The following is a 967,732-nucleotide window of genomic DNA, read 5'->3' on the forward strand; positions in this document are numbered from 1 at the left end:
ACATTAGTTTTGCAAAAAAAGAGATCAGGACAATTTTTAATACAGCCTGCAGATACCAGAAATCAGGAACAATAACAGAAATTGCTGGGAATACTCAGCAGGTTTGGCAGCATGTGTGGAGAGAAAGCAGAGTTCATGTTTCAAATCCAGTGATCTTCCTTCAGAGGATTTTAATCTGCTTTGTTTACGCTGTCAGCAGGCAGTCACTCTGCTCTTGTGAGCATTCATTTGTTACAGAGATGTACTCTTTCAGAGGGTACTTCAAATCCACCAAGTACAAAAAAAATCTTATTCTTACTCTGCATGAATATTGAAAGTCTTCCAACTTCAGATGCTTCTGCTCTAGGTTCAATTAATTCTAAAGGGACCATCCTCTTTGTCGGGCTAAAAACGAACATCAATACATTGAACCCTGCTGTATTATTTCAGCATTCTTTTTCCTCACAACCATTCGCCACAACCAGTGACACAGTTACTGATTTTAATGAGCTTTATTAGTTTAACCAGATGAGTACACCCTCAAAACGAAAATCATTGGACGGACATAGTCTGTGATAACAAGCATGTTCTCTTAGATTGTGTGTTCGTGTGAACACGCAGTCTCCTTTGGAGAAATTGACTGATGAATGCCTGCTAGGTGTGGCGTTATCCAATTCTCAGCTCTTATTTCTATCACTCTTATCAGTTATTTAATTCTCTGCACTCAACAGAAGTTTGCTGAGGTGGTGTATCAGACAATATGGAACTTTTGCTTATAATGTCTTGTTTACACTGATGGATTATTAGTCTTGACTTCGCCACACCCCAGTCCTCTTGTAATGTATTTCAATTCAGTTCTTAAAGTAAGGTTGATGAGAGTCTTACATCATTTTTCTGGTTTTCTTAAACTGAATGCAGGTAGGATTTCTATGTTCTGAGGCAACCTACTGTGAATTTTCACTATGCTGATGCTACAACTTGTATTATCAGTGGCATCTAATTTCCTCTTTTTAATGCTGTAAAATTCACATAAACTGCTTTTATGCATGAGATTAGCATAGCCATTAGCCTCTACAAGCAAATGGGTTAATCACAAGGTTTAAAATAAAACGGGTAAATGGCTGTTAAAATAAATGAGTCAACAGCTGATTAAAATGAATGGGTTAAAACAGTGCACAAAGGAATTGTTTCGTGAACACATCATCCAGCATGCTGGAGGAAATTAAACCTTGAAATATCATTTAAACCACATTAAAACTGATTAATACACGATATTAAACGGTTCAGTTATCCATCAGCAAATGCTGTATGTTTAAGAAAAGACAGTTTTCAGGGCATTCCAAGGCAATAATGCACAAAAATGTTTCCTCCAAGCTCTTTCTCCCTCTTCCACAACCTCTATGCATTTGCATTACTGCTTGGAGCGCACAACAGATTGTGGTAACTTTATATAGTGCACAGGTATTTAGTGATTTATTACTGTTTACTGTTTTCTTGCCAGAGGGTACCCAGCAGACTGTGATAAATGTCAGCCTCCTGCCATTGACTAGTGATTTGAGAGTTAGTGGTATAGGAGATTATATTTTTCCCTCTTCTGATCGGAATGGGTTGTGATGGAAGGAGGCATTTGGCTCACTAAATTACTCCATGTAACAAACTCTTAGCTCCGTAGACACAACTAAACAACTATACAGAAGAATAACACATTGCCGCTGAATTATTCATGTCACACTCACGTCATTGAATGTGCAACAGCATGGCATTTAAGAGAAATAAGATTTTTATTCTTCATTCACGGGATGTGGGCACTGCTGACAAGGTCAGCATTTATTGTCCATCCTTAATTGCTCAGAGTCAACCACATTGCTGTGGGTCTGGAGGCACAGATCGGGTGGACTGGGTAAGAATGGTAGATTTCCATCCCTGAAGTTGATTAGTGAATTAAATGGACTTTTGCATCAGTGATTATTTGGTCACTATTAGGCCAGCTTTTTATTCTAGTCTTTTCGTGAATTCTGATCTCGCAATCTGCCAATCTGGGTAGGATTCAACCCATGTTCCTAGAATGTTAGCCTGAGGTTCTGGATTATAAATGCAATGATATTACCACTATACAGCCATTTCCCCTTACTTATTTAGCAGAAATCAAATACGGGCACATCTGAGCTATGGCATTCATCCATCTTAGGTCAAGTACAGCACAGAACAAAACCCTTAGGCTTAACAGTTGTAAACTCTCTTAACTCCTCTGGCAGCCTGTACTCCTCTATGATGAGCCACATGTTACGCTGGGCAATTCCATTGACTGAAAGTGTATCTGCTTTGGTGAAGCAACCAGTAATCGATTTTCGCCAACAGACAGCCAGCATCATTTCCAATTAACAGCGCTGTCTGAACCAGTGAACAGCGACTGAATTAAGTTGAACACTGATGCTTACAAGGAAGATTGTGCCAGCCCACAAGAGCTGCTCTGCAATGCTGCCTGCAAATTAAAGAAGGTTTTGCCAGATTGTGAGGAATAGATCCCATTTCCCTGTTGACTGTAATTTGTTTAGAATGATAAGTCCCTTGGGAAATTTAAGAATTACTTGATATTTCATTTCATCCCTCGATCTCTTGAGGTAAAAACACTGTTTTGACTAAAGGAAATTTTTAAAAAAACAATTTTTTGGTATCAATTACTTTACGTGAATAGAGAATTTGACGTATTTATTAACGTGATGTGAAAATGTTTCAAAGTCAATGCATTGTATTTTTCTTATGTAGAGTAACAAACTGTATGCTCCACTGTGAAAGTGCCTTGAGTGACTGAAGTTACATTATGGTTCAGAATAGAGATGCTCAAGGGTTTTATTAACATCACTGCAACCTCAAGATTGCGACATGCAATTGCCTTGGACCAGAATACACATTGTTTGTGAAAAAAACACAAACTGGTGTTCATACAGGTCTTGTGAAACAGCTCAAAGCTTTAGTGGAGTGAATTACATTAAAGAACTCTCATGTTGATCACTTCCTACACATGTGACCAAATTTGTTTTTGATGATGATGGTTCATGGATTCCGGGAACAATGAAAAAAAATCCTGCTGTTCCTCAATCAGCCTCACAGGACTTTTAAAATCTACCTGAGTTGGCAGACAACAGGCTCTCTTAAAAATGGCATATTTTATAATGCTTCACTGCTTCAATATTGCCTTGGAGTCTTGGTGTATTACGGGCCCTTGATACAGTGTTGACCAGCAAAAGCAGCCTTCCTTCAGACTGTGCCCCTAATGTGTACGAACATGGTACAAAGCACTTCATGATGAGGAAAGTGGCATCAAATATGGACCCAGGAGAGATTAACGTGGACAATGAGACATGGTAATAATTAATGTAGGAATTTGGAGAAAAATTTAGTTATTTGACTCCTTAAGCATGCTCCACCATTCAATAAGATCATTGCTAATATGTTTGCATTCCAAATTCTTCATTTCCATCTACCCCAAATAAACTTTGGTTCTCTTGCCAATCTGGAATCTATCTACCTAAACATATTCAATGATCCTGCCTCCACTGCCTTCTGAGGTACAGAATTTCAAAAAATCGTTTGAGAGAATATAAAACAACTTCATCTCTGCTCTAAAAGGTGATTTTCTAATTTTTAAACATTGGGCCCTGGTTCAAGACTTACCACAGGAGGAAGCATCCTTTCTCCTTGTCAAGACTGTTCAAGATCAAATGAATATCAATCAACTGCCACCTGCATCTTTTGAATTCTAGTAGAAGTGCACCCAGTCTGTCAACCCTTTTCTCAGAAGACAGCTTATCATTCTCGGTATTAATCCAGTAAACCTCTCAATGGGCTCCAATGCTTTTATATCCTTCCTTAAAGGAGACAAAAACTGCACAAAGTATTTGAATTGCGGTCTCACCAATACCCTGTATAACTGAAGGTTATTGTCCTCATTTTATGTTGTGTTCCTGTATAATAAAGGATAGCATTCAGTTGCTCTTCCTGTTCACTTTCTGTGCCTGCCATGTGAATGTTTTGGTGCTGACAAACTAAAACATCTAGATCTCTCTGTGCCTAATTAGCTACCCATTTTACACCCATGTGGAGGGCATTCCATCAACTTCTGATTTATGTTTTGTAGATGGGCAGGCTATTGAGGATCAGGAACTGAGTTGAGTGTTTTAGAATTCCCATTCTGTCATGATGGAATTGCACAGTAACGTATAAGTTGAAACATTGAGAAGGAACAGTGATGGGAAAGACCAACTAGAAAGGTTTTAGAGTGGCAAAACATTGAACTGAATAGGAGATCGTCGGAACTGCTGATGCTGGATAATCTGAGATAACAAGGTATAGGACTGGATGAACACAGCAGGCCAGGCAGCATTAGAGGAGCAGGAAAGCTGACGTTTCGGGTCTGGACCCTTCTTCAGAAGTTCTGAAGTATTCACTTCTGATGAAGGGTCCAGACCTGAAACATCAGCTTTCCTGCTCTTCTGATGCTGCTTGGCCTGCTGTGATCATCCAGCTCTACACCTTGTTATCATTGAACTGAATGGGCTTGGATTTCTGTCATGTCAGGAGAAAGAAGCAAGTGTTGACAATGAAGCAAGCAGTGGTAGTGGCAAAAAACCTGCCTGGGTTTGCGTAACAGTGGGTTTCAGTAATCAGGTAACTGGAGCAATGGCTCTGCTCTGCTGATGAAAACTATGGAAGATGGTTTTAATATGTTTTTATCTTCCTTTCTTTTTCGCTCACATTAATCAAATGTTCTTCTTCTCTTTGCAACTTACTGTGCCTGCCTGTCACCCAACTTAGTTCCTTCTCCATTGTTGCTGTTGTGTTAACAATTAATGATGAAGAGGATTACCTGTCGGTCCTGTCATTTGATAAGATCCCTGATATCTTGCTTTCAACTCAGATATTCCCTGAATTTGTGGCAGAGCAAGTCTCCAAATAGAAGGAGGTTAGGGAAATAGTCTAATTCACTGAGTACAAGATGATATGCTTGCTCCAGCACATTCTGCATCAGTATTTCAGTATGAATGGTCATATTTTGTTTCTTTCTGATTTCACTTTTAGGTTTTCGTGTTTCACAGTGCTCTTCGTACTGGAGAAAATTTGATGGCTTCTTAATCTTGTCTGCTTTTTATTCTTCATTTTTGCTGGTGACCCATGATGACTGCTTTGTATCACATGATTTCACAGGAAAGTGATACTGGGTTCATTTCAATCACAATTAGAGGAATAGTGCTAGGTTCCACACGTTTCACTTAGTTACACATTCTGTTTGAAATAGTTATATTCTAAATTGATTTTGCTTCTTCAGAAATGGCTAATTATTATGCTCCATGATACACTGAGGAGAATACCAAACAGTTACCTAGATCTAACACTCCCAGCTTCGTGTTCAACAGCTGGTGATCTACTTGTTTTTCTCACTTGTAACAATTGATACAATCAATGCAAATCCATTTCTGGAGTCTTGATTCTGATTCAACCATTCTCTCTCCCTTTCTGATGCCTTGAATTTGGTTGTGAGCTTCTCTTTCTGAGTCTTTCCATTGAGTCTTACCTGCGTGAGAGGATGGAATTCCTGATTAATTTCTTCAATTTGTGACAGCTTTTTTTCCACATCTTTGAACATTGCCAGCAGTTGTGAGGGTTATGAATGACATCAGCATGATCTAGTCACATTAGTTGACCTGTGTGTTGACCCACTATTTTCTTCTCTCTGATGTCCCTAGAAGAAGAAAGTGGGTTAAGTGAAAGAGGGTTAAGTGATCTTTTTTGATTATGACCATTAAGTTCCAAGGACTGCCAATGTGATCCTGTTTTTTTCTAGGAGGCTGCACAAATAAGAAGAAAAGGGTAACTCAAAAGCTAATTGCAGTGGGATGAAGTTAGCTAGCATTTACTGATTGGCAGCTCAGAACACAGTGTGAATTTGAATAAAGATGAAACAAGTAGTATTCCCTTTGACTGGAACAGTCTCCAGCTTGGCCATTTTTGAAAGATCAAGTCTTTGAAGCAGGCCTTTGAGAATAAAGTCTTGTCGGTGGAATCTCCCTAACCCACATAAAACTTTTAGAAGGCTGGGCAGTGAACAGAGGGGCAGTGTGGACTTGTTGGGCCAAATGGCCTGTTTGCAAACTGTACAGATTCTATGAGATGCTTCTATGAGAAACTGTCACGCATGCTGAAGGTTCAGATGTTGCAGGGCTGTGTCACAGGAAATGATGAAGGCCACTAAGAGTCAGATTGAGCAAATTGCTACATTCGTGAAAGTCACGGTAAAAATCAAGGCTATGATGAGCAAGAGAAAAACAAATCTTATGTCGCGGAAGTAGAGGTGGCTGTAGCACAGGCTTCCAACGAACAAATGAGGAGTCCATTAAAGCCCCCAAGAGATTTTTTTGGCCATTTCAAGATCTCAGATGGAGAAGAACCAATTCATTTGTGATATTTATTCGCAAGTCAGTAAAATGTTTGACCAACTTACTTCATCAGCTGTAGGAGCATTGTTGATGCAGTAAAGGGTGCAGGGGGCTAAGAAGAAGCTTTGCCCAACAACAGAACCAAAAACATGAGGCTGTGAGGCTGCATTGGGGAACAAGCATGCAGTGCCTGAAGTGGGAAAACAGGGTTGTGAGCACCGTTTAGCCATGTACGAAGAGAGAGTCGACCAAGACACTGCTGTTACCCACAGATGTGTGGAAGGCAGTGCTGGAGACCCTTTGCATGACTCAGGAAGCCAAATCTGCTACATACTGCAAATGGATCTGCAGCTGATCAGGTTGGGGGTTGGGGAGAAGCAAAATGCCATGGCATTGACAAGCACAATGACATTGAACTCCTCAGCCATCAGTGCCTTTTGAAAAACGTGTGGTACCTCTCAATGAGTGGTCCACATCTCAGATCACTAATGCCCTTTGCAGGAAAGCAAGACAGTTTGTCAAGGTCACCATGGATCCAGGCAGCCATTTGATATACTGCCATTGCTGGATTCCCTTCGGTACAAGGGATCTTGGACATCATGCATGAGGTACTCAGAGCTCCATGGTATTATACAGGCAGATCTTTCAGTCAGACTGAACAGAGCCCAGTTCGTCCCCTCCCCCCACTGCACCACACAACCAGCCCAGCTCTTCCCCTCCACTCACTGCATCCCAAAACCAGTCCAACCTGCCTCTGCCTCCCTAACCTGTTCTTCCTCTCACCCATCCCTTCCTCCCACCCCAAGCCGCACCCCCATCTACCTACTAAACTCATCCCACCTCCTTGACCTGTCCGTCTTCCCTGGACTGACCTATCCCCTCCCTACCTCCCCACCTATACTCTCTCCACGTATCTTCTTTTCTCTCCATCTTCGGTCCGCCTCCCCCTCTCTCCCTATTTATTCCAGTTCCCTCTCTCCATCCCCCTCTCTGATGAAGGGTCTAGGCCCGAAACATCAGCTTTTGTGCTCCTGAGATGCTGCTTGGCCTGCTGTGTTCATCCAGCCTCACATTTTATTATCTTGGATTCTCCAGCATCTGCAGTTCCCATTATCTCTATGCCTGATGAATAAGCCTAGTTTTGGAAGTACCAGTGACGGCAAAAGAGAGAGATGGGGAACAGGGAAACAGGGAAACAGGGAAAAGGAAATGAAGGAAGGCTTGAAAGTTGACAATGCACAAAGAAATGGTCACCTTCCAATGAGCAAATAAAATACAAGGGTAGGGTAAGGGCATGTAAATACACAGTGTACAGTGAACAAAACTGGATTTCGAAGTAGAAGTCACCTCAATGCCAGGATAGGATTGGATACTTCACATCCCAGATTATAAGGCTTCTAGCATAATCGGGGGTGGGGGGTGCTTCAAAAAAACACCGGACATATACTGTAATTGAAAGTGATTAACTTAGAGGTTAACAGAGGTTGGGCTGGTGAATAGGACAAGCTGTGCAGCTTTTTCAGGCGCTGGTACAGATACAATGGGTTGAATGGCTCTTGCTGTCTTGTAAGATTCCGTGATGCTATCCAGTTAGCTTTAAAAATACTTACATTTTGTACAACTCCCATGCTGTTGTGTTCCCTGCTTCACTCCCAGCAGCTGACTCTTGGGCGACTAGTAATTTCTCCTTGAAGACATGGGTTCAGTGTACAACCCTCAGACAGATTGTGCTACAATGTTGGCCAGGCATCCACTTGCACCATTTTTGACAAACATTTTGTCTTCTGAAGATTTGATTCCAAAGTAAGGCAGATTTTTCCAATGAAGCATGAATTTGAAAGAATGATAAAACTACGAAAAGGGCATGGAATATAGTTTCAGACTAGAGGTTAGAGCTGATGTGCAGCAAGTTAACTGCAGCAGGTTGATTTCGGGTAATGGCACACAGATTCCTGGGTGTTTGGAATTTTCATCGATCCACTTTGCTGCAAGTCACTCTCAAATTAATTTTGATTGGGCTGTGCATTTCTCTTGTATCGCGCAGGCAAAACTTAACCTCTCCAGCAACTCTTTAAAGAAAGGTGTTAAAGGTGCACAGGAAATAATGATACAATGAGATCTCAAGCGCCTTTTTATTTCAAACCAACTGTTGCTCTTTTTCATTTGGAACCTGCTTGCTTTCCCTGAGAGTATTTATTAAAAAGTCAAGCCGATCTGAAAGCAAATAAACAAAATGCAATAAAGAACTACAGGTACTGGAATTAAGAAACCAAAATTGAAGATGCTGTGAACACTGAACAGCCAGGACAGCTTTAGTAAAAAGACACATTAATTTCCCGGGTGTGAACCGGTTGCTAATACTGCAGAAGAATATCACTTGGCATGAAACAGTAAAAAAGGAAACACCCATGTTAATTCGTGCAGGGACAAGATGAACACACAGGGAACACGCAGCTGTTAGTGCAGGAATTTACTTTGTGCACTCACAGCTGTTCCTCAATGAATAGTTCTCTGGCCAGAGAATTACACATTTTTTGGGTACATGATCAACTCAAGAGCCTTGAGCACAAAAATTTTGGGTGATACTTGCAATGGCAGTTTAAAGAGTGCACTGCATTGTCCTCAGTCTTTTTCAGGCTTAAGACATTAAATCGCATCTGCTGTCTCAGTGGGACTTGAGCAACTCGATTTATGATTTTGAATAGCAACAAGATGCTAGCACAGGTTTTTAGCTAGTCATCATCCTTCAATCAACATTACTGAAAACTGATAATCTGGTCATCGTTATGACCCTAGCTGATTGTAAACTGGTAGTAGGAACTGTGGATGCTGGAGAATCTGAGGTAACAAGGTGTAGAGCTGGATGAACACAGCAGGCCAAGCAGCATCAGAGGAGCAGGAAAGCTGACATTTCGGGCCCAGAGCCTTCTTCAGAAATGGGGGAGCGGAAGGTTGTTCTGAAATAAATAGGGAGGGGGGTAAGCGGATAGAAGATGGATAGAGGAGAAAATAGGTGGAGAGGAGAAAGAGAGGTCAAAGAGGTGGGGATGGAGCCTGTAAAAGTGAGTGTAGGTGGGGAGGTAGGCAGGAGATAGGTCAGTCCAGGGAGGATGGGCAGGTCAAGGGGGTGGGATGAGCTTAGTAGGTAGGAGCTGGGATAGGGTTGAGGTGAGAGGTGCGGATAGATGGGAGAAAGGACAGGTTAGAGAGGCGGGTACGAGCTGGGCTGGTTTTGGAATGCGGTCAGGGGAGGGGAGATTTTGAAGCTTGTGAAGTCCACATTGATACCTTTGGGCTGCAGGTTTGCCTTGTGGAATATGAGTTGCTGTTCCTGCAACCTTCGGGTAACATCGTTGTGGCTCTGCAGGAGGCCCAGGATGGACATGTCGTCTGAGGAATGGGAGGGGGAGTTGAAGTGGTTTGCAACTGGGAGGTGCAGTTGTCTTGTTCAGGAAGCATCTAGGCCCGAAACATCAGCTTTCTCGCTCCTAAGATGCTGCTTGGCCAGCTGTGTTCATCCAGCTCGACACCTTGTTATCTCGTATTCTCCAGCATCTGCAGTTCCTATTATCTGTGGGAATTGGGATGATATTTTTGCAGGAAGGTGTGTGGGAGGAGGTGTATTCTGGGTAGCTGTGGGAGTCGGTGGGCTTAAAATGGATATCAGTTTCTAAGTGGTTGCCAGAGATGGAGTCAGAGAGGTCCAGAAAGGAGAGAGAGATATTGGAGATGGTCCAGGTGAACTTAAGGTTGGGGTGGAAGGTGTTGGTGAAGTGGATGAACTGTTCGAGCTCCTCATGGGTGCATGAGGTGGTGCCGTTACAGTCATCAATGTAACGGAAGAAGAGGTGGGGTTTAGGGCCAGTATAGGTACGGAAGAGGGATTGTTCCACGTAACCTATGAAGAGGCAGGCATAGCTTGGGCCCATGCAAGTACCCATGGCCACCCACTTTGTCTGTGGGAAAAAGTGGGCAAGACTTTAGAGTGTGACTTGGCTTGATGGATGATAAATTTCTTTTCATTTCCCATGAAGGTTAGTTACTGAACAGTAGGCAGTCAATGGACTTTTGATAAAATAACATGAAAGATTTTTACACAGAAAAAAATGATGTTTCAAGAAGGACTTGACACAGTCTCGTTGGAAATCTCAGAAAGGAACATTCCCTCAGCAACCTTCCAGACACTCGAACATCAGAAAGAATCATCCTATCTCCATTTTAAAGCTCCTTAATCAGCTTGCATGACCGCAATCTGTTTATTTTTGGAAAATTTCCACATTCACTCAGTCATGTTTTGTTTAGTTAATGTCTTTTTTTGAGACCTTTAAGTAAGTTGCAGGCTCAGTTCAAAGATGGCTCAGTTAAACCTGCATGTAACCACAACCACTAGTTCTGGAGTTTTCTTCTAAACCATTCAAGACTTTTGCCCAGCTTTCCCTGCTTTGGATATTGTTTTATTGACAATGCCTCTTCTGCCAGGGACATCTTCTCACTGACTGAAACGTTCATACTGTCTGGCTTCTCATGGGTGGCTCTGACTTGCTAGCTAAGAGTGTTTTTTTTAGCTCTAATGCACTGAACTACTCGCCTCAAGCTCTACTCTCAAGTTAAAACCCTCAATAAAATGCATGCATGGATAAATTGCAGACACCCCATCACCACTGACAAAACAAATCTAAAATGAAATAAAAAACGTCTCCGTTTTAACACAGACAATAGAGAAATATAAATCAAACTGAAAGCAATGTATCATTCTTTCGCCTTCAAACCTAAGCTCACTCTCATGATGGTAGAAGTCCTGTCTCTAGGAAAGTCTAGGCTCAAGAGCCAACTCTGTCAGATATGTCCAGCAGCATATCTGAACATTTTGATATGAAACACTTGTCAGGAAGCTATCAGCACCATGCCATTCCCAGAATCATCTTACATGCAAATATACCTAAGTACAACATCATTGGTAGAAAAATTGAAAAATAAAGAAATAAGTTAAAAAGTTCAATCCTCCAGTTTTTCCTAGTGTAACATAGAAAAATAAATAAATAAAGTTCGAAGTTAAATATTACAGTCCTTTTTTAATCCATGTTTCTGCAGTTGCTCTATGCTGGGTGTTCTCCGCAAGGGCTAGCTCTCCCCAGCACGGAGGCATGTTTTCACCCACACTGGGCTGAGCCTCACCTAGGCTTGCCAGCTAATGTGCTGCTGACCATTGCTTCCCTTGCTAGCTACATCACCACTGACCATCACTTTGCCACTGACTGCCATTGGGGCTTGCCACCTTCACTGCTGACACTCTGTCACTGACCACTATCTGGGCTTGTGATGGGCCCCAGCTGCTGACACACTTCATCACTGCCACTGCCTCCACGATTGAACTCTCTCTGAATGATACGTAAAAGAAAACATTAAATAATTAAAAAAGAGAAGTCAAATGAGAAAAGAAGAATAAAGAAAATGCGGACAGAATGGAAAAGACCCGAGCTCAAGAGTCTGGACACTGCCTACTCCGCTGCTGCCATCTTGAAGTTGATTGAGAGCAAGTAATGCTTTGTCTTCCAAGAACTTGGTCCTTTGCATGTAAATTTCTAATTAGCTGCATGGGTGATCACTGATGGTGCTAGTACTTTCAAAAAAGAGTCACGGCGATTTGGTGATAGATTCGGTGTTGTGTGTTGGCATTTCTGGATATAAATTTTAAAAAGCTGGATTCTTGTGGTATGTTGGTAGTGTTCCCACCTCTGGGCCAAGAGACCTAGGTTCAAGTCCCACCTGATTCAGAAATATGCCACGACATCTCTGAACAGTTTGATCAGAAGAGCTGTGTGTTTTTTTCTCCAGAAAGCAATATGTCCCAGTTTTTCTCTTAAATTAATTCACTCATGGGATGTGTTGTCACTGGCTGGGATAGATTGCATTGCCTGGCCCTCATTGCCTTTGAAAAACTGATGGTGAGCCACTGGAGTCTATTTAGTTTGGTTTCTGGATTACTCACAACAATACCACGAGATCATTACCTCTCTAGCTCTAGATGTTTGGCTAATGACTAAGCAGAATCCAAGGGGAGAGTTGGAAACTAATGTTGGTGCAAAATATAGATTTACAATAAAACTCCTGGAAATCTCTACAAGTCTTTTACTGCCTAATTCAAATATGGATACTGGTCTGTTAAGCAGAGACTAGGGAATAGTTAAATGTGAGAAGTGATATCTCCTTGAGTCAGCAAGAGAAAGAATGTATGAAATGTCAGAAATTTATAAAAAGCGTAGAGAGCATGCATAGATTCCAAGTGAGAGCACAGAAAAAAAGATAAGCTCCATAAGTCTGCAAGAAAGATAAAGAACAGACCTTTAGTTTTTCCTAATCGGGAAGTACCAGCAGAGTCATGCACTTTGCAAGCAGTTCTTGCCAAAGAGAAAAGTCAGAGCTATTAATCTCTAAGGTTATTAAAGTCAAAATTAAAGGCTGCCAAAGCTATCATTTTATTGGTTTCCTGTGAATTTACAGCACTTCAGGGTGGCTGCAAATAGGAGATCTGTTATATTAAGTTGATAACATTTCCTTTTTATTTGCCATTCGGGTCAAATTTTCCAAAAGTGCTTGTTACTACCACTTCTTCGGGATTGAACCCATCTTTATTTTCTTTTTTCCTTAACTCCTTCTTCATCGTCTTGGTGTAGAGGGTTCAGAAGTTCATCTTTTTCTCATCACAGATGTTGTCTGGCCTGCTGAATGTCCTCAGGATTATCTGTTTTTAATTGAGATCATTTCTGCCTTGCTCATTCCCTCCTAATGCCTAAGTATGCCTTGCCATGATCTCATTGGGCTGAATCTTACTTGTTTATTTTGCCCAAGTGTGAATTGTGTTGAGCTTTTTGAAGGGGTTCCTGCCTCAAAGCCAAATGAGATGTCTTAATGTATATGACCAAATGCGCCACACAATGACATATCCTCCCCCTCACATGTGACATCTTAGCGTGTACATTCCCAGAACTTGCCACTCAGTGAATATCCACCGAAAAATCAGCCACCCTTGCATCTGCAACATCTTCAAAAGCACACCTGGACAAGCACTGTCAGTCTGGAAATCCACTATACTTTTCCTGGCATTTACCCCAGACATGGCAGGCAGGCAGAAATTGTCTTCAGCCTTTGTGGGCGAAACTGCTGGTTCAGAGAGTGCACAGGCAGAATATTCCTTTGCCTCAGGCCATGGTACCAGATTATGTCAGCCTGGTCATGGTAACCACCAGGGTTGTTGTAGTCTCAGCCAACATTCCCTAGAATTTTCTAACCAGCTACGTGGGTTTCTGAGTCTTGTGCATGGTGGTAGCTTTTGGAAGCAGAGGTGTATGCACTGAGCAGTTTAGTTGAAATAATGGTCTCACTTATCCAGAGGAATGCCCAGCAGTGCAAGAAGAAAGCCAATGACCTTCAAAGCTACACCAGATAAAGTGCCGTCATCTTCTCTCTTGTACCTCACATTCATAGAACATGGAATAGTCCAGCACAGTATGCATTCTGTCTCTGTTACAGAAACCATCTGCTGCCAAGGCTTGTGTTCTAACACTCCCACTACTGCATGCAACATCTTCCGTCAGCTATCCGCATCCCCAACACCATTAACCCTGCATGTCATGTGTGCTGCATCTATGTTTGTGGAACTTCACCATCTGCTCCTGGGTGCAAGTCTCTGAGCACACCATTACAGTAATAGTTGCGGTATAGCCAAGGTGCAGCGTTGATGTGCAGAAACAACTTGTTAGTGGACTGGAGACTGGGCATGTATTACACAGATTGTTTGAGGTTGGCACATGTTTGATGCTTATGTCCATAACGTGGATATGTATGCCTGTGGAGTGCGCCCTGAGGTGCTGGTGCTTGGTGTCCAATCTGAAGGTTGCTTGGTGCGAGCAATGAAATGAAGCCTCCATGTACTCGTTGTTTCTTCCATGTTGAGATTTCTCAATGTCAAGTTTGTTCGGCATGTTCTATGATGTGTGAAGATGAGGCAGATTGAGCCATTATTAAGGTGTTAAACAAGTTATAATTCCCCTTAATTGGCAGCTTGCCATGGCTGAGTGAGAGACTCACCACACTGCTTTTGAAAAGCATGAAAGATGGATTTCAACTCTGATATGTGTGAGGTAATGTATTTCAGTAGGTCAAACAGTAAAACAAAATACAAAATAAATGGGAATATACTGGGAGGGTTAGGCGAAGTGAGAGATCTCAGTGTGCAAATGCACAGGTCCCTGTAACTAGCTGTACATGTAGATAAAACTGTAAAGAAGGGACGTGGAATACTGTCTTTCATTGGGAAAAATATAGTATACTAATGTAGACATGCACTGATGCAATTGTTTTTACATTGGTGAGGCCACAACTGGTGTATTGTGTGCAGTTCTGGCCACCACATTGCAGGAAGGATATAATCATTCTGGAGAGAATGCAGAGAAGATTTCTGGGAATGTTGCCAGGGCTTACGAATTGTAGCAACGAGGAGAAATTGGAGATATTAGCACCCTTTTCCTCGGGACAGAGAAAGCAGAAGGGTGACAGAATTGAGGTACATAAAATTGTGAGGGGAGGAGATGGAGTAAGCAGGAGGAATCTGGGCAGAGAGTTCAAAGCCAGGGGTCATAGATTCAAACTAAGTGGCAGAAGGATTAGAGGAGGTGTGAAGAAGAGTTTGTTGCCAGAGATGGGGGTGCAGGTGGAGGCGGAGTGGAGGACCTTAGACTCTTGTAAATCGTACGTGAATCTTCACCTCACGTGCTGTAAAGTGTAGGGCTGTAGGCTGTATACAGGAAGATGGCATCAGAAAGGGTAGCTGGATGTCTATGGGTTGGCATGCATAAGATGGTCTGAATGCCACCCCCCCAACCTTCTATGCCATATCATTTTTATAAAGCTGTGGAGCAGAAGGCTTCTTGTCCGATTCTGCCCCATATGCCACTATATCCCATGTCACTCGGACACCTATAAGATTGCCGACATTGTCTTCTTTTAGCTTCACTGTAAATAAGATCACTGCTTGGTGTTCCATTGAAGTTCATGCTTTTGGAGACTTCTAAAAGTGTCTCACCTTACCTCTAAGTTCTTACTTCCTAAACCTTGGAGGCTATAAATACCAAACTTACAGTCACTGAAATTTACCTTGTGATCTTTTTATTAATTTGTTTATTGCCTTGAAATGATTTAATGGTATTGGGTTCACCTTACACCGTAACATTATAGTATTTATTTCAAAAATGCTTGAAGTATTGTTTCATGCTTCTTTGCGCATGGCACTACTTCAGTATAAGGTGTTCAGTTCTACTTGGAGTAATCTCATCACAATCAACTACCAAACTCAGGTGACAAATGTGCAGCCTTAACTTGATTCAGCTCATAGCATCTCTAACTGTGTTTAAGTTCTATTTTCCAACACGAGCATAAATTGTCCTGATGCTATTTGCACTCAAGCCAGATTTCAACAGAGATAAGAACCACTCTTCATTTCTCAACCAACCAACACTACATAAACAGATTATTTGATATTTCTATCATTCCTAATTGTGTGTGCTTTGGACACTTTGATTTCATGTATTAAAAATACTTTACCCAAGCACTCTTGTCATGAGGTGGACAAAAGGACACAGAATTTGTTTCAAAAACAGAAATAGATGGAAAAGCTCAGCAGTTCTGGCAGCACCTGTGGCGAGAAATCAGAGTTAACGCTTTAGGTCCAGTGACTGTTCCTCAGAGCAGGATTTGTTTCCTGGTTCAACTCAGTTCAGATAAAAATTCCTCACTAAAAAACACCATGTGAGCACCTCCCAAATTCCTGCAACATTTACTCTTCATGTAGCTCTATCTGAGTGAGAGAGGATATTACCCACAATGATCTTAGTGTTTGAGCTGGACCTTCAAATCTCCTTCCTCTCTAACGTAGGGTCGACTCTCTTCCACAAAGGCTGATCGCACAAGTCAAGCAGATCTTCTCCTCATGAGTCTTGCAAAAATGGGTGGCTTCCAGGTATGTATTTCTTTTTATCTCCCTTGCCCTGGCCTTCCCAAATGTTCTGTTGCCTTTGAACAATGGCATCATGACTTGAGTTCTAAGCATCCAATAGGGTCGCACCAACACCTGTCACTGTTGTCATGCTGGGGAGATGTAAAGTGCAGAACCTCAGGCACTAGATGAAAGTTAACGTACCTGGTGTCTGATCGAAACTTCTCAAGTGCACAACCCTGTCGCTGGTTATAACTGGTTTCCCCTGATCTTGGTTTCCACTGTTCTCTTTAGCCAATTGCTGAAGGCTGCTGTGTAATTTATTTTGGCCAACTTTCTGTCAGGTCCAATTTCTCCGACTGTGGGTCAATTTAGAATGCCCAATGTTGGGCCTGTGTTCGCTTTGTCATGGTTGGCTCTAACTACAAACAAAGCCGTTCCCATGTAATTTGACATGACATCAGTTGCTGTATTTGAAAGTAACTTATTTCAAATGAAATATACACAGACTGCAAAGGACTGATATGAATTCATCTTTCTTGAACGACAGTGGGGTTAAGTTCAGTTGAAGTTCTCTTCTCTAGTTTGGTATGGATGTTAATCTATTAGGATGAATCAATTTCATATGAATATATTAATCTGTTTGCTATTAGTGTCAAACTGTGTAATTTCAGCCCCTTTGTATTTTGGAAGGAAGTTTAACGCATTGAGCCACAGAATCAATGTCCAACATTCAGAATGCAAGAACTCACAAATCTACAAGGCTTCAGGTCTTTGCCTTATTTCTTTGGGCAAATTTAAATTGCACTTCAGAAATGTAGCATGCTGCAATCATGTTAAAAAAAATCTTGCATAAAGGACCAATTTATACCTTTGGATTTCCTCATTGAATATGAGATGCTACAAACCTACTTTATTTAAGAAAAAATACGGCTTAGGAAATATTGTGACTGAAGAAAATTAATGAATGGGATGTCAAATTATTCCCAGTGTCCATCTCTTGCTCAAAAGAAATTGTGCGTTCCTGTAAAGTTTCATTTTTCTCAATTTGTTCTCGTACTGTTTTAACTGAAAACCTCATAATCAATCTGCATGTTATAAATATAATTAATTTTGTCTGATTGTGGTGCACCATAGCTTCCATAATTACACAACAGTGGATAAGATCACTTGGGAGAAGACATTTTTCCATTGTTTTTTGGTGATGATGAATTACTCGGCTGACTTAATATAGAGGCACAATCGTTACTACATATGGACCAGAAATTGTCTGATGTGAAAATCAGATATTTCTTCATCACTTACCCTAAACCTGATTCCGCATCCATTCTGAAATGTTTTCGTCTCTTGTGCAATTCTCTGTCAAATTCTTTTTTATGCACGCAAAATTACAAGGGACACATGTGGCAAGAAAGTTGTTTGCATTGATGGAAAGTGAAAGAATCAGAGGACACTTGACTGGCAAAAGAATTAATGACAACATGAGGAAGACATTTCTATGTAGCAAATGGTTAAGACCTAGAACATGAGTACAGTTGAGACAGAATCAATCCTGTGGCTTTCATGAGGAAACTGTGCATGTCGGAATCAAAATTTCTAATTCCAGGTTTGGTTTAGGATTAGTGGACTGAAAGTCAGTGAATGGTAAGTGTGTGCATCATTTGTTTTGTGTGTTGAATTTAGTCCAGAATACCATCCAGAATATTAGGGGGCATTAGAATAGTGGCACCAAACTTTAAAGTCTGTGTTGAGGCCTTATAGCCAAGCCTATCCAGTGGATTAGGATAAGGGAATTCCATTTGTACTTCTGCAATTAGGGATGCACCAAATGGATCAATCAAATTCAGTCCATTTGAGTTAGCTTTTGGGCATAAAGTGAGAGGACCACTTAAATTAGCTCAGGAGAAGTTGGTGACCCACAGTTCAGAGACCATGTGATGAAATAGAAACCAGACAAGGAATCAAAATTTTGCAATTTTGTTGGTGTTGGTGTTATTTCCTGTGGCAGGTGAACCTATAAAAGCAACATTTAGTGGGTCTTATCAAATCAAAAGGAAATTGAGTGAAGTGAATTATTTGATAGATTGCCAGAGAAAAGAATCTCATGTAAATATGCTCAAAGGGGTAAAAGAAGAATGTGTTACTTCTTGTAACACAGAATGAAGAAAAAGTTCAGATCATTCTGAATTGAACATTTCTCAAATTAAATTGGACAATGAGGAAGTTCTCAAAAATTGGGATAAATTACTGAGTTGCCTTCCTGAGGAAAATTGAAATGACCTGGAAGAGTTATCATAATCACATGGGGAGATATGTGTGAATAAGCTGTGAAGTGCAAATCTAATTATGCATGATGTTCGCTAAAGGAATTGTTGTTCCAATTAAGCAACAACCTTACAGACTTAACCCTCTAAAGTTACATAAGAATATAAGTATATAAGAACCAGGAGCAGGAATAAACCATCTGGCCCTTCAAGCCTGATCTGCCACTCAATGGCTGATCTTTTTATGGCCTTAGTTCTACTTACCCACCCTTTCACCATAACCCTTAGTTTCTTACTGTTCAAAAAACTATCTATCTATCTTAGCTTTAAAAACATCCAACGAGGAAGTCTCAAAGTTGGCACAGGTTTAAAAACAGATTGCATGTATCCTCGAAGATAACATGATTGAAGTAAGTTGCAATGACTAGCGCTCACCCAGAGTAGTAGTGCTAAAACCAGACAGTACCCAACAAATGTGTAAAGTCAATGCACTTAAAAAGTCTGATTCATATCCTATTCCTTGTTAAAATAACATAGATATTAACATAGAACATTACAGCACAGTACAGGCCCTTCGGCCCTTGATGTTGTGCCGACCTGTCATACCGATCTCAAGCCCATCTAACCTACTCTATTCCATGTACATCCATATGCTTGTCCAATGATGCCTTACATGTACCTAAAGTTGGCGAATCTACTACCATTGCAGGCAAAGCGTTCCATTCCCTTACTATTCTCTGAGTAAAGTGTTTGGAAGACTGTATTGAGAAGATGGGACAAGCAACTTACTTTTCAAAATTGGACTTCCTGAGAAGATACTAGCAGGTACCTTTATCTGAAAGAGCAATGACAATTTCAGCTTTTGTGACTCCGAATAGACCTGTATCGGTCTGAAGTCATGCTATTGGGTACAGAAAATGTGCTAGCCACATTTCAAAGACTAACCAATAAAATCATTTCCTGATTACCCAATTGTGTGGTGTATATTGATGACCTGGCAACTTTTAGTCACACAGGGAAGGAACATTTGCAGCATCTATCCAAATTGTTCGATCAACTTAGCAATAAACCTGGCTAAGAGTAGATTCACAAAAGCCTGGGTCATGTTCCGGGGTCATGTTAGTGGACATTGACAGATGACCCCATGAGATGTGAAAACAAAGGTTATTAAGAAGCTTCCTGTACCATTGACAAAGAAGGCAGCACTATGATTCCAGAGATTGAATAGCTTTTATCAGAAGTTCATGCTGAATATTAGCAGTGTGGTTGCTCTACTGACTGACTTACTGAAGAATTACAGAAAATTTCAGTGGACGGAGGAGTGTCAGAAGGCATCTGACAGCATGAAAGCAATATTAACCACTGCCTAGTGTTAGCCATACCTGATTACATAAAGCCATTCAGGGTGGCTATCGACGTGAATGATATGGGTGCCTGTGCTGTATTCTTCCAAGTAGATGTTGAGAAGATATAAAAACCTATTAGGCGTTTTTGCATAAAATTGAATATGTCATCAACTATGTATTCCATGATTGAGAATTGAGCTTGGCGTTGGTGTTACAACATTTCAATATTTATATTGCCAGTAATTTGTCTGAGGCAATTGAATGTATTGATCATAACCCCTTAAAGTTTTGGAGAATTTTAAAGACAAAAACTCCAGATGGAGCTTATTATACACATAGCAGGATGAGAGAATGTAATGGCCAACCTGTTGTCACGACTTTGATGAAGAAAGTTGGGGGCATTCAGTGGCACGAGTAAATGGACTGAAATAGAATGTAGTAGTCAATGTTTGCATGCTTAGATTCAATGTAATGTGTATATATATTGTATTCTAGCAATAGAGGAAGTCTAGGAGTTTTTAAAAATGAAGCCATCTTTGTATATTGTTTGTTCTTTTTTTTAAGTAGGCAGGTATTAAGAGGTATATTTTGTGCTGGTTTCTTTTTAAAGAGAGATTGAACAAGAGGTGCTGAACAATCTATGGTAACATGAACAGCTTGTGAGGCCTTGTGGGGAATTTTTTTTGTAAGTTGGATTAATAGAAGCTGCCTGGATGGGTGTGGCCAGCTCTCTCAGATCAGGATTTCCGTTTTTTTTTAGCTTTTAGGTTGAGTCGAAGCTGCTGGAGTCTTGAAGAAGTAGAAGCTATGTTCTAACCTCTCTTAGTTACAGCAAGAAGCTGGGGGTTTCTCTTCCTCCTGCGGTGTTGGATATGAGAAAATCTGTTTTCTTAATTTGCCTTTTTGCCCAAGTTTATGTTTCTGGACGTTCCTAATTAGAACAGTTAATAGTTCCTGCATCAATTAGCCTGTTAAGTTTTCCAATGGAGTTATCTTATTCTACATTCTTCTTTATTTTGTTGTATTTTAACTATAGTGTTTGAATAAACTCTATTTTAATTAACATTGAATCAAAATGTATCTAGAACACAGCACTTTACATTTGCCTTTAAAATAAGAAAATATTAGAATCGAGGCTACCTTATTAAAATATTTTGAAGGGGTCTGGTCTCGTCCATAACCAATTCTATTCCATAAAAGAGATGTGCTTTCTTTAATAGAAATGTGATTCATGATCAAGGATTTATTTAAGCAGGAGACATGACTGCTGAAATCATAAGTCATTGCATTGCATGAAGCAAAGACTGAGAGTCTAACTAAGCAGTTTCGCCTCATTTGGAGGCTGCTAATTACAGAGCAGATTTAAGGGACAGTTGGCAGTCACGTTTTATTCAACTTATCAGGTAGTTTCTGTTACGTTGCTGTACAAAGTGTGACGGTAAATCTCTGCTTTTGATCATGACCTGCCTGTGAAATGTCTTGGCAGAAGGCACCCCTCTGCATTTCAAGTTCACAGTGCATAGAAGATTACAATTCATTCACTTCTTCAAATGGGAAGCCGTTCTTGTGTAGGAAAATGTTAGCAAAAATATTGGTGTCATCTGTGATCCCTTCAGCAGAAGCATTGATTTCACCTTGTAATCCCAATGAAATGTCAAACTGAATTGCAATGGAATTTGATTGAATTTAAAAATTGGAATTCATCAACAAACAACTCTGAAGTGATAATGGTAAAGCATAGTTTGTTTGGATCAAATAAGATTGACTGTGTTCAATTATTTTAAATGAGGAGTGAGGATTCTTCATTTTCATTTCTAAGTTAACTATGCTGCATTGACTGTGCAGTGCATTAGGCTGTATTGAAGTCATGAAATATACTTAAAATTGAAGATTAGATTGCTTATCTCATTTCAATTTTGTTTGTGTCGTGAATGCTGTTTGTTCCGTCATACTTAGTAGTATGTAAGTTTTGAATCCAAGCATTTTGTGCATCAGGAGTAAATAACACCCTGTTGGAAATAATTAACCAACTTTTTCTGAAATAGTTTTAAATATATATCCTAATTACGGTAGCTATCTTATTATGCTGTTACTTACGATACACATGACATAGAACAATTGCAGAAATTCCCTTGCCATAGGTCCCCGCTGTTTTTATAATCACACCTCTGCCTGTTTACTCTAATTGCCTCTTTTTATGAGATTTTGTCTCATTTTTGAATTGGGAAAAATATATTGGCCTAGATTTAGTGGTTGGGAAAACACTTGAGGCTATCAGTGCTTGTTGTGGAGTAATAAACTGGACAATACCTTCTGAAGTATATATGTAGTGAACACCAAAGGTTGTCCTGTTTACTCTCATCCTTCACCAGCATTTCAAACTAGCACCTCATTCCTAGTTTTGATAGTGAAATACACGTAAAGGCGTAAAATTGCAAGACTGCTTGCTAAACCACCAGAACACTTGTGGGCTTGTCCACTGAAGTGTAAGTGAATTTAAATGATGTGCAAGGTCTTGGTTATCAGCAGGCAATCTCCTTGCCTCTCAACCTTTCCCCAAGTGTGACATTTCATTTTGATAGAATTTAATTCTTGTTGATATTTTAAAACATAAAATTCTTTTTAAACATTTTTCATTCTGTGTCTTTCACCTCTTTGTGTCCAGGGATTGCTCCATTGTTCCAGTGAAGCTGAAGGTCAGCAATTGCATATTTCGTTCAGCCTCTTTTCAACCGATCAGAATCCACAAGTTCAACAATTTCAGATCATAACCTCTAACTATATTTTTAAACAATGGATGCTGGCAGTATTTCAACTGTTTACATCCTGTCATTATCATGTTAATGTAGAAACAAAATACTGAGGATGCTGGAAATCTGAAACAAACACAGAGAATGCTGTTCAGCACATCCAATGCTCTGAAAACACCCATAGCATCTGTGGAGAGAGCAGTTTCAAGTTCAGTTTGACCTTTCTTCAGAACTGTCATTAAAGTATCACATTGGCATTTGTGGAGCCTGGATGTGTACCTCATGGAACTATTTTTTTTCCTTCATAAAAAACACAGGCCATTCAGCCCCTTGAGCTAACTCTGCAATTTATTGAGATCATAGCTGCCTGTCCCCTAACTCCATATGCTCGCCTTTGGTCCAAATCCATTTATACTTCTGCTTAAAAAAAGTTATGTCTCAGATTTGAAGAAGTCCTCAGACTGTTTCCATGACCGTATCTTTTGTTCTTATTCAACTCTTGCTTTTTCATCACTTCTGCCTTCGAATGTATCATAGCACCTCTGTTTAGTTCCTTCAGAATGCACACTGCACACTGTCACCTCCTTACTTTCTCTGACTTGTACATACTCAATACCTGTTACAACTGTAAGATGTTCCATTTCTGACAGGAGGTCACCGATCTGACAAGTACAGTGAAGTCTTTTTACCCCAGTCTCTGTCAGAATGGTGACACAGTTTGGAACCTGGCTTTGCAGAACAAGGGTGACAATTCCGATGGCCCTAATTGAGCTTGTGGAAGCCCTGACCAATGACGGATGGAGAGTAGGAAGGACAAGATCAGGGTTTCTAATTAAAGTGCCTGTGACATGGATCAGAGAAGCTCTTTGAGGATTGGATTTTTCAAGCTGCTGCAACCACAGGAATGGAGAGGAGACCAGGGAAGTTGCCCAAACTTGACCATGTATTGAGCAAGCAAGGATGGAAGTGGCTGCAGAAGTCAGCAGCGAAAACCTGGCTCTACCAACCTGGAGACATCATACCAAGACAAAAATAAATTTGATTCAAAAGTCAAATGAAGAAAAGTAATATTAATAGAAAGGAAAGAAGGATGTGGTGGGTCATGTGAGAGGGAGTGGGTGGATGGTAGCCTGAACACCTTCTACTCCGCTGCGTCTACTATCTTAGTTTATTTTAATATCTCACTTTTTTTCTTATTCTTGCAAGGAAGGGTTGTGAAACTGCAATTTTATCCCCCATCTGTTCTTTTATTACATTCCAATAGTTGAAACCTTCAGAAAATATCGTGAGATTTTTGGCTTTTGATGACTGAAGTCTTGCACTTTTTAAATAATATCTGCTCATGGCCAATTAAAGTGCAACAGTCTTGACTGTTGCAGAGAAGATTGTGGTGTCAGATAGCAGACTTATAATCTGCTGTCCAACCTCTTTCCCCTCACAAAGTTGATAAATCAAAATTCAAGACTCATCACAACGTTGGTCCTCATTTCCCCAGAACCTCAAAATGTTTTGGCTTCCTCACCTCCATCAATTTCACCTTCCCTCTTTCGAGGTGCGCTGCTCTCTGTAATTGATATAATTGATTTGGATGTGAATATAAGACAAATGGTTAGTAAGTTTGCAGATGACATCAAAACTGATGGTGTAGTGGACAGTGAAAAAGGTTATCTCAGAGTGTAACGGGACCTTGATAAGATGGGCCGGTGGGTCGAGGAGTGGGAGATTGAGTTTCATTCAGATAAATGTTGAATTTTGGTGAGGCAAATCAGGTCAGGGCTTATATACACTTAATAGTTGGGTCCTGAACAGTGCTGCTGAACAAAGAGACTTTGGCGTGTAGGTTCATAGTTCCTTGAAGGTGGAGTTCAAGGTAGATATGGTAATGAAGAAGGCATTTGCTACACTTGCCTTTATCAGTCAGTGCATTGAGTACGGGAGTTGGGATGTCATGTTGCAGCTCTACAGGACATTGGTTAGTCCACTTTTGGGACATTTCAAAGCAGAGAGACCAAAATAGAATGCAAATATATTAAACTTGAAAGGATGCAGGGAAGATTACAAGGATGTTGCTTGCATTGGAGGATTTGAGCTACAGGGAGAGACTGAATAGGCTGGGGCTATTTTCCCTGGAGCTTTGGAGCTGAGAGGTGACCTTATAGAGGTTTATAAAATCATAAGGGGCATGGATAGGGTGAAAAGCCATGATGTATTTTTCTTGTGTGGTAGAGTCCAAAACTACAGGGCATAGGTTTGCTGTGATAGGGGAAAGATTTAAAAGGAACTTAAGGGGCAACTTTTTCACACAGAGGGTGGTGCATGTCTGCAATGAGTTGCCACAGGAAGTTGTGGAGGCTGGAACAATTGCAACATTTAAAAGGCATATGGATAGGTACATGAATAGGAAGGGTTATAGGGATATAAGCCAAATGCTGGTAAATGGGACTAGATTAATTTAGAATATTTGGTTGGCGTTGACAAGTTGGATTGTTTCTGTGCTCTGCAATGCTTTGACTCTATAATAACCTTTGCAGCCTCAGGCTAATGGACTTCTTCATGACTTGCTTAATTTTGTCATTTTCAACCTGTGTTACATTGTGCAGTCATGTTATTTGCTTTGCTTTCTCAACTTTCACAACTTCTTTTGATTTAATATTCTATTGCATTGAAATCTTTAAAATCTCCCTTTGGAAAGAATTATTCCTGGTGAGGGTGTCAAACGTAACAGTTCTGTTATTTTTGAAATACACCATAACATCACAGGACAACGGTGGAGTAACTTCCCATATCATTCTGCAACTTTGCAATAGTTTTTTGTCCAATATTTCGAGGAACCATGTTGGTTGCCTCTCATAGTTCATTGCACTGCCACAGCTAATCAATCATTTAACATTCAGGGAGGTGATGATAGTCCAGAGGACCATGCTAATGCTCTAAAGGCATAGGTTGAAACCCCACCATGGCAGCTGGTGGAATTTCCATTCAGTTAATAAAATCCAGAATTGAAAGCCAGCACAAGACCACAAAAGTATACCTAATCGTCGTAAAAATCCACCTGGATCACAAATGACCATTAGGGAAGGTAATTAACATGCTGACCTCAACTGATCGGTATTATTTTTATTCATTAATGGGTGTTGCTGGCTAGGCAGCATTTAAGGATCATCCTTAATTGCCCAGAGGGCAGTTCAGAGTCAGCCGCTTTGCTGTGGGTCTGGGGTCACATGTAGGACAGACCAGGTAAGGATGGCAGTTTCCTTCCTTAAAGGACATTAGTGAACCAGGTGGGCTTTTCCAACAATCGACAACGGATTTGTGGTCATCTTTAGATTCTTAATTTCAGATATTTTACTGAATTCAAATTCTCCCCATGTTTCATTGCAGGTTTCGAACCGGGGTCCCTGGAACATTACTTGGGTCTCTGGATTATCAGTCCAGCAGTAATACCGTGAGGCCATTGCAGTGAATCAGAAGTCACACGTGAAGGGGAGGCAATGTGTTGACAATTATCTGCCTCTGAAATGGTTTGGTGAGCCACTCAAGTCACGGGCAATTAGGAATTCTAGCCTTGCCAACCAGGCTCGCATTCATCTTTGTAAGAAAATATCCTGCTATGCTCTTAGTCCAATGTAGCACCATTCCATATGTGGCCTGATTTGCTTTTCAGAGAAATTCTAGCACTGATTTTCACTGAAAGAGTAAAGAAAAAATACAGTGACAAGGAAAGCTGAAGCTAAGGTGTTTTGTTGACTGCCTGTTAACCCTTCTTCAGCTCGTTGGTTCCTGAGCTGCTCAATGCTGAAGCTGCAGAAACTAGGAATACATAACTATTGATTACGCTTCTCCAGCATACATTTCAAGCAAAAGATTGAATATCCTGTTTCTATTTTTTTTTCTATTTTGAGTGACAACTGTCTCTCATGAAAATTCCCGTCTTGGTTTTCAAAAATTGAGAGAAGTACTTTTTAAAAAACTCTTGAGGCACTAGTGCAGTTTATTTGTTGTTAACAGGCAAAAGGTACTAATTGGAGACAACAACTCAACAATTGAGCAAATTCTGAATGAACAACAACTGCACATGGACTTGAAATCTAAAATGAGAGCTATGACACCAATTGTTTCATTTGCTAAGATCAGTGAATGACTTTTATGCACATTAAGGAGGCAGTTTGCTTGGGAAACATAACTCAGGGGCTTAGTGGTTTCTCAACACCAATTTGCAATTGTTTTACATGCCTGCTGCAAATAATACTCAGCTTGCATTGCATGAGAAGTCAGACTGATGACAGTGATTTCAACAGTGAGAAACTTCAGCGACAAAGATAGATTGGAGAAACTGGGTCTTCTTGGAGAAGGAAGTTGTGAGAAGATTTGAGAGAGTTATTCAGCTTTGCTCTGAGTATCAGTCAGTAAAGCACATTGGTCATTTGGTGTTCTAATTGTGTTTTTATACTTTCATACATCTTGTGACAACTTGTGCAACAGAAGTTTTCTTTAGTAAATCAAAACACTCTCTTTTATTTTTGATCTAATTAACCAATTTAAATGTCATCCTAAAAATGAAATTAACAAAGTTGCAACCAACCAAGAGAGGGTTAAAAAGGAGGAAAGCCAATCACACCTCTTCACGTGAACATACCACACTTTAGTGTTTACTAAAGGACTGCAACATTGGCAAATACATTGTCTTTCAGAGAAAATGAACTGAGGTATTTTGCTCTCCAGGGTGAACACAAGATCTAATGCCACCATTCTGAACAAGAACTGCAGAATTTAGCCCAATATCCTAGCCCAGTGTTTATTCCTCAACCCATATCACAGAAAAAAAATCCTTTTTCATCACATTGTTGCTTGTGGGAGCTTGCAGTGGCTGTCATATTACCCACATAATAAGAGGGACCATATATCAGTTGCCTGGAAATTGTTTTGGACATCCCGAGGATGCAGAAGATGCAACTGAAGTTCAAATGTCTTTATTGATTGTGAAGAGAGACAACAAGAGAGTTGGGAAGGAGATAGAGTGAGAATGTTGGAGATAATGGGAACTGCAGATGCTGGAGAATCCAAGATAATAAAATGTGAGGCTGGATGAACACAGCAGGCCAAGCAGCATCTCAGGAGCACAAAAGCTGACGTTTCGGGCCTAGACCCTTCATCAGAGAGGGGGATGGGGTGAGGGTTCTGGAATAAATAGGGAGAGAGGGGGAGGCGGACCGAAGATGGAGAGAAAAGAAGATAGGTTTCCACCTAAAAGTAGTAATGTTTTGCTGCTTTCAAGCAGGACTTTGGTGAAGCCACAACTGGACTCCTGTTTTTTGCCTTAGTCTCCTTATTTTAAAAAAAAATGTAATTTCATTAGAAACTATTAAAAGAAGGATTACTTATAACGATGATGAAGAGTTTGTCTTATGAAGAAAGATTTAACAGTCTGGGCCTTGCCTCCTTGGAATTTGAAGAATGAAAGGTTATTTTGTTGAAACATGAGATCCTGCATTAAGTTGGATACCATGAGGGTGTATACTCTTGTGGCAGAGTTTAGAACTAGGATCAAAGTTTAAGATTACAAGGTCTGTCTATTAGTACTGAGATGAAAAGAATTATTTTCTCTCATTTTTCTCTCAGAGTGACATTAGTATGTAGAATTCCCTTCTCCAAAAGGTATTGGAGCTGGATCACTGAACCTATCCAAGACCAGATTAGAGTTTTGGTCTCCAAGGAAACCAAGTTTTTTAGGGGACAGACAGCAAAGTAGACTTGAGATCCCAGCCAGTGGAACAGATTTAAATTTCCAACAAATTGTCCTGCTTCTGAATGAATGACTGAATTAGGTTTATTGCCATCTGCACTCGAATGAGGGCAGTGAAAAGTTTGCAATGTCGCAGCTTGTGGTGCCATCTTAGGCAGAGGAGGTCTAGGTTCAGATACTCAAGTATTTGGTACAAAATCGAAAGAATAATAAAAGTTCAGCATAAGAATAAAAAGGAGAAAAGTTACTCAAATTTACAGTCCTTTCACTCAAGCCCATGTCAGCTCCTAAGCTTCAGACTGCATGAAGCCAAGTTTCCAGACCATTGTGGGCTTCAAAATTCGAGGCCTCACTTCCAGTCTGCAAGGGCCTCACCTCCTCGCTACGGCCTCCAGTCCTGGGCTGTCATCCCCTGAAGTGTTCTGAGGGACTTGATTGGTTCAGTATAAGTGCAAGTTTCTTTAAAAAAAAATTGAATTGACTTGAATAACTGATGTAAAGAAAAATAAAGGCCAAAATGCAAATCACACAAGACAGCTTAGAGAAACAGGAATTTTCCCATTCTTTTTGTCAAAAAGTCATTTTGGGGAGCTTCATGAAGGATGGCCTACCATAGTTTATGTCAACTTTTCTTCCAATAATTGTCTGCTGGTCATCTAATTCATGATACACTTTGTCTTTTTGGTGCCAGGTTCATGCAATTGTATCAAAAACAGAAGTTTCTGGAAAAACTCAGCAGGTCTGGCAGCATCTGTGAAGAAAGTATTAGAGTTAATGTTTTGGGTCCAGTACACTGAAGAAGGGTCACCAGACCCGAAATGTTAACTCTGATTTTTTCTTCACAGATGCTGCCAGACCTGTTGAGCTTTTCCAGCAACTTCTATTTTTGCTAGATAACAAAGTGTGGAGCTGGATGAAGACAGCAGACCAAGCAGCATCTCAGGAGCTCAAAAGCTGACGTTTCGGACCTAGACCCTTTATCAGAGAGGTGGGTCTAGGCCTGAAATGTCAGCTTTTGTGCTCCTGAGATGCTGCTTGGCCTGCTGTGTTCATCCAGCTCCACACTTTGTTATCTTGGATTCTCCAGCATGTGCAGTTCCCATTATCACTTCTATTTTTGCTCCTGATTTGCAGCATCCGCAATTCTTTCGGTTATTATCATGCAATTGTATTACGGGAGTTGACATACTTCTCATTGTTGGGCCGTTGCTGCTGATGCCATACTTAAATCCCAGTTCCGCAGAACTTCTGATACTGCAGGCAGGAGCTGGCCCTTATCTTCTAAACCTGCATGGCTTGAAATGGCACAGAAAGGGAAGTTGGCACCCTGTTTCTCCAGCAAGCATCTGGAAGTCCTAGTGAATGGCATGTTTGAAAAATATGGAGTGATCTTTACTGCAGACTGCCAAACAAGACACTATACGCAGGCTGTAGTGATTGGAACAAGGTCAGCCAGGTCAACCTCATAGAATTTGAGCTCCCTGCTTGGGGCTATTGACTTGCTCCAATCAGGGAGCGCCACCTGACAGACAGAAACATGATTGTCAGGAGTTCTGTTCATTCTAGGACCAGCTGTGTGCTACTAGGTCGGTGTCATGTATGATACAAATAAAGGGTGACTTGGTGACAGGACACCAGCATTTGTGGATTATTTTACAGGCAGCCCGAATGGAGATAGCTAACTGGGTCAGCATGGTCTCCAGGGTGAAAAGAAAGCCCAACAATCCCATAAGAAGTTTAAATGCCGTAAGGTTAATGACATTCTATGCTCCACTAGGCCAAGTGCCACCATTGACTCTAAACGGTAATCACAGGGTGATCTCTACTCACTCTAACTTTCCCACATCTGTCACCAAGGCTCATGGACTACTATTGTCCACTACTGCATGCGCCATATATTCCACTCAACAGCAATCAGTCGTCTCATCCTTTAAACCTACTAACCGTCCCTGCCCTCCCTGCTTCCCACTCACTCAGTGGGGACACTTCAGCACCTATCATACCCCTGCATCAGCATTAATGTCTCTTTGATTTGGTTGGTTTTATTTATTGTTGTTACGTATACTAAGTATAGTGAGAAGTTTTGTTTTGTGAACAGAACAGGCAGATCATAACATACAAGGACATAGGGTGTTTAGACAGAGTGAGGCTTACAAGGTTACGGTTAAACTTGAAGTTTACCACAAGCAAGGTCAACGTTATAGTTGAAACTTGAGAGGTGATTTAGCAGTCTAATAACAGCAGGGAAGAAGCTGTTCTTGAGGCTGTTGATTTGTGTGTTTAAGCTTCTGTATCTCCTGCCTGAAGGAAGAGGTTGGAAGAGATCATTGCTGGGTTGGTAAGGGTCTTTAATGATTTTGGCAGCCTTTCTGTTGCAATGAGAAGTGTAGATGGAGTCCAATGGATGAATGGTTGCCTTTCATGATTGCCTGCATTGTACACATAACTTCCTGTAGTTTCTTCTGGCCCTGGGCAGAGCAGTAGCCACACTAAGCCGGTATGCACTCAGACAGAATGCTTTCTCTGGTGCATCTGTAAATATTGATGAGGGTCTTGATGGACATTTTTCTTCTTTCATCTACTTCAATCATACGCAGTATCACCCTTTGTGTCAGTGTAAGAGAAACTGTCTCAGAACTGGGACAAGCATGCCAGTTCTGGCCTCAGAGTTTTAGAATAGGCTTATGACTCAGTGAGAGGAAAAATTGTTGGCGTTGGCTGGAGAAGTGGGTGACCGCACAGGTGAGGATTCCATGACATTGATGTGCAAAGTGAGTAAAGTGAGCTTTATTGTGCTGTACTGTTCACTCAATCATGTAAGTGCTCCCTTGCATTGAATGAACTTTGACCCCTTTTGCACAACTAATTTCCTCTCTTCTTTTGGATAAGCATTAATAAAACCCAGAAGGGTGTAATGAGGAGGAGGCCATTACTCTACCTCCTGGCTCAACCACCACCTCTGAAGATCAAGTCACTCAACCTGTGCAGGATGCACCAGCAAGCCTTTCACTTGCACTTTCCAATAGCCCAGAGGCTTTCACTTCTACTTCCCATGGATAGTGAATGTCTGGAATTCTCTCTCCTAGAGAATTGGGAAAGTTAAATCGCTTAAAACATTTCATGAGGATGTAAATCGGTTTTATTCAAGTATTAGGGAATTGAGAAAAATTATAAGCTGGCAAGAAAGAGGAGTTGAGGCCAATGGCAATTTAAGCGTAATTTTACACAATGGCTGGGCAGGCTTGAGAGGCAAAATGGCCTGCTTCTACCTCAATTTTTTATGTTGTTATGTCATTGACATGCATTTGATTGAAGAGTTAATGTGGCAGATATATAGAGAAGGGATTTACTGTGGAGGGTGAGCCCAGGACAGGGGGAATGACTTTCAATTGAGAGTAATGGTGTTCAGGAAGCATTTTTGCAAGGATAGACCACTTGTGAGTCTAAACAACAAAAGGCACATGTTTTAGGCACAAGAGGCATTTTATTGGTACAGATTACATTGACTGGTCAGGCATATTAGTATCAGGAGCCAGAGATGACAAGCCTGACTGCATCATGACCTCATGCTAGACTGCTTGATGTCAACACAGAGAATGTGTGACATCATCAGAATGCTGAGAGCTTAATGCAACTGCAGCAACAAATCTTTCAGAACCATTACCTTCTGCAACAAGTGCATAATTTAAATTAACGTGATAATATGGTAATTTTAAATCATATTTCGCTGGTTAGGTGTAACAAATATGGTGCAATGCATTCATACAACCTGGAAAGGCACCAGGTTCAGTCCCTGCTTACAATTCATCTCAGTATGGAGTTGCAAACACTTCTGTTGATGTCAAGGGCCTGAGGTGTAAGATAGAATAAACTAGATCAGATACCTTTCCCTAATTAATCATGGCTGTGTTAGTGTATTCTTTGGGTTTAGGTGCATTGGTCAAATATTAATGTTGCATTGAACTGTGAAACTGAGACATTTCCATGATATGTTGCCTTTAGAAAAGAAGTAAAAATAACAGAGGTTTAGTCCCATATATTTTCAGGAAATGTTCACGCTGTAATGTATATCACGTTGAAGCAATGCACCCCATTTCTCACAAATCTACTTTGAAGAAAGAGGCCGATGATCTTATACATGATGCAGATGAACCCTTTCCCCAGCATGTTCAATGTGAAGCTTTGGTGTGCAAATTAAACCGTGGTAATACACCTAAGAGTTTATCAGTTTTAGATCAACGGTCTGTGCACCAAGTTGGTGTTCTTTAGCCATAATCAGTATCTTGTGTAACAAGGAAAAATCTGTCACTGATACTCAGGAGAATGTCCCTTGGAATTTATGACTCCAAACCATTGCATTTTTATTGTAGAGAAAGAAATGGAGACTAGAGAATCCAGGGATATTGGTTTGGAAGACTGTTCACATTACAGAAGAGAAAGTGTTGGAGGCCTCAGAAAATATAAATGTGGATAAATCTCCTGGACCTATCCAGTGTATATCAGGACTTTGTGGGAAGTTAGGAACAAAATTGCAGGGCCCCTTGCAGAAATGTTTTCGTCATCTGTAATTATGGGTGAGGTGCCACGTGACTGGAAAACAGCTAATGTTGTACCTTTGTTTAAGAATGGGTTTAAGTAGAAATATGGGAACTATAGGGATGGGAGTCTGACTTTGGTGGTGGGTGAGTTCTTGGATGTGATTCTGAAAGACAGGATTTATATGCATTTGGAGACGTAAGGAATGATTAGGGATTGACAGCATGGCTTTGAGTGAAGGAAATCATGTCTGACAAACCTGCTCGAAATTTTGAGGGAGTCACCAAGAAGATTGATAAGGACAGACTGGCAGATGTTGATTACTTAGACTTCAGTGAAACCTTTGACAAGGTTCCGTATGGTAGACTGATTAGTAAAGTTAGATCACATGGGGTCCAGGGAGAGCTTGGATACAAAATTGGCTTAACAGGGAGAGATTGTGATCGTGGAATGTTGTTTTTTGAACTGGAAGCCTGTGACCAGCATTGTTCCACAACAGTCAGTGCTGGGTTCACTTTTGTTTGTCATTTCCATAAATGATTCAGATGAGAATATAGAAGGCATGGTTAGTAGGTTTGTGGATGACACCAAGCTTGGTGGTATGGTGGACAGTGAAGAAAGTTAACTAAGATTACAAAGAGATCTTGATCAATTGGATCAATGGACTCAAGAGTGCCAGTGGAGTTTGATAGTGTGAGGGTGTTGCATTTTTGTAAAAGAAACAAGGGCAGGACTTATACAATTAAAAATAGGGCCTTGTGTGGTGTTATTGAACAGAGAGACCTGAGGGGTTCAGGTAAGTAATTTGTTGAAATTTGTATGACATATAGATAGCTTGGTTAAGAAAGCATTTAACAAACTTGCCTTCATTACTTAGACCTTTGAGTAAAGGAGTTGGAACATCACCTTGATATTGTACATGATGTTGGTGAGGCCTCTTTTGAAGTACTGTTGTTCAGTTGTGGTTGCCCTGTTAGAGGAAGGATATTAAGTTGGAGGGTTTTCTGAAAAGATTGACCAGAATGTTGCTGGGAGTGGAGGAGTTGAGTTATAGAGAGAAGTTGGATAGGCTGGGACTTTTTTTCGCTGGAGCATAGGAAATTGAGAATTGATTTTTATAGGGGTATATAAAACCATGAGGGGTATAGATAGGGCTAATGGTAGGTGTCTTTTCTCTAAGATGGGGTATTTCAACACAATTCAAGTGTGTGGAGAAAGATTTTAAAAAATCGTGAGGGACAGTTTTTATATTACACGAGAGTGGCTCGTGTTTGAAATGAACTTCCAGAGGAACTGATGGTTGTTGGTACAGTTACAACATTTAAAAGACATTTAGATAAGTTTGTGAATAAGAAATGTATTGACCAAGCACAGGCAAGTGGGACTAGTTTAGTTTGGGATTATGGTCTGCATGGATTGGCTGGACCAAAGGGTTCATATCCATGCTCCATGATCTACAACTCTATAACACTCTAATGTAGAAAAATGAATAACATCACTAGCAAACTTCTGTGTTTTTCGGAAGATGTAACTTTTGCAAATTGTAACTATTTGCTCTGTTACACGAGGTTTTGGTGCAAAGAAGAGCTTTGTTCCTGCATTGACAGCCAAAAGTCACATAAAAAACAAGTAAGTGGCAGCACAGTTAGGCTAAATATCATCTTTTCATGATGTAGCTGCATTGTGTGAGAATTGATCCGTAAGGTAACTGATCCACAGACCTCATCTGATGTGTGTGTGTACACCAATGTTCAACCTTCATTTGACAACAATCAAGTCAGGGTTGAGAATGAAGTGGAGACATATTGATGAAAAAGACTTAATTTTTTTTGCAATGATTTGAAGACCCATTCAGAGCATCATTATATAATGAACCAACAATCCCAAAAATGTGTTGCTTCTTCATGTGCCACCAACTGCAGCCGACAGCTATTGAAAAACCATTGTAACTCTAGACATTAGGGATTCTTACCCTGAAATGGAAATGTGCCTGCTTCTTTCTTCAGAGTAGTTATCTAACTTCTTTAGCACTTTGAGAAATTTCTCAGTCTTTCAAACAAGCAGCATCTGTAATGTTTCACTGTTCATGTTATTGAAATGCTTTTGGTTCTTTGCTGCAATTTCTGCTTTTTAAAATGACTATTTACATAGTGAGTGTAGCTTAAGTGATTTTTTTAAAAAAATTCATTCACAGCATGACGGCGTTGCTGGCTGGGCAGCATTTATTGCCCATCAGGCAGTTAAGAGTCAACCACATTACTGTGGGTCTGGAGTCACATGTTGGCCAGACCAGGTAAGGATGGCAGTTTCCTTCCTAAAAGGATGTTAGTGAACCAGGTGGGTTTTTCCAACAATCAACAATGGATTCATGGTCATCATTAGACTCTTAATTCCTGACTTTTATTGAATTCAAATTCTACCTTCTGCTGTGGTGAGATTTGAACTCAGGTCCCTGGAATGTTATTTGGGTCTCTGGAGTAACAGTCTAATGATAACACCAATAGGCCATCACCTCCCCAATTAGGGGTTTTCCTGGTTTGTTGGACTCTCTATCTTGCCAGATAGGGAAATGATCTGTGTTTACTAAAGTTATTCAATCATTTGAGCTGTTCATGTGTGTAGTCAATCTCCTCCTCCACCTAGATGGGCAGTTCATTCACTTTTCTTTAATAATTTTATCAGTGATCAAATAAAAATGTAAAAGTTCAATAGAAACAGTTAAAAAATCAATCAAAAGAGTTCCAAAATTGGTTCTGTTTTCTGCACCTTGCAGGTTTTCATCTTTTATTTTCCAACCTGCATTTGTCTGTGCGAGTTATGGTGGGTATCTGCCAGAACTACTCCTTCTCTGATCTTAAATACTTTGCACTCATCAAGATGTAGGAATGCTGTTTCTGAATTGTTTCATGATCATAATCTCTTCTTGCATTCCCAAGATTTTTGTCCAGCTTTTGTAGTCTAAACCACTGATTGCATGGCATATCTTTTTTCACTTGCAAATTCTACAATATTTGGTTAGCTTGCTTTTTTGTAGCCTGAAATTTTAACTTAAAAGCTTCAGGGACAAGCTCAGAAGCACTGATTTTTGTCAGTTTCATAACCTGCATTATGCTTTTCTGAGAGACTGGTAGACATAGTTATTAGCTGTATATGTCAAAACATTTTGTAACATTAAGGTCCAAAAATCTTTTGGCCATTTCACCTGTCCAGCTACCTTCTCAAATCAAACAATACTTTTTGAATCCATGCCCAATATATTTATTAACCATTCATAGATTTTTAGTTAAATCAGTTCCCTCATTGGAACCAGAATCATTGACTGAGCTATGATCTCTTCTTTCCTTCTCTAGAGCATTCTGAGCTGCTCTATGGCTAATTCATGTTACCTGATTTTCCGGTCTCTTTGGAACTCAAGTTTTTTTTCTGAAAATTTCAACTTCCTCTGTTTTTCTTCTAACTCAAATCTTTTCTATTTTTCTCTTGAAGCTGTTCTTTTCCTTTCTCACTGCATCTTGTCTAATCCCAGGTATGAGTTTGAATTTTAGATCTCATTTCTCCCAATTCTCAATGTTATGTAGTCACTTGAAGCATCTCATTCTTACATGATCCTGCTTTTACCCCTACGTATAATTTATTTGCTGAATTTCTCAGTTTAGCTTTCATCTAAGATCTTAAGTCGTCTGCTGTTGTATCATTTACTTCCAGAAAACTCTTAGCAACATTCAAAACCAATCAAAACCTGCACAATAAAATTCCCAACATATTTACTTTATGCCCAGAAGTACTTCACAGCCATTGCTTGAACAAGAAGGATATCAAAGCCACCTTAAATCCAACGAATAAAAAAAACACGGATGAGCCCCCAGTTGTTGTGATTTCAACTGATATTACTATTGATCAAATCAGATGCCACACTGAAATCTGGCTTGATAGTTTAATTTGTTTTGGTTTTAACAGGTGGTCTCTCATACAATGTTGCAGATTTTGATAACTAGAATAGACCAAATTGTTTGCATCATGCACTTTTAACAATTTTGAAACACACAGGAGAAAGGTCATCCCACTAATCCCAAAAGATTCATTCACAGATCCCAAAAAGCCAGAGAAAAGTCCCTGTCTGTAACATCTCGATAAATTTCAGTGATAATTCAATTGCCGGTTCAGAAAATTGGGTAGCCTTTTCTTGGAGCTTTAATATGTCAGGATATAAATATTCTCTGCTTCACAAAGGGCTACAAACAGTTCATACAGAAATGTTGATAGGTTAGGTTAGTCGTTAAGAAGTTGGCATATGGAACATATGTGGGAAGAAGTAAAGTTATTCATTTTGGAAAAGAGAACAGAAGTGCATAATATTTTTTCAAATGGAAAAAAAAACTGCAGAAGGCTGCAACACAAGGGACTTGGGGAAAATAGTGCACAAAACACAAAGATAGCAGACAGGAGCAGCGGGTAATCAAGAGGCTAATGGAACATTGGCTCTTACTTCAAAGAGATTGGAGTGTGAAAGTTGGGAAGCCTTAACTGCAGCTGTGCAAGGCGCTGATGAGACCATATCTGGCATACTGTGAGCATGTCGCTCCTGTATTTATGGACAGATATCATTTCATTGGAGGCAGTTCAGAGAATGTTCACTCGGATGACCCGTGATGTGGAGGGACTGTCTATGAGCAAAGGCTAAACAGGTTGGGACTGAATTCACTGGAGTTGAGAAGAATAAGAGATGATTTCATTGAAACATATAGGATTCTTAAGGACCTTGGTCAGATAAATGCTGAAACGATGTTGCCCCTAATGGGAGAATCTACAACAAGAGGACCTCGTCTGAATAAGGGGGTGATGAGGAATTTCTTCTGTGAAAAGGTTGAGAGTCTTTTGGAATTCTTTGCCACAGAGAGCTGTGGGGAAAAAGTCCTCGGGTAATTTTAAGGCTGAGATAGATAGGCTTTTTCTTTTTGGAGAATCATGGGTTATGGGGAATAGGCAGGAAAGTGGATATGAGCAATGTCAGATCAGGCTCAGATCAGGCTGAATGGCCTACTCCTGTTTCTGTTTCATTTGGTCTATGGTCTTATTCAAGGAAATCAGTAGAATTGTTTAAGCTTAAAGAAGTTCCGGAATTTTCTAATAGAAACCTGTTCACATTGCTTGTTCAAAAACCCTCCTGTGTAAATGAAAATCCATTTGTTCTGAAAGTGGCACCCTCAAGTTGTTTTAAAAGAAATCACCATGGTTCCCAAAATGTTTACAAATGAACTGTTAAACACTTTTGATGCGCAGAAAAACACCATGTCACTAATTCAGAACTTAAATATGCAAACATAAATTACATTAAAAGGCTCTTAGTTTATATCACAGTGTGTTAACTGATTGTTGTAGCTGTTGACAGTTGTCCCTGGTCAGTCGATGAGTTTGATACACGCTAGTCAGCTGGTTGAACCTGGATTATAACACTGATGTTTAAAATGAAATCAGACTTCTTTCGGAGCCACCTTAAAGAGAGAAAAAAACTTTTGTTTTTGTGTAATTATTGTTGAAGTTTATTAATCCAGTTTTGAAGAGGTGAAGTGATGATGCACTGAAGTCTGGCTTATAGCTCTTTCCTGCAGTCTCCTGCATTTCATTTTATACCCATTTGCCTTTTCATTAGAATCAGTAGAAAAAGTAATTTAATCTCCCTGGACACCAAGCTCCTGCTTTGTACTTTGAAGGAAACTGCCTTCTATGAATAGGGCCAGATGATTATTTGTGTTCTTTCACAATGCAGAAAACACAGCGAACAAACAGTACGATCATAGCATAACAGCAGTTTCCCTTATTTGAATGCATAATTTATTCAGAAGAAAATTATCAGAAATATCAAGTCAAATTTCCAGCTCAATAGGCATTACCTGTTCAGCTGTGTGTTGCCCAATTAAATGAGGAACACCAGCCTGTATGCAGTAACTAATGAATAAAACAGAACACAATCCATTGACAGAACTGTGTGCCTGAAGCCTCTCAGGACAATTCATTTCAAAGCAATTAATGTTTTTCCTCTTCTTAGCTAATATTTTTTCACTGTATTAAATAAGATGGGGGTTGGGTAATGAAACATTAAGAGTTTTTTTTGATTAACTGACTATTACCAAAGCCAATGAGTTTTGAACAGCATGCTTTCTCCATCTAGAAAAGTTAGGTGAGGATTAATGTCACATAGACTCTGCGTCAAAGTATCTTATTACCTGAAGCAAAACAGTTTGAAATGCTCTTTTTGTCTTTTATCTTCCATGAGTAGGGGCATAAAAAGCTCTGTGCTGTCTTAAACTTGGTGTTATTTCCAGAACAAAATTTGTATACTCTCAATTCATTTGCAAGATGGAGCAATCCCTGAGGGCAGTTCACAGCCATCCACATTGCGATGGAACTGAAGCCACATGTAGGCCAGACCAGATAAGGATAGCAAATTTCCTTCTCTAAAAGGACATTCGTAAATCAAATGGGTTTTATGACAACGGCTAGGCTCTTATTCCAGATCTTTCTTAAATTCATATTTCGTCATCAACCGTGGTGAGATTTGAAGCCATATACCTGGAACATTAGCTTGGAGTTCTGGATTGCCAGTCAACTGACATTACTATGCCACTGCCCCTCTTGTACTGTAGAAGATGACTATGTGTCTTTGCCATCATCAAGACCAATTATTTTCACTATCATAATAGTACTTATCTCTTTTACTTTAATTTATGCCCGTCTTTGTGTCTTTTTTTTCTCTTTCATCACCTTTAACAACCACTTTGTCTTTTGCACTAGACCTCCCACCATCTCCTCTACCTCTATAAGAAGTAAAAAAAAACCTTCAGGTCTAAAACCTTTACGTTCTGAAGTAGAGTCATACTAGAGAATTCAAAAGATTAATTATTTTGCTCTCCCCACAGACCCTGGCCAAACTGCTGAGTTTCTCCAGCATTCTATGTGTTTGTTTCAGATTTCCAGTATCTGCAGTATTTTGCTTTTATTATAGCTTAGTGATTTGATGGCCTGTCTTTTGTAGGTGTTACATTTTGCAGCAATAATGCATTGGTTCAGTGTAGGGAGTGAGTGTTTTTGGTGATGGATGATGTACTGACTGAATGGACAGCTTTGTCCTGGTAATATCAAATTCCTTCAGTTTGTTTGGAACTGTGCTTGTCCAAATGAGCGAGTGGCGAAAGAGTATGAAGAAATATTTTTTAACTTTCTGCATGAAAAGCGTAGAAAGAATACTGATTGTGAGTTTTCACTGTAATATATGCTATTGAAAATGTGGGGTTCATAGACCAACAGGCTGTCTGAGCTTGACTTTTCTGAAGCAGTAAACTTCAAATTTATCAGGATGTCGTAGAATAATATTGTCAGTTCGATAACGGAATGTCAATCATTTCATTTGTGGCATTTCACAGGCTGAACAACTAGTTCTTGCAATTTTCATTTATGGAACATTAATTTGAAAGCTGCATCCAATTTGTTTGCCCAATGAGTAGCTCAAGAATGGTTCGATGGAGAAGCATTCTCAGGCTCAGTGATATCCTTCTCTAAACCTTATATTGGAGAGCTGCAGGTTTGGTGCAGCATTTGGTTGAAATGCTTGGCAGTTTTATAGTTTTAGCTTAAGGGGATTAAACATGTAAAGTTCATTGCTTTTGGCAGTTAACTGGCAATGATTTATGGTTGTGTGCGCCAAGACAGAATTATTTAGAACTGTGGTTTTGGCCTAGGTGTACAATTGGAACCAAATTTACGTCTGCAATTGGAACCTCTGACAATGCTGCTCTCTGTGATGGGTAATTTAGCAATTTAATGTTAACAAAAGAGCTCACACTATGAATCTCCAGAAAAATGAAGAATATAAAATATATTCATAATACTACTCCAAGATTATTCTGACCTCACATCTGCTCTCAGTCAGGAAGCAAGAAAGGTAAATTGAGTTCCCGTCGTCCTTATTTTATCAGAGTTCAGCCAGGTTTTATTTGAATACTTTTAAATGTCAGCCAAACCAGCTTTTTGTACTCCGCCTCCCTCCAGGAATATTTATGACAGGACAAAATTAGAAAAACAATTTTCTCTCTCTGCTTATATTTCTTTGCTCATTCTTAAGCTGAAGGATGTCACTCCACACAATAATTTCTGACCAAAATGTACTATTACAACTCTGTCTACAGAATACATTGCCCTTTGCTTGCTATGCAAATGAAATTTGGCATTATTATTTGTGGAGTTTGGTACTTGCTTACCAATTTTATATCATGTGCATCCTGTACTGTTTTGGACAAGCAGTATGGCCCTGCCTATGACACGGGGCTGCATCTCGCATTTTTTGACGAAATGCAAGTTGCACTGAGTTTTTTGAGGCCTTTTTGCCTTGTGTGCTTGCAAGATTTGTCACCAAATTCACCATTTTTGTTACCAGCTCCAGCCCCATTGCATCGCTGTCATTCAATTATAGCCCAATCTTAGTACCAGCATCTCTTCTAATTTCCTCACAGGCTGTGAGGCCTGTGCACAGTAGTAGCTTCCTAAACTTTGAGATTTCGCTGTTCAGCCCGATAAGTGTCAGTTTGACTTTTCCCTTTTGAGCAAATTCATGGAATAGTAGCCAGAAAGCCACTCTTTTTAATGCACATGCCAGGCCATGCACATATGGCCACATTCTCCCATCCTTGTTGCTCTTTAGCTACAGTTTACATGTCCTGAGCTACATCCCATCTTAAACACCCTATTTAAGTCATCATTACCCTGTCACCAATGTCCAATGGAGACCCACAACATGTCATTGTACAGGAATGGAACTTCACACGCAGGCAACAGTTAGATAATTGCAAAGATCCGCTTTTACTTACACCCAGCAAAAGTGAACAGAAAAAAACAACAGTGTAAGTTGCAGCTTTCCCCCTGTGAGGCCAATAAAATACTGACATTGTAACCAATGACTATTTTATATTCCATAATGGTCTGCTGAACCCAGCTGTCACCTGCTGAAACAAGGTGTCAATCAGGTCCTGTCTGGCTTTTGGCACTCAACACAGCAGAGCTCTGACGGACACAAGGAGAGCTTCATCTCCTTGATGCCTTTATCTGCTATCTTGGAAGACTATTTCTGTTCCCTCAGCTCATCAGCATCAATTGCATCTCCTCGTTGCCTGTTTCAAATACGTAGAGCATAGCTCACAAAGATGATGCAGCACACTCTGTCTGGTCTGTACAGGAATGTCCCTCAGGATTGTCTGACCTGCAGAATCATACTTCAAGACCCTTGTCATATGCTCTTCCATAGCCCAGATTGAGGCAGCATGGTATCTATGTTCTGGGTCAGTCAGAGTGTTGTGCAATTGTATGCCACAGTTGCAGTGGGTAGCCCTTGTCCCCCTGTAACAGCCATCATAAGGCCTCTGGATCCTCAAACACACCATGCAATAGGGCAAGATGTAGGAATCATAGCAGTTGCTACGGTAGAGGGCACATACCTCCATGAGGAGATCACCTGAACATTAATGGAATGGAACCTGCTCGTCAAGATGAATTCCTAATGTTGCGATGACTGTGATGGCATCCCGGCACCTGGGAGAAGCCAGCTATGTTGCCAACTCCTTCTGCCTGGGCTGCAGCACTAATCTTGTTATTGGGAAGTGAAATCAACTGGTGTGTTTTTGTGCAGATGACATCAGTCGCTGATGCATTTATGAGTGAAAATCTGAGCAATTCCACAATGATCACCAGTCTTCCCCTGAACCAGTAGACGCTCTCTTAGCTATCAAGAGAGCTTGACCTCCAAATCCTGCAGCCCTCAGGTCCTACTGTAGTGACTGGCATAGTTGTGTCACAGTGTCCTGAGACATCCAGGGCCTACATTGACATGGTGCCTTACTTGTCCTTGGGAAGTGTAATGGGTCCTGAACCGAAAGCTTTCATTATTCAGTCTTTACATGGTGGATAACATTTGTGGTTTGTGACTTTAAGACTTAAGGAGCACATAATCTAAGCTGAAGTGCCATGCATTGATAAGAAATTTCATCACTTTTGGGAAATGCAGTTTTTCAGCTGAGTCATTAAACCAAGGTTCTGTCTGTGGCAGGATGTACAAGATCCCTTGGCACTATTTTGAAGGAGAGACGCCATTGCATCTTCTAGCCAATATCTATCCTTCCACAAACAACTAGAAACAAATTATCTTATCATTATCATATGGCTGTTTGTGTGGAAATTGGCTGGTGTGTTCCCAACAAAACATGAATAGTTAGACTTCAAAAACATACTTTTAGCTGTAAAGTGCTGAGGGATATCCCAATCTCTTGGAATGTTCATATTTCTTCTTTTTCCAGTTGGTGCTGAGACACATTGGTACCAACTCATCCAACCCAACAATGTACCTAAGAAGGATTTCAGGTGAAGTGTATATGATAGCAAAGTCGAACTTTTTAGAATGTTTAATAGTGAGTAACATAGCCTTTGAGGTATTTTACATCCAAATGTGAATAGAGATTTGAAATAATTATGAATATGAATTGAAAATGTATTTGGTGGTTTGATATGCAAGCAACTATCTACATAATTGACATACTGAAGCTTGGCTATGTCACACCACAGTTCATAACCATTAAAACTGATGCAGTTAGAATCAGATATTTTTGACCAGGATATTAACGAATGAATGAATGAATGACATACTTGCAAAGAGCACTGTGATTAACACAGAATTGCATTTAGACACCGTTTCTGTCCAGTCTCTTTTGTGTCTAACACAGTAAATTGGTTTTGAAATGTCAGTGCAGATCTAAAGGATAAATGCTACACTCACAGTTGCAATCCCCATTCCTTGCTGCAGTCTACAGTGTAATGTTCACCTTTCACTGCTAGAGTCGTGAATTCAGGCACATGTTCAATGATGTTATGACACTTAAGATATCTCTCCAGAAGTAAGAGTTGCATTTATATAGTACTTTTTATTGCATCAAGAAATCCCAAAGAGCTTTACGCAAAAACTAATTTCTTTCAAGGGTAGTTGTTGCTCTAATACAGGAAGCCTGACAGCAAAATCATACACAAGCTCCCTCAAACAACAAACAAGACAATCTGAGGACATTTAAATTTAATTAAAACTCCATTCCTACACTGACTAGAATTTTCGGTGCCCAGAACAATGTGGTGAAGTCAATCTAGGGTGTAGGTGGAGTGGTATGCTGAAGGACATTTTATAGATCTTCCCAAGTACAATGGATCCACTTTCCAGTAATGCTGACTTACTGCAACTGAGCAAATACAAACATGAATCACACGTTGGCTTTTATGACTGCAGTCATTGACTGGTGTGCAAACTGTGTGATTCATGACAGATGCAATGTTGATCAGTCCAAATGGTCTGTCAAAATGACCAAGGCAAACTACCATATCTCCATGGATAAAGTCATTCAATAATCTTGAATTCATCAGTTTATTCTACCTCACCAGTCAATTTGAACCCAGAACTGTTTAAACTAAGCCAAACCACAACATATGTACTCTCAACGATGTCCACATGTTGACAAACTCAGCATTGGAAGACTGACATCCCCTGACTTTTGTGTGTGGGAAGTGGCCTTTTTCAGGTTTGAACTAGTAAAGAAATGAGATGCAGATCCATTACTTCAGCTTCAAGTTTCCAAAGAACATCACTGAGTGGTGTAGTATACCGATGTTGAGAGTGCTTCAGGCAGTGCTTCCAGCCTTCTGCCTGCAGTTATAGTAATTAGAAATCCTAATAAATGGATGTCAATGGTAGGTCTCATGCAAAGAGGTCCCTAAATAATATTCTCAACCTTGTTTTCACCTCAATTATAGAAGTGTGCCATCATTCCTTAGAAGGATGTGGCTGCTCATGGAACTATATTGCCGTACCTTCACTGTCACTGGGTCAAAATCCTGAAACTCCCTCCCTAACAGCAATGTGTGTATCCCAAAATCACATGGACTTTGGTGGTTCCAGAACATGGCTCACCACCACCTTAAGGGAAATTAAGGATGGGCAATAAATGCCAGTGACTTCCACATCCATGAACAAATTTAACAAAAAACTTATTCTATTTGATATAACAAGGTGTAGAGCTGGATGAACACAGTAGGCCAAGCAGCATCAGAGTAGCAGGAAGGCTTACATTTCAGGCTTCTGAAGAAGGGCCTCGACCTGAAACATCAGCCTTCCTGCTCCTCTGATGCTGGTTGGCCTGCTGTGTTCATCCAGCTCTGCACCTTGCTATTTCAGATTCTCCAGCATCAGTAGTTCCTGCTATCCCTTATTCTATTTGGTAGTTGGTTTCATATTCTTATCACTTTCTGGGTGAAGCGTTTGTCTGGAATTTTTTGATTGATATAATATTGACTTAAATTGGTGTTTACAGCCTGCCAGTTTTGTCTTGCCTTATGAGTGGAAATATTTCTTTCTCTGCCTACCCTAAACTGCAGTCCAGTTTATCTAGTTTGACTCCCAGTTTGTCATAACTCTGTAAACCTTTCTTTTCAAAATATTTATAAGAACAAGCAAATACTTCTTAATGTATAATTACAGAAATTCTCAGCAAAGATAAAAAATTTAACTGTTGTCATGAACTGCTTTGGAATGGAAGGACCGGCTGACCGCTACAAGATGAATGTGTTGAAAGTTTTCCTCAGGTTTTGAGAAGCAGTATACCTGTACTAAAGGCATTTCAATGGACATTGAGAGGCTCAGCCTGAAGGAATTGTCCAAAATTTAATTTGCACAGATTTCTGGCATACAAAATCTGAAACAGTCACATTTCCCCTTCAGCTATATGGAGTTGAAGAAAAATGGAATTGCATTTATGTAGAACAATTCATGGCCTCCAGATGTCTCTCAGCATTTTACAGTAAAGGAAGTAATTTTGGACTGCAGCCACTGCTTTTATTTAGGAATCGCATCAGCGAATTCAGAAATAGCAATTTGATAATAACCAAATGATCTGCTTTTTTGAATAAATATTGCCCAGAACACAAGGGGAAATTTACCTCGTGCTTAATATTGCTAAGGGATTTTGCATACAGGGGTACTGTTTTAATGCGTGCTCCGGCAATGCAATTGGCTGAAAAGCGATTGACGAATAGGGGAGCGCTGTTTCTCAAACGTGAACATTTGTTAGCTATAACGTGATTCCGTCGAGTAGGCATCTTGCTGTCAGGAGCACTTTGCTAATGATCCCTACAGTGTACTTGTAAAATGCTGCGATTCTGAGAGTCCCAGAGAAATTCTCCCTGTCAGCCTTCATTAAAACTGAAAAGTAAGAAGCCAGCAGGTTTGTTATCAGGAAAAGTAGGGTGTAGGGGAGAGTGAAAAACAGTAAAAACTTACCTTGAAAGCAAACACTGTGAGGCACAGGACCTGGGCAAAACAGGAGGCTCCTGCAGCTTATTTAAGTAATTAGTCAGATCATGGTTGACTTACGCTTCAACTTGATTTTCCTGCCTTTGCTTCATATCCCTTCATACCCTTGTAGTGTGAGAAGATCGCTGAAGGTGTATGTGTTGTTATGGCAACATACACATAAATATATGTCACCATTTGAAATTATGGATAGTGGTGGTAGAGTCTGCAATGTTCTTTTAGTCACGTGGCTGACCAGGAATCTCTCCCAACCTCCCAGTCTGCTACTTGCAGTGTTGGGAGAATTTGCCTATTGATACTCAATCTTTTTAGTCACATTCTGAATGCATCTTCCCTGGCCATTGAGTTCAGAGGCAGGACTTGAACCTAGATCTTCTTGCTTACAAAGGCTTACACCTTCCACAACCTCAGGATGTTACGAAGAGCTCAACGGCCGCTGAGGTATTTTTGAAGTGCAGTCATTGCAGAAAATACAGCAGCTAATTTTCACACAACACTGCCCCACAAGCAACAATGTGATAATGGCCAGCCCATCTGCGATTGTGTTGCTGATGTTGGGATAAGTTTTGACCAAGACACCGGAGAGTAACTGTCCTCCACTTTTTGGAAATAGTGAGGATATTTGTGTCAATCTGAGAAGGAGCTGCAAAGCCACTGTCACAATTGGATGAACCTGTATGAACAGCTGCTGACAGCCATGTTGTCCTTTGTGTAATGCTGTTTTGGTGGTCTGCCCCTAACCATGCATTTTCCATAGGCCCAGTTATTTATATTGTGTGATTTTCTATAACGCAGTAGTTGTACTGGAACACAAGTATCGCTTTATAGCAGAGCCCCCTGTATCTTCTCCAGCAGGACGATGGTGCCTTTTATTAATATGTCCTCTGACAAACAGCACAACAAACAGTGCTGTGCTCCCTCAGCTGTTTCCTCAAGCCTAGAAATGAAATTTGAATCTGGAAATCTGAGCCCTCAAGGCAAGAATACTACCAACTGAGCCAGGGCTGAGACTGATTATTGACTGTTTGTCCCCAATAGTGATTATTTCTGATGTTCTTCTACAGAATCCCACAACATTCATGGTCCCTATATTTCCCTGAAAGGAATGGGCTGTCTGATCATATTGTGGGACTGGTAACTGATTTCAGCCCAAGAAATGATGTGTGCAATCAATTGTCACATTCTGGATGTCACATAAAATCACTCATTCGCTCAGTCCCACTGTCTCAGCAATCAGACTCATGCCTTACTACATTACTGTAATGCAGGTACCTTTCTTTTAGAAACAGTGCAAATCAAAGCAAACTAAATAGTACTAATAATACAATGACTACAAAACAGAAGTGTTGCAAAGAAGGGAACGGGGGAAAAAATTGACTTGTTGAATCTGCTCCTAAAATCACAGTAATAACAATGCACGAGTGGGCCTTTTAGCCCACTGTGCTCAAATTGTGTTTCTGTGCACATATATCTTCATTTTCATGGACTTCACACTGCTGTTCGATATTTTCCAAAGTTTCTTGTTACTCTGTAAAAGTTAAGTGAAACCATAGTCCATCGTCTCTGGTGAACTTTGCATATAAGTACTGAAAAAGGAGTGAATTAGCTATTCATACTTCTGCAGGTTCCTGAAAACAACTGGTCAATTTATCCAAGATAATAAAGTGTGAAGCTGGATGAACACAGCAGGCCAAACAGCATCTCAGGAGCACAAAAGCTGACGTTTCGGGCCTAGACCCTTCATCAGAGAGGGGGATGGGGTGAGGGTTCTGGAATAAATAGGGAGAGAGGGGGAGGCGGACCGAAGATGGAGAGAAAAGAAGATAGGTGGAGAGGAGAGTATAGGTGGGGAGGTAGGGAGGGGATAGGTCAATCCAGGGAAGACGGACAGGTCAAGGAGGTGGGATGAGGTTAGTAGGTAGGAAATGGAGGTGCGGTTGGGGTGGGAGGAAGGGATGGATGAGAGGAAGAACAGGTTAGGGAGGCAGAGACAGGTTGGACTGGTTTTGGGATGCACTGGAGGGAGGGGAAGAGCTGGGCTGGTTTTGGGATGCAGTGGGGGAAGGGGAGATTTTGAAGCTGTTGAAGTCCACATTGATACCATTGGGCTGCAGGGTTCCCAAGCGGAATATGAGTTGCTGTTCCTGCAACCTTCGGGTGGCATCATTGTGGCACTGCAGGAGGCCCATGATGGACATGTCATCTAAAGAATAGGAAGGGGAGTTGAAATGGTTCACGGCTGGGAGGTGCAGTTGTTTATGGCGAACCGAGCGGAGGTGTTCTGCAAAGCGGTCCCCAAGCCTGCAGCCTAATGGTATCAATGTGGACTTCACCAGTTTCAAAATCTCCCCTTCCTCCACCGCATCCCTAAACCAGCCCAGTTCGTCCCCTCCCCCCACTGCACCACACAACCAGCCCAGCTCTTCCCCTCCACCCACTGCATCCCAAAACCAGTCCAACCTGTCTCTGCCTCCTTAACCTGTTCTTCCTCTCACCCATCCCTTCCTCCCACCCCAAGCCGCACCCCCATCTACCTACTAACCTCATCCCACCTCCTTGACCTGTCTGTCTTCCCTGGACTGACCTATCCCCTCCCTACCTCCCCACCTACACTCTCTCCACCTATCTTCTTTTCTCTCCATCTTTGGTCCGCCTCCCCCTCTCTCCCTATTTATTCCAGAACCCTCACCCCATCCCCCTTTCTGATGAAGGGTCTAGGCCCAAAACGTCAGCTTTTGTGCTCCTGAGATGCTGCTTGGCCTGCTGTGTTCATCCAGCCTCACATTTTATTATCTTGGATTCTCCAGCATCTGCAGTTCCCATTATCTCTGATACTATTTTAACCCCAAGCCTCCGCTTGGTTTCCCCAATGAGTTCTCTTACTTTTCCTTACACCTTTGTCAGTTTTTCATTTGAGTATTTCTCCAAATGTCTTTTCAAAGCGACTGTTGAATCTGTGCCCATTGCTTTTTGAGTCAGTACTTTCTAGATCATATTTCCTTCTGATGTCTGTCCTCTGGTACATTGACTCTTCTGACATTGGAACAGTTTTGTTCACTTGTTACATCAAAGCTGTTCATAACTTTGATCAGATCTTTTTGGAGAACAATCCCAGTTCTTGTAGTCTCTTCACATAACTGACATCTCTCATCCCTTCTTCTACTCTTGTAAAAAATCTGCACTGTAGCTAACACATTCACATTCAAACATTCATGACCTCTCCAAGAAAATGTGCAAGAGCAGAAGAGTGCTTAATAATTTGGGAAATACTTGTAAGGAAATCGTTTATCAAAAGCATAAAGGAAGAGAATAAATTGGATATCTCTTGATGAACTAGATCACACATAAAGACCTGATCAAGTGACCTTCTATTCTGTAATATTCTCTGATTTGCAGAGTTCTAAAGGTTCCCTTATTGTGATATCAAAATCTGAGTTGGAGTAGTTTCAATATGTCTTGAAGTGTCTGGCTGCAAAACACTCTAAATTCATTGTAAAACATTCCTCAGTGGGACCAGATTAATTTAAGATATCTGGTTGTCAAGGACGTGTTGGACCAAAGGGTCTGATTTGGTGCTGTACACCTCTGAGACTTTATGACTCAATGATAACATTACGCTCACTATCTTCTCCTCATAGAACCTCATGTTTGCATGTACATCATTTCCTTCCATGACATCAAATGGTGTTTCAGTTCATGCAGGATGGCATTTTACAACAAAATGATAGTGCTGTGTTTTCACCTGACTCTCCGCATTCATGGAATTATGCTCCACCATTTCCATGACCTCCAGAAGGATGCCATCACCAAACATGTTTTCCCCTTCACTTTATTGTCAACATTACATAGTGACACTTCCCTCCTTGACATCCTGGCCCACTCCTCCATCACTGCTATTACTTCCTCCCTCACCACTGCCAAAGGCCCAAAACACACCTTACAAGCGAAGCAGCATTTTACTTGTGCTTACTTCATTCTAATTTCTAATGTTCACTGCTCACATTGCAGTCTTCTTCACATTGGCGAGACCAAGCACAGACTGAGTGACTGCCTTGAGGAACACCTCCACTCTGTCCACAGTAGTGAACCCGGTCTTCAAGCTGCTTGCTATTTCAATAAACTACCTTACTCTCATTGTATCAGAGATAATTGGAACTGCAGATGCTGCAGAATCCGAGATAACAAAGTGTGGAGCTGGATGAACACAGCAGGCCAAGCAGCATCTCAGGACCACAAAAGCTGACGTTTCGGGCCTAAGTGTCCAGGCCCGAAACGCCAGCTTTTGTGCTCCTAAGATGCTGCTTGGCTGCTGTGTTCATCCAGCTCCACACTTTGTTACCTTATTCTCATTCTAATGTTTCAGCCCTGGCCCTAGTGCATGTTCCAAAGAAGCACAATGCAAGCTTGAGGAGAAAAGCCTAATTTTCCATTTCAGCATTTTACAATCTACAGGGCTCAATATTGAAATTTACAACCTCAGAGGCTGTCCTCAAGACATTGTTGTTGACGTTTTAAAAATATTCTTCCGAAGTGCACCCCTCCTGGTATGGCAAGGTGGAACAATGGTTAGCACGGCTGCCTCACAGCACCAGGAACCCAGTTTTGATTCCAGTCTTGGGTGACTGTACTGGGGCCACTGTTGTTTGTGATTTACATAAATGATCTAGAGGAAGGTATAGGTGGTCTGATCAGCAAGTTTGCAGATGACACGAAGATTGGTGGAGTGAAGGGGACTGTCAGAGATTACAGCAGAGTATAGTTTGGAGAGTTGGTCAGATAAATGGCAGATGGAATTCAATCTGGGTCAAATGCGAGGTGATGCATTTTGGAAGATCTAATTCAAGAGTGAACTATACGGTAAATGGAAAAGTCCTAGGGAAGATTGATGCTCAGAGAGATCTGGGTGTACAGGTCCTTTGAACCATGAAGGTAGCAACACAGGTCAATAGAGTGGTTAAGAAGGCACACAACATGCTTTCATGCATTGGATGAGGTATTGAGTACAAGAGTTGGCAGGTCAAGTTGCAGTTGTATAAGACTTTGGTTCGGCCACACTTAGAGTACTGTGTACAGTTCTGGTTGCCACATTACCAAATGGATGTGGATGCTTTGGAGGAGGTGCAGAGGAGGTTCACCAGGATGGTACCTGGTATGGAAGGCTCTAGCTGTGAAGAGAGGTTGAGTAGATGAGGATTATTTACATTAGAAAGATGGAGGTTCAGCAGGGACATGATTGAGGTTATAAAATCATGAGAGGTATAGACAGGATGGATAGCCAGAAGCTTTTTCCCCAGAGTGGGGGACTCAATACTATGGATCACAATTTCAAGATGAGAAAGGAAATGTTTAAAGGAGATATGCGTGGAAAGTTCTTTACGCAGAGGGTGGTAGGTGCCTGGAACATGTTGCCAGCAGCAGTGGTAGAAGCGGGCACAATAGCGTCACTTAAGATGTATCTAGACAGATACATGAATGGGCAGGGAGCAGAGGGATACAGATCCTTGGAAAATCAGCGACAGGTTAATATAGAGGATCTGGATCAGCACAGGCTTGGAGGGCCAAAGGGCCTGTACCTGTGCTGTAATTTTCTTTGTTCTTTGTGGATTTCACAAACCCTCAACTATTTCGTAGCAATCATCCAACCATTTGGAAATCTACAACTGCTGTGGTATTACTGTACTTTTTCAAAAATATGGAGCTTTGTGCCAATGTGTTGTTTCCAGGTATTATGGAAAAACTCCAGCAGCTCTCAATGGATAAAAAATGTCTCTATGTATCCTTTTGTCTTTGGAAAAAATGTTTTGAGGAGTATTAACATCCTTCTGCTCTCAGTAATATTGCAATTAACACTTGTATTGTTAATTTTGTAGTTGCATTCAGAATGTAAATACAACATTGAGACTTTGCCAGAAAGAAGTTGCCTCAGTATACAATTATTACAATTGTCAATTAACTTCTCCTAATAACTATTACAAGATCATATGTTTGGCTCATGCCTGGACCATACTAATAACTTCAACTTCTATCATGTATCAGGGGCTCCAGGTATTATATTAGCTTTCTTTGAGGAAATTTTGCCTGACAGCTCTTGTGGCAGCCTTATGAGTTCTGTTGTCTCCAGAGTAGGTGAAATTAAAATTGGACCTCTTTGATCCAAAGTCGCAAGTGTTTGAATGACAGCCCTTCTAGACACTGCTCGCATCTGTCTATATCGAAGTGCAATTTAAGACATGTATTGTGTCACACAACCAGTCCAAAAATGGACTTGCACCATGTAATTTATCAGAGGCCAATTCAAATTCATCTGCTTTGCAGGCAGGGCTATTAAACTTAAGAGCAGAGCAAATAAATTCTGAGCATTTGTACAATCCATTCCAATTCAGAAGATTGTAAATTCTGCTGTAATGTTAATTAACCGCTGTTATGCAACTGGTGTTTAAGTGATATCAGAAGAGGCAGTTTAACAGTTTGTCCTGGTGGAACAAAATTTTACAATTCCAGTACCCAGCCTCGGTAGGAAACACATTCCCATTGATCTTAGTCAGTCAAATAACCAGTATGGTTATTGAGGAGAAATGATAAAAAAATAACAGATTGTAATGTCACAGCATTGGGTAATGCAACTTCAGTCTGATTTTCTCAATACTGTTTACGGTCTTTGTAAAGTGTTTGTACTATTTATGGTCTTCCTTTGCAATAAAACTAACTCAATGTTATCAATATTTGGCATTCTCTTCTTGAGATTCAAATTCAAAATTGTTGAATGCTTGAAATTTCTGCTGTTTGAGAGGTCATTCACTTCATTTGCTGCTGTCAGCTCCACTGCTGGACCAATTTACATTGATCCCATTGCTTCAGCCTTAACCTGAGTGTGTAATGTATTTCTTCAGATTTTTCATTTCATTTTCAAAACTGTGATGGGTTTGATTTTAATAACCACTAGTGTTAATAATTTATTTTACAACTTCACCTGTTGTGTAGAAGAAAAATCTCAAGCTCCTCTTTGCACAGCTGTTATTTTCTAAACAGTGTCCCAGCCTGTGCAAGTAACCTTTCAATATTAGTCCTTTCAAACTCTTTAAACATTTTAATCACGCAAAGAACTGCAGATGCTAAAGATCTGAAACAGAAATCAAAAATCAAAACCAGATTCAAAACTTTCTTCCCAATAGTTGCTGAGTTTCAGCAGCAATTTCTGCATTTGTTTCAAAATTTGATTCATTTCCACTGCTTCCTTGTGAGAGTGTCAATTGCTTTTCCTGCCTCTGTGGTGCAGGCAGGACCAGAGAGAAGTGAAAATGTACAAGATATGTATCCCAGTAGAAGGACAGCAACTTCCTGTTGTAATAATTGAAGAGAAATTCTTGAAAACTGGGAGAGCAATTATAAAGTATAAGATTGTGGACAGGTGTGGATAGAAAAACTTGCAATGTAGAATGATGGTTTCTCTGTGTAAAACCATTGGATTGTTCAGTTGTGAAAGGAACCCTTGCTAATCAAGTTTGGATTCTCAATTTGGATTGATGTCCTGGAATTTTGCTTCTTTATCATTGTGAACTGGTGAGAGGATGGCTGCTTTGCAGCATTGGTAGCGTTCATGATCAGGCACTTTTATGTAATATATAGTAGGATAGGTTTGTCTTTCCTATTGTCAAGACATAAAGGCAATTGTGAATATCAGCTTCAAGTATGCTATATTATCCCTTGTAAGAGAAATTCCCACTGTGAAAGAAGGAAAATGAATATGCTTCATGATTAAACAAATACATTTCATAATTATCCAAATTCAGAATTCTCCCTCAAATGTCTTTGTGGTTGAACCTTTCAAATTTCGCACCTGCTTCCAGTTAGTCCTAAGGCTTTTGCTGTCATTTTACACTTGAAGTTGGGAATGGAAAGGCAAATTCAGCTCATTTAAATCCTTATGCAGAATGTTGCTGTCACTGTTGCTTAATTTTACACTTCATCTGTTTCTTTAAAACACTTCTTTTTTTGCATGAGGAAATAAAGAATGAAAAGCCCGAATGTATCAGAGTTGCTCTGGGAATAATTTCAGTAATGTTGTTGCATTGGAATTTGTGCAGATTTACAGATTCAGACATAATGGACAGGATTTTACAGGGGCCTGAATGATGTAGGCTTTTGCAAGAAATGTGGCAGAATTGTTCTAGAAGTCCAGTGAAACGTCTCTTGATGTCAGGAACAATTTGCAGCATCTCTATGTTCTGGATCTTCAAATAAGATTCTTGCAAGACAGCGGTGAGTTGTCTATTAATGGGGATTATAGTTTGTTGACAACCTTATTAACTGCATATTTTGTCTGATTAATATTAGTAGTCAGGGGTTTGGTCAATCTAGGGACTGTTGGTCAAAGTTGGTCAGAGGTCAGTGGTGGATACACTCCTGAGTGAATGTGCATTCATCAATAAGGAGGGTGCAAATGTGGGGGCTGTATGACCAATGGGTGGCTGATTGCCAAAAGGTGGGTTAGACAGTTAAGGCTTCGGGTGGGGATGAAAGCAATGGGATGTGTTGAGGCAGAGACACGATGGTGAGAGGTTGGGGGAGTTCAGATGAGCTGAGTTCCCTGTTATAATTTACTGTTCACTAGATGCTAACTTCAACTGCAAAATAGTTGGGACAACACCCAGGTTGGGTGGAGTCTCAGTTGGTTTGATGGGCGAAAGTATGAATTCCATATCTGCTTGCGCTTGCAAACTGCAGCTATATTTAATTTGTAATCAGTTCATCATCCATTTGCAATACATGTAGAGTGAACATGCTTAGGCTTTAACTGTTGGGCAAAGTTGATTTGCACTGTGTCATTCATCCTTACAGAATGAACATTGACATTCAATGCAGCAGAGGTAAGTGACAATTACTTAAAAAGGGGAATGCTGGTCAGAGACAACCCATCATTTGTGCAACATCAAAGGGTGCTGTGGAGTTGGAGATTATTGCTTCATTATCTGTCATCTAAGTTTTACAAAGCGCGGATAAGTTTCATGTTTTACATGGATCTGGGATAAGAAGTGGTTTGGAGTGCACCAGGCACTCCCTTGTTGATGTAACATGTTGTTTACTCACTTGGCACAGGACCTTCACCTTTGTAGCTGAAGCTGAAGCTGAATGGCAGAGATATGGCTCTCATTTATGAGGATGCTGTATATTTCACTGTATGGAGGAATATGTATCGCCCTTATATGTAGGGTATACCACCGCAGACTGTTCTAAAAGAAAAAAAAACTCTGCTTTTCCCCACATACATCTTTTCCAAAGTAATGCCCTCAGTCTCTGGTGGGATGTTAGTCTCTGTGACAAGGACATATGAGGGAGGACCAAAGCCAAAGGCAAGTCCAGGAACAGCAGTAAGCTATCATAGAGGTCAAGGAGCATCTGGCACAAGCAGATACCATAATCCCTCAAGATGCTTCAGTAAAGCATTTGATAAGGTTCCCCATGGTAGGCTCATTCAGAAGGTCAGGAGGAAAGGGATACAGGGGAACTTAGCTGTCTGGATACAGAATTGGCTGGCCAACAGAAGGCAGCGAGTGGTAGTAGAAGGAAAATATTCTGCCTGGAAGTCAGTGGTGAGTGGTGTTCCACAGGGCTCTGTCCTTGGGCCTCTACTGTTTGTAATTTTTATTAATGACTTGGATGAGGAGATTGAAGGATGGGTCAGCAAGTTTGCAGATGACACAAAGGTTGGAGGTGTCATTGACAGTATAGAGGGCTGTTGTAGGCTGCAGTGGGACATTGACAGGATGCAGAGATGGGCTGAGAGGTGGCAGATGGAGTTCAACCTGGGTAAATGTGAGGTGATGCATTTTGGAAGGTCGAATTTGAAAGCTGAGTACAGGATTAAGGATAGGATTCTTGGCAGTGTGGAGGAACAGAGGGATCTTGGTGCGCAGATACATAGATCCCTTAAAATGGCCACCCAAGTGGACAGGGTTGTTAAGAAAGCATATGGTGTTTTGGCTTTCATTAACAGGGGGATTGAGTTTAAGAGTCGTGAGATCTTGTTGCAGCTCTACAAAACTTTGGTTAGACCGCACTTGGAATACTGCGTCCAGTTCTGGTCGCCCTATTATAGGAAAGATGTGGATGCTTTGGAGAGGGTTCAGAGGAGGTTTACCAGGATGCTGCCTGGACTGGAGGGCTTATCTTATGAAGAGAGGTTGACTGAGCTCGGACTTTTTTCATTGGAGAAAAGGAGGAGGAGAGGAGACCTAATTGAGGTATACAAGATAATGAGAGGCATAGATAGAGTTGATAGCCAGAGACTATTTCCCAGGGCAGAAATGGCTAACACGAGGGGTCATAGTTTTAAGCTCGTTGGAGGAAAGTATAGAGGGGATGTCAGAGGCGGGTTCTTTACACAGAGAGTTGTGAGAGCATGGAATGCGTTGCCAGCAGCAGTTGTGGAAGCAAGGCCATTGGGGACATTTAAGAGTCTTCTGGACATGCATATGGTCACAGAAATGTGAGGGTGCATACATGAGGATCAATGGTCGGCACAACATCGTGGGCTGAAGGGCCTGTTCTGTGCTGTACTGTTCTATGTTCTATGTTCTATGCTCAGATCCACAGGAGGACTAGAGATTTTCTCCCCAACTCCATTTTCTCAGGATGAGCAAGGCCCATTGAGGATGCAGACTTCAGATGACCGTAGACACTGTGATGAAACTATACCATATGCTAAAGCAGGAGTTGATTGTTGCAGGACAATGGGAATGGGGGTGATCCTTTCCTGGGGCCTGTGAAGGTTACATCCATTTTGAACTTCATTGACCTTCAATATTTATTGCACACCCTAGTTGCCCTTGAGAAGGTGGTGGTGAGCTGCCTTTTTGAAATGTGGCACTCCACCTGCTGTGGGTTGACTCCTAATGCCATTAGGAAGGGAACTCCAGCATTTTGATCCAGCAACAGTGAAAGAACTGCAATATATTTCCAAGTCAGGATGGTGAGTGGCTTGGAGGGGAACTTGAAGGTGATGGCGTTCCCTTATGTCTGCTGCCCTTGACCTACTAAATGGAAGTTGTCGCGGGTTTGCAAGGTGCTGTCTGAGGATCTTTGGTGAATTTCTGCAGTGCATCCAGTAAATAATATACAATGCCACTGCTGAGTGTTTGTGGTGGAGGGAGTGGATGCTTGTGGGATGAAGTGCCAATCAAGCAGACTGCTTTCTCCTGCATGGTGTCAAGCTTCTTGAGTGTTGTTGGGGCTGCACTCATCCAGGCAAGTGGGGAGTATTCCATCACACTCCTGACTTGTGCCTTAGAGATAGTGGACAAGCTTCGGTGAGACAGGAAGTGAGTTTCTCACTGCAGTGTTGCTTACCCCTGACCTGCTCTTGTAGTCACTGTGTTCATGCGGTGAGTCCAGCTGAGTTTTTTGTCAGTGATAACCCCTCAGGATGTTAATAGAGAGGGATTCAGAGACGTTAACAACATTGAATATAGAGGGGTGGTGGTTAGATTGTCTCTTATTGGCGATAGTCATAGCATGGTATTTGTGTGGCGCGAATGTCACCTGCCACTTGTCAGCCCAAGCCTGGATATTGTCCACATCTTGTTGCATTTGAACATGGACTACATCAGTATCTGAGGAGTTGAGATTGGTGCTGAACATTGTGCAATCGTTGGTGAATGTCCCCACTTTTGACCTTATGATGGAGGGAAGGTCATTGATGAAGCGGCTGAAAATGGTTGGCCCTAGGACACTAACCTGAGATGTCCTTGAGGTGAGATTACTGACCGCTGACAAAGGCAACATTCGGAGGGATCAGCAGTTTAAAAATAACTGAACACAGCAATGGATAGTGCGGCATTGCATTTTGCTGTATATCTTTTGCAATAAAAAATTAAATAGATAAATGGATTTAGAAACACCTGGAGTGGTTCCTTTAAGTAATTGATCCTGAGGCTTCTTGTTCATTTTGCTAAAACTGTGTCAAAAGTATAATTTATCTTTAAAATTTAATTAAATTAATATGAAAAAGAAAGAACAGTGCAGCACAAGAGCAGGTGCTTTGGCCCACCAACTCTGCACCAATGTATGATGCTTTCTTAAATTAAAATACCTTTTGCCTTTACACTACCCATTTCCCTCTGTTCCCTGGCTCTACATATATCTGTCAAGATACTTTTTAAATGTTACTATTGCATCTGCCTCCACCACCTTTTCTGGAAGCATGTTCCAGGCACACTATGTGTGAAAAAAACCTACGTCTCATACCTCCTTTTAATTCTCTCCAATTTACCTTTAACGTAATTGACATCTCAACCCTGAGAAAAAGACTCTGATAATCCATTCTATCCATGTCTCTCAAAATTTTGTAAAATTCTATTAGGTCACCCCTTATCCATCTATGTTAGAGTCTCTCATCACAGTTAATACACTCCAAACCTGGCCACATCCTTGTAAACTGCCTTTGTACCCTTTCCTTCTTGTAGTGTGGTGATCAGAACTGTACATGTATTGTGGCCCCACAACCATTTTATGTAGCTGCAATGAGATTTGTCAACTTTTACATCTTTGCCCCAGCTGATGAAGACAAGCATGATATATGCCTTCTTGACCACATTAGACACTTGCGTTGTCGCAGGCAACTGTGGACCTGTACTCTGAAGTTTTTCTGTATGTTGATGCTATGCAGGTTTCAAAAATTTTTGTTTCCTTCCCTCCTGATGAGATCAACCAAGATGCATCACCTTACATTTGTCTGGATTAAACTCCATATGCCATTTCTCCACCCAGTTCTCTAGCCTATCTATTTCCTACTGTATCCTCTGGCAATCCTCCTCACAGCTCCCCCAGACTTTGCCTTGTCCAAAAACTGAGCAGTTAGGTCACCTACCTTCTCCTCAAATAATGTATATATATTACAAACAACACTACTGGTCACAGATGTAAATATGGAAAAACATCCTTCCACTGCTACTCCCTGGCTTCTACAACCAAGGTAGTTCTGTATCCATCTTACCTGCTCACCACAGATCCCATGGGACTTCATCTTTTGTATCAAACTGCCATGAGAGACCTTGCCAAAGACCTTGCTAAACATTTGTTTTCAGGAAATAGTTACTGCATGGAACACACTTCCAAGAGAAGTGAATTGATTTGAATTCCCTGAAAGGGAGTAGCTGGAATACCAGTGGTGGGAGAAAACCATTGAAAGTGAGAAGGTAATATATTTTCTTCATTCATGCATAGGATTTGGCCATCACTGGCAGTGTCAGCATTTGTTGTCCATCTCTAATAGTGCACTCCTGTGGGTCTGAAGTCACATGTAGGCCAGATCAGGTAGAACCATAAAGTCATACAGCACAGAAACTGACTCTTCAGTTCAACGAGTCAATGCCAACCATAATCCCAAACTAAACTAGTACCACCTTCCTGCACTTGGCCCTCCAAACATTTCTTATTCATGTACTTATCTAAATGTCTTTTAAAGATTGAAACTACCTGTAGCCACCACTCTCTCTGTAAAAGATTGCCTCCATGTCATTTTTAAATTTTTCTCCTCTCACCTTAAAAATATGCCCCCTAGTCTTGAAATACCCCCATCCTAGGAAAAAGACACCTTACTTATGACCCTCATGATTTTAGAAACTTCAATGAGATCAACCCTCAATGTCCTACACTCCAATGAACAAAGTCCCAACCTGTCCAGCCTCTCCTTATAACTCAAAAACCCTCCATTCCCAGCAGCATCCTGATTAATCTTTTTTTAAGTTAAGGATAGCAGATTTCCTTGCTGAAAGAATTTCAGCGAACCATATGGGCAATTGACAGTAGTTTCATGATCATCATTAGGACATAATTGTAATTCTCGGTTTTATTGAATCCAAATGTCACCATGTGCCATATCACCAGAGTATTAGTTTATAGGTTTGTATTCCTAGTATAGTGATATTACCATATCAGCACTGCGTCCTCTGGATAGAAGGGTTTAACTGCCTTCTTAAGATGTGGGAGAAGCAGTAGACTTAAGCAAGCAATGCTTCAAAATTAGATGTTCATGCAGCTTGTGCACTAATTGTGAATCTGGACAATAACTATTCATGATGACCTTTGAGAATATGATCATGAGCCTACATTTTGAACTCCTGCAGTCCAAGCGTTGAATATGCTTAAATGGTGTTGTTAGATACAATGTTCAAGGTTTTGACTAGGTGATGACCAAGGAACAGCAATTTATTTCTTAGTAGTAATGGCTTACAACGTGTGGGGAAATTTGGAGATGTTACTTTTCTCAAATTTGGCCTTCTAGGTGGATGTCAGATGCTTAGAAAATGCTGTCAATGAGTCCTGAGAGGTGCTACAGTACATCTTATAGCTGACACACATTGTAACACTACACACAGTGACAGCAAAGAGTTCATTTTGAAGGGAAAGGATTGGATGCAATCAAGCAGGCTGCTTTGTCCTGGATGACGATGAGTTTCTTGAGTGTTCTTAGGTGGTGGACTCCAGATAAACTAAGAGTGTTCCATTACGCTCCTAACTGGGGCCTTGTAGATGCCTTGCAGATTTTGCAGAGTTAGGAGGTGAGTTATTCATCACAGCATTCCCAACTTTGAAACTGCCTTTGTCGAAACAAGAGTCTTATGACTTGCCCAGTTCAGTTTCAGATCAGCAATATTTCCCAAGATGTTGTTAGTGTTGAACTCAGTATCAGGACTGTTCAATGTCAAGAGGAAGTGGTTAGATTCTCTCTTCTTTGAAATAATCGCTACTTGATATTTGTATGCTCAGAATGCTCCTCGCTACTTATCAACTCAAATTGAATGTTTGTACAATCATAGGCCATTTCATTTTCGAGGGACTTGCAAATAAGACTGAACATGCTGCAATCATCAGTGAAATTCCTATTTCTCACTCTGTGATTTCAGGAAGGTCATTGGTGAAGCAGCTGGAAATGGTTTCGCCAATTGGGCTCAGCCCTGATGAACCCCTGCAATGACATCCGGGAACTGTGCTGATTGGCCTTCAAGAACTGCGAATAGGTATGTCTCCAAGTAACAAGCAGTGTTTCACCACTTAACATTGACCGAAATTTAATGAGGGTTCTTTGATACCATACATATTCCAATGCTGCTTTGACGTCAATGGCAGTGTCTCATCTGTTCATCGGGAAGTCAGCTCTTTTTTCTTGATCAGGTCTTTGTTAAAGATATAAATATTACATCTTTGCGAAAATAAGAGAGATTTGCTTTGATGATTATTGGCTGATGTTGGAGCGTATGTAGTGAGGGGACAAGCTGGGCATAAAACGGAAAAAGTGGTGATGAAGTTAAGGTTTGGTACTCAGGAAAATGATGAAAACTGGAATTCAAGAAGGATCAGTTCTGGGATCACTGGTTTTCATAGTTTGCAGAAATCATTTGGTCTCTGGGATCAGATGAGCAAATTTTTGGATGATACCAAAGAAGAGGTATAGCTGCAGAAGAAAAATACAGCATATTACAAGTTGAATTAATAAAACTGTCAGAATCAATGCAGAATTGGGAAAATAATTGCAATAAGTGTGAGCTCATGCATTTTGATATGAGGAAGAAGGGCACATACTCCTTTGATAATGAGAATATAAATGGAAGAGAGGAACAAAGAAATCTGATGCATAAATCACTAAAAATAGAAATCTCAAATAATAGGGCTGTAAAAATGAAGTATAGGAGTTCTAGAGGCATAGAATTGAAAAGCAGATAAATTACCTTCAGCTTCTCTTGAACCTTGATGAGAATATAGTTGGTATCCTGGCCACACTTAAGTTCTCCATAAAAAGGTATTGAGGCATTAGAAAAGATACAACACATCTCACAAGGTTCATAGAATGCAAACTTGAAGTTTAAAAGGAAACGCTTAACAGTCTGCAGATCTTCTCTCTAAAAATGAGAAGACTAAGGGGCAACGAGCTTGAGTCCTTCCGATTATTTTAAAAAATATTTCTTCTTTTATGGAATCTGTACATCACCAACATTTATCGTCCACTCTGAATTCCCTTGAACTGAGTGGCTTGCTTAGCCATTTCAGACAGCAATTAAGAATCAACCACATTGCTGTGGATAGGCAGTGACGTGCAGACCACATCAGAACCGTAAAGTAATGTCCTTTCCTAAAGGACATAAGCGAACAAGATGGGTTTTTAGGACAATTGGTTATAGTTTCATGGTCACCATTAGTGAGAAAGTCTTTCAATCTCGTAATTTATTGCTTCAGTTTAAATTTCACCAGCTGCTGTGATGGAACTTCAATTCGTGTCCTCAAGTCATTAGCTGAGGGCTCAGGATTATGTTCCAGTGACATTACTGCTGCACCACATAATGCCAGCAGGCATAGTGAAAGTGTTTTGACTTGAAGGAAGACCAAAATATAGGGGTTATACATATATATAAGATTGGCACCAATAAATTCTGTGACAAGTTTATGAGAAACATCATGACCCAAAAGAAGTGTCGAGAGTGTGGAATTTACTATCATATGGAGTATGAAATACAATTAATAATTTTGAAGTGTTGACAGGATGCCAACTGAAAATATGAGGTTGGTTAGGAACAGAATTATTTGCTGGCAAGGTTAGATGAAGCCAGGCAGGAGCAGGCTTTTGTGGAGCATTAAACAACGCTGTGTGCTTCTTGTACCAAATAACTTGCTTCTGTGCTGTAGATTTGGTGTAACTACACTCGCTGTTCATGTATATGCCCTTTTGATGAAGGTGCCTTAATACCAATGATAAATAGAAAAGAGTTTTTAATGTTCCCACATTAATATGCATTGGAACAGTGAAATAGCTCCCCCAGGCAACCTTCTAGGATGCTTTAATCAATAACATTATTGGTGTTATAAATTTCAATATTGCCACTTTCTCGTTTTACCTAATAGGTTTACAGAATATCTGATATGTCGCAATATTGAGTGCCTGCTGTTCGGTGCCATCTTGAAGCGGTTTTACACAACATCATTGTGGCTCAGAGTCAGTCGTAGACTACCTGCTATATTCCTCACTGCAAAACTCCTTAATAACCTTATCCCTAAATTCCCAAACAAAAAACTCCTGCTAAATCACAACTTTTTCTTGGAACATCCCTCTAAGCCCATGAAAGGGAATGTTAAAATTATAGCCAATTCAGAAAGCAATTGTTTAAGACTGATACAAATTTTGAATTGTGCCAAAGTTTTCCCGTTGTTGCAACACCCGCTCCACCACCTAACCCAACCACACAAACACACACACACACACACATCTCTAACCCAAATGTGTTTCTTTGGTAAGGGTATCAAGGATATATGGATTAGTGCTGGGTAAATAGGGTTGAGATATAGATCATCTTGCAATCTAATTTGAATGATAATTAGGACATTTAAAGTTAAACTAAGCAAGCAAACTTTGAAAGGAAAGATGATCAACACTGGTAAATAATCAACATCATGTTACAGCTGTCAGCCAATACTGAGTGTTACTGGCATGGTTGCATCCCACTGCCTAGAAAATATGCTGGTGCTCTCTGCACAGCTTGACATTATTTGTGTATTACATAGTGATTAGCAAGATTCCAGTTTCAGTCCACAGCCTGAAGCAAAGCTCAATAATATTGAATGCTCAGAACCCTACCTTGAGCCTTGATGCATCCCCAAGTCTGACTGTAGCCCACCTCCCTGAATGACTTTGGTAGACAACCCTGAAAGATGAGTGACCAGACCCCTGACCCCAACTGCATAGGACCTCAAGCAAGTGAGGGATGATGCTTCATACAATAGTGAGCATACTGGAAAATGAGCCTTGGTGGGAGGTGGATCCAGGAGGAGAGTCAGAGTGCATGTTATGTCACAGAGAGAAGATGGTGACACTTGGCTTGGTAGAACAGTGAGGGGGCCTGATGACTTTGCAGCATTGCTAGGTCTTTCTCCAGACCATGGAGACTTTACTAATCCAGATGGTAACATTGGACCATGGTTTGGTTTCGTGGCCTGTTGTGTTAATCTTCATGAAGAGGTGCTTTCGTGCATCACCTCATCCACCAGGACCTCCAGATCCTTGTCTGCAAAGGAGCGTGTAAATTTCACCTTGAGTTCTATCTCCTAGCAAATATCTGTAACAATGAAGGAATAATCTGGAATGTGGCATTCGCCTGGGCGTGTGATGGCCTTTTAAGTTTGACACTGGTTCCAGGGATCTTGGAATATCCCAACAAGTGGTGAGAACCACTTACAGCAGGTGGGTGAATCAGAATGAGCAGGACGCCATAAAGATGTGCCATCTAGTTTGTTGGGATGATATACAAGAAAACATGCTTGCCCTCGTGAGGAGAAACCCTCCATAAATATTGACAAAAATGACACTTGATCAATTTCTGGGAAGATTCAGCTCAGTGTCTTTGGAGGAAACTGGATAAGAGAAAATTGGTGAATTAAGAGACTTAGGCTACTTCTGATGGTCCAATGTAAGAGGAAGATCGGTGGAAACCTAATACAGTGCCATCTTCATATGTAAAGATTCAGAGAGTGCTGATGGCAATTCACACCATTAGTGAACATCACTGTCGCTCCCAAAAGACCTATCATCATTGTGGCTTTTTTCAGTATTGCACAGGATGCAGGCATCTCCAGCAAGAGCAGTCTTTGTTGTCTGCCTCTGATTAGTGCCTTGCTTCACCATTTCAGAGGCTAGTTAAGCCAACCATGGTTCTATAGATTTGGAGTAGGCCCTCCTGGTAACTTATATCCCTACAGAGCTCTGTGAACCAGATTTTTTTTATATAAAAGTCAATTGTTAATGATTTCATAATCACTGCCATGGAGATTTACGCTCAATTCTAGATTTGTTAATTGAAGTAAAATTCTACCACCTGCCATAAATGGATTTGAACTCAAGAACATTAGCCTTAGTCTATGGATTGCTTATCCAGTGACATTACCACCATACCACTGTCTTTCCCTTGAGTGGAAAAGATTCCTTGGTATCCCAGAATTTCCCCTTTTTTGGTCAAGACAGATATGGGGTCATACATGTAGCAACTTGTCTTTTAGTTTACAATCATCACATTTCAATGTTTTACGTTTCATTGCAAAACATAAATCAATCTTAAAAGGAAGAAAACAAAAAGAAAACCTGTCATTTCCAATTGTGTATGTCTTGCCTGGAACAAAACTTACATGTTGCATTTGTAGTGATTGTAATAATGTTGCCAGGTGGGCAGTATAGAAAATGCATTCCCTGATCAGGGATGTTAATTTGGGTCAATCAGGGAGCCCTGGCTGACATAGAAACAAGAATGTTAGATAGTATAGGAAGTAACTTACTGCACATGCTGGAATCTGTACCGCAAACAAAAATTGCTGGAAATCACAGTGGGTCAGACAGCATCAGTGGAAAGAAAACAGGCTAGCACTGACTCTAAATGACTGCTCATCAGAGTGTCAGACATCTTGTTCACTCTGAGAGTTGTCCCTAAGGGAGCAGGATCAATGTCAAAGACTCTTCACATGTAAATAAACCGTGACTTGGTGATGGGATACAGGGCTCTGTTATTTCAGTAGTGTATGCTCTTGTGTTGATTTTGTGAGTTGATGAACATCTTTAATTCCCTTGATTTTCCCATTTACATCATTTGTTCACATATATTTGAGCATGAGCTTTGAGGCAGGATGTTTTGCCAGCAATTAAACATCATAGTAGTGATCCAGATGTTTTATTTTGCAGTGTCATGGTGGATCTGCCAGTATGCAAAAAAAATGATGGATGGGATATTCAGTAGGGTTGAATGGAAAAAAAATTCAGAAAGCTTTAGCTTTGGACATTGGACATAGAAGGGATGGTTAAAATTAGCTTTCTTTTGTTATAAAATGCTATCTTCGTAGAATAAAATCCCTACAGTGTGGAAACAGGCCCTTTCTCCCAAAAAGTCCACACTGACCCTTGGAGCATCCCACCTATTCCCATCCCTCTAATCTGTGCAGCCTGAACATGGTGGGCAATTTAACATGGCCAATCCACCTAACCTGCACATCTTTGGACTATGGGAGGAAACCAGACCATGTGGAGGAAACCCAAGCAGACATAGGGAGAATATGCAGATTTCACACAGACAGTCATACAAGGGTGAAATTGAACGTGGGTCCCTAGTGCTGTGACGTAGCGGTGCTAACCACTGAGCCACCATGCCATCCCTAAGAAGTTGTGTATTGCATCCGAGCCAGGTAGGATCTATTAACATCATAACAGCAATTCAGCCTTCATATCCCTGAAACAATTGCCAACTAATCTTGCACTGACTTTGGAAGAATCTTTAATCAAAATAACCAAATTTACTGAATTATTCGCAAACAAAGTTACAAAGAAGATGTTTTTCCAACACAGCATCTTTTCTCAATCAGTGAATCTGATTCTTAAGTCACCTGCATCAGTCTCTTCAGATTGTTCAAGAAGCCCTCCCCCACAGCCAATCATGTGGCACATTCCTACAGAACATCCTTTATGATGCTCAGAATCACCTTGATGGCATTGACTCACCAAAAAGCCCTTTATCTGAGTCTGTAGGATATGTTGATAGATGGTCAGGTTGGCTCTGGCAGAACCGAAGCATCTTTATAAAATTGCCCAATTCAAAATCTGTATCCTAACTTTGTCTTGAGCTTTTTGTTCTTTTTAACTGTGTGGCACACACACACACACACACACACACACACACACACACACACACACACACACACAGGCGCACACACAGGCGCACACACAGACGCACACACACACGCACACACACACAAAAACCCATTTTTGCTTTGGCTGTGTTTTTTGACATAGCTTCTGTACCTTAACTGTCTCTGCCTTTGTTATTGCTTCCAGATAATCAGAGTCATGTGAACCTTTATGTCTTATCAAGTAAGAAAGTTGCAATTGATTCCTTTCTGTGCAAGCTGTTTACGACCCCATTCAAACATTCTTATAATCAATTATACATTCCAGAGACATTTCAAAAAATTATAGACTTTCATTGCCATACCACCTCTTAGTCAACTGTCACTGCACTATTTGTCTCATACACGTAACTAATTTTCATGAAACAGTTTGACCCGGGCTTTGGTGGGAAAATGAATTGGGGAGAAAATCAGCCCTGACCATGGTGAATGACAGAGCAATGGTTGAAAGCCATTGTTGTTTCTCATGCTTAGACAGTGAGTGTCGCCTGGTCACTCATCCATTGAGTGCAATGTAGACAAATTCAATCCTGAAGAATATAGAAAGCATTATATTTCACAGAGATTATGAAAGAAGAGCCTTCAGGTACTGGATAATGAAGTATATTAGCTTTTTTTACCTCTGTGGCCTGAGTTCAAATAATTTCTTCTATCTGTTATCTGGAAGAGTTTTATGATAAAAAGATTTGAGCAGTCTCATTCCAGTTCCTAATGAACACTGATTTACCACCTGAAAGCTGTTCCCTACTTTGGCAGCGCTCTGATATCTCAGTTTGATATGGCTGTGTTGAACTCTCTGTTAATTTTCTGCCCTGTTGCTGTCAAGGGCTCAGGTAATTTCCAGATTAGCCCAATACTTACAAAGGCTCTTTTCAGTACAGCTATGGCTGCCAGATCCCGATGTGAATTGGCTCACCTTACATCATTCAGTGATCTTTGTACCCACCAATGTTGCCATTAACCTCTTGATTCCTTTGCTCGTTCACTCACATTCCCATTAAGCTCATTGATTAGCCTCCACCATCAGTGATTATTGCACTAGAGAATACAACTACTGCTTTTGTGAATTAAGGCTTTGTCATCCATAAACTCATGCATTAACAGAAAGTAATTAAAATGTTTCTGTTCTACCAACATCTTTTGATCATGCCAGATGTCTGAAATGGGAAGAGGTACTGCTTTTCACATACTGATAAACATAGGGTCCATAACAAAATAATACTAAGTCAACATTATCAAAAACTTAAGAAAACTCTTTTAGATTTCCATGACAAACTGCATAACAAACTCCTAATGACAAATAATACTGTTCACTTGGTGACAACTGATTCTAACTACTGTATGTCTTCCAAGCCATGATGCAGATTGTTTACTTCAGCTGTGGATTTTCCAAAAGATGACCTTGCTCCAGCTTTGACTTTATCCTGGCTTCGTGCCTGAACCATGTCAACCATTAGAAATACTCAGTGGTCTAAGGCCCATGAGGGCCTGACCTCTTCATTAGTAATTTGGTGGCACCATCTGATACCAAGCTTGTTTAGTTGCACTGTTAATCGAAGTTGGCAAGTGTGTGATTAATTTTACATGTTATGGGGTCTGCTGGTGATTATTTCTGTGTTTTCAAGAACACATCATCCAGTCAACCATTTGAAAATGTTTTCCTTTCTGTCTCTTGTTATGAGCTGTTACTCCTGCTTTTAGACAAATATTCTGTGCAAATTTCAAACTTACGTTCATCTCATTATTTCAACTGTGTGAAGTCCCTAAAGCACCTTAAATTTCACCAAGCAGTTACAAGCACTTTAACATCTTAGGTCCTTATTTTGTTCTCTTCACTAAATTAAGTAAGAAGTAAATCATAAGGAATAAGCAAACGTGAAGTTATAAGAAACAGTTGCCAATATTGAAACCTGATTTGAAGATTTGATATTTCTCTAAAAGTGTACCAGCAAACGTTATTGAAATTGAAAGAAGCAGCCCATTCTTATTTGTTAAGATTTGGTCAAAATAATTGACGACTATATGCGGTGCTCACCAGCACATTTAAATAAAGTGAGTGTTTCCCTCTGGGTTAAACTTGATGTTGATGCTTTGAACAAAGGAGAACATTTCAGAATACCTCTGAGCTTTTGAAAGGTTAATCTAAAGGGGAAAAATCCTAGTATCCATAATTCATGTTAGTGCATGCTGATGACTCTTCTCTCTTCGCCTATTGCTTTTCAAATCTTCCATTCAGAATAATGCAATTTATTTCTTGCTCCTACATAGCAGTTTTTGATTTCTTCGCCTCTTCTACCATCAGATATTCTTATTATGTGTGAGTTTCACTCTAGAATAAAGCCAGTGGAGACAGAAGTGCAGGGAGTATAGTATTTTTTTCCAAACATATATTCTTCTGATGTGGCATCACGCACGAAAAGTGCAGAATTGCATTTACTGCTCACTACAACAAAACATCCAATTTCCCGTTCCATCGCTATACCTTGCCAAACCCGCAAGCCCCATGTTACAAAATGAAGTGATGCTGAAATCTCGTGCTTCGTCAGGTACTAAAAGTATTCATAATAATAATTTATAAAGTATTTATAATTTTGAGAAGATTTGTAGCTCAGGTTGAGGTTCTGGATGCGAGTTTGTTCGCTGAGCTGGAAGGTTAGTTTTCAGACGTTTCGTCACCATTCTAGGTAACATCATCAGTGAGCCTCCGACGAAGCGCTGGTGTTATGTCCCGCTTTCTATTTATCTGGTTAGGTTTCCTTGGGCTGGTGATGTCATTTCCTGCGTTGGTGATGTCATTTCCTGTTCTTTTTCTCAGGGGATGGTAGATTGGCTCCAAATCAATGTGTTTGTTGATGGAGTTCCGGTTGGAATGCCAAGCTTCTAGGAATTCTCGTGCGTGTCTCTGTTTGGCTTGTCCTAGGATGGATGTGTTGTCCCAATCAAAGTGGTGTCCTTCCTTATCTGTATGTAAGGATACGAGTGATAGTGGGTCATGTCGTTTTGTGGCTAGTTGATGTTCATGTATCCTGGTGGCTAGCTTTCTGCCAGTTTGTCCAATGTAGTGTTTGTCACAGTTCTTGCAAGGTATTTTGTAGATGACGTTTGTTTTATTTGTTGTCTGTATAGGGTCTTTTAAGTTCATTAGCTGCTGTTTTAGTGTGTTGGTGGGTTTGTGGGCTGCCCTGATGCCAAGAGGTCCAAGTAGTCTGGCAGTCATTTCGGAAATGTCTTTGATGTAGGGGAGAGTGGTTATGGTTTCTGAGCCCATTTTGTCTGTTTATTTTCCGATATCAGGGTTCTTAGCAGAGGCAGTAATGCAGAGACTCAAACAAACAGCTCTGCCAATCATCCAACCCAAACTTTGGGTCCGCTACGTGGATGACACCTTTGTCATCACTAAACAAAACAAATTAGAGGAAACCTTCAAGACCATCAATAATACCCTTTACTGGCATAACATTCACAAAAGAGGAGGAAAATAACAACAAACTGCCATTCCTAGATGTCACAGTAGAGCGAACAGCCAATGGGGAACTTCAAACCAGCGTCTACAGGAAAACAACACACACGGACCAAATACTGAACTACAGGAGCAACCATCCCAACACCCACAAACGAAGCTGCATTAGAACATTATTCCAATGAGCCACCACACACTGCAGCACAGAGGAACTACGAAGAGCAGAAGAAAATCACCTATACAGCGTATTCAAAAAGAACGGGTACCCAATGAACACAGTCCGCCGATTTCTCAGCAATAAACCCAAACAAACAGACAAAACGGGCCCAGAAACCATAACCACTCTCTCCTACATCAAAGACATTTCCGAAATGACTGCCAGACTACTCGGACCTCTTGGCATCAGGGTAGCCCACAGACCCACCAACACACTAAAACAGCAGCTAATGAACTTAAAAGACCCTATACAGACAACAAATAAAACAAACGTCATCTACAAAATACCTTGCAAGAACTGTGACAAACACTACATTGGACAAACTGGCAGAAAGCTAGCCACAAGGACACATGAGCATCAACTAGCCACAAAACGACATGACCCACTATCACTCGTATCCTTACATACAGATGAGGAAGGACACCACTTTGATTGGGACAACACAGCCATCCTAGGACAAGCCAGAGACACGCACGAGAATTCCTAGAAGCATGGCATTCCAACTGGAACTCCATCAACAAACACATTAATTTGGAGCCAATCTACCATCCCCTGAGAAAAAGAACAGGAAATGACATCACCAACGCAGGAAATGACATCACCAACCCAAGGAAACCTAACCAGATAAATAGAAAGTGGGACATAACACCAGTGCTTTGTCGGAGGCTCACTGATGATGTTACCTAGAATGGTGACGAAACGTCTGAAAACGAACCTTCCAGCTCAGCAAGCAAACTCACATCCAGTATTTATAATTTACATTGGAGCAATCAAGCCCCCAAGCTTATCTTAGCTGGAACAAGGATTGAATCCTGCATTACTGATGTTACTCTGAACCTCAAACCAGTGATCGAGTGACCTTAGTTAATCAACTTCCCACAGTTATATTAAATTACAGTCAGACTATTTCCTATTTTCTGGAAGAGGAATACGTTGTTATTCTTCACGGTCAAAAGGATAGGCAGTCTTTTGTTCTCACCTTCTGCCAGATGTGATCAAGTTACTCATCATATATGGATACCTCTGAAGACACGGTTTGGTCAGAAGTACAATTTTGAGATGTTCCTTCATCACGCTTCCAAGGGAGCAAGTGGGTTTCAGGTGAACTCCAAAAAAAGCTATTTCTACATCTTCCACCCACAGAAAATAGGAAAGTTGGACAGACCTTCCTCATAGACTTCTTGTTCCCTGAATAATTCAAGTGCAAAAGCGCCCTTCATCATCTCATGTTTAATTATCCCCTGCAGGTGTCTGAGCAAAACAAACGGTTATCACGGGTCTTGTGACTTGTCGGAAGCCTTGTATAAAAAGAATCTCCAATATCCGGTGACCTTTGTACAAACTCTTTTAAAGAAACCACTCCAGTTATTTTCACAAACGTGAAATAATGCAAATTTTCTACAATCCTTTCAAACTTAAGTCCTAAAAAAATATAGAATATCAAGTGTCTTTATAACTATAAATAATATTTAAGCAATTAGTATTAGTGCAATGCAGTTATGCCTTCCTCGTGGCACAACTGTTCTCCAGCAGGGATTTTCAATGCATTTTGAACTCTGAAATATTAAGTATTGAGGTGCAGAAATTGCAATGTTTTTTCGATGTGAGGTTATATCAATACTCAAAGTTTTGCTACATGCTTCCTTCAGCAAACAGGAAGCTTCAGTTCAGAGTATCAAGGTTAGGATTCAGACATTGATATTGTGTTGGAAAATGTCCCTTGCCACAGAGGTACTCCTTTGACCCCTGGTCAGTGCATTATCTGATGTCAGATATTAGTGAACTGCTTTGATTTCAGTTCTTTCTTAGGCATTTATTTCAGGCCAGCTTGTGTTGCCATTGTTGATGAATCATCGCAATAGTTCTTTGGACATCCACAAAAACAAAATAATTTGTAATGCAATATCTGAGGGCCCAAAATTATTGAATGACTGATAAAAGGCCATATGAAGGTTACTTTTCCAATATTTGTTGATTTATTATGCTATATGCATATTAAACCATAATAATATTGTGACATTACTATTCTTATCCAAAATCAATACAATTCATCATAAGGGTAATGTATAATCTGCTGCAAAATGATGAATAGAAATATTGCATTCTGAATATGGGAGAGTTGCTACGAAAAATATCAATATTGGGCTAAATTTTACAAAAATCAGTGAAGTGGAAATTTTGGGGAGTTTCATGGGGATTTTTCTCCTTGAACCCTGGTGAGTTTTCCCAGCAGTTCTGTGCTGCCCACCTCATTGTGGATGCACGATGCCTTTGTGGAACTGCCCTCACACTATCTTGATGCTTCACCAGCAGCAGAAGTACTTGGCATTGCCAGGATTTATGCCTCTGACGCCATGTGTAAATTCCAGCTGTGCTCCAGCAAGCCAGCAAATGCCATTCACAGTGTGTTGCTGCACAATTCTCAAGATCATGACTGAGAAGGGGAAACCCCATTTTCCTGACAGAAACATGGAGGCTGCATTGGGTAGGGTCCACTTTGCTCAGGATTTTCCATGAGAGAGGACCATGGCACCAGCCCCTGCCAACTTGGTTCTAAGCTTCCACCTGATGCAGTGTGACATCCACAGTCTGGAGGAATGCTCAGCAATGCAGGAAGAAGGTTAATGACCTTCTGTACTTCACAAAGGTGGGTGCTCCCAGTCTCTCTCTGTTACTCATTGTAAACACAGCTCATGCTATTCCTGGACATGTGATATCCCAGAACAAAATCTGACCTGATATTTTGTTTTTGTTGAATTTAGTATGGCAGTCTTTCGCTGAACCCAAATTGCACAAAGTGCAGATTTGGATTTAACAATAAACAGAAATTTATTACATAAAATGAAAGAAAAATAAAATAGGCCAAGCTATCTAGTGGGAATACAATTTGAAGTATTTCCAAATCCAAGGCAAAACAAATCTCAACTATTCTCCACTCTACAGTTTGTCAAAATTGAGACAAATTTCTTCACTTTTAAATCTGATAGTTTGACTAAACTTCTCATTTCTGGCCCTGTGAGCTGTGAAGTCTTTTCCCTGGAAAATTCATACAGCTGAGAGTTTTGAATTTCTTCATCTTTGAATTATCTGCAGATTTTGAACCAAACATTTTCAGTAAGTATCATAAACTAAACTTCCTTTGGTAACTGAGATAACAACGTGTAGAGCTGGAGGAACACAGCAGGCCAAGCAGCATCAGAGAAGCAGGAAAGCTGACGTTTCGGGTCTGGACCTTTCTCTAACTGTTCTGAAAAGTCATGTTTTTCCTAGGAAAGATTGTTCTGGCATTTGGCATCGATCAGCTCTTCTTCAAACTGCCCAAAAGCTTTTCAGTCTCTACATTTTTCTAAGTTAAAAACCATCTTTGCTGAATCTAAATTCAGTACCTAGTTAGTATCTTGTAATGTTTGCTCTTTGTTAATCCCCAACAATATTAACAAACTTCCATTTATACCTCTGGAGGTTATTCCCTGGTTCTTGTTTGTTTAACTTGTGGCTCAAAGAAGACTGGAATTAATTTTAAACCATTCACAAAAGTAAAACGACACCGCTATGTCTCTAGCTCAAAATCCAAATTCAAAAGAAAAATTTAATTTTTTACATGATATTTATATGTTAATCACAATTGTAATCACATACCCAACACTCTAACCTTCCTACTGCACCCTACTTCCTGTCAAGGCTGTCATTATTACATGCACCATCTTCTTTCAGTTGTTGTTAAGCCCTCACTTCCAACACCCACATAGCATTAGCTCTGAATGCCTTCTGTGCTTCCTATCCACTCCCTAGGAACACCTCACCAATTCTCCCAAACCTGCCTCAGCAGTAACAGCTCTTTGTCTCAATCCAGGAGAAAAACAACCCACAATAGGGCAGAGAGCCAAAGCAGTTGGTGGAGTACCTGATGCTCATTTCATCACCCTCTTTGAGGAGAGTCCTTGCCTGATTGGAAGAGGATCATGACAACTCAAGTGATGATGCAAAGACCTCTATGTCTTGGCAATCGAGTAAGATTTTTGTCACATGCTGTGCTGCTCTCCCACTACTGCATAATGAATGTATTTTTAACACCCCTGAATTTCTACCCTATTCTGCAACTCATTCTCTCTCTAACCTCTTGCAATTGTCAACACAGTGTCCATGCTAAAAGAGATTAATCAGTCAGGATACCATCTCCCACTCCACCTCTGAAGAAGACACAGACCCTTCAGGGAAAGCACCAGCCAGCAGTCTCCTGCACCCTGCACCAGCTCAGACATTTACACCTTCAAGGAGCATCAGAGGTGCAGCACTCAAGGGCCCCAACCTGAAACGTCAACCTTTTTGTTCCTTTGATGCTGACTGGCCTGCTGTGTCCCCCCAGCTCCACACTATATTGTATCTGACTCCAGCATCTGTAGTTCTTGTTATCTCTGAGTGATTTACACCTGCATGGATGTTTTAGCTAGATTAGAGGCAGGTGGACATTCTAGTGAGTACATCACTAGCATGCAGCTGAACGAGGAAGAAATATTACAGATCACTGACACTCAGAGAACTCAGAAATAACGAGAACTGCAGATGCTGGAGAATCCAAGATAACCAAGTGTGGAGCTGGCCAAACAGCATCATAGGAGCCCAAAAGCTGACGTTTCGGGCCTAGACCCTTCATCAGAAATGGGGAGGGGAAGGGGGTCTGAAATGAATAGGGAGAGAGTTTGTCCCCTCCCCCACTGCATCCCAAAACCAGCCCAGCTCGTTCCCCCCCCCCCAACCTGTTCTTCCTCTCACCTATCCCCTCCTCCCACCTCAAGCCGCACCTCCATTTCCCACCTACTAACCTCATCCCACCTCCTTGACCTGTCCATCCTCCCCAGACTGACCTATCCTCTGCCCACCTATACTCTCCTCTCCACCTATACTCTCCTCTCCACCTATCTTCTCCTCTATCCACCTTCGGTCCACCTCCCCCGGTCTCCTTATTTATTCCAGAACTCTCTCCCCATTCCCCTCTCTGATGAAGGGCCTAGGCCCAAAATGTCAGTTTTTGTGCTCCTGAGATGCTGCTTGGCCTGCTGTGTTCATCCAGCTCCACACTTTGTTATCTTCACTCAGAGGACTTCCTACTCAGCCCCAGGCAGCTAATGCAGTGGTGTTAGTCATTAATGATTTTGGTCAAATGCACCAACTACAGAGACAGGAGAGGCAGGCATGTTTGTCAAAAACACTTGGGAAACTGGATTTAAGTTTGGAGGAGTGTACCAACAGCATCGGAATTGTAGTAACACGGTGTGAAGCTGGATGAACACAGCAGGCCAAGCAGCATCAGAGGAGCAGAAAAGCTTGACGTTTCGGGTCGGGACCTTCTTCACAAGCTTCAAAATGTAGGCAGCATTGCTTTTGATCCAATGATGTGGACATTGCATATTTGAATGAAGACCTCCAGAACTATGTGCTGGCTACAAAACCTTGGAACGTGATTGTGACTTTTAGAGCTACGGGTTTTTACAACTGACCTGAAATGACCTCTCCTTCAGAGCAGGGACAGGATTATTCTGTAATGCTCAATTATATGGCAAAGAATTTTTGTGGCCAGGATCAGAATGCTGTCTGACTTGGAGGAGAACTTGGAGGTGGTTGCAAGTTTGCACATGCTTTCATTATTCTTGTTGATTGTCAAGATCCTGGTTTTGGAGTTGATTGTTATTGGAGAAGCTCTGACAAATTGTAAATGTCACACACTGCAACAGCATTGCACTGGTAATAAAATGACTCAGTGTTTAAGATGATGCTTAATATGCTTTTCAAGCATTTTAATGGAGATTTAACCAAGTGAGGGGACAGGTAGCTTTTAAAATCTTGAGTGCACAAGTAATAAATTTCTATAAATCCATATAAAATCAATACTAAGCAGGCTGTAGTGTTTGGAACCAGGTGGAACTCATTGACTACAAGATCCTTGATTGGGATTTTTCACATGGTCAAATAAGGAGGCACTTGGTGACCAATATTAGTAAGGGATTTAGAATCTCCTCAGTCAGGGGACTGATTCTGAGCTGTCTAGTTGCAGCGAGTGTACTAAGCACAAGTAAGTAAAGTTGACTTGGTGATGGGATACCAGCCTCTGTGCAGTTATTTCACAGGCATTTCTTACATTTGGTTTGTAACTGTTGTTGGCTTCACTGCACATAATAGATGTCACTGAACATTGTAAACCTACACAAGCTCTGTCTCCACTTGTCTTTCTTGAAATAACAATAAGCTTGGTAGTACTCTCTAGTGAGCCCTGAGAATTGTTCTGGGTGACCAGTTGAAAACCTTGCAATAAGACCTGCCCTTATTGCCGGTCAGAGTTTAATGTTGTCTCTAAACCCTCTAGGACCCAATAGACCAAATGCTGGCAAATGGGACTAGTTAGGTTTGGGATGTCTAGTCATCATGGAAGAATTGAACCATGCTGTTAGACTCTATGATATGAAGAAAAAGCCAGAGAATGGGTCAAGCTGGGTTGCTGTTTGAAAGAGCTGGAACAGATTTGATGGGCTGAATGGTTTTCCTTCTGTGTTGCACTGTTTTATAATTCTAATAGACATGGAACTGTACAGACTATATTATAACTCCAATTCCAGCCTATCTTCCATGAACTTCACCATGAAAATTGGAAGTGATTCATACAGTTTTATAAATTAAGACAGTGGAACTCCCATGGTTTCTATCTTCCATCTGACACCAAAGATTAAATTTACAACAGTTTTCTCCACAAGTGTCCATTATTTTATTTTCTTTCTGCATTGTGGTCTCAGTAAATCTGGACCGCAGCCTCTGATAGATAGATCAAAGTGAAAGATAAAATGAGATTGATTGAAAACTGCAAGAGGTAATGGTTTTGTAATTGGCACACAGCAGTACCATCACAAAATTCACAGAAGTGCACAAAAGGCACAAAGATACTGGAAAATGCAGGAGGTCAAGAACCATCTGTGGAAGATGACAAAATGGCATTATGTTTATGCTACTGTTTTTACTTGTTTTTGGCTTTGTGTCTGATCTGATGTGCATTTCTTGGGTTTGTTTTTCCAATAAAATCATTAAAGTCAAAAATTAGAATTACTGGTTTGTTGAGATTAAATAACATTGTATAATTATATTGCTTGTTTGAGATTATGATGAAAACTGAACAACCAATCAACTGATGCTGCACTTTGTTTTCTCTCTCTCTTTCAATTTAACGTTTGACACTGAAGCTTGAGAAAATGATTTCTGTTGATGTTGCAGTGTTAACACTTTGATAAAGCCTGCAAAAGGCAATCTTCCATTGAAAGAGTTAATCTGTTAATAAAAGTACAAGTGGAATATGAGCTGTAAAGCTACCAGCGGTTTTCAAAGTGCAACTTTAACCATCAGACAGAAGGACTGCTGAATGTGAGCTTGAGGCAGCATTTGGCCATTCTGAAGATTTATTGTTTAGTTTCACACCTCATTGTTTTCAATGATAGCGTGCTTAAAGGTGTGATAGAATAAACGGCTTTATGGAACTAGAAATTGTGACTGGAATCACAGTGTTGTCCACACAAGGACAAGTCGAAAGTCTCCTCCTCCAGTAGTGAGAAGAAGGTCAGACTCAACAGAATGTTGAAAATATATATTTACATTTATTGTGCAGCTTTCAAGACCTTCAGCTTGCCACAGGGTATTTCACAACTCTTAAATAATTGTGAAACATCACCACTATTATCCACTAGAAAACCAGACTGTGCACAGTGATATCCCAGAAAATGGATGACTAATTAACTGATGCTTGTTAAGGGGTAAATGTCCTCTTCATGTCAAGTTATGTGACTTAAATTGATAAAGTTTATGAGCAAGAAAAATGAACAAGAAAACTGCAATATAGGACATGTTTCACGAACATCCTTCAGGAGAGGGACACGTCATTGTAATGGGTCCAGCTGACCTATGGTTCTAATGACATACAGCTGCATTGAAGCATCAAAGCTTTCAGATGTTGCGGTCCAACATCGTCTTCTCAGGAGGACCATGTTTGGGTAATAAAGGCAAGTTGATCACTGTCATCCACAATGTGAGGAAGAAACACTATCTTCCCAGCAAAAACCTAACACAATAGAAAGTTTTAGAAATTAGGCAATGCAAATAATGAGTACTTGTTTTGTCCATGTCATTTTCCCACCAGGAGGATAATTATACCATTAACACCCACTCCCTTAACATGCTTCAAGGTCTACCCCACCATAATAGTGTTGTGAAAAACTGTCTCTCTGATGCAGTGGTCTCTCCTCTTCCTGACCTGTCACAGATTCAAAGTGAGAGCTGACCAATTTGCATCTCTCCCTTAACAAGCAAGTTGTATGATGATGTCCAGCAACCTTTTGAATGGTTGGCTCTAGTTTGATAAACATATTCAGCCCTTCATACTTCTCTGCTCTCACTGCTCCCCCAAAACATTCCACATCCAGTCCAGTTTGTCTGGCCCTAAACCCTCAAACCTCTAAACCCTTCCTATTCATATACCTATCCAGATCCTTCCAGAATTTACCCGATTCTCCTTTGAAGATTAGTGTTTCCGTTTCCAGTATTCAGCCAGGCATTGCATTGCAACTCCACAGCATTCATTACAAACAATTGGTTTTTCTCTTGTTGCCTCAAATGCTTTTGCGCATCTCTTGAAATCTATGCTCTCTGTTTATTTGTATTCCAGCAATTGTAGATGGTTCCTCTTTTTTACACTAGAAAAATTCTTCATAATTTTAAAAGTCTCTCTCAACATTGTTTTCAACTTGCGCTGCTCTGAGGAGAACCTCTCTGGTCTGTCCATTTTTTCTGAATAGAATAACTGATACCCTTCACCCTTGGCATCCTTCTGCTTCACCTCTTCCGTATCCTCACCAGGCCTTCACCTCCTGCTCTCAAAGTATTCTGTTTTTGGGAAAATAAATATGCTGCATTAAATTCCTGAAAGTGCAAAAAAAGCACACATTATTGTAAAGTCCATAATCCAAATGATGTAAGTTTAGATCAGATGTGTGCAGCAAGATGAAGTCCACACTCATGTGAGTGAACATTGTACAAGTATTGACACAAGGTGGGAAGAGACAGGCTGGAGCTTCTACGGTAATTTGAAAGTAGCTGAAGTAAGTGTCGGAACCTTGCAGGATGCAATTGAAGAATTAAAAACAGGAAATAAGAAAAAGGCAGATAATTTCAACCAATATTTTGCATTTGTCTTCCCATTGGAGAACACTATAAACATTCCAAATAAAGAAAATAAGCTGATACAAAATTCCGCTAATACAAAAACAGGTGGTAGGACATTTTATGATGAGAATGTAAGGAACTTGCAAGAGTGCAGCGTTAAGTTGAGTGAGTGGACAAGGATTTGGCAGATGGAGAAGCAAAGTGTGAGGCCATATTTTGGTATGAAAAATCAAAAGGCAGACTGTTATTTAATTGGATAAAGACTCCAAAAGTAAATGCAGTACAGAAAGATTTGGGTGTTCCAGATAGCATGCAGGTGCAGGACGTAATTAATTAAAAGCAAATTTGAGTCTACATTGCCCAAAGCACTGCATCACATGTTTGGTACCTACTCATTTGTCACATGACACACTTGGTAACCTGCTTACCTGACACCCTACCCACCTGGCACACTAACCCTTTAGCCAAGTAACACCCTAACCCTGCAATTACATGCCTAATCTTTCTCAGCAGCTGTCAAAATGTATGGCGATGCTGCTGGACATTCAAATCTCAGAACATGGCAAAAGAGGGCATTGTTTCACCTCCTCCAGTTAGTCTACACCATCAGGAAACCATGTTAATTTGAACTATGCTCCATATGTCTGAAGGAGCCAGGTTCAGAATTTGTATCCTGAAATGCTGAACTCAGAATGAACTGAAAGAAACAAAACCAGAGTGACAATCCCACTGTCATTGCCACTTCTTGGACTATCTAGACCATTCATTCAGAATTAATCCAAGTTTTTAGTAAATAGAGGAAATACTTAGAAATGACATTGGTTGGCCAACTGTAATTTTTGAATTTGTGCAACCTGTGCTCCCCAGAGTTGTATGGTTTTTGTGACATCCTGTAGAACAGACGGTTACTGGTGCTATCAAATCCAGTCCACTGACGTTGACAGGATTTTGTTGTGTGCAAATTGGTGCTGGGTTTTCTATATTACAGCTGTGGTGTCCTTCATCCTATCTATTTTATGGGCTCTAAAATATTTTGGGATGCACTGAGGCTATCTAAGACATTGCATCTCATTGCAAACCTTTCTTTTTTCACTTACCTTAATCATTTGCATGAAGGAAGGTCATCTCTTTTCCTCGCATCTTTTAGTGCTGATCATGACATTATAACTACTTGTTGCCCCGAGTACTAATCATTACAGGCAGCTACGCTTGCTGCAAATCAGAAGTTCCAGAGTTCAAAGCCTCTTTCACATTCAGTAATCTTGGCTGACAATTCAGGGGACTGCAGCATATTTTTCAGGTGCCATTTTATTTTTGATGAGATGTCAAACCTAAGTGTTACTTACCAACACCTCAATTGCAAGAAGTGTATCTGGTGTCCTAACCAGTGTACATCCATGATGTAACACTGTCAAGTGGTATTCATGTTCTGTTTGCTGGCCTTTGCTAAGTGCAAATGTGCACTATCAGGTCTCCAGTCAGTTAAGTAACCACTAACATGCTTTATTAAACATAACACCATACACTAGGCAGGGTAAGAGAGGACATATCTTGAGACTTCACTCACTTGGGTTCCATTTCTGTCTTGTTGTGACACCGTGCGAGCATAGCATCTTATACACATACTCAATCACTATAATTCATATTAAGATATGGTTAACCCTTTTCACAAAATGATTTCCGACATGGTCAAGTGCAAAAAGTAATCAATTGATGAAATGCTATGGAACCAGTTGGATCCGCTCATGTGCTGTATGCATGCAAGTTATTGTTTCTTTTCATATTTAATCAAATACTTAATTTTAAATACTTGTTTTAGACCATGTCCCTTTAGCCTTCATTGTTGCAATAAATTCAGCTCTAAAATTGCAAGCTCTCATCACAATTAAATCCTTTACTCTCTAGTACAAGAATAAATGAATTTAAATTGTATCTCTTCTGTAATTCAGATATGTCTTTGTATTGAGAGTATTCAAAACTGACTGGATAATGCTGGTCACATCAACATCCCGGAGCACACAAAAGTTCTATTCTTGTCTTTTTTTTTATTGACACCTTCTGTTTAACATCTGCCGTCCTGGCTTGGAGCTTCACAATAACCTGGGCATTTGCAGCAAAAGTAAAGGGATGCAGGTGTTGAGAAGGAGAAAAACATGACTATATTAGATGGCTTGTAGTCATTGGTGCTCATCATTTTGAAAAAAAGCAGCTGGACGCAGAGGTGACAAGTACTTATCCACTCAAGAACTTGTGAAATGTGTACCAGGTAATAAGCATATGGTCACAAAAGGCACACAGTTATATGCTCGTACTCTTAAGTGTACAGAATTGTGTATAGATTGTCATTATGCACCAGCTGCAGTGATTCATTTGAAATGAATCTGTCACAAATTATGGAAGGTTCTATTTTTATTTCATGGACTTGCTTCACACAAGTTAAGTGTGGAGCCTTTGACTGCTTTTGGGAATATTTCAACATAGATAAATGTGAGGTATCAAATTTTTATAAAACAAATAACATGTTTGCGTTTTACTTGAAAAAATTAGATCAAAATGAAGTTCAAGAGCAAAGAGATCTGGGATGATATATGCACAAATGGCTGACAGTTGGATTACAGGTCACCAAGGCTACAGAAAGAGCAGACCAAGCAGCTGGCTTGATTTCCAGTGGGATCAAATTCAAAACCAAACTTGTATCAAACCCTGGTTAGAATATACTTGAAATGCCAGGTGCTCCTCTGTCACCATATCACATAAAGACCACACCTTGTTCCTGTTGTATTTTTGTTTATGGGCAGAAATGGAAAAAAATAGACTTTAAAACCATGATTGTGGAAGGTATTTCTGCACTTTAAAGCAAATGTTACTGAATGTGTGTGGTATGTACATGGATATTTTGCTCAAACAGTGGGGACAGCGTCTCCCAGTGGTCTGGCACCAGCAAAATATGATTTGGACACACCAAGTTGATGATTGGTGCAGTTGTGATTAATCATGGATGCACTAGATAATGGGCATGATGACAACTCTCTGATTGGTTCCAGTCGGTGTGAAGAAAACAGTGAGAAGCTTTAAGAGCTCTCGAAGGGAAGGGGGCGTCTCTCTTCCTCTGCAATTGAAATACCTAAAACCCGAAGATACCCACTTATTTTCTCCCAGTGGCTGCTGTAAGCTGTTGATGCCAAGAAACCTTGCAGTTCATTTATCATTTTCCCTGTGTCTTCTTTGAAGAAATGAAAGGGATCAGGGGATCAAAGAAAACAATGTCCTGGCAAGCAAAAAACATCTCATCAGCAAATACAGTAGACAAGTGCTATTGAATTTGGTTCCCACTTTTTCTCCCCTCTGCTCATCAAACCCATTTTATTATAGGCCTGTGTGAATTTGCATTGGTTTTTGAATAGTTTTAAGAGTGGATTAGAACTTGAATGAGTAGAACCATATGATATTAATTCTTCGCTGTTTCCTTGTCATTACAATTTACTAGGAAAAATATAGCTGGTTGTTATTTTCTGTTCATTTGATTCCAACAGACAAGTATATTTGGGAGTTTATGTGTTTTAATTAAGTCATTAACTTTTGTGGCTACCCCAGTAGTAGTGGGGCTTGAGAATCAGTACACTTTCCCAAGTGGTTCGTGACAGCTATTAAAAAGGAAATTTGGAGATAGGAAGAAGGCAGGGCATGTAGTTAGATGGAAAATCCTTTCAGAGGGTTGACACACTTTGAGGACTAAAAGGTGTTATGGTGTTAAGTAAAACTCTGATTTAGAAATCTGATCAGAACCAAATAACAGCTTTAAAAGAGAAGAAAGGATAACTTGCCAAGTGGCTGATTACAAGCGTCTTTGTGAAAATGAGCAATTACATTGAAAGTGCAGTGATATTTTGGCTTGTGACAAACCATAGGCAATTCCCATTTTCAGTCACTTTTACTGAATGAAGAAAGTCACTGAAAACTCGAAGGAGTTGTAACCTGAAGGCACACGTTATAAAGGTCTGCAGCAATGCTCAACATCCCAAGTTTCACGAAAATGTTGATAGTTTAATTTCTTCATAGCATTTTCCAGTAGTTCATAGAAAAACACAGAAACGTTGAAAATAGGTACGGGAGTAGGCCATTCGGCCCTTTGAGCCTGCATCATCATTCAATTGATCATGGCTGATCATGCAGTTTCAGGATCCCATTCGTGCTTTCATTCCACAGCTCTTGATCTCTTTCACTGCAAGGGCCACATCCAGTTCCCTCTTGAATATATCTAATGAACTGGCCCCAACATCTGAGTAAGTAAATTCTTCCTCATCTCAGCCCTGAATGGCTTATCCCCTATTCTTAGACTGTGGCCTCCAGTTCTGGACTTCCCCAACATTGGAAACATTCTTTCCGCACCTAGTCTGTCCAGTCCCATCAGGATTTTGCATGTTTCTATGAGATTCCCCCTTATTCTTCTAAATTCCAGTGAATACAAGCCCAGTCAATCCAATGTCTCTTCATATGTCATTCCTGTTTGCAATAGACAATAGTCTTGTGCTCAAAAATGGAAAGATTTTTAAAAATCCAAGATGGGTATCACTGATCACAGGTTCTCTTTTGAACATCAATGGGTCTTGCTCCCCCAATTGAACAGAAATGGGTAAGCTAGTTCAATATGCACTTGAATTTTATGCTTCCTGATGCCCAAGTCCTGGTGTTTTGTTGCCCACAAATTCTTTGAAAATGTCTACAAAATGGTGCCTAGGAATGGAAAGTTCAATGCTGGGGAGCCTGGCCACAAGACTCAAGTGAAACCTCCCAAAACCTGTCTCATGTTGTACCATTCCACTGGGGACAATGTACCCTTTTAATGTAGATGTGCTCCAAACCTAAATTCCTCAGATGAAGGATAATACAATGAGTCAATGGGCCATCCCGTGTCAAATGGACTAAAACAGATGCTTAGGCTTTGGAAGTAGCAGACATATTACCTCTGTGAGATCATTTTTTTCCTGCCCGATTTTAACCATTCTAATTGATCTCTTTTGTTTGAGCCTCATGTTCATCTTTAATTTGTACCTATTTATTTATTAAAATTGTCTCACTACTGAACAAATTTGTGCAAAATTTCTTTTTGCATAAAGTTAACACAATTTATTTAAAATACACTAGCATTTAAAGTGTGTTTGCCTTAAGGTTTCTGATCATACGCTGGAGACCTTTGTGTAATACCTGGTGAGATGGAGAAGTGTCATGGGTGCAGATTTGAGTTCAGTGCTGCAGCCATTTAGCATATGTAATATTCCACAATTAGCATGAGATATTCTTGTGGTGTTGCAGATTGATTTGACAATATGATGAATAAAGTCAGCTATGACAGGGCAAAATCAGAGGCCTTTGAAGCTCCCAGCAGGGTCAAACAGGGTTGCATCTGCAAGTGACGTTTTGTCACGTCTTCCCTTCCCTTGTTGTATGCCCTTAGATCATGTATGGTGATGTGCATTATACATAGAAGTAACAGAAAGGTGCTCAACCTGGCTTGCCTGACATCCATGACAGGATTTTGCCTGCAGCAGCAACTGGACATTTTATCTGTAGGATGCACACCAACAGCAGCACAGCACTCCATCAGAACTTGAAAACTATCTTAGCTTGGATGAAATGGGGTAATTTCAAGTGGTGACTTTTCTCACAGGTGAGCCAAATCTACAGAAGCCTACAAGTGAAATGCTGTAACCCCGTTATCCATGTTTTCCAACTAACTAGATTTAAAGAGGTACCAGTTGTTCCCCTCACCCATAATTGTGTAAGAGGGGTGGTAGGTGAACAAGTTACAATTTGTTAATTCAGATTTAGAGCATCTGTCAACTGAGCCAGACATTTCTCATGAAATATTATGTTAATATAGGTCAGTGAGGTAGGTTAGGGAGTAGTGTCCAAAAGCACGAAATAAGCTCAAAATTGAAATGTGAAAGCAAAAGGATTATGTAAAACCTGAACTTCATGGTACGGAAGGTCAGGCATACATGGGAGTTAGAAATGAGGATATTACTATTCTTGGAAATATCAATAAATGTCAACAAGAAACAGAAAGCCCAAACAAAATTTCCCGGAATGATGGTTACATTATATTAGAACTGTCAACATGATGTAATTGGTATTCAAGCTGTAATACACATCCAAGAGATTTGTGGTAAATAAACAGTATTATTGAACTTGCCTGTACCACACATTGATCATCAGTGATGGGAACTGTTGCTGCTGTACTACATCACATTACTGTCTTAAATTATTGCCTTCCTAATGTTAGCCTGGCACTTGGAGTTTGTTCCAGTTTTTTTCTGGCCATTTTTATTTTTCACCTTGTATAAACTCAGAAATTCTGTCCTGTATTGCGCCTTAACTCACTCATTGCTGATCCTTCCTTAAGTCACTTTTGTTTTGGTGCACTTCTTTCCAAGGTGTCCTGCAATTGAATGGTGATAAGGCTCACACAGTGTAAGGGCATGTTCAGCCTACCATAAGTGAGTGTCACAGTTGGGTATCACTTTGGCTGATCTGAACAGACTATTGCGTGTGATGATCTGAAGTATGATTATTAATGCAAGTCTCTCTTTCTGGTGATTGCCTGCACTCAGCAATTGGAGAACAGCACAAACAGGCCTCCCTTTGTGACAATTTACACATGGTTTCCAGTGAGTTGAGTCAGTGAACAGCAGCTGGTACTCTCATTGATTTCTTGCCTCCTTTTAGTTGCATGAGTCCAAATAGTTCATAGAAACAGGTGTAGGCCACTCAGCTCCATCAAACCTTCTTGGCCATTGAAAAAGATCATGCCTGATCCTTGTCTCGCCCCATTACTCTTAATTTCCATGTCAATAAAATTTCTGTCTAATTCACTGTTTAATATGCTCATAAACCCAGTCACCTCTGCTATGTGGAAGGGAATTCCAAAGAAGAGCAGTTTATACAATACCGTTCAATACAGCAGAGGAACAGGCCCTTCAGCCCACCAAGCCTGCATCGATTCCTAATCCTTACTTAGACCTACTACATATTGCCAATGTACAGTTTCTATTCCTCTATTCGCCTCCTGTTCATGTGTCAATCAAGATACGTCTTAAGCATTGCTTCCACCACCTCCACTAGCAGTAGGTTGCAGACATATATCATCCTCTGTGTGAAAGATTTTCCCCGCACTTCTCCCCTAAACCTTGCCTCTCTCACCTTGAACCTGTGCCCTCTTGTGGTTGACCTTTTCACCTTGAGAAAAATCCTCTGACTATCCACCCTACCCATGCTTTTCATAATTTTGTAAACCTCGATCAGTTCACCCCTCAGCCATCGTTTTCTAGTTTGATAGAAGAAGTTCTTAAATACTTAAACTGTGTTAAATGGGACCCTTTAACTTTAAACTGTGGCCTTAGTTCTAAATTCTCCCATGGGGAGCATCTACCCTTTCAAGCCCATTCGGAATTTTACATATTTGAACAAAATCACCTCTCATTTTCCTAAACTCCAGTCATAAAAGGTAAAGGTCCATATCTGTTTAACCTTGCCTCATGAAACAAACCAAATGGAGATCGATGAACACAAACTGGAATTGTGTCCTGTAAATCACTGTCAGGAAAGGATCAGACATTTAATCATTCAGCACTCCGTCCATGCTACACTTGAGCGTCTATTGGGTTTCATTCAAGTGCTTGAGTTGTGCTTGAATCAAAACATTCTGACTTAGAGGTGAGTTTTACTGTGAGCTGAGGAAAAGTATTGAATTGTGAAAAATTGTTTGATTGTTGACCAGTTCTTGCCGTTAAGTATCGAGACGATAGAGCAATTGGAGAAAAATGACATGGGCTGTTTTGGGTGAAAGTAGCTGGTGGAACTATCGGAATGGAGGCAGGGTACACAGAGATTTGGAGGTTCATCGAGAATGGGAAAACTGCCTAGAGAGAGCAGAAGGAATGTGATGGAATGGCTGGCAGAGTCTGGGAGTAGGCTTCCAGTTTTCCAGCATATCCATTTGCCTGAACTGAATGCTCGCCATATGTGGTGTTCTTTTGTGGCATGACTGCTCACAAGTTCTGTGGCAGTTGTTGTTGCCATTATGTCAATGGCTTCTACAAGCTCAATTGATACCATTCAGTCAAATGTCGAAATGTGAAATTGAGCCCATTCCCTAATTTCATTACATGATGCCAGCTTACCTGCGTCCTAACTTCATTTCTTCACCCAGTGTCCTTGCCATGCAAAATTCCATCACATATAGAATTTTCAGTTTACGCCCCGGGCTCAGCTTTTTGACAAAAAAGCAAGTTCCAGGTTTCCAGTCCATTTAGCATGTTCAGAATAATGGGTTAATGTCAGAAGTGTAGGTGATGGTGTCTCAGGGTCTTGTCTGATTTGTAGGTTGGGTTATGGATGCTGTGGTTGGTTGGCTCACCGAGCTGGTTCGTTAGTTCACAGACATTTCATGGGCAACATCATCAGTGCAGCCTTCAATGGAGTGCTGTAATGTTTTTCTGCCTAATATTTAGGGGCCCGTTGGATTTGATTACCTCATTTCCAGTTTTTCTTCACAGTGATGTATATATAGTGTCTAATTCTATGTGTTTATTGATGGCCTTCTTGGTGAACAAATATATTGGAGTCACATAATGGATAGAGAAGTCTGGGAGGCAGAATTTTGAGCTTGTTAGGAGACATAAGGCAGGATTTTCTTCTCCATAGAAGTGACAGAGACACCTTTATGACTTGCCACCATCAATTTACAATCACAAAAAGAACTGAACCTATCACCTGCCTTTCTGAAAGGTGAGTAAGTGTCTGCAGTCCTGCCTGCAAAAAACAATGCGTAACCTTACAGTAAAAGCAAAATACCACAGTTGATCAGATTTAAACATGGAGCAATCAGTCCAGCAAATAAAGTGCAGAACTGCGGATGCTGGAAATAACACAAAATGCTGGAGAAGCTCAACAGCTCTGAGAGGATGTGTGGAGAGAGAGAAAGTGTTAATTTTACAAACCTGGTATGACTCTTTTTGAGGATACCTCATTGCTGGTGCCAGTCTGCATGGCAGATAATGTCTACAACACTCCTGTTGGCTGGCAGCTTCAGGTGGGACATGTCATCTTGACTGTGGCACCTCTTCGGTTAAGTAGCCCGGCGGCCAGCACTTACAGGCTCGTTTGGCTCTTGAAGTGACAGGCTTTCTCACCAGTCAGGAAAGGCAACCGGGCGACTCACTTTTCGGCAAATCTGCTCCCATTATTGGTGTGTAAAGAAGAAAATCACAGCTGTAATGTACAAATAATTCTGTCTGTCATGATAATATGGAGCATAAATCCTCATTATAGCCGAATGCAACTTACAGAGGTTTAAGCTTGATTGGGTTTGGGAAAATACAAAGAGAATAGCCCTTCATAAAAGATTAAAACTGATACAGCCATGGAGATATCTCAAAATGAGTACATGAGGAAACCAGTGCCACCTCTTCCTCATTCTCTGTATTGATTTCCTGCTTGATTAACTAAAGCATCAGGTCATGCCCCTTGTCAGAGTGCCAGCCATCTGAGTTACAATGTTCCAAATGAAGCCCCCTTCCAGGGCTGAGTGCAAAACCCAAGGCCACCTGTCATTGCAGTACACAGAATGTGTGCACTACCAGAGGTGCCATCATTCAGGTATGAGTTAACACCTACTTGGGTAGGCCTATTTTTGATCAGAGCAGGCAATTATCCAGGTGCCCTAACCAAAATTTATCCTTTTATCAACATTTCTAAAATTCAAATTATCTGGTCATTCACACAAAGCTGTGCACAGATAGGCTGAGTGTATTGTTTCCAGTGGTATACTGCAATAGCTGAGCTGTTGTAATACTGCTGGCTCTGACATGACACATGTTCTTGATTCTTTGGATGGTATACACCAGACATTTGCTGTTTGATGCCACTTCTTTTTTGCTGGGCTACCACTCTTATTGGTTGGTGGCATCCCTCGTCCTTCATAAACTGAGAGTAAAGTCGTGTCTTTTTCTCAGGCATTTTAATGTTTTTCATTTACACTTATATATTAATAGGGTACCGAATACAGGTTTTGTGTGCCTTGGTCTTGCTCAATTATTATATTTCTCTCTGGTCTGTTGTTCTGCTTAGCCCTACTCATGTCATTAAAACATTTGTAGTTATGTCATCACTACTTGTATGGTCATAGCTCATTATACTATATTCTATGATGCAGAGGCATAAATGAAATTATATTTCAAGGATGGCTGCTGGCACTTTTAAGTGTGCCTACTCCATGCAATATATAACATTTGCCAGCTACCGGAGTGGTACACTGGGATCATGTGGAGCTGATACTGCATAATTGACCATTCAAAATCATTATCTGCTGAAAGCGTTCGAGTTCCAGTGGTAATGTCCCCACCTCTGAACTAGAGGTCCTGAATTTAAATCCCACCTGCTCCAGAGATATGGAGTAACATCCCTGAAAAGGCTCTGAAAAGTTTCTACCAAGCAATCCTTCAATGAGATCACAGTTTAGGCTTTAAGCATTGCCATAGATCTTCAGAGAGAAGAACTTTTCAAAGATGAATTTCCACACATTTTATCCACAACATGATCATTGACAAAAGTACTTGTTTGTCATGATCAAATTTGCTAGTTCACCTGTTAAGATTACTACGAGTGCAGTGTAAACTGCAGCAAATGTCTCACGATTGCCTTATCTTTGCATTATCCCATTGTATTCTCTAAATCAATTCAGGACAGTCAAAGGATAATGAAGAAGGCGGTTGGTACGCTTGCTTTTACTGGTCAGTGCATTGAGCACAGGAGATGGCAGGGTCATGTTGGAGCTGTACAGGATATTGGTGAGGCCGCTTTTGGAATACTGCATTCAATTCTGGTCGCCCTCCTATAGGAAGGTTGTTGTGAAACTTGAAAGGGTTCAGAAAAGATTTACAAGGATATTGCCGGGGTTGGAGTGTTTGAGCTGTAGGGAGAGGCTGAATAGGCTGGGGCTATTTTCCCTGGAATGTCGGAGGCTGAGGGGTGATCTTACAGAGGTTTTTCTAAATCATGAAGGGCGTGGATAAGCTAAATGGGTAAGGTCTTTTCATCAGGGTGGGGGATCCCAAAGCTAGAGGGCATAGATTTACAGTGAGAGGGGGAAGATATTAAAGGGACCTAAGGAGAACCGTTTTCAAGCAGAGGGTGGTGCGTGTATGGAATGTGCTGCCAAAGGAAATTTTGGAGGCTGGTGCGATTACAACATTTAAAAGACATCTGGATGGGTATATGAATGGGAAGGGTTGAGAGGGATATGGGCCAAATGTTGGCAAATGGGATGAGATTTATATAGGCTATCTGTTCAGCATGGATGAGTTGAACCAAAGGGTCTGTTTCCTTGCTGTGTATCTCTATGACTCTGTTGCCACGGGGAGATGTGTACTCTTGCCTGCTATAATCTTTAGATTCATTAGGCAGCAGACACTTAGGATTTCTCACAGACCATTGCTTCTCATTATCCCACAGTCTGCCCATAATCCAGAACCTGAGCTTGTTTGCTGCATAAGGCCGCCTGAGACTGCTTATTGTCTAGTTGAGATAGCTGCCACCAACCATTTCTCATGATCTTAGTATCAAGCAACTTTAAGAATGAAGTGGCACTTCATCATATTGTTTGTACAACTGGAGTTACTGAGATATTATTTCTGGTAATTTACTTCATTTTAACAGATCGTGATGCAACAACAATGATTTGCTGTTGTCAAATAGCAAATTTAACACAATGAAATGTCTCCAGGTGCTTTATGGGGGACAAGTAGATGTTAGATCAGATGACCAGAAGCTCACTCAAAGAGGTAGGACTTAAGCCATGGTTTAATGGAGAAAAGTGAGGTAGACAAGTTTATTCCAGGGTTTAATTGCTTAAGTGTCCAAAGATACAGAAACTGGCTGCAGCACAATAAAAATGAGAAAAGCCCAAGAAGCTAGAATTGGCTACATGGAACTATCTTGGAGGATTGTGGGCTGAAGAACATTACAAAGTTTAGGAAACACTGTTTTATTATGACAGGAGCTTTGACATGTACATTCTCATGTCTGTTAATAACAGGGATGGAGGGAGTGGGAATATGTTTGTTTCAGTGGCTGGTTATTTTAAGGCCATGAAGACAAATTAGCTTCAAAACACAGCATCCTAAAGTCAACAGGAGTCGATTGCCGATGACAGAGAAACTTTTTAAAATGGCAACTCCTGATTAATTCCAAGATGCAGGACAGAAAAAAAAACAGTAATACCTAACTAGATTTTATCTTCTAACATGCAAACTGAAATCCTTGTGAACTCAGTTCAAAAAAGAAAAGATAATAAGCTATCAGGTTGTTGCGGAAACCCAACTAGTTTACTCATTCCAGTATCATGCCTGTGTGACTCTCAACCTACACCAAAGTTATTGGCTCTTAACTTTCCATCTCACATCATCAAGAAAAACACAATTGTATACCCTTCTTAGTGCATATCTAATAAATTCCAGTCTTGCCAGCAAAATGCTAATTCTGAGAATTAATTTGGAAAAGTGGACATCTGCATCTTCAATTCAAGACTGATCTTCCTACATTCTACAAAAGGAATAGGAACTATGTTTCACCTTACCCCTCTCCCCACATACCAGTCCTTGGTGTCACACAGTCTGCTATTACACACAATCCATTGTTAGCCCCTAACAGTCCCCATTAATGGCTATTCACCCGCCTAGACAGATCATTGTCCAGTCCTTTGTCTGTCCAACTGGTCTTCTCTCTGTTTGGGATTTATCCCCAACTATTGTGCATGCTTTACCCATTCCTCCCCCACTCTATCTTCTGTATATCAACCAATGTTTTCCTAGCTACCATCAGCTCTGAGGATCTCTGGACCCCAAATAATAACTCTGATTTCTCTCCACAAATGCTGCCAGACCTGCTGAGTTTTTCCAGCAATTTCTATTCTTGTTTCTGATTTCGAGCATCCACTGTTCTTTTGGTTCTTATGCTTGTTATCTGGCATTGCTAAAAATGGTTCTCTTCCTTAGGTCGTTTTATTTCAAGCATTCAGCACCACATGTACACAATATCAATATAAACAGTTCCCAGACAGCAGGGCAGTTACATTTTTACCACCTGTGTGTGCAACTTTATTGCAAAATAATGTTCACCATTCCCACAGCTCAACCACTCCTGATATGAGCAGCAATGAAAGGTCTTTGTATGTATTTCTTAGGCACTGAGCATTCAAATGTCCTTTTCTTGTCCGCTTGTTCTGTTTCCATGCAATCCATTAGCACTTTCAAAAACTATTAGGAATGATTGTTTCTACACATCAGGACACAATTTGCTTGAAAGGTGGCATCATTAATGTATTTTTGAATGTTTTTAACATCACATTTCAGTTCATGTTAGCCAGGTCAAAGTTGTACCAATTAATTTTAATGTGGAGATGTAATTAACAAGTGTATAGAATGGAATGGATTTAATATTTTTCTATGCCCCAAAGGGAGAGAAGCTTATTTTATTGTCAGTTTGTTTGTTATTAAGTTGAAGTGAAAGTGGGTGGAGGTGTGAACAGCTGCAGCCTTTATCTGTTCAAAACAATTCATTTATGATTCGATGCTCAAGGCGCCAAGTACAAAGTTTTTGTGTGTTTGATATCTTAGTCAGGTGTTGCCTAACTGGTGAATGTGATGAAAAATCACTTTAAATGGCCATTTCCCTCCATCTTGCACCACCCGATTACAGAACAGACTATTTCTGTTCAAAAACATTTGGCTCCAAATGGTGTGAATTTGAAAACCGCGTCTCTTCCAATAAACACAAACCTTTGCAAGCTTCTTCTTTTATCTGAAGATGCACAGAAATTAGATGCACTACTCAGAGACCTCTGGAAAATATTGGCACCATTGAGGATACCCTCTGACCTGCCTAGAAACAGTATCATTGACTGTAGGGAAAATAGCAGTATCATTGCAACAATAAAATGACTATTTTTGAGTTGAAATAATGTGCTTCTGTTAAAGAATATAGTAATCGTTGAAGTGTATAGTAATCAAATGTCGTAAGGATAGAATTCTGACGGAACTGGAGTAACAGCAGAAATCCGCAGTAACTGGCCTTTTCATGGGGATTACAGAAAGTGGTTGAAGAGCTGTGTAAATGAACAAGAGTGGGATTTTTTTGAGTAATAGAAGCAGACAGAAGATGGAAGGCATTTTCAGGTCGTAATGTTTAAGTTGAAGTAAACCTTCATTTTTTTCTAGAAAGAGATGGACTGTGACACTACAGGTGCAAGTGCATTTTTTACATTTAGAAAATACGTTGTTGCATGTCATTCTGTGCATTGGTGTGCATTCAGTGCCGACACACATTGATGTGATGTTGCATGGAAATGACAAGCTGGTGGAATAGCCTTGCCATGCTATTTTATGTGCTCACTCCATCAATCACCGCAGGGTTCATTCACACTTTTCAAATCTTCCTCCGATACAGCTGTGCAGTATCTTTCTTTTTGTGAATGGATCATGCCATTTGAGGTTACCATGAAGGACTTTCCTTCTCAACTTCTCATGTTACCTGAGGCCCAGTGACCATCAGGTTAAACTGCCACCAGTCATCTCTCTCTAATGACAGAGTAGATCTGTAGTGTGGTGAGACTGTGATGACTTTACATTAATTTGAGATGTTAATTTACCTATTCAAATTGTCATTTTTAACTATGTTCAGGTGTAGTTCTTAAAGAAAAGCACAGTGGGAATTGAGGCAGATTCAAATATGACAACATGAGTTTGGAACAGAGGTGATTCAGCACCGTTATCTTAGAATTGAGAGCAAATACAAAGGAAGATAGTTGAGGCTGTTAGAGGTCAGTCATCTCAGTTCTGGGACAACTCTGCAGGAGTTCCTCAGGTGCTGTCTTCAGCCCAACTGTCTTCAGCTTCTTCATCAACAATCTTCTGTCCATCATAAGTCAAGACATGGGGATGATTACTGATGATTACAAGATGTTCAGTACCATCGTAAGCCCTCGGATACTGGAGCAGTCCATGTTTAAATTTAGCAAACCCTGGACAATGTCGAGGCTTGGGCTTGACAAATGGCAAGTAACATTCTCACCACGCAAAAGGCAGGCAATGACCATTTCCAACCAGAGGCAATCTTACCATTATCACTTAACATTCAACAGAATTATGGTCAGTGAATCCCAATTATGAACATCCTGGGGCTTTCTACTGATCAGAAATTGAACTGCACTGGCCATATAAATACTATGGCTACAAGAGACGGTTGGAGGCTAGCATCCCTCTGATAGGTGTTTTGCCTCCGAACCAAAACCTACCCACCATCAACACAGCACAAGTCAGGAGTGTGATGGAATACTCCCACTTGCCTGGATTAATGCAGCTCTAACAACACTCAAAAACCTTGACAGCATCCAGAACAAAGCAACTCGCTCCATTGGCAACACATCCTCAAATGTTCACTCCCTCCACCACTGACCAATTGCAGCGGCTAAGTGTATTTATAAACAAGATGTAGTGCAGTGGTTCATCAAGGCTGCTTAGGCAGCATCTTTCAAACCAATACCATTACCTTCTCAAAAGACAAGTGGCCAGCAGATACGTCTGACACATCTACATTCGGGGCAGCTCATTACCATCTTCTCAATGACATATACAATTAGGCAACAATTGCTGGCCAGCCAGCAAAGCCCATATCCACTGAGAATAATGGAAAAAAAAGTCATGATTCACCATTTAATGACATCATGGCTGGTCTGATTATAGTTGTAACCAATGTTCCTGCCTACCCCGATAACCGAGATTCCCTTTTGAATCAAAAATCTTACCTCTGCCTCAAAAGTGTTCAATGACCCTGTCTTCATTGCTGGCTGGACAAAGAGTTCCAAAGACCTACAGCACTCCGAGAGAAAGAAAATCCACCTCATCTACATCTTATTTGTAAACTGTGCCCCCTTGGTCGAATGTCTTCCACCCTGCAAGTTCCCTCAAATTACACATCTCCATAATATCATCACTCATTCTGCTCAACTGCAACAGGTGTAGGCCGTTCAATCTTTCTTCATAAGATCACGTTCCCATCTCAAATGTATCTTTCAGGTGATCCTTCTCTGAACTGCGGTTATTGCATTTAAATATTTCTCAAATAATGAGATGTGAAGAATAAGTTGTGATAATTGGAACGATAGTACAATTCTATAAACCTGCTATTTTTATTTCTTAGTTGTTACATTGTCAACATTTCTCTGCTTCGGTGGTCAAATTTATGCATGCATAATTTAACAGATTGTTGCCATTTTCATGTCAGTATATTGTAAATTTGCCTGTGGTAGAAGGCGTGATTCAGGAGCTTGCAGACAAAATGAAGATTTGTGTTTGATAGTGATGAAGAAGTGAGTTGGGTGGTGAGGTGGATAAAAAAGTGGCAGATGGAACTCTAGCTAAAGAAGTGTGAGTTAACATATTTGGGGTGGGCCAACAATAAACGGGACTTTGAAAACTGTGAAGGTACGAAGGAAACTTTGACTGTATGTTTACAGATCCCTGAAAGTAGCAGATTGGGTCAATAAGCACCTTGGATGCTTTGCTTGTTTCGTTGATGCCAAAAGTACACAAAATGGAAAGCTACGCTGGAACTAAGGAAACCATTCATTAGCCTGTGGTTAGAGAACGATATGCAGTCTAGCCACTACTTTGCAGGAAGGATGTGATCACAGTTTGGAGGGTACAATGAGATTTACAAAGATGTTCCCATGAAAAGAGAACTTTCTGCATTGGAAAAGATTGGGTAAATTGTGTTTAAAATTTTAGGAACAGAAAAGGCTGAGGGAAGATTTGATTCAAGTACACAAAATTCTCAGAGCAGAGATTAAGTGAATTGGATAGACTGATTAACATGAGTGGAGAGATCAATAACCACAGCATACATATTTAAAGTAATTGTTGGATGGGTTTGAGGGGAGTTAAGAGTAAATTTATTCTACCTAGAGGATAGTCTTCCTCATTGCCTCAAAGGGTTAGAGGTAGAAATGTGCATCACTTTTCAGGAGCACTTTGATGAAATTGAAGTAATGTGACCCACAAAGACCAAGAGCTGCAAGATAGTTGTTTCCCAGAGTGGGGGACTCAATTACTAGGGGTCATGAGTTCAAAGTGAGAGGAGGAAAGTTGAAGGGAGATATGCGTGGAAAGGTCTTTACACAGAGGGTGGTGGGTGCCTGGAACGCGTTGCCAGCGGAGGTGGTAGACGCAGGCATGTTAGCGTCTTTTAAGATATATTTGGACAGGTACATGGATGGGCAGGGAGCAAATGGACACAGACCGTTAGAAAATTGATGACAGGTTAGACAGAGGATCTTGATCGGCGTAGGCTTGGATGGCCGAAGGGTCTGTTCCTGTGTTGTAGGTTTCTTTGTTCTTTGTTTTTTGTATAGTACCCAATTAGAAATTTTTTTTTTCATTTGCTACGGATTCAGTGGTGCAAATGGCCTGCTTTTGGACGAAGATCTGTCCAGGCCCTTCCACAACAGAACTGTGCTCTCCCAGAACAGGCTATAATGCAACTAATCCATATGGCCTTTCTGAACAGTTCCCATGAAGATCAGTAAGTTTCCCATTTATGCCATACCCTGTTACTGCCCAACCCTGAGACATTGTCGGTAGTTGGTTTTACAGTCGAGTGTCTCATTAAGGCACTTCGCATTACAAATTAATGCAGATGTATAGAACTGGAGTTAAGGGTTCTTATGGGGCAGCGTTGGCAAGCCTAACTTTGAGCCAGGAGGCCTGGATTCAAGTCCCACCTACTCTGATTGTAAGCCATAACGTAACCGAGCAGGTTGATTAAAATGACAATAAACTGGAGCTGCTTGAAGCTCAACTCCAGGTTGGGGTCCTTTGTATAGGGATATCTGCTCACAGCTGATTACAGGATAGAATTAGGCCCAATTAATCATGCCTCTGTTTAAACTCTGCATGAGCATTCTCTTATCTTCCTTAACATGATCAGTAGATTGTTTGCATCCATTTCTGCCTTATTTAATTATCAAAATTCTCTTCAGGTCCCCCTGTGCCATTTGCCTCAGCCACTGTGTGTGGTTTCATACTTGATAGCCTACGTTGGATGTTTATGTTTCTCTTGAATTCCCCACTTGATGTATGAATGTAGGTTTTATATTTGTGACCTTCTCCACAAGTGTAAACATCCTCCTTTGAGGATATTAAAGATTGAATGGAACATTTGATTTGAAATATATGCTTTCTTTCCCCTGTCTTTCAGAACAGGACACTGTTCACTGGTCACAATAGCCATGAAATAGCTATGAAAAAATGTAGTATTTTGCCACTTGCGCACAATGCTGAAACAAAATAGAGCAGATTAACCTTTTGGAGTCCCAAAAGTCTTTTGCAGCTTTCAAATTTGTTAACTTGCAAGAAATGGTTTTCCTTTAATCAAAGCTGCTCCTTTTATTACACTGTAAGTTTCACTGAAATCTAATTGGCACTATTGTTGAAAATGTACTTGAGAAACTGATTGGTATCTTGAGTATATGAAGCACATACCAAATATTAACTGATTAATCGCCTTCAAGTGTTGAATGAATTTATGTATTTGTCGTGTGTTACCTTATGTGTGGAGAATAGTTACTTCTTGTTCTTTCTACTTCCAATTTATCATAAGCTACTTGAAATAATTTATCCTTGGGTATCGGAAGATAATTACCTACACCACATGGATTCTTACATTGTAGTTCCCTGACTCATTCCCAGAACAATAGCCTCTCAGGGTGAAATGATCAAACATAATGAGACAGAGTGCAAGCTTATCAATTACCTTAGAATAACCTGCAACATATTTCACTTGTGTTTCATTTTTGTCAGCTTATTATGTGATGTTATTGACGCATGAAAGTGCACTGCATGATTTTTTCAGATGAAAGCGCAATTAGACAAACTGAGTCCTGCATCGGGGAGTCATGACTGTGGAAATATTTCCTGGTGTACAGATGCAAATACCCCTGAAAGAAATGTGAGAAACATGCAAGGAGAAGACAAAGGCTAATGTTTGCAACTGACTTAAAGTGTAAAGGCCCCACTTTCTGCTCTATCTCCCATATAGTGACCATCTAAGGTCAGTTCTATGTTTTTAACTGTTATATTTTATTGTTGTTATTCATATTTGCGTGAAATAAACAGGCAAATGAGTCCTAGTTGATCATTAGAAAAGGGCACCATGTATGTGTTCGACATGTGATATTCAGTTCCAAAGATTTGATTAGAATTAAATAGAACCAAGCTAAATTTTTATCCAACATGTTAATAAATTCAAGACAGCATAGCTGAGGACTGTCCTGTCTAACACCCACACACTAAAATTCACATTCACCAGCAAGAAATAAGGATAGCTTCGACAAAACTCAAGAAGCCAGTCACCATGCAGTACAAAGCAGTTCACTTTATTGGCACCTGATTGGTGTTTGCTGTACATTCTCCCTGTATCTACATGGGTTTCCACTGGGTGCTCCGGTTTCCTCCCACAGTCCAAAGAAGTGCACACTAGGTGGATGAACCAGAGTAAATGCCAGATTACGTGGTTGGAGTGGGTCTGGGTGGGATGCTGTTTGGAGGATCAGTGCGGACTTGATGGGCCAAATGGTTTCTTTCTGCACTATAGGGATCCTGTGATCCATCACCAATGTTCAGTGGCAACCAGCATGTACCATCTACAAGACATGCTGGAGAAATTCACTGAGGTTCTTCAGCCAGCACCTTTCAAAAGCACAACTGTTACTGTCCAGAAGGACAAGGGTGGTGCCACCTGTTAGTTCCCTTCCAAGCCACTCACCATCCTGACTTGGAAATATTTCACCATTCCTCCACTGTTGCTGGGTCAAAATTCTGGTATTATGGGTCTGTATCCACCAAATGAACTGCCGTGATTCCAGAAGGTAGTTCACCAACCACCTTCATGCGGCCAACTTGGAATAGGCAATAATTGCTGGCCAGTCAGTGATGACCATATCCCATGAATTTAGAAAAGGAATGTTGTTTATCTATCTTGCTCTGTTACAATATGTTAACAACACTTGAAAATACGTCCCAAAATATCTCACTGTTCCATTTTCACATAAGATTGAACTCAAATCTGCTTAAGAGGAAATCACAACAGGTGACAAAACACTGGTCAGAGCAAGAGTTTAAGCAGTGTCTTAAAGAAGGTTAGAGTATTGGAAAACAAAACAGCTTGCAAAGAAAACTTTAGCATTTATAGAAGGTCTGTTGCCAACGGTTGGACAAATTTTTCATCAACATAGAATTCAAGAATTTAGGATTATTGGAGGCTGACAGACAAGTAGTTAAAACCACAAGCAAATCAACCATGATCCATGAAATGAGGAGCAGGTCAAAGAACTGAATGGACCAGTTCAGCTCCTGCTTCTGAATTTCTCATAACAGAGCTAAACTCAGAGATGGAGAAGAATCCAGAATTGCAGGAGTACAGACATCTCTGAATGTCCTAGTGCTGGAGGGTATTGCAGATGCAGTGAGGGTTGGGACCACGAAGGGACTTGAAAACTAGTTGACCAATGGATTACTTTTTAACGAGTAGGAGAGAGACAGCTTGTACATTTTTGGACCAGAGGCGGTGTTTGATAGTATTTTCTGACAAGTTGTATGCAAAATTGAAATGAAACGGCATGTAGAGTTAGTGGCAGCAATTTACAAATGTGGCTTTGGCTTGTCTTTCAGTCGCACTGTCAGCAGAAAGTCTGGCTTAGATTTGATGGCACTCAGCTCTGCAACTGCCTGCCTTGGGCTAAATGCCACTAATTCCATTACAGAGGAGCAAGACAGCACTGCCAAGCAATGTGATGATGAGATGAAATGCCTTTTCAAAAAGATACAAAAGCATTATAAAAGTTTGCAAATCCCTCAGGGTCCAACAATGCATTCAGCCAGTTATCATTTTTGCTTTTTATTCACTATATGGATAATTGGACAGTAATCATGAGAAGAAAAGGGTTGATTTTACAGAAAGGTAATTGTTTGTCACAAAATCAGACTGAGAGTAAAGAAAGGAACATTTGAAGGAAGTGAAAACTATGAATACTTAAATTGCTATAATTGTTTAAGCTCATGAGGAGCTGGGCTATCCATGTTCCTAATTTTATCTATCCTAAGTGTTGAGTCAGCTGGGATATTAGTAGGGGGACAACAGTTGGTATCAGTGCTCCAGCGTGCAGAAGGAAATTCTGAATTCCCCTTGTAGAATCATATCTGCAAGGTTTGCAGGGTGGGTGGGGAAAGAGGACTCAGCTCCATTAGTCTGATGTTTGTTGTGTGAGTTGGCATAATGCCAACAACATTGGGTGTGATCCCCATTTTGGCTAATGGAACCTGCCTCCTCTCTGACCGATGGTAACATCATACAGAACACATGGTTGGGCAACCTTTGAATGATCAAGGATGCTACCTAACAAAAGACTATGTAGAAAGAGAGAAGTTAAATTTCTGTGACACCTTTCATGACTGTCCAAAAACCAATAAAGTACTTTTACACCATAGTCACTGCTGTAATGCGACAGCCAATTTGCACCATGAGTTACCACAATCAGCATTTGGATATTGACAGGTGAATCTGATGTTGGTTGATGGATAAATATCAGCCCCAGCATATCACAGCCACGACCTCGACATCAAAGCATGAGGAGGAATTTTTTTGCACTCATTTGTGAGAGCAGATGGGGAAACACTTTCTCATCAGAACGATGGCACCTTCACCACTGTAGTAGCTCACTGCCTCTTGTACACATCTTCTTCCAGCACAGAAGAATCAGTGCTACCTACAGAGCTATGGCTTATATCTGCTGGAGTTTTGCATTAGCCAGAAATTACACAGAATGGAGAGTAGATCCGATCCACGAGAACATTGGAATACTGAAGACCAGGAGTGTCAAAGACTTAAGAACTTTGGGAACCGATGTAGGCCATGAAGATGATAGTGAATTGCAAAAACCAATATGGGTTGAACAGGATGCTGAGGTTGTGAATAGTCTCGCTCAGCAGGTCTGGCAGCATCTGTGAAGAGAAATCAGAATTAACATTTCGGGTCCGGTAACTTTTCCACATAACTAATGGTAGCTAGGAAAATGTCAGTTAATATACAAAAGATGTGGTTAGGTGCGGTTGGGAGGGGCAGGGTTGTGGTGGTGTCAGGAGTAAATGATAGGTGAGGATATAGCCCAAAAATAGAGAATAGTTGGACAGACAAAGGAGTGAATAATGAAATGGCTAGGAGGGTGAATAGCTGTTAATAGAAAATGTTAGTGGCTCATAATAGGTAGTGCGTAATGGCAGACTATGTTATCACATAAAAACCAGAAGAACTGAAGATGCTGTAAATCAGAAACAAAAAGAGAAATTGCTGGAAAAGCTCAGCAGGTCTGGCAGCATCTGTGAAGAGAAATCAGAATTTCCGGTCCGTGAGGAAGAAAGAATTCTGATTTCTCTTCACAGATGCTGCCAGATCTGCTGAGCTTTGCCAGCAACTTTTCTTTTTGTGTATGTAATCACATAGTCTACTATTACACACTAGCTATTGTTAGCCACCCTATCTTATGCATCTTAACCAACATTTTCCTTGCTACCATCCATTCTGAGGAAGGGTCTCTGCACCCGAAGAGTTAGCTCTGATTTTTCTTTACTGATGCTGCCAGACCTGCTGAGCTTTTCCAGCAACTTCTGTTTTTGTTTCTGATTCACAGCATCCCCAGTTCTTTCGGGTTTTATTGTGGATAGTCTAGATCAGTCTTAGATATCAGAATATGAAGGTGAAGCCCAGGTCAAAGATTAAAGTAGCTGGAAGTTTAACCTTCTGTCATTGTATATCATATGATGGAGTACAACTGCAAGAGGGCAATTATGCTTTATTATACTTAAAACATCTACCTCATTGTTTCTCTCATATATAAATGTTCTGCTGAAATTGACAATATACTTGATATCTGCAAGGAATATCAAGGACAGTTGAATACCTTTAGCTAATTCCGTTGGTTTCATTAGCATGGAGCTGTATGTGCTGTATCTGTTCCTTCTCTTCCAACCAACTGAAGCTGGTGAATCTGGCCCAAATTACTTAGATGGTACAACAAAAGGAGATTTAAGCTAGTAGAGGAGCAAAAGATAGTTAGGCCGATGGAAATACTGAAAAACAAGGAATGGAAACAGTGCTGGATATATTGACAGTAATATATGGAACAGGACCCAGCATAAGACTGCTAGGAATACTGTCACCCTTCATTGCAAGAGATTTTTGCACAAGCCATGTAAAAGTTACAGTTCTAAGTATGCCCATTAACAAACAATTAGCTACCTAAATTGCTGTTAAAGTTATACTTTGCATTTTAGTTCATTAATCATATACTGAGCTCAATAATTACGAAAGTGAAATTGTAGGACTAGTGTTCAAAATGGAAGAAATCTGAATAACCTTGAACTCTTGAACTTCCATTACACAATTGCAGATTTTGCAATTTTTTTCACTCTTCAAAAAGTGAGAAACATAAATTTCTTCCTGCCAATTCTTTCCCCTACTACCTTCAAAGAGGTTAAGCAAAAGCATCAGGATATCAAACAAGCAACATTATTAGTGGTAGTCAATCATAACTTGTTGCATCGATGTTAGTAGAAATAAGTATGGAAAGCTTCAGCAAGAAATTGATCACCTGTGCTTACTTTTCCCCCCACCTACAATTAAATTTAACAATTTTTCTATCCTTCTCTTAGTATCACCGCTTATTAACAGGTTTATTTTACATCACCTATTCTCACTTCCCCGATCGATTAAAAATTCCATACACCTTCTGAGCCTGCTGTTTTGATGTCAAAAACATAATGCCCCAATTTGCAGATTGAGAAGGCTATTCAAGTTTTAGTGGATGGAAAAAAATACAGAATAAATTACAGGAGAACATTAATAAAGTTGTGGAATGGACAACTAAGTGCATGAAAACATACAAAATAGGGATAGGTGTTGGCCATTCATCCATTCGAGCCTGATCCACCATTCAAATATGATCATGGCTGATTATCCATTCTAGTACCTTGTTCCCACTTTCGCCCATCCCCTTTGATCCCTTTAGTTGTAAGATCTATATCGAACTCCTTGAAACCATTCAATAATTTGGCCTGTACCACTTTCTGTGGCAGCAAATTCCACAGGCTCACCACTCAGTGTGAATTAATTTCCCCTCATCTAAAAATTACTCCCCCTATGCCCCTGGACTGTGGCCCCTGGTTCTAGACTCCCTGGTCATTGGGAACGTCCTTGCTTAGTTTATCTGGCTCACCTGGCAAGAATTTTTATATGTGTCATTCCTCTGAACTCTAGTGAAAATAGTCCTTCAAAACGCAGTGTCCCTTCACAAGTGCCCTTCCATCCCAGGAATCAGTCTGGTAAACCTTTTGTTGCAACCCCTCTATGCCAGAACATTCTTCGTCAGCTAAGGAAAGTAAAACTGAAACCAGTACTGCAAGATAATAAAATGTGAGGCTGGATGAACACAGCAGGCCAAGCAGCATCTCAGGAGCACAAAAGCTGACGTTTCGGGCCTAGACCCTTCATCAGAGCTTCATCAGAGTTTCCTCCTATAGTCCAAAAATGTGCAGGCTTAAGTAGCTTATCCATGGGATATGTAGGGTTACAGGTAGTGGAGTGGGTCTGGATGGGATACTCTTTGGAAGGTTGGTATGGACTGAATGAGCCAAATGTCATGCTTTGACACTGTGAGGATTCTATGATCTCTGCTCCTGCATTTGAATCCTTTTGCTGAGCATGCCAACACACCATTGGCTTGCTACACCTTTATGCTTCCTTTCAACGACTGGTGAAAAAGCGTCTGACCTCCCTCTTTCCAAATCAATCACCATTCAGATTAGGAAAGGGGGAGGTACATCCTTGCAGGCGGGTACAACCATTTATCTCTGGACCCCTGACACAGAATATTTATTTCTGACTATCCTTGTCAATTAGGTGAAACCACTGTAATTTCAATTCATCCGCAGATTTAGAGAAAAAAAACACAAATCAGTGACTGTTGAACTGTCCACCTGCAGGCATGTGGAAACTTGGATTAGCAATTACTCAGACCAGCAGCTCATTCCTGTCATTCTAGCAGAACTAAGTGCGCAGATCCCAAAAGCCATCATCATTTTGTGTGTGGCAATGACACCTGTTAGACTCTGGATGTTTGTGTTCGCTGTTACCCATCATCAGCAGTTGACCATTTGTGAGCAATTTTCAGGTAGTTTCTTGAGTTTGTTACAAAGCAGCAGAACAGTGACAATCAAGGATTATTCACCCATAACAGCGGACAAACAAGCTGTTGATCTGCAATGTGTTGATCTCATTAAAATTGTCAAAGCAGTGTTTTCTAACACTTTGACCTCTAGGCAGATTGTTACAAAACATCGTCTTCCTCCCCAGGTCCATTTTCTATCGGAGAAGGAAGTTCCTGATAAAGACTTTTGCATAATTTGCATTGATACGGGATAGTGTGGGAATCAGTAATTTTTTTGGTTCCATTTATACAAGGCTAGGTACTACTGTAACACAGTTTAATAAGGTCTCATGCTGCACAGGAAATACTAAAAGAAGTCAGTTTTACAGGGGACTAGAATTTCCAAAACATCTAACCTATAGGCAAGAACAAAAAAGTGGGCAGAATAAGTGAAGAAAAGGGAAAGGCGGTTATAGTTTGCAAAGCACGAACATAATGGTGGTGGTGAAAGGTAAGCATGGGTGATAATAGGACAAAATTTATTGCTTACTCTTTGTGCTGGTACAAATCATACTCCTGATCAGTTACATGATACAAATCAGCCTGGTCAAGCCCAATATAATCTTTCTTTGATGTAACTTTACATCACTTCATCTTTTCCAACACCACTGATGTTTCTATCATAGTCATTGTCCTTTTATAACTCATTCTGGCAAAATGTACTGTCTGCTGAACATCTCAAGGCTCTGCGCTTTTTACAATGAAAGCCACTACAAATATTGGCAGTATACCAGAGCTCACCTGAGGTTCCTATCGGTGGAGATTGATATCACTAAGCCATGCATGCACAGATAGCACTCAGCAGCCACTTTGAATGGCAGCTTGCATTGAGAACAGAAGCTACGTATTGTAGAAAAGGATACTGAGGCAGAAAAAAGGGGGCTGAGATGATTTGCAAAGATTATACCAATGGGTATACGTGTCAGGAAACAATTGAGAAACCGGGTCTCTTGGAGAAAGAAGGCTCAGGGTAACATGATTGAAATTGTGAAAGATTTTGATTATATGGAAAGAGAATATTTGGTCTTATGAGGAAAATCATAAATCAAGCCCTTCAAAATAAGTATTCACCAAGAAATCAGAAGAAGTGAATTCAGGAGAGACTGATTGATGCAAAGTGTTGTCAGAGTATGGAACTTGCTACCATTGAGAGCAGTCGAAATGAATTTCCTAAGGGTTCTCTTGACTGTCCAGTCTGACACTGGTACACTTAAGACAAGCTGGAACAAGCAACTGAAGGAGAAGGGAATAGATCCTCAGGATAGTAGATTTATTTGAGAAAAGGTGCAAAGAGGCTTGAATGGAGTGTAAACATGGGCATGAACTGGATGGGCCAAATGGCTTCTTTCTGTGCCCCACATCCCATGTAATCCTATCTAATCAATCCCAAAATGTCTCCATTTGTGAAATATGTGTATTAGTGACACATTTTAAGACCTTCTTGCCCGTTTGCATTTCCTGTTATTGTTTCCCTGCCCTGTTCTTCTTGGTCTACCTCCCTTACACCTCTAACCTGCTGACATCACTCACCAAGCAATGACTTTACAAAAGAACACGCTGGGAAATGGATACTTTATTTTGTGGAGGATCTGCAGAAATCCTGTAATTGTGTTCATGCTGTTCTGCCAGTGTTAGGCTTGACAGTCAAGAGAACTCTTGGGAAATTCAGAAGCTGTGTTTATTTATGAGTCGGACCAATAATCACTAAATTCATATATAATTCAGAAAAAAAAGAACTCTTAACATGTTTTATTTCAGAATAAACTTGCAATTAATGAAATTGTCTGAACTCTCAACATTTAAATACAATTGAGAACTTTTCCTGCTTTCTCTAATGGTGTAGTTATATATTTTGTTTTATTTGCAAAACCTAGCAATTGTGAAATCAGTCAGTTGACAGCTTTGCAACTCACATTAGGAGTACAGCACACCTTCAGAATCAAACATCAATTACTACAAAGTGGAGTTGCTCAAATTTATTTAAGTTTCTTTCATGTTACTCAAGCTCTTTAAAACTCTCTACCTTAGAAAGCTAGGGAAATGGACTCTTTGAATATATCTTAAGTAGAGATTGACACATTTCTGATCATTCATGATAGCAAGAGTCATCGGATAATGTGGTAAAAGGCATCAATGTGTTAGTATATCAATGAAGAATATTATGTTAAATTGCGGAGAATGCTTGATGGGCTGAATGGTCAATTCCTATTCTGATGTTATACTCACAAGGTTTTCTTCTTCCTTTCCAACTCATTAGGTTTCAGTGCAGGGTACCCAAGCTGGGGAGGAGGTAGGCCGCCCTTTAGTGGAATTTGTTGGCCTGAGAGTTTTTGTTGGGTTAACCCAGTACTGCCTGTGGCTGGAGGCCTTAGACATGCCGAGAGTTCCCTCCAGAGAGGCAGGTGTACCCTCCTCAGTTTGCACTCCAAAGGGATCGACAATGGCAGGCAGGGCAGTGGTAGAAGTCTCCCTCTTCTGGAATGTCCTGACATCTTGGCATACTGTATGTACTTCTTCCTCTGGTTGGGTGCTGACCGGCACCACCTATCTCCTTGTGAGGAAGGGGCACTTGGAATGTGGTCAATTTCCCTTATCCCCCATCACTTTTTCTTTGATTCTGAGCACACATACAAGAGTGACAGAGAACATGTCTCTGTGTATGTACAGCAGACACTGTGTGTTCTGGACCTGGTTCTCAATGGTAGCCACTAAGCTGGCCATGTAGACAGGCAGCCAGATGCAGAGACAGCACGGTACAAGAAGCTTTGTGGAAATCCTCCAATCTTTGAGTGGGTTTGCCCAGTGCCTCTGACAGATATGTCTGCTGCTTCTGTCTGCCTGTGTATTTGCATGAAGTACTGAATTGCCATCATCATGGCATTCCTGTTCAGACTGAGGACAGTACTCTGCATCCTAGCTGTCAGGGGCATTTCTTCACACTAGTTTCAGAATTTCCAGTTCACATGCTCCAGCTGCCTCTTCTTCACCATGGAGGTGCAATCCCTTTACATGTGTGTCCTATGTCAGGATGGTCTTAGGATTCCCCACTTCTTCCTGGAAAAATGCCTGAACTGTCCCCTTCTGCTGCTATCCTCCTCTGCCTAGCTGGGCTCGTCCTCACTTTGACCAACTTTTCCTTCAACTTATCTTAGTCCCTTCAGGTCAGAAGTGTAGACGTGCATACCAGATTGGGCCCCAGTTATACCTATCTCTTTGTGAGTTATGGAACATTCCTTTTTCCCAACCTATTTGGCTATCATTTGCAAGTTTTTCTCTGTTTATATCACTGGCATTATCGGTGTTGCTTCCCTTTCTCGCCTGGAATTGGAAATTTTGCTTCCAAATTGAACCCTGCTGTCACGTTCCCAGGACCATCCATAACTCCTCCCTTCCCTTTCTCAACAATCCTGTTTCTATTTATAGCGACATAGTGTCATACAGCATGGAAACAGATCCTTTGGTCTAATGCATCCTTGCTGACCCAGGTTTCCCAAACTAACCTAGTCCCATTTGCTTGCATTTGGTCCATTTCCCTCTCAGCATTTCTTACTCATGTACCTGTCCAAACATTGTTTAAATATTGCAACTGTACCTGCATCTATTACTTCCTCTCGCAGTTCATTCCACATATGATCCACACTCTGTGTGAAAAATCTGCTTCAACATTATGCCTTCTGGTTTTGCAGTCCCCTCCCTGAGGGAAAGGACCCTTGCTATTCATCTTATCCATGTCCCACATGATTTTATAAACCTTGATAAGGTAACTCCTCAACTTCCTGTGTTCCAGTGAAAAAAGTCTCAGCCTGTCCAGCCTGTCCTTATTACTCAAATTCTCCAGAAGGTGCAACACCTGATCATTTACTTCCTCCCTCATTACCATTCAAGGCTGCAAACACACTTTGTAGGTGAAGGAACAATTTACCTACATTACACTCAATCAAATCTGCTGTATTTGCTGCTCACAAAGTGCTCTACGATACACATAGGAGACAAAACACAGACTGGGTGACGGTTTTACAGAACACCTACTTTCTATAAGCAAAAAGACCCTGAGCTTCCTGTCACTTCAAAAATGTCTGCCACTTCAAGATGCCAACATGTTCCCTGGCCAACATCTCTGCCTCAGGCTAGCTGCAGTGCTCCAGTGAAGCTCAGCACATGCTGGAAGAACAGAGATAACAAGGTGTGGACCTGGATGAACACAGCAGGCCAAGCAGCATCTTAGGAGCAGGAAAGCTGACATTTCGGGCCAGAAGGGTCCAGGGCCAATACGTCAGCCTTCCTGCTCCTAAGATGCTGCTTGTCCTGCTGTGTTCATTCAGCTCCACACCTTGTTATTCTCGGATTCTCCACCATCTGTAGTTCCTATTATCTCTGGAAGAACAACACCTCATTTTCCACTTGGAGACCAGATTCCTATATTGAGTTAAATAATTTTAGGGCCTGAGTACCCTCTCCCTTGTCCTTACCCCAATCCTCACATACCAGATCCTATCCTCACATGAGCTGCCTCCACAAACAGCCCGTTGCCAATCATTAATGGTCCCCATTAGATGTGACTGATTCCCCCAGGCTGACCATAACCCATTCCTTTGTCTGGCCCCATTTTTCTCTCGCTTTGGTCTCCATTGTCACCTATCACTTACTCCTCGCCTCTTCCCCCACCCCATCTTCAGCATATTTACCAAACCTTTCCACACTAAAATCAGTTCTGAAGAAAGGTCAATGGACACAAAACATTAACTTTAATTTCTCACTAGTTTGCTGGGACGTGGTGGTTTCTGTATCACGACAGAAGGCAGTCAAGGACCTCACAATTAAGGACAAGGATCCCCTCTTCAAAAGGGGTGAAGAGCCAAATGTCAGGCTCTGTCTCCACCCTGTAGGTTGTTTTGACTTACAATCAGACAAAGGGAGGCATCGAGCAAGATGAAAGTGACTGATGTAGTGATTGGAATGCGGTCAGCCAGGTGCACCTCATACAGTATGAGTACCATGATTGACCCAGTTTAACAGCCCCAATCAGCGAGCCCTGGCTGACATGTAAAGAGGGTGAGTGTCAGAGATACTGACAATCTGGTGCCTGACTCTATGAAGCAGTTTTAAAGTTAAGGACTGTTCATGTGTAAATAAAGGGTGGCTGGGTGACAAAAAAACTGGAGTTATTTCAACTGGCATTGCCGTTAGTGCTAGTTCAAGTGGGGAAAGCTGCTCAGGTGTCCGAGTCCATGAGTAGGCAATGCAAAGGCCAGGCAGCATGAGTAGTGTGGAGAGATTGGGTGGTTGAGAGCAAGTGAGGGACCATGTCACATGCAATCGTGAGAACGATAGGTCATGCGCTTTGGTGGCAGGTGGATACATGAAAAGAGGTAGATAATGTATGAAGCAGCAGAGAAATGAAACAGTGGCATTTATCCTTGTGGAGTGGAGGCCATTGTCTGACTTACAACATTGCTCTAGATTATGGAAAGAGCACTCACCCAGATGGCAAATTTGGACCAAGCTGGCGGGTTTTTGTTTCTGAACATAGCATGTAAAGTTTTGCTGAGGCTCATAGAGGTAACACATGAAAAATCTTGCTCAGTCTCACAGAGAGAAACCTTCCACGAATCTTGCCAAAATTGGGACTAGTTCAGTTTGGGAAACTGGGTTGGCATAGAAAAATTGGATTGAAGGGTCTATTTCCATGCTCTATAACTCAATGAAACTGAGCTGATTTCCAATCGAACTCATCCCTATCATCCCCAGGCAACACCATAAAGGTTTTACCGAAGTTGACAGACCAGCAATATTCATCTTAATGACAAACATTTATGTTAGTTGTTTACTAGCCTGAGTGCTTGGCTATTTTGCCTTGTTCAGCATGGACCAACTCTCCATTGCCCTGAGCTTTAGTGTAAACTACTTCTAAATTCTTCATGAACATAAATTATTCAGAGCTTTTCTGTCTTTTTCAAACAGTTGGATTTAATTACTGAAATGTGTGGTGAAGAAATTAAGGAAAATATTTAAGAAAGGAAGAGGAAAATTAGAAGGGCAACTCTGGAGTTAACAGCCAAGCGTTAGACCTGCACCAATACCAGCAAAGTGTGTGTGCTGCACAGCTTATTGGACCAAGATCTGATTATGAGGATAACAGAAATAGCTCATTAGCTGATCAAGTATGAACACCGAGCTCAATGAATTGTTGAATTACATTTTTTGGGGCTGTTGTAGTGCAATGCTAATTTCTCCTGGGCCAGAAGACCTTGGTCCATGTCTCACCTGCTTTGAGATGTGTCATAACATCTTTGAACAACTGATTAAAAATACCTGCAATTATCTCACAAGACTGTCGGAAATTCCTCCATGTGTTAGTCCACTTATTTTAAACAGCTTAATTCCTTGCCTAAACTAGTTTCCAGGGAAATATCAGGTGAAGCCTCAGAGTAGAGTAGTTTCAGCACATGTATTTTGATTTATGTTCTTTTCCTATTAATTTGATAAATAAAATCAACCTCGACACATTTGGTTCCAGTAACCTCACTCTTTGTCACTATCATGGTGAGTATAAAAATACAGTAGCCTAATGTGACCCTTTCCAAAGGCATTGAATTTAATTGACATTATTTCAGCATTACAATACAGAGATAATGCTAGAAAGCTCACTGACCCCAATGCATGAGAACAGACGGAGATACTTGTTGCTTTGTGCTGAAATATCAGCCTGAATCACCCTGCAGACTTCAGGGTATTGATATGTCATAAAAGTCCCTAACTCATCGTGACAGTCAGCAAGATCTGCACTGTGTCCTACTAAGTAACATCCTTCTAATTGGCCACCTCTAGGTTCACGAGTCTATTGAAGATGGCAAGCATGCACACAGTAACGCAGTGTTACAAGCTTCAGAAGTCCCAGTAGGAGAGTTGGATAATGTTGAATCAGAACCCGACCATGGGAGTGTCACGCATGAGGGGGTAGGAGGACGGGAGGATGAAAATCAAAAATGCCAGAGCCTGGAACTTGGAACTTGGAGGCTCCACGGAGCTGAGGGAAAACCCACATAAAGAAATCATTTGGACTGTTGATGTGCCATTTTCCACGTGTTGCCTAATCATTGAGGTTTGCAGTTTCTGGTTCAATTGACCTCCAGGCTGACTCAGGGAGGTTATTTCCACTAAGCTGGTTGCTTCCATTCTTAACTGGGGCTATTGCACAGGAAGCAAGATACCGGTGAAATAAGGGAACAATCGAGAGACAAACTAACTCTGTGGTGTACTAGCATGGCAGCTGGTAGAGTTTAAATTCATTGAATATAACTGAAAGTTAGTAACCTTAATGATGTCGACTATGAAGTCATCAGTGAATGTTGTGAAAACCCATCTGGTTCATGAGTGTTGATCAGGAGGTAAAGAAAATCTACCACCTTGACTTGCCCAGAATTTGTGGCTCCAAATCCAAGGCAACATGGTTCACTTTGAATTGAGTTCCAAAATTGCTTGGCAAGCCACTCAGATCAAGAATAATTAGGGATGGACACCAAATGTTGACTTTGCCAGAGCCATGCATATGCCATTAAGGCCTAAAAATGTTTTTCCACAATTGGGATTCTAACCAGTCTAACGAATTAGCATCATTCCAGAGTGAATAACCAAATCTATTTGAAGCTCATACATGGTAAAGGCCCAGACATAACTCTTCACTATGTTTTTCTGGCACCTCTGCCTTCAATCCTCTGAGAAAACTTCCACCCAAAAACTTTACACTAGGGCTGGGTTGGCAGTGAAGGTGTTGCTACTGAACATCAATACTCCTGGCACGAACAGCCTGGAATGGAATGTAACGCCTGTAAGTGTGGTGCAGGCAAGTTCAACTGAGACATTCAAGAGGGTGTTGCATGATTATTTGGACAGAAATAGTGTGCAGGGATATAGTGAAAAGGCAGGAGATTGGCAACAGATCATTGAACCGGAACAGGCAGAATGGGTCGAATAGCCTCCTTGTGCACCATAACAGTTCTGTGATTTCTTAGGCATGGAGCAGTCAGCCAGAGTTCACACTGCTTGCACTATATGGAAAAACAACTTTTACTCTTCAGGGAGCAACTCTTACTATCAAGCATTTGAAGTTAGGTGGGATGCAGAAAAGGGCTCTGTTTCTCATACCAACAATGAAGTCCAGCTAAACGTTCAGGAGAAAAAAAACTTGTGCACAAGTTTGAACCAAACCAGCCAGGCTTTACATCTCCGTAAGAAGTTGCCAATTTTGTTCCAGCAAGATTGCCAACAGCAGCTTGCTTTTCATAAAGTGCCTTTAATGGAGCAAAACATCTCACAGGAACAGTTATTGAACACATTTTGACACTGAGCCGCACAGGGACATGTTAGGACAGAAGGCAGGAAGATTTGGTCAAAAAGATTGTTTTATAACATGCTTTAAATGAGAGAGAATAGAGATTTGGCAAAGATGTTAGGAGGTAGTTTATGGTCAGGGGAGCTGAAAGGATGTGTCACAGGCTAAGGAAATAAAATCAGAATATACCAGAGGGTAGAATTGGGTGAGCAGGGGCATTTTGGTGGGCTCTGGGGCTGGATGATTGCCTATTTTGTATTGTTACTGTGCCGATGAAGAGAAATCTGAGTTCACAGAGAAATTAACGACTATCAGACGGGGAAAAATTCCATCCCATTGGTCTAGGCTGCAAGAAACATTTCCGACTTCTGAAACGTCTGCATCTGGTCCACAACAGAAATATTGACCTGAGCTGACAACATATATCCAGACAAGAAGCTCATCCAGTTGGGTGTTTCTTTTGAACAAAACCAAAATGATTCTTGTACATCATCAGACCTCCATGATTATTGTTGCAATGTAACTCACTAAAGGAATCTGCAAGCACAAACCGAAGTTTAAATATTTAGTTTAATTTCATTTTTTCCCATTATTGTGATGGTTCATTGCTTTGATGTGGAGGTTTTCCAATGTAATTCAAAGATGAAAGGAATGCTCTATGGAACATAGAACATTACAGCACAGTACAGGCCCTTCGGCCTTTGTGCACTGTATTATAGAAGAAAAGGCATTGCTGATTTCATGGTGTAGAACCTCAAGCTGTATTGGATTATGTGACAGGATCTATGCTATGATCAGATTTTTAAATGACTATAATGCTCATAGCACAATGAAGTAACAGATGTGTGGATGTAAATAACTGACAGATCATTTATTGAACATTAACAAGATACTTTATTTTGCCATGAGGTTATTATTGATTCTTTCAAAGCCTGCATCAAACAGGTTGATGTTATCTCTCCCTCTATCTGCTAATGCAATAACAGTTCTGACTGGCTTACCATGTAAATAATCTAACAGATCAAGCAACACAGCTCAGCATTGAAGAGGAAGACCCCGCAGTTCAGTTTAATTAGGATTTTATTACCTGATGGAAAATAAATCCTGCTTTGTCCCTTGTTTCTAAAATCGACCAGCTGGACTGGTGTCCTGTCACTTGACCTGATTGTGTCAGTGGGTGAATGTTGTCAGCCATGAAAGGTTTCACAATGCTGAGCGAGCGTGAATCTATCACATCTAACATTTACTGGCATGTACTTCCACTCACCATTAGTCTGGAGTGACCCCAGGACCATGGAGATTGAAGATATTCGCCTAATGTCCCCCTATTCTGGCTTTTAAAGCACCGTACCAACTGACCCCACCCTCTCACCCTGCTCATTAGGACCTGTCAGCTTCTTGCCCTGAATTTTGGAACCTGTTCACCTGCGACCACTCAGGCTACACAGTCACAGATTTACCGTAATTTAGGCTCCTTTGGCTCGTTGTTGTCAACTGACTATAGTCCCAGCAGTGGCCACATCTCTTGAGGGTGGTGCTGCTGGGACCAGAGAGCTGTCAGCCATTAATTAATCCATTTGGTGGATGGAGGCAGTCCCACCTTGAGCAAGTTAATGCCCAACACCTTGGCCAAGCAGAGATGGGATCAGTGCCGATGCACATATGGGGATTCAACTATTGACCTTGAATAAAATTCGACCTGGAAGGTACAGTTGAAAAGTATTGCGCTGTTGAGGGCGTTGTCCTTCAGATGAGGTTTCAAAGGATCTGTCCTGGACTTCCCACGTAAACGAAACAGTCAAGAAGACTCAACAATGCCTCTTCTTCCTCAGGTGGCTCAGGAAATTTGGCATGTCCCTAACGGCCCTCACCAACCTGTACAGATGCACGATTGATTGCATACTGTCCAGGTGCATGGTAAGCTGCTCTCTGCCCAGGACAGTGAGAAACCACAGAAGGTTGTGTGCATAGCCCAGACCATCATGGAAGCCAAACTCCCATCCATTGACTCTATTTACATGGCTCACTGCTGCGGAAAGGTGGCCAACATCATCAAAGACCTATCGCACTCTGGTAATGAGCTCATACAACCTCTTCCATCGGGTAGAAGATACAGGAGTCTGAGTACACACACACACACAAACAGGTTCAGGAACAGCTGCTTTCCAGCCATTGTCAGACTGTTGAATGGGCTCCAGCTTTAAGTAATGTAACCTGTATGCCTCTCTGATCTGTACATCCTTTGCCACTGTTATCTGCCTGTACTGCTCGTAAACACAGCCTTTTACTGTATTTCGGTACACATGACAATAAAATCAAACGGGTTCCTACTACTTCATATATATATTACAAATCCTGTCATTGAATACAAGGTAGTGTTGAAAATTCTTGTCAACATGCGTAACAATCCAAAACATGTAGCTGGACTTCTACCTCATTTGTATTTACATTACTTTGCCGTTGTCATGTGGCTGCTGTATTTCCTCATACAACGGTGGCAACCTTTCAAAAATAATTAATTGGCTGTGATTTTGAGATATTCTGATGGAGTCCAAGATATATGACACTGCAAGGGTTTGTGAAGCTATCTCTCTTGGACAGTGATGTCATTCTTCCCTTTAATCATTTCCACCTCAGCCACAGTGTTCTTACAAAATGTTCACAAGTGCCATTTGATGTGGAATATGAACTCCACATATTGCTCTGTAAACCTTTTACTATGATATGCCAGAAAAAAAAATTTGTAATGCTTAGTTTGAACACATCACCTTCAAGTTGGTTTGGGAAATTAGTTCAGAGTCACAATACCAATAGTTTAATCTGGAGTTCATTACTCATAGTCGGGGTTGCAGAAACATTCCAATAAATTGTGTACCAGCAGAGCAGAAGCGCTGGTCTAGCATCCTATCACCTCACAGAATGGAAAGATAAGTTGCAGTACAAAATATGGATTGGTTCATGCATGAGAAATTTAGCTACCTCAATTTGGGAATAAAAAGCAGGATCATAAAAACGTATGCTGTCTGTTTTTTTAAACCTTCCCTTTCGTGTTCTCCAGTCCTGTATGTCCTCAGCCTTTCTATATCAGTAATTTTATCTTGTCTTAAAACCCTCTAGGATAGCTAGGTTGCTCCAATTCTGACTCATTTCAGATCCACAATTTTAATTGCTCCACCACTGGTTGCCTGGGTCTCATCGGGAATTAGCTTCCTAAATCTTTATACTTCTTCAATTTTCATTGTTTCTTTCAAACCCCTTCTGAAACTGCCTTCTTTGATCAATCTTTTGGCCGTTTGCCCAAATATTATACATTGCTCAGTGTCAAATTTTCTGTTTTAATACTCTTTTGTGAAATTGAGATGTTTTAGTACATCCAGAATGATGTATAAAAGCAAGTTGTTATTGTTTCCGCACAAAACAAAGTAAATTCAAAGCAACAGTTCACGAGACAAGAATATCACACAGAAGTACAAATACAAAAGACAGTATTTTGCAGATTGCTCTCTGTAGATGGGCTCTTTATGTTGACTTGGAGTCACTCTATTTTCCCATTGTCATATCCAGCAGGAAGGTCAGATTGGCATTTAATATCTGTGCACAATTGACAGAGAATTAAGATTCCTGTGCAGTACAGACTGGTCTGTGACATACACGGGTCTTCCATGACTTCAGCTTTATTTTTCCAGCTGCTTATCAAACAGTTGACATTTAACAACATGCTCCACTTGCACAACACAAGAAAAAATGATCACGTTCTCTGTATATTTACAGAGGAGTGTTCAATCCCTAGCAATACACCCTGTTGCCTCCATTAGATTCCAGTCTTAATATCTGAACTGGGGATTTCATTTTAACAAGCTGAGATAGGTACTTTAATGTACTCTTGATGCTGTTATATCATACATTGACTATCTCTGTGTGAGGAAAAGACAATTAGTGTAGTCTTGACAGTTCTATATGTGAACTTACTATCAGATGCACTGTATGCCTTGAATTGTCAGCCGTATGCAGCAACTGGGGTTAAGGGGTAATTGAGACTAGTCAATACCAGACAATGCATGAGTGCCAATTAATTTGTAAAATTTTCTTATGTTCCCCTCTCCTTTGCTTTAATCTCAGGTTCTGGCTGGAACATGGTTCAAAGTAACTCATGGTCCTCTGGTACCTCACCCAAATGTCCAAACGTCAGGCTTCATTAAACATAACTATGACTTGGTGAAAATTGACAGAGGATGCAAAGAGCAGATGTTGTATCTGGACCATGACAAATCCAGGTTCCAGTTCATGTGATTGGACATCATGATGACATAGCTCCTTTTGGATATGCTCAGCAGTTACACTCAGAGTAAAGCAATAATTCTTTTCCCTTGACAAAATATAGATAAGAGTTTGGCTTCATGTTGCGTCCAAAATGCGGCACCTCTGATAATGGAACATTTTATCGTGATCAGATTAGAACATCACCCCAGAATTTTGTGACCACAACTTTCTAGTCAGCAGCAAGAGGCCTACCTAGTGAGTTACAGTACGCAGACTAGATCTTTGGGGCAAATGGCAAATCAACAAACTGTACAAAAGATCAGCATTAGAGGATCAGAGTTTAGTAGAAGCTCAAGCTAATAAAAACGGAGGATTCAAAGAGATTCTAAACTGAGAACCGAAACTTTTTGTTGTTCAACGGTGCATTTTCCCTGATGTTGAGGTGCTGGTATTGGACTGGGGTGGACAAAGTCAGAAGTCACACGACACCAGGTTATAATCCAGGAGGTTTATTTGAAATCACAAACTTTTGAAGCATAGCCCCTTTGTCAGGTGAAGTGAGAGGGAAACACACAGACTCAGAATTTATAGGCAGAGAGATTGAGGGCAGAAAGATCAAAAGATCATACAAATGGTCTGAGTGGAGTGTTGAATAATAAGTCTCTGCAACTGATCCAAAGTGTCAGCAAGTTCCCACAAACACCGATCAGATTAATGTGCATGTGCTTTGTTTTAAAGTGCTCGAGGATTAATGTTGGCCAGGAGCCTGGTTGGTTATTAGGAGCAGAAACCTGACAAATTGATCTCACTAACCAAGCCAAAAAAAGCCATGTGTAACTCTTTTACTGTTCTCCTGCAAATTTTATTAATTACACTTATGTAGTGTAGACAGCTGCGATAATTATCTGTGGTCAAGTATTTACTGTGTTTCAGAGATCATGATCCTAGATGCAATCACGTTGCCAACAGTAAGAAATGTTATGCTGTGAAGAGCGTCATTAGACCTAAGATAAATGCACACCTTTATGTGATAAAATGTGTACAGTTGGCTGTGAAAAATTTTTGACGATTTTGTCATTCATCTCCCAGAACTGAGTTATTGAGATTACATGGTCATGGATGTCTGGTTAATCATATTATTTTAAATTATCTTTTCAAAACAGGAGCTGGTATCCTGTTTGACTCAACCACAACTTTTGCCCTTGAATGTTGTCTCATGCATTCACCTATTCCCTTTGTTTGAAGTTTTTCATATGGCACTGGATTACAGAATCCATAGGATTAAAATACTTTCTTTTGTTTTCAAACCACATTCAGGACCACACCCTGAACAAATGTAATTTCTTCACCATTTCTAATTTCCAATATCTATGCTTACTTCACTCCTTGACTGCAGTTAATGGTCACCCTAGGCACCTTGCTACTCATTCCAAAACAATCCTTCTTCAAGCTTTTCATCTCACTGCCTTCCTTGCCACAACCAAACTCTTTCACCCTCCCTTCCACTTCTTACATGAAAACTTTGAATGGCTCAAAGAAATCTAAGAAGAGAGATTGTTAGCCCCTTGAGCCAGTTCACCTTTTCTTTTAAGCACAGCATCAGTACCTCAAACCCATTGACCAGCCTTCACCCTACATCCCATTACATTATAATGCAAGAATGAATGGTTCCTGGAAAAAGTGGGATGAAAAAGAAAATCTGTTGTTGCTGTTATTCTTGTTGCCTTGCTCAGACAGTAGAAGTTGTAATCAAGCGTAGTGCCTTGTTGCTTGGCAACTCCTTCCCTGTTGCTTTGACAGATAGTCATAAACACTTGATTGCAAAGCTCTGGTTTTGAGTAATTGACTGCAACTCCTGTTAGTATCAAACTTATTCAACCTGATGCATGTCCAGAAGTGTTTAAACTATGGACCGTCAATTTTCAGCTTCCACCATCTGATTTCAATACCTTAGATTTTCAAGGACTAAAATGCTTTCAAATAAAGGGGGGACAAAAACATAAGTAGCTTAACATGGCTGCAGTGCTCACCCAAAATGTTTGAGCCAAGCTCATGAAATCAATGATAATGGGAACTGCAGATGCTGGAGAATCCAAGATAATAAAATGTGAGGCTGGATGAACACAGCAGGCCAAGCAGCATCTCAGGAGCACAAAAGCTGACGTTTCGGGCCTAGACCCTTCATCAGAGAGGGGGATGGGGTGAGGGTTCTGGAATAAATAGGGAGAGAGGGGGAGGCGGACCGAAGATGGAGAGAAAAGAAGATAGGTGGAGAGAGTATAGGTGGGGAGGTAGGGAAGGGATAGGTCAGTCCAGGGAAGACGGACAGGTCAAGGAGGTGGGATGAGGTTAGTAGGTAGATGGGGGTGCGGCTTGGGGTGGGAGGAAGGGATGGGTGAGAGGAAGAACAGGTTAGGGAGGCAGAGACAGGTTGGACTGGTTTTGGGATGCACTGGGTGGAGGGGAAGAGCTGGGCTGGTTGTGTGGTGCAGTCGGGGGAGGGGACGAACTGGGCTGGTTTAGGGATGCAGTTGGGGAAGGGGAGATTTTGAAACTGGTGAAGTCCACATTGATACCATTAGGCTGCAGGGTTCCCAGGCGGAATATGAGTTGCTGTTCCTGCAACCTACGGGTGGCATCATTGTGGCACTGCAGGAGGCCCATGATGGACATGTCATCTAAAGAATGGGAGGGGGAGTGGAAATGGTTTGCGACTGGGAGGTGCAGTTGTTTGTTGCGAACTGAGCAGAGGTGTTCTGCAAAGCGGTCTCCAAGCCTCCGCTTGGTTGCCCCAATGTAGAGGAAGCCGCACCGGGGACAGTGGATGCAGTATACCACATTGGCAGATGTGCAGGTGAACCTCTGCTTAATGTGGAATGTCATCTTGGGGCCTGGGATAGGGGTGAGGGAGGAGGTGTGGGGGCAAGTGTAGCATTTCCTGCGGTTGCAGGGGAAGGTGCCGGGTGTGGTGGGCTTGAAATGGACAACTGAAGGTTGGGTTGGAAGGTGTTGGTGCAGTGGTTTGGGGCCTGTGTAGGTGTGGAAGAGGGACTGTTCCAGTTCCGCACCTACACAGGCCCCAAACCCTACCTCTTCCTCCGGTACATTGATGACTGTATCGGCGCCGCCTCTTGCTCCCCAGAGGAGCTCGAACAGTTCATCCACTTCACCAACACCTTCCACCCCAACCTTCAGTTCACCTGGGCCATCTCCAGCACATCCCTCACCTTCCTGGACCTCTCAGTCTCCATCTCAGGCAACCAGCTTGTAACCGATGTCCATTTCAAGCCCACCGACTCCCACAGCTACCTAGAATACACCTCCTCCCACCCACCCTCCTGCAAAAATTCCATCCCCATTCCCAATTCCTCCACCTCCGCCGCATCTGCTCCCACGATAAGACATTCCACTCCCGCACATCCCAGATGTCCAAGTTCTTCAAGGACCGCAACTTTCCCCCCACAGTGATCGAGAACGCCCTTGACCGCGTCTCCCGTATTTCCCGCAACACATCCCTCACACCCCGCCCCCGCCACAACCGCCCAAAGAGGATCCCCCTTGTTCTCACACACCACCCCACCAACCTCCGGATACAACGCATCATCCTCCGACACTTCCGCCATCAACAATCCGACCCCACCACCCAAGACATTTTTCCATCCCCACCCCTGTCTGCTTTCCGGAGAGACCACTCTCTCCGCGACTCCCTTGTTTGCTCCACACTGCCCTCCAACCCCACCACACCCGGCACCTTCCCCTGCAACTGCAGGAAATGCTACACTTGCCCCCACACCTCCTCCCTCACCCCTATCCCAGGCCCCAAGATGACATTCCACATTAAGCAGAGGTTCACCTGCACATCTGCCAATGTGGTATACTGCATCCACTGTACCCGGTGTGGCTTCCTCTACATTGGGGCAACCAAGCGGAGGCTTGGAGACCGCTTTGCAGAACACCTCCGCTCAGTTCGCAACAAACAACTGCACCTCCCAGTCGCAAACCATTTCCACTCCCCCTCCCATTCTTTAGATGACATGTCCATTATGGGCCTCCTGCAGTGCCACAATGATGCCACCCGTAGGTTGCAGGAACAGCAGCTCATATTCCGCCTGGGAACCCTGCAGCCTAATGGTATCAATGTAGACTTCAGTTTCAAAATCTCCCCTTCCCCAACTGCATCCCTAAACCAGCCCAGTTCGTCCCCTCCCCCCACTGCACCACACAACCAGCCCAGCTCTTCCCCTCCACCCACTGCATCCCAAAACCAGTCCAACCTGTCTCTGCCTCCCTAACCTGTTCTTCCTCTCACCCATCTCTTCCTCCCAACCCAAGCCGCACCCCCATCTACCTACTAACCTCATCCCACCTCCTTGACCTGTCCGTCTTCCCTGGACTGACCTATCCCTTCCCTACCTCCCCACCTATACTCTCTCCACCTATCTTCTTTTCATCTTCGGTCCGCCTCCCCCTCTCTCCCTATTTATTCCAGAACCCTCACCCCATCCCCCTATCTGATGAAGGGTCTAGGCCCGAAACGTCAGCTTTTGTGCTCCTGAGATGCTGCTTGGCCTGCTGTGTTCATCCAGCCTCACATTTTATTATCATGAAATCAATGTTTGATTTGCATCTGCTAGAAGTTTCACTTTGTTCAATGAAAGTCACCTGCAGGTTATCCACTTTTGAAAGGAAATCTATGCCTGATTTGGGAATGCGAATGTGAATTGTATTTCAGGAATGCTACTCTTCGGCCCAGCAGAGAAGTAAAATGAATTTGTAACAGAAATGGAAGACACTGTCTCCCTCCCTGCCTGTTGCCTCAGCTCTTGATAAACGGTGCCTGGTGGTGAGGCAAATTGGAAAAACATCTTGGAACAGCGATGTTGAACCTTACACATTTTGCCACCGCTGACGATACAGGGAAACCATTAAACAACTGTGGCCTTTGGTTCAAATGTAAACCTCATGGACTCAAAAGACTTTTTTCTCAAATGTGCATTTTTAACTTTACCTTTGTAACAGTCTCACACTCCTTTTTAATTTTTATCTCTGTGTTAGAATATGTGTCATTATCACATTTTAATATTTTTTCAGAGTTCCTAATTAATGAATTTTTTTATTTATACTTGTGGGATGTGGATGTTGCTGGCTAGCCAGCATTCATTGCCCAGTTGCTGTTGAGAAGGTGGTGGTGAGCTGCCTTCTTGAACTGGTGCAGTACACTTGCTATAGGTAGATCCACAATGCCGTTCGGGGGATTTCCAGGATTTTGACCTAGTGACAGCAAAAGAATGGTGATATACTTCCAAGTGAGAATAGTGAGTTTCTTGGAAAGGAACTTTCAGGTGGCAGAGTACCCATACATTTGCTGACCTTGTCCTTCTACTTGTAAATAGTTATGATGGTGCTGTCTCAGGATCTTTAGTGAATTTCTGCAGTGCATCTTGTACACAGTGCACACTGCTGCTACTGTTGGTGCTGGTAGGAATGTATGCTTGCAGATGTGGTATCACTCAAGCGGGCTACTTTGGCCTGGATGGCGTCAAGGTTCTTCAGCGTTGTCAGAGCTGCATCCATCCAAGAAAGTGGAATTGTGATACGTATAAAATACAGTTTCATTTTTTGATGATGATGTAAAGCCAACAAGAGATACAATATCTTTCTCTGCTTCAATGGTTGAATTTTTTGCTGATGCTCAGTTTATTTGAAAAATAACTGATGGAGCAGTCAATCCCCATTTTGCCATCTTGTAGTAAACTAGTTGCCACATGCTTGCAGTGAAAGAAGTCCATCCAGTGTTACGCAAACTAATATTTCCTTGCTTCTCTCCGTCAGTGGAATGTGACAAATTTTTTTTAGCAAGTCATTTTTGTGAAAAATCATGCATGTCCAATTCATTGAATGCAACCCTCCTATGTTGTCATAGGATATGAATCCACTCTTGCTACTATTGTCCATCATGTTTTAGTTATCACGAAGGCTGAATAGGGTTGGGGATCTTTCCCTGGAGCATTGGAGGCTGATGGTTAACATAGAAACATTGAAAATAGGTGCAGGAGTAGGTCATTCTGCCCTTCAAGCCTCGCCACCGTTCAATTTGATTATGGTTAATCATGCAATCTCAGTATTCCATTCCCGTTCTCTTCCCATATCCTTTGATCTCTTTAATCACAAGGGCCACGTCCAGCTCTGTCTTGAATATATCTAATGAACTGGCCCCAACAGCTTCCTGTGGGAGAGAATTCCACAGATTCACAATTCTGAATGAAGAAATTGTTTTTCATTTTAGTCCTGAATGGTTTACCCCTTATTCTTAGACTGTGACCCCTAGCTCTGGAATTTTCCTACACTGGGAACATTATTCCCTCTTCTAGCCTGTCAGGTTTCATTAGGAGTATCTATGTTTCTTTGAGATTCCCCCTCACTCTTCTAAATTTCAGTGAATACAAGCCCAGTTGATCCAGTTTTCCCTCATATGTCAGTTCTGCTATCCCGGGAATCAGTGTGGTGAAACTTTGCTGGACTGCCTTAATAGCAATAATATTCTTCCTCAGACTAGGAGACCAAAATTACACACAATACTCAAGGTGTGGCCTCGCCAAAGCCCTGTGTAACTGCAGCAAGGCATCCTTACTCCTGTATTCAAATCCTCTCGCTATGAAGGCCAGCATGCCCTGAGTTTTCCTCACTGCCTGCTGCGCCTGAATACCAACATACAGCCAATGTTCCATCATGACACCCAGGTCTCATTGCACCTCAGCTTCTCCTTATTTGCCACCAGATAATAATCATGTAAAGGTTTATAAAATCATGAGAGGGATGGGTAGTGTAAATAGCCAAGGTCATTTTGCAGGGTGGGAGGGTCCACAGCTAGAGGGCAGAGGTTAAAGGTGAGAGGATAAAGATTTAAAGGGGACCTAAGGGGCAACTTTTCTCCACAGAGGGTGATGTATGTATGGATTGAGCTCCCAGAAGAATTGGTGGAAGCTAGTACAATTACAACATTTCACAAGCATCTGGATAGGTACACAAATAGGAAGGATTTAGAAGGATATGGACCAAATGCTGCCACATGAGTCTAGATCAGATTGGGATGTCTGGTCGGTGCAGACAAGTTGGACCAAGGGGTTTCTTTCTGTGCTGCATGACTCTATGACTCCATGAATTTAATCTCTTTCCTCACCTGAGTTAATCTCTCTAGATTGAGTTTATAAGGGTGCTCTGTTGGAAGTAATACATCATCCACATTGAATCATGAAGAGTCAAAACTATTTTTCCTGGCCTATTCCCACAAATTGATTCATAATTCTGTTAAAGCTTTTCTTAAGTTGCACAAATTGAATTATAATTGTATAATAGCCTTTCTCGATCACCTCGATCATTTTCAAGAAGATATAATATGATACTCTGTAATCTCATAAGCACCTCCATTGTTTTCCAATGTGATAGTTGGAGGATCAACTTTTCAATTTTCAATTTATGGTAACTCTCCAATTGTTCTGGTATTTCTAGTTGTACGACCGTCTGTAAGTACACTTTTCTCCTGTCTATCTGTCACTAAATCTTTCCAGCCTGTAAATATGAAGCAGCCCTTGATTTGTTTTTCTCCTGCCTAATTCATCTAACTAAATTTCTTTTTGATTTGATAAGGTCGAGTGAATTTTACTTTTAATGGTTCCCTAGAGGGAGGTAGCAATGCCAACATCTTATCTCCAGCAACAGAACTTCCAGCTTTGGCCATTAAATTTTCTCTAGTATTCATTATGTGAACTCTCTTCAAGTATGTTTTTGCCATCTCACAGGGTTTAGTAAGTTTCTGTCTGAAACTCAAATCATACGTTGCAAACATAGTCCCTGAACTTTGGATTGTCACATTCTCTTATCACATTAAGTGGTTTTCTCCATTGATGCCCCCGTAACAATTTAAAAGAACCAAATCTTGTGGACACATGAGGAGCATCCTTAATGGTGAATAACAACCAAGAAATTTCCTCAGTTTTACTCAAGTATATTAAATAATCCACCACTATGTTCCATTTCCAGAAAAAAGACTCAGCATTATTCTAAGTCCCTTCACCTGCTGTGCAGTAAACTTCAACACTAAACAGCTGTTTCATTTCCAGAACCACCGTGTATCTGTTATTTTAAAAAGAATGACACAGATCTCTCAATTATTACCCACCCCTAATGACCTTTGAGAAGAAGGTGGTGGTGAGTTGCCTTCTTGAATTTCTGCTTTCACTAGGCATAACTGCATCCACACGGGAACAGAGTTCCAGAGACTTTGACACAGCAGCCATTACGGAATGGTAAATTGTTTCTAAGTCAGATACAGTAGACGACCATCTTGTACCTTCTGACCTAAAGGGACCCTTGTAGGGCTGGCGTTCCCTTGCACTGCATTGACCTTGCTCTTCCATTTGTCGAGATCACAGATTTTATCTATGCTGCCATAAAGCTTTAATGATCGTTACAATGCATCTTGTAAATGGTATACGCAGTACCATCTATGTGCCGATGGTGCAGAGAGGGAATGTCCGAGCTTCTTGTTGATTCTGCGCTCATTCTGAGTTGCATGCTGCAGTTGGCTGATGGAATTTAGAGCATCAAGAAGCGAATTACTTATTCAAAACTCAACCTCTGACTTACTGTTCTGGCCATAATTTGTATGCAGCTGGTGCAGTTAAATTTTGTTGAAGGGAGCTCCCAAGATATTTATTGTGGTGTGACGATACTGTGGCTTTAAGGGGTATATTTTGTCCTGTTTTCTATGAAGATAGGTTGAGGCAGAGGTACTGAAAAATCTGCTCAAGTCAATAGACTAAACAGCTTGTGAAGCCTTGGCAAGTTTTTTGAATAGTTGGAACAATAGAAACAGCCTGAATGGGTGCAATGAAGCTCCTGCAGAACCAGGACTTTTTTTTAGTTTCAGCTTTCAGCAGATGTTTCTGGAGTCTTGAAGTTGGATGTGGAAACTCTTATTCTTCTCTCTGTTACAGCAAAATGCTGAGTTCTGTTTCTGCTGCTGGAAATGCATGTGAGACAATTGGTTTGATTGAATTTGTCTTTGCCCAGGGTGTGTTTATGAGATGTTACTATGTTGGAACAGTTAATTGGATGTAGTTTATATGTATGTGTATTATTTTGTTAAGTATTTTGTAAGAGTCACAGTTCAGCCAATTCTTTTCTTGTGTGTGGATTTTAACTGTCGTGTAAAAATAAATGGATCTTGCATAAAGTTTAATAGTTTGAACAACTGAATTGCATCCAGAACGCAAAACCTTCCCATCTGGACTATCTGCTGAATATATTTTAAGGGGGTTTGGTCTGGCCCATCTCAGTGGGAAAGACAGTGTGATAATGCTGATCAATGTCAGGGTTAATTTAGGACTCTTTTGTTGGAGGTGATCATTGTCAAATAACTGTGTTATGTGAATATTACTTATTGTTCATCAACCAAGTTCTGAATGTTGTTGTAGTCATGTGCAGTGCTTTATCATTAGCTTAATTGGCAATTCAAATGTGTGACCTGTTAGACATCACAGAGGCATGATTGTGAGGAAATCAAAGCTGGGACATGAATACCCATGGATATATGGCAGTGAAAAATTACAGGAAGCAGGGAAATGGTTATCAAGTAGCTCTCCAGTTTAAAGGGGGCATGAGTACTTAGTGAGAGATGTTATCAGCTCTCAAATTAAAGATATCGAATCGGTTTAGGTGGGACTAAGAAACAGCAAGTCGGAGAAAATTTTGATGGAAGCTGTTTATAGGCTCTGCAAACAACAGTGTTGATGCAAATCACAGTATGATTCAGGAAATTAAGAGGTGAATGTCATAAGTACATTTGAGAAACCATGGGAGGCTTCCAACTGCATCAGACTGGGTAAAACTAATTGTTATGAACATGGAGGAAAAATTATTGGAAGTATGTGAGATGGTTTTCGAGAACAGGGCATTGAGAAGCCAAGATTAAATTGGTAATTGAAGATTGAGTATCACATAATGAAACAGGCCTAATCAATAATCTTGATGTAAGGGAATTATTTCAGAAAAGAGGAATTGTGATTGAAATTGACACAGTTCAGTTAGAAACAAGGGTTGTAAATCTAAACAATACAAACCAAGAAACTATGAGGAGCAAGTTGGCTATGGTGGATAGGAAAACAATGTAAAAAGTATGATGGTGGACAGTCAATGATTAATATTTGAGGAATCATCACACGGTATAGGACAAAAATGTATTCCTTTAATGTAAAAAAAACCCAACTGGCTCATGAAATAAATCCAAGCTTAGATCAAAGAAAGAAGACTAAAATTGCTAAAAAAAAAAGGTGAGGATGTGAATTGGGAATATGTGAGAATTCAGCAAAGGAAAACCAAGAAAGTGATCAAGAAAGGGAAATGAAATATGACTTTAAGTGATGGGAACGTAAAAACAGATTTTAAAAGATTTTTTAGGAATGTGGAAAGGAAAGGCAAGCAAAACAACATATGGAGCCACTTAAGCAAAGTGAGGAGAATTTATACTGGGGAATAAGGAAATGACAGAGAAACACAAAGTTACTTTCTGTCAGTCTTCACAAAGGAAAATAGTGAAGAGGAAAAAGCCTCCTAGTGGACAATCCAGTCCCTAGTGTAAATGAGTATCTGCAAGATATTAACAGTACTTGAAGAGAAAGTGCAACTAAATTAATGGGATTCTAAATAAATAAATCTTGTGCACTTGATGATCTACACCCCAGAGCGTTGTAAGAAGTGGCAGTGTAGATAGTGGACATGTCAGTGGTCAGCTTGCAAAATTCTACAACTGTGGAATGCTCCCAGAAGTTTACAAGTTGGCAGATGTAACTCTTCTGTTTAAGACTGGAGTGGGGAGAGACGTTGGGCAATTACAAACCCGTCAGCCTATTCCCATGCAAAGGGAAAATGTCAGAATCTTTATTACAGAACAGAAAACACGACACTCAAAAATAATGAAAGAATGGGCAGAGTTAGCACAGATTCATGAAACGGGAGACCATGTTTGACAAGCCATGTTTTTATTTTGAGGATGCAATGAGCAGAAAAGATAAAGGAGAACTGGAGGATGTGATCTGTTTAAATTTTCACAGCTGCCTTGCACAGGAGGTTTGCAAAGAGATTCAGGACTGACGTGAGGAAGACTCAGAGGGCTTTGAAGGCTTAGCCATTGAATTTATTCAAGACCAAGATTGGTAGATTTCTACATTTTTAAAAACATTGAGATATGGTGATAGTGCAGGAAAATTATATTGGAATGGAAGATTTGCTGTCATCTCAATGAAGGTTAGAGCAGGCTCAAAAGTTGAATGTATCAGAGATAATGGGAACTGCAGATGCTGGAGAATCTGAGATAACAAAGTGTTGAGCTGGATGAACACAGCAGGTCAGGTAGCTTTTGTGCTCCTGAGATGCTGCCTGGCCTGCTGTGTTCATCCAGCTCAACGCTTTGTTATCTCAAAAGTCAAATGGCCTATCCCAGCTTCTGTTTTTCATGTGCTTACTGAAGGTGTTCCAAATTAATAGAGCACTTTGTAATAAATCAGTGAAGATCCCCACTTCTGACTTTATGATGGAGATGTCATTGATGAAAATAGTGTAAATGGGTTGGGCCTTCACCAATTGCCTGAAAAATTCGTGTGGTGACCCTGTGGGGCTGAACTGAATGGATTCAAATAACACCAACAGCATTCCTTTGTGCATTTTATGAAGCCAGCCAGTATAGAGTTTTGCTTTAGATTCCCATTTATTTTATTTGTAACAGTTGACAGCCCAAAATTACATGAAAGACAAAAACTGGTAGCAATTTTACAGCATTTCTGTGTTACTGTTTTTGAATCAATTGTGAAGTGATTTTTGCTTTGCAGTGATGCTAAATTGGCTGTTTAACTCTTGACGCTGAAAGGGAACAATGTGGGACCTGCTGATGAAGAACATCTTATTCTTTCATTTTGTTGCCTGTAGTTGAGTATGACTTAACCCAGTGACAAAACAAATTTTGAAAGTGCTCATGAATCAATTTCCCTTTTTACCCACTTTATAACTTCAGTTAGTTGCAAATCAACTCTCAAAGCTCTGCAAGCTTAATCTCAGAACGATGTTTGATGCTACTGCTAAGTGTCATGGATCCTAATCCTTTTCCCTTCATCCCTGCTGAGGGCCAGTCTTTGTGCCCCAACCCTATTATCATTCATGTTGAACCGTTCCTTACCTGAACACTCAACTCCTTCTTGGCAATTTATCAAATCCCACATTAATCCAATTTATCTGTACTGATGCAGTTGACGAATTTAATCTTTGCTTGGATGCTACATTTAGAACTATCTTACAGGACTTACTGACTTATTGCAAAAAGATTTTTGCACCCCTTATCCATGCTCTTAAAATCACAGCATGTCAAACCATACTAACTTTGCTTGACTGCTGAAATTGCTTCCAAAAGAGATTTCCTATCATTGCACAACATTACTCATGACCTGTATGGAATGTTGATTTCATCACAAAAAAAGCGCCAGGCCATGCATTGTCAATCAGCAATTCAGTTTTTCTGAATCCTCATCCAGGATATGTTGATGCAGAACTTATACGTGTAAACTGCCACAAATAATTTCTTTGATGTCATCTCACCTTGTTTTAGTTTTCAAACATGGGAGGACCACAGCCTATGGCTAACGCCTGAAAGATAAGTTAACCTGTGAATATTGGCTTAATGTTCATAAGGCAAGATAAGCTAACAGCGATGTAGATTTCTGTATCTGATACAAGAAACAAATCAGTAAATACAGTGGTTTCTGAACATAATTGGACTGAGTACTGGGGTGGATTAAATGAATTTTACAGTGTGCTGTCTCCAGTCATTTATTTCATTGACAGCAATACTATTACGAGACCATACAGTGCTCTGTTTTATCATTTCATGCCAAGGGCTACACTAATGCTATTACAGCTCAGGTGCATGAACACAGATTCAAAGCAAGCACTATAATAGGATTTTCTTGAAGAACTCTAGATGATGTATCTCTAAACAGTCAGGCACAACTGAATTGAAGGAGCCTGAACACAGCAACCTGAAAGAATTTTCAGCAAGGACCATTTTTACACCTCAGCTGATATGAATGACACACTTCAGAATCACAGATGAAATCAGATATGCCTGTAGTTAAAGAGCTTACAACTCATCCTGTGCTGCACTTGCTTCACAGATTTTACTTTTATAACAGGTACACCAATATTCCATCCAGTGTATTTCTTTGCATTCAGGAGAATCATGTAAATCACTCTCTCTCAACAGAGCATTTTCTAAGTTACACTTCACTGATTTGTTAAAAAAAATTGTGTATATTTCTCTTGGTTGAATTTCCTTTGACATCTTTGGACCTTTACCTCGAAGTGGGACAAATGAAATTCTCCCTGGTATCATGGCTAATATTTATCTCTCAACCAGTATAACTGAAACAGATTATTTCATCATTATCACATTGCTGTTTGAAGGCCAAATTTGGTTGCTGCCAACAGTGGTTGCCCTTCAATATACATTTTTTGATCTTGAAGCACTCAAGGCCCCCGAGATTCAAAATAAATGCAAGTCTTTTAAATGTTATTGCCTTCATTTCTTTCTTGTTTGGTTTCTTCGATTGTATTTATCACCTCACTTGCAGGCACTGACTCATGTTGAGCAGCAGTTTTATAGATGTTCTCAGACATGTTGTATCAGCATGGCTCGGGTGGTAGCCCTGTCATTTCCAAATCAGCAGGTTGCAGATTCAGAACTGCTGCAAGCTTTCAGCGTGTATCCTAGGCTACAGAACAGTAATGAAGTTCAGCTTACTGTTACAAGCCCCCTCTTTGTCATGGAAGCTAAACTGAAAGTTTGTAAAAGAACCTTGGTCAGAACATAGTAAGTAGAATTTATAGAGCGCTTTTTGTGACCTCAAGATGTTCTAAAGCTCTTTATAGCCACTGTCACTTGGGTAGTGCACAGAAGCCGAGCTCCACTATTCTCAGAATAATCACAAGTCTGAAACCATCTGGCTCATAGAACATAGAACATAGAACAATACAGTGCAGAACAGGCCCTTCGGCCCTCGATGTTGCACCGACCTGTGAACTAATCTTAGCTCCTCCCCCTACACTATCCCATCATTATCCATATGCCCCTAATGTGGCTGAGTTAACTACATTGGCAGGCAGGGCGTTCCATGCCCTTACCACTCTCTGAGTAAAGAACCTGCCTCTGATATCTGTCTTCAATCTATCACCCCTCAATTTGTAGCTATACCCCCTTGTACAAGCTTGACGTCAAGCTGCAGGCTCATAAGCTCACATTAAAAGGAAGCACTCAGCAAGTTTCAATACTTAACACAAAGTCAACTGTTTATTACAAATAAGTTGTCTTCAACCTGTGACTTATTAGGAAATATGATTTGTTCACTTATAACTCTGCAGTTTAATTCTATCCCTCCTGAAATTTACCTGTCTCAAACACAGGCACACAAAAATTAAGCATAGAAAGAAGAGGCAAAAAAAATCAGGGCAACACATTTTGATTGCACCAGCCTGAACCACAGGATTCTTTTCCTTCTGTTTCCTTCAAGCCTTTTTCGTATTTTTTTGTTGTTGGCACAGGGTTGTTTGCACATAAGTGCTCTCTTTCATTTATGCTGAGTCGTAAACGGCTCTTACTGGAGACATTCCTGTCCCTCCAAATGAGAGACAGACACATAGATTTTCTACTCCGTCTTTGTGCAGGCTAGGTGCAGAGCTCACTGGTTCCACACGGGCCATGGTCATCAGGTCAGGAGTCAATCAAACTATTGTCACCCAGCACTTGTTCCTGAATTCAGAACTCATCGTCTCCATTCTGTCTACTTCTGTTATCACTCGTCCAGGAAATGCAACTTTAGAGACAAACTGCAATGTGATCCAGTAAGCATGATTTTTTAAACAGCAGCATTCACTTCACACAGCAGCCTTCGTTGAAAGCAGTCCCTTCCTTTGTCCAAAAATAAGGACATTAAAAGTTGTAGACTCAAACCGAAGTACTTGTCAGGTTTAGCACCATTGTAGTGTGCCAAGCATTGTTGCCAACTTCTGCACAGCAAGATCCTAAAAACGTGAGTGAGGTAATTTACCAGATAATGGAGCTGACTTTGACTTAAGTAAAATGATGATCACAAGTTGGCAGACTGTTTTCTATCTGTTTTGATTCTTATCTCCAAAGTGAAACTGAACCCTTTTTTTGAGGTTTATGTTGTGATAGATGTTAACCAGCACAGTGGGATGCTCTGAGCCATATGCAAAAGCTATACTTAAGGCACTATATAAATGCAGGTCTTCATTTCTTTTATATGGAAGGTTGTACAAGGCTAACTTGCTCATTGTATCTAAACAATGACACACCGTGTTCCATAAAAGGGTGCTGACAACACAGCTGTTAATGATCTTTGGAGTGGGTATCAGTGCTTCATGAAGAGTTAGTTATACTACATACTGTACGTTTTAATCAGCACTGCAACAAGAAACCACTCACCTGCAATTATTTGACCTGTACAAGTCCGTAAATGGACTTGCATGTAAACTGTTGTGTACAATGGAGGTAGCCATCATCCCTACTTTTCCTTTGAAATCTGTGAAATCAGTCGGCTAAGCTATTGCTGTCACAACCTGTGTGTCCAGGCAACAGCCTGATGGATAAAGCTTGAGAGTCGGCTTTCCTGTTATACAAATGTTGACCAGTGGATCAAATTCTCTGCAAGGAATTAATTAGACTGGGTCAAGGCTAGATCTGTGAACTTGTATGTTTGTTCTTTCCACTTTCATGGAAGCTATCCAGCACTTTCATGATCACACCCATTCATCATGTTGAAAACACAGTCGGAGCTTAATTGTGAGTCCCCACTTGCTTGGATGAGTGCAGCTCCAGCAACACTCAAGAAGTTTGACACCATCCAGATCAAAACAGCCCACTTGTTTGGCACCATATCAACAAACATTCACTCCCTCCGTACCAATGTTCAGTAACAACAATGTATAACATCTAAAGATGACAGCAGAAGTTCACCAAGGTGCCTTAGATAGCACTAACAAAACACCACCTGCAAATTACCCTCATCATCAACTATCACCATCCTGACTTGGAAATACTTTGCTGTCCCTTCTGTGTCACTGGGCCAAAATCCTGATACTCCCTCCCTGACATCATGTGTGTCTACCTACAGAACACAGACTGCAGTACAGCAAGAAGGCAATTTTCTATCACCTTCTCAAGACCAATGAGGGATGGGCACGAACTGTTGGCCCAGCTAGTCATGCTGATATCCCATGAATAAAGAAAATAATAATATATGGCTCTACAAGGAATTGGTCAGACCTCATTTGGAGCACTGTTGTCAATCCTGGAAAGGGTGAAAAAAGATTTATAAAGACATTACTGAGACAGAAGGTTTGAGTTACAAGGAGAGGTAGAAAGGCTAAGACATTTTTCCCTTTAAGCATTGGAGGATGAGGGATGAACATTTGGAAGTATATAAGATCATAAGGGGCATAGATAAGGTGAATAGTCAAGGTCTTCTCCCCCAGGTAGGGGTTCTAAAAGTAGAAGGTATAGGTTGAAGGTGAGAGCGGAAAGATTTAAAAGGGACCTGAGGGGCAACTTTTTCACGTATGGAGCAGACTGCCAGAGGAAGTGGTAGAAACAGGTGCAAGAACAACATTTAAAAGACATTTGGACTGGTACATTGACAGGAAAGATTTAAAGTATATGGACCAAATGTAGGAAAATGGGGCTAGTTCAGTTTTGGAAATCTGGTTAGCATGGACAAGTTGGGTCAAAGGCCCTGTCTCCATGCCGTACAACTTTGAAATAAAACACATAATTGTCACAGCACAGCAAGTTTAATTATTTTGCCCATTTAATTAATTTCTAATCGCCAGGTGTTCCAAATGATTTCTCAAGGAAAGCTTGACACTGAACTACCAGAGCAGACACTCAGGAAGATGTCCAAAACCTTGGTCAAAAATGTCATACATGAGCCAAGCGAGGCCATGAGATTGGGAGGAAAGTTTAAGCTCTGGCAGATGAAGGGTTGACTGCCAAGAGTAGAATGATGTAACTTGAGGATGTGCAAGATGCCAGAATTAGCGTAACATGGACAACCCAAAGATTATAAACGCTGGAGGAGATAAAGAGATGGGGAATGGTGAGACTGTGGCATGATTTGAAAACAAAGACCTGTTATGAGCAGTCCTCCTGCAAGGTTCCAGATGGAATGTATTAAATCGTTAAGCTCCCAGGTGAGGAAGGATGAACTGGCTCCCCTTATTTATTTACTCACCCCTTGGCTGGTTACAGCAAGGTGAATTTATAAAACGACTCCTTCTCTTCACAACACCTTTCTTCCTGACCAAATGAACTTATATTTTAACAGGAGCCAGTTTAACCAGGCTTTCTTGAGTTAACAATAGAGTAAGTTTATGAGTTATTTAACCAGGGAGGAAATAATAATGCCACACACAGGTTAAGAATACGAAGTGAGTCCAAAATGACAGATTTAAAAGATTTACACAGATCGTTGTTCAAGAAAAGTAGATTGCGTCATGTTGCAACCATTGCGCTAGATGCAATCATGGTATAATGGTTCAGGTCGAACAATTGATTTTGAGATTCTTGGCTTTGCAGTTTGAACAGAATTATTTTGTCCTGTTTGTTTCGAGGGTGGCTGATCTACAGCACTCAGAAAGAAAGCCTTTTCCTTATCTACATGTCCTCAAACTGTGACCTTCAGAATGCACTGGTCTACACAAGATTATGTCAGGCCACTGAAACACACAGAACTAGGGTTTCGGTCAGTGTCAATATCTTTTTTGTCAACCTTTGCATGGGTAAAGCACAGACAAGCCTACAAAGCATGTCTTCATTAATTGATGGTGGGTAGTCACTTCTTCATTATCTCTTCCTTTTTAATCTCTGTGTTTGAGATTCCCCTGACTCTGTACCAGTGTGGCACTCCATGGGTCCACACAGGGCTCTCCCAGATAGTCATTGAATTGAATTCTGCGGTTACCTTTTGGCTGTAGCAGAATTCTTTAAAAAAACACACACGTTAGACTGAGAAATATCAGTACATCTGTAAATGCTTTGGGGGTAACTGATCTGCCATTGTGACACCAGGAACACAGGCCAACAAGAACAGGTGCAATGGAGAATGTCAGGACATGGCTGGCAGAGTTTTAATTGACCTCAGATGTAGAGAGATTGGATCACAGGAAGCTGGCACGGAATGGTTGAGTTATCAAGTCTAGAGCAAACGAAGACGTAGATGATGGCTTTACACACAGACACATTGAGGCAGGGTTGGACTAAGTCCAGCATTGCAAGATGAATGCACACATGAACTGATAGATTCCGGTGATTGATCAAAATTGGGCTTCAGCCTCAGCAGGTGCACACGTGCGGTTTATTTCCAGGATGGGAAATTGGAAGGAGCACAGACAAGTGCTGTGCAATATCGAATGTGGGAATGGCAATGAATCCTCTAGAATTGGGCAAGCTCTCCTGTTCTTGTCCACCAAGCAGAAAGTGCTTCTTTAGAAAAAAATATACAAACATTTACTTTTAGGGCAAGTGTGAGCACCACTGAAGAATTAATGAGTGGAGGCAGACCCAGTGCTCCCAGGACACCTGAAATGTAGCTCCCCCAAATGGTGCAATAGAACTGTTCCTTTCCAAGCTGAATACCATCATGACATTAAAGGATATTGCCTTCATTGTTGACGGGTCAAAATTCTGAAACACCCTCCCTGACTGCACTGTGTGCTTCTGAACACCCAAGGACTGCAACAGTGCACGAAGGCTGGCTTGCCATCTTTTCCATGGAAATTAAATATGCAGAATAAATACAGGCCTCCCAGCAATGTCCTCATCACGTGAACGAATAAATGTTTTTTTTTTATATGCTTCCTGCTGATTTTAACAACTTTAAAAGCCTTCACTGGGTCACATCAGTACAACTGGGTTCTAGGCTCAAGTCTCATGCCAGGACTTGATGGTGTGTTCAAAATGCAACAAACAGGTTGTAAATCTTTCTAAGAGTTTCCTGGTCAACTTCGTGAAGAGACCAGAAGAAGCAGCATTTGGCCATTTGGCCCATTGGGTCTGCTATACCACTCAATCATGGCTGATATGTTTCTCAACCCATTCTGCTTCCTTCTCCCCACAACCTCAATCCCCTTACCGATCAAGGATTTATCGATCTCTGTCTTAAATGCTCTCAATGGCTTGGCCTCCACAGCCCACTGTGACAATGAGTAACATAGATTCATCACCCTCTGGCCAAAGAATTCCCTCCTCATCTCTGTTCCAAAGAGTCGACCCTTCACTCTGAGGCTGTGCCCTCGGGTCCTAGTCTCATCTACAAATGGAAACATCTTCTCCCTGTCCACTCTATCTAGGCGTATTCACTAAGCTCAATATTCCACAAATTTCAATCAGACCCTCCCTCAATCTTCTTAACTACATTGAGCACAGACCCAGAGTCCTCAGCTGCTCCTCCAATGGCAAGCTGGTCATCCTTAGGATAATTCTTGTAAACCTCCTCTGGACCCTCAAAGGCCAGCAGATCCTTCCCTAGGTATGGGCCAAAACTGCTCACAATGTTCGAACACAAGTCTGACCGGAGCCTTATACAGCCTCAGCAGCACATCCCACTGTTGTATTCTAGTGTATTTCAAATACATCGGCTCAGCAAGTCAGACCTTACAGTCATAGAGTCATCGAGTAATATAGGACAGAAACAAACTGGCCCATGCTGTCCACCCTGCTAGTTTCAATTGCTCACATTTGGCCTGTATCCCTCTAAACCCTTCCAATCCACGTACCTACCCAAATGTTTTTTACATGTTGCTATTGTACCTGCCTCAACCACTTTCTCCAGTAGCTCATTCCACATTCACACGACTCTTACATGATGACAGGTCCTTTTGAAATCTATCCCCTCTCACTTTACACCCATGCCCTCTTTTTTTCAATTCTCCATCCCTGGGAAAAAAAGACTATATGCATTCATCCTATCTATGCCCCTCATGATTTTATACACCTCAGAAAGGTTAGCCCCCCATTCTTTTATGTTCCAAAGAATAAAGTCCTATCCTGGCCAACCTCTCCCTGTAACTAAGGCCGACTAGTCCTGCTAGCATCCTCGTAAATCCTCTTTGCACGTTTTCAAATTGAACTATGTCTTTGCTATAACAAGGTGACCAAAAGTGTGCACAATTCTCCAAGTGCAGCCTCACCGACAACTTATACAGCTGTAACATAACATCCCAAATTCTATATTTAATGCCTTGACCTCAGAAGGCCAGCATGCTTAATAGCATCTTCACCACCCTATCTACCTGTGACGCAACTTTCAACAAACTATGCCAACACCTCCTGTCTGGTAATCTGTAAGCAATCCAAAAGATCCCCACTTGTTTCCCTTAATTCCTTAGCATCCATGATTTTCTCTTTAGTAAACACTGAGGAGAAATATTCAGTAAAAATCTCCCCCGTCTCCTGTGGCTCCCCATGCTGATCTTTAAGGGGACCTATTCTCTCCCTAGCCACGCTCTTACTCTTAATATAGCTATAGAACCTCTTGGGATTATCTTTCACTTTATCTGCCAGATCCATCTCATATCCTTTTTTTGCTCTTCTGATTTCCCTCTTAAGTGTGCTCCCACACTTCTTAAAGTCATCTAAAGATTCATTTGAGCCCAATAGCTTAAACCTTCTTTTTCCTGACCAGATCCTCAATATCTCTCGTAAGCCTGCAATCCCTAATCCTGCAGCTTTTTCCTTCACCCTAACAGGGACATACTGTCCCTGGACTCTTGATATCACACTTTTAAAAGCCTCCCATTTGCCAGTCGTTCCTTTTCCTGCAAACAGACTCACCCATTCGACTGCTGCTAGATCCTGGCTCATGTTGCCAAAATTGGTCCTGTTTCAGTTCAGCACCTTAACCTATGGAATTGTCCGAGCTATTTCCGCAACTATGTTAAAACCAAAAGAGTCATGGTCACTGAACCCAGAGTTCTCTCTGACTGACACTTCAGTCACTTGCCTGAACTCATTTCCTAAGAAGAGGTCTGGCATTGCACCCTCCAGAATCGGGGCCTCTGCACATTGATTAAGAAACTTTTTGGATATATTTGACAAATTCCACAACGTCCGGGCCTTTTACACTCTGGGAGGCCCAGTCAATACAGGGGAAATTAAAATCTCCAACCAATACTCCTTTATTATTCCTACAGCTATCTGCAATCTCTCTACACATCTGCTCCTCTAGTACCCATTGGCTAGTTGGGGTTCTGTAACACGTAACACAAACCATCCCCTTTTTGTTTCTAAATTCTAACCATATGGCCTCATTTGATGATCCCTTAAGAATATCCTCTCTAAGCACTGTGTTGTTATGTTCTCCCTTATCAGAAGGAGTTCTCCCCCTCATCGCTTACTTGTACTTCGGTCATGGCTGTAGCTTTTGTATCCTGGAACATTTGATCTGCCAGTCCTGCCCTTCTCTCAGCCATGTTTCTGTTATTGCTATAATATCCCAGTCCCCAGAGCCAATCCATGCTCTGAGCTCATCTGCCTTACCAGTCAGGCTTCGTGCATTGAAAGAAATGCACTTTAAGCCAGAAATCTTTTCCCTCCCTTTACTCTCCCCTGGCTATCCTGAATAGTAAACTTGTTCTTGATGGCTAATGTATTTCCCCCTGACTTCTCAATAGCCCCTCTCTTATTCAGAGTCCCACCTCCCTGCCAAACTAGTTTAAACCCTCCTGGGTAAGAGCGACAAATATCCCCGGGAGGATATTGGACCCCCTCCTGTTCAAGGGCGACCCGTTCCTCTTGTACAGGTCGCATCTACCCAAGAAGAGATCCCAAACATCCAAGAACTGAAAACCCTGCATCCTACAACAGCTCCTCAGCCATGCATTCGTCTGGCCTGTCTTTCTATTTCTATCCTCACTGGGGCCTGGTACTGGGAGTAATCCGGAGATCACTACTCTTGAGGTCCGGCTTTTTAACTTCTTACCTAACTCTCTGTGCTCATTTCACAGGACCCCATCCATTTGTCTACTATGTCATTTGTACTGATGTGCACAATGACCTCTGGCTGCTCACTTTCCACCTTACTGCTCAGAGACATTCTTGAGCCTGGCACCCAAGAGGCAACACACCATCCTGGTGTCTCTTCTGTGGCCACAGAATCTTCTGTCTGTCCCCTTCACAACTGAGTGTCACTGTCTGATTGCACCTTTTTCCTTTCAACCTCAGAGCCGGTCACAGTGCCACTGACCTAACTACTGTTTGTAGCTCCTGCAAGGTCATCCCCCCAGCCCACCCCAATAGTATACAAAGCAGTATACCTATAATTGAGAGAAATGGCCACAGGGGAACCCTGCACTATCTGCCTTGCCCCCTTAGCTCTTCTGGCAGTCACCCAGCCAGCTGTAGCCTGCACCTTAGGAGTATCCTCACAAAATGAATGCTAACATTACATTTGCCTTCCTACCTGCTAATTGAACCTACTTGTTAACTTCAGAGAATCCTGAAATGGGCCCCCAAAAGATTATTGAAGCCTTTCCCCAGTTAGAATGTCATCTGCATCCCTAATCTTCCTACTAAAGAGCATAACCTCACACTTTCCCACACAGAGATAACAAAATGTAGAGCTGGATGAACACAGCACGTCAAGCAACATCAGAGGAGCAGGAAAGCTGATATTTTGGGGGTGTGGACCCTTCTTCCACACAGTTATCCATATGCCACTTCGTTGCTGACACTCTTAGTCCAAGTCCATCTGCAGCCTCCCCGATTTCTCAGCATTACCTGTCCCTCTGCTGATGTTTGTGTCATCTGAAAACTCAGCAAAAATTGCCCTCAATTCCTTCATCCAAATTAATAAGGTATCATTAATTGAGGTCTCAACACTGACCCATTGCAGATCTCAACTAGTCACTTACTGCCATCCTGGAAAAGATTCCTTTGTCCCTGCTGTCTGCCTTTTGCAAATCAGCCAAACCTCTTTCCATGCCTGTACCTTGCTGGGGGAAGGGCAGGGGATTGCGGTGAGCTGACAAACTCAACTGAGGAGCCAGCATCACCACAATGGGTTGAATTTGCCTCTTTCTACGCTCATCATCCCACAATTGAGTGGCTTTCAGTTTGGCTCTCTGAAGTCTCTGTTGTCTTGCTGAACGTGAATCTGCTGTCTGGTCCCGTCTCAGAACTTAGCTTTTGTATGTCTTCAACTTGCACATTCGGGCCCAGGGTTTCAGAATCAGGGTCGGTCATTTTAAATTTGAAGTTGTGGAAACTTATTCCCTCAAAAGCATGTGAGCCTTTGGAATTCCTGACTGGAGACAGCCTCATATGCTCAACCATTTGGTTACATCGAATTAAAGATGCACAGATTTTTGGCTAGTAAGGGACTTAGGGGTAGCATGTGCTAATAGGAGAGGCAAATGGAATGTGAGCCTTTATTTCAAATAAGGAAAATAAATAGAGGGAGGCCTTAATAAAAGCATGCAAGGTACTAGTCAGACCACAGTGGTTTACTGTGAGCAGTTTTAGAATATAGAACATAGAACAGTATAACACAGTACAGGCCCTTCGGCCCACTCTGTTGGACCGAACTTTTAACCTGCACCCCATCCTTATACTATTATCCATATGCCTATCTAATAGCTGCTTAAATGCCCCTAATGAGGCCGACTCCGCTACCCTCAGGCAATGCATTTCACATCCCGACCACTCTGAGTAAAGAACCTACCTCTGAAGACTCCCCTACATCGAGCTCCACTCACTTTAAAACTCTGCCCCCTTGTAAAAGCTACCTCCACCCGAGTCTACTCTATCTCTACCTCTGATCAGGTTTGGTCTCCTTATTTAAGGTACGATGTTCTGGCATTGGGGGGAGTCGTTAGGCTGACCCCCAGGTCGTGATTTGATTTATTGTCCCATGTATTTTGTTACAAACTATAGTGAAAACATGGTGTACAGTGTTGCCTCTGTCTGGCACACACAAACAAACCTCTACATGGAATGTAGTGGGAGATAAATAAAGAAAATGTGTTCAACTCTGCAGTCTTTCTTGTTCAGTGCTCCGCCATGGGCCTGGTGGCCGGGCAAGAGTCCCCTTCGCTGCACTGTTGTCCCTGAAATGCAAGTCCCCACTAACCTACACACTCAGCACAATGAGTCCTGGCTGGACCTCGCTGATGCAGATGCCACTGAAGTCACTGGTACCCGACCGGCCCAAACGCAACTCCGCCAACACCACAAGCCTGTTTCGGGTCCAACTCGTCAATACAACCACTGCTGGTGCTGCCGGGCCTCCTAGTGGGCTCGAACGTGCCTCCGGCTTCCTTGAATGTGCGCGGGACGCCGACGTTGCTGGGAACCCAAACTCACCCCCACCGCAGAAGCCATGAGTCGGCACTGTAGGACTGCCTGGTCGATGCAGATGCTGCCAGGAAAGTGGAGCCCCACCAACGCAAGTCGACTCTGGGCTCACTCGATTCTGCGCTGGGCTCAGTTGCTGCAGCTGCAATTGAGCTCTTCAACAAGAGGTACATAAAATAAGAGTGAAAAGGAGAGAAAAGAAAAGGCAAAGAAATTAAAGGAGAAGTGGATGGATAGACAAGCCATGGGGTCAGAATCCCTACTCCACCGTCATCTGTACAAAGAACCACATGGCTGCTGCTGCTCCCCTGAATCTCCTTCGAGGGATTTTCTTATGAGGAGAAAATGAGTAGGGGCCCACGCTTAGAGTTTAGAAAAATGACAGATGACCTAAGGGTCTTATTCTTAGGAGGCTTGGTCACGCTGATGCTTGGGAGGCTATTTCCACTTGTGGTAGTATCTTGGACTAGGTGGCCCAATCTCAGAGTAAGTGGTCACTTACAGAAGACAGCGATAGACTGCTTTGATTTATTTATTGTCACGTGCATTTTGTTAGAAAATATGGTGAAAAGTGTCGTGTGTATCACCGCTGTCTGGCCCCATCTTGAAACACTGAAAAATAAACCAAAAGATAGAATGTTAAGGCAGAAGAAAAAAGAAATAAAAAAAGTGATCAACTTTACAGTTCTTCTTGTTAAGTGCCCCCCCCCCCCCACCACCGGACTGGTACAAGACCCTTTGCGATGCCACCAATGGGATGAAATTCGCCACTCTTTGGCAGCATCCTTGTCTTTACTAATGTCTTTGCTATTATGAGTTCCTGTTGGACCTCGCCAATTGCAGACAACACTGATGCCATCGGGTACCGCACCATGCCAACCCCAACTCTGCCACCACCGTAAGTCTGCTTCAGGCCCATCTTGTCGATACAGCCGTCTCTGATTCCGCAAGGTCTTGGTACTTGGCCCAAACGCACCTCCATTGCCGCCTCAATGATTCTGTACCAGACGCAGACGCTACTGGGAACCCAGACTCTCTCCAACTCTGGTGCTACAAGTCCGTACTGCACCTACTAGCTGCTGCTGATGCTGTTGCCGTGACCGTAAGACATAGGAGCATAAATTAGGCCAATCGGTCCATTGAGTTTGCTGTGCCATTCAACCATGGCTGATACGTTCCTCAACTCCATTCTCCCGCTTTCTCCCCGTGACCCTTGATCCCCTTGATCATCAAGAACCTATCTATCTCAGTCCCAAAATGTACTCAATGACCTGGTCCCCACAGCCCCCTATGGCAGTGAATTCCATAGATTCATCACTCTCTGGCTGAAGAAGTTTCTCCTTGTCTCTGTTCTAAAAGGTCTTGCCTTTACTCTCAGGCTGTGCCCTTGGGTCCTAAAGTTTCCTACCAATGGATGCATCTTCCCAACATCCACTTTGTCCAGGCCATTCAGTATTCTGAAAGTTTCAATTAGATCCCCCCTCATCCTTCTAAACTCCAGTGAGTATAGTCCCAGAGTCTCCTGAGGCTGGGATTGAACCTGGTTCTTCAACAAGTGGTAAGTAAAAAAAAAGAGACAAAAAGAGAAAGAGAGAGTAAAAGGAATAAGAAACACTCAGAAGCCCTTAAAGGATCTTATTGGAAATGGTAAGGAAATGGGACTTTTTAAGAGGGCAGTAAATCTGTAGAATTCTTTCTCACAGAAGAGTGTTGAAACTGTGGCATTGCACATATTCACAGCTGAGAAACACGGATTTTGTTAATCAGTGAGGGAATCAAGTGCTAAGGGGAAAAGGCACCAAAGTAGAATTGAGGATTATTTAATCAGCCTGATCTCATGGAACAGCAGACTCGACAGGCCGAATGACCAGCTGTGCTCTTGCATTGCATGGTCCTCATGTAAGCTCAGCCACAATCATATCAAATGCCATCCTCTCTTCTTGCCTTTAATTGTACTAGATATATTGTAGTTGAAAGACTGGTTCATATTTGGGATGGAAGAAATGTTTGCAAAAGGATAGAATTTTGTTTGATTTTGTTGGCTTGGGAGTCTCGAAGGTGAGTTAAGAATGAGAAGCTATTTTGGTGCACTGAGACATTCATCTAATCATCTACTTTTCCCATTTTGGGAACTGCAGAAACTGAAAGCCATAGTTAAAAAGAATGATAACATTATTGTTTCATTTTATGAGTTAGGTTTTTTTTGTTTTTGCATAACCTCATCATTATCACTGCACAGTTGTTAAATTTTTGCTTGATGACATGAAGGAAAGGCATCCAACCATGGAATTAGATCCTCAAATAGCTCCCTCATCATCACTCTACCTATAATTACTCCAGACGTCTGTCACCCTTTGTGCAAAGGTGTTCCTACTGCATCTGCTTGCTTTTGTCAAAACTGGAGATATTGGAGCTTTTAAAACCATTCCTCCTTCCTGTTTTCTTCACACTATGAACTATATAGTTGATGTTTATTTGTACAGTTTAACTCAGATGTGGTGTTTAATCTGAGGATGTTCTGACTGAAATGGAAAAGAGCACCAGGGTCTGACTAATGGGATTATAAAATCAATGGGTTGTTTAAAAAAAAATCATTTAAAAATCGAACCAAAGTGGACCTTGTTTGATTTGAAAAGTTACTTTGTTTTTCTGACGGCTGTGCTCCCTGGGAGTTTTCTCCGAGAAATTCAGCATTAGTTAACACAAACGAGAGAAGGAAGTGAGTGTGCATGCTTCAATTTATTTGGTTCTTCCAGATCTGGCTGGAAGGATCTCATGATGGTTCACTGGCTCAGTGCTTGGCTCTGCTGCCTCACAGGACCAGGGACCCAGGTTCAATCCCATCCTCAGGAGACTGTCTGCGTGGAGATTGTACATTCTCCCCATGTCTGCATGGGTTTCCTCCGGGTGCTCCGGTTTCCTCCCACAGTCCAAAGACTGGTTGGTTGGATTGGTCATGAAAAATTGCCCATCGTTTCCAGGGATGTGTATGCTAGGTGGATTAGCCATTGGAAATGAAGAGTTACAGGGATATGGTCGTGGTGGGGGCGTGTTCTCAGTGGGATGCTATTCGGAGGGTATGAACTTGATGAGCTGAATGGCCTACTTCCACACTGCAGGAATTCTACAACTAATAATAGTCAATTTGAATCTCCAGTCTGCTTCTGAAAGAAAATGAGTTAAAGAATTTGTTAGTATCAGGTGAGAAGGAGGAATCAACTCCCCGCTTTTTCTAATCTCCCCTTGGGAGGTCGCAGCAAAGATATTTTTCTTGCTTTCTTGCAAGAAACACACACTTCAAATTAAAAGTTGTTTCACAGAAAACAAAGACCAATTACTGAGGATGTTTTGAATGAAAGTAAGATGAACGTTATTACCGAATATAATTGAGAAAAAATACAAAAGAGACAAACAGAAGAAAAGTAATAAAAATGCACAATGACCACAGGTAGTAGATTAGAAAGGGTGAGTAGCTGGTCCACACAGTAGAAAATAGATTACGCAGTTCAACAGTCCTTAGAGTTTTTGAGATGTAAGAGTTTAAACTTGATACCGCAATTGTTTAATGGTTGACTTGTATCCTTAACAGTCAAGAAATCTGTTGCATTTTTGGTGAATTCTTATTTTCTAGACTTGTTTTACCACTGGGTATTTAATCTGACATAATAAGAGAAGTAGACAGGAGACATACAGTTCCAATTCTTGTTGTCACAACTTCATTTTTCAGCATGTCTGCTCTGCTGTTCAATGCAGCTGTTGAAATGTAATCACAGTGTGTATTCTAGAGTATGGCTCTATTGTTTTTCTAAGCTGGCTAACTAGCAGGCAAGCCTTTCATCTCTCAACATCTGAAACCATCATTATGTACAAAATGGATAGGACGTGCATTTTTTCCCGGTTCAAGATGGCAGCAGTGTTGCAGTGTAAAGTGTGGTCTCCTGCCCAGACCATGCCCACAGTGTCTGCTTTTACTGTGTTTTTCCTCCTTTCACTGTTTTTTTCTTACTTTAACCTACTTAACTGGCGTGGAGAGCTCTGCAGCTTAAGTGCACCTGTTGAGAAGTTTTTTTTTTCCCTGGCAGAGGATGTCGAGATGCTCCCAGCAGCAGTGGTTGAAGAGGGAGGCGAGAGTGTGTGTTACAGGTGGTGGAGGAGGGAGGTGTGTTTGGGCCCAGTGCCTGGTAGCTTCAGTGGCAGCTGCATTGCCAAGATCCGCTCAGCGTGGACTTGTGGCAGCAGTAACATTAGCAGAGGCATTCTGGCACTCAAGAATGGTGACTCCAGCTGGTCGACTGTTTCCTGCTCGTGTTAATCTCTGAGCCAGGTGGAAGAGCCCAGATCCAGACACTTGGCTGAGCACTGAAGAAGGTCTATGATCTTCGACTTTGAACTTATTTCTTTATTTTTCTACTTTATAGCTAAGGTTTTTGTACCAAGGTACCTCTATACTCCAGGTGGCATCGGGAATGGCAACTTGGTAGACCTTTCGCTATGTTGTTGTACTCATGTACTTGTGCATACGTGACAATAAAATCTAAATCTAATTTTACTTGACGACATTTTAGTTACCTGATCCTTAGATTATAAAGTGCAATCTTAGTGCAAGATGGTTTTGTTTGTTTTACGTAAGTCACCCATTGCCTCAACCTATCAAGTTACCACTTTTAGCCATTGTAGATCCATGTTTCTCACATTTAAAAAGACTTCAGTCCATGAAAGGCCTTAAAAGTATAACAATCTGATGGTGGAAGTTGAAATTCAGTGGTTCACATTTATGATGACTGTAACACCGTTCATGCTGTCTGAGCTGAGTGTTGTGATGCTAGATCTTCACTATTCTGTATTTTTTACATCTTTCCATGTGGCTGGTGGACTGACACATTGTCCTTTGGCTCATTAATGCAATGCAGCAATGAAATATGGCACACTGATTGTAGATCCAATTCTTTTACATTTGATATCATAGCGAGGATGAGTAACAAGTTCCTGCAACGACAATTCAGAGAGTCACACAGTAAACTAAAACGGCAGGATTACTCCCTGTGCCACATACTACTGAAGCGAGCAACAGGACCAAAGTACAACTGAACACGTGGCTTAAGAGCTAGTGTAAGGCTTCAGATATGTGGATCAGGGAATGTGGGACCTGACCAGAAAGACTGCTTGCACCTAAACTGGAGGGGCACATACCTTGGCAAGGAGGTTTGACAGTGCCACTTTGGAGGGTTTAAACTAATATGGTGGGGAGTGGAAACTGGGTCAGCAGGTCAGTAAGTACAGACACTCGGGAAAAGCTTGAGACTGAGGCAAATATTGCCAAGACAAAGCAATCGGGCGAGGTTGCTGAGCTGAGTGAAACTGCAGGCTTGGATTGTATTTTCTTCAGTGCAAGAAGTATAACAAGTAAAGACAGATGAACTTGGAGCATGCAATTATGATGTTGTTGCTATCACAGAGACATGGTTCAAAGAGGCACAGGATGGGCAGAAGTTAATGTTCCATGATATCCAAGTTTTAGACGATACAGAGGAAGAAACAAAAGAGGTGGACGAGTTGCGTTACTGGTTAGGGAGCATATCACATCTGTTTCGATGGTGGACACCCTGGAGGGATCCTGCAGTGAGGTACAATGGGTAGAGCTCAGGAGCTGGAAGGTAGCAATCATAATTGGGATTGCACTACAGGCCTCCCAGCTACCAGCAAGAGAAAGTGGAAGAGATATGTCGTTGGATTCTGGAAAGTTGTGAAAATAACAAGGATTGTAGTGGTGTGTGATTTTAACTTCTCCCATATTGACTGGGACTCCCTTAATGCTGAGGGCTTAGATGGGGAGCAATTTGTTAGGTGTGTCCAGGAGAGTTTTTTGAAACAGTATGTGGACAGTCCAATGAGGGAGGCGGGGGGTGGGGGGTTGGTATTGGAAAATGACCCCAGCCAGGTGATCACAGTTTCAGTGGGGAACATTCTGGGGATAATGACCATAATTCCCTAAGTTTTCAGGTATTTATGGATTAGGACAAGAGTGGACCTTGGATGGAGATGTTAAATTGGGCAAAGGCCAACTATAACTGAATTAAGCAAGTGTTGGAGAATGTGGATGGGGATGAGCTGTTTGAGGGTAACATCTGACCTGTGGGAGCCTTTTAAAGATCAACTGATTTGAGAGCCCGACATGCTCATTTCTGTGCAAATGAAGGGCAGGAATGGCAGGTACTTGGAATCTTGGATGACTGGGGAAATGATCAGTTTCAACAAAAAAAAAGCATACCTCAGGTCCAGGCAACTAAAAAGCAAAGTCCTTCGAGAATTTACAGAAAGTGGGAAAGAGCTCAAATTGGAATTAGGCGGGCTAAAAGTGGTTAAGAAATATCCTTGGCCGGCAGGGCTAGGGAGAATTCTAAAGCATTTTTATACATATATTAGCAGTAAGAGGGTAGCTTGGGAAAGAGTCAATCCACTTGAGGATAAAGGAAGGAGATTATTTGTGGGGCTAGAGTAAATCAGTGAGATCCTTAATGAGTACTTTACGTCAGTATTCACCACAGAGAGGGATGCAAGGGATGTTGAGATTGGGGAAAGGTTCCTGAATACTTTTAGGCAGGTGAACGTAATGAAGGAGAAATTGTTGGGTTTCTTGAAATATATTAAGTTAGACATGTCACCAGGATCAGATGTGGTCTATCCTAGGATGTGGGAGGCAAGGGAGGAATAGTTGGGGCCTTAACAGATATCTTTGCCTCCTCTTTGGCCTCAGGGGAGGTTCCAGGAGACTGGGATGACCAAAGTTATTCCTTTGTCTAAGAAGGGAAACAGATAGAGTCACAGAGTAATACAGCATGGAAACAGGCCCTTCAGCCCAAATTGGCCCATGCCGACCATGGTGTCTACTCAGCTGCTTCCAATTGCTTGCATTTGGTCCATATCCCTCTCAATCTTTTCATTCCACATACCTACCCAAATGTTTTTTAGATGCTGCTATTGTACCTGCCTCAACCACTTTCTCCAGCAGCTCTTTCCATACATGCACGACTCTCTGCATGAAGAAGCTGTCCCTCAGGTCCTTCTTAAGTCCAGCCCCTCTACGTTAAACCTATGCCCTCAAGCTTTCAATTCCCCATCCCTGGGAAAAAGACTATATGTATTCATCCTATCTATGCCCCTCATGATTTTATACACCTCAATTAGGTCACCCCCCACCCAATTCTCTGACGTTCTCAGAAATAAAGTCTTATCCTGACCAACCTCTCCCTCAAACCCAGGGCTGAGTCCTGGCAACATCTTCGTAAATCTTCTTTGCACGCTTTCTACTATGTCTTTCCTACAACAGGCTTACCAAAACTGTACACAGTACTCCGAGTGCAGCCTCACCAATAACTTATCCAACTGTAACAATACATCCCAACTCCTATACTTAATGCATTGACCGATGAAGGCCAGCATGCTTAATGGATTTTTCATTCTGTCCACCTGTGACGCCGCTTTCAACGAACTATGTATTTGTATTCTTAGGTCCCTCCGTTCCACAACACTCCTCAAGACTTTATCATTTACTGTACAAGTCCTATGTTGATTTCACTTTCTAAAACGCAATATCTGACACTTATCTGTATTAAACTGCATTTGCTAGTCCTTAACCCACTTCCCCATCTGATCAAGATCGCTCTATAATTTTTGATAACCTTCTTTGCTATGAATGATGCTTCCTAATTTTATATCATCCGCAAACTTAGTAATCATGCCTTGTACCTTCACATCCAGATAATTTATGTAAATAACAAATAAAAATGGTCCCAGCACCGACCCCTGTGGCACACCACTCGTCACAGGCCTCCAGTCCAAGAAACAACTTTCAACCATCACCGTCTGCCTCCTACCATCGAGCCAATTTTGAACCCAATATTAGCTAGCTTTTCTTGGATCCTATGCGACCTAACTTTCATGACTAGCCTGCCATATGGGACCTTGCCAAAAGCTTGCTGAAGTCCCCATACACAACACCCATTACCCTACCCTCATCCATCCTCTTCATTACCTCTTCAAAAACTCTAAAAGATTTGTCAGTCATGACCTCCTGTTCACAAATCCATGCTGACTATCCCTCATCAGACCTTGACTATTAAAATGTTAGCTGATCCTGCTCCTCAGTATCTTCTCCAATAACTTGCCTACCACTGATGTCAAGCTTGCTAGCCTGTAGTTCCCTTCCTTGTCTTTGCTACCTATCTTCAACAACAGAACAACACTAGCCACCTTCCAGTCTTCTGGAACTTCAGCAGTGGTTAAAGATGAAGCAAATATCTTTGTAAGGGCTCGGCAATTTCTTCTGTAGCCTCCCACAACGTTGGAAGATGGACTGAATCAGGCCCAGGGGATTTATCCACCTTATTACGCTTTAAGGTTGCAAACACCTCCTCTCTGGTAATGTGTATGGGGTCCAAAACATCCCTACTTGTTTCCCTTAATTCCTTAGCATTCAAGATTCTCCTCAGTAAACACTGAGGAGAAATATTCATAAAAAATCTCCCCCATCGCTTGTGGGTCCACAAAAAGACAGTTGTGCTGATCTTTAAGAGGACTTATTCTCTCCCTAGCCATCCTCTTCACCTTAATAAAGCTACAAAATATCTTGGGGGATTATCTTTAATCTTATCTGCCAGATCTGTCTCACAACCACTTTGTGCTCTTCTGATTTTCCTCTTAAGTGTGCTGCCACACTTTTTATAGTCATCTAGGGATTCAAATGAGCCCATTAGCTTAAACCTAATGCATGTCTTCTTCTTTTTCCTGACCAGATCCTCAATATCTCTCATAAGCCTGCAATCCCTATACCTGCAGCTTTTCCCTTCACCCTAACAGGGACGTACTGTCCCTGGACTCTTGTTATCACACTTTTAAAAGCCTCCCATTTGCCAGTCGTTCCTTTTCCTGCAAACACTCACCCAATAGACCTCTGCTAGTTCTTGCCTAATGGTGCCAAAAGTGGCCCTGGTCCAGTTCAGCTCCTCAACATGGGGACTTCTTCTATCTTTTTTCCATAACTATATTAAAACTAAGAGAGTTATGGTCACTGGGCCCAAAGTGCTCTCCAAATGATAATTCAGTCACTTGGCCAACCTCTTGCATCCTCCTGAGGAGGGGCCTCTGCACATTGATTTAGGAAATGTTTCGGACACATTTGAGAAATTCCACCCCATCTGCGCCTTTTACACTCTGGGTGGCCCAGTCAGTGCAGGGGAAATTAAAATCTCCAAGCAATACTACTCTCTTATTCCTACAGCTATCTGCAATCTCTATACACATCTGCTCCTCTCATACCCACTGGCTATTTGGGGTCTATAACACAGTTCCAACAGAGTGACCATCCCCTTCTTGTTTGTCAGTTTAACCATGATAATAACCAGATAATCCAGGTAATTACAGGGCAATGACTCTGATGTCAGTGGTGGAGAAGTTGTTAGAGAAGATACTGAGAGGCAGGATCTATTCACATTTGGAAGTGAATGGGCTTGTTAGTAATCAGCAGCATGGGTTTGTCTGGGTATGTTCATGTCTCACCAACTAGATTGAGTTTTTTGAGGAGGTGCCAAGAATTATTGATGAGGGATGTGGATGCTGCCTGTGTGGACTTTAGTAACATGTTTAATTAGGCACCTTTTGGCAGGCTGGCACAAAAAATAGAGTCCCATTGAATCCAGGGTGAGCTTGCTAGATGGATATAAAACTGGCCTGACCAAAGATAACAGACAGTAGCAGTGGAAGGGTTCTTTTCCAAATCAAGATTGGTATCTAATGGTGTTCCAAGGGAATCAATCCTTTGTTATTTATATTATGTATACAAATGATCTGGAAATGTAGGTGGTCTGATAGATAAGTCTGCGGAGACACCAAAATTGACAGAGTTGCAGATACTGAAGAGGATTGTCAAAGGATGCTGTGGAATATCGACAGATTGCAAATTTGGGCAGAGAAATAGCAGATGGAATTTAATCTGGACAACTGCGAGATGATGCACTTTGGAAGATCAAATTCAGGTGCCGAGAAGTAATGACACACAGAGGGATCCGGGTGTACAGATCCACAGATCCCTCAAAATGGCAACACAGGTGGATAAGGTGGTCAGGAAGGCATACAGCACACTTGCGAGGCATCAGATGTAAAAGTAAGTGTAAAAGTTATGTCTCAGCAGTGTGAAACTTTAGCTAGGCCACACTTGATATTGGAATATTGTACGCAGTTCTGGTTGCCATACAACCTGAAGAACATGGTTGATTTGAAGAAGGTACAGAGAAAGTTTATCAGGATGTTGCCTGGTCTAGAGGATTTTAGTTATGAGGAGAGATTGTATAAACTTGGATTGTTTTCACTGGAAAAATGGAGGTTGTGAGCCGACCTGATAGAGGTTAACAAAATTATGAGAGGCACAGATGTGGTGGATAGACAGAGACGAAAAGTCAACTACAAAGGGGTAGAGGTTCAGGGTGAGAGGGGAAAGTTTAGGGGAGAAGCGAGAGGAAATTTTTTCACACAGAGTGTGATGGGTGCCTGGAATGCACTGCCATTGGAGCTGGTGGAAGCAGGCACCTTAGCAATGTTTAAAGTATATCTGGATGGACACCTGAAGTGGAGGCGAACAGAGGGATAGAAACTACATAGGGGCAATAAGTACTGGGTCTAAATTGGGATTAGGAATTGGCACAGGCTTGATGGGCTGAAGGGCCTGTTCCTGTACTGTATTGTATAAATAAAATGAGATTTTCTTTCTCCTTTTGGCAGATTATGTGCTGCTCCTGGAAAAATGATTGTCTTTCCTGTATGAAAGATAATGTTCCAAGTGACAAATAAAAAGAAGTTTTCACTAAAATGCAAATGATGTCCTTTCCACTTTGAGTGAAAAAAATGCAATTCCTTTGATTATTCCTGATTTAACGCACTAGAAAATTCACAAAAATTAAAAATTCTGCTTTTCTTGCAGGAGAACATACAGACAGACTGCGAGAAAATATTATCAACTGAGAAATCTCCTGAATTTCCAGTTATTTTTGCATCCTGTGTAGGTGATGTGATGTTCAGAATCTCTGCAATGAAAGGTGCAAGCCAAAATTCTAATTCACTTTCAATGTAAATGCTTATTTTCATGCATCAGATGCTTAAAATCAAACCTGTGTATTTTTAGAGGTGTTAATTTTTCTCCAAGTCTTTTGCATTGGCATATAATTTCATAGTACAATACGTCTTTAATTGTGTGAAAAGATTTCTCCACTGAGGTCTATAATCCCAGTTTCTCCCAGTCGCAACAAATTAACAAGAAAATCTAACATGGATACAAACTATTTGTGCTCAACTATAACCAATGAAATCTGTCTCATCCTTGCCGACTGAAATCTTTCCAGCTGTCTTGTAAACATATCAGGCTTTCTCTTAAACGCATCTATAATATTTACCTGTAGCACCAGCTGCATGAGTGACTTACGTGATTAGCTTTCTTTGGAACTGCTTGCTTTATTTCTTGTTGACTTTCTCATTCTAGTTTAGAGCTTTGCAGATACTTTCTCCACATCTGCTCTAAAGAAACTCTATATGATTTTCAAAACTTGTCTGAGTACCTGCACTTTTTCAAATATTTGAATCACCTCCCTTGAAAGGTCTTCTGGAATATGCTTCAATCATTTTTCTGTCATTCCATCTTAATTGTCATCTTGTTTCTTTCAGCCCCTTCCCTTTTGAATTTACTTCATCTTTTCTGCTTCTTCTCACAACTTCAAGAGGTTTGAAGGGTGGAAACCTCTCATGATAAAACACAAAATTTTTGCTTTTTACCTTGTCTTTCAGTGCACTGACAGTTCCTGATGAAGTCTTTATACATTTTTTGCATATTTTGTGATTTATCCTGCTTCTCTTTGGTCTCTGTGTGCCCTTTATTTTTAGATTGTCTTAACAGATTGCGGAACTCAACCAAGAATTGCTCATCCTTTCTGTGCAGTCAAATGTGCCTTTAATAAAATGCTGAGGTGACTCAAAAGTATTTAGAAACATCTCTATAGGGGGCTAGATGCTTCAAAAGAGAACTATAGCAATTATCTTAAAACAACACCAAACCACCTTTGAAATATGATCAATCTAACAGCACAATGTTAACCTTGATGATAAAATAATTACACAGATTTACAGCCTTAATGAGTTCACACCTAACGGGATGACTAATTGTTCCTTCCTTCCAAATGATCTTGCTTCTTCCTGGCATGAAGCAGAAACTGTAGACTCCCAGGTAATAGACAGGACCTTTCTGCTTCCCTCAGTTAATGGTTCATTCTTCAGCAATTCAGACCTTTGTGAAGCGGATGCTCCCGGATAATGTTACAAGCTTTTGTTTGATTGATGCTTTTGGCTTTCTAGTGGTGGTCAGACTGCTTTCCTAAATGATGGAGTAAGTTTAATTAAAATTTGCATAGTAACCTCTAGTAAGAAATTCTTTATTCGATTTCCTTGCTTCATTGACTGGCCTAATTTTATCACGGCTGAGACATGATAATTCTCTGGCTTATTTTGAGTTAACTGTCAAATGGAGCATTGATAGTTCTACTATTCAACAGTGAGCCTGGGCTTGGTGTGGTGGCAAATTATTCAAACCTGACTTATCATACCAAAGTTCGATTTTATCTTGACTTGATATCCATGCAATTAATAGCACATTTTGATCTTGTCCTTGATCTTGCTAGGACATAAAATGGTTTGGGAAAGACCATGTTACTGAATCAGATATCCACTTCTGTTTTTTGATCTGGCATCTGCTGCACCAAAATGCGAAAAAATATCTGAAAGTCATCTGTAATCAAGGTGTAGGGAAGCCCTCGCAAGACTGGAGATTCTTCCCTAACCTTAGTTGGGCCACAAAGGTCATGGTGATCCTTGATCACTCGCAGTGGTCAGGACATTTCCACACTCATGTCAAGGAGTGATATCTAGGAACTTCATCAAGCAAGCAGGAAGGAAGGCTTTTCTCAAGGACGTTTCAGCATCAGGACTTCCCAAAGCACTTGATGATGAATGAAATGCTTTTCAAACGTAGTGTGTGTTGCCATTAATACACAGCATGGTTCCATGAACAGTAACAGGGACTAGCTTCCCTGTTTTTAACTATATTATTTGAAGGATCTATATCAGATCGTCCAGAGCAGAGAACCAGCCTGTTCTTCATGTTGTGTCATACAGTCTTTTGCATCAATCTCTGTGGGCCAAGAGGGCCTCCATTCACCGCCAAATCAAATGAGCAGCATCACTGACAGATTAGCACTCATTCAGTTCTCTACCATCATGTCAGCTTTCACTTCCAAAGCCTGCAATACAGCATTCAAAAACCCTGGAGCCTATTTAATTCCACGTTGTTTCATTCTTCAGTTCCCCAGGTCAAATTCACATTCTGTTTCACTTATCTTTGATTCATTCATAGTATGTGAGCATTACTGGACAGGTGAGCATTCATTTCCTTGAAAAAGTTTTGAGGAGCTGTCTTCTTCAATGGTTATAGTCCATGTGATGTTGGTACATCCACAGTACTGTGTTAATTCTAGGATTTTGACCCAATGACAGTGATGGAACAACTCATACTGTCTGCACTAGCCACAATGCACATCTACTCTAAATGGTACAGGCTTGCAGTAAATGATACCATTTGGGTATGGACCTTGTTTCCTGCTGGTTCAAACAACAAATAACACACTCAGGGCGGCACGGTGGCTCAGTGGTTAGCACTGCAGCCTCACAGCACCAGGGACCTAGGTTTGATTCCAGCCTCGGGCGACTGTCTGTGTGGAGTTTGCACGTTCTCCCCGTGTCTGCGTGGGTCTCCTCCGGGTACTCCGGTTTCCTCCCACAGTCCAAAGATGTGCAAGCTAGGTGGATTGGCCATGCTAAATTGCCTGTAGTGCTCAGAGGTGTGTGAGTTATAGCGGGATGGGTCTGGGTGGGATTCTTCAAGGGGCGGTGTGGACTTGTTGGGCCAAAGGGCCTCTTTCCACACTGTAGGTAGTCTAATCAGTCTAATCAGAGCTGGGTGAATGAAAAACATCATGTCTTAGAGCAAGCAACACAAATTTAGCCCAAGGCCTTTGCTGCAATCAACATGCTTGACTAAATTGGGTTTTGCAAACTTCTCACCTTTCTCAAGGATAGTTCAATTTAGCCTCAACTAAACATGTGCATTTAAATATAGGTAAACATAAATCGAAAGAGGAACTACCTTCCATTCGACACATGCCCACTTAAAATAAATTCATCATGCTGAATTTTACCAGCCACAGGGTAAGCATCAATTGTGGGGATTTTCAGAGACAGTTTCTCTCCTTGAACTCCAGTGAATTATCCCCCACAATTTTCTTTTGCTGACCAAATTATGTATGTACCATAGCTCTGTCACACTGCTGTTCTGCTATTGGGCATGGACGTTCACCACTGCCAGGATCTTCTGAAATTTGCACTGTCAGCGCCATATTTAAAGCCCAGTTTGCACCAGATCAGTTGCTAACAGCCACAATTTGCTCTTCGTGGCAAATGTCATGGAGGTTAACAAAAAAGAACAGTTTCTGCGGGCACATAAATGGCAATAGAAGCTTGTGGAAGCATTGGAAATAGAAGCTTATATAATAAAAGTGTTGCTGCTTAATATAATCGCCTGTCTGATCAACTGTTATTGTATCTCCAAATACACAGGACACTGGTCCTTAACACCATACAAGATTAGAATCCAGTCTCAGGGAGTGCCACCCTTTCTCTCATGCACAGTGTGACATAACATCTTGTCATTATTCAACATTCGAATGTACTGGAAAACTTTCGAACAGCTGAAAAGGAAAATCAAACAAACTAAAACAAACACCAGAAATTTGTATTTGGTTATGAGAATAAACAGGGGATGCTTGCCTTTCAAGCAACATCAAATTTACAGTCAGTGAACGATTAATTAAGTTCTGTGTGTCTTATTGCACCCGATGTTGCACCACTCTGTCACCCTGAACATGATGTTCCTCCTGATCAATGTCCTCAGCTTCATCTCGGAAGGCTGCTGCCACCTTTCTACCTATTCTCGAGCACCCACCACATCCCATCCTTGCCTGCTCTGGTTGTGCATAGCACAGCATTCAAGGATCATTCAGCATTCTTTGTCTGACATGCACTGCACCTCTCATGCCCGACAGATCCAAACATCAGAACTTTATCTTCAGGAGGCTTATTAACTGATTAGTGATGACCCTAATGGAAGAATTGGCTGCATTTGTCTCTGCACTTGGATGGGCTTAATGGAGTCATCAGCCATGTTTGAAGAAGGTGGCCCTTGCCTCACCATAAACATCTTTGTAAAGTATCTTGCCATTGAAATGAAACAGGAACATGAGAATGCTCAATGATGTAGACATCACAATACCTTCTAGGGGTCTTGGCACAGACTCTCAAGGTATACACCAATGATCATAGACACTTCAACATTGATGGAACAGAACCCCTTTCTGTTGATGCAGTCTGTTACCTTGTGGTATGACATTCTCAGTGTAATGTGTTTAAAGTCTATAGCACCCTGCAACTGGGATGATCCAGCTATATTGGCAAGGCTTACTGCCTCACCCATAACACCAACCTCTTCATAGGCAATCAAGATGAAGCAGTATGACCTGTCACAAATTCCATCAGTATCTACCTTGATGAAATCAGAAAATTTAGGGTTGAGAGAACCCACACAGGAGGCAGCCAGTTACACCAGTATTGAATATGACTTTTACCTTGACAGACACCTGTATAGGAATGGCTACTCATCCTCCAGGTTGCAAGGTCCACTCCAGCAGATGATGCACATCTGTGATAGTGGTTCGTGGACATCCTCAATCTGTAGCAGCAGTTTACCTCCATTCATCTCAAGGAAATATGCACCTCCTTACCTCATCTGCATCCTGAGGAGACCCTCACCTGTGAAGTCTTCATATGGAGGCTGTTCAATACTGCTGGAATTTGCTGTTGGCCCTGGGCTTGTTGGCGAATTTGTTCCTCCTCAATCTCACTGCACCTTCATTGCACTGCAGACACAGTGATGATAACCCCTGCTGTGGCTAGGTCATTAGAAATGTTTCCCGCTTCCATAATTTTGCATGTTTATGACTTCTACTGTGTGTCACTTGAAGGATATCATATTTCTTACAAAAGGAGAATCTATGTTCAAGAGACAAAAAATATGCACAAAACCAATTTGGTTTGGTAGCACCCATTTTTCATTTCCATTGTGCAGTGATGGTATGGATAAGGATGGTAGGCAACAGAGGCTGTGATTTGTAGAATGAGTCACAGATTCAGCCTGTTAATCTAAGTGATGCCCACAAACTCTTCTCTTCATTGCATTCCCCCATCAGTTCCAAGCTTCCACATGATCCATCCAACTCGGGAGCAGCACCCCTCCTATCTGATTTGTGAAGCGTGGTTGTGTATTCTCTCAATGTCATAGTGACTCAGTTTCAAACATGTTTCTGACCCCTTGAAACGTTATTTGCCTCTCTGTACTGTTTTGAGGTTATCTTCTTTATGCCTTTTTGTTGTTCTCATCTTCTAGCTGACAGAGACACCCTCTTCAAGGGCATTTGTCGAAACCAGCCTCTGCATCCAAGGCTTTCAGAAATTTAATTCCCAATATCTAACAAATTTAAACTTCTGTTCTTGTATGAATGTGTCTAATATATAATTATAATTTTTTTTTAAAAAGCCTTGTGCCAGGTAGGTCAAATGTTCCCTTTCCATTTCATATTAAAATTGGAAATCTCAAATCAGATGGCTTTCATGTGAGCAGCCTTAACAGAGCCTTACTGTTCGCATTCTGGTTCCAACTTACTAAGACTCAGAAGCATTTTGTTGTCTGGCTGTGAAGGCCATGATTTGAGCTATATGAAATGCTATATCAGCTAAAATTTCCTTCGATTGTCTGTGCCAGTTAAGGAGAAAAGCCCTAATAGCTGTTTTGTCATATTCAGCCATGGGCAACTACAACAATTTTATTAATTGATTAGAAATATGACAAGAATCCTTTTTCTTCCCTGTCATGCTTGCATGAAATGGCTAATCTCATAACTGTTATTTCAAAGATTAATGTGCCTGTACAAAGTCAACATTCTTCTTTAGTGGTGCTATCTGTTTGTGTGTACAAGACAAACTTGAGTCTTTTTTTAATTAGAAGTGTATTTTGCGTACTTCTTCCTGACAAATGTCATTGATGATATTCATGTCCCTGGGGCTCTGAGAACATCACTGAGTTCATTCGTGGCCTTTTTCTGCTGGCGTTGATGTCTGATGTTACTCATGCTACTTCACAATCTCATTTTTATTGTAGTAATAAAAATAGTGTAAGCCACTTAGCAATAAAATTGTGTATCTACTGTTTGGTCCATGTTTCTTTACCATAATTCCTGATGCACCTGAATAGCAGCATATCTTGTTTGTTAGCAATGAGATAGTTTGTAGTGAATTAAAATCTGCTGGAGTTCTGCTAACTTGTACATTCTCAGATAGTTATTACTATTGCAATAAAACCATCTACTTCATTGATAATAGGAACTGCAGATGGCGGAGAATCCGAGATAACAAGGTGAGGAGCTGGATGAACACAGCAGGCCAAGCAGCATCTAAGGAGAGGGGGTGCTCCTAAGATGCTGCTTGGCCTGGGTGTTCATCTAGCTCCACACCTTGTTATGATCTACTTCATTGTTCCTTTTCATTATGTGGAATCATGGAATGGTACAGCTGGGCTTTGCCAGCTTTTTCCAAGACCACTCCACTTAGCTCTGACTCAGAAGCTCTTCTCTGTATCCCTTCACTACCTTCTCCGTTAAAAATGTTCTGATTCACTTTTGAACACCGGTGCTGAATCTCCAGCCACCACCAATGCTCATGCTACCTTTTGTTTGCGTAGCAGTCATTTACTGATATTTTACTCATGGATTGTGGATTAGGATTAGTCATTAAAAGTTTACTATGGTCAGAATTTGGAAAGACCTTAAAGTTAATCTTCTAATCAGTCATATTTTGCATGATCAAGGGAGACCAGGACGAAGTAAAGTGAACAGAATATGATAGCAAAAAAAGTCAGTGAGTTAAATAAGAGGGTAATGAGGGGAGACGCAATAGAAAATTAAAATAAAAACTTAAGGAGACGCAAGAGGGAATAATAATTAAGAATTTTATCTGGATAAGTGAAGGACAAAAACAAACAAAGTAACATACTCGCTGGTTATATGCCAATACATTTCTTGCTCCACTATTTCAATGTCAATTGTCTTTAACCAACAAATATCGAGAAATCTGTTTTTGCTTTCATGTTCTTACAGCTGATCCACATATGATGACCTGAAATCCAATGATTTAGATAAATTCTAATGCCAAATCACTTGTGTTGGGGTTGCCCTTCATGTTTTTTTTTTAGCAATGAAGCATCTGGCTTTGTAGCAAATGTAATACAGCGCAAGGGATTCAGATTCTTTCAGCAGACCGCTTTGGCAGAAACAACCTTGGACTGCTTTGGCGGTGGGAAAAGAACAAGGCAGATTAGTGCATCTCCTTTAAGCGTTCATGTGTTAAAAAAATTGAAATGAATGATTTATTGCACACTTGCTTGCTGCTTTGAAATCAAGACCATGAGATGATTCTTAAAACTGTGGAGATTTAATGAATGCTGGAGATCAGATAATTCTTTTCCCAAAATATTCACAATCACCACATATAGTAATCAGACAAAATTGCATTTTTCGACACACTTGGTCTGTGAACCTTAACATTCCTCACATCACTAAGTGTTTGTGCACAACTGTGATCTGTGAACAAATGTGCATGGCACCACACTACGCGGAAAGCATCCGAGCCTGGAGAATGTTCAAACAACTAATCCCTGGTCTCAGAGAACTGAGCCATGAGAAGAGGTTAGAAAAATTCAAGCTCTTGAAAGATGTTTAATACTAAGGCAGAGTTATTTTAAAAATCTGGAATCATTTAAGGAGTGGTTTGATTTTGTGACATCTGCAGCCTTCCTTAAGAAATTAGAGGTAGATGGTTTCAGTAGGTACCCTCATCCATATTATGTGCCTCCTCTGCCTCGCATGTGTTATTTCAGTTGGAAAATGTGCTGCTTCATGCTAATCTTTGACTTGACAGCATGTTTTATCAATGAGATCTGCTCTTCCTGAGACTATGTTTTACGGAAAGGTCATAGTCATAGGGTCATCCAGCACAGAAACAGACCCTTCAGTCCAACTCATCCACATCCCACAACCACTGACCCAACATCCTAATGTGACTAGTCCCATTTACCAGCATTTGGCCCATATCCCTCTAAACCCTTCCTATTCATTTATCTGGATAGCACTGTGAAGTTTATGTTCAGACTCTAAGAGATAACATTGCATTATATCCTGCTGCAGAATGCTACCATTAAAATGATACTTTTTCTGTCCTTCCATTGATGGAGTTCTGATACAGCAGGACATTTTCATTCATCATTATACTTGACGAATCTAATTTATATTGCAGTGGACTCCAGAATGTATTCGTTAAAATCTGGCTCCCCCAGTTACATTTCCATCTTTGACATAGATCTTAAATAATCATTGATGTGGTAAGAACAGAGAGCTCAAATTCTTCATACAGTGCTGCAATTGTTATCCATTTTAACTCAATGCAAAAGGGAAACGTAGTCAGGCTATTCTGATACTCTTACAGGTTAGGCACCACTTGATCTTAGACAAAACCATCAAATGTCAAAGGCCCATAGGTCTGTGTTGAGTTAGTTGCAAATGATCAGTATTCTGAGCTGGGAAGGCGCAACCTTCCTGCTCCTCTTGATCAGCAGCAAATAATTCCCTGTTGGAAGGTGTGGAGGTAAGATAATGCGGTCAGATGTGCTATTCCCCAGTGCCCAGCAGTTACAGTCAGAGCTGGAGTTCACGATTTGAATGTAATTGCCATTCATTTTGTGATTAGGTGCCAAGCAGCAGTCTATGCCGAGCCCCAGCAACAAGCAATGCCTCTGTGTGAAACAAAGTGGGCAAAAACAATTATTCTAACTTTCCTGTAAAGCCAACATTTTGCCTCAAAAATGTTGGGCGATTGAATATATCCGATTGAATGCAGAAATTCTCCATCAGCTGTTGAAAATGTATTGCTCAGCCATTAGCTCCAGAAAAAAATCGTATTTCATAAACTTGCTCCCTATCCAAAGGACCCTAGAGAGGTATTAAGTTCCATAATTGTGCAGTAGACACAAAGTGAATATGCTGCAGAAAGCTAGATCAAGTTGCTTGAACTTGAATTCTGGGAATAACGCTCGCCAAACTCTTATGTAACTCAATGGTCTCATCCACTCAAGCTTTGTTTGTGTTTTTTTCGGTTCGTGCTTTTTTTCTGATTTTAATTCAATGTTTCATTTCTTCTGTTTGTCTTTCTGATCTTGATTTGGCATTGAATTCCTTCACACTTAATTTCCTTACTCAGACACTGTGTTATTCATTTCAGTTTGACTGGTTCAGCATATGCAAAGTGTACAGCATCTTCTGCTCCTGATGTAGGGAAAAGATCTTGTCTATTCATCCTATTCACCCCCATCATGATTTTATAAACTTGTATGAGATCACTCCTCAGCCTCTAATACTGCAGGGAAAGTAATCCCAGTCTATTCAGCATCTCCCTGTAGCTCAAGTGCTGCAATTCTGAGAAAATCCTTTCAAATCTTTTCTGAACCCTTTCAAGTTTCACAGCATCCTTCCTATAGCAGGGAGACTAGAAGTGAACACAATGTTCCAAAAGTGACCTAACCAATGTCGTGTACAGCTGCAACAGGTCCTCTCAACTCCTATACTCAATATACTGGTAAGGCAAGCAGACCAAATGCCTTCTTCATTATTCTATCTACCTGGGACTCCACTTTCAAGGAACTATGAACCTGCAGTCTGAGGTCTCTTTGTTCAGTAATACTCGGGACCCTATCATCGCCAATAATAAATCAGGAAGTGTACATTGTCATAAATGTTGTGTGATTTGCAATGTAGGATTCTGCCATTACAGAGGAATTGTCTTCAACCTGTTGTACATCTTTGAGATCATATTGTCCATTTGTTGTAAGTAGCCACATGTTGAAGTTCACTAAATGCTCAAAAAACATCTGAATATTAAATCTCCAGTTCCCTTCAAGATCAGAAGGAACTAGCAGAAAATAATTTCCTTTCTTCTTCTTACACTGAAACTCACTTTAAATGTGACATAGAAATTAGCATGTTCAACTCAGTGTTATCCTTGAAAGAGTGACTGGCGTGACACAGATCCTTGAGAGACCGCTGATGATTGAGAGATGAAAATAAGTCAGTATTAGAAGGTTTTGATCATGTCAGTATTCACATCAGTAGGCCTTGTGCAGATGGAGTAAATGGTTGGATGCAGTTTAAATTACATCAAGCATGTGATACACCAGCATTTGTGTAAATGAGAACAGATCATAACCTACACTTCTAATCCAGGATGTGTAATCAGCCTAGGCTTGTATCGCCAGGTTCTGTTTTCACTTCATGCCCTGATACTAATGCAAAGTGACAGTTGATAATAAAGGACTGTCAATATTATATTGTGTCACCTAATGTGCAAGTATATTTGAGATATTGATATTTAGCACATGGTGCCATCCCTAATAACCACTGTAATTTCATATCTGCAAGCCAGGGGAAGCATTTGCATTGACAAAATGCAATTTCTTTCTCTCTCTGTTGCCAATAAGTCTGCATAAATTTGGGATAACAGTATTGGAGCTGAGCTGTTGAGAGAAATATTAGTGACTTATTAATCTTATTTTATGATGGCTTCATGATCCAGCACAATTTTATCTGGCCTGTGTGCCCTCTTTTATGCTGGTCTGATTAACGTATCTATTGTCCTTGATGTTTAGTTAATTCAATTTTGTTAACACTCCAAAAAAACTCAGACATGTTACTGTCCAGAATGCTGAAAATGTAATACAAGCTCTGCTTTTTTGTTGTTTTTTTTCCCTTTATGATTACAAGGCTGATGAGTTTAGAATTTTGACCATCCCCTTAAACTCAGTTACAGTTCACTCCAAGAAGTTTAGACTTAATCACAATCAAAGTCCTGCAGCAAGTTTAAAAAAAGAATGACTTGAGTTTTTATAGCCAGTTTTCATGACAGCGTAGCATTCCAGGGCACTTTGCAGGCCATGAAATGCTCCTGAAGTGCTATCACTGTTCTAATTCAGGGAGCTCCAGCAGCCAAACAATGCATAGTAAGCTCCCATGAATAGAAATGGAGAAGAAAAACTGCTTTAGTGACTTTCATTGAGGGAAACATATTGGCCAGGATGTGGTAGAGAACTTCATCGCTCCTTTACAGATTATTTTATACCCAGTTGAGAATACAGACAGGGCTTTGAGTGAAATGCCTCATCTAAAAACACAGCATCTCCAAAGGCATAAATAAACCCTCAGGACTATACATGTGTCAGTTTGGATGTCACAGTGAGGCCTCAAGAATGGGACTTGAATCCGCAAGCTTCCGACTCAAAAACACAAAGCTAACACACTAAGCCACAGCCAGGACAGTATTAATGTTTTAAGTTTCACACAGTTGTTTGCAGAGTCTGCATGTGCAGCCAAGTTTGGCCCAAATATAAATTCTATGGCACTTCTGTTTTCATGTATCACATTCAATTATATTCTTCCATCACATGTGCCTGTCTAAGATCAAGGAAGTTCACTGATATTTAATATCCATCACTGTTTACTTCAGAAAGCGCGTCTAGAGACATATTCTAAGACATAAACAGATTCTACCAAACAATCATTCAGCATATAAAGGTATTTGGAGGATTGGTCTTCACTTGCAATGCTTTGTATTGTTTTTCCTTTCACATCAGTTCATTGGACTTGCGCTATAAATACATCAGTTTATTAGGTCATTACTGATTTGCATTCTTTTGTTTTTTAACGTAAATGTAATCCACAAATTAAATTCAAAATGAGGTCTGAAGATGTTTTGCTTATGAACCACAAAAACAGATATACAAGATAATTCAAGTAAAATAAAACAAAAATAATGATCTAGTCGCTGTCTTGGAATAGTTACCAAAACATGAGCTGGCTTCCAAAGGCTTGTGTAGGTGTTAATAAAAGTATATCCAGTATGAATTAAACTGCAAAATCAACATTAACAGTGCTGGAGGAAATGTAGCAATCTTGTTGACCTTTGCAGCTCAGTGTTTGGATTTACTTTTTTTTTGTAAGAAAAGATATCCACATCATCAACAAACTAAAATTCAAAGAGGACCATTGACATCATGCACAGTTATATTTTGTATCAAGATCACAAGCCATGCATGTGAGATGGGAGATATCTAATGGCATACAATAAAGACAAAGTTCACGTACAGTAAGATGGATTCTCAAGTCAACTCAGTGGATTACTATTGAGCGAGAAGAAGAGTTGCTCATCACATTAGTGTTCCCCTTTATACCATGTTAAACTTTGAGATCTCAGACAAATGGCACGTATGAAGCAATTGATGGAGGCATGGATCAAGACATGGACTTTGTCATGTGCTCATGTGTCCTGTGCAGACCTGACACTATTGTTCTCAAATGTTGGGATATCTTGATAGCATATATTCTGCATATGCTTTAATCTGGCAGAGTTGTTTGTATCCCCGTCATGGAGTACAGTTTACAGGCCCTGATGCTCGCTTTCAAAATGTCTTTATGTTTAATTTGGGATATCATAAGGTCTGAGTTCCTGTGCAGTGTTGGCTGGAGAACATTGCTTACAAAATGCAGGGATTTTCCATACAGTCAGATGTTCCATCCAGTGAAGCTGAGCTATGTCTCAGAATAAAGATCATGTTCTACCAGACTGTGGGTCTCATGCCTCCTCTCTATGATGCCAAGGCGTGGACAGCCTGCTAATTTCACTTAAAACAATTCAGTGAATTTTACCTTATAAATTGGCAACATAAAATGAAAGGACAGTATCCCTCACATCCAAGTTTTTGCCAAGTGCAACATACTTTGTACCAAAAGCATGCATACATAGAATGCAGGGAACCCTTGCTGAATATTGTCCTATTTAGCATTGTTTTGTTTCAACAGCGCAGAGTTATTGGGACCTGATATCCTGCTGAATGTTACAAAATTCACTTCAATATTGTTGACTGTACCTGACTCCCAACACGACATGACCCCTCCCACTCTCCGAATTGCAGACTCTCCTTATGCTGTGATTTGCACCAGTCATCTCCCACCCACCAGCCCATCGACTATCCGCTGGAGCTGTTGTCCACTCCAGCTATCTGTCAACATTCTCTGGAAAGGCAGAAGTGCCCCTTGCCTCTGGATGCGACTGGACGCAACACCTCCTGGCTGGCAGTGGGTCCTCTGTCCTCCAGTTTCAGTGGCCAATGGTCTATGTAAATGGAAGAACACAGGGAGAGCCCAAACTTCACCCAGATCACAGTAGCCACCCCGCTCCACTACAAACTTCCCTTTGCCGAATCCATCTCCCCTTTCCTACACCAACCCATCGCTCACTTGCACTCTCCTCTCATTTCCCTTATGTGGAATTGATGAACATGTGGGCAGAATGAACAACTGTCTTTTCACAGAGGCTACCAGACAGCAGGAATCAGGCCTTACTGAGTATTTGATTCAGCAACAGAGAAAAAACTTGGCAAGCATTTTGAAATGACCAGTCCAAGCTCACAGCAGCTGTGCTGCTTCTCCGCTTGTGACTCCATCATGTTATCTTGTTGTCACACTTAGGATTGTGATCCACTGTTCAGGATGCCTTGATCTACATTATAGAAGATGCATAGAAATTACAGTGTTGCTTATTGAATTGGATTCTTTGTCACATGTACTCAAGTAAGTTTGGATGGCATGCTAGCTCAGTGGTTAGCACTACTGCCTCACAGTGCCAGGGACTTTGGTTCAATTCCACCCTCAGGCAACTGTCTGTGTGGAGTTTGCACATTCTCCCTGTGTCTACTTAAGTTTCCTCCAGGTGCTCTGGTTTCCTCCCACAGTCCAAAGATGTGCAGGCTATGTGGATTGGCCATGCTAAATTGCCCGTAGTGTTCAGGGATGTGTAGATTAGGTGGGTTGCAGGGGGATGGGTCTGGGTGGGATGTTCTGTGGGTCGGTGTGGACTTGTTGGCCCAAAGGGCCTGTTTCCACACTTTAGGGATTCTATGAAAGTACAGTGAAAAGTGTACAGTGTGCCGCTTCTAGTCCCTTCTTATGTACAAAGGTTCGAAAGTACAGCTTCTTCAGTTACACTTGTTAGAGAAATAAAAAGCTGAGCAGTGCAGGTTTTAGGAATAAATTATAAAATGGGAAAAGAAAAAAAAACTCAGGACAACAGTCTTCCAACCCAGTCCATGCTGGTACCTAGCCTTACATATGTGCTAGGCCTTGACTCCAGACTGTGTTGTACTTCACCTCAGGGTTCACAAAGCCTGGAGGTTGCTCTGGAATCACATCAAGACTGATATATCAAAGCCATAGACAGTGTATGTCATATGAGACATTATTTGCATTTCACATTTCATCAGCATGTTTTACAGGGAGACATAGGTGCTCTGTTTCCAAGGCAGACATCATAAACCAATGGTTTGAAATGGCATTTTGCAAAGGAAAGAGTTGAGCACAGTCAGAAGTTCATCACTATGGGATGCCAAATTTTGCATTTCAGGACAAACATTTTCCTATTTCGATGCCTCAAAACTCTTGCAACCCCTCAGTGAGAAGGAGAAGACCCTTACTTCTCAGAGCAGGTAGGTGGTGTTTGCTGGGAGGTTAGCCATTGCTTCTTGAAGCATACAACTCACTTGGAGATTCCATTCCCCACTTTGAGAAATGTTGATCTAAGATGGAGAAGCGGTTTTAAAAGCTGAAATACCATGCTTTGCCCATGATAGTATTCCAAATATTTACCAGCATTTAAATGAATGGCTGTCACTTCATCTTCAAGGGGATTTGAATAAAAATTTAAAAGATGAAAATGGAGGATTGGGGGTTTTGGACTAACTAGAGTGCTCTTGGAAAGAGCTGGCATCAGCTGTAGACGAGAATGGCCTCTTTCCTTGCTGTACTATTCTATTCCAATGATTCTACAAATTCAAGATATTTAGTGCTTCTGTCCTTTGATAAATTTACTGTTATCACTTGTCACTTGCATCTATGGCATACTATAATGGAGTTAGTCATGCTGCAAGACTAACAATTTGGAGGCTGAATTCTTGATTTGATGTCACAGGGTTCAAGTCCAAAGCTCATAAACAAAGGATTCAAATTCAATTCATTTCATAAATCTAGACTAAGAAGCTGAAGTCATGAACTATGAAATGACTGTATTGTTGTAAAAGCTCATCTGATCCATAAGTGTCTTTGAAGGAAGGAAGTCTGTTGTCTTCACCTGATCGAGCCACACAATGTAAGTTGACTCATAACTGCCCTTTAAAATGTTTGAACAAGCCATTCAATTGTATCCAAGAGGACAAATCAGCACCGACTAATCAAAAGTAATTAGAGAAGAGGAAAGCATGTCGGTGACATACAGCAAATGTATATTTAAAAATAGGGCTCTTGTTTAATTTCAAGTAACACTGTGAACTGAGCTTGGTACTTTAAGTTAATAATTGACCTATCTTGATCTGTTATCATGTTAATCAAGTTCTTTGCAGTTTGCAGGCTTCTCTGCGTCTTGTGCATACTTCATGCCTGTTATAGCATTGCTACTGTTCTGCACAACCATTTGTTTATCCATTTTTATTGTGGAAGAGTGTCCAGAACTACAAACATCACATTTATCTGGACCAGTGCACCCATCGTCTCTGGAGACTTGCAAGACGAGAGGTACTTCTTGCTCCTAGCGTATCACCTTGCCCATTGGAACACATGATAGGAACTTGGGCACATACTTCCATCCATTAAAGCATCAGTTTGGCTCAGTTGGTAGCGGTTATGCATGTAGTTGGTGTGTGTTGCCCCTTTAAGAGGGTGAGTCAATTGACCTGTAGGAGGAGCTCGGGGAGGCAGCCTAGAAACTAGTCTAGAGGACCCACAATAAAATATTCCCTATGCAAGCTTGCCCTCCATCTACTCTCTGATTGTCTGAACCATAAACATAATTACTGGTAACAAGAGTGGGATCCATCTCACAAACTACAAATACCTTTTTCCTTGCCAGGACGAAGAATGTCACCGGGACATGAAAAACAGTGCAGGGTTGTTGAGGTTATGACAAGGGAAGGCTTAAAGGAGTTCCCACCTTTTTTAGTGCAGCAAGGTGGCTCCGTGGTTAGCACTGCTGCCTCACAGCACCAGGGACCAGGATTCAATTCCAGCCTCGGGCAACTGTCTGTGTGGAGTTTGCACATTCTCCGTGTCTGCATGGGTTTCCTCCGGGTGCTCTGATTCCCTCCTACAGTCCAAAGATGTGCAAGCTTGGTGGATTGGCCATGCTAAATTGCCCGTAGTGTTCAGGGATCAGTAGCTTAGGTGGGTTATAAGGTGCGTGAGTTTGGGAGGGATGCTCCGAGGGTCATTGTGGACTTATAGGCCTAAAGGGCCTGTTTCCACTCTGTAGGGATTCTATGAATGTGAAGAGGTCATGAAGGGGACCTGGACTGAGATTGACAGCAGGGAGAATGATATGCGTCAGGGAGAGGGCGAAGAGTAATGGTAGTGATGCAATTCTGGCTGTGTTTGGCAGCTAAAGATGGGAACTTAGCCAAGTCATCACAGAGGGTGGTCATGAAGGGTCTTGGGCTACAGTCAACATGAGGGAAGAGTGGCACGTAAACACAGTTGGCGAGGGAGCAGCCAAAGTGGACAGTGTTCACCAAGGGGATTCGAGCTGTAATTGCTTACTTGACTCGAGTGGTGGGAAAACAAAATAGTGGGCCAATTTAGAGTTATGGGACTGTTTGATGAGAGACAAAAAGTTGGATTCTGTACACCAAACATTTTGAAACTTATGTAAAATGTCAATGAAGTGGCTGAATGGTACCCGTTTTCTTGAGCACCATTGACAACAAGATGTTTGCAATACTAAAGAGACAATTCAGAGGACAAGGCATAAAGTACATGCTGCCAGCCAGGGAGTAGATGGGGAGTCAGCTGCATCTGTAGGAGAAGCAGAAGGCTCAGAGTCAGCAGAGTTTTGGTTAAACATGCTATTGACGTGGGTGAAGCTGATCATTTCTGGATTCTTGCCAAATTGGAGGGTAAAGATGGATTTGGTATGGGTTCAGTACTGTCTCTGATTCCTGAATGAATACACAGGGAAAAGTTAAAAGCAGTACCATTGAAACCTGCCAGGATTATATGACAGACATACATGGAACAAGTGGTTCCATTGAAGGGCTATTTACTGGTAGAAGTATAGATAAGGGACCAGCATGCCGAATTCCCTCTGTACGTAGTGAAGGGTAACTATCTTGCATCATTCGGATGCTCCTGGTTACAGAAGTTGAAGTTAAATTGGGACATGGTTAATCAGCTGGCAGACTCAAAAATGAGTTCACAAGACATTTTGGATGGATATAAAATGTGTTTCAAGGGAATCCTGGTGAAAGTAAAGGAAATAAAGAAATTAAACTTAGGTTGGAGGGAAAGGCTTGTCCAAGGAGTCTGAAGGTGTGTCCAGTGCCATATGCTATGCAGCCTAAAGTTGAAGTGGAACTGGAATGGCTGGTGAACCTAGCAGCATTGGAACCAGGAGCAACTAGTGAATGGGCCACTTAAATCATTCCTGTTTTAAAAACAGATGGCACGATGAGGATTTGTGGTGACTTTGAAGTCATAGTCAAAACAGACCTGTGCGCAGATTAATATCACTTCTACTCATTGAAGATCTGTTCAATGGACTGTTGGGGGGAAAGAAATTCTCAAAAGTGGGTCTATCACAGGCAAACTTGCAGATTGGGGTCATGACAGAGTCTCAGCCATCACTGACGATAGTGACACACAAGGGATTGGTCCGCCACAAGAGATTTCCTTTTGGCATCATGTCAGTGCTAGTTCTATTCCAAAGGGCCATGAACCAAATCTTGAGTAGATTGCCAGGTGCCCATTGTTGATTTTGGTTGCTATGATATTTTGGTTGCTAGATCCTCCAAAGAGAAGCATTTGAAAAACATAGAAGAAACCATGGAAAGGGAAAGGAGCAGTTACCAGGGGAAGATATTTAACTGAGATAAAGGAAATTGTGATGCTATCAGACAGAAGTTGGGATGTACAGATTGGGAGCAACTGTTCCACAGAAAGGGCACAACAGACATGTGGACACTGTTTAAGGAGCAGTTGTTGCGAGTGATGCATAAATTTGTTCCTCTGAGACAGGTAAGAAGGGGTAAGATTAAAGAGCCTTGGATGACGGGAACAGCGGTGCTTCTCGTCAAAAAGAAAAAGGCAGCTTACGTAAGGTGGAGGAAGCAAGGGTCTAGCACAGCTTTAGAGGATTAGAGGCTTGCTCGGAAGAAGCTCAAAAGTGGACTGAGGAAGGCCAGGAGGGGGCACGAAAAAGGCTTGGCAGGAAGGATTAGGGAGAACCCGAAGGCATTTTACTCATACGTGAGGAATAAGAGAATGATCAAGGAGAAGGTACAGCTGATCAGGGATAGTGTAGGGAACTTGTGCGTGGAGTCTGAGCAGATAGGGGAAGCCCTAAATGAGTTTTCTGCTTTGGTTTTCACTAAGGAAAGGGACCTTGTTGTGAATGAGAACTTTGAGGAGCAGGAAAACAGGCTTGAACGGATCGAGATTGAGGAAGTTGATGTGCCGGAAACTTTAGCAAACATTAAGATTGATAAATCCCCAGGGCCAGACCAGATTTATCCTAGGTTGCTCCGGAAAGCGAGAAAGGAGGTTGCTAAGCCGCTGGCGAAGATCTTTGCTTCCTCACTCTCCACGGGAGTGGTACTGGAAGATTGGAGGGAAGCAAAAGTTGTTCCTCTTTTCAAGAAAGGGAATAGGGAAATCCTTGGAAATTACAGACCAGTCACTCTTACGTCTGTGGTCAGCAAGGTTTTGGAAAGAATTCTGAGGGAGAAGATTTATGACTATTTGGAAAAGCATAGCATGATTAAAGGGAGTCAGCATGGCTTTGTGAGGGGCAGGTCATGCCTCACAAACCTTATTGAGTTCTTTGAGGAGGTCACGAGACAGCTTGACGAGGGTCCAGCAGTGGATGTGGTGTACATGGACTTCAACAAGGCATTTGATAAGGTTCCCTATGGCAGGCTCATTCATAAAGTCAGGAGGCATGGGATACAGGGTGATTTGGCTGTCTGGATTCAGAATTGGTTGGCTGACAGGAGGCAGAGAGTGGTTGTAGATGGTAAGTATTCTACCTGGAGGTCAGTGCTGAGTGGTGTCCCGCAGGGCTCTGTTCTTGGGCCTCTGCTCTTTGTAGTTTTTAAAAATGACTTGGATGAGGAGGTTGAGGGGTGGGTTAGTTTGTTTGCTGATGACACAAAGGTTGGAGGTGCCGTTGATAGTATCGAGGGCGATTGCAGGCTTTAGCGAGACATTGACAGAATGCAGAGCTGGGCTGAGAAATGGCAGATGGAGTTCAACCTGGATAAATGCGAAGTGATGCATTTTGGAAGGTCGAACTTAAATGCTGAATATAAGATTAAAGGCAGGATTCTCGGCAGTGTGGAGGAACAGTGGGATCTTGGTGTTCAAGCGCATAGCTCCCTCAAAGTTGCCACCCAAGTGGATAAGGTTGTTAAGAAAGCATATGGTGTTTTGGTTTTCATTAACAGGGAAATCGAGTTTAAGAGCTGTGAGGGTATGCTGTAGCTCTACAAAACCCTGGTGAGACCACACTTGGAATATTGTGTCCAGTTCTGGTCGCCCTATTATAGGAAAGATGTGGAGGCTTTGGAGATGGTGCAAAGGAGGTTTACCAGAATGCTGCCTGGACTGGAGGGCTTGTCTTACGAGGAGAGGTTGACTGAGCTTGGACTTTTCTCTCTGGAGAGAAGGAGGAAGAGAGGTGACCTGATCGAGGTGTATAAGGTAATGAGAGGCATGGATAGAGTCAATAGCCCCAGGGCAGGATTGACTGCCACAAGGGGTCATAGTTTTAAGGTGTTAGGAGGAAGGTATAGAGGAGACATCAGAGGGAGGTTCTTCACCCAGAGATTGTGAGCGCATGGAATAGTTTACCAGTGGTAGTCGTGGAAGCAGAGTCATTAGTGACGTTTAAGCGACTGCTGGACATGCAGATGGACAGCAGGAAATTGAGGGGTATGTTTGTTAGGTTATTTTATTTTTGGATTAGGATTATTCCACGGCACAACATCGTGGGCCAAAGGGCCTGTACTGTGCTGTACTTTTCTATGTTCTATGTTCTATGTTCTATGTAAACCCTAAAAAGCTTGAAGGACAACAGCCTACAAGAAAAATGGGAGAAATGCAAATTATTTTGAAGATTACATAAAGTATCAGGGACATGCAATCAGTGGTGAAGGACTGCACAAGGTGCCCAAGAAGATGAAGGCCATCATGAAATCCCCTAGACCAGAGACTGTGTCTCAACTAAGATTGTTCTTGGGACTTGTAAATGAGTTTGGTATGTTCATGTCTGATCTGGCAACTGCGCTAAAACTCCTGCAACAATTATTGTGAAAAGGGTAGTCATGGAATGGACCCAGGAATGGAAGGCGGCTTACTGGGAGGTGAGCAAGCCCTAAAAAGTTTGGAAGTGTTGACACAAAGTTGCCACTGCAGTTCGCTTGTGATGCCTCACCCTATGGGGTCAGCACTGTACTGTCACACATCTTGCCGAACGGAGAGGAAGGGCCCATTGCGTTCGGATCATGGTCACTGACGAAGATGGAGGAGAGGTCTGTCCAAGTGGAAGAGGATAGATTGGACATCATGTTCGGTGTTGAGAAATTCACCCATTTCCTTTGTGCTGCTACAGACCACAAGCCACTAGCATCCGTTTCAACCTGTATACAGGAATGCCATCACTGACCGCAGCACTCCTCCAAAAATGGACACTGTCTCTGTCAGCCTGCTCATATTAAATCAGATACCAATGGTCGGAAAAGTGCAGCAATGCAGCTGCTTGGTCAAATTACCACTATCGGGAAATAAGGTTGTTCCTAACTGGAACCTGAAAATGATGTGCTTTTCCCAGGAACGCAAGGTGCCAGTACAAGTGAGCCAGGTGCAGAACACTCCATGGAATAACCTGATCTTGACTCTTACAACAGACTTGGTCTGCCCAAAATTATGGCACTCCCTGTCCAGGAGTTGGGAGTTGACGATATCAGACAGATATTTAATATGGGGAATAACAGTTGTTATTTGTCCCTCATTAAGAGGAAAGGTGCTGAATTAAGTGCACCAAGGACAGCCTGGTGTGGTGCAAATGAAAGAAGTAGGCAGAAAACTACTTTTGATCTCCAACGTGGACTCCCAGATTGAGGAGAAAGCAGGATCATAATCTGAGAAAGCTGGATCATGCAAATCCTGTGCAGTAGTATGGACAGTTCTGCCATTTTCGCACCCTCACCTATGTGAATGTCATCAATCACCGCGGCAGCAGATTCATGTTGATTTTGTGTGACCAGTAGAGGGATGCATGTTATTCGTGGTCCTGGTGGTGGTCAGGAAGTCAGTATCAGCAAAAGCAACAATAGATCAACCAGATGAAATAATTGCCAGGTTCAGGAGCCCTGAACAAGTCGTGAGTGACAACTGTCCACAGGTTGTGGCACAAGAATTTGAGGAGTACCTGGAAAATCATGGAATGAGACATCTGAGATTGGCTCTGTATCACCTTGTGACGAACAACTAAGGGAAAGATTTGTGTGAAGGCCAAACAAGGGGAAGGTTCACGAGGACAGTGACTCAACAAGTTTCTCAACAATGTACAGGAACATTCCATGTGCGATGACCCAGTGCTCACCAGCTTCCTTCATATGCAACTGCCAGCTGAGAACCATGTTTGACTTACTGTGGCTGGAAAAGACCAGAGAGTTAGTAGAGTGAAATCCAGAAGGACAGGTAGTGAGAAGGGCAGGAATCTTAAGGTCAAGGGTATTCCAAAGAAGAGAAATGGTGTTGGCCCACAATTTAAAAGGAAAAATGTATCCCAGCAGTGGTGGTGGCTCAAACAGGACCATTATTCTGAGCCAAGGTTGGCCATACCCAGGGAGGAGACAATTTTGAGGCCTGTGTGGGGAGGTGGGGAGGTGATGGCCTAGCGATACTATCGCTGGACTGTTAATCCAGTGACCCCGATAATGTTTTGGGGACCTGGGTTCAAATCCTGCCATGGCAGATGGTGGAATTTGAATTAGAACATAGAACATAGAACATTACAGCACAGGCCCATTTCAATAAAAATCTGGAGTTAAGAATCTAATGATGACCGTGAATCCACTGTCAATTGTCAGAAAAACCCATCTGGTTCACTAATGTCCTTTAGGGAAGGAAACTGCCATCCTTACGTGGTCTGGCCTACATGTGACTCCAAACTCACAGCAATGTGGTTGACTCTTAACTGCCCTCTGGGCAATTAGGGATGGGCAATAAATGCTGGCCTAGCCAGCAACACCCTCATACTGTGAATGAATAAACATGAATAAAGGGATCAGAGAGGAACGTACCTGCAAAACAATAGAAACTTCCAGAAGCTTGGGAGACTAAACTAGAAAATGTTCCTGAGATGAGGAGATGGTCTTCTTGGAATTGCCAGCCCCCTGAGAGACCAATCATGTCAATGTGGACCACGGAAGGATTGTTTAATTTTTGTTTTTTTCCCGAGCATTCCTAATGACGTATATACATTAGCTTCATTGCCTGTAGCACAGTACTGATTATTGGATATCTAGAAATTGTAAAGGGGAGTATTGAAGTAAAGGAGGTCGGGTTTTATGTATGTAGTTGGATGTGTGTTGCCCTGTAAGAGAGCAGATCAGGTGAGCTGGAGTAGGAGCTAAGGGAGGCAGTCCGGAAACTGACTGTGGAGCTGAGAGGACCCAGAGGTTTCAAGTATTCCCTGTTCCAGTGTACCCTCCATCCACCCCATGTTCTTCTCATAGCTCCAGTAAACCTCAAACATAGTAGTAGCAGCCTTCCATGATGAATCAACCATCTTCAGGTCAATTAGAGTTCAAATGCTTCTCTCCAGAGTAGCTTGCAAATTCTTGATAATTTGCTCACATTAGAAAGAACAACAGGAAATGATTGGCATTCTGCTTGTTGTTCTCATAGTTTTCAAATAGTCAAAAATCTCAGTTCAATTGTTTGAATCTGAGCTTCGTTGCAAATATGCATTTGCACCAATGCGAAACGTAATACGATTGGATTTATGGCAATGTTTTACTTTTGATCAGTAGTCGCATTTCATGACGCACAGTTTGATTACATAAACTGGTTTGTCAGTGTGATGAAGTGTATAATCTTAGCAAAGGGAATATTTACTTAATTGGAATTTCCAGCTCACAATATTAAAGTAAACAAGAAAAAAATGGATTTTGTTTCTGTGACATAAAATTCATTTAACAGAAGAATTAATTGATTTAAGTGTATTGGAAAATGAAACATTAATTTGATTTGTTTTTCCCATGTTGGAACATGTTATTGACATCTGAACTAATGATCTATAATTTAAACAGACAGTTGCATTAGGAAACAATTAACAATATTTGCTCTGTGTTTGAATTTATGTTTATTGCTTTAATTTTTTTGTTTGCTATAAATTTCTTTGCCCTTCACATGCTACTGAAAAATTGAACTGCATCCAATCATTTTGTACCTTTGCTAGTCAATGTTTTTTTGCTACACTTTTCCCCTCCTTTTCCAAAGATATGGGACTAAAAATTTGTTGTAATTCATTTTCAAGCAGTAAACTGATGGGGGTTTGTTACTATTCTACGCCAGAGCTGAGAGACATCAAGCCTTCCTTTGCAGCAGCCTGTTCCATTTGTGGAGTCAGTTCACCACTCTACCCTGCAGTGCACAACAGGAATCCCAGATGATATTTCCTTCATGGGTCAGGAACATGGATGGATAGTACCTTAGTGCAGGTCAAGGATCATTCCTGGAATCTCACCTCTTTGGCTAACTCCTGCAGTTGGCAGTGCCTTTGCCAACAAGATTTCAACTTGTTTTGCGATTCAATGGCTTTGTTGAAATGCTTTGAGGATATCCAATTGTGTTTGAAATGAATTACTGCTAAAATAATTCATCATGTGATGAAGGGTCGTGGATCTGAAATGTTAACTGTAGTGATTATCCAACTATTTTTGTCTCTGTATTAGGTGTTTATATGCACCACGCATCATACAATGACACAGCTCATGTCCAGAAGATTATGAAGGTCTTTTCAAAACTGTAACATATGAGCTAGGGTAAGTAGGCCATTCAGCCCCTTGAGACTGCCCTGCCATTCAATAAGTTTGTGGCTGGAGTATTTCTGATTTGAATTCCACATTCCTAAATATTTCTAAGAACATTTAATTATCTTGATGAACAAGAATTTATCCGTCTCTGCAATAAAAATTTTCAGTGAACCTTCATGTACTGTCTGATGCACAGTATTCCAAGTTGTATTTGCCTCTGAGCTGAACAATCTTCTCCTGATAAGGGCAAATCCTAATTTTAAACAGTGTCTACTTGTTTGGGAATCACCCAGAAGAATTATCCTTTCCATGTCTACCTTAACCAGACACTTCAGTCAAGTTACCCCTTATTCTTGACATGATGAGCCCAAGGGCCTCTCTGCCCTGTATGATTCTTCTAAATTGCAATGAAAACAATCCCAATATATCCAATCCGCACTACTAAGACTACCAATTCAATCCAGATATCAATGCAGTAAACCTCTACTAAACTGTGTCCAACCTACTTCTACCTTTCTTTAAATCATCATCGTCAGTGGTTTCTCGCAGACAAGGATGACTCTCATCCACTCTCAGGGTGAGCCCTTAGGAACCTTTACAGACTGATACAGCTACCACAGGCTGTATTACACCTAGGGCAGGTGGTGGTCATGGGAGGGTACACTTGGGACACTGGAGTGGCAGCATGTTCATTTCGCTGTTTTTGCCTGGCTTCCATCTTTTCCTGATGACAAGTTCAAGGTGCTCAACACTTTTTTGGATGATCCTCCTCCACTTCGGAGTGCATTTAGCCAGTGATTCCCATGTGTCTATGGGAATGCATCATTTTGCCTGTGAAGCCTCGAAAGTATTGCTGAAGCACTTCCTGGGGCTCACTTGCCATTTTGAAGCTGGGAGTAGAGAATCTGCTTGGGAAGCCTCATATCAGTCATGCGGATAATATGCCCAGCCCATCAAGGGTACCTCAACACTGGACGTGTTGGTCTGGTCAAGGACACTGGTGTTGGAGTGTCTTTCCTCCCAGCAGATTTGCAGGATCTTGCACAATCAGTGTTGGTGGCACTGCTCCAACGCCTTGAAGTATCTGACGTCAACAGTCCATGTCAGAGCCATAAAGGAAGGCAGGATCTACCACAGCTCTGTAAACTGTGATCTTGGTATCAGATCTGATGTTGTTGTTCTTGAATACCCTTTTTGTGAGCTGTCCAAAGGCTGCACTAGCACACTGGAGGCAATGCTGGACCTCTTCATCAATAGCTGCCTTGGCCAACAGGATACTCCCAAGGTATTAGAAGTGGTCAACGTTTTCTAAGGCCTCCCTGTCAACCTTGATGATCAGGGTTTTGCTCCACAACACCAGGCCAGGCTGATCAAATTTCTTTAAATGCGGAGAGCCATTCTCCCAAAATATTGGAAGTACAGTCTCACCAAAAACCCATATGGCTGAAGCAGAGAATCCTCTTTTTTTATTATTCACTTAAAAGCAAATTACCATGTATGCTGGAAATCTGAAACAAGTACTGAGAATGCTGAAGGAAATTGAAAACTTTTGAAGTGTCATATCAGACTTGAAATATTGATTCTTTTTCACTTGCAATAGATGCCTGAGCTGCGAAGTTTCTCCAGCATTATCTGTATATGTTTTGATTTTTATTCTGTTCAATTCCTCTTGTAATGAAGGATAGCATTTTGTTTGCCTTCTTAATTACTTGCTGTACCTGCATAGTTACTTTTTGTGACCCATGCAAATCAAAATGTTGCATTTCTTCTCCTTTGAAAGACTCCATTGTTTGCCACATTATATTCCACTTTTTGGCCAACTCACTGAACCTATCTTTAACCGTCTCCATCCTCCTCATGGCCTCTTAACAACATAATTTCTGACCTATCTTCACATCACCTTCAAACCTAATTCCTGAGCTTTCTCTCCAGTCATGTCAGTCATTGATATAAATTGGAAAATGCTGGGGCCCCAACACAGACCTTCCCGGACTCCATTCATCAGATCCTTTTAATCAGGAAAAGATTTATCTCTGAGTAGTTTGTCTTCTGGCAGCCTCTGTGGATGCTGATGTGACCCCTAGACTACGAGCTCCTAGCTTGTGCACTAATCTTTTCTTGTGGCACCTTGTTAAATGTCTTCAAGAAATCCAAGTGCGGTATATCTATAGGCTTCCCTTTATCTGTGCTACATACTATTCTTCAAAAAAATCCCGTAATTAATTCAACCAGTTTTCCCTTTCACAAAACTATTCTGGCTCTCTGTGTTCGCTGAGAGTTGTTCCCAGGTGTAATAGCCTGCATGATCAATTCAAACACCTCCCTTACGACAGACATCAAACAAACTGGTCTACATTTCCCGTTTTGCGGGCTCCCTCCCTTCTTGAATCCAGGATTTATATTTGCTCCTTTTCATTTTGATGGAACTTTTCTAAAATCTGTGATCAATTTTGGAAAATAAGCACCAACACATCTACTCCATCATTGAGGATGTAGGTCTCTGTGGACTCAGGGTGTTGTCAAATCACAGTCGATAGTTTAGATTTGTACCATATTTCTTGTAATTTCAACAAGGTCCTCTCTCTCTTCCACCTCCTGATTTACAGCCACTATTGGCATACCTTTAGTTTTTGCTTTCATTATCCTGAAAAGGGAAGTAAATTATTTGTTCACTTCATTTGTTATTTCCTTATTCTGTAATATAAACTTCCCATTCTGACTTTTTTGGTAACCAACACTCACTTTAAATATGCTATCCCTTTCTAAATACCAAGTGATGCTTTTGCTGTCCATTTTTTAATTTCAAACTAGAAACAGTTAAATGTTTCATTTGTTTAAACACAAGTGTTGGTCAACTATTTATTTTATATATTATGTATATTTCAAAAGAATTACTGTCATACACCTCACAACCATAGGACTTTCCAAGGTACACAACAGTCAATTTAGTACTTTTTAAAGTGTAGTGTCCGTCAAAATGAGGAAAAACACAGCAACGAATTCACACACAGTCTGCTGTAACAAGCAGTAATAAGATCAGAAGTAGATAATGTGTCTTTATGACTGCTGATTTTCAGGTTAGGCTTGTAGTTATTTTGCTGGCTGTGGGATTCACACAAAGGTCTGCACAAATTGATACACCAACACTGTAATTACAGGCTTGGCCAAAAGTATACGTGCTATGAATTAAGAGTGATTGGTTGAAGGAGGAAATTAACAGGCAATTACTGTCCTTCATAAATTCTTGAAATTAATTGTCTAACAAGAAAGTAATTGTAATTTGAAGAATTAATTGACAATACCTAGTCAGCATCTAGCTTCTAATTCCCATTAAAACATCTGAGACTTATTTCCAGGTCTGAAGTCAGGGGTCAGAGTTTGGGTCACTTGTTACTGTGTGACAAAACTGCACAATGTATTGAGCATAAATTAGAGGATTAGATACGCTGAGATCTACCTATGATTGATTTTCTGGATGATCTTTGAAACCATTAGTAATTTTAAGGAAAATTCAAGTTAAAGGCAAAGCTTATAGAACATTCTTTCAGTATCAAAATGAAATAGTTTTAAAGCAGATAAGAAGTAATAAAGTCTTGAAGCTTGGCTGTCTGATGAAGAGTAAAGAGAGTGCTATTCAAGCATGAATCATTTATCCTGTGTTTTTTTAAACTTTGTCCATGAGATAATGTTTTCCTCCCTGTTTCTCACAAAATTTTGTTCTGTTTTCCTTTGGTGACTTCTGCTTCATGGATTGTAGATTGGATCTTTGAGGCACAGAATACTAGAGCATTCAGTGCCCCACATTCTGTCCTATTCTCCCTCAAGACAATATTTATACTGTATGCTGAGATACTGGTCTTTCAAATATACCTTGTCTTATTCAAGATGACTAAACTACCATTGTCTCAAAAAGGTTAATGAACGAGAAACTGTATTGGAGGCTGATAAGGATCTAAAAACCATCTGGAGTTCATCGGAGATTGCAATTTTTTTTGTTTTGAGTGGTCTCATGCCTCCAAAAAGATTGAGGATTTCTCAGGTTCAGTGGGGAGACCCAACAGGGACTCAATCTAAGATGCAAAAGACAGGACCTCAGTGCTGCAATTGGAAAACCATTGGACAGGCCATGAAGATAACAATGTGGAGCTGGAGGAACACAGCAGGCCAGGCAGCATCAGAGGAGCAGGAAAGTTGACATTGCGGGTTAGGACCCTTCTTCGGTTCTCTGCAGGACTAACTTTCCAATATTGACAAGTAGAATTCAGTTTGTATCAAATACAAGAGAGTTAGCAGCTGTAGAAATGTACCTAACAATGAGTCAGGATAAGGGAGAAGGAAAGATTGGTTGCAAAATCATGTATCTACACACAATCAAGAAATTAATGAAAAATAAAAGTTAATTATAAATTAAAATAAATTAGAAAACAACACGTATTTCTTTGTTAATTTGTACCTTTTACCAATTAAGGACCTGAAGAGAATTAATTTGTTGATTTTTACAGTAACTTTCACAAATATTGGTTGCCTTCAGCTATTTTTATTGTGGTGAAACACAGTCCTTTCAGGACTTATTCCTCCATAGAAATCAAAACTCATCCATACCTGGATAACAAAGTGTGAAGCTGGATGAACACAGCAGGCCAAGCAGTATCTCAGGAGCACAAAAACTGACGTTTCAGGCCTAGACCCTTCATCCGAGAGGGGGATGGGGAGAGGGTTCTGGAATAAATAGGGAGAGAGGGGGAGGCGGACCAAAGATGGACAGAGGAGAAGATAGGTGGAGAGGAGAGTATAGATGAGGTGGTGGGGAGGGGATAGGTCAGTCCGGGGAGGACGGACAGGTCAAGGAGGCGAGATGAGGTTAGTAGGTGGGAAATGGAGGTGCGGCTTGAGGTGGGAGGAGGGGATAGCTGAGAGGAAGAACAGGTTAGGGAGGCGGGGACGAGCTGGGCTGGTTTGGGGATGCAGTGGGGGGAGGGGACGAGCTGGGCTGGTTTTGGGATGCATTGGGGGAAGGGGTGATTTTGAAGCCTGTGAAGTCCACATTGATAGCATTGGGCTGTAGGGTTTCCAAGCGGAATATGAGTTGCTGTTCCTGCAACCTTCGGGTGGCATCATTGTGGCACTGCAGGAGGCCCATGATGGACATGTCATTTAAAGAATGGGAGGGGGAGTTGAAATGGTTTGTGACTGGGAGGTGCAGTTGTTTGTTGCGAACCGAGCGGAGGTATTCTGCAAAGCGGTCCCCAAGCCTCCGCTTGGTTTCCCCAATGTAGAGGAAGCCACAACGGGTACAGTGGATATAGTATACCACATTAGCAGACGTGCAGCTGAACATCTGCTTAATATAGAAAGTCACCTTGGGGCTAGAGATGGGGGTGAGGGAGGAGGTGTGGGGTCAAGTGTAGCACTTCCTGCGGTTGCAGGGGAAGGTGCTGGGTGTGGTGGGGTTGGAGGGGAGTGTGGAACTCCGCCCACCACCGACAACAGCGGCACTCCACCCACCGCCGACGGAACCCCGCCCACAGCCGATGCCGACATCGCACCGCCCACAGCCTCCACAGCCAGCAACCCCAGACAAGACAGCCAAACTGAGCCCTGCCGAATCTTCACCATCCCCCCAGACCTCCCCCGATCGAAGATGAACGGTCAGTCCTCAGCAACGGGCTGACCCGGGCTAACCTATCCCCTCCCCACCTATACTCTCCTCTCCACCTATCTTCTCCTCTGTCCATCTTCGGTCCGCCTCCCCCCTCTCCCTATTTATTTCAGAACCTTCTCCCCATCCCCCTCTCTGATGAAGAGTCTAGGTCCGAAATGTCAGCTTTTGTGCTCCTGAGATGCTGCTTGGCCTGCTGTGTTCATCCAGCTTCACACTTTGTTATCTTGGATTCTCCAGCATCTGCAGTTCCCATTATCACTCATCCATACCTGGATCTTAAGTCTACAAAATGAATATTAATGTAGTTGACTGAAAGGTCGACAATTTCTTAGGTAAGTTTTGCACGTTAACTGACTATGCACGAGTGACTTAGTTTTCAGGACTTCCAAACATGCTGATGGCAGTCTTAACTACAATTTCATCAGATCTGAGTGGCTTTGTGATTTCTTTGTCATGGTAATGCTCAGTTTACGTTGTGCACTTGGTGTGCTCTTGGTGGCCTTAGTGAATTACAAGGGGGTCTTAAAACCATTACAACTTCTCTCTCAAAATTTATGGTGCCATCTTAAACATTTGACATGTTACTGGCTTATAGTAAAGTGCTGCAAGCATGTTATCTCAAAGAGTGCTGGGGCTCTCACAGAATTGCAAGACTGACTAAATCTCAACTATGAAGAAGCAACTAAGGCACGAAGCTTGACATCCAAGATACTAAAAAGGTTTGGGACACTGGTTGCTGCTGTCAAAGCAATGAGTTATAACAGAGATCGACAAAAGCCCAACTGTAAAGAAATGAGTGAAAGACAACTTCTGCAACCCTGCCTGAAATGAACTAATACAGCACAGATCATGATTGATATCAAAGTAAAATAGTGTGGAAGCTGGAGATCTGAAATAAAAACACTAAGTACATAGTATTCACTTGGTCTGAGATTGTTTCTTCTGAAGTCTAGTTAGGAACTATTGGAGTAACTGTTGAGCAGTTTTCAAGGTTTTAATTTTACTGTGCTGAGAATACAGAGGAAGAAAAGCTGATTTGGTATGGCTGTCTATCTCCATGTCATAGCAATACTGTGCGGTTGGGAGGGAATCTGAAGTTTAGTGTGTTCCCACATAGCTGCTGTCCTAATTTTTCTTGGTGATGGAGGTGATTGGTTCAATGAGGAATTACTGTTTGAGACATTGTCAAGTATCCTTTTGTGAATTGCTACTATGTGCAGAGGGAATAAAAAGACACTTAAGTGGTATGTAACCTGGTGACGAGGGGTATGACTTTGTTCTGAATTATGTTTATTCTGTAACGGTTAATTTGGTGTTCTTCTTATGGTATAGGTTGTATGCAACCAAGTATTTATTTAAATTTTTTCATTCGTTGCTCATTTTTAATATTGCTGTCAAGGCATTTTGGAGTTCATATTTTTGTATTATTTCTCATAGTGGAACATTTATACAAATAATATTGACATAATGTAATTTTTAGATTCAGATACAATACTTCAATAAGTCATTTGTGCATTTTATCATCAAAAATCAATTGCTCCCTATACAAAATAAAAGGAAAATACAAAGTCCCTGAGTTTAAATGCCAAGCCACATTCTACATTTGATAATTTAGAATGTGTGTCAATGTAATTTACTTACGGATTGTGCAAGAGTATTGTCAGAATTCTGACTGCAAGGTTTCTTCTGCTGCTTTCAAGTTGGGGAAAATTCTGGTGCTGGTTCTTGCTTCACCTTTTCAAACTTTTCCTGTCTATTTCTACGTGTCAGCTTTTATAGAACAGTATTGATCTGTTGCCTGTTTTCCTGAGAGTTCTGACTCACAGTGGAGGACTAGGTAAACAGACAGAATGGCACAAGTGGTGATTAGTTAGTTGTTTCAGTTAGAATTGAAGAAAACACACTTAATTGGTCTCTGCAGTTTGTGCAGTAGAACAGAGAAATGAAGCCCATCTTCAAAGCAAGAGGACGAAACAAAGGTCTCACTTATCCAACTCAAACTACACCTTGTCTTTCACCCAATATTGTTTCCATTGTCCTTGATATCTCTCTTTAAGTTGTTGATTTGTAGGCTTGATATTTCGGTGGTAACTTGCCTGGTGAATCACATTTGACATGTGAGTACAAGATCCAGCAACCTCAGTTGTTTGATTGACCTCAACAACAAAGACTAGCATCTATAACACATCTTATCTAAGTAACATCTCAAAATATTTCACATGAAATGAATTAACTTTTTAACTGTAGTGGCTATTATGTAAGTCAAAGGCTGTATGCAGCTAAGGTTCCTGTCTTCAGTTGATCTGCCCACATATATGCTTTCCAGCAAGTTGTCACCTAGTTCATTGTATTCCTCTTCTCTACCCCAAAGGTACTGTGGCTAATTTTGTATTGCTTATTGCTAACTAGGCTGAGATGCGCAAAATCAACACAGGATATGGATTAAATGAAAAGCCCTTTGTGCTCAGCATAGCGCAGTACAATAACACACGATACATTTCATTGCAAATCCATCAGGGGAGGCCAACCATTTAATTTTTAATTGAAAATTGTATAGTTCAACAACTTTGGTTCATATTGTGCTCAGGTATTATGAACTTTGCTGTAGACCAGTAAATTAAATTATGGATTTATGGAGAAATGAGAATTGAAAATCACAAGTCTTTTCAAAGTTGAGTTAAATGAGCAACATTAATTTAAGAAGTAGTGCTGTCAACCTTTACTTACAAACACATCATAACAAAAAAAACCACATTGTCTCTTGCTCCTTGTATGAGTAGTACTGACAGAAAAGATTTTTGACTCTTTTAATTTTGGCAGGCGTTTTGAAGATACCATTTCTCTCGGACTTAAAAATGTAACAGAAGAATTGACAGCCTGTTAAATAGAAAGATGCTAAGATTAGCAAGACTGTCAAGATCTGAAAAAAAAATCCAAGAGTTTGTATTGTTAGTCTGAAAGTGCTTAACGGACTCTTTAAGGTCTGATGAAAATGAGCACAAGAAGACACATGCTTTGAATTCAAGTGAATTTATTAACGCAATCTACTTTAGAATTTTGCAAAATTATGATTGAATCTACAAGGCTAAACTACTTTAGACATATTCAACCAGTGAATCTCACTCCCTTCTGCGTGGTGACCTCTTCGGGGTGATGGCTGGCGCTTTGAGCTCTATCTCAGTTTCCACTGCACAAGTCTGCCACCCCAGTCTTTTCCACAGCCACAGTCTCATGAACCCCAGGGTCACCAGGGTGAACCTCCCTCTCAAGCTGGGAGATGTACCCAAATTGAAACCATTCTGATTCTGATATCATGTGCTGAATTGCCATTTCAGAGTGTTTTTCCAAGTGTACCTGGTGGTAACAAACAAATCTAAGTATCGCTGCAAAATAACCTGTGAAGTCAAGGCAAGGTCATTGCTATTTCCTTCCAGCCAAAACAAGCTGCTTTTTCACAAAGTCCGTCTTTCATATGTTGTACTTTAATTGCTTGTCACCACGTCCAGTTCACCCTGAACAAGCAACCTTTAATGATCTGGTTTGGAGATATCATTGTTGAGCCTTACACTGTAGCCTTAAAGAAAAACTTGCTTTCATGTAGCTCTTTTCATGATCTCAAGATGTCACAAAATGCTTTACAGCCAAAGCTGGAATACTTTGGAAATGTGGTCAATGTCTTAATGTTGGAAATGCGGTAGGAAATCTATTCTAGTTGTGCCCTGTTTGGGAGCGCCCTCTCTTCTGAGTCAGAAGAAGTCTCACCCTAGGATTTGAGCACAATAGTTCAAATTAAAATTCAAATGCAGTTGTAATTGATAGACCTGGATTTTACAGACAACATTGTCTTGCAGCAAGACATTATAATGGAGAGATGTCCAAAACTGGTAGGATAGGTTTTTCATCTGTTGACCATCCACTCCACAGAGTGTCCATACAGGGGATACCCCCACCTGGATTTATTTAATTTTCTTTATACATTCACAGGATGAGGGCATCACTAACTGGCCAGCATTTATTGCCCATCCCCAATTGCCCTGAGGGCAGTTAAGAGTCAACCACATTGTTGTGGGTCTGGGGTCACGTAGGCCAGACCAGGTAAGGATGGCAGATTTCCTTCCTTGAATGACATTAATGAACCAGTTGGGTTTTTCCAACTATGGGCAATGGATTCATGGTCATCATTAGATTCTTAATTCCATATATTCATTGAATTCAAGTTCCATCATCTGCCATGGCAGGATTGAAACCCTGGTCTCCAGAACATTATCTGGGTCTCTGGATTAACAGTCCAGCAATCATACCACTGAGGCCATCACCAAAGGCCAAAGAAGATGGGACTAACCAAAAAAAAACACTGAAACTTATTTAAGCAGAACTTTAAATTGCTGAACATCACACAGGCTATGGCAAAAGGGACTGTGTTGCACGAGGGCTAATAAAGATATCTTCCTACCTATCATCACACATAGAACTGCCTGGAAGTAGGTCAAAGTAAGACTCAAATGCAATAGTGAGGAAGTGGTGCAGCATTGAAGGTGTCACTTCTGAGGTGGAAAGGGGACCAACAGGTGATTAGCTGTGGTCCCATCTGCTCTCTCTAGTTCATGGATGCCATTAAATAGTAAAGGTCAGTTTCCTCTGTTGTCCTGGCAAGTATGTATCCCTCAAACAACCACAAAAACAAATTTTCTTATCAACAATACGTTATTATTTGTGGGAGTTTGCTGTCAGCAAATTGCTGCCTCTTTTCCTCTATTACTTTAGTGACCATGCATCAAAATACTTGAAAAATCCAGGTCTTTCTTTTTGATTTCTAACCAGCACACAGTAAATTGCCACAGTTATGTAATAACAATAAAATGATCGTGTTTGATAGTGTTGTTGTTTGAGGGGTGAATTGGAGAGTGAGACCGGACATGGGGTCTCCAATTGACTGTGATCAAAGTGAAGATCAGCAATGTCCAGAAAGTAAGTAAAAGGGCCGTTATTAACAAGAGGTGATTGAGAAAGGACACATGTTAAGTTGCTGGAAAAAATGTGAAGGTGCCAAGTGGGTTTATAAGCATTTAAACATGGAATGCATACCCAAAAGGAGCGATTGAGAGGACAATCCTCAAGTTGATCAACCAGTGACCCCATGTATCATGGGCAAAGCCAAAATGAAATGTAGATGAAGAGTCGATTGAGAGACTGCAGTAGTTCGAAGTAGCAGCTCACCACCTTCTCAAGGGCAACTGGAGAAGGGCAATGAAGGCTTCCGCGGCCTGTAAACACCCATGCTCCATGAGTGAATTAAAAAATTGATGAAGACAACTTATGCAAAGTAAAGTTGTATGCTCTTTTCTACCAACCTGAGAGCGTGGATGAGCCTCAATTTAACATCTCGTCCAAAGTGCAGAATCTGTAACAGTGTTGCACTTCCATGGGTATGAACTGATCTCTTAGCCTCGATTTTGTGCCCCAAAGGCTAGAATGTCCTTCAGCAGATCAGTGATCTGTTCTATTCACACTGTTCCATTAAACCATGTCCATAACAGCATGGAATCAACTTCAAAGCAGCTTTGAAGCCTTGTCTTTAAATTGTTGCATTATTCAAATGAAATCTCATCCAAACAATGTTTTCTTTTTAAATGAATGTTGGAAGGTCAATCCTAATTCTCATCACCCAGAACATGAAGTAAAGTGTACAAAAAAAAATTTATACAATGTATTGTGTCGGGCCCCACACCCCAGAAAAGTTTACCTAATGGTTCCAGACAGGATATCCCAAAATGTCTAGCTCCCAGGGTGACAGGGGGTAAACTGTCTCCCCTTATTTATACACCCACTCCCTGAGATGGTCACAGAAATGGCAACTTAAAAATAGATCTGTTCCCTTGTGGATACCTTTCTCTCATACCCAACTGAACAAGTGTTTTAAAAGAGGCAATTTTACAGCATTATAGAATTGTGATGGTTTTTATTCATTCTTTCATGGGATGAGGGCGTTGCTGACCAGGCAGTATGTATTGACCGGAGAGCAGTTTAGAGTCATTGCTGTGGGTCTGGAGTCACATGTAGGCCAAACCAGGTAAGGGTGGCAGTCTCCTTCCCTAAAGGACATTAGTGAACCTTTTGTGCTTTTCCCCAACAATCAATTCATGGTCTTCATTAGGTTCTTAATTCCAGGTATTTTACTGAATTCAAATTCCACCATCTGCCATGGTGGGATTTGAACCTGGGTCCCCGGAACATTATCGGGGTCTCTGGATTAACAGTTCACTGATGAAAGCATTAGGCCCTTGCCTCCCCAGTGCAGTTAGCAATGGCAGTTGAACAGTTGATGTTAGTTTTGCAGGTTGATTGACGTTCTGTTCTTCAGATTCCTTTTGACCATGACTGAATTCTAAAATTTTTATTGAGAGATGGCTGTTTTGTTCTATTTCCTTTGTTCCTGCCTGTTGGCACATCAATTTCTTGCATTCAGAACGTCAGATTCTCTTTGCCTCTAAATACTAGGCTGTCACTTCTTCAACTGTGATCTTCACAGTGTGCAAACAGTTAAACCCAGGCTGGTTCACATGCGTCTCTTAGCTCAGTGGCGGTGTGGCCGCACTTGGAGTATTGTGTACAGTTCTGGTCACCGCATTATAAGAAGGATGTGGAAGCTTTGGAAAGGGTGCAGAGGAGATTTACTAGGATGTTGCCTGGAGGGAAGGACTTACGAGGAAAGGCTGAGGGACTTGAGGCTGTTTCCATTAGAGAGAAGAAGGTTGAGAGGTGACTTAATTGAAACATATAAAATAATCAGAGGGTTAGATAGGGTGGATAGGGAGAGCCTTTTTTCTAGGATGGTGACAGTGAGCACGAGGGGGCATAGCTTTAAATTGAGGGGTGGAAGATATAGGACAGATGTCGGAGGTAGTTTCTTTACTCAGAGAGTAGTAAGGGAATGGAACGCTTTGCCTGCAACGGTAGTAGATTTGCCAACTTTAGGTACATTTAAGTCGTCATTGGACAAGCATATGGACATACATGGCATAGTGTAGGTTAGATGGGCTAGAGATCGGTATGGCAGGTCAGCACAATATCGAGGGCCGAAGGGCCTGTATTGTGCTGTAATGTTCTATGTTCTATGTTATACACAAAAACCTCAGGCCCAACAGTGAACCTCAGTTGTAGCCACACAATCCAGCAGAGTTGGAGCCAGCTTCTTAGCTCTTCTGCTTGTATATTTTACAAAGGGAGAAACACAAAATGTCTGTACAGTTCAGGACATTATCTGCCAGGTGGTGCCTTGTTTTGGAGCGGGGGTTGGGGTACACATCTACTTCTTATTCCAACAGGTTACACAGTGTGTTTTGACTTGACTTGATCTGTCCTTTGCTCATAACAATTGTTTTTTTCAGTAATAATGCATCTGAATTCCATTTCTGTTCTAAAGTAACATAGAACAGAGAAAAAAACTAATTCTCTTGAAGCCAATTTCAGTGTGTTTAAATTATATGATTGACAGAAATAATTATTGCTTCTTCCTTGCACATGCTCTGAATGCTATTGGGAGTGTAGCTTGATTTGACAGGCTTTGGAGAAACCAGGTTCTGGCTATGCACAGAAAATGTATATTAATGCTTAGTCAGATGGTGTCTCTTACTCCAATGCTGAATGAATTGTGTGGCATCTTCCTCAGAAACAGGTGCCTGTTCTTCACTTTAGACATATTATGATCGATGTCAAGGGCCTGGCCTGCAGCTTTGATGCAGAATAACATTCAGTCTGTTTAAAAGTTACACTGATTGGTCTAAGGATATGGGGTAGACCATTTACTGTCATAGAGTCATAGTATACAGCATGGAAACAGGCCCTTTGGCCCAACTTGTTCATGTTGACCAGGTTTCTTCAAGTAAACTAATATCATTTGCTTGCTTTTGACCTGTATCGCTATAAAGCTTTCCTCTTCATGAACCTGTTCAAATGTCTTTTAAATGTCATAATTGTACCCATCTGTACCTCTTCCTCTGACAGCTCATTCCCACACATGTACCAGGTTCTGTGTGAAAATGTTACTCCTTAGGTCCCTTTTAAATCTTTCCCCTCTCACCTTAAACCTATGCCCTCTAGTTTTGGACTCACCCTGGAGGAAAGACCTTGGCTATTCACCTTATCTATGCCCTCATAATTTTATAAACATCTTTTAGATCACCCCTCAGCCTCCGACCCTCCAGGGAAAAACAACACAACTTATCTAGTATAACAAAGTGTAGAGCTGGATGAACACAGCAGGCCAAGCAGCACCAGAGGAGCAGGAAAGCTGACGTTTCAGGTCGAGACCCTTCTTCTCGACCCGAAACGTAAGTTTTCCTGCTTCTCCGATGCTGCTTGGCCTGATGATGTTCATCCAGCTCTACACCTTGTTATCTCAGAAACTCCAGCATCGGCAGTTCCTACTATCTCTGCAAACAGTTTATCTAATCTCTTGTTATAACTTAAACCTTCCAGCCTTGGCAACATCCAAGTAAATCTTTCTTGTACCCTTTCCAGTTTAATAACCTCCTTCCGCTAGTAGAGCAACCATAAACGAGTACAGTATTCCAAATGTATCCTTACCAATGTTGTGTGCAGTTGTAACATGACATCCCAACTCCTGTACTCAGCACTCTGACTGATGAAGGTAAGCATGCCAAATGCATTCTTCACTGATAATAAAGTGTGAAGCTGGATGAACACAGCAGGCCAAGCAGCATCTCAGGAGCACAAAAGCTGATGTTTTGGGCCTAGACCCTTCATGATGATGAAGGGTCGAGGCCTGAAACGTCAGCTTTTGTGCTCCTGAGATGCTGCTTGGCCTGCTGTGTTCATCCAGCTTCACACTTTATTATCTTGGATTCTCCAGCATCTGCAGTTCCCATTATCACTGATATTCTTCACTGTCCTGTCAACCTGTAAAACCACTTTCAAGGAACTATGTACCTGCACACCTAGGTTTCTCTGACTGACAACACTCCCCAGGGCCCGACCATTAGTTGTTTGAGTCCTTCCTAGAGTTGTTCTACCAAAATGCAACACATCGCCTTTATCTGAATTAACCTCCATCTACCATTTCTCAGTCCACTGGCCTAGTTAATCAAGATCCCGTTGTACTGTCAGAAAGCTTTCTTCACTGTCCACAGTTTTGGCGTCATCCACAAACTTACTACCCATGCCTCCTATATTCCCATCCAGATTGTTTCTCTAAACAATGAACAGCAGTGGACCCAGCACCAAGGAGAAAATCCTTTGCCCGCAGTGTGGTGAGCCTGTGGAATTCTCTGCCACAAAGCAGTTGAGAGCAACACTTTAAATGGTTTCAAGGAGAAGTCAGATTTAGTTCTTAGGACTAAAGGGATCGGAGGGGAGAAGATGGGAAGAGGCTGTTGAATTCATTGATCAGTTGTGATCATACAGAATGGCAGAGCAGGCTAAAAGGGCCTATTTTCAATGTTCCTATGAAACACTTCATCCCAACTAGGCTAGTGAAAATCTGGAGTGCTGTGAACTGGCAAAATGTTGTTCATCTGAAGTGAAATTGAAAACATCCAAACAGAGATTGAGTTTTATTAAGAAAAAGCATTCAGGGATATAGATCAGAAGGTGAGCAAATGGTATTGAAGCTCAGGCCTGTCATGATGTAATTGAATGGTGAAACAACCTCAATGATCTACTCCTGCTTCTATTATTAGCTGGTGTTTTATCCTCCTGTTAAGGCGTTTTGGGACACCAAAGTATTTCCATCAGATGGAGAACGCACAGAACGTAATAAACTCAGCTTTGCTTTTCACATCATGTATGGAAGACAGGAAAATCAGGCTTCTTTTGTTGTTCAGCTGACAAATCAACTTGCGTAACTGTCCACATTTCAAGCAAATCATACAACAGACTGTAAGATGCTCAACATAAAATCATTTACACTCAGCACAGACAGTGTGCCTGAAGTGAGCTTTCAGTGTTAAAATGGGTCAAAAGGAAATTAAGTGCCTTCTAAGTGAAATCAGCATCACAAAATTTTCATTGTGCACGTAAAAGGACCTGTTCACTTGACCTCAAGTTCCAGCTGAGCAGAACGTGACTGCACATTAGCAATCCGAACACACAATTGGGATGCATCTTGGAAACAGGTAAACAGTGCTTTTACTTCAGGGACTTCTATCTTGAACAAACTGAATGATGAACTTCTAGAGCCCTCATGAGTAGAGAATTCCATTGTTTTAGCACTGTCTGAATGAATAAATGCCTCTTTCACTTCAATTTTGGAATTACTTGTCCCCTTTTCTGAGACTTTGTCCCCTAGTTCTAGATTCATGAACCAGGGAAACACGCTGTTAACTTCTATCCTGTTAGACCCTTTCAGAACTATGAAATTTCTGTGAGATTATCTCTCATTGTTCGAAACTTTGGAGAATTCAGCCTAGATTCTACAAGCTCTCTTCATAAAATTTTCCTGTTATCCCAGGGATTCGTCTGCTGACCGTCATTTTACTTCCACTGCATTCTTCCATAGCTAAGGCAACCAAAACTCTACACAGTATTTCAAGTGTAACCTCTCCAAGGCTCTGTACAGCTGCAGGAAGATTTCTTTACCTGTACTCAATCACAATTGCAGTGAAATGTCCACAAAATCTTCAAATTCTCTGCAGAAATCAATAGCCCTGTCATAAAACACAGAATCCTGGAGAAACTCAGTAGGCCATGGCAGCATTTGTAGAGAGAGCAACAGAGTTTGATTCTTCTTCCTTAGTTCAGAGCTAAATGGCGTTAATTGCGGACACTTTGCCAGACAGCTTGCCTTGGTTGTCAGTAATTCTCTCCATTCCCTCCCCTTCTGTCTCTTACAATAAATCACAAACCACTGCCAGGTATGCTATCTAGGCTAAAAAGGAAACTGTTGCAAAGTAAATGTATATTGCACTTGCATATTCAATAAAGTATATGACTTCAGAGAGCGCTAGTAACCTCTTAACAAAATGGTTGAAACTGTGGTCATGGGGTTACCAAAACCAGCAAAGATTGTGTTTGAAAGGCAACTTACCACAACCCTGCCAAGCCAGCACAGATACTTCTTGTAAAACAAGAAACAATGTAGATAGTGCATGACCAACACACAGGTGCGGAATGACCCAACCTGTGCATAGTCCAGAATATAGAGTCATTTAGCCTACACAGGAAATATCGTTGCCCAGAGAATGATCTTAAATGCATAATGAGACTACATCTTTTCACATTAATAATTCTGAATGAAGCAACATTGAGGAGAAACAGAATAGAACTTGGGCAAGAGTGCTGTAACCCAACAGTACACCAAACAATCACAAAAGTAAGCTTGGACAATGAAGTCCTGGAAGATCATCAGGTAAACAACATGTTTACAACAGGTGAGACCTCAAAACACCAATGCGCATCCAACTAAGAAGTTCAGTTGACCAAGGATACAACATCTAAAGATCTGGAACAATTGACAAACCACCTAAACATGCAGAACCCCTTTGTGCAAGGATTTCACGGGGACTCTCGATCACTAAAATCGTTGAGGGTAGATGCAGTGTGGCACAGTGGCTCAGTGGTTAGCACTGCTGCCTCACAGTGCCTTGGGTGACTGTGTGGAATTTGCACCTACTCCTTATGTCAGCATGTGTTCCTGTCGGGTGCTCTGGTTTCCTGCTATAGTTCAAGGATGTGTGCAGGTTCAGTGAATCAATCGTGCTAAATTCAGGTGGATTAGCCATGGTAAATGTGAGGTTATGGGGATCGGGTGAGGACTGTATCTGGGTGGGATACCTCTTGGAGGATCAGTGCAGACTTACTGGGCTGAATGGCCTAATCCACACTGTCGTGATTCTATGCTGTGAGGAAGATTCTGCTGACTAGAGAGTATCAAACAAGACTCACACTTACAGCTGAAAGGGCTGGCCTTTTAAGACTGAGATGGCTATGAACTTCTGGAATTCTCTACCTCAATTGATGCTTGCATATTGAGTATATAACACAACGAAATTGAAAGATTATTTAATATGAAAAGAATTAAGTGATGTGGAAATAGTGTGAGAAGGTGGACTTGAGAAGGAGATCAGCCATGATCTTATTGAGTGCCTGGGAAGGCTTGAAAAGTTGAGTAGCCTTTTGCTGCTTCGCTTCCAAATGTTCACATGTTGTTAATTTTACTGGAAGTTACTCTGAAATGTTTAGACAAAAGTAAAAAAAAATAAGCTTCAGCATTACCTATAGACAACATTGGTCATATGATATTGTTTACATGGAGCATACTGGCTCTGTCAACCCCACCCAGAGCTCTATTCCAATAATGTAAGAAGGAGCCTCACCATACTGGTGAAATCAAATACTTCAAAGGGAGGTCATTTATCTCTTTCAAGTCAAGCACGATGCAATAAAATGCGACTTAATTAAGATTCAATCCACAGGGCTTTTGTAAAGTATGGCTTTTCAATTGGGATAATAAATACATGGACAGGGATCTGGGAGTCTATTCTTGGATGAAACCACCAAGATGGCCCTGGCATTGTAGGTAGTTTTCAGGCCCATTGGAGCCTGTACTCTACAGGCCAGAGGCATTGCTTTCTCTTATTTACTTTTCATCTCCCTTTCTTCTTCATGTTTGAGGCTGGAGCGGAATAGACAGGACAGTGGCAGTCGCGTTGACAGCTTGGACCAGGACTCCTGGCAGTAGTGACGGTGCCTGGTGCCTGGACTCCCAGTGGTAGTAGCCCCACAGCCTGCACTCCAGTGGTGGTGCCCAGAGACTGGACTCCTGGTGATGGTATTGCCCCAAGCAGGGATTCCTAGCAGCAGTTGGGGATCGGTTTAGCTCAGTTGGCTGAGCCATTGTTTTGCGTAACAGTGTGATGCCAACAATGTAGGTTCAACTCCCATTACCAGCTGAGGTTAGAAGGTCTCTCCTTCTCAACCTCTCCCCTCCCTTGTGGTATGGTGGCCCTCAGTTTAAATAACCACCAGTCATCTCTCTCTTGAGAGAGAGAAAACAGCCTGATGGTCTGATAAGACTGTGGCTACGGAACTTCTGCAAATTTCTGGCAGTAGTAGGCCTGAACCCTAGATGCTTGGTGGTGGTGCCCTGGAGTGGGGTCTCCTGGTGGTTGTAGGTCTGGGGCCTGGATTCTTGGCAGTGTTGGCAAGGTGGCAGTGACAGCAAAGCCAGGGTTTCCTAGGGAATGGACATTATCATTGCTGTTCCTGGAGGGGGACTGCTTGTTGTCCAGAACATCTTGCAGAAGCCCTGAAGCTGTGCTTAAGACCCTAATTTAAATAGAAAATTAACTTTTAATTTAGTAATTTCTTTTTGTCCTTTTTTAACTCAACATGGCGCCGGTGGCAAACACTTTATTTTGTATCTTCAAGGGAAACGTGACAATAATTAATTAATTAATTAATCCGTTCATTAAATATTTTCACATACAGTCCCGTATTTGCTCAGCATTAGTTAGGAGCATCTGGACAAGGATGATATCTTCTCCCAGTTTCCAAAGAAGCTGAAATAAAGCATCTTTCTGGGAGATTCACTTGTTGCGTAATAGATACAGAGTAGGGACTGTTGATTGACTTGGGTTGGAAATGTTTTGTATTGTGCTCATACTATCAGATGGATACTGGTGCTTTTCACAGTCTTTTTATTGCCAAAGTTACAGGACATTTACCGTACAGAAAGAGGCCATTTGCCCCAATAGGTTCATGCCAGTGTTTGTCTTCCACCTGATTCCTTCCTGTCCTGTTCATCTACAACAGCCGACGAAGGGCCCCCTTGTTCTTCAATTGTCACTCATCTATGCTCCGATGTATCAGTGCTATTCACTTCAATTGTTCCTTGCGTTATATCCTTTTGAATGAACTGCACGCTGACTAATTAAGATGCTTCTGCATCACTGATGGGATTTTTACATGACTATCTCATTTTTGTGGCCCTTTGTTCATGTCTAACCCCAATGTCCATGTCCATCCCTTTCACAAAAGAATAAAAACATAATTTTTCATAAAATAGAATTAAACATGTCAATAATTGAGATAACAAGGTGTAGAGCTAGATGAACACAGCAGGCCAAGCAGCATCATAGGAGCAGGAAAGCTGATGTTTCGGGCCTAGACCGTTCTTGTGAAAAAATTCTCATGTTCTGAAGAAGGGTCTAGGCCTGAAACGTCAGCTTTCCTGCTCCTATGATGCTGCTTGGCCTGCTGTGTTTATCCAGCTCTACACCCTGTTATCTCAGATTCTGCAGCATCTGCAGTTCCTACTATCTCTGAAACATGTCAGTAGTTCACTTCTCAGTCTTTTGTCCAAACTTATAGAGTCGGCTGACATTCTTAAAAATGTGTATCTACCTTCTCTGATGTGTATCATGAATCGAAGTGAAATGATCTTTTCTCAGTTGTAGTCCTGTAGAAGTGCCATTCAACGTTCCGTCCTGTTTCTACCTCCAGATGTAGTAATGCCTCATCTCAGTTTGACTGCCAAGTTTCCCAAGGAGCAGAAATTTCAAATCATGAGCAAAATCAAGCATGCAGGCTCATTATATTGTTTAAAGTGCTGAATCCTTCCCGCACATCCCAGATGTCCAAGTTCTTCAAGGATTGCAACTTTCCCTCCACAGTGGTCGAGAACGCCCTTGACCGCGTCTCCCGCATTTCCCGCAACACATCCCTCACACCCCGCCCCAGCCACAACCGCCCAAAGAGGATCCCCCTCGTCCTCATACACCACCCCACCAACCTCCGGATACAACGCATCATCCTCCGACACTTCCGCCATCTACAATCCGACCCCATCACCCAAGACATTTTTCCATCCCCACCCTTGTCTGCTTTCCGGAGAGGCCACTCTCTCTGTGACTCCCTTGTTCGCTCCACACTGCCCTCCAACCCCACCACACCCAGCACCTTCCCCTGCCACCGCAGGAAGTGCTACACTTGCCCCCACACCTCCTCCCTCACCCCCATCCCAGGCACCAAGATGACTTTCCATATTAAGCAGAGGTTCACCTGCACATCTGCCAATGTGGTATACTGTATCCATTGTACCCATTGTGGCTCCCTCTACACTGGGGAAACCAAGCGGAGGCTTGGGGACCGCTTTGCAGAACACCTCCACTCGGTTCGCAATAAACAACTGCACCTCCCAGTCGCAAACCATTTCAACTCCTCCTCCCATTCTTTAGATGACATGTCCATTATGGGCCTCCTGCAGTGCCACAATGATGCCACTCGAAGATTGCAGGAACAGCAACTCATATTCCGCTTGGGAACCCTGCAGCCCAATGGTATCAATGTGGACTTCACCAGCTTCAAAAGCTCCCCTTCCCCCACCGCATCCCAAAACCAGCCCAGTTCGTCCCCTCTCCCCACTGCATCACACAACCAGCCCAGCTCATCCCCTCCCCCCACTGCATCCCATAACCAGCCCAGCCTGTCTCTGCCTCCCTAACCTGTTCTTCCTCTCACCCATCCCTTCCTCCCACCCCAAGCCGCACCTCCATTTCCTACCTACTAACCTCATCCCACATCCTTGACCTGTCCATCTTCCCTGGACTGACCTATCCCCTCCCTACCTCCCCACCTATACTCTCCACTCCACCTATCTTGTTTTCTCTCCATCTTCGATCCGCCTCCCCCTCGCTCCCTATTTATTCCAGAACCCTCACCCCATCCCCCTCTCTGATGAAGGGTCTAGGCCCGAAATGTCAGCTTTTGTGCTCCTGAGATGCTACTTGGCCTGCTGTGTTCATCCAGCTTCACACTTTATTATCTGGCAGCTTGTTGCCTGTTTTATCCTTGGTACACCTCTACTGAAACCAAACATGGTAAATCAGAGGGAGATTTGGTTTGGGAGTCACTTTTTAATCCTCTAGGCATCTGTTTTATGGTGGTATAATTTGTTCTTGTTTTTCTGGTGGTTACTTGCTTCAACTGCTGATGCCAGTGCAACATACATCAAGCATGTGAACCAGATAATTCAATAGCTTTCCAACAGTAACAATTCCATTTTGATAATACCACACTGCATCGGCTCAAGCATTCAAAATATTTATGAATGAATGGGATAATGTGCAAAACATTAAGTGAACTCAATGTCATGAAGTGCAAAGTGATTGATAGAACAATAGAAACTACAGAAATGATTATACTACAGAATGGGGCTGTTTGGCCAATCTTGACATGCCAACACAAAGGTTCCCAGATGCCCTTTCTCGTCCCATATTCTTGCACATGGCCCATAGCCCTGAAGCTTATAGTACTTAAGGTGCAGATCAAGGGACTTCTTAAACTGTGTTCAAGGTCCTTGCTGCCTCCACAAACTCAGGCAGCGAATTCCATGTACTCACCATTGTCTGTGTGAAAACGTTTTTCTTCACATCGCCTTTAATACATCTGCCGCTTAGCTTTTTCTTTATTAATTCATAGCATGAGGCATCATTGGCTAGGCCAGCATTTATTGCTCATTCCTAATTGCCCACAGGGCAGTTAAGGAGTCGACCACGTTGCTGTGTGTCTCGAGTCACAGGTAGGCCAGACCAGGTAAGGATGGCAATTTCCTTCCCGAAAGGACATAAGTGAACCAGATGGGTTTTTCCAACAATCAGCAATGGGCATCATCAGACTGTTAACTGCAGTTTTGTTTTATTGAATTCAAAATCTGCCATGGCAGGATTTGAAATCATCCAATGATAATATCACTAAGCCATCGTCTCCCCTCGCTTGAATCTATGTCAAAATAAATACCAAAAGAACTGCGGATGCTGTAAATCAGGAACAGAAACAAATTTTCTGGAGAAGCTCAGCAGGTTTGGCAGTATCTGTGAAGGAGAAAACAGAGTTAATGTTTCGGATCCGGCCACCTTTCCTCAGAACATGAAATATTAACTCTGTTTTTTCCTTCACTGATGCTGCCAGACCTGCTGAGCTTCTCCAGCAGCTCTGTTTTTGAATCTATAACCCCTGGTTTTTGAACTCTTTGCCAAGGGAAAACAGTTTCTCCTGTCTACTGTACCTCTTCCCCATCACAACTATTTTGCCGCTCAGTCTTCGCCGTTCCAAGGAAAATAACCCCAACTTTTTAAAATTTTTCCTTGTAGCTGCAATTCTCCAGGCCTGGAACATTCTGATCAATGTGTCTGATCAAACAGTTTAAGAAGTCCCTTTCAGTTTCTCCAGAGCAATTGCATTCTTCCTGTAATGTAATGACTAGAACTGCACACAATATTCCAATTACAGACTCGTCAGTTTCTTATACAGTTCTGTCATTATATCCCTCTTTTTAGATTGTAAACTTCTCCCAATGAAGGGGAGTATTCCATATCCCTTCTTCAAAGCTGTATCTACCTGTACTGTAACTGTAATTATGTGTCTCCATAAAACTTTCATAAGACGTCAATGAGAAATCAATGTTCAACACGGTGCTTCAAATGTGGAAAAAGTACTGAAGCTTTGTCGAGGATACCAAAAACTAAAATGAAAAACTCGCTTTGCTGTATCTCATCCCTCTCTTTTCAAAACTGCTGAATGCCTGAAAGTACTTTACAGCCAACGAAGTACTCCTTGAAACGAAGCTGCTATTGCAATGGAAGAAACACAGCAACCAGTATTTAAAACCAAATCATACAAACAACAGTATGATATTGACCAATTCATCTGTTTTTGTGATGTTGCTTGAGGGATAGATATTGGCAAGGACAATGGTGATTGGTCCCTGCTGCTTTTCAAGTGGCGCCTCTTTGTGTAATTGAGCAAGCTGATGAGGCTTGGTATTTTGGTATTTCTCTGAGGGATGGCACTTGAAATGCTGCTGCACTCCATTCAAAACCATATTGGAGTGTCTGCCTTGATTCTTCACTCAAGCCTGAATGTGTGTTTTGAACTCAGAATGCTGTGAGTCAGAAGAGAGATTGTGGGAAATTCAGCAATAGGACAAGAAGTAGAATGCTTTCTGGTTTCAGCAAATGTAAACATCATGAAAAATTTGTAAATTTTTTTTATGGCATAAAAATAATACCAATTAGCAACATGAAGGAAATAGTAAAAATGTTTGAACAGTGTAGATAAAAGCAGTGTTATGAGATGTCTAAAATTACACAAGAAAACATCATAGCTGCAAAATTGAAGACACTTAGGTGGGAGTACAAGAAATGTCTTGACACTAGAGTTTGCTGGCTATAAAATTCAGTTCCGGCTTCAGGTGCTGAAAGCTGAATTTGACCAAAAATCAGCTACTTGTCATTTTTGGTCAGTTTTATGGAGGGTTTCTGTCCCCTGGTGAGCTGTCTTCCTAAACATGCCTCACCATCTATGCTACATGCCCCTATGCCACCCCACTTGTCACAGGTGGAAACACTGCCAGTGCCAACGTCTCTTTAAAGCCTAGCTATGTGTCCTGTAAAGCTCTTGGAGTCCGCAACTTCCCTGTACAATTTCTGACAATTGCCCCAGACATGTTGGGCAGCAGGGCATCAGGAGCCACTTTCGCCGGTGGAGACCTGGAGAAACGTGTGGTCACTGCCCAAGTAGTGAGCTGAGATACGTTGATGGGTGGGTGATGGCCTATTATCGCTAGACTATTAAGTCAGAGACCCAGGTAATGTTCTGGGGACCTAGGTTTGATTCCTGCCACATCAGATGGTGGAATTTGAATTCAATAATATTCTGGAATTTAGAGCCTAATAATGACTGTGAAACTGTTGCCAATTATCAGGAAAAACCCATCTGGTTCAGTAATGTCCTTTAGGGAAAGAAACTGCTCTCCTTACCTGGTCTGGTCTACATGTGACTCCAGACCCACAGCAAATTGACTCTTAATGCCCTCTGGTCAATTATGGATGAGCAATAAATGCTGGTCTAGCTAGTGATGCTCACATTCCATGAATGAATTAAACAAAAAGATGTTTATGACTGATGGTGGTCTGGAGAAGTGAGTTGCAAGCTGGAGTCATCAAGGAACCACTGTGGCTTTCATGCTGATAATTGTCCCCGTCTAATTTGTATCTGACAGGTGGAAAAATGGAAGCCTGCTTACCAATGAGATGAGATGATGTCTTAATAATGATGTTAACGCATGCTAATACACTTGAATAGGTCTTCAACTGCATACAGGACAAAATCCGGGCTTACTGTTTAACACTTGGCTGCAAAACAAAACTTCTTGCTTACTAAGTGGAAAGCTCCTTGCTGGCAAACTCACACAATTCTCTCAACTTTCCCATTTTTGATCACACTGTTCAGAGGCTGGGAAGATTCCACCCTATTTCTCAGTTGGAATTGGAATGCAGAAAGGAAATGGGGTAAAATGGACGGGGAGGGGGGCATGTGATTCGGATTTTGTGCGTCTGTGGAAGGCAAATGCCAACATGGACTGGAAAAGCCAAGTGGCCTGGCAATGGTTACAACCTCTGCTTAACTTCTGTGACCAGCAGTTAAATATCCACGGGCACGTTCCAGGATGATAATCAGCCAATTTGACACCAAGACAAACAAGGAGACATTTGTGTTCCGATGAAAGGCCTGATTATTTATACTGTTGGACCTGAATATTTGAGCATTTTATGTTTTTATTTAGGATACATCGTGTCAGGTGACCAATAATTTGCTGAGTGTGGATGATGCGACAAAGTGCCTCAAATGGGGGTGAGAGAAGACAAGTCTAAAACGGGGATTTCAGAATTTAGGGCAGAGAAAACTGAAAACCAGAATTGGAGGATTACTGTGGGACTGGGCAGGACCAGAGGTAGGGAGGAACAAAGCTCCAAAGGGATTTGAGCACAAGAGTGAAAATTTCGAAATGCTCAGCAACCAGGCACAAAGGAGTATTTGATAAACAGGACAGTTTAAATTATAGATGATTTTTATTCATTTTTACACTGGTATAAATGAGCCCAAAAGAAATTGACAAAGTGCCAGTTTTTCTTCCCATTTACTCACAAGAGATTTGTTAATAATAAATTGCTGTTGTGGATAATACATGCTGCGTGGCATGGGTCGAAGTTATGTAGCTGTCTAAATTGTCAATTCACGCGTATAATATTTCCACATTTTGTAAACACAAATTAAAAGGTAGATCATGCAGATACACCACTTCTATTACTTCCTATTCCACATTTAACAAGACAAATGGGAGTCGATATATAAAATTAATGAAGTGCTGGGATTTAATTAAACATAATAGGTGTTATATGGGAGTACAAACTCAATGAGAAATAATTGGTTTTGACCTTCGCCATAAAGCAAAATTTGCATCTTCAGTGCCCTATTCCATGTGTCAGAAATGTCTCAAAGTGCATCACATTCAACAACTTCACTTGGAGAGGAGTAGCTATTATACAAACAGAAGTGGCATAATTATTTTCAGTTTGTCATCAGGAGGGTGTGATCCCAAATCAGTTTAATTAAAATGTAAGTTAATTAACATGTGGCTTCAAAAGATTCATTGCCAGAAACAAATAAAATGGGACTTGTCGTTCATGAACTTCCCAATTTTGAAGATCTGCTCTTCAAGGCAACAATATTAATACCCTTAGACAGTCTTTAACTCATATCAGGACAGCAGTCTAAAAAACATTGTCTGCACTTTTTAAGAACAGAATTAAATAGCTTCCATTTACTTTGCAATTGCTACATCTTCTGTGTCCCCTTTTCAAGATTCAAAATCTCCGTGACTCCTCAGTGAGAACTGTTAGAGCAGAAGAACTGTTGTGCAGCTGTAATAACTTGGGCAAAGCTCCACAGCAGCCCTTGCTACATCAGATGTCAGGGCCCCAACCCACCTATGAACGTGGCAACCCAACCCTCACCTTATACAAGATAACAATGTGTGGGGCTGAATGATCACAGCAGGCCAAGCAGCATCTTAGGAGCACAAAAGCTGATGCTTCGTGCCTAGATGAAGGGTCTAGGCCCGAAACGCCAGCTTTTGTGCTCCTAACATGCTGCTTGGCCTGCTGTGTTCATCCAGCCCCACATTTTGTTAACTTGGATTCTCCAGCATCTGCAGTTCCCATGATCTCTCCTCACCTTATACAACTCACTTCTCTCCTAAGTTTGCCCAAGTGCCTTTATAACATTTAAACCCCACAATACAGCTGTTATTGCGGTTAAGTAAAGGGCAAGGTTTGATCTCAAGTGTTGGTCCTGTACTTCACTGGAACATTGCTTGAGCAGATGCACTTTGTATTTCTGTGGATGCCCAAATCCAATATTCGGACCCAAACTGTGGAGCCGCAAGTCAGGGCAATTTCTAAGGAGTGGGGTGGCAATCTGAATGAATGTCACCTGTGGGATGATTTGACCAAGTGTTTCTCTGAATGCCATAGCTGATTTTAATTCTATGTGAAAACATACCTCTTATCTTTGCTTAAGAACAAGATCTTCTCCTCTTGCATTGTGTTTTTTTCACGCAAAAGTGGAACATGTGAAATTGATAGCACCACTGTCGGTGTAATCAGCCAGAGGTCACATGTAACAACTTAACGTCCACAATGTAATATTAGTTTTACCACTGGATTTGATCCATGTGGATTATTAATCCAACCTGGAAGTCAAATAGCTGATGATGATTTAGCTGATGGAGCAAAAAAAATGGAACAGAACAAAACAAATGAATATAATTTTCTTCTTTACTGTAATTTTGCTATGATTGCTGAATGTAATGTTTAGCAATTGTAATTACATTTTACACAGATACCTATTACACAGAGGAGAATTTTTAAAATGTCCTTGCTACCATGTATTCAGAGAATATTGCAGCAGTTCCATTAAACCTAAGTACCGAAGTAGATACGTGTTTTATTTATAGAAGGGAATTTTCAAACTAGTTTCCTTCACTACCCTTTATGTTCACCGTTTAATGTTTAAGAAATTACTATACTGCAGAGTACAAATCCAAAGGAATAGAGGTGAGAGAAGGGTCATAACTGTATTCTCAAGAAGGAATTTCCAAATTGGTTTACTCAGCTCGAAGTGGAAAAGAGCAAATTGCATAAGAATTCTACGAAATCATTGAAAAAAAAATCACCAATGAAATTCCTCCCAGATAAAGGTTCGAATGTATGCCTACCTTTTTCTCGATATCAGAAAACTTTAGTTGCCTTCGTGAATTTTAGCCCATAACCTCAAACTCCGAGTGTACCAAGTTGTGCAAGAGAGAAGTTTTTACATTGTTGCCTGATTCACAAACATTTCTCAAAGTGTATTTATTGCGCAGCATCAGATATCAAAGTCTCTTCACTATTCTGCATAAATAATGACATGCATGAAAATGTTTCATCTGAACCTTGGAAAACACTAACATCACGGACCTAGAAATTTGGACTATTGACTTTTATTAGCAGTTCATAGAAAGATCTCAGACCTAAAATGATATTTTATGCTGCAGTGCAGAGTTTCCTTTAGTCTTGTCACAGAGTCTTTTGCTGCAGAGTGTGTATATTCTACTTAAAGATCCCTGTCTGATGAGTACGGCTCAAAACAAGCTGTCCTTACCAGAGGCACATCAGATTTGTTCTTCGAACTTTGCTTTGTGCCAAGAGATTGCTTTTGCCCTTAGGGACAATGACAACAATTGCAGGAAGGACAGCATGAACTTGTAACTTCCAATTATTTAGTGGATTGCTGTTTTGTCACTTTGTCTTTGTAAATGAAGTTGATTAGTGGCAATATACATGTGTCAAACCAATTGCTTGCATGTGATTTCAGGTGAAATTCATATGGACTTCATGACGAATGACTTGAAAAGTAAAGATGTCTTTCCTGACTGCACAAGTTTGTAACCAGAAAAGCTTCATGAGGAGTCAAGCAGCAGTGGCAACATCAAAATGAGACAGCTCAGAAGTTTAATATCTTCCCAGGTATGTGTGTGCTGTTTCTGCTGCTGTTGATATTTATTGTTGACCGCATGTTACCTGTGGATGAAGCTGTTGTGTTTCTGAGTATACTTTCAATTGTTACGATTTTATTCCCTTACAGTAAGTGACACAGATTCAAATAACTGTGAAGATATTATGCAATCATGTTTTTGTAATTGTATGCTTGCTTAAAGAGAAGATTACAACTATTTGGTATTAAGTTCTGTGCAAAGTGAAATTCATTTGGAATTATTCAGTACCAAAATATGGCTTCACGCAAACACTTTCTTTTGACAAATACTCTGGTGACCTGAGCATTGACGTAATTTTGCACCGTGCTCATAGTAAACAGTTTGACTGTTTGCAAGAAAAATATATAACAAAGCAAAGCGTTGGAATTTATATTGGAGAGATCAAGAGAAATTAGGCTGTATGAGATGTGAATTATCTCATCCACAAGACAAAATACTTTCACCTCTCTTCCAGCTCCCCACAGACTACATTTCTTTGTTGCTTCCCATTCTGAGCATAACTCAGCTGTTTAAATTTTCAAGCTGCATTTCAGGTAATGAAATCTAGTTGCTCTGCCAAGGAAGGTCAGAGTATCAGATTTCTAAGGACATGAAAGCGGTGATTAAATGTCTTCTCCCATGGTGATCTAAATTTTCTCACAAATGTTAAATCCCAATGATTCCCTTTCACGTTGAACTAAGTTTGTCAATCGCTATCCTTTGAAAAGAGGAGTGATTTGAGTGAAAAAGGAAATGAAATTTGCTTCTGCAAATGAACCCTTGATGAGAAGTACAAAAGAAAGCACCCCCTGCAATAACAACCAAAACAGAGTCCCCCTCTTCCTCATGTACCACCCCACCAACCTCCGAATCCAACGCATCATCCTCCGACACTTCTGCCATCTGCAATCTGACCCCACCACCAGAGACATTTTTCCCTCCTCACCCTTATCTACCTTCCAGAGAGACCACTCTCTCCATGAGTCCCTTGTCCGCTCCACACTCCCCTCCAGCCCCACCACACCCAGCACTTTTCCCTGCAACCGCAAGAAGTGCTACACCTGTCCCAACACCTCCCCCCTCACCCACATCCCAGACCCCAAGACTACTTCCCACATCAAGCAAATGTTCACCTGCTCATCTGCTGATGTGGTATACTGCATCTGCTGTACCCATTGTACAGGAGGTCACATCGGGGAAACCAAACGGAGACTTGGGGATCGCTTTGCAGTACACCTCCGCTCGGTTTGCACTAAACAACTGCACCTCCCAGTCGCGAACCATTTCAACTCCTCCTCCCATTCCTCAGACGACATGTCCATCCTGGCCCTCCTGCAGTGCTACAGTGATGCTACCCGAAGGTTGCAGGAACATCAACTCATATTCCGCTTGGGAACACTGCAGCCCAGTGGTATCAATGTGAACTTCATAAGCTTCAAAATCTCACGTCCCCCTACCACATCCCAAAACCATCCCAGCTCGTCCCCACCTCCCTAATCCTACCTTCCACTCACCTACCCCTCCTCCCACCTCAAGCCCCACCCCCATCTCCTACCTGCTAACCTCATCCTACTCCCTTGACCTGTCCGTCCTCCCTAGACTGACCTGTATCCTCCCTACCCTCCCTACCTCCCCACTTTACTGGCTCCATCCCCGCCTCCTTGGCCAGTCTGTCTCCTCTCCACCTATCTTCTCCTGTATCCATCTTCTGTCTGCTTCCCTCTCTCTCCCTATTTATTTCAGATTCCCCTTCCCCTCCCCCATTTCTGAAGAAGGGTCTAGGCCCGAAACATCAGCTTTCCTGCTCCTGTGATGCTGCATAGCCTGCTGTGTTCATCTAGCTCTACACCCTGTTAATTCAGGAAGTGCAAGAGTTTTGTCTCATTATTTTGGCTGCTGGGGGGGCATGAGTCACAGGACAGAGTGCTTTCTTTAGCTTTCAAAGCATCATGGTACTGTTGACAATCATGGCTTGGAAATGGCATACATGGATCTCTTTGTTCCTGTCTGGCAAGGCAGGTGTACGATGTTCAATAACCATCAAAGAATATTTGCGAAAATGTATTGTTGTGGAGTCATGTGGGACCTGACACATGACAAAATTGCATTCTCTAGATCAGCCACACTTACTCAAAGTGGGCTGAAGTGAAATAATATTCATGGCTGTTTCGCTAACTTTCACAATCATTGCATCCTCATGGCCTGAAATTGTTGAGGTTTTACACGCTGAATCATATTGATGATTGAGTGTTGAAACTGGACATGTTCAGTTTTATTTTCCATGGGGAAACGTATTGACTCTGTTTCTTGGTCAGAACCTATGTGCTGAGGAATTGAAATTTCAGGCTGCAGTCTGGTTAATGCAATCTACTCACTCTGTCAAAGCAGGTCAAAAGTTTCTCTCCAAGGACGTGAGAGCAGTGATTGAATGTCTGCTTAGAAACAAAGCACAAAACACCACTAGAGTTGAAAAGAATAGAAAAGAGGCCAGCATCATTTAGTGGTAACACAAGGGTGGATTTTAAAAACCCTAAGATTTTAGTCTTGTTCTTGATGAAACCTAAGAATTACTTGACGAAAACATTCAAATGTATGAGTTAGAAACTAATAGTTCTGAGGGTCAGAGAGAAATGAATGCCATTGGCTACTATTTAAACATAAAAAGATAAATCATGCTTTAAGATATTGTGCAGCAAACCTTTTGTTAACTGGCACCTATGGGATCAGGAGTGTGCCAGTTGATCAAATATTCTAGATAATCAAGTTTAAAAAAACTGCAGTAAACCCTGACCAAACAAAGCTTCGAGACATCAACATCCCTCAAAAATTCTGTGTAAAAACATCAACCCACCTCCTAAAATCATTGTAAAAACACACAGAAACTCATAGAAACATAATGCGGGAGGTAAACACATCAGTGTTATACTTTATGTACAGCATAAGTACGCAAACATCACGGTAGGTCGTGGTATTTGAGGTATATAATTTTTGCTACTTTATCAAGAGCACTGTTTGATAAGATGCCGGTTAAAACAAAGCTTGCTGTATCATCACCCTTCTCACCCTGCATCGATTGTAGGTTCTTGTGTGACTCACCAAGTCAATTATCTTCCAACTGCAGTATAGAACACTCATTTTCATATGTTACATTCTTTTCTACCCGCCCCCCCTGCCCGAAGAATGCACAGGCACGTTAGATTGATCTAATCTTGGGATCCTATAAAAAAAATCTGCTCAACATAACATGTCTGACACAGTGTCAAGTTCTTGGTCGACACCACAGAGTTAACGTTTAATTTTAACTTGCCCTTGTGCTCTTAAGTATTCACCTTTCACCAAGACCTGTTTCTCACGCCCACATATCGATAGTTCTTTCAATCAACAGTGTGCCTGAAGGCTGGACCTAGGTATTGAACATAGTGTCAGAAATGTGCCCACCCAAAGCTTCTTTTACCTGTGAAAAAAGATATGAGCACCATGTCATGTTTTACCTTGGTTTGCAAAGTCTTTTGACCTTGAAAAGTTCATAGCCTTTAGGTGTCGGTTTTTCAGTTCAGTAAAATTTTAGAACACTTGTACTGTTACAAATCTGGATATTGTTATAAGGCGGGGAATTTCTAGCAAGTATGAAATCCCAACGTTTCAGAGAAAGAATCAACTAGCATCAGAAATATTGCAGCGAGAATTCATCTCTGTACAGGAAATAAAATTGCAATTGGAACAATTTGAGTATGTTGTCATCTCTGCAACTATATGTGGAAAACTTCTGTATGTTTATTCAGACAGGGCAACGAGGATAATTGACACAATGTTTTGCATGCTTTTTGATCCAGAAGAAAGATCCCAATTCCCAGTAACGTTTGGCGCATTTACTCCTTACCAAAAAAAGCCAGCTACCCAAGGGCTGTGACCTTGAGACCTGGGCAGTGAACACTGAACAAAAACAAAATGTGCAAGTCAGTAGATGGCATGAGAATGCCTATTCTGTGTCATTGATCAGCTTATCAAAGTAGTAAGGGACCTTTATTACACGTGTTGGACATTGGGAAATTCTTGGTGGATATCAGTGGTAATTTTCTTATCTGTCCTTGGACAAGTTTTCGTTTCAGATGCAAAAGACACACACAACCTTGATGAAAACATAAGGTTCCATCCCAAGGCTCAAGTTGACTGAGCAACATAAACATGTCAACATTCTTTCCAGGCCAGAATGTAGATATATTTTGATACACCTCGTGCTACATTGATCAATTTATCATTCTAGTAACGTGGACACAATGAAAACAAGACCTTTTCCAAGAATCAGAGTCGTTGATGAAGTCCCAGGGGCAGTGAAAGATGATAGCAACTGCACTTTCTCAATGGAAGTCTTCTTGTCACGCTTTCATTATGTGAGGTTTAACTGTAATCCTATATTAATTAAATATGCTTAATTCAGCGGATCTGGTAACTCATTTCTTTTCAACACAAAATCCCAACTTTACTGTGTTATTTATGATCCTTCTTTCTAATTTTAGACAGCTCAATTTTTAAAAAAACTACAATAAATGGCATTGAATGCACCACTTGTTAGTCTATTCCCAAAAACTCAAGAGCACAGCTCGGTCTATTTCATATGTAGCACAGGCCATAACTCAGCCATGGATTCATGAGCTCACTTAGTTTCTGATCCTGTATTTTGAAAATTGGTCGATATTTTATCCCTTCACCTGAACGCCGTTGTGTACACAAACATGAAATCATTACCTATATCTGTACCTTTAACCACCTCACTCACAAAATAGTCAAGATTGCCAGAGGGCTTGAAATCTCAAATTTAGATGATTAAAGATCTAGTATTGTAGTTTAAGTAAAACTCACATTGCAATTTTCACAATAGGCACGCAATGTACATTTTCTTCTTCCATTATCAGTTCAATGAACAAATAATGAATGTTTATTTATTAGACCAAGAGATGATGTTTAACAGTAAGCCTACAAAATGTAATGTACGTTATCCTGGATTCGAGCAATAATGCAGCTTTAAGTAGGTTGATTTATATATCACCATTTCAGGCATAATTAGGGTCATGCTGTCCTGAAGGCTTTTCATTTGGCATTCTGCAGCTTGTGTACATATATCATTTTCATTACATCTTTGCACTGATAGGTATGGTTACACACCATTAGCTACAAGGGAATCGAAAATATAATTCAATGTGCTGCATTCACTACAAATGTACAAGATTAACTCTGAAGAATCATTGACTTTATTGGGAAGGGGTGAAGGAGGGAAATCCTGACCAGTGTACTTGAAGAAGGACTGATACTGTTTCCCTTCATGGCTACTTTAAATGAGATTCCCACTAATTTATTTTTAAAATTGTAAAACTTGTTAAAAAAGCAAACAAAAAAAATGACACTTAAGAATACAATAGGATACAGAGTTGGCCTTATGGGCTTGTATGTCTGGTCTGCCATTTTATTAAGCTCATGGGTAATATTTTGTCCCAACTCTGCATTCCAGCACTATTTTCATATCCCTTTGTGTCAAAAAATCTGTCAATCATTCTCCATCTTGAATATAGACAACAATTATCATCCATAACTGTCTGGAGTAGTGAATTCCACAAATTCACAATTATTTGACTGGAGGAACTTTACCTCATCTGAATCCTAACTATAATAAAAAAAACACTAAATTGCAATTGATGGAAATTAAACCCAAGTCAACTGGTTGTAAGGTCCTTTAGCTCTCAAGTGCACCAACACTGCTCTTTACTTTGCAGCTACAGCCAGTGTAATATATGCAAACAGTTCCAATACATGAATTACATTTCTAACCAGCGCATTGTTGTTGTTGAACTGACAGAGAAGTATTTTGTACAATTACGATAATTTCACAAATTTTGCTCTGAAGTATATAATTTGTTGAGTGAAAACGTTCGATGTTTTGCGTTTTTTTAAGGCAGTCTTTGCTTTCCATTTTCAAATTGCGACTCATCTGGTTCAGCTCAAAAGAATTGAGATTCAATTCATAAATCTTTCTTTTCTGAGAAGGAAGCTCAAAAAGAGCAAATAAACACAGTACTTGTGCAGTGAAAATGAAAATTATTGTTTGCATGGATACCAATCGTAGGTAAACTGGGATTTTCCATGCTGCTTATAAATATGCAGACCTGCAAACCAGGGGATAGTGCCCTAAAATCTGTGTTTGATTTCCTGTAAGTAGTGATTAGCAGTCAAAGAGATTACAGGGAAGCTTTGGAAATTCTTCAGGCACTGAAGAGTCTTTAAAAGCCATACTAGGGATATTTGACTTGACATCTTGCAACTGTAATGAGCTAGGCAGAAGCAAGATAAAGTGCAAAGCTGGATGTTCGTCCTTCAATGTAGGAACTGAACATTTGTTTCTTTCCAGGCTTTGCAAGTAAATAGTATTAATAATTATGACCAAGAGGACAAAGAAATTTCATAACATGTTGTTCCTTTTCCTTCTACAGAGAATCTGGCATAATGGCAGAATCCAGTTACAATTTCTTAGTGCTATTTAAGCAGAAAGTAATTTACAATAGAAATTAGTTCTGTGATACTAACATTATAATGTGAACTATAATTGACTTTGACATTCACTTGACCTCAGCAAAAACAAATATTGTTTTATTAACAACATCTTCTTTGCTGAATTGGTTCTGAAAATCTTTTGTGAATAGTTTTTCATTTCAAACATTTCCTTTAGAGTTAATTTGTGCCTACTGACCTTCATCCTGATTCAGAAATAGATGTTAGAAGTGACATTCGTAGAGGGAAAGTTGTAAAGGAACAAAGAAGATGGCGATTGCTGCCTTTAGCTGAGGGATAAATGTCAACCAGGTTATCTGGAGGATTTTCATGCTTTGTTTTGTTTGTGGGCTCTTTTATTTTCCATTTGAAAAAGCAATGAGAATTTTGGTTTAACGATTCATCTACAAATCTCAGAATTACACTGGTAAATTCACACCGGTACATACTGGTATGGAATTTTGATTATAACAACAATCTTAGAAACTGAAAATCTCCCAGACTAATCAAGTTAACAATCACATCTGTTTGTGTGGAATGGATACAATGTGGAAATTTAGTGTGAGCTCCATTGAGATTGACAGTCTGGCAAAGTTTTGGGACATTTCAATTTTGGTGGTCTTTGGAAATCAGGGATGCAGATGGTGCACAGAGGAGTCAATTTGCCTTTAACCTTTGCCTTTAGGGGATGCAGTGGCCTAGTAGTATTATCACTGTTAATCCAGAGAGCCAGATAATGTTCTGGGGAACTAGGGTTCAAATCCCACCATGGCAGATGGTGAAATTTGAATTCAATAAATGTCTGGAATTAAGAATCTAATGATGACTGTGAATCTATTGTCGATTGTTTGGAAAAAAATCCAGCTGGTTCACTAATGTCCTTTAGGGAAGGAAACTGCCATCCTTACCCGGTCTGGTTTACATGTGACTCCAAACCCACACCAATGTGGTTGACTCTTAACTGCCCTCTGGGCAATAAATGCTGCCTCACCAGCAATGCCCACATCCCTTGAATGAATAAAGAAACAAAACCATTCCTACACAACATGGGTATCTTTATGGTGTCGCACCTGGTGAATGAGCTTGCAGTTCGTTTCAGTGATAACTGCCGACAGAATATTTTCCGATTTTAAGTAGCAAGTTATAATTCCAGAGGTCTTTTTCAGTGTAGACCCCTCACAGGAATCCGCAGCATTATATCTGTAGTGGGCCAAGTAAGATCATAACTTTTCAAACAATAGGTTTGAAGAATCTTTTTGAAGCCCCACAGAGGCAAAAACCAAAAAGCGTACATGAGATTTAATGTTTTTTAGAATTGTTTCGAGAAAAGGAAAAATGGGGTAAAGAGAGAGCTATAGAGACGAAGAATTGGAATAGTTCAAAAATCAAGAAGATGCTGAAAATTTGAAATCCGATGTTGCTGGGTGTGGAAGGTTTGAGTTATAGAGAAAAGCTAGATAGGCTGGGTCTTTTTTCACTGTAATGTAGGAGATTGAAAGGCGATCTGAAAGAAGTTTATGGAATAATGAGGGGTATAAAAAGAGTTAATAGTAGTTGTCTTTACCCTAGGGTGGGGAATTTCAATACTAGGGGCACATTTTTAAGATGAGAGGAGAGAGATTTAAAAAAAGACATGAGAGGCAAATTTTTTATCCAGAGCGGGGCTCACTTGTGGAATGAACTTCCTGGAAGTGGTGGATGCGGGTACCATTACAACCTTTAAAAGACACCTGGATAGGTACATGAATAGGAAAGGTTTGGAGGGATATGGGCCAGGAGCAGGTAGGTGGGACTGGTTCAGTTTGCGATTATGTTTGACATAGATTGGCTGGACCGAAGGATTTGTTTCTGTGCTGTATGACTCTCTGAGAAATACACAGAGAAACAGAGATATTGTTTCAGGTCTATGACCTTTCCCAAATCATGTCTGAAGGGAGCTGATTTCACAACATTCTGTGTAAGCAATTGCTGCAATCATAAGGATGTGCCAGTTTTCTACTTGCAATTCTAAGTACACCTCTTTCACTTTCAATTGGTGACAAATATTGAAGTGTAACTCCAACTCTACAAGAAAAGCCTGCAGCTGTCATTAATTACTACCTCTGACATTTAACAAGAAAACCCAATACTTATATTGTTTTTACATATATTAAAATTCAGTTTAACTCCACAGGTCATTGGCACATTGGTGAAACACATTTTGCATAAGAAATGCCTAATCAAGAGATCTTATGTTGGGAGAGTTAAGCATATTTTCATGCGAGTTGGTTCAGATTAACTTGGAATTTCAGTTGAGTGGCTTGTGCATCAACCCAACTCGACCTCTGGTGACAAAGTACTTGACATATTGACAAGCCAAGTAAAAGCTCCATTGAATCACCAATAAACTCTTTGCAAGGTCATTTTTCAACCTTAACACAGTGTCAGTTGTTGAAATGAACTGAAAGAAACATGCGTAGTTGAAAGGCTGCAAAATCATTCCAGTTATTTGTTGTTATATGTGAGACCACACAGGGATTTCCATTTTTATTTAAAGAGTGAGCCTTCCGAGCCGGTGTGATTGGTTTTGCTATGTTTCCAACTTCACAAGGAAGAAACATTGAAGAAAATGTTGTTCAACTAAACCTTGCAGAATTGAATGTGGGAAATTTACAGAAACAATAATTGGGGAAAATATGACAATTAAAATAAATGCTGTCACTTCCTCGATTGGCACTGTACCAAAATCAAAAAAAGGAACAGAGTAATGACTGTTTTATTGAGATTCAGTTGAAGTAACAAAATTCACAGAAGCTTTACCTTTCATTGATATCTCTCTGATATTTTTCCAAAGCATCTGTTTTGAAATACTGACTGTGTATTGCTGAATGAAATTACTGCTTTAAGATGCATTTTTTAAACAGCTTCAATTCTTTCATCTTGTTGGAGAGAAGCAATTGCTACTTCACAGGAACAGGGTTATTTTTAAAAAAATTAATCTGTCAAACTGTTGTAAAATATTGCTTAAAAAGTGCTCCACAACTGAAGCATGCTTTTCAGTTACTCTTGCCTTCCACACTGTATCTGTTAGTGTCTCCTTAATTGGAGTTCAAACTTCCAGAATTAAAATGTAAATTGATCTGACACTGATTTTCATCCGTTTCCACTCTCCTGTCTTTATCTTCCTTTTCAATAACTTTACAACAGTCTTCTCCTTCTCCTTGGACCCTTGCCCTAACTACTTCTCCCTTCCCTGCTCAGTATCATACAATTTGTTGGAAGTTATCATACAATTTTTTCTTTTGTTCAAGAGGCTGCAAAAGTTCAAGGAAGATGTGAGCATAGTTAAATTTCATGTCTGTTCTGTGCAAATGCTCGATAGAATGGCAGCTGCCAGGAAACTGCTGACAAATGGATTTGCTCGCTCAAATGTTGTTGTATTTTTTTCCCACACAATATATACAGAAACATTTGCATGACTTTGAGGCTTTGGCTACGCAGACAGTAACTAAAACTGAAAAGAGTTGAGAAGTTGACTCTTTTTGTCTTACACTCAACAGAGCTAATGTGTAAAAACCAGATGCACCTGGAGCACATTTGATACATAATGAGAAGAGGTTGCTGATTGGCATGACGATGTAACAGTTAACTGCTGATCTTAATTCTCAGACCAGGCAGGTAGATTCTGATTGGTCACAATGTTGCCATGAGGATGGAGCAGAGATTGGCTGTGTCTGTTCCCATTTGTTTTGTTGACAGAAACAGGGTCTTGAATCTTAATGAATGTAGCTTCTATCTCAGACAAAGATGTCACACTAGATGTTCTTTTCTGGGCTGCTAAACACAGGTTAGTCTTCTCCTTGCACTGTTTACCAAGTTATAGATTGCTGAAAATTTGCATTGTATATACATTGATAGTTATATATAAATAGAGCTGCCTGCTGAAATCTTTAACTCTTCTCCAATTTGGCTGCCCACAAAAATTTGTCACCATTCTCCACATGCTTCAGGATGATATGCAAGCTGTGCTGCTTACCAAGGGATCCAGAACAGACCCAATATACTGGCAAACTGGGATCTAGCTAGACTGTGTCATCACACCAGTGCTCTTCTCCATCTCCTTCTCCTAACACCCCATGCCATCTCCATGAAGCTCCCTGATGGAATGGAACTAACCTACAGTATGAGTGGGAAGCCATTCAAACTTTGACACATGCAGGCCTGAACCCAGACCTCCCCAACTTTTGTCATGGAACTGGAGTACGCAGACAATGCTGTTGTGTGTGTACACACAGAAGCTAAAGTACAAACTATCACAGATGTGTTCACCAAGGTATATGAAAGAATTGACCTCAGACTAATATACCTGGAAAACCAATGTTATTTACCAGCTCAGTCCTGCCACACCACACTGTTCATCAACCATAAAAATCTATGTGGATCATTTCCCATACCTTGGGGGCCTCCTCTTGGCCTGAACAGACATTGACTGTGAAAGCCAACATCAGCCTTCACGTGCCAGAACAGTTGTCCGACATCAAAGGAACACCGTATTCTAAGTACTTAAACCTTGCACCAAGCTTGTAGTCTGCAGAACTGCTGTGATCCCTAGCCTCCCGCATGCATTGGAAACACAGATCACATACAGCAGACCTCAAGCCCCCGGAGAGTTGTCACTAAAAGTGCTTTCTGCAAATTAGTTGGTAGGATAACTGTACCAATGTGATCGTCCTCTCCCAGGCCAATATCCCAAGTACCTGGGCACCAGTAATGCACAACCAGCTGTGATGGACAGGCTACATTGCCCGTATGCCTGACACAAGAATCACTAAACAAGAGCTCTATTCCGACTTCAGTAATGGGAAGCTATCACATGGAGGGCAGAGGAAACACTGTAAGACACCCTGAAAGTCTCCCGAAACAAATGTTGCATCCACATCCTCAGATTGAAATCACTTGCCCTCGAACACACAAACTGGAGAAGAAGCAGCCGTGAAGGCGTCAGCCGTTTTGAGTGGAGCACATGGAGTCCAAATGCAAGCAGTGGACAGTGCGCGTACCATCCACCTGCCTCTTTGAACACCACCTGCCCCTACTATGGAGGATCCTGCATCTCTAGAATTAGACTACTCTGCCACCACAGAAACCCTTCCCCCCCCCCATATTTGACCCTGAGCAACTGCCAAAGAAAGAAAAAGATGGCGGGTACCATTTTACACAAAGTGCAGGAAGGTTGGATTTTACTGTGTGGATTTAGAGCTGGCAAGGATTATTGCTAACTCCCTGTGGTTGTCTAGTCTTGGCCAGGTGAGGAATTGGATGATCCACTCAAAGCCCAGTTGAGCCATTATACCAGCACCTGCCTCTAGCAAACACCACCAAGCAGCACCCTCAGCAGGTTATGGGAGGAAGTGGGACCTCCTTTATGTTTCCTGTTTGAACCACGGAGGGACCCCACCCTGACAGCAATGGCCAGTCCCACAGCAACAGAGCCACCTGTTCCTCAGCAACCATGTCCCAGTCTCACACCCTCCCGGTCATGCAATCCTAGGTTCCACAAACCTGAGCTTGAAGGCACACAATTTTTGAAATTTGCCATCATTCTGTTGGTGCAGCCCAGCATTGGCTGCCAGGGGCAGTGAGATTGCTGAGCTTCTAGCCTTTGCTTCAGTGATCAGCTGTTGAGGGTGGGCCACTGTCCTTAATTGAGCCCCTCTAAGTCTTTTGTTGATGAAATATTTTTCTTCTTGACAAAATGGAGTCGCTTAATGTTTAAAAATTAATTGTGGAACATTTTTAAATGTTACCAACATTTATGTCTCCTACTTAACTGAAATGAAAGGGAAATAATTAGGTGCATTTTCAATTTGGATCTTGCAATTAAGAGCTTAGTCCACATTTATGATTCTGAGATATTGTATATTTATGCTTGAATTCATTGTTAACTCTGCTTATAAATGGATCAGGAATCATATGTGCCTAATGGAATTTCTCTCCCCTAACAAGTAGCAGTCAAACCTTATATATTGGTGCATCAACCACGGCAATAAAGTCAAACTAAATTAGGCATCAAAAAGAATTGAATATTAAAGGAAAACACGCTAATCATGAGCAAATAGCGATATTTTTTAATTGAATAAATAATTGGAATATATCAGTGGCTGACAGTAATTGGAATTTATGGGTTGCGTCTATTTTCAAATGCTATTTGCCTGTCAACGCTGAGAAACAGCCTTGACTAACAGAAGCCCCTATGATACTGAACTAGATGGATTTGTCAGTAATAAGTTTAATTAAGCTTTGGAGTGGATTTCTTCTTTACTTGAAGAGCTTGAATTTTTTTTATGCTCTGATGCCTTTTGTGTTTTATCTTTAGGAGCTGAAGCTTACTTTTTTTTTGGCTAAGTCCTAGTTGGATCATGGTTTTTGTTGGAGCTCCAGGACTTAGCAATTTTGCTTGCCATATCGATCACAACTGACTTCTGTCTCTCCTTAACACATGCAATTGCAGGAGCAATCAGACACTCAGCAGATATCTGCCAAAAAGACTGGCATCCCTTGTACCTGCAGCATCACTGAAAGGTTAATAAGCATTCTTACAAGGCAGTGGCAATCTGGCATCACCCTCACCTGCAGTGTCATGGCACAACAGCTAGGAAGCTAAGTTGCCCACAGCACTTAACCATGAACCACTCACTCTGCACACATAGCAATTGGGCGAGGAAATGATGGCCAATTAAATCTTGCTGGGCTTTGCATTTGGCTGCTTCATGTATTTCTTGGATCAAGACCTAATATCCACCAAATTTGGCCCTGTGCTTTTGCCTACCAAACTGACAATTACTCCACCCATCCTAAACATTGTGCCAGCCGTTTTGGAGGAGCAGTCACGTCGAGAAAGGGGGATGTGATGATAGGGATTGAAGCTAACAGAAGGCACCACATCAGCACTAGGCTCTGCTGGGCTGCCAGGTACCGCCCCAAAGCTTTTGTATGTCCTATTACCTCGCACTACCCCGAAAGTCCATTTACACCAGTCCCCCTCATGTAAAAATCCAATGTATTACATTGAACTTCATATACAACTTTCCTCTTTGACATCTGAATTCCAGCATTACATCTTGTCGCAGCATACCCTGCTCACCCGGTGGAAGCTGTGGTGGTGAGCCCGATCAATAGCCTGCCATGCCCTCTGATGCTGTTCTGCATAGCCCCTTCACCTTGTCTTTTGTCCTGTTACCAATCTCATTCTATCACATGAAAAATATGAATGAGATATGTTGTGTTGTCAACAAGGCAGTTGACAAGCAGCTTGCCACTTTTTGGTGAGAATTTCACCATAGCACAGGTGAAAACCAAAAACAACGGTGCAAATTGCTCTCAATGTCGTGCTTGGCCTCATTGGACTTCTCTTCAGCTTCAGCAGTGCATATTGGCCCAGCTTACACCAATCACAACCTAATAAGATTCCTCCCTGTGTGTACTGGTGGTTATAGTGGGTGAGGTAGTGTCTCCTTTTCACTCACCTCATGTCCTCTTTAGGGCTCAAAACAGCAGAAGGATGAATGCATATCCCATATGGGGAAATGACACACAAGATGAGTACCACAGAAAAAACTGAAGTGCCCATTAGGCACTGGATCTAAGCAGATAATGATGCCCTGCTATTGTGCTGAATCCCTCTTTTGTTTACTCCAAGGTAGCCATCATGAGTACTCTTGAGGCTAATGTGGAACATTGCTGACATTAAAATAAGGGAAAAAATAGCAACCATTACTATCCTCATTAGATCCACTCCCATCCCCATTATCCCTCACTCCAAGATCCATGCAAAAACTTCAAGGGCTTGGCCATGACATCGAATGTCCTTTCCTGACTCCCTCTCTCTGCCCTCACTTTGCATGCCTTTCCCCATAATTGTGAGAAACATTCGATAGAATGGATAGTCGGGATCTTTTTCCCAGGATAGAAATGTCAATTGCTGGGGGACATAGGTTCAAGCTAAAAAGGAAGAAGTTTAAAGGAGATGTGAGAGACATTTTTTTTGTGAGAACCAGTTTGTAAACTGAGAGTTGTCTGTACTTACCGTTTGTGCAGAACACAATCATTTGTGGCATCTGGGGCAGCCTAGTTTTACAAAGGGATCCAAAATTGATACACAGAAAGGGCTTAACTCCTCTGTACCCTGGATTCCTCTTTATATCTGCTGCCACCACTTCAGAATGACATTTACATCTAATCAACACAGGCACCCCACCTGCAATGTTACATGCTTTGAGAGCTGTTTCCTTCCTACAAAATGGGAATGGGGCTGCTGGGCTACAAGGCCATGAAATCAGAAAAGTTGTTCTTCGCCTTTCACATGATATTGCAGTCACTCATTCATGTAATAAGGTGATTTCTAAATAATATTTTTGCTTCTAAGTTTTTTGAATGTCTTACATGTTACCCAAAGTATGACTGGCATAGATCAACAGCCCAAAAGCACTCCTACTGGAAGAAGCAATCTAGCTGAGATTGCACCCGGTCTGAGTGATCAAAGATATATGGAATTTATTTGGATAGTTAAATGCCCACTGAGTTAAATTTCTTTTTGAGAACATTATCATTACTACACTATTGTAAAATAACAATCCATGCTGGACCTCTTTTCTTGCAAGAAGAAAGGGACTCGAATCATAGCAGCTCAGTTAACACAATTTGATCTTGCTTTGCTTGATATCAGAACTAGGATTGAATGTCTGCCTTATTGGGGAAGAATAATTTTTATTTCATTTTCTACATACCTAATCTAGATTGTATTTTGTAGTTTGCATTAAACTGGAGGCTACGCTTTTAATTCTGAAGGTTTTTGAATTCTTAATGAAGAACCAGCTGAAACTGGATCCTCATTGAGTGATTTAGAATGCCTTTTGTGCTAGGTACATGGTTAAGTAGGAGACTTAGTACAATCTACAGTGGAGTGCCACAGTTGAGTGCTTCAGGGAGTTAAGTGAAGGAAGGATCGGAGATATTTGGTTGCTTTTGCCTAAACTAATTTATCTTCTTGAAATGATTCTTGTTCTTCCACAGGGGAAGAAGCTGGAGAAGGAGGGGGAAACCCTGGCCTCATCCCATGCCCACCCATCCCTCTCATCCCCACCTCCTTGATCTGACATACAACCTGTCCATCTCTCCTACCTATCTGCCCCACCATTGCACTGACCAATTCCTGCCATTCACTACCTGCACTCACCTATCACCATCCCACCTACGTTCCCCATCCCACCTCTCTCTCTGTTTATTTCCCAGCTCCCTTCCCCCTCCCTATTTCCGAAGAAGGGTCCCAACCCAAAACATCAGCTTTCCTGCTCCTCTGGTGCTGCCTGGTCTGCTGTGCTCCTCCAGCTCGACACTTTGTTATCTCTGGCTCCTGCAGTTCTTGCCATCTCTTTGCTGATCACTACCTGTATACATTACACTAGATAAGCTTCTCACAGTTCTTTGGAAAGGTTTAACATGAACAGTGTAGAAACAAGACAGGTGCCTCTTATTTGTCTCTTTTGTTGAGTTGAACCAACCTGCCAAGTAAAATCCAAAGATGCTGAAGAAGCTCAGCATGTCTCGCAGCAGCTGTGGAGAAAGAAATAATGTTTTGATTCCAGTGCAATTCTTCTTAGAGCTGATATAACCTAATAGAGGTCCAGAAAATAATGTAAGTATAGAAATGGAAAGATTACTGAAGGAGTTCAGGACCAGAAATTGGCAATGTGAGATTGTCATTCATGCTTCCAAAGAACATTCAGGGAAATCTTCTTCACCGAGAATGTGGTGGGAACATGAAGTACACTGATTCCAGTGTCTGTGGAAAACAGGCCTGAAGACTATGAGATATGGTCATAACTAATGAATCCGATCAGATAACTAGTATCTTAAATTCCCTGAGCACAGTGAGAAAGTCGAACATGTTACCTCATAGACTGGTTGCTGATGTGAACAGTATAGCCATATTTAAGGGGAGCAAGATGAACACATGAGAAAGAAAGCATTAGAAGGATGTGTTGATTTTGCATGATGAAGAAAAGGTGGCTGGAAGGACATGAACCACAGTTAGCAGCCCAGAACAATTGAATTTATTGACCTGTTTGTTGTTTTTCTCAATGTTCTGCCATATTTCCACATAATTCAAGTTCAGAACTCACCACTTTGCTTTTCCATAAGACCATAAGACATAGGAGTGGAAGGAAGGCCATTTGGCCCATCAAGTCCACTCTGCCATTTAAATCATGGCTGATGGACGTTTCAACACCACTTCCCTGCACTCTCCCCATAGCCCTTGATTCCTTTTGAGATCAAGAATTTGTCGATCTCTGCCTTGAAGGCATCCAACATCCCGGCCTCCACTGCACTCTGCGGTAATGAATTCCACAAGCCCACCACTCTCTGGCTGAAGAAATGTCGTCTCATTTCAGTTTTAAATTTACCCCCTCTATTTTTAAGGCTGTGCCCACAGGTCCTAGTCTCCCCACCTAACGGAAACAACTTCCTAGCGTCCACCCCTTCTAAACCATACATTATCTTGTAAGTTTTTATTAGATCTCCCCTCAACCTTCTAAACTCTAATGAGTACAATCCCAGGATCCTTAACTGTTCATCATACGTTAAACCTACCATTCCAGGGATCATCCGTGTGAATTTCCGCTGGACCCGCTCCAGGGCTAGTATGTCCTTCTTGTGGTGTGGGGTCCAAAATTGGACACAGTATTCTAAATGGGGCCTAACTAGAGCCTTATAAAGCCTCAGAAGCACATCACTGCTTTTATATTCCAACCCTCTTGAGATAAACGACAACATTACATTCGCTTTCTTAATTACGGGCTCTACCTGCAAGTTAACCTTTAGAGAATCCTGGACCAACACTCCCAGATCCCTTTGCACTTCTGATTTGCCAATTTTCTCACCGTTTAGAAAATAGTCCATGCCTGTATACTTTTTTCCAAAGTGCAAAATCTCACATTTACTCACATTGAATTTCATCAGCCATTTCCTGGACCACTCTCGTAAACTGTCTAAATCTTTCTGCAGCTTCCCCACCTCCTCAGTACTACCTGCCTGTCCACCTATCTTCGTATCATCGGCAAACTTGGCCAGAATTCCCCCAGTCCCTTCATCCAGATCATTAATGTATAAGGTGAACAGCTGTGGCCCCAACACTGAACCCTGCGGGACACCACTCGTCACTGGTTGCCATTCTGAAAAAGAGCCTTTTATCCCAACTCTCTGCCTTCTGTCAGACAGCCAATCCTCAATCCAAGCCAGTAGCTCACCTCGAACACCATGGGCCCTCACCTTGCTCAGCAGCCTCCCGTGAGGCACTGTATCAAAGGCCTTTTTGGAAGTCTAGATAGATAACATCTACTGGGTTTCCCTGGTCTAACACTTGTTACCTCTTCAAAGAATTCTAACAGGTTTGTCAGGCACGACCTCCCCTTACTAAAACCATTCTGACTTGTTTTTATCTGACCCTGCACTTCCAGGAATTTAGAAATCTCATCCTTGACAATGGATTCCAGAATTTTACCAACTACCGAGGTTAGGCTAATCGGCCTGTAATTTTCCATCTTTTGCCTTGATCCTTTCTTAAACAAGGGGGTTACAACAGCAATTTTCCAATCATCTGGGACTTTCGCTGACTCCAGTGACTTTTGAAAGATCACAACCAAAGCCTCCACTATTTCCTCAGCCACCTCCCTCAGAACTCCAGGATGTAGCCCATTGGGGCCAGGCGATTTATCAATTTTTAGACTCTTTAGCTTTTCAAGCACTTTCTCTTTTGTAATGCCTACCGAACTCAACTCTGCCCCCTGACTCTCCCTAATTGTTGGCATACTACTCATGTCTTCCACTGTGAAGGCTGACACAAAGTACTTATTATGTTTTTCAGCTATTTCCTTATCTCCCATCACTAGCCTTCCAGCTTCAATTTGGAGCGGCCCAATGTCTACTTTTGCCTCTCGTTTGTTTCTCATTTATTGAAAGAGGCTTTTACTATCATTTCTAATATTACTCGCTAGCCTACCTTCATATTTGATCCTCTCCTTCCTTATTGTTCTCTTTGTTATCCTCTGTCTGTTTTTTGTAGCCTTCCCAAACTTCTGATTTCCCAGTACTCTTGGCCGCTTCATAGGCTGTCTCTTTTTCTTTGATATATTTCCTGACTTCCTTTGTCAGCCATGGCTGTCTAATCCCACCCCGGATAATCTCTCTTTTCTTTGGGATGAACCTCTGTACTGTGTCCTCAATTACACCCATAAACTCCTGCCCTCGTAGGTCTACTGTCTTCCCCGCTAGGCTCTGCTTCCAGTCGATTTTCGTCAATTCCTCTCTCATGCCCCTGTAATTACCTTTATTTAACTGTAGCACCATTACATCCGATTTTGCCTTCTCTCTTTCAAACTGCAGACTGAACTCTACCATATTATGATCGCTGCCTCCTAAGTGTTCCCTTACTTTAAGGTCTTTTATAAAGTCTGGCTCATTACATCGCACTAAGCGTAGAATCATGGAATCCCTACAGTGTAGACGAAAGCTACTCGAGTCTACAATGCCACTCCAAAGAGCATCCCGCCCAGACCCACATGCTACCCTGCCCCTACATTTCCCACCTGAGACACTATGGGCAACATAGCATGGCCAATCCACCTAACCAGCTCATCTTTGGCTTGTGGGAGGAAAACGGAGCACCCTATACTGGCAACTAGAACTGGCCATAGCATTCAAGATGTAGTCTGACCAGAGCGTGAGAAAGTTCAGTATGACTTGCTCTGACTTTATGGAGTTGTACACTCTTAAGTGTGTTCAGAAGATGAAGACAGATATTATAAAAAATTCCTGCTCCTGGCACGTGGTTTTGCCAAGATCTTCTTGCGTAGAAATGCTACCACCAACTTTCTTCTAATACTTATCACTGGGGCTTACTCGTATTAATTGATGAGGAGTTAACTAATAAATGTTTCCAGCTGAATAGTACTCTCATACTTGAGTCACAAGAAGTAGTTAATTACAAATTATAATGAAGTATCATTCGCACCACACAAATGCCAGGCATGGGCTATCTCCAATAAGAGACAATCCGCCCACCACCCCATGACATTCAATGGTGATCGGGCTTACCATCAACTAGAGACTGACCTGGTCTCACATATAATAACAGTGGCTACAAGAGCAGGCTAGACATTAAGAATACTTCAGTGAATGACTCACCTTCAGACTCTCCAAAGCCTGCCCATCATCTCCAAGGCACAAGCTAGTGGTGTCGTGGAATAGTCCCCACTTTCGTGCTGAGTGCAGCTCCAACAGCATTCAAGAAGCTTGGCACCATCCAGGACAAAGCAACTCAACACATCCAGAAATGTTGTGATTCCACAACTAATGTTCATGAAGAACGGTGTGTTCTCTCTACAAGGTGCACTCCAGAAATTCACCAACAATCTTTCAACAGCACCTTCCAAACCCATGGCCATGTCCATCTAGAAGGACAAGAACAGCAGACACAAGAGAGGAAAACTCCTGCAAATTCCTCTCCAAGCCACTCACCATCCTGACTTGGAAATAAATCACTCCTCCCTCAGTGTCACTGTGTCGAAATCTGGAATTCCCTCTCTAACAGCATGACGGCACATGGACTGCAGTGGTTCAAGAAAGCGACTCGCCAGCACCTACTTAGTGGCAACAAACACTGGCCAATAAGTGTTGGCCAAACAGAGACAACTGTGTCCCACGAGTGAATTAAAAAATGGATAAGCGATTACATTAACCAGTTAGTTACATTATAATTTTTTTATTAATTATTGCATGAATTTATCAATCACATTAAGACTGCAAAAGAGATTTTTTTATTGACCAAGAGACAGCTGCTAGGGCCGCGTCATGCAGTTTTAGTTTGTAGAACTGATGAACTTAGAACTACAATTTGGAACAACTGTTTAGAATGAACAAGCTTCTCCCAGAGGCAGAAACATGGTAATGTGCATATCAGTAGTTAGAGAGGTCCAAAGCTTCTTCATGAACCTTTTCAGGCTAACTGTCTTAAACAATAAAACCTAGGGAGAAGAAGAGAAAAATACATTATGTGGAACTTTATAAATTTAAGTAACACAACAAACTTAGATATGCTTAGATTCATTTGGGTTCAGTGGTAGGGAATATGTCTGTTATGTTTTCTTGGATATTTTCGTGCATCACTTTGTCTCAGTTCAAAGCACCTTCACTTCCAAAACGTACAATTCTATTTTCGGGCGTCGTACCAAGAGTTCACAATCTAGACAGTCACTCCAGTATTGATGGAATGAGTGTCACAGGAGCTGCCTTTTGCATGAAACCTGAAATTGAGATGTTCTCCACCTGCTCAAGCAAACATTAAAAACCCTGGTGCTTCATAGAGAACAGGGCATTCAGAAAAGTTCCATCTCTTCCTTAACACCACAAAGTGGATGTTAATTTGTCATTTATCTTATGGGTTTTAAGCTGTCATACAGCCTGAGTAATGGTTATTGCATTGGTTTGACTTCAACATAATCTGTCACATGAAATTTTTAAGAGATTTGTGAGAGACACGACAGTAATGCAAATCTTTTCTTTCCTTCTTTAAACTTTAACAAAGAAAGATATGTAAATCTAACGCAGGCAATGCTTGAAGTCATTAATTTTCTCTGTGTGCTGGATGATATTTCATGAATGTCAGATCCCTGGTCCAGATAAGGTTAAAAATTCAAACTAAAATAAACACCAATAACAGAAAGTAATGAAGCAGATTTAAACCATGAAGCCTCTTAAATGGTGAAAACACAAATGCTGAACTATGCATGACTGTTTTGTTGGTGACAGGACATTTAATAGAAGTTCTGAAAATATATTAATCATTTTTCTGGGCTTTCCGCCCAAAGATCGAACTATGACAAAACAGTTAGCTAAAATGTCCTTATCTTCTCCTGATCCGTCAGTATCATTGATGTTGACCTCGTACACGACAATTTATGGTACTCTTAAATAATTTGACCATAAAGGATTAAACGAGTCCTTAAAATGAAAGAAAGAATATAAAGCATCTTATTAGGTCCCTCTAGAACTTCCCAAAGCACTTACATTACATTGAATGATTATGGTGCATGTTCTGGAGTTAAGCGAAGCAGCAATTTTGCACGTAGCAAGGTCCATCAAATAGAAATTAGATGAACACTCATTACACTTGTCCCGAGTGTTGTTAGCGGGGACATAAATGTTGGACATAGGAAAAATAGGAAGTAGCATTGTGCGATGAAATCTTGCAATGACATTCAAATCCTTATGTCTCAGAGGCAAAGGTGTGACATACTTAAACTGAAAAAACCAACAAGCATGCTGGGGATGAAAATATCAACTTATGTCATAATGAAAAGAGCGTGATCATGCATCTGCAGCTCATTTGATAGCCTTCCCAATTTTCTCTTTTATTGTGGAAGAGAAAACTGGGTGAAATGTCAAATGGGCTACATCCAGCCTCTTAAGTGTTTCCTGATAGTTGGTAAATGGTAATAAGCCAAGCTGCTCACGTGGATCTAATCTGAGTTAGCATTCATACAAACTGTCTCATAGATCTATAATATAAATGGTTGCCAGTGTTGTTAGCCACAGATGCCAAAAAAGCTTTGCTGTTGGATTGTCAATTCCAGCTGTCAGACCCCAGTCACTGTCCCATTCAGTTCTTCTACTGAGCTTCATGTTTTGCCTTTCCATCTATTTGACAGACATTCCAGCATCATCAACCACGCAGAACAGATATCCCAATTACTGCAATAAGAGATGATGTTACTGCCAGCTGAACAAGCAGAGTGAAGATTTTCAACTTTCTATGCAAGTAATCGCAGGCAATCATGGACTATTCTTTACCCAACTATGCAGAAAAGCATTGTAGGAGTTTGTACTGACTATTACCATATCTCACACAGTAGATTATCAAATTCAGAGCACTGTTGCTCCTTTCACAGCAGTTTACATCACAGTAACGGTCATTTAATCTGTTATGTTTGCCTTGTTTTTTTTGTTACAGAAATCCAAGCTAATCTCATTGTCCTGCACTAGATTGCAAGCCACCCATTTGAAATTCTTAAATCCAAGTGTGTACAAGAAAATTCTGATTCACTATGTGGATATACCTATTAGAGAAGGAGCACAACTTGACCTGCTCTTGGGAAATAACGATGTGGAGGTGCAGATGTTGGACTGGGTGGACAAAGTCAGAAGTCACATGACACCAAGGTATCGTCCTACAGGTTTATTTGAAATCACAAGCTTTTGGAGCACTGCTCCTTCATCAAGTGAAGTGGAGGGAAGTGCACTGGCACAGAATTTGTAGGAGGAGACATCATTGCAAGGTAACTCTAGGTAATCAAGAGTGTCAAAAGATCGTCCAAATGGTGTGACTCTTTGAGTTTATGACCTCTGCATTAAATGTATCTCTATTTTTCATACATGCCAGTAACAGAACATAATTTTTCGCATCAAAGGAAAAGGATAAATTGATCTTCCCCTCACTTCTTACCATCTTAACAGTTCTAAGTTGATGAACCCCAATCTCTATAGCTTCATAACCATAACATGTTTTGAAGTTTTTTTTAAAAGAAAACCTCTGTTAAATTTTCTCTTACTCTTCCCTGCTATAGTAGCCTAGACCCAATATTTAATGTCTTCTGTCATTCCTACTTTCACATAGTTACATCCAACACATGGGTTGACCAACAGTGTCTATTCTTCTGTAGCTTTTTCATTCTTTCTACAAATGAATGCTCAAAACTAGCCCCAATCTTTTTGTCGCCTAAAACATATTTTCGCACTTGGTTGAATCAGAGTTTGCTGACTTTTCTACTGCTGCGCCCAGATTTCTTGAAATCAGTCGTAGTCTCTTGAAGCTGTTGCACCATAAATTCACCTGTTAACTTGAAACCTGACCAATTTAGTCTTACTGAGTGTAAATTACTTCCAACCTCGCTTCTGCTGAAAGTGCCAATTCCTGCCTTAACATTGGGAATAGTGGTTGCAAACAGAATAACCGCATTTCAAGAGAAGCTAGGTAAGCTCATGAAAGAGAAGGAATAAATGTTTATACATAAAATGAACTGGGGTTGGAGGAGGCTCATATGGAGTAGAAACACTGACAGACATCCAGTTAGCCTAAACAACCTGTTTTGTGTTATGATCCTCTAAAGTGATGTGTAATGTCTTTGTTTATATGGCATTACTTGTGTCTGAGCAATCTGTGTTATTTTTCCCACCCTGTCATTGAAATGGACCAACGGTGAGAAAGTTGGTAAGATAGAAAGAATGAAAAAATTACAATCTTGACGTTGAAAAAGCATTTTGCGATTTTCCCCGAAAGTTTTAAATGGTGACTTCAGAATTCAACTGTTATATAGCTACTAACTAATTTCCACATGCATGCATCTCATTAGTAGCCCAATTCAGCTTGCTTATATGCCATTTCCAATCTCTTCTCCCTTCTTGAGAAACGAATCGGTGCGAATATTTGATGTGTGAAATAGTAGTGGGTACCTTATGGCTGCAGTTTGTCAATTGCTTGTCCCTGCTATCATCCAAGTGCTTCTTCAGCACAATGTAACTTCATGGCCAATGGCTACTATCTCCTTGACCTTTCGCCTACGCAAGTTGGCATCAGTAACCAGCAGCCTTGCCATATCATCATGCTTGCTTTCTCACCAAGAAATGAAACCGGACGGATCATTTGGCATTGACCCAGTTACCAGAAAAGACCAGGGAGAAACAGCCCTGTCAACCCTGCAAAGTCCTCTTCACTAACATCTAGTGGTTAGTGCTAAAATTGGGAGAGCTGTCTCACAGACTAGTTAAGCAACAGCCTGACATAGCCATACTCACAGAATCATACCTTACAGACAATGTCCCAGACACCACCATCACCGTCCCCAGATATCTCCTGTCCCACCAGCAGGACTGATCCAGCAGAGGGGGTGGCACAGTGGTATACAGTCAGGAGGGTGTTGCTCTCGGAGTCTCAACATTGACTCCTGACCCCATGAAGCCTCATGACTTCATGTTAAAAGTGGACAAGGAAACCGCCTGCTGATTAGCACATACTGTCTTCCCTCAGCTGATGATCGGTACTTCACCATGTTGAATAACACTTCGAGGAAGCACTGAGGATGGCAAGGGCACAAAATTTGCTCTGTGTAGGGGATTTCAATGTCCACCTGCTAGACTGGCTCTGCAGCAGGTGGTGAAGGAACCAACAAGAGGGAAAAACATACTTGACCTCATCCTTACCAATTTGCCAGCTGCAGATGCATTGAGAATACCCTCCATCGTGTTGTGTGGCATTATCACCGTGCTAAATGGGACAGACTTCGCACAGATTGAGCAACTCAAGGCTGGACTTCCATGAGATGCTGTGGGCCATCAACAGCAGAATTGTACTCCCGCGCAATCTGTAACCTGATGGCCCAGCATATCCCTCAGTCAGCCATTACCATCAAGCCAGGGGATCAACCCTGATTCAATGGAGATTGCAGGAGAGCATGCCAGGAGCAGCACCAGAAAAGCCTGAAGATGATGTATCAACCTGGTGAAGCCATCAAACAGGACTATGTGCATGCCAAACACAATAAGCAGCAAGTAACAGACACAGCTGAGCAATCCCACAACCAATGGGTCAGATCTAAGCTCTGCAGTCCTGCCACACCCAGTCACAAATGGTGGTGGACAATTAAACAATTCACTGGAGGAGGAGGCTCCACATAAATCCCTATCCTCAATGATGGAAGAGCCCAGCACATCAATGCAAAAGATAAGGCTGAAGCTTTGCAGTAATCTTCAGCCAGAGTGGTCCCCAGCATTACAGATACCAGTCTTTAGCCAATTCGATTCACTCCACGTGATATCATGAAACGGTTGGAGACTCTGGATACTGCAAAGGCCCTGACAACATTCCAGCAATAGAACTGCAGACTTGTGCTCCAGAACTTGCCATTCCCCTAGCCAAGCAGTTTCAGTACAGTTACAACACTGGTATCTACCCGGCAATGTGAAAAATTACCCAAGCATGTCTCGTACACAAAGAGGAAGGACAAATCCAACTCAACCAGTTACCACCCATCAGTCATTCACAATCATCAGTAAAGTGATAGAAGATATCATCAACAGTGCTATCAAGCAGCACATGCTCAGAGACACCCAGTTTGGGTTCCACCAGGGCCACTCAGCTCCTGACCTCATTACAGCCTTAGTTCAAACATGGACAAAAGAGATGAATTCTAGATGTTAAGTGAGAGTGGTAGCCCTTGAAATCAAGGCAGCATTCAACTGAGTGTGACATCAAGGAGCCCTAGCAAAACTGGGATCAATGGGTATCAGGGGGCAAACTCTCCACTGGTTGGAGTCATACCTGACACATAGGAAGATGGCCGTGGTTGTTGGAGGTCAATCATCTCAGCTCCAGGACATCTCTGCAGGAGTTTCACAGGGTAGTATCTTCGTCCCAAACATCATCAGCTGCTTCATCAATGACCTTTCCTCCATCATAATGTCAGAAGTGAGGATGTTCATGATGATTGCACAATGTTCAGCACCATTCATGACTCCTCAGATATGGAAGCAGTCAGTGTTCAAATGCAACAAGATCTGGACAATATTGAGGCTTGAGCTGACAGGTGGCAAGTCACATTCGTGCCACACAAATAAGAGACAATCTAACCACTGCCCCTTGACATTCAGTGGTATTCATCTCTGAATCTATCAACATCCTGGGGGATATTATTGACCAGAAACTCAACTGGACTCAACAGATAAACACAATGGTTACAAGAGCAGGCCGGAAGCTGGGAATACTGCGGCAAGTAACTCACCTCCTGACTCCTCAAAGCCTGTCCCATCGTCTACAAGGCACAAGTCAGGAATGTGATGGAATACTCCCCACTTGCCTCCCAACAACGACACTAAAGAAGTTTGATACCATCCAGGTCAAAGCAGCCCACTTGACTGGCACTATATCCACAAGCATCCACTCCCTCCACCACCGATGCTCAGCAGCTGCAGTGTGTACTATCTACAAGATTCACTGCAGAAATTCACCAAAGGTCCTCAGACAGCAACTTACAAACCCACAACCATTTCTGGCTAGAAGGACAAGGGCAGTGGACATATGGGAACACCACCACTTCCAAGTTCCCCTCCAAGCCACTCACCATCCTGACTTGAAAACATATCACCATTCATTCACTGTCATTGGGTCAAAATCCTGGAATTCTCTCCCTGATAACATTGTGGGTCAGCCCACAGCAGGAGGAATGCAGTGGTTCAAAAAGGTAGCTCACCCCCACCTTGTCAAGGGCAACTAGGGATGGGCAAGAAATGCTGGCCAGCCAGTGACGCCCGCATCCCACAAATGAACAGAAAAAAAAATTAAAAGGCCACTCTAGTTCTTCAACATTCGACATTGCAGCTGAGGAACACCAACTTCTTGCATGTTTCTGTCAGTCTGCTTTGTGCTTCGGAGAACATATGCATCTCATATACCTGTACAAGAAGATTCTTATGGTTCTTAACTTCTGCTTTCTTAGCTCCCACTTCCTGACTTCAACACTAAGGTATAGGCTGCCAGCCTCTGTGCACTTCTCATTGCTTTACAGTGCACTGTGTCTTCAGTGCTCAGTGACAGGCTGCCAGCCTCTGGCTCACATTGCTTTTCAGTTCAGTACAGAAGGAGAGGCAGGCAGCTTGTCACAATCAGGAGCACTGAGCAAGAGATGGACATGACGCTGTACCTCACTGTTTATGTCACTGTACAAAGAACAAGGAACAGTACAGCACAAGAACAGGCCCTTCTGCATACCAAGACTGCAGCCTTTCTAAACTAAAATAAAACTTTGTCTTCACGCTGTTCCTCCATTCCCTGCCTATTCATATATCTATCAAGATGCCTTATCAAGCTACACACAGGTCTGGCTACTGCGAGTCAGATAGCTGTCCCTGACGCACTCAGGTGCTGGCTCGGCAGGTAGAGAAAGGAAAGTTCACATCCTATTTTGTCAAGAGGCCTGGGGTGCTGATGGATGGGTGTGTGGTGGAGAGGAAAGCAATCCAGTTGACCACCAAACACAGTTAATGTGGACCCAGATATCAGCCCAGGTCATTGCTGTGTCCCAGGTGAAACAGGATGCCCAGCAATGGATGAAGAATGTCAATGATTTTCTGCACTAGGCAAGGCTAAGTACCAACATCTTTTCTTTTCTACCTCATACTCACTGGACCACTACTCACTCTAACTTTGCCACTGCAGACTCGTCTCACCATGGCTTACGGACAACAACTCTCACAATTTCATGCATCGTGTCTATGCAATGGTTCTCACCCACCTCATCTTTGTAAAGGACTCAGTCTTGCTGGGAGCTGCATCTTCTACTCATTGGTGAGCATATGTCACCACTTCTAATTGACTGCTGTTCCGTCTACTTCCATCATACTCTTTTCATTTCACTGCAGGAAAAATTGGACTAACCCCTGGACTGATGTCTCCACAGCACCCAAAATGAGCTCCATGTAAACCCTGGATTGCTTGCATGCAAGTGACAGGCTGAACTGATAGTTGAATCCTGGATAGGAAGGCACAGATTCCTGATAGCCAACTACCAGATTGCAATTGGTCAAGCCCTGGACTGAAAGTGGTGGTAATGCTTGACTGACCGTAGACCACAGTGTCAGTTACTGGTGGACATAGGTTTAAAATAAAACAGGGTAAGTTTAAAGGAGATGTGAGAGTCAAGATTTTTTTACACAGCGCGTGGTAAGTGCCACGTCCTCTGGCTGCGCATTCCTGGCACTTATCATGCTCGTGTAAAAAAAACTTGATGGAAGTGGATAGAACAGCAGTCAGTTAGAAGTGGTGACATATACTCACCAATGAGTAGAAGGTGCAGCTCCCAGCAAGACTGAGCCCTTTACGAAGATGAGGTGGGTGAGAACCATTGCGTAGACATGATGCATGAAATTGTGAGAGTTGTTGACTGTAAGCCGTGGTGAGATGAGTCTGCAGTAGCAAAGTTAGAGTGCGTAGTGGTCCAGTGAGTGTGAGGTACAGAAGAAAAGATGTTGGTAGTTAGCCTTGCCTAGTGCAGGAAATCATTGACGTTCTTCGTCCATTGCTGGGCATCCTGTTTTACCTGGGACACAGCACTGACCTGGGCTGATATCTGGGTCCACATTAGAGATAATGGGAACTGCAGATGCTGGCGAATCCAAGATAACAAAGTGTGAAGCTGGATGAACACAGCAGGCCAAGCAGCATCTCAGGAGCACAAAAGCTGATGTTTTGGGCCTAAGCGTCAGCTTTTGTGCTACTGAGATGCTGCTTGGCCTGCTGTGTTCATCCAGCTTCACATTTTGTTATCTGGGTCCACATTAACTGTGTTTGTTGGTCAACTGGATTACTTTCCTCTCCACCACACACCCATCCATCAGCACCCCAAGCCTCTTGACAAAATAGGATGTGAACTTTCTTTTCTCCACCTGCTGTACCAGCATCTGAGTGCGTCAGGGACAGTTGTCTGACTTGAAGTAGCCAGACTTGTGTGTAGCTTGGTTTTAAAATGTGACGCCAGCGACATTAATCCTGACGGAGGCATGAATTTATAGCTCTCCTGCCACGCAATTCCACAAGAAGGTGGCAAAAAGCCCAGCTGCATAGTTAATGGGGTGAAAATTAGACATTTGCATAAGGAAAGTCACTCCATGCATGCTGAACCAAGAGCCCTGAATGTTGTTCAACAGAATACTTGAACTGCAAATACGAAAACTCCATCCTATAATTTAATTGAACTGAAATACTTTAACAGAAAAAACAGAATGCTGAATTTTTCTGAAGATGGGTCCAGACCAAAACATTAGCTTTCCTGCTCCTCCGATGCTGCTTGGCCTGCTGTGTTCATCCAGCTCCACACCTTGTTATCTCAGACTCCAGCATCAGCAGTTCCTACTATCTCAGAATGCTGAAGGCTTTGCTTTTCGTCAGAAAATAACTTCATATGGCTTGGAGGTCAGTTAACCAGATGGCAAGAATGTGTCACACAGTGATACTAAGAGAACATGTTCAAACACCAAGAAAAGAAAATAAAAAGCAGCAGATGTCATGAAGCAGAACATTAATGATGTCACATTCTTTTTGTCTGTCCTCTCAACAAAGGTGACACTCTGTTCAAACTGACAGCCCAGATATCAGCTAAATCCCCTGTTCCTAGCTGCGTACAATCATCAGTTCTTCACCCCAATCTTCTTCCCACTGCTGCTCATCAAACATTGATCAAATCCAAGATCAACTAATCCGAAGTTCTCCTCAACAGTACACAAAGTTCCATCTGATATAATGTCCAATTTATCCAAAAAAATTGGCATCCGTTTGAGAGTCTATTGAATACCATGCACCAAAAGCTCAAGTTCTCCTCAACCTTCATTTGTGAGATGCTGACTTTGCTCTCTGGGCCAGCATCTATTCCCCTTCCTTAGTTGCTCTGGAGATGTGGTCATGAGTTACCTCTTGAACTGCTGAGGCCCGGTTGAAATAGGTACTTCAACAATGTTCTTATGTCATCCTGTTATCCTGTCAACAATGTTATCCTGTTCCAGGATTATAGCTGAGCAACATTGAAGGCATGATATTGAATTTTGAGGTCAGGATAGTGAGACCTTGGACAATGGCTTACAGGTATGTGGTGTTCCCATGCATCTGCTGCCCTTGTCCTTCTAGGTGGCAGTAGTCACAGGTTTGGAAGGTGTTGTGTGAGGATCTTTGGTGAATTTCTGCAGTGCATCTTGTCGATAGTACACACTGATGTTGCTATACATTGATTGTGGAAGAAGTGTATGTTTCATTCAGAATTTAGCTCTTTGTCCATATTTGTCACAAGGTTGTGATGAGGTCGGAGGCTGAGTGGCACTGGTGCACCCAAACTGAGTTTCAGTGGCCAGGTTATTGTTAAGCAAGTGCTGCTTGATGGCACTGTGCGCTCCTTCCATTACTTGACTGATGATCACAAGAGGACTGATGGACTAAGAATTATCCAGATTGTAATTGTCCTGCTTGTTGTGTAAGACATAACTGGGCAATTTTCCACACTGCCAGCAATGTGTTGCAGCTGTACTGAAACAGCTTATTTAAGGACACGGCATGTTTTTGGAGCTTGAGATGCTAGTCCAATTGCCAGAATGTTGTCAGGGCCCAATCTGTATTTTATTCAGTACCTTCAGCTCTTCCTTGATATCACATGACGTGAATCAAATTGTGATGCCAGGGACCTTAGGAGGAAGCCAAGATTTTTAATGATTTAATGATTTATTTATTTATTGACACTTGCATTTTACAGCGAGCAGTACAGTAAAACACAGTCAAAAGCTTCAACAGTCACCAGAATCTGCCAGCATTTTGAATAGCTTAAGAATAAAAAGAATGAAAGATTCTGCCATTTTTCTGCCCATGCATCCAACTGATGTATATCCTGCTGAATCCATTGACAATCCTCCTCACTGTCTACAACTCCACCAATCCATGTACCATCTGCAGGTTTACTAATTAGACCAGCCACATTTTCCTCCAAATCATTTTTGTAGTCTATGTATAGAGAGCTTATGTCTGGTCTGTTTCTTGGGAATTACTCAGCCCTGTCTCTCATTTGCTGCCAATGATGTTTGGTACACAACTAATCCTGTGTTGCAGCCTCACCAGGTTAGCAAACATTTTTCAGCCTTTCTACTCCTAGCATGTCTTCCTGTACTTTTTATTGAACCAGGATTGATCTCCTGGTTTGATGGTAGTGACAGAATGGGGAAATATGCTGAACTTGAGGTTGCAGATTGTGCCTGAGTATTATCTGCAGCTGCTAATGGCCCATAGTGCCTCATAGAGTTGCGAAATCTGTTCAAAATCTACATGATTTAGCACACAGGTCATGCCGCGCCATAAAATGGAGAAAATCCTCAATATGCGGACAGAACTTCATTTCCGTGACAGTGCTGTGGTCGCTCATCCCAAAACTGTCAATGGCGGATGCATCAGGTTGATAATAGGTTGAAGAGGATTGGATCAAGTATGTTTTTCCCTTCTTGTTTGTTCTTTGACCACCTGCTGCAGATCAGCCTAGGAACCATTTTTTTTATTCCTTGACTAGCTCGATCAATAGTGGCGTTGCTGAGCCACTGCTGGGTTCACAGTGAAGTTCCCCACGCAGGGTACATTCTGCAGCCTTGCCTCTCTGAGTGCTTGTTCTAAGTGGTACTAAACATAGAGGAGTAAGAATTCATCACCTGAGTGCTGGTGGTGGGGTGGGGTGTGGGGAGTGATGGTAGTTGGATTTATGTTGTAATGATTATGCAGTTTTCTTTCCCATATTTGACCTTATGCTCTGAGGTTAATGGGGTCTGAAGTCCCAGTTGAGAACTTCCAGGGCAACTTCCTGTTGTCTGTGTGTTGCTGCGCCACCATCTGTGGTGGGTCTGTCAAGCCAGAGGGCTGTTAGGAGTCAACTACATTGATCTACATTCTGCAACATTTGACGTTTATGATCCTTCATGTGATCATTATTACCTGTCCTTGCCTTACATATTGCAACAATTGGATTGCTTCCAGTCTACCATGCTAGTATGCCTGCACTTCACTTTCAACTGTCTCCTCCTTTGTACTACCAAATCCATCTGCTGTACTTGCTTTAGCTTTAGTTGTATTTGGTTGTGGTTTGGTTCTACTTTTGCATATTATTTGGATGTGTCTTTGGGTGTCTTGTAGTGTGGTTTATATGTTTGATCTCTTCAACCTAATATTGTTGTCCAATTCTGATAGGTTTCTGCGAAAATCCTTCACGTGCATTATTAAACATACTCTACTATGAGGTGGTACATTGCTCTCTGTTACAGATGGTTTCTTTTCTCTGCCCAGTTACATGACTGCTTATTGTCACTGTTCTACCATCAAAGAAATCATTGTCTCATTACTTGCTACTGTTGACTCTAAACTCTGGAAGTCATCCCTGTTGCTCCTCCTGTCCCCTCGCAAAGCTTCCTTAAAAGGCAAGGTTTGACTCACCTCCTGCAAACTTTCCGGTAACACATCTGTATCCAGTTTCAAATCTGTGAAGCAATTTGGGATGTTTTAATGCATTAAAAATGCTGTTCACCCTAGTTGCTGCAATGGTGGAATTGAAAACATCTGTTATTCCCTAAAACTGCAGTGTGGGAGCAGGATCTTTTATCAATGGGCTATTAGGGCTTTGCCGCTTAATATAATTATGCCATTTGATGTATTTGAGCTGTTGTGAATCATTGCTGAAGCAAAATACCATGGTCAGTTATGATCCAGAAGTCTGCATAGTGTGCTATATCTCTCTGCTAAGGGCTGTACTCCATGTTTCATGACTGATTTAGTGTTTTTGTCAGTTTAGTAGTAAAAATATAGAAATGCGCTGACACACGCACAAAGAAAGAAAAATTGAATTCCCGCCTCACACAGAAAGCAATCAGTAAATTGAACTCCGTTATTTTAAAAAGATTTTGTGATACATTTCCAATGCAATTTGGAACCACAAATCTTGTCACGGACGTGATATCTTTTATGCAGCTATTACAGAGCCATATTTTTCTTCCCCAATCTTTCCAGATAGCATCAGCTCTTTCACTGGATGAAGAATGGAGAGGAAGGATGCAGTTGGCTAACTACTAATCATCTACATAAATGATGTCAAGTTTAAAACAGTGTTCATTTGTTAGGAAAGAGGCTGCTGAGAGATTATTGAACTTAGTCCCTCCTGCACCGCACTGACTTTTCTAAAAAAAATTAAATAATGTGTTTTCAGCAACATACCCAAATACAACAGCTACTCTGTCACTTGTATACAACATAGTGTTGCAGAGGGTAAAATATTCTTGACCACACTGAGCTGCTAAGGAATGTTTAGAGTGTCCTGACGGAAAGGAAACATTAACTTTATTTAAGCAAAATGTGACTGTGGTTTCATCTTGCCATGAGGATACAAGACAGATCAAGTGTCATTTATTCACTTACTGTGCAATTGCATACTGTTTTATCAGCATTTTACAATTAGAATGGAGCATTTAACAATGAAGGCTGAGGTTTTTGTTTGATTATCTATAGATTAATACAACATAGAGAGTCAGACTGGAATCCAATGAAGTGCTTTGGATCATATGTTTTGGATATTTGTGCCTGAATGACAGATTGAAATCTCATGAATGGGCTCAGATTGCTGATACGTAAGAAATCTCTGAGATACTTCTTGTGGATGAGTCAGACTGCATCATTCTTACTTTGTTCACTGATGTCACACACTGAGCTAATGATTTGCACACCTGGCCTTTCAGTGTCATGAACAAAAATGGTAGTGTGATCATTGCAGGATACCTCTGAAATAATTTGCAGCAGAAGTGAAAAACTATATCGCTGATTATAGCAAGGAAAGGTGAATTGGTGCAAAACTACAAAAAAATTTGCAGATGTTTAATTCAGACATTAATTAAACTCCAGAAGGACATTTTGTGCCTTGTGCATCAATGATAAATTTGCTCTTATGGAACATCTTTCACAACTTTATTACCTTCAAAGTGCTTTCCAGCCAATGAAATATTTCTGAAACAAAAAAACGGAAATTGCTGGAAAAGCTCAGCAAGTTGGCAGCATCTGTGGAGAGAAATCAGAGTTAGCATTTGGGTCAAGTGAGCCTTCCTTAGAACTCCAGAAGTATTTGTTAATGTAATCATCATTGTTGTGACATTGTTTTGTTGTTCCCATGCCTGGAATTGGTAAATGATTAGAAAAGATTCATAACAATCAATAGGTGACCGGTGGTGAATTTTGTCTTGGCTCTGTTTGGACCTCCGTAAAAATAAATCTTTCTCATCCCAGATTGAGTGTAGCAGATTTCCTGCTGCTCAGTGAACATTGAGTTCTTACTCTTAGTAGTGTGCTTTCTCTGGTTTTGGATTCATGCTTCAAAAATGCTTGTTGCAAAGTTAACAATTTACCTGGCTATTTCCACATAAATTTCAGGGAAGAGGCCTGTTTTGCTGCTTGTGGCATATATTAACATACTGCTTAAGAGCAGGAGCAGGCCATTTGCAGGCTTGAGCCTTCTTGGCCATTCTGTGAGAGCGTGGCTGATCTAATCACTACACAATCCCATCAAATCCCCATATCTATTTACCCTCTAAGTAATTAAGAATCTATCGACCTCTGCCTTAAAAATTTCAATATTCCTGACCCTTCAGGAACTCATTTGGTCAAATCAAATAGCTGTAGATAAAAGGAGATGGAAAAGTTCGAAGAATAATCAATGTTAATTTAAACCAATTGTAATGTTTACTTTGGACTTTGACATCTTAGATTGGGAAAAAAAATCATTACATTGTTATTCAACAGTTGAAAGCAAGGTAACATCATTGAAAGTTGACTGTTCTCTTGGCAATGCTGTCAGTTTGGTGCCAAGATGAATCCAGTATTCTACTGAGACAGTTTTACAATGGCAAAGATACTTACTTTTGGACAAGGTGTCTGGTGGCTCATTAAAGAGCTCATGTGCTGCATTTTGCAACGTAAAGAGTGCAGAATGGTGGCAGACCGCTCACAGCCCTCTTTATATGAAAAGCCAGCAGGAAGGAGACATACTCCCTTCCAGCTCACTCCACAGCCATAACTCACTATGGGTGGGATAGACTGTTCATCAATGGGACCTGTGCATCTTGGAGTAAGGAAGTTACTCCTGGCCAGTGAAATGCTCACCACGGCGACTGACCAGCAGCTCCATCGGTCTGAGCAACACCAGAGCTCAGTTGAGGGAATTGATAATGCTGCAGAAAGACACCAGAAGAAATGACTGCCCCATAAAGGTCAATCCTAGGGTTTCGGGTAGCTGGGGCCCTAGAGTCGGGGTGGGGTTGTTATGATGTGCTGTGGGTAGTGTTAAACGGTCTCAAGCTCACAATTCACTTCAAGCACATTGCATTTTCCAACTGATGACTGTTTCAGTCAGTTACTTCTTCTTGACACTTGTACATCCAGCACCTGCTGTTTGAGATATTTGAGTGATTAAAGTAGAAGGCAGCACAGTGTGCTGAACTGAATTGGTCAAATCAACTGAGCTTTTGGATAAACCAGGTCATACAACAGATCCCGAGTGGAATTCTCACCTCTCATGCTCCGAGAGCACATTAATATTCCTTGGTGAAGCTTTCTGACAGTCAACGGAGTTCAGTGAACAAGGAAAAACTTTAATCATTACAGGCTGGCTTGATTTATTAGTTTGCTGTTGTTCCATTTGTATTTGAAAGATTAAAAAGACAGCAGGTTTTTTAAAATTTCGTCTTCACGCTGCTGGGCCCTGCAGCCTTGCACAGTCATCATTTCCTCACAAATCCTTTTGATAGAATTTATTTTCCTCTGTCTTGTGGTGTTGCTCACATAACAGTATTATCAAAAGTTGAGAATTATGAATTAATATAAATGACAAGGAGGTTTTGAAAGCATTGATCACTACATGATCCTGAGGTTGACTTATTTGCGAAAGTTTTTGTAAGAGACATTGTGCAGACCTGTGAAGTTCATTAATTTTCATCGAGCTAAACAAGCTGCTCTTGCAGCAAGTTATATGGCCTTGAAATTCAACAACAAAGGTGCTCAAACATCACTAGTGGCTTGGAATTTTGTTGTGTATCTTTAATAAATTCACAATACTGGGTTTACATCAGGTTACCTTTAACAGCTGCTCTTAACTGCACACAAAGTTAATACAGAAAAAGGTAAAGATCACATGATTTCAGGCAACCAGCCAATATATGAAGTACAATTGCAAGTTTCCAAACAATGCCAATGCAAAACAGAGTAATTTCAGGTCAAGCCAGCAAAATTCACATCTCGTGACAAACAACAAAAAAACACACACTTTGGGAGAAATGAGTGAAATTGCTTTGCCCCAAGTTGTTTGAATGTCTGTTTTGTTTCCTGCTGTCATTGGCTTCAAAGTTGGACATTTTTGTGGTAAAGCACAAAAGGCAAAGATTGGCTATATGCAGTTGGCAAACTGCTCAATAGCTTTCAGCATCACACCAAAGCTCAATCTCATGGTCAGCTAAATGTCTTTTTGTTGACAAACACTGGAGGTCCTTTAGATTCTTGATGTCTTTTAACAAAGATGTTTCCACTCTTGTGGGAGACCAAAGCTAGTACTAGTCAGTTCAAGGTCATTACTCACAAATTCAAAGTGAGATTAAGGAGAAACATCTTTACCAAAAAAAAGTGCTTAGGATGCGGAATTTGCCGGCAGTATTTCATTAAGGTGAAGGAAATCTGTGCGTTTAAGACCAAGGCAAATAACCATGAGGTAAGGATGAACAGAGCAACACGTTGAGAGAGTTAAATGAAGACATGTTGCAGAACACTTATACAGAGCATAAATTCTGACAAGGACCAATTGGACTGAATAGCTTGTTGTGATGTTTCAATAACTTTGTAATGCCTTAAAATCTTACTCGTAAAATTTAGTGTAAATGTATTAAAGAGCTTAACTCAAAGATTGACCACTGCAATGTTTTACTTCTCACTTAACTATTTTCTGTTCAAATATCTTACTTAATTGACCATTGTGGCCTGACACTGTGCAATTCTTCTGTTGGTTGCTGTGAATCACCTCAGGCAAATTTACAGTTATGGCCCCTATTCCTCAAATTGTCTCCACAAGGAAAAATCATTTCTTTTCTATTCCTTCTATCCTTCATTACTTTGGTCATCTCAATCAAACAGAGGGTGCAGAGGAGGTTCACCAGGATGTTGCCTGGTATGGAGGGTGCTAGCTATGAAGAGAGGTTGAGTAGATTAGGATTATTTTCATGAGAAAGATGAAGATTGAGGGGGGACCTGATTGAGGTCTACAAAATCATGAGGGGTATAGACAGGGTGGATAGCAAAAAGCTTTTTCCCAGAGTGGGGGACTCAATTACTAGGAGTCATGAGTTCAAAGTGAGAGGAGGAAAGTTGAAGGGAGATATGCGTGGAAAGTTCTCTACACAGAGGGTGGTGGGCGCCTGGAACGCGTTGCCAGCGGAGGTGGTAGAAGCAGACACGTTAGCATCTTTTAAGATATATTTGGACAGGTACATAGATGGGTAGGGAGCAAATGGACACAGACCGTTAGAAAATAAATGGCAGGTTATACAGAGGATCTTGATCGGCGCAGGCTTGGAGGGCCGAAGGGCATGTTCCTGTGCTGCAGGTTTCTTTGTTCTTTGTTCTCTTTGTACCCCATTATCATCTCAGGTTAATTGCATCATTACGTTGCTTCCAAAGACTGATGTTGTGAATTAATCACTTACAATAAACAGTCAAGCAATGGAGTAACTATGTACAGTCTCATCAGACTCATTGTGAATGGAAAAAAGAATTACGTTTTTATAATACATTGAACAACCAACAGCCGGCAATGAGTTTTGTGGTGGAGTCTCTGTGGCCCAAGACTTGGTGGCCAATATTTATCCCACAGTCAGCAGGGAGATAGAGATGAGATAATCCGATTTTTGAGAAATTGTATAAATTTTTATTGATAATGCTCCATACAAGTACCCGAGGATATATTATTGCATTGCAGGTCATTTTTAGAAATCGTTTTTGTCGCTGTTGTTAAGTAGGAACAGTTGACTTTTGTGACATTGCATATAATATACAGCTAACTGGGTTTAAAAATAAATGAATGTAGGAGTATTTATAGATTTCCTTTTGATTTCCGTTACCTTGTCTTCAAATTTTACAGGAAAGAAAAGACCAAATTTATGGAGTTACACTGCAAAGTGCCAGTAAAATATTTAAGCACTGCATGGGTAATAAACTGACAAATGAATTACAAAGTGCCAAACAAACAATTGGGCTATAATGTTCAGCTCACAAAGGAAGCTGGGCTCTATTAGAAGATCAGAGAATCCATCACCTTGAAACTTGGCTGTCAAATTTGCCCAATGGAGCAAAAGTTACTCATCTAAATTTTACCAGAAATCCGTAAAGTGTCAATTTCAGGGAATTTGGTGGCATATTTCCCTCCATCAGCTCTGGCATGTTCTCTCACGCAATATTCTGCTGCCTGTCTCAACTCCTTCTCTATGCACCCTACCCCTTGGTTATCTTGTTCATGTTGTCTTGCACTCATCAGTGGCAGAAGCATTCATCTCTGCCATACCTTCTGGGATTCACACTCCAGCTGGGCACCAGGCTAGATGCTGCCAGTCAAGAATTATCCTTCACAGAACGTGTATTGACAGAACGGGAAATGTAAAAGAGAAGGGCACTTCTGAGCTCAGATGGGTGACACAAATGAGACTTTATTGGAAATAGAATTGAATATTCATAAATGTAGAGCTTTTTTACATCATCGTCTTTTGACAACTGTTGTAATAACTACAATGACAATGAGCCAAAGAAGCTACCCATCCTCAGCACCATACCATGTTAGAACTATGTCTGAAGGACTGCCATCATTTCGTGAATGCTCAGTATCATTATTCAATGTGAGAACAAACATATTGCAAAACCCTCAAACAGTTGATAACATTAACTGTTATGAAACAACAGGAAATGTGTAGCAATAGTGAACAAAAAGAGTTGGATTTACTTCTGGGACTAAGCAGAGCTGTTTGCCTTCTTGAGAACAATAGATTTACAGACAATGAATGGCTACTTCTTGGAAGAATGCTGCCTCTGTTCCAGCTTTTCACTGTCTGTATGAAAGCTGTTAAGGAGGTACGGTACTGGCTGCATGATGGTAGAAATTGCAGATAGTTGTCGCACTTGATGAGTGGGGAGCTGTGTGGTTAAACACTCCCCCCCTCGCCCAGTGCCCCAGTAAAGAGAGGTGGGAATCAATGTCTTTGAAATGGATCATGAGTCTTTCATTACATTTCATCAACGGAAGCTCCAACATTGAACGTTTAAGAGTTGAGAGGTCATATTGCAGCTGTACAAGACATTGATTAGACCACTTTTGGAATACTGTATGCAATTCTGGTCTCCATGCTATAGTGAGGATGTTTTGAAACTCGAAAGGGTTCAGAAAAGGTTTACAAGGATGTTGCCAGAGTTAGAGGGCTTGAGCTACAGGGAGAGGCTGAATAGACTGGGGTTGTTTTCCCGGGAATGTCAAAGGCTGACCTTATCGAGGTTTATAAAAGCGTGAGGAGCATGAATAGGGTGAATAGTCAAGGTCTTTTAGTAAGGGTGGGGGAGTCCAAAACCAGATGGTTTAAGGTGAGAGGGGAAAGAGACCCTCCATGACTCCCTTGTCTGCTCCACACTCCCCTCCAGCCCCACCACCCCCGGCACTTTTCCCTGCAACTGGAGCAAGTGCTACACCTGCCCCTACACCTCTCCTCTCACCCCCATCCCAGGCCCCAAAAAGACCTTCCACATCAAACAGATGTTCACCTGCACATCTACTAATGTGGTATACTGAATCCACTGTTCCCATTATTGCCTCCTGTATAGCGGGGAAATCAAGCAGAGACTATGGGGACCGCTTTGCAGAACACCTATGCTCAGTTCACAACAAAAAACTACACCTCCCAGTTGTGAACCATTTCAGCGTCCCCACCCGCTCCTTGGACAACATGTCCATCCTGGGCCTTCTGCTTTGCCACAATGATGCCACCCAAAAGCTGCAGGAACAGCATCTTGTGTTCCACTTGGGAACCCTGCAGCCCAAGGGTATCAATGTGGACTTCACAGCTTCAAAATCACCCCTCCCTCGACCGCATCTGAAAACCAGCCCAGCTTGTCCCCGCCTCCCTAACCATTCCCCCCACCCCAAGCCGCACCTCCATCTGCTATGCACTAGCCTCATCCCACCTCCTTGACCTGTCCATCCTCCCTGGATTGACCTATCCCCTCCCTAACTTCCCACCTACGTTCACCTTTACTGACTCCAGCCCTGCCTCTTTGACCTGTCTGTCTCCTCTCCATCTATTTTCTCCTTTATCCATCTTCTATCCGCTTCCCCCTCTCTCCCTATTTATTTCAGAACCCCCTTCCCCTCCCCCATTTCTGAAGAAGCGTCTCAATCTGAAATGTCAGCTTTCCTGCTCCTCTGACGCTGCTTGGCCTGCTGTGTTCATCCAGGTCTACTTATTTTGTGGAGATTTTTGTGGAGATTCCAGGCATGCATCCTAAAACCTGGTCTTTGATATATGTGCACTTGATTGCTAATAAAGGATATTCAGTGGTTTCACTAGCCACACAATACAGCTATATAGCCAAAATAAATGTGTAAGGGGCATATTTGCTCTATCAGGCTAATCGACCACCATCCAGTCTATTGTGGTGAGCAAGTGATCATCATTGCTTATATGGTAAGTGTTTTGAGATGTTTTGTGGTATGATAAAGTACAATCCATTGTCCAAGATTTTTGCTGATTATTCAGGAAGCTCAAGTCAGGAAATTTCCAAACTTCACAGACTTATAACCATATAAATGTCTCTGCATCCACTACTTTCATTCCAGGGATCATGTCAGGCCAGTCAACTCTGGAAGCAGTTCAAATAGACCAAGTGGAGGTATGTAAGTGTCAAGGCAAGCAAGTTACAAGTTCCTAAATAGTAGAAGCTTTGTTCTACCAAACATCACTTATTCCAACATCAGCATCCTGGGGGTTATCATTGAGGTCAGAGGCTAGGAATATTGGGGCCAGTAACTCACCTCCTGGCTCTCTAAAGCCAATCCACCATCTACAAAGCACAGGTCAGGAGTGTGATAGAATACTCCCCACTTGCCCAGACGAATGCAGCCCAACAACATAAGAAGTTCAACACCATCCATGACAAAACACCCCACTTGATTGGCATCACCCACAAGCATCCACTCCCTTCACCACCAATGCTCAGTAGCAGCAGTGTGTACTATTTAGAAGACGCACTGCAGAAATTCCCCAAACATCCTCAGACAGCACCTTCCAAACCCACAACCAGTTCCATCTGGAAGGACAAGGGCAGCAGATACATGGGAGCACCACCACATTCAGGTTCCCCCCCGCAAAGCTACGCAACAGCCTATCTTGGAAATATATTGCCATTCATTCACTGTTGCTGGGTTAAATCCTGGAATTCCCTCCCTAATGGCATTGAGGGTCAGCCCACAGAAGTAGACTGCAGTGGTTCAAGAAGGCAGCTCACCCCCACCTTCTCAAGGGGCAACTAGGGGCAGGGCAATAAATGCTGGCCCAGCAGTCCCTCAAAATGAATATTTAAAAAATGCATTTATAATATATCCTTGAAAAGATATCAATTGAAATTGATGGCCAAACATCTGTTTCTCAGAAAATCTAATTACAAATATTAGCTGAACTCTATTTTTACACATACTCATGCCTACTTTTAACTATTCACAATGGTGTCTTTCCTCTCCCAAGGGTATCCCACCTCCATATCCAAAAGAGCGCATATTTACTTCACAAATGTACCCTGGCTATCCAGACAACTCCATCAAGTTCAGATTTATGCTTACCATGTCTGATGCATTAGTCTAAAGATGTGCAGGCTAGGTGGAATTGCCCATAGTGACTAGGGTGAGAAAAGCAGGGATAGGGTAGAGGGTGGGTCTTGGTGGGATGCTTTTCGGAGGGTGGGTATGGACTCGATGGGCCGTATAGCCTGCTTCCACACTGTAGGAATTCTATGGATTCTATGAATATATGATGAAAATTGTGTGCTACAAATGAAACAGAAGTGTAGTCAGTTGCGGATGTCTATTGGCAAATGCCTCCTTGAAATATGCAAACAAGAAATGCAACCTGCCCTCATTCCTCTTCCCAAGAAAATGACAGGTGCTACCTTTGGGGGCAAGACTTAAAATTTTCAGGAATTTTCTCCATTTTGAGGGTAAATTTGAACAAAGCAGAATATTTACGTATACTAAAAAAATTGAAACATATAGGAATGTTCATTCCATTAACCCCAAAAATACTCCAAAGCAGATCCAAAAACATCCCATTTGATTATTAACCCAGAGAAAATGCTTCTCCTTTACCTTTTTTGGCTTAATTTAACAAGGATTTCCACCCATAGTCTGGAAAGCCTTCTTTCATACAGATGAGGTTAAATGTTGAACAAAAACAGAAGTTGTTGGAAAAGCTGAGCAGGTTTGGCAGCATCTGTGAAGAAACAAAATCAGAGTTAACTCTGGAACTAAACTCCTTACTCTATGGTTTTGTTTTTGTATTACCTTCTTTTCCTGAGAAAAGCACCATTTTAGAGATCCATCTTTGTCCAGACTTACGCAGAATTGAGACTGAGACTGTTATCATGACATTCAAGGATATGGGACAAGTGAAGGGAGTTGGGATTAGCACGCCTTTAGTGGTAGTCATTTTCAGTGCAGTCTCATTGGGCTGCGGGGACTTTTCTGCACTGTACAATTCTGTATGAATCTAAAAGAAAATACATCTTCCAAACTAGGTGTTTCCTTTCAGATTAGAAAAAAAAACTTAAATGTTTACAACCAAAGCCTTAATGCACAATTGTTTATCTTACTCAGTTGTAAACTCTCCTCATGTTACAATAAACAATAAGAGAGGCTACCTCTCTTTAACTGCTTTAAACAAAATCATGATGGCAATAGAAATACATACAAGTTAATAATTAAACTTTTTGCACAGAATAATCCATGTGCCAATCATTCAAAAATCAAAAATCCATGCTTAAAATAAATGATTTTAAAAATGTCACATCCTACATCATACCAAGTCCAGCCTACCATGTTTCAAGATTTTTGGAGTTGCTTGATTTCATAAAACTCCAAAGGCCTTGAAGCATGGCAGTCAGGACGATGTGATGTAGAGTAGGATATTTTTCATATCATTTGTTTTTAAGCTTGGATTTCTATTCGTAATTCGGGTTTAGAATCAGGAATTGAAAGTGGAAATGAGCTGTCTTATGATGAAGAACATTTTCCAAAAGGTCTTGTACTTACGTAATCCCATCCAACCTTGGAGCATCCCGAAATGCTTTAGAGCCAACCTTGTCCTTGAAGTGCAGTCACTATTGCAATACAAGGATATACAAGGATAAATAGTTGTATTGGGTGGAATAAGGCTCTCGAGTAGATTTGTAGCTTGGGTTGTGGATGTTGTGGTTGGTTTGCTTGCCGAGCTAGTTCACTAGTTTGCAGACATTTCATTACTCTGCTGGGTAACATCATCAGTGCAGCCTCTGATGAAGCATTGTAGTGTTTCCTGCCTGGTACTTAAACACAACAGCAATGACCTGAACATGACAAACGGAGTTGCATGAAAACACTATTCAAACGAGCGACAACACACTACAGCAACCCTGACCTATGCCAAAACAAAGAAGAATACCTCTACCAAGTATATAAGGACAATGGATACCCCAACAGCTGGGTTCAATGATGTCTATAAGACAAACGACATCGAGAAGATATAGTATGCCTTGAACCACCTGCCATAAAACCATACATCAATAACATATCCAAACTGACCACAAGACTCCTACGACCATTGGGCATCAGATTGGCACACAAACCTACGTCAACCCTACACCAATTGCTGACTCAAACCAAAGTCCCTTACCCACTTCGTCGGAGGCTCACTGATGATGATACCCAGAATGGTGATGAAACGTCTGAAAACTAACCTTCCAGCTCAGCGAGCAAACTCACATCCAGACCCTTACCCACTATGGACAGAACCAACACGAGAGACAAGGCCCCATGCAAAGAATGCAACAAACATTACATTGGACAGACAGGAAGGAAACTGGCCCCAAGAATACGATGAACACGAATAGCAACAAAAAGACATGACCAGAATTCACTCGTCTCCATTCACATGGATAAGGAGAACCAACAGTTCAACTGGGACAACACCAGGAGCCAAACAGAGACAAGCACAGGAATTTCCACAAGCCTGGTTCTCTACCGAGAAGGTCATCAATAAACACGTAGAATTAGACCCTATTTATGCACCACTGCAAAGAAAAACTGGAAATGAGATTACCAACTGCAACAGACCCCGGAGTTTAAATACCAGACAGCAAAACACAACAGCACTTCATTGGAGGCTGCACTGATGATGTTACCCAGCAGGGTAATGAAATGTTTGCAAACTAACGGATCAGCTCAGTGAGCGAACCAACCACAGCATTATGTGGAATACTTTGCCACAGGAATCAAAAGACAATTTAAAAAATCATATAATCAATAAAGTGTCGAAGTTATGTGAAGGAGGAGTGAGGATATGAAATTCAAGCAGAGAATTTTGATGAGGAGCTCACATTTGTAATGAGCTATTGTGTTATGGACTGGACCAGACCCCCTCAAAATATTTTAAGATATAGACTAGACTCTAACTTTTTCTTATTTTAAAAGTAAATGTAAAGTGCTTGTGTTACAGATGTGATGCAACTAGTCCAACTACTCAACATTAAGCCAAACATAATTTATTTGAACACCATAGTTCAAATACAAACAAAAGACAGAAGAATTTAGGAGAACTTAACTATTGGAAAATGTAACCAAATAATAGATACAGTACCTATATACTAATTAACTGCTCTAATGTAGTGACTTCCCATAAACACTCTCCTTGGCAAAAAGCCAAATTCAGACTTACATTCTCACATGCTGTGAGGTAAAAAAGGAAAAGTGAGGGAAAAAAAATCGAGAAAATTCAGAGTGAGAATATCAGCTAGGGGACATTCACAAAAGTTTCCAAAACCTTTGAGACCCCAATGGCAATGATTAAAACTAAATCTAAAAACTAAACAAAAAGTAGAAAGCCTGAACAAAAACAAAGTTGCAAGAAAAACTCAGTAGGTCTGGCAACATCTGTGCCAGGGAAAACAGAGTTAACGTTTCAGGTCCGGTGACCCGTCCTCAGAAAGCCTGATGTGTGAGAGCTGACCATAGCCAGGCTTCTTACATTGTTTCAACTTTAAAAAAAACCCCAAAGCCTCACAAATTGTTACTTTCTTAGAGACCATTCAATATTTCTGCATTGCAACCTTAATTCAAGACAAACCAGGATAAAATAATTTCTTAAAGTGACAGCATTATCACAGCGAGCCGTTCGCTGTTTGAATCTAGGAGGGGTAATGGCATGAATTCGTTCATTTGAACATGGGAAAATTGCTAAAAGATCATTACCAGTTTTGTGCTTAGTAGAATACATTATATGAGGAGCATTTGTAGGAACTGTTCATAACTTTAATTTAGGGCAGTTAGGAAGCATGGACTGGGAGCAATTGTTCCATGGTAAAGGCACTATAGACATGTGGAGACTGTTTAAGGAACAGTTGTTGCGAGTGATGAATAAATATGTCCCTCTGAGACGGGCAAGAAGGGGTAAGATAAAGGAACCTTGGATGACGAGAGCGGTGGAGCTTCTCGTCAAAAGGAAGAAGGTAGCTTACATAAGGTGGAGGAAGCTAGGGTCAAGCTCAGCTCGAGAGGATTACAGGCAGTCAAGGAAAGAGCTCAAAAATGGTCTGAGGAGAGCCAGGAGGGGGCACGAGAAAGGCTTGGCAGAACGGATTGGGGAGAACACAAAGGCATTTTACACATATGTGAGAAATAAGAGAATGGTCAAACAAAGAGTAGGGCCAATCAGGGATAGCACAGGGAACTTGTGTGTGGAGTCTGAGGAGGTAGGGGAAGCCCTAAATGAGTTTTTTGTTTCTGTCTTTACGAAAGAAATGAACTTTGTAGTGATTGAAACCTTTGAAGAGCAGGTGTGCATGCTGGAATGGATAGAGATAGAGGAAGCTGATGTGCTGAAAATTTTGTCAAACATTAAGATTGACAAGTCGCCAGGCCCGGACCAGATTTGTCCTCGGCTGCTTTGGGAAACGGGAAATGCAATTGCTTCGCCACTTGCAAAGATCTTTGCATCCTCGCTGTCCACTGGAGTCGTACCTGAGGACTGGAGAGAGGCAAATGTAACTCCTCTCTTCAAGAAAGGAAATAGGGAAATCCCCGGCAATTACAGACCAGTAAGTCTCACGTCTGTCGTCTGCAAGGCGCTGGAAAGGATTCTGAGGGATAGGATTTATGACCAGCTGGAAGAGCATGGCTTGATTAAATGCAGTCAACACGGCTTTGTGAGGGGCAGGACATGCCTCACAAACCTTATCGAGTTCTTTGAGGATGTGACTAGAAAAGTTGATGAGGGTCAAGCTGTGGATGTGGTGTATATGGACTTCAGCAAGGCATTTGATAAGGTTCCCCATGGTAGGCTCATTCAGAAGGTCAGGAGGAATGGGATACAGGGGAACTTAGCTGTCTGGATACAGAATTGGCTGGCCAACAGAAGACAGCGAGTGGTAGTAGAAGGAAAATATTCTGCCTGGAAGTCAGTGGTGAGTGGTGTTCCACAGGGCTCTGTCCTTGGGCCTCTACTGTTTGTAATTTTTCTTAATGACTTGGATGAGGGAATTGAAGGATGGGCCAGCAAGTTTGCAGATGACACAAAGGTTGGAGGTGTCGTTGACAGTATAGAGGGCTGTTGTAGGCTGCATCGGGACATTGACAGGATGCAGAGATGGGCTGAGAGGTGGCAGATGGAGTTCAACCTGGATAAATGCGAGGTGATGCATTTTGGAAGGTCAAATTTGAAAGCTGAGTATAGGATTAAGGATGGGATTCTTGGCAGTGTGGCGGAACAGAGGGATCTTGGTGTGCAGATACATAGATCCCTTAAAATGGCCACCCAAGTGGACAGGGTTGTTAAGAAAGCATATGGTGTTCAGGCTCTCCTTAACAGGGGGATTGAGTTTAAGAGTCGTGAGATCTTGTTGCAGCTCTATAAAGCTTTGGTTAGACCGCACTTGGAATACTGCGTCCAGTTCTGGTCGCCCTGTTATAGGAAAGATGTGGATGCTTTGGAGAGGGTTCGGAGGAGGTTTACCAGGATGCTGCCTGGACTGGAGGGCTTATCTTATGAAAAGAGGTTGACTGAGCTCGGTCTCTTTTCATTGGAGAAAAGGAAGAGGAGAGGGGACCTAATTGAGGTATACAAGATAATGAGAGGCATAGGTAGAGTTGATAGCCAGAGACTATTTCCCAGGGCAGAAAAGGCTAACACGAGGGGTCATAGTTTTAAGCTGGTTGGAGGAAAGTATAGAGGGGATGTCAGAGGCAGGTTCTTTACACAGAGAGTTGTGAGAGCATGGAATGCGTTGCCAGCAGCAGTTGTGGAAGCAAGGTCATTGGGGTCATTTAAGAGACTGCTGGACATGCATATGGTCACAGAAATTTGAGGGTGCATACATGAGGATCAATGGTCGGCACAACATTGTGGGCTGAAGGGCCTGCTCTGTGCTGTACTGTTCTATGTTCTATGTTCTATGATTTATACCACATGGTTATCATTAAATTCAGCTCGAACCACTGAGTGTTCTGCTATGACATGTGCTCTGGCAATGCCAATTGGCTATAATGCAACTGATGAATAGGGGAATGCTAATTCTAAAACACAAACTTGGGTTATTGTTGATTATTTGGAAGATGTTTTTAGAAAGTATTGCAGGGAAAATAAATTGAATTTCAAGATTCTCCTCATTATGGATAATGCACCAAGCTGTCTTCCCACCATTGGTGAGCTTTCTAAAAACATCAAAATGCCATTTCTACCATCAAACACAATCTCTCTTCTTCTGCCCATGAACTGTGGTGCTTATTATTATAGGTGCACGTTTAAGAGACTGATTGTAGCCACTGAGGAGGATAAGGACAGTGTTCTTCATTTTCGGAAGAGCTTTGACGTCAAGACTGCAGTTGACATTATCGTGGAGGCCTGGGGTGATGTCAGTAAGCATAAACTATGCCTCTATGGAAGACTATTTTCAATCTGCCTTTTTTCCCAAGCATATTCCAGGAAATGGACTATGTTTGACAGTCTTAAATATTGATGTCACTTTTTGCATGATTCACTACAATAATGAGAGCACTTGTCATGTACAGAGACATTTCAGTGTACTTCAGGGTAGTGGAGGCAAAAACTGGGACTCTACAGTTGATGCTAAGTGTAAAGGGAAATCAGGATGAGACATTTAAGAGTCCAAAGAGATGTCTGATGGAGACTTTTAAAGTAGTACAAAACAGTGGTGTGAGGGCAAGGAATTCCAGGTTTCAAACTTTTAATTGAAACGTGGCACCAATTGGTGCTGTGACAAGATCGGAGAAGATGGGATAGATTCAACAAGGGACAAATGACTGAATGAAATCGCTAAAGCAGTTTTGGGTTTGCCATGAGGATGTGAATAAGGATCTTAAAATATATCTCTATGAGGTGCTGCAATCATGGATGCTGAACAATTCTTCACAGCACTTTGGAAGATGTTTGGTTTTGAAGATAGAGAGTGGGAAGAAGTGCAGTTCAGAAAAAGCAAAATATTCAAGCTCATTGTCTGGAATTTTTTTCAAACTATGGTGTAGTAAACACTATGGAAGAACAATCTGTAATTTTACTGTTAATTTGTTTGACAGCAGAACAAGGAGACAAGCAGTAAATTTAAGGCTAATGGGAGACAATTTTCAAAGAAAGGCTGACTGGGCACCAGGTGAATAGACTTCCAAGTAGGATGACAGGAGACAATAGCCTTAAAATCATGAAAGATAACAGTGATGAGTAAAGAATAGTCTCTTTCTTGACAGATGAGCAAGATTTGAATTTCATAATTGTATTTGGCACTCAGTATAACGCCCATATTTATGTAATCTTTTGTTGAACAGTTTTGATGCACAAAAGCGCATTTAGTGGATCTATTGTCACTTACTCAAGTACAAAAGGGTTGAATTTTTCCAGCCTCTGAATGACATGGGCAGCGATGAGTCAGTTGGGAAGACAGGGTGAGATCAGAAAAAGAAGACTCTCAACACCAAGGGCAAAGAAGTCTAACAAGAGGTGACAATTCTTGACATGAAAGTCGAATAGGAACCTGACTCGCTGCTTGGTCATCTGCGCCTCCATCTTCCACTTTCCAATATCGCAGGTTACGCTCCATGGGCTGCAACTGATGACATAATAATCCAAAGAGGTTACCACTGGACATGCTGCAGCCTCAGCACATCCACATGGCATATCTCTGACTCAGTTAAATTACAGATGTCCACTTCAGTACTGAACTTTAGAGTGTGCTGGCACTGTTCATTTCTTTTCTGCTGTCAGGCCATTTAGCCCAAGGGACAAGCACCCATTTCATGGATTGAACAAGGAGCATCTAAGAGTTCCTCACTTGTTGTCTAAGCACTGAATCACTTGGCATCAGCTTGGATGCTCACAGCATCTCTGTCATGCCATGCATTGCCTTGTATTTTTGTGTTTTGTAGTCTTTTTCAGAACTTTGAGGGTTACAGAGCTTCTGTCTTACCTTGCCAATTAGTGCAGATACAAAGCCAGACATCAGCAGCTTACTATGATTGTCAGCAGTGCTGAGTCAAGGGGTGAACATGTTGCTGTATGGCAATAGAGTTATAAGGTTCTATAACTCTATGCCTGTCAGATTTGGCTCAAGTTCTGCTTCTTCCATCCCAGCTGGCCATAATTTGGCCATCTTCTGTTTCTTTATTAATTGATTTATGTATTTCTTTTTAACTTTATTTGAGTTTGAAGTACTAACATTCAGGCCTTTTCTTCTTCATCTGCCTTTTCCTTTTCCCACTGATCTATTTCCAAAATAGGTAGGTTAATGGATTTCCAATTATTTTTATTCATTCAGTTAAATAATTTCTTCAGATCACAGGGTCATAGAGCTATACAGCATGGAAACAGACCCTTTGGTCCAACTCATCCATGCCAACCAAATATCCTCAATTAATCTAGTCCCATTTGCCCTCATTTGGCCTATGTCGCTCTAAGCTGTTCCTATTCATGCACCCATCCAGATGCCTTTTACATGTTGTAATTGTACCTGCCTCCACCACTTCCTGTGGCAGCTCATTCCATACATGCACCACCCTCTGCATGAAAACGTAGCCCCTTAGGTCCCTTTTCAATCTTTTCCCTCTTACCTTAAACCTGTGCCATCTAGTTTTGGACTCCCCGAAGCTGGAGAAAAGACCTTCACTCAATGCACGCCCCTCATGATTTTATAAGCCTCTATAATGTCACCCCTCAGCCTCCATCGCTCCAGGGAAAATAGCTCCAGCCCATTCTAGTCTACTCAAAAATCTCCAATAAAACTTTTAAACCCTTAGCCTATTCAACCTGTCTCTATAGATCAAACCCTCTAACTCTGGCAACATTCTTATAAATTTTTTCTGAACCCTTTCAACTTTCACAACTTCCTTCCTGTAGCACGGAGACCAGAATTGGATGCAGTATTCCAACTGGGGCCTAACCACTGTCCTGTGCATCCATGTCATAACCTCCCAACTCATTTACTTAATGAACTGACCAATAAAGGCAAGCTTACAGAATACCTTCCTCACCAACCTGTCGACCTGCTGTTCAACTTACAAGGAACTATAAGCCTGCACTCCAAGGTTTCTTTGTTCAGCAACAGTCCCCAGGACCCTATCATTAAGTGTATAAATCTGATTGATTTACCTTAACAAAAGGCAACACCTCACATTTATCTAAATTAAACTCCATCGGTTATTCCTCAGCCCATTGGCACATCTGAGCAAGATCCCATTGTACCCTGAGATGACCTTCAACACCGTCCACTACACCATTGATTCTGGTGTGATCTGCACACTCACTAGCCATTCCTCCATTATTCACATCCAAATCATTAGTGTAAATGACAAAAAGCAGGGGACTCAGACTGGAAGCTTGTGGCACACCACTGGCCACAAGCTTCCAGTCTGAAAAGCAACCCTCGACCACCACCCTCTGTCTCCTACCTTCAAGCCAATTTTGTATCCAAATAGCTAGCTCTCCCTGGATTCCATGTGATTGAACCTTTCTAACCAGTCTACTGGGCAAAACCCTGTTAAACACCTTGCTGAAGTCTGTATAGACAGAATCTACTGCTCTGTCTTCATCAGCCTTCTTTGCCGCCTGTTCAAATAACTCAATCAGATTATTGAGACACAATTCCCCATGCATGAAGTATGTTGACTATCCCTAATAAGTCCTTGTGTTTCCAAATACATGTAGATCCTATTCCTCAGAATCCCCTCTATGCTATGTTGCATGTACAGTATGTGCTATAATACATGTAGCCAACAGAGTGCGTGTGCTTTAGCCCAGCAGTCATGTTTTGAAGTCCAAGGGAAATAATTCTCTGTCAAGTCAAAAGGAAATGTCATTTGGCAAGGGGCCCACCAAACTGTCAAGGCAGCATTCAGTCTCTGATCAGGGGCTTGAACACAGTCACTTGGCCATTTGCAATGTTATGGTTAGGAATTCAGTATCACTGCAGGCTGGGGAGTGGGCCACAGTCAGTCTTGCAGGTCCAGTGTAAGCATTCTGGCAATTTGCAGAATGTTAGTTAGGGAGCTGCACCAAGGATTCGGGGCTGTCTGTTCGAATTCGTCAGGGCTTGGGCCACAATCAGTCCTGGGAATCTACTCAAGGAAGGTATAGGAGGTCACAGCCATACTCTAGGAAGCTGGGAAGTCAATTTGTGGTGACTGGAGGCAACATGCAGCAATGCAGAGATGGCAAGGAAGTAACTTGTGCAAGGAAGAAACTCAGCATATAAGGGTGGGAGACAACAGTGTCTTACAGGATGTAGATGTCTGCAGGCGTGGATTCATTGGCAGTCGCAAACACCATGTCTCTGACAGAAATATTACAGCATAATCATTGATATGGCTAAGGTGTAGGGCCACAGTTCAGGGGTGTTGTTGGATGAGACTAATGTAAATGAACAAGTTGGGTGGGACTCTTGGAAGATCAGCACTGATGAGGTTGAAAGGGAATGCATGAAAGAAAGGAACATGGTGGAGTGGGCAATAAAAGGAAAATGCTGCAAGCTGCTGAAAGTCTGAAATGTGTGGGATCTTTCAGTCCTCAACCTGCAAATGAATCAAGGCTGTTACCGATGCACTTTGTTCCAGGTCATACTACTTCATCTCATTTCCCCAAGATCAGTACTGCAACCCTAGCAGTGGATTTTGCTAACATAAATTGTTTCCCCCAAGTGCAAAGCATGATAGACTGCATGTAATTGCATTGAGAGTGCTTCATCAGAACGCAGCATACTTCATCAACAGAAAAGCCTTTCATTCTGTAAATGTACAAGTTATCTGTGAGTATCAGTACTATAACTTAGTGGTCAGGCTCATGTGGTCGGGAAGCTGTCATGATGGCCGTATCCTCAAGAACTCTCATTTTCCTGATTCATTCCAAGGGCTGGTTGCATTTTGAGGGCAGTCACTGAGAGTTAAGGGCTCACTACTGCAACAGAGGCTGATGACTCCATTATACAACCCTTTGACTGAGGCTGGGCATATGCACAATGCAGCTCATTCATCATGGAGCTGACGATTGTCCTCTTGAAGATGAGATTCTGATGCTTGGATTGGATGGTGGGCCTTACAATCTAATATAGGCAGAGTGTGCCACATAACCTTTGCATGCTGGGCTCTGTTCACCGACAGGGGGGATAGCATGGTAGTTGAAGAGCTGGGACAAAGAGAACATTTTCCAAAGAAGAAAATGATTTCTCTGAGCAGGAGGAACACTGATTTCAGCAAGGTAGAGGGCTGCAGCATCAGGTACAGATAGGACTGATTTGATACCCAGTTTCAACGGATGTGAGCTCGGTACAGTGATCATTCAATGACTGCACATTTGTCGTTGTTTGAAAAGCAAATGGTCCTCATTTACCCCCAGAAGCAAATGCAGCTTTTTAAAATAATTTTTCTTTGCTTTGGCAGCTATTCTCTAAAAGTTCGAAAGTGTTCCAGCATATGATGCTCCCAAACTGCATGATGATAGAAGTCTGTGCTACACCGAGTGTTAGAGAAAGATTAGTGCTCCCTTAGATATGGCTCTAACATGGTATGGCACCTAGGATGGAAGTCCTATGTAGTTTGATTATGAACGTGTATTCAAGGACCAAGAGTAGGCCACTTGGTTCTTTGGACCGGATCTGCCATTCAGTCAGATCATGACAGGTGTGATTTTAACCTCAATGCTATATTCCAGCATATGCCTGATAATCTTTCATTCTTATTGCTGTAGTTGCAATGACTGCTGATCAAACAGTTGATGATGCAAAACATCAATCAAAAATATTATGAATGTGAGCATTTATATGCAATGAACTCTGACCAGACCCAACTGTATGTCCTCAGTAGGTTTTGTTTTGGTTCCCCTACCATGATGTGTACTCAGATGGGCAGTTCCTGGCGAGCAGTGCTTGACTGGTGTATGGCTGAGCTTTAAATATGACAGGGCTGTTGGGAATGCCAGGAGGTCCTGGCAGCGATGAGTACTTCTGCCATGAGTGAATACATGATAGTGTGAACGGGGTGCCCGAGAGGAGTAGTGCATGCATACGGAGGTGATCAGCAGAGAAAATTGAGAGAGAAGTTGTGAGAACTCATGGGGACTAACCATCCGTGAAACTCTCTAAAATTGACACTGCTGATTTTTGGCAAAGTTCAACATGCAGTGAAAACTCAGTGAATAGATGTAACTCTGACATCTTGACAGGTCAGCAGGACTGATATTTACAATAAAAGGAGAAAGGACAAAGACATGACCATCATTCTATGCTTGCATTGAAATACCAGTATCAACTGTTTGAGCAAAATGGGTTGTTTCTGGACTGTATATTTCATGTTATCATAAATCCATTGTTCACTAATTCTGGCAGTAATAAATATGGGCATGATCTTTCCAAATAATGTAAATTATTCAGACAATTTTGCAGCAATTTGGACATTTGAAGAGAAAATGTGTTCACAAATGCAAGAGAAAAAGTCCTTACTTTTTTTAGGGAGCATAGTTGTAATATTTCAGGCTTCTGGGAATGGTTATTAACTCAGTAGGATTGAAATTGAATTCTGATCCTCATAATTCAGTTTCAATTCCGGCCTTACATTTACTGTCCATGGAAGTCCAATAAAATATCCTCAACAGCAAATGGCAACTCTTGGGAGTGTCAGCCTGTCTTCGACACTGAGAATGTTGGATAACTACTGGAGAAGACGACTTTGACAGAAATCTTGCTCCTGGGGAATATCACCAGTTTAAGCAATTGATTTTCCTGTTTGCCAGTAACTATTGTCACAGTAAAACTAATTCAGTTGTAACTTGCAACTGCCAGAAGGTTGTACCATATCGAGTGTCAGTGAACCCCCTAAAGACCACCAATTGATGAAGACTGATGTGTTCAACCTTGCAGCCAGAACAAAAACATAAATATTGTTGTATCATAAAAATACATTTCTAATAATACGTGCAGACTATGAATTGTTGAGTCAGCTTACCTCAGCTGAGGCAATACCAACACACTAAAAGTGGCTTCATGACAGTCGCTAGATAAAGAAAAACTCAGCAAGGGTTTCTAGTGTTGATGATGAATTGCTGAGCCCCATATCATGTGATGAAGTATGTAATCAGTGAGTTATATGCAATTTTGATGCTGCACGTGAGTAAGAATGTAAGAGTTAGGAGGGGAGACAAGTAAAATAGGCCTATGAAACTATTTCACTATTCAGTAAGCTCATAGCTAATCGCCTACGTTTAGCTTTTCAATGTTGCTTGATTCCCTCAGTCTTCAAAAATATATCAAGCCTACTTCAGTGACTCAACATCTAGATCCCTTTGAGTTGTACAAGGCAGTGAGTCTGAAGGGTTCAATGGACATGATGCATTGACTGCAAAAATTCTACTTAAGTTGTATGCAGCTAGGAGATGGAGTCAAGAAACTCAACTCTCAGTTTCCAAGGGAGCAGATGTATTTGTATCAATCCCCTTGGATCCTAGTATTTGTGCCAGACTGAATGTAATTGTATTTATGGCTGTCAGGTTTTTGCAAGTTTGCTGTTGACACCACCATAAAGGGACCGATCTGAAACAATGAAAAGACAGAGTGCAAGAGAGAGACAGAGAGCTCAGTGAATGGTGTAAAGACAACACTCTCTTCCTCAGTGTCAGTGAAGCAAAGGAGCTGGTCATTGACTTCAGGAAGCACGATGGAGGACTCATCCCTGTCTTTATGAATGGTGCTGAGACGGAGATGGTCAAGAGTTTCAAGTGACTCAGAATAAATATCACAAACGATCAATCCTGGTCCATCCATGTCAATGCTATGGTCTAGAAGCGCACCAATTCCTCTACTTCCTAAGAAGACTAAAGAAATTCAGCATGCTCACAATGCTCTTATTATTTTTTATGCACCATGGAAATGTTCGGATACATCATAGCTTGGTTTGGCAACTGCTCTGCCCAACGCTGCAAGAAAGCACAGAGTTGTAAACACAGCCCTGTCCATTATGCAAACCAGCCTTTCATCCATTGATTCCGTTCTAAAGTTCCCGCTGCATCCGGAAAACTGCCAACAAAATCAAATACCCCTCCCACCTTGGTTATACTCTATTCCACACTCTTCAATCAGGCAAAAGCCATAGAAGTTTGAAAACATGTACCAACAGTCTTAAGAGCAGCTTCTTCCCCAATTATCAGACTTTCGAATAGACCTCTCATATCTGAGAACTGATCTTTCTCTGCACTTCCTCTCTAGTTGTAACATGATTTTCTGCTTTCTGTTCTAAGACCCTGATGTACTTATGTGAGGTATGATTCGCCTGAATAGCATGCAAAACTATACCTTTCGCTGTATCTCAGTACATGTGACAATAATAAATTAAATCAAATCAAATCATGAAATTCACGTTCTTGTTTTCTTAAAACATTTTCTCTGCTATAGATTCTCTATGATGGGGTATCGTCCACCACTATTCACTGCAGAGGCCAAGCACACAGCAAAGATCGAGTAGAATTTGTAGCAGCAAACTACCTCAGGCAGGAATAATCATCTCAGAAAATATCACTTTGGAGTGGAAAATTGTGGAATGAAGTTTCATGACTTTGAGTGAATAAACTTTCCTCAGGTCAGTCCTGCACCCCCTTTTGAAGTTTGGAACTTCTGTAGAAACAAAATGATGATTTGGATCAGATTTCTCACCAGAAATCTGCTGAGGTCCACACAACAGCGTCCCACCAAAAACCTCAAGCCTGAGGCCATAAGATGAGATACACCCGTATAGGTGAGAGAAGGATATTGGCTGGAAGGAATTGGAGAAAACTGTGACTTCCTTTAAATAGTACTTTGGATTTTTATTTTGCTGAACCAGCAAAATAGTCTTGCAGGTCCTTGGCATGGGACCTCATGTGAAAGACTGAAATTTAAATAATGCAAAACAGTCACTAGTGCCATCATAGACTCTGGTTTTGACACTGTTCTTCCCTGCCTTGGCTGCAAACACTAAAGTGGAACCTGCATCAACAATAGCTTCTTCTACTTAAAAGCACTTTCTGCTGAATGATTCATTTTTAATTTGATTCTGTTGATTTCTGTCAGAAACATTCCTCAGTCACATAGAAGTAAAAAGTAGACAGAACATACAGCTTACACATTGTAACTTGTATCCTTTGATATTGAAGTTAGTGTTTATTACATAAAATCAATAGCATTGGAACAGTTAAAAATCTGCAGGCTTATGTTTTTGTGTAGCCTTCCAGTTTATATTCACTTATTATTCATTTCTTCTTTGCCAGTAACATCTTCAATTTATAATCAATGCTGCATATGTCCTGAATATTTCTTCTGTCTTTGTCTTTCCTCTCCAACAACAGTGGATTCCTGCTTAAATTTATTTTTGTAGGCACTTAGCACTCTTCAGAATCTTCTTTATGACAGGTCTGAGAGAGCAGGGCCAAGGCGAGTCATCCTGTTCCTATGTCATTACAACCATTGTGTTCTGATCCTTATGTGTAATAGAAGTAAAGTTCAGAGGCTGAGCTATACCAGGAGCAGAGCACTTTGGTCATTTCGTGGTAATGTCAGTAGACTGATAACTCAGCTCATGCTTTTGGGCCACATTGAATCACAACAGATGGTAGAACTTAAATTCAGTTTGTAATTTTGGAATTGGAAACTCATCTGATTAATGATGACCACAAAACTATCATCAATTGTTGATTGTTAATATATTGTTGGCAATCAAAAGCCCATCTGGTTCATGAATGGCCCTAGGTGAAGGAAATCTGCTGCCTTTACTTGCTGTAGCCTATATGTGACCCAAGATCTACGTTAATGAGGGTGATTCTTCATTGCCTTCCGAGGTACTCCAACAGGTCACTTAATTCAAGGGTAATTAGGGATGGGCAACAATGCTGGTCCAACTAATAACACTCACACCCATGAAAGAAGGGGGGAGAAAAAAGGCTTGGCTGTTCAAAATACCTCCTCATCTTGTCTCTCATCCAAAGTATGCAACGTTTAAAGAAGGTGAATACAGAGCATTATACGGTCAGTGTAAGTGCTGTAGGTTATTTCTTTAACCAGACTGGTTAAAAGACAAGAAAGAAGGTGAGGATTGTGTATTCTTCAGGGGTTTGCTGTGTACCATTGGGGCACCCCATCCTACCCCAACCCAACCCAACCGTCCAGCTCAGCCACCAAAAACTGTGCCCTCACAGCCCTTGCTGCCCCCTCCCTGAGCTGCCTGAGCAAACTCATGACTTAACTTGGTGTGTGTACCTGTCAGAATTGGCTGGCTGAAATTCCATCATTCGAGGAGCTGGAGCCAGTACTCAAGGCCACATGCAGTGTGTTATTGCTACAGAGTGGCCTCACTATTGTGGGTCAGCTGGTGCGTGACATTTGTCCTGGGGCTTGGGGCCGGAAGAGAGGGCGAGCCATTAGTAAAGTTCAAGCCACAACTTTGATCAAACAACTCAATATCAGGCAGGAATTCTGTGAGCCCATGTGGCGCAGTATTAAATGATTTTATCCATAGACAATATGGGTATCATACAATATTTTAAATCAGACAAATCGGCAAAGTTGAAGAAGTAATTCAACATGGAGTTCTAAAATGTCTGTGTGGCTTTGCAAAAACAAAATGGAAAATACTATTTATGAATAAATTCAGCCACATCATCATGAAAATTGCTTATCATGTTCAGGCCAATTACTGTTGTAAAATTGATCCTTTTCCAGTGATGTATGTATGAAAGAGTTTCAGTTCTTTGACTCAAGATAAGGCAGAGGAAGCAGCTGAGTTCTCAGCAATACAGAAGGATGATTTGTGGATGATCACCAACTTCAGGTATAAGTTTGTATCACTCTGCTCCTGACAAATTAAAATCACTCTTGTGCTTAAAATAAATGACTTAAATGAAGAAATACAAATTTGCAGAAAATGGGAAGTTAGCACAAATTCAAATTAAGTGGGTAAAACAAAAGCAAGCTGAATTCAGAGATATTCCCTTGTAATGACCAGGTTCTGGCTGAGGTTGTTAAAATTAATCAGGTCCAGATGGGAAATCCCAAATCATGAGGGAGGGATCAACTAACTCCTCTTTATTTACAGTTTATAGAGTCATAGATTTGGACAGCATGGAAACAGACCCTTCAGACCAACTGGTCCATGTCGATCAGATATCCTGAATTAATCTAGTCCAATTTTCCAGCCTTTGGCCCAAATACCTCTAAATCCTTCCTATTCATGTATTCATTACAAATGCCTTTTAACTGTTGTAATTCTACCAGCCTCCACCTCTTCCTCTGGCAGCTCATTCCATACACACACCACCCTCTGTGTGAAAAAGTGGCCACTTTGTGTCTTTTAAATCTTTCCCCTCTCAACCTAAATCTGTGCCCCCTAGTTTTGGAATCCCCTACCCCGGGAAAAAGACCTTGAGCGTTCACTCTATGTGTGCCCGTCATGATTTTATCAACCTCTCAGCCTCAGGCACTCCGTGGGAAAATATCCCCAGCCTATTCAGCCTGTAGCATAAACCCACCAAACCCGACCCTAAACGTCACCTTCCCTGCTCCTCTGAAGCTGCATGGCCTACTGTGCTGCTCCAGCTCCACACTATGTTAACCCTGGCAACATCTTTGTAAATCTTTTCTGCACTCTTTCAAGTTTAAAGACATCTTTCCTAAAGCAGAGAGATCAGAGTTGAGCACAATATCGCAAAAGAGCCCTAACTAATGTCCTGTATAGCCACAACATGACATTCAAACTCCTTTTCTCAGTGTACTGACCAATAAAGGCATGTACCAAACTCCTTCTTCACTACCCTGTCTACCTGTGACTCTACCTTAGACAAACGATGAACATATCTCCCAAGGTCTCTTTGTTCAGCAACACTCCCCAGGACCCTGCCATCACATGTATACCTATTGCCTGATTTGTTTTTCCAAAACTGCAGCATCTCACATCTATCTAAATTAGACTTCAACTGCCACTGCTTGGCCCATTGACCCATCTGATCAAGATCTTGTTGTACTCTGAGGAAGGTAATCATCTTAGCTGCTCCTATGCCACCAATTTTGGTGTCATCTGCTAACTTACTAACTATGCGTCATATATTCACATCCAAAGCAACATGCACACTCAGTGATTAATTCTATTCTCTATTCTCCTAGCTTCAATCAACATGATCTTTTCAGCTCTGTACCTTGCTGGAAAATTAAATGTAATAACAAACACAATGTGGGTGATTTTTATGTTGTAATGTTGATTGAACAAGCTCAAATAGAATTACTTGACATTTTGGCTCTTAAGCTTTTCCCCTAAAGTTAAGAGAGTGTGGTCAGGAAAGACTGCAGTCTATCTGTATCCATTTTTGACACAGTTCTTAAAGAGTTTCAAAACCTCTAATAAACCAAGTGTTTCTACGATAGAGTACCATTGCTGATGCTTGCTTAGTGTTTTGTGGGGCCATTTGGTCATTCAACTCTCGACTCAACTTGCTTAATGAGGACCGTCCCTATCTGATACCATTCGCTTCAATGTCTACTTTAACGCTTGGTTACATTTTGGAAATGCAAATTTAAGCTTGCTTACTAAAGTGGCCTCCAGTTTTTCAAAATCTGTCTGGTATTTTTCAGTCCAGACTACCTTTGTTTTTTTTCTGTCATATGTTGTGCTGAAGTTTGGAACAAACTTTTGATGGAACCCACACATTTCCAAGAACTCATGATTTCTCATTTTGTTGTGGGCCTGGGGAACTATGCTACTGTCTGGACCTTTTCAGCCCTGGGCAATGCTCATTATTGACTCACAACAAGACTTATATAGGTCTGAGATAATGGGAACTGCAGATGCTGGAGATTCCAAGATAATAAAATGTGAGGCTGGACGAACACAGCAGGCCAAGCAGCATCTCAGGAGCACAAAAGCTGACGTTTCGGGCCTAGACCCTTCATCTGATGAAGGGTCTAGGCCCGAAACGTCAGCTTTTGTGCTCCTGAGATGCTGCTTGGCCTGCTGTGTTCGTCCAGCCTCACATTTTATTATCTTATATAGGTCTCTTTGGTTTCAGCAAACTCACTTTTGCAAGATTGACCCCTAGGTTAGCTGACTGTATTTTCTGCAAGAGAGTTTCCAGTTGCTCCAAGTGTGTTTTCCAGGTATCACTGGACACTAGGATGTAGTCTCTATTTGCTACATAAAAAGATAAACCTGCCATTACTGGTTCTGCACCTATTGAAAGGTGACTGGGGCATTTCAGACTTTAAGTGGCTTAGCTTGACACAAGTATAATCTGTCTAGAGTTATGAAGGCAGACATACCCTTAATGTGGGCAGTTTGATGATGCAGTAGCTTTAAGAAGTTATTTTAGTTATTTTGTCCGGTATTTTTTGAAGGGAGCTTGAAAGGCAAAGGCACTGAGAAGTCTACCAGAACCACTGGAGTAAACAAGCTTAGGATGCCTTGGGTTTTTTTTAAATGCCCTGAATGGGTGTGGCCAGCTCTCACAGATCAGTGTTTCTGGGTTTTGGTTTTTCAACCGTATCAAAAACTATTGGGGTCTCAACAGAGTTGGAATCTTCAGTGACTATCTCCCGACTACTACTGTTTCTGAATTTTCTCTTGATGTTTTTTTCCCTCCTGGCTAAGAGGATTGCATGTGAGAATCTGTGTCTGAATGTTCACCGACTTTTCAACCATAGTAGGCATCATTTTCACCTTTGATCCAGCAATATCATTACCAAGAACAGATCGTGATCTTGGAGCCCAAAGTTTCTCCAGTACTCCAACTATCACTTCTCCACTTTTCACACAACAGTCCAACCTCACTTTATACAATGGAGCACTTTCGTCTTTCCATGAATTCCACACGTTACTTCTTTTTCTGGCAATATTCCTTCTGAATTACATATCTCCTTATCTCTCACCAACAACAATTTACACACCCCCATATCTCTTAAAATTGTAATTCCTTTACTGCTCCTGCTGGCATATGCGGAGTAAACCTTACCCAAGCAAGCTTAAGGAGATCTGGCACTTGATCCTCAACCAACCCCTGACCACCTTATAAATTCTGGTGCATCATTTTAGTTTCCACTGTACTTTCCTTGACCACTTCAGCAAAATTCACAGGCTTATCTTGTTTTCCCACATCTGTCTTCCCCGTGCTTTTTCCTAATCACCAACGCTCTGACTTCACTGCCGGATTGCAGTGAAAACATCTAAGTTATTTTACTTCTCTTTCCTGCTCATGGGTTTCCTTTTTACCTTGTGGTAAACAATGTTTATTACCTCCAATGGGATCTCCTTTTCCCTTAGCACCTGAGGATTTCTCTTTTCCCCAATTTCTATCCCTCACAGGTTGAAATTGATGTTGGAAGCCAAACTTTGATTTATGAAGCAACCCATAATCATCAGCCATTTCTGCTGCTAATGTTGCAGCTTTAACTCTCTGCTTTTCCAAATGGGTCCTCACTACTTCACAAAGTGAATTTTTGAACTCCTCCAAAATAATCAGCTCTCTAGGAATGTCATACCTTTGACCTGTTTTCAATGCCTTTATCTACGGATCAAAATTACTTTGCTTGATCCTTTCAAACTCGAAGGACATTTGACCAGTGCCTATCCTATGATTCCTGAAGTGTTGTCTATCAGCTTCTGGTACAAGCCCATATGCACTTACGATGGAATTTTTCATCTCATTTTCCAGATGAGATTACATTTCCCAGATATCTCCTGTGAAAGTGATGCAAATACCTCACTAGCTGTACCTGCCAGCTTTGTTTGGATCAACAATACTATCATGGTCATCAACCAACGCATTTGTTTAGTCACCTTCTCAGATGAAATGAAAAAAGACTTCTACATCCTTTTTATCCAAATTTAGGCAATGCCTGGGCATATTTCAACAGATCCCCACCAGGACATTGGCTACGATGTGTTTGGTCGTCATCACTATCTTCCTCACTAAGCTTATCTTCTACCTTCATGTTCACCCTTTTAAGTCACTTTTCTCTCTAATTGTCAACTTCCAAAGTTTGAACTCTCTCTCCTTCTGCTTTTCTTCAGCTAGGGTCTTCCTTTCCTTTTCTTTTAGCTCCGCTTTTAATTGTAATTCAAACTGTTTCATTTCCTTCTCATGTTCAAGCTGCTTCATTTGCAATTGAATTTTAGCCATTTTCAAAGATTCCAATGGCATTTCTGGCAATTGTAAATGCCAAGTTATTGCTGAAATTACATCCCTTTCTGCACAGACAAAGGCAACTCCAATTCCAGTTGGCCTGCCAATTCCAACAGCTTTGCCTTGCCCACTTTCTGCAAAACTTCTGCAGTAACTACTTCCACCCTCAGAAAACTCTGAGTGACTGAAAGAGCCGTTACTACACAAGGCATATCCTGTTGAAACCAACACCTGAAACAAAAGACACTAATACCTACCACTCACTGCCTTTGAGTCCAACAATCTGGAACCCAGCCTGGAATTAGAGACTTTGATCCCAACAAGAGCACCAAATTGTTACGCACCAGACCATACTGCTTAAAATATGTTTAGAAGATATCCTAGGCTCTGATGTTTTCTTATTTTTAAAGGCAAAAGCAGAGGGCCTGTTCTAGATGCAAAGTGACTGGTAAAACTATTCAGTTTAGAATAACCTAACTCTGTTGGTAAACTTAATGGACTTATAGATACAGTACTGTTACTGATTAACTGTCCCAGTAGAGTAACATTCCATAAACATACCTATTAGCAAAAAAGAAAACTCAGACGCATGTTCTCACATGCAGTCACAGCAAGGAAATCTCAATATCCATTGCATAAATCTTAATAATTCAGGCTGCTGTTCTTACCCTGCCTATCCAAATTTGACCCACTATATTGGGTAGGAGTTGACTTGGTCACTGCAATAGCAATTCAGCAGTCAATGCAGAGCCTTATGGAACAGTTCAGCTGGACACAAATATTTAAACACAAGTAATCTCCTTCTGAACATGAGCTAGCTTTTCAACTGATTGGGATATAGCCTTATGGGAGCATTTTTTTTCCACATTCACACCATATAAATGGTGCCAGTGTGACTTGTCTCTGCATAAGTTCTTAAATGCCGTGAACTGCACACCCTTCAGTCTGGCTAGCTGAAACCTCTTTCTGGAGCCTGGAAGACCCCAAGAAGGTAATGAGCCAGAGAGTGTTGGTAGCAGCCCACCAATCTGACCCACTGTTAAAAATGCTTGCTCTGAATCCTCATGTTAAAGATGGGGGAGAAGCAGTCTTTCTTTCCTCTCTATTTCTGGCTGTCTGCCTCTTTTACTTCAAATTTTAATACCCTCTGCTCCAGTTTTAATCTTTCTACCATTGCTTTATCCATTTCATCAACCACAGCTTCCACCTGAAAACCTATTTATGAGTTGCTGTTCCTGCAACCTTCGGGTGGCATCATTGTGGCATTGCAGGAGGCCTGTGATGGACATGTCGTGGATGCCACCCAAAGGTTGCAGGAACAGCAACTCATAGTCCGCGTGGGAACCCTGCAGCCCAATGGTATCAATGTGGACTTTCACAAGCTTCAAAATCTCCCCCTCACCCACTGCATCCCAAAACCAGCCCAGCTCGTCCCCTCCCCCCACTGCATCCCAAAGCCAGCCCAGCTCATTTCCGCCTCCCTAACCTGTTCTTCCTCTCACCTATCCGCTCCTCCCACCTCAAGCCGCACCTCCATTTCTCACCTACTAACCTCATCCCGCCTCCTTGACCTGTCCGTCCTCCCCAAACTGACCTATCCCCTCCCCACCTCCCCACGTATACGCTCCTCTCCACCTATCTTCTCCTCTATCCATCTTCAGTCCGCCTCGCGCTCTCTCCCTATTTATTGCAGAACCCTCTGCCCATCCACCTCTCTGATGAAGGGTCTAGACCCGAAATGTCAGCTTTTGTGCTCCTGAGATGCTGCTTGGCCTGCTGTGTTCATCCAGCTACACACTTTGTTATCATGGATTCTCCAGCATCTGCCCATTATCTCTGAACCTATTTAAATTTTTGTGTTTTCTATTTTCCAGGTGAAATTCTAATTCAACGTGCCTTACTATGTTTTAACTGTTTGAGGTACTTTTTTAAAAAAATATGGTTTCATATTGACAATCTGCACAGCCTGCGATGACCACCATTTCAGCCTGTAGTGCCTTTCTCCTTTTTAAGTCCATTACTTTTGAAGCTTCCTTGAAAGCTCATCAGGTGTGGCATTTACTCATCACCCTCTCTTCAACAGCCACTGAATTTCAATCCACAATCTGTTTTCTAAAACAGCCCTCGTTCAAAGTGCACATGCCGTAGTTATAAGTTTGATACTTTCATAGGTGTTCCAGAGTTATGATCCATGACCATGGCACTGTCAGTATCTGACATTGCAGTTATAAATCAGAGAATTGCTGGCCCAAATCTTGCTGGAATCTTGTGGCGCGTGAAGAGTGCCTGACCTTTTTGTGCTTCTTTTGTGTTATCTTTTTCTGAGAGTTGCCATCTGACCATAATGCGGCAAGGTCTTCTGGGACTTGACTGATTAAATCTCTCTCCTTAACCAAAATGAGATTTAAGATTGAGGAGCTAATGGAGAGGGCTGATGGGATAGTCAAACCAGATGGAGAAGAAGAAATAGACAGAAGTGAAGATATTAGGAGCTGCCGATGCTGGATCTTAAGATGCTGCTTAGCCCGCTGTGTTCGTCCAGCTCCACATCTCGTTAAACAGAAGAGAAGATTGGATTCAGAAAGGCAAAGATTAATACTCAAAATAATTTTTCTATCAACCTTTTGGAAAAATGTACGGTTGCAGGGATAGAGTTAAACAATTCAGTTGTTCAATTTTTGGGTCAGAATAATTGATGTGCAATTTCATTAACTTTTAGCATATTTTACAAGGGTACTTCAGCTCTTAATCATCAGTCTAAACCACTTTAAGTGAATTTAGTGGGCAATGAATATGCAAATCTAAGCATTCTCATAAATAATGGGAAGCAAAGTGTAAGATGTTGTTCATGCAAATCAACTGGCAAGTTCCAGAGATTCAGAACTCGCCACGTATTTGGTGATTCCCTGAACCTGCTGGCCTGTTGCACATTATTAACAGCATTAGTCTTTAACATGACTTTCCCCACCGCCGCACCCCCTAGTAGGATCTGACCCTGAGTATGTTCGTCTCAAAATGAAGATGCAAAAGTGTCACTTGTAAACAGAGAGGTCAAATTTATAGCTTCACTTCAGAAAATCAATTGATAAGACAGAAAAATACTGACACAGGGGATGGACAGGCTCAGAGCATGAACAGGCCATAGTGAGAGGTGATAGAAAAGAGTCACCCTGAGGCCTTCACACCATCTGTTGTAATGTCAAATCATCCCAAAGGAGGAAAAAAATTATGCAGTTCAAGAAACAAGGTTTAGAAAGAGGAAGTTGAAATATTTAATGCACGGGCTGTACTTCAGCAAATTTTGCTCAATTCTTCAAAGATTGTTCAAGCAGTTGCTTATTTTTCCAAAGGTTTCAATACATTGTGATCTACCAGTCTATTTGGATGAAAATGGTTTGCGTGGGGAAGTAAAGGAACTTAGAAAATGATTTGCAAATTACTGCTTGCAGAGAAGACAGGATTGGTGCATGAGGAGCTGGAGTGAAATTGGGGTGATTGTTCAGTTGACTGCCTCAAACATTTGTGACGCCAATTGCTTTATGTTTCAGCTGATCATAAGAGCAAGAATGATTTTGCCCCCTCCTTAAAATTCCTGTGTTTTTGCAAGTTATAAAAAACCTGATACCTACCTTAAGCACACTTTTTCTTCGTAAACTAATTTTCTGTTTTCATCATCACCTGGGGGACTGGATGATGTGGCTTAGCTGGTAGAGCAGAGGACTGTAGTGTGTTGCAAACTGGTTATCCTTTGGTCGCAGGTTCAATTCTGGCTCAAAGGAGTTCCTACCTTCCTTTGGGCAGCACGGTGGCTCAGTGGTTAGCACTGCAGCCTCACAGCACCAGAAACCCAGGTTCAATTCCACTCTCAGGCGACTGTCTGTTTGGAGTTTACTCATTCACCCGATGTTTGCATCAGGGTGCTCTGGTTTCCTCCCACAGTCCAGAAATGTGCAGGGTAGGTGGGTTGGCCCTGCTAAATTGCCCATAATACCCAGAGATGGTTAGGTGGGTTAGACATGGTAAATCAGGGGTAGGGGAATGGGTCTGGTTGGGATGCTCTTCAGAGGAGCCGTGTGGGCTTGTTGGGCTGAATGGCCTGTTTCCACACTGTAGGGATTTTAACTCTGGGATTTTTTTGCCCTGTCTGACCCTTTTGAGGAAATATAACTTTACTTTGAAAGTAGCTGGTTGTTCAGCTCCTATTTTTCCCACCAACCCTTGGTTTTAATGTATCTGGCCCACCTCCGATCTGGCTCCATTGAAGTTGACTCTCCGGTTGATACTTTTTAGTCTAAATTTTTCATTACCATTTTCCACCAGTGATAATGGTCACTGTACCCTAAATCTTCCCCCACTGACAGTTGCTTGACTCAGCCCACTCCGTTCACGAGAACTTAGCAGTTTCACCTTTCTTGTTGGACTGAACATGTTGCCCTAATAAAAATTCTCCTGAACACAAAGCTTGCCCTTCACTGCCCTTTACAATACCTCTCTCCCAATCTCTAATCAGGTCCTTAATGCCCCCTATTATCTGCACTCAATGATGATGGCCCTGTTTGTAATTTCCTTGTATGTTTTTTCCTTTACATCCTTCGCACTAGTGGGTGGTATATAAGTTACCATGAGGAGTGCAATTGCACACTGTTTGTTCCTTGGCTTTAGCCAAACTGATTCTGTCCTTGTAACCTGTGGGCATCCTGTTTCCCAAGCACTCAAGAACCAAAACCACCACAGCTACTGTTTTATTTCCTTTCTCGTCTTTCCGAACATCTTGTGATCAGCAATATTGATAGCGCTGCAAAATTAAAATCCCACATGGCAATGTGTGCCTGCAACTCATCGATCTGATTAGCTGTTCTGTGTGTGTTGACACAAATACATGTGACTCTGATTTAGACTTGATTACTTTCTCTCTTATCCAAACTCTGACTGCACCTTTTAACGCACTATCTTTTGTTCTCATGCTGATCTCCTCTCCCAGTAATTGTGCATGCTGGTATTCCTGTAATTTTTTTTCCTGGCTCCCACATATCTGCTGACTTAGGTTAAACCCTAACTCCTAAAATGTGCTTCTAAGATGCTGCTTGGCCTGCTGTGTTCATCCAGTTCCACACTTTGTTATCTCGGATTCTCCAGCATCTGCAGTACCTAGTGTTTCTAGGTTAAACCCCCATTTGCTGAAGCGGTAATCTACACCTTGTGGAAGCTTTCAGGTGTTGTAAATAATTGTTAATATGCATTGTTTCAGGCATATCAAGATGTCACAAATGATGTTGAGGTGTGTGCAGCATATATGGCAAGAAAAAATGATTGATTTATGTAGTGTCTTTTTTTCCATTCACTCGCAAGAAGAGAATGTCACTTGCCAGGCCAACATTTATTGCTCATGGCCAGACAGCAGTTAAGAGTCAGTGATAATGGGAACTGCAGATGCTGGAGAATCCAAGATAACAAAGTGTGGAGCTGGATGAACGCAGCAGGCCAAGCAGCATCTCAGGAGCACAAAAGCTGACATTTCGGGCCTAGACCCTTCATCAGAGGGTGATGAAGGGTCTAGGCCCGAAACGTCAGCTTTTGTGCTCCTAAGATGCTGCTTGGCCTGCTGTGTTCATCCAGCTCCACACTTTGCTATCTCAGCAGTTAAGAGTCAATAACATTGCGGAGGGTCTGGAGTCACACATAGGTCAGACAAGGTAAGGACAGTGAATGAAATGGCTTTTCCCCTCAACTATAAATTTTTAAATTGAATTCACATTCCACCATCTGCCACGGTGACATTTGAATCCAGGTTGCCAGAACATTACCTGGGCTGGTTCAGGAACAATCCAGCAATATTATCACTAGGTCATTGCCACCTTTTAGAACCAATGAAAACACTTTGCAGTCGATGATTTTCTTTTTGACTGTTGTCTTTGTTACAATTCAAGCAAATATAAGAGCCACTTAGTTTGGTGAACCTTGTCAAAAACAACCATACCATAAATATATTATTCATTGAGACAAAGTTATCTGCAAGTATATGAAGAAAACTGCTCTTCAAATCATGCCATTGGATCTTTTATATCCACCTGAGAGAGAATGATGGGCCTCTGTTTAACACTTCGTCTGAAATAGCAATGATTCTTCTGTACAGCACTGGGGTGTCAAACTTCATTTTATACTCAAATTTTAAGACTGAAGTACTAAATTTATAGATTTGAGAGTGCTAGCAGCAAGCAAGGAATAATGTCTCAGTTTTGAGTGTGAGAGCTGATATGCAAATGTTGCTCCTTTATTACATTATATTACAGAGATGAGGAGACATTTCTTTACTCAAAGTGTGGGTGAGCCTGTGGCTTTCATTACCACAGGTAGTGGTTGATGCCAAAACATTGAAGGTATTCAAGAAGTGGCTAGGTAGAGCACTTGGGACAAATGGGATCTAATCAGAGCCACCTACCTAAGTTATTAAACTTGGGTTGCAGATGCTAAATTGCAATTATAAAAGACATGACACTTGTCCCGATTCTTTCAACTCCCTCCAATTGAGCAAGCCTGTTTGGCGAAACCCTTGGTCATCTGCCGCAAGTTCATCTTATGTGAATCAATGACAGCGCTTTTGTTAAATACCTTGAGATGTTTTACTGTATTCAAGATACGATGTATGGTGCTGTTCAGCTGCAACAAAGGCATACAGAAACTAAGAGAGGAAGTGCTGCTATGTAGAAACTGTTCAGGATAGAAGTATTGGCCTTAGACTGAGTAGCTCATGTAAATGGACTGCACAGGAAGATTTGAATTATAATCTCCAGAAAATGATGAATTGATTAAAATAATTAAATTAACGAAGTTGCAAGGTGGACAAGGAATAAATCTACCCTCTTAATAGAGGATTTCAAAAGAAGTTAACAACATGACTGAAATGAACTCAGTTAAAGCAAATCTTGAAAATAATGCTTTCAAACAAAGCATGAGGATATGGAAAGTATAATTCCTCAGGACTATAGATGCAAAATCAACTGAGCCATTTAAAATAGTGATGTATGTTTAAGAATGAAAGGTGTTTGGAGATATGAAAATAAATGAATAATTGACAGGCTGATAGGAGGCTCAGTGGGCTGAGTGTCCTTTTTCTTTGTCCATTCTTACTCTTTAAATTACCATGCTGATGATTTGGAGAAACGCATTTGCAATGCCATTGCATAGCAACTAATACAGTTCTCCATCACAAGATCTAGCACAATGATTATAGTCTGCGGAACCGCATGATTTGCTGCAGACTCCAACTTCAGAATGAATGAATATCAGTAACTCACTTCTGGAATTTTATGGATCAACAATTTTAGATTTAAATAACTAAACAGTCTTGTAGACATACTACATAGTGGCATTTTCTGACCAGGAAACAGCATCAGATCAAGCACTGGTGAAGGTCAAAGATGGTGAGAGTGAACTAACACATTCTAAGTGTGCATGGCAGCATCAGAATACAGCTTGCACTTGCTAACTGTGTAATAACTGATTGATCACAAATATAATAACTAGGATATCCAAAGAAAAGAATCCGAAAGCATATCATGCTGTTGATGCTTTCTGTACCATGAGAATGCTTTGAAAACACGTTTTAAAGTCACCAACATCGGGAAGTGACAGCCTAGCGGTATTATTACTGCACAATCCAGAGGTCCAAGAAGTTGTTCTGGTGATCCAGGTTCAAATCCCACCATGACAGATGGCAGAATTTGAGCTCAATAAAAACCTGGAATTAACAATTTAATGATTGGCTAAAATTCTTGAGTAGATTTGTAGCTCGGGTTGTGGATGCTGTGGTTGGTTTGCTCGCTGAGCTGGTTGTTAGTTTGCAGGTGTTTTATTACCTGGCTGGGTAACATCATTAGTAAGCTTCTGATGATGTGCTGTTATATTTTCCTGCCTGGTATTTAAACTCTGGGGTCTCTTGGAATTGGTTACCTTTAATCAGATTTTTCTTTGCAGTGGTGCATAAATAGAGTCTAATTCTACATGTTTATTGATGGCTTTCTTGGTAGAGAACCAAGCCAGTAGAAATTCCCATGCTTGTCTCTGTTTGGCGTGTCCTAGGATCCTGGTGTTGTCCCATTTGAACTGGTGGTTCTCCTTATCCATGTGAATGGAGACGAGTGAGTTCTGGTCATGTCTTTTTGTTGCTATTCGTGTTCATCGTATTCTTGGGGCCAGTTTCCTTCCTGCCTGTCCAATGTAATGTTTGTTGCATTCTTTGCTTGGGTCCTTGTCTCTCGTGTTGGTTCTGTCCATAGTGGGTAAGGGTCTTTGGTTTGAGTTAGCAAGTGGTGTAGGGTTGACGTAGGTTTGTGTGCCAATCTGATGCCCAATGGTCGTAGGAGTCTTGTGGTCAGTTTGGATATGTTCTTGATGTATGGTAACATGACGAGTGTGTCAGGACATATTGTATCTTCCTGTTGTCGTTTGTGTGATAGGCATCGCCGGACCCAGCTGTTGGGATATCCGTTGTCCTTAAATACTTGGTTTTGGCCTAGGTCAGAGTCGCTGCAGTGTGTTGCAACTTGTTTAAGTTGTGTTTTTCCGCAACTCCGTTTGTCAGTGTTGGGGTGGTTGCTGTTGAAATTCAGGACTTGATCTGTGTGTGTGGCCTTTGTCAGAAATTCATCGTTAGCTCTTTGTTTCACTGTGACGTCCAGGAATGGAGCTGTTCGCTCTTTTCATCTTCCCTGTTGAATGTGATGCCGATAAGAGTGTTGTTTATAAGTTGGTGTGTCTCCTCTAGTTTAGTCCGTTTGATGATGACAAAAGTGTCGTTCATTTATTGGATCATAGTTTTGGTTAGATCTGTGGAAGGGCTTTGCTTTCAAACCTCTGCACCACTGCTTCTCTTATTAGTCCGGAGATAGGTGGCCCCATGGATGACTTTTTGATTTGTTCATAGAATTGGCTGTTAAAGGTGAAGTGGGTCATGAGGCATAGGTCCAATAGCTTCAGCATGTTGCCTGTGGAAATGGTGTCAGTTGGGTCTCATTCCTTTAGAAGTGTTACTGGTGTTTCTGTTGCCAGTGATATGTCAATCGATGCGGTTAGGGCAGTAATGTCAAATGACACCCTGGTCTTGCCCTCATCCATTCTTATGTCTTTGAGGGAATTGTGCAACTCCTGGGCTGAGTGAATTGAGTGGGGTGACTTGCTGATGAGGTGCTTTAATCTTCATCATAACTCCTTGGGTAACCTGTGTACCATAATCCCTGAGGGGGAGACTATGGGTCTGAGGAGTATTCCTGGTTTGTGTACTTCTGGGAGGCCGTAGAATCAGGGGTGTTTGTCCCTTCAGAGTTCATTTTTAGGTAGTCAGCTTAGTTAATTTGTCTGGTCTGTGTGAGTTTCTTTAGTATGTTTATTATTTTATTACTCAGTTGGGTCTATTTGCACTTGCCAGTATGTATTTGTGCCTGTTAGCAGCATCTGTGCTTTAGTGAGTTAGTCCCATTTGTTTAGCATTACTGTCATGTGCCCTGTGTCCTTGGTAGGATTATGATGGTTTTGACTTTTTTCAGTCCTTCCAGTGCCTTCTTTTCTGATGTGTTAAAAGTGTTAAGTTTGTTCTTTCTGGCTAATTTTGGGACCACTGCCCGTCTTATGGATTGTTGTGTTTCCTCATTGATGCCATTGGTCTTCAGTGTGGATTTTAGTGTGGCTAGGAATTCGGTCCTGTTAGCATCTCTGTGGTTGTAGTTGAGTCCATGTATTAGAACAGCTTTCTCTGTGTCTGTTAGTGTCCCGTCTGAGAGGCTTCCTACCCAAATGTCTGATCTTTGGTTGTCATTTTGACTTTAGATCCTATATATGCACCACTGCGAAATAAAAACCGGAGATGAGGTAACCAATTCCAATAGAACCCAGAGTTTAAATACCAGGCGGCAAAACACAACAATGCTTCATCGGATGCTGCACTTCTGATGTTACCCAGCAGGGTAATGAAACGTCTGCGAACTAACGAACCAGCTCCACGAGCCAACCAACCACAGAATCTAATGATCAGGACTGCATTGTCAATAGTCAGGAAAAATCCAAATGGTTTACTACTCTCCTTGAGGGAGGGAAACTGCCATTCGTATCTGCTCTAGCCAACATGTGACTCCAAACATGCAGCGGTCTAGTTGACTCTTAACTGCCCTGTGGTAATTAGGAATGGGCAACGAGTATTGGCCTAGCCAGTGATGCCCTTATCCTGTGAATAATAAAGAGGAAAAATAAACAACACTAATTTCTAAAAGAGAGAGAACTGGGAATATATCACTTGGAACATCCCTTCTAATTTTAATTTGGCAGGCTCTGGGAGACCGTCGGTAATCATGTTATTTCTTTACTTAGATGAACTCACATCTGCTATGAACGATTGTCCTCTTTAGGCACTGTTCTTTTTTACAGTCTGTAACACACGCACACTTAGAACTGTTTCTGAAAAACTCAATCATTTAAAACAGAGGCTTGGAGCCACTTGGGAATTATTTTCCCTTATCTGCTGCCTTAGGCTGAACTTTTGCTTCCTGCACTTGCGCATAATAGTTGGCAAAGAAAGGGTTGTATTTTGTGGTAGATTTGACTCAGTTAATCAGTGGCAGTTCTTAGTGTGCATGTGCTACAGCCTTTAAAAAAGGACAGTGCCTAACGAAGACAATAAGCCATACCACGTGAGTTCGTCTGAGTAATGAAATAACATGATTACCTATGGTGTCCAAGAGCCTGCCGAATTGGAATTGGGAGAGATGTGCCCAGTGATATAGTCCCAGTTCTCTCTGTTTCTTCTAGAAATTGTGTTGAGGTTTTTTTGAAAGGATTGTTGTCCGAGGCTGACTAAGCTAGCATCATTAATTACCATACGTCCAATTTCTGCCCCATTCTATCATGTGCTGCATCTGGTCCAATATCACTTCTTGGAAAAATGATGGAAGCCGAGCATCCATTATACCCACACCATTTTTAAAAGGGTGTGGTGCATTCAGATAAGCACTGTCAGTCCAGAGCTGCCCTGCATGGCTGCTGGCAGTTGCTCAGGCATGGTAGACAGGAAGAATGCAAAAGGCCTAACAGGTAAGGCAGATGAACTTAGGACATGGTTAGGAACATGGGTCTGGGATATCGTAGCAATTACAGAGTTGTGGCTCAGGTATGGCCAGGGCTGGGAGCTTTAAGTTTCCAGGGTACAGATGCGAGAGGAAGGATTGAAAGGAGGTCAAGAGAGAAGGGGGAGTGACGTTTGATTAGGGATAACATTATGGCTGTATTTAAGGAGGATACTCCTGGGAATGTGTCCAGAAAAGTTACTCGGATGGAACTGAGAAATAAGAAAATGATGATCACCTTATTGTACTCTCGACCCCCAACTGTCAGCAGAAAATTGAGAAACAAACTTGTAAGAAAATCTCAGTTATTTGTAAGAAAAATAGGGTGGTTATGGTAGGGGATTTTAAGTCTCTAAATATAGACTGGTACTGCCATAGTGTTGAGGGCTTGGATGGAGAGGAATTTGTTAAGTGTGTATTTTCTGATTCGGTGTGTACATGTACCTGCAAAACCTGACCACCTCTTGAGAAATAAGGCAGAATACGTAACTGAGGTGTTCATGGGAAACACTTTGGGGCCAGTGACCATAATTCTATTAGTTTTAAAATAGTGATGGAAAAGTATAGACCGGTTCTAAAAGTTAAAGTTCTAATTTGGATGAAGGCCAGTTTTGACAGTACTAGGCAAAAACTTTCAAAAGTTGACTGGGGGGTGCGAATGTTCACAAGTAAAGGGATGGCTGGAAAATGGGAAGCCTTCAAAAATGAGATAGCAAGAGCTATATGTTCCTGTTATGGTGAAGGGCAAGGCTGGTAGGTGGAGGGAATGCTGGCGGACTAGAGAAATTGAGGTTTTGGTCAAGATTAGGAAGGAGGCATATATCAGGTATAGACAACAGAAATCAAGTGATACCCTAGAAGAGTATAAAAGCAGTTGGAGTACACCTAAGAGTGAAATCAGGAGAGCAAAAAGGCAACATGAGATAGCTTTGGAAGAAAGAGTTCAGTAGAGTCCAAAGGGATTTTATAAATACGTAAAGACAAAAGGGTAACTAGGGATAGAATAGGACCCCTTAAAGATCAGCATCACCTATCAGCTTTGTCCTTCACCATAACAGGAACATACTATCCCTGGACTCTTGTAACCTCATTTTTGAAGGCTTCCCATTTTCAGCCATCCCTTTACCTATGAACATCACTGTTTACTGTGGAGAAGGAAATGGAAGGTATGGAAGATAGAAAATGTGGGGAAATGAATTGTGACATCTTGAAGAATGTCTATGTTACAGAGGAGGAGGTGCTGGATGTATTAAAATGCATAAAGGTGGATAAATCCCCAGGACCTGATCAGGTGTACTCGAGAACGTAGGGTGCCCTGAGTGCACAGGGTCTTTGTTGTGGCATTATAACAATAGTTACTGGTGCAGCCCTCCATACAGCATTGAAATGCAGAAATCGGAGTGGAGCGGAGGAATGTCACAAAGATTCTTAGAGGCTGCCGCATGTCTGATGCCAATGTATGTGGACATGAGGTGCAGATATCCAAAGCCCTGTGATGTTAGTGCCCAGTTTCCAAAACTTAGGCCATTGAGCAAGCCACCATGGCTGTTCCATGCAAGTTCCATGTTGAGTTTGGTAAAGTAGCTTGCTGAATATTAATAAGATGAGCTGTGGCATGGAAAAGGGTTTATTTCACAAGCAATAATCTCCATCAGCTGGCAACTGGCCACTGCTAGCAAGAATCTCACCACTCTGCTTGTCGAATACATAAGAGTCGACACGGGTTGCTCAAGATGTTAAGCTGGGCCTTGTCACACTTCTTATCCAATTCTGTCACACACTGCACTGTAAACCATGTCTCTCACTTCTTTAAGATACTGCCCATGTGTTAAATGACCTGAGTTTTGAGGAAGAGGAAAAGGTGAAAGAGAGATGATCGGAAGAAAAGTGTCCTTTTTTTGAGAATCCATGGCGATGCTGTGGAAGAGGACATTGGGCAAATCGTTTTGATCAGGAAACAAAGAGATTCGTAATTGTCTACTGAGCTGGCAGGGAAATTAAACTTCAAAAGGTCCTACAAAATAATTACATGGAGGGAAATGACAGGGGTTAATTGAAATCACAGCTTGATCTGGCAGCTGGTGGAACCAGTCTATTGATCACCAGCTTAAGTATGAACCAAAAATCTGCTTTCAGTTCACCAGCTCTAAGCGTTGAATGTTTGTGTCACCAGTAATAAGGGCATTTCAATAGGATTTACTCCACAGCACAAAAGAGGAAATATGAAGCAGTCACACGTCATAATTATAGATCAGATCAAGTTAGAAAGAGTTTTTTTTTATTTCAGTCTGTTAATATTAAAACAAGGAGGCTGTGACATACTTGTAATGTCAGTGGACTCATCATCCAGAGTCCCTAATGTAGTGGGAACTTGGGTTTTGAATCCCACTACTGCAGATGGTGAAATTAGAATTCAACATAAATCTGAAACTAAAATCTAATCTAAAGGCACCCAAGTGAAAATTGTCATTTTTTAAAAATCAGCTGATTCATTAAAGCTCCTTAGGGAAGGAAATTTGCAACCTCTCCCTTGTCCAGCCTAAACATGATGCCAGCCACACAGCAACATGGTTCAACTGCCCTGTCAAATGACCCAGAAAGCCTCTCAGTTTAAGGGCAATTAGAGGTGTGAAGTAATGCTGAGCCAGTCAGCAACATCCATGTTCCTTAAATGGATAAAAAAAATGCTTCTAACCTGGTGTGTTAATGAACTAAATATACCCAGAGGATGTGATAATGGGAACTGCTGATGCTGGAGAATCCAAGATAACAAAAGTGTGGAGCTGGATGAACACAGCAGGCCAAGCAGCATCTCAGGAGCATAAAAGCTGACGTTTTGAGCCTAGACCCTTCATCAGAGAGGGGGATGGGGAGAGGGTTCTGGAATAAATAGGGAGAGAGGGGAAGGCGGACCGAAGATGGAGAGAAAAGAAGATAGGTAGAGTGGAGAGTATAGGTGAGGAGGTAGGGAGGGGATAGGTCAGTCCAGGGAAGATGGACAGGTCAAGGAGGCGGGATGAGGTGGTAGGTAGGAAATGGAGGTGCGGCTTGGGGTGGGAGGAAGGGATGGGTGAGAGGAAGAACTGGTTAGGGAAGCAGAGACAGGCTGGGCTGGTTTTGGGATGCAGTGGAGGGAGGGAACGAGCTGGCCTGGTTAAGTGATGCAGTGGGGGCAGGGGAAGAACTGGGCTGGTTTTGGGATGCAGTGGGGGAAGGGGAGATTTTGAAGCTAGTGAAGCCCACATTGATACCATTGGGCTGCAGGGTTCCCAAGCGGAATATGAGTTGCTGTTCTTGCAACCTTCGGGTGGCATCATTGTGGCACTGCAGGAGGCCCATGATGGACATGTCGTCTGAGGAATGGGAGGGGGAGCTGAAATGGTTCGCGACTGGGAGGTGCAGCTGTGAGGATGTTCTGTTTGATTCTTGGAGCATCAGTGGTGTCTTCCATGTGACAGCCACCTCATATTGTGAAAAGCCAATTCTTCTGCTCATCACCCACTTATCCCTGTGGAAAAAGCATCCAAATTTGTCTTTAGCTTATGATATGGGTGAGGCTGTGATCTCCCTGTGTTCAAGTATCCCTTGATGTTGATTGTTTTGACGTGCCACACAGAGCCATACTGCAACAACATTCAGTTCACTGCCTTCAGCAAAGGAGAAGACACAGTTGCAGGCAAAAAAGACAGTCAACTATATCAGACATAGTAAGAACAGCTGATGCTGGAGTCAGAGACAACACAGTGTGGAGCTGGAGGAACACAACAGGCCAGGTAGCATTAAAGGAGCAAGAAAGGTGACGTTTCAGGCCAGGACCCTAATGTTGCTTCTGGCTTCTTGCACATCCCCAACTTTAATTGTACCATCATTGTCAATTGTACCATCATTGTCAACTGTACCTTCTGCTAATCTGCTCTTCAGTTCTGCCTCTGTTCCATTTTTTTCACTCTTTTACAAGCTCTTTCTAATTTATATTTTTGATGAAGCTTTTGGTTTTCTGCCGTAACATCTCCTAATATGGTTCAGTGTCAAATTTTGTTTGGTAACTCTCTTGTAAAGTGCCTTGGAGCGTTTTACCATAACATTTAAGTACATTCGCATTATTAGACATATTGGAAAGATTTGAAGGGATGTGGGCCAGACGCGGGAAAGGAGGATTAGTTTAGTTTAGAAACATGATCAGCGTGGACTGGTTGGACCGAAGGGTGTGTTTCCATGCTGTATGATTCCCTCACTCTATGTTAAAGGATGTATGCAAATACATGTTTTTCTTTAGCAGAGTTGATAGCATTGTGTGAATGTCAGTGGACTGTAATCCAGTGGGGACATGCATTCAGTACCACAAATGGCAATTGTGAAAATTTAATTCAATAAAATCTGGATTTAGAATTTAGTCTCAAAGTGGCCATGTGAGCACTGTCAATTATCTTACCAATCCAACTAATTCGTTGATGTCCTTCAGGGAAATAAATCTGCTGTACTTGCCCAGTTTGGCCTACATGTGACCGCAGACCCACACCAATGACTCTTAACTGCCATTTGAAATGGCCCATCAGTCATAAGGTAGATAGGGATGGAGAATAAATATCAGCCATGCCAGTGAAACCCACATTCCGTTTGAAAAGAAATTACTCGAACTGCGTCACAGACTGTGTGCACTTAGGAAGCAAATGGGTATTACTGCTGCCTGTTGTCTGTTAATAGCATTCTGACCCAGCTATGAGGAATGAAATGGACATGCAAATCAGATAATCCCCTGGGAATTTTTATGCAGTGCTGAGCTCACCCAAAGAAAACCTCAGTTAATGATTAGACCTTGTCAAATATCTACATTCAGCTCAGTGCCTATGCTTGGTTTCTGATCAAAAGCCTGTCCCAATCTCTGGCCCTCTCTGGGCAGTGCATCTACTGATGACCAACTCCCCATTTCAGAAGTAAAAATGAGTGTTTCAGTGAGGTGGGAGACATCAATGATAATCCACGATTTAGGAAGGCAGACGGGCAGAGAGTGGGCAATATAACCAGCATCAAAGAATGTGAGTGCTCTTTTTATCTCTCCAAAGCCATATTGAACTTGTTTTCACATTCTGTGTTGTATATCCTCGTCATGACTTGTGATGCATACTTACTGGATTGCTGTAATTCAGAAATTACACAAGTTACAAGTACAAACAGTTCATTTCCAAAATTTTAAACATCTTAAAAATATCTCAAAACTTGTGTTGTCTGCAGGGAGCCCTAGGTCTTTTGTCTCAGTGTGCAGTTAGCCACTTGTCTCTGAAGTGCTGCCAACAGACTTACACAGATCACTGAGTAGACAAGCATAATCAAACATAGATGACATGACACTGTTCAGATTCCAATCAGAGCCTGCACCACACCAAATCTTGACTGGGACCAATCATAGGCTTTGCATATAAGGAAGAGGCTAGCTGCTAAGCAGAAATTTGGGGTTTAGTCCACGCTCAGATTCAAGTGGGATACAGACAGTAAGAAGGGAGCTAGGCCTGTAAGCACAGTTTACAGTGATAGGAAAGGCTGGGCAATAGGTGAAAATTTGGTATCTTGAACTTTGTGGTCCAATTTCATTAGTTTTAATTAATGTAATGCTTTTGTCAAAATTAAACAAAAAGAAAATATTTCTGTTCCATCATTATGAACAGTATTATTTCTGGTTGAAGCATGGTACACTAATTCAGGTTATAGGAAAATAGCCAAATTCATGCTCCATCACGTTATAAATTGTGCTGCACTGATGCTGGGGAGTCCAAGATTCAGCATGATTATTTCTAGCTTAAGCATATAGACTCTGCCTCAACATTATTTGTGTAAATCTCCTGGGCTTGTTCTGTTCAATGAACTGAGCATCCAAGCAAGAACAGTCACCACAGTTGAGCAACAATCTGTCCAAGGTAACCAGTACGATTAAGGAGACTGAGTGCAACCAACTACAGATCCACTCTACATGCTGCAGTTTAACACAGAAGAAAACAAAAGGATTTGGTTTTGGCTTCATAAAAGATCAGGCATAAGTAACTTCTGTAAAACTTACTGTTTGATTTTCATGTTCATTCTTAGAATTTGGGTGTCATGCCCAAGGTCAAAATGTATTGCTCACGCTGAGGGACCTTGATTAAGTTGAGGGGCTTGCTTATTCAGTTCAGTGAGCAAATATTAAACACTTCATTCTGGGTCTGGAGATGCAGACAGGCCAGATGGGACATGGGGAGCAGGTTTCCTTCCCTGAAAGAAATTAGTGAGTCAGTTGGGTTTTTACAGCAATCTGATGGTTTGTGAATTTTACTGGTATCAGACTTCTTTTAAAAGTTGTGCTACAAATCTCCAAATCACCATAACGGAGAGCGAATTTCAGTATTTCTCAATAATAAGTTTGCAACACCTCTTCTGTTTGACCTGTTCTGCCAAAGTGATTGTGACTGAGTTGACACTGTGGATTATGATGATAGGATTGCACTTAGGCTCATATTGCGCTTCCTCCAAGAATTCTCTTACAAGACGCATGGTTATTTGTGGGGACCACCTATGAGTACCCCACAGTCTTTATGAGAATGTTCCGCAGCCACCTACTCTCAGAGGACAATATAAACCCCTCTGGACTGAGGATGCCCAGTCTTTGGAACAGGTACTTTTCAATGCCTTCCACTTAATCTGTTGATGAATTAGTTTGGCAATAAGACACCGTGAGGTTCACTTTAGATTTTAGTACTGATTTCAAACTGTGCATTCTTCATTGTTCCTCACAAAATTCAAAGCCCACCTGCCTTCCACATGATTAATGATGACTTTAGAGTTTGCATTTGTTGTAGTGTAGAAATGTCTGATTGTCATGTATTTAATATTTTTCCTCCATGAGCTGAAAACCTCGTGAAGTCTAATTCACAACTGAAAATTTTGGCAGCAAAGAACAAGATAAAGTGTTCCCAGAGAACCTTCCTCAGTTCGCCCTGTTTTAAAGATGATGTAACCTGTTCTGTGTTATGGTTGAATTAAATTGCTGTGTAGCTTACCTACCTCAGAGTAATGTCGAGATAGGTCCAGGTTCAAACAGATAATTAACATGACCTAAAATCTAAAGCATCTTAAACTTTACAGAGTTTTCAAGCTACATGTTAGTTTAGCAGAAAATATTTATGTTATCTCCCTCCAGAGTTTTCTCTTTGAGAGTCCGGAGTGAATCATGTGACTCACTTCCTCCACGCACAGATCGGAGATGTTTGGGCCCACTCTGAGAACAAAGGAAGTTAGTTGTGTTGATTGAAGGATGGCCATTTCTACTGCAGGAAATCTCCTCAGTGTAGTTTTATTAGAGCTTTTCCAGCAACTTCTGTTTTCACAGAATTGCTAGAGTATGGAAACAGGCTATTTGGCCCAACAAGTCCACACTGCCCCTCTGAAGAACATCCCACCCAGACCCATTCCTCTATCCCTGATTTCCCGTATCCAACCCACCTATCCTAAACATCCCTCGACACTATGGACAATTCAGCATAGCCAATCCACCTATTCTGTACCTCTTTGTGTCTTAGGATCAAGAGAAAGTCACCGATGAAGCAGTTGAAGGTGGTTGGGGATAAGGGCAGAATTGTGAAGTAGTGTCAGCAGGTAGAGGAACACAGCAGGGCATAGTTAGAAGGCAGTACAGAAGGAGTGCCCTGGGTTTCAAGCAGGCTGTAATGTACGACTGCAACAGGCATGATCACTTTGTACATACCAGGGGCTAGGTAAGAAGGGGAGGTAATTGTAGATAGCTTGGATGGGAGTCTGTGGGATTTATGGGATTGGCTGCGAGGAAGGGAGTGAATGTTTGAGGACCAATGGGTGTATCAATGGAGTGCAGGTGTGTGCACCTGTCCAGCAGACCTTGAGGGTGCTGGAGCAGGTTTTCCGTGGATGACATAAATCTATGCACAGGCTCAGGCAGATAGCCATAATGGTCACTGCACTGAAGTAGGTTCTGGGCAATCTAGGCCATTGTGTCCCAGATGCTAATTTTTTGCTCTGACATCCTTGTGCATTTGGATGAACAGCCTCATTCCCAATACCACAAGGTCATCTCCTGTCAGAGGCTGAGTAGGTGCAGCCTGTAACCTGAGTACAGGTCGTTCTCCTATAACGCAATAGCTGCGTTCTTGTGTGACTTCGCGCTATAGAATACCACTATAGAAAATTGCGTTTCAGGGAAATCACTATAGAAAAATGCAACACCCACACAGCATAAAGTTTGCATTATCCAAACAGCGTCCACTAGTCGTCAATCACTTTACAACCACTTCGCATTATCGAAACACACGTTATAGCAGAACATACGACATTTTGTTTCTGGCCACCAGATTAAAACCTCAGGATTGATAGCCAAAATAGCCACTAGGTACTAATGAGACAATTTTTGATAAAAATAATGTTACACTCGTCACAGAATGGATAGGAGGATTTTGCTGCTGTTACACAATGTAGACTTGAATTTTCCTCCTGTAATTCAGCGTGACATCAGATGGATGCTTCTCTTTTAACAAATGCTAAGCAATTATAGGTAAGAGATATTACAATTAATTAGAATTCAGCAATTATTTTTAGTAGTGCAATTTTTCAGTTCATTGTGAATGTCCATAACCATCTTTTCAAGAAAAAGCATTACTCATTGTTGTCCACAGCTCAACATTGCAAGAGGACTTTTCTGCTGCATTTTTCAGCTTTGCAGCCAGTGCCAATCTACAGTCTCATGGATGAAATGCTTTTTAATTGAGCAAGCTCTCACTTGCCCCTGGTAATAAGGGTATAAACCCTCTGTAGATAAACAATATATGGTATTTTTTTTTATTATCATGGTCATTCTCAGCCTTCCTTTTCAGTAACACCGTCCTGAATCTTAAGTATTTTTTGGTGAAATCTGTGTTGCTTGAGTATTTTAGAGAGTTTCTTGCCATGAGACCTGGCAGGTTTCCTGCCCTCTCTTCCCAAATCCACCTCATTTATTCCCTACAAAGGCTCTATGGCATCTTTTACACCAAATTTTATTCCCCCCATCTTAACACACTGCGTTCTCTGAACAACTCTTTACAGACCAATACTCCTCCATCCGCATATTGTTTAAACGGCATCTGTGCACCTGGATGAGCCCTGGCATTCGAACTTGACATGGGGGCTTGTTCCAGATTCTGACCTTCCTTAGTGTACTTTAGGTTGTATCTATTGGGAAATTCTTGTACATTTGTAAGAGCCAGGAACTAAGTATTATGTAAATATACATCTAGAATGCCATCTTAATTGGCACATTGCAGTCAGGTGCAAGTAAAGTATTAGTCCTGCAGACGCATTGAGCGCTTTCAGAAATACAGCTGATGAACTTCCAGCATTTTGAGATAGCAAGTACAATTATTTGGAATTAATTGGGGAACCAGATCTTGCAATGATTTTTGAAGTTTCAGTCAAAGGCCAGAGAATGGAGACAAGCTTCCGATGCTGAAGGGTAGGAGAGAGAGATTGGTAGCCCCGTCAGTTTTGGTGGGAGCTGTCAACATTTAGTCAGCAAAAAGAGCCATTTGTAAGGCCACATTTGGAGTACAATTTTGGTTGCCCACTAAACTTATTATTAAGCTGGAAGGGGTGCAAAAAAAGGATGTTACCAAGACGGGAATGTTTGAGTTATAAGGAGAGGCAGGATCGGCTGGGACTTTATTTCCCTGGAGCACAGGAGGCTGAGGAGTGACCTTAAAGAGGTTTATCAAATCATGTGGGACATAGATAAGGCAAATATTCAAGGCCTTTTCCCTGGGGTAGCAAAGACCAAAACTAGAGGGCATAGGGTTAAGGTGAGAGGGGATAAATTTAAAAGGGACCTGATAGACAACATTTTCACAAGGAGGGTGGTTCGTATGTGGAACGAGCTATCGGTGGAAGTGATAGAAGCAAGTACAATTAGAACATTGAGAAGAGATTTGGTCAGGCACGTAGATAGGAAAGGTTTAGGGGGATACATGCCAAATGCAGGCAAATGGGACAAGTTTAGTTTACCTGGTCAACATGGACGAATTGGGCTGAAGGTTTCCATGCGGTATATGTCTTTGACTCTAGGACTCTAAGTGAAGCTGAGTTAACTTTTTTGAAAAGTCATGCATCTCCCCAGCCATGATGTGCATGAGGACCAACCCCTTTCTCAGGACAGCCAGAGGCCACAGTTGTGACTCGGTGTCTTACACAGATGGAGGGTAAGGCATCCATCCTGCTTTCAGCCCACTGCATTGATCTGATCATGAGAGTTAATTCAACTCCAAATTGGCTTTTTTTAAGATGGTTGTGGTCAGGAGCATGGTGGATGTTGATGCTACAAGTTGAAATGTTATTGGCATGGCCACCTCCATTCAGAACCTGCCCAATTTTAAAAACCCACCTCCACATTCCAGCATCAAGTGTTCCAGGTCAGGTAAAACATAGTTGAGTGCATGGTAACTCTCCCACTATTTTGTCACAACAGGATACCTCTGAACCAACTGCAGATGCATACCAATGTCCATTGTCCATGTCAGCCATCCATCAAAATATCAAACATGGTGATATACTGGGGAGAGACAAAATTATGACTCATCCACCTGAGCGAAAATTGAAGTGGTGAATGGCCAGCAACCTTCAGGCTTTAACCACTGCCTCCTCCAACGTATGTCTGATTTTACATTCAGAGGCATTTATGATTATTCCAAACTTTTCCACCCTTGCTTGAGGCCGTCAAAGGTTCTTTTGCCCTTATCCTATCTCTAACCTGTTCAATATTTCTCCTACATTTGCTTAACAGTATTACATCATGGTATGCTGTCAGCACCCAAGTACAGCATAAGTACATAAGAACTGGGAGCAGGTGTTGGCACTTCAACTCCTCAAGCCTGCTTCCTCATTTAATACAATCAAGGCTGAATTCATCTTGGACTCAACTTCACTTTCCTGCCCACTCTCCATAACCTTAAATCCATTTAAGTTAAAACCTTATCTGTCTCATCCCTAAACCGTCAATCCCCATGGCATTCACCACACACCGGGGGAGCAAATTCCACGGATTCACATTCCTCTGAGAGAAGTAATTTCTCCTCATCTGTTTTACATCTGTTACCTTATCCTAAAACTGTGACCTCTCATTCTGAATTGTCCCACGAGGCATCATTCTCTCTCCACCTACTTTGAAAATTCCCTTTAACATAATCTCCTTCTTCTAAAATGAGGACATAGGTAGCAAGTTAAATTAATTCAAATGCATCTGTCATTTTAAACAACAATGTGTCGACTAAGTTAAAAGCCACACATTCTGGTGGACATGTACCATGATGAAAGCTCACCTGGAGCCATAAAAAAGCGGGTCCACAGAAACTCTGCTTGTTTGCTTTTTAAGGAAAATAACTTTTCAATCTCTCCTGTGGCTTTTGCTGCACCTGCCTTGTTAATTGTGCTGGTACTTTTAAGACTTGAATTGCTTCCAGTTTTTCTGCCTTCACTGGCCATGTGCCCATTAGAGAGTCTCCAGCAGTGCACAGATCCCATGCTGTTCATTATAATGAGGCCAGCATAAACTATCAGTGCTTCACTACTTCCTGGAGTGCAGCACGTTGGTGCGAACATGTTATTCTTGAACAGTGTCTGCCTGGGAAGATGGCCCCTAAAGCCTCAATGTTAAGTTGTGTTGTACTTTTCAACATGATATCCCAGCAACATTCTAGCTGGGGAAACAATACTGAAACAGTGAATTCTTCTTTGATCTCAGCTCAGCATTCTCTGTCTTTTTCACTGCTTTCAGATTTTTTTTTCTCTTTCATGGTTGCTGTCTCAGCCTCAGTCTTTCTCTTGGATGATAAAATTACAGCAATTGCATTCTCTCAGCCTGTTGGCCACTTCAACAGTAGGTCCTGCCAGTTTCACTCAAACTGTTAACTTGATTGTTATTGTTTTATGTTTGACACAGCGGCCCTGTGCTGCTGATGAGGGAAGCAGGTGGAAGCAACAGATGCCCTTTCTTCGCACTGTGGGCAGTATATTATCGACATTAATGGAGGGGAACTCAATCTTCTGGCAGGATCCAAGACCACAGGCAAAATCATCTTAAGGTGATTAAGGAGAAGGGGACATCAGGAGAAATTCTATGATTTGGAGCAGAGTGGGAAAGGAAACCATACAGTCCACCTCAAGAAGTGGCCCTTCAAATCTCCTTCCTCCCTTCTCTTAATCAGCTTGAGCTGATCGAAATTTTTGTTGCCTGTATCCTAACTCTAATCTGAGCCTTTTTGCTAATCCTGCTCTCTTCCATGTCCTGTACTGCCTTCTATTCCACCACAGAAAGACACTATTTAACCCATCAAATCTATGCCAGCGCCAAGAAATAATTAATCAGTTTGTTCCATTTCAGGATATGTCCTGCTCCCGACTAAAAATTTCCTTCGAATCAGTTTTCACGGCTGTCTCTTTAGTTCCATTTTTACCAATCTTGCTGCTGGGCCATTCGAATGACCTTTAAACATGACCCACAGTGGTCATAATCCAAAGAATTTTAATTAGTCAATTGAGAAAAAGTTTAGTTAAGGAACTGGATGTCACTAAAGTCATAGTTTAACAGTGATCCCGGGCTCCTCTGTGCTTTGGAGGCCTGGGCAATCCACAGTATCTCAAAGCACCTGATACGTACCACCAGTCATGCCTTTGCAAGCTCTTCTAAATTCAGTGGTGAGACAGGCTGTCCAAAAACAAACCCCTCTTGCAAACTAACCTGTGCAGCATTGACACACTGATCACTCAAAAACAACTCTAATAGGTGGAAAACAACATCTGTATTCCTGACACCAGATATCTGAGCCAACTGCTCTCCTCAGAACTCAGTTGTGGCAAAGGATTCCTGGGAGGTCAGTGAAAACATTTTTCAGGGTGTCTTGCGGTGTTGTCCTCAAAGCATTACTGAAGAGTTCATACATATCAATGGACTCATGGGAGACCGTGACTTATGCCCCAGCAAAATGGAAAAGGCTCATTTGAGAGCATACCAGACACATCAAGACATAATTGGAAATGTGGAGAGATGAAGGCAAGGTGTTGAAGGGAGTGCACAAACAGTCCACCCAACCAAATGTTCAAGTAATACATGATCTACATGTGCTAGAATCTGCATTGTTGGATTTAGCAGCCATCTCAAAACCCATCAACCCCTAGAGTGGAAGCAAGACGTCCTTATGATTACCTAAGAAGAAGGAGTCAAAAGCCCACCACAACATTCCCTTACCATGAAAGTCTAAATGCCTCTGACTATGAAAATTTTTGCATCTCCCCTCCTTTCACCTCACCATTGCCAAGCATTTGTTTCGTTCTCTAGTTGCTGCATTATGGAGTTTTCTCTTTGAACCATTCCACCCCTCTCTCTCTGTCTCCTCTTTAAAACAAACCTCATTCCATCTCCCTCCTTGCCCTCAATCATCAAATTACTTTTTGATTTTGCCTCTGTGAAGTGCTTTGGAATCCTTTGCTGCATTAAAAGCATTACATCAGTGCAAATTGTTTCAAAATGGGAACGTAGGAACACATTAAAAAGCAGTGCATGCTCTTTGGAGATCAGCCCATCGAATTTTTTAATGACTTTCCTCTGCTTACTTTTTAACTGAGACACAAATTTTTCATAGTTTCAGTCTGTATTCATCCACTAATTTTTCTGACTGGAATTTCTAGGGTTGTGTTTCTGTCACTTTTAGTTAGTCCATCAGCGTCAGAGTAGTAAATGCTCTCATCTCCATATGAAGTAACATTTTTAAAGGGAAATGTTATAAGTTCACTGCAAATTCAGAGGACAGTGAATTTTGCTGAAAGTACAATGGGTTATCAAACATCAGAGTAATGAAGTTGTCATTTAAAGAATCACAGAATCTTGGACAAGAGCAGGAGGCTATTCAATTCACTGTATCTTTTTGAAGGAGCTGGTCATTTACTCCCGTACCTCTACTGTTTCTCAATAACCCTATAAATTTATTTCACCCTGGTTTTTATTCATATTTCTTTGCAAGCAAATGTTAAATCTGCCTCCACCATACTTGCAGGCTAAGTGCCACAAATCAACACATATCTCGATGAAATATATACCATCCATATGCTTCTTTCAATCAATTATCATCAATCTATTTTCCCTACTTACTAACTCTCCTGCCAGTGAAAACGGTTTCCCTTTAGTTGTTCTATCAGATTTCTCCAAAATTTTTAACAGTTCCAAGAAATCACCCCTTAACCTTCCCGGTTTTCTTTTTGTTCTGAATTTTTTGATGGGATGTGAGCAATTCCAGAGCTTGTTGCCCATCTGTAACGGATCTGAACTGAGTGGCTTGCCAGGTCACTTCATGGGGCAGTTCAGAGTGAGCCATATTGCTGTGGGCCTGGAGTCACTTGGCAGTCAGCCAAGGTAAGGTTGAAAGATTTCCTTCCCTTAAGAATATTCATGAACCAGTCAGCGTCTTGCAACAATCAATGATGGTTTTATAGTCACTACTACCAAAACTAACTTCTGAATTCCAGAATTTTTTGACCTCTGATCGAAGATTGCTAGTGCACTGATACCTAAGCCCAGAAAAAACAATTGCAACTTCTTTGGTCTGTCCTTATTGCAAATGACATTCACACATTGTCCAGTTCTTCTACTAAGTTTACTATGTACTGTCTACAAGGTATTGGCCTCCTTACTGAAGTGTGGTGTGGAGGAATGGTCATAGTTCTCCAGCTGAAGCTGAGCCAACAATCTTTCTATGCACAATCAGTTGTTGCTTTTCTGACAACACAACAGTAAAAATCATCACTTAATTGGTTGCAAAGTACCCTGACTATCCTGAGTTTGAGTAAGACTCAATATGCAGCAGCTAGTTCTTGTTGGTGTCTTCACTTTCTGACAATAACAATTAGAAATTTATACCAGAGTGGTTGTTCAACGCCACTTCACTCAAAGTGGTTGAACAGGGCGTGAAAGTATCTGAAAATCATCACGCTTGTTATTTTTAATTTGTTAAACCATAATGATCTTCCATTGCTAACACAGCATTTGAGTTCAGTTCTTCAACTGAAATGCTTACTAATTACTGCTTCAAGTGTGAGTTCTTTTATCTTTTGTTAAAAAAAAACAAGCCTTTTTTTAAGTTGGAATTTATTTGCTTTTCAGCAAATATTATCTTCACAACATCACTCTGTGCTTTTTTTATGAAACAGCAGATTTCTGATGAGTGGTCAGTGACCTGAGACCTGAAGGATGTTTCTCTCTCCGCTGATGCTGCCAGATTTGCTCAGCACCTGCATCCCTTTCTGTTTTTATTTCATGTACAGCAGGTTGAGTGCAGTCTGCAGTCCCACAGAATATGCTATCAGACTTTGCACTGATGTGCAGTATAACACTGATGAGAATGGAGAATAGGGAACCCAACTGACAAGCTGTGGAATGAAGTCAAATCAAGATGTCAGGGGGGTGCAGTTTGATGATTCAGTTGCCATGTCTAGGGTATTGTTGGCTAAAGAGTAAATCCAATCCAGTTGTCCTGAATCAGCAAGCTTGACATTAACTGAATGACAAGCTCCCTTTTACCATCTGTTATACACAACTGTAAAGCATGGAAATCTCTTATTGTTTATAACTTCCTTCCGCTTGCATCATATTTATAATAGCCAGACACAGAGGCCATGATTTTTAACGGTGATTTTCCATGACTCATCCTGCAATAATACCAACATGTTTCAAAGTAAAAGTCTCCAGAATAGTTGCTATCATTTTGCCTCTAGTTAAGAAGGTTGTGAACTCAAGCACTGATGCAAAGATTTGGAGGTTAAGACTGGGCTGAAACCGGATTGTCAAAATGAAGATACAGCATGCTACACTGGCATATGTGTCCTTCACTAAGTCAGCTACTTTGCTAAGGAGCCACCTTCCAGTTTTGGGGAATATCTGAAAACCCTACACTGTCCTTTGAAAAATAGTCAGGTATATCAGTGGTAGCCACAGTTCTTCTACTGCAGATAGTCCAGATGCTGGCACCAAGGTTAGTTTGATCAATCCTAATCAGTTGTGCAAAGCATTTGCAATCTTAGGCATGTTGTTGGGAGCAGAAGCTGGACACTGTTCACAGAGCAGAGTGAAAAAAATTGACTTATGTTCTTTCAAGTATCCTGCTATTTGCTAATACTAATAAGGGCTTAACATCAAATCTTATGCTTGCTGTTTCATCTCTAACAGAGATAAAGTGTGGAGGACAGCTGGGAAGGAGAAAATGAAAATAAATTTAAAATATAACCAACTCACACAGATCCCTATGTATGCAGCGATTTACTGATATTCTATATTAATGCAGACACATTTGCACATTCTCCTATCCAAGAGCATAGACACATTTTGAAAAACGTCAGGAATATGTATTCACGTAACTGTTTGCAAATGTGCTTTTTTATATTTTACAAAATTTGTATGTTTTGTACATTTCACTTTTTAACTTCAGGATATGCCTATGGCATGTAGTCATTGTTGTGGGAAACACAGCTAATTTGCACACAGAAACCACCCACAAATAATGGTGCAATGATGATCAAGTAACTTATTTTCATGATGTTATTTCTGGGATAAGTATTGGCAAGGACATAAGGGAGAATCCCAATGCCGTTTCACATGATATTTTATATCAGTTCAAGATTTCAATTTAATATCTCACAGAAATAAAATAACATGGCAAAAAAAGTATACAACACTTGGCTAAGATGACAGCTGTATTAGAAACCAGAGGATTGTGAAAATTTTAAAAATCACCAAAGGATGAGCAAAAAAAACTGAGAAATTAAACCAGTATGTAAAATAAAATCAGATAGTAAGAGCTCCTTTCGAGATAGAAAAAGGAAACAGAGAGACAAAAAAGTAACAGAGGGCTCTTCATAAATGAAGCTGGATAAATTATAATGGGGAACTCGGAAATGGTCGATCAGTCACAAACTTTGCATCAGTCTTTATAGGAAAGGAATTCAATAACACACCAAAATTGCTAAATAATCATGAGGATAAAGCGAGGAGAAAAAAAAAATACAATACATATCACCAGTCAAAAAGTAATGCTGAGCTAAAGGCCAGAACGTTCCCTGGATCGAATGGGATGCATCTGAGGATTAACATGAAACTAGCAGAGTTGGATACACGACTAGTAATCTTCTAAGAACGCTTAGATTTTGGAGGTCTGAAAAACCTCCACTGTATCACCCTTATTCAAAAGGGAGGGATGACAAAAATCACATAACAATCGGCAAGTTAACTTAACATGTATCATTGGGAGAGAGTTAGAGTTGATTATAAAGAATACAATAGTAGGGCATTTAGAAATATATAATCAAACGGAGTCACGGAGGGGAAATCGCTATGGCCAACTTTATTCGAATTCCTGGAGGACGTAACAAGCAAGATAGATTAAGAGGAACCAGTAAATGTATCTGGAATTCCAAAAGGCCTTCAAAAAGGCATCAACACATGAGGCAACTTGATAAGATTAGAGCCTATGGTGCTGGGGGTGATATATTGATATAGAAACAGTATTGGCTATCTAATAGAAAACAGAGTTAGGATAAAGAGAGCATTTTCAGGATGGCAAACTGAATCCAATGCCACAGGGAGCAGTGCTGGCACGACAAGTATTTACAATATATATTAATGACTTGGATGAGGGAAATGAAATTACTCTCAAGAATTTAGTGGCTAGCACAACATAGATGGAAACCAAGTAATGAGGGTGAGACACAGAGTCTGCAGAGGAATATCCACTCGGTTCGCAATAAACAACTGCACCTCCTAGTCACGAACCATTTCAACTCCCCCTCCCATTCTTTAGATGACATGTCCATCATGGGCCTCCTGCAGTGCCACAATGATGCCACCCAAAGGTTGCAGGAACAGCAACTCATATTCCGCTCGGGAACCCTGCAGCCCAATGGTATCAGTGTGGACTTCACCAGCTTCAAAATCTCCCCTTACCCCACCGCATCCCAAACCCAGCCCAGCTCGTCCCCTCCCCCCACTGGACCACACAACCAGCCCAGCTCTTCCCCTTCCCCCACTGCATCCCAAAACCAGCCCAGCCTGTCTCTGCCTCCCTAACCTGTTCTTCCTCTCACCCATCCCTTCCTCCCACCCCAAGTCGCACCTCCATTTCCTACCTACTTACCTCATCCCACCTCCTTGACCTGTCCGTCTTCCCTGGACTGACCTATCTCCTCCCTACTTCCCCATCTATACTCTACTCTCCACCTATCTTCTTTTCTCTCCATCTTCGGTCCGCCTCCCCCTCTCTCCCTATTTATTCCAGAACCCTCACCCCATCCCCATCTCTAATGAAGGGTCTAGGCCCGAAACGTCAGCTTTTGTGCTCCTGAGATGCTGCTTGGCCTGCTGTGTTCATCCAGCTCCACACTTTATTATCTGCAGAGGAATATAGTCAGGTTCAGTGAGTGGCCAAAAATTTGGTCCTCATGCATGAATCACAAAAATCTTCTAAGTTCAGTGGGTAACACAAAAGATTAAATAGGTTGTTGGCTTTTCAAAGAAATAGAGTGGAAAAAGAGGGAAGTTTTTCTTGAACTATGCCACCTGTGGGAGAAATCACAGCTGGAATACTGTGAACAGTTTTTGTTTTCTCATCTATGGAAAGATATACTGGCACTGGAGGCACTCCAGAGAGGGTTTACTAGGTTGATACCAGGTATGGAGGGATTTTTCTCATTAGGAGAAGCTGGGAGTGATGGATTTAGAGTTGAGAAGAATGAGAAGCAACCTCATTGAAACATGAAAGGTTGTCAGGTGTTTTGACAGGGTTGATGTGGAGAGTTATTTCCCATTGAGGGTTAGGCTAGGACCAGAGGAAATTATGTTAGAGTAAGGAGTACCCCATTTAAGAAAGGAGGAGGAGGAAGAATTATTTCTCTGGGAAGATAGTGGCACTGTGGAATCCCTGACTGCAGAGGACCGAAGAGGTTGAGCTGTTAAGTACATTCAGGGCTGAGATAGACAGATTTCTAATCAATCAGGGAATCAAGGGCTATGGGATAAAACAGGAAAGTGAGGATGAGGATGATCACATCAGCTCTGACCTCAGTGAATGATGGAGCAGACTCGATAGACTAAATAGCCAACTTATCATCTTATGTCTTTTAGTTGTATATGGTGTTTCTTCCTGTTATTCATCACAGTACAGTAAGGTCCCAAGTCAGGAGAGTAGACTTGAGTCCATTATGTTTTGATTAGAAATAAAAGTGACAACCCAGTGAGTTGGAGTCAACATCTGAAAGGGGAGTGAGACACACAATAAAGCAGGAACTACAATTGTATGGCAAAGCTCATCATAGAATCTCCTGAAGAAGCACGTGTGGAGGTTTTGATGGTATGTGATCAAATATAGAAGACTGCACTTTGCAGTAAATTTGAATGATAATCAGAGATTGATGAGTAGCAGGACTGCATGAGTACACTAGAGAATGAATTTTTCCTGTTGGGATATTTGCATTAGGTGTGGTGACTTAGTGTCCTGCGAGATGAACCATGCTAATTTCTCTTCTCATTTTTATTGCACCATTTTGTCCAGCCACCTTGTTTGATCTGAGCTTGTTTTGTGCTAATTTCATCTGGTTGTAGAAGCAGCCATGCAAAAAGTTGAAGAATGTGTTTAATATATGAAGCCAAGCAGTTGAGCCAATCTCCTTTCCCATTCCTTTTGTTAATTTACATAGTATAGTTACACGTGGCTTGAGAAGTATTGGTTTGTTTCCATTATTTAGGGAATAATAGTAATTTATACCAAGAACAAAAAAAACTTGTTGTAAATATTTTATCGTCCCCAAATAATTTATTCTTCTTATCAACATGATTCAAAGTGTAAACTATTCTTGCTCAAAGGCGAATGATTGATTATGTCCTGAGAATATATCTGCCGTTAACACTGCATCATGACAAGGATTATGTAATGAGAGGGTCTGCAAACAGATTTTGTGAATGCTGAGGGAGCAGTTGCTTTTCTTTCATATCTGAATGATGAGTCCTGAATCTCTTTAGATATTTCGCTTGGGCTTTATTTCTGTACAGCCAGCAAAGTATATAATGCTAATTGGTGAAGGTAAGTCTAATTAATAGAGAGAATTGGTTTTGAGGTTTGGAAGATGTCAGGATCAGTGGATCAGAGTCAGACCAAGGTTGGGCATTGAGTCCACAATGTTCATAGAATCAAGGTTGAGTAATAAGATAGAAAATGAGGCACTTAACTCTTGCGAAGAGAGTTTACTGAAATTTTAGCCTCAACCTATCTCACACCACACCCAGTGACAGAACTTTTCTATGTGCTTAAAGACAATGGATACCTACCATCTGTTTCTGTTACCTGAACAATGACATGAACAAACCTAAACAATGTGATTGACCAAACTTGAAAGCATGATGGCACGGTAAAAATAGATGCACTTGTGAAACAAGCTGCCAGAGGAAGTGATGGAGGCAGCTACAATTATGGTATTTAAAAGGCATATCAATGGGTACACGAATAGGAAAGATTTAGTGGGTTTTGGACAAATGTTGGCAAATAGGACCAGGTCAGGTTGTAATGTCTGGTCAGCACAGACAGGATAGACTGAAGATTCTATTTCCATGTTGTATGCCTCCATGGCTGTAAGCCTCCTGTTTTCTTCTCCAATATGGCCTGCAGTGAATCTCTGATCAGAAATGCATGTGTGTTTCATGTCCACTATTTGGGGCTTTTGTAGATGTAGCAGGGCGTGGAAAATGGGTGCAGTGTGGAACAAGTTTCAAGGCCAGTCAGTTTTTGAATGCATTTGAGTGACTGTAACAGTCTATGAAGCATTGATATTTGCTGGGCAGCTCAGAGAACAGAATCGCATAAAGTGTTTTCTTTCAGACAGCTGCTGGAAGTGTGCTGCAAATAATACCAAGCAACAGAGCATGTTGAAGAATGTCAAGCGTAGGCAAATGAAGTCACTGAGGAATAGCTTGTGCATCCATTGTTCCTGAAGACCACAGAAGATGTTTGTCAGGCTTGCCGCATTTGTCAATGTCAACGTATTGCGACTGATGTGAGCAATTAAAATGAAACAGAATATGTTTATTTCTGCGTACATTTTCTGTGCTTTATTTCCTATTCAAAGTTTTCATAGATTGGTAATGAGCCATGTTTCGCCTGGAGTATGCTAATTGCCAACATAAAGCACAGGAGCTCTGGCTTGGATGACAGTTTCTTTGAAGAAACGACAAATAACCTTAATGTGCTGAATCTTCAAAAAGAAAGCACAACATTAATTATTCTTGTCAGACAAGATGATATAGGAGAAAGCAATAACTTGCTTCTAAGTTCTCTGTCAAAGATTACGTAAACGGAAGATTTGCCACTTAGATACTACCGTGTATTTGATTTCCGTGCTTTCATGTTTGTTCATTTATCTTGCTCTTATTTAACTATCGCCCACTGGTGGCAAGTCCTTTCCATATAAGGAGGGCATATTTCACAGCCAGTGTAGGTCAATAAACCAAATATTTGCTCTGGCTTGATTGTAATCTCTTTAATCCTTTCTTTTTCCTTTTTGCAATATGGGTAGATGAGAAATTATCAACTATTCAGTGCCCAAAGAAGGAAAGTCAGTCTGCACTAATGCTGTGCTTGGACTTTTATTGCAAGTCGCTGCAATAGAGGCAGCAGTTCCCCTTGTCCAAGGTGCTGAGCAGGATGTCTCAAATCTTTATGAAGAAAATTAGTAGGGTTGTTTTATCCTATGATCTTACGCTGCATTGAAATTTTCATGAAATTTGCAGTTGGCATCAATTGTACAGCATCACTGGCAGAAATGCAACGATCGCCCCGGCTTAAATTACTTTAAAAAAGATGGTTTTGCAATGTGCCTGCATTTCAGGAAGTGATGTTCTACTCTTTCTATTTTCTAATCTTTTATTAGATACTCTCATAACATTGGGCTGTCGTAAGTAGTTAGATCCGATCTGTACTTACCCTTGCGATATCCTGATATATCATTATTGGAACACTGCAAGATGGTTCATCCAACAGCAAAATTGATTTTATCAGAATGAACATCTCACAACTTACAGTGGAGGACTGCTTGAGTCTGTGCTCTGAAAGAAAACATGAATCCACAATCCCACTCTCACCAAAATCCTGAATGACTGAATCAACTGAATCAACAATGTCAACTGCATTTGAGCACTGCATAAATCTTGTTTTGATGGTGGAAGGATTGAGACATAGAAAATTGCTAATTTAAGTCAGCTTCTTGTGTTGTCAAGCTGATTACTGTGAAAGTTGGGTTCGGTTAGCAGTTGTGGTTTAAAGCAGCAGTGGCTCTCGTTGGATACCCCATGGTGGCAGTGAGAGGGAGTGCTGCATGGTGTGACATTCTAACTTCTTCTCAAGCTGCTTGTTCACAGAGTTTTGTGGAAAATTAATATGCATTAACATGTAAGAGTCCTGATTTCTCCAACTCTGTTACTTTACATTGTTACCTCAGACATTATTCTTTCATTTGGCAGTGTTTAATGTTTTAGAGTCTTTCCAGAGTTGATTCAAAAGTAACTGAATTGTTTGGCTTTGAAGCACATGGGGATTTTAGAAAAATATGACTTGTCCTTTCTGAAGCAGCAAGCAAAGCAGTACCCTGACATAATTGGAACAGTACTGAAGGAGATCATATAGCCTGTTGTGTCCCATTTAAGGACAACTATGTGAAGTACGACAGAGCCATTAATTTCATCTGAGTCCCATTATTTAACATCAAGCCAAAAGATACTTGTGTCTAGTCCACTTACAACTGCCTTATAAAATATGTTGACTTCCCTTGGGTTGGACAACACCAAGATCAAAGGACGTCTTTCATTTCTACAAGTAAATAATTAACATTTTAAAAATGTAAGAATTTCTTTTGGTCAGAATTATCACCTTTCAACGCATTTCTTTGCAAAAGCCAACCAGAACAAGAGTGTTATGAACAAAGTGCGAGGGACAACTAATGTGAGGAATGTATAATTAGATGGAAGTGTAACACAGGAAATGACACCACCTGTGAACTGGGGGAGCACACCTCATATTCCGCCTCGGGAGCCTCCAGCCCAATGGCCAAAGCATGGAATTCACCAGTTTTAAAATGTCCCCACCTACGACCTCATCCCATGTTTGACCTGCCCTCTCATCCCTGACTCCTTGACCTGACACAACCCGTCCATCTTCTCTCGCACCTATCCACCCCTCCCATCCCACAGACCAATCTCCACCACTCCCTACCTGCACTCATCTTTCACCATTACCTTCACGAGCCCTACCCCTCCTCTCTCTATTTATTTCCCAGCTCTCTTCCCCCTCCCCATTTCTGAAGAAGGGTCCCAACCTGATATGTCAACTTTCTTGCTCCTCTGATGCTGTGTGGCCTGCTGTGTTCCTCCAGCTCCACACTGTGTTGCCTCGGACTCCAGCATCTGGAGTTCTTGCTATCTCTGAATGTATACAACTTGTAATGTTTTGCACCTTGTAAGTACCAACACATTACACACCAAATATTAGAAAAACATGATTCCAGGACTTTTGTAGCAGAGATAATGGGAACTGCAGATGCTGGAGAATCCAAGATAATAAAGTGTTCATCTGATGAAGTGTCTAGGCCCAAAACATCAGCTTTTGTGCTCCTGAGATGCTGCTTGGCCTGCTGTGTTCATCCAACTTCACACTTTATTATCTTATTATTCCAGGTCTTTTACCTTTTTATCCATAACTAATTTCACCTTTGTGTACAGAACATTGCCATGAGGCTTAAATTTCCCTTTCTCTTAAGAACCAAAAGAACTGGATGTGAATTTGCTCGCTGAGCTGGAAGGTTAGTTTTCGACGTTTCATCACATTTTTTTATTTGAAAAAATATACTTTATTCATAAGATGTACAAAAAATAAAACATATTTATACACCTACCCAGTCATGCAAGCCGCTCCGGGTTACCCAGGGGGTGCGTACACCAACTAATGGAAAAAAAACAAAGAAGAAAAAAACACAAAGCAAAGAAAATACCCCGGCAGTCGTCTCCCCGCACAGTCCCTGATGGCCCCCTGACCAGTTGGGGAAGGCGCCAGCTAGGCCCAGTTACCAGATAGGGCCCTTTTTTTCTATTCTGGACGAGGGGTTTCATACGGTGGTCTTTCCCCACCGCGCCTTGGCAGCGGCTGCCCCAAGCTTTAGCGCGTCCCTCAGCACGTAGTCCTGGACCCTGGAGTGCGCCAGTCTGCAACACTCGGTCAGGGTCAGTTCTTTCAGCTGGCAGACCAGCAAGTTGCAGGCAGACCAAAGAGCATCTTTCACCGCATTAATGGTGCTCCAGGCGCAGTTGATGTTGGTCTCGGTGTGCGACCCAGGAAACAGCCCATAGAGCACGGAGTCCCACATCACGGAGCTGCTCTGGACGAACCTCGACAAATACCACTGCATCCCCCTCCAGACCTCCTGCGCAGAGGCACACTCCAGAAGGAGGTGATAGACAGTCTGATTCCCCCCGCAGCTGCCTCGAGGGCAGCGTGCGGTGGCACAGAGACTCCGGGCATGCATAAAGGATCTCACTGGCAGAGCCCCTCTCACTGCCAGCCAAGCAATGTCCTTGTGCTTGTTTGAAAGTTCTGGCGATGAGGCATTCTGCCGAATGACTTTGGCAGTCTGCGTGGGGAACCACACGACGGGATCCACCCTCTCCTTTTCCCGAAGAGTCTCAAGGATACTACGTGCTGACCACTACCTGACGGCCTTGTGATCAAACGTGTTTCCTTTCAAAAATTTCTCCACGAAGGACAGGTGGTACGGGACGGTCCAACTACTCGGAGCGTTCCGCGGCAACGAGGCCAGGCCCATCCTTCGCAACACCGGGGACAGGCAGAACCTCAGTAAGTAGTGACACTTGGTGTTTGCGTACTGAGGATCTATGCACAGCTTGATGCAGCCGCACACAAAGGTAGCCATCAGGGCGAGGGTGGCGTTCGGTACGCCCTTTCCCCCATTTTCCAGGTCTTTGTACATGGTGTCCCTGTGGACCCGGTCCATCCTCGACCCCCAAATGAAGTGGAAGATGGCCCGGGTGACTGCAGCGGCGCAGGTCCAGGGAAAAGGCCAGGCCTGCGCCACATACAACAGTACTGAAAGCCCCTCCACCTGACAACCAGGTTCTAACCCGCGATGGAGAGGGATTGGAGCGTCCAACTGCCCAGCTTCTGCTTCAGTTTGGTGATACGCTCCTCCCAAGTCTTACCGCATGCCCCAGCTCCACCAAACCAAACACCCAGCACCTTCAGGTCGTCTGTCCTGATGGTGAAGGGGATGAAGGAGCGGTCGTCCCAGTTCCCAAAGAACATGGCCTCGCTCTTACCCCTGTTGACTTTGGCACCCGAGGCCAGTTCAAACTGGCCGCAGATGTCCAACAGACTACTCACCGACCGACGATCGACAGCTTTCCCCGCCTCTCTCTCGCCTTCCGAACACCCTTGAGGACAAAGAACCTCTTGATGTTCTCCTTCACCATCTCCCACCAGTCGCCCGGAGACTCAAAGAGGGGATTCACGATTCTCCAACCGGCATACTCCCTCTTAAGCTCCTCGACGTTCTCTGGGGTCAACAGAGTCGTGTTGAGATTCCACGTCCCCTTGCCGGCCTGCTGGTCGTCCTGTAAATGACAGTTGGCCAGTAGGAGGCAGTGGTCAGAGAAGAACACCAGCTCGACGCTGGTGGACCTGACCAAGAAGGCCCGTGACACAAACAGGAAGTCTATCCTTGAGCGGATAGACCCGTCTGGCCGCGACCAGGTGTATCTCCGCTGTGCTCCATCTGCAGGGGTGCTGAAGACGTCGAGCAGCTTGGTGTCCTTCACCGTGCCCATCAGGGATCTGGACATGACGTCCACTTGACTCGCCCCACCCGCTGTCCCCACGCCGGATCTTCCATCTGCGTCAATGATGCAGTTGAAGTCTCTGCCTAGGATGACTGGCCTGGACGTAGCCAGCAGGGGTGGAAGCCGCTGCAGGACGGCCAACCGCTCACTCCGCACCGCTCCTGTAGGTGACATCAGCCACTAGGAGGCGCCCCCTGACCACCTCCTGAACTTGAGAGATGGTGAAGTTGTGCCCCCGCAGCAGAATAGCCAGGCCCGAGGAACGACAGTCGTTACCCCCTGACCAGATCATAGGCCCACAGGTCCAGGCGCCGGACCATTTCCCGTACCTGCTGAGGTGCAGTATCCTGCACTCCTGCAGAAACAGGAGGTCTGCCTTGACGGTGGTCCGGTAGGCTAACATGGACGCACATCTTGCGGTGGACTTGACGCTGCGCACATTAATGCTCGCAACTCGTACCCGCATTGTGGGCAGTGACCGCAGTACCCTCCCCGAGGCCAAGGTCCAGCCCCTCCATCTGTCCCTTCATGCCCAATGCCCGGGCTAACTGCTGGACGCTCTCCGGGCTCAGGAAACCGTCCGTGCTGCCTTCCGGGTGGCATTCCCCCATTGGGGATATGGAGGCAGGAGGGTCCGGCTCTGGGTCAGGCTGGGGACACGCTGTTTCCCCCTTCCCGCCTGAAAGTTCCAGGGGGCCCGCCAGGGCCCCAGCGGCACACGGCTGGGTGTCGGAGGGAGCCTCAGGACGCCTCCCATCACCTGGAAGCGGGGTGCTGCTTTCCTTCTCTCTTGAGATCTTTAGCTTCTGCTTTGGGTGGGCCTCCTCCAAATCTCCCTCGTCAGAGGAGCTCTTATAGCCCCCCACAAAGGTGGCAGCTTTTCTCTTGTGGGCAATCCTTTGCAAGGTGTCCCTCCTCCCTGCAGATTGCGGCTTTGCAGTCGGCCGCTACATGACCTGACCTACCACAGGCATGGCAGACTTTAGGTTGCCCTGCATAGGTCAGGTAGCCCTTGCTCCCACCGATCGCGAAGCTAGACGGTGGGTGTACGAAGCCCGTCCTCAGCGTCACCTTGACCTGCCTCTTACTGGTCCAGATCCCGAAGGGGTCCACGATGTTGGTTATGTCCCTTCCACCTTCATGTACCTTCCAAGGAAGGTCAGGACATCAACTGCTGGCACATGTGGATTGTACCTGTGTACAGTCACCATACAGCTCCTCTGTGCTGGCATCACAAACAGCGGGACAGCGGTCAGTACAGAGAGGGGGCCCTCACCTCCTTTCTCCTTGAAAACCTCCAGGAAGCGCTCACAAAGCTTGGCACTCCTGAAGGTCACATCGTAAAAACCTCCTCCGGGGAAATCCTGCAGGCAGTAAATGTCCGCAGCAGCGAACCCACAACAGTCCAACAGGACCCTCTTCATGAAGAAGGTGCGGTCCACAGGTGCACCTTCATCCACCTTCTTCACGGAAACACGGATGGTGTTCCGGACCCCCTGACCTGGGGCACGAGCACTTGCCGCAGCCATCGTTGCAGGTTGGCTGCTCCCCTGAACCAGCGTTAGGCCGAAGCCAGCATTAAGATCCACCGGTTGCAAGGGTGCACAGCCAACCCGACGTCTTCCTTCCACCTCCAACACAGTCACGCTGTCCTCCTCTCGGTCCACAAAAGAGTGAGTCTTTATTTTGTTCGGGATGTAAGCTGGTTCACTGAGCTGGAAGGTTCATTCCCAGACAATCCGTCACCATTCTAGGTAACATCAACAGTGAGCCTCCAATGAAGTGCTGGTGTTATGTCCCGCTTTCTATTTATCTGGTTAGGTTTCCTTGGGTTGGTGATGTCATTTCCTGTTCTTTTTTTCAGAGGATGGTAGATTGGCTCCAAATCAATGTGTTTGTTGATGGAGTTCCGGTTGGAATGCCATGCTTCTAGGAATTCTCGTGCGTGTCTCTGTTTGGCTTGTCCTAGGATGGATGTGTTGTCCCAATCAAAGTGGTGTCCTTCCTCATCTGTATGTAAGGATACTAGTGATAGTGGGTCATGTCGTTTTGTGGTTAGTTGATGTTCATGTATCCTGGTGGCTAGCTTTCTGCCTGTTTGTCCAAACTAGCCACAAAATGACATGACCCACTATCACTAGTATCCTTACATACAGATGAGGAAGGACACCACTTTGATTGGGACAACACATCCATCCTAGGACAAGCCAAACAGAGACACGCACGAGAATTCCTAGAAGCATGGCATTCCAACCGGAACTCCATCAACAAACGCATTGATTTGGAGCCAATCTACCATCCTCTGAGAAAAAGAACAGGAAATGACATCATCAATGCAGGAAATGACATCGACCCAAGGAAACCTAAACGGATAAATAGAAGGCGGGACATAACACCAGCGCTTCATCAGAGGCTCACTGATGATGTTACCTAGAATGGTGACGAAACGTCTGAAAACTAACCTTCCAGCTCAGCGAGCAAACTCACATCCAGAACCTCAACCTGAGCTACAAATGTTCTCAAAACTCGCTAACCAAAAGAACTGCAGATGCTGTAAATCAGGAACAAAAACAAAGTTGCTGAAAAAGGTCAGCAGGTCTGGCTGAAGAAGGACCCGAAACGTTAACTCTTTTCTTCTCCACAGATGCTGCCAGACCTGCTGAGCTTTTCCAGCAACTTTGTTTTTGTTCCCTTTCTCTTGTTTCATTTCTGCTTCTAAGCTGACTGTTATTTAATTTCAAAAAGAAATCCTGATTCATTTTGTCCATTAAGTCCACTCTGACTTGCCCCCACCAGGAGGCTGAGCAGCTCGCTGATCTCTGTTCTTTACAAACAGTGTTTCAATTCTTAGGATCCAACTGATTGAAACATTACTTTCAAATAAACTATGCAGACATGAAAATGTTCATTGATGATTGATATAACTTCTGAACTGGATGGTGTTTTTAGAATGAGACGCAGTCATGTCAGAGCCAACTCATATGCGATTGTTAGATTCACTTATCTTCTGTAATCTTGTGTTTAAAAAGGTTGGAGTCTCCTGGTTTTGGGTATGAAAATGTCAATGCTCATGTTCCTCAAAACTGATACCACTAAGTATGCCATCAAGTAACCTGGTCACCCTGTATTGTTGGAAAGTAACAATCTTACATGTGTTGATGCCTTTCTGTCAACCTTATTATCATGTTTTGTGTTATAGGACAGAGGCAGTGTGATAGCAGAAACTTTTGCAGAGAGCTTGCTCCGTCATGACATGCTGTTCCACTCCAGTAGATTCAGAATTGAGAACCGCTCCCTGCAACATATTGTTACCATTCATAATGTGAAACAATTTAAGCTCACATCAGGCAGACATGCCCACAAATTGGCTGCTCTTGGGTTACCACTAGCTTCCAGTTCAGAAGTATAAAACAAAACAATGTACATTAATGGAGAAATACCATTAAATGTGCATTTATCAAAATGCTAGATGCAGCATTATGTAAAGTCAATCTCTTTAGAAGAGCTTCATTCTCATTAAAAACCACACTGGTGCAGAAAAATGCTTTAAATTACAGGTACCTTCAAGAAACCTTGATCCACTGCCCAATTTCATTAATTGTGCATGCAGAGCTTTGCAAAGTAACTCAGTGACATCAAAAAAAAACTCAATTTTTCTCTCCAGTCACCATTTCTCCAATGAATGTGATGATTCTTCATGGAGTTAAGATACAGGGAATCAATTTGCAAGCACTTCTATCTCTGACTTAGAACACTGTGCATTCAATCCCAGTCTGAAGTGAGGGTATATTATTTTCACTGACTTCTACATTGTTTGATATGCAGTTTCAGATGAAATGTTAAATTCACAACCTGCATGGGTGTACATGACAAATCCCATTGCACTATTTAATTAAGTTCGAAAAATCCTCCTGGAGCCCTGGCTTTTGTTGTTCTTCAATCAATACCAAGCCTTCACTACTTGTATGTTAGTGTATCTTGTTCTCTGCAAATGGCAGATGCCATTGCCTATGTAATAATTACTGTATATCATTGGTTACAAAACACAATTAAAATTGGAAGGCTGTTTACACAAATATCAAAGCTCATTCATAAATCTTCACTTGAAAGTTGTTACAATAATGATAAATGATTGATAATGAAGGATTCTGAATTCCTTCAACTGATTTTAATACCTGAGTCTTTTGTAGACCAAATTTTTTAAAAATCTAAAAAGGAACAAACACTGCGCTGAATCTTAGCATCGTTTACCCAAGTGCGAATCATGCATAGTTCGACAGAGTGATTCTCGTTGCGGGGCCAGGTGAGTTTCTTTGCCATATCTTAGCAAACTCACTGCATGTATTGTTGTTTGAGCCGTTGCAGCATGAATCAAGTCCTATTTCTGCCCGGCCTTACTGTTTGACTTTCTCAGAGGATCATTCCACTTAGCAGGAGTCTTCCACGAGACCAGCATTCCTTGAGGCCATGTGATCTTTCAAAGCCAGCTGCACACCTGCAGACATTTACAATCTGTATTTTTTGGCTGTGTTAAGCGGTTGAAGAGATAGCAGAGAAGGCAAGGCTGGCACCACATTTTTCAGAAATGAACCTAAAAGGTCCTTGCGAATAGGAAGGTGGAGAAAAGTGGAATCCTGTAGATCAAGGCACCAGCAGAGGAGGTCACACTCCCATGCCATGCCAATGTGGTCAGAGATTACATCCTGGATCAGAACAAAAGGTGTTGTGATGTCTGATCGTCTGATGTTCTGGCATGCGTGGTCAATATGTTAATCACCACAGTAGTCTCTTCAGTCAGACAGACACAACTTGGTCAGGAAGTACAAACTCAAGAAGTTTCTTTAAGCACTCTTTTGAAAGAACAATAGATTTCACCCCAAATTGAACAACAACATTTTCTTTGCAGAAATAGAAGGAAGGCTCATGAAGCTGCTGGTTCTTAAGACACTTTCCTCCAACTCACCTCATTCTTAGCAGATTTCCCTCCACCTGAATCCAATTAAAAAAACAATTCTCCAAGCCAATCAGTGATCAGAACAACTCCCACAACAATTCACAGCAAAGCAAGTGTGTGATTCATGGGAAGTCTTATCAAAAACAATCTCCAATATCCACATGAATTTTCAATCACTTGTTTTGAAGAAACCCCTTCAGGTATTGCCACAAACCTTGAAAATGTAAATGCTCCTTGAGGTACTAAAGAGAATGCATCGCATCCCAAATCCTCCTTGAGAAGGTGATGGTGAACTGCCTTCTTAAATCATTGCAGAACATCTGATGCAAATACAAGTAGAATGCCAAGATTTGACCCCAACAATTAAAATAGCAACATAGTTTCAAGTCATGATGATTTATGGTTTGGAGTCAACTTGAGGAAGTAGTTGTGTTCTCATGCATCCATTGCCCTTGCCATTCAAAGTGGTAAATATAATAGATTTAGAAGATGCTGGTGTCAAGAGTCTTCTCTGCAGAACCCTCTCTGCATTCTTTATGTCAAAGAGATTTTAAAGAAAAACAGCAAAGAGGTCAGAGGATGATCAGTACTCCAGTTCTGCCAAGAGGTGGTTGAACTACGTAAGACTTCTGTGAGAAGCCAATGATTTCTGATAATAAACAGAAGATGTGAGCGAAATGGGAAGAGGCTGAGAAGTCTTTAAATAATTTGAAAGCTGTTCTTTATATGCCACTCAGAAATAGGCCACTTGGTCAGTCAAAACCGTCAGGGCTGTGATACAAACAGAAAATGGTCACTCAGTAGACGGGGTAGCCTTTTGACAAGAGAGCAAAAGAATTCATGTTTCAAGCAAGACGTGTTTCATTGCATTCAGAAAATGCTGTTTCATCTAATCTAGAAAATAGTATTTTGTTATTTGTTCTTGGGGTATGGACATGACTGGGAAGGCCAGTGTTTATAGGTGATCAGATTCTAAGCTCATGCAGAGGTAGTGAGGGTGAGCATCAGCAAAGGGATGGAAGAACAAAAGAGATTGTCTAACAGGACTCAAAGCAGGATTGATTTAAAGAATAGCAGAATCATGACTAACACCAACTGTGCAAGAAGGAGATCGTTAGTTATGATCTGAAATTGTTGAACTCCAGAATGCGCATAAGTTTGTAAAGTGCCTTCCCGAAATTGCGGTGCAGTTCTTCAATCTTTGGATCAGTGTATTTAATCAAGGAAACTTTCCAGGAATACACAAAAATGAGTTGAAAATCAAGAATACACAAAAATGGCATCACAGAGAGGATTTTAGACAAAATACTTAACTTCAACTGAACTACTCTGTACAGTTCTGGGCACTGCACCATCAGAAGAATCTGAAGGCTTTGGAGAAACTCCATAAGGAATTTCCAAGACTGGTTCCCTTGCTGGGATGAGACACTTGAATTATGAGGAAAAGTTGGAGCAGTTGGGACTACTATTCTTGGGACAGGAAAGGATAAGAGAAGATTTTTTAGAAGTTTTCAAAGTAATGAGGGGTCTGGACAGAGAGAAAATATCCCCAATTCATAAATGGATTGAGAACCAGAAGGATGAAATTTTATAGGGGTCTGAATGATGTTCGGCTGTGGCAGGATTTTTGACAGAATCGCGTGAAAAGGCTGTAGGTCCAACTGCAAACTACATGGACAATGGGCATTTGAGTTGGCACTGTCAGTCAGGTGATTTACATATCATCATTTGAAGTGCTGCAAGCGCAGCTATCCCAGGTCTGGGCAGTCATGTCTAGGGGCAGCTTGTCAAAGGTGGTCATAGGTCTGGGGCAAATACAGTCCTAGGGGGTTTGTTTGTTGATTGTTCAGGAGAGTGCAATAAGGGCAAGTGGAGGAATCATGGATGTGGGCGAAGAAAGCAAAGGGAGGCTTTGAGGTAGTGACGAGGACAGGGCTGACTGGAATTAAAGGTTCACAAGGTGTAAGTAAACAGATTTGGAGGACATGATTGGCTCCATGAGGGTGTGTTAAGGGCAGTCACCACCAGTGTGGCCTCTGCTGGGTGAATGTAGAGGAACAGAAGGGCAGTATTATGGTGTACTGTTGAGGCTCAGTACACAGGTAAAATAGTTGGGACCTGCAAGTCAATGCATTGGATCTTCAAATGGGATTGGGTGGAAATAAGATGCCAAGTAATGCAACATAAACGGGTCATGAAGGCTTGGGAGTATGGGCATCTGGCAACCAGGTGGAGCATGTGCGCCCACTGCAAGCTGCATTTCCTCTCTCACTTGCTGTTCCCTAGATGCTTGTTGCAACAAGATGCTGAATGGCTCATATATCAATGTCAGTTTGATGGATGAAAACACAGTATCAATGTTTGCTGCACACGAGAACGTTGAAGAGGCAAATACATGAAACCTCTGTTTACAAACTTCAACAATATTTAATATAACATAACTTCTTTCAGATGTTTCAGTAAGAACAGAGAAGATGGCAAAAGGGGCGGAGGTGTGCCATTGTTGGTCAAGGACAGTATTACAGTTACAGAAAGGATGTTTGGGGACTCGTCAACTGAGGTAGTATGGGCTGAGGTTAGAAACAGGAAAGGAGAGATCACCCTGTTGGGAGTTTTCTATAGGCCTCCGAATAGCTCCAGAGATGTAGAGGAAAGGGTAGCAAAGATGATTCTCGATAGGAGTGAGAGAGACAGGGTAGTTGTCATGGGGGACTTCAACTTTCCAGATATTGACTGGGAACACTATAGTTCGAGTACGATAGATGGGTCAGTTTTTTTCCAGAGTGTGCAGGAGGGCTTTCTGACACAGTATGTAGATAGGCCAACAAGGGGCGAAGCCACATTAGATTTGGTACTGGGTAATGAGCCCGGCCAGGTGTTAGATTTGGAAGTAGGTGAGCACTTTGGTGATAGCGATCACAATTCTGTTATGTTCACTTTAGTGATGGAAAGGGATAGGTGTATACCACTGGGCAAGAGTTATAGCTGGGGGAAAGGCAATTACAATGAGATTAGGCAAGATTTAGGGAGCATAGGATGGGGAAGGAATCTGCAGGGGATGGGCACATTAGAAATGTGGAGCTTATTCAAGGAAAAGGTCCTGTGTGTCCGAGAGAAGTATGTACCTGTCAGGCAGGGAGGAAGCTGTAGAGTGCGGGAGCCATGGTTTACGAAGGAGGTGGAATCTCTGGTCAAGAGGAAGAAGAAGGCTTATGTTAGGATGAGATGTGAAGGCTCAGTTAGGGTACTTGAGGGCTACGAGGTAGCCAGAAAGACCTAAAGAGAGAGCTCAGAAGAGCCAGGAGGAGACATGAGAAGTTGTTGGCGGATAGGATCAGGGTAAACCCTAAGGCTTTCTATAGGTATTTAAGGAATAAAAGAATGACGAAAGTAAGATTAGGCCCAATCAAGGATAGTAGTGGTAAGTTGTGTGTGGAGTCAGATGAGATAGGGGAAATGCTAAATGAATATTTTTCAACAGTATTCACTCTAGAAAACGACAATGTTGTCGAGGAGAATACTGAGATACAGGCTATTAGACTAGGTGGGATTGAGGTTCAGAAGGAAGAGGTATTAGAATTCCTACAGAGGTTGAAGATAGATAATCCCCCTGGGCCGGATGGGATTTATCCTCAGATCCTCTGGGAAGCCAGGGAGGAGATTGCCGAGCCTTTGGCATTGATCTTTAACTCGTTATTGTCTACAGGAATAGTGCCAAATGACTGGAGGATAGCAAATGTGGTTCCCCTGTTCAAGAAGGGGAGTAGAGAGAACCCTGGTAATTATAGACCAGTGAGCCTTACCTCAGTTGTTGGTAAAGTGTTGGAAAAGGTTACAAGGGATAGGATTTATACTCATCTAGAAAAGAATAAATTGATTAGCGATAGTCAGCACGGTTTTGTGAAGGGAAGGTCGTGCCTCACAAACCTTATTGAGTTCTTTGAGAAGGTGACCAAACAGGTAGATGAGAGTAAACCAGTTGATGTGGTGTATATGGATTTCAGCAAGGCGTTCGATAAGGTTCCCCACAATAGGCTATTGTACAAAATGCGGAGGAGTGGAATTGTGGGAGATATAGCAGTTTGGGTCGGAAATTGGCTTGCTGAAAGAAGACAGAGGGTGGTAGTGTTCATCCTGGAGACCAGTTACTAGTGGTGTACTGCAAGGGTCGGTGTTGGCTCCACTGCTGTTTGTCATTTTTATAAATGACCTGGATGAGGGCGTAGAAGGATGGGTTAGTAAATTTGCAGACGACACTAAGGTCAATGGAGTTGTGGATAGTGCCGAAGGATGCTGTAGGTTGCAGAGAGACATAGATAAGCTGCAGAGCTGGACTGAGAGGTGGCAAATGGAGTTTATTGCAGACAAGTGTGAGGTGATGCACTTTGGTAGGAGTAACCGGAAGGCAAAGTACAGGGCTAATGGTGAAATTCTTAGCAGTGTAGATGAGCAGAGAGATCTCTGTGTCCATGTACACAGATCCTTGAAAGTTGCCACCCAGGTTGACAGGGCTGTTAAGTAGGCGTACAGTGTTTTAGCTTTTATTAATAGTGGGATCGAGTTCTGGAACCAAGAGGTTATGGTGAAGCTGTACAAAACTCTGGTGCGGCCACACTTGGAGTATTACGTACAGTTCTAGTCACCGCATTATAAGAAGGATGTGGAAGCTTTGGAAAGGATGCAGAGGAGATTTACTAGGATGTTGCCTGGTATGGAGGGAAGGTCTTACGAGGAAAGGCTGAGGGACTTGAGGCTGTTTTCATTAGTGAGAAGAAGGTTGAGAGGTGACTTAATTGAAACATATAAAATAGTCAGAGGGTTAGATAGGGTGGATAGGGAGAGCCTTTTTTCTAGGATGGTGACGGCGAGCATGAGGGGGCATAGCTTTAAATTGAGGGGTGAAAGATATAGGACAGATGTCAGAGGTAGTTTCTTTACTCAAAGAGTAGTAAGGGAACGGAACGCTTTGCCTGCAACGGTAGTAGATTCGCCAACTTTAGGTACATTTAAGTCGTCATTGGACAAGCATATGGACATACATGGAATAGTGTAGGTTAGATGGGCTTGAGATCGGTATGACAGGTCGGCACAACATCGAGGGCCGAAGGGCCTGTACTGTGCTGTAATGTTCTATGTTCTATGTTCTTTGCCCACTCATTATGCATGAGAAGCAAATATGCTTAGGCTTAAAATGCTGGTGAAAGGTGATTTGCACAATGCCACTGATACTTAACATTACCATCTCAATGATATAGAGATAGCGACATTGACTTAAAAAGAGGTGAATGTTGGCTAAAAGCATCCAATCACTTGTGAAACTTGAGACAACAGGAGAGGATAGATATATAACCTTTGATGAAGCAATGACAATGGATTCTAATGAATACATCGAAAATTGTAATGATTGACATGGCTGTGGGATGGGAAGGACGTTGGAGTGCAGAGTGCACTCACTTTTTGATGTAACATTTTGGTCACTCATTCAGTATAACTGTAGCCTAGGACAGATAAACTGTGTGACCTGATGATTAAACAGCAACAATGATGATAGAAGGGGATTATGTGTGCAAGGGACCGTCAGCCGCGTCAGTTGTATGCTGTGAGCAGCATGGCTTTGTGCCTGCTTTACTGTTACATTATTGGTGAAGATTTCAGTGCTTATCTTTTAAAGGTAGCCTTTTAAAGATCGTGCAGGTGCAAGGGATGCTCGACTTGCAGTGGATATCTGCTGAATAGTGAATTATTCCAGGGACAATGTGTGGTGAAATAGGCTAGAATCAAGCTAGAAGGATGCCAGAGGGATAGGGCAGACAGGGAAGAAGGGTCCCAATCCAAAATGTCAACTTTCCTGCTCCTCTGATGCCTGGCCTACTGTGTTCCTCCAGCGCCACACTGTGCTGCATCTGAATCCAGCATCTGCGGTTCTTACTATCTCTGATAGAGATAATGATGTGGGTTTGATAAAATATGTTGAGAGATCTTGCTGGGCCTTGTAGCTTAATGCAATAACACTTCACTAAAAAAAAGTACAAGTCAACCCAATGTATTTTGCTAAAGAATCATGTGGAATTTGTGAAAGAAGGTCTTTACATTCACCCAGCAGTTCAGACATGGTGTCCAATGTCCTGAAGTGTGGTTGAGGCAGGTTCAGTTGACACATTCAAAAGTGGTATTGGATGAATATTTAAATAGAAAGGATGTGCAGAGTTCCAGGGAAAAGGCAGGTGAATGACATTAAGTTAAAATGTGCAAAGAGTTGGTGCCGACTTAGCAGGCCAAATACCCTCAATCTGCACCGTATCAGTTCTTTGGTTATGGATTCAAACTCCAGAGTCCTTCCAATGATTATGAGTGTCAGTTGTAAATGATGTAAAATGTCAGTGAAAGATCAATGCAAAATTAATAAATAAACTGAGGTCAATAGTGCTGGCTGTAAATACAAAAGACAGATTACAAAAGGTACTTAAAGAAGTAAATGAGATCAATTTGAACATGGATTGATAATAAATGTTCACCAGGTGTCAAAACCTAAACAAAGATGCCAAATGAAGAGACATTTAATAGTATGAAAGGTTGTTATGGAGCAATAAAATCAGGGAGATGATAAGTTAAATGCTGATGTGTACGATGTCATGAATGGAGACCTTTGAATTATCGTGCTCCAGGAGTGCACTGAAAATTTGTTCAATGGAAATAAAGTGAAAAATGACCCCATCCTTGAGCTGGTACAAGAAAAGAAACTGGTTATGTGGAAACAAATGACACATCAGCATATAATTATGGAAACCAGGGAGAAAGTTGCTGATGTCTTTAATATCTGAGAAAGCTCAAGTTGATAGATCAAGAAGCAGGCAAAGAAGGAAAATGGGCTGAATGATGTGACAAAGGAGAAACATAACATTACAAGCTTAGGCAGAAAATTTGGGACTGTACACATTTCTTCATAAAACGTAATCATAGTCTCTTTATTACCACTGGTGTGTACACTTCACAGCTTTTCTTTTTGGCACAGTTCCTGCTGTTTAATTTTGAAATACTTCTTTACTTAAAAATCTGAAATTAGAGAAGAGGTCTAATGGTGACTGTATAACCATTGTTGATCGCTGTAAAATCCCATCTTGTTCACAGCTGTCCCTTCAAGAAGGAAGTCTGTTTACCTGGCCTAACCTGCATGTGATTCCAGTCCAACAGCAGTGAGGTTGACTGAGCAAGCTGTCCAGTTCACTGGCAATACGAGATAGGCAGTTTCACATCTTTACCACTGCGTCGGTGAAAGAGTCCACATTCTGAAGACAATAAATGTCATCCTTTCAAACTAGCCACATACCTTATGAATGTGTCTGATTGTCAAATCAATTCTGGCTGAAGCTTTCTGCACTCTAAATTCAATACAGCTCTTCTCTGTGTTTTGCCACCTTGTTATTTGGTGACTCCTCCTGGCCTTGCTCTCAAATGTGTTGAATTCCTATGACTGTCATTCCATGCCTGCCTGTTGAAAACAACACACCAAGTGTGAAGTGACAATGATGGGCTTTGAATACTTTTCAATGAATCTATCCTCAATGGAACACTCAGGATGATTTTTTTTTCTCTCAGAGCCTGTCTTTTTTAAAAATAATTTTGCATTTTCAAGGTGAATGTGGCACCACGCCAGTTTACTGATAGCTGTATGCATTTTCATCTGGCTGATGCAAATGAACTTTAATAATATGATCCAGAGCATCTTTCTGCAAAAGGTTGGCAAGAACTGGAGGGCATTAGATAAGAAGCAAGGGAAAGATGAGAAATTTCCAAATTCTTGTGCTGCAATGGTGTTAGTACCCCTGAGTCAACACATTCAAAGTGTCAGGAAGATGATGTTCTACTTTTAACGGATTACCAATTCAGACACCCAGATAACATTCTGGAGACCTGTGTTTGAATCTTGTCATAAGCAGATGGTGGAATTTGAATTCAATGAAAATTGGAATTAAGAATCTAACAATGATAATGAATCCATTGTCGATTGTTGGAAATACCTTCTGGTTCACTCGTGCCCTTTCGGGAAGGCAACTGCCATCCTTTCCTGGTCTGGCCTATATGTGCCTCCAGACCCACAACAATGTGGATGACTCTTAACTGCCCTCAGGGCAATTAAGGATGTGCAGTAAAAGATGGCCTAGCTTGTGGCACACACATCTCATGAATAAATAAAGAAGTGTTCTTGGACCTGATTGATGCCCTTGACTGCTGTTGCAAATATAAAACATTTGCAAGCTAAGCACTTCCGAGCAGCCACACAGGACATTGCAAAACCTTTTGTAGCCAGCAGGTTATTTTATACATGCAGTCATTGTTACTTTGGGAAAAGCAGCAATCAACTTGCTCACAGCAAGTTTCCACAAACTGCATACAATGTTGTTTGTAGGAAGAATGTTGACCAAGGCTTAGCCAAGAATGCATCAATCTCATTTTCCAACTGTTTCATGAGATCATTTGCAAATCAAGTGCCTGAATTTGCAATGCAGCCTCAATTTATAAATGTAATCTGAAGATTATCTTCATGCATGCCCTCATCCGATGAGTAGCCCCTTAAGTGACCATCACTGGAACAACATTAGAGTTAAGACAGGTGTCTGTTGACCCTCCTATGTTGATAGCAGAGTGGTGAAAACCAAATAAGGAGCTAGTGAATGAGCAGAAAGAGCAGACAGTACCTTAATCCCCAGATGTCTAACTGGACCACATTTGATCATTGCTGACCTCAATTAGTCATGTTATGCAATGAGGAGAGAAAGATCAATGACATTATTAGATACATTGAAATAACTTCAGTAAAATTCCATTGCAGCATCACTTAACTTGCAGAGTTGAGATAAAATCATAAGATCATGAGAAGTAGAAGCAGGGGTGGGTCATTCAGCCCCTCAAGCCTGTATTCAATAGGATCGTGCCACATCAGACATTCCTCATGTCCACTTTCCTGCCCTTTCCTCTTAATCCTTGATTCCCCGACTCATAAAGAATCTATCTGTCTCAGCCTTTAATATATGCAAGGACTCCGCCCCCTCAGGTCTCTGTGGCACCGAGTTCCAAAGACTCAATCTTCTGAGTGAAGAAATTCTTCTTCATCTCAGTCTTAAATTGTTGCTCCTTTATTCTGAAACTACATCTTCTGGTCCTAGACTCTCACATGAGGGGAAACATAAATCAAACAAAAATAGACCCTTTTTTTTAAACAATAATGCTGTGCACTCGCGGAATTAGATGTGCTGTTCCTGACCTCCAGTGCCACACTCACCCAAAAGAGACATTTCTCCAGCATTGTGTGCTCAACCACAATCTGTTCCATTTCCATGACAACCACGGAGAAGCACTTTCTTTTCCAAAAAAAGAATCACAGTTCCTTGACAATACTCCACCTGCCTCAGGCAACACATTTGCATATTTTATTTAGTTTTGAACAATAAACTCTTCTGACTTTCTTTGAATGTATTAGTGCTCCTATTTCATGGCAAATTTGCAGCACAGAGATAATTCGGGACAAATGAAGTGACTTGAAAAAAAATGATACAACAGCAGATGGAAACTATTGCACCTTCCTTGAACACATTTTTGTCTGACTTTCTCCCTTGTGTCAAGATCTTTTTCATTCCACAAAAATATACTTTATTCATAAAATATCTTTATATACATGCACAGTCCCTAAAGCAGAGATAATGGGAACTGCAGATGCTGGAGATTCCAAGATAATAAAATGTGAGGCTGGATGAACACAGCAGGCCAAGCAGCATCTCAGGAGAACAAAAGCTGACGTTTCGGGCCTAGACCCTTCATCAGAGAGGGGGATGGGGGGAGGGAACTGGAATAAATAGGGAGAGAGGGGGAGGCGGACCGAAGATGGAGAGTAAAGAAGATAGGTGGAGAGGGTGTAGGTGGGGAGGTAGGGAGGGGATAGGTCAGTCCAGGGAAGACGGACAGGTCAAGGAGGTGGGATGAGGTTAGTAGGTAGCTGGGGGTGCGGCTTGGGGTGGGAGGAAGGGATGGGTGAGAGGAAGAACCGGTTAGGGAGGCAGAGACAGGTTGGACTGGTTTTGGGATGCAGTGGGTGGGGGGGAAGAGCTGGGCTGGTTGTGTGGTGCAGTGGGGGGAGGGGATGAACTGGGCTGGTTTAGGGATGCAGTAGGGGAAGGGGAGATTTTGAAACTGGTGAAGTCCACATTGATACCATATGGCTGCAGGATTCCCAGGCGGAATATGAGTTGCTGTTCCTGCAACCTTCGGGTGGCATCATTGTGGCAGTGCAGGAGGCCCATGATGGACATGTCATCAAGAGAATGGGAGGGGGAGTGGAAATGGTTTGCGACTGGGAGGTGCAGTTGTTTGTTGCGAACTGAGCGGAGGTGTTCTGCAAAGCGGTCCCCAAGCCTCCGCTTGGTTTCCCCAATGTAGAGGAAGCCGCACCGGGTACAGTGGATGCAGTATACCACATAGACCACTCTCTCCGTGACTCCCTTGTTCGCTCCACACTGCCCTCCAACCCCACCACACCCGGCACCTTCCCCTGCAACCGTAGGAAATGCTACACTTGTCCCCACACCTCCTCCCTCACCCCCATCCCAGGCCCCAAGATGACATTCCACATTAAGCAGAGGTTCACCTGCACATCTGCCAATGTGGTATACTGCATCCACTGTACCCGGTGCGGCTTCCTCTACATTGGGGAAACCAAGCGGAGGCTTGGGGACCGCTTTGCAGAACACCTCCGCTCAGTTCGCAACAAACAACTGCACCTCCCAGTCGCAAACCATTTCCACTCCCCCTCCCATTCTCTTGATGACATGTCCATCATGGGCCTCCTGCACTGCCACAATGATGCCACCCGAAGGTTGCAGGAACAGCAACTCATATTCCGCCTGGGAACCCTGCAGCCATATGGTATCAATGTGGACTTCACCAGTTTCAAAATCTCCCCTTCCCCTACTGCATCCCTAAACCAGCCCAGTTCATCCCCTCCCCCCACTGCACCACACAACCAGCCCAGCTCTTCCCCCCCCACCCACTGCATCCCAAAACCAGTCCAACCTGTCTCTGCCTCCCTAACCGGTTCTTCCTCTCACCCATCCCTTCCTCCCACCCCAAGCCGCACCCCCATCTACCTACTAACCTCATCCCACCTCCTTGACCTGTCCGTCTTCCCTGGACTGACCTATCCCCTCCCTACCTCCCCACCTATACTCTCTCCACCTATCTTCTTTACTCTCCATCTTCGGTCCGCCTCCCCCTCTCTCCCTATTTATTCCAGAGCCCTCACCCCATCCCCCTCTCTGATGAAGGGTCTAGGCCCGAAACGTCAGCTTTTGTGCTCCTGGGATGCTGCTTGGCCTGCTGTGTTCATCCAGCCTCACATTTTATTATCTCAGTCCCTAAAGCAGTTCAGTTCTGCACAGTAGTATAGAGAAACAATCACTGCAGTTTGACTCTATCCAGCAAACAAAACAAAAGCATCTCTTAATTGTACGAGACTATATTTATACATATTTGAGTCATCAGGAGGGTCCTTGGCAGCAGGTGCACCAAGCTTTAGTGCATCCCTCAAAACATATCCCTGGATCTTGGAATGTGCCGGCCTGCAACCTCAATCGAGTTCAACTCCTGGCTCTGGAAGACCAACTTGTTTCACCAAGTTAGTCGTCCTCCAGGCGCAGTTGATATTTATCTTGGTGTGCATCCCAGGAAACAGACTGTAGTCCTGCATTGGGAGCTGCTCAGGACAAATCTTGACAAAGACCACTGCATCTTTCTTCACACTTGCTTTGCAAAAGCACATTTCAGCATCAGATGTGTGAAGTCCCTTGCCTCCCCACAGCTGCTTCAAGGTCATCCCATTCTCACCACCAGCCAAATGATGTCTTGATACTTATTGGAAAGTTTTGGTGATGAGGCATTCTGCCAAATGACTTTACCAATCTGCTTAGAGGCCAACCCAACAGGACCTACTCTCTGCTTTTCCCAGGGGATCTTGAGGACACTACATGCTGAGCACTTCCTGATGAACTTGTGGTCAAAGGTGTTTTTCTTTGCAAATTTCTCCACAAAGGACAGGCGATGTGGAGTGGTCCAACTACTTGGAATGTTCCACGGCAATGAGGCCAAACCTAACCTCTGCAACACTGCACCAGGCAGATCCTCAGCAGGAAGTGACACAAAGTGTTTTTGTATGTGGGCCTATGCACAGCTTGATGCAGCCACACTCAAAGGTGGCCATCAGGATGAGAGCAGCGTTGAGCACTTTCTTCTCCCCCTTATCCAGAGGTTTGTAAATGGTCCATCTTAGACTTCCAGAAAAAGTGGAGGATTGCTCGGGTGACTGCAATGGCGCAGGTTCTGGGAAATGGCCAGACCTGCACCATATACAAAATGGAGAGATTGCCTCACAGTTGAGGACCAGGTTTTTATCAGCAGTGGAAATAAACCAATGCTCCCAAAAGCCAGGTTTTTGCCACACCTCGGGGATGCGCTCCTCCCATGTGTTTTGCAGATGGTCTGGCCCTGCTTAGCCATATTTCCAGCACCTTCAGGTGAAGAGTTTAAAGAATCTTCTTGATTTTCCCCTAGACTACTTCCACCAATCCACTGAAGACTGAAAGAGGGGCTTCATAGTTCTCCAACCTGTGTAATCCCTTTTGAGCTCCTCACTGGGGGAGCAACAGTTTCACATTCAGCTCCCACTTTCCCTTGCCAGCCTGTTGGCCATCCTGTAGGTGAAAGCTGGTCAGCAGGAGGCATTGGTCACAGAAGAACACTGCCTTGACATCAGTGGATCTGACCAAGAGCGTGCGGGACACAAACAGAAAATCTATCCCTGAGCGGATAGATCTACTCAGCAGCGACCAAGTGTACCTCCAAAGACATTGTGCAGCTTGGCGACTTCAACCATTTCCATCAGGAATCTGGGTTTGCTGTCAACCCCTCTGGATCGCCCATCTGCATCAATGACATTGCCGGAATGACCAACCTGGACATTGGCAGCTGCTGCAGGATGGTCAGTCACTCACTGTTTACCACTGGGGCCTGGTTAATTAGTCTCGGAGAGCATTTCTGCACATAAGGTCTGCTACAAGGAGGTGCCCACCCATCACCTCCTTAGCCTTGGAGATGGTGAAGTTTCCTCCTGACAGACTAGAGGAGTGGCAATCGTTACCCACCGCAAGCAAATGAAAGGTCCATGGGTTCTTCAGTTGGACCATTTCCTGTAGATGCTGAGGTGCGGCATCCTGCATTCCTGCAGAAAAACAAGGTCTGCTTTGACGATGGCCAAGTAAGCCAGCCTGGAAACACATCATGTACTAGATATAATGCTACACATGTTAAAACTGGCAATTTTAAAACCCCATTTTGAGAGTAGACCCAATGTCTGTTCACCCATGGCCTTGTCTTTGGGGGACTCCCTACATCCCCATGATGTGGGAGCACTGTTGGGCGCTGTCCGCACTGAGGTAGCTGCCCTGTTCATCCCCAGGGGGATTGCCCTGTTCAAGTGCTGTCGGTCAGGTTCTGAGTCTGACGGAGGGATTGTTGTGCACTGCTCCTGATTTGGAGCATTGCTACTCCCACCTGCCCGGAGCTGAGGCGCAGTGGTTACCCCTTGGTTCCCGATAGCTGGAGATCAGGTTTCACCGAGTCTCTCACAACGTCCGGTGTTTCTGGGTTTGGGGGGTGTATTCCTCTCCTTTTCCTCTGTAATGCTGTCACTGTGGGAGCTGATTTGGCTGTCAGCTACCTCACAGTTGTAAAGTGTAAAGTACGGGCTGTGGAGTCTCTATAATTATTATTTCATATATAAAATATAAAATTCCTTAGCTTTTGAGGCTCAGCAATTTAATGTTACCCGAGTTCTAAAACAACTGCCTTTAAAGGTAGTAAGAACTGCAGATGCTGGAGTCAGATATAACACGATGTGGAGCTCTATGAACACAGCAGGCCAGGCAGCGTCAGAGAAGCAGGAAAGTTTTAAGGGTCCTGACCCAAAATGTCAGCTTCCCTGCTCCTCTGATGCTGCCTGGCCTGCTGTGTTCCTCCAGCTACACGCTGTGTTTTCTCTGCCTTTAAAGATGTTTCTGAATGCCCTGCATTTTATAGACGAATTTAAGGGGAGATTTAAGCTGCATGTGGTGTGTAGCTGAAATCAGAATAACATTAAGAATTGATGATTTTTCTTCAAAACCAGAGTTAGGGACACAAATCAGAAATTGAGTGACTGGATAGATCACACCTAGGTCAAAAGATTGTGCATTCAGGTCCTGTGAGTTACCTGAACCAAAAATTTAATGCAACACTGCTGTGCAGTACTGCATCACTGTCACAGGTTGTAACTTCAAAATAAGCTGGAAAACACAGATCTTCTCATCTCTCAGGTGCATTTATAGCCATATTTTGAAGAAAAAAAGCTAAAATGTCCCTGGTAAACATTGACACATCATAGAATTCCTACCATGTGGAAGCAGGCCATTTGGCCTCTCGAGTCCACACTGACCCTCCAAAGAGCATCCCACCCAGACCCACACCCTACCCCATCCTTGCATTTCCAACCCTAAACACGATGGGCAATTTAGCATGGCTAATCCACCCTAACTTGCACATCTTCGGACTGAGGGAGGAAACCGGAGCACCTGGAGGAAACACATACAGACGCAGGGAGAATGTACAAACCACACAGGCAGTTGCCTGATGCTGGAATCAGACGCAGGTCCCTGATGCTGTGAGGCAGCAGTGCTAACCACAGGGCCAGTGTGCTGGTTTTATAATAAATTGTCTGTTTATCGTATTGCTGTTTGCAGAAGTTTGTTGTGTACAGTTTGGCAGCTGAATTTCCTGTTTTGCAACAACAGCCGCAGTACTTTGGAACAACCTGATGTTGTGACTGGCACAGTGTAAATATAAGCCTTCCTTTCTCTTGGGTCAAAGATTTGGATCAAAAAGGTGGACTTTGACGATATTCATGAAGGAGGTGAGGTAGAGTTTCTGGGAAGGTATTTACGAGTTGCTTTGCTTGCCTGGATGAGTATAGCTCTAAAAGCAATTATGAAGTTCACCAATATCAGGACAAAACAGCATTCTTGACTGGCAACCAATCTAACACATAAAACATTCACTCTCTCTCCTGCCAGCACACAGGGGCTGCAGTGTTAATGATTGTCTAATCTGCCTTTTTAATTCTGCATTGGAACACTGGCAAGCTTGCAGCCAAATTGCCAGGACTTTTCAGCACCTTCCAAACCCGCCATTTCTGCGCTTTGGATGGACAAAGGCAACAAGCTTTTCTGGCCACCAATATGTATGTGCTGACTGTCAGCAGACGAACAGTAGATGAACAGCATTTAAGTGCCAATGTTTCGACAAGAGTCATTAGACCTCCAGAAATGAAGGAGCTGTGCTTCTCTGAGCAGCAAAACACCTCAAGCCTGAAGAACGCCAGTTTATTTCCCTACTCCTGCTTCTAAGTTTGATATTTCAATGGCTTATGAAGAGAGGTCAAATAGGCCAGAGCATACTCACTGGAATTTAGAAGAATGACATGTGACCTTATTGAAACTGAGAAGATTCTTATGGGGACTTGGCAGGGTAAATGCATATGAGTTGTTTCTCCTTTTGCAAGACCCTGGGACCAGAGGGCAAAGTCTCAGAATAAGGAATCACAGATTTAAGACAGAGATGAGAAAGGAAGTTCTCCTCTGAGTAGCTGGCCACTCAGTCCTTCAAGCCTGTTCCTCCATTCAGTATGATCATAAGTGCTCATCCAAGTACCCAGTTCCTGCTTTCACCTGCTACCCTTTGATTCCTTTAGCCCAAAGAACTATATCTAACATTTTCTTGAAAATATTCAATGTTTTGGTTTCAGTTGCTTTCTGTCATAGAGAATTCTGCAGGCTCACCACACCACAAGTAAAGAAATTTCTCCTTGTCTCATTCCTGGACAGCCTACCCCATATCCTTAGGCTGTGACCAGTGGTTTTGAACACCCCCAGTCATTCACATCCCTTCCTGCGTTTACCCCGTTTAGTCCAATTCGAACCTTAGAGGTTTCTATGAGACTTTCCTCATCTCCATTTTTCTAAACTCCAATGAATGTGGTCCCAACTAATCCAGTTTCTCCTCATATATCAATCCTGTCATGTCAACAATCAGTCCTGTAAACAGTCTTCCATACCTGGTATCAGCCTATTGACTGCCTGCAATGTCAGTACATATTTCCTTAGAATAAGGAGCACAAGACTGTTTACTGTATTCTAGTAGTGGTTAGACTAGTATTGTATTTAGTTTCAGCAAAACCTCCCTGCTTTGTAAAATCACTCCCTTTGCCATAACGGCCAGCATTCCATTTCCTTCCCAATTACCTGCGAACTTAGGTGTGAGCTTTCTGTGATTTTTGGACGAGGACTCCCAAACCCCAATGTTGCATTCTGCAGCCTTGTTTCATGTAAATAACGTTTGGCTTCTTTATCTTTCCTGCCAAAGTATATAACCTCATATTTTCTCACATTATATTTCATCTGCCAAGTTTTTGCCTACTCACTCAACTTGTTTGTATCTGACTGCAGACTCTTTGTGTTATCCTCATTATTTGACTTCCCACCTGTTTATCCAACAATTAACCACACGCTCTTTTTTTTTGAAATATCTCCACAGAGGGCAGTATTCCGTCACCAAGTCACCCTTTATTTGGACACGGAAAATCCTCAGCATTAGTACAGCTTCCTCAGAACCAGCTCCTAGGGTGAACAGAGCCTCTGACGCTCCTGTTTGTGTCTGTCAGCCAGGGCTCCATGATTGGACCAGATTAACAGCCTCAATCAGGGAACTCAGATTTGGTGAGATAATGGGAACTGCAGATGCTGGAGAATCCGAGATAGCGAAGTGTGGAGCTGGATAAACACAACAGGCCAAGCAGCATCTTAGGAGCACAAAAGCTGACGTTTCGGGCCTAGAACCTTCATCAGCTTTTCTGATGAAGGGTCTAGGCCCGAAACGTCAGCTTTTGTGCTCCTAAGATGCTGGTTGGCCTGCTGTGTTCATCCAGCTCCACACTTTGTTATCTCAGATTTGGTGAGGTCCACCTGGCTGACCTGATTACAATCACTACACTTTTAAAATAGTCTAATGCATGGTACCTTATTAAATGCATTCTGAAAATCAAAAACATTACATTGACTCATTCTCCTTTGTCTATTCTCTTGTTATCTCCACAAAGAATTATGATAAATTTGTCAGACATGATTTCCTCACATTCATGAAGCTGACTCCACTTGGTCACGTCATGTATTTCAAAATACCTTGCTATACACACCTTCTCACAGATTCAAACATTTTCCCGATTTCAGATGTAAGACATGTGAAAGGCTTTTAGTCAAAAGGCAAGATAAAGCCTTGTTCTTCAAAAGAAGCATTGAAGCCCATAATTATACTGAGGGAGCCAGGGGCTACATAAATACTCTTGCTGGCAAATGACTTAGAATTCCCTCCAGAGAGTTTAATGAAAGTCAAAATATTGGTCAATGAGGTAGGTGGAGAGTACATCAATGTGCAGGGTAGTACAGACTTAATGAGATGAGCAGTGGAAAATTGTAAGAGAATACTCACTATAGTTCAAGGAAATTAACCTTACCCAAAATTGACACGTAGCCGATTTCTGTAAAAATTCAACCCTTTGTTTTTACCCACAGAGATGCAAAAACTATGTATAACCATAAAATGTTGTATGTGCACTGGAAAGAACGATATCAGAGAGAGAGAGTGATTGGCATCTTTGTGTTAAATACAAAGAATTTCATCACGACAAATGATTTTATCCTTCAGTTCACTCGCACAGATCTGTTGCCCCCACAATAATTTTGATCAAAATTGTCAGGCATTTGACAATTCCTTTTCAAATCAGCTGACAGCGATGTTTTAAAAAAAAAGCAAATGGTTTTCTCAAGTCCAATAACTGATAAAAATAAGCATGCTTTTAAACTTAAAACAAATTTAATTTTGAACTCAGAAGAAAGAGGGATCATATTCACTGAGTTCATTCAACCAACAGCAGTAGCATATGTTACAGCTGACTCAAGTTTTAGCTTAATCGACCTCCAAGTCAAACAAACACCTAAAAAAATAACTGGGTGTAATCAATATTGTGGACAAAATTCTGGTCATCAGCCCAGCAAACCATAAAGGGCGAGCTTGGTGCCTTCAGTCACATTCAGGAAGTGGAACCAAACATGCAGGTGACACTTCTATTCAGGAGTAAGCTTAAGTTTTAAAAACAAACTTGCCTGGCCTCGGGGCAATTAAACACTCAGAAGCATTCACCTTATCAGATGTGGCGAAAAAAATGTAAGAGTCATCCCTGTGTCCCATTGGCACAGTTGCTTATGTGGTTGGCTCTCTTCACATGTTATGACAATAACCTCAGTCAGAAGACTTTGAGAAAATACTCCAGCTAAGTATTGGATTACGCATAGTGAAAGGTTGAGCCAGAAGAGCTCTGGTGGTATTCAGTTGATGTTAAATTCCAAAATTGGGGCTTTTTTTAACTACTCATTGGACCTAGGTGTCACCAGCTAGCTAACATTTATTGCCCACCCTACTTGCTCTTGAGACGGTGGTGGTGAGCTGCCTTCTTGAACTGCAGAAGTTCACATACTGTAAGTTGAACCAAAATGCCATTGGAGAGGGAATTCCAGGATTTTGATTCATAACAATGAAGGAATACTGAAAATATATTTCCAAGTCAGGATGATGAGTGGTTTGGAGGGGAACTTACAGGTGGTGGTGTTCCCATGCTTCAGTTGCCCTGTCCTTGTCGATGAGAGTGATTGTGGGTTTGGAAGATGCTGTCTCGGGACCTTTTGTGAATTTCTGCAATGGACCTTGCCGATAGTACGCACTCCTGCTACTAAGCATTGGTGATAGAGGGAGTGGATGTTTGTGTATGTGGTGCCAATCAAGAGGGCTGCTTTGACCTGGACGGTGTCAAGCTTCTTGGGCGTTGTTGGAGCTATGCCCATCAGGAAAATGGAAAGTATTCCATCTCACTCCTGACTAGTAACTTGTAAGTCAGGAATTAAATGAGTTACTTGTCACAACATTCCAAGCCTCTGATCTGCTCTCGTAGCCACTGTGACCTTGTCACATCCAGTTGAGTATCTGGTCAATGGTAAGCCCAAGGATGTTGACAGCAGGGAATTCAGTGATAGTAACACCATTGAATGTCAAGGGGCAGTAGTTAGATTGCCTGTTACTGAAGATGATCATTGTCTGGCACTTGTACAGCATGAATGTTATGTGCCACCTGTCAGCCCAAGCCTGGCTATTGACCAGATTTTGTTACATTTAAACATGGACTATATCAGTACCTGAGGAGCTGTGAATGGTGCTGAACATTCTGCAATTATCGGTGAATGTCCCAATTCTGACCTTATGATGGAGGGAAGGTCATTGATGAAGCATCTGAAGATGATTGGGCCCTGGACACTACCCTGTGGAACATGCAGAAATATCTGGAGCTAAGATGACTGACCTCAAACAATGAGAACCAGCTTCCTATGTGCCAGGAAGGACTCAAACCAGCAGGCTCTCTGATGAAGGGTCTAGGCCTGAAACGTCAGCTTTTGTGCTCCTGAGATGCTGCTTGACCTGCTGTGTTCATCCAGCCTCACATTTTATTATCTTGGTATACATTGATTCCATTTTTGCTGGGCCGCCCTGACACCACACTTAGTTAAATGCAACCTTGATGTCAAGGGCTGTAGCTCTTACCATACCTCTGGAATTCAACTCTTTTGTCCATGTTTAAAACAAAGCTGTGATAAGGTCAATATCTGATTGCCCTGGCAGAACCCAAACTGGGTGTCAGTGAGTGAGTTATTCCTCAGCAAATGCTACTTAATAACACCTTCCATCAATTTACTGATGATTGAGAGTAGACTGATTGGAGTTAATTGAGTGGTTGGAGTCGTCCTGCCTTTTGTGTACAGAACATACCTGGGCAGTTTTCCACTATGTTGGGTGGATGCCAGTGTTGTAACTGTGCTGGAGGAGCTTGGCTAGGAGAACCATAAGTTCTAAAGCATGAGTCTTCAGCACTGTCATTGAAAAGTTGTCAGACCCATAGCCTTTGCATTGCCCACTGCCTCCAACTGTTGCTTGAGATCATGTGAAGTGAATCAACTTGGTCGAAGACTGGTATCTGTGATGGTAGGCACCAGAGGAGGATGCCGAGATGGATTGTCCACTCAATGCTTCTGGCTGAAGATTGCTTTGAATGCTTCTGGCTTATTTTTTGCACTGATGTGTTTGGCTCTTCCATCGTTGAGGATGGGGGTATGGGTGGAGCCACCTTCTCCAGCGAACTGGTTAACTTCAGAGGTTAGATTTGATCCATCGGTTGTTGAATCACTTTGCTCTCTCTACCACTTGCTGCTGATGCTGTCTGGCATACAAGTCTTCCTGTTCGGTAGCTTCACAAGGTTCTCACCTCATCTTTCAGTATGCCTGATTCTGCTCCTGCCATGCCCTCCTTTGAAACAGTTTTGATTCCCTGACTTGATGGTAATGGTTGAGTTGGAGGGGAATATACCGGCCCACAAGGTTACAGATTGTGCTGGAGTTGATGGTCCACAGTACCTCATGCATGCACAGTCTTGAGGTGCAACACCTGTTTGAGTCTGTCCGAGTTAGTACAGTGATAATGTCACACAACACAATGGAACATATTTTCAGTGTGAAGGCAGGACTTCACCTCTACAAAGACTGTGCACTGGTCACTCTTACTAACACTTCCATGGACATATGCATCTGTATCTAGCAGATTGATAAGGATGAGATAATTATATATGCAGTTGGATGCTGCCCCTTTAAGAGAGCTGGTTAGGTGACTCAAAAGGCATAGAACTGGGGATGCAGTCTCGTCCCAGCTGTGCAAGAGTGATCATCTAAGATAAAGTGGCCCTGTCCCGAGTTTTACCTATGCCTCCCAGCAAGTTACAAACTGAACAGAGATCAAGCATACTTTTCCCTCCACTTGGATCCGACCAGCTCGATCAGTGGTGCTGCTACTCTTGATGGTGGACATGGAAATCTCCCATCCAGAGTACATTTTACCGGCCTCAGTGCCCATCCAAATGTTGCTCAACATGGAAAAGTTCTGATTCATCAGCCAAGGGAGGATAGTGCATAGTAATCAGCAGGAGGCTTCCTTGCCCATGTTTAACCTGAAGATATGAGACTTCATTGGGCCTGGAGTCAATGTTGAAGACTCCCAAGGCAATTCCCTGCTGACTCTGCATCACTGTGCTGCCATCTGTACTGGGCCGGTCATGCCGTGGGAGAAAACATATCTAGGAATGACGGTAGTAGAATCTGGGACTTGTCTGCATGCGATGACTCCATGAGTATGATAATGTCAGACTGTTGCTTGACTAGTCTGTGAGATAGCTCGCCCAAGTTTAGCACTAGTCCCTAGATGTTAGTAGTGAGGATTTTGCAGAGTTGATAGGGCTGTTTCTGCTGTTGTCTTTTCCAGTACTCGGGTTGATACCAGGTGGTCCATGTATGCTTTTGTTCTGCACAATATGAGGCTCCCGTTTTCAACATAACAACTGTCTGAATTCGAAAGGAGTCATTATGGGGTGAAGCAATGTGTTGTGACAAACTACACCTGAATATAAGCCTTTCCTAATAGAAGAATTATCATAAAGGAAGTACAACTCTATATTTCTGAAGAGAATCCTGATTTTAGTCTCCTATTGTTCCCCAGAAATCTGGCCCATTACATCTATTTCCATTTATTCAATGTGTATGTTTGATCTACATCATCAATGTAACAACTAATGAACAACAACTTTGAATCAAATGAACTATGTGTACATAAAGCAAAATCTGTGCCTAGTTCTTTCCAGAAAAAGAAAACTAGTCTGAGAGCAACAGTTATCCTTGACAATGAGGAGTAGCAGAATCATGAACCTATTTGGATAGCATTGTGCCAGTAGCAGATCCTGTAGGCATTTAACATTTCATTCAATGAAGATTGAAATGCCTGAGATTATTTCGTCATCTTGGAATCCTGCTCTATTTACTTTCATTTTTGTTTATGCCACATGTCTTACAAGCTGCTGTCACATGAGTATCTACTGGTGAATCTGACTTGGCAACCTGAGTACGTGACACTTAAAAAGCGCCATTTATTTCATTGTGATTCCCTTCTGTTACCTACAGGAGTTACGCAATTTGAAGAGTTTAATTACTGAGCAGGACAAATGCAAACAGACCAACCCTGTCTGACACATTACATTGGGCAGTTTCCTTCCAATATACTCTAACTGACAGCTGTTAGCTTTTTGAGGGCCATCGTAATTTCGTTGAATTTATATACATCTTCCAATGCTGAAGAAACATGAATGGAATGTTAATACAATGGTTTAGTATTGGCAAAGGACAGTGAGCAGGTGGCATGGCTGACTTCTTGCTAATGGTGAATGCTTCATGTTTAACGCAATAAGAATAAAGCAGTTGACAATTTTAGCCTGCTCAATTTATTGATGTCACCAATTATCAAATAAGTCAGGATTGATGAGAATTAGTATGATGGGTGGTGTTCAATTCAATTTAAGTTTCTGATGGAATATAATACGGTAGTTATACAGTGAAAACATAGAAGCCGTGAGTCCAGCTCCAAGTTGGGCACAGCGCTTATTGTCGACAAACAACATTTTCATTTTGGTACCTCACATCTTCATAACTTCTGAACCTGCTAAAGCCCATTATCACTGATCTATTGTTCGAAGTTTCACTCCATCACCTTGGGTCTCCGGTTTTTTTGAGATTTATACCATTTGACAGGGTAGGCTGAATGGATTATTGAAGGGCTCTGTGGTCCTAGGAACATTTACTTTCCTTCAAAATCGTTGAGAAATTGTCAAATTCTTCCTGAGAATTATGGGGAGAAAACACCATCTTCATTGTTACAAACATTTCATTGAATAATTGAGCACTTACATGTGTATTCTATGCTTGATTGACCAGGCTTTTCCATGTTTCATCTCAAGGTCTACTTCCTAATTTGTGGCATTTTCCCCAAAATCACTCCATCACCCTTCACAAGTAACTTGCAGGAATTTAACTATTTGTATCTGTATCATTGCAAGCTATTGATGTCAAAGCTGCATAAAAGTTCTGTTAAAAAAGATGCTAATAATGCCCATTCAATTGTTATTTTTTTGAGGATTACTCATCATTTCTTTGCAGATTCAGCACTTGAATTGGAATTGCCAGCCCAGTGGTGTGTATCATGACATATGCCTGTCCCATCTAACTACATGCCCAGTTTTGAAAAACTCGCCAGTCACTGGTTGTCTGCCATAAGACCAGCATCCCTTGTGGTGTGTCATCTTGAAGTGCCCACACTGCAACTGGAGGAGTGCTGGCATCTTGATTGATTGATTGATTGATTTATTTATTGTCACATGTACCTAACTACAGTGAAAAGCTTTTTTTACGAGCACCGCAGGCATATCATAGTAAGCAAGGATGTACGGATCAAAAAGACTAAGACAGAAGCATACAGGTTACATTGCACAGGTGTGCATTAGGTGAGATCAACGTTAGCAAGATCAGAATCATTTGAGGGTCCATTCATGGCTGGGAAGAAGCTGTTCCTGAATCCGCTCATGCATGTGTTCAGGCTTTTGTATCTTCTGCCTGACGAATAAGGTTACAGGAGGTCATCACCGGGGTGCGATGGGTCTTTGATGATGTTGGCAGCTTTTCCGCAGCAGTAAGCCGTGTAAATAGAGTCCATGGATGGAAGGTTGGCTTCCATGATGGCCTGGGCTGCGCACACCATCTCCTGTAGTTTCTTACTGCCCTGGGTAGAGCAGCTGCCTTACCAGGCCATTATGTACCCAGACAGAATGCTTTCAATGGTGTATCTGTACAAGTTGGTCAGGGACCTTGTGGACATGTCAAATTTCCTGAGCAACCTGAGGCACTGTTGTACCTTCTTGACTGTCATATCTATGTGGGAAGTCCATGAGAAGTTGTAGTTATTGTCACTCCAAGGAACTTGATGCTTGATGTAGATGGGGCCGTGTTCTTCTCCTTTCTTTCTAAAGTCAATGATCAGTTCCTTAGTTTTTCCGACACTGAGAGAGAGATTGTTTCCATTGTACAATGTCACAAAGCTCTCTATCTCCCTTCTGTATTTTGACTTGCTGTTGTTACATATCTGTCCCACCACAGTGGTGTTGTCAACAAACTTGTAGATGGCGTTCAGTCGGAATTTGGCAACACAGTTGTGGGTGTACAGGGAATACAGCTGGGGGCTCTGAGGACACATCCGTGGGGAGCTTCAGTACTGAGTGTTATTGTGGAGGAGGTGCAGTCACCTGTCTCCACTGATTGTGGTCTGTGAGTCAGAAAGCTGAGGATCCAGTTGCAAAGGGCGGAGCCGAGGACAAGGTCACGGAGTTGTAGGATCCCTCTGAAGGGGATAATGATGGAGCTGTAGGCGATGATCAGGAGTCTGATGTAAGTGTCTTTGTTGTCCAGATGTTCCAGGGATGACTGCCGGGCTAGGGATCTGGCATCTCAGAATCACAGAATCTTATGGCACAGAAGGCTATTTAGTGTGTTGTCAGCTCTTCAATGAAAATCTATTACATTGCGCTAATGTCCTGCTTTCTCCTCTGTATCCTTGCACATCGGTTTTTTTTCTAAATAAACATCCAATGTACATTTGAATGCCTCATTGAACATGTGTCCCTCACAGCTCTTTTTATGCCTCTGCTCTTCCCCCAGATCAGGTGCTTTTTATGATTCCTCTTTGTCATTAACAATTTTCACATTGGGTTAAATATCCTTTTGAACTTACTAATGAAATAAAGCTGAGAAGTCTGTCTCGTTCTGCCGTATTTCAGTTGAGTGATGCAAAGGAAATCTTTGTTGTTTTTCTCATGGTTTCATACTAAATTCTATTTTCTTTTGATGTCAGCATTAACCATCACATGTAAGGGCTAGATATATTGATGCAAATGCTCAAAGACTCATAGCACAGCAAAATGTCAGTTAACATAACCAAACACTTATGAGAGTAAAATACTTTTAACTGAAGGATCAAACATTGTTTGATCTTCATCAGAGGCTAAGGTAGTTTGTTTTGCTTTTAACCCTAAATAATCAACACGTTGGATTGTCAACATGTAAGCACACACACAAATGAACTATGAATTTTTAATACTCTCCAATCACAAAAATGCAGACTCAGACCAAGCTCAACTGTTTTCGCAGAAACACAAGATCGTATAAGCGTTACAACACACAAGGCAGTCATTTGTCTGTACCAGTTTTTCAATTGAGAAATCACTTAATGCTACTCTTCCGCCTGTTCCCCAAAATCCCATGCATTCTTCCTTTGCAGACAACAGTCAAATTCCCTTTTGTATGTTACAATTGAACCTGCCCCCACCACATTCTCAAGTAATGCATTCCAGACTTTAACCATTTGCTGCACGAAGAACATTTTCCTTGTGTCATTTTTGCTCATTTTCCCAATTATTTTAACCCTGTTCCCTCTGGTTCTTGATGCTTTCACTTATGAGAACAGTTTCTCCATTTCTCCTCACTCCAGGTCACTCATGATTTTGAATACCTCGATTCAATCTCCTTAGTATTCTCTTTGGTAAGGAGAGACAGTCCTAATTTATCTCAGATAATAAAGTGTGAAGCTGGATGAACACAGCAGGCCAAGCAGCATCTCAGGAGCACAAAAGCTGACGTTTCGGGTTGAGACCCTTTATCAGAGAGAGGGATGGGGTGAGGGTTCTGGAATAAATAGGGAGAGAGGGGGAAGCAGACCGAAGATGGAGAGAAAAGAAGATAGGTGGAGAGGAGAGTATAGGTGGGGAGGTAGGGAGGGGATAGGTCAGTCCAGGGAAGACAGACAGGTCAAGGAGGCAGGATGAGGTTAGTAGGTAGGAAAGGGAGGTGCGGCTTGAGGTGGGAGGAAGGGATAGGTGAGAGGAAGAACAGGTTAGGGAGGCAGGGACAAGCTGGGCTGGTTTTGGGATGCAGTGGGGGAGGCGACGAGCTGGGCTGGTTTTGGGATGCGGTGGGGGAAGGGGAGATCTTGAAGCTTGTGAGGTCCACATTGATACCATTGGGCTGCAGGGTTCCCAAGTGGAATATGATTTGCTGTTCCTGCAACCTTTGGGTGGCATCATTGTGGCACTGCAGGACGCCCATGATGGATATGTCGTCTGAGGAATGGGAGGGGGAGTTAAAATGGTTAGAGACTGGGAGGTGCAGTTATTTATTGCGAACTGAGTGGAGATGTTCTGCAAAGTGGTCCCCAAGCCTCCGCTTGGTTTCGCCAATGTAGAGGAAGCCACAACGGGTACAGTGGATATAGTATACCACATTGGCAAATGTGCAGGTGAACATCTGCTTAATATGGAAAGTCATCTTGGGGCTTGGTATGGGGGTGAGGGAGGAGGTGTGGGGGCAAGTGTAGCACTTCCTTCAGTTGCAGGGGAAGGTGCCGGGTGTGGTGGGGCTGGAGGGTAGTGTGGAGCAGACAAGGGAGTCACGGAGAGTGTGGTCTCTCCGGAAGGCAGACAAGGGTGGGGATGGAAAAATGTCTTGTGTGGTGGGGTCGGATTGTAGATGGTGGAAGTGTCAGAGGGTGATGCGTTGTATCCGGAGGTTGCTGGGGTGGTATGTGAGAACGAGGGGGATCCTCTTGGGACAATTGTGGCGGGGGCAGGGTGTGAGGGATGTGTTGCGGGAAATGCGGGAGACGCGGTCAAGGGCGTTCTCGACCACTGCGGGGGGAAAGTTGTGGTCCTTGAAGAACTTGGACAACTGGGATGTGCAGGAGTGGAATGCCTCATCCTGGGAGCAGATGCGGCAGAGGCGGAGGAATTGGGAATAGGGGATGGTACTTTTGCAGGAGGGTGGGTGGGAGGAGGTTTATCTAACCTGTCTTTGTTACTGAGATTCCTTGTCCCTAGTTTTGGTTTTTCAACTTGCAATAAATTTGAGGGTTTATAATACGGTTTTGTTTTAAACTATTTTCATTAATTAAAACGTAGTAGCAGAAGTGTGCATTCAACCAATTTAAGCACTCCTTAGAGACAAGCCCATGTGACATTGCTGTGCAGAGAGGTCATCCATTGACTTAGTGGCCAGGGGACAGTACCAGGTCAAATCCTGTTGTAACAAGCTGTAACACCTGAACACAAAGGAACTGGCAGCTGACCTTACTGTTGCTGGGCTTATGCACGCAGAGGCTCTGGACAGAGAGAAAGGAAAAGAGATATACTGTGATATGGGCAAAGCAAAAGAGCTACAACCAAGAGACCAAATGATTGTATCAGCTGTTTTCAGTTTTTTAAAGAAGACAGAACAGAGTTTCGGAGGCTTCAGAGCCAAAAGATCACCAAATTATACATTATGTTTGGAAGTCTGTTTGATTCTGCTCAGAAAATTGATTGAAGGGGATAATGTTTAAAAAAGACACTGGAAGACATATTTGACCTGACATGGTGAAGTGCGCCAATTTGACTATCAGGAGGGGTTTGCACTTAGCTTTAAAATGCTACATTTGAGCTGAGATCCTGCCGAAATGTATAAACACAACACAGGTTTGTGATTGCATTTAGAAGTTCCCAAGCAAAAACTTTTCAGCAAGGAGCGAATATATGTGACTACAAAGTAAGGTTTGTGAACTCATTGTAGTTTATTTGAGAGAGTAAAAGTATTAAAACATGAACTTGTTTCATGTCATCCTTTACATAGATCACTTGGGAATTCACAACTTGTGTAAGTTTTGACAGGAAATGTAACAAACTACCTATTCCATACTCGTAAATTTTAATAAATTGCTCAATCACGGTTGGAATCACAACCAAGGGTCATCCTATCTATCAACATGAACCAACTGGACTGAATGACCTATTTCACAGTAGTAAGTACTTTTTAATCAGCAGGCAGACTGTCATGAGAAGTAGGATCCGTCAGTAACTTTGCTTTATGCAGCCAAGGAAAACTCAGTTAATTGTAGATTCCCAGCTGTTATTCCAAGCTACATGCTTTAGCTCTTTGTTTAGTTTTGAATATTGATATTTAAATAGTGAGCAACCAGCTGGGAGGCATTACTAAGACTGACAAGTCTGAGACAATTGAATAAACATTAATGTGTACCATCATCAACCCAATGTGCTTCAGCAATCTCATCTGCTTATTCAGTTCCCACACACTGTTGGGTTTAGCCAGTCTTCAGAGTCAACTTCATCCAGTTATGTCATCAACACTCAACATGTAAATAAAACTGTTCAAATTAAAATCAATGGAAATAGGAAGGCAGAGTCCCAAAAGTGACAGCAACTTCTTTTTTAAAGGGAATTAACTCACAAAACAAGCCGGTGAGTTTAACGTCAGTGGTTGAGAAGTTTCTAACAATGTTAATTTATAACAAAAGTAATCACCACGTGGGCAAATTCAGGTTAATTGAGTAAAGCTAGTACAGATTTTTAAAGGGCATTTTATGTTTAAGTCAAAGGCAAAATTCTGCAGATGCTGGAAATCTGAAAGAAAAATGCAAAGTGCTGGAGAAACTCAGCAGGTCTGGCAGCATCAGTGGGAAGAAGCAGAGTTAATATCTTGAATCATTTCTGATGAAGAGTCACCTCACTCAAAAGATTAACTTTGCTTTCTTCCCACAGATATCACCAGAGCAGCTGAGTTTCTCCAGTAATTTCCATGTTTTGTTTCGATGACACTTCTTCATAGGTTAGTGGAATGGGTGGACAATGGACTGATGACATTAATGTGAAGAAGTATGAAGTGATTCAGTTTGATTGACACAATGTGGACAGACAGTATAAAATAATCTTTCCAACTCTAAAAGGTGGTGATAGAGCGAAGCGACTGGATGTATTCGAGTGTAAGTCATTCAAGGTGACAGGACAAGTGAAGGAGTTATTCACAAAGCATAGGTATGGTATAGTAAGCTTAATTAAATAGGCACAGAGTAGAAAAACAAGAGAATTATGTTAAACTTGTGCAGAACACAAGTTAAGTGTCACATGGAATGTTGTATACATTCCAGGCACCACACGTTTTGAAAGAGGTGAAGACAGTGGAAAGAATCTGTGAACTATTCAGGAGAATTGCTCAAGAAATTGTCCAAGGATTTAAATTATGCACATGGATGAGTGAAGTTGAAGTTAATTTCCTTCAAGAAGAGAAGATTGAGATTATATTCTCTTATAAGTGTTCAAAATCATGAGAGGGCAGGGAAAAATAGTTCAGAAGAAACTACTCCCATTATTGATGGAAGAATTAAGAATGTGGTGTTAATTTGCAAAAAAGACATAATGGCAACGTGAGGGAAGACCTTTTCACACAGCAAGTGGCCAGGATCCGGAAATGCACTGCCTATGGAGGTGCATTTCATCAAGGCACTCGAGAGGGTATTAGATTATTTGAAATAGAAGAATGTTCAGAGAGGAGGCAGGAGAGTGGGCCTAAGGTAGATTATTCTTGAATGAACAAGAAAAGCCAAATAATGGAGATAATGGGAGAAAGGCCAAATGGTCTCTTTCTACATTAACTATTGGATAATTCTATGAAAAGGTGTGCCAATTGTGAAACAATCTCTGGATTGGACATTCATGTTTATGGATGTGAGTTTGCTCGCTGAGCTGGAAGGTTAGTTTTCAGACGTTTCGTCACCATTCTAGGTAACATCATCAGTGAGCCTCCGACGAAGCGATGGTGTTATGTCCTGCTTTCTATTTATCTGGATAGGTTTCCTTGGGTTCGTGATGTCATTTCCTGTGTTGGTGATGTCATTTCCTGTTCTTTTTCTCAGGGGATGGTAGATTGGCTCCAAATCAATGTGTTTGTTGATGGAGTTCCGGTTGGAATGCCATGCTTCTAGGAATTCTCGTGCGTGTCTCTGTTTGGCTTGTCATAGGATGGATGTGTTGTCCCAATCAAAGTGGTGTCCTTCCTTATTTGTATGTAAGGATACGAGTGATAATGTAAACACTACATTGGACAAACTGGCAGAAAGCTAGCCACCAGGATACACGAACATCAACTAGCCACAAAACGACATGACCCACTATCACTCGTATCCTTACATACAGAAATGACATCACCAACGCAGGAAATGACATCGAAATGATATCACCAACGCAGGAAATGACATCACCAACCCAAGGAAACCTAACCAGATAAATAGAAAGTGGGACATAACACCAGCGCTTCGTCGGAGGCTCACTGATGATGTTACCTAGAATGGTGACGAAACGTCTGAAAATGAACCTTCCAGCTCAGCGAGCAAACTCACATCCAGAACCTCAACCTGAGCTACAAATCTTCTCAAAACTTGCTATTCATGTTTATCATTCAAAATAAACTGTAATCTCTAAACTTGACTGGTAACACAATCACCCCGGATGTGGAAGATTGCAAATTCAAGGCCTGCTTCGCTGTTTAATTCATAGTGAACACTTCAATGAATACTGGGGACCAGCTGCACAATTAGAGGTGCTGCCTTATGGATTGAGCTGTTTAGTATTTAGTGTCCAGTGTCCCAAAGCATTATCTAAAGAAGGGCAGAGTCATTGCCTGGTCTTAAAGCTCACATTTCTTCCTGAATTACCACAAAAAATCATTATCTTTTTTATGGCAGCAGGGTAATTAGTTTTCACTGTCACAGGAGAATAGTACATGTTTTCAAATTGTTATGGTCTCAGCTGATCCAATTACTGGATAAGTCAGATCCCAGGCTTAAATCCAGCTTGACAGACTTTCCTGCTCCTTGGATGCTGTCTAACCTGCTGTGCTTTTCCAGATTCACATCTATTGATTCTGGCCTCCAGTGTCTGTAGTCCTCACTGTCTCCTATGGACACTGAGCGTAACGTTTTCAGATTTTGAAACATATGAGAATACAAATATCATTAATCTCAAAAACACTCCTACACGAACATGAAAAATATCTCTCTAGCATACTCAAAACCACTTTTTGCATTGTACTTATAAAGCTTTTTCACAAATACCTCGATCAATCTAATTTTATTGTGACTTCAACTATTAGCCTGAAAATCTAATAGCTTCTTTCCTGGAGCTTTCAAACATCCGAGTTAACTTCACATTGTCAACTTCAAAGTACCTCTTCAGGGTTTTATTTAAATACTTCTGGTCTGGAACTATGACTAAACTCTATATTCTAAGTTATCTATTTTTACTGTCTTCTCCCTTTCTTAGGAGCATTCCTTCATATATGTATCTTCATCCAAAAGCTTTCACAGGAACTGCCCCAATCTGAAACTAACCAAAAAAAACGTTATTTTAAAGCTGTGGCTGTTCCCCTGAAGGTTAAACAGAAACCAAGTCCAGAATTTTTTTTAAAAGATGCACAAAGGTGTACCTTGCATGTTTGTAAACTGTCCTAATGTATACAAAACCTCTCACATTTTGAAAGCTCACTCTCTGTCAATTTATTTTAGAAGAAATATGCTTGGCTTGGGAAATACTTACTAGTTAATCATTAAACCCTTCGTACACACAGGAAAAAACCCTTTTGTCACTAATTCAAAGTTCAAACATTCAAACAAAAAAACATTAACATACATGTCAATCACACACCCTACATCACAGATAAGAGATTGGGAGAGAGGTGGAGAGACAGGACAGAGAGGGAGGGGATATGTGAAAGAAATTTTTAATGAAAGCAGTTGTTATTATGTTATGTCTCCTTCATCAAAAAGCAATATAACTATTTACAGAAATTGCTGAAAAAGCTCAGCAAGCCTGGCAGCATCTGTGGTTAATGTTTCCAGTTCTGAGGAAGGGCCACTCAACTCAAAATATTAACTCTTGATTTCTCTCTACAGAAGCTGCAAGAACTGCTGAGCTTTTCTGGCAATTTCTGTTTTTGCTTCTGATTTACAGCATCCACACTTGGTTCGGTTTTTATTTAATATAGCTATTTAGTAAGGAATTGGGAGTTGGGATTGGAATTTGCAGAAAGTGATGACCAAATACTCCTTCAGTGAAGGAGTGAACGGAATCAATTGTCCACCATAAGAGGTAAAGGTGAGGTTGCAATAGTCTGACCAGATCATAGAACTGCTCACTTATTAGAGAGAGATTACGAGTGGTGATTTAACTTGAGGGTCACCATACCACAGATGGGGGTAAAGGTTAGAAAGGAGAGTCCTTTGTGATAATCCGAACTGGAGCAGGAATTGAACCCATGCTATAGGCATCACTATGCATCACAAACCAGCCACCAAAGATAATGCAGTTGATTCATAGAGATGTGAAGATGTTGGTTACTTTGAAGGACCTAAAAACATTAAATTCAGAGGTCTCTCTCAGGAAATTACATGAGTGGATAAATGTCCATGCTAGATCTAGTTTTTCGTGGTCTGTGAAATCAACTGCTGAGTGAGATGAGTACCTTTCCCCAATCTGTGGTTTTCACATTATTAATTACAAATGAATACCAAGTATTATAAAAGCATTAAACACAAAGCAGATTCTTTTCGCAAGAATCAGGTGAACTTGATTCAAACGTTTTACAAGAAATCAAGTATTGCAGGTCTGAACAGAGTTTCTTTATGTTGACAGTGCTTTCTGTTCTTGCATTGTACACTATTGAATTTTTCTGCTGATGCCTTATTGTTCTCTTGTGGTTGAATGATCCTCACACCTCACATCACAGAGAAATCTTCCTCTAACTATTGTGAGAAGCGTGTTTCAGATAATGTTTGTTAACTTTGACAAATCCATAGAAACCCTACGGTGTGGAAACAGGCCATTTGGCTCAACAGGCCCACACTGACCCTACGAACAGCATCCCATCCAGAGTCATCCTCCTACCATTACCCTGTATCCCTACATTTTTCAAGGCTAATGCACCTAACTTACACATCTTTGAACACTTAGGGCACTTTACCACGGCCAATCCACGTAACTTGCAGTGATAATGGGAACTGCAGATGCTGGAGAATCCAAGATAACAAAGTGTGGAGCTGGATGAACACAGCAGGCCAAGCAGCATCTCAGGAGCACAAAAGCTGACGTTTCGGGCCTAGACCCTTCATCAGAGAGATCTCTCTGATGAAGGGTCTAGGCCCGAAACGTCAGCTTTTGTGCTCCTGAGATGCTGCTTGGCCTGCTGTGTTCATCCAGCTCCACACTTTGTTACCACATAACTTTCACACATCTTTGGACTATGGACAGAAATCAGAGCACCTGGTGGAAACCTATGCATTCACAGAGAATGTGCAAACTCCACACAGACAGTTGCCCGAGGGTGAAATTGAATCTGGGTCCCAGGCATTCTGAGGCAGTAGTGCTAACCACTGAGCCACTATGGCTAAGCACTCAGCAAACTGCTCACTTACCAATATTTCATTGAGAGTGAGGAAGCAAAAGATCAGGAGGAAATATCTTTACACGTCACTGAGAAGACCTTAAGCCTAAACATGTATTACTTGATAGATAATTCATAGAATGGTCTCTTAATCAGAAAAGCACTGAGTCTTCGGCACAACAACTCAACGTTTCAAATTCGAAAGCTTATACCTACTGGAATGAAGAGTGCATAGGGCAAGCCAGGAGCAGTTCGATGCATATCTAAAAATGAGGTGTCTACTTTTTATTTGATGAAATGTACAAGCCACAAGTGATGGATGGGTTAAGCTCTTCCACAACCAACATATCAAATCTAAGCTCTGCAGGCCTGCTACATCCTGCCATGAACAGTTGTGGATAATTAAACAACTCAAAGGAGGAGTATGTTCCATTAATATCGTCAAAGCCAATGACTAGGGAGCCCAGCACGTGGTGCATAGGATAAGGACGAAGAACTTGCAGCAATCTTCCACAAAAAAATTGTTGAGTGGAAGATCTATTTCAGCCTCCTCCAGAGGTCTTTTATCACAGATGCCAGTTTTAATCCAATTCCATTTACTTACATGACATCAACAAATGGCTGAAGGCATTGGACGGTGCAAGACCTTGTGTTCCAGAAATTTATGTGCCTTTAACCGAGTTGTTCCAGTACAGCTACAATACTGGCACCTGGGGGAAATATGGAAAATTGCCCAGCTCTGTCCTGCACACTGCAGGAGGATAAATCCAATCCAGCCAGTGCGAGGAAGGGTCACCGGACCTGAAATGTTAACTTCACAGCTGCCTGATCTGCTGAGCTTTTCTAGCAACTTCTGTTTTTGTTCCAGTCAGTTACTGACCCATCAGCCTCCTGCCAATCATCAATAATGTGATGGAAAGGTTATCAATACACTGTCAAGCAACATTTGCTTAACAATAACCTGGCCACTGATGCTCAGTTTGAACTCTGCCAAGGCCACTCAACTCCAGAACTTAATACAGCCTTAGTTCAAACATGAACCCAACAGCTGAACTCCAGAGAAGTACAACAGAGGCTGACCTTGACATCAAGGCTGTATTTGACCAAATATGCCATCAACAAGTCCAAACAAAATTAAATTGAATGGGAGTAAGGGGTAAAACTCACATTTGTAAAGATGTTTGTCTATGTTTAGAAGTTTAAAATCATTCATCTCAGCACCAAGCCATTCTAGCAGGAATTTCCCATGTTCGTGTCCTCAACCCAACCATCTTCAGCTGCCAATGACCAGCTTTCCTTCATAAGGTGCAAAGTGGGATGTTTGCTCATGTCTGCATAATGTTCAATACCACTCGAGAGTCCTAAAAATTGAAGCAGTCAATGTCTAAATGCAGCAAGACCTGCACAATACAGAACAGTCACAACACTGGCATCTACCCAACAATGTGGAAAATTTCCAGGTATATCCCATACACAAAAAAACAGGACAAACCCATGCCAGCCAATTCCAGCAACATCAGTCTACTTTTGATCATTAGTAAAGTGATGCAAAGTGTTAAAAACGGCAGTTGCTCAGCAATAACCTGCACACTGACGCTCAAATTTCCAAGTTCCACCAAGGTCCTGACCTCATTACAGCCTTGGCTCAAACATTGCCAAAAAAGCTGAATTCCAGAGCTGAGTTGAGAGTAACACCCCTTCACATCAAGGCTGCATTCAACCAAGTGTGGCATCAAGGAGTGCTTGCCAAACTGGAATCAACGGGTATCAGTGGGCAAACTCTCCGTGAGTTGGATTCATACCTGGCACATAGGAAATTGGTCATAGCTTTTGGAGGTCAGTCACCAGAGTTGGAGGATTTCTCAACAGGAGTTCCTCAGGATAGGGCTTTCAGCCCAACCATCTTCAGCTTCTTCATCAATGGCTTCTCCTTCATTATAAGTTCAGAGGTGTGGATGTTCGCCAGTGATTGCACAATGTTCAGCACCATTCACAACTTGTCAGATACTGAAGCAGACCACGTGTTTTTGCAACAAGATCTAGACAATACCCAGGCTTAGGCTGACCAAAGACAAGAAATATTTGCACCCCTCACATGCCAGGCAATGACTGGCTCCAAGAAAAGACAATCTAACCACTGTCTCTTGATATTCAATGATGTGACTATCACTGAATCCCCTACTATCAACATACCTTGGGGTTATCAATAATCAGAAACCTAGCTGGAATCACCAAATAAATCAGTGGCTACAAGAGCAAGTCAAGGGCTGGCAATACTGTGGCAAGTAAATCAAACCTGCCTCCCAAAGACTGTCCATAATGTAGAAGACACGAGTGAAGGGTTTGATGGAAGACTCCCCAGTTGCCTGGATGGATGCAGTTCCAACACCTCTGAAGAAGCTTGATACCATCCAGGACAAAGCAGCCAACTTGATTGGTACCACATCCAGAAACACCCACGCCTTCTGCCATTGATGCTCAGTAGCATCTGTCTGCACAATCTAAAGGAAGCATTACAGAAATTCACAAAATATCCTCAGGCAGCACCTTCCAAACCCATAACCACTTCCATCTAGAAGGACTAGGGCGACAGATACATGGGAACACCACCACCTATAAGCCCCCTCTAAGTCACACGCCATTCTGACTTGGAAATATATCATTGTTCTTTCACTGTCGCAGGGCCAAAATCCTAGAATTCACTCCTTAACGGCAGTGGGGGTCAACCTATAGCACATGAACTGCAGTGATTCAATAAGGCAGCTCACCACCACCTTTGCAAAGGGAACTAAGGAAGGGTAGTAAATTCTGGCCAACCAGCAACGCTAATGTCCCATAAGCGAATAAAAATACAATCCAGTTTGGGCCAACAGCTTGCAAGTCACATTTGTGCCACTCAAATGCCAGACTTGAAACAGAAGATGTCTATCTTCTTGGGCTATTATAGCCCTTCTATAAATGGTGAAACCATAATGGTATCTGGTAGCAAAGTCCAACACTGTTGGTCCAGGGACAAGGAACATCGCTGTAAAAGTCCAAGTCAGCATGTGGTGAAGGGAATTGTAGAATGTTTCCAATCACATTTAGACCTTTACCCATTGCAGTGCGAGGTCATGGAGAGGAGATTTGCCTCTGTGCATCACGTAGATTATGCACACTGTAGTGAACAGTTGATGAGATAGGTCTGTCACTTTATGTCACTGGGCTATATCAGCATTAGTCTTCCAGCATGCACCAACAGCTTTCTTGGCAACACACTACATGCGCTTCATGTCTGTAAATCGAAAGGGAATGGTCAAGGAGTTTGTAGTCAGTCTGGGGATGCCACCACAGTCAGTTTAGGAGCATATGTTATTGCAGATTCTGAAGCAGGCTATGATCAAGATGAGGTGAGTGAGAACTGTTGAATAGATGTGATACACACAGTAGTGAAAGTTGTAATCAATGAATTTTGGTGAGAAGGATGAGTGGTGGCAGAGGACAAATAAGTGGTGATCCTCTGAGTGAGAGCTACCAGAGAGATAATGATCGCACTTAGGTGATGGGCCATAAATTATCATTGATGTTCTTGAATTTCAGGGCATTCCTTTGAACTCAGGGCAGAGCACTGACTTGGGCCGTTGTCTGGCAAAGCTTCATATCATGTGCTCAAATACATTCATTCGGTGTCAACTTATGTTCCATAATTCTGCTGTGAAGCACCTTAGAATAAATTACAGCCATAAAGTTGCTACATGTTGTCGAAGAATGTTTTCAGATTGTGGACTTATAGTGTTCTAGATCCACATACAATTGGAATGACTTCCTTTCTGTCTCCATTGTCATTGTTTGAACTCTTGAGCCTTTCAAACATGACTCATGACTTTTAAACAGATTGTTTGATTGACAGATTATTTTACGTCTTATTTGTGCAAAGACAGCATTGATTAGCCAGAATAAACCTAGCAGAGTGATGCCTAAATGAGTGACAGGGCTACAAGTTGTGAATCAGCATGCATTATATAAGACCTTTATATAGTATTTCTGAAGCACAATAAAATGGACTGACCAACTGGTAGAAGTAATGGCATGATATTTTAATTATATATTTTTTTAAACAGTCTGTAAATAGCTTTGTATCTAAATATTCATAAGAGACTTTTCAGAGTTATGAATGACTGTCATTATACCCTGAGTTATTGGCTATAGTATCCTTTATTCTCATTCCTTAATTTTTAGGTTATCATAGGTGCCATTCATACATTCTGTTGCAATGTTGTGGGTGACAACCTCACCACCTTCTGCCTTTGTCAATTCATTATGAATATTAGCTGTCAAACAGATTCACAATTGCAGTGTGCGCTTAATTTGTTTGTGTTTATGCTGATGGCATTGGGCACAGCTACAATTTCATTCGAATTCGTCCCCCAAGCTGAAATTAAGTAAACACAGTTTTTAAAAATATGCAAAAACATTCCCAAATGTTGGCCTAACATGAGATTTGGCAGGAAGAAATTAATTTTAAATAAATCCCAGATTTCTAGCATATTGAATACATTATATTCAATCTGATACAGTCTAAAAAATTGATTTTACTTTAAAATATACTACTTGGTTTAAATGCATCTTGCAGTAACACTGCCTGAAACTTAGCTGCGTTGAATCAGGATCACAAAGGTCTGGAATTCTTATTGACTTTTCCCCACATGAGCAGAAGATCTGAATTCTAAAGGTGGGAAGAGGGTTACTGTCCTTGTAGTTAAGTCAGAATTCCAGCATGTATGGGACTAAAACCCAAGTAAAACTGTGGTGAAAACTGAAGGATGGTTAGGGCCATAGCTGCCACAGAGACAGATAGCTGTCATCTGTGGATGATCACCTCAGCTCAATGTTGTACAGATCCTTGGGCCAACAGTCTTGGCCCTAGAAACCAAGATGAATCATCTGTGGCCTTCCCTGCAACATGAACTGGTCACGAATGTAGTCGCAGTGTTTAGCTCACTTGCAGATAATGAAGCAGACCATACAATAAAACCTGGACAATACTCACCTTGGGCTGATGCATGACAGTAAAACCTGCAGAACACAATCAGCGTGCAGCAAGCAGAATCAGAATCAGTCACAGAGAGCCAAGCCCTCTTCTCTTTAATTTGAGTGACAGTACATTTGCCAAGTCACTCACTGTCAACAAATCAGGAGGAATATGATTCACAAAAAGGAATTAAACCGCTGGATAAATGAACCTTTTTTGAGAAACTGAATATTCGGCCGGAAATGAATCTCATGACTGTCTATAGCATCCCCTTATGAGGGCACAAGTCCAATATAATCTCCTTGAATAGTTTTAACTGCAACACATTTCAAGAAGCTTTATATCAACCACAATCATGCAGTTCATTGGCTTGGCAGCTCATACATCAATTTAAACATACACTGTTTCCACCAGTGACACAAAGCTGCCTTGGTCGCTAGCCACACTGCCTCGATTTGCCAAGGCTCCCTAGACAGTGCGTCCCAACTAATGAATAATGCCATCTAGAGGAAGAAGCACAGCAAGAGCATGGAAACAGCATCATCTCCCAACTAAATGCTCTCCTGAATTTAACATACAGTTGTTGGGTCAGAATCCTGAAATTTCCTGCTAAGTGGTGCTATGTTATACCTTAACCATGACAGACTGTCGCAGCTCAAGAAATGAATTAATCACCACCCGATAGGAGTAATTAGAGGTAGACTATAAGTGCTGGCCTTATCAATGATTCCCATATCACATAATAATCAATAAGATATTATGAATCACCTCTAGTCATGAAACAGTGACTTGTTTCAAAGCTGCATTATTTCCCATCTGGTATTTATCTCAAAATCCCAACCAATATGTTTCTTGGATTTCAGCTTGTTTAGTCATACAGTCATACAACACGAAAACAGACTCTTTGGTCAAACCAATCAATACTGACCATAATCCAAACTAAACTAGTCCTACCTGCCAGCACTTGCCCCATATTCCTCCAAACACTTCTCACTCATGTAGTTATCTAAATGTCTTTTAAACATTGTAACTGTGCCCAGATCCACTACTTGCTCTGGAAAGCCATTCACACATGCACAGATCTGTGTAAAAAAAATTCAGATTTCCAGTCTCTGGACTCATTTGCTTTTATCTCAAATTGTTTGTTCATCTGACTATTGGTGCTTTGTCCAGTGTTTGATAAACAATTGGATAATCATATCTAACTTTTGTTTCAGGCTTTGTAAGCATGGGCTGGTTGAGTGCGAACTACATTTTGCCTGTTATGAGCCACTGAAAGAAGAGTTAAAATTGCAGTCGTCAATTTGTGGAAACAAATAAACGCCACATACAGAAAGTTATGCCACTATTGCAATGGTCAAATTAAATTTTGGAAGTATCATTTTTAAAAAAGCTGAACACAAATCAATTAATATTCAAAGGCAGTACGTGTATCGAGCAAGAGATGCATTCATGAGCGAAAGATAGCCTAGATTCAAAAGAAGACTGTAATTACTAAAGCTTTACTCCTTAGAAGAAAAGTTTCTTTCAGAGCAGGTCATTCATCCATTGACCTGTTATTCTGAGAGGAAATGGACAAAATATTGGAAATAATCCAAATGAACTGAGACGTGTGACTGTAGGAATGCTGAGCCCCAAGGCACTTCAAATAAAAATATCAAAGAACAGTTCATGATGCCAGATGAGTTCACAATATGATGGATGCAAAGCAATGTAAGTTGTAAGTTTTTTTCATTCGAAGCGCTACCATCATAATTAATCTGGTTAATTTCCGGAAATATTGCTGTACCCTCTTTTGGTCGGCTTTCATGGTTCTGGCAGAATGATTGAATATAACACAGTAAAAAGATGGGAGGAAAATTAACTCCGTGCCATCTTGCTGTCAGAATTTTGAGGGACTAGAGATCTAAATATAATCATAAGCAGGAATATCATTGCCATTGTTTGTCCCTCTATAACCAGCACAAGATCATGATGAGTTAGCAAGCCACTATATCCAATTTCTTTGATGCCACTGTTGTCATCTGAAACATCCTATCCATTTTTTAATCTCTCATGCGTGTGGGTAGCTCTAGCAACGTCAAAGTCTATTGCCCATTCCAAATTGCCATTGAGAAGACAATGTTGAGCCATTTTCTTGAGCCACTGCGAGCCATTTGGTGCATATTACCCAATGAGCTTTTAAAAAGTGAGCTTGAGAGTTATGGTCCAGTGACAATGAAGGAATGGCAATATATTTCCGAGTCAGGGAGGTGATTGGCTTGGAGGGGAACCTGCTGGTGGTGGTGTTCCCATGTATCTGTTGCCTTGTCTGTCTCGAGTGCAGAGTTCATTTACTAATTTATCATAAAACGCAGAAGTGAAGGGAGTCAGGTCACTCATTCTGAATTCTACCCAAAACAAACTTTGGATGCTTGGTGGATAAAGACCAAACAGGGCCAAGGTTGACCAACTATGAGGAGGCACACAGAGGCCATAGAAAGAATTGGCATTTAACTGTGAGGGTCAATGGTGCCAGAAAAACCCAATGCCCTGTAAATGCTTCATTCATCTTGTTTTGTCATACTGCAGATGGCTGTTGAGATAGGCATCAATCCTTAGTACATCTTGGAGGCACACAAAATTAGGCACCAAGCTGACATTGTTCAGAGCCACAGGTCAAGTACAAAAACATACCAGATTTATTTCAATGCGATACCTTAATACAATGCACCATCACCTGTACCACTGAAGTTCCATTGAAAACACATATTTGCTTTGTTTTTATCCCTATCAAAGCTCCTTTCCTTCAAATGGTGTTCTGAAATTTTTTACACATGCTTAAGAAGGCATATGAGCCTGTTCAACATCTCACTCAGAAAAGAGACTGGGATTGTCAGCCTTGTGTCTCAAAAGTGAGCCTACAATCTTCTGACTTGTACTGAGCAACACCACTGAGAATGTGTGAGTCCACTTAGAAGATCCACCATAAAAACAAACTCTGCAAAATTGCTCCTTGCCGATTGTGAAAAGAGCATATGATTGGATCACAGAGCTTTTGTATATATATAAAACTATTACGGACTTAATTCACACCCCAAAGTAAGCTATCAATATTTAATATCATGCAGAGGAAGTACTGAGAGGCTTCAAATCTTCACTTTATTCTTATGAGAAACTCATTGTATCTTGATGCAGCTGTTGACAGAGCCGCTTGTTCAGCAATGTTGAAAGTACTGGCAGGGCAGATTGATTGCTCCATAATTTCTATATTAAACATTGTTCCAGACAGTTTCCAAGCAACACAACCTTTATTATGAAATTCCACACTGCTTGATAGCGTGCAAAACAGTCAGTTAAATAAACATTTCAGGGCACGTTGTTCATCCAGTCTGCCCATTTGCTAGAGATACTATATACCTGCTGTAGTTATTTTCTGATGACTGAGAGTGGCTTTGAGCTTATGCTCCTTTCATCAGTGAATCGACTCTATTGAGAAGAGTTGTGACTTTGGTACAATGTGACACCTGCTCATATATACCTTACCTTCTGTCCCAAATTATTGGATTGCAAAAGACCTCGGCCCATTGCTGTCATTATTAAAAAGCAAGTCATGAAGTAGAATGATGAGAAATATACCTATCGGACCTTTTGGGTCCACAAGAGGCAACTCAGGTCCATGATGTAACATTTCATTTGAAATATGGATATCTGACTGTGGCAACATTCTCACAGTGCCGCACTGTAAAATTAGATCAGATTCTGTGTTCGAAAATTGGATATGAAGCCACAACTGTCTAACGCAAAGAGACAAAGAGACAAAGAGTGCCAGCAATAAGCCAAGGCTGATCAACAGGAAAAAGACCAAGGTAACATTTCCTAGCAGGAGACTGTTAGCCTTGGCACTGATCTAAATTTCTACACGTTTCCTAGGGCGGGGTTATCAAAACTAGATAGCATATTTTTAAAATTAGAGGAGAAAAATTTAAAAGGGACAGAAGTGATTCATATGTGGAATGAACTGCAAGATGAAGTGGTAGATACAGGTACGGTTAAAACATTTTTAAAAAAGACATTTAGACAAAAATACGAATAGGAATAGTTTAGAGGCATATGGGTCAAGTGCAGGCAAGCTTATTTTGGGAAATCAGTCTGCAATTGCTAAGTTGGACCGACGATCTCTTTCCATTCTGATGAGTTTATGAGTTTAATTTCATTCAGTTGCACAAACTAAAGATACACAAACCAGTGTTAGAAAAAAAAACATGTTTTCCCACAGCTGCTGAAGGGATGGAGGCTGATTTGTGTTGTGAAAGTGATCATCATGTAATATGGGAAATTTGAAGTGCTACGTGTCCATTATATATAACATAATAAATTCATAGTATTATTATGATGGGATTCAAATTCCTCATGTTTCACTTGATCCAGGGTTAGGAAATTATCCTTGTTCTCTGACCTTTTTTTGTGTAAACAACGATCCTGTGTTTCCCAGTTGGACTGGGAACCATTAGTTGGGATGACACCACTGTGTGATACTGAGATGTACAGAGGCAGAACATGAAACCAAGTTGCATGTTTGTGGTTTTGGATTTTGTGTAGACAGTAGAACAAATGAAGGGGTTAAAAAAAAGCTCAGGTAGCTCACCAAGTGTCCTGGTTTAGATAAGATTCCCTACAGTGTGGAAGCAGGCCCTTTGGCCCAACAAGTCCACACTGCCCCTTGGAGCATTCCTCCCAGACCCATCCCCATATAAATAACCCAAACACCCCTGAACACTACAGGCAATTTAGCATGGCCGATCCACATAGCCTGCGCATCTCTGGACTGTGGGTGGGTGGAAACCCATGCAAACATGGGGAGAATGTGCAAACTCCACACAAGGCTGGAATTGAACCTGGGTCCCTGGCGCTGTGGGGCTGCACTGCTAACCACTGAGCCACCGTGCCGCCCCTGCATTGCTCCTTTGGCCAAAAGCATGAAAAGCTGCTCTATTCATTTTTGGAACGGGAGCAAACTTCTGTGGTGAGTTTATCAAAACAACAGTTATTGAAGCCTAATGTAATTTGCCGTTTGCAAAGCACTTTGGAAAAATGCGAAAGTACAAGATTCTGTTCTTTATCTAGTGTCACATAGACTATCTTTGGGCTAGTGCATCAAAAATGTTTCAATACAAGCCATTTGGCTCACAGTCACTTTACAATTGCATGTCTCAATGTTGCAAAGCCAATAATGGAAATTGAGAAGGAAGGGACTACAGCTAAAAACTCTTCACTCAATTCCATTGTTAGATATTGCTGCATTTACTGATAATTACTTGTAACAATTATAATCCTGTCTAGTAATTGGTTGCTAATCATGGTGCACTAAGGCATATAATTATCAAATGCATTTTAGCAAACCATTTCACGTTTTGGAAGGCTACATGGAGATGGAAGATCCCCCTGTCTCTGGGTCTTCAAGACCTAAGCAATGGCAGATATCTTGTCATCCAGTCTGAGATGATCAAACTGCCAATTTAACATGCGGCAGAATGCTGAGCAGAAAGTTCCGCAAATTGAATAATGGGAAGACTGAAGCCGTTGTTTATACACCCCAAAGAAAACGCGATTCCTGAGCAATGGATTACATCCCACTCCCAAGCAACAAAGACTAAACCAGATTGCTTGCAATCTTGGTACACCATTTTCATATTTATATCTCCAATAAGACTGCTGATTTCCACCTCAGTAATGGCCCAACGATGTCCTGTCTCAGCTCATCAGCTGTGGAAGCCCTCATTCATATCTTTGATGCCCCTAGATTTGACTATTCTAATGCATTCCTGGCCAGTCTCAAGATCATCCAAAAATCTTGTGTGTCTTGAATTGCACCATATGCGTTCCCCTGTTATCCCTGTGCCCACTGACCAATATTGGCATTTAGTATAGCAATGATGTTAAATTTCTCATCATTGTTTTCAAATTCCTCTAAAGCCCTTCCCTATCTCCGTAATCTTCTTATGTGACAGAACCCACCAAGTTATTCTTTCTCCTTCAATTTTAGCCTGTAAAGCATTTCCAGTTGTAATTGTTCCACCAATGGTGGTCATGCCCTCCATTGCCTCGGTTACAATCGTGAATTCCTTTTGTACACTTCTGTTCCACTCCACCCCACTGTCCCTAACACAACAGACTTTCTAAAGCAACATATTTGACCCATTAGCCAGGAGAATGGAACAGATTGCACATTAACCTGAAAGAAGCATTCAGAAATATGGCTTTAAGTTTTCCATCCAAAAATAGCAACAATTTTCATTAGGTTTTCCTTGTTTTGACCTGTGTCAATTAGTTGAGGTTTTCAACTGTGAGAGTTTTGCACTGAGTCAGTGGAGTTGTTGGTTTTATAAACAACAAAGAACAGTACAGCACAAAATTTTTGTGAGATAAGGAAATAGCTGAAGGACTTAATAAGTACTTTGGTCAGTCTTCACTTGGAAAACATGAGTAGTATCCCAACAATTAAGGAGAGTCAGGGGGCGGGATTGAGTGTGGTGGGCATTACAAAAGAGAAAGTGCTAGAAAGGCTTAAAGGTCTAAAAATTGATAAACCTCCTGGCCCCGATGAGCTACATCCTAGAGTTCTGAGAGAGGTGGCTGAGGAAATCGCGGAGGCTTTGGTTGTGAGCTTTCAAAAGTCACTGGAGTCTGGGAAAGTCCCAGATGATTGGAAAATTGCTGTTGTAACTCCCTTGTTTAAGAAAGGATCAATACAAAAGACGGAAAATTATGGCGGATTAGCCTAACCTTGGTAGATGGTAAAATTCTAGAATCCATTGTGAAGGATGAGATTTCTAAATTCTTGGAAGTGTCAGGTCAGGTTAGAACAAGTCAGCATGGATTTAGTAAGGGGAGGTCATGCCTGACAAACCTGTTAGAATTCTTTGAAGACGTAACATGTAGGTTAGACCAGGGAAACCCAGTGGATGTTATCTATCTAGACTTCCAAAAGGCCTTTGATAAGGTGCCTCATGGGAGGCTGCTGAGTAAGGTGAGGGCCCATGGTGTTCAAGGTGAGCTACTAGCTTGGATTGAGGATTGGCTGTCTGACAGAAGGCAGAGAATTGGGATAAAAAGCTCTTTTTTCGGAATGGCAACCAGTGACGAGTGGTGTCCCGCAGCGTTCAGTGTTGGGGCCGCAGCTATTCACTTTATATATTAATGATCTGGATGAAGGGACTGGGGGCATTCTGGCAAAGATTGCCAATGATATGAAGATAGGTGGACAGGCAGGTAGTACTGAGAAGGTGGGGAGGCTGCAGAAAGATTTAGACAGTTTAGGAGAGTGGTCCAGGAAATGGCTGATGAAATTCAACGTGCGCAAATGCGAGGTCTTGCAGTTTGGGAAAAAGAATACAGGCATGGACTATTTTCTAAACAGTGAGAAAATTCGTAAAGCAGAAGTACAAAGGGATCCGGGACTGATGGTCCAGGATTCTCTAAAGGTTAACATGCAGGTAGAGTCCGTGATTAAGAAAGCGAGTGTAATGCTGTCGTTTATCTCAAGAGGGTTGGAATATAAAATCAGTGATGTGCTTCTGAGACTTTATAAAGCTCTAGTTAGGCCCCATTTCAAATACTTTGTCCAATTTTGGGCCCCACACTTCAGAAAGAACATACTGGCGCTGGAGTGTGTCCAGCGGAGATTCACACGGATGATCCCTGGAATGGTAGGCTTAACGTATGATAAACGGCTAAGGATCCTGAGATTGTATTCATTAGAGTTTGGAAGGTTGAGGGGAGAGCTAATAGAAGCTTCCAAGATAATGTATGGCTAAGAAAGGGTTGACGCTGGGAAGTTGTTTACATTAGGCAGGGAGACTAGGACCTGTGGGCACAGCCTTAGAATTAGAGGGGGTAAATTTAAAACAGAAATGAGGAGACATTTCTTCAGCCAGAGAGTGGTGGGCCTGTGGAATTCATTGCCATGGAGCGCAGTGGAGGCTGTGATGTTAAATGTCTTCAAGGCAGAGATTGATAAATTCTTGATCTCACAAGGAATCAAGGGCTACGGGGAGAGTGCAGGGAAGTGGAGTTGAAATGCCTATCAGCCATGATTAAATGGCAGAGTGGACTCAATGGGCTGAATGGCCTTACTTCCACTCCTGTGTCTTATGGTCTTATGGAGTGAGCCATGATCAGACCTGGGAGTCTGTTCATTGCAATGTCAATGGGTGCTGTAAGGGATGGTGGTGCGTGAGTTGGGAAAGTCCATTCTGGAGAGGGGAGGTAGCACTCTGGGACGTAGAGGGGACAATAAGTGCAAAGGGTGGCAACTCAACGTGTAAAGGTGAGAGATGATAATGCATTGGAGGGTATAGGCTCCTGGGGGAGGGGAGGCTGTCCAAGATGGTCAGCACAACCTGGCTCCAATGGGGAGACAGTGTGGTTCCATGATTGGTGTAAATCAGTTGGATGCCTTGAGAACCAGGGGTAAGTTTGAGAAGGTGAAGATTTAAGCTCAGAATTGTGTAGGAATATGGGAAAGTTCAGAATTGATAGAGTCAATGAAGAGTACAAGGAAGAAAGTAATATCAAACTTTGGGATATCACCTAGATTAAGAGGCTGATTCTGTGACCCACTTATGAAGCACTACATGCCTTCCAACCTTATACAAATCATAAATGTGCCATGAAAATGAGAAATGACTGCCACCATGCCCAGAGCATGTGGAGTTTCTGGGTCTGAAGACACAGGATGCAATTATAAGCAATATGAGGCCCTTCAAGGGGCAATTGCCTTAATCAGGTACTTATATGGTACAGGTTTAACATGCCTGTAATCATAGAATATTGCATGTGGAACAAACAGTACTGACCATGTCATTTGTCATTACACTTGATACAGTTATGTTGGCTGACAGCATTTAACACTGTATAACAATGAGTTTTCCGAAGTTTCACACACACCTACAACATAGAGAAATGTTCAATAGTAGGAAACTTGTTTTGACACTGACAGAATTAGTTATAAATACACTTCTGAGAGATGAATAGACAGATCAATAAAATACCCACTGTTCCTTAAGGACCAGACTTAAAATTGCCAATAATACAGCATTAAACTTGGATACCAAAGCAGCACCTGAAGGCCAATGATAACAATGCTATGTAACATCATCAAAACAATTCTGGGTTTACTTAATCTTTTTGTGCCTTCAGATAATTATATTGAATGCCATTCAAAGGTAGGTAAGTAAGTCACTTGTCATGGTCCTTTGTCAATCCAATAGTTATTAATATGTGAAGTCATATCCCATTATAATTATCACATCTGAAAGAAAGCTTCTCAAAATCATACTGTCCTATCTGAGCACTAATTCTCCCTGATTATATTTCTGTGTAATTTATTGGGATTGGCTGCAGTAGTTTAATCACACACTAATTATGTTTTTTCATTTAGAACTGACAAGATGGCTGAGTTTTAAGAAACTCTAGTAAAGTTTTCCTTGTTGACTGTATAGAGACTCCTTGATTATTTGTGATATCAATGTATTTTCTGATTTGGTAAATTCACGTGTTCAGTGAAGGAGAGGCGGGATACTTCAATTACAAACATTTTCAGATCAAGTGTAGCAGGATCTCATTACTGTGTAATGTTTTAACATTGGCCTTGGTTACACTGTCCTTTATTAAAGATGACAGTCTCACCAGAATACTCAAAACATTGGAGAAGTAGTTTAATTGAAACCAAGGTCTGCTCCGTCATAATAAAAATAAACAAAAAATTGTTTCTCTCTCCACAGTTTTGCCAGACCTGGAGAAACTCAGCAGGTCCGGCAAAACTGTGGAGAGAGAAACAAAATTAACAATTTGAATTCAACATAAATCACTGCACATACTGCCAGACCTGCTGAGTTTCTCCGGCATTTTGTGTTTTTATTTCAGATCTCCAGCATCTGTAGTACTTTGCTTTTATTTAAGTGATCTACTCAACGTTTGTTGTGCTTCCTTTGTCGACCTGAAGTTCCAGCAAGGAAACATGAGCCAAATGATTAAATCACATCTCCAAGATACCTGTCATACTCTGCATACTGCCTTTGAACAATTAAGAAAATCCTGATTCCTTTAAGATCACAGCGCATCTTCACAATTGCATGGGGCAACTGAACATTGAGAGAATAACTTTCTCTGAGTGGCTCACCCGCAGATGCACATAAGTGCAATTAATGGTTCCAAGTGTGTAGGGAGTACCACACAATATCTAAAATATGTCTTGCTCTCCAAGTGCTGGTCATCATAATGTAAGTTTCATTTTTTTTATTTGTTCACAGGGTATGGATCTCACTGACTAGGCCAACATTTGTTGCTCATCCCGAATTGCTCTTGAAAAGATGATGGTAAGTTGTTTTCTTCAGTTGCTCCAGATCATGATGGTTTGGTGCACCCACAGGGCTGTTAGAAATGGAGTTGCAGGATATTAATCCAGTGATAGTGACAAAATAGTAAAGAGTCCTAGGGTGATGTGTGGCTTGGAGAAGATCTTTGGTACTGGAACACTTGAAGGTACTGGAGCTTGCATGGGTGGTCGAGCTTACAGATTTGCGAGTACTGTAGAAGGAGCCGTGGTAAATTTCTTCAGTACAATTTGTTGATGGTATAAACAGCTGGAAGTATGCATCCATGGCAGAGGAAATTAATATTGAAGGTGTTGGTTGGGGTCCACATCAAATGTGCTGCTATGTCCTGGAGTGTCTTTAGATTCTTGAGTATTGCTTAGCCGTATCCATCCAGGCAAGTGGGAAGTATTCCATCACAGTTTTGACTTGTGCCTTGTGGGAGGTGAGTGTCAGGACATGAGTTACTAGTGGCAGAATTCTAGCCTCTGACCTGCTGTTGGAGCCATGGAGCTTATGTGGTTAGTGCAGTTCAGTTTCTAGTTCATGATAGCCTGTAGAATGTTGACACCAAGGGATTCAGAGATGGTTATGCCAATGAATGTGAAGAGGAGATGCTTAGATTCTTCCTGATGGAGACTGCCATTGTTTGGCATTTGTGAAGTGTGAGCGTTCGTTGCTGATTTTCAGTCTCAGCCTTGGCGCCGTCCAAATCTTCGTTGCATCCGGACATGATACCTCAGATGCTGAAGTAGTCTGCTAATAGTGCTGAAAATTGATGGCTACACCTTATTTTGGAAGGAAGGTCAATTATGAGGCAGCTGATGTTAGGACCTCAGACTCTTTTTTGATGAGCTCATGCAGTGTGCTGTCCTGAGATTGAGATGGTTGACCTCTGATTGTCATAATCATCTTCCTTTCTGCTATAATTCACGCCAATGCACTCTCAGTATTACAACAGTGCAGTGCTTAGTGAATGATTCAAATGAAGTAAAAGGTACAGGCAGCAACTTAGTTTAATGTTCACTTCTACTGCTACGCTGTCCAGTTGCTGCTACTTGATGATATCCAGGAGTTGGTGCAACTTAGTTCTTTGATTCTGGCATCCAACAGACATCCAGATAAATTATACATTGTAAGATCCTGCACTACACTAGAAATCCTGAATTGAGATCTTCAGGTTCACAGTAGATGGCTTTCAGTTCCTCCAACAGTAAAACTATCTGCCCTTGTTTCGGGCAGATCTCTACAGCATTCCAAATGGGAAAAAAATGGCAATGTTGAACTTTTTAAAAAATCTTGAGTATAGTTTTCTGTTTTAACGTTAACCCTTCCATTACCCGTTAATAAAGAAAATCAGAGGAGATGTGGCTCATAAAATTTGCATTGCTAATTTGTCTCACCAAACTACCATGCAAGAGTGAGTGGATTTAGTTCTTATCCTCTTCTTGGTCGAGTAGTTTATGAAAACTTTGTTTGGAATGCATGAAGAATCATTATTTGAATAAAGTACTGGAGGGTTATTATCAACCAGGAAACTATAGCATGATTATCACATTATTATAAGGAGAGGAGAGAAAGTGACCATGTTGAAAAAATTATATACTTTCTTCTTCTCTCTGATATATGCAGTAGCCTCCTAATCTCCAAATTTAGTTCATCAAATGGCATATAATGGTGTCACAGCTCACTCCTGCATCACATCGCATTTAAGCAGCTTTCTACAATAGAAATTCCCCCAAATTGCAAAAGCCAACCATCTGTCTCTAGTTTTCAAAAATAAGCTTCAGTGAACTCAAAATCAGTCAGTGCACAAATTAGAGAGGTACAGTAACAGCAAAGTGTTAGTGAGTGAGTCAGATTTGCATAGCACACTTCTCCTTTTGAATCACGTCAAATGTCACACTGAGGTTTATTTAACAGTCTAAAGAAATATGACTTTATATTGCGTTATATCTCTCAGAAAATCTCTCAAAAGTGCATCACACATATCAAATTACTTTGAGGTGAACTGCAATCAACAGTGGAAGCCATTTTTTTGCACAAGAACAGCATGGTAATGAGTGCAGGATGAATGTTGACCATTGCACCAAGAGACTCCCTAACTCTTCGTGAAATAGTGTCTTGAGATTTTCCACATCCATCTGAGCAAGATTGTGTTCAAACCGTAGCACCTATGATAATGCAGCACTCTGGCACAGTCTTTCAGAGAGATGTGATTCCAAAAATCTTCAAATTTAGATTGACATCTAAACTTTCATGGGATCTTACAGTCCAGTAGTAAGCCATTTGCCTTGTCATGTCAGAGAGTCATTATGCTTCAGTTGAAGCCATTTGATCCACCATATCTGGTTGCCTATGAAACATCCAGTCAACCTATTCTCCTGCAGTATCCCTGTAGCCCATTCTTTGGGTGAAGAGTCTAAACATTCTAATAACCCCTGCTACTCCCTGATCATCATTCAAAATTTTTTTTTTGTAAGTTTCTCTTAAATCTGATTCCACCGTAGTTTCAAGGAATGCATTCAAAATCTGAACAACTAGTTGTGATTAGAAATGCTTCTTTTAAAAATCCATGGCCATTTCCTAACCCATTTTCCAGAGGAAACAGATTTTCCTTATTTAATTTCAACAAATCGCCTCATAATTTGAGTACCTCCTTTAGGTATTCTGACCTCTGATGGTCAAAGAGAAATAATCTCAGTATGTCCTTTCTTTCCATTTTGTTCTGCTCGCTCATCTTCAATACCTTCCCAACTGTAATATTCTCTACCTCCATTAAACTTGATGCACAGATCTGTATGCAAAACTCCAGTGAATTGTCAAATGGTTATCATAACTTCCTTATTCCTTCAAACTCTCCTTACAAAGTTACATCTCCTGTAAATCTTCTTAATCTTTTTAACAACTTAGTTTTTAACAACCTGAAGCAGATGCAAAGCCAGTGTAAATCGCAGTTCAAAGGCTTCTCAAAATGAATAAAAAATGAACATCAAGACTTAAACATGTTGAGTCACGATCGTACTTGGATTGTGTTGTATTTTTGTTTGAAGTTTTGACTGTTGTGTTTGCACAGCGGCTTTGCTGACAAAACTTAACAGAACAGAAAAGTTATGCATAACTGTTCTTTTAGTTTATATTTGGGAGAACCCAGTTCAGTTTCTGATCAGTGGTGAGTCCCCAAGATTGCTGATGAAGGGGTTTTGCGATGACACTGTCAGGTCAGCAGCAAGTATCTGAGCAAGAGACATGCAAAAAAGCAAAGCTCTTTCTATTCTGATCATGCAGGCATTCACATACCACAAATGGCACAGGTCCAAGAAGGAGAAAATCTAGTACCACTTCACTAATCCAGTTTAATCCAACCAGGGAAAGGATCCAACTCATTTTACCCATATTTCACTTCCCAAACTGGCCACCAATCAAAGCTTGCAATTGAAATTTTCAAGTTATGAATGGGTTTTATGTCTAGCGAGTTTTGAAAAGATTTATGTCTCAGGTTGAGGTTCTGGATGTGAGTTTGCTCGCTGAGCTGGAAGGTTAGTTTTCAGACGTTTCGTCACCATTCTAGGTAACATCATCAGTGAGCCTCCGACGAAGCTTCGTCGGAGGCTCACTGATGATGTTACCTAGAATGGTGACGAAACATCTGAAAACTAACCTTCCAGCTCAGCGAGCAAACTCACATCCAGGGTTTTATGTCTGTAGGGACTATTTATGTATAGTGTGTTTGGGGCTATAGGCTGTTACAAATTACAGTCAGTTTACCTGAACTGCGTTGAAATTCAATTCACTGAGTTTAGAAACAAGAAGACTTTGACAAATACAGGGTAAAACAATGAGCTACATATGCTGGAAATCTTAAACAAATATTGAAATTGCTGGAGAAACTCAGCAGGTCTAGCAGCATCTGTGGAGAGAAAGTAGAGTTAACATTTTGAGCCCAGTGACCCTTCTTAACAACTGAACTCAAACCATTATCTTTGCTTTCTCTCCACTGATTCAGCCCGACCTGCTGAGTTTCTGTTTTTGAGAAAAATACAAATGCTTAGATATCTCCTTGAAGAACTATGACCCGTAGCAAGGCTGATCTATGGAGTAACAGGTTAACTGTAACTCAGTCAGTGAAACTGATAATGTGATTGTGACACAGAGAGAATGCTTGGCAAGAGAAGTTGAAGCGGAGACTGTCAGAGAAATAGCATTTTGTTCAGCAGTAGTAATGCATATTGTGCAAGAAAGGAGTTGCAGTCACATTTACCATCCAGATTTTGGGTGGAATACAGCAGATAGGGACAACAAACCATTCAGCATGATCCCGAACAATGACAGACTGACCCTCAGGTTAAGGACCATACTGTAACTTCCACTCCCTGGTTAACCCCAACCCAAAGCAAGGCCTAGTGCAGGACAATGGGATAAGGCTTTAATCCCACCTCAGCACTTTCAGCCTCCACAATATCATTGTTGAAACTGTATTCTGACTGGACTTCAGACACCAGATCTTAGACTTGATTGACCAGGCCCCTGACTGACGATAAGGTGGTCCCCTGCTTGTGATTGTCTGACCCAATTGATTGTTGTGCACTGCTCAGCCGTAGTTGGACATATCGCCTGACTATGCCTATCACGAGCAAGTGGATGATTGTGGCTTAGTTTGTGACCTGAGCGCAGACTATGCCCATGACTGACTGTATTCGAGCACCTGACTGATAGTCCTGTTCCCCACGCTCCCCGCCTCCCTCCTCCAACAACTGGACTAAGGACTCAGGCCCACCAAATTTTCCGATGTGGACAATTTGTTCAGTAAGCAAACAAAGTCTTTGCTGTGCAGGCAGCAGGTATTAGATGGATGTTTTGGTGTGATATGCAGCAAGATGCCCGCTCTGTCCACCTCAATCCTATTCCGAAACAGATCCTCAATAACAAGGCAAGGGAGAGGTGCTAAAGGTTAGCGTTATGTGAGCAAGGTCTAAGAGAGCAAATGAGCATCTTTGCATTGCAGCCTGGTCCAGTCCATGAGTTGGCTGGCTGTCTGTATGCAATGTCCTTGCAGCAACCTTTGAATGCATTTTGGTTGTTGGTGTACCCTGCGATATAGGATCTGTACGATCCTGTAAGAGGATCGGAGTGGTGCGGTGAAGATCTTGAGCAGTTGGCAAACATCAGGTGCTAAGTGTCTGTGCACATTGGGCATGTGTGACTGGTGCTCATGGATCATGACCCAAGATGCTGTTGGGTGTTGAGCAAATTGCAAGCTGTTCGCAGACAGCGGCAAACTGAGTCGCTGCAATTCTCTGACTTGCATGTCATGAATTCTCAGCATCTAATTTGTTCAGCACATTTGGTGACTAAGAAACTGAATATTAAAGATGCAAGATGTGCAGTTTATAAGGTTTTTAACAACCAATAATTCCCCTTGGTTGGCAACATACTGCTGCCTCGTGAAAGACTCACCTCACTGCCCAGCACATGCAAAGATGTGGCAAATGCTGTCTACATTGACATTGACGTTGCCAGACTTCACACATGATTCTATTACTAATCTTGCTGCAGCCGACATCATCCAGGCACCTGTAAGACTCCACTCAATAAGTGGAGAGTAAAGTTTCATTCCATTATTACGTGCCGGGCTTAACCTGAAAGGTGAGCAAACAATAGCTAACCACCCACTCTTGAGGCACAGTTTGTTTGTCACTATATGTCAAATCAGGATTAATGCATTGGCTTGTATTTCAAATAAAATGGTTTTAAAAATGACCTAGTTCAGCAAATACAATAAGCAACAATGTTTTTCTCCCTGAAAACAACTTGTGCATTGCTACTGCAGTGTTATTTCAAATGTACAAAATATGTCAGTCAAAACAATCTGAAAGGCCCTGTTTAGACGCAAATATATTTTAAAAGTGATGAGTGGATAGATGACAGATGACAAGAAAGGTAGACAGCAGCATCAACTCCTTCTGGATCTGTCTTTGTCTGGTTTACAAAGCTTTCCACTTGCACAAAAGTTGCAAGCTAATGAATGCTTCTGGTGTTTGCACTACCATCTAGGGCAGTAAACCTGTGATTGGAGCACACTTCTGACAGTCTTTTTACAGCAGAACAATATGAATTATTGCATCTGGTGAACTGACCTATGTAGCTATTTGATTATCTTTAATATTTCCAGTCTGTCTTTGACATTGTCTTCCAGAAAAGATCGTTATGACATGTGTTTATTGGAATGGCATTAAGAAAATATTGGCTGTGAAATATTTACGTAAGGATCATTAACCATTAAGTAGCCTGACATTTTAATGGTAGTCAGCACTTTCTTCATCTTGAAGAATTTTCTTCTCAAACGACAATGAAAAAGATTTCTATGCACCAAGCTGAAAAAATAATAGCTGCGCATAGAAACTGGATCAACCCGTGCTTATTGTTACATGAGTAAGATCTTTGGGTTTGGATCAATGCTACAAATTTACTTGGTTGCAGTCAAGTCTTGAACTGTGTGAAATTTGTTGAAGCTGTTGTGTGTTTGTGGAAGAAAAAGGGAATTGGTAGCCCAGCATGGTATGATTTGTCAGCAGGTTGATTGACAAAAATGTATTATTAAAACATTGTTTTCTGATTTGCAGGTTTTTGGCATTATAGAGTCAGGGGTAGAGGCTATTCAGTCCACTGTGCTTGTGCTAACCCTTTGGTTGAGCTGTCTAGTTGATCTAACTTCCCAGCACTTGCTGTACAGTCCTGACAATGCTTCTTTCAAGTAATTTTCCAGTTTTCTTTTAAATATAATGAATGAACATACTATCATCACACATTCAGAAGTACATTCAAGATCACAGGCACTTAAACAATACCTCATTTCACTTTTGATTCTTTCCTTAATGGACAAAATATCGACTCTGGTTACTGAGCCTTCGGTATCTAGAAATAGTTGCTTCTTATATACCTTATAAAATCTATTGAGTATTTTGGACAAATATATTAAATCTGCTTTGAACATTACCACTTTGAAGCAAAATTCCAGCTTCTCCAGTCTATCCAGTCAACCAAAATGCCTTTGTCGTGGCACCATACCAAACTTTTGCTACTTTTGTCTCATAATCAAGCCAAGGAGCCCACGTAGTATTTTTAAAATCATTTTCTTGTCTTGTCACTGTAAAATCTATTTTTATACTTTCATGGTTCCAGCCGATGATACCACCGGGCAAGTTAGAACCCAAAATAAAATCTGACTTGTTCGATCTTTTATTTTGTTCATTTTCTTAAAGTGAAGGTTAATCACTAAGCCATAATCACGAAGTTTCAATCTTTTGCCCAACACTATCCATTGCAGAGGCTTCAGACCAGTGACACCTGATGTCTCAACTCTGAAGTCTTCTGCTTAACTGATTCCTGACTGTTCATTGACCTAGAACTTTGGAGTTATATGTGTGAGGTAAGAAATACCATTCATCACAATAGGTCCCAGTGTTTTCTGTTTCTGAAACCCTTTTAAAATAGTACCATTTAGTTCAAACTCCCCCTTGTCATGTATTAGTTTGTACGACTTTGCACTAAATCATCTGCCATGTGTCTGCTCGTTTTAGTCAGACTGTCAATGTTTTGCTGAAGTGTGATATTCTCCTGCTTGTTGCTTACAGCATTTCCAAGTTTTGTACTGTTTGTAGTCTTTGAACTTATGCCTTACATCCCCTGAGTCCTGACTATTAATACACATCAAAAAATAGCAGTCCCAACACTAACCCTGGGTGAATGCCAGTGAATACTTTCCACCAGTCTGAAAACAATCAATTCAAAAATCAATCATTCACCATGACTATCTGCTTTCAGTTGCTAACTATAAGAAGTCGACAATATTTCTCACTGAGAAGACTGCCATTCAGTGCCCATGTGCAGTTATCTGATAAGGCCATGATAGGTCTTGTTCCTGAACAGTTGTAGTAGTTCTTTTGAGCAATTTGCTGCAACCAAGTGGCTGCAGCCTGCATTGGTGTGGGAACTGTGTCATCTTCAGGCAAGATGGAATAAGGATGGAAGGTTTCCTCTGCTAGTTGACATTTGGGAACCACGTGAACTTTCAACAAATGGGAAATAAAAACAAAGCGTTTCAACCTACCTTGTTTACATTGTGCATCTCGACCTACGGATTACTCATCCAATAATTTTACCACAGTAAACCATAACTTTCTGTCTTCTCCCAAATCCCAGTATTGCCACAGGTATCGTTTCTCACCTATCTGTTTGGACACAACTGCTCCCCTGTAGCTGAATGACTTAACATTACAGGATTTTATTTTGCAATAATAATACCACAGTCACATTTTAAAATCCCCATGTGCACTCACCCTATTTATCTAATTTCCTCCCACTCTGCAAGTGGCCTCCTCTGACTCAGGCCTCTTATGCAACACTTCTGCCGCTTGTCCAACCATCTGTCGTTTTTGAAGAGTTAACAGTTAACGTGAATATGTAAGAAAGATAGGCAACATCATCATTGGGAAGCAGTGTCATATCACATGACTCTTCAGAGGCAGTACTCTTGCAGCTTCATGGTAGAAGTGAAGTGTTGACCAGTACTTAATTGTTATTGTACTTAAATAAAAGCTGATGTTTGTCATTATCAAAAGAATCTTGCAATCATTGCTAACCCCTCTCCTGGACACAATCAAATCAGAACAGCAGGCATTTATCTCCAGCAGCTGAGACCCACAATTTGGAATTCTTTTTCTCAACCTCTCTACCAACTCCCTGACTTTCTTGAAACCTTCTTCGAGCGTTTGCTTACTCCTGTTCTCATACCTTATTTTAGTTGACATCTATTTTTTTTTCAGATTGCACAAGTAAAACAAAAGATTTTCCCACATGATAGGTGCAAGTAACCATTTGAAGGTTGGGTGACAGATAGCATGTAATGTTTCTCAGTGTTATTTTCATGTTTTTCAGAAATTTAAGAACATCAGAACATGAACAAACTGAAAAATGACAGCATGAAGTGCCATGCAGTTGGCAGTGAGATGTGTCTCTTCCCATAATTATCTACTTTTGCATTAATACTGCATTTAAACTGCAGTTAAAATCCACAATTACTTTCCATTGCTGGGTACTTATAAATGCATGCTGATGAAAATCATATTGTAAATTGCAATTAACAATCTGTTCTTCTGAAGTCAAGTTTTGCAGTTATTTACATTTTATGTCCTTCCTGGGACTGACAATTTGATTGGTTACTAAGCTCATGTAATAGACAGGGTATCAGTGAATGTATTGGATCAATGTCTGGCACAATTATGGAAGAGTGTCATATGTTGCAGTCAATCATTTTGCTGGAGAGAAATGGAAAACATGTATGAGGTTATACTCCTCTACATGCTAAGTGGCTCATTTGGCTCATCCAAACAGTCAACTGTTTGGATGGCATTTGCAGCATTGTGCCAGCATCTCAAAGGGCAAGTCGGGGGTGGGGAGTGGATAGAAACTGATGACAAAATCCTCTGTAGCTCAAGCAGTTAATTTCAGAGGGCATAAATCAATAAATTTGCATATTTGGCTTCCAGTTGTGGGACAACAAATTCAAGTCTGTTAAGTGATAAAACCAGAACAAATTTTGCAATACATCCACTTGGAGTGTCTGGCTCTTTTCACATGTTTCACTTGCAAATCTAATTCCCTTTGTATCAGGAGGGAGATTGATTTATGACAACCTTGTGCTTTTTTTTGTGATTGAGTGCATTTCATTGATGAATCCTGATCTTACAGACTTGTTTGCAACCTGCCATACTGTTCAGATTTTGGGCAGCGTTCCCAGTCTTCATTGGCAATTAACTTTGAGCAGCTCAAACTCAAGTGAGCTCTTTCCAAATGTACATGGATACAAATTAGGATCTCCTACAATGGCTGCAACCCATAATTGTGTCAGACCATGTTACATTATCTGACAGTGGTTCCCTCTCTCTGCTAAGTCATGTGGTCCCCTGCACAAAATCTGTCTTGCTCTTGCTGCAATACAAACCTATGTGATAAAAGCAGATACCAGAAACTGGGTACAGACATTTGGTAGTAATGGTGTGTTGCTGCACACAGGTGCATTCATGAACACTATTTCATAAAGCCCTAACTTTCACCAAAATTACAGTATCTATCACAGAACAATAAACCAGTGAGCAACCTGGCATCCCTGAGAATTGTGCCTATTAAACATATACCACAAATAGCAGCATGCATCAAGAGTTGGAGGACCATTTTCCGACAGGGAGTCACCAAGAGGCAAGATATAGAAGGGGCTTCCATCTCATAGGGAACCATTTGTATCATTGCTATCTGGCAGCAAGCTAGTCACAGCAGAGGAACGAGCTTCCCTTAGATGTTGGTGTTAACACAGATCAAAGCCTCTTGGTAAAGTAGAACTTAATACATCTTGTCCTTGTGCATAACACTTTGATTATTCAATTTCAAAAGCTGACACCACAGTCAATGCCACCCGTTCCTCATTTACATTTACTGAGTTGCTTATTTAATCATTTCACCTCAGTCAGCAGCTTAACTCTTGCTGACAAAGGAGTAATTACAGTGAAGGTGAAGCAGAAGATCAGGCCATTCAGCCCAACAGGACCACATCAATCTTTATGTTCCTTCCCATTCTGCCTCAACTAACAATACCAACATACTCACCCGTTCCTTTCTCCCTCATGTGCTTTTCTAGTTCCCTTTAAAATGCATCTATGCCATTCTCCTCCACTATTTATTGTGGCAGTGTGGCCCACATTCCAACTGATTACTCAATTGAGAAGATTTTCCTTGATTCCGTACTGACTTCATTCGTGAATATCTTCAGGGTTGGGAATCCCTGCTTTGTTTTCCTGGCAACACCCTGACCAACTGGACTCGATCTGCCTGGTGTCTGTTTGTTTTTCAAGTGAGGTTGACAGTTAACAGTTCCTAATACACTTCAGCATCAATCATGGTTCACCCAGTCAGCACCCTCTTTTCATGCTGTGTAAATTGGTGTTCCACCTTTGGTTTGTTGTCAAATTTCAGAGTGAAACAAGATATATCAAATGTTTTACTTTTGCATTTTTTTTTAAACATTGTGGTCAGCTCCTAAATATATTCACATGTAACTGTCAATGTTCTTTTAGCAGGAGAACCCAAGTTTACTGCAGAAAACAAGAAGAGCGCAAATATATGTGCATCTACATATTTGATAATTTGCAAAGATCTGAACACAGCAGCAAAAAAAGAAATATTTAACCCATTTCCCCAACAATATCCATTATAGACACTCAACTCCAGTGAAGTATCATTCTATAGTAACTCTTTAATTTCTGACTAACTGATTTTTTCTGACCATTCTCCTTAGACTGCTGATTCAGCTTGAGACTTTGTTTTAATCCTGATAGTGTGGATGCTTTTTTTTCCTCCAAATCTGATTGTGTGGATCTTTCTACCATCTTTCACAAACTGAAAAATTCTACAAACCAAACTCCTGTTCTTCTGGTATGAACTTGTTATTCTCAGGAAAAAACCTGATTGTGGCCCTGGTCTGTCTTTCTGCATTTCATGAAACTTTGTGATCACTTCATTGATTAACTCACCAGGTAGTTTAGTAAACTTGAAGTTATATGCTTTCTTGTTCAACTCACTGTTCAGAAATGGTGTTCCCAGTTCTTAATACAAACAAATCACCTTCACAGAAGTTATATCAAAAGTTCATTTATTTCTATTTTAAAATCCATATGACACCAGAATACTATAAACCTTCATTACAATATGAACTATTTTGGATCAATAAATTTGCATTATAACATGTTGAAGTGTTTTAAACATGAATTTTATGATTTTTGCTGCTTCCCTCCAGCATTTTTGTTCTGAACACTGATTGCAACCAACTAAAAGCCTATTTTCTGTTTGCAAAAACAATTTCAATATATATATTCAATTTTAGCAATGTACATTTGGCACTTGAACATCTACTTTTTGTTTGCGTTTCTTAGTTTTGAACTCCCCACATGAGGAAATATCTTTCAGGCCATTTCCAGGTCACCCCATTTTTAGGAAAGGGAGCCATATCATATTATGCCTTTCCCAAATGGAATATCCTCTGACTTCCAGTAATGGTACTGCCCATACTTCCCTATTCTACCGTGCAAGAAATGAGTCCCAGTGCCTGGCCTGCCTTTTTTTCTGGCCTTTTAAATCCGTGTTGCTTTTGTGATGATTAGCACATTTGTACGATGCAGTGATTGAGACCAGGTTGACCTCATTAACTACAATGTTCCTGACTGGGGTTGTTAACCTGGGCCAATTAGGAAAGCCTTAGCTGACCAATAAAATCAGGACATTAGAATTCCCTCATTTCAGGGATCTGACTCTGAGCTGCCTGGTTATGCAATCAGTAAATAAAGGAAGATCGGTGATGACCTGACCTCAATGCATTTATTTCATGCCCCTTCAGCTCTGATTCCCATTTGGACTCACATCCAAAAAAAAAAGGTCTTCTCCTCCTTCCTTTATAAAGCACAGGTAGATGGGGTTACCAGATGTCTGTTCAGGTCAGGAACTGGCTCACTTTTGTGCTTTGACCAATTATTTATTGAAAATCAAATAACTGTATGCCTTATTTATGTTTATATCTTTCCAATGTTTCTTTACTTCGCTTTATGAAATCAGAAAAATATGCTTAGCCAAAGGACATTGCAGGAGTTCAGTATAACAGCATATTAAAACTGTAATGCTGAAATCAATGATGTGAACATCACCACATAGGATAATTCTCATCAACTATTGACCTCAGCTCTGTTAAAAAGCAAGGCAGTATATTAAACACGAAACCCTTTGTGGTTTTACAACTAGTAAGAAGTCTGCTCAGTTCTAGTCACTTTTCTGTTATGCTCAGGACTGAGTATTTTTGCATTGAAAATTGATTCATATAAATCATGTTACCACAATATTAAAGAAAGTAGCTTTACAGGCCCCAAACCCCACCTCTTCCTCCGTTACATTGATGACAGTATCGGCGCCACCTCTTGCTCCCCAGAGGAGCTCAAACAGTTCATCCACTTCACCAACACCTTCCACCCCAACCTTCAGTTCACCTGGGCCATCTCCAGCACATCCCTCACATTCCTGGATCTCTCAGTCTCCATCTCAGGCAACCAGCTTGTAACTGATGTCCATTTCAAGCCCACCAACTCCCACAGCTACCTAGAATACACCTCCTCCCACCCACCCTCCTGCAAAAATTCCAACCCCTATTCCCAATTCCTCCTTCTCCGCTGCATCTGCTCCCACGATGAGGCATTCCACTCCCGCACATCCCAGACGCCCAAGTTCTTCAAGGACCGCAACTTTCCCCCCACAGTGGTCGAGAACGCCCTTGACCGCGTCTCCCGCGTTTCCCGCAACACATCCCTCACACCCACCCCCGCCACAACCGCCCAGAGAGGATCCCCCTCATTCTCACACACCACCCCACCAATCTCCGGATACAACGCATCATCCTCCGACACTTCCGCCGTCTACAATCCAACCCCAGCACCCAAGACATTTTTCCATCCCCACCCCTGTCTGCTTTCCGGAGAGACCACTCTCTCCGTGACTCCCTTGTTCGCTCCACACTGCCCTCCAATCCCACCACACCTGGCACCTTCCCCTGCAACCGCAGGAAATGCTACACTTGCCCCACACCTCCTCCCTCACCCCTATCCCAGGCCCCAAGATGACTTTCCACATTAAGCAGAGGTTCACCTGCACATCTGCCAATGTGGTATATTGCATCCACTGTACCCGGTGTGGCTTCCTCTACATTGGGGAAACCAAGTGGAGGCTTGGGGACCGCTTTGCAGAACACCTCCGCTTGGTTCGCAATAAACAACTGCACCTCCTAGTTGCAAACCATTTCCACTCCCCCTCCGATTCTTTGGATGACATGTCCATCATGGGCCTCCTGCAGTGCCACATTGATGCCACCCGAAGGTTGCAGGAACAGCAACTCATATTCCACTTGGGAACCCTGCAGCCCAATTGTATCAATGTGGACTTCACCAGCTTCAAAATCTCCCCTTCCCCCACCGCATCCCAAAACCAGCCCAGTTCGTCCCCTCCCACCACTGCACCACACAACCAGCCCAGCTCTTCCCCTCCACCCACTGCATCCCAAAACCAGTCCAACCTGTCTCTGCCTCCCTAAACTGTTCTTCCTCTCACCCATCCCTTCCTCCCACCCCAAGCCGCACCTCCATCTCCAACCTACTAACCTCATCCCACCTCCTTGACCTGCCCGTCTTCCCTGGACTGACCTATCTCCTCCCTACCTCCTCACCTATACTCTCCTCTCCACCTATCTTCTTTTCTCTCCATCTTCGGTCCACCTCCCCCTCTCTTCCTATTTATTCCAGAACCCTCACCCCATCCCCCTCTCTGATGAAGGGTCTAGGCCTGAAACGTCAGCTTTTGTGCTCCTGAGATGCTGCTTGGCCTGCTGTGTTCATCCAGCCTCACATTTCATTATCTTAGCTTTTAAGTGTTGTGTGTTTCAAGTGTGTCGTTGGCTTTATTTCTCATTCGAAGAATTGGCTAGGATGCAGATTTGACCTGTGGTGCTTTTAGCAATGAAGTGTATAAACATAATCTCTACAGTTCAGTGGGCACCACCTTTACTTCTGCAACTGAAAGCTGTGGATTTAATTCTCATGATAGAGACTGGAACAGAAAAATCTTGGCTGATATTCCAACATAGTAGTGAGAGAGAGTTGCACTGGAACAAGTTATGGCTAAGGTATTAAGTGAAAGAGCTGTCTACCTTAACCAGGGCACTATTTTGAATAAGAGAAGCTGATTTATTCCAGTGTCCTGGCCAACAGTTATCCTTGAAACAACATCTGTAAAAACAGTGAGCTGGTCATTATCATTTTATTATTTGTGGATGTGTACAAATTGTCTGCTGTGTTTCTGCATTACGATGATTGCTATAAACCATTCCTTTGTTCCTAGAATGCTTTGGAATAAATAGTAAGGGTGTGAAAGCTATATAAATACAAGTCTCTTTCTGTTCAGATATTTAATGCTGGTCCTCAGTAGTGAGTTTCAGGCCAACACTTGCAGTTTGGGAATAAATCAGCTCCAATCTGTGCAGAGTGAGCCGCACACCAGGAAAGAAAATGTTAATCACTGCGTTGGAATAGTGGTTTAGAAAAATACATGTGAGCGATGGCAGTAAATCAAGAGATGCCATGAATCTCTCAGTCTGCTGTCAGCAGCCCCCTCCCCTCCCTACTGTGCCAGAGATGGGCAAGACTGAGAAAAAGCTGGGAAAGATCACTGAAGCAGAATTTGGAAAACAAGTGTCAGGTAATAGCAATGTTAATAGAGATATCATTCAATTGATAATCTGAAGAGTTTCAGCAAACTACCAGCTTATCAATTATTGAAAACACAATAGAATTAAATTGCAAGAGTATGTCTTATTTTGCATCTGTTTAATTGCATCTAACAGTTTGCCAATTTTATTTTTATTTTCAATAAAATGTGCAGAGATTGGGAGGATGGCTCTAAGATAATGAAATTCTCCCTGGTCTGCAATATTTTGCTGTGCCGTGGGTTAGTTTGGGAGGACTGTTGTCTAGAAGTGAACCTGCCAGGTCTGAATCATGTCAATATGAAGGGGAAGGAACATCCTATAGTTTCACAGCGTTGCCTTTGGAGACATGGGGGAGTTTATTCAAATCTTCTTTCCTCAGCAGGTTACATGTGTAGATTTTCATGGGTCCATTAAAGGATGGCTTCTAGTAATATTTTTTCTTCAGTTTTCCATTTCGAAACCCAGGTAGAGTGAAGACTTCTGTTCACCCAATAAAATGTGGTCATCAGATTTCTATTAGATTCAGTTTCTCGGGAAATTGGCCATAAACTCTGCTGTCCTTGTGCAACCTTGAACCAAGACTTTTCTGCCTATCATGTGTATGCTTGTTGGCTTTCTATTAAAAGGCATCTCATTTCGTAAAATTCTCATCCTTATTCTCAAATCCTGCCACATGGCCTCATCCCTTGCTAACTCAATAATCTCCTGCAAGATGTCTGCGCTGATTTATTTTGTATCCATTGTGCATCCCTGATTACGATCACTCCACAACTGATGGCCATGATTTCAACTGCCGTGTCTCCATCTTTTGGAATTTTCTCCATTTCCTTTGTTTCATTGCATCCCTTTCTTTTCCTTAATACACTGCACCAAACCTACCTCTTTGACTGACATTTTGAAAATATGTTGTAATCTATCATGATGATATGGTTTGTTTTTAAATTGTTTACTCATACTCCTTTGATTAGGCGATTTTGACACCACTAAAAGTGTAGGTTGTTCTCCCTCATTTTAGATCAACTCTTACCCTGCTGCGAAACCCCGGCACTCAGAATATCACTCCAGTAAAACTTACAAAAATTAGTTTGAGGGGTTTGCAGAGGGCTTTTTGGGAAGCCTGCAGGGCTAATTTTGAAGACACTTATAATTGACTTTTTTTATTGATTCAGTGTGTGTTGTCTGCGGGCAAAAATCATGACCCTTCAAACTTTTCCGTGCAGGGAATTCTGTGCCAACTGCTCTTAGGCGGTCTTCTGCAAATATTGGCACTGCCTGAAGATGCCATAAGTACATAGTTTCCTCCAAATTTTAGCTTTGAAGTCAGGAGAAAAAGTATTCAACAAGTTCTGTTTGTTTTGAATGAGATAAACAGGAACATGACATTTAGTCACAGTGCATGAAATGAAAATGTCTAAACAGAAATTTGCCAGGTGATGTTTGCTGAAGATAGTGTACCTTCAAACTGTACTGGACAAAAAAAAATGATTTGAAAACATCTTTATTTTAATGAGTTCTGATAAGATCTGACTGCCCACCATTGCAAAGTATTTTCATGGTTTAGAAACAAGTGCATCAATATGTGGATAAGATGGCATTTCTGTTTTGAATACAATTGGGAAGTGTGCACAGAAAATGTTTTGAATGTTGCATTGTTATAAATTACAATTAATGTTACCGAGAAAATTATTTTACGGAATGACGAACGTAAAATCATCTGTGAGCCAGTGCAATCAGTCAACACAGTAAACAGCATTCTTTTTCATTGCGAAATATTCCATTATGTACTTAAGAGGAACAATATAGTACAGATGTATTAATTCAGTAGAATCTCAAAACTAGGCACTTTTAAGAAGGAATCTGTTTTCCAAATTTATGCTACCTGATATAGGTGAAAACTGTCCTGAACCATTTAATAGTTTTATCGGTGTGCTCCTCTCAAGTTGTTCATAAAATCAATATTTTTAGTGGGAGGGCAAAATGTAAATGTGGTATTGATTAACTGTTGTTTTATGAAATGCCTTCTCAAAAGTCACACCATAACATGTACAGCACAAGATTCAGCAATGGGTAGCATGTGAAAATTACTGCCATTTTATTAAAATAAAATAGTTAACTGTAATCAGAAGCAATAAAGTAGCTCACAATAAATTACCAAATCACAGAGGGTCGAATGCAACCTCTGCCACTGCAGCTGTTTGTGAGCTGATTGCTCTGGAAAATGCCAGGAACTGTTGACTTCCTTCATGAGAACATTTTCCTGTCTGAAAATGGCGGGTTGTTCAATTCAGCAAGGCTGTACAGAGGAGGTTTAGATTGGGTTAGCTCACAACATGACCTGATGGAATGCTGCTTTAGGATGTTCCATGGCAACATCACATCCCATCTCTGGATCTTCCACGCTCTAATTATAGTCACTTCCACACCTTCAGTTTTCACGGCTCTGCCATTGTCAACCAAGCCCTAAGCTCTGGAATTTCCTTCTGATATCTCTCCACCTTTCTGCCTCACTCTGTCTGAGTCAACCCTCAAAACCTAACTCTTTAACCAATCTTTTGGTCAACAAGTACAATATGTAATAAGTTTTGACTGAGCCCACATGAGGAGATATTAAGGCCGTGACCCAAAATCAACTCCATACCCGCTTTATTTCCCTCAATTGTGTTAGTTATTGTATTTGTGAAAAACATTGCCCATGTCATTATCATGACTGGCTGTATAAATGCAGGTTGTGTTGTTCATGGACAGAAATGAATGAAGATTAAATTGCAGGTAGCTTAATATTCTGATTGTGTTAGGCTCAGATGCATCAAACCTGAACTGGCTGGGGAAATATTTACTTTATTTTATTTTGTGAAGTATGTAAGAACATGACAGTAAAAGAAATATGGTCGCAGGTTGACCACAAAGCTGCAAGGCCTGTCCCATCGTTCAAGGTGACCATGGTTGATCTTCTATCTCATGTCCACTTTACCGTCTGTTTGCCTTATTCCATTGTTGTCTGAAAGATCACAAACTTATCTCACCCAGCCATAACCGAAGTTAGTTCACAATCCTCTTGGAGAAGAGTTTTCCTCTTATCTCAATAGGAATGGATTCACACCTGTGCTGAGGGCTGTTTTTCTGTGTTCTAGATTCCCCAGCCAGGGGAAACAAGTGCATTCAGAAACTTTGTGTTCAGTTTTCCAAATGTGAAGTTAGCTCCACTTGTGTGCTCCACTGCAGGAGTCAGTAATCCAATCACAATATTTGCAGCACCTAAAATTCATGTCCTTTGAATGTTTTATTAGAGTGTTTTCTGAGCTCAAACAAGTAAAAAATTCTTCAGACTTTAATCAAATGTCATATTTCACAACACGACAAGTGGCTCACAACTATTAATCACTTCCTTCGCTTTGAAAGTTAGCACTCTGGAAATCACATGTCTGGATAACTGTCAAAAAATATTGAAATGTAACTTGAGAGATGATGTTTCCTCAGCTGTTTTTCAATATCCCTCTGGTTTTATTCCTAACAGAATATAACCAGTCATATATCCGCCTGAGTGCTGTACTCTTGAAATGATAAAGCTCACAAGATTGAGGTTTTTTCTAACTGAGAAAGAAAAGTACTGAAAATACACAGCATGCACCTGTCATGTCACAGCACAACTGTTTACAGGTGTTCTTGTGCTCCTGAGATGCTGCTTGGCCTGCTGTGTTCATCCAGCCCCACATTTTATTATCTTGGAATCTCCAGCATCTGCAGTTCCCATTATCTCTGTTTACAGGTGTTGTTTCCTCAGAAAACACCTGGGCTGATGGAATGTAATTGAATTCCAATACCTGGTATAATGAATTAGTTCCAGTCAGACTTATAATGGATGACCAGCCAGTTAAAACTGAGGTCACCTCACAAATTCATAATTCAGGCCAATAAAGCAATTAACAGCTGCCATGAACACCATTTGTGGAAATCTTCACCTTAACGGACCCTTAGTGTGAAGACACCTTAGTTTATCAATTCAGTAAAAAAATTACCTCTACTGTTCCCCAGACAAAGAATCAGAACACAGTCCAGAAGTAACTATTGGTATTAACAAAACAAGGCTGTTGATAAAGATGTAGAATTTTGTCCATCACATATGCAATGTGGAAACAAGGGCAAGATAATCAAACAGCCTCTTTCCTTACAAACTCTGTAATGCTTTGAGCACATGCACATCTTACTGCAGATAGTATCAGTAAAACTTTCAGAGAAGCTTTATGTCATTCATTTTGAACCAAAGGATAACACACTGCTGATAGGGCTGTTCGGCTCAGTGTCCTTCGTAATCACCTGTCTGTGATTCACAAAATGTCAAAGAACCAAATGCCAAATAACATTCAAGCGATTTAGCTTACGGAGCAAATCAATAAGTTGAAAGCTAGCAAGTTCTTTGAGCAGAATTGGGAACAAGTAACCAAGAGCCATGATTCCTATCACAGCAATCCATGTGAGACATGAGCACATGGCACAATTTATTCTCCCTTTGAGCTGTACGTTGACAAAATAAATTGTTGCCAATCATTGTGAACGCAGAAACCATAAAATATTCTAAGAAATGAAAGAGTCTGTGAACAGAGATCACCAGCGAATGATAAAGCACTGATTTAGAATAGGAGCAAAGTGCCTGTGATTAGGAAGGAAGCTCAAGCAGAGGTAAAACGTGAGTACAAGACAGCATGCATTTGATCTCTAACAGAGAATCATGTCCATGGAATGCTTTGTGGTTTAATAATGCTGTGATAGCCTCTAGTAGAGAGAAGAGGAGTTCAGAAATGGCATGAGGACATGATAAAAGGGCCCATTTTAGCTGGCAGCATGCCTTCACATGGATTGTATTGAATTTATCACTATGCATTTAACACTGTAGTAGACTGTTAAAATGAGACCAAAAGTGATTTAAGAGTGCCTGGTGGAGGAGCATGATGACTATTTTGGTCCAAAATGATAGAACAATGAAAATGCTTCTGATGTTCAGACATGGAGACAGTGTTCTGGTGGTAAATGGCAATCTCATGCAGCAAAGCCAAACAGCAGACCACATAGAAAATGAAAAGTTTCAATTTGACTCAACTCCAACACAGGCATAACAGTGGGGCAAATGCACCCAATGCTGAACCTGGTTCATTTCCCAGAATCACATCTCTCATGGATTGTTTTTGGCTGAGTGGTTAGGATTTGATACTTCTACCAGCACAGCCTTGGTTTAATTTTTGACCTGGAACTGAAACTTCCAAACTTTCAAAATGATCAGGACAGAATAGAATGAAACGAAATTGTCCCTACTGGTGCAAGATGGGGGATATTGATTAAGGAGGATAACAGTAGAAATAACACTGATGGGAAGGAATACTTTTTTGAAAACAACGGTTAGCAGATTAAATACTCTGAGATTGCTGGAGCGTCATATTTATTTGTGGCTTTTAAATGGGAGTCAGAATCAGATAATTCCCTGAAGAGAATAAAATTGCAATATTTCTGGGTAAAAGTGAGTGAATTGGACTTGCTGAGTTGCTGTTGCAAACAGCTGGCACTGACAGAACAGGCTGAATGGCCTGATGAAGGGCCCAGGCCCGAAACTTCAGTTTTTGTGCTCCTGAGATGCTGCTTGGCCTGCTGTGTTCATCCAGCTTCACACTTTGTTATCTTGGATTCTCCAGCATCTGCAGTTCCCATTATCACTGTATGGCCATTTTGTCTGCCAAAACCATTCCACTATATTACAATTTTGGAATGCACACAAACACATCTTCAAAGGAACAATATGACGAGAAACTCCACTTATTATTTAATTGGGCTATTCCACAGCCAATTTAATCTTTCTGGAGCATTGTTCTTGCTGTATGCAGTCAGACACAGTTGACACAGTTCCAGAACTTTGACTCAGCAAGAAGATAAGAAAAGTGGTAGACCTCAAAGTCAAAATGGTGCATAATTTGAAAGGTAATATGAAGGCAATGATGTTTGCAAGGAACTATGACTATGTTTCTTCTAGGTGATCATATTTACAAACTTGGCTATAGCGTTATACCAGTCCAACCACTGCCCACAATGATCCCAAACTTAACTAGCCCATATGCCTACACTTTGCCTATATCCCTCCAAAGGTTTCTCATTCATGCATTTCTAAATGTCTTTTAAACATTGTAATTGTACCCACATCTATCACTTCTTCTAGGAGTTCATTCCACACACGAACCACCCTCTGTGGAAAAAAGAAAGTGCCCCTCATGTCTTATTTAAATATTTTTCCTTTCACCTTAAAAAAATGCCCTCTCCTCTTGAGAACCCCTACCCTAGCGAAAAGACTACTGCCATTCACCTTATCAATACGCCTCATGATTTTATAAACCTCTATAAGGTCACGCCTCAACCTCCTATACTCCAGTAAAAAATGTACCACCCCATCCAGCTTCTCTCCATAATTCTATTCCCAGCAACATCCTGTTAAATCTCCTCTGAACCTTCTTGAGCTTAATAATATCCTTCCTTTACCAGTGTGACAAGACTAGACACAATACTCAAAAGAGGCCTCAACAACATCATGTACAATTTCAACATCATGTCCCAAGACCTATACTCAAAGGTCTGAGCAATGAAGGCAAGCGTGCTATTCGCCTTCTCAACCACCGTACCTATATGGGATGCAAACTTCAAAGAATAATGTACCTGAACCCCTGGGTCTTCTGTTCTTCATCATTACCTAATGCCTTACTTTTAATTGTATAAGTCCTGCTCTTGTTTGTTTTAGCAAAATGCAATACCTCACATTTATCCAACTATCTAACTTATCAAAGGCCTTAGTAAATTCCAAGTAAATAATGTCTACCACTTGGCTCTCAAGAATCTTCTTGGGTACTTCCTCAAAAAACTTAATCGGGTTCGTGAGACGTGATTTCCCTAGCACAAAACCCTGGCCTGATTCACTAGCCCTGATCAATGCTTGCCTCTTGAAATGCATTTAAGTCCGATCTTTCAGAATCACTTCCACCACTATGTCAGACTCACTGGTCTATAGTTACCTGGCTTCTTCATACATCCCTTCTTAAACAAAGGCACAACAATTAACCACCATCAAACATCCAGCATCTAACTCATATAGTTATAGATGATACAAGTATTTCTGCAAGGGGCCTTGCAATTTCCTCCATGACTTCCCACGAAGTCCTGGGATACACTAGATCATGTCCCGGAGATTCATCCACCTTTATATTTTCTAAGACCTCCAGAATTTCCTCTTCTGTGATGTGAACTGTCTTCAAAATGTCAATATTTATTTCCCTGTGTTCTCTAGCTTCCATTTCTTCCTTCACAGTAAAAACTGATGTGAAATATTCATTTAATATCTCTCCCATCTCCTGAGGTTCAACACAAAGATGACCTCTTTAATCTTTAAGGAGCCCTACTCTTTCTAGTAGCTCTCTTGCTCATTATGTACTTGTAGAATCTCTTTGGATTATCCTTAATGTTATTTGCCAAGGCTGTCTTATAACCTTTCTCTGCTTTCCTGATCTCTTTCTTAAGAATGCCTGTGTACTGTTTTGACTGTTCAAGAGATTCATTTGAACCCAGTTGTTGAAATCTAATATATGATTCATTTTTATTCTTGACTAGAACCTCAATATCTTGATTCATCCATTGTTCTTTCATCCTGCTTGCCTTATCTTTCACTGTAATAGGAATATAATAACTCTGAACTCTCATTATCACACTTTTGAAAGTCTCCCATTTATCAGATATCCTTTTCCCTTTGAAGTCTACACCAATCGATTTTTTAAAGTTCTTGTCTCATACCATTAAAATTGCAACTAAAAACTTTAATTTTTATGGAAGTCTTATCTTTCTCCATAATTTTTTTTTAATTTACTTGGGGTTGTGGACAGCGTTGGCTGACCAGCATTTATTGTCCTTCCCTAGTTGCTGTGAGTTGATCCACAATGCCACTGGGGAGAGAATTCCACGACTTTAACCCAACAACACTGAAGGAATAGCAATATATTTCTCAGCCAGGGTGGTGAGTTAGGTTGAAGGGGACCTTGAAAGTCGTGATGTCCCATGCTGCCCTCATCTTTTATATGGAAGTGGTCGTGGATTTAGAAGCTGCTGCCTGAGGATCTTTTGTGAATTTCTGCAGTGCATCTTACAGATAATGCACATTGCTGCGGCAGAGTTTTGGTGGTGGCTGAAGTGGATGCCTGTGGATGTAGTACCAATCAAACAGGTTGCTTTGTCCTGTATAATGTCAAGCTTCTTGAGTGTTGTAGGAGGTACATCCAACCAGGCAAGTGGGGAGTATTCCATCACACTCCTGATTTTTGCCTTGTAGGTGATGGATGGGATTTGAGGAGTCAGGAAGTGAGTTACGCGCCGTTGTATTCCCAGCTTCTGACCTGTTCTTAATGCCATTGTGTTTGTGTGGCAAGGCCAGTTGAGTTTCTAGTCAATGTTAACCCTTAGAGTGTTGAATTTGGGGGATTCAGTGATGGTAACACCATTGAATGTCAAGGGGCAGTGGTCACTTTGTCTTTTATTGTTTTTTGTCATAGCCTGGCATTTGTGTGGCACCAACATTACTTGCAAGTAGTTGGCCGAAGCCTTGATATTATACAGATTTTATTGCATTAGGACATGGACTGCTTCAGTCACGAATGGTGCTGAACATTCTGCAATCATTGGCGAATATCTGCACTCTGACCTTATTATAGACAGAGGTCATTGATGAAGCAGCTGAAGATGCTTGTCCTTAGGGCACTACCCTGAAGAGATGTCCTGGAGCTGAGATGACTGACCTCCAACAACCACAACCAGCTTCATATGTGCCAGGTATGACTCCAACCACCAGTGAGCTTGCCCCCAAGATTCCCATTTTCTTAGGGATCCTTGATTCCATACTTGATGTCAAGGGCTGTCACTTTCATCTCGTTTATGGAATTCATTGGAAACACTAAAATACATTGATAGATGAATGTCAATCAGAGACTTAGCTCCAACTTTTGTTTTATTATTTCATTGAATGTGGTTGTCGCTGGCTATGCCAATATTTTTTACCCATCTCTAATTTCCCAGGAAGGAGTTCAAAGTTAGTCATAACCAGATACGATTTTGTTATGACAGTGAGCAATGGTTATATCATTGTAATTTGATAAACTAATTCTTTTAATTCCTAAAACAGTGGGATTTGAACTCAAATCCCGAGACATCACCACCATGCCACCAACTCCCCAAGTAATCAACTACTGATTGACAATCTTCAGCAGCTAAAAACAGTGAAATTACATTGTCGAAAACCAAAATGACTATGAAAAAAAAATCTCATTCCACCCTTATGGTTTGAAGTCTTGATCCACAGAATTTGTTCATTCTTACCTATGATTTCCACCCATGACATTTCTGCAGTCGTGTCTGTGAATGAACGTTTGTATATTTATGTTTCAAGGGGACAATGTTGAACTTTGCAAACCTGTAATGAATAGTCCATTTTACCATTTGTTAAAGGATAACTTTGTTTGTAACAATTATTTTGTTTTCTTGTTTATCAGTGAAACTTGCTGTAAGTTTCTTTTTATTTTAGATAGTGGTCAAAGTCCAGCAAATTAACCACGTTGGTGATTCATTTGGTCATTCATACAATTGTGCTGGCTCATGGAATTGTAGCACTTAAGTACTGGCACATTTTTGCTGTTCAAGATTATAACAAGTGCTTTACTGAGCGGCTGAGGCATTGTCAGAGAGTTTTGCATCTCCCTCTGCTTGTCTTGGTGGGTTCTAATAAGTACAATTAAAAGAAATATGGGAAGTTCTCTTCAACCTTATCTACATCATACCCATGACCTGATTCCCAAAGACATATGGAATGGTTTCCTATTGGGATGTGGCAGGGATACTTAAACACTTCTTTTTGACCGTTTGTTGGTAAAACGCTTAGATGGAAGTAGGAATTTTGAAAATGTTTCTTGCTCATATTCTTGTTTACTGAACAGTGCTAGTAGAGGGTTCTGGTCTGCTATCATTTATTCTCTGATTCTTAAACAGTTCAAATTGCTTCCAAACCTCTGGTTCTGGACACTACTTTTTTTTAGGAAATGTGAAATGAAGAGGCAGTAGATGATGTTTCAGGGCAAAACAATCTGTCATATAAAATACAAAAAGTAATTATAACACAATAAAATAGGTAATGCACTAAATCAGGGAAATTAACACAATGCATGTACTGGAGAACAGTAGCACTTTAAAATACACTATTAATCAGATTACCACGATGAGACACTATCTTAGTGACACACAGACAACAACAGCGTTTAATTCTGGACTCTTTAATCAGAATTCCTACCCTTTGGGTCCCATGTACTGTCACCATCTGCCTTCCCCTCCCTGCTAGCTAGGTTGGAACTTGGGGTCTAGGATTTTAATGCTCACAACTCAAAAACGCAGTTTTGATGTGCCCCTGGCTGTTCTGCTTTGCCGTACCCGGACCCCGGATGTAGACTTTGGACTGGATAGGTTTTTCAGTTTTGGTTGAATCCACTGATACGGTCAGGTGCGTTTTGGATCTATTGGGTAGGTACATTTTAGATTTGCTGGCCTGGTGTTTGCCTCAGCTTGTCCGAGGACGTGTAGTGTTGGTTCAGTCAGTTATTTTTCAGTGTTGTGTGCCTTTAGTTCTGCTGATTGTCGGTTGCTGAAGTTCTTGCCATTGGTTCTCTTGGTTCACAAAAGACTGTCTGGAAGCTGTTGTTCAGATAGCATCCCCAGGGGAGATCTGGGCTGGCAGTTACTGACTGTGGGCCCCCACTCTCCGCACCAACTACATGATTTTCATTGTGCTCTGGTATTTTCTTCTGAAGTTAATTGGCTTTCAGATCATTAGTTTATGTGTGAAGGAGGTTGAATGTTTTGTATCTCTGTCGGCCCCATAGTGTCTGCATTGAGTAGTCCACAGTGTAAAAGCTGTTGTGGGCAGGAGTCAGTTGGTTTCAATTGATTGTCCCTTCAAAGAGGAGGTGTAAATTGGGATTCCCGGCTGAAGAATGGTTCCAGACAGCAGTGTCCATTGTGGGGGGTTCAGTTCATGTATTTTCCACAGAACTCAGTCCAACTGTCCCCTTTCCTTTTAAAAATTTTGAAAAGCCCAGGGATTTTTTTTAACCAGCATTTCAAATCATGTGGATTTTTGCTCCATCCGACAGTAGATATTTGTTAAGAATGAAGAACATTGACCTTATTGTATGATTGTATTGTAAGGTGCCTTTGATTGCTGTCACTGCATGTTGCTATCATGTGTTATGAGTAGACCTTGGGTGACAAAATGTGTCTGCAGTTTGATCAGGAGATCATCAGTTTGTGTTTATTATGTTTATAGTCACTAAAGATGACAGACCAGTCTGTTGTGACTGGCCTCTTTCTCCTTTTTTGTTAGGGACATTGTTTGAACTTCTCTTTGTGTCCTGATGTATGACTTCTGTGGGCCTGTCTCTTCAATCAGCCAATTAAATTACATCTGCAGCCATTTTTGACTGTATCTGCCTTTCCGTAAAATAAAAACGCATTTAAGAAGTACAAGTCAAAAATGTCTCCAGTGCTTTGTGGTTCTGATCCATGGTCATGACACATGATGTCACCATTACCAGTACCAGTGGCTGGTCAATGATTTCTACCAGTCAACACTGGCCCAAAAGTATTGGTGCTTTAAAATCTATCCCATAAAAAGTTAATGCTTACTGAAGAGACAAGATGGGAAAGGAATATCAATGAGAAGAAAAGGGTTCATTTTAAAAATCTTTGCAAATACTGACACTCTCAGTATAGAATGAGCACTGAAGTGCAGTTTTACAAATTGCTTTAAAATCAGTGAATATAATGCTTAATTTGCCAGTTATTCTTCCCTTCAATTTCACTGAATGACAATTTTGAGGTTTAATTTTAACAAGCCTCAGTTGGCCTGCATTAAAAAGCCCCTGAGCTCTGCTGGTTACAGACACGTGCTGGGCTTGTATCAAATTTCATACATAAGCACGTCACACACAGCGACATCTAGCTGGATGATTTACAGATAATAGTTTACCATGTCTTTAAATTATTGCTGCAGAGACACTTCAGTGACAAAAGGGAAAACAAATAGCAGCTGCAGAATAGCACTGAGTGTTCCTTTTGATCGGAAGAGAAGAGTGCTCATCTGTGACGTGCTGGCACCACAATGGCATTGCCAGTTAGTCAAAAGCCTAATTTACATGGTGTCAGGTGGAATGACTATGAAAATTCAAAGAATCTATTGTTCTTCAACTCAGACACAAGCTGAGAGGGGAATGAGGCAGGTTACTCATCAAATTAGAACAGTACATGATTTTAGTTTGATTTACTGCAGCAAAAGACCACTCTTTTCTTCCAGACTCACAATAAATACACAAACTGCTGTAAGAATATGACAAATTCTGCATTTAGACACATGCAATGTTTTTTAACGTAAGTGATTTACTCTGAAAGTAGCCAACAAATATGTACTGAATAAATGTCTGAGCATAGAATGACTGCTTGTTGTAATTTCCACCTTTGTGTTAAATTGCCTGTGTTTCAGCCTGCATCCTGTACTATAGCTGGTCATTTAAAATAAAATCTAATCAGTGAAATGTTAACTGTTGAGATCCAATGGGAATTAGTGACGACCCTGTTAAACAGAAAGTTTTAAAAAGTTACACTGCATCAAACAGATGCAATAACATTTTAACATGATCTTTAAAAAAAAACCCAAACTTGCTAAATTAACATTTCCTGGGTTGATAATGCACCCCCACCACTGTGGGGTCCACCAGTCTCTGAAGGCCTCTATCATGCTGGTGAGCACCAAGAAAAACACTGAAAATAACAAGGAACCGCTTATTGCCCTGAAATCTTCAATCCAACTGATAAGTTTTGGCTTTGCAAATGACTTAGCCCTGTTGGACTAGGGGGCACCAGTTATGGGGAGAGACAAGCCAACAGATAGCCTCTTGAGGCACTGAGGTTAGGAGAGTGGAGCTTAGATCTATTACTAAATGGTGGCAGTCATGACAGACTGTGCTCCCAGGGCATATGTCACTTCTGGATTAAACATTGTCTGTTACATGGTCTTGAGGAAATTGTCAACTTAGTGAGACTGAATAACTGCCTTGGAAGTAAATTTCAGGCTGGCTGTACTCAGAACAGGGAACTTCATTGCCCGATGCTTTCTCAGTTTACTATTCAGTCCATTAGCCATTCACTGAGATTGTAAAGATTGTTCTTTTGATTATTGTGAGTTCTACCATAAATGATGGGTGCATTTCTATTTTGGGAAGAAAAGATTACTTCAGATCTCTGATTCCCAAAGCTCTCCAAGGCAGGAGTTTTAGGAGAGTCATTTCTGGCTTAATGGTGGAATCGTTGATAGAAATACATTATGATTTAACAACAAAGTATATAATCACGGTATGATGATGGTAGAAACCCTGCTTAGTTTCACTACTATAAATCTATTGTGCCCTCCCCTTCATAAACCTCTGGTAAATACCTCCATGACTGAAATAACCACAATTTATCATTAACATTGCTGACCTGAAGTGAGGCCTGCACAGTTCCAAAATGCGCATTGCCTTGGCAGTTAATTTCTTGAATATGGATAAGGGTGATTGCTAAATCAAAAACTTTTAACGATGAATTCGTAAAAAGCTTAGCAGGTATTTGGCACTTCGGGATTGATCCTTAGAGGGAATATTTGAGAAGCTGGAACTTCACAGTCTAGACAGACAATGTCCTCAGCCGTATTCATAACGTATTAAAAGGTGTAAATAAATTGATTTTTTATTTTGAAGTAAGCTTGGAAGATAGGATCAGCAAATATGAAAATAATTGAGTGAAAAGTGAATTTAAAATATGTATCAGGAATAAATTCTTTCCTCACAGAGGCATGTTTGGAATTTGATTTTGAATTACAGAAAAGATACCTGGGTTCATTAAAATACTGGTGAATGGGAGAAAAGTGAAATTCAATGAGCTGAATAGTCGTTTCTCATCTCAATTTTCCATACTCAGCACCCCGATTTCCTTCTTGACATGCAAATGCTGATATTTGGAAGGGGGCTGTTTGCCCTCTTGATCATTGTTGTCAGGATAATTTACTAGATAGTTGTGTGAACACAAAGGATGACACTTGCCCTCGAATTACAAACGGAGATTATAAGGATGGAACATCACTTACAATATTGGGTAGGAATAAACAAAATGTGTTCGGTGCCCATGCTGGCAGCAAATGTTAGGCTTTTTGCAGAAGTAGTACAAGGTTGGCGTGAGTTCAGCATAAAGCACCAGCATGGGTCAAATGGGCTTTGTCTTCTATCCTAAGTACATTTCTTGTACATATGTTTTTGCCTATTTTTCCATTTATTGTACATACGTGCAAGAAATGGAAAAATAGTCAAAAACAAATTAACAATTGAGTGCTCATGATTTTCATATGATTGGGATTCACTTCGAGCCAGAGCGTCAGACTAGAGGGATAACGTCTTCTGTCCACTCTCAATAAATGGAGAATAAGAAGGACAATGGTAGATTTATATGTGCACAATTTCATGCTGTTACTTCCTTCCCGTTTTGACAAACAGCAAATGGCAGAGCAAAGCCTCTAGACCTAGCAGAGGAATGTGACTCTGCAAGGATAGTGTCTTTTGTGTCTATATCTCAGGAATAAATCATTCTGTGAATATACAACAGCTGGATTTCGTGAGCAGCCTGCGTGGCAGTATATTTGTTTGTTTTGAAGCGGAGGAGACTGGCATGTTTGCAGTATTGATGTAAATGCTTTACATCACAAAATAAAACCCAACAGACTGCGTTTCAACAGGACATGTGGGAGGAAAGATCTCACTCCATATTACAGTGATCTGGAGAAGCATTCTGAAATAAGGTACAGCCCAACAGAGAAAAACAATTCATCTTTGCAGAACAACGGGAGTGGTAACTGAAAATTATAAAACCTCTTTCTGAAACTTCTGACTACAAGTCTGAGAATATGTGGACGAAATGCATCCAAAGCTAACAGCACTTGATTCACACTAGCTGCCTGTGAAGGTGACTGTTGTCGTCAGGAGAAAGAGATCTACGCACAAAGTGTACACTCACAGATTTCGATTCCCGGATGGCGGATTTTAAGCATTTTGAGAGTGCGAATGAGAAAGTTCACACCATTGAGTGAAAAGGAAGAAAGGAAGTAGGAAAGGCAGACTTGCATTTATAAAGTGCTTTTCACAACCTCAGGATGTCCCAAATTGTTTTTTTATCCAATGAAGTGTGGTCATTAATGCTTTGGAGAAAACATGGCAGCCAACGTGTGCACAACAAGCTCCTACAAGCAGCAATGTTGAAACCGTTTGTTTGTTTTCATGACTCCTAACAGAGCAGATGGTGTTTCATTTTAACGTCTTTTCTGAAAGACCGCACCTTCTGATCTTGTTAGACTGATTCAGCACTGTGCTTAAGTGTCAGCCTAAATCTTGCGCTCAAATCACAAGAGTGAAATAAACTCTCAAATCAGTGTTCTGAGTCAAGGAGTGCTGAGAGGCAGAGTCTCTTTGAGGCAAGGATGATACACACTCATTGAAAGTTCAGAAAATATGCAAGAAATCCAATTGCTTGTCTCAGAACCTTTTATGATATTTTTGGTAAGATATTGAAGCTACACTCCACTTCATTTTCAAATTCTAGTAGGGCAAGACCTTGAGGCAAATACATACAGCATAATCTAAAGACATGTTGCCACAACGTCACGAGTGAGCAATTTCAAAGGATCTACCCCGCTCCACACCCCCTCCCATTTCTTATTAATATGTTGTTCCTCAGCACTATTATCTTAAGGTTAGCAAATAAATTTGAAATAAAGTCGAAATAAATTGCCAGTCCTGCCACAACAACACTTCTGCCAACACCTCTAGTATCTCTGTGTTCTCATGCCTGTCTTTGGTGAGGCTAAATTTCTTCTGAATTAGTAATTGCAAGAGCCAGGACATTGTGGCAGGAAATTAAAGACAAACTTCCATTCTTTGGCTGTCAGCTCCATTTCCCTGCAACATCTCACTGGCCATTCTCGGGATATATCTGAATGTTTCAGATGAGACATCCCTAATTGGCATTGAAAAGTTGATGGGGAGCTGCATTCTTGGAAAGGTGATGCCCATTTGGTCTGGTAAACCCACACTATTAAGAAGGGAGTTCTAGGATTTTGAAAGTGAAAGAACAGTGATAAAGATCCAAATCAGGATAGTGTTTGACTTGATGGGGAACTTGCGGGTGGTGATGTTCCCAAGTACTTGTTGTCTTTGATCTTGGTAGTAGTCATGGCAAGATGCCACCTGAAGAGGTGAATTTTTGCAACTTATCCTGGAGTTGGTATGCGCTGTGTTGGTGATGAAAGGTGTTATTGTTTGTAGATATGGTGTCAATCAAGCAGGCCGGTAGTCCTTGATGGTTTCAAGTTTCTTGACTATTCTTGGAGCTATATTCAAACAGGTAAGTGAAAAATGCTCCATGACACTCTGACTTCTGCCTTGCAGATGGTGAACAGGCTTTGGGGAATCAGGAGGTGAGTTACTTGCAGCATGATTCCGAACATCTTGTCACAATATTTTTATATGGCTGATTCAGTCGAGTTTTTATTCAATGGTAATCCCAGAATATTCATATTAGGCAACGTAAGGGGTATTGGAGATGGAATGAGGTGTCGGCGTTTGGAGGGGGTCAGTGACATTAGTGCCATTGGATGTCAAGTAATATGGTTGGTTCTCTTCACATGCTGCATTTTTTTTCATGGTTTGAAGGATGGAGAATGATAAATAATGCCGTGACACTTAAATAGACAAACTATGCCCTTCAAGGGATTTGTATTTCCTCCGTAATGCTGCATGTCTCTCAACAGGGTTAGGGTCCTTGGAACAGACAAAATGGGGATTCGTTGAATCTCTACTAATTTCAATTGACTCTGCTGAGTTTAGGTTCTCCACCCATGTGAATCAAGCCCATTTCTTTCCTGTCCAGCAAAAAATGGGATCTATGAGCAATGAATCACTGAACCCCTACAGTGTGGAAGCAGGCTACTTGTCCCATTTAGTCCACACTGACCCTCTGAAGAGCATCCCACCCAGATCCACCCCACTATCTTATCCCCATTCTTGCATAGCTAAACCATCTAACATGCACTAACCGGACACTTACGGAAATTAGCATGGCCAGTCTACCTGTCATGCACATCTTTGGACTGTGGGAAGAAACCAGAGTACAAGTAGGAATCACACACATTCACGGGGAGAGTACGCAAACTCTATACAGACAGTTACTCGAGGATGGAATCAAACCCGGGTCCCTGGCACTGTGAGGCAGCAGTGCTAACCAGTGAGCCACCGTGCCACCCCTGAACGAGGATGGAATGCCCTTTCAATAAGGAGATTGCCATGGTCTGGACTGCATGTTACTTCAGATCCATAGCAATGTGGTTGATCCTTCACTGCTCTCAAGGATGGGCAGTAAATGCTGGCATTTCCGCAACCCTCATCCTGTTGGAGTGTCTTGGGATTTTGAAAAGCACTCTATAAATGCAAGCATTTCTTTCTCAGAGTTGACTGAAGAAGGTGTGTTGGCTATTTCACTTGGGCCATTTTCCTTTAGCATATGCCACAAGGTTTTCTAACATTGAAAATACAAATGGAAAGAACTGCAGATGCTCTAAATCAGAAACAATAAGAGATTGCTGGAAAAGCTTAGCAGGTCTCACAGCATCTGTGGAGAGAAATTAGAGTTAACGTTTTGGGTCGAGTAACCCTTCCTCTTCTAACATCTATCTGAATAGCTAAATCAGGCCTCAGGTTAACATCTCATTTGCTCGAACAGCTTGAGTTATGTGATTGATCCTCCTACCTTCTGATTCAGAGGTGAGAGTACTACCAACTGAGACAAACTGTCGCTATGTAATACGCACTGTCTAACATTAATTATCAATCTAAGACTGCGATGTGAGCTGGACTTAACTCATGCATGACATGATGTTAATTATGAACTAACTGCGTGTACTATGATAGTTATATCATCTTCCTTCTAATCAAGCTGATTTAAAAAGATAATTGTGTCTGTTTGGGGATTAGTCAATGACACTTCAAGCATTGGTGCACTTACTACTATTGGTGTCTTATTTCAAATTAGTGTTATAATTTTATTTGTATCAGGTTTATATCACACACTGTGGAGTTTAAAATCTGACAGTTTTACATTTGACAATCTCAGATGTAACCTCTCTCACCAATATGCATTTTTAAAATAATTACCGATTTTCGTTTGTCATGAGCGACAATGTCATTTTGTTCGATCTGACATCCTGCGAGGTTTACAAACAGAATTGATTAATTTTCGATGCAGGGTTATGCAACAGGTTTTTCAGGAAGAAGCATAAAACACGAAGAACAAACTTTAATAAATCGCTGACGCTCGAGCTTCAAGGGTTAACATTGATGCTCTTTTTGCGGCAGTCCATATGCAATGCTCTGAGGTTCCTGGATCAACCTACTAATTCGAATTCGCATGGTGCCTGCACTCCGGGAACAAAACGTTGCAGATAACGAGCAACCGGTTCACTCGGCTGTCTGAGATTGCAAAAGGGAGGGGAGGGAGGGACGAGTGTTACGCCTCTGCCCATTGCTGGCAAAGGTCTGCTTTGCTTCCGACTGGAATCGGGGTGGGGGGCGCATCTGGTGGTAGAGGTGAAGGCTGAATATCCGCCACCCCTGTTCCTCTTCGAGTCCGTCTGTGTGAATGAGAGAGAAAAAGAGATCGCAAACAGCTTTGCCTCCAGCCGCAGACGCTGGCTTGTGCTGCAGAACGACACGCGTCTGAGCCCAGGGGGCGGGGAAAGGGGAGCACGCGCTCGCCCTGCGCCCTCCCATTGGCCGCCTGTTGGATGTAACTTTCCATCTTTGGAACGCGGAGACCTGCGGCACGGCACCGATTGGAGGATCCCGTCTGTCAATCAAAGCGCCCGCGCTCAATCAGGTCCGCCTGAGCGCAGCAGGTTGCAACACACACGCACACTGACAAAAAGGGACCCTCATCGCAGAGCCGGAGTTTGGTTAAAAGTGCTGTCTGAAAGTGCGGCGTGAAAGGATCAGCCGCTAGACCACCGTCCCACTCTCGCCTCGAGAAGAGCCGCTGCCGTTAGAGTTAAAGAAATCGCAAGGCTTGAGGAGGCTTGGACGCATCCAGGATCCCTCCCACCGAGACGAGGGACCATGAAGAAACTGCTACTGGGATGCTGCTGGCTGCTTCCTTGGGCTCTCTGCGCCGCAGGTCGAGGGACAAAGGGTAAGAGAGGGGGAAATAAAGTGCTGTACATTGTCATTGCCTTTTTCTTTGTGTGTTACAGCGGGTTTGTGAAGGAAATGAGATGTGAAGGGCGCTGCTGGGACCTGCGTCCCTTTCAGAGATGGGTGTACGCAGAGTGGTAGCCAGTTAAGTTCAAAGACAAGAGCAAAGAGTAGCAATCTGTGAACCTGCCACTTGGCAAGGCTGTTAAAATCGTGCTTGGACCAGTCTGCATAAAACGGTCAAACTCGCGGCATAATCGAGTAAAATGTGGCTGTGATTTGAGAAGAGAATGTGATGGCCAAGGCAATCGTTTTCATCTCTGAGGCTGAAAGTGCCTGGCCTCCTGGAAAATAAATTGGACTGAGAGGCTGTAAACCGTGGACGGTGAACAGAGCTTCTATTTTTCACACCAGTACCTCTCTGACTGCAGGACACTGCATCGATTTTTCAGTTACAGGATCGGAATGACCCGAGAGGATCGTTCAAACAGATCCTCCCTCACCTTCTTCCCGTGGCAGCAGTGTTCATCTTCTGTTTGCGAGCAACAGTCCCGGAAAGAGACTCGCGAGTGTCGCTCTCAACCAACTCCCCCAAACCACCTCCCCACCGTGTGAAAGACTGCTCGACTTCAAAGTTGTTCTCCATCGAGAGATTGTAGTGCGACTTCTAAAATGTAACAAACGGAAAGGTGAAATCGTTCTAAACTAATGATGAGCAAACGTTGTTCGGGGCGGGGAGCGAGAGACTTCCGAAAGGTTTATTTTCCCTCTTTTCAGTTTGTTGAGACATTTAGGATAAAGCTCATTGTAATCGCACAAACACTGGGCAGTCACGAAAGACAGCAGAATACCGCACGCATGCCTGTATTTCGAAGTTCATATCTGAAGCAGGCTTTGCCGAACTGTCTTAGAGTTGTTTGGCCAATAAGTTTCCGAGGGAAAATTTGGCCTGTTAAAATGCAATTTTCTCCGTCCCGTACGCACAAGGCAGCACCTTGGAGAGCTAATTCCGATCAGTGGCTGCATGGCGTGCCCAATTGCTGTGTATAGATAGATGCAGCGAATTTTTTAAAAATCCTCTGTTGGTTTGCTGCGTGAACTCAACTGCACACGTGTACTTAGTCTGTACTTTTCCGTGTGCTAAGAAAAATGCTAGGAGTGAATTTCCTGTGAACTTGTACTGAAATAGTCTGAGAATGGAAATTCATTTCCTCCTCATATGTGCAATGGGGCCTGCAGTCTTCGCTTTACAACCACATAAATCTTGCCTCTGTGTTTGAGTTATGGTGGGTCAGGGTCTGCTGGCTGGTCTTAGATCAGATTGGGGAAAAAAATACTTCCTGCATTAGAACAGTGGCAGTCAGATACTGTAAATCTGTTCTGATGAAGGGTCAAGGGAGCCGAAACGTTAACTCTGATTTTTCTTCGCAGATGCTGCCAGACCTGCTGAACTGTTCCAGCAACTTCTGTTCTTGTTCGTAAATTTAACTCTCCTGCCTTAGGGACAGGTACTCAAATGCATTTTTCCATGGAAACAAGGCTTGAAATCTGCAGCAAACATGCAAACCCTGGAATTGGGGGAATTTTTCTGATGTTTTGACATACAGAAATCTTCTTCAGAATCATTTTAGCATCTCTGTGGAAATTAAGGTTGTGTTATCCGTGTGATTAATTCTGTGTGTCTCAAAGTTTTTGATTTTAAATTTAGACTGAATTTAAATCATTGCGCCACTCTGCTTGATTGATAGTTTTCAACCTGTACAAGTGTGCCTCCTTCTGGAAGCCCCAGCCACTGCATCTGTCTCGGAAGCCCTCAAGACAAGTGGTGCAGTCTGACTTTCTCAAGGACAGTTGGATGTCTTTTCAGAAGAGTCCAGTGTTCCAGAAACAATCTAGGCTCTACTTAATCTGAACATTAGTGGGACAAATTGTGTTCATTTCCAGTCTGATCACCTGCTGCAATAAAATCATTTCAATTGTATTAAGGTCAAAGAACGAGGCAAATTTCACATTCATTAAAACTTTTCAGCTTTTTCAATTGTTTCAATGCAGTGCTGCTCATCTGTACAAATGAAGCAGGGATTGGCTGCTACTGAGTGACATGTGCCTACATTCCTCCGTGTAGGTTTGTTCAGGAGTTCTTTACCCTCAGTAATACTTCAATGAAGACTTAGGACTGATTATCTTTGATAAAATCTTTGGTAAAATAATTCAACATGTTGTGAAAGTGAACATTCTTTGGGAGGGAGAGAAGAAAACAAATTGAAAAGTTTTATTGAATGAAAATTTAAAAAGTATACCTTCACCAGACATCACTCCAAACAGAAGTATTTGCATGGCTGAATGTTTGACTGTCATTCACTCCCTAATTTTTGGTGATGGATTTTTTTCCCCAGATAGGGAACTTTATTTGCTGGGTTTAAATGTTTAGAAGGTTTTTTACTTTCCCCAACTTGTTTAAGTTTTTTTTGTGAAGAGAGAGCTGAAAAATACCTGAATTGAGATTTGTATGCATGGTGCAGCTGTGGTTGAGCATTTTTCCAGAATTGGGTAACTGTTAAGTTCAAACAAATTGTTGGCAGCACAATGCATCAACATCTTAACATGTAAATGTGAGAGAATGCAGATGCGCAGAATTTATCAGACTGATATGAAATTGGTATAATTCATTTCTCTATTGATTTGCAACTCATCCTTACTCACATTCATATTTTTTCTCTTCCATGTCATCCTCCTTCCCTCTATGTTAAACAAATGTGCTGGAAAAGACTTGTCTTTTTCAACTCCAAAAAAGCCGAGACGTGAAAGACATAATTTCGATTTAATACAAATTTAATTGGTTTCACAGTTCTATGCTGCTTCAATGACTTTTTAGTTGCAATTACAGTTAGATAGATGCATTGTGAATACACTCCCCAGCTCCAAACTACTGTAAAAGGTACAACAAAATTTTAAAACTGAGGAGAAAGTCATCTTCTTCAAGGGATCTAGCTGTTAATCTAGTTATTGTGAATCCAATTTTCACTTGCTGTTGATTCTGATTTTGGGAACCGGGGCAGTATGGCAGAGGAGCTACACTTCAGTGGTTTATCATCCAGTACCTCATGTAAAATGCATTTACCTTCGTCCAGTGCAAGTGGGATGTCTGGAACATTTGTTATATTATCAAGTGTGAACTTGGCTCTTGAGACCCATTTGTTGTTTTACTAGTCTTATAATCTATTACTGAACTGCACCCTCCCCGGGGGATGTTATTTATCATGTGTAATAAAAGCCTCGTGCAGTGTGCATCACATTTTAAATGTGTGCATGTCACTGTAAGGACTCTTTCATTATTCTGACAAGCTCATTTTGTCACTCTGATCCTTTTGCCGTCATCACAACTCATCATCACCAGCTAACAGCCCTGCACCCTACCCTTGGCAGGGACCACCAGAAGACATCCTACTGCAGTGCAAATTTGCTAGAATTCAGAGTGATAGTGTTTTAACTCAAAGTGTGTTCCTATTAATGAGGAGACAGGTGAAGCATTTGTACAGAAATCCATAACCTTACTGTGAGCCTTCTCAAGCTACACAAAATCTTCCGAATTTGAGGGTGTGCTTCCTGATCGAAAACCAAGATGATACTCATCATTTATAGGCCAGGGAGCATCAGAGGAGCAGGAAATCTGATGTTTCGGGTCGGGATCCTTCTTCAGACCGAAACGTCAGTTTTCATGCTCCTGTCATGCTGCCTGGCCTGCTGTGTTCTTTCAGCTGCACACTGTGTTATCTCTGACTCCAGCATCGGCAGTTCTTACTATCTCTGAGTGAGAATTATCACCTTACTCCTTTGCTCCATCCCTACAACAATGTTTGCACTCAACTAGTTTTTGATAATTTTTATTGCTCCATCTTTCATCACCATGCTCTGAACTGCTCAGGCCCTACACTCTGAAATTCATTCCTAAAACTCTTAGCCTTTATATCACCCGTTATTACTTTAAGATAATTTTAAAAGCTCCATATCACAAGGGCACCCTTTGCCACTGTGCAAAGCATTATGAAAGGTAAAATAGAGCTGCAGGTGAACTTCATAATTCTCAGCCTTCCAAAATAACAACTGCAGATAAAGGAAGTCTAAACTTTAAAGAAAGAAAGAGAATGCTATAAATGCTATAAATGCTTTGCAGGTCAGGCGACATCTGTGGAGAGGTAAACAAAGCTCATGCTTCAGTTGGATGATCATTCTCTTTTAAAATCACTGATTTTTAAAAAATGCTGTCTCGTTCCTTTTCAACAGATGTTCTGCTGAGCATTTCCAGCATTTTCTCTTTCATATTACATAATCTTCTAAATTTCACTAACTTGTAATCAGCACCCTCCACTTCGTGTGCATTGTTTTTTCTTCTGAGAAATAGTGTAATTTATATATCTTGAGGGCACAGTTGCAGTCAGCTTCGCTGTTGATAAAGAGCCATGATTGCCACCGGGAATACCTGCTGGGTATCAGTCTATCCCAAATGAACTGGTCGGTTTCCCGGGTGACGATTATTTGTCTTCTACCAATTAAGTGTACAATATTGTGTAAAAAAATTATGTGGTTAGATTAATAGGTGTACACTAGTTAACACACTCCTGCCTTTAGTTTTCTGCCTTACTTCTCCATTCTTAAAATTGTTCCTTCTACAGGAGCCAGTGACCATTCACCACAATATCATGCAAACTTCTGAATTAGTCAAGTGGCAGCACTGTCCTCTGTTTAATTGCCTGAGCGTCCAAACCTGATCAGTAAAGGACTCGCAAGTGTCTCTGGCATGTCCTTTGATCATTAATTGACAGAGATCCTGTGAAAAATCCTGTCTTTTCCCAGTTAGTATTCCAGCTTTGATTGTTTCTCATTTTAACATAAATCTAAAATCTTTGCCAGAGGTTTCATGGTGGAATTCAGAGGTGACTGTGAGCTGTAGCAAATAAAATAGTTGCAGATTCAGCTGGTTACAGAGCCCTTTATCTCGTGGATGGGAAAATGTGATAAGAGGTTGGGCAGTGGGTAGGATTTATAGCTAACTGCAGGGTATGGACTGGACTCAAATGCCTGTGTCACCTTAGCATAAAAATGCACTTTGCATATTTGTCAACTCAGTTAGATTAACAATTTTCTTGGATGCACAGTGTAAATTAAAGACATTAAAATTAATTAATTTACAATTAAACTGACTCATCCATTCATGCAACATGTAAATGGTTCAATGTACCTTTTAAATTCGTCTTTTTTGATGATTTTAAAATCAAATGCAGGACACAGCACTGTTTATTTAAGCAAAATATTTACTTATGATTAACTAATTTTCACCTTGTACTGAAAAATCTGCACCAGGTCACTAAACTTAAACTTACAAATGATATAAAAGATTCCGCTGTATTTCCCCCATTTGTGATTTAACATTTATGTTTATGGAAATGCATTATAATAGAAATTTGGCTTCCAACCTTAGACAATTTGGGCCTAACCTCCTGATTGCAGCCCCGAGGAAACTGTAATTTTGCAAGTGCAGACCAGGTAAAAATATGTTGAGTTATTGTAAGGTCTACTTAAGATGTCAACTAAAATCATTGAATGTAAAGAGGAAAGAGAATTTGATCCATTTACTGTTGTCTCTTTCAATTAGTTATTCCAGTAACCGAGGCGGCAGGTTAGTTTTAATTGTCACATCAGTCATTTTCTTTCTTTTGCTTAAATTCGTGAGTGAAAAAGAAAGCAAAACATGATTATATATTCTCACTAGACCCTCTTAACTAAAACATTAGCCAACGATATTTGACAATTCAATGAATCAGCCATATCCCAGTAGGGATTATGTTCTGCACTTCCTTTGACTGTTGGCAAGACTCCTGCTTTTCATGCCTATTAAATTTTGAGTTAAAGGCACACTCTAATACTTGATTTTGTCTCACCGAACAGGCTAGCGCAACAGGGTGGATTTGCTTCATTGTCAAAAATGCCATGTTTTGGGCAGGCTAGAAAACCCTTGATCTGTCATTGATCTGCCTCAGTTTTACATTAAAATAAAATGAAGAACAGCAGTTGCATTTCCATGTCATTTGACGGCGCCAATTCTGTATAGATGGCTCAGAAATATCCACCTTTTTCCTCAACCAAGGATTCTCCACCACTGTTTATGAAAGGGCCCTGAGTTGTATCCAACTTACTTTCCACACGTCTGCACTCATTCTTTCTTTTTCCTTTCCCCCAACAGTGATACGGTGCCCTGGTCTTCACTTCCAACCCCACCACATCCCAAGGACCATTACCCATCATTTCCACTATCTCCACTAGGTTAGCACCACAGGACGCATCTTCTCCTTTCTTCCATTGTCAGCCTTTTACAGAAACATCTGGGGCAGTCTGGTCCATTCCTCCTTCACTCCCAAAACTTCCCCACGCCCCACAGCACTTTCCCATGCAAAAGTAGCAGGTGCAATCGCTGTCCATTTGCTTCCTCCCTCCTCAGTAAACAAGGCCCCAGACACACCTTCCAGGTGAAGCAGCAGTCTACTTGCTCTTCACTCAATCTTGTCTGCAGCAACTGCATTTCTGTCTTGGGATTGCTGCAGTGCTCCAGTGCAAGCTGCAAGAACAGCACCACATTCTTTACATGGGGACTCCGCAGCCTTCAGAGCTAATGATCAAATTCAATACTTTTAGAATCTGAACACCTTCTATGTCCTTTAGTCAACCCACACCACAGGCTCCCTCACAACAAAATGGGCTACCTTCAGCACAGCCAATCCATTTTCAACTGTTTATGGTCCTCATTATCAGCGCTTCTTTCTCCAAATCTAATTTTTAAAAAAACAAGGTATAATTTCTTGGAGATGCTTACAGAACATTTTCTCTCAAAGTAGAGGTGATGTGCGGGATTGAAGGTGCAGGTGTCCAAACTGCAACCCTACCTCCCTGTTCAGTGGTTTGAAGGAATGGCGAAAGAGGCCATTCGGCCCATTGACTCTGCGTCGACCATACAAACAGCATGCTACCCAGCTCCAGCCTCCCATCTCTTTGTCCACCTCTTTGTCTGTTTAAATATCATTTTCTCTCTCTGGTCACCATCTCCATAGATCTGCTCACTCCTTTACACACCCTAACATCCACCACTCTGCCACACCAACCACCGCCCCTCTGCCTCCAGCAGAAATACCACTAGCTATGATCGTGTCTGAAGAAGGGTCACTGAACTGGAAATGCTTCCTCTTTTATTTTCTCCCTAGATGCTGCCTAACCTACTCAGTTTCTCCAGCAATTGCTGTTTTTGTTATCAATTTACATTCTTGTACACTCAAATTGACTGGAGTTTAAAAGAGAGATTTTTCTTTATAAAGTACAAAATGGTGAACTGCAGATAATACATGAATCTAGAAACTTTCTAGGTTTAGATTTAGATTTAACATATTGACCTATGTAACATTTCCAATAAACGTACTTTACAAGTTGTCTGGCATTATAATAAGCTGGCATTTTGTGGTAATTACAAGTCAGTTGTTCATCAAGGAGTATTGATAATTTTTTGACGTGTTATGAGAAGTGGCTTTATATGAAGAGCATTGCATGAGAATAAATATCCCAATTGTGGCTGTTAATTGTCAATTCTGGCTTCAGAGGGCATGGAAGCTTACATTCCTACCTTAAAGATAACTGCCTGTACATAAGGAAAATGGTGGCTATGCATTTCTTTAAAATTACCTTTAAAACGTGTCTTTGCTCTGTGGGTATGTCACTTCCTTCTGAACTAATTCTACCTTTCTCATGCCATGATTCGTTTTGTACAATTTAATATTTAACCAATTTTTTTTAATGAGTTGAGCTTTTTACTGGCAAATAATAGAGCTTCAGCCAGCCTAATGTGTGATGTTCTCATCACTGAGATAAGCAAAAGATGGAATCAAAGAACCACTGATCCTCCAGGACACATTTGATTGCTATCATTGTCTATGTTTAAATCTGTGCTGCACTTGCCCAAATATAGCATGTCATAAAATTTAAAATTTATAACAAAATCTCATAAAAATATATGGTTTAAGTCCTTGGAGGTGCTTACAGAACATGTAACCCATTTTCTCTCTATGTAAAATTGATGTGTGGGGTTGGGAATGCAGGTGTCAAAACTGTAATCCTAACTCCCTGTTCAGTGGTTCAAAAGGATGCTGAAAACGCCATGCCTTGAAGAATTTTCCTTTTCCTACACTGTGGAAAGATGCCATTCAGTCTGCGTTACACTCCAAAGAGTATTCCACCCTCAGCTTCATCTCCTGCTCACCTCCAACTGTCACCCCATTGGTAAATTTTGCAGTTAATTAAGTTCAGGTGTTCTGGCAGTTAACAGGGTGCCATTCTGACTGACTGCATTCTGTGTCCAACTGTGGAACAGTTCACAATTTTGTCTAATAATTCATTCATTATTTTTAATAGTATCAGAAATAGTTACTTCATCAACTTCCACACTGCTGTCATGCAATTACCTTCTAATCTATCACTGTTATTAATCATTTAATAGATATCTTGTTGCTTTGTTTTACAACAGTTCCCAAAGGACAAGCTTGAGTACCACAATCTGACCAATGCAAGAACGGGTTTAATTGCTGGTAACAGATATATTGGTTTGTATTAGACCCAGTAAGTGTTTTCCCACATGGTAACTTGGTTTAATAAACTTGCTTCTTTCTTCTGAAGCACACACTGCATTCTCAGCTTTCGTTTACAGCACTGAGAGTGAATGCTTTCCTCTTTGCAGTTTGAATTTCAACCATTGTAGCTTTCCTGTGTCAAAAATACAAACAAAGTACACAGGATACAAAATATGCCTTGTAAAAAACCTGGCATGCTTCAATTTCACATCATCATTAATTGGGTTCTATGAATTCAGTTGTTGAACGAAAACTGCTATCACAGGAGCCGAGAATCCTTCTATGTAACCTTGTAAAACCTTGCTTCACTTTTCAACTTATGTGAAGGTAACTGCAGTGGAACAGAAGTTTTTCTGAAGCGTAAATTCGTGCCACACCACTAAGGCTGGATACACACTTCAGAAGAATACTTGCAGAGAAGTCAGCTTCCTGACTTCATTGTGGGAAGTGAGGCTTGGGCAACTGTCAGATTTACCTTCTGCAAATCCTTCAAACTGTAGTCAAGAGTGGAATAAGGACCAATTCTGGTAAGTGGCTTTGTGGCCAGTTCTTGTCCGATTGGAGACCAAATTTTAAGAGATTTGAACCTTGGTTGCCCAAGTGTCGTTCTCATCTGATCAATAAATGCATAGAAGGGGCAGCAAATGACAATATTTATAGCCATATTGCAGCAACATCCTGCTGTACGCTGTCTTCTGATAAATCATGTACTTCCGAAGGGTTTTTTAGAATTCATATCACTGAGGCTGCAAAACAAAATCCTATTACAGAGCTGCCATTCCTTTAAGCTGGAGACAATTTTTGTTTTTTCAGGATCCACCTTCACTAGTGTAATGACACTGGTTTTGCATTCCCTTGACTCCAATATTTCATGGCAAACATGAACAATATTCCAAGGCGTTTGCATATCTTGATATATAGGCATGTCCAATTTCTCAGGTTCACTGTAAATAATTGAAAACGGCAATTTCATTTAGAATTTGCGTGGATCCAACATGATTCATGTGATGATACAGTATGATGGAAGCCATTTGACCCGTTGAGACTGTACTGACCCTTTGAAAGAGCTATTCACATAACCACCGCAACCCCCCACCCCAGCCTTTTCATCCACAACTCTTCAAGTTCTTGCCCTTGAAACATTTCCCTAATATTCTTTTTAATGTTTCTCAAACTGCTTTTGAAGTACTACGTTCCAGGGTGTAAAACCTCAATGTGCAACAAGATATTTTGAACCTCATGCCACCTGGGTTTCTTTGGCATGTTAGTTGACGTGTGCCCTCTGGTTACTGACCCTCTTGCCACTGAGAACAGTCTGTCCTTATTTGTTTTATGAAAATTATTCATGATTTTGAACAACTCCTTTAAATATTCCATGAACTTTCTCTGCTATAAGGCAAGTGACTGTAGCTTCTCCAGCCTCTCAACAAGACTGAAGATGTGTATCCCTGGTGGGATTCTGGCAAGTTATTGTTGCGCTCTGTCCAAGACCTTGAAATTTCACTTGTTAAACACTGAATGTTTGAAATGGCTGTGACTTGGCAGCCACACAATCATGGCCTTTATTTGCAGAAGATATGAACTCAGTTGGCAAGCTCAGCATGAGGAGTCAGTCTGGAATGCAGTTGCTCTTTTACCTGTCAGAGCTTATTTTCAAAAAAGAGCAGACAACAAGGGTATATGATTGTGGCAGTTGTATTGTTATTGAAGCTGTAAGTGACAGTTTTAAATTTGTTCCCTTTTGGATAAACGTACAGAGTCATAGAGTCATGCAGCTTGGAGATAGTTCCTTTGGTCCAACTAGTCCATGCTGAACATGTTCCCAAACTAAACTACTCCCATCTGCCTGTGTTTGGCTCATATTCCTTCAAACCTTTCCAATTTATGTACTTATCCAAATGTCTTTTAAATCTTGTAACTGCACCTGTATCCACCACTTCTTCTGGCAATTCATTACACACATTGATCACTCTCTGTGTCAGAAAGTTGCCTCTCATGTTCTTTTTAAATCTTTCTCCTCTCACCTTAAAAATATGGCCCCTAGTTTCCAACTTCTCTGTTTTTCACCTCAGCTTTTCACCTTATCCACGCCCCTCATGAATTTACAAACTACTATAAGGTGTTGGCACCTCCTGGGAAGTCATACTGGTATGACTGTGTATGCCATGCAGGCAATTGAAAGGTCACCAGCCAGTCTTGTCTGAGATCATGCTTAATGGTAACACCGAGGCTGTGGCTGCTGAAAGCAATTCACCCACCCATCATCCAGATCCTTTTTGGATCACTGGACTCAGGTGAGAGTTGATGGAAGGGGTTTATTGGACCATGGGGCTGTGGGAGAATAGGGTGAGGTGGCTTAGTAACAAGTATAAGGGAGGTGGCTCTCAGGCCCCTTAGTTGTCCATAGAAAGGTAGGAAGGCTGGGAACACTCTTTCTCACAACAGTCTTGGGAGTGGAGGAGGGAAGGATCTTAAGCCATCCCATCGAGCCTGCTTGAATGCCTTCTCCACTTCTGCCCCTGCTGTGGAGAAAGAGCAAGGAACACTGCCTGGTGTTATATTGTAGGCTGGCACAAATTGCATCAGGTAATGACCAGATAATTTGTTTCATTGGCTTGGTGGTGAATAAGCATTGGCCAGGATGCCAAGATTGGTTTCTCCTCTCTTCTTCAGAACAGTTTGACAGGATCATCCATGTTCACCTCAGAAGACAGATGGGGCATCAGTTTAAGTCAGATGTGAAGTACAACACTGCCTGAGGACAGCACTGGAGTGCCAGGATAGACATTTTGTGCACAAATCCTGTCTTTAAGCCCGCAACCTTCAGAGACTGAAGTGTTACTAGCTGAGCCACAGCTGAAGAGAAACGTAAAGTTTTGCCTGGCCTTTGCATTACATATTAATTATTTTGTTTTATTAATCTTTCCACAAAAACCATTATATCATGCAATTATAACCAGCTGGAGGTGGATGGGTCTGTCTGGAGCAGTGGGAGCCTGAGATTTGGTATTGCTGCCTGAGATGCAGCTTTTCCAATTGGTGACATCAACTTCCTACGTCCACTGGCACCAGATCAGCATTTGGGCTGGTTTGAAGTTGCAGCACTGCTGTTGAATTCTCTGGATTATCTTTCGGTGGGATTCTAACCTTTGACAATATCACTGCTTGCAGGAAGGAGAGAGAGAAAAGAAGTGACTGGAGAATCCACACTTCTTGACAGACTGATCCACTACTACAAAAATGTCAAGTGTAATGTGTATGGAAGTGAGATGTTTCTTCATAATATTGGGAGTGTGTAACAAAAAATAGGTTTCGTCATTGTGATTTTTTCAATCCTTCTCTTATGCTTGAACTAAGTTTCCCTGCAGATCACTGCTGGCTCATTTTGGTCCCTCACATCTTCCATTCTGATTCTTTTAATGTTGTCTCTTCCAGCCTTTGGCTGCTAGCATTGTCAGGTCTTGGCTCCCACTTATCAATTTTGACATGTCTTGAACTTGAGAGTGATGAATAAGGGGATTGAAGAGAGATGATAAGATAGAACTTGTCAACAACTAATGGAGGAAGAGGTAAAGGAGAAACAGGAGGAGGAAGCAACATTATTTGTTTGTAGTCTGATGAAGAAGCTACACTGATTTACCACTTGCAGAACTGTTTTGGGGAAAGGATGTTATTTGACCCAATGATCTATGCCACATATTTCGTAGAGCAGTCCTTAAGACTGTAAGACGTGGGAGCAGAAGCCAGCCATTCAGCCTATTGATTTTGCTTATCCATTCACTGAGATTGTGGCTGATCTGATCATCCTTAACTCCATTTTCCTGTCTTATGCCCATAGCCCTTGTCTGCCTTCACGATTAGAAATCTCAGCCTTGAATGTACATAACAATGCAGCCTCAGGAACCCTCTGACTTGACAAATTCCACGCATTGATGAATCCCTGTGAGGAACAAAGTATTTCCTCATCTCTGACTTAAATGTGCAACTCCTTACTCTTGGATTAGGGGAACCAACCTCTCCACGTCGACTGTTTCAAGCCTCCCAAAAACATTATATGTTTTAATAAGGTTATCTGTCATTTACATAAATGATCTGCATGTGAATGTACAAGGCATGATTAGTAAGTTTGTGGATGATATAAAATTAGGAAGTATCATTTTGTAGTGAGAAATGTTATCAAGAATTACAGAGGGATCTTGATCAAATGGGGAAGTGGGCTGAGGACTGACAAGTGCAATTCAATGCCGATAAGTATGAGGTATTGCACTTTGGAAAGTCAAACCAAGGTAGGACTTATATAGTATATGGTAAAGTCCTGAGGAGTGTTGTGGAACAGAGGGATCCAGGAGTACAAGTACATAGTTCATTGAAAGTGGCATCACAGGTCGATAGGATGGTGAAGAAGGCATTTAGCATGCTGGCCTACATTGTTGAGGCATTGAGTATAGGAGTTGGGAGGTTATGCCACAGTTGTGTGAGTCATTGGTGAGGCCACTCTTGGAGTAGTATGTACAATTTTGCGCACTCTGTTACAAGAAAGACATAGTTAAACTGGAAAATGTGCAAAAAAGATTTACGAGGATGTTGCTAAGACTAGTGGGCATGGGTTATAGGGAGAAGTTGGCCAGGATAGGACTTTTGGGATGAATGATGGGAAATTGAAAACTGGAGGGCATAGGTTTAAGAAGAGATGGGAAAGATTTAACAAGGACCTGAGGAGCAACTTCTTCATGCAGAGAGTGGTGCGAGTATGGAATGGGCTGCCAGAAAAGTGGTTGAGGCAGGTACATTAGCAGTTTTACGAAACATTTGGATAGATACATGGATGGGAAGGGCTTGGAGAGATATGGACCAAATGCAGGCAATTGGAATTAGTTGATTGGGCACCATGGTCAGCATGGACCAGTTTGGGCTTAAGGGCTTGTTTCCATGCTGTATTACTGTGTGACTATAAGGCCTCAGTCAGCAAGCCAGTCTATGTGAAACGCAGAAGATCAGCAAGCAAGCCTACAACCTCATCCACACCCCAAGCTACAAATCTTCTCAAAACCTAAACTCTAAAGTCTCTCCTCATTCTTCAACTCTGACAAGTCCAACCTACTCAATCTCACCTCATAAGAAAACCCCTCCATACAAGGCGTCAACCAGGTGAAACTTCTGTGGACTGCCACCAATGCCAGGAGATCTTTGATTAGAACCAAAGGCCAAGTACTGTGCATGCTGGAAATCTAAAACAAGCACAGAGAATGGTGGAGAAACTCAACAAGTCTGACAGCACCTATGGAGAGTGAAAAATAGAGTCAACATTTGAAGTCTGGCACAGCCCTTCTTAAAGAACTGAAAGGCATTGGATATTTTATTTTTCCTTAAACTACTGACAGAGGCAGTGGCCCAAAGCAAAAGACAAAAAGGTGTTGTTAATGGTGGAAAAAGAAAGAAAAGTAAAATGAGTGTAAGTTGATGTGTGATAGGAAGGGAATAGGTTCACAATACTATAGCCAGAGTATTCAACACAAACAAAACAAGAGCAAAAAGATGTTTTAGTACACTGTGCACTCAGCACAAGTGTATGCCCACTCAGACTAGTGGGCATATCAATGCACAACTAAACCAGAAGCTTGAGCTACTGTTCTGGAGATGGCTGTATGAATCCCACCATGGCAGATGGTGAAACTTAAATTCGGTAAAATTGTGACCAAAAATCAAACCGAATGGTTTTCACAACTTAGTTGCCAATCTGATTCATTCATGTCCTTAAGACCGTTGAGCGTAGGAGTTGGGATTATGTTGCGGTTGTAAAGGATGTTAGTGAGGCTACTTTTGCATTATTGTGTACAGTTCTGGTTGCCCTCTATAAAATTGATGTTTTTATTGGAGACAGTGTAGACAAGATGAGTGCGGACACTACCGGGACTAGAGGATTTGAATTATAAAGACAGGCTGGAGTAAGCTGGGATTCATTTACTGACCTTATATTGCTTTGTAAAATCATGAGGAGCATTGATAAGACAAACAGCATAAGTCTTTCCCTTGGGTGGGGGAGTTCAAAACAAGAGATCATATTTTCAAGGTGAGAGGAGAACGATTTAAATGGAACCTGTGGAGCAATTTTTTTCACACAGAAGGTGGTTTGTACATGGAATGAACTGCCAGAGGAAGTGGTAGATGCAGGCACTGTTGCAACATTTAAAAGACATTCGGAAAGTACATGAATATGAAAGTTTCAGAGGGATATGGCCCAAATGTAGACAAATGGGACCAGTTCAGTTAAGGAAATTTGGCAGGCACGGACAATTTGGACCGAAGGGTAGGTTTCCGTACTGTATGACTTCATGTGACTCCACACCCAAAGCAATGTGATTGACTCTTTAACTGCCAACTGGGAAAATTATTGATTTGCAATAATTGTAGGCCTAGTCAGCAATGCTCATATTGCATGAATAAATTTAAAAGAAAGAAAAAAAATGTAAAATACTGACTTAAAAAGGCTGCTGACCAATAGTGGAGTATATTGCACAATGTGGAAAGTCACTCCAAGTAACAGTTGTGCTGCAGTTGGTCACAAGTTACTTTCAGACCACTCAGCCTTCTCTGGTTAAATAGTAAACCTTGACCAATGTACGGACAGACATCACTGAATGAGTAAACTGAACCCAAAGCTAACTATACCCACGAAAGGAGGCAGCAAGCCTGGGTTGTGCCACTGCCTATTTTGTCTACATCTCAAAAGCAAGTGCACAAGAGTGATAACAAAGTGTGGGGCTGGATGAACACAGCAGGCCAAGCAGCATCTCAGGAGCACAAAAGCTGACGTTTCGGACCCAGACCCTTCATCAGAGAGGGGGATGGGGAGAGGGTTCTGGAATAAATAGGGAGAGAGGGGGAGGTGGACCGAAGATGGAGAGAAAAGAAGATAGGTGGAGAGGAGAGTATAGGTGGGGAGGTAGGGAGGGGATAGGTCAGTCCAGGGAAGATGGACAGGTCAAGGAGGTGGGATGGGGTTAGTAGGTAGGAAATGGAGGGTGCTGCTTGAGATGGGAGGAAGGGATGGGTGAGAGGAAAAACAGGTTAGGGAGGCAGAGACAGGCTGGGCTGGTTTTGGGATACAGTGGGGGGAGGGGATGAGCTGGGCTGGTTGTGTGATGCAGTGGATGGAGGGGACGAACTGGGCTGGTTGTGGGATGCAGAGGGGTAAGCGGAGATTTTGAAGCTGGTGAAGTCCACATTGATACCATTGGGCTGCAGGGTTCCCAAGCGGAATATGAGTTGCTGTTCCTGCAACCTTCGGGTGGCATCCTTGCGGCACTGCAGGAGGCCCATGATGGACATGTCATCTGAAGAATGGGAGGGGGAGTTAAAATGGCTCATGACTGGGAGGCGCAGTTGTTTATTGCGAACCGAGCTGAGGTGTTCTGCAAAGCGGTCCCCAAGCCTCCGCTTGGCTTCCCCAATGTAGAGGAGGCCACACCAGGTACAATGGATGAGGGAACGAAATGATATATGTCCAGGTTTTCAGATGATACCAGATTGGGTGGGATGGTGAACTATGACAAGGATGCAGGGATCCTTCAGCATGATCTGGACAGGTTGGGCGAGTAGTTGGCAGAGGCAGTATAATTGGGATAAATATGAGCTGATTCACTTCAGAAGCAAAAATAAGAAGGCAGATTATGACCTGAATGGCTGTAAATTGACAGAGAGGGAAGTGTGCAGTGGGACCTGGGTGTCCTTGTGCACTATTCGCTCACAGTAAGCATGCAGGTGCAGCAATGGTATGTTGATAACAAGGTGTGCAGCTGGATGAACACAGCAGGCCAAGCAGCATCGCAGGAGCACAAAAGCTGACGTTTCGGGCCGAGACCCTTCATCAGAGAGGGAAATGGGGAGAGGGTTCTGAAATAAATAGGGAGAGAGGGAGAGGCGGACCGAAGATGGATAGAGGAGAAGATAGGTGGAGAGGAGAATATAGGTGGGGAGGTGGTAGGTCAGTCCGGGGAGGACGGACAGTTCAAGGAGGCGGGATGAGGTTGGTAGGTGGGAAATGGTGGTGTGGCTTGAGGTGGGGGGAGGGGATGTGTGAGAGGAAGAACAGGTTAGGGAGGCGGAGATGAGCTGGGCTGGTTTAGTGATGCAGTGAGGGAAGGGGACGAGCTGGGCTGGTTTTGGGATGCAGCGGGGGGAGGGGAGATTTTGAAGTTTGTGAAGTCCACATTGACACCATTGGGCTGCAGGGTTCCCAAGCGGAATATGAGCTGCTGTTCCTGCAATCTTCGGATGGCATCATTGTGGCGCTGCAGGAGGCCCAGGATGGACATGTCGTCTAAGGAATGGGAAGGGGAGTTGAAATGGTTCGTGACTGGGAGGTGCCGTTGTTTATTGCGAACCGAGCGGAGGTGTTCTGCAAAGCATCCCAAGCCTCCGCTTGGTTTCCCCAATGTAGAGGAGGCCACACCGGGTACAGTGGATACAGTATACTACATTGGCAGATGTGCAGGTGAACATCTGCTGGATATGGACTGTCATCTTGGGGCCTGGGATGGGGGTGAGGGTGGTGGTGTGGGGGCAAGTGTAGCACTTCCTGCGGTTGCAGGGGAAGGTGCTGGGTGTGGTGGGGTTGGAGGGGAGTTTGGAGCGGACAGGGGAGTCACGGAGAGAGTGATCTCTCCGGAAGGCAGACAAGGGTGGGGATGGAAAAATGTCTTGCGTGGTGGGGTCGGATTGTTGATGGCGGAAGTGTCGGAGGATGATGCGTTGTATCCGGAGGTTGGTGGGGTGGTATGTGAGGATGAGGGGTATTCTCTTAGGGCAGTTATTGCGGGGGTAGGGTGTGAGGGATGTGTTGCGGGAAATGCGGGAGACACGGTCAAGGGCGTTCTCAACCACTGCGGGGAGAAGTTGCAGTCCTTGAAGAACGTGGACATCTGGGATGTGCGGGAGTGGAATGCCTCATCCTGGGAGCAGATGCGGCGGAGGTGAAGGAATTGGGAATAGGGGATGGAATTTTTGCAGGGGGGTGGATGGGAGGAGGTGTATTCTAGGTAGCTGTGGGAGTTGGTGGGTTTGAAGTGGACATCAGTTTCTAGCTGGTTGCCTGAGATGGAGACTGAGAGGTCCAGGAAGGCGAGGGATGTTTTGGAGATGGCCCAGGTGAACTTGAGGTTGGGGTGGAAAGTGTTGGTGAAGTGGATGAACTGCTCGAGCTCCTCTTGGGAGCAAGAGGTGGCGCCGATACAGTCATCAATGTAATGGAGGAAGAGGTGGGGTTTGGGGCCAGTGTAGGTGCGGAAGAGGGACTGTTCCACGTAACTTACGAAGAGGCAGGCATAGCTTGGGCCCATGCGGGTACCCATGGCCACCCCCTTTGTCTGTAGGAAGTGGGAGGAATCGAAAGACAAGTTGTTGAAGGTGAGGACGAGTTCGGCTAGGCAGATGAGGGTGTCGGTGGAGAGGGACTGGTCGGGCCTGCGGGACAGGAAGAAGCGGAGGGCCTTACGGCCGTCTTCATGAGGAATACAGGTGTATAGGGACTGATGTCCATGGTGAAAATGAGGTGTTGGGGGTCAGGGCATTGGAAGTTTTGGAGGCGGTGGAGGTCGTGGGTCGTGTCAGGTAGGGAGTTCCTGGACCAAGGGGGAGAAAATGGAGTCCAGATAGGTGGAGATAAGTTTGGTGGGCCAGAGCAAGCGGGTTTGTGGATTTTGGGAAGGAGATAGAAACGGACCGTGCGGGGTTGGGAACAATGAGGTTGGAGGCTGTGGATGGGAGGTGATGAGGTCATGGATGGTGTTGGAGATAATGGTTTGGTGGTGGGGTCATGATCAAGGGGACGGTAGGAGGAGGTGTCGGAGAGTTGGTGTTTGGCCTCGACGATGTAGAGGTCAGTGCGCCTTCATTGTAAGAGGTTTTGAGCACAGGAGCAGGGATGTGTTGTTGCAGTTGGTGAGACCTCAGCTGGAATATCGTGTGCAGTTTTGTTCTCTTTTTTTCGAGGAAGGATGCTCTTGCTGTCAAGGTACTGCGGCAAAGGTTTACCAGGCTGATTCCAGGGATGGCGGCTGTGATGTATGAGGACAGATTGACTAGGTACGGGATTGTTTTCATGAAAGTTCAAACAAATGAGAGACGATCTTATAGAGACTTATAAAATTATAACAGGATAAGACAGGGTAGATGCAGGGAGGATGTTCCCAATGCTGGGTGTGTCCAGAACTAGGGGTCACAGTCTGAGGATTCGGGGTAGACCATTTCGAACAGAAATGAGGAGGGATTTCTTCACCCAAAGAGTAGAGAGGCTATGGAATTCATTACCGCTGGAAGTGGTTGATGCCAAAGCATTGAATGTATTCAAGAGGTGACTAGATATAGCACTTAGGACAAATGGTTTCAAAGGTTATGGGGAGAAAGCAGGATTAGGCTATTGCGTTGGACAATCAGCCAAGATGGTGAAGAATGGCACAGCAGGCTTGAAGGATCAAATGGCCTCCTCCCACTCCTATCTTCTATGTTTTTAAACTTGTCCACTTAGCAAATAGTTAGGTTCTGGAGTGTGCTGCCTCAGAATGTGGGTGAGGCTGACTCAATTGAGGTAATTAAGAGGGCACTGGCTAAAACAATGTGCAACAGTGGTGCTCTTGTGACTTAGTGGTAGCAACCCTACCTCTGAGGTAGGTGGCCAGGGTTCATATGCCATCTGCTCCAGAGGTGTGCACTAACATCTCTGAACATGTTGATTAGAAAATGCCTCGAAATAACATACAAGGGTATTGGAAAAGGATGGTTGGTGGGGATCGGGGAGGTGTAAAGAAGGATGTTGGTGATGGGTCATGTTACTTGCTTAGGCACAATGGGCTCCACTTGGGGCATCTCTCCTCTGTGATGTGATTGTGATGCAACTCTGGCTTTTACATTCAGAGAACTGCCGGCTTTTGTTCATTGACACAGCAAGTGTGAAAAGCCCAGAAGAGACATTTCTTCACCCAAAAACTGGAGAGCCTGTAGTGTTCATTACCACAGGAAGTAGTTGATGCCTAAACACTAAATATATTCAAGAGGCAGCTAGATATAGCACTTGGGATGAAGGGAATCAAAGGTTGTGGGGAGAAAGCAGGATGAGCCTGCTGAGTTGGATGATCAGCCACGATTTTGATGAATGGCGGAGCAGCTCAAAGGGCCGAATGGCCTTCTCCTGATCCTATCTTCAATGTTTTAAGGTGACTAATTGTAAGGAAGAAGGGCTATAATTGGGAAAAGCATGACTTGGATTTATGTACACCATAGTACAATTCTGACTTTTCAATATCCCACAACATTTGACAGTTACCAAAGTACTTTTGAAGTGCAGCTGCTATTTGAATGTAGGAACGGGGCAAACCAGTGTGTGAACGACAAAATCTCACAAGCAACAGGGAAACAATTACCATATAATGTGTGACTGATCTTAGTCAGGTAAATAAGTAATATTCAGGACTCAGTGTGTATTCTAAATAGCATTTTTTATATCTGCCTCAGATTTCAAACAGGTCTTTTAGTTTAAAATTTTCTGTGAGATTCGAGCCCTGGCCCAATAATGCAGTATTTCTTCAGTGCTGCACCGTGTGTGTGTGTGTGTGTGTGTGTGTGTCAGCCAAGATGGCCATCAAGCCTCAGGACAGTGACTTGAAGTCACCTTGTGTGAATGAGTGGTGACATTACTCCCACTAAGCAACAGCTGATCGGTATCACACAGTATGCTACAGCATCGCAATTTTGAAGTAACCTTGCGTCACTTCCATCGGCCAACAACACTCCTACTTCCAGACTAGAAGTTGAAAGTTCACATTTTACTCAAATTCTTCAGTCACATTGTTTTGGTTAAGTCCGCAGTGCATGTGCTGAAGGAATGGTGCAGTGTAGTAGGGTGCTGCCTTCATATGAGATGTTAAACTCATCTGTGATAGATCTTCATGAAGACAAAAAGAGGGTTAATACTCCCAGAGGATGTTGTCATGATTCCAGCTGATGGGAAAACTGGATGACAGAGAGTCCAGAGTGAAACTTTGCATGCACTTTATTTTTCTAATATGGTTCCCATGGTAATTGATCCCTAAACATTTTCACACAAAGCCTGTTAATGCACTTATCACAAAAGAACATATAAGAACATACACAAAAGGAAAAGAAAGTTATGAGACAGTTCTGAAAGATCTTATAAACAGCAATATGCTTCACAGATGCTCAACTCCAGTGAAATATCACTCTAGTATTGACTTCAGAACTTCTTATTGAAGTGATAATGTCATAATATCTCCTTTCGGCAGCTTTCTGTGGAATAAGCTGACGTGTCTTGCTTGGGTATCTGCTATTCCCAGAGTCATTACAAAAGGGAAAGATTTTTAAAAATACACTGAATTTCTGAATTCACCTGTCTTTTCAACCCAGGTTGACAGAAGGCATGACCCAGCGTTCTGTTCTTTACAATTATTATTTGTTACAAGTAAGTTAATGGTAAACACAATTATGAACCGTCAGCATATAACTCTACCAGTTAAATCTCCAATGCTCTTAGGAGCTGCCCCTTACACAGGTACACACACACACACACACACACACACAATGCAGAGGGAAAGACTGGGAACACAGTTCCGTCATTCCTGCTCACGGGTTTACTGAGCTGAATCTTTTGGCATTGGAGTTGGTCAAAGCACAGTTTCTCAGTCTCACTTCTCCCGAAGGTCTCACCAGTTTGCAGGAGGCACAGGGTTCACACTGATTTAAAAAAAAATTCCCATTGTTTCAATGAAAGTCACAGCATGCAGCAACTGCTGGAGAACAACCAAGCAAGTTGTGTTCAGGCTTAAAGTAGACTTCAAGTTTGCTGCCAACAACAGAGATAGCTCCTGAGCTGGTGAAGATTTGAAGCTTTCATGGCCATGCAGCTGCTCTGAGGTTCCTCCAAAGTTCCACATAGGACCTTGCTAGGCTACGCAGTGAAAAAAAAATAGAGGGTGATTGCTTCTCACAATCCTGTTCATAGCCCAACCTGTCCAGTTGACCGAGAACAAATCACAGAGTTGTTGGCATGCAGAAGACCTTTTTCATCGCTAAATGGTCACAGATCAATCCACCACTGTTGCTCACCAAAGCTCCTTTTCTATAAAGCCCTTCAGTTCAGACTCATTTGCAAATGACTCTTCAACTACTGCTACACCAGCAATTTTGTAAACAGTATTTACAATGAATAAAACAAAGAACTATAGATGTTAGATATCTGAAACAAAAACAGAAGTTGCTTGATAAACTCAGTAGGCCTGGCAGCATCTGTGCAGAGAAAGCAGAATTAATGCTTCGAGTCTGGTGATAGCTCTGAAGAATGGCCCCTGGACTTGAAATGTTAGCTTTGCTTTCTCTCTGCAGATATTGCCAGACCTGCTCAGTTTCTCTTGCAATTCCTGTTCTTGTTTACAATGAATGTCAGTTTACTTTCTTTCAAAACATTCAGCAATCCTTGGTTTTTAAAACAGTTCTTTTCTCATTTCGGTCCACAATAAAAAGTACAGAAAAATGTAAGACTCTTTTTTTGTAAATCTTTATACAGCAAATTCTGTCTGTTTCTCCTCGATGTGTAAACAGTCTAACCTACTGATATTTCTTCGACTGAGTGCTAAGGATTTTTCCCAGCCCTGTTTACCTCGACTGCTAAAACAATGTAGGATTACTTTCCAGTGCTGTTGTAATGGAAGCTGCGGAAAACTAAAATGTCTTTCTGATGGCCGGAATGTTCTCTTCTGAGCTCAGTGTGTTTATGCTCCCTGACCATCTGTCCTTCTGCAAGTCGTAAAACTTCAGGAATTAGCTTATCAGGTAGTATGCTAGTCACATGCTTTCTTGGAAATCTGTTTCAGCCTAATGCTAAAAAAGAGTTTCTGATCCTTGGAAAGAAGCAAGTCATCTTCAGAGAAGTAAAACTGAAAACCTATTTAACTCTGAAACAGTAGCAAAAATTGCTGGAGAAACTTAGCAATTTCAGAAACTTGGAAACTTCTTCAGGAAAGGAGTCTCTGGAACGAAATATTTACTCTGCTTTCTCTCCACGGATGCTGTTCGAGTTCCTCAAGCAATTTCTGGGTTTTTTTAGATTTCCAGGATCCATAGTTCTTGGTTTTATTTTATCCATGTAATTTTAATCAGAATTAAAATTGCCAAGCAATAATAATGGACTACAAACCTACAGCACAATGTGATCAAATTTGCAGAATTGCTTCATTCTTCTGAATCAGAGATTGAATTACTCCTTCAACTGTGCCAAACCAGACAGTGTGGACCTTGTATTAAATCTTGTAAAAATGAACTAAACGAACGTAAATTGTCCTTTCGTAAATCACTGCTAGATGGCTAATTAAATCCTTAGTTTCTTGAGCATTATACCTGTATAATCACCTTTTTAAAGCCATGGTCCGCAAACAAATAAACTGTGATGAATTTGGGGTGTTTGCTCGTTAATTGCAGCAGTTAATCATTGCAATTACATTGATCGTGCTTTCATTTAATAAACCTTCCCCAGTTGCAGACTCCCTTGGGAAGCCCAGAGAGTTGTACACATTCTGTTCAATCACATGTCTGATACTTATCAGTTGCTGCTGGTGTGAATTGCAAGAACAGCAATCCCAGACATTGCCCAGGCTCCTCATTTAGACTAATGCTCTGCACTGGCACTTTGTGAACATAGAAGCTTAATAATTCTGGTGGGTAAGCTGAGAAGAAATCCTGTCGGCTGAACACACAGACTTCCTTAGTCATTAGCAGGTGTATGCCCTTTTTATGTCTGCATTGGAGACAGGAAATATGAAGGATTCCTGCCTCATTATTGTTTGACAGAGCCCATAGCTCTTCCACAGTGCAGAATTCATTGTCATTTCATGCTTTTGCTGTCACTGTTCTATTTGAACAGTTTGATTTTTAATGCCGTTATGGCTTTTGAAATTGATCTATACTGTGACTCCCAGGCCCTGAGCATGATATCCTACTTTAGAATGGTTCTGGCTAGGATCCCCCAAAATATTGATGTCTCAGGTGAGGAGGGATGTACTGGCCCCCCTGCTTTATTCACACATCCCTGCAGTTGCTTGCAACAATGTTAATTTAGCAAGGACTCTTTTCATGTGGATCCCTTTCTCTAAGACCACATGAACTCATGATTAAAAGGAGCCAATTTAATCAGGCTTGAGTTAGCAAAGAGTGAGTTCATTGATTTTGAAACACAAGAATAATTCATAAAACAACACATATGCACACAGGTTAGAATTAAGAGGTGAGTCCTAAAAGATAAGAGTTCAAAGAAATACATAAATGAATCTGTTTCTGAATTGTTCATGTTAAGGGGATATTTGAATATTCCAGCCATTGCAGTGAAGGTTATTCACAGTGGTAATATTGGTAGATTAACAGTGATTTCACATTCTTTAATTTTGCTGTTTGGTCCACATTCTGTGGTTTTGATAGATAACTTTTCAGTGTGATTGATATCCAACATTCAGGGTGTGAGGAAGTTCTTTGGTGTCCTATTTCCTTTGTAAGTTGTTTTTAGCACTGAGTTAGAGACGATATTTTAGCTGCAAAAAAAATTGTAACTGAAAGATAGTTCTACAGCTGTGACTGTCACAGCATACTGACACTCAAACGGAGGCTGGTACAAACAAGAGCTTTAAGTCCCACTAGTCCACTCTAGTACAGCTGAAACTGCCTGTACTTGTATATTTTTCAAAGTGGAAAACACAATGCATCTGCAGTTTAGGACATAATTGACAGGTGTAGCTTGCTTTTGAGCAGGGGAGCATCAGCCCTGATCATTATTGTGATCACAAGTAATCACACCCCAGCCTATTTTTCTCAGTTTGAAAGCTCTTGGTGTTAAGTCTCATTGATCTCGCACAGAGATTTTACACCCGTAGCTGTTGCCTCAAAACATTCTTCTTAGAAATGCACACATTTGGAATTGGGGGTTGAAATCATCTACAGTGCTTTGGGATTCTGATCCTCTGTCTTGACAATATGGCTCTGTATTTCTATTCTGTCTGGAGCAACTCTGTGATTATGTTGTAAATTTCACCTTTGGAGTTGTCATACATAATTAATTAATTTCTGCAGCTAGCTGATCTCTCATAGCATTGTTCATGGGAAGCCTGCAGTTTGGAACATATTTCTGAGTTTGCATTTGATTTCCCCTTCATACTATAATTATTATTTCTGATTTGGAATTGGCACACCCTGAGCATGAGCAGAGGTGAATTTTCATGGCTGAGAGAAATTTGCCCCAATCAGAAGTAATCAGAAACTAAATGGCTGTTTAAAATTATCAAAATAAGTGTGACTGGGAAAAGAGCAAATCACAGGAACTGGGCAATAAAGTTTGAGGCGATTGTGAAAAATTCTGATGAATATCTGACTTTGGCACAATTGACGTGAGTTGGATGCAGGTTTTAATGCTTTACTTGCAGTGATTTAGACCTTGCTTTTTTTTTGGTAAAAGGCTACTAGGTTTTAAAATAGAAACGTGGATACATTTGCTCTAAGACAACATGGAAAGAATGATGGAAATTTCAAGAGAAATCCCAAAGTAAATATTTACTGATTGGTCCTTGGATGATAAGTGATAATTCACTTGTCTTTTCAAGAAGTAACAAAGAGTATTGATGAGGGCAGAATGACGGATGTGATCTATGTGGACTTCAGTAAGGCGCTCTTCAAGGTTCCTCATTGTATACCGGTTAACCATATTAGATCACACAGAATACAAGGAGAATTAACTATTTGGATACAGAACTGACTCAAAGGTAGAAGACAGAGGGTGGTGGTAGAAGGATGCTTTTCAAACTGGAGGCCTGTGATGAGCGGTGTGCCACGAGGATCGGTGCTGCGCCCACTGCTTTTTGTTATTTGTATACATGATTTAGATGTGAACATACGAGTTTAAGTTTACAGATGACACTAAAATTGGAGTATAGTGGACAGCAAGGAAGGCCCCCTCAGGGTACAATGGGATCTTGAGCAGATGGGCCAAGATAGAGTTTGATTTAGATAAATGTAGGTGCTACATTTTGGAAAGACAAATCAGGGCAGAAATTATATACTTAATGGTAAGGTCCTGGGGAGTGTTGCTGAACAAAAAGACCTTGGAGTGCAGGTTCATGGTTCGGTGAAAGTAGAGTTGCAGGTAGCTAGGATAGTGAAGGCAGCATTTGGTATGCTTGCCTTTATCGGTAACTGAATTGAGTATAGGAGTTGGGAGATCATGTTGTGGCTGAACTGGACATTGGTTTGGCCACTTTTGGAGTATTGCGTGCAGTTCTGGTCTCCCTGGTACGGGAAGGATGGTGTGAAACTAGGAAGTGTTCAGAAAATAATTACGAGGATGTTGCCAGGGTGGAGGGTTTGAGCTCTCAGGAGAGGCTGAATAGACTGGGGCTGTTTTTCCTGGAGTGTCGGAGGCTGAGGGGATGAGCTTATAGAGATTTGTAAAATCACAGATGACATGGATAGGGTGAATAGGCAAGGTCTTTTCACTGAGGTGGGCGAGTCCAAAACTAGACGACATAGGTTTAAGGTGAGTGGGGAAAGATATAAAAAGGACTGCAGGGGCACTTTTTCACACAGAAGGTGGTACGTGTATGAAGTGAGCTGCCAGAGCAAGTGGAGGTGGCTGGTACAATTATAACATTTAAAAGGCATCTGGATGGGGACATGAATAGGAAGGATTTGGAGGGATATGGTTCCAATGCTGGCAAATGGAACTAGATTAACTTAGGATATCTGGTTGGCATAGACAAGTTGGTCTGAAAGGTTTGTTTCAGTACTGTATATCTCTATGACTTTAATTCATAGATACATACATTCTACTCTTCATTAAATGAACCTCTGGGCTCTGCCTTGTGCTTATATGAGTTCTTCAGGTCTTCAGATAAGTTCAGTAACACTTCTTAGTTTACTTTTAAACAACTTTTATGAATGAAGTTTAAATGGTGGGAGGACTGCAGGGATGCATGCTGTGTGCTGCACAAATTCCAGCCTTCTAGCAGAATATGAACACATAACTGCTGAGGTCAGTTATACCACAGATATCCCAGAGGCTAATATTCATGAAGTGCTGCACTTTCAGACATGAAGCAACATGAGCGTTATTTTCAATATCTCTTCTAAATAAACTTTGAAATATTTACGAATATAATTCATGATACTTCGATGAAACACAATGCTTCATCGTTGGTGTCAGCAAACAGATCCATTTATAAAACCTCTATATCGCCAGTTTCCATAATTCATTTATTGCCCCAAGTAATGTTGCTGAACTGTAGAAACTTGCATTTCTCTTGACAGCTTTAACGTGGTTGAACATCCCAAGGTGCTTCACAGGAATGTTTCAGAGAAAGTGTGATACTGTAACATTGTGACTTAGAACATTTTCAGAGAAAAAGTTGGAATTTTGTTTTCCCGAGGCTTTGAGATTGCAAGTAGAAAATTATGACCAACATGATGTTTTTAGAATTTTTGATATGGTGGCTATTGGAACAATTTTTAAAAATTAGAAGTCATAGATTTCAAACGGTTGGCAGAACATCAAGACTGGAGATCGGGGAAACATTTATTTTCATTGTGAATGCACAATGCTGTCCCTGAAAAGATGGTGGAAGATCATTCCATCACTGTTACTAACAAAAGAAAAAGTTGGTTAGCAATTTGTGGATGAGAAACTTATAGATTTCAGACAGAAAATGAGCTATTTTGCTAAGCAGAGATGCTCTTTCCAAGAGCTAGGACAGCTAGAATAGATTAACCCTCTTCCCTCAGTATTTTCAATTTCTTTGATTCTTTGAAATGAATTCTGATTCTTTTACATGAAACTAGTTTTCAAAGATGGAAATGACTTGTCAGTAACCAATGGCCAATCTTTTCACCAGCCAGAGCTATAGGTAAGTTGATACATGGAGCCTGTTGGCTTAAGAATCAATCACTCAGGACGAATTGTGAGTTCAAACTCAGGCCATTTGGCTAGGTGAAAGCTTCAGATGCACAAATCTGTCAGACACATCAGGCAACTTGTTTACTTTTGAAAATCATTGTTTTAAAATTTTGGCTATGCTTTCCAGTTTGTTTGAACACTTCATATTTAATTTGCTTACTCAACACTAAAAATCGTCGACCTGAAGTGTTAATTCTGTTTCTTTCATCACAGACGCTGCCCAACCTGAGTAATTCCAGCATTTTTATTTTTGATAGTTAGTTGTTTGATAGTTATCAGAGATAATGGGAACTGCAGATGGTGGAGATTCCAAAATAACAAAGTGTGAAGCTGGATGAACACAGCAGGCCAAGCAGCATCTCAGGAGCACAAAAGCTGACGTTTCAGGCCTAGACCCTTCATCAGAGAGGTCTGATGAAGGGTCAAGGCCCGAAATGTCAGCTTTTGTGCTCCTGAGATGCTGCTTGGCCTGCTGTGTTCATCCAGCTTCACACTTTGTAATGTTTGATAGTTAGTTCAGTCTAACTTATTGCTCTTGAATGAGGGTGAAATCTGTGCAAAAATCAATTTTCTGATGTCGTCACAGTGACTGCATTTGCAAGGTACTTGTGCAAACTGTTCCATATGCTGGAAATCTATAGCACAGTTAATGTTTCAGGGCAGTACCATTAATCTAATAAAATACAATTGACCCGAAAAATTAGGTGGCGTTTTCTGCTGGCGTTGTTGTGAGATTGGAGACAGAAAGAGTAATTAGGCAGTGTGAACTTTACCACGTCCTGCCTTTGAATTAAATTCTGGGCAGGAAGGCACATGATGATCTTTCCAGTCAGCTGTCAAGTCAGACTCCTAAGTGGCCAATTACTGATCTTGCAAAGACCTAATATTGCCACTGCTGGGCTTAACTGAGCTGCAGGAGGCCCACATGGCATTCATGTTGGCTAAAACCATACCTGACACACACTATTGAGTTACAGGAATGGGAGAGGTGTCTCTTTATCAAGGGCACTCAATTTTGAGAAGACTTGTAGCTCAGGTTGAGGTTCTGGATGTGAGTTTGCTCGCTGAGCTAGAAGGTTAGTTTTCAGACGTTTTGTTACCTTTTTTTTTATTTGAAAAAATATACTTTATTCATAGAATGTACAAAAAATAAAACATTTATACACCTACCCAGTCACGCAAGCCACTCCGGGTTACCCGGGGGTACGTACACCAACTAAAGGGAAAAAAAAACAAAACAGAGAAAAAAGAAACAAAGCAAAGAAACCGCCCCGGCAGTCGTCACCCCGCACAGTCCCAGTTGGCCCCCTGCCCAGTTGGGGAAGGCGCCAGCTGGGCCCAGTTACCAGATAGGATTCTTTTCCCTTTTCTGGACGAGGGGGCTCATACGGTGGTCTTTCCCCACCGCGCCTTGGCGGCGGCTGCCCCAAGCTTTAGCGCGTCCCTCAGCACGTAGCCCTGGACCTTGGAGTGCGCCAGTCTGCAACACTCGGTCGGGGTCAGTTCTTTCAGCTGGCAGACCAGCAAGTTGCGGGCAGACCAAAGAGCGTCTTTCACCGCATTGATGGTCCTCCAGGCGCAGTTGATGTTGGTCTCGGTGTGCGTCCCCGGAAACAGCCCGTAGAGCACGGAGTCCCGCGTCACGGAGCTGCTCGGGACGAACCTCGACAAATACCACTGCATCCCCCTCCAGACCTCCTGCGCATAGGCACACTCTAGTAGGAGGTGATCGACAGTCTCGTCCCCCCCGCAGCCACCTCGAGGGCAGCGTGCGGTGGTGCAGAGATTCCGGGCATGCATAAAGGATCTCACTGGCAGAGCCCCTCTCACCGCCAGCCAAGCAATGTCCTTGTGCTGGTTTGAAAGTTCTGGCGATGAGGCATTCTGCCAAACGACTTTGGCAGTCTGCGTGGGGAACCACACGACGGGATCCACCCTCTCCTTTTCCCGAAGGGTCCCGAGGATACTACGTGCTGACCACTGCCTGACGGCCTTGTGGTCAAAGGTGTTTCCTTTCAAAAATTTCTCCACGAAGGACAGGTGGTACGGAACGGTCCAACTACTCGGAGCGTTCCGCGGCAACGAGGCCAGGCCCATCCTTCGCAACACCGGGGACAGGTAGAACCTCAGTAAGTAGTGACACTTGGCGTTTGCGTACTGAGGATCTACGCACAGCTTGATGCAGCCACACACAAAGGTAGCTGTCAGGGCGAGGGTGGCGTTCGGTACGCCCTTTCCCCCATTTCCCAGGTCTTTGTACATGGTATCTCTGCGGACCCAGTCCATCCTCGACCCCCAAATGAAGTGGAAGATGGCCCGGGTGACCGCAGCGGCGCAGGTCCAGGTAATAGGCCAGGCCTGCGCCACATACAACAGTACCGAAAGCCCCTCGCACCTGACAACCAGGTTCTTACCCGCGATGGAGAGGGACCGGAGCGTCCACCTGCCCAGCTTCTGCTTAAATTTGGAGATACGCTCCTCCCAAGTCTTAGTGCATGCCCCAGCTCCACCAAACCAAACACCCAGCACCTTCAGGTAGTCTGTCCTGACGGTGAAGGGGATGAAGGAGCGGTCGTCCCAGTTCCCGAAGAACATGACCTCGCTCTTACCCCTATTGACTTTGGCACCCGAGGCCAGTTCAAACTGGCCGCAGATGTCCAACAGCCTACTCACCGACCGACGTTCGGTGCAGAAGACGGCGACATCATCCATGTACAGGGAGGTCTTGACCTGAAGGCCTCCGCTGCCTGGGATAGTCACGCCCTTCAGGCTCACGTCCTTCCTGATGGAGGCGGCGAAGGGCTCCACACAGCACACGAACAAGGCAGGAGAGAGCGGGCAGCCCTGCCTGACTCCAGATCTAACAGGAAAACTGTCTGATTCCCACCCGTTGATCGAGACTGCGCTAACGATGTTGGCGTAGAGCAGCCGGATCCAATTGCGGATGCCCTCCCCGAACCCCAATTTGGAGAGGACGTCCCTCATGTAAGCATGAGAGACCCTGTCGAAGGCCTTCTCCTGGTCCAGGCTGACGAGGCAGGTGTCCACCCGCCTGTCCTGTACGTAGGCGATCGTATCCCTGATGAGCGCGAGGCTCTCAGCGATCTTCCTGCCCGGCACAGCACAGGTTTGGTCAGGGTGAATCACCGACTCCAGGACAGACCTGACCTGGTTGGCAATGACCTTGGCCAGGATTTTGTAGTCCACGTTCAAAAGTGAAATGGGACGCCAATTCTTAATTTCTTCCCTCTCCCCCTTCCTCTTGTAAATGAGGGTGATGATGCCCTTCCTCATGGACTTGCACATTTCCCCTGCCCGAAGCGCACTATCGTACACCTCCAGCAGGTCCTGGCTGACCAGGCCCCACAGAGCAGAATACAGCTCGACCGGTAAGCCATCGCTTCCGGGAGTCCTATTCCTCTGCAAGGACATGAGGGCTCTGGCCAGCTCGTCCAGGGATATCGGCCGGTCCAGCCACTCCCTCGTGCCGTCGTCTAAGACCTCCGTGATAGACGACAGGAACGACTCGGAGGCCGTGCTGTCCGTGGGCTTCGTGTCGTACAGTCCGGCATAGAAGGATCTGCTGATCCTCAAAACGTCGGGCCAAGACGACGTCACCGAGCCGTCGTCCTCCTTCAGCCGGCTAAGCACAGAGTTCTCTTTGTGCACCTTCTGAAAGAAGAAACGCGAGCACGTCTCGTCCTGCTCCACGGAGCGGACCCTGGACCGGAAGATTATCCTGGAGGCCTCCGCGGCGAAGAGCGGGGCTTGCTGGCCCCTCACCTCGCGGAGGTCCTCCGTGACATCGACCCCCATCAACTGCAGAAGGAGCAGGTTCTGCACCCTTTTCTGGAGTCGCGACAGCTTTCCCCGCCTCTCTCTTGCCTTCTGAACACCCTTGAGGACAAAGAACCTCTTGATGTTCTCCTTCACCGTCTCCCACCAGTCGCCTGGAGACTCAAAGAGGGGTTTCACGGTTCTCCAACCGGTGCACTCCCTCTTAAGCTCCTCGACGTTCTCTGGGGTCAACAGAGTCGTGTTGAGCTTCCACGTCCCCTTGCCGGCCGGCTGGTCGTCCTGTAAGTGACAGTCGGCCAACAGGAGGCAGTGGTCAGAGAAGAACACCGGCTCGACACCAGTGGACCTGACCGAGAACGTCCGTGACACAAACAGGAAGTCTATCCTTGAGCGGATAGACCCGTCTGGCCGCGACCAGGTGTACCTCTGCTGCGCTCCGTCTGCAGGGGTGCTGAAGACGTCGAGCAGCTTGGCGTCCTTCACCGTGCCCATCAGGAATCTGGACGTGACGTCCAGTTGAATCCCCCCACCCGCTGTCCCCACGCCGGATCTTCCATCTGCATCAATGATGCAGTTGAAGTCTCCGCCTAGGATGACCGGCCTGGACGTAGCCAGCAGGGGTGGAAGCCGCTGCAGCACGTCCAACCGCTCACTCCGTACCACTGGGGCGTACACGTTGATCAGCCTCAGGGGAGCATTCCTGTAGGTGATGTCAGCCACTAGGAGGCGCCCCCCCACCACCTCCTGAACTTGAGAGATGGTGAAGTTGTGCCCCCGCAGCAGAATAGCCAGGCCCGAGGAGCGACAGTCGTTACCCCCTGATCAGATCGAAGGCCCACAGGTCCAGGCTCCGGACCATTTCCCGTACCTGCTGAGGTGCGGTATCCCGCACTCCTGCAGAAACAGGAGGTCCGCCTTGATGGTGGTCAGGTAGGCCAACGTGGACACACATCTCGCGGTTGACTTGACGCTGCGCACATTAATGCTCGCAATTCGTACCCCCATTGTGGGCAGTGACCGCAGTACCCTCCCCAAGTCCAAGGTCCAGCCCCTCCATCTGTCCCTTCATGCCCATTGCCCGGGCTAACTGCTGGACGCTCTCTGGGCTCAGGAAACCGTCTGTGCTGCCTTCCGGGTGGCATCCCCCCGTCAGGAGTGCGGAGGCAGGAGGGTCCGGCTCTGGATCAGGCTGGGGACGTGCTGTTTCCTCCTTCCCGCCTGGAAGTTCCGGGGGGCCCTCCAGTGCTCCAGCGGCACTTGACTGGGTGTCGGAGTGAGCCTCAGGACGCCTCCCGTCACCTGGAAGCGGGGTGCTGCTTTCCTTCCCCCTCGAGACCTTTAACTTCTGCTTCAGGTGGGCCCTCTCCGAATCCTCCTCGTCAGAGGAGCTCTTATAGCCCCCCTGTAGCTGTCTCTTCCCTCCTGATTGTTGCAGTTCCTGGGCCCGTCGACGCACCTTCCTCCTCGCTTTCCGGACTGTAGTCCACTCCCCTGGGTCGCCTGTCGCCGCCTCCATTGGCTCCGGGTTGTCGGGGGGGATTGGAGCCTGCAGGGGTGCTTTGCTGGCCTCGGGCCCATCCTGCAGGGCTGGGCCCTCCTGCACGGCCTGGCCCTCCTGCACATTAGTGGGGTCCTTGCTGGGTCCTGGTGCCTTCCTCTCCTCCGGGGGGGCTGGCCCCGCATTTCCCCTGCCGGCGACCTGGGCGTAGGTGGTACCCCGCCGCGGGCATGCCCTATAGAAGTGGCCCGCTTCCCCGCAAAGCTTGCAGCTTCTCTCTCGTGGGCAATCCTTTGCAAGGTGTCCCTCCTCCCTGCAGTTCCTGCAGATGGTGACTTTGCAGTCGGCCGCCACGTGACCTGACCTACCACAGGCATGGCAGACTTTAGGTTGCCCTGCATAGGTCAGGTAGCCCCTGCTCCCGCCGATCGCGAAGCTGGACGGTGGGTGTGCGACATTCCCGTCTGCGCCCATCCTCAGCGTCACCTTGACCTGCCTCTTACTCGTCCAGATGCCAAAGGGGTCCATGATGTCAGTTAGGTCCCCTTCCACCTTCACATACCTTCCGAGGAAGGTCAGGGCATCAACTGCTGGCACATGCGGGTTGTACATGTGTACAGTCACCATATGGCTCCTCTGCGCTGGCATCACAAACAGTGGGACAGCGGTCAATACAGAGAGGGGGCCCTCACCTCCTTTCTCCTTGAAAACCTCCAGGAAGTGCTCGCAAAGCTTGGCACTCCTGAAGGTCACATTGTAAAAACCCCCTCTGGGGAAATCCTGCAGGCAGTAAATGTCCGCAGCAGCGAACCCACAACAGTCCAACAGGACCCTCTTCACGAAGAAGGTGCGGTCCACAGGTGCACCTTCATCCACCTTCTTTACGGAAACACGGATGGTGTTCCGGACCCCCTGACCTGGGGCACGAGCACTTGCCGCAGCCATCGTTGCAGGTTGGCTGCTCCCCTGAACCAGCGTTAGGCCGAAGCCAGCATTAAGATCCACTGGTCGCAAGGGTGCACAGCCAACCCGACGTCCTCCTTTCACCTCCAAGACTGCCCTCTCGTCCTCTCAGTCCACAAGAGAGTGGGTCTTTATTGTGTTCGAGATGTGAGCTGGTTCACTGAGCTGTAAGGTTTGTCCCCAGATGTTTCGTCACCATTCTAGGTAACATCAACAGTGAGCCTCCAATGAAGTGCTGGTGTTGTGTCCCGCTTTCTATTTATCTGGTTAGGTTTCCTTGGGTTGGTGATGTCATTTCCTGCGTTGGTGATATCATTTCCTGTTCTTTTTCTCGGGGGGTGGTAGATTGGCTCCAAATCAATGTGTTTGTTGATGGAGTTCGGTTGGAATACCATGCTTCTAGGAATTCTCGTGCGTGTCTCTGTTTGGCTTGTCCTAGGATGGATGTGTTGTCCCAATCAAAGTGGTCTCCTTCCTCATCTGTGTGTAAGGATACGAGTGATAGTGGGTCATGTCGTTTTGTGGCTAGTTGATGTTCATGTATCCTGGTGGCTAGCTTTTGTTACCTAGAATGGTGACGAAACGTCTGAAAACTAACCTTCCAGCTCAGCGAGTAAACTCACATCCAGAGGGCACTCAATCCCTGTGAGTGGTGGTGAGGGGAATGTGGAAGTGGCTAGTGTGTCCTTGCTGCCAACCTCCACCACCCTTCCTCTCCCCATCACCCCTACTTCATGTAAGCCCTGAACCACCCCACATTACTTCCCCTGATGGGTGTTCTTACTGCCATGGCCATGCCCCTTACCCCAGTGGAGCAGCTGAGTACTCGAGTTGCTGGCCTCTGACCTCTCAGGAGATGAGACATCAGTCTCCAGGGTTGAAGAGCCAATTAGCTGTTTGTTAGCTCTTTCCCATAAGAAGTGGCACGAATCTCTCACTGGCAGTCTATCCGAGCAGACAAGACCTCCCATGCCTCAGCAAGACTTGGCCCATCAACTTTGATTCTCTTCCCGTCGACACTGCCAGGCTTGCTGAATACTTTTGGCTTTTTCCTGAGGCTACAAAGCACTTTATGATATCCTTAAGTTGTGAAAGGGGCTATAAGTGCAGGTATTTATTTCTCACATGAAAAATTTATTTTAAGTCTGAAAGTGATATGAAGGCTGCATGCTTAATGTGCTCATAATGGGGCTAGAAGATTGATGGGTAAATATAAAAATAAACTTCAGGTCGATCACCTTTTTTTATCAAATAAAGATACTCGAATTATTCAGAGACAGTAAAGTTTGACTGCTGCAGGATCCTAACTCTTGTACTCTTAGCACACTTTCAGCTATAATATACCAATGCAATCATTGATTGGTGTTGTAGAGAGTGATACTGGAAATGTACCAAGTAGTTGCCAGTAATTCGCAATCAGTAGTGACTGTATATCATGAATTTTAATTTTTGGACTATTTTTAGTGACTGTACCTTCCAAGTGTTCTTTGCTGCAGCATTCAGCTTTCTCAGTGCATGAGAACAGTACATTTTAATTTTGAAATCTGGGGTCAAAGATTTAAGACCTATTTAGTGTTTGGAGATTAGCTTACTTGTTTTAATTGCTGTCAAGAGGATGCATGTAGGTATCATGAGCAGACAGAAATCCTGCCATTTCATACACACACAGTCACCAGCCAATCATGAAAAGTGGAGTTAATTAGGCACAAGGTTCCTGTCCAAGAATTTAATGATACAGCAATGTTCCTGTAGCATAATACGATTATCACAATCTTTTGCACCTTGTATTCATCTCACAGACCTGTAATTCAGGCATTTTAAATTGCTCAAAATGCACTTTTTTGACTGCCTCATTACCCTTAAGTTCTTATTTGGAGTACAATCTCACGCAATTACATTTTTCTGAATGCTGAAATATCTTGCACCAAATTATGAGGGAAAATTAAGCTATTCTCCAGGACAATTTCTGCCTGTTTATCAGAGTGAAGAAACTGAGAGACAATAATTATATCTCAACTAATAATTTATTTGCATTGCTGACCTTCCTCAGCCCACCCAATCAGCCTTCCTGTGAACTCCCACACAAGTTTACATTTGGAACACGAAAAAGACTGATTTTTCTGCCAGTGCTGCTCCTTGCTTCAACGACAAATATTTAACCCAAAACAGATAAAAACTGTAAAAGCTGTTTTGTTCCTTTTAAACATTGGTGCATTTGTTCCTTTATCTTAAATGGTGTGTTTGGAACTGCGGCCTAATGCACAGTAACACAATTTCTGACATGATACTACATGTAATTGTCTATTTAGGTGGCTCAACTTGAATGTTGGGAAGGTATGGCAACTTGTATTTTCACTGCAGAAGCTTAACTCCTCAGAAATTTTTTGAGTGAAACACTAACCTTGAGCACAATTGATTGCTTTGATGGGAGATTTCAAAACAATCATAGCATGAAAGGTGATTAATTAATTTCTTGTGCTCGCACCAGTGTGTCTCCTTATCTGATGATCCAACATGTTGCCTTTTATCAATTTTTCACATTATGCGTTAAAGGCCCTTTTAAACAATAGGTGGAATTTTGCGGGGGTCTAAATGATATGGACGATAGCAAGGTATGTGGCAGAATTGGATGATGAGAACATCAAGGCCCATCTTGATGTTAAGATCATTTCACCCCAGTTTTTTGCCTTCACAAGCAGCATCATGGGATGCCAACTGAGGGGGATTAAGGGGCAGATGAGAAAAGATGTTGCAGGCATTCATGAGAGTGGTCAAGCTTGAGGCTTGGTGGGAGGTGGGTGCTGTAGCAGAGATACACTGAGTGTAAAGTATCAGTGAGAAGATGATGGCACTTAGAATAACAGGGTGGTGAACGTCATTGACTATCTCACAGTGTTGGGCATTTCCCTGAATAACTGAGACTGCTTTAACCTGGATAGCAACCTTCCACCAGGCTGACCCAGTCTGGTGCCATAGCCTCCAATGCGGGTTCCTCATGGTACTCCATCCAGCAGGAAATCCTGGACCCAGGCCGCAAAGCCGGGCATCAGATTTTCTCCATCTGCCATGTCTAGGGCATATATGAACAACATCCAGGCCAGCTCCGGATTGACAATATTTGTCCACATGCCTAATAAGCTGTTAAATATCGTCTGGTGTGAGGGATGCCAGTGAATTCTAGGACATCTGCCAGTGAGTTCAGTGCATGCTATCATGGTGTGTAAGCTGGATGTGAGAGATGCCACAGCACCGTTGTAGGTAATGAATGAAGCAAATTTGGGAAACTAGAACAAGAGAATTCACTAGGCATCACTGTGGCAACACTGATGCAACACTGGCTGAGCAAAAAGGTGCAAGATTCAGGCCCATTTTGTTCATGTGTGTTTCAAAGGACAGTGCAGTAAAGCATTCCACAATGTAAACTTGTTTGCAAACTGGTGGTAATTTTGACTGATGCTTGAACTCTGATATGAGATGATGAGACAGGAAGGGATTTCTCACTTTGCTTTGCCTGGACCCTTTGTTTTCTTCACAATTCAGTTCCAGGCTGGAATCCTTTTACTGGCGACCTTACACTTGGGAAGGAAATGTAGTTCTATTTTACAGCAGCGAGTGATAGCTTCACTGCAGCAGGGAATTTCCGCAAACTGGGAAATTTAAAAAAATATATATTTTGTGGATTATTTTGAGGGTTTGATTTTCAACCAAAAACACTTTTGTTTTTGACTCCAACTTTTGAGTGATGATGCTGAAATGAGAGATCAGCTTTTGTGATTTTTATAAATCTGTTTTGTCTATTGCTCTCCCTGGGTGAATGCCAGTAAACATAAGTATTGCAATATGTGCTTTGACTGCGATCTACTACTTCGTGCCTCACTCACATTAACACTGCATCATAAAATTGTGTCAGGTGATGAACAAAGTTATCGCAGACTGAGTCCTGAGTCTTAGGTATTACTCACATTTCTGAGGGATAACTGGGAAGGCTTCACTCGCTTAGTTGTATCTGTCCTTCTCCGAACTCCAAGTTCATGATCCTGTCTCTGAGATGGCTGTTCTGAGATTACACTGCCAATGTCTTTGAAGCACAGATTTTTATGTTTTCTCTTGAAACTCTTGAGACTCCTGCCCAGGGACTTGTGACTCTAAAATTATCCAGCCATAGACAAGTCACATCTGATTCCTTGTCCTCTCTTCTGCCTTGAATTTAGTGGACTTGATAACCATGATGGTCAAGCAGCCTATTAGTAAACCCATCTGCTCCAAAACCTTAGAACCCCAGCCTATTCAACTTGTCTCTATAGATCAATTCCTCCAACTCAGGCAACATCCTTATAATTTTTTTCTGAACACTTTCAACTTTCACAACTTCCTTCCTGTAGCAAGGAGACCAAAGTTGCATGCAGTACTCCAACTGTGGCCTAACCAATCAGGGGTGGCATGGTGGCTCAGTGGTGAGCACTGCAGCCTCACAGCACCAGGGACCTGGGTTCGATCCCAGCCTCAGGCAACTGTCTGTGTGGAGTTTGCACATTCTCTCTGTGTCTGCGTGGGTTTCCTCCCACAGTCCAAAGATGTGCAGCCTAGGTGGATTGGCCATGCTAAATTGCCTGTAGTGTTCAGGGGTGTGTGGGTTATAGCGGGATGGGTCTGGGTGGGATGCTGCAAGGGGCAGTGTGGACTTGTTGGGCCAAAGGGCCTGTTTCCACACCGTAGGGAATCTAATCTAATCCTATCACCCTAATCCTACTGAACAAGCTGTTCCTGTGAAATTAGTCAATTTTTCCCATCATTAGCTGTTAACCACTCTACCAAAGTGTTGGATTAGGATGCTGCCATTCGACTGTACTTGTAAAAAGTTTCATTCAAGAATTGTCAGGGAAAGAATAATCATTGGAGTTAGACTGACAAAGAAACCATAGATTTTTTTGTCATATTTTGTTGAGAGCCAAACAACCACAACATTTATTACACCGCAACCTGCTCAAATCACAAGTCAGCATAGTTATAGGAGATATTTTTATTTGATAACATTGATTTTGTTTGAAGGAGGAGTCTCTTTTAGCAGCAGTCTGGGCACCTTGTGGCTCAAAGAAGCCAAGGCTGCAGTGAAGAGATGAAACCTACTACTTGATAAAAATCTTCTGAAGGTTTGAATATTTAAAACCATTACATAACCTGGAGCCCAGCAATTCAAATCTTTGCAAAATTAAACTGGAAGGTGTCTGTTATATCGTCTAGTTCCCACAAGCTATAAATAATTTTTTAAAAAACCAAAGAAGCACAGATGCTGGAAATCATAAACAAAAACAGAAACGGCTGGGAAAACTCAGTGGGTCTGGCAGCACCTGTGGAGAGAAAGAGAGAGAGAGAGCAAGCGCAAGAGTGAGTTAATGTTCTGGGTTCATTCCAAAATGTCTGAGCTGACCCTATCCACTTCCACCTTCCTCTGGCTGAGTTTGTCCATACTTTGACAACTTCTCCTTTAATTCTCCTCACTTTCTTCAGGTCAGAGGTATAGCCATGGGTACGTGCATGGGGCTTAGTTCTTTGCGCAGTACTTGGAACATTCCTTGTTCCATTCATAATTCAGCCGCACCCCCACAACTGTTTCCCTAGTTCATTGGTGATATTGGTGCTTCTTCCCTCTCTCCTCCAGAATTAGAAAAGTTTATCCATGATGCTTCCTATTTACCACACTGCTCTCACCTTCACCTGGTCCACCTCTCACTCCTCCCTTCCCTTCTTCACATCTGTTTCCATTTCCAGGCATAGACTAGCCACCAATATCCACTACAAACTCACCAACTTCCACAGTTACCTGGATTATACATTCTCACACCCGGCCTTCTTTAAGGACTCCATCCCATTCTCTGAGTTCCTCTGTCTCTGTTGCATCTGTTTTGATGATCCTAACTTTGACAAGGGGACTACTGAAATATCCACCTTCTTCCTCTATCAAGGATTCCCCACTACTGTGACAAAGTTGATTGATGAGGGAAAGGCTGTAGATGTCATATACATGGGCTTCAGTAAGGCGTTTGATAAGGTTCCCCATGGAAGACTGATGGAGAAAGTGAAGTCACATGGGGTCCAGGGTGTGCTAGCTAGATGGATAAAAAACTGGCTGGGCAACAGGAGACAGAGAGTCGTAGTGGAAGGGGCTTTCTCAAATTGGAGACCTGTGACCAGTAGTGTTCCACAGGGATCTGTGCTGGGACGCTGTTGCGATATACGCAAGTGAGTTGGAGGAAGGTATAGGTGGTCTGACTGGCAAGTTTGCCGATGACACTAAGATTGGTGGAGTAGCAGATAGTGAAGGGGACGGTCAGAGATTACAGCAGAATATAGATAGATTGGAGTGTTGGGCAGATAAATGGCAGATGGAGTTCAATCCGGGCAAATGCGAGGTGATGCATTTTGGAAGACCTAATTCAAGAGCAAATTATACAGTAAATGGAAAAGTCCTGGGAAAAATTGATGTTCAGAGAGACCTGGGTGTTCAGGTCCATTGTTCCCTGAAGGTGGCAACGCAGGTCAATAGGGTGGTCGAGAAGGTATATGGCATGCTTTCCTCCATTGGACGGGGTATTGAGTGCAAGAGTTGGCAGGTCATGTTACAGTTGTATAAGACTTTGGTTCGGCACACATTTAGAGTACTGTGTACGGTTCTAGTCGCCACATTACCAAAAGGATGTGGATGCTTTGGAGAGGGTGCAGAGGAGGTTCACCAGGATGTGGCCTGGAATGAAGTGTGCTAACTATGAAGAAAAATTGAGTAGATTAGGATTATTTTCACTAGAAAGACGGAGATTGAGGAGGGACCTGATTGAGGTCTCAAAATCATGAGGAGTATAGACAAAGTGGACAGCAAGAAGCTTTTTTTCCCAGAGTGGGGGGCTCAATTACTAGGGGTCATGAGTTCAAAGTGAGAGGAGGAAGGTTTAAGGGAGATATGCGTAGAAAGTTCTTTACACAGAGGATGGTGGATGCCTGGAACACGTTGCCAGCGGAGGTGGTAGATGCCGACACGATATTGTCTTTTAAGATGTATCTGGACAGGTGCATGGATGGGCAAGGAGCAAAGGGATACAGACCCTTAGAAAATAAATGATAGGCTTAGACAGAGGATCTCAATCAGCGCAGGCTTGGAGGGCCGAAGGGCCTGTTCCTGTGCTGTAATTTTCTTTGTTCTTTGTTCTTTGTTCTACCATGGTTGACAGGGCCTTCAGCTATGTCGAACTCATCTACCACGCTTTAGCCCTCACCCCTCTGTTCCCTCTCACAAAAACAATAAGGTGCCCCGTCCCTCACTTAATACCCAACCAGCATCCGTATGCAAACGATCATTAGCCGACATTTCCGCTACTTCCAGCAGGATATCATCATTAGACACAATATTCCTCTCCCTTGTCAGCTTTCAGCAGGGACTGTTCCCTCCAGGACAACCTGATCCACTCCTCATGTCTCCACACCTGTGTGAGACATTCCCACGCAGTTTAACATTTGCCTGTTTACCTTATCTTTCCTCACCATCTAAGGTGCCAAAAACACCTTTCAGGTGAAGCAGTACATTACCTGTCCTTCACTCAACCAAGTCTACTATATTTGCTGCTCAAAATGTGGTCTACTCTTTTCAGGGGAGATGAAACACAAACTGGGTGATTGCTTTGTGGAACACCTACATTCTATCTGCAAAATTGACCCTGAGTTTCTTGTTGTCTACACTTCAATACACCAGTGTCCCCTGGCCAACATCTCTTTCAGACTTGCTGCAGTGCTCCTACAGAGGTCAGCGCAAGCTGAAAGCAACTGCTACCATCTCATTGTCAGCCACTAGTGGTCTCAATTAGCAGCTTTTGATTCCCCCAGACTGACCTTTACCCATTCGTTCGCTGTTACTTTCTCTCTCTCTGGGCTTCATCACTTATGTTGAGCTGTGAAGAAGGGTCATGGAAGAGAAACATTAACTCTGCTTTCTCTCTGCAGATGCTGCCAGATCTGCCAGGTTTTCCAGCAATTTCTCATTATAAATAATTGAACTGCAGACTCAAAATGCTGGAGCTCCATTGAATCTATTTCCTATGGCATTCCATGTAGACTGGTGGACTGATACAATAGGGTGGATTTTCCAAGCAGTGGCAGTCTCTTGGACATTGCCACTTTGCTCTTTTTTTCAAAATGCTGCAAGGAAGCTCTGCACTTCTGACAGGAGATTCTGAACTGGGAACCTTCCAGGCATACATCCATTCTGACAGTCCTCTTTTCCACATCAGCCAGCTGCTGTAGTCTGAGATTTCATGGTCCAGGGTTGCAGACAGTCACTTTGACAGCTGTTACTAAAAGGTAAGTACATGAAGCCAATATGGATGTTAGCACGCTTAGAGGCTGAGGTGCCAGGTAAATAGGATGTCACGTGGCTCGTGACTAGGGTGCCATAAAGGTTGGAACCTGTTAAGAGATGGAGTGTTCAAGGTAGTTCAGTGTCGAGGGGAAATAATGGGTCAGGCAGGATGCTGGTTGTAACGCTGGTGCAGGTGGTGAAGTGGCCTGAGTATGACTGAGTGGGCAGCACAGAGGAATGTAGTGATAATGGGAACTGCAGATGCTGGAGAATCCAAGATAATAAAGTGTGAAGCTGGATGAACACAGCAGGCCCAGCAGCATCTCAGGAGCACTACAGCTGACGTTTCGGGCCTAGACCTTTCATCAGAGAGTGTTTGTGTGCCAGAGATTGAGGTAGGTGACAATAAGCGCGTGAAGGTATTGCATGCATTTGTGAGAGTGGTAAAGCATGAGCCTGAGTCGGATTTGGGTGCAGTGGCACAGTTTGAATGAGTTTGAGGTAGCAGCGAGAAGATGGTGTCACTTCTCCTTCCTACACAGTTAGGCATTCCACTGAACTATTGACACCACAGTGACTCAGGTCTCAAGTTTGGACCAAACTGGCAGGATCAGTTGCTGTGGTCTCCTCCAGAGATTCTGGGGAAAGAGGACAGCTCTCTACTTCCGGTTCATCAGGACACTGAGGTCCCTGTGGGTGATGCATGGTGTCCCCTTCCCTTCTCAGCTCTGGGACAGCAATACATTGAATGGAAGTTCCTGATTTGCAGGGTTTGGCCTGGTGCACAGCTGAGATTTAAATGTGGCAGAGGTGGCACAAATGCCCAAAAGGTCCTGGCAGGGATGCGTACTTCCACTGCTGCTTTTTAAGGCAAAGGTAGGTAGATTTTTGAACAAGAAAGGAATTAAGGGTTATGGCGGACAGGTGTGCAAGTGGAGCTGAGTCCACAAAAAGATCAGCCAAAATCTTATTGAATGGCAGAGCAAGCTCGATAGGCCAGATGGCCCTGCTCCTGCTCTTGTTTCTTATGTTCTTATGCTGAATGCAGGATAGCCAGTGAACAGAGGGGGTCGTGCATACATCATAAAGTGAGCAGCGTGGAATAGCATGAGGGAATTACCTAGAGAGAAATGGTACCAAGTTCTGCTAAAGTTCAGGCCTTGTGTTTACCCTTAGCCAGTGAGGTGGTGCAGGAGACTGAAAAACTTGTTTTTTAGGAATCAAACGTACACCATGGTGATGACCAGTCAATGTGACATCCATTGAAGATGAGTCACAACACAGGAAAAGCCTCTCTACTGCCGTTTTATTTATCAGAGTAAACAGGTCAGGCCAATGTTCTCAACCAAAGGACAACACATAGGAACTTAAACATTCCTTTTGTACAGGAAGGTCACACTTGGGAGTTTTATGCTCAGGTCTCTGTTGCATTTCTAAAAATGCAGTTTTCTGTCTCAGAGATGAGAGTGCACCTCCTGAGCTTAGGCTGTAGCTTTCCAGAGAGCAGGGCATCTGTTGAATGATGCAGTCAGTCTGTAGGCATAGGACGTTAGTGAGTTGACACTGCCGGTATGGAAAGAGGCCAGTAGAATTGAAAAGCCCAGATGAGAATGTAAGTAGGCCTTCTCAAGAGTGAGCTGTGGTACCTGAGAACATAGTAACTTCCTACATTACCCAAACCTTTAAATGAATTTGAAGCTGTGCTGAATTTTTCCAACATTTTATTTGTATACGTAGCAGACAGCTGGTGAAGACATTTAATGAAATGTCGCTTTCTCCAACAAAATCATACCTATCAGCATGGTGGCACAGTCAGGCAATTAAAGCAGTGGGTTTGATCGCCAGGGATAGATCTAGCTCGTCTCTTTAAGATTACTAAAACACTGTAATCTTTCAAAATCATCAGTGTCCAAATAAATCAGCATTATAGGTACCACGAGTGTTTACAAATGCCCTGAGTTAAGCCATTTCTGAAAGTCATGAAATGAATGCTTAGCAGAAGTTTTAGATTCCCAACTCTTCTATACATGTGCCTCTTCTTTCTGTCTGGATGACACTAATTGCAATGGCTGCTCCTGCCATATAATTTTTCATTTCATTTCATTTTCTGGTCGTTTTGAAAGCGAAGAGAGAAATGCTGTATGAATTTGATTGCTGTGACCTCCTTAACAGCCTGATTACTCTATTGAAGGAGGTAACGTGGAACCCTCTTTCTGCTGAGGTGTGATTTGTAGAGAAAATCAGTTTACTTCACCTTAAAGGGTCTGTGAGCAGAATCCCACATTCAGAGGAAGAAAGACTACCAGCAGTGGTTGAAATAGCCATTTTTCAAAGTTCATACCTATTGTCTGCTCTTCTTCAGAAATGCTTTCTCCAAGTAGCTCAGCAATACTGCAAGAAAGCTTGAGGGGGATTAATAAGATCACCCAGAGGGAAAAGTGTGTAAGAGAAACAGTAATACTTGAAAGTTAATGGACTGGATTTGTTGGAGCTCCCTTTTGAATTGTACAAGAAAGTTGGACCACTGTGTGTCGTGAGCTTTTCCTTATTGAAAAAGACTTCCTGTTGAGTAGGGGCAATAGTGAAGGGTTATTAAGTAGAAATGTGAACTCTGGGCTGAATTTTCCCAGCCACTGAATGACGTGCGTATTGGCATGAAAGTTGGGGAAATCATGTGAGATCCCTATATCAGCAACAAAGTCCAATTTCCCAACCAATTGTAGATTGTTGAGTCAGTTTCTTGTTGTTAGCAATGAGAAGCCAATGAGGATACGTTAGCGTGCTTTAACACCTCATTATCTGCTGATCTCAACTCACTTATTGCATTTTCCAATTCTCCCACCTGCTGGATGTAAACTGAATGGCATAAAGCCCCAACATAAAAATCAGAACGGTAATCTGGCCACTCAAGCTTACTGCACGCTCCTCCAGCCTTCCACCTTGGGCATCAGTTGCTGATATCTCAAGGAATGCTCCACGGGCACTGAACACAACCTCGCACCACCCCCCACTCCCCCACCCACCAGGACCCTGTCGTCAAAGTGTGTTGCCAATATCCCCCTGTCCAACATAGCCAGGCCAATTGACAGGAGCCATGAAATGAAGGGCAGCTCCAGGCTTCCAACTTGAAAGTGCAGATGGGTCTGGTCTACAAAGACAGTGTGGGCACCTGAATCCTAAGAGATTGTGGCAGTGACCACTACTTGTACCTGTGGGGAGACAAAGGATATGTTAAATGGGCTGCCTCAGCAGTGTGATGCACAGGTGACCAGATGACTTTGGGATCTCAACTGGGCGCATGAAAAGAAGCACTCCATGAAACTCGCCAAAAAGAACGCAGAGCTAATTCCTAGTAAATGTCAGTACATTGTTTCTTGCTTCCCAGATGACTTGTAGCCTGTTGAGTGTTTCTGACATTTGTAATTTCAGACTTCCAGGATCCGTGGTATTTTGTTTGTGTATCAGCAGGGAGGGAGGTCTATGTCTCAGGATCTAAAATAAGTCTCAGCTTGCCTGAAGTAAAGAAATTTGGCTAAATTCACACATGGGCAATTCTGAAGGCTAAGATCATAGAGGTGTATAGCACAGAAAAAGGCCCTTTAAGCCATCAATTATGAGCCGGGCTTGTACGTCTTGGCTTCATAAGTCTATATAATTCTTCAATGTTATGAGAGTTTCTGCCTTTACCACCCTCCCAGGCACTAAGTTCCAGCTTCCTACCTTGCTCTGGGCGAAAAATGCTTTCCTCACATCTCCTCAAAACCTCCTGCGCTTATGTTAAATCTATGCTCTCCCCGCACGCCCCCCCCCAACAGTCATTGATCCTTATGCCAAGGATAAAAGTTTCTTCCTGTCCAACCTGTCTGTGCCCCTCATAATTTTGTACAGCACAATCCTGCACCCTGAGAAAACAAATCCTGTCTGACAATTTGTTTTCATAACGAGAACTCTTTAGCCCAGGCCACCTCCTGGTAAATCTCATCTGCACTCTCTCCAGTTCAACAATGTCCTTCCGATAATGTGGATTCCAGAGCTGCACACATTACTCTAGTTGTTGCCAAACTTATATTGTATACAATTCCAGCATAACCTCAATGCCGGAAATTTACCCATCTTAAAACTATATGCCTTGGTTAATGAAGCAAGTATCCCATATGCCTTCCTAACCACATAAGGGTTTGAGAGAGAAATGGGGATAATAAGAACAAGAATGAGAACAAGAACTAGATTAGTTGCTCTTGGCCAATGAAGAGCGTTATTTTGTTGTAGCCAGCTCACAACAGAATTCCTCAACTTCTCCCTCAACCAGACAGCTTGGTAAATATGTTCTATGGGCCTTCTCAGCTATCTCCTCTTCAAGATATGCATCTTCATTGAGCAGTGTTGAGGAAACCTTTCCTCATCTGCTCACAGAATTGGCCAAAACTGGAAAACAGTTCATTCTCCATTGCTCACAAACTTTAACTTGATCAACTCAAAAAGTATTTATGAAGTATATTTTCTGGTGAGTTAGATCTTAGGTGAGGGCATATTAGAAACCTTGACTTATGTTTTTGGTATGGTCAGCAGGAAGAAATAGAGAATTAGAAATGGGCAATAAATGCTGGTCTCAAACAGCCCATGATAGAATTTTTAAAAAACTCAAATATTGATTTTCAAATTTATTGCTTCTCACCAGATGCTTTTCTTTGTTGATATATGATTAATTTATTCCTCATGATTTTCTCTTCCTTTTCACCTCATGCTTTAGGTTTTGTCAGTTTTCTCAACTACTCACTCTCTGGTTAGGACCTTGTGCTCCCAGAAGGAGCAAGGCAGGAAGTTTTATTTTATTCGTTCACTGGATCAGGGCATTACTGGCTAGACAGCATTTATTACCCATCCGTAATTGCCCAGAGAGCAGTTAAGAGTCAACCACATTGCTGTCGGTCTGGCATCACACCAGGCCGGACCAGGTAAAGATGGCAATTTCTCTCCCTAAAGGACATTAGTGAAACAGATGGGTTTTTCCAATAATCGGCAATGGATTCATGGTCATCATTAGATTCTTAATTCCAGATATTTATTGAATCAAATTCTGCCGTCTGCCTTGGCAGGATTTGAACCTGGGTCCAAGAATGTTATATGGGTCTCTGGATTAACAGAGATAACACGGTGTGGAGCTAGATGAACACAGCAGACCAGGCAGCATCAGAGGATCAGGAAAGCTGACGTTTTGGGTCGAGACCCTTCTTCAGAAAATTTTCTGAAGAAGGGTCTCGACCAAAAATGTCAGCTTTCCTGCTCTTCTGATGCTGTTTGGTCTGCTGTGTTCATCCAGCTGTGCACTATGTTATCTCAGATTCTCCAGCATCGGCATTTCCTACTAGCTCTGGATTAACAGTTCAGTGATAATATCACTAAGCCATCACCTCCCCTTATGGGAATATCATTTAATTAGGCAGGAGTGGGAATGTATTTGATCCCTCCCATTCCCAATCCTGGCCTTGCAACCTCCTCTGAAATTAAGTTTGGGCAGCATTGCCCAGGATCGACCTTCTCACCCTGCCATCATTGAAGCCCATCAATGGGCATTTATGGCCCATCAACCCACTGCCTGTGAGATTAACCATGCTACAAATGGGTCTACTGACAGTCGGACTTGGTGTCAGTGGAAAGAGCGTGGGTGGCCTGTGGTCTGGTGAAGAGGATGGCTCTCATCCAAGGCACTCATGATTGAGGGCATGGACATTGGGACAGGGGTTGTGTTCTGAGAGCCACACCTCAGTCTTTGCTTTTGCCCTGTTATTGATCAGACCAAGCCAGACCAGACTCCCTGAAAGTACTTAAAGAAAGTAGCCTAGACCCTGACTTTTTCTTATTTTTAAGGCAAATGTTTTGTGCCATATTCCAGATACAATGTGATTGGTCAAACTACTGGGCTGTAGTTGAAATACAAACAAAGAAAGTAGAATTTAGCATAACTCCATTGGAAAACTTAAGAGAATACTAGAAACAGTAGCTATTAATAATTAACAGTTCTCATACAGCAACTTTCTGTAAACACACCATTTGGCAAAAAGGCAAATTCAGAAAAATAATTTTTGGCTCATGTGCAATCTAGCATCTTAGGAAGAAACCCCACCCCCCCGCCCCCCACCCCAACTTTGGCTGTAATCGATGGACGGAAAAGAAGCTTTCAGTTCTTCAAGCTCACAACAGCAACTGCTTAATGGTAAACCTAAAAACTAAATACAAGTAAAAATCTTGGCCTGTGAGAGCTGGCCACATCCATCCAGGCTGCTTCTATTGTTACAATTTAAAAATAGCCAAGGCATCACCACAGACCACAGATACCTGGAGATACCTTCCATCTATTTCACCTTTGTCTCACATCCTTGATTTTGACAGCTACCACAGCATCTTGTGTGGTGCTGTTGAATGCAGGAGTGAATGGCCAATGATTTACTAACAGCTCCCTTGAGGCTTTTGTGCATTCTCCAAGCAAACTGCCTGTTTTGTTTTCAGATTGTGAATGTTTCCTTTCTCTTCAAGATTTGTGCTCGATATGTTTGTCCCCAGCAGGCAGGGAAGATGCGGTCGAGTGAGGGAGCCTTGGTCCTCAAGAGAGATCGAACAACTGGTTAACAGGAAGAAGGATGCTTATGTAAGGTTTAGGAAACAAGGAACGGAAAAGGGTCGAGAGGAATACAAGCTATCCAGCAAGGAGCTGAACAAAGGCTTAGGAGAGCTGTAAGGGAGTATGAGAAAACCTTGGCAGATATGATCAAGGAAAACTCTAAGGTGTGGGGAATAAGAGAATGACCAGAGAAAGGGTAGGGCTGATCAAGGATTGTAAAGGGAATTTGTACACGGAGCCTAAAGAGATAGGAGAGGTCCTTAATGAAAACTTTTCTTCGGTATTCACAACTGAAAGGGACCTATTTGTAGAGGAGGACAGTGTGAAACTGGCTAGAGGAGGTCGATGTTAGAAAGGAAGGTGTTCTAGGAATTTTGAAGAACTTGAAGATAGATAAGTGCCCCGGGCCTGATGGGATTTATCCAATGATCCTATAGGAAGCGAGGGAAGAGATCGCAGGTCCTTTGGCGGTGACCTTTTCGCCCTCACTGTCCATGGGTATAGTGCTGGAAGATTGGTGAGGGGCAAACGTCATTCCCTTGTTCAAAAAAGGGAATACGGATAACCCCTGAAATTACAGGCCAGTTAGCCTTATGTCAGTGATGGCCAAATTATTGGAAAGGGCTCTGAGAGCTGGGATTTATGATCACTTGGAAAGCACATTTTGATTTGTGTTAGTCAGCATGGATGCGTGAGGGGTAGGTCATGCCTAACAAACCTTACTGAGTTCTTTGAAGAGATGACCAAGTATGTGGATGGAGGTAGAACAGTGGCTGTGGTACACATGTATTTAAGTTAGGCATTTGATAAAGTTCCCCATGGTAGGCTTGTGCAGAAAGTAAAGAGGCATGGGATAGGGGAATTGTGGCAGATTGGATTCAGAATTGGCTGAGCCTTAGAAGAAAAGGGGTGGTAGTGAATGGAAAATATTCAACATGGCGCTCAGTTATGAGTGGTTTCCCGCAAGAATCTGTTCTGGGTCCTCTTCTATTTGTTAATTTTGTATATGATTTGGATGAACAAGTGGAAGGGTGGATTAGTAAGTTCATGGATGATGTGAAGGTGGGTCATGTTGTGGACAGTGCGGGGGGCTATTCTAGGTTACAAAGGGACATTGATAGGATGCAGAGCTGGGCTGAGACGTGGCAGGTGGAGTTTAGCCCTGAAAAGTGTGAGGTGATTCATTTTGGAAGGAAAAACTTGAAAGCAGAATACAGGGTTAACGGAAAGATTCTTGGCAGTGTTGAGGAGCAGAGGGATCTTGGGGTTCATGTCCACAGTTCCCTCAAAGCTGCCACCCAGGTGGATAGAGTTGCTAAGAAGGTGTATGGTGTGTTAGCTTTCATTAATAGACGGATTGAGTTCAAGAGCTGTGAAGTTATGCTCCAGCTATACAAAAGCCTGGTTCGGTCACATCTGGAGTATTGTGTTCAGTTCTGGTCACCTCATTACAGGAAAGATGTGGAAGCATTGGAAAATGCGCAGAGGAGACTGACCAGGATGTTGCCTGGAATGGAGGGAAGGTCTTACGAGGAAAGATTGAGAGAGCTTGGGCTTTTCTCTTTAGAACGACGAAGGATGAGAGGTGACTTGATAAATCAGTATGATCAGAGGTATAGAGAGAGTAGACAGCCAGAGACTTTTTCCCTGGTTGGAGGTAGCTATTACGAGGGGGCATAGTTTTAAAGTGAGTGGACGTAGATACAGGAGAGGCGTCAAGAGTTCTTTATTCTTTAGGTTCTTTATTCAGAGAGTTGTCAGGGTGTGGAATGCTTTGCTGGAGAGAGTAGTGGAGTCAGCCTCATTGGGGCATTTAAGCGGCTATTAGATAGGCATATGGGATGATCGTATAAGGTAGGGGTGGAGGTTAGATAGACCTTAGGTTTTGGGTAAAACTTCAGTACAACGTTGTGGGCTGAAGGGCCTGTACTGTGCTGTACTGTTCTCTGTGCTATGTTCAAGCAAGGCAAATCTTCTAGTGCTTTCCCTCACTAACTCTAACCTGCGACCTATACTGGACTAAATCTTCTATGAGAAACACCCAGAGACCTTTCAAACCACCTGCCCAACTGCACACAGCCATGGCAGCCACATGCCAGTTCTCGAACAATAAGGCAATTTAATTATCTTTTTACCTCCAAAACATCATTTGAGTCAGCAGGCCATTGAAGAATTTACACACTTACAGTATATGTCAGGGGTGGCACAGTGGCTCAGTGGTTAGCACTGCAGCCTCACAGCACCAGGGACCCAGGTTCAATTCCAGCCTCGGGCAACTGTCTGAGTGGATTTTGCATATTCTCCCTGTGTCTGCGTGGGTTTCCTCCGGGTGCTCCGGTTTCCTCCCACAGTCCAAGGATATGCAGGCTAGATGGATTGGCCATGCTAAATTACCCATAGTGTTCAAGTGTGTGTGGGTTATAGGGCATGGGTCTGGGTGGGATGCTGCAAGGGGCGGTGTGGACTCGTTGGGCCAAAGGTCCTGTTTCCACACTGTAGGGAATCTAACTAACTAACTAATGTATTGTTTGCCATCTCTTCAGACTTTCTGGGTTCTATTAAGGAGTCCCTGTGTCAAAGAACCACTCGCAACATTTTTTTTAGAAATCTCAGACCTGCACGAATAATTTAAACGATTCCTTGAGATAAATAGGTACCTATTCACTGAGTAAGTCAACAACCTCTACCACAACCTGAGCTACAGATCTTTGCCAAAACGATAAATGGGGACCTTTTGACAACCTGTAAAGATCAAGGACAGGTCAGCCATTATTTCAACTTTGACCTTTATTAAATAAACACAAGTTTACGTTTTAGTTAATTAATTCAGGTTATATTGATTTGAATTTACATTGTTATCCAGTTTTATCAAGCAGCTTATCCATTTATCTTACATTGAATATTTTAATCGTCCCCCTAGAAGTTACATTTTTAATGCTTAAAGTTTTATCCTAAAATAGACGAATTGTGAAATCAGATAAATACAACACTGTTATCGAATTCCTACAGTATAGAAGCAGGCCATTTGACCCAGAGTCCACAGTGACCCTCCTCATCTCATTACCTGAGATAACAAGCTGTAGAGTTGGATGAACACAGCAGGCCAAGCAGACTCGAAACGTCAGGTTTCCTGCTCCCATGATGCTGCTTGGCCTGCTTTGTTCATCCAGCTGTACACCTTGTTGTCTCAGATTCTCCAGCGTCAGCAGTTCCTACTATTTATTATTACCTTCTCCCTGTAATTTTGCATTTCCCATGGCTCATCCACCGAGCCCTTGCATCTTTGGACTGTGGGAGGAAACCCACACAGACACAGAGAGAATGTGTAACCTCCACATCGACAGTCAGCTGAGTGTGGGATTGAACCCAGGGTGTGTTGTGAGGCAGCAGAGCCAACCACTGAGCCACCATGCCATCCATGGTCAGTTTTGTTCTTTCTCTCACTACCCCTCTCTGTCCTTTTTCTTTCTTAGTCACCCTGTTTTTCTCTCTTCCCTTGTCTGACACTGAAATCAATTAAAGCATTGACAGAGTTTCTGATTGAGTACACCTGAGGATGAATCCTCGTCATGCCACGGTATTGAAACATGATTCTGTTTTACTAGTTGATGTGGACTGGTGTTCAGAATGCAATAACCAGTTAATCCCAGGATGAAAAGATTTAATTTTCAACAGTTGATTGCAATGAAGAATGTGAACATTGCTGAAAAGAAAGACATGCTGCTTTTCATCCTGCTATCAGCAGGGCAAATGAAAAATGCCAATTTTGGTTTAATTTTTATTGGTGAGGGGAGTAAATGGGTAAGCATAATTCACAAATCAATTCCAGTTAGAATTTCAGACACCACAGGCTGCATTCAGAGTCCTTCGATATTGCAAAATGCATAATCCAGATATGTTTCTAGCAGCAGCGTTGAGAAGGTGTCAGAGACAGGAAGCTTCAGGACAGGAGCAGTCAATAGCGTAATTTTTGACAACTGTAAGGTTAAATTAATTGACATGCTTCTGCGAAGTCATGATGGATGGTTTCAACTTCATTATCAGTGAAATTAATTCGATTCTTTTTGTTCTGGAGTGCTCAAAGCCAGTTTGATATCCAGCCCTGGGGTGAAGCACTCATCGGCACCAATTTCTCCCTCTGTCCTTAACAAAAACTTGAATTCATACAACACCTTTAATGAGTAAACATCTCAAGCTGATTCACTGGTTATAAAAAAAAATTGGCATTGAAACCCTTAAGGAGACACTAAAGCAAATCTGATGTGGAGACACTAGTTTTGGACGGGGATGGACATAGTCAGAAGTCACATGACACCAGGTTATTGTCTGACACATTTATTGAAGATCACAAGCTTTCAGAGTGCTGCTGCTTCGTCACATTCTCCTCCTCCTTCATCTGACAAAGGACCACTGCTCCAAAAGCTTGTTATTTTAAATAAACATGTTGAACTTTAACCTGGTGTCGTGTGACTTCTGACTTTGACCAAATCTGGAGTAAAGGTTTGAAAAGCAGCTAAAATTCAGAGAGGTTTACAGAAGAAATTGCAGATTTTAGGGCCTATAACCACAGGTAACTGCCTGCGCTGGTGCAATTAAAAGCACGGAAGTTGATGAGGTCAGAGAATTAGAGGGGTGCAGTGATATATAGCAGACAGTTGTAGGGTTGGAGGAGTACAGTAGAGAGGGGAAAATTCATGTGCAGATTGAACACAAGGAGAAGATGAATTTTACACACTGGAGCATTGCTCAACATGTCACAGTTGGTGATAGGTTTTTCTACCTCATACAATTTAGTCCCATTCAGAACATTTTAAACTTGAAGCCAACTTGCTGAGGTTCATGCAGTTTCAGCACACATTTCTTTTCTTCTCTTAACAAGATGTGCCAAAAATATTCTCTCTCATGCAATATCCTGGATCAAAACTCTGAAGGACATCATGTAGACTGACAGCAACATTCCATGGATGTTGTAAACTTGACCAGCCTCTGAAGGAAAGATCTTTTAATTTTATGTTTTTTTCAAACAACACAAGTAAAATGATTCACCATGATTTCTACATTTGTTAGGTGACTGTTGAAGTTCGTTGATTCATTCACAAGTGATCACAAGTCGAACATTTGTTGGTTCAGTTGGAGGCCATTTGGCCTGTTGTGCGGTGTTAACTCTATCAACCTTAATCCCAGGTTCCTTCCTTTTTTCTCCACATTCTGTGTGTATGTGAAGTGGCAGATGCAGATACAGTTACAATATTTAAAAGACATTTGGACAAGTACATGAATAGGAAGGTTTGGAAGGATATGGGCCAAACACCGGCAAAATGGAACTAGTTTAGTTTGTGAAACTTGTTTGGCAAGGGTAAGTTGGACCAAAGGGTCTGTTTCCATGCCATATGACTCTATGAATCTAAATACAAGTTATTTGAGATTTTGGATTTTGGATTTGTGGTACATGGGTTTTGGTCTGTGTATATGAAAGAGTTTAATTATTAACTTGCCAAAATTTCTGGAGCTATGATAGTTATTAAACTAGTGTGAGAGAGTGAGAACTCCTGGGATGATGTTGGGGATTTGTTTGCACAGGGAAATTTTACAAATGGACAGATGGAACGTATTCAAGCATGAGTTTGTTTTCAGTGAGAAAGATCAGGAATTGATTTTTATTTTAACTTAGGGATCAGTTTTAACATTGGATGATATCTGCATTTTAACAAAACTTTCAGAGAATCGGGACAGAGGCAAGTATATTGTCCATTGTGAAGGAGAAGGTGCTGGTGAAGCTGAATGATCTGAAGGTGGATAAGTGACCTGGACCAAATGGACTACACCCCAGAGTTTTGAAGGAGATAGCTGAGGAGATTGTAGAGACATTGGTGGCGATCCTTCAGAAATCACTGGAGTAAGGTAGGGTGCAAGAGGACCGGAAAATGGCTCAAATAACACCCGTGTTAAAGTTGAGAGGGAAGCAAAAGACAGGAAATTATAGGTGAGCCTGACCTTGGTCATTGGTAAGATTTAGGTACTGCGAAGTACTTGGAAGTACAGAGTAAAATAGGGCTAAGTCACTATGGCATCATCAAAGGGAGGTCATGCCTGGCAAATCTGTAGAATTCTTTGAGGAGATAACAAGCAAGTTAGACAAAGGAGAGCCAGTGGACACGATCTATTTGAATTTTCAGAAGGCCTTTGACAACATGCTGCACAGGAGGCTGCTAAAATGTTTACAGACCATGTTGTGCGGGACAAGGTACCAGATGATTGGCTGATTGGCAGAAAGCAGAGCGTAGAGATGAAGAGGTCTTTTTCAGGACAGTAGCCAGTGATTTCTGTTTCGGATCACAAGTATTCTTGTTGTACTTAAAGGATCTGGACCAAGTAACTGAGGGTATTGTTGCAAAGTTTTCTGATGATACAAAGATAGCTGGAGGAACAGGTCGCACTGAGGAAGCAACAAGGCTAAGAGAGTGGGCAAAGAAGTGGCAAATGGAATGCAATGTGGGAAAGTGAGTTTCTGCACATTGGTAAGAAGAATACAATAGTATTGTATTTTCTAAATGGGGAAAATCTTAGAAATCTGAACACAAAGGGATTTAAAGTTAATTCAAGCTTTCATGGTAGCTTAGTGGTGAGCACAGCTGCCTCACTGTACCAGGGATCTAGGTTCGATTCCAGACTTGGCTGACTGTCTGTGTAGGGTTTCTGCCAGGTGCTCCAGTTTCCTCCCACAATCCAAAGATGTGCAGACTTGGTGGATCAGCCATTCTAAATTGCCCCATAATGTCCAGGGATGAGCAGGTTAGGTGAATTAGCCATGGTAAATGCAGGACTATGGGAATCGGTCTGTGGGTTTGGGTCAGTGTTGACTTGATGGGCTAAATGGTCTCTTTCCCATTGTAGAGATTCTATGATTCTCATAAGGTTAATATTTAGGTTCAGTTGGCAGTTAGGCAGGCAAATGCAATGCTAGCATTCATTTTGAGAGAGTTAGAATGCAAGTGCAGGGATAAACTAATGAGTCTGTATCATGCTCTGATCTGACTGCATCTGGTATTTAGTGAGCAGTTTTGGGTTCCATATTTATGGAAAGATGTGTTGGCGTTGGAGGGGGCCCAGAGGATGATCCTGGAGACGAGGGGTTTGATATAGGAGGAGTGGCTGGGGACTCTGGGGCTGTACTCAGTGCACAAATGTGGGTGTTGGGGATCTCATTGAAATATACAGAATACTGAGAGGCCTGGATCAGGTTGACATGAAGAAGACACATCCACTGGAAGAAGAGACTAGGACACAAAAGCTCCATTTCAGAGTGAAAGATCAACTCTTTAGAACTGAGCTGAGGAGGAATTTCTTTCACCAGAGGATGGCGAATCTTCCGAACTGAAGCCTTTCAGTGCATTTAAGACAGATATATTGTGTTCTTGATTAGTAAGGGAATTAAAGGTTATGGGGAGAAGGCAGGAGAATGGGGTCAAGAAACAAATTAGCCATGACTGAATGACGGAGCAGACTCCTGTATTTCTCCTGTATTTTACTCCTATATCTTATAGTCTTTTATTGTTAAAACCAAATCTGCAGCATTGCATTGCTGGTGTTTCAGTGAAACAAAAATAGAGCATGATATAACAAGTCAGATATGACTTGTCCAGGAATAACATGAGGTGGGATCATAACAATTCCCTTTAAAGTTTTTCTGAACCCATTTATCTCATTTTAATTATATTTTAGAGCCTGTAATGCAGAAATGATATGTTGTTTTGTGATTTTAACATAATTTTAATTTCATTTTACCTCACTTTCCAGTTAACCTGTTTGACTTTTTCTGTCATTATGTGATTACTACATGCTTCCATGTTTTTAAAACAATTACGTAGCGCATATGTCAAACTTACAACAAAAGCCACACTTGCAGTTCAGCCTTTGGGCTGTGGAAGTATTTGTTGAATAAAGTACCATCATTAAATATTCTCATCAACTTACGCTTCAGGGATTGTGGAAAATTTTCCTTTGTTCAGTCAAAGAGCAACAGAAGTAGGCATTGAAACCAATAGGTCCATACTTTTTTTTAATGCTCGATAAGAACCTCTGGCCATGCCACTTCATCTGATCTTATTAACATGATATTCAATCACTTACCCCTTCAAGTTTCCCTTCGATGCATCTTTTCTATTTGTCTCAACTGTTCCTTGTCATCGGGATCCAACGTTGTGACAATTCTGGGTTAAATCATTTTCCCTGAGCTCTTTTGGGATTTACTACTGGTTACCTTGGAATGATCTCACTCTGAAAATCCTCATTACGAATACACTACGGATTCTTTCATAGTATTGTTAGATTTCCATCGTGTATCCCCTCAGTTGTCTCCTTCACCACAACATAGAGAAATTTAACCTGTTAGAGTACTTTGGTGGCTTTGTTACCAAGTGGGCAACAGTTTACAATGTGTCCATTTTCATTCCAAACCAATTGGTTTCCATTGATTAGTGAAGTGATGATTGGTTTGTATCCGTGTGGTTTTTTCATCCTGCTTGTTGACTGTTGAGCTTAAGATAGTTAGTGCAGTCACAGACTGAAAACAAAATGGTATAAATGTTTGCCACGATGAGCAACATCAGGGCAGTGCAAAACTGCAGACAATCAAACGTGGGCACCAGAAGAGAAAATTGCATAGACTGGCAATATATGAAGTGGGAAGGGCAAAAATGTAAATGGACAAAATCACAGCAGCTGTTGATGTCAACTTGAGCGAAACTGATTTATTTGCATATATTGTAGTGATGTTTTGGCATTTGGGAAATTGTCAGAAACATTAAGCATTGTTTCAGCTTAAAAAGTGGGTAATGCCTTCTAATTTTTGTTGCACAGGATTTGCATTATGTTGTAATTGCTCACCATCTGCTATCGACAACATTTGTGCTTAAAATACAATTTGGCATAATTTAGTGCAGTTTGATGAGCAACTTCAATTCAAATGGAAAAATATGTTTCTGCTCTCTATAAACTTTAAATCCCACAAAGCCAACTATGAAATGTCTCGAAGATGAACAGCTTGAAATCAAATTTTCAGCCACCTCAGCAAGGACTTCCTGTTGCAACTTCCCACTATATCCTTTGCCCACTCTTGTACACTAGGGATCTCATACTCAGCAGAGTGACATTGACACAGAAAAGAACAAACTTGGTCAGGGGATATGCCATAAGATTTGAGAAGTTTTTGAAAGGTTCAGGAAGCTCTAGAAAACCATGGTTATAAGGAATAAACCACGTTTTGACTGGTACAGATCAATGGTAATGATTTTCTAAGTATCAATGTAAGCTACAGAGCCATTTATTTAGCCCTTGCCTGTGGACGCTTTTGCTTAATGAAGTAACATGATCAAATATTCTCGTAAAAGTGTGTTGCTGAGTGGGGTTTTATGGCATGTGAGCACAACACAACTTTAAAATGCTTTGATTTGCTACTGAGCCAGATGTTCAGGTTGTGAAGGAAAAGATTTATCATTTCTGGCAGTTTTTTGCGTCAAAATAGATTAAACAGAGGAGTAGAAGATATTGAGAAGCTCTCAAAGAGCAAAGATTTGCATCATGTTCATAATGAACACAAAATTGCTTTCTGATGCTGCAATTTGTGTTGCTTTCTTCTAAGGTGCTCATGAGGCATCATGCATGTTAATTGGATGTAATATTTGTCCTTGTACCCTTTGTTTTGCTAGTTGTGCCGATTATTCAAACGATTACCAAATTGCTTGTTAACACATAGCATTTCTACTCAATAGAAGCATGTGGCTTAAGGATGGTAAGTGTCCATAAAAACAGACCCAAGTAACATTCAGCACCTTCATGAGAAAATATTCTGAAATGTGAGGTCCAGGGCAGGATATTCTCATTCACCTTTAAAAGTTGCAAGACAACCATGGGTAGTGATTTTTTTTAAAGAAAAGCATATGGCTTCATTAATGGAGTACAGTCACAAAGTTGTTGTGCCAAGACATTATTTGAGCCTTTGCTGGGAAATTGTGATTCTTTCTGGTCACCAATTGAGAAAAAGATTAAGGCATCAGAGACAGTGGAGGGAATTTACTGGAATAGTAGCAGAGATTGAAGGACTTAAGATAGTTGCAGAAACTGGAGAAGCTATAGTTGCTCAGCTAGATGGTGAAAAGATTTAAAAAGTTTTAAGAAGAAACTGTTTACAGTGACAGGATGATAAGCAAATCATGGATACAAATTTAACACCTTCAAAAGCAGATACTGTGGAGGAATGGAACTCATTAGATAAGTCCTTTCAAGAGTTTCCACAGGCATGATGGGTTAAATGTCTTCCTTCTGTGCAATATGATATCCAATATCACTGGGTCTTCCAGACTCATGGCCTCAGTACCAGTGGTGACATCAGTTCGGTGGCAATGAAGTCAATGGAAATGGTGATTGGGAGATATGTAAAAGCAGTTGTTGACACATAATTATGCATTTTGTATCATCAAACGTTGTCAAAACTATCTTTATCTCATTGGGAATTAATGCTCCAAATCAGAAAAGCAAAATATTGTACCGTCCTCTTGCACCACTTGTGTGCCTTCATAAAGAAGTGTTTGAAAGTTTTCATGTGGGATTCAGTCCTGCACACCTTAGTGGCCAATGATGATGATGACATCTGAACAATGGATGGTTCTTTGGCTGTTGTTCAGAAGACTTAAGATTTTTTGCTGATTTAAACTAAATATTTTAGACAGAAATCTCCACCCTGGTAATTCTTTGCTACTTTTACGCTTTGTGTGGCCTTTTGAGTGAGGGATTTATTGCTGTCCCTTTAAATCCCCCAACTTCTTCACATTTCAAAGGTAATATAGAAGCAGTGTTGTGCTGAATCCATGTTTTGGGTAGGGGAGAGTAAATGAACAAGAACAGATCGGCGGTTTGGAGTCTTAGAAGTGTAGAAATTTGTAATGATGTTGCAAACCTCCTGTTAATAATGCTGCTATAATCTGATGGATGAAAAAAGTCTTAAAAGCTGAGCAGTAAAATGAAAAAGAGGTTTACTCCATTCCCAGTTAACAGCTTCTGTGAAACAAGTATTGTAGAAATTTTAATACAGTCTCCATGAGCCCAGAAGACAAAAACAACTTTTTTTGCTTTTGACCACTGTTTATTTTCTCATTTGATGCCCTGCTTCAAAGAATGGCTTCAGTCAGTGTGAATAACTCAGATTAGATGTCAACTTTACCGTTTCCTTTGATGTCATTGTCAAAATCAAAGAATCCTTCCAAATGCGTCAAAATTTCCAAGCGACCGGTTTGTATCTTGGCGTTTGAAGGACACTTAATTTAACAGGAAACGGCAATAGAATTCTGGTGGCAAGAGGGATTTGTGTGAGTCACAAAACATTATTACGCAGATAGATAGAGTGTGTCATCAAGATTGGAATGGCATCCTTTATTATGAGACAATTTGAACATCTTAGTATGACTGTTATATTTCAGTTACACAGTACATGAGTGAGACCATAACTCAAATATTATGTGTAGTTTTGCTTTCCTTATTTAAGGAATAGTGTAACTAAATTGGAGATGTGTCAATCAAGTCGACCTCCTCTGAGCCATGCAATGAATGGGTTGTCTTCTGAGGCTAGATTGGACAGGCTAGTCTTGTTTCGACTGAAATTTAAAATGTGTGAGAGATGGCTTCATTGAAGTGTAGAAATCCAGAATAACCTTGACAAGGTGAGTGTGGAAAGGATGTTTTCTCTTGTGGGCAGTGGGTGCACTGATTTAATGGCAGAGATGACATTGATGAGGCACTTTTTCTCTCAGGGTTGTGTGACTTTGGAACTCTGCAAAAGAAAGCAATGGGGATGGGGTCAATGAATATTTTATTGAAGACAGAGGTGGACTGATCAATGTTAAGTACAGGAATCAAGGGTTATCAGTCGTAGGGGGTAGAGGGGTAGATGCAAATGTGGAATTTGAAACACAAACAAATTGTCCGTAATCTTCTTGAATTGTGGAGCATGTATCAGGAAGCTAAATAGTCCACTTTTGCTTTTGCGCATCTTTGGCAGTAAAGTATGTATGAGAGACGAAATGGATACCAAGCCCCATTTTTCCCTTGGCCTACAAATGTCTTTATCTTGTGATTTAATATCCCAAGTCAATGTGCGATGCAAGACACTTGTCAATCTCTAAGTCACATTCATTTGATATCAAATGCTTTCACCCTAATTTGCAACTTAATGATGGCATTCTCCATACCAGAAGGATAAGTAATTGCTTCTCTTAAAACATTTCATTATCTTCATAGAAATTTTTTTTTGAATTTCCAGGCTCACAGTCCCTTCCTCTTTTTGAAACACGCATGATATTGCTCTGAATCTAGCTGATGGCAATATTGGATAGTCAGAACCCAGACTGAAGCATTGATCCTGAAAGAAAATCCCTGGGAATGAAAGAATTTGACTTAAGTACAATAATAGACCCTTTTATTAGTGCTGATGCCTTCCTTTCGTGTGGATGTTGGTGGGGGACCTCTTTGCCTCATGCTAAGAGTATCAACTTTTGTGGGCAACATCCACTTTTGGTTAATTCAAAGAACAACCCCTCAACTGGCATGCAACAATAATACCCTGGAGGCTACACTTCACTCCAGAAGGAATGTGTGAACAAAACAGGAAACTGCAGCATTGCAAATCATGCAAATTTGAAAACGCATCTGTGTGACCTTTTGTGCTTCTGAAATTTCCTTCACTGTGAACTCTCTTCCATATGTGCTATTTAAGTGGTGAACACAGAGACTAAATCCACTGTTCTCCAACTTGTAGGATTTTTTTAATGCTGCAAACATGTTTCAGGCAATCTGTGAAACTGAGTTGAAGAAGGATGTAAAATAAAGGTTGCACTCTTGATTTAGTTTGTTTTTCTCACTGCTTTAAGTGTGTCTATTCTCTATTAATCGCAACTTGGAGAGTGAATTGCTGTCCAAAGTGACCACTTTAAATAAAAATGTGTGTTTTCTTTGAGGAGATAAAAGCATCTTTGCAACTTGAAGATGATATTCCCAGCAGGCTGAATAGTTCAGTAATTAATACCTGAACCATGAGACATCTTTTTATCGTTGAGCTTGGATTCTGTTGCTTCTACGGTGGTCTGCACTTTTCCCGAATGTGACAATATTCAGAAGGCTGATTTTTTTTTTGGTATTTGACTCCGGACGTTTGCAGGAAGTTTCAAATCATCTCATCTGGTAATGTTGGTATCCAAGATATTATTGCTTTAGTTGCAGAAGTAATACTGATAAAATCATAATCTTTTTGGATATCTGTTTATCATGGTTGGATTTACACAAGTCATTTGCAGCATACTGATGTACAAATAACAGTATTTGGAGCCAAATTTTTGGATCTGCTTTGTGCCAGCGCAGATATGGGATTCGTGGCATGAGAGCAAGTTGAGGCCTTTTTTCAGGCTAAGGACTGGTATACCATTTTCCTGCTTCATCGAAGCAATGTTAGATTTTCAAATTATTTTGGAATTGTCACAGAGTTGTTCAAGGCAGCTGTTGCAACGTTATTGGACTTGCGCATGCATGAGACCAAATGCTTGGAAGACACAATGTGGCCAGTCTAGTGACTGGATGACGAGCTGGTTCAGTGTCAGTTCCTACAATGGTCGGAGACTTCAAAATATTTTTAAACCTGATCAGCTACTTGTTACGCGGGCTGTAATCTTGAGTATTGTTTATTCAATCTCCCCTTCCCAAAACCGGTTTGCAATCTCGTGAAGCTCACCTTTTACAAGTTACTTGAGAATCTGCTGAACAAATGTGTGGCACAACAAAAATGAATGGGTTTAAGTGTCTTCTGTCTCAACATTCAGTTCTAAAGAGCGCTTGTATCCTTCATGCCTACATTTTCCATTGAACTAGTTACGGAAGACACAGGCACTTTTTAACTCCACTGTGATGAAGGTGTGTTGCAAGTAGTGAAGATTTTGCCAGGAATGAGAGGCATAAGTTTAGCGGACAGTCGAGAGGCATGTCTTTCTTTGAATTAGAATAAATATGACCACAAAGGGCTGTTCAAAATTTCAGATGGCTTTTGTTCTTTCTCCTGATTTGTTCTATTATTTGGTGAGTTACAAACCACAGGCATGGCGGGCTGAATGACCTCCTTCTCTGCTGAGTTGTGGTGGAATTTACACAATGTTGGAAACAAAGCAATCTCACCTCTTCACTGACCATTATGTGATGAAGGGACAAGATTACACGAATGCAGGGGGAGATTTATAAATGTCATGCACTGCATACAAATTTCCATCATTAAGTTCAATTTGCAAGATATAGTGATTCAGAAGTGTCAGTCAGCATGTCAAAGTTCATGCATCCAAAATGATGCTAACTTTGATTCCCCATAGCAGGCTGCTTACTTTCCATTCAAGTCCAGGATATGAGTATCACTGGCTGAATCACTGTTTGTTTCCCATGCTTGACTGTCCTTGAGAAGGTGGTGGTAAGCCACCCTCTTGTACTGCTGCAGTCTGCCTAGTATAAGTTCATCCACTATGCTGTTGGAAAATAATTTTCAGGATTCTGAATCAGCAGCAGTGAAGAAATGGAGAGTTATATCCAAGTCAGTATGATGTGCCAGTTGGAGGGGAACTCGCACGTGGTGTTGTTCCCATGTGACTGTTTTCCATGTGCTTCCAAGAGGTAGAGGTTTTAGGTGTGGAAGGCCAAGGCAGGATCCGTTCTCAGTTGCTGCATTGGATGATCGACCCTGTTCCCACTTTGAGTTTGCAGTGGAGTGAGTGAACATGTAAGGTGGGGGATGGTGTGCTCATGAAAGGAGTGCTTTATCTTGGACAGCATCAAGTTTCTTGCAAGTTGGAGCGGCAATCAGCTGGGCAAGTGGAGAGTATTGCCTCACACTCTTGACCTATGCCTGCCATATGGTAGATAGACTTTGGAGGTAACTTAACTCAGAATTTCCAGCCTCTGAAGTGCTGTTATAACTGTAGCATTTATATCAATGGCACACTTGAGTTCTTGTCAAAGGTAACTTCAGGTCACGATTGTGAGAGACTTAGCGATGGTATACTGTTGATTTTCAAAGGATGACACTTAGATTTCCTGATTTGGGGTATTGTGGTTACTTTGCACTTGTGTCTAACCATAAGACCGCAAGTAAGAGGATCAGGAGTAGGCCATTTCGCCCCTTGAATCTGGTGCACCATTCAAAAGGGTTATGGCTGATCAGACATTCTTCACATCCACTTTCCTGCCCATGCATGATTCCCCTATTTTTTGATCTAAAATCTCTGTCTCAACCTTAAATATGCACGAGAACTTCACCCTGAAACTTCCAAAGACTCAAGGCTCATTTCAGCCTTAAATTGGCACCCTATTATTATGAGACTATGTCCTCTAGCCCCAGTCTCTCCCTCAAGGGACAACATCCTCTCAGCATTTGCCCTGTCGAGCCTCTTAAGTATCTTCGATGAAAGAAATTTTATCTTTCCCTGGTAAAAAGCGACCAGAAGTGCACACAGAACTCCAGATGGAGTCTTGCCAGCTCCTTCTACAGTTGCACTAACACTTCCCTACTCTGATACTCCAATGCCCTTGAATTAAGGGCCAGGGACTCTGCCCCCAGTCTCAACCTTTAGAGAGGAAATTTCTTCTCATCTAATTCCTAAATTGGCACATCTTTATTTTGAGACTACACCATCTGGTGCCATCTGGTGATGAGGGGAAATATCCTGTCATCATTTTTCCTGTCAAGCCCCTTAAGAATCCAAAATGTTTCAGTGAGCTTACCTCTCATTTCTTCTAAAGTGCAGTGAGTTGAGTACTAGAATGTTTAACCTTTGCTCATATAACAATCCCTCCATTCCGGGGATCATCTGAATGAACGTTTTCTGAATTGCCAGCAATGAAATCACACCTTTCTTCAAATAGGGAGACCAAAGCTGTTGGCAGTATTCCAGATGTGGTCTCACCAGCACCTCACGCATTTGCACTAAGACTTTCTTTTACTTATGCTCAAAACCCCTTGAAGTGAGGGCAAACATTCCATTTGCCTTCCCGATATATATTCTGCATCATTGTGCTAGATTTCTGTATCATCCACAAGTACTCCCAAGTCCCTTTGTGCTTTCTACACCCTCTCTCACCATTTCAATAAAGCTCTTTATTTTTCTCCCTTCCAAAATGAACACCTTCACATTGAGTGCTTTTACTCAATTTGATAACATTTTGCCCACATAATTAAACTATCACAGACTTTATGAATGGCTTGTATCCCTCTTGTAATGGGCCCTTCCCCCTATTTTTGTGTTGTCTGCAAACTTAGGTGCAGTACATTCACTTCCTTCTTCCATGTCATTAATATATACTGTAAACATTTGTGCTCCTCGCACTGTTTTATCACACCACTACGCTAAATGCTTCCATGGGGGCTATCTCCATTTTACAACAGGAATGTTTTGTCTTCTTCCCCCCACACGTTATTCAAACTTGATATAAATAGAAATTCCTGTCAACAGTCCTAAAATTGCTTGGCCTTGTTGTCGCCTTGAAGTTTAATTTGTACCTATGTAATTTCCAAACTCAACAAGATTCAATAATGTTTAAACATGCAGTTTAAATGAATTAAGTTAATTAGGACGATGGATCAATGGACAAGGGCACGAGCCTTGTTGATTATCGACAGATTTAATTACTTTCATTTTCACCAATTATAATGTACACACAATGGTATTTTTTATTGAGATTCACATGACTAATCCACTTTCCAATTTTCAGATTAATCATTTTGCAAGTACATAGCCTTACACGACTCTGCAAGCACCACATTGACTTTGTGTTTAATTCAGTAACCGCTTGGATATTGCCTAACTTGTTCAAATAAGATTGAGCATACACCTTTTCTATTTCACTCATGGACGTTGCCTTGCCCTTTCCCACAAGGGAATACTCTCTCCCAATCTGCAGTGTGTTGCGAAGCAACACTCTAGATTAATGAGGCAGTAATTCTGCCGGTTTCTTGGTCTTCCACAACCTGTTCATTTTCTCACTTGACCAAAAAAGTTTCAATTAGATTCATCAAGCTCAGAATTAAGAACCTGTGAACTCTAGATAACCCAATAATGATTAAGAAAAATAGTTACCTTAATTCCTTGTTTTCTTCCAATATTGTTTAATCAGAAACTTGCACAGTTGATGGAAACAATCACAGGTTTCGAATCAGAGGATACTTATAAAATAGTGTCATTTGAATGTATGTTGTCACCTTCTGCACTTTATACTATATTGACAACTATATTGACATAGTACTTTTGTATCAAAATATGTTAAAATATAAGATGTATGAACACTAGCCAGTAAAATATGACAGCATTAAATAAGCTATTCAAGCAGATAATCAATCGCACGGTCAATGAGTTGGTTTTAAGGACGAGAGGTACATCAACGTCATTTATTGGTTAGGGTCAAGACAGTTGTTCGATACAGCCACTAGTAATGGAGGGATTAAAACCATGATCCCTGAACCGAACCAACGTGGAGAAACGCACATGATATTTTCAAGGTTGTGAGCCTGGAGGAGATTGCAGTGAAAGGGAGGGTTTAGTTCATGTCAGAATTTAAAATAAGGGTGAGAATCTGAAAAGTTGTGGCAATGTGTGACCTCTGTCCATTCACAGGCTTGTAACACCACGGAGCCACTTGATCTGGAGTTCTTATTGCCCTCTTTGGAGGACTGCTGGTCTCAGGTCAGTGCTAGTATTTTCTGGTGATGACTATTTGCCCTGAATAAATGAATTCTAACAAGGAATAAGGCATTTAGCTCCAACTGAAAATCAAAGTTTATTGAATGGAGGTAGATGAAAATCCTTTTGAACCCTATGTCACATTGTGTTCCAGCATAATTTTGAGTTTTGAGGGATCTCAACAAGTAATCACAGCTGCCTGATGAGAAGAAAACATGTCAAGTGAAGAACACAGATAATTTCTCCCAGAATAAACATCATATTTTCATTTTCACTTGAGGCAGATTTCACTGTTTATTAATTCAAAATAAGCTTAGACTTTCCTCGGAGGTTTAGCAGGGATTTCAAACAGAGCAGAAGATCAACATGCTTGGGAGGGTTCAGTGTAATTTGCAATACTCATTACAGCTGATCTCAAGCCCACAGCAGTTTGAAATGTATTCTTCAGCTGGTGTCATGTCTGGGGGGAAAGTAGATCTTACAACAGCAGTTATTTTTGACCTTGTGGAGTGAACTGTGTGGATGTGAGGTAATAGTCATGTTCCTGGGTGCTGTTTCTATGCACAGTATATATACTACAAATCTGAATACCTTAGGAATCATTGCAGTTTTGAAATCATGAAATTCTCTCAAGCAATGGTGAACACTGCACTGAAGAGGGACAGCTGTACTTGAGATCCATTTTCACTTATCATCTGATTCAGTAGGGGGCTAATGAAGCTCTCAATAGGACATGCATTAAATTGAATTCTTTCTGCATGAAAAACCCAAGTGGAAAATGGATTTGATTTGTGACTTGCATCATACACATGAGTTCAAACATTTATGACCTGGTCACTCAACCCAGGAGCTTACATAAAATGTATTGTTCAGAAACTGGTCTTTCAGCCTGAATGTTCTACAGTGGTGGTAAAACTCCGCTTGATTTGCATTTTGGTCCCATAAAGATGGGTGTGTGTTTGAATTGAGTTCAATACTGCACATGGTTCATGCTTCATAAAGCTCTGTGACACAAATAGCTAGCTACGAGCATTTCATCTCAAAGTTTTGAGGATTTTTATCATTAAGGAGTTGACATTTTACCTCTAGTGCTAAAAAAAAATTGGGATTATTTATAAAGCCCAAAGCTTGGTAGAGAATTGGAACAGGGCACCTCCCACTTCTTACTTTGAATGGGATTTTGAAACGTGGAGTGCCAGTCAGAGGCTGTGTAGTTTCAAAGGAGTGCCCAGCTGCATTATAAAGGAAAGAGGGCATTTCAGTAAGTAGGTGCCCTATCAGTCACTTCAAATTCATTAGCAAATCTGGAATGATACCAGAACACCACTGTGTGCAATAGTCGGGGTGCACCTCTACCTGAAATCCTTTAATTGTATTTCCATCTCAGCAGACAAACTACAGAAATGGGGGTGCCAGGGGCTTGGGCACTTTATTCACCTACTGATGCCTGCATTGTGGCAGTTGAAATGCTGCAAACAACCCCAAGATTCAGTGCAAATTGAAAAATCCCAATTGGTCGTCTTCCTCTCTCGCTAACAAGGCTAATTTTTTGGATCTCCATAAAAGCATTCAAATAAGAAACTGGACTCTCAGTTAATGGTTGATAAGAATGACACAGCAAGATTGCCCATCTTTTCTTACAAAAATAACTAAAAGTATTATTAGCAAACACTACATTTCTAGATAGTTTAGAGCCAAACACCCCATGTGACTTTGAACAGATAAATCAATTCACTGGTAGACTTTACACTGTTCCTTAAGTAGACAGTCAGCTTTTACAGATGATTCAGAAGTAACTCATGGCTCCCAAAGAACTACTTCTATGATTTATCTTTCTCAGTTTAGAAAATTGAATCCCAGAATTGTTTTGATGAGCGGCTTTCCTGGAGAATCTCCACCTCTCAACACTTTTAGCTAAAACTAGACAGATCTTCCAATGTCATTTAAATCCTGATTCATTCTGTCTTTTCAATCTTACTGCAAGCTCTCATCTGCAGTCCTCTGCAGTTAAAATCAGAGACTACTAGCCTCAAGCTGCACTTTCTCACAAATCCTGGCAGACTAGCCACTCAGTTTCTAAAATAAGTCAGAAACTCTCTGCCCTCGAAGCCCATCTCCTTAGCAATATGAATCACTTCAGCTCCACATCCAGGTAGAAATGCTGATCCTTTAGAATCTACCTTTTATCTTAGAAGCTAAATTCACAGTTTACAGAAAAAATGTTGATATGCCAAGATGCTCAGCAGCTTCGTGGGAGATTGGAGACAAGCATGTCCAACTGCTGAAAACAGTTGCTGCTGGCATTATTTCTGCTTCTTTCTTTTGCAGGATACAGAATTTGAAATCCATCCTTAGCTGTTCTCAAACTGAGTAGCTTGCTGGGCCATGTCCAAGATCTGTTAAGAACCATTCACTTTCCATGGTGAGATGGGAGCCCTTGCCCCTGTGGTGTAAGCCACTGCTATTGGATTACATCCAGTACACAACCCACTGTGCTACCATCTGCCATGGATAAACACCTGGCCCTTTAATCTTGCTGAACCATGCCACCCAAAATTACACCAGAAGAATTCCAAACTCATCCCATTGCTTCCCCCTTCATTTTGCTTCAAATTAAAGACTCCTAAAACACATGTATGTATGTGAGTGTTAGATATTTTACTTATGTATGCCCTGACATGAATTAACATTGAATTAATGCAATTTCAGCATCGCTTATATTCCATTTTACTAAATGTTATTTTAATACACTAAATTCTTGCGGAGTGCTGGCAGGATCATGACGGGCCCTCGTGCAACCATTCTTAATTCCATTTTGCAGTTTCCAGTAATACCTGTAAAAATAAAGTGAGAAGGAACTAATTAAAAATTGAATCAGCAGTTGTCATGATTTGACATCATTTGCAGTATTTCAAGCTTCATCTGAGCAATTTTATCCTTTGATGGTCCTGTTCCTGAAGTGCACTTTGTCAATGTAGCATCACAACCGTTGATGGAGAGGACTTTGAAAGGAAGAAGAGAAATGTCTCATTGTCTTTTGCCAAAACAGGAAGCAAGTCACAATAAAGACATATACTTAGTCTGCACCTCAAAAGTCAGATCTCCAGAACGCCCACTTATGACTGTGTTGCCCAACTAAATTTTTGGTCTGCTTTGTGCACAGAATTGGCTACAAGGACCTCTGTGAACTGCTCATCGAAGAGATTTTCAGGATCTTTTATCAAAATAATTGCGTTTTAAAACATAACTTCAAACATAATTCATGCATTTTTGAATGAATAGGGAAATATCGAGGAATGAACTGCATCTCCCCAGATGACCTGTTCACGTGTCTTCAGGACTAGGAAGTTCACTTGGACCCATTTTTTAAACTTTTCATGTCTTGTGAAATAGATGCACCTGCTGGTTTCCCAACCTGCTGTCCAACCTTCTCTTCACTCCGCAGCTTTTAAAATCAGGTAATCAGCAAATTCCTTACCGAAATGCATCCTGTCATGTTGACGGATGTGAATACTAAAAGAAAACAGAAGCCTGTTGGAGTGCTTATTGTCGAAAACCCCTGGCTCTGCTGAAACTTTATTATCAAGGCAATGAAGTGTTTATCTCCCAGTACCAGTAGCAGAAATGACAAAGAGAAACTGAACTTATTTCATTGTATTTCATGTCATGGGTGGGTGTTAAATTCATTCTACCAATTGAAGAAGTGTTTATCAGATTATATATCAGAATGCTAAAGTTAAACCAAAAATTACATCAGCATTCAAATCTCATAAACCAAATGATAGAGTTCCAAATACAGTTAGGTTGCTTCCTTATCTCTTGCTTCTCTGTTGTATGCATTTTAAAAACTGCATTTCCCACAGCTCCACAATCAGCACTCTGTATAGATACAGATCAGCAAAATGTGCTTGGAATCAAAATGCTTCGTATACTCCAAACACAGTAAACGTGGAAGCCAGGCATTATGAACTGGTTCTGCCAAAAGAGTCCAACCTTTTGGGAAATGGGACGTGGAGACAGAGTCAGGTGATTGTCAGTTTGTGACTCATGTGACTGAAATGTGTCATTAATCTTGGTAGCATTGTGATTGTGAGAACTGAAGGGCACTTAATGTTATAGCCAGTGAAACCATGACACCCCATTCCAATAAACATAAATCTGAATTTATATACCGCCTTTCATGACCTAAGGATATCCCACAGCTCACATACCTCAAAAAGTTGTGTGATTGTGACCAGATCATTGTTTTCTTTTAAATATCGATTGCAGTCAGGCCAGGATTACTTGCCTGTCATCCTCCAAAATAGTGCCATTGGGAGTCTCAGCTTAATGTCTCATCTAATAGATGGTACCTCTGACATCGCAGCACTTGCTGACTGCTGCAATGATATATATCTGTATTTATCTTTGTGCTCAAGTTCCATTTTGGAGAGGCATTAAGGGTTCAAGGTCATGTTATAAGCAAAGATTCCTTCTAGTGTCCTGAGAAATTTTCACCCATTTCCATAACTGCAATTACTGATTAATCAGCTACTCATTTCACTGCTGGGATTTTATTGTGCACAAAATGCGTGTCCAACTTGACCACAGAAGAGAATGTTGTTCAAAGAGTCGAATTATACATGAATTGTGTTGAAATGTTTGAGAAACCCAAGCAAATAAGACAGAAGTGTAAATGTTTTCTGAAATATATGGTGTGCAATCTGGAGCCTCATGACCAGGCTGTAATGTTGGGGAGATTTTGAATAATTGCGTGACGTCTGTTTGTATTCTTTCCAATATATTGGTTCCATCATTCATCAAGATTTAAAGATCTTGACGACAGGGGAGCTGAACTGAATGGCTCACAACTACAAGCCCCACATGTAACAGGGATCTTGGTTTCTTGTGTTGTTGCATAGAAACAATTTCCGTCAACTACTGGTGCTTGGTTAAAACACAATGACATTGTTCTGTTCGATAGGGGCAGATAAAAACTTCTTAACATATAGAATACTTCAGTCTGCTGTCTTAAAACAAGGATGCTTACCCAGTTCAAGTGCAAGTTAGAACTCCTGCTAAAATAAGTGGTGATAAAATTCTCAACATGTGACAAGTATTTGTCAACTTACACCATAGACTAATTGCAGTGCTGTCATGGACTTATTTTTCCCCAGGGTGTATTGTCAGAGAAGGAAGAAGTTTAAGTCATTAGCTCGTGTGCGACAAATTTACTGAGTTGTTTTAGGCTGATGGATCAGGTGGAATGGTTGGGGCATGTGTCATAGGTGGGTAGGCAGAGATAACCGTGGCATTGAGATTCATCTACCTCAGCAGCATGCAATTAGTTAGCCTGTTGCACTCCTTCCCTGCTTTCTGATTGAAGTCCATTGAGAAAACAATATCAGGTGGACTACAAAATGGACATTGTGCTGTCTCACAAACACAGAGAAATTCAGGTGATCTGGCAGCACCTGTGGTGAGAACTGAGGGAGTTCCGAAGAATCATCATTCTGAAGTGGAAACAAAAACACTGTTTGCATCTCCACAGATGCTACCAGATATGTTGAGTTTTGAAAGCATTCACTGTGTGTGTTTCAGCATCCACAGTATTTTGCTTTTATTTGAGTTGTATCAGACTTGAACAATTTGGTGGCTCACTGTTGCCTTCCTCAACTGCACTTAAAGGAGACATAAGTCGTCTTCCAGATGGATTGTCAACTGCAAGTTGGTTTATCTATTGAGGTTCAAGCTCTTAGAGTCATGGAGGTTTACAGCATGAAGCAGGGCCTTGAGCTCAACTGCTCCATAGCACCCAGTTTTCACAATTAAACTAGTTCCATTTACCTGTGTTTGATCCATATCTATCCCATCCACATACCTGTCCAAATGTTTCTTAAATGATGAAACTGTACTCACCACCACCATTACCTCTGGCAGCTTGTTCTAGACACTCATCACCCTTATTTTGAAAAACCTGCCCCTCTGATCCCTTTTGTATCTCTCCTCTCTCACCTTAAACCTATGCCCTCTAATTTTAGACTCCCCTTCCATGAGGGAAAGCTGTTGGCTATCTACATTATCTATACCTCTCATGATGCCACAGACCTCTAAAAGATCACCTCTCAATCTCCTATGCTGCAAGGAAATAAGTTTCAGCCTATCCAGTCTCTCCTTCTAAATCAAACTTTCTAGTCTAAGTACTACCCCAGGATATTTTTTCTCCAATCTTCAGAGTTTAAAAATATCCTGTCTAGAGTAGGATGACTCTTCTGTCATTACCACCACAGATTTGGTCATCATTTGACCTTCTCTGGCATCGTGTAACTCACAACAGGATAGGTCCCTTGGAATGCACAATACAGGATGGAGCGTGCTGTACTTAAATGCACACAGTATACAAAACAAGGTAAATGAGTTTGTGCTGCAGATTGAAATCGGCAGGTTTGATGTCATCCCAGCGAAAGGACAGGCAAATTGATAGAGGGGTTACTTTGTTCATAAGAAATGAAATTAAATCAATAGCAAGAAGCTATATAAGGTTGGAAAGCATAGAATCTGTGTGGGTAGCATTGTGGAACCTCAAAAGAAAGAAGACCCTGATGGGAGTTATAGACAGGCTTCCCAGCAATAGTCAGTATGTGTGGCAGAAAATAAATCGGAAGATAAAATCAGCATGTAAGAAAGACACTATTGCAATAATCATGAGAAACTTTGATATGCAAGTGGCCTGGGAAATTGAGCTGGTAGCTGATCCCACGAAAAGGAATTGTTGGAATGTCTACAAGATTTTGTTTCGATCAACTGGCGGTAGAGCCGACTAGTGAACACTAGTGATGTGCTGTGAGGCAAACTTGATTAGGGAGCTTAAGGTGAAGGAATCCCTGGAAGGCAGCGACCATAATACAGTAGAATTCACCCTGCATTTGAGAGGGAGAAGCTTGCATCACCTGTAACAGTATTACAACTGAATACTGATAACAACAAAACATATGAGGAAGAAGTTGGCAAAAATTGATCAGAAGGACAGCATAGCAGCAATGGCAGTAGTTTCTGCAAGTAATTAGGGAGGAACAGCAGAAATTCATCCCAAGGAAGAAGAAACAGACTAAGAGAGGACAAAACTGTGCTGACAAGAGAAGTCAGGGGCAGCATAAATGAAAAAGCACACAATGTGGTAAAAACTTCTCAGAAACTAGGGTGTGGCAAGCTTTTGAAAACCAGCAGGAGACAAGTAAAATGTTGCGATAAAATATGAGGGTAAGCCAGCAAATAATACAAAAGAACTTTGCAAGAGATTTTTTTAGACAGACAAAAATGAGGTTGGAGAAGTAGTAATGGGGAACAAAGAAACTGCAATGAATTGAATACATATTTTGCATCGGCCTTCATGGTGGAAGACACAAGCAACATAAAATAACTTCAAGAGAATCGGGGGGGGCAGAGATGAGTGCAATGGCCATCACTAAGGAGAAGTTGCTGAGGAAGCAGAAACTGGACAAATAACCCAGACTGGATGGACTACAGCCTGGAGTCTGAAAGGCATAGCTGAGAAAATTTTGAAGACATCAGTGGTGATCTTTCAGGAATTACTGGAGTCAGGGTGAGGTCTTAAACCATTAGAAATTAGCCAAATGTAACACTCCTTTTTAAGGAGGGGTTAAGAGAGAAGATGAAAAATTATCAGCCGGTTAGCCTGTCATCAGTCATTGCTAAGATTTGAGAGTTTATTATTGAGCATGAGATTGTGAAGCACTTGGAAGGGCATGGGAAAATAGGGCTGAGTCAGCATGGCTTCGCATAGTGGAGGTCATGCCTCACATATTTGTGAGCGTTCTTTGAGGAGGTAATGAGACAAAGGAAAGCCAGTCAACATGATCCATTTGGCTTTTCAGAAGGCCTTTGACAAGATGAGGCATAGGGGGCTGCTAAGTATGATAAGAGCAAAGTTAGGGACAATCATGACTGGCTGACTGGCAGAGGCAGAGAGTGGGGATAAAAAGAATATGTCACAGGATGGCGGCCAGTGATTGATGGAGCTCCCACTGTGGAGTATTGATCTGGATGAAGAACTGAGTGTGGGGAAGTGTGAGATCATTCAAGTTTGTAACGAAGAACAAAAATGTAGACTTTCTCTAAGTGGGAAAAGGCTTTGGAAATCTGAAGCACAGAGGGACCTGGGGGCCCCAATTCAGGATTCTCTCAAGGTTAATGTGCAGAATCACTTTGCAGTTTGGAAGACAAATGCAACATTGGCATTAATTTTGAGAGGGGTAGAATGCAGGCAACAGAGACACACTCCCGAGGCTGTGTAAGGTGCTGGTTAGACCACATTTGGAATACAATGAGCAGTTTTGGGCCCTGTATCTAAGGAAGGATATGATGGCACAGGAGATCATCCAGAGGAGGTTTACAAGAATAATCCCAGCAATGAAGAGCTTATCATATGAGGAGTAGTTGAGGACTCTGGGTCTATACTCAGTGGAGTTTAGAAAGTTAGGAGCATTTTTGGCGTGGGGTTATGGAAATCTGAGAGCCCTGGATAGAGTGAACATGGAGATGTTTCTACTAGTAGGCAAGATGAGGATCCAAGGACACAGCCTCAGAGTGAAAACACGACCCTTTAGAATTGAGATGAGGAGGTATTCCTTCAGCCAAAGAGTGGTGAATCTGTGGGACTCATTGCCACAGAAGTTTGTGAAAACCATTGGGTGTATTTTTCTTCACATGATGCCTTAGAATCTGTGGCTCTTTCAGAACAGGGCCCCATAAATCTGGGTGGTTGGCACTAAGGATCTAGCACTCCAATATCAAATTTTAATCCCAATGGGAACAAAAGCCCTAAACTTGCTGCCATCTAATGCTATGTCTCCTTGTTGAATGTTGACACATTCAATTTATAGGAAACTGAAAATATTGTGCAACTTCCAAGGATGTTTTGAAGGTACTTTTGTAAAGGCAGTTCTTGACATCCATTGGGATACAGTACAACATTGTAATCCATTTGACTACTGCAGCAAATATTTGATCTCCAAGATGAATGCCATTATTTCCAGGTATTGTGCTGATAAAAAGACTTTTGCAGTTGGAAAGACTTTCAACAGCATTTATACATCAACCAAATATTAAATGGTTCCTTTGGGTATCTCCCTGAAAGGTAGAAATAAAGTACTCCACTTCATGTGCTGTTTCCCCTGAGATGATGCAGACCCCAGAAGATGCTAATGTCAGTGCTGAATTTATTTGAGATTTCACAATTATAAACTTTCTGAGCCATGCAACTGTATATAGAACTCAGTAAAGCCCTGAATAACTTCCTTCAGTGGGAAGTTATTTTCCATCAGTTACATGTGGTACCCTTGCTATCTTTGACTTTTCTGGCATCTGCCACCCAGAAGCTAAATGGGCTGACAAAGAAATAAATTGTATCAGTGAAATGGGAACTGCAGATGCTGGAGAATCCAAGATAATAAAGTGTGAAGCTGGATGAACACAGCAGGCCAAGCAGCATCTCAGGAGCACAAAAACTGACGTTTCGGGCCTAGACCCTTTATCTGATGAAGGGTCTAGGCCCGAAACGTCAGCTTTTGTGCTCCTGAGATGCTGCTTGGCCTGCTGTGTTCATCCAGCTTCACACTTTATTATCTTGACAAAGAAACAAAGTTGTTTTCAACAAATGTTAAAGTAAGTATTACAGAGGAGAATGGTTCAAGTAGCCAGACTGGAAGTGTCTGTGGATTTGATAACCTTGAACACTTAAGGTTAATAAGCTTCCAGTAGCGCTAAAATTATGAGTTGCCTCCGTCTCCATCTCTGTAACCTTTCAAACCTCAGTACCTTCCAAGATCTCTGCACTATTTAAATTTTGACATTTTTCCCACACCCAATTTGTATCATTCCACTCTGCCTTCAACTGCATCAGCCCTAACCTTCATAACACCCTTCCTAAACCTTTACACCTCTTCTGCTGACTCACTTCCCTTGAGATACTCCTGAAATTCCATCTCATGGTCCAACGCATTTGATCATTTGACCCATTACAGTCACAGTTACAGCAATGTATATCTTACCCTTCAACCCAAATTGCTCATACCGACCAGATATCCTAAATTGGTCTCGTCCCATTTGCTAGCATTTGGCCCATATCTCTCTAAATCCTTTCTGTTCATCTACCCATCCAGATGCCAGTTAAATGCTGTAACTATACCACCCTCTACCACTTCCTCTGGCAGTTCCTTCCATACATACACCACCTTCTGCATGAAAAGGTTTCTCCTGAAGACCCTTTTAAAACTTTCACCTCTCCCCTTAAATCTCTAATTTTGGACTCTCCTACCCTGGGGGAAAAAAAGCCGCAGCTATTCACCCTCATGATTTTATAAACCTCTAAGATCAGCCATCAGCATCTGAAATTCCAGGGAAAATAGTCCCATACTCTACAGCCTCTTCCGACAACTCAAACCATCCAACCCCGGGAGGCAATGTCCTTGTGGTATTATAGTTGGACTGTTAATCCAGAGACTCAGATAAAACCCTGGGGACCTAGGTTCAAATCCTGCCATGGCAGATGGTGGAATTTGAATTCAATAAATATCTAGAATTAATGATGACCATGAATCCATTGCCAATTGTTGGAAAAACCCATCTGGTTCACTAATGTCTTTTAGGGAAGGAAACTGCCATCCTTACCTGGTCTGGTCTACATGTGATCCCAGACCCACAGCAATGTGGTTGATTCTTAATTGCCCTCTGGGATTGCAATAAATGCTTCCCAGCCAACGATGCCCTCATCCAGTGAATGAATAAAGAAAAGAAAATCCTTGAAAGGGTGCAGAAAAGATTTACAAGTTTCACAACATCTTTCATATAGCAGGGAGACCAGAACTGAAGGAAGTATTTGAAAAGGGGCCTAACCAATATCCTGTACAGCTGCAACGTGACCTCCTAACTCATATATACAATGCACTGACGAATAAAGGCAAGTGCACCAAAATATACTCATCGCTACCTTTTCTACCTGTGACTCCACCTTCAAGGAACTATGAACCTGCACCACAAGGTCTGTTTCTTCAGCAACATTCCCTGAGACCCTGCTAGTAAGTGAATAGGTCTGCCCTGATTTGCCTTACCAAAATGCAATGCCTCACCTTTATCTAAATTAAACTCCCTCTGCCACTCTTTGGCCCATTGGCCCATCTGATTAAAGTCCCATTGTAGTGTTGAGATAACCTTCTTCAATGTTATCACCAATTTTGGTGTCATCTACAAAACTTACTGATCTTTCCTGATATATTCACATCCAAATCATTTATATGAATGATAAAGAACAGAGGACCCAGCACCAGTCCTTGTGGCACACCACTGGTCACAGGCCTCCAGTCCAAAAAAACAACCCTCCACTACCACAGTAATATCTGCTACCTTTTAGCCAATTTTGTATCCAAATGCCAGCTCTCCCTGTATTCCACTTAACCTTTTCAACCAATCATACAGAACCTCATAGAAAACCTTGCTGAAGTCTATACAGACAACATCCACTGCTCTGCCTTGATCAATCCTCTTTGTCACTTCTTCAAAAAACTCAATCAAGTTAGTGAGACATAATTTCCCTTGCACAAAACCATGTTAACCATCCCTAATTAGTCCTTGCTTTTCCAAATATATATAGTTCCTAGTTATCAGAACCCCTTCTAAATTCTCGACCACGGGCATCAGGCTCATGGGCCTATAGTTTCCTGGGTTTACTTTACCATCTTTGTTCAATAATGGTATGATATTAGCCACCCACTAAGCCTTTAGCACTTTACCTGTGGCTGTCGATGATACAGATTTCTCAGTGAGGGACCCAGCAATCACTTACCTAGCTTCCCACAAAGTTCTGGGATACATCTGATCAGGTTCCAGGGATTTATTCACCTTTACATGTTTTAAGACATCCAGCACCATCTCCTCTGTAATATGGACATTTTTCAAGAAGTCGCAAGTTATTTCCCCAGCTTCCATATCCTTCTCCACAGCAAGTGCTGACGCAAAGTACTGATTTAGTATCTCACCCATCTCCTGTGGTTCCTCACATAGATTGCCTCGTTGACCTTGGAGGGGTCCTATTCTCTCCGTAGTTACTCTTTTGGCCTTAATGTATTTGTAGAATCTCTTGGAGTATTTCTTAACCCTATTTGCCAAAGCCATCTCATGTCCCATTTCCTCCCCTCCTGACTTCTGTCGATATACTCCTACTGCCCTTGCACTCCGAAGGATTCACTGTATCCCAGCTGCCAATACCTGCTCTATGCCTCCTCCTTTTTCTTGACAAGAACCTCTATTTCACTAGTCATCTTGCATTCCCTACACCTACTAGCATTGCTTTTCACATAATAGAAACATAATACATCTGGACTCTAGGTGAATCATTTTTGAAGGCCTGCCATTTTCAGACCACCCCTTTACATGCGATAGCCTCTCCCATTCGGATTTTGAAAGTTCTTGCCGAATCGTGTCAAAATTGGCCTAACTCTGACTCAGAATTTGTACTTTCAAATCAGGTCTATTCTTTTTAATATCTGTTTTAAAACTCATAAACTTATGATCACTGGCCCCAAAGTGCTCCCCCACTGACACTTCAGTCCATTGCCCTGCCTTATTTCTCAAGAGAAGGTCAAGTTTTGCTCCTTCTCTGTAGGCTCACCAAATGGGACATTTGCCCAACATAGAACTGTTGTCAAGACAACAAAGTCTGGAGCTGGATGAACACAGCAGGTCAAGCAGCATCTTAAGAGCACAAAAGCTGACGTTTCGGGCCTAGACCCTTTGTCAGAAAAGGGGGAGGGGGTGGGGGTTCTGAAATAAATAGGGAGCGAGGGGAGGTGGATCAAAGATGGAAAGAGGAGAAGGTGGGTGGAGAGGAGACCGACAAGTTAAAGGGGCGGGGATGGAGCCAGTAGAGGTGAGTGTAGGTGGGGAGGTAGGGAGGGGATAGGTCAATCCGGGGAGGACGGACAGGTTGAGGGGGTGGGATGAGGTTAGTAAGTGGGGAATGGAGGTGCAGCTTGAGGTGGTAGGAGGGGATAGGTGAGAGGAAGAACAGGTTAGGGAGACGGGTCAAGCTGGGCTGGTTTTGGGATGCAGTGGAGGGCCTTTAGGCCATCTGCATGGGGAATGCAGGTGTATAGGGATTGGATGTCCATGGTGAAAATGAGGTGTTGGAGACCTTCACGGACGTAGGTAGGCAGTTCCTGGACCAAGGGGGAGAAAATGGAGTCTAGATAGGTGGAGATGAGTTCGGTGGGGCAGGAGCAGGTTTTACGGACATAGGTAGGGACGTGACAAGACACCTGGGATGATTCGCGTTGCAGTGCAACAAGTTAATCAAACCTTTTGAAACTCTGTTGACAGAGAATTTCTGAGTATCACGCTCCCAAATGTGTGAATGATCTTCAACTGTGTGCACATTGACAACATAAAACAACTTAGGATTATTCTTTGTCTCTCCACATTTAATAAAGATGAGGACTTCTTCAACAGGCTTGTCAATTTACTTAAGAGATTGAGTTTCCAAGCTGCATTGTGTTTCAGCGCAGAAACCAGTTTTGCACTCCTGTGCACTGCTATGGGAATGATGCAATGTGAACAGTGCCGTGCTTTAGATATCAATATTGTACTCCACTCCAAATGAGCGCAGTCAAAATTTCTCCCTCAAATCCACCAGGAAAGACAACTTAACTGGCCATCATACTCATTCCTTTTTGAGATCTTTGTTTGGACCAATTAACTTGTGAACACTCATGCGCTTGAAGATCACGCATTTGGAAAGTTCCCTAAATATATGATAAGACCTTTTTGCTCACTTAAATGCTCCCTCTTTGTTTGCTGCTCACAGTTCAGACCCACACTGAAAAAGTTCAGAAATGGAAAAATGTAAAAAGCTACCTTCTGTTTCTTGATGGACAAGGAATGTTGTTGAAATGGCTTTGCAGCTTGTGAATGACACGTGCAACCGAGCTGACCTTCACCCCACCGTGGCACGACCAGTCACAGTGTTTTATTTCAGATTGCTTTGAATCCTTTTCTGCTTTATTATGCAATGTATTGCCTGGACTTGGAAGTAAATGTTTTTGGTGGTACTTCAGTCAGTTAATCATAAACTCAGATTGAGTAATTCACTCTCAAAACCAAGTCATTATGTGCAAAAATGATGACCAAGTTAATGTCACAACATAATACAAACTTTTCTTATGCACAGTTGAATTGATTACAAAATTGTAATTAGATAGCAATTATGATGTAGTAATTATAAAATAAACAGACTGGTCTGCATGATGAATATAGTCTGTAATTGAACCACATCATAAATTATATGAAGAGTTGCAAAGTATGCCAAAAATGAGAAAATGTGTTTTAACAATTTCAATTATGAATCTAAGCATGAAAATAATTGATTATTTCTTGATTGAGGAACACTGCAAAAACTGGTGCACATAATATAAAATGAGGCAATAATAAATAGGAGTCGTGTGGAGTTTGTTTTTAATGACGGCTACAGTCTGTTCCTTGGTTGAAATAGTCTCTGGAGTCTTTTACCAAATGTGTTTTGGATCCCCTCTCCTGCAGTGCTGTTGGTATCACACCAGCTCTGTGCATCTGTTCCTGTTTAGAAGGCAACATCCTCTAAGCAAGTGTCTTGCAAGTAAGCCAAGAGTGGGGAACCATTAGGTACTGACCTTTGATCACTTTTCAATCAGCTAATTTTGCTGAAGTACTTTAACTCTGAGAGTGAGATTTTCAATTTGCAGATTTGACATCCAAGTAATGTGACACATCAACCATCCTTTGTGAAGCTGCTTCATTTACACTTCGTTTGATCCTTGCTATTGAAAGTTAACCTTCTTCACAATAATGTGTTTTGAACAAGCATGAGACACTTGATGGTGGATACGCAGCACATGATCTAATTGCAACGGAGTGATCAGATCATTGTTTTCAGAAGGAAGAGTCAACAAATGTACAGCAGTTCAAACAGCATCTGAGGAGCAGGGAAGTCAATGTTTTGGGTGAAACCTTTTGTCAGAATGACCTGATGAAGTGTTTTGGCCTGAAACATTGACTTCCCTACTCCTCAGATACTGTCTGACCTGCTGTGTTTTTCCAGCTCTATATTCATTGACTCTAGCTTCTAGCATCTGCAATCCTTTCTTGTTTCCAAGTTTTCAGAAGGAACATCATTTTAATTTCTGTGTCTATGAATCCCTCCATCAGTCTGCTGAAAATGACTTTGTGTCCCCCCTATTTTGCCTGCTGTAAGTATTTTGCTCCGAATAGCATCAACCGAAACAGGCTGTATTGGCTAATTGGGCTTTGCATATACGCCACTAGCCCAGTATCCTTCCCTTGTAATGTTATAGTTCGGAGCTCATTTCCTCTCATTCAGAACTATTCATCAACTTGGCTATTGGAAACTATCGAGAGGAGACTAGAAAGATTGAAACTGACTCTGTGGAGCAGCCTGAAACAGCAAGTACCAGGAAACGATGTAGAATGCTGCTGTGGCATTATGGAAGGTGCAAGTCTAAATTGGAATTTCTTTGAAAAGCTTATGGATTTCCCCATGTCATGACTTTAATGGAGCTGAGTGTGCAGATAATCATGCCAACTGTCCACAAGTTATCTCAAAATGTCTAAATGTATAAAATCCCAATGAGAACGCCACAATGGCCAATTTGTCTGATTGACTGCAACCTAGCACAAAAGCACTTTGTACTAGGTACTTAAGTAGCAATAACAGTAATAATCGATTGTTACACATTTAAATTTCGTAAACAAAGTGAAAGGAAAGGATTACACACGGTAAACAAAATTCTAAAGATAAAAATTCGAGACCACAAGATGGAAATTTTTTTTCCCTCACAGAGTCCTGTAGATTTTCGTGATGATGTTTGGTGATCGTTCTTTAACTTGATGGTTGTTCACGTAAACATTTGTCTTTTTTTATATGAATTCTTTCTTTCAAGCTCTCTGGTGTTTTCTATGTTTCTCCCTAAATGGCGAGAGATGGAGAGATGCTATTCGCCTGCAGGCACTGGATGATTTCCATTCTCTGCTGCTCTTGGCACTAATGAATGTTTTCGCACTCCGCAACTCAACCAATGGGCTGATGCCGGGTAGAATTCCCTAAACTCCAAGGATCGACCATGTTGTTCAGTCTCAAATTCTCCATCTTTTTGCTTCCAAAATGAAAATTTGAATTGCACAGCTCATCAATGTGCAAGACTTGACTTTGAAGTTGCATAACCTCCCTGGAATTCCAGTTACAATCATCCAACTTCCATTTCACTTTACAGTCCCAAAGAAGTTAAAAATATGCAGTCTCTTACACCTAATATCTTTAACACACAAAGAGATAATGGTGTCTGATTGAGCGTTGAACAGAGGTTGGAAAATTAGTTTGTCCCTCACTGGTGGAATGTGCCTGATGATTGATTAAAGAACATAATCATTTTCTGTGCATTTGGAAATTGTTGTGGAATGGCAATGAAATGAAGACCTGCCAGTTAAATTTCATAATCTTTGATTGGAGGCCAATCAATCGGTCAAATAGTCATCATTTACAGTGCGAAAAATAAAAAAAAAGCTTCTCAGATTTCTGACAGTAGCCGTGCAATTAGAAACAACATAGATCTGGTGTGCTAGTTTGAATTATTGGCCTGTGAGGAATGTATTTATTTATTTGTTTTGTAATAATGTCACCACAGCTGTGAAAGGAGAAAGGAAATTATAGATGTTGGAAATGTACAACTGATCAAAGCAGTTATGAAAACTCTTTCTAGCATCTGTAAAGGGAAACAATTTTTTGAGAGTTTATGTTGAAAGGAACATGGTGCTTTCATGAAATTAGAGCCACAATTTGGGTGGTACTACATTAAGTCAAAACAAGTATCAGTTTTGTTGAAAAGAGCAACAAAGCACTCACCCTATTATGATGTCTCTTTCACCACTGACAGCAATGCTCCTGGGTTTTAGTGTCACTGACACAATCCATTCAACTTTGCACTTTTGATGAGAAGATTTTTGACTCCCAATTAGAAAGCAAAGTAAACAAATGGTCTGCTGCCAATGCATCAACGCTCAGTTGCAAACTAATCCTGTTCCCTACCGCTACTCAGGCTACTTCTTTCTTCCCATCATCACCTCATCAGGGTTTGTCAGCTCATTGCTGTTATTGCTGACAAAGTACCTTGTGAAGTGAATTTCTTTTTAACAGTTTAGGTAGCAGAAATATTTTGCTCCAGTGAGTGATGTTTGATATTTTAATATCCTGTTCCTGAACTACAGCAACAGTTTTCATTTAGATAGCACCTTCCATCTCGAAAGACATCCAATGACTCAATGTGCTTCAACCATTAGCATTTCAACTGGAAAGCATTAACTTTGTCCTGCCATTTTATTCTTGTTGGACAATACCTGAACAGAAGCATTTACAAGCTAAAATATTTCAGATATCATTCATTTATGATAATTTTTCTGCAGTTAATACATGTATCTCCTCAGAAATGCCAAAATGATTCAGCTTTATGGTCTTGTGCTGTCTTATTGTCTGTTCACCCTGTTTCAAGTGGGGTGAATGACATATAATTTACAATGGCCTACAGCTATAATTTGGCCTTAGTTATCAAATTGATAGGTTGAGATTGGCTCATTCGCATTGAACAGTGATGTCTGAGATTTGGACACACCAGTGTGCATGATTGGTCAATATAGCTTGAACCCACAGTATCTGCTGTTCTTTAGATAGCACCTACTGTTCTTGAAAGGAACATGCCTGAATTTGAAGGGAAGTGACTTATTTTAATTTTAAAAAAATACTTTATTCATAGAATATACAAAAAATAAATGTATTTACACACCTACCCAGTCATGCAAGCCGCTCCGGGTTACCTAGGGGGTACGTACATCAACTGAAAGGAAAAAAACAAAACAAAGAAAATACCCCGGCGGTCATCTCCCCGCACAGTCCCCGTTGGCCCCCTGACCAGTTGGGGAAGGCGCCAGCTGGGCCCAGTTACGAGATAGGGTTCTTTTTTCTATTCTGGACAAGGGGTTTCATACCGTGGTCTTTCCCCACCGCGCCTTGGCGGCAGCTGCCCCAAGCTTCAGCGCGTCCCTCAGCACGTAGTCCTGGACCTTGGAGTGCGCCAGTCTGCAACACTCGGTCGGGGTCAGTTCTTTCAGATGGCAGACCAGCAAGTTGCGGGCAGACCAAAGAGCGTCCTTCACCGCATTGATGGTCCGCCAGGCGCAGTTGACGTTGGCCTTGGTGTGCGTCCCAGGAAACAGCCCGTAGAGCACGGACTCCCGTGTCACAGCGGCTCGGGGCGAACCTCGACAAATACCACTGCATCCCCCTCCAGACCTCCTGCGCATAGGCACACTCCAGAAGGAGGTGATTGACAGTCTCGTCCCCCCCCCACAGCCACCTCGAGGGCAGCGTGCGGTGGCGCAGAGATTCTGGGTGTGCATAAACTGTCCTTTAACTTTTCAGTAATAGGGAGTCAATGTAGAAGGCCTCTGTCTGGTTTGATTGTCGAGAGTTATAGATAAATTCCTAACTTTTTTACTCCATGTCCCAGTTGTCATGACTAAGTAACAGAAAACCGTTTGCAATTCAGGGACTGCTGGAATCGTGATTGTGGAATATTCAAATTACACAATAAGCAGAAGGTTTCACCCTGAAACAACAGTCAAGTCCTTGGCAATTCTGTCAGATAGGTTGGTTTTCAAAAGTACTCAGTTCTTTCCTTGTCACCCGGCTCAATTATACTTCTAGTATCAGTTAATTTATTTTGCTCTTGCAGTCTGTTATTCCAAACCAACTGATAAAGAGGAGGATGTCTCCATTAAATTTGCTGGTCCACTTGCTTTTGGAACTCAATCATTCCATGCACCTCGGATTACCTCTCAACTATTCATAGAATCACACAATTCAGAAGAGCCATGTGGCCCATTGTATCTTCACTTACATAATTATGCTGAGTCAACATGAGCCCCACTTGGGCCATTGCCTTGAATATTGTGACATTTCAAGTGCTCATCCAAGTACATCTTATGGGTGATGAGATTAGCTGTTTCTACTACCTTCGCAGGCAAGGCATTGCAGATGCCCAGCATCCTCTGCTTGAGAAACATTTCCTTCAATTCCCTTTCCAAATCTCCTGTCTTTCATTTGAAAATTATGTGCCATGTTAACTGACACTTCACACTGGGCGAATTAGTTGCTTTCTATTCACCCTTTTCCATGCCCCTCAATCTTCTATCCACTTCAACCTTCTCTGCTCTAAAGAAAACAACCTGACTTATCCAGCCTTTCTACAGAGCTAACGCGCTCCATCCCAAACAATCTCCTCTGCACCCATACCGGTGTATATTTCTATAGCTATGGCCTAACCAAAGTCCTGTACAACTGCAACATAACCTCCCTATGCTTAGAATCTATGCCTCAACTTATAAAGGCAAGTGTCCCATATGCCATCTGACCTAGCGTAGTAACCTGCCCTGCCACCTTTGTGGATTTGTGGACAAGCACCCCAAGATTCTCTGTTCCTCTGAGCTTCCTGGTGTCCTATCATCCATGGAATACTCTTGTCTTGCATTTTGGAAGAAGTAACATCACCACATTTAGGCCATTGGGCCGTAGGCTGCCAAGGCAGAATATGAGGTGCTGCTCCTCCAGTTTCCTGGTGGCGTCATTGTGATGCTGGAGGAGGCTCAGGATGGACATGTCTTCTGGGGAGTGGGAGGGGCAATTGAAATGGCTTGCGACAGGCAGATGTTGTCGTTTGTCATGAACAGAGTGCAGATTTTATGGTAAAATGTGGATTTTACCAGTTTCAAAATCTCCCCAGCCCTGGCCTCATGACCAACCCTTTCTCTCATCCCCACCTCCTTAACCTGACACAATCTGTTCATCTTCTCTCCCACCCTACTGAACAATTCCTACCATTGCCTACCTGCACTCACCGATCGCTATCCCACCTACCTTCCCCAGCCCCACCCCTCCTCTCTCTATTTATTTCTGAGCTCCTTACCCCCTCCCCCATTTCTCAAGCAGGGTCCCAATCCAAAACGTCAACATTCCTGCTCCTCTGATGCTGCCTGGCCTGTTGTGTTCCTCCAGCTCCACACTGTGTTATCCTTGAAACATTTAACTCGGTTTGTTAGCCATGATCTGCCTCTGACAAAACCATGGAGACCATTACGATCAGACATTGCCTCTGAAAATGGAGATTAATTCTTTCCTTCACAATCTTCTCTAGCAGTTTCTCTATCACTAATGTCAGCCTCACTGGTTTATCTCTACCATCCTCCGTAAAAAGAGAAACCACAGTTGTTTAAGAATGCTGCCATTGAGAGCTTACTAACAGCAGTTTATTTAAATGCCCATTGCTTGGCATCAATCATTGTTTGGGCATCTTGACAGAGTTTGGGAATACAGGATATATTTGCTCCCGAGCAGGGTGCAGATTCATTGGAATTTGTTGACAAGCGTGAGATCAGAATCCTCACTCTTGCCCTCATTAGTGGCTTAAAGAATATACTCATGAAAAGCTGTTGGTGGAACATGCCAGTCACATTGCTACTGCATAGCAGTAATGCTTGAACAATTAGATTCCACTTGCCAACCTATCAGGATCCTTTGCTTACGCACTACTAAATGTTTGAAATTTGACACTCTCGCATCTGCCCTGCTGAGTGCAAGATGGAAACTTGTCACAGCATGACATCCTTATCCAGCAATACACAAGTTCTGCATCACCAAAAAAGTTTGTCCAGATATGGTGACAGTGGTTTGGCATTTTGCTAACTGGTGCCAGCTGGCCAATTGAATTAAATAATTTAGCAATTACTGCCCGCTTTCTGTCTCAGCTTGTACTGTGCCCATGTCAGAACTTGTCCCTTGTCCTGTGGTGAGTTGGGCAGGAATGTTGAGATGGTCTCCCAGTATCTCATTTCTGTGTTTGCTCGAGAACCTTTCTCAAATCAATAATTCACTCAGAATAAAAACAGGTGTGTTTGACAGGGTGGGAGGTGCTTTGGTGTTGACGGGGGATTTTGTGTAAGACGGGGAGTGGACATCATAGCATTGGATAACATTTCGCACTGCTCGCACAGCAAATAGTGGCCATCATTTCCAATTTGTGTGGCTGTTTTCTCATCGTACATGCCCTAAATTGTTCAAAAAGACAACAAAACAGATTTAGGTTCTGTGACGGCTTTGTTTCACTATCATTTTGTTCTGTTTGAATTATTTTTACCATCTTCTTGGTTATGAATATTTTTAATACTTATCCTTCCTTTCTGTGTATGCTTAATGCACCCTACTCTGGGCAAATTTCAACTACAAAACCAATTCTGGAGCCAAAGTAGTAACATTTTTATGGATGTATTGTAAAAGTACATTGAAATTTTTATGAGCTGAAGTCTTCTGAGCTAAATGGAATTGAACAAAGGTACTTATTCTTTCAGTGCTCAAATAGTACGTATGTGAGAGAAAATTTTTTTAATTGTTGGATAAATGCCTTTTGCTTCCTGCTGATTGACTGAGAGAAATGTTCCACCCTAATTCCTGAGCCTTCCACTAATCCATCCAAAGCAGCTCGAGATCAGAGATTATCCATTGGTCACCACACAAGATTTAATGGCAGGCTCCTGCAAATTTAAAATGTATGCAGATAGTTTTAAGATGGCATTAAATTTCAGGAATTTCTATACAATCTACTTTTATTCAAATCTACCTTCATCATCTTTGAAGAGCCTTGGCATCATGCCCAAGAATTAATAACTTGCTTTTGATTGTATAACCATTGTGTTTTTCACTGCATTTTCTGTAGTAAGAAACACAGTGAGGACTTAAGAAATGCTCCAGGGAGAAAGGAGCCAACATATGCACTTGCATACAAATTTCCCAGTGTCTGTCTCCATCTATATCTCCCTGGCTTTCCTTGCCATTTTTTTCTTGGTTCAATTTTCAGCGACTGTTAATGTAAAAGCAAATGATTATTTCATTTTGTACTTGCCAAACACTTCATCCATTTAACAGTTCGTGTCATAATATTGTTTCCTTTGAAAAAAAAACTGCAAGTGGATCAGCCTCATGCATGTTGTAGTTTCTAAAACCTTTCAGGAGCTATCTTTGACAAGATGGTTGATAACTCACGGCTATTGGTGGGGGAGCTCATTTGGAGATCAAGCAGGAGCTTTTGCTAAAGCTGACAATGACATCTTGAAAACTTATTCTCAATTCTGGAAATATGAATTACCGCAAAGCCAAATTTCTGTGAAGTGACAACTGAAAAGGATTACATTTACATTTTAGTCCTGTGCAGTATCAATTGCATATTGATTATTTAAATCATCTCAGAACAACATGATTTGCTTTAACAGTTGGCTTAAATACAGCTATGGGAGCAGACGAGGAAAGATTTTTGTTTTTGCACCTAATTTTTTATGGACATGAATTATTCTCGAAGCCATAGAGCATGTTTGCTTCAGAATTGAAGTCCTGAAGTAGAGTGTCAGTTGAATGAGATATACCAGTGAGTATTGAGCTGTGAAGGTGACCAGCAGATCCCACAAGGATCTGCTTCTAATCCCTTTTGAAATCAACTTAAGTGAAATAGGCTGTGTGCTTTAATATTTGTCCAATAGATCCCTTTTAGAATCCCTACAGTGTGGAAACAGGCCCATCGGCCCAACAAGTCCACACTGGAGCTCAGTGCATCCTGCCCAGACCCATTCCCCCCCTAAGCTACACATTCCTGAACACTATGGGCAATTTAGCATGGTCCAATCCACCTAACCTGCACATCTTTGGACTGTGGGAGGAAACCGGAGCACCCAGAGGAAACCCACGCAGACACGGGGAGAATGTGCAAACTCCACACAGACACACACCCGAGGCTGGTATCGAACCTGGGTCCCTGGTGCTGTGAGGCTGCAGCGCTAACCACTGAGCCACTGTACTGCCCCACAATCAAATTTGTGCTGAAGAAACTGATCTTGACACAAATCATGAATCTTGCAATTTTTATGTTTTATGAAGATTTGCAAATGAAATGTTGATGTTATATGATGCCTTAGCTAAAACTGGTTGAAGTTTCACATATATTCACTGTTCCTTTTCTTGCAGAAAGCATGTCAATCACCTTACATTGACTAAGGTTTCTCAAACACCAATTAATACTAGTGAACTGTTCTTTAAGTGCCTTTCAAGGGAAAATGATGGTCAAGATATCGTGAGAAATTGTTCTTTTTAATGAATAGCTTCAAGAGACCTTTCACTGCTAATAACTGATGGTGAATGCAATTCCATGAGGGTTCAGAACTAGGGTTTATGTGAGCTTGTGCTAACCAAGGTTCTGAAGAAATTTAGCACAGACCACAGACTTAGTAAACAGTGATTGCACTTTTCTATTGAGGATTCAGTTGTCATTGGAAAATCAGTCACTTATTGTCCACTCTGAGTCTTTAAATAATTGATGCTGAACCTCTTTCTTGATCCATTGCACCTGAAATGGTGAAGGTATTCCCACTGTGTTTTTGGGAGAGATTTGCAAGATTTTGACCCAGTGATGATGAGTAGGAATGCCTTTCCAACTTAGGAAGAAGTGTGACTTTCGAGTGGCAACTGCACTTAAGTGGTGATCCCATGCATCTACATCCCTAGTTCTTCCAGGTGGAGGTGGTTGTCAGATGCTTCTGAGTCAGCTTTGGTGAGTTGCTGCATTGCATCTTGGACAAGATTCACACTGCTCCACAACTGGTGAGAGGATCGTTTAAGGTAATAGAGAGTCTGCCCTTCAAATTAACGATTTCTCCTGGATCCTGAGAATTGTTTCATTCAGCCAGGCTTTCCGTGGTAGTACTGACTTGTGGGTGGTGACCAATTTTTTGTTATTAGGTGAGCAAACCTACAAAATATACTGTCACTAACCTTCTCTTGGAGGTATCACACTGAGGTAACTATTGCGGTTGAATGTTTGGTCAGTGTGACCTTGGGGATGAGTGTTTCTGTAATGATGATGCCATTAAATGTGTGACGGCTATGATTATGCTTTCTAAGGTACTGAGGAATCAGATCACATCGAGATATTATCCTTGAGAGAGATAGTAGGAACTACAGATGCTGGAGAATCTGAGATAACAAGGTGTAGAGCTACATAGAACATTACAGCGCAGTACAGGCCCTTCGGCCCTCAATGTTGCGGCAATCTGTGAAACCAATCTGAAGCCTATCTAACCTACACTTTTCCATTATCGTCCATATGTTTATCCAACGACCATTTAAATGCCTTAAAGTTGTTGAGTCTACTACTGCTGCAGGCAGGGCATTCCACGGCCTTACTACTCCCCAGAATCTACCTCTGACATCTGTCCTATATCTATCATGCCTCAATTTAAACCTATGCCCCCTCATGCTAGCCATCACCATCTGAGGAAAAAGACTCTAACTGTCCACCCTATCTAATCCTCTGATCATCTTGAATGTCTCTATTAAGTCAAATATGGATCAGAAATGGGTCTGAAGAATATTTCTGAAGAAGGGTTTAGGCCCGAAACCTCAGCCTTCCTGCTCGTCTGAAGCTGCTTGGCCTGCTGTGTTCATCCAGCCCTACACTCTAGATATTATCCTTGTCTCTTTAATGCTTCAATACGTCAGGATTTGCCAGACAACCCGAGCACTAACCGGTCATGAGTGCACAGCCCCAATTTCACTGGAGGGCAGGTCATTCATAAAGTACCCGAAGACACAGAGAAACCTGCACAGCGTATGTACATAAATTGTTTTGTTTTCCCCCTTTCCCTCGCACCAAAAGGGGAATGAAGGGATAAAACTTTATATTTGAGAAATATCTCTATATTTTCAGGGAGGCGAAAGGCTGAGGCTAGGAATGAATTCCCATTTTGAGGTCCATGAGCAGGAGAGATAACTGCTAAAATTTTCTCAGTCTGCTTGTTTATTTCTTTGTTATTGTGACACAAGAAACATCTTGTTTCCATTTTTGTGAAAATTGCTTTGATTTCAGCAGAGGTAACTGAAGATAAAAGCAGCTGTTGAAAGACACCACTGCACGTTTCTGTTTTGCAGTCCACCGGTTTTCTAAGTGCCTTTATTATTTCTCATGCAACTTGATATTTTGTCATAGCAAAGCAAAGATTGATATGAACACATAGAAGATTTTGAAGGGTTTATAAATGAAGTTCTCTCATTCAAGAGTGTTGGGGTCCAAGAACTCAGTGATTTTAAAAGGTGAAGAGGAAGAAACTCTTTTAAAAAAGCGTTGGATATGGGTCTGAGGCTCCATAGCCTACAAAGCTCTAAAAAGAGGAATGAAACTAGATGGATACTTGCTGGCTGTGATTTTTTTTATTCTTTAATGGAATGAGGGTATCACTGGCTAGGCAGCATTTATATCCCATCCCTAATTGCACAGAGGGCAGCTCAGAATCAACCACATACCTGGTCTGGCCTATGTGTGACTCCAGCAAAGGATGGCAGTTTCCTTCCCTGAAGGACATTAGCGAACCAGATGGGATTTTCCTGATCGGCAATGGACTCATGGTCATCATTAGATTCTTAATTCCAGATATTTTTATTAAATTCAGATTCCACCATCTGCCACGGCATGATTTGAACCCAGGTCCCCAGAACATTATCTAGGTCTTTGGATTAATAGTGCAGCAATGGTATCACTAGACCATCGCCTCCCCCTATGATGAGCTGAGTGAACTTTTCATGTGCTGTACATATCTATATTCTACGAAGACTGAAGACCAGAAGTGATTCTGAGGGGCAGCTTAGGTCATGTTCCCTTTTACCTCTTCCTGCCCTTGCTCCATATCAGGCTGGGATTGTGTCTCCTCTCTGGAGAAAGGTTAAGACAGGAGCTGGGTGGTGATGACCAAATGAATGTTTTTAATATTCTGACAGATTTTAATACTGTTGGTGCAGAGATGCTTCCACTTGTGGTTGACCACAGGGCTGACAGCTGTAAATATTGGATGGTCATAAAATCCTCAATGAGGAATGCAGGAGAATCTTGCTCACCTGGAGAGTGGTGAGAATGTCAAACTTCGTCCCACAAAGACTAGTTGAGTTGAATAACATCGATGCAATTCATCAGAAACTAGCTAAGCATATCAGGAAATGGAATGATATGTTAATAAGGTGAGAGGAAGGCACTCACATGAAGATTTAGCAGTGGTATAAACCTTTAGATCAAATGGCTTATCTCTGTGCTGTTAACATTCTGTAATACCTTAGAGGCCCTGGGGATATCTCAATTGTATTAGTGTTGGAAATGCAATGCGGCCTTGGTAAGGATTTAAACAGATACCTGATGTTAATCACAGTGATGTTCATTTCCAGGTCAAAATGCCCAGAAATAGAGGCTTGATTGTGGAGAAAATAGATATTTGGAGTTCTATTCCGGTTACCATGTTTATTGCATGATTAATCAGATCCTGTCTCAGAAAACCTTGATCAGTCATGAATTGGAACCTTTCCCTTTCATTGTCGCATGGTAACAGAGGTGAAATGACTCTTCACTAAAAGGACCAAAAACAAAGTCACCTTATTGCTGGTCCCTCCATCACGTCTCTTGAACACTAATTTGCAGTCGAAAACAAACCTGGATGAAGTCAGTTGCTGGTCGAGCAAACAAGTGCCAATGAAAATGGATATATAATAGCGCTCAATGGGCTTTTTATATGAACGCCCAGGCTTGAGAGACTGGGTTAATGGTAATAGGCCAAAGCAAATGGACTGCAACGTATTCAGTGTTGCTACCAGTAATTTCCTATTTTAGTGTCTGAGCTTCTACCACATCAGACTCCAAAGGCACTGAAATTACACATTTCTTTATCCTTTCGTGACTTGATGGTATATCAAAATACAGGGAAAGTTTCTCATTATTTGGGCCTTTGTAACATGTTCCCATCTTGTACAGCCCTGACAGAATATTTTACAATCTGTTAACCTTTTGCTTTATTTTATTCTTCACCAACCTGTGAAGGAGACCTGACATTTCTCAGCCAACGCAATCATTTTCTTCTGGGCCCACTACTTCTGATATTTTCTTTACACCCGATGACATTGGTTCGTCTCCAACGCACACCAACACTAAACTGAGCTCCCTTTAATTTTTCTGATGAATATTCATGATCACAATGTGGGGAATAAACAGTGATAAAGCTTGGTCACTCAATCTCATCCTCCCAAAATACCCATGGCATTAAATTTCCATTACAATCTGAAAGTGACATTACCAAGCAGTTAAGTTTTTCACAGAGTCACTTTCCTGCCCTCTAACACTGAATAGCTGACCCTCCAAGTAAGCAAATATTAGCTGGTGCCTGGGTGAAGGCTTTCCCCTGCCCTCTTGGGCTGCCGTTGTGACATTGTCTGAAAGTATATCTGTTGCTTTCCTTTTTTGTATCCTCTTACCATCTACTTGCATTTTAGGGTTCTTCAGATTTGTTTCCATCTGAAATCTAACAATTTACTTATGGAAATTACTATCTCTGTGGGCTGAAGATCAGCTTTGTTTCCACCCTTTGCCTCTGAACTAATTACACTATTGTGGGGATGTTAACACTCGGGTCTAGGACCCAACACTGAACTCAGGAGCTTCAATTAGCATCTAGACATTTGAGGATAATTGATTTGTAAGTGTTGCCCGGCTTCCTGTTTACTTTGTTAATAGTTCCCTTGTCTTGTTTGAACGAGCCATGTGTTGTAACAAAGCACCACTTTTAAAATCTCATTTAACCAGCCCTTGGGCATCTTCTACTGCTAGCAGTATGGATTCCCCTCATGTTTTTATTTCCAGCTTGCAATATTCAATATTTTTCCAAGATCATTGACAAAGCTTAGACTCAAACAGACTACTATGCTCATCGGGTCACTCCTGGAGCAGAGGTGATAATTCTTCTCCCATTCTGTTTGCTTTAGATGCTTTTACAAACTTTCGGTGACCAACTAGAAAATAGTGTCAATGTTGTTACAACCAATTGAAAAGGTTCTCTTTTTTACCCTCTCTAAATATTTGTTGTTGTTTTACACTCAAATGCCATGTGCCTTTGGCTTAGCAGTTCTTGGATCTCCTGATCATCCTCGGCAAACCAATCTTGATGCTTTCTGGTTAAGTGGCCGACTGTGTTTTTGCAGGTGTTGATATCTTTAGGGCAGACCAGAGGCTGGTGGATCTTGGGACTCAGTGTTGGCAAGGCGCACTAAGTTTGTGGAGAGGGTTCATGGCTTACAGAACTGTAGCCCTCCTACAGGTCTCTGAGACATGGACTGTTTAGAACAGATACCTCAGGGCACTGGAGCAGTACCATGCTCAAGATCCTGCAAACCAGCTGAGAAGAGAGACACACCAACATCACATCCAGGCCATCAACCCTATCATCAAGGCACTGACCACCCTCGATTGGCTACGATGGGCTGGGCACGTCGTTCGCACGTCTGAGCTGGTGCCCTACTGCCAACTTCGAAACAGCACGTGAGAGCCAGGTGGACAGGGGCGGTGCTTCAGTGATGCCCGTCAAGATCTCACTGGCCAAGTGCGGCATTCCCACAGACACCTGGGAATCACTGGCCCAAGACCATCTAAAGTTGAGTACTTTGAGACTTTGTCGTCAGGAAAAAGCAGAAGTGAAAACAGCAAAAAGGACACACTGCCATACCAACACCCCACCCACCCCTTCCCATGACCACTTTCTTCCAGAGGCAGCAGAGCCTGCAGTAGCCATACTGAGCTGTACAGCCACCTATAGACTCACCAGGAAAGGGGAAGAGAGTCAACCTCATCTGTGAGGGAGCGCTTATGAGGACAATGATAAATAAATGTCATTTCTTTTTTAGTCTGCAGCAGCCGCACTTCAATTGAAACTTAGTCAAATGGATCAAAATGAAGGAGTCAGTTCATAAAAGGGGTTTTCTGGGGTGAAACCCAGAGGGATTTTATTGCCTGCTATTCCAAAAGAAAATAAAATTGCAACGTAGAGTGCACGTGCGCACATGCACATGCACGTACACAGGGAAGGGGGGGAATAGTGTCTAATGCTGATAGTTGGGTAAAGACAGATGAGGGTCTAGGCCCGAAAAGTCAGCTTTCGTACTCCTGTGATGCTGCTTTGCCTGCTGTGTTCATCCAGCTGTACACCTTGTTATCTCTAATTTCCAGCATCTGCAGTTCCTGCTATCTCTGCCTGGTATTGAAAGTATGAAACCTGAGTCCCAACTGCTTGGCTGTTGTCTTGTTTTCTGAAGAGTGGCGAAGCTTTCAGATAACCTTGATTTTGTCAGTGTGTGTTTTACATAGTTGTTCTTTCAACAGCGCTGGCTTCTGAGATCGAGAGAAAGGGAGAGAAGCACTTCCAGGATCCTTGCTGTTGTCAGTCCGTGCGGCTTTCTCTCTCCTTTTGTACTCAAAGGCTGCTGGTGACATACCTAGTGTCAAACCTAGTGTCTGTGACATTATTTTCCTTTCAAATTAGCAGCCTTTCACTCTCAATATGTGCTTTATCATACAGGTCAGAGTGAAACAAGGTATTCAAATTTCTTAACACTTCTTTGAATTTTATTGCCTCAACTCAAATGGTAATTCTGCTGCAACCCGTTTTGGATATTCCACATGGGCTGTCAGGGCTTTTGAGCTGATCAAACAATCTATTTTATGGCAGCAGTGCCCAAGTTAAAACTAATGATAGTCCATGAAAGACTTACGAATTAAAAGTTAAACGATAAAAGCTGACTATTATTGTCAGCTTTTGCTTTGGCCATAACGACATGCCCAAATTTTCCAAGGTTCTGTGGAGGGTGCAGTGCCCAGCAAGGTCATTGCTCTGCTGAATTCTGACGTGCATGTTCTCTCTGGAGACTCAATAGGAAAGTTGTTGAATCATAGGTCCCTTAATTTTGATAATGTGGCATTCAGGGACTGCTGCTGTCTCAGCTTCACCGATCTGAGCTCATGTTTGTTAACAGTGGGTCAACTGATTGTGCTGTTACCATAGTTATACTGTTGCTATTTATTATCTTCCCGGGGTTCTCAAAACTTTCAGGAAAAACGAGCCACCACGGGCTGAGTTTGTTGGACCATAGACACAGTGACCACACTGAGTCAAGTAAAAGGCCAAGCACTTGCTCCTTCAGTTGTTTCTGCAGTAATAAGAACCCTACATAGACTCGTATAGCACTGAAACAGACCCTTTATGCTGTCGCATCCCGAACTGAACTAGTTCCATTTGCTTTCATTTGGTCCCTATCCCACTAAACCTTCCTTCTTCATGTACTTGTTCAAATGTTTTTAAAATGTTCTGGTTGTACTTGACCAATGTTGGACAAAATCACTTTAGTATCTGTACCACCTCCGCCTGAGAGAAATAAAAAGCCTCCACCTCTGCCTTGTAAAACCAATGAATTAGATAAGCAACCTGGAACAAAAAACCTCCACCCTCACATCTGAGTTCCTGCCACTCAGCTCAAACTGTCCCATATCAAACTTATCTGAAATTCTGTCTCTGCTTTTTTACCTCTCTCATTCCTTTTCTTTTTCCTGAAGTTATAATTCTGCTGCTCCCAATTTAATCTCCCTGCCGTTACACTATGTTGTCATCCCCGTTTTCTATCTGTAAATTATTGGCCACCCTTTTAAAAGTTTGTGTTTCCTGGCTTTCCAGCTCACTTCTAATCCCAAAAAGGACTCACTATATCTTTTGTACTGTTCGAGGGACATCTATTTAAATCCTCAAAAGTAATTCCACCAATTTCTGCTAGTAATGTGTTGGCTTTGAATGCAGACATTGCTACACTGTAGTGATGCAAACTTAAGAAAGCCTTTTGCAGTTCTTTTTTCCTTAAAAATGGATTTAAACGTGACAATTTAACTACTCTACTTGTTACATATTGCCTGTGGTTTCAAATCAGGGCATGAAACATATTTTGTTATGACCAGACCCTGAGTGCAATCCTCAGTTCATCCTGAAGGGTAAACAGACATGTCTATGAGCAGTGATAGCAAAAACTGTCGATGATGGAGTCAGAGATAACACAATGTGGGGCTGGAAGAACACAGCAGGCTGGGCAGCTTCGGATGCTGCCCGGCCTTTTGTGATCCTCCAGCTCCACGCTGACTATGAACAATGGCTTTCTGCTGAAAGGGAAGAGATATTCAGCAACACTGCACCCCACCTCCCCACACCTGCCTCAATCTCCTTTAAGGCCTCCTTGTTTGAAGTTTTCCCAGCAATTAACAGGTGTCAAATTCCACAGAGTTCACAGAGGACTTTGCCAGACTGGCAGCCACTGAATTTAAATCTACAATTTTCTGTTGCTTTTAAAAAGAACACATTTTGGAATTTGAAATAAGGGATATCAAAATATTTTGGGATTCTAATCAGAGATTATAACAGTATTGACTAGAAGAACTCCCATACTAAAATTGTGGCATGTGTTGTTTGGTGTGCATTTAAATATGTAGGTGGGGTCTTGGGTCACACTTTGCTAAAGGGTGGAAATTCCTAATCTGCGGAAAGAGCATTCTATGCATTCATCCTGTATTTGCGTCTCAGCACAAGGGGTAAGGGGAAACCGACCATGCAGGGATGCCAGGGTCTAGGCCCGAAACGTCAGCTTTTGTGCTCCTGAGATGCTGCTTGGCCTGCTGTGTTCATCCAGCTCCACACTTTATTATTATGCAGGGGATGTCATGGGTGTTGTAGGGAGAAAAAAATAGTAGCAAGGCACAAAATGGTTGTTGCAGTGACAGATACACTTGTGTAAAAATTGCTCCAAGTCACAATTCTCTGAACCATCATAAGAAAATGCTGAGCTTACTGAGCAATGTGAATTGATGCAGAAATAGTGCAGTCATTGAATGTTCTCTGAAGTTATGTATGCTAGGTTAAGTCCCCGATAATTTGAAAAATCTGCTTCCTGTCTTCATTCGTATTCTAAGTTTAGTGTTTGATTACACGAACTTGAAGTAGGCTATAATTTGTTAAAATGTACTTTCCATTTACGGAGTTACTCTCACTTGATGGGCCACCTTAATGGTCTCAAACTGCAGATCTACCCGGCTGTTCTTGAAGGCGTCAGCAGATTAATAATCCAGCCGCATTTTCAAAACCAACCCTTTGAGGGAAAGTGACAAAATACGCATTTATCCTGAAGCATGAAGCTGGGAAACTACCCGCCAAACACTGCTTTCAAATCAGCCTTAACGGGAGACTTTGACACATTTTCTCACAAATGGACTGAGAACAATTGGCAAGGGATATTCCCTCTAAATCCACCCTTCTTAACTTGGATTGCTAAACCTTCTGAATCTCCAGGATGGGTTCCTAAACTGTCAGTGATGGCAGGCTGCTCAGCCATGGAAGCTTCACAGCCTCACCTGATCGAGATCCACCAGAGGGCATTATAGAACAAGCACAAAAGTAGCTCAGAGCTCACTGCCTCACTTTTTCGCCCTTTCTCCATAAGGTATACTGAGGCCAATTATGTCCCTCCCTTTGTTTCTCATTACAGAGGGGAAATACAACCTGACACACCATACAGATCATATAGCTGATTTCAGCCTCATGATCATGATATTCCATTCTCAGTTGTTCCTTTTTTTCAGCTTTGATGTGCCCCTTCATTGTTCATACTGACATTGTTCTGACCTTGGTTCAGCCTTCCACTTCTTAGGATCATTTCTTTATTCGGATTCTTCTTCACTGGGGGAAGGTCACAGTTTCAGAAAAACGAACATTTGATTCTAGGATGAGGTTAGCAGCTATAGAAGGGAAACAGAGTTTTCAGTATGTTTTAATTCCTGCAGCTATCTCATCCTCAAATTCAGTACCCTCACCTCTTCCTTTATCTGTAATCCACTGTGTTATGCCCTGAGTTATGTCTGCTCCTTTAAATTTGACCACTTGAGCCTCCCCAAATTTAATTGCTGTCTCATTGGTGACCATGCCTTTCATCGTCAAGATCCTGTGTTTCAGAATTTTCTTCCGAAACTTTTCAACCTCCTATTCTTTCTTGAAGGTATTTCTCAAAGCTTACCATCATCCAGTGAGACTTTTCATCATATTACAAAGGTGCTACATAAATATACACGTTTCTGTTGCCCATGGAACAGATGAGGCTTGCAATTTGCTGTACCACTGAAAAATAAAAGGTGCCTCTCAGAAAATTACAGTGACCCCAAATGAACCATACAAGTGTATCCAGAACTTGGAAACCACTCAGTGCAGGATTTCTTTTTTTTAGGATTAGATTAGATTTTGCACTTTTTGGGAAGACACTTGGACTGTTCTGCTATTGTTTGGTTCAGGACAACAGTGGCGAAATATTTCAGGAGACTTTAATTGTTGCAAAATTTACCCTTCATTTGAACACAGTAAATATGAACTATGCACAGGCCAAGACAGCATCTTCATCACAGGGCTGCATGAGCAAGCTGTCTTGGAGTCAGGTCATTCTGCACAACATCCTGTTGATGATACAAACTCTTACTTGCATGTTCACACCAACTCTTCACACTAAATCTCTCCCCTACCAAGTCTGTCACTCTACATCTTGTTACTTTACTTTTCCTGATCTGCCATGATTTACTTTGCTTGCAGTACTTCTATTTATCACTAGCTGCTGATGGATGTGTATGGGGTCTCAGAAGGTGCAACCATCCCCAGGCTGGGAAAAACCAATAAATTGTTTTCTGTAGGAGAGCGTAATGCCAGCAGAGAAAATAGCTCTGTTTATTTGATTTTAGAACATGAAGTGCATTTACTTGCTCATTGAAATAAGATATATATATACTTTGCAACAATAAAAATAAGATTGGAAAGCACTTCGTGATTTATTTTAGAGCAAATGACAGAAGGAACTTTTTCTTTTCGAATGGCTTTTAATAGGAAGGAGAAAATGTGTCTTATGGAATAATTGGATGTGCAATCTAGGTGGAGAGGACTTCATGGACCAAATGGCCTTTTCTCACTTTCAGACTTAGAGCTACGGAATCTGTAACTACTACAATCATAATGTTTATAATGAAACTAATTTGTGGGTTGCAGGGTTCTGAAAATGAATTTCCTCTGTATTCTATTAGTCAGAAAATGTGGATTTCCTGCTGATTGAGAAAAAATCATGCCTATTAATGGGAATCCAGTTATGTGGAAACATTTTTTTGCAGCAAAGGCAACATTTTCTTGAGCAAGCAAAGCGAAAAATTGCACATGCCGGAAATCTAAAACAAGTATGGTTTGCTGGATATACTGGAAGTATTCAGCATTTTAATAACATCTGTGAAGAGAAGCACACGATTCATGTTTCCGTGTAATGATCTTATTTTTTAGTCTGCTGGCTGCCACTCATTTGCATACTGTTGAACTATTTTACAGGAGCCCTGTTCAGTGTGAGTAGACTCCAATTTATGAAGCACAGGTTAGTGGTTGTGGACTCAGATTCCTCCCACCTTTACAATGTTATTGTTATAGAGTCATAAAGACCTACAGGGTGCAAACAGGCTCTTTAGCCCAACTTGCCCATGTTGCCCAGTTTTTGCAATTAAGCTGGCCCCATTTGCTCGCATTTGGTCCATATCCCTCTATACCTATCCCATCCATGTATCTGTCTAAATGTTTCCTTAATGACCTTAATGATGTTCTATTGTGTCTGCTTTTGTTCGCCTTTTCATTTTTCTTAGTCTGGTATGAGATAATAGAACAGGATGGTCTTAACCATGAGCATTGAGCAGCAGCTGAAACCAACTGTAACATAAAATGGAAGCACATGGAAAGCCTGAGGACCCTCCAGTCACATCAAGTCTTCACAAAACAGAACAGAAAGTTAAGGTAAAATGAGCAAAATGGAGTAATTAGGTGAAGTTAAGTCCTCAGTTCGCATTGGTTGAGGAAATTCTTTGTGCCTATCTCATGAGAACTCTTTCTGACAAGGGCACCTTTCCTTTACACTTGACAGCTTATGCCACCCGACTTGGTGCCTTTCCTCACCATTGCCTCCTGGTTTTGGAGTCCCCAGCCGCACAAGGATTTAAATCAGAAGACTTACATGAGATGCTGCAGCTGGAACCTCACTTCTACATTGGACAGTGAGAGTGGCGTAATCAACAGACTTAGCAGCTGGAAATGCCTTTGCTTTTGTGCCTTGCCAACCCAGGCCAAGACAGTTGGGTGTAGCATTGTGTTTCAGCATGTAGTCAGTCCTTACTGCCAATGCTTTTCTCGACCCTGACACCAGACCCTCTCCCTCCTCCAAGCACTGCAAGCACTGCAGAGCAACTGCTCGAACGTGGCTACTTCACTGCTCTGTAGACATTGCGGCTTGCTTCGGGCATTACACTAAGTTTTCTTTGTTAGGGGAAGAAAATAATAAAATTCTAAGGCAACATGCCTTAGGTTTTCAGAGATGCACTGGCGAACAATCTGTGTGTCCAAAAAATTAAGATTATTTAGACAGACAATTAAACAATGCTTCAAACACAAGAAGGACATAGAAGTCTCCAGATGGAAGCACCTTGACTGAAGTTGGTCACTCATGTATTAATAACAAATGGAGAGCATCCCTAAAAGATGCCTCGACATATCAAGTTTGTGGGATTGATAAGTTAAGATCCACGTTAAGCTGAAGGAAGCATTGACCAAAAGGTTAGAATGTCCATTTTTTGGCAAGGGTGAAACTGAAGAACAGGAACATCCGAGACTCACCAAGTACAACGATGTCAGGAGGTATCAAGGCACAGTGGATAATCTTCCATCATGCAGAGAAGAACCAACAAATAACAAGGGATCACCAATCCAAGGTGCAAGTTGATTAAACGAAAGCTGGTGGAGATCAAGAACAAAAAAAAGACTTAGAACAAAGTGAGTATTCAATTAATGGAAGGACACTAGAAAACCCAGAGCAACAGATGGCTCTTAAGGTGCTCGTCCACAGATCCCTGAAGATGGCAGGACAGGTTAATAGGTAGTTACGAAGGTGAACAGAATGCTTGCCTTTATCAGTTAAGGCATAGATAATTTAAAAAATGAGGTTATTTTGAAGCTTGCCACGACTTTGATTCAGCTCCAGCTGGGGTACTGTGTGCAGTTCTGGTTGCCAGTCCAGATGAAAGATGTGCGTGCAGAAGACATTCACCAGAATGTTCCTTGGAATAGAACATTTCAGCAATGAAGGGAGGCTGGATGAACTCAGATTGTTTCCTTTGGAACAGTGGAAGTTGAGAGGGGAGCATAACAGTGTGCGAGATTATGAGGGGAAGTAACTGGGTGAATACAAAGCAGCTATATCCCCCTTAGTCAAAGGGTTACCAACAAGTGGGCACAAATTTTGAAGTGAAAGGCCAGAGATTTAGACGGATTTGAGAAAAATGTTTCCACCTGGAGGGTGTTGAGCATCAGGAATACATTGCCTGGGAAGGTAGTTTATTTTAGAAACGTCAACCTTTAAAAAATAATTGAATGAGCATTTTAAATATAATAACCTTGAAGGCAAAAGGCCTAGTGCAGGAAAGTGAGACAAATGTGTTTTTGGTGGTACAGACTTAATGGGCTGAAGGGCCTCTTCAGAACTGTTTGGTTATGGATCTATGAACAGACAATAAAAAGTAGAGAAGACTCGGGAAAGCCATGAAAAAGTGCAGGCGAGACAAAGATGATTGAATGAGGTCAAAAGACAGGTACGCACAAAAAAAACCCAGCAATTCAGAATGACTCCAGAATTGCACAGGAACGGACTCTTGGAACTTTCAGAACAAGCGTACTAACCCAGGACAAAGACAGCACTGTGCTGCTACTGGATGACACGAGTTAGGTGGAACACTTTTAGGAGATCATCAATCAGCCCAGCTGGAGCTCCAAATAGGGATTCAATGACAACAGAAACTGAAAAGTGAGAAATTGCCAGCTGGGAGGCCCAAAATTTACAGCCTGAAGAACAACGTGCCAGGGATCAATGAGATACAGTCTTGAGACCTGGCAAGAGTACCCTCACTGCAGAGCTCACAGATGCATTTACCAGACCTGGATTGTGGAAGACCATCCTCACTGAGTGAAAGCAAGGAACCATCAAGTCGCCAAAGAAAGGGATCCCTGGTTTTTACAACAACTCCAAGGGTGAAACACTGCTGTTTGTCTCCAACAAGGTCTTCAACACAGTGCTCCTCAATAAACTGAAAGAACATGCAGAAAACACCCTCTGAAGAATGGGAAGGTTTCCAGGGTGGATCAATGTGCAATTAGATCTTTAAATTCCAGAAAATCCTAGAGCAGAGTCTACAATATCAGAAGTAATTTATCAGGCACCTTATTGATTTCAAAAAGAACTTTCAATCGTATCAATTAGCATCAAGTTGCCCAGAGAGTAGTGGAGGCTGGCTGAGTTAAATATATTCTCAACCAACAAGGGAGACAAAGCTTATTGGGAGGAAAGGCAGGAAAACAGAACATGGCTAAAGTCAGAACAGCTATGATCAAACGGCAGAGCAAGTTTAAAAGGATTGAGTGGCTGACTTATACTCTCAGTTCAACTGTTGGTAGGAATATATTCAACAAGAAAATTTGGGAAACTGTATGATCGAACAAAAAAAGTTTGCCGAAACCTTTGACTTAGTTGATATTAATGTGATTGCTGAAGAGCAAACTGGTCCTAGTAAGGATTTTCCTGTTTTTCATAGCATTTATTTTGCGAAGAAAAGGCTTGATTTCTTTTTCACGATGCTGTATCTGATTAGAAGGCTTTAATGGTACCTACATGTTGTTTAATGCAGCAGTTCATGCCTCATTAGCATAATCTTATTTGCATCTGCTGACAGTGTGAAATGAGTGATAACCCCCATCTAGCGGTAGTATACATCCAATAAACAAGATGAGCTATTGATGATTCTTTTGTCATTACCACGTGAATTACTTCTGTTCTTCATGGAGTATTGCTGCATACACAGATCAGCTATCACTGTCATTTATTAGCTTAGAGTCATATTAATCATTGCTCCTGTACTGTTGACAGCCTGATATGTTAAACTTGCCCAGTGCTATTTGTCACTGGCTATTTTAAAGTCTGATTTTCTGAATCTTACTCGACGTGTGACTTGATTTGTGTATCCAATTTTAGTTCTCAAGGTTTCCCTATGTTTGTGTGTAATCTATCTCCTGCTCTAAATGATTATACATCTTTCCTCCTGGGGATTCCTGCAAGTCCATTTCCTTTAAACCTTTCAAGACATCAGTGCCTTGTTTTTTCTCAGAACCTATTGAAGCACAAATCAGTTAAAGATCAATTAAGTGGTTCTTGTGTGCGCTGCAGATATACTGAAGTCGTGTTCAGGAAAGCTCTCTAGAGAGCAGGATTTGCTATTGCTTTTGTCAACACTGGGGAACTGCACAGAATGAGAATTTTAATGTGAATATGTAACTCAGTGCGGTACGAGTTGAAAACGTACCAGCATACCACATGAGCACAGTTCAAGGTCTTCACTCAGCTGTGAATTTGTATTTGGATGTGTTGACTTTCCTTGGTGGACTTCATTGTGTTCAATGATTCATCAGCTTATTTAAAGTGAGTGAGGTTGCTGATTGAATTAAATATTTTATTCATATACTGTGCAAGGGCTCCAGTTTGCATCTGCTGTTAACATTATCCAGGTCACAGGCATACACTAAAGCCAGCCATTATGATCGTTTAGGAGCATTCACGTATCAGCCATGGCTGAATTTAGCATGTTTAGCTCTGAATGGTAAGATGCTCGGTTCAAGGCCCACTCAAGGACTTGAGTACAAAAACAAAAGCTCACACTGCAGTGTAATACCAAAGAAGAACTACACTGCTGGAGACACCTTCCCTGTGAGATGTTATAAGACCATAAGACCATAAGATATAGGAGCAGAAAATAGGCCATTTGGCCCACCGAGTCTGCTCCACCATTCAATCATGGGTTCCTCAAACCCATTCTCCTGCTTTCTCCCTGTAGCCCTTGATCCTTTTGATAATCAAGAACCTACCTACCTCAGTCTTAAATATACTCAATTACCTGGCCTCCACAGCCTTCTGAGGCAGTGAATTCCATAGATTCACCACTCTCTGGCTGAAGAAGTTTCTCCTCATCTCCGTTCTAAAAGGTCTTCCCTTTACTCTAAGGCTGTGTCCTCGGGTCCCAGACTCTGCTACCAATGGGAGCATCTTTCCAACATCCACTTTGTCCAGGCCATTTTAGTAATCTGAAAGTTTCAATTAGAACCCTCCTCATCCATCTAAACTCCAACAAGTATAGACACAGAGTCCTCAAACATTCCTCATAAGTTAAGCTTTCCACTCCTGGGACCCTTCTTGTGAACCTCCTCTGAATCCTCTCCAGGGCCAGTACATCCTTCCTGAGATATGGGGCTCAAAACTGCGCCCAGTACTCCAAATGTGGCCTGAGCAGAGCCTCATAAAGCCTCAGTAGTACATCCCTGCTTTTATATTCAAGTCCTCTCAAAATAAAGGCCAACATTGCATTTGCCTTCCTGACTACTGACTCAACCTGCAAGTTTACCTTGAGAGAATCCTGGAATAGAACTCCCAAGCCTCTTTGAACTTCAGCCTTCCGAATTTCCTCCCCATTTAGAAAATAGTCTATGCTTTTATTTTTCTTGCCAAAGTGCATGACCTCATACTTTCCCAAATTGTACTCCCTCTGCCACTTCATTGCCCACTCTCCTAACCTGTCCAAATCCTTCTGCAGCCTCCCCGCCTTTGCCATGCTACCTGTCCCTTCACCTATCATTGTATCTTCTGCAAACTTGGCCAGAATGCCCACAGTTCCTTCATCTAGATCGTTAGTATAAAAAGTGAAAAGTTGTGGTCCCAACACTGACCCTTGCAGAACACCACTTGTCATTAGCTGCCATTCTGAGAAAGATCCTTTTATTCCCCACTCTCTGTTTTTTGCCAGACAGCCAATCTTCTTTCCATGCTAGCATCTTGTCTCTAACACCATGGGCCCTTATCTGACTCAGCAGCCTCCTATGTGGCACCTTTATGAAATCCACGTAGATAACATCCATTGGCTCTCCTTGGTTTACCCTGATTGTTACTTCCTCAAAGAGTTCCAGCAGATTTGTCAGGCATGACCTCCCCTCGATGAAACCATGCTGACTTTGCCCTATTTTACTATATACTTCTAAATATTCAGAATTCTCGTTCTTTACAATGGACTCCAAAATCTTACCCACAACTGAGGTTAGGCTAATCGGCCCGTAATTTTCTGTCATTTGCCTTACTCCCTTTTTAAACAGGCGTGTCACTATAGTGATTTTCCAGTCCTCTGGGACCCTTCCTGACTCTAGTGATTCCTGAAAGATCACCACTAACGCATCCACTATCTCTTCAGCTATCTCCTTTAGAACTCTGAGGTGTAGTCCATCTGGTCCAGGTGATTTGTCCACCTTCCGGCCAATCAGTTTTACTAGCACCTTTTCCTTGGTGATGGCCACCACACTCAGCTCTGCCCACTAACTCTCTTGAATCATTGGGATATTACTTGTGTCTTCCATCGTGAAGACTGACGCGAAGTTCCTCGGCCATTTCCTTGTTCCCCCCTACCGTCTCTCCACTGTTATTTTCCAATTTTGTCTCTTTTTTTCCCTTTGTATACCTAAAGATCTGTTAAGTCTTCATTTATGTTACTGGCTAGCTTACCCTCATATTAAATCTTCTCCCTCCTTATTTCTGTTTTTGTTGCCCTCTGTTAGTCTTTGTAAGCTTTCCAGTCCTCTCCCTTTCTCACTGCCCTTTGCCTCATTATATGCTTTCTCTTTTGCTTTTATGCTATCCCTGACTTCCTTAATCACCCATGGTTGCCTCATCCTCCCTGTACCATGCTTCTTTTTCCTCGGGATGAATCTTTACCGTGTCTCCCAAAGTACTCCCAGAAGCTCCTGCCATTTCTGTTCCACTGTCTATCCTGCTAGGCTCCTCTTCCTGTCAATCCTGCGCAGCTCCTCCCTTATACCTCTGTAGTCACCTTTATTCTACAATACCACTACCTCTGATTCTATCTTCTCCCTCTCAAATTGCAGATTAAATTCTAACATCTTACGAACACTGCCTCCTAAGGGTTCCTTTACGTTAAGCTCCCTTATCAAGTCTGCCTCATTGCACAACCCTAAATCCAGTATTGCCTGTTCCCTTGTGGGCTCCACCACCAGCTGCTCTAAAAAGCCATCTTGTAGACATTCCACAAACTCCTTTTCTCGCAATCCACTACCCACATGATTTTCCCAGTCCACCTGCATATTGAAATCCCCCATAATCACAGTGACTTTGCCTTTCTTACAAAATCACAGTGATTGTAGGGGATTTCACCTGTTCAACTGAGGCCTCATCTGCCTGTGCTTAAATGGCTGTCAGAGATCCCATGGTACAGCACAGTGTGGACCAAGAACAGTTGGTGTTCTGGCCAATATTTATACTGCCATCAAATGTTACAAAAATAAATGATCAAAAAAAATTATCGCAAAATTGCTTGTGTGTGGGATTCTGCTGTGTGTGCATTGGCTGCTGTATTTTCAACATTACAACAGTGACTATAATTAAGAAGGACTTCATGGCTTGTAAAGTGCTGTGTGAGCTTCTATAGTGGTGCAAAGTGCTCTCTGAATGCAAGTCTTTCCTTTTCTCAGAGGTTCCCTCTTCCAAACAGCTAGGAATTGAAAACAACAGGTATGCTATTGCATGAGAAACAAAATATGTGATTAAAACACATTGACATATTGCTACAAGTTATGTGTTGCCAATTAAATGTTCTAAGGGAGTGCCAAATTTAGAATCACGGGGGGTTTGGGAAATACGCCATTATGCATTATGAATGCTTGGGACCGAAGATGCAATGTTAGTTAGTTTGTAGAGTGTGCAGGAAAACAATGAATTTGAAGCTCCCCATCTGAAATGATAAATACTTGTTCAGACAAAGTCGGTCGTCCAGTTTTTTTCAAGTAGGAAAACCCAAGATGCCAGCTACAACAAGCAGAAATTAAATGTATTGCCTCAGTGATAATTGAAGATTGGCCTGTGTCTCAGAAAATAAGTTCAAAAAGAGAATGGCTCAGTAGGAGCAAGAGAAATTCACAAAGAAATGGCTGCAAATATTCAGCTGGGTATCAATTCATTCCAACTGCTGGCTCCAAGAAGAATCCCAGTTAACTTGCAATACAGAACAGGCCTTGCAGCCAGCCTCAAATAAACTGGGTATGTGCTGCAGCAAGCTAAAGTTGATATATCAGTGCTGAGCTTTAGATATTTATCTGGTTTGACTTCAAGAAAAGCAATGGTCTTTGCCACAACCACTATGGAAAGACATTCCATGGTTGATCAATAATCGACATGAGACAAATTTCTCACGATCACATAACTTACTCTTTGCCACTGTTTCATTCTTTCCCCATTCAGCTCACCAAAATCTGTATTTATTTTCAAGAATATGCGATTGAATGACAGTTAAGCTTCTACACTCCTGTTGACAATGTCTTAAGGGCTGAAGTTTCTTCTGGAAATAATTTCCCCTGTCTGGCATTACCCTGATTAACTTGCACTTTCAACTGTGTGAGGCTTTCGAGCCTTTTATTCAAGAGGATTCCCCAACCTGCAGACATTTAAGGCTGAACCTCAGGTTTTTGGGATAAGTGAGAGTTGTGTTGAGATTTTTGGAGGGTCTCTTGCCGCAGGCCTTCCTTGTGAGTTTTACACTGTATCTGATGGAAGTCACCTCATCAACACGTACCCACTGTCAGCCTGGAGCTATCGCTTCTTGACATTTGCTTCATACATGGCAGAAATGGGGAAATTAGCATTTCAGTTGAGTACTGGAGGTCTGCCAGCAGGGTGGTGCAGATGTGGGATATCCTTGCCCCATGCCTCTCTCAAGACCAGCCATGATATCTGACCATGTCAGCCTGGTCCAAGGCTGCTCCCTCCTGGTCAATGTAGTCTCAGCCAACTGGAGGGGTGCACAGCAGTGTACTTGTGCCAACTTAAGTACCACCATCTTCCCTGAGGCTTTACAATTACTCTGTATCTGCTACTACAGTCACTTCCAACCAAGGTCATGCTCTACCAATCACTTAGGGTATAGCTCAAGCCAAACCGAGAGGCCTAACTCATGATGTCTCTGAAACTACTGTGATGTTCATGATGTTCTTACTCATGATGTCTCTGAAACTACTGTGCTATTTCCCCAAACCACAGGCTTGAATTGGGTTCAACTGCTGAAACATTGCTCAATCTCCAATGTCGAAGGCATTCTTGCTTCACAGATGTTTTACCAACCAGAAGTTCTAATTATTACAAAGGAAATATAAAACAGCTTGTTGAAAAAGTGGCAACTTGAGATGGGGATGCATATTTGGAGTTGTGCAAGTCCAGATGGATAGAACGTCAGAAGCACCAGCTGAAACCATATAATTAACAAATACCTCTGAGCGATATACCGAATAGTTGAGTAGACCGATATAAGGGAGTTGCTGTTCACAAATGTTCTCTTGAAATTCCTTAAAACACAATTCCAACAAGAATAATCTATTTATATCACATTAGTTGATTTTTTTTTGGTTTTAATCCCATTCCATATGCTCACGTCTAGCTGATTAGCTACTTCTTATAAACAGCCTGATTTCCTCTCTGAAGTTGCTAAAGAGTGTCTGAATAGTCCTGGTAGTGTCAACACTGCAGTTTTGTACCTATTTGTAACCCCCAACCCTGCCAATCTGACACATGGACCAAACATGTTGCTAATTGTGTTACCTTGCTGATTTTTGTTTCAGGCCCAGAGGTTGGAGGATTTGTTCTCAGCTTTATGATAGTACAGATATTAAATCCAAACAATAAGGTTTGTGGTGTTAGCTGGTCAAGAAATCCAAAAAGATGTGAGCACAAAATGCAGGCTGACTGTGAGGTGTTAAAACTCAGTCCTATTCGCCCTCTCAGATCAATATAAAAGATCCTGGTGATGCCATTCAAAGATGACCGGGGTGGGGGAGGGTCTTTCCCTGCCTTTGCCAATATTTAGGTCCTAACCTTAAAATGTCTACGGAATCAGATCATCTCATCATTTTCAGATTTCTGTTGGTTGGCATTTGCTGTGCACAGATGCCCTACAGTACCTGTACTTAAAGTAGATCATTGGCTGTGAATTGCTTTGGAGTGTCCTCAACTTAGGCAGAAGTAACTATGACTTTCTGCAATGGATCCCCCGGAGAGTCTTGACTGGCTAGTTACTTCTTACGGTGGTTTGATGTGCTTTTGGCCTGCCATAGTGACAGGTTGTTCCTCTCCACTGGTCCCATTAGTAACAATGGCACACACTCGGCCTGGCTGTTGTTGGCTAAATGACTCCAGAAAATCACAAAATGGTTGTGGATCCATGTGGATCAGAACATCTGGTTCAACAGAGGTATGACCGGAGCAAAAAAGAAATGAAGGGTAGGCATGATCCATTAATATCTGGTTGGGAAGCGTCCCACGAAAGCAACCTCCCTGCAATTGTGTCTTGGCAGTGGTCTGTGAAACGTGTCCATACTACAACAGTTCCAGCCCTAAACTCCACAAAGACCAAGGAGGTGGACAAGAAATCCAAAAGACCAATCAACCTTCCTGACATGGGTGCCAGATTCAGACCAATAAGATCAGGAAGCCCAAGAGATGATGACATTTTCTAGAGGAGATTTTACAGGTGCCTCCCTCTGAGAGAAGGAACAACTTCTGTGGAAACTGAAAGATGCTACCAAAGGAATGGAAACTTCAGCCAAAATGTTGCTGAAACACTTGGTGTCCCCTATGCAAATGCAGTCATTATTAAGCCAACATAAAAGACAGAATAGCAGTACAAGTGCTGTAGCTCCATCCTTTCGATGGTTGTTGCCCTTAGAGATCACTTAGCCAAAAGGCACCACGTAAGAGAACATCTGAACCAGATGCTGTCATTGTAGTACAAGCAATCATTACCATGGTACAGCTTGCCGCAATGTAAAAAGCAAAGGCAGAGGGATAGCCCAAAGACACAGGTTCCTATGCATGTTCTAAATGCAAATGTGTAGTCACATCATTGATTGGCCTTGTCGTCAGTGCCTGGCAATCCCAAAGAGGACACATGGGAAGCTGTCTCACAAGATGAGACCAGCAACCATGACGCTCAGCAGCCTAAAAAGGTTTAGCAAACCCATGGCCTGCAATCCAAGACATTGGGACAGAGAAACATCAACTAATGCAGGTCAAGCATGTGGAGCAACCACAAAACCGAGGCATTCAGAGCAGGGATAGTGGTGAGCATCACAGACTTCTTAATGACTGGGGACATATCAGTCAGAGCTGCCAAACAGCCTCATTGAGGCAAGTAGCGAAAGTCTGAGCAAATTAAGTGCGCGTAGAACACTGGCTCTGAGAAGGAATGGACCTCCCCAAAACCTCTGAACAAAGCAATATAGCTGATAAGCAAAAATGTAGCAGACACCAACTGCCCCACTCAGTCATGCAGGCAGCTATATCTTATTTCGAAAGAGGAGCTTGAATTGTCCTGCATGGGAGTTATAAGAACGAAACAATAAGGCACACCTCAATAGATTTGCTAAATTTAGCAGCTGTTGAGATAAAGGACAACTTGCGAGACCATTAGAAGATGAAGTAGTAAATACAGCCGTCAAGAGAATAGCTTACTTCTGTGTTTATGAGTAGAGGTATTCTAAGGAGTCAATGCACAATGTGAAAACACAGACATGGTTTGTCTTGTTTCCAAAATGTTTTCTTCCTGCCTTGCTACAGCAGCCTTGGCTATAATCCAACATTATTTCAGGCTTCGGTGAAACGTCACCTAGTGGTGGTGAGTCCATAATAGGAGTAACTCTGTGTAATATTGGCCTCCTGAAGGATGGATATATTTGCCTCAGAAACAGGTGCAACAAAGATTTAACAGATTACCTCCCAGCATTAGAGGGCTGTTCTCTGGGAAGACTTTGGGTAGAGTGAGCCTGTGTCCTTTGTATTTTCAAAGAAGGGAATGTGATCTTAATTGCAACGTACAAAATTCTGACAGAGTTTGAGATGGTCAATGCTGGGAGAACTTTCTCCCTAACAGGCTTCGTCGATTAGGAGGGAGCCAAGGAGAGATTCCTTCGGGGTGATGGTTATGAATTTTTGGAATCATACGTCCAGGAAGGCTATGGATGCCTTGGATGTAAAACATCCCCAGAATTTGCTCAATTCCGGCAAGGTTGGAATTCAGAGTTCTTAACTTTGCAAGTACAGTATGAGACTTAACTCTGTTTTTCTGTCCACTGATGCTGCCAGATCTGCTAAGTTCCTGCAGCATCCCACACTTGTGTCTGCCTCAGCAAACATAGTCAGGATTCATTTTCAGGCTCGCTGATGTAAATAGTGTCATGGCTGAGGGTTCAGTTCTAGACCTCAAATATTTATGGTCGATGTCAATGATTTGGATGAAGAGATTGATTGTATTGAATTCAAACTTGCTGACAGGGCAAAGACAGGTTAGAAAGCAAGTCAACACAGTGTGAAGCTGGAGGGATACAGCTGGTCAGGCAGCATCAGAGGAGCAGGAATGTCGACCTTTCAGGTTGGGACTCTTCAGAACTTCAGGCAATTTGTCAGGAGGACACAAAAGAATACAAAGGTAGTTTTTTTTTCTTATTACCCTGACATTATAATGTGGGAAAAAGTGAGGCTGACCACTTCAGTGTGAAGAGCAGAACTGTAGAACACGGCTGTATGGAGAGGTCTGTGTTTCCTTGCAAATGAACTATGAAAAGTTATAATGAAATTCACAAGGCAAGTAGAATGTTAGCCTTTATTTCAAGGAAATGGAGTATATAAATAAAGGAAGGCTTATATAACTGTTCAGGGCATTGGTGACACCGTATCTGGAGAGCTGCATTGCAGATCTGGTCTCCTGAATTAAGGAAGTATGTACTTGCATTGAGGGTAGTTCATAGATATTAATTAGGTTGATTGAGTTCTGATGATTGGGGCTGTGATGAAAATCTTCATAGATGTTTCTCATTTTAATCCCAAAAAGTCTTTAAATTAGCAAAAATAAAAGAGGAGCTGACTATTCCTCTGTCAGTAAAGCCACCTCCTGCAGAATTATCTGTTTTAGCCTTCAGAAACACAGAAGGACAGAAGTTAAAAAGCTAGTTCAACTTTACTGAAGGGACTGTTGACATTAAAGCTAGCTCTTGTGTGTACCAAATATAACAGTGTGGAACTGGATGAACACAGCAGGCCAGGCAGCATCAGAGAAGCAGGAAAGCTGATGTTTCAGGGCAGGACCCATTTCTGAAGAATGGTTTTGCTGCCCCTTTGATGCTGTCTGGCCTGCTATGATCCTCCAGCTCTACACTGTGCTATCTGTGACTCCAGCATTGGCAGTTCTTACAATGTCTTGTGTGTACCATCCTGGATTCAGGTAATAGTTCTTCAATTGTGACCTTCAGAGCACACTTATCTCCTAGTTATCTCTGTGTTGCAGATAAAAAAAAGTCTAGCTCTGGGTGCTGCCAGCTCATAAAAGGGAGACAGGGCAACAATGAGGAGTTTCTCTCTTACCCGGAATGCTGGAATTTAGTCACAGCTGCTCAAAGCAGAAACTGTACCCATCTGCCAAACTACAGATTGTTAAGCTGACTGATTACCCACCAATTGCAGTGCCACTGGTAACCTTCATTGTAGCGTCCCTAACATTCAACTATCCAGTGCTGTAAACAATTCTGAGACTTATTAATAGAACTGTACATTTTGAAAGTTTCATCTTCTTGTATTCACCTCTAATCTGTGTGTTCTGTTACTTAGGGGAGGTGATGGCCAAGTGGTATTCTCACTGGACTGTTAATCCAGCCTCCCAGATAATGTTCTGGGGACCTGGGTTCTAATCCTCCTGTGGCAGATGGCAGAATTTGAATTCAATAACTATCTGGAATGAAGAATCTAGTGTTGACCATGTTGGGAAAACTCATCTGGTTCGCTAATGACATTTAGGGAAGGAAACTGTCATCCTTCCTGGCCTGGTCTACAAGTGACTCCAGATGCACAGCAATGTGGTTTACTCTTAACTGCCCTCTGGGCAATTAAGAATGGGCAATAAATGCTGGCCTGGCCAGTGAAGCCCTCATCCTGTGAATGAATAATAAAAAGATTCTGCTAATTTTTGCAGAGACCAAATTAATTCATAACCAGTAATTAACAAACTCATAGCTTTACAATTCAAGAAGGTCTGATTAAATTGGCTTCATTTAAGGCATTAGTTCACGTGTATCTGAGAAAAAAAGTATCCACAAGGGAAGGAATTCTTATCAATTTAATCTTTTTTGTAACCAAGTCAGTGGATAAATGAAGCGCCTGTTTTTCTCTAGGCTTGAGAGACCAAATTGTCTCCTCATTGTCTTGACTGTAGTGAAGTCGGGGAGCTAGATGTCATAGAATCTGTGTTCCCTGATTAGTGAAATTAATCTAGTCCAAACAAGAAGCCCTGGCTGACAGGTGAAAAGGACAGTGTCAGAGACACTGCCACTCTGTGATGTAACTCAGAATGGGGCAGTCCTGTTGTTAAGAAGTGTTCATGTGTGAATAAAGGGTGACTTGGTGACGTGATACTGGCTTCTCTGGAGTTATTTCACTCATGTTTCTCTCTCTTATGATCTTGTTACGGATGCTGAGTAACGTCGCATTGATTCAAGGTGAACATCAGATAGATTTTCAGAGACTAAGGCAGTTGAGGCTTTTGGGGATTGTATTGGAAAATGAACTTGTAAAATTTCAGCCATGATCTTGTTGATTTGGAGTCATTTTGCAAACTCTGCCCATTTTTGATGTGTCTTCTTTCTCTCCTAAAAGACAGGGGTCTGATTTGACATTAAAATGTTGTCTGCAAGGCTTTGTGCTTCACTGCCACACCGCCTCAAATCAAATTGTTTGCATTGCCTTGGGTTACAATTACTGATGTGACAGTATTACAACATAATATGATATTGGCCATAGACTTTCGGCACATGCTAAACATAACTGTAAGGCGAAAGCTAAGACTGTTTGAAAAACCTGATTCGGTTCAGTGCCTATGTAAATTTTTTTCCCATTTTAAGTGGCAGTAAAACTTGCCGGTTTTCTAATAGATGACTGACGCATCAGTTCCAAGGCAGTAATTCAGTCAATGTCATAAAAGATAAGAGCTGGATTGAATTATTGCATTCAGATCCATCCAAGCTGCATGCTTTTCTTAATATTGATGAAAGTGTCTCCTACCATCATTTCTTCATGGTATTGAACTCAGAGGAATGTCTTTTAACCTATTGCAAGTAAGCAATACTAACTGTTTTAAAGCTGCTAGATAATAAAATGTGAGGCTGGATGAACACAGCAGGCCAAGCAGCATCTCAGGAGCACAAAAGCTGACGTTTCGGGCCTAGACCCTTCAATCAGTCTAGGCCCGAAACGTCAGCTTTTGTGCTCCTGAGATGCTGCTTGGCCTGCTGTGTTCATCCAGCCTCACATTTTATTATCTTGGAATTCTCCAGCATCTGCAGTTCCCATTATCTCTGTTTTAAAGCTGCTGCCTGGTTTACATTTCAGTCGGCACAAATCCCTCATGCATGTACTTTTGTCCCAAGCAGTATGGAATGCAAACCATTTGGACCTGGTGCCTCTACTTTTAGTCAAGTTTTTCTTTGAGATATTTATCCTTAATTGTGGGTCCATGGCTTCCCCAAGACTTTCCTTTTGCTTCAGCTTTTTCTCAAAAAGATAATGAAAACGTCTTCTTCATCATCTCTTTCTCATTTCTCTCCCCCAACTCATAAAAGTGGTCCCAGTCTTTGGTTGACTTTCCCTTTTCTACTTCTACTTAATAAAAATGATTTCCTTCTATGTTGCACATCCCTCTGTGCTACTTTTTTGCATGTTTTTCTTTTCTTGATACATGAAGGTATACCACAGAACTAACTAGAAGTTAAGAGGCAGTTCTATGTTTGGGAGGACAGTGGTTGGACCAGGTTGTGAAATCATACAAGTTGGAGTAAAACACGCAGTGAATCTGAAGCCTGCGCGGTGGAGAGACTGGAGTGCACATCCTGAAGGATCATGCACTGAATATGGGAGAGGCAACTGAAAATTAATGTACAAAGGAGGCCTGTTAATCTGTTAATAATGCATTGGTTGGATTTCTTATGTGGACCGTAATATGCAGGGGCAGTTCATATTTTGTGGAGGAGCATACACAGGACATGGTGTTACAATCTTAGCTGGTGGTAACATCAGACAGTCAAAAATTGACTTAACAGATTACACATCTGTTTTTTCACTGCATGTTCATCATGGTGGTCAGGCAATGAGCAAATTCACAAGAGGCTATAATATACTTTGTTAAAAAGAACAAAGTTTATTGCATTCAAATTTTGAAAAAGCATGAACTATTTCAAACACTAATTATGAATACCAGAAAGAAAGATTCAATCCTGTTGCCCTCAAAACAACCTCACAGATAGTCAGACCACAGTAATGGGTCATGCTATCTCCACTTTCAAGTTCTTTATCCAGTTGGCACAGCTGTAATTATTTTATGGATCTTCCTTCAGATCTGTCTTCAGAGCCCACACGTGCATTTTGATGCCTTCAGCTTTGAGCAGTTTTCTGCTCTGAAGTTGTTTTATTCAAAAGCTATTCAGAACTTCTTCCCTAGTCCTAACATTTTGGAAACTGCTAAAGAAAGAAACTGCCTTTGCTGTGACTCATCCTATGCATTGCCTGATCTTCTAGATGATTTTGTCTTTGAGACGTGGACTTCTGTTCTTGTGCAACAGCCATTTTACTTTGTCTTTCTTTCTGTTCCTTGATTCTAATACTCTTAACTATTCACCTTAGGGATTTTCACAATCTCATTTAGATAGATAAAAACTAAACTTCAGACAATCCTGCACAACACACAACACTCAAAAATTTAATGAATATTATGGCCTTTCCTTTGAAACACGTACAGTTTAAGAAGAATCAATCAGATTTAAAACCACATGTGGTTCTTTCCACTCCAGAGCCTGAGCTTCCAAATAAAAATATAGCATATATCTTCATCTGCGTGTAATGTGGAGGGTAATGCACTGCGAAGGTGTGTTACAAAGAGGATAATATGTCATGAGTTAAGACATATTTGGAGACTAAATACTGAGCATGGGATGAGTTTGTCCTTGAAAATGCATCAAATTACATTCATCTTTCTCATGTCTTGAAGTAGGATCGTTTTCCTCAGCTGAACTCAGTCATCATAGTGGACTCAGTAGACTGCGGGTGACTGTGGATGGATGAGATCTTTTCATTTGGATTAATCAAATTGGTGTACATGTTCTCTGCATACTGCAGGGAGGAGCTTTCATCAGTGTAGTTGGTGTTTTTAACACAGGCTCAATGCACAACTTCAAGTCTTGACCTCACCTTCTCAAAGCCTGGAATTAATGTTTTGCTGCTGTCCCTCCTGGCGAGAGAGAATTCAGCAACAGATGGATTCCAGGCAAGTGATTTGGCTCGGGTAACTTTTCATGTTGAGAGTAATAACAATGCCAAGGTCAAGTGAATCAGTATCACTGAATTTGCTTGAATGAGAAGGATAAACAGATTACACATTGCAAGATCAATGAACAAAGTTAGCAGTGCAAGGGTTAAATGCAAACAAACAGACAGACTTGTGTAAATTTGAAGAACAAAGCATCTTTTCAGTTGGATTATGGATGCAGTAGCTGGAACAGATTGGCTTTGCCTCCAGCACACAAAGAGCCTCATTCTTGTTTTCACTGAGTTTGTTAAACTGTATGTTTGGTCTGTGTTCTGCGCCTGCTGGGTCGGTGGGAACACCTACCTTCTCCCCATCATGAGCCAGCGAGTAGGGACAGGCCAGGACTGGAAATGGGCAGTAATCCATCTGCTGTACCTACAATTTTCAGCATCCTTGCTTTGCTAGCTTTTCATTCCGCCAGCGGCAAATTGGTCAGTGCAGTTGGTGTTCTTGATTTAAAGCCATAGAAGAAAACCCAAGTATGCGAGCTGAGCTGATTTCTGGGCAAGTGCTGCAGATTCCAGGTGCTGCTCTCTTGTCAACGTACCCAACAGAAGACTTCACCAAAGTTTGCAAAACTGCAGTGGTGTGTGAATTGAGCAGTTAAGGAGAAACTGTTTGCTGTGGAAAGTGGGTCAGTAACCAGTTCGCATATCCTGAAAATAGTTGGCCAAAGAGCTGGAAGAAAGCTGAGGAATTGTACCTTTCTACAGGGGATTGTTAACATCTGGAAACCAGGACTTGAAAGTTCCGTGGAATCAGATTCCATTCAAACCTTATTAAAAAAACGATAATTTTATGGATACTTGAGGGGAAATAACTTGTCAGACTGTGGGGAAGAAGCCGGAGTGTGGGATAATGTCAGGCAGCTCTTCCAGAAGAGCTGACATGTACGTGACAGGCTGAATGGCTTCCAGTGTCGTGGCCCTGTACAATTCCAAAGAACTCACTTCAGCAACTAAGGTGCCACTCTTGATTCTGAGTCAAAAGACAGGTTGTCTGAGGGAGAGCTGCATCTTCATAGTTATTCCTTCTCACATCAAACATCCAGTTGAACTGAACTAGGTGATTTTAGTTTCATTTTAATTTATTCATGCAATATCGACACCTCTGACAAAACCAACATTTATTGCCATTCCCTAACTGCATTTGAGAAGTGAGCTCCTTCTTGAACTGCACAGTCCAGGGTGGGTGGATGGTGGAATAAAAAGGTCTATCTTTTAGTGTTGTTAAGGAGGATGATTAACAATTTTATTCTTGTGACTGTGACGGGAAATTGTCTACTTCCATGTTGCAATTGTTTGTGGCTTGGAGGAGGGTATTGTCAGTGGTGATGCTCTCAGGAAACCTCTCCTAGGTGGTAGATGTCACTAGTTCGGAAGGTGCTGTCGAAGGAGCTGTGGTCAGTTATCATGGTTCATCTTTTAGATGGAATACACTGCTGACATAGTGCGTCAGTTGTGGAGGGAGTGAATGTTAGAGGTTTTAGATGGGGTGCCAAGCAAGCAGGCTGCTTTGTCTTGGATGGTATTGAGCTTAAGCATTGTTGGAGCTGTTCTTATCCAGAATCAATGAGAGTATTCAGTTACACCCCTTGTATCTTGTAGATGGTGGCCAGGTTTTGCAAGGTAGCTGTCAGGAGGTAATTTACATGCCACAGAATTCTTGGCTTCTGGCACCATCTTGTAACCAGAATATTTATTTCCATTTTTTTTGGTAATCGGTAACTCTCAGTATATTGACAGTGGTCGATTTAATGATTCAAGTGGCATAACCACAGCCTGGAATATGTGTCTGGAGCCATCAACAACCATGATTGATCCTTTTTCATGAATTTGGATTGTCTCACTGCATAGGGGCTGGGGTGGATTTTGAGGGGCTCCTTCTCTGGCCAATAAACAGTCATCAAATTGGCTCTCTGAAGTCCAACTGAATACTGGTAATTCACCTGTTCGGGGACAGTCTCATGTTGGTGCCATGCAGAATAACCACTTAGGCGATGCTGTTGAGTACAAACCCAGAGATGGCAATCCCCAGATTATCATGGCTATATGCACATTTGTCTAGAATAACTACTGAAATAAATTGAAGGTGCATGCCTCTCGTTCACTCACTTTTAACTGCTGACTGATTTTTGGGAGATCCTATTAGGTAACCTTTCTGGATTCTGGAACAATCACTGAAGCACATCTACCAGAGCCACCCACATCCCGTGAGTGAATAAACAAAATGTGGTCTTCGCACGGTCACTGGTGACTGGTGCAAAATAACAGTGCGGCCTGGGTTTGCTAGGTTATCATGCAGTTCTGCAATGGCAGTGGTTGAATATAACTCTAAATATAAATATAAATATTCCTGGCTGACCATCAACTCTGGTGAATTGATAATCATGACAATCTGGCAGTAATGTTATTGCACTTTGATGTAAACATTTTGGAAACATTGCCAAAAGGATTAGGTTTTAACATTTTTTTTTGAAAAAATTCTGTTCTACAGTGTGTTTCCTTTGCAGTGCTTGAGTCTGTGAGGGGAAGATGGAAATGATAGCTCTAGGCCACTGTTTCAAAAGCAAAACAGCTTTACTTGATCTAGTTAATGGCTACAGACAAAAATGTGACACTTCGGTTGGCTGAGTTTTGAAAGCTTGCAATCTCTTCCCCTGTTCTCTTTCATCATATTAGCGGTGACAACAAGTCAAATATAAGTCAATGTTTGTAGCAGGAGGAGGGTGTAGGGAGACTCACAGTATTGAAAGCAATACAACACTCAGCCAAAAGGGTGACCTTTGTCCTTCATGCACATTAAAATCTCTTAGGATTTATTGCCCTAAATGATTGCAGCGATCCACACGAATAAAGAATCATTAATGAGATTGACTTGGCAAAATTTATTCTTTGGCACTGAACCCACTGTTAGACTGTGAAGTTCCAGAGAAGGAGTGAGCTTCATCCTGCCAGGCACCTGGTGATCGTTTGCCTAGCTTTGGACTGAGAGTGTAACCTCTGAATAATTTCTGACAAATGTGACATCAAAATAGTTAAAATATACAGTTTGTCAATTTGACGATTTTTTTTTCCCAGTGTCCAAAAGTGTGATTGAGGTGCACACTAGCTACAGAGGGGTGGGAAACTGCAGGACAAGAATGACAAGAAAGATATGCATTTGTATAGTTCCTTTCAAGCTTTCCATCGGGATATCACAAAGCAATTTTCAGCCAATAAGGCACTTTATCTAAGAAACTGCAGCCAACTGACACAGCTACTCCCACAAACAAAATTTATATTTATATTTAGAGTTATATTCAACCACTGCCATTGCAGAACTGCATGATAACCTAGCAAACCCAGGCCGCACTGTTATTTTGCACCAGTCACCAGTGACCGTGCGAAGACCACATTTTGTTTATTCACTCACGGGATGTGGGTGGCTCTGGTAGATGTGCTTCAGTGATTGTTCCAGAATCCAGAAAGGTTACCTAACAAGCTTGTGATCATTACATAGGCATGGCCTCGTAGTATGGGCACCCAAATAACATTCTGGGTGCTGGGTTTGAATCCTGCCAAGGCAGATGGTAGAATTTGAATTCAGTAAATATCTGAAAATTAAAAGTACGATGATGACCATGACACCATCATGGATTGTCAGTAAAATCCTACCTGGTTAACTCATGCCCTTTAAGTGAAGAAAGTGCTGTCCTTACCTGGTCTGGCCTACACGTGACTCCAGACCAACAGCAATGTGATTCACTCTCAACTGTTTTCTGGGCAATGAGTGCTGGCTTAACCAACAACACCCACGTCTGAAAATGAACCTTCCAGCTCAGCGAGCAAACTCACATCCAAAACCTCAACCTGAGCTACAAATCTTCTCAAAACTCGCTAGCAACACCCACATCCTGTGAATGAATACAAAGAAATAAAATGACGTAGGCAGGCCATTCAGCTAAACCAGTTCAGTCAAGTCTCCTCTTACCTTTTTTTAATCTATTTCCACCATCTTAACCATATTTCCTGCTCATTGGCTTGTTTGGTACCCCTTCAAATGCAACCTTATGATTCATTTCAACCACTTCCCATGGGACTGGTTTCCACTGTCTTACCTTACCTTGAGTAAAGCCTGTTCTGAATTTCTACTTGTATTTCTTGATGACTATCTTTTTATGATGGCTTCCAGTTATACTTTCCCCCACAACTGGAAACATTCCATCTGCTTCAGCTTTATCAAAAACTTCCTGAATAACAACAAAGACTACTTCACCTATCATCTAAAACCCAAAACATCAGTCTTCACGATGTTGAATCATACATGAACACTGCTCCCCAGGTCTTTGAACGGTAGTGCCACGGGGATTCAAGAGCAAATGAGGGAGTGGGCAGGACCTCAGTTTAACATCCAGTTTGAAATGTGGCTCTGCCAGTACTTCCTTGATACTGCAGTGGAGTGTCTGCTAAGATTTTTAAGTTCATGTTCCAGAGTGAGACTTTCATGTGTGTGCCAAAAGGTCAAAAACCGGATGATCTGATGTGCTTGGCAAAAGAACCAAAAGCAATCCAAGGGGGAAGAAAATGTGGCAGCAATGTTTAGAATCTGGAAACATGCATCCTGAGAATCTTTCTTGTTTGACTTTCATGGGATTTGGCCATCCTTGTAAAGCAAGCACTTGTTGCCCATCACTGTGTGTCCTGGAACTGCTGGGGTGTTTGACAGGGTATCTAAGGATCTGAGGTGATATGCAGACCAGACCAAGTAAGGATGGCAGATTTCCTATCCTAAAAAAGACACAACTTAAACAAATAGATTTTATGACATCAATGGTAGTTTCTTGGTCTCAGTAACGGAGACTAGCTTTATATTCCAGATTGATACTTTGAACCTGTGTCCCCATAACATGGATTACGCATTCAATGACATTGCTACATCCCTGCCTTCCACTGCGAAATGTGCCAGAGCATATGGGAAGCAAACTCAATTGTGTTTTTCAAAAGAAAATTGTACTATAATCTAAGGAGAAAATACTGCTGAGCTGTCATGAAGTGTGTCAAGCAGTACCGAGACGCTGGGTTGAATTGCTTCCTTCCGTGTTATAACCAGTGTGACATCCACATTTGGAGAGGAGTGCTCTGAACACTGAGACAGAAAAGCAATCCATCTTCCCACGCGACTATTAGGATATTTTGCTCATCCAGCAGGGATAGCCCATCGAAATCCCAGAACCAAATACCAAACATGGCAGGTCTTGGCTGGGCTGGTAGGATGCTCTTGCCAAACATGGGTTGCTGTCCACAGCCCCGATACTAGAACATTTATCTGGAGGCAAGTTTTGGAAGAAAAAGTAGGAAATCTCAACAATGTAAACAAAATACGAAATGCTCATTTCATATTGTCAAAGTCTCCTGCAGACACAGGCAGCAAAGTTGATGAGCCGTTTCTGATGAATTCCAACAGTTCTCAGTTAGCCCTTTGGAAAATGGCAATCAATCTACCTGAGCTACTAGCTCACCATTCTGTTCTCACACTCTGTTGTATTGTGCACCTTCTGCCAGCTGCACTGTGGGATGCCCCAGCAAGATGAAATTCTTCCACTGCTTGGGTTCTCTAGCCTGAATATGATTAGTATTAATACTGAGGAGCTATGCGTTCATAAACAAGACCTGAACTTTGCTACACTGAAATTCTTTTTTCTCTCTCACACTCCAGTGCATCTCAAACAGTCTTGATTAGATTGACCACTGCACATTCCTCCTGAAGAGCAAATTCCTTCACCATCATGTTTCAGGATTTCCTACTTGGTTTTGTGACATTATCACCTTAAAGAATGGGAAGACTTTCAAACACATCAAGCATCATAAGACTGGTAATCGATAAGGTGCAATGATCCATCAGCAGAAGAATTGTATTCAACCACGATGTGTAATCTTATTACACTATTAATTAATAATAAACCAGGGATCAACCTTTTAGCAATGAACACTTCAGGAGCGCATGTCAGGCACAGCATCAGGAATACCTGAAAATGAGGGGTCAATCTGGTGAAGTTACATCACAGGGCTACTTGCATGCCAACCAGCATAAGATATTTGATTCCACAACCAACAGACTAAATCTAAGCTGTATAATCCTGTACATCCAGTTGTGAATAGACATGGACCATGAAACAATTCACTGGAGAAGGAGACTCTATAAATACCCCTGTCATCATTGATGGGACAGCCCATCACATTAGGGCAAAGACAAGCATTTATAGGCACCTTCGACCAGAGGTGCTGAGTGTATAATCCATCTCCTGAGCTCCCAAGCATCACCGATCCAAGCCTTCAGACAATTCAATCCTCCCCACATGATATCAAGAGACAGCTAATAATTTTTTTCTTTTCAATTACAAGGTGTAAAAGGACATTGGACACTTGTGCAGCAAAAAAGCATTTGTTTTGCAACTGAAAAGTCAAATGGGATTGGTCAATACTAAATGGGACAGAGTGGCACCAGAAGTCTTTCAGGGAATGAAAACTTGACCAACAACAGCCTTTGGATTGATCTTATTATATTTTATCACAGACCAATGAGTGCCACGCACTCAGAGACATCTGGAGCACTGCAAACAAAAAAACTCTCTTCACCTCCCTCAGTGTGTGAAAAAGTTATCAAAAGGATTAGAGACTGCTGAGAAGAATTCCAATTAGAGACAAATCCAAAAATAAAGAATTCTAGTGAGATGACCCAAGTGACCCAAGTCCACCTGACCAGCTGTCAAACAAAAAAAGTTCAACCATTACTCTGTAGATAACATCATGTCATGACACAGCTATGAGCAATAACTCATCCCATGAGTAGGGATTTTAAAGGGGAAAACCTGACATTGCATAGTGGTAGATCAGAAATCTATTTTCGTCATTTAAGGAATAATCACGTTTAAAAATGCAGAGAGTTTTCCTGTTAATGATGAAACCTCGTGTGAATGACTTGATTCCCAATTATCAGTCCATCTGGAAAATCTATCATGTTCATGGTTTGCGTGGATCATTGCACATTTTTGACAGCTTATGAAAGAGTCAGACTCAGCAATTGGTGCACTCTCCCAATTGAGCTGTGAACCTATCCAAAACCCATCCAGAATCTTGAATATTACCTCCCTCCATAACCAAGATACAGGGATAGTACCATCTACAAGATGCACTGCAACAACTTACAAAGGCTCTTAAGACAGCCCTTTAGAAACCCTTGCAATGTCTACCACCGAAAAGGACAAGGACATCAGATACACGCTAAAACCATCTACTGCAAGTTCCCCTTCAGGCCAGTTCCATCCAGACTTGGAACTGTAACAGCCATTCCTTCACTGTCATTGGGTCAAAATCCTGGTTCTCCCTCTCTACCAGCTTTGTAGTTGCACATATAAATCTAAAATGGCTGCTATCTTAATCCCCACAATTAAAATCAGTGTCTGTAACAGAGGACAATTTCTAAAGAGAATTCGAAAGGACCAAAGCTGTATAAGCCAAAAAGGGACAGAGAATACATTGTTAACAACAATATGGCCAACAACAAATGTAATTTCTATGACACCTTTTGCATAGCAATGTGCATGAAAGAGCAACGGTCAAACAAAATTTGACACCAAAGTACATTTGAAGAAATGACAACAAGTCATGAAAAGTTTGGTTGAAGCATTAAGTTCGAAGAAAGAACTTAAAAGGGGAGAGCAAGACAGATGATGGATATAAGTCAGCAGCTTATTGCCTTCACAGCTTAAAGTACGGCTGTCAGACGAGTGTTTAAAAATCAGAGATGCTTTAAAAAGACAGAATTAGAGGCACCCAGGAGAATTACAGGGCTAGAGCATGTCACACAGTGAGAGGTCATGGAGGAATTCCCAAAACAAAGGTATTTTTCAAGCAGGAAATGGAGATGATGAAGGAATGTCAAAATGGTGTAAAAGCAAAATACATAGCCCGGGTGTCAGCTGAATTCTCAGTTGTGCCACAACTTCACCCATGAATGACTGACTTAACCCTACTTTTGCCAGGCCTGCCAAGTTGTAACCACAAACAATGGATCATTTTCAGTCAATCTGACATAAAGGCAGGAGAACCAAACAGTAGTCGGCAGTTCACTGAGCACTAGAAAATTTGACAGCCTGTCGTCTGCTTGTTTCTCCAGGGACCTGAAGTTTTATTGGTATTTGATGCATCAGAAGTTTTTCAAACATCAATAAATGTCGAAATTCCTGGGGGAACAGGCAACATGAAATTCATCAGATTTGTTGCTTCCTGATTATTTTTGACGTGATTAAACTGCAATGTAAAAGCAATTAAGCTAAGAGAAGTGATTATTGTTAATGGTTACCAGGTGTTTTCAGTTCTAATTGTTTGTATGTGGCCCAGAAGGAGATTGGCTTTGCTCCTGCTTGAATCTTAGTTGCTCCTTCCATTTCCCCTTAGTGTTTTCATGTTGATCCCAAGCATAATCTTATTGCAGTATCAGAAAACCAGAGATTTGTGAAGGGGTGTTTAAATCACCTGCCTCTCTTAAAACTGCATATTTTCAAAACAGATTCAAGATTTGTCACTCTGAGATTTATTAATTTTCCATCCTGAGAAAAAGGACATGAGTATTAGGAATATAAATAGACCAGTCCATCCTCAAGTCTGATCCACCATTCAGGTAAATTAAGGCCCAACTCAGTTTTCAAACCTTAGCTCCACTTTCCATGACGCCCTCAATTAACAAGCTCTGTAATATTCCTCCAACGTCATAAAGCGCTCCAAAGATAAGGAGCAACGTTGAAGCACAAAGACAGTTGTTACGCATGCTGACTAAAATTTCTTTGTGCAGCCAATCTGCAAATTGAATAACCAGCAAAAACAACTATTTTTGTTTGGTGCTTTTGTTTGAGCAAAGAATATTGCCAGTATACTGGGAGAATAACCTGATTTTTTTTTTCTTCTTTTGACTATTGTCGCAGGCTGTTTCCCACCTCAGAGTATCTGTATAATAGTGTGGCACCTCTGATAAAGTTACATACTACAGCGCTGCATTGGCATCGAGCCTAAATTCTGGATTAGAGGGTCATCAAACTGATGGCTGTTCATCCTGCTGTTCATTTAGGTTTGTCTGCTGCCACCTTTCTGAACTCAAAACGAGTTAACAAAATAGCAGTGGAAATTAGCCTGGGATACTTAATGCCCTGCTGTGTACACAGCAGCCTAACATGGCACAACCCAATGCTGTGTTCCCAGCTTCAGCCCTGATCCATGTTGACTTAACCAACATCAACTCAGGTCGCAACCCTGGCACCCTAACTGACCTTACTTCTGAATACTTGCTCCTGATCACAGTCTGTCACACCCTCCCAAAATGAAGAAGTATGCATGTGGGCACTGGAAGCAATCGTGTTATTTGGTCAAGGCTGACATACATGATCTATCCAAAACTGCTCTTCAAAGAGTGTCCTTGAGCTGAATGGCAATCATACATACCCTCAATGATGCAAAGTAAGGATTTTGACACAGTGACATTGACTATCAAATTTCACATAAAATGTTTGGATGAGAATAGAGAAAGCTTTTGGTGACAATAGAGCAGGAGTGTATGGTGAGACACCATCTTCAAGAGAAGAAGGATAAAATCAGGGAGAAATATTAAAAGATAATGCAGTATTCTTTCATCTTTGTCATCTTTCCTGAATTAGGAAACAACATGTTCAAAGAACACCACAAACCTGAGCATATGTTTTAGATTGATACAAAGTGTGATTTTGATTTCTCTGTTCACTTGCTTTCAACAAAAAGATCCCTTCAAGACCACATGGATACATGCTCACTCTCAAGAATGACAGCACATTCCATTGTACCACTGTGACCTAAAGGAAATCTTGCATTGCATCCTGACATTGTTCCCTGTGATTGCAGACACTGGTTCATTCAAAGCTGAACTTCCATTGCATGCCCGAACCTGAGAACAGACCTAGGAGATAACCCAAGGAAATCTAGAATCAGAACCTGCAAAGCGCATCTTGCAGTGCTAGGTATCGTGCAACCTTACTGAGCAGACTGGCTCATGATGATCTCTCTGCTGATTCAACTGCAGACAGAGATGGGATGTTAAACTGGATTAATGAAGACTTCCAATAAAGTCATCAGGTCCAGCCACAAGAAGCACATAGTTTGATTCAAATGACAAGTCTGTGAGCGATAAACAGGTCAGCTCATCAGACTCAAGTAGTTCAGCCAGCCAAGAGCAATAGGCAGCCAACCATTGACCATGCAGCGCCCATTAATGTAAATTGAGAAACATAGGAAGTGACTTGGTGCATTTCAGTTGTAGAAATCTCAACTGCACACTAACACTGGCAACGCAAGCACTTAAGCCAGTGTGAAGACCAGCAAATCCAACCAACATCTCCCTGACGAGTCCAATGGCGAGATCCTGATAAACAACAAGATGCGAGCCCTGGATCACTGGCAAGTGTGTTTGGAAGCAAACAAAGTTCTTTAGCACCAGTTGCAGAGTCTATGCTACTGTCATCGACCGCATCCAACAACAACTTATCAAAAAATTGAATGAGAGTCCAAGCTTGCAGGAAAATCATCAACCAGGAGCAAACCCTCCATAGTTGATGGAATACTTCCTGAAGCTTTGAAGCATGGCAACCCTCCCATTCAAACCTAAATCCATGAATTTTTCACAGCCTGTTGGAAACAGTGCACAATTTGAACAAGATCTTCCTGATGCCCTTACGGTCACCAGATGCAAAAACTAAAGTAGTGAAGCTGGATTATGGAAACTACTGTGGAATCTCCACCTTTCTATTACTGCGTGGAAGCATGTGAGAATACTTTGAACAAGCTTAGAGCTGTCCATTGTGGAAATAAACCTCCAAGAGAAACACTGTGGTTTCACAGAATGAAGAGACACCGCAGAAATAATACTTACACTCAGGCACATGAATACTGTGTGTAAAGAAAAGGCCTCGACATAACATCTGTGGACCTCACCAAGGAATTCAACAGTGTGAGCAGAGATTGAGTGAGTTCGGGTAGACATCCTTGTTTCTCGAGGACTTTCCAGAATCATGGCCATGTTGAAGCTGTTTCACAAAAATGAACATGAAGCCAAGTACAACAATCTCAACTTGAGTTACATCTCCTAACCTTTCCAGTTCTCTTGTGACATGGGCCAGGCCCTGAGTTCATTCACCATCTCCTTCAGCATTATTAGGCAATAGAAGACCTTAAGGAGTGAATGTATGTACCCATCCGGACTCCTAGAAGGCTCTTCCATCCCCGGTGTCTTCAGGCTCACACAAAGACAGAAAAGAGTCTTATCCATGAACTAGTTTTCAGCGATGACTGCGCTCTCCTAGCCCACGATGAATCAGTCAAACCAGCAACATCTAACGTGTTTTTCTAAGAATAGGAGAGGAGCTGTCCAGAGTGGAAAATGCTGTAATACTTGGAAATGAAGATACTGGTCATCCTGGTCTACATTTTGAAGTATACAAGCCATGTCTGAACACTGTCTCATTTGCCAAACTTATCATTGTCTTTTCCTCCTAGGTGAATTTGAAGACAATGAACTTGGTCCAGGTTTGAGGCACCATGTGGGCTACTTCTGCTCCTATTTCTCATGTTTCAATGCAGTGCTAAGGAATTGATGCGCTGTCCATACTTAGGTGAAAAGATCAAGTGAAACACCATTTGCCTGCTCAGATGATTGCAGAAGATTCTCTGGTGTAATACAAATAAGACTAGGCTGTGAACTGGACACAATTCCTTCATAAATCAAAGCAGCCACTGCGAGATTGCCAGATCATTTGGCTCAATTATAGTCCCTCTTCCACAACTACACTAGCACCATGCCGCACCTCTTCCTCCGCTATATAGATGACTGCATTATTGCGGCCTCACGCTCCCACACGGAGCACGAGCAGCTCATCAACTTCACCAACTTCTTCCACCCCTCCCTCCAACTCATCTGGACCATTTCTGACACTTCCTTCCACTTCCTGGACCTCTCCATCTCCATCTCCAGAGACCCCTCAGGACTGACATCCATTTCAAACCCACTAACTACCACAGCTATCTCGACTACACCTCCTCTCATCCGCCCTCCTGTAAAAATGCTATCCCAGACTCCATTTTTGCTCTCAAGCTGAGGCATTTTACTCCAGGACATCCCAGATATCCTCTTAATTTAGAGACCAGAATTTCCCTTCCTCTGTAATGAAAGATGCCCTCAACTGCATCTCCTCCATTTCCCACACTGCTGCCCTCAACCCCCCTCCCCACAACAATAAGGAAAGAATCTCCTTCATCCTCACCTACCATCCCAGCAACCTCCAAATCCAAATCCAAATCAACCTCCAACATTTCTGCCACCTACAATCAGACCTCACCACCAGAAAGATCTTTCCTTCCCCACCCCTGTCCACTTTCCGCAGGAGCCATTCATTCCACAACTCCCTCATCTGCTAAACACACCCTAGCAACTTCTACACCACACCAAGTACCTTACCCCACAAGAGATGCAACACCTGACCCTACATCGCCCTTCTCACCTCTATCTAAGGCCCTGAACAACCCTTCCAGATCCAGCAGAGATTCAGCTGCACTTCATCCAACCTAATCTTTTGTATCAATTGCTCCCGTTGTGGTCTGTTCTATATCGGGGAGTCCAAACGCAGACTCAGGGATTATTTGAAGAGCATCTGCAGTCTGCACACACCAACCAACCCAGCCTTCTGGTTGCCACCCATTTTAATTACCCCTCCCACTCTCCTGGTGACATGTCCATCCTTGGCCTCCTCCACTGTCAATGGTAGGCTAAACATAAACTGGAGGAACACCATCTGATATTTCACCATCTGATATTGAGCTTACAGCCCAACAGCTTTCACCAGCTTCAAAATCCCTCCATCCCAGCCTTATCCCATGTCCAGCCCACCCTCTCCTACTCACCTCCCTGACTAACTGTCCCTCCTCCTAATCACTTATCCACTGCACTGTTCCCATTGATCAATCACAATACTCTCCTACCTGCATCCACCTATCACTGCCTCACCTATCCTTACCCCAGCCCCACTACCCTCCCTCTATTTATTTCTGGGCTCCCTTCCCCCTTCCTATTCTAAACAAAGCGTTTCAGCCTGAAACATTGACTTTCCTGCTCCTTGAATGCAATATGACCTGCTGTGCTTTTCCACCTTCGTATCTATTGACATGTCTTCCAGCATCTGTAGTCCTTACTGTCCCCAAGTCAGTTATCATTTGTGATGTTGCTTTCTGTCAACTGGCTATGGTGTTTGCCTTTATTGCAAAATGGAAGTGGACTTTACAAAGTAGCAATCATGCATTCTGGGACAGGCCTAGGACATTGCTGTTTTCCTCCCATGCATTGAAGTGTCACCGTAGGTTATACTCTGAATACATTGAGATGTCAATTGAATTCATAATCCTTTGAAATCTGACACAGATCATTCACTAAAAAAAAATGTTTGAGCATTCAACAAGATGCACAAGCGCAAATGAGCACCAATATAATTTGAATAGGTTGCTACTGACTTTGAATGTTGCCAAATTAGACATGAATTGATTCGCTGTCGTCAACATGTGCCTGTCTGTGAGGTGAGAGCTTCATGTTTGACTGCTCATTATCTCAGGACTACAGATAAACATAACCAAGAGTTGTAGCAATAGAATAACCCCCCAAGGCCTCTCGCACATCTATGAAATGAATGGCAGCATCAATGTGACAGGGTGTTAGATCCAGAAGAAAATAACGAAGCATCTCTGACCAAGCCATCAAATTTATAATTAGCATTGAGCTTATCGCTGTATTTTTAATTACACAGGGACAAATCATTTAGAATTTATTGAAATTTATGGTCTGGGACTGATGGTGTGATATTAGCAGCTGAATACTTACAGCTTAGTATGATGGAAGTTGGGTTTCTTCCTGGTATCTTCATAACGTTAGTTTCTATGCGTTTAATTTAAGACCTCGAGTTAAAAATAATGCAGAGCAGCACAATACCAACAATTTTAGCACTATACTGTAATGCTATCAGGACTATCTGCAGACTTAATGAGTTGAACATTACCAAAAGTTGGCTGCATGTCAATTTCAGGGAATTTAGAGAGTCATAGACTACAACATGGAAAGACACCTTTTGGCATATTGCGCCCAGCCTCTCTCTCTCTCCCCCCACCCCGTCTTTTTCACACACACACTCACACACACACACACACACACACACACACACACACACACACACACACACACACAGCGCCTTTGGTACTGGTCATCAACCACATATCTACTAAGACCATTTCCCAGCCGTTGGCCCACAGCCTTATAGATGACAAGTGTTCATCTGAATATTTTTATGTGTTGTCATGGTTTACAGCTCTACGACCCTTCTTTTTCATGTGTTTCTCTCTGTGTGCTTTAAAGAGTCTGCTCAGACAGTTTTAGGCTCTTCACCCAATTATGTTCACCGTGCCTTGCTTGTGCCTAGCTCAAATTATTGTGTTCAGAGATAATGGGAACTGCAGATGCTGGAGAATCCAAGATAACAAAGTGTGAAGCTGGAAGAACACCACAGGCCTCCCCCCTTCCCCCACCTCAAGCCGCACCTCCATTTCCATTTTCCACCTACTAACCTCATCCCACCTCCTTGACCTGTCCGTCCTTCCTGGACTGACCTATCCCCTCCCCACCTCCCCACCTATACTCTCCTCTCCACCTATCTTCTCCTCTATCCATCTTCGGTCCACCTCCCCCTCTCTCGCTATTTATTTCAGAACCCGCTCCCCATCCCCCTCTCTGATGAAGGGTCTAGGCCCAAAACGTCAGCTTTTGTGCTCCTGAGATGCTGCTTGGGCTGCTGTCTACATCCAGCATCACACTTTGTTATCTCAAATTATTGTGTGCTCACCAGTGGCAGAAATTATTTCTGGTGTGGCACCACATTCATAGTACAGAAATGCACCAGCTCAAGCTCTGCATACAGGAACTGCCATTCACAGACCTCATAATGGGACATAAATTACTGGTATTGTTGATGTACCAGAGTGCTTTGGGCACTACACAAAAGATATGGAGTTTCTTTTCAACTTTCAATAGTGTGCACTTAAAATCTTTGCATTTGCCTCATAAGTAGGTCATTTAGATTATTCTAATTTATCTTCATCTCTTTTGGAATAAGCTTGTTTCCTTTGTTAGAACAAAATCTGCAGTATTACATGCACATGGTTCAGCGAGAGTCCAGTCTTAAAACTGAAGCAAGTGAAATTATGAACAATTAAGCTTATTCCTGACTGAAATCTGACTCATCCAGTAATATGAACTGCTGGGTTCATTGCAAAAATGAAGGGGTTCAACGGCTGTAAAAAGTTGCTCAGAGTACAAAGGCTATTTGGAAAGAGCTTGCTTAAAAAGACAGGAAGTTCGGGGGTCACATGAATTGGAGGGGTACATGATTTGGCAGAGGAGCACTCTTAAGCGTCACCCCATTATTCTCCCATGCCATCCAAATCCTGGCTTCCCATCCCCCCCTTTCCACTCCCTGTGCTCTCAGAATCTTAATACCCATTACTACCCTGGATCTGGGACTTATGTTGTCTTCTTCCTGTATCTGTTTGCAGTCCCACCAGTGCTCCCTATACTGAGCTCTGCATGTGCTGTGATCACTGCCTGGAGCCATTAGTCATCAACCAGATTTCTCCAATCTCTTGTGGCCTTGCAGCTGGCAGATTTTTCTTTTCATTACGGTGAGATCAATGGTTGGAATCTTTTAATAGCAGTGAAATGCCACTGATCATAAGTTTTTGGCAGAAAGGAAGACGCTGCACTTCTGACCGAGCATGAATACCCTCAGCTCATAGGGGAGGCAATGGCCTAATGACGAGACTATAAATCCAGAGACTCAGGTAGTGTCCAGAGGACTCAAGTTCGAGTCCCAGCACGGCAGACGGTAGAATTTCATTCAGTTAATAAAAATCTTGAACTAAGAGTCCAATGATGCCCATGAATCCACTGAAAAACCCATCTGGTTCACTAATATTCTTTAGGGAAGGAAACTGCCATCTTTACCTGGTCTCGCCTACTTGTGACTGCAGACCCACGGCAATGTAGTTGACTCTTAGCTGCCCTATGAGCAATTAGGTATTAACATTAAATGTTTAACGTGATGCCCTCATCCTGTGAATGAAAAAAAAAGCTTGCTAATCGCCCTCTTCATTTGAATTCATCTCAGATTCCCCAACCAGTGAGCAAAACTCGACCAGGAACACCGCATATCTGGAGATTGCTATTATTTCCTCTCTGAGAGGATTGTAAATCTGTGGAGTTCTTCACTGCAGAGCGCTGTCGAGGCTGGGTCATTAAGTATATTCTAGGCTGAGATGGTCACATTTTAAATTAGTGAGGCAATCAAGGATATGGGAATAAGGCAACAAAGTGAAGTTCAGGATTAGCAGATCAGCTAAGACCTTATTGAATGGTGGAGCAGACTCAATGGTTTGAATGACCTGTATCTGCTTCTCTAGTTTAGAGACTTTACCTAGATTTCATTAAGTGCTGAAAAGTAAGATGAAACAGGAAACGCATCATTATGAATATCAATGATTCTTTGTTATGAAGATTGCAGTTTCAGTTTTAAACTGTCAACATTCTGGAATTTCTCTATTCAATGCTGTCAAGTATATTTATATTTGCAGTTGCAGACAAGTGTAACTTCAGTGGTGATGAAACTTGCAAAAGGATTTGTTTGGGACAGCATAAATTGTCACATGCAAAAATGTGATTTGATATCTTGAGAGTCAGCGTGGATTTATTAAGGAAGAAATTGAAGCTAACTGACTTGGAGTTTTTGATGGAGAGCAGAAAGATGTGATAATGAGAAGGCTGTCGCTGCGATGTAAATGGACTTCCAAAAGGCATTCGCTGTAATGCCACATAACAGATTTGAGGACGACATTAAAAGTTATGAATAACAGGGACAATAACAAATTTGGCTGAGGGGTAGGAAACAGAGAGTTATGATCATTGCAATTTTCAGGCTGTTTTTTCTTGTTATTAGATTGAACAGTTTCAAAGTTTATGGATGACGAGAACCTTGGCAAAATTATTAAAAATACTGTGAGAAGGACAACTTCAAAAGGATAATGGACATGTTGGAGTAGATGGATAGGTGGAAGATAAATTTCAGTGCAAAAAAGTGTGACATGATGCACCCTGGTACAAAGAACATGGATTGTCAGTATAAAATAAAGGGTACAATTCTAAAGGATTTTTCAGAGCAGAGAGACCTACATGTGCATAAGTCATTAAAAAGGTGGTGGAACAGGTAGAGAGAGCTGTTAATCTACGCTTTCTACGCTTAATTAACATTGGCATACAGTACAAAGGCTGGGAGATTATGATGACTTAGATGTGTTATTGGTGAGACCTCAGCTGAAGTGTTGAGCATGGATCTGGGCACCACAATTTAGAAAGGGTTGAATGCATTGGAGAAAGTCCAGGAGAGGTTTACAAGAATGGTTCCAGAGATGAAACACTTCAACTATGAAAGAAAATTGGAAATCTTTGGACCGTTTTCCTCAGAGAAGGCAAAGAGGAGATTTGACAGAAGTTTCCTAAATCTTGAGGGGTCTGGATAGAGTGGACAGGGAGAAACTATTCCCGGTAAAGCAGATTGAGAACCAGAGGACACAGTTCATGATTTTATAGATGTCTGAGCCATGTGGGTTGTGGTAAGGTTTTAGGTTTATGTCCACTGAGCTCTTTCTTCATGTCATGTGCTGACAGCATCAACTGAGAATTCTGCTTTGACCTGTCACTTGTTGCTCTCAAGATGTCCGTGCAACTGACAATGGCTTGGACAGAACCCATGGCTGGTGCATTCGGTGTCAACTTAATGGGCAATGGAATGGGATCCACATATACTGGATATTGAATGTGAAAATACACGAAACACACATCTGTGAATTCCATGTCATTTCACTGTTGTGAGAGGAACTGTCCACCATTTCAACAATATGCAGTGAGCAATGTGGCTTTGTCACTGAGATTGTAGGAACTGCCGATGCTGGAGAATCTGAGCTAACAAGGTGTGGAGCTGGATGAACACAGCAGGCCAAGCAGCATCAGAGGAGCAGGGAGGCTGATGTTCTCAGGCCTGGACCCTTCTTCACAGCTGTACCATCATGTTGGTGGGGCACAAAACCATTTGCCAACACTTGCCCAGGTGTATAGCAGCCTCTTAAAGATGGTAAAGGCCCATAGGGTGTTGATTTTTCAGTTGATATTCACTGTGTTGCGAGTTACTCTAGAAACGGCAAGGGTGGTCAGATGGGGATAGAATCGGACATGAGACCCATCTTGAGTGGAATCGGTAAATCGTAAGCCAAGTTTTTGCTCAGTTATAGCAAGAAATCGCATGGCAAGAATCCCTCCAACAAAGCTAATACAACTCACACTTAGCCAAAAAAAAGTACGATTCAGCAACAAGTCTTTTGTAAACGAAGCAAATGCAAGATGAGGCAAATCTTATTTGAACAAGCTATTAGTAAGAAGCAAAATATTTTTTAAGATTGAGTCGTTCAGAATAATTAACTGTCTGCTGTAGAGATGCAACCTCTATCCAACAAGAACAACATTGACTTGAATTCAGAGATAGTAGGAACTGCTGATGCTGGAGAATCTGAGATAACAAGGTATAGAGCTGGATGAACACAGCAGGCCAAGCAGCTGACATTTTGGGTCTGGACCCTTTTTCTAAAGAAGGGTCCCGACCTGAAACATCAGCTTTCCTGCTCCTCTGATGCTGCCTGGCCTGCTGTGTTCATCAAGCAGTACACCTTGACTTCATTTAAAGAGGGAATGTCAATGATTGGCACCATGGGAAACAATTGCATATTTTATCTATGTGTGCATCTGTTAAGAATTCCAGACAAAGTGAAGTAGTGGAGCAGTTTCATCAGTATGTAGGGAAATGTGGATGGACAAGTTGTTGGAACCACGTTTGAGGAATGAAGGAGGAGTTCTTTGGAAACCCAATTTGATGTTCAAGAAAGTTTTAACAATAGTGGCAATTGATGTCACAATTCAACTTGAAAGTGATGACAATCATTGGGAAAGATCTGGCTGAAAAGGCATTCAAGCATAAACATCTCAACCAGGAAATAACTGAATTGACAGGAGGCTTAGGCTTTGGTTTTGTATTGGCCCTACAGGCAAATGGCTGGAACTAAATAGTAGCTTTATGCATCATTTAGGTATTTCTTGAGCAGTGGAACTTCTGTAGATTTTTACTGACAACTAATTGACTTTTATCTCCCAGCAAATTCTTAGATATAGCCTGAGTTTGTGCAGCTTAATACCGCTATTTAGTTTTTATGTTTTGGTTTTACATTCATTTGAGATATTTGTGTCTAATTTTAATTGGTATTTTTTATCTACATTTATTAATTTTGTCTTAAAATATTATTTCGTCTTTGTTTTATTAAGTAGAGTAATGGTGGTGGATAATGAAATTTGTAAATTAACTGTTGGGTTTTAATAAATAACACATCAAATGACTAGGGATGGTTCTGCTATAAGGAGAGTTTCATTAATGCGAATTGCCTGTAATGTGACTGATGAATAGCGGATGCTGTTTGGATAATGCAAACTTTCTGCTCTACAGGTGTAGCAATTTTCTGTAGCGATACCAAGATTTTTCAACCGCGACTTTCTATACCACAAGGTCATGCAAGAATACAACTACCGCATTATGGAATCCCTAAAGTGTAGAAGGAGAACTATCTAGACTAATCTAACCTGAACAGAGCTATTCAATTTTGCATTCTCCTTGTTTGAATTAACTCAACACTCTCCACATTTGAATTGGTGTCAGGCCCCAAATTGCCCCTGGACCACACTGTTTTACATCAATTTCTGTAGTGTGGCAATACAGATATTTCAAATGTCAGGTAGCAACAGAAATACTTGGAAAAAGTATTTCTGTGTTTGAGTGTATTAAAATAGCCAAATCTCATGCCATCTAATTAGTGATGTGCATGAATGGATGCACAAAATTCCCCACTGTCCCTACCTAATATTGAGTAAAACCACAGAGGAGGCATTGGACTTGGCAGAATCAGTGGGAAACAGGACCCTGTTGAGCTTGACTCTCATCTGGCACTGTAAAGAGGCATGAGAGATGTGAAATAAGTGGGAGGTCTCAGCTGGTGGTGAAATACCACTACTGTTTAATTTTTTTTAAGTTAGCCAGGGTGGCCAGCCCCAAGAGGCTCTCACTTCTAGTCCAAAGCATTGGGGTGATAGACCCTGTCTTGAGCAAGCAGAAAGAATTTGTACATGCCCTGCTTCTGTTTTATTTGAAAAAAGGATCATGGAGACAGCCAATCTCTTCTACATCCCCATAGCAACACTGACCAATCAGAATCGAACTGCATGTTCTGATAAGTCAAATTGACAGTTAACTCTCCTTACTTCCTCTTCCTCCCAATGTTGGCCCAACCAATCAGCATCCTGTCCTCATTCTGTGCAACCTGATGCTTTTCCTTCAAGTTTGTTTCGTCTGATCACCTCTTGATGCATGCAAGACAAAAGGTTTCCACTTCTCGTCTCTATTTTTTAATGTAAAAGAGAGAAATTACAAGAGAACTTAGCACAGTGGATGATGAGGACTTAAAATCATTCAAGTTTGCTGTACCAGGCCCATTGCCTCTGTGTTGCTCTTTTTGATTGAAGTAATTTTAGAATTAAGGGATGCCCTCCCACTTTCTGTAATTAATATATTTTCTTCTGTTATCTTTAAAAGCGTGCACATTTTCTTCCCAGTGCGTGTGTAGCGAAAGTCTGCTTCCCATAATAGTGCCTTTCCATTTGATTTATTGAAACATTTCAGAGTGGAGACTGTGAAGGAAATGGGATTCAATGGATAGTCACTGTTCCAACATGTGGCTGAAAGTAATTCCTTCGTAAATGTCATTCAATCAAGCAGTAGGTGGATGTATCAGTCATGATTTAATTGAACAGTGAAAGTGGCTGAATGGCCTGTGCTTTCCTAATCATTGGTAAATCATGACCACTCAGTCGAATTTGCACAGTAACCTTCAGAAATGTTTGAAAGCTGATGCAGCAAAAATCAGCCCAAATGAGAAAGAATTGATCTCAGATGATTGGATCTTCATCTGTTATTAATGTTGTATGATCTGTTTGGGAGATAAATTGTCACTGTGCTCTTTCATGGTAAGGATGAGCATGGGTGACTTGGCCTGGTAGAGGAAAGCCACTTGGAAGCGTTACAAAAAATGGCTGTTTTTAAAGTAGAATGATTATTTCTGTAACCATGTCCATGAGGATATCCCAGATGGAAGGGCTTACTGTTTCACAAACCAAAGATCGCCTCCTGCTTTCTCAAATCCAAATGTCAGAATGGATGAAATACTCCTCACCATCAAACCATTCAGATCCTTGCACAGCTAGAATTGGATAATTTCCTAGAAAAGCAAAGGAGGGAAATACTTGGGAGGTTTCATGAAAATGGGGAGTGCAGTTGCAGATGGGGAAGGAATGACAAAAGAACTGACAGAAGCAGGTGTGGAGAAACTGGAAGAACAATCATGACACATTGAGGGAACAGGGAAGGAGGAGGAACTGAGGAAAACAGATCATCTTCCTCAAACTGGAGATGTCGACTTAGATTCCAATCACAACTGGATTGAAAGAGGAATGCGATGTCATTGAGATAGCTAATAAAACTCTTCAGGATCCTTCAACCTGATCACCAGGTTATTCCCATTCTGAATCCCCAAATAAATATGGACTTAGCAGAGCATTACAACTTTCTATAAAAAGCTAAGTAGGAATCCTCATGAATTAGTTCTGTTACAGCAGAATTATGGCCTGCATCTTGAAATAATTAAACTGTGTGTATCAAGTGGTATTGAAGTCATCCAGGTAAATGAAAAATAAGTCACACTCTCATCCATATTACATGCTTCTTTAAATAGTTTTGTTTACAACAAGTTTAACCCCTTCCATAAGTGTTTGGTACAATTGAAAATATTTACTTTCTAGAGTTAAGGCAACATAGCCTTAAAGCCAGAACTAGGCAGTTCAAGAGGGAAATTTGGAAGCACTTGTTTTCACAAAATGGTGCTAAACATTAAAAGCTCTTTTCCACAAATGCTGCTGATAACAGCCCAATTAATAAAATTAAATCTGAGCTCATTAGAGTTTTGCTACCCATGCTGTTCTCAGGAATATCAAGCCAGAACCAGATCGAGTCAGAATGTAAATGACAAAACTAATAGAATAGGATATCAATCTGCTAATAATGTCACTGATGCTGCTTTGACATCAGCAGATTAAAGGACAGGCTGAGAAAATCCAGAGTGAAGCATCTCATGAGCTAAAGCAAGGTTCTGGAGTGTAGAGCAGTATTTTGTGGTATAGAAGGATGGGGAATGAGAGTGTTATCCTGTTTAAGAAAGTGGGAGCAGTATGGACTAAGAGTGACAGTAGCTGAGTAGAAACAGAGCAGCCTCAGTACGAGTATTAACACTCCGTGCAAAGAGAACCCATTGGGTACAAAGTACATAGAGGAGCGTGATAATCACAGTGTGCTCATAAAACATGCTGGCATAATAATCTCTGCGAACAGAGATGGACTGAAAATGCGCAATGTTCTCCTCCTGTTCCTGTGTGAGCCACACTGCAATCTACACGTCCCTCAAACAGCTGAAAGTCATTCACATAAATAGTTAACATGCCGGTGTTATATTTCACATTGTGACCCTTTCATCTCGCAAAATGACGCAGAACACTAGGAGATGGATGACTGGTTCATCTGTTGTTAGCATATTTTGGCTGTTGAATAATTCAGGGTTTAAAGGCCAGAATGCTGGTCGACTTCCATGCTTCTCTCAACAGATGAATGATAACTTGAATGTGCAGATAAACCACCTGCATGGATTTGTTTTAATGCCTCACCTGACCAGTTGCCATCTCTGTTAATAAAGCAGAGATGAGCGTAACAGCCTGGTGTAGAGTTTAAATCCACGTCCTTCTGACAGCACTCAATACAAGCCATCAACTGCACCAATTTGACAGAGGTCACATTGGTTGGCTTTCAAATCAGTATTTTCTGGAGATAGGTAAAAAATGGCCCAAAAATGCAGACTATTAATGTTAATGATTAAATCAAGCAAGCCTTGGAAAACTTTTCATTTCAAATAAAGCTGATTTGGCATTTTTTTTTCCCGTTTCCCAGAGTGGTTTTCCTCCTGCACACACAACTGAACACAGATTACAATTGTTATTGCCATCTTCATCAATTCACTTGCACTGCACCGATCACATGGGGGAAGTAGGAAATTGTGGAGCAAAAATGACTTCGGGCAGTGTTTTTTTTGGAAAGCTGAAGTGAGTCAATCAGAAGAGTCACCAAACATTACTTTTCATAGTATTATACTCTGTGCAAATTATGACCCGGGGCCTTTAAACAGGAGTCCTGACTTGTCAGCATAATCAAAGCTGAGAGAATAGGCATTCATCCCTTCCTTTTCAACAGCAACCCAGACTTGCAGCCCAATATCTTTAAGCTTTGGCAGCTGCAGTTTTGCCAACTTAATATTGATGGACTTTTTAAGTTCAGTAGACCCTATTTTGGCCAACCCCCACAGACCTCTTCCTGCTGTACTCCTTTTGGATTTAACTTGAAAACTTATGGTTCGTTGACTCTTAATTGTGAAGGAATGACTGTCCCACGAGTTACCTCCATGCTCCTCCTCTGCAACCACTGTTTTATGTCAGCTGGTCAGAGACAAGAACCTCAGACTGGGGTCAGGCCACCAATGGTAAGAGAAAGGGATTGGATTCATCTATTTGGTGAGAAAGAACAGAAGCCGGGCAGAGGAGTTGAAAATCGTGGATGACAGTCGTGGGCAGACTTGTAATTGGAAGCTGAGCAGGTGGATATTGCAGGGTGGCAACAGGTTACTCAGGAATGATTAGAGGCTGTGGAAAAGATCGCAAGCTGGGGAACTGGCTGCCAGGAAGTAGGACATGGACAAAGCTAGGTGGGTGACTACAAGCTGGGACAGAGATCTAAGCTTGAGTTGGTAATTCGTGAGAGTGGGTAGCAGCAGTCCATAATCTTTAAGTTTGGTGATGACAGCGGCATGGTTGACTCCTGCATGTCTTGACTCCACAGTGAATTTGATCAAGTTCAAACACTGGGAGTTTTTTCCATTGACTAGCTGAAAGCATTGTTTTACTGAGTGCCAGTTCCACCACAAGTCACATTTGGCCTTAAACTTGTTTAAGCTGAAATACATCATGCATTATTTTAATCCTGGGAATTTAACATTTTTTTTGCAATGGTAGATGACATATTTCCAGCAGGCACTGTGTGCACTTGCTTCCTCATCAACACCAAACTGAGAATTTATGCTGGGTAGTAACTGAATTGAATAGGTTCTGGGCAGATCTACTGAAAGTGAAGAGACCTAAAAAGTTCTTCTGGAATGTTGGACGTACAATAGAAAGTGGACAATGAGTCATAATGCCCTATTTAATGGTGACTTTAGACAGTGTTCATCACATACTTTTGGACAATTTTCATTGCGGTCACAAAGCCACCTCCATCCTTCAGAATCTGAACTCCCTTTCTAATTACAAAACTTTTCAAATGATGTGATCACCCATTATTTTGTGTTCTCCTATTTTGTACCACAAGTGCTCAGCAAAACCTCTTCTCATCTGTCGCAGTGAATTTCTACAACCCCGTATCTTTCTCTCATTGATAATGGGAACTGCAGATGCTGGAGAATTCCAAGATAATAAAATGTGAGGCTGGATGAACACAGCAGGCCAAGCAGCATCTCAGGAGCACAAGATGTACTACAGCGACTCACCAAGGTTTCTTCATCTGCACATTCCAAACTTGCAACTTCTAGAAAGATGACAACAGTGCATAGACAGGAACTTGCAGGTGATGGCGTTCCTGCACACACCATACATACCTTGACTTGAAATGATCTTCCTGTTCTTTCTTCATTGCTGGACCAAAGACCTCGAACTCCCTCCATCCAGCACTGTGATTATTCTTCCACCATGTGACTAGAGTTCAAGAAAGTGGCTCTCCACCACCGTCTGTCATCCACGATTTTCAACTCCTCTGCCCGGCTTCTGTTCTTTCTCACCAAATAGATGAATCCAATCCCTTTCCCTTACCATTGGTGGCCTGACCCCAGTCTGAGATTCTTGTCTCTGACCAGCTGACATAAAACAGTGGTTGCAGAGGAGGAGCATGGAGGTAACTCGTGGGACAGTCATTCCTTCACAATTAAGAGTCAACGAACCAAACGTTTTCAAGTTAAATCCAAAAGGAGTACAGCAGGAAGAGGTCTGTGGGGGTTGGCCAAAATAGGGTCTACTGAACTTAAAAATTCCATCAATATTATTGTGCTCCTGAGATGCTGCTTGGCCTGCTGTGTTCATCCAGCCTCACATTTTATTATCTTCTTTCTCTCATTGTTGTTACCCCCTGTAGGGTTGGCGTTAGTTTTCTTTTGTTCCCCTCAGTTCACTTTTAACGGTAGAATCGATCAGATTCATTTGGTCTTTATTTAGCTTATTTCTCCTTTACTTGACCCATGGGTTGAACTTCTCATATCTTCATGCATTTTAGCCCCAGTGTTATCATTCCATCAGCACTGATTTGATTTTTGATTGATCGCTGTGTTTGGGACCGCTTATCATTTGAATAGTTTCAAAAGGTTCAAACATTTCTAAAGACGCAGTTTTACCAGGAACAATCCCACGTTACAGGTCAGAATAGCACAAACTGAACTTCTCAGTTTTGTTTTTGATTTGAAAGACCTGTAAATTTATTCATTTTGTTGATATTTTATCCCCTGGCAGATATGTTGCTTTGGACAACATTATATTTGAAAGGACATGTCATCACATTCCAGTGATGTTTCAACAACACTTTGCAGTTAATGAATCACCTTTTAACTGTTGCTGCTGTTATGTAAGTCAATATAGCAGGCAATTTGAGCACAGTGCCCCAAATGAATTAAATGACCAGTTAGTGCACTAGTCAAACAAGGTAAATCTTACTCCGGCTAGCTTGTCTACAGCGGTCCCCAATGGAATCTTTCCTAACCCCAAGCAAAAACATGTGGTCTTATTCTGACGACTCACCCGGAATATTTCCCGGACTCTCTTGCAGTGTTGAGAGGGCAGTGTGTGAAAAGCTTCTGAGAGCAAATTTCACAAAACCCTTCTGAGGTCACTAATAAAACTGCTGAGAGGGAAGGATACAGAGCTGACACTTTTACTACAGTACAATAACAATCAGCATTTGCAGCACTCAAAAGGGATTTCAGAAGATAATTGTTCAAAGCTGTGAATGAGGAAGCTGATTTATATCTGACAAGCGTTGATGCAGAGTTATGACCATGTCAGTGTTCCTCCTGTGCTCTACACTTAGGCCACATTCATCCTTCTTCATTAGTTTGTAGCCACCATTGCTGAGGCAGAGGTAAACATCTCCAGAACGAGCTGCAGCTAAATAGAGCACCGGTTGAGTATTTAAAAAAAATGTTTGTCATCTGGCAAGATAACATTTATTGCCCAAACCTTTAGCCCTTATGACGGTGGTGGAGAGCCACTTTCTTGAACTCTAGTCACATGGTGGAAGAATAATCACAGTGCTGGATGGAGGGAGTTCGAGGTCTTTGGTCCAGCAATGAAGAAAGAACAGGAAGATCATTTCAAGTCAAGGTATGTATGGTGTGTGCAGGAACGCCATCACCTGCAAGTTCCTGTCTATGCACTGTTGTCATCTTTCTAGAAGTTGCAAGTTTGGAATGTGCAGATGAAGAAACCTTGGTGAGTCGCCGTAGTACATCTTGTGAATGGCACATATTGCAGCCACATTGAACCAAATGGTAGAGTGCTTCAGTGTTTATGATGATGGAGTGCTTGTCAAGCTGGTTATTTTGTCCATGATTGGGTTAGGCTTCCCCAGTTTTATTCAAAAGGCTTTTATCCAGACAAATAGAGATTATTCCATCATGTTCCTGACTTATGTCTTGTAAATGGTGGAAAGACTTTGGAATTGTCGACATTGGGGATTTAGCTATTTCCCGTGACAATCTGTATGAATGAACAAGCTCCTATTTCTTCTCAATTTTAGAGAGTGTTAACTATTTGTTATAATTCTACCCGTTAAATCAGCAGATGAATGGAATGTCTACCTTGACCTTCGCAGTGCAACTTGAATCCTTCAATTGCTAACACCAGAAACACCAATTGCACGAATTTTGTATATATTTTGTTCTTTTTTGATTCTCGGATATTTAGGACACAGTCAAAATTCTTAAAAATCCATGAAGGCACAAGAAAAAATCATACCAAGAACAGCTTGTTTTTTTTGTGTAGCACCTTTCAACATTATGAATTGCCCTGGAAAGTAGCAAAGTCAAGGAGATGCCAGGGCAGCTAACCCAATGCCTGGAAGTGAGATAGAGTTTGAACCAGTGGCTTGAGAGGAGCAGAATGAGGCAAGAGGATGAGTTGTGGGTTCGGGGTGATTCCAGAGCTTAGGAGCCAGTCATCCGAGAACATGGCCAACAATAATGGAGTGATTAAAATGGAGGATGAGCAAGCTGTCATTTGTTTGACTGATACAGAAGACCTGCAAGATTGAGGGAACAAATACGTGAAAAGATGCTGAAAGGGTTTGGCTGCGAATGTGGAATACTTCTCAACAATTCGAGGCAGAAATCGAATCATACAAAATAGAAACAGTTGTAGGCCGTTCAAGACTACTGTGCCATTCAGTATTGTTATTGTCGATCATCCAATTCAGTACCTTCTTCCCACTTACTCCCCATACCTTCCAATCCCTTGAGCTCGAAGCACCACATTGAACTCCTCCTTGCAAACATTCAATGTTTTGGCTTTTTGTGGTGCAGAATTCCACATTCATCGCACTTTTCAGAGGAAAAACAGAGATAAAGAGCTGTAGGGAGTCAACAAGGGCAATGGGATTTGCTTTTAGCATTGCTGCTGCCAAGAGCCAGTACATGGCTGTGGGACTGAATGATTGGCTTCTGTGCTGTAAATAACTCTTTAAGTTCCATGATTCCACACGCAGTGTCATTAGATCCAGGTATTCAGAACAAATGATGCAACTGGGACTCCTCCTGCACACTGCCTTCAAGAGTAGAAGCGAGCTTTGTAGATTGGAAGTCAAATCATGTATTGTAAGTGTAAAGCAAGGGAGAAAAAAAGAAATATTGGTGTCATTTTAGTCAGTGAACAACCTCACTGAGCATCCCATTTCAGAATGTGGATGGCATGCCAACACACCATTAATCCCCCCCAAAGTTAGTCAAGCGTGGATTCCATTTCAAATTTTCTCATTAGTTCCTTTTTACAGATTAAATACTCATGTTCACAACTGACTGCACACAGCCATGGCTGATGGATGTAATCAGGATATAATGGATTTTGCTGCTGTTACTTCAGGTCTGGCCAATTTCAGGCACACAATCAAATCCTTCCCCTTTGCCTTGTCCGCAAACCAGGAATTGAAGGCTACAAGATGAAATTTATCCTTTTGTAAACTTTAGGAAACCAGCAGCCCTGATTGCCATGGTAAAACTCCAGAGAAGTTGTTGTCAAGTAGTACTTAATATTTTTCCTGAAGTGTTTGACTTGTGAATTTATAATCAGTTGCGACTGGTAATAAGCTATGATAATTATCCAGCTGCTCATTATTAGATGTAAGCATACTGCATCAAGTGTTACCACAGTTGTGGCAGGGAATGGCAAGATCATTGCTCTGAAGCAGTTCATCATATTTGCTAAGAATACATACATGTCAAGGCAAATGCATTTTGTTGACTCTTGTCATTCATTTCATTGTATCCCTATAATGGAGAAGAAGACCAATCAACCCATCGAGTTCACAGCAAACCTCCAAACAGTATTTCACCTGTCTGCCTAACCCTGCATTTACCATGGTTAATCTGCCAAGTCAGCACATTGCTGTGACACTATGGGCAATTCAGCATGGCCAATCCACCTAACCTGCACATTTTTGGACTGTGGGAGGAAACCAGAGCATCCAGAAGTAACACAAATGCAGACACAGGGAGAATTTGCAAACTCCGCAGACAGTTACCTGAGGCCGGAATTGAACCCAGGTCCCTAGCACTGTGAGGCAGCAGTGCTAACCACTGAGCCGCCGTTTGTCTGTTTTGTTTTGTGTTTTGTTTTATCAATTAACTTAGTTTGTTTCTTTTGTGAGGCTTTAGGAAATGGAATCTGCGCTATACCATGGAGAGGAATGGAAAACCTTGCTTGTGGCCAGTAATCAGTGCTATTAGAACCTTGCAAGGTCAAGCCCTGGAATTTCACTGTGAAACTCCCTCAACCAGCCACCAATAAAGTCTGCTTTAAGTTCAGTTTTCACCCTTTGTCCCTTAATTATTATGCAAGTCCATCCAAGAGGGCTCATTGAGCATCTTGACTGAAAGCACTTCATTTGTATACAGTATTGAGGTGTTTGCTGTGCTCTCAGTTTGCCTCAATCTTGGCAATCAACAACCTTCTACGGCATTGTTGAGTTTTGAAACTGAGCCAAGGCTGACAGAGAATGAGACAAAATGTCAATTTGTTGTTACTGTTTCAGGTTTCTCAATGCAACTTTATGTGAATGTTAACCTATGTAGATACTCAATTCCCAACAAAACTTGGTCATTCGTTTCGTTGGCCTTTATAGGTGTTTTCTGCGTGAATATTGGCTGCTGTGTTTGATGTTTTGGCCCCTGGAACTATTGTTTGGGTGCTTTGGAATATCCTGAGATTTGGAATAATAAATACAAGTCTCTAACTGATTTGTTCCATCAGTCTGGAAGACATTTGAAATCTGGTCCCAAAGGGGTGAAGGACTCCAGGGATTTGTGTCAGTTCAGACATATGAAACGCTTATTATGTAGGATAGCTTGCTTGTAATAAATTCTTGTGGACAATCTAATGCCTCTAAACAGGATCATGGATTGACTGCCTTTTTTCTCCCTTCTGTTTGTCTTGAGCTATTAATGAACTTTGAGTACACATTCGTAAGATCTGGGTTGTCACCTATCATTGCAACATGAACTTCCTGGGGAAGTAGTGGATGTGGGTACAATTACATTTAAAAGACATTAGGAGGGATATGGGCCAGGAGCAGGCAGGTGGGAGTAGTTTAGTTTGGGACTATGCTCGGCATGGACCGACGGGTCTGTTTCTGTGGTACCTGACGTTATGGTTCTATGACTGACAGAAAGAAAAATTGGGAGCAGTATTGTAATTCACATTGAGCAACAAACTGAAATACTCATTCTATATTATCAATATGAAGATACTGCTTATGTTGAATCACAGTGAAACACGGTGCAAATTCTGTATGTGACTGTATGTGCCTACAAATTGAGGTCAAAGTGAAAATGCTGTCGAGAAGAACCCTGATGTGATAAAGCAACAATTTATACTTGTGTGCTAACAAGGTATGGAGCTGGATGAACACGGCAGGCCAAGCAGCATCAGAGGAGCAGGAAGGCTAACGTTTCAGGCCTAGACCCTTCTTCAGATTTTCTGTCCGGACGTAACTTGTGTGAATTTTACAAGAGCTAGGTATCTTTGCTTGTGGCAATTCTTATGTTTTTGCTTGTAACATAAATTTTAAAGATCACCATAGAATCCCTACAGTGTGGGGACAGGCCATTCAGCTCAACAAGTCCACACAGACCCTCTGAAGAGCACCCCACCTGGACTCAATCCCCTACCCCTACATTTCCCCATGTCTAAACCACCTAATCTAAACATCCCTGGACGCTATGGGCAATTTCCCACAGCCAATCCCCCATAACCTGCATATCTTTGGACTGTGGAAGGAAGCTGGAGCACCTGGAGGAAACCCAGGCAGACATGGGGAGAATGTGCAAAATCCACACAGCAAGCTGCCGGACAGTGGAATTGAACCCAGGTCCCTGGTGCTTTTAAGCAGCAGAGCTAACCACTGAGCCACCCTTAGCTGTTCATTACAGCAGGTAAGTAAAATAAATATGACATTAACAGGTCTGTTTGTGTCTGGGATTGAATTTAGCACTTGCTTACAAAGCGAAACATGTTTTGGTCAGCATGTCATGCTTCAGTTAAGATGGAGTCTGAGATCTTCATTATATCAGATCATATGCTGTGTCACAGTGATGATGTCATGAGCATGTCTCATTTTCAAGGGGCACTGACAATAACTGAGATGTAACATGACAGGAGCATAAGTTTTAAATGCGATTCAGAGGGTTATGAGCCAACAAAGCCAGTGTCCAGCCGTATGAGGAAGTGGAAATACGAAATCTTCGTGATACTTCAAATATCTAGTCAGAGTCTCTCAGAGAGGTTAAGTGTGATGTCAAACTTACAAACAGATTGGTACAGTCTGAGTCAGGGAGCAGAATGGAGTTGTATTTCAGGGAAGAATATTTTAAACTGCTCCAAACTAAGTTTTCAAGACACGGTGGCTCAGTGGTTTGAACTGTAGCCTCACAGCACTCGGGACCCAGGTTCGATTCCAGCCTCAGGTGACTGTCTGTGTGGAGTTTGCACATTCTCCCCGTGTCTGCGTAGGTTTCCTCCCACAGTCCAAAGATGTGCAGATTAGGTGGATTGATGATACTAAATTGCTAACAGTGTTCAGGGAGGTGTAGATTAGATGGGTTATAGGGGGATGGTCTGGGTCAGATGCTCTGAGGTTTAGTGTGGACTTGTTGGGCCAAAGGGCCTGGTGCCACACTGTAGGGATTCTATGATTCTTCCCAATGTTTGGTGGGAGGAGGTTTCTGCTCATTCAGTATCAGATGCCAGCAACATGGGAAACTCACAACAGTGAGTGATGAGTTAATGTAAAGACAAACTGTTCTTTTCGATTATATCACTGAGGAGCAGGTACAGGAGAAATGGATCCTTGGGGAAGATAAGAAGTAATGATGAGAGAACAGGAAGAGATACTCTGATGGCAATGAGATGCATAAGAGTGGAACAGTGTGAGAGCAGTTCCACGTAAGCGGACAACAATGGAGAATACTTCTGTAGAGGATGTTGAGGTTAAATTTGGGAAAAGCCACCGACAGGTTGAGAAGCTTGTGGAGAGGAGCCTTCAATATGGTTACATAATGTATGATTCATGACTTTGACAAGCACCATTTCTGTACTCTATAGTGGAGGTGAAAACCTGATTTTAGACTTCACTGCTGGAATTGTGGACAAGGTGGCTATGGATGTGGGAAGCAATAATATTATCAAAGAACTGAGAGAAAACTGAAGTCACAGATCGGATGATGGATTGCGGGGGCGAGGAGATTAAAGTCTTAGTTTTTTTAAAAGAAGAGGGCGAATGATGATAATTTTAATGGAAGGGAGATAACACTTGAAGAGAAGGAATGATGGGCAATATTTCCTGGTCAGTAATTTAGTGGGAATGTGGTAGTGGGGTAGAGGGAGCAAAAGGGTGATCTTGTCAACAAGATGAGCTTGGAGAGGATATAAGGGGCAGAATTGAGAAGGATGACAAGTTGAGTGCTGTGGAACTGGAGAGATTCAGAAAAATCACTTCCCCTTCACAAGTATGCATGCTGTTGAAATGGCAGAAAAAAGTTTTTGTTGTTTGAGAAAAGAGAAATACAAGCAAAACATTTAACTTGTAGATCAGAATGTTGGAACAATTCCTTCTGGCTTTGGAAGAATTTAATTGCAACTGGAAGAGACAATTAGTGCAGCAGGCTCAATGCGGTACCACTTGTTCTTTTCAGTTGATTATTAACTTGCAGCCTGGACATGATGAGGTGAGTCAATATGACCAAAATGTCTCCAGTGGGACTGATCACATCACAAGTGGCTTGTGCACACGTGAAAGAATGTGAAGACAAAATATTTTCTTACGTGGTCACAGCACACCTAAATGTTCCACCCCAAGGCACCATTAAGCCCACCCCAACTTCTCTAACTGGAAAGCTAAGGGCAGTCATTTCTCAGTTTCACACGATCACCAAGTCTGTCGGTTTATAATATGGATCAATTTACCAATTTTAACCACATGTTTTATGAATGAACCAAGGCTTGCACTTGCATATTGGCTCCTTGTGTGTGTGTGTGCAGCAGGTGGTTAAAAGGCCTGTGGGACTCTTGAGAGGCACATCAGCTTAATACACTAATAAGTTTAAAGATTTAAATACTCATTTCCATCCCTTATCTTAAACTATCTATATTTCTTCACTGACAACTCACTACTTTACCTGGTCCTGCATGAATAATGAAATGCATTCTATCTTGCATGTTAAATTGCTACGCAACTTCTTTTAAACTAAAACTGCACTCCGCTCAGTTCAGTCCCAGTGGTGATTATGCAGTAACAAATGGAATATTTTAACATTTGACACAAACGTGTTTATCTTGGTGTAAAACTGATTTATATTACATCTCTATAAAGCTGTCAAATACTTGTACTGTTTTAATAGCAGCCCCAGCCTACCTGTTTCAATTAAATTCATGTTATGCAAATAAATGGTGCTAAAGAAGGCATCATCTTGAGCAGTAGCTCACAATGTCTTATGTGAGCTGAATCTCAGAGCGGGTGGGACAAATCTAAATGCCAATCAAATGCTCGGGAATTATCAGGAGGGCGAGTAGGCGTGGGGGTGAGTGGAAGGAGCATTGCCAAGTGTGGCCTTTATACTTTGAAGCAGCATGGTTTCATATACAATTAAGTTTGCCATTTAGTTCCTGCACTGCCATTGAGCTGTATCAGTAGTGTGTCCTGTATCCAAGCTACACTGCAACAACTTAGCAATGTAACCTTCCAAATCCACAGCCACTATTGTTGAGGACAATGGACGCAGACATGTGAGAACACCACCAGCTGCAAACACTCCTCCATAGTATGCACCATGGTTAATGACTGTCCTTCACTGTCATTGTGTCGAAATCCTGAAACTCCATCTCCAACATTGCAGTGAGACATTTCCAGCACCAAGGACTGTAACCATTTGAGAAGGCAATTCATAATCACCTTTTCAAGATCACATAAGGATGGGAATCTAATGCTGAATTTGTCATGATGTCTACATTAAACTAAACCAGGCTCGCCATCTCATTACAAGTTACTGAAACTCAACATTGCTAATTGCCACTCTACAACACATTTATGGGGTAGCTGGCCTATCAGGTATTCCCCTAAAAGTGTGTGCCTTTCCTTCCTGGTCTCCAGTCAGTGGATTCAAATATGCTGAGGAAGCAGGAGAAAAAAAGACATTGGGAGGTCTTGGTTTAGTTAGCTCTGCAACTTGCTCAATCAGAAAAAAAACTGCCTTTTCCTTTCTGCCTAACCTGATTAACCAACTACTTCTTAAATACATCTTCACTTTAACTGTTCTGTTGTCACGAATTGCATGCCACACCACTCCCTCAATAAACAAGTCGAAATCTTTCCTGGATGTTTTGTCACCTGTATTACTTTGATGGGTTTTCTTTAAAAGAGAAGATGTAAAGGGGGTTGGGCAATAAAAAGAATACAAGCATGATTGCATAATTAGCTGGTGCGGTAAGTTGAATTATTTCCAGAATGGCTGGTATTGAAGCAAAGCCGTAGGTAGTCTTTGTCTTTGTTCTGGAGCACTATCAAAGCCATGCATTAGAAGGCATTGAATCAGAATTCATCAGTTCACTCATACAACAAGACATGTCAGTGAATCTTGTGTACAGTCATATCACTATGTTGTGTATCAGTTTGTCATGAATTAATCTAGTCCATGCAGAATGATTCTGAAAGTCAGGCTGCTGGGTGACTCCCACTTATTTGTCTTTCATGCCCTTTTTTGAGGAAGGAAATCACTGTTCAGCCAAATTGCATTAAAACTTTACTGGAAAGAAAAATTGGCCAGTTTCATTTCAATGCAAATGTTTGCTGGTGGGGTGACAGTGCTGATGGAAGTTTTTGGAGCATAAGACCCCTCCTTGAAGTTAAAGGGGGCAAAGAAGGATAGACAGACAAATTAAGGTGTGTAAAAGAGATGGGGGAAGGTGCACCGAGTGGAGAGAGCAGGGGTGGGGGGAGGAAGGCAAGCCAGCAGGAAAGGGGAGAAGGAGAGAGGAAAAGGAGACTTTGAGGAAGAGGAAATGGATGACCTAAATGTATATGGGTAAAATGTGGAAAGTTGTCACAAGTGGATTACAATAGGCAAGTCCATCGGTAACAAAGGCATCGATGAGGGTTAAGGCCTGGAGTTAGGAAGAGGTAAAAATAGGTTATCTTGGTGATGGCACAATGTTTCAAGCATTCTTATCTGGGATGGCATGGTGGCTCAGTGGTTAGCACTGCCCCCTTCCCTGCTGATCATGAATTTGGGCCGATTCTTTTTCTCCCTTTCTAGTTCTGCTTCTTGAAACAAAAACAAGTTTGCTTTTGATGAGCTACCATCTTGAACTGCTGCAGTTTATTGAAGGCCGAGGTACATCCACCGTGATAAAAGGATAAGAGTTTTGCAATTTTGACCCAGTAACAATGAAGCAACAGTGACATTCCCATGTCAAGATGGTGTGTGACTTGGAGGGGAGCCATCATTGGCGGTTTTCACACGTATCTACTCCAACTGCCCTTCCAGACAGTAGACTAAGCTTGTTTGAAAGATGATGTCAAAGCTGTCTTCTTAAGTTGTCGCAATGCATCTTCCTGGTGTTCCAAACTGCTGCCTCCATGCACCAGGCACAGAGAGAGCGAATGTTAAAGGAGGGAGATAGAGTGCCAGTTAAATGGGCAGTTTTGTCCTAGATGGTGTCGAATCTCTTCACTTTTGTTCATCCAGGCAGGTGAAGAGTCTTCCATCACACTCCTGGTTTGAACCTTGCTGCTAGTGAACAGACTTTGGGGAATCAGGAAGTGGAGTTGCTCTAATCAGAATACCCAGCCTTTGACCTGCTTGAATCAGCATTTTCTGTCTCAGTTTTGTGTTTCAGCAATGATTCACCCTTTTCTTTACTGCTGGTGGGATAATGTATTTCATCAGCAGTGGCATCCCTCATCATCGTGGGCGCAAAGACTTGACTTAGGAGTAGACACCATATGATAAATACTGGCACTGTTCTGGCACTCAGAAAACCAAAACATTTTATTTAAAGAAAGGAATTTTTTGTCACAGAATTTGAAAATTATGGTGAAGTTAAAGTTTGTGTTAATTTCTTACTAACAAGGTGTCAGTGAAATTAACATAGACTGCTGATACCCTGATTTTTCACCTTTCTATCTAGTATGTATTTTTGCCAAATCCTTACTGATTCAGAAGCACACTGACATTTTCAAGGATGTCAAATATCTTTTGCTTCTGTATGATGCAATACTGGCAATGTATTGTTTTGACAGAATTAGTCTGCATTCTTGACAACTAAGCTGAGTTTTTATCCAGATTCTTTATTTTTGATAAGGCTTTACTGCAAAGTTAAATTCCTATCTGGACTACACAATGATCAAGGTTGTAGAATGATAATGAGGATCTATTATGAACCTTGTGCCTGCATCACATCTTCAAGCCCTATCTCAAAGATTTCACCGCTCGTGCCCAATGTCACACTCCTGTGATGAAAGTTTGTAAGTGTTATCACTTGGTAACTTGAATTCTAAAGTGGAGATAATTGGATGTTTGGTTTTCAATACTGTGACAGTCTGATTTTATTAAAAATCAAAATGGGATCAGAAAGTCATTTGGAACAGTGAGCTAAAGACAGCTTTTCCAAGTGTGACAAGTGCCATAGTGTTTAATGAGTGGAGTATCTATGACCTGTAGAAATAGACGTCCATAGGCTACAAGCAGGTTCGTGTCATGGAAAAGATCCAAGCCAGCCAGAAGCCTGTTTGGTTTGAAGAAGTCTTCAGACCGTCAGAATTGCAAGGAAGTCTTAGTCTGCTTCAGTCACTTCAATTATCCACATGAAACTGCAAATATGCAACATCTCAGTGCCGGGGTGTTTTGAAACTCGGTTTGGTGTTGCCCATAATAGGCAGATAAATTCTGTTGTAAGATTTTGCAAATATAACGTGAAGATTCCCAGTGGCCTTGAAGTGACATTTATGGAATTCTACTCGATAGACATTTCATACCTAAGTATTTGTATTTAAGCTGATTCAGAATAGAGTTATAGAGTCATACTTGCAACCTTTGAGTGTAGAAATTTCTCCACATTGCAGCCTTGAATAGATGAGCCCTGATTTTGAAACTGTTACCCCTAGTTTTCGAATTCCCAGTTGGGCCAAGTAGCAGCTTCAAGAATGGAAGACAAGCAGAGTGATGAGCATGATTATGACCATTGCTAAGGCCTAACTTTACAACCATTTTAGACCAGCACAATATCAGGCAACAAGGGTGTGCTAAACATGTCATTGAAATTGCCACAGTCTCCAGGGAAAGGGGTGTGCTGGGATAAGGAAAGTATGGGGTAATAGGAGCCTTCTTTTGCTTTGGGGCCTCTTTTGCTGTATCTAAATCGAACAGTAAGAAAGAAGCAATCTGTTGTAACATGTAAAATGTACTACGATCCTAATTGGCATTACATATGCCTCAAACCTTCCATCAAGTGAGACTTCTGTGGGCATTTAGCCCTGTGCAGCCCAAAGCTTTGGGAACAGTGCCAAAGAAGGAAGGGGAGGATAATCTATTGCCTTCATTTTTACCCTGCAATTGCTCTTATCTCTGCCAGACATGTTGAGTTAAAACACCTTCCACTGCAGCACATAATGAGTGTTTCAACCTGATTAACATGCAATAGGTGAGATCTTCTTTTAATATCTTACTTGAGGGACCGCAAATTTGTAAAATCTGCTTCAGTAGGTATCAGCTAACAAATGCTGAGCAGCATCTCCATGGTCTGCAAGGAGGTGTCATCAAAGAACCTCCCAAGACCCCGGCAATTAGCAATGATAGAACCTCATCAAGAAATTGTCAGTAGCTTCAGCTGAAAATACCAATTAACAAGAGCGATCTCTTGGGCAGGCTGGTATTATTATAAGCTTCAATACCCAGTCAGGTTTTGGCATTCATGTTGTTTCGTGTTTAGCATTTGTGTCAGCTGCGTAAATTTCCTACTCAACAGAGGACGATTTCACTCTAGCAGTGGCAAGGATCTGAAATTGTTTACACCACACTTCACTCCAAGGCTTCTCTTGGGATCAGGTATGTAAAATTCTGTTTTTGGAAACTCATAAATTAAATGACACAGCTGTTGGAGAAAAAGAAAATTACTGAACTTCAAGAACTGTAAAATAAATACAGGGAAGCATGACTGCAAACCTTAAAAATAAAGTCACATTGGACGGTGCATATAAATGGCGATGCACTGCAATGCTTCTAGGACTGTACCTTCTGAAAGATTATTAGTTGATGGAGGAATTATGTGAACCTCTCTTGGCAGGACAAAATCTGACAGGACATGATGCTAGGCAAAAGGCAGAGTGAGGACAGTTCCTCCAGATGTGCTTTTCTAAAGTTTCAAAGAGAATATGAAGTCTTCAAAAAATGTTTCAAGCAGAATCATTGATTAGGACCTTTTTAATTTCAATTCATTCATGAGACAGGAAGCAATGGCAAGGTAACTCTTTATTGTCCATTGCTATTGTTTGCCCCCGACTGCTGTTCCTGCCATACAAGTCAGAACACAGATTGAAATCAGCCATATCACTACATGCCTTTGAGAAGGCGGTGATTCACCCTGATGAGCTATTGAAGTCTTTGTAGTCGAGGTTTTGTAGGATCTGCACCACCTACGCACCTGCTGCCTATGTCCCTCAGGGCAGAAGCATTTATCAGTTTGGAGCGTGTTATCAAAAAAGCCTAGTTGATTTGCTGTGCATGTGTCTTGGAATTGACATACATTGCAGCCATGGTGTACCACTGATGGAAGAAGCGAATAGTTAGGTTGGTGGTTAGATGCCAATCAACTACGCTTTTTATTTTAAGATAATAAAATGTGAGGCTGGATGAACACAGCAGGCCAAGCAGCATCTCAGGAGCACAAAAGCTGACGTTTCGGGCCTAGACCCTTCAGTTCCGCACCTACACAGGCCCCAAACCCCACCTCTTCCTCCGGTACATTGATGACTGTATCGGCGCCGCCTCTTGCTCCCCAGAGGAGCTCGAACAGTTCATCCACTTCACCAACACCTTCCACCCCAACCTTCAGTTCACCTGGGCCATCTCCAGCACATTCCTCACCTTCCTGGACCTCTCAGTCTCCATCTCAGGCAACCAGCTTGTAACTGATGTCCATTTCAAGCCCACCGACTCCCACAGCTACCTAGAATACACCTCCTCCCACCCACCCTCCTGCAAAAATTCCATCCCCTATTCCCAATTCCTCCGCCTCCGCCGCATCTGCTCCCACGAAAAGCTCTGATGAAGGGTCTAGGCCCGAAACGTCAGCTTTTGTGCTCCTGAGATGCTGCTTGGCCTGCTGTGTTCATCCAGCCTCACATTTTATTATCTTGGAATCTCCAGCATCTGCAGTTCCCATTATCTCTGATACACTTTTTTATTTTGCTTGAATCTCATTGAAATATTTTGACCTATGTGTTCTTGTGCCTCCCAGGTGGAACGGCTGGATAAACTTCTGAAAAGGGAGGTTGACTCCAGCATCAGCAGTTCTTACTACCTCTGAACAAACAGTTGTTGTGGTTCATAGGGAGGGATAGCTTGGAGGACTTGCAGGATCAGTTTCAGGAGTAGATTGAGAAGCAAGACCTCCAGGCTAGTAATCTCAGAAGTATGCCCCCATTCATCAATCGCTCCGTTGAAGGGAAAGGCTTCCTTGCATCTGCCCTGTATATGGCCCTCAATTTTAGGCATCTCATTCTCTGACCCCCAATCCCCAACTCTTATTGGTCCAAAGAAAACAATCCCAGTCTATCCACTCTTTCTTTGTAACTAAAACTCCCCAGCCCAAACATCCTGAGATATCTCATGTGCCACGAGTTTCACTATTTACACAAAGGTGGATTGGGAACATAAGTGCTTGGAATGAGGAATGGTGCAGAAGGAAGTAGTTTAGATTTTTGGGACATTGGGATCAATTTTTGAAAAGGAGAAAGCTGGGCTGCACCTGAGCAGAAATGGAACTAATCTTTTGGTGGTGAATGTAAGTAATGTAGCGCAGTGGATTTGAACTTTTATGGCAGGGAGGTGCGTTGTTTCATGGGCCCCATTTTGGAAATACTAGTGAGAGAAAAAGGGAATATGAGGAACACAGGAAGGCTTGATTGTTGGCTGCGAAAAAGAAGCAGTTGCCTTCCAATGGGCAAGGATGAGATAAGGGCAGGGTTAAAGTATATGTACACCAACATGTAGCGTTTAGTGAACAAAATTAGGGAACTGGAAGCAGAAATTGCTTTTGGGGGATTTGACATAGTGGTACTGGCAGAAACATGGCTCAAGCCAGAATTGGACATGGTACTGAACAATCAGAGTTGAAAGGTTTTTAGTAGAAACAAGATGGATAAGAAGAGAGGAGGTGCAGTAGTCTTGATCAAAGATAGTTTCATAGCCCTCAGATGTGATACAGTTCCTGAATTCATGTGTATATGATTGCAGGTGACAGACATAAAGGGAGCATGGTCCTTTTTGGCTCTTTATTATACACCTGAAAACACTGGGGAGGAAGTAAAAGAGAGCATTTTTAGGCATATAATGGATATCTGTAGGACGAATAGGGTTTTAATTGTTGGTCATATCTTAGGGTAGACTGGGAAAAAAACAGAGAGTCAGGCACAAAACGGGAGAAATTCCTGGAATGCGTTCAGGAGGACTTTCTGGAACAGTACATTTCCATTCCTCCCAAGGAGCAAGCTGTGCTGGCTCTGGCCCTAGGAAACGAGGCAGACCAAATGGAGAAGGTCAGAGTGCGGGAGCATTTGGAAAATAATGATCATAATATAATTAGGTTCAACATAAACTTAGAAAAGGATAAAAATCAATCAAAAATGAAGATCCCACACTAGAAAAGGGCAGGCTTTCGAAGTATGAAAATTGAACTGGAGTAGTTTGATTGGAAACACATTGTAGTAGATGAAAACAGAAGATGTTAAATGGGAGACTTTCAAAACAAAAGATGAATAGGGTGTGAGCTGGGTACATATTCTTCCGAAACAAACGCAGGGTATCCAAAGCTAGAGTACCCTGGTTGCCTATGGATGTTTATAAGAAAGTAAAGAAGATAAAGGAGGCATACGATGCATACCAGAATAATAATTACAACAGAAATCAGGGAGAGTATCTCAAATGCAGGAGTGAGACTAATGCTTGAATAAGGAAGGCTAAGAGGGAAAATGAGGAAAGGACGGCAGTCTGCACTAAAACAAACAGTAAAATGTTCTTCAAACATATTAATAGTAAAAAATTAGTGAAGCATAGAGGTGGGCTCATAAGGAACAAGTAGGGTCAGCTGCTTACAGAAGCAAAAGATATGACAGCGGTACCAAATGAGTAATTTGGCTATGTCTTTATCAAATCAGAAAATGCTGATGTTGGCCCAATTGAAAATGTGGGTGTTGAACATAGAACATAGAACAAAGAACATTACAGCACAGTACAGGCCCTTCGGCCCTCGATGTTGTGCTGACCTGTCATACCAATCTGAAGCCCATCTAACCTACACTATTCCATGTACGTCCATATGCTTATCCAATGACGACTTAAATGTACCTAAAGTGGGCGAATCTGCTACCGTTGCAGGCAAAGCGTTCCATTCCCTTACTACTCTCTGAGTAAAGAAACTACCTCTGACATCTGTCCTATATCTTGCAACCCTCAATTTAAAACTATGCCCCCTCGTGCTAGCCGTCACCATCCTAGGAAAAAGGCTCTCCCTATCCACCCTATCTAACCCTCTGATTATTTTATATGTTTCAATGAAGTCACCTCTCAACCTTCTTCTCTCGAATGAAAACAGCCTCAAGTCCCTCAGCCTTTCCTTGTAAGACCTTCCCTCCATACCAGGCAACATCCCAGTAAATCTCCTCTGCACCCTTTCCAAAGCTTCCACATCCTTCTTATAATGCGGTGACCAGAACTGTACGCAATACTGCAAGTGCGGCCGCACCAGAGTTTTGTACAGCTGCAGCATAATCGCAATCGTTGAGCAACCAAGCAGTATAGTAATAGGTAGTGAAAGAAGATGTGCAAAAATGACTGGTATCATTCTGCATAGAGAAGTCACCAGTCCTGGATGGGATGCACCCTAGATTGCTGAGACAGGGAAGAGAGAAAACTGCAGAATTGTAAGTGTGATACTTCACACATTCTTGTTTCAAGAATGGGGCCAAGGATAACCTAGGAAACTGCAGACGTATCACCATGACATCAAAAGTGGGAAAACTGATGGAGACCATAATATGGGATAAGACAACTATAGTAGGAGAGAAGAGTAATCTGAAACAGTCAACAAGACTGTTTGACAAAATTTACTCATTTCTTTGATGAGGGCCGTGCTGTGGATATTGTGTATTTGGACTTTCAGAAGGCACTTCTGAAATGCTTGGGATCGATAGTCCTTAGCCCTTAAATTATCAGTGAGCTAAAAGATAGGAAACAGAGGGTAAGTATAGATTGGCATTTCCCTGACTGGAAATGAGTTGAAAGTGGTGTTCCCAGGGATGCTTTTGGGGCCTTGCATTTTCTAATAGAGATTCAGAGTATAAAAGCAAGGAAGTGAAGATACATCTCTACACATCATTAGTTAGCCCACATTAGGAGTGTTGTGTTCAGTTCTGAGCACCTTATTTGAGGAAAAATGTTCAAGTGCTGGAGAGAGTGCCAAGGAGATTTACTAGAATTATTCCAGGAATGAGAGATTTTAGATATAAGGGAAGATGAGAGAAATTGGGCTTATTCTCATTGAAGCAGGGAAGATTAAAAGGGGACCTTATTGATTTGTTCAAAATATGAATAACTTTGATAGGGCCATGAAGGGTATTTTGTTTCCACCCATGGCTGTTTCAGCGACTAGGGGTCACAGTTGCAAGAATGTCAGCATGTGAGCTAAAACAGTGAGATGAGCAGAATCTTTTTCACAGAGTTGCTAGGATTTGGAATGCACTGTACGGTAGACTGGTGGAGGCAGGTTCCATAAGAGGCTTCAAAAGAGAGCTGGAAATAATAATGATTTTTAAGGGCTATGAAGGTAGGGCTGGAGAACAGGATAAGTTGAGTAGTTCTTTCAGGGGCTGATACAGACATGATGGGTCAAACGGCCTCCTTATGCACTATAAAATTCCCATGATCCTCAGTTTCTTGGAATCGAACTCATTCAGGCAATTGAAGAGTATTTCAACACTACTGACCTTACATTATACTGAGTTGCAAAGTTTGCTTCACTTGCCACAGAATATCTGTTTTTGTCGCCATGTTATTTATGTGGCATGCCCATTAAGTTCCACATTAATTGTGACTCTCCATGGTTTTGGCGCTGGATACAGCGATTGTAATGCCCATCAAATGTGGTTGGATTCTGTTTTTGGAGATGATCATGGCCTGGGACTTGTGTAGAAGGAATATTCATTGCCATTTGTTAACCTATATATTGTCCAGATCTTCCTGCATCTGGCCATGGACTGCTTTTGTATTTGAAGAGTTGCAACTATAACTGAATAGAGTCAACAACAAACATCCACACACTTGACCATGGCGATAAAGATGGTCATTGCTGAAGCTGCAGTATTTGGGCATTTTGTGGAAAGGTACAAGGATCTGAAAGTGCACCTTAAGCACCATCCACTGTGTTGATATTACATGGGAGATTAGTTTTGGTTTTCAAGCACTATGATCTACCACCCAGGTCCTCCTCCGTCTCTATATTAATATCTGTGATTGCACTGTGACTTATACCTAGTTGCGAACATGCAATAAACTACATAAAAACAAAAAGAACTGCAGATGCTGTAAACCAGGAACAAAAACAAAGTTGCTGGAAAGCTCAGCAGGTCTGGCAGCATCTGTGGAGGAGAAAACAGTTAACATTTCGGGACCGGTGACCCTTCCTCCGAACAATTCTGTTCTGAAGAAGTGTCACCGGATCCGAAACATTAACTCTGTTTTCTCCTCCACAGATGCTGCCAGACCTGCTGAGCTTTCCAGCAACTTTGTTTGCATTCCTTCAATAAACTACATCCTGTTTAAGACAAAGGACTCTCGTTCAGTTTCCCTCTGCCACATCACACCAAGTAGGCCCTGTGCATTTCCTCACTGAACATGAGGATAGTAGCAGCAAACCAACTTTCATGGCAAGCAATAATGCCATGTGGATTTCTCACGCAAAATGAGTCAGGGCCCATTCTGAAGGAGGGCTTAAATGGAAATTCAAACATGAGTGTAGGAGGACAATAGTGACTTGTGTTTGTATTGTATCTTGCTACATCCCAAAATGACTCTCATCCTACAAAGTACTTTTGAATTTCCTCATACTCATAATGGAGAAACCAATTTGTACAGAGGGAGTTCACGCAAACAACAATATGCTCAGGAGCAAGTTGTGGAGGTGGATGAACACAGCAGGCCAAGCAGCATCTTAGGAGCACAAAAGCTGACGTTTCGGGCCTAGACCCTTCATCAGAAAAGCTTTTTCTGATGAAGGGTCTAGGGCCGAAACGTCGGCTTTTGTTCTCCTAAGATGCTGCTTGGCCAACTGTGTTCATCCAGCTCCACACCTAGTTATCTCGGATTTTCCAGTATTTGCAGCTCCCATTTCCTCTCATACGCTCAGGAGCAGTTTATTTGTTCTCATGATTCTTATAAAGAATTTAACATTGTCCAGGATGTTCAGAAAAACTTCCCTGCTGTCGCCATGGAAATTAAGCATCAACTTTGGAGAGAAGACAAAGCCTCAATTTCAATTTTATGTCTCTTCTGAAAAACAGCCCCTCCAACTGTGCAGCACTCCTTCAGTATTACATTTGATTTTGTGCTGAAATCTCTGGAGTTAGATTTTAACCTACCATCTGCTGATTTAGGCAATGGATCCATTAACTGGTGTTCAATTTCAATCATACACTTTGCCCTGTCACCCAGTTAATTTTGTGTTTTCCAGTTTTGTATTTTTTAGTTCCACATAAATCATTATTTGTGCCCTTGTCAAGCATCTACTTTGGCATTTTGGTATTTATATTAAAAGAAAATGATTAATTAGTACACTGGCACAGTATTTATCCAGAAGTGGAAAGTCGTATTATTTAAGAGAAAAATTGTGTGCTCTTAAGAATACAGGATGGATAAAGACACAGACTCCTGTGAAATTCTAGACCCTGCAAAGTATTAGGCATTTGAGGTTAATTGTACACGGGAGTAGAATATGTGGTGTGTGACCAGAGAACATTACAGCATAGGAAAAGGTCCTTCGGCCCATAATGTTATACTAAACATGTTGTCGTATGTGAAGAAATTAACAAATTAACAAATACTTTCAATGGCCAGTTACACATGTACAGATTGGATTATTAAGTGTTTATCAATTCAATTGACTTAGAAGATTGTGTGGATTCTCACTAAGTGTTTGATGAATCAACTGAATATTTTGAAAATCGGTGTGGATAAATAAATGTATGGATCATGGGATGGCTGGATGACAAAGTCATGAGGGCAAGCCTTTTTGACATGGCAAAATATGGCAAAGGTGTTTCATGAGCTGGTATAGGCAGAACTGGTCATCAGGAAGGAGCTGGGAAACAGCTGGCTGAATTGGCCTAAAGATGGAATAAGTATCATGACTTTGTACATGTGGACAGATACAGGAAGGTGGTGAGTTTGGGAAAGTTGTGCCCACCGAAAGGCTGATATCTCTACGTTGGAACAGAGGTGGGGCACCAATTTCAACATGATTTTGATTTTTAAGATTGAGGTTATCTTATTATAGTTAGCAAGTCTAAGGAAATGAAAGTGGTAGTGGTCTTGGAGCCATGAGCAGGAACTAAATTGGTGAATTGAATCTGAGTTATTCACAGCGTTATGTTATGCTCCATATTGCAATGAAGATTGACCTTCAGTAATTCTTAATAAATCCAGTGCAAGTGTTTCTAAGCCCTTAAGTGTTTAAAACAACTGAAATTTAGCTTGTATAATAGCGTTTGCAATCTCTACTATAAATGGATGTTAGCTGGCAGCAGCAAAGGGCAGAGTTCAATAATTATATCTTCGAAATACTCAGAAAGACTACAGTGGAGACAACAGGTCATCTCCAAGGGAGCCAACAAACCGCTCAGAGAATGCTGGATGGACAAAACCTAAATAAAGTTATGGCCTTTGCACATTTCATGACATGGGAAGTCACAATGAAGACGTGTGATTTTGAGAAATGTTAAGGAAGCTAATCTCAGATGTCACAGTTGGCTTTTAAGGGGATAATGCAGAATTCTAAAATACTGTATTAGAAGTGAGCCACGTTTCAGTTTAAATCAACCGGATATATTGTATTTACCGCAAGATATAAAGCAAACGTTTCTTCCAGTTTCCTGAACGATGACAATATAAAATAGAACTATGTTAGCTCTCACCACAAACCTTGCAGTAATATTAGAGGAGTACTGTCTGAAAGCAGAATACAAAAGATTACCATTACATTTGAGGTTATCATTCTGTTTGCAGCTGCTTCATGCTTTTTCTTCCTTTATTTGTTCACGGGATGAAAACATCATTGGCCATTTATTGCCCATGCCTCATTGCCCAGAGGGGGCACTTAAGAGTCAACCACGTTGCTGTAGGGCTGGAGTCACCAGTAGGCCAGACCAGGTAAGGATGGCAGTTTAGTGAACCAGATGGGTTCTTCCCGGCAATCAACAATGTATTTGAATTTCGCTATCTGCCAGGGCAGGATTTGAACCCAGGTCCCCAGGATGTTATCCAGGTGTCTAGAGTAACAGTCCAAAATAATACCACCAGGCCACTGCCTGCCTTAAGCGTAAGAGGGAGCTAATTGCTTCAATAAATCCATCACACTCTCTCTCACTCTTACACACCCACCCACACACACACACTCACACATACCTACACCCACACACACACATACACACACCTGTCATGCTGGTTAGAAAGAGGTGACCGCAAATGCCTTTTCATATCTATTATGCAGTGAGGTTTTCAAACAATGAGGTTTAAGGCGCTCAGATACCTTAGCATAGTGCTCCCCAATTTCAAGCCCATTTCCATTGATGTCATTTGTGACAGGACGTTCTTATGTAATGTACAGGTGTAATAGGATTATCAGCATGCTGTGTGCATGTGCAAGATTTTGAGGCACTATTTGCAAACTAAGTTTGTTCTTGGAATGTATATACCTTTTAACAGATTGCATAGATTAATGAAATCGAACCTCTCAATTTTTCCTCCTCCTTCTCATGTATATTTTTTGCCAAGGTGGAGTCATCCCTTCGAGTACTTCATTCCTTTCAATCAATGTCTTCTTTTGTCTCAGAGCTCACCTGAGAAATGCCTTATGATGTTCTCTACATTGCAGCAGTTACGCTAATGTAACTTGTTGTTGATGCGCAGTAAATGCACATGAAATACAAAGGCACTGTTAGTGCTGTTGAGGTATTTTAAATGCTCAGTTTGCAGCTCATCTTTGGTTGATGAACTGCAACAAGCTGCAACAAGTGTACCACCTGGAATGTAATAAAGCCTGATGAAGGAGGAGGGATGGGGAGGTTCAGAGAGATGACTGACACTCAAGAATTTGTAGAAATGAGTCAAGTACTCAAAAGGAGGGCTCAATTTAAAAGCTTGTTGCATAATTCAACCTTCTTTAGTTTTCCTAATGTTTGAAACTGTGTGTTAAACAACAATGAAATGCAAATGGGACTAGATTCATTAGGATATCTGGTTGGCATAGACAAGTTGGACCACAGGGTCTTTTTCCATGATGTACAACTCTATGACTATTTGTGGAAATGTAAATAACAGGAATTTAAACCAATTTTAAGAATAGGATATAGTCACTTTCGATTTCACCATAAGTTGGCTGAAATTCTGCATAAGGCTTACAATTTAATTTTAGCACAACTTTCTTGTTGCGCAAAGTGCATTGTTATTAGATATCATTGAAATTAATTAAACATTTATTACATTCCATTTCATGTTTATGGAACCTTGAAGATTTATTCAATACATTTCATGCATTTTCATTATTTAAAGGGTAGGTTTATTAAATCATGCTTGCAAGTGTGGGCATTTGTAAATGTCAGATTTACATTTATTTTTAATAAAAAGAACACATCTTGTTTATTGTGCTAATGCAGGTTCTCTGGTGTGAATAGCAAAGGCACAAGATCTGTGCAAGGCAACAATTTTCAAGAAATGCATACTGAAACTGAGTTCTTAAGGCTGGCTTTATTTTAGTGGTAAAACCATTGCAATCACTCATCGACACATGGAAATTTCAACCCATCATGAAGTACATTGATCGTTGTCTGCAATTATTGACAAATCCACATTGGAACCGTTGAAAATATTACAATACACCCATGGAACCCAACTGGTATTGACTCAACAACCACGGTAGATATTGCTATACATGCACAAAGCCCTGGAAATATTGATTTGAATCTTTCTTCCATTGCTTTTCTTTAGTTGACTGAGAACAGTGCCATTCAAATCAGTGTCACATGATCAGAACTGAAGTTTCTAGACTCCCTTCATATACTGATTTGTGTTTAGCTAACATGAATGAAGGTTGCATCCCATTTTGATTATTCACGTAGCCTACTGCTTATTTAGGACACAGTGAAATGTAAAGGTTAGAGCTTATAACAGGTGATGTAGGAATTGCTGGAGGATAAAAGACTGTGGCCGCTACACCTTCTAGCATCATGGTAATTATATGATAAAATGATAATAGAGATGTTGACGATATAAAAGGGGAAATTTGAATCATAGCAGTTAGTCAGTAACATATCAGATAGAAGACAAGGAACACCAGAAGTGAAGACCAGAGAGCAGAATGACTGCTGACTAGAGATAATGGGAACTGCAGATGCTGGAGAATCCAAGATAACAAGGTGTGGAGCTGGATGAACACAGCAGGCCCAGCAACATCTCGGGAGCACAAAAGCTGACGTTTCGGGCCTAGACCCTTCATCACCCTCTGATGAAGGGTCTAGGCGCGAAACATCAGCTTTTGTGCTCCTGAGACGCTACTTTGTTATCTTGACTGCTGACTAGGGTTGGTTAATCTTCAATCATGTCAAGTCTAGGAGGAAAATGAGTCACTGGGACATTTGTAAAAGCTGCCTTCTTGCTTTCATTGGAGAAAGCAAAACTGACTCATTGACCATTAACAGTTATTCACAACAAGTGAAGTATCTGTTCACTTCAGGCTGCTGAGGGGAGACCAGTTATTGTAAGTTTAAAAAGTTGAATTCATAGTTTATCAAAAAAACCGTGCCACAAGATTGTATGCTTCAAAAAGCTTGTACTGTGCAATGGTTAAACGGATATTCTGAATTTAACTCTGTGCATCAAACAGACAAATTTTTCTTAAAACCAAAAATCTGAGCAGACTGCTTCTGTTCCATCATTATATACACTCAAGAGTTACCCAATATTTGTTAGGATACTGAGTTGCTTCTCTTCTCTTACCATCAAACCAAAACATGCCACAGTTCAGGAATATGCTCTGATTCATCTCTGGGTTCTTTGTACTTCCGTGGTACGATTTTTCTCTGGATTCTTATTAGGAGCATCTCAGGCAAAGCCCCAGCACTCAAGTACTTCATCCTTGTGGATACCCAGCTTAAACATGGGCCTCACTGTTTTCTTGCTCATTAACTCCAGGCAGGAGTCAAGGGGGAGGAATAGGAATGTAAGGTTAGGATCTGGGCAAAGAACCTTGATTTGGCCTCCCTACCCCCAAAGCAAAAGGTCGACATTTTAAAATCTTTTATAATACAACGACTTTATTATCATCTGGTTTTAACAGAGGTGTCACAGAACACCTCACAGAAATTGGGCTGTATTGTACAAGATTTTATTGATAAATTTTCCATCTGCCGCATTATACAACCAACAGTATTTTATTTGCTAGAAATAGAGATGGAGGTCTTGCAATCCCTCAGTAAGAGGTACAGAATCTGTGAGAGACAGCAAGAACTGGAGTCAGAGATAACACTGTATGGAGCTGGAGAAGCAGGCAAAGTTGACATTTCAGATCCATTGCACCCGGTGTGGCTTCCTCTACATTGGGGAAACCAAGCAGAGGCTTGGGGACCACTTTGCAGAACACCATTTTAACTCCCCCTCACATTCTTTAGATGACATGTCCATCATGGGCCTCCTGCAGTGCCACAATGATGCCACCCGAAGGTTGCAGGAACAGCAACTCATATTCCTCTTGGGAACCCTGCACCCCAATGGTATCAATGTGGACTTCACAAGCTTCAAAATCTCCCCTTCTCCCACTGCATCCCAAAACTAGCCCAGTTCTTCCCCTCCCCCCACTGCATCACAAAACCAGACCAGCTCGTCCCCTCCCCCCACTGCATCCCAAACCAGCCCAGCCTGTCTCTGCTTCCCTAACCTGTTCTTCCTCTCACCCATCCCTTCCTCCCACAAGCCGCACCTCCATTTCCTACCTACCACCTCATCCCGCCTCCTTGACCTGTCCATCTTCTCTGGACTGACCTATCCCCTCCCTGATAATAAAATGTGAGGCTGGATGAACACAGCAGGCCCAGCAGCATCTCAGGAGCACAAAAGCTGATGTTTCGGGCCTAGACCCTTCATCAGGGCCTGCTGTGTTCATCCAGCCTCACATTTTATTATCTTGGATTCTCCAGCATCTGCAGTTCCCATTATCTCTATCCCCTCCCTACCTCCTCACCTACACTCTCCTCTCTACCTATCTTGTTTTCTCTCCATCTTCAGTCCGCCTCCCCCTCTCTCCCTATTTATTCCAGTTCCCTCTCCCCATCCCTCTCTCTGATGAAGGGTCTAGGCCCGAAATGTCAGCTTTTGTGCTCCTGAGATGCTGGTGGGCCTGCTGTGTTCATCCAGCTCCACACTTTGTTATCTTGGATTCTCCAGCATCTGCAGTTCCCATTGTCACTGATACTTTTCAGATCAGGACGCTTCTTCAGAAATGGGGAGGGGAGAGGGAGTTGAGAAATAAATAGAGAGGAGGGTTGGGGCTGGGGAAGATGGGTGGGATGGTGATAGGTGAATGCAGGTAGTGAGTGATAGGGATTTGTCATTGAAATGGGAGGGGTGGACAGGTGGGAGAGAGGATGGGCAGGTTGTGTCAGGTCAAGGAGGTGGGAATGAGAGGGAGGGTTGGATGTGGATGAGGGGTGGAGCAATTTTAAAACTGGTGAATTCCATGTTCTGGCCATCAGGCTGTAGGCTCCTGGGGTGGAATGTGAGGTGTTAATTCTCCAGTTTGCAGGTGGTGTCATTGTGACACTGGAGGAGGCCCAGGATGGACATGGCACCCAGAGAGTGGGAGGGGAGTTAAAATTGTTTGCAACCAGAAGGTTTGTTTTGTGCCTTGAATGGAGGTGAACGGGGGAGTGTAGCACTTCCTGCAGTTGCAGGGTAAGGTGCTGAGGGTGGTAATGTTAGTGGGGAGTGTGGAGTGGAAAAGGGAGTCGCGGAGTGAGCAGTCCCTACGAAAGACAGATAGGGGTGGGAAGGGAAATAACTGTTTGGTTGTGGGGTCGGATTGTAGGTGGGTGTGGTTGTGGTGTGATTAGGAAAAAAGGTTCTTGAATCCTCGATAAAGTTAACTGAGCTTCCTTTCAATATGACAAAGAGAACAATATTGAGACTATCAGAACATTGTCCAGATTGAGGATTCTTCAAGAGATTAAGACCCTTGAAGATCAAAAGATCTAGTCAAGTGGTAGAACAGACAATGAGAAGGAATCAGCATTAACAGGTATGAAGAATATTAATTGTAAGATCTGGAGGAAATTGGAGTCTTCGAAATGGAAATAGGGAGTCAATGGCCTACTGATATTATCACTGGGCTGTCAATCCAGAGTCCGAAATAATGTTCCAGGTACCTAGGCTCAAATCCTACCACAATTTATGGTGGTGTTTGAATTCAAAAAAATATGGAATTAAAAATCCGATGACAACTATAAATCCGTTGCCAATTATCGGGAAAAACCTGTCTGATTCGCTAATGTCCTTTAGGTAAAGAAATCTGCCATCCATACCTGGTCTGGCCTGCATGTGACTCCAGACCCAATCAATGTGGTTGGCTCTCACCTACCTTCTGGGCAATTGGGAATGGGCAATAAATACTGCCTAGCCAGTGACGCCTTCATCCTGTAAATGAATAAAGGGAAAAAAAATTAATCTCCAAAGTCAGGAGCTCAGTGTTAGGTGTTTTAAGAACAATAACATATCAAATTTGTGGATCAAGAAATCTTATAACATCAAATCATCTAAAATAATTAACAGACTACCACTTTGATGTGACCTGTATCCCACAAAGACAACTTTAACCTCCAGAAGACCCCTTTTAAATAAAGAATGCCATTGATTAAAGCCCCATTTGAGATGTTATCCCATACTTCTGGTTTATGCCCCTTTGTTAAGAACACCAGAATCGAGCAACATAGTAAGATTATGGAGGAACTACACTTATATGTGGGCAACTTTGGCTGATTACCTATTTAGAACTTCATTTGAGAGACAGACAAGAAAACTTGTGGAAACCTGATTTAATACTTAAGTAGGTTTTGAAAACCGTTGTTGTAGAAACAACGATCCATTTTGAAAATGAAGACAATTCATTACAGAAAGCCTGGGCCGAAAAAGCTGAGAAATATAACCATTCTAACAAAGAAATTATCAATTTAACAAGTAAAACAGGGCTTTTTTTTTGGTTTTATGATGGGTGTTAGAGGCAAATGGGCTGAGAAGGTATTCAAAAATCCAGTCCTTTGCCCAAGAAATATCGAGACTAAAAATCTCTTTAGAAATGCTGCAGATTTTTAGGGATGGCCAAAAGATTTTATCTATGCAGCAGAACTTATGATGTTTAAAGGGTATTAGTTTAATACTGGATATTTTATTAGGTGTTTAGCATTTTAGAGTATTTTGGTCTTCTATGATTAGTGTTAAGATATTTTCATTGTTTTAAGTACATTTTAGAATTTTGTTCATTTAACTCAAGCATTTAATTTTAGATAAGCACAAGTCTAGCTGGTGGGTGATGTTAGGTGTTAATTACTAAATTTCACCAACTACACATCATATCATATCAATATCAATGGTCTAGAAACCAAGTGAATTGGATGCCAAGCTCTGTAGTTCCATCTGACTTAGTTTGGTGAGTTGATTCAAGCTCATCATGCTCTTATCTGTTTCTGTACCTCCTAGCTGTGAGGTAGCGAGATAGACGTGACGCATACATCAATGAGTGACGTTGAAACTCGGAAGAGGCACTGTACTAATACTCATTAAATTAGCCAAATGCCTTGTCATCTGATTAGTGACACACATGAATGAATGAACGAGATTTCCACATTCCCTACCTGGTATCTTGCGAAACCACAGCCAAGAGAGCAGGCTTGGCAAAATCAGCGGGGAAGGAAGACCCTGTTGAACTTGATTCTTGTCTGGCACTATGGAAAGACATGAGAGGTGAAAAATAAATGGGAGGCAGGGTGGCAAGCCCTGAGGGCCTCTCATTTGGGGCATGACCTGCTCTAGGGAGTTACAGACTGGGCTTTGACTGCGGCAGTACACCTGTCACACTGTAACGCAGGTGTCCTAAGGTGAGCTCAGGAGGACAGAAACCACCCATGAAGCAGATGGGCAAAAACCCACTTGAACTTGATTTTCAGTATGAGCCTTATGATCCTTCTCACCCAGTGCGTGGTAAAACTTGCCATTTGAATAACTGGCTTGTGGCAGTCAACCGTTCATAGCAACATCACTTTGTGATCCTTCAATGTCAGCTCTTCCTACCAAGGTGAAGCACAATTCACCCACTAATAGAGAACATGAGCTGCGTTTAGATTGTGCATAGATCATAGAATCCCCCATAGTGTGGAAACAGGCTGTTCGGCCCAACAAGTCTATGCCAACCCACACAGCATCCCACACAGACCCATCCCCCTAATCAACGCATCCCTGAATACTGCAGGCAATTTAGCATGGCCAATCCACCTAACCTGCACAAATTTGGACTGTGGGAGGAAACCGAAGCAAACCCACACAGACCCAGGGAGAATGTGCAAACTCCACACAGACAGTGTGGTATTGAACCTGGGACCCTAGTGCTGTGAAGCAGTGGTACGAACCACTGAGCCATCATGAGACAGGTTAGTTTCAGTCTACTGATGATGTGTTGTCACAATACTACTCCGGCTCATTACAAGGGGAACCGCAGGTTCAGACATCTGATATATGTGCTTGGCTGAGGAGGCAATGGTGCAGAGCTACCATTTGTGTGATTGTGACTGAGCGCCTCTAAGTCAGAATCCTGCTTAAATGTAACTATATCCTAGCATTGCAGATCATTGGTTGGCCTGGGATAATCACGTCAGGTCATTGCTCGATTCAGGGCAGGAGGACAGCCCTATAATCACTGCCCCCTGTATACACACAGCATGTTCTGGGGAACCTGGTGCCAAATCATTTGTAGTTTCATAAGTAGCAGAGCAGCTATCTCACTGCAGTCTATGGGCGGTCATCCCTTGAGTTAGTTGATACCATCTGAATGAACCCTCCTCTTTCCTCCCATACTCCCAATTCCTCTGCTTCCGCCATGTCCCAAAATGGGGCATTCCACCCCTGAACATCCCAGATACTTTCCTATTTCAAAGATCGTAAAATACCCCATCAAAAATGCCCTCACCCGCGTCTCTTGCTTTCCCACACTTCTGCCCTCACATCCCCTTTTCCCAATAAAAATAAAGACAGAACCCCTCTTGTCCCCACATACCACCCCACCAACCTCCACATCTAGCATATCATTCTCTGCCACTTCTACCACCTACAATCTGACCCCATCACCAAAGAAATATTTCCCTTCCCACCCCTATCTGCCTTTCGTAATGACCGCTCACTCCGCGACTCCCTCTTCTGCTCCACAGTCCCCAGTAACCCCATCACACCCGGCAACTTTCCCTGCAATCACAGGAAGTGCTCCATCTGGCCCTACACCTCCCCCCTCACCCCCATTCAAAGGCCAGAACAAACCTTTCATGTCAGACGGGGGTTCACCTGCACGTGTTCATACGCTCCTGCTCGTTATCTCAGCTCTTGGTCCGACCTGACCTCGAATCAACGCCGTGCCAAACTTTCCAGACCCATTGGTGCACCACGTCCCCCTGTGCGCCTGTCCAGGGTGGCGGTAAAGGCAGTCAGGTTAGGATTGAGGGAGGCTGGCAGAGGCTGTGTATGAACGTCAGGGTGCGGAGATAGAGAGAAAAACACATGGAGGCTGGAGTTCTTCTGACGCCCTGACTTACCGTCCCATGCCGGTTGGTTCTCCGTGCTGATCCCTGTCTGGGAGCATTCGTGTGAGGGTGCCAGCCCAATGAGTGGTGTCATTCCATCTAGTGGCCTCGGTGCATGACATGCGGGAAGCAGAGTCTGGGTCCCTGTAAAGCCGTGGCAGCTCGCTCACCCCTCTACTGTCCTCCCTCTCTGCCAGTTACTGAGTTTCCCATCTTCATTCTGGGAAGTTATCACATTCTGCCTTTGTTAAGCAGCTTCTCAGATCCAACCACGTTTGTGTAAAATCATTCAAATCAAATGAAAAACAAGAAAGATACTTCTCCCTTAAAATATACCCCAACGGCAACCTGGCACACATGGGATTTGAATTTTACAACCTTGGATTTGGGACCCAGACTCAACACCCAAATTTAACTAGTTGGTGAGATAACTGTGATCTCCCAAACACATTTGCTAAGAGACTGACTTCTTTTCCCCAGTTTCACTGACCTTCTTAAATAATCCCAAATGGTATTAAATAATCCCAATTTGGGATTCAGCTCTTTTAAAAGTTTGCTTATCAGCCTTCCGCGGGAAGTGCTTCTGTTATCTTATGATCCAAAATAATCCGCACGAGAAGTTATGCTCTTAAAATATAAATGGCAACAATGCAAATGTTGGACAATCAAATGAGAGATTTGGCCAAGATAACTGGGGCATAAGATCCAACGTAATGAAATCTCCAGAAGTCTGGACATTCCGATTTGGCAACGTTACAGCGAACCCATTTCAGTCAGAATAGACACAGAAGAGACTCTTTGTTTTAAAATCAATGTGAGGAGGATAGGATCAGAATCAGGACGTAGATGGCCAAGTAACAGACTAACTGATTGCCCATTGTACACAATCAGCAACCAGATGCCAAATAAGATGTGGAAACTGCTACGTGGAGTTAAAGCAAAGATTTACCATATTTTGTCTGGGTTGGTTTTTAAGCGATGCAGGTATGAATTAATTGAGCTACAGTGTGGTAACAACATGTAAATACCAGCTGAAATTGCTTTGATCATAGAATTATACATCTTGGCTCTGTTGGAATAAAACCTAATCACACAGTCACAGGTGGATGTAAAATATCCCTTGGCACTATTTCAAAGGTGAACAGGGGACGTCTCCCTGGTGTCTTAGCCAATCTTCATCCCTCAGCCAATAACACAAGAAAACTGATTATCTGGTCATTATCACATTATTATTTTGTGCTACCTTGCTGTGCTCGAATTGGCTGCTATGCTTCTAACATCACTAAATTTCAACTAAATTACTATATTGACCTGTAAATTATTTTGAGGAGTCCAAGGGGCATTTAAGACGCTGCATAAATGCAAAATTTCTCTTCATTGTTCGTTCTGAACTGCACTTTTTCAGGACCCCATTGCTATATAATATTAAAGTGATCCAGTATCTTTGCTTTTGCAGCGTAATATTGCAAAGAAACAGCAAGTTCACCCAGACTGCTGGCATAAGGCACTAGATAAGACCATCTGGAGTACAAAGGGAATGCCAGTATTAGGGATATGAAAAGTTCTCTTTATGATTAAAGCAAGGTTAATCACCGATTGCCGTGTGAATATAGTCGTTGCAATGTTTAATGCCACACTTGTTGAGTATTCATCCCAAGTTAGTTTTCAAAATCGCTCTCTTCCATTTACAAATCATTCACATGAGGGACTGAGTGGGAAGGAAGCAGAAACATTCTAATGAGGCAGTTTCTTCAGAAACATTCAGAGAGCAATAATAGAGAGAAATGCTGCAAGGGACAGAATTGATGCACATCCATGTTTCTGACAATTCTGATCAAAGATATGCAAAGATGTATCTGGGTCCTCTGATCAGATGAAAAGAGTGTCCGGCAACATAAATGAGACCAAACGGCAGACTGCGGTACAACAAAGGTAACCACCAAACTTCATGCATTTATTTTTGTTCCAAAGACCTGGCAAATTGTGTGTTATGAGTTGTGTTCTAGATTGTCTTCACCTCCACCAGCTGCTGTGCTTATTACAAATCTTTTTAGAGTAGTTGTAAGCTGTTCCCCAAAAGGATATTATCAATAATATTTCTGTCATTCTCAGCATGAAGTTTGGTGGTTACCTTTGTTGTACTGCAGTCTGCCGTTTGGTCTCATTTATGTTGCCGGACACTCTTTTCATCTGATCAGAGGACCCAGATACATCTTTGCATATCTTTGGTCAGAATTGTCAGAAACATGGATGTGCATCAATTCTGTCCCTTGCAGCATTTCTCTCTATTATTGCTCTCTGAATGTTTCTGAAGAAACTGCCTCATTAGAATGTTTCTGCTTCCTTCCCACTCAGTCCCTCATGTGAATGATTTGTAAATGGAAGAGAGCGATTTTGAAAACTAACTTGGGATGAATACTCAACAAGTGTGGCATTAAACATTGCAATGACCATCACTTCAAGCAGATTGAGTGAGTGGATAGCCTTTAAGAGATTGAGTTTTCTGTGAATGCAACTCAGTATGTACACATGCACAATATTCCCAATTGATTTATTTTTCTCATACCAGCCATTTTCTCAGGATGTGTTAGTGTGGGAATAACCTTCAGCTTTGCTCATGAAGGATTCCGTTTTGCTACAATTGTGTCAGACCATCCATATACTTGTGTCTTAGGGGCAACATGCTTTCCAATATCAGTGATAATGGGAACTGCAGATGCTGGAGAATCCAAGATAATGAAATGTGAGGCTGGATGAACACAGCAGGCCCAGCAGCATCTCAGGAGCACAAAAGCTGACGTTTCGGGCCTAGACCCTTCATCAGAGAATGATGAAGGGTCTAGGCCCGAAACGTCAGCTTTTGTGCTCCTGAGATGCTGCTGGGCCTGCTGTGTTCATCCAGCCTCACATTTCATTACCATGCTTTCCAAGTATGACTTTACTCAAAGATTTTAATCATATTATTACTTGGTGCACATCTCCAGAAACAAATTAGGTTGATTATTTTTAGTTAATGGGTTTAGGGAGTGACAAAGTATTGTTAATGTTGACATCGACCTTGTGGGAGATAGAAATGGACAATGTGGCCTGAAAATCACCCTCTAATTCCCAGCCACTGCCATCCTAGCACTTCCAGACTCCAAGTCTATCCAGCCAATTCTCCTCATTTTCCCCACATTATTCCCAATCTCAAAGTCCAATCTTTCCTTCAAAACCTATTTCCTTGGTCTCTGCTCCAAATACTGCCATGTCCTAGATAGTTCCAATCCAACAAGACCAACCAGTCAAAAACAGCTGAAACTACAACACTCCATTTTCCAGTTTTCAGAATTTCTCGTCCTGCAGCTACCTGAGATCTGTCACATATTTTGTATCGCCTTCCTTTTGTCAAACGGAACATCATGAGTTGTTAAACCATTTTTTAAAGAAAAAATGCATAATTTGAACCCAAAATTCATTTAGTTGCTTTGAAGATTTTTTTCCCTAATTTAGTGAGCAGAGAGGAGTAGTCCTGTAACCGAGAAAATGACAGCGTGTTTTCTGACTCAGCATGTATGGGGTCTCTATTGACATGTGCAGTTCCAAAACACAAACAATGTTTGAGGTATACATATAGGCCAAGGTAGCAGGGAAAGCACCCCTGCCCTGATTCAAAATGAGGCCTGTGTAACTTTTCTGTCCCTGCAGGAAAGGCCTCTTTAATGACTGATTGACAAGATGCCACTGACAGTGCAGTGTTCCCTCAATACCGCACTGTGGTGCGAGGCTACCTTGTTGTGCTGAGCATAACTTTATCCAACAGCCTTCCAAGTCAGAGCCCAGAATCTAACCAAGTGACAGTGCTGAGTGGACTTGAGATACAGATCATTTAGGATCCAACAGAATGGAGGAGCAAACTCAAAAGGAACAATTTAGTCTACCAGGCTCATGGAAAGGCTGTAAGTTTCTCTATGGGTAGCAAGATCTGCATATGCTGGAATCAGAGAAAATACAGTGTCAAGCTGGAGGAACGCAGCAGGTCAGGCAGCACCAGAGGAGTAGGAAAGTTGACATTTCAGCTCAGGACCTTTCTTCAGAAATAAGGGAGAAGGAAGGTAGCTGGGAAATCAATAATGAGGGCTGGGGAAGGTCGGTGGGATGGTGATTCATGCAGGTAGGCAGTGGTGGGGATTGGTCAGCAGAATGGGTGGGGCAGACAGGTGAGAGTGAAGATGGACAGGTTATGTCAGGTCAAGGAGGCGGGAATGACAGCATCAGCTGTTCTTGACATCTGAGTGATTTATAACCCCACTGTGAAGCCTGTTACAAGGATTCCCACCTTGAAGAAGTTGTCCTCCTCCCTCTGGAAAGACCTGAGTGAATCTCTCTCCCACTGCAACCCTCTGGTAAACTCCACTGCCCTGAAACTCTCTGACTACATACTCAAGCAAATCCGGTATTGCAACCACATCTCCTTTCTCAGCACTTGCCTATGGAACCAGATCATCCCCAATGGACTCCAGTCTACATTCAGGTCATCGCAATTTGGCCCTAACTGCAACAATGTCTACCTACAGAACATCCAGATCCTCCAAAACAGTTTTCTCTGTGGATCCTCAAGTACACACTCTCAGCAATGCGCTGGCATCTTTTGGCACTACAATCAATCTTACCCCAACTCAGAGTCTCCCTCTCCCCAACCTGCAAAGAATCTCTTCTGTTTTTTCAATCTGCGCAGGATCCACACACTCAACCAAGGCTTTTTCTCCACTCTTTTCTGACATTAGAAACCGTAAGAACACTGAACTTACCTGTGCCTACCACCAAACACAGGCCTCTTCTGCTCCCCCAAATCCTCAACCCTATCCAGGACCTCCCTCTCAATGTACCTGGCCCCAAGGACCATAAGGTTACTGCAGCCTCTTCCACTGACGCCACCAAGCTCACCATTTCTGCTGCCGCTAACCATTCTGCTGCTGCTGCCACTTCCAACACCATCACAGAGGATACCACTTCCGACATCACTGTCACTACCACCAATGACAACACTGCTGACCACTAACTCCACCCCCACACCCAGCCCTAGCTCGACAACCAACTCTACACCTAGCCCCAGTCCAAACCCCGGCGGGGTCTTCACCATTTACCTAGACTTCCCTCTCACTGAGGACAAACAGTCAGTCCTCGGCAAAGGACTCATCTTCATTCCCCTGCACCCACACATCAATGAAATCTGTTCACACCTGGACATCACAAACTTTTTCCGCCACCTCTGTCTCCATGCCTATTTCTTTAACCGTGAGGCTAACCCACCCTCTACACACCCCTTCTCCTGCCTCCAAAATACCCCATCTTCCTGGACGCCACCCAAAGGCCTCCCACCCTCCCTTGACCTCTTCATTTCCAACTGCCATCACGACATCAATCGCCTCAACTTCTCCAGCCTCTCAGTCACTCCACTCTCTCGCATGCAGGATGTGCAGCCCTCTGCTCCCACCCTAACCTCACTATCAAAACCTGCAGATAAAGGCGGCAGTAGTGGTATGGCACTCTCCCACACCTCTTCCTCTGCCACATTGATGACTGTATCAGCACTGCATCATGCTCCTGTGAGGAGCTTGAACAGTTCATCAACTTTACCAATAACTTTCACACCCAAGCTCAAATTCACCTGGACTATCTCTGATACCTCCCTCTCCTTCCTGGACTTCTCCGTCTCCATCTCTAGTGACCTCCTCGAAACTAGCGTCAATTTCAAGCACACTAACTCCCACAGCTAACTGGACTACACCACCTCTTACCCACCTCCTGCAAGAATGCGATTCCATACTCCCAATACCTCTGTCTCCACTCTGTCTGTTTCTAAAGATAGGGTGTTCCACTCCTGAACATCCCAGGTGTCCTCCTATTTCAAGGACCATAACTTGCCCCATCTAGTGATCAAATATGCCCTCAACTGCATCTCTTGCATTTCCTGCACTTCTGCCCTCACACCCCCTCCTCCCGACAAAATTAAGACCGAAGCCCCCTTGTCCTCACATATCACCCCACCAACCTCCACATCCAACATATCATCCTCTGCCACTTCCACCACCTACAGTCCGACCTACAACCAAAGAGATAATTCCCTCAGCACCCCTATCTGTCTTTCATAGGGACTGTTATCTCCATGACTCCTTTTTCTGCGTCACACTCGCCCCTATCCCACCAGACCTGGCACCTTTCCCTGCAACAGCAAGAAGTGTTACACTTGCCCCTACACCTCCCCCCTCACCTCCATTCATAGGCCAAAACAAACCTTTCTGGGGTTCATCTGTCAACTTGGTCTACTGTACCCACTGCTCCCGATATGGCCTCCTCTATATCAGTGAGACCAAGCATCGACTCGGAGACCGTTTCATAGAGTATATGACAAAAGACAACACCTTCCGGTTGCGAACTATTTCAGCTCCCTGTCCCACTCTCTGGGTGACATGTCCATCCTGGGCCTCCTCCAGTGTCACAATGACACCAACTGCAAACTGGAGGAGCAACACCACATATTCCACCTCAGGATCCTACAGCCCGATGGCCTAAACATGGAACTCAACAGTTTTAAAATCTCCCCACCCCTGGCCTCATCCCACGTTCAACCCTCCCTCTCATCCAGGCCTCCTTGACCTGACAACCTGTCCATCTTCTCTCCCACCTATCTGCGCCACCCATTCCACTGACCAATCCCCATCACTCCCTCCTTGCACTCACCTATCACCACTCCACCCACCTTCCCCAGTCCCACCTCCCTCTCTATTTATTTTCCAGCTCCCTTCCCCTTCCCCATTTCTGAACAAGGGTCCCGACCTGAAATGTCAAGTTTCTGTAGGTACTGATTATGGTCCATGAATGATAATGGAAGCATAAAAATTAGATAATTTAAACACAATGACAGCAAAATACCAAGTTGGTGTAACAATTATGGTATTAAACAGCCACAAATTAAGTGCACACTGTTCATATTCCATTGCCTAAAATTATCCCGTACTTCAGAAGTACCAGCGGCCTTTCAATACACAAATGCTTAAAAGGAAAAGTGAGTCAATGTTTATACCTCTCCTCTCCCTATCTTTCTCATTCCATTTTCCTGACACTCCCTAGTCTGCCACTGGTTCAAAGGAAGTGCTTACTTCACAGCTGCAACAAATAAATTGAATTATTTGGTAATTAGAAATTGAAAACACAGAGAAAGTTCATCAACATCTCTTAAACAAAGTGGAGCCCGGGCACCTACAAAGTTCATTACATTTCCTTAATTGTATTTGTTGCCCTACAAGCTCATTATTGCCATTACTCTATGGTGCTAACAATCTCTAGTATTGCTTTCCTTTTGGTACCACCAATTTCCTTTGTTTAGTTCCTGGAAATAGAGCCACACAAAGTATATCAGTATTTGTCCAGGATTTCAACAAGTATTAGAATTTGCTGGGAATCACTGGAGGAAGGTCGAGAAGGATTTGCAATGTTGTCATCATGACCTTATGGCATCCTATTTTGCTGATCTTCTCGAACTGAGTACTCCTGTAAAAAAAATTCCCACTCCTCTTTGCCACAGTTTGTTAACTTGTAAACTGCCCTGTGGAGATTGTTAGAATCATCATTAAGTTTTTTTTTGTTTTTAATCTTTGATCAAATTGGGTTTGGAGCTGTGAACTGGGAATTGAGAGCTGATCATGAACTGTGGACATTTGGGAGAGCTTGTGGTAAAGGGAGAAGAACAGATCAGAAACGCTTTGTTTGTCTGAGAGGCCACGCTGGCAGGTTCATTGTGGGGTTAGCCTTGATTAAAAGGGTTCCAACGGATGCAGTGAAGCTGGGAAGAGCATTGCATTTAAACAGATCAGAGAAGTTGGCTCTTAACGGGGCTCTGGCAAATCTGGAAGAGACCCCTACACTCAGGCAAATGGTAATTGTTGAATGGTAATTGAATACGATGTTCCGTCTCAGGGCAGATCCAAAATTCAATTTTTTTTTGAACCAAGCATGGCTGCTGACAACACAGTGTGAAGGTTTGAAAGCTCTCTTCCGAATCTGACACACCACGCTTTGCAAGCCTAAACAGTAGAAGCTGAGTTTCAAGTTTTCCTGCATTTCCTTGGGCGAACTGAGAAGGTCACCTTGATCGGCAGTTCCAGAAAAGTAACAGAAGAGTTCACGTCTATGCCTCTGAAACAATGCATCATAGAACCTATTTAGGTAATCTGGCCAGTTTTGTCATACTCTATTCATCCCTTAACTGTGTTCGCCTGACTTTCATATGAATGGGAGACAAAAACATGTTTCAGGGTTCAGGCAGACATTAATAAGTCAGCCATGTTGTTTCATTTTCTGTGCTAAAGTTATTGACTATTTCATAAGTAGTCATGTTTTGTTTAAGATACAAAACCAGTATCTGGAAGTTAATTATTCACAGAGCCTAAGATTGGTTATTCAGAGAGGCCTGGTTAGGGGCCAATAGCGTGACTATTTGGAAGTCTTTGATTTAAATTTTACCATTTCGTGAATACAGAGATAAAAAGGCTCACAAGTCTGTCTCAGCTGTGTCTCTGTGTCATACAAAGATGCCTTCCTGAATATCTTTGCCTTGTCACTCTTCTTCCCAACTTCAGAAACACCATTCTTAATTATGCATTTTCACAAGTTTAGCTGCCTTGCATTCCTCAGCTTTTGAAAGGCTGCCTTTTAGTAGTGCTTGAGACCTTCTTGTCCCTGAAGTTGTAATTCCTTTTCCTTCACTTAAAACTAAAGATCGAGCTGATTGAAGTTAACTGTAAAGTCATGTGTTCAGATTACAGTGCGATCCATTCAGAAAAGATGACATTTTGACTGACTGGGATCCTATTTCCACTCTTCTTCTGCTAAATGTAACACTTGGCTGAATGGCATTGATATAGCTGAGTTGTCACAGCTGCTACCAATTTCACTTACAGACAGAGCAAGGACAGATGAACTCAGTGGCTTAGCTGAAATCTCATTCAGACCTTGTCATTTTGATTGTTTTGTGTTGTGTGTAAGTACACTACACTTCTTGCAGCCTCTGTTTCTCAACTCGAACATGCTGTAAACTGGATTATGTTGGTCTAGACTTCACTGATTTGCGTGAGGATGAGTTTTGCGGTCGAGGGAAATTGCATAAACAGATTGGCAGTTGTGTCCCACCCTGTCTGCACTGCATCTAGAAACAAACTTCTGCCAATATTTGTCTAATTGATGTGGAACAATAGCACAAGTCAAGTTCAAATGCAACACTGAACAATGTCACCAAATAAATAGATTGTACCTTGGACATGCTCAGTGTAAACTGTAGCCTGAATTGTGGGAAAACCAAGCCAATCCTTGATTACTGTGTTCAGTTTTGGCCACAAAGTAAGAGGTCAGGCCCTTGAGAATGCACAGAGTTTTATATAAAGTTGACTAATAAGGAAGTACTGAGTATAATGGGATCCTTTCACTTTGACAGAGTGTTTTCGCAGAAATGAAACAGTCAAAAATGGATGAATCACAGAATTCATACAGTGTGGAAACAGGCCCTTCAGCCCAAAACGTCCACACTGACCCTCAGACCATTCCACCTACAACCATCCTCACTATGACCCACCTAATCTACACACCCTTGAACACTATTCGCAATTTAGCATGGCCAATCCACCCTGCCTGCATATCTTTGGACTGTGGGAGGAAACCCACTCAGACACAGTCATGTGAGGGTGGACTCGAACCTGGGTTCCTGGCGCTGAGGCAGGAGTGCTAACCACTGAGCCACCGTGCTGCCCCAACTGGATTATTATGAAGGCAGCCAAAGCACAGTGAGGAGACAGAGGTTTAAACCTCTGCCATTTGTGCAAAGTCTTGGGAAAGCTTTTCCAGGGAAGGCAGAGATGAAACCTTATTTGTATTGTAAAGACATGATTTGCCAGGACCTCACATCCAAAGTTAACTTGTAAAGCACTCCGCAGATAACATGGACTATTTATTTCTTAACTTTTTAATTTGTTTGTTCAGAATCTGTACCTCAGTCTCTTTGTACCAAAGGTGGTGCCATAATGTGGCCACTCAAAAACTTGTCACTGTACTCATTTGAGAACATGTGCCAATAAAACTAATTCAATTCAATGTCCGCATTAAGGTTTTGGAGTAGATCTGTAGCTCAGGTTGTGGGTGCTGTGGTTGGTTGGCTGGCCGAGCTGGTTTGTTGTTCCACAGACGTTCCATTACCGTGCTTGGTAACATCCTCGGTGCAGCCTCTGATGAAGCATCGGTGTGTTTTTCCGCCCGGTTTTTACTTTGGGCTTCATTGCGACGGATTGCCTCAGTTCTGGGTTTCCTCCATAGTGGAATGTATATGGGGTCGAATTCAATATGTTTGTTAATAGCATGCTTTGTGGAGTGCCATGCTTCCAGGAATTCTCGTGCTAGTCTCTACCTAGCCTGCCCCAGGATCTTGGTGTTGTCCCAGTTGAAGCTGTGGTTCTCCTTGTCCATGTGGTTTGAGGTGAGTGAGTATTGGTCGTGTCTTTTTGTGGCCAGTTGGTGCTCATGTACTCTTGTTGTTAGTTTCCTTCCTGCTTGTCCAATGTATTGGACATTGGTCCTGTCCATGGTGGGGAGTGGTGTGCAGTTGTCGTAGGGTTGATGTGGGCTTGTGTGCCATTCTGATGCCCAGCAGTCATAGAAGTCTTATGGTGTGATGTGACATGTTCCTGATGTAGGGTAGTGTGATGAGTGTGTCGGGGCATGTAGAATCTTTCTGGTGCTGTTCGTGTAGGCATCTCCTGACCCAGTTCTTTTGATATCCATTATCCTTGGACACTTGGAAGAGGTATTCCTCCTCCTCATGGCGTAGTTCCATGTTGCTGCAGTGTGATGTTTCCCTTTTTAATAGTATTCGGACGCAGCTTCGTTTGTGTGTACTGGGATGGTTACTACTGAAATTCAATACCTGGTCTGTGTGTGTGGCTTTTCGGTGGACTTTTATTTGCAATTCCCCATTTGTCTTGCGGTCGACCATGACATCCAAGAATGGGAGCTGTTTGTTCTTCTCTTCCTCTCTGGTGAATTTTATTCCACTGAGGGTGTTGTTCATGAGTTTGTGTATCTTTTCTAATTCGGTCAGTTTAGTGATAATGAACATGTCGTCTACGTAGCGTATACCTAGGTTAGTTTGGATTTGCGGAAGGGCAGTCCTGTCCAGTCTTTGCATCACTGCTTCTGCTATGAGTCCGGAGATAGGCGATCCCGTGGGTGTCCCGTTGATTTGCTCGTATGTTTGGCCGTTGAAGGTGAAGTGGGCGGTCAGGCATAGGTGCAGTAGTTTAAGCATGTTGTCCTTGGAGATGGTTTCACTGGGGTCATGTTCTTGTCAAGTAGTGTTGTCATTGTTTCCCTTGCTAGTGGTATGTGTATTGATGTGAATAGGGAGGTGACATCAAACGATATCATGGTCTCTTCGTCCTGTATCTTTTTATCTTTGATGGGGTTGAGGAGTTCTTGGGCTGAGTGGATGGAGTGGGGTGATATGTTGACTAGGTGCCTGAGTCTTCTTTGTAGTTCTCTGGTTTATGTGTGCGATGGAGTGCCTGCTAGAGAGACCATGGGCCTGAAGGGGTCTTCCAGCTTGTGCACTTTGCGGAAGCCATAGAATTGGGGGTTGTTGGTTCCTTCAGTTTTCATTCTTAAGAAGTCTGTTTTGTTGACCTGTCCTGTTTGTTTAAGTCTTTGTAGCGTGTATAGGATTTTGTTGTCTAGTTGTTGTGTCGGGTCAGTTTGTACTGGTCGGTATGTGTTCCCGTCGGCGAGCAGTGCTTGTGCTTTGGAGATGTAGTCCTTTTTATTCATTATCACTGTCATGTGCCCTTTGTCTGCAGGTAGTATAGTGATGTTTTTGTCCTTCTTTAATCTGTCCAGGGCTTGTCTTTCCCGTATGTTGAGGGTGTTGCTTTCCCTCTTTCTGGTTAGTGTCAGGGCGACTGTCTGTCTTATAGTTTGTTGTGTTTCTTTGTTCAAATTTCTGCTGTTGAGTGTGGCTTCCATTGTAGCTAGCCATTCTATTGTGCTGATGTCCCTGTAGTTGTAGTTCAGTCCCCAGGTGAGAACCGCTTTTCTCGTGTCTCTCAGTTTTCTGTCAGAGAGGTTCCTTATCCATGTGGTTGTCAGTTTTGTGGGTAAGTATGGTTAGCTTGTCTTGCAGGGTCTGTCTTTCCTTGGCTCTTGTGGTCTGTCAGCTGGTGTTAATGGATCGTTCCATGTCGGTTGTCCAATCTTGATTGGTAGCTTCCTGGAATAACGTTTTTTGGCACATAATTTCTCTGTTGTATTTGTGGAGCCGGTTGTGTGTGTCAATTAATATGACCCTTACCATCTTGCGGCTTTCCGCTGTTCTGGACTTGTGGGTTGTTGATGGGTGGTTTGTACTTCACACTGCGTGGTAATACCTGATTCCTGAGGCATCCATGTAAGATCCCCGGAAGAAACTGCAAGAAACACTACATTAGTCAAACAGGAAGGAAACTAACAACAGTACATGAGCACCAACTGGCCACAAAAAGACACGACTAATACTCAATCATCTCAATCCACATGGACAAGGAGAACCATGACTTCGACTGAGACAACACCAAGATCCTGGGATAGGCTAGGCAGAGACAAGCACGAGAATTCCTGGAAACATGTCTCTCCATGAAGCATGCTATTAATAAACACATTGAACTCGACCCCATATACGTTCCACTCTGGAGGAAACCTGGAAGTGAGGCAATCTATCACATCAGACCCCAGAGTTTAAAAACCAGGCAGGAAAACACACCGACGCTTCATCAGAGGCTGCACTGAGGATGTTACCAAGCATGGTAACGAAACGTCAGCAGAACAACAAACCAGCTCAACAAGCTAACCCACCTCAATGTCTGTATGAAATGTGCAATGTTTATAACAAAACTACCTGCAGCGATGCCAAGCAGCATCTCAGGAGCACAAAAGCTGACGTTTCGGGCCTAGACCCTTCATCAGAGAGAGACCCTTCATCCTCTCTCTGATGAAGGGTCTAGGCCCGAAATGTCAGCTTTTGTGCTCCTGAGATGCTGCTTGGCCTGCTGTGTTCATCCAGCTCCACACTTTGTTATCTTGGATTCTCCAGCATCTGCAGTTCCCATTATCACTGATACCTGCAGCTATGTACCTGTTTTGTGACCTTACTTTGGCTTAAGCTGTGATCTTAAAGAGAACTAACGGATTCAAAAACAAAATTCACAGTCCCTTGACACAAATCTGATGCAAGGATATTGGTAAAATTGGATCTTTAAATTGTTGACACAAAAGATTTGATTGGCATCTTATGACTTAGCATTTTACTCTTTTTTAAAAAAAAACAACAATTTGTGTATTCGTGGGAGGTATGTATCACTGTCCAGGCCTGCATTTTTATTATCTATCCCAAATGGAATTTTTTGTAGTGTTTTGGCTGTTGTACAGAATTTCAGATTCAACAGTATCTCACAAATGACAATTAATATCTTGTAGCAATTGGATACCAGGATAAATTGGGTGAATGAACAAGTTTACATCAAGAGAACTTGATGATTTCCCTCAACATTCACCTTTACCAATCTGAGATCGGAGTTTGAAATCTCAGCCCATTGAGAGCATTTTCAACACTGCTGCATGAGCCCAGTTCAAGACTGCAGTGTCAGCCTAAACGTAAATATACAACTTGTTGACAGTCAACCAGGAGTGCTGCCAAGCTGACAAACAACACATGAACAAAATGAGGAAGAAGTTACAGAAACCCAACAACATTTCAATGAGAAAGTGGCATAAAAAAACAAGGAACATTTGTTCCAGCTCTCCCGTTGAAGATGCTTTAAATCGTGCTGTATCCTCTCACCAGGAGGAAATATTTTCAGGTATGTATTCATCCAAATAAATAACTAAAGCTCATTGTAAATACAGATCTTGAATAATCCTATCGTGGCTATCGATGCAGTGAGCCAACTTGTTAACTGGGCTGAACAGTGTAAATAATGTTCAAATTTCTTTTACATTCACCCTTCAGGAATATGACTCAGATGCAATCACCTCTGCACATTTATCTGTAAAAGACAGTGAAAAGTCAGGAAATTGACTTTAGATCCGTCTGCTTATTTTCATCAGTGAATTCTTTGGAACTGGTGTGGAGACCAAGATTCATTTTTCTGCATAAATGGAAGAGAAGAATCTGTTAATTGAATTCTATGTGAACTAAAAGAATTTAAAAATATCTGTGAAACTCTCTAAGACCTTAATTTATCAGGAAATACCCTAGTTTCACAATCTCATTGCAAATTTACAAGTCTGTATAATCTCAGTTTATATATAATAGTCTTGGGGCGTTGGTGTAACAGAGCTGGTTAATTCCCTGGAATGGTATTTTCTTTTTAAAACAGTTGTTATAGACATTTAGGTTCTCACAGGAGAAGCAAACAAAGACTGTACCTAAATCTACTCTTATTTATGAGATAACACCAACCTTAATGTTGAACGACTGTTCTTTGTGCTGAATGATCATCCATCAAAGCAATGCAAACTCCATCTTGCATCAGTGGTAAGTGGGTAGCCATTGTGTTTAAATTAAAAACAGAAGAGTCACCGGACTCCAATGTAAATCATGCTTCCTCCCACTTTGGCTACCAGACCTGTTGAGTTCCTCCAGCAATTCCTGGTTTTGTTTCAGACCTTGAGCATCTGCAGTTCTTTATTTTCCTGCTTAATTGCCCTGCCACGCAGCTCATTGCCCATATGCCATGAAAGAGTTGTCAATGTGGAGTGTGTTGCATTCTGCCTAGGCAGTAGAAGTATCTTGAGAAACAGACCAACCAATTTCTTGGGAAATTCAAAATATTTTACTTTAAGTCGGTAGATGCAAGGGACTCTTTGAACACACCTGAAGCTTGGCTTGACCCTGAAGTAGTTGCATGCTCCATGTCATATTATTCCAATGGAATTGCACTGTTTGAGATGGCTTTCCCTTGGGCTACCCCTCTGGTTCCTTTACAGTCCGGTCAGGATGTGACTCTGAACCACCCTGTAAATCAAAAGCAGATTGTACAAAGACACAAAAGAAATAAAAGCAACAAACCCAGTGTTGGAAACACTCACCAATTCTGGCAGCACTGGTGGAGAAAGAAGAACCAGATTCAACATTTTGACTACTTTTGGACTTGACTATCCCCCCTATTTCTTCGATGTGCTGACTTGCCAGGACTTGCCAAGACCCACAGCCATAGCAGTCTTCACCTGTGCGCTTGGCAGTGATTATACATGTGCTTATCGTCCACGATCACAACATGAAGAACTCACAACTAATCTTCAATCTCCCAGCTTTCACACTTGTAAATTAGACAGTGATCCAGGATAGTGGTTGATGTTTTCACCATACCCTATCTCAAAGGAATCAACTATAGACACCCTTACACAGACCAAAAGATCACATGACATGCCACATTTGCACCAAAATATTCTGGACTTTCAGGAAGTACTTCCTGTTCACCTGCAGGTTGAAACTTTGCAAGAATTTATCGCATAAAGGACCACATTTTGTTTGGACATGGCAACACAGTGATACTCACAGGTTTGACACACACTTCTGTGTTCAGATTGACTTTGTTTCAGTCTACAAAATTATTACACGTGCAAGCTGATAACAGCCCAGCAGGGCCAAGAGAACATTAGAGACTCTGATGAATAACACAGCAAACAGCATATGCCCTTAATAATTTTTAAGGATTGAGAAATAAGCAGAGGAAGAACCGAGAAGGGGTGGTAGGGGATGAATTGTGAGCTCTAAGACCAGACAGAAATTAATAAATTGACAGAAAGTTCAGACACATTGAGAGGCAGAGAAAGACACAAAGAAAAGTGAAACAAAAATTGAATTTCAAATTTCTGCTGAAACAGTTTACGATCTGAAGCAATGAGCCTCCATAGTTATAATTTTTCACTTTCTGATGGCAGTGGTCTGAATTTCGATAAAGACAGAGAGCCTTGACATCCAGTGTTTGTCTGACAAATGACATTTGCGTCCACTAGTGCCAGGCAATGGCCATCTCTGACAAGAGAAAATCTAACCATCTCCCCTTAATATCCAATGGCAATACTGTTACTGAATTCCTCAACTATCAATCTGGAAGTTCCTGTGGCTTATTATTTACCAGAGAGTGAAGCAAACTAGCAATATCACTATAATAATAAAATGTGGAGCTGGATGACCACAGCAGGCCCACCAGCATCTCAGGAGCACGAAAGCTGATGTTTCGGGCCTACACCCTTCATCAGTGTGGGGGATGGGGTGAAGGTTCTGGAATAAATAGGGAGAGAGGGGGAGGCGGACCGAAGATGGAGAGAAAAGAAGATAGGTGGAGAGGAGAGCATAGGTGGGGAGGTGGGGAGGGGATGTGTCAGTCCAGGGAAGACGGACAGGTCAAGGAGGTGGGATGAGGTTAGTAGGTAGGAGATGGAGATGCGGCTTGGGGTGGGAGGAAGGGATGCGCGAGAGGAAGAACTGGTTAGGGAGGCAGAGACAGGCTGGACTGGTTTTGGGATGCAGTGGGTGGAGGGGAAGAGCTGGGCTAGTTGTGTGGTGCAGTGGGGGGAGGGGCCGAACTGGGCTGTTTTTGGGATGCGGTGGGGGAAGAGGAGATTTTGAAGCTGGTGAAGTCCACATTGATACCATTGGGCTGCAGGGTTCCCAAGAGGAATATGAGTTCCTGTTCCTGCAACCTTCGGGTGGCATCATTGTGGCAATGCAGGAGGCCCATGATGGACATGTCATCTGAAGAATGGGAGGGGGAGTGGAAATGGTTTGTGACTGGGAGGTGCAGTTGTTTATTGCGAACCGAGCGGAGGTGTTCTGCAAAGTGGTCCCCAAGCCTCCTCTTGGTTTCCCCAATGTAGAGGAAGCCACACCGGGTACAATGGATGCTGGCTCCAAGAGAAATTAAGATTGTTGGAATTCTGTGGTGAGTCATTCATCTCCTGACTCCCAAAAGCCTGACCACCAATATTTGGGCACAATTTAGGACTATGGTGAAATCCTCCCCACTTGCATGGCAAATTGAACAACACTCATAGGCACAGGGGAAGCGGTACACTTGAATAGTACCCCTCCCACCATCTTAAACTTGTGCTGTCTCCACTTCGAACACAGCAGCAGCGCAGCGTACCGTCTGCAAGATAGGCTTCAAAACTCACCAGGACTCTTGTGACAGCACATTCCAAACCTGCTAACTTGAAGGAAAAGTGCAGCAGACGCATGGGAATAGCAACACTTCAAGAGTTACCCTCCAGGCTACGTATCATGCAGACTTGGAATGGTACCCCCATCACTGTTCCTTCATTGGCACTGGATGCAAATGTTGGAAATCCTTTGCCAAATTGTGGATGCACCTACTTTCTTTGGACTGCGGTTGGCAGCTCACCACTACCTTCTCCAGACCAGTCAATGATCAGCAGTGTACACTGGCTGAGACAGAAATGTCCCATCTCATGAAATGAGAAAATTTAAGTTTTTCTGTTCATTGTGAATTCCAATACTGAGTGGATGGGAACTCAAGACATATTTAATATCAGCATGGGTCCCAAGGCCTGCCCTTCCTTGATACTGGGTGAGATTGAAGGATGTAAAGGCAGATAATAGTGGGTGGAGAGGACGTGGATTGACAAAATTAGTGCAGGGCTATGAAGTGGGAAGGGGGTTGCACACAGGGACATAGGCTGGCACAGAGGGTAATGAGGCACTATGGGAGTGGATGATGTGGGATCCATTGGTATTGCCTGAGAAAACATGTGACATGAGGTGATGTGATGGTTAAGACCAAGGTTGCTGTCAAATAAGGAACGGCCCAGCTTTTTCCCTGCCAGGCCCACCTCCTCCAACAGCAACCTGCAAACCAGGGCCACCTCTTATGACCTCTTGGGTGCCTCACAATCCCAATGAGAATTCTGAGACAATTCCTCCCCCAGGACAGGTTTACGGAGCTGGGCAGTGGCACAACTCCACACTCCTGCCACAGGAACAAAATTCCAGGCAAGATTTTTATTTCAACTTTAATGGGGAGATTTCAGCCTTCTGTGTGTGAGTTTAATGAATAATTTCCCTGCAAGTTTATGGAAATCTCAAGGTAGTCAAGGATGAAGTGCCATGCACACAAAGCCAGCTTCACAGAAGCATAAGAAAAGACAAGTTTACAATTGGCTTGCCGATTTATGCATTAGTCATAGTGTTACGAATGGTTAAGAAAACACCTCATTTATATGGCACCTTTTTCAATTGCACTATGACTCAACACACTTGCCAATTTCTCAGGTAGTTCTGAATAGTTTCTGCTGGTATTCTGGCAACCATTTTGCACTCAGCAGGTTCCACAAACAAGCTTATAGCTAGACGATCAAGCAACCTGCTTCTCACATGCTGGTCGATTGGTTCAGATGCGACTCGGAACTCTGCTGCTGTTCTTTAAGTAGTGTAATTTGATTTTACATATCTTCAAAAAAGTGGTGCACACAGTTTTGTTTTCAACAAAGTCTAGCCCTTCAGGTTGGATGCAATATTTAAGCTGTGTGGGAGGTCTGGCCTCTAAACATTCTTGACCATATGACTCATTGCCAGTACAGTATATTGCTGCAATGTCATTATTCCTAATGATATTCTCATGTGGTGATTCTGTTCATGCAGCTATCTGCTATAGCCCATACCAGCAACAAACAAATTATCATTGCTCGAACACAGTTTGACTACAGCAAATGTGATGTCCCATTATTCCATTGTTTCCTGTTTGTTCTGGAAACTAGCTAAAATCATCAACATTCATTTCACCCAGATATCATTGTGTCGTATCAATCTGCCAAGGTTCCTCCGACATGCGAGCTGTGTTACCTGGAAGGATAAGAGCACGTGAGTGTAGAGAAAAAGCATCATCCTTGCATCATACACTGCTTCTTCATTGTAGCTGTGTCAAATTTCTGGAATCCCCAACCTAACAGCACTCTTAGTCTACCTTTTCCACTTGGACTGCAGCAGTTCAAGAAGGCAACTTACCACCACCTTTTCAAGGGAAATTGAGGATAGACAACAGATGCTGGCTGGCCCAGCAATGTATCTGCCCCATGAAAGAAAGTCCATGGGTATTCTCTCTTGCTGTAGATAAACCGATAGAACTGCGGATGCTGCGAATCAGAAGTAAAAACTGAAGTTGCTGGGAAAGCTCAGCAGGGCTGGCAGCATCTGTAAATAAAAATTAGAATTAACGTTTTGGGTCCGATTCTGAGGAAGTGTGACCTGACCCGAAACGTTAACTCTGATTTTTCTTCACACATGCTGCCAGACCTGCTGAGCTTTTCCAGCAACTTCTGTGTTGTTCTGGGTTCACCGGTTCACTGTCAAAACATAGTAATGGGGTAGGGAGCAGTCTCAGAGCTGTTTTGTCCTAACCAGTCATGCACATATTGTTGACTATTGACAGCTTACAGAGACTAGTCAGAAAAGAACTGGTGAACTGTGTTACCTCTTGTGGTCTCAGATGGCCCAGTGAACAAAGTTATTCTGAGATGTAGTTACTGTTGTACTATAGGCAACGTAGCATCCCGTTTTTATACCAAGTTCCCACTAACAGCAAATGCAAGGTAACCTGCATTAATAATGTTGGTTGATTGATCAATATAGTGTGCACAGTGGGTGAGCCCAACTTCCCTTCCATCGATTGTCATGGTATTTATAATGTCTCATCTGGAAGGCAGAATTTCTCAAGTAGTACTTCAGGAATAATGCACTGAAATGCCAGTCTAGATTATGAAGTATGTTTTCTGTAGGGCATTTTGAACTCTGTTAGTTGAGAGCTAAATACTAGCCAGAATGTTGAGGAGAACTCCCTTACTCTTCTAGGCAGAGCAATCATGAAATGTTTCATGCTGTGATGGTTCCTTGGTTTAATATCTCCTGCAAAAGACAGTACTTCTGACAATGCAGCATTGCTTCAATATTGGGCTGTGGGGTACTGTCCTGCAGTATACACTCAACTCCTTTTAAAAGGGACTTGAACTCTCAGTTCTGAGTGGAGGAATTCATGCCCATTAATTCACTGGATTAAGGTTTCATTTTGAGTTGCACAAAAGACTCAGAAATAGACGGTCAGAGATTAAATCAAATAATCAGTTCCATGTGCATAGCTTGCATGTTAAACAGGGACAGTGGAAACTGTTTTGTTATAAAGCTGGTGGAACAAATTTTTTCCCTATTCATTTAGAATGTACCAGGTTTAAAGTGGTTTGAAATTGCAATCGGCCTGCCCCATGTGTCAATTTTTTTTGTACAGAATTTTTCCAGCAATTAAAATAACTGCTACAATCTTGTAGACAAAAGTTGCCTCAGTTAGTTATTGACGGCTTAACAGTTATTGTCTGTGCACTGTAATTAAGGTAGCATTTTCAGTAATGATTGCTCATACTTGGGTAAATGGTGACACACTACAACCAGATCTTAGGTTTGCTTGTGCATTTGATATATTTTCTTATATTTGTATATGTGTTGGATAAGGGGGAGGTAGAAAATGACTACATAAAAATGGAGTAAGTCACATTTGGCAGTGAGACAAAATAAATGATGTTTGAAAACCCGCTTCATTCAGAAACACATGCTGTCCATCTGTCCTGTAACAGCTTAATATTATTTAGAATTACGCAATACTTCAGCAGTGAAACAGACCATTCACTCCATAAGATCTGTGCCGGAGCTTATGCTCCTCATGAGCATCCTGTCATCAGACCTCATCCCATCTCATGAAAAGCCAAAAAGACTGTGGATGCTGTAAATCAGGAACAAAAACAAAGTTGCTGGAAAAGCTCAGCAGGTCTCACAGCATCTGTAGAGGAGAAAACAGAGTTAATGTTTCGGGTCCTCAGGAAGGGTCACTGGACCTGAAACGTTAACTCTGTTTTATGCTGCACAGATGATGCCAGACCTGCTGAGCTTTTCTAGCAACTTTGTTTTTGATCCCATCTCATTATCTTTGCCCTACGTTTTGATTAGTTTTGTTTTTAAGAGACACTTCTCCATGACTATACTTGCTAACTTCAGTTGCAGACTGTTGTTACAAGGTGTAGAGATGCCATTGTTGGACTGGGGTGGACAAGGTTTTAAGTCATACGACACCAGTTTATAGACCAACAGGTTTATTTGAAATCTCAAACTTTCAGAGAACTGCCCCTTCGTCATGTGAAGTCTTCACCTGATGAAGGGGCAGCACTCCAAAAGCTTGAGATTTTAAGTAAGCCTGTTGGACTATAACCTGGTGTCATGCTGTTACAAGGACAAAGTATTAAGTCCTCAAGAAAATATACTGTGCCGCTAACGGAAATAATCCAATAATTCCAAATCAGTCACGCTGAGGGAAAAGGTAGAACACGGAATCCAGTGCATTCCAATTTGAGAAGCAAAGTCAATCAGACAGCACTTATGCTCAAGTTCCTGAAGGTTGAATGATTATAAATGACAAGGCATATTTAGAATAATATCCTCTGTCTCATCCAAGAGGGATCTTGTGAATCAAGTGGGAAGATGAGAGTCCTACAAAATGCAGACAAGCCAAGTACTGAGGTCACGATAAGTACACATCAGCTAAAGATACCTGGGCAATGTGATCAGACTGCCACCTAAAGACAGCCTAACAGGTCGTTCACTAAGAGTTATATCCAGGGAGGCCATTCACATGGCAGACAAAGGAAATGGTTTCAACCTAATCTCATAGCTTCCACAGAAGTCTGCTCTGTTAACATCAATATGTGGGACACAAGTTGGGGAGGCAATGGCCGAGCAGTATGATTGCTGGACTGTTAATCCAGAGACCCAGATAATGTTCAGGGGACTTAGGGTTCGAATCCTGCCATGGCAGACGGTAGAATTTGAATTCGATAAATATCTGGAATTAAGAATCTAATGATGATTGTGAATCCATTGTTGATTATCAGAAAAAACCCACCTGGTTCAGTCATGTCCTTTAGGGAAGGAAACTGCCATCCTTACCTGTTCAGGTGTACATGTGACTCCAGACCCACAGCAATGTAGTTGACTCTGAACTGCCCTCCAGGCAATTAGGGATGGGCGATAAATGCTGCCTGGCCAGCGGCGCCCTCATCCTGTCAATGAATAAAGAAAAGATGCCCAATTTCAATCAAATTGGTGATCCATCATCAAAAATATTGTCAAGGAAATGGTGACAAGCGCTTTCAAACAAGAGCTGTGGCCGAGATACACCCAGACAGAGAAAAGAGTGCCGCTGCTCAAACCATTGTTCTATCAGCACCTCTCCCAGTCAAAAATCAATGTCCTCTCTACAAGAGAGCCTGCAAGGCTAATATTTGGCTGGTAAATCAACTGCAAAGTCAACAGTTGGATCACACTTTCTCTCTGCCATCCCCAAAGATGGCTCATCCTTGTCACAAGGGACTGCCAACATTCGAACTGAGAAACTGTACGTAAAATTTCCAATTGGTGCATCATTGGAGGATTATCAAACAAAATCTGAACACCAAGTAGACTGAAGCAAAGTTTTCAAGGAGGAGCTGCAAGTATCACAATTTATTGAGAGAATATGAGAGTCTAGGGCCTGGTCAGCTGAGTGCACAGTTGTTATTGCTGTAGCATTTAAACAGCTTGGGTGTGCTGAACGCCAACATTGGAAGAGTGAAAAATCGATGAGTTTTAAGGCTTGAAGAGTTTGCAGAAATAGGGAGGGTAAAAAAAAACCACTGAAGGATTTGCAAATTCTCATGACATTTCTGCTCAAACTGCCAAACAACTGAGACCCAACAGTGCTTGGAACATTTCAATCAGGTCCCTATACACTGCTTTGTTTTCTCCAGTATCCAGTTCCATTTCCTTGACAAAACAGTGGGTGTTAAACAGTCAAAAAAGTGGGCTTGGTGTAGAAGATCAGTCATGGTTGTATTGCACGGCAGAACAGCAGAGAAGCTGTTTCACAGGAATGATACAAACAAAATTTGGCAATGAGCCATGGAATGAGAAATTCGAGTAGATGACTAGACGCTTGGTCAAAGAGGCAGGTTTTAAGGAGCATCATGAAGAGGGAGAGCAAGATAGAGGTGCAAAGAGCGAAGCGGAAGGAATCCCACTGCTTTGGGCTTTGGCAGCTACAGTCACGGCAGAGTGGTGGAGCGACGACTATTAGGGATGCTCAAATTGCCAGAATTAAATTGTCCATTTTTGGGCAGGAAAATAGATCACAGAGATGAAGAAGTAGCAAGATCACGGTAACAATAACAGTTTGACGTCATGTTGTTAGTGAAATTCAAAATGTCTAAATTTTTAGAAAGTCAATTTTCGAATACTTGCATTGACTCAACAAAACACAAGTAACTGTTAGTGGGTCAATTCCTTCTCCATGAACCAAGTTAGGAGTGGTTGCCTTGGCAGGTGCTCGCTGTACCATCTGTGAAACAATATAACTAAAATTAGAAACTCGAGATGCAGCTCTTCAACAGTCTCATGTTCACTGTACCTTGTTATTTCTTTCCACCAACTAATGAGCACACTGATCATTTACATTCAAGCAATATCTGCAGAGAGGCTGCAGACGTCATCTGTATTTACTTCAATATACAGTTCCTGGGTTATGAAAACAGTGCTGCTGGATAGGTCTGCCCTCTAGGCATGATCTTCAGCCATTGTCACTTATGTTTCATTACCACACAATATAAATACTTCCAATAAAAACAGTTGCCTGAGGTTGTCTTTCGAAATAGCCCGTGGTTAAGTTGTACCGTACATACAAATTGTATCTTTTGAAAAGAAGCTGATCTTGTCCAAACTGGATGAACCTTTCCCAAGTTTTGATTTTGTCATATAGCTTAAGACAGTTTCGTATCCATTGCAGGAGTTTGTGTAGATTCTGATAAACAAATCTTAACAGAAGCAGCAGATTAGATTCAGCAGGTTCTGGCACTTGACTGATAGACATAGCCACTCACCCTCCATGTCAACTACAGCAACAACATGTATTGACATGGCTATTGTACCAAAGGTTCCCAGCAGATAAAACAGGGACACTGATCCATATGTTGGCAAAGAAGTCACTTTGGATAGACACAGATTTTTCTCGCCCTGAAGAAAGAGAGCGAACTGCAGAGACCAATAAACTGACAAAGGCATATTTGTGCTTAGGCAGCTCAAGCAATGATCTCTAGAGATGAAATGGTTAAAGTCAGAAACATGTGAATCCAGAGACATTATAGCCACGTGGGGCTGGAAGGAGGTGGCATGGGTAGGGTCAAGGCCATAAGAAGCATTTGAAAACGAGTGTGGGCACTTCAAAATTGGGCTGTCAGCAGAACCAGAGGACCAGTGCAATCCAGGAGTCAAGGATGGAAGCGGATTTAAAATAGGGTAGTATACTGGCAGCAGAGTTTGAGGCAGACGGAAGGAAGAGGGATGAACTCGCTAGCTGGAGACCAGAATTTCTGGCAAGAACAAATGGTAACTTTTGCTGTCTTCCTAGTCATTAGATGGAGGGAATCAATGTGCATTCATTTCTGGATGTTGGTACTAGTAGCATGACAGATTACAGACAGGAAGTTCCCAGGAAAGGTCATGGTGAGTTTAAACCGGTGGTCACTGGCTTGTATGTGGAAGCTGATGTGGAAGACGGCACCTTCCTTGTGTAGGCATGTGGTGTTGCTCTGTGAATCCATTTATAGGGCAATGGTTCCTCATGTCACGATTCCTGGTAACTTGTCCTGCAAACTCCTATGTGCCATTTGCATGAAAATATTCCTCCTACCTTCCCTACTTAGACCAAAACCCTGAATCAATCGGGTGGAATTTGGGTGGACGGGATGCATTGACCGAGCTGCCTCTGCTGATACTTTAACCAGCATTGGAAGAGGTATTGGCCTTTCCTTGGGCCAATCGACATCCTTAATGGCCACTTCAGGTCACTGCTTTCATTTAACCAGCAGCCATGGTTAGGCACTCACTGACAATGGAACACCATCCCCTCTCCCATGACACTATGTTCCTGCATCTAGACTTGCCAATCCCCCCACTTCTAAAACCCTTGACTGGGGCATGCCACACTGCATAGAATTGTTCCCAATGCTCGTTGAAATATCAGATTTTAAAAGGGCTTGACTCTTAACAAGTAAATGCTGAGAGAATGTTTCCCCTCATGGGAGAGTCCAGGACCAGAGGGATATTGTCTCAATAAGACTAAGATGAGGAGGAGCTTCGTCTCTCAGACGGTTGACTGTCTTGGAATTGCTTGCTACAGAAGTGTGGGGGCAGAGTCCATGTGTATACTTCAGACTGAAATTGATCCTTCATCATGAGGGCAATCAAGGGTTATGGGGAAAGTGCAGCAAAGTGAACGTGAGGAGTGTCAGATCAGTATGACGCCTATTGCATGGAGGAGCAGGCTGAGGGGCTGGACGTCCAGCTCCTGTTCTTAATACTTTGCAATGTGGCCACCTGAACCAGCTACAGTGCCAATCATTGATGGGACCAGCTGCAATCCCAACACTGGCCACCAATCCTGGTGGCATTACTAGGATGAGCCGCTGGCCCTAGCAATTTCACTAGGTGGCACATGTTTTGCACTGAATCAGTTAACAGCCTCCTGGCAATAAAATCAAATTTTCATTTTCCAATTATTTCTCTTGCATAATGTTTCACCCTGTGTTAATTTGTGTTATAGCGTGATTTTTTTGAGGAAGAATAAGTGCCACATACACCAAGAGACAGGACCAATTCTCACTTGTCTCATTACACATGGACAACGAGGGACACATATTTGAATGGGACAACACTCCCATAATCGCACAAGCCAAACAAAGACACGCCAGGGAATTCCTGGAGGCCTGGTATTCCAACCGGAACTCCATCTATAAAAAATTGAATTAAACCCTTTGTGGAAACTACTGAGAAGCAAAACCGGAAGTAATGCCAACCATCCCAACCAACCAAAGCACACAAATAACAAGCAGAACAGAACTCAGGCACTTCACTGGTGGCACACTGACAATGTTAGTTAGCAGGGTACGAAACATTTGCAACAAAACCCACCAGCCGGGCAAGCTTGTCTACAACCCCAGCACCATGTACCACCTGAAATGTATTGTAGATTTTGACAGGGTTCATCTCGAAATAGATTCCAAACAGAACAGTCTGCTCCAAAAGCTGCCTGCAATTATCACTGTATTTTCAGCAATTGGCAACTAATTAAAGTTGGCAAACTTTTCATTTTGTTTTTTTTTAATTCCCCAGAATGATAAAACAGTATGGCACAGAAAGAAAACATTTACCTCAAGTCATATTATTTTTTCTCAAGTATTTCTAGCATTCAGTTTTAAATACTACTGAATCAGTTTGTATCAACCTTTTAGGCAATGCTGTGCAAATCTTAATGGCTATATGAAAAATTTCCTCATCTAACCCCAAACAGTTGGTGTCATCTAGTTTCTGACCCTGCAGCCATTGGAAAACATCCTTTATTGACCCTGTCTAAACCCTGATGATTTCAAACAGCTTGTGCAAAGCAAGGTTATTGATCTTGTATGCTTTCTAATCGAGCAAGCCAGAATCAGAATTAAACTCTCCATAATCTAAATAGCATCTTTGGAGAATTTGCAGCAAGTGAACTGTCAGAAAGATGCTGTTGAACATCACAAAGAAATTGTCAAGCTGATAGGATGGGCAGATAGATGGCAAATGAAGTTCAGTACAGAGACTGAGAAGGATACATCTTGGTATGATGAATGTTGGAGAGAGAATGCACATGAAGAGGGTGTGCGTCGGAGCACAGATACCTGCACGTTCTTGAATAGTGGGCTTTAAAAAAGGTGGTAGGACAGGGAGAGAGAGTGATTAATAAAGCAAGCAGTATTCTAGGATAAAAGATAACAAGGTGTAGAGCTGGATGAACACAGCAGGCCAAGCAGCATCAGAGGAGCAGGAAGGCTGACATTTTGGGCCTAGACCCTTCTTCAGAAATGGGAGAGGGGAAGAGGGTTCTGAAATTGATAGGGAGAGAGGGGGAGGCGGATAGAAGATGGATAGAGGAGAAGATAGGTGGAGAGGAGACAGACAAGTCATAGAGGCGGGGATGGAGCCAGCCTTCTGAGGAAGGGTCACCAGACCCGAAATGCTAACTCTGTTTTCTCCTTCACAGATTCTTCCAGACCCGCTGAACTTTTCCAGCAACTTTGTTTTTGTTCCTGATTTACAGCATCCGCAGTTCTTTTGGTTTTTATGGAGCCAGTAACGGTGAGTGTAGGTGGGCAGTTAGGGAGGAGATAGGTCAGTCCAGGGAGGGCGGTCTGGTCAAGGGAGCAAGATGAGGTTAGTTGGCAGGAGATGGGGGTGGGGCTTGAGTTGGGAGGGGAGAACAGGTGGGAGGAAGGACAGGTTAGGGAGGCGGGGATGAACTGGGCTGGTTTTGACATACAGTAGTGGGAGAGGAGATTTTGAAGCTTGTGAAGTCCACATTGATAACATTGGGCTGTAGGGTTCCCAAGAGGAATATGAGGTGCTGTTCCTGCAACCTTCGGGTGGCATCGTTGTGGCACTGCAGGATGCCACCCAAAGGCTGCAGGAACAGCACCTCATATTCCACTTGGGAACACTGCAGCCCAATGTTATCAATGTGGACTTCACAAGCTTCAAAATCTCCCTTCCTCCGACTGCATCCCAAAACCAGCCCAGCTCGTCCCCGCCTCCCTAACCTGTCCTGCCTCCCACCTATCCACTCCTCCCACCTCAAGCTCCACCCCCATCTCCTACCTAGTAATCTCACCCCACCCCTTGACCAGACCTATCCACTCCCTAACTCCCTACTTACACTCATCTTTACTGGCTCTATCCCCACATCTGTGACCTGTCTGTCTCCTCTCCACCTATCTTCTCCTCTCCACCTATCTTCTCCTCTATCCATCTTCTATCCGCACCCCCCCTCCCTGTTTATTTCAGAATGGCTTTCCCCTCCCCCCGCTCCCTATTTATTTCAGAACCCCTTTCCCCTCCCCCATTTCTGAAGAAGGGTCTAGGCCTGAAACGTCAGCCTTCCTGCTCCTCTGATGCTTCCTGCCCTGTTGTGTTCATACAGCTCAACACCATGTTTTCTCAGATTCTCCAGCATCTGCAGTTCCTGCTATCTCTGAAGCAGTATTCTAGCCCTGATTAAAAAGCATGTGGGGTACAAGAGCAGGGAGGCTACAATGGACTTTTGCATCATGATATATCAACTGGAGTCATGTAACTGTTCTGGCCATCACACTCGAAGAATGTGCATGCACTGGAACAAGTGCAGGAAAGGTTTACAAGATGAGAAACCTCAGTTATGAGGATTCGAGAAGTTGCAACTATTTTCCTTGAAGAGGGGATAAAAATGAAGAGGCAGTTTGATGCAGGTTTCCAAAGTCATGAGCCACTGTTCCTACCCATAAAATGATGTAGGGGACACAGATCATTGCTTGTTCTGCAAAAGAAACAAATTTGTTTCACACAGCGAGTAGTTCGGGAATGGAATGCATGGTTGGGAATTATAGTGGAGGCAGCTTTAATTGAGGTATCCATGAGGGCATGATATGATAGTTTAAACAAATGTATGCACGTTTATGGGGAAAAAGCAGAAGATTGGCATTTAACTAAAATCTCAGGGCTGCTGCAGACATAATGTTCAAATTGCCTCCAAACAGTTTTTTTGATTCTGTGGAGCCCAGAACAGTTTTAATACTACACCACATCCCCAACCATCCATTCTGTGTCCTGCCTGAGAAGATTGTTAGTAGATGCTCATTTTGTGCCCATGCTCATTTGCTGTATTCAGATGTCCTGAACTCAAATTTAATTTGGATCTTCTTCAACAGGGAGCATCCTAGTTTTATGCTCCCATTTCCCTGGAACCCAGGAGTCAGGTAGAAGGGTCAGATAAGGTAGTCCTTTTCTTTTAAATGGCGTTCAATTCTTTCTGTTCCGAGTATTATTTGTAAAGGTTTGCACAGCACTGTCAAAAAAAACTTGCATTTATATTCTGTTTTTCACAAATGGCAGTTGTCTCACATGACCACCACTGCAGTACTTTCGAACTGCAGTTGTCATTGCAATGTAGAGATGCAGCAGGTAACTAATGCTCAGCAAACTCACAGAAGCAGTATTGCGATAAGAACTTGAACAACTTCTCTTGTGATGTTGATAGAAGGATAAATACTATCCAGGACTCCAGGGAGAAATTTGCTGCTCTTTTTCTGTTGGGAGTAGGCAACATTGTAGAGCTGAAGTCATGAGCTGATCATCGATGCTCTTTTTCAATGGCAAGCCAAGTTTAAGGGACTAAAGCTTGCTCCTATGTTCCTAAAATAGTGCCATAATATCTCTTAGATTGGTTTGGACCAGGCAGGTGGGGCCTGTATTGAATGTTGCTCCTGAAGGAAGCATCTTTTATACTGCAGTGCCAGCTCAACACTGATTTGTTTCAACATTGGGATTAAGACTTGAACTCAGAGCTTGGTGGTACATTTCTCTGACAATGAAAAACTGAGACATAGCTCAACCTGACTGAGTTGCTCTGCGCACAAAGTGGATTAAACTTGTTTAAGAACAATCTTAAACCCGTGCCTACAAAATTGTGGTTTGAAAAGGAGAGGCAGTGGCATAAATATAGTGACACTGATGAATATTTTATGACTGCAGCCTAATGTTCTGGGAATGTTGATCCAAATCTCACTCTGACAGATGGTGGAATTTAAATTCCTGAAAACCTGAAATACCAAATTGGAAACCATGCAGCCATGGATGGTGATCATATAATGTACTTGTAGGCAAGCAAAATTGCTACCTGACCTGGTCTGGCCCACAAGTGACTCCCAATCTGCAGTAACTTGGGTGACTCCTAACTGTCCTCCTGGTCAATGAGGGGTGGACAATAAATGGTAGCAGGGAAACCAGTTAGCGATGTCCACATCCAATGAGCAAAAATTAAAAAAAAACACAACAAGGAGAGAAGGACTAGAAAGGGTAATCACGTAGCGAAGAGATCGGATGGAGAAGAGGAAAAAAAATTTCCATTTTATATTCAGAAAAACTCATGAAGATGCACAGATGGTGAAGTACAGCTTACTGGGAATAATCTAAAAGGAAAGTTGAGGACTTTGAAGAAGTCCACAATGATCTATTTAATGCATACACTATACCCTGTATCTGGAAACTAGCCATTTTGTTCCAAATTAAGCAGGAAACAGATGCTTTTTAAGACTACGCAGGTAGCAGCATAACTGTCAGTGTTATGCACATGCTGTGAGAGAGCATCTGTCCCTCGGTTTTTGGTGCCAGATTGGAGTAAAATACATGCTAGAAATTAACACTGGGTGAAAGATGACTCAAGGGAAATGTTATCCAAGTTTTCAGGATTTCAAGGGGTAACAAATGACTTGGTAGAACCCTAGACTCTGTAACAGTGGGCATAGTTGAAGCTCAGAGGACAGGCATAAACATTAGTTAGATTTAACTACTTCACAGTAGAATGGTATAATACGTGAAACATACTTCCTGATGAGAGACGGAGTGAGTGAGTGCAAGCACATTTGAAGTGAAAATTTCAGTGAATGAAGTGACTGGGGAGTTTTTAAACTCATTACAACAGCATTTGTGTTTCACGACAGTTTTCCACATCTAGAAAACTTGGTTCCTGAATGTGTTTGACCTCAAACTCTTCTTGAGTGAAGTCTTCACTCTGCTGAACTATGTGAATAAATTATGCATGTTTCTGATGCCCAGCAGATGAAGTGAATGAATCACAAGAAAGACCTTTCACCTTGCATCCGTAAGTAAGGAAATAAGATAAACTGATCAGTTCTAATGAAGAGTCCTCTGTTCACAGTTGTCTGTCTTTTAAATGATTTTCAGGCAGTTTTGAGTGAATAATCCATTTAAACTTTACTCTCAAGGCCCACATCATCAACGAAGCCATCTTTAAGCTTAATGCAATCTGTCAAGAAAAGGTTGAGTGCATTGGATACAGAAAAAGTCATGAGCCCCTCTATAGGATCTTAACAGTTCTCGACAAGGAATTTAGAGAATTGCATAGCCATGTCTGTGGCCAGTACAGCTGCAATACTGGCATCAACCCAAAGATAACAAGTTCCCCGGATGTGACCCATCCACTAAAAGCAGGATATATCCAATATGGCCGATTAATACCTCTTCGGTCTACTCTGAGTGATCAAAGTGATTGAAGGTGACATTAACATCGCTACCAAGTCCGCTGTGAGGTTCACCAACTTGTGCTGGAGAAGCTTGTATGTACCAGGGAACCTGAGAACTAAACCATCGGGGAGCATAGCTCCTGGCAGGGTCACCCATGACACTAAGGTCAAGGGGACATTCCAGATATAGCACAATCCATGAATACATCAACAGCAGAGCAGGCAGAGGATGATAGCTGAACTTAAATGGCAGCATCACAATGGGTTGCAAAGGTGAATGAACGCTCCAACAGAGAAGGGCTGCCAGTTGTTTGGTCTCTGTGCCACAGGGCTTTGGCACCTATCTACCGATGTCCATGTGGTGGCTGCCTGTGCACCAGATTCCCCACGTTTTAAAAGACATCACGCACAGGAGTCCTCCTAAGAGGAAGAAGGGTCTAGACCCGAAACATCAGCTTTCCGACTCCTCTGATGCTGCTTGGCCTGCTGTGCTCATCCAGCTCTGCACCTTGTTATCTCAGATTCTCCAGCATCAGTAGTCCCCACTATCCCAGTGAATTTCAATAGCATTACCATTGTCAAATCCACTGCCATTAAAATCTTGGCATCGCTATAGGTTCGAAAGCAATGGCACAACTATGGCTTCTGAGAAGTTGCCACTTCTGTCCAGTTTTCCTCATGCTGAGTTGTCCTGTTTTAATTAATTCACTTGCCTTACTAAAGTTATTTTGAGGGGTCTGCACTATGCAGTGCTGTCAACAACTTTATAAATTATGTCCGCTTTGACTGTAATAATTTGCCATAGCCCCAATGGCGTGACGACTTCAGCAAGGCATTTGATAAGTTTCCCCACGGCAGGCTCACTCACAAAGTCAGGAGGTATGGGATACAGGGTAATTTGGCTGTTTGGATTCAGAATTGGTTGGGTGACAGGAGGCAGAGAGTGGTTGTAGATGGTAAATATTCTGCCTGGAGGCCAGTGCTGAGTGGTGTCCCGCAGGGCTCTGTTCTTGGGCCTCTGCTCTTTGTAGTTTTTATAAATGACTTGGATGAGAAGGTTGAGGGGTGGGTTAGTATGTTTGCTGATGACACAAAGGTTGGAGATGCCGTTGATAGTATCGAGGGCTAATGCAGGCTTCAGCGAGACATTGACAGAATGCAGACCTGGGCTGAGAAATGGCAGATGGAGTTCAACCTGGATAAATGCGAAGTGATGCATTTTGGAAGGCCGAACTTAAATGCTGAATATAGGATTAAAGGCAGGATTCTCGGCAGTGTGGAGGAACAGCGGGATCTTGGTGTTCAAGTGCATAGCTCCCTCAAAGTTGCCACCCAGGTGGATAAGGTTGTTAAGAAAGCATATGGTATTTTGGCTTTCATTAACAGGGGGATCGAGTTTAAGAGCCGCGAGGTTATGCTGCAGCTGTACAAAACCCTGGTGAGACCACACTTGGAATATTGTGTCCAGTTCTGGTCGCCCTATTATGGGAAAGATGTGGAGGCTTTGGAGAGGGTGCAAAGGAGGTTTACCAGAATGCTGCCTGGACTGGAGGGCTTGTCTTACGAGGAGAGGTTGACTGAGCTCGGACTTTTCTCTCTGGAGAGAAGGAGGAAGAGAGGTGACCTGATCGAGGTGTACAAGGTAATGAGAGGCATGGATAGAGTCGATAGCCAGACTTTTCCCCAGGGCAGGATTGACTGCCATGAGGGGTCATAGTTTTAAGGTGTTAGGAGGAAGATATAGAGGAGACGTCAGAGGGAGGTTCTTCGCCCAGAGAGTTGTGAGCGCATGGAATAGTTTACCAGTGGTAGTCATGGAAGTGGAGTCATTAGTGACATTTAAGTGACTGCTGGACATGCACATGGACAGCAGTGAATTTAGGGGAATGTAGGTTAGGTTATTTTACTTTTGGATTAGGATTATTCCACGGCACAACATCATGGGCCAAAGGGCCTGTACTGTGCTGTACTTTTCTGTGTTCTATGTTCTATGTGTTTCTTAAAAACTTCAGAACCTCTTCACAAATGTCATCTTCTTGCACATTGTAACAATTGCTCCTGTTTTGTTGCATGTTTGAGAGATGTATAGTCTTGCAAAGTAATACTGATGGGGTCCATGAAATGTTCTGCGAGCACTCAATTCACAACTTGTTGGCGACACACACATTCCTTTTACACAACGTTCCAGCCTAAAGGGAGAAGTTCTATCTAATTGATAATTAACTCTGACATCTTTTCCCCATTGTGGTGCTGATGTTAACATCACAATGATACATTATCCCGGTTCAGGAACACTCCATTAATTTGTGGAAGTGGTGTTAATGCAGGAGATCCTTTTTACAAGTAGGTCAATCTTCTTAATGCAAACGTTGTGGTTCACAAATAGGCTTTCAAAATATGTAGGTAGTTTTGATGGGGAAGATTTTAGTCTTCCCAAGTGGCAGGTTTTGTTCTAACTGAGAAGTTATCTGGAAATACTGTTTCCAAGCAATGTGTGGGCACATACAGAGATTTCGGATCTGTAGGATTCTGTAAATGTGTACCCATTGTCCGGTCTGACAGCTTGATTAACTAGTTCACAACTATTGTGAACAAGAATTCATTGAGTGTGTTAGTGTCAGGTTTGCAGTGTCCCCTAGAATACTGGCAACCAGAGTGTGGCCAAATTCAGGACACAGGCTTTTAGTAACCAACATTTCTCAGCTCTTCGAAGTTGCCTTTTTTTTTCTGAAGAAGGCTCGAGACCCGAAACATCAGCTTTCCTACTCCTCTGATGCTGCTTGACTTGTTGTGTTCATCCAGCTCTACACCTTGTTATCTGCCCTCTTTCAACTTGTGTTTGTTTTGCCAAAGAGCTAGTAGTTCAAGGTGACTTCTTATCATGACTTTCTCAAAGGCAATTATGGATGGGCAAAAAGTGCTGACATTCCAGTGACAACCATAGCCTGCGAATGCACAAAAACATAAACATTACCCATTTCAAGGGTAATAATTCAAGGAGTTAACCAACTGTCTGACCATGTCCGACAAAAGTTGCACAATTTAAAGGAGCTGTAATGTAATAAAGTACTAAAATCAACAGTGGAGCTTAAGAATTGTTAAAATGGATAAGTGAGAAGGCAGATGAATTGGGTGGCATTTCACAGTGTGCGCAGTAATCTCGGTGTACAAGATTTTGAAACACGAATTAATTTAGCAAATTCAGTTTCATTGTCAAGAATAGAGCCAAATGGTCCTGATCCCCAGAAACCCACCTTTGATGAGCAGATCTTCAACTGAAGTTGAAGCCAAATATTGACAGGGAACACTACAGTTCAAGTACTATAGATGGGTCAGTTTTTGTCCAGTGTGTGCAGGAAGGCTTCCTGACACAGTATGTAGATAGGCCAACAAGGGGCGAAGCCACATTAGATTTGGTACTGGGTAATGAGCCTGGCCAGGTGTTAGATTTGGAAGTAGGTGAGCACTTTGGTGATAGTGATCACAATTCTGTTATGTTTACTTTAGTGATGGAAAGGGATAGGTGTATACCACTGGGCAAGAGTTATAGCTGGGGAAAGGCAATTACGATGAGATTAGGCAAGATTTAGGGAGCATAGGATGGGGAAGGAATCTGCAGGGGATGGGCACATTAGAAATGTGGAGCTTACTCAAGGAAAAGGTCCTGTGTGTCCTAGATAAGTATGTACCTGTCAGGCAGGGAGGAAGCTGCAGAGCGCGGGAGCCGTGGTTTACGAAGGAGGTGGAATCTCTCTTCAAGAGGAAGAAGAAAGCTTATGTTAGGATGAGATGTGAAGGCTCGGTTAGGGCGCTTGAGGGCTACGAGGTAGCCAGGAAAGACCTAAAGAGAGAGCTCAGAAGAACCAGGAGGAGACATGAGAAGTTGTCGGCGGATAGGATCAGGGTAAACCCTAAGGCTTTCTATAGGTATTTAAGGAATAAAAGAATGACGAAAGTAAGATTCGGGCCAATCAAGGATAGTAGTGGTAAGTTGTGTGTGGAGTCAGAGGAGATGGGGAAGCGCTAAATGAATATTTTTCAACAGTATTCACTCTAGAAAACGACAATGTTGTCGAGGAGAATACTGAGATACAGGCTACTAGATTAGGTGGGATTGAGGTTCAGAAGGAAGAGGTATTAGAAATCCTACAGAGGGTGAAGATAGATAAGTCCCCTGGGCCAGATGGGATTTATCCTCGAATCCTCTGGGAAGCCAGGGAGGAGATTGCCGAGCCTTTGGCATTGATCTTTAACTCGTCATTGTCTACAGGAATAGTGCCAGATGACTGGAGGATAGCAAATGTGGTTCCCCTGTTCAAGATGGGGAGTAGAGACAACCCTGGTAATTATAGACCAGTGAGCCTTACTTCAGTTGTTGGTGAAGTGTTGGAAAAGGTTATAAGGGATAGGATTTATAATCATCGAGAAAAGAATAAATTGATTAGGGATAGTCAGCATGGTTTTGTGAAGGGAAGGCCGTGCCTCACAAACCTTATTGAGTTCTTTGAGAAGGTGACCAAACAGGTAGATGAGAGTAAACCGGTTGATGTGGTGTATATGGATTTCAGCAAGGCGTTCGATAAGGTTCCCCACAGTAGGCTATTGTACAAAATGCAGAGGAATGGAATTGTGGGAGATATAGCAGTTTGGATTGGAAATTGACTTGTTGAAAGAAGACAGAGGGTGGTAGTTGATGGGAAATGTTCATCCTGGAGACCAGTTACTAGTGGTGTACCGCAAGGGTCGGTGTTGGGTCCACTGCTGTTTGTCATTTTTATAAATGACCTGGATGAGGGCGTAGAAGGATGGGTTAGTAAATTTGCAGATGACACTCAGGTCGGTGGAGTTGTGGATAATGACGAAGGATGCTGTAGGTTGCAGAGAGACATAGATAAGCTGCAGAGCTGGGCTGAGAGGTGGCAAATAGAGTTTAATGCGGCCAAGTGTGAGGTGATGCACTTTGGTAGGAGTAACCGGAAGGCAAAGTACAGGGCTAATGGTGAGATTCTTAGTAGTATAGATGAGCAGAGAGATCTCGGTGTCCATGTACACAGATCATTGAAAGTTGCCACCCAGGTTGACAGGGCTGTTAAGAACGCGTACAGTGTTTTAGCTTTTATTAATAGAGGGATCGAGTTCTGGAACCAAGAGGTTATGGTGAAACTGTACAAAGCTCTGGTGCGGCCGCACTTGGAGTATTGTGTACAGTTCTGGTCACTGCATTATAAGAAGGATGTGGAAGCTTTGGAAAGGGTGCAGAGGAGATTTACTAGGATGTTGCCTGGTCGTGAGGGAAGGTCTTACGAGGAAAGGCTGAGGGACTTGAGGCTGTTTTCATTCGGGAGAAGAAGTTTGAGAGGTGACTTAATCGAAACATATAAAATAATCAGAGGGTTAGATAGGGTGGACAGAAAGAGCCTTTTTCCTAGGATGGTGACGGCGAGCACGAGGGGGCATAGCTTTAAATTGAGGGGTGAAAGATATAGGACATATGTCAGAGGTAGTTTCTTTACTCAGAGACTAGTAAGGGAATGGAATGCTTTGCCTGCAACGGTAGTAGATTTGCCAACTTTAGGTACATTTAAATCGTCATTGGACAAGCATATGGACATACATGGAATAGTGTAGGTTAGATGGGCTTGAGATCGGTATGACAGGTCAGCACAACATCGAGGGCCGAAGGGCCTGTACTGTGCTGTAATGTTCTATGTTCTATGTTCTATGAAGTCTGGTCAACTTGAAAAAGCATAAGCTCCCACTCAAGTGTTTTATAATATTACTCCGTGGTAATAGTTAATTCCTTGCTGCTTATGTCACACATTACAAGATTACCACATGATGATGTTTGATTATGTTGACAGATAGGAAAAGCTGGGGTTGTTCTCCTTAGAACAGTAAGTTCAGAGGAAATTTGACATGGGTGTTCGAAGTCATGAATGACTGAGATTAAGTCAAAAAGAATAAAGACAGTTTCCAATGAGTAACAGGTCAGTAATCAGAAGCCATAGATTTAAGCTGTTTGGCAGAAGAACTAGAGTTGCAATCAGAAATTCATTACCTTATGGAGTGAAGTGACGACAACACATTGGAAAGAGAGTTGAATAACTAATTCAAGATCATTTTACAGGCTACAGGAGAAGAGAATCAATTGGACCTCTGTGCCACTGAGTTAACACAGCACAATGCCTTGAATATTTTCATTCTCAGCTGTGTGTCATTTCTACAAATGAAAACTTGATGTGTGATGTTTGGCTGGGAAATGGAAAAACTTAGTGCAGTGGGTACTGTGGAACAATGCTCATGCTTGTGACTCTGTAAAAGCTCCTCCAGGATTTTAACGCATAATCTAAAACAAGTGTCCCATGCAGAAATAAGGGAAGGATATTTTGTCAGTGGTTTTATACTTTAAAATATGTCATGATAGTTCTTGAATCAGGTTTCTCAATGCCCCAACTGAGCACTTCACTCAACCAACATGAACATTGAATTATATTCCAGTCATGCAACTCATTCCTACTTGAGAGATTTTTTTAAAATGCTGCTTCTGACATAACAGCAACGACCGTAATGCAAAGTAACTCATTTGTATGGAAAGCAACTTGAAATGTAATGAGACAATAACTATCCTTTCCATGCATGCAGTGAGACAATACTATGAGCATGCAGTGAAAAGATGTCACAATCTCCATATCTCTAGCACCATAAAACCGGATTGGAAGAGACTGCACAATTATTATTAGTACTTCAAAGTAAATTCTAACAGCTGGCACTCTTTTAAGCTGATAGTTTGAGTGATAATTGTCTTCATTCCTCCAACCAAGTAGTCATGGAGTAAAGTTAGCTGCCCCTCCCCCACCTCTAATTAACCCACTCCCTTTTGTGACAATACTATGACTTTAAGAGGTATATTTTGTTCTGGTTATTTTTTAAATCAAGAGATGGTGAGATAGCGGTACCAATCGGTCTTCTCTAAAGCCAGTAAAGTAAACAGCTTGTAAGGCCTGCTTTTTTTTCACCTTTTTGCAAAGTTGGAATAATAGAACCAGCCTGAATGGGTGGGATCAAGCCAGGATTTTTTTTAACTTGTAGCCTTCAATAGCACTTGCTGGGGTCTTGAAGCTGGATATGAAAGCTTTTTTTCCTCTCTGTTCCAGCTACAGCTGAGCTTCTCTTCCTGCTGCAAGAATTGCATGCGAGACAATCCATTTTACTGAATTTGCCTTTGGAAAGGATGTGTTTATAGGATGTTACTATCTTGCAACAGTTAATTAGCATCTATTATTTTATGAAGTGTTTCGATAGAGTTACAATTGAGGCAACTTTTATTTATTTTAACTTTGTCTGAATTTAACTGTAGTATAAAAAAAAGTGTTTTGCTTAACGTCAAATAGTTTGACCAATCAAATTATATCTGGAATGCAACACCTTGTACTTACATTTAAAGTAAGAAAAAGTTTAGGTCTAGGCTATCTTCTTGATATAATTTGAGGGAGTTTGATCGGGTCCATAACAGCTCTAACATCATCTTTTCCAACCTTCCCTTCATACCCTGTTAAGTCAACCAGGCCCCATTGATGCCTTGGAATTAATTAAGCCCTCTTTAAGGTTCCCCTGGAATCTAGAAGAGGCCAATACTTGAAATTGGCAATGCTTGGAAGAGACCTGTTGGACAACCAAATTTGCAGGCAACTAAAGCAGAATGTCTTCCCAAGTCTTCTGCTAAATTAAAGCCATTACAGATTGTGACATAACTGCAGGCCAGCTGCTATTGCCTTGGATGCAGTCCCCACCGACTCCGCAGATACAGGTGTGGGTAAACTCCACCATTCAGGAAGCTCTGCCCTGTGAATACTTAACATGAAATTCTAAAGTCTCTGAAAAATTAATTTTGATTGATCAACTTCTGTTTTTTTTATCCTGTGAGTAGAGAATAGACCTTCTCCTGTTTTTTGAAGTGCGATGTAAAACTTACTCAAGTAATTACGTGTAAGATATCCCCGACCAAGCTTGTGTTCCCCAGAATATAAAGGGATATAATGGTTCACTTGTTTTTTGTTTTTACAGTTTTTAAAGGAATTGATAGGCTTTGATGTTTTTTTTCTCTTCACTTCGCCTAACTATTCAAGAGAACAGCTCAAAAACATTTATTCATGCAAAAGGGTGCAAGAGATCAATAGAGTATCCAAACTTAATGGATTGTCAATTGAAGCTTATCAAGGTAATACAAAGGTACCCAGGAAACCCTGAATGCATAGAGCATTCACAACAAGGTAGATGACATAAAAGCACAAATGCAAGTTAACAAAGGTGATCTTGTTGCCATTACAGAAATGAGCTGCCGAGTTATTAAGTCTGGAAACTGAATGTAAAAAATGTATTTGACATTTCAGGACAGTAGGCAAAAAAGGAAAATCAGGTGTCACAACACCGCTCATAAATCTTGAGATCAGTACATTAGGAAGAAAGAATATTAGATTGAGTTTTAACAAAGGAGAATCAATTTGGGTTGAGCAAAGAAATAGCAAGATGCAAACACTGATGGGAGTTGACGGTAGGCCAAAGACCAGAGCTCATCTAAGTCAGGACATCAAGGAAATTAAAAGGATCATGGAACAAGGTTAATACAAGGTCACCTTGAAATCTGTATGTTGACTGTATAACCATAATTTGCACGAATGCTGTAGTGACCAGTTCCAATAATTTGAGATTTTTTTATTAGAAAGCTGTATTTTGAGGATTCAACTAAGTAGACGGCACTATTTTAGATCGAGTATTGTGTATTATTAGCCCCTTTCTGCTGCATTAATAATCTAAATGGCAAAGTGCCATAAGAAAAACAAGGGGCCATCATAGAATTTCACATTGCACGTGAAAAGTTATGTACTTCAATCTAAAAACCAGGATCTTAAATGGAAATGAAAGGAACTTGCAAAGCATAAATGGCTAGTTTGCCATGGCGGATTGGTAATTCAGCCTCACCTTGGCCTCCTCCAGAGATTTCTGGCATCATAGATGCCAATTCGATTCATTCCAATGACATCAAAAATAAATGGTGGGAGGCACTGAACACCACAGAGTTGGTGGGCCCAGACAACAATCTGGCATAATCCTGAAGGTATGTACCCCAGACCTTGCTACACTTTTCCCAGTGAACAACAGAACATGAATGTACCTGATAATCTGGAAAAATTACCAAGCTATGTTATGTATGCTCAAAGCAAGACAAATGCATCTCAGCCAATTACCATCCCAATCTCTCACCAAGCTGAAGTCATATCTGACATTTAGGAAGATGGCTGTGGTTGTTGGAGGTCAATCATCTCAGCTGTAGCACATCCCTGCAGGTTTTCCTCAGGGTAGCATTCTAGGCCAATCTATCTTCGCCTGCTTCAATGTCATTACTTCATCATCAAGGTTAGCAGTGAGCATGTCACTGATGATTGCACAATATTCAGCACCATTTCTAACTTCTGAGGCACTGAGGCATTCCAAGTCCAAATGTAACAAGACCTGGAAGTTATGTAGGGTTGGGTTAACAAGTGCCGAGTGACATTAACATCCAGATGTGCCAGGCAATGAACATATCCAAATCAAATGTGTGTAAGCATTGTCCTTGTCATTCATTCAATCGTATTACAGCCACACTATCTACATCCTGGGGTTACCGTTGAGCAGAAAGTGAAATCAAACTAGCCCCACAGTATTCAAATACTGTGGCTATGTGAGGAGGTCAGAGGCTATGAATCCTGCAGTAGGTGACTCACCTCCTGTCCCCCTAAAGCCTGTCCACCATCTACAAGGCACAAGTCAGGAGTGTAATGGACTCCACTTACTTGGATGAGTGCAACCCCAACAACACTCAACATGCTTGACACCATCCACGACAAAGCAGTCCACTAAAGAGTTCAAATGTTCACTCCCTCGACAACCAACGCTCAGTAGCAGCAGTGTGTACCATCTATGGGATGCATCTCAATAATTTACCAAGGTTCCTCAGCACCTTCCAAATGCATGACCACTCCAATCTAACAGCACAATAGCAGAAGATGCAGTGGAACACCACCATTGTTAGGATGTGGCTATCCTTGGCAAGATCAGCATTTTTTGCACATCTCCATTTTTCCTTGGGGAGTGGCCAGAGTGGGGATGCCAGTGGCCCAGTGCAGGGCATGGTGTCAACCAGTGGTCAGACCACAACGGAGGTCCCCTGTGCTGGTCTACTGCTGAGAACCTTTGGAGAGAGACTGTGATGTTGTCTTTTTAACTTTGCTTCTTGTTTTCCTGGCCTGTGGTCATGCTGTGTACAGCTGGTCATGAATTTTTTTCTTTCTTCATCTCTCTATTCTGTAACTGAAGATTGTACCTAGGTACATTTGCACGTAAGATGGCACCATGAGTGGTGACTTATAAAATCTTTTCACTGTTCTCATCTGAGTACATGAGACAATGAAGCTAATTCAATTCAAATTCAATTGATAAGCTGCCTTCTTGAATTTGCAGTCCTTGTGATGGAAGTATATGTATACATACAGCTGTTTGGAAGCAACAGTGAAGGAAAAGTGCTCACATAGTAAGTTGATAACGTACTTGCAGGTGGAGGTGGTCCTTTGCATCTGCTGTTCCTCGTCCTTCTATTTGGTCAGGACATGGGTCTTGGCTTCTGCTTATTTTGCGTCTTGACCTAAAGTGTGCTTAAGTGTGAGCAAGAAGATGTGACATTTTTGTTCAATGTTATGATCATGTTGGGGATGCAACAGAAAACATTCAGGATTTATCTCCAATGTATACAGAATGTGTTACAAAATGTTGTGAGCAATTTGGTCTGTGGTTTCAGGAAGGAGAATACTTAAGGGAGGGATTTCGCTGAAGGTATATAAAGTACTCCATTATAAATTTAAAGTAAACCACAGAACACAGCTAATTAAGTCAAATTGCAGATCATGATTTAAAATGAGTGCAAAATAAATCCAACTGAGATATATGAAGCACAACTTCACTCAAGGAACTATAAATGATTGCAGTAATCTCCAAGGGCAGGGGATTGGAGATTTATTTGTAGAGTTGTGGATTTTTTTTTCATGTTGGAGAGGGAGCAGCTTGAGTGAGCCTGATAGTTTATTCCAATCCCTGGGCTTTTCTTATGTTCTCAGAAATGAAAAAATGCTACAGACTATGTGCTGCTGGGATCTAATTTTCATGCCACATTGCACACTGTTATAGGATGTTATAACAGTGATGTACAGGTAGCCTTTGATTCCTCGTCTCCATTGCAGCCTAAATACAAATGGAATCTAGATCCATCTTGGAAATTGGCTTCATCCTGCTCCACCTGACAAGGTTGATGCTGCATTTGGTTCTTGACAAACTTGAACTATCTTGTTATGACTTTTGAAATCCCAGGGCTATTGACCAGATTTTCTTCTTCATCTTGCATAATGACATTCCCTGGAATCTTGAAATTGATGACATCAATCTCCTCTCACCCGCTGTCTGCATTTCACCTGCTTTTAAACTTTACCTCCTGGAAGCGTTGAGAAGCAAGATTTGCAGGATTTGATGGACTCCAGTGTGGTCATTTGCCTACTTGAGAGCTACAATATAGCAGTAATGTGAAATTTAATTCATTGAAAATGAATTATTTTTCACAAAGGTGAATGGTACAAGTGGCTAGAGCATGACTATTGACTGTTTTATTATGGAACTACCCTTCCTGGAAAAGGTAAGAACTCTGTCCCAAGCATTTCCTTTTGTAAATGAACAGCAGCAAATCTTACACAACAAAGTGTGGAGCTGGATGAACACAGCAGGCCAAGCAGCATCTCAGGAGCACAAAAGCTGATGTTTCGGGCCTAGACCCTTCATCAGAGTCCTTACTTATTCCAGAACCCTCACCCCATCCCCCTCTCTGATGAAGGGTCTAGGCCCGAAACGTCAGCTTTTGTGCTCCTGAGATGCTGCTTGGCCTGCTGTGTTCATCCAGCCTCACATTTTATTATCTTATGATTGTGATGATTGTGATTTTTCAAGGCTTAAGGGGAGACTTCAGTGTCTCCAGGAGAAGTTCTGCCAGGAGCATGTTATAAAAACAAAAAAAGGCAGGTGGACATTTACAAAATGATTGTTTTTGATAATGATCGTGAATGTGTTAATGTCGGGCAACGCGAAAGATTTGCCCATTCTGATACATCATACCCCAGCTGGATTTTCAGGCAGCCAGCATTCCTGGATGAGATAGACTGTGTCATGGTCTCCTGCTGAAGATGCTTTGCAAGAGCTGTCTTACCTTCCTATGCCTGAAGGTTGATGTAGCATGTATGCGGTCAACGATGTGTTACAAACCGCCGTTTCTGCTGAGATTTCACAGCGACCGCTGGAGAGCCCCTTGGACGACCAGGGGAAGGATTATTTGTGAAGCACAACCTACCCCGAACACACAAGCACAAATAGTTAGTCTCCAGACAGCTGACTGTAATGAGCAAATGGAGCTGGCTGGAGTTTTTCCTTCTAAGTCATTGAGGGAAAAACCGCTTGGTTGCACTGTCTTGGCGAGTCTCCAAAACATCTTCTACAATTCTGCTCCAACCTCGAAGTCTAGAGAAGAGTCAGCAGTGTGATAGTTGCAGCGAGAGAACTTGAACCTCATAGTTGTGTGCACAAGTTAGAAAGGTTACACACTAAAGGAATCTTTTCTTTGTTCATATTACCTGTTTCATATCTCTGAGTTACTTCCAACAAAGGCGGCATGGTGGCTTAGTGGTTCGCGCTGCGCCAGGGACCCGCGTTCCATTTCTAGCCTCGGGCAACTGTCTGCGCTGTGCCTGCGCATATTCCCCGTGTCTGTGTGGGTTTCCTCCCACAGCCCAAAAGATGTGTAGGTGAGGTGGACCCACCGTAGTGTCCGGGGATGTGCCACCGAGATGGAACAGCCGTGACAGGGACATGGTAGGGGGGCGCTGGCTCTGCATGGGATACTCTCTGCAGGGTCGATGGGCCGAATGGTGTGCGTCTACACTGTAGGGATTTGAAATCAACAAGGTCTTCTCACGGAGACCTTCTTCCAGGCATTAACAATCCCCTCTCTTCTCCCCGCCCCCAAATGCCGGTTTCAGATTCTGCTCACGGACCTAGGGTTTATCGCCCGTAATGAACAATTATTGGACTCCCAAAAATTAAAAGCCTGGTGAAATGAATACTCAGATTCTCATTAAAGGCTTTCATTCTCGATATCTTCAGTGTCACGTTGATTTGCTGGGCACTGACTCAATGCAAAGAAACTCATTAAATGTATCCCTACAGATAACGTGAGCAAAGAAACTCTCTTGTCATGCGATCACGCAGATGGACTCAGAAAGAAGCTGTGCCTCTGTGGGACACGGCGTCAAAAGCAACATAAAAGGCAGGAAATTTAAACAGTAAACCGTACAAGAGCGTAGCAGAACCACAACAAAACGGGTTGATCTGTCAGCGATAATGTCCTGAAGCTCTAATCCCCAAGGTGTTTAAAGCATTGCTCAATTATAATTGGAATGTTTATGGCACCATAAATCAATGCTTAACAGGCAGCGTTCATGTAAATGAGATTTTACAATCTGAAAATACGGAGAACAGCTGCTCCGAGCAAAAACAAGCGAGTTGAAAGGCCACGTGGTCCGGTTTTTGTCTCAATATCGGCCAATTTATAATCTGCGTTCCTTGCGGCACAGGGATGTGCGCACGAAATATAGCGAGAAACAGTGGGTTTGTAGGGAGAGATAATGGGAACTGCAGATGCTGGAGAATCCGAGATAACAAAGTGTGGAGCTGGATGAACACAGCAGCATCTCAGGAGCACAAAAGCTGACGTTATGGGCCCATACCCTTCATCAGAAAAATGAAGGGTCTAGGCTTTTGTGCTCCTGAGATGCTGCTTGGCCTGCTGTGTTCATCCAGCCCCACACTTTGTTATCAGTGGGTTTGTAGGGCTTGTGCTCACTCATGTTGTTTCGATGGAAAAGCCTGGAACATTTAATACATTTTCAGCAGAGTCAGTTCTGCGTCCCACACAGTCCAGCGCAGTGCCACAACTTTGCCAGTCCACTTGTTTCTCTGTTTACATGGGTCATGCACCCAATGAGCTGGGTAAAGCAGTCAGGGGTGGGTTTGGGGAGGATGCTGTCACGGTGGGATTTTATCTGTTCAAAAGTGTTGCAAAGCTGCCTTTGCTGAACCAGAAATGGAAGAATCTACTTTCTAAAGTAATAATTTGCAGATGGAGTTGTAAAAGCAATCAAATAAAACATCGCAAGTGGCTTTGCATCAAAGTCAAGTTGACATCGTCTAACCAGACTAACCTGAGGGCTGGGGAGCAGGTTAAAGAAGAGGTCGAGAAGGGGACACATTCACGGTGATAACTGAAGCCACACTGTTGGCTTGGCAAACCAACCATCCAAGCAACTGATGCACACGTGAGCTGCAGGACAGGAGGTAGGGAAGGCATCAAAAAGCTTGCTCAGGGAGGTAGAGTAGGTTTTAAAAACGTCTGAGAAGTTGGATTGTGAGAGAAGAGAGAGAAAGTGTTGGGAATCACTGACAACTGAATGAGAGCAGAGAGGGACAAAGCCAGGATGGCCCAGTACTCCTTTTTCCCTCAGATCTCCTCATCCTACCTGGTGTCCTAACCCTGGGAAACTCTGCCCCAGGCAGTACGGGACAAACCTATTCCCCAGCTCATGTCCACAAAGGCATGCATGGCAGCATTAATTGAGGAATTGGGATTCTTGGCTCATGCTTTCCTGTGGAAGTTGTCAGGTTGCACGCAGAAAGACTGAAATGTTTCTGCTGCAAGAACTGCCAGTGCTGGAGTCAGACATAACACAGGGTGGAGCTGGAGGAACACAGCAAGCCAGGCAGCATCAGAGGAGCAGGAGGAAACCTGATGTTTTGGGTCAGGACCCTCCTTCTTCCCTTCCTCCAGCTCCACGTTATGTTACCTAGACTTGTTTACTGTGCTTCAACGTGGTGGTGTATGATTTTACCAATGATCTGCTAGGCCTCAAAGTGCAACTTACAAGAAAATGAATCTTGCATTGCATAGAGTTAACATTGAGTCAACAGCACAGCTAGATGTCGAGACTGGATTTATGTTAATCCTAGTATAATCAAAAGGTGAGAAACAGAAATGTTCTTTATTCAACTTCAAGCACAAGAGTGTTATGAGAAATAAGTGAACATTTGGCAAAAAAAAATTGGAATTTAGTTATTGTGATTCCCTGGTACAGGATTCATTCTCTTTATTTCACTTTGCAGAAACAACAATTCATTATTGGAGTCATTGATGAATCTAGACAGTTATCTCCTGTCATAATTTCAGTTCACAAGAGACCAAGTGTATCAACAGTCCAGGGGAAATCAATAATAAATCCAACACCTTGTTTCTAAGTGAATTTAAAACAAAATGTGGGAGCTTGTATAAACAAACGCTTAAGTCGATCCAACATTCAAAATGGTACAGAAAAGCTTTGCCTAAGGGAATCAGTGCTGAAATTAATTGAGAATATTTTCCAAAAGGTTGTGATATTAAATGTGATTCTCAATGAATCAACTCAGCAGGAAGAATATTATGAAGTTATCAGTCAGGAGCAGAGTGGATCTTCATTATCCAGATGAAGGAGACAGTGATTAAATGTACTGTTTTATTCCTGTTCACATTAAACTGTAGTTAATTGTGACAGAAGTTCCTGTAATTTTGCAAGATTACCTTCTACAGACATCAGAAACCCTTATTAGTGTGATATGAACCTATTACTAGCAGGAGTCTTAGTATTATCCAACATAATAATGAATGCATGCTTGCAATTCATGTTTCAAAATGAAGGTCCATTGCCTGCGTTGAATGTTTAAAATTTAGTTCTTGTTACTTTCAATGGATAATGATAAACATTTATGGAGTTCAATCCGGGAAAATGCGAATGGAGTTCAATCCGGGCAAATGCGAGGTGATGCATTTTAGAAGATCTAATTCAAGAGCGAACTGTACAGTAAATGGAAAAGTCCTGGGGAAAACTAATGTAAGAGAGATCTGGGTGTTCAGATCCATTGTTTCCTGAAGGTGGCAACGCAGGTCAATACAGTGGTCAAGAAGGCATACGGCACGCTTTCCTTAATTGGATGGGGTATTGAGTACAAGAGTTGGCAGGTCATGTTGCAGTTGTATAGGACTTTGGTTCGGCCACATTTGGAGTACTGTGTTCAGTTCTGGTCGCCACATTACCAAAAGGATGTGGATGCTTTGGAGAGGGTGCAGAGGAGGTTCAGCAGGATGTTGCCTGATATGGAGGGTGCTAGCTATGAAGAGAGGTTGAGTAGATTAGGATTATTTTCTTTAGAAAGACGGAGATTGAGGAGGGACCTGATTGAGGTCTACAAAATCATGAGGAGTATAGACAAAGTGGACAGCAAGAAGCATTTTCCCCAGAGTGGGGGGCTCAATTACTAGGGGTCATGAGTTCAAAGTGAGAGATGGAAAGTTTAGCGAGTTAAGTTCTTTACGCAGAAGGTGGTGGGTGCCTGGAACGCGTTGCCAGCGGAGGTGGTAGATGCCGACACAATAGTGTCTTTTAAGGTGTATCTGGATAGGTACATGGATGGGCAAGGAGCAAAGGGATGCAGACCCTTAGAAAACATATGACAGGTTTAGACTTCGGATCTTGATCGGCACAGGCTTGGAGGGCTGAAGGACTAGTTCCTGTGCTCTAATTTTCTTTGTTCTTTGTTCTTTAACATGCTGCTGGAAAAGCTCAGTAGATCTGGCAGCAACTGTGAAGAAAAAAATAAGAGTTAACATTTCAAGTCCAGTGACCCTTCGTCAGAACTGATGGTAGCTGACAAAATGTCAGTTTAAATACAGAAAATAGGGAGGGGGATGAGGGTAGGGAGAAAGAATAGGATAGACCCTGAAGAGAGAGAACAGAAGGTGGATAGACAAAGGAGTTGATAACAATCTGGCTAGAAGGGTGAATAGATGTTAATAGGGACTGTTAGTGACTAACAATAGGCAGGTTATGTGATGACACGGCCTGGTGTGTGGGGGAGAGGCTAGGACATGGAGAGTTTAGGCCCTAAAATTATTGAACTCACCATTGAGTCTGGATGGCTGCACAGTCCCCAAGCGGAAAATGAGGTGTTGTTCTTCCAGCTTGATTTGAGCTTTGCTCAAAACAACAAGCCAGAGACAAGAGATGTTGGCCAGGGAACAGGGTGGTGTGTTAAAGCGGCAGGCAACAGGTAGTTCAGGATATTTTCTGCGGGCAGGACATAGATGTTCTGTGAAGCAGTCACCCAGTCTACGCTTCATTCCCCCACTGTAGAGGTCACCACATTGTGAGCAGTGAATCCAGTAGATTAGATGTTTGGGCTTTTGGACACTGACGAGGGGGCAAGTAAATGGGGAGGTATTGGACCTTCACTGGTTGCAAGGGATGGAACCATGGGGCTATGTGGAGGAGGCGAGGGGCTTTGGTTTGGGAGTGAAGGAAGAGTGGCCAGGGTGCCCCAGATGAAATGGTCCCTGCAGAAGGTGGACAAGGGAAGGGAGGGGAATATGTGCCTGGTGGTGGCATCTCACTGGAGGTGGTGGAAATGGCGTCTGATGATCTTCTGGATGTGGATACTGGGGGGATGGTAGGCAAGGACAAGGGGAACCCTATCGCTGTTACAGGAGGGAAGAGAGGGGGTGAAGGTGGAAGTGCTGGGGGGTAGGTCAGACCTGGTTGTGGGCCCTGTCGACAACAGTGTGAGGAATCCTCGGTTGAGGAAGAAGATGGACATTTCAGAGGCTCCCTTGTTGAAGTTGAGATGGAGGAACTGAGAGAATGGGATGGAGTCTTTACAGGAAGCAGGATGTGAGGATCTATAGTGCAGTTAGTTGTTTGAGTCCATGAGATTATTGTGGATATTAGTGGCCAGTCTATCCCCAGAAATGGAAACAGAGATACCAAGGAAGTGAAGGGAGGAGTCAGAGATAGACAGGTGAAAGTGAGGGCAGGGTGGACATTGAAAGCAAAATTGATGAACTTTTCCAATTTTGGATGAGAAAGGGAAGCAGCATCAATGATATCAGAGAAAGAAGGCCAGAATAGGAGAGGAACAAGGAATGTTCCTTGTACCCCATGAAGGGGGGATAACTGACATAGCTGGGGCCCGTGTGGGTACTCATGGCAACCCCTCTTACCTGAAGAAAATAAGAGGAATTAAAAGCGAACTTGTTGGGGGTGAGAACGAGCTCTGCTGAGTGGAGGAGGGTAGTGGTGGGTGGGGATGGTTCAGATCTTTGCTCCAGAAAGAAGCGGAGAGCCCTAAGACCCCCCTGTTGGGGAATGGATGTGTAAAGGGATTGCTAAAGAAGACCTGGCTGGAACCTGCAAGTTTTGAAACTGGCGTGAGGCATCAGATGAATCATGGATGTATGTGGGGAGGGTCTAGACCGGGGAGAGAAGACTGAGTCAGGGTAGGAAGAGATGAGTTCTGTGGGGTAGGAGCAGGCTGAAATAATGGGTCTGCCCGGACAGTCCTGTTTGTGAATTTTTGGAAGGAGGTAGAAGCAAGCTGTGCAGGGCTGGGGGACAATCAGCTTGGAAGCAGTTCTGCTTTTATTCCTGTTTTGCAGCGTCCACAGTCCTTTTATTTAACTGCAAGCATTGAGCAACACAGTTTCAAAAGCTTTATGAAGAAAATGTTACTACTGTTCTTGAGAGTAGAAGTACTACATTGAATGTAAGCACTTCAAAGACCTCGAGGTCATCAGAGCACAATATCACAGAGTTTTGTTGATTCATTGACAAAGTAAACTACAGTAATTCATGACGCACAAAGAAATGTAGTTGCCCAGCACCCATCATCAGGGTGAATAGTAATTAAATATTTCTGTCTACCTGTTGTATAAATTTGACATGTGTGTAGAGCTTCTGAAGACAATTTTAACTGTCTTGAATATCATTTCAGTGTGTGTCTAAAGAATAGGATACTTGCCCCCTCGAGCCTGTTCAACTCTTCCTGACTGAGCTGATTGCTCCACTTTCACACCGATCTCCAATAACCTGTTACCCCTTTGCTTACTAAGAATGAATCTATCTCTGCCTTAATATTCAAAGGCTCTGCCTCCGGCATCTTTTGAGCAAGAGAGAATTCCCCCCAAGACTCCGACTCAAATTTCTCATCTCGCTTAAATCAACTATTCTTTGTTTTTAAACTGTGTCCTCTGGTGTTTCAACTCTCCAACAGGAAGAAACACCACTTGGCATTCACCCTGCCAAGATCATCTGTGTTTTTTAAAAACAATCACCTCAATCTTCTAAACTGCAGTGGATACAAGTCCAGCCCGTACAACCTTTCCTCACAAAGACAACTATCATCCCAAGTATCACTGCTTTCAGTTCCAGTTTAACCGTGGATGGCGATTCCTCCCTGGGAATTTCTCTCTTTGGAGTCTGTCTACTCTGAGCATTCTGAAGTATCCCCTTCAATTTCTGCCATCTGTCTCTTGACTAAATTTCACACATCACTTCAGCAGGCTCTCTATCCGTGCTCTCATAAATGGCCCTCATTTAAATTTAAAATACAAGGCTTGGGGCCCACTTTGCACATAAAGTAAAAGGAAAGCTTGATCATGTTATGATCGCTGCTACATCGCAACACTTTCACTTAGAGATCACCAGTTGATCCAATCTTTTTGCGCAATACCAGACCTAATCTAGCTTGCTTACTGGTTGGCTCCAAAGTGTCCTGTTCAAAGGCATGGTCTCGAAAATAATACAAGACTCTTCATCTAGGCTATTTTTCCCATTTGAATTTTTGAGTCAATGTTGAGTGTATGTCCTACACTGTGTCTTTCTGACGAGCTCCTTTGTTTCCTTGTTAATAGCCCAGCCTCTCATATGATTACTGTTGGGGGTCTGCACACCATTCTCAGAACTAACTCTTTGCCATTGTCACTTCTCATCTCTTTCAAATCTGGTTCTACATCTTAGTTTCTGCAAACTTTGTTCATCCCTTTCTGTTGCACTAAAACCATACTTCATTAACAGAGCCTCTCCTCCAGCTTTTCGTGCCCCGTTATCTTTCCTAAGTGTCCTGTACCCTTCAATATTCAGTTTCTGTTTGATGCCATCCAGCCAGACGTCTCACTCATAATTCCCATCAGATTATTTCTTTGGTGATCACTTCAATTTTACTTCAGATATGAATGTCTTTAGTTCCAGGTATTCTGGGAATATCTAGGTGTTTCATAAAATGGCATCCAGGACTTCTGCTTCCCTCAATGGTATGCTCAGGCTGAAAATAGTAGTGGCTAGCCTGGGCTACCCATATCCTAATATGATTTGCCACCCCCACAAATTAGGGCTGTGATGACCAGAGGAAAAACTAAGTGGAGGAATACAACACACCTTCTGAAGGAAAGACTCACAACAGACTGAGTTTTGTCTTCACTCATTTACTACTCAGTCTTAAACCTTCTTTTTCAAGCATGCCCTCTTCGTATTTGGAAAGGTTGCATTTGTAAGCCTCTGACTTCTCCATTGTTGCCTGATATTTATTGTGTAACAGGAATCAGAGCGCTTTGGTACTGAGCCATGTGAGCTATTTTGATAATGTGCCATTGTAATTAAACAGTGCAGATGCTGTGAGAGAGGTGTGGGCGCTGAAAATTTGAATATACAAAGTGAGAGAGTAGGAGGTTGAACAGATGAAGTGATGCAAGGAATGTGGCAGAGCTGAAGGCAGGTAGAGAAGGGTGTGGTTTAGATGGCAGCAGAGTAATTAGAGAATAGTTCAGGTGGGAAATGAGGTGCCTATCTTGTCAACTGTGGTGAGATTGTTGAAGTTATTTCCGAATCACAGAGATGTTTGGACAATTAATCTCTTCCCTTCGCATCTGAAGTGACCCCCTCCCACTGACAGTGGAGGTGTTGCCTGGAAGATTTATGCTGCTAAGAGGAGCACACTCACATAGCCCAGGATTTTCGACTGTGCAGACAGCCCCTGTGGGATGCCTGAAACAGCCTGTAGTGATTTTGAAACTGTTGACAATGCACCTACCATCTACAACCAGAATGCACACTTTTGCATGAAGATATGATATCTGTGTTTACAGAGAGGCCAGATTCCCCATTTCCCCCACTAATTGATGATTAAAATATGATTAAAAACTGCCTGTCCAAAGAAATGAAAAATAAAACGAGTCAGGCACCAGCTTTACATGGTCCCTGTTGTGACACGAACAAGTGAGTGCAAGTCAGCTGTCCTGGTCAGCATTCCTCTGCCCTTATACAACAGCAGGCCAGATCAGCCAGTGTCCCCCTCAAGCTTCTGTCAAGAGTTAAAATTTGAATTACTTAATTACCCAGTGATTGCCCAATATTTATAGCCTTCAGGACTCTTTGGGTTGACTTGAGATTCTTTTGGTTAAATATGAGTTATGTCATCTTTTGAAGTGTTCTTACTGTGAGGCCCGGCAAGATTTTTCACTGTATCATTGCCAATCTCAGCTCATGAACACCCTACCCAACCCTTGTCAGCCTTCCACACTCCAAATAAAGACCCATCTTATCATGCTGAACAACTTGCCACTGCCAGGATACCCCAGCATGGTCTGGTATCCCTGGTAATGCTGTATATAATGGCCATGTAAACATGGCACCACTGTGCAAAGTGTGCCTGCAACAGTACTGAAATCATAGTTGCTGATCCTGCCTGAGGATCAGCATTCAAGTGTAGGAGCGTGCTTTAAGTGGATCAAAGAAGTGCCTGAGGATTCTCAGAGGATGGCACTTTAGATGACCATGTGTGGATTATATGCGATCTGTGCCCATGGACTATGACCAGAAACATTGGTGCCCAAGTCCAACATGGAAGTCCTTTAGACCAAGCTCAAGCGGAGGTCCCGGGATCCCTGCTCTTACTTCCAGGCTGACAGAGCTTCTTTGGTCTGTTTGCTGTGGCAGGAAGCTGATATTAAAACCTCAATTGGCCTCATTAATTAAAGTGTTGAACAAACTATAATCCTTCTGAAGAGACAACTTGCTGCTGCCTTGTGAAGAACTCACCTCGCTGCACAGCAAGTGGGTGAAGGTTTCAGCGAGTTGTGCCTGACCTCGCTGAAGGCCTCACCAAACCACAAACGACAAGGGAAGCACATGCATGGGGACACCAGCCACCTGCAAGTTCCCTACAAGTTGCATCCCATCCTGACTTCAAAATCTGCCCTGTTCCTTGACCGTCGCTGGATCAAAATCTTGGAACTTCCGAAAACCAGCATGGATGTATCTGCACCAGATGGACACCAACAATTCAAAAGAGCAACTCCTGTCCACATTCTCAACAGCAGTTTGAAAGATTAAACAAAAATGAAAGCCTGGTTTTGCCAGCAATGTTCCAATTCCCAAGAATGAGTTAATGTTCCCATATCTTCTTTGTCACAGCCAAGTTTTTCTAGGTAAGCTGTGGTAAATCACAGTGGGTGCTCTCATGAAGTCGGTATCTGCAGGTTTGCTTTGCTGTGATTAGAACTGTCTCTTATACATGAAGGAAATGGGGAATGTATAATGAAGTTCATTTAATTTTTAAACTTGTTGTCAGTCACACAGTCAGTGCCAGGCTATCAACATTCCAAAATCCACCTTCCCACCTGCACACCTAACCAGAAATGAAGGGTAACATTGTGTCAACCTCACCTATTCAAAAAGGTCACCCCCCTCCCGACTTCTGGTTCCTTCCAAGTGTCTGATTCACCCATCCTTGGAATGATTACAGTTTCATTTCGACCAAAGCAGTTATTGCTGAAGAGATCCAGCATTGCCTCCAGTGTGCTTTCGCAGCCTTCAGCACCTGAGGAAAAGGAGTTTGATGACAACAACATCAGATCTAACAGCAAGAACATGGTGTGCAGACCTGTGGCTATGAGACATGGGCTGTCTACAGCAGACACCACAAAGTGTTGGAGCAGTACCACCACTAGTGCTGCCTATGCAATAAACCGCTGGCAAGACTGAAGTGATATCCCCCGACTGCACTTGATCGGCCGTGACGGGCTTGGCATATTGGCCGATGCAAGAGTCCCCACGCAGGCCCTCTACTCTCAGCTCCAAGACGGCTAGTGAGCCCCAGATGGACAAGAGGAAATGCTTTAGTGATATCCTCAAGGCCTCACTGGTGAAGTGCAATATTCCCACTGACACCTGGGTATCACTGGCCCAAGTCCATTCAGTGCAGAGGAGGAGCATCCAGGAAGGCATTGAGCACCTTAAGATTTGCTGTTGGGAAAAAGCAGGGCCAAAACAACAGAAGCGGCGCGCTGTCACATCAATGCCCAACCCGCCCCTTCAGCTCCAACTGTGGTGGAGTCTGCAGAAGCTACATGGGACTGTACAGCCACCTACAGACTCAGCACGAGGGACCACCAATCAATGATATGGTTTCATTTATTTGATGGCACCCTGCAGCACTGCTCAGCAAATGGGTATACTATTGTTACAGAATAGCGCGGTTGCAACTCCCTCAGATTACATGCTGCAAACTAAACGGGGGCAATGGGTGCTGCTTCCACTTCCAGGCAGCTTGCTTGTCAGCGTTTTCCAACAATAGCTTGATAGGTTGAAGCAAATGTCACTGCTTCAGAAAATGCTGTCTTATTCACTGCGAGATTAATATCGCACGTCAAACCTTAATTTGGCTCAACAGAAACTGCAAAGAATTGTCTGGTCCTGCCAGAACTGGGCATTCAACACAATTCCAGCCAGCACACAGGGTATAACACAGTATAATTAAGAATTGCGTTCTCCACCTCACAAATCAGTGGAAGATCTAGCACTGAGTAATGGACTTGTAATTCCTTTTGCCGCCCCTAAAATCCTATCAATATTTCACTCTGAAACTGACAGAAAGTGCACCAAAAAAGATTTTTTTTCTTGCATTCCAATAAGAAAGCTCTGAGCATGGCATGATATAGAAAGAATCAGACATCAAGCACGGAGCCTAAACTAAGCGATTAGAATCAATATCTGCCACAGGGAAATCAATAGCAAAACAAAACACAAACAATGGAATGATATATACGTCTCTATTTGTTGGCTACATTACTTTTCTCTTCAAGAGTACATCATCTTCTGTCTGCTGTTGTTTTCCTAGTTATTGAATCTAATTTACTAATGCCTTTCATCCAGTTAGTTTCATTAATCTCCTGATGGTTGAGAACAAGTCCTCAAGTGGAAGCTGGAAATTGATGTTTCATCCAGCTATGCTTTTTATGATTAAAATTGAGAAACTTTGTGTTTGGAGGTCTTTCATTGCACACTACTTCCATGATACAGCTATTAACTAGGAAGTCTCTTAAGACAAACATCATATTCCTGGGAATATAAAGAGGTAAATTTGGCAGAGAAACTAATGGACTTTTTGGGCAATGTTTACAAGATAGAAGAAAACTTAGGGTTGTATTGGAATGAATAGGGATACGTCATATCTTGACCGAAGTTGGATGAAATTATCTTTGTTGGTGACCTTACAAGGCAAAAGCTCATCATCGTCTGACAAATATAATCCCAAGACTTTCTGGGCTGAGGAATGAAATTTTTTTAAAAAACAAGATACACTGCTGAAAATTCAGGGATTAGAAATAAAAGGTAGCAGTTGCTCAGTAGTGGGAGTGTAGGAATGTTTTCAGCAAAAGCAACTTAGGTGGTGTATTTTGAGTTAAGATTGAGGCCATTTGGTTTAGGACGACTCATGTTAGACTCACATTAATTCTGTTTCTTCCTCCAGTTGCCAAAGCTGCTGAGTTTGTCAAGCATTTTGTTTTTATTCCACATAGCCCTTTTGATTATTTTTTGCCTTTGTTCGTGACATTTTAATCATGTGTTTATAAACCCCCAATAGTGATTCCTCTCACATTCTTCTGCTTCAAAAGAACTAGAGAGTAAGCTTTCATCATGCAACAGAAAAGGCTGCAAGTTTAAATGTGACAAAACTTATATTAATTCTATTTTCTTCAAATTACAGCTATTAGAAATAACTTCCCAGAATTGAAAAGGTTCACACTTTACATTGACTAGATTTAGAAATTGGCATCTATTTACAAAGTGATTATTGCAAACTTTTTGACGTAACTCTTAAAACTCAACGGGAAACTTGTTTTCATGAAATTGCAGCCTTAATTCTTGGGGCTGGGGGGAATAAGCAGCAGGTACCCAGTTTAAAATGATGCCCTGTGGAGAAAGTGGAGAAGGGGAAGGGCTTTGGAGATTTTTAGATTGTTCCTTTAATTACGTCTATCATTGCTGGTTTTCTTCATTGACAATTATGGCATGATACATAAGTTGTTTTTTCAAAGCCTTCCGGAGGTTCAGAGGCGAGTCATGGCATGCCGCAGGTGCCTTCTTTGCCTTCTGACTCAAACATCAGTGGCCATTCAAGCTACTTCACCCGAATCATGACAAACATCTCCTGTCCACCCTGAATATAGAGTTCGTCCAAATTCTGGTTCATTACATTTCTGTGCCATAATGTGTGAAATGTAAGAGCCCCTACCTACACAATAATTTGGTCTCCCTTCCCTCTACACTGATGGGCATTTCAACACAAAAGTGTACTTATCATGCACTATTTATGGTAGCAGGGAAAGTTCTACTCACACATTGCTCAAGGTGGATGCCCAGCTATTCGTTCTGTAATAAGTGGGTCTCAGCTGATGCTTGTTTCTCCAACATTAATTGGTCCTATTCTGCGATGAGAGATCAGAGTACATGTGCAATTTTTTTTACGTTGAATGATAAACATCCAAATATAGTTACAGTCTTAGCTGTTTTACTTTGTAGCTTGAGTGTGTATTGTCAGTGTAAATGACTGAACTAAGACTGGACCTGAATGAGAGAAACATATTACTCCATTACTTTCATATTAGCATAAGTCATAGAGTCATACAGCATGGAAACAGACCCTTCAGTCCAACTAGTCCATGCTGACCATAATCCCAAATGAAACTAGGCCCACCTCGGCCCATATCCCTCTAGACCTTTACTATTCGTGTACTCATACAAAATGTCTTTTAAATTTGTTCAGTATTAGTGATCAGAGCACTGGCCTGCAAATAGGGATGCTTGGTGGATCAAGGATATGGGACAAGGTTTCTCCACTTGGGCAAGGATTAATTATGGTGACTTTGCATTGCTGTGGCATGCACTCCCTCGCCCTCTCCAAAACATAAATCACCAAAACATATCAGTGATAATGGGAACTGCAGATGCTGGAGAATCCAAGATAATGAAATGTGAGGCTGGATGAACACAGCAGGCCCAGCAGCATCTCAGGAGCACAAAAGCTGATGTTTCGGGCCTAGACCCTTCATCAGAGAGGGGGATGGGGTGAGGGTTCTGGAATAGATAGGGAGAGAGGGGGAGGCGGACCGAAGATGGAGAGAAAAGAAGATAGGTGGAGAGGAGAGTAGAGGTGGGGAAGTGGGGAGGGGATAGGTCAGTCCAGGGAAGACGGACAGGTCAAGGAGGTGGGATGAGGTTAGTAGGAGTGGAAATGGTTTGCGACTGGGAGGTGCAGTTGTTTATTGCGAACTGAGAGGAGGTGTTCTGCAAAGCGGTCCCCAAGCCTCAGCTTGGTTTCCCAAATGTAGAGGAAGCCACACCGATACAGTATACCACATTGGCAGATGTGCAGGTGAACCTCTGCTTAATGTGGAAAGTCATCTTGGGGCCTGTGATAGGAGTGAGGGAGGAGGTGTGGGGGCAAGTGTAGCATTTCCTGCGGTTGCAGGGGAAGGTGCCGGGTGTGGTGGGGTTGGAGGGCAGTGTGGAGCGAATAAGGGAGTCACGGAGAGAGTGGTCTCTCCAGAAAGCAGACAGGGGTGGGGATGGAAAAATGTCTTGGGTGGTGGGGTCGGATTGTAGATGGCGGAAGTGTCGGAGGATGATGCGTTGTATCCGGAGGTTGGTGGGGTGGTGTGTGAGAACGAGGGGGATCCTCTTTGGGCGGTTGTGGCGGGGGCGGGGTGTGAGGGATGTGTTGCGGGAAATGCGGGAGACGCGGTCAAGGGCGTTCTCGACCACTGCGGCGGGAAAGTTGCGGTCCTTGAAGAACTTGAACATCTGGGATGTGCGGGAGTGGAATGCCTCATCGTGGGAGCAGATGCGGCGGAGGCGGAGGAATTGGGAATAGGGGATGGAATTTTTTCAGGAGGGTGGGTGAGAGGAGGTGTATTCTAGGTAGCTGTGGGAGTTGGTGGGCTTGGTCAAGCCCCCACACCTCCTCCCTCACCCCTATCCCAGGCCCCAAGATGACATTCCACATTAAGCAGAGGTTCATCTGCACATCTGCCAATGTGGTATACTGCATACACTGTACCCGGTGTGGCTTCCTCTACATTGGGGAAACCAAGCGGAGGCTTGGGGACCGCTTTGCAGAACACCTCCGCTCAGTTCGCAATAAACAACTGCACCTCCCAGTCGCAAACCATTTCCACTCCCCCTCCCATTCTTTACATGACATGTCCATCATGGGCCTCCTGCAGTGCCACAATGATGCCACCCGAAGGTTGCAGGAACAGCAACTCATATTCCCCTTGGGAACCCTGCAGCCCAATGGTATCAATGTGGACTTCACCAGTTTCAAAATCTCCCCTTCCCCTACTGCATCCCTAAACCAGCCCAGTTCGTCCCTTCCCCCCACTGCACCACCCAACCAGCCCAGCTCTTCCCCCCCACCCACTGCATCCCAATACCAGTCCAACCTGTCTCTGCCTCCCTAACCGGTTCTTCCTCTCACCCATCCCTTCCTCCCACCCCAAGCCGCACCCCCATCTACCTACTAACCTCATCCCACCTCCTTGACCTGTCCGTCTTCCCTGGACTGACCTATCCCCTCCCTACCTCCCCACCTATACTCTCTCCACCTATCTTCTTTACTCTCCATCTTCGGTCCGCCTCCCTCTCTCTCCCTATTTATTCCAGAACCCTCTCCCCATCCCCCTCTCTGATGAAGGGTCCAGGCCCGAAACGTCAGCTTTTGTGCTCCTGAGATGCTGCTTTGCCTGCTGTGTTCATCCAGCGTCACATTTTATTATCTTGGAATTCTCCAGCATCTGCAGTTCCCATTATCTCTGATACCACCTTCCAAACCCATAACCACTTCTATCTAGAAGGATGAGGGCAGCAGATACACAGAAACACCACCATCTACAAGTTTCCTTCCAAGCCACTCACCATCCTGACTTTGAAATATCGCTATTCCTTCACTTGTCAGTGGGTCCTGCACTTCCCTCCTCAGTGGCATTGTGGGTCAATCCACAGCAGTTGGACTGCAGCGGTTCAAGAAGGCAGCTCAATACTAGCTTAAGGGCAACTAGAGATAGACAATAAATGCTGGCCAGCCAGCAACGCCTACATCCTGTAAAAAAGTGAATAAAAAAAGGATTTTGAAGTCAACATATGCATGCAGGTTCAACAATGAGGAACGTTGACTGTGAAGCAAGTGCACGTTTTCAAATATTGCACACTGTTGCAGTGTTACATCTAGCATACTTTTTAGGTTGTCAATGTTCTTCTCCACAGGAAGTTTGGATGTGAAATAGTCATTTAGTATCCCACCCATCTTCTATGGTTCCACACACAGGTTGATCTTTAAGGGGCCATATTCTCTCCCTAATTACTTTTTTGTCCCCAAATGGATTTGTCGAATCCCTTCGAATTTTCCTTCACCCAATTTGGTAAAACTATTGCGCACTCCCTTTGTACCCTTCTGATTTCCCTTGTGTATATTTCTCTTGCCTTCATACTGAAGGATTCACTTATTGCTGGACTGTTAATCCAGAGATTCAGTTCATGTTCTGTGGATCTGGGTTCGAATCCCGCCAGAGCAGGTGGTGAAATTGAATTCAATAAAACATCTGGAATTAAGAGTCGAATGATGACAATGAGCCCATTGCCGATTGTTGGAAAACTCATCTGGTTCACTGATGTCCTTTAGGGAAGACATCCTTACCTGGTCTGGCTCACATGTGACTCCCGACCCACAGCAATGTGGTTGACTCTGAACGGCCCTCTGGGCAATTAGTTCTTGCTTATGAACATCAAAATTGGCCTTGCTCCAATTTTGAACTTGCTCTTTAGGTCAGGTTTTTACATTTCCATAACCTGCATTTTAAAGCCCCTTCGTTTCTGTCTAAGGCCTATGTTAAGGAGGCCAATTTTACAATTTACTAATTGGACATCACCCATTTTAAGGAGTAGCATCCAATAGGTTGGCTGCCTGAAGCAAGCAACAAGTCCTGAAATGGATCAAGATTGTGCAAATTCACTTGGGATGCAGGAGAATTGCATGTCATTTGGTTAAGACAACTGTTTGGGTAGAAAGGCAGTGCCTATCACTCAAGCATCTTCTACTTCCCATTTCTCATAAAGCACAGAATCCAGCTGGCCCACGCTTTGTTTCAGGTTCAACCAGGCTTCCTCTTGTCTCAATTCATCTCCATTTAGAACATCACTACAAGAGTTCCTCAGTAGTCTCCAAAGACCAACCTAACTCAACTGCTTCATCAATAACCTTCCCTCCATTACAAGGTGAATTGGGATGCCCACTGATGTCTGCACAGTATTCAGCATCATTCATGACAACTCAGGTACTGAAAACACCTGTGTCCCAACAGAGTAAGACATGGCCAGGCTGAATTTGGCCTGACAAGTGGCATTCACACCACAGTTTAAACAGGTAATGACCATTTCCAACAAAAGAAAATTCAGTCCTGACTTTGATAGTCAATGGCGTCACCATCACTCATTTCAACACAACCAATATTTTAGAGAGAGTACCCTCGACCTGAAGCTGAACTGGGCTAGCCACATGAACATTGTGTCTGCAAAAGTTGATCAGAGGCTTTGGAGTAATGCATTCCATGAATCACTTCCTGTCAATCATCTGCAAGACATGAGTCAGGAGTATGACTGATTATTCCCCATTTGCTTGCATGGGTGCAACTCCAACAACACTCCGGAAACCCTTCACCATCCAGGATAAAACAACACTCTTGTTTGCATTAGTGATGAAAGGATTGCACGTTAAGATGGTGGAGGATGGGATGCCACACTGGCAGCAACATGTCCTGCCTGCTTCATGGTCTGCAGCAATTGAAGCAGGCTGTTTTATCAGAACTTTCTAAATCCAGAACCTCTTCCACCTGGAAGGATAAGGGCAGCTGATGTCTGGGCATACCATCAATGCACTACCTGCAGGTTGCCTTCTGAGTATCTCACCATTCTGATTTGGAAGTAGATTGCCATTCCATGACCATATTCCTGGAACTGTCTTTGTAACAGCATTGGGGGATCTACCTGCACAATATTGACTGCAGCAGTTCCAGAAGGCCAACATCACCATTTTAAGGGCAGGTAATAAATTCTGGTCTTGTCTGTGATGCCAACATCCTGTGAGTGAATGATTTTAAAAGAGTCAGCCACACAATTTAAATTCCATTTTTGGCTTGTTTAGCTCTCCTTGAAAGTTTGAAAGGGATTCGTCTCAGCTACAACTTATGTTAATCAGTTCCACGTTCTAATTCCAGTCTGTTTCTAGAGATGGAGTGTCAATTCTCAAAAAGAGAAACATTTTCAGTGATCACTTGCATGAATTACCCAAACTATTTACGTCTGATTTTCATTCATAAGTGGGAATCAAGCAAGTTGGATAGGACAAGAGTTGATGACCACTTAAGGCCAAGCAGCATCTTAGGAGCACAAAAGCTGACGTTTCGGCCCTAGACCCTTCATCAGAAAAGGGAGATGGGGAGAGGGAACTGGAATAAATAGGGAAAGGGGGGAGGCAGATCGAAGATGGATAGAGGAGAAGATAGGTGGAGAGGAGACAGACAAGTTAGTTGCAGTGGGAGACAGATCCCCTGAGGTTTGTCCCGAGGTAACTTCTTCAGGTTAGGCATCCCTGGAAGAAGCTTCGCAGTGAGGTTAAAATTGTATCAGAGATAATGAGAACTGCAGATGCTGGAGAATCCAAGATAACAAAGTGTGGAGCTGGATGAACACAGCAGGCAAGGCAGCATCTTAGGAGCACAAAAGCTGACGTTTCGGGCCGAGGCCCTTCATCAGAAAAGGGGGATGGGGAGAGGGTTCTGAAATAAATAGGGAGAGAGGGGGAGGTGGATCGAAGATGGGTAGAGGAAAAGATATGTGGCGAGGAGACAGACAAGTTAGTTGCAGTGGGAGAGAGATCCCCTGAGGTTTGTCCAGAGGAAAGAGGGTAACTTCTTCAGGTTAGACATCCCTGGAAGAGGCTTTGCAGTGAGAATCTCTCCCCATTTATTTCAGAACCCTCTCCCCATCCTCCTTTTCTGATGAAGGGTCTAGGCCCGAAATGTCAGCTTTTGTGCTCCTAAGATACTGCTTGGCCTGCTGTGTTCATCCAGTTCCACACTTTGTTATCTCGGATTCTCCAGCATCTGCAGTTCCCATTATTTTTGACGACCACTTGTTGGCCAGAAATACCAACAGGCCGTGAGTCAGAATGCAGTGTTCTGTCGCTAGAGAACATTGGCCCAATCCCTGCCACCCAAGACAAGATGCTCACATTGTAAAGGTAAAGTTTGGGGTCCAAAGGGAATGATAGGCAATAGGGCTGCTCCTGAACTCACTTGCAAAAGTAAACTTGTGAAACTTTGTCTATGGCTTCTCCTCCTTGCTGGCATGATGCTGTGCAAAAGCCGTTCCTAACTCCTGCACAAACCAAAGGTTAAAATAGCTGTCATGCCATCGACCCCATTAATGTTCCAAAGACCCAAATTCAAATTCCGCCATGAGAGACAGTAGAATCCAAATTCAACGAATATCTGAAATTAATAGTCTAACAATGACTATAATCATTAACAAATTTTGGGGAAAACCTCAACTAGTTCACCAAAGTCATTTAGGGAAGGAAACTGCCATCCTTACCTGCTCTGGCTTACACATGACTCCAGACTCTCAGTTTTGTAGTTGATTCTGAACTGCTGGATGGGCAATAAATGCTGGTTTGGCCAGTGATACCGATAAGATAAAAACAAATTCCATCTGTTCAGAAGACCGGGATCAACTTAAAGACTGCTGGAAGCAAGTTGGATATTGCAGGAGCAGCTTTTATGACGTGCCTTCCCAGATGAACTGAGTCAAAATTGTCCCCCATGGTGTTTGAATTGACCATCACAATATGGCTGATTATTTACAGCAAGGAATTAAACTCCAAGTGGAATAAAGTAAGGGATTGCCGTCTGTGACTCCCAAGGACCTCATTAGTGCTGAAATGAGATTATTTTACAGAAACCTTTACAAGTGATAACTTATCAGCTTGACTGATGAGAGTTAGTTCCTGATTAGGCATATAAAAACTGATTGTGGTCAAGCTGGGTTGTTTTAAACTGCATTTCTTGGTGACTACATATGTAGCTTTTATGTCAGCCTAGCATTTAAATCTTCTGAGCACACGTAATGTTTAAGTATCTGTGAATGTAGCAAAGCCCAGACACCTTTCAGTGTTACCAATCATAAACAACAGGTCTTACTTGACCAAGGGCTTAAACCTATGCCTGAAGTAAAAGCTACCAACAAGTTTAGTGAGGAAAGTAACTTAAAACCATAATGCTTGCCAAACACAAGTCGTGCATGCCAGCATAGTTGTGGGCTGAAAGGTCTGTTTCAGCTCCCAATTTGTCTAGTTAGCTGTCAAACTAAGTTAATACCTCCAAATGACAAGCACTTTTTTTCATGTGTGATCAATTGCAATAATTTGCTTGAAATAACAAAATAATGTTTTTACAATATCTGCACCACCTTTGTACTCTTACAAATGAAGCCTGCATCTTTGCCAACTATGCAGTCAGCAGCGGAGTTGGTTGAAGAGACCACTTCCAGTTTGTGAAAACTGTGCTAAGTCACCTCTGTGGCTTGAGATCTCTGGCTACTGAAGGTCACTGAATGGGTGCCAGGGGGTCCTCCTCAGCCTTGATCACTGCAGGCAATGGAATCAAATGATAGAGCAACACAAGAAGGAGCTGCTCACCATGGGTATCTCCTATTGGGACAGCTGATGCTCCTCTCCCTATCTCCCTGAAGAACAATTGACACAGAATCAAATGTCTAGGTGCCCCATCCCCTATCTCCACATTGCTGTCTGGAGCCCTCAGCTACAGTAGCTAAATCAAGTCAAAGGACAAATACATCTTCTGATAGAATGTCATTTCCAAGGAGAAAGCCAGTGCACACATACACATGAGACATGGGAGACTTCATGGCTTGCAATAGTTGTGTGATCTCTTGGATTCAGGAGGACATGCCAGTGAGGCTCATGAGTAATGGGAATGGGGGTTGGGAAAGAAAGGGAGAGAGACAGAGAGAGACGTGGGGTCAGAGAAGAGAGCACGCATAAAAGACAGTAAAATGCGAAAGAAATGCAGAGGCAAACTGGAAAGCCATGGTAAAATCAAAGGCTAGGGGAGAATCCATGCCACATATCAGCCAGCCTATTGGTTAGTGAATCGCCAAGACAGGGTTGTGTACTTTGAGTATTTTTCTTGCCTCTGTTTCTTCAGCCTTTGTCATTTATCCTGCTACACTGAAGTCAGTCATATGGCACAGAAGCAGACCCTTTGATCCAACTCACCCCCAACTAAAGTTTGTCTGTTTGCCTGTGTTTAGCCCACATTCCTCTGAACCTTTCCTATTCTGTCTAATTGTCTTTTAAATGTTGTAACTGTACCTGAATTAGGAGACACAAAGCAAATCTTATTGATGTGCTCAGAAATTAAAGATGTATGAATGAACCGTATGTTTCGTCCTGTGACATCAACTCTACAATAGACTTAAACTTACAGGAAGAACAAAGAATTAGACTTGATCATGCTGCTTCGCATCTGGAATTGACTAAAAAAAGTATAGAATAATCTTCTGGCCAAAATGAGAATGGATATGATTTGGGTGACTGTATTCAGGAGATGGCCACATGAATACTTCTTAAAGCATGGAAGTATGACATGGGAGTCTAATCGATGCAAGTTGTACTGTAGCTGGACTCCTACATTCATTTTCAGGTCTGTCTTGAATATGTCACTTTGTGACATGTTATAGTGTTATTGCAATTGAACCATAACAGTGCAGACTGTACCACAGCAAGTTCTGGAATCCTCAGGAAATAAAACATGTCACAATCACGACTGTCGTTTGTGGGATGTTGTGATGTATCGTTTCCCCATTACTTGAAAAACCTTCAGCAATTAGCACTCGCTCACAATTTCTAAAAATAGCCCAAGGTTTTACGATGACGGATGACATTTTTATTTCTTGTAAGCAGTCACTTTATGAGGTACAACATTGATCTCCAAAGAGATGACCAGCTGTAATGAGGCAGTCACAAACATATACTGCTTTTGCTCAGCTCTGCTCCTTCTGCAGACCTGCATCAAGAGATGCTCACAGCTGAGCTTCAAGCATGGCTTTCATCAAAATTATGAGCTCAATTTGTTTTGCTAGTCCATGTCTTTTGACAAGAGGATCAAAGGTTCATGAAATAGTAAGAACACAAAAAGCTCAGGAGAAAATTTCCATCAGTTTCAATGTCAAATAAAGATCAGAAATCTCTTGAAAGAGAATTACAGATCATCATTTTCAGCTATACAATCTCTGATGTCTGTGTGCTCTGCCCGTTTTGGTCCTCTCAGGATTTTTGATTTTAACCAATTGGTGGCCATCTTTCATGAAGCTGCACCTAATCTGTGGAATATCTTTTCTGCAGTTCAACTCTTTCCTCTTTCAAAAAGAAGTCCTTAAAGCCTCTCTAATCACCACACTTTTCATCAGTGATAATGGGAACTGCAGATGCTGGAGAATCCAAGATAATAAAATGTGAGGCTGGATGAACACAGCAGGCCCAGCAGCATCTCAGGAGCACAAAAGCTGATGTTTCGGGCCTAGACCTTTCATCAGAGAGGGGGATGGGGTGAGGGTTCTGGAATAAATAGGAAGAGAGTGGGAGACAGACCGAAGATGGAGAGAAAAGAAGATAGGTGGAGAGGAGAGTATAGGTGGGGAGGTAGGGAGGGGATAGGTCAGTCCAGGGAAGACGGACAGGTCAAGGAGGTGGGATGAGGTTAGTAGGTAGGAGACGGAGGAGCAGCTTGGGGTGGGAGGAAGGGATGGGTGAGAGGAAGAACAGGTTAGAGAGGCAGAGACAGGTTGGACTGGTTTTGAGATGCAGTGGGTGGAGGGGAAGAGCTGGGCTGGTTGTGTGGTGCAGTGGGGGGAGGGGACGAACTGGGCTGGTTTTGGGATGCGGTGGGGGAAGGGGAGATTTTGAAGCTGGCGAAGTCCACATTGATACCATTGGGCTGCTGGGTTCCCAAGCGGAATATGAGTTGCTGTTCCTGCAACCTTCGGGTGGCATCATTGTGGCACTGCAGGAGGCCCATGATGGACATGTCATGTAAAGAATGGGAGGGGGAGTGGAAATGATTCGCAACTGGGAGGTGCAGTTGTTTATTGCGAACCAAGCGGAGGTGTTCTGCAAAGCGGTCTCCAAGCCTCCGCTTGGTATCCCCAATGTAGAGGAAGCCACACCGGGTACAGTGGATGCAGTATACCACATTGGCAGATGTGCAGGTGAACCTCTGCTTAATGTGGAATGTCATCTTGGGGCCTGGGATAGGGGTGAGGGAGGAGGTGTGAGGGCAAGTGTAGCATTTCCTGCGGTTGCAGGGGAAGGTGCCGGGTGTGGTGGAGTTGGAGGGCAGTGTGGAGCGAACAAGGGAGTCACGGAGAGAGTGGTCTCTCTGGAAAGCAGACAAGGGTGGGGATGGAAAAATGTCTTCGGTGGTGGGGTCGGATTGTAGATGGCGGAAGTGTCAGAGGATGATGTGTTGTATCCGGAGGTTGGTGGGGTGGTGTGTGAGAACGAGGGGTTCCTCTGGGGGCGGTTGTGGCGGGGGCAGGGTGTGAGGGATGTGTTGCGGGAAATGCGAGAGATGCAGTCAAGGGCGTTCTCGACCACCGTGGGGGGGAAAGTTGCAGTCCTTGAAGAACTTGGACATCTGGGATGTGCAGGAGTGGAATGCCTCATCATGGGAGCAGATGCGGCGGAGGCGGAGGAATTGGGAAAGGGGATGGAATTTTTGCAGGAGTGTGGGTGGGAGAAGGTGTATTCTAGGTTGCTGTGGGAGTCGGTGGGCTTGAAATGGACATCAGTTACAAGCTGGTTGCCTGAGATGGAGACTGAGAGGTCCAGTAAGGTGAGGGATGTGCTGGAGATGGCCCAGGTGAACTGAAGGTTGGGGTGGAAGGTGTTGGTGAAGTGGATGAACTGTTCGAGCTCCTCTGGGGAGCAAGAGGCGGCGCCGATACAGTCATCAATGTAACGGAGGAAGAGGTGGGGTTTGGGGCCTGTGTAGGTGCAGGAGAGGGACTGCTCCACGTAACCTACAAAGAGGCAGGCATAGCTGGGGCCCATGCAGGTGCCCATGGCCACCCCCTTTGTCTGTAGGAAGTGGGAGGAATCGAAAGAGAAGTTGTTGAGGGTGAGGACGAGTTCGGCTAGGCAGATGAGGGTGTCGGTGGAGGGGGACTAGTCGGGCCTGCGGGACAGGAAGAAGCGGAGGGCCTTGAGGCCATCTGCATGCGGAATGCAGGTGTATAGGGACTGGACGTCCATGGTGAAAATGAGGTGTTGGGGGCCAGGGAATTGGAAGTCTTGGAGGAGGTGGAGGACGTGGGTGGTGTCATGGACGTAGGTAGGGAGTTCCTAGACCAAAGGGAAGAAAATAGAGCCCAGATAGGTGGAGATGAGTTTGGTGGGGCAGGAACAGGCTGAGACAATGGTTCGACTAGGGCAGGCAGGTTTGTGGATTTTGGGAAGGAGATAGAAACGGGCCGTGCAGGGTTGGGGAACAATGAGGTAGGAAGCTGTGGGTGGGAGGTCCCCTGAGGTGATCAGGTCATGAATGGTGTTGGAGATGATGGTTTGGTGCTCGGGGGTAGGGTCATGATCGAGGGGGCAGTAGGAGGTGGTGTCGGAGAGTTGGCATTTGGCCTCGGCGATGTAGAGGTCAGTGCGCCATACTACCACTGCGCCACCCCTGTCTGCGGGTTTGATGGTGAGGTTGGGGTTGGAGCGGAGGGAGCGGAGGGCTGCCCGTTCTGCAGGGGAGAGGTTGGAGTGGGTGAGAGGGGTGGAGAGGTTGAGGTGGTTAATGTCTCGATGGCAGTTGGAGATGAAGAGGTCGAGGGAAGGTAGGAGGCCTGGGGGTGGTGTCCAGGAGGAGGATTTGTGTTGGAAGCGGGTGAAGGGGTCAGTGGAGGGAGGGTTAGGTTCCCGGTTGAAGAAGTAAGCATGGAGGCGAAGGTGGTGGAAAAACTGCTCTATGTCCAACCGTGACTGGTATTCATTGATGTGTGGTTGTAGGGGGACAAAGGTGAACCCCTTACTGAGGACTGACCATTCATCCTCAGTCAGTGACAGGTCTAGGGGGATGGTGAAGATGCAGCAGGGCTCAGTGTGGCTGTCTTCTCTGGGGTTGCTGGCTGTGGAGGTTGTGGGCGGGGTTCCGTCGGTGTCAGCCACGGGCGGGGGTCTGTCGGTGTCGGCCGTGGGCGGGGTTCCGTCTTCCCCTCCACCCACTGCACCCCAAAACCTGTCCAGCCTGTCTCTGCCTCCCTAACCTGTTCTTCTTCTCACCCGTCCCTTCCTCCCAGCCCAAGCCGCACCTCCATCTCCTACCTACTAACCTCATCCCGCCTCCTTGACCTGTCTGCCTTCCCTGGACTGACCTATCCCCTCCCCACCTATACTCTCCTCCCCACCTATCTTCTTTTCTCTCCATCTTCAGTCCGCCTCCCCCTCTCTCCCTATTTATTCCAGAACCCTCACTCCATCTCCCTCTTTGATGAAGGGTCTAGGCCCGAAACGTCAGCTTTTGTGCTCCTGAGATGCTGCTGGGCCTGCTGTGTTCATCCAGCCTCACATTTTATTACCACACTTTTCATCGTCTGGTTCATTAGTTCGGTGTCATCACAACTCTTATGAAATATCTTGAAAGCTATGTGCAAATGCATATTTGTGTTTCCCAATATTGTTTCCCACATGCAGAATTCTCTGTTCTGCTCCAGAGTAGCAAAGAACTCTCAACACAACTGGCAATCAATTGGGCATAATGGAGTCAACAGTCTTTCCTTAAAATTGGTTTTTAAGTTTCTTACCTCACAAGATGAGCATGGTGGATGTTTCCCATGTCTATGAAAGTTTGCAGCTAAACACTTCACATTGAGACACTTCCACAAAACACTTCTCCCATCCAGAGCCTGGGGTCATTCTGTGATCTCGCATTCTTTCATTGTGACCACAGTTGCTGATGTTTCTTTGCATTACATCCATGGCAGTCTGGACCATGGTGGTTTAGCCTGGCATGTCTGATCAGCCCGCTTATCTTGTGAGGAAGCACTCCAATATTAGTCCAAATTCAGCTGCCATTTGCTGAAGCAATATTTCAAATTTCCACATTTGGGCCACAAAACAAACTACCTTTTTTCTTGGAGATAGTAAGAACTACCGATGGTGGAGTCAAAGATAACACGGTGTGGAGCTGGAGGAACACAGCAGGCCAGGCAGCATCAGAGGAGCTGGAAAGCTGACGTTTCAGGTCGGAACCCTGTTCCTCTGATGCTGCTGGCCTGCTGTGTTTCTCCAGCTCCACACTGCCTTTTCCCTTGCAGTTTTTAGACTGCCCTGACAAGCTGGAAGCCAAAGCTTTGCTTTCAACAAGTAAAATCAGAAATGGAAATCATCACATGCATGGTGGTGTGGCAGCATTTAATGCAATCATTTCAAATTCCACCGTCACTGACTTGAACCAGTCCAAACACCTGTTTATTCAAAACTGCTGCATGGAGCAAACAAGTTTGGTGGCAATGTTTTAGGAATCCATATTTTAATGCAGTGTTCCAGCTCAGATTGATTGCGCTTCACAACCCCTGAAAAAACATGTCGTCATTCAATTTACTGAAAAGACTATTGGTAAGGATGTTTTGGGAAGCAGTTATTGCTTAAGAACCTTCAAGAAATTCGAGACGAACAGAGCTGTGGAATCTTTAATCTCAACCACAGTCTTGTCCCCTTCTTCTCCAACTGGACAACTCTCCAGAATCTCTCCAGTTCTGGCCACTTCACCATCCCCTGTTTCATTCCACCATAGGTGCAGTGCTTACGGTTTCAGGGCCAAGGTCTGGACTTCCTCTCTTTCTGTCCACTTTAAACACTGAACCCTTTAACCATGCATTTGTTGAGCCATTGTCTAAGTTCATTGTATAGCAGTGTGTCAGATTTTGCTCAGTAATGCTCATGAGAAGCACCATTTTACTCAGTCGATACATATATGTTGTTGTTCTTAATTGTCTGTTGGTTAACCAAGATTGTCTCAATGCTATTTGACAAATGAATGCTCCGAGTTCAAGAATTACTGATGCGCAGAAAGCTAAGCACATACTTCAGAAAATGGTGAGTACATTTGAGTGTGACTTGAGATTTCACTGCTTCACTGGGTGTAATACTCAATTAGTGTGATGATCATTTTTGTCATTTGCCAGCTCAGCTGTCAGATGGGCAGCCTCAGCTTGTACAAAAAGTGACACCACTTCAAGTTTTCTCTCTCCAACTGACATGTGGTGTTGATATGAAATGTTTCCCTTGACTAACTTGCCTACAGTCCCGATCATCTGATGGATGCAACCAATAAATTGTTGTGATTGTTGGAAAACTTTATACCCAGGGGGATTTTCCTTCACTGTTCCTGTTAATCCCACTTCTTCAATTATGATTAAACTGGCTATTTTAGAAGTTGCTTGTGTCACCTTGGCAATAAAGCAGATGTGCATTATGTCATATCTTGTCACATCTCTGAGCCTTCTCTTAAAACAATTGCAAGTATGGTGGTGGTAGGGGGGTGAGCACGTGGAGAGGGGTGGGACAGTGGGGGGGAAGGAGCTGGATTAATGGGACAAGGAACCAGGGAAAAAACACTGATATCAGGACCCATTTATAATTTCTTTTTGTTTTATTTTCTGGGTGAGCTGATGGACTCAGAAACTGCAAAATGTCGTGGCAGGCTCCCACCAACTAGGGAATGGGAAGGCCACAGATGAGAATGTGAAAGGTGAAAGACTGGAGGGTAGGCGTTTAGGTGAATGAGTGAAGGGGCGAACACAGTCTCCCTTGCCTCTAGCGACTCTAAAAAAAGTTCCTTTCAGTCACATTCCTTTGGCAGTCAAGTTCAGAATTTTAGGAAATCCAGGTGGCAGTCATTACATCAATCACATAGTTGGCTATTGATTTTATGTATTTTAATGTGGTACTCTCACCTTTTCAGTTTGGAAACATGCATGGACCATGACATGGTGTAGTAACATGGCAGGAAATGGTCACATGTCTCAGGTTTAGGATCATGATTGTGTTTCTCAGGCTTAACCAAATACCCCAATCTCCTCCCATCCATCTTGGGCAGTTCAGAATCAAGGCAACTGAATTATTTGTCATCTACATTGTACAAAACTTGGCAGCCTGGACCAACCAATATTGAGGCAAATAAGTACTTAATGTGATCTGGGCAAAATTGGTGGAGAGAAGAATGTTAACCAGAAGGCAAAGAGAGTTTCATTGAATCTTTCAGGTTTCTAGAACAAGAATATAGGTTCTGGGTTTAATGTCACAACTAAAATATGTCACTACCGCTGATACACTCTCTGGAATGTTCAGTCAATGAATGAATGCACATCCTGGCAGAAAATAGTACCTTCCTAGTTTTTTTCTTCCCTGCTTACGGCTTAGACACTGGCAATTTAATCATTGAAAAAGGTTTGCAATGAAATTACCACTGCATCAAAATTATTGTTGTTTAGGATTCACTGATAAAATTAGATTGTCGTGGTGTGATAATGCAAGTGCAGTGAGTGAGTTAATGACTCCAAGTCCATCAAGTGACTTTGTGTGCCAGTCAAGTCATTATCTTGTTTCCTTTTGAATAAGCTCCCTTTTCTTGCTTTTGAGGGAGTGCAGCGAAGGTTTACCGGTCTGTTTCTGGGGATGGTGCATCTGACATATGAGGAAAGATCGACTAGGTTAGGATTCAGACAAATGAGGTGGGTATCTGATAGAGATTTATAAAATTCTAACAGGACTGGACAGGGTAGATGCAGGGAGAATGTTCCTGTTAGTGGCTGTATTCAGAACCAGGGCATGAGGATTCAGGGTAGACAATTTAGGGTGGAGATAAGGAGACGTTTCTTTATCCACAGAGTGGTGAGCCTCTGGAATTCATTATCACAGGAAGTAGTTGATGCCAAAACATTGAAAGGATTCAAGAGGTGACTAGGTATAGCAGTTGGGGCGAATGGTGTCACATGTTATGGGGAGAAAGCAAGATTAGGCTCATGAGTTGGATGATCAGCCAAGATCATGAAGAGTGGTGGAGCAGGCTCAAAGGGCCGAATGGCCTCCTCTATGTTTCTAATTATGCATTTCAGATTGGTATTTAAAAGGTCAGAGCAAAATGCAGAATGCACTGAAAATTAAGATTAGGAATCATTCAAAAATATTTTGACTGGAGGGGCTTTTAAAGTTTCAGTGGAAGATCTTTATAACTGCGCACAAGTACATAGAATTTACGGAAATTATCCCTTCTACTGAGCAGGTCCATGGTAATGAATGAATAAATTCGGATTATTGCCACATGTACTCACATGAGAACTGTGAAAATTTTACAAGTCACCAATTCAGGCACTAACTTGGGCACCTATTCTTCGGCACACCATTATGGTACAAAGCTGAAAATGAAAAGAAAACAAAGTTTAAAATGTTAAACATAACTGTCCTTTTTACTAGATAAATAGAAAAGATACACAAATTTACAGTTCAACTCCACTGTGCATAAGCGCCTAGCCATGCTGGGCTTACATTCATAACAAGGGCTGAACCTTGCCCCTGCCAGCAAACTCCCTCCCTCCCAAGTGGCCTGCTTTCACTGTCACTGAAGGCTGCCCAGGCTGCATGGTCATGCTCTTGCTGCTGCTCAGGATGACTGCCAGCAACGCTGGGGACCTCGCTCTCCACCGTGTGGTCTCCCCTTCCCCGAGTGCTAGCTTGATCTCCTCCACGCTGCACAAACTCACCTCACAGAAAAGGAGATCGAACACTAAGGTTTAAAAAAAAGTAGTGAAAGAAGAAAGACAAAAAGCTGAAAGTAAAATCAATACTGTGCAGGGCATTGTATCTGTAGTGTTTACATTTTCATGTTTAAATTCTGTTCGTTTCTGATTATCCAACATCCCCTTAAAATTCATTGACACAATTTATTTCAACTGCTGTTCATGTTACTAAATGTAACATTTGAAATACATCCTGAGTAACAAAGTTCCTCATGAATTCCCTCCTGGATTGGTCAGCCACGATCTTAGACTTATGCTGTATTTTCAGAAATTTTGAAGATTGCAAGTCCAATCTTCAGCCTCGTCTTTTCATCAGGAAAATGGAGCTAGCTCTCTTTCAGATTTAAACATTAGCATCTAATTAGTTATTGACCTGGTCCAATTAGCCATGGCCTTTATGTCCTTCAGTCCCATGAGTAGCAAATATATAAAACAGGCAGCAGATTAGTTTTAGTTAATTACGCGCTGACTTTACAGCAACTATCATATGTCACTCTGCTGACAGTTTCATTGAACTCTGTACAGCTTTGGGTACTTGTTTGCAAGTTTTTTTGACATAAAAAATATAGCTACACTAGCAAATGAGTTGTCATTTTGCATCTGAAATGGCAGCTGGAATGCCAATGCCAGCCACATGCCTGCTCTAAGTGAGGGAGATAGCTTACCTCAGGGAATGGACTCTCAGCTGGCTGGCCACAGCCAGTGTGCTGTGCACATGTAAATAAATGGTGTCTTGGTGATGGGATACTGGCCTCTGTGCAGTTATTTCAGCATCACTGGGACAGAGCACATTGTCTTTGGATTTTAGTTCTGGGCAAGGTAATACTTTCCATTTTAGGAATACCTTGTGAGTAAATTCAGGTATCATACAGGTATTGGGTGTAGAATAAAGGTTCTCTTTATCAAGTTCTATCAAGTATTCCTATGTATATGCGAAATATTGTTTTCTTTTTAGTTGTTATAAAGAGCCGTCCATTCACTTGTGCTTCCCTATGGCCCAGCAGTTTGTTTTTTCTTGCCCTTTCAGTTGTTTACGAGTGGCAACGGGTGGGAGCCAGAGCAGTCATGTGGAGAGTTTGACAAGAGGAGAAGGGCAAAATCAAATAAGTCAAGTAAGAAGAACAGACAGGCCCAGGCTAGTGAAGATGGTAGTATGAGTGGTCTGAAGTGTACTTATTTTAATGCAAGGGGTAGAACAGATAAGGCAGATAAGCATGGTTAGTACACGGGGCTGTGAGATAGACAATACAGAAACTTGGTTGAAATAAACAAAGGTAGGAGTGACAGCTCAACATTCCAAGGTTTCGCAATTTCAAACGTGTTAAAGGAGGATATGAAGGAATGGGGGTGTTGCATTACTGGTTAAAGAGTATTTCACAGCTTTACACATAGCAAGGCAACGTGTCGAAGTTTGGAATAAGAAAGGTGCAGTCACTGTAACGGGGTTTTACGAGAGACCTTCCAACAGCCAGCAGGAAATAAATTACTGATATATGGAAGACCATGCAAATGTTTAACAACAGTCTTGTTCTGAGTGATTTTAATTTCCTCAACGTTCACTGGGACTGCTTTAGTGCCAGGGTATTAAGTGGGGTCAGAATTTATTCAGTGCATCCAGGACGGATTCTTGAAACAAGAAGTGTATGGACCAACTGTGGAAGGAGCTATCTTAGACCTTGGGCTTGGTAATGGCCAGGAGATCAGAGTTTCAATGGGGGAGCATTTTTGGAGTAGTCATCATAAATTTGTGACTTCTAAGATGGTTATGGAAAAGGATAAGAAAAACAGTCCTTGGGTGAAAGTGTTGAATTGGAAGAAGCTAATTACATAATATTAGACATGAACCAGAAAAATTGAGATTAGGGCCAGCTGTTCAAAGGTAAATTCACACCTAACATGTGTGAGTCTTTTTGACCAGAGTTCTGGACCAGCATGTTTCTGAGAGGATGAAAGAGAAGGATAGCAAAATTCAGGATGTTTGGACAATACGAGATATTCCATGTTTAGTTAAGTTAAAAAAAGTAAATGTAAGTCTCTGGAAACAGAAATCAAGCCAGGTCCTTCAGGAGTGTAAAGGAGCCAGAAAAATGTTTAAAGTAATCAGGAGGGCTTAGTGGGTGGCAATGGTGCAGTGGCATTATCGCTAAACAGTTAATCCTGACACCCCGGTAATATTCTGGGGACCCAGATTCAAATCCTGCCACAGCAGGTGATGATAAAACTTGGAACTGAGAGTCTAATGAGGACCAAGAATCTGCTGCCATTTATCTGGTTCACTTATATCCCCTGTGGCAGGACACTGCCATGCTTACTTGGTCTGGCCTACATTCATGTCCAGAGCCACAGTCATGTGCTGGACTCTTAATTGCCCTTTGGGCAATTAGGGATGGGCAATAAATGCTGGCCTAGCCAGCGACACCCACATCCTATGAATTAAAAAAAGGATCATGAAATATCTTTGGCAAGTTGGATTAGGGAGAATCCCAAGGCATTTTATGTGTATATTAAGAGCAATAGGGTATGTGACGAAGGATAGATTCACTCAGGGACTAATGTGTGTGTGGAGCCAGGGGACATGGTGAAGTCCTTTACATTGGTATTCGCCAAGGAGAAGGGCAGATGGTGGTGAGTACAGAGTAGGGTGTGTTGATACTCTACTTCACAACCTCCTTTATATGGACTTGACCAAGAGTATCTCGAAAAGTATTAAAGTTGATAAGTCCCCAAGACCTGTGGGATCTATCCCAGGCTAGTGAAGGAGTCAAGGGAGGAGATCCTGGGGCTTTGACAGAGATCTTTGTGTCCGCTTCAGCAACAGGCAAGGTCTCGGAAGACTGGAGAATAGACAATGTTGTGTCTCTGTTCAAGAAGAGGGGGCAGGGATAATCCAGGAAATTATAGCCGATGAGCCTTACCTCAGTGATAGGAAATTATTTGAAAGGTTTCTTAGTGACAGGATTTGCTCACATTTGGAGAGGAATGGATTTCTTATGGTTTTATGCGAGGCGGGGGGGAATCTTATCTGACAAACTTGAATGAGATTTTTTTGAGATGATTCAAGATGTTAAGGCACTGGATGTTGCCTCCATGGACTTTACTAAAGCATTTGACAAGGCCCATCATGGTAGGTTGGTCCAGATGATCAAATCGCATGAAGTCCAAGGTGAGTTGGCGATATGGAAACAAAAATTTGTTGGTGGATGTTTTTCTGACTCAAGGTCTGTGATCAGTGGTGTTCTACAAGGATCGGTGCTGGGACCCCTGCTTTTAATAAAATACATCGAAAATGATTTGGATGAAAATGTTAAATGGTCTAATTACTCAGTTTGCAGATGACATGAAAATTGGAGGAGTTGTGGATAGTGAGGAAGGGTATCAAAAGATGAAGCAGGATCTAGATCAAACGTAAAGTTGGGTAGAGAAATAGCAGATGAAGTTTAATCCAGACAAGTGCGAGTTAATGCATTTCGAAGGTCAAATGCAAGGCTACACTGTAAACGGCTGGATACATAGGAGCATTGATGGAGGTTGTACAAGCAGAAAACTTAGCAGAGTTTAAGAGGCATTTTGACAAACATACGAGCAAAGATACAGAGGTACAGAACATGTACAGGCAGGTGAAAGTAGTTTAAACCCTCATGATGGTTAGCACAGACATGGTGGGCCTGTGCTGTACTGTTTCGTGATCACGTTTTTATCCATTTCCCTCTCCAGTGTTAATATTAATATTAAAGATGCTTCTAGCCTTTTATGGAATTGGCTCCAGTTCACAATGCTGTGTTGTATTTCCAAGTAAGTGTACTCAGGGTCTCTGTGCTACATCAGTTCTGTTATCACCCTTGTAAGTTTCTTTTCCCTGCAAATTACACCATTTTAAAAAGGTGCATGGGTGGGTATATGAATAGGAAGCGTTGAGAGAGATAGGGCCAAATGCTAGCAAATGGGACTAAATCAGATTGGAATGTCTGGTTAGTGCAGATGGTTTGGGATTGAAGGGCCTGTTTTCGTGCTGTCTGACAATGGCTCTAAGTTACTTGATCACAAAACTTTTTTTGAAGCACAGTGTTGAGTAAGCTTGTCATTTGTGTACTACAAAGGAGTTCATTCCGACTCATGGTCGAGGGGCAGTGATGAAAATTGACATGATATTTATATCTTGTGGCAAGAGACCACAGTAAAATGCTTCACATAAAGTTAATATTTTACTTAATGCAGCAGAGAGTCAGAATTATTTAGCAGCACGAGAGTGAAAATATCACAGCACATTAGTCACAGTGTAGGAGTGCCAACATGACCAGAGGTGCTAGAAATTACTGCACTCAAGATCAACTATGTTGCTTTTTCACTGTTTGATTAAATTGCAATGAAGGTACACTTTGGTGCAAAAGCTGGGCTGCCAACATTGTTTTGTTGAGTTTACTTCTGTCCTTTCGTACACAGAGCACGGGCCACTTCCCTCATGAGATAACAAGGTGCGGAACTGGATGAACACAGCAGACCAAGCAGCATCAGAGGAGCAGAAAGGCTGACGTTTTAGGCCTGGACCCTTCCTAAGAATTCTCGGCCCAAAACGACAGCCTTCCTGCTCCTCTGATGCTGCCTGGCCTGCTGTGTTCATCCAGCTCTACACCTTTGTTATCTTAGATTCTCCAGCATCTGCAGTTCCTACCACCTCCCTCACGTCTGCATATGGGAATAATAGAAGAGGAGAAAAAAGTCGTGACCTGCCATCTTTCCAATGTATCCCCCTGAGTATCCAGGCTTGTTTGAAATCTTCCAAGTTTATTTGACTTCCAAATGATGTCAATGATGAGTTTCATTTCACTGTAAAAGTTGAAGAAAATCACAACACTATGTTCTTTTCAATCCAAAAAATGTAGATATTTCTAAAAGGACATCAGCCCGTCACTCTATTCTATAGTAATTCATGCAACAACATAGTCTTCATTTTGCAAATGTGGTTGCCATTGCGCTGTGGACAATATTACGACAATAGTCATTGAATAAGTAACCACTTCCATTTAAGGATAACTTGCCATGAATGCCCTTCGTCCTTGATTACTGCCACCCAAAAGCCAGCACCTTTTGATAGAGCAGCAGATTCTTCATGTACAATTGCAAAATAGACAAATTGGCTAAGCTTGTCTATACTAGTGCCACAAACACAGGCCCCAAACCCCACCTCTTCCTCTGTTACATTGATGACAGTATCAGCGCCGCCTCTTGCTCCCCAGAGGAGCTCGAACAGTTCATCCACTTCACCAATACCTTCCACCCCAACCTTCAGTTCACCTGGGCCATCTCCAACACATCCCTCACCTTCCTGGACCTCTCAGTCTCCATCTCAGGTAACCAGCTAGAAACTGATGTCCATTTCAAGCCCACTGACTCCCACAGCTACCTGGAATACACCTCCTCTCACCCACCCTCCTGCAAAAATTCCATCCCCTATTCCCAATTCCTCTGCCTCTGCAGCATCTGCTCCCACGATGAGGCATTCCACTCCCGCACATCCCAGATGCCCAAGTTCTTCAAGGGCCGCAACTTTCCCGCCGCAGTGGTCGAGAACGCCCTTGACCGCGTCTCCCGCATTTCCCACAACACATCCCTCACACCCCGCCCCCGCCACAACCGCCCGAAGAGGAGCCCCTCATTCTCACACACCACCCCACCAACCTCCGGATACAACGCATCATCCTCTGACACGTCCGCTATCTACAATCCGACCCCACCACCCTAGACATTTTTCCATCCCCACCCTTATCTGCCTTCCAGAGAGACCACTCTCTCCGTGACTCCCTTGTTCGCTCCACACTCCCCTCCAACGCCACCACACCCGGCACCTTCCCCTGCAACTGCAGGAAGTGCTACACTTGCCCCCATAACTCCTCCCTCACCCCCATCCCAGGCCCCAAGATGACTTTCCATATTAAGCAGAGTTTCACCTGCACATCTGCCAATGTGGTATTCTGTATCCATTGTACCTGATGTGGCTTCCTCTACATTGGGGAAACCAAGCGGAGGCTTGGAGACCGCTTTGCAGAACACCTCTGCTCGGTTCGCAATAAACAACTGCACCTCCCAGTCGCGAACCATTTTAACTCCCCCTCCCATTCTTTAGACGACATGTCCATCATGGGTCTCCTGCAGTGCCACAATGATGCCACCCGAAGGTTGCAGGAACAGCAACTCATATTCCGCTTGGGAACCCTGCAGCCCAATGGTATCAATGTGGACTTCACCAGTTTCAAAATCTCCCCTTCCCCTACCGCATCCCAAAACCAGCCCAGTTCGTCCCCTCCCCCCACTGCATCACACAACCAGCCCAGCTCATCCCCTCCCCCCACTGCATCCCAAAACCAGCCCAGCCTGTCTCTGCCTCCCTAACCGGTTCTTCCTCTCACCCATCCCTTCCTCCCACCCCAAGCCGCACCTCCATCTCCTACCTACTAACTTCATCCCACCTCCTTGACCTGTCCGTCTTTCCTGGACTGACCTATCCCCTCCCTACCTCCCCACCTGTACACTCCTCTCCACCTATCTTCTTTTCCCTCCATCTTAGGTCTGCCCTCCCCTCTCTCCCTATTTATTCCAGCACCCTCACCCCATCCCCCTCTCTGATGAAGGGTCTAGGTCCAAAACATCTGCTTTTGTGCTCCTGAGATGCTGCTGGGCCTGCTGTGTTCATCCAGCTCCACACTTTGTTATCATGGATTCTCCAGCATCTGCAGTTCCCATTATCTCTGCCACAAACATTTTCCTGGCTGACTGTTGATGCATCACTGATCACTTTAAAATGACACACGTCTGAAATTTGTGCCAGTGGACTGCAATGGAGAAAGGACAATTTTAAAAGCAAGGATTGTGGAAGGATTTGTTGTATCTCTAAAAACTTAGTGCAATTCACTTCTCACGTTTACCCTCTTGAACCAAGCAGCAGTGGCTCAGTGTTGGGCCAGCACCAGGCAATCTGCACAAACTGAGATTCGGTTTGCAACAAGTTGCCGATTAGCTGGAGTTGTGACCAAGTGCGGATGCATGTGGCCGATCAGCCTGACACGTATTTGAATGGATTTTGGATAGGTGACCCGCTCGTGGATGCAAACAATACTGGCAGGAGCCTTCAGGTGCTCTGGAAGGGGAGATGGAATGTCCTATGTCCAGGGAAATACCTCAAGCCTGAGGCAAACAGTTTCTTTTCCCTCACCAGCTGCTGTAAGCTATTGCTTTAACTGGTAACTGAGACTTGACAGGTTAAATGGATTAATCATCTGTGCCTCATACAAAACAGTGCAAAGAACTTGACAAGAAATTGAAGAACAGAAAATCATGTTAAGCGAAAGGATCCTCAAAGTGAACCATGTGAATTGGCGCAATTGAACTGCTTCCCCAGTTGTTCGCACCCACACCTTTCATACCAATGTGAAAGAGAGAGTGAGTGATTTAGTGAGTGAGTGTGTGTGTGAGAGAGAGAGAGAATGTGTGTGTGTGTGTGTGTGTGTGTGTGTGTGTGAGAGAGAGTGTGAGAGAGAGAGAGAGAGTGAGAGAATGAGTGTGTGACAGAGAATGTGTGTGAGAGAGAGTATGTGAATGAGTGAGTGTGTGTTTGTGTGTGTAGGTTGAGGGGGGTGGCGCAGTGATTGGGGGGGATGCGGGGTGGTATAGAATTTGCCTTTAATGAGCACTGTTGACAGACCATAGATTCTATCGACAAGTAATCAGCTATTTATAATAGTGGTTCATCTTAAGTGCAAAAACATATTTTGTTTTGTTAACCTGGAATAAAAACAGAAGTTTCTGGAGAAGTTCAGCAGGTCTGGCAGTTTCGATGAAGAAAAAAAAATTCAGAATTAAAGTTTCTGGTCTGGTCTTTAACTCTGATTTTTTTTCTTCACAGATGCTGACAGACCCACTGAACTTTCCCAACAACTTCTGTTTTTGCTCCTGATGTACAGCATCCACAGTTCTTTAAGCTCTTATCTTGTTAACCTTGGTCTATTTGACATGTAAAGTAATTGTGAATAGCGTATTTTTAACAGTCTGAAACTTCTGTTGTGCTCAGGGCTGTAACGCAAAGATAATTTGATGTACTCTGAAGAAGAGTCCCACACTCTAACCACTCTCAGGATGACTGGAGTTTCTCTTTCTTCTGAGAATTTTCTCTAGATCTAGCTGCTGGGTGTTAGCGACAACATTTTATTTGTGACCTTGACATTTAGACTTGCCTCCAAGCTGAAACATTCTCCACAATTGTCTGACCATTCAAGATCCAAAAGCTTCTCACAGCTTGTCCTTCAGGTCTTCTTTTCTTCTAAAACAATCCAACTCGAATATCACTGCAACCGCGACAATGTTGTTACCGACAGAGATAATAGGAACTGCAGATGCTGGAGAATCTGAGATAACAACTTATAGAGCTAGATGAGGATTCTGCTTGGCCTGCTGTGTTCATCCAGCTCTACACCATGTTACCAACAGAGATTAGTTTTGCCTAGAATCAAATGTGGGGCAGGAAACATCGCTAAAACTCAAAAAGGCAAGGGATGTGTGGGCAAACCTGTTTTTCGCAGGAACTCCAATACAGGTGTTACACTTGCCTTATCATATTTACTCCTCCACAGTCGACCAACACAGATAACTTGGTTTGATGTTGTCTCAACGTGCATTCAAATACAGACAGTGTGCAAACATACAAGATTGAAACTTGAGAAAATTAAAGCAGCACAAATCAGAAGAGGCATGCTGTTTTGAGTAATGATTCCAGAAGGGAACGGCAGCACGTTTAAAAGGCAACCACAGATCAGGTTTGTTCTTTGGCCACAATAAGTTTCTGATGCCTCAAGATTTCTGCTGCTGTATAGCGGCCTGGCAGTCAACCAGCAGATATTCAGCAGTGAATGTGGCTTAATTTAAACATCGTTGAAAAGGTAGCCCTTTACAAAGGGATACAAAAGTCGTCAGGGTTATTTTGCACGAATATTTTAGAATGTCTTGCATACATTGCAACTTTGATGGAATGGCTGATGAAGTTCACAGTCGACATAAAATCTATTTTAAAATCAAACAATTCGTGCAACCATCAGATGTGCATTGAAAAAAATTCTTTGTGCAATCAAGACGTGAATTTGGAGCAAGCATAAGCCATTTAGCCAAGGTCCACCTTACTCAGCTATTCAGTTTGATCGTGCATGATATGTTTGTGTTTTGTTTCTCATACTCCCGTTTTCTGCTGAACAGTTCATTCTCCTACCTACAAGAATCTACCTACCTGCACCTTAAAAATATTTCATGAATTGGCCTTGATTCACTTGAGTCTGAAAGTTCCAAAAGTTGACGACAACTCAAATTTTTTGTCACCTGTCCTAAAAAGGGTGACCGTTAATGTGTCTTTTAAACCAGTGCCTTCTAAATGTGGACTTGTCCTCATGAACCTTTTGAAACATATTTCCTGAACTGTTCAGATTGGTTTCTTTTAAAGAAAATTGTGATATTCATTCATTGTGACAATGTGGAGAATGGCCAGGTATTCTGAATTCCATTTTGTTGATGGTTCTTATCGCAGGTGAGCCTTCTTGCTCTTGGGATGATGCTTCCCATTTATTATACACAGATACATGTTTACAGTCAGCATCCAAGTGGTGCTGGATGAACACAGCAGGCCAAGCAGCATCTCAGGAGCACAAAAGCTAACGTTTTGGGCCTAGACCCTAGGCCTGAAATGTCAGCTTTTGTGCTCCTGAGATGGTGCTTGACCTGCTGTGTTCATCCAGCTTCACACTTTGTTATCTTGGATTCTCCAGCATGTGCGGTTCCCATTATTTCTGATCTCAGCATCCAAGTGGTGTTTTTTTTTGTGTTTTGGTGATAAAGAGATGGTGGTATTTTTGAGCATGTTGATTTAGTCAGCTGCTGAATGGTGGATAAACAAGCCAAGTAAGGCAGAGAATTGGAGAAGAGTATGCATGATGTGAAAATGGCACATTGAAGAGTATGTGCTGGTGTGTCTCTTGTCCACCAATTGTATGACTTGGGAAGATGTGGTAGTGGTGGGCTGCCCATTGACATCGATCATTCTGAAGTCATCAGTTCAAAACCACATCCTGACCATATTCAGACTCAGACATTTTGTTTGGTGCTTCTTTAACAACGTCACTTGTGTCTTTGTCAAGTGAAAAAAACCTACACTAGAAACTAGCGAGTTTTGAGAAGATTTGTAGCTCAGGTTGAGGTTCTGGATGTGAGTTTGCTCGCTGAGCTGGAAGGTTAGTTTTCAGACGTTTCGTCACCATTCTAGGTAACATCATCAGTGAGCCTCCGACGAAGCGCTGGTGTTATGTTCCGCTTTCTATTTATCTAGTTAGGTTTCCTTGGGTTGGTGATGTCATTTCCTGCATTGGTGATGTCATTTCCTGTTCTTTTTCTCAGAGGATGGTAGATTGGCTCCAAGTCAATGTGTTTGTTGATGGAGTCCCGGTTGGAATGCCATGCTTCTAGGAATTCTCGTGCATGTCTCTGTTTGGCTTGTCCTAGGATGGATGTGTTGTCCCAATCAAAGTGGTGTCCTTCCTTATCTGTTTGTAAGGATACGAGTGATAGTGGGTCATGTTGTTTTGTGGCTAGTTGATGTTCATGTATCCTGGTGGCTAGCTTCCTGATGTTACCTAGAATGGTGACGAAACGGCTGAAAACTAACCTTCCAGCTCAGCGAGCAAACTCACATCCTACACTAGAAACCTTCAAATATATAAAGTCAAGGCAAGAATAATTCCAGATATCAAGTGACACCTGCAGAAAAATGAACAGAATTAGCATTTCAAATCTTTTGTCAAATAGGAGCACGTAAGAGGTGTTTTAAGCAAACTGACACAGGCATGGCGGTGGGGTGAGCACTGAAGGAATGGTCTGGATAGGATAACACAGTGTGGAGCTGGAGGATCACTGCAGGCCAGGCAGCATCAGAGGAGCAGGAAAGTTGACATTTCAGGTTGGACCCCTCTTCAGAAAAGACACATTTCTGAAGAAGGGTCCTGACCTGAAATGAGTGATAATGTGGACTTCACCAGCTTCAAAATCTCCCCTTCCTACCCCACATCCCAAAACCAGCCCAGTTCGTCCCCTCCACCCACTACACCACACAACCAGCCCAGCTCTTCCCCTCCACCCACTGCATCCCAAAACGAGTCCAACCTGTCTCTGCCTCCCTAACCTGTTCTTCCTCACCCATCCCTTCCTCCCACCCCAAGCCGCACCTCCATCTCCCACCTACTAACCTCATCCCACCTCCTTGACCTGTCCGTCTTCCTTGGACTGACCTATCCCCTCCCTACCTCCCCACCCATACTCTCCTCTCTACCTATCTTCTTTTCTCTCCCTCTTCGGTCCGCCTCCCCCTCTCTCCCTATTTATTCCAGAACCCTCACCCCATCCCCCTCTCTGATGAAGGGTCTAGGCCCGAAAAGTCAGCTTTTGTGCTCCTGAGATGCTGCTTGGCCTGCTATGTTCATCCAGCTTCACACTTTGTTATCTTGGATTCTCCAGCATTTGCAGTTCCCATTATCACTGATCATATAAGTGCTTGCATTTGCATTTGAGAGAGCAAACCTTTGCTGATTATTCTTGTTTATTTAGTTTCCATATCATACTTTGAAAACTGGGCGAGTTATAATTTAGCTAGGTGGTGAATAAGGGGCAAATTATCCGTCAGACCGAGTGCATCAGTATTTGTATAGGTCCTCAGAATTCTGTCTGTCACTATAGCATGGTCTTTGGTAAGGCATAGATGCTTGCAGAAGTTCATTTCACAAACTGTCAGTCCTCATAGGATACACCCAGTGAGTGCATCACTATTTACAGGGGAGGCCGCTGGCAGTGCATCACTGCGCACTGGCCTAAGGAACACACCAACATTGGTTGAATGGCCCTGGGAGATTCAGTTTTTGTAAAGGACTGACGGGAGCTCTTGACATTTACAGAGCAGAGCAGTGCCTAGATTGAAATTAGTATGTGCCGTACATTTGGATGTCTTGCAACACAGTCTGAACAGCGCTTTATTCCTCAGCTGAGGCACAACAGCATAATCCCTTCAGCTAGACTAAACTTTATTTTAAAGCACTCAACACAGGAGGAATATTTGAGCTATGCCTTTGATCAGCTAACACTAGTTTGTTCCCACTCCATTATTTTTTCTGTGTGATAACTGTGCAATTAAAACTTCACCTCAGCCTCAATCTATCCAATGGATGCCTCCCAGCCAGTAAAAACAGGCTCCTGAACATGATTAGGAGTCACATCTCATTGAATTGAAATGGAGAGGTTGTGCCTTCTGAATAAATAAATTCACTGTCCATCGTATCACAAGCATTTACAAATTCTAATCAGGCGGTCTGTTTTGGGTGTCTGAGAATAAACCAAATTATCACATATAAATACAATAATGCTTTGAACGTTGTAAAAAAAAACCTGAAAGTGCATCGTGGAAATCTCATCAGACTGAGCCACTTGTGGAGAAACTAGAATAGTTGACAACAAAGTTGATTTTCAGTTGTGTTTTAAACAAGAGGACTGTGAGGGATGAGAGGATGATGAATATTCACTGTTTTCATAGCCGGAGGGAAGAGGAGAAATGCTATGGAAAACCATATTCTCTTGTTTCATGCTTACGTTCTGTTTGTTCCAAACATTGACGTGCTTGTTGGATTCAAAATGAGCATGGCTAATCCCATGATTTGAGTTGCCAGAAGCTTCTGAACCCCTGCATTAATTCGACATTCCGGAAAAAAAAAGTGACGAGGATTTGGAGATGAACTACCCACTTACAGCCAGTAAAATGACAGTGAAGACAGCAGTAAATCGAAAAGAGAAAAAGGAGTAAAATTAAACAATACCTTGTTGTTTCATCATTATAAATGGGGAAAGAAAAGCAAAATCAATTTAAATTAACCCCTATTCCCCTTTGTTGGCGACACTACATGTATAACATTAAGCAAAGCATGATTTTGTTTGGTATTTCCTACAATTCAGGCACACACAATGTGTTGTAACAAAAACATTGTCTGAGCAAGAGAAACATTTGCAAATCAGACAGTACTCCCAAAGCCACCAGGGTAACAGGTACTTTGGAACACCATCCATGAAATGCCACTCCAACTCACACGCAATTCTGACTGAGAAATTGAAGATCACAAGACATTGACCCACTTTTGCTCCTTTCAGCCCATCAGGTCACCATTCACTGAAATCGTGGCTCATTTGATAATCCTTCACTCTTGCTAACTAATACGTGGGCATCCCATACTGTTAGTAATACTGAAGTCCCTTCACCAGAGTGTTGTGAATCAAGAGACAGTGCATTACCACCTCCTACTCTAAAGACTACTGGGATTGAGCATCAAAATGCTGGTTGTTCCACACAAACAGCTTAAAGAACTGCCTTGCATCAAAGAGAATCCTTCTGAGCCTCCAATGGTTCAGAAAACTTGCAAGTTTTTATCATGCTCTGCCACTTACTTTATGTAGCTGTGACTTTTACCAAAACTTAGATATCACAAATGTGCTGAGAACATCAAAGTATTCTGCAGTGACATTCACTGCAAAAATGGCATTGGATGTATTGGCAGAAGATTATGAAAATACAGCGTTTTAACAACAGATAGGTCATTTGTCAGAAGCAAATCCTTCAACAGAACTGACAACTGAGTCTTTGCTGTGAACAACCAATGCTGAAATCTTCTCAGAAGTCCTTGAAAAGGAACTTTATTTTAAGCAAGTACCTCATATCTCCAGTATTTGCAGGTTGTGTTCCCTCACACTCTAGCCTGCACATACCTGCTTCAGCACAGACAGGCATTGGTTGATCAACGGCCTTGCCTTCATTCAAAGTAGGCTGATTACCATGGAAAATCAGTCTCTGTCAGCAGGTTTGGGCTCATTTTAACATGTTTAAACAAGTGATCCAAGTGCAGTCGAGTTCTGACAGAGCTGGTGTACAGGACTGCATGGCAGTCTGACAAATAGCATACTAAGCAAAGTTACAAAGGCTTTCTATGCTCCAGGCTGAGCTGAGTGACTAGACTTGACATTGCAACACAGCCGGTGTTTTCCTAGAAATTGAGACACCTTGGCTTTTGTTACTTCAACCAATACAGTGAATAACCCGAACACATTAACTCGGTCAGTCTCGATACATGCAAGCAGAAACTCTTCCCATAAAATCCCAAAAAAAGCATCAAACAGGAATGTCTTGATGGAATGACAAGTGATGAATCACACCATTAAAAGATGTCAATGAATCCAACCATTCTGCTCAACCTCTCATTTAGGGAATTGGATTCTTCTCCCTCACAGAATCGCTGCTGAGTACAGCATGATGGATTCTATATTGCACAATATGTTTCTCCATGGAATTAAATGCCCCATTCACGAAGAGCTGTTGTGCTACCTGGATTTGGATAGATCTGTGATTCAGAGTCAAAGTATTTCATCTTTTTGCAGACTATCAACAATGACTGACACAAGAAAAACCCAGGGATTTTCCACCCAAGTGGTCACGCTGGGTTCAAATTTTTGTACCATTTAACTCATAGTCACTGCGTTGCATACAGGAAGGCCAGGAGATGATGGAATTCTGCATGTAGCGCAGTTTACATGTAGTATACTTAATTCTAAAATGAGGGTCTTAACTCTCACAAAAGAAAACTGGAAGTTATGAGGAGCTAATTATCTCTGTTGCATTTGACAAACACACTCAAGATTTCATGGTTAAGAGTCAATGATGAGAATTTAAACAAAAGCAATAAGGTCTACAACAAATTTACGGTCCAGTGGGGCACAAGTGACTCAAGTCAAGAAAAATGTAAAATCAACCATGTTTAAAGACTTTAAACATTTGCATTAAATGAGAGGAAATGGCTTATAAAGAATGCCAGAAAAGTTCAAGGATTGGGAAGAATTTGGTCCTCCTTTACTGGGTTGAAGGAAACTGATCAAGATATGCGATCTATTTTCATGACAATTAACATTGGTAAGGTACAACTGGTGGATGCTCTGTGTTTATCATTTTTTAAAGTTGTTTTTGATTAAGTTCCGTGCAGGGGATTTGTAAATACATTTTAATGGCATACTTTCCATTTGGAATGCAACAATCAATTGGGAATACATAAACAATTTGGAAATGAGACTCCAATGTCATATTCTCAAATTTGTTGATTGGTTGTAAATTGAAGCTGAGGAGGATATAACGGAGCTCCAAGAGGACTAGGAGAGGCTAAGAGACTGGGCTGGTACATGGTAGAGGTAATATAAGTGTGAGGTTGTTCATTTTAATCAAAAACAGAAATGCAGAATATTTCTTAAAATGGTGCGAGATTTGGAAGTGCAGAAACCCAATGGGATTTTGGAGTCCTTGTTCATGAATCAAACAAGCAAGCATGCAAGTTAAGCAAGCAATAAAGAAGGTTAAAAAAAAGTATGTTGTTCTTCATTTAAGTATTTGAGTACAGGAGTAAAGGCAGCTTGCTGCAGTTGTGTTGAGCCTTGGTCAGACCTTACCTTGGGCTATTGTAGGAAGTACAAAAAGAGAGAGAGGATAAACAAGATGAATCTCTGAAGTAGTGGGATTGTCTTCATGGAGCGATTTCAGAGACTGAAATAGCACCATAGCAATTCAATGAGACCCACTCCGTGCTCTTTCTTCAATTTTTTTTGGTAAACAGCTCATTAACCATTTGCCTTCTGAAAATTATGATTGAATGTGCATCCATAATCACGGAGGCAGCGCATTCCACATCCTAAGCATTCATTAGGAGAAAGAAATAATTTGTCCTCCCGTGAGAGATGGTCTTCCCACTACTGTAAGGTCCAGCTGGGCCATCAAATAATTCAGCAAATCTGTGCTCAAAATGTTGAAACGTTTGTATTGTGATTGTGTAATGTGCAGAATTTGTTGCAGCGAATAAAGTTCAAACAAGTTTTTTTCTTGAAATATCTTTGTGTTCTAACAAAATTTCACCGTTGTCTTCTCACTCAGCAGGGACAGGTAAAGGAGATAGCCAGCCTGAATCCATGCCGTTAGGGACCCTGCCACGCTTCCTAGTTGAACCAGAGGACTCATACATCGTGAAGAGCAACCCCATTAAGCTGCGTTGCAAAGCGATGCCTGCCATGCAGATCTTCTTCAAGTGCAATGGAGACTGGGTCCATCAGAAAGAACACATGCTTGAGGAACGTGTGGATGAGTACACAGGTAATGCAGATTTCTGTGTGTCTCCTGATTTTAGCAGAGATCACATTAGACAGCAGATTTTAATGTTTCAGAATATTTCTTCTTGACCATTTCTCCTTCTCTACTAGAGTTTTCCCTCTCTGCTTATTTCATACTACTCTGCTGCCAGTTAGCACTGCCTACTGGTGCCAACAGCCAATCAACATGGCATTTGACTTCATCCGTAAAAATTTTGTTTTTCATTCAATGTCTCAAGGATCTCTTTGCTCGTGGAACCCTTCTCCATCTTTCCCACCAGTCTTTTATCTTGCTCATTCCTCAGTTCAGTGTCTGGCACCATACTATCCAGCCCTCTTCCTCGTCCACTGTTGAGCTGAAGTGAATTTTCTTTCATTCATGGTATGAGGGCATCGCTGACCAGGCAGCACTTATTGTCCATCCCTAATTGCTGAGAGGGAAGTTCAGAGTCAACCACATTGCTGTAGGTCTGGAGTCACACGTAGGCCAGACCAGGTAAGGATGGCAGTTTCCTTCCCTGAAGGGCATCAGTGAACCAGATGGGTTTTTCCGAAAATTGACAATGGAGTCATGGTCATCATTGGACTGTTAATTCCAGATATTTATTGAATTCAAATTGCACCATTTGCCTTGGCAGGATGTGAACCCAGATCCCCAGAACATTATCTAGGTCTAGCGATATTACCACTAGGCTACTGCCTCCTCCAAATCTCTTTGATCTGCCTGACATCACCCATTTTGACGACCATTCATACCATTGACCACTCTACATCTTGAAGAGACCAGCAGCAGCCTCTTCACTGTATTTTTCCCCCCTGACTCAAATCGAACTGACAGATCCCTCAACTGCTTTAAAGCTGAATAGTGAACAAAGTAAAGCTTCCTCAACACTATCCAAAACAGTCCCAACATGCAGTTAGATGGAGTAAAGCTGCCACTACATCGTCTCTATCAAACACCCTGAGGAAAGGAACAGTACAGGGTTAGATATAGAGTGAAACTCTCTCTAACCTTAGACAGCAAGTAATTGCCTTTCTATACTGTCCCCAAACATTACAAAGGACACTGACAGCATGGGACCAGACACAGAGCAAACTCTCTCTTCACTAACCCCACCAAACACCCACTGGGACAAGGACAAAACAGGGCCCTCAGATGACATTGACTGAGACATTCAGAACCCAAGAAACCTAAAACAAATTTGCATAACAGCGTGAAGCTGGAGGAACACAGCAGGCCAGGCATCATCAGGGGAGCAGGAAAGCTGATGTTTCCAGTCGGGACCCTTCTTCATTTCTGAAGGGTCCTGACCAGAGACATTAGCTATCCTGCTCCTCTGATGCTGCGTGGCCTGCTATGTTGTTCAGCTCCACACTATGTTATCTCTGACTCCAGCATTGGCAGTTCTTATTATTTCTAAAAAAAATTGCATTCTGCCTCACCAGTCAGCTCATTGTTACATCAGTTTGCAAAGTAATGCAAATTTCTGATAACTGTTTGACACTTGTAAAAATGTTCAAAATCTCCAATCTTTCAGTTGTAACCCCATGTTCACACTACATGGGAGCAATAAGTTGCATCTTCAACTGGCCTGGGAAGCAATGAAGAGTCACCCACAGTAATTCAGACATTCTTCTTTGGCCACACAGTAACTTCAATTTAGTCTGGCTCCATCAAAATATACCCAGATCTGCTACATGATGTGCAATGGTGATTTCTTTTGGCAGTGTTCATTTTAGTCCTTTGAATTCATTCCCACATCTAAACTTCATTGCAATTCTACACTTTTGAAACTGGCCTCTCAGCAATTTCTGAGCAGAGGGCACTACATGGAAGAGCTTGTCATAAATCCAGTCTAGTGCGTTTGAACCATTCTATGGAAAGATTTCTTTTAAAAGACAGGTCCTCCGTTATGAAGGTTACCTGCAAAATCTGCAAAGGAATCACATCATTACAAAAAAAGTGTACCAATAAATGGAAAAGTTTCACTTCACTTATTTAAGGGATGGGTTGGAGGAGTATTGAAAGCAAAGTTCTTCAAATTATTACAGTATGAATATCTGATCAGCACAGTTATGAATACATCCAGTGGATTTGCAGCAGCACTTGACGGGCTGGCCTCCTCCTGTGCTGAGAGCTCAGGAAACTGCAGTGCAGAGGAAATCAACTTAAGTTGCTGCTGACAGGAGAGCTTAGAGCATTAAGAAGCAATGTGATGTGCTGAGTGTCAAAAATCTCATTAAAGGGGAACTGGAGGGATGTAAGACTTTTTTTTCATAAATCATGTTTATACTGTGATTGTACGGTGATTGTCACTGGGCTGGATGTGTAATCTGAAGGCATGCTGAGAACTTATGACAACAGCTGAGGAAGTGATATTTTCTTAAGTAAAGATATTCGAAAAATAAAGCCTTCACTGCGGCCAGGAATTAGGCAGTGGAGCCAGCTGGATAGAGATTGATTGGCAAAGTGCAGAGGTGATACTTCTAAAACAATGACCTCATTGAACATTAAACAACAAAAAAATAGATTTTAAGCATGGTTGTAATGGGTGACAATATGAATTGGGATTCAAGAGTTTTGGATAGTCTTTCTTTTGTGGAGGAGAGAAAATGGGAAGCCAGATGGAGGGGCATGAGCACACAGTCAAGTCTGGAATGAAATGGATTAGCATTTCAAAAGGTAGATGCATAAGGATAGGACAGAGTCAGGTGTTCTTACAAACTTGGAAATAAGTTGTTTTAGACTGAAATGATAACGGCAAGTTTCCCTTGTCACACCAATGTTTGTGAAGAGTCTAGGTGGAGTCAGGGTCTAGGGGCAAAATGACAATGACTTTGGCCATGCCAATATTTAGTAGGATAGTAATGCCAGCTCATCCACTATTGGACGTCAGCCAATATAAATGTACTCAAAAAGAAAAACCAAACGGGAGCAGTGGAAGAATTAGGAGGTGTTGATCGGTTTAGTAAGTGGGCAAAAAAGTGGCAAATGAAGTATAATGTGGGAAATCGTGAAGCTGTTCATTTTGAAGGGAGAAAAAAGTTAAAGTTAAATGGAGAAAATCTGCAGAAAGCTGCAACAGAAAAGAAGGACTTTAGATTACTTGTGCACAAAACAAATCTAGCGCATTAGTGGAGCTTTTCATCAGGAAGATAAAAGTTTCAAGGGGGCTGGAATATAAGCATCAGGACATTTTACTGCAAATGGCTAGGTGCTGATGAGACCACATTTGGAGTTCTCAGATCTGTTATAGTCCCTTTATTGAAGATAAGGTATATTTACTGAGAAGCAATTCAAAAAAAAGTTCACTTAGATGGAGGAATTATCTTATGCACAAAGGCTAAACAGCTTAGGACTTGATCCATCGAGTTTACAAAAATGGGAGGTGATCTCATTGAAAGAGAGGATTCTGAAGGGGCTTAACATGGCAAATGAGACGATGTTTCTCCTCATAGGAGCCTAGGAGCAGAGGGCAGTCTCAGAATAAAAGGCGTGCCAATATAAGATTGAGATGAGGAAGAATTTCTTCTGTGAATGTTGAGTGTCTTTGGAATTCCTTGCCACACAGAGAGCTGTGGTTGCAGAGTCCTTGATCATGTGCGAGGCTGAGACAGACAGATGCTTGATCGGCTGTTGAGTGGGGAGAAAAGTTGACACAAGGAGACTGAGATCAGCCATGATCCTTCTGGATGGGGCAGCACGGTCAAGGGGCTGAATGACCCACTCCTGTTCCTCTTTCTTATTTATATTCTTATTGTTGAATTTGGGTTAGGTGAATTCTCATCAGCTTGAAGAAGGACAACAAGGCTGATTTGTGTACTACTAGAATAGGTGTGTGCACAATTGGAAGGGACAATGGCCTAGTAGCCTTTTATCGCTAGATTGTTAACTCTGAATCTCAGCAAGACCCGGGTTTGAATCCTGCCACGGCGGATGATGGAATTTGAATTCATTAAGAAAAGAAAAATCTGGAATTAAGAAATCTACTCATGACCATGAAATCATTGTCAATTGTCAGGGAAAAACCTATAAGGGTTACTGATGTCCTTCAACAATGAAATCTGCCATCCTTACCTGATCTGGCCTAGATGCGAACCCAGACCCACAGTAAAGTGGCTGACTGTAAACTGCCCACTGAAGTGGCCTAGCAAGCCACTCAGTTCAAGGGTTGGGCAATAAATGCTGGCTAGCACATCCCACAATTGATTAACACAAAAAAATCTTGCTTTTGCAAACGGGAGAGCATGGCAGCAGTCAAAAACAGAAATGGTCACAAGTCCTGGTTTTCTATTACTAACCTTGGAATTCAAATACAATACATCACAGCTTTTTGGGAAGTAGACAAGATGTGGAAAGCTAATTGTGGGTACATGACAAAAGAATAAGTCAGGTATGTTGTAATGTAACATGACCATGATGGGGTCAAAGCAGAGAAAGACAACTAAGATGGTGACGTGGAAAGGCAGAGGAGGAGGGGGAGGAGGAGATGAGCCAAAGGTGAACAATGAAATAGTCCATGTGATACTGTTCTTGCATCCAGTGTTTAATGGTGATGATGCAAAGTTGTGTACATTCATAAAAGATGAAACGCATTCATAACCAAAGAATGAATTTGATTCTGAACTTACTCGTGCAAGGCAATGATGCACTAGCCTGAATGAAGGGATCTTGCCTGAGGATCTTTTACATCCAACCACTGCAAAACTAGTGTACAAAACAGACATATTTTGAGTTGTAAGACTTGACAGAATCTCCAGAGTAATGGTGATAGCTTTTGATGCAAGTTCCAAAATATTTTTCAAACCTCTGCCAAAAAATGTGCACAGTAACTGCTGATGGGTATTTTGAATCATCGATACCTGGGGAGTGGTAAAGCTGGCATTTCAAAGTTGTGTTCAAACCATAAAAGTGTTACATTCGTCTGAAAGTAGAACTTTGCATTCAAAATTGTAATCTCTCTGTCCCAGCTTGTTCTGTTTCCCCAATGGTGTATACACACACACACACACAAATAGAAACATACACTGGCTGAATATAATTCATGCTAATTTTATGAAGGAGATTGTTTTCTTTTAGCTTAGAAATGAAGATGGTTTTTATTTCACCACACCTCATTTTTCAGCAATGTTACAAATGACTTTGTGAACAGTGACCCAACTAGCAACATTATACCAACTGCATTACCAATTTCAGGAAATCAGTTCCTAGCCAGTAACATCTCACAAAAGGTTCTTAAACTGAGGGAGATAGTAGGAACTGCTGATGCTAGAGAATCTGAGACAACAAGGTGTAGAGCTGGATGAACACAGCAGGCCAAGCAGCATCATAAGAGCAGGAAAACTGACATTTCAGGTCTAGACCCTTCTTCAGAAATTGTTTTTACTGAAGAAGGGTCCAGACCCCAAAACGTCAGCTTTCCTGCTCCTCTGATACTACTTAGCCTGCTGTGTTCATCCAGCTCTACACCCTGTTGTCTCTTAAACCGAGAGTCCTGTGTTGTAAAGTCTTTACACTGGTGCTTCCAATTGAGAGAGGTTTGTTGGAGAGGACATTGTTCCTCTTTAAATATTGCCATGGGATCCCAATTACCTAACTAACTGGGCAGGCTAGTCTGTCGAATTTGCCATTTAATTGCAAAGCCAGCTAACCATATAGAATGCCTCTAGTACTTCACTGGAGTGTCAGGGCAAATCGTCAGTTCCTAGAATTGTGCAGCACAGAAGAAGGCCAATTAGCCCATTACTGAAACAATGTCATAAATTTGCTTCATTGATTTGCAGTGGTTTCCAAATGTAGAAAGCTTTCACCCGATTGCATCTGTAGCTGACATGTATAACTGTATCATGCCGGTCTAATTCAGCTCAGGCTGCTCTCACCTACTTCCAAACTTATCAATATAAAGTGCACGAGAAAGATTTAGTTGTCGTGAATTCCTTTTCCGCCTCACACTTATCCCCTTTATCTACCAGCCCTTTATTCTTGGCCTCTTCCTACTTCCCAATCGCCATGCTGCATTTCAGCAAGACCATCTGAAGGGACAGAGTTAGTTTTAAGATATATGCTAACAGCCACTTCTTCTTCTCACCGCCAATCTTAACTCCATGGTTTGTCACAGTGCTTGATTAACATTGAGTACTGGAGCAGGAGAAAAAAATTTTCCTTCAATTAAATACTGGAAAAGGTTGCACAGTGGGAAGGCTCTGTAAAGGAATCCATTTGATTGCTGCTCTTTCAAGCACTAAGCTATTGGTTAAGGCTAAAATGAGATCACTGAAGAAGTTTACATGTTTAAAATGGCCTTCTACATTGGAGACAGGTTGGTGGTCGATTGATTTACTGCCACTACATTTCTAGCATCTCACCTCCTCTGCTACACTGGTCTACAACTATTGAATTGAACTACCCTTATGACCTTGTCCAGAGACAAAAATAATTATGTAGCCTGCAGTTGCTTTCAGGCTGAAGCATTTTTTTTCCAGTTGCATGTTAAAGGATTATCAATGTTTGAAATTTTCAGTCTTGCGTTTGATGATCTAATTTGAAATCTTATTGCCTTTTAAGCACTCCACAGTAAGCAATATTTTTAACAACATTATCATGTCTGCAGTAGATTAGACAAAGATTCTTCGTATGAATGATGGCTTGTAAATATTTATCTTTTTGCCAAGGAATGTAAAAAACAGCAGTAGAGGAATAGATTCCCTGACAGCTGATGAGCAGAGCTCCTGTCAGGATTGAGCATTAATCTGATATCTGTCCAGGATGCAGGTCAGATGGGCTTGAAAATCCAATGCCAACATTCACCCAACACCAGCAGAGATCAGCTGATCACTTGCATTAGGCTGAAGAAATCACACTCACAGGGCTGCTTGGGAAAAACATACTGGGGTTTGGGACTGAAATCCAGAAGCTGGCACACAAATGGGCTGAATTCCCTCCTGCGCTGCCTGAATCCATGATCATTCATCTCATTTGATGTCAGAAAGACTCTGTGCGCAAATTAACTGATGCACTTGCTCATCAAACAATTGTCAAAATGTGATGTTCAAACCCTTTGGGACATACTGAGAACATGAAGTCACTGCATTAATACAAAATCTCACTTCATTTAAAAAGACTTCCAATTAATCTTAGTTTTAAGCCATCAACTTGTCAGAAGCTTGCGGTAGCTCTTGATATTTTTGCCCAGAGAACTTTTTGTTACCAGAAGCAATAAGTGGAGATCAGAGCACATGCAATGTGTGCCAGTTTCTCCGATGACATCAGCAGCCTTTTTCTTCCCTTAGCTTCATTGGTGCCTCTGGTCATTTTTAAAAAATAAAATATTCACTTAAAATATTCAGAAAACAAATTACAAAAGCTTTGTTCCACTTGAAAGTTCATTGGTCTGCATGTGTAAGATGAACCCGACACCCCGACACGTCAAACTGCAGCAAGTGACAACTTGTCAGAAATTCTTTTTTAAGCAGCAAAATGTAAGCCGTAGTCCTTGAAGCTGAAACAGAAGTTTGAGGGAGAGGCAGAGATACAGCAGGGGTTGAATATTACTAAAGTTTGAACCTGCCAGGACAAGTTGAGAAGACTTTTCAAAGAGCATGTGGGATCCTTTGATTTATTCAATGCAATGAGAACAATAATCAAGAAGTTGAAGTTGAGATGATCTTGAAAAGTGTCAGTAAGTTCATAAAGTCATACAGCATGGAAACAGATCTTTCAGTCCAATTTGTCCGTACCAACCAGACAGACTTTGCAATCTGACATAGTCCCATTTGCCAGCATTTGGCCCTTCTAAACCCTTCTTATTCAGTTACCCATCCAGATACCTTTAAAATGCTGTGATTGCACCTAACTCCTCTGACAGCACATTCCACACCACAGACACAGACACAGACAACAGACACCCTTGAGTGAAAAAATTGCCTTGTACATCTTCGCTCTCTCACCTTAAACCTATGCCCTCTAGTTTTGGACTCCACTGTGAAAAAGACCTTGGCTATTCACCCTATCTGTTCCCGTCATGATTTTATACACCTATATTAAAAAGGTCCAGCCCTCAAGCCTTTGACACTTAATTTATTCCCCCAATAACTCAAAACCTCCGCCAGCAGCAACACCCTTGGAAATCTTTTCTGCAGCCTTTGTGTAAAGGGCAATCAGAATTGTGAACGGGAACACCTTCTCCCATGGAGAAAATAGCAGTTTAGGAAGAAGGAAGAATGTTAGAGCAATAGCAAGTGGGCCAGCATCAGAAGTGGGCACACCTGCCAAGGGCTCAGACGAACATTCTAGCAAACTGATCATGGATGAGAGTCCACTGTGCAACACTGTCGGTGCAGAATGCTCCCCAGGGGAAGGGGTGACCACTGATCTTTGTACGGTGGTACAGGACGAACTGAGATCACTATCCAGTCCGGTCATGTAGACAGTAAAGATGTTGAACAGTGAAAAAGACTTAGAAAGAAACAATAGTTAAGCCATGCTGTTGTGATGAGGTGGGGGGAAGAAAGGGGAACGGCTGGAGAAATGGTGCAAGGATTCAGGTAGCCGTGAGGGAGGGAGGGAGGGTTTTTTCTTATGGACCCTGGTCATAGAGCCCAGGAGAAGCTGATGTTAAGGTCCCTGGGGGTGGGGGGAACACCTGGAGGTGGAGGAGGGGAAGGGGCAGCTGCAGCTGGGCCGAGTGAGGCCAGGTGTGAGTGAGTGTGAGCAGGTGTGCGAAGGTTCCGCCCCTCACAGCTGCTGCTGCTCCCACGTTGAGTGGGAGGGGGACACCAGGCTCTGGGACAGATCCTGCTGCTGCTGCTGCTGAGGGGGGAGGAAGCTCTCTGCAAAATGTGTGAGTTCTCTTTTCCTTCTGCTTTATTTTTCCCCAATTGAAACATTCCCTCCGCCCGGGCCAGTCATTCCCAAAGAACCCACCCCCCAACCCAAATATAAAACTATCGTCCTCCCCCCTGAGGCTATGGTCCTGGGCTCGACCCAGTCCCGCAACATTTAACACCCAGAGTCACCTTGACACTGCCTGATGTTCTGGTGCATTCTGTACCACCCCATGTGCCTTTCTGAAATGTGATACATTTTGAGTGGGCTTTAGTTGCTGGCTTTGTGCACCAGACTTCACAAATGCTTTACTGACTTGTTTATTAATGAGAGTGGAAACCTCAATCTTTTGTATTCACGTGTTGACAAATCTTGTGCAGTTGCAAGCGTAGAGCGTCAATGGTAGGTGGACATGTTGAGAATCGACTTTGAGACGTGATGGTATCAGGGTCAAACTGAACCAGAAGCAATGTATTCACTTGGACAGTCATGAATCTTGAGTCCTCAAGCCTGGCTAACTGAATAGCTCCCTGGTTAAATTATGTTGAAGACCGAGAAAGATTTCCAGGCACCATAAAAGAGGAAAGAACAAGAGCGGGCAGGCACGTGAAATTTGAGGCCCCACGTAGAATCCCTGTAGTGGAGGTAGTGCAGCCTTAATGGGGGTGAATGGCCTCTAACCAGCCAAAGAGCATCCACCCTATCCCTGTAACCCCCTGTTAGCCTCCACTCTATTGTGCAATGTAGCATGGCCAACCTACCTGACCTACACACCTTGTGGACTGATTGCAGCACCTGGAGGAAAGCTACACAGATGTGCAAAGAACATGCAAACTCCATACAGAAAAACACTTGGTGCTGAGGCAGCAGTGCTAACCACTGAGCCACCGTACTGCTCCCATTGCCCATGGTCGTTGCATCGTGTGTGACGAATGAATTACTGTCCTTACTTCCTGTGTTTTTTGTATGGACACGTTGACTGAGGCTGATTTTCATCCTGGTTTATTTTTATTTAAAGAACTATCAGTTAATTGTACAGTGACTAAAGTTTAGTGGACTTGGGGTGGGGGGTGGAGGAAGAAAAAAAAAATGTGCAAGAACCTCAGAACTGTCATCCGTTCAAGCAGGAACCAAAACCAAAACATCAAATAATCTATTCTTGTTATGTTGTTACAAACCGAAAGAACTGCGGATGCTGGTCCTGGCAGCATCTGTGAAGGCAAAAAAATAGTTAATGTTTCGGGTCTAGTGACTGAGGAAGGGGCACCCGACATGAAACGTTAAATCTGTTTTTTTTTCCTTCACGGATGCTGCCGGGGCCTGCTGGAGATTTTCCAGCAACTTCATTTTTGTTCTTGTTACGTTTTTGATGTTTAATTATTGGTCAGGGCATTGACAAATAAGCAGGCATTTCTTTCAAAAAAAAGAATATGGTGTAGTGTAAATGGTGTGTTCCCCAGTTTAATACCTCATCTAAAAGATAGCACCTCCCAATGATACAACATACCCTCTGTCAAACTTATTTGGGAGATAGGAATTCAAAACGAGACTTTGGCTCTGTGGGTAGCACACTTCTTTCTTAGATGACAGTGAATTGCCAACCTTTGCAGTAACAGTAAGCATAATTCCTTCTTAGATACTGCCAGCTGTTTTGCCCTGTAATTCCAGTCATACTGAAAAGATTGAAATAAACCAGTACAAGTTCGCAAGCATTCTATGGATAACCGAAGGTAAATTTTACTGTGATCCCTCTCCTCATTACAGAATTTAACTTCCATTTGCTAGCTTGATTCTTATTTATCTACCTTGGTAAGAAGTCACTGAAGTGGGGATTTTGAAATTTTATTTACTCAGTTCTATCTTGGTGTCAGAGATAACACAGTGTGGAGCTGGAGGAACACAGCAGGCCAGGCAGCATCAGAGGAGCAGGAAAGCTGATGTTTTGGGTCAGAACCCTTCTTCAGAATTCTGATTTTTCCGAAAAAGGGTCCTGATCTGAAATGTCAGCTTTCCTGCTCCTCTGATGCTGCCTAGCCTGCTGTGTTCATCCAGCTTCGCACTGTTATCCCTGACTCTGCATCTGCAGTTCTTGCTATCTCTATCTTGGTGTCATTTGTTTGATGAACTATTGATTCTTGTTATAAACAAAAGTTTGTGAATGGAGTTGGACATTTAATCTCCAAGGAGGAAAGGAGAGGAGCTAACTGTTCCTGAATCCTTCATAGCTACTTCCTTTGCTCTTGGCCTTCCAACCCTATATATGCCTTAGCAATAAAAAAGAAACTGCACATGCTGGAATCCAAGGTAGAGAAACAAGAGGGTGGGAGAACACAGCAAGCCAGGCAGCATCTTGAGGGAGACAGATAACTTCTTCAAAGTGGCCATCCTGACGAAGGGTTATACTTGAACCATTGACTGTTCCTTTTCTTCAAATCCTGCCTGGCCAGTTGTGTTCCCCCAGCCTCCTAGTCATCCATCCTATATATGCCTTATTTGAAACATCCTTAAAAATACCAGACACTCTTAATTGCAAAGAAAAAAAAAACTTTCCATTCCTGATTAAAATGACTTAGATTTTTTCCTTTGTTCCTGAAATTTTATTTCTTTAGTAAATGTCACTGCCATGCCCTTTTGCATACTCATTATCTTAAAAGCACTCGTATCGCTGAAGTCCCAGCCTATCCTGCCAAATCCAACTATGTGGTGGATAACCTCTATGTAATGGGTAGACTTCTCAAGCACGTCAAGAAAAGAGTGAGCTCATTGATGGTTACATTTCAAAAGCTGCATTCCAGTGCAAGATGGAGCCTATTAAGTGGAAAAGAAATTTATATGTCAAGCTGCAGATTTACAGACAGACATAATCACAATAGGTGAAAGCAAATATTACTGGGTTAGGAGGACAAGTTGCTTCATTACAGACAGGATTCTAATTAAGATGGTTTTGGGTTCAGAGAAAGCTCGGCCAATGACTCATTGCAGCACACATGGTGATTTGGGGAGTTATACACTGGACTCCTCTCTGTGTGGTTGCTGACTTCATTAGTTCTGTTAACTACAGTTTGCATTTCAGGTGCAAGTAGCAGTTTCATGCTACTACTATGCATGGGCATCACAAGCAGTGTTTGCCATTGACAGAAAGGCCAAGACAACCTCTCTCACACAAATTAGTCAGATGACTCAAATTTCGGCAACTGTCATGCCATCTATGGCAACGATATGCCCTGAAAACTGGTGCATCAGATCAAATCACTTGTCCTTTCAAGTGTTACCAGCAGGCAAACACTGACCTTAATCAAACACTTTGCATTGCAAAACCCTAAACAGTCTTCAGTGTAGTGTGATCTTACAATTGGACAAGATCTATTACACAATACAAAGCACACTAAGAAATGGTAATGACAACCAATAGTTAAAGACTTGAGATATAGAAATTGCAGACGCTGAAGAATCTGAGACAACAAGGTGTAGAGCTGGATGAACGCAGCAGGCCAAGCAGCATCACAGGAGCAGGAAAGCTGGTGTTTGTCTAGGCCCAAAATGTCAGCCTTCCTGCAGTTAAAGATGTGAGCCAGTTTTGCAATAGCACCCTGAAGTTCAAATGATCTAGCTTAACACAAAGAGGCTCTGTTCTTTGCAGACAGAAAGGATATGTGAACATTGCAGCAGTATTAACTTACACTAGATAATCAACCATTCTATGGTTGATTACTCAGGTCACTGTCTTGCCCAGTCAGTCAATTTTCTTTGTTTAAAGATCTAAAACAGAACTCAGCCATGAACTCAGTTATCTGATCTCTCAGCAATCAATAACAAATCCACATTTGTTTTCCCTATAAAATGTGGAGGAGGGTGCTGGGGATAAAAGACAGACACATACACAAGCAGGGTGAGGAGTCTGGTGGTGGTAGTTTAGTCTTTGTCATCATTGTTCTGCAAAAGCAGTTCACTGCTTATCGCATGCATTTAAATACATCAAGTAGGTTCACTGCACAGCTTCCAAAACAAAGCCCAGACAATAAACTGAATCTTAGACAGTAACATGACCAAAGAATGGGCTTTTTTGGGGAGGAGCCTCATGTGAGAACAAATGCAAATGGTAGAAAGAGGGGGGCTGAGGGGTGGCCCATGAAGAGTGAGATACACAGACACACAAACCCATTGGGTCAAGTTACCCTTTTGACTTGCCTAAAATCCTCTCTACTCAGCAGAGCTTTTCACCTCCTCAGGACATTAATGAAGAAAGGTTCTAGCGAGCAGTATGGTTCCTCAAGTTCAAATATCCATTTTTTTTGGAATAAACTGTGCTTTGCTGAGTCATTTCACAAGGCAGTCAAGAAACAACCATACTGCCATTGTTCAGTAATCACGCTGTCTAAAACAGCTAGAACATGTTTGTCCTGCCTTAAGAAAAAGGAAAATATGGACCTGTGCAATTATTTGTTAGCTCATGGATTGTTCATTCCATTCAGTGACTGAACAGAGTATCAATTCCCAATTGCTTTTGTGAGTTCTTTATTAAGTTTCTGCATTGTTTGCTTCAGCCTCTGGTTTCCTGGTCCACTAGTAAACAAGGAAATTATTTTAATGATAAAAACAATACCACTGGTTAGAGCATGCTGCTAATGCAGGTTTTGTACAGGCATCAGTTGTACCAAGTTTAAACACAACACTTGCACAAAGATAAGACCATTTCCATAGTATGGTGATATGCACAATAGTGGGCCTAATGCAGCAAAGTGGAGCAAGTGCACACAGTTAAAGTGTGGAGCTGGATGAACACAGCAGGCCAAGCAGCATCTTAGGAGTACAAAAGCTGACGTTTCAAGCTGAGACCCCTGATGAAGGGTCTAGGCCCAAAATGTCAGCTTTTGTGCTCCTGAGATGCTGCTTGGCCTGCTGTGTTCATCCAGCTCCACACTTTGTTATCTTAGATCCTCCAGCATCTGCAGTTCCCATTATCTGTGATCACAAGTGTACACAGTATTGTGTTATGGCAGTACTGCTGCCTAAAACAAGCCCCAATCCAGGATAACCTCCTAACTTGAGGTGAGTGAGAGAGAGAGCGCACAGGTAAAAGGAGACACTTCAAGTAGATTAGCAATAAAAGTGAACTCCAACTGTTTTTTGGATGAATAATTCTTTTCCCTCCTCAGTAAATCAGGAATTCCAAGGAACCATCCACTCTGACTTCAACAAATATCAATTCAGCACATTTAAGATAGTTCAGTTGGGAACTGAGATACCCAGCCCATTAGTTCCACAGATGGAACGGAAACATGCTCAAATTTCATAATTGACACTTGGGAGCCCCACAAATGCATTCTCCCCACCCAAGTTGAGTTATTTGTCCACCCACATTATACACACACAGCATTACAAAGTCGCAACTTTCACTGCAGTTGAAATTTTCATTCTCTCCACTAACCCCAAAAAAACCAATATCTCCCAGCAAGTTATATTAGACCGAAAGAAGGTACTTCACCACCTTGAAGTGATTGGTTTCTTTTACAAGAGAAAAAAAATCTTCCTGGCCCTCAGTTCATTATCATTGCATACCTCTTAACCAGTGTTTACTGCTATTCCAAGATTTTTTCCTTAAAAAGGAGGACTCACTACTACACAGCTCAACCCAGGTATCAGAATAAAATGTCTCATTCCTCATACGAAACTCCTTAATTATTTAAGAGCTTTTTCCCAGTTATTTGATTATCCATTTTAGTCTGCCTCATCGATAAACACCTGTTTAGGTAAGAGGAGGAAAATAATTACATAGAACATACAGCACATAAAAGGCTATTCAGGCCAACTCATTTGTGTCCAAATGTTACATGAATTTCCATTTCAACACAACAGATTTGTCATTTCTCTCCTCTGTGTTGTACCCAGCCAACAATTCCTACATCACAGGCTTGTTGATTAGCTGCAAGCCTCACACACAACTTTCCTCAGTTAGAAGTTACACTTTCAAACTGTGTCTGTTTATAAGGAAATGAAGTGGCTCACTCTTTAATGTGCATCACCTGCATCCAATTATTATATAATTACATCTACTTGTTTTGTTCCTCGGAAAACATCAAAGCTAGTTGCTTCAATCACTTACTGATTGCAAGTTCCACACTTTGACAAATCGCCGAGGAAAGAAATTCTTTCCCATTTCCTGATTGAATTCAGCAGTCACAACGAAGGGATCTATTGGAGGAGGAGATGAGATTGGAATGGGCAGTGACGAGGGACAAGGGTGTGCAAGGGGCTTGGTGGATCAGGGTGTTTCAGATGAGATGCCAAATCCAGGCCAGGCAAGACAGATGACAGATGATCTTTCATAATCGTTGTTCTTGTGCACTTTGGAGTTAATCTTGACATATAAATCACTTGAATGTTTTTCTGAGAGACATGATTGGGTGCAAGTCTTGATTACACAAGGTCTGCATTGAACAAAACAGAGCAAAGGGCTGACCTCAGCCAGTCTCAGTAAGTTATCATCCTGTCCCATGGTTTATGCACAAGCAAAACAAAGGCTAATAAATTCAGATCAATTCAGAGATATTACTGGATTGAGCAAAATAGCTCATTACTTTTAATTGTCTGCTTTACTGGAGCAGTTAATAATTCTGTGCAACATGAAATGAGCTAAAACAGTTGAGGCAATTCAGCTTCAAGGAAACTTGCATAGAAGCTGCTAAATTCAACTGAATTCAGAGAAGAAATCAATGACTAAAGAATTTTTGGTGTGAAGATCACATCCTTGGAATACTTAAAAGTCAAAATACTTTTGTGACTCTTCTTCTTGTTAGCCAACCTGCAATGTCATTCTTCTGGAGCAGATGCAATTTGATCATAGGCTATACAGCCCAGAGGAAGGGTCACTGCCACTGAATTGAATTCACCACGCAATGTGGGTCAAGTCACTTTGTCATTGCAGATTGAAATGTAATGAGAAATAATTAATTTCATCCCTTTGCTTGAGCGTGCTGTACAATTCTTAACAATGATTTTTTTGAGCTATGGTAAATGTGAGCTAAGTTTGAGATGTGTAAGCGTTGAAGTGATTTTGTGCAATAGCGAGGTCTTGCATCAACATGATGCTGAAAGGTGATCAGTAAACAAGAGAACTGAGATTCTGTGACAGTCAAGAAGGGGAAAGGTTGACAAATACTACATATAGAAGATGAAATTATATGCTATGATTTTGACCCATTGAAAAGAAATTCCTCAGTCTTGTATTCAGTAAAGGTGTTAAAATTTAAAATTTTTGTGACAAAACTTGGGAAGATTTTGCAGATTTGAAGCAATTAAATTGGCCATCTAATCTAAGCCAGTATTTATGCTGCACTCAAGCTTCCTTTCACCCTCCTTCAATTAACTCCAGCAACATTCTATTCCTTTCTGCAAACGTGTTTTTCGTTAGCTTCTGAATGAACAGAGCAGCAACAGCACTGACAATGTATGTTTGTGGAAGTTTTTAATCAAAATGTTCAGATTTTTTATTATGCACTTCTGGAGCACGTGGGACTTGAACCCACGACTTGAACATTTTCCCTGAAATCTCTCCAGTATTTGTTTATCTATGGCCGTTGATATAGGAAAACATTCTCCGTAAGTGCCAATCAAGCCAAATTTGACACCGAGCCACATATTATGGAAGTGCAGATGATCACAAGTTTAATAATTCAAAAAGGAGGTGGTTTTTAGGGAGAGTCTTCAGGAGGGAATTTAATATCTGGCAACTGAAAAATATGGCCACCAGCAGTAAAGTGAGTAATTTTGGGGATGTTTTGCAATCTTGTTGTGCTGGAGGAGCTAACAAACTAAAGGTGGGCCCAAGCCATTCAGAGATTTGAAAACAGAGATGAAACTTTAAAAATTAGCATGTGACTGGACTGGTGCTGATTGTGGATGACCAAGCATATATTTAATGGGGGAGCAGGAATTGTTGCGAGTTAGATACAACAACATAGAACATAGAACATAGAACATAGAACAGTACAGCACAGAACAGGCCCTTCAGCCCACAATGTTGTGCCGACCATTGATCCTCATGGATGCACCCTCAAATTTCTGTGACCATATGCATGTCCAGCAGTCTCTTAAATGACCCCAATGACCTTGCTTCCACAACTGCTGCTGGCAACGCATTCCATGCTCTCACAACTCTCTGCATAAAGAACCTGCCTCTGACATCCCCTCTATACTTTCCACCAACCAGCTTAAAACTATGACCCCTCGTGCTAGCCATTTCTGCCCTGGGAAATAGTCTCTGGCTATCGACTCTATCTATGCCTCTCATTATCTTGTATACCTCAATTAGGTCCCCTCTCCTCCTCCTTTTCTCCAATGAAAAGAGACCGAGCTCAGTCAACCTCTCTTCATAAGATAAGCCCTCCAGTCCAGGCAGCATCCTGGTAAACCTCCTCTGAACCCTCTCCAAAGCATCCACATCTTTCCTATAATAGGGCGCCCAGAACTGGACGCAGTATTCCAAGTGCGGTCTAACCAAAGTTTTATAGAGCTGCAACAAGATCTCACGACTCTTAAACTCAATCCCCCTGCTAATGAAAGCCAAAACACCATATGCTTTCTTAACAACCCTGTCCACTTGGGTGGCCATTTTAAGGGATCTATGTATCTGCACACCAAGATCCCTCTGTTCCTCCACGCTGCCAAGAATCCTATCCTTAATCCTGTACTCAGCTTTCAAATTCGACCTTCCAAAATGCATCACCTCGCATTTATCCAGGTTGAACTCCATCTGCCACCTCTCAGCCCATCTCTGCATCCTGTCAATGTCCCGCTGCAGCCTACAACAGCCCTCTACACTGTCAACGACACCTCCGACCTTTGTGTCGTCTGCAAACTTGCTGACCCATCCTTCAATTCCCTCGTCCAAGTCATTAATAAAAATTACAAACAGTAGAGGCCCAAGGACAGAGCCCTGTGGAACCCCACTCACCACTGACTTCCAGGCAGAATATTTTCCTTCTACTACCACTCGCTGTCTTCTGTTGGCCAGCCAATTCTGTATCCAAGCAGCTAAGTTCCCCTGTATCCCATTCCTCCTGACCTTCTGAATGAGCCTTCCATGGGGAACCTTATCAAATGCCTGACTGAAGTCCATATACACCACATCCACAGCTTGACCCTCATCAACCTTACTAGTCACATCCTCAAAAAACTCGATAAGGTTTGTAAGGCATGACCTACCCCTCACAAAGCCGTGTTGACTGTATTTGATCAAGCCATGCTCTTCCAGATGGTCATAAATCTTATCCCTCAGAATCCTTTCTAACACCTTGCAGACGACAGACGTGAGACTTACCGGTCTATAATTGCCGGGGATTTCCCTATTTCCTTTCTTGAAGAGAGGAATTACATTTGCCTCTCTCCAGTCCTCAGGTACGACTCCAGTGGAGAGCGAGGATGCAAAGATCTTCGCAAGTGGCGAAGCAATTGCATTTCTCGCTTCCCAAAGCAGCCGAGGACAAATCTGATCCGGGCCTGGCGACTTGTCAATCTTAATGTTTGACAAAATTTTCAGTACATCAGCTTCCTCTATCTCTATCCATTCCAGCATGCACACCTGCTCTTCAAAGGTTTCATTCACTACACAGGTCGTTTCTTTCGTAAAGACAGAAGCAAAAAACTCATTTAGGGCTTCCCCTACCTCCTCAGGCTCCACACACAAGTTCCCTATGCTATCCCTGATCGGCCCTACTCTTTCTTTGACCATTCTCTTATTCCTCACGTAAGTGTAAAATGCCTTTGTGTTTTCCCGGATTCCTTCTGCCAAGCCTTTCTCGTGCCCCCTCCTGGCTCTCCTCAGACCATTTTTGAGCTCCTTCCTTGCCTGCATGTAATCCTCTCTAGCTGAACTTGACCCTAGCTTCCTCCACCTTATGTAAGCTACCTTCTTACTTTTCACTAGAAGCTCCACCGCTCTCGTCATCCAAGGTTCCTTTATCTTACCCCGTCTTGCCTGTCTCAGAGGGACATATTTACTCATCACTCCCAACAACTGTTCCTTAAACCATCTCCACATGTCTATAGTTCCCTTACCATGGAACAACTGCTCCCAGTCCATGCTTCCTAACTCGTGTCTAATCGCATCATAGTTTCCTCTTCCCCAATTAAATATCCTCCCATTCTGCCTAATCCTCTCCTTCTCCATAGCTATGTAGAATGAGACAGTGTTATGGTCACTATCACCAAAATGCTCTCCCACCACAAGATCTGATACCTGCCCCGGCTCGTTTCCGAGCACCAAGTCTAGAATGGCCTCTCCCCTCGTCGGCCTGTCAACGTACTGCGTTAGGAAACCCTCCTGAACACACCTTTCAAAAACAGCTCCATTCAAATCTTCTGCTCGAAGGAGGTTCCAATCAATATTAGGAAAGTTAAAGTCACCCATTACAACAACCCTACTGCGTCCACACTTTTCCAAAATCTGTCGACCTATGCTTTCTACAATCTCCCTGCTGCTATTGGGGGGCCTGTAGTAAACCCCTAACGAGGTGACTACTCCCTTGCTGCTCCTAATTTCCACCCATACTGACTCAGTAGGCAGATCTTCCTCGACAATGGAAGCTTCTGTAGCTGTGATACCCTCTCTGATTAGTAGTGCTACACCCCCTCCTCTTTTTCCCCCCTCCCTATTCTTTTTAAATGTTCTAAACCCTGGAATATCCAGCAACCATTCCAGCCCATGAGAAACCCAGGTCTCTGTTATGGCCACAACATCATAGCACCAGGTACTGATCCATGCTCTAAGTTCATCACTTTTATTCCTGATACTCCTTGCATTAAAGCAAACACACTTTAACCGATCCCTTGGTTCCTTCCCAGGAAAATCCTTCCCACTAGCTGGTCTACCTCTTGCTACTGCCTCACCTGCATCAACGCTCACCTCTGGTATACAGCTCAGGTTCCCACCCCCCTGCCATACTAGTTTAAACCCTCTCGAACTACTCGAGCAAACCTTCCACCCAGGAAATTGGTCCCCTTCCAGTTCAGATGCAACCCGTCCTTCTTGTACAGGTCCCACCTTCCCCAGAAGGCATCCCAATTATCAACATATCTGAAACCCTCCCTCCTGAGGGAGTTTTGAGGGGACAAAAAATGGGAAGATGATTGGCAGTGAACGCACGAACATAAAAAAATGGAAGCTGGGTGACACCATTTGGTCATTCAAGATTGCTTACTGCCATTCAGTCTGATGATGGATGACATTCACTTCAGTAGCAACTTTTCACTGATTCCCAGATCCGTCCATTTCCTGGAAAGCTGTCTACCTCGACCCTTGTTAAATTCAATGATGTAGCATCCATGGCACTCTATGTTAAAGTATTCCAAAGATTGAGGAAAGAAATGTATCCATAGCCCAGTCCTAAAAGATCAGTTCCTTATCCTGAGATTATTCCCATGTGGTCGACTCCCCAACTATGATAAACAGGCCCGCTGTGTGGATACCTTTTGAAGCCCATGGTGCAGTGGAACAGTCAGTTCTAGCAATATCCAGGGCATGAAAGAAGATTTCAGCAACAGATGCACTGAGGCAGGGGCAGATTCCATGGAGATGGAAATACTGCAATGATCCCAGCCACTTGTCACAATGGACATATCGACACCCGTGTGAAACCTGACTGGACAGAGCCTTGACTTTATTTTTATTTCTGTTTACAGCAGAGTTAGCAACTGAGCAAATTTACAAGAGACTGCCAATGAACTTTGAAAAAAATACACAAGTTTATTGCACAAAGAACACATGATCTATATGACACAATGAAAGAATTGTTGTAGAGTCTCATTACAAACATTAGAAACAAAGATTCATGACATTTATCCAACTCACACTCTTAGAGACACCTAAACCTCAACAAAGAGTCTTCTGTCACCATATTGAAGTTTCCTGCTCAGCTGGCAGAGCTATAATCAGCTTTCATTTGGCACTTTTGCATTCAGTGGATGCTTTTTTGTTCAGATAAGGTGTCTCCCTTGACCTTTAGAATAAGCGAAAAACTCAGCTCGTGATTACTTAGTGTGGGCTCTTCAGATGCTTACCTTCAACAGTCGTGCCAGATGTCTCCTTGTTTGAAATCTCCACAGCCTTCTGCTTCTGGAGCTTTTTTCTCAATGACTTCTGAACATAGCAGGACCTCCCCCACCCTGATGGCTTGCAGACTGCTAATATCAGCACTTCTTTTGTTACAGGCCTCTTTTCCATTGAATGATCCTGCTTCTGGCTCTCCTTTCTCTGGTGGTCAGGTAACCCAAGTCAGCAAGCAATCTAGTGTTTCTTACCCCAGGTTGACATGCTGGTAACTGAGCGGAAGTCAAATGACTCATTGAAATGCTGTTTGGAAATCAATGCTCAAAGTTGTGTTCTGACCTGAAAACAATGTCAGACTTTCTCAAAACTAAAAGCCAATTCTCCTTTAATTTAGAACCCAATTCCTCAAGGAACAAATGAATCATTTTGAGCCTTCATGATAATAGACTTAGTGATGAGCAGGGGCATACTGCTGAGGCTGCACAAGACCCTGGTCAGAATGCATTCCAAATTTCCCTTGAATTGAATAGTGTTCTAGGGCTACTTTAGTGGGCAGGTAAGAATTAGAAGCATTGCCATTGGTCTGGAGTCACATGTTGGCCAAATCAGGTAGGGACAGCAGATTTTCTTCTCTACACAACGTCTGTGAAATAAATGGTTTTTTTGCAACAAACATGTGCATTTTCATGGTCAATATTATTAAAACTGAGTTTCAAATCTGAACTGAATTTAATTTCAATTCCAGCAGTTTACAGACCATTATCTGCTGGATTATTCATCCATTGACATTACCGCTACCCCACCATCAAGTCAGGAGGTAAAACAAATAGATTGAGACCTTCTGAAAGTAATAAAAAAAGCTCACACTTATTCAAAGCTTCTTAAGTTTCCTGGATGGAATAATATCATTGAAAAAATTTAGCTTTGGTGATAAAAACAACAAAAGGAAAGTTGTGACAACATGTAGGAGATAAAAGATGGAAATATTCAATAAGATCTGTGAGGGGATCTCGTCAGGTTTCTGTGTATTCATGACATTGCAAAGTGAATAGACAGATTTCCATGTTCATTGTTTCTGCAAGAATAGTAATAGCATCTTATTTCCTCTCCTGTCTCCCGCTGAATGATTGAAACATGTAAGGTAGATGTGCTCAGGTTCAAATGAGTGATAAAATGAAGCAAAATGAAATTAGGAAGACAATGAAGGAACATTTAAAACCCACTGTGTAATGCAGCAGCATCATGTGTTAACACAGGATAACTGGCTGGAACAGTTTCATTCGATTTGGAGCGGAGTGAATCATGGGTTTTATGCTTACCAGGGCTGAAGGTCAGTTACATCGTAAAAGCAAGATTGCATGATGAAGGGAGTCGGAAAGAGGACTCGATGTTGTCTATGCTGCTGTAAATTATGAGTGGGAAGCATCAGGAGGTACTAAAAAAAGATATAAACCGCAGATTTTAAGAGGCTTCAGGACAAAAGAATGTGGTTAGTACTCTTTGAGGTAGATCCATCGCTGTCTGATCATCATGTAGAAATTCAGAAGAGAATTGATTTTCACTCTATGGCTCAGACAGCAAAAAGAAGAAAAGGAGGATGTTGAAAAGTGAGACTATGCTTAGTGAAACTGTTAATAATTAACCATTAATTGTTAATGTTGGATGAACACCAGAATATAGGAAGTGGAATGCATACTTCACTTGGTGCACAATGGTTTACTGAGACTTAAACAAAGACCTCCGGATTATGAAAAGTATTTAATGAGAGCATCTGGTATGAGAAGTCTTGAAATTATACAGTGCTTTACTGACTTCACATGAAATCTTCACCTATTTACTTTGTCTCTTCACTGAACAAGTTGACTGAGGGATTTCTGTCAAGTTCTTAAGCGCTCCTACACAGCACTTCAACAGCCAAAGTATTTGTGAGCAAGAAGTGTAAGGACCTGAAATTACCTGAGCTTCATTTATATTGCATAGGTTCTTCTGCTTTGCTGAACTTTTCACTGCTTTAGCTTCTTGCTCAGGTGTGTCAAAAGATGAATCATTTTCCTGAACAATGTACCCTGCAATTTTGGGCTAATTACCATGCAACTGAAACTTTCATTTTGGGGTGTTGGAGTTGCTGTAATATTATGACTAAGCTTGTATTCAGAGGGCCAGGCGAATTCTCTGGGGACATAGGTTCTCAACATGACAGCTGTTGCAATCTTAACTCAATTTTTAAAAAAAGTCCTTGAATTGAAACGTAACCTCCACAATGGTCGCCAAGAAATAACATCACTAAAAAAAAAGCTCATCTCATTTGTTAATGTCTTTTTGGAAAGGAAATCTGTTTTGGCATGCCTGTGATTCCAGACCCACAACCATGTGGCTGACCCTGTGACATGGCCTTGCAAGCCTCATTCCAGGGCAATGAGAGATCAACGACAAATGAGCAGGCACATTTATCTGAAAATTTTGAATGTGGGCCCGTTGAGACAACCGGTAACATTCTCTTTTGAAAATGTTATTCTTGGCTGGACATTGCTGACAAGCCCAGTATTTATTTCCAGTCCTTCTTGCACTAGAGCACTGGGTAGCTTTTCAGAACTGCTACAGTCTGTGTGCTTTAAGGTTGTTGTCACTGTACTTCTCAGTAGAGAGTTTGAGGAATTAGGCCATGCAACACTACAAGAACAACATCACATTTGCAAGTTAGAATGATACACAACACAAATAGGAACTTAGAAGTATTGTTGTTCTCAAGTGCTTGCTGCCCTAGTTTTTCTAGCCAGTGGCTGTTTTGGGTTTGGTTGGTGCAGTTGAACCTATTGAATTACTGCAGTTCATCTTGTAGACAGTACACAATGAAGCCACCGTGCAATGGTATTTCTGAGATTAATTGCTTAAATTGGTGGATGAACTGCTAATGCAGTGAACTTGGGAATTAGGAATGCGAACATCCATTCAACCAATCTAATACATCTAGCCAGTGATCTCCATGGTAACATCCCAAGTGTTCTATACGCGATTCCAGGACAGATTTGTTTTCTAAAAAACAAATTTGTCAGGTTGGTTGGAGGAATAAATTGCTGCAGCAAGTTTTGAGAAACAGAACATGACACCATATGATATTTCATGTGGGCCTGAAATAGGAGATAATTCAATGATGTATTCTGTACCACTTAGAGTCATAGAGTGATACAGCATGGAAACAGACCCTTAAGCCCAAACAATCCATGCCGAATTCAGTTTCAAACGAAACTAGTCTCACTTCCCTGCTCCTGACCCATGTCCCTACAAACCTTACCTATTCATGTACTTAACAAATTTCTTTTAAACATTGTAACTGTACCCACATCCACACATGAACCACCCTCTGTGTAAATAATATTCCCCCATGTCTTTTTTTAAATATCTCTCCTCTCACTTAACAAATGTGCTCCCTAGTCTTGAAATCCTCCATCCTTGGGAAAAGGCAGCGACTATTAATCCTACCTATACCTCTTATGATTTTATAAACTTCTACCAGGTCGCCTCTCAACCTCCTACACTCCAGTGAAAACAGTCCCAGCGTATCCAGCCTTTCCTTATATCTCAAACCTTCCAGACCTGTCAACGTCCTGAGAACAAAGTGTGGAGCTGGATGAACACAGCAGGCCAAGCAGCATCTTAGGAGCACAAAAGCTGACGTTTTGGGCCTAGACCCTTCATTAGAAAAGGGGGAAGAGATGGGTTTAGTGGAGAAAATAACAATGTTGATGTTCTAAATGGGCCTTCAATAGCAATTTGACTGAATGTTAATGTTAATTAAGTTTCCAAGACTTAAAGCACTTGCATACTTAAAGCTATTGCAGATATTAGGGAAGGTATGAAAGCAGATTGTTTTGGATTACAGATGGTTCCAAGTTGTGTGGGGCAGCAGGAATTCAGAGGAATATGGGTATACTGGGGAAGTCACGGAACTCATGGCTTCCTCAGCTATTTAGAGTGGAAGAGATTGTGCCCAAGGTGAGAGAGCAGATGAAAACAATGAATGAAACAGTCCAAGAGTGAAGAAATGTCAACCAGACTAAATATTATGATAATAATAAGACTTAATCTGGGTATGAATTGGTAGGCTGTGGAAAGTTTTCAAAGTTACTGAAGTACAGGGCTAAAAGTTAAATATGTAAATTATTTCAGATGCATTGAGATGTTGATAATTATGGGCTGTTAATGTAACAAATATAGAGATATAGAAGTTGGACACAGAATTAAGCTATTCAATCCTTTGATCTAATTCCATTATTAAGTCAAATCATAGCTGATGTCATTGTGGTCTCAGCCGCAATCTCCGACCTCTATCTCCCTTGACTCCCTTGTCTATCAAAAGTCTATCTATTGCTGCCTTAAATAAATTCAATCGATGAGTCTCCACTCTCTGAGAATTCCACAGACTAACAACTTTCAATTTCACTTTCGCCCTCATGGAAAATGTTTCATATGTCATTGATACCTGTCTGACAAGACCCTTGGAAGAAACTGTCTTTTTCTGAGAAGCCCCAATCTCCCTCCCATTTCCTAATACACTTCCTTTTTTCTTTAATATATCCAAATAAAATGCACACACAGAGCGCCTAGAGCAAAGCTACTTGTCTTTTTCCAACTTTGTTCACATCACTAATTCTGAAGCAGTAACAAGGAGAAAGACACAACCTGAACAGTGACATGAGCAAAACTGAACTGAGGAGGTGTTACAAAGTGGATAATTAAGCAGTATTTGATGAGGTGCCACAAGAGATACCTTAAGCTGCAGTGAAAGGTCTCGGAATAAAGAAGATGGTACTAATTGGAAGAAAACGTTGCTGTAAAGTAAGAAAGGAAGGATTATAATTTGTGACAAGAATTTTAATTAAATGTGCATGGCTTGCCAAGTTTCCAAAAGCCCAAGTCTCCTTGGCTTCAGCTATGCACACCATTTGTGAATTATATTGGAAAAATGTTTTGGATTGCCGATGATTTCAACTTACATGAGGCTGAAGGAAGTTCAGTGAAAAGGGAAACAACTCATAAAGTCAAATTAACTTGGGAACTGTGGAACATTCAGAAGTATTGAACAGGCTGAGCACTTACTTTAGATGATAGAGTGCTGGTGCATTAGCCAGATGGCAGCTTTTAAAATTGTGAGGCAATTTCACAGGGAAGGTTGGGTCATTCTTCAGGGAGGATAAAACAACAGGTCATTACAACAGTATAGTTATGAACACTTGTATTTTTTGTCATGGCTGCTGCATGTTGGAGCTCCTGCATATCACTGTGCTCCAGAGCACAGTCATCTCTGTAAGCATTTGTGGCTTGATGAACTTTCGCTGAGAGTCATTGACCTGGAGGCTGAACTACAGATAATGCGACTCTTCACAGAAGAGTTACTTGGAACTGCAGCACCAGAATGTGGTCACACACTTTTGGACAGGGCCTCCTCATTTGCTGAATGGGCACGGACAGGGGAGCATGGCTGCAGCTGCCCATGGAAGTAAACCCAGAGAATAAGAATGGTGTCCAGAAATGGTACAATAAGTTCTGAGGTTCTTGTAGCTTTATTGGATGAGAGAGAGGACCGCAGGGTGGATGAGTTGGCCTTAGTTTCTTTTAAAAGAAACCATTCAAAAGGGGGTGTCATGAGAAATGTGGTGGTTGGTTGGTACAGTATATTGAGAGGATTGGCATTGTTTCTGCAGCATAGACCAAGAGTCCAGAAAGGAGTGTTTCCTGGTGGGCACAAAGGTGCAATAGATATAATCAGGACTGGACAGGAAGTAAAATTGGGAGGAGCAGGATCCATGTGGTCCATGTAGGTACCAAAGACGTAGGCATGACAAAGAAAGAGGTTTTGTCCAGTCCACCAAATGACGACGCAGTCTCATAGGTAATAGTATCTGTTATTATCCAAGCCACATCCAAATTGGCACAAGGTGAAGAGGATCGGAGACATGAATAGGTGGCTGAAACACAAGTGAGATTGAAGAGAAGTCCAGTTCATGAACCACGAGCATCTGTACTGGGGAAAATGAAGGATACACCTTCGAATCATGCAAGAGCCAGAGTTCTAGCTCAGCTCTGTTTTGAGTCAGTTTTCCAAAGCATTGGTGACACTACATTTGGGCTCATGTATAGTATTGGCCTCCTCACTTAACCAGCAATGTAATGTATTGGAAGGAGCTCAGACGACTCACAAGACTAATATCTGGGATGAGGAGAGTTGGACAGGCTCAGCTTTTTATGGATTGTAGGAACTGCTGATGCTCGAGAACCTGAGATAACAAGGTGTAGAGCTGGATGAACACAGCAGGCCCAGCAGCATCAGAGGAGCAGGAAATCTGATGAAGAACATTTCCGAAGAAGGGTCCAGACCCGAAACGTCAGCTTTCCTGCTCCTCTGATTTGGCTTCAACTGATGTGTTCATCCAGCTCTACACCTTGTTATCTCAGATTTTTATGGGCTGTTTTTCAAAAGAATAAGAGGGAACTTGAATGAAACATATCCTGACAGGACTTGACAGGTTGAATGTGGAAAAGTGGTTTCCTTTTGTGGGAGATTCTAGGCCATGGGCTCACTGTTCTACTGAAGAAAGAAATGAGGATAAATTATATCCTCACAGGGTTGTGAGTCTTTGGAACTGTCCAATTGAAAGACAGTAGAGGCAGACCTTTTCAATATTTTCAAGGCAGAGGTAGCAAGATTCCTGATATGCCACAGCTGAAGGCTATTGGGTGTAGGTGGAAAAGTGGAATAATCAGATTAGCGATGGTCTGGTGGAATGGTAGAGCATGTTCCAGGAGCCTTCTCCTGGTCTATGTTCATATGATTGTAACAGTTACCTCAGCAGATGCCTGCCTACCCCCGAGACTGAATATAATGTTGAAATTGCTGCCACATGGTACAGTTGAAACAAACAGCAGAGCTCTGTTGGATGCTTTTAAGGGGAAGCAAGAGAAATAGCTGAGAAAGCAAAGGAAAGCACTGACTCGACTGAGATGTCATAGAATGACACAAGTTATGAGCACCAGTATAATTGGGCCAAATGGCCTCTTTCTATGCTAGAAATTATTTCTATACTGTTAAATTTTAGCACTGTATATATTGTGGATAGGATTACCAAATCAGCAAAGAAACAATGACACTTACGTAAGTCTCCTTCACAATGTCAAACTGTCACAAAATTGTCCACAGCCAATAAAATGCTTTTTGTATTGAAGTCAAGGTGGTTGCGTTAAAAACGTAGCAGCCTATTCGTGCACACCAAACTCCTATTTATATTTGATAGGTTCTGTTCATTAGATGTTAAATACCTTGTCTTTTAATGACAATATGGGAAACAGATTTTTGATATTGAGTTGGAAATAGTACCTTGATGTGGAGCTGCTATTGTGGCTCAGTGGCAGTGTCCCTGTCTCTGACACAGCAGGCATGGGTGCAAATTAGGAGGACGCAGGAAGGACAAACAACGCAGGAAATGACATCACCAACCCGAGGAAACCTAACCAGATAAATAGAAAGCGGGACATAACACCAGCGCTTTGTCAGAGCTCACTGATGATGTTACCTAGAATGGTGACGAAACGTCTGAAAACGAACCTTCCAGCTCAGCGAGCAAACCCACATCCTGGTCTAATTGTGTTCCTCATTTGCAAGTTGATATGGAATAGCAATGAGGACTGGCCAAGTTTTACTTTTAGTTTTTAAGAAGATGTGTGTGTCACTTGCTAGGCTGGCATGTGTTGCCTATCCCTAACTGCCCAGACAGTTAAGAGTCAACTACATTGTTATGGGTCTGTCATCACAAGTCAGCGAGTCAGGTACGGATCACACTGGTGTCAAAGTGTAAATATTTTAACATATGCCACATGAAAAGAAATTAGGCACCATCTATATGGGTTTAAGTGAACATATGAAATGCACCAGAGTTACACGGGTCAATCTTCTAATGGGAGTTCCACATGGCTGTGCTTAGGCATCTGAACCTGAATCCAGAAGTTGAACCCTCACTTTTTTGCCATTGACAAACTGAAGCCACTTAATAACTAGCGAAAAAGCAAGCTGACTTTGTTCTTCTGAAATCACTTTCAATGTCCATCAGAAACCCAGAAGTTCTGGTCTATTATCCAGCTTTTCCTTTGATAAACAACACAATTTCTTTCCAGACCTCTCAAGGTAATTTATAAATTATTGCTTGAACTTCTGTGAGCTGAAGGAACCGAAAGCAGTCAGAAAAGAATGAGTGAAATGGTTTGAATGGAATTGCGTTGTTCATCAAAGAGTCAGGAGCAGAGACAGCTGGTCAGCTAGTATGGATGATTTCATGGTTGGACACGGCCAGGAGACTCACAGAGAGAGGTTGAAAGCCAATCTTAAATCGACATAAAGTAAGTGATCTTCCCAGCTCTGGAGTTTACAATCTGAAGATACTGAATAGATAGGATAAAAGCAAGAAAGACAAAACATAGATCAAACCAGCAAAAAGAAAGCGTAGATTAGAAAGGTTTAACCAAATATGCTGAAGATTGATGAGTAGTATAAAATAATGTTGCAAGTGTCTGAGCTCCATTTAATAGTAGTGGTCCTGCTGCAGGGCCAAGACCGCACAGTGCTCAGCAGAGCCTGCAAATGCAACTTGCCTGCAGCAAACAGTTCATTAGCTCTCAGCAGGGCTGCTTCCTTTATTAAGGGATAGCAGCCCTGTCCTGGGAGCTGCAGGGTCAACCTGAGGGGTTGCAAATTGGAAGTCGTTGCCGATGAGCTTGTACCTGAATAACTGCCATCTGGGTGCAATGGTAGTCAGTCAGTCAGGCAGAGGGGAGTTAGTTGTAAGCAGGATCTCAAGGCTCATTTGAGGAGAGAACACCAAGAAGAGAATACTTTTGCAGCAACTTGTTTATTGCTTTGCCCAGAGCTTACATCTCAACTCCAAACACTCTTTCCCTTATGCTTGCTGATTAACTAACCGGTTCAGTCATGTCATGATACACCCCTCGAGCAAATGGTACTTAAAAACAGGCATGCTGGCCCAGAGTCAGGGACATTACCACTATGGACAACAGTCTTAACCGATATATCGAGGTAGATGTTTCTCATCGAGCTGTTCAGGGATGGCTATACATACCTCTGGAAAAAACCCATGCCTGGAGAGAACAGGAAATGACATCACCAAACGCAGAAAATGACATCACCAACCCAAGGAAACCTAACCAGATAAATAGAAAGCGGGACATAACACCAGCGCTTTGTCAGAGCTCACTGTTGATGTTACCTAGAATGGTGACAAAACATCTGGGAACACACCTTCAAGCTCAGTGAACCAGCTTACATCTGGAACAAAATAAAGACCCACTCTCTTGTGGACCGAGAGGAGGAAAGCGCTGTGTTGGAGGTGAAAGGAAGACGTCGGGTTGGCTGTGCACCCTTGCAACCAGTGGATCTTAATGCTGGCTTCGGCCTAACTCTGGTTCAGGGGAGCAGCCAACCTGCAACGATGGCTGCGGCAAGTGCTCGTGCCCCAGGTCAGGGGGTCCGGAACACCATCCGTGTTTCTGTGAAGAAGGTGGATGAAGGTGCACCTGTGGACCGCACCTTCTTCGTGACGAGGGTCCTGTTGGACTGTTGTGGGTTCGCTGCTGCGGACATTTACTGCCTGCAGGATTTCCCCGGAGGAGGTTTTTACGATGTGACCTTCAGGAGTGCCAAGCTTTGCGAGCGCTTCCTGGAGGTTTTCAAGGAGAAAGGAGGTGAGGGCCCCCTCTCTGTATTGACCGCTGTCCCGCTGTTTGTGATGCCAGCGCAGAGGAGCCGTATGGTGACTGTACACATGTACAACCCGCATGTGCCAGCAGTTGATGTCCTGACCTTCCTTGGAAGGTACGTGAAGGTGGAAGGGGACCTAACTGACATCATGGACCTCTTTGGCATCTGGACCAGTAAGAGGCAGGTCAAGGTGATGCTGAGGATGGGCGCAGACGGGAATGTCGTACACCCACCGTCCAGCTTCGCGATCGGCGGGAGCAAGGGCTACCTGACCTATGCAGGGCAACCTAAAGTCTGCCATGCCTGTGGTAGGTCAGGTCACATGGCAGCCGACTGCAAAGCCACCATCTGCAGGAACTGCAGGGAGGAGGGACACCTTGCAAAGGATTGCCCACAAGAGAAAAGCTGCCACCTTTGCGGGGAAGCGGGCCACCTCTATAGGGCATGCCCGCAGCGGGGGACCACCTACGCCCAGGTCGCCGGCAGGGGCAATGCGTTGCCAGCCCCCCTAGAGGACAGGAAGGCACCAGGGCCCTGCAAGGACCCCACTAATGTGCAGGAGGGCCAGACCGTGCAGGAGGGCCCTGCCCCGCAGGATGGACCCGAGGCCAGCAAAGCGCCCCTGCAGGCTCCGCTCCCCGCCGACAACCCGGAGTTGATGGAGGCGGCGACAGGCGACCTAGGGGAGTGGACAACGGTCCGGAAAGCGAGGAGGAACGTGCGTCGATGGGCCCAGGAACCGCAACCATCAGGTGGGAAGAGGCAGCTACAGGGGGGCTATAAGAGATCCTCTGACGAGGGGGATTCGGAGACGGCCCGCCCGAAGCAGAAGTTAAAGATCTCAAGGGAGAAGGAAAGCAGCACCACGCTTCCAGGTGATGGGAGATGTCCTGAGGCTCCCTCCAACACCCAGTCATGCGCCGCTGGGGCACTGGAGGGCCCCCTGAACTTCCAGGCGGGAAGGAGGAAACAGCGCGTCCCCAGCCTGACCCAGGGCCGGACTCTCCTGCCTCCGCACCCCCGACGGGGGGAATGCCACCCGGAAGGCAGCACAGACGGTTTCCTGAGCCCAGAGAGCATCCAGCAGTTAGCCCAAGCAATGGGCATGAAGGGACAGATAGAGGGGCTGGACCTTGGACTTGGGGAGGGTACTGCGGTCACTGCCCACAATGGGGGTACGAGTTGCAAGCATTAACGTGCGCAGCGTCAAGTCAACCGCAAGATGTGTGTCCACGTTGGCCTACCTGACCACCGTCAGGGCGGACCTCCTGTTTCTGCGGGAGTGCGGGATACCGCACCTCAGCAGGTACGGGAAATGGTCCGTCGCCTGGACCTGTGGGCCTTCGATCTGGTCGGGGGGTAACAATTGTCGCTCCTCGGGCCTGGCTATTCTGCTGCGGGGGCGCAACTTCACCATCTCTCAAGTTCAGGAGGTGGTGGGGGGCACCTCCTAGTGGCTGACGTCACCTACAGGAACGTTCCCCAGAGGCTGATCAACATGTACACCCCAGCGGTACGGAGTGAGCGGTTGGCCATCCTGCAGTGGCTTTCACCCCTGCTGGCTACTTCCAGGCCGGTCATCCTAGGCGGAGACCTCAACTGCGTCATTGGTGCAGATGGAAGATCCGGCGTGGGGACAGCGGGTGGGGGGAGTCAACTGGACGTCACGTCCAGATTCCTGATGGGCACGGTGAAGGACGCCAAGCTGCTCGACGTCTTCAGCGCCCCTGCAGATGGAGTGCAGTGGAGGTACACCTGGTCGCGGCCAGACAGGTCTATTCGCTCAAGGATAGACTTCCTGTTTGTGTCATGGGCGTTCTCGATCAGGTCCGCCGGCGTTCTTCTCTGACCGACTGTCACTTACAGGATGACCACCCGGCTGGCAAGGGGACGTGGAAGCTCAACACGACTCTGTTGATCCCAGAGAACGTCGAGGAGCTTAAGAGGGAGTACGCCGGTTGGAGAACCGTGAAACCCCTCTTTGAGTCTCCAGGCGACTGGTGGGAGACGGTGAAGGAGAACATCAAGAGGTTCTTTGTCCTCAAGGGTGTTCAGAAGGCGAGAGAGAGGCGGGCAAAGCTGTCGCGACTCCAGAAAAGGATGCAGAACCTGCTCCTTCTGCAGTTGATGTGGGTCGATGTCACGGAGGACCTCCGCGAGGTGAGGGGCCAGCAAGCCTCGCTCTTCGCTGCGGAGGCCTCCAGGATAATCTTCCGGTCCAGGGTCCGCTCTGTGGAGCAGGACAAGACGTGCTCGCGTTTCTTCTTTCAGAAGGTGCACAAAGAGGTCTGTGCTTAGCCGGCTGAAGGAGGACGACGGCTCGGTGACGTCGTCTCGGCCCGACATTTTGAGGATCAGCAGGTCCTTCTATGCCGGACTGTACGACGCGAAGCCCACGGACAACACGGCCTCTGAGTCGTTCCTGTCGTCTATCACGGAGGTCTTAGACGACGGCACGAGAGAGTGGCTGGGCCGGCCGATATCCCTGGACGAGCTGACCAGAGCCCTCAAGTCCTTGGAGAGGAATAAGACTCCCGGGAGCGACGGCTTACCGGTCGAGCTGTAATTCCGCTCTGTGGGACCTGGTCGGCCAGGACCTGCTGGAGGTGTATGATAGTGCGCTTTGGGCAGGGGAATTGTGCAAGTCCATGAGGAAGGGCATTATCACCCTCATTTACAAGAGGAAGGGGGAGAGGGAAGAAATTAAGAATTGGCGTCCCATTTCACTATTGAACGTGGACTACAAAATCCTGGCCAAGGTCATAGCCAACCGGGTCAGGTCTGTCCTGGAGTCAGTGATTCACCCTGACCAAACCTGTGCTGTGCCGGGCAGGAAGATCGCTGAGAGCCTCGCGCTCATCAGGGATACGATCGCCTACGTACAGGACAGGCGGGTGGACACCTGCCTTGTCAGCCTGGACCAGGAGAAGGCCTTCAGCAGGGTCTCTCATGCTTACATGAGGGACGTCCTCTCCAAATTGGGGTTCGGGGAGGGCATCCGCAATTGGATCCGGCTGCTCTACACCAACATCGTTAGCACAGTCTGGATCAATGGGTGGGAATCGGACAGTTTTCCGGTCTGATCTGGAGTCAGGCAGGGCTGCTCGCTCTCTCCTGCCTTGTTCATGTGCTGTGTGGAGCCCTTCGCCACATCCATCAGGAAGGACGTGAGCCTGAAGGGCGTGACTATCCCAGGCAGCGGAGGCCTTCAGGTCAAGACCTCCCTGCACATGGACGACGTCGCCGTCTTCTGCACCGATCGTCGGTGGGTGAGTAGGCTGTTGGACATCTGCAGCCAGTTTGAACTGGCCTCAGGTGCCAAAGTCAACAGGGGTAAGAGCGAGGTCATGTTCTTCGGGAACTGGGACGACTGCTCCTTCATCCACTTCCTCTTGTAAATGAGGGTGATTCAGACTACCTGAATGTGCTGGGTGTTTGGTTCGGTGGAGCTGGGGCATGCACTAAGACTTGGGAGGAGCGTATCACCAAACTGAAGCAGAAGCTGGGCAGGTGGACGCTCCGGTCCCTCTCCATCGCGGGTAAGAACCTGGTTGTCAGGTGCGAGGGGCTTTCGGTACTGTTGTATGTGGCGCAGGCCTGGCCTATTCCCTGGACCTGTGCCGCTGCGGTCACCCGGGCTATCTTCCACTTCATTTGGGGGTCGAGGATGGACCAGGTCCGCAGGGACACCATGTACAAAGACCTGGAAAATAGGGGAAAGGGCGTACTGAACGCCACCCTCGCCCTGACGGCTACCTTTGCGTGCGGCTGCATCAAGCTGTGCGTAGATCCTCAGTACGCAAACACCAAGTGTCACTACTTACTGAGGTTCTACCTATCCCCAGAGGTGTGAAGGATGGGCCTGGCCTCATTGCCGCGCAACGCTCTGAGTAATTGGACCGTTCCGTACCACCTGTCCTTCGTGTAGAAATTTTTGAAAGGAAACACCTTTGACCACAAGGCCGTCAGGCAGTGGCCAGCACATAGTATCCTCGAGACCCTTCGGGAAAAGGAGAGGGTGGATCCCGTCGTGGGGTTCCCCATGCAGACTGCCAAAGTCGTTTGGCAGAATGCCTCATCGCCAGAACTTTCAAACAAGCACAAGGACATTGCTTGGCTGGCGGTGAGAGGGGCTCTGCCAGTGAGATCCTTTATGCATGCCCGGAATCTCTGCGCCACCACACATTGCCCTCGAGGTGGCTGCGGGGGGGACGAGACTGTCGATCACCTCCTTCTGGAGTGTGCCTATGCGCAGGAGGTCTGGAGGGGGATGCAGTGGTATTTGTCGAGGTTCGTCCCGAGCAGCTCCGTGACGCGGGACTCCGTGCTCTACGGGCTGTTTCCGGGGACGCACACCGAGATCAACATCAACTGCGCCTGGAAGACCATCAATGCGATGAAAGACGCTCTTTGGTCTGCCCACAACTTGCTGGTCTGCCAGCTGAAAGAACTGACCCCAACCGAATGTTGCAGACTGGCGCACTCCCAAGGTCCAGGACTATGTGCTGAGGGACGCACTAAAGCTTGGGGCGCTGCCGCCAAGGCGCGGTGGGGAAAGACCACGGTATGAAACCCCTCGTCCAGAATAGAAAAAAGGGCCCTATCTGGTAACTGGGCCCAGCTGGCGCCTTCCCCAACTGGTCAGGGAGCCAACAGGGACTGTGCGGGGAGTCGACTGCCGGGGTATTTTCTTTGCTTTGTGTTTTTTTGCCTTTAGTTGGTGTACATACCCCCTGGGTAACCTGGAGTGGTTTGCATGACTGGCTAGGTGTATAAAATGTTGTATTTTTTGTACATTCTATGAATAAAGTATATTTTTTCAAATAAATAAAAAGTGACGAAAAGTCTGAAAACTAACCTTTCAGCTCAGCGAGCAAACTCACATCCAGAACCTCAACCTGAGCTACAAATCTTCTCAAAACTCGCTAACAATTAGACCATTCAGCCCCTTGAGTCTGTACTTGCATTGAATGTGATCATGGCTGATCTGTTTATATTTTGACTTCCTCATTATTTCCTTAGTAACCTTTGATTTTGTTCACCAACCAAGAATTGATCGAAACAAAAACTAAAAACTGTAAATCAGGAACAAGAACAGAAGTTGCTGAAAAAGCTCAGCAAAAAGGTCTGGCAGCATCTATGAAAGAAAAAAATCAGAGTTTAATGTTTAGGGTCTGATGACTCTTCCTCAGAGGTCTGTCTATCTCATCCTTCAAAATATTTAACAGTCCCACCTCCACTGCATTGGAAAGCAGAGAATGCCAAAATGAAGAGGATAAAGTATTGCCAAAGATCTGTAGCTTGGGTTGTGGATGAGGCTATTGACTTGCTCGCCAAGCTGGCTTGTTTTTGCTCAGACGCTTCATCACCATGCTAGGTGAGATCATCAGTGGAGCCTCCGATGAAGCGATGTTATTCTACTCTGCTTGGAATTTATACTGTTCGGTCGATTATAGTGAGTACTGTCATTTCCAGTTTTGATCTGTATGGGTTTGTATTTGGGGTCCAATTCTATATGTTTGTTGATTGAAGTATGGGTGGAGAACTTTGCCCCTAGGAACTTCTGTGCATGTCGATCTTTGACTTGGGCTGTTATGGTAACTGATGGCCTCATTTTCTGAGTGTACAGATATTAAGGAGAGTTCATCCTGCCATTTTGCTGTGAGCTGATGTTTGTGTATTCTGATGACTAGTTTCCTTCCTGTCTCTCTGATGTAATGTTTGTGGCAGTCATTGCATGGTATTTTGTAAACCACGTTTGTTCTGTTGGTTGTGGGGATGGGGTCTTTAATCCTTGTAAAAGAACATAAACCCATATGGGTCAAAACTGGAAATGACACTACTCACCATTACAGACTGGACAGTATAAAATCCAAGCGGAGTAGAATAACACCGTTTCATCGGAGGCTCCACTGATGATGTTACCTAGCATGGTGACGAAACATCTGAACAAAACACGCCAGCTCAGCGAACACGTCAACAACCTCAATGAAAAGGAAGGTTAGCATTTACACTTGAGTACATGTAACCTTAAAATCTGAATCAACACTGTTTGTGCAAAGAAATAGGCAGACTAGTTTGCTGATTGAATAGTGTTACATCAGATTTCCTGGGACCATTCAAGCTCCAATAATGATGAGAATATAAGTTCTACAAGGACAGCCCAGTAGACAGTACACTGAAGCGATTTGGTTAATTAGCTGACCTAACAGGAGAGGCTTCATTTTCAGAGCAGACAGTTCCACTTTTGGTTGCAAAAATAAAGACATCATAGACCCACTCTCTCATTAGAGAGACAGAGGTGGAGACTGGTGGTAAGTTTAACCTGAGTGTCACCAGACCTCAGGTGAGGGTGACAAGGTGGGACCTTCATGGTAACCACAGCCAGTTCAGGAATTGAAGCCAAGCTGTTTGCATCCCAAGCATCAGTCATCCAGCCAAGTGAACAAACTGACTCCTGAATAAACCATGCTCCCAGAAAAACCATAGGGCTGTTCTGTCGTTGGAGGGAAACAAGTAGAGGTATGTTTAACCACACCTCCAGTAAGGAGGTAGGTTGAGAAGGCAAGTTTGGAAATTAAACCCAGCCTTTGGCATCAGTCCACATTGCAAACCAGTCAACTGGTCAAACTGATTCCCTTTCAGTTGTAGTTGTTTAATCGAGGACCTTATGTCATTCCACCCTTTCTGGAGTTTGCGTATGTTTGTGTGTGCTATTATTTCCAATTCACAATCAAAACACACTGGCTGTACTCTTTAAAATATCCCACTGTAAAAACAGTGTTGCCACGATGACTGCTGTTCAGTGGATAATCTCACTGTAGAGACTATAGTGAGGCCAGTCAGCGAAACCTCTCACAGAATCTGAAACAAGAACAGAAATTGCTGGAAAACCTCAGCAGATCTGCCAGGTCTCAGCTCTGAGGAACGGTTACTGAACCTGAAACATTAACTCTGATTTGTTTCTACATATGCTGTCAGACCTGCTGAGCTTTGCCAGAAATTTCGGTCTCTGTTTCTGATTTCCAACATTCACAATTTTTATCTCATTGAATCTGAGATTCCTGATTGGAGCAGTTAGTCTGGTCCCAACAGGGAGCCCTGGCTGACATTTAAAAAGGATGACTATCAGAGATACTGTTGCTCTGATACCTGACTCTGTGTGAGCAATATTAAAGTCAAGGACTGTTCATGTGTCAATAAAGGGTACATTAGTGACAGGATACTCGCATCTTCTCTCTTGCCCTGTGCGACTCATTCATGCTGTAATTTTCTGCAGCAGACATTCACAATGCTATCACCATGATGCTTGACCGGTGCATGATCATGTCACCTTGATTCTTGACCGATGCATGATCATTTGGGAAGCCTGTGTGAACAATACAGTGCCATTAGAATCACACTCAATCTCTTACTGTTTTGCACCCAGGATTTTTTTATACCTCGGTACCTTGGTACCTAAGATGGCGCCAAGTGTGGCAACATTATGTGCTTTTCACTGTAATGCTGTACTTCTGTATTTGAGTACATATGACAATAAAATCTAAAATCTGAAACTAAGATATCACTGAGTATACAGGGAGGAACATGAGTCCACCATTCATCCTTTCAAGACTTTTCTGCCATTCAGTCAGATCATGAATGATCTGTATCTTAACTCTATCTCAGTCCTAATACTCTTACCATGATAATGAGCAATATAGCACTGTCAACCCATCTTGCCATTGTTACCTGGCAGAGCTATCCAGTTAATCTCCTCTGTCGTTTCGCATAATTGTATATTTTCTTGCTGTCACCACTTGCTTAACTCCCTTTTGACGCTACCATTCAATCTGCTTCCACCACCATTTCATTTTAGATCTGAACCATTCAATTTGTAAAAACTGATTTCATAATTTTGCCTTTGGTTCATTTAAAAGAACATCTGTAATTTATATCTCCTTGTGACCAATCCAATGCCCTTTCAGAATAATTTTATATTATTTATTGTTCACACAATAATCCATAGTTTTAAACACTTCTCCCAAATCCTCAGTTAATTCCTGTTTTGGGAACAACCCTACTCTGGGTTCATAAATCTCGCGATGTCACAGAAGCCATTTACCTGTGGCAATATTACAGTGAATTTTGTATCAGTGATAATGGGGAAACCAAGCGGAGGCTTGGGGACCGCTTTGCGGAACACCTCCGCTCAGTTCGCAATAAACAATTGCACCTCCCAGTCGCAAACCCCTCCCATTCTTTAGATGACATGTCCATCATGGGCCTCCTGCAGTGCCACAATGATGCCACCCGAAGGTTGCAGGAACAGCAACTCATATTCCTCTTGGGAACCCTGCAGCCCAATGGTATCAATGTGGACTTCACCAGCTTCAAAATCTCCCCTTCCCCCACCACATCCCAAAACCAGCCCAGTTCGTCCCCTCCACCCACTGCATCCCAAAACCAGTCCAACCTGTCTCTGCGTCCCTAACCTGTTCTTCCTCTCACCCATCCCTTCCTCCCACCCTAAGCCGCACCTCCATCTCCTACCTACTAACCTCATCCCACCTCCTTGACCTGTCCGTCTTCCCTGGACTGACCTATCCCCTCCCTACCTCCCCACCTATACTCTCCTCTCCACCTATCTTCTTTTCTCTCCATCTTCGGTCCACCTCCCCCTCTCTCCCTATTTATTCCAGAACCCTCACCCCATCCCCCTCTCTGATGAAGGGTCTAGGCCCAAAACATCAGCTTTTGTGCTCCTGAGATGCTGCTGGGCCTGCTGTGTTCATCCAGCCTCACATTTTATTATCTTATTACAGTGAATTTTCTCTGCATCCTTTCTCAAGCATTAAAATCCTTCCTGAAATGTAGGACTTAGAATTGGACACAGTCCTCCAGCTGAGATCCAGCTAGGGTTTTATGAAGGTTCACAAAACAATCCCAAAAGAATTTGTTTTGAAATGTTCAGCTGCCTGAGGGCTGACAGCTTTTCGTTGGGAAGAGAGTCTCAGGTTACCTCGTCTCTTTGTGTGAAGAGGTGCTTCTTTCCAGTGACCATTGATGGAAACTAACCATGAGTGAGAATATGGACTTCCTAGGACAAAAAGTGCTGAGGTTCTCTGTAGTGTCTCTTGCTGCTTCTAAGACTTCTCCACAAACCAGGACTGAGGATCAGGCTTTTCTGATTTCTACAGCTCAATAATACATCCTAAGCTGTATCTTCAAGCCATGACCAATTCTGTGTGGCTGAGTGATGAGATCAAAATAAGACTCGCATTGTGTGAATTACTTCCTACAGTCTCTTTAAACAAAAATTGAAAGATTTTGGATCTAATTCACTAAAGTACTGACATGACTTACAATTCGGGCATTTTTGTTTCATTTATTTAAGTTTCATGATTGCTAGGCAACACCATGTGTAAGCATGAATTTAAATGTCCTTAATATCCCAGAAAATAAACTTAATGGAGAAGAGGCTGCAAATGACATGCTTTAAAAAACGAGCGTTTCTCCAGCCTGAACACTTAATCAGTTTTTTTAAAAAAACTAATTTTAGCAACATGGTAATTCAGACGTTATCAGATTGATTATTAAAATTTCACATCACTGTAGCGAAGTCCCAGCTCCTAACTTGTCTGATAAACACCTTCACCCACTGCACCTGGCACACTGCCAGTTTCAGGTTAGTTATAGGGAGAGTCAAGCAAATTTTACTATGCTTTTGCACTCTACTATTGAAGTAAATTTAACTTTTGGGATATGACAAAGTTTTTTTTCTTGTCCTTCTATACTAAAAACTGGTTCGCGGTTTGAGAAAACTAAATTGTTTGTCAGGCCATTTCAGAGGGGAGTAAATGGCCCCCTAATGTTGGTGTCAACTGCTAGTTTGAGGATGACTACTTAAATATTGTCAGTTGTCATATTGCCACTCAGATTAAGTGTTATCTTCCCTGATTTGGTCTGGCCTTCATACGACTCCAGACTTACAGCAATGTGGTTGACTCTTAACTGCACTTTGAAATGGCCCAGCATGATTTTCAGTTCAAGGGCCACTAAAGATTGGCAGTAAGTATTGGCCACAATGTGGTGCCAGCATCCCACATAAAAATTATTAAAATTTTTTTGTCCAACCCATACAAAGTCAGCACATTTCTGTCTGTGAGGGACATGAAATGTGTGCATGTTAGGAAAGATGTTTTTAGCAAGCGGGTTGAAAGACAGCAGCTTCATCTGACTTTGCTTATTCATAGTTTTTCTTTCCATGCCTCATATCACATTTTGACTGACTTTTTGTTCTGTGCTCGTTATTTCTATATGGTTCTGCTTACAGAAAGTCAGAGGTGCATTATCAGGAAGTATAAAATTGGCATCCTTGTTTTCAAATTTCGCCAATAGCTCCCCCCACCCCCACCCCCAATCCTTATTACTTTCTGTATATCCTGTAGCTACAACCCTTTAAGACCTCTGCACCGCTGACCTAATTCTGGCCTCTAGACCATTTGTTCTTGAATTGCTTCACCATTGGTGGTCAAAATGTCAACAGACAAAGGAGCAGCATTCTGAAAGCTTGTGATTTCAAATCAATCTGATGGACTATAACCTGGTGTCATGAGACTTCTGACCTTTTCCACCCCAGCCCAACACCAGCACCTCCATGTCAAATCTTTGGCTGTTTAGACCTGCAGCTTTGGAGTTCCGCTGTTCAATTTCTCCACCTCTTAATGTCCTCTCTCTGTTTGGATGCGCCTGAGATCCCATGTTTTTTTTGTTCATCTGTCTCAATATTACTTATAATATGGCTTGCTATCGTGCTGCTATGAGAAATCTTACAGTATAATTGATTTTATATAAATGCAGGTAGTTCCTCCTGGTGTTGGAGTTGTAAGTATGCCACATACATCAATTGCATTGCTTCTGAGGTGTTTCTCAATCTTGTTTGCTATATTGCAACTTGGCATATGCAGATTTCAAGTCAAGGTCAGTGGCTGTAGGTGAGGCAGGTTAACTTGTTGATAGTGAAGTTCCCAGCTGCAGGCCAAACAAAGTGAAGTTTGGCAGCTTGTGTGTTGAATGTCTGCTTTCGGCATGGTGTAAGCTTGTTTATTTTCCCCATGATGCAGTGAAATCAAATAAAGAATTAGAGAAGACCAAGAAACGCATTTAGTATCAATGCAGTTGTGTGAGCTACTCAAGTAAAATAAAGGAAGGCAGCATAATTTTCTTTTGAACTAACAATCGCACATGAAGATGACTTCAGGTCACACATTCAATTGACACAGGAAACAAGTCAGTGAGTTGGATCTGCAAAACCTCTCGGGTTGGCCTGGGGCTTACAGAATATATTAACAAGGCTGTGGTTGCTCTCAGCATGAATGTGAAATGGCAGAAAACTGTGCAGCTCTGCACAGTTCTGAGATTTGAAGATTTTGAACTTTGTCACACAAGCCAGATGATGAAAAGAAGGTGGACAGAGTGAATGGTAGATTAAGGGATGCAGTGAAGTAACAGAATGTTAACCTGGACCTCATTCAGAAACTTCAGATATTTTGACAATGGTAGTTTATCAATGTAGAATGTAAATGCTTGTTCATTATTCTTGATAAAAATAGGTTACCAGTGCAGACTGACAGCAAATTTTTTGAGTAATCCAAATACAATGGCTATTCTGCCTTTTCTTGCAAATTGCTTTGAAAGTATAATTCACTGCTAGCAAATTTACAAGCACCAACTCACTTTCTCCAATTTTTAACGTACCATTAATTATCATAACCTTTGCAAAAAAATCCTTAGCAAATCCCAAAAGGCAAATGTTCCCTGTCACTTCGAAGTACATTTAAACTTATTTTAAATGTGTTTCGGACACCAGTCAAACAGCAGAGGGGAATTTCATCCAAATGCAGGAGTACGCTGGTGCTACATGCCCACATTCCACATTCCTTGAGGTGACCCCAACTGGCTCACCAACAGAGGTAACTTAAGCTTTCAGTTCTGATCCATCAGCAAGTCCAAAAGTGATCAGAATGAGATGTAACCAGCTGATTCATTTCTGTACGGATAAGGGTGCGGTGTTGTATCTTGATGAGTAAAACAAGGAAATTATTTATTTTGAGGAAAAGAGGGGTGGAAACATATGGAACTCTGAGTGATATGTGGCCTTATGGTGACATTTGTGACAAAACCAGATGAGACGTCCAGCTTGTCTCATCTTGGTATCTTCTGTGATTTTGACAAGTAGCACACTGAGTTCCCCACGAGGCAGCAGTAAGTTGCCAATTAAAGGGGATTATCACTTGTTAAACACGTTGTTAACAGCAAGACTCGCTTTATTAATATTCAGCTTCTTACTCTTAACAAAGCTGTCTATCAAGCTCAATATTGAGAAAATAAAACAAAGCACTGCAGATGCTGGATATCTGACACAAACAGAAATGGAAATTGCTGGAGAAACTCAGCAGATGTAGCCACACAACATCTGTGGAGAGAAAACAGCGTGAGTGTTTCCAGTCCTGTGACCCTCTGGAACTTCAAATAAATTGTTGGGTGGTGTCTGCAGCACCCACTTCTGTGTGCCAAGTTCCTGTTGTTCCAGGTGATACAGCAAGCTCTTAGCACAGACATACATTCATGGTACATCATGTATGATCATGAACTCATGCCTGATGCTGGAACAATGAAATTCAAGGCTACACAGTGTAATAAATGACCAGAGGTGGACAAGGTGAAAGCAGTGCCTCTGATATAAAAAAAGGTGCAAAATGACATACAGTGCATTGTCACCCATGCTTCCCAAGCACCCTCAATGTGTTTCTTATTTCTCTCCCACCCACTATGTCTCAGTGCACTCCCTGGCTCTACAGGTGGGATGGATGGAGCTGCAGATTTACTTGGGCAACCATAGAGTGTTTATGTTCTGGATGCTGAGGATCTTCTCACCATGTGCTTGTTGACCCTCCTAGGTGTGAACCTGTAGGGATCAAAATGGGGCAGTCAGAGTGGAAGTGGAGGACCCAGCCATCTCTGGAATATCCTGAGTGAAAAGTTCTGAGGCCACTGTGTATGATTCCCCCTCCTCATGACCATGCTGTCTTCTTGTTTCCACCCTGTGTGTATAAGGGACATCTGGACTGTGTGTCTTTCGCCCTGAAGACCACTTGCTGGGGTGATGGTGTTCAGTTGCGAGAAACTGCATCAGACCCTGAGATTGTGCAGAACCAGGCTGACCATGGCAGCCACAAGTCTGCCCATGGAGGCAGACAGACAGTCTTGTGATTCGCCGCACGACGACATGTTTTGGACACTAAGGGCCATTTCTTCCAACATACCTGCCTGCTGTTTCTGTTCCTCTCTGTGCCTGTGGATAAAGTATCTGATTGCTGACACCTGAGACTCTGCTCCTGCTTCTGTCTCAGTAGGGAGATGCCTGAGCTCTAATAGTCCTCTGAGTTCAAGTGACCGGGAAACTTCTTCTTTGGCCAGCTACAGAGCTCTTGCAGGATAATGGTCACTAAATTGTGGACTTGCACTTTCTATGCTTCACATTCCTTCTGCGGGTAGCCTGGATTCTTGCCTTTCAGCGAGTCTTACTGAGAATTTCTTATAGTAAGGTGGGGCTGGAATCAACCAGCAGGGCCCACAAGATTATTCAACCCATTGAGCCCATTGAACATGGCTTACATGTTTCTTAACTCCATTCTCCTGCCTTCTCCCCATACCCCTTGATACCCTTACCAATCAAGAACCTATCTGTCTCTGTCTTAAATACCATAGAACGGGGTAGGTTTTAAGTTTTTGAGAAGATTTGTAGCTCGGGTTCTGGGATGAGGTTGTAGACTTGCTTGAGGAGCCGGTGTGTTTGATTGCAGACTTTCGTTGCCCTGCCGAGTGACATCGTCAGTGTGCCTCTGGTGATGCATTGGTGTTCTGTGCCACTTGTTATTTATATGCCTCGGTTTACTGGGGTGGTTGGCGTGACTTCCGGTTCTGTTTTTCATTGGTTTGTATTTCGAATCCAGTTCAATGTATTTGTTGATGGAGTTCTGATTGGAATGCTGGGCCTCCAGGAATTCCATGCCATGTCTCTATTTGGCTCATGCTATTGTGGATTTGCTGTCCCAGTTGAATTCATGACCATCTTCATCTCTGTGTATTGAGAGCAGTGAGAATTGGTTGTGTTTCTTGGTGGCCATTTGGTGTTTGTGTATCCTTATTGCCAGTTTTCTCCCAGTTTGGTGTATGTAATGTTTCTCATGGTCCTTGCATGGTATTTTATATATTACATTAGTTTTATCGGTTATGGATCCAGGATCTTTCGTGTTCATCAGTAGCTGTCACAGTGTGGTTGTTGGAATACCCTGATCCCTAAGGATCTGATACGTATAATGTTGCACTTCTGGCATCACCTTCACTGATAATTTCTGCACCCGCTCAAGACTAGGTCTTGTAGTCTTGAGCGGGTGCAGAAATTATCAGTGAAGATGATGCCAGAAGTGCAACATTATACGTATCAGGAAAGTATTGAACAGCTAGGTTACTTTTTGCTTTAAAATCCAGATGCAGGAAACTTGCTCAGTTGAACAGTGATAAAAATGTGGAATTGATGAACATGTGAAATGGGTAAGGTGAATAACATTGATCACTTAAGGGAAGTCTAGATATTCAATTAAAAATGAAAGTGACAGAGGATTATGCTGGTAAAGTTAGTTGTGTGTTGAGGAAGGGTGAGAGGAGGCTAGAGTGGAGCAGATATGCGAGAACAGATTGGATGGATCAAATGGCCTTTTCCCTGTGCTATAGCCAAGTAACCATTGTCAAGTGATTATATTTTAATAAATTTTGCCTTCACATATTTCACGTGTTCTCTTTTCATGGACAGGACACAATCTGAGCTACCAGCAGACAGCATTGTCACCTTTGGCAGTGGGGATTCATAGAATTGCTTCCCAACTGTATATTTCATTGGATTTGTGCTATTTTACTCAGAGTCAACATTTCAGCATTGCACGATCCATCATCTACTTGTCTTGCCACATTTTGGAAGTGCAGGTTATTAATGACCTCCTTATTCTGGAGCTCATTCATTTCAGAAGATTACAAGATGGACATGCATGAGAAAGTGCCTTTAGCTATCCTGCCTCATCCATTTGGAAACAGGCTGCAGTTCATTCATCATGGCACCTGCTATTTTTTGAAGCATTTCAGGATTTTCTTTGGTCATCTGAACTGCTGCTTACATTTGTCTCTGTTTCCTTCCCACATCATATTCTGGAGATTTGTTCTGGTGAAAACCATTTAAAAATACCTCATCATCATATCCTAATTGTTCCATCAATCTTCACGATCCGGTTACGAAATCCCTGACTTCAGTTATAGATTTCGCAATGACAGCCATGACCGGGAGTCGACTCCTTGCAGCCTATGGTGTCCAAAACCGAATGGAGTTGCAGCAAATTGTCACTTATGACTTTCACATCCAGTGAAATCAGTCAACGTGCAAGTGGCAGAGAGATGGGTAAAGGGCATGCTGATTCATTCATGCCCATCCCGTAGTGTCACCTACAGTCAAAATTAACCATTTGGTGCAAACCATTTTCTGCCAGCACTATTGGATTTTCGTTAGTACACAAATACTCCACTGTTAAACAAGGTCTGAAATTTGGCTTTCCTTAAGCTGAAATGAGGGTTTTTTTTTGCATTGACCCAGTTTAATTCAGGGCATCTCAAACTGTGGATCATGACCTCTGAAGGAGTCAGCAGCCAAGATTTTGGAGTCATTTGGTTTGATACAGCATTGACTGCCACCTGAAGCTCCAACCAAGTTCTATAGACAATGAGGCCATTTTCATTTGGGCAGTTTATCAGCAGTGGATATCATCCCTTAACTGCTAAATCGTGTTGACCTGAATCATGTCTTTAAAAGTGTAGGTGTTTACTTTTAATTTGAAAACCCTCTGGATGAAACAACTTTTCCCCTTGCTGCAGTCATTGCTTTCTCCCCACCTCTCTCACACGTTTAGGGTCTCATGACCTCTCAAGCAGCATGTGGTCATGATGGGAAGAGGTTTGGGAAGCATTGTCTTAATTGGAGTAGCAGTTCATAAAAACCCTTTATTATCCTATGATGTAGTCCCCTTTGATTTCATTACTTCCTCCTCAGAAGAATCAAGCTTAAAGTGCAAAACATTTTCCAGACCGCGTTAGTTACAGATTCAACTGAAAAACTAAACTGTCACTGAAAGAAAATGAATCACTATTGGGTGTAAACTACCCAACAGGCACATTTATCATTCAAAAATAATAGGATACCTTTCTGATGCTGCCTAAAAACACGCTAGGAAACAATATTTTCCATGTTGGTCTTGTTACTGTTTCCAGAGAACCTTGCAAGGGTGAGAGGTTTAATCCCTAGGTGTAGGTGGATTGGCATTGGATGGTAGGAGGAAAAAAGTTTAACTTTTAGAGTAGTGGTGCTGGCTTGATGGAGATGAGTTTGGGTACTGACCTACATACTGCAGTCAGATACTTGGTGGTGCAAGTTGTGATGAGGTATTTTGAAATTGCTCCACATTGAAGTTTCTACTCAAGCATCATGTCTTGGGAAACTGGCCGGGGAAATGGAAGCGAGGTTGGGCAGCATGTCGGGTTGGTACTTAAACTTGTCAATGTCCCTTCTGAATAAGACCTCCGTTGCGGTCGCTGCTTGAGTTCCCTCGGCAAATGTCTGGCAGAGGATGCCTGCATGGTTGCCGATTTGTTTCCAAACTTTGAGGATTTCAACATTGACATGCTGAGGTCAAGAGGCATCTTGGATGTGTTTGACAACAAGGCAGAAGTAAAAGATATTTGTCATTCAAAGTGCTTTACAGCCAATAAAAAACTTTTGAAGTGCAGGCATTCTTTAAATGTCGGATGCCTGTCAGGAGTAGGAACAATATTAGGAGCTACCAGGACCTCAAAACTGAATGAAACGCCAACACAAACATTTAAGACTTTTAAGCCTGTCGAGTATGGATATGATTATGGTTGAGCAGGGCTTTGCTTGTGCCTTGGTCCCATGTGATCTGACATCATGACAACACAGTTCCTGACAAGCATGTGTTGTAGCTATCATCAGAGTATCGGTCTGTTAACCCTTTACCCCATAATGCGATAGTCAATTTACAAATGGAGGCTCCCAAAACTGTAGATGTAACAATGACCAGACAGTCTGTTGCTTAGAGATAAAGATTGAGGAATAAAAATTGGCCAGAACACCAGACAGAAAGTTGCCTGCTCTTTTTCCAACCACATTTGTTTAAATAAACTTGAGGAGCCTCTGTTGAATGTCTCCTATGAAAGATGGTTTCTCCAACATTGCAGCACAACCTCAGTACTAGAGTGTCAAATTGTATTCTGTTCTCAAATCTCTGGATTATGCATGTTCCATGGCAGGCTCCGTGGTTAGCACTGCTGCCTCTCAGCACCAGGGACTAGGATTCGATTCCACACTCAGGTGACTGTTTGTGTGAAGTTTACACGTTGTCCCCATGTCTGTGTGGGTTTCCTCTGGGTGCCCTGGTTTCCTCCCACAGTCCAAAGATGTGCAGGTTAGTGTCCAAATTAACCATAGTGTTCAGGAATGTGTAGGTTAGGTGCATTAGCTGTGAGGGTTGCAGGGATGAAGAATTATCTCGGAGGATCAATGTGGACTCGAGAGATAGTAGGAACTGCAGATGCTGGAGAATCTGAGATAACATGATGTACAGCTGGATGAACACAGCAGGTCAAGCAGCATCAGAGGAGCAGGAAGGCTGACGTTTCCGGCCTAGACCCTGCTTCAGAAATGGGGTTTCGCAGTGGGGTTAAAATTGTTTCAGAGGTAGTAGGAACTGCAGATGCTGGAGAATCTGAGATAACACGGTGTAGAGCTGGATGAACACAGCAGGTCAAGCAGCATCAGAGGAGCAGGAAGGCTAATGTTTCGGGCCTAGACTCTTCTTCAGAAATGTGGACTTGCTGGGCTGAATAGCCTGTTTCCACACTGTAGGCATTCTAATTCTAATTCAGTTAAGTCGTGGCTGATCTGCAGATCAACTCTATTTAACTGCCTTTCTTCCAAATCCCTGAATTTATTAGACTAATAAAAACCGAGCATTCTCAGTCTTGAAAATTACAATTAACCCACTACCTACAGCAATTTGAAGATCTAAGTTCCAGCTGCATGAACCTTTGAGTGAAGAACAATTTCCTGATTATAATTAGAAATTGCTTTGTTCTAATTTTAAGGTGATGCGCTCTTATTCTGAGTTTACACCACCAGGAGAAACAGGTTGTGCATCCACTGAATGTAATCCATTAATCATTTTAAGTGCCTCAATTGGATTACCTCTGTACCTCACTTTGTCAGGGACCTCCTTTCCAAGCTATGTTTTGAAATACTATGCAAGTAAAGTTGGTCTCGTGGTCACGGACAATACAGGACCTTATCTTGAGTGGTATACACTGTCGAACCATTTAAGACATGTTTGAACATATGAATTAGGAGCAGAAGTAGATTTTTTTGGTCCTTCAAACCTGCTCCGCCATTCACTAAGATCATGACTGATCTGTTTGTATTCAGAGCCGAATCAAACATCTGCAATTTAGTGTTCAGTCTGAAATGCTTCCCTTGATAGATCAGCAGGAATTGGGGCATATTTTATTATGCCCAACATCTGGCATGCACAAACTGGCTCACAGCCTAATCATAGTGCAGTTTGTGGCAGCAATACTTAAAGACTAAACACAAGGTCATCAATAATGTTGAAATAGATGAGCACAGAGGAAATAAATTGGAGGACCCTACTGTCCGATATCATTTGGATAGACTGTTTTCAAGTCTTATGTATTGCACATTGCTAGAAACAAATTGTCAAAATGTAGCGAAAGAGATGAAGCAGACTATATTTGCCGCTGAGCATTTGCTCGCACTCACAATACAACAAGCATTTTGAGATTATAAATGGACCTAGCCATCTAAGAAAGTGTTTGGAAACTGATTATTTTGTTGTTCGTGAGGAGAACTGTTTCATGTTCACAAATAGCTTCTGCAGCGACGCATTTTAACATGTTTGATTTCAGTGTGCTGTGCACTTCATCAGCTATTTCTCCAATGCTTTATTCACTGACGCCAGCCACCAACCCCCCATCCCCCCGAGCTGTATCTCCTACAATCTTTATTTCATTCATATTCTTGATCTTTTCCCAGGGAGTGTTTTGCTCATTTATGACATTGTCGTATCAACTTCCTCTCAGCCCCCATCCTCTAATATTATGGTTTCCGAGTCCTTATTCTCACTTATAATCCAACCCAAGATAACAAAGTGTGGAGCTGGATGAACACAGCAGGCCAAGCAGCATCTCAAGAGCACATTATCACTGATATAATCCAACCCATGGCCTTTGTTCACTGCACCTTGACAGTTTCCATCCTAATTTATCCAAATTAGTCCCCTGCTCATCTTCAGACAGTGACCTGGGACTTTCTTGACAGATTGACAGCACCTTACATCTCCTCATGTATTGTTGCACTGATCTGATCTGAACAATGTGCTTAGATACATGGCAGGGATGTGACTATGCAGGGGACAGCTGTCATGTCTGTACTGATGACACCCACTTTTCCCACAGTTTGTGAATGTTAACGAAATTAATAAGTCACTTACCAGGTGTCACAGAGTCCTGGATGACCTACAAGCTATCCACAACTCAGTGTTACCAAAATCAAGTTGCACCATCTCTGATTTGTGTCAGTGGTGACATGACCTGATCCATCAGCCTTGTTGATTTGTTATTCAATAGCGTTGTATTTAACCCTGTTCATCTCCTTCATTTGAGTGAAAACCACTAAATTATGTTCTGAAACCAGCTGCGGACTGCAGAAATATCAAAATGAAACCTGAAGAACCTTGTGAACAAGGAATAATCTAAATTTTGTCACTGAATTGATAAAACGCAGCTCCAGACAATTGCATCAGTGATAATGGGAACTGCAGATGCTGGAGAATCCAAGATAATAAAATGTGAGACTGGATGAACACAGCAGGCCCAGCAGCATCTCAGGAGCACAAAAGCTGGCGTTTCGGGCCTGGACCCTTCATCAGAAAAGGGGCATGGGGAGAGGGTTCTGGAATAAATAGGGAGAGAGGCGGAGGTGGACCGAAGATGGAGAGAAAAGAAGATAGGTGGAGAGGAGTGTATAGGTGGGGAGGTAGGGAGGGGATAGGTCACTCCACGGAAGACGGACAGGTCAAGGAGGCGGGATGAGGTTAGTAGGTGGGAAACGGAGGTGTGGCTTGAGGCGGGAGAAAGGGATGGGTGAGAGGAAGAACAGGTTAGGGAGGTGGAGACAAGCTGGGCTGGTTTTGGGATGCAGTGGGGGGAGGGGAGATTTTGAAGCTGGTGAAGTCCACATTGATACCATTGGGCTGCAGGGTTCCCAAACGGAATATGAGTTGCTGTTCCTGCAACCTTCGGGTGGCATCATTGTGGCACTGCAGGAGGCCCATGATGGACATGTCGTCTGAGGAATGGGAGGGTGAATTAAAATGGTTCGCGACTGGGAGGTGCAGTTGTTTATTGCGAACCGAGCGAAGGTGTTCTGCAAAGCGGTCCCCAAGCCTCCGCTTGGTTTCCCCAATGTAGAGGAAGCCACACCGGGTATAATGGATGCAGTATACCACATTGGCAGATGTGCAGGTGAAACTCTGCTTAATATGGAAAGTCATCTTGGGGCCTGGGATGGAGGTGAGGGAGGAGGTGTGGGGGCAAGTGTAGCACTTCCTGCGGTTGCAGGGGAAAGTGCCGGGTGTAGTGGGGTTGGAGGGGAATGTGGAGCGAACAAGGGAGTCATGGAGAGAGTGGTCTCTCCGGAAGGCAGATTCGGGTGGGGATGGAAAAATGTCTTGGGTGGTGGGGTCCGATTGTAGATGGCGGAAGTGTCGGAGGATGATGCATTGTATCCGGAGGTTGGTGGGGTGGTGGTGTGTGAGAACGAGGGGGATCCTCTTGGGGCGGTTGTGGCGGGGACGGGGTGTGAGGGATGTGTTGCGGGAAATGCGGGAGACGCGGTCAAGGGCGTTCTCGACCACTGCGGGGGGAAAGTTGCAGTCCTTGAAGAACTTGGACATCTGGGATGTGCGGGAATGGAATGCCTCATCCTGGGAATAGATGCGGCGGAGGCGGAGGAATTGGCTAGCTAGGATACCTAGAATAGCACAGCTACCTAGAAATACACCTCCTCCCACCCACCCTCTTGCAAAAATTCCATGCCGTGTTCCCAATTCCTCTGCCTCCGCCGTATCTTCTCCCAGGATGAGGCATTCCACTCCCACATATCCCAGACGTCCAAATTCTTCAAGGACTGCAACTTGCCCCCCGCAGTGGTCAAGAACGCCCTTGACCGCGTTTCCCGCATTTCCCGCAACACATCCCTCACAGCCCACCCCCGCCACAACCGCCCCAAGAGGATCCCCCTCGTTCTCACACACCACCCCACCAACCTCCGGATACAACGCATCATCCTCCGACACTTCCGCCATCTACAATCTGATCCCAGCACCCAAGACATTTTTCCATCTCCACCCTTGTCTGCCTTCCGGAGAGACCACTCTCTCCGTGACTCCCTTGTTCGCTCCACACTCCACTCCAATCCCACCACACCCGGCACCTTCCCCTGCAACCGCAGGAAGTGCTGCACTTGCCCCCACACCTCCTCCCTCACCCCTAGGGTGAGCTGTACAGCATTTGCTTCAACATCACTGGTTCAAAATGTTGGACTTCCCTCCTTAACAGACTCTTGAACCTCCATGAGATGGACTGCAGTGATTCAAGAGGGAAGCTCTTGGGCCAGGCCCCAAGATGACCTTCCATATCAAGCAGATGTTCACCTGCACATCTGCCAATGTGGTATACTGTATGCATTGTACCCGGTGTGGCTTCCTCTACATTGAGGAAACCAAGTGGAGGCTTGGGGACGGCTTTGCAGAACACCTCCGCTCGGTTTGCAACAAACAACTGCACCTCCCAGTCGCGAACCGTTTTAACTCACCCTCCCATTCCTCAGACGACATGTCCATCATGGGCCTCCTGCAGTACCATAATGATGCCAGCCAAAGATTGCAGGAACAGCAACTCATATTCTGTTTGGGAACCCTGCAGCCCAATGGTATCAATGTGGACTTCACAAGCTTCAAAATCTCCCCTTCCCCCACCGCATCCCAAAACCAGCCCAGTTCATCCCCTCCCCCCACTGCACCACACAACCAGCCCAGCTCTTCCCCTCCACCCACTGCATCCCAAAACCAGTCCAACCTGTCTCTGCCTCCCTAACCTGTTCTTCCTCTCACCCATCCCTTCCTCCCACCTCAAGCTGCACCTCCATTTCCTACCTACCACCTCATCCTGCCTCCTTGATCTGTCCGCCTTCCCTGGACTGACCTATCCCCTCCCTACCTCCCCACCTATACTCTCTCCACCTATCTTCTTTACTCTCCATCTTCGGTCTGCCTCCCCCTCTCTCCCTATGTATTCCAGAGCCCTCACCCCATCCCCCTCTCTGATGAGGGCTCTGGGCCTGAAACGTCAGCTTTTGTGCTCCTGTTCATCCAGCTTCACACTTTGTTATTCCAGACAATTGCACATTTATTTTAGAAAACAAAACAACATCTATTTGTGAAATGCTAATGAATATATTTTCTCAGTGTTCCGTGGTGCAACTTGAGACAGTGCCTGAATGAGTAATGAGCATTAATGAACACACAGGTGTTGAGAATGATGATGTCAAGTTTTCACTGAGAAAATAAGCCGCGTCTTCTGGGAGTTGCACAGAGTTGCTTGTTGGCGTGAACAAACTCTTCAAAAGGCCCACTGACTTTCAAGTAAGTTTTCCCAGGAATCTTCTCCAGTTCCACCATGTGGTCAGTGTAGTGTGGACCATCTGTAAGATGGCAAAAGCAGCATCTTGCAAACCACCCTTCACCAAGCCTCCGTCACAAGCACCCACAGCCGTGAGGTATGCTGGGACAGTGATGATGTCACTGGACTAGTCATCAAGAGGCCCAGGCTAATGCTTTGGGGATTTGGGTTCAATCCCACTGGAGCATTTGTGGAGTTGAAACTCAATGGATGAATCTGGAAAATAAACCCAGTCTCAGCAGCGGTGACCTTGAAACTATCATTGAATGTTGTATAAAAATTCCGATTGACTAACATCCATGAGGGAAGGAAATCTGTCATTCTTAGATGGTTTAGCCCGTGTGTGACTGATTCATTGTACTGTGGGATGCCTGTGTGACATGAAAGGAGAAGCTCTGTCACATCCAAGGACAAGAGTAGAAGAAGCAAGGACACAGACCCAGGTCAATTTCACGCCAAGCTGCACACAAACTTGGAGCTGTATAGCATTTGCTTCAACATCACTGGTTCAAAATGTTGGACTTCCCTCCTTAACAGACTCTTGAACCTCCATGAGATGGACTGCAGTGATTCAAGAGGGAAGCTCATCACCACCTTTAACAGTTCAGAGAAGGTTCATCAGGCTGATTCCTGGGATCATACACAACTAGAAAATGTTAAACAGATTAGGCCTGTACCCACTGGAATTTTGAAGAATAAGAGGTGACTTTATTGAAACATATAAGATCCTGAGGGTTCTTGACAGGGTAGATGCTGAGAACTTGCTGCCATTTGTGGGAGAATGTAGCATTTGAAGAATTTGAATTGTTGTCCAAATTCAGACAGAACTTAGCAGAAATTTCTTCCCACAGACGGTCATTCAACTTTGGAATTGTCTTCCCCAGTAAACAGTGGAAACTGAGTCATTGAACATATCCAAGACTAAGTTGCAAAGATTTTTGAATGAGAATGGATGCAAGGTTTCTTGACACCAAAGAAGAATGTGAATTTAAGTCCATCATTAGATCAGGCAAGAACAACAACAAACACAGAAATTGCTGGAGAAATCTCAGCAGGCCTGGCCACATCTGTGGAGATAAAGCAGAGTTAATATTTCAGGTCCAGTGACCCTTCTTCAGAACTGACTGTAGCTAGGAAAGAGTTGGCATATATGTTAGAGAAGGGCTGGGGAGTGGAGAAGGAGCAAACGATGGAGCCCAGAGAGAGAGAAAAATAGTTGGGCAGACAAAGGAATGGTAAAGATCAGCCTGGGAGAATGAATAGCTGTGATTGGGGACGCTTAGTAGTTGACAATGGATTGTTGTGCAAGCAGCCCATGTGATGACAGAGCCTGGTGTTTGGGGATTGGAGTCAGGACATGGGAGAAGATGATCAGTCCCACAATAGTCTAACTCGACTTTGAGTGTCAAAGGTTGAAGGGTTCCCAGGTAGAATATGAAGCGTTGTCCTTTAGATTAATCGTGACTTTATTGAATGACTATGCAGACTCGAGGTCCCCAGTGACCGACTGCTATCCTGTTTCGAATGGTTAATGCTATCAAGCTCAATTCCGGATAAGCAATAAATGCTCATCTTGCCAAAAACGTTCACATTCTATGAATGATTAAAAGAATTTGATTGCATTGAAGTTATTGTGCCCTGAACATGAACAAATTTTCTTTCGTAGGTGCTAATGAACTTCTAGTTAGGTGAGCTGGGCTGGAATTAAAACATGGATTAGACTCACAGTAGATGTCTTGAGGTAGGACTGACTTTGCTGGCAGCAGCACTGTTAGAGGAGTTGGCACAACTCTGAGGAGAAGCACAGTCTCCTTGTGCCTTGCCCCTCTGATGGGTAAGTATTCCTACCAGCACATTGCTTTCACTATGTTTCTCTGCCTTGACCACCGTATCTCCATTCACTCACCAGAATGAAATTACGAGAAGAACGCCCAATAAATTTAAATAAGTATATCATAAGAATTCTCTGAAGAATTGAGAATGCATTTAAAACAGCATTAATGTCCAAAAGCTGCACTGCATCTCAAACGCTTCCCAAGCCATTTTTTTGAATTTTACCTGAGAGCAGCAGAAGATCCCACTAGATATCACTTAAAAAACTGCGTCATCTTCTACCTCATGGGCTTGAGAGTGAGGTTGTGACGTTGATCATAATAATGCAAGTGGTGACAGAAGTGATGTGTGGATCCTGCACACACTGACAATCCCAATATACAAATAATCCCAGTTTGCAAATATACATCATAATCCTGCCTGAATTGGACAGAGACATTGTTTGCATTCATCAAGATTGCTTGAAGTCACATTGTGTGGATTTCATATGCAAACGAAAAGGAAATTTATAACAAATTATTTTCATGTTATTCTGCTTATGCACAGCTCATAAACAGGTAGTAATCAGATGAAAATCATTCCCAGCTGTGCTGAAAACATAATTGAGGCGCATGTTTTCAGTCCTGTCGATAACAATCCATGAATATCTCTCTGCTGCTGATCATATGAATTTGACCATTTATTATGAAGTTCCTCTTGCTGCTATTAGTCCCAAAGTGTACTGCTTTCAGCAATGAATGGCATTTACTACAAATTTGCCGAACTGTACGTTGCCCAAACTGGTCTAAGAAACAAAGTTCACTTTCATTCTATCAGTGATAATGGGAACTGCAGATGCTGGAGAATCCAAGATAACAAAGTGTGGAGCTGGGTGAACACAACAGGCCAAGCACCATCTCAGGAGCACAAACTTGACGTTTCGGGCCTAGACCATTCATCAGAGAGGGGGATGGGGAGAGGGAACTGGAATAAACAGGGAGAGAGGGGGAGGCGGACCGAAGATGGAGAGAAAAGAAGATAGGTGGAGAGGAGAGTATAGGTGAGGAGGTAGGGAGGGGATAGGTCAGTCCAGGGAAGATGGACAGGTCAAGGAGGTGGGATGAGATGGTAGGTAGGAAATGGAGGTACGGCTTGAGGTGGGAGGAAGGGATGGTTGAGAGGAAGAACAGGTTAGGGAAGCAGAGACAGGCTGGGCTGGTTTTGGGATGCAGTGGGGGGAGGGGACGAGCTGGGCTGGTTTTGTGATGCAGTGGGGGAAGGGGAGATTTTGAAGCTTGTGAAGTCCACATTGATACCATTGGGCTGCAGGGTTCCCAAGCAGAATATGAGTTGCTGTTCTTGCAACCTTCGGGTGGCATCATTGTGGCACTGCAGGAGGCCCATGATGGACATGTTGTCTGGGAATGGGAGGGGGAGTTGAAATGGTTCGCGACTGGGAGGTGCAGTTGTTTGTTGCGAACTGAGCGGAGGTGTTCTGCAAAGCGGTCCCTAAGCCTCCGCTTGGTTTCCCCAATGTAGAGGAAGCCACACCGGGTGCAATGGATACAATATACCAGGTGAACATCTGCTCGATATGGAAGGTCATCTTGGGGCCTGGGATAGGGGTGAGGGAGGAGGTGTGGGGGCAAGTGTAGCACTTCCTGCGGTTGCAGGGGAAGGTGCCGGGTGTGCTGGGGTTGGAGGGCAGTGTGGAGCGGACAAGGGAGTTGCGGAGAGAGTGGTCTCTCTGGAAGGCAGACGAGGGTGGGGATGGAAAAATAGCTTGGGTGGTGGAGTCGGATTGTAGATGGCGGAAGTGTCGGTGGATGATACGTTGTATCCGGACGTTGGTGGGGTGGTGTGTGAGAACGAGGGGGATCCTCTGGGGGCGGTTGTGGTGGGGGTGGGGTGCGAGGGTTGTGTTGTGGGAAATGCGGGAGACGCACGGCCCGCTTCTATCTCCATCCCAAAATCCACAACACTGCCTGCCCTGGTCGACCCGTTGTCTCAGCCTGTTCCTGCCCCACCGAACTTATCTCCACCTGTCTGGAATCCATTTTCTCCCCTTTGGTCCAGGAACTCCCTACCTACGTCCGTGACACCACCCACGCCCTCCACCTCCTCCAGGACTTCCAATTCCCTGGCCCCCAACACCTCATTTTCACCATGGACGTCCAGTCCCTATATGCCTGTATTCCTAATGCAGATGGCCTCAAGGCCCTCTGCTTCTTCCTGTCCCGCAGGCCCGACCAATCCCCCTCCACCAACACCCTCATCCACCTAGCCGAACTCGTCCTCACCCTCAACAACTTCTCTTTCGATTCCTCCCACTTCTGACAGACAAAGGGCGTGGCCATGGGCACCCACATGGGTCCCAGCTATGCCTGCCTCTTCGTAGGTTACGTGGAACAGTCCCTCTTCCGCACCTACACAGGCCCCAAACCCCACCTCTTCCTCCGGTACATTGATGACTGTATTGGCACCGCCACTTGCTCCCCAGAGGAGCTCAAACAGTTCATCCACTTTACCAACACCTTCCACCCCAACCTCAAGTTCACCTGGGCCATCTCCAACACATCCCTCACCTTCCTGGACCTCTCAGTCTCCATCTCAGGTAACCAGCTAGAAACCGATGTCCATTTCAAGCCCACTGACTCCCACAGCTACCTAAAATACACCTCCTCCCACCCACCCTCCTGCAAAAATTCCATCCCCTATTCCCAATTCCTCCGCCTCCGCCGCATCTGCTCCCGGGATGAGGCATTCCTCTCCTGCACTTCCCAGATGTCCACGTTCTTCAAGGACCGCAACTTTCCCCCCACAGTGGTCGAGAACGCCCTTGACCGCATCCAGTTCCCTCTCCCCATCCCCCTCTCTGATGAAGGGTCTAGGCCCGAAACGTCAGCTTTTGTGCTCCTGAGATGCCGTTTGGCCTGCTGTGTTCATCCAGCTCCGCACTTCGTTATCTTCACTTTCATTCTTGTGGTTTGATTGATTGGTTGAAGTTGGCAAAGAATTTGTGGACATGCTATAAATTCCTGTGCTATCTGATGAAGAGCAGGCATTGTTGTGTCTTCTTGCTCATAGTTATAGAAAGAGATGCATCACAGAAGGAAGTCTTCTTGTTTGAGTTGGATCTTGAAAGGCAAACCATTAAGTCCTACAATCCTTTCCTCCTGCAATTTTTTTCACTTACAAGTATATAATCAGTTTTTTTGGAAGTAACGTTTAAATGCCCTTGTACCCCATTTCTATAAATTCCCTCTCATGGCTTGCTGTGTTAAAGAAAAATGTCACCAACCTTTCCAATTTCTTCTGTCAATTTCCTTAAATCTGTGCCCTCTACTTTTTGACCTTCCTTCCAATGACACTTTCTTCCTGCATGCTCTGTTAAAGCCTTCGATGTCTGACTTTTTCTCTGATCTTACAGAAACCTTAGAGCCATTCTTACCATCGAAAATGCGTAGTGCTTCATCCCTATGAAATACTTCATACCTCATCCAGAAACAGCTTCAGCTCAATAAATTAAAACATAGAACTGGAAAGAACAAGCAGCAGAACTGGCGAAGTCAGTGTGAACATCTGTTCCTCTCACAAAAATCCAACCAACATTCTGTTTGCCAATGAGTTACTGCGAAACTTTTCTGTTACAATGCATTGTTTAAGAAGGACAGCATTGTCTTAGCATAGGTAGCATATGCAGAAGGGACAGAATTTCTTCTTGTTATGCCATGGCAGAATTTCCATTGTCAGCCTTGGGCAAGATCTGTTCCTAGTTTAAAAGGAGGAAAACGTGTCCCCAGTTTGGGGCACAGCACAAACAAGTAGAGCAGGCATTTTGACACCTGTTTCCTCCTCCCACCTGCAGTGCACACAGAGGCGCGTAAAAAGTTAGTATTTTCTAAGATAAAGCCTGAGTAAAGATCTGTGAATAGGGAGTATACACTATCTCGCACTCATCTCGCATTAACAGTGTGAATGCATATCGGTAACTTAGAAGGACATTGCTGTCTTAATAATTTAGCAGATTCAAATTTAAAAGATGCAGAGATTTTTGTCAAGGTTTGCGCAAAAATACCATTTTCCCAAGATAGGAAGGCTAGGTACTGTGTGCTACAGCCTTAGGTAACGTATTAATTAACACCAAACAATGTTCATCTATCTCAGTGGAATACTCAGGACATACTTGTTATTGTACAATTACAAAATTATTTCTGTGTACTTTCTGTCACACAAGCTTCACATTTCTGAGTATCAGATTTCACTTATGTAGGGACAAAGTGGGGCACAATCATAGAATCCCTAAAGTGTGGAAACAGGCCATTCGGCCCAACAAATCTATACCGACTCTCCGAAGACCATCACACCAGACTCACCCGCATCAACCACCGCCACCCCCCACCCCCCCAAACAACCCTGCACCACCCATTGGTTAAGTCACCCAACCTACACGTCTCTGGACACTACAAGCAATTCAGTATGCTGAATCCACTTAACCTGCACTTCTTCAGACTGTGGGAGGAAACTGTAGCAGCCTAACGAAACCCACCCAGGCACAGGGAGAATATGCAAACTCCACACAGACAGCCGTCCAAGGTTGGAACTGAACCCGTGTCCCTGGTGCTGTGAAGTAGCACTTTAAATCACTGACTGACCACGCCGCCCCAATTTTTTATTGCTAGCTAATTGATCCAGACATGGGACCCAGATTCAAATCCTACAATGGCAGATGGTGAAAAGTTTGAAATCAGTAAATATCTGGAATTGGGAGTCTAATGAAGATGATGACGTCTTGATTGTCAGGACTACACTAACGTCCCTTAGGGAACGATTCTGCTGTCCCTACTTGCTCTGGCCTACACATGACTCTGTGGCTTGGAGACCAAGAAGTTTGTCCATTATTGTGCTGCTGAAGGACTGGAAATGATTCACTGTTTGCAGTGCAGATACACTATTTCAGTATGTGAGTGGGTTTGGAGATCACCCAGCATCAAGTTCAGGAGACTTTGCAACCGGAGATAGTACAATAGTAAGAAGTCTGGTGATAGTGTCAGGTGGTCTGGAAGATGGATAAAGCCCAGCAGCTGATACACCAATGAAGGAATAGTCCAAAAGGTCCTTCAAAACTACTCTGCCATTCATTTAAGTCCTGTCAGATCCTCTACTTCAACTCCGCTTTCCTGCCTTGTCTCCATATATGCATGTCCAATCAGCCTTGCCTCAATATACCACATTACCAAATCTTGTTGACCTTGGGAGGATTTATTCTCTATTAATAGTTGGCACGTAACGAACAGAATCCTTTGTCCAGTTCTTGGGTTTTGTACCCGAGCCTAGGGGGATGTTCACAGCCTTATTGCGTTGTCTGAAATCCTGTGAGTTATTGTTAGGATTCCTGGCAGCTGCGTTTTTATTTTCAGTTCCTACCATACTGCGTTTTCATCTGCTGAGTGAAGTTTGCAGGAAAAAAAACACAGATTCCATTCATTTTTCACAGACGTTAATACCACAGTCCAGGTTTTCATCTTGGCCGAAGCTGGTTCAGTATTTATTCTGAAATTATTCCTTCAGTTGTTTAAAATCTCTGTGCCAACTGAGAGCTTAAAGGAGGTTGACGCAGTTTGCAACTGCTCAATAAGCCTCCAGAATGGAATTCAGAAGCTTTTGAGGTGTACGGTATTCACTTCAAATTTACAGACACTATTCATACTGGGTGCTGAGGGATAGGGGCTGTATAATGTAGAGGGTTAAAAGAATTGCTGAAGAAGTGAGACTCCAGGAAAGCCTGTCTTAACTCTTGGGTACACTGTGTTCCATTTTCCAAACGGCAATTTAAGCAGTTCGGAAAATCATACAAAGGGGTGCGTTCTTGCAACCTGCAAATTTGTTGCCTGGAGTTGGGATGAAATAGGGATAAAAGATGAAGTACTTGATTGAAAAATAAACATCAATTCTTGTTTTGCATACATGGAAATACAAGAGTTCTTTTGCCTATTGTTAACAATAAGTAACGCCACATAATTCAATTGGAATTCCTTGAAGAGTAATTTGACCTTTTCCCCTGTGCTCAGGCGTTCAGCTAAAACATGTTTATGTTATGAATGGATTAGGACAAATCCTAATATACATTGTTGTGCAGGATGTACAGACCCCAATGATCCCAGCATCCTGTAATCCATTCCAGCTGTTTTAATAATCTTTTACAGGCATGTGCTTCTGAAGATAATACCTGTTCCTTTAAAAGAAGCTGATAATTCGGCCGTTAATGTGTGCCCTGCATATTCATGCACGACACTGTCATTCCTCTTGACTGAAATGAAGTTTCTTGGAAGCTTTCCAGTTCAGCATTTCATCGATCTCTTCCCTTTGCTATTCCTTGCCTCACATGATTAGCTTTTGCAAAGACACCTTTTTGTAAAGCTCTTTGTGAGTTCTTTATATATGCAAAATCCTTTGCATATTATAAAAGGAGCTGTTCACAAATACAACTATGTAATTGTAATTGCAATGAAGGATGGCCATACAATATGAGTAACATTTCTGGAGTTTGCAGAGAGATTGGTTATAGCTCAGATTCTGCAGCTTTTGCCGATGCTTTTAGAATTGGGCGTTTGTATATACATGGCAGCAGAAGGCAATAAACTGTAAATGGCTGAGACCTGTTTGATCAGATGGTTTGTGGAGGACTGCGGGTGGTTTGTGTTTCAGCGTGTGCCATTTTACCTGATTCACAAATTGTGCAAATTGTGGGACTTGCAGTTCAGTATAATCAGAATCCTGGTGGCTACCATTGATCAGAAACTGAGGAAGGGTCACCGGACCCGAAACATGAACTCTGTTTTTTCCTTGATAATAAAGTGTGAGGCTGGATGAACACAGCAGGCCAAGCAGCATCTCAGGAGCACAAAAGCTGACGTTTCGGGCCTAGACCCTTCATCAGAGAGGGGGATGGGATGAGGGTTCTGGAATAAATAGGGAGAGAGGGGGAGGCGGACCAAAGATGGAGAGAAAAGAAGATAGGTGGAGAGAGTATAGGTGGGGAGGTAGGGAGGGGATAGGTCAGTCCAGGGAAGATGGACAGGTCAAGGAGGTGGGATGAGGTTAGTAGGTAGATGGGGGTGCGGCTTGGGGTGGGAGAAAGGGATGGGTTAGAGGAAGAACAGGTTAGGGAGGCAGAGACAGGTTGGACTGGTTTTGGGATGCAGTGGGTGGAGGGGAAGAGCTGGGCTGGTTGTGTGGTGCAGTTGGGGGAGGGGACGAACTGGGCTGGTTTAGGGATGTGGTGGGGGAAGGGGAGATTTTGAAACTGGTGAAGTCCACATTGATACCATTAGGCTGCAGGGTTCCCAGGTGGAATATGAGTTGCTGTTCCTGCAACCTTCGGGTGGCATCATTGTGGCAGTGCAGGAGGCCCATGATGGACATGTCATCTAGAGAATGGGAGGGGGAGTGGAAATGGTTTGCGACTGGGAGGTGCAGTTGTTTGTTGTGAACTGAGCGGAGGTGTTCTGCAAAGTGGTCCCCAAGCCTCCGCTTGGTTTCCTCAATGTAGAGGAAGCCACACCGGGTACAGTGGATGCAATATACCACATTGGCAGATGTGCAGGTGAACCTCTGCTTAATGTGGAATGTCATCTTGGGGCCTGGGATAGGGGTGAGGGAGGAGCTGTGGGGGCAAGTGTAGCATTTCCTGCGGTTGCAGGGGAAGGTGCCGGGTGCGGTGGGGTTGGAGGACAGTGTGGAGCGAACAAGGGAGTCACGGAGAGAGTGGTCTCTCCGGAAAGCAGACAGGGGTGGGGATGGAAAAATGTCTTGGGTGGTGGGGTCGGATTGTAGATGGCGGAAGTGTCGGAGGATGATGCGTTGTATCCGGAGGTTGGTGGGGTGGTGTGTGAGAACGAGGGGGATCCTCTTAGGGCGGTTGTGGCAGGGGCGGGGTGTGAGGGATGTGTTGCGGGAAATACAGGAGATGCGGTCAAGGGCGTTCTCGATCACTGTGGGGGGAAAGTTGCGGTCCTTGAAGAGCTTGGACATCTGGGATTTGCGGGAGTGGAATGTCTTGTCCCGGGAGCAGATGCGGCGGAGGCGGAGGAATTGGGAATAGGGGATGGAATTTTTGCAGGAGGGTGGGTGAGAGGAGGTGTATTCTAGGTAGCTGTGGGAGTCGGTGGGCTTGAAATGGACATCAGTTACAAGCTGGTTGCCTGAGATGGAGACTGAGAGGTCCAGGAAGGTGAGGGATGTGCTGGAGATGGCCCAGGTGAACTGAAGGTTGGGGTGGAAGGTGTTGGTGAAGTGGATGAACTGTTCGAGCTCCTCTGGGGAGCAAGAGACGGCGGCGATACAGTCATCAATGTACCGGAGGAAGAGGTGGGGTTTGGGGCCTGTGTAGGTGCGGAAGAGGGACTGTTCCACGTAACCTACAAAGAGGCAGGCATAGCTGGGGCCCATGCGGGTGCCCGTGGCCACCCCCTTAGTCTGTAGGAAGTGGGAGGAATCAAAAGAGAAGTTGTTGAGGGTGAGGACGAGTTTGGCTAGGCGGATGAGGGTGTCGGAGGAGGGGGACTGGTCGGGCCTGCAGGACAGGAAGAAGCAGAGGGCCTTGAGGCCATCTGCATGCGGACTGCAGGTGTATAGGGACTGGACGTCCATGGTGAAGATGAGGTGTTGGGGGCCAGGGAATTGGAAGTCCTGGAGGAGGTGGAGGGCGTGGGTGGTGTCACGAACGTAGGTAGGGAGTTTCTGGACCAAAGGGGAAAAAATGGAGTTTTCTGGGCCATCTCCAGCATATCCCTCACCTTCCTGGACCTCTCAGTCTCCATCTCAGGCAACCAGCTTGTAACTGATGTCCATTTCAAGCCCACTGACTCCCACAGCTACCTAGAATACACCTCCTCCCACCCACCCTCCTGCAAAAATTCCATCCCCTCTTCCCAATTCCTCCGCCTCATCTGCTCCCGGGACAAGACATTCCACTCCCGCACATCCCAGATGTCCAAGCTCTTCAAGGACCGCAACTTTCCCCCGACAGTGATCGAGAACGCCCTTGACCGCGTCTCCCGTATTTCCCGCAACACATCCCTCACACCCCGCCCCCGCCACAACCGCCCAAAGAGGATCCCCCTCGTTCTCACACACCACCCCACCAACATCCGGATACAACGCATCATCCTCTGACAATTCCGCCATCTACAATCTGACCCCACCACCCAAGACATTTTTCCATCCCCACCCCTGTCTGCTTTCCAGAGAGACCACTCTCTCCGTGACTCCCTTGTTCGCTCCACACTGCCCTTCAACCCCACCACACCCGGCACCTTCCCCTGCAACCGCAGGAAATGCTACACTTGCCCCCACAGCTCCTCCCTCACCCCTATCCCAGGCCCCAAGATGACATTCCACATTAAGCAGAGGTTCACCTGCACATCTGCCAATGTTGTATACTGCATCCACTGTACCCAGTGTGGCTCCTCTACATTGGGGAAACCAAGCGGAGGCTTGGGGACCGCTTTGCAGAACACCTCCGCTCAGTTCGCAACAAACAACTGCACCTCCCAGTCGCAAACCATTCCCACTCCCCCTCCCATTCTTTAGATGACATGTCCATCGTGGGCCTCCTGCAGTGCCACAATGATGCCACCCGAAGGTTGCAGGAACAGCAACCCATATTCTGCCTGGGAACCCTGCAGCCTAATGGTATCAATGTGGACTTCACCGGTTTCAAAATCTCTCCTTCCCCCACCGCATCCCTAAACCAGCCCAGTTCGTCCCCTCCCCCCACTGCACCACACAACCAGCCCAGCTCTTCCCCTCCACCCACTGTATCCCAAAACCAGTCCAACCTGTCGCTGCCTCCCTAACCTGTTCTTCCTCTCACCCATCCCTTCCTCCCACCCCAAGCCACTCCGCCATCTAACTACTAACCTCATCCCACCTCCTTGACCTGTCTGTCTTCCCTGGACTGACCTATCCCCTCCCTACCTCCCCACCTATACTCTCTCCACCTATCTTCTTTACTCTCCATCTTCGGTCCGCCTCCCCCTCTCTCCTTATTTATTCCAGAACCCTCACCCCATCCCCCTCTCTGATGAAGGGTCTCGGCCCGAAACATCAGCTTTTGTGCTCCTGAGATGCTGCTTGGCCTGCTGTGTTCATCCAGCCTCACATTGTATTATCTTGGATTCTCCAGCATCTGTAGTTCCCATTATCTCTGTTTTTTTCCTTCACAGGTATTGCCAGAGCTGCTGAGCTTTTCCAGCAACTTTGTTTTTGTTCCTGAATTACAGCAGCCACAGTTTCTTCAGTTTTCACTGAAAGGGACATGCTGTGTAAATACAGTGGCTACAAGAGCAGGTCAGAGGCTTGGTAATCGTGCACTAGATAACTCAGCTCCTGACTTCCATGACCTGTCATTTACTCAAGTCATGACAGTCACAGAATGCTGTCCATTTGCTTGCATGGGTGCAGCTCCAGCAACACTCAGCGAGCTTGAGATTATCCAGGACAAAGCTGCCCTCTTGGTTGGTACATCCACAGTCATTCATTCCCCCGACCGCTGAAACACAGGAGCGACACTGCAAGCCATGTGAAGGATGCAGTGCAGAAATTCAACAAAGCTGCTGAGACAGTACCTTCCAAATCCTCAGCCACTACTATCCAGATGAATAAAGGCAATAGATAGATGGGAACACAACCCAATTGCAAGCTCCCTTCAATTCACTGAATGTCCTGAATTGAAAATATGTTGCTATTCCTTCAATGTTGCTGGGTCACAATCCTGGAGCTCCATCCCTGACAGCACTGCATGTGCACATACGTGAAATGAACTGCAGCAGTTCAAGAAGGCAGCTCATTGCCGCCTTCCCAAGGGCAACTAAAGGTGAACAATGAATGTTGGCCCAGCCAGCGACATTTTCATCCCATGCATGAAATTTTTTTTTAAAAACCCATTGCTGATGATTTTAACTTGGTATGTCCAGATAAACAGAATCGAATATATAGTGATATTCAAATAGGTAAAAGTAGGTAAGATGGAATTCTATGGCTCACATCATAGCATTCTCCAGTGTTTGAGTGCCACTTTAGAGGTTGCAATCAAAACTCGAGGCCTGGTTCTCCACTCCATGTGCTGAGCCTTGCTTTTAAACACCTCCATGGTTTTACCCCTCTCTGAAATCAGCATCAGCCCCACAAACATTTGAGATCTAAGTGTTCCTCTATCCCGGTTATGTTTGCATTTTAAATGCGCCACCATTGTTGGATGATTGTTGGGTTTCTCAGGTGCAAGCTGTGGAATTCTTTCCCTCTGTTGCTTTCACCTCTTTACCTCACTTTCTTCTTTGTAGACACTCCTTGAAAGCAACCTGTCCAACTGAGCTTTTCATCATCTGACCTAATATCTCCTTTGTTGCTCTGTGCTATATTTTGTTTAGCATATTACTTATAGCACCTTGAGACATTTCATTGTGTTTAGTTATTGCTGAAGCAGTGCTACACTTCGGCAGTGCCAACATTTTCAAGAGCTGTTGGACTGAAGAAAAGGAAGAAGACCAAGTGACTTGTGCTGCATTCCTGGCCAATATGTATCCTGCAATCATTACAAAAATGAGTATTTGCGTCATTCTCACATTGTTATATGTGGGTGCTGACTGTGCTTAAGTTGGCAGATAATGACTACGCCTCAGAAACCCTTTATTGCTATTAAGTACTTTTGGACATCCTGAGGATGAGAGGAGTGCGATATAATGGTCAGTCTTTCATTTTTTCTCAATTTAGGTTGAATCATCAATGTGGACTGGTCATGACATGTTATGGTACAAGGCATTGAAGTACTTAGGAATTCCAGGTGTTAATTCTGCAATCTCAGGCACACAACTTGTGAGGTTTTCTCAGTCAGTCTCCATGGGAATGCGTTGCTGGGGGGCAGGAGGAATTCCACATGAGACTCCCTTTGCTTCAAGTGACACCTCCAGCTAGAATATAATGTCAATTAAGGGGTGTAATCTGATTGTGTGATACACCCATTTGACACAGGCCAAATCAGCAGAGGAAATAGTGTGAAATGACATGATCTTGCTGTCTCTTGCAGTCTTGTGGCCAGTTAAAGTATTTCTCAATAAAGTCGATGGCTTCTTGACCTCAGCTGAAGCATAACAAGCCAAAGAACATTTCATGTATTTCCTTGTTAGCAGCTGCTCAGTGGAGATTCAAACTCATGCTGTCACGAAGAAAGAAAAGAACACTTAGATTTATGGATAATAAAATGTGAGGCTGGATGAACACAGCAGGCCAAGCAGCATCTCAGGAGCACAAAAGCTGACGTTTCGGGCCTAGACCCTTCATCAGAGAGGGGGATGGGGGGAGGGAACTGGAATAAATAGGGAGAGAGGGGGAGGCGGACCGAAGATGGAGAGTAAAGAAGATAGGTGGAGAGGGTGTAGGTGGGGAGGTAGGGAGGGGATAGGTCAGTCCAGGGAAGACGGACAGGTCAAGGAGGTGGGATGAGGTTAGTAGGTAGCTGGGGGTGCGGCTTGGGGTGGGAGGAAGGGATGGGTGAGAGGAAGAACCGGTTAGGGAGGCAGAGACAGGTTGGACTGGTTTTGGGATGCAGTGGGTGGGGGGGAAGAGCTGGGCTGGTTGTGTGGTGCAGTGGGGGGAGGGGATGAACTGGGCTGGTTTAGGGATGCAGTGGGGGAAGGGGAGATTTTGAAACTGGTGAAGTCCACATTGATACCATATGGCTGCAGGGTTCCCAGGCGGAATATGAGTTGCTGTTCCTGCAACCTTCGGGTGGCATCATTGTGGCAGTGCAGGAGGCCCATGATGGACATGTCATCAAGAGAATGGGAGGGGGAGTGGAAATGGTTTGCGACTGGGAGGTGCAGTTGTTTGTTGCGAACTGAGCGGAGGTGTTCTGCAAAGCGGTCCCCAAGCCTCCGCTTGGTTTCCCCAATGTAGAGAAAGCCGCACCGGGTACAGTGGATGCAGTATACCACATTGGCAGATGTGCAGGTGAACCTCTGCTTAATGTGGAATGTCATCTTGGGGCCTGGGATGGGGGTGAGGGAGGAGGTGTGGGGACAAGTGTAGCATTTCCTGCGGTTGCAGGGGAAGGTGCCGGGTGTGGTGGGGTTGGAGGGCAGTGTGGAGCGAACAAGGGAGTCACGGAGAGAGTGGTCTCTCCGGAAAGCAGACAGGGGTGGGGATGGAAAAATGTCTTGGGTGGTGGGGTCGGATTGTAAATGGCGGAAGTGTCGGAGGATAATACGTTGTATCCGGAGGTTGGTAGGGTGGTGTGTGAGAACGAGGGGGATCCTCTTGGGGCGGTTGTGGCGGGGGCGGGGTGTGAGGGATGTGTCGCGGGAAATGCGGGAGACGCAGTCAAGGGCGTTCTCAATCACCGTGGGGGGGAAGTTGCGGTCCTTAAAGAACTTGGACATCTGGGATGTGCGGGAGTGGAATGTCTTATCGTGGGAGCAGATGCGGCGGAGGCGGAGGAATTGGGAATAGGGGATGGAATTTTTGCAGGAGGGTGGGTGGGAGGAGGTGTATTCTAGGTAGCTGTGGGAGTCGGTGGGCTTGAAATGGACATCAGTTACAAGCTGGTTGCCTGAGATGGAGACTGAGAGGTCCAGGAAGGTGAGGGATGTGCTGGAGATGGCCCAGGTGAACTGAAGGTTGGGGTGGAAGGTGTTGGTGAAGTAGATGAACTGTTCGAGCTCCTCTGGGGAGCAAGAGGCGGCGCCGATACAGTCATCAATGTACCGGAGGAAGAGGTGGGGTTTGGGGCCTGTGTAGGTGCGGGAGATGGACTGTTCCACGTAACCTACAAAGAGGCAGGCATAGCTGGGGCCCATGCGGGTGCCCATGGCCACCCCCTTAGTCTGTAGGAAGTGGGAGGAGTCAAAAGAGAAGTTGTTGAGTGTGAGGACGAGTTCCGCTAGGCGGATGAGAGTGTCGGTGGAGGGGGCCTGGTCGGGCCTGCGGGACAGGAAGAAGCGGAGGGCCTTGAGGCCATCTCCATGCGGAATGCAGGTGTACAGGGACTGGACGTCCATGGTGAATATGAGGTGTTGGGGGCCAGGGAATTGGAAGTCCTGGAGGAGGTGGAGGGCGTGGGTGGTGTCACGGACATAGGTGGGGAGTTCCTGGACCAAAGGGGAGAAAATGGAGTCCAGATAGGTGGAGATGAGTTCGGTGGGGCAGGAGCAGGCTGAGACGATGGGTCGACCAGGGCAGGCAGGTTTGTGGATTTTGGGAAGGAGATAGAAACGGGCCGTGCGGGGTTGGGGAACAATGAGGTTGGAGGCTGTGGGTGGGAGGTCCCCTGAGGTGATGAGGTCATGAATGGTGTTGGAGATGATGGTTTGGTGCTCGGGTTTGGTTTGGGCTCACCTTTGTCCCCCTACAACCACACATCAACGAATACCAGTCACGGTCGGACATCGAGCAGTTTTTCCGCCGTCTTCGCCTGCATGCCTACTTCTTCAACCGGGAACCCAACCCTCCTTCCACTGACCCCTTCACCCGCTTCCAACACAAGTCCTCCTCCTGGACACCACCCCCAGGCCTCCTACCCTCCCTCGACCTCTTCATCTCCAACTGCCGTCGAGACATCAACCGCCTCAACCTCTCCACCCCTCTCACCCACTCCAACCTCTCCCCCGCAGAACGGGCAGCCCTCCGCTCCCTCCGCTCCAACCCCAACCTCACCATCAAACCCGCAGACAAGGGTGGCGCAGTGGTAGTATGGCGTACTGACCTCTACATCGCCGAGGCCAGACGCCAACTCTCCGACACCACCTCCTACCGCCTCCTCGATCATGACCCCACACCCGAGCACCAAACCATCATCTCCAACACCATTCATGACCTCATCACCTCAGGGGACCTCCCACCCACAGCCTCCAACCTCATTGTTCCCCATCCCCGCACGGCCCGTTTCTATCTCCTTCCCAAAATCCACAAACCTGCCTGCCCTGGTCGACCCATCGTCTCAGCCTGCTCCTGCCCCACCGAACTCATCTCCACCTATCTGGACTCCATTTTCTCCCCTTTGGTCCAGGAACTCCCCACCTATGTCCGTGACACCACCCACGCCCTCCACCTCCTCCAGGACTTCCAATTCCCTGGCCCCCAACACCTCATATTCACCATGGACGTCCAGTCCCTGTACACCTGCATTCCGCATGGAGATGGCCTCAAGGCCCTCCGCTTCTTCCTGTCCCGCAGGCCCGACCAGGCCCCCTCCACCGACACTCTCATCCGCCTAGCGGAACTCGTCCTCACACTCAACAACTTCTCTTTTGACTCCTCCCACTTCCTACAGACTAAGGGGGTGGCCATGGGCACCCGCATGGGCCCCAGCTATGCCTGCCTCTTTGTAGGTTACGTGGAACAGTCCATCTCCCGCACCTACACAGGCCCCAAACCCCACCTCTTCCTCCGGTACATTGATGACTGTATCGGCGCCGCCTCTTGCTCCCCAGAGGAGCTCGAACAGTTCATCTACTTCACCAACACCTTCCACCCCAACCTTCAGTTCACCTGGGCCATCTCCAGCACATCCCTCACCTTCCTGGACCTCTCAGTCTCCATCTCAGGCAACCAGCTTGTAACTGATGTCCATTTCAAGCCCACCGACTCCCACAGCTACCTAGAATACACCTCCTCCCACCCACCCTCCTGCAAAAATTCCATCCCCTATTCCCAATTCCTCCGCCTCCGCCGCATCTGCTCCCACGATAAGACATTCCACTCCCGCACATCCCAGATGTCCAAGTTCTTTAAGGACCGCAACTTCCCCCCCACGGTGATTGAGAACGCCCTTGACCGCGTCTCCCGCATTTCCCGCGACACATCCCTCACACCCCGCCCCCGCCACAACCGCCCCAAGAGGATCCCCCTCGTTCTCACACACCACCCTACCAACCTCCGGACACAACGCATTATCCTCCGACACTTCCGCCATTTACAATCCGACCCCACCACCCAAGACATTTTTCCATCCCCACCCCTGTCTGCTTTCTGGAGAGACCACTCTCTCCGTGACTCCCTTGTTCGCTCCACACTGCCCTCCAACCCCACCACACCCGGCACCTTCCCCTGCAACCGCAGGAAATGCTACACTTGTCCCCACACCTCCTCCCTCACCCCCATCCCAGGCCCCAAGATGACATTCCACATTAAGCAGAGGTTCACCTGCACATCTGCCAATGTGGTATACTGCATCCACTGTACCCGGTGCGGCTTTCTCTACATTGGGGAAACCAAGCGGAGGCTTGGGGACCGCTTTGCAGAACACCTCCGCTCAGTTCGCAACAAACAACTGCACCTCCCAGTCGCAAACCATTTCCACTCCCCCTCCCATTCTCTTGATGACATGTCCATCATGGGCCTCCTGCACTGCCACAATGATGCCACCCGAAGGTTGCAGGAACAGCAACTCATATTCCGCCTGGGAACCCTGCAGCCATATGGTATCAATGTGGACTTCACCAGTTTCAAAATCTCCCCTTCCCCCACTGCATCCCTAAACCAGCCCAGTTCATCCCCTCCCCCCACTGCACCACACAACCAGCCCAGCTCTTCCCCCCCACCCACTGCATCCCAAAACCAGTCCAACCTGTCTCTGCCTCCCTAACCGGTTCTTCCTCTCACCCATCCCTTCCTCCCACCCCAAGCCGCACCCCCAGCTACCTACTAACCTCATCCCACCTCCTTGACCTGTCCGTCTTCCCTGGACTGACCTATCCCCTCCCTACCTCCCCACCTACACCCTCTCCACCTATCTTCTTTACTCTCCATCTTCGGTCCGCCTCCCCCTCTCTCCCTATTTATTCCAGTTCCCTCCCCCCATCCCCCTCTCTGATGAAGGGTCTAGGCCCGAAACGTCAGCTTTTGTGCTCCTGAGATGCTGCTTGGCCTGCTGTGTTCATCCAGCCTCACATTTTATTATCTTGGAATCTCCAGCATCTGCAGTTCCCATTATCTTAGATTTATGGTGTGCTTTTTTAGTGATTGGACATCCCAATGTGTTTTACAGATAACTAAAGACTTTAGTAGTAGTGTTTGTTTAATGCAGGAACATATTCACATATATGTACTGGTGTGAGATTTCAACCCCAGAATATTCTGACACAGTCAAGAAAATGACCAACTTATCCACAGCTGATGCACAGCAAAATATCTTTTTTTGTCACTTTTGTGGATTTACTCAAGAAGCGTGGATGTTTGGGTTCGGTATCATTGCTTGGCTGGTATTTCAGAAATGTTATCGAAGAACAGAATCACATCTAATGTTGGACACAGTGTTTCCTGAGTTTCGCAAACCTGGGCTGATTGAGCACAGTCAGCACATTGCCCACTGTGGACAGTCAAAGGGACATATTGTCTGATGTGGTCCCCTGTCATTGGGGGTACGACCTATATTGCCTGGCATCACACCAGTAGTGTTCAACTTCAATTCGCACATAAAAAGAGTGGACCCCAAATGGAAATCAGGGCAAGCAGGACAGAGAATAGGGTTCATTGCATTCCATACACAGTGAACAATCTTCAAAAGGTTAATACGTGGACAAAATTATATCGAGTCTGCAATCCCTTCACTGAAAAGAATGGAATTATAAAAAGAGAGTCATATTTTTCTCACAAAGATGCACATTGTGCAATTTTATGCAGAATTCATTACTTTGTTCAAATTTTCCCTGCATAATTAATGATTATGTTTTGACAAATTGTAGTTTTGCACTAATTATGTGGCAGATGTTTCTTTCCTGCTACATCTAGAGGAAGATGTGGACGCTACTGACAGTAACACTAATTGTAATTTTATGCTAAAACACTGAAACACAATTTAACTTTCATGTTAGATTATCTCTGTTACTATGAATAGCTGGACAGTGAAGTGAGTTGTATGTACCACACTCAATAGGAGTGCCAATTAGAACTGTGCGATGAAATGCCTTATTTCTTTTCGAGATAATTAATTATTACCATCAGCTACTTTAGCCCAAGCTGCAGTGCATAGGGAAAAAGAGTAAAAATTACTTCCATTTCTTTGTCATACTGCTTGCCTTTGATTCTCTTTTATTTACGTTTCATGATCTGAGACTTTGCTCACTTCGGCAGAATTTCAGCTTCTCGAGCTGGTGTTGGCAATTTTAGCCAAAACAGATTCACTGCAGTAAATAAGGTGGCAGCCCAATGAAGCAAATTGAGAACCTTGTTAATGGCACTAAAAACCTTGTGCCTGGCGCAGTACAGTCAAAAGCTGTCCTGGAAAGGGATTTCCCCCAAGTCTTTAACTAGTGGTGGTCTGACTGCTTCTTGGATTATACATTTATTTATTTGCACTTTCAGAAAACTGTTGAGGGCACCTCGACATTTTCAGTGACCTCTCAGCAGTTAACAAAAACTGAAACTGCTGGAAAAGTCAGTAGGCCTGGCAACATCTGTGGAAAGAAAAAGTTTACATTTTGGGTCCAGTGATGCTTTCTTTGGAACTGATTGGAGCTAGGAGAATGTTGCTATTTATGCTGAAGAAGGGAAAGTCAGGGAAGGAATAGACAATAGCTGGTGATGGAGCCCAGAGAGAAAGACAAAAAACAGTTGGGCAGACAAACGAATGGGCAAAGGTCAGCCTGGGAGAATGAATAGCTGCTAAGAGGGGTCATTAGTGTCTGACAGTGGGTCATTTGTGGAAGCAGCCCTTGTGATGACAAGACCTGTTGAGTGGAGGTTGCAGTAAGGACATTGGAGAAGGAGCTGAGGTCCTAAAATTATTTAAGACAAAAATGCTGGAAATCACAGTGGGTCAATTAGCATCCGTGGAGAGAGAGCTCGCTAATGTTTCCAGTCTAAGATGACTCTTCACCTTAGCTGATTAGCTTGCTGTCTCTCCACGGATGCTGCCTGACCCGCTGTGATCAACAGCATTTTTTTTTAGTTTTCAGCATGGATTCGAGCATCTACGGTAATTTGTTCCTGAAATTTTAGAACTCAAAACCCTGGAAGGCTGCAGGGTTCCCAAGCAGAAAATGAGATACCGTTCTTTAGCTCTGAGCAGTTTACTTCTCCTGCTGCTCCTCTGCGGTTCGATGACCTCGGATCAGCCTTCCAGCTTTGACAACCTACCTGCCACCCTTAGTTGCTTATGGAACCCTGTCCCCATACCATTTAAGGGAAGTGTCTGTGTGAAAATCTGAAGGTAGTAACTGTTGCCTAATGATGGCCAGATTCAGAAGTGAAAACAATTTTGACATCACATTCTCCTGCAAAGTGTGAATTTAGCCATCAATCTCTGTGGCTCGGGATATAATTCACTGACTGATATTGCCAGTTCAATATCTTGGTGAAGAATGTTGCCACTCTATCTTTCTCTTTATATCTTTCACTTCCTGTTTCTCTATTGGAACATTTCAGATCCTGAGGCGACTTGGGAAGAATGTTTCCCCCTTGGGAGGAACTAGGAGACACAACTTATGAATGAGAGAGCTGCCACTTAAGACTGAGACAAATGGAATTTTTTTTTCCTTTGATAGTATTTGTTCCAGGGAAATCTCTTTCCTGGAGAGCAGTGGAGGATGGATCTTTGAATATATTTGATTCTGAATTGGAGATATTTGACTGATGGTTAGTCAGGGCTACAGTGGCCAGTCACGAGAGTGGAGTTGAGGCGAAAACCAGATCAGCACAAGGTGCTGAATGTCCTACTTCTGCTGCTAATTCTTGCGTTCATGTGTGTCTGTTTCCCATCTATTTTCCATTATTTCCCCATTTACACTTTTGCGAAGATCAGAAAGTCAACACTTATATCTCCCGGGATAGAAAAAAGTTTCATACCTCAGGAACAGAGAAATGCTGAAATTCTGGTCAATGTTGCTTAATATCACGCAGCTCGGAGGCAGAGTGTAATATATTTTGGGGGACTACAATTGTGCAGTCCTTTTGAAGTGAACCAGATCCCCTGTAAAAGCAGGATCAAGTAAAGTTGCCCTCCCAATTCCGAGCCTGGAGTTGAAATCTGCTGCAATGTATATTTCTCCTGCAATAGTAAAACCAGAAATGCTGTTGATGTACCAGTATGCTGTCAATAAGATAGTATGTACTAATGTCCTCGTTCGTGTGTAAGCCACAAGCAGATAACATTCTGTGGTTTCAGGTTTCATTAACAAAATGTCACATTTGCTCGAAAGGTGTAACAATGTCTAAATGGTCACACTTCAGAAACAGATACCTTGCTGTTTGAGGACTAAACAATAAAACACATCCTGGAGGCCCACACTTAGTCACAGCTGAGGTCGAATAGCTGAGTGCCAAGATCATGATCTGGCCAGTCACTCACATTGGAATGTTTGCAGTCCAGAAAAGGTTCCAGAACGTATTCACACTGAATGAAACATCAAAAGCCTGTTGAAAAAAAAGCTTTCAACAAGAAGGGATGGCATATAGTGAGGTAAACAAATAGAGGGAAGCCCTGGATCACCCTGTTTCGTGCTCTGTGTGGAAGCTGCCTAGTTCAGAGTGATTTCAAGGTGAGGACATGTCAGAACATGTGTGTGTGGGAATAATGGCCTCTTGTCCCTAATGAAGAGGTTGGCGCGGAAGGCATGGACTGAGACATGGAAGAGAGCCTTACGCACACAGAGTTGGATTGCAATTCAGTGCAGGCCCCATCATATCAGGAAGACCTTTTTTTGATTCTTGAAATTATCTCTGTTCTCTAACTATTTCAGGCACTTCTTTTCCTGAGATATCTTTGCATTTGCTTGAAATCCTAGCAATGACAATGGAGCTAGTTGTTCACACACTGTGCCTACTTGAGCAGCCCTGAGGTCAAAAATATGTCACTGATCACAAAGTATTTGAACGAATTATCTATTTCATTGGCAGTGACTGAACTAAACATGTTGGACTCCAACGGGATTTTGTTACATTCAAGGCCTATTTTTCGCCTCTCAGCCTTGTTCTGTTTCTCCATTTCTGCTCCCTGAGGTGATGCTAGAATGATATGAAACACACATTATGGTCACTGCATTGCAGCAAGGAGAAAGGGTACAGAGGAGACTCATGAAGGATATTGTCAGAAACTGAGAACTTTAGCACTGAGGAAAAAAATTGGATAGGCTGGGATTGTTTTCTTTGTAACAGTCAAGGCTGTGGGGAGATTTAATTGATGTGTATAATATTATGAGGGGCCCAGACAGACTGCTTAGGAAAGGATTATTTCCATGAGCAGAGAGTGTTAAACGCTAAAAGGTAACTGAGATAACAGAGTCCAAGATAGTGCCCATGGTGAGGGCATTATTTAAGTTAACCACATTCCGTAAAACTTAGCCCCTCAGATTACAAACACTCCATATTTGAAACCAATTCTCAACCAATTAACCCCAAAATAATATATGGATCACCTGTTCACATATTCCGTCAGATCACATTAGATGCTAACTGAGAATCATAGAATTCCTACAGTGTGGAAGCAGGCCTTTCAGCCCATCAAGTTTACAGCAACCCTCCAAAGAGAATCCCACGCAGACCTATTCCGACCCTACCACTGTAACCTTGCATTTCTCACGGCTAATCCACCTAGCATACACTTCCCTGGACAATATTGGCAATTTAGCATAGTAAATTCACCTGCATAGAGTCGATAACCAGATGACAGATTTAAAACAGTTAGGAAAAGGATTAGAGGGGGTAGTTGAGTATTAATCTCCTTGTTCACTAGCTGGAGAGCTTGTCAAGTCAGAAATTCTTACCACATTTCCATAAACATTTGGACGAATGCATGAAGTGACACAATTGATAGGTCGATTGACCAAGTGGTGGTTGGCTGGATCGCTGTTTCTCTGCTGGCAATGACATTCTGAGCCAACAAACCTCCTTCTGTGCCTGACATTTTCTGTGTTTCGGTGTTGCTAAAACTATGCAGATGCTGTAAATCTGAAATAAAAAGAGAAAATGCTGGAAATGTTGTGCAGTTCAGGCATATCCGTAGAGAGTGAGAGGATAGCAGTTAATGGTGCAGTTTGACAAATGTGAAGCCATTGATCCAAGCGATTAGTACACATTCACTCTTCAGAAATATTGCCTGACCTGCTGTGTACTTGCAGCATTGTCTGATTTTATTTCACACAAATGGATTGGTCAGTTCACTTGCAATGACGTTGTGCTTGTTTTCTTCTTCTTTTGGAGGCCTGAGTGTTCGAGAGGTCCTTATCAATGTTTCTCGGCAGCAAGTGGAAGATTTTCATGGTCCAGAAGATTACTGGTGTCTTTGTGTGGCTTGGAGTCAACAGGGAACAACGAAAAGCAGAAAAGCTACGGTCCGAATTGCATGTAAGCAGACAAAAAAACGTGATTACTGATGACCAAATGTTTCACTTCAGCAACTCTCACATAGAAACTGAAAGATTGAACTTCACTGTTAACCTATTGTGATGCAGGCCATCTAGGTCTGCCTGCTGTAGGGTGGGCAGTCCATCAAATTGTGATTCTCCCTGAATAATTCCACACTGTAACAATGTGTGAATTACAGAGTATGAGTAACCGCCGTCTGCAGCATTAGACTACAGGTGCTGAATAATGCATAGGCCTGTTTTTTGCACTTTGACAGACTTGTAATGACTTGCAGTCCAGAATAAGCACTCGAAGAGATAAATGCCACCCTGAAATGAGGTGGAAGATTTCCGTTCTATGCTTGGTTCAGTGCAATAAAGAGCCTGCTTTGTATAATACAGATGTTTGAAACTAGATTCCTGGTGGTGGTGAAATTCATCTCTGTGAGCGGATAATTCAAGCTGCTTGATAGCTATTTGCGAGCCAGTTTTACTTCTGTCTTAATTCTTTTTTCCATTGACTTGATGTAAAGAATGATTGGGCAGGGTATTTAAAAAAGAAGTAGTACTGATTCCTTTCCCTTGGCCCATTTTCAAAAACAACACACCTGAAATGACCACAGGAGTGAATCATTTTCATAACCCTGTGCCGCAGATATGCATAAAGTCATGGCTTAATACAGGCCCAGTCAGCAAGTATTTATTTCCTTCATCATTCATTCCCCAGTAATTGTTGACTTGAGCACTTATTATTTCAGCAGACAAATATTGCAGATTTTTCTTTACAATAACCAAACTGTTTGTCTCTGTGTACCTGATACAGTAACGAGGAAGCTGGAGCATTTTGGAATTTATAGGGGTCCTCCAGAAGTGTAATCAGGATTTACAGTGGGCCCCTGAGAGTTGCCAGTATTTGCATGGAGTCCTCAGATGGTGATAGTCTCTGTAGGGGTTGCCTTGGATTATGCCAGTACTTGCAGGGGTCTTTGGAAGTGTGTCAGTTTTTGTTAGGTACTCTGTTGTGTTTCTGTTATGGGGAGAAATATCAAAGAGGAGTCTTGATTTCTTTATTCAGCAGCACAAGCAACCTTTATTCAGAGATAATGGGAACTGCAGATGCTGGAGAATCCAAGATAATAAAATGTGAGGCTGGATGAACACAGCAGGCCAAGCAGGATCTCAGGAGCTCAAAAGCTGACGTTTCGGGCCTAGACCCTTCATCAGAGAGGGGGATGGGGTGAGGGTTCTGGAATAAATAGGGAGAGAGGGGGAGGCAGACCGAAGATGGAGAGTAAAGAAGATAGGTGGAGAGAGTATAGGTGGGGAGGTAGGGAGGGGATAGGTCAGTCCAGGGAAGACGGACAGGTCAAGGAGGTGGGATGAGGTTAGTAGTTAGATGGGGGTGCGGCTTGGGGTGGGAGGAAGGGATGGGTGAGAGGAAGAACAGGTTAGGGAGGCAGAGACAGGTTGGACTGGTTTTGGGATACAGTGGGTGGAGGGGAAGAGCTGGGCTGGTTGTGTGGTGCAGTGGGGGGAGGGGACGAACTGGGCTGGTTTAGGGATGTGGTGGGGGAAGGGGAGATTTTGAAACTGGTGAAGTCCACATTGATACCATTAGGCTGCAGGGTTCCCAGGCAGAATATGAGTTGCTGTTCCTGCAACCTTCGGGTGGCATCATTGTGGCACTGCAGGAGGCCCATGATGGACATGTCATCTAAAGAATGGGAGGGGGAGTGAGAATGGTTTGCGACTGGGAGGTGCAGTTGTTTGTTGCGAACCGAGCGGAGGTGTTCTGCAAAGCGGTCCCCAAGCCTCCGCTTGGTTTCCCCAATGTAGAGGAAGCCACACTGGGTACAGTGGATGCAGTATACCACATTGGCAGATGTGCAGGTGAACCTCTGCTTAATGTGGAATGTCATCTTGGGGCCTGGGATAGGGGTGAGGGAGGAGCTGTGGGGGCAAGTGTAGCATTTCTTGCGGTTGCAGGGGAAGGTGCCGGGTGTGGTGGGGTTGAAGGGCAGTGTGGCGCGAACAAGGGAGTCACGGAGAGAGTGGTCACTCTGGAAAGCAGACAGGGGTGGGGATGGAAAAATGTCTTGGGTGGTGGGGTCGGATTGTAAATGGCGGAAGTGTCGGAGGATGATGCGTTGTATCCGGAGGTTGGTGGGGTGGTGTGTGAGAACGAGGGGGATCCTCTTTGGGCGGTTGTGGCGGGGGCGGGGTGCGAGGGATGTGTTGCCGGAAATACGGGAGACGCGGTCAAGGGCGTTCTCGATCACTGTGGGGGGAAAGTTGCGGTCCTTGAAGAAGTTGGACATCTGGGATGTGCGGGAGTGGAATGTCTTGTCCCGGGAGCAGATGCGGCGGAGGCGGAGGAATTGGGAAGAGGGGATGGAATTTTTGCAGGAGGGTGGGTGGGAGGAGGTGTATTCTAGGTAGCTGTGGGAGTCAGTGGGCTTGAAATGGACATCAGTTACAAGCTGGTTGCCTGAGATGGAGACTGAGAGGTCCAGGAAGGTGAGGGATGTGCTGGAGATGGCCCAGAAAACTCCATTTTCTCCCCTTTGGTCCAGGAACTCCCTACCTACGTCCGTTACACCACCCACGCCCTCCACCTCCTCCAGGACTTCCAATTCCCTGGCCCCCAACACCTCATCTTCACCATGGACGTCCAGTCCCTATACACCTGCAGTCCGCATGCAGATGGCCTCAAGGCCCTCCGCTTCTTCCTGTCCCGCAGGCCCGACCAGTCCCCCTCCACCGACACTCTCATCTGCCTAGCTGAACTCGTCCTCACCCTCAACAACTTCTCTTTTGACTCCTCCCACTTGCTACAGACTAAGGGGGTGGCCATGGGCACCCGCATGGGCCCCAGCTATGCCTGCCTCTTTGTAGGTTACGTGGAACAGTCCCTCTTCCGCACCTACACAGGCCCCAAACCCCACCTCTTCCTCCGGTACATTGATGACTGTATCGGCGCCGTCTCTTGCTCCCCAGAGGAACTCGAACAGTTCATCCACTTCACCAACACCTTCCACCCCAACCTTCAGTTCACCTAGGCCAAGTCAATGACTTGTGAGCAGCTTCTGTCTCACCTGACCTTGGAAGGTCAGGTAAACACTGCCCCCTATCTTGCAGCCACAACTATAACTCCTTCTATTGACATGTCTGCAAGTCTGTTTTACATCTGGGATTGCTACTACAATGAAATTTACTGACTTTACTCTAAATGTTTCAACACAATCTCTTTTGATGAATAAGGCAACATCTATACAGATTCCATTAATAAGACTGAAACGCAATGACTTCTACTGTTCAGTAAACTCGTCTGAACTCCTCAGGTTTTATAAGATGTCATCTCATTCTCCTTTTATTATTTGTCTCTGTTTTCATGGGATCATACTCTTCTTTCAGTTCTTGCTGAACTAAAAAATGTTGGCCTTCCCTGTTCCAGCCATCTCTTATCAGACTGCCACTTACAGACGTCTGAAGCTGTGGGTTTGTGTAGAATCACCTGTATATTAATTTGTCACATTCTTTGATCCCAGTTACCATGGATTTATCGTAGGACAATAGTGGCTTTGAGCATAACTTGTGATCTTTCTTTAATTCTAAACTCAGCATTTTAATTCTGTCACTGCAGCTGAAAATCTTCTTTGACATATTTATGCTGCTAAAAGGCGATGGGCACCCATCTTGTGCCACCACTGGAAAAGGCTGCCCCATCAGTTAGCATCAATTCAATGAGTGGACCCTGACCAATTTCAGTTGGAGCTTCTTGCTGTGTGTTACAGGGCTTAAGTGTTCCAACAAAATGTTGGAGATGACAAAGAGCGAGGAGCTATAATTAAAAATGGTCAGGATCCATCAATTGCAGTTCCAGTTGTCGAGGCCATATTTGCAGCTGGTCCTTGCAAATACCCACACATTCCCAAGGACCAGCAGCAAATGCCGCAGATGACAAAAAGCTGAAACAAACATGGCTGAAATCATGCAGTAAGTCAGGCAATTTCTATGGTGAGAACAGACATGTTAGCATTTTAAAATTCAAAGGCCGTGCTCCAAATATAGTAATCAAGCCTTCATCGTGTAGATTTTTCTTTCTTCCACCTGTTGTGTAGTGCATTGCCTAGTCACGTTCTGAGTGAGATGGATATATGCAAGATATAATCAAAAAGGATGTTGCTGATGATTCAGAACAGAGTACTTACGGTCAGCATTTGGGCCTTGAGGAAAAGAGCTGAAACCCCAGCAAACATTCCTTTCCCCAAAATATAGTTCATTTCTAATGTTTGTGAAAGCGCATTACAAAACTTGAAAATTTCATAATTTGCAATAAAATTCAACTTGTCTCCAAGTTCTGGCATGTTCAGTGGTACCTGAATATAGTTGTCATTCTCTTGATATTTACAAATACTTTCCATGTCAGGCATACAGTGCAGTGGAAAAACTTCTTAAAATGACCTTTCAGAAATTACAATAGGAAAATGCATATATTATACTGCGAGGTGCTTCAATACCATTTATAATGAAATTCCAAACAAATGATCTCACTCTAATTACAACGTCAGACATGTTGCTATTTCTATTGACCTCCTCATGTTGGGATATCAAAGTCAATTGTGGTACTCACTCGTAATAAGGCTCAATATGCAAATAATTCAGTCCAGAAGTTTTATTTGCAGTCACACTTTGGAAAGGGACAAGACCTCCTGTGAATTTTGTGGTAAATGTGGTGATTCATTAATTTTCTTGGTTACGAAAGTGTCACAAAGTAATTACTGTTGTAAGCCAGTTGCTGTCTTTGAGGATTCAGATCAATGTCGATCCACTTGTTCTTTGAACAATGACAATCATAAACTGAAGGTCTTGATCTAAGCCTGTCTGGCACAACAGTTCAATTCACCTGTCATTTCCTGCATTGGTGATGGTAGCCCAGAAACCCACCAACACACTAAAACAGCAGCTAATGAACTTAAAAGACCCTATACAGACAACAAATAAAACGAACGTCATCTACAAAATACCTTGCAAGAACTGTGACAAACACTACATTGGACAAACTGGCAGAAAGCTAGCCACCAGGATACAGGAACATCAACTAGGCACAAAACAACATGACCCACCATCACTAGTATCCTTACATACAGATAAGGAAGGACACCACTTTGAATGGGACAACACATCCATCCTACGACAAGCCAAACAGAGACACGCACGAGAATTCCTAGAAGCATGGCATTCCAACCGGGACTCCATCAACAAACACATTGATTTGGAGCCAATCTACCATCCCCTGAGAAAAAGAACAGGAAATGACATCACCAACACAGGAAATGGCATCACCAACCCGAGGAAACCTAACCAGATAAATAGAAAGTGGGACATAACACCAGCGCTTCGTCAGAGGCTCACTGATGATGTTACCTAGAATGGTGACGAAACGTCTGAAAGCGAACCTTCCAGCTCAGCGAGCAAAGTCACATCCAGAACATTGCCTTTCAAGTTAGTGCAAGGGGAGTCAATGAATGGTTTCAAAACAATAATTGAATGAGCAATTGAAGGTAATAAACTGGCAGAGGTTGGGACTGATGGGGTTGCTGTACAGATAGCCAGAATAAGCTTGATGGAAAATATGGCCATCTTCTCTTAACACTGACCAATAAATATGAGTTGGATGGCACACCAGAGCTCATCACTGTCTGTCACAAACAAAATAAACTGAGGCTTTTAAATCCCTTTTTTGTGGTGCATGAGCATAACATGTGAGCATTTTGTCTGTTTCCTCCTAGGAAAGCACCAAAATGTAATATTTTTATTTAATTCTTGGAATATGCCTTTTGGCAAGGCTGACGTTTGATTGCCCATCCTTTGTTACCTTGCGAAGATTGCAATGGGTCATTTTACTTTACATCAAATGTCTGAGTACTGTGTATTAAAAAAAGGCTTGGTCTCTTTAAAAAGTTGCCTCCTCATTTCTTATGATCATGTTCTTGGAAACTGTATTCATCAATTGCAATTCAGTTACATTCAATTCTTGGAATGATTGGAATCACAGAATGAAACTGAGCAGAAGGAGGCTGATGGGCACGTTACATCTCTGGCAATTTTTTTTAAAAGCTTTGCAATTTGTCCCAATCTATCTGCATGATCCTGCAATTTTCTTCTTCTTGTTCAAATATTTACCCATTTCAGATGGAAATTTACGCTGAATGTGCTTGAACTATCTTCCTAGGCAAGGTATTCAAGGTCATAACAATGAACACACAAAGTGAAAAATGACTGAACAGAACAATTGTGGGTTAGGGAGACGGGGTTTTAATTAAAAGTGAGCTGTGATGTTAGTTGCCAAGACATTACAAATGAACTGCTCATACTTCTTAGGTTCCTTTGATTGAAAGTACTGTGAGTTCATAAAAGAGTCACGGTGGGATTAGAAACTAAATCTCCCATTGCGAGTGAAAATCAGTCACAGAGTTCTAAAGTAAACTAGGCTCACACCATTTATTTTTGTCCAACAGATTTGAGGAAAAATTTTGAACAAGACCCCCAGGCAAAAGAGGTTCCCCTGGAAGGAAAGATCATTTTGCACTGTCGTCCCCCCGAGGGAGTCCCTTCTGCTAAGGTAAGGAGCAGTTTTTGATGTGCCACAGACAGATATAATCTAAGAAGCTCAGTGAATATGTTTCTTGCTTCCCCGACAAAGTGTTTTTACAATGCCCTCTCGATTATGCATGCGCACCATTACCTGAAAGGCGTTTTTGTTTCTGCAACTTAGGCTCTGATCATTCAGTTGTGTATTTTTATTTGATTTTCACATGCACAGCAGGATTGTTTAACTGGATTTCCAGTACCTGGTAGAATTCGCTATCATATAGCGTTGATATTTAGCTTTAGATCTGTGAGCAGCAGGAGTCAGGCTGCCAGCATCTTTTTGAAAAATAACTCATTTTTAAAATGGATAAAAAGTAGGCCTTGTCAGTACCTGCTGGGGACTTGATTGGATAAAAGAAAAAAGCATTCTCATTTTTATATAACATTTTATCAGAGAGAAACATAAGACACTTCATTCAAAGGGGTTGAATTGTTTTTATGCCTGTTGTAGTCAGAAACATTTGCCATGATGTTCACAGCATGACCCCACAAAGAGAGTGACTGGTTCATCTGGTTGCAGGAGTGACCATACAAAGCAGCAGCAGAACTAGACCACTCAACCCAAGCAGCCTTCTCTGCCATTCAGTCAGATCATGGTTGATCAGCTTTTGTTTGCACATTCCCATCCACTTTGGCTAACCTTGGTGTCCCTGGCTGACAAGAATTTGTCTACCTCTGATTTCAAAATATCACGGACCCTTGCCTCCACATCTTTCTGCACCAAATGGTTCCAAAGTCCATAAGATATACAAACATAAGTAAGCCATTTGGCCCATCGAGTCTGCTCTCGTGTTCAATCATGGTTGATAAATCACACAACTGTCTGAGAGAAAAGCATTCTCCTCATCCCTAATCCTATAAGGGCAATGCCTAATTTTGAAACAACGTCACCTGTTTTCAAACTAACCTACAAGAGGAAACATCCTATGCATGTCCACCTTGTCAAGACCATTGAGGACCAGATCATTAAAAAAAAGTAGGAGCAGAATTAGACCGTTCAGCCCATTGAGTTTGCTATGCCATTCAGTGAGGGCATAGCTGATTTGTTCATCCTGAGCTCCCCTTTCCTGCCTTATTCCCATAACGATTGATTCCCTTGCAGATCCAAAATTGGTTAATTTCAGCATTGAATATACTTAAGGATCTAGGCTCTATGGTCCTCTGTGCTAAAGAATTCCACAGATTCACTCCGTGAGAGAAGAAATCCCTTCTCACTTCTGTCTTAACTGAGCGATCTCACACTATGCGATTATGCCCTCTGATTCTCCAATAAGGTGAAACAATGTATCAGCATCGAGCCTCGCAAGTCTCCAAAAAATATTAAAATATTTCAATTGCATCTCCTCTCATTCTCCCCGCCTCCAAACAGTACCAGCCCAAACTGTACATGCTTTGTGTCATTCTCAATACTTGCTTTTCCACCTGTTTTGTGTTATCTGCAAACATGATGATTATGTATTCACTTCCGTCATCCAAGTCTTTAGATTGTAACTAATTGTGGCACTACTAGTGTTCCTATTGGCACTCCACTCATTATAAGGTTGCCATTCTGTAAGTGCCCCTGTTCTTCCAACTTTGTCTTCCATTGGGAAGTCACTTCTTGATCTTGAGTAAAATATTACTCCCAATCCGATTAGCACTTACCATCTTAACTAGCCGAATAGGCAGGTCCTGATCAACTGCCTTTTGGAACCCAAATATATCGTACACTTCAATCAAGTCACCCCTCTTTCAAACTCCAGAGGAAACAAATGCAGCCTATCCAAACTTATCATCTTAAGACAACCCACTCATTCCAGGTATTACTCAAATAAACTTCCCCTGAACGATGCCCAGTGTATTTACATCCTTCCTTAACAAAGGAAACCAAAAATGTGCACAGTATTCAGATGTGGTTTCACCAGTGCCCTGTATAATTGAGATTTGGAGCTGAGGCGAAGGAAATCTTGTTTCAGAGCGAACTGTTTATTTATTTGCAGGATTAAAACTGTGACTGTGGCACAAACTACGTCAACATTCAAATCTTGTTTGGTTAAGTATAAAATGGAAAAGATTTTGAACAAGTCAAAGAGATATGATTTGAACTTTTGTATCATTTAGAGAGTAAACCATAACATGCACTGATTGGGCCAAATGAGTTGTTCCTGTGCTACAACTTCTATATATCTATCTTGCAGTTTCGAGAAATGTGATTCCTCCTGAGCTAAACTCATGCTAAAAATTCACATGATTTTATATCAACTTTACTTCAATCCTTATACTACATTTGCCTTTTAATAGAATTCAAGGAAAATTCCATTTACTGACTAATTACGCCACTTCATTTGTTGTCAGCAAAAATGTCTTTGTGTTCCAACTCATTGAAAGGCACTGTCCAATTCACAAAAGCATTTTGTTCTATTTGTATCTCTGTGCTCATCCGTCACAATTTCAGACAAGGGAAAGCTGCATAATTATGGGACGTCTCTTGTTTGTCCAGGAGGAATGAGGCAGTAAACATTCTTTCTATAATTTAATTAAAGTGTATCTTCTGTCAACCTCCATTTGGCAACTTTCCCAGATAATTACATTTTAGGTTCCAACAACAATGCTTTGCTCATGCCTACATTTAATATATTCAAAACCTTCCTGCTGGATAGATGTGGGAAATCAAACTGCAATTCTCATGTCCTTCAGGAAATGGAACTTTGCCTTCAGCTATGTATCACTACCATCTCAACTATGCTTTCACCTCTGGACACAGATGTGACATTTATACACCCTTATTCAAATATCGCTGACCTTTGAAACTGACTTCATCTGAAGATTGACTTTTCTCAATAAGTGTTTATTTTTTCACTCATTCAAGACCTCTGGGTTTTGCCACTCAGCCCCTTAGAACTAACTGACCTGATAGGTCATTTGAGACAGTACTTGAGAATCAACCACACATGACACTGGGACTGGAGTCACAAATCTACCAGATTGGCTGAGTACAGCAAAGTTCCATATTTGAAGGTCATCAGTTTATTTTTTAACCTCAGTTCTGTAGTTTAGTGATCACCATTAGCAAGGTTGGCTTCTTATTCCAAATTCGTTTGATTTACTGAATTTAAATTCCTATGATGCCGTGATGGGATTCAAATCCACATCAGCTAATCATCCAGTCAAGCCTCTGATTACATATTCAATGGCATAACCACTGTTTTACCTTGCTCCCATCCAGAAAATGTATAACTATTAACAGTAAATGGCCACTTTTCATTTCAGTGCAAGTGTATTTCGATTTATGTGACATTTTACTCAGTTGTAAACCCTCTGATTCCATATGCAACTAAAGCATATTGGACTGTCCCTTTGTCCTCTATTTTAGAGCTGCTTAAATTTCAGTCTGCTGGCAAGGTACAGACCATACATTTTGGTAACCTGGATCTTGAAGCCCAGTTCTATGCTTCTTGTTCAGGTTTGCTGCTTTTTCCTATTTGAATAGCTCAACGTCAACCATGATCTAAGTGAACAGCACATCAGGCTCAAGGAGTTGAATAACTTACCCCTGCTCCTATTTCTCATGTTCTACCTGCTGGTCGTGGTTGATTTTTGGATTTGGTGGTCAATAAAACCCTAATTGGAATGGCAAGAGCTGTTAGCTGTAGTGATACGAGAGACTGAAAATGAATCAGAGAATTTAACCTGGACCAGCATCAGCTGCAAGGCTGAGGCACCTCCGCTTTTGAGAAAAATCACAATCACTCCGCAACCTCTTTGACTGCAAAAGGAACTTTCGCAGGTAAATCTCAGTGTTTCAAACTCTTTATCCTCTTAAACCTCTTTAACCGTGGAGAAAAAGGTCATGGATTAGTTTGGAACAGAGTGTAAGAGATTGATATGGACTTTTGGAGGTTTGAATATCATAAGGAAATGACATTAAGTTCCATGTCAATTAGAAATCTTTGTGATTTGCCTGTTGTGTTCGATGAATATGTCCAATTCAAATTACTGCACACAAATGCTCCAATAGTGCCTGAACTGCCAAAGTGGAATGCAGTTGGATATGTGTGCTAGTTGATGATAATGTCCCATCTGCTGTCTTCGCAGAGCTCAGAGAACCCTGTGGAGCAGCAGCCACACTGGAGGAGCAGCACACAGTCATCACCACCTGTACCTCCCTGCAGAAGCATAGGCAGCTACACTAATGTAGAGGATGGTGCTCCAGACAAAGTGCAGGATTAGGAAGGGTTAGCAATTCTAAAGAGCCTGCTGGTACAGTGCAAAGGCCCAGCATGCTGACTGCCCGCTTTACGGGGACACAGATTTGCATTAGTCTGCTTGCAAAATGTGCCTGCTGAAGAAGTAGGCCAATGAAAGGAATGAAAGAAACTTACATTTTAAGAATGTCTTTCACACATAAGCTTTACAATGCCCTGAAATTTCATCCTGTGAAATTCCATGACTTTGGTAATGGGAACAGCCTCTTAAGCCTGTTCCACCATTCAACAAGGTTATTGCTGATCTGTATCTGAAGTCAATCTACCTGACTTGGTTCTGTATCCTGCAGTTGCTCAGGTGACCAAAATAATACATAGCGTCTGATTACAGTAATTGGTGTTGAGGAGAGAAGGATGTTAGGTGTTAGACATTCAACATGAGACTCACACACAAAGAGCACCTGCTGTACTTTTATGCTGAGATGAACCATGAGCTTATACAGCAATTGTTCATTCTTTCATCGGTGTCATCTTCTTCCCAGAATGTTGACTGAAAAATGGTAGGGAGCCTATTTCTAAATGTCATGTGGAAATGTGAGCCCAGTTATGTATTAGTCTGAGACATCAAGGCGTAGAGCTGGATGAACACAGCAGGCCAAGCAGAACCAGAGGAGCAGGAATGCCAACATTTCGGGCCTAGACCCTTCCCAAAATGTCAGCCTCCCTGCTCCTCAGGTGCTGCTTGGCCTGCTGTGTTCATCCACCTCTACACCTTGATGTCTCAGATTCTCCAGCATCTGCAGTTCCTACTATCTATGAAACAATTTTAACCCCATGCATTAGTCTAACATCTTTCAGGACCTTGGTATCCCAAAGCAGTTTGCAATGAATGGACTATGTCTGAATTGTCATCTCTCTTGCAGTGTAAGTAACACGACAACCAAATTTGGCAGAGCAAGTTCTCTCAACCAAAAGTGTAATGATGACAGGTTAATCTGTTGTTGTAATGTTGATTGACTGATAAATATTTGCCATGATACTGAAAGAATGCTACAGCTTTTCTTGGAATAATGACATGGGATTTTTCAAAGATTTTTTTTATTTCAAAAATATACTTTATTCATAAAAAGTATCAGTCACAAATGCAATGTGGTTCTGCACTGTAACATATCAGGGCAACAAATAAACATTGGATTTTGAGTCTGTCCAAACAAACCAAAGGCAACTCTTACTTGAAAAAGGCTTTCTTTACATGGATTTGAGATACCAGGAGGGTCTGATAACTGAATGAACCCCAATTTAACAAAGGGACATCAGATCGAGGACTTCCACCACTACCCCAGGCTTTAATGCGTCCCTCAACACATAGTCCTGCACCCTGGACTGTTGGTAGTGTGCGAGAGTTGGCCAGGTTCAACTCCTTGTTCTGGGAGACCAGTAAAGTTCGGGCAGATCAAAGAGAATCCTTCACGGAGTTGATTGTCCTCCAGGTACAGTCCATGTTTGTCTTGGTGTGCGTCCCAGGGAACAGACAGTAGATCACAAGAGTCCTGCACCATATTGCTGCTCAGGATGAATCTCAACCAAAATCACTGCTTCTTTCCTTGAAAAGACACATTCCAGAAGGAGATATGTGACAGCCTCAGCAAGCCCCTGCAGGATGTACAGGAAGAATCTCGGAGGTAGAGCGGCCTACAGGGCCTTAGTGTAAGGAGTCATCCAAAAGAAGACACTTCAATCTGTGCAGCATTCTGTCATTATGACTACAATTAAAATATCATCCTTGACAGCGTGGTCAAGCTTCTAAAGTGGGATTTGAACCTTTGGCCTGTTGATCCAGCGAGGAGAGTGCTATTCATTGAGTGACCCATCAGTAAAATTACATCCCCTCCTTAATATCGGGGGTCACTTGGTTTGTTTTTATTCACTCATGTGATGTGGGCACACTGGGTAGCACGAATTTCCCAGAAGGCAGTTAACAGTCAACCACATTACTGAGGGTCTGGAATCACTTGTTGGCCAGACTGGGTAAGGATGGCAGACCGTCTCCACAAAAAGACATTTTTGAACCAAATGCTTTGTTCCGGCATTCGACAGTGGTTACATGGTTGCGGAGATAGTAAGAACTGCCAATGTTGGAGTCTGAGATAACAGGGTGTGGAGCTGGAGGGACACAGCGGGCCAGTCAGCATCAGAGGAGCAGGAAAGCTGACATTCCGGGTTGGGATCCTTCTTCAGAAATGAAGAAAGGTCCTGATTTGAAACGTCAGCTTTCCTGCTCCTCTGATGCTGCGCGACCCACTGTGCTCCTCCAGCTCCACACTGTTATTACATGGTCGCGGTTAGGTTCACTTTTTTGTTAAAACTTCCTTTTTTTAATTGAATTCAAATTTCACCATCTCTTGTGGCACGATTCAGTGTTGCATGGAAAAGTCAGCATAGTGTTCAGTTTCTATAGAAGGGTTTGAAGGCATAACCTTCTCACTCAGAATCACAGCACTGGTCAGTTGAAAGGCAAGATCATTTTTTGCAAACACCAATGTTTAACTTTGAAGTATTGTCGCATTTTCAAGTTGAGAAACCAGAATCACTTTCAATAAAATCTCTTTCAGAACATTGGGAGTAACCAACTAATTTTCACCTTTTTAAGTTTGTTCAGCTTTGTGAGGGGGGTTCAGGCTGAAGGTGCAAAAGCTGAAATTCGGTCAAGATGCTAACAGAATCAGTTTCAGACAACTACAATTGCTGATCCCTCCCATGTGTACATGTGCAACTGGCAGGATCTCATGTGACAGTATTTTATTTGTGTTGAACTGGAGAGAAACCAGGTATTTCTTTTTTGGCTTCATTGTTTGTTAGTTGATGCCTTTTAGCCCTGTACTGCTGCTATTGCATCACAGGTTCTCCACTGAAATTAAGCATAAATCACTCTATGACATGTGAATCTATCTTACAATTTCAGCAGCTTCAACTGGTACAGCTTGAAATCTGGATTGTTCAAATAAACCCAAAGATAATAAGAAAACTTCCACATTAGCGAGGCACTGACATGAATGCCAAGAAGACGATTCAAAGTACTCCCTGTTGCCTGCTGACCGAATGCTACAAGTGTGCTGCCACTTCAGTCAGTGCATTGGAGCACATTTGTTATCTTTTTCCAACCAGGCATTAAGTGTTGCTACAGCACATTCTGTTAGAATAGACTGACAACTAAGATACACACAACAACCCTGCCTTGTCACAACAAGGAAGAACACCACTGAGGCTGAGAGTCTGAAGATATTCCCTTTTGTTATTCACACAATGAGGGCGTCACTGACTGGAAGAGCATTTACTGCCCGTCCCAGAGGGTAGCGAAGAGTCAACCACGTAGTGGTAGGTCTGGAGTCGCATGTAGACCAGGTTGAATAACCCTGGCAGAGTTGACTTCTGTGAGGACATCAGTGAACCAGATGCGTTTTTCCGACAATTGACAATGGTTTAATGGTCATCATCATGCTCTTAATTACAGGGTTAAAAAAAATTGAATTCTATTCCACCATCAGGCAGAGCAAGGTTTGAATCCAGGCCCCTGGAACAGTACCTGGGTCTATGGATTAACAGTGTAGTGATAATACCATTAGGCCATCACCTCACTTGAAAGTCAAAACAGAAGGGCTGGAAACCCTCCGGTTTTTTTTTACTTATGGGATGTGGGAGTGGCTGGGTGGCCAGCATTTATTGTTTTTCTGCACTTATAGAGTCATAGAGCTGTATAGCTTGGAAACAGATGTTTTGGTCCGACTCGTTCATGCCGACCAGATATTCTAAATTATCTAGTCCCATTTGACAGCACTGGGCCCAAATCCCTCTAAACCTTTCCTATTCATATACACATCCAGTTGCCTTCTAAATGTTGTTATTCTACCAGCCTCCACCACTTACTCTGACAGCTCATTCCATACACGCACCCCCTTCAGCGTGAACAAGTTTCCCCTTAGGTCTGTTTAAATTTTTTCCTTCTCACCTTAAACCTATGTCATCTACTTTTGGACTCCATTTCCTTGGGAAAAAGACCTTGGCTATTCACCCTATCTATACCCCTCATGATTTTATAAGCTTGTAAAAGATCACCCCTTGCCCTCCGAAGCTCGAGGGAATATAGCCCCAGCCTATTCAGCCTATCCCTATAGTTCAAACCCTCCAACCCTGGCAACATGCTTGTAAATCTTTTCCAAATCCTTTAAGGTTTCATAATATCTTCGCTAGAGCAAGGAGATCAGAATTGTATGCAGCATTCCAAAAGTGGCCTAACCAAAGTCCTAAAAAGCTGCAAGATGAAATTCTAGCTCCTATACTCAGTGCACTGACCAAGAAAGGTAAGTGCACCAAACACTTTCTCCACTATTCTGTCTACCTATGACTCTACTTTCAAGGACCTATGAACCTGCACCCTGAGGTCTTTTTGTTTGGCAACACTCCCCACAAACTTACTGTTAAGTAAGTAAGTCCTGCCCTGATTTGCCTTTCCAAAAATGCAGCACCTCACACTTGTCGAAATTAAACTCCATCTGTCACTCCACGACCCATTGGCCCATTTGATCAAGATCCCGTTGTACTCTGAGGTTGTTTTCCAATCTGTCCGCAATTTTATAGTCATCTGTAAACTTAGTAAGCAAACCTCCTGTGTTCACATCAAAAATTATGTATATAAATGAAAAAAAGCAGTGGACGCAGCACCGATGCTTGTGGCACACCGCTGGTCATAGGCCCCCAGTCTGAAAAGCAGCCTTCCACCACCACCCTCTGTCTTCTGTCTTCAAGCCAGTTCTAAATCCAGAAAGCTAGTTTTCCCTCTATTCCATGTGATCTAACCTTGCTAATCAATCTATCATGAGGAACCTGTGCAATCAACTTACTGAAGTCCATATAGATCATATCCTCAGCTCTGCCCTCGTCATTCCTCTTTGTTACTGCTTTTAAAAACTCAGTTGTTAGTGACACACTGTTTCCCATGCACAAAGCAATGTTCATTATCCCAAATCAGTCCTTGCCTTTTACCTTTGAGAAGGTGGTGGTAAGCCACATTTTTGAATCACAGCAGTCCGTTTGCTGTACATCAACTCACAATGTCATTATGGAGGGAATTCCAGGATTATGACAGTGACAGTGATGGAACGGCAATATATTTCCAAGTCAAGATAGTGAATGGATTGGGGGTGGTATGCCCATGTATCTGTTGCCCTTGTCTTCTCGACTGAAGTGTCATGGATTTGTAAGGTGCTTTCTAGGATCCTTCAGTGAATTTCTACACTGCTTCTTGAAAGTACACTTACTTCCTGACCTTACTTCCACTCCTATGTCTTATGGTCTTATGGTCTACACACTGCTGCTACTGAGTGTCGTCAGTGGATGGAATGAATGTTTGTCAATGTGTTGCCAGTCAAGCTGGCCCTATTGTTCTGGAAGGGGTCAAGCTTCTTGAGGATTGTTGGAAGTTAAACATCAACTAAAGGTAGAGGGAGGCAGGATTGCCTGCGCAGGGATAGGGAGTGAGAGCAGATGCTGAAGGAATGCTCTGGAGATCTTACAGGGAATGTTCTCTTGAACACACATAAGAGGAAGGGAGGGAAAGTCTTTGGTGGTGTGATCAAGTTTGAGATGATTAATTTGGTGAAATGTTTTCTGTCAAAAGTGGAAACTGATGATGTGGGAATTGAGAACCTTTTTTTCCTTTTATTCATTCATGGGATGAGGGTGTTGCTGGCTAGGCAGTATTTTTTGCCCAGAGGGCTGTGAAGGAATGGTGATATGTTTTTTCCAACTCAAGATAGTGAATGGCTTAGAGGGGAGCTTGCAGGTGGTAGTGTTACCACATATCTGCTGCCCTTGTCCTCTTGACTGAAGTGTCATGGATTTGTAAGGTGCTTTCTAAGGTCCTTCAGTGAATTTAAGAGTGAGCCACATTGCTGTGGGTCTGGAGTCCTGTATAGACCAGACCAGACCAGACCAGACAAAGTAAGGATGGCGGGATTTGAACCCAGGTCCCCGGGACATTATCTAGGTCTCTGGATTAACAGCCCAGCAATAATACCACTTGGCCATCACCTCCCCAGGGGTGTTCTGTAGTTGTTCCAGAGAGGAAGGAGAGGCTGAAGTGCAAGAATGGGACAGCCTGCTGAAGACTCCAGTTGGCATGCATGGGTAAACTCTCAGCTGAGGGAAGAGATATTTTGGAATCTCATATAAAAAATGAGGCACTATCAGCACAGATGCAATAAACATGGGCAAGGAGAAATCTGGGTTTGAAGAAGTATATTTTAGGTAACTTTGGTCATGAGCAGATTTGGAACCGATTTTATGGCAAGTGTGTTCCCAGTTATTGAACAAAGAAGTGGAAGAAATGGTAAGTTACAGAACCACCATGTAAAAGTGAAAGAGAGGTGAAATTGGAAGTTCTCAGCAAGAACGTGATATGTTGTATCATCAGGAAGAGCACTGAAAGCAGCTTAATACTGCTGAATCCAAGACAACTCAATGTATTCCACAGCAACACAGTTGTCGGTGAGACCTGTGCAAATTCCCATTGCTGATTCCTTCCGTTTGCAGGAAGCAAGCAGCATGAAGAGATAAAGTTGTCCAATGTGAGGTTCACCAGCATGAAGGGAATGTTGACAGATGTCAGCTGGTTGGCCAGCTATTCATTAAAGAAGACTAAGGACAGTGGTCCATCCTCTTTGGGATTAAGGCATAGACAGACTGGATGTTCAGGTTTGGGAAGAGGCAGAGAGCAACTAACAGCTTGAGTGAAGATTGAAATGCAAAGTTCCTCATTATTCTGGACCAAATCGAGATATGGAGAGGCACAACTACCACATTGGGATAGGTGTTGATGATGCAGAGGAACTGAGTAAAAATGAAATGGTTGCACCCAACAAACAAGAGTGAATTGAAGTAGTGGGAGTATTGGTGAGGAATCACAAATATAGACAAATCGGGATGAAAGAGCAAAGGTAATGTGGAAGCAAGCTGAAAAGATAAGTGCAAAGTTGGAGAGGGAAAGGTCGGAGCTGAAACTGATCTTAGACCGAGTTAAGGAAGTGTGATGAAGTCAGAAGAAGGCTAATTGGAATAAGAAGGAGGAGAGGCATTTGCATCTCTGCCTTGTTCTCTCATTGTATTACTGGAAAGACCAGATTTTGTTGACTTTCAGGAATTGTTATTGAACTAAATGACTTGCCTAGCAAGTTCAAGGAGCACCTAACTCTGAAAGAGTGAATTACCACTTAGAGAGGCAAGGTTTGATCTGGGACAGTCAGTATAGTTTTATCAGAAGGAAGTCTTACCTCATAAATTTGATTTGAACTTTTTGAGGAGGTGACCAGGTGTATAGATGAAGGTAGTGATGTTGCCTATATGGATTTCAGCTAAGCCTTTGACAAGTTCCCACATAGGAGACTGATAAAGAAGATAAAAGCTCATGGGATACAGGTTAACTAGGTAAGTAGGATCCAAAATTCGCTTGGTGGTATGAGTCAGAGGATAACTGTTCATGTGACAGGAGCCAGTGTCATACCACAGGGATTAATGCTGAGTCCCTTCTTAAACATGATATATACAAAAAGCATAGATGAGAATGTGGGAGAGAGATGATAAGTTTTAAGGATAATTGGCAAAGGTGATTGACAGTGAGGAAGAAGATCTTGGTTGACCGGAGGATGTAGACAGATTGGTGTACAGATGGACAGGTCAGTGACAGATGGCATTTAACCTTGTAAAGTATAAGATGATGTACTTTGGAAGAAGTAACAAGATAACTAAATGACATGATACAATGAAGCTTCGTGGAACAGTGGGATCTTGGAGTGCTTGTCCATAGGCCCCTGAAAGTGGTAGGACAGGTTAACAGGATAGTTAACATAATAGATAGGGTACTTGCCTTTATCAGTTATGGTAGAGATTATCAGAGCAGGGAGGTTACATCAGAGTTATACGAAAGTTTGGTTAGCTGGAGTACAGTATGCAGTTTGGGTCGCCGCACTTCACTGGAAGGGGTGCCTGACATGAAGCAGTTTACCTACGAAGAGAGGCTGGATAAACTTGGGATGTTTTTCAAAGTTTTGCTGTAGCGGTCAAGTTAAAATCCACATTAAATAAATATGAACGAGCAGTAAAATTGTGTTCAGATTTCCCCAGTTGTGCCTTCAGTATATATGACAATAATATCAGCACAAAGTTGTTGTAAACCCTGTTCTGCCTGAATAGAATTTAAGTTCCTTTACTCATCCAAAAGTTTGACCCACAGTTTAATGCATCGACAACTTTTCCTGAATCAGCTTCTTTGGCCCCTTCTCCAGCAGTGCACAACCTTCCTCCATCACAGCTGTACACTTATGCTTCACTACTGCCAATGAGCTCTTATTCTTCTGCTGAAAGCAGGGCGCTATCTTGCAACTGATTCCTGCTTGAAATTTCACTCTCAGCTCTGTTTACTTTTACTTCCCTTGCACTACACAAACTTATGTGTGAACATAGGAATGAGAAACAAAAGTAGGCCATTTAGCCCCTTGAGCTGCTCTGCCATCCAACAAGGCTGTGGATGGTCTGATTGGAACCTCAGTTGTACAATCTTGCCTACCTGGATTACCTTTCACATTTTTGATTAATGAGAATCTATCCACCTCTGCCTTCAACATATTGTAACACTTTGCTTTCAGCATGGGTTTTTCAGGAAGTGAGTTCCAAAGGTTCAAGACCCTCTGAGAGAGAAAAAAAAATGGTAATTTTGGTGAGTAAAGGAGTAACCACTGATTTTTAAACAATCATTCCTTGTTCCACATTCCCCTTGAAAGGTTACATCCTAGATAACAAAGTGTGGAGCTGGATGAACATAGCAGGCCAAGAAGCATCTTAGGAGCACAAAAGCTGATGTTTTGGGCCTAGACCCTTATCCTCTCCACATTAACCCTGTCAAGTTCCCTCAGGGTCTTACATGTTTCAGTCAAGTCGTCCTCTTCCTCTGATAAACTCCAATGAATATAAACCTCACTGATCCAACCTTCCCTCGTAAGGCAGCGTTCTCATTCCAGGTATTTGTTCAATCAACCGTCTGTCAATTGCTCCCAATGCATTTATTTCCTTCCTTAAACAAGGTAACTAATGATGTTCATCACACTCCAGATGCAGTCTCATGAATCCCCTGTATAAATGAATCATAACCTTCCTCACTTTAGTTCCCCTCATGAGAAATTATAGGATGTTATTAGCTTTCCTCGATTCTTGGGTAATAACATTTTATGATTAATGCAGAGGAATGCCCCCAGATCCTGCTGCACCTCAGAGCTCTGCGATCTCTCACTATTTAAATATGATGCTTGTTTATTCTTCCTGCCAAAATGAGCAATTTCACTTTTTCCCACATTACTCTTCATTTGCCATATATTTGCTCACTCCCTTAACCTATGAATATTCTTTTGTATGAGAAGATCATTATGTCCCCTTCACAATTTACTTTCCTGACCTATATGTGCGTCATGAGTAAATTCAGCAACCCTACATTCCATCCTTTCATTTAAGTCATTTATTGAAATTATTAAAAATTGCAGTCCCCCCATGTAATACCACTCAATACATCTCACCAAAGTGAAAAATATCTCATTATGCAAGTTCTGTGGTCCCTGTTAGCCTGCCAACCTTCCATCCATGTAAATATGCTCCCTCTTCACCATGAGCTTTTATTTCTCTGCAGTAATCTTTGATGAAGCACCTTATCAAATGCCTTCCTCAAATTGAAATACTGCATTCCTATCATTTCTCTGTATGCTGAAAAAAGTCCAATAGTTTGGTTAAACATGATCTCAGTTTCACAAAACCATGTGGATTCTACTTGATTACCTCATGCTAAGTGCTCTGCTATAATTAGTTCAGCAATAGCTTCTAACATATTCCCAACAACAGTTATTAAGCCTGTGGCCCTTTGTATCTTGCTTCCTTCCTTGCTCCATTTTTGGAAAAAGGAGTCATTTTTGCTCTCTTCCAATATAGGACTATCTCATAATCATGGAAGCTTTGTAAAATTCAGACCAATGCATCAAATGTCTCAGGAGCCCACTTCTTTTCATGCCCTTTAATGAAGTCCATCAGGAAACAAACCACCTACATCTCCAACAATCCACTCATTACCACTTCTCTAGTAATTGTGATTTTCCTGAGTGCCTTCTATTTCCTGATTCATTGCTTCTTCTGGAATGTTATTTGTATCCTCTTTAGTGAAGGCCAACACGAAATATCCATTCACTTTTCTGAATCTTGCCATTCCCTTTTTTTCCATTATGAATTCTTCAGTCTCACTTTTTATTGGGCCAACATAAACTTTATTAACTCTTTTCTAAATGTTTTTAGAAACTCTTACTACTTGTTTTTATCAATCTGGCAACTTTCTCTTGTATTCCAGTTTTTCCCTACATTTCTTTTTTTGGTCAATCTTTGCCTTGTCCTGTTATCTGACCTGCCAACTGGTTTTCTACAGCAGTATGCTTTTTGTTTCAGCTTGATGTTATCTTAATAACCTTTTTCATTAACCTCAGGGTAGTGGATCCATCCTGCAGTGACTGGAATGAGGGTCAGTTAAAGCTTATTGACTGTGAGATTCTTGATTGTGAATAACCTGGGCCAGTCAGGGATCCCTAGCTGACTGATGTCGACAGGGAATTCAGAGAACCTCCTCATTCTCAGGACTGGCTCTTAGCTGGCTAGTGAGACCCCATATACTATGCACATGAAAATAAAATGTGACAGAACACTAACCTCCTTGGAATTATTTCATGTTAGTTGAAATTATTCTTTCTCTTTGAAATGAAACTACAGCCTGAACCACAGGCAGATTTCTCAGAAGATTGTTGTCACAATTAGGAATTCCAATCTGCAACCTGCCTCGCAAACAGTTGGAGATTTGCATTTCTGTTTCAGTTAGAAACTGACGCAAGAAAAACATAAATTGTTGTCTGGATCAACTATGATTTCAATGTTCAAATTTCAGCACAAAATAAAGAACATTACAGACGTTCTGGGCATCTGAGAGCTTTGCAGTCTCACTATTTAAAATGATGTATGTTTATTCTTCCTGCCAAAATCGTCCATTTCTACTTCATTATAATTTTTTTGAGGAAAATGTAATGATTTTTCAGAAATAACGCTTGTCTACACAAATCTATCTGCCCTTACTCCCAGGTTTAGCTTCCGCCAGTCTGCAGCACTTCTTCTTTGATTTACATTTGCTCAGAAATTCCCCACATAGCCCTTTCTTACAGTGCGCAACACCAGCTTATTTTGAATAACTGTATATTTCTGACTTTCTTTCAACTTTGAAAACAGATTTGTATCAGTAGCAGAAGAGACAAAATGAATTCTAAGTCACACAAAGTTTATATCTGGGAATGGAAGGGATTTTCTTTGAAGAAATTCAGCTCGCTTCACTATCTTCAGTTTGTCTCCTTTCAAACTGATTTTCTGATGTTCAGCCTGGATGAAATTTCACTTTTTCATATTAATTGCTGGCAACACTGCAGAGATTTCTTTCAATTACTCAACCACCTCCCCCTCAAATTAAACTGAAAACAAATGGTCTGCAGCACTTCAAGAGAGCAGCTCACCACCACCTTCGCAAGGCCAACTAGGGATGGCCTATAAATGATGGCCCAGCCAGTAATGCCAGCTTCCCATGAATGAATAAAAGAAATATACAAGAACAGGAGATCATAAAGTATAGAAGCGGGATGAACACAGCAGGCCAAGCAGTGTCTTAGCTGCACAAAAGCTGACGTTTCAGGCCTAGATTTTCTGATGAAGGGTCTAGGCTCGAAACGTCAGCTTTTGTGCTCCTAAGATGCTGCTTGGCCTGCTGTGTTCATCAGGCTCCACACTTTTGTTATCTCGGATTCTCCAGCATCTGCAGTTGCTATTGTCTCTGATACAAGAATAGGATTTGACCATTTATTGCCTTGAATCTCCCATTCAAGTGGAGCTTGGCTGATCTGTGTTAAATATGAGTCGTTAAATGCTGGGTAGACAGATTATACTATTCCAGTCAGAATTTTATTACAACAGACATCACAAAATTTCCAGCAACACTGATTACTTGTTCCGTATAGTATCTACATGTGTATGTGTACCCAGTCCAGTCTCAACAAAATATCACTTGAGTAATAGAAATATTGGGAAAAGTATAAACATTTCCCTCAATCACCCATCCTGCTCTTAGTGAACCTACAAACTATGTTGGAAAATGCAAGGCACAAGTTAACTCGACTTTATCTCCACAGATGCCATCTGTGTAATTCCAACAGTTCTTGTTTGATCCCATAATTCCTGAAACACATATCCTTATTTCTCAGAGATAGTGGGAACTGCAGATGCTAGAGAATCCAAGATAACAAAGTGTGGAGCTGGATGAACACAGCAGGCCAAGCAGCATCTCAGGAGCACAAAAGCTGACGTTTCAGGCCTGTGCTCCTAAGATGCTGCTTGGCCTGCTGTGTTTATCCTGCTCCACACTTTGTTATCCCTTATTTCTCATACATGTTGAGAAGATCGTAGACATTTCTTTAAATCGCTTGTCCTGTGCACACTCCCAACACTGTTTACCCGTTTGGAGCAAATTACTGCAGGTGCTGGAATCTGTACTGAAAACAATAAGTGCTAGAGATCACAGTGGGTCAGACAGCATCCATGGAGAGAAAGCAAGCAAAAGTCCTGTTTCTAAAGTCTCAAGTCTAGATTACTCATCATCAGAGCTGACGTGAAGTGTGGAGAGGGCAGCCCACTGATGTGGGGGAGTGGAGAGAGGACATGATGACAGAGAATGTAACAAGTAAAGCTAAACAAAAGGGAGAGAATACAAGTGGATTCCTTGGTTCCAGATGGACTCAGAGGTTCTTGGCAGAATCTACTGGATAATAACAATATGCACCCTATCTTTACTCTGTACCCCTTAATGCCTTTTAAAAAATAAAAAAAATCACTATTTCAGATTAAAATGTAGAGAGAGCACTTCATAAAGTGTATACATTTGCCAAGGTGTATTAACTCAACATTAGTACAATTGTATTGCTCTTCCCAATCTGTTCTGTGACTGCAAAACTTAAAAATAAACTTTTTCTGAAGCATTTCCATCTCATTGACAAGGCTTCAGACCAATACAGATCCAACAACCTGCTTTACAAATTTTGTTCACATTTCGATAGCTTTGACAAATTGTACCCAGTCGCTGAAACAGTCATAAAACTGCAAAAGAAAAGAAAATTTTCCAATCTACTCATGTTAATCATTCTTTTAATGAATTCCAGAATCCAGGACGGGATGTGCATCTTTGCGAGTTGAATCTTTGAGTTGTATCCTGTTGGCATATTAGATTAAATTGAAACTGATCCATTAGTTTGGATCCAGCCCTGAAATGTCAGCCTTCCTTGCCTGCTGTGTTCATCCAGCACTACACCTTGTTACCCCATTCGTTTGTTCAGATGCATTGTTTACGGATAAACAGATCAACAGGAGCAAAAGTATTCTGTGTACCCACCTTCAGTGGTGGAAATATTTAACAATTTATTGAACTTCAGTTGCCATTTGTAGAAGCAACTTTCAAGCTTCTAACATCCATGAGTGTGGAAGCCTTTGTTTGTCTTACTCCTGAGAGGTGTCGCTCTAATTTTTAGGGTGTGCCTCTTGATAAGACCATAACAACTTGACTGTGCCTAACAGTTCCTACCTCTCTCTGACTTCACCTGGAGCATCTGACCCCAAATCATCATCCTCATAAAACATTCACTTCAAACTATTAACAACCTTCACCCTTACCCTGGACCTCCTCCTACGGCTGAGTCCTCGTCTCTGTTTCCTTCTCTCCAATCTCCACAAACACTTCAGCTCGCCTGAAATTTACCTGTCATTGGCCAAACCAGGGATTTTCTGTTCCTGTTAACAATCTCTTAGAGCATCTGGTGTCTCACAGCCTGTGCCTTCAGCCACCTTGTTCCCATACACTACTTCCCAAACACTTTCCCACTGTGACCCCATTTCAAGGCTCAAAATTTGCAATAAACCCACAGTGAGAATTGTGTGACTACAACGTGAGGGAGGGGAGTGTTCTGTTTGACGGTGGAGGGGAATAAGAGGGGAGTTGTTGAGGCTAGTAGTGGCAGATCAAGTGTTTACCTTCCATTGACCTGGCTTCTTAGAGGCAAGAATCAGGCTTCCATGGCCAGTCACTTAGGCCACATCCAATATTCAGAAGAATGTGATTATCAAAAGGAGCTTTGCTTTGATTTGTTTTAAGTTATTACTGTCATGTTTACTGAGGTACAGCGTAAAGTGTTGTGTTACTTGCCTTACAGGCAGATCATAGTAAACAAAACATCAGAGTAACAGAACAGAGTGCAGAACACAGTGTTACAGCTGCTGAGAAGGTGCAGCGAGAGATCAGAATTAACATTTAAGAGGTCCATTCAAAAGCCTGATGACAGCAGGGAAGAAGATGTTCTTGAATCTGTTCATATGTGTGTTCAAACTTCTGCATCTTCTGCCTTATAGTAAAGGGTGGAAGAGAGTATAATCGAGGTGGAAAGGGTCTTTGATTATGTTGGTTGCTAACCCCTAAAAAATAGCTCATCCATCACTCCCACCAGTTTGCACACTGTCTGACCTGTGTCACCCTGAAGATCAGACAGAATGGAGTTGATGGTAAACTAGAGACAAAACTCATGAACAGAGTTTAGCTCTTGTCTGATCCTCCTCTGACTCTGAAGGAGCTACTCAGACTGGCGAAAGGTGGGATGCAATGTTCCACAGGGAAACAAGCTAGGACAATGATCTTTCACCGTTTTAAATGTGAGGCTATTCCATTGTTGCAGGTTTCTGAGCATGCGCAGTCTCTGCACCACCCAACAGTGACGCTGACATGAAATACAGTTTTTTCCAAACATCTATGATGTTTTCAACTGTGAAGGCCGTGTTATTTTAATAGAATCTCTTACCACAAAGCAATCATCTAGGGTTCTATGGCTCTTGACCTACAAAGAGGTTTTTGAATTAGAAGCAAATCTGAAAAATTTGTAATATTTACAGGTGTACAGACAATCAATGCTTCAAGACTGGAGAAATTTTCTTAAAATTACAGTGTGTAGACATCTGTTCATTTGTGAAAAATTCTTGTTTTAATCAAGGTATTAAACATTTAATTCTAAATGAGTTATTATCACTAATACAACAGCTGATGAAGGAATACTGTTCAAGCTTTTTGGTATGTTGAGTAATGTGAGAAGTTGGCTGTCATGTCTGAAGATCCAAGATTCATTTAGCATTCAGTTTATAACTTCACCCATTATATATCAACAGCAAAATATAAGATTCAAAACAGAAAATGATGGAAATGCTGAATAGGCCAGTGTATATCTGTGCAGAGAAATAATGAAACTAACATTTCTGCACTTTTTAGTAGATCCAGCATAAATACTGATGACTAGTGTTTAAAATGCAGTGCAGCTCAGTGGTTAGCACTGTTGCCTCACCAGGACCTGGGTTCAATTCCAGCCTTGGGTGACCATTTGTGTGGAGTTTGCACAATCTCGCTATCTTAATATGTGTTTCCTCTGGGTGCTCTGGTTTCCTCCGACATTCCAAAGACGTGCAGGTTAGGTGAATTGGCTATACTAAATTGCCCAGGGTTACAGAAGTTGGGTTAGGAGGTCAGTTCCAGGTGGGGTGCTGTTCAGAGGGCCAGTGTGGACTCGATGGGTCGAGTGGGCTGCTTCTGTCCTGTTGGGTTTTATAATTTATGAACAACATGAAGGGAGAGTGAAGGAAATGGGAATACATGCACACACACACACACACACACACACACACACACACACACACACACACACACACACTCAAACTAACACGCTCAGGAACATGCACGCACACAAGCACGTGCATTCACTCTGCACACAGAACATACTGACCTGCGCGGCTACGTTTTGCCAAAGGAAAATTGGCTAAACATCTGTTTCGGGCACTTTAATAGAGCGTTTCCCTGCGTGAGTACCATTATTTCATGCAATTCTCTGCTGATGGCCTCATCATGCATGCAACACATCTCTACGGTGGCAGCCTCGTATTATCTTGCACTCCACAATGGCAGGAGTACTGAGGGACCTTCCAGGATTCTCACCTCCATGAATTTAAAGCCCTGTTATGCATGTGATCAATTGCTACCAACTTCAAAGAGCCCTTGACAGGACAAGTAGTGGGAGGGAGATGAGAAGGGAAAGCTTCTGCTAGCACATCAGTGGCACAGGTAATACTTAATGGCAAATACAAGTTCACATGCATAAATGTACTTGTGGTTGACATCGTCACCTGTTTGATTATCTGTCATATTTACTGCAGCTCAAGAATCGAACTGCACAGGTTACGCATCCTGAGTGCTACTCTTTTGCTTATGCACAGCACCACATAAAGTTGCATCAGTATTCAATATAGGAGCATACACGTTGAAGAGCCTTCAAACAGTTGAAAGTGTTACTTTTTATTGGACCACAAGAGAGTTGAAAAAAAAACGGTGCTGCATTTACTGTTTGGAATGAGGTAGGAGCTGCTTGCATTTCGAGCAGGACCAAATTTATCATAGTTATTGAACGATCACGTCATCCAGTTCAGATCTATTGCAAGCGGGGTGTCAATTAAGTCCTGTTTGGGTTGTTACGTCTGTCATGGCACTGCTCTGTCATGTGAAAGAAAATGTTTCTCCCACTCATTATCCTCGCCTTCCTGCTCAGAAGACTGCAACTGCCGCTGTCCCAGCTCTTCGGCATCTGCCACATCCCCTCTTTGCCTGCCCCACATGTAAGGATTCTGTGATGCTCTGGGTGGTGTGTACTGCAAAGTTCCCCAGACTGATCTGTGCATCTTCCAGAGGCCCATTGCCTGTTCCATGATGGCCCACAATGGCTGAACAATGGGCTGAATAGTATCTACTCTCACCCTTACTCATGGAGTTGCACACAGTGTGCAGCCATGATTGCAGAGGACAGCCCTTGTTTCTCAGTAACCATTCACGCAACGCGTTCACCCGTTGAAATGAAGCAGAAACGTGAGAGTTTTCAAGGATTTAGGTACCGTGGCAGTTTTTAGGATACCTGATGAAGGCGTCTCAGGTGCAATACCAATGATTACAGGTGATTTCCATGTTGATTTCATGGAATCCCTTTCTACTGATCAAGTCAGCTGTGTCATGATACCGTACTCTCAATGTAATGTGCATATAGTTTGTGCTGCCCTGCACTAGGGGTAGCCACTTATGTTGGCACAACCTACTGCAACACTTTCCACATCATGGGAAAACATGATGAAGCAGTGCGATCGATCACTAATTGCATCAAGAACAATCTTAATATCTTTGTGGCTTGAGGATTAAGAGATATCACGCAGGTTCACAGTGGTTCCTTCTCAGTAGCCCATGCATAAAATTTTAGAGCAGCTGTCACCCTGACCAGGATAGAATAGCCAGCCATCCCTTCAGGTCTCATGTTTCAATCAAGCAAGGGGCTTGGTTATGTGGTGGTGCCCTAGGATATCTTCAGTCTGTAGCGACAATGATCCTGGTTCATCTGGAGGAAATGTCATTGATGACGATAGACTCTGGGCCTCTTCTACGCCCTCTGCGTTTTAGCGGACCTTCAGCTGCAACATCTTCATACAAAGGCAGTTCAGCATCCATTGGGGGTTGCTGCTGGTCCTGGGTTTGCTGACGATATGTGCCTCCTCGATTTCTCTGCCCTTCGTTGCCCTAGCCATAGTGACAGTACTCTGTTGCTGGATCCATTTTGTCACCAATTCCAACAAGCCTGTGAGGGGAACATCACAAACAGGAGACGTCCTTCATAATGTGAGCAGTCAGCATTCTCAACACACACAATTCAGCAGTTTAGTATTGTCCTCGATATCATCAGACATGGAGATCGAGGAGGGCCATGGAATGTCCTTTGTGGACCTTTGACACAATCGATCTTATTTTGACAAACATAACGCAAGCCGTGCCATGCAAATACAATGGGACATTTTAAGTGGAAATCAGACCCATACCCTTCTGCAGCCTTTGATATCTTGGATAGTCTTTGCAGATTGTGGCCAACAGGGCCGCTGTGTCCACTTCACTGACTGATGGCCAAAATAGTCTGCCTGGCTTTTTGTCTGTATCAAAAAACAAGGCAATATAGAAGAACTGTGAGGCTGTAGGTTCTTAAGATGGCAAATGCAAAAAGGTGAAGCAAGGCAGAGATGCTGTGTGCATCCATATAGATGTGAACTGAGTGAGTGTTAAGGAAGCAAGCGAAGAACCCTTAGGTCTGCTCTGGGACCAATGATGAGATGAGTGTCTATTTCTGCAAATAAAGCGACATTATAATGGAAAGTGTCAGAGCACCTTAAAATGCAGCCTTCAAGTGAAGAACTCTAAGGATTCCAAGTGAGTTGGAGATGTGCTGTGATAATACAGTGAGGCTGTTGCATGTCCAATGCTAATCTCTGTGGCAGGGGTTGCAGGCAGTTTCTACCCATGGAGAATGCCCTGAATGTTGCAGAGCGCTGCCCCAAGTGGAGACCCACAGGGGCAAGTAATGAGCTGCCAGGTTCCTGCTCTCATCTTGATGTCAGAACTTGGTGCAGTCAAGTTTTCTTCAGTGGCTGAGGGGAATAGTACCTAAATGAGGCAAGATGAGGTAATAATTAGATGTTGATGCATGTAGGTAGGTCCCTTGCCACTCACGGGTGAGGTTCTTGTCTTGCCGTTCAAACCTTTGGTACAAAATCGAACTTTCCATCTTTCCCCAACTTGTTTTGCTATTTTAAATGACATTCAGGGCTTGGGAGGGTTCAGTGTAGCATGCAAACAGGCTCAGAGACACACACAAACGTGCACGCGTGCGCGCGCACACACACACACACTCACACACACACACACACAGACATGGAGTCAGATATTTAACACACAGATACACTGAAATGTACATATACTGATTCACATATTGAAAGAGACATACTCCATACACTCAGAGTTCCAACTTGGGAACATCTGAGTGGCCATTGCGGAGAGCCACAACCACAATGAGCCGTATGGCCCCAACGTGTGATGAAACCAGCCTATGATTTATAAGGTTCCCACCACATGTAATATCACTCCCTCTCTGCCAAGTCCCATGAGAAATGTCAGCATATTAAATTTTATCTGGCATCATGTCATTTTCAGCTGGGGTTCTCAAGAAGATTTTGGCCCCCAAGTCATAAGATTCAATAACATCCACTGTCAAAAGAGTTGAGCATTTATTTGATGCTTTTTGTTGTGCATTTAACCATGTTTTTCAATTAAGTTCTTAATAATGTGACTCAAGGTACATAAGTAATAATGCACTACGCATTGCTGTCGAGAAAGTGCTCCCATGCACAATGTTCATGGAAATACATCTTAACATTTACAGATGTTGTTTATTAGTAACTCAGGATAGTGATGGGAAAAGCGAACTGGCCAACTCATTTCAGACAGATCTTTGCCTGAAAACATCTGCTGGCTAGGCACAGACACTGGGGAGTGACTTGAACTGTGGACAGTTGAGTAAATAGATATTATTAATTTGGCTACTGGTTAAAATCCTCTTCCAAATGTGCAAATGGAAAACACTGTTGGTGCTGGAAGGCTGAAATAAATGCAGGACAGTACCGGAAGTACTGAGCAGGGCAAGCTGTGTTTATGGAGATGGAGAAAGTAAGAACAGAGGTCACCTTTCAGGTTCCTTGCAAATCATTGTTTCGCAAGGTTACCCATACCAAAGCAATGTTCTCCATTGAGCCCACTAACCCTAAATGAAATCTGTAGTGTTTTAAAACTGCATGATTCCTCTATAAATATTCAAACTGGAAGAGTGACATGAGTGTGTAGTGGTTAAACGCGTTTTGACTTGAACACAAACTGACTCAAAATTTGATCGCAGTAGCTGATGTGGATTCACCCTATTATTTGCCAATGTCCCCTGATTTAGCTGTGACTACATGATTCTTGATTTGATTTGATTTCTTATTATCACGTGTACTGAGATGCAGTGGAAAGTATTATTTTTGCAAGCTCACCAGACAAATCACACCCTACACAAGGGCGTCATGGTAATAGAACACAATGCAAAATGTAGTATTACAGCTACAGAAAAGGTGCAGAGAAAGATCAATATGAATATACGAGAGGTCTGTTCATAAGTCTGATAATAGCCGGGAAGAAGCTATTCTTAAATCTGTTGGAAGAGGGTGGAAGAGAATATAACTGGGGTAAGAGGGATCTTTGATTATATTGCCTCCTTTCCCAGGGGAGCTGGAAGTGTCGACAGAGTCTCCAGAAGGATGAGTAGTTTTCATGATGGACTGGCCTACGTGCACAACTCACCATAATTTCTTGTGGTCATGGGCAGAGCAGTTGCCATACCAAGCTGTGATGCATCCAGGATGCTTTCTACAAAAACTAAATCTCTAAAAATTGGTAATAGTGTTTGTGGATGTACCAAGTTTTCTTAGCCTTCTGAGGAAGTAGAGGCACTGGTGTTCTTTCTTGACTTTAGCGTCGATGTGGTCAGACTGGGATAGATCGTTGCTGATATTTATTCCTAGGAACCTGAGGGTCTCGATCTCCTCCACCTCAGCATCATCAAGGGGTTACTGATTGCCATTGGGATTTGTAGCTGGCTGAGATGATCTTGTACACTTCAGCATCAACAGGAGGATGTTTTTCAAAGTGACTTTTTGTTTTCATAATTGTTTCCATATTTTGACAACTTGACTTGCCATATCACATGTCATTCAGGGTTTCGGAGATTCCATGCACACAGGCTGTTTGGGCTGACAAGTTGCAAGTGACAGTCGCACCACACAAGTGCAAGGCAATGACTATTTTCACAAAGAGAAAATCCAACCCACCAACCTCTGATATTCAATGGTATCAACATCCTCTGTAATTCGCCAGTGTTGAGTTTGCCATGCTTCTTATGTGTGGAATATACCTGGACAATTTTCCACTTGTTGGATAGATGCCAGTATTGTAGCTGTATTGGAACAGCTTGGCTAGGGGCACAGTAAGTTCTGGAGTACATGTCTCATGCAGGTTAGGTGGATTGGCCATGCTAAGTTGTCCGTAGTATCCAGGGATGAACAGGCCAGGTGGATTAGCCGTCAGAAATGCAGAATTACAGGGATAGGGTTGGGGTGTGGGTCTGGGTGGGAAGCTGTTCAGATGGTCAGTGTGGATTTGATAGGCCAAATGGCCTTTTTCAGCACTTTGGGATTATGTGTTCAGCCCAATTGCCGGAATGTTGTCAGGGCTCATTGCCTTTGCAGTATCCATTGCCTCCCCCTGTTTCTTGATATCATATGGAGAGAAGTTAATTGATTGAAGACTGGTACCTGTGATATTCTAGACTTCTGGAGCAGACCAAGATAGATCATCCTCTTGGCATTTCTGGCTGATTATTGTGAATGCTTCAGTCTTTTGTGCTGATGTGCTGGGCTCCTCTGTCATTGAGGGTGGAGCTATTTGTGGTGTTGTTTAATGGGCCATCACGTTTCACAACTGGCTGTGACAGGACTGCCCAGCTTAGATCTGATTTAAAAACTGAAAGGACTGCGGATGCTGAAAATCAGGAACAAAAACAAGGTTGCTGGAAAAGCTCAGCAGGAAGGGAAAAACAGAGTTAATGTTTCAGGTCTGGTGAGCTTCCCTGATGAGTCACCGGACCCGAAACGTTAACTCTTCTCTTTCTTCACAGATGTTGCCAGACCTGCTGAGCTTTTCCAGCAATTTTGTTTTAGACCTGATTTGTTGGTTGTAGAATCACATAGCTCTATCTGTCACTTGCTGTTTATGTTGTTTGGCATGCATTAAGAGTTAATTGGTTGTGAATTGGTGTAAATATGGGGAGCTCATAATCCCTGCAGAGTGAGTTTTGTGGAATGTGATTAACTGAAATAAAGCTCTTGTTCTCACTGTGGACTTGGACTCTGTTCAAGACATTTATCTCCCAGAATATAATATATCACACCATATCACATCGTGTGATGACACTTCAGGAGAGTCAATGACTACTCTAAGCCTTGTCTCATACCAGCAGAGCCTTTCTCCCCACTTACTTCCTTCCCTTTGTTCAACTATGATTTACCTGATTGCACCAATTCCTACTGAACATGTTGAACATCCTCCAAGGCTGCTGCTTGGTTCAGGTTGAGAAGTTAGGATTCCTCGGTCTGAAGCGCATGGGCTTCAGCGTGTGGCTGTATGGGAGATATTCATCGACACATGAGATCTCGTTTCCCGTGTTCTATCTTCACAATGAGAGCGCAGACGGCACATGGCCAAGATTGTGGTTATCTTGTGTGAGTTAATCTGGTAGACCCTGCCAAGGTGATGACATGCTTTGTGACTGCAGCATGATTACATGTCTCCAGTTGACGACAAGCACCAGAATCCAATTTTGCCTTGAACCACTTCCAAGAAGAGTGCAGCCATGTGGAGGACTATGGCAACAGTGGCACACATTCTAAATTGAGGGCCAGCCGAGAAACTGCCCTTCAGCGATCTTTGTTTGCAGACTTCCTATTTTCAGCATTCTTTCTCTTGACATCCTTCAGATCAGGAGGGTAGAGGGAAAGTCATATGGAGAATTTTATGTTGCCTCCAACCCCCACATCACCAGCCCTCTGGGTCTCTGTCATCTGGTGGCCATGAGGGAGAGAGGATATATCCCTGGGCTGAGTTGAAGAGTACGGTAGGATGCACAGGGAGTGACAAAACAGCACAAATCTGTGGGGCTGATTGGCCTGTTTCTTGTGTTGTAAATGTTATGTACTATCTAAACAGCGAGCTAATTCTCAATTTTTTTCCCCCAAATACCATTATACTTTGATGAGCAAATGCACGCAAAGTGGTACATCATTTAACACTGTGCAAATGTTGGCATGATCGATGCTTCTGTCTTTGCCTTGATGCACAGTTTGTTTTCCTTGTACTGATTAAACACCATGTGATCAATTTGAGCATAACTTGCTCATCAAAAAAACTCAAGATTGGGTCTAATACCAACTTTGACACGTGCACATTTTGACTCTCCTTTGAGGTCAGCAGCTAAAAATAGGCTATAACACTACGAAGTGCCAGGGAAATACAGCAGTCTGGCAGAGAGAAACAGAGGTGATGTTTGGAGTTACAAGAAGTTGGAACATTGTGTGCAAGTCTGGCCTCCCTGCCGTAGGGAGGAGGTTGTGAAACTTGAAAGGGTTCAGAAAAGATTGACAAGGATGCTGCCAGGCTTAGAGGATTTGAGCTATAAGGAGAGGCTGAGTAGGCTGGGGCTATTTTGCCTGGAGGGCCAAACGCTGAGGGATGACCTTATAGAGGTTTATAAAATCATGAGGGTCATGGATAGGGTGATTAGCCAAGATCTTTTCCGCAGGGTGGGAAGTCCAAAACTAGAGGACTCGGTTTAAGGTGAGAGGGTAAAGATTTAAAAGATACCTAAAGAGCAACTTTTTTATGCAGAGGGTGATATATGTATGGAATGAGTTGCCAGAGAAAGTGGTAGAGGCTGGTACAATTACAGCATTTAAAAGGCATTCGGATGGGTAGCTGAATAGCAAAGGTTTAGAGGGATATAGGTCAAATGCTGGCAAAAGGGACCAGATTAATTTAGGATATCTGGTCTGCATGGATGAGTTGGACCGAAGGGTATATTCTGTATGTGTACATCTCTGTGAATTTATGACTTTGGTTCTAAACAAGAAAAATATTTATCTGGAAGTGTTACCTCTGTCTGACTCTGTTTCACTGGCACTTGATGTTTTAGTTTCAGATTTCTGGCATCTGCAGTATTTGGCTTTTTGTTTGACTAACTAAAAATAAATTCCTCACTTTAATTTCTCCAGATAAAGTGATGAGAGAAGGATTTTGCTTCTCCCTGGTATCCATTAGCAAGCATTGGGGCCCATAGTAAAAGATTATTCATCTTAAGTTAAAAATACTCATTCCTGTCCATGTACTGGTTGTGTGAATATGAAGGTGATTGATTGATATCAATGCTTAGAGAGAACCTCATCTTTTCCAAGAGCCCACCATTCTGCCTGTTCTTCAGTAAGATTCTGCCAAAGCAGGAAAAGAGTACAAATTGATTTACAAAAAGCAGCTTTCATCTGTGTGGCTGCAGTGTATAATGAGAAATATATTAAATCTAATGAATGTAAAATGTGCTTACTGGGGTTGCATGACTGCACCGCGATTAAGTGATTCAATATTCCCCCCTGGATTAATTTAGACAATGCGCTGGTGTAATATAATGGCCTTTCTACCCAGAATGTGGCTGACAAATACCATTCGATGAAGATTAATGCATTTAATTGTGTTGATGAAATCACAGCATAATCACAGGAGTGCAAGTGAACGAGATAAATGTGTCGATGAGGGTCTTTGATTAATCAGTGTTACTTAGATTCCATTGCTCAGAATACCCTTTCTTTTAACTTTGAGATATCCCCATTCAGGCAGCACTCAAATTATGCTACTAACACAGTTTGATGGTTCAAAGATGGAAAATGTCCACGTTCAAGAAAAGTGTCTGTCCTGAGAGGCAGTATGGTGCAGCAGCTGCAGTTGACCACACTCAGTGTGAATAGGTGCGACAATTCACTTTAACAGAGCTCATTTCGACACTGTCGTGTCAGTCAGCATGTGGCAATTATTTTCCGTAATTGGAACAAATGTACCAATTAGGCAAAGTTATCCCCTGACGCTCAATTCAGCGTTATTGAACAAATCCATATACGTCTTTGCATTTCCATTATAGATCTTTTCATTATTAGCCTGGCGCTTGGGTTTACACTGGAATTTCAATTGGGCTGATGTTTCCATCGAACGAGGACTATCAGAATTTCAAAGCGTGTTCAGTTTACAGCACTGAGCTTTTGATTCCAGCCATGCTTCAACCTGTCTGGGAGCAGTTTATCCTTACTGAGCATTATTGTAACAGACCAATTTAAGAATCCCCATTACTGATTAGAACTGAACCATTGGTTTCCCTGGAGCAAAATACCAATTTTTGCCCTTGTATATTTAAAGCAACCAGAACAAAACTTGACAGCAGGTGAGAAACCATTAGTGAGAAACTGCATGTTACCTTCCTTCGTCAGATTTGAAAAAAGTAATAAAAGAGAGGAGAGAAAAAAGTTTTCAGCCTAATTTTGGGTAAATTTCATTCCTGGAAAGGAATGGATTTTCCCATGCCACCCATCATACTTGCATTCGGTCACCTCAAGGAATTACTTGTATGCAGGCGCAGCCGCAGAAAACCAAATCATTACAGTGCACTTGTTATCACACTGGAACTCTAGTACAAACTCCTGCTAATTTGTTTTCATGAAATGCGCAAATTTGGAAGAGATTAGAAGACTTGAAAGGTGGTGCGGAGAAATTGTTTCCCCTTCTGGGAGAGTCTAGTACCAGACGGCATAATCACAGAAGAGGGTTCACACATTTAAGACAGGGATAATGAAGAATTTCTTCTCTTGGAGGGTAATGTATCTGTGGAATTCCTTTCTGCAGTGGACCGTTGAGGTTGGGTTGTTAAGTATATTCATGGCGGTTACAGACATATTTTTAATAAATAAGGGAGTTAAGGTTTGAAGGGAAAAGGTAGAAGAGTGAAATTGAGGACGAGCAGGTTAGCTGTGATTTCATTGAATCGAGGATTAGACTCGATGGGCTGAATGGCCTCATTCTACTCTGTCTTATACTCTTACAGGAGTTCACAGCTTTCATATTTGCGGTTTGTGGTATATTCTGGGCATCTAAAGACAAAATCACAAATGCAGCAGTCCTCCGAAAGTCAGAGTTCCCAAGTTTCTTAGCAGTCATCAAGCAGGCGTCACATGCGATGCCTTGGGAAAGACGGGCACAACACAAACAAGTTTCAGAACGGGGAGTTATCTGGGACCAGCTGGCCTGAAAGGATTCCAGAGCTCAATTTGAAGTTACTTGCCAATGTAAAATCAAGGCATTACAGATCCATTTTGCACATGGGAGATATGAGCTGGCGAGAGAGGAAATTATTCACAGTAGATGTGGGGTTGGTGTACATCACCCCAACGATAAGTGGCTACTGCAGGTTGGCAACAGGCACCATTACCAATCACAGCAATCACTGCTACATTAGATCATCATTTGCGACGCTTGTGGCAAACAGCAGAAGTGCATCATGTGAAACCACACTGTTCCCAGCTGATTTGATTTCTCATTATCTCGTGCACCGGGAAGATAAATGACGGTAGGGGCCCCATTTGGAAAAGGCTCATGGTTAGAAAGCTTGAGCAACTTCCCAGGCCTCGGAGGTCAAATCTACAGGAAATACAGTGCTAATTTCCGGTTAATCATGTTAGATTTGTTTGATATTTTCGACTCAATCAGTTCAGAGATTTTATTACATACCTCTGGAGCAAGTTGGGTTTGAAGCTGGGTTCCTGACTCGGACGTTTGGACATTGCCATTGTGCCATAAGAGCTCCTATTAAGTTTGATTATGACTTCAAGTTAATATAAAACGGGTGGTATTTACTCAGTAATATATGACCGACACTCAAATGAAACACTGTACCTGTAATGCTGGGTGTGGAATGAGAGGGGGATAAGATTGAAGAAGTGAGGATCTCTCTCTTTAAGTGATGAGATGAATTTTGTCATGAAGATGTGTCAAGTTTAATATTCCTTAAAAGGCTTACGTTTCAACGGAATATGGAAACAAACAAATTTATTTCTAGTTTTTTCAACAAACCTGGAGTGGTTTCTTTAAAGGAGGTCATTTATTTTGCACATTGGAAGCATCTGCTTAACAAGGCTCCCCAGAAATCATCACAGTGGTGACAATTGCTGCAGTCCAGGCTGGGGCTGTTTTTGAGTAGTGATTGGCTTAGAGACGTTATTGTTCTGTGCAGTTCACTGGAGGAAACCCTGCCAGGAACAAGCTACCAGTTGATCTCTCCCTTTTCTGAAAAGAAAATTTTTTCTTGTTTAGTTTCAAGATGAAGCCTATTGTTTTTTCATGAAAGACTGATTGATTGAAAGAACATCCAAAGATTGTGGTTGCTAAGAAAGCTGTGTCTGCAGGACATCAGAGACAACAACGCATGAATAGTGAGTAGACCACATGTGCTAAAACATCAAAGGAACAGACTCCAGACCATCGCACACTTTACCCTTTTATCTGCAAGAATAAACCCTCGGTGAAAGTTGTTTTCCTGGAATTCCAAACTCTGCTTTTTTATTTATCCTTTTTTCCTGAAGTGCATGTGTGTTTTGAGGATATTTAGAGAGATAAGCATTAATGCTTGTCTTCAGACTGAATATGTTAACCCATTGTCCATCTAAATTGAAAAATTTGATAATATTACTTGTGTTTATTTAGTCATGTGACATGGGCATCACTGCCTGGCAGCATTTGTTGCCAGTCCTAGTTGAACTTGAGAAGGTAGTGCTAAGCTGCCTTCTTGAACCACTGCAGTCCACGTGCCATAGGTTGATCCACATGCCTTAGTGAGGAAATTACAGAACTTACACTCAGCAACGGTGAAAAAATGGCAATATATTTCCAAGGTCAGGATGGTGAATGGCTTGGAGAGAAACTTGCAGGTGGTGTGTCCCCATTACCTGATGCACTTGTCCTTCTCAATGGACAAAGTCAGAAGTCTCATGACACCAGGTTATAGTCCAACAGGTTTATTTAAAATTCACTCACCTGAGAAGGAGCAGCGCTTCGAAATCTTGGGATTTTAAATAAACCTGTTGGACTATAATCTGGTGTCATGTGATTTCTGGCTTGGTCCACCCCAGTCTGATACTGGCATCTCCATATCATGGCTTCTCCATGGAAGTAGATGTGTGTTTGGCAGGTACTATCTAAAGGCCTTTGGTGAGTTTCTGCAGTGCGTCCTGAAGACAGTACGCACTGTTGTGATTGAGCATCAGTAGTATATACAGATAAGATGATTAATTGGTCATTTGGTAACTGAAAAAGTATTTGTATTTGATGTGGTAACCAATGGAGTAGCGGAGCTAGAGCAAAAGTACACTGCTCGGATCTTGGTTAAAAATTTATTTTGATTTCAATGTCTCCACCTGGTTTGAGATCTACTGATGAGCTTTGATCCTCCAGAGCAATGAATGATTGAATTTATCTGAAACTGAATGGAACACCTATTCATGTGAGGATGAAGAATATTCAACAAAAACGTTATAGATATTAGCTCTAGTTGCCATTCTGGGCTAAAACAGGCAAAATTACCAACTATTATTGGTAATTGCCACATGTCCTAATGATACCTGAAATATTTCAACAACCACATCATGCTTGATTTTATGGTGACTATCAAACAAACCTTTGGGCCCTTGCATATTTTCATGAGGGACTGACCATCTATCTTAAACCAAAATGAGGTGCAGTGCCACATTCTGATTTTCCTATTCTGAAAGCAATTTAACTTGTTGCTGTCAGTTCACCTTATCCCATGGCACTCCTGAAAGTTGCTTCCACCTCATAATTATACCCGACTGAACTCCCCTCCAGCCAATTCCCATTTGCAATGGGCCCTGTCTGCCCATGTTTAAATCTTGTCATCATTGATCTCTGCACTGGGGTGTACAGCCAGATATCTCTAAGAACTTTGCTGTGAGATTTCCCTGTGAGTTTTACTGGATCTGGGGCAGAGAGTCGGATGCAATGGCCAGATTTTCCAAGACAACAAGAAATGCATATGCAGCAAACAATTGTCTTGTCTCGGTGAGGAGATGACCAAGATACATTGTAGGGACTGAGGAGATTGTTTCAGAAAGATTCCATCTGTCGTTGCTTTCACCTTTGAACAAATATAAGAACTGAAATGTGGGTACAATAAGCAGCTGTGTTGGAGTAATCACAGAAATGTAGCTTTTGTGTAACAATTAGGACTGGCATGCAATTCTGTATGAAAATTTCTTCAGTCAGATAATTAAGACTGATTGCTATCTGTGAAGGCTGTATTGCAAAATCATTCAGTGTAACATCTTCCTTATCAAGTACCAGACAAAAGACAGAGACTGTTACCATGGTGACTGCTGTGACAATTTTTTTTGCAAACAGGAGATAATTTTGAAGAACTACCAGTTTTTACATGCACCAAAAAAAACACAAGGAAAGCTTTGTTGGCCATTCATCATTGATGCATGCTTACATGAAAAATTTCCATCTGATATTTTAAGTAGCTGAATAATATTAACCTTACTTTAATCTATTGAGTCAGTGAAAATGCCCGAGGGTATCACAGTTTTCATTATAAATGTGGTGAAAAATGAAAAACGTAATTTGAGTTACAGCTGAGATTGATGGCTTACTTATGGGCACAACATATTTCGTTTCTTGATGTGTAATTCAGTGATCAGAGGGGGACTCACCTGTGTAAAATACAAACTTGCCTCTGAAGCCTATCCATAAAGTGCCTGGCTGTGCTGTAAACCCATCAGAGGAAGTCTGCCAGGAGAGTGCGAGCACCTGTTGGTCAGTTTTGGCAGGCGACAGGAGATGTCGTATGCTCACAGAGATTGAGTTGCAAGTCCTGAGGAAAGATCTGCAAGTGAGGGGTGCGGCTCTAATGCTGAAATTGTGTGCACAGTTTCTGGGTGGATGTGGATTTTCAGGCATGCCCTTCGATTTTTGATGAAACTCCTTGCATCCTTTTTTTTGTCCTGGTCAAACTGACCATCTGTGGCTGGTGATATTCGGAAGTGGCAATTCGAAAAGTTGCACATTGGCAGTATTTGGGGTTCACTGAAAAGGATTTCAAAGGGGTCAGAGTGATAAAGGCAGACTTATTGGAAGGGGATAGAATGAACCCTGTGTTAGAAGTGCTGATTTATTGTTGTATTGAAGGGAAAGCAACTGAGCTACATGGATTCTGTATATGAGACAAGGTGCAGTTGGATCTCTCTGTCATGTTAGAACTCTGGCCAAGTCCTAAGAACTATTAGGCAGCTACGTGTTGCAGTCAGGGTTTGACAAAGGTTCTGGAAGTTGTGCTGCCCGCAAGAAGCAAGGTGCCACCAAGACCTTAGGAGACCTAAGAGCGGGGTTTACCGAGGCATCGGCTTTTGTGCTCCTGGGATGCTGCTTGGTCTGCTGTGTTCATCCAGCTCCACACTTTGTTATTTAAGAAGACTGTTGACTGTAATTGCTTGATTTAACTGAGCAAAATTAGAGCTGAGAGAAAAGCAACAGAAATATCTAAAAAAGAGATATCGCTGGAGAAACTCAGCAGGTCTGCCAGCATCTGTGAAGAGAAAGCAGAGTTAATGTTTTGAATCCACCTTCTTCAGAACTGATAGTTGCTGAGTAGAGGGGTATGTAAGTTGAAGACAAAGGGTGTCATGGGAGGAAAAGGAGTGAAGGAACTGTAAGGCAGAAACAACAGTAAGGCAGGCAAAGGGATGCATGATAGTATGCCAGGGAGAAAGAAAAGCTGATAATAGGGTCCATAAGGAGGTCAAAATGGATTGGCTGTGCTGAAAGCAGCCTCTGCCATGACAAGGCCTGGGGTGGTGGGATGAGTCGAGGACATGGAAGAAGGTGCTCAGGCCCTAACATTATTGAACTCAATAATAAGGTCTCCAAGCAGAAATGAGATTGTACTGAGACTCACTGGAGCACTGTGCAGGCCCAAGACATAAATGTTGGCCAAGGAACATACTGGTGTGTTGGTGTGGCAGGCAATCAAAGCTTGAAGTCGTTTTTTGTGGACAGAACATAGGTGTTCTGCAAATTGGTCCCCCAGTCTGTTTTTTGTCTCCCCAACACAGAGCAGACCACATTGTGAGCTATTTTGCATGGCAAAGTGAGCTGTCAGTGAGAAAAATGTATTACTAAATAAGTATCTGATTACATTGGATCATAGACCGAGATAAGGAAAGTGCTGGACCAGAACAAGTGCAGTCCTTGACAATCTGGTTACTCAGATAGCATTTCAAGGTCAGATCAACAAAGTGAAGACTTGTAACCTCATGGTGAAGCTTAATTAAACTCAACCTACTGGTGAAGCGGATTGCTGCTGAAAAATTGAGAAATCACATTTGATATTTTTATGTATGCTATGGGTTGTTTTATCACAGTATGTTGTCCATGTTTAAGTGTTAATTCTGTGTTGTAAATAAGTTAAGCATGTATTGTAGATTGTGTTAATGATCTGACTTGTATCATATAGAGTCATAGTGTCAGACAGCATGGAAACAGACCCTTTGATCCAACCTGTCCATGTCGACGAAGCTTTCAAAACTAAACTAGTCCCATTTTCCTGCGTGTGGCTTATATCCCTCTAAACCAATTCTATTCATGTACCTGTCCAAATGTTGTAACTGTACCTGTTTATGCCACTTCCTCTAGCACCTCATTCCATCCTCTATGTGAAAAAGTTGACTCTCAGGTCCCTTTTAAATCTTTCTCCTCTTGCCTTAAATAGTTTTGAACTCCCCCAGCCTAAGGAAAAGACCTTTGCTATTCACCTTATGTCTGACCATCATAATTCTATAAACCTGTATGAAGTCACCGTTAAACCTCCAATAAAAAAAGTCCCGGCCAACCCAGGCTGTCTTCATAACTTGAACCCTCCAATCCCAGCAACATTCTAGTAAATCTTTTCTGAACCCTTTCCAATTTAATATAATGCTTCCTATGACAGGGGGACCATAACTGTATGCAATACTCTAAAAGTGCCCTCAGCAACATCTTAAACAACTTTCACATGATGCCCCAACTCCCATACTCAGTGGTCTTAGCAATAAAGGCAAGCGTGCTAAACACCTTCTTAACACCTTGTCTAACTGTGATGCAACTTTCAAAGTACCATGTGCGTGAATCCCTAGGTCTGTCTGTTCGACAACAGTACCCAGAGTCCAGCCATTAATAGTATAAGTCCTCCCCTTGTGTGTTATATCAAAATGCAGTGCCTTGTATTTATCCAAATTAAACTCCATCTGACACTCCTGAGCCTATTGGCTCAATTGATCCCTTTGTAATCTTAAACAATCTTCTTCACTGTTGATTATACCACCAATTTTGTTGTCCATAGAACCTGGTGGCTTTATTCTCTTAGGTAACCCACTGGTTATCAGCTTTTGTCTACTTTAAAAATAAAAATTATTGGACCTCACCAGAGTTTGATGCAATTTGGTGTTCTTAAGCAGGATCCTAACATAAAGTCCAGTCTGGTGCTGCATTATGTTGCATTAATAGCCTGGGAATGAAGGCATCTCTCCAGATAAAGGAACCATCCTTTGAGAGATGAAGAGAAATTTTTCCACTTTGCAGTTGCGATCTTCAGAATACTCAAGCCCAGAGAAGTATATTGTTGTTGTGAAGTATATTTAAGGCAGAGTTTGGTGGATTGACTCTGGGTCACTGAAGAATTCAAGTGATATGGTTATAGAACAGGAAAGTGGAGTCGACTTTGAAGTTTATTGACTGGTGAATTTGACTCCTAGGGCTCTGAATGATCTCCTGAATTCTAATGTTCTCAAGCAAAGTTTCTTTTTGAAAACCTGTATCTCAGCAGTTTCTTTGTCTTGCTTTGTAGGTGGAATGGCTGAAGAATGAAGAACTGATTTATCCAAAGCGTGAGCCGAACATTTATAGCACAGCAGAGCATGATCTCATCATCGAGCAAGCACATCTCTCTGACTCAGGCAATTATACCTGTGTTGCTACAAATGTGGTTGCCAAGCGACGCAGCACAGCTGCCATGCTGACTGTGTTTGGTAAGAATTGCGACCCTTCAGCAATATTTGGGTTAACTTGCATTTAAACAGCACCTTGGGATGTCCTAAAACACCTCGCAGCCAAATGTTTGAATGTGAAAACCACTGTCAGGTGCCAAAACATGGCAGACTTGTTCAGCAAAATCTCAGATGGAAATGAAATAAATGGGCAGAAGTTCAAAGCATTATTGATGGGGTACGGGAGTCTCTTTTGCCTCTTTGAAAAGCAGCATAGGAGAGTTTACAACCATTTATTTGTGAGGATCAACTGGGTCCCATTAATATAGAACGTAGAACAGTACAGCACAGGAACAGGCTCTTTGACCCATGATGTTGTGCCAAACATGATGCCAAATTAAACTAAACCCTTATGCCTGCCAATTGTTCATATCCCCCATTCCTAGCATATTCATGTGCTTATCTAAAAGTCCCCTAAATGCCCCTATTGTATCGGCCTCATTCACCAACCCTAGCATTGTGTTCCAGACTCCTACCACTCTCTGTGTAAAAAAAATTTCCCTCGCGTCTCCTTTGAAATTTGTCCCTCTAACCTTAAGTGCATGTCCCCTAGCAATAGACATTTCAACTCTGGGAGGAAGATTCTGTCAACTCTACCTATGTATCTCATAATTTTATAGATTTCTATCAAATCTCCCCTCAGTTTCTGTTGCTCCAGAGAACACAACTCGAGTTTTTTTAGCTTTTTCTTATAGCTCATATTCTCTAATCCAGGCAGCGTCCTGGTAAACCTCCGCTGCGGCCTCTCCAAAGCTTCTACATCCTTCATGTAATGTGGCGACCAGAAATGAACACAGTATTCTAAGTGTGGTTTAACCAAAATCTTATAAAGCTGCAACATGAAATCCTGACTCATATTATCAATTCCCCGACCGATGAAGGCAAGCATGCCATATGCCTTCTTTACCACTGTATCTACTTACTTTAAAGGAACAATGCTCTTGAGCCCCAAGATCCTTCTGTACATCAATGCTGTTCAGAGTCCTGCCATTAACTGTATACTTTTCGTTAACATTTGATCTCCCAAAGTACGGCACCTCATACTTAACCGGATTAAACTTCATCTGCCATTTCTCTGCCCATATCTGGAACTGATCCATATTGGGCTGTACCTCTTGACAACCTTCTACACTATCCACAACTTCACTGATCTTTGTACTGCCTGCAAACTTACTAACCCACTCATCTACATTTTCATCTAAGTCATTTATATGTAGCACAAACAGCAGAGATCCCAGTAAGGATCCCGACACAACACCACTAGACATGGACCTCCAGCCTGAAAAACACCCTTCCACTATGACCCTCTGTCTTTTATGGGCAAGCAACTTCTGAATCCATGCGGCCAAGTCACTGTGGATCCCATGCGTTAATCATGTGGACCTTGTCAAAAGCCTTATAAAACCCATGTAAACAATCTCCACTACTCTACCCTCTTCAATCACCTTCGTCACCTCCTTGAAAAATTCAATGAAGTTAGTAAGAACTGACCTGATGTGCACAAAGCCATGCTGTCTGTCCCTAATTAGGCCATGCTTTTCCATATAAATCCTATCCTTACGAACTCTCTCCATTAGCTTCCCAACCACTGACGCAAGTCTCACTGATTTGTAGTTTCCTGGATTATCTCTGTTTCCGTTCTTGAACAGAGGAACAACATTAGCTACTCACCAGTCATCCAGGACCTCTCCAGTGGCTAGTGAGGATTTGAAGATCTTGGTTAAGGCCCCAGCAGCCTGCTGTCTTGCCTCGCTGGATAACCTGGGGCAGATACCATTGGGCCCTGGGGACTTATTCACCTTAATGCTCTTCAAGAGATCCAACACCACTTCTTTCTTGATCTCAAAATGCCCTAACATATTAGCATGCTTCACACAAATTTCATTATCCTCCACACCCTTCTGAATGAATACCGATGCAATGCACTCATTTACGAATTCACTCACATTCTCTGCCTCCAAGCACAAGTCCCCTCCTTTATCCTTCAGTGGCCCTACCATCTCCCTAGTTATCCTCTTGTTTTTACTGTTTTTACATAGAATGCCTTGGGATTCTCTTTAACCCTACTTGCCAAGGTCATTTCATGGCCCCTTCTTGCTCTCCTAATTCCCTGCTTGAGTTCTTTCCTTTCCTTATGATCTTCATGGGCCCTGTCCAATTTTAGCTCCCTAAACCTTGCATATGCTTCTTTTTCCTTTTGGCTAAATTCACAACCTCCCCTGTTGCCCAGAGCTCCCTCACCTTGCCATCCTTGTCCTTCCTTGTTACTAGAACATGCTGATCTTGAACTCTCCCCAGCAAGTCTTTGAATAGTTCGTACATGTCAAATGTCGACTTGCCTGATAACAATTCCTCCAAATTAACTCACCCTGGCTCCTGCCTAATACTGAGGTAATGTACCCTCCCCTAATTTAGTAACTTCTGTAAGGTCCTGACCTATCTTTGTTCAGAGCTATCTTAAAATGCAAGGAGTTATGATCACTGTTACCAAAATGCTCTCCGACTGAAAGTTCAGTCAGCTGGCCAGGCTCATTAGCCAATACAAGGCCCAGTATGGCACCTCTTCCAGTTGGTCTATCCACAAACTGTTTCAAGAAATCCTCTTGGATGCCTTGAATAAATTCCACCCCATCAAAGCCTCTTTCTCTAAAGGAGCCCTGTCAATACTGGTGAAGTTAAAGTCACCTACTGTGACAACTCTGTTTTTGTTGCACCTATCCATAATCTGCCAACATATTTGTTTCTCAATCTCTCAGTGGCTGCTGGGAGGCCGATTGGGAAATCCAGTCAGAGTGATTGCACCCATCTTGTTTTTGAGCTGTACCCATATTTCCTCAATGCAGGAGCCCTCCAGCATGTCAGTACAGATATTCCTATACATTCTCCCTGATTAGTAATGCAATTCCTCCACCTCATTTACCTTTCTGTCTACCTGATCTGAAATAACAAAACCCTGGAACGTTGAGCAGCCCGTTCTGTCCCTCTCTCAACTAAGTCTCCGTAATAACCATAAAATCATGGTCTTATGTACTGATCGAGACTCTCAGCCAATCTGCCTTACTTTTAATCCACCGTGCATTGAAATAAACATACTTCAGCCCGTTAGTGCTGTTGTCAATTTACCTGTCTCTGCCTGTCCTTTCTTTCTGATTTACTGGTCCTAACATCTACCTTCCCCTCAATCCCCCCACTTGCTGACCTGCTGCCCTGGTTCCCAGCCCCCTGCCACTGTAGTTTTGGGCTATTTTGACATGGGGAGAAATATATTGACGCAAAAGGATGGGGAGTCTTTGGAACTATCTACTGTGGAGAGCTCTGGATACTCAGTCATTGAATTTATTCGCAACAGTGACAGACACATTTCTGTGTACTAAGGAAATTGGAATAGAGATATCATGCAGGATCATGACAGTGGTGTCAATGGTCAGATGATTCAAAGGTTTTTTTTCTCCTTTTACACACCTGTGAGGACCTATGTTCTGTGCATCTGCACCGCACCTAACCTCCCCACGCCCGAGCCCCTCAAAACCCCGCGATAAATGGCAAACACATCCATGGAAAAACATGCCGGCTGGTCACTACCATGTTACACTGGAAACAGCAGTCATTGCCGCATGGTAAGAATTTCACCCTCATCTCGGGGAAGAAGTCCCGGCGGACCTGAGGGGTAGCTAGAGATTGGAGGGGTCTGTTGAGATGATGCAGCACACGAAAGTGAATGTGTTGCCTCATTAAGATTGCGTACATTAGCCCATCATAACAGTGAAAGCAGAAATGAGCTTTATGCTAAGAAACAGGGAAGTATGTAATACCTCTTTGGAAGACTGGATTCAGGAAAATATTCCGAGATTTTAAGGTGAGAGGAGAAAGATTTAAAAAACTAGATGACAGGCAATATTTTTACACGGAGAGTGGTTTGTGTGTGGAATGAACTGCCAGAGGAAGTGGTGAACGCAGGCACAGGTACAACATTTAAAAGACATTTGGCTAAGTACAGGAATAGGAATGGTTATGAGGGATGTGGGCCAAATGCAGGCAGGTGGGGCGTGTTTGAGATATCTGGTCGGCATGGACTGGTTGGATTGAAGTATCTGTTTCTGTGCTGTGTGCCTCTATGACTATAACTACAGCCAGCCCTTAAAGAAGAAGAGATTCTAGAGGCCAGACTGTAGCTCAGTGCAGAGTTGCAGCTGGCTGGTCCAAGAGAATGTGGTGGTGGAGTTCTGGCTTCAGAGCCCAGGCAGGACACTGGTTGAGGGCTAAAGGCAGGAACTGACCTTGGAAAGGTGGTTCCAGGGGATACAGGGCTCCAACCAACCTTTTCTAACACTGTGTAGCTCTTTGTTTGATTCAAGTCTCTCTCTATTCCGGGTAAGATAGAGACACACGGATAAAACCCTTAAATGGCTATTAATTAGTCATTTAATTGCCTATGCCCAAGGGCAGGAGGGATGCCCAAGACCTTCATTTCCTTACCCACCTGCTCCTACCCATCCCTACCCTGCCTACACCTTTTGCTGCATAAAATGAGGCTGGTGAACAGGTTACATTTTACAAGCTTTTTTTATTCATTCATGGGATGTGGACGTCACTAGCTGGGTCAGTATCCCAAGTTGCTCTTGAGAAGGTGGTAGTGAGCTGCCTTCTTGAACCACTGCACTACATGTGTTGTAGGTTGACCCACAATGCTGTTAAGGAGGGAATTCCAGGATTTTGATCCAGTGACAGTGAAGGAATGGCATTTTTCCAGGTCAAGATGGTGAGTGGATTGAAACATATTATGATGTGCCTGTTTCCTTTTAGATGGAAGTGGTTGTGGTTTTGGAACGTGCTGTCTAAGGATCTTTGGTGAATTTCTGCAATGTATCTTATAGACATAGTACACGCTGCTGCTGCTGAGCATTGGTGGTAGAGGGAATGGATGTTTTTAGATGTAATTCTAGTCAAGCAGGCAACTTTGTCCTTGATGGTGTCAAGCTTCTTGTGTGTTGCTGGGGCTGTACCCATCCAGGGCAAGTAGGAAGTATTCCATCACATTCCTAACTTCAAACTCATTCGACAGGTGTATAAAATTCAGCCTGTTGGACAGAATATCACCATCTCAGTGTGTTTTTTTTAAATCTTTATTACGGGATGAGGGCGTTGCTGGTTTGCCCAGCATTTTTTGCCCTAATCCCCAGAGGACAGTTAAGAGTCAACCACATTGCTGTGGGTCTGGAGTCATACGTAGGCCAGAACAGGTAAGGACGGCAGTTGATAATGGGAACTGCAGATGCTGTAGAATCCAAGATAACAAAGTGTGGAGCTGGATGAACACAGCAGGCCAAGCAGCATCTCAGGAGCACAAAAGCTGACGCTTCAGACCTAGACCATTCATCAGAGGACAGCAGTTTCTTTCCCTAAAGGACATTAGTAAACCAGCCGGGTTTTTCCCTGATTTTGACAATGGATTCATGGTCATCATTAGACTCTTAATTCCAGAGATTTATTGAATTCAAATTCCACCACCTGCAGTGGCAGGATTCAAATCCAGGTGCCCAGAACGTTATCTGGATTTCTGGATTAACAGTCCAGCGATAATACCACTAGGCCATTGCCTCCCCATGAATGAATTAAAATGTAGGTGGATAGGTTAGTAAATAAGTTTGCAGACAATGCAAAGATTGATGGAATTGTAAATCGTGGAGCAGGTTGTCAAAGAATACAGCGGGATATAGATCAGTTATAGCTTTGGGCGGAGAAATGGCAGATGAAGTTTAATCATGTGCTGTATTTTGGAGACCAAATGTTAAGACAGGACCTTTTATGTACAGAAGGATCTTGGGGTTCTAGTCCATCGCTCCCTGAAAGTGGCCATGCAAGTAGATAGGGTGGTAAAGAAGGAGAATGGCATGCTTGCCTTTATTGGTCATGGAATTGAGTACAAGAATCAGGATGTCATGTTGCAACTTTATAAGAGTTTGGATAGGCCTATATAGATTATTTCAATTCTGGGCACCTCATTACAAGAAGGATGTGGAGGACTTGGAGAGGCTGCAGAAGAGTTTTACCAGGACGTTGCCTGGATTAGAGGGTATGAGCTATAAGGAGAGGCCAGAAAAACTTGTGCTTTCTGAGGGGAAACTTGATAGAAGTCTATAAAACTGAATTGAATTGATGGGGTTGACGGTCAGGATCTTTTCTCCAGAGTTGAAATGCCTAATACTAGGGGGCATGCATTTAAGGTTAGAGGGGGAAGTTTCAAAGGAGATGTGAGGGACAAATTTTTTACACAGCATGGTAGGAGTCTGGAACGCGCTGCCAGGGGTGGTGGTAGAGGCAGATATGATAGGGGCATTTAAGGGTTTTTTTAGGTAAGCACATGAATAGGCAAGGTATCGAGGGATATGGACCAAGGGCAGGCAGAAGGGATTAGGTTAATTCGGCGTCATGTTCGGCACAACATTGTGGGTCAAAGGGCTGTACTGTTCTATGTTCTATGCAGAATCCTGTGACTCAGAGTCAACCGTGCACCACCTCAAGTAATGTCTTCCCCTAGCCTACACAGTCATAGAACACAGAACATTACAGCGCAGTACAGGCCCTTTGGCCCTCGATGTTGCGCTGACCTGTGACACCAATCTGAAGCCCATCTCACCTACACTATTCCATTATCATCCGTATGTTTATCCAACAACCATTTAAATGCCCTTAAAGTTGGCCCGTCTACTACTGTTGCAGGCAGGGCATTCCACGCCCTTACTACTGTCTGACATCTGTCCTATATCTATCACCACTCAATTTAAACCTATGTCCCCTCGTGCTAGCCATCACCACCCGAGGAAAAAAGGCTGTCACTGTCCACCCTATCTAATCCTCTGATCATCTTGTATGTCTCTATTAAGTCACCTCTTAACCTTCTTCCTCCTTAGTAATCTGCTCATGTTCACCATTTTTAAGGCCAGGGAGGATGGATTCTAGACCACAGAAGAGTCAAAGGCAACTGAGGGTGCATGGGACTGTAGAGTTGAGGCAACTAACAGATCATCCATGATCTTGTAGAATGTTTGGGGAGGAGCCTGCTCTTAGTTCATCTGCTCATCAGGCATCTAATCTGCCTGACGAGTGTGTTGATTTTTTTTTGCAGTGAACGGTGCCTGGTCAATGTGGACAGAGTGGTCACCTTGCAGTGTCCGGTGTGGCAGAGGATGGCAGAAGCGAACACGGACCTGCACCAACCCGGCCCCGCTCAATGGAGGAGCCTTTTGTGAAGGGACTTCAGTTCAGAAGATCATCTGCTCCTCCCTTTGCCCAGGTGAGAGCTCTGACTGGAAAATTAAAGACCTGGCAAGATTGTAAATATTGAGGTTGTTTGGCAGCCACAAGGCATTCACATTGATTTTTCTCATGCTGATCTCTTCAAAGAGTGGATCTGCACAGCAGAAGTAACAGCAATCAGTATTGTCATTACACTGAAATGCTTTATGTTTGATAGTCTTATTATTGAAACCAATATAAAACAGAGGAATTGAGCAATTTCAGCTGCTTGAAGATAATAAATTAGAAACTCCTTTGTAACAGTACAACAATCAGAAAGGATTGAAGTGGGTGATGTTCACAGGGTTGATATGAAATCCAACCAGTTTTCACTCATCATCATTAAAATCAGTGGGACAGTTACCATTTAGGAGATGAAGAAGTGGCAATGAAGGAATAGATGGCAAAGATGCTATAAAAATATGTATTAGCTATGAGAGAAATGTAGTTAGTATGTCAGGCTGGTGAGCCTTCAATCGAACTGGAAAATGTTTGCGATGTAGCTGGTTTGAAGCAAGTGCAGGGCAGGGAAAATAGCAAAAGGGGATAGTGGAGGGCAGTGTACATCAAACAATGAGAGAGGCAATGCACAAAGCCAAAAGGAGCCGATAATGGGACAAGTCTGAAAACAAACAATGGGTCTAAGTATAGGAAGTGTAATTGGAAATTGGAGAATCATCACCCACACCCACAGGGGATGAACCAGGACAGATGATTGATGTTTCAGTCAGAGAGCATTTTGGGCTTAGTGACCATTACTGCAGAAGATTTTGGGCGGTCATGGAAAAGGGCAAGAGTGGCCCTCGGGTGAGGGTGCTTAACTGGGCAAGAGTCAATTACATCCAAATTAAACAGGAACTGGGGAATGTGGATTTGGAGCAGTTGTTTGAGGGCAAATCTATGTCTGGCATGTGGGAGGCTTTTAAAGCTCAGTTGATTAAAGTGCAGGACATGCATGTCCCTATAAAATTGAAGGTTAGGAATGGCAGGATCCAGGAACCATGGATGACAAGGAAAATTGTAAACATAGTCAAAAGAAAAAAGGAAGCACATGATAGTTCTAGGCAGCTGAAAACTGACAAAGCCCTTGAGGAGTATGGAGAAATTAGGAAGAAACTTAAACGCAGAATTAGGAAAGCTAAAAGGGGCCATGAAATGTTTTTAACAAACACAGCCAAGGAGAATCCAAAGGATTTTTATGCATATATTAAAGAAAGAGCATAGCAAGGGAAAGAGTAGGCCCGCTAAAGGACAAAGGTGTGAAGTTATGCCTGGAGCTACAGGAAGTGGGAGAGATCCTTAATGAGCACTTTGTATCAGTATTCACGAGGAAGAAGGACATTACTGATGTTGAAGTCAGGGATGAGTGTGTGAATACTCTAGAGGTCATCATTATATTAAAGGAGGAAGTTTTGAGTATCCTAAATTGTATTAAAGTAGTCCAGTCCCCAGGGTCAGATGGGATCTATCCCAGGTTACTGTGAGAGGTAAGGGAAGAAATAGCTGGGGCATTAGCAAATATCTTCACATCTTCCTTGACCACAGGTGAGGTTCCAGAGTACTGGAGAGTGTTGTTTCCTGGTTTAAGAAAGGAAGCAGGGATAATCCAGGAAATTTTAGGCTGGTGAGTCTGACTTCTGTGGTGAGGAAGCTCTTGGAGAAGATACTAAGGTGCAGGATAAATTCACATTTGGAAGAAAATGGACTAGTTAGCAACAGGCAGCATGGTTTTGTATGGGGAAGATCATGTATCACCAAACTGATAGAATTTTTTGAAGAGGTGACAAAGATAATTGATGGGGGAAGAGCCATGGGTGTAGTTTATATGGACTTTAGTAAGGCATTTGATAAAGTCCCACATAGCAGATTGGTACAAAAATTAAAATCATATGGGATTTGTGGTGGGCTGGATTGATGGGTACAAAACTTGCTTGGTCATAAAAGACAGAGGTTAGCGGTGGAAGGGTGTTTTTCAGATTGGAGACCAGTAACTAGCAGTTTTCCACAGGGATCAGCCTTAGGTCCTCTGTTGGGAGGACTCTCAGTGTCGGGGACCTGGGTTCAATTCCACCGTTGAGCGACTGTCTGTGTGGAGTTTTTACATTCTCCCTGGGTCTGCGTGGGTTTCCTTCGGGTGCTCTGGTTTCTTCCCACAGTCCAAAGATATGCAGGCTAAGTGGATTGGTCATGCTAAGTTGTGTTCAGGGATTTGTACATTAGGTGTGTTTTAGGGGGATGGGTTTGGGTGGGCGCTCAGAGGGTTGGTGTGGACTTGTTGGGCCAAAGGGCCTGTTTCCACACTGTCGGGATTCTATGATTGTTTGTTGTATATATAAATGATCTGGAGGAAGGTGTGGGTGTCCTGATTAATAAATTTGCAGATGACACAAAGATTGGTGGAGTTGCTGATTGTGCTGACGACTGCGAAAGGATATAAGTAGATTGGTGACTTCGGCACAGAAATGGCAGATGGAGTTTCATCCAGACAAATGTGAGGTCATGCAGTTTAGAGGATCAGATTTAGGTGTGAATTGTACTGTTAATGGCACAACCCTTAGGGACATTAACATACGGATGGATCTGGGCATGCAGGTCCAAAGCTCCCTAAAAGTGGCAACACAAGTGCCAAAGTGATTAAGTAAGCATATGGCATGCTTGCCTTCAGCGGCCAGGGCATGGAGTACAAGATTTGACAAAACATGTTGCAGCTATATAAAACCCTTGTTCGGCGGCATTTTGAATACTTTGTGCAGTTTTGGTCACCATACTACCAGAAGGACGTGGAGGCTTTGAAGAGAGTGCAGAGATGTTGTCTCAACAACATTGGCTATGAGGAAAGGTTAAAAAGACTAGGATTGTTTTCATTGGAAAGACGGCAGCTGAGAGGAGACCAAATAGAGATCTACAAAGTTGTGAGAGGCATAGATAGGGTGGGTAGTCAGAAGCTTTTCCCCAGGGTTGAAGCTTCAGTTACAAAGGGGCTTATGTCCAAGCTGAGTAGGCAAAAGTTTAAAGGAGATGTGCAAGGAAAGTTTTTGATGCAGAGAGTGATGGGAGCCTGGAATACACTTCCAAAGGAGGTGGTGGAAGCAAGACGTTGGCGACATTCAAAAGGTATCTGGATGGTTACAGGAATAGGGAGCAAATAGAGGGATACGGACTGAATAAGGGCAGAAGGTTTTTTTTTGTTTAGCCGGTGCATGATAATCAGCACAGGCTTGGAGGGCCAAAGGGCCTGTTCCTGTGCTGTACTTCTCTTTTGTTAGTTTGTTCTAATAAGAAAATGTTGAACTCTGTGTTTAGTCTGAAAGGTTTGAAGTTATAGTTCAGGCTTTGATTTGCTGAAAGTTGAACATTTTGAGCTATTTGACTTAGGAGAAATACATTCACTCAATGGGTTTGTGTAACTTTGGAGCTATCTGTGTTTTAAATAAATTGAACTAATGGTTAATGTTTACCTGGTTTCTCATTCCTGTCCTGAGACAGACTCCTGGGAAATCTGCTTGCTGTACTTGGCTTTCCTTTCTGTTCTGTAACAAGGAGCCCATTATTGACGACTGAACCACTCCCTGGAAGGGAAGGTGGTTGGAGGCTACAATATTGTTTCCCATAATGGTGCCTCTTTATTGGCAACCAGGCACCTCCGTGACTTCTGAGGACGTGCCGTCAAAGTGAACGTTTGTCCACCACACATGCTTCTTGTGTGTTCTTCCCTTTCTCCGGATCCCAGAGCAAAATCTACCCACCATTTTCACCTGAAACCTCCCCACTCCCCCAACACCCTATTGCTGCCCTCACTACACAAAATTCTGGCCACAGACCCAATCACGCAATTTCATTGGCTGCTAGGCAATTGCAGCTAATCAAGAAGTGCTAATGGGAAGTGGGTAACGGCTCCTCACTTGCTGCTGAAGAAAGGTCAGTGTCATTGAATCTCACCATAATGAAGGAGGCCACTCTCTTTTCTGTTGTTAGGTAGCTATGTGTTAAGTTCCATGCTCTTTCTCCTGCCACATGGCACTGCAATGTCTTTTCTCCCACTACAGTAAGACTGAGAGTGTTTGCTGTGTTTTCTTGAAAGTTTACTTCAAATAAGATCATCAAAAGAAAACACAGTCACAAACAATGCTAAAGGCACTGCTCACCACACTTTCTTTCACTCGCCATAGATTGACGGAAAAGGAATGGGTTCTCAAATACACATGGGAGAAACACAATAATAAATGTAAAACATATAAAAAGGGAAAGTGAAGTGAAGTTACAAATGAACACTGAAGTATGACTTTGTATACGGAGCTCTAAATGCCTAAGACCTGAAGGTATAGGTGTAAATGCAGGCTGTTTGGCCCAGCCAGTTTGCTCTGCCATTTGATCATTGCAGATATAGTTCTCAACCCCACTCTCCTGCCTTCTCTCTGTGTAACCCTTGAAACCCTTACTAATCAAGAACCCGTGTGTCCCTGTCTTAAATGCACACAATGATTTGGACTCCACAGCCCTCTGAGGCAATGAGTTCCACAGAATCACCACCCTCTGGTTGAGGGAATTGTCCTCATCTCAGTTGAAAAGGGTCATCCTTTCACTCTGAGGCTGTGTCCTCAGGTGCTGGCCTCTCCCACTTGTGAAGATATCTCCTACATGTCCACTTTAGCCCCTCTCAGTATTCTGTAAGTTTCAATGAGACCCACTGTCATCTTTCTAAACTCCATCGAGTACAGGCCCAAAGTCTTCTACTGATCCTCATATGACAAGCCCTTTGACCCAGGATCATTCTGGTCAGCCTCCTCAGGACCCTCTTCAAGACCAGTCCATCCTTTCAAAACTGCTCACAATATTCCGAGTCTAGTCTGACCGGAGTCTCATGCAGCCTCAGCAGTACTTCTCTGCTCTTGTATTCATTGTTTATTGTTTCAAGTGATAAACGTTTAAAAGAATAATGGGACAGTGAGTGGCCCTGAGGATATTTTGTTGGACGAATAATCCAGAAATAGAAGTTTAAATAAAAATTTAAATTCAAGTAATTAAGTATACTTGGAGTAAAAAGCTTGTGTCAGCAGTGTGGATTGAGTAACTCACAGATTATTTTAAAGACCCGACTGGTTCACTCACATCCTTTTGCAGAGGAAATCTGCTGTCTTCACTCAGGTCCTCCAAACCTGCCTTCTGCAATGACCTAGTAAGATGAATAAAAACCTCAACTGCTGGTGAAAGTCAGTAGATCCAGCAGCATCTGCAGAGAGAGGAAAACAGAGTTACCTCTGATCATTCATGACTCTTCTTCAGAACTGCACAATACCAAATTCCCAAGAAATCATATTCTGTTGGAAAGATTAACTCTGTTTCTCTTTTCACAGATGCTCCCAGACCTGCTGAGTGTCACCAGCACTTCTGGCTTTTACTTCAAATTTCCACCACCTGCCGTGCTTTGCTTACATTTTCACAAGAAAGAAACAAGCATGATTTTAAGAACGTGGTTCAGTAGCTATTTGAAGGTTAAGGCAAGATGGATAATAAATGCTGACCTTGCCACCACTGTGCACATTCAATTCATGAATTTTTTAAAAAGCACATGGACCTTTGCTGCTTGCTCTTTCCACTGAGTTCAGTTCTGAAGTCTGTCATTAGCACCCAACTAGTTAAGACCCAAATCAGACTTTCTCATCTGCGTGAGCTCCATTTCTAATTTTATTAAGATCCCTTTGCAAAAAAAACAGCTGAGCCTTTTACGAGTTGAATCAAAGCCAGCTTTGCCAGTTCGAATGTGCCAGATATTTTGTCTTAAATCTCTCTTTGTTAATCATTTGATCATAATCTTTAAAGCGTATTCAGAGAGGAGCTCACATCTGTTAAGTTATTGAATTAGTGGAACACTTTTTGCAATCAAGATTTATTGTTGAAACGCTGGGGAAAAGATCTTCTCTCTAAAGGTGCGCTAATTTTAAGGAATTTCAGTTTTAATTCAAGATATAATCATGTTGTCTGGATTTATTCCATGCAGAAGCAAGAATCTGAAGCGGTCAGCACTCTGCACTTTCTTCCATGAGGAGAATTTGCAATGTTCGTCCTCATCATAATCAAAGCCGAAAAGAAAAGGAGGAAGCTAAATGGCCAATTAGCTCCTCAAGTCTTTTCTGCCATTCACACACATCATAGCCTGTATTGAAAGTCCATATTCTAGCCTGAGTCCCGGACCTATTAAAATCTGTCAATGTCAGTTTGAGATGGTATGTGGCAGCTGACCCACTGACCTAGGCAAAAGTTGCAGTAGCCAAAAGCAGCCCTTACTTGGCTACTTGAAAACATGTCAGTTGGCAACTTAGCAGGGATCAGTCTGTCAATATTCCTACCACATCATTTTGCCAGCCTTCCTGCCTCACAGCCTGCCCTCAAATTGTTATCTCTGTATCTTATGCTTAGATATCCTCTGTCATATATTGACAGGTTCCTGTTTTGGGGCATGCTGCATAGAGCACATTCACTCATTCATAAACATTGATATTTGTAGAGTATGGTGCATAGAATCACTCGTGTGAAAAAAGCTTGCTGATTTTTCTTTTGTCCTCCAAATTTTAATGCCTATAAAAATCTGACAGACCGCATCAATATCTGCTCCTCAGCATCTGGAATTGTTAAGTCTAGAAAAGATTTTCACAAAGTATACATGTTTGTGCCAACGTGTGTCAATGAAAGCCCTTCTTATATTTGCAGAATATATATCATGAAAAAAAGAAATCATGTTTGGAGCAAATGATTTGCCTATGGTAATTTATGGCTCAATTGATTCAACAGGCCTTCAAGTTAACCACATTAACTTGAACAGAATTTATGGCAGAGCAATAGGACACTTAGCTGACTGGTCCATGCCAACGTTTGTGCTTCATCTGAGCTTCACTCACCTCAGTTCATCAAAGCCCACCTGTACTCGTTGAACTTCCCAGAAAAGTTATCTCCATTATTTGCCTGAATAACAGTGATTAGAACTGTTCCCACACAGCCCCAAAGACCCAGGTTTGGTTCCAGCCTCAGGCGATTGTCTATGTGGAGTTTGCGCACTCTTCCCGTGTCTGTGTGGGTCTTCTTCGGGTGCACCAGTTACCTCTCATAGTCCAAAGATGTGCAGGTTAGCTTGATTGGCCATGTTAAATTGCCTGTAGTGTCCTGGGATGCATAGGCTAGGTAGAATTGCATTGAGAAATGCAGGGTTACAGCAATATATCGGGGTCCTGGGTCTGGGTGGGATGCTGTTCAGAGTGTTCAGTGTGGACTTAATAAGCCTACTGGCCAGCTTCCACACTGCAGGGATTCTGTGATCCTATGTCTTGCCCGTAAAAAATTCCACATTCAAGCTATGCTCTGGGTTAAAAAAACAGTTCCGTGTGAATTATTTGTTGAATTTACAAGTCACTATCACAGATCTATAGCTTTTTCTTTTGGTCTCCTCCACAAGTCAAACTGTGAATCTGCCCTTGTGAACTTTTTTATACGCTCAAGGATCTCAGTCAGGTCACCGCTCAGGATCTCTTCCATGGGGAAAACAGCTGCTGCTTTTTCAATCTTTCCTGACTGGAATCGCCCCTGGGGTCTGCCTCATCCTTCCAATTGCCTTTTGCACTTTCTCCAATATCTTTAATGTTTGATCATGCCCGCTGCAGTTTTACTTGGCTAATTGTGAAAAACAAACAGATGAGAGAATTAATGCCTGGCCACAGCAACTTCTAGACAGCTGTCACCAGTCGTAAAAATTGCTGTGTCGATGGTGTCACAAAAGAAGAGGCCGTACTATCTCACTGACCTTTCTGCAAGCGAGGTTCCTGAAAAATAAAGCATGTTTCTGCTTATCCTTTCCGTTCATTGCAGTGGATGGTGCCTGGGAAGCCTGGACCGTGTGGTCCCCCTGCTCCTCGGAGTGTGAACGCCAAAGAGTCCGTGCGTGCGTGGCTCCTGAACCGAGGTATGGTGGAAAATTCTGCGAGGGGCTGAGCCAGGAGTCAGAGAATTGCACCGAGGGACTCTGCATTCAAAGTATGTAGCGCCTCGGAAGCAACCTGATACCAAAAACCCACTTGTGTTTGCTGATTTGGCCAGCCTCTTGTGACTGTTTGCAACACAGCTGTGGTGTTTTAGAGACACGGGTTATGTCAGGATCAAAGATGACTCTGAGGAAATGAGTTGCCAAGTCCCACAGTTAAAAAGAACAGGAAGCTCCAGTGTTCAAGGGCTGTGACACACCTTGATCCAATTCATGTTTCTGAGACATCACTGTTACGCAGATCCCTTGCTGGATTATGTTGGGCTCCTAACACTTCCGCGATGAGAATTCCCAATAATTTTACACCTTAATTGTTGCTTGATAAACCATCGGTTGTCTTTTTTCCCATGGGCCTTGATGGGAACTGCTTTACAGTGGGTGGCGTGGTGGCCCATTGGTTAGCACTGCCACCTTCCCAGTGCCTAGGACCTGGGTTCCAATTCCACCCTCAGGTGAATGTTGTTGTTGAGTTTGCACATTTTCCCCTTGCCTGAATGGGTTTTTTCTCCGGGTGCTCTGGTTTCCTCCCACGGTCCAAAGGTGTGCAGGTTAAATGGATTAGCCATGGGAAATGCAGGATTTTGGGGGTGGGTCTGGGTGGGATGCTCTTCAGAGAGTCGTTGTGGACTTGATTGACCAAATCATGGGCTTCCACACTGTAGGGATTGGGCAACACAGAGGGAGAGGAGTATTTTCTTCACTAGACATTTTTAAATTTTGAGTAATCCTGTTCCCGTTCTTCCCCTTTCTACTTCTGTTTTTCATTATCACGTGCTTCACACCTGCATTGTTTGGATTTACTTTTATTTTCAGAACATGATATATTCAATAAGTTTATATCATGAAAAGTCTAAGTGTCCCCAATCTTTCCTCAAAGGCTCTTCACTTCTTCAAGGAAGATACGGATAAAACAGATGGCGGCACGCTCTGAGTTACAAACATTTTCATCATCATCTGTGCGCTGTTCAGGATTTTGTAGATTGTTTGAACGCCTTATATTTTATTACTGTGTCTTCTTCCTCTTCTATCTTTACCCATTTCATTATCATCCAAGTTAACCTAAAGGTAGTAATTCCCATTATCACTAATGTAAAGGTAGTGCCCAGTTCTTTTTTTAAAGCCATCTGACTTGTAAAAAGATCATAAAAAGCTGCTAGGGCTCCTTAAGGACCAAAAAGAGGACCAAGATGTGGAGGTTGAGGCCATGACTGAGATACACAAATGAATATTTTATGTCTGTCTTGGCCAAGGATGAAGATGCTCCTAAAGTCGCAGTGAAAGAAGAGGTATCTGAGACCCTAGATTGATGAAATATTGATAAATGAACGTGTGATGGGGGTTAACTGTTCTCAAAGTTGATAAGTCATCGGGCTGGATGAAATGCATCCAAGATTAGAGAGGGAGATAAGGGTGGAAAATATGGGTGCAGTGGCCAACATTTTTCAGCCATCCCTCGATATATAGTGATGCCAGAGGCTGGAGAATTGCAACTGTTGTTCAAAAGCAGAGTGTAAAGGATAAGCCCAGCAGCTACAAATCAGTCAATTTAACGTTCATCGTGGGAACATTTTTAAAAGTGATAATTTGGGGCAGAAAATGTAATGCTCACATGGATGATTACTTCTCCATTGAGGAAGGCAGACAGATTTATTAAAAGTAACTTCTGTTGCGGTATTATGGTTGGGTTTGTTGAGGCCTCAGAGAGGGTTGACTAAAGCCTGGTGTGGTGCATGTGGAGTTCCAAAACGCAGTTCATATAACAAGCATGTTGCTGCCCATGAAATAAAAAGGGTAGTAAATAACACGGCTGCAAAGCTGAGTGAGTGACAGGAGATGGAGAGTAGTGGTGACCAGTTCTTTTTGGAGGAAGGTATAAAGCTGGATGTGCTGAAGGTAAGTGTTCGTACCACTGCTTTCATTTGTCTGTATTAACAGTTATACATGGTTTCAACACATCCAGTTGACACAAAGCTATGAAATATTAAGAACTGTGAGGAAATCCATGGACTCAAAGAAGCAACCTGGTTGAATGGGTAAATGGATAAACTCCAGGAGAGACTTATTTGATGAGAGTGAATGAGGCAGGAATGCAGAGCTTCTATCTGACCTGTTGATTATGGGATTATTTAGCTTTAAAATATCCTGATTCCCTGTCAGACTAGGTCAGAAAGTAAGACTTCGGTGGGAAGCAACTCACCTCCTGACTTCCCTCAGTCTGCCTTTCATCTACAAGCCACAAATCGAGAATGTGATTAAATACTCTGCACTTGCCTGAATGGGTGCAGCTCCAGCAACACTCCAGAACTCCCCAGCAGCACTGTAGATATCCCAAGGACTTCAGTGGTTGAACAAGGAAGTTCACCCCCACCTACCACAGGGCCATTGGTGATGGGCAAAAAATATTGGTCTAGCCTGGAATGATCACTTCCCATGAATGAATAAAACAAATCCCTGAGAATGTTCAGACATGGAACGTAGGACCACAGGGAGAAGTTACACAGATGAGCACAATGGAAATTAAGGGGAAGTAAATAAGCAAATAAAGGGAAGGGAGCAGAAGGATTTCCTGGGGATGGTGTGGTTATGGCTAATGTAGACCATTACTTTTTTTTTGGACTTATTTGGCTGAATGGCCTCATTCTGTGCTGGAAATACTGTGTAATAGTGCACACTGGCAGCAAGAAAGCCCTGAGGCAAATGTGCCAGGTTGCTAGCCAGACATTCCTTATCATAGAACAGAGAATTAGACACTGGTCTAGATGGATATAGGTGCTGTCAATGGAACAACAGCAAGGAGAGGCTGATTTTTAAAAATCAAAAATTACACCTTTGCCTTATTTGCAAAAGGTTTGCTCATTCTGTTTTTGGTTGTTGTCAGCAACAGAGCTCACAAGGAGGTACCCTCATTGTTGAAGTCAGCAGTCAGAATTGTTTGCCTCAAAGCGAATTGGCAGCAGTGTAGTTAAGGCTCGCTCTTTGTCGCAAGATCTCAAGTTATAAACCACCGTGTGGCTGACACTTGGCACATCCACCTTGTTGAGTGTGCCAGATTGTCGTTAAAAGTTTCTGGGCAAGACATAGGGGCAATATGAATCTGGTCAATCCGTTGTGACATTGGGAACTACAGAGAGCATCTGCACTCCACTCGTGACCCATCCCAGATGGCAAAATGTTGCAAGAAAAAATAAGTGTAACCAGAAACTAAAATGAAAAATTACATTTGCATACAAAAATTTTGAACTCTTACTATTTGCTTGTTCTGTTGTTTCAACAGGCCAGACACCTCTGCAGGAAGTACAGCCTCAAAGTAAGTATTTCTAATTATTCACTTTGCAAGTTATTATAAATAATATTGCCTGATAAGGTAACTGCAGATGAGGGAGGTCATGTGAACCCATTTTAACTCAATTTTTAAAAATAATCTTAACAGCCTCACACTGGCAATTTTAGGATAATGCACCCTTTGATCTTGGACCGCCTTCAATGAACTCTCAGATTGAGTTTATTGTTTTCATTTTGTTCAGAGTACATTTCTATGAAGCCTCTCCCAATAGCCTCCTTTTAAGGTAAGTAAGACCCAGCATCCCTGGACTTTATTCACAAGTATTCCTTTGATACAACGGATCAGCTACAACAAGAAAAAAATTGTGTTGCGCTTCTTATGTAAGGAGACATCTGCCAGAATTTTACAATAATATGATGTGGCATACAATGGATCATATATCTGTTTTATATTTTAATAAGTTCTACTGTACACCACCTTCAAGCTTGGGAATTCCCCTGTGTCTTACAGGTCAATCATTAGATTTTTCAGCTAACCCGTTGCTAAGTCTGATGCTTCCACATCTTTAAAGTGTGGCACCCCATTCTCCAACGTCATAAAATATTCTTTTAAATCAAGATATGTTCATTTGTTTCGACTACTTTGATTTTCACAAAGCATTCTTCATATTTTCAGACCCACAAGTGAACAAGAACAGTCTTTACCAAACTCAACCTTGAAGGTCAACACACACCAAAGGGCATCCTACTCATTAAAATTAAAGTTAACCAAACAAGCGCAAGCATCTCATGTGTGCTCCCACCATTCAGAACTTTGCATGAGGAGATTGAATTTGTAAAATGTACAGCCTGATCATGCAGTGCGTATGAGTGCGGCCATAGAAATCACTTGCTTTCTGGCAAAAATTGGGAATTAAACCCCAGAAATGACTCTGTGCAGTGTAAGCATATGAATGTTCAATGTCCTTACATTGAATTAGATACCTGTTTAAGAGAGGAAATAACCCATTTAAACACAGATATTCAAACTGCAAGAAAAAAAGATCTAGGGTGAATTCATTAAACATTGAAGCATGGAAATCACACAGTTTTAAACCTGGGATTAAGTGTGTTCATTGAAGAATTCAATCAGAAACCTCTGGACATGCCTGCTACCTTGGAAGAGTTGTGCTTATCGGTTTTCCTATTCCGTCTGCTGTTCATGTCCCTGCTTCATGTAAGCTGTATTGTACAGCCTGCTAAGAATATAGTGGTTAACTTTCTTAATAGGAGCATGAGGCTAAGAAGACAGGAACTCAGAGCTTTTGTTCTAAATTGCACAAACTTTTTATTTGCTTTTTTTTAAATATCTTAACAACATGAACACTCAGAGGAGGAGTCAAGAATTTGGCCTCTCATGCTTGGTCAGCTGATTGCTGAAATCAGGCTGACCTTCTGTCTCTACTAAACTGTCCTGTCCTGCCTTGACCTTGTATCACTCAGAGATGGCAAGAACTGCAGGTGTTGGAGTCAGAGTCAATATAATGTGAAGCTGGAAGAACACAGCAGGTCAGGCATCATCAGAGGAGCAGGAAAGGTGACATTTTGGATGGGGATATCAGTCCACGCCACTATTCGCTCAGACTTTCAGGTTGGGAAAACATTGGGAACAAAATGTATTCCACTTGTTCTGATTTAGGGAGTCTCATTGTCTGAGGTGGAGTTTAAATTTGCTGGCCAGATATCTCCAAAACCTAAAATGCTGCCAGATGCTTGACAGGAGTAAGTGTGTATCAAGCCCAGTCATTGTCATTACAATTGTAGAAGATGTATGGTGCAGGTGATTAAAGCCTTGGCTGGAGATATAGTTTAACAAGACCCGTTCAAAAGCAGAGAAATTGTGTTAGGGAGATCCCATCAATGAAGTGGAGATAACTGAAAGATAAGCAACATTTTAGCCATTGTCCCATGCATAACCAAATGAACTGTTTATTTTTCTTTATTCATTCACCTGCTGAAGGCATCGCTAGCTAGGGCAGCATTTATTGCCTATCCCTAATTGTCCAGAGGGCAGTTAAGAGTCAACCACATTGCTGTGGGTCTGGAGTCACATGTTGGCCAGACCAGGTAGGGATGGCAGTCTCCTTCCCTAAAGGACATTAGTACACCAGATGGGTCTTCCCAAAAATCAACAATGGATACACGGTCTTCATTAGATTCTTAATTCCACATATTATTGAATTCAAATTCATCCCTGTGGTGGAATTCGAGCCCAGGTCCCCAGAACATTGGCTGGGCCTCTGAATTAACAGTCCAGTGATAATACCACTAGGCCATCACCTCCTCTGGCATCCTTCTGGATGCTTGCAAAGAAACTGGAATGAATTGTTCTCCAGTGCTGTTCTTCTGTCTAGTAATCAAGTTATTTTAAAGAGCACCAATTTATGTTTTTCATTTTGATACCGATACAGTTACAGAAGCTCTTCCAGAAAGTAATGCCAAGAATGTTATGTAATAGAAGTTAGATTTAACTTATTTAGCTGCCTAGTCATTTTTGGAGGTCACTAAACATGTTTAATTGGCAGCATCTAAACTAATGAGCTTTTGAAACATCCAGCCCCTCATCAGATGCTTTCAGAGGGTGGTCATTTGTTTTTTTTCTGGTTTTACTTTGACACCTGTAACACAGAGTTTAGCCTCTGAGTCAGAGTTTGTCAGTTCAAGTCCCACTCCGGCTCTTGAGCATACATTTGAGGCCAGCATTGACAGTGCAGTATTCAAGGAGTGCTGAACTGTTGCAGGTGCTGTGTTCTGGATGCAATGTAAAAGAAAGGCATTGACAGCCATTTCTGTCTGCAGTCTTGTACTCTTATGAGAAATGTGGGGTTCTTTTCCGAAATATTGTTGTGAGTATTTCGAAATGCAACCCCGTGATCTTTGGACATGAGAAAGGAATTCACTGAAGAAATTAAATATTTTGAACTAATTGGGCTCCAGAAAAAGAAACCAATTTGTTTCAGAGAGCTGATGTAATTGAATGAATCTTGTTCTTAATAGTTTGCAAAATGGATTGGCTTTTTTTTAAAACAGCTGCAACTGGTTAATTGTCTTCAGGTGGCTTAAGTGAAATAATCATTAGGTGTTATGAGCATATTCATTACGACAGAATGTTTGTTCATCCAACTGTGACTGAAATCAAACTGTCAGTTAACCAAAGAGTAATATGTGGATGGGCAGGCAGGAAGTCAAAATGTGTTCACCTTTACAGAATTGCATTGGGCATTGAATGCCATTGGCATTCCATTTCCAGGTGCTGATGCCAAATTTCTTTTTGCACATCTTTCACATCATATCGCATCTGATTCCAGTGTTGTAAGTTAGGAAAACCATATCTTGCGGTTCTTTCGCCACTCGTACAGATGAGCAGTTCACATATAATCAGGTATGTTGAGGTTCCATGCCTGCTGCTGCTTAATGAGTCAGTGGTCTGTGCAAAGCAAGATCCCACCGCTAAAGGTCGGTTGTTCGAGGAACATTAGTCTGGATCTATAGTACTGTCAAGTCAAAATCTATTCACCTTTTGATCAAAGTTCATTTCTGTGAAAAATATATCTGGTTGGCGGACATTGCACAGACTTTTTCACCTCTGTGTAGGTAATATTTATCTGTGATACAGAATGAGTGTAAAATTGTGACTTGATGCACACAGAAATAGTCGATTCCAGCTGTCACCACTGCAAACGTTAGCTGAAGAGAAGAAGGATCTGCAGAGTTGCATCTAATATATTTGACTCCTGTAGGTATTGAAACCAACAGCGATGTGGCTTTATACTCTGGCCTTGGTGCAGCAGTGATAGCCGTTGCGGTTCTTGTGGTGGGCATCACGTTATACCGAAGAAGTCAAAGTGAATACGGTGTCGATGTTATTGACTCTTCAGCTCTTGCCGGTGGCTTTCAGTCTTTCAATTTCAAGACTGCCAGACAGGGTTAGTATTTGCTTCCTTACATTACTTCAAGTTAATTGTTGCAGAGTGGTTCTTTTGAGTGGTTTGTGAACAGGGTGAGAATGGATGACCAGTTGAATCGACGTTTTCATTGCTCAAATGAGACAGAAGGATCGGGGGATAGTCTACCAAGACTTGCTTTGGAAGGAAGAGGCTTGATGCTTGTGAGTTTTTCACATCACAAACAGTTGCTATGTCTTGTGAAATGATAAACTGAATAGTGAAAAGATCAAAAGGACTTTCGGAGAATGGGTTGCTTTAGATGTAGGAAAGTTGATGGTTAGTCTGCAGGCCCTTTTTTTAAATATTTGTTTGTGGGATAGAGTGTATCACTGGCATGCCCAGTGTTAGTTGCCCATCTGTAATTGCCCATGAGAATGTGATCTGCCTTGTTGAAGGACTGGACTTCATTTGGGTCAGGACACCCACGGTGCTGTCAGGAAAGGAGTCCAAAATTTCAATCCACAGATATAAAATTGAGTGGCTTCCTCATGAAGTACACATTTCCAACTGGGTGGTATTCTTGTCATCACAGGACTGTGGCAAATTTGTAACCTCATGGGAGATGCATAAACCCAGCATCTTGTATGTTCATTTGGCCCAGCAGCAAAAGAACACTAAATTCCACATTTATGTAATTATCAGAAGTATCAATTGGTGTTAGAATCACAGAATCCCTACTGTGCAGGAGAATGTCCTTCGGCCCATCAAGTCCACAGCTACCCTCTGAATAGCATCCCAACCACATCAACCCCATCCTTGTAACCCTACATTTCCCATGGGCAATCCACCTAACCAGCACATCTTTGGACTGTGGGAGGAAACTGGAACACCCAAAGGAAACCCACGCAGAGAATGTGCAAACTCCACACAGTCACTGGAAGCTGGTGTCAAACCCAGGTCCCTGGCACTATGAGGCAACTGTGCTAACCACTGAGCCACCGTGCCATCTGTGCATTGAGTGTTATCAGTGATATTTTGCTAATGCAAAAGGAACCAAGGAAAATCTGTTTCACAGTGCCACTTATAAGGCTATAAATTCTCTATGCCATAATATTTCTGTTGTAATTGCACCCTGCTGATATGGTTGCATGTGAGTCAGTGATTTCTGCATCTCATTTGCATCGTTGGTGAAAGATATTGACCTTGTGCCGTATACAGCCCTGAAGGGAAGGAAAACAATCCAATGGCTAATTCACCTCAGGTCATCTCCACGCAGCTCCTCAAGGCCAGCTTAGGACAAGGAGGCTTTGGCATAGTTCCCTGGATAATGTGCACTTGACCCACTTAGACTCTCCAGTTTAGCATTCACAAAGGTAACAACAGACCCTGTTAATCTGCTGTCTGAGTGTGCGAAACGTGAAATGACTTTAAACTTGACGCAGAAGTGAGTATAATAAAGGTCATTGTCATTTTGTGGACTATTGTTCCATGGAGATTAATGGAATGCCCCTTACTGTGGGAGAAGCAGATTCTTAAAGGAAGTAGACCTAATAAGTTCAGAACAGTAATTTTCTGTTTGAATCATTGTAATTGCTATTATAATTGCATACGAGTACACTTGGACAAAAAGCCTTCCCCACTAGAATAGACAGATAAACTGAATCATTTGAAAGCACTTTATTCAACAGTTATTGTCATTGACAAAATGTTCTGTCTGCTCTGCACACAGCTGATTAATACACCCACATAACCACAATGTAATCAGATTCAATTTTATGAAAACACTGGGTCATTGTCATTCGCTAGGACCTACTTTGTATTGATTGATTTATTATAAATTGTTTGTTTGGAAGCCCTAATAACATGTTCTGAAGTTCATTTATGGGAGTATTTCTGATCTAGTGTACCACCTGTGATGATATTTTGTCCTTTTTTTAATGAAGAAAGGTTGAGACAGAGGTGGAAAGCAGTCTAATCTAAAATGAATGAAGTAAACAGCTTAGGAGGCCTGGGTGCTTTTCTGAAATTTGGAAAAATAAAAGCAGCCTGAATGGGAGGGGTCAGGCTCCCACAGAACTAAGATTTCTCTTTAGTTTCAGCTTTCAGTAGCAGTTGCAGCTGGAGTCTTGAAGCTGCATCTGGAAACTGTTTTAACGCTCTCTGTTACAGCAAAAAGCAAGGTGTTCACTTCCTGCTGCTCGAATTGCATCTGTTTTACTGAATTTGCCTTTGCCAAGGGTGTGTTTATGGGATATTACTGCACTGGAACAGTTATGTTATTCCAATTCTTTATTTTGTTGTATATGAACAAAATTGTATGAATAATGTGCACTCTGCTTCAAGACTGATAGTTTGACAAATTGAATTGCATCTGAAATGCAATACCTGACATTTGCCTTAAAAATGAGAAAAAGTTAGGGTCCTGGCTATTTTCTTCATATATTTTGAAGAGGTTTGGTTTGGTCCATAACACATCTTCTTTGAAGGAAACAATCACCCTGGACCATTGAGCACTGAAGAAGAGTTGTGGGACTGAAAGCGCTAACTCGGATTTCTGTTTCACAGACACTGCCGACCCTAATGAGTTTCTCCAGCACTTCCTGCTTATATTTCTGTATCACTGACGTTGGACTGCCGATAACTGTCTGGTGGGTTTTGATGTCTTATTTCCTGTGGCACCTGCTCAAAGCAGTAACCTGCTCAGGGGTCAGTTATATAAATGCTATTGACCTTCTAGCTACCAAAGCCATTAAGCATGAAGCCCAACCACTTTTCCCGCCTGACACCTAAACCTGCGGTCGCCAGAGACCTGAACCCTGTTGATTTATTTTCCTGCGGTGATTTTGAGGCCAATATGATGCATCAACAGACTGTCTATACCAGCCCAAGAACTAGAATCCCGCAAGTGCAGGCAGAGGCCATTCGGCCCATAGAGTCTGCACCAACTATCTTACAACCATCCCACCACCCCACATTTACTGTGGCTAATCCACCTAAGTCCACATATCTTTGGATTATGGGGGGAAAGTGGAACACACAGCAGAAGCCCATGCAGACGTGGGTAGAATGTGCGAAGTCCACACAGACAGCCAGCAAATTCTGGAATCAAATCCGGGTCCCTGGCACTGTGAGACAGCAGTGCTAACCACTATGTCACCGTGTTGCCTTAATGACAAGGAACAGATTTAGAGCATATGATGTTTCCATCTGGAGCCCCCACCCCTTACCAATGCAGTCTCCTTTATACGAGCAATGGTTGACTTTAAATGAGGGAACCTTCCCCCCCCCCCCCCCCCACCACCTCGGCTCCATTCACACCCATAACCTCTGAAATACTTCCACAGAAGCCGATATACTGTCACCAAGCCATGCTTTATTTAAACATGGAGAGCCCTTGACACCGATCGCATTCCTGTTTCTCTCTGTCAGCTGGGGGTCCCTGATTGGACCTGATCAATAGCCCCAGTCAGGGAACTTGGAGCCTCTGAGGTCCACCTGGGCTGACCTTGTGGCAATCACTATGACTTCCATTAGCCTTTCCACAACAGACCTCATCGAGGAGGAGGTAAGTAAGTGGCGGAGTCATCTTTCCAAGACCTCTTTCCTGATCAAATGCCCAGCAGCTTTCAAACTGGCCATAGGGAAGGACAGAAGTTTCCGACCAGAGTGCACCCAGCCCTTTGGGGATCAAGGCTTTCAAAATTGTACTATCAAGTATTTTGTGTCATCTCAGTCCTAAACAGTCAACCCATTATCCTGATACTGTTATTTCCTAGTCCTTCAACCAGGGGAAAAGGCATTGCAGCACCTAGCCTGTTGAACTAATGTAGCTCAAAGTTAGGAAGAAATCTGAGTCTTTCCTGTCTTTTTAACTGAATATTTGTAAAGAGAAGCACTTATCCACTTGGCTCTTTGCTAGAAGGTACAGCAGAAGTCTGCATTTATACAGGTATAAACGCTTCAGAAGTACACCATATTGGGATTAATAATCTTTTCTGTCTCATTTTTCAAGGCAATTCTCTGCTTCTGAATCCATCAATGCAGCCTGACCTGACAGTGAGCAGGACATACAGTGGACCAATCTGCTTCCAGGACCCTGTGAACAAAGAACTCATGACTCAGTCACCGCTCTTTGACTCTCTACCAGGGATCAAAGTTAAAGTACAAAGTTCTTTAATGGTTTCACTTGGAGTTGCAGATGGAGTAGAATATCATGGAAGGTTATCATCCCGGACTTACCCTCGCAATAGCAGAAATGTTGACAAAGTACATGCAAGAAGCAATGCATCAGGTTCTCAGCATCTCCCTGCTGCAATTACCCAGGCTGAAAACAGAACTTCTGGTATATTTGGGTGTCTGGGTGGATGCTTGGAGGGACCAACGACAGGTATGGAGTCAAGGATTTGTAGCCTTGTTTCTCAATAGCTTTTACTTTAATTCAGACAATTGAGTGAAACTTTTTTTGACTTGCTGCTCTGTCATAACCTAAAGTTCAGTTCCTTACTTGGAAAGATGTAAGTTTGGATTTAAGATTGACCCTTGTCTGAAAGGGGTTCACACATAACCAGCAGTTTCACAATACGATACATGCTAAGGAGCTCACCAAGAACTCTCATTGAAAGAACATTATTTGCTGTGAAGCTGACATTATGTGCTAAGTTCTGATATGGCACTTGAAATAACTCAAAGTCAGTTTTCCCTGGAGGGTCAGAGGATGAGGGGTGACCTTCCAGAAGTTTATAAAATCGTGAAGGGCATGGATAGGGTGAATAGCCAGGGTCTTTTGCCAGCGTGGCAGAGTCCAAAATGAGAGGGCATAAGTTTTAGGTGAGAGGGGAAAGATTTAAAAGGTATATTAGGGGCAATTTTTTCACGCAAGGGGTGGGCATGATCTGCTGAAGGACATGGTGTAGACTCATATGATTACGACATGTGAAAGGCGATTGTATGAATAGGAAGGGTTAAAAGAGATGTGGGTCAAATACTGGCAAATGGGACTGGACTAATTCAGAACATCTGGTCGTCATGGACAAGTTGGATGAAGGGTCTGTTTCTATTCTGTACATCCCTATGACTCAATACTGCCAACTAAGCCCAGCTGTACACCTCCACCCTTGATTGTTTGTTTCATATCTTCATGTACATTTTTCCCACTTTGTGGAATATGGGGAGGTGTTAGAAAGATCAGAAGGCTGATTGTCAATTTATTTGAATCATGAAATGATATTCTTTCCAAGACCAACATATCCTGGAGTACAATGTGAGCAAAGAACTCATATCCAGTGGAAGAGTATTTCTTGCTGAACCACATTAACTCCACTGAAGTAGTGTTATTAATGTCCATGAAATTTACCGAAAGAGATTTGAAATCCCAGAATAGGAAGGCCAGATGTTTCCTTGTGAGGACTGAACACCAGCCCTGGGCATTTTGACCCATTAGAGAACCTTTTTAAAAAAACGCAGTTGATCATTTTCTCCCCAGGAACGTAACGTATTGACATTCTAGTGCACAACTGATTGGGTTAAACAATGTCAGAGGTGTTATCTTTTGAATGAAACAGTAATTCAAAGCTTCTTCTGGTCTGTTGAGTGGAAGTAAAAGGTCCCATGGGATTATTTCCAAGAAGAATAGCAAGTCGGTTCCATTTTCCTGATCAACATCTTTCGCTCACCAGCCTCATTTTTTAAAATTCTTTGGATGTCACTGACTGGCCAGAATTTATTGCCTACCACTAGTTGCCTTTGAGAAGTTGATGGCAAATTGCCTTATTGAACCACTGCTGTTGCTTGACACCCAGTGACATTACAAAGGAATTCCATGACTGACCCAGTGATGGTGAAGGGACGGCGATGTATTTTCAAGCCTGAGTGGCTAGAAGGGGAATTTGAAAGTAATGGTGTTTCCATTTATCTGCTTCTCTTGTCCTTTTTGATGGAAGTGGTCGTGGGTTTGGAAGGTGCTGTCCAAGAATCTTTGGTGAATGTCTACAGTGCAATGTTTACATACACACTGCAGCTACTGAGTGTTGATAGTGGAGCGTGGATGTGGTGCCAATCAAGCGGGCTGTTTTGTGCTGGATGTGTCAAACTTCTTGAGTGTTGTTGGAATCACATTAAATTGAACAACCTGACCACAGTCACACTGTTGTTTCTGGGACTTTGCTGTGCACAAACTGGCTGCTGCATTTCCTCCACTACAGCAGTGACTGCATTTTTGACAAGTGTTTCATCAGCTATAAGATAACTCAGTGTGGAGCTGGAGGAGCACAACAGGCCAGGAAGTATCAGAGGAGCAGGCAAGCTGACATTTTGGGTCGGGACCTTTCTTCAGACGACCTGAAACGTCAGCTTTCCTGTTCCTCTGATGCTGCCTGGCCTGCTGTGTTCCTCCAGCTCCACACTGTGTTATCTGAGACTCCAGCATTGGCAGTTCTTACTGTCTTGTCAGCTATCAGATGCTTTGGGCAGTTAGGGGTAAGCAATAACATGCTGACCTTGTCAGTGCCACTGAAATAATGTAAACATATAAGTAAAAGAATGAAGGCGGAGAAAAAGCACTGATTGCAAAGGTTTGAGGAATCCTGTGGGAAGCAATGAAGGACCATTTTAACCTCTTCTCCCTCCCACCCTGCTGGATGGCTGGTATTAAAATTGACCACGGCAGAAGGTTGTGTTCAGTAAGTAATTTGTTATATTGCTTGTGCGAGAAACATGTGAGAGATAGGATGAGATTGCGAGCCTGGGTGTGGGTTAATCTATCAGGCACAGATGGACTTGTTCAGCCGAACTACCTTTTATTGTTCCTAAAGGATTTATATTCCTACCACAATAAATATTGTGAAATCTGCTGCAACAGTTAACAGCCACATTGTTGTGGCTGCATTAGCTTTTATGCTGTGGCATATGGTTCTTCATAAGTACATAGATGGTAAATGATTTGCTTCCTGTAGTTAACAAATAGTCTGTACAGCTATAATTGGAAAAGAAAGAAGTGAGTTGCGCTCTTAAAGAATGCATTTTAGAATGCTTCTCACAGAAATCAGCATCGTGTCCAAGGGCAGGCACTGTGTTTGTTTACATCCGCAATCTGTTGGCCACACTGTTTCTCTCACACAAAAGATTTAAAGACAATGTCTTGTCAACAAGTTAAGGGATGCACCCACTGACCTACCGTACAGTGACTCCCTGTCAAACAAGATCTCAATCTTAAATTTTCACATGTTTTCATATTCCTCCATTACCTTGACTCTCCCTCCCTCTCTGTAAACAAATCTGGTTGTAACACCCACTTAGAAATCTGCATTACTGCTCTTGCTTCTCCTCAACTTGAATAGCTATATCATTGGCAACTGTACCTTGCTCTAAGGCCAGAAGTTTTGCGAATTCCATCTCTAGCCCTGTCATTGCCTCTCTTTCCTTTATGACCAAACTCCCTGCCAGTCAATCTACTGTCCCTTCGGGAAGGAGACTGCCATCCTTACCTGGTCTGACCTACAAGTGACTCCAGACTCACAGCAATATGGTTGACTCTGAACTGCCCTCTGGGCAATTAGGGATGGGTAGTGAATGCTGGCATGGCCAGTGACGCCCTTTGAATGAATGCTACAATAATAATGTGGCTCTTGACCCATGTAATTTTCTTAATGCTCCTGTGAAGTGTGTTTGGATATTTCACCATGTCAAAGGCATTTTATGAATATGAGTTATTGTTGGCTTGCTAAACTGTCAAAGTCCATACTTACACCTGTGTGTACGACATACATTTTCATGCTGTAGTCCCAGAGACTCACATAAGATTCCCAAACAGTTTGGTTCACTCACCATGACGCTGCATGATTCATTGTTTAATCACTCACTTAGTTCTGACCTATTGCTGTTGAGAAGCTGAACTGCCTTTCTAGAAGTTCAGGTGGGAGAGTTCAAGTCATAGGATTTGCTCAGAGTACTCAGAATTCTGCCTGTTTTGCTCATAGTTCCTGTGTGAACATGTACAGGGGGTTAAGTTAGCGCTGATGTGTGATCTGTTTCTGCTCTGTTAATTAAGTACCACACTTTTAACTTCCAGCTGCCACTGGGGCTAAAGTACTTCTTATTTCTACCAAATCTTGCTTACTTGCACATGGCCCCTGTCCAGTCCATTGACATTGCAGCCCTGCTGGCAGCTGGCATTGAAAAGCTGCTGCAAAGAGACTGTGAGCACAAGCAGGTCCCCAGCTCATGGACTCGAGCGACCCAAAATGTTGACTCTTGATTTTTCTCCACAGGTGCTGCCAGAGCTGCTGAGCTTTTCCAGCAATTTCCGCTTTTGTTCCTGATTACAGCATCTGCAGTTTTTCTCAATTTTTACTCAATCATGTGTCACAGTCTGAGGGAAGTTGTCCTTACTGAAGTTTGCAGAGGCAGTCTGAAGTCAGGGAGGGGTCCTAGCGCAGGAAGCCAAGGGCAGCTTCACATACCAGTGCAAAGGATTGACCGTCAGGGTGATTTCAATGAGGGACCCAGGCTCCTGCAGCCCAGCGAGTGGGCTGTGGCTCCATAGCGCCGATCCAAAGGGTAGGCTACCACATTCAGGTTGATGTACAGGTGCCAGATAGGGATCTGGGAACTTCTCATCCAGGCATAGTGTGTTCGATTACTGAGGGCTGAGTCAAGTTCAGTCAATTGTGTCCATCTATAGAAACTAAGGAAAATGGGGTTTGGTGTTGGGGTGAGGGTCGTGATGAATAAGAGGGGCCGCTGCTGTGGGAAGGCAGCCCAGTTGTTGGGAATTTGGAGCTGCAGCATGGGGATCGAGAAGGGATGAGAATCATGAATGGGGCAACTATGTTTGTAAGGCGGGATTTATGGTACAGCATGGAGGCCAAAGTGGTTATGGGTTGGGGATTTCGTCCATGGTCAAGAACACCCTGTCTTCAAGGAGGGGACCATGTGTAAAAAATGTTGACACAATCTTTCAGTCTTTTAAGAATCTGTCCATGGCTAGTGCTCTTCCTCATGCTCAGAGGATTGCTGGTCATTTGGCAGATATCTAGCCAATGACAGGCTGTCAGGTATACCCATGGAGCGGGGTAGATCGTTAATGAGGTGGGTTCAATGAGATACGATGAGAAACCTTGCTCAACCTTGAGGTGAGAAGCCCTCCTAGCAAATTGCACAATTCTCCCTGAGCATAATAAAAGTAATATTTAGCCCATTTTCAAATTAGATTGATTAGCAGCATTGCTACAACATGCACCTGTGATGCCCAGTGGCCGTGGTGTATATAATCTACAAGATGCACTACAGAAATTCACCGCCCAAGATCCTTAGGCACCACCTTCCAAACCCACGAACACTTTCATTTCGAGAGGCAAGTGCAGCAGATATATGGGAATGGCACCACCTGCAAGTCCCTTCCGAGCCACTTAGCCATTGGAAATATATTGCTGTTCCTTCATTGTTGCCGGGTCAAAGTCTTGGAATTCCCTTTCTAATGGCATTATAGGTCACTCCACAAGGAAATTATCAAATTATTATTCAACTATTAAATTATTTAGCCCAGTGCTAAATAGCAAACATTTATGTTCTTCGAACAATGACTTGCTGATTCATTTTGTTCCTTACTGTCCTTTTTGTCTCCACTGTGTCCTACCAAGACCCACCACTTTGTTGGTAGACAGTCAGTGATAACTAATCCCTCGGCGCTAGTGACTGTTATTCATGAGTGAGTATGAGTCATCGGTTTTAGGAAAGTTATTTCAGAAGGCTGTCAGAGAGGAGTCCACTTACGTCTGCACTTAATGGTCGCCAGCGACAATCACTCCTTCATGATTGTCCAGCTCAGCAATTCTATGCCACTGCTCATGAGTGGTAAATCACTGGAATTCTTTACCGCAGAGCACTGTGGGGGCTGGGTCATTAAGTGTATTCAAGGCTGAGACAGACATCTTTAAGCAGTACAGAAATCAAGGATTATGGCGATAGGTTGGGAGTGGATTTGAAGATCATCAGATCAGCTATAAATGTCACTGAAAGACATAGAAGGCCGATGGGCCGAATCACCTACCTCTGCATTACATCCCTTGGTGTTATGACTGAGAGATTCCTTTTGGCAGGCTCTTGTGTGACTGCAAACCCAGTACCATCAAAGCCAGAAAAAATTAACAAGTAAGGGGAATTTATATTGGCCTATAACTAACTTACCTTTTACAACTGTATCTCAATTTCCCAACTTCTGTGCTCCTCCTTTGTGACAATAAATTGTGCGCAACTGACTTCCTGACAAAGCTGTTTATGTCAAAAACATTTCCAACTTGAAGAAATCATAGCAAAGGAGGTTCACATCAGTTCAGAAAAGAGCAAAGCTTTTCAGAATTTCTTAAAGCACTTCAGAAGCTACAAGTTAGTTTGAAGTGCAGCAAGTGTGAGGAAAGTTCAGCAGCTAGACCGCAGAAACAGCCCTGAGATGATGAAGCTTTCAACCAGCTGGAAGTTGTGTTTGCCAGGGGAGGAATGTTCAGTGGGGCTGTGGGAGATCTCCCTGCTCTCCCGTCCACATTTAGAGCATCAATTAAATAATCATATGTATTGTCTGACTGGGACTACTCTCTTGTCACTACAGCAGTTTCCCAGTGAGCCAAAGTTTGCTCACTCAATACTTTTGTTGTACCTGAAACCATGAGCAAGAGATGATTTCAGAGACCAAGCACAGAAGCTGTGGGCTGAATGGCTTTGTCTTGTTGTGGAAATCCTATGATTTTGAAACAATTTGGATGCCCTGAAGACAAGATGTTATTTGCTGCAGTGGAAGTGAAAATATCAAAAATTACTTTTTTGCTCACAAAAGCAAATGAGAACGATGAAGTGACAGTTTGAATCCGGCTACAGGACTGAGGGACAGTGATAAGCTCCAATTTTCAGTTATGACTTTTTAACTCTAATCACTGCAGCTGAAAAAATGCATTGCTTTTTTGTTGGTGAAAGGGTATATTGGAGGCAATCTTACAAAGATTTGTTCAATGAATGTTGTATAGAATTTGAGAATCATTATCTATAGAATAAATTCATCATTGTAAATCTGGAACCCTGTCTTGTAATTTAAATGCATATTAGCATTTCAGGAACTGCGCGTATGGGAAAAATAATTCATTGGAAGTGTGCATGCAATTTCTGGTGTAAACACAAAAGCCCAAAATGTTTTCAGAAAGAATATTGCCATAGATAATTGTGCTCAAACACGTTAAATAAAATCCTTGTTAGGCCATTTTTTTCGAAATCTTATGCTCATCCAAGTGGGTGATGTTTGTGCTAGGGAATGGAGCATTCCCTGTTTGAAGAACTCAACATCACTGGCAGCAGAAATGATCATATTTTACATTACATAGTATGGCTATGTTGTCTTATCAGTCAGATATGATGCAGCTCAGCTGCCTTAACACTGCCTCAGGACAGAGACAGCATATTTGCAGAGTAAAAACACCTCTTTACTTAGATTTTCCAACATTTGGTCTGCTGGCCAGAATCCAACCAAAGGCCTCTATCCACTTTTCCAAACCCCAACCAATCAGTGTCCAAAATACTCTTACACAAACATAAACATATCATTAAGTTGGAGCAGGTTCAGAAGAGTTTTGCCAGGATGTTGCTGTGCATGGATGGCTTGAATTATAAAGAAAGGGCAGATAGACTGGGACTTGTTCCATTGGAGCATAGGAGATTGAGAAGTTTATTGAAGTGAGATATGCTGAAGGGAGTTGCTCATTCAATGACAAGCTGTTTCTAACATGTTTGCTGCTGACGGGCTGACTCATGAGAGGGAGAGTAATAATCTGTGACTGGATGAGTTTTGAACAGTGCAAATTGGTAAGCAGTGTTAGGATTTGTCTGGAAAGATGACAGATTGTGAGGTGTGAATCAAGTTTGCTCAGTGGACTTTTTTTTCAAGGCTGTGCTTAAGGACACACTTTTACCAGGTGGATGGGTGGTGTGTGTGCATGTGCAGGTTGAAAACATTGGAGGCATCAAAACAGAGCGACAAAATGGCAGCTGTCTGTCATCAAGGTGGTACTGTCCACATATTCACAAAGTGGAAGCTCTGAAGCTTCCCTTGCAGTATGAAGTATTCTGGTCATGAAGGCTTTAATCCTCCAGAGCGCAAGATTAGAGGCCACTACCCACCCCATCGCAGTAAATATTCTCTCGTTTGAATGCAAATATGATTGTTCCAGAAAAATAACATTTTGAGCCTTGTATATGCAGTTTGTCTTAAAAATAGATAGAACAATACAGCACAGTACAGGCCCTTCGGCCAACTATGTTTTGCTGAACTTTTACCCTAAACCTAAGGTCATCTAACATCCACCCCTACCTTATACTGTCATCCATATGCCTATCTAATAGCTGCTTAAATGCCCCTAATGAGCCGACTTCACTACCCTCTCTGTATGTGATGTCATCAGTGCACACCAGAGGTATACTGGCGATTGAGAGATCCTGTGCAAGACGCCGACGCCATCTGGGTTTAGAATCATAGAATCCCTACAATGTGGAAACAGGCCCTTCTGCCCGTCAAGTCCACACCGAACCTCTGTGCATCCCACCCAGACCCTATAACCCACCTAATCTACACCTCCCTGAACACTGTTAGCAATTTATCATGGCCAATCCACCTAACTCACACATCTTTGGACCCACTCAGACACAGGGAGAATGTGCAAACTCCACACAGACAAATGCCTGATGGGGGCAATCGAACCCAGGTCCCTGGTGCCATGAGGTAGCAGTACAAACCACTGTGCCACCGTGTTGCCCTTGTCCATGCATCTTGGCAGCCATCTTTATTGGCACCATGCTCGAACACAGACTCCCTTTTTTGTTAAACCTGTCTTGTTAACCTCTTACCCAAGGCAGCCTCTACTTCTCATCCCAGTGGCTTTTCCTCGTTGGTGATTACCATACCATTCCAATCTCCTAAAGTTCTTGGTGAAAACAAATGTCAGGACTTAATACAAAGGAGCAAGGGTAGACCATTTGGCCCTTCCAGCCTGTCCCACTGTTCATGAATATTGTGACTGATCTGGTTGTGGTCACAATTCCAACTTCTTATCTGCGCTCCCACAATCCTGACTAATATGGTGCCACAATTTAAGAAAAATAATTAGGAAAAACCAGGCAACTGTAGACCAGTGAACCTGACATCGGTGGTGGGCCAGTTGTTGGAGGGAATCCTAAGGGACAGGATTTACATGCATTTCGAAAGGCAAGGTCTGATTTGGGACAGTAAACATGGCTTTGTGCTTGGGAAATCATGTTTCACTAACTTGTTGAGTTTTTTGAAGACATAACAAAGAGGATTGATGAAGGTAGAGTGGTGGACGTGACTTATAATGACGTCAGTAAGGTGTGTGACAAGGTTCCTCGGGGCAGACTGGCTAGCAAGGTTAGATCACATGGAATAGAGAGAGAACTAGCCATTTGGATACAGACCTGGCTCGAAGATACAAGACACAGGGTGGTGGTGGAGGGCTGCTTTTCTGAATGGAGGCCTGTGTCTAGCAGTGTACCACAATGGTCAGTGCTGGGTCCACTGCTTTTTGTCATTTGATTTGGATGTGAACATAGGAGGTGTGGTTAATAAGTTTGCAGATGACACCAAAATTGGAGGTGTAGTGGAGAACTTAGAGGGTTACCGCAGACTACAACGGGATCTCTATCAGATGGGCCAATGGACCGAGGAATGGCAGATGGAGTTTAATTTAGATAAACATGAGGCACTACATTTTGGAAAGGCAGATCAGGGGAGGACTTGTATACTTAATGGTAAAGTCTTGGGGAGTGTTGCTGAGCGAAGAGACCTTGGAGTGAAGTTTGTAGCTCCTCAAAAGTGGAATCGCAGGTAGATAGGATAGTGAAGGAGGTGTTTTGGTATGCTGCCTTTATTGGTCACTGCAGTGAGTGTAGGAGTTAGGAGATCATGTTGCAGCTGTGCAGGAAATTGGTTAGACCACTCTTAGAATACTGCGTGCTCTTCTGGTCTCCCTGCCATAGGAAAGATGTTGTGAAATTTGAAGGGGTTCATAAAAAATTTACAAGAATGTTGCCTGAGTTGGAGATTTTGAGCTTTCGGGATAGGCTGATTAGGTTGGGGCTATTTTCCCTGGAGCATCAGAGGCTGAGGGGTGACCTTATAGAGGTTTTTAAAATCATGAGGAGCATGGATAGAGTAAATAGCCAAGGTCTTTTCACCCGTTTGGAGAAGTCAAAAAACTAGAGGCTGCAGGTTTAAGTTCAGAGGGGAAAGATTTAATAGGATCCTAAGGGGCAACATTTTCACACACAGGGTGGTGCGTGTATGGAATGCCAGAGGAAATGGTGGAAGGTGGCTCAATGACAATATTTAAAAGGAATCTGGATGTGTATCTGAATAGGAAAAGTTTGTAGGGATATAGGCCTCATGCTGGGAGATGAGACTATATTTATAAAGCATACTTGGTCAACATGGACGAGTTGGACAGACATATCTGTTTCCATGATGTATATCTCTGTGACTCTATGTGTCTATATCAAAGTTGTTCTCAGTGTGCACATGGACTTAAACACTCTGAACTGGTCACAGTAGGGATGTTCAGAATGAGGCAAAAGATTTAGTGACCACAACATAGACTGATTTTGGGTCAGACTACACTAGATACAGGAGAAAAGACAAATCATAGAGTGTCAATAGATATGATGCCATCAAGGTTTCATCTTTGGGAGGTTTTTGAAACATATTATGCTTACATAATGAAGTTCCATTTTTAATAACACCAGAGTTTAAGCACTTAAGTTGTGAGGACAAATTGGGAAGACTTGTGTTATGTTCCCGTGAATTGATATGATTGAGAGTTGATTTAATTGGTAGATTTAATATGCTGAAATTGGGAGATTATATGCAGAGAAGCTATTTTGTTGGGGAAATCAAGAATAAGGTGGAATAAACTACAAATTAAAGCTAAGATGCTCAGAAGTTTGATGAGGAAAGATCTTTTCACTCAAAGAGTGAAGAGAATGTGGAATTATTTCATCAAAAGGCTTTGATCAAGAGTCTATTGGAACTTTGAAGACTGCACTTGACAGATTTTAAATGGTTGGGCTATTTTTTCAAGGTGGGTCAGTAAAGTTGAGGTTGGGACCCTGTTGTGCTGCATTAGTAGGGTCCCTTCCCCTAAACTGTGAGGCGCAGGTTGAAGTCCCACCTTCTCCAGGGGTGTGTAATAACACCTCTGAACAGTTTGATTAGCAAAACAGGTTATATAAAGAAAATAAAGTTGAGGTGCAGATTAGCCTTTAACCTGCAAATTGAGTGAGACTGAATGGCCAGTTGCTCTTCCCATTTTTCTCCCTTTTCTCCTTTTAACCCCTTATTAAGATGTGCTTCTTTAATCAAACTATTGATCACCCTCTTCTAATCTCTCTTTAATTGGTTTTGCATCCATTTTTCTGTTATTCGTGGGTTTTCTGCTGGAATGAGATTAATTCATTATTGCTCCTGCAACTACACTGGCGAGCTAAGCCAAAACAAAAGAAACTTCAACATGCTCTCCTTGTGTAGAATAGAGTTTACTCCTGCGATTCCACCACAGATTATGTTTGCCAGCAGCCAGAAGAATGGATATTGATGAGTTTCTAGCGTGTGGTATAAGCCCTCAGATATAAGACTCAAGTTGCAAAAAGAACTAATCAGTTGTTTACATTTGAAGACATGTGTTGTCTTAAGGGTTACAAATCAGAACCCTATCTGGGGACTGAGAGATTGCTGCAGCCCTTAGGTGGAAATTAGCATCATTTCACCGGCCTGAAATGAGAATAGAAAACATTTTGTGGACTCCTCCTGGGAATGGTGACTTCACACTCAGTGAAAACACAAAACAGTGAATCCAATGCAGAAACCTCAAAAAGTTCAGAATGCTATGAAGCATGTTTCCAAAATGGCATTTGGACTGCGCCAAGGTGAGAAGACTGGTCACTACCACCTTCTCAGAGGTGACTGGAGAGGGGTCAATAAAAGTTGTCCTTGCCAGTCATGAAAAATGAGCAAAAATAACTTTGAAAGCTCACCCCATTGCTCGATTCCCCTGTGATGGGCTGCACCTTTGTAAAATTTACTCTTAAATTTGGCAAACAGAAAATCAACTAAACAATCAGTTTAGAAGCAAGAATTCTAGGTCGGCAATATTTCTGTGCAATTTGAAGTCATCTGTTCATCAGCTTTCTTGTGTGTCATTGGTCTTGACATCAAAGCACATGGCACATGAATGCAACAGTGAATTTTAATGAGTTGTCCTGATTCCTAATTCTTCAGGTTTTTAGCTTCCTTGATGAGGTAACAGTTTAGGTTATTTGTGAAATTGATGATAATTTGTTATCAACAAGATGCTTCCCTTGGTTTGCTTTAATTGAGTAAGATTGTGAATGCACAGCAAGATTTCTTCTCATTATTCTATTCCAAGTGAAATCATAGGTGGATTTGGAAACACAACTTTATAAAAACTGACCAGAGCAAAGTTTCTGAGTTTTCAGCAGGACTGTTTTATATTTCTTCTTCAGATTTTAGCAAGAATCATGACCTCCGAAATAACTGTTGCTGTTCCAAGTAATTGTACCGTAATACTGATGTCGATCACTATTGACTGTTATCATTTATATACAACACCTGTCACTTGAATGTTGTTAATGTCCTTTTAGATTTCTCTCTTTGTACTGTGCGACAGTTCCACCTCTGAATAGAGAAAGGCAGGTTTGAAACGGTGCTGCAACGCACAGCATGAAAGTTTATTCTGACCAGACATCTGACCAGATTTCTGTCCTTACAAAAGGCTGCATCACCAAGCAATTCTCTTTCTGCTCCCAACCCTGACCCTGATTCCCTTCTACCACTCCACTATAAGGTTGTAGTGAGTTTGCAAAATCACCCAAAGGCATGTTGGCAATGCCGAATTATGTCTTACTCCCATTGTGTGCCTGGACACCTTGTGCATTAGTGCTCTCTGTTATACCTTTTGAAAGTAGACTTTATTTTTCAGGAATTGCAGACAAGTATGGAACTGTGCTGGATAAACTCACACAGCTGTGATGATAGGATGGCCATCCTGTTCTGTTGTATGTTAAATCTCCAGTTGCATTGAGATAACAATCTGTGAGCATCAATGGGAGTGGATATTTGTGGATTTGGTGCCAGTCAAGCAGGCTACTTTGTCCTGGGTGGCATCAAGCTTCTTGAGTTTTGTTGAAGCTGCACTCGTCCAGTATGATATTAATTGAACACAAGGATCAATGGAACATTAGGCACTTGTGAAACATACACTCTTCACTAAAATTGAAATAAAATTGTAAATTATCAGCCTTCATGGCAGTTACCTGAAACTTTGGCTCTTACACCACAATGACCAGCTAGTTGCTCAAGTTCATATTTACCTCAGCAGCACCAAGTCTATCGCAATGAAGCTGCAATTCTATATTTTAGCCCAAAAGGATTTATTTAAACTACAATATGAAACACAGACTTGTACTATGAACGGGTCTGCATTGATCTTTTTCTAAGCCGTCAATCCTCAGGGATTAGAAGGGGTTCAGTTTTTGATATATAGTTTCACATCACAGACAAGAAACATGTTCTCTGCACCACCTTTCAGTCATAATAATATGTAACAGTCCATGGGACAGATTGTTGCACTGAAGTAGTTCTTTCAGGGCACAGAGCATTTGGCAATGAAAACAAACAAAAACTGCTTTAATAAAGGTAATAGGTGAAAACTATTTCTCCCACTGAGCTATTGCTGACAGATATAAGTAATGTCAAAAGCAGAAATATTCTGAACAACTGAGTGGAAGACTTGTTTTCTTATTTACAAAGATGTACATGAGTAGAGATTAGCCCGAGCTCATTTCCAGGCCCAAACTGAATATTGCACGTGCAGCCTTTGTTTGCATTGAGGATATTCTGAAATTGGAGGATAAAATCTGATATTTTATTCTCACTGTATCATCGATAGCCAGAGGCAAGATGCTGGAAGATTGGAAGTTGGCTAGCATGGTACCCCTATTTAAGAAAGATGGTAAAGAAAACCCAGGGAACTATAGACCGGTGAGCCTGGCATTAGTAGTGGGCAGGTGTTGGAAAGGCAAGGACTGATTAGAGATATTCAACATGGCTGCATGCATGCTAAATCAGGTCTCACTAACTTGTTTGAGTTTTCTGAAGAGGTAATGGAGAGGTTTGATGAGGGCAAAGTGGTGAGTATGATTCAAATCGACTTCAGTATGGGGCTCAACAATGTCCTCATGGTAGACTGATTAGCAAGGCTGGATTACATGGAATTGAGGAAGAAATAGCTTTATGGATACAGAACTGGCTCACAGGTAGAAGACAGAGAGTGGTGATGGAGAGTTGCTTTTCAGATTGGAGACCTGCGACTGGCAGTGTGCTGCAAGGATAACTGCTAGGTCCACTGCTTTTCATTATTTATATAAATGATTTGGATGTGCACATAGGAGGTCTGATTAGTATGTTTGCAAATGACACTAAAATTGGAGATGTAGTAGAAAGCAAAGAAGGTTAACTGAGAGCACAACAGGTTCTTGTTCAGCTGGGCCAAAGGGCTGAGGAGTGGCAGATGGAGTTTAGTTTTGATAAATGTGTGGTGCTGCATTTTGGAAAGTCAAATCAGAGCAGGACTAATACATTTAATGGTAAGGTCCTGGGGAGTGTTGCTGAACAAAGAGATCTTGGAGTTGCAGGTAGTTAGGATAATGAAGAAGGCATTTGATATGCTTGCCTTTATTGGTCAGTGCATTGACTATAGGAATTGGGAGGTCATGTTGCGGCTATAAAAGACATTTGTTCGGTCACTATCAGAATACTATGTGCAATTCTGGTTTCCCTGGAAGGATGTTGTGAAACTTGAAAGTGTTCAGAAAGGGAAGTTGACAGGGTTGGGGGGTTTGACCTATAAGGAGAGGCTGAAGAGGCTGGGGCTATTTTCGCTGGAGCATCGGAGGCTTGGGTGTGACTTTATAAAGGTTTATAAAATTATGAGGGGCATGGATTATGCAAATATGTGGGGGAGTTCAAAACTAGAGGGCATAGGTTTAAGGTGAGAGGGAAAAGATTTCAAAGGGAGCTAATGGGCAACTTTTTCATGCAGAGGCTGTGCGTAAATGGCATGAGCTTCTAGGGGAAGTGGTGGAGGGTGGTACAATTGTAACATTTTAAAGGCATCTGAGTATATGAATAGGAATGGTTTAGAGTGATATGTGCTAAATACTGGCAAATGGGATGAGATTTATTTAGGATACCTGATCGGCACAGATAAGTTGGACCGAAGGGTCTATTTTTATGCTGTACATCTCTATGGGTCTATGAGAGATGATGTGTCTGCCTCTGGTGAGATTAACATTTGCTGCCTGTCTCTTAATTTCACTTGAGAAGATGTTCTGGTGAGCTGCCTTCTTGAACCAGTGCTGTCAATGCGGTGTAATTTCACCTGTAAAACTGTTCAGGAGGGGTTCCGGGGATTTTGACGTTGACACAGTAAAGGAATGGATGCGATGTTTCAAGTCAAGATGGTGTGTGTGTCTTGTAGAGGATCTTGGAGGTGATGATGGTCATATGCATTTGCTGCCATTGTCTTTCTAGATGATAGATGCAGCTGTTTGGAAGGCATTACTGAAGGAACCATGCTGATGGTATACACTACTGCCACTGTGCATTGCTGGAGGACAGAAATGTTTAGGTGGTGGATGGGATATCAGACAAGTCAGCTGTTGTGTCCTGAACGCATTGTGTTTCTTGAATGTTATTGGAGCTGCATTCAACCAGGAAAGTGGATTGTATTCCATCACACTCCTGACTTATCCTTGTAGGTGATGGACAGGCTTTGTGGAGTCACCAGTTAGAACATAGAACAGTACAGCACAATACAGGCCCTTCGGCCCACGATGTTGTGCCGAACTTTTGCTCTAAACCTAAGGTCTATCTAACCTCCAACACTACTTTATACTATCATCCATATGCCTGTCTAATTGCCACCTAAATGCCCCTAATGAGGCCAACTCCACTACCCTCTCTGGCAATGCATTCCATGCATTGCCCACTCTCTGTAAAGAACCTACCTCTGACATCTCCATGATATCTACCTCCTTTCACTTTAAAACTGTGCCCCCTCATAAAAGTTACCTCCACCCTCAGAAAAAGTCTCTGTCTGTCTAAGTTGAGTTATTGAGTTGAGTTATTTGCTGCTGGATTCATAGCCTCTCACCTGCCTAGGTAGTCACTGTGACAACAGTGAGTTACTCTATCCAGAATCTCCCTCCTTTGAAATGGTCTGCTATTCATAGAATCTTGGTCTGCTGTTTGCTTGAGTCACTTTGCTCACGGTTTGTCAGCTGAGTTCTTGAAAGGATAACATCTGGACTGGGGGAAGAAGGGACATGGGGAGTACACGTGCAGAAAGACAGTGGCTTTGAATATTAAGGTCATACAATAGAAACATTTGGCCCAATGAATCCACACCACCTTTCCGAAGAACATCCCACCCAGACCCAACCGCTACCATATCCCTGTAGCCTTGCATTTTCCATGGCTAACCCAACTAGCCTACACATCTTTGAACTGTGAGAGGAAACCCACACAGACACAGGGAGAAAGTGCAAACTCCACACTGACAGTCAACCAAGGCTGGAACCAAACCTGAATCCTGATAGCCATGAAACAGCGGTGTTAACCACTGAACCACTATGCTGCACAATGGAAAATTTTTATTCATTCACAGGATGAGGGCATTGCTGGCTAGGCAGCATTTATTGCCCACCCCTCATTGCCCAGAGGGCAGTTCAGAGTCAACCACTTTGCTGTGGATCTAGAGTCACAAGTAGGCCAGACCAGGTAAGGATGGCAGTTTCCTTCCCTAAAGGACATTAGTAAACCAGATGGGTTTTTCTGACAATCGGCAATGGATTCACAGTCACCGTTAGATTCTTAATTCCAGACATTTACTGAATTCAAATTCCATCATCTGCCGTGATGGGATTCAAACCTGGGTTCCCAGAACGTTATCTGGGTCTCTGGATTAAGAGTCTCACAATAATACTACTAGGTCATTACCTCCTTGTGCCTGGAAGATGGAAGAGCATTCCCCTTCCTGGCTCCACAGAAAGTTTTTCTTCAATCACAATTAAACCTACCATTAATTGTCTTCCTCATCAATGATTCATCTTGTCACTGGGTCCTTCAACAGACCATGTGCCCATAGATCTAATGCTCATTTTGTGCACGCAATCGATTTATTGTTGGGATCTTTGCTGGTAATGACTGAATCAAGACTGTATCTTTGCTAAAATTATTCACTGTGCATCTGTTTTGTACTCAAGAAACTTGGAAAATGCACAATGGCATTCTCCCTACAGCTTAATGAGTGTCCACCTGTGGAGCTCAGTGAGCAGAAGGGTTCATCTCATCAATTTTCAACCTTCCAATTTTATCAGTGATTAAAGTTATTGACAAAGACTTAAATTTTTATTCCTTGACTTTAGAAGGGACAATAGCATGGCCATGTGCATATTTTCGTTCCTTTCACAAAATATAAGAATGTTTAGATGGAGGTAAATTCCTTTGCTTTCCCAACGTGGGAAAGTTTCTTAGTTTCATGTATCTTATTATTTTCCATTATGGTCCCAAGTTTCTGTGATCCGTGCTATTTTTCTGAGGACACCAGAGGTGTTCAGGAAAGTATTTATTATGTGCTCAAGGCTCAGTGAAATTGTGAAACGGTCATTTATAATATGATTTATCATTTGGCTACAGAGCTGAAATGACTTTTGCTAAGTTTACAATCCAGGAGCACAGGATCTGTAATGAATATACTGTGGCTGCCAGAGTTCACTGGAGCTCAACAGTCACAGTTTCTGATTGCCTTTGAGCAGAGGTGAGGTCAGATTCACATTGAGGATCTGAAGGGGTATAAATCATACCATTCTGTCTGAACTGTAACTTCCTGATCCCTTGGTTCAAACCCTGCCTGCATTCCAGTGTGTACTTGGTCAATGGATGCGTGAGACTGGATGTATTGAACCTTCTTGCATGGCACCCAGAAAACAAATCCAAATTTCTGAAACACCTAATTTGTTCTTTAGCCCACAATCTGCAAGGAAGCATGCAGGTTGCGGTCAGGTTTTAGAAGAAAATAGTTGGCCTAAGTGCTTGTCAGCTTCCCTGTAAATCTTTGCATTAAACAGCAGATAAGTTCCCGACCCAGAACTGACCAAACCACTGTGTTGGAAGCTGAGGGGTGACATTATCAATGTTAATAAAACCATGAGGGGCAGTGACAATGTGAATAGTTGAGGTCTTCTTCCCAGTGTAGGGAAGTCCAAAACTAGAGAGCATAGGTAATGGTGAGAGGGGAAAGATTTGAAAGGGACCTAAGGAGCAACTTTTTCACACAGAGATTGGTGCATGTATGGAATGAACTGCCAGAAGAAGTGGTGGAGGCTGGTAAAGTTACAACACTTAAAAAGCATTTGGATGAGTACATGAACAGGAAGGATTTAGAGGGATATGGGCCAAATACTGGCAAATGGGATTGGATTAATTTTGGATATCTGGTTGATATGGACGAGTTGGACTGTAGGGTCTGTTTCCATGTGCTGCATTTCCATGATTATGATACTACATTTTTGAGCTTACTGTTGTGAGTTGGAGCCGTTCTGCCCCCTTACTCATTGTGAAGCTTCACTTGCAATGGATGTTCAATTCCTTTATCAATGTTATTACCTGTTTCTTTCTAGCTATTCACGATAAAGTGTTCCATCTTTGAATAAATCATTGTTTCAAATAAGTAGCCTCATTATTCCATTTCTAATCTTCCAACACTAGTCTCATATATGACTGGCAATTGCGTTTACAAAATTTATCATTTCAGTCATGTATACTGTGATACCAATGGTCACCTTTTATCACCAGGAGTCCGTTTATTGATTCCACTGGGGGCAATTCCAGAGGGACATTCCTGGGAAATGTACATTGCGGTCAATCAAGGCATAAACAGGTAAGGGGTGACATATATCAAAAATAAATGTGACTGTTATGTTCTGCACTCGTATGTTTATTGGAATGGGGAAAAGTGCAGTCTGCCTGAGTGGCATCCCATGTATTCAGGAGTAGAGGGAGTATTTAAGTGGGTCAGTTGAAGTGATGAAGTGGATTTATTTTGGAGACCTGTCATGGAATGCTGGCCTGCAGAAAAGGAAACAGCCTGAATAATTAATTGAAGTGTCTGGTTGTTATGAGTTTTCTTTATCTTACATTTAACTTGTGGGCATGGCATCTGAAAAAAAACATGAAATTATGCCATTTTATCTAGGATACTTTTTAATAGTAAATAATTAGAGCTTTGGAATCTAATTGCATGGTTTTTTTTGAAAAAGAGTACAACACAGTAATTATATATTCACAATGCTTCATTTCATTAGCACTTTGCTGTTGAATGTTCCAACTGAAATATCAGAACTATTAAGGGTATTTATTATAAATAATTAGCTTCACATCAGCTAATTATAGATTATTATTATAACACATGAATGCACTTTTAATTATGTTGAAATTGGGTTTATCTGTCCTGGTGATTCACCTAGTTCTTAACAAAGCCGTACTGACTGTTGTATTCTGCCGACATGCTCTGTTGACAGAAATTACATATACTGAAGAAAGGTTCCTCTGATTTCTTTCCACAGATGATGCCAGACGTGCTGACCTTTTCCAGCAATTTCTGTTTCTGTTTTTTAGGGCTTTAAACTGCATTTCTTCAGCACTGAAACAAAGGCTTACTTGTAACCAGTGCTTTTCATAATCTCATGATTTCCTAAAGCGCTTTACAGCCCAGTAAAGTACTTCTGAGGTGTAGTCACTTTTCTCATATATAGAAAAATGTGGCAGCCAGTTTATGCACAGTAAGGTCTTAAACTAACCAGGTACCAAAATCAAAATACTAAGGGTGGTGAAGATCTGAAATAAACAAATCAAAAAATTCTGAAAATAAGGAGAGAGATGAAGAGAGATAACATTTAAGGTCAGTGTCTTTTGCTGAGATTAATTCTGGTGGAAGGTCGCAGGTCTGAAATGATAACACTGCTTCTCCCTCCACGGATTCTGTCAGCCCTGCTGGGTATTTTCTGTTTCTGCTTTTCCAGAATTTAGTAGGACTATCACAATTCCGGTTGATCATTTTTCACAGCAGCCGTATTTTTTTGTATTTCATGATTTGGTCAAGTACTTGACCTGCTGCAAACCACCATTTATTGGGGCTGGTAACCTTGGTCAGTGTATACTGTCCCGTCTGTACCAGTGGCTGGGTTTTTCTGTGGTACACAACTTCTGGAGTGGGAGTTATACCTGGACCTCTTGAATCAGAGACATGAGAACTACTGACTAAACCAGTCCAGTCCCCTCTCTGAAGTAAATCTGTCTTTTTCTGTGAAATGAATAATCTGTTCCAGCGATATTAGTTGAGGAGGATGAATGTTTGTCAGAGAACCAGAAGAGCTCCACTGGTGCCATGGAATATTTGATGTTCACCTGAGAGCGCAGCGGATAAAAAGCAAGTTAAGATACCTAACACACAAAAAGTTTTCCGGTCAAAAGGCATCACACCAAATTTTCCCATTGCTGGAGGCATCTGTATGAACATTTTCAGAACTGTCTGCAGTCATTGCATACCAACCTTAAAAGGTGACCATGAAGCTTTCTCAATACACAGCATGCTGAAACCAAAGGAGGAATAAATTCCTGTGCTTGAACTTTAATTATGGTGACACCCCCTCTGCCCTAGCCTTTGCAAACTTTTGGCATGAAATTTTAATGCAACGATGAGTCTGATTACCAAAAAACTGGACTTGTGAGACAGCAAGGGGACAGAAACACACACATGAGGAAGCAAGATTATGCTAAATGCATATCACATGTATACAAATGACAGATAAATTAAGTATCCTGGAGTCCTATCAATTGGGCACTTGAGTGCCACAAGTAAAACATGTTGAGGTTGAGCCCCAGAGCTGGGTGCCATGCAATCTTGTTTAAGTGAGCTACTTTCTTTAACTTGTTGACAATCCTGACGAAATGAAGATGTAATACATGGAGAAATGTTCAGCCTTGAAAGGTTATTGAATCCCACAGAGCTTTTTATTTTCTTTTTATGGTCTGCAACTAGAAGAGAGTGAAATCCAATGGGAAGTGAGTAACCAAGAACCAAAGTCTTCCCTGAATTATTATTTTTCAAAGCGATGTGTTGATCTGTCATTTTATAGGCAAATTACAATTCACAAAATATCAAATTATTCTAACACTGCTGCAGTGACAGTCACAGCATGACAGTAATTAAAAGCCTGCAGACTTGTCAGTGAAATTATCTGCGAAGCAGATAAAAATATAGCAGATGAGGAAGCGTGGAAGTTCTGAGCCTTGTGGTCCATGCTGCAGAAAGACCTTGTCACTTCAATCCTCTTGTCTGCAGTATGAAATCTCTAGGTGGTTATCTCACAAGGTGAAGATTTATGAACAAAGAGCTTCATTGATCACAGTTAAGATCGAGTTTCTCTGTCACTGCCAGGCTGAAATAAAATGGGGCCCCATTGAAACCTCCCCGGGACAAACTGAGTGCTTCATCCAAGTCCAAAGGGGAGCGCTAAGCACGTTGCTCCATAATTAAGTCTGAAAAGTTGACAATGAATGTCCCTGCCTTCCTGTAAGTTGGTGCCTCACCACTCCTCTTCTTTCTGATCATTGCACTACCTGAGGAGGACTAATTCAGTAGGTCAGGAACCAAGTTTCTGTTGTTCAGTGTGGAAATTTGACAGGCTGCATGTCTAGCTTGATGCCCACTGTCCTTGGACTCTTAATTTGCATCTTACCTTGAAATAATATGGAACATAGAACTGTGCAGCACAGAAATGGTCCCTTCAGCTCGCAGTGTTGTGTCAAACATGACACCAAATGAAACTAATCCCTTTTGCTTGCCGTTGGTCCATATTCCTCAATTCCTTGCGTATTCATGTGCTTATTTCAAAGCCCCTTAACTGCCCCTATTGTATCTGTCTCCATCACCACCCCTGGCAAGTGCATTCCAGACACCTACCATGCTCTGTGTAAAAAGCTCATGTCTGCTTTGAACTTCCTCGCACCCCAACCTTAAATGCAATCAAATATGGTGGCTTTATTTTCTGAACTCAGAAACACAGATGATAATTGCTCCAGAGAGCAGAGCACATTACCAAACAAACCAGTTCAATGCTGTGGAGTCCCACTGTTGCCCCAAGCAGCTGCCTTGAGACCACTTGACTCCATTTTGCACATTTGAATGAAGACATCTTGGAAAACCTATCCAGATTGGCCCATAAACTCATGATTTGGGATGTGCTTGTGCATTCCTACACTCATAGCAAATAGAAAATCTTTAGTAGGGACCTGAAGGCAATTTATGCAAGCTGCAAGCAGCCAAAAAGGAGCAGTAGATTTATTACACGAAGTGCAGGCTTGAGCTGGTTATCTAAGGACTGTATTCCAGACAGGAAGGCAATCAAGTAACTACACATATCAGAGTTGTAAAATACTTAATAACCAGACTGATGCAAGCATGTAATCTCAGACACAGCATGTTCTCACTGTTCACTTCATCATGCCACGTCAATTCAGCCTCAGATTCCTTATTTTAGATCGCAGTCACATGCAATGGCTCCCCATAACACCTTCATACAGCAGTATCCCTCCATTCCCTTTAGATGTATTCCTGGAAAATAAAAGGCAAACAGTTCTTTATTGTCGGATAAATGTAGTTATATTCATTATTCTTTCATGGTGTACAAGCATCCCTGCAAAGGCATGTATTTGTTGCTCAGCCTATTTTCCCTTAAGTACAGTTAAGAGTTAACCATTACTGTGGGTGTGGAGTCACAGATAGATTGGACCTGGCAAGGACAACAGTTTTCTGCCCTTAAAAGATGATAGTGAACCAGATGGGATCTTACACTGATCCGAGGTATTTTAAAACTATTTTTACTATTGTGGACTTTTGTTTTATTCACCCTTAGGATGTGGGTATCGCTGGCTGGCCAGCATTTATTGATTGCCTCTAGCTGTCCTTGAGAAGGTGATGATGAGCTGCCTCCTTGAACCACTGTAGTCCATATTGAATGAATTTAAACTACAAAGTAAATTAAATTGCGACAGCTTCTTGGAGACCTAGCAGTCACCTCCATGATGTCAAATGGCCAAGTGTAATTTCTTTGTTTATTAAGTGAAATCCCTTTCTCAGCAGCCAATATTCATTTGTTTCTTCACAGAATGTGGGTATCGCTGATAGGATCAACATTTATTGCACATCCTTAATTGTCTTAAAGAGGTTGCATGTGAGACATTTCATGAATGCAACAGAGGCTGCAGGGCCATTTCAGAGTGCATTTAAGAGTCAACCACATTGCCATGGGTTTGGAGTCACGTATAGGCTAGACTGTGATAACAGCAAATTTCCTTCCTGATTGATCATCAGTGGAGCAGATGACTTTTACCACAACCCACTCATTTTATGGTCACTATCTTTACGCAGAGCCTCCAGATTTCTACTATTCCAGGAATATAACTACAGTGCTATTATATAACTGATAACATTTTGAGACATATCAGACACAATTCAATGTTTTCCTTTTTGCTGCCTTCAATTTTCAGCAAATTATTTGAATCTCTTTCTCAAGTTAAACACACACATCTGCAACCATTTAGCAAAATTGTATGGAATTAGCATTTATCGAATTGCAAGAATAACGACTTTCATTTCTGTAGCAACTTCAATGTATTTAAGAGGCACCGAATAGCAAAAACCAGCATTTGCAGCAGTTCCTGAGGCTCAAGCATGATCATTCAATTGAATGCATTTTCAAAGCATTTACAGATTTTTCATACCATCTGCTGTTCATTCTGCACTGACCTGCTGTTCAGCAAAAAAAAGACAGATTTTGTCAAAAACCAAACCATATCGAAACAATGCACATGTTTGTATAAGTGCAAACTCTTGCTCAGAAGAGAACATTAAAATTATAAGCAGGAGTAGGCTATGGTGCCCCAGAACCTGCTGCAGCTAAGGCCTTTAAACCCTAACAAATAGGAGTAGACCATTTGACCCCTCAAGCCTTGTGGACTATTCCATACGCTCAGGGCTGATATGATAGTCCTGCTGTCCACTTTCTTGCATTTTCCCTGGAATCCTTTATTTCTCGCCAGTGAAGAAGCTATGTCTCTCCGTCTTAAATATACACATCAACTTTATCCCCCAGAGCTCTTTTGTGGCAAAGAGTTCCAAAAACTCTCATCCTCACCTCAGTCCTAAATTGGTGCCCTCTAATTCTGAGACTATGCTTTCTAGTCCCAGACTCTCTCCCATGAGGGGTAACATCCTCTCAACATTTACTCTGTCAAGCCCCTTAAGAACTCTATATGTTTCAGTGAGATAACTTCTCATTGTTCTAAACTCCAGTGAGTACAGGCCTAACCTGGTTAACCTTTGCTCTTGAGACAATCCGTCCATACCGGGAATCATCGTAGTGAACCTACTCTGAGCTTCCTTCAATGAAATAATAGCTTTCCTTAAATAAGAGGGCCAAAACTTCTCATAGTACTCCAGATGTGGTCTCACTAGACTCCTTGGAAAATTACATTAAGATTTCCGTACTCTTATAATCCAAACCCCTTGAAATAAGGGCCAAAATTCTATTAACCTTCCTGATTACACGCTGTGCCTATGCGCAAACGTTCTATGTTTCATGCACACGTACCCACATGTCCCTTTGTCTTGCAGATTTCTGCAGTTTTTTTTCTCCTTATAAATAATCCTCTGTTCTTTTGTTCTCCCTTACAAATCGTCTAACTTCATATTTTCCCACATTATACTTGATATAAACCAATCCAGACCCCCTCAAAATATTTTAAGAAGATAACCTAGACCCTAACTTTTTCTTAAACGTAGATGTGAAGTGGGCACTCCAGATGTGTTGTACCTGGTCAAACCAATCAACGTTAAGCAAAACACAATTTGTTTGAACACTGTAGTTAAAATACAAACAGGAGAAAGAGGGATTTCAAATAACTTACTAGTGGAAAAATTAACCAAATAATAGATACAGTACCTATTACTAATGAACTGTTCCATATAGTAACATCCCATAAACACACCCCTTGGCAGAAAGCAAAATTCAGACACAGATTCTTATGTGCAGTTTCCCAATCCAGGAGGGAACAACATCAGGAGAGAGTTCAGAGAAAGTTACAGTTTGGAATCATTTACTGAAGCTTGCAACCATTTTGGGACCCAAGCAACTTCCAACTGCTACAGCTGAAAAAGCTAGAAAGCCTGATCTGGGAGAACTGGCCACTCCCCTTCCATTGTAACAGCTGTTTCTAAAAAAAACCTAAAGGCCTTTTAAATTATTGACTGAGGCTGACTCCATTAGACGCTTCGGTACTCTGTCATCGCAGGACAAAATAACCATTTTAAAGTGACAGCATCATCACATAGTCCTTTTGCTAATGTATTGCCCACTTTCTTAGCCTATCAACATCTCTCTATAAACATGTTGTATCTCTCCTGGAAATAGCCTTTCTACCGCTTATCTGATTTTGACCCACCCACTACTTTTCTGCTGGTAACATTCCCCGAACTCCACTCCCCCAACTAGCCCACTTTCTCATACCCTTTAACTCACTTGTGGAACAAAGAACTGATGAAATGACCCTTGAGAATGATCAATGACCCAGCCTCCATGAGGGTCTCGGATAGAAACTCCAGAGACAAATGGCTTTCTTCATCCTCATCTCCATCTAAATTGCTGACTCCTTATCTTTATACCTGCTTGTTCAGTTTCTCCATCGAGGAAACGTGATCTCAGCGTTGGTGGTATTATCCCAGATGACCATTCCTGGTACATTTTGGGATTTGCCACCTCTCCCAGTGTGTGGAAACCCAAGTAAGGGTTGCCTGAGGTCATTGTCAACAACCAGTCCTCCTTCACTTTTGCTTAGTCTTGGGCCTATCTAGCGATTAATTGAAAAGAACAGACCACCATAGCATCTCTGCAGAAGAGGCACTGTTCTTGGATGATACGATTTATTGCACGATGGCAGTAAGTTCAACAACATTCAGTCAAACATAATTGATAAGACCTTGTGAAGTTGATACATATCCATTTGCTCCAAGTGGAAGCTGGAATGGAATTTCCTGACTCCACTCACAGGTTGTGACTCCATCAGAATGGATAGAGGCAACATCATTTGAACTTTAAGCTCCTCAGAAGCATACTTTCTCTGACAGCATCTATCCTGTTAAGCACCTTCAGGACTCTCAGTGTTTCAATAAGATCACTTCATGTTTTTTTGAACTCTAAAAGCCAGTGAATTATAAATCATCATTACTGTGCTGGATAATTTCAACCACTCCTTCACTAGTTTCATAAATGCAGCATCATAGGTGGCTTTCCCAAGGTTTTCATGAAGTTGAAACAGAAAGTTTTGGAGAAACTCAGCAGGTCTGGCAGCAGAGACTTAGCAGAGTTGACATTTCAAGTCTAGTGACCCTTCTTCAGAACCCTTCAGACTCAAAACATTGATTCCATTTCTCTCTTCACAGATGCTGCCAGATGTGCTGAGCTTCTCCAGAAACTTCTGTTTTCATTTCAGATTTCTAGCATCTGCAGTTCATAGAATCCCAACAATGTGGAAGCAGGCCATTTTGACAATCGAGTCCACACTGCCAGTATGAAGGCTATTCCACCCAGACTCCCTCCTCCCCCCATCCCAGTTCCTATCATATCCCTGCATTTCCCATGTCTAACTCACCCTGCTTGCACACCCCTGGACACTAGGCAATTTGGTATGGTCAATCCAACTAACCTGCACATCTTTGGACTGTGGATGTTCTTTGTTTATTTTCGTGAAGTTGCTTAAGTTCCACATTAACTTACCATTAAATTCATTAACAGGAGGTAACTTTACAATTATCAGTATATGTATGTTATTACTAACTTGAAACTTAACAATATTAATCACTGCTGCCCAGATCTGTGGAATTTTATTCCTTGAGCTTGTGAATTCATTGAGTTGATTTTTAAAGTTCCAATTCTAACTTTTTGCTTAGTTATTTATTTTTTCTTTGTCATTTCTTCTTTGTTTTACTCCAAACTTTCTCCTGTCTGTTCAGGTCTGTTGCTGCACCAGACCAGACATTTCATTTCCCAACTCTGATTCACCTCTGTCTGAACCATTCGAGATAATGGGAACTGCAAGATGCTGGAAAATCTGAGATAAAAAAGTGTGGTGCTGGATGAACACAGCAAGCCAAAGCAGCTGCATGGCCTGCTGTGTTCATCCAGCTCCACACTTTGTTATCTCTGTCTGAAGCATTCCCTGTTTGTTTCTCAATCATTAAATTGTACTCCAGAATGTGCTGTTTGTCCTGTTGCTCACTGAGGTCATATTTTGAAGGTTACTGAAATGCTGAGCAATATACATCGAGGGGATAGAAAGGCCGTTGAGGGAGAATAGCTGGGGGAATAGGTTTATAATAAAAGCTACGAGGATTAGATGGAATTCAAGGGGAGATTGCTTTCACAGAGGGAGGCACTCACTGCCTAAAAGCATAATATAAGCACAAGAATTCAAACTGCAAAAGACAGTTGGTAAAGTGCCATCATCTACAAAGCTACAAAGCAAGAGTGAGAAAGTGGGATTCAGCAGGGTGGCTGCTTATTCCCAGCACAAACACATGATGGGCCAAGTGGCCTCCTTCCATGATGTAAATTTGAATTGATTCTTTGATTTCTAAGCTGCATTGCCCTCCATATGCCTTGATGCTTCGAACCTCTAGAAATTTAGTGGCCTTTTTTTGAAGAAAGACTATTGGTTATGTCTGTGAATGAGAGATATAAATAAAGGGGTCCCTTACAGGCAAGATGTCACTTTCTTCCTCAGGGTGACCCTGTGTCTAACTGGGACTGGGCAATGTATACACAATGCATTCTTTGTCTCTGATATTCCATTGCCTGCTTCTGGAGAAAGTCGAAGTACCTTTCAATCATATTGGTCTCAGTCTATTTGCAAAACAATTGTTTGGAACATTAAACACAAAGCAGAAAATGAAAGTTCAGCACTGGGTTTGATAGCTTCAGGGCTTGATGGCAACAGTACAGTGTCATCAAATGTTTCTGCGTCCCAAGTCAACTCTGGTGTCTAAAGATAGATGGCTCTTCTGGCTATGCTCATTCGTATTCCAATTCGTGGGACGTTAGTCAGGCTGCCACAGGGGTACACATTTGCTATTTTTTCCTTTCCCAAGCAGAGAGAAATCTCATGCACTTTGCATTGCAAGCATAGCTCCCTGTCTTGTTACAAATTACAACCTTTCCTGAATTTTGACCACAGTGTGATGCCTTTGGCTTTGTACAGATGGTCCTGCTCCAGGTCATATCCTTGGATTTGAGACATTATCAGAAACAAACTCTTCATTATGTTCCATGAGAGAATTTGATCAGTGCATTTTCTACAGTTCTGAAACAGTCAACGATACTTCCCTCTTTGCAATTAATAGCATAGTTGAAGTGGAAGGGAATGTGAGAACTACGGTGTGATTTTTGGTGCTGATCTTTATTTTAGATTTCTCTTAATTAAAAAAGAAGTGAAAGGACCGTGGATGCTGGAAATAGAAACAAAACAGAAACTGCCAGACTGAATTACAGAACTAAAGAACGGCCACTGGACCCCAAATATTAACTCTGACTTTTTTGCTGAGTTTTTCCAGCAATTTTGGTTTTTGTACTGTTAACCTAAGCCTGTTTATGTATAAAGTTAAAATTCATGTACTGATATGAAATGACTCACAATGTTTGGAATCAGGTATTATCAACCTGTGTGGTAACAGTGATAGCAACGTTCCAAACAGATACAGACACATAAAAGTTAAATTGGACGAGCAAGTCACTCAGGGAAATTGGATTGACATGGCTCATTGACACTTAAAGTCAATGAGTCATCATCTGGGCCTCCTGGTTTAATGTCCAAGTTTTGTTCAGCTCATAGTTTTCTTCATTCCTAAATTGGAAGGTTGTTGGTTCAAATCCCCGCTCACTCCACTTAACCTCAGTCAGGCTTATTCGACAGATGTCCCTCAAAGAGGCCTAACTGGCCCATGGCTGCGCTTCCAAATGCAGGAATTAAAAATCCGAGAGTCTGTGAGGAGGTGCTATTCACGTCAGAGGCTGTTTCTCTCCAACATTCATAATAGACATGCAGCCTGTGATTGGAGGAGGCGTGAGTTGGACACACATTGGGAGCATCATTTAGCCTGAGGCGTGTGCACCAGAGTAAGTGGCAACAGAGGCTAAATTGCCATGAGCAACAGAGAAAGTAGTGTTGATGCCTGTTTTTCATTGGGTTTAATACTTTAGTTACGGAGGAGATCCAGAATATTACATCAGCAGCTCTGCAGAGAGCTCAGTCAAGCTTCGAGAGAGGGCAATGTTTAATTTATAAGTCACAGCTCTCTTTTTGAAACCTCTTCAAATTCTGTGTCATGAGATGAACTTTTCATACTCCTTCAAGGAGCTCTGTTGTTATCAGATAGATAGCAACTGGAGAATTTTACTCAGTGACCTGTCTACCAACTGCACACGGTAACATTGATGTCCTCAACTGGTAGCAGAAACCTGTAAGTCCAAATATTTAAAACATTCATCAAATCTCCGTTTGTCTATGATATTATCAAGTCTTTATCTTAGTGGAACAGATCAGTAAACGTGTGTGCTAATATAGCAGGAATATATTCTGTGCAGACGAGTTAATTGTCACACTGTTTTTACAGACTTCTTCTTGTAATATAGTCCTACTGCTGCTCTGCAGTGTTCTGGTTAACTTTAAACCAGACGTTGGTAAATCAATGTTATACTTGCGATTTCGTTTGTCTCTTTTCTCTTTCAAGCCTGCAGCCAGAAGGAGCCGAGGTAATCTTGAGTCCCGAGGTGACCTGTGGGCCACCAGGTCTGGCCTTGTCCAGCCCCATTGCTCTGACTATTCCTCACTGCGCAATGGTCTGTTCAGAGCACTGGAGCATAAAGCTGAAGAGACAGACACTGACAGGAAAGTGGGAGGTAAGTTTGGATCAACTTATTGATTGCATGCAATGGCCAGATTTGCATATTTGCATTCATTTTCTGGGTCCCTCCAGCACAGCTCCAGCAGAGTTACTGAAATAGGTTTTCAAAAAAAAATTATCCCTGCTGCCTTAACTGTTCCTGTGGCATGATGGTGGGGGATCATCATGCTGCCAACACATCTCGACATAACCAGCATGGGCCTCCAATGAATCTCTGTGTGATATGGCGGAAAATAGATTTATTGTTGAACCTCAGGTCAGATACAGTGCATCACTTAAAGAGTGAGAGATTGAAAGGTTTGGTGATCTGAAGTGATTTGATGAGGACTGTCTGACATATACAAGAAAAAGATAAACAAGGGTTGTATTATTTTGTTTGTGTGTACAATTTGCTGGTATGTGTGTTGAATGAAGGGATGTGCTGCAAAATGTATGTGGGATGAAAGCAGATTTTGGACAGCATGTTTCATAGTTATTTTAATGTTAATGCTGTATTGGTGTTCATGAAATTACTCAGCAGCAACTGAAGAATACTTTCAATGATTTGGAAAATTGGATTGAACGATGCATCACAAATGTTAAGTTGAAGCAGAGAAATTTTAACTGTATTCGGTTAAAACAAATTGAATTACCCTTTCTTATGCAAATTAGTTGTGCTTCTATCATATGCACATCCAAAGTTTTTAAACTTTGAGGTTTCTCAAGGACTTAACCATCCTGTGTGAATATAATCTTATATATGTGTGTGGTGTTATGTTACAGGCACACTTGCAAGTATATTTGGCATGTTGTGTGTATATCCTGTGTTGTGCTTTCATCCATTTTTCTGTATTGAAATCTCTTTGTCTCAGTATCTATTTGTGTATCGTTCACTGCAGTTCTATCTCTGCTGAAAGCCCAGCCCAATCCACGGGGAGGCATGATATTATCGCTGGACTGTTAATCCAGAGACCCAGATAATGTTCTGGAAACCGTGGCCTGAATCTTGCCATAGCATGTGGTGGAATTTGAATTCCAAATAAAAATCTGGGGAATTAAGAGTCTATTGATGACCATGAACTGATTGTCGTGAAACGCCCGTCTGGCTCACTGATGTCCTTTGGGGAAAGAAACGGCCATCCTTACCTGATCTGGCCTACCTATGATTCCAGACCCACAACAATGTAGTTAACAATTAGCTGCCCTCCAGACAATAAATGCTGCCTGACCACGACGCTGTCATCCCATGAATGAACCTAATAAATGGTTTGGGGATGGCGGAATGTTGTTGTACGTTTATATTTGCCAATGCAGTAATCTATGTGATTTTGCAAAGTCAGCTTCCTCCATACTGTGACCTGAACACAGGTGTATGCAGTCCTGAAGAAGTCATACTGGATTCAGAACATTAATTCTGTTTCTTTCTCCCCGGATGTTGCTAGCCCTGCTGATGTACTCCAGCATTTTGTTGTCTTTGCCTGCATTTTGTTCGGCAGAACAGCACAGTCATAGAAATAGACAACATTGAAACAGACCCTTTGGTCCAACTCAACCACACCAACCTGATATCCCACACTAACCAAGTCTTATTTCCCAGCATTTGGCACATGTCCCTCTAAATCCTTCCATTTCATCTACCCATCTAGATGCCTTTTAAATGTTGTAATTGTACCAGCCTCCACTACTTCCTCTGACAGCTCATTCCATATATGCACCACCCTTTGTGTGAAAAGTTGCCCCTTAGGCCCCTTTTAAATCTTGCCCCTCTCACGTTAAACCTATGCCCTTTAGTTTTGGACTCCCCCTTCCAGGGGAAAGGACTTTGACTGTCCATCCTAACCATGCCCCTCATGATTTTATAAGTTTCTATAAGACCATCCTTCAACTTCAGAAATTCCAGGGTAAATAGTGTCGGCCTGTTCAGCTTCATACTAAAGCTCCAACACTCCAACTCTGACAACATCCTTGTATATCTTTTCTGATGCCTTTCAAGTTTCAGTACATCTTTCCTATAGCTGGGAGACCAGAATTGAAGGCAATATTCCAAAAGTGGCCTCACCAATGCCCTATACAGCCAGACCATGACCTCACAACTCCTATAATCAATGTACTGACTAATAAGTGACTTCTTCATGATCCTATGACTTGACTTTCAAGGAACTGTGAACCTACATTTCAAGATGATACAATGAGAGGCTGGATGAACACAGCAGGCCAAGCAGCATCTCAGGAGCACAAAAGCTGACGTTTCGGGCCTAGACCCTTCATCAGAGAGGGGGGGGTGGGGTGAGGGTTCTGGAATAAATAGGGAGAGAGGGGAGGCGGACCGAAAATGGAGAGTAAAGAAGATAGGTGGAGAGGGTATAGGTGGGGAGGTAGGGAGGGGATAGGTCAGTCCAGGGAAGACGGACAGGTCGAGGAGGTGGGATGAGGTTAGTAGGTGGATGGGGGTGTGGCTTAGGGTGGGAGGAAGGGATGGGTGAGAGGAAGAACAGGTTAGGGAGGCAGAGACAGGTTGGACTGGTTTTGGGATGCAGTGGGTGGAGGGGAAGAGCTGGGCTGGTTGTGTGGTGCAGTGGGGGGAGGGGACGAACTGGGCTGGTTTAGGGATGCGGTGGGGGAAGGGGAGATTTTTAAACTGGTGAAGTCCACATTGATACCATTGGGCTGCAGGGTTTCCAGGCGGAATATGAGTTGCTGTTCCTGCAACCTTCGGGTGGCATCATTGTGGCACTGCAGGAGGCCCATGATGGACATGTCATCTGAAGAATGGGAGGGGGAGTGGAAATGGTTTGCGACTGGGAGGTGCAGTTGTTTGTTGCGAACTGACTCTGCCTCCCTAACCTGTTCTTCCTCTCACCCATCCCTTCCTCCCACCCTAAGCCACACCCCCATCCACCTACTAACCTCATCCCACCTCCTCGACCTGTCCGTCTTCCCTGGACTGACCTATCCCCTCCCTACCTCCCCACCTATACCCTCTCCACCTATCTTCTTTTCTCTCCATTTTCGGTCCGCCTCCCCCTCTCTCCCTATTTATTCCAGAACCCTCACCCCATCCCCCCCTCTCTGATGAAGGGTCTAGGCCCGAAACGTCAGCTTTTGTGCTCCTGAGATGCTGCTTGGCCTGCTGTGTTCATCCAGCCTCACATTGTATCATCTTGGATACTCCAGCATCTGCAGTTCCCATTATCCCTGAACCTACACTTCAAGGTCTCTTTGTTCAGCAGCAGTTCCCAGGACCTTACCATTACCTGCCCTGATTTGCCCTACCAAAATGTAGCACCTCACATTGAATAGTAATTTTAATAAAGAGTACTTAAATTGATAGCGCTGCCTAAAAATAAATAGCCAGTTATCAGAAAAAGTTGAGTATGTCTTTACAAATTGGATTTTGCAAGCATTTATTGAGGCACGGCAGGGCAATCAAAGAAATTAAGTAAGGAAAACTCAACATGGAGGCACGTGGACAGTGGACATTTCACTACAACTGTAAAAGCCCCCGAAAGAACACACTTGGAGTTGGATGTTCACTTCTGGGAATCGGACTTTAGAAGGGACATATTGGTGTTGGACGGAATGCTGTGACATCTGGCCATCTTTGCTGCATAACCCTGAACGCCTGGCACTTAAATGTTGTCTTGATGATGAACAACTCAGAGTAGGAGACAGCATCAGAAACAGATTTAAAAACAATGAATGTGAACACAGGAGGAGCAGAACTGCAGTTTATCATGATATAGTGTGAGGGAGTTCTTGCTTTCCATTCAAATTTAGAAACATTTGAGAAATAGATGTCTCAGAAATGAATAGATTAGTCTGATGCCAGTTCGAACCAACTCATCATCTCATAGCTAGAACCTGTTTCCATGCATAAGGGTGTTTTTGCCTCAATGTAAACATGGAAAGATATTGGGAAACTTATTTCTTTGATGTGCTTTCCCTATAACAGATTATGTAGGCAAGTGGATAATATGAAGAAATACACAACACTTAGTGAAAACATTTCTCTGAAGTGCCTTGGGGATTTCACTTTCTTAAGATGAGCCATCAGATACTTTGGACTGGATCCATTGTTCCATTGGAGAAAGTGATAAGACATCTTGACAGATACATGGATAGGAAACGTTCAGAGGGATATGGGCCAAATGCAGGCAAATGGGACTAACTCAGTTCAGGGAGCCCGGTCAGCACGGACAAGTTGGACCGAAGGGCCTGTTTCTGTGCTGGATATTTCTATGACTCTATGTGCCCTCTCTGGAAGTCGCTGAAGCACAGGAACCTTGGTTTTCAGCACAGATGGAAAACAAAAATTGCCTGGAATACTGACCGGAACTGAACAGTTGCCAACTGCCCTCTCAGCTGGGCTTTGGAGAAAATGCCTTTCATTCACCAACAGAAGAGCCTGTTTACATCCATAAAACCGAGGATCTGGTGAAACAGTGATGGTGTCCCTACCTCTGGGCCAGGTTCGAGTCCCATCTGCTCCAGAAATTGTGTCATTACACATCGGAACAGGTTGTTTTAAAAATAATGTACATCCATTAAACTGGCCAACAGTGAGGCATGATTAAAATAACATCGTGTGTCTGCTGCCCTCCCAACAGCACAGAAGCAGTTCTACTGTCCGCAATGATGCTCACCAGGAAAAATGTTAAACTGAAGCACGGCTAACTTGTTTTCAAAAGAAGATATACAGCTTTATGCAGCCACCACAAGAGCTGAGGAAATAGTGATAACTTCAGTAAACTACACTTAATTCAGCCCATGGGTACAGACTTGAAGGACACAGGTTTAAAATAAACAAGCCACCTCTTGCTTGACACCTTAAAAAAGGTGCCAAGTGTCGGAGAGGATGACAAGAATACATTTGCCCAAAGTTGAACATGCTCCCAGAATGTGAATCACTGTGCCGTGATGAGAGAATGGTGCTGAAAACAAAAACTGCTGGAGATCTTAGTGGGTCAGGCGGCATCCATGGGGAGAAAGCAAGCTAACATTTCGAGTCTAGATGACTCATCAACAGAGCTGAAGTGAAGTGTGGATTAGGTAGCATTTATGCAATAGTTTTGGGGAGGGGTTTGGGGTACTGTGGGAGAAGGGATGTTGATAATTTAGGTTAAGTAATCAGAATGCGAGAATGGCAGAACAGTGATGTGTATAACTGCTAGACTATTTGTCTTGGGCAAGAGTTCAGTGGTTTGAATATGGGGATGTGCAAATAATTGAATTTTCTGCAGCAACGTGGTAGAATTTAAGTACTTTTCTCTGGTGGCAGGTTAGGGTGCATAGAAAATATCAGTGGGCCAAATGGACATCACTTCTCTCGTGTTTTCTTGTGGCCCCGCCAAGAGAAGAAAACGAAAGAAAAAGGAAGACTTATTTATCTGACATAGAGATGGTTAGAACTGCCGATGTTGGAGTCTGAGATAACACAGTGTGGAACTGGAGGAACACAGCAGGCTGGGCAGCATCTGAGGAGCAGGAAAGCTAACACTTCAGGTCGGGATCCTTCTTGGCAGAAATGGGGGAGGGTAATGGGAATCTGAAAAAAAGGGGGCAGTGGGCTGGGAAAGGTAGATGGGGTGGTGATTTCAGGTAGGTAGTGGAATAATAGGAACCGCAGATGCTGAAGAATCCAAGATAACAAAGTGTAGAGCTGGATGAATAAACCAGGCCAAGCAGCATCTTAGGAGCAGAAAAACTGATGTTTCGGGCCCAGACCCTTCATCAGAAATGGGGATTGGTCAGTGAGGTGGAAGGAGCGGCTAGGTCGGAGAGAAGACGGACAGGCCAAGAGGCGGGGACAAGAGGGAGGGGTTGGTTTTGGAATGAGGGAGATTTTGAAACTAATAAAGTCCACATTGAGACTTTTTTATGAAACACTTTTCTCAATATCTCAAGGCACTATATAACTCTTCAAGTATTTTCAAGTATGTCACTGTTGTCCTGCAGGAAATCTAGAGCCAACTTTCACACAGCAAGCTCCCGTAAACATGGTAATGACCACATGATCTCAATTTAGGCATTGGCTGAGACATTAGGGAATTCTCCTGCTTCTCAAATGAGTATCAGAGGGATGTTTTTTACCCAGCTGAGAGAAGAGTAGGTGTCTAAGTTTGATAGTGTACCTAAAAGATGATACCTCTGAAAGTGCAGCACTCCTCACGGATTCACTGATGTGTTATACTGGAATTTCTGCTCTAACTTCTGGACAGTGTAATTTAGGGAATAAAAGGGTACAAGGAGAGTACCTCAAACTTGGCTGTTACAAAACTGGAGTTGTCTAAGTACTGAACAGTTTTTGCGCCAGTTTTAGTTCAGGAATTTTTTTTTGTAAACATATATAGGCAGTTTGACTGGGCCTTTCACATTGATGGATTGTTCATGTGCAGAAAAATGCTGCCAACAATCCTCTTGCTCATGGTTAGATGTAAGGACATAATTGGTTTACACTGGTATAGGATTGACAACTGTTGAGCCACAATAAGATGAAGCTCTTGTCTTAATATGCATTTTTTGCTTAATAGAAAATAATGTTACAAATGACGTTAGTTCATGAGACATTGTTACAAAGGCCCTGAGGAGTTCTGTGAATAGAGTGAGGTAGTGATAGAATGATAATCAGGGGCCCAGGTCCAATGTTATGGAAAAATTGGTCTGGATATCATCCTGGCAGATGATGACATTTGAATTTGATAAATATTTGGGGGGAAAGAAAACCAATCTAATGTCTCTATTGTGTTGAAAACCAATTTGGTTCACTCTTCCTTTGAGAAGGAAATCTGCCTTGCCTGGAGTGGCCTGGCCTTTGTGTGACTGTGGACCCACGGCAATACAGTTGACTCACTATATCTCTGAAATGGACTAGCAAGCCACTCATTCATATCAATTGCAATGAAATCTCAACAAAGAAATGAAAGTGGATAGACTACCTAGCATTGATATAGACACCAGAAAAGACAATGGCAGAAACAGCCCTGTTGACCCTGCAAAAAAACCCTCCTTACTAACATCTGCGGGTAAGTATGAAAATTGGGACAGTTATCTCACAGCCTAATCAAGCAACAACCTGACAAAGTCATACTCATGGAATCATATTTTACAGACAATGCCCCACACACCACCGTTAACATCCTTGGGTATGTTTTGTCCCACCAGCAAGACACTCCCAGCAGGTGACAACATAGTGGTTATGGATGGGAGTTGCCCTGGGAGTCCTCAACATTGGCTCCATGAAGTCTGATGGCTTCAGGTTAAATATCGCCAAGGAAACCTCCAACTGATTACTGAGCACTGTCCTCTCTTAGTTGATGAATCAGTGCTCCTCCATGTTAACCAACATTTGGAGGAAAGTACTGAAGGTGGCAAGGACACAAAATGTGCTCTGGGTGGGGGATTTCAATGTCCACCACCAAGAGTGGCTCAGCAGTGGTGCTTCAGATTGAGCTGGTCAGGCCCTAAAGGGCATATCTGCTAGATTGGACCTGTGGCAGGTGGTGAGGTAACCAACAAGAGAGAAGTTTCCTTACTAATCTGCCAGTTCAGATGCATCTGTCCATGACATTATCAGTAAAAATGACCACTGAAAAGAAGTCCTGCCTTCAAATGAGAATAGCGTCCATCGTGTTTTGTGGCATTATCACGGTGCTGAATAGGACAGACTTGACAACTCAAAACTGGGCAACCATGAGGCACTGTTGGCCATCAGCAGCAGCAGAATTGTATTCCACCACGATCTGTAACCTCGTGGCCCAGCATATCCCTCACTCAACCATTACCATCAAGCCAGGCAATTAACTCCGTTTCAATGGAGAGTGCAGGAGGGCATGTCAGGAGCAGCACCAGGCATACATATTTAAAGATGAGGTATCAACATGAAGTTAAAAACAGGGCTATTTGTATGCAAAATAGCATGAACAGCACGTGATAGTCAGAGCTAAGCGATCCCACAACCATTGGATCAAATGTAGGCTCTGCAGTCCTGCCACATCCGGTCAAGAATGTTAGTGGACAATTCAACAACTCACTGGAGGAGGACGCTCCACAGATGTCCCCGTCCTCAATAGCGGAAGAACACACACATCAGTGCAAAAGATAAGGGTGAAGCATTCACAGCAATCTTCAGCTAGAAGTGCCAAGTGGTTGGCCTATATCAGTCTCCTCCAGTGGTCCCCAGCATTACAGATACCAGAGTTCAGCGATTTAAATTCACTCCCTTTCGTATCAAGAAATAGCTGGAGGCACTGGATACTCAAAGGCAATGGGCACTAACAACATTCCGGCAATAGTACTGAAGCCTTGTGCTCAAGAACATGTCACTCCCCTAGCCAGGTTCTTCCAACACAGTTACTATACTGGGATCTACCTGACAAGGTGGGAAATTGCGCAGGTATGACCTGTACACAAAAAGCAGGACAAATCTAACCCGGCCAATGACCACCTCATCAGCTCAGTCTGTATTATCAGTAAAGTGGTGGAAGGTGTCAACATCAGTGCTATAAAGCAGCACTTACTTCAGAATAACTAATTCACTGACACCCAGTTTGGATTCTGCCAGGGCCACTTAGCTCCTGACCTCATTACAGCCTTGGTTTAAACGTGGACAAAAGAGCTGAATTCCAGAGGTGAGGTGACAGTGACAGCTCTTAACATCAGTGCCATGTTCAACCAACTGTAACATTAAGGAGCCGTAGCAAATCCCGAAAAATGGCTATGGGGGAAAATTCTCCACTGGTTGGAGTCATACCTGGCAAATATGAAGATAGAGATGACAAGGTGTAGAGCTGGATGAACACAGCAGGCCAAGCAGCGTCATAGGAGCAGGAAAGCTGATGTTTCGGGCATCTTTAGTTCCTACTATCTCTGAGACAAATATGAAGACAGTTCTGGTTATTGGAGATCAGTCATCTCAGCTCCAGGAAATCAAAATTCCTCAGGGTAGAGTCCTGGCCCAACCAGCGTCTGCTGCTTCATCAACACACATCCCTCAATCATAAAGTCAGAAGTGGGGACATTTGCCGATGATTGCAGAAAGTTCAGTACCATTGACAATTCCTCAGATACTGAAGCAGCCCACGTGCAACTACACAAAATCTGAACAATATCCAAGCTTGGGCTTACAAGTGGCAAATAACATTTGTACCACATAATGACCATTTCCAACAAGAGACGATCTAATCACTGCCCTTGACATTCGATGATATCACCATCACTGAATCCCCCACAATCAACAGCTGAGGGGGTCACTCTTGAACAGAAACTCAACTGGACTCACCACATAAACACAGTGACTATAAGAGCAGTCAGAAGCTAAGAATATTGCGGCAAGTAACTCACCTAACTCCCCAGAGGCTGTCCACCATATACAAGATGCAAGTCAAGAATGAGATAGGATGTACCCCATATGCCTGGATGAGTGTAGCTCCAACAACACTCAAGAATCTTGACACCATCCAAGACAAAGCAGCTCACTTGAATGGCTCTACTTCACTACTGACACTCTATATCAACACTGTACTGCTCACAAGATTGCACAAATTAGCCATGCATCAAATGAGTACGGTTTTATGAAGGAAAATGGTGTTTGATTCATTTGCTGGAGATCTTCAATGATGTAACTTGCAAAGTAGATAATGGGGATCCTGTAAACGGAGTACATCTGAACTTTCAGAATCAGTTGATCAGGTGCTGCAAAAATTTTTAATACACAAGGTAAGATCTTATTGAATTAGGCATAACACATGAGCTTGGATAAAGAATTGGCTAACCAACAAAAGCAGAGTCAGGATAAATAGCTCTTTTCCAAGTTGTCAAGATTAATTGCTGGAGTGCCACAGAACTCGGTTCCCGGGCCCCAAATATTTACAATATATACCTATGACTTGGATGCAGGGATAGAAGATACTGTAGCCAAATTTGTAGATGACACTGAAACAGATGGGAAAGTCAGTTGCAATGAAGAAAGATGAAATTTATAAATTGAAATGGATGGGTTAGGTGAACAGGCCAAAATTCAGCAGATGGATAACATGAATAAATGCAAGGTTATGCATTTTATTTGGAAGAATTGAAAGACAACTTAGAAGTTAAGTAGAGAGAACTTTCAGATGACATTACTGCAGAGGGGTCTGAATGTCCTCGTGCATGAGTCACAGAAAACTAGTATGCAGGTAAAACAGGTTGTAAGGAACGCAGATAGAATTTTAGCATTTATTGCTAAAGGAATACAGTATGAAAATCGGGAAAAGTTTCTGCAACCGTCCAAGATATTAGTGAGACCCAATTAGTGTACCATTTTGGTCCCCTTGCTTCAGGAGGGACGTGATTGCATTGGAGACAGTTCACAGGAAGCTCACTTGATTGTTTCCAGAGATAGAACATCGAACATAGAACAGTACAGCACAGTACAGGCCCATCAGCCCACAATGTTGTGCTAACCTATTATCCTTCTCTGAGATCAAACTAACCTGCATATCCACCATTTTATTATCATCCATGTGCCTATCCAAGAGTTGCTTAAAGTCCCTGATGTATCTGACTCGAGTACCACCGCTGGCAGTGCATTCCACACACCCTCCACTCTCTGTGTAAAGAACCTACCTCTGATATCTCCCCTATACCTTCCTCCAATCACCTTAAAATTATGTCCCCTCATGTTAGCCATTTCTGCCCTGGGAAAAAGTCTCTGACTATCCACTCCATCTATGCCTCTCATTATCTTGCACACCTCTATCAAGCCACCTCTCATCCTTCATCACTCCAATGAGAAAAGCCCTAGCTCCCTCAACCTTTCCTCATAAGACCTGGCCTCCAGTACAGGTAGCATCCTGGTAAATCCCCTCTGCACCCTCTCTAAAGCTTCCACATTCTTCCTATATTGATACGACCAGAACTGAAGACAGTATTCCAAGTGTGGTCTCACCAGGTGCTTATAGAGCTGCAGCATAATCTCGCACTCTTACACTGAATCCCCCTGCCAATGAAAGCCAACACACCATACGCCTTCTTTACAACCCTATCAACTTGGGTGGCAATTTTGAGGGATCTATGAATGTGAACCCCAAGATCCCTCCATTCCTCCACACTGCCAAGAATCCTGCCATTAACCCTGTATTCTGCATTCACATTCGGCCTTCCAAAATGAATCACTTCACACTTTTCCAGGTTGAATTCCATCTTCCACTTCTTTGCCCAGCTCTGCAACCTGTCAGTGTCCCATTGCATCCTACAATAGTCCCCTACACTATCTACAACTCCACCAACCTTCATGTCATCGGCAAACGTACTAACCCACCCTTCCACTTCCTCATCCAAGTCATTTATAAAGATCAAAAAGAGCAGAGGTCCGAGAACAGATTCCAGCAGAACACCACTGGCCACTGAGCTCCAGACTAAATGCTTTCCATCTACTACCACCCTCTGTCTTCTATTGGACCCCAGTTTTGTATCCAGACAGCCAAATTTGCCTGAATCCCATGCCTCCTTACTTTCTGAATGACCCTACCATGGGAAACCTTATCAATTGCCTTGCTAAAATCCATATACACCACATTCACTGCTCTACCTTCATCAATGTGTTTTGTCACATCCTCAAAGAATGCAATAAAGCTTATGAGGCTTGACCTGTCCCTCACAAAGCTATGCTGACTAGCTCTCGTCAAATTGTGCTTTTCCAAATAACCATAAATACCGTCTCTCAGAATTCTCTCCAATAATTTGCCCACCATAGAAGTAAGACTAACTGGTCTGTAAATCCCAGGGTTATCCCTGTTCCCTTTCTTAAACAAGAGAATAACATTTGCTACCCTCCAATCATCTGGCACTACTCCAGTGGACTGATGTGGGATTTTGAAGAGTGGTTGAACAGTTCAACCCATAACGTCTAGAGTTCAGGAAAACAAGAGGAGATCTAATTGAGATGTGTAAGATGTTAAAGAGGATTGACGAAGGGAAGCAGATGTTTCCTCATGTGGAACAATCTTGAAGGAGAAGTCATAGTTTTAGGATAAGGGTAGCGGATTCAAAACAAATGAGAAAGAACTACTTCTCTTCAAGAGTCATGAATCTGTGAAAATGAGTACATTTAAGGAGGACATAAATAGATTTTTAATCGATAATGGATTGAAGGGTTATAGATAGCAGACAGGAAAGCGGAGTTGAGGCCAAGATGAGATCAACCATAATCATATTGAATGGTGGAGTAGGCTTGAGGGGGCTGAAATAGCTTCTCCTGCTCTGGGTACTTATGTTCTACTATCTTCACAGACACTATTAAGGTCTCAAATGTGGGTTAGAACTGGTGTCAAAGCCACCTGATCTCATTCTCCACTCCTCTGATGAGCTGTCATTAGGTGACCAGAGCTCACTGGCTCGATGACAGCTGCTTGAGAGTCTTCACTCAAAAGATGTAGCTGTCACTGCACAGCTGACATTTACTGCCCATCGTTTCAGGAGGTGGTGAGTTGTCTTTCTCAGTCTGTGTGGTGCAGGGCTGTTGTTAGGAAGTGGGTGAGAGGATTTTTACCAGCAGTAATAAGGGAGCATTCAAGAATTGGAACCTGATGTTTAGTTTTAAGTGCAGTCTCAGCCTTTCAGCTCCTTTCGGCTGCATCCCCTGAGCTTCTCATTTTTGGGCATATTTGAGCAAACATGCTGTGATATTTGCATGAGAAACAGGGAATGAGTTTAGCTCATTGCATTGCATGGTGCAGATTTCTGAAGAAGCACTGGGTGTTTCATGGTTCAAATGATTTGTATTGGTCACGAACGTCGCAGTCGAATGGGGAGAAATGGAGAAATATTATCTTTCACTGTTAATAAGATTCTGCTCGCCTGCTGTGCATCTGCATGTGCACAGCCTCATCTGTTTTAAGTGGATAAGGCACTTCACATGCGTCAGTGATTAAGTAGATTCATTTTACCCTCATGTAAACAACTGCCTGGTACTGTGTAAATGAGGGCTCACTGAAGAATAGGTCTTAGTTAATTAAGACAACATTAATGTGAATTGAATCAGACTTCATGTTTAATATTTAAATTAAATCTAATCGCTATTCTTTACAAACCTTCTCGTCTTTTTCTACATTAGTTACCACCATTTCTACACTTGTTACTGAGCACTGCGGTGCTCTGCTAGCAATCTTACAATTACAGTTGCAACAGTTGTTCATTTTACTCCAACTTTGTAATAACGCTGCATTTTGCATCTGCAACAAGTCTTTCTCTGCTATCTCAATGTTATGAAGACATTTTGCTGGTTAAGCACTGTTTTGAAATTGGAAGGAAGAATTTCAATAGCTTCTGTTTCTCATCTTAAAAGGCTTTCTGAACCATTTTATGAGCTTTTTTCAGGTCTATTGGAGTCTATTATTAAGAATGTGATAACAGGACATTTAGACAATAGCGATAGGATGACACAATGTCACCATGGATTTCTGAAAAGGAAATTGTGTTTGACAAACTCACTGGAATATATGAGGAACTAACGAGGAGAATAAATGAGGCAGAACCAATGATTGTTTATTTGTATTTCCAGAAGGCTTTTGAGGAAGCCTCACATAAAAGATTAGTTTACGAAATCACAGCACATTGGATTGGCGGTAGTATACTGGCATGGATTGAGAATTGTTTAACAGATGGGAAACCAAGAATAGGAATAAATTGGTCTTTTTCAGAGTGAAAGGTGACAAGCTGGGTACTGCAAATTTCAGTTCTTAGGGGTCCAGCTATTCACAATACATAGCAAGAGTTTGTATGAGAATATCAGATATAATTGTTCCAGTTTTACTGATAACACAAAACTGAATTGTGAATGGTGAGAAAGATGAAAAGAGGCTTCAATGTGATTTAGACTACTTGAGTGAGAAGGCAATCACATGTCAAATGTTGTGTAATGTGGATAAGTGTGAAATAGTCCACTTTGGTAAGAGTACCAGGATGGAAGATCATTATTAAAATTGGGATAGATTGGAAAATGTTGACATCCAAAAGGACCTGAGAGTCTTTGCAAACTGGTCACCATCAGCCTGCAGGTTCAGCAATCAGTTAGGGAGGTAAATGGTATGTTGGTCTTCATTGCAAAAGCATTTACATATAGGATCAAGAAAGCCATACTTCGGTGGTGCAGGACCTCAGTGAGACCATACCTGGAAGATTATGTATCATTTTGGTCTCTTTACCTCGGAAAAGATAATCTTGCATGGAAGGAGTACAGCAGTGTTTCACCGGACTGATTCCTGGGATGGTAGGTTTGTCAGGTGAGGAAAGATTGGGTTGACTGGACCTATATTTACTGGAGTTGAGAAAAATGAGAAGGGCTTTCAATGAAACATATAAAATTCTAACACGGCTGAATAGACTAGATGCAGGAGTGATATTCTCTGTGGCTGGGGGAGTTCCAGACCCAAGGGTCGTGGTTTCAGGAGAAGTGGGAGGCCATTTTGGATTGAGATGAGGAGAAATTTCTTCACTCAGAGGATGGTGGACTGGTGGATGTCTCTGCCTCACAAGACTGTGGAGGCCAAGTCACAGAAGATATTTAAAAATGAAGTTGGTAGATTTCCACAAGTTAAAGATATTGAGACGTAAGGGGAGAATACAGGAGCATGGGCATTGAAGTTGAAACCCCTACCCCTGCTCTTGTTTTCTGTGTTTCACAGGTAGGAACCCTAACTCCCTATTATCCTTTATTTTTCAAAGATAGTGGTCTGAGTGACTCATGCAAAACGTTAGAATGGAAGCAAACTGAATTCTAGGCAATTTTTAAAATTTTAGTTGCAGCCTGGTGTTTATTAATTTTGAATGAGACAGTGGACAATAAAAAATCTGATGAAAAGTCCTTGGCCCAAAATGCACAGCCTCATTTTAACCTTACGATAAGCACAACACCTATGGGGACAGATGGAAAGTGTGCCTGTGTGCTGCTGGGTACATCCGTCTTAATTGCTACAGAAAATCACATTTCTTAGCATGGGGATTGAAAGGGTCAGCGCAGAAAACCCAATTCTATCAGTTTCCCAACAAGTGGATCAGCTTAAAATTGTGGAACACTGTTAATGCCTTTTCCTCCGATGTTGCTGAAATACCTGTGTACTTTCTCTTTCTAGTGTGAGTAATTTGATGTTTTTGTTGCTGGTGAGAATTTGAATTTCAGTCACCAATGTTTCATTAATCTTCTGCAGGAAGTGATGCTGCTTGAAGACGAGACCACGTCCTGTTACTGCCTGCTGGATTCTCAGTCCTGTCACATCCTGTTGGACCACCTTGGCACATATGCACTCGTGGGTGAGGCAGTCACAGAGTGCGCAGAGAAGAGACTGAAGCTCGCTATCTTTGGGCGTTTGTCCTACAGTTCACTGGAGTACAATTTCAGAGTATATTGTGTAGACGATATTCCAAGTGTTTTACAGGTATTGTACTGAAGAAAGCATTTGCTTGACCTACATTCACTTACCACAAGACATGTTGACATCTAACTCCAAGCTTTAATTTTCACTTGCTTCCACATAACTACTGTGACAAATACTTATTTGAGAAGTTTGAATTTTACATGCTGCAATCCAGTTGAGTTTTACAATGTAGTCATAGGTCATCGTCAAAATATGACCCAGTTCCATTTGGAAGTTACTGTGGAATCATCTTTGATTAGCCATTCAGGCAGATAAGACAGGAAAGCAAGGGTAGGGAAGTAATTGGAAAAATGAAAACCAGAAGTGGGAGAAACTTTGATTGCTTTGGTAACTGATTGTAACTGACTGAATTTGCCTTGTTAACTAATAGTAATCCTGGTAATGCTCAGATTCTGCTCATAAACAATTTGTTAATTGTCTGTATATTACCAGTAGCAAGGAAGTAGTGTGTTCCTTTTATTAAGTAAAAGGTGCAAATACCCAACAACTAGTAGTTGCATTCATGCCAGCTGTGCCCAAAGACAGATCCTTGCCTCATTGCCCATTAGTCCTTCATCCCCAAACTGGTTCCTTGGCAATTTTTGTCCATAATATGATGGTTTTCAATTGCCTTCTGCTCTCAGGGTGAGAAAGTCTGACCCAAATCACAGCCAGAGTGAGAATTAAATCTGCATTTGGCATTATCCTGAACCACATGCTGGTTCATGAGCTAATTGCAAGAATCAACCCCTTCTGAAATGAATAGTCATTGAACAAACTGTTAACCAACAGCCAGATTATCTCCATGCTTGTCAACTTGAGGTCTAACTTCATAGTCCAAGCCACTGTCACAGACCTGATCTCTCTCCTTATCTGGTTGTTTGTGAGGGTAATCATTCTCAACTGGGACCCTAATTCTGTGTGGTATTTGTGGGGAGAAAGGTGCCACCAATACACTTCTTGACTGGGCCAATGAACCTGTGGTTTCCAACTGGTAGATGATCAATCACTCTTCAGCCTTAACATGAAGACGTTCTTGTCTCAACAAAATTTAGTTTAGTGTTTGATAGCTGAGGCAAAAGTTACATTAATTTGTTATACATTGTTACTAAGATGAGAAGGGACTTATCATACTCCACGACCTCTTGAGATGTTCTGCCTTCTCTCTTGTAAGAGCTTATGACAACAGATTGGGTATCTCCAACGCTAATGTTTTCAGAACCATTACCTGTGCAACAATCTGTAAACAAAACTCAGCAGTCAACCTGAACTGGATCAAGCTGATAGATCACACAATTGACAGAGGATTGTGCTTTGGGCACATCACAATGGATACTTAATCTTCAACTCAGCTTTAACTCTTCTAAATTGTGCTGAAGTCAACCTCAAAAAAGGAGAGATTTAGAAAAAAATAATAGAATTGCAGCATAAGAGGAAGGCATGTTTCCAGATGCTGGTACTCTGATCAGGAGGACCTCGTAGGGTTCTTGCACCACACATGATGTTCTTTTCTGTTTCAAATCTACCATTAACATCAGAAAAACTGTACAACTCTGACCTCGCAAATTATCCCACTGTCTGCAATTGCCTCTTCCTTTCCAAAGTCCCTGTTGCTACACAAACCCATGACCTCAACTTCCCTTTGGCTGCATGTTTCGAGCTGTATAACAGGGCATCCACCCTGCTACATCACTGAGGTGGTCCAATTCAAAACCACAAATCCAACCCCTTAGATGGAGTGTGTGAGTGTAAACTCTCCACTTTCAATCTGCTGATAAAGCAGACATACCTCTTGTTAAAGCATGATGATTTTTTAAAAAACGTAATCCTTAAATCAGTTAGAATATCACATGTTAAGTACTATATATGTCAGATTTATTAAGTGCACATCATCTGTAACATTCAAACATAGCTGTCATGGATAAGACCTGGATAATGGCATGTCAGAATCCTGCATTATGACTAGTTCTTGGGCTGGGTTCCCTAATTATTTTACGATTTCAGAAAGGATAACCTGAACTGCCAAGTTTCCAGGTGAGGTGAACTTTTATTAATCACTTACCCCTTTGGTTGGTTGCAACGAGGTTCATTAAAAAGGTTCCCCTTCTTTGTCTACCAAAATATGTAAATTTATAATTTGAAAGGAACCAAATAACCACATTTACTTGGCTTAACGAAAGAATGAGTTTATTAATAAAACTAAACCCAAGTTGAAACAATAGTGCAATACATATACACACAGAACAGAAATGAGAAGTAAATCCAACTAAAGATGAATCTCAAAAGTTCAATTGAGCAGTCTGTCTGGATTGTTCTTGGACAGTAGATTGTGGAACATTGATTTCTATAGAGACAATTTCAGGATTGCTGGCTTTGCAGCATGCTGAAATTTGTTTTCTGTTTTCCTTTGACTGCTTGGTAACTAGCTTCCAGTACTCAGTAAGAGTTCCTTACCTGCACTGCTGACACAATGTGAAGGTTATTTGACTATCACTTTCGCAGCACACTAGTCCCTGATCCGAGGGTACTGGGCATAAGTACCTCAGGTCACTAGCACATAAGAAGCAGGGATGAAGCTCTATTTAAACACCTGTCCTTGTGTATTCTTGAAAGGAACAAGTGCACAGAGTTCCCTCACCCATGCCTGTGCGGTCTTTTCTCTCATGCTCATAATCTGGGATACTGACAGGACATTAAATTTCAGTTTGTAGTGCATTTATCCCCCTTGAAGCTTCCTTGACATATTTAGGTCTGACATTCCAGAGTTTCTCTCCAAGCAGTCACTGAATTTACATTTACAGATAGGTTTTGACTGTATCTCCTTGTTTTAAAAAACAAACGTCGCAGTAAAAAATATCATAGGGCTCTGGTCTGTGGCTGTGACACTTATAAACTCTATACAAACTATGCACTTAAAAGATGATGCTTCCTACTCCTTGTTCTCTGTGCTGTGCCAAACATGGCCTTTGGAGCATTCTTGATTTTAATTGACATTTGACCATTGACATCCATGCTTTCATTTTTCTCATAACTCAGCTCCCGGATTCCCCCTCTCTGCCAACTTAGTCTCCTTTGAAACTTACTTCTTTGAACAAGCTTTTGATCATCTGTCATTATCATCTGCCTGTGAAACCCAGATTTTGTTTTGTGTTGTTCCTGTGGAGATCCACAGAATGTGTCTTTTGTTACTCAGTAAAGGTAGGAGATAAATTCAAGTGCTGTTCTGGGTGCTTTTCCATCCACAATACTGGCTTTAAAAGACAATCTTATGGACTGAGAATTTCCAGAAGGAAACCTTTGTGCTGACTAGAAATTTCCCTTCCTCCACTCCGGGTTGTCAGTGATGAAGAAGTGATCATTAGCTACAGTAATTGGACATAAGTTACCGCAAAATAAATTTGCAAGATTAGTCTCGTAAAAGAGAGTTCTCCAGTCACATAAGGAAGTGTGACAAATTTATCACGAAACACTTTGCAATCAGCCCCTTCCTATCACATAAATTAGTTCAAACTTCATTCTCAGATTAAAAGAGTTTTTTTTAAATATCTCTGGGCATCTTCATAACCAGAGAATAAATCATGGACAAGGTTGAGTGTTTTTATTAGGAGAGCTGATTTTACAACCTGTTTTATGCTCTGTCCGTTTTCACCCTCCAATGATTTTGGGTGGTGAGGTTAAACAGGAGGCTGCCGACTGTGACTGTTTTTTCTGATCAAAGTTAGCTTGTATCTAAGATCATAAGACAGAGGAGCAGAAATTAGGCGATTCAGTCTACATTCAATCATGGCTGATAATTTTCTCAGCCCCCTAGTCTCCTGCTTTCTCCCTGTAATCTGTAATCCCCTTGACAATCAAGAATGTATCTATTTCCATCTTAAACATACTCAATGACTTGGCCCCCACAGCCTTCTGTGGCAGTGAATTCCATAGATTCACCACTCTCTGGCTGAAGAAGTTTCTCCTCATCTCTGTTCTAAGAGGTCTTCTCTATACTCTAAGGCTGTGTCCTCGGGCCCTAGTCTCTCCTACCGATGGAAACATCTTCCCAACATCCACTCTGCCCAGGCCATTCAGTGTTCTGTAAGTTTCAATTAGATCCTCCCTCTTCCTTCTCAACTCCATCAAGAATAGACTCAGAGTTCTCAAATGTTCTTCATATGTTAAGCTTTTCATTCCTGGGATCATTCTTGTGAACCTCCTCTGAACCCGCTCTTTTTTTGAGATATGGGGCCCAAAACTGCGCCCAATACTCCAAATGTGGCCTGACCAGAGCCTTATAGAGCCTCAAAAGCACATCCCTACTTTTGGATTATAGTCCTCTCAAAATAAATGCCAAAATTGCAGTTGCCTTCCTAACTACTGACTCAACCTGCAATCTTGCCTTTCAAGAATCCTTGGCCAGAACTCCCAAGTCTCTTCGCACTTCAGATTTATGTATTTTCTTCCCATTTAGAAAATAGTCCATACCTCTATTTTTCTTACCAAAGTGCATGACGTCACACTTTCCCACATACTCCATCTGCCACTTCTTTTACCACTCCCCTAACCTGCCCAAATCCTTCTGTAGTCTCTCCTCAATACAACCTATCCCTCTACTTATCTTTGTATCTTATACAAACTTTGCTTGTGTCTTGGGGATGGCGGTTCCACCCGATTTTTGTTCTCCCTGCAACACAGCCCTCTCTCACCTTCTGTTCATACACCAACCCAAAAACAGAATAGCATTAGGTAACTGATTTATCATAGTTTCTGATTCCACCTGTTTTATTTTGCATTTCCATGTTTGTGACAAGGATTGCAGCTGACCATGCAAGAATGGGATACCTGTCACTAGTTTCAACCTCGAAATGTCAACCCGCTTTTATTTCAGGATAGTGCATTTCCCTTCTTGTTGGTGAAAGTTTTCTGACGTAGAATGGCACTGATGTGCTTGGTGCTGTGAAATATTGTTTGAAGGCAGTTGCGTTCTGTCCTGTGTTTGCATTAGCTGCACTGAACATTGTACATTGCTCACTGTACTTTTAATTCCATTTTTGTAGCATCTTGTCACTTTGCCCAATGCAGTTATTCAGGTCCTTTTCAATTGTTTTCATTGCTACAATGTTTTGGATGTAAAGTTTCAGATTTGGACAGCACAGGATCCTATCAGTGGCAATGTTTTGCATTCTGTTGGTGAAGTGCATTTTGGTAAGGCAAATCAGGGTAGGACTTATATGCTTAATAGTAGACCCCTGGGAGTGTTTCCAAATAAAGAAATGTTAGGGTGCAGGTGCATAGTTCCTTGAAGTTGGAGTAACAGGTAGACAGGTTGGCGAACAATGCATTTGGTATGCTTGCCTTTATTGGTCAATGCAGTGAGTATAGAAGCTGGGATGTCATTTTGAGGCTGTGCAGAGCATTGGTTAAGCCACTTTTTGAATACTGCATTCAATTCTGGCCATCTTGCTGTAGGAAAGATGTTGTGAAACTTGAAAGGGTGCAGAAAAGATTTACAAGGATGTTGCCAGAGTTGGAGGGTTTGAACTATAGGGAGAGGCTGAATAGGCAGGAACAATTTTCTCAGGAGCTTCTTAGCTCAGAGGCTAAGGGGTGACGTTATAGAAGCGTATGAAATCACAAGGGGCATGGACAGGGTGAATAGCCAAATTTTTTTTTTCCCGGGAAGGGGGTCCAAAACTGGAGGTCATAGCTTTAAGGTGAGAGGGGTAAGATTTAAAAGGGTCTAAGAGGTGACTGTTCCATGCAGAGGGTAGTGTGTGTATGGAATGCATTGCCAGAGAAAGTGGTGGAGGCTGGTACAACTACAACACTTAAAAAAGCATCTGGATGGATTCATTAATAGGTAAGGTTGAGAGGGATATCAGCCGAATCCTTGCAAATTGGACGAGATTAATTATCTGGTCAGCATGGACGAGTTGGACCAAAACGTCTGCTTCCATGCTGTACAACCCTGTGACTCTATAAACGAATGCCGATCAGGACAACTTTGAGCAGTACCATCAGCTGTATAAGGAGAGGGAAAATGGGATCTTGCTGTACAACCCTGTGACTCTATAAACGAATGCCGATCAGGACAACTTTGAGCAGTACCATCAGCTGTATAAGGAGAGGGAAAATGGGATCTTGTTCAAGGCCTTCAGCCCAGAAGTGAAAGAAGAGACTGTTGAGAAGAATTTCAATAAATGAGTCCAGAATCATGCAGACGCTTGTCTAAATGAGGAGAAATTGTTTTCCCTGACAGGTGAGCTGGTCGTCAGAAGACACAGGTTGGAGAGAGTTGGCAAAATGACATGAAGGGAGATTAAGAGAATTTTATTTGCTTTCTGTTTATGCTGTGCTGTGATCTATGTATGACCTAAAATGGTGAATTCAGACTCAATCAGAACGATCAAAAGCAATTGTTTGCAAAGAAAAACAATGCAGGATTCTGAGGAATGAACATGGAAACTATTGTTTCAAAGGACTCCTTGTTTGGTTGTGTTTCTGTGATTCAATGTGACACTTGCGACAGTGCGGAATCCTTCAGTTTTGCACTGAATCTTCAGTCGTAGTGACCTGGTTAAAATTTTGGAAAGGGGCTTGAAGCATCTCACTGGCAAGCATGGACCCAGACTGACATACATCAATTCCTTAGCCTTTGCAAGTTCACCTGGGCCATCTCCAGCACATCCCTCATCTTCCTGGACCTCACAGTCTCCATCTCAGGTAACCAGCTAGAAACTGATGTCCATTTCAAGCCCACCGACTCCCACAGCTACTTAAAATACACCTCCTCCCACCCACCCTCCTGCAAAAATTCCATCCCCTATTCCCAATTCCTCCGCCTCCGCCGCATCTGCTCCCAGGATAAGGCATTCCACTCCCACACATCCCAGATGCCCACGTTCTTCAAGGACCACAACTTTCCCCCCGCAATGGTCGAGAACGCCCTTGACCGCGTCTCCTGCATTTCCCGCAACACATCCCTCACACCCCGCCCCCGCCACAACCGCCCCCAGAGGATCTCCCTCGTTCTCACACACCACCCCACCAACCTCCGGATACAACGCATCATCCTCCGACACTTCCGCCATCTACAATCCGACCCCACCACCCAAGCTATTTTTCCATCCCCACCCTTATCTGCCTTCCGGAGAGACCACTCTCTCTGCGGCTCCCTTGCCTGCTCCACAATCCCCTCCAACCCCACCACACCCGGCACCTTCCCCTGCAACCGCAGGAAGTGCTACACTTGCCCCCACACCTCCCTCACCCCCATCCCAGGCCCCAAGATGACTTTCCATATTAAGCAGATGTTCACCTGCACATCTGCCAGTGTGGTATATTGTATCCATTGCACCCGGTGTGGCTTCCTCTACATTGGGGAAACCAAGCGGAGGCTTGGGGACCGCTTTGCAGAACACCTCTGCTCGGTTCGCAACAAACAACTGCATCTCCCAGTCGCGAACCATTTCAACTCCCCCTCCCATTCTTCAGATGACATGTCCATCATGGGCCTCCTGCAGTGCCACAATGATGCCACCTGAAGGTTGCAGGAACAGCAACTCATATTCCGCTTGGGAACCCTGCAGCCCAGTGGTATCAATGTGAACTTCACCAGCTTCAAAATCTCCCCTTCCCCCACTACATCCCAAAACCAGCCCAGTTATTCCCCTCCCCCTACTGCATCACAAAACCAGCTCAGCTCATCCCCTCGCCCCACTGCATCCCAAAACCAGCCCAGCCTGTCTCTGCTTCCCTAACCTGTTCTTCCTCTCACCCATCCCTTCCTCCCACCTCAAGCTGCACCTCCATTTCCTACCTACCACCTCATCCCGCCTCCTTGACCTGTCCATCTTCCCTGGACTGACCTATCCCCTCCCTACCTCCTTACCTATACTGTCCTCTCTACCTATCTTGTTTTCTCTCCATCTTCGGTCCGCCTCCCCCCGTCTCCCTATTTATTCCAGAACCCTCACCCCATCCCCCTCTCTGATGAAGGGTCTCGGCCCGAAACGTCAGCTTTTGTGCACCTGAGATGCTGTTTGGCCTGCTGTGTTCATCCAGCCCCACACTTTGTTATCTTGGATTCTCCAGCATCTGCAGTTCCAATTATCACTGAACAAAGTCTGTAATGGTTTTCGGTTACTGTGGGGAATGGATGCCAGTCACAATTTCCTAATCATCAGTGAATGTAAACTACTTCATACAAAAGGGAAGGCAATAGCGTAGTGGTATTATCTCTGGACAGTTAATCCAGAGACCCAGCTATGACCCCTAGGTTAATTCAATGATCAAAGAGGCCCACACCCAAAATCTAACTATTTAACACAGACTGGAGTGTTGCATTGGATTATAGCACTGTTTTTGCATTCAGGAGAGGAGAGAGGGAAAGACAAAGGTGGATGAAAGGTAAAGGAGAGGTGATGGTCGAGTGGTACAATTGCTGGGCTGTTATTCAGAGACCCAGACACTGTTCTGGGGACTCAGATTTGAATCGCGTTGGCAGGTGGTGGAATTTGAATTTAGTTTTCCAAGAATCTATAATTAAGAGTTTAATGGTAATCATGAATCCATTTTCGATCGTCAGAAAAACCCATCTGGTTCACTGATGTCCCTGAGGGAAGGAAACTGCCATCCTTACCTGGTCTGGCCTACATGTGACTCCAGACCTACAGCAACATGGTTGACTCTTAACTGACTTCTGGGCAATTAGGAATGGGCAATAAATGCTGGCCTAGCCAACGATATGCACGCCCCGTGAATGAATTTTAAAAACAGTATTGTCGTTTCATCTTCAATCACTGGAATTTTGAAGTTACAGTTTACAGGTTTCTTGCCACTGTACCTTCCTAAATATGCAGCAAGTTAGGGTTGCTAAATCCCAGGAATGCCTATGGTCGTCATGAACAGTAAATTTATCTGCAAGACACTACTATGAAAAACCCAAGAGATAAATGACAGGGAGAAGAAGGAATTGTGTCATTTTTTTGTTCAGTTTCATTTGTTTACGTTTATCTGTTAGTTGTAAACAAAGTGATACTTTTGGGAGGAAACAGCTGTTTGTATTGTAGGTGTTATACAGTGATAATGAAGAGTCTGTTTGAAGAGTTTGTTTGTTTTACAATCATTTGAGAATGTGAGCATGGATGCATTGGGCAACTAATCACACGATTGTTTGGGTAAGGCTTTTGGAAACACTTCCAAAGGATCTGGAAGGACTTTGGAATGTCCCTGGTGCACGAGAACAGGTGCTATCGAAATGCTAATCTTCCAAATGTATAATCCTAAGTGAATTCCACTTTAGAAATGTAGTCTCTTATATATCCACATCCAGAAAGGTTATAGAGGTGACGCAGTGGCTGAGGGTCACAGCACCACGTACCCAGTTTCGATTCCAGTCTTGGGCGACTGTCTGTGTGGAGTTTGCATGTTCTCCCTGTGTTTGTGTGAGTCACAGTCCAAAGACGTGCAGGTTAGGGTGGATTGACCACGCCAAATTGCCCATAGTGCCCTGGCTGCGTAGATCAGCCATGGGAAATGTGGGGTTCTGGGATTAAGGTAGCAGAGTGGGTCTTGGTGGAATGCTGTTTGGATGCTTGGTGTGGGCTGGATGGGCTGAATGGCCTGCTTCCATGCTATAGGGATTCTACAATTCATGTGGCTTTAGGTTTATTCTGCGAAGAGAGAGAATTTGATTTTCAATGGCAGGCTTTAACTGCTGTGCTCTTCCAATGCCAGGAACTGATGAGTGAGGAGAAAAGCCAGGGGGGACGACTTCTGGATGAGCCCAGAACTTTGCACTTCAAAGCAAACTCATACGGCCTTCAAATCTCCGTGCTTGATGTACCCCAGTTCTTGTGGAGAATCAAGCCACTGACTGTATTTCAGGTAATCATCATTAATTTTGTGCTTGTTGCATTCTGTGTAAGACCAGAAGTCACAGTCAGATGAATGGTTACCCATGAAAAATCAGCTGATGCAACCAGTTTTGGTGTTGTATGTTATCAGCGGCTGATAGACGGAGTATACACAGCAATCAGAGGAGGTTGAAGGAGCTGGGAAGTGAGTGGTGAGAGATGTTGTTCTTCAGCTCATATCAATTTGTGGGTGAGTGAGCTGCCTGTGGAAAAACACTCTCTCTAACAGTTATCTTGGTGGCACAGTGATAATGTAACTAATCCTCCGAAGGTAATACGGCAATTGTATGATGTGGGAGCAGAAGTTGAAAATGTGGACCATCGAGACTTCTCCACCATTCAATGATTAATGATTGATCTGATGACCCACAACTGCACTTTCCTATCTTTTCCCTATAACCATTGATTCCCTTACTGATTAAAAATCTATCTATCTCAACCTTGAATACACTGAACAATTCTGATGCTAAAGAATTCCCCAGATGCACTTTCCTTTGAGAGAAGACATTCCTCCTCATCTCAACATTGAATGGGTGACCACTTATGCAGAGATTATGTCCCCTGGTTCTACACTCTCCCACAAGGGGCAATAAGCGCATAGAGTCATAGAGATGTACAATATGGAAACAGACCCTTTGGTCCAACTCAGCCATGCCAACTAGATATCCTAAACTGATCTCGTCCCATCTGCCAGCATTTGGCCCATATTTCTCTAAACGCTTCCTATTCATGTAACTATCCAAATGCCTTTTAAGTGTTGCAGTGGCACCCATCTCCACCACCTTATCTGGCAGCTCGTTCCATGCACACACACCACCATCTGGTCCCTTTTAAATTTTTCCCTTCTCACCTTAAACCGATGTCCTCTAGTTTTGGACTCTCCACCCTGGGAAAAATGCCTTGGATTTTCACCTTATCCATGCCCCTCATAATTTAATAAACCTCTATAAAGTCACTCCTCAGCCTCCGATGCTCTGGGGAAAAAGTCCTAATCTATTCAGCCTCTCCCTATACCTTAAACCCTCCAACCCTGGCAACATCCTTGGAAATCTTTTCTGAACCCTTTCAAGTTTCACGACATCTTTCCTATAGCAGGGAGACCAGAATTGCATGCAGTATTCCAAAGTGGCCTGACCAATGTCCTGTACAGTCACATTGTGACCTTCTAAATCCTACACTCAAAGTAAAGGCAAGCACGCCAAACACCTTCTTCATATCTACTCTGTCCATTGCCTTAAGAATCTTATATGCTTCTGTAGATCACCTCCCATTCTTCCAAGACCCAGTGATTGCAGTCCAGACTAACCTTAGTGTTGAGTTCAAATCACATTGTTAATCAAATCTACCATCAGTTGTGGCGAAAGTGAAGTCATTGGATTGGTGGCTTTAAAAAAAAACAGATATCAGGAGTGATCTTCCAATTTCAGGATTTGCAATGGTCTCAACAGTAAAGAAATAATTGTTTAACGATGCATGTGAAATAATCACAATAGCAGTTAATATGACCTCGGTGGTACCAAAAATACTGGGTTGAGAGTGGAATTCTACTGACTATCATGAAACTGAATATCAAATTCTGCAGATATCAGGCAAATAATCCATTACCTCCTGTTCTGAAAAATTCCTGACCCGAAACGTCAACTTTCCTGCTCCTCTGATGCTCCCTGGCCTGCTGTGTTCCTCCAGCTCCGCACTGTGTTACCGCATTTCTCACATAGAACATATTTGAACATTGGAAGCATTTAATTGTGTGCACAATGCTCTGAGATGTCCTGTGGCTTCGAATGCAAGCCAGTGCACCAGTGCAAGCCAGTCTTTCAAACACACTAATTTGTCCACAGCAATGGCCCATGAATGCAATGGAATAAGTGGAGATTTTACTTTGGCAGTAATGTTTGGGTACATGGAAAACCCCCTTCAGTTAGTGGCATGGGCAACATTCCCTCTCAATTGTGCCACATGCAGCTGCTCTGAGGGTCCATGGACACTAGTTGTCAATCAGATGTTGCTCCAAGTATTCAGAAGTTGCAGTGCAGAACAATAAAATAAAAGGGAATGTTGGGCTTATCGTACTCACCTGAGAGGGTAACATCATCTTTGGTTTCACTTCTCATATGAAAGGCAGCAACTTCAGCAGCACAGCATCCCCTCAACACTGCATTGAAGTATCAGCCTTGACTTTGAGTTCAGGTTTCTAGAATGCAGCTTGAACCCATAGCTTCTTGAGAGCCAACAGTGCTTCCAGTGAATCAAGGCTGATATTAATATTCATGTAAATCCATTAATTTTCATATTATTTTGAGCATTGGGAAACGTAATTAAATATAAAATTGATTTACTCACTCCAGTGAATACATACGTTTTGTAAATTGCTAATGTATTTTTTAAAAATTATGTAGAAATTACTTTATTTGAATATTTCACATCACAAATTTAAATACTACCAATAGGCACAATTATTAATTTATGTTGTTAGCTCTGTAATGATAGTCTACTTATATCCCAAGTGTAACTGTGGCACTTGTCAGTACCTTTAGCCTAAATAAAAACCAAAAGAACTGCAGATGCTGTAAATCAGGAGCAAAAACAAAGTTGCTGGAAAAGCTCAGCAGGGTTCTGAGGAAGGGTCACCGGATCCAAAACGTTAACTCTGTTTTCACCTTTAGCCTAAAACTTCTTTGTAAGAGCAGGTGCAATTGTTTTATTAATGTATGACATTTTTCTACAATTCAGAGTCCATTATTATCTAAAGTATCAATGTACTCAGAGTGAGGAAGTTGCTTCTGCAAGGAGGAGGTGAAGCGAGTGAGGAAACAATAACCTGTTATAGGAAAGATGTTTTTAAGCTAGAGACAGTTCAGAAGAGATTGACCAGGATGTTGCATGAGTTATAAGGAGAGGATACAAAATCATCATAGAATCCCTACAGTGCAGAAACAGGCTCTTCAGCCCAACAGGTCCACACCAACCCTCAGAGCATCCCACCCAGACCCATTTCCCTAAAACCCAACTAATCTATGCACCTCTGAACACTAAAGGCATTTTAGCATAGCTAGTCCACGTAGCCTGTACATCTTTGGGCTGTGGGAGGAAACCAAAGAAAGCCCACGCAGACATGGGGAGAATGTGCAAACTCCACACAGGCAATTGCTGAGCGGTGGGATTGAACCCAGGTCCCTGGTGTTGTGAAGCAGCAATTCTAACCACTGAGCCATGCCACTTTCTCACTGGAATGTAAGAAGTTGAGACTTGACTTTATGGAGGTTTATAAAATTAATGAGGGGTACAGATGAGGTGAATGACAGGTGTCTTTCCCTCGGATGGGGGATTTCAAGACTGGGAGATATAAATTTAAGAGGAGAGGACAGAGAGTTAAAAAAGACATGGGGGCAATTTATTTTCACACAGAGAGTGGTTCGTGTGTAGAATGAACTTCCAGTGGAAGTGATGGATGTGGGTACAGTGACAATGTTTGAAAGAGATTTAGATAAGTAGATGAATAAGAAATGTTTGGAGGCATATGGGCCAAATGCAGACTGGTGGGACTAGTTTGGTTTGGGATTATGGTTGATATGGGCTGATCGGACCAAAGGGTCTGTTTCCGTGCTATATGATTCAATGACTGTACAGCCAGGATTTCAGGAGTTATTGTATATGAAGCATTTCAGAGAAAGTTCTCTTGACAAATTCCTGGGCTGAAAAGCTTGACTTAGGAGGAGATATTGGACAGTTTGAGGTTGCATCCACTGGCGTTTTGAATAATATGAGGTGTTCTTATAAAAGCATTTGAGATTCGGAGGGAGTTGGCAGGGTAGATGCTGAGAGGCTGTTTTCCTGAATGAAAAATGCTAAACTGAGGAGAACAGGTTAAGAACAGAGGGGCCTCCCTTTAAGATATAGACAAGGAGAACGTTTCTTCCTTGCAAGTTGTTATTCTGTGAAATTGTCTTCATCAGACAAGAGTGGAGGCAGTGTTGTTGAATACTTTTAAAACAAAGTTTAAAACTTGATTGGTAAAGGATTCAGATGGTATTGTGAGTACATGAAGGAGTGGAGTTAGGACCACAGTCATATCACCTATGGCAGAGCGGCCTGGAGGGGTCAAAATGCCCTACCCTTGCTCCTAATTTATACTTTCCCTGTACATTCATATGGCAGGAACAGGCAGAGGTGCAGCTGTGGAGATACGATTTAGTAAACTTGCCTGTGCAATGGACAAATGGGTTCAGAAGTTCAGACTCAAATGGAATGTCTGAATGGCATGTAGTGGTTCAGCAAAACCCCAGTTTTACCCACTGTATTCAATAAACTTAAATGTTTGAACTTTATTAACTGTTGTAGGTTGAGTATGTAGAGATAATTTCTCACTCCAAAGAATCTCAAATAATTTCTCATATTTATCTCATGCTCTTAATGTAATGAAATATCCCAAGGCACATCACAAGAGCATTGTGAAGCATAATTTGACATTTAGCCAGAAAAGGCAATATTAGAGCAGAGAACTAAAAGCTTTGGTACAAAAGGCAGGTTCTTCAGAGCATTTTGAAGGAAGACAGCGATGGAAAGAGTCGGACAGGTTTAGCAGTTTGTATTCCAAACCATGGCAGAAGTAGAAGCAGAAGCAGTAAAGGCATGCCCCTATTAAAATCAGAGATTCTTCAACAGGCCAAAATTAGACAAGTCCAGACATCCTGGAAGGTCGTAAGGTTAGAGAGGAACTTGAAAATTGGGATGACAATTTTAAATTCAAGACATTGCTTGAGCAACAGTTTGTGAAGGACAACTAGTGAAGGAGTGATGGGTGAATGGGATAAAACAGTGACAAAAAGTAAGGGCATGATGAACCCATGTCTCTGTAAAAAATATAAACAACATCACTGACTAATGTACACAGCATTCCACCAACAGTGAATTGCGAAGCCTTGCAGGTCAGTTTTGGGAGAATTTGTTTCCCTGGAAGGTTTTCATGAAGCTTCACTTGTGTTGGAGCTCACTGACCGTGCTGACATTTCTATCATTGAAGGACTCGTTAACAGCTTCAGTAATGCTCATGAGAAATGGAGAAGGGAGGGGGCACAATATCAAAATAAGGGGCCTTCAATTTAAGATGAAGATGCGGGGGAATTTCTTCATTCAGATGATTGTTAGCCTGTGGAACTCTCTTCCACAGAGAGTTGGAGATTCTGGGTCATTGGGCTGCACTCAAGTCTGAGTTGGGCAGATTTTTGATTGACAAGGGAGTCAAGATAGCCAGAAAATTGAAGTGTGGGTCATCATCTGATCAACTATGGGGAGTCAACTTGACTGGTAAACGGGCTACTCCTGATCCTAATTTTTATATTTATAAGTGTGAGGTCACGGGTGTAGATCCCAGCAACCACTTTGTGTATCATAAAAATTTCTGCATTCAGGGGCCTTTTTTTATCCATTCAACCAAATTCTTTTGCAGATTCTCTCCACAAATAAAGATAAATATGGCTGTTTGTTTAAATATAATCTTCCAGCCACCAGTTGCCATTTGGCTCTTTGAACTCTTGTCTAACAGATCCCACCCAATTCAACTTGAAGCCATTCTACACAAAAGTAACGTTGCTGGAAAAGCTCAGCAGGTCTGGCCGCATCTGTGGAGGAGAAAAAATCTAACATTTCAGGTCCAGTGACCCTTCCTCAGAACCTCAGTTCTGAGGAAGGGTCACCGGACCCGAAACATTAACTTTGTTTTCTCCTCCACAGATGCTGCCAGACCTGCTAAGCTTTTCCAGCAACTCCATTTTTGCTCCTGATTTACGGCATCTGCAGTTCTTTTGGTGTTTAATCGAAGCCATTCTACATTTCCATTTGCTTGTATTTGTTCAGGGAATGTGGGCACTGCTGGTTAGGCCAGCATTTGTTGCACATCCCTCACTGCCCTTGACAGAGTAGTGGTGAGTTGCTACAGTTCGGGAGGTGTGAGTGCACCCACAGTGCTGATGGGAATGGACTTTGCTCCAGTGGCCATGAAGGAAGGATGATGAGAATAGTAAGTGGCTTGAAGAGAAACAAGCAAGCAGTTGCTGATCCCATGCATCTGCTGCTCTTATCCCTCTTGGTGGTAGAGGTCATGGGTTTGGAAGGTGCCATAAAAGGACACCATGAGTTACTCTCATTGGCTTGGTTGTTACATTCCATGGACATACAGAGTCAGTTTGCTTACATCTGCATTGTTCAGGCCTTTGATCACCAGAAATATATACTTTATATGCATTATATCAGTTCATTCTTTAATGTCATTAAAATCTCTCCCAGCCTTCAGATCCAGGACTGCAGCAGCAGAAAGAAACTCTATACTCTTGTTAACATCAGTCTATTTGTTTCATTATACATATTTTCCACAGGCAGTCTGATTCTGTTTTCTGTCTCCAGCAGGAATTTGCCTTCTCTCATATCTGGTGCAGGAACCAACAGCCCCTGCCGTGTGCCTTTAGAGTGGAACGATTCAACTCAGCTACCACACACTTCTCCTGCAAGATCTGCATCCGGCAGCTGAAAGGCGATGAGCAGATCTTTCATCTCAGCACCTCCATCCTTGAGGTAAACTTCACAACAAAATTTCCCCAGTGAATGTAGATTTCAGGTTGGACTTGATTCATTGCGATAGCCAAATCACAGAAGTAGTACAGCAAAGGTGTCAATGGTTCAAAGTGTAGCTTACTGTACCTTAGAGGCAAATATTCCAGGTTCAAATCCTAGCCCCTGGAACCTGGTGATGAAGGAAGGTGAGAATGCGGCCACATAGATACAGCATCAACCCGCAAATCCTTTCAACAAAAGCGATTAATAGCTGGTAGAAAGGGGAGAGATTCCTGGTCAATCACGTGAAGGAAAGGAACTTGAGCTTCTACCATCACTATCCATAGCTTCAGATGACAAAGTGCAAACTGAAGAGCATGCTGCCACAGCTGGGTGAAATTCAACACACTGTCTGCACAGTGGAGAAGGAGGCATTTTGCTCATCAAATCACTTTCAGAGATAATCGTTAGTCTTACTCCCTGGTATTTTTCGCCCTGAAATATTTATTTGACACTCTGTTGAGGGCTATGATCAAATCAGTTTCAACGACTGTGACAGGCAGTGGAATTGAAATCCTAATCTTTTATCGCATCAGCTTTTTCCTCATGTCACCTCTGGTCCTTCTGCCAGTTGTCTCAAATCTGCGTCCTCTCCTGATCAATCCTTCAACCACTGGGGACAATGTCTTCATATTTCCTGAGCCTCCACCTGTTGTGATTTTAAACAAACCTGTCAGGCAGAGAGGATTATAGTTCTCCTTAGGTTGATAGTTTGTCTTGATTTGTTCTGTGTCTGATCCATCATTTTCTGACCTTTCAACCAGACGCCTCTTCAGGAGACAAATTCTGGCCTTGAAGCTTCAGCTCTTGAGCCAATTTCAAGCCCAGCTGGCTTCCAGTTTTAAATGTGGCCGCTCCCACTTCAATCTGTGAGGGAAGCAATCTCTCCTGGGATATATACCCACTTTAAGTTAATACCATTCAAAGTTAAATGGTACAGGGAAACACCCTAATGTTATTATGAGATTGATTTACAACCTTGCACCTGGACAAGAGACTGGTGTTGCAGTTTTTCTGCTAATTATATGAAGCCCAGAAGTTGATGTTTTTATATCTGGCAGGAAGGTAAAAGTCTACCCTGGTACAGTGAATGCGACTTTAGATATCAGGGTGTTACAGCCTTGAAGAGATCACAGAGGGGGCTTACTATCTTCATACTTGGTGACAAGGATGAATGAGTTCAATTCGCTGGAGAATCCATTTGAGCAGACGAGAAGTTGTTTGTATTCTCAAAAGGTTTTGGAAGGGTAAATGAGGAGAAAGTGTTTTCAGTTGCGGAACCTTGGGATACAGATTGAAGATAATTGACACAGGAGCCCAGAGGCAAGGGGAGGAGAATCACCTCACAGCGTGCAGTGCAGTCTGGAGCACGCTGTCTGAAAATGTAGTGGAAACAGCTACAATGATAACTTCCAAAAGTAGTTTGTATCAGCACTTGAAAGGGAAGATCTTGCAGGGCAACAATGTAAGGAGAGAGGAGTGGGGCTCATTGAAAAGGTCTTTTAAAGAACCTACCATAGGCATGATGGGCTGAATAGCCTACCTTTTGTGCTGTACCATTCTGTGAAATATGCATTTTTATTTCAGCACAAGATATATACCTTTGCATATTTCTCTCAAAACGTTCCTGCAGGTTTTACTTTAGAACATAGAACATAGAACAGTACAGCACAGAACAGGCCCTTCAGCCCACAATGTTGTGCCGACCATTGATCCTCATGTATGCACCCTCAAATTTCTGTGACCATATACATGTCCAGCAGTCTCTTAAATGACCCCAATGACCTTGCTTCCACAACTGCTGCTGGCAACGCATTCCATGCTCCCACAACTCTCTGCGTAAAGAACCTGCCTCTGACATCCCCTCTATACTTTCCTCCAAACAGCTTAAAACTATGACCCCTCGTGCTAGCCATTTCTGCCCTGGGAAATAGTCTCTGGCTATCAACTCTATCTATGCCTCCCATTATCTTGTATACCTCAATTAGGTCCCCTCTCCTCCTCCTTTTCTCCAATGAAAAGAGACCGAGCTCAGTCAACCTCTCTTCATAAGATAAGCCCTCCAGTCCAGGCAGCATCCTGGTAAACCTCCTCTGAACCCTCTCCAAAGCATCCACATCTTTCCTATAATAGGGCGCCCAGAACTGGATGCAGTATTCCAAGTGCGGTCTAACCAAAGTTTTATAGAGCTGCAACAAGATCTCACGACTCTTAAACTCAATCCCCCTGCTAATGAAAGCCAAAACACCATATGCTTTCTTAACAACCCTGTCCACTTGGGTGGCCATTTTAAGGGATCTATGTATCTGCACACCAAGATCCCTCTGTTCCTCCACGCTGCCAAGAATCCTATCCTTAATCCTGTACTCAGCTTTCAAATTCGACCTTCCAAAATGCATCACCTCGCATTTATCCAGGTTGAACTCCATCTGCCACCTCTCAGCCCATCTCTGCATCCTGTCAATGTCCCGCTGCAGCCTACAACAGCCCTCTACACTGTCAACGACACCTCCGACCTTTGTGTCGTCTGCAAACTTGCTGACCCATCCTTCAATCCCCTCGTCCAAGTCATTAATAAAAATTACAAACAGTAGAGGCCCAAGGACAGAGCCCTGTGGAACTCCACTCACCACTGACTTCCAGGCAGAATATTTTCCTTCTACTACCACTCGCTGTCTTCTGTTGGCCAGCCAATTCTGTATCCAAGCAGCTAAGTTCCCCTGTATCCCATTCCTCCTGACCTTCTGAATGAGCCTACCATGGGGAACCTTATCAAATGCCTTACTGAAGTCCATATACACCACATCCACAGCTCGACCCTCATCAACTTTTCTAGTCACATCCTCAAAAAACTCAATAAGGTTTGTAAGGCATGACCTACCCCTCACAAAGCCGTGTTGACTGTATTTGATCAAGCCATGCTCTTCCAGATGGTCATAAATCTTATCCTTCAGAATCCTTTCTAACACCTTGCAGACGACAGACGTGAGACTTACCGGTCTATAATTGCCGGGGATTTCCCTATTTCCTTTCTTGAAGAGAGGAATTACATTTGCCTCTCTCCAGTCCTCAGGTACGACTCCAGTGGAGAGCGAGGATGCAAAGATCTTCGCAAGTGGTGAAGCAATTGCATTTCTCGCTTCCCAAAGCAGCCGAGGACAAATCTGATCCGGGCCTGGCGACTTGTCAATCTTAATGTTTGACAAAATTTTCAGCACATCAGCTTCGTCTATCTCTATCCATTCCAGCATGCACACCTGCTCTTCAAAGGTTTCATTCACTACAAAGTTTGTTTCTTTCGTAAAGACAGAAGCAAAAAACTCATTTAGGGCTTCCCCTACCTCCTCAGGCTCCACACACAAGTTCCCTATGCTATCCCTGATCGGCCCTACTCTTTCTTTGACCATTCTCTTATTCCTCACGTAAGTGTAAAATGCCTTTGTGTTTTCCCGGATTCCTTCTGCCAAGCCTTTCTCGTGCCCCCTCCTGGCTCTCCTCAGACCATTTTTGAGCTCCTTCCTTGCCTGCATGTAATCCTCTCTAGCTGAACTTGACCCTAGCTTCCTCCACCTTATGTAAGCTACCTTCTTCCTTTTCACTAGAAGCTCCACCGCTCTCGTCATCCAAGGTTCCCTAATCTTACCCCTTCTTGCCTGTCTCAGAGGGACATATTTACTCATCACTCCCAACAACTGTTCCTTAAACCGTCTCCACATGTCGATAGTTCCCTTACCATGGAACAACTGCTCCCAGTCCATGCTTCCTAACTCATGTCTAATCGCATCATAGTTTCCTCTTCCCCAATTAAATATCCTCCCATTCTGCCTAATCCTCTCCTTCTCCATAGCTATGTAGAATGTGAGGCAGTTATGGTCACTATCACCAAAATGCTCTCCCACCACAAGATCTGATACCTGCCCCGGCTCGTTTCCGAGCACCAAGTCTAGAATGGCCTCTCCCCTCGTTGGCCTGTCAACGTACTGCGTTAGGAAACCCTCCTGAACACACCTTACAAAAACAGCTCCATTCAAATCTTCTGCTCTAAGGAGGTTCCAATCAATATTAGGAAAGTTAAAGCCACCCATTACAACAACCCTACTGCGTGCACACTTTTCCAAAATCTGTCGACCTATGCTTTCTTCAATCTCCCTGCTGCTATTGGGGGGCCTGTAGGCAGATCTTCCTCGACAAAGGAAGCTTCTGTAGCTGTGATACCCTCTCTGATTAGTAGTGCTACACCCCCTCCTCTCTTTCCCCCCTCCCTATTCTTTTTAAATGTTCTAAACCCTGGAACATCCAGCAACCATTCCTGCCCATGAGAAACCCATGTCTCTGTTATGGCCACAACATCATAGCACCAGGTACTGATCCATGCTCTAAGTTCATCACTTTTATTCCTGATACTCCTTGCATTAAAGCAAACACACTTTAACCGATCCCTTGGTTCCTTCCCAGGAAAATCCTTCCCACTAGCTGGTCTACCTCTTGCTACTGCCTCACCTGCATCAACGCTCACCTCTGGTATACAGCTCAGGTTCCCACCCCCCTGCCATACTAGTTTAAACCCTCTCGAACTACTCGAGCAAACCTTCCACCCAGGACATTGGTCCCCTTCCAGTTCAGATGCAACCCGTCCTTCTTGTACAGGTCCCACCTTCCCCAGAAGGCATCCCAATTATCAACATATCTGAAGCCCTCCCTCCTACACCAGCTGCGTAGCCACGTGTTCAGCTGCGCCCGCTCCCTGTTCCTCACCTCACTATCTCGTGGCACCGGTAGTAAACCAGAGAACACTACTCTGTTCGTCCTGCTCTGCAGCTTCCATCCTAACTCCCTGAAATCACTTTTTATATCCTCAAACCTATTTCTGGCTATATCATTTGTGCTAATATGTAACACGATTTCTGGCTGTTCGCCCTCCCCTTTTAGAACTTTATACACCCAATCGGAGACGTCCCGGACCCTGGCACCAGGGAGGCAACATACCTTCCGGGAATCCCGATCTTGCCCACAAAATCTCCTGTCGATTCCCCTAACTATCGAGTCCCCTACCACGAGTACTTTTCTTTTCTGCCCCCTTCCCTTCTTTGCCACAGTGTCAGGCTCAGTGCCAGAGAACTGACTACTATGGCTTTCCTCTGGTAGGTCATCCCCCCCAGCAGTATCCAAAACGGTGTACTTATTGCTGAGGGGAATGCCCACAGGGGATCTCTGCACTGTCTGTCTGTCCCCTTTCCTCCCCCTAACTGTAACCCATCTATCCTCGACCTGAGCCTTAGGAGTGACCAACTCCCGATAACTCCTCTCAATTACCCCCTCTGCCTCCCGAATGATCCGTAGTTCATCCAACTCCAGCTCCATTTCCCTAACACGGTTTTCAAGGAGCTGTAGCTGGGTGCACTTCCCGCAGATGTAGCCAGCGGAGACGTGTGCCACATCTCCCAACTGCCACATTCTGCAGGAGGAGCAAGCAACTGCCCTAGCATCCATACCCCACTTATCTGAACACCCACTCAATACTAAAGTAGAAAGCTTACGTCAAATAACAATAACAAATTAATAACAAACTTATATTCAATAGAGAAAGTTTAGAATGAACCTTACCTTATTAACTAGGTTAGAGGAGGAGGGCTGGTGGGAGACACTACAGTTGTAGAGTCTCAGGTCTAGCCGCCTTGCTGATATATATGGTCACTGCTTTCCTTCCCGGCTGCCCCTCTGGTCCTCGTCACTTCCTCTGCTGCTCCCGCTCCTTCTCTGAAAGAGGAAAAAAAAACACCGCTGCCCGCTACCGCTACTTTGTTTCTGTTTTTAAAACAGGTTGTGAAGGAATCCGCAGTTTTAAATCCTTTGCTCACAGGGGCCAAAAAATCACGATTGTGATTCTCCATACGGCCACATCCATGATGAGTGATTCTTCTGAATCTCAGCTACACTGGTTCTGCATTGTGACCCTTCTCTTCGCCCTTGACAGGGGCTGCCTGACAGATTAGATCAGGCTTGCATATGGATTAATTCAGGTCCTGCAGAGTCAGATATTGCTGCCAAAATAGATCCAGATGCTCTGTAAAAATTCTCCATTTCAGAGGGTGATATGTGCGCTGTGGCTAAATGAAGCTTAGCTCTTCACAATATAGACTCCTTCAGCCACCCACTCGCCATTGTATGAGCAGTCCTCAGCTGTACTTAATGACTATTTCATCAGAATATACATTCCATAATTAATGTTTTCCAAACTGGTGCATTATAAGTGATCTTTCATGAAGTTCATTAACAGGATGTGCGTAGTGCCGGAAAGACCAATCACATGTCTACCAAGCATCAAGATGACCTACTTCCAGTTCTGTAATGTCACCTGTTTCTGCCCGATCTCAGACCATATATTTCTGATATCCTTATCCACATACCATTTTACCTCCAGAAGGGTCCCGAGTTGAATGATCAGCTGAGATCATCATATTCAGCAGAACAAGCTCGAAGGGATGAATGGACCACTCCCTGCTTCTACTTTCTATGGCTAGAGTATTCCGATGCTCTCCTGGCCAACATTCCTACCTTTCATAATCGCGAGCCCATCCAAATTTCCGGTGGTAATCATCTCACTTGCAGCAAGACCAGATAACTCATCATCCTGTGTTCACTGACCTGTATGGGCTCCTCACATAGCAGCACTCAGTTTTAAAATTTCGCTGCCTGATTTACAAATTTATCCACCCCCAACCTATCCCTGTCTCCGTGATTTCTTCCAGCTCATACTTCTCCGAGGTCTCAGTGGAACTCCACTTCTGACCTCATGCTCGTTTCCAATTTTAAGTCATCCATGATAGTGCCACTGCTTTCAGCTGTCTGGGCTTAAGTCTCCAGAATGACCTCCCTGAGACTGTCTGCCTCTCTCTATCGTTTTCATTCTCTCTCCCACCTTTCACAGTTTTTTGCAACCCATCACATGGAATCATCTTTCTGTCACCCGTATCAATGTCTCCAAACAAAAGTTGCTTGTGGAACTTTGAAATAAATGCAGAGTATGCTCTAAATACTTGGCACATAGGGCAGTACCTTTGGAGAGAAGCAATGCCTGAAAATCTCCCTCTACGGTTAGACTTCAAGCTGTGCATTCTTTCAACACTTTGTTCTCCAGTGATTCTGAGCTCCTTTTGCCTTTCCCAGCCAGATAATTTAGTATCACTGAATGGACTTCCACAATGTGCATTGCATTGGAAATTCCCCCATCTCAACCCAAAGCTATGTGAAACTTCCAACTTCACTCAAACCCTTCTAACCTCAATTTCTTCTGTCTGATCGCCAACCATTTTGTGTGGTGAATAAAGAATTCTTGCTGCCTCTATTTCTCTTTTATAGAATCATGGGGTCATACAGCACAGAAACAGACCCTTCGGTCCAACCAGTCCATGCCAGCCATAATCCCAAACTAAACTAGACCCACCTGCCTGCGCTTAGCCCAATTCCCTCCAAACATTTCTTATTCATATATTGTTCTAAATGTCTTTTCAATGTTGTAACTGTACCCACTTTCTCTGGAGGTTCATTCAACATACGAACTACCCTCTGTGTAAAAAAAATTGCACCTCAAGTTGTTATTAACTGTTTCTCCCCTCACTTTAAAAATATGCCCCCTAGTCTTGAAATCCCCCACACTAAGTTAAACATGCTTGCCGTTCACCTTATCCATGCCCCTCAGGATTTAATAAATCTCTATAAGGTCACCTCTCAACCTCCTGCACTCCAGCGAAAGAAGTCCCAATCGAATTGTAACTCAAACGCTCCACTCCTGGCAACATCCTGGTGAATCTGTTCTGAGTTGTCTTCAGTTTAATAAGATCCTTCCTATACCAGGGAGACTAGAACTCAAAACAGTTTTCCAGAAGAAGCTCGCTTTCTCTTGGATTTTTTTTGGGTATTCATTCACAGGATGAGGGCATCGCTGGCTAGGCAGCTTTTATTGCCCATCCCTAATTACCCAGAAGGCAGTTAAGAGTCAACCACATTGCTGTGGGTCTGGAGTCACATGTAGGCCAAACCAGGAAAGGATGGCAGTGTCCTTCCCTAAAGGACATTAGTGAGCCAGGTGGGTTTTCCTGACAATAGATTTACGGTTATCATTAGATTCTTAATTTCAGATATTTAATGAATTCAAATTCTACCATCTACCCTGGCAGGATTCAAACCTAGGTCCTCAGAATGTTAGCAGTCTAGCAATAATACCACTCAGCCATCGCTTCCCAATTCTTTCAAAGTAAGCCTGTCTGTGATATTTACTGAATCACAGAATCTCTACGATGCAGATAGAGGCCATTGAGCCCATCAAGAGTGCACCAACCCTCTAAAAAGCATCCCAACTTTCTCCCCATAACCCCACATTAATGATAACTCACCTAGCCTGCACAAGCCCAGACACCATGATGCAGTTTACCGTGGCCAGTCCACCTGACCTGCACATTTTTGGACTCTTAGAGGAAACCAAAGCACCCAGCAGAAACCCATGCAGACATGTGGGGAGCGTGCAAACTCGACACAGAAGGTCACCCAGGGTTGGATTCAAACGTAGATCCCAGGTGCTTTGAGGCCACGGTGATAAGCACTGTGCCACAATGCTGCCCTGACGTGCAGGAAAATCTGAAAGGCTATTGTGCAATTGCCTTCTGTATATTCTTCCCCAGTTTGTGGCCACATGAATCTCCTAAGCCTTGTAACTGCTTAGAATTGCTCATGAGTTATCCTCCAGAACTCTGTTCCCAACTCCAGTACATCTTGGAATTAAACAGATGGTTTAAAGTGTAACCATTCCGAAATCCTGACATGCTTTCTGCCTCATTGTCACTTAGAAACAAACAGGCATCCAACATTAGCACAGCTGCTTGTGTCTTATAATTTACAGGCATACCTTCTATCTTCTTCCTTGTCAACCGACCTAGATTCCTCCCACCTTCTGAAATTGCTACCAACCAAGCCACCAAAACTTGCTGCCAGCAGAATTCAAAACAGGCCATGTGATCACTCTCATTCCACTGTTGTCCCCTAATGTAAAGACACAGTTCTAAAACACAACAACCTTATAAAATCTTGCATTTGTCACAAAGGATCGTTCACTCAAAATGTTATTATCTCCTTAAATAGCTCAGTGTTGCTTTGTTTTTTAATCACACTCTTGTGTATCTTGGGATATTTTCCTATAAAAAAGGTGATACTTAAATGCAAGTTGTAACTAATCCTGAGTCTCCCACTGCTGATACAAAATAGTTTACTTCAGAGGATGGCCCCTATTTAACCATATTGGTATCAGACTGGATCAATTAAAGTTTCATGGCAAAAAGCAAGTTGTGTTTTTACAGCAATCCAATTTTATGTGTGTTTTTATTTTGAGATTTTCTTTCCCACTTCATGTAAGTTCTTAAACTTTCATTTAAATTCACATATCTGAACTATTATTCCAAACCTGTAGACCATTGGTCTGGAATCAAATCCACAACGAGACGATTATCTCCAAGATGGGATGGACACGTTTCCTTGGGAACTGTGCCCTGGACAGCCAACATACTGACAAAGACCATTTGTAGTCAGGACTTTAGGACAGTCTTGGTTTCATTACCCTTCCTTTCTCAAGAGAAACTCCACTTGTTTATATAATAATGTGCCCACTTTGTGACTTTCCTTGGAGGGAGTTTTTCAGATGTCACAGATAGCTCCCATGATCTGAGTTGAAGAAAGTTCAACATTTTCCTTTCTCAAGTTCCATAAGGAAACAAATTGCACAGCCTCTTCATTAGCCTCTTCATCATGAAGTGTGTTGCTGAAATATAATAATCATAAGTTGTTAAAAACAATGAAAGGCCTTCATGAGGAGTAGCTCCTGAAGATTTCATTTTAGAAAGAAATTAAATTGTTTCTTTACTTCCTTCCTTTGGGAAGCCTTCGTAAGCACAATTGGAAAGAATTTTAAAAATGCTCAACCTGGTCTGACCTCTTTTGCATCAGCTTACGGTTTAAATATTCCAGTAGTTATTAACATATGACTTTGTATTTTATTGGAAAGAGATACTCTTGTGAGACTTGGAATAAAGAATGCACAAATGTAAACAGAGTATCCTGTGGACCTCATTGCAAGTGATATGTCTCTCTGAGCTGATTGGAAGTGGTTCTGGCTGGAGGGACAGGAAGCAAATTTGGCACAATATCGCATTCCCAACACCTCTTTCTGTCAGCTGTATTCATTTACTTGCAAGATTTGTTTGAGGTATTCACACTTAATGAACGGTTTATGCATATAGGTAGTTCTGATGTAACACATCACCAGGAGGATGGCCTTGTGTCATATTTCTGAAGTCATGTTATGAAGGAATAGCCTGCAGGTTTCCTTGGGAAAGACTTGCAACCAATTTAAAAGTTGTCTTAATCTTAAAGTGACAGTTCCTTGCAGTTGTTGACGAACTCTAAACATGCACTGTCTCCTCTTATAGGACGAGAGAGAAGCAGTTCACATCTGCACACAGGCTGCAAGTGAAGTGGCCACGTTAGCAGGTCCCAAAGCATTTAAGATCCCATATTCCATCAGACAGAAGATCTGTTGCACTTTTGATGTTCCCAGTGCATCAGGCAAAGACTGGCGGCTCTTAGCACAAAAACTCCACATAGACAGGTGAGTGGAAGCAAAGCAAGCTAACTGGGTGACTTGTCTCCTTTCCAAAAGTTAAGCTCGGTTTTCATTGAGGTCAAGTTTGCTCAACTGCATTAGTATTACCTCTAAACAGAACGGGATATTGAGAAGCCATATTGCAGCATATCGGGGTCTATCAGAGAAGGGGACTAACAGAAGTCTAGGTAATACAGCTGTCGGCTAATGGTGTAGCAGGACCTTGGGAGAGGCATTTTGAGAACCAGAGTCTGCATTGTCTCTCTAGCCATGAGAGTTAACATCCTTTCACCACCTGGCAACTGTATAAGCCATTTGAGTATTACAACCATATCTGACTGCACAGCCTCACCTGATCTGCCTACTTCCAGCTCTTGTTTAATCTATATATTAAACTCTAGCAGGTTGTTCAACTATGAAGGCATCATTGCCCACCTTGATCATACCCTAGCCAGCAGCCAGATGTGTACAGTCCCAAGATATAACCTCTGGGCCAGAAATCCAAATTCAAGCCCCACCTGCCCTGTAGGTGTATCAAAACATGTCTTGGCAGTTTGGTTAGAAGTATCTGTGTATCTCTTAGAATGGTAGGATCATTAAGCAAAGGTCATTGCCCCTCAACTTTTGTGTAAAGCAATGGATTTTAGGGATCTCAGTCCCTTCATGTGTTAGGACACCTTAGGAGATAGCTGTTAATGGATAGTACTGCAGAATGAGAGAAATTGGAAGCAAGCACTCACTGCACATTTCTCCCCATTGTCAACATATGCTAAAATTGTCTCGAAAATTGCAGGCAAGTGGCCATTTAGGATGTGCATAGTGACTGATTTCAACAGGCTTTGGAAATGCTCAGTCCTTCTCAGTGTGGTCTTTCTCCTCTTTTTCTCACTTTGTAGAAACCTGAGCTACTTTGCAGTTAAAAGCAGCCCTGCTGGTACTATTTTGGACATATGGGAGGCACAGCATCAAAATGACAGAGACCTTGACTCTCTAGCCAGTGCTCTGGAGGAAATAGGCAGGATCCAGTGCCCTGACTCAATGATAGCTGAAGGCGACGGTGATGAATCAGACTACAACTATGGTGGATGAATCAGAACTCCTTGCTGTCACCCCAGGAGGACTCTTGGTTCAGCTCGCCCCTGAGCAAGTTCCGCTCAGTCACAATATCGGCAAGATTTCTCAGGAAATGAAATATGGTTTACTGTCCAGATACTTGGATGTGTATGTAAATAGAATTTATTTGTAAATATTTCCAACAAGGGTGCACCAATTATAAATTATCAGATCAATTTAATCAACAGTTTGTCAATCAGCTACAGACAAGAGCAGTTCCATCCACATTTTGACAGGAATATCCCCGGAATTAAACCCTGCTCCTCCCACTGTTACTTCAGAGGTACAGCTGAGATCCTGTAAGGCACACACTGAGGGACTTCCCCCGACTTAAGTCATCGTAAATCGCTGTTTATTGAAAGCGACCTTTCAGCCAATCCCTGTAGCAGTGAAGGGAGCAAGCTGGTGTCAACGATCAGCATTTTGAGTTCTTGCTTACTGTTGACTGTGTTGGTACTGGAACATCATTCATTGCCCCGGTGGCTGTGAATTAAGTGTTCTGATTGTAATGAGGTCAGCCAGGTTGACCTCATGGAATCTGAGTTCCCCGATTGGGCTGTTAATCTGATCCAATCGGGGAGCCCTGGCTCACAGATATAAACAGGAATGTTGGAGGTTGAGTTAACTCTGAGAGCTGGCTCTGACGGAGCTGGATCAGTGTCAAGGACTCTCCGTGTGTATAAATAAAGGGTGACTTGGTGATGGCATACCTGCCTCTGTAGAGTGTTTTTTTAAGCAAGAGCCATAATCCATTTATAAACAAGGGATTCTCTGCTGCTATGTAGGGGGGAGGTAATCACATGGTAGGAGCTTGTTAAATTACCTCAGACTGACATTGAAGCAAGTGGCTTTCAGGTTGCATGGCCAACTCTTTTCGAATGGACTCCTGAAAATTTCATCATTTGCCCACCCACCTCCAACTTCCTAGTTCAGTCAAACAACCTCTTCATTCAAAGAGGCAAAGAAGTAACAGCACACACCTCACTGACTCTGTAAGATCTGAAGATGTTACTTGAAAGCCCATAGCACCAATGGCGAACATTGCATGTTTAGTTGAACAGTTACATTGTGAGAGTCTGCGTGATCACCAGTGTCCCACATCCCCCACGAACCTTACAGGGATGGGGAATTAGCAGACTGTAGTCTTGCCCTCCTGCAACCATCAAACTAATGCAAACAGAGCGACAGAATTTCTGACATACACTTCAGCAAGGCAGCGCTGGAGCGGTGAGCTCCACACTCTGTCAGAGTTGGGTCTGAACAGTTATGGGGACTAGGGTCTGAGCGATTGGCCTTTACTTCAGGATAACAGCTTCCCGCAGCAGGAACTGTGCCCCATGCACTTGTATTCATACAAGACATTCAGCGCATGTGGATGAAAACTTTGTGTAGGTACCAATTAGCTGCAGACAGAACAAAGGCAGGGTTAACCAGTTGTGGGCCATCCTTTTTCAGTGTTGGTGAGGTTGCTTAAACAGTGAAGAGTGATTGTGAAGGATATTTTTGCCTACAAGTACTACAGTCTCTTTGTTCTGCTTTCTTAATAAAACCTTACTTTTGTGAGGGATATTGAAAATATCTAAAAGGGAAGAAACCCCAGTTTAACTGATCTGCTGGTGGATCAGCATGATCGTTCTTTTTGAATCTGGTTCAAACTGGTTTAATCACTTGAAATAATCAATGAAATAATTGTTGCACCCTTATCCTTAAGCAACTCATCCATTCTCTCTTGTTCTTTGTGTATATTGTCTTGTTCATACACATCTGATGTATGTGTACCTGCTGAACTCTTGACGGATTTTGTAAACTATATACTGGTGCCTCCACTCTGCTCATCAATCAGCAAAGCCCTATTTCTATTGAAGTCCACATGTAAAGGGTTACTGCACAGACTGGTGGGCCCTTGTGGTTTTATTTGTGTACAAATAATCATAAAGTTTCTGTGGGTCTTGATTTTTCTCCTTGTTTTGATTGACGGAGCATTCCATTGTTCATGGATTGATAAGATGGTGACGGGAGCAAAGCCAAAACACTGGAAATGTGAACAGCTGTTGTTCTGAGAATGCTGAGCAGTGTTGTTTGATTTACATATACCACAGCCTTTAACTTGCAACCGATTGCAAAATTTCCCCGTGCCAACTCCCTTGCGCTTCTTGTTCCACATTGTGTCGATTTCGCATTTCTCAGTGATGCTTACGAACCCTCTCCTGTGTCTGCCGTCATCCCAACTTGGCATTTCTCTCCAAGTGTACATACCTCCTCAATGTGTTTTCTCCTTTCCCACTCATTCACAGGGTAAGGGCATCACTAACTAGTCCAGCATTTGTTTCTACTTGCCAGTTGCCCTTGAGAATTTGTCAGTGAGCCATTTTCTTGTCAGGCAGGGAGTTCCAAGATTTTGTTTTGTCACCACTTTATCCAACTTAATGGCATTGTACAGTCTGACTAAGAACTTGACTGCACTGCTGAGGGTCTGTTGCTCTGCCTAACTCCATTCTTCTTCCACCCCTGCCCCTCCTAAAATCCCATAATCTTCCCTGTCTCCTTTCATAAGCCTCCTTAAAAGTTCTTCTCTGAGTTCCCTTTGAATACTTACACCATCTCTTTTCTATGAATTGTGCTTATAGCCTCTTTTGCCCCAAGCCATCATTTTTTTCCATTTATTGTTGAGGTATTTACTGTAGTAATCAAAGGTTGCTGGATGGTTTGCCAAGCATTCCACCAGCATCTCTGAGGCAATCGTTTTGGATTGCATTGCAGTAAATTAGTCACATTCATTTTTTGGATTTCACTAAACTCTATTTTAAACTGTTTCTTTTTGCCTCTTTTATTTAAGGCTGCTTTAATGCCCAGTTGCAGTGAAAGGAAGACATAGACAACCATCAGCAGGTTATACATGAGATAAAGATGGAGAGCAGGAGATATGAAAGGAGTAGAAATGCTGAGGTAGGTGTGAAGGAGACTTTGAGAGAGAGGAAGAATTGGAGACAAAAAGGAATGAGACCACAGAAATAGAGTAAGATAAATTTAGTAACAGAATAGCTACTTGTAGTAATCAGCATGGCATGCATGTTTGTACTCTTGACCCTGTCATTCATCCTCTTTTCATTTATAATTATGGCACAATTCATTCATTTATATTAAGCAATAAAAGAATGACAAAAGTAAGATAAGGAATAAAAGAATGATGAGAGTAAGATTAGGGCCAATCAAGGATAGTAGTGGTAAGTTGTGTGTGGAGTCAGAGGAGATAGGGGAAGCGCTAAATGAATATTTTTCAACAGTATTCACTCTAGAAAATGACAATGTTGTCGAGGAGAATACTGAGATACAGGCTACTAGGCTAGGTGGGATTGAGGTTCACAAGGAAGAGGTATTAGAAATCCTACAGAGGGTGAAGATAGATAAGTCCCCTGGGCCAGATGGGATTTATCCTAGGATCCTCTGGGAAGCCAGGGAGGAGATTGCCGAGCCTTTGGCATTGATCTTTAACTCATCTTTGTCTACAGGAATAGTGCCAGACAACTGGAGGATAGCAAATGTGGTTCCCCTGTTCAAGAAGGGGAGTAGAGACAACCCTGGTAATTATAGACCAGTGAGCCTTACCTCAGTTTTTGGTAAAGTGTTGGAAAAGGTTATAAGGGATAGGATTTATACTCATCTAATAGAACATAGAACATAGAACGTAGAACAGTACAGCACAGAACAGGCCCTTCAGCCCACAATGTTGTGCCGACCATTGATCCTCATGTATGCACCCTCAAATTTCTGTGACCATATGCATGCCCAGCAGTCTCTTAAATGACCCCAATGACCTTGCTTCCACAACTGCTGCTGGCAATGCATTCCATGCTCTCACAACTCTCTGTGTAAAGAACCCGCCTCTGACATCCCCTCTATACTTTCCTCCAAGCAGCTTAAAACTATGACCCCTCGTGCTAGCCATTTCTGCCCTGGGAAATAGTCTCTGGCTATCAACTCTATATATGCCTCTCATTATCTTGTATACCTCAATTAGGTCCCCTCTCCTCCTCCTTTTCTCCAATGAAAAGAGACCGAGCTCAGTCAACCTCTCTTCATAAGATAAGCCCTCCAGTCCAGGCAGCATCCTGGTAAACCTCCTCTGAACCCTCTCCAAAGCATCCACAGCTTTCCTATAATAGGGCGACCAGAACTGGACGCAGTATTCCAAGTGGGGTCTCACCAAAGTTTTATAGAGAAAATAATAAATTGATTAGGGATAGACAGCACGGTTTTGTGAAGGGAAGGTCGTGCCTCGCAAACCGTATTGAGTTCTTTGAGAAGGTGACCAAACAGGTAAATGAGAATAGAGATAATGGGAACTGCAGATGCTGGAGAATTCCAAGATAATAAAATGTGAGGCTGGATGAACACAGCAGGCCAAGCAGCATCTCAGGAGCACAAAAGCTGACGTTTCGGGCCTAGACCCTTCATCAGAGAGGGGGATGGGGAGAGGGAACTGGAATAAGTAGGGAGAGAGGGGGAGGCGGACCGAAGATGGAGAGTAAAGAAGATAGGTGGAGAGAGTGTAGGTGGGGAGGTAGGGAGGGGATAGGTCAGTCCAGGGAAGACGGACAGGTCAAGGAGGTGGGATGAGGTTAGTAGGTAGCTGGGGGTGCGGCTTGGGGTGGGAGGAAGGGATGGGTGAGAGGAAGAACCGGTTAGGGAGGCAGAGACAGGTTGGACTGGTTTTGGGATGCAGTGGGTGGGGGGGAAGAGCTGGGTAAATGAGAATAAACTGGTTGAGGTGGTGTATATGGATTTCAGCAAGGCATTCGATAAGGTTCCCCACAGTAGGCTATTGTGCAAAATGCGGAGGAATGGAATTGTGGGAGATATAGCAGTTTGAATCGGAAATTGGCTTGCTGAAAGAAGGCAGAGGGTGGTAGTTGATGGGAAATGTTCATCCTGGAGACCAGTTACTAGTGGTGTACCGCAAGGGTCGGTGTTGGGTCCACTGCTGTTTGTCATTTTCTTAAATGACCTGGATGAGGACGTAGAAGGATGGGTTAGTAAATTTGCAGATGACACTAAGGTCGGTGGAGTTGTGGATAGTGACGAAGGATGTTGTAGGTTGCAGAGAGACACAGATAAGGTGCAGAGCTGGGCTGAGAGGTGGCAAATGGAGTTTAATGCAGACAAGTGTGAGGCAATGCACTTTGGTAGGAGTAACCGGAAGGAAAAGTACTGGGCTAATGGTAAGATTCTTAGTAGTATAGATGAGCAGAGACACATCAGTGTCCATGTACACAGATCATTGAAAGTTGCCACCCAGGTTGACAGGGCTGTTAAGAAGACATACAGTGTTTTAGCTTTTATTAATAGAGGGATCGAGTTCCGGAACCAAGAGGTTATGCTGCAGCTGTACAAAGCTCTGGTGCAGCCGCACTTGGAGTATTGCGTACAGTTCTGGTCACCGCATTATAAGAAGGATGTGGAAACTTTGGAAAGGGTGTAGAGGAGATTTACTAGGATGTTGCCTGGTATGGAGGGAAGGTCTTACAAGGAAAGGCTGAGGGACTTGAGGCTGTTTTCATTCGGGAGAAGAAGGTTGAGAGGTGACTTAATTGAAACATATAAAATAATCAGCGGGTTAGATAGGGTGGCTAGGGAGAGCCTTTTTCCTAGGATGTTGACGGCAAGCACGAGGGGGCATAGCTTTAAATTGAGGGGGGAAAGATATAGGACAGATGTCAGAGGTAGTTTCTTTACTCAGAGAGTAGTAAGGGAATGGAACGCTTTGCTGCAACGGTAGTAGATTCGCCAACTTTAGGTACATTTAAGTCATCATTGGACAAGCATATGGACGTACATGAACTAGTGTAGGTTAGATGGGCTTGAGATCGGTATGACAGGTCGGCACAACATCGAGGGCTGAAGGGCCTGTACTGTGCTGTAATGTTCTATGTTCTATGTTCTATAATTTATCTGCTGCACTGGGTCCAGGAGCTCAGGGATAGGGCTCTTGGCTTGTTTGTCAACAGGAAGAAAAAGCCAGGAAAAGGTGGGATGCAAGGAAGGGTCGTGGACCATTCTACTGAAATGTAGCTGGATGCTACATTGGCTGTCACCCCAGTTGCCAAAGATCACGTGGAAAGGGGATGATATTGATTTGTTCACCTACTGTATACCATGCCCAGTTTTCACTGCTTTACCTGGTTTATTATTTAGTATTCAAATGGTCTCGTTAAATGGATATTCACTCATTCAAATTGTGACTGCTCGTTGTGTAAATCTGAATTATAGGAAGTAATATTTTACATAGTGTTATTTATACTGTTATGTTTCCATCAGTTTGGAGGCTCAGTGAAATTACTTTGTGAATGAAAGTGCCCTACTTTCATATTATTGTCAGTTACTCAAAAAAAATCAAGGTTTTTCATAAACAATTTAGGCCAAAGGCTAGGCTGAAAGATTTGTAGAATATATCTAGACAACAAGGTATAGAGCTGGATGAACACAGTAGGCCAAGCAGCATCAGAGGAACAGGGAAGCTGACGTTTCGGGCCAAGACCCTTCTTCAGAGGAATAACAATGTTTTTCTGTTCATCCAGCTCTACACCTTGTTCTCTCAGATTCTCCAGCATCTACAATTCCTACTATCTCTGGTAGAATATACACTTGTGGTTACAATTAATTCTTTTCAGTTTTAGGTCCCTCCACTGCCCTATGGGGCAGTGAGTGCTGCCAAAAGGCTGCACAAATGAAAGATAACCACTCTGCACCCCATGCTGAAACAACAATGGTCATACGTTTACATTACATTTACAAAGTGGACTCTAACCACAATAAATGGACCACCTTTAGCCTTGGAGCATGCAAAAAAATTCCAAGCTCTTGGTGACATACAGGGATATCCACAACTATTGTAGTGCATCAAAAAAAGATGGGTCATGGTCTTGAATCACAATTGAGATAGCATCAGGCATTTCATCGTTCCAAGATTGCACTTGAACTGATCTCAGGACCTATGAGGAGTTCTCTGGTGCCTTATTGTATGTGAGAACCTTACACATGGCAGTCACATGGCTGAAAATCAGATTGCAAGCTTTAAGCCGTGATGATAAGGATCAACAACTGGGATGATAATTTTACTTGGAGACAATATTTCTCACTTTTCGCTCTGTGCATACTCTGGGGTGCTATGATCTTGCAGACAGAGAGGTCAAAATTTGAAGGAAATCAATGACCTCAATTTCCATAACGATTACTACTGCGATTACTAGTGCTCGAACTGATTGCTGAAGACTACCTATAAATGGATCAGAAATCAAAGACCACAAACTCCCCCCTGCAGTGGTCGAGAACGCCCTCGACCGTGTCTCCTGCATTTCCGGCAGCTCATCCCTCACACCCCGTCCCCGCAATAACAGCCAAAAAAGAATTCCCCTAGTCCTCACATACCACCCCACCAGCCTCCGGATCCAACGCATCATCCTCTGACACTTCCGCCATCTGCAATCCGACCCCACCACAAAAGACATTTTTCCATCCCCACCCTTCTCTACTTTCTGGTGGGATCACTCTCTCCGTGACTCCTTTGTCTGCTCCGCAACTCCCCTCCAGCCCCACCACACCTAGTGCTACACCTTGCCCCCACACCTCCTCCCCTCACCCCCATCCCAGGCCCCAAGAAGACATTCCACATCAAGCAGAGGTCCACCTGTACATCTGCCAATGTGGTATACTGCATCCACTGTACCCGGTGCGGCTTCCTCTACATTGGGGAAACCAAGCGGAGGCTTGGGGACCGCTTTGCAGAACACCTCCGCTCGGTTTGCACTAAACAGCTGCACCTCCCAGTCGCGAACCATTTCAACTCCCCCTCCCATTCCTCAGATGACATGTCCATCCTGGGCCTCCTGCAGTGCCACAACGATGCCACCCGAAGGTTGCAGGAATAACTCATATTCCACCTTGGGACCTCTGCAGCCCATTGGTATCAATGTGGATTTCACAAGCTTCAAAATCTTCCCTCCCCCATCCCATCCCAAAACCAGCCCAGCTCATCCCCACGTCCCTAACCTGTTCTTCCTCCCACCTATTCCCTCCTCCCACCTCAAGCCCCACCCCCATTTCCTACCTACTAAGCTTATCCCGCTTCCTTGACATGTCTGTCCTCCCTGGACTGACCTATCTCCTCCCTACCTCCCCAACTACACTCACCTTTACTGGCCCCATCCCCACCTCTTTAATTCATCTCTCTCCTCTCCACCTATCTTCTCCTCTATCCATCTTCGTTCCGCCTCCCCCCTTTCCCTATTTATTTCAGAAACTTCTTCCCCGCCCCCATTTCTGATGAAGGGTCTAGGCCCAAAAGGTCAGCTTTCCTACTCCTAAGATGCTGCTTGGCCTGCTGTGTTCATCCAGCTCCACACTTTGTTATCTCAGATTCTCTGGTATCTGCAGTTCCTATTATCTCAGAAATCAAAGACTCCCTTCTAAAACATTATATGATAAAACTACTTGGAATATCTGAGTGACTTTGTACTTTTTTGACCTTTTTTGAATTTAATTGCTTAAGTATTAATTAAATTCCCCTCTTCTGAACGAGTTGAACTTGCCTGCCTCCCACCTTAGTAATAGAGGGCTGCCAGTGATCTTCCTTGCTTTTCTCAGTGCTCCTCCATGAGCAGTCCCCTCTGATTTGAGGCAGCTGGCTCATGATGCAAGGCTTAAATGGTAGCCTTGACCCTCAGTATCTCCCTGATCTGTGGTGTACTGCTTGACTGTCTTGCTCGTCCGCCTTCCCTTGTGCATCAACTTTGAAGTCCTACCCTACATGCATTTCCATGGACCTATGTCCATTGACCTTATCAATCTCCAAAACCCTGTGTATAGACTTGACCCCTTCTCGTTTGCTGTCCTGTGCCAAACCTAAAGACCAGCATTCTGACTCCACAGATCCCGTAGCCTGTAGCTTTCTAAAGTTGTACAGCATTGATCCTGCCTCGTCTTGAAAATGGTCACGAGCCTTCAGTCAGACCTGTGATAGCAGGGATGAGGGATGACCTTTGGGTGTGGGGGAGACACTTGTGAGAGCGAGAGGAAGGGAGCTGTGAGCACGGGTGCCCGTTTGAGCAGCACCAAAACTGTCCTATCTTGGTCAAATCTATGGCTCCACTGGGGGTTGTTACACCCCCACTCTACCCCAATTTGGGAAGGCCTGTTGGAGCTATCCTGACCTCTTTGTCATTGAACTCACTCTCTTACCCATTCTGTGTTGTTCTCACTGCACCTCTTCCGAAAAAGTCTTCAAAGAAAGCACATTTCCTAGACTATGGTCATTTCGCTGAACAGTTTTCCATTTTTCACTCACTGACTCCCCTTGGAACTCCAAAACATTTTGAGACTTGTGTTTTTTATGTGAACAATGCTACCTCATTGCAAGTTGTCAGTCTCAAAAGGCAGCACGGTGGTTCAGTGGTTAGCACTGCTGCTGAGGACCCTGGTTCAATTCCACCCTTGGGCAACTGTCTGGGTGGAGTTGGCACGTTCCCCCCATGTCTGTGTGTGTTTCCTCTGGGAGCTCAGGCTTCCTCCATCCGCAGTACAAGGATGTGCAGGTTAAGTGGATTGGACATGTCAAATAGCTCATCATGTCCAGGGATGTGCAGGCAATGTGGATTAACCATGTTTAATGCAGGATTAAAGGCGTAGGGTGCATCTCTGTGTGTTGGTGTGGGCTTGAGGGGCCAAATAAACTGCTTCCACACTGTAGGGATTCTATGATTCTCTGAAACTTGGAATAGTCAGGAATGCAGGCAGCACTTCCATGCAATTGCTGGAAAATTGTAGGAGGACACAAGAGCTTGGAGAAAAGTCACACGGTAATGTGAGCATACACCTTGAGCAAAATAATTGGAAACCAGTGCCTGAATTACCTTAATCTTTGCATTCATAGATACATCAAGGTGCTTTTAAAGAAATAATACATCATAACAGCATAATATTTAGGAGCAGGAGTAGGTCATTCAGAGATTAGAGCCTGCTATTCAATTCGGTGAGATCATGGCTGATCTTCTACACCAACACCATTCTTCTGCACCATCTCGTAAGCCTTGATGTTTTTAATATGTAGGAATCTATTGACCCCTATGTGACTGGACTCTATTACTGAGCTTCCTTAGCTCTGTCTGGTGGAGAATTGCAGAGATTTAACCACTGAATGAGGAAATTAATGGAGAAGGAGGTTTATTGTTTAAAGAAGGTCTTTGAATGTTCAACATGGTGGATCATGCTTGCAGTGTCAGTGAACCTAAGGTGAAGGTGGCAGCCTCCCAACATGTTTTGATTTGATTTGATTTATCATTGTCACACGTACCTAAGTACAGTTAAAAAATGCTGTTTATCAAGCAGTACAGCAGATCCCAACAAACAAAGACACTGAGATCTTAGGGTGATTAAACAGAGCAAGGAATACAAGGTTATGGCTGCCAAGAAGGGGAACATAAATCTCAGTCAACATTAAATTTGAAATTTGAGAGCTCAATTTAGGAGTCTAATAACTGCAGGGAAGAAACTGTTCTTCAGCCTGTTAATACATGTGTTTAAGCTTTTGAATCTTCTGCTTAACGGAAGAGGGTAGAAGAGATTATGCCTGAGATAGGATAAGTCTTTGATGACGTTGGCTGCCTTTCCGCAGCAATGATAAGTGTAAATGGAGTCAATGGATGGAATGTTTTCTGAATCTTCATCAGTCTTCCAACAAAATAATAAAATACCTTTCTGCACCTACAATATACTCAGTTAGAGATCGATAAAAACTGAATCCCCTTCATCTCTCCCTGTTCAAACCCTCTGCCGACTCCCACAACACCACCTACCTCCTGACTGGGCGGGATACAATACAGAGAGACATGAGGGATACAAATGCAGGTAGGAGGGCTTTTCTTCCTGTTCTTCTTTCTGCTCCTGCTGGCGATGGTGGTGGGAGGACCACTCATCAGGAAGCTCAGTAAGATTTCAGCCCACCATCAAAGTCAAGATAGAACAACAAGGAGGCTTTCTAATGAAATAAGAATTGAAAATGCAGGAAATACTCAGCAGGTCTGAGGAGGGAGAAACTGAGTTACTATCTCGAGTTGTAGATGACTTCTTCTGAAGACCACTCAAAGGTGGCTGAAAGGGTTCACGTTTCTTTCTGATGAGGTGTGGTGGAGTTGGGTTGATGGAGGTTGAAACGGGACGTACTGTCTAAGTGAACAGCTTCATTAAATCTGTCTGCTATCAAATCCGTCTGCTGAATGTGAAAGATGTGGTTGTCACGCCTCATTGCAGAACTACGAGCTCGATAGTTAGCCTGGTCCTGCAGAGTGATTGTGGCAACAACAAATTCAAGCTGACTGCCTGTCCAATGCAGATTGGACAACTCAACTGATCTGTCTCTGTGCTCTATTATTTTGTGGTTATTTGCAAATCTAGTTGTGCGAGGTGCGTTAATCAATTGAACATAAAGGATCTTAAAATCTCTCCATTTGATCAGCTGGGAAAGGAATCTGGTGCATTTAACTTCCACACACAGCATCGGTTCCAGAGATAGTAGGAACTGCAGGTGCTGGAGAATCTGAGATAACACAGTGTGGAGCTGGATAAACATAGCAGGCCAAACAGCATCAGAGGAGCAGGAAGGCTGACATTTCGGGCCTAGGCCCGAAACATCAGTCTTCCCATTCCTCTGATGCTGCTTGGCCTGCTGTGTTCATCCAGCTCTACACCGCATTGGTTCCAGGCTGTTTTGCTTTCTGATTTTAACAAAAAGCTTTTTGGGAAGTGTGTATACCCCTGACACATTGGGAGCTGCACCTGATTCCTGTGCAGAGTCTGACTTTGTGGAAATGCAGGGTTGAGGAGAGGTAGATGCTGAAACATAAAGCAGGTGTGACCACTCACTACCTTCCAGGCAATTACTCTTTTCAGCTTTGGCTGAGAGTTAAATCCAACAGCTTTGCACACTTGTGAGAAGGGTCCTATCTCCCTCTGCTGGCTTCAGTAGATAATTGCAGCCAAGAAGTAGTGCAATGTGGGAGCCGATCTTAGTTAGCACAAAACATACCAAGAACTGCAGATGCTGGAGTCGAAGTCAATACCAGGTGGAGCTGGAGGAACACAGCAGGTCAGGCAGCATCAGAAGAGCAGGAAAGTCAACGTTTCAGGTTCACACCCTTCATCAGTGCCCAAATTGATTCTTATTTAGCACACTAAGCTTCTCAGAAGAGTTGATCATCTCAATCATCGCCTCGTAGAGTAATTTAAGATGTTTTATTGAAACACAATCTGTGGTTCCTGACTCATCAGGAATCTGACTGGTGAGGGGGCATGATACACACAGTGTGCTACTGTTCAGAGTGAAAATAATTTGCTGCACAAAAGCCAAATTCTTTGAAAGGCTTAAATCTTCATTAGAAATTTAAAGAATTCACTCTGCTTCAATCACACAGGATCTTCTAGGCTGCATACATGCTCTGGCAAAGGTTTTCCTATTTGTCCATGGGGTTAGGACATCCCTGACAAGGCTAAGGTTCCTTGCCCACTGCTAATTGCCTTTGTAACGGTCATACAGTCATACAGCAAGCAAGCAGACGCTTCAGTCCATCTTGTCCGTGCCAACCAGCTTTCCCAAACTAAACTAGTCCCACTGCCTACGTTTGGCCCATGTCCCTCTAAATCTTTCTTATTCATGTACCTGTCCAAATGTCTTTTAAATGTTGTAACTGGATCTGCATCTGCCACTTCCTCTGGCAGTTCATTCCACATACAAACCACCCACTGTGTGAAAAAGTTGCCATAAGGTCCCTTTTAAATCTCTCTCCTCTCAGCTTAAAAATATGTCCCCTGGATTTGAAATCCCCCCTCATGCGCGAAAAGACTTTTGCTATTAACCCTACCTCTCACGATTTTATAAACCTCTGGAAGGTCACCCCTCAACACCTTCACTCCATTGAAAAAAAGCCCCATCCTATCCAGTCTCTCCTTATAACACAAACCCTCCAGTTCTGGCAACATCTTTGTAAATCGTCTCTGAACCCTCTCCAGTTTAATGATATCCCTCCTATAACAGGGTGACCAAAACTATACACACTATTCCAAGTGGCCTCACCAACATCCTGTACAACCTCAATGTGTCATCCCAGCTCCTATATTCAGTAGTCTGAACAATGAAGGCAAGCATACTAAACACCTTCTTAACCACCTTTTCTACTTGTCACACAACATTCGAAGAACTATATACCTGAATCCCCAGGTCTCTGTTTGACCACACTACTCAGTGCCAGTGCCCTAACATTAACTGTTTAAGTCCTGCCCTTGTTTTCATTTTACCAAAGTGCAGTATCTCACATTTATGCAAATTAAACTCCATTTGTCACTCCTCAGCCCATTGGCCCAATTGTTCAAGATCCCTTTGTCAACTTAGATCATCTCATTCATTGTTGACTATACCACCAATTTTGATGTCATCTGCAAACTTACTAACCACTCCTCCTTAATTCACATCCAAATCATTTATGTAAATGCCAAACAAAAGCAAACCCAGCACCAATCCCTGCAGAACACCGCTACCCACCGGTTACCGGACCGAAAAGCAACCTCCCCCTCCAACCTCTGCCTCCGACTATCAAGCCCAATGTTACATCCAATTGGCAAGGTCTCCCTGAATCTCATGTGATCTTACTTTACTGATTAGTCTACTGTGCAGAACTGTATCAAAAGGCTTTACTGACATCCATGTAGACAATGTCTACCACTCTGCCCTCATCAATATTTTGGGTTACGTCCTCAAAAAAACTGAATTAAGTCTGTGAGACACAAATTTCCATTGCACAAAACCATGCTGACTATCTGTAATCAATCCTTGCTTCTCCAAATGCATGTAAATCCTATCTCTCAGAATCCCCTCCAACAACTTATCCATTACTGATGTCAGACTCATTGGTCAATAGTTCCCAGGTTTCTCCTCACGGCCTTTCCTTAAAAAAGGCACAACATTAGCCACCCTCCAGTCCTCCAGCACCTCACCTGCGGTTATGGATGATAAAACTATCTCTCCTAATTTCCTGCAATGTCTAAGCTTTTAGAGTAGATTTGATACTAGAGTAGAGTAGATAGAGCAAAACAACAAACTAGTTTGGCGAGCCAACCAACATTTCCACAATGTCCTCTGGGATACAGTTCCGAGGAAGGGTCACCGGACCCGAAACGTTAACTCTGCTTTCTCCTTCACAGATGCTGCCAGACCTGCTGAGCTTTTCCAGCAACTTTGTTTTTGTTCCTGACAAAGAGTTATTGGTTTTTGTGGCAAAAGATAAAACAGAAATCCACGGCTTTGCAAGTTTGCTTTAGCTTCAGAAATAAGTAAAATTACAGAAAAAAAAAACAATACTTCGGTTGAGATTTGAAAGGCAGATCACCCAATTATCCAGAGAATGATTACAATGTCTCCTCAGAGCACTCAAACTATTTAAGAATGTAGGAGCAGGGGTAGGCCATTTGGTTTTTGAAGATTGACAAGATTACAATTGATCTGGTTTTGGTCATGACTCCACTCACTAGTCCACTGACTAATGACCATCTGAAAGAAAAGAAAATAGCTCTGTTCATCCCCATCTTATCTGGTGGTGTAGTTTGTCCCTCTGTTACTCTCACCAGTGTCCACATGTTCATCGCCTTCTGCTATTCATCTTCAATTCACCATTTGCAAGTTAGAAGCTCTGCCATCCAGGAGGTTGTATAAGTAGAAAAAGAATGTACTTTCATTCAGGCAGAACTTTTCAATCCATCAGAAAAAGAAGTGTCTTGAATTGCCATCGCCAAAAACCACTGTTTTCTTTTCAAGATTTGCCACAAGCCCGTTTGGCGAGGTTAAAATGGGACTGGAAGTGTTCTTTATCTCTCTAGGCCTTTTCCATCTCATTTCCTCCTCAGACAACCAGATCTGTGGCTGAAAGAATTGCTGCGAATTAACGTAGAAGTGAATGTTGCAGGTGTGTGTCCTGAGGTGGTGAAAAGTGGCGATCTCAGTGTCAGTTGGCAACATTCTGCCCAAGTCAGTTTGTGTTCAAGCTCCACTCCAGAAACTTGAGCGCTCAAATGTTTCACAGAAGAAATATCAAACAAGACTCCATGGACTCTCTCTCTAGTGAAAAGATCCATGATGCAATTTTGAAGAAGAGCATGGGAATCCTCTTCAATATCTCAGCCAGTATTTCTCTCGCAGTTAAAAAAATTGAATTATCCTGGCATTGTTACAAGACCGATGGGCAGAGTTTATTTTGTGTACATTGGCTACCACACTTCTTACATCATAGCTTGACCGTTCTTCCAAAGTAGTTCATTGACGTGCTGAGGAACATTCTGAGAACTGTGAAAGATGCTATAGGAATATAAATCGTTTTAAACGCAAGCTGTTTTCTGACTTACACATTTGTAAACCAAACAAGTGTGAACTGTGCTCATGATTGATGCACACTCTCTCCCTCTGGCTATGCACCCAGATTGCCTTAGCCCAGAATCCAGTGCACTTGGGGCATACAAATTGAAACAGTTAAGAGTGTTGGATATTGGCAGCCCAGCCTCTGGGCACTGATCCTTATTTGTGCTAACAATTATATTCTTGTGATGGGTGGATTATTCTTCGATTTTGGCAAGCCCAATCAGATTAACTCACAGGAGAAACCTGTCTCCTGATATTGCCAACAGCCTGGCTGGAAGGTGTGAATGTATATTTGCAAGCAGTGCAGTGGAGTAAACATTGCAGTTTGTTGGTCGCCAATTCTGATAATGGCAATCCAGTCTAAGAGCTTTGGTGGGTCATGTCAAACTGCATATATTAGGAGTAGTTTGCTTCAATAAATGTCAAAGCATTCCTATTAGTTTCATGGGTGTACATGCATCAAGGAATATTTACCTTTGTCTGCACATGAAGAGTAACTCAAAGCAGATGAGGTGGGGAGAGATCCTTTGATGGATTTTCCGAAAAAGGAGTCCATTTAGCCCCTTGGGTCAGCTCTTCTGTTTGGTCAGAGCATGGCTACTCTGTGTGTCAACTCTATTTCTTTTTTCTATATTCCATAATGGAATGTGGGTGTTGCTGGCAGAGGCAATATTTGTTGCCCATCCCTAATTGCTCTTGAATTTGGATGGCTTGCAGCGCCATTTCAGAGGATAATTAATAGTCAATCGCATGTCGATCTGGAGTCACCCCTAGGCCAGACTGGGAAAACATGACAGTTTGTTCCCTAAGGGGCATCAAATGTAATTGCTGTTTCACAGAAGAAATAGTAAAACAAGACTCCATGGATGCTCTCTAGTGAGAAGGTCCATGATACAGTTTTAAAGAAGAGCATCATTGAACCAGATGGGTTTTTGTGATGGCCAATGATATTGTCTTGGCTCAAATCTCGAGGCTCACTTTATTTCCACTTTCTTTCTTTTTATCCAGGAGTCCTCTTTCACACAACTGAACTTTTGTTATCCCATCACTATATCACTTGTGGTGTTTTCACATCTTTTAACATCTACTATTCGATCACCCATTTTTTCCCCCCAGTTGATTAATGAACATGCAAAACCCAGGAAGGGCAATGCAGGCAACTGGAGGTGAGGGAGAGGAAGGGAGAGAGGGAGGAGGTATCACCAGCCCTTAAGCATTGAGCATCAGGTGCCCTCCATTATCTCTGGAGCACGTCCAGATTCATTCTTAACCGGACTGTCAGTTATAATATTACCACCGTGCCTCACATGAGGACTGACTGGGATACCCAACTGTGCTGAAGGGACGGCACTTCAGCAAGGGCACAAGTAAATTCCAGTAGAGGAAAGGCAATCGAGATAAAAAAATACCTACTGCTGTTGGATTTTTGAGTTCTGCACCAGAACTGGAATCTAACCATACACTCTAATTCATCCCTTCAGTTTGGTAACATACCAACTCCAGTTTCGTAAAATATCTCATATGTGACAGATTCTGGATTCATAATGCCAACCGTACAGTTGCACTTTGTCTGCCCACACAAAACCCTCCTTCTGCCAAGTGTCTCACTTCATTCTGCCACTCAGTCTTGTTTTACCACATGCTCATGCAATAAAGAGCAGCTGAAACACTGCCCAGAATATCCCCTGGGTCTGAAGTTGTATTCCTGACCAGACTGAAGGTAAATTCACCCTCCTCTTTCAGACAGTCATGATTATCTGGCTGTTTGTCCCCTTCCCACTCTGGCGAACACCCAATGTTAAACAAGCGTTATTTATGAATTCAAGGAGACAACCTCTATCCTTCAAAGTGGAAATCAGCTTTTAGCTCACCTACCAGCTGAAACACCAATTCCACGGGTTATTCCCATAACTCAAAACTTGCCAAAAGAAATTGAAACGCTCCAGCCTCATTTCCTCTACTTCATTGTCTGAATCTGGATTGGCGCTTTCCATTCCAGATTTCAGTTTGATATTCCAATTGCAACAAAGAAAATTAATTTTGCAAAAAGTGAAATGCTGCTTATTCCACCTTCAGTATTCAATGTGCAAATTGTGTGCAATATGAAGAAACAAGTGCTCTGTTTGTCTGTAAATAAAAGAGCATCACAAGAAGTAACTGTTTCAGAGAAGACTGTACAAACAGTTCTGTTAAATTCCTGAAGCAGGCAAATTGCGTTAATCACGTCTGCTTTAAGTGGTAGGCATTAGAACATAGAACATAGAACAGTACAGCACAGAACAGGCCCTTCAGCCCACGATGTTGTGCCGACCATTGATCCTCATGTATGCACCCTCAAATTTCTGTGACCATATGCATGTCCAGCAGTCTCTTAAATGTCCCCAATGACCTTGCTTCCACAACTGCTGCTGGCAACGCATTCCATGCTCTCACAACTTGCTTTATCATGACTGATTTAAGTGGTAGGCATTGCTTTCGACAGAATCATTTGCAACGCTATGTGAAAAGAAGAGGGGAAATAAGACAATGGGATAGCTCTCTTGGAGGATAAGGCACAATGGACGGAATGGATCTCTCCTACGCTACATGTAATCCTGAGTGCAGTCAACTATTTAATGGAATTGGTGTGAACATGATCAGTGATCTTTCGAATTTCAATGTACTTGGGTATACCACACTGCTAACATGGTGAACAGTGCCTCATGCCTCAGAACTGAGACCTGAAGATTAGAAAAGCCATCGATTGGGTCATTTCCTGGTCACTGCTGGAGTGGTTAGGCATAGATAGTGTGAAAAACAAAGGTCTTCTCCTGACAGTGGGTGTGTTCCAAACTAGAAAGCTTACTTTTAAGGTAAAAGGGAGAAAGATTTAGACAGGACCTGAGGAGCAACTTTTCACACAGAGGGTGGTTCGCATGTCCCAAAGGAAGTCGTATATGCAGGTACAGTTACAAACCGCAAGAGACAGTCAGATAGGTATATGAATAGGAAAGGTTTAAAGGGATATGGACCAAATGCAGGCAAGTGGGACTAGTTTAGTTTGGGAAACTTGGTCGGCATGGATGAGATGGACCAAAGGTCTGTTTCCGTGTTGTATGACTCATGGAAAAGTTACAGTGACAAGTATACCACATCACACACTGCACAGGCAGTTTCTTAAAGTACTTGACCAAAAACCAACTGTGACAAATATGATTTAGAAAGCAGGAGCTCCAACGGTACCAATTGTCAGATTTCCCCCACTGCTATGTGGCAGTGAGTATAGAAACAGGAAGTCAAGACAGACGAATGCATGGCTGGAAGGATGGTGCATGAGGGAGGGCTTTAGATTCTTGGGACACTGTCGTACATGGGACTTGTACAAGCTGGATGGGTTTCACCTAGACTAAGTCAAGACTAAGTTTTTTGTCAGGCATTTTGCACGTGTTGTTGGGTAGAGTTTAAACTAACTCAGCAGGGGACAGTGAACAATGAGAGAATATTAGTAAGGAATATCAGGGCACACAAAATGCTGGGAGAAGCAGGTCTCACCACAATACAGTAGAATAAGTTAATAGGTGGAGTTGAAGTAAGGGAGAAAGTACTTAAGTCCTGATATAAATTTAAATTCCAACGTTTGCAGTTGACACAAATCTTAGGAGAACTGTAATCTGTGAGGCGGTTAATGCAGACTTCAAAAGGACATTGACAAGTTGGTGGAGAGTGCTGGTAGGTGGCAGATGAAATTCACCATGGAGATGTGCACTTTGGTACGAAGAATGTGGAGAGACAGTACAAAATAAGGGGTGATTTCCTGAAGGATGTGCAGCACCAGAGACACTTAAGAGTGTACATACATAAATCATGAAAGATGGCAGGACAGATAGAGAGAGCTGTTCGTAATGCATACAGTATCCTCGACGTCATAAGTTTAGGCAGAGAATAGTCAGCAAGGAAGTTATGATGCTTTACACATGATATGTTAGACCTCACCTTAAGTATTGTCAATGGTTGCGATGCCACATTTTGGGAAGGACGTGAATGCAACGGAGAGAGTGCAGAAGACGTTTACAAGAATATTTCCAGTGATGAGAATCTTCGGTGATGCAAGTGGATTGGTGATGATTATCTTACTTGGAGAGCAGAAGGCCAAGAGGACGTTTGATCAAAGTTTGCAAAATTATATGGTGTCTAGCCAGGGTGATCAGGAGAAATTGTTCTCTCTTGTAACTGGATCAAGAACTAGAAGACACAGTTTCAACATGTTTTGCAAAAGAAGGAAATGTGAGCAGAGCCAAAAAAAACCTTTTTTTTAAACAACTCGTAGCTTGGATGTGGAACAACGTATCTGGAATTGTGGTGAAGGCAGGTTCAGCTGAGCCATTCAAGAGAGGCACTGAATGATTATTTCAACACTAATAACGTGTGGGATTTGGGAAAAAGACAAAAAAAAATTGGCACAGTTAAAATGCATAATGGCTTTCTTTTGCATCAGTATCAGACTGTTATAAAAAAAAAGTGGTTGCTTTTCTGATCTCCCAGCACAGTACTTCTATGTTATATCTGATAAACAAACAGAACTTGCATCGTCTGTTCTTGTATTAGCATTTCTTTATCTGGGATTTCTGGCAAACCATTTTCCCAAAGCAGTTGTGCATCAATTGGACAATGTCCAAATGGTTGCTCAATTTTTAACAACTAGTGTCCTCTTGAGATTTAGTCTTGGCTAATGGTGGCAGAAGGGGCTTCGTTCAGTATGACCCTTGACCGAAATTCTTGCCGACCTCTGTTCAGGGTGAAGAACAAGTTATTATAGTTGCCTGATTGCACAGAACTGGAGCGTTGAAATAAAAAGACATCTGCTCAAAGCTTCTGATCTTGTACTTAGCAGGATATTTTGTAAGAAATACCAGTGTAAAGGGAAAATTGCTTTGATACTTAATGAGGGAAAAGTGCTGGTTGTTTGGCAGTGATAGCCGTGATGGAGAGGTGCCAGTATTGGACTGGGGTGGACAACGTCAGAAGTCGCATGACACTAAGTTATTGTCCAATAGGTTTGTTTGAAATTACAAGCTTTCGGGGCACTGCTCCTTCACCTGATGAAGTCTTATGATTTCAAGTAAACCTATTGGATGATAACTCGTGATCATGCGACCTCTGACTTTGTTTGGAAATGGGCTTGGATGAGGAGAGGTTTGACAAAGAAAATACATTTATGGAACACGGGCACACATTGCAACAAAAGCAGAAACTGCTGACGAAATTCAGCAGGTCTGGCAGCTTCCGTGGAGAGAAAGCAGAGTTAACATTTCAAGTCCAGTGATTCTTCCTCTAAACAGAGTTCATGTTTCAAGTCCAGTGACTGTTTTCTCTCCACAGATGCTGCCAGACTTGCTGCGTTTCTCCAGCAGTTTCTGCTTTTGCTTCAGATTTTTGTTTTTATTCAAAGTACACCCCTTATGCCTATTTCAACGCAGCAAAGCCACATGCTCAGATATTTCTCAGGGCAACACCTTGACTGACTAATGTCAACCTGACCACTTCCAAAAATTTCAACGTGAGGAAGTTAAACTGCCAGTCATCATCTGGTGGAATGGCATTTTAAGCAAAGTCAAAAGAGGTCCTCTGACAAGTTCTGGAGATCCAATGCTTGCTGCATTTAGGGGAGATTGCACCCAACATTTTGGGAAAACCGACTTTCTCCAGGCAAACAGGGTGGTTGCAAACTTAATGTAGACTGTGGCAAGATCTGACTCTGTCCCCATATTGGCCTGTATCTGTTACACAATGTAATTGGAGTCACTGCCTCAATGATAATTGACAATCAGTTTTGTCATCCCAATCTCACAATTTCAAGCAAGAATGGGCTTGTAAGCAGCTTGAGATTTAAAAATTGCTTGACTCCACTTGTGAACCTCTGCTGGTAAATTATCAGGAAAGTGTGGGTTTGACCCCAACTTCAATTCTTAGATCTACTTCTGGAACCACACCTCCACATTGCAGGAGTGCTGCTTGGCATGCTATGTTACAAACAGGCTCCATCTGCTCTCTCTCTCTCTCTCTGTCTCAACTACTCAGAACAGATGGATGCATCACTTGCTACATTAAGCCACATGTTGTTTGCTCACATGAAGCACTGTGGGATAATCTTTGAGACTTGATGAAAGGTCTTCCGAATGTGATTTTATTTATATTCCTTTTTATTTTTTTGACTGTGTTAACATTGAAGGGAAAGTTGAAAGCTCATTGCCTCAAGTCTGCACTGAGTCAACATCTCAAAAGTACTTTTTAAGTGAATTGTTGACTTGGCAGACATTTATTAGATCTTCGAATAGGAACGATGCTAACTTTTGGCATGGATGATCCGAGTTATGACCACAGCAAAAATTGATTTTTGTTTATGTTACCTTTTTAATGTCACTGAGCAGATTTCTTCAACTGCCCCTTTTACTGAAATGTACATTACATTGGAGAGAGACTGTACACAGCCGGGTGAAACTAGGCTATTGGCTTCATTTGTCATCAGAGACAAACCCACGACGATGGGCTGCAAACCGATGACTTTGTTTGTCTGTACTTTGTTGTGGGAGGGTGAAACAAAAGCCTTCAGCTAAAACAGTGAAATCGCTTGGTCTCCAAGTTACAGTGTTAATTATAACGCCAGTTTAATGAGTTGTCATGTTTGAGTTACACCTCATTAAAAATATGCATGGAACTGCAGGAACAGAATCAAGGGGTGAACTAGTCAGTTCCTGCTCATTTCTAATCAGTTGTTTGGATGTTGCACATATCAGTGATCCAATTGTGTTATTTGCACAAAGCATTCATGTTAATGTTTGAAATAATGCTTCCGGGAGTCTCACAAGCTTGGGTGATTGTTGACCTTGAGTGACGTGTCTGTCAAGCAGCGAGATTTATTTATTTAGAAAGTGGTCAATGGCTTTGATCTGCTTCTGCAGCAGGTCATTGTTGTGATGCTAATATTTTCCTAAGTGACTGCGTTAGACAAGACATTCTGTTACAACAGTAACTTTGCCAGTGTCACTGAGATCTTTACTTGCCAGGTATCTCTTCATTGATCGCAAGATGGTCATGTTTGACAAGCACAGTGTGTGGAGAAGGTGGCCCTTCGGACCTGCAGAGTACAGACCAATGCTTCAAAACGAACAAAGAAATTTCTTAGTTGTGAACATATAAGGACGCAACTTGACTACTTCCCCTCCTCCAGTTAGCAGTATCCAAACAGACCCACTTTTTGCAGCGCATTTGCCCAGCATATAAGCATCTTACCCACAAACTCCCTGAAGAATGACAAAAAAAAACTGCAGGCGCTAGAATCCAAAGACAGACTAGAAGCTGGATGAACACAGCAAGCCAGACAGCATCCGGAGGACAGGAGAATTCAACATTTCGGGTATTACCCTTCCTTCCGGTAATACTTGAAATGTTGACTTCTCCTTTCCTCCAGATGCTGCCCGACTTGCTGTGTTCTTTCAGCCTCCTGTTTGTCTATCCTGAAGAATGACGATGACTTGGATTTATGTTGTTCAAAATCCCAAAGCAACTTTACAGGATCACGAACAGACAACTTTTGGCCAAGATTTTCATATTTCAAAGCCAGAGATAATAGGACCTGGGCTCAGATGATTCATCAGAAGGGGAAGGTGGAGCAGTTTAAGGATCATGTTAGGAAGCACAGAGGTAGAAATGATTAAGGGGGGTAAATTTCAGAGCTCAGAGCTGAGGTATGTGAAGACATGATCATCATCAGTGGTATGATGATAAATATCAGGCTTGCACAAGAACACATCTTCAGAGAGTTGGAAGAGGTTAGAGTCTATGAGGGGCTGTGAAGGCATTTTACAATGAGGATTAGAATTTTAAGTTTGTGACATTGCCCAATGTAGGCGAGCGAGCACAGGTCTGATGGTCAAATGGGATGTGGTCAGAGTCACAACAGGGCATGTGTTTTAGAGGGGCTGAAGTTTATGACACTCAGAATCTGGGAAGCACGCCAGGAGTGTATCAGAATAATTGAATCTGAGTAAGCCTCCACGTTAACTCTTCATGTCCTCTTACCCACCAATACCTCAACCAGACCACGAGCAGCATGGCCACTTCTGACTCGTCTTTGCAGAAGATGATAGGTCCAGATTTGTAAACGATTATGAATGAAACACATTAAACTGAATCAACACCACGGCATATAATGTCTACAACTTGCCTAGACTTATCTTGCTTTGTATGTTGAGCTTGCCCTAAAGTCTTCCAGCTAGAACACAAATGCACATACACATAGGAAGAAAGTACACCGAAGGTCATTTCTCACAGAAATCAAGCGTTTATTTGGCAAATTCTCATTGTCAAACAATATACCTCAGACCTCATACATTTTTAATTTTACAGTGTGCATACTGTTTTATATATATATTTATATATATTTATATATGTTATCTCCCAACTAAACTAAAAGATAAATTATCTGTCAGTCTTTGCAGAACCGAAATATACTTATTTTAGAGAAAAAAAATAAGATTTTAAAATTGAAAAAAAAACTGAGGTATCTACTAGATATCTACAGAGTCACATGTCCATGTTTAACATTACATACAAGCATTAGTAATAGAAAACATCACTGGACATTAAAGTTGCGATACAAAAATACAAAAATCATGTGACTCTTAAGTAGAAAAAGCAGCATCTCATTTTTTTGATTTATATATTTTCTTTACAAAACTGCTAAAATCTAGTTCAAGTGTCAATTATACCAAACACTGGTAGTTCAGTTAGGGTGGTGGTAGGGGTTTGAATTATTAGATTAATGCAAGAGCAAATACACCAGCTGTCGTACAAGAAATATTACACTTTCCCTGTTCCGTTCTACATCTCCTCCCCCAAAATCTTCCAATTACTTATCAATCCTTATCCTTCAGCTTCCCCCCCAACCTCACCACAATTTGATACTTTTGCCTCACCACCTCAGAACCACCAACACTTACCCCCTCCTTCAATCTAATTCCCAACGACTGTGGGATGCCAACTGTGATCACAGAACACGTGTAAATGCCTCATAGAGGCCACTCGACACGTTACCATGTGTCCACCACCTCTGCAGACTCAACACGGCAACCCAACCTTGGCAACTGTCTTCTGTGACCATTACTCAGCCCCTTCGATACACTGGATAGACCGCACCTCGCTCAGTCTGATGTTCTGCTCATTCCCCCCCGCCCCCCAAACACGTACCGCCACAACAGTACTCCAGACAACAGCTCGATCTGCAGCTGCCTCGTCCAAGACTAGAAAAGCTCAATAAAAATGTACTAATACGCCCACCTCTCATCTTTAATGGTTTGCACTGCTTGGTCTAATCTGTTGCTTCATGATGAAGTTCCTCCATCTCAACAGACCAAGGGGGAAGAAGAAAAACAGACGCAAGCAATCTCTCGCTGCCCATCCAGAAAAATCTCTCTAACTGAATCTAATTTGGGCAACCATTTGTCTCAGACAATCAGGTGGATATACATCCCATATTTCTAGGAATCACCTTACCTGAAAGTGTCTCACAAATCTTTTTTTAACATGAGAAAACACCCTTCTAATCTGATGAAACTAAAGGAAAATCGATAAACAAATAAACTCTCAGCCTCGATGACTGATGCTTGGCATCTCTGTTTCTATTTCTGTCAGGACATTCAATCAAAAACTTGTGTCTCTGTGTGTGCGTGTGTGTGTGTCGGGGAGAGAGATTATGCACTCACAGTTGCCAGTGCAGAAAGGATACAAACAGTACATGCACTGTGTGCATTGAGCAGGGGCTGACTGTGGAACACATGCACTGGTGGCGGATCTTCAAGGGCTCATGTGACAGAGAAAGGTAGACAGTAGAATGGATCCAATAACCAAGTAACAGCTCCCAACACACTCTCTACATTGGCAGTACTTAGATAGACTAATTGATAAGTGACGAACAAAACTCCAATGAACAAAAGTAAGGTGGTTTCACTGCGTTAGTGCTCAGTGTTGGCATGTGGTGTGTTGATGGGATCAGAAACTGGTAAAATGCTGTTTGTGCTATATAGAATCAACATAACATTCATTTCCTAAAACGTGCAGCCAATTCCTGGGCTCATGTTCTTTTTGCTCCAACAATTTGTCCACGAGAGTGATCCTCCAAATGAACCAGCAAATTACAATCCACAACATGCTACTCGACCACACAGTTGTGCTGTGGCTAACCTTCCCTGAAGTCAGACAACAAGGGTGGTGAGCACAAGGAGGACCCCTGACTTGTCTCTTGCCATCCCTATATGCCTGGAGTGCTTTGGATACAAATCTCGGATCGATACAGGGAAGCCAGGCCTTCCATGATCGACTCAACAACGATAACGCACTGTGAAACATAACAAAGGCTGCTCAAATAAGTCCAAGCGAAGGAAGGTTCAGTTGTCCTGGCTGCAGGATGCAGGCCTTGAGTTGGGGAATGAGCAAGGTGAGTGGGGCTGTGTGAGAGATAGGGTGTACTTGGTTGAGTCAAAACCAAACCACCGAATAGCACAATTCTTGCAGATGGCTAGAGCTGGGAGAGGGGATTCAGAAGGGGCTGAAGTGGGCTTCACCATCTCCCTACAGAAACACTGCATTGGACACAACACCGACCAGAGGATGTGGTTAAGGGAGTAGCCCTCTCTATATCCACACTCCACCCAAGTATAAAGCGAAGCCTCAGTATGAGGACAGAACCAAGGCTCATCAGATGATGCGGTGGCAAGGTACACTGTCTGAGATTGGATTGACCAATAAGCCAGTGAAAGGCAGAACAAAAAGTACCTCTGGTGCTTGGGAGAGTTGGGAGGAAGGTTCGTTATGAGCCACTGAAGACCAGCCCAGAGACTTGTAGGGAATTCTTCAAGTAATATTCAACACTGTGGAAGGAACTGTGCCAACAAGGTGGGCAGCAGAAAAGAAAAAGCATTAAACATTTAGCCATGAAACTCAAACTGTGCACAATAAAGAAGTGATGAACTGGGAAGCAGACACCCATTTTAGCTGCCAAACCGAGAGTGAGCTAGGAAAAATAAACATTTTGTCCGACAGAACTAACAATGGGCATTCGCACAAAGTGTGTCACCTGGATTGCACGCACCAGCTTCCATGGCAGTCCCCTTCTCTCATCCTGCATCACAGGCACAGTTCCACAAGGCTGTTCGCTTCACGCTTTCACAACAGATATGACCCAGAGCCTCTTGTGTCTTTTGTTGCTGCTCTCTTATCCTGTGGGATTGTCATGCTATGACATTAATTAGGCTGAAATAGGAGAACCCTAACCCTAATCCTAACACAGAGTGCTCAGGGACCAAACAGTCAAAGTGAAGATAATTCTGGTAAAAGTACAGGGCTGCAGTTTGAAAAAGGTGGATGTTACTCCGATTGCCAACCTCACTGCATCAAACCGAAAACCACAGAAAAGATGTGATCAAGAGGTCAGTGGCAGCACAATGCTTGTCCCAAGGCGACATTACAGGCAAAGACCAGCCAAGTGACTGCACGATAGCGTCAACTCTTCCAAAGCAGTTGAGCAGAAAGATGGATGAAGGTATGCATTCCAAAGACCTAATCTGTAACTGACACAGAATCTTGTGTTTTAGTTTTTTTCCCCCAGAGTAGCTTTATTCATCATTGACCATACAAGAAAACTCTCTGGATTCCGCCCTCAGCAAAGGGATGGATGCTAACTGATGAGGAACAAACACGTCCTATTTCAGGCACTGAGCATCAACAGCAAGCCCGACCAGGTGGAAAAACTACAGAGTGAAATGCCCCTCTTCTGCCCCAGAAGGGGTCCAGTCCCATGCCAACTGTGTGCCACAACAGCAGATTTGTGGTCTGGGGGCCTGGTATCCTTGGAAGTGAACTGAGATTGTCTCAGCTCAGTTTGTGCAGAGGCCTTGTAGCCAAATAAAACTGGAAGACACATGATATGAATGAACATAACACAGCATCCAGCTCCCTTCAAATTAAGATTTGATCTATTTTTCTCACAAATGCTACTCTCCTATCCTGGATAGAAGTATCTTTGGGAAAATGACTCAAGATGGCTAACTAGCTCACCTGACAAACTGCTCAAGTAGTGGAAACATCTTAGTCACTGTTGAATACATTCAAATTCTGGATTGTTTTTTAAGATCAGGCAACTGAGCCTTGTACAATAAGCAGAAGTACACAGATTTCAACCATTAAACCAGAAGATGCAAACACAAGTCACGGAGACTCCAGTTTATCCATCCTCACCCTTCATGTCCTGAATCTTGAACATATTCTGACAACTTTCACAGCACACCCCGTAAAACTGGCCAAGGAGCCTGACCGAGACAGATGTCAGTATCTGGGAAAGATGTTGCAAGCAAGCCTATTTCCCCCACCCGAAACCCGGACCCTGCGCACAGCAGCAGACTCCAGCGACAGCCAGAAACCTCGAGACGTGACACTGCTCCCGAATTACTACATCAGAGCGACCAAAACGAGACTCGTTGACTCAGCAGAAGCCAGGGGAGGTAGATGTGAGAGAGTGGATCAGTGACAGACAGATGTGCGCGCTTGTACAACCATGGGCTGTCAGGAGATGTCACTCAGAAAGACTTAGTTTCATCTTCGCCAGCTCAGCCACCCCGGCTGTCAACAATCACCTGAGCGCTGCAGTGTCACAGCACACTACATTTCCATACCACTTTTGATCAATGCATGCACTCTGGTACTAGCGGACCCTTCACTCAACAGCACAATTCATGCCCACACATTCCCCCCCACCCCCATCACCCCAGAACACTCATTAATCCCACCCAGTACCCAGAAACACTCTGCTCGGTGCATTTAATTAAATCCCTCACCCCTGACCAAAATAAAAAGAAGAAAAAAATTTCATCGGTGGAGAACTACAAAAAAAACACTATTACACCTTCATTTTATACATGTGCACGAACAAGATGGGTGAACAGGCAAAGCCAGATTTGTTTTTTTTTCTTTTTTTAAAAAACAAAAGATATACTGGGTTGGAAATTCTGTGCACAAACACTTCTAGATAAAGGAACGGCAGGTTAACAAATAGCCACTAAATATTGATTCGTGGGTCCCACATATTGGTGCCCTTCTTTCCCAAAAAGGGTGGGGGGGGGAAGAGACAGAGAGAGAGAGAGAGAGAGAGAGAGAGAGAGATAGAGAGAGACGGGCCATGCTCAGCTCCAGCGAAACGGTAGCTGTCGCAGCCTCTCCCCGCCCTCCTTCACCAGCGGCTTGTGGTATTCGCGACCAGCCTGGGAATGGATGCTCGTCCAGCAGTAATCACAGTAGTACTGCAGGCACGTGATGTTGGCGCAGAAGAAAGGGGCGAATTTGCCGTTGCAGTGGGCGCCCTGGCATTCGTCACACAGCTGGTCCACCAAGACGTACGGCTTCACCTCCACCTGGCCAGTGAGAGAAAACAGAGGGAGTCAGCAGTGTCTCTCCTCACCCTACCTGAATATCCCTTCGACCGAAAACACCACCTCTGGTCATTACTGTTTTGAGAGAGAAAGAACGGCGACAGGATGCGGCGTCTCCGTTGCACTCGAGAAGGTAAAGTTAAGTTGCCTTCTGGAATGCAAGGACAAAGCACCTCATTTAAGGGGGTCAACCATTACATGCAGGTCAGACAGTTTAAGGATGGCACTTCGCTCTCTCTCATGAAGGCAATCGTGAATCAAATGGGATCAGCCAGCTCTACACTTTGTTATCCGCTGAATCAAATGATGTTTTTACAGCAACCTCGATCATTTCAAAGTCACTATTACCATGCTTTTGTCATTGCTTTCAATTCACTCGTGGGACACGGGGTCATCGCTAGCTCAGCCAACCTTTATTGCCCACCCCTTGATGTCCTGGAGATGGCAGTGCTGGGATGCCTTCTTGAGTAGATGCAGTCCTTGGGGTGTGAGAACACCCATAGTGCTGTTAGGGAGAACGTTCTGTGATTTTGATCACAGTGACAGGAAAGGCACGACGATATGTTTCCAAGTTAGAGCGGTGCATGGCCTGGAAGGGAACTTAAACGGCAGCAGAGTTCCCATGTATCTGCTGCCCTTGTCTGTCCAGGTTGAAGTGGTTGTGGGTTTGGAAGATGGTATCTAGGGAGCTTCCGTGAAAGAAAAATTGATCACATTGGCCCATAACATGAACCAGGTTGTCATAAGAATGGTCACTAGATCACGTTTTAACTTCCAATTCCGAATTTATTTACTTCAAAGTCGTAGCTGGTATAGTAAGATTTAAAGTTTTGTCTCATCACCCCTACTTCAGGCCTCTGGAGTAAGGTTCGGGTTCAGGTCTCGCTCTGAGGTTTGAGTGCATAATATCAAGGCTGAAAGTCAACTCAGGGACATGACTGAGGGAGCACTGCACTGCCACTGGCTTTCAGTGAAAACATTAAACTAAGGTCCCAATAGCCTCACTGGGTGAATATTAAACATCCTACAGTACTATTTCGAAGAAACGCAGAGAGTTGTGAGAGCATGGAATGCGTTGCCAGCAGCAGTTGTGGAAGCAAGGTCATTGGGGACATTTAAGAGACTGCTGGACATGCATATGGTCACAGAAATTTGAGGGTGCATACATGAGGATCAATGGTCGGCACAACATCGTGGGCTGAAGGGCCTGTTCTGTACTGTTCTGTTCTATGTTCTATGTTCTATGTAAACAAAAGCCTGGTCAGCTTGCCAACATCCATCCCTCAATCAGTATCGCAAAAATATATCTTGTCATTTTCACATTGTTCATGATATGCATGAATGCCAGCAGGGATGTTAGCCTATGATCTGACATAACTAAGTCAAAAACATTCCAAGGAGGCAGGTATGTCATCATCAAGTCACCTTTTCTTTACATGTGGTTCGTACATGGGCTCTGATTAGCCAGCTCAGAGCCAGACCCTGGACTGAGGAGACCTCCTGAAACTCTTGTTCATACCAGTGAGCCAGGGCTCCCTGACTGGTCCAAGTTAACAGACCCAATCAGGGAACTCATATTCACCTGGACTTGGTTCCAATCACTACACAATGAGTGCCCATCTGAGCCTGTAGAGTGATCTCCTCCTAATCTGACCCCAGATAGCACAGGACTGTTCCAGCAGCAATCACTCAATGGACAGTTTGCCTGATTGCTCCACTCAAACCAGTGAAGAGGAGAAATCATGGTGAATGCCAGACCCTCCACAAAATGAGCAAGAGTTCAGCTGGCCATGATCAGAACATCAAATATTTTGCCACACAAATTACTCAACCAGATGGAAGTGGACATGGTCAACACACATTGCTGTGCATTAAAATCATAAGTTTTTGCTGTGGAAATACTTCTGGCTGCAAATCAGTTTCGGTTCCGGTGTTTTCCTTCTGATTTCAACACATGGCTGACCTCCTACACTAACCGGGGCTGCACCGGTTCCTGCAGCTAGTCAAAAATTAATTCCTCAAGACACAAGAACCTAACCAGAGGCTTCACCAAAAAGGTACCCACCAGAGGGCAGCCTGTACCAGCAAAGAACTGAGAGCTGCCAAATGCTGGTGCTCATTCGAACTGACATTTCTTTCACATACATAACTCCTTATCTAGACTCTCAAAATTTCAGGGTCCTTCAATATAGAGCTCCAGTGAAGTGCAGGCAAACAGCAACCATTATGATCACAGTTGCAACCCACCATCAAGGGGAAAATTGCCTGATTTTCACCTGTTTTCTTCTTAAAAATGGAACCAGAGGGATTCACATCTCCCATTTTTTCAAATCCATACACACCATCTTTACCTAACACCACAACCCGTGGATCAGCATCTTAATACAACTCCCGCATTTCCCGCAACTTATCCCTCACACCCCGTCCCCGAAACCACCAAAAGAGGATCCCCCTAGTCCTCACATACCACCCCACCAACCTCCGGATACAACGCATCATCCTCTGACACTTCCGCCATCTACAATTTGACCCCACCACCAAAGGCACTTTTCCATCCCCACCCTTGTCTGCTTTCTGGAGACACCACTCTCTCCGTGACTCCCTTGTCCGCTCCACACTCCCCTCCAACTCCACCACACCCGGCACCTTCCCCTGCAACCGCAGAAATGCTACACTTGCCCCCACACCTCCTCCCTCACCCCTATCCCAGGTTCCAAGAAGACATTCCACATCAAGCAGATGTTCACCTGCACATCTGCCAATGTGGTATACTGTATCTACTGTACCCGGTGTGGCTTCCTCTACATTGGGGAAACCAAGCGGAGGCTTGGGGACCGCTTTGCAGAACACCTACACTCGGTTCGCAATAAACAACTGCACCTCCCAGTCGCGAACCATTTCCACTCCCCCTCCCATTCTTTAGATGACATGTCCATCCTGGGCCTCCTGCAGTGCCACAATGATGCCACCCGAAGGTTGCAGGAACAGCAACTCATATTCCGCTTGGGAACCCTGCAGCCCAATGATATCAATGTGGATTTCTCAAGCTTCAAAATCTCCCCTTCCCCCACTACATCCCAAAACCAGCCCAGCCTGTCCCCGCCTCCCTAACCTGTTCTTCCTCTCACCTATCCCCTCCTCCCACCTCAAGCCACACCTCCATTTCGCACCTTCTAATCTCACTCCACCCCCTTGACCTGTCTGTCCTCCCAGACTGACCTATCGCCTCCCTAACTCCCCACCTACACTCACTTCTACAGGCTGCATCCCCTCCCCTTTAACTTGTCTGTCTCCTGTCCACCTATCTTCTCCTCTTTCCATCTTCAATCCGCCTCCCCCTCTCTCCCTATGTATTTCAGACCACTGTCCCCATCCCCCTGTTCTGATGAAGGGTCTGGGCCGAAACATCAGCTTTTGTGCTCCTGAGATGCTGCTTGGCCTGCTGTGTTCATCCAGCCTCACATTTTATTATCTTGGATTCTCCAGCATCTGCAGTTCCCATTATCATTAATAGAACTCTAAGTCACCATAGAAGATTAGCCTGTGCTCTCTACTGCCCTCACATGGCAGCCTGCACAGGATGCTAAGATTCTGGACCTGCCCTGGAAATCTTAATTCTTTTGGCTTTGAAGATTAAGGAATTGGTCACAGAACCAGGCTGATGGAGACTGGAGGGCAAGAGTAAAATTACTGTGTGGAAGCAGGTCACCATATGGACAAGTTCTTAAGCGGTGATGTGATTCAGGAGTTTAACAACAGCTGCAACTTGACCATCACATCTATCTCATGCACCAAAATAAAACAATCATTTGTTTTGCAAATTGACCGATTTGGGAACTATCCGAGAAGCCAGCAAGGCTGAAGGAGGCCATTCAACCCATCATGTCTGTGCTAGCTCTTTGTCAGAGATATTCAGTTAATCTCAGTCAGTCACAATCTCAGCTCACAACCCTGCCACTTCTACCTACTTGAAGTTTAAATCCTGTCCACTTTTGAACAATGTCATTTCAATTTGCTTGTGCCATGCACTCAGCCAGAGCAAAGGGAATTCTAAAATACAGAGTCAAGCTACTGAGCCTGCGTCAAAGCAGCTACGTCACAGTCAGTTCAGATCACATCCAAAGGTGTGTGGTTTTGTCAGGTTCCAGACTGGATCCAATCTTACCATCTGTTTTCAATAAAGCTTGCCACTGTTGTCTCAGAAAAAATGTGAATCTCACCCTGCTACTTTTGCACCTCATCTTGATCTGTCACCATACTGCTCAGTAGCTCACTACCCACATATTCGACTGGATCATTGTCACCATTAGCTTCAGTCTTGACCAGATTAAAAATGGACTAATTTAGTACCTCTGCTGTAGACTTTGTTGCAAGGTGGCTCAGCGGTTAGCGCTGCTGCCTCACAGCATCAGGGACCCAGGTTCAATTCCACCCTCTCGCCACTGCCTGCATGGAGTCTGCACATTCTCTCCGTGTTTGCGTGCATTTCCTTTAGGTACTCAGATTTCCTCCCATAGTCCGCAGATTAGGTGGATTGGCCATACTAAATTGCCCATTGTGTCTAGGGATGTGCAGGATGGGTGGGTTAGCTGTGGGAAATGTGGGGTTACAGGGATAGGGTAAGGGAATGGATCTGGATGGGATGCTGTTCAGAGGGTCAGTATGGACTTGATGGCCTGAATGGCCTGATTCCACACTGCAGGGAAGCTACGAATTTATGATTGGCTTGAAGAGAAAAGTCATCATCACCCCATCTGGATTTTTCCACCGCACAGTGGAAACTGTTCCCCAGCACCCCCTTTCCCCATTATTTTCTCTGTCAGCCTATATGACATTCAACTGAGTTCCAATCTATCCTCATATGGACATAGCTGATCTAGTATTTCAAAGAGTAACAGAGGGATTCCATTCAATTCAAATCAATATTAAGTCGGTGAAGGATAAAAACCAGTCAAGGATTCAGATCCTAGATTAGAAAAGAGCAGATTTTAGCAGTCTAAAGGTTGAATTGCAGCAGGCTGATTGTAAATGCCTTCTGGTGGATAAAACAGTGGATGGAAAATAGGAGACTTCCAAAAGAGAGATGAATAGATAACAACAACAGAAGTCTGCAAGAGTATCTCAAATCCAGGCCAGAAGTGAAGGCTAAGATGCGTATAGGAGCTGGGAAGTTGTGTTGAGGTTTTACAGGACGTTGGTGAGGCCCCTTCTGGAGTACTGCGTCCAGTTCTGGTCAATGAGTTATAGGAAGGATATTAAGCAGCTAGAGAGGATTCAGAAGAGATTTACCAGGATGTTGCTGGGTATGGAAGATTTGAGTTATAAAGAAAGGCTGGATAAGTGGGATTTTTTTTCATTGTAGCGTTGGAGGTTGAGGGGTGACCTTAAAGAGGTTTATAAAATCATGAGGGGTACAGATAGCGAAACTGGGAAGTGTCTTTCCCCTACAATAGGGGATTTCAATACTACAGGGCATATTTTAAGGCAAGGGCAGAGAGATTTTAAAAAAAAGACCACGAAGGGCAAATTTTATTACACAGATGGAGGTTCAGGTGTGGAACGAACTACCTGTGGAAGTGGTGGATGTGGCACAGTTAACAACATTTAAAAGACATGTGGAGAAGTACATGAATAGGAAAGGTTTGAAGGGATATGGGCCAGGAGGAGGCAAGTGGGACGAGTTCAGTTTGGAATTATGTTCAGCATCGATTGGCTGGACTGAAGGGAATGTTTCCATGCATGTTTCCATAGCAAAGGCTATGGCAGAGGTGTGAAATTAGTACATTTCTAATTTGGTCCAGACAGAATCCAACAGTGACAGTGACCCAGTTAAAAATGCGGGTGGTGAGTGACTGAGCCATATAGTGACAGATAAAGAAAAGGTGCTAAAAAGCTGGCAGCCCTCCAGGTAGAGAGGTCACTGGGCTCATACAGGAATTGCTAAGAGAGGCAAGGTAGCAAGTGAAGGAGCTGTTGACAGAAATTTTCCAGACGTCTCTGAACACAGGATTAGTCCCGGAGACAGGAGGATTATAAATGTGACGCCAATGTTTAAAGAAAGGGACAAAGGATGACTAGAGACCTATCAGCTTGACATCAACAGTTGGCAAACTGATGGAGGCCACAACATGAGATATACAATTAGAAAAAAAAAGTTAGTTAATACTAGATAGTCAACATGGCTTTGTCAAAGGCAGGTTATGTCTCACAGATTTAATTAAGTTCTTTGCAGAGGTGACACAAGCAGTGGACAAGGGTGCTGCTGTAGATATTGTATATTTGGTCTTTCAGAAAACATTTGATAGGGTACGACAGCAGTTTAGGAAACTAGACATGTTCGGGATTGATGGGTGCTTAGCAGCATGGATTAGAAGTTGACTCCATTACGAGAAACAAGGGTAGGTACACATGGACATGTCTCAGACTGGGGTTGGGTCTAAAGTGGTGTTCACCAGAGATCGGTTTTGGGACCCTGACTTTTTCTGCTTTACATAAACAATTTTGAAATTGGTGTTGAAGGCAATATATCATGTCTTAAATTTGCAAATGATACTAACCCTGGGAGAGTAGTCAAATATGAGGATGACAGTGAGCAACTTCCGAGGGACACTGACAAGTTGACCAAATGGGAAGACACCTGGCACGTTAATTTCTATGTAGAGAAATGTAGAGAAATGTTGAAGTTGCGCATTTTGATAGAAGAAACACAGATAATATATAGTCTCAATGGTACCACTTTGAGGAAGTCAGAGGGACCTCAGAGTTCTGGTCTGTAATGCTCAGAAAGTGGCCAGGCACAGTGAAACAGTTGTTAAGGACATTAAAACAATCCTTAGGTTTGTAAATTGAGGCATAGAGTATAACAACAAGGCAGTGATGCTGCACTTCCACAAATCATTGATCAGACCACATTCGGAGGATTATGTTCAGTTCTGGAAGCTTTATTTCTCCCCATGTCTGCACGGGTTTCCTCCGGGTGCTCCGGTTTCCTCCCACAGTCCAAAGATGTGCAGGCTAGGTGGATTGGCCATGCTAAATCACCCGTAGTGTTCAGGGGTGTGTGGGTTATGGGGGGGGGGGGGGGGGGATGGGTCTTGGTGGGATGCTCCAAGAGGCGGTGTGGACTTTTTGGCTGAAGGGCCTGTTTCCAAACTGCAGGGAATTTAATCTAAGGAAGGGTGTCAAAGCCCTGGTGAGATTACAAATGGAATTGACTAGAATTATGCCAGGAATGAAGGATTTTAGATACATAGAAAGATGAGAGAAATTGGGCTTATTCCTTTGGAGCAGAGAAGATTAAGAGGTGACCTTATCGAGGCATGCAAAATTATGAACAGGTTAAAGAAGGATATCCTGTTTGTACAAAGTGGTGCGTCATTAGCTACAGTTCACAATTTCAAGACTGTCACAAGGAGAGATAGAGCAAGATGAGGAGAAACATCTTTATTCAGAGTTGTTTGGATTTGGAATGTACTACCTGGGAGTGTGGTGGAGGCTGATTCTATCAGAGGTTTGAGAAGACAGCTGGATACATCTTTGAAAGTGATGAATTTAGAGGACGAAGGAGATAGGACTGGATAATGAGACAAGCTGGCTAGCTCTTTCCAGAACTGGCACAAACACAAGTGAAACGAGCCTCCTCCTGCGCTGTAAAATTCTTTTGACTCTATGGTGTCCTGGGTCAACACTTAATCCTCAACAAACAAAAGTAGAAAAACGAGGATTGACCGGTCACAATAACATGGCTATTTGTAGCAGCTTGCTGTGCACAGATTGGCTGCTGCAATTCCTAGGTTGGAACACAGTCCAGGAGAAATTCACTGAGACATTCTGAAAAGGTGTTATTGCAAAGGCAAACTTCTTTCTTTTTGAATGCCTACATCTTAAATTCCTCGTTTGCTTTCTCTATTCTAAACAGTGCCCAAACTGGTTGTAGAAATAGGTCTTACCCGTTTGTCGATGTCCCGATGTTGTAGCTGGAGGAAGCGAGCACTGATTGCCGCAATGTAGCTCTGTTGATTGGCAAATGCCACCCTGCCCGCTCCTTTTGGGTATTTCAGCTCAGGATCAGTGTCAATGCCAGCATAGCAGACTCCTCCGTACAGCTGGTCCATGATCATGGCCAGCTCCACTGCAATAGCAAACTCATAGAGTTACAGGGCTGGTTTGGCAAAACCTGCAACATCTCCCACATTCCCGACCAAAACCCTCAAACCAATACCCCGTGGCCCAGCATAAAAAAAACTTAAAGCATACAAAACGAAACTTGTGTTGCAGACAACGTGGAAAAAGACGTCACAGTGTTCACATCAAATTTGTTACCTAGTGTCATACACAATATTCCCCCTTTTGGGGAACAGTTTGAAGGATGAGCAAATTTGTTATCTCTATGTTTAAGCCATGTCATGACCATTCCTTCTGTTGCCAACACATCCAGCAATAGGTCTTGAACACAGGAGCTTCTGGCTCAAAGTTATGACCTGTGCTCAAAAACTGAGTGCAAGGGAAGGCTCAGACAGTCCAGTTATTGAATTCCCTCCATGTGATCAGGTGTAAGGGATTGATGAGGGTGGGAATTCTTGACACACAACATCAGGGATAGCAACAACGCAAGCTTCCTGATTCAGTACCCATCTTGCACCCCGCCAACCCCCACATTGGTGACCTTCCCATCACAAGGACAAATAGCAAGATTATTGCAACACCGTCTCCTGTAATTTGCACAACATCAATACCTGGCCGCACTTCGTCCTTCTTTCATTTTCACAAGGACAGCATCTTCCCTGCACCATTTGCAGGATTTAATGAAGAGGCAGTGTTTGGGATGGGATGACTTTGTTCAGTGACTATGAACTTGCAGTTGAAAGACGAAGACAGGGAAAAATTAGAGTGTGTCAAGAGGCTTCTCCAAGCTTTAGCTATGAAAGCTGTTGGAAGACACTATTTCGGGAAATATAAATATGGAGCATAAGGATCTGATCTGATCTGATGTCATCTGATGATCTGAAAACGGATGACATTCTTAACGAGTACTTTGCATCGGTATTCACCAAGGTGAGGGACATGACGGATGGTGAGGTTAGGGATAGATGTTTGTTTACTCTAGGTCAAGTTGACATAAGGAAGGAGGAAGTGTTAGGTATTCTAAAAGACATTAAGGTGGACAAGTCCCCAGGTCCGGATGGGATCTATCCCAGGTTTGTGAGGGAAGCGTGAGAGGAAATAGCCTTAACAGATATCTTTTCAGCGTCCTTAGACATGGGTGAGGTCCCAGAGGACGGGAGACTTGCTAATGTTGTCCCCTTAAGAACGGCAGCAAGGATAATCAAGGTAATTATCGACCGGTGAGCCTGACATCAGTGATAGGGAAGCTACTGGAGAAGATACTGAGGGATAGGATCTATTCCTATTTGGAAGAAAAAGGGCTTATCAGTGATAGGCAACATGGTTTTGTGCAGGGAAGGTCACGTCTTACCAACTTAATAGAATTCTTTGAGGACGTGACAAAGTTGATTGATGAGGGAAAGGCTGTAGATGTCATACACATGGACTTCAGTAAGGCGTTTGATAAGGTTCCCCAAAGGCTCATGGACAAAGTGAAGTCACATGGGGTCCAGGGTGTGCTAGCTAGATGGATAAAAAAACTGGCTAGGCAACAGGAGACAGAGGGTAGTAGTAGAAGGGAGTTTCTCAAATTGGAGACCTGTGGTGTTCCACAGGGATCTGTGGTGGGACCACTGTTGTTTGTGATATATGTAAATGATCTGGAGGAAGGTGTAGGTGGTCTGATCAGCAAGTTTGCTGATGACACTAAGATTGGTGGAGGAGCTGATAGTGAAGGGGACTGTCAGAGATTACAGCAAAATATAGATAGACCGGAGAGTTGGGCAGATAAATGGCAGATGGAGTTTAATCTGGGCAAATGTGAGGTGATGCATTTTGCAAGATCAAGTTCAAGGGCGAACTATACAGTAAATGGAAAAGTCCTAGGGAAAACTGATGAACAGAGAGATGAGAGTGTTCAGGTCCATTGTTCCCTGAAGGTGGCAACGCAGGTCAATAGAGTGGTCAAAAAGGCATATGGCATGCTTTCCTTCATTGGGCGGGGTATCGAGTACAAGAGTTGGCAGGTCATGTTGCAGTGTATAGGACTTTGGTTCGGCCACATTTGGAGTACTGTGTCCAGTTCTGATCGCCACATTACCAAAAGGATGTGGATGCTTTGGAGAGGGTGCAGAGGAGGTTCACCAGGATGTTGCCTGGTATGGAGGGTGCTAGCTATGAAGAGAGGTTGAGTAGATTCGGATTATTTTCATTCGAAAGACGGAGATTGAGGAGGGACCTGATTGAGGTGTACAAAATCATGAGGGGTATAGACAGGGTGGATGGCAAAAAGCTTTTTCCCAGATTGGGGGACTCAATTACTAGGGGTCATGAGTTCAAAGTGAGAGGAGGAAAGTTTAAGGGAGACATGCGTGGAAAGTTCTTTACACAGAGGGTGGTGGGCGCCTGGAACGCGTTGCCAGCGGAGGTGGTAGAAGCAGACACGTTAGCGTCTTTTAAGATATATTTGGACAGGTACGTGGATGGGCAGGGAGCAAATGGACACAGACCGTTAGAAAATAGATGGCAGGTTAGACAAAGGATCTTGATCGGCGCAGGCTTGGAGGGCCAAAGGGCCTGTTCCTGTGCTGCAGGTTTCTTTGTTCTTTGTTCTTTGTCATAATCAAGATTTCTACTTACTTTTGATTGCTGGATGTATATTGTGCTACGCAAATGTGAACAGATTCAATCTATTCATTTTCTAGGTTTCAGGGTTTCAATGGTTAGATGGCATGTACATCTCAGAAACAGGCCACTGGGCACAACTGGTATTGTTCGTGATCCACACAAACCTCCTCCCATCATTGACCATCAAAACTAGTCAAGACATTCTTGGATTCCTTTCTCCACCAAGCCTCTTCTGGATTTCCTTTAAAGGCAGCTCTAGTGTTCACCTCTGTCATATTTCATGTAGCACCGAGTTTCACATTCTCATATAGTCATAACAGCACAGAAAGAGACCCTTCAGTCCAACCAGTCCACGCAGACAGTGATCTCAAACTAAACTAGTCCCCACCTGCCTATGTGACTGGCCCATATCCCTTCAAATATTTCTTTGCATTTGCTTATCTAAATGTCTTTTAAATGTTGTAACTGTACCCACGTCCACTACTTCCTCTGGAAGATCATTGCACACATGAACCACTGTGTAAACAAATTGCCCCCACGTCCTTTTTGAATCTTTGTCCTCTCACCTTAGAAACATGCCCTCTAGTCTTGAAACCCAACGACCTAGAGAAAAGATACCTGCCATAGGCCTTATTTGTACCCTTCATGATTTAATCAACCTCCCTAAGATCACCTCTCAACCTCTTACGCTCCAGTGAAAAAGTCCCAGCCTAGTCAGACTTGCCTTATAAATCAAACCCTCCATTCCTGGCTACATGGTAAATTTCTTCTGAACCCTCTCCAACTTAATCATATAATTAATAATATCTCTTCCATAACACTACACTCTGGATAAAAATATTTCCCAATTAGATTTACTCCTAACTACCACATTTATGGCTCTTGGTTTTGGTTTCTGTTACAACTGGAAATGCCTTTGCTATGACTGCTTGAAAAAACCATGTTAAAATCTTCAAGACCTTTATCAGGTCACCCCTCAGGCTTTTCCTTTCTGGCAAAAGGAATTTGTTCAATCTTTCCTGATATCAATAACCTCGCAATTCTATCTTCAGTATCATCACTTTTTTTGCAGCTTGTCTAATACCTTCTTAGAATATGGACATGCTGCACATAGCACTGCAGGTGTTTTCAAATAAAGATCTAACACAAGTTTGATACACCTTTGCTGCTTTTAATCCCATACCTTAAAAAATGAACCCCCAACAAATCAGTGTGCAATTTGGCTGATGGCACATATAGTCTCCTACTAGAGTTACAGGGCAATCCAAGATAATAAAATGTGAGGCTAGATGAACACAGCAGGCCAAGCAGCATCTCAGGAGCACAAAAGCTGATGTTTCGGGCCTAGACCCTTCATCAGAGAGGGGGATGGGGTGAGGGTTCTGGAATAAATAGGGAGAGGGGGGAGGTGGACCGAAGATGGAGAGAAAAGAAGATAGGTGGAGAGAGTATAGGTGGGGAGGTAGGGAGGGGATAGGTCAGTCTAGGGAAGACAGACAGGTCAAGGAGGTGGGATGAGGTTAGTAGGTAGTTGGGGGTGCGGCTTGGGGTGGGAGGAAGGGATTGGTGAGAGGAAGAACAGGTTAGGGAGGCAGAGACAGGTTGGACTGGTTTTGGGATGCAGTGGGTGGAGGGGAAGAGCTGGGCTGGTTGTGTGGTGCAGTGGGGGGAGGGGACGAACTGGGCTGGTTTAGGGATGCAGTTGGGGAAGGGGAGATTTTGAAACTGGTGAAGTCCACATTGATACCATTAGGCTGCAGGGTTCCCAAGCGGAATGGGTTGCTGTTCCTGCAACCTTCGGGTGGCATCATTGTGGCACTGCAGGAGGCCCATGATGGACATGTCATCTAAAGAATGGGAGGGGGAATGGAAATGGTTTGCAACTGGGAGGTGCAGTTGTTTATTGCGAACCGAGCGGAGGTGTTCTGCAAAGCGGTCTCCAAGCCTCCACTTGGTTTCCCCAATGTAGAGGAAGCCACACCGGGTACAGTGGATGCAGTTACAGGGCATTCTGTTTTATACTTGTTGACTGTGTCAATGCCATTATAAAATGCAATAGCCAAGGTGATCTTGAAATAGGAAACTGAATTAGGTTCAAGACATTTTAGTTACAGACTTAGCAGTTAATAAGCTGATAGACAGCGCTTCACAGGAACTATGCTATTTATGGTTAAATGTGTACAACACTGTAAAGACCCCATCATTCCATTTCCTGTATTTCAGATGCTGGACCACACTGGGGAGAAAAAACATTGAGTTTTGAAATTGTAGCAGTCCCCAATGTGATATTTATATTGCTGTTTTGTTCAAGCAGTTGCAGGAGAGGCACTTGTCAATTACACAACACATGGTTGATGTGTATGCACAGTGAAATTTGGCCAGGAACAAGTAGCAGATTGATTTGGGACCACTCACAGATGCCAAAAGTCATCAGCCTGGCGACAACTCTGATTGATTGCTGCAAAGCTGAATAGCATGTGGGTGTGAACAATTACTGAGAAGCCTTTCGACTGTGGGAGGGCCGGTGGTCTAACTCTCTCCTTTTCTATCACCACCTCCTTTCTGCCCCCCACCCCAGCACCCCATATTTTCTCCCATTAGTTGCTTTAAGCTTTTGTCTTCAACAGGTAACTAAGAGACATTGTAGTTAGCGTACAAATGTTGTACCTCCTGCAAAGAAGTGAACGAAGTCAGACAAAAGAGACTTAAGAACATAAAGTCCTCAAAAGCAAAACAAACACCTCAACAGAGCCTCCAACCATAAAATCATTGTTTTCTTTCATTTATGACTGTCATGTGTGTATTTGGAATTTTAAAAAGGAAGTTACAATTTTAATTTCGTGAGCCATGCACAAGTAGTTCACAGCTGTTGCCTTATTGCTATTGCCTATTACTGATTTATAATAAACACTCGTTCTTGTTTAGTGCAGGAACCTGATCTCTCTTCTCTGTTAAATTAATTCCAACAAAAAGTTAAACTTTGTCTGCTGTGATCACATCAAGAGTCAGTTCATTTTTCCAAGTATTCTTTTATTCATCCACAGGATGAGGGCATCACTGGCTAGCCCAGCATTGACTGCCTGTCCCTAATTGCCCAGAGGTCTGGAATCACACGTAGGCCAGACCAGGTAAGGATAGCAGCTTCCTTCCCTAAAGGACATTACTGAAGCAGGCAGGTTTTTCCTACAATCGACCATGGATTCATGGTCATTATTACACTCTTCATCCCAGATTTTTAGTGAGCTCTAATTCACCAACTGCCAATGGCAAGATTCGAACCTGGGTCCCCGGAACTTCGGGCCTCTGGATTAACTGTCCAGTGATAGAAACACTAGACCCTGTTGAGGGTGGGTCATAACATACTTGTCAGTCATAATGAATGATTTGGGAGTGTGTGTAACTAGGGACCTAGAAAAATATGCAGCCTCCCTTTACCAGCTGCTTAGAGAGACAAGAATTTGAGTATTGATGCTGTGCCCAGATCAGGAAATAAAAAGAACATAGCTGCATTTATTGCTTTGCAACACTTCTTTGCGACACTAAGTACGTCAAAATTGTGGTCTGACATAGTTACACATTTAAGTAGCAAAACTGGATTTGGCGTCAGATTTGAAATTGCTTTGTTTATCAAACACTGTTCCATCTGTTTGCAATGTGTCCCACACTACTATCTTTTCTACTTCTTACACAAGCATCAAGACTTGAAACCTCTCACTGCACCTGACCAGTTCCTCAGCAAAAGCCCAAGGGAATTGTTTTACCCCACCTCTGAGTTAACCAGGACTTGTTGCGCACACTCTGTCAATCACCGTGCTTAACTCAATGGCGTGCAGTAACTTACCAGCTTTCAGGGGTCTTGGTACCCCTCCCACAAAGACGGTCTTCCTGGGATCTAGCGGCTGTGAGCCATCCAGCACAAAGTCACTGTCACTCAGACTCCAAGGTCTGATCTGCACCTGAAGCCAGAAGGAAAGCAAATCCAAATGAACACCACTAGTGTGCAGACTAGACTAACAGAAAATGCAGATTCAGAGTTTGAATCCTGTGTGCACTGTTCTCCATTAACTACAACAGGTCCACAGTGCAAGCAGACACTGCTCAGCCAACAGTATATGAACCTTTCCCTTTCAGCCCAGCAATTAAAATCTATTTACTGCTCCAGTGGAGGCAGGGAATGTTATAAATGATCCGTGCACACAAAGGCAGGAGTGAAAGGAGTGAGAGGGAATGGGGAACAAGGGTAAGGTAGAAAGTGGAGGGACAGGAGGCTGAGATGCAGAGGCATGGAAAGGATGTCTGTAAATCAATCAGCACAGGATGCTTTTAAATGCCCTCTCTTGGGTCTGGCTTCTTTCCAGTCACTTTCAATGTTCATTGTGTAAGATGAGGAAAAATTGTGCTTACTGGAGTTTGTCGAAGGTGTGGCTATTCCCAGTATACATTTAAAAAGAGACAGTGGAGAATAGCTGCACACTGTAGGCTCCTGACAATACAGTTTTGAATTTTTTTTTGCTTCACACTAAGCCTGCAGGCACTCAAGAGTTTCACCTTCCATAACATCCAAATCTGTTTTCTGCTCCTGGGTGCCCACATAATTAACATTGTTGCCCCCAGTCTTAAGGCAAAAGACAATTTATCCATTAAGGGACAGCTGCCTGATCGCAAATCCATTTTCCAACACAACATCCAGCTCATCCTCCAATCTATTTTTCCTCAACAACTTCTGTTTACACAACACCTCGAACACAGAAGATCGTCCCAGGGTGTTTCAAAGGAACAGCTGCCAAGATGAACTTGACACTCAGCCATATGAAGAGGGCACATGACCAAAAACTAGGTCAGAACTAACCTTCAAATAAGCAGTTAATAGGTTCAGACGGACACAGAGTTCTAAGCTGCTTGCGGAAGGAATTCCTGAATTTGGGGTCCAGGCACCAGATGGCGCAGCCACCAGTGGTAGGGCAGTGAAAACCAGAGACAGAAGGAAAAGCTAGATATAGAGGAGCCCTGCAATCTCTGGGAGGCTTGGAGGAGATGGTAGAGGGACGATCACAGAAGAACTTGAGAACAAGGAAGAGAATTTGAAACTCATGCAGTGATGTTATTAGAATTCAATGATGGGTGAAACTGACTTGGCACAAGTTAAGGTTCTCGAAACTTTTGACAAATATGAAGCATCCAAGGTGCCAAGTGGGCCCATTAAGCTTTAGAGCAGTCAGGCGTGGAGCCAGCAAAGACACGTTTGAGGGCTTTTCAACAGCAAACGAGCCAGGTCAAGGGCAGAGGCGATGTTCAAGGTGGATGTGAGCATGGTTTCAGGTGTGAAAAACCCAAGCCAAGTCAAAACGGACGCCAGATTCTGACTGGTCTGATTCAGCTGCAGTCAGTGATCAGGAACAAGGACGGACTGCCTGGCTGGGGAATAAGGTTTTACTTTTTGATGGGAACCCAAGTCTGTGGCTTCGGACTACCCACCATTTAGTTAGGAGAAGCTTCTGGTCAATGTCACAAGTATCGATATCTTCGTATTTGGGCACCAGCTGTGTTTTGGTTGGGTACACTCTTGGCTTCAAGATCAACTCAAGGCCTCAGCACAGAAGTCTGTGCTGACGCTACTTTGCAATACAGAGGGATTACTGCACTTTCAAAAATGGTGTCTTCCAGATATGACAGCAAACCAAGGCCCATCAACTGCGTGTGAATATTTTGAAGAATAGCAGGGAGGTAGCGAATATTTTGCTGCTCTTTTTGGGAGCCTGCTGTGTGCAAACTGGCAGCTGTATTTCCACCTTTGCAACAAAAATAACCCTTCAGCTCTGTTTCAGGTCTGGATCCTTCTTCAGATTAAAAAAAAAGGCTCCAAACGTCAGCTTTCCTGCTCTTCTGATGCTGCCTGGCCTGCTGTGCTCAAACAGCTCTCCACCTTGTTATCGCAGATTCTCCAGCATCAGCAGTTCCTATTATCTCTCTGTTCAAAAGGACTTCATTAGCCAAGCCATGCAATGTGCTGGACTTCCCTCTGGACCTAAAAGGTGTACAATTGCAAGGCATGTTTTTGTTACAACGGGGAGAAAAAGTAAGTAAAATTGCCCTTAATTTCTTAATCTCGACCAATGTTGCAATTAAGGAGCAACGGATCCAACACCTACCCCAGGTTCCACCATAATCTCTATTCCCCAACGAAGGGCCGCAGCTCACTCCCTGCTTACTATCTGAGGGGTGCAGCAAACCCAGGCTCCCATCTCAACTGATAAGCACTTCCTCTAACCCCAGAACTCACTCGAATACGGGTCCATTTTCATGTTGCTAAGCAACTTCTGTCTCAGATTGCAACCAATTCCATCCCCTCAGTCAATGAATGCAACCGACTTGACAGGACTGCATGTTACCGAGGGCCCAAACACAGCTACACAGAACGTAACCGAACAGTAACATGAGAAACAAAGTGACAACAAGCATTCCTCACACGCACAAACATTACTCACTCAAAATACAAATGGAAACATAGAAGCTACCTGATGGAGAGGAGGAGGTTTCTAAGACACACGAGTTCAAGCACCCAGATAGCCTAACGAACTGCAGTAAGTGTGATGTCAGATATCTAGGAAACAACTGATCTTTCAGAACATCATCATATGAAGTTGGAGCAGGAAGAGGTTGTTTTGCCCCTCAGTGCTGTTCTGGCATTCAAGAAGATCATAACTGATCTGATGGGGGTTTTCACTTCGCTGTCAGTCCCCCATAACCCCACTACTCCTGCGTCAACTAAAAATCTGTCTGACTCCGCCTTGAACATATTCAATGATCAAGCCTCCACTGCTGTCTAGGGAAGAGAAGACCAAAGACTAACCACGTCTAAGAAAGAGATTCCACCTCACCTCTCGATCAAATAGGACACTCCTTATTTCCACACTGTGCCTCCTTAAAATTCAGGTTTGACAAAGATGAGAGTCTGTTCTGTGCTCAAGAATCCAATGCAACCTGATGAAAACATGTGTAACCTTTACAGTTCCCACCAACGTGACTCACGTTGTCAACCAGGCACGAGTGGACTTCAGCCTGAAGCAGAAAGATGTACCTCACTCAACAATCTTACATGATGATGGATGTAATTAAGAGGGAACATCTGTCACTGATTAAAAAAAAACCATCAACCTTCTGTACCAGGATGTGGCAGTGCAGAAATGGCCTTCATAATACATTGAAGATGTGCCATACTTGAACTGGAAGGTGGGGTAGTGCATAAAACGTAAACTATCCTAATTCCCAGCAGTAATGTCTCAGTTTGTGGAGGATGGAATTCATTTCTAGAAAGGTGTTATAATTGGAACAGCTTCCAGAGCTCAGAACTCCAGAGGCACAGGGCACATGACAAAGAACTAGCAACTCTCATGCTCACCGGCTTGTCCTTGACTGTGCGGCTAGAGACGCACAAATAGAGTTTACCGTCATCCTGAAAGCAGGCATCAATCAGAACCTGGACAGAACACTCCTCCTGAAACAACAAGAAGGCATAACCTGCAAAACAAGAGACACAGTCAATAGCAAATAAAAGTCTGCCCTGACTCACTCCTGTAGGGACTTCGAACACATCAATTTAAAAGAAAATTAACGACGACTGACCACCAGCCCCTAGGAGTATTCTCCTTCTACAACACACAGAAAAGAAAGATATTGGCAAATATACCTGGATTCCCATGACGGCTAGGGCACAGGCAGTAGAGTTTTGGATGACCTCACATTGACGGAAGGTGGACTGCAGGAAGCTTGGCCAGGAATGCATTGGAATGGTCAAGCCAATAAGTGCTTTAAAAATTTGGTCATGGAATGTGGGTATTAATTATCCAGACAGTGGATAAGAGTGAACTACATTGCTATGGACCCAGAGTCACAAGTGGGTCAGACCAGGTAAGGATAGCAGATTTCTTTGCTGAAAGGACGTTAGGTAACCAGACAGGTTTTTACAACAATCAGCAGCATTTATGCTCACCACTGGGCCAGATTTTTAGTGAATTCAAATTTCACTATGTCAGAGTCATTGAGATATACAGCACTGAAACAGACCCTTCCGTCCAATTTGTCCATGCTGCCTAGATATCCTAAAATAATCTAGTCCCATTTACCAGAATTTGGCCCTACCTCTCTAAACCCTTCCAATTCCTATTCCCGTTCCCATCCAGATACCTTTCAAACGTTGTAATTGTACCAGCCTCCACCACCTCCTCTGGCAGCTTATTCCATACACACACCACCCTCTGCATGAAACAACTTGCCCCTTAGGTCCCTTTCAAATCTTTCCCCTCTCATCTTAAACCTTGCCCTCTAATTGTGGACTCCCCCAACCGGAGGAGAAGACCTTGACTATTCACCATCTGCATGCCTCTTAACTTCTATAAGGTCATCCCTCAGCCTCCAATGCTCCACCTAATTAAGCCTCTCCCGAAAGCTCAAACCCTAGCAACATTCTTGTAAATCTTTTCTGATTCCTTTCAAGTTTCATAAGATCCTTCCTACAGCAGGGAGACCAGAATTCCAACTCACATTCCCAGAACATTAATTTCCGTTCTAATTACTAACCCAATGACATTTCCACTGAGACACCACCATCCTTTGTAACAAAAAAAAAGAGAGGGTTTTAGCATGAACAAGTGCTATTTATATAGAGGCTTTCACATTCAAAAACATTGAGAGTCACGTTACTGAAGTTATTCATAAAATCTTATAGTACACAGAACAATACAGTGCAGAACAGTCCCTTCAGCCCTCGATGTTGCGCTGACCTGTGAACTAATCTAAACCCCTCCCCCTACACTATCCCGTCATCATCTATATGCTTATCCAAGGACTGTTTAAACGGCCCTAATGCAGCTAAGTTATCCTGAGTAACAGGAGATATTTCGCCAGATGACCAAAAGATTGCTTGAAGAAATAGATTTTAAGGAGATGCTTAAAAGCACAGAAGAGACATGGGTTTTGCAATGGGAACTTGAGAGCTCAGAATCTGTTTGGCTGAAGGCACAGCCATCAATGGAGCAGCGAATAAATTTCAAATGCTGAGGAACTTGGGAGCGCAGAGATCTCTCAGGTTTCAAGTGCAGGAAACATTAACTGAGATACAGGGGAGTGAACTCATGGAAGGATTTGAAAACAAACAAGACAGTTTAAAAAAAAAGCAAGGAATTACTTGAACAGGAGGCAATGCAGTGAGTGAGTGCATGAGCGACAGGGGAAAAAGACATACCTCAAGATTGGAAATGTGCAGAGTTTTGGATGAGCCTCAACTGATGTGGAGTGTTGAATCTGGACAGGATATTTACTGGAATAGAAAGTCAGGAGGTAACAAATGCATGGATGAGAGTTTCAGCAACAGAAGTTGAGGTGAGGAAGTCAGGTGATGTTACCAAGCTGGAACATAGCGATTCATGCGTATGTCATAAACTCTTCTCAGGGTGAAAACAGGAGTACTCCAAGAATGGCAGGACACTAGGAAGCTCAGAGGAACAGAAAGATCTTGAGGTGTTTGTCCTTAAGATGGTGGGACAGGTTAATAAGGCAGTTAAGGCGGCCACTTGCAGGACACTTGAGCTTATCTGTTGTGGCATTGATTATAGTAGCTGGGAAACTATGTTGAAGCTGGACAGAACTTTGGCGAGGCCACAGCTGGAGCACTGTGTACAGTTCTAGTCACCACACTATAGGATGGATGTGTTGGCACTGGAGGGGATACAGAGTAGATTCACCAGGATTTTGCCTGGCTTGGAGCATTTTAGTTGTGAAGCGAGACTGGATAAGGTTGGGTGCTTTTCTTATCAGGACAGAAGGTTGAGGGAGGACCTGACAAAGGTCTAGCAGATTGAAGGGGCATGGATAGGATGGGTAGAAACCAGCTGTTGCCCTTCATTAAAGAGTCACGAACAAGGGGAGACAGTTTTAAGTGAAAGGTAGGAGGTGCAGAGGGGATCTGAGGAAATGATTTTTCACACAGATGGTGGTGAGAATCTGGAATGCACTGCCTGGGTGGATAGTTGAAATGGCTCAACCTGCAACCCTTGCAAAGCACTTGGACGAAAACTTCAAGCGTCATAACATCCAAGGATATGGGCCTGGTGCTGGGAAGTGGCATCTGTGTAGACTTAGTGTAGATTTGGTGGTACAGACTTCATGGGCCGAAGGGCCTCTTCAGTACTGTATGATTCTGTGATGAGTCTCGTAGACCACTGGTCGTGCTCGAGACCAAGGGAAGTGCCTACAGTTTTCGTAATATTGAGTTGGAGGAAACTTCCATTCATGTAGGACAAGATGGTAGACGAGCAGCATGACAAATTCAAGTCGGCGAAGAAGTCAAGACAAGTGGCAGGTGAAGTTCATGTGGGACCTGGCATGGGATTTCATGACAGAGGAACATGTAGGTTAACAGACATGGATAGATCCTCGGGGAACACCAGAAATAAAAGGTGGAACAGAAGCCATTGACAATGACAGCCTGTCTAAAGTTAGATGGATAAGAAAGGAGGAGAAATAAAGAAGTTTTAAGATGCCAGAGATTCAACAGTTCAGAAAAGAATTACTATCTTTTGTGCAGAATTCAGAAACAGAGACACAATTTTAGAATAATAGCCTGGCCATTTCACAGTCAAACCGTAAGGCATTTTCTTCTTTACAAAGGGTCACGAAAGTCCAGAATTCCTTGCCCCAAAGTGTTGCGACGACTTGAAATTTTCAAGACAGACATAGGTCAGACATTTTTTGGGTAAAGGGATCAAGGGAAGTGCAATTCAGTCAAGTAAACAGTGTTGAGGGGCCAATCAGCCATGGTCTAACTCAATTGCACAGCAGACTTCAGACCCACTCTGACTCCTATGAAGACACAGACAGGAGCAGGCGCGAACCTAAGCGCAATCTTATCCAAGGTACTCAGGCCAGTGCAAGTCCCCGACACAGATGAGCTGTTGAGGCCTTCAGCCGGAAACAGATCCTTCAGTCCAACTTGTCTGCGACAACTAAGTTTCCAAAACAATCCAGTCCCACTTGCCTTCGTTTGACCTATATCCCTCTCAACCCTTCCTACTCATGTACACATCCAAATGTCTTTTACATGTCGTAACTGTACCTGGCATCTACCACTTCCTCTGGCAATTCGTTCCATTCCTCCCTCTGTGTGGAGAAGTTGCCCCTCAGGTCCCTTTAACCCACCCACACCCAGCCCAGGGAATAACAACCTTGGCTATTCACCTTATCTACATCCAACCAATTCAGCTGCAGCCAGAAAAGGACCCAATCGATGCCTTTTCTAACCTTCAGGTTCTACGTTCTGCATGAGGTACTGTTCACCAAGCTGGTGTTGTGGTTCACCCAAGTTCTGTGAAAGGACAGTTCACGGATCATGATAACACCAATTCAGTTAAATAGAACTGCTCACCTTTGGGTGGAAAATAGGATTTACTTCCCGACTTGTGAGGCCAGTCTACCATGAGCTGTCCAAAACAGCAGAAAGTAGCGATTATCTCATCTAAACAGAAATAAAAGTATAGATAATCAGATACATTTACCTCTCATTTCCATTCCTCAAATGAACACACAGGGTTACAACTAAGACGCCTAACAGCTGATGAAATTTTGAACTGTTCCACTATTTGGCAATTGATGACAGGTCAATAGTTAATTTTAAAATCTCAGATTGACCCAAGTTGGGTAAGAAAGGGTATGAACAGGGACAGTGCCAAATATTGGGCAAGATGCCTCCCCATTCCTCTGCCTCAATTATATCAGAAAGGAATCATCAGACATCGATGTTCATCTCGCGTGGGCTTCCTGGTAATGACTCTAAGGATGTACAAGTTTAATTTTAGTCATACACGTTACAGTCCGCTACCGCAAATAGCATTCACCCAAAGGTGCCTATGGAAATGGGACCTCCATTCCGCAAGCCACTTGCTCAGGTTTGCAACAGCTCATGATGCATCAGGATGATACGCATGGTCTCCTGAAATCACACCAGCAAACAGTCATGTAAAAAAGGGGCAGGATGTCAACTGTATTGAAAAATATAAAATAATCAGAGGGTTAGTTAGGGCGGATAGGGAGAGCCTTTTTCCTAGGATGGTGACAGCGAGCACGAGGTGGCATAGCTTTAAATTGAGGGGTGAAAGATATAGGACAGATGTCAGAGGTGGTTTCTTTACTCAGAGAGTAGTAAGGGAATGGAACGCTTTGCCTGCAACGGTAGTAGATTCGCCAACTTTAGGTACATTTAAGTTGTGATTGGATAAGCATATGGACGTACATGGAATAGTGTAGGTTAGATGGGCTTCAGATCGGTGTGACAGGTCGGCACAACATCGAGGGCCGAAGGGCCTGTACTGTGCTGTAATGTTCTATGTGTACAATTTTTAATTCGCTGTTTAGATTGACTCAACCAGTCAGTGAATCACGAGGAAGCCAAAGCTCCGAACTGCCTCAAGAGCATAGATCTGTAGGGAACAGCAGTGACAAGACAAGGTTTTATGTCACCAGTGGACTGGACTGTGTGGAAGATGCTATTCTGACTATTACATCTCTTCATTTCCAGAATACAGTTTTGTCCGCATGCACTAAAAATATCACAAACTAAGATGAAGTCCTGCGGGGTTTCTAGGCAGATTTTTAGAATGTGAAAAATCTGACCACAGCTTAGCGACCCACAAGCTGTTCTGAATGGTTGTGATTCTGCATGGGGTCCCGATGGCTGTTGGAGTCCCAGACGGACCCATGTTGGGGCAGATGCTGCTTAAACGTCTGAATGAAGACATTGACCAACTATTGATGGGTGAGACAAGAAGTGAAAATTATAAAAGTACTGAAAGGATTCAGCAGGACCAGCAGCATCTGTGCAGGGAGGAACAGAGTTTACTTGTTGAGTCACAGTTCTTCCAAACTCCAGAGCAGAAGTGATTCTGCACTCAAAGCATTAACACTGATTCTCTCCCCACGGATGCTACTCGACCTGCTGATTGCTCCAGCACTTTCTGTTTTTATTTCATCATCCAGCATCAGCTGCGTTTCCTTATTCTTTATTCGTTCACGGGTTGAGGGTGTCGCTGACTAGGCAGCATTTATTGCCCACCTCTAATTGCCCAGAGGGCAGTTTAGAGTCAACCACATTGCTGTGGGTCTGGAGTCACATACAGGCCAGACCAGATGAGGATGGCAGTTTCCTTCCCTAAAGAACATTGGTGAACCAGATGGGTTTTTCCGACGATCGACAATGGGCTCACGGTCATCATTAGATTCTTAATTGCAGGATTTGAACCTGGTTCGCCAGAATGTTAGCTGGTTCTCCGGATTAACAGTCTAGCAATAATGCCACTAGGCCATTGCCTCCCCATTTCGTTCTTATACAGATGAGCTAAGGTTACTTATGGATGATGAAATACCATACTCCCCATGTCTCAGGCCTTGTTCAAGATTCAACTAAAGAACTTGGGGTAAATTTACTTCCCCTTAAATGATGGATGATGGAGAAGGTGCTGTAATGATGTCTGGTTCTTAAGTCCTTGTTACCAACATGGGTTACTATCAGGTGTGTGCACATAAGACTAAGTTTAGTAAGATTTAGTAAGCACTTAGATTCACAGGGAGAGAAATAATAGGAACAAAGAGGAACGGCAAATGTTCTTTCCCCTCTCCCAATCTCTCAGCTGCACCACGGAGCACATGTTCTGGACAGCCAGGGATTTCTGAACTTTGGATTAACAGTAAAGCTGTCCATCTATGCATGTCAGTGGTTCCAACAAGACAACCAGACATCCACATTCAAGTGTAACCTTGCATGTTCCATCCTCCCGTGAACTACCAAAGGAAGTGTTAGTTCTGCAAAGTCCAGTCTAGAAAGAGCAGCTTTCCCACCAGTGGGAAGCTCTGCAAACATAGCCACAAATTGTATGAATTTATGTTGAATTCTTTACATCTGGGGTTATTCAAATGTAAGGGCCTTCGTATTGTGCATGGACAGCAGGGACCCCTACATGTTCCACGGAGCTCCATCTTTGACAAGCCAAGGGTCATGCTGTCAATCAGTTTTAAAAGCAGCTAAATGCAAAATTTGTCCATTGGTTCTGATTATAGGCTAGGAACAACCATGTTCTTCCCATAATTGTTACGTGAAAACTGACTTTCTCTTTTACAGTTGCTTGTAATGTTGCACTGCTTGCTGAACAACGTCTTTTCAACTAACCAGATGCCTCAAAGGTGAGTTAAATCCTTTTGCAAGCACTGCAATTATACGGCATAAATGCAATTCAATTTGACAAGTATGAGGCAATATATTTTAGGAAAGGAAATATGGAAGGGGAGCACACACTAAATGGAAGGATGTGGCTGGTCAGAAAACTGAAAGAGCGTTGGTACAATGTGGCTATTGAGAAGCACTCAATGACAGTTTACGTTTTGCAGAGCAGGGATTAAAAACGTCATGGTAAACATCAACAAATATTCACCCTAACTCAAGCTGTACCTTTATACAAAGCTATGAAGTGTATATTTAGTTGGGTGATGTCTGTGGTGGGGAAATCAATTACAAGCAGAAAGTTGTGGCTCAGTGGAAAGACAATGGGAGATTTTGTTTTTGAAAAGTTGACTTCCCTTATAAATTTTAAAATGATCATTTCTCGTGACATTTGTTGACACAAGCACAAACTAATTTGATATTTTGGAGGGAATTGAATAATGAGTTGAAGCAGAAAAGGATAGAGGAATATACTTCTGGAATAGAGAATACTTCTGGATTGCTTCATCAAAAGGCTGATTGGCTCTGTTTTCACCTTGTTCGTTCAACAATTCTGGATTTTCCCATGCATCGTCCAAATGACAAGGGAGGTATTCTCCTTTTTGAAAGACATAACATGCCTCAATTACTAAAGGAGCACTTCTTTCACTGATAGCCCTGAAGAAGTTGCTGATGGGATCACCTTCCAATGCGACTCCACTGCAATCTGTATGGTGTAGGTACACCCATTGTGCTGTTTGGGAAGAAGTCCAGGATTGCAATCAAAGATTCTTGAACAGTCAGTGATTTGGAGTTCATGCCAAATGGCAATTTGGTTTCTCTAAGGCCACACAGACAATATAGGCCTGTTTAAAGGAAGGAGGGCAGGATTCCTCTGCCAAAGGAAATTAATGAACTATTTGGGACTGTGACTTGGAAAAAAATAATTGATGCTCTATTTTATTGCAGATTTATTTTATGAGCTGAATTTAAACGCTTTAGTAGACTTTGAATATATGACAAATAAAAACCAAAAGAACTGCAGATGCTATAAATCAGGAACAAAAACAGAAGTTGCCGGAAAAGCTCAGCAGGTCTGGAAGTATCCATGAAGAAAAAAGATCAGAGTTAATGTTTCGGGTCTGGTGACCATTCCTCAGACCCTTCCTTTGAACTTACGACAGTGGGTTATTTGTCCAGGCTGCAGGATTAGTGTTCGAGTCAGGAACCATGATGCTCCCTTACATTATCATTCAAGGTGAGAGAGGTTGGACTTCCTACACACTATAATATTGAAGGAATGGGGTCTGTACACATCGACCCTGTGCAACCCAACACACGTTACCAACGTGATGGAACAGGCAACTTCCAGACAGAGTGCTTTGTGAGCCATACTTTCAAATGAAATTCAAAAGATCAACTGTCAGCCACTCCAGCAAGACAGATGTTTACACTTCATTTGCTAACCTTCAGGCCTGACTAAAAAAAAGTCCAAGCACAACATGTTCCATGCACAAGAATCTTGAACTCACCTTCATCAATGTCTGGTGGCAAACCACCAACGAAAACCTTTCGGGAATATCGTTCTCCTGATTTCCCGTTCTGGCTGAGAGCTGGGGAGTTCAAGCCTGAAGATAAAGATTGGTCACCCTGGCTATTGTCAAGGAAACCATCTTCAACAGGGAACAAAGCTGATCGACCTGCAGCACAAGAGAAATGGACAGCTATTGAACTTCACCCAGATTATTCGGCATGAAATTCTTTGGCTCTTAGTTACATAATGCCTCAAATTACTTGGCCATTAAATCCCTCCCTGACCTGCTTTCCCCTGCCTCGTAACCTACATCCACAATACTATTGAAATAAGAATGTAAGAAATAGACGCAGGAATAGACCATTAAGCACCTCCAATCTGCCCTGTCATTCTATAAAATCATGACTGATTTGCCCCTTCTTTTGTGCCAGCTCTTACTACTTTTTCAGCTCCTCAATATTTCAAAAACCTATGCTCCATTCATTCTGGCTTTTACTTTACTTTACTTTCGAACCTTCGACCACTGGCAGAAATACCATGACCTGCTAAAGGCCTGAAGCTCTGAAACTTCCCCCCTGAACTTTTCCTCTGTCTGCTCCTTAAAACTGTTATCTTCCATCACACTTCTGGCTACCTTCCCCAAGAGGTTGGGGGGGGGGGGGGGGGGGAAGGTGGGGAGAGCTAAAGATCATTTTCTTTCCAGAAGATTAAGGGTGAGATCAAATAGAAGGAAGGAAAACAAGTGTTTTGTTTTAGAAAAGTTACAGACTACGTAAGGAGGAACCGTTCCATTTCAAATTGATTGTTCAAAAGGTTGGTGTCTAAAACAAGTGGTCATGGTCTCAAAATAAGAAGCCATTTAGGACTGAGATGAGCAGGAGTTTATATTTCGTGAATATTTGGAATTCTTCACTGTAAAGCTTAGTCATCAAGGAAATTCAAGACAGGGGTTGATACATTTCTAGACAAAATGGCACACACGTGGTTTCACAGATCCATTGGCCTGTTCATGCTGCTAGTTTTCCATATTCCGGAGATCACAGAACAGGAATAGAGAGGAAATTTGAACTGTTTTTATTTAAATCATCAAAACAGATGCCAGAATCACGTGATGCAATCAGGTTCCACGGGAACTCTTTTAGATTGCAACTGAAATGCGTGCTCGGAAACAAGAATAATCTTCCGGACCCCAGAAACAGCTGGAGGTACAGATCTAAACTGAGCAGGTATTTTTAAGAAAAGAAAGAGAGATTCAGTTGACTGCATGGTTTCTGTCCTTGACATCATATTTTGCAATAAAGGATGGCCACAACTGACCTGACAGAACAGATTTCCCAGCCCACTGCATGACTTTGGGAGAGTAAAGTTCCACTTCAAAGAGTTGAGGGTATTGGCAGGGAAACTGTTCCTTGTTGAGCAGAAGTTCAGGTCGACCAACTAACTGGCAGCATTCAGAGGAAATGTCACAAAGTTGTAAAGTTATATAATCGAACACTACATTGAAAGTATTATACATTATTAGACTGGCTCGAGGTTTGAGAACCAGACCTTCACTGTCCAAGGACAGGGTGTCAGCTCTGCAGAGCTGAAAGGATTGGAAATTTCTACAGTTGGAGGGTCATCAATCAACAGAATTCTTTACCCTGAAGACCTGCAGACATGAAATAAAGCCAAATGGATCTTGGATATCAACAGATATGGCACAAAGGTGCAACTAAGGTAGAAAAATCAAACATGATCTTGCCGAATACAGACTCAAAGGATCAAATAGCCTCCGCTAGATGTTATTTCTTGAAGGTGAAAATATTGCAGTAATGGGTGAAGAGAGGAAATTCTGCTCATTCACTGAGAAGCTAATTGATCCGAGCTACCCTCAATACAAGATTGTATTTTCAGCTAAGATTTTCATCCTTAGGCATTGGGGTTAGACCACTCTTGGTGTGTTATGTTTGATTTGGTCATCCAGCGATGAAACAGATGCAGATTCTGAAACAAAAGTCACCCTAATCCCTCAGGCGAAAGCAAATGATTGATCTCCCCCCCCGACCCCCCCCCCCCACCCACCTTGTTTGTGTGCTTTGTGCTGTCAAACAGCTGCTTGTGGCAGGTTGAGAACAGCCATCAGGAACTTGGAACACTGCCCGGCGGTCTCCTGTCCTATTTGTTAAACAACTGAGCCAGAGTTTCTCCAGCAGACTGGGCTGTCTCTCCCCTCCTGAAACCAGTGCCCAGCCATAAATTCTTAAACATGTGAAATGGGCAGTACAGCAGTCTCCCCCATCCACAGTGAAACCGTCTACTGTCTACCATTGTCTGACAGAGCACTCTAGCAATCAGGAGGCAGTCTCCTAGATTGCTCAATGGCAAGCTGATGTTTCTGCAGTTCACTGATTCCAAGCAAACAAACTTTGCACCACACAAGGAGTGCTATTTGATTATCATGTCAGTACCAGCTCCGGATCCAGTCAAATCAAACCAAATCCCACAACGCTGAATCTACTGTTGCTGGAACATTCCTAAGTAACCAAATAGTCTCTTTGATTCTTTGGCTCTGCAGTAGTTGCAGATTCCTATCAGGCCACCTTAAAATCCAACCTGCATTTGAACTCAACTCAGCTGCGGCTAACTAGTACCACCCTACACTCTCAAGTCAGAAAAGCTGTGGGTTCAAATCCCTCTCTAGAAACTTCAACAGATGAAAGGGAGATTGGCAGTCCACTAGGACTAAAAGAGTCCTAGAATCGGTTTTGGGCTGAAACTTTAAACTTTGGACCCCATCTCATGTGATATAAAAGTTCCTATGGATACTACTGAAGATAAGTCAGATAGATCTCCCAAGGTCAAAGCAACCCTTTATGGCAAAATCATTACACTTCCAGAAGATTTAACATTTACTCTTAAATTGTTGCGGAGCATGGAGACCATATTTTTTCCAGGACATTGTCCATAAATTCTTTTGGGGCCTTGTTTGATTGTGCAAGCTACTCTATAAACTCCAGTTAATCGTTAACTGCCATCTGTTTTCCCCCAGTTGTTGCCCTGTTGTAAGCTTACAGTCAGATGTACAAACTGCTAATACATATTCTAGATTGTCAGCGCACACTGTTTGCTGCACCATGCCCTTCCCCAATTCACAAGACCAAACCCAGCACTGCTAAGGTAAAGACATAATCACGACCAGTTCATTGGTTGATAGTGGGATCTTGCTGTGCACACTTTGTTACTCTCATCACTTCAAGAATCTTTTGGGAAATATTGTGAGGTTGTGAAAGGCATTATGCAAATGCAGTTATTTCTTTGTATGCGTGCACCACTCCTCTTTCATACTTCCTGCATGTGGCACCCATTACCTCACTGTGAGACTCATGCAAATGCATATCAGTTCAGTAGACCCATAAAAATGACCACATGAATGAAGTACCAGCTCAACTATTCAATGGGGGAAATACACAAGTCAAGATGGCCATGCGACTCACCCTTGAGTGGTTCTTGTTCGTTCTGTAAGATGTCAATCAGGGAGTTCTCCAGTGAGTGCATGTTGAAAGTATCATATGGGTGTGTCCATTCCTGCAAAGGAAAAACATTTTGAAAAAAGAAACTATTAAACCAAGGAAGGAGATGGGAACAACGCACAGGATGCAAAAAAGTTACAATCGCTCATTTCGATGTTACAAACCAGTGCTGATAGCACGTTCCTTAAAACAAGTGCGTACTGCAACACTATTCTTGGTGGAAACTATCTTTTAATTAGTTATTTCCTCTCCTCCCTGGACATTGCAGACTTTTGGTGTCAAGGCCCATAGGTACCAGAAGCTTCCCACTGTGTTTGGAAGGAGGCCAATCTTTATGGGAGCCTGGAAGATGATCCAAGTCCCTTACCACAGTTTTTTTTCTATTCACCAGAGTACAGTTGAATCCACAAGTAATATACGCTCTTTTGGATTGAAGAATGGCTGTCCTGTACTTACAGCCTTAATTCCGGCTCTGCCTGCAAGTGGAAGCATCTTCGTTACATCAACCTTCGCCTTTACATGACACATCATTCCCTTATCTCATCATGGAGGCATCTAATCAGTTCACTCTCGATAGGTGTTTCAAATAATGAAGGATTTGGGAAAAGCAGTTAAAGACAAACTGTTCCCGTTGGCTGAAGGGTTTGGAGTCAGAGGATACAGACTTATGATTGTCAAAAAAAAGCAAATGGCAACATGAAAGAAGTCATTTTTAAATGCAGTCAGTCGCTTGGACCTGAATTGCACTGCTCCTCTGTGTTTTGGAGGCAAACTGAAAAGAAAACACAGGATCTTTACCTGAAGGAAAAGAGAGAATTGCCAGGAAAAAGGCAAAGGGGGGGGGAGGGGCAGCAAGAGCTGTTCTTAAAAGAACTGAATGATCATGATTTGTGCTGTATCCATTCTATTATTCTATTTTCCTCTTCCTCAATTTTTCCTCCTGACCTTAAATGATGTCATTTGCCAAATGAATGAGACCGATGAAAGCCAGTGCAATACAGCACTTTGTGAAATGCACACAGGAGGCTTGTGATATTGAATAAAGCAGCTGAGTCACTGGTGAACAACAGAACCTGGCAGGGTTGATGAGAAGGTTACAGAGCTGTAGGATGAAGAAACCAAACACCAGCCAGCTCCCATCAACAAGGCCAGTCATACAGCCTGTTCTGCAGCTTCCTCCCAATTTTTTTTGCTGAAGGTGTATGCTCGTCTGTCCTCTTTCTTTACCTTGGCAATGCTGACCTGAGCTAAGAAAATTGGGTGGGGGTGTGGCAGTCGTTGATATCATGGCTTTGGGGTGAGGGCCTGAGATTGAGTTGAGTGAAACTCGAGTGACCTCCTTCTGCACTGTAATCTTACCCTTCTGGTCTGGTTACACAAGCTGCCAGCACGACCTGATACCTAACACATTCGTCACGAGAGCACACACAGGATCAATGGATTTTTTTTTGCCATGGTGGGGTGGGAGCTGTTGCAGGCTATTAAAAGCCTTTCTCTCACAGTGAGCAGTGGTTGACAGGACAGAAGTACCCACCAGGCACTGATCAGAAACTTGACCCCTAATGTCCACCTCCTTTCACTCTTACGACCCCTCAAGGTCATTCTCAACAGACAACTGGAATCCCATGTGATTTATCTCACTCAGTACCGATTTAAATCAATAAATTTGATCAGTTCCATGAGTTTGCTGGATAAGTTACATTGAAGTTATTAGGATGAAGATGCTTCGCATAAAAAGCAAATGTATTTTACTTCCAGAGTTGCATTGGACAAGTGCAGATCTAAATGCCTGTCAGCGAAGGCAACACATTCACGGGAGAGGGTGTCAGCTGTATAGGCTGACTAGGCCACATCTATAAAATTGCTCCTCCAAACAGCTAATGGTGTAAAGGCAACAAAGCCCTTCAGGTGCAGCGGTAGCATCCCTATCTATGGGCCAGGAGGCCTGGTTCAGGTCCCACCTCATTCAGAGGTGCATTTCGACACCACTGGACAGGTCCATGTTAAAAAAAGACCACAGGATTAGGCAACACAAATTCAAGGCATTCACAAAAGATGCAGCTGGGATACGCCAAGAATTTATTTCATGCATGGCAACTCTCCAACTTCAAGGGTGGTGGAAGCAAAGAAAATCCATTATTTCACAAGGAAATGTACAATATTTAAAATTTGAGAAAAAGGCCATTTAGCTCCTTTGAGCCTGCTCCACCATTCACCTACATCATGTGCAATAATCTGCCTCATTCTATTTTCCCGCACTATCCCATATCCTTCAGTGTATTTTGTAACTTTCAACTGAGGAGGAACAGGAATCGGCCATTCAGCAAGATAAAGGCAGATCTGCTCGTGGTCTCAACTCCATTCTCCTGACTGTACCATATAACACTTCTCTTGCTAACCAGTAACCCGCTCGCTTATCACATGAACTAGCCCCCACTGCTTTCCAGGGAAGAGAATAACACAGACCAACAAACTGCAAAGAAAGAAAAAAATCTCTTCACTGCCATTGCAAAACAGACGCCTCTAAATTTTTTTAAAACTGTCTCTTGTTCTAGTCTCTCTGTTTAATCTCCAGAAGTCAATGTGGGGCCCCTTTCAGGCATTAGAATTGTCCCTGCCTCTGAGCCAGAAGGTTCAACAGAAAAAAAAAGATGGAGAAATCCATCAGTCTCTGTCTCGAACATAGAAACATGATGGTCACCTGAGGGAAAGAAACTTCTAGAACTAGAGATTGAGTAGCCAGAGGAAGGGATTAGATTGCTATGCAGAGAGCTAGCTCCATCGTCATGACTCTCATAGAATTCTGACAGACATAGGTTCAAGTTCCATTCCAGAGACTGGAGCAAAGAATCCAGACTAAACACTGGTGCAATGCTGACGGAGAGGTGCACTGTTGAAAGTGCATCTTTCAAATAAGATATTAAACAGAAACACTGTCTGATCTCTCCGGCATGTACCACAAAAACCTCAGGACACAAATGAATCCAAGCAAAGCAGGGTCACATCTTGGCCAGAATTTACTCCTACCAATATTAATGAAAAGGCAAAATTGGATTACCTGGTCATTTAACTCAAAGTGCTTTGAGGGACGCTGTGTGCAAACCGGCTCACGCATTTTCTACATTACAGTGGTGTTTGCATTTTTTTAAAAAGTGGTATTTTAACACAAGTTTGCTTGCTTGCTCCCTCAAACTATTTCTCCCATTCGTTGCAAAAACCTGATGAGCGAAAAGGTCGGTGTCAGGAGCATATAAAGACATCTGTACTTGAATTCTTGGATCGACAAAAGATGTGGCTTGGGATACAGGGACAGTTTCTGCAACTGAAATGGTTAAAGAGCCAATCGATAAGGATTTTCAAGTTATGGGTGGCAGGTATCGTCGGAATGCATCCAATGATGTCAGAGTCTCATACAAAGGAGAATCGTATTATAATTAGATTACGACCTTTCAATGTGAAATTCCAAAATGGTAATTGCTGGAAGTGTAACAGAAACTTGGAACTTTCATCTACAAATACTATTTGATGCCATATCAATTGTAAATTTTATCTCCTGTACTCAGTACAGGATATAGGGCAAAGTTACTATCTAGGTATATTCTTATCAAATGGCCAAGCAGGTTCAAGGGTCTGGATGGTCTCCTCTTACTCAAATGTTCCCCAGAAATAGGGCAGGACTCTCGAATCCTCATCCTCTGCTGGGTACTTCTTTTGACCCGTGACAACCCACATAGCAGGTTTTCCGCACTGGTTTGGAGAAACATTGGGCCAGAAATGTAGGCCTTGCTCCCAAAGCGTCTGTCCACACAGATCAAACTCTTGCGTGATATGGTCTGAGGTCAGAACAAAGCCACGCAACCCAGCAGGGCTTCCAGCAAAGACTTTTCCAGAAAAGCGGAAATTTCAGTCAAGTGGTAGGCTTGACCTGTGGTGACGGTGAACTGCAGAAATGGTGCTTCTCAGTAGGTTTACCAGTTCTAGTTGAGTATGCAGTAGACAATGCCAGCATGATGGGACTGAGTTATTCCTGTGCTGTGTTTTGTAGTGGAAGTCCTCTGCATATGCACCAACATATGGATTATGAGCAAAAGTTGGTATCTCTGCCCTTCAAGCCTGCCCCACCATTGGAATACAATTTGTAACTGAATGCTTTACATTCCTCCCTAACCACTGCTGTTAAACAGAGGGCTCACACTGATGGAACAAACCAACCTGCCTCCCTAGCCACTCTCTTGACTCTCCCTTTAATGATAGCCAACACAGAAATATGACAACCCATGAAGCTTTTTTGGGGGAGGACGACCAACAATCTCTGAGAAGATTCATTTGGCCCTCCCACAAAACAGAAAGGGAGGAAGTTGCACCAATCCTTTGTTTCAACAAATGAAATGATATCAAATTGTTCTACTTTAATTCCAATTATTTACTGGAACATACAGTGCTTTTTCACAGGGAGTGGCCAAATCAGAGAACTGTACTTGTTGAGACTGAAAAGGTAAAAGTCTTTCTGAAGACAGGAAGATACAGTGCTTTGGAAAAAGATTATCAGGGCATTCTGACTGTACAGTCATTACAAGGTATCATGCAAGAGTCCATCTGGGCTATGAAACCTCTGCCAAATGTTTGGTAGCTCTCTCATTCTTGCCTTTAAAATGAGTGTACACTTTCTTTAGATTCATCAGCTGCAGGGAATTATCTTTCCAACTCTGCTTCCCAAAACCCTCTGCTCATTACAAAAACCTTCAGTCCTTCATACCTCACGTCTCTATTCATATCTGGCCACCATCTCCAGAAACACACCCAAGAACCAGTGGTGTACAGTCTCACTGGCTTTGACCGGAATAAAGGCATTTCCCATAACTGAGCACTGTAACCTCTTCACCATCACTTGTCCTGTACAACTTCAGCACAGTTGAAGGTGATGAAACTGGAACATCAACTGAGGGATCGAGAAGAGCAAAGCACGAAAGCAATTTAAATAGCCAATTCCCAGTGTTATCTCCATGCTTTACCCATCAATCAACAAGACAAAAAAAATCACATGATCTTGTCATGATCCCATTGCTGTTTGAGCGCCTACTGTGTGGAAACTGAGTGCCGCAGTTCCTACACTGCGATAGCGACAGTACTTAATTGCATCACTACCTTTGACTCAGAAGACCGTTAGTTAAGAAAATTGGTGATTTATTTATGCAGCATCTGTCATTTTAAGAATGTTTGTAAAGAATTTTTAAATATGTACAATTATAAAGAGCTCACTTATACTTACAAATTTTGGCAAAGATTATCTTTGACCCAGTGGCCTTTCTCCTGCATGCTGTACTGGCATGAAACAAGTTAAGCAAAAAAGTCAGAGATAATGGGAACTGCAGATGCTGGAGATTCCAAGATAATAAAATGTGAGGCTGGATGAACACAGCAGGCCAAGCAGCATCTCAGGAGCACAAAAGCTGAAAAAAAGTCATGTGCCTTTTAGATGCAATGGACAACTACAAGCAGAAGAGCTGGAAAGTTATGGCAATGAACACACAGCAGCAAAGTGCAATCATTCAGAAACAGGAGAGGCGACTCAAATTTTTCTCCCCAAGAAGCAATACTATGAAAATAATTCAAAGGGACACTTTAAAAACAAACTGGTGGCTTTCGACTGCTCTCTTCGCTCAGATCTTTGAGTACAGGCTTTGGCGCATCATATTGAGGTCATACAGGACATTGGCGAGACCTCTGCCGGAATACTTTGTGCAGTTCTCACTGCCCTGCTGTCGGAAGGATATCAGCGATTTGGAGAGGATTTAGGAAAGATTGACCAGGATGTCGCCAGGAATGGAGGCTCTGAGTCATAAAAATAGGCCGGATAGGCTGGGACCTTTTTCCACTGGAGAGAAGGAGGTTGAGGGGTGACCTTAGCGGTTTATAAAATCCTGAGGAGCACAGGGTCTTTTCCTGAGGGTGGTGGACTTCTAAACTAGGGGACATATTTTTAAGAAGGGAGGAGGATGTTTTTAAAAAATAAAAATGAGGGACAACTTCTTATAGCCCCAGAGTGGCTCATGTGTGGAATGAACTGCCAAAGAAAGTGGTGAATGCAGGTGCAGTTACAATATTTAAACAACATTCGGATAAGAACATGAGTATGAAAGGTTCAGGGGAATATGGGCTAAACGCAGTAGTTGGAATGAGTTCCTTTTCGAATATGGTCAGCTTGAACTAAAGGGTTTATTTCCAGGCTGTACGTCTGTAACTGGTCAAATCATTTTCCTGTGTCACAACCGAAATGAGAGAAGGTATATACGAGCATGCCTTAACTAATGATAATTGTACCCGTGAAATTCAAAGGTTAAAGCTGTAGTCAGTTAACACTCATGTATTCTCATGAACAAAGTGCAGCATTCTGTAGAACTGTGCAGCTACATAATGCCATATTTGTGCAGGGGGCATTGTGAAGGCTTCTGGTTGCGTGCGACAGAACTTTGTTGCATGGACAACAGGATTTAGAGTGAAATTTACCTTGTTAGAAATATTATTTAACCGTTAGTCCTGCGCGTTTGTTTGAATTCGATTCAAAGTGGATAATTGCCAAATTCTTCATGTGGGATGATTCAATTAACTTGGTTAGTTTGATTTCCAGTTTTTGCAGAGATTGTAAAATGCTCAGTAGCTTTGCAGATTTATCTATTCTAAAACCTGAAATCAATTGTCTTTATTTCTCTCTGGCATTCTGCTCATTCTAAACCCTTAGAAAATACTCTGACTTCATTTTTTTACCCAATGCATCAATCATTTGCTCAATACTGAGCTGGATTTGTCACCTGACTGTTATACTAACAATCCTCTCAGCATTAGATGAGAACAGGTTTGCTTTGGCTCTGCATCCCTCTGATTGAATAGCTTGAACTTGAATAACTCATGAATAGTAGTTTATGGATATGTACACCCAGCCATTCCAGCACAAATTCTTGGCTGATACTCCAATGCAGAACTGGGTATGCTTTCTTTTAGATTGGACGTAAAGCCAAAGTTCCCAATTGGACTCTCAGGTGGATACAGAATCATAGAATTGAAGATTTATAGACTCCCGACAGTGTGGGAACAGCTCATTTGGCCCACCTAGTTTACATCATCACTCTGAACAGCATCCCACACAGACTTACCCCTCTATGCTATCCCTATAGTTCACATGACTAATCCACGCGACCTACACATCCCTGCACACAACGGGCAATTTAGCATGGCCAATTCCTCTAACCTGCACACCTCTGGACTGTGGGAGGAAACTGGAGTATCCAGAGAAAACCCATGCAGACACAGGGAGAATGTGCAAACTCCACACAGTGATCAGAGGCTGGAACTGAACCTGGATCCCTGGCGCTATGAGGCAGCAGTGCTAATCATTGAGCCAACCTATTTAAAAGAAAACGTCATGGCACTTTTACAAAAAGGGTGCCAGGAGCTGGCATTATTTCCCTAATGCAGTGACCAATGTCTCTCCCTCAGTTATCACCACAGATTATTTGGCCATTTTCATGTTTTGTTTGGGGGAGTTTGCTGTGTGTGAATTGCCTGCTGCATTTTCTTTGTTACAACACTGAGGGGTACACTTCGAAAAGCACTCAACTGGATGTGAACCACTCTGGAATGCACAAGATTGTCAAAGACATCATATAAATGCATGCTCTTCTTTGCTTTAGACCATTCCAAGCAACACACTTATTTGTTCCAACTTTGTTTCCTGTCTGCCAACCAACTTTCTTTCCATGCTGTTACATTTGCCCTCTTGCCATATGCCCGAGTTTCTGCAACTGGGCTCCTGTGGCACATCTGATCAAACACTTTCTGCAAGTTAACATGGCATGGTTTATTACATTCCCCCGACCAAACTTCATCAACCCAACTAGACAGGCCTCCCAAACACTGAAAGTACTCTCAAAACACAATTTGCCTTCAGTTGATTAACTCTTCCATTCTAAATAAGCAGCGATTCCCTTTTAAATCTCATGTGGCTGCCACATTTGCTATTAAAAAAAAGGTTTGGCTCCAATCAACGTCTCGAGCGGGCTGCTGACAAGTGAAAATTTCAAACCAAGAATTTATCCAGTGTTGGCAGCTCTGCATAATGCAGACATTTTCAGCAGTTTTAGCACAGGAAACCCTAGGTTTTATTGCAAACATAACCAAATATTCATTTGAAGGCCTAGATTTAGGCTGCACGACCTTGGCTGTGATGTGAAACACTGATTAATTCTCTAGCAAGCACTTCCAATTGCTTCATTTGAGATAACTAGGTTATCTGCATCCGAGGAGCAAGAATTTAGTCCATAATCCATTCTCAGAGTTAGGGAGCATGAAACCCTAGGCACTGTGTCCCAGACTCTGTCTTGGGAATGGTTTCAGAATGATCATGTGTTGCAACATCAGTCGGTCACTGCTCGGAGAGGTGTTGAACTTAGGCAAAAAGAGAGAAGATACTGACAACAATTTAGATTTATCTCACACACTGAATTTAAATATGCCATGACACCTCATAGTGGGGTGTGTAATCAAGCAAAACTAACACCAAACCACATGAGATTTTTTGACAGATGACCAAATGTTCAAATGTCTAAGCAGCACATTTTAAACAGTGTTTTCATGACTGGTTGCAGGGGTGGGGGCGGGGGTGGAGAGACGGAGAGACAGAGAGATAGAAAGAGAGAGACAGACAGAAAAGAAAAAAAAAGGAGTTGCTTGGGGTGGAGCCAAAGGGGTCTAGGGGAAGTGTTCCAGTGCTTTGGGATCTAGATAGCTCGAAGCAGAGCCACAAACCATGGGTCAGATATATTATGTGGCCCACAAAAAGGCCACAGATGGTGGGGCTGCAGAGCTCTCTGAGCGTTATAAAGGGTGAGTAAGGTTGCAGGATAGAAGCCACTGAGGGATTTGAACACATCGATAAGAATCAAGTCACAAGACGTAGGGACAACAGGATTTGGAAGCAAACGGTGGTAGCAAAAACATTCAAGGTCTGCACTGAAGGTCTGAATGGGGTTGATGCTCAAGGTGGACTAATTATCAGCAACTGACTATTCATCACAGCCAAGCCCAAAGCAGCCGTCAACAGTGTTTGTGAAAGGAGCGACAGGACCTAGATCAGAAACAGAGCTAACCTATTCACTGGCCCAGGGATCCAACACGGCGCACACCAAACCACCCATTCAGCAACAGTGAGTGAGAAGCTTAGCTCAAACAGGCAATATAAGATGTTATCTTTCTGGGCCATATGATTCACTGCAGAAAAGCAGCCCTTCCTCACCTTCAGATAGACATCAATGAGCACCTGTATTTCTTAACTCCCAGGATGCTGGTAGACTAAGCTGCAGAAAATTTTCTCTGACCTTCAGATTTCTGGTGAGATATTGCATCCAATAAATACATAATCCTCATGTTTTGTTTTTCTGAAAAAAAAATTACATTCCTGCTCCCGTGCCATTGTCCTTAACACCTTAACCGCCAAGTTCATTGAAAAGGCAGGTTGCCAGGCAAGCTTCCAAGCGTCTCCTGCACCTCTCTACATTTATTTCCACAAATATTTGAGGCTGTAGTTGATTTTATTTTTCATTTTTTCGAACTAGGAGTGACCTTCCAACCACCAAAATCACTGTACAAATCTTTTGCTTTTTCCCTTTTTAAAAACTAGCAGCTGCCATCACCAGTAAAACATCCATGGAGCCAATGAAATATTTACAAGCAAAGCCCATTATGGACAATGCACAAACTGGTGATGACAAGTGGGGAGGGAGAGCAGTAAGGGTTTAAAATCAGTGTGACGTTGTCTGGGTAAATGAAGCACTGAATCCCTCTCAGTGCTCACCTCTCTAAAGGCTTCAAGAGCTTAGATGAATACCACATGCTACAAACATAACCATGGAATGGGGGCTGTACTTCATTCTTCCGATTTGCCACTTTTTAAGAGATTGCCCAGGTTCTGGCAATGTTCAGGAATCCTTTTGTTTCCCCTGCCCCCACCACAGTCCAACAACTGTCTCAGGTGCTGTCTTTCTAGTCAGATCTCAACTGAAGCTCCAATCTGTTCTCTCAGATGAATACCAAAATAACCTGTTCTATTCCAAAAGATGAGCCCTCATGCTCAGGCCAATATTTATCTCTCAACTGGCAGTGCAGAAACAGATTATCCTATCTCGACATGGTTACGTGCCTGCGTGTGGAAATTTGCTGAGAACACAATGCTCGACACAAGATGGCTGCAAAACCGAAACATTCAATTGGCTGTAATGCAGTACAGACAAAAGATCAGAAAAAAAATGCAATAAAAATGCGGTCTTCTTTGTAGGACCGGGGTCAAACAAGCTCCCTCGAGCCCATAGTCTCAGCCTTCCTGCCCCTAGTGCAGAGACACCAGGAATCCAGAGTTAGCAACCCACACAAGATAATAAGCATCCAAAAAAAACGTATACAATGACTTCAAAGAGCAACAACAACCTGTATTTATAGATGCTTCAAAGGAACAGAATTTGACACTGAGCCACTTAAGGAGATAGGAGGACAGCTGACCAAAAGCTTGGCCAGCTTGGTAAACTTTAAGTAACTCTTAAAAAACAGACAAACAGAGGATAAAGGGATGATGGAGGAAATTCCACAGCTGAAGGTATGGCTGCAGACACTGATGTAAATTGGCTGTTTCCTGTTCCAAGACACACAAAAAAACCCACCTCCAAACCGTGGTTCTCATTTCACCAAATGGATTGTACAGTAAATCATAGGTTCAGTCCCGCCTCTTCTTACTGAGGATTAGTGGTCACGGAGGGTTGGTTGACAAATAATCTCAGTGTCCACACTCTTGAGGCGAGTGGCAGAGTGGGCAAAGACAAGACACCTCTTACAAATTCTCACCTGGCGACATCCACCCTGCCAATACTTGGGTTCAATGTTCCAAAGTGGCACTCGATGAGTTCGCTTTCTGGCATGAAGGGAGAGATGTTTGGTTGATGCACTGGAAATTTAGCTGCCTGGCTCCATAAATCCCACAAAGATACGAGGGAATGAAAATAAAGGCTGCAAGTCAAATGAGGAGCACTGGAAGGTACTAACCAATAGACCCCTGACATTATGATGCAGATTCTAAAAAGTCAGAATACTGCAGATGCTGGGAATCTAAAATAAAAACAAACATTGGAGATACTTGACAAGTCAGACAGCATCTGTGCAGAGAGATTAAAAAAGGCATTCCTATTTCAAGACTGAAATACAAACTTGAAATGACTCTGTCCACTAAATCCACAAGTTATAATCGAAGCTTTCAAAGCACTCGGGAAGGAATTTAAAACCAAATACAAAGATCAGTTTTATCACTCAAGGAATGCAGCCTTTTTCTCATTGACCTAACTTAAATTTGGAAGCTGAGTGCTTGTCATGGCCCTCCTTTCTCCCCTATCAATGAAGGGTTGCATCTTGATGAGGTACAATCCCTTTTGCTAATCATCAATCACCACATCCTTGATTTCATCACATCATCAATGGCTTTTGCACTGAAAAGGACTACGTCTCCACCACTTCTGCAACTGAAGTGCAGTTGTACCTGTCCTTTTGCTAACTCAGGCCACTTTTCCACAAGTTGAGTATGACCCACAATCCAGAAACTGTGTCAACCTGAATTTATTTCCCTCTATCTTGATCTGACATATTGATAGCTAACTGCACTTTAACATCGTGGTTTAAGGCCTTCAAAATAGGGGATAAATCAATGCCTCAGATTCAGAAATGTGCCAAATGACATTCAACAACCCTCTCCTGCAGACTGAAAAATGGAAAAATACAAACCTGAAAGAAACCCCAAAATATTTGTCAAGCGTAGATGCCCCAGCAGAACAGAAATGGTACAGATCTGTATTTCAGAGAGAAATTGGGCTGACTTTGCTGAAACATCAACATTGCTTCCTTCTGCTATTGCCTATGGTAGATACCTAATCAACTGTGTTGTTTTATATGGCCTTTGGTTTTATTTATGGAAGTCATAAAAGCAACAATCTGCATTTGTGTGTCAGCTTTCAAGTAGAAAAACATCGCAAAGTGTCTTTGCAGGAACGCTACGTTGTAGAATTGTGACAGAGTCAGAAATGGAAAATGGGACTAAAAGTTAGGTCAGTGAGGTGGGTTTTAAGGAATGTTGTGAAGCTGAAGAAAGGTAGACAGCACTTAAGAGAGATATATCCAGAGATGAAGGCCTTGGATGCAGGAGACATGGCCACTGATTAATATCAGGGATGCATGACAAGCCAGAATTGGATGGGTGCAGAGATTCTGGAAGCTGGAGCAAGTGCACATCAAACTCAGGAGAGGCAACAGACAAAATATATACATGTGGGTAACTAAAGGAAGGTTGGTTGAATGTCTGCTGCAGTCTACGCGATGGTCATGCTGCTGCCCTTTTCAGGCTGAATTTGGAATCCATGAGATCCTGCTGATATTTTCTCTATGCTGTAACTGAGGGGTCACGATGAAACAGCACGTCCTTGGAATACCGCACCGAGCGCAGCATCTACTCACTGAGCCATGAGGCACAGGGGACTGAAGATGACCATTTCTCATGGGGCCTCAAGAAATACTACCATTGGAGAGAAGGGGGGACACCAAGGTGTAAAGCTGGATGAGGACAGCAGGGGAAGCAACATCAGAGGAGCAGGAAGGCTGACGTTTCGGGCCTAGACCCCCTCCTCAGAAAAGCCTTGGAGAGAGTTTTCTTTCTTTAATAGTTCATGGAATGAGGGCATTGCTGAATAGGTAGAATTTATTGCCCATCCCTAATTGCCCAGAGGGCAGTTAAGAGGGAACCACATTGCTGTGGGTGTGGAGTGACACGTAGGCCAGACCAGGTAAGGATGGCAGATTTCCTTCCCTAAAGGATATTCGTGAACCAGATGTTTCTTCCCAACAATCAACAACAGATTAATGTCATCATTAGACTCTTAATTCCACACTTTTTCTTCAAAAAAGCATTCAAATTCCACCATCTGCCATGGCGGGATTCAAACCTGGGTCCCCAGAATACCCTCTGGGTTTCTGCATTAACATCCTGCGATAATACCACCAGGCCATCGCCTTCCCTATTCAATCATGGTTGACTGGACCGATTTCTGGCAATGATGCTTTGTCCTACCAAGGAAGGTAGCCAGAACTAGCTTGATGTTCCCAGAGTTATAGATGTGAATATAAAAATAATTCAGTCATCGAAATCAGACAGGGGGAGGAACAGGTTTAAAGGGCCAAATGATCTACCAATGCCCCTATTTCTTGTTACATTAAAAAGACACAAGCACTTCTGCCATATTGTTAAATTTACAAACTGTAAAAAGTGGTTTTTACCTGATGGTGAGGCAGCCAGTTGCTGTTGCCATCTGTCCTCAACGGGTTCTCTTCCATCCAGGATTTCAAAGCCGATGCCGGGCGGCCCCTGTTTAGTTTTGGAGGCACCATCATGTGGCTGGAATAGGACCTCTTGGAGGAGCAGGAAGGAATGGAGTGCGAGATGCCCATTACTCCAGTTGATCTTCTCAGTCCCCTCCCACAGTTATTGCTGACACTGCCCCAGCCTCCGCTTCCTCCTCCACTCTGCTGTTGATGGCTGCCCCAGCTCAGAGCCCTGAAGGTTTGCTGCTGCGGGCTGTAGCTGTTCCTTTGGGAGGCATTAGAGGAGGAAGAGGAGGTTGTGCCTTGGTGGGGATGGTGGCCAAGAGGCGATCTCCTGTGCTGCTGGGCCAGCCCCATCTGCTGGACTGAGGGGAAAGTCCCTCCAAAGAGAGGTCCCAGGTGCACCATCTTCGGCAACAACATGGCAGTTGGCAGGACTCCTTGCTGGAGTAGGTTTTCCTCGCCGGTCTGGCTAGTGGACCATCCTAGAGTGTTAACTGTCGAAGTGCTTCCTCCTTGATCTTGCAGAACCAAGCTGGCCGGGGCAGCTAGACAGTCGAGCTGGGAGGAGGACCCATCCCCATTGTTGACCTCAGGACTTTTCAAGGACTCCAGGTTTTGCTCCAGGTAGGGACAGCAAACTGATTGCCTTTTTGTGTCATTCTGGAGCATGTCTGGATTGGCTGGCAAAGTGCGTGTGTGTTGGGGTGGGGGGGGGATGGGGGAGGTTTTCTCTCTCTCTCTCTCTCTCTCTCTCTCTCGAGGAAGGGGTGCAGAGGGAATAACAAGTGGCAAAAAGGAAGGAAGTGTTGGTTGTGGCGTGGGATGTCGATCCCAGCCGAGCCTTGCCCTGCCTTACTCAGTCACCAGCCCAACGCAGCGATGTTGAAACAGCGGAGACGTCCCAGTCTCCCAACTAGAAATGCACATAAAGAGTGGCCGGGGAGGAGGGGTGTCGGAAAGAAATAAATAAAACGCGTCCGTACCAGCCAAGGCAGCGAAAACGAAAGGAGACGAACCGCGACAGAAACGCGATCACCACCAGTTTTTGTTTGTGTGTGTATGTGTGCTTTTCTGCCTCCTCCTTAGTTCCTCATCGATCGCGTCAAAATGGAATAAGCAAGATCACAAGATACTGTTTAATGACCTGCTCATCGCCTCTTTACTCCGGAACTGAAGCTCTGACACTCCGAAGCATTCTGGTTGCTCCAGATTTTTTTTCCTCCCCTTCCCTTACTCCCTATTTTTCCACTTTTTTGAAGAACAGGGAAAAAAAATCCTGCACCTGACCTGCGCAGGCAATTTTAGCCCCTTTTCGCGTAGTCTCTGACCCCACCCCCAAAGCCCAGCCTCTCTCTCCTTCTCCATCCCCTTTTTCACATTCACAGTGAAATTTGCCCCAACTTCTTTCTCGAATTGCCTTCCCCATCGTTCTCTTGACCCGAATGTTTTCCAAAGGCAAACTCCGGAGTTTTACATCGGTCTAAGGCGCCCCTGTAGTTTTAATTTTCTGTTTCGCTCCCCTGTCCAAATTCCCACCCCAGTCTCTCAGCTACTGCCAACTGTCGGTTTTGGTGGGGGGGGGGGGTGCTCATAAGGAAGGATGCGTGGAATTTTGAAGCTTCCCCGCGATGAGACAGCCGCATCTTGTGTTCCCCGAGGTCGCAGCGCAGGCCTTTCGGCCCTCCAGATCAATGCTGGCGCAGCCGCTTTTCTCTCGTTTGCCAACCGCGCAGCTTTCCTGCAAAGAGTACAGCTTTCTGCGGGTGGTGTAAACTTCAAGTATAAGGAGAAGGTGCTGGAAAGACTCAGCAGCCACCCCTATCAACGCCTGTTATGAGAAACTAGCCCCTCCAAGAGGGGGTTGTCCGACCGTCTAAGCATTCCCAGTATTTTCTGTCTTATCCTTTTCGACGTGACCTTCAGCCTGTTTGTGTGTTTTATTTTGCTTTGCCTCTTTGCAAAAGTTTCACCCTCAAATGCGTCAATGTCATTCTCCTCAACCATTCCCCGTGGTCGTCACCTTCATTCTCAGAGAACTTTATCTCTTTTTTCCGGAAATAAAAGTTTTTGTCTGTTTTGTTTCTTCCCCCATTGACCACTGTATGAGTGACATTGAAAAAGTTGTATTCATGCATTTATTGCAGCAATGCATTCACCTTTGAAAGATGCACTAACTTGGCAGTTTTTTAGTCACAGTCACAAATTTGAACATAAGCTGCTTATGAAACAGCCCCCTCCCCCTCCCCACTAGCAACCCCATGCAAATTCTCAAAAAGCAGGAATGGAGATAAAAGTGAACGGTGTTGTCATGTTCTTCCCTAGTGTTTCCTTCAGATGGGTGAATCTGAACTTGTGGTTCTCAGGTAGTGGTTGTCATGAGATTACAATATTGGGATCCAAGGGTGAGTTGCAAACAATGCATTTTAGGGGGCAAACCAAAGAAAGGAAGAAAGCCTAGTGTCCCTGACAGTGATAGCAGGAACTGCAGATGCTGGAGAATATGAGATTACAAGGTGGAGAGCTGGATGAACACAGCAAGCCAAGCAGCATCAGAGGAGCAGGACCTAGGCCCAATATGTCAGCTGCTCCTCTGATGCTGCTTGGCCTGCTGCGTTCATCCAACTGTACACCTTGCTGTCCCTGACAGTCATTCTTCGTGACTGCTCACACTCAGGGAGTGGCCACAATGTGGGAGGGATGGAAGGAGAGGAAATGTGCTTGAGTCAGGTTGATTACATGCTATCCAAGGTCCAACAGGTTGTCATCCTACAGCCCTCACCTTGAACTTGTTGCATGCAACTGCTTTGTGTGGCATTGGACCCTGGTCAGTACCAGCAGTTTCCTTTCACAGTTACACAGCTTCTTCACTGCACCAATGCAGGATAATGGTTCAATCCTAATGCTCCTGACCTCAAACGTGACCTCCTCCTCTGAAACTATCCATAAACACCACTCTTTCTTCCTGCTTTGTATTTTTTTAAACAAAAAGAACATAAATAAAAATAAATGTGAGCTGCTGAATTTCGTGAAGTGGTTATCCTAACTCCTAAAGTGCTTCTGGGAGTTGTAGTGTTTATTTTCCCACATAAGGGAAGTGACAGAAGCATTTTTGAAACTACAGCTCCCAGCATCCAGCTGTCTAACACCAGGGTTACCGTGCAGTTCCTGAAATTTGTTTACGTAATCATTTCCAGGCCACATCTTATTTGGCACTGTGCCTTCTGAAGACCAATACCATTGTGTTTCCTGCCTGCTGTTCAGTATGAAATCCTGAGTTGAAAACGACAGCTAAGAGTCTGCTCAGAGTGGAACCTCCAATAATTGCTTTGGACTTTTTGTCATACAACTGCGAGCACTGTACCTTTATCAGGTGTCTCTGATGAAGGGACTGACACGTGCTCATTTCTTATTGATTTGCCTCTTGTCATGCAATCAGCTGTGTCTCTTCAAGACATATCCCTGCATATCTAGAGTTGATAATATGAAATATTGTAGAAAAATTGCAAGATTAAAGGAATTCTACTACTTCATCAATCATTTACAAATATTGACACTGCAAGAGACTTCTTACAGTCCTTTGAAAATTTTTATCAATGTGCTTTTGACGATATTTTCTTGTCAACAAGAAGTCTGGTTGTTGCCATCTTTGCAAAGTCCTGCCTATGTCCCTGCCTTAACTTGACTGCTCCTGCTGAAATACTCACCCTAGCCTTTTCTATCCCTAGCCTTGCCAATTCCAATACACTCCTGGCCATGCTTCCACATGTACACCTAACATCTTGTTGTCATCCAAGATTCTGTTAACTGGGTCCTGAGTCCAACGATGTTTTAGTGACTTAAGACCCCTGCACTTGCTCATCTTATGTTGGTTCCCAGTTCTGGACAACTTCTTAATTTGAAAAATCTGAGTTCTGGTTTTCAAATCCCTTTGTTGCCTCAGCAAAGTCAGTAAGAGGTAGTCTGAAAAAAGACTTTTCCCCATTGAAACAGGGAGCGGGCGCAGCTTAACACGTGGTTGCGCAGCTGGTGTAGGAGGGAGGGCTTCAGATGTGTAGATAATTGGGATGCCTTTTGGGGAAGGTGGGACCTGTACAAGAAGGACGGGTTGCATCTGAACTGGAAGGGGACCAATGTCCTGGGTGGAAGATTTACTCGAGTAGTTCGAGAGGGTTTAAACTAGTATGGCAGGGGGGTGGGAACCTGAGCTGTATACCGGAGGTGACAGTTGATGCAGGTGAGGCAGTAGCAAGAGGTAGACCAGCTAGTGGGAAGGATTTTCCTGGGAAGGAACCAAGGGATCAGTTAAAGTGTGTTTGCTTTAACGCAAGGAGTATCAGGAATAAAAGTGACGAACTTAGAGCATGGATCAGTACCTGGTGCTATGATGTTGTGGCCATAACAGAGACATGGGTTTCTCAGGGGCAGGAATGGTTGCTGGACGTTCCAGGGTTTAGAGCATTTAAAAAGAATAGGGAGGGGGGAAAAAGAGGAGGGGGTGTAGCACTACTAATCAGAGAGGGTATCACAGCTACAGAAGCTTCCATTGTCGAGGAAGATCTGCCTACTGAGTCAGTGTGGGTGGAAATTAGGAACAGCAAGGGAGTAGTCACCTCATTACGGGTTTACTACAGGACCCCCAATAGCAGCAGGGAGATTGAATAAAGCATAGGTCGGCAGATTTTGGAAAAGTACGGACGTAGTAGGGTTGTTGTAATGGGTGACTTTAACTTTCCCAATATTGATTGGAACCTCCTTCGAGCAGAAGATTTGAAAGGAGCTGTTTTTGTAAGGTGTGTTCAGGAGGGTTTCCTAACTCAGTACGTTGACAGGCCGATGAGGGGAGAGGCCATTCTAGACGTGGTGCTCGGAAACGAGCCGGGGCAGGTATCAGATCGTGTGGTGGGAAAGCATTTTGGTGATAGTGACCATAACTGCCTCACATTCTACATAGCTATGGAGAAGGAGAGGATTAGGCAAAATGGGAGGATATTTAATTGGGAAAGAGGAAACTATGATGCGATTAGACATGAGTTAGGAAGCATGGACTGAGAGCAATTGTTCCATGGTAAAGGCACTATAGACATGTGGAGACTGTTTAAGGAACAGTTGTTGCGAGTGATGAGTAAATATGTCCCTCTGAGACAGGCAAGAAGGGGTAAGATAAAGGAACCTTGGATGACGAGAGCGGTGGAGCTTCTCGTCAAAAGGAAGAAGGTAGCTTACATAAGGTGGAGGAAGCTAGGGTCAAGCTCAGCTCTAGAGGATTACAGGCAGTCGAGGAAAGAGCTCAAAAATGGTCTGAGGAGAGCCAGGAGGGGGCACGAGAAAGGCTTGGCAGAACGGATTAGGGAGAACACAAAGGCATTTTACACATATGTGAGAAATAAGAGAATGGTCAAAGAAAGAGTAGGGCCGATCAGGGATAGCATAGGGAACTTGTGTGTGGAGTCTGAGGAGGTAGGGGAAGCCCTAAATGAGTTTTTTGTTTCTGTCTTTATGAAAGAAATGAACTTTGTAGTGATTGAAACCTTTGAAGAGCAGGTGTGCATGCTGGAATGGATAGAGATAGAGGAAGCTGATGTGCTGAAAATTTTGTCAAACATTAAGATTGACAAGTTGCCAGGCCCGGACCATATTTTCCCCTCGGCTGCTTTGGGAAACAAGAAATGCAATTGCTTCACCACTTGCAAAGATCTTTGCATCCTCGCTCTCCACTGGAGTCGTACCTGAGGACTGGAGAGAGGCAAATGTAATTCCTCTCTTCAAGAAAGGAAATAGGGAAATCCCCGGCAATTACAGACCAGTAAGTCTCACGTCTGTCGTCTGCAAGGTGTTAGAAAGGATTCTGAGGGATAGGATTTATGACCATCTGGAAGAGCATGGCTTGATTAAATGCAGTCAACACGGCTTTGTGAGGGGCAGGTCATGCCTCACAAACCTTATCAAGTTCTTTGAGGATGTGACTAGAAAAGTTGATGAGGGTCGAGCTGTGGATGTGGTGTATATGGACTTTAGCAAGGAATTTGATAAGGTTCCCCATGGTAGGCTCATTCAGAAGGTCAGGAGGAATGGGATACAGGGGAACTTAGCTGTCTGGATACAGAATTGGCTGGCCAACAGAAGGCAGCGAGTGGTAGTAGAAGGAAAATATTCTGCCTGGAAGTCAGTGGTGAGTGGTGTTCCACAGGGCTCTGTCCTTGGGCCTCTACTGTTTGTAATTTTTCTTAATGACTTGGATGAGGGGATTGAAGGATGGGTCAGCACGTTTGCAGATGACACAAAGGTTGGAGGTGTCATTGACAGTATAGAGGGCTGTTGTAGGCTGCAGCGGGACATTGACAGGATGCAGAGATGGGCTGAGAGGTGGCAGATGGAGTTCAACCTGGATAAATGTGAGGTGATGCATTTTGGAAGGTCAAATTTGAAAGCTGAGTACAGGATTAAGGATAGGATTCTTGGCAGTGTGGAGGAACAGAGGGATCTTGGTGTGCAGATACATAGATCCCTTAAAATGGCCACCCAAGTGGACAGGGTGGTTAAGAAAGCATATGGTGTTTTGGCTTTCATTAGCAGGGGGATTGAGTTTAAGAGTCGTGAGATCTTGTTGCAGCTCTATAAAACTTTGGTTAGACCGCACTTGGAATCCTGCGTCCAGTTCTGGTCGCCCTATTATAGGAAAGATGTGGATGCTTTGGAGAGGGTTCAGAGGTTTACCAGAATGCTGCCTGGACTGGAGGGCTTATCTTTTGAAGAGAGGTTGACTGAGCTCAGACTTTTTTCATTGGACAAAAGGAGGAGGAGAGGGGACTTAATTGAGGTATACAAGATAATGAGAGGCATAGATAGAGTTGATAGCCAGAGACTATTTCCCAGGGCAGAAATGGCTAACACGAGGGGTCATAGTTTTAAGCTGGTTGGAGGAAAGTATAGAGGGGATGTCAGAGGCGGGTTCTTTACACAGAGAGTTGTGAGAGCATGGAATGCGTTGCCAGCAGCAGTTGTGGAAGCAAGGTCATTGGGGACATTTAAGAGACTGCTGGACATGCATATGGTCACAGAAATTTGAGGGTGCATACATGAGGATCAATGGTCAGCACAACATCGTGGGCTGAAGGGCCTGTTCTGTGCTGTACTGTTCTATGTTCTATGTAAACAAAGGCTGAGTTAATATATCTGGGAATTTAGTTCAAAGTGGAAAATCAGCTTGGGGAGTGGGGGGAAACCAATGCTTTAAATTCAGAAAGGGGCTCAACAAGGTTACATCACATGGAATACAAGAAGATCTAGCCCTTTGGAGACAAAAATGGCTTGAAGGCAGGAGACAGAGGGTGGTGGTGGATGGTTGCTTTTCAGACTGGAGCCCTACAACCAGCAGTGTGCCACAAGGACTGGTGCTGGGTCCACTGCTTTTTGCTATGTACATAAAGGATCTGGATATGAATATAGAAGGTATGGTGAGTAAATTTGCAGACAACAGCAAAATTGGTAGTGTCGTGGACAATGAAGAAAGTTATCTCAGAGTACAACGAGACCTTGATCAGATGTGCTGAGTAGTGGCAGGTGGAAATAATTCAGATAAATGTGAGGTGTTGAAGGCAGGAATCATCTACTTAATGGTAATGTCCTGGGGAGTGTTGCCAAACAAAGAGACCTTGGTTGCAGGTAGACAGGATAGTGAAGGTGATGTTTGGAACTCTTGCTTTTATTGGTCAGTGCACACAGTGTATGAGTGGGCAGTGAGGGTCATGTGGGCCAAATGGGATGATGTTAATTTAGGATACCTGGTCAGTCCGTGCTGTACATCACTCTATGACTCTAAATAATGTTTAGTATAACAAGTAAAGTCTACAGAGCAAGAGGTGAGTGGGCAAGTATAAAACGTGCAGATTAAGATGCTGACCTACCGTGAGACCAGCAGCAGTGACATCACAAATCACAATGTGACAAGTCCAGCAAAGCAGCTGACTTGTGAATTGGAATGGTGAATATTTGTTGCCTCTAAATTAAGTAATGTGTTCAGTTTTTGTTTAGATCTCGTGTTTCTCTCTTTTCAAAAACCTGAAAATATCACAGAGTGTTTAAATAGTTATCCTAAACTACAAGTACAGGGACCGTGGCATAATTAATTGGGAATAAAACGATAACGACGTTGTATTACTGCTGCAGCATATGGGAGCTGCTAAATATGAAGGTAATCCATGGAAAATGCATCTGTAAGAAATATTTGTAGCTGAAAGAATTTTGAATCTGAATTGAGGTGCTGGAGTCTGAGTTAAAGACATTGTGCAACATCAGAGGAGGAAGGCTACCTGGTATGTTTCCTCCAGGAGTCAGCAAAGATGAACGTTGGCAGATTTTTATGAAAATAGTTCATGAGTAACAGCAAAAAAATACATCCTGCTCAGAAATAAGGAAGCTAGGAGGTGGATAAACTAACCATGGTTAACTAAGGAAGTTAAGGAGAGCATTAAGAAAAAAAAACAAAATTTGGTGAAGATTAACGATAAGCCAGAGAATTGTGATTTGTTGACCAAAATAAAAAGGAGAAAATAAACTTTAGGAGTAAACTGGCAAGTGATATCAAAATGGATGCAAGTTTCTTGGAATCTTAAAAAAATAAGGAGGCCAAAGTAAACCTCGGCCTCTTTAAGGATAAAGCTGTGCAAAAAAAAAAGAGAACCAAAAAAATGGCACAATGGTTGAAAGAATACTCAGCCTGAGTCTTGACAGTAGAAGAACACTAAAAAATCCCAAAAATACTAATGAAAATATCAAGGACCAAAGTTGGAGAGGAAATAAATGTAATAACAATCACGAAAGAAACATTTCTGGCGAAACAAAAAAGTGGTAAAGGCCAATAAGTTCCCTCAACCTGATAGCATCCTTAGATGCTGGAAAAATCCCAGAGGATTGGAAAACTGCCAAGATAACATCTATATTCAAAAGGGAAACAATAGGTTGTATCAGGTCAAGTAGCTGAACATGTGTCATTGGTAATATATTAGAGTTTATCATAAAGGACGTAACAGCAGAGTATTTTGAAATACATAATATCATCCAGGAAATCATGTCTGATAAATTTATTAGAATTATTTAAGGTGATATCAAGCAGGGTATATAAAAGGGAACCAATGCAAATTGAATATAATGTGGAAAATGCACTTGGACAGGTTAAAAATAGGAGCTGAACTTTATTTACATGAGCAAAGGTTGTAGATGCTGCAGTATAAAATTTTGCCACTCCTCATGCATACAGCTGTGGGGAGGCTGTGGCCTTGTGTTGTTATCGCTGGACTGTTAATCCAGAGACCCAGATGACATTCTGGGGGGACCTGGGATCTAGTGATGTCCACGATTTTCAGAAAAACCCATCTGGTTCACTCATGTCCTTTAGGGAAATAAAAACTGCCATCCTTACCTGGTCTGGCCTATATGCAACTCCAGACCCACAGCAATGTGGTTGACTCTCAACTACCTTCTGGACAACTGGGATAGGCAATAAATGGTGCATAAAAAGCAATGTGCTCATCCCCATGAATGAATGAAGAAAATTGTATAAGTTCAGAAGGTAATAAGGAAGGTAGATAGAATGTTGGCCTTCATTTCAAAGGCAATGGAATATAAAAATAGATCTTGCTTAAAGATATACAAGGCTCTAGATTGAGCACACTTTAAAGAAAGATATTTGAGGCAATCCAGAGGAGGTTCATGAGGCTGATCCTGGACATGGAACAATTTTCATATGAGAAAGTTGACTGAGTTGGCTGTATGCACTGGCATTTAGAAGCTTGAGAATTTTGGAACAGTCCTTACTGAAACACAAAAATATTGTGAGGGAGCTGAACAGAGTAGATCTGGAGATATTGTTTTCCATTGTTGGACCATAGGGTATAACCTCAGAGTGTGTATGGGATCACCCAATTTTGACCAAAACGAGAAGGAATCCCTTCTCTCAGAAGGGTTTGAATTCTCTAGGAAATACTTTCCTGGAGAAGGCGGCAGAGGTTATATTGTTAAATATGTTCAAGGCTGACCCAAACATCCAAAGGTTGAGACCGCATTGGAAATATAAGGTTTTGTTGCCCGGGTTTGGGTGGTGCACTAAACTCACTTCTCCTGATTACTGCACAAAGGTTGGCTTCCGGCGAAGACTGGATCCAGCTCAGACAGAACACTCAATGTATTCCAATAGCTTGCTGATACTTGGAAAGCAGGTACTTTGGCAAGATGCCAGCAGCCATCAAACCCTACTGTCATAGCTCACATGCTGGAAAGCAAGAGATGAGAGTTATCTCCTGGTCTGGTAAAAGGAAACGTTTTACCTGTAAGTGACATCTTTATCGTGCTTCGCTATCATCCTTGAAAAATACTTAGTTGTACCTATTATTTGTACATGAACAGGCTAACCCTCACATGCATGATTTTGAATGACACTGCGTTTCTTGACAGATTCCACCTTTTGTCAACAATTTGTGTTGCGCAATGAGTCATTCATAAACACAGAAGGTTCCAAACCCCACAGCTGTGCATGCGTGGGTGTGTGTATTATAAGTCGCAAGGCGAAAGAAACATCTATATTGTGTGAAGAGTCTGACTTACCTACATGCTATAATGGTCTTTACTTGTAACACAAAAATTTCCCAGAGTCCTTACAAAGGTGGTAATTATTAAAAATTGGCTACCTAAGAAATTGTCTTGACACTGTCTAGTAATTAGGAATTTCCTAGTTCGGAAATGGTGACTGCTACTCAGTCAAAGTCCTCTCCTTTGCCACTGTGAACAAGGAAAGTCCACCCTGTATTCCAGTGCAAAGTACAAGGTCAAGGGCAGTGTTGGGAATTTGAGGAACAAATGGGTGATGCCAAACATACACAAGCATTAAGAACTTAATGTTGTGTTTCTGGAATTGTGGACAGCTCATTCTGATCAAAGCAATGGAGTAATATTTGTAGGTGCATGGGTAAAGATCCAAAACAAGTTGAAAATGGACATACTCACTCAGTGAAAGATGCCCATGTCAAAATGTCCAATATCCCCAACCTGATTCAAATTTTGAATAAGAACAGTACAGAATAGCTTTAAAGTAACCCGAAATTTACATTTCAGTGCGTTGATGCAAAGTTAGACTATTTTGAAGTCAGAAATGCAAATTATTGAGAGTATGCATGAAAGCAGATCTAAGGTAGAACATCAGTCATAGTTTTGTTGAAAGGGAAATCAAAGTCCATAGAAGCAAAGGTCATTTCATCCAATTTCGAACAGCCAAGACCATGGCAACTCACAGAATCATTCTTTTCAACATTCACACTCAGGTTCTAGTCTGTGTCCAGTTCTCCTACATTCTTATTCTGTTTGCAGCAACTGTACAATTGTTTTTTGTCACTCTTATGCTTAAGGCACTGTAGCTATGTGCATATCTAACTCCACATGATAATCATAGACAGCAAAAGACAAGTTGCCCACAGTGCGCAGTTGCATTCCCCACCGCTCCAAGCAGTACACTGGTCCAAGGAATAGATTGATAAAACTCTTTCCAATCTTTCGGGAGAAATATGAAAAAAGCTCCCCTGAAGCGAGTGAAATGAACCCAGAAGATGTGATCAACATAACACTCTGTCTTCTCAGAGGGTATCACGCATGAGCCAAAAAAATCTGTCCAGTTCTTGCGTGAAGGGTTTCAGCCACCTTGGTTCAGCTGCAGAGATCTGTCGTACAAGTCCAATCCTTTTTGCTAAAAGGACCATCTCCTGATATAGCACTTAGCACATACTTCATGAATGACAGTAAAACAAAAGCCATTGGCCAGAAACACAGAAGGTGCCACTACATATTGGCAAGATGCAGTACTTAACACACAGTACAAATTATAATCAGTCTATCCTCTGATTTCAGTTTATGAATATACAATTATCTGTTTAAAAAACACATCTACTTTTGAGTGATTAACTTTGGAGACTGCACCCTCAAACGTGTGAAGGGGAGAAAAAGTGTCCATTGAAGAAACATGATCAAATAGCACCTGCTTTAAAATGTGTCGAATTAGCTAACAGCTAATTTCTTGTGATGTCTCCCAGTTATCAGGCCATCTTCACACATGGCAGAAGAGTGGCCAGAAAAGGAGATACCCAAAGGACTAACCCTCAACAGGGCACAAAAACAGCAGGAATGAGGAAACACATGCCTAAAAAATTAATGATAAAACTGTCTGGTCAGACCATCTGTATTTGCACAAAAAGAAAAGAAAATGGTGTACTTATTTTGCAACTTTTATGTCCGAAAGTGCTTCATAACTAATTCAGTAGTTCTGCAGTGCTGTCCATGGTGTGACATAGGGAAATGGCAGTGACAACTAAAATTCCGCAAACAGCAATGTCTTAACAGCCAGATAATCTGGTTTTTGTGATGGTATTTGAGCAGTAAATATTGGGGAAAGGCATGGGGAATAATGCCCCACCCTTTTTCAAAATAGATTCCTAGGACTTTTCATGCTCACCTGACACTGCCTCCGTTTTAACATGTAATTCAGAAAACAGCACCAAGATTATTATGCTCAAGGCTGTGACAGAAGACAGGGGGAAAACAGAAAACGACTAAGCCTTCATAACTTTCAGTCTTCAGAAAACCGCTTATGCAAAGCGATAAAGGTGAACAAAGAGATTTAGCATCACTTTTTAATTATGATCATGACTCAGTCCATTGATTTGCAATAAGTGAATTAATTACATTTAATTTTGTGAGATTCCAAAGAGCAAGACGTAAGAAAATGGCAGTCAATTTGCAGACACAAAGATTCCAAAAACTGCAGTGCGATAACAACCAAATAATCTGGATTTTTGTAATGTCAGGTACAGTAGACAAATGGAAAAGGAAAGAAAGAATAGATTCTGAGACAGAGAAAGAGATTCAAAAGCAAACTGTGTTACATTCTGTACACACCATTAAATTTATTCAAGTTCAGGCCTAAATGTGGAGAGTGAGTCAAATCAGCACACAAAATTAGAATCAGAGTCCAAGTTTTCGGAATTATAGATTTTGTCCCATGCACAAATACATTCAACTTAGGCTCAGTGGCTGCAGTAACAACAGTGAATCCTTGTACAAGGGAGATGAACAAAATTTGGAGGTGCTGAATCTTGTCAGTGGGGGTGGCTAAACACAAGCCAGAAAATGTAACTTTCCATCTGCAATTTAAACCAAGTATAACTAACTACCGACACTTCGAACTTGACGTGATTCCTCAAATTGTGGTCCCATTGTGGCTAAGCCCTTAAGAAAGGCTATAATGTTTCAACTTCCAACTTTCTTTATTTTTAACTTAAAACTAAGAAGATCTGCAATGTGTAACGTTTAACTGTATTTTGTATGTTTTGGACTACATCGCAGTAATTGCAATGTTTGACTTTTACCTTTTGTTATTTCTTTCTATCCCTTTCCTCAGAATCTGTACCTAGGTACTTGGACTGAAGATGGCACCTTGCGTGACGACATTATACAGTTTTCATCATACTCCTGTATTTTGTGACAAATCAAGTCAAATTATGCATCATATACAGAATCTTGAAACCTTGCTATTGTTGCCACTTGTAACATGCTTTGTTTTCAGTCATTTACTTGAAGTATGCACTTACATCCATTCCTTCCTGTTCTGACCCATTTCCCGTTACTCAAGTTCTCACCAATCTCAGTCTGTCTCCCTCTTCCTTGAGGTTAGAGTCCATTGTGAACAGGGATAAACTGATCTTTAAAATGGGAAGCAGCAAATGATACACCCAATGTTCACAAAGATACACACACAGCTCGTCATCAGTCAGAAGTGACATTCACTGAAGGAGGAACAATTGAAGATTTGGTTGAATAGAGAATTCTTTCTTAACAGAAAAAAAAGAAGTGGCTTTGAGAGGGCACAGAAGCAGGAGTGTGCCAGGAATTCCAGAACGTGGAGCAAAGCCTATTCGAGGGCCTGACTGCTCATCCTGCAGTGACGGGATAGAAAATAGTGAGAATTAAAAACAAACTTGGAAGAATACTGTAAAGCTAAAATACGCAGATACAAGAAAGCTGTTACAGATGCAGAGAATAGTGGAAAATTTCAGCAGATCTGGAGCATCTGTAGAAAGAAACAGAGTTAACATTTCAAGTCATGTTACAAAGAAGAGTTCATACCAAAGAATAGTGCATTCTTTTGGAATGTGTCTGGGAAGGAGAAAGGTTTGGATAAATCACAGAACTGGAAGAAGCAAGGTGAGGTGGTAGCTGGAGTGAACACTATAACAAGAACTATCAGCTGAGGATTTGAGGTACCAGGAAACCAAAGTACGTCAAAACATGTGTGGTGGAATATATGCAAAAGAGATTTAAGAGGGTCAAAGGGCTTTGGGTTAACGGAAACATTAAAGTCAACAGTGAATTTGAAAAGAAAGTGTCTTCTAGATAATCAGCTAAACTGACTTAAGGCCTTGCCACAGATTGAGGGGCAGCGACGAGCTGATGAGGCAAAGATACACATTGGGTTACGGAACTGAAGGAGGCCGTTGGTGTGATGTGCAATGACCTTTGCAAATCAGCATTTTAAACGCAACACTTTTGGGAGAAATCAAAGAGGTGAACATCAATAAAAACAGACACGAGTCAGTGGTGACACTGTTCGGAGCTAGAGAAGCACAGCAGGCCAGGCAACATGAGGGGAACAGGAAAATTGCCATTCTGGGATGGGTCTCTTCTTCAGAAATGGGGAGGGGCAAGGGAGTTCAGAAATAAAGAGAGACAGGAGGGGTGGGGTGGGGCAAGTTAGGTGGGGATTGGTTAGTGATATGGGAAGGGCGGATAGGTGGGAAAGAAGATGGACAGGTTGTGCCAGGTCAAGGAGGGAGGGATGAGAGGGAGGCTGGGACGTCGGATGAGGCCGGGGGTGGAGAGATTTTAAACCCGGTGAAATCCACATTTAGGCCATCGGGCTGTCGGGTCCCGAGATGGAATATGAGGAGCTGCTCCTCCAGTTTGCAGG

The 967,732-nt window shown here is 42.6% G+C and overlaps 2 protein-coding genes across 7 annotated transcripts; one reads left to right on the forward strand and one right to left on the reverse strand.

The window, feature by feature from the left end:
• Positions 1–394,809: 394,809 nt before the first annotated feature.
• LOC125448094 (netrin receptor UNC5D-like) lies at positions 394,810–882,361 on the forward strand. 5 transcript variants are annotated; one of them, XM_048523119.2, is made up of 17 exons: positions 394,810–395,088; positions 658,415–658,630; positions 736,180–736,323; positions 742,844–742,947; positions 779,833–780,013; positions 787,158–787,325; positions 795,185–795,349; positions 798,631–798,663; positions 802,418–802,603; positions 806,577–806,951; positions 825,540–825,624; positions 836,587–836,755; positions 851,922–852,149; positions 861,849–861,998; positions 868,430–868,597; positions 879,112–879,290; positions 880,181–882,361. In XM_048523119.2, exons 1-17 carry the CDS (start codon positions 395,016–395,018, stop codon positions 880,371–880,373), a joined length of 2,817 nt encoding a protein of 938 aa, XP_048379076.2. In that variant the 5' UTR covers positions 394,810–395,015; the 3' UTR covers positions 880,374–882,361. The 5 variants fall into 5 exon arrangements, with proteins under 5 accessions (XP_048379076.2, XP_048379078.2, XP_048379079.2 ...); XM_048523121.2 differs by having other exon boundaries at positions 868,433–868,597; XM_048523122.2 differs by having other exon boundaries at positions 658,418–658,630.
• Positions 882,362–904,171: 21,810 nt separating this feature from the next.
• Positions 904,172–954,028, reverse strand: LOC125447996 (cytoplasmic polyadenylation element-binding protein 2-like). Of its 2 annotated transcripts, none has more exons than XM_048522843.2 (8): positions 952,681–954,028; positions 939,289–939,379; positions 935,811–935,978; positions 931,456–931,545; positions 927,436–927,554; positions 923,878–923,992; positions 917,255–917,436; positions 904,172–909,287 (listed from the first exon to the last, which is right to left on the reverse strand). In XM_048522843.2, the coding sequence occupies exons 1-8, from the start codon at positions 953,395–953,397 to the stop codon at positions 909,060–909,062; spliced, it is 1,710 nt and encodes a 569-aa protein (XP_048378800.1). In that variant the 5' UTR covers positions 953,398–954,028; the 3' UTR covers positions 904,172–909,059. The 2 variants fall into 2 exon arrangements, with proteins under 2 accessions (XP_048378800.1, XP_059497207.1); XM_059641224.1 differs by lacking the exon at positions 904,172–909,287 and adding an exon at positions 915,559–915,957.
• Positions 954,029–967,732: the final 13,704 nt, after the last annotated feature.

Source organism: Stegostoma tigrinum, chromosome 40, assembly GCF_030684315.1.
Source record: "Stegostoma tigrinum isolate sSteTig4 chromosome 40, sSteTig4.hap1, whole genome shotgun sequence".
In the NCBI taxonomy this organism is placed as follows: domain Eukaryota; kingdom Metazoa; phylum Chordata; class Chondrichthyes; order Orectolobiformes; family Stegostomatidae; genus Stegostoma; species Stegostoma tigrinum.

What these genes read in the sequence shown, in the direction of transcription:
- LOC125447996 (XM_048522843.2), bottom strand. Translation starts at nt 953,397, where the DNA reads ATGCTCCAGAATGACACAAAAAGGCAATCAGTTTGCTGTCCCTACCTG. An exon ending in GCACAGTCAAGGACAAGCCG is followed by an intron (nt 923,993 to 927,435) that starts GTGAGCATGAGA and finishes TTCTGGCTTCAG; the next exon opens with GTGCAGATCAGACCTTGGAG. An exon ending in ACCAAGACCCCTGAAAGCTG is followed by an intron (nt 917,437 to 923,877) that starts GTAAGTTACTGC and finishes TTGCTATTGCAG; the next exon opens with TGGAGCTGGCCATGATCATG.
- LOC125448094 (XM_048523119.2), top strand. Translation starts at nt 395,016, where the DNA reads ATGAAGAAACTGCTACTGGGATGCTGCTGGCTGCTTCCTTGGGCTCTC. An exon ending in TGCCATGCTGACTGTGTTTG is followed by an intron (nt 780,014 to 787,157) that starts GTAAGAATTGCG and finishes TTTTTTTTGCAG; the next exon opens with TGAACGGTGCCTGGTCAATG. An exon ending in ATATTCCAAGTGTTTTACAG is followed by an intron (nt 852,150 to 861,848) that starts GTATTGTACTGA and finishes TTCCAATGCCAG; the next exon opens with GAACTGATGAGTGAGGAGAA.